This window comes from Lissotriton vulgaris, chromosome 9, assembly GCF_964263255.1.
Source record: "Lissotriton vulgaris chromosome 9, aLisVul1.2, whole genome shotgun sequence".
In the NCBI taxonomy this organism is placed as follows: Eukaryota; Metazoa; Chordata; class Amphibia; order Caudata; family Salamandridae; genus Lissotriton; species Lissotriton vulgaris.
The window spans coordinates 250,608,707-251,539,293 of NC_141697.1; the positions used below are offsets into that span (position 1 = coordinate 250,608,707).

Consider the following 930,587-nt stretch of genomic DNA (forward strand, 5'->3'; position numbering starts at 1 on the left):
ATGAACTTTTTGGGGCATTTTATTCCTTCTACTATACCGACCCGTTGCCTAGTGTGTTGTCCTTTTAGTCCCATTTATTCATAGTTGAACTAGTTATCAAGTGGGAACCTAGAATGTTCTTTCGTTATTTTCAATAGTTTTATTGTATTTCCATACACAGCAAATATGCAAAGATTCAACGTAAAGGATTATAGGTTCAAGCCGTATTAACAGCCCAGGCTTTTATGTGTGTATGTATATGTATGTATGTATGTATGTCTTTTTTTTTTTTAATAAGAGCACGTTGCATGCTGGGATATTTAACTCCAATAAATAAAACTATAATCTCAACTGGAAGCTACAGAATGTAAGCACACGTTGTTGGTAGAAAAAAACTGGTTAATGGTGTAGCTCGGTTTACTGTGTTACTGCTTCTGTCTATGTGGTTCTATCTGGAAAAAAGATATGTTCAGGCTGAAAGGCAGAGTTACTGTACAAAGGACAAGAGGTAGCACACATGTCTACAGTTTTTCCGAAGGATACATTGGACAGACAGCTGAGCCGTCTCCTTGCACTAGAATAGGTACAAGTTTGCATTTTCACTGCGTGTGATACAACGATTTATGCAAGCTTTTGTGTCTTTGGTAAGCTGAGCACTTTCTCGCTGTTTCAGAGGGAAGAAGGCTGTCTTATATGTGGTGATGAAAAAGGCAGGGCACTGTGATGTCTAATCACTTGTAATAAATTATTACTAGACGGTAGTAACTTTTTTACATTAAGGTGCGTTCTGAGATCTTAACACTTGGGTATTAAATACAAAATAATTGGATTATTGCAAAGAAGTCATGCTTTTTTGTATATTATAAAGAAACCTAGCCAAGAAGAACATAAGTAAGGGAAAGTCTAGCAGGTTTAGAAAATATAGCAGTAAAGGAGGAAGTCATAGCACTAAGGTGAAAGAGAGCAGAAAGGACCTACAGCGTAAAGTCTGCAGAATCATGGTATATTTTAACTTACTGACAGAGTGACTTACTCTATTGTGCCACTCTGCCATGATGCCTCTTCCAGATGACTTTCACCCCACCCCTGATTGTTACCCCTGGCCTGTAGCTGGCCTTCCTTGCTTCCTCTTTGGCTGGATCTGACACTTTCTTGTTAGCCAAGAAGAACTTTCCCCCTATCTCTCATATCCTATGTGCACAGGCCGTTCTGTCACCTTGTATCTCTTATGCTGGGCCTATAGGTGTATTTTATTTAAGTGCGCCTGGCCATGTTCTTTAGCTGAGAAACAAAGGGGGTGTGCAGTTCCTAAAGGCGGGGGGGGGGGGGGTCTTTTCTACAATGCGCCCTCACACCCCCAAAGGATGACATGCTTCATCATTGGGCCTGCTCCTCGTCGGGCCAGCGCTGCAATGCCCGACGGGCACTCACAAAGGGGGGTCTTTTGTGGAGATCCTTTTGTAGATGAAGCCATAGGGTGAGTGCAGGTGTGTGGGCAGTGTTGTGAATGCGTTGGTTAAAATAAATCTAGAGCAGTAATAAATATGTTTATTCCCAGGGGGCACTAGCCCAATAAAAAAGTAAGAGGCCCTAGCTGGATACACTGGCATATCTAAAAGGCCGAGCAATAGGCTTTGGCAATGTTTTTCCAAGTGCCCACATCAAGACTTGCACGTGTGACTGCCAACCTTTTCTTTTCTGCTGAAAATGCAGACCTAGCACCTTGACGCAAAGGCGGTTATTTTGAACTCCTTATTCTAACACGGTGGTTGGCTATTTTAGAATGGTAAATTAGAATGCTAAAAAGGGAATAGGAGTACGCACAAAGGGGCTTATTCCCTTGTGCCGCCTGGTACTGAATTTCGATGTTTTTGTATTGCAGGCAGAAACAGTAAAAACCTAGAGGGAAAAAATGACTAAGTTAAGAAGGCCACCGCAGGATGAGAGACTTCGAGGCACCTAATGACCGAGGAGGAAGGGGAGGCAAACTAACTTACCAGCTAAGAGAATAACCCCTTGAAGGATCAACCCATAAAAGTCTAACGATTCCACTCAACTGGCAGAGCTGTGAAGCTGAGGAGATATAGGCTTGGTACTGGTGTTTAGTGGGTAACATGCAGTGTATGGGGTGGTACCCGTTATCACAGGACATCCAATAAAATACGCATGCCCTGTCCCCTTTCCACTTGGGTGCCAGCAAACCCCTTCCCCTGCAAAAATGCAGGAGAACATGGTCCTCATGATGGTGGTCCTGGCGTTTCTGCCATTGGAAACTCACTTTTAGTGAGCTTAGCATTGGAGTAGCCACCCTACCTAGGCTGGCACATCCTATGCCTTCGTGCCATCATCTTCACAGGGCAGTCCCAGACAGAAAATGTCACTGCGTAGTCGACATAATTGACAACTGGTCCACCCTGCCAAGATGGCACTGGTGGGACCTGCCGTGATATTCAGAAACATTGGGCAACCTGAAGCCGCTCCTACCATATATGGGGGACCCACTTCAGGGGGCAAATGTCTGGTAAAAGGAGGCCATGTGTGATTCAAAGAGCCCCGAACAAGTAGCCAGTTCTTTTGCAACTCTTGCAGAATCACACTGTATAGTGTACTGTTATGCCAACTTACTGCATACTGTTTGAGAAAATCCAATTTAAAAAAAAGGTAGCCGGTTCTTCCTCAAAGGCCACTGGTACAGCAAAGGAAGCATTAGGGCAAAATTCCAGCTCCACCAATGCAAGTAGTATAAAAGGCGAATGGCTTCCTAGAAACATGCCACAGGAAGGGTAGCACCAAGTACGATCAGTCTGGCGGGGTCAGTCATTTGTCTAGAAAACGCGACGAGGATTGCAAACATGTAAGTTTCTGGTAAAGCTTTTCCCCGGCCCTACCCAGTCTATGCTGCAGCGGACTTCTGGGGACAAGACTAACCGGTAAGAAAACAGCATTCGCTGTTCACGTGCCACGGTGCCAGAAGGGAATGCACTTTGTTCACAAGTGATTGCCTGGGCAATACCGTCCTGTGATAACAGTGACTTCATCAGCAGAGAACAGTTTCAAAATAGGTTCGCGGAGTTCAACTTTTTTTTAAAAATGTTAAAATGTGGCTCTTTTTTAAGTTCTGATCTGGAGCCGGGAGAAAGACAAACGTGCATTTCAGCATTTTGATCAGAACCATGTTTCCGCCATCTCAATCATTTGTAGTAAACAATTATACAATACATATAGTAACCTTATAAATGAGGTGTTCATGTTTGTACAGTTGGCTGTTTTTTTAGATGTTCAAAGATACCAAAAGATACAGAGAGTAGCACACACACATATGACTTCTTTGTGAAGGCACAGTCCTAAGAAGTTTCATTTTTCAACGGTATAACTTAACACATTTTCCCCTCCTAATGGAACCCCCTTTTATTCTTTTTTAATGTGGTGAATCCCTTTCCACTACACCTGAAATTAAGTGTGGGGCTAGAATATTTTTTGTGCCCACACTACACGGAGTTTTCAGTTACTAAAGGTAGGTACAAAACCAGAGTATCGACTACTGCTCAAAATCTACAATACCAAAAGCGTTGGGTGCTGTCCAACCATAATCCTGTAAGTACGACTACAGAAAATCCACCCTACACGTGGAAGCCTCAAGTTCCACCGGTTACATCCTTTTTCTTACACAGCTTCTGCCTGCTGTTCTTGTGTCGACTGGCCTAGATTTTTTACCTTTTCTGTTGTTGCTATTTCCTTGTTTTTTCATCCCATACTTCCAAGAAGGCTTTTCAGAGCTGTTCTCAAACAATTTCTACAGTAATGTTGGGCTACAAATACAATTTTAATTTCCAGAGTAAAAGGCATCAATACTAGAGTGTTTTTTCTAAGGTTCTATTTAGGCTTAATCTTTCAAGTTTCATCTAATTTTACCCTGCATTTAGTTTTCCTTCCTACCTCTTTCCCGTTGCCAGACTTGTTGCGCCTAGCGTTGGGACCAAAATGCCCCTTAAAACCTGTTAAATCGGAGAGTGCAGCTACGACACATGCGTCCTGTTCACCTTGCATACCCAGCTTATGCAAATGTGGACCCTCAGTTTCCTTTTTTTTCTACTGAACGGTGTGGATTGTGACCTGCCTTTATGATGATTATCAATTTCCTTTGCTGGATACAAATACTGTGAGTCTTTATAAAAATATTCTTTCGAGTTAATTTTTTTTTATAAAACCACACCTTTTCATAGATTAATATTTTATGGCTGTTGCTCCTGTATTACGTGCGTACTCGGATGTAAGTGCTATAAAAATAATGTTGATGATGCCATTTGCCCCTTTGCTTTTTTTCTTTTAGCTCTGGTAGTTTATGGTACACGCCACAGTTTTGAATTAAGTAGGTCTTGTCACTGATTGTTTGCGGCAGCTGACCCTAACCCTCCTATATCCCTTATTTGAGAAACAGTCATCCAGTGCAAGCCTGCACTTTGCATTTCCACAGATTAAAAATCCTTTAATACCATCTAAGTTGTGCAGCAAGAATGGGCGCACCGACCATGGAGGCTTTGTAGGACTTATTCATTAGGCAGAAGAGACCAGGGCTGACATCCGGGTTTTGAAGTCTATCCACAGTACTGATAACTTCCTGCCTCTTAAGTAGAAAGCCAACCTCCCATGTGACATCTTCCCTTACCAGTCATACACTTGTGGCGTGAGTGAAACCACTTTGAAAAATAATCCAAGGGGCACCTGGAAACAAAATTATGGGACGCGGAACAAGAATAACAATCACTATCAAAGAAAAAACACCCATTCCATATTTCCTTAGTAAGCTAACCAGTCTAAAATAAGTTTTCCAGTAGCTGTAGCACACTTTTTTTCTTGCACACTTTTATTAATTCAGAATCAACAGGTATAGATAGTAAAATACAAATAGCAGCCCACCTCTACTGCCTATAGACAACCCACCATAAAACTCATACCCGCAATCACACCCGTCATGCAAAATTAACCAATTATAAACAACTCAACATCATCAGAATCGGGATGTAGGGAAAGACATTGACAATATACTTCCTGCTTCTTTGGAAATATGATCTTCCAGCTTTATATTATTTAACCTATTTTGGTGAGTAACTTCATGTATACTTTACACATCAATAAGGTATCAGTGCTTTGAGTCCATCAACCGATCAACACTCCAATGCTCTATGTCCATCAACGCCGTCTTATTTGCCCACGCGCTTTTTAATGCTTCATGCGATCATGCACGTCCTCTGGGCAATAATGTGTGTATGGGTTTAAATCATGTTATATTATTTTAGAATGGATCCTTCCAGATTAAAAGAAAAAAGAATACGAGAGCAAGCATCGCTAGATCCTTAATCAGAAACCCCAAGTGTATTTACTATTTCAGGAGAAAAGGGAGCAATATTTTGATTTCAGTCAGAACCACAAAGACCAAATATGATCTGGGAAGTTATTATTATAATTGTGACTGCTGCTTTTAGTCTGTAGGCTTTTCCCATTGTCCACTACAGAGGTTCCTACCACATGGTGGCAACACTGGAAACAGCTGCACAGTCAAAGATCTGCAGATTTAACTAGTCACCCCTGCTATTCAGGTTGGTGGCGAAGAGGTTTATGGCTGGTCCGCTATATGCTTCAAGATTTAGTAAAGTACTTGCTGAGAACAAGGGGGTCTCAAAATGCAATTTTCCCATTAAATTTCCATAGCGATTTTTGAACAACAGTACAGCCCAAAAGGCTGACGGGAATTACACCAAATTTTCCAGAAAGCGTGCTTTTAGTGATGTGGTGTAAAACCCTTCAGTCGGTTCTGAGAAATTAGGTTCGAAATGTATGTATATCTGGATTTGCGGGACTTGAGAAAGAGTCAAAGGGGCATGCACCTTTTAAATAATAGAGCAATTTGATTTGTCGAGGGGGCCTCTTTTCCAATATCTTCCTCACTTCGATGGGAACTCGTGCTCCGACAGACAAGATGCAACATGTGGGGAAATGGTAGGGGTACTCGAACTACCTGAACCTTGGGGAGGGGTCTCAGTCCCAGAAGGAGGAGTCGAAATTAAAAAGAAAAATATGTGGGGGCTGCTGCGATTCTGCTGGATTTTTGTTAGAGCCAGTAGCACTCTGCTGCTCCTGTTAAAGTCCTTCAGGTGTGCATGGATTACAAAGGCCCCAGTGAGAGTCCTGCTGGATTAGAAACCCATTGAGGGGAAAAAAGAGGAGCATGAGGGTTAGGCTGGCTCGATACAGGTGGAGGAAATAGTTGTGTATGGTATTGAAATATTACCTTCTATTAACCTAGAAATTTACTGAAAAACCAAAGGCTACGGTGACATTAGTGATAGGTATGGTAATATCTTATTTTGCATAAAAAACGAACAAGACATAGGGCAAATTGATGTATTAGATAGCTGCAAATGTCAGTTTAAACATAACGACGTTAAAAAAACCACTGACATTCACCAGTTATATGCATTTGAAGTAACTATAACCCGTTCCCTCGCCATATACTGCTGATGACCTCACATGTTACATAACTCATGACATTTCCAATTAAATCATTAAGAACATCACTAATGACATCGGAAATTACATGTACACATGTCGCGGTGGTGGCCACCACAGTGTTATACTTCGGTCTGAGCTTCTGAAGTAAAAGCGCATTCTATTTTGCGAATAACTTTGGCGCCATTTGAAAAAACTAAGAAACCGCAGTACCTTTATTGAAAGTATTGTGTGGATACATGATGCGGTGGGACATTAGAAAAAAAACTGCTGATAAGAATTACACCCACATTTCCCAAAAAGCAAAATATTTATCCAAAGTGCACGTTTGCAATTTGATCTATATTTGTTCAGCCATTTTGGAGAAATTAAGGTTAAAAAAATAAGATTTGTTGCTGTGAGAGTCCCACAGGAAAACAACATTCCAATTGTCTGGTACCACAAGACCAAGTGAAGCAATGACAATGAAATAGCCCATGGAATCTTCTGTGTCCAGGCCAGAGCAAAGGATCTTTTTTTTTTTTTTTTTTAATTTTCTTTGTAATTTTCTTTTTTATAGCGCAACGGTGACTCAAAAAGAGTGTCCCGGCGCTTTAGGTAAGGAGAACAGATTTCAGAATAACACAACACAGCTAAAAGAGGTTAAAAAATAAACCGAAAAAAAGCAGAACTACAGGCAGGCCTATTGGGAAAACAGCCAGGTTTTGAGACCTGCTTGGCCACGTCTCGCACATCGCGTAAAACTTGTGAAAAATGGTAGCAAAGATGGTCCAGAGGGTTTGGGGTAACCATCTACACCACTTCCCATAAAATATGAGTAATGGTAAAGGAGGCAAGTTGCGTCTGTGAAACAAAGGGCAATGCTCTATGAAGAGAAAACCTTCTTATACACTGCATGTATCCTATTTGACACTCTTTCCATAGGAGTAGGAGGAAAAGAGTCCAAGTTTTGTTTGGAGGAAAAAGACACCTAGACCGCAAAACTTAAACATTTTCTGGGAGCAGGGTAAAGACTGGCAAGACATCCCTGAAAGTCCTGCAATTTGTAATTCTTAGGCGAAAATGTTCCCAGGACACCAACTCCAGATTGGCACTGAAGTGAGCAGAAAAGTGTTTTTGTGGTCACATATACGACTCCATGAAGTTATATTTTGGAACCAAGATTGTGTAGTGGCACCACCTATAAGCACAGGACCGCTATTTCAGTGTCCAGTCTGGTACCAAGAGATTAAAGAGGTGGAGTCAGCAGGTCTAAAGTATCCATCAGAAAGTATGGATATCATATTTTTCTGACTATTATATATTTTCATAACTCCAAGTACATCTGGATGGCGTAGCCTACCATGATGCACTAGTCAAATGTTTAGCTTGAGAATAGTATTCAAGTCCATAATCTTTATTGCCAATCTAGTTTGGAGTTCTCCAAAGTAAGAGGAGATTCATGGGCTCATAAGTACCCTCACCAGAGATAATCTTGCCATGGTGCCACTGGCCTACATCTAATAAAATACTTGTCGTCATTCCACAAGGACAATAGAGGCGAGGTAGTTCTACTTTTATAAAATGTTCTGTCATATAAATGTAACACACTAGATATATCTAACATGATATGTCTGGAGTACATTGTTTTATATTTAGCCTTTGTAGTGACAAGAGGGTCGCAGGTTCATCAAAGGTTCCCTTCCAATTGCCAGCCAACATGCAGGTTTCTTGTTAATGAGAAATAACCATAGTACACCTTGTCTTATTACTTATGTGGTATCAAAATATCTGATTAAAGCTAACACAAGTTAAATAGCCAGTAAGAAGAGTAGCAGGATGCTGCAGTAAACCAGTCCGGAGCCTGTGTAGGGAACACCAGGTAGTTTATTAGACAACTAGCTAAAGTGTGTTTCCGTCTGGTCAACCAGTCAGTCCTCAACGGCCCAGCATAGAATCTACCCTCATACTCCAGCTAGGATAGAATCCTGAAAAGTCACCCTTCACACATTATTAAAGGAACCTCACTTTAAGAATCAACATATCCCATTACCTTACTACACAATTACAACCTGGTATATATATTTAGAAATAAACCTTACAACAAAATGGATGAAATTAAACATAAGCTTGATAAGTTTGTGGTGGAAAAAATAGAATGTGACCAACACTGGTGGAGACCAGTGCAGTGCTGGGCGACTTGCAGAAAGGTAAATTGTCCTCATTCATGAACATATTCTGCTATCCACACATGTGCCCTTCTAAATCGATCATGACTACCCATCCTCATCTCCAAAAAGTTGTAGTATACAAGCCAGAAGCCTGTTTAAAGACAACCTGGAAGTTTATTAGACAAACAACCCTAGATTGCATTCTGGCTAACTAGAGGAAACCATGTTGAGTCCAACTGTCCACCATAGAATCCACCTTTCAACCCCAAGCAGGATAGTGACCAGCCACAATTACACACATCCTTACAGCAACCACACTTCATAATGCAACATAGTAGGAGTGGACAGCCCGGTCTTGCTCTTGACCCATATTGGAGAATATTAAATATAGACCATTTCCTCTCATTACAGCATTTTGGTTGCTATATAAAGCTGTTACTATCCCCGTAAATGTATCAATACATTATCATTTTGCTGACCTCTGGAAGAAGAAATCCCTGGGTGAGACATTACAACCCCATCCTCTGAAGTAAGTGATGGCAGACACACATGTCGTCCCAGTATCTATCACTGTGTCCATCTAAGTCAGTATCTCAAGTACATAAAGAGGCCTAGTATTCATGAGTTACCACTGCAATTTTCTTTTCATTTAGGTACATAGAAAGGTTTTCAACTTGCCTGCTGATGTGCGGCGAGTCAACCTTTCTGCATTTTAGGTAGTTTGTTAGATTTTGCCTCTGATACTCAGCATACAATTGTACGCTAATTTACTTTTAAACCAATTAAATGTCAAGATTGATGTAGGCTGAACCCGTGGGTTCTCAGGATACTTAGGAGCCGATTCGGTAAAATCCTGTCGAATCGTACGGAGCCTTTTTCCCGTACGAATCGTACGGAGAACTGTACCCATACGAACGATGTGTACCCAATGCAGTTCTCCGTACGATTCGTTCGAAAATAGACCGTACGACTCAATGATCCGTACAAATCTTATTCGGAACACGCAGTATGTGACGTCCATACCGTTAGAAGCAGCTTTTTCCGACCCAGCAAGTACGATTCGTGTCGACAGCACTCCGTACGCCGCTTTTGCTACGGGAGTTTAAAACTTCCGGGAAACCAGATTTTGGCTCTAAATGCATACGGAACGGACCCCCCCATGTACTGTGCGCACACCCCATCATTGCAGGGGTACGGTGCATCGGGGTAAGGTGCATACACCCCCGTGCGTACCCCCCATGAATGTAGGTGTACAGTGCGCAGGGGTATGGTCCGGAACCCCCAAGGTCTTACATGTACGGTGCGTACACCCCCTGCGTACTCCCCTTGAATTTAGGGGTACGGTGCTTATGCGTCCCCATTCCCCGGATCGTACTTGGCGGGTTGTACGGCATTTTTACGATTCATACGGTTTACTTTGCGGGTCTATGTCGTACAGTCTCACCCTTGACTTTCATTCGGTTCGCAACGATTCGTACGTATTTCGAGCCAACGGATCGTACTACGCGATTCGGATGGATTACCACGATTCGTACGGAAACGGCTACGAATATGAATCGTCGTAGGGATTAGTTTCCCGAATCGGAATCGACCCCTTAATGTCCGATTTAATTTCATGAGCATCTTCAATTTGTCCTTCTGCAGAGGTCCAGTATGGGTCAGAGGCCTCTGTCCTGCCCAGTAAGAGGTAATATCATTAGTAACACCATCTTTCACTCTCGAAAGCTGTACCAGGTGTATAAAACTCATGCTGCTCCCTACTGCAGCGGCCCAAATAGGCCAGAACTAGTCTGGGGTTGCTTGTGTTCCCATTCAGAGGATATGAAGTAGTTTCTTTTAGTCAAGCACTGTTTCAGTTTAGTAGATTAACACATTTTCCAGAGTATTACACAAGATAACTGGCAACTTATAATTTGCATAATCAAACACACCACAAAATAACAGCTCAATTAAAATATATTTATTAACTATTAAACTATTTTACAATGCTTAATTTCCTTAGCACCACAATGTAAAATATTAAATATTTCGCCTATGAAATAGACAAACACACATTTGTTTCATCTATAATTAAAGCAGACTTTATTCAAATGCTGAAAGCATCTTGGTGTTTGGTATCCCAGGTTCTGGAAAAATATTTCCTTTTTGGTATAACCGAGAGTCTGAAGTACAAAGCCATTTTGTGGTTGCAAAGCCTGTAATTTGCAGAATCACAGAGTTTGTAATTGTGAAATGGCTTTTCAAAAACTCCTAAACCCTTGCTGCAATTTGGTTACATGTTACAGAATCGCAAAATGGATTTAAACAGGCATAACAAAGCACTATTTGGAAGGGGCCTGCTCAAGACATTCCTTCCAACTAGTGATTCGTTATGGTATTTATCAATGTTTTGTGCCCTAATCCGGTCGCAAAACATTGAAAAGTTACGGACTCCTGAGTTGGGGTGGTAGTACGTTTGCAATCCGCTTGGCACCCCCTGTCCTTTGTGAATATTAAAAAAAATGTTAGGGAGTAGACAATGGTCCAGGGGACCAATGCACACTTTCAATCTTTAAAAAAAACTTTTCTTTCTAAATGCAGACCCATTTCCTTTAAGTAAAGTAGGCTGCATTAAGAAAATAAGTTTATTGAAATGTGATCACAGATATGATAGTCTGCTGACCCCAGAAGTCTACCATCCCTGTGATGGCATCAAACCGTACCACGGTGGAAACTGTGACCTATCTCATTAATATGGACGAGATAGGTCAGATTGAGATCACTATGATTCAGCTTTTTGTGAACCGATTAGTACATAGGTCGGTTAGCAAAATTTCTTTCCATTCTTAAATTGAGAACATTTTTCAAACTGTAAATTTCATACATAGTCTCATTGGTGCTCTCTTGAGACCATTCTAAATCACTTAGAGTTGAGAACACAATACTGCATTTTAACACTTCTAATTGTTCTTGTTTCCATAGGTTGGACGGATTGACATCCCAGTACATCTAAAGTTAATCCACTACCCTTCTTCAATAGCAGCTAATAGGAAAACAAAAGTGCAATTTATAAACCTTCCCTAGCAGATGAGCACCTTAGGATTACATCACTCTGTAGACAAGTTCTTCATTAAAGGTTCTTCAAAGATAAAACCATGGAAAAACTGGGAGGAAAAATATAAATTTTAGCAACTCACTTTTTTCTTTATAGGGAATTAAAAAAGAATAAACATTAAATACTCTTTTTTTCATTACCAGTAAAAACAATGAGGCACTTAAATAAAGGGATACATGTTTTAAAAGGCATTAAGGTAGGCTTAATGACAGGATTAGACCTGGGATTAGGTTTAGGGTTTGAGTTACATGTAGAGGAAGGGCAAGTGTTATGTAAGGTTTAGTTTGGGTGTGAAATGCAGTTTTTACTTAACAGGATAGGTTATATAAAGGTTTTGCTGGAAAAGGCCATTAATTGAAAGTGTTTTTGTTTCATAAAGGTACTTCTTTGTAAACATTCTCTTTATCCCAACAAAGCTATGAGCTCCTTAATCTTTGGACTCTGCTGTTGCTGGGTGTACACAGATTATAAGTGTTGTTCTCATAATGAAAGACAAGATTAGGAGAGTTGTAGGTCTTCAAAGCAGGATGACAATTTAAGTGTTGGGTACCCTCAGGAACAGACAGACACACCTCTTTCCTCCAGTTAATGCAATTTCTGGAAATCAAAAGTAGAATTGGTCAAGACCCCAACGAACCAAGGGACTCTTGGGGTGAGCAAGGAGTCTTACAAGTACCAATACTTTGGTACAATAATGGCACTTGTAGAAGTCATTTCTCTGCAAGGCAAAAATGGAACCTACAGTCCTCAGTATAATTAAATTCTTGATAGCTCACAAGAGGCAGAATACAAGGACATCCATAGAATCCAATGATCCCAGAGGCATGTAAAGAACCCAAAAGATATGGACATGAAGGCAGTCACAGAAAGTGGAGACCAAAGACAACAACAACAGCTACAAATGCCAAAGAATCTAGCAATGAAGTTAACTACAGAGCCTAATAGACTAGAGACAAACATCAAGAAAACCCAAAGAGACTACAAATAATGACTGACCACTGCAGAACAATAGTATAATCTGGAGATACAGATGTACAATTTTTAGATGATTTTTACACAGAAAGCAAGCCCATGGGAGCTTGTTTTTCTATTGATTCAAAGGCAAGTCACAGTCAAAGAAAAATCCTATGTTGAAACTGCTCCGGTAGCAAAAGGGTCAGAGAACATCTCTGCTGGCCACCAAGTATTCAACCATAATAGTGTAGAGTCCGCCAGAACAAGCACATCCGTTTTGTAGTGCTGACTTTCAAGCAGTTGCAGCTCCTTCACACAGCAACATATGCATTCCTGGAATTGTATCCGCATGGGTACGACATCATTATCCAGCCAAATGTGAGCTTGATGTCACTGTTTAGCAGTATAAAAGGAAACCAAAAGATATAAAGAGATTCACTAGGGGGTGAGGAATAAATACTGCACTTAAAAATTAGCCCTAGAGAACTCCACAGGGTAGTGGAATTAAAGTGCACTACTTTAATAATTTAGCAAATACTTGCAAGAAATCGTAGAAGCAGCAACTATCCAAAACATATGCAGATAAACGGGATGCAACCGTTTCAACGCAACTTTTACAACGCATACGTTTTCAACGCACACCATTACAACTCAGGATCCTTTACAACAAATGCCTTTACAACGCAAGACATTACATAGCAGATGCTATTAGAATGCATGCCATTACAATGTAAGTATAGGTAAGTATATCATTTTATTTTAACAAAATAAATTAATTTAAGTAACTTTATATATATAGTTTTGGGTTATGGGGTACAGGTGTATTTTTAGGGTTCAGGGCTGGGTTTGGGTTATGGGGTACAGGGGTATTTTTAGGGTTCAGGGCTGGGTTTGGGTTATGGGGTACAGGGGTATTTTTAGCGTTCAGGGCTGGGTTTGGGTTATGGGTTTCAGGGGTATTTTTAGGGTTCAGGGCTAGGTTTGGGTTATGGGGTACAGGGGTATTTTTAGGGTTCAGGGCTGGGTTTGGGTTATGGGGTACAGGGGTATTTTTAGGGTTCAGATCTGGGTTATGGGGTACAGGGGTATTTTTTGGGTTCAGGGCTGGGTTATGGGGTACAGGGGTATTTTTAGGGTTCAGGGCTGGGTTTGCGTTATGGGGTACAGGGGTATTTTTAAGGTTCAGGGCTAGGTTTGGGTTATGGGGTACACGGGTATTTTTAGGGTTCAGGGCGGGGTTTGGGTTATGGGGTACACAGGTATTTTTAGGATTCAGGTTTGGGTTATGGGGTATTTTTAGGGTTCAGGGCTGGGTTGGGGGTACAGGGGTATTTTTAGGGTTCAGGGCTAGGTTTGGGTTATGGGGTACAGGGGTATTTTTAGGGTTCAGGGCTGGGTTTGGGTTTTACACTAACTGGATTTTGTATATTATTTTTAAACAACTACACTATTTAAAAAATATATATAAATATATTAACAAATATATTAATTAAACATGAATTTAATAAATAAAATTAAGTAAATATTTATTAATTACATTTGTTAAAAAAATAATATACTTACCTAGACTTACGTTGTAATGGCATGCGTTGTAATAGCATCTGCTATGTAATGCCATGCGTTGTAAAGGCTTTCGTTGTAAAGCATCCTGCGTTGTAAAAAATGCGTTATAATGGTGTGCGTTGAAAAAGTATGCGTTGTCACGTCATACATCATGCACATAATCTGTTCTAAGCAGAAGGCAGAAGCCATTTTGTGCAGGATCAAAAATAGTATTTACTTTTAAGAAGTCTGAAAGTTATTAACTGACCACATGTTTGATGATCTTGGAGGATTAGAGAGGTCCTTTACTAACCTGAAAACCAATAATTCTTCCAAGATACCAGTCAGCGTTGACAATCTTGAAGACCTTTCAGTAGCTTCTGAGAGATTTTTTTTTTCTAGGATTCACAATAAAGAATCCGCCATTTACCTTTGCTTGCTTTTTGAACTGAAGTCCTCACTGTAACACGCCACACTAGATTAGAAACTAATTCTCGCTTGACACAGGGGGTACTTGACTAACACCTGGATCCTTGCTTCTTTTTAAAGATGAGTGTCTTGGTCGTGACATCGAAAGTTGAAGCAATATTTGTCTTGTTAAGTGCCAAAGCTACATTTTATATCCAAGTTTCAAATCAGGCATGAGTGATGTAAACTTGCAAAGGATTAGAAACAGAAGGTCTAGAATTAGAATGAGTCTGCAAAGGACTGGCATAATCATCTGTCCAAGACAGAGGATAGTTATGTTGACTTGTATTGTCAATATGGGATGAAATGAGGTCCTGATTGGGCAGCCGAGGCCGTTGCAGGTAAGGGTGGTGGGGCCGGCTGGGGGTATTCCGAGAGACGACCATGAGGGAAAATTAAATTATTAATTTTGCCTCGCGGTCGTCTCTCAACATCCCCCCCAACCTGCAGAGGCCGCAGCTGAGATTGTGGTCTGCTTAGTAAGTGGGGCTGGTCACTAACTAGTAAAGGGCAAGAGTGGAGTAAATGTCAATGAAATTAGAAAGTACAGTGCGGGTGAAATCCTTGGCCTATAGGTTGTGGGGACCTAGGAAAAATAATTTTGATTCTTGTAGTGTAAAAGGTGAAAGATGGTCTGCACAAGCACAGAAGTAAGATAAACGGCGAGAACAACAATACACCATGGAGGTTTGATGGAATAGGAGCAGGTGGTCAAAATATTGGTCTGAAGTGTTTTGGCTTAGTGAGATTAATGATGGCTAGTCCTCCTTCTTTCAATGAGGGCAATCTAGTGATTTTGTATTTCGCTGGAACTGCTGTGTTTAAATAAAGACCACACAATTTACAAAGCAAGTTTCAGTTTCAAAAGAGGCTGTCCAGTTTAAGATCCTGATTCAAATCTCAGATATTGATTTGTTTGAGTGATCTAGTACTCAATAGAATGCATTTAAACGAAAGCACAGGTGGTATTCAGTGTCCCAAATAAAAATGTTTCAGAAAAAGCTATGGGTGATGGTGTGTTCTTGAGGGAATGCATATTTGAGACAGCAGCAATACTTACTGCAGGGAACAGCAGGCAAATAAAACCTCCCTTTGGTAGCAAAGACAGGGTGGCTAAGATTAACACTCCTATGGCAGGTCCGGGTGTTTTTTGCCTTTTTTCCAGCCATCATGTTCAGATGGGCTTGACTTTTGCAGGTTGGCAATTAAAAAGTCATGGAGCCTGCATTTTCAGTGTATAGAACAAACCCCTTTCATTGGCAACAAATATGCTCCAGAGCCGGAGTAGCTGTGGAGGGATCAATAAAAGAAAAGAGGAGCGTTGCAAATCTAGCTGCTGAGGCAGTTACAAAGAAAATAAAAGCACATTTCAATAAAAGAGGAGAAATTAAATATACAAAAGCAATGCAAAGCGAGGTAAAAAAAAATAGGTTAAAATAAACAGGTTAGATTACTGTGACTCCCTTAACAACAAAGTAATTCAAAAAGAGGGCAGGAGTGGAGGAGAGACACTGAAGACATCTACAGAACCCGAGGTGTCTACAACCAAGGACATCTCCAAGATCCAATTAGTACAGAGAACACATTCCTGAGATAAGAATATATAAAGAACCCAATGCTAGATGTAAAGAAACTCACCAAAGATACCCAAATTACAGAGTAAACAAAACATTGCCAGACCTCCAAGTATGGACATCGACAGAGCGAAAGAAAAACAAAACACCCATGGAGCCTATATATGCAATAAGGGAAAACAGAAAGAGTTCAGTGATCACTATATGACCAGAACCCAAAAAATCTAGAGATAAAGATACATACAGAACCCAACAACTCTACACAACAATGGTGTCTACATGCTAACAATCTTTGTGTACCCAAAGAGCCCAGAGATGTCAGAAGAAGGTATCTGCTTAAAGGCAAATTGCTTTACTCACTGGATTGCTGTTTGGGTGTTTCATTTTGCACACACATGCCACCTCCTAGATGCTCTAAATCAATAAATAATTATATCTGGCTTGCAAACAACATGTTGCATTCGTTGTGCGTATAGTTGAATATTGCTTGTAGATTAAGGACATTTGAATTGACATACATAAAAATGGCTAAGGCAGTTAAGGTAAGGGTTGGTTTTAGCTCTAAAGTAGGTTTATAGCAATCACCTAGCAAGGTAAGGTAGGCCGTTTCGATAGTGTTTTACCCTGCAAATATCAACTGCTTTATGGTAAGATGGTGCCAGAGTTGGCAAGGGATATTACAAGTAAGTAGCTAAACCCTGAGTTTGTTGTTTAGAACCTAGTGGTGACACATCAGAATGTTAACCCAAAGACCATTACTACTCAAATGAGTAACACAAAAGCAAGGTGTTCACCCTGAGATTGTTTGTACCCACTGAGGGATTGCATTGTAAAACCTGGAGTTTGGCCTGAGGTCCTTCATACCAACTAGGTAATCACACAACAGCATGAGCCCAGAGGTTCTTTGTTCTCCAGGCACCTAAAAGCAATTCTAACAACATTGTGGTCTGTGTTAATTTGTCACTCATTCATCAACCTTGAGTTCTCCACGCCTCCTCATACAGCTGTTCGTTAACTCAAATTCTCTTAGCACCCTTCCAAAAGATCAGTATGAAATCCAGCATTTACATATGTATAACCACAGTAGGGTGTAGTAATGTTAAAATGTTTTAGGCACTTTCATTCTGTGGTAACATCACAGATGCGATTTTTTTGTACAGTGATCCAACTGTACTTTCTACCCAGTAGTTTCAGTTTTCTTGTTGAGCAGCAAGCAAGCCCTGGAAAGGCTCTCTTTCTCTGCAGGGGTCCATGCTGGTACACAGAGCCTTCCACCAGGGATTTCTGGGAAGAGTGGCTTATGAGCCCTTGAGTTGTTTCAGTGGGAGACGCCCAGAGACTGCATTAAGTGGAATGTGGCTCCCAGTGTCCAGCTTGTCTCCACATTGTTCACTTTCTTGGTCAACTACAAACAGAAAATAATGAAGAGCATTTCACAAAATGGACCATCGCAAGCCTTATTTATTACTCTTTAGTGGTAAAGGAAACTTCCATACAATATCTAATCAAATTACCACCCCATGAACTTTTTTCGCAACATAATTTGCGAGACCAAAAATGTCAGGGTGGTACTCACCTGTAGGACAGTGCTATCCTTGAATCCAAAACCTTCCTTCAGCAAGGCGGTAATGTAACAGAGGTCCATACACAGGAAAGGACTATGCGAGGTATACCTGTCCATGTGATTACAAACTAGAAGCAAGAAAGACATAACTTAGATATCACTTGCAGTTACTTCCTTTAGATAATAACTTAAGGTAATCATGAAGCAACCAATATCCCTAAAATACATCAGGGGAAACGTAGTGACTAGCACAATCAGTAACTGCTGATCAAGCAAATTAGAAAGCTGAAAAATTACAAAGATTAGGAAACCAGTGTTCACAATCCTAGTCTCCCTCTTTCACAAATGAGTGGAAATTCATGAGGCAATGCTGTAAAAATATCTTAAAACAAACTTGCTTTTGCTACATAAACCATCGAAGCTTTAACGTTATTAAGGCTCTTCAGCAGAACGTGCATTAATCCTGCAATAATTATAACTTCATAAAGACAAAATTGTGTTGGCACTTAAAGGACTAAAGGAAGACCAGTCTGTTGATCTACCTTGAGACATAGAATAAAATATATGATTCAATGCAAGATGAGACTGTAGTTTGCTAATAATCAAAGTGTATACAACAACGATTAAAATTTTTCCTTCCTATTAAAAATGTCGCAGTGACAGGATCTACTGGGTCAAAGGCTTAGGTATGCACCTGCAAGACTAAATATAATCATACAGTGGAGTAGGCTCACTCTAATAGGCTACTGCACATGGATCAATCTATCAAAGTGATTCTTTATAACCTCACTGTAAAACCAAAGGGGATGATGGGCAGAGTTTTGAATATTGCAAGCACTCACTCCCAGTCAACTGATCTGTGTCATCATACTTTAGCTCACTCCGCCACCCAAGTTCAGACATGGCCCTAGGCAAATCAGTCTGACCCGGAACAGCGGTACAAAAGTACCCTTTGGCGCTGAACTGGCACAGGTGCAATTTGCGGGTGAGGCTAGGGTCGACACCGGTTGGGGTCGGGGGCAACCCCACTGGAATCAGCACCGGGGAAGGTACCGTGAGGTTGACCGGTGCCTATCCGGATCCAGGCATGAATCCATGGAGGCTGTCCGGCGACAATGCCGCCGGCATCGACCGAGTCCGTGGGGCCTCAAGGAGCGCCTGCGGAGTCGGGCTGCCCAAAAATGCTATGGAGCGCTTTGGAAAACGTACGAAGTTGGGAAGGGGATGCGCCTGCTCCGGGAAAGGGAGGGAAGTGTGAAGCCTTCCCAGTAGGCTCCGAAAACGGAGCCGGAAAGCGACAACACTCCAGGTCCCGCAACGCATAGGCAGACAGCCGAGGAGAAGGAGCAGAGTGACGATGCTCCTTTGCCTTCTTCGTGAGTTTTGACTTAACGGAGGAGTGCGAAGACTTAAAGGATGAATGGTGATGACTCCGCGACCGGTCCTTCAACCTTCCTCTCGACCGGGACTTTGAACGACGCGGATCGGAATGCGGGCCTCCAAAAGCTTTCGGGACCGCTCCCGTAAAGACTTCGGGTTCATGGCCCAGCAGTCAGAGAACGACTTTGGATCGTGGTCGTACTCCAGGCACCAAAAAACACACAACGTGCGGATCGGTGACCAACATCAACTTCTGACAGGAGTCACAGGGCTTGAAACCGGTCCGACGATGGGACATCCCTCGTGCACCAGAAGTCAAAAACTCAAAAAATAGTTTGACCAAAGTCGAAATAGTTTAGTCAAAAAATGACTAAGGAGCACGCTCTCTCTGGATCTGGCTGGTGCAGAAAGAGAAAAAAATGAAGTCCGCTCACATGGGCGGTGTCATCCCGGCGACCACAATGCCGACGATGGATGTGGAGTCGACCAACGCCACCTACTGACTCGCCGGGGTACTGCTACGAACAAATTTCTCCAGATCCAGTCTGACACCTGGGGTAATTCTAAGGTAAGGAATCTAGAACTACAGTCTCTTTCAGATAGGGAACCACTAAGATCCACATACTCTTTAATTAACATTATATACTTTAGCCAAAACAGAACAGACCCCATTCTCACCACAAAACTTCATCTAGTGGTTCTCGAATTGTTTTCTGACTAAACCAAGAGCTTGTGTTCAGAAATCAGAAGGAGGCTAAATAATCAAACTCTCTTGCTTGACTGGGGCGTGGCTTGCTAGGCTGCAGAATGGCCGCTCTGAGCGAGCTCCGCCGGCAGGGACATCATCCTACAGTAATCCGGTCATCCTGTGGGGCGAAAGGCTGCAATTTTCATCGACGACATGTGCATTAAAATAGAGGCAATCTCTGGGGAGGATTTGGGCCATCTCCACGGCATGTCTGCAGAGCTGTCTGACCTGGAAGTCTGTGACCTGCGGTCGGCGCTCGGCTGTGGATCATTTGGGCGGCGAGTCCCTTCAATTGAGCCCGGGGATCTGCAGGCGAGACGTACTTGGGCGGAGAGAGCAGGCGGTGACAACCGGAGAACCGGCGATCTGCCTTCACAGCGGACTATTCGTGAGGGCTCGGCGCCGCTTCACTATGCTGGCTGATTTGCGAGGCTGACGTGTTGCGGCTCCCCGGACACGGCCGATTGGGCAGCTGTGGCATTTTGGCCCAGAATTGGAGGTGAGGAGTCTATTCAGCGTCTCCGAGGGAGGAGCGGTGACGGGACCTGCGGAGTAGTCGGGACAGCAGTGGATTTCGGACGGCTTTGTCATCGACGCCCGGAGTTAGCCCTGTGCGATCCCTTGGCGCCCTAGGAAGTGCGGGGTGCCATTTGGCTCAGCTGGGCGCCATTTTGCTGAGGCCTGGTCTGCGCCGGTCGGTGCCGAAGAGGGAGCTGTGGCTAGCTCTGCTCCTGATCGAAGGGGCATCAACCTGCTCGCAGTGAGTATTGCTGGCCGCTCTGCTGGATTGGTTTGCGCTGCTGGCGACCTGCGTTCTGACTACACTGGCCACCAAGTACTTTACTCTGGGCTGCGCACCGTACCTCGAGGGCCTGGTTGGGCCTTGGTGTTCTTCTTCAGGCGGGTGTGTGGTGGTTTGCCCTTTCATACATGGTGTTGCTACTGCAGCAGAGATAGTCTGCATTTTAGAGGCTTGGGGATTGGCCCGCATTTACCCTGTGTTGTTATCCCGCCCGGACTCGATCCGCCTCGGCTTGTGCCGCTAGAGCGGCGAGTCCCTGGAAGCGGCACTTCCGCCCTCAGCGCTACGGGGAAGGTGATTGGACTAGCCGCCCTCGCCCCGTGGCTCCCCATAGGTTACTTAAGTCACGTGATCGTGACCGGGCACAGTTAGAGACTGAGAAGCAGCGCAGGCTGCCACGCTACTCCGCTCCTAAGAAATGCGGATATTTTAAAGCTGACACTTTTAAAATTGTATTTTATGTGTGACTAAAATCTGACTAAGAGATTGTCTGTGTTGTTATCCCGCCCGGACTCGATCCGCCTCGGCTTGTGCCGCTAGAGCGGCGAGTCCCTGGAAGCGGCACTTCCGCCCTCAGCGCTACGGGGAAGGTGATTGGACTAGCCGCCCTCGCCCCGTGGCTCCCCATAGGTTACTTAAGTCACGTGATCGTGACCGGGCACAGTTAGAGACTGAGAAGCAGCGCAGGCTGCCACGCTACTCCGCTCCTAAGAAATGCGGATATTTTAAAGCTGACACTTTTAAAATTGTATTTTATGTGTGACTAAAATCTAACTAAGAGATTGTCTGTGTTGTTATCCCGCCCGGACTCGATCCGCCTCGGCTTGTGCCGCTAGAGCGGCGAGTCCCTGGAAGCGGCACTTCCGCCCTCAGCGCTACGGGGAAGGTGATTGGACTAGCCACCCTCTATAGTGAACTATTTAGCATGGGGGAGTGGCGGAGGCGCAGCGGACGGGCGCAGCGGGAGCGCCGAATTCGCGCCTAAGTTAAGCCAGTCTGCGCCCGTCCGCGACCAGACGGGCCCAGGGACCACCCCCCTGCTCCGCGCCTCATTAATCCCAGGCTTCACTATTCTAGCCATGCCTTGCGATGCCTACGTCCCCCTATAAACAACTTCTGCCACTGTCTACGGGCTATGGACGCCCCTACATCTTGCCAGGTTTGTTCCCTGACATTAATCTCTGCACCATCCATGATTCACATCCCCAATTCTTTGTTTTGGAAGCCCCCCCCCCCGTGTCAAGTACTCCCCTCCCCTGCACATTGTCCCACCGTATTTTCTTTTCTGAGTCTGAATTGCAGGTCCCTGCCTAAGCATAAGAGGGACGTTTTTGATCTTTTGGTTTCCGACAGTCCGGCGGCCCTGTTCTTGACAGAAACCTGGCTGACCGACTGCACGGGACCTGATATTGCCACTGCCCTCCCTAACAACTACACCTATGTGAGCCGTAACAGATTAGGTAAGGAGGGTGGTGGCATTGCCATCATATACAAACGGACTTACTCATGTAAGTGGGAGGATTTAGCCATACCTAACTGCGAAGCTGGTTACTTTAAACTATTATTGAATCCTAACTACACCCTGTCGGGCGTTTTACTCTATCATCCTCCGGGCGCTGCTGGCACATGGGCCGCTTCTTTATCGGAAAACATAGCGCCTCTATTGATGCAAACCTCTAACTTTCTTCTCCTTGGCGATCTCAATATTCATTTTAACAACACACTCTGCCCTATCTGTACACACCTTCTTCAAGACTTAGCCGCTCTTAATCTATACCTTCACAACTCTGGTCCGACACACAAGGCAGGTAATTTACTTGACCCCCATCTTTTCGAACCTCGATGTCATTACCTGCCCCCCTCCCAAACCTATTATTTGGTCTGACCACTTCATTGTCGAATTTAACATCCCGATCAGTGCTACTGTTGGTCCACCAGTTCACATCCAGACCCTCAGACCTAATAGGAATTGGAAAAAACTCAATCTGCCACAACTGAATTGCCACCTTGTCTCAACCCTACCTTCTTTACCCAACAATATCACCACCAAAGATGAAAGTTTAATTAACACATGGCTTTCCTCAGCCATTGATATCTGTCTCCCGGTCCGAAATGGAAAACAAAATTTTACCCACCCCCCCTGCCCCCTGGTTTAATGACCAACTCAAATGCGCTAAATCCAAGTGCAAGAAACTTGAACGCATATGGAGATCTGAGTACTCCTCTAATGATAAAGAAATCTATAAAATGGAACTTCGACACTACCACTCCCTGTGCAAATCTGCCAGGGCAAACTATGTAAATACCTCTATTCTATCAGCTCAAAACCGCCCAAAAGCTCTTTTTAAAGCAGTCCAAGAACTTTCCGGACAATCAAACTCGCCAAAAGCCCCTTGTTTGGACACTGCCCAATGTAATACACTTGCTGAATTTTTCTCGGAGAAAATAGACCGCATTTATGCCGGTTTTGATGCCTCCCCTCGAGCACTGGACAACCCTCACAGTACAGATCCTGACACTACTTTTCCTCTGGATACTACTACCACCCTTGTCCCTTACCCTTCCATTGACAAATGGGATCCGATCTCTTTAGAACTCTTTTTTAAACTCATGGCTAAAATCAAATCTGGCTCCCCACTTGATGCCATGCCCCCTCAAATTCTAAGCACCCTGGACACTTCTGTTCTTTCACCTATCCTAGCCCTCCTGAATGCATCTCTGTCGGAAGCCATCGTTCCTGCAGCTTGGAAACACGCCATGGTGGTTCCTCTTCTAAAAAAAACTAACGCCGATCCCAACAACCCCTCTAATTTCCGACCCATATCTCTTCTCCCTTGCCTGTCCAAGGTATTAGAAAAACACATCAACCTCTGCCTCTCCTCACACATTGAGGACACGAAATTCCTACACCCATCCCAATCTGGTTTCCGGGCTGGATTCTCTACAGAATCTACCCTTTTAGGTGTCACAGAGGCTATCAGACAGCAGGTGGACAGAGGGGAGACGGTGGCGCTTATCCTGCTGGACTTAAGCGCTGCGTTCGATACCGTCTCCCATGACATCCTCCTCTCCACCCTAAAGGCCGCTGGTATCCATGGCACTGCTCTAGCCTGGATCGCTAGCTTTCTGTCCGCACGTACTTTTCAGGTTTTTTCTTCCACTTCTGCCTCCACTGCCCTCCCGTCCCCACACGGTGTACCCCAAGGTTCTATCTTAAGTCCCCTTTTCTTTAATATCTGTTAGTCCTCTCGCCTCTCTGGCAGAACAATCTGGTCTTTCTATATTTTCATATGCGGACGACACCCAAATCATTTTTTCTCTCTCCTCTAATAAACATGACCCCAACTCATCTCTCCAATCTGGACTCACTAATATCGCCAATTGGATGCAGACCAATAAATTAAAACTAAACGGCGATAAAACCGAACTTCTTCTATTCGGTCCTGACACTTTTCTCTGGGGCCCTAAGCACTGGCCTCAGCAAATGGGTCCCCTGCCAGTTCCATCCATCAAGGCTCGCAACCTGGGAGTTACATTTGATAACCAACTGTCCATGAAACAGCATGTTGTGAAAGTCTCAGCCACCTGCACTAATATCTTGCGGTGGCTGAGAAAAATTGCATGGATGCTTCCGCCAGACACCCAAAAAACTGTGGTCCAGGCTTTAATAACCTCCAGGTTGGACTACGGCAACGTGCTCCTCCTTGGGGCTAGCAAGGAGGTAACACGTAAATTACAGGTGGTGCAAAATATGGCAGCTAGTCTGCTCTGTAATCTGCCTAGAACTGCCTCTGTTAGCGTTTCCCTGCGCAGCCTTCATTGGCTGCGCATTGAATCAAGAGCAAAATTCAAAGCCCTTTGTTATATGCATCGGATTAAAACAGGCAACTCCCCCTCCTATCTCTCCAATCTGGTTCAACCGTATTGTCCAGCGCGCACCCTTAGATCCTCCTCTCTTGGCACCTTCTCCGTGCCCCGTTTCAAACGCACCAGAGTTGGTGGTCGCTCCTTCTCTTATTTGGCGCCATCACTCTGGAACACACTCCTCATCTCTTTGCGTTTTGAAACTTGCTACCTGAAATTCAGGAAAGGCCTGAAAACCTGGCTTTTCTCTGTTTGATCTTCTTCCATCTTGTGTCTCCCTGCTTCTTGTTCCTCTATCAGCGCCGGGAAACCCCTGGGTATCTGTGCGCTTTACAAACCCAAATATAATAATAATAATAATAACTGCTGCTGCTTTTTCTCCTGTGGAGCCTATCGAGTCAATAGTCGCCGCATTGGCCTGTGACTTATCAACGCATAGGTGCGGCCCTGACACCTGCGCAGGGATAGAGGCCCGAGCTTGTTGGTCAGCTTAGGTACGATCCTGCTGTGTCCTTCAGGTGTCTGCAGGTGACGCTGCAATATTTTGGTCATGGGTAATACAGACGCCAAACAACCTAAATTAAACTTTGAGCAACGCCGTTCCACCAGACATGTGGATTCTGACTCTGAACAATCGGCAGGTGGTGCAACTGGAGGCCCACAGGGCGACCAAGGCGAGGACATTCGTTCCCTCGTGGTAGAAATGCGCTCGAGTCTGCGAACTATTGATGCCAAGCTGGATAACCTAACATCTCAGGTGGAGTCAGTGAAAACCCAGGTTGGAGTCCACGAACACAGGCTAGATATCATAGAAAATAAGCAGTAAGATTTTCATGACTTCCAAGTTGAGACCAAAGACCAATTATCGCAAATGGATCATCTCCGGTCAGTGATCTGGGCCAAGAACGAGGACTTGGAGGCCAAATCGCGCTGGAACAACCTGCGCATTACGGGGGTTCCAGAGATGACAGCGATTACGAAAATGGAGTCCTTTGTTACTGACTTACTGCACGATCTCTTTGCTGTGCATCTATCGCCGGTGTTCGCGGTGGAAAGGGCCCACCGCACCCTAGGGGCGAAGCCGCCGATCAGAGCCTCTCCACGGCCTATTTTGGCCAAGCTACTGAACTATCAGGACCGGGATGCGATTCTGCGTCAGGAACGTGTTATGGGGACAATAGCGCACCAGGGTAACCAGATCGCATTCTACCCAGACTTCACCCCTGCGGTCCAAGCGGCTCAACGCAAATTTCTACTGGCAAAGAGGATCCTACTCCAGCCGCAGATCCCCTATTCTTTACTTTACCCCATCAAACTTAAGGTGTCGCATGATGGTTCGGCTCATTTTTTCACGGACGCCAAATCTGCCCTGAAATTTCCCAAGGATGTGGGAGGAGTGCGTGGAAAATCCAGCCCATCCAAACCTGGCGTGGCCGCCTCTCTGAAGCTAAGTGACAATGACTGATAGTTCCAAATCACGCTGGGTTTATCTTTAATGCATGGCAACTTGTTTGAATTCTTCACAAAATGTATGGTAGCACCTACTTTCTGGTAACCCCATCACAGTATGGCCCTATGGGCGTTGGTAATGGTTATGTTATCTGGGGGATATTTTGTCTCTGAATTTCATGATGCTATCTTTTTCACATTGGTCCCCGTTTGGTGCTCGAATGTGCTAACTCGCTACCGTTACTGCACTTTAACATCTCTTGATTCCTCCCTAGAACTCATTATCTTTTCAAATGTTGTGGAATATCCAAGGCCAGTGGCTTGCTCTGTTGCTTCTAAACGGCTGACGAAATTCGTTATTGCTTAAATGCCTCTTCATGCTAAATCCTACTGTATTTCTGTAGTTAAGACTAGCCCAACGGTTAGTCCAATCATGCACTGTTCACTCGGTGTTTTCCCACACCTAATCTACTTATCACTCTAAATTAATGCATAATACCGTAATTCTTCATGCTTTTAATTGTCCTTGTTTTCAACAAAATTCATATTCAATGACTCAAATCATAAATTCATCACAAGCACTTTGAAATTCGAAATCATATATACATTTATGAGTTATAACAATTTTTTCTCATTCCATGTTTGTATTTTAGTCAGCATTAACATTTGACATGCCCGATGCATTTCGGTACCTCAACGGTACCTTCCTCAGGGGCAACTCTCAGTTGTAAGAAATTCTGTGGGGACTTGCCCGAGAGAGCTGTAGGCCAGTTTAACTTAATGCTGTATTCGAAGATTGTCGATGAAGTACTTGAACGTTTTGAATGCCTTCGCGTATCTTATTTCGATTTGGTCCTTAGCCGTATAGAAGCGCAGGGAGTTCCCGGCACTTCTATACGGCTAAGGACCAAATCGAAATAAGACAATTAAAAGCATGAAGAATTACGGTATTATGCATTAATTTAGAGTGATACGTAGATTAGGTGTGGGAAAACACCGAATGGAAAGGGGCGACCATTCGGTCCCCCCGAACGTATGGTTGGGTGCCTCGATCCTCCCGGGAAACCATTTTGGGCGGGGGGCGTGTCTCGGCTGGTATGCCCGAAGCGGCGTAGCCGGGGCGCGCCTTTTCCCGCCCAAGAGGGGTTGTCCTAGACACCCACATCGAAGACCACGCCCAGTAGGCGTACCGGAGGAGGGTACACGCCCTCCCGCAGAAGAATAAATAGAGCGGGAATCCGAAGAAGCGTCCTCTTGTTCCTGTGCTCTGAAGGCTGCACCCACTCGTTGCTCGTGAGCCCTCGACGGAACAAGCAGCAATTTTGAGAACTTGTAATCTTGTTGTTTCTCTTTCAGTTACTTGGAGTTCGAAGAGTCCGGAACCTCGTCGATCAGCTAGGAGCGGAATACTCGACATCATGGCTGGCAAGAAAGCGGGAAAGAGTTCCGAGACGGACAAGGTGTTACGCCTATTGTCGAACCGGATGGCTTGCATGGACCGAAAACTTGGACAAGTCCAATCGATCGGTAGAGGTTTGACGGAGGTCAAAAAACAGCTGGCTGCACTGAGCAACCCGGGTCACCCTAAGAAGGTAATAGGCCCGGCCTTGCCGGGAGTCGTCCCTGAGGGTAGAGGGAAACGGGTCAAGAAGAGGGCAGTTTCGGGGGAGGTCCCGGTCCCAGAGGTACCCCCAGTCGGCCCCCTCATGCCGGTAGACAACCCGGTACCAAATCCTGTTATGGGGCAGCCGATCCCGGTTGTAATTACTCCTGATAACGATGAGGATATGCCTCCCGAATTGGCCATCCAGTTGGAAGCATGGCTCAAGAAAAAAGCAGGGGGGTCAGTGGCCCCTGGAGATCCGGCCGAGGAGGCCAAACTACTAATCAAGCAATTGCGGCAGTCGAGAGATGTCGCAAGGGCGAATGTTCCTCTTGTTTCCCCCCAGGTAGCACCGGTAGGACCTGCAGTTGGTCACGAGAAAACGGCGAGAACAACGGCCGAACCGGGTAAGCTCGCATTGCCAATGGCGGGGGAGGGTTCATTACCCTCGAGGCGGGAGAAGGTGGCACAGCACATCCCTTTGGCCACGAAAGAGTTAATATGGGGGGACAAATATGTGAACATGTTTTCCTTATTAACTGACCATCGCGAGATGGAATATGCTAAAACCCAGAAGGATTTGTGGCACCCGAGCGTCTGGCGTGCCAAGATTGCGGAATTCAGGGTGGATGAGACGGTAACGAATTGGGTTAAGGCCTTTTCTATATTTACTGCAGTTATGGGGGAACGTAAACCCGAGGTGATGACTGAGTTGACTTGCTATCAAAATCGTATTATGGATTTTTATTCTATGTATGAGGGGGAGGAATGGAAAGGTTATGACATGAAATTCCGGAAAGCCAAAGAATATGATGCTACTTTGACTTGGGATTGCCTGGACTCGGTGTCATGGCACAAACAGCTCCTGCCAGGGGCGGCAGGTACGTCCTCGCCAGGCGGGAGCGGGTCGGGGGTCGTCCGCCAAAAGCCCGCGGCGCCCTTTCGAGCGGGCGCCTGTGGGGATTACCAGCCTAAGAACGGCGGGAATGGCGGCAAACGGGGGGTCTGTTGGGGCTTCAATCGGGGCAACTGTAACAGACCGCAGGGAACATGTAGGTTCAAGCATGTATGTGCGGGCTGTGGGAACTCCTCACACCCGGAGAGTTCATGTAAATCGAAAAATAGCGGGACGGGAGGAAAAGGAGGCTCTAAGCAGGAATGAGGTAGAACGTTGTGACCGATTGCCTACACCCGTTGATCTCATGGCTATGACTCCTTGGTTAAACAGATACCCTGATCATGTATCCGCTGGGGTGTTGAGGAACGGATTCTTACATGGCTTCCACATCTCGGCGGGGGATTTTCGGGGGGACTCCTTCTGTAAAAACCAGTTATCGGTGCAGCACAACCCAAGCGTGGCAGAGCAGAAAATAGCAAAAGAAGTCAGCTTAGGGCGAGTGGCAGGGCCTTTCCATCGCCCGCCGGTGGCAGAATTCATCTGTTCCCCGTTAGGGGTTGTCCCGAAGAAAGACCCGGGGGAGTTTAGACTTATTCATAACCTGTCTGCTCCAAGGGGTTCCTCGGTGAACGAGGCCATTGACCCAGAAGTCTGTGCAGTACGGTACGCATCGTTCGATGAGGCCGTGGCCATGCTAAATCGCCTGGGCCCTGGGGCGCTGATGGCGAAATCAGATATCGAATTGGCGTTCCGGTTGCTCCCGGTACACCCACAGGATCAGCGCTTGCTAGGTTTTGCATTTCAAGGAAGTTATTACACGGATAAATGCATGCCTATGGGTTGCTCTATTTCTTGTGCCTATTTCGAAATGTTCCGCTGTTTTTTAGAGTGGGCATTCACCGAGGCCACAGGGCATAGGCATGTTATGCACTATCTTGATGACTTCCTGTTCTTGGGAGCAGCCGGCGATACGAAATGTGCGCAGGCGCTGCACGACTTCTGCATCCTCATGAGGGAGTTTGGAGTCCCACTGGCACCAGGTAAGACGGTTGGACCATCTACTTCACTAGAGTTTCTGGGAATTGAGCTCGATTCTGTGGAGGGATGTTTCCGTTTACCGATGGAAAAGGTGGCCAAGTTTAGGGCTTCCTTGATGCAATGCCTGGGTAAAGAGAAAGTGACCCTGCACCAGTTACAGCAAACAGTGGGTCAGCTTAACTTTGCTTTGAGGGTAATACCTATGGCCCGCCCCTTCTCACGCTCTATTGCACAAGCTATGGTCGGTCTCAAAGAGGGGCACCACCGTACAAGACTGTCGGCAGAGGTTCGCCAGGATATGCGCATTTGGTTGGCATTTCTGGCGGACTTCAACGGTCGAGTCGTGTGGAACAAGCCGCCAGTGTCTTCAGATGAACTAGGTCTGTGGACTGACTCGGCGGGGAGCGTGGGATTTGGCGCCATCTTAGGTAAACGATGGTCGGCGCAAACATGGCCAGCCTGGTGGCACTCCAGCGGTCTCACAGGTAACATTGGGTTCTTGGAGTTATTCCCCATTTGGGTTGCTCTGATGGCATGGCCTGACGACTTCAGGGACCGCTCAGTGGTGTTTTGGTCTGATAATATGACTGTGGTCGAATGCATTAACCAACAGGCAGCACGCTGCAAATGGATCTTGAGATTGTTGAAGGAAGTTGTGCTGCTTTGCATGAGACTGAATGTACAGTTCAGGGCGAAACATGTGCCAGGCGTACTGAATCATGCAGCTGATGCACTCTCTCGTTCACATATGCAGGCGTTCAGGGGTTATCTGCCTACAGCGGACCTAGTGGCGGCACCATTCCCCGAAGCACTATGGCTAATCGGTGCCCCGGACTACAAGACCTCGTGGCAGCAAGCTTAGCCCCCAGGACAAGGAAGGCATACGAAGGAGCGTTTCGTTCCTATTGCACATTTTTGGGTCCAACAGGGAGTCAGAGCTGGGGTCAGGAGGAATCCTTCCTGGGGTTTCTGGTAGCGCTGCACAGAGAAGGCCGATCAGCGGCAACGGCCAGTAGGCATAGGGCGGCCATTTCATTCATGGCGCAGGTGCATGGCATAAGAGACCCAACGGATTCCTTTTTGGTTAAGAAGGCCCTTCGCGGCTGGCAGCGCCTCGAGGGTCGCAAGCAAGATGTGAGACGCCCGATTGGCTTACACAGGTTGGCTTTACTTGTAACAAAACTAGACGAGACGTGCTCCTCCCATTTCGAAGCAGTTCTGTTCCGGGCAGCTTTCGCATTAGCATTCCATGGGGCTATGCGGGTGAGCGAACTGGTCGCAAGGAATAAGAAAGACGTTGAGGGAGGCTTATGCAGGGATCACGTCCAAATTAGGGGTGATTCGATGGTGGTCTCGATAGCCAGGTCCAAGACCGACCAGGGGGCTTTTAGGAATAGTGTTGTCGTGCAGCGCGCGTGAGGGTCCCCCACGTGCCCAATGAAGTGTATAGAGGAATACTTGGCACTAAGGGCGGCTACATGGGGGGGGGGGGAGTTTGCTGAGGCACAAGGATGGCACCCCACTGACGAGGTTTCAGTTCCAGAGGGTGCTAGCACTGACAATCGCTGCTGCGGGCATGGACCCGTGTGATTTTGGGACCCACTCCTATAGGATAGGGGCTGCTACTGAGGCTACAGCCAGGGGTCAGAGTGCGGAGGAAGTGAAACAGTTGGGACGATGGTCCTCGAATTGTTTCAAAAGGTATGTGCGATTGCACATGTTGTAATGATCAATTGACATGCACTCACGCTTCTTGTCTTTTGTTTGAATTACAGTTTCGTGAGCCTGTCACGCGGGGCGGGATTTGCAGTCGACCCAGCACCAGGAGACCAGCGGTCAAGGATCACCGTCTGGAGAGAGAGTGGTATGGGTCGTGGGCCACTCATATGTGAGGCGCGCCGGGGACGTATTCGAAGCAGGTGACGCGACTCATGCAGCTGGGGAATACGGGTACAGAGTGGCCTTCCATGGGAAAGGCGGGCTCTGTTTTGACCAATTCGAATCATTTTTGAGGGTCTCCTAGGGCGGAAAAGGTCACCGCCATCTGTAGTCATAGTACACCTGGGGGGCAATGACTTGGTGACACTGGGTAGACGAGTGTTGTTTGAACAAATTTTGTCTGCTGTTAGCTGGTTGGCTAAAAGAATCCCGGGGTGCACGATTGCCTGGCCCCACATGATTCCCAGGAAGGTATGGCGGGGGGGGGCCTTTCGGTGTGTCAGCACTGAACCATTCGGTGAAAAGGGTTAACAATAAAATTGGTAAATTGTTTCGCTCTTCGCAGTTGCATAGCATTCCTCACGGGTGTATTCGGGGTGATCTCATGTATCTGAAGGATGGGGTTCACCTGTCCAGGGAGGGGAATGATTTACTCATAGGAGACTTCGTAGCATGGCTAAGGGGTTTGAGGAAGCATGACCTTTAGGAGGAGTTGGGGGGGCCGGATAGTCGGTCAACTATCCGGCCTGTGGCGGTAAGGTCATGATCGGTGAGCAGTAATTTCAAGGTCCCTAGAGGGGGCCACGGATGGGAGCGCCCGAGGGGAGGCGGCCATTGGCCCCTCCCACGGGGAGGCGGCACCCACTAAGGATGGGTCGCCTAGGGGGAGACTGCCATAGGCCCCTCCCAGGGGGGGAGGCGGCTAGATGCCCCTCCTACTAATTTCCCGGTGGCCGGATATCCGCAACGGCGGATAGAGAGTGTGGGGATGGGGGGGGGGGGGGGAGGGGAGGAGTCCACGCTGTCCTTCCTACAGATACCTTACACGGGAACTCGGACGACCTTTAAGATGGCGTCGAGTGGAAAGGGGGCCCCCACCGTTGGCCCTTAATGCTAGGATGTACAATTTTAATTTAGAATGTTTGCATTTGCAGGATGTTCGACTCGGCTAGGAAACCTTTGTATTAGAGATCTGTTAAGGTTAGCCAAAGATCATGTCTGCATCGAAATGTAATAAATGTAAAATTGTACATAATTATGATACTTTTATTTAATGTTTTAAATTTTGTTTCATATTTTAATAAATACGGCCGAAAGGGTGACTCCCTCTCGCCTTCCAAAAGTTCAATCTCGTGTCCGACTTCTCCCATCCTTGGGGATTGTGTTGAGAGGGGGTGGCAGGCATCCCGGCCATATGAACAGTGCATGATTGGACTAACCGTTGGGCTAGTCTTAACTACAGTTGGACCTAGGAGTGACAACCCTCTACAATCATAGCACCATTTAAAGGAGTTCAAAAAACTACAAAACAAGGAGTGCACTTCACACACCCTCCATTCATTGCTCTGTATTTCTGCCTTATGGACTTGCAGGTTTTTTGTCCCTTGCAGTTTCTCGGCCACCCTGCCACGGTAGGGAAGTTGGCCGGCTCTCTTTCATCCCCATGGGAAATTTCCCTCTAACATGTTGGGTGCTATTCTTTGGGTGGGGGGGGGGGGGGGGGGGGGGGGGTAATGCTTCAACCTGTTTGGGGGGTTGAGGTGGGAGGGGGAGGATCTGGGGGGGTAGTTTCCTGTTCCCTATGTGCATTGCCATGTGAAGAAATGCCCATTGCTGAAGAGATAGAGACAGGCATACCATGGTCAGGATGTAACATTGGTACATTTATATTTCCACAGTCACACGTGACACGTGTGAATTGCCTAACGTGGAACATCCGGGGCCTGAACAACGTCAGAAAAGCTAGGCTGGTACATGCATACCTCACCAGACACAATATTGATCTCTGCTTATTGCAAGAGACACTCCTTACATCTCTATCCTCTAGAAAAATCCAACACAGACGCTGGGGCACAGTCTGAGTCAGTCTATTCTAACTACTCCAGAGGAGTGGCGGTTTTGATAAAGAGAGGCTTCGATTGGAGAGAAAAGGAGCTTCATACTGATGCAGACAGTCGTTATGTCATATTGTTGAGACACCTAGGGGCAATCTGGTATCCATTGTGGCGGTCTATGGTCATAACATTGATTCCCCCGAATGTTTTCATGATCTTTGTGCTAAAGTCAGGGCTACTGGCTGTAGCACTGTGCTATGGGGGGTGACTTTAATGCCATCCTTAACAACGACCTTGACAGACAGGGTACAGCACAGTCGCATCACCCTGGGTCCACTAGGGCTTTAAATGCTTTCCTTGACGATGGAGACATGGTAGACATCTGGCGTCCTCGTAACCCGCTGACCAAAGAGGGCACATGTTTCTCTGAACATCACTGAGTCTGGTGACGTTTGGACTTTTGGCTACTGTCTAGAGACATGGCTAGCTGGGTGGTTGACGTTCAACATCTGTCAAGGACCGTCTCTGACCGTTCACCCGGTTTGCTAACACTATCACTCCCTGGCACCATCAGAGGTCCATTCTCCTGGAGACTCCCACTGCATGCGCTTTTAGACGAGGCATTTAAGGAGGAGATTTGTTCAGATATAGAACACTATTTCCTGAACAATACGGGTTCTGTGACTTCTGAGGGTTCGCTGTGGGAAGCATTTAAGGTGGTTATAAGGGGACAATGTATATCCAGACAAGCCAGAGTTCTTAAGGCGATAAGGAATTCTCTATCCAACTTAGAGGTACAAATCAAACACTTAGAACGGAGAATTACCATAGATGGCGATTTTGATCTCCTTGCTGAACTTAAGGTCAAATTGCTGGAATATGAGGAAGAGGCTCAGATGGAAGTGAAATTCTTGGGGAAATATGCAGAGGCACGTTAGATACGGGGAGGGGGATAGGCCCGGGCGCACCCTGGCTAACATGCTTCGACCCCCTCGTTCTATGGCTTATGTCCCTGAACTGGATGATAATGAGGGACGCACGGTCAATGGGCCCCTCTCTATACTGGGGGGAGTTTTCTTCCTTTTATGCCCACCTTTACACCTCTACACAAAATACCTGTCCAGAGGGACTGCAGGAGTTCTTGGACTCCCTGGCCTTGGTCTGGTTCAATGACCGTCACAGAGAATACATGCACCTACCCTTCACTGTCGAAGGTGTCAGATGTCATTAATAGCCTACCCCTTGATAAAGCCCCAGGATCTGACGGCCTGATGACCGCTTTCTACAAAGCGTACGTGGAGCTACTGGCTCCTAGACTCCTAGCGGTCTACGGGGAAGCGCATGACACTGGTATACTCCCGCTCTCCATGCGCTAAGCAATTATTGTCACCTTGCTAAAGCCAGGCAAGTCGGATAATAATCTAGACTCTTATAGGCCTCGGTCACTCATCAACGTCGATGTTAAGATTCTGGCGAAGCTGATAGCGAACAGGCTGCAGCCTCTGCTACCTAATATTGCCCTACCCGATCAATCAGGGTTTATCCCAGGGAGATCAACCTCGCATAACCTTAGAACGGTCTTCTCTGCCCTGCATTACTTACATCCTGATGTGCAAGCTGCTGCGGTATTCTTAGATGCAACAAAGGCCTTTGATTCGCTGGAATGGTCGTACTTATTAAAAATCCTGGAGCGTATGGGGTTCGGCCCTTTGCTACTTCAATGGATTAAATTGTTATATACAGCACCACTTGCCAGGGTGAGGGTAAACAGCATGGTGTCAGATCGCTTTCCGATAACACGGGGCACGAGGCAGGGGTGTCCACTTTCGCCCTTGCTGTTCGCTATTGCTATGGAGCCCCTTGCTGCGTGCATCAGACAACACCACACTGATAAGGGTATAGGCTTTAGCGCACGCAGCCTGCTGATTTCACTATATGCAGACGACATCACGTTGTATATTATCAACCCTGAACGGAACCTTGATATAGTGTTGCGTGAGTTTATTAGGTTTGGCGGGCTCTCTGGAGTGTCCATAAATTGGGATAAGTCCGTGACTTTCCCCTTAACCGATAACTCCAAAGCAGTGGACTCGGACTTTCCATTAAAATGGGAACAGGAACAGGTGAAATATTTGGGAGTCTGGATTAGCAGGAATACTCAAGATGTGTAGAATTTGAACTATGGCAGGACCATAAACTGGCTGGAGGGTAAAGTCGCCTTGTGGACCAAACTCCATTTATCACTTGCTGGTAAAATCTCATTGGTAAAAATGATTGTTTTGCCAACATTTTTATATCTGTTTGTAAACTTACCACTCATACTCACTGGTCAGTTCTTCAAGACACTACAATCTTTATTTATCTCTTTGGTTTGGGCGAACGGTCAAGCGAGGGTGTCTTGGGACATTTTATCGCTTCCAACTGCTCAGGGTGGGTTTGGCGCGCCAGATATGAGATTGTATGCACTTTGTGCGCAGGCACTATTTCTGCATTACTGGGTGCATCCGACGCCTTTCCAGCCTCAAGTGGCAGTGGAGGCGGATGCAGTGGCGCCTGTTCCTCTCAATGTGGCCATTTATCAGCCCTTTAGGAGGCCTAAGGTTGACATTGACACAACAGAGACCCTGAGGTTGGCCTGGGACGGACTGCGAAGAAGGGCGGGTGCGAAGGTTCTGTATGCCCCCTCTAGTCCCTTTGCACAAAATCCCATGCTGCCCAATCTTTAAGACGCGTTAGGTGGCAAGGTAGCAAAACGGTTGTCTCTGTACACATTTGCAGACTTGTACCCAGAGGGGTCGTTTAGAGGCCCTCCGGTTGCAACAGAAGGTCAACAGTGCCCTTTAGTGAGACTTTCTTGTATCATAAACTTTAGGCTGCTTGTAAGACATTGCACAGTGATTTCCCCTCTCAGCCTACTCCATTAAACGCTCTGGAAAATCTTCTACGTTCTCCATCCTCAAGCAAGCTCATCACCAGACTGTACACGACCATGTAACATGACGCCCCAGTGGTTTCCTCTCATGCTAGCCAGAAATGGGTCATCGATGTAGCGCTCCCCCTTTCAGATGACCAATGGGCGTACTGTTGTGCTTAGATGACCGAGTTATCGCCCAATTATAAGCTTAGACTTATTCATTTCAAGTTCTTACATCACTATTATAGAACACCTGGTGGTTTACACAAGATGGGGTTAAGGGAGGATGACTGTTGCTGGCGATGCGGGCCAGTTGCAGCCTCCTTTTTGCACATGGCATGGGACTGCCCGGACATCGCTGACTATTGGACTGGGATATTCGAGGCTATAAATCAGATCTTGGAAGCTGCACTGATCCCTTCCCCTATGATATGTTAAAGATACGCATGTTAAAAACGTAAACTACACGCACTGCTGCTTCTTTTTGCCAAAAGGCAAATAGCTCTGCTATGGGGTAGCAAGAGGAAACCGACTATCAAGAAGTGGATCAGGGAGGTTACATATGGGCAAACAAGGTTGATACATTTTGGGAACTGATGCCGCCAGCCTCTAGGCCTAAAGACATCTGGGGGCCATTTATAGACTGGGTCCGAGGCCAGATGAGTGATGAAGATGCAGCAGATAATTCTGACAATAAAGTTGGCTTAAAGTAAAGGTAATACGATTGCACAGGCACATACAACAACTACTGCAATATTTTCTGGTATTTGGTATGCATTGTGGGGGATGCCGTGTCTATTGTCGTGGCATTCGGGCTGAGGGAGATACATCTACTTGTAAATGACCATGGTTCCTTTTGTTTTGTTCTCATGAGGTCTGGGAAATGTCACTGTCTTCTGTAATTTTTCTTACTTTGGATGATTCGGCTTATTTGGCAAATTCACTGTTTTCCAGTTTTTTCAAATTCATGATTGTTTAATTTTTCTCCTTTATAAGTACTGTAATTGTACTATTTTGAAACGCAATAAAATTAACAAAAAAACAACAACAAAAAAACTCCCTTGCTTGACTAGATGAACTTGTGGAAAGTTCAGAATACACAAAAAGTTTCAACAACCTCAATTGATGAGGCAAACAAAAAGTTATCAGGATCAACATGAAGTTGTGTATGCTTCTTTCTGATTGTAGCCATTCTCTTGCTTTGTACAGTATTCCCTTGCTTAATATCTAGATTGACACCAAGCACATGTACATTCACTTATGGTTAAATTCCATAGAGTTGGGCAGCTGGGGTTGACGGGCTCTGGAGTAGTTACAATCCCTCAGAGCTCTTTTGCAGCCCTGTATCGAAGGACCCCTAAATCATGAGGAATGATGTGTGGTTTGGTTTTGTGGACTGCCTGGTACCTCAGTCTCTTGCCTGATGTTCTGGGGCACATGGCTGAGTCTTTGATTGTAAAGGCTGATTGGATGAGGAGAAATGTACTCTGCTGAGAGGATCAGGATCCAAGATGATGCTGGCTGATACAAAATGGTTGTCCAACTGGTACTCCTTTGTCAGACAGATGTAAACATTAAGAGCTTAACCTCTCCTCTCCTCCTCCTTAAAGTGATATGGGGAGAGAAATAAAAGAGGGAAGCGCAGTGGACTGACCAACTGGACAAAATAAGTACTAGTCATTTGGGACAGAACATGGGAGAAAATGTCTTGGCAAAAACCCAAAGGCAAAAAGGAGTTGGTTTTAACATGTTCATTGCCATTTAAATGTTATAGTTTTATAAAATTGTATAATGTAATGGTTTTAATTAACCATCAAAGATTGACTTGACAATGGAGGGTGACAGTACGTATAGTAGAAAGAAGCACCAGTCTGCAGCACCAATTTTGTCCTGGGAAAAGGTGGAAGATATCGGTTGCACCAACAGCGTGAGCAGAAAGAACGACAATAGAAAGGACCATTGTTAATGATCAATAGTCTCAGAGGACAATTGTGAATAGGAAACAACGGCGGTTACCTCTTGTATATGACAGGAACTGAGTGATACCTATTAAGGTATCTGTCAGGGAGTAGGTTTTCCAGGTCTTTTCTTTTTGGACATCACTAATAGTTTATATGGAGACACCAGGTTCTATGAAATATAGGAGACTAACTCGAGCATTCTAAATGCCTATTGAACAGAATATTAAGGATCCTATGATGACAAGGAGAGAGCTCTATTAATAAAACAGATTAGAGCCCTGAGGAAGTTCATTAAGTAATTTAAACAAAACACGTTGGCTGGATGTACCATATTTGGATATAAAGCAAAGGAGGAATAAAATCATATTTTAAAAAACTACACATTGGATTTCCATCGATCACAATATTTTTCCTCATGCACCTATACATTTTGTGACAATTGTGAATAGGTCCAAAAAGTATACTCATCAAACAAGTGATCATTAAGGTCTCAGTGTGGCGTAATAAAGGATGCAGTACAAAGTTATTAGGTGAGCCCTTTAAAGAAATTCAACATCACAGATAACTTACACAGCGTAGATTGACCATGCATATGTAAAAAGGTAGAAAGGGCCCATATCTAAACCTTGCAGAACTAGCGATCAACCAAATACCAGTACATCAGATACCTTGGCCTGAAGTGGGATCGACCTGAAGCTCCTCACACAAGGTCACAAACATGGCCCAGCAACCTGAGTAAATCAATTTGTTAGACATGTGTCTAGCCACTAAGATAGCTATTACTTCTGTGGGGAAGTCAGATCCAATCAGTGGTTTCTACTCAATCTTCAGGCATAGAGGTGGAGGCTGTAGAGGTTTGGGTGCAGAACCCGGCTCTACTTCTGGGACAGAAGGCCCTCCAGAAGAGGCAGACTGAGCAGCAGGCAAAAGCTCAGACTCAGTAGACTGGAATATTACACTATCCTGATCCAAAGCAGTGCTATTAGGATAACTAACCTGAGCTTGGTCCTTACCGATTTTCCTCAAAACTCGGAGCACGAATATCAAAGGTGGAAAGTCCTAATTTAACACCCACTGGGAGAGACTACAGTGGGGGGAGTTTTTTATTTTAATAAAGCAATATTTTTTAAAGAGCAACTTTCACCTTTATTTTAGAGTATATATCTCAGTATATCATTTATCTGAAAATAACTACTGATATGTCCCATGTCACACATTAAATTACAACAAAATATTTTTAGCTTAAAACTGTTTTCCTTTCCACCATAACTGGAATTCTTTTTATAAAATATACATAACATGAAGCCACAGATCTCAGATTTAGTGGAGCGTGTTCAACTTGGTGATGGTATCCTTAGTTTCAATGCCTTCCACAAGCAGGCAGGATCAGTCCAATTTGTAATAAAGTTGTTTTTCAATCTCAATTCCTCACAATGGGAGGAAGAAAATACAATCCACAATGTCTATCAGATATTCCTTTAAGAAAGAGGAGAATACCCAAACTGAGAAAAAAAGCCAAAAACAACTGTGAATAGAAATATAGTCAACAAGTGTTTTGCGATGTAGATTGCTAGCCGCTTCTTGGGTGGGAGACAGCCCAGAAGACTGATATGGTGCCTCTGCTTCACCAGAGACCAAAGATTCCTGATTTCCACCCCCTTCAGGTGTAGTGTAGTTCCTATATTCCCAATAGGCTCTGCGCATTGGAATAATATATCCTATAGATATGACGTAGGACTTAGGTCAGTAGGTCTCTATCGAATATACTAAACTTAATTGTGAGTTCCAGCTAGTTCAGAGGTCACTAGAAACGTTCTCGAATTCACCAGAAGGGATTAGTTTCTGACAACCGCATGAACATGACAACATTGTGTCACTAGGACTGGAAAATATCTTCAGAATCGTAGAAACAATAGATAAGTATTTCAGTCAATCGTGCATGCTTCGTTTCTACAGTTGCAGAGAAATAGTGAGACGGGCGTTTTCAATAAAAGGTTTATTGAACAGTCTTCTTTCTCATACAAGAGAGGTGAACTGCTACAATCTTAAGACAGAATGCAAAGCATAATGCATACAGCGAGAATAGTATTATAAAATAATACTGTAATAGCATTGCATGGTTTCTAAGCCATATCAGGTGCTTCTAAAATACGCCTACCCCAATGTACCTAACCTAGGTCTAGTACGAGGGAAGTAGTAAGTATGGTCTTTAGCATAGGTTTATTTTTTGCCAAGAATCTACCAAAGGTTTCTCTAGGTTCTAATCAGCTCCATACCTTAAAATGAAGGAGTTGATATCTCTGTCTCAGGACTCAATTTCCCAACACCCCGCAAGGGGGGTCAGAAACACTGGAGCTCAGCAGCGGAGGGCAGCTTCCTGATCAGTGCATCAGCTGGAGAGTCGGCTTCCTTCCGCACTTGCTGTAGCGAGCTGCGTCGGGCAAGTAGGTCGTTGATCTGCTCCGAACCACCGTGCTTTACCATAGCAAGTGAAGGTATATTTATACCTTGAAGGTGTTTAGGAATGCCATGTTTGACGTAAAGTCGGGTATATGAATAGATGTTAATTGTAAAACTAACAGAGTTCTTGGAGAAATCAATATTCAAGCAAGTGGAAGTCCCTAACTGCTTAAGCTAGTTTTCCAAGAAATCGTTGTGAAGTTTCGAAATGGATGAAAGTAGCCATCCCTGTATTTGGGTTGTACGGACTATGCCTAAATAAGGGCTTGATTTCTATCCCTATATAAGGGCAACGTGAATTGCACCTATATAAGGGCATGAATCGGGAAAATCCATTCGGAATCTAAAACACCATACAACACCCACTCCACTTTCTTATGTACGACATTACTAAGTTCTAAACACGTTAAACATATCTAAACATGATGTGTTAAAAACCCACCCAAAACACATAAAAATGCAATGGTACTGGTTGTACACAAAAGGAGCATTTGTGCTGTACGCATTTAGGCAATGTTTCATTCTAAGCAAATAGTTGACATTTGTAAATGCCGTCTGAATGAATCATGAAAATATACATTTATGAAATGGCTCGTAAATACAGAAAAAAAAGGTGCCAAAACCATTTCATGTCATAATACATATAACTGTTGGTATGAGGACATGGTCAAATATTGTCTCTGGAAGTTTTATTTTCAAAGAATTCTAGTTCTCTATGAATAGTTCTACTTTAAGTAAATTACTTTGTGCCAAAAAGGGGTAAAAATACAAATTTGGAGAAAAAAAATTAATCATTGAAAAAAAGAGTCCCAAAGTTAGAACTTTGTTATTGAAAAAAAGAAAAGCGAAGGTCGAATTCAGAGTCTCTCGGAACACTGTGTGCCAAATCAAAAGTCAGTGTTTGTGGTAGGAGAAAACATCAAATCTTCCAAGTCTGTAAAAAATGTGACTATCATTGTAGGTAAAAGTTGGATTACCTCATTAAGAAGATTAACCGCACATAGATGTGAAGCATCGCCGTCAGCATTGGTCGCATTAGCAATGTTCGTAGTGGATGATACCTGTGTGCCTGTTTCCTCTCGTACCTCACCATCAGCATTTTGCGTCTGTGAGATCTCAATGAATGCCGTCATCAGAATTGGTAGCCGCTGGGGACAACACAGTGCATGGGTCGTTACTGGTTCAAGCAAAGTATAAACATCTGTTGGCATGACTGATGGGAGTGTCAGACATGTGTCTAGCACGCATTCCACTCCGCATAGCAGGCAGCGCAGAACAGGTAAGATGCAATCTTGCCAAATTGGTCTGAATAATAGAAACCATGTGGTATTCAATTCTCTTAGACGAGGTAGTCCCAAAATTTGGACGATGCGCTTACAACACTTCATCGCCAGTAGAGTTTTCTCCATGGTGGACTGGGTGTCGCTGGTGAATTGACTTGCCATATCGCAGCAGTAGGCGAAAAAATAGTATCCCTGAGCGAGTCCCAAAATGAGAGGCAATCCGCCAAACACGGAGTGCACGAAGAATACCACTCGTATCAGACATGTTTAAGATAAGACTTAACATTTCCGAGAAATGTATAGGGCAATTTGTAGTTAAGAGGGCATGTATCCCTGCAGAAGTCCTTACGACTTGCAGATCATAGGTTTCTTTGGCAGAGGTCAGTGACACAGTTTACTGAGAAAGAATGACTTTCATTCTGCTTAAAGTATCAATTTGTATAAATGAGATGTTTAGTGAAGGCCATAACGGCGACTCCCGATCTGTCTTGGTTTTTGGAAACAATACTTGCATACAGCAAGTGACCCTGGCAGACACAGTTACTAGATAGGGTAAACCTGGAAACATGCCACAGCAGCTGTGATCGTTCAACATGTGGTAACTTTCATTAGAAAGTTGTCCAAAAATTGGATCAATCACCGCAGCTGGTGAACCTTGCAGCTGGCAGGATACGTCGGTTGAGGAACCAGCGCAGCCCCCATGTAGGCTTATACCCTGACAAAGGAGGGAACTGCTAAGTGCATTTTCACAGTTTTTCCCACTAAGAAACACTTCACGACGCCCACTCGAACATCTGTAAGTGTATGGTAATTCCCAGGATGTCTGGATGTATTCTTTACCCAACCTTTCCTATGTGCCTGCAGTTATGTTTTTTAGGCAATACTGAAAATGGAAAATTGTAACAGGCAGAGTGATTGTTCCATGTATAATCCATTCAGTGGCTGGCTTCTCAGCGAGTGTAAATGGAAATCTTTCCAGTTTTTCAATGCTCAGCACTTTGTGCCAATTTGATCTGTTGATCAGTGAGATTGAATTCTGAAAACAGTGACGTAGTATTGATTAATCGCCAAGGCACATAGCCTGAACGAAGGTTTTGCAACGTCCAGCCTAATAGCATGATTGAACGTAATTGCGACGGACCATGTTGCAACATGACCAATTCGTGTTCCATGATGTCTATGGCAGAGGATACTATGCTGTCCAAAGAATATATACTGGACGATAGAGTTGTTAATCTATTGTTAACTACAGAGAGAGTCTTCTCTAAATTAATACGATCAATTTCTCGTATTCTTTAAGCAGTCTCTGCTTGCGTAATCTTCCATGCTTCATTGTAAGCAGCATAGATACCGGCATATATAAAACGTTTATGACGCGGTTTCCTTGGTCCTAGTAAGAATTCCCTAAGACCAGCACCATCTTTAAGTAAAGATAAGTGTTTTTTACATCCTTGAGTGTAGATTTATGTAACCATTAAAGGCACAGTTTCCCTACACTGTATGTTGTTACTATACCTGGATGCTGTCTCTGGACATATCTTGGATCTGGCCTACTGAATGTGAGCCCCTGTGTTTTATTCAGGAATCTATCTTGAACATTGTTTGTGTCTGTGGGCCAGATTAACCATTTTTTCCAATCTGGATCTGTTCTGTTGTGATGCAAAATAGTATGTGCGTCGACCTCCCCCTCTGAAGTGTTATCACTAACAGGTGTAGGTATGGACGGATTGTTTAGGTCTTTTATCTTGGCTAACTCAAGACAAGATGTCTGTTGGACAGTGTCATTCAAAAACATAATTTGCTCTGGGATTATGCAGGCTCTACATAAAGCTTCTATCCCTTGCACTTGCCAATTATTTGTGCCCCAGACAGCTTTTGTCTCTATGGTGTCCCTCCAAAAGTCGAAAACCGAGTGAAGACAGCTGAGCATAAAAGGCAGCAGAATGAATTTGCTTGGTATTTGTCAACATACTTTTTATTCCTGTCTTATTAACATTTTTTAAGTAAAATGATTCTGGATTGGAAATATTAAAACCTGAAAAGTATGGAAATATTCCCAAAAATGTTTTTGAGCTACCCTTCGGTGGCATAGGACAATGTTTCCATTGGTTAAACATCAATACATTTCTAGGGTTTGCAGATTTGTGCAAGAAATGATTACCATAGTGATTATAACAATACATTTGTTCATAATCTGATGAACTTTCTAAGTATTCATGATTTGTAAATACAGCAGACATTTCTAAGTCTGGCATCGTATTATTAACAGTGTCAAAGTCCCAATCATCAGAAAAGGTACTGGATGAAACAAAGTCATTCAAGGAAATCTTGAACTGGTGTAGAATCTTCAATAGCTCAGCAGAGCCAAAAATGTCAATTAGTTCTGTCCCAAGCTATATCCCCTGTAATAGGAATGGCTGTGATGTTCACTAATGACAAGTCTCTTTGTTCACGATGAGATGATCTGTGTGGCTTGAGTAGTAAGTTGATGTTCTTACTTGCTGTGTACTTTTTAACATATCTTCCATTTATCAGCATTCCCAAAGTTATTCCCAGAGTCAACCAAAGTAGAAGAAAAAACACACACAACACAATCCAATGTTCAATCCATGGTGAAACCAGATAAGTCTTTTCCAGGTGATGAAGGTCTGTTGCTTTTTCTTTGAAAGTTCTTTTAGCTGGCGTTGTTTCAGGTTCGCTTGGATCCTCACAAAACGTATCAAAGATAATTAAATAGCCAGAGGCAGTTCAGTCAATTGTAGGGATTGCATCAGGATTCGTTCAAATCGCTGGAACCACTTGATCACATGTACATTTGTGTAGTCTAATGCTACTTCGTTGTAGACAGGTGTTTCTTGACAAACTGTTATTTGGGTCTCAAGAGGTACAAGTTCCATAGCTCTGTTGCATAGACCTTCATTTCGCATAGCAGATTCTTCAAAGGTAATGAGTCTCTCAGTTTGAACCTCTTGGATAGTAGCCAGAGCTGGGCGTCTGCTACATTGGCTGAGTCCACTTGGCCTACTGCTTATGATCGGCTACATGATGTGGTTTGACCAGGTCGATTGACACAAACCTGTTCTCCTTTTTACCAGCAAGGGGTGGCAGTAATACTGTTCTTGATCCGTGGTTTGTTAGGACAGGCACTGGTTGTCTGTAAGAAGGTCCAAATTCCTCCTTGTACGCGATCTTCTCTCTGACTAGATCCCCAAGCTTAGGAATCCAAACAGGCCTTGCTGGGACGGTCTGTTTCTTTTCAGTGGTGGTTGGCTTTAGGAACACGTTACTTTGTTTCGTTCTTATTTCATTTAAGTCCTGTAAAACAGCCAAACGGTCTTTGATATCAAAGGGTTTTTGGTCTACCACTGAAGTCTGACAATCGAGATCTGATACTAACATTCTGGTCCCAAAAAGGACTTCATATGGAGTGATACCCCCTAGAGAACTTCTTGGCAGATTGTTAAGACTACGTTGGACACTTATTAGATGTTTGACCCACCGTCACCCGAGCCTAATACCCTAGCTGTTATAGATTGCTTTATGTCCCCGTTTTTTCTCTCCACAACCGAATTTCCCTGAGGATGGAATGGACTAGAGTACCGCAATACAATGCCCAATTTGACCGTGGCCTCCTTGTAAGCTCGAGAGCTAAACGCAGGACCCTGGTCAGAATGTAGTGTGCCGATTGCGTATGTGCCAATAAAGACTCGCAAATCTTTTATAACATGAATCTTGAACACGAATCCACTACGACCATGATATATTTATAGTTACCTTCCCTCTGTAAGGGACCACAGTGGTCCAAGTAAACGCAGGTAATGGTTTATCTGAAATTACCAGGGGAGTCTGCGCAGGACGTTTCACTGTAGAAACTTTCATCTTTTGGCAGATTTCACATTCGAAAACATAGTTTCTGGTCTGTTTCCTCATGCGCGGCCACCAGTATCTCTGTTTTAATAATGATACTGTGGCAGAAACACCTGCATGTGCAGAGGCAAGCCCTTCATGTGCTGCTAGGATTAGTCCTAATTTATGTTCCATGTTTGGAATTACTCGATCCCCCACTCCCAGGGATTCGAGCAAACGGAACATTATTTGCATCAGTTATGTATGAGTATTTGAATGGAAACCATTTTGGTAATATTTTACCACTGTCTTAGCTTGAAGCATTGACAGCTTGCATTATTTCACTGCCTATTTTCGTTTTTGAACGAGTGATTGCAGCTACGGAAGCCGTTTGCACAGCTGCCTTCGCAGCTTCATCAGCCAATGAATTCCCTGCAACGTGAACGCCATTACGTTGATGACTCAGCGCATGTATCACGTGAGTGTTTTGTAGTCCTTGTCGTAACCGAACTACTTGTTCCCAAAGCATTTTATGCTAGATTGTGCCACCTTTCGCATCTTTGTAACCGTTTTGAATCCAGTTTTGCAAGTATTCATTGTAAGATTGAACTCAATAATACGAATCGCACACTATGAGTGTAGGGAATTGGGTCCGTATTCTCAAGTGCCATCTTGAATGCTTGTAGTTCAACTCGCTGAGCTGTACAATCTCCTAGAGATTATATTTTAGTGACCACTGGTTGGAATTTGCCATCGTGCCAACGACCTTTAACGATCGCGCATGCCGCAGTATAGGCTTGTTTACCACCGTAGCGGGTTGAGCTGATCTGTCAGTATAAATTATACATTCATACTGCTCTAGAGGCAGAATTTCAGTAGGCAGAGTACATTCTTGTTCGTATTGTAGAAATGCTTGTGTTTTCAAATATGGGTCAAAATGTATTCAATGTCTGCTGCAGCAAGAGAATTAAGACTCTGCAACAAGAGAATTGGCACGGCGCACAGCTGGTTGTGTGGTTTGTTTTGTTTAAAGCTTGAAGGTGTTAAACAAGTTTCAGGTGCTCCGGCAGGTGACGCAACTGTCCAACTGCGTCAGAAAATGTGAATTGGTTGAGTGCGCTACTGAGGTGTAGGCGCATCCCTGCACATGGGCACACTTATGAGGTCCATTGTTGCAGAGCAAATGACTCCAATAGATTCTTGTTCAATTTCCAACTTTTATTTCATAAGTTCATTCATGATCCTCAACAATAACTTATACAACCAAAGGATTACGGAACACGTCTTGGATCCGAATACATATTTACCACTAGATGGGAACCCAACCAGTGAATACAAGATTGAGCTAAACAGACTCATCAACAAAGCACTCGATGAAGAAATCATCGATGAAAGAACAAGAAAATATCTGACAGTGGAGCCCAACCCTTACCATGTTACCTAAAATACACAAAGACTTGATGAATCCCCCCTTTCGTCCAATTGTCTCCACAAGAGGGTCTTTACATGAACCGATCGGTATATTCATCGACCGATACCTGCAACCTATGGTTACCCACTTAGAGAGCTATATAAAAGACACTACAGAATTTCTGAATAAACTATCTTCCATAATGATTGACGAGAACGAACAACTGATACTGTGTACTGCCGACGTCAAGAGTCTATACACCTGCATTCCCCATGAGGGCGGAATTGAAGCCATTGAAAAGGCCTTACTCTTGAGTGATATCTCGGAACCTCTAAAAACATTCATCCTGGAACTCATGATATTTACCTTATATCATAGTTATTTTTCGTTCAATCAGAAATGGTACCTACAAATGTCCGGCATGGCTATGGGCAATTGCGCTGCACCTGCGTACGCAAATATCTACATGGGCAATTTCGAACTCAATAACATCTTCATGAATAAAACTTGGATGAACTATCTGAAACTTTATGTTCGTTATATTGACGATCTATTCTTTATTTGGAAAGGTTCTCGACAAAATTTGGAATCGGCCCTTATGGATTTAAATTCAAAAGATGACCGGATTGAATTTACATGGAACATCAGCGACAAAGAGATAACGTTTTTGGACGTACTTATCAAAATAACTGAAAATGGTCTGCAGACAAACCTCTTTCGAAAGTTAACTGACCGTAATAACACACTACTATACAGCAGTTTTCATCATAACTCTCTGAAAAGACATTTACCGTTCAGCCAAATGCTCAGAATTAAGCGCATTGTATCTGATCCAGAATCCACAACCGAACAGATAAAAATCATGGCCACCAGATTTTTAAACAGAGGATACCCTGAGGAAATAATAGAGAATGCCATTGAGAGAGCATCAGTCATTCCCCGCACAGAAGCCCTCAAGGGACCTATCAGGAAAGATCACAAAAGAATGGTGTTAGTCTTCAGACACTCGACATCAAGCAGATCCTTCAAAAACATTGTTATGAGACACTGGCGTCTTTTATCCTCTGAACCAGACTTTGGTGATCTATTCAAAGAACCTCCCATTTTGGCCCACACTCGTTCTAAAAACATCAAAGAAATTTTATCAAGCACAACAAATGAACCAGTTAAACATACGGGCACACGCCCCTGTCACCACTGCAGCAATTGCAATAATATCATCAGAGGGAACAGCCTCAATCATCCCATGAGAGGTTTCCAAATCAAATTGAACGTAGACGCTACTTGTGACTCTTCGAACTTGATCTACTTACTCAAAGGCCCTTGTGGCAAGATATATGTCGGAAAAACCACCAGGAAAATAAAGATCAGAATGAACGAACATAAATCAAATATTCGCATTAAGAATACGAAATCCAGTGTGGCCACCCACTTTAATGAGGCCAACCATAATGTGTCCCAAATCAGATTTCTTGTTTTGGAAACTGTGCCAAATATCGAAGGAAGAGACTTGAACAAAATCCTCTTACAAAGAGAAACAGCATGGATTTATAGACTACAATCCTTGAAACCCCATGGTCTTAACGACCGGATTGAACTGAGCTGCTATTTGTAGTACCCTTTTGGGTATATTGGTGATACACTGTTACCTAATCTTGCTTGTTTTCTTATTTACTTGTTTTCTTATTTACGTTTTGTGAATGGTTCTTTCACTTGTGTCACATATACCCCTTTCCAAGATGGCCGCACCTTTTCAACTCCTCTTTTAGTCCGTTATCGCTGTTGATCACATCTCAAAACTCCGCGTTCACTACGCGAAGTTTCTGACACTCCGCTGCAGACTCCATTGAGACGCCACTGAACTTCATCCACCCCAGTAAGTCTGACCTCGCGGTCTGCCGATACCGAGGAGACCCGCTTTACCTTGGCTAACTATTGATTTGTCTATTCCGTTTTGTGTTTCCTCAGATGCTATGAGGAAGTCAACCTAAAACTATTACGTAAGTCTCGTCATGAACGAGCAGCTTGTTTATGTTTTCACCTTTACTGCACACTCGGGAACTAGTCTCCTACCGGCACTGTAATGAACAGTAATCTTCTCGCATGTACCGTGACTTTGACTCAATGTTTTTTGGTAAAATGCTTGCACGAGTAGCCGCCTTATTCACATTCCACCCCGTATTTCACCCCTTCATTATGATCCCGTTCACAAACTTGTCACTCCACCTATGCACTGTTGTATAACCCGCTGGCGTAACACGGAAGTCCCCAAATGGTTACATGATGTTTCCTTAATTGTGATACAATGCATATGTTTTCGTATGTTATTATTTATACTGGAAATTGATCAGCGCTATATCCTGTTTCTTCGCAGCGCTCCTTGAGGAAGGGCCTTGTGGCTCGAAATGCATCGGAGCATTTTTTGAAAAACTGCCTTTGAGTTGTATACATGAAATACGATACATGAATTTATAAGGAAATGAACTTATGAAATAAAAGTTGGAAATTGAACTTTCAAGAATCTATTGGAGTCATTTGCTCTGCAACAATGAACCTCATAAGTGTGCCCATGTGCAGGGATGCGCCTACACCTCAGTAGCGCACTCAACCAATTCAGCAAGAGAATTAACCCATTGTATCCATCTTGGATGTAAAGATTTAGCACTTGGAAAGCTTGCTTTGGTCACTGCCTCTAAGGCAGGTACAGGTGTAACTACCATAATGCGCTTACCCTGTGCGAGGGCTCCCTCTTTTGCTACTGCAGTTTGAACCGATGTCAGAATTTTTTCTGTTGAAGTGAATTTCATTTGTTTGTGTGTCCAAGTGTAATTTGTAAGCAATTGGTACTTTTTCACCTTCGTTGAAAGTTAAGTACGTGAATCCGCATTGTCCTGGAATGATTTGAATCACTAAATTGCATATGTTTACGCGCGTTTGCAAATGTTTTGTTGCCAACATGTCTGTTTGTAATGAACGCAAAATTTCTGTGTGTTTTTGTGTCCAATTAACTGTTTTAAAATCAGGTTTGAATAATTCGTAGAGAGGTTTAATCCTTTCTGCGTAGTTTAGAATGCAAGTTCTTCTGAAATGTAGGAAACCTAGAAACAACTAAGTTTTTCAGCGTTTTTGGAGGTTGGAGCAGCGCACATTTCTCTAGAAAGTTTGCTGCCTGGCTTTTGCCTTCACTCGATTACTCATATCCTAGAAATAGGACGTTGAGGTGGGCAATTCTCGATTTCTTAAAATTGTTTTTTTACCCTTCAGAAGCGAATCCCAATATAATTGTATTCACCCTATTCAAGTGCCTATCCAAGTCATCATCTGTCAGATAGATGTCATCGACATATGATAATGCTTCATCATCATAAGTTTGTAGTAACTCTGTTACCCGTGCTGAAAATAACCCAGGACTATTCTTGAATCCCTGAGGGAGACGACAGAAGTGACCATGTGTCCTCATAATTGAAAAAGCGGTCAAATACCTACGTTCTGGTGCAATATTGACAAAAGAAACCGTTAGAAATATCTAATGTGGTTTTATATTTTTTAGGCACAATGTTATTCAATAATGCTGCACTGTGTGCATTTTGTACTGCAAAAGTTTTGCAACAAGAGTTTAGATGTCTGTAATCCAAAATTAGATGATATGTATTGTCTGGTTTGGAGACAGGAAACAAAGGATTGTTCATTGACGAGGTGCAGGTTTCAATCACCCCTTGGTATTCAAGTTGATCTAATATCTCCTTGGCCTGTTTTTTAGCTTCTTGCTTAACTGGGTACTGCCTTTGTGCAGTTGGTTGATTTTTCAACTGTATTTTATGGCGAGGAGAATCCTCATCCCATCCTACATGATTTTTATATAATGCAGGAGCTTGGGCCACTGCCCATTTCCTGGCGTAAGTATATTTTAAATGAATTGGAACGTGGTTGGAGAAGGCTGGCATAATGATGTCTTCGACATGTGGGCACTCCCTGACAAATTCTGGTGGCCAGTCTTGTTCAGCTAGAAGAAGGTCATAACCCTTAGAAAGTCGCTCCCCAAAGAATGCTCTCACTTTTCTTGGTATGTCTCCCTCCATTCGGAGTGTTATTTCATATAACTTATGTGGAGAACTAACCCTAGTATCTGCAGTTTCAACTTGAATGAATTCATTCAAGTCCACTGTCTCCAGATGATCCTTCAAGTTCTTGCGAGCTATGGTGACTTCTACTGCCCTGTCCAACATTGTCTGAGCCCATTTCCTGTTCTTCAGTTGTGTCCTCAAGATCCTCGGCATGTCTGATTTTTAGACCTGCTACTTTCTTTTTGGTGAATTGAGGTTTCTTGTTTTTCTGAACGTGTTAATCGTCTTTGGACTTCATGCGTTCTTCCTTGTGTTCTGATCGTCCTCTTCTTTCGGATTTCTGTGACGAAGTCTGAAAGGTACGAGAGGAACGTGTATCAGTGTCTTGATATCTATCAGGTTTTCTCAAATTATCCCTATTCCTGAGGTTATACCTCCTTTCAGAGGGCTCCTTTTGAGGAGACCTACCTCGGGATTGAGAATGCTTCTCTTAAGAAGTTTGTTTGCTATTTTCCCACTTCTTTTTAATAGCAGTAGGAGTGTTTTTAGTAAAGACCATTTCAGGACTTTCTGACAGTTGGGGTTTAACTGGTTTCCCACCAAAGCGGTCTCTGCCTAATTCTTCATAGGATTTTTCAATTATTCTGGCCAGTTCTCGTGGTTGCTCGGTTACATCAAATTGCCTTAACTTTTGGTGGATCGCCACAGATGCTGCTTCACTTTTAATATTAGCTAATATTATTGTTGAGACCTGTTTGAAACCTTTCAGTAGTTTCATACCCAAATTAATAGCAGACTCTGCCCCGTATTAGTTTTGAATTTGTTTCAGGACGTCTGGTATTATCGTCATAGATGGAACACAATGTGTTTTAGTGTAGATTGCAGCAAAGACTGTACCCCAACTGTCGCAGTCCTCCAGATGTGGTGCGATCCCATTGGTAAACAGATTGTTAAAATTCTGTGTTTCTCATGAGGGGCAGTATTCGGAAATACTGCTTAGATTAGAGTAATTTTTTGAGCTATCCAGAATGGAATTTGTTACCGTTTTGTGGGTAATTTACCAATGACCAAATGTAGAGTCTGTGGTGTAATTTTATTTGTGTTCCCATGGTGGGGGGATGCTGTGGAATCATTATTGCTGGTTGGACTGTAAGAGTCCACATGACCTATTTAACCAGTTGTCTATAGATTTTGATTAGCTCTTTGAGTTGAGCTCGTAGTTCCACGTCTGTCATTTCATTAATTTCAGGATGTGGAGTATAGCTGGCTAAAACCGGACATGTTGCTCCTGTTCTACCTAGTGGACCGAGCCTGGTAATGTGATTTATATGTTTTAGGGCGCCTTTAAACCAGAGCGCATGCTCTTGGTAAGTTAGTGGAATTTCAATATCCTCGAAAGGAATGTATTCCGTTGGTGGTTCATCTTCTTTGTAGAAGTGAAACACATGTGTTACTGGATTTGCTTCAGGGAAGACTATCCAAGAATCGAATACCTCTGTCTGGTGATATTCATGTGCCTCTATCACAAACACTATCCTATAACCTACACTATCCTATCACCTCTCGATGTTAGGCCATTTTTTATAATTTTTATAGTGATGGCTTTCCTTAAATTCATAGGAATGCCTATAGCATCCTTGTCTGTTTCTTGGAAACCTGAATAGTTTAGAGCTGCGTCTGTCGGATCAGCCGCAGCTCCACCGTTCTCGGTTTTGTTGCCGTTATTCGACATTTTGTTGACTGAAAGTTTGCAGAGCAAGTTTCAAGGAAACAAAGATAAGGGGTACAATATTTAGGAAAACTGTATCCTTCAATGTTGAACAAACCAACAAGCTAATACATAGGATTTTCGTCCTACTCAGTTATGGCGGATATTATCCCTTTACCCACTCCAGACGTCTATTGGAGTATTTACGAAAAAAGGGTTCCCTGAAAAAAGGACGACTGAGTTACTTTAGTATCTAGCGTTAAATTAGTGCCGTTGGGCGCTGTTAGAATTGGGGGTCTCTAGTTGGCACGGGTAGGTACTTGTGACAAATAGGGACCCTCTCCTCTAGTCAGAGTAAGGGGGATTACACTCCTAAAATAACCCCTGCTCACCCTCTAGGTAGTGTGGGGCGAGCAGTCAAGACTTATTTCAGAGGCAGTGTAAGTTAAGCATTTGTGACCACATACAGTAACCCAGTGCCAACACTACAAATGGACACCACACAAGGTTTTATATCAAAAATAAGTATATTTTATATAGAGTTACCACAAGACAAATAAACAACAAAAAGAATCCACAGTACTCTTAGATTTCAAGAGTTCCTGTAAAAAAAGGCTTAAATCAAGGTTCTTTGCGAGTCGGCAGCCAGGACGGGCTACAGCGTTGTTGAAAATAACAGAGTCTAGCAAATCCAGCGGACCGCGTTGGTATGGGCCCACTCAAATGTCGATAGACTCAGTCACAGTACCTTTTACTTGGGGCGGCCGGCACGGATGTGCAAGCTGGTTCCGGTGATCGTCGCGGTGCAGAAAGGAAGTATTGCATGATGCGTTGTCCCTCGATGCAGTACAGGCAGCGGCCAGTTGACAGAGTCAGTGGATACAAGGCTTGCGTTGCAGGGCGAGACTGTGCATTGATGCGGTGCTTGCAGCTTGCGGTGCGGCAAACGAGCCGGAGTTCGGGAGCTGGCGTCGATCAGTCCAGACAGCGGTGCGAGTCGGTTGGTGCGTTGCAAAGCGTGCGAGGCGGTGCCCAACTCCGGTGCGGTCACAGGACTCTAAGTCAGCAGCAGTGACCGCGTCGGTCAGACCAGTTCGATTTGGTGTAGCGAGGCGTTGCATGTCGCGGTGTCCTTCCAGTCGTGGTGCAGGCTACGACTCGGTGACAGCATCAGGACGGAGTCGGTGAGCGCAGTGCTTGCGTTGTTCGAGGCGGACGTTGCTTGATGCGGTGCCAACAGGACACCGGGCCGGTCGGGAGAGTCGGTCACAACTCCCTGCCTCTGTAGCCACTTGTTTCCAGCAGTAATTCAAAAAGGCTGGTGAAGTCCACTGGTCCTGGGACTTCGGTCAGGGGGCAAGCTCTCTTCCAAGCCCTTGGAGACCTTTGCACAAGTTGAAAGTAAAGTCCACAAAGTTATTTGTCCTCTTTTTGGCAGTCAGGCAACCACTGCAGGCCAATCCCCCAAGCAGCACTTCAGCTTGGGAATAGTCTCTCCTCAGTTTCTTCAGGTTCCTTCTCCTCAGTAGAGGTTTTGTATTGTAAGTCGAGACGTGATCTAATTTCTTGGGATCAGGGTCCCAATACTAATACCCCAAAATCCTTTGTTCTCTGAGGGGAGAGGGGCCTGTGCCTAGTCCAAACCAGTTCTGAAGCTCTCTGTTTACCAGACTTCTCCTTTCCTTTCACAGTGCAGGGTAGGCACATCAGACGCCCGACAGGCGATGGAGCCAGCATTGTGGAAGGCAAGTATAGTCCTGGAGCACATTGTTGACAGGCTTCCTTCCTTTCTTTCAGTTTGCAGGGCAGAGACATCAGACGCACCCCAGGGGGTGGAGCCGGCATTGTAGAGGGAAGGCCCAGCCCTATTCAGGTCCCAGGTGCAACTCCTCCCTCCCATCTAGAGGCAGATCTCTCTATTCACCACCGGGCTGCCCCAGCCTGTCTCTGGAATCCCCCAGCCCTGTCACTCACAAACCCAGACAAAGGAATACACAACCTATCCGAGGCAGGCTTAAATGGTTAGGCATGCAAATAAATACTTTCTAAAAGTGGTATTTGCGAACACAGAATATTAAAATAAACTTCACGAAAAGATGTATTTTATTATTCTGAGTCAAGGCATACTAAACTAATTTCTACCATGTTCTCTGAGTCTGCTAGGATTATAAACATGTAATAATCTAGCAGTCCATTCTGGCCTATGGAGAACAGGTAGCCTTGCAATAGTGAAAAACGAAAATGGCTGTAATTCACTATTAGGACATGCCACACACATCAGGGCTTGTCCTACCTTATACTGACAATGCACCCCGCCCTTGGGCCTACTATAGGGGTGACTAATAGGGAAGGTTTAGGGACTGGCAAGTGGCCCAGTCAGCATGACAGTACCAGACTGCATGCAGGCTCTTCAGTGGCAGACCTTAGACACGGTTTATAGGGCCGCTTCTGTGGGCGGCACAACCAGTGCTGCCAACTAGCGGCATTTGGATTTACACACCCTGGGCACACTCAGTGCACTGTACTAGGGTCTGACAAGTAAACCAAATATCTAATCATGGAACCACTAATCAATACATCAATTTACAGTAGGGAGCACTCACACTGTGGCACTGGACAGCAGTGGCACAGTGCCCAAAGCATCTAACACCAGCAAAAACACATGAGGCAACAGCAAAAATGGAAGGGAGACACACGCTAATGGTGCCAGGTCTAACAGGCACCTTGTAGTGTAGTTCCTATATACCCAATAGGCTCTGCGCATTGGAATAATATCCTATAGATATGACGTAGGACTTAGGTGAGTAGGTCTCTATCGAATATACTAAACTTAATTGTGAGTGCCAGCTAGCTCAGAGGTCACTAGAAACTTTCTCAAATTCACAAGAAGGGATTAGTTTCTGACAACCACATAAACATGACAACTTTGTTTCCCTAGGACTGGAAAATATCATCAGAGTCGTAGAAACAATAGATAAGTATTTCACTCAGTCAATCGTGCATGCTTTGTTTCTACAGAGTTGCAGAGAAATAGTGAGACAGGCGTTTTCAAAAAAAGGGTTATTGAACAGTCTTCTTTCTCATGCAAGAGAGGTGAACTTCTACAATCGTAAGACAGATTGCAAAGTATAATGCGTACAACGAGAATATTATTATATAATAATACTGTAATAGCATTGTATGGTTTCTAAGCCATATAAAAATACATACATAAATTACACAGGCTAAAATACTCAACTGGTGCTTCTAAAATATACCTACCCTAATGTACCTAACCTAGGTCTAGTATGAGGGAAGAAGTAAGTATGGTCTTTAGCATAGGTTTAGTTTTTGCCAAGAATCTACCAAAGGTTTCTCTAGGTTCTAATCAGCCCCATACCTTAGAATGAAGGAGGTCTGGTATCTCTGTCTCTGGACTCGATTTCCCAACACCCTGAAAGGGGAGACAGAAACACTGGAGCTGGATTTCTCAGCAGAGGAGGGTAGCTTCCTGATCAGTGCGTCAGCTGGAGAGTCAGCTTCCTCAGGCACTTGCTGTAGCGAGCTGCGTCGGGCAAGTAGGTCGTCGAACTGCTCCGAACTACCCTGCTTTACCATAGCAAGTAAAGGTATATTTATACCTTGAAGGTGTTTAGGAATGTCATGTTTGACGTAAAGTCGGGCATATGATCATCACAAATGAATCCCTAAGGAAAAAATGTTCATTGTAAAACGAACTGAGTTCTTGGAGAAATCCATATTCAAGCAATGGGGAAGTTCCCAACTTCTTAAGCTGGTTTTCCAAGAAATAGTTGTGACGTTTAGTGAACAGATGGAAGTAGCCATGCCTGTTTTTGGGTTGCATGGGCTATGCCTAAATAAGGGCTTGATTTCTATGCCTATATAAGGGCAACGTGAATTGTACCTATATAAGGGCATGAATCTGGAAAATCCATTTGGAATCTAAAACGCCATACAACACAGGTGACCACCCCAACCCAGAGATGATGCATTCATCACTACTGTAAGCTCTGGCTGAGGCAGGGAGAAAGTTGCCACAAGCTAGGTTGGCTTCTACCAGCCACCATTGATCATCCTGGGCTACCTCGTATGACATACATATCTTGCCCGAGACACAACCCCAGAGCTGAGGCATCTGCATTCCGGGTCCCCACTAGAATGAATACTGCGGAGAGATCAAGAAGCCCCCGAACTGTCTGGGCCAGAACCGAGCCCGAAACATCAGGATCATAACCATAATGTCCTGGACTCGCTGAGAGATGGAAAGATTTAGCAAGCCACCTTGTACCGGATGGTCTCTATTAATGGAATACTCTGTGTTGGTCACAAGTGGAGCTTTGGCTTGTTGCTGGTTACTCCAGGAAAGGCATCCGGTCTGCCACGGACTGCTATGATCTCGCTTTCAGCAGCCAATTGTGGAGGTGTATAAATACATGCTACTCCAAACTGCGAAGATGGGCTGCAGGCGCACAGTCACCTTCGTGAATACCTGGATGCCATGGTGAGGCCAAACAAAAGGAATGCAAACTGAAAGTACTTTGACTCTACCATAAACCAAAAGAAGCATCTGTGGGAATCCAGGACAGGTATGTAATAGTACATATCTTACAAGTCCAACACCACAATTCAGTCTCTGTGACTTACAGCAGAAAGGACCTGGGTCAGAAGAAATGCGTTACTTACCTGTAACAGCAGTTATCCAGTATTGGTGTCTTTCATAGATTCACATGCCTGAATCATTCCCCGTCGTCGAGACGGGAGCCTCCGGTAAATAAAAAAGTAATGTCCATAGACGTACATAGAGAGAAAGGGTCCAAGGGTCTCCCCTTAGTAGCCTTTCCTTGTCCTTATGTAAAAAGGACCAAACTGACATAGTCAGCCAATCAGCTCCGACCTCCCTCTAGAACCTTCCTGGGAGGAGCCTCAGTCCCTCAGATTTTCGTACGCACCCAGCTAGGTTTGGCGTAATATAGTTCCGAGAGGGAAGTGAGTCCTTCCCGGGGAGGCGGGAGGGTTGCATGTGAATCTATGAAAGACACTAATACTGGATAACTGCTGTTACAGGTAAGTAACGCATTTCTTATCCAGTATTAGGGGTGTCTTTCATAGATTCACATGCCTGAATCAGAGTAGCTAGCAATCATAGTAGCACATTTGTAAACAGAGTTGCTCTGCCGTCATAGTAGATAATGCATATAATATCATACAATAAAGAGACAGCTTAGACATAATATCATCAGAGCAATAATGTGCATACCTGGAAGGCGGGATGTAGGAAGGCTCACCTTACTGAAAGAGATGGCGAAGCACCGCCTGGCCCACTGCCGCATCCTTCTGGAGTTCGATATCCAGGCAGTAGTGTCTGGAGAAAGTATGCGGTGACTTCCAGGTCGCCGCCCTGCAGATGTCCAGGATTGGCACTCCTGCAAACAGCGCCACTGACGTGGACATCGCCCTGGTGGAGTGAGCAGTAACATGATCATTCAGAGGCCGGCCGGCCTTGTCGTGGCAGAATGAAATCGCAGAGGAGATCCATCTGGAGATGCTTTGCTTCGTGAGGGGTAGGCCCATTCGTGGCCTGCTGTATGCCACGAACAGCTGTGAGGATTTTCTGAGATCCTTAGTCTTGTCCAGGTAGAACTTCAGGCACCTCATGAGGTCCAAAGAATGCAGCGATCTTTCCGCTGCTGTGGAAGGGTTGGCGAAGAATGACCTAAGGACCAATGGTTCGTTGAGATGGAAGTCCGAAGGTACTTTTGGAATGAACTTAGGGTTTGGTCGCAGTATCACCCTATCATGTCTGAATTGTAGATATGGTTCTTGAATGGACAAGGCTTGCAGCTCGCTAACCCTTCTGGCCGAAGTTAGAGCGAGCAAGAGCGCTGTTTTCCATGAGAGGTGTTGAAGAGATGCCCTGTGAATGGGCTCAAACGGGTGACGCATGAGCTGGTTGAGTACCAGGTTAAGCTGCCATGTGGGAGGTACTTTGAGGCCTCGGGAAGGATCTGTATAGCCCTTTGAGGAATTGCTTGACTAGCCGACTAGACCACAGAGAAGGTCCTGTGACCGTTCTGGTGAACCTCGAGATTGCTGCCAGGTGAACTTTGATGGATGCATGCGCCAGTCCCGACTGGGCCAAATGCAGGAGGTATGGTAATATCTGTTCAGGTGTGATGGCGAGGGGCCGTAAGCCCTGGTCTGAGCACCATATGCAGAACCTCTTCCATTTGAGACAGTAGGTCTTGTTCGTACTGTCTGCCCTTGCTTTGGCTAGTACATCCCTGCAGTCTTGTGGGATATTTAGGTCACCGAACTCTCTGTGCTCAGGAGCCAGGCTGATAATTTGAGCGATTGGAGGTTCGGGTGTTGCACTTGCCCGTTGGACATCGTCAGAAGGGCTGGGTGTTGGTTCAGGCGAATCGGTGATGTGATGGAGAGTCGAAGCAGATCCGAGAACCAGTGTTGCCTCGGCCAGGACGGGGCAATCAGGATCAGGGTGCATGGTTCCGCTTTCATTTTTCTGAGGAGCCGTGGAATCATCGGGAATGGAGGAAAGGCGTATGCAAAGACGCTGTACCATCCGATGGAAAATGCATTTCCTAGTGATCCTGGTTGGGGATGCCAACTTGCGTAGCTCGGGCATTTGGCGTTCCTCTTGGTGGCAAAGAGGTCGATGTTTGGTACTCCCCAAAGAGAAAAGATGTGAGTGAGGGCGCTGTCCGATAGTTCCCACTCGTGGGAGAGGGACTTTTGCCTGCTCAGGGCGTCCGCGATGGTATTGTCCTTTCCCGGGACATATTCCGCTTTGAGTTGGATTTCGTGTATCACCAGCCAGTTCCAGATCGTCTGCGATTCGCGTGAGAGCGAGAGCGAACGCGTTCCCCCTTGTTTGTTTAGATAGTGCATCGTCGTGGTGTTGTCTGTCCTGACGAGCACTGGGGATTTCTGGATGCGGGGTAAGAAGGCTTGAAGAGCCAGATACACTGCTCTTAGCTCCAAGAGGTTTATATGGAGTGATTGCTCTTGAGAGTCCCATTTGCCGCTGATCTGTAGGTCCTGGAGCACCGTGCCCCATCCCTCTAGGGAGGCGTCCGTTGTTATCACCAGCGGTGATGCTGGGAGGAGAAACGGTAAGCCCACTGTTAGATTTTGGCGACGTGTCCACCATTGTAGAGCTTTGGAAATTTTCGGTGTGATCCGAAGGATGTCCTCGAAGGAGCCAGTGCTTTGGGTCCATTGGCTCGCGAGTGCCTCCTGCAAGGGCCGCATTCTGAGCCTGCAGTGCGGGATGAGGAGTATGCAGGAAGACATCATCCCCAGGAGGGAGGTGTAAGTCCGAACTTTCAGGTGCGTTGTCTTTGCCACAGCCGTGGCCAGAGATAAGATCTTGTCTGTCCTCTCTTTTGAGGGGAAGGCTTTCGTGCACACTGTGTCTAACATGGCCCCTAGGAAGGTAATCTTTGTTGCGGGGACCATGCATGATTTTTTGAGATTGAGCGTCAATCCCAGATTTTGAAAGAGATTGGTGCAGGCGTTGGAGGACGTGATTGCGTCCCCAGGTGAGGGTGCTTTCACCAGCCAGTCGTCTAGGTAGGGGAAGACCTGGTGGCCCAGTTGACGCAGGAAGGCTGCCACAGGCGCAAGGCATTTCGTGAAAATGCGCGACGCGGACTTGAGGCCGAACGGCAGGACTTTGAACTGATAGTGACGGCCCGCCACCTCGAATCTTAGGAATTTCCGGTGATTTTTGAGGATGGGGATGTGGTAGTATGCATCCTGGAGATCCATTGACACCATGAAATCTCCTTTCTCTAGAATGCCCAGGATTTCTTGAATCGTCACCATCCTGAACGATTGGCTCCGCAGGAAGGTGTTGAGTCCCCGGAGATCCAGGATGGGTCTCCACTTGTTTTCTTTTTGTTGTACAAGAAAGAAGTGGGAGTAAAATCCTTTCCCCTTTGAGGATGCCGGAACCCTTTCGATTGCTCCTTTTTGTAGCATTGTCGAAAGTTCCTTCAGAAGCAGGCGTGGATGTTTGTGTGTCCGTCTGCGTGGAGGGGTATTGGGAGGGATGGAGGTGAATTCGAGAGAGTGGCCGAATCGAATAATTTGAAGAACCCACCGGTCCGTGGTGATGTACTGCCAATTGTGAAGGAAATGGGTCAGCTTTCCTCCAATTTGAAAGGATGGAGATGGTGTTTGGACTGGCTGGAGTAGACGGTCACTGGCGGCCGCCAGCGCCCCTCTTGGTATTTTTACCTCTGTAGGTTGACCTTCCGAATGAAGATTGTCGGCCTTGCTGTTGTTTGTTTTGGTACTGGCCTTTGTGATTGTATGAGAACGAGGATGAGGACCTGTTTTGATATGAGCCTCGATAGGAGGACTGACCTCTGGGCCTGTTGCCCCGAAAGGACTGGTTTCTAGACTGCAGAGAGCCCAGTGCCCTTGCCGTGTCTGTGTCCTTCTTAATGGCCTGTAGAGCTTCGTCGACCTTTTCTCCAAACAGGTGCTGGCCGTCGAAGGGCATGTCCAGAACCTTTGCTTGGACTTCTTGGCGGAATGAAGTCGCTCTTAGCCATCCCTGGCGTCTCAGTACAGCAGCTCCCGCAAGTTGACGGAAGCCTGTCATGGCTGCGTCGATAGCACAGTCTATGAGTTCCGCTGCAGAAGATTGACCTTCCACGAGGAGCGCTTTCACCTCACCCTGGACGTCATCAGGCAGTTCCTTTACGTAAGGGGCAATGTCCTCCCACAGCTGGCGATTGTAACGCCCCAGCAAGGCAATGGAGTTGGCCACCTTGATGGACATGGCCGATGTGGATGTGAAACGTTTACCAATCGTGTCAAGTTTCCTGCCCTCTTTGTCCGGGGGAGCGGACAGTGGTGAGGAAGGGTTGCAGGAGTGTTTCTGGGCCGCCTGCGTCACTACCGAGTCCGGTTTGGGGTGACCATTAAGGCAAGCCGCCGCAGTGAGTGGTGCTCTGTATTTCTTATCTAGGCATGGGACCACCGCCGGCACTGAAGCAGGAGTTAGCATTAACTTCTTTCCTTGTTCCCACAAGAATTCTATGATCGGAACAGCTTTTGCAGATTTCTGAGTCTGTTCCTTAAAGTCGTGCAGGAAACAGTCAGTTTCCGTGGATTCCACCACCATGTGGAATCTCTTCGCCGCTCTCTCCACCAGCTTGTGGAAGCCAGCAATGTCGACCGGGGGGGGAGTCCGCTTGGCGTGGTTGTGGTGAAGCTGGGGATGATGCTATATATTCATCCTCTTCATCCTGGTCCGAGTGGTCCGAGTGAACCTCCTGGACCTCTCCTTCCTCCAGTTCTTCCTCTTCCTCCTCATCGTCCGAAGAAACCACCACTTGAGGCTGGACGTCGTGTTGGGTTTGATGGGGAAGGTGAGTGCGTTCCGGTGCGGACACCTGTACTTGAGCTGGAGGTGTCTGATCCCCCTTGTCCCCTGGTGCGGGACTCTTAGGCGCTTGACCGCCTCTGTTAGCCTCCGGAAAGCGTTGCTTGTAGTCTTGCACAAGAAGTCGTAAGTCATCAACCAGGGTTGCTGGTAAGCATATCATGGGGGTGACTTCAGTGCGGACACTGGCGTGGACGGAGTGTTCCTGATAGGTGAATTCCTCCTGTTCCTCATCAGTGCTTTGGCATTTTATGTGAAGTTCTGAGACTGAAGTAGCGGGATCCAGATGGTCATCCTCTTCGGATTCTTCGCTTTGGAAAATTTCTTGAGGTGGTTGCTTTTCCACCTTGCTTGGAGACGTCGTTTCCGGGGTAATTAGTGGTTTGCCTGGTTTGCCAGACTGTATGGTAGAGCTTGTCGTCGTCGAGGGGACCGTCGACGGTGGTAGCATCATGGACGGTGCCTCCACCAGTTTCGATTTTTTCCATGGTTCATTCGACGACGAGTCGTCCGTCGACGGTGTCGTCGTCGAGTCCGTCGGCGGAGCCTTTGGTGTCGTCGTCGACGGGGTCTTCGTCGACGGGGTCTTCGTCGACGGTGTCTTCGTCGACGGGGTCTTCGTCGACGGGGTCTTCGTCGACGGGGTCGTCGACGACGAGCCTCTCGTCGACGGGGTTGTCGACGAGGTCTTCGTCGACGGTGGGGTGGACGAAGGGATCTTGGTTGTCGACGACTGCGAAGTCGTCGTCTTCATCGACGGTGCCTTCGTAGACGATGGTCTCGTCGACGAGTCTCTCGTCGACACTCTTGTCGTCGCCGGTTTTGACGACGATGGGCTCGTCGCTGGTGACGGCGTCGTCGGCGGTGTGGTCTTCGTCGCCGACATGGTCTTTGTCGTCGACGACGATGTCAGGGGAATAATTGAAGAAACAGGTCTACCTGAAGATGAGGAGGACGTAGTCATCGTCGTCGATGCTGAGGGCGACGATGCTGATGTGGTAGACACTGTGGTTTTGACTGAAGTAGTCCTCTGGCTTTGTCTGGAGGACGGAGCAGGCATTTTAAAGGTTTTATCCTCCTTAGCAGACACTGAGGATGACGCAGATCTCGCCTCTGAAGACTTTTTGTGGGTCTTCGTAGGAGGAGTGTCTGAGGGGCCCGGGGAAGCTTCCCTTGGCCTCTTGTTTGAGACAGCAGAGGTCCTGGAAACGCTGCTCACCGAGGAGTCCAGATTGTCTCTGTTCTTAAGCCTGTCCAACCAAATCAGAAGGCGACCTTCCCTGTCTCTCACAGTCTTTTTTGGAAAAGACCGACAGATAGTGCATTTCTCCGAATTATGGTCCGGGTAAAGGCAATACACGCACAGGTCGTGCCGATCATCCACATGTATTCTTTTCTTGCTGCAGGAAGAGCAGGCCCTGAACAGGGCTTTCTTCCCCGAGTCAGACATGTAAAAAGCAGTAGAAACACACACTTACTTCAGGGATAGTGTGTTGAAGAAGTCCTTGAAGAGTTTTGAGGTTTCAGAGAACACTTTCAAAGAAAGTTTGGTGAATTTAGAGTAATCCTGAGGAGAGCTCAGGCAGGAGACTCCCTAGCACAACGTGCGGTAGAAAATCTGAGGGACTGAGGCTCCTCCCAGGAAGGTTCTAGAGGGAGGTCGGAGCTGATTGGCTGACTATGTCAGTTTGGTCCTTTTTACATAAGGACAAGGAAAGGCTACTAAGGGGAGACCCTTGGACCCTTTCTCTCTATGTATGTCTATGGACATTACTTTTTTATTTACCGGAGGCTCCCGTCTCGACGACGGGAATGATTCAGGCATGTGAATCTATGAAAGACACCCCTAATACTGGATAATAAGCTATTTGTACTTGTCCTTTTAAAGGAAAGCTTCCAAGAAAAAGATATCTAGAATCGATTGAACCAGCCGTCCTTCTTGGGCACCAAAAGTAGCGGGAGTAGTTTCCCGAACTAAGAGACCACGCTGTTCTACCAAGAAGTAAGGCTGCTTGAAACTCCCACTAAAGACGGTTGATTGTCACTACTAATTTTAAAAACGCTCTACTGCTTTTAATGAAACGTGATTATTTTACTTGTCTTCTTTGCACATTGCACACTTGATCCTCCACAGCCACGAAGCTCTGCCTCAAACACCCCGCTCTGTCACGGCAAGTGCTGGATGAACGGAGGGTGTAGACAGGGACAGACTCACTCACTTCCGGGCTAGGGGCACTTCTGGCGCTTCGGGAAAACAGCGGTCTAGTCGACTGCAGGTAATCTGCATACAAAAGGCAATGTCAGGACGGACGCGCAGCGGTCGTGTGCAGCGGGCGCACCGCTGGTGCGCAAAAGTCTTGCCAAAGGCAAATCCGTCTGCGCCCGGTTGGGCCCAGGGCCACAACCCCTACACATTCCAGACAGGTCCAAAGAGGATCTGCTTTTCCAGACTTGAGCTTCTTGCCCTCAGACAAGAACCGTCCTGTCCTCGAGTGCCAGCGCTAAGAGTAGCCAAATCATGCCCGACATGTCACCGATCATTGAATTTCACACAGATTGAAAGGCCGAATATCCTGTGCACCCAGCACACCAGGCCTGCCACCAAGACCATCAGGGTGGGGCTAATCAACGCACGGTCACTTGTCAAACAGAATTCAGAAACAGCAGAACTCATAGAAAACCAAAACCTTGACATTATACTCATCACTGAGTCATGGGCGAACAAAGCCTCTGACATTGATCTAGCACTGGCAATTCCAGAAGGTTACTCAATTGTCAGGGCTGAAAGGAAGGGGAAACGAGGCGGGGGGGGGCTGGTCATCATCCATAGAAATGAGTTAAGAACTAAGGGCCTAAATCAGGGTAGTAACCCAGATTGCGACATTCTGCACTTTCAAATAAACGTTACCAACAACGATACATTCAAAGGCCTTCTGATCTACAGACCGCCTAGGGCTAAAACCTCTTTGATACAACTGCTGAGCCCTTTTTTTGAATCCAGTGTGAAAAATGCAGACTTTACGGTTCTTGGTGACTTTAATCTACACCTAGAAAAAATCTCAGACACTAGCGTAACAACACTGTCAGATGCACTCTCTAACCTCGACATGGAGCAGATTGTAAAGCAGAACACCCATGAGGCAGGGCACACACTTGATGGAATTTTCACCTCCAACAAGAACATTAAAGCACTTAAAATTTTACTGGTACCCTGGTCAGACCACAAGGCAATAATATTTGCGATAAACGTAGAAAAGGATATAGCGATACCTGCGCCATCACATAAACACGCTACATTCTTTAACTGGTCAAAAATTAACTCGCCGTTACTAAAAGAACATCTAACAAGGTTTACGCCGGAAGTAGACTGTTGTATATTCTTACTTGGTTCAATATGACTACTTGGTGTCTGTAGTCCTTTCTTAGTGTTCCTACCTTCTCTATCTCACATAGTACCTAAGTGTGTTCTATCTGGTGTGTGAAGATTCCAGCCTTGGCAGTTGGTCTGGTCAGCTGTGTGGTTTTACTGCTCTGCTGTCTAACTTAATAAATATATCTTAATAACCTGATGACGTGTCTTCCTGCCTACATAATTTATTTACAACATAGACAAAGACTGCAAAATAGCCACAAACCAAATCTCAAGCTGGATACACTCGGCCATTAAAGTAGCAGTCCCCCAAAAAAAACAATTTGTCATGGAGGAAAACTCCATCCCAACCTTGGTTCACAAATGCATTAAAGTTACAAAAACAACACTGGAGAAAGTTAGAAAAAAGATTGAGGTCAAACTATGATCAAGGGCTAAAAGAGGACTACAAAACCTCACTGGCCATTTATAAAAAACTAATACTAACAGAAAAAAGCACATATTTTACGCAAAAATAGAGGAGGCAAAGAACTCTTCTCCAAAGTCAAAACATTAACAAAAATGGATCGCTCCATTCAAACAGAAATGACTTCCGATTTCTGTAATAATCAGGGCCGGTTCTTTGTAGATAATGTCTGTGTAGTATAGGAGTCCTTCAAGAGGTCCGTAGATCCTACACACAAGCTGCCCAACACAGATTTGCAGGATGAGATTTCACCTCACATACAGGATCATTCATTTCACTTTAAGCCACCTTCCATTGAACAGATTCTCCAGGTGGTTAGGTCAACGAAATCCTGGGGCACAACTGACCCTTGCCCGCCTAAGGTGATGCACCTCTTCCCTGACCTACTGAGTGAGGAATTAGGTCTGCCTTTCTCAGAAATAATTAGATCCGGCCACTTTCCAGAGGCGTGGAAAATAGCATCAGTGGTGCTGCTACTAAAGATACCCAGTTTAGACCCACAAGAACCAGGAAATTATAGATCCATTGCGAGAATTCCGTTCGCTGCTAAAGTTCTTGAGAAGCTACTAAACAGACAGCTGTCTCAATTCCTCGTGGATGCAAATGCATTAGACTACTCGCAATTTGGCTTCCGAGAAGGGCATGAAACGGAAACAGCACTATTGATGGCTACAGAGAAACTCAGGAGTGTACTGGATGCCGGAGGAAAGGCTGCCTTGATTTTGTTAGATCTCTCGGCGGCCTTTGATACGGTAAACCATGACACTCTCCTCATCGGTCTCGCAGAAGCAGGAGTGCACAAGACGGCTCGGACTCTGTTGGCTTCTTACTTATCCAATAGGACGTTCACAGTTGAGCTGGGAGAGGCTAACTCTAAATCCTTTCACTCCCCATGTGGGGTACCTCCGGGGTCCTCGTTAAGTTCCACTCTATTTAATTTATACGCAGCAATAATAAGGAACTGTGGCTTCCTTCTGGTCTCCAACGCTGACGACACCCAAATCGTGGTGTAAATTGTAAACAATGCGAAAGAGACAGCAGACAGGTTCAAAAACTGCATGGAACAGATCAATCAATGGATGCAGGGCAATTGCCTAAAATTAAATGGAGATAAAACCGAAGTCATGCTGTTGTGTTCAGACATGCAAATCTGGCACCAGGACTGGTGGCCAGACAGCCTAGGAAATCGCCCGCCCCAGTTAATAAGGTAAAAAATATTGGAGTGCTCTTGGACAATAAATTGTCAAACGAGGCACAGTCTAATAAATTAACATCATCCACTTGGTACATCCTAAAAATGATCAGGAAACTCCTACCTTTTATTCCCCTTGAGTCCTGCAAAACAGTGGTAACAATGCTGGCCTTATCAAGACTGGACTATGGAAACGCTCTATATGCTGGGAACCAGGTCCAGCATCTGGCAAAACTACAGCGCCTGCAAAACGCAGCAGCAGCCAGGCTGGTGCTGGACATCCCCAGATACGAGCCAATAGCACACAGATTGAGCTCCCTACACTCGCTCCCAATTGGAAAAATAATAAAATTCAAATCCTTGTGCCTGGCTTACAAAGCCCTCCATGGGATGGGTTAGCAGTTCCTAAAAACCCACCTGCAATGGCTTGAGATCTAGCCATCTAAAATTGATCCAGGTGCCAAGATATGAACAGGTCAGGCTGGGGGGGAGAAGCTTTTTGCTGCACGCAGCGAAGGCATGGAATCTGCCCCAATTGCAATCAAAAACAGCCCCTCGCTGCTGTTATTTCGGAAAGAGATAAAAACGTGGTTGTTCACTTCTGGTTAGAAACGTTAAAACTTAGCAGGTATTAGGTCTCCTATTTCACCTAGCAGCAAGACGCCCATTGGCAATTGCGCACTTTATAAATCTACAAATCAAATCAAATCTTCAAATCAAATCCCATGTCCTATTCCTCCATTGATACTTACTCATTATGCCTCCTCTTACACAACAATGACTGAACATTCTGTGTGAGGATGGAGAAAGGTTGAGGTGAAGTTGGAGTAAGAATGGGAGAAGCAGTAGAGGCAAAACACATGAATGGTAGGGAGTTGGAAACCTTAGAACATATAGACACCAATGCAGAATGGAATCCATTACAGAAGGAACAGCAATGGGGGCTATTGCCTGAGAACTCATCACAAAGGGTTAAATGACCAAATTCCATGGAGCCAAGTTACCAGAAGATTAATCCTTTGCATCTATCCTACCATTCAACAATATCCAGAAAACCAAAAAAAATAATGAATAACTCTGATAAAGAAACTTATAAATTCTCTATAGCGTAACACGATGATCTATAACCATGTTATTTATTATGAACCTGAATAATGAAAATGATGTAGAAAAGGATATCCACAAGTTCAAATAAGGAAGGTCGATAAAACAACGACATACAAATAAATCCTTCCAGGTTATTTATACGGGAACTCTAATTACGACAATAGTGTTAAGCACCAATATCTCTATTAATTACCACACCAACAAAACGAGAAAGGAAGAATGACAATTTCCCTCAGGAACATAATAATGATCTATTAAGTGCACCAAAAACTGCTCTATTAGCCTACCACCATGATAATAAAGTGGACTTGGAAGTCGACTAAAACAGATGCAAATATCAGAACATTATAATGATTTATTATGATACCAAAAAAACAGGTCTCTTAACACACACCCATGATATCAAAATAGTAGGTTTGAAGGTCATCCACAAAAAAAATTCAAATAGTGAAACAAAAACAAACAAGCATTTGCAATGCAATAGGTCTCGCAATTACGAGAGTTTTAGCTATTGTCATTGTAAATGACAATGTCTTTTATTTATGTGCTGTTTTTAAAACCGATAAATAAAAGGCATTGTCAATTACAATGCCAATAGCTTAAACTCTCGCAAAATGCAAGACCTATTGCATTGAAAATGCTTATTATGTTCTGATGAGCAGTCAGTTCCAGGCTGGTAACTAGTCCTGCACAGGGGGCATGTGAGCTTGCAGTGGTATTTCCGGTTGCCTCTATTGATAGATGTTTTTAATAGGAAAAATGCCACAGAGAGAGAAGCGGCCACTCATTAAAGAGGCATGGGCGTGTTATTGGACAATGTGGTTTATGCATACATTTCCTATTAATCATCCCAGTCACGTAATAGTGCAGCGTCACTGGCCACATGCAATGCGTGATGACTCACGCCTCGTTAATCTCACAAAGCGCTCCTGTCACCCATTGGTAAATCGTGGATCACGTGTCCTCGCAGCCAAACATAACATTGCGATAATGCTGAGCACCTGCCACCAATCAACGCTACGCGAGGAATCAGGCACACTATATCATTAAATATGTGCGACGCCACTGCTCATCAAGTCCATGCGTTGTGCACTCCTCTCTGTGAGTTCGCTTATATTTTAACTAAGATTGTTCAATACATTTCTAAACTATGCTGTGCTTATTCGAATCCATCAACCTGCTAGGTTCATTAAAGATAACCATTATAAAATAATGGGGTAACCCAAAAGGCATCAAAGGACCAGGGTATGGTAAAATATGAAAAGGTTGGTCCTTGACTGACTTGAAGGAAGTATTTGAATAGAAAAAGTTAATGATATAGGGGTTGCCAGGAGGATCAACCAAAGGTAAAGAATACAATGCACATATGGACGTACACCCTACAAAAATAAAACCTTCCTCATATAATGCAAAAATGTATATACAAATTACACCCACACTGATTTCAATTGTATAAGTTCATTGTTTTTTATAATTTTTCAAAGTTAAATACAAACATTGATCAGTAGGTAATGTTATTACTACTTCGTTCATTAAAGATGCAACAAAGACCACTGTGGACAAAGCACCATTTACAACTCCGATGAAGAATTAATGATATCTTTATAAACTATATTAAACTCCTGAAAAATGTACAAAAGCACTTCTTAAACTACTGAATAAATGTATGAAAAATCGAATTCTCCAGATCCATGTTCACAGCTTTTCCAAAGCAGTATATAAAACAGGCATTCGAATGTGAAAAGTATCGGATCTAATTGCAGAGGCCTGTATGAAATCAAGGCGTGTTGCATGTAACCTGACCCACCAGGAAGGCAGCTGCGACCCTGCACGCCGGTGCTCGCACCCGAGAGCAAAACACTGTGGGAGTGACACATTCAAACGGAGCTGGGACATGCACCCGCCTTTGGCCATTTGCGTGCTTTCATTATTGAAAGCCACACGGAAAGGCCAATCCAATTTGTCGTTGGTGTGTGGGTGGAGTCAGACCCACACAGAAAAGTTTGGACTGCTCACAAGAAGCCTCCCATTGAGCAGCGCATGCGCGCTGCGCTAGGCTCGACCTAAAAATAGGCACTTTAAATCATTCGACATTTACCCCAAAGTTCCATTATTAAAAAGAAGGAAGACAAACAACTGAAGAACACCATGGAAATAGAAATTCTTGAGTATCCATAGTCTGTCTTCTCTGTCATTACTCAGTTTCAGCCAATCAAAACCAGCGGTTCATAAATACAGAAGTAAGAACCAGGCCAGGCAACATTCAGGACGGGTGAGATGAGATGAAGGAGGACATGCTGCACTAAAATTAAGTCTCTGGTCAGAGGTTACCATCAGTTGAGTGGCACAATACTTACGACTTGCTTTATGAAGCGTGGGTACCCGATACTGGCCTAACATAACTAACATGGACTAAAACATTTTACTTCTTTGTTTCCTCTCTTCCCTGCTTTCTCTTTTACATCTAAGGGAGGTCAATAACCCCATGTCCCCCCTGAACATATGGGGCCCTAAACTATACTAGTAGGGTATTTGTAAGATAAACTGGTTATTTAGATTTGTTAAAAACAAAGTCTAATTTTATTGAAATAGATGCATAGTTTATAATACTAACTATTTAACGCTTCAAAACTAACAAATGCTACCAGTCGTTTTGGAACCCTCAACGTGATTATTTGTCCTAAATGTGTGTCCTATATGCATTGTTTATTTGAAAAAAAGAATAGCTACACATTGTCACAAAGGGTGCAGGTAACAAAATGTTTGTCACCTTTCATCGACTGCGAACACAGACATAATGAACGCATTACAGTTGATATGTACTAACCACAGATTCATAATCTTTAGAAGGGTCGTTCATGCGACAAGTTGCAACAACCCTCTAGAACATTAAGGGCTAAACACAACCGTAATTTCTCTTTTTTTTACGTATGTCATTAACAATGCGTACGATAATAGGTTTCATCGGTTAACACGTAGACTGCTAACCTCAGAACAGAGAATTATTATGTACCTGAAATACCAAATAATGCAGATGCTGACATTTTGGACAGAAAACGAATTCTATACATATAAGGCTCAAATGATTGCTAGTATTATAGTAACTAATGATGAAGGGTAACACCCTATAAAGGTATAATAGATAGTCATCAAGGGCAAAAAAACAAGTCATATTATACCACTTATATGCACCAGATAAACAAAATTCGATCTCTATTATTACATATAATTTTCTTTTCTTATTTCAGCAGAGAATAGCGTTCTCAGCTAATCAGGAAAGGGTCAAACCAGAATTTATATAAAAAAAAACTGGAGCCAGTGTTCCACCGGACTTGGGACACCCAAAAAACAGGGATCCCACAGACTATTAGTCCTGACGAAAGCCAACGATCCGAGAAGGCGCAGGTGGGCTGAAACATGTAGACCATTTTTATGACGCTCAGTTTTCACTATGTGATGCGAGGGACACATTGTATATTCCAATTTCACACCTTTTTTAACCTTACCCATATCTAAACTTTTTATGAAAGTACTTTTTCTAGATAAGAGGTGACTTTAAGTCACTACTCCACATCTGGATCTCAAATGTCTCGACCAGAGGGATTACCTCCTGGTGGAGGAATGAAGACCTAATGATGACGCTCTCAACTATGAGTACGGCGATGGCAAAGCATAAACTATTGATGGAAAATAGCTGTTGAGGGTCTCACAGAATATTTCCTATTGAGATCCCTCCAGCTCAAATAGTCCCACCCCCCACTTTGATTTTTAGCGCCTGGTTAAAAGGCAACAATGGTTTTGTTTCCTGGAGCTTCTTAGCAAGGTTTTAAGTGCCACTTCAAATTTGGGATAGGAAGCACGTAGGGGTATTAACATTTGCAGCCTTTGAAATCCTCTGTCACTGTGCTTGCCAGAGTGGAAAAGCCCCCTTCAAGTGGAGAAGTAAAGTTTGCTGGAAACCTCATCTTGTGTCAAGCCTGCTTGTACTTTGGAAATCAATCAAGAGTCCCATCAAAATTGGTAAAAAAGGAAAATGCTACTTACTCTGTCAGCAAATCTTTGTAGTGTGTAATGTTGTAGATTCACATGCTTAGTATAATCCTGCCATCTAGTATTGGCCTCAGACATTTATTTGCACTTTGGTTTTGCTCAAAGAAGTCTCTTGAATTACAAGATGTGGTATAAATTGCACATGAGGACTGACTCTGTGAGATTATTTTGCGCACTGCAGGGGAGAGTATGTATGGAATGTACACATAGGTAAGGTGTGTCAATCACAATGTACAGTGAAATACAGAAAACAAGAGATCTGCAAAAGACGCAGGCTTCTGGGGAGGAGGGCAGGTGCATGTAAATCTGCAGCACTAAAAGCTACAAACATGCTTACAGGGTAAGTAGCCTCTTCTACTCATAGCATGTGTGGCTGTAGATAAATATGCTTAGCATAGACTTTAAAGACAAGCTCTCCACGAGTGGTGGCAAGCCGGTTGATAATGCAGATTTATGAAACACGGTACTTGACACAGTCTAGCACACCATTGCCTGTTGACGGGCTAAGATTTCCACAAAGCAGTGCTTGGTTAAGGTGTTTGGACCAGGTGGCTACTTTGCAAATATACACTAGAAGAATGTTTCCTAGGAAAGCCATGGTCGCTCCTTGCTTGTGGAGGGAGTGTGCCCTTGGTAGAGCAGGTAAAACCCCTTTCTTGCTTTATGTTATAAGATCTGAGTACATTTGACTATCCACTTAGCTAGGACGGCCTTGGAGATGAGATGTCCTCTCTGTGGTATTGCAAAAAGACAAAGCTATTCTGATTTACGGAAGGGCTTGGTCCTGTAAATAAGGTACATAAGAGCTCTTTTCACATCTAATGTGTGGCGTGCTCTTACCACAATGGAATCTGGTTGCAGGGCTAACACTGGGTGCTCTATGGTTTGGCTAAGGTGGAAAGGGGGTAGTGCTTTAGGGAGGAACTCAGAATTGGTTCTAAGAACTACCTTGCCCTTGTGGACCTGGATGAAGGGATCCTATAGAATAGAGTGAGCACTTTCAGGTCACTAATGTGTCTAAGCAGTTTAGCATCCATCAGTAACACCACCTTCCATGTGATGGTCTGCCCAGGGAAATTTTGTGCGGCACAGGGGCAGTTAATAAAGTGTGTCTGTTCCTTAATCCAGCCAGCATTCTCTGGCACAGGGAGGACTGGAGGTGGTTCTCAGACCCAAGGGGCATAAGCCCGTGTTGATGATGGTCTTTGGTGCTGCTGAATGTATTTGTCAGGAACACAATTGGGTCAAAAGGTAACAAACCGGGCAGATGAAAAATAGGTTCATGACACAACAAACTCAGAGCCCCCTTGGTGCACATTGGAACTTAAGGACTCAAATAGAAAACATTTTAACATGGGAGTTGGCGTTCATATGCAATATACACCAAAAACCAACTGCAAATGTATGAGCCCAACACCAGATGAGAGGAGAATATTAAGCAGGTGTATCTATAGCCACAAATGCTACAATCAAGTCTTTCTCACTGTCAGCATCCTAAACTCTCCAATGATACTTCACTGAAAAACCAAGAGCGTATCTGCTCTTGTCACAAGTTGTGTAGTTGCTTAAAGTTGGATGCTGGGTGGATCGACCTTTATGAAGTTGGTTTTAAGGTATTGGTAAAAGGGCTTGTTATCAATATTCTTGCTTTGCTACAGAGAATTATTCAGACATTTTTTAAGATTTAGATACAAGTGATGAGGAAATAAATTGACAATGGCAGCCTGAGAATCTAAAGGAAGAACGTGAAGCAGAAAGGGCCAGATTCTACACGCAGGAATGCGATGCAGAGGAGTGTGTGAGAGGGAAGTAGCAGACCGGAGAAGAAGAGATTGTGAGTGTTTATATTAGGGATTGGGGTGAAGATTAAAATGGTAGGGTGTGATTAACAATCAGGAACAAGGAATGCAAAGACTTCACAAGGGATGGTTTACCTTCTTTGGCTTTTCTTTTAAAGTCTCTTACTTCAAGTGCACCACCAGTTTCATAATCTGAGGGAAAGAAAATATTAAGAGAATTCATAAATGTGGATCTTGATCACCTTCACTCGAGACATCATTCACAGAGCTGGGCTAACCCCTCACCCAAAATATCAAACAGAAACACAAGCATGGTTCTCTAGCATGACTTACAACAGAGATAGGTCAGGTGTTGCACCAGAAATATTCAGCAGAGACATGCAAGATCTTTGCCTAGGATATCCAGGAGAGACACATGAAGGAACAGCACTCATGGCATTTAGCAGGGACACCTTTCACACCAAACATCTGGCAAATATATTTACTAGGTCTTCTCCCAAACTATCCAAGCAGGGGGAGCACTCCAAAAAGAAACCATGGGAACCTCAATCAAGATACCAAGAAGACACATGTGCAGGTAACTTGCCCAATCTTTCTGAGGGCACATGTGAAGTGTGCTCAATTACAGGGAAACAGGATCGGGCCCTTACCTATAATATTTAGGACATATGTAGGGCCTTCTTTGGAAAGTTCTAGTACCAACATGTGACTGGCAGAGAAAGAGATTTGGAGAAGCCCAATTATACATAATCCTGTCCAGCTGAGAGGAATGAAGCAAAACATTTGTACTTGGTGTTGGTGATGTCTATCTATGCAGACAGAGGTTTAAACAGTACTTGGTGAACAACAGCATTATACGCTGATGATAGGGTCAAGTGAACAAGGAGTTAAGGGTTGCCTTTTGATGCAAATCTTCTCAACAACTTGAATAGTTTTGATCTCGGAGCTGAAAAATGGTGGAAGGACAACTACTACGCTTCAAGGAGGCTCTATTGGTATATTTGTTTCTTGATTTGCAGCACTGCTGATTTTTCAAGTGAGGTAGCTGTTGGAATGGTTGTCTGCAGAGTCATTTATATTATTGTTTGTTCTCTACAGAAGGGGAGGATTTGGTCAAGGTTAAGGGTGAACAGAAAGGTATCAGTGTGAATGGACATAAAGAAGTCCAAATATGGGGATGCAGCCATGTGTAATTTGATGGGCAAGGGGAGTACACTGTTTGCAAAGGAAACTGTTTTCATTAATTGGAGGATATTAATCAAGTTACTGGAAGAGGATGGTAGAAAGTCTTGAAGGGCTAAGTAGAGGACGGTGTTGGCAAGGTCAATGATGTTGCAGATTATTTAAATTTTGTTGGTAAAGAATAAGTTACTTACTTTCGGTTAACGCCTCATCTGGTAGAGACTCTAGCTGCAGATTTCTTATCTTGGAATTATCCCCAGACATTAGACTGGATCCAGAAATTGTTTCATGACCAGTACCCTTGAGCGCCAGTAGGTGGTGGTGTTCAGCTCCGCATAGCGTAGTTGGTGTTGTTCGCGCTCAAAGTGATGTTCGCGCTCAAAGTGATGTTCGCGGTGACTTTATAGAAGCCAACGCGGCGAGCTGACATCAGTTACTTTTTGAGACTTTCCATGCCACAAGCACAGAGCCACGAAGTACACTGACCATGGGTGTCGAAAACTCAGGCTCTGAAAGGGGAAAACCCTAACCCTGGAGATCCTTTTGCAGAGTGGGGAGGATGGGCGGCTCAGTAAGGAACCAGCAGCTAGATATAGTCTCTACCAGATAAGGTGTTACTGAAGGTAAGTAATTTGTTCATGTAACAGAGACTTCTAGCTGCAGATTCCTTACCTTAGAATAGATACCCAAGCAATACTTCCCCCGAGGTGGGGCTGCAACACAGATTACACTAGAAAAACCTGTAGAACCGAAGGGGCATAGTGCCCATCTTGCCGGACCAGGCAGTAGTGTTTGGTAAATGTGTGCAAGGAAGCCCATGTGGCTGCCTGGCGGATGTCCAGGACTGGAACTCAGCGAGCTAACATATTAGTTGCAGCTTAGCTTAGGTGGAATAAGCACGCAAACAATCGGGGTTGCTTTTAAGCCAATGCTTAGGAGATTTTGATAGAGTATAATCCATCAGGAGATGGTCCTTTTCTATATGGCATGTCCCTTCTTTGCTCCAAAATACACCGCAAAGTTGGTCGTCCACTCTAACCTTTTGAGTGCAATTAAGGTAGAACAACAATGCTCTTTTGGGTTCAGAAGGGGAAGTCGCTCTTCTTCTATGGAGGGATGAGGCACAGCGTAAAAAGTAGGCAGAGTGATGAAATGGCCTATGTGAAATGTAGTGACCACTATCTGAAGAAAGGAAGCTCTTCTGTGAAGCACCAGTTTTTTGGAGTAGATGGTCCGATTAGGAGGCTTAGAAGACAAGGCCTGAAGCTCACTGACCCTTTGGGTAGATGTTATTGTCACCAGGAAGGTAGTCTTGATGGCAAGGAGCTTGTGTGAACAATTGTGAACAGGCTCAAAGGGAGCGGGCATAAGGAAAGTGAGGAAGAGACTGAGGTCCCACTGGGGCAAAATAAAGTTAGAAGCTGGAAACATATCTTATTAACCTTTCAGAAACCTACTTCGAATAGGGGGTTTGAAGAGGGAAGGCTGATCAGGCAACCACAGAAAGGCAGAAATGGCGGAAAGATAGTCCTTCAGAGAGCCCAGAGCAGGATGAACAGAAAAACTTGAGCAAGGGGGGCAGAAAAGGTATCAATTCGGATATCTGCAGACCATGGCATATATTTTGCCCAACGGCACGTGGAAACAGTCTTGGTGGAGGGAAGCCTGGCTGCTAAGATAACATCACAAACTTCGAGAGGAAGGTCAAAAGCTGTCAATTTTTGCTGTCCGTCTCTGTGCAAGCAGGCCAACCATTGACAGGTTTGGGTGGAGAACCCTTTCCTGAAGGGGCAACCTGATTGGAGGACCAATAGCCATGCTCAACAGACCGAGATACCAGATGCTTCATGCCCAATCCGGAGCCACAAGGATAACTTGGTTCCAGTCATTCCTGATTGTCTTGAGAACTCTGGATGGGAGTGGTCTGGGTGGAAAGGCGTACAGAAGGCCTGAGCTCTACTCTAGATGAAAAGCGTCTCCAAGCAAGAGCCGTCTTGGAAATCCCGGTATGCAGAACTACTGCCATGAGCGTTCTCGGGGGTGGCAAACAGATCTTACCAAGGCTTTCCCCAATGCTGAAAGGAGACTTTGCATCACCTCTGGATGGAGACACCATTTGTGATCCGTGAGGCATACGCAGCTGAGTCTGTCTGCTCTGGCGTTCAGAGAACGCACCAGATGTTGAACCACCAGGGATATGCCCCGCTGTTCCAGTCATGTCCAGAGATGCGGAGCCTCTTGACAAAGGGTCCACGACTCCACACCACCCTTTTTATTGAAGTACCTCATGGTGGTGGTAGTGTTCGTGAACATTTGCACCAGCCTTTCCTGGATGAAGGGTAGAAATGCTTTCAATGCTAACCGGATCACCTGGAGCTCTAACAGGTTGATGTGGATTCCAGATTCCACCGGAGACCAGAAGTCTATGATCTCCACCTCTCCCACGTGGCTGTCCCATCCCAGGAGTGACGCCTCTGTCACTACTGTCAGATCTGTTTGGGGAAGGGAGATAGGTCTGCAGCTGACCCAATTGTGCTTCATTAACCACCACTGCAGATCTTTTGCGGTTCCCTCTGAGATCTGGACCAGGTCGGAGAGATTACCCGGATGCTGGGCCCACTGGAACTTCAGGTCTCGTTTCAGAGCCCACACATGCCAATGGCATATGTCAACAGCTGAATGAAAGAGGAAATGAGTCCCAGCAGCCTCAGAGTCAATCTCACAGAAATTCAGGATTTAGGCTGAAACATTGGAATCACAGACTGAATATCTTGGACTCGCAGTTTGGAAGAATAGGCACAAAACTGCACAGTGTCCGGAGCAGCTCTGATAAACGGAAGCGTCTGAGAGGGAGTCAAATGGGACTTCGGCACGTTGATAGTCAGAGGTCCGACGTAGTCTGGAGGTGGGAGATGACAGCCATGGGCAAGCCCGCCTTAAACAGCCAGTCGACGAGATAGTGAGTCAGTGCGGTCTAGTCATCATCTAATGGTGAACTTCGCTGCATCCCTCCAGTGGGTAACGGCCTGGAAGAATATGCCCCAGGCCTCCTCCAGGACCGTTTGAGGCACCACCACAATTGTATACCACAGAACGTGGGAATGGTGGCCCAAAAGGCATGCAGTGTTCACCGCCGGCAATGGCAGGCTGGTGGAAGAAAACATTTTCTTGCCTAAATTATCCAGCCTCTTGGAATCCTGATCCGGCGGGCGGTTGGGAATGCGCCAGGATTTACATGTGCAGTGGAGGCTTGAACCCCCAAGCACTCCGGGGTAGGCTGTTCTGTGAGGAATGTTGGGTCCTTTGGAGGGGGACAGTGGTAGAGGGCAATAGTCCAGTTCACAAGAGCCCCGGTGTTGGGCTTGGACCAGGCCCCACGCTGGACATCAGTAAGTGCTTTGTTGAATGAGGGAAGTGGTTCAGAAGGGGGCACTCCAGGTTGAAGCACTTCCATCAAGGGCACACTAAGGTACAGAACCTCAGCTGCACGCCGCACCACCATAGCGAATGAGGCTCCCTCCAGCGTAACCACAGTAGGGAGAGAAAGCATGTCAGTATCTGAATATGTGTCCAGTCCACTGGCTTCACCCAGATCCTCAGACCAGATTAAGGATTCCTAAGGTTGGTATTCCTCAGGGTTCAGCGACCCCTCCCATTCTTACCATAGTCCTGGAACATATTAATAGAGCTTAGACTCTGGCTTGGAAGGCATGGTTCCAGTCAGTGCCGGAGTCGCATGACGCCCCACTGGCGGTATAGTCAGGGGATTACAAATGGGATGTTGCCAATGGTGGGCGCCAGCAGGGCAGTGAGCATCGGCCTTGGGACCGGTGCTGTAAAGGTCAACATGGTATGTCAATCCAGTAGGAGGCCCCTCCTGAACCCACGGGGCCTTAAAGTAAAAAAGAGGGAACAGACTGCTCAAACATGAGGTGCATGGCCTCATAAAACTCTTGCATTTGAGTGGGGGTCGCTCCGTCTCCCGGAAGTGTGAGGAGGAGCAGAGTCATCCTTGGCTCTGGCTTAACATCAGAGCCAGGCCTCGAGGGACATTCCCTCATCATGTCAGTCGGCAGATGAGGTGAAATCGAAGCACGCTTCGACAACTTCTTTTTGTGGGACCGAGACTGACCTGAGTGGCTCAACGTCTTTGAATGCAACAACTACCTCAGACTCAGACTCCCAGAACCATTCTCTTAATCGAAATCTCAGGCGTTGCACATCGAGTTGCCAGGACCTTGAGGGTTTGCTCTCACAAATCCTTCAGGCAAACAAGGTGCGGGTCTGCCACAGATATTTGTCTGTGACACGTGCCGCAGGGCTTGAAGCCAGCCTTCTTTGATGACATTTGTGCCACACCAGGAGATAACACCTTAAAAAGGACTTACAAAACGTTGAAAAAAGCTTAGTCAAAATGGGACTAATGGGTGGCTCTTCCCGGATCTGCGTTGACTGGTGCGGAAAGAAGAGCAGGACATCGTCACAAATGTCACTTCCGGTGCGGGTGACGCCAATGGAGCCAAGTAGAGCTGAACAATGACATCTACAGCCACGCTGGGGTACTGCTTACGTAAAACATCCAGATCCAGTCGGAGGCCTAGGGATAATTCGAAGGCAAGGACTCTGTGGCTAAAAGACTATCAGATATAATCAGAGCCACTAGAATTAAGTGGTGTGAGAGGCCCAAATTATGCAGCAACATTGAGTAAATTATGCGGCAAGAAAAAGCAAATTATGGGGCATATTGTGCCTCATTTTGTAATATTATTACGCCATTATTTTGTCATTTTTTTTATTTGGTATCACTGTCTGGGCATTGGCTGCGCCTCGATAATACCATAACACCCAAACAGAACAATAAACAACAGAAAGGTGACCAGCCCAGGTATGCAAATGGCCTTCCACTGCGTGGCAACATGTGTTGCTGCATGTTTAGTAACTTTTGAACCGTTTTGAACTTGAAACAATTTTTTGGGGTTAAAATCTGCAGATTTGGTCAGTACTTGAATAAAACTTTGTTCTGAAAAAAAATCTGCAGATTTGTGGCAGATGGATTATGTGGCAAATGTAACAAATCTTTAATTGTGCGAAAATTGCAGTACCGCACAATCGCATAATTCTAGTGGAGCTGGAAATAATTTGTAATATTCTCAGTTGAGTGAAGAACTGGTGGTGGTGGCTGGGGAGAGCTTGTTCAGTGCTCAATTACTTCAGTAACAAATGTGTAGTAGTGAGCAAATTAGGAGTGGTGGATTGCTTATTTACAAGCAGAGTGTGTGGATTTGAGGGCTACATGGTCTTCCTAAGATTTGGATGAGTGTCACCCCATTTCTAATTTCACGATTGCATGTTAAGGAATATCAGGCTAAATTCAGCCTAGGGTTTCCCTGCCTGGGGCAGGAGCTGTGTGGATGTTGGTTAAGGGTTTGAGTGTGGAATATAATGTACTGAGGAAGGTGCTTACTGATAAAGCAGCAGAAAGTACAACCTAGCAAGCTCCTACAGGCATTTAAATGACTAAATAAATTAGGTCTATGGTGTATTGGAAATTAAGGGCTCAGTGTCTTGATAGCTACATGCTCAAGTTCATGGAGAGCAACAGACTAATTTACTCCAGGATCACACTGGTGTGATGAAGGGATGGGATTATTTCAAATGGGCAATCAGTGCTTCCCAGTAACTATCAGTTCAGAATACACATTATGTTTCTATTACAACTTGAATGAAAAGCTGAAGTTTAAAAGGGCTCTAGGTGGAACAAAAAGATGGAGTAGTTTCTGTCCTGTAACTCCAGTTCTGTAGTAGGGGTATCTCTGTTATAGTCATAATCTAGTGAATAGTCCCGCCCATGTGCGCGGACCCCGGAGCAATCAAAAATAATCTCTTAAGCTGTCAAAGCATGCAGACCTGCATAGACACTTAAGAGAGAATTTAAAGACAGATAATGCAGCCTATATCCACAGGCTACACTGTCCAATACTTCAACTGGAAATTCCACCAAAAACCACAACAGCACAGCCTGTCCAGGGTTTTCCACAGAGAAAAACCTTGCCTTTAACAGCAAAACCCTCTGGAATGATAGAGAGGAAGGAGTGGACAGACAAGCCCCATAGGCTGCCATTATGTGGCTCAAAACAGGATACTGTGCCTTAAAGAGAACTTTCCAGAAGCCTCACAGTATCCCAGAATGCAGTGCAGGTCCCTTTCACCTTCAGTTCTTTTTGAAGGCGTAACACGCCAGACCTGTAGCATTCCTTTCATGAATATCTCTCTCCACCGGGGAGGAGGGCGGGCGCTTATGACTATAACAGAGATACCCCTACTACAGAACTGGAGTTACAGGACAGAAACTACTCCTTCTGTAGTAGGGGATCTCTGTGTATAGTCATAATCTAGTGAATAGAATGGCAAGCCCATCCCCACACCAAAGCGGCGGTGGAGAAACGAGAAATAACACCACTATTGTGCGAACAATTTTCGCAGCAAAGCCTGCCCAACCTGAGCATCTGCCCTGGTATCAGTGTCCAGACAGTAATGCTTAGCCAAGGTATGGACCAACTTCCAAGTGGCGGCCTTGCAGATTTCTGCAATCGGAACATTAAGTAGCAAAGCAGTCGTGGCAGCTTTGCCCCTGGTGGAATGAGCCTTAGGTTTACCTCCTAAGGTCGTATTAGTCTTTTGGTAACACAATTGTGTACAGGACACAATCCACCTAGAGATGGACTGTTTTGGGGTAGCAAGACCTGTCCAGACTGATCCATAAGTGACAAACAATTGATCTGAACCACGAATATCTCTGGTTTTAGCCAGATAAAATTCCAACACCCTCCTAACATCCAGGGAATGTAGGGACCTTTCCGCTGGAGATGCAGGATTCTGAACAAACATAGGCAAAGTTATTGTCTGGTTGACATGAAAACCAGAAATAACCTTTGGAAGAAATCTAGGGTGAGTATGCGTAACAACCTTAGCAGCATGAAATACCGTATAAGGTTCTTGACAACACAACGACTGAATATCACTCCCCTATGCGGGCCGATGTGATGGCCAGGAGGAACGCCGCCTTCCAGGACAGATGCTGCAACGAAGCCCTATGAAGAGGTTCAAAAGGCTCCGACATCAATCTGGACAGCACCACATTCGATTCCCATGAAGGCGAAGGAAGCCAGACAGGAGGGAATGCTTTCTTCCAGCCTTCCCAAAAAATCTTTGATCACAGGGATCTGGAAGAAGGAAGTCTGAAGGGCATTTCCTGTAGGCAGTCAGCGCAGCAAGATGAACCGTAGAGGATTAGACATTAAGGCCCGACTGCGCCAGGCGTAGAAGATACGGAAGGATGACATCTTCCTTACACGTCGTCAGGTCATGGTCCTTGGACTTACACCAGATGCAAAAACCTCTTCCGCTTGTAAGCAGAAGAAGTCCTAGTGGAAGGATGCTTAGCCTCCTTCAGTATGTCCATACAAACTTCTGGTAGATTCAAATGGCCATATTACACTATCTCAGGAGCCATGCAGCCAAACTCAAAGACGAGAGGTTGGGGTGCAACATCCGCCCCCCTGAACTTTGTGAGAAGGTCCGGCCTGCAAGGCCTCCGTATGAGAGGACGGAGAGACCGGTGAAGCAGGTCCGTGAACCACCACTGTCTGGGCCATTCCGGGGCAATCAGGATCATCCGTGCCCTGGACTGGGACAGCTTGATGAACACCGCCGGAATCAAGGGAAAGGGTGGAAAAGCGTACAGAAAGCTGTTCGACCAGTTAATCCAGAACGCATTCCCCAGCTTCCCCACAGGCAGTACCTGGAGGCGAAGTCTCGGCATTTGCCGAAGACTTCTCCTAGTACTTCATCGTTTATGACCCATTCGTGGTTTTCCTGAATCAGTCTGCTCAGCACGTCTGCCTGAACATTCTGCACACCTGGCAGATGGGTAGCCGTCAGAGTCAGTCCTCTGGATAAAAACCAGCGCCAGATCGCCCGCGCCTCCTGCGACAGAGTGCGCGATCTCGAACCCCCCTGCTTGTTGAGGTAATACATTGTGGTCATATTGTCCGTCTGTACAAGCAGAGAGTTGGTCTGGAAGGACGGAAGAAACGCCTTCAGCGCCAAGTGAACAGCTCTGAGTTCCCGGAAAAGGATGTGATACGTGGACTCCATCGGGGACCACGTTCCTTGTATCTGCAAGTCTCCGGAAAGCGCCCCCCAGCCGTGGGGAGACGCATCCGTCACGACAGTCTGTGTGGAAATGTCCTTGTGAAAGGGAACCCCTCTTAGGAGATTCTCCGCTGAACACTACCACTTCAGAGACTGAAGAGCACGCAGAGACAGTTGTATCTTGTCGCCCAAAGATCCTTTCCTCTAATCCCACTGATCCTCCAAGCACTCCTGCAAAGGTCTCATGAGCAGCCGTGCGTATGGCGTGAGGAATATACAAGAGGCCATCGACCCCAGTAGAGAAGACACCGTCTCCACTGTCGTAGATGGTAGATGGGGTGGTCACAAGAGCCTGAGCCTTCCTAAGGGGAGATAACCGACTCTCCTCCGAAGGAGACACGCTTGCTGACAGCGTATTGACGGAGGCTCCCAAGTACTGTATGCACTGGACCGGAATGGGGACAGACTTGGACATGTTGATGTGCAACCCCAGCTCGTTCAAGAGAACGCACGTCCTCTGGAAGTGCGCCTGAGCTTCCGAGAAGGAGGAGGCCTTGATCAACGAATCGTCCAGGCACGGTTAGAGAAGCCACCTCGTTTTTCCTCAGGCGTGCAGCTACCACTGCCATGCACTTCGAGAAAGGTCTGGGCGCAGACTTCAGCCCGATTGGCAGTACTGTGTACTGATAATGATGGGCGCCGACTTGGAATCGCAGGAACTTCCTGTGTGCAATGAGCACATGGGAGTATGCATCCTGTAGATCTATGGCACCAAGCCAATCTCCCTGTTGCAGCTGAGTATAAACCTGATGCAACGACAGCATGCGAAATTCCTCTACTGCGAATCCACTTGTTTGCTTGTCGCAAATCCAGAATGGGCCTGAACTCGTTCCTGTCCTTCTTGCGAACCAGAAAGAACCGGGAGTACAGACCTCTCCCCCTTTGAGACAGAGGTATGTCCTCTATCGCCCTTGTCCTAAACAGGATAACGGCCTCTGCTTAGAGCTCGCGAAGCTGAAACCGCGAGCCGACCGGAGGAAGTGTTCGAGGAGGGCCGATGAACCGAAGACTGACTTAGACCCAGCCGGCCTTTGTTCGCCGAGGAGCAACAAGCTCTCCCGCGTATGCGCACAATATACTTGTAAAGCATTAAATGGCGGCCCGGGACCACCGGCAAATCCTGGGAGGAAAAACGCCGCCAGAAAGGGCAGAAGGCCTCAGGCCGTTCTCCATGCCCCAAACCTACAGCCGTCCAAAAGTCTCCGATTCAGACTTCATGCGAGCCACTCACTACTCTCATGGCAGCCCAAGGGTTGCCCAACGAATGGGAGAGTAGAAGCACACTGCTGAGCCGCAGGCTGCAGAGACGTCAGGCGAATAAAAGTATGGCAACGTAGGACAAACCCACAATACCTGGGGGTCGGCAGGAGAGAAAAACTCCGCTCCAACACCGATGCCTAGATCCGAAACTATCAAGCCCATTAGACCACCTCTTGTAAGGCTTCCCTCCTGTCTCTCGGCAGAGGAACCACAAATCGGTGAAGAAAACCCCCCCACAGAGGGATCTCACAACAACGGTCCAACAACAGCGGGCCACAGCGCGAGGTCTACATGCCGCCACCCCTGCGACCAAGTCAGGAGCACGGTCGGAGCCAGAACCTCCTGTCAGGCGGTAGTGGACGAAAGGTAAGTCCCGCCAACCAGTAAAGAGTCGGAGAGGGACTCCCCGTACTCATGGCAGACGCATCCCTGGCATCAAGGCACGGAGGTTCGCAGACTGAGGGGCAAAAGGCCCCTGGGGTGGTGGGCGGAAGAGGGAACCGAGAGGATTCTGAAACATCCCCGGTGGTCTCACCAGTAGTGGTTGAGCAGGAGGCGACCTAGCAGACGTGCAGGCATGCAAGCACTCAAAACTAAGCAAAAGGACAAACGTCCCTCGCTTACACGTGGTGAGTAACCACAAACTCCCCATCAGAAGGGGTCCTCGACGCTGATCAAGTGCTCTGCGTCGTGAGTGGAAGGTGCCGGGAACACAAAGTCCCCTCCTACGACAGGAGGCTCACCAAGGAGCGAGGCCTGGAACAAGACCCAGGCGTCAAGAGCCGGCAGTACTCTGCGGCTCTAACCCATGACGCCGACCTCACTACGACGTCACCATCACTAAAACAGTGACTGTCTCTACGACAACCAACACTCAGACGTCAAAATCTAGGTGTCAAACACGGAGACGCCGAGCCACCCCTAACGGTGACGTCCGGACCCAACGGAAGAGAGCAGAGCCCAAGTGACCAATGCCCCAAAAGGAGCATCACTGCTCCATGACGTCGAGCCTCACCGCTCCATGACGTCTAGCCTCACTGTCCCATGACGTCGAGCATCCCTGCCCCATGACGTCGAGCATCCCTGCTCCATGACGTCGAGCATCACTGCTCCATGACGTCGAGGCACCCCATGACGTCGAGGTACTCCATGACAGAGACACTCCATGACGTCAAAACACTCCATGACGTCGACGTCGAGGCACTCCACGACGTCGACGTCGAGGCACTCCACGACGTCGACGCACTCCACGACGTCGACGCACTCCATGACGACGACGTCGAGGCACTCCATGACGTTGAGGCCCTTCACGACGTCGGCGTCGAGGCCATTCACGACGTCGAGGCACTCCATGACGTTGAGGCCCTTCATGACGTCGACGTCGAGGCCCTTCATGACGTCTACGTCGAGGCCCTTCATGACGTCGACGTCGAGGCCCTTCATGACGTCGACGTCGAGGCCCTTCATGACGTCGACGTCGAGGCACTCCATGACGTCGACGTCGAGGTCCTTCATGACGTCGACGTCGAGGCACTCCATCTCGTCGACGTCGAGGCACTCCATGACGTCGACGTCGAGGCACCCCATGACGTCGACGTCGAGGCACTCCATGACGTCGACGTCGAGGCACTCCATGACGTCGACGTCGAGGCACTCCATGACGTCCAGGCACTCCACGACGGCCCCGACGCCGACTGGAACCGCGTCATAGCTCAGACGTGCCCTTACTGGGGATAACCCCAGAGATTACAGCATGGGACTCGGTAGAGGACCTACCCTCACCTCACCCAGAGGCTGAAGATTCCTTCAAACTCCTCTGTTTGAAACGTGGAAGCCGAAGCCCCCTAGAAAAGAAGGTACAGAGAAGACAGGTGTCCAAAGACACAGGCAAGCACAGAGTACAAACCTTGTGAGCTTCAGCTTTGGCCTTCAGTTCAGCTGCAGACAAAGCACATGTCAGACTAGAAATAGTCTAAAGGCAAGAAGACTGCAGAAATTCTGCCAACAAAACACAGCAGAATGCAGATAAAGGCCAAAGACGTCGAGTGAAGCTACAAAAATCCAAAAATAACACAAAAATAGTATAGAAAAAGCTCAGAAAAGAAGAGCTAATGCTCCAGGGTCCTGCTAGCAGGAGCCGGAAAAAAGAACTGAAGGTGAAAGGGACCTGCACTGCATTCTGGGATACTGTGAGGCCTCTGGAAAGTTCTCTTAAAGGCACAGTATCCTGTTTTGAGCCACATAATGGCAGCCTATGGGGCTTGTCTGTCCACTCCTTCCTCTCTATCATTCCAGAGGGTTTTGCTGTTAAAAGCAAGGTTTTTCTCTGTGGAAAACCCTGGACAGGCTGTGCTGTTGTGGTTTTTGGTGGAATTTCCAGTTGAAGTATTGGACAGTGTAGCCTGTGGATATAGGCTGCATTATCTGTCTTTAAATTCTCTCTTAAGTGTCTATGCAGGTCTGCATGTTTTGACAGCTTAAGAGATTATTTTTGATTGCTCCGGGGTCCGCGCACATGGGCGGGACTATTCACTAGATTATGACTATACACAGAGATCCCCTACTACAGAAATGAACTTCACCTAACTTTTTTTATAGCCTCGTGAAGACAAACATTTTGACTGGGTTTATGATTCCATAGCCCTTGATGAGAAAAAATGCATTTTGGATTTAAGTAACTTAAGGCAAATCAAAAGTTTGACAAGAAAAGTTCAGTCTCAGTGAATAAATGTATCACAAAGGAATCCGACTGGTCACAACAGAAGACGTATCTGGATTTACCAAATTGTCTAAAGGTTCCTGGCTGCATTCATAGATGGAACAGTTGGTATGCTGGGATTGGTGCCCCAGTGTTAATGCCTAACAAATTACTTAATTTGTTAGCGGTCAATGGTACATGCTCTATATAGCTGCATATTCCTCACCTTTTGAATATTCCACAGGTGTCAGACAGAATCTTTTTTGCAGTACGTCTGTGTGGTATTCCATGTTGGAATTGTTATTGTACATTCTCACTGTAACATTCTCTGTGTGCTCATCTGAACAGTCTCTACTGGTATCTTGCTGAAGGTGGTTGTTCAAGCTGTCTCTCTCAATAAACTTCTCAACTTCTACTTGGCTTGTCTAAGCTAATTACTACACAAATTTGGCGACGATCGGGATCTATTCAAGAGAACCACGCATTCTTAAGGATTTACAGAATTTCTCCAAGAATTTTGATGAAGTCAAGAGATTGAGACAGCGTTCGCTTTCACAACTAAATTAATTCAAGGTATCGTTTTGTTTTTTCTCCTTTTGATATGTATATGGAGATTGCACCAGCGGCAGGCTGCGTTATTTGTGTGCTTTGATTGCACCAGCGGGAGTTTTGTCTATTTCCCCTTTGTGACTGTTGGGAGTTTTACTGGTGCGCTGTTCCTGTTTACTTTTGGGGACGTTTTTGTTTGATTTTTGTCATTTTTCCAGCTCTCATCGTGCTCAAAGCGTTCATTGCATCATTTGTCATTTTTAAACTTTCATCGTGCTCAAAGCGTTCATTGCATCATTTGAAAACTCACCGAGGCTTAGGAACGCGCGCTGTTTTCCGTTCTTCTTCAACGCGTTGATTCCAAGTGAAGTGTCTCCACAGCGTCATCACACGCATCACGCGATTGCGTGTGCGTTCCAGTGAAGTGTCCTCACAGCGTCATCACACGCATCACGTTATTGCGTGTGCGTTCCAGCGGCCATTTTGTTGCATGTGGTTTCCATAGCAACAACCACGAACAATTTCAAGCTAAACTAATCGTTTTAACGTGTATTTTTCCTTCGTTTTCTTTGAGGATAACGACGTTTACAACGCTATCTACTTGACAAGTTACATCCTTATTTTTAATTCTTCGTTTTTGTTTTAAAAAAAAAAAGAAAACTTCACAGTGACCACTTGTTTATTCTGCATTTCCTGTTCTTCTACTGAGGCCTACTTCTACCAAGACCACGGTGACTACTTTTATTATTTTGTGAAACCATTTTTCATTGTATACACATATCTCTTTACCTAAAAATGTCAAATAACATTACTTCTCCTTCACATTTTCTTCCTACAGCAAGAGATCATAAAGTAGAATGGGATCTTTGGTATCCTACATTTCTAGCCTATGTAGATGTAATTGAGGAAGATGGGTGTTCGCCTAAAAGAAAGTTAGCTTTGTTAAAGAACTGTTTAGGTGGTGCAGGACTCAAAGAATTAGAAAACTTACCTCCTATTGAAAATGTTGGTGCTGTTGATTTAAATATTTTTGATAGTCGTAAAGCAATTAAGCATTAGATTTGGAAGGAAGATCAATACTGTAATGGAAAGATTTAAATTTTATTCTAAAGCACAAAAAGAGGATGAATCCATAGAAAACTATGTAGCCGCATTGCGCACTTTGGCTGGGTACTGTGCTTTTGAAACCATTAATTTTGAACAGGTTTTAAGGGACCAAATTATGATGCGTACAAAAAGTAAAAAAATTCAAGAACGTCTTTGGATGGGTACTGAATCTACCCTTAGTGCTGTGTTAAATATTGCCAAAGGCATTGAGCAATCCGAATTATTTGTGAATGAAATCAGAAGTCAGGATGCCAAAAGTAAGGTAGTTATTCCTGAAGTGTCATTAGTAAAAAATTTTACTAATTATAAAAAGCCCTCTTTTCCTCCCAGAAAGGATTTTTCTGGAAGAGAAAATAAATTTCCTGTAAAAAAATCCCAGATTATTTGTTATAGATGTGGTGCAAATGACCACGTAGGTAACTACAGAGGTTGTCCTGCTTGGAACAAAATTTGCATAAAGTGTAAAAGATCTGGCCACTTTAGCAAAATGTGTAAATCCTCTCAAAAAGTAAATTTCGTGTCTTACGAAGAATGTGAGGACACAGAACAACCTTCTGAAATCAATACCTTATTGTGTGTTGGTGATTCGGAATGTAAAGGATTTCCCACTGATATTATTGTTATCAATGGTAAGGAAATTCCCATGCTCATTGATTCATGTGCATGGTACACTATAATTGGCAAAAATGTTTTTAACCAGTACTGGAGCTCGACCAAATTATTACCATCAGATGTGAATCCTGGTGGGTATACTGGTAAGAAAATTGATATTGTAGGGTACATGTTGGCTGATATTAAGTTTAAAGACAGGACAACCAAAGGTAAAGTTTATGTTGCTACCAAAGGAGCATCCATATTGTGTTGGCCTCATCAACACGACCTAGGCATTAAACTTGATCCTAATGCTTCTCCCCCTGTATATGTTGTCCCTCCTGAGAATGATTTTATTGTTCAATTGAAGCACAAGTTTTCATCCATTTTTTTTGATAATTTAGGAGTTTTTATAAACTTTAAACACCGTATTATTCTCAAAGAATCGGCCATCCCTGTTCGGCATAAAGTAAGAAATGTCCCCTTGGCTTATCGTGAAAAATTGAAAGGGATTTTGTCTGATTTGGTTGATAAGAAAATCATAGAACCGGTGGAATCCTCCCCATGGGTTTCACCTGTAGTTTTATCCCTTAAGAGCAATGGCGAACTTCGTCTGTGTGTTGACCTTCGAAGTTTAAACAAGGAGATTTGGATAGACAGACATCCTTTGCCTCATATACATGAGCTCATCTCTACCCTGTCAGGTGCATCTGTTTTTTCTACACTAGATTTAACTAGTGCATATCATCAGGTATTGTTGCATGAAGAGTCTAAGTTTCTAACAACCTTCATTACACCAGAAGGTATGTTTCAATATTGCTGAATGCCTTTTGGTTTAGCGGCTTCTGTTTTCCAAAGGCTTATGAAAATTGTTTTAGAGGGTTGTTTAGGTGCCATCGCCTTTCAAGATGATATTCTCATTTATGGTAAAAATTTTGAGGAGCATGACGAAAATCTTGAGAAAGTTTTAAAGTGTGTTCAAGAAAAGGGTTTAACATTAAAATTGTCAAAATGTGAATTCAGACAAAGCAAGGTTGAATATCTTGGTCACGAGATCTCCTCTGAAGGTATCAAACCTAAGTTCAATCACATTCAGAGCATTGCAAAAGCAGCAGCACCGTCGACCAAGGAACAGTTGGTGTCATTTTTAGGGCTAACTGAATTTTATAGTAAGTTTGTTCAGAACTATGCTTCAAAAGTTCATCCTTTGAGATCTCTGTTAAAAAAAGATGTAAAATTTGTTTGGTGCAACGACCAACAATCTGCTTTTGATTCTATGAAGCAAGAAGTGGCGAATGCCCCTTTTCTTAGACCGTTTGAGTTGGGTAATGAATGCATAGTATGTGTGGATGCAAGCAATGTCGGTTTGGGTGCTGTGCTAATCCAGAAAAGTGATGGACATGAACATGTAGTCTCGTATGCTTCCAGGACATTGAGCGGGGCTGAGTATAACTACTCCACCATAGAAAAAGAGCTTTTAGCATGTACTTGGGCATGTGAGCATTTTAGACAGTTTATTTGGGGAACTAGGTTTCGACTAAGGACCGACCACAAGCCCTTGATAAATATGTTGGCAGCTGGTGGTGGCAGAACTTTAACTGCGCGTTTGGCCCGCCTAGTTGCAAAACTGCATGAATTCCAGTGTATTGTGGAGTATATTCCTGGTCGCTTGAATGTACATGCCGATTGCATGTCCAGGTTACCGTTAGTTAATTCCATTTGTCCTGACCAATCTGATTCTGATGTAGTTTTTAACATTGATGATATCAATGAATGCAACTGTGCAGGTCTGTCCGATGGCATATCTGAGATTGCTTGGAGGGAAGCAATGTGTAATGATACTTGCTTATCTGCCGTGGTAGATTATTTGCAGCATGGTTGGCCCCAGGAAAGGTATCTCTCTGGTGATGTCCTTTCTTTCTTTAAGGTTAAGGATGAACTTATGTTTGACCGAGGATTTGTTATTAGAAGTGATAAAATTATTCCTCCCTCTACTTTAAGAGAAAAGATTGTTTCTATGGCACACGAAGGCCATATGGGAATGTCCAGTACCAAGAGACGTATCCGTGAATTCTACTGGTGGCCCGGGATTGATAAAATGGTTGATAAGTGGGTTAGTTCTTGTTCTCCGTGTGCCAAAAGTGACAAGACTGTCAAACCTTTGTCCACGGATATCTCTCCCATTGAGTTTGTCACCTGTCCCTGGAAAAAATTAGGCATTGATATTATTGGACCTCTTTCTTTGTTTCCTAGCAAAGAGGTGTTTGCTTTAGTCTTAATTGACTACTTTTCTAAATGGCCGGAACTCAAGATCGTGGACAAGGTTGATTCTACACAGGTTATTCAGTTCCTAGATGAAGTTTTTTGTAGGGAAGGGATTCCAGCTGATGTTGTGTCTGATAATGGTCCACAGTTTATCAGTAGAGAATTTGTGTCTTTTCTTGAAAGATGTGGCATTGTGCATAAAAGGGTGTCCAATTACAACCCCCAGGCCAATGGTCAAACGGAACGCTTTAACAGGGTCATTAAGGAATCCATCCAATTGGCCATTAAGAGTGATTTGGATTGGAGAAAAGCCTTGCGTGCTACGTTATTGTCTTATCGAACCTCGCCCAACTCAGTCACAGGGCTGCCTCCTTTTGAGATGCTTAGAGGTAGGAAGCCCGGTTCAAAACTTCTTCCTTGGTGGATGAAAATTAAATTCCCGGGTGAAACTTCTTTTGACAGTGATAAAGTTAAAGATAGAGTTTTGAAATACCAAGAAAAAATGAAAAGTAATTTCTTATCTTCAAACAACCGTGGTAGGAAGATCAGAGTTGGTGACTTTGTACGTGTCAAGTTTGGCAGGTCCGTTGGGAATAAATGGAACAAATGGTCTGATCCTTGCAAGGTTATTGAAATTTTTTCTAAAGCAGTTCGTGTTGAGGGGGGTAAAGTATGGAATTTCAGAAGAGTGTCTCTGTGTAAAAATTTGAATCTTGGGAAAAGTCAATGTTCACCATTTTCCTCTGGCACCCATGTTTCCACTTCAGATAACATGCCAAAGAATTCTGTTGTTGAAGACCATGTGCCTTACTCTGCTATGTTAGACACTTTTATGCAGGAGAGTCAAGATTTAAATGTTTCCCCTGTTCATACTTTGCCTCAAGATGTTTTTCCCACATTTTCTAATGAAGGTAATGTTGGTGACCCCATTGCCCAAAAAACTAATTCCTGTTCTCAAAATCCTGTTTCCCGAGACAATGATGTCCCTGACTTAGTTGTGAGGAAGAGTTCTCGTGTCAAGCAGATTCCTGTAAAATTACATGATTATTTGTGTTGAAGTTTTCCTTTTATTTTGTTTACTATTTTCTTTTTCTATTTAATTTCTCTTTTGTTTATTTTAGGGGGGAAGGTGTGCGGTATTCCATGTTGGAATTGTTATTGTACATTCTCACTGTAACATTCTCTGTGTGCTCATCTGAACAGTCTCTACTGGTATCTTGCTGAAGGTGGTTGTTCAAGCTGTCTCTCTCAATAAACTTCTCAACTTCTACTTGGCTTGTCTAAGCTAATTACTACAGTCTGCTCACCAGAAGGTGGCACATTGCAGCTCTGCACTGATGCCGTTACACTCCAGAAATGATGTGTGTGACCCATGTAGGTGCCACTCCCGCAAGCTGACATCAGAGTCCTACAAAAGAACATTGATAGACTGTGTGCAGATTTCTAGATTTGAGATCCTATTACTGGATAGAGTCCAATCACAGACCGGGGAGCATGAGAGGTTTGGTCAAAAATCTGCAGCTACAGTCTCTGCCACAAAGAGCATTACCAAAGGTAAGTAGCTCACTCTTCTTATTGAGACTTCTAGCAGCAGATTTCTCAACTTATGAATAGATACCAAAGCAATACCTATTTGGAGGTGGGTCTGTCAATGGATTCAAAAAACAAAGTCCTGCAGGACCGGGCAGGCAAATTGCCCCTCTCTGTGAACAGGGATGTCCAGGCAATAATGCTTAGGGAATATATGGAGGGATGCCCTTGTAGCCGCCTAGCAAAAGTCTAGGACAGCGACTCCACATGAAAAAACAGTGGTAGCAGCTTTGGCCCTAATATAATGAGCATGCAGTCCTTCCAGAGGCTGTTTTTTGGCCAATGCATAGCAGATCTTAATGCAGAGCACAATCCCGCTGGAGATGGTTCTTTTCTGCACTGCTCTGCCTTTTGTCACACAAGAAAACCCCACAAAGAGCAGAGTGTCCATTCAGTGCTCTTTGGTATGATTTCTGTAGAAGCTCAGCTTTCTTTTGGGATCCAAGCAATGAAGTCTCTCCTCAAAGAGGTAAGGCGCAGTATAGAACAGCAGGGTGATGGTTTGAAAGATGCAGAAAGGTATTACAACTTTTGACAGAAAAGATGTCAGAGTCCACAGAAACAGTAAGGAGCCATAAAGGACCGCTCTGAAATGGCTCGAACGGAGCACACACAGATTTGTCAGGCCAGATTAAGGGCCCTTTGGGGCATGACATAGGGGAAAAAAGACACGTGTCGCAGCCCTTTAAAAAGAATCACGTGACAACCAGTGACTTGAACAATGAGGGCTGATCTCAAAATGGTAAGAACAATCCCTTGCCAGGCTACAGACCGAACAAACAGAAAAACGTCTGGAAACTTGGCCTGGAGAGGGTCAATCTGGGATGTGCGCACCAAACCACAAATATGTCCCAACAACAGGCGCATTCAGCTTTTATCGAGGTATGCCTGGCTGTCAAGATGACATCAACCACCTCCGGAGGAAGGTCTAAGGTGTTCAGCTGTAACAGCTCAATCTCCAAGCATGAAAGTGGAGTGTGACGGCCCGGGTGCAGACCCTGCCCTGTTGCGGTGACAAGTCCTCCCAAAGTGGCAGCCTGATCGGAGGACATGTGCTGGAGCACAGGAGTTCTGGATACAGTATTCTCTGTGCCCAATCTGGAGCAATTAGGATAACTTGGGCCTAGTCAGTCCTGATCTTCTTGAGAACTCATGACAGAAGTGGTATCGGCACAAAGTCATACAGGACCCGTCCTAGTTATTTGTATGCAATAGGTTCTATCGGGCTTGAAACCTGTTTTATTGAGTTACATCTCTTGCACATCAGAGAAAATTTGAAAAAATATGGAGCTAACGGTCTGAGAGACGAGAGGGAGCTCTGGATCGGAGTCTAGTGGCACAGATAGAAATGAACTGGAGTCAACTTGTGGAGGTGACGCCTACAATAGGCCCCGCACGTCATTTCCTGAGCAGAAAAGCATCAGTGTGGAGCCGCATGGCGCCACTTCCAGTGTGAAGAGGCACTGAAAAAAAGTTTCTGGATGCTTTCGGACACCTGGGAAATATTCAAAAGGTGAGGAATTTATGGCTAGAAGTATCGATCAGAGTTCACCCTGTATGGGGTCCAGACCTGCAAAGATGGATACTGGTGACCAGAAAGCAAGTCAGCACTATTTCCATTCTCATGACATTACAACTAGAGGGTTACAGAGCGCAGAGTTGATAGTCATAATCTGTGACAATGACAAAGGGAGTCATTTGTGGTTACTGAATAGTCAAATAATACAACCATTCCTTTGAAGGACGGCTAAATAGAATTGTTATAGTAGTCAAAAGTATAAGGGATTCTTAAGCACCAAGGCTAATGTACCTATTAGATTTGTGTCCACAGCTCGATCATAGTAATAGGAAAATGCATAGAATGAGCGGCCCTGGATCTCTTCTGGCTGGTGGAGCTTTCCTTGGACGATCTTCAAAACCTCAGCATAACAAGCCTTGAATCCGGTCTCTCCTACCAGACAAAGAAAGCACAACAGGTTATAAAGGAAGAAGAACCATGCTGCCACACATTCTGGCGACCATAAGGGACATTTCAGGGGCAATGCCAGCAGACTCTTAGTAATAGCGCCAAGAAGTGTGCACAGCCTCATCTCCTCAAAGTCATGACCCCTGTGCTTGACCTGCCAGCAGACAAACACATGCCTGTTCATACCCCCTGTACGTAAAGGATGTAATTGTAGTGATATAATGTTGATGAAGCAGAGAAAGCAATGAGGATGTTACTTTCAAACTGGTTGCTCAGATTTTCTGTGGATTTCTTAATTTATGGCAGATTTTGGAAATGTTAAATGTTCCCCCAGGATTAGGACATTTTTAGAAATGTTCATGTACATTTGAAGCCCCCCAATGAAGAAAGAATACATCAGGGCCAAAGAGGTAGACCATAGCAGCAAATGTCAATACAGTCTAGCATCTAATGAGATATTTATGTATTGCACAGGCACTTTAGGTGAGCTTCGGCCTGGGCGGAGTAGTGGGAGCCTACATAGTAGGTCTGTCAGAGAATATGTAGAGCTTGTGTCTCCCAGTATCTCGTAGGAAGCGGTCTGTAGCTCACTAGATTAAATGTGTCAAGCTCCTGAGGGCAAAAACACAAAAGGGATGTGAGGTGTGATGTGGGGGCGCATAGAGATCATGACTCTGAAAACACAAGATGAGTGATAAGAGATATGCCTGGGTGTGATGGGGCCAGGGGTCTTGATACAAAAAGGTGCACAAATGGGGTTAAGGAGAAAAGTGCAAGAGTGTGGCACAGTCCCTACTACACATTTCAATCAACTTGACGTCTTACCACTCAGGAAAGATTTTTTTTTTTAAACGGACTGGTGTTGATTGTTCAGTAATCTCTGGGTGTAAATTGAGACTGCTGTTGCTTCACAGAAATCAGTGAAAATCCAGATAGTCACATATTTTTCTATGAAGTACTTTCTGCTAGAGGATTAAAATGAAGAATGTAATAGACATTTATGTTCACCTTGTCTATTCTCTTAATTTAATTTTTGTGTTTGCCTAAGTTTACTTTCAATCTGGTGCCATTGAGCCAGACCCACACTCATTCTTCAATGGCTTACTTTAGATACTGACAACTGCCTGGCATGACATTTTCCTATTCAGTGGCTCAAAGTCACTGTACACGTATCTTAGCCCTTCACTTTCTTAACATTCAGCCTCTACTACAAAAGGAGCAGAGTTGTTTGGTAACTTGGATAATTTTTCCTCGAATTGAGCGTAATCCATCTATTTTTAGTCTACGGACCATGCAATAGATAGTCCTATTTCTATATTTTTAGTATCAGAGAGAACTCTACAGAAGAACATTAATTCTTCACAGTATATTACACATCACAGATATCAAGCACACAGTGTAGACTGATATTGTGGTTAACCTGATGGAGGAACCATACACTTTCTGTATCTTGTTTTAATATGTTTACTGCTTGCCAAAGACCAAATATTAGAGAGGTGCAACACCGAGCTAAAACCATGAAGCTCAACAAAAAAAGAAGATTCGCAGAAAAGCAAGCTGCTCAGTCTTTTTTGAAAAAAGAGACATTGAGATTGTTACCTTTGGATATGTAAGGGGAAGCACATGACTTTAATACACTGGTGAGAACACCTCAGTACAAAAGAAAACAGTTTTAATGCCTTGTTCGGTCCACTTACAGAAAGGCAGGCTATCTTCTCTATTTCAGAACTTTAAAAGGCTGTTGACAGCTTCTCTTGCCAATGCATAAACAATTAAGTCAATCCCCTGTGGTTAGGAAATTAATGGGTAAAGTCCTTTTCACACAGCCCAGTTAGATGAGACATGGCTAGACAGTCCATTTTTGGACATCATAAAATCATTTTCATATGAATTTTTCAATTTTATGTACTGAGGTCTACAACCTATGCCTTTGGTTAAACCAAAGCAATTCAGCAGCAACTGGGCATCACCAGATGTGACATGATTCTGCCTCATTGCATCTGGGGCAGCTGGCCGCAGTAAAGGACAAGTTATTTATCTTCAGTAATGCCTTATCTGGTAGCGACTCCATCGAGCAGCAGTTTCCTTACCTTAGAATCATCCCCAGGCGTCATACTGGATCCATAAACGTTTTCGCCAGCAGTAAGCCTGCATTCCCGTAGGTGGCATCGATGGCCTCTGTATGGCAGCAGAGTAGTTCGCATTGGATGGGACGTGCACAGTGCCTATATAGACACCACCTCAGCGTGCTGACATCAGTTTCTTTTTGCAGCATTTCTACCAGGAGCGCAGAGCCACAAAGAACATGAATCACTGGTGTGGAAATATAGGGCCCTGAAAGGGGAAAGCCCGGTCCCTAGAAATCCATTCGCAGAGCGGGAAGGACTGGACAGTCGGTAAGGAACCTGCGGCTAGATAGAGTCTCTACCAGATAAGCGCTACAGAAGGTAAGTAACTTGTCCATCTGATAGAGACTTCTAGCCGCAGATTCTTTACTTTAGAATAGAATAAATACCCAAGCGATATCTCCCTGGAGGTGGTTCTGTGAAACAATTTCATACCAAAAACTCCTGCAACACCGAACAGGCAATGTGCCCATCCCGATGCACCGGACTGTCCAGGAAGTATTGTTTTGTGTACATTTACTGTCTGGCAGATGTCCAGGACCGGCACTCCGCATGCTAACGCAGTGGTCTCAGCCTTGGCTCTGGTGGAATGAGCACGCAAACCCGCAGGGAGTTCCTACTTGGCCAATGCGTAGCAGATTTTAATGCAGAGCACGATACATCGGAAGATGGTCTGTTTCTGCACAGCATTTCCCTTCTTTGCTCTGACATGCCCTACAAAGAGTTAGTTGCCCACCCACAACTCTTTTGCGTGGTCAATGTAGAATGTCAATGCTCTTTTTGGGTACAGTTGAAGTCGCTCCTCTTCCTTAGAGGGATATGGCGGACCTTAAAAAGTAGGCAGAGTGATGAACTGGCCTACATGAAAGGGAGTGACGACTTTCAGTAGAAAGGAAGCTTTAGTTTGTAGAACCAGCTTATCTGGACAAATGTTCAGGTAAGGAGGCTTGGATGATAAAGCCTGAAGCTCACTGACCCGCTGGGCAGATGTTATGATGGTAAGGAGCCTGAGAGGACAGTTGTGCAAGGCCACAAAGGGAGCACACATCAGGAAGGTCAGGACAAGAAGAAGGTCCCAATGAGGCATGATAAAGGGAGAAGGAAACAATATATGTTGCAAACCTTTCTAGAACCTATATATAGCAGGGGATTTAAGGAGAGATGGCTGGTCATGCAGAAAGGCTGAGATAGCAGAAAGATAACCTTTTAAGGTGCCCAGAGCAGAGCTCTGCTGGGCAATGGAAAGAATGAAGAGAAGAACCTGAGAAGGGAGCAGAAAGAGGAGGGGGGGCAGGGGGGAGGAGGGGGTGGGGGAGGAGAGACGGAGGGGGTGGGGGAGGAGAGAAAGAGGGGGGGGGGGGGGGAGTGTCAACCTGCTTTTCTGCACACAATGCCACAAACTCCCTCCTATGGCAGGAGCATACCGATTTGGTGGAGAGACTCCGGATGGGCAGAATGACATCGCAGACTTCAGGCGGAAAGTTGAAAGCGGTCAACTGTCGCAGTTGAATCTCCATGCAAGAAGAGTGTTGACAGGTTCAGGTGGAGAACCCTACTGTGCTGCTGCAGCAGAAGATCCTCCCAAAGGGACAGCCTGATCAGAGGACCGATGGCTATGCTCAACAGTTTGGAATACCAAAATCACTGAGCTCACTCCGGAGCAAAGAGTATGACTTGGGCCCAGTAATTCCTGATTTTCTTGAGGACTCCAGGCAGGAGTGGCATGAGTGGGAAGCTGTATAGGAGGCCTGAGTGCCACTCAAGACGAAAAGTGTCTCCGAGTGTGAGCCACTTTGAAAACTCCAGTGCGCAACACTGCTTACATTGCGTGGTCTCAGCAGTGGTGAACAGATCTAATCAAGGCTCCTCCACTGCTGAAAGAGACTTTACACCTCCAGATGGAGGTGCCATTCGTAATCCGCATGGCAGTTGCAGCTCAGTATGTCCACCCTGGTGTTCCGAGACCCCTGCCAGGTGTTGAACCACAAGGGAAATACCCTGACATTCCAGCCATGCCTAGAGATGCAGGGCCTCTTGACAAAGGGTCCACAACCCCACCCCATCCTGGTTGTTGCAGTACCACATGGCGGTGGTGTTGTTCGAGAACATCTGCATTAGCTTTCCCTTGATGAAAGGTAGCAAAGGTTTTAATGTCAGCAGGATGGCACGGAGCTCCGGAAGGTTGACGCGGAGTCCGAATTCTGCCGTAGAACAGAGGCCTATCACAGATGGCCGCCACATCCCAGGAGTGATGCATTGGTCACCACTGTGAGATCTGGTTGAGGAAGAGAGAGGGATCTACCACTGACCCAACTGGGGTTTGTTAACCACCACTGCAGACATTTTGCAGTTCCCTCAGAGATCTGGACCATGTTGGAGAGATTTCCCGGATGGTGCACCCACTGGAACTTCAGGTCTCACTGCAGAGCCATAATAGGCCAGCGGGCAGGTCTCACAAGCAGGATGCAGGAGGCCATGAGGCCCTCAGCCTCAAAGTCAGTCTCACGGAAATCCAGGATAGAGACTAAAACATTGGAATCATAACATGAATATCCTGGACTCGCCGTTCTGGAGGATGAGCCCAAAACTGCACTGTGTCCAGAACAGCTCCGACGAAGGGGAGCATTTGAGAGGGAGTCAGGTGTGACTTTGGCATGTTCATAGTGAACCACTGGCATGAAGCCAGAAAGGCCCCCTCCCGGACACGTGGGACCCAAAGTTGCGACAGCGGGAGCAGGCCGCTCAAATATGTGGTGCATGGGCTTATAAGAGTGGGAGTATTTCCCGGAAACTCTGGGGAGTGCGGAGCTGACAAAGTTCTGGCTCAACCACTGAGCCAGGCCTCGAATGTGAACGCTCCATTGTCTTCTGACGCAAAGTTGAAGCCTTCCTTGACTTCTTGCTTTTTTGATCTGTGGTATTAACCAGAGTGGCCTGACAACTTGGAATACGACGAGGATTGTGGACTACACGAGCGATCCGGGGACAATACTCTTGAGCAAGATTGAGAGAGTCGCATCGTCGCTTGTGGGTCGTCAAGGAGCTTGAGAGATCGGTGCCTCAAGGTCTTAGGGTGCATGACATGGCAATCGGCACAAGTCTTCACGTCATGGTTACGTTCCAAGCACCAGAGACATACAAGGTGCAGGTCCGTCACCGACATCTAAGACAGGCACCACAGGGCTTGAAGTCTGTCTTCCAAGTGGATATTCCTGCCCTACCAGGAGAAGAACTCTAAAAAAAAGCCTTGACAAAACATCGAAAAAGTACAGTCAAAAAGTGACTAAGGGGTAACTCTCTCTGGATCTGTGCTGACTGGCATGGAAAGAAAAGAACATTAGCACGCTGGGATGGTGCCTATATAGGCCCTGCACTTGTCACAACTAGCACGGATGCTGGCGATGCTGGCAAGCAGAACCAGGAAATGCCACCTACTGCGCGTAGGTGCACTGCTCAAGAAAACGAATTCCAGATCCAGTCTGATGCCGAGGGATAATTCTAGGGTAAGGAATCTGCGGCTTGCAGTCTCTATCAGATAGGGTATATTTTAGATAGTCATTTGGGGTGAAATGCATTCTATTCAGGAAATAATTTGAATACATTTTAAATATCACATTCCTAGAAACCATAGGGGTTTGTAATAAGATTCTTGCCAAATTACGTTCATTCGGAGACAGATTCTTGGCACCAGTTAATTTTGGTATTATTTCTCACATTTCAATACATCATTTTGCCACAGTCAACAAATTATTTTACGTTTAGCAAAGTGCTCTTTTTTCACCCCTTGGAGAGCTTCCTGTACTCGCCATAAAAGAAAAAAGTTGATAGTGCACTGCTGAAAAACCACCACCGATCACTAAATGCCTTAAGAATTAAGATGGGTGATCCATTTATGTTGCTTGCTGTTTCTTTTTGATTTAAGCACAAAGGTTATGTTTTATCTCATAATATGCACATCTCAATAGCCTGTTGCCTCACAGTTTCCAAAATACTCACTCTTGGTCCTCAGTGAACCATTTGTTTGGGCAAAGTGTTGCCAGTCCTACGGCTGGTGCGCTGTATTCATCGGGGAGCCTATGGACATCTCAGCATTGAAAAGAACTCCCAGTTGTGTTGATTTTTGTCTCCGATCAATTCCCAGGGCAATATGAATGATAGTGTGGTGATTATGGCTGTGCCCCCCATTTGTAGTACCTCTGTACCTGGCTACTACGTAAGAGTACTCAGAACAGGGAAGTGGTTTTTTTTGTTAAATCCACACCAACGCTCCCAGTTCTTTAACAGAGGAGGGAATGCTCTCTGGAGTGCTCTTTTACAGATAAATGGCAACATGTTGAGCTATTCTACCACATAAGGTACATGTCTTTTATCCTGGATGAGACCAATTCCTAGCTTGTTTGTAGACACAGGATACAAATATTCCACACTAGACATATTCCACACTAGACAGCTACTTTTCTGAAACACACAAGCTCTGCCTGCAACCTCCCATCGGTCACCCCATGTCTATAAATCTCCAGTCGTCTGTCTAAGATTGTTATCACTCTGTACCTAGGTGAGTTTCGCTTTGTCTAAGAGTCTAAATAATCAGCACACAAGCGCATAACCTACACATGTTAAAGAAAAGGTTATCGACTGGCAGAAGAGAGAGTGGGAAGTCATTGTAAAAAAAAGAGTGGTGGGAAGAAAATGGAACGCAGGCTGTTGGACAATGCCCAGAGCAGCCACCTAAGAAACCTAGAGTCAAGCCTAAAAGAGTGGAAGCCTTTGCCAGGCTTTACATCAGTCAAGCGTAAGGCATACCTTATGTTTGAACAAGAAGTAAAGCAAATTAAGTAAAGCTTTCTGCATAAAAATGTCTGTAGTTGGTCTTTTGGAGAAATCAACAACAAGAACCTAGGCAAAGTAAAAAGGGGAAAAGGATTGGCATATGAAACCGTTCATACAACTCTTTCTTCAGCTCTGCGCTATACAGGCATATTGATCAATTAGGGAGGGAGATGGATTGGATGCAGGAATAGTAAGTATACAGACTGATGTAAAAGCCCCCTCTACTACTTCCATCGGACCTGTAAGTCAAATATGGTACTGTTCACTGTCTTCCCCAATTTCTAAATCATGCCAACCCCACATTATTTTTCACTCCCCAGAAAACTCTTCAAACATTATCTTTTACCTTCATTTTCTACTTTCACCTCTCCAAATCTCCACCTCAGGATCTTGTCTAGTCATTTTGAAGTCTGCACACGTCAAACACCATCAAAAAAAGAGATCATGCCTTTCACTGCACACCATACTGTCCCATCTTTAATCCCAACTCCTTCCCTTTTACTTTCTCCCAATCTGTGCTTTGAAACACTGGTGTATCTGTTCTTATCACTCTTTCTACCTTTCTTTTTCGGCACTCCTGCATTGTCTTCTCCTGCTCTGTCTAATTGTTCTGAAATGACTGGACATGACAGTGCTCTTAAAAAACACAAAATAATAAAATAGTCCAACTTGTTAACGAAACCTTTAATACCAGGTCCGAAGAGAAGAAACTTGTTGAGGACTACAAACAATAGCTAATCTATATGAGAGAAATGAATAATCCACAAGGTGTGGGTTTCTGCAACCACAAAATTGATAGCCCATAGTGATGTAAAAGGGGGCCTAAGTAAAGTCTGGGGGTTAAATAACAGGACAGCCTCAATGGTCCTTGGCTTTTTCCTTACATCACATTCCTTCATGCAAGGATGCTTTCTCAGGTTTAACACACTGCATCAGCATAGATCCTAACCTTACAGCAATCCTTCAAAATTCTGCCTCTTTGCTTACCATCGGGCTTTCCTCCATAATGGTAATTCACACCGGCAAAGACCCATTCTGCTTCCAAGCCCTGTGGCAAACAAGAGCTGTGCAGCCTCTGCTCAATGACTCCTGCAAAGGAATAAGAAGAGCAGTGTCAAAACCTGAGGGAGGGAGATAAATAAAGGAAAATGGGAGCCAAGAAGAGAAATTACAACGTAATAAAGCTACTGGTTAGGAAAGGGAAGGAGCCAAAAGTGGATACGCAAAAGGAGACAGACATAATAGTCTGTAAAAGAAGAGGAGGCATCCAAGAGCGCGCATAAAAGTGAAATGAATAACTCAAAGGAGAAAAAGCAACACAGTCAGAAAGGGCAGGACAGAGAATGAAGGGGAGCAATGAGAAGGGAACATTATTGAGAGAGAGACACACACAAGAGGACAGGAAAGAGAATGTTAGAAAGCCATGAGAATGCAGGGGTGAAAAGAAGGAAGCCATAAGAGGACATGTGCAGGGAAAGGGAGTGAGAGAGAACTAGAGAAAAGAAAGGAAGGCCGCCGCAAAAGGACATGGTAGGGAAGGACAAGGATGGAAAAAGGCAATTGTGAGAGTAAATTGAGGCAACATCAAGAGGGCAGGGGAAACAAAAGGCCAGTAGCCATTAAATGGTGCAAGCCTTATGAGGACTGGGAAGAGAAAGAAACAGCCACAAATGGGCAGTGGAAGGAAAACGTGGAATCCTGACAGTATCCAGGGAAAGAAAGAGAAAAGCCACAAGATGGCTAGGGTTTAGAAGGAGAGGCAAACTGAAGAGAAAAAAGGAGGGAAGAAGATTGAGGAAACCTTAAGAGGAGGCAAGAAGATGTAGTATGAGACAAAGCTGCTCATCTTAGAACCTGCAGACCGACCTCTAATGTTATCACAAATATCTCCTTCTACCTAGAACTATGTGAAAGAAGTACTGAGAAACCTTATGGACAATACAATGACCCAGTACCAATGAAGAGTTTATTGTGCACTATGCCCATCTCAAAGGCTCAGAGAAATCGGACCATATGCCCCAATTCTGTAGAAAGTCGGCTTACGCTTATACATACAGAAGAGAGTGATGACAGGCACTCCACACTAATTTGGAGAAATGTATCACCTCTTGACCAAAGTAACACACAAAACCATGATTACTGCCAAAGTGGAAATCAGGACTGCAGAAAAACACCAGGAAACAAGCCTCCTGAACCATGTTCATACATCAACTCACTCTTCGTTTGGAAGCAGATGATACAAAGTCGTCATTAATGATGAGGAACACTAGGTCTTCCTCGACCCAGAGTATAATCTGGGGTAAACGTTTTCTTCCCCAGTTTTTTCTTGAACATCACTCTAATCTTACACAGAACGCCGTTCCTTGGAAACCAGGTTTGTGGTATCCAAATCCCAACAGAACAAGTACTACATAAATAGAGTAATCTTCGTAATGTTGAGTACTACTGTTCCTTATCACCGTCCTTACCTAAGGGGGTGATTCATGCCTTGAGACAGGCACGTTGTTTCTTTAAAATATACATTAACAATCATGGAAAAGAATATAAGGGCCACCCTTACTATAGGAAATCCCGAAGAGATTAACAAGGGGTTTTAGATACAATTAAGGCATCTCATAAGGCGGAAGGAGGGTGTTAGGGAAGGAAGTCTGTGATCAGAACAAACATGACTCATTGCAATGAAATGTACTGGTAAGGGCATTACCCCCTTTTCACTCTTTCTTATCAACATGGTGATTAAGGGCCAACAGTCAAAGAAAAAACATCAGAAGAGCAAAAAGGGATATATTAGCTATACGCACCTTCTTTGCACTCCTCATACCCAGAAAAAGAAAGAAGACTAGACTCTTCTTTAGAAGAGGGTTTGGACATTGGTGTGGAAGATGGATGTCCCGATTAAGTTAGATATCTGACGGGACGTTCACTATAGACCTGGGGGGTCTATAGTGGGCTAGCCCTTCAAGAAGGAAACAATAGAAAGGATCCGTACAAAGACTGGTGCCTTGCTCCCAAGACGGTGCCAGCAATCACTGTAACCAGAAGGTTTATTTGCAGAGAGTAACAGGAGAAGAATATTCTCCAAAATGGGAACGGACAAGAGGGCAACCAGAAAAGGCCCCTCTTGGAAATTGGGGATTTAACCGCTGGTGAGAAATGAATTTCAGGAAAGCCTAACATTTAGTCTAAAGCCTACTGTGAGATCGGCAGGCAAGATGTCATATGGCTGAAATGGAGAACCTCAGAAGGACTCCTTTCCTAAGGAAAACAAAACATTCTACGTTACGTTACGTTAAAACTATTTGTACTGCGCACGTTCACCAACGGTTTCATGGCGCTCTTGACATAACGGCAACTAGGGTGGAGGAGTTACTCGGGTATTGACTGAAACAAGAAGGTCTTCAGGAGTTTACGGAAGTGATCGTAGGTGGGGCAGAGGCGGAGTGCAGTGGGAAGGGAATTCCAGGTGGCGGGTGCCATGGCAGAGAAGCTGAGGCCCCCGTGCTTTTTCCGCCTGGTTTTAGGGATAACCAGGAGGTTATGAGTAGCAGAGCGGAGGTCTCTATGAGGGACGTACCGTGTCAGGCAGGAAGAAATGAATGCAGGGGCTGAATCAGATAGGGCTTTGAAAATGACACAGCCAAGTTTAAAGATGCAGCGTTTGGAAATGGGGAGCCAATGGAGGCTACGCAGAAGAGGAGTGACATGCTGGTATTTTGGCTGGCGAAAGATCAGGCGGGCTGCCTGGTTCTGGACAAGTTGCAGCCGGGGGAGGTGGATTGATGGAATTCCGGCATACAACGTGTTAGCATAGTCGAGTCTGGAAGTGATCAATGCTAGGACGACTAAAATCAGAGCATCTCTAGTGAGGAACCTACTGATCTTACTGATCCGCCTAAGGTGGAAAAACCAGGATGAGGTAACTGCGTTGATTTGAGGCCTCATGGAGAGGTCCTCAGAGATGATCACCCCCAGACTCTTCACCGTGCTAACTGGGCTAGGTGGAGTCCCCAGAGAGGAGGGCCAAAAGGTGGAGTTCCACGGGTTAGTGGAGCCCCCAACTAGTACCAGCTCAGTTTTTGTAGGGTTCAATTTTAGCTGACTATGGAGCATCCACTCAGCAATGTTGAGCATGGTGGATTGAAAGTTGGAACGAGAGGAAGGAAGGGGATCAATGGGAAAAATTAACTGAAGATCATCTGCGTAGTTGAAAATGGTAACCGGGGTATTGCGGAGGGAAACAAGAAGGGGCTGAAGGTACAAATTAAACAATCAGGGTGAGAGCGCGGAGCCCTGAGGGACCCCGCAAGTAAGGAGTGAATAGGGCGCAGAAAAGGTAGATAGATGGACTGCTTGAGTACGATGGCTCAGAAAGGATCTGAGCCATTCGAGGGCCACCCCCTGGATGCCGGCATTGTTGACACGGTCGATCAGGATAGTATGATCGACTGTGTCGAATGCAGCCGACAGGTCCAAGAGGACAAGGGCCTGGGAGATGTTGTTGTCGGAACCTTTCCTCAAGGCATCCATGACGGCTACTATGACCGCCTCGGTGGAGTGGAGGGGTCTAAAGCCAGCTTGTTGGTTATCCAGGAAGGAGGAATTCTCTATAAAGGTACTCAGGCAGCGAGTGACATAGGTCTCAAGGATTTTGCCCAAATAGGGAAGGAGGGAAATAGGGCAGTAATTACTTAGAATGGTGGGGTCAGCATTGTTTTTTTTTAGAATGGGAATAACAGCTGCCTGTTTAAAGGAACGGGGGACCTTCCCAGTAGCAAGAGAGTTGTTGAGCAAAGCTAATGGGGGGCCCGGGCATGCAAGAAAGGCTTCTCTAAGGATCTGAGGGGGGCAACAGTCATTGGGTGAGCCTGAGCTGACTTTGCGAAGAAGAGCGGAGAATTAATCTTGAGAGATTGGTGCGAGCGGAGTCAGGCGGCTAGAACTTAAAAGGGGGGGGGGGTAAAGGAAGAGGTGATGAGGGAGGGGGGATGTTATCTTTGATGCTGGAAATTTTATCTATAAAATAGGAATTCAGAGAATCGCATAAAGTTTGGGTAGGTTGAGGTTGGGGGGTAATCCTATCAGGCAAGGAAAGCTCATTAACAATAGAAAAGATGTCTTTGGCTTTGGTGTTAGAATCCAGGATTTTTTGAGAGAAGTAGGCTGTTTTAGCAGATAGTATAGCTTTTTTGTAAGTGTTTAAAGCATCTACGTAGACCAGTTTTAGTTGAGGATCATAATTGCGTCTCCAGCGGCGCTCTGCCTGCCGCAGCGCAAGTTTATCAGTCTTAAGCTGATCAGAAAACCAGCGTTGAGCGTCATGGGGGCGCTTAGCTTTGATGGTTTTGTAGGGAGCAACTTTATCACAGGCAGTTAGCAGCCATTCTTCTAGGTGGGCGGCTTGATGGTTGACCGAGATCGCAGGGGCTGGAACAGAAGAAGCCAGTAAAGCATGAAAGTCAGTTATGTTGGCTTTCTTCCAGTTGCGCGCAGATAGGTTTTTGGTAAGGGGAGGTGGGCGGGGAATGTGAAGATGGAGAGAGAAGGAAATTGAAAAATGATCAGACCAGGGACAGGGAAGTACAGAAGGAGGGGAGATATCAAGATTAGATGTCCACACTTGGTCCAGGACGTGACCTTTGCAGTGAGTAGGGGTATGAATATGTTGGTGGAAGTTCATGCCTACTAGCAGGTCCGTAAATTCCACGGAAAGGTGGCTTTCGTGGGTATCAGATGGCCAATAATTAAAATCTCCTATAATCATGATGTTGGCATGATTGATGGAAAGCTGGGAGATGGATTCACCGAAGAGCTGGGAGAAAAAAGGCATATGATCCGGGGGCCTGTAGACCAGAACACAGACAAATGAAGATTTGGGTGAGGAGAATTTTATAGTAAGGCAATCCGTTTTGGGGATGGGGGTCATCGTCAGCTCCGAGAATTTTAGTTCAGAGCGGATAATGGCCGCCACCCCTCCACCCGTCTTGGCAACAGGTCGGTTGGCTTGCATAATGTAGTAGCCTGCTGGAATAGCGGCTAGAATGTCAGGGCCTGAGTCCTCGGTTAACCACGTTTCGGTTAAAAGGAGGATGTCGATGGAGCCATCATGCAAGAGTTGGAAAACTTCGAGCTGATGGCGAACTAAGGAGCGGGTGTTTAAATACAGCACCTCCAGAGGGACCGGTGAAGGGGACGTGGAGGAAGAGGGGAAGGAAGGGTGTTCAAGGGAAGAGGTAGTATTAAGGGCAGGGATGTCCGGGGGGACAAAAATGCCGCATTGTTGGGCGGCCCTGGTGGCACGATCAGAGGTGGGATTGGGAGGTTCAGATTAAGGAGCTCGGAAGAGGAATATGTTAAAAAATGGGCATTACGACGGGGCCCTGGGCCTGGTCGGCCGCGGACGGGCGCAGACGGGCTTGACTTGTGCGCGACTTTGGCGCGAAGTCGGCGCTCCCGCTGCGCTCGTCCGCTGCGCTTCCTCCATACTGCCATTTTATACCTATGAGAGGGAACACTAGACCGCTAACCTGCGATGCCTGGAAGCAGGGCGGAAGTGGTGTTGCAGGCAGGCAGGAAGTGTCGCTCCTCTGACTGACCCTCCGCGCAAACGGCACAGAGCCGGGGCGGAACGGGGTCACGAGCGTGGCAAAGTAAAGTAAAGGTAAGATTGCGCGCTTACACAGGACAAAGTAATTTACTAATGTGCTATTAAAATCAGCATTTAAATCGGCATTTAAAAAGTATTGCAGCAGCCACAGCGAGTGTGCATCCAATTCTAAGGATTCATAGTTCATTGAAAGAAAGAATGAGCATGTAAAGAGGATGATCATTATCAATTGCAAAGATGAGAATAAGACCTCAACATTGCTGGACAACAGCGTTATTTGACATGGATTGCTACTTATTAGAAAAACTCCTCCTTTGCAGGCCAAGCTGTACAACCTCCAAACAAGCAGTCTTGGCAAATGATGATTACGGGGTTAGGACATCAAAGAGGAGATGGAGTGAGGGAGAAGACCTGTATCTGAGATAAGAAGGGACCTCGCTTTTGGTGGTCAAATCACTAGGGTCACTTGTCTCCTGACATCTCCCAGATAACAGACTATCAGAATCAACAGAAAAGAAAGAGGACAGAGCTAAAGGCCCAGGAGTTGCCAATGCATGCACCCACATATTGGTGGGTCCAGCATCCTGCATAAGTAGGACTGTAGCAAAATCTCATTTTCTGCATGGTCACACTCGGTTGTTCGCCTTTTTCCGGACCATATTTTTTGCTGGCTTTAGGACTCTGTGAGCTTTATCACTGCTAAACAGTAGAAAAGTGCCTGTGCTTTCCCTCTAAAACATGTGATGTACTCCCAATTTGGCCTATTTAACTTCCCTGTGAGTCCACTGTAAATGGTTCCCAAAGTACACATATTGGTAATATGTGGTGGTCTGTATATATTTATACCACCCACATATGGGACAAAACCTATTTCTGCCAGAAGCATCACTATGCCCTGACCAGGATCCATTTTAAATGCTTTGCAGTGACACATGGCAGGGAAAACTGCATTTGAGATGAAGAGAACCCTCTGATTTTTATAGATTAATAAGGTACCCCTTAAAGTGTGCCTTATAAGCCCAAGGTGGGGTGGTGATATACAATAACTGGGCACACTACTTATTGGGGTTTGTGTGCCCTCAGTGAAATAAAAGTCAAAGGCTCTTTCACTATGTTGGCATGGCCCGACTTTCTCTAATGTGCCATGATGGGATTAACATCCTTATTTCTCACCTCACTTTAGGAAAGGCCCTGAAAAATGCTTCAACGTTATTTCCTGGCAAGGTCTTAAAACTTGACTTAATAGTGAAATCGGATTTTTGTTAGCTGAAGCCGAGCAGTTACTTTGTAAAATTGCGCTTTAGGCAGCCTGAGCCATAACTGGCCTAAAACCAGTTCAGCTGCCTATCACAACTCTCAAGAATTGGAATACACATGCTTGGCTGGCTGAGTAACAGCTACGACTCAGTGGACAAGGACTTGTCACTGGGACCAGGAAAGGCCAATAGGTGTTACCTGCAGACCCCTTAGAAAGGATGAGTTGTCTGGGAGTTGGTAGGAACAGTTGATAGAACAAAGGGCTGCTTTACTACCTTTATTGGCTTGGTGATGGGAGAGAGGCATTTTTCTAGTTATGCCCAGGCCCCCCATTAGATAGTAAGGATACAGACACAACAGGAAGGAAACAAGTCTTGACCCAGACCCAGGCCCCCATTAGATAGTCAGGATACAGACACAACAGGAAGGAAACAAGTCTTGACCCAGGCCCAGGCCCCCATTAGATAGTCAGGATACAGACACAACAGGAAGGAAACAAGTCTTGACCCAGGCCCAGGCCCCCATTAGATAGTCAGGATACAGACACAACAGGAAGGAAACAAGTCTTGACCCTATCAGGTAGGGGATTTTCGGGAGGCGTTTTTACTATTCTAACTCCAGTTCTGGAATATTATGGGGAAAATTATAAATCCCCCAAGTAGAAAGGGCCGAAAAGCAGTAATTTTTTAATTGGAGAAAGTGCTGCCCGAGAGCGCAGCTAAGGAGAAAAACTAGAAACTCCGAAGACAGACCTGCCTGGTGGCAGTCGGGTCCTTCCATCTCCAAAAAGGGGCTCCAGGGAAATTTGACAGTAAGCAAAGAAGAAATGCTGCAAAATTAGGTGGCGGAACTTCAAGGAATTTTTTTATGACTAGGTGGTATAATTTCTCTAATCACTGGCTAATGCACAGGATAAATCTGTCAACTAACCCACCACCTCCTCGGAACACTTTTGGGCCTGGGAAGATTCCATTGGAAGAATGCTGCCCTGCAGGAAGAACAATCATGACTTCTGTTGGAATAAAAGGGTTTAATAATAATATACAATTTTGAGTTGGCTAATATCCATAGTGTGAGTGGAGTTATGAGGTAGGATGGTGCCAATAATTCTGGCTAACCATAGCATTAGCCCATACAGGGTGTGATTGTCTTAGGGAAATTTGCCTTGTATTAATTTTTTAGGGCAACATGATATATGTTGCCATCTGATTACCGTGCCAGTCATTTGAGGTAGCCGATATCCAGTTGTATATGTTTGGAAATATTTCAAAGTGTACCGTGATTATGTTATCTTTCACAAAATATTTGGATGAAGTACTAATTTGCATGAAAATTTAATTTAAAAATGAAATCACCTCTAGGTATCAGCAATTATGAATAATCAAGGTGCAAATATTGTAACAATTGTACAAAATATACCTATGAATGTTTTTAATAATCATGAAAAACGTATTTATTCTGTTACTGTTCAAACTATGCTGAGATGCGCGAAGATGGCCGCCACATCTGTTATAGCAAATGAAGTGAACACAATGAAATGTATTTAGTTGGTTTGGATTTCCTTTCACTATCTCAATGAATTTTATATGATCGGTGTACTGACATTGACAAAGGGCAAGTTCCGAAACGATTCTGTTTTGCTAGTGGCAATAAAGTGGATGTCTAACGCCCCCCCCCCTTCCCCCCCCCCCCCGAGTGCCTGTTGTCTGTTCTTGAACAGGAGTTGCTGAGATAGATGATATATATATATATATATATCAGGTTAAAATCCAAAACAGCTTCCCAGGCATAAATGGAGAACGGGCACTTCGATGAGCTGAAGTTGCAGGTACTTATTTATTAAATTTTTCCAAGTGAATTGCAAGTGCAGTGAGAAAAGACGCATATATATTTTGCACAGAGGTTCGCACCCCCACCTTGTATAGTGTTGTCCTTAATCATGTAATTGCAGATGTTGCAGTGATGTTATCAATGGTGTCATTGAACATGTCATGAGTGTTTTAATATGGGAGGTAAATAGCTGGGCATGGCAAGGGAGTGACTTTTAGTTATTTTAGGGCAGGAGTTCGATTTACTGAGATAACTATATCTGGTAAATGTCAGTGGTTTTGTTGATTTAAAACAGTATGTTTTAACTGACATTTTCACCTATCTAGAACGTTTCTCTAACCTTTGTTTTTCCAGTGAATTTAAAGGTTTTATTTAAATATAAGGTAAGGAAAAGTTATTAATCTGTAATCCTAGTGTTCTTCCAATAGAATCCTCATCAAATTCTTAAGCATTGAATAGTCCCGCCCATGTGTGGGGACTTTTAAACTTATACATATATGCATATCTAACTTTGTACACAAGCATATTACATAAATGTTTTCAGTCTAAAGAAAAGGCAAAAAAATGGCCAGATTTCATTTTATTTAATTTTTTTAAAAAGAAGACCATTATGTGAAAATTAGTCACTGAAATAAGATTGCTCATAGACAATTTTTCACAAACCGTTTTTAAAAATAAAAGGAAAGGGAATGTGTGACATTGTTAGTCAATAGGCTGCAATGCAGAGCATAGTAGAAAAAAACTGACACTGCACTTTAAGTACTTCACAAAACCCTCTGCATCCCACCTTGCCTTACCGGTGAGAGTTAGGGCAGGTCATTTTTACAATCAGAAAATAATGATTTGAGGGTACACTGGGTAAAGAATTGCTAACACTGCTTATTGCCTGTCCTGGGAGGTGCGAGGATTGCTTATGACTTAGATTAGAATTCCCCTGGACGAGAACTAGAATTAAAGGTAAGTATCTTTTCCTTCACTTCCAGGGGATCCACAACAATAGTCATAAGAACGGACTAGAACACCAAGCCTATCCCACAAATAAGCGGACATGAAACAGCCCCAACAATCACCTGAAAAGGTTCCTCAAAGGAGCATGCCCCACTTGAGTATCCACTCTGGAGTATGGTTCTAGACACTAATGTCTAGTAAAAGTAAGAACAGATCACCAAGTAGCAGCTTTACATATTTCTGCAATGGGAACATTTCTAAGGCCTATGGTTGCAGCTTTAGGTCTACCAGGTAACGGCTTCGTAGCTAGCTGGTATGAAAGCAGTATAAATAACACTATCCCTCTAGAAATAGGTTGTTTTGATGATGGTAAGTTCGTTCTTACTGGACCATAATTTATGAAAAGACAGTCTGATTTTTGTATATCTTTAATTTTGTTGAGACGAGATTTTAGGACTCTTTTTAAGTCAAGAGAATGTAGAGATTTCTCTGCTGGAGTTGAGGAATTTGGAAAAAATATAAGTAACAAAATGGTTTGGTTAATTTGGAATTCTGAGACTGTAGGAAGCTGGCTCTGTATATAATATACCAAAGTAAGGTATTGTGTGCACGGAGTCCAGTGGAAACCCAAAGTTAGGCAGAAGAAAAAAGTTGATAATACCTTACTCTCCATTTGTGGTAGTGTGGGCGAGCAGTAAGGCTTTATCAGAGGGTAGTGTTAAGCATTTATTGTACACACTCAGGCAAGTAATGATGTCACACACTCAAAGACTGAACTCAGACCAATTTGTTTGTATAAAAATAATATTTAGTTTTTGTTAGACATGGGATCTCTGGTTGGCTAAGGCTTGCGCCAAAGCCAGACAGAGACCACCATTCTAGTCAGGGCAAGGGAGTTACACGCCAAAGATAACCCCTGCTCAGCACCTTGGTAGCTTGGCACGAGCAGTTAGGCTTATCCCGGAGGCCATGTGTAAAGCATTTGCGCACGCACACAGCAACATCATCCCAGGCACACTACAAAAGCACCTCCACATAAGGTTATATCAAAAATAGCCTTTGTATTCTCATAATACATTAGAATAGTAAACGCATAATATACATGGTGCCACCTGGTAATAGGTCATATCTACAAGGGATTATATACACCTGACAGGGCCCACTGGACCACTGTCAGAACCATCACAAAGCGAACTTAGTAAAAGTAAAACATATCATAAACGTACAACCAGTAACCACTGGTAATCACTGTACTTCGCATCAGCCTGTCACATAAACTACATTATGCACAGTCTCACATTTAGGCGCTAATTACATTCTGCGCCAACCTCACCAGCATAAACACATGCAATTCTCTCATAAATCTAAAACGCATTAGACCCTAACCTCCTAAGTATAACTCACATTAGGAAATAATCTCAGTGAAACATAATCTCACTATCATAAACCATAATATGCAAAACAACCTCATAATCATAATAAACACATTTAGAGGTATCAAACAGGGTGCGTAAATCATAATGCACAAATCACATTTCCTAGCACCACATAAGTCACATTAGGGCCTGGCGCCCTATAAACCCAACAGTCCCCCCCGATCAACTGGCCATCTGAAAAGGGGCTCTAATGCCCTATGTCCAACAAGTCAGGGCGTGCTGCAAATGCAGCGGAATTCCAGGGTGCGCACTCTGGGCAAGCCTAAACGTTGCGGCTGCCTACTACTTGCTGGGCAGCTGGGAATATCAAATGAGGGCCTAAACGGAGCAGCTGCTCACTACTTGCTGGGCAGCTGTGAAGCAATTGGAGGCCTGGGCACCACTGGGCCCATCTGTCCCCTTCAGGGACTCTATAAGCAAAAACTGCGCCAACATGTTGCAGCTACCTGCGCTCTCGCAGTGCAACTGGGAATACTCAATTAGACCCTGGCACAACGATGCTCTCTGGCCCCAACGGGACCTTTAAAATAACTTGCCCACGTTGGAGGCCAACAGGCTCTGTGAACAAAATATGCCCCTCTCGGTGGTGCGGCCCGCTGCCAGACGGGGCCGCTCTGACTCTGTGCCTCTCCCAGTCACTACGTACCTTGAGCCCCACTCACTGGCTGTGGCCCTGCTCAGGGTCTCCTCTCTGCTCTTCTCTCGGCAGGCGGGACCAGCAGCATGTCTCCTGGTCTCCGCTCTCGACCATAGATCACTACTCGGGGATTTCTCTCGCGGTGAGGGGCTTCCCTTCCCTCCTGGGAGCCCTGTGCTGCCATCGGCTGCTTCAGCCGCGCTTTCTCTTCACCCGGGCTCCCTCCTGGGACCCGGGACTCCGGTCACCACCGCCAGGCTCTCCCTCAAGCATGGGAGCCTCGGGTCATCGCGTCACGGCGGCCTCTTCCGTCTCAGTGGTAATGCGGAGTGGGCACCCGCTCCATGAAAGATCAATAGGCGGGTTAGGCTCCTGCCATTCAAACAAAGGAAATAAGCAGGGTGGGCACCTGCTAGCGAGCACATCAGCGGGGTGGGCACCCGCTCTCAGGACATCACCGGAGAATCCCTAATCTGGGGATTCCCTCCCTCTCTCCCCAAGCAGCGTGATGCTGCGGAGATCTCTTGCTCCTGCTTGGCAGAATAATTCAAATAAAGCGCCTTTAAGAAATAAAAGTAAAGCGCTCACAGGGCGCAAAAAGATGCAGCAAAGGTCCTGGTGGTTCTTTTTAGGAAAAGTCCATGAGAGGTTTCAGAGGCATAGCTGGGCCCAGGGGCCAGCACACAGGGCCCTCCAGCAGGGAGGCAGCCCCCATGGCGGTTACAATGGACACAAATATCCCCCATGCATTTCTATGGGAGGGCAGGCCAATCTCACCACACGCACTCAAAACGCGCACAGACTTAACACTGGGCCACAGTGCTAAAGTGCCCAGAGGCCTAAAATCACTACCACCATGTCAGAGCTTAAGGCAAAAAGTTCAGGGGTGGACTTTCCAAAAAGGGCAAAGTCCAACAGTTGTATTTTATTTTCTAGACCCAAGGCAGGCCTGATACAGCTAAGTATAATAACACTTTGCAAGAATAATGCAGTTAAATACAGTTTTAATGCAATTGGATTGGTTACTGCTAAGTCATTGGTTTATATAACACTTTGAATTACTTTACAGTTACTTTTCAAGTTACTTTTCAGATTAATTTTTAAGATCTTTTCAGATTACTTTTTAAGTTACTTTCTCTACTCAGTGGGATATGACTAGATATCACACTGGGACATTTCCTAGATAAAAGGTAAGGAGTAGTTTCTGTCCTGTAACTCCAGTTCTGTAGTAGGGGTATCTCTATTATAGTCATAATCTAGTGAATAGTCCCGCCCATGTGCGTGGACCCCGGCAATCAAAAATAATCTCTTAAATTGTCAAACCATGCAGAAACTGCAAAGACACTTAAAAGAGAATTTAAAGACAAATAATGCAGCCTATATTCACAGGCTACACTGTCCAGTACTTCAACTAGAAATTCCACCAAACAAAACCACACACAACACAGCCTGCCCAGTTTCTTCCATAGAGAAACGTGCCTCTACCAGCAAAAGACTCTGTAATGATAGAGAGGAAGGCATGGACAGACAAGTCTCATAGGCTGCCATTATGTGGCTTAAATAGGATACTGTGCCTTTAAGATAACTTTCCAGAACGTTCTCCCAGTATCCCAGAATGCACAGCAGGTCCCTTTTACTTTCAGTTCTTTTTGAAGGCGTAGCACGCCAGACCTGTAGCATTCCTTACATGAATATTTATCTCCACCAGGGAGGAGGGCGGGCGCTTATGACTAACAGAGAACCCCCTACTACAGAACTGGAGTTACAGGACAGAAACTACTCCTTCTGTAGTAGGGGATCTCTGTGTATAGTCATAATCTAGTGAATAGAATGGAAAGCCCATCCCCACACCAAAGCGGCGGTGGAGAGAAGAAAATTAACACCACTATTGTGCGAACAAATTCCGCAGCGAAGCCTGCCCAACCTGAGCATCTGCCCTGGCATCAGTGTCCAGACAGTAATGCTTAGCAAAGGTATGAACCGACTTCCAAGTGGCCGCCTTGCAGATCTCTGTAATCGGAACATTACGGAGTAAAGCTGTCGTGGCAGCTTTTCCCCTGGTGGAATGAGCCTTAGGCTTACCCCCTAAGGTCTTATTAGCTTTTTTTTTGGTAACACAACTGTATGCAGGACACAATCCACCTAGAGATGGACTGCTTAGAGGTAGCAAGACCCGTCCTGACCGATCCATAATTGCCAAATATTTGGTCTGACCAACGAATATCTTTGGTTTTATCCAGATAAAATTTCAACACCCTCCTAACATCCAGGGAATGTAGAGACCTTTCCGCTGGAGATGAAGGATTCTGAAAAAACGTAGGCAACGTTATGGTCTGGTTGACATGAAAATCAGAAATAACCTTGGGAAGAAATTTAGGGTGAGTACACATAACAACCTTAGCAGCATGAAATACAGTATAAGGTTCTTGGCAACACAACGCCTGAATTTCACTCACCCTGCGGGCCGATGTAATGGCCACGAGGAACGCCGCCTTCCAGGACAGGAGCTGCAACGAAGCATTATGAATAGGTTCAAAAGGCTCCTTCATCAATCTGGACAGCACCACATTCAATTCCCATGAAGGCGAAGGAAGCCTGACAGGAGGGAACACTTTCTTCAAGCCTTCCAAAAAATCTTTGATCACAGGGATCTGGAAGAAGGAAGTCTGTGAAGGGCATTTCCTGTAGGCAGTCAATGCAGCAACATGAACCTTAATGGAATGAACATTAAGGCCAGACTGCGCCAAATGTAGAAGGTAAGGAAGGATGACGTCTTCCTTGCACGTCGTCGGGTCATAGTTCTTGGACTGGCACCAGATACAGAACCTCTTCCACTTGTAAGCATAGGAAGTCCGAGTGGAAGGTCTCTTAGACTTCTTCAGTATGTCCATGCAATCTTCGGGCAGATTTAGATGGCCATATTGCACTATCTCAGGAGCCATGCCGCCAAACTCAAAGACGAGAGGTTGGGGTGAAACATCTGCCCCCCGAACTTCGTTAGAAGGTTCGGCCTGCACGGCAGCCGAATGTGAGGAAGGAGAGACCGGTGAAGCAGGTCCGTGAACCACCACTGCCTGGGCCATTCCGGGGCAATGAGTATCATCCGAACCCTGGACCGGGCCAGCTTGATGAGTACCGCTGGAATCAGGGGAATGGGTGGAAAAGCGTACAGAAAGCTGTTCGACCAGTTGATCCATAACGCATTCCCCAGAGTCCCCTGCTGGTAGTACCTGGAGGCGAAGTCTCTGCATTTGCTGTTTTCGGCGGTGGCGAACAGATCTACGTCTGGAGTCCCCCACCTTGCGAAGACTTCTCCTAGTACTTCGTCGTTTATGACCCATTCGTGGTTTTCCTGAATCAGTCTGCTCAGTGCGTCCGCCTGAACATTCTGCACACCTGGCAGATGGGTAGCCGTTATCGTCAGTCCTCTGGCCAGAAGCCAGTGCCAGATCGCCTGCGCATCTTGTGACAGAGTGCGTGATCTCGAACACCCCTGCTTGTTGAGGTAATACATCGTGGTCGTATTGTCCGTCTGTACAAGCAGAGAGTTGTTCTGAAAGGACGGAAGAAAGGCCTTAAGTGCCAAGTGAACCGCTCTGAGTTCCAGGAAATTGATGTGATACGTGGCCTCCATCGGGGACCACGTTCCTTGAATCTGTAGGTTTCCGGAGTGCGCCCCCCACCCGTGGAGAGAAGCATCCGTCACAACAGTCTGCGAGGGAATGTCCTTGTGGAAGGGAACCCCTCTGAGGAGATTCTCCGCTGAACACCAGCACTTCAGTGACTGAAGAGCATGCAGAGACAGTCGTATCTTGTCGTCCCAAGATCTTTTCCTCTGATCCCACTGGTCCTTCAAGCACTCCTGCAGCGGTCTCATGTGCAGCCGTGCGTGTGGCGTCAGGAAGATACAAGAGGCCATCGATCCCAGTAGAGAAGACACCGTCTTCACTGTTGTAGAAGGAGTGGTCATAAGAGCCTGAGCCTTCCGAATGAGTGATAATCGTCGCTCCTCCGAAGGAGACACGCTTGCTGACAGCGTATTGATGGAGGCTCCCAAGTACTGTATGCATTGGACCGGAGTCGGGACAGACTTGGACATGTTGATGTGCAACCCCAGCTTGTTCAAGAGAGCGCACGTCTTCTAGAAGTGTGCTTGAGCTTCCAGGAAGGAGGAGGCCTTGATCAACCAATCGTCCAGGTACGGGTAGACAAAGACCTTGTTCTTCCTCAGGTGTGCTGCTACCACCGCCATGCACTTCGAGAATGTTCTCGGCGCAGACTTTAGTCCGAATGGGAGTACTGTGTATTGATAATGATTGGCACCGACTTGGAACCGCAGGAACTTCCTGTGCTTGTGTGCAATGGGCACATGGAAGTACGCATCCTCTAGGTCTATAGCACATAGCCAGTCTCCCTGTTGCAACTGAGGATAAATCTGATGCAACGACAGCATGCAAAACATCTCCCTGCGAATCCATGTGTTTGCCTGTCGCAAGTCCAGAATGGGCCTGAACTCGTTCTTATCCTTCTTGCGAACCAGGAAGAACCGGGAGTACAGACCTCTTCCTCTCTGAGACAGAGGTACGTCTTCTATCGCCCTTTTCCTTAACAGGATATCTGCCTCCGCCTGGAGCTCTCGCAGCTGAAACTGCGAGCTGACCGGTGGAATTGCTGGAGGCGGGCTGGTGAACCGAAGACTGTATCCATTGCAAACAATAATCAGCACCCACTTGTCCTGAGTAATTTTTCTCCACTCTGCCAGAAAAAATTGGATGCTTCCCCCTACCGGAGTGGGTAACGGATCCGGGGGAAGTAAGTGCTCAGGGCCTAAACCAGGCCGGGCCCTTGGTCGCTGGTGCAGACTGTTGGCCTCCTCTGCCCTTAGGGCGTTTCTAGAACGGCTTACGGAACTGCTGTTGTTGCTGCGACTGTCCCGAAGCTTGGCCACGTCCTCTGCCCTGTCCACCGAACCGCCGTTGGAACATGCGGTACGATTTCTTCGTGTCTTTGGGCTTCTCTAGACCCACAGCCGTGAGTGCTTCGGCCTCCACCTTCATGCGGGCCATTTCGTCATCCACATGTTTCCCAAATAGGGTTTCGCCAGAGAATGGAAGATTGGCAACCCTTTGCTGCGCGTCTGGTTTCAGTGACGTAAGGCGGAGCCAGGATGTCGCCGTTGGTTAATCCCATGGCAAAAGCCATGCGCCGCCAAGAGGGATGAATCTGCTGCAGCACTGATAATTTGATTCGCTACCAGCATCCCTTCGTTTAACACTTCCTGGAAATCTTCCCGCTTCTCGCGAGGTAAGTGTTCCGCAAACTGCTGGAGGGAGTCCCAGAGGGCGCGGTCGTAGCGTCCCAACAAAGCCGTGGCACTCGCAGCCTTCATAGAGGTCGCCGATGTTCCACACACTTTCCTTCCAGCTGAATCCATCCATCTAGACTCTTTGTCTGGGGGGACCGTGAATGACGGGGTGGTGGCATGCCGTTTGCGGGCCGCCGTCACAATCACAGAATCCGGAGGAGGGTCCACCCTCAGAAAAGCCGGATCCGAATCGGGAGCCTGGTATTTTTTCTGTAATCTGGAGGGGGCCGCCTTAGTCACCGCCGGGGTGAGAAAAAGGTCCATGGCCGGCTCCTCAAGGCCTGGCACCAGAGGTAGTAGTGGACGAGACAGGTGTTTCTGGTGCAGTGTCTCGAAAATAACCGATGTCTTAGGCGTGGGCACCGTCAAGGATATGCCCAACTTGACAGCGCCTCTCAATAGGACATCATGAAACGCCACCAGTTCATCAACCGGCGACACCCTTGTGTCCGGCGATCCCGACAAAGTCGGAGAGTGGTCCCTGGTCCCTGAGGACCTTGTGTGAGAGCGAGATCTGTGCCTCCTATGGCGGCGTCTCGACCGCGTGGACGATCTGTTTGGCGATCGCTCCCTCCTCCTGGAGCGAAAGCGCGACCTCCCGGTTCGTGGGCGCTCCGCAGGTTTCCGTGGAGGCGTCTTCCGTGGCCTATCCTGGGGTCTTGGTTTAGGAGTGGTGTAGGAAGAGGAGGGAGTGACACCGATCTTGGCGGAGGGACAGGAGGCATCTCTGGCCGAGGGGCGGGCCCATGCGGCGGGAGCGGTGGTGGCGGCTGTCCTGAGGGAGGAAGTGGTGGTAGAGGAGGGTTGACCGGAGGATCATCCTTAGGTATAGGGGGAGGAGGTGTCTTCAGCCGAGGTGGTGTTTATACCACAGAGTACACCGAGCCCGGTGACTTTTTCGGAGGAGGGGACTGCGAACCAGCCCCTCCAGTACGTGATCGCCGCCTCTGGCGCCCTCCACCAGACTCAGCGTGACTTCTGGCGCCAGAACTCCTTCTGCGCCGCTTCGGGGAGTGAGAACGACTCCTCGACGCCGACCTCTTTCTCCTTGACTCCGAACGTCATTTTTCCGGTGTCGAATGCCGCCTCCGTGACTCAGGCGTCGAACGTCGCCTCCGGGACGTCGAACTCTCCTTCCTCGACGACCAACGCCGCCTCCGCGACGTCGACCGTTCCATTCTCGACGACGAGCGTCGACTTCTCCTCGACGCCGTCCTCTTCCTCGAGGTCCTCGACGCAGAGAATTCCCTCGACGCCGACTGTCTTCTCGACGGCGACCGGCGGTATCGCCTCGACGACGAGCACCGACGCCTGTGGCTTCTCCTTCGACGTCGATAGCTCGACGTTGATGTCGACGACGACGATGAAGACGCCGTAGACAGTGGTTTCGACGGAGGCCTAACCAGGCTCTTCGACGTCGAATCTTCACGCCGTCTCGACCCGGAGCGCCAGGGAGATGGGGGAACACACCGCCGTCATCCCTCTCGAAGTCGATGCAATCGACGCCGACGGAGACCGGGACCGTTTGCTGGTCTTCCTGCCTCTGGGGAGCCCCCCAGAGGCCTCAGCAGAGGCAACCTTCCCAGCCTGCCCGGACCCACCTGCAGCCTGCAGTCGTCTCTCTTCCAGGCCTTGAAGCCTAATCTTCAGCCTTTCCCTCAGGGTCCTTGCTGAGAGGTTCTGGCAGATGTCACAGTCTTCAGGGGCATGTTGTTTCGAATGGGGATTCTCCGGTTGCAACAAACACTGCAGGCTCAGGGACGAAGATCTTCTGGAGGTGACCACTGGTTAGAGAAGTAAGTTGGGATGTCTTGGGATACCAGGACACATTCGGATGGGCCATCCAAGGCCATGGGACATCGGGTGCAGGGGTGTCTTTTAGCATTGGGTTTTTCTTACTGGCTACGTTCGCAGTCGAGGTCGGGAGGGATCCTTCAGAAAGGGGCTGCAGGTGATGGTTGGTGACTTGAGGCAGGTCAGGGATCACCATATCCAAGGTCAGGATTACCGGGGAGACCTCCTTGTGGTGTTGGGCCACTCGAACTTGGGCCGTGGGTGTCGGGTGCAAACTCACGGATTTGGCCGGAGCCAGAGAGTCTGTGGGTGAGAAAATCTGGAGCTCATTGGAGACAAAGTCTGGTTTGGGAAGGCAGGGCAGGTCCTCTGGGTTCTTGGGGGCTGCAGGACACAGGGATTTTGCTGGAGCAGGTCTAGGTGGGAACGGCCCGATAGGGCTGGGGCCAAGTCAGTGGTGTCCTCCCCTTCTTTCAGCACAGCTTCTTCGGTCATTCTCTCTTTGTTTGAGGAGGCAAAGTTCAGGTTTGCCCCTAAATGCTACACTTAAGGGTGTTACAGGTAGGTACAGGTCAAGGCCAATGGGTCCCTTCCTTGGTGTAGGTACACCCCCTATTATGCCACCCTCCTGTGGGAGGGGGGGCATAAGCCTCACTCTGGGTGGCCGGGTCCTCCCATCTGCAAGATGGATAGGACAGAGAGTTGTGTTTCACCTCACCTCCTCACCTGAGGGGTGGAGTTGGCAAAGGTGGGCACACCTTTTCACCTAACTTGGTTTTCCCGCTGATTCTCCTGCATAAAGTGGGGATCAGAACCTTGTGGGGGCCAGTTGCTGGGAGCAGCAAATGGCTTGGGTAGCTCACAGAGGCGCAAGGCTTTGAAGGTTTCCCTTTGTGGACCCTGCCGATCCTGGTAGAGGAGGCTTGGCACCTCATGCCAGGATGTGTTTTGTTTCAGGGCAAGCGGCAGGCTCTCGACCCAGGGGTCCAGAAGCATGTCTGTGGGGGCAGCTGGCAAGCAGCCACTCAGCCTGGACACCAGAGTTAGGTCATTTTTAAGGGGGCATCTCTAAGATGCCCTCCGAGTGCATGTTTAATTAAATCCCACACTGGCATCAGTGTGTGTTTAATGTGCTGAGAAGTTTGATACCAAACTTCCCAGTTTTCAGTAAATCCATTATGGTGCTGTGGAGTTCATAATGACAAACTCCCAGACCATATACTCTTTATGGCATTACAGCACCTACAATATCTAAGAACGGACTTGGGCACTGTATAGTGCACCCAGCTAGAGGGGCGGCTTACCTATGCCAGGGCAGTTATTTGTAGGCATGGTACATGTGTGCCATGTCGACTCTTCACTTTGTTCTGCACCAAAACACGCAGCCTCCAATGGCAGTGGGCGTGTGTAAAGGTACAGAGCCTCCAAGGAAGGCACAATAACTGCTACAGCCCTTAGAGGTCTTCCCTGGCCACAGTGCCCTTGGTACCTTTCACAAGGGACTTACATGTGGCCAGAGAATTGCCAATTTGGTTTCGCAACAGTAGAGTTTAGTGAAAGAATATAGGCCCTGGGTACTTGCTTGGCAGGAACCCAGGACACACTTAGTCAAAGTTCATCAACATTAGGCAACAAGTGGGGGGGGGGCAACCATGCAGAAAGGAGCACTTTCCTACAGAGATTACCTTTGGAAGAAATCTGGTATGAGTTCTCATTACCACTCGATTACTATGGGATACTGTGTTTGGTTCAGTAGCGTATAACACCTGATTTTTACTTACTCTGCACGCTGAGGTATTAGCGACTAAGATAGCCACATTCCATGTAAGATGTTGTAGAGAAGCTTTAAGATGGGCTCAATAAGAGGCAGGGGGTCCCATTAATTTAGATAAGACTATCTTAAGTTTCCAAAGAGGATACTGAGACTTAACTTTCCTTTATAAAAAGGTTTGTGAAAGATTTTCTGTAGTCAATCCTATTTCAGTGACTAGTTTTCATGTCATTAGCTTCTTTTTTAAACTGAAAATAAATATAAGCTAACCATTTTTGTTAGCCTTTTCTTTAGGCAGCGTAGATATATGCAATATACTACTTTACTAAATTAGATTAACATACGTACAATTTTAAAATTGCTGCAGGAAAACTGTGTTTGGACAGGACCATGCAATGCTGAGGACAAATGATGAGGATCCCCTGGAAGAGAACCTATTATAACTTCTGATTATAACATCATTTTAACCTTTGTTTTTTTCAATTATCTTCTATGTTTTGTTTAATGTAAAGTAAGATGTTGATCGCCCTGCGTGACGTGGGGTTGGCTAGCACCCCACTGAGCACGTCCTTTGGCCATGCCTGTTGTTAGATTGGGTGCAGGAGCTGGCTTGCGGTTCGGCCCTGCACCCAATTCCAGTAGGCTGACAATGTGATGTTACAATATAAAGGGTGTTATTTTAAGTAAGGCAATCTTAATGACTTTGTCAAAGGCCAGAACACTTATTGGCTTATCAAGAAGTTAGCTTGTCGACATATTTAAAGCAGACTTATTGTCTTTGTAAAAAAAATCACCAATAATTATGATCATATATGTATTTAATTAATTCACACATTGCAATGGTTAATAAAAGTTTGAAATTAAAAAATGAACAAAGTTTAATATAAAAAAAAATTGTGTCCCTATTAACATTTTTAACCCACAAAATGCGGCCATAAAATCAACCAAAGATGACCCTGCACTCTAGTTGAAGAACAGAGCTCTAGCTAGAAATGCTTTAATAAATGGTGAGTTCTCCTGGGATCATGGATTTTATGATGCAGGAGACTTACTGTTTTTCCTTAAGACAAGGAGAGCTGGACGCGGTCAGTGCTGTTCATAGCGTAGTGCAGTGCGTAACTTAGGGGTGAAATTTGACAACTCTACTTCTTTTGCCCCCTAGGGTGCAGGGGTAATAGGTACCTGTTTTGGCCTGCTACAGATGTTTAAAATGTTCTGTTACCTTCTCCCTCTTACACAGCAAAAAACAGTGATCCAGGCCCTGATCACTTTTAGGTTGGACTATGCCAACTTACTATACTGGGGTCTATCTGCCTAACTCCAGAAGAGATTACAGCTGGTGCAGAACACCACCACCAGGCTGTTGTTGCGACTCCCTAGGAGAATGTACATCTAACCTGTCTTAAAAGAACTGCACTGGCTGCCCATCAAAGAACGTGTGAGGTTCAAAGGTCTGGCTCTGACACACACAGCTTTCTTCCCCAAAGGCCCTCAATATCTGTCCAACAGATTCACCCCTTTCCAACCACCCAGGTCATTCAGGTCCTCCAGCTCCTTGATTTGATGGTGTTCATTTCTCAATTCAGAAGGAAAAACTGAAGAGGCAGCTCATGTTCCTATTTGACAGCTAGAAACTGGAATACACTCCCACAGCAATCCTGTGCCACTGCGGACATACAGATCTTTAAACGTCTTAAGACCTGGCTCTTTGGGTCTGCTTTCTAGCACCCATTGTTAGTTTGGGATCAGACTTTATGCTATGTGAAGGTGAGCTAAGAATATTTAAGGAGTCTTTTGTCTGTGCCTCCGAGTAGCTGGATTAAGGGTTGGCCGGATCTTTGGTAAAGTTTATTGAATCTTTCATCAACCCAGACACTGAATTCCATTGAAGAAAAAGGGGAGAGAAAAAAGTGAGTAGAAGAATGTAAAATCGAATAAAAATGCAATGGAGAAAAGAGAGGTAGCTACTAGTGGGTATGAAAGGAAATGGTAGTGGCAAGCAAAAGTATACTATTAGTACAATAAAGAAACCGAACAAAAGAGGTGAAACATTCAGCTGGTAATAGGTCTTCCTGCAGTTTGTATTTCTTACCGCCTTCTGCTGAGACTCCCAATGTTGCGAGACGAGCGGCTTTCAGACCTAAACCCAAATAGCTGCAAATAAAGCAAGTGGTAAATCAGAATTATGATCACAACACCATCAATAAAGACACTTAAATCACCCCGGTGAATATTTCCCCCTTTCAAGCACCAGACAAGCCTCTGACAGAGCATGCGCATTTCCACTATTCCATCTTTTGCACACAGAACCCAAGATCAGAAAGCAGCTCATCATACACAAAGGGACAGGTATAAAACAATTCACCAGAGTAAACCCACTGCTTCACCAAGCATCTTTGATATTTGGAGACATCGGACACATATTTGCTTGCACAAAAAGCGTACAGATCTACCAGTGGAAATTTACATGCCAAAACGATGTTAGTTGCCTAAAGACACTTTGTGACCAAGTGCTCTATTTTTCTAGTTCTGTTATCCGCTTCCATTTTATCCACCTGATGCAATAGTAGTCGGTGCAATTAGCAAATAGATTTATGACATGCACTTTCAGTGTTGGTCCTGTGTTTGTGTAATTAATGTTGTTGTTTGGTAATTAACACTATGTTTTTGATCCAATGCTTCTTCAGGATTATTCATCCAAGGATGCTGCTACCACAAATAGCAGGCCTCTTTCAAGCAGAATGCAATATCTCATCTGTGCTCGGATGACAAACCGGTATACAGGGAGGTAACTGGGCAGGTAGTGGGAGACATCCCTTACATCGCATACAATACATTGCATGCTATTACAATGCGGTTGATACATCGCATGCTATTACAAGGCGGTTGGTACATCGCATACTTTTACAACGCAAGTCGTTACAACGACTTGCTGTTGGAGGCACAAGGTGTTGGATTTAAAATATAACACCTTCCCTTCTGTTGCACAGACTGGAGTTGGAATAGTAAATTATACTATTCAAACATCCACCGCCCCCTACAGCAAGTTGTTGTAACGACTTGCCTTGTAAAGGTATGCGATGTAACGACGCAATGTGACATTCCATATTCGCAGGTAGTACAAGAGAATAAGAGAGGAATATAAAAAGAGAGATCAAGGGATCATGGAGAAATTGTTGCATTCAAAAGGGGGGACCTCTACCCAAGAGAACTCTTGCAGCTTAAAAAGCAACAAGCACCGGGAAAATCAATAGGTTTGGTAACAATTGGACAACACTATATATTGTCCCTGGTTACCCTTGAAAAAAAATCCCACAATGAAGCAACACCTTGGGCACAACAATATAAACCAAAAGAATGTGCCCTTATGTTAAATAGATTGCATTAGCAGAATTAGACTGTACCCCAGAAGAAGTGTGTTTCGGAAAGGTGTCCGTTGAGGTTAGTATTGTAAGTGGTGAATTTAAAAGGTATGCACGAATAAATATTGCATACAATTTTTGACAAAGAGATATTATTTTTGCTGAATCTTTAGGAAAGCCTATGCCCCTCACTGCAAGTGTGAGGGGAATCAGGTAAGCTATTGAGGACATATGGTAAATACCATTACCGCGGGGTCTGGTGTTTACCATGCGTGGTAAATAGCTCAGATTCTGAATCCGCAACATGAAAATAACAAGCATAATACGTTTTCAACACACCAAAATTCATATGTTTTGCCTCATTGCCAGAAAACTGCCAACCCACCTCCCCCGATGCCAGCAGGTTTGACCTGCCAGAATATATCAAGGGAACACAGAAGGAATGTTCATTATCACACACCTCCTAATTCAGATCCACTGTGTAGAGTCTTGTTTGAACAGAGATTGGAAATTAGCTCCAAACTTGTAATGAAGACCTTAGTGTGTCCATGGATTCATTTTGAAAACAAAAACCACAGACAGACCATTCAACATGCAAACAAATTAATGTGCAAGAGTAATTAGTGGATAGAGCGGTCTTTACAAGTAATGCATTCCACGAGCTTCCTAACAAAAAAAGCTATAAATTAGCAAAAAATATGTACGTCAAAGAACAAATACTGGCTCGTGTTGCATCTGCAGTGTAAACAACATGACTACTTATTTTCTCATCACCAACCCCTAACGTGGGATCACTAATGGGACAATGTAATCACCCATGAAATACCATGGTGTTGAGGGACAGTCCATTCGAAGGACAGTCCATTCGAGGTACAGAAAATTATGAAAAACACATGGAAGGCAGTGGATGAGGGGGTTTGACCCAAAGTCCGCTCTCTGAAAAAGTACAATAGGCAGTACACCGTTGATGCCATGCAGTCCTCCAGACAGATAAAGCTGTGCATAGCTAACCCTAAAAAATGTTAGTTTGATGGAAGAAAAAAGAAAACTATTACACAACTAAATATCAGCAAAGTACATCTTTCAATTTTGTGGTGTGTTCATGCTACCTAACTTGCACCACCTGCATACTACGTTAACCTAATCCCACCTGTGTGAGTATTCTCCAAGAAATATGACATTAAGAATTACAAGGGTAACCACTAATAATTATGGACATCTGTTTTCAGGTGCATCATAAAATGAAGACTATAGGAACGCATTGAGTGAAAATATCCAAATGATCCATCAGAAAACCACTTCCGAAGAGCACATTAACATCTAAGTTCACCTGCCTGTTTATACATGTTCTGAAAGTTGTACTATTTCTTTGATCATAAATTATTTTTAACCGCTAATACCTTACCAGATATATATAGCACACCATCAACTAAATGATCTAAAGGCATTCAGAAGGGCTATTATCCGATCCAAACAGCATCTATTACACTGACTACCATGACACCAAAGGGTTTGCCAGCCCTACCAGTAGTAACATTTGTGACATTCAAAAAATGCAAATATCTCTGGAGCAGCCACTTACTACTGACCTACTGCACCTGCTTATGAACTGTTTCAAAGTTGATTGGTCCTAAGCTACCATGGGCTATGTTACAGGAAGAAAGCAATACATGTGGAAAAATAGGAACTTGTATTGAGATGGCCATTGCAAGGATGAAGACCTGTGCCCATTAGGGTACACACACAAACTTTATATTTCAACAGCTTTGCCGGATTTTGAAACATATACAACGAAGGGTGTGCCTATGCACCAAACTTACTTCAAACACACTTGTTTCAATCACTCTCCATTGTCATCTGGAACATGTAGGTTGACATCTGTTAGTTAACCCTAGAGCTCTTAATCTTCATGGGAAGGTTAGGCCTCTATGGGTTCTGCTGAGGAGTGCTAAAGAGGGGTTCATAGCCTATTTAATTTATAACGTTTGCCTGCCATATCAAATTAATTTCTCATGACCCAGAACACCCACATCCTCTGTAGCTGCTGATGATAGTGCCAAGTGCTATAGTGCCAAGATGGTCTGTTTAGCATCAAGGGGCAGGCCAGATACCATCCTACCTCCACTAGAATGGAATGGGTACACTTCCTCTAAAGTTATCCCCAATATATTAGCTAGCTAGATCTGTGCCCCAAAGCTGAAGTAATGGTCTACAGTATCTTCTCCCGGAAGTGTACAAGCTACAGACAGGTTCAAAGTATGTGTAGGATTGGGTCAATGCCTATGTCAAATGTATGTAGCCCGATTGGCGTGTAGTGCTACCTGTATAGAACTTCTAATACCCTCCCCATGCATGTTGGGGATGGTTAATGGCTTTTATAAAAAATATCTCCCCACTACTTCTGGCCTAGGGAAATACCTAGGTCGCTCTCCCATTTTGCTAGGCAAGGTGTTTCACTACACTTCTGGTGTGAATATACGTCGATATACCGCCTTCTTTTTCCCCGCGGGGAATCACAACACGGTTGTTACAACAACTGCGTTGTGATTCCCCATACCATTACTCCGCAAGTCGGAACAATGACTAGCGGAGGCGAGCGCTGGATGTTGGAATAGTATAATTTACTATTCCTACTCCAGTCTGTGAGGACAGTAGGGTAGGTGTTGAATTTTAAAGCCAACACCTCCCCCCTCCGCAAGTCATTGTTCCTACATGTGGAGTAATGGTATGGGGAATCACAATGCGGTCGTTGTAACAACCGCGTTGTGATTTCCCGCGGGGAAAAAGTTTTGTGGTAAATGTTATTAACCTTCTGGAGTGCGTTGAGTCACATCAATGCAAATTTATGAAAGTGTTCTCAGGTGTTAACATCTTACCGTCTCTTGTATTAATGTACCTCTGATCACTGCTTTTACAGCATCCCACACTATTTCTTTTCCTACATCACCCATGACATTCAGGGTAAGGTAATACATTATTTTATTCTTGATCTCATGTACTGCTAGCTGGTCATTCAGCAGATGATCGTTTAGTTGCCAGCCCTTGCCTCACTGTTTGTCGATTCTGTGCCACCTAATGGTTATGAACAGAGGGCTATTATCCAAGAATGTCAAACTGGTCAACCTCTTCTTCCTTCTGTATCAAACATTTACCATAAAGTCAATACAGGTATATATTTAGTGGGCAGCTAAGTAGTGGGAGTACTCATGCATAGAGGATATCAGGCGTCTACAACCATCCACGAGTCCCAGGTCCACCACCATCCATGCATCTACCTTGACCCCCTGAAAGCTCAGATGTTCCCACTAACCTTTGTTGTGACTTGGCTTATAACCAAATTAAGCTCTCTTATTATCAGTGGGTAAGTCATGAAATCAACCAGCTACTGAATGTTTTTTCTCTGGAAGACTTCATGCCCTGCATACAGAGGACAGAGAACAACCAGTAAAACGGGGTGACCATCCATTGTCACCCATCTCAGCTTTAGTGTGGTGCTCTACGAATGCATGCTTTGAGTTTAACAAAATTGCCATCCTTGCTTTCCTATTTGGTGCCGCTGCATGGAATAGCTTCAGGAAGTGTTTGGAGCAAAACCTATGCTGATCGGAGTTAGGTAGTAGGTGAGTCTCCTGAAGCATGCAGATCTCTGCACTGTTATATGCTTTAGTTCTCCTTAAAATCTCCTAAAATATGTATCCTCTTCGAGGGATTAGGCCATTGTCATACAATATACAAAGTGATTCCAAGTCATATTAGTTTGGGTATTATATGAGAGGGTTTACGTTATGCTGCCTCCTGAGATTTCTGAACTGGTTTGTGGCAACTGTGGCTGTGGTAGGTAGCTGAGGTGAGCTGGGTGGCTAACCAGCCCCCTTTCCCTCCCCCTATTATCTAACTCACCCTGTTTTCCCCTCACTCACTCTCCCTTATCTCAATTCGAAAAGTTAAATCAAACAGAGTTTGGAGCACAGTCACATCTCACTCTTACCATTTCAAAAGCCATCCAATCAGGATGGAGTACTGTTACCTCCCAGGTCATCTATAGATCGTCCAATGAGCATCAGCCATATATATAGCCTAGATTTTTCCTGCTGCCCAGCATGAACTCACTGCCCCCATTGCCCTCAGCTTAAAACAGAACTATACTAGGCACCTTTCTCCATACCTGGTGGTCCTGTCTGCTGATTCAAATGTTCTGGGTTGAGATTCAGAGTACATCAACATTTATTTTCCACTGGCACCACTCACAGTTCTTCTGGGCAACCCAGGGGCTGATAGAATCTTTCCCGCAACACCTTTGCAGGGCCGTCTCATTTCACAACTGCTCTTCGCGGCTCGTTTGTGCGTGTGCAGATGTGGAAGCAACCACTACCTCCTACTTTGAACCTGTAGTGGGGGAAGGTTCTGTCCTTACATGTTATGGTGAAATTGACAGCTATTCTGCGAGCTGGGTAGCCAAATCTGATCTTATATGGCGTCCCTTCACTACTCACATCAAGCAACTACATAGGGCATGAGGACTACATATGACTAGGTCCAAAACATTGCGTGCATCTGATATTCACATTAGGTCCTCATCCGCTTCTGAGGAAAGCTCAGTTGAAATGTAATTATCATGTGAACACTGGGAGGGGAAGATATGTTGTTTTGGTATGTGTGTATGTAATTGCCAACCATGTCATTTCTGAGTGAGACTTTTTCCTCATCATGGAATTGTACGGTGTCATGTTTCTTTGAAAATGCTAAATAAAATTATTTTTAAAAAACAAACCAGTTTCTGTTTGATTACAAACATTGCTAAATCGACCATCTCAGCGCAGTGACCTCCTCTGCATTTTTCACACCAGGCCACTAAAGAAGATTTTTCCTTAATATGCCAGCAAATCTTCAGCAAACACCTGTCACTTCATTAGTGATGGCAAAGTTTAGACTACTGCAATGACCTGCTCCTTAATGCTCTCCATTATGTACTGAACAAACAGCAAACTTTGCAGAATGCAGCACCTCAACTGCTATTAAATATATATTCCAAAATATCATTCAGTTTCTAAATACATTAAGAAACTACACTGGCTTCCCATAAGACAGACGATTGTTTTCAAAGCACTCTGCATTGCTTATAAAGCACTAAATAACCTAGGACAAACTTTTCTCCAAGACAGCTTCAAATGGTGCATACCAGGCAGGATCTTATGGTCTGCATCATCCAAATTTGCTGATGTCCCTAGGTTTGAAAGTTCTGCTTAGGGAGGCAGAATCTTTGCGTGGGGAGCAACAAATGCTTGGAATGCTCTGCCAATATACATCAAAACATCTCCTAATCTTCTAGCGTTCCGGAAATCCTTGAAATAGTGGCTGTTTAAAATGAGTAGGTTCTTTCTCCATTAGAGTTCTGGCTACTAAAGAAAGGAAAAATAATAATAATAATAATTAATAGGTTCATCAAAGGAAAATAACCCAACGGCGGACCTTCCAATCTGCGCCTCAAGGTAGTTTCGATTGTTCAAGAGCCCAACACAAAATCACTCCAACACCCACTGTTGTGCGGTGCCCCTGTGCTCCAGATCTTTAATCCATAAAGCAAAGGGAGGTGCGCCAGGTGATGAAATCAAGTCAGTCTCGTTATTTCAAAAACCTTTACTCCTACTTTTTCTTCCATCGAATACAATTCCTCATAAGAACAAACAGCTCAGCCAACGTGTTTCGTTCCAAACCGTGGGAACTTCATCAGGTCTTAAAAGATAATATCGGCAAGTTCAATTTTCACAGAAAAATGGATATCCTTATTCCAACTCTGTGCGCCGGAAAAGCTTGAAATTCCTCAAGGCACCACCTTTTTTAAGTTTGACTTCCTTTCTATCACTTTTATTTTCTAGGTTTCTCACCTCAAGTATGCCCAGTTGCTGCTTTAATCTGGATTCTGCTGATGGTAAGTTGGCTTCTTTAACCTTGTAATTTCTTTTTTTTCCTTTATTCTATTTATTTGCTGCTCACAACTCTTCGGGTCAGAATGGCGAGTATTCAGATATGCAATATTTTTTTACCCTGCTAAACAATTTCTCTCATAGTTCTTAATCCGGGTACTTATGAGGTAATAACCTATTAATGGTGCAACTCCCTGTTTAACAACTAAATAAACGAGCTAAATTCTACTGGGGATAAACTCAATTCCGTAAACCCTAACAACTGAGAATTGGGTTGCTTCGTTTTATCCTGCCTTTTCAGAGAGCAAACATTTCCTAACAACTCAGCAACTAATAACTGCTCTCTCTCTTCTAAAAAGCAGAACAGTCTTACGGTTTTTCTTGTCTTCGCTCGCTGATTTCAAGTCCTCCAAAGCGCTTCTAAATTTGTCGAGTTCTGCCAGGTTCGGATCATAACCTGAGCAGCACTCGAATCTCGCATCTCATCCTCAAAGTTCCTCAGGTGAAGTGCGTAGTTCAACGGGCACCGGCACCTGAACCTTCTTGATTCAGCCAACAACTAGAACGCCAGCCTTACGCGCTAAGAATCATTTTCTGGCCGCCATTTTTAGAACTACTCTCGCTCGTTTTTTAACGTTCAAATGGAATCTTCTTCTTTTCTGCCCTAAGCCATGTGTCACCACACACTGTGAATGTCCTGTGTTTTGGGGTCGAGTAGAGATCCTGACAGAAAGCCCCTGAAACCGAAATAATTGCCCTGCAGAAAGCTATTAATACATCCATGTGGTGGATCAAAAAGGCACAGGAATAAAAGAAAATCATGAAAAGAAACACGCACTCATGTGGATTGGGTCTACCCAACATCAGAGTATTACAGGAAGCATACCTCTGAATCCTATTTGAGTGGTCTTTAAGCAAGCCTGAGCACCGCTGGATCCACGTAGACACAGCATTGGTAGGCCTCACTCCATGGGCTGTACCCTGGCTAGCAAAGAAAATGAGACCCTAGTATGCGGTCTCTCAGAAATTTAAAGGCCTACAATGAAAGCGTGGGACATGGTCTTGAGAAGATCAAAATGTATCACTTTCCCCTCTCCCTTCTTGCCATTGGTGGGAAATCTAGATTTTGCTCCGGGAATGCTGAAGTATGAATTATTTATTAAGGCACTAAAGTATCCTGATATTCCTCAGAATCTGGTGAGAAGAATAATTATAATCACAAGTTGACTCTGTCAGGGGTTATTTTCAGTAATTGTTTCTGATTTGTGAAGAGGCCAAAAAAAGGTACTCTTCATGTACGTTAATGACAAGACTAGACACATGTTCATAGAGGTCCACGATGAGTGGACTATATAATACATCAATGATAACTTATGCATAATAAGAACTGTGTTCCAGAATGCAGTAATATATGTGGTGGTGTAGTGCTCATGAGGAGTACACAATAAGTGAACACTATATAATTAATAAACCTGATTGGTAAGCATGTAGCCTAGCGAGAGTTCAGTTGCTGTCTGGGCAATTTATATTACCACACAAGTTTTAACAGATTACTGCATCAATGTATCAATTCTGTATAATGTAGATATTTCGACCTGTGGTATATAAATTACTTTAGAATTGGGTCTTCATAAGAACCTGTACGGTGATTATACCCTATTTGACAAAGAAATTTGGATGAGGGGAATGTGAAAAAAATGAGTAGAAAAATGATCTTGTTCAAACATCGGACTCACTTCCAATTATTGGAGCAATTTCTTCGTCACACAGGGTGTATCCACCATACATGCTCATGTTTGAGACCTGGTCCTCAAGCAGTCTGTTTACCACGCGTCGACCAAATTGATGCCTGGATGTAGTATCTACGACCTGGCAAAACCTTTGTTATAATACAGTGTGCCTATAATACAATTGAACTCTCACTATGCTATGCTATGAGCTTACCAATCCTGTAAAATATTTAATTCAGTGTTCACTAGTTTTTCACTTCTCATGAGCTCTGCCTTGCCACATATATTACTGTTTTATGGAACTTCGTTCTTATGCATTAATTATCATTGATGTATTCTATAGCCCACTCATTGTGGACCTCTACGAATGTGTGTCTAGTAATGTCATGAAATGTAAATGAAGAGTACCTTCTCTTGAAATAATTTCTAAAAATAACTTCAACTTGTGAAGGGTGAATTTGAGCAATGGTCAGAGGATGGGTTCTGGATGCTCTGGGATTTACTCCTATGATGTGACGTCTAATCCTTTAATCATTGTAAGCTTTGAGTAAATGTCCCTTCAGTCTGTAACAGCTTGCAGAATAGAGAACTACTATATAACATTTTCAGTGGATGGCATACCACACCTTCACGACAAATACATATGGGATATGTTACATGTGTGATGGGCATTTCATAGACTGACAATTATCTGGAAGGAGATCCTCAGTCATTTTATACGAGTGGTGGGAAGCCCAATGAGGCTGCATTCATCAACCATCATACTTAATATCAGTCTAATTGAGATCAAACATCTGCATTAGTCTGACTGGAGGTTAATCACCAACTTGATACTGGCAACGAAACAATTAATATCACTCAAATGGAAATCTCCAAACAACTCCATCATGCAAGAATGAGCTAGTAGGCTAGTCATGACAAAACTAACCTTGGGACTTGGTGAAATGGACCTCAGATATGAAGAAATGTAGCAGTCATTGGTAGACTATTTGATTGATAAAGACTCGGGTCTCTGTGATTAACTACTCAAACTCTAGGAGGGGGCCCTGGGGCCTAACGAACATGATATCATTTTCAGACACCATTGAAGTTATTTATGGCGATGGGTTTAATTAGGGGAATCAACCTGGAGGGGAGGCAAAGGGAGGGATGTGTGGGGGTAAGGGATGAAACCGGTCTGTAATGTTTGATGCATGCAGTCCTGTTTTTTCATATCAACAGGCCCTGTGTCGGAGGTCTTTTATCTGAAAAACAATCAAATATCATTGGAATTTTTATTTATTTTATTTACTCCAAGACCTCAGGGAACTGAAAAAGAGGTCTAAAATTTCGGATACAGAGGTATTTCCTGGAAGTAAGCATGGACAGGTAGGTAAAAGACTTCAACACTCTACAGCAACAAATCCTCTTGCTTGTGGAACAACATGTAATCCTAAATGTGAGGATTTGGAAAACCATACCAGACATAACAATCTTCGTATTCAGGGAATGCCCAGAGAATTGAATCAAGGGATATGACAAAATATGTCTCCAACTTCTTTAACTCTTTTAGAGTGTCCAGGCACAGAACCGACCCTTAAAGGCAGAAACCACAGAACCTCCAGAGAGCCTCAAACAAACAATTCACCCCTGACATGTTGATGCATGTCATAGATACAACCTAAAAGGGGGGACCTATCCTATGCAATGGCTCAAGTTTTTAGCTTTCCAACCCATCTGTGGTGAGGTGACATTAGCTTTAAAAAAACAAAACTTTTGACCAGTTATTGATTTTCTATGCTCTCAGAACATTAAGGACAGAGGAGGCCCCCATTTCAACTTGAATGGACAAAAATGGGCAATACCCGTTTTAAAAGACGCATACATACTCCTCAAAATAGAGCCAGAAGACAAAGTTGACAACACCGGCCCACGTAATTTCCAAATGACGTCTGTGAGAGGAAATTGAACTTTGGTCAGATGCGGCAAGACCTGGAACAAGCCACCGCCTGAGGAAGTCAATGCCAGCCAACAGAGAGTGTTGCAGCACCTATGGCTCTCTACAGAAAGGTCCTCAGACCAGGTAGAGACAACAGTTTTGCCTTAGGAAATAAGGACAATCCCAAGGTATGGTTCTGGTTTTTTTTTTACAATTTTATTTTGCATTTTCAAAGAAACAGGACACCGTACAATTCCACGATGAGGAAAAAGTTCTCTCAAAAATGATATGACAAGATTACATGTTTTGCTTACTGGAGCAGGGAGCTAACCCATTCCCTGCAGCCACCATGCGGGGAGTCCAGAAAGAGTCTGGGCTCCGAACAATACACCTTCGGTCAGAACAGTTGATTTGATCCCATCATTTTATATTTCTTTTGTGTTTCATGGTCCTTCTGTACAGACTAGGAGTACCTCTACCCCAGGAGATGACAAGAAAGTGTCAGAATCTGTCAAGAGGAAGCTCTGGACCAGTCCCTTAGTTCCGCTCCTCCGACTTTACAAGGAGCAGCTGAAATAGACTTCTTGCAATTTGATAGTTGGACCTCTAACTCGTTAGACCTCTCCCTTAAAAAAGTAGGAAGCAAAAAGAATGAGGCAGTCTGCACCCTGGCTTTCCCCTCTCCTTAGAATGGATTAAAATCTATGCAAAAAATTAGACTTCAATAGGAGGAAATAGTATGACTCCAATGCAAAGACTCTCTACAAAACAATGCTTAGAAGCTTCCATAAAAAACTCACCACATCAAAGCAGAGGCGGATTCTCCCAAAAAAGTATTTAAGATACTAAATTCCTTTGTGTCACTCCAATGGACAAAAATGGCAATCACACCCTCTGCTGAACTCTGATAAAAAGGTTATCAGTCTTTTTTTATGGGAAGGTTCCAAATTTAGCAAACGCAAGGAGATGGACAGAGCACTGAAACTTTTCAGACAATCACCCCCGATCACAGTGCTGGGTTGAATCCATCATTGTTCTTTAGCTCACTTTGCCACCCCAGTTCAGACCCAGATATATGCGAATCATCCTTGACCCTGTGACTCATGGGAACAGTCAAGCCCGAACTGCCAAGCCAGGTCTTCCATGGACTGGAAACAAGCATCCTGGGACCAGTTTCAGGGTAACACCCCTCATCAGCCAGGCTAGCTTGAATCCTGTGGCAAAGTGAGCAAAGTTATACTTTTCCTTGACTAAGTCTCTGTCGAAGACCTTCGTTATTAGTTTAGTTGATATGGAGTATATGGAAACTATTCCTTGCGCTTCTTCCGTTATAAGTCAATCTTTTATGAACTTTCACCTATTTCTGGAGAACGCTACTTGAATGAGGTATTAAAATGCAAATCCGATTCTCCAAATGAAATATCCCCCCTCCGACTCATGGCTCATTACTTTAACCCCGCTCACTGAAATATGGAATGCCTCTGTAAATATTTTTCCCTTGTGTTGGAAACTGGCATTTCTTCTGCTGTTGCTGAGAAAGCCTAATGCAAACACAAGTATGATGTGCAATGGTAGGTCAAATCTCTCCCCCAGCTCCTGAAAAGATTCTGGAGAAATTAGCAAATCAACAACTGTCCCCTTTTGTGGAGAATATTGAAGTTGCCCGCCTAGAGGAGATTATCGGTATCCCCATTTCTAATTTGAGTCAAAAGCTTAAGTAGGTATTGCACTTGCCATGATTGGGGACATAGGCAATGAGAATATTTAAGGCAGAGCCCCTCTAGATAGATGTATCGACCTTCAACATTGCTGCAGTGTGACTTGACCACCTTGTATTGGAAATATTTATGTAACCCAATCATAACACCCCCTTATTTATTGTTGCTACTGCATAGGACAGGACAGGGTGAATCATGTTTCCCAGCCAGTTTTTCGGACAGGTTCTAGCATGGAGACAGCCCTTCTGGAGGTGGCAGAGTTAGTCAGGGAGAATCTGTAAAAGAGCACACCTTTTACGGTGTTGCTCCTTGATTTGTCAGCAGTGTTTGACACTGTATCTGATGCTATTTTGTTGAAAAGACTTAGCAGTCTTGACATTCAAGGCAAGGCTATTTTATGGGTCAAATCTTTCCTGGAGGGTAAATCCCAACGGGTGCACTTACACCTGCATTTTTCATCTCCTATACCACTGATATGTGGTGTTCCACAGGGATATGCTCTGACCCCGCTCGTATTCAATCTTTACTTTCCCCCTTGGCGAATCTCATTGAATCTTGGGGTGTCAAGGTAGTGTTGTACGCTGATGACAAACAATTGTTTTTTTCCTTCTAAGATAACACGGATGCAACTTTATACAATTTTAAAGAATATCTTAGAGGTGTTGCGGCTTGGATAGATGCACATTGTTTGAAACAAAAACTGAAGTTTTGGTTTTTAACCAAAAAGGCTGCCCACTGCCTTCCCTTTGGTGACCTATGGAACACAAAGCTCCTCCTAAGCCTACCTCCACAGTTAGAAATCTGGGCATTATTTTTGATTCCACTCTCCGTTGCAGCTCAAGGTAAACAAATTTCGTCTGTTTTCTGAAGATGAAAATCATAAAGAAGTTTCTTTATCTGGTTCCTGAAGAGACTAGGAACACAGTAGTTCATTCTTAAGTCACTTCTCTCCTAGGCTATTTTAACAGTCTCTACCTTGGTCTCCCTGCATATTTGATACACAGACTTCAGTTAATCCAGGATGCAGCACAAGACTAATCAGGAGAGTCCCGAAGTGCCATCATATTTCTCCACATTTGACACACATACACTAGTTCCCGTTGGAACATCGTATTAACTTTAAAGCTTTGATGCTGGCTTTCAGGGCTTTCCATGGGGAGGACCCATGTTATCTGTTGAATAATCTCTGAAACTATTGCTTTATTTATATGCTTACTGATCATTTGGCCTTCACTTTCCACAAGATTTGGGATTTTCTTGAAACATTATCTGCTACCTTTGCTAGAAGTGCACAACCATATTGGCATAAGTACAAAAAATCTCTGCCGCTGGTACAGTAAGACTTTTTCAATTTCTCTGTGGCCAAGAGATCAATCTGGCTCTTCAAGGCACTCACTCTTGATAGGGTTTTCAAGGAACCTGTGAGGTAATGTTGTTTGGCAGTAGTGTTCAATTCAGCTTCCAGGGAATGTATACGGCATTTCCCAATTTGTCGTAGTTTTACCTCCCCCCACTATGCACTTGAATCTAAAACCCACCTCAAAGAATGCCAGATTGTATAAGGGTTAACCTCACCTGTATCATTATCATCAAGATACTGATAATCACACCCTTTAATGTCTATGTGAACAACCAATATTTTAGTAGAGCTTTACCAAATTTCCAAGTGGTATCCCTAATGCCCACACACTAGATCTCCCTCTGAGATCAGCATTGCATGGTCTGACCCTACTTCTGGGTAATTGTGATGGAGGTTGTCATATTCACCAAGCCAAGACCTGGGTACCACTTTAAATACAATCTATAGATGTGCAAGAAGAACATAAATTCCCTCTCGTTTGGATTTCTGACCCTCCAAAGATCGACTAGACCTAAATCCTAAATCTTTCATTTCTTGTTTCAGTGTGAGAGAATGCCCCCTCTGAAATATCTATCCTATGGATGTCTATCAATATTGAAGTTGCCCGCCTAGAGGAGATTATCGGTATCCCCATTTCTAATTTGAGTCAAAAGCTTAAGTAGGTATTGCACTTGCCATGATTGGGGACATAGGCAATGAGAATATTTAAGGCAGAGCCCCTCTAGATAGATGTATCAACCTTCAACTTTGCTGCAGTGTGACTTAACCACCTTGTATTGGAAATATTTATGTAACCCAATCATAACACCCCCTTATTTATTGTTGCTGCTGCATAGGACAGGACAGGGTGAATCACATGTCTCATAGTGTGGGTATCAGCGGATGTCAAATGGGTCTCCTGGAGACAAAAGTCATTGGGAAGAAACTCCCACATTTCTCTTCATATCTTATAGGAGTTCAGTCCTTTCACGTTCCATGTTATGACTAACCGTGGGGTCGACACTGAGTAGGCTAAATCTAATGAGGAGTCTGAAACCTCTCCGGAGAACAAACCTTTCCGGAACATAAAATCAGAAATAGAATAGGAATACCGTTGCATCGTCAATATCATTTTTCTCTGATCAAACAGCTCTCAGCAATGCCCTCTTTTAGCATCCTTCACTCTAGCATATGTAAATCTCTTGCTTTAGATCAGAGGATGCAGTCTCCAACAAGAGCATAGATAGGCACTTTGCATTGTACCCACCACTGCAGTGGGCTGTAAAAAGTTAAAATTTTGATTCAAAAGTCTATGCTAAAGGCCTAAGTATTTCTTTTCTCCTTAGCGCTTTGTCCACCGTGATAGTCCCACTTTTCTCTAGGCTTCTGATATCAACTTGCCTCATCCTTTTTTAGTGATCATGATGTTACTCTAGTTTTTCACATTGCCTGTTCTCACTCCTCGTCGGTGACCGTATATTTTCATTTGAGAGTCCCAACACTTTTTGTGCATCCTCCTGTGTAGTACTGCGTAGTACCTGGAATCCATCTGCAACCAAACGGCAACAGGATAGACCTGGGCAGAACTGGGAATCCAAAGTGGCCCTGCCAATTTTATCGGCCCAGCCTCAGCACGGTGCGTAGTGAACAAGTCTGACCATTACAAGGAGAGTTTGGTGAAGGAGGAGCAGGAGGAAACTGTGAATCACTGGCAGGCCCCGGGAGGCAGGAAAGTGAGTGAATTATGCTTGCTTGCTGTTTTTTCTTACTGGGGCCAATACTGCAAAACTGTCCCCAATACCATAACCAGCCCACCCTTCCAGCCTTCGGGGAAACACCCAATTCCCAGTATGACCAGTCCAGCCCTGGGAAAGACCCATCTGTACCTGATGCATCTCAGAGCTAGCAGTGCCAACACTCAGCGCATGTTTAAGGTGGCTTGAGAAAGCTCCTGAAATAAATCAACAGATTTTTCTTGGAAGAGTAGATGGTTTAGTTTTCTGGCTTCTCGCATGATACTATCTTGCAACTGGGAGGAGCCCAAGTTAAATGTCTTGTGGTCTCTAGCCCTGGTGAGTTCCTGGGTGCTCCTACTCAGTGTGAATGAATAATTGGGACGTCGTAAGTCTGGCTGTACTGGAGCCCAAAGCTGATTAGGTACCTATTGTACTAAACTAGGTCATCACCTTCTTAATTTTCATGGACATTCCGAAAAATCACGTGGTCTTTTTGGGTGCACAGTCTACATATCGAGTTTGAAACATCGACCTACAAAAATATTGTGTTGGAAATATCGAAGGTACAAATATCGAGGTCAAGAATATCAGACAGAATATCGAGGTAAGTAATATCGATTTTTTTTATATCGATGTAAGTAATATCGAAGTTACTATACCGATATTTGTATTATCGTTATCTATATTATTATGTATGTGTAATATTTTTATTGTTAAGTATTTTACTGGTTTTAAATTATATGTGTATTATTTTTATATATTAATAATGTTAATTTTGAGTAAATTTTATGTTTTAGTACCGAGCGGGTTGTGGGTTTATAGGAGAATAGGGTGAGAAGTAATTTAAATATACTAAATTAATTATTAATTTTTAGGAATTATAAATTAATTTTAATTAATGTTTGTGTTTATTTCTGTAGCGGGTTGTGGGTTTATAGGGGAATTGGGAGGGAAGTTAATTATAATTAATTATTTATTTTTATTTATTGGAATGGGTAAATATTTTATTTTTAATAATTATTTTGTAATTAATTATTTTAATTGATAATTACTTTTTTTAATTGGTAATGTTTTAATTGGTAAATGATTGATTTAATTGGTAATGAATTTGTTTAATTGGTAATTAATTTTTATAAATGGTAATTAATGTTTTTAATTGGCAAATAATTATTTTAATTGGTAATTAATTTTTTATTTTGTAATTAAATTTGTTAATTGGTAATTAATGTTTTTAATTGGTAATTCTTTTTTATTAATTGGTAATTATTTTTAATTAATTGGTAATCAATGTTTCATAAAAAGTATTATTTAGTAGGAAAAATAAGTTTATTGTTTAATATTTTTTAATTGTGAATTAATTTAAAATAATTTTTAAAAAATTGTAATGAAAAATATTTTATTCAATATTTATTATTTGGTGACTAATATTTATTAATTAATATTTATTGGTATTTATTGGTAATTTGTTGTTTATTTATCGTTAATTAATTATTCAATTGTAATTATGTTTTTAATAATTATTAATGAGTATTCGGAAATGATGTATTTATTATTTTAAATACACTTTTTTTTTATAAGTATGTTATATTTAAATTCTACGCTATCCAATGTTTTCCCTACTGTTTCACTCTCTGGAGTTGGAATAGTAATTTTTACCCCTACGCTATCCAACGCTTTCCCAGACTGTTGCCTCTTCTGGAGTTGGAATAGTAATTCTAACCCCTAGCTATCCAATGCTTTCCCTACTGTAGCACCCTTTGGAGTTGGAATAGTAATTCTTACCCCTACGCTATCCAACGCTTTCCCTACTGTTGCCCCCTCTGGAGTTGGAATAGTCATTTTTATCCCTACGCTATCCAACGCTTTCCCCACTGTTGCATTTTCTGAAGTTGGAATAGTAATTTTAAGTGTTACGGTATCTAATGTTATCATTACTGTTGTTTTTTGGGACTTTAAATAGTAGTTTTATTTATTTAGCGATTTAATATTTTTATTATTTTTGATAATGTAGTATATTATTATTTAAAAAATATTGAAAGTATATCTAATTTTTTTTAATGTATTAAATATAATTATTTACTTTTTGTTTATGTTATTGTTTGATGTGTGTAGATGTATTTGTAATTTATAATACTTTTTAATAATTTATAAGTTATTAAAATAATTCTTAAAACCTATTAGGTAAGTATATATTATAATTTTATGTATATGTTTAATTAATGTTATATTATTGTATATGTATTATTTATTAATTTTAAACATTATTAAATATTTTTAACTATGTTTATTTGGTTTACAAGTATGATTTACTTTATTTTACACTTTTTTATTTGAAAAAAAAACTATATTTTTAATTACAATATTTTTAACTTCGATATTTTTGTTTCGATATTTTTGTTTCGATATTTTTGTACTTACCATGTTGTAGATAGGCTGTTGATATTCTTGCTTCCGATATTCCAACGTCGATTTTTGTGTAGGTCGATATTTTTCCGTCGATATTGTGTCAGTGATCCGTCTTTTAGCAAGCGGTTTTCCAGATCAGTAGATTTCTCCCACAATGCTTTGAATTCTTCAAATTTGACCCGAATATTCTGCATTTTATTGAACTCCTGGCTCATAGCAACAAATTCATTGTTAGTATGGATATTGATACATTTGTCAAAAATGAACTATCATGCTTATTAATAGAATCCCCAACCCCGAACTCCAAATCTACCTTGAGATGCAATCATGTACTCAGACTGGCCCTGCAACCTAGACCCGGGATCACGGATTGATAGGTCACAGGTGGAAGGGTGCGTAGCTGGCAGTCAAACAAGCAGGCAGGAAACTCTTGAACAATCCCACAGATAGACGCAGCGATATCACAATGGTCTGGGGAGATTGCCCCAATAAAGTACATAGGTCCAGAGGAGGTACGTGTGCTTTGAAAACCACCATAAAGTCATGCCACATGAGTTAGGAATACATAGCTAATCAGGACCTAGCCCATGTAGTAATCACGCGCTCCCCAAGCCAGACATCTGGACACATTCACCACTGGCCACACTGTGTCCATGCAAGGTCGCAACCCACCAATAGGAACATGTGACCATTAATTTTTGACTCTTAGGCAGCAACCAACATTCCTCACCTTATATGGGATTCTGGATGCGTTTATGGCTTTATAAGAACATGTATAGAAGACTAACGTGAACCCAATATAAATTGAGACAGCCCTCATACCTTGAGCCTGTAACGGTTCTCCTGGCTGTACTGCTTAAATAAATGAAACGGTTCCTGTTTTGGCAAAAGCCTCTCGTCTTCTTTTTTCATTATGGAATTCAAACCCGAGTAACATCATCTTCATTGGTAGCCACCCATTCACCCAAGGCTTCCAAATCTTTAGTGACATCTGGGAGACCAGTTGCCAGGTCTGCCTTCAGGGCCTGCATTTGATTGTAAATATTTTGGCTATTTTAAGATGTATGTCTTCCAAGCAACTATCCAATCTTCCTTTATAACAGCGATTTCCCCTTTCTTGGTGGCCATATTTATGGTTTAAATCTGTTTACTGATTTACAATATGTACCGCCTACATCCAACAGATGGTGGACACAATCAGAAAAGGTGAAAACTAAAATAATGCAACAAATGTCATGTCCCAACAGGGGACATCTTCCCTCCCCTCCTTCAACACCGCCCGCTCTTAAGTCACTGAGCGTCTTCCACAAAGTGTGTCTTTTTCAACCATCAGGGAAATGTACTGTTAGAACCCTAGAGTGACAGCTGTATGTAGTGAAATAGCTGTGCAATATCTGAGGGATAAGAGAGGTTGTAAGGTACAGTACTCTCAGATATTTAGGACAGGAGAGTTCTCCATACTCCTGCACAATACATGGGCCCCAAGTTTTCTTGAACATTGGCTATCTTGCCTCTAGTGTAGCAGAGATCTTTTCCATCCTCAAAAGGTGCCAAAGGTAGTGTAGCCATGCCTTATAGTCCAGGGCGAACTCTTACCCCTAAAGGGCAAGGATGGTCTGTTTGGCTGCGCAAAATGTCAGTGTCAAAGTGTCCCCATGTGAGTGCTGTGGGAACATGAGTGCATATGGTAAGCCCAGAATAGTGTAGTGAAGGAAAGGAATATTGCTGTGGAACATTTTGTTAATGATATGCCAATCAGAAGGGTCAGAGTTTTGGGCAATGCCACAGGAGGTCAACGAGCGTACCCAACGCTCCCTTGTTCACCATATTAAGTCACTTTGGAGGTGAGGGTCAGTCTTTTCATAGGGGATGTCTCTCTATGTCCCAAAGGTCACCAACTCTCTTTTGTACTGAGTGGAAAAAATGTATTCACTCATTCAGGCCAGGCATATCCAGCGTGTACTCATGATTGTCTCCTTAGGTGTTTATGGTAATTATCGCCCAGAAAAGTACATTTGGTGGTCCGCTCTTGGGTCGGTGGGAGCGTCTCCTTCCAAATGAGGTGGGGTTGATCCCTCCTCCCCCAGCCTTGCAAGGTCATTATTTGTTTGTTTTCGCCTGTTCCATGAGTTCAGACTGAAGGGGGCTGTACTCTTATTTGTCTACATTAAGGTCCCCAACGATGGCTTTTGAACAGATGGACCTCACCCCACGAGGCACTGCAAAAACATTTATGAGCTTTTGCTAGGGCCTCAATACTTGTTTATCAATTGTCTCCCCATAGAAGGGGAGGTAGTATGGTGCCACCACCACAATCTGCCTAAGCTAGGCATTCAAGCTACCTCCCATTGGTCTTTAAACAGTGTGGGCTATATTCCGCTCAATTTTGCTGTGCTCGCATCACTCGCAGGGTCTCCACACCAGCCCCACTCTTGCCAACCTGTCAAGGGATTATGTGAAGCTGGCATTGTTTTCAATATTACGAGCTGCTCACAGGTCTCAGGAAGGGCGCCATCTGTTGCGCACAGGTTTCAAGAAGGAGTGCTTTTTGCAGCAGAGCTCGGAGCTGGATCCTACAGTGGGGACACCACTTGAAGCACTCAGTCATCAATGTCGATTATTATAACCTGTCCTGGAAATCTCACGCTGCTGTGGCCAAGACTTTAAGGGGACTCAGGCCGGAGCTCATTAGTGGGACATCGCTTGATCCAACTGCAGGGCATTCCACCCTAGATGAATCCATTTTAACTGCTTTAATTCCATTTATGATCTCCTGTAAAGCTTATATGAGGAAATATCTGCTGACTCTTTGCTCATCTCCTCCACAGGCCAAGTCTTTTCAACTAGATTCTGCTTGGTCCGTTGCACTTTTCTTGGCCCCCTCTCTCCAAGGAGGTCTTTGCTGCAACATTTTGTTTTACGTCTGCCTCTGTTCTCTCTCGCCAGTCTGTCACTATGGCTCTTGAAGTCATGTATGGCTGGGGCCAGTGCCAAGGCACCAGCACCTCAGTTTCCAAACATGGGCAAAGGCCAGTGTATTAAATGCCGTAGAAATGCAAAGTCTGTAATCTAGCAAGCCTTTCCATAGCCCAGGAGCTACTTATCCAGGGTCTATGACTTACTATGGAGTCTCCTGTTGGCTAGGAGAATGGTACACCTTTATGCAGTTCGTCCATTTTGGGCTCGATTGAGTGAATATCTCTCATGAAGAACATAGATTATTGGGTTAGAAACATCCCTCCCCACTGAAGTCTTTGTCTGCATAGTGCTTTGAGGCCAGGATGGCAATGGTGGCTATGCACGGACGTCCCTCTGTCTGAGGTCTCTTCCTGGGGTTCCATAGTTCCTCACATATGCACATCCCAATCGGCCATCTCCCGGTCGCACAGCAGTTTGTGCAGCTTCAACTAAGCTATTGGTCAATGCGTGAAGGCCTGTTACGAGATCCTTGCAGGGCCATTGGTCACGGCTCCAAGCCCTTACTGTTCATCCAAGCAACATACGGGCAGCCTGTCTACATTCAGCTCATAAGGTCCTTCTGCTACTACTGGATGGGACATTTCTTCAGCCTCCAGCCTAGCAGAGGGTCTCCTGTTTTTAACATTAGGTGGTGGGGCCGTTCGACACTCGTTTCTCTCTCTCCTTGATGGCTCTAGGCCTGGAACACAAGGAACCGCTATAACTCGGCATGCTGATGGACCACCTCCCAGAGACCTCCACCTTCGCTTTATATCAAAAGGCCCACAAGCCCGCTCACAACTTACTGCCTCCCCCCTGCGTATGGTCGCTCTGTCCCCTCATTGCCTTCATCGGCACTGCTCAGAAGCCCAGCTCCTCTCAGGTGCTGCAGAGCAGTGTCCCAGCCCTGCTATCTTTGTCACATCACCCCCAGCACACTGCACTGGTCCAGCACCTCGGGCCCAGTGCAGTCGCAGTCAAGTTAGTGATTCAGTGGTCCAGGCAGCCCTCTTTTGCCAGAGCTGTCAGGTGTAATCAGGCGCCATTTTAGCTTGTGGCTGCTGCAGCACCTCAAGTCTCAAGCCTGCCAAGATCTAGGGATACAGCCCCATGGGGCCTCTGATTTAAACTAAAGGTGCATTCATCCCTGGATGGCTATTGTTAGGAGTGTATATGAGAGCTTGATCCTGGCAGTGACAGAAAATCAGGTGGCTATCACATCAGCCAGCTTGGCCACACCTCCCACAAAGACACTTAAAATAGGTGGGTTAACCGACTGAGATGTCAAATACGTTTGTATATTGTTAAGTTCAACACCCATTCAGATTCAAAAATATGACATTCATATCATAGAACTGAGGTTTACAGATGGGCCCTCAACCAATGATTTATCTAGACAGGCCATATGGATTATCTACAGCAGGGCTCAGACCCAGATTCCAGAATGTTTACCAAACTCATACTAAATTTCTACTTTGAACTTTAGCTATATGACCATCACTCCTCTTGATTGGGAGAAAATGTATGTTTTACAGACATCCTCGTGTAAAGTTTAGGACAACCTGGAACCTAACGTGTTGGCAGAGATCAGTATGTATTTGTGCTGCTGTTTTAACCTTTGGATGAGCTCTTCAAAGCACTAATCCTCTATAGCTACAATGTACAGTTTACCTTGAGAATACGCAACATCGCGATTTAAGCAGTTTTTTTTCTTTAGTGATGTTAGACCTGACATCATTGGCTTGAGTCTCTCCTCCATTTTTTTCTGTTGCCTCCACTGTTTACGATGTTTTTGCTGGTATATGCTTTGGGCACTGTGCCACTGCTGTTCAGTGCCACAGTGCAAGTGCTCCCTATGTTAAATTACTGTATCGATTGAATTCCATGTTTGGCTTATTTGGTTTACTGTCAGTCCCTAGTCTAGTGCACCAGGAGTGCCAGGGCTTGTAAATACAACTGCCGCTCGTGGGCTTGCAGCACCTGTTGGGCCCCTCACAAGAGCGGCCTCGTAAAAGTATGCCTGAGGGTCCGCCATTGCCAGACCCACGTGCAGTCTAGTACTGTCACGCCGACTGCGCAAGTACACCTACTTAAACCTTCCCTTAACTTCATGTTAGTCACCCCTATGGTAGGCCTACGGGCAGGGTGCATTGTAAGTATGAGGTAGGACAGGCCTGACCAAGTTGGCATGTCCTAATAGTGAATTACAGCCATATTCGTTTTTCGCTATTGCGAGGTAACCTGCTCTCCATTAGTTAGAATGGGCTGCCAGGATTATTAATGCTATAATCCTAGCTGGCTCGGGGAGCATGGTGCAATGTTGAGTTTGGTATCCCTGAACTCTGGGTTTAATTACGCATCCGTTGGTGTGGATGGTTTTTGGACTCTGGGTTTGAAAATAGCACTTTTAGAAAGTGGCTATTTTCTTGTCTAACTATTTCTGGTTTCTGCTGGTTTGGTGTGTGTGTGACAGGAGCTGGGTGGCTCCAGAGGTCTGAGGAGTCAGTGTGGGATGAGTGGGACATTTGCGTTGAGAGTAGGGGGAGAGTAGTTGCTGATAGCCTGCCCTGCCTGATACAATGCTGGCTCCACCTCCTGCCAGGCGACTGATGGCTCTGTGCCTGCCATGGGCGATCCTAGCCCCACCTCCTACCAGGAGGCCGATATCTCTGCTCCTGCCAGTGACAATGCTGGCTCCACCTCCTGCTGGGCGTCTGAGGACCCAGCCCTGCTCAGTGAATAGGCCAGGTGCCTCTGCCTGGCTCCACCCACAACAGACCCAGGATGTTGGGAAATCCCGCTGCATAGACAAAGGGATCAAAGCCAAAAAGGGGTATAAGAGAAGGACCCCTGAACCAAGAATTTAGATCACTTCTGACAAGGAACCCTGAAACCAAGGACAAGAAGCCTGCTGATCCAAGGGCTTGCCTACCCCTTCTGCCAGTGTGCTGTTTGCTGGGGGAAATCCTGCATTGCTTCTTTATTTTTGCCAAGGAACCAGGTGAGAGGAACTGTGTGTGTACTCTCACGCTTTGCTAAGAAAATCTCCAAGGGCTGGAAGAGTGCCAGCCTCCTGTTGAAGTCACAGGGCTAAAGGACTTCATCTGCTTAAAGTGCTATTTGCTGGAACCTGTGAATCCAGCACCTTTGAAAGAATCCAGCAACCTCGACGCCGACGGACGTCGCTGAATCCAGCTCGACATCGTGAGTAACGGCTCCAGTGTCCCGCTTCCTCGACGCCGGCCGCCGGGCCCGATCGGCGCCAGCAGCAACGCCAGTGAGTAGTGAGTTCGGCTCCAGCTCCAAGGGACCTCGTGTCTGCACCGCTGCTGATCGCATCGACTTCGTGCCCTCTCGACGCCGTGAGCGTTGCTCACTCTTGCAACATCATCATCGACATCGACGACTACTGAGGCCGGATCGACACCGAAGGCGCGACGCCGGATTGCTCGACGCCGCTGATCATCGTGTGCTTCATTTTCCAAGGTACTGTGTTGTGGGGGGTCCGTGTGACTCCGGGCTCGACGTAGCGCTCCTCGCGGTCGACGCCGAACCTTTGGATTAACTTTGCCTCGACGTCGTGGACTCCCCTGTGGGTTACATTGTTGCCAAGAACTGTGTTTTAAAGAAGAAGAGTTGCTTTTGATACAAAGGACTTTGTGCTAAAGAAGAAACTGCATTTGAACTATTATTTTCCCTTCCAAGAGTATTTATTAAGATTGTGCATATTTTTGTCGTTATTTGGTCTTGTGCTAAGCCTTATATAAAAATCCTTATTTTTATAATACTACTGTGTCGTGTCCATTTGTAGTGTATTCACTTTATTACTGTATGTGGTCATAAATGCTTAACACACAGCCTCTGAGATAAGCCTGTCTGCTCTGCCAAGCTACCAAGGGGGTGAGCAGGGGTTATCAAAGGGTGTGATCCCCTTGCCCTGACTAGAAAAGGTGTGTCCCTATTTGTCAGAAGTGCATACCTCTGCCAACTAGAGACAGCCGGTTCTAACAATTGAGATCAGCAATATACAAACACATTGATAGTGCATAACATCTCCAATCGATTGAAACAATTGAATAATAACAAAGAGCGAAACCCCGGCAATAAACAAGGTACAAGAGCATTAAAAAAAAAAAAAGAAGATGACAATGACTCGTGAAGTGGACTACATCAAACACAATTGGTTGCTCAGAGTGTACAGTGTATCAAGAACTTTCCATGTAATACATTCCTCAGTATCAAGCAATAAGCCGCCGCCTATTGTTATCTCCAGGTCTCGCATTTCGGCTACCAATACCCACTAGAGCATTTTAGTTTCCATCCAGAGGGTGTTCTAATAAGTAATTTTTCAAAGGTTGCCAAATGTCTCGCGGGCGTGAAGTCGGTGGAAGCAGAGTAGCACATATATCACTCATAGTGTCGCAATGTATCATGTCGCGAAGCCAGGCCCTAACAGGCAGTGTGTGCGTTCTGCTCTAATCAATCAATCATAGACATTTATAGAGCGCTCTACTTACCCGGAGGGTCTCAAGGCGCTAGGGGGGGGGGGGGTGCTGCTACTGCTCGAACAGCCAGGTCTTGAGCTTCTTCCTGAAGGCGAGGTGGTCTTGGGTCAGGCGCAGGAAGGTCGGGAGGGAGTTCCAGGTCTTGGCGGCCAGGTAGGAGAAGGACCTTCCTCCTGTCGTCGCTCTTCGGATGCGGGGGGGGACAGCGGCGAGGTCGTGACTGGCTGATCGGAGGTGGCATTTGGGAGCGTAGAAGTTGATGCGGTTGTTGAGGTAGCTCGGGCCTTGATCGTGAAGGGCTTTGTGTGCGTGGGTGAGGAGACGGAAGGTGATTCTTTTGTTGACGGGGAGCCAGTGTAGGTCTGTCAGATGTCCGGAGATGTGGCTGTGTCGTGGGACGTCGAGGATGAGTCTGGCTGAGGCGTTCCGGATCCGTTGGAGTCTCTTTTGGAGCTTGGCGGTGGTTCCGGCATAGAGGGCGTTGCCGTAGTCCAGTCGGCTGGTGACGAGGGCCTGGGTGACCGTCTTCCTGGTCTCGGTGGGGATCCACCGGAAGATCTTCCGTAGCATGCGCAGGATGTTGAAGCACAACGAGGAGACGGCGTTGACTTGCCTGGTCATGGAGAGGGAGGAGTCCAGGATGAAGTCTAGGTTGCGTGCATGGTCTGTCGGTTTGGGTGCGGTGCCCAGGGCGGGGGGCCACCAGGAGTCGTCCCAGGCGGAGGGCGAGGATCCCAGGATGAGGACTTCCGTCTTGTCCGAGTTCAGCTTCAGGCGGCTGGTCGACATCCACTCGGCTACCTCTTTCATCCCTTCGTGAAGGTTGGCTCTGGCGGCGGCGGGGTCGTTGGTCAGGGAGAGGATCAGCTGGGTGTCGTCGGCGTAGGAGATGATGTTCAGGTTGTGTTGGCGTGCGATGGCCGCGAGGGGGCTCATGTAGACGAAGAGGGTTGGGCTCAGCGAGGATCCTTGGGGTACGCCGCAGATGACTTCGGTGGCCTCTGACTTGTACGGTGGTAGGCGGACTCTCTGTGTCCTTCCGTCGAGGAAGGAGATGATCCATTCTAGTGCCTTCTCCTGGATCCCGACGTTGTTGAGGCGCTGCACTAGGGTGCGGTGGCAGACAGTGTCGAAAGCCGCGGATAGGTCTAGGAGGATGAGGGCCGCTGTTTCTCCGTTGTCCATCAGGGCTCGAATGTCATCGGTGGCAGCGATGAGGGCGGTCTCGGTGCTGTGGTTGGCCCGGAAGCCAGACTGCGAGGGGTCGAGGGATCCATTAGTCTCGAGGAAGGCAGCCAGCTGCTTGTTGACGGTCTTCTCGATGACCTTGGCTGGAAACGGGAGCAGCGAGATGGGGCGGTAGTTCTTGAGTTCGGTGGGGTCCGCTGTTGGTTTCTTAAGAAGAGCGCTGAGTTCGGCGTGCTTCCAGCTCTCCAGGAAGCTGGCGTTGTCGAAGGAGGTGTTGATGATGTCCCGCAGGTGGGGTGCGATGACAGTGTCGGCTTTGTTGAAGATGTGGTGAGGGCAGGGGTCGGTCGGAGATCCGGAGTGGATGGAGTTCATCATGCGGACGGTGTCTTCGGTGCTGATCGGGGTCCAGGCGCGGAGGGTGGTGGTGGGGGGCGTTGGTTCGGTCATGGCGTTCGTCGGTTGGGTGCTGAAGCTGTTGTGTATGTCCGCGATCTTGTTGTGGAAGTAGGAGGCGAGGGAGTTGCAGAGTTCTTGCGATGGGGTGATGTCGTTGTTTCCGGCGTTGGGGTTGGAGAGCTCTTTCACGATGTTGAAGAGTTCCTTGCTGTTGTGTGCGTTGTTGTCCAGCCGGTCCCTGAATGCAGTTTTCTTGGTGGCGCGGATCAGTTGGTGGTGCTTCCGGGTGGCGAGCTTGAAGGCGGTCATGTTGTCTGGTGTTGGCTCCCTTCTCCAGGCTTTCGAGGGCTCGGCAGTTCTTCTTGGAGCTCTTGAGTTCGTCGGTGAACCATGGGGCCTTCTTGCTGCCGGGTCTGTTGGGCGGGGTCTTCAGTGGGGCGAGTTCGTCCGCGCAGTTGCTGATCCACTTCGTGAGGTTGTCGGCGGCCTGGCTGGGGTTCGCTGAGCTGGCGGGAGGGTGCTGGCTCAGGGAGACGGCAAGCTGGTCGGCTGTGATCTTGTTCCAGCTTCTACGGGCAACCTGTTGCTGGTGGTGGTGGATCGTCGTTCTTCTGAAAGTGAAGTGGACGCAGCTGTGGTCCGTCCAGTGGACTCCTGTGGCATGGCTGAAGGCGATGTATTTGCTGGACGAGAAGACGGCGTCGAGTGTGTGTCCGGCGAGGTGGGTGGGAGTGGTCACCAGCTGCTTGAGTCCGAGGTTGGCGAGGTTGTCGAGCAGGGTGGTGGTGTTGCGGTCGTTGTTGTTCTCCAGGTGGAAGTTGATGTCCCCCAGGAGGATGTAGTCAGCGGACTGTCGCTTTGCAATGAGTAAAGCTATTGCTGTCCTAATGTCCTTTTTTAAAGGATGAACATATCCAAGCAGTGCTGTCAGTGGGGGAGGTTGTATAGTTTGTTGCACCGTAAGAGATAAATGGTGAAAGATCTCTCCCCAATATGCCTAAACAGGACTGCAGTGCCCTGCCAGATGTGAAAAATCAGGGTCCGGAGTCGAGCACCGAGCACAAAGCTGTTTTTTATTTTTACTGTGATTCGCGCCTAAAGGAAATTAGAATTAATATATTTAGGATGGATGACAAAGAGGCAGATGACCATGAGATCCAGTCAGAAATGCTACAGGCAGTAATGTTGAGAGAGGACACCGAGGAGCAATAGAAAAGTGGGGACTCCGAGGCATTTTACTAATGGCTACCTGATAGACAAGGGTAACATACCTATGACAGATGAAAGGTATATGGTGGGACAAATCATGTGATAATTTATATGGATTATTTGATGTATATTGCAGCTGTTGTGACTGTTTAGATTGTAATATGTAAGTTGGAAACCTATCAATAAAGTTATGATTTAAATCGTTTTTATTTATGTTTAGGTGTCAAAGTTAAACAAAATCCCCACCACCTACAACCATTGCTATCAATAAAGTTGAAAAAAGTGCTGTAAATTAAATTCTGAAAAGCTTCATAAACCTCAGCGATCCACAATGGCAAATGGAGAAATTAATTACATTTTAAAAGATGAATGAATAAAAAAAAGAATTTAGATTTTTCTTTTTTTTTAATAACAATGTAATAGTTAAAATAGGGAAAGGACTGAAATAGGATTGGATATAGGGTTACACATTGGGCTAGAGGTTTAGACTTGGATGTTATGGGCAACAGGTTGCATAAGGGTTAAAAAACAAGTAAAAGTATTGATTTTTATAAGGGCCTGGATAAAGGCTAGGGTTGATTCCATAGCACCTCTTTATATCGTCCTTTATTATTGCTCATTATTGTCAACCTAATGTAAAATTTAAAACAAAATAGCATTAGGTGTTCTTTATTTTGGATCTGTCATTGTCTTATCTCTTAATTACAGCATTCTTCATTTTAATGCAGATCCAGCACTTGCATGCAAGAAAACTGAATCCTAGTGTATTGTAATGTAGTTTTCCTGTAGTTCTTTTCTACCATTTAATGAGGCCTCAAATGCCTTTCCAGTTGGTTGAGTAAGTAGCTACTCAGTTTGTAATGCTTGTTGGAGTAGGGGGTTGGTACAAGTGTCATGTATAATTGGTGTGACTGAGGCTCAGAAAATGTACTCTACTCTGGGTGCAGCTGCATACAGCACTGTTTTGGGGGTAGAGTAGCACACAGATGGGGTATGTAGGATATCTCTGCACATACAAACATATAGGATCTCTAGTTTGAGAGTCACTGTTTTGGAACTAGTCAGATATTAGAGTTTTTCCGAGTTGCAGGTGGCTACTGAGGACTCACTCTTTGGCTACAAGTGATCCTGTTTGCTCAAGTTTAGGATGTGCCTGGCTGTAGCATTCAGGATTTGTTATAACTTGCCAAGTTAGAGCCTAGACAGTCTGATGTAGGACGAACAGACGTAATCAAGATGTGACAGCACTAAGACAAGTGATGTCTGACTCACTCCACGAGAAAGGTCTGTGTAAAGGAAGATACATCACAGAACTCTGATTCTAAAGAAAGTGTCTTTGCGCACAGTGCTGGACTGGGTTTGGCATTAGAAATTGGAATCCATAATCAAGCTGAGGTTTTTCGGTTGTTCCCAGGTGATGTTGCCCCTGTTTCTATTTTCAGGGGTGCCGCAGGGCAAAAAACACTGGCAGCGTGGGATTGGAGTCACAACTCTTGATAGGAAGGCCACCTGGGCCCTCAGCACCAATTTCCATGGATGGAAAAAACTGCAGGGCAGGTGCACCATAATGGCCTCCAGTTCACACATGCGGCATGCTGATGCAATTGCAATGAGGAAGATGATTTTAGGTATCAAAAACCTTAAGGTCAAAATCACGTTCAGATCCTATTGGGGCATAAAAAATAGTTTAGTGAGATGGAAAGCATGTCAAACCTCAAACTCATCACAACTGGTTACTTAAAGATGGTGAATAAGGTAAACACCGAAGGGCTGACACAGCCGATAAATAACCGTTCACTGTGCCCAAAACAAGGCCTTGCTGTGCTCATAAAAGAACAAAAAGAACATCAGAAAGTTTGGATTACAAGGGTTGATATTTCAGGCACCACATCAAGGCAACAAATTTGTTGCAGTGCCCAGAGTAGATGTAATTTGTGAACGGAAGTCTGCCCACAAGGAAGTCTGCCCACAAGTTGGCAAGTCAGACTCATTTGCCTGCCACAGCTCAATCTCCACGCATGGCGGTGGAGGTTGTGAACACTCTGATGCAGGATCCTGCCCTGTTAGTGAGTCAGAGGTCTTCTTGGAATGGAAGCCTAACCAGAGAATAAAAGCTCAGGCTTAAGAGCACTCAGTACCCCCACTCCCCTGTCCCCCTACAGGGTGAAAAGAATGATTTGGGCTGGTCTGTCTTCAGCTTCCTCAGAACGAGAGGCAGGAGAGATAGGAGGAAGTACAGCAGTCCTTCCTTTGATTCCAGCTGGAATGCACCTCTAGCAAATGCATTGCAAGACATTCTAGCTATCAGAATTCTTAATAAAGCACTTTTGATGGTGGTGAATAGATCTAGCCAGGGTGAACCCCCTGCGTCTCCTCAGAACGAAGCCTGAGAGGGCAAACTACAGCGGCTAGGTAGCTACTGCAGCAGGGGAAGGAAAAGTGCAGGACTGCTCTCTCTCCCTGCTGGCTTATACTGTTCCAGCCAGTGCCACACCTGCAGCCCTAAAGGGACTAAGTTGGCTTCTGTAGTACGGGTTTGGAAGGGGGGCATTGCAAGGTAGCCCCCTGGAACAGCCTCTGAATTTTCTTTGCTGATGGGGAAGTTGTGTAGGTGGTGTTAATAGCCCCAAAGATCACTCCCTGATTGCGGCATGATGGATGGCAGCCATCTCAGAGCCACAGGAAGAAGCGGTGCTCAGGGCATGCTCAACTTGCCATCTTTCTTCCACGCCTGATGCCGAACTACCGGAAGAAAGAAGTACCATTGCAAAGGAAGCATTTTCTTCTGTTGGCGGCCCAGGTGGTGGGTGTAGTCTGTTTCAGAAGATGTGTTGAACCCATAGGCATTTTGCAAGTCTACCTAGAATGGATCCTCTATATACAGTTATTAGCGCCGAGATGCCCTAGGGCCTTCGTTCGCGCTTTACAAATGTTGTTATAAATAAATAAATAAATAAATAAATAATGAGGGGTTCAACTTGGCCCTTTCCTCGTCATCATCGTTTTGAGGGACATAAGGTTCTTCTTGCATTAGATCCGATACAGAAACAAAAATAGTGTGAGTCCTCTGCTGGTACCTGTGTCAGGGCGTAGGTGATTGGAATCTTGCTGTTTAACCAAGGATTGTGCTTTTGTAATTTCACAGTTTGACAAAAGTCTGGATTGGTTTGGGGTCAGAGATCGGCATCAGGATTGGTTTATCGACCAGCGTCAGCAGCAGTAAGGAAGAAACTGGGGACGACCTTGGCTCTGGTGTAGAAGTCAGTTCTTGAGTCATCACAGGTGGCTGGCCCCATAGAGAAGGGGGTTTTGGGGTTTCAGACATCAGCAGGGTGTACTTGCTGGTGAAAGTCTGAATGGAGAGGGACCCAAGAGCGTGCCAAGGGGAGTGTGAAGTGCACCAAATATCTGCAGCATGGCCTCTTTGAGGGCTGCTACTTGCTGCGGGGTGAAAAATGCTACAGTGAATCTGAGGTGCACCAGAACAATTATTGGATCGGTTCAGATTCAAGAGGCAATGGAGGGGTGCGATCTGGTTCTTGAAACCCTTGCACTTTCTTTCTAATCATAGTGTTGCGGGATGCGGCTGAGTACTGCTTGACTTGCATGCGTTTTGCTCTAGATTAAGACTTGGGTTTACAGGACCTTGAAATGGATTTTTTCCATGGGAGTGGCCTTGAGACCGGGTCTGCGACCTGGAGCAGAACCTATGCTTCAACCACGGTCTATTCTTATGCTGAGCAATGGAGATCTTCCAAAGGAGAGAAATCTGCAGTTAGAAGTATCCATTAGAAACTTCATAGTTTGCATTCTGTTGCGATTTCCATGTGTTAACATATTCTGCACCACTCCTCTTCCTTTATTCAGTGCACTGCATAAAAGCACTATAATAAAAACAATGAATACAAATAAGCTGTGATTTAGTGACTGATGAGGAGCAGAGCAGGCTTAGCTACCAGATACTTGAGCACAACAGTTTCTTATTATGGGCCAGATTAATTTATTTTGTGGGTCTCGTGGCTGCGAGGACTAACACATCCACTGCATGGATCAACTCTAGGTGGGTACACTATGCCCTCTATCCTTCACACATCTATAAAAATGAGTTCCAGTGAGTCACGTAACAATAAAACTCCTTGTCTGTCAATAGTGCCTAGAGATCACTTTAGGTTTGAACGTGCACTATACAAATAGGCTTGTTGTTATTATGATTTCCTTTATCTCTGTAGCAGCAGGCCTGACTATTAGATTTGCTTTGGAATTTAATGGCTAACAGCCCTTTGTAGTTTCTAGGCCTTTGATATGCAATAATATGATTATTTGATCTGGAGCACCAAAACTCAACTACCAAACTCTGCAGTTCTTAAGTTATTTGTCATGGGTCCATTCCTGCTGGTCCCAATAGCGGGTGCCATCTAGGTGTGTATGTCAGTAACTCAGTTAGGAGCTAAAATCTGTTAGAGTCGATTGGGTAATTTAATTCTGTAGCCTAAGACTGTTGAAGTCCACTGTAGTGTGTCAATGCAGCCCACCCAAAAGCACAGATGCACAGCCCATAGGTAGCTACAGGGACAAAGGTAGTTGATATGTGGGCTAATTGGTCCTCCCAGTAGTCTAGTAGCATCATCTGAGATGGAGCTGGCACAAGCCAAGTTCATCCACAGATCACACAGTAATGGGTAAAAAAGGATACTCCCAGAAGAGGATATATCGCAATCGAAGAAGATCCACAGACACCGCAGCAGTGGGTATATGAGGTGCACATCAAAGTGGAGATGGCTTAACCCAAGATGATGCACAGCCACCACAACAGTCTAGTGAGACCACCCAGGAAAAAGATGGCCTGGAGGATCAGAACACACCACAGTAGTAAGCCTATGGATTGGCTGCCAACCAAGAGGTCGATGGTGGAGTCTATGAAGTCATATCCTGTTTACTTACCACTTGAACCTATAATGTATATGTACTACATTGCTTCCCAAAATGGAGACTTTAATTGCTGGCCAACATTATTATACAAGTATGTTTCAAACATGTATTTACTAATCAGCATGGGGAATATAATAGAGAACAGAATCCTATTCATACCATTTCATTTAAGATCAGCCCTATGTTCCAAGGAATCTGTCCCTCTCTTCACAGCATTAGTGCTCCTGTGCCCCAAGGACCATTTCCTTTTGTCCATGACAATTGAGACAGTACTCCATAAGCACTGCATATCTCCATCCTTACACGCATATCTGGGCCCCAACACAAGGCATCCCAACTTTATTTCTAGAGCAATTCTGCCCTTTCACATAATAGCATTACTGTGCATCTTTAAAGCTCCCTTGACCCATAACCACCCACAGTCTCTCTAGTCCTTTCCATGTGCAACTTTGGTAATCATGTCTCCCAAGGGAACCCTGCTGCCTTGGTTTGTACCACATTTCTAAGGTATTCTTCAGCTTCTATTACTATGATGTGCTGGCCCTCCTCATCCATAACAATGTCGTAGAGAAAAGTCTGCTCCCCTTTTCAGTAGTATTTTTACGCCCCTATTGCCTCAGTATCCGTGTTCCTCCAGGGTCACGACATTACCACCCTCTCCCCATTTGGATGCCTGATCTGAATCCTACTAGTATTCACTCCATCAAACTTCCCTTCCCACAGTATCCATCTTTTCTTTACTCTGGTAACTCAATCCCCACTCCCCATGGTATAATTTAATTTAATTTAATTGCGGGTTTATATAGCGCTAGAATCGACTCCCGGGGGAGTATCTCCGCGCTTCGACCGCTGGGGAACCCGTCCTGGCTCACCCTGAGAAATGGTCCCTAATGGGTATCTCTAAGGTGCGACCAAGCATCCCCGGCGGTCTGGGGGGGCCGTTGTGAAGATGAGGCAAGCTAATGCCCAGAGTTGCAGAGTGTGGTCCCTGACTGGAGTAGGCACCGAGGCGAGAATTATCGAGCCCGCTGACCCTGGTCCACGACCCTGCCGCGTCGGGAATCGAACCCTGGTCCCGGGCCGTCCTCTGCTTACGGGTCTGCCGCCTCTAACCAGTGAGCCACACCTCCACAATATTCTTATCACCACTCCCTCAAGTATCCTCCTCACTCCAACTACAATATTTGTGCCCTCAATACACATCATATCCAGACTTCCAAGTCTACCATATTCCCACTGCCTCTCCCTATGGTATCCCTAGTCACCCCAACCATGCTATTATATTACCCCCTCACCAAAGTCACACCTCCAAACAGTATTCCTATATTGCTTCTACAATATGATGAGGCATAGAATATCCCTGCTTTCCCATCCATTCTCAAAACAATAACCACATTCCACTCCATCTACTATCCTGGACACTCTACTCATTGGATCTATGCTCTCTTCACCATAGTCCACACATCCCTTTCAACACAGCATTTTTTATGCCTTTTACTCTCCCACAGCCTATTAAGAGTCGCCATTCATGCGTTAACTTAGCTCTCACCTGTGCGTGTACAAACTGTAAGTGCTGTCAAACATTTCAAATGATGTGAGGAAATCCTGAGGTGCTTGTTCCACAGTCTCCTGAAGTAAAGAGCAGAAAAGAGGACATATATGAGACGGTAACAGAGAAGCCTCAAGGAGATAAAAGTGCATAGGGCAGGTAGCAAAATTAACAGAAATTTGCAAGCTTTTTAAACATATACTCCAAGGCACAAAGGACTGAAACATGCACATTTACACACTTGTTTTCAGCTAACACAACACCGCAGGCAGCATGAAGAAACAGTGGTTGTGTTCTGGGCTTCCACATAACAGGCAACACTGAAATGTGAAAGTGCCTGCAAATCCCTTTCTGCCATGTAACCCAGGTACTCATCTGTAAATGGGGAGCATTGAAAAGGTTAATTTGTAAGTTGGGGTCTTTTAAATACAAAAACCTCACAGGCATGCAAAACAATTGCAATAAAGTGTCTCACATTAAGCAAACACAACTATGAACAAGACATGTCCTAGAAACACTCAACCATACATGGTCAGACCAAGGCTTGTCTCTGCTTCTGACAATACATCCTTTTATATTTTTGCTTTAGTTAGTAGCTTAGATGATAATTTGTTTCTGTAAAGAACTACTATCTGTACATCCCCGACTAGATCACTCAGAGAGGGGATAAACTGGCTGAGACTACTGGACAGCTGACAATGTTTCAGTTTAAGAGGCTTAAATAGAAGTTTTTTAACTGACTGACCAATTGGGTACACACATGTATCAGTATATGGAGAAGTACTTCCAAATGACACCTTACCTGCTTTCCAAAGATGCATGTATTCACGATCAATTGCAAAGGCAATAGTGAGCACTCCCCTCAGTCATTTAAACAGGGGCAGCTCCTCCATGTGGGCAGAGGAGCGCGCCCCACTACTTTTTCGCTGTTGCGAGAAGCAGTAACATAAAATGGTATGAATACTGCGAGAAAGCAGAAGGGTTTAGTTGGAGGGCGGGCGGTCCTGCAACAGGGCAGGGGAGGAGTGGCTATCCCAATGTTGCAGGCCCAAACTGTTTTGGTCAGCCCTCTGGGGCCGACCAAACCAGTCATGCACACTCAACCATTTTCTCCATGTAGGCTGCATGCAGCCTACATGGAGAAAATGGCCTCCCCATAGCCGCCCACTGGGCACCGTCCCCACCAATCACAACGCTGGCATTGCAGCGATGTGGTAGGCTTAGGAGAGGGGAGGGAGGCTTCCTGCTTCCAGCGAGGAGCAGAGAAGCAGAGACGATGCGGGACCGGATCAGGCCGGTTAAGACAATTTATTTTATTTTTTATAATTAACATTTTTAAAAAACATCCCACCCGGGACTTATTTATGCAGTCACTTATTTACTAGTTAAAAACAGAGAATAATGGAACTATCAGTAACATGTACATTTGTTAACCAGATCGAATGAACATTTTTTTTAAACAATTATTCTACACATTTATACAAAGCAATACACATATTTAGGTCTATATCTATAGTACAAATAAATGCTTATATACAGAAGATATGCTGTATATTTTGGTTTGCCTATGGTGGTTATGTGGGCAAGAGCCAATTCTTGAGCAGTTTACTGAAGAAAAGGTGGTTATCTGTGCATCTTATATTGGGGGGAAAGAATTCCATAGTTTGGCTGCTTGAACAGGGAAGGATGTGCCACCATGGTGATGTTCAGGACATTGTCATAATGTTGTGCGAAGCTAGATGTAAAACAAGTTTTGTGCGTGCAAATGTATGCAAAAGGTCACATCTTGGACATATTATTCAGGAGGACAATGTAATAAATAAGCTGCTTCGCTACATGGGCCTAAACCGGGGATATAACACCCACTCCTCATACTAAGGGTCGATATCTCAAAAGCTATCTAAAAAGCCAGCAGACAGTTAAAAAATGACTCTTTAAAAGCATCTAAAAGTGGGCTTCCCAATAAAATATTTCAAAAGTTTTACAAGTAATTTTATTATTTGAGATCCCGAGCACTCAGAAAGCCATGGTGCCTAGAAAAAGAAAAAGCCGGTTTGGGACAAATTGTTCCCACGAGGAAGGATGACAATTGTTTATGTGTTCCGAGTGGCAGACGAAACATTGTTGTTGGCCACATATGCAGATGTTTCCAGAGACGCACCTCTTAGCATGTTTATGGAGATACCAGCCAGTTCCAAATATGCAGCCTGAACGATTTCAACAGATTCTGGGTGTACATGAAGAATTGGGAGTTACATTACTCCTGATGAATGGGAGAAACGCCTTCATCAGCTTGGATTCAAAACACCGGCTTATCACCTATTCCTCTATTATACAATTTATTACACACAGGTAATAAACCTAGTTAAGGAATGTGAAATGAATGGTGCCCCTAGACTGAACGGGATTCCAAGGGCGGACTTTAGAGAAGACACTAAATGCTGTCCTAGATCTCTCATCCAACTGTTCAATCACTGTTTCAACAAGATCATAAATCAATCTTTCTGGAGGGGCTCTATATTTGATCAGATTTATAAAAAATGTTTTCTATTCATTCCATCCAGTTACTGACTTATAGCACTGTTGCGGCAAAATATTACACAAAAGAGTTACTGGTGGAGTTAACAGAATGGGACACGGAAAAACAACTCCTGCCATGGAACCAGACAGTATTTCAATCCGGGTTTTATACAGAGTTCACAGTCACATCCCTGGTTAACTTATGTATTAAGTGCAATCAGATCTTTAACAGCTTGGACTGACTGGGAGTCCATCACCCTCTTGTTTACATTGAAAGCCATAGGTGAACAGCGTAAGGACGATTTATTGACAAGAAGCCCTAAATATAGGGGGTGGGGGAAATTTAGCACTAGGGCAGTTCAGCTTCATGCTGATGAAGGGCCCCAATTAAGGGGAGGCAACTGTCCTAATTCAGGTTAAACCATCATTTGAGCAGGTCAGCACATTTAAGTAGGTTTCACAGCATTGGAGAGGTTTCATGAATTAAAGTAGGACCTTTCTGAGACGATTGAAAGCCATCTGTATGAACTATTCTTAAAGTGATGTCACACTCAATAATTAATGACAGTAGATTCTATTTATCCTTATTACCTCCATATAAATGTACTGATTGCTAGGGGTGTAGGTTTTCGTAACTTGTGCATTATGAATGGCAAGCTAGAACACCGCTATTGAGAGGTACACATTGATAGGACTGAGATAAATAATGAACTATCTCATGTTTTAATGAAGATGCACCCAGCAAGAAACTTTGTTTGAACAAGCTTTACTTTCCAGATGAAATTTACTAGCTATAGAAAAAATGATTTAAGAGAGCAAGGCTTCCCCAGACACAATCAAAGAACGGCCTGAGCTCACATCACTAGTTTCGGCTCTGGAGCAGAGGGCGAGAATGTTGCAGGATTGGGACAGTCATAGTCCAAAGCATGGTACACAGGGAGCAGAAAGGTCAAGTCCTACAATATACAGGAGCACAGGCTACTGTATTGGGTCAAGCGACATTGGCTACTCTATTGGCTCAAGCAGCACACAGCTAGGTCTTGGGGAAGATTCTGGCAGCACGGCCCGATCCAAAAGAAAAGAGAAAAGTTTTTCATATGTGGAAAACATAGAGCAAAAGGAATTCAGATTAGAGATCAAATGCATTGATCTGGGGTCTAGCACAGGGGCCAAATAGAGGGAGAGGGGCGAGGGAGCTCTTGTTCACAAAAGCGGAGGGTACATGGACTATAAAAAGATTTCACATTAAACATGTGGTGGATACTGCTTTCTTAACCTCTTGAGACACGGAAAAAGACCCATGTCAAGAAGTAGATTAGAAAGTCTCCTTGAAATCTGTTGTGAAGGGCCCTTTTTGGATGGTTATCCCACAACTTTCTGCTGTGGTAATTGATCTGAAAGTAATCTGGGTCCTCCTAACCAGGCCTCAGCACCAGTGCTCTTTCCCTTAAAGTGTAAATGTGAATTGGTACACCTAATTGGCAAGTGTTTTTACACTCCTGTAAGGCCCTAGTACATGGTACGATTGGTACCCAGGGCAGGGAGGAAAAGGGGCGCCAGGGCTGCAGCACTTATAGTGCCACCCTGACTGACCGAAGTGGAACCAAAGGCTGTAGGTCTGCTGTGTCAGCACTGCACGAGCAGCTTGCCTGATCGAGTTCAACCTGCACACACCATGTGTGACAGGGTCACCTCAATGCACTTAATATTTCAGTCACCTCTAAGGTAAGCATCCTATAGACCAGGAGGCAAGGTGCATTATATTATAGGTGTGAAAATATATGTGCAAGCATATAATGTCCTGTGGTAGAATTTCAAAGGAAATTTGCCAGCAAATGACTGACCCTCCATCGGATAACAAGGGCTGGAAACTAGACATACCTCAGATGTCCAGCTCCATTATGGAACAGTCAATATTCTTTGTGTTTGGTATCAAACACTGTGCTTTTTAACCCCTGACACAACAGTGGTGTCGAGGTTTAACCAGCATGTACCTAGGTGACACTTTAGACCACCAAGCTAACCCAGTGTTCCTGTGCCTTGGCGGGCTTTGCGGAGGGTTTGCAGCCAAGACTGAAGTCTGACTCCATGCTGGGAAGTGTGTGCCAGTCCCGGAGGCCAGAGATAAACATCTGTGTGTGCAGGATGTGACACTTCCACCCACACAGGAACGCTAGTGAATGGTCCATCATGGCTGTGAGCCTCAAAGTCTTAACAGGTGCGACAGGATGCACAACGAAGACTGAGCAACCAATGCGGGAAATCAGTGCGGGCCACGAAGCAGTAACTCAAAAGGAAACATAGTAACCGGAATGCATTTACTTTGGACATGTAAGCTTACTCCGCAAAGCAGGAGCTCGCTTGCTTATAAAAAAGTTTCTAAAGGTCGTGTACACTCCACACATTACTGCAATATCCTATGGTACAAAAAAGCGAAAAAATTTGTGTTAGAACTGGGGGTCTCTAGTTGGCAATGGTGTACACCTTTGACCAAATAGAAACCCTTGCTTCTAAGTCAGGACAAGGGGATTACACTCCTAGATAACCCCTGCTCACCCCCTTGGTAGCTTGGCACAAGCAGACCGACTTATCTCAGAGGGAGTGTGTTAAGCATTTGTGAATATACACAGTAATACAGTGAAAACGCTACAGATGGACACAACACAGGTTTTATAAAAAATAAGTATTCTTTCTATAGACTTAAAACAAGACCACAAACGACAAAAATCCACAATACTGTAGTTAGAGTTAACTTAAAGATGATAAAAGTTGCTTAGATTAAGTGGATGATAAATGTGACAGTACTCAACAAAGTACCTGGATGCGTCACGCAAAACAAACAAAAGGCTCACAGAGTGTGAGATGCGTCGGTTCCATGATCCGGGGGAGATGGTGTGTCGCGCCTCAATGCTTGCGCAGAGTAGGGGATGCGTCGTGATCCTTACCGGTGCAGAGGTGATGCGTAGATTCTCAGCCTGCGGGCCGGTTGTGATGCGCAAGATGGCGCCTCGATGTGATGCAACACTCCAGGTGCGATGCGAGAAGATGGCGCCCTTGATGCAACAACGATGCGTTCACGCCCTGGCAGCCTTGCGACGACTCTGTACTTTGGAGCCGCAACAGTCCCTGCGACACGCTTCTCCGGTGATGCAATGGCAACTCTCTCAATGACGTCACGCTTCTCCGGTGATGCGACAGCAGGCAGCTCTGACAAAGACACGCTTCCTGGGAGATGTCGCGGCGGCAGGCTTCTCCGGCGATGCAATGATTTCAGTTGCGGCGGCGTCCCGCTTCTTCTCGATGCGTCGCAGTTACAGCTCCCAGCGACACGCAGGCTTTGCCAAACAGAATTCCCAGCAAGGAAACTATGAGGGGAGCTGGAGATAAAGTCTTTTGTCCCTGAGACTTCAGCAGGAGGCAAGCACAAGTTCAAGCCCTTGGAGTATATTCTGTAAGATGATGAAAGTCCTTAAAAAGTTCCTTCTCCTTTCCTTGGCAATGAATCGACCATTGCAGGCCAACCCAGCAAACAGCATACTGGCAGAGGGGCAGTCAAAACTCCTACAGCTTCCTTGGTTCTTCTCCTAGGCAAAAGGTTCGCCTTGTTCCCAGAAGTGATCTAAAGTTCTTGGGTATTGGTCCCAATATTTATACCCCAAAATCCTTTGTTCTCTGAAGGCAGAGAGGCCTCTTCCTAGTCCAAACCAGCTCTTGAGCACTTTGTTTACAGGACTACTTCCTTCCTTTCACAGTGCAGGGCAGAAACATCAGACCCCCCACAGGAGATGGAGCCAGCACAGGGGAGGGAAGGCACAGCCCTGGAGCACTTTGTTGACATGATTCTTTCTCTCCTAGCACAGTGCAGGGCAGAGACATCAGACACACAACAGTAGGTGGAGCCAGCATTGTGGAGGGAAGGCCCAGCCCTATTCAGGTCCCAGGTGCAACTCCTCTCGCCCATCTGGATGCAGATCTCTCTATTCACCACTGGGCTGCCCCAGCCTGTCTCCTGTAATACCCCAGCCCTGTCACTCAAACTCCAGACAAGGAATACACAACCTAGCAGAGGCAGGCCTGGCCAGTTAGGCAAGAAAATGCCTACTTTCGTAAAGTGGTATTTTCATACACAGAATGTTAAAACCAACGTCACTAAAAGATGTACTTTATCATTCTGAGTTCAGCCATACTAAACTCGAATTTCTACCATGTTCCCGGAGTCAGTTAGGATTATAAAATGTAATTATCTAACTGCCCATTCTGGCCTATGGAGAACAGGTAGCCTTGCAATAGTGAAAAACGACAATGGCTGTAATTCACTATTAGGACATGCTACACACACCAGAGCATGGCCTACCATATACTTACAATACACCCTGCCCGTGGGCCTACCACAGGGGTGTCTGATATGAAGAAAAGGGAAGGTTTAGGAACTGGCAAGTGGGTGCAGTGGCCAAGTCTAGATGGCAGTCACAGACTGCACACAGGCCTTGCAATGGCAGGCCTGAGACACACTTTACAAGCTGCTTCTGTGGGTTACACAACCAGTGCTGAAAGTCCACAAGCAGCATTTGATTTACAAGCCATAGGCACAGATGGTGCACTGTACTAGGGTCTGACAAGTAAATCAAATAACCCAATCGTGAAGTCACTAATCAGTACATCAATTTAAAATAGGGAGCAATTGCACTGTGGCACTGAATAGCAGTGGCACAGTGCCCAAAGCATACAACCAGCAAAACATATAAAATGCAGAGGAGCCAATCAGTAAAAATGGAAGGGAGACTCACGCCAATGATGCCAAGTCTAACAATTAGTATGAAAAAGAAATCAAATAAAAATACTTAAAACAAGCATTACAATACAATATTTACAGCTTTACATCCATTATATAGTTTTTTGTAAGACACAGTAATCCTTAAATTTTGAAGGCAAAGTAGAATTGTGTACAGCTTTGGTGTTCTGGGGTAATGCAATCATTAGATTGTTCAGGGACAATGTACCAGGTTGCTTTTGTGAAAGTAACAAATCATTTGCATTATCAATCTTAGATGACCCTTGGCTGTCAGATGAATGATCTTGCATTGTTTGCCACCAAGTGCTTTCAAGAGAGGAATTGTTGCCATCATAGCCTTGTACAGCTTGAATTTTGCAGCCTGCGCAATCTTGACAAGATCTCTTACTCCACCAGCCTTTGTCATTTATAAGTACTGAGCCTTTAGACACTCTTTTCGATAAACCCTTTTTGACCTTAGTGCTATTTCTGATCAAAACCCAATCCACTGCTTCCAATGTTAATTCTTTGACATGGTGTGTTTTGTCAAAACGTTCTTTAACCTGACTTTGCATTACTTCAACTCTGGATGCAATAGTCTGCATTGCAGGTGTGCTCTTTTCGCTTACCTCTCTTATCCAGCCAGGATAAAATGAAGCCCTTACAAATCTTTTGCGTAGCATCATAAATGGGGACATACCTGTTGTACTGTGTGAAGATACTAGATATGACCAAACTTACTCCCTGAGAAAAGTGTTGACCTCAATACCCATGGTCAAGGTGGTTTGCACACCCTCTTTTAAGAGCTTATTCATGCGTTCAACCAAAGCATTGGCTGAAGGTGTGTAAGGTGCAACTCTGAGATGAGTAATGTGAAAACCCTCAATGAAGTCCTTCATGCACGCTGTGAAGTGGGGTCTGTAACAATTTCATTGGGTGCTCCTTCTACAACCAAAATTATTTTTAATAATGTGATTATAGCGTCAGTGTTGGGAACAAAGTGTAAAACCAAAATACACCCATTTTGAAATATAATCAATCAAAACCAACATATATCTTTTGTTAGTAGACAATAACTAAATTGAACCTGCAAAATCAAGTGTCACTTTTTGCCAAGCGTCCTCCGGCAGAAGGACCGTTTGAATTGGTAACTCACGTACCTTCCAGTGCTTATCAGATACCAAACAGGTGGTGCAATTAGCAATACACTTAGAAACTTGAGCTTCCGATGCAGGCTACCAATACATTAAAAAAAATATTTGCATGTGCTACTGCCCTTAAATGGCCCTTGTGTGCCTACTTAATAGTATCATCTCTGATCGTCACAGGAGCCACACACATCTCAAGTACTTGCACCCCTTCAAAAACTGATAGGTCCTCTCAAATCTGTACAAAACGTCTCAAAGAGGCCACAACATTTCTTTCCTTGGGCCAACCTTCATTCATGAATTTGAAAACAGAGTGTAACACAGCTTCCTGTTTGGAAGGTTTTAACCACTGGTTGTGTGATCATCCTTTGTTCTGTAGTATATCTTCCACAAAAGCAATCACATTTTCATTATCTTGAAATGTGCTGGATTCTTCACCTCTGATCGGTAACGCGGAGAGACATGCAAGGTGCTATGTTTTTCCCACCAGGTATGTTTTCATGGTAAAATTAAATTCTTGCAGCTTAGATACCAACCTGACCAATCGTGATGATGCTTTACTTGAACCATTGCCACTCAACAGGCGGAGCAATGGTTTGTGGTCTGTAAATTGATCAAAGTGGGAACCCCAAATTAATGTATTGAACCTTTCCACTGTCCAACAGAAGAAGTGCGTTACTTACCTGTAACTGCAGTTATCCAGTATTGGTATTTTTCATAGATTCACATGCCTGAATCATTCCCTGTCATCGGAATGGGAGTCCCCGGTATATAAACAAAGTAATGTCCTATAAACATATAGAGAAATAGGCCTATCGGCCTCACATTAGTAACATATCCCTGTCCTTTTGTTAAAAGGACCAAACTCTAGAAAAGAGCCAATCAGCTGCCACCTCCCTCACATTAGTAACATATCCCAGTCCTTTTGTAAAAAGGACCAAACTCTAGAAAAGAGCCAATCAGCTGCCACCTCCCTCTAGAACCCTCCTGGAAGGAGCCTCAGTCCCTCAGATTTTCCTACACACAAAGCTAAGTAGGCGTATCACTGAGAGAGTTAGGTGAGCCCTTCCAGGGGAGGCGGGAGGGTTGCATGTGAATCTATGAAAGACACCAATACTGGATAACTGCAGTTACAGGTAAGTAACGCATTTCTTATCCAGTATTATGGGTGTCTTTCATAGATTCACATGCCTGAATCAGAGTAGCCAGCAATGCATTAAGCACATTTCGGATGGTACAGTATATGCAAGTCATTAGATAAAAACATCAAGCGACTAACAGGAGCATATAATTGCAAACAATAAATACCATCACATTACACAACCGAGAAATGTGCGTACATGGAAAGGATGGAGGGATGAAAGAAGGCTCACCTCTAGTGAAATAGATGACAAAGCACTGCTTGTCCCACCGCAGCATCCTTCATAAGCTCCGTGTCCAGGTAGTAATGCCTAGTGAAGGTATGTGGCGACTTCCATGTTGCCGTTCTGCAAATGTCAATGACAGGTACACCTGCGAAAAGTGCAATGGATGTGGACATCGCCCTAGTAGAATGAGCTTGTACTTTAGAGTGCAGGGGATGTCCTGCTTGTTCATGACAAAAAAAATAGCTGCCGAGATCCAGCGGGAAATGCTGTAAGCCACAAATAGCTGATTTGACTTTCTGAAAGCCTTTGTCCTGTCGATATAGAATTTTAAGCACCGCTTGAGATCCAAAGAATGCAACGACCTTTCTGCGGTAGTACTGGGATTTGGAAAGAAGGGATGCAAAACCACAGGCTCATTTAGATGGAAATCCTATGGGACTTTTGGAATAAACTTCGGATTTGTCCGTAAAATCACTCTGTCTTGTTTAAATTGCAGAAAAGCTTGCACTTCTCTCACCCGCCTCGCGGATGTGAGCGCAAGTAGTAGAGCTGGCTTCCAAAATAGATATTTCAGGTCAGCCCTGTGCACTGGTTCAAAGGGATGCTTCATGAGATGATTAAGGACTGTATTAAGGTGCCAGGCAGGAGGCAACATTTTCACCGGAGGGAAAGTCCTGTATAATCCTTTTAAAAATTGCTTGATCAGTCTGTGAGATCAGAGAGAAGGACCCACTGAAGATCCCTTGTAACGGGATATTGCAGCCAAGTGGACTCTGATGGAGGAGTGAGCAAGGTCTGACGTTGCCAAGTGGAAAAGATAAGGTAAAACTTGCTCCGGAGATGAAGAGAAAGGGTGCATTGCTCGATTTTTACACCAGACGCAAAACCTCTTCCATTTCAAAGAGTATGTTTTATTGGTGCTATCTGCTCGAGCTAGGATGGCTCTACAATCAGGTGGAATATTCAAATTCTGAAGCTCTCTGAACTCAGGAGCCAGGCGGCTAACCTGAGAGATGCCAGATTCGGATGTCGGACTTGTTTTTTGTTCATTGTGAGCAGAGATGGACACTGTTTCAGGCGGATCGGTGGCTCCAGAGATAGGCAGTGGAGTTCCGTGAACCAATGTTGCAGTGGCTAAGTCGGGGCTATTAAAATGAGAGTACAGGGCTCCACTTTCAGTTTCCTGAGGACTCTGGGAAGCATCGGGAATGGCGGAAAGGCGTACGCAAAGACATTGCACCATGCGATCGAAAATGCATTCCCTAGAGACCCTGACTGGGGATGCCAACTTGCAATGTGTGGGCATTTGGCGTTGGATCTTGTGGCGAATAGGTCGATCTGTGGAGTTCCCCATCGCAAGAAGATTTGGTTGAGGATCTCCTGATCCAGTTCCCACTCGTGCGATGTTGTCTCCTGTCTGCTCAATGAGTCGGCGAGTACATTGTCCATGCCTGGGACGTACTCCGCTCGAAGAGATATCTTGTTTGTGATTAGCCAGTTCCATATTTTCTGCGACTCGCGAGAGAGCGTTAGTGAACGCATCCCTCCCTGTTTGTTGAGGTAGTGCATCATCGTGGTGTTGTCTGTCCGGACGAGCACACGGGAATTCTTGATTCTTGGCAGAAAAGCCTAAAGGGCCAGGAAGACTGCCCGCAGTTCGAGGAAAGGGAGACCACTTCCCGCTTATCCGCAGTTCTTGCAGAAAAGCTCCCCAACCGTCCAAGGAGGCATCTGTTGTGATAATATGAGGAGCAGCTGGAAGTAGGAATGTCAAGCCTCGAGAAAGGTTTCGAGATGACATCCACCATTGCAGGGCTTTGACCATCTGGGGAGTTACTTTTATGAGGTCATCGAAAGACCCTGTGCATTGGATCCACTGTTTTTACAGTGCTTCCTGTAGAGGTCGCATCCGAAGACGACAGTGAGGATTCAGGAGGATACACAATGACATCATCCCCAGAAGGGACTTGAAAAGGCGGACCGTCAAGGCCTTCTTTGATGCCACTAGAACAGCTAGTGCCATAAGCTTTTTCTTCCTCTCTTGGGATGGGAAAGCTTTCTTCGAACGCGTGTCCATGCGTTGCACCTAAGAAATTGATGCAATGAGAAGGTTGCAGGACTGATTTTTCTTGATTGAGTGTGAGACCCAAACAATTGAAGAGCCTTAAACAGGCGTTGGAAGACCTGGACGAGTCTTCTAAGGATGGAGCCTTGATCAGCCAGTCGTCCAGATATGGAAAGACTTGGTGATGGCGCTGCCTGAGGTATGCCGCCACTGGGAAAAGACATTTCGTGAAGATGCGAGGTGCAGACTTGAGCCCGAAGGGCAGGACGCGAAATTGAAAGTGTATGCCTGCTACTGCAAATCTTAAGAATTTTTTGTGATTCTTGTGAATCGGGATATGGAAGTAGGCGTCCTGAAGGTCTAGGGACGTGTTGAAATCTTCCTCTTCCAGTAGCTGTAGGACCTCCTGGATCGTCACCAGTGAAACAACTGCGTCTTCAGGAATTTGTTGAGGGCCTGGAGGTCTAAAATTGGTCTCCACTTCTTCTCTGAATTAAAAAGAAGTGGGAATAAAATCCCTTTCCCCTTTGAGATGGGGTACCTTCTCTATTGCCCCTTTCTGGAGCATAATAGAGATTTCTTGCAAAAGCAGCCGTAGATTTTTGTGACGCAAGGAGTTTGCATGAATTCCATAGAATGGCCGAATTGCACTAATTGAAGGACCCAACGGTCCGTGGTAATCTTTTTCCAATTTTTTAGGAAGTGGGTAATCTTTCCTCCAATTTTAATGAGTGAAATGAAGTCTGGACTGGCTGAATAAACATGTCATTGTCTACGTCCGTTGTTTTTTCGTTGTCCTTTACCCTGAAAGAACGACTTGCCATAAGAAGGTTTCTGATTCTGTTGTTGGCGCGGTTGATATTGGGGTCGACTCTGGCCTGACGAGAATGAGGACCTGTATTGGAAATTTCCTCTATAGGAAGACTGTCCTCTTCCTCTATTTCCACGAAAGGACCGGTTCTTGTACTGGAGAGTGCCCAAAGCTCTCGCAGTGTCTGTGTCCTTTTTAATATTCTGTAATGCTTCATCAATTTTGGAGCCGAATAGTAACTGGACATCATACGGCATGTCCAATATCTTCGTTTGTACCTCAGGGCGGAATGAAGTTGCTTTCAGCCACCCCTGGCGTCTCAAGACTGCCACTCCCGCCAACTGGCGGAACCCTGTCATAGCCATTGCACAGTCTATAATTTCTGATGCTGATGTTTCACCCTCTTGCAGAATCTTCTTCACCTCCTCCTTGGATGTATCTGGTAACTCTGACAGATAGGGGCTATATCTGCCCATAATTGCCTATTATAGCGTCCCAAGAGCGCTAAAGCATTTGCAGCCTTTACTGTCATCGCACACATTGAAGAAAACCTTTTCCCAATGTTGTCTAATCTTCTTCCATCCTTATCAGGAGGAGCCGATAAAGGGGCTGAAGTATTCCTGGAGTTTTTCTGGGCCGCCTGTGTTACCACCGAATCCGGTTTGGGATGTCCCGTCAAACAGGCCGGTGCAGTATCAGGCGCGCTATACTTCTTGTCCAACCGAGGAATCACTGAATCCACAGAGGCGGGGTTTTGCATGATCTTAACCCCCTGGGTCCATAGATAATCGGTCATAGGTATTGACCTAACTGCTTTTTTGATAGGTTCTTCGAAGTCATACAAGAAGCAGTCTTGTTCTTGAGAGACCATCGCGATCTTAAACCGTTGAGCAGCCCTCTCAACCACATTATGGAACCCTCCAATGTCGCCTGGTGGTGAATCTGCGGGCGCGGGCACTGGAGGTGCGGGAGAGGGAATGACTTAGTCATCCCAGTCATCATGCACAGATTGAATATTCTGCAGCTCACCCTCTTCTTGCTGGTCTTCCTCTTCTCCTTCTTCATCAGAAGTTGGAGGATGTGGTACATCAACTCTCTCTGGTTGAATATTTAAGGGCGGAGGTAGTGGTCTTGGAGACGGAGTTACTGTGGCAGGCGGAGGAGCCGGAGACTCTGAAAACCTCTGTTTATAATCCTGAATGAGGTATCGCAAATCCGTAACTAAGGATGCTGGAAGACAAACCATAGGAGTAGGTGGCTGATGATATACCTCCTCCTGATCTTCCTCCTCATCTGAACTCTGACACTTCACGTTGAGCTCCGAAGGACTTGTCGCCATTTGGAACATGTCACCCTCGTCTGAGTCTTCCTCCTGGAGGAGACATGCTGGAGGAATTGGTTGGACCGGCTCGGTGATGTTAACGTCGGTGTCAGCGCCCTTTTTGTGATTTAAAGGCGTACACATGTTGCCTGTAGGCCAGAATCCATCACCGGCGACGAGCCCGTCGGTGGTATGATCGTTGACGGTGGAGCGTCGACAGTTGACATAGCCGGTGGAGTCATCGTCAACGGGGCCGCCGTCGACGGCAAAGACATTCCTGTTGTCGACGATGTCTCCGTCAACAGTTCCTTCGCCGACGGTGTCTTCGTCGGCGAGCCCTTCGTCGACGATGCTTTCGTTGACGGAGTCGACGTCGACGATATTGGCTTCGACGTCGAGGTTGTCGCCGATGCTGTCGTCGGCGAGGTCAGCGTCGACTGGGTCTTCGCCGTCGACGGTGTCTTCTTGATGGCTATCGTCGACGACAAAGCTTTACCTGCCGTCGATGGGGTCACTGTTTTCTTCGACGATGAAGATGTCGTCAACGATATCGTCGTCGACTATGTCGAAACAGGCTTCTTGAAGGTGTGAACTTCCTTCACAGAAGTTGTCTTAGCCAGGACCCCTGAAGACTTTTTTGATGTCTTCTTTTGAGGAGGAGCGTAGGGCTAGGGGAAGCCACCTTTGGTCTCTTCAGAGATAATTTTGAGGAGACTGAAGAACCTTCACTCTCCTCAGAGGAATCAAGGTGGTCTCTGTCCTTCAGCCTCTCGAGCCAAATTAAGAGGCCCCCCTTCATGGTCCTTGAGGGTTTTAGTGGAAAAGGTACGACATACCTTCCAGTCCTTAGCAGAATGATCCGGATACAGGCAGTCTTTATGCTGGTCATCAATATGTAGCCTTTTCTTTCCACAAGAACCACAGGATCTAAAAAGACCCTTTTTTGGTGTGTCAGCCATACTCTCAAGGAATCACTGAAGAAACAGGAAAAAAAATATAACCTAAAACACTGGAAACCAGTTGTCAAGAAACAAACCTGAGCAGAGCTCAGAGGAGACTCCCTTAGCACAACGTGCTGTAGAAAATCTGAGGGACTGAGGCTCCTTCCAGGAGGGTTCTAGAGGGAGGTGGCAGCTGATTGGCTCTTTTCTAGAGTTTGGTCCTTTTTAGAAAAGGGCAGGGATATGTTACTAATGTGAGGCCTATAGGCCTATTTCTCTATATGTCTATAGGACATTACTTTGTTTATATACCGGGGACTCCCATTCCGACGAAGGGGAATGATTCAGGCATGTGAATCTATGAAAGACACCCATAATACTGGATAATGCCGATCAATGCCTCTCGCTCAATTGTGCTGTAATTGGCTTCCGCACTACTGAGAGAGCGAGAGGCAAAGGTTTGTGAGGTTCACATCATGAATGAAGTTATTTTACATTGTTGAGACACACCTATTGGATTTTATGTTTATTTGAAAAAGAGCATATGTACTGCTAAGAATTGATTTTTTACCATGAATGTAGGTCTTGATTTGGAAGCAGTGTGGGGATTGTGCTCTTTCAAGGAATGTGTGAGTTTGTGAGTTGCACAAGACACTTTACCTTTGTGTCCTATGCAGCATTCACTGTTGTTCTGGTGCATTTTCCATCTTGGGGGATGCGGGGGTGGGAGGGGGGGGGGGAACGAGCATTGCTCAAAATGATTACATTAAATATGTTGCTCTGGTTTTTACAGGTGATTTTATCTAGTGTCATGCCTTGCTTCAGCACCATAGGTTTCAAGCTCAATTTTTACATGCAGGGAGTAGGAATGAAGATTGAACTTGGTGATCTGATGCTGCATGTAAGCTTAAGTAAGCAGGTACACAGGGTGTAGCCGGACAATATGGCCGTCGGGACGTACATTTTCTGGCTCCAAGCATGATGTCTGAATCCTGGGTCATCCAGCCACCTAGGAGTGGAATAAGGGCAACAGACTCTTGACTGCTGTGACAGAGCCGCTACCCCCAGACTGAGGCTGGTCAGGACCACGCCAGTCTGTGGCGCTCGGAGTGAGCAGCTGCTTTATAGGGCGGCCATGGACTGTTGCTGGCCCTATTGGGAGCCTTGCCAGTCCCTGGGAGGCTGGTTTGCCGCATGCAGCCTCGGGACAGCGTCAGTTGGCTGCGGCCTCAGGGCTGCCAGGGAGTGGAGGGTCTCTCAGTGGACAGTGGCTAGATCCGCATTTAATGGTGGCCGAGTGGGTGTCGGTTTATTCGGCAGCAGAGTTGACCGACGCAGAGAAGTGGTGAGATACCATCTGGGAGGCTTTCGTGCTGTGTCCCCTCTGGCCACGGAGAGGAGGTTGCTGGGTCCCACCTACCACATGGTGCCTGCGGACCCAGGCCACACCTGGATAGGGGCAGGGTCTAGAGATGGGTGGGGGCACAGTGCATGAGGTCTGGAGGTGCCCAGGACAGACTCCGGCCCAGAAGACGGCGCTGTAATGGAGTTGGGCCTCAGGCTGCGTTGGGGCTAAAAATACCTGGTCTGTGCTAGACTCAGCACTGATGTGACAAACCCTGTCCCAAGGGCAAACAAAACCAGCGGATTACATTAGAGAAGAGAGAGAGAGAGAGAGAGAGAGAGAGAGAGAGAGAGAGAGAGAGAGAGAGAGAGAGAGAGAGAGAGAGAGAGAGAGAGAGAGAGAGAGAGAGAGAGAGAGAGAGAGAGAGAGAGAGAGAGAGAGAGCGAGAGAGAGCGAGAGAGAGAACGCAATAAAGAAAGAGAAAAGGAAAGAGAAAGAAAGAAAGAGCGGGAAAGAGAAAGAGCAGGTAAGAGAAAGGGCAGAAAAGAGAGCAGGAGAAAGAGACTAAGAAAAAAGAGGGAGAGAAAGAGGGAGCAAGAGGGAGGGGAGAGGGCAAGAGAGAGAAAGAGCACCTGAAGGTGGAGAGGCACCCAGCGGGTCTTGGCCGAGTTTTTGGACAGCCTGCTGTTGGCCTCCTGTGGGGCGCCGCCTCTGGGTGGGGTAGGGCAGGGAGCCAGGACGGCCTGGTTGGAATGGCTGACAATCCCTTGGGTGCATGTCGGTCATTGGTGCCCAGAGGTGAGGAATGGATGACCCTGGCAGGAGATGGTGTTTACAGGTACTGTCCTTGGGTGGCATGTGCATGAGCACCCAGGGGGCCGTGGGGGTAGGGGGGTGTGAGGGGGTGTGGTGCGGGCAGTGCAGGTGGGAGTTGTTGCTGCGGTGTGGGTGTGAGGGCTCCTCCCCTCACCACTGAAGAATGGTAGCCCAGTCTGTTGAGGTCTGTGGGGTGGGGGTGGCGCACCTGCCCCTCTGACCCACCCATGGATTATGGGCCCTTGCCTGGACTAGGAGCTCAGAGGCTGCTCGCTGCCTGCAGGGAGAGAAGTGCTGGAAGGAGTTGTGTTATGCTCTCTGGTGCGTCAATCAGGGGGAAGGACAAGTTGTTGTGCTTGCACTCCAGCAATACCTTCACGCGATACATACCGCCCCAGCAACCTTCTCAGCTGATTACTTGTCAGGGAGGTGCAGACTCTGCATGTGCGTCCCCGGAGTTGGAGCCCTCAAGTGTGAAGCTACAGATGGCTATTCAGGGCTCTCGAACAGCCCTTGAGCAAAAAATATAAACTGTTTCTATTTAGGTCAATCTGTTCAACCCGGACTTGCGAAAGGTGGCTGATAAGGTAACTGCAGCGAAGGGTCATAATGTGACTCTGCAAGGAGATGTATTCTCCCTTAAGCACATGGCTAGGCAGACTACAGTTACTCATGAGTTGGTACACAGGGTGGAAGACATGGAGGACTGTGCCTACTGCAAAAATATTTGGGTGCTGGGGTACCTAGAGAGGGCTGAAGGTGTATCAGCGCATGCCTTCTTAGAAGACTGGATGAAGCAGCAGCTTAGACCACAGGGTATTTCGCATTTCTCTGTGGCTGAGCAAATGCACAAGGCCTTGCTGCTACTCCCACCGGCTGGTGCACCTACAAGGACCATCATTGCTAAGATATTGAACTATCGGGAAAGGGATTGTATATTATGCCCTGCCCCTTGTTTTAAAAACAGTAAGATTGAAATTATCCGGACAACACTAGAAAGATGCAGGAGCAGTGGAAATCATTCCTGACTGTTAAGCAGAAACTGCGTGCACTGCAGCTGAAGTAAATCCCTTTGTACCCCTCAAACTGGAAGGTCATTTTGAAGGAGAAGGCACATTTTTTCGGGAAACTGGAAGAGGTCTAGGAATGACTGGAGATGTGGGACCAAATAGCCCACATCTCCAACTGGTAGGGAGGGGAGAGGGCTTGAATGCTCAGGCCCGGAGGATGAGCCTGTCTGTGGTTCTTGATATAACCGGCCCCGGCAAGGGCCACCAGATTCTTGGCCATCGTATTTGCTTCAAGACACAATCCAGGAAGACCGCACAATGCAGGTGTCGAGGGTACTGCCTCGCTAGCGCACAGGGAAGCAATCGTTTTTTCCCACGACTGGCTTGGCACCTGGCATCCCCAGTGTCACAACTGACTGTGTGCCAAGCACCTTGACTCAACGCGGAACTAACTCTACTGTTCATGTTATGTTTTTTCACATTTTCAGTGAGGCTTCACTGGCGGACGGGGAGAGATTTTTATGGGGCTTCTGCTGCTTATGCAGTTTTGCTTCACTCCTGGGGTGAAGGTGACGCATGTTGGCGGTCTTTTTGGGCTCTTGTGGCCTGCAATCCTATTTCTATGGAGGGTGGCTGGGGCTCCGAATCTGAAATCAGTGGTTACTGTGATGGTTGTTTTTGGATCCCCCCCACCCGGAGGGGAGTGGGAACGGCAAGTGCTTTTGTTAGTTTATGTGGCCGGGTAGGAGGGCTGTGTGGGTCATGAGTTTGGCAACCTGTCAATGTTGAACGGGGTAGGGGGTGATCTATTGGTCCTGGCACATGTAATGGATGGACATATGTAGGTCTAATGTTACCCTCGGTTTGTCCGGGGGGGGGGCATTCTTTGTTAGAGTTTTACTGTTGTTTTCTGATTTGATGCAGGTCGGGAGGGTCGTTGCAGTGGTGATGGCCATGTAGGAATTCCTATCCTGCAATGTCACAGACATGGGGGATGAATATAAATTATTGACGTGGAATGTCCGCAGGCTGGGGTCCTACACTAAGCAGGACAGGATGCACTCCTTTCTGAAGCGTCATAAAATAAGCATAGCCTGTCCAGTATCCAAAGGAGATGCACTTAGATGATGGGGAGGTAGAGCAGCTGGCTAAGAAGTGGAGGGGTCAGGTGATCAATGCCTTCTACGCTACATATGCCGAGGGGGGGGGGGGGGGGGGGGGGGTTGGGTGGAATCAGGTATTCTGTTTTCCCTTACTTATGCGGAGGCTGATATGTGCTACTGCAGGGTACGCTGGATATGAAGACTATGACCCTGCTCAATACCTATGCTCCCAATGTGGACAATCCATACTTCTTTTACAGGGTACAGGACTTGGTCAGTCAGGATGCAGATGCATCCCTCTTGTGGTTGTGCGACTTTGTGTGATCAATGTGAAACTTGATAGAATGCTGCCAAAGGCAGGCACTAAGCCTCATATGACTACAGCCATGGGGGCAGTGATGAGAAATTTGGGACTGGCTGACGCTTGGTGTGCTCTCCACCCATTGCTTAAGGCATTTACATGCCACTCCCTTACTCACAACACATTCATTATACTATACAGGGTGTTAGTGGCAGGAATCCTCCTCGCTGAGTTGGTGGTTGTCTCACACTTAGCCAGATTCTTGTCTGATCACTCCTCGGTTTTCTGCACGCTAAATAGGTGGGGGTTACGGTGCACAGAACGATGTGGGGATTCCCAGTGGAAGTCTAGTTGTCGGCAGTTGGTAGGGAGTCACTGTCTCAGGCGTTGACCGACTAGATGGAGCACAACTGGGAAACACCCTTTAGCAGAGTCACCAAATGGGAGGATATAAACGTAGTGTTGCACAGGCAGTACTTAGGGTTAACATGTGGGGTGAGGCGCCAGCTACAGAAGGAGCTTCATATGGCAGATGCTTGGCTGGCCAGCATACAAGAGCGGGACTCACCTGATCCGGTATTTTGCAGGGATGAGGATGAGATAAAATGTAAATGTAAATTGATACTTGTATAGCGCACTACTCACCTGCAAGGGTCTCAAGGCGCTTGTACGAATACCGCTGTGGAACCCATCCTGGCTTTCCCTGTGAGGCGTCCACTCCTGGGCACCCCCAAGGTGGAGGCCAGGCATTCTTAGCGTTGTGGGGGCCGTTGTGGAGATTAAGCAAGCTATTGCCCGGAGTTGCAGAGTGGGACTCTATGATTGGAATAGGCACCGAGGCGAGAATTATCAGGTCCGTGGAATTTTTGAGCCCAAGACCCGCCGAGGCGGGGAATTGAACCCTGGTCCCGGGCTAGATCTCTGCATCAGGGTCTGCCGCTCTAACCATTGAGCCACACTTCTCCACAGAGGGGATGCTTGAGATTGACTGGACAAGTACTCACTGAAACAGTACAGTAAGAGATTTCATTGAGAAGGGGACAAGTTGGGAACGCTCCTGGCAAAGATTCTGCGCAGGGAGACAGCTGTTGCCCTCATCTCCCACTTGATCACAGAGGACGAAGCGGCAGTGACCTTGAGGGCTGACATTGTGACCGCTTTTTGATGTCACCTGGAGGGGGTGTACTGGTAGCACCCGCAAATTACCTTGGACATCGTACAGGCATTCCTGGGCCATTTAAAGCTTCTGTAAGTTGGCTCATTAATGGCTGCCATGCTGGACTCAGACCTTGCATTGGATGAGTTGCATGCGGCACTGCAGATGCTCCCCAAGTCTAAGGCACCTGGGAGACAGGTTCCCAGCAGACGTCTACCAGGAGTCCTCACCTACCCTCACGCAGGGTCCCCTTGAGGTCTTCCTGGAAGCCAGGGAGAGGGGGTGCTACCGCCCACTATGATGGAGGGAGAGATTTGCATGTTACCCATACCGGGTGGAGACAGGGTGGATCCTGCGGCATACATGCGCTCACTATGATAAACACGGACATCAATGTATTATGTAAATTACTGCCCAACAGCTTGAACACGGTGATGAGAGGACTGATGTACAAGGACAAATGGAAATGCATCCCAGGCCGTAATACGGGGATGCATCTCAGGCAGCTGACCCATGTGCTTTATGAAGCAAAGAGCGGGTATGAGGAAATGGCGTTGGTATCGACAGACCTAGAAATTTCCTTCAAGACTGTGGATTGAGATACCTGCTTGAAGTCCTGTGGGTAATAGTTTTGGGCTTGAATCCGTTTACTGTATACTGGCCCTAGTGCAAGGGTCCGGGTTGGGAGGTCTCGGGCTGACAGTTGGTAATCGTGTAGGGGGGACTCTGTAAGGCTTTACACTGTCTTCTCCATTATTTGCTTTAGCGATTAAGCCGCTGGCGGTGCTGGGCAACGAGAAATTGTATGGTGGTCGCATAGAGATGGGGGCAACAAGTCATTTATTGCAGACACTGCTCCGGCTACTGGATGAGTTTGATGACATGTCCAGTCTGCATATCAACCATAGGAAGTCATTACTGTTCCCTCTGGTAGAGTTGGTGGGGACTGCGATGGAACAGCTGCCTGATATCGGGCTGAGATGGGAACTAGGCCACTTCCTTTATCTGGGTGTAGTGGGGGCGGACACTAATGTATGTATGTATGTATTTGGTAGGCGCGTATATCACCAGTAGGTCTCATAGCGCCAGCAGATACTCAGAGAAGTCAGAGGAGGGCAGCAGTTGTGGCACAATATGGGGCGGGAGCTGGACTTGCTGAGTTTGTCGGTGTCCTTTTCGAACACATCGCCTATGTGACTTAGAGCCAGGATTGCTATCTCCAAGATGGTGCTGCTGCTGCGCTGTCTGTACATCCTATAACACTCCTTGTACTCTTGGCCCTTCAGAGCGTTCAGGCAGCTTGATTCCTTACTCACCTTCCTTCTTTGGGTGGGAACGCGCAGTAGGGTAGCTCAGGTTAACTTGATGAGAAGCTATGAGGAGGGCAGCCAGGAGGTGAGATGGCTGGAGATTTATTATTTTGCTACCTCTATGCAGCATGCTGCTCGGTAGCAACTGGGAGAAATGGCTATTGGCTGGAATGGTTGATGATGTTGAGCTTTCAGCGTTGCTGATTGAATATCAGATGATTTACCATATGTGGTTAGACAGATTGCATGTGGGGGAACTTTGTGCCTGTAGTGCTTAAAAGGGTGCCCTTCCATCCGGAACACCTGGTTGGGGGCTCTTGTTCTGGTGCAGTGCAAGGAGGCTGGCATGACTTTTCAGGTGTTGTGAACTGCTGGGGGATTTATACCCCAATGAGAGTTTCATTTCCTTTAAGGATACACAGGCAGAGTAATTTTCTACACTACGCTGGCTTGGCTGAAATTGCCAAGCAGACTTGGATGACTTTTTCTGCAGCGTCGCCTGCTTCTGGCGCACTGGGGGGCATGTTGGCCTGTGGGTCGGGACAGCACCTGGTGCCCTAGCTGTATAAAGCTATGGTTGCTGTTGTTGCTGGTCAGCTTTTTGCGTGCCCGGCTGGCATGGGAGGTGGATTTGGGTGCTCTCCTGCCGGACGTTGACTGGACCCAGGTTTGTGCCCTGACGAGGACTGTTCTTGCTTTAAACTGGTCCATTTTCATTTCCTTCATCGCACCTATGTGACGCCCCTAGCTTTGCAGCAGATGTCCTGGACTCAATCCTCGGTGTGCCCATGCTGCAATTCCTTGGGGTCGATATCCTACATATGACCTTAGTTTGGAGGGGGGTGGCTATCACATGGATGGGGCAGTGTGCCCACTGATAGAACACCGGAATAGAGATGTAGCTGAGTTATCATTGGCAGAGGAACAATACATATAGCCTAGTAGGAGGGACGAGAAGCTAGGGAACGATCTGTATGCCTGGGTGGCCCTGGGAGATAGATTGCAGCCCCTGGAGATACACCATTGAGTGGGTATATCACAGACTCAGACAAATAGAGGCCCACTGATTTAGTGCATCAAGATGCCAAAGATTGTGTGCTCTACATATCTCATGGTATCGTTGATGGTGGATTGCCTCCTGCAAATTTATATTGTCAAAGTAATAGTACCTTCCTACAGTTGCTCACTCTGTACTGTGTACTCTGTACTGTAGAATTGTGTGGCAAGAGCTGCACTGCTAGTTGCAGCTGCTAATCAGAAACTGCAAAAATAAAGGTTTAAAAAAGTAGGCAGGTTCACAACTGGTCCATGAACCTATTATTCCTCAAACTGATCTGATCTAGATGCAGCACATTCTTCGAAACACCTAGCAATGAGTGTCTCTTAAGGATTCAGAGATGCACTATCTTTAGCTCATACATTAATTCATGGATTTTCTATGTTAATGCATGTGCTGTAAGCAGCTCAGTTTTAAGAACCCAGAGAATGGACCTCTCCCAGGCATGGCATGTTTGCTAAAGTTGTTCATGAAGTGGGCTTTGTCCTTCTGTAAAAGGAGATACAGATCCTAAAGGCAGGGTTTTCAGACCATCACCATGTAATACCACAAACTGTAGTAATGGGTCCAGAAATTGAATGGAGATGTTAGTATTCAGATGTGATCTTTGTAGCCAGAATCTAGCTTGAAACCTGCGCTTTCAAAAAGCAATGCTTGGTACCATGCTCAGTGAGATCCTGCTCGGACTTCAGCTGTGAACCTGCTGCCAATACATAGCAAAGTGTAGTAAACAATATGCACATATTAAGCCATATGAGTTGAGCCATGGCCTAATAAAGGGATTCAAAGTAGGTCAAGGGGCATCCAGGAGGAGCAAAGATGGTCAAGAAGGCATAATAAGTGGCTTACCATGGCCCTATTGGGTCATAGCGAGAGCGTCCATCAGAAAAAATTGATTAGAGGTAGAGGATGCACTTTTATGACTTAAAGTGCAGTTCAGTAAAAGACAGTTCGGTTAAGTTTTATCAGTTAAAATCAGTTTTAACTGAAAACCCCAAAAATGCTTAATATACTGTATTATATCAAATTGATAAAACATGTGCTGGCTGTGTATTCTATTGGAATCTGATATACCAAGCCACAAAGTACTACTGAATTTGAAAAAAAAGTAGAACTAAAAAATGGTCCCTCTTCAAACATATTTGTCCAGTATTTTTCATAGTATAATGATGGTACTTCCTCTTTTTAAGTGCCATCTCACAATATTCAAACAGGCCTGAAATGGGGTTGAAAACTCTTTCATGTTTAAACCAGCGGTCCTATAAGAAGAGGCATAGGAAAGCAAATATGCATATACTGGAGGAACGGATGAGAACGCGAGAGGGAGATGATCAACATTCAGACATGAAAAAGATGCATTTTCATTGAAGTTTCTTGCGCATGGGGGCACACACAGGCACCCACCCCTTTACCACCCCACAGCAACTCCCTCTGCACCACTTACCTCAAACTCTGGCAGAAAGGTGATCTGTGTTGATGCTCCACCTAAGTCCAACGTCCCAAAGGTTTGGCTTCTTTCGCCATACAGCTGACCTGCAACCAACAGCTCCAAGATAAGAAAACGACCAATGCTATGTCACACCACATCACCACTGTCCTGTCCCCTAGCAATTTACTGCCTACTAAATGATCAGGCATATGTGCCATGTCCCACAACACTTGTCACAGCTATCATAAGCACTAGTGCACTGATTAGTTGTCTGGGAAAGCAGAGCAGGAAGGCCAAATGCAAAAAGCAATTTTAAGTAAGAAACCTTACATTCACCATGTTGATAATCGTATTCAGAAAAAAGAAAATAGGGATGTGCAGCTTTTTTATATTGTGCCTATGATACATGTTTTTGGCGTAGCACTGCCACGTGTACAGAAGAAAACAGAGATAAACTATTATGTACTGTGTTTATGAGAATGCATACTTTCACTGTATATTGCTGCTATGTGAATCCTGAAATAAAAACGATTAAAAAGAAAAAACCTTACTTCCAGACACCCCTCTACTCAAGACGTAATCCCCAACTATGCTTAAATATGAGGAAACTCCCTTTTAACATTAGTAAATTCAAAAGGTTTGATCCTTGCACTCCAATGTAGACAAAAGCAATAAAAATACACCGGCAGCAGTGCAAAACAATTAATAAGCATTGGCCAAGCCAATAGATTTCACTTTGCTAATGCGTGTTCTCTTGCGCTATTGGCTTTGCCAATGTTTGTACATTTGCGTTGCAAGTACTGGCAAAGTGAGGAAGGTGATCACTGAGGAGTACTCTTACCATGTAACATTCTACAAAATACCGGGACCTTCAAGGACATGCCACCAAGCCGATGGCAACCATTTAAAACTACATGACAGCAAATGGCTGAAGGGGTTTAACCAAAAGCCCATACTCAGTATAAATATTCTGCAAACTATATGCTCTAAGAAGTAGTAACATTAGGTCGCCAATAGGCTGCTAAACTGTCTGTAAATGAAACCTAAAAATACAGGATTGCTTTGTGCGAAGAAATACATGCCTGAGATAAAGATTTAAATTTGTCAGGACAGAGTGTACTTTTCAGACGTAAAATATTCCCTCATTCCTCATACATTCTAATGGGGGCAGAACAAACAGCCAAGGAGTTTCAAGATGGCGGGTTGAAGTCGCCACGGAGTTGCAGCCCTGACGGAGGTTCCCTGCTTCCTGCTGTCCGGAGGAAACTATATGAGAAAAACTACGAGGAGATGAGAGGTCATATACAACTGATGCTATAGCACAAAGGAGGCAAAAGAAAAAAGGGGGAAACGAGGGCGAAAACTAATATTAATAGAAGCATCTACCTCGTGGTGTTGGACACTGCTGGATGCTGCGGTTTTTTCAAGGACGGCCTGGGTGGCTTCTGTTGGCTTCCTGACTCCCGATTCCACAGCTGCTCAGAGGATCGTGGCTTGTCTGGTCGGGTCTCGCGTTCCTGGCGGCTCCGACTGCGGCTCCGACTGCTCTAACTGTTCCCGTGAAGCTGCGGGTGCGGGCTGGCTCGACAATCGACATGGCACCAAAGAATCTACCCAGGTCTACCCGCGCTCGTAGGGGCGCTGCCACAGAGACTTTGGCCTTTGCCAATGGAGGGGACATCACTGCAGGAGCAGCAGGAACAGCGGCGACGGCAACAGCGACCGCCTCCTTGCCGGCTTCAATTTCCAAGAAAACCGAGTCACAGCCGGGTAAGCAAATAATCCGCGCCCCGCTGTTTGTCACTTCCGAAAAGGCCAGGAGTGCTAAAGTCAGCGGGAATAAAACGATTACTGGATACAATGTTGCTCTCAGCAATAATTACTGCAACAGTGTGGTAACTCCCTCTGAGCTGGCCGTGAGCTGCAGCACTGCCAATACTGCTAAACCAGTTCAGTCTAGCGGAGCTCACTTTGACTCGGGCTCGGATTTAACACATAAAATGCTTTCCACAACAGATAGAGTAATTTTGGAGTATGAAGCCAACTCGAGTGTACTTGAGAGTACTGAGAATACCAGTGGCTCCGAGGGAGTTGATAGCATAATACCGGCTGAGACTGCTGAGATTGCCAAAACTGCACTTGAATGTCCACAGGCGACAGATCAAGCAGAGATCATTAAAAGCTTAGATCCAGCGACCAATAGTGTGATTTCTCTTGCTGGCCCTGAGACAGATAAACCCGCAGTAGGGGCAGTGGCGGAAAAGGCTTCGGATGCCATGGCAGACATAGTCGCTGTTACCACTGAAGGGGTAGAGGAATGCTCCAATGACGAGTATGAGGAGCTGATCAAAGAAGAGGACTTAAGCAATTCCCCTCAAGATGCAGATAAACTCTCAGGGCGCAAAAAGGGGAAGACTAAGGCGAAAAATAAACTAAAGAAAGGGAAGAATCCCAACGACTCTAACCTCTCTACTTAACCTCAACTTCGAATCTACGAGGGAAGCTTATTAGTGAGGAGAGCCCACTTAGAAAATGGATCCAGGCAAAAGGCGGTGTTAAGAGCATGGCGATGCGTTTAGCAGGCACTAGCCCAACAGAGGGCAACCACCCGAGAGACTGTTCCTCATCTGCCGGCTGTATTATATCTCCACCCACCCTACCTGCAGCACCTATAATACAAGCAGTTTCAAAATCAGCTTTATTGGATGAGGTTAACTCTCTCTCAGAACCTAGCAGTACTACAGCAGTATCTGGACCAGATTCTGCTCCATTGGCTACCCTGCCTTTAACTTTATCTATAGCTAATGCCGATGACGTGCCGGCTTTAACAACCCCAGAAGATCCAGAGGGTACCTTCTCCCCTCTCAATTTGATCCTAAAGACTTTAACGGATCATAGACAGGAAGTACAACAACACTTCCTGCAACTTAGGGAGGTTAAAAGTAAAATGCAAAATTCTCTACAGGAGATGACTAGTAAGCTTCAGGGAATTACACAAGACATCGAGGAATTACAGCAAAGGATGGTTGGTGTCGAAGAAGCATCTACCTGTACAGAGACCCTCACCAAGCAACATGATGCACAGATCTTGAATCTTCAGAACAAATTGGAAGATATGGAAAATCGCCAAAGGAGGCAGAATCTTAGACTCTTCGGTATATCAGAAGGTTCAGATCCAAGGGCATATGTTGTTAAACTGTTTCAAAGAGCTTTCCCTGATCTGTCAGATTGGGATTGGGACTAGCAACTCCAAAGAGTCCATAGACTACCCCTAATTCAAAGAAATAGAGAGAGTAAATTTCCTCGTCCCCTTTTGATTTATTTTGGGAATTTCCTTTTGAGACAGGCAGCATCACTTAAAGCTAGGCCTAATTCTCCTGTCACTATAGAGAATGTTACCTTTTTTGTTCGCTCTGATTTAAGCAAGGCTACTATGGAAAAACAATGGAAGCTACGCCAGCGTATAGATCCTTTCAAATCTCTGGGGGACAGGTGTTCCTTCAGGAACCAGCTCGACTTAAAGTAATTAAGGGGGGGGGCATACTTTTTTCTTCACAGATGACAGGGAAGCTGAACTAGCGCTTTCTAAATTTAGTTGAAAAACACTAATACTGATCAAGCTTGGTTACTTACTTAAAAAGGGAATTAAAGGGGATGTCAGAATGTCATATGAAGGGAACGGATACTTGGATTATAGCCTGTGACTTTCTAGTCAATGGGGATCTGCCATGTGTCACTTGTGAATTCTGGTTGTCTGCTTATTATCCCCTTTTTTTATTTTTTTCCTTTTTTCTTAGTAGTTTTTGATTAGAATAAACTGTAATCTATCGAAATTATCAGAGAAACTCTTTTCTTCTCGCTCCTCTTTTTCTTTTTTCTTTTTTTGTCTTTTCCTCGTAACAGTATGGGACCGCAGGGGGCAGACTCCGATGCTGCCACTCTGCAAGGCTGCCCAATCAACGGCAGCAAGACATGGAGGGGTGTCTCCCCCTAAGGGACAAGAGGGAGAGGGGTGGGATGGGTGGGTGTAGGGGGGGGTTGGGTTTGGGAGGGGGTGAAAATTTTAAAAATAACACGAGAATGAGATTTGCTGAATGTGACAATAGGGGAACAACAACATTTGTGATCAGAGCGGAAGGGGGCTATATATTAGCGGAATGTATCGGTTGAGATGTCTAGCCTGGAACGTTGCAGGCCTTAACAGCAGGAATAAGAGGCGATTAGTTCAAGAGGAGCATAAAATGTATAACCCCTATTTAGTATTACTATCAGAGACTCATATCTGTTACAAAGACAGGAAGTTACTCGGGCAACTGGGTTATGATGTAATAACCTGCTCAGCATTAAATGATTCAATTAGAGGGGTTGCCATTTTGAAAAAGAAGCAACTATGATTGGAAGTTGTTAAAACTGCTCTTGATAAGGTGGTAGATGGGCTATTGCTCAATTAGTTTTTGAAAACTGCAAATATGTATTTTGTGTTATATATGGACCAAACATTGATGATCCTACTATCTTTGATCGGTTAAATATGGAATTGTTGGAATGGGAAGGAGAGCTACTAATTATGGGAGACTTCAATTGCATAATGAATTATGAGATGGATACGACCAGGCGAGTAGCGTTCCAAAGGATGCGTAAGATAAGGGCTGCCATCCTAGAACTAGGGCGCATACATAATATAAAGGATGCCTGGCGAACTATATATCTTAAAGTAGCGGGATATACCTACTACTCTGCTCCTCACAAACTCTGTTCTCGTATAGACATGGCTTGGGTCTCTGATAGGATTTTAGATACCAGTACTATAGAAATATGCCCAAAGGTCACTTCAGACCACAATCTCATTCTCCTTGTCTTTAGTACTTCACAAAAAAAACAGGGTCCTAGGCTATTTTCATTTTACTACTCGATTCTTCATTTATTCTACTACTTAAAGAACATATCGTAGAGTTTATTCAAATTAATCTCAACTCCACCTTAATCACCTTTGTTTGGGATGCCTGCAAGGCCAGCATAACGGGATTTGTCCAACAGTTTGTCTGGAGGCAGGACTCAGAACTCAGAAAAGAAGCTAAAATTCTGGTAGCTAATATTCTGTCACTGGAAAATTAATTAGCGGATGCTTTGTGTCAGGGCTCCCAAACTACCGTTGAGTTGGGATGTAAGTTAGTTAATCTAAGATCCACCATGAAAAACACCCTTAGAGAAAAAAGTAGCATTAAACTACATAAATACCATCGGTCTCAATTTGAGAGTGGTGATAAAATCGGAAAGATTCTGGCCTATAAAGTTGCTGACGAAAAGGCCAATACATTAATCAAGACAATAAAGGGACCTTCCAACCTTATTTATAACCGGCCTGAACAGATAATGGAGCAATTAGTCAACTATTATAGAGCCCTGTATACTCCAGAAACTCTTCCTACTATGAACAGCATCCAAACTTATTTAGATACTCACATGATAAAGAATAGAGAAATAGAAGGACTTGACCAATTGGTTAAGGACATTACTATCACAGAGCTCAGGCTTGCAATTATTTTGCTCCCATCAGGTAAGGCTGCGGGGGAAGACATGCTCCCAGCAGAACTTTATAAAATCTGTATTGACGAATTGCTCCCTCTTTTCTGTCAGGTAATTAACACAATCGGCAAAGGCGGAAAGGCTCCTAATTCATGGAATACAGCAAAGATAGTTTAGAAAAAAACAAACCTGCTAATGAGTGTGGGTCATACAGACCCATTTCACTCATTAATACGGATGCAAAAGCATTTGCGAAAGTTCTTGCTACAAGACTGGCTCCTCTTATGCCGAAATTAGTTAACTCACAACAGCATGGATTCGTTATGGGTAGGGACACAACCGCCCATGTAAACATGGCGATAACTGCATTCGATGTAGCAGAGACTAATTCCACCCCACTCGGTATGATATTGTTGGATGCTGAAAAGACTTTTGACCGAGTGGGGTGGGATTATCTCTGGGCATTAATGACAACTTTTGGTTTCAAAGGCCAATATTTAAGGTGGGTACAGGCTCTATACGATCACCCTAATGCTAAAATCAGCTACTCTGGCATGGCATCTTCTAATTTTGCAATATCCAGGGGCACTCGGCAAGGGTGCCGTTTGTCGCCCTTGCTGTTTGGACTCTCTATGGAACCATTAATAAATGCACTACAAACTCAATCCTGAATTGCTCCCTTTGATTTTGGCCTACATTCCCTAAAAATTACAGCTTACGCTGACAATATCACTATATTCTCTACAGATATCAGAAGCTTTACACTGGATAACTAAGGAGGCCAATGGATTCGGGACAATTTCCGGATACAAGTTAAATATACATAAAACTCAGATAATAATGAACTATAAACCCCAGGCTCCAGTTCAAGGGATATGCAGGGCAGCTGTATATCTGGGTGTCAAAATTTCATCTAACATAGGCAACATGATTACACTCAATTATGAGGCTCTATTAAAAGAGGTGTCTGTCACACTGAAAAAATGGCACAAGGTCCCATTAAGTGTTTTAGGCCGGATTAATTTAATAAAAATGAAAATATTGCCAACATTTCTTTATTTATTTAGATCAATTCCTTTACGTGTCCATAATTCTTTTTTTTTAATTAGACTGGATCTTTAGTAGTTTTATTTGGGGGGTACAAAAAAGCACGTCGATCGATCTCCTCACTTAAGCTCCCATTCAATAAAGGGGGTCTTAACTTCCCCGATTTCAGACTATTTTTTTTGCAACTTTCTTAGGTCGTCTCTGCAGTCTATTCAATTCAAACACTAATTCTAACAATCAATATTATTATTATTATTTTTTTTTAATGAATTGTTTATTAAGAAAACACAAAATACATTTGCTGATTAAAAACACTCACAGAAACACATGCCCGCCCGCAATCCCCATTCAATATTCCACATAGGCACTAGAATATTAACACAGCCATGATGCCAACATCCCGAAGGTGGGCAGGCGGCATTCAAAGTCACAATAGTGGTTAATATAAGTGAATGGAGCATAGGAAGGGGCACCAGACAGAACTAGAGAATTGGAGAGCTACCACTCGCCATTCAGCAATTGCGCCCCAAAACTGGCACACAGGAGTGATCCGCGCACTTCAAGTCAACAACCCAACACCTCGTTCCAAGCAAGCAGGACACCCTATGCCAGCCGGTTCAGCAACCCTGTGGGGTTTAGCGTTACACCATTTGCCATGTCCTCAGCGTTCTCACTCCGCTTTCCAGCCATGTAGGCAGTATACAGTCCCCAGAAGCTTTTGGGTCGGTTCCTGGGCGGGAGCAGCTCACTGTAAAGTTCAGTCTGCGTGGAGCAGTAGAGCATGTCCCTGGACCACTGCTGTAAGGTGGGAGAAGGGCCCAGCAACCAGCACATCGCTACCCTCCTCGTGGCCAGTAGCAATCCCATGTCTACCAATCTGCGTATTGCCTTCGGAACAGCTTTTGTGTAGCCCAAGAGAGCGACCAGCGGTTCCATTGGGAGTTCCTGTTCTACGATCCTGCCCAGTTCAGCAAACACAGCCAGCCAGAAAGCGCTCACACCCGGGCATAGCCACGCCAGATGCAGAAAATCAGCCACCTCCACACGGCATCTCTCACATTCCGCAGTTTCACGCAGCCCATACCTGCACAGTCTCTCTGGCGTGTAATATACCCTGTTCAGGAATTTGAAGTGTACCAGGCGGTGTCTACCATGCAAGGACACCCTGCGAGTGATCATGCAACAATAGTACCAAGTTTGGATGTTCAGCTGCACATCCAAGTCGCTCTGCCATGCCAGTCTGGCTGCTGTGTATTTGTGTGCCCTCTGGGCCATCGCAGTCTTTTAGAGAACAGAAGTCCATTTACGTGGGGAAGGTGCCTTAATAAATTGCGCTAACTCACCAACCTCAGGGGGTTCCGTCATATCATCCCCTAAAAGCGCCCGTAAGGCCCCTCGCACTCTATGGAACTGGAATTTGTTTACCAATGTAAGATTCTCCGGAGGTCCATCAAGCTGTTCTACAGTACGGACCATGCCATCGCAAAAGAGGTCTCCCGCCTTCCTGCCATCCAGGGCCTGCAAGGCCCTGACTACGCCCTTCTCAGTGCAAGGACCCAACCATCGCAACCACTCTATGGGCAAGGCAGATGAGTACTGCAGCACTCATCTGGCACTCATCTTGGCACTGTCTACTGCTGTTGCAGTAGCCAGTGCCAAGCATGTCTAGTGGAATTCAGGGAATCCATGATGCACGTCCTGCGGTCAGGTTGTTCCAGGATTACCGCCGGCAGGAGAAGCGGCTCCGCAAACAACCGCTCCAAGCGTAGATATGGCACGTTCGCGTCTCCATGTATCCAAGCATGGAGGTGCGCGGCCTGCGCCATGCGGTAGTATAATTCCAAGTCGGGCGCGCCCAGGCCACCGATGTGACAAGGGAGCGGGAGGACCCCCCATTGCACCCTCGCCTGCCTGCCGGCCCAAGCTAGTTTTAACAGAAGCTGCCTCAGTCTGGTAAAAAAACAATTCGGCAGCACCAGGGGAATATTCGTAAAAAGGAAAAGAAATCTAGGCAATACCACCATTTTCATGATCGATACGCGCCCCATCAGGGACAAAGGGAGGGGACACCACAGCTCTACATCTTCCTCCAGCTTTGCAATAGCAACTCCGTAGTTTTCTAGGAAAACTATATTAGCGTTCGTGTGTAATCGTATGCCTAAATATCGTACCGACTCCTCAGTCCAAACCAAGGGGTATTCCATCACAAATTCAGTGGTAGCCGGGGTCGGAAGGAACACCAAGGATTTATCCCAGTTGACCTTAAGGCGGGACAATGCCCCGAATCTTACTACCTCCCTAATAACTGCTGGCAGATTCACCTCCGGGTCGCGGACATAATGCAGCGTATCATCTGCGTATGTGGACACTATTATTTTGTATGTGGGAAACCCTATGCCCTCTTTCCCGTGGTATTCTCTCATGGCACAGACCAGTGGTTCCGCAACAAGGGCATACAACAGTGGTGACAGCCCTGCCTGGTACCCCGGGGGATGTCAAGGGGGGCAGTGACCAAATCCCCGTTACGTACTCGGGCCGTCGGTTTATGATATAACGCGCCAAGCAACTGCAGAAATACCCCCCAAGCTCCATTCTCGTCAAGACCTGTCTCAGGAACGGCCATTCAACCGAGTCGAACGCCTTTTCCATATCTAAAAATACAGCGACTGCCTTGACATCTTGGCGGACGTGCTGCATCACCCCAAACACAGTGCGGATATTATATGTCAAATTTCTGGAGGGGATGAATCCCGCCTGTTCAGGGGCAACTAGTATATGCGATGCTAACGCCAGCCTAGTCGCCAAGACCTTGGCGAACAGTTTCGTGTCCACATTGAGGAGCGAGAGCGGGCGGTATGAACTACACTCTTCTAGGGTCTTACCCGGCTAAGGGATGGCCACTAATAAGGCTTCACGCATTGTGTGGGGCATCTCTCCTGACTCGTATATATATCAGCAAATAAAGCCGCGAGGTGAGGGAGTAACTGCTCTAGGAATGTCTTATAAAAGGCGACGGTTAGTCCGTCCGTGCCCGGTGCACTGTTAGCCCTCATACCGCCCAAGACTTCTATTATCTCGTCTCTTTCCAACGGCTGGCCCAGAAGTTCCCTATGCGTGGTCGGGAGGAAGGGAAGTTGTATAAACTCAAGATATTCAGCGATTTGGTCCTCCGAACCTCCCGAGTTGGATCGGTATAACGCAGCATAATATTGTCGGAAGCGGTCTGCCACTTCCTCTTCAGAAGTCAGTAGCTCACAACTGTCTGATTTAACCTCAGAGATCAGCGTCTTTCCTTGTCTTTCCTTCATTAATCTGGCCAGGACTGATCCCGGTCTCTCGCCCTCACCATAAGTTTGCGCCAATGCGTACTTCCCCATATGCTGCACCTCGCGATCTGCCGCTTCCTGATATTGCTCCAGGAGCGTTCTAATTTAGTCGTCGACAGCCTCAGCGTTTCCACGTAGGCGCCGCTGCTCCAGATCTTTCAGCTTCCCTCCAAGTTGGTCAAAGTTTGCCTAAGCGCCTTAAGCACACCCGAGTGTTTTGACATGGCTACCCCCTGATGTACATAAAGGCCTCCCAGACCGTTTGGAAGCTATCGACAGAGCCGATGTTAGATTCAAAGAAGGTATCAATCGCCACAGACAGTTCTTCACGGAACAACGGGTCTAAAAGAGAACAAGCATTTACAATGCAATGGTTTTGCCTTTGTTAAAGTTAGAGCGATTGGCATTGCTCGACATTATTTTTATTTATGTTTTTTTTAACATAAATAAATGGCATTGTCATTTACAATGCCACTAGCTTTATCTCTCGCAAATGACACACCAACACCCACAGAGAGCCCCCCCAACACACACAAACCCCCCCCACACACACACCCACACAGAGCCCCCCCACACACAGCCACACAAAGCCCCCCACACACACCCACACAGAGCCCCCCCACACACACACCTTCTGGCCCATTATCTTTTCTCCTCATCAAAATAACTGCCACACCCCTTTCTTTGTTCTGAAAGTGGTAGGTAGCAAGCCATTTCAAATCTAGGGGGCTGTGGCCTAAAGAGAACTTTCTGAGGGCATGGAAAGAACAGCAGTCTCCTTTTTCATGGATGAGCATCCCCTAGCTCGGTTCTTATGCTCCACCTGTCTTTCTTTGATACTTCCTCCATTCTTTCCATAGTGTCAACAGTGGGTCAATATGCTTTGTCCTTTCTTTCCATAGCATCATGGCCGCTGTTGGATTCGATACCAAGTACAATGCAACGGTTTTGCCTTTGACAAAGTTAGAGCTATTGGCACTGTAAATGACAAATTGTTTATTTATGTGTTAGTTTTGAAAACAGATAAATAAATGGCATGGTCATTTACAATGCCAATAGCTTAATCTTTTGCAAATGCGAGACCTATTGCATTTGCACCCACACCCCCACACACACACACAGCCACACGCACACAGAGCCACACACAGAGCCCACCCCCACACACACACAGCCCTACACACAAACAGCATCACACACACACACACAAACAGCATCACACACACACACACAAACAGCATCACACACACACAGCATCACACACACACACACACACACACAGCATCACACACACACACACACACAGCATCACACACACACACACACACACAGCATCACACACACAGCATCACACACACAGCAACACACACACACCGCAACACACACACACAGCATCACACACACACACACACACACACACACACACAGCATCACACACACACACACACACACACAGCATCACACACACACACACACACACAGCAACACACACACACACACAAAACACACACACACAGCATCACTCACACACACACACACAGCATCACACACACAGCAACACACACAGCATCACACACACAGCATCACACACACACAGCATCACACACACACACAGCATCACACACACACACAGCATCACACACACACACAGCATCACACACACACAGCATCACACACACACACACACAGCATCACACACACACACACACATCACACACACACACACACAGCATCACACACACACACACACAGCATCACACACACACACACACAGCATCACACACACACACACAGCATCACACACACAGCATCACACACACACACAGCATCACAGGGGAGCAAAGAATTATGTGACAGTGGAGCAACGAATTATGTGACAGGGGATCACATACAACAACGTGAACCAGGTTAAGGAAGATGTCAGGAGCTAAGGCACATAACCCCAACTAGCCCTTCGGTTCTCAAAAACAGTATTCAGAGGCTCGGCACCTCTTCTCACAGAGTAAGCACTATCTGCACTCACTGTATCAGCTTCCTGGGTTTAGGGCATGACTCAAAGGCAACGGTGAGTTGTCAAACTCATGAAGGAGAGTCACATGGGGACAAATTCTGTAAGAGGGACAGATAAAAACAAACATGTGCCTCGAATCAGAACTGCACATTCGTCAAAGCCAGGATGGCAAACCCAGGTTCCCTAAAGGGGTAATCATTATTTCATTTTCCCCGGGTATCCCTCAAGTCCTGAGCGCTACTTACCAAACAGTTCACCCAAACTCGCTGGTAATAGCTGGTTTCACCGTTCCACAATCACTAGTTATCAACTGGGAAATCTCAGAACTCAGCCCGCTGAGATCCGTGTACTTGTGTCGCATTCAGGAATCAAAATCTAAAACAACAAGCTTCAACTAATACAGAGACAGACTCGCATGCATACCACAGTCCACAACAGAGTCAGTTACGCTCAGACAGAAAGACAACCTCACAAACACCTGGAAGCATGGTTTGTGCACACAGCATAAGGAACAATGCAGCCCAACATGCTCGCAAGAATATATGAAGAAATTAAATGACACATGTAGCCAGACAAGAAGCGACAAACAAGATCAGTAGACCCGAGTACACCACAACTCGTTCACACGATAGACCCAAAATTGCCGCACACAATATATACATAAATTCTTGCGCACATTATAAAATAGGTAAAATAAGTATCCTGGTAAACGGACAACAGGCCAACCCGCACATCGCCAAGCACAACCTTGGGCTCAGGGAAATACTTCATGTCAGGTACCGACAGAAAACGGCACAGAGACACGCGATCGGACAGGCACACAAAAACACGAAGAGGCAGACACACACTGGGGAAAGGCACAAAGTCAAGGAAAAACAGAGGCGTGGTGCCATCCTAAAACTCCGTTTAGAGAGTAAACAATATGTGCTGGTGTTTTTATTTTAGTAGTAAAGCTTGGTGTTAAGGCATGTTTGTTTTCTGCTGGTGTGCTGGGCCAGCTTTAAAGTATAAACGCGCGGCACCTTTGCAGTTCATTAGGCAATAGGGGGACGGGGGGAATAATTGTGTGAAGTTTTCTGTAACCGCAGACCAGTGATTCAAAGATAACCCCGTGCTGGGCGCCTTTGAGACATAACGAGGGTGATGCCGGTGGGAAGGAGGGTTTTTTCAAACACCCTAGGGATGGCCTACACTCGCAGTGTTTGTACATACGAAGGCACTGGGGGCGCAAGGTGATACACTACATAGGGTATGGAGTCTACTCTCCAGAAATAGTGGGGGGACTCCCTGCACTAACCGCCACCGTGCCTGTGCTTTTGGACACGCTTTACCTGTTCACCCTGTCATGACCGGCGCAGAAAACCTCTTAACGATACAAAATGAGCTTTTTATAAAGCGCCAGAGAGCATCTGTCGGATTCTTGGCGCTAGGAGACCAACTAACGACTATAATTTACTCTCAAGGATTTCAGATCCTTTCTTCTTAGACGAAGGGGCGTGTTCCTCAGCTCAGCACAGAATGGCTGGGAGCTCCTTTCTCATAGTGGGGGGGTCGGCAGCACAGCGGGTGTCACACATCACTCAGGATAACGAGTCCTTGCTCTCTCATGCTAATGAAGCATTAGTGCAGGTTGTTGGTTCTGCTCTGGTGGGGGGCAGGGAGGGTCTGGGATCACCCGCAGTGACACAGCCCTGAGCCCCAGCCCAGGAGACCCCGGAGCAGCGATGAAGGTGACGAACAGGCAGGGGTTCAATAAGCCCGCCCCCTGGGGAGCCGCACCTACCATCAAAATCATCCCTGAAAAATGGAGGGGTGGTCAGGGACGTTTGCTGAGGGGGGTGGAGGCGGGGGTGGGATAGGGGCTGTAGGGCTTTTGGCTCAAGCATTTTTTATTTACATTTGAATTCGTGGTTTTCCTCAGTACTAAGGCGCTTTATTCCTTCGCATTAGCAAACCCGGCTAATATTGTAACAGGAGTGGGGTCAGGCCAGCCTCGATCCTGCTTCTAAACACGTATAGAGACCCGGACAGGAAGCAAGCACAACACAGAAGAAATGCGACAAAAATACACAACTGACAAAGTAAAATAACACTTATAAAATGTCGTTTACACACACACAGGAGAAACGGCACTGCGGGAACGGGAGCCGAGGCAGCGGTAGGGGGCGGGGCCGGGGAGACACGGAGAGCGGGAGAGGGGGTGGGAACCGGCAAACATTTCGCTCACCTTCCGCACCCGACGCTTGAGCAGTGCCTCCGCTGCAAACACTCGCTCCCCAACAGCCGAGAGCTCCATGTCCGTCCCGTTCCCTACAGTGCCGGCAATGCCGGACCAGACTCGGGGGCGTTCCCGGCGTCGCGTGACGTCGGCAAAAGCCAAAGAATGTCGGGAACGCCCCCGTGTCTGGTCCGGCATTGACGGACAGGCCCCTCGTCCAATGGCAAGGCTCCATTTACGGAGCCAGCCAATGAATGAGGAGGGCCGACCCAAAGCACACTACAATTCTCATCAGGTTTTCGCCTGCGCGAAAAAGCTGCGCAGAAAGCGCAGCTTTCGGCAGGCAAAACCTAAAAAGGGGGAAACCTCCAGGTGAACGGCGGAATTCTTCTTCCAGGTGTGTCCAGTACCAGAAGAAGCAGGGAATGATCTGACAACGTGCGCGGTAGAACTGCGCACTGTTTGACCAGACCACAGAGTGATCTCGATGCAAGCCAGTAATCGATCCGTGTGTGAAGATTTTGGAATGCAGAGTAATGCGTGTACCCCCCCCTCTCTCCACTACGCATCCGCCACACGTCACACAGATCAAGGCACAACAGAACTTCGTCAAGCTTTCTCGCTGCAGCCGCCGAACCCCTAGGAGGGCCAGCAGATCTACCCAACTCTGGATCCCTGACTAGGGTAAAATCGCCACCCCAGAGGATCTTGGTGTAGTCCCCTTGCTGTATGAGTCTAGAGAGGTTTCCAAAAAACTCAGGGCAGTCAAAATTGGGCCCAAGGAATTGATAATTAGGATATCGAAACCCCGGCCGCTCCAGGTGGACACAACATACCGGCCACCGGCATCCACGTGAAGGAGCCGAAGCGTGGAAGGCTTTTGGGGTTAATCCAGGTCACCACGCCCCTAGCATACGTGGTGAACCCTGCAGCGTTGACATTACCCTCCAGGGCTCTGATCTTAAGCATGGGGCTGGACAATGGAAGATGCGTCTCCTGGAGGAGAGCCAGATCTATATCATGTCTATTGAGATAGCTGAGGACTTTGCGGGTCTTGCGTTGGTCATTGAGACCTCTGACATTCCAGGAAAGTAGACGCAGCCCGCCCCGCCCTCCCTCAGGGCCTAGTGTTTCACGTGCCATATAGCGTCAGTGTCAACAGGAGTGTGGGACTATATAGCGTTGGAGCAAGCACCGTGAGTGTCATCTGCGCAAAACAAAACTTACAAACAAAACCAGTCTTGCATCACCCATAAACCAGCGCAATGGCACAACTAAGAATAGTAACAGTGCGAGGCACATCGGGGCAGGGGTCGCTTCCAACCAGGGCAATGTTAGAAAACGATTAAGCAGAACAAAGGGCCACACGAGCCTCGCCCTACACATCTGGACAATAGCAGTAGGGTTCATATGTCCGTCAAACTAACAGAATCTACGGCTAAAACCATTGTGCAGTGCTAGCCAACAATTCCTAACAAGCGTCATAAGGACAGCTGCCCGTTTAACCAAAGTCCAGCCGGACCTCACGGTACAAATGCGCGCCGCTGAACCGCTTTCGGCTCCACAACATCACTCGCAATCACAAGGCCCGCAGCTGACATGCCCCATTCAGCCCCTCTCATCATACCCCAATGCGCCCCCATAGAGGCAAACACTGGAGCACATCTAGGACCTCCGGGTGACCCACTGCACTGCGGTCCAGCTGCCCAGTGGTCAGAGAGCAATCACCAGGCGGATTAATCTTGCATGTCCAGCACTGAGTCCACCAGTTCGTCCTGTGTCACACTCTCCGGGCTGGTTCTGTGGACCCTAGACGATTTCTTGATGGCCTGCTGAAGGACTTTGGGGTCCGTGAAGATATACGACTTCCCCTGACGATTAACACTTTGCTGGGTACAGCATGGCATAATCTACGCCCAAGTCCCGTAACTGCTTCTTAAGGGGGACAAAATGCCTGGGGGCCTCCTGGACCCTAGTTGTAAAGTCAGGGAATATAGACAGTTCGGAACCTTCATATATGAGGATCTTCTTTTCTCACGCCAGTCTCAGAGCAGTGTCCCGGTCCCGGTAATTAAGCAACTTTGCGATGATAGGTCGCGGGGGGCCCAGGCCTCGGGCGTGGTCCCAGTGCCCTGTGCGCCCTCTCCACCTCGAACATAGTCGAGAAGACGCCTTCCCCCCAGCAGCGGGACTAGCAGTTTTTCCATAAAGAGCTCCATGTTACCTGTAGCCATTGTCTCCGGAAGGCCCACAAGTCTAATGTTGCAGCGCCGGGAACGCGCGTCCAAATCCTCCGTTTTATCTTGGAGGATACGCATGACTTTCCCTAGTTGTTGATGGTCCGCGTCCAGCGAAGTGTGGGATTCCTCCACCTTCGTAAGTCGCCTCTCGCTCATGTCCAGTCGCTCCGCATGTTTATCCAGGCGTTCAACCATCCTGTCCATCCTGGACGACATGGCGTCCATCTTGCAGCCCAATGCTGCGATGACTGTCTGTAGGGGTGTTCCATAGATTTCAGTATGGAACGGATATCCTCCTCCGCGCCAGCCTGCTCAGGGACCTTCATCTCCGAACGCCCTTCAGGGGCCGGGTCCGGCGTTTTTGTGCGTCGCTGCTCGAAGGACAGCTTGGACTGGTTCCTGTCTCCCTTCCTCATGATCAATGTGTAGCGGGAGGCCTTATGAGGACCGGCGGCCGCCCAAACAGCGCTGTGACCAGGTCCAAACTGGCGGGATCCCCACACTCAAAGGGGGCAGTCTCCGCTTCCCAGTGCAGGCTGCCTGGGGCATCCGAAGGCACCCCGATTAGCACCGCCCCGCTGTGAGGCCTCGGTCCGACCACTCCCACCGGGCCCAGACCCCGTTCGTTTATACAGAAGCCCGACTATATGCGAAGGGCGCAGGTCTTGTGGTCAAGTTGGGTCAGTCCCCGCAGCCCCCAGCAGCAACAGAGGTCCCCAGTGTGAAGGCCAGACCAGGGCACCCCCCCCAGAACCTTCTCCGCGGTCTTCTCTGCTCCCTGGACACACACGGTACACCCGTGCCCAGGGGGGTCCGCTGCACTTCCGCTGTGAGAGCCGAGAACCTCCGCTGTCCCCAGGCAATTGCCGATGGCGAACTTCTGCGCCGCTGTTCCAGCCCTCCGGGGTCGCCGGCTCCAAGCCCTCGCCAGCGCCGCTCGTCAGGTTACGCAGACCGGCCCCCTAGATCACTGGAGGTCAGGGACCAGCGGCCTAGTCGCGGCAGGGCAGCCGGGTCTTTCTCGGCTCAGCCAGGAGCGTAGCCGCGAGACCATTACCGCAGAGCTGCTCCGGAGTGCCTCTGATGGCACCGCCGTCAATTTCCAGCAGTACCGACCCCAAACTGCAGGATTTATTGTCGGATATTCGTGAGATTGCGGCGGAGCCCTGGGATCAAGCGGTCATTACGCTTCAGAGCAAGCTCCGCCCCAACAATCAATATTATTTCTATCAATTTATGCTAGGCACGGACTCAAATCAGTTTCTAGCAAGAGTAAATGACCCTAATTACTTTAAAAGGGTAAAGTTCAAGACCGCTAGAGAGACCACCAAAATATGGTTCGTGATTTTGACTACATGTAAAACCTCCTTTTTTCATCCCAGACTACCCTTGTGGGGTAATTCCTGGAATTTTTAATGATGGGGCAGGGAACTCATTGGCTAATTCTGGTATTAAAACTCTAGGGGACCTTAATGGCACTGAGGGCTTTCTAGACTTTGTAACACTTAAACTTCCCTATAAACTGACAGAAAACATGTGGTATAAATACATGCAGATTCACGATTTTCTTATACGTACGCTGAACATGAGGGAAATTTCCGATTCTGACATCTGGAATTGCATCTATTCATTAAAGACTAAATCATTAATTAGCGAGGGTTATAAATGCCTCAACTCTTACAAAGCGGATGACTGCGTGAAACTCGCTATGAAATGGAGCACAAGATTGGGTACTAATTTAACTCCTAATAAGATTTCTGCTTCACTTTGCAGTATTAATAATCTAGTGCAGTCTTCTAGTTTAAGACTTCAGCTATACAAAACAATATGTTTTATATCATACCCCAGAAAGAATATCAAAATGGTCCCAAAACAGTATAACCAACGATCGGTCTAAATGCCCCAAGTGCGATTTATTCGCGGCTGATCTAGAACATATGCTTTTTCTATGCCCAGTATTGTCCGAGTTTTGGTCTGAATTGGAAAACATTCTGAATCAAAAACTTGTTGAATTTTCTCCTTTTGCTGCAACAATGGTATTATTAGGTATTCAACCGCTGAACAACTTGCATAAAGATTTAATAACTATCTTACTTTCGTGTGCCAGACTGACGATTGCTAGGGCATGGATTTTCCCGAAACCACCTCATATCGCAGAATGGTGGTCTCTGTTGAAAGAAACGTACACTTTTGAGTCTGCACTAGCTAAAATAAGAGGAGTGCGATCATTGATGAAATTGGATAGAATTTGGGGAACTTTTCTCTCTCTTTAATCTCTTTTTAATATTCTGATGTCTAAGGAGTGCAAACTCTAAAATTTTCTGTTGTCTCTTCTCATCTATGCTGTTCTACAATCAATTTTCCTCTCCCAACCTGGTCAGAACTGTATATTTGTATGGAACTGTATATCTGTTTGGACTTGTAATTGTCTTATTTTCTGTTGGTATTTTTGAGATTTCTTGTTTTATTAGTTTCTCTTTGTCAAAATCTATGATGTAAACATTATGAAATAATTTCTCATGTTGTTAATAAAAATATTTAAAATTAAAAAAAGGAGGCAGAACAAACAGCCAAAAGAAAGAAACAAACACACTCCAGTAGGCTAAGCCAAGATGCGACTGACAATGTCTTGAGCCATGGGCCGTACGTTCCTGATCCAAAGAAGCTAACTGCTGAAAGAGGCTGAACCAAAGCCTTTTACATTATGGATAGAATACAATATATTTGCCATATGTAGAGCAAGCGACATTACATGTCTGACTTACAAATGTAATTGCTCAACAAGCGTGTATCTTAAGGCATCAGTTACTGACTAACTACATCTGTAATACAGTTTTAATAGACAAGTTTACACTACAATTATTCTGCCAAATGTTTAAGCACTGTGCTGCCTTTTGGCTAGGTTTGTGCTACATAAAATATCATATACATATATATACCTAAGTATTTTATAACCTTGTGTGATTGACAACAGATAAGCATTTTAATAAAATTGACTGCCAATTTTTGGTGAGGGAGGACTCTGCTGTTACTCGGACCCTAATAAGGCTTGTGTACTCTTTCCATAGTACTGAGAAGCTAACGGAACCCGAAAGATTAGTTCTGGAACTAGGCACTATCCATCCTGGGCTGTGGCCTACATGTTAGGGGTCCCATTCTTGTGTTTCTTTCTCTGTGTTTTCATTGCGCAAAGAACGAAAGAGGTGCACACAAATAAAGCTTAGAAGCTGAATAAAGGTATGATGGCAACCAAACAGGAAAGCTCCGGACAAATGCATCTCAAAGAAAGTTTGAAATTGCCCATGCTTGCGAATCTCAACCTGTTTTGTCCTTTCTATACAGATAAAAAGACATTCTCTCCTGTTTTCTAGTTAAGAATCATAGTCATAATAAAGTTCATGCAATGTGAAATGTTCTTCTATGAGAAATTAACAGAGGAGCATGTGTGTAATGTATACAGACTCCTTGTCAGTCCTGGTGAAAGAGGCCTTTCTGAGTTACCTAGCCCATCAGAACCTGAAACACTGTAGCTATGAGGCAAGTTTAATCCTGAGAATCCATCTGACTACACCTTAAGCGTAGTCTCTGGAAACAACCATGATTTGTTCCGGCGAGCAACTGCCCACATAAAAGTGAAAACTGCTAAACAGCAGGATGATGATTATTTGTGGGTTGATTGTTTTTACATTAGGTTTGTAGTTGCCCTGGTGGATGTAGAATGCTATTAATGTTTGCAGCATTGCACAGATTGTATGATTTTCTTATCATTTAGCCCCTGAATATTGATATCCATCTCTCCTGCAGCAGCTCAAGCCCATCCAGCCATGGTTGATTATATCATGAGCAAGCTTGTGCCTTTGCAAATGTACTGGCTCACCGTATATCATTCCCTCCCGCACGGAGTGAAATCCATCGCGCATCACACTTGAGTTTTCATGGCAAATTCCAAATGCGTGTAATAGTTCCAGAGAAGTGACCGCTCTTCCCGTTCAGTGTGATCAACCAATCTCATTCAGCAGCCAAAAATTTCTCCTCCTGGCTGAAGCCACGCTCTGCCACACAACGCGGCCGGAGCCGCCAAAATTTTTTTCTCGCGGCCGGAGTCGCCAAACATTTTTCCTCGCGGCAGGAGTCGCCAAACATTTTTCCTCGCGGCAGGAGCCGCCAAACATTTCTCCTCGCGGCTGAAGCCGCATGCTGCCACACAATGCGGCTCATCGTGGCGAATGGCAAATCGACCCATACCAACACGGCAGGAGTTCCACCCTCGCGGTTTAAGCCGTTAGTGATTCCCTCATCAGAGGCCGCGAACCACAATCCAGAGCGGCAGGAGCCATTTAACATTGTTGCAAAGCAGCAGAAGCCGCCATCACAGGAATCAAGTAGCTTTTGAGAAGCAACAGAAGCAGCTAGTCGTTGTCCACACAATAACTGCAAGAGCAGTGATTCCCTCATCAGAGGCCGCGAACCACAATCCAGAGCGGCAGGAGCCAAGGACACAGCGGCAGGAGCCATTTAACATTGTTGCAAAGCAGCAGAAGCCGCCATCACAGGAATCAAGTAGCTTTTGAGAAGCAACAGAAGCAGCTAGTCGTTGTCCACACAATAACTGCAAGAGCAGTCGTGAGTTCCTTTTTTGGTTACTCTCCTCACCCTTCTATTGACAGCCCTACATCCTGGTGGGAACTTCATTTCCCAGGGTGCAACACGAACACTCCCAGGTGTTATGAGGGGGAGGCATTAATCCAACTTTGCGCACAAAGCGCATCCTCTCCCCCCACAGTGTGGGCCGGGGCCACGCCAAGTCCGTCTGAGCCTGTCAAAGTGGCTGGGCCATTCCCCTGAGAATCAATCCCCCACGAGGCGCAAATGGAACACTCCCATCGAGTGGAAAGGGGTGAAACTGAAGACAGGGTATCAAGTTGGAAACTGGGAATCTTTTTAAGGTTCTGTTGTGTGTGTTTTTTTTTTTTAATTGCAGTATGAGATCTGGGCGTGTGAGAGGTCAAGGGCCACTGTCCTTTCAAGAACAGCTACAAAAAAGGCGAAGAGCGGCTAGGAAAAAACGAACCCATTCCAAAATAAGAAATCCCCAAGAGATGATTGATATAGGTGATAAGAGTGTACCAGAAATACCTGTGCTGAGCTCAAACTCAAGCCCGGGGGCCCATGTGAAGGGTTTGGGGTTAAACAGTACCCCATCCTCTATAGGAGGAGGGCCCAACTATTCCCAGCTTAGCATTAAGGATTTCTTTATGCAGAAAGGTGTGGCCAAGCATGAGAATAATGGTGATCTCAACTTATCCCTCAATCTACCCCGCGTACTGGACACTGTGAATAAAGCCCAAGCAAAATGCAAGGGCTTTACACCATCGGTGGAGCTGAGTGTTAGTGGGCTTCAAGAACTTAGCCCTATACAATCAACACAACAAGTTCAAGTATGCCAAGACACACCTGATCTTTTGACTGGGTGTGAGTGTTTGATTGGTTCATATGCTCCGTCCATTACCACCCCCTTTTGTACCGCTTTTTGGCCGCCATAAGTGTGGCAGGGTATGCTCAGACGTGAGTCCCTTGCTCACTTTGTCACTGGATTCAAGCAAGCCGGGCTGAAGACGGCTGTAATGCCAGAAACCGGTCCTCGGAAGCTTGTTTCCGGTCCAGGGAAGGCATGGCTTGGCAGTTCGGTCTGGACTGTTCCCATGAGGCACAGGGTCAGACTGATTAGCATATAGGGTGGCAGAGTGGGCTGAAGAACGGTGATGGATTAAACCCAGATCTTTTGATTGGGTGTGAGTGTTTGATTGGTTCAGATGCTCCGTCCATTACCACCCCCTTTTGTACCGCTTTTTGGCCGCCATAAGTGTGGCAGGGTATGCTCAGACGTGAGTCCCTTGCTCACTTTGCCACTGGATTCAAGCAAGCCCGGCTGGAATGCCAGAAACCGGTCCTCGGAAGCTTGTTTCCGGTCCAGGGAAGGCATGGCTTGGCAGTTCGTGCTGGACTGTTCCCATGAGGCACAGGGTCAGACTGATTTGCATGTAGCCATGTCTGAACTGGGGTGGCAGAGTGGGCTAAAGAACGGTGATGAATTAAACCCAGATCTTTTGACTGGGTGTGAGTGTTTGATTGGTTCAGATGAACCGTCCATTACCACCCCCTTTTGTACCGCTTTAAGACGCACCTGTGGCAAAAAAATGAACGCATAAAATGGTAGTTAATGCCCAAGTTCATGCTGTTCCAACTAACGTGTTCATAAAGGAGGGGTTTCATTTGAAGTCGCAGCCTGGTGAAAAGGCTGATCAATCAGCAGTTACTTCTTTGGACGTATTAAGCTGTACTATGCCCCTGAATGTTAGTGATGCATCTGTTATCTGTATGGGGGATGTGCAGGTTAACAAAGAGTCCCAAGACCTTTTGATAATTGGGATGCCCGAGTTTGGGGCTGTTAATAATGGTGAGTCCTTAGGAATGCCGATTTTAGAGATAACAAATGATAAGAATATATTGAGTTTATTTGGTGTAGAGAAATGGGGCGATGATCCAGTGCTGGTTCAGCTATTGGATGACCGGGCAATTTTAACTCCGGTAAAAATGGATAATAAGATCAACCCTCAGGGCGTTCAGATCCAAGGTCAAGCTGATTTTTTACTGAATATTGCAGATCCTATTCCCAGTCAGCCTGATAACTCATTGAGCCCTGCGGACCTTTCGTTTTTGGATAAATATGACGTTTTAACTAATGCTGATGGTCATGTTACAAATAACGAAAATACTGCTGACATGGGTGTATGAAAAAGTTTGCTCAATACCATGAATGTTATAATGGGTGCACTTGACTTTCATTCAAATAAAACTTGAAATTCAGGTCGATCTATTAAACACTTTAGCGGTCTATGTGGCCGGTATTGACTCAAAATTACAAAACCTGACAGGTTTGGTGGTAAAAGCCCAGGCTGAGGTTAATGATCAACTGATAAGATGTACATGTTCTCACATGTTGGACAAAGTGGCCTAGCTCCCAGAAATTTTAGGTACTCTTATGAAAGAAGTTAAAAAAACAGCAGGGAAATCACTTCGGGATAAAAATCTGGTCTGTACAAAGAAAGGGGATGACAGCTTATATTTTGAAAACAAGAAGTTTCAAGATGTTGAGGTGAATGTGGGTTTGACAATTTGGGTACGCAGAAGGAGGTTGACGGGGAGGCCGTGGTCAGTAAGTGTCTAGATGTATTTGTAGAGGATGGTGAGGTCTTTAATGGACCTAAGAAAGGCAAGTCAATATCCATGGCTAAACCCCCGAGTATAAGCCCAGGGGATGGTTTAAACTATTGTCCTCCGCTATCAAAATGGTCAAGGAAAAGGTTGCGGAAAGAGCGGAATAAGGCCAGAAGTGCAGTTGCGTTAGCAGCTATTGCAGTAAAGTCCAGGGATTAGTACCCCATATTTAAACCGGCTGTTAAGAAATGCCCACCACAGGTCACAGTTGTAGTAGATGGAGACCCCTCTGTTGCTCAGCCATTTCCTATAAGGGTCTGCGATCAGGGACCAATAAATGGTAAAAATATTGATGTTCTTAAACCAAATGATATAATAAAATCAGATTTTGAAAATACAGAATGTGTGTCAAAACTTGTTAATGAACCCCTGGGGTTAGGTCCTTTGCTTAAGGATCATGCTGTGGATATTCGGAATCGGTTAAGTATAGTAGAAACGCTAGAACCCATTATTGGCCAGTGTCAACCCCCAGTACAATTGTTCCCTGAATCTACTGTATCTAAAGAAATTAACTCAGGTTTACTAAGCCACCACTGTGGCAGACAGGAGCATAGTAGTACCAATGGGGACACCAAACTAGTAATGCACCCGTTGTATGAATCACAGGGAACCCATGATCGCCTTAACCGAGGTTTACTATTGAAAATTATTTCAACTATGCCTGATTTAGTATTTATTAAACCCTCTGATTTGGTGTCAGTCCAATTTAGGCCGGTTCAGCCCAATACTCCTCGTGAGTCCACTATTACCACTTGGTCATCAAGTGATATTGTTACTAAGATTTTGGGATCCAGGTTGAATTTTATGGACTGGGGATTCAAGGTCGAGATTTGGAATTGTGTACAATATTCCCCGTTCTTGAAGGTATTGGCCCTTAAGATGGATATGGGTTGTAAAATTAATGAAGGTACTAAGTTAAATCCGGTGCTTAGAGGTGCAGTAGGCTCAACAAATAACCAATCTTGCAGTTCTGGTTTGTTGATTAAAAAATCCTCAGTCATGGGGTTGTATTTGCGAATGGTTACCCAAAAACAATATGAGAATGGAGGATTGGTCTTGGTTGCCAGCATCACTGGCAAAGGTGCCCCAAATCGACAGGAATTGAGCAACCGGTGTTACTGAAGATAAAATAAATGATATGATCTATGCTCCTGGAAGGTCCACGGTTTGCATCATTTATTGTCTGATCCGGATTCAATATCTTTTTTAAACTCATTTCAATTTTTATTATTCCAAGAAACGTGGTGTGAACAAATGACCCCTTTGTCCGGATTTAATAAATATAGTATTCCGACAGTAAAATCCAATAAATGTGGCCGTGCAAAATGTGGATTGTCGTGTTATATCGGGGCTAATTTAAATCTAACTGTGGAAGTGGTAGACTTTAATATGGATTGGTTGCAATGCCTTGTGGTAAATACATCTGATCTAAGGTTAGTTTTTCTTAACATATATCTGAGTGCAAGTAAAGATAAGTCTGCTCAGCTGTATATCCTTTGGAATATACGGAGTGTTTTAATACTTCAATACCCGGATGCTGGTCTAATAGTATTGGGTGATTTTAATTTGCAATTATTTCGCTACTCAGAATCTAACTTTAATTCAGGAGGTTTAGCTAAGGATTGCTGTGATATCATGTCAGAGTCTGGAACCAGCCAGTTAAAAGAAAAATCTGGACCAATTTCCACATTCAAGAACTCTAAGCAATGTTCAATCATCGATTATACATTTATTTCGGACAATATGAGATCTCATGTGTCTGAATATAAGGTAATCGGCCGGCCGGAAAGTGATCATAACCCCCAGGTTGTAAAATGTAATTCTTTGGTAGAAAGTCTTCTAAAATCTAAGGATCTTCCCAACTCGGCATGTTGCTCAATACAACCTGAGGAGGCTGGGTTGGAATCTAGCCAAAAAGGAGGATATTATGCAAATGGCTGAGGCATTGATTAAGGAAAGGGATCAGGGCACCCAGGGTGATATGAATATGATTATTAAATGAAATTTTATCACAGAGTCCATCGTGGGGAAATTTTCTACTCGTAAGATCAGGAAAATTAATACCAATTTGAAAATACATAAAATATGGTTTCCCCACAAATTATTAAGGTTAAAGAAAGCACTCAATAGAGCTGTTCGTGAGGCATACGCCCAAAGATTTTGTCAGACCTACACAGTGTATACAGAAAACCTGAAGGAACTTAAGAAGACCTATAAACAAGAAATATGGAAAGTAAAACTTAAATATCAAATGGGGATCTGCAATAGCTTATTATCCGCCACTAAGCAAAATAACGCAAACTTTTTTGGGGGGTTAATAATAACCTCGAAAGGGGTGGCTGTAGGGCTTTTTCTGTAAATATACCCGAACCCAGTTGGGTAAGGTTTATAACCAATTTGTATGGTGTATCGGCTGGGGTGGGAAAACACTCAGATAGGTTGGCTTCAGGTGAGACAAATAATATATCAGTAATTTTTGCGGGCAATGGAGAGTGCCTCGATCTGAACCCTAACGATCATGCTATTGACTCTAGTCCTGATCCAAATCTTGATTTAGAAATTCCAAGCTGTACACAAGTACTGACCCTGTTACAAGGGCTGCGAGCAAATGGTGCCCCAGGACCTAATGGGTTACCAAATGCCCTGTTTTGTGTTAATAGTAATCTGTGGGCAGGCTTTTTGCATAATCTATTTAGGGATGTTCTGAAATTGGGGGTTATTCCAGAGTCGTGGCAAGGTAACATAGTGCAACCAATTTATAAAAGCAGTACGGTTTCAAACCTCGCAAATTATCATTTAATTTCATTGACTGTTGTCGATGCAAAGGTGTTTGCTTCCTGTCTTCTAATAGATCTGGAAGACTGGGCTACGAAGGAGAGTATTATTCCATCCAATCAGACTGGTTTTCAGAAAGGTCAATCCACTATCACCAATTTGTTGGCTCTAACATTGCTTGCGGAGAAGGCTGTTTTAAATAAGCAAAATCTATATATTGCTTTTATTGATCTTAAGGCAGCCTTCGATTCTGTGCCTTGAAACTTGTTATGGAAAAAAACTGTCAGATCTGGGAATTCCAAAGAAATTGTTGAAAGCTATTATGCTTCTGTATGCGAACACTTGGGTTCAAGTTAAGTTTGGGGAGGGTAATTGCTTATCAAGGAGAATCCGAACATATAATGGCCTAAAGCAGGGCTGTGTTCTTGCCCCCTGCTTATTTAATTTATTTCTATCAGAGCTTTCACAGCACTTGGATGTTGTCAATGGGCATATTCCTAGGATTGGGGGAGTGCAAATTAGCTACCTCCAGTATGCTGATGATACGATTCTTGTGAGCCGTACCCCTATTGGCCTACAAAGACTTATTACAACCTTTAATGATTATAAACAGCAGAATGGCCTTGAACTGAACATAAAAAAACGAAAGTGATGAAAATTGGTGTAGCTAAACAGAAGTTTAATTCCTGGAAAGCCAGAGCAGGCACAATTGATATGGTTAAGACGTATAGATACCTAGGGGTAATATTTGATAATCATATGTCTTTTAAATTTCATCCTATAGATTTTAGGGCCAAGACTGTGACGTTGATCCATGCTTTTAAATGTTTGAAGAAATCACTGAACTGTCAATCGTATCAGTTTATTCTAAAAGTAATCAAAGTAAAGTTAAAACCTAGCCTCATTTATGGTTCTCCGATTAATAGAGGAAAAGATGTGAAGTTGCTTGACTTACTGATTGTTAAGGTTTTTAAAACAACCTTTGATATTGACAGGTCAATGTGTCAAGCAGCAATTAGAATGTAATTCGGTCTCCAAAGACAGTGCCTAGTATCAAAAGGATCTTTCCTAAAATGTATGGCTGTATTATCAACATCAGCCCCGGCATCTTTAGGGAATATTTTTTGGCAAGAAATTGATAAATCTACTTACAGTGCAAAATGGAGAGCTTATATTTTAGCATTCTTACAAGATATCGGCCTGGAAATTGAACTGTCAGCTTTGAAAATGCCTAACTATAAATTAATTTTAAAAAGGCATATCAAAGCGGAGTCGTTTAAATTGGACAACATTTCTTTAGCTGAAAGAAACTATGCATGGTATGTGATCAATTCATATCAATCCCCACGTGTTCAGCCATATTTAAATGTCTTCTTTTCTGTAAAGTTTTTTTAAAAAAATTTTAATGCTACAAATGGGTATAAAACCAACAAAGGAGGGCATTCGTTCTTGGATTAAACAGTGGCTGGACTCTAATTGTAGATTCTGCGGATGGCCACAGAAAACTCTTGTACATATATTATGTGTATGCCCGAAGTTGACTAATCTTAGATGTTTTTTTCTGAGACCTTATTGTCTGATGAGTGGTGTGAGATCTGCACGACAGGCAATAATCATGTCATTGTCTGGTGAATCAGTTCCACTACTATGTCAATTTGTAAAATTTTTAATGGCAGTAGATAAATGTTTAATATAGGGTTGATTCCCTCTAATGGTAAAATGTTAAATGGCAGCAGATAAATGTTTAATGTAGGGTAGAGCCCCTAATTTTATGACCTTGGTGCTATTGATTTCAACGGTTTATAATCTTGACTAATTGAATTTTTTTGTTACGATGGTATTATTTTTAAATGTAATAACAGCAGAGTTACCATCACAGAAAACTGATGCACTTTTTGCACATTAGCACATTCGAAAGGATGGGAAATGAATGTTTATTGGCCGATATTTTTTTGTGATATCCATGGAAAAGTATGTAAAGCACACCGTCACTTTAAACTGTATTATGTAATTAAAGATGTAAAGTGGCTAGATTTGGGCTTATTAACAAACAAAGTTTTAAATTGTATTTATGGGATTGTTTTTTGTATTATGTGAAGAGAAGATCTCTTGTTTTAAAATACAAATGTGTTTTTTCCTTGGTGAATTATGATGCTGAGGAAATAGAAATTTTTAGGTAATCAATGTGTCCCCCACTCGCACCCTATCCATGCACCCATGTTCCATGTATGTCGTGTAATTTCCTTCCCGTGCCTGCCATGAAGACGCATATGCATTTGCGTCCAACGTTAACATGTCAGTTATTCAGTCCTCCAAGAAAACCACGTTAATTTGGCTTTTAGGCCTATGGTGCCAACGTCTTTACATGGTGCACTTTTAAATATCGCAAAGCACACGTTCTTCACGTTTTTCTGGCTCAGCCGAGCCAGGCCTTTAATTGAGGCTCCGAGTCTCTTCTGTCTCTGAAAGCTGCAGTTTAGGTATGCATCCCTGACCTCTGCCTTACTTCCTGCCCAGCTAAGCGGTGCCCGGCTCGGCCTGGCCTGCCTGCCAAGACAGTATTTTGCCTACAGTTATCTGCTCAGCCTCCGCAAAAACACATTCCAGTCCAGTGAAATAGGTAAACATATTCCCGGCTGCAGAGCAAAGGGCCCGGCCTTCCTGTCTCCATGCAAGTAATTTACTGAACCCGTTACCATGGTAGGCCCATGGCCCCCGCGCATTGCACCAAGACACGTATGCACCCACTAGCATTCAGTATTGAACGGCCTCTGCCCGAGAGACCTTTTACTTCAGACAACACATCCTCTAAACACGAGATACCAGATATGCTATAGGTGCAGGTCGTTCTGACATCCCAGACACCAGACTCCTCTACTAGTGCTAAAAGTCAAACCCCCAGCTCTCCCCAGTTACACGTCTATGCCACGTCATGCTCAGTTGCGCACGCACACAGGGTAAAGGTTTCTGCTGACCCTGCAGAATCTCTCTATGCATCCACCCACTTATGACACTTCTGTGACGTTTCCAGTACACACCTCTGTGTACGCCCCTGTACACGCCTTCTTTTACGCCCATGTGTTCTTATCTCTCTCTTTTCACTTGTTACGCCTACTGTATTCATTTCAATTATACTGTTTTACTATATATAATGTGTGATGTTAATAAAATGTTGAATATCCCTTCCTGAACCTTAGTGGTGATGGAACCCGATGTCCAGTTTCTCGAGATACTTAATTAAAGCCCGTATGACTCAGATACCACGGACTCTGCCTCTCATTTTATTGAGCTATCCTTATTGTCATTTAATGTATAGAAAAATAGTCCCGGTAATTCTATTTACCACAATGCTGTGATTGCAATGATTTTAATTAATCAAGAAACAAAGATTATATACTTTAAAAAGCCACCTACTCCAATGATACTCCTTCACATCTATCAAGTGACTAATACGTTATCTTAATGATGGATAATCTCTTGTCCTGCAATTTTATAGCATTAACACCTACTATCAATCTGCAGCAAACCTGCTTCAATGGACAAAAAATGTATACGTCCAAACATCTTGATGTCCTACAAACCTATAGGAGGAAAAACAAGGTTCTGAACTGGAGGGAGTGAGAAGTCTGTCCTTAAAACAAGGCCTTCAAATGACCTCTGTTTCTTTTTGGGGCTTTGCAGGCTGTAACATATAGCCTTCCGTAACTGTCCGATCTCTAGGCAGCCCCTCAACTTCCACAACTCAAACCATCTACGAGTAAAATAGGCTTTTGTCGCTCAGACAAGCAACATACCTCTTGTCTCTGTCTTCCTCTCCAAGTCAGTTACTTTACTCATATCTATACGCAATACTCCACTTTTTCTCCTGAGAAGTTCTTGCATCTGGAACAGGGCTCCACGGTCCTCCACCGGATAATCAGTGGTGGGTTCTTGGTTTCTCTTATTTATAGAATGCAAACTCATTCTTTTAAGCCAGATTGCAATTTGCATTTTCCAAATGTACCTTGTATGTCATGCTTCTATACAGTAGCATGCTTTGCTTAGGGAAATCAGGTAAAATACTAATTGAGATGAGTCTTATTAATGTAGAATCTTACCTGTTAGAAAGTTGACTGTGATCCAGCCTAGTATACCTAAAAGAGAACAGGCAAAAAACACAGCTTTATGAGAGCATCTGTGTAATCCTAAAAAGTAAGCAAAATCATAGTAGTCACCTGTCACCTCAACAGATGTACAGGAAAAAGCATTACAGTAGGCACCAAGGGTCAAAGCTTTGTCACTCAAAGAGGTGGCAAGCCAGTCACGATAAGTACACTTTAGCCTACGCTATCATTCATAGATCACACAGATACATACAGGTGTATCTGCCAAATTTGCCACAGCAGGCACGCAAAGCTACATAGGTCAGCAATTATGACATATACATAATATCAGCAAGCACTCCTGGAGATACATAAAGACATTCACTAGCCCACCTCACGTCCCAACAGGCGCCAATGCCTCCCTAGCCTTTGATCGATGCAGCTTAGTAACTCTTAGGGCTACAGTCTCGAAAACAAGCATGTTGGTCGCATCAGGCCGCCCCATCTCAGAAACATACAGAGGGATAAGAGTCCATTGTACATAATAGGGACATAGAGGCAACTCTGTCATAACTCCTTAAGAGCTATAGGCCACATCTGTTGACATATGGAAATAGTGATCTTTGTGGACCTACATTTGTGCATTAACTGAGACAGATCTAAACTGTATCTCAAAAAGCACAGCCTCAGAAGGGACATTTCAGGTGCCCTGGCGAGATTTCATGCCCTTAAAGTATGCAAAGGTTCTAGTATGTTACCTTATCTCTTCAGAACGTTTATATCTACCTTCATAGGTTCCATTCATGATGCCAACACAATTATCAGTAACCAGGAATGGAGAGTCCTCAAATAGTTCCTTCACCTGACAGAAAGAGAGAGAGAGAAAAAAAGTGTTACATGCACAGACAGACCACACAGCCATCTACATTGAAGACAGGATACAGATGGCGGACACGGTCTGCGATTTCTCCTGGGACATTTATTCAGGTCGTGCGGCCTAAGCTTGGTCCTCATGTGACAACTCTCCCATTCATTCCTGATGACTGTCAGGGAGGCCGGGGGCAGGGGCTACACTGCTGGCCATTGTACGGTTATGTATTTAGCACTTCTTTATACTAGCGCCATAAATTTTCTCTAAGAGGGCCTAGTAGAATTATCTTTGCTGTTTTTGCTACAAGCCATTTCTTTCCCTGAAGCTTCCTTCTCAGTTTGCTCTGTCCAACCAGGGCACTGCAAGGGTCTGTTGTGTTTATTTGGAGTCTTTTGCTATACAATTTGCCAGTAATTTGGTTAAATAACTCCGGAGTAGAGATTATGGATTTTGTGATGCTGCAGTTTAGGGCTTGAGGCTACAGAGGTAGTTTCTGGCTTCAATCAGTCCTTTCTTTGATGTTTCTAGCTGGTTCACAATCCCAATTCAAAACTACTTGCACAAAGAGAAACTCCGTAGGTGGCATAAAGCACCTGTGTTTGCTTTTAACAAGTAACTATCATAAAAAAACATAACTCTACAGAAGAAACAAGTAAATTCCAGCTGTCCCAACTGTAGTTGCCACCAACATTAGAATAAATCAGGAATTTGTCTCTGCCAGAATGCTCTGTGATTTGAGTGCAACACATTTCTGCAGGCAAGTCTTCAGCTTTGCGACCACTTTTAGAATAGTTCGGAAAGAAAGTAAAATATTTATGAACCATGCTCATATATAAAAAGTTATACACAAACACAAGTATGTTTTGTGGTACTGCTAGGAAATGAGACTACGACTTTTCTCTTGTCTTGCCAAGTGAAGCAGATGGAAGGGTGCCCAAGGGTGAAGTCCAATGCACAACCTCAACCTGCTGCAGCCTAGTAAGAGGTAAAAGGCCAGTATGTATATGGCAGTTCTGTGCACTTATTAACTATTATACAGCAAATCTATTCACATTTCCAACTTTAAAAGGACTGAAAACAAACCCAATGAAAGGCGCAGGGCTAACATAATAGAAACAGTTAAGTGATACATTTCATGCCCTTGTGCTCCTTTTGCCAAAGCTCTAAGCAAAAGCACACATTTATATAAAATCCCATTTACCAATCACATGTTCATTGACATAAATTCACAAAATAGCTAGAGTAGATGCAGGAATATCAAGCAGCCTTTATTCCTCAACAGCATACTATTTGTTGCTGAGTGGTCTGGAGTAAGTGTTAATCGGGAAACTACAGAAAGTCAACACGGTAGAAAGGGTAGTGCCAGAGCTACCACAGAACAACCTACTGTTAGGAGCTTCTACCACTGGCTACCCGTATTTGACATTCATACACGTGTCCACAGTATGAAAGGCTAAGGCAGTCTGTATAAAGAAGAGGTGTACTCCATAATATTGAGAGAACAAATATTATACCGGTACAATATCAAGTGTAGGATGCTTATCACCATAATGTTTCAAAACAAGTATATAAATCTAAATCTTGATTTATAGTTCGGAATGCAGCATATACGTATATACACACTATATATTTTCACTAAACAAACTAAAGGTTACAGGGACGTTATAGTTGGACTCAGATTTCACTCATACAAAACTATTGAAATTCAGCAGTTCTAGTTACCTGAGCTAACTATAACTTACACCCCCGCGATGTACTGCCCATCACCTCACATATTACATCACTCATGACATGGTTAGTGACATCACTCATGACATCTGAAATTGCATCATTCATTTTTTTTGTGAACAGATTTTATTAAGCGTTTCTTATGCAACTCCATATAGTCCAGATTATTCATTGGAGCTCTACAATCAAAACAGATTTACGATAAAAGCTCTAGGTGTTCTCTATAGACATTCATAATTCCTTATAATGAAAAACGTTTACTACTCAGTGTATCACTATCATGTTATGTGTTCTGAAACATCTGTTAGAGAGGTTCCGTTCTTTTGACATATCCTTTATTCAGCTAGCTCCTTTTTCTGCTGACATGGCTTCTTGGTCTAATAAACACAGTTACCCAACTTCCTGTCCTCCCCCCACCCTCCCCTAGGTGTGCCTGTGTGTGATAGGTTTCTATTAATGATACCCTAACTAGTTTCACACCTTGGTTTTGGGCTCTTTGTCTCCTGCTAGGTAATGTGAGATGGTATACTCTTGACCTTCCTCCTCAATGGACCCGACCCGGGCTCCTCGGTCAACTTCATTTAGTGGATGTTTTGGTAGAGTCACTTACGCTTCGCATGCTCTGGCTGTTTCCAGGGAACCCCTGCCTTGTCTGGCTTCGCCCAATCTTACTTCTCCCTAGTATGTCGTCCATCTTCTAAATTTCTTTTTCCATCACTCCACCGAGGGTCCCCCCCCACCCCCCCCCCACCCTCCCAGCCCCCCACTCCCCCTCAGATTTTCAGTTTTTAGTGATCTCACATTTGGTAATCAGGAGTGCCAAGCCTTGGAACCGGCTTGTGACTTTAACTTTGGATGTGTTTGGGAACCGGTGTAAAAGACATTATCCTGGCTCAGCTTGGAACTCTTTCTCAGTTATTTCCGCTATCGTTGCTGTCCCCTCCCTACAGAAGGTCAGTCCCAGAACATGTGCAGGTATGCTGCATCTGGATATAAGGGGCTCCATGGCCAGAGCAAATAATAGTGGGGAGAGCGGGCAGTCCTGCTGCCTTCCCCTCCCCACCTGATAAGTCTCGGAGATCAAGCCCCCAGTCTTGATTCTGGCACTAGAATCTGATTATAAGGTGAGGTGTTATCCCCACTGCCCCTCCCTCCCCCCCAACTGCAAGATTAGTTCGCTCACAGCTCTTTACTGCGCCTTGTGGTGGCTCACCACTGGCACTCATCTCTCCACTAACCCTGGACGTGCAGTGATCAAAGGTATGAAACATCCATGCAATGGAAAGGGTGACAGCCCTGGTGTGGGTCACCATGCCACCATATGAAGAGACATGGAGTCCTTTCTATTTTACATCAAACTTAGCTGAGGGACTCGCCATGCTTCTGAGCTAGTACATTTGACGGGGACGTGTGCCACGGGCATTATCCCGGACAACCTCAAGGTGAAGGTTTATGTTTAGAATCTGCTCACAATCTAGATATTTAGTGTAAATGTTTTAGGACTTCCTTGCGTCCTTCCGGGCGACAGTAGCACCAGTTTGAATGATGGTATTGATGCGCTCCTTTTTTTCTTTCTTTTTTTTTATAAAGAAATCTGTACCTGGCGATTGAAAATGTTAAATGAAGCAGTTAAGCAAAAAAACAAGAAAGTTAACTTTTGAGCAGGCTATCTCTGAGGAGTTGATCATGGTTCCCATACAAAACAAAGATCAACACAAGGACCTTATCCCTGTGCCTCACCCTCCAGCTAGCCCTGTTTCTCCACCACTATAGTCCCCACAACCTTCACCACACCTGTTATATTCCACTTGCAGTGATTCAGATAAGGACATTGAATATGACCTACAAGATCCTTATTACAAGCTTGTCTCCATTGAGGAGGGATACACTTCCAGGTGGGATTGCAATGTAGTCCCTCAGGGGAATACAACCTTTGAGCCCTACCCAGTGAAGGATTCACCACTGGATGAAACAAATATACTGATTCTGTAATTTTCTAGCCCCCTACATTACAATACCCAAATACCGGTCGGTAATGGCCGAAATCGGCCGTTACCGACCTGTATTTGGGCTCCTACATCTGGCCCTTTATCATTTAAGTTCAGCATGGAAAACGGTCTATATGCTGTCTTATACGTTACTGGTTGGTCCGGTTTTAGCACCGGAATGATCAGAGCTTCACTCGTAGAGCTCTGTAGCATACCCCTTGGTTTCGCTTGATTATACACTTTGGTTTTGGCCGCAAAATGTCAACATACTTTGAATAAAACTCAATTGGAAGGCCGTCTGTCCCTGGTGTCTTATTTCTGGCCATGGCTGTCCTGACCTCATGTAGCTTTATATCCCTTCCCAGTGTTGCTGCTGCTTCTTCGTCTATAGTTGTTAAAGCCTGGGGCCCTATGAAGTTGTCTAGATTGGTTACTGAGCTAACCGTTCTGCTGTGCTTATATAATTCGGCATAGTATTTCAAGAACACTTTATTTATATCCTGTTGAGTATATGATTCCCCTTCCAGTTCGTCCCTGATTGCAAGGATAAGCGACCCTCTTTTCGCTGGGTTAGCTAGCCAGGCTAGCATGGCCCCAGATCTGTCTCTTTTCCTGTGAGCTTTGACTATGTAGTTCCTATAATCAAAACAGCAAAGTCTTTCAACATGTTCAGCCACTGACTGTTTGGCGCCTAGAAGTTGTTCTTTTAATTCCCTATTGCCTGGTCTCTCTTGCTCGAGTGCCCTAAGATGTTTTTTGGGTTTCAGAGCATCACTCAGGAGCATTCCCCTGTTCCCCGTCTTTGAGATGCACTTCCCTCTGATCACAACTTTGAATGCATCCAATTTGCTCTGTGGGTTAGTGGCAGTCCCTGCATTATTTTCAAAGTATTGCCCCATCACCAATCTTATGGTTTGGAAGACCAGGTCTTCCAAGGCTTGCGGTCTTAGCTGCCAAGTAGGGATGCACGACCATTCTCTAGTCCATTGAAAGGGCTAGGTATTCGCTTGACTTCACGTGCTCATGTACATCTGGGGAGCAGAGTATGGCATCCAGCCTAACATGCAGGTTGTGCAGATAACCTAGGTGTTACCACCCTAACTTACACAAACTCTTTAAAAAATGTTGTTGTGCAGTTGGTCACACTCTTTAGCCAGTTTAGAAACTGGCATGACAGCTCGGTTGGTCTCAACCAGGAAATCATCATCTTCCTCAACATACAATTTCACCTAATGGGGATATGCTGCCCTTTGTAGGACTGTGTGGTAAGCCGTTGTTTCATCCAGTGGTGAATCCTTCACTGGGTAGGGCTCAAAGGTTGTATTCCCCTGAGGGACTACATTGCAATCCCACCTGGAAGTGTATCCCTCCTCAATGGAGACAAGCTTGTAATAAGGATCTTGTAGGTCATATTCAATGTCCTTATCTGAATCACTGCAAGTGGACTATAACAGGTGTGGTGAAGGTTGTGGGGACTATAGTGGTGGAGAAACAGGGCTAGCTGGAGGGTGAGGCACAGGGATAAGGTCCTTGTGTTGATCTTTGTTTTGTATGGGAACCATGATCAACTCCTCAGAGATAGCCTGCTCAAAAGTTAACTTTCTTGTTTTTTTGCTTAACTGCTTCATTTAACATTTTCAATCGCCAGGTACAGATTTCTTTATAAAAAAAAAAGAAAGAAAAAAAGGAGCGCATCAAGACCATCATTCAAACTGGCGCTACTGTCGCCCGGAAGGACGCAAGGAAGTCCTAAAACATTTACACTAAATATCTAGATTGTGAGCAGATTCTAAACATAAACCTTCATCTTGAGGTTGTCCGGGATAATGCCAGTGGCACACGTCCCGCCAAGCGTACTAGCTCAGAAGCATGGCGAGTCCCTCAGCTAAGTTTGATGTAAAATAGAAAGGACTCCATGTCTCCTCATATGGTGGCATGGTGACCCACACCAGGGCTGTCACCCTTTCCATTGCATGGATGTTTCATACCTTTTATCACTGCACGTCCAGGGTTAGTGGATAGATGAGTGCCAGTGGTGAGCCACCACAAGGCGCAGTAAAGAGCTGTGAGCGAACTAATCTTGCAGTTGGGGGGGAGGGAGGGGCAGTGGGGATAACACCTCATCATCAACTATTCCCAACAATGCCAGACCAAGTTGCATGGTGATGGTCTCACTGATGTCTCATGCAACCCCCATCACCTGAGACCAGAACTGCTGTGTCGAAGGACATTACCACCAGGTAAGTCCCTCTAGCCCCACATCCACTCTAGCACGAATCATGGAAATTTATCACGTATGGGTGAGGGGAGAGTCTGGGTCCCCCGTGATTGGGGTTAATGACGAGGGATAGGTTGTGACTGGCCTTCAGCCAATAATGTATAAGTTAAACTTTTCCTTTTTCTGAAGTGCTGGATCTACCTCTTGCTGTGGTAGTCATGCAAGTATTTTTCCTGATTAGGGGTGAATGTAATTTTTTCTTTGCCTCACATCAGCGAGCTTGGGCACCTGAAAGGTTTGGGTTGGTTTTCTCAGCTTTAAGGCAGCCATCATGACAGGTTTCTGAGTCTACTTTGGTGCCACAGGTTAGAGATGGTGTGGTTCTGCCCTGTGCTTGAGCCTTCTCTGGAGCCAAGATAGATTATCAGTGCGGAGCAGGCTCAGGGACAGTGGTTGGAACCGCCAATCTCTTCAGCAGAATCTCAAAATGCTCCTGACTTCATGACTCTTATTGAGGCTGATCCCCGGAGGGAAGATCCTCAAATGGTGTTAAGAGGTATGAAAGCCGCTGTCCAGTCTGTGTCCTGGGTGTACATTTCTCTGGGTTCTCTGAAGATTGTCCCTATTCGTAATCATAGCTCTCAGAGGACACAGGCCCAGAGCTCCCATTCCTTTGAGCCACCGGAATACCAGATTGGCCTTCCCCATCAAAGAGGGTTCTTCAATGTCTTCAGAACTCAGGGTAGGCAAAGGATTACATTTTGAAGATTTTTCTTTCCATCTCCCCCAAAGTTGGGTACTATGGCGTAAAGAAGGCAAATGTTAAGGGTAAAAACATGGGATTTCCTGTGGTGTCAGGTGTCACCCGGAGGAAAAACAGCAGGTGTTGACAGAAGAGTGGGGACTTGGCATGGACATAGTACATGAAAGGAAGTAGTGGACTAGATATGAGGCAGGGGAGAGTGTGGTTCTAATGATGACGGATTGTGGCAACACAGGGAAGGGGGAAAAAGGGGTAGATTAACTAGTAGGGAGGGCCAAAAGGAGAAGGAGGAGATTATCTTCAGGGAGTGATCAATAAATTGCACCCACACTACAAGGTTTTACATTAAGAGATGGGCCTTCAGCTCCTTTTGGTAATGAAGAAGGGATGGGGCCTGTTAAATATGAACCATGATGAAGTTGCAGAACGCCAGTGAGTAGCAGCAGAAACCCATATAGCGGAACAATTTGGGTGGATTTATATTAATGTTCATCGATTTCTGCCTGCAGCTGTCACGGTCAGTCACGCTGGATTAAATGTTGCCGAATAAAAAACAAGCATTTACAATGCAATGGTTTTGCCTTTGTTAAAGTTAGAGCTATTGGCATTGCTCTTGACATTATTTTTATTTATGTTTTTTTTCTATAAATAAATGGCATTGTCATTTACAATAGCAGGGAACAGGGAAGGGGGGCGGGGAGAGACTAAGGAGAGCTGCGGGCTCAGGGAAGGGGGGGCGAGGAGAGACGAAGGAGAGCTGAGGGCTCAGGGAAGGGGGGGCGAGGAGAGACGAAGGAGAGCTGCGGGCTGTTGTTGTAATGCTTGCATGGATGAGTTGGTGGATGCATGGATGGGTGCATGCATGGATGGGTGTATGTATGGGTGTATGGATAGATGCATGGATGGGTGGATGGATAGATGCATATATACAGCCAATCCCTCAACAATTTATGCAATCCACCAACCCATGCAACCAACAACCCATCCATTCATCCACCCATACATCCATGCATCATGCATACATCCACCCATCATGCATCCATCCACCCACTGCGTCCCACTCCGACCCCTCTAAATATAACTCATTTTTTCTGTATATAGAGATGACTGTATTCACTAGTATATGCAGTACACCTTTCTACTCTAACATTCCTATGTGACTCTTGCAGTACATCTATTCATATCCCTTCCATATGTATATAGAAATATAACGAGAATCAACAGTCTCTTCTTTGTGTGACTACATCTAGTACATTTCAATTGTTTTCCTGTTTGTATCTTTTACTTAACGCACGTAAATCAAAGTCCTTAGGTTTGGCAACTGGTTCTTATGTAAAGCGCTCTGACACCTTTGGGTAAAGTTTGCGCTACATAAAATCACATTAAATAAAACTTTACCCCACAAATCCAACCATCCATTTGTGCCTAGGCTTACATTTGTGCCTAGGCTTACATTTTACGGCCTCGAAGCACACAGAGAAGGGACAGTTTACTAAGTCGAGGCTTTGTAGGGTGCATGGCAGGGGACAGTTTTAGGTGCCAAGGGAGGGTAGGGAGCAGAGTCAGAGTACTTCACGGAGGTAGGGGGCAGTTTTTTATGGTTCAGGGCAGGGGGCTGCGGTACTTTTTGGAGCATGGCCTTATTTTAAAGGGCTCAGTTCAAGTGGAGGAACGGCACAAAACACCAGGCAGACAGAGGGAAGAAGGACACAAAAACGAGGGGAAACAATTATAACTGAGGGCAGATTGGCACAAAAAACTAGGCAGACAGAGGGAAGAAGGACACAAAAACGAGGGGGGGATGATTCTAACGGAGGGCAGAACGGCACAAATCACGAGGCAGACAGAGGGCAGAAGGACACAAAAACGAGGGGGTGATGATTGTAACAGAGGGCAGAACGGCACAAAACACGAAAAAGTGCAAGCGATACCTTTACAATAGCACTTCACCAACTACCACCTAGTCGTCACACAAATCCACATAAGGGGGAAAAACTCATTGCGATACCTGAAGTAAAGCACCGGTTGAAGGTCATAGATTGATTATAAAAATACGGAGAGCGGGAGCGGAGGCTGGAACGGGCACCGGGAGAGGCTGCAGAGCAGCACCGCCAACACCCAGAGATGCAGGCCGGGCCACGGGATTGCCAGCAGCCGCTGCTGCCCCAGGACAGAACCACATCGCTGCCGGCGGCTGAGATCCCTTGGGCTCCTGTACTCCCGAGCCTCCTGCACGCACGGGTCCTCCCACAGGACACGGCAGAGTGAGCTCCGCTCCGATGGGAGCCGACCCTCGCTGCCCCTCCGAGAGGTCCAAAGGGGAGAACTCTCCGACCGCCTCCAAGACGAGCGGACAAGTACAACCACGCCCAGGGAAGAAAACGCGGGAACGCCCCCGAATCTGGTCCGGCCTTGACGGACAGATCCGGCTTCCAATGGCTAGCCTCCATTTATGGAGCTAGCCAATGGGAGCCGGGGGACGTTCCTATATCCCATATTGTAATCATTAGATTTCGCCTGCTCAATTAAAAAAGAAAACCCTCTTTATAATGCCATTCAATTTTAGCCATTGGACATCAAGCTGCCAATTCACGCGAGACTGCCTTCTTGGGAAATATTTTTTGTGATAAATAATCATTTGCTGGATTGCTACTATGGGCAAGGACCTACTTCCTTAGGGAGGAACAGTGCTTTCCTTAAAAAAAGAAATATAGTGCCCTTGTGTGAAAACAACATTTTGTTTTCTTTCTAAAACAGCTAAAAAAGCAATGGCAATGTAATCGACCCCACCTTTCTGTGGAGTTACCCAACCTTAGGCTTTGTATTGGCAAAATGAATATTAAAAAAATATATATAAGGTGATGATGAATAGGCATGTGCACAAGAATCAAGATGTTGTGGCAGCCAAACAGTAATGGTTATACACGTGCATGCAGCACCATGCATGCTTGTGTTTGAATCAATGTGCAGTGAACATTTTATTTTCGTTTGAATTTACCATTCTAGGATGTCGGACCCCATCAAGGAGTGGCAAATTAAATATAAAGAAGGTGCATCAAAGGGCCTTTTTAAAAATAAAGAAATAAAATAATAAAGGAGAAGCATAGAACTCTAATAAAAAAACAAATAAATATTTTTTTTAAACGCAATGAGGGAGTATAGTGGGGAAGCAAGGAGAGAGGGTTACTGGAAGAGCGGGGTGGTAGAGGGAATTTCAAATAAACATACAGACTCCGCTTGGCAGTAGGGGGCAACAGATTAACTTTGGTAGGGGAGCAGAGCGTGGCGGCATGGATGTGAGGGGGAAGCAATAAGAGAGCAAAAAAACCGATGCACCGCTCAGGGCGTGCTGGAAGAGAGAGAGAAAACTAGCTCCCTAAAATAACAAAGTTATGCTCCAAGGAAGGGACAAACACAAGAAGAGCAAGAAAATTAAACGGACATGAAAGTCAAGTAAAGGAAAGCAACTGGCTGACCCTAATCCAAGTACTGGATTTGTCCACGACAGGTCTTCAACAAAAGATAGCTAAAACCTGCCTGTTGAGGGCATCTAAAACCCCAATCAATAACCTTCCATAGAGAGGCACTTCCTGAGAGTGAGATCACACTACTCATTTTCACCCAAGACAATTAAAAAGAATTACCAAGTAAAACAAAACTATATTGCAAAAGCAATCTCTTTATATGACATTCAATTTTTAACAATTGTGCATCAAGCTTCCATTTCACGTGAGACTGCCTTCCTTGGAAAATATTTTTGTGATAAATAACTTTTTGCTGGATAGCTTCTATGGGTAAAAATCTACTTCCTCAGGGAGGTAGACAGCTTTTCTAATATTAAAAATAAATTAAAAATAAATGAACTACAGTGCCCTTGTGTGAAAACAAACATTTGTTTTCTTTAGCGTAATAGATCTCACCTTTCTGTGGACTTACCCATCCTTATGGCTTTGTATCGGCAAAATAGAAATAAAACAAGCATTTGCAATGCAATAGGTCTCGCATTAGGAAGGTTTTAGCTATTGGTCTTGTAAATGACAATTTTTTTATTTATGTGTTGGTTTTGAAAGTAGCTACATTAATAGCTTTGTCATTTAAAATGCCAATAGTTATAACTTTCACAAATGTGACACCTATAGCATTTGTAATGCAACATGTTTTGTATTTACATGACTTAGATGTATTGATATTACAAATTACAATGGCTTTTAATTTTTTAAAATAATTAATACTTAAATAAAAGGGATTGTAAGTTAGAATGGCAATAGCTTAAACTTTTGTAAATAACGTTTGTGAAGATTACGTTCAGTGTATTTTATTGTGACCCAAATCCAAGAACTGAAGTGAAATATAAACATTTTTGTGACATTTGTAATAAAGCTTGAAACATTGAGAGAACATATTTGAACCAGTTGATGTTGAATGGTTGCGCAGATTGATGCTGGGGTGGCGCTGAGTAATGCTGTGGTGGTGCTGAGTGGTGATGCTGAGTGGTGCTGAGTGGTGATGCTGAGTGATACTGGGGTGGTGCTGAGTGATGCTGGGGTGGTGCTGAGTGATGCTGGGGTGGTGCTGAGTGATGCTGGGGCGGTGCTGAGTGATGCTGGGGCGGCGCTGAGTGGTGCTGTGGTGACGATGCTGTGGTGACGCTGAGTGGCGCTGAGTGATGCCGGGGTGGCGCTGAGTGATGCTGGGGTGGCGCTGAGTGATGCTGGGGTGGCGCTGAGTGATGCTGGGGTGGCGCTGAGTGATGCTGGGGTGGCGCTGAGTGATGCTGGGGTGGCGCTGAGTGATGCTGGGGTGGCGCTGAGTGATGCTGGGGTGGCGCTGAGGGAAGCTGTGGTGGTGCTGAGTGATGCTGTGGTGGTGCTGAGTGATGCTGTGGTGGTGCTGAGTGATGCTGTGGTGGTGCTGAATGGTGCTGTGGCGGTGCTGAGTGATACTGGGGTGGTGCTGAGTGATACTGGGGTGGTGCTGAGTGATACTGGGGTGGTGCTGAGTGATACTGGGGTGGTGCTGAGTGATACTGGGGTGGTGCTGAGTGATACTGGGGTGACGCTGAGTGGTGCTGGGGTGGTGCTGGGGTGGTGCGGAGTGGTGCTGGGGTGGCGCGGAGTGGTGCTGGGGTGGCGCTGAGTGGTGCTGGGGTGGCGCTGAGTGGTGCTGGGGTGACACTGAGTGGTGCTGGGGTGGCGCTGAGTGATGCTGGGGTGGCGCTGAGTGATGCTGGGGTGGCGCTGAGTGATGCTGGGGTGGCGCTGAGTGATGCTGGGGTGGTGATGCTGTGCTGGTGCTGTGGTGGTGCTGAGTGATGCTGTGGTGGTGCTGAGTGGTGCTGAGTGATGCTGTGGTGGTGCTGAGTGATGCTGTGGTGGTGCTGAGTGTTAATGTGGTGGTGCTGAGTGTTAATGTGGTGGTGCTGAGTGATAATGTGGTGGTGCTGAGTGGTGCTGTGGTGATGCTGAGTGGTGCTGTGGTGGTGCTGAGTGGTGCTGCTGAGTGATGCTGGGGTGATGCTGTGGTGGTGCTGTGGTGGTGCTTTGGTGGTGCTGGGTGGTGCTGAGGGATGCTGTGGTTGTGCTGAGTGGTGCTGTGGTGGTGCTGAGTGATGCTGTGGTGGTGCTGAGTGATGCTGTGGTGGTGCTGAATGGTGCTGTGGCGGTGCTGAGTGGTGCTGTGGTGTTGCTGAGTGATACTGGGGTGGTGCTTAGTGATACTGGGGTGGTGCTTAGTGATACTGGGGTGGTGCTGAGTGATACTGGGGTGGTGCTGAGTGATACTGGGGTGGTGCTGAGTGATACTGGGGTGGTGCTGAATGATACTGGGGTGACGCTGAGTGGTGCTGGGGTGGTGCTGGGGTGGCGCTGAGTGGTGCTGGGGTGGCGCTGAGTGGTGCTGGGGTGGCGCTGAGTGGTGCTGGGGGTGGCACTGAGTGGTGCTGGGGGTGGCACTGAGTGGTGCTGGGGTGGCGCTGAGTGATGCAGGGGTGGCGCTGAGTGATGCTGTGGTGGTGCCGAGTGATGCTAATATGGTGGTACTGAGTGATGCTGTAGTGGTACTCAATGATGCTGTGGTGGTGCTGAGTGATTCTGTGGTGGTGCTGAGTGATTCTGTGGTGGTGCTGAGTGATTCTGTGGTGGTGCTGAGTGATTCTGTGGTGGTGCTGAGTGATTCTGTGGTGGTGCTGAGTGATGCTGTGGTGGTGCTGTGGTGGTGCCGAGTGGTGCTGTGCTGGTGGTGCAGAGTGGTGCTGTGGTGGTGCGTGGTGGTGCTGAGTGGTGCTGTGGTGGTGCTGAGTGGTGCTGAGTGGTGCTGAGTGATGCTGAGTGATGCTGGGGTGGTGCTGAGTGATGCTGGGGTAGCGCTGAGTGATGATGTGGTGATGCTGAGTGGTGCTGTGGTGGCGCTGAGTGATGCTGGGGTGGTGCTGAATGATGGTGTGGTGTTGCTGAGTGGTGCTGTGGTGGTGCGGAGTGATGCTGTGGTGGTGCTGAGTGATGCTGTGGTGGTGCTGAGTGATGCTGTGGTGGTGCTGAGTGATGCTGTGGTGGAGCTGAGTGATGCTGGGGTGGCGCTGAGTGATGCTGGGGTGGCGCTGAGTGATGCTGGGGTGGCGCTGAGTGATGCTGTGGTGGTGCTGAGTGATGTTGTGGTGATGCTGGGGTGGCGCTGAGTGATGCTGGGGTGGCGCTGAGAGATGCTGGGGTGGCGCCGATAGATGCTGGGGTGGCGCCGAGAGATGCTGGGATGGCGCCGAGTGATGCTGGGGTGGCGCTGAGTGATGCTGGGGTGGCGCTGAGTGATGCTGCGGTGGTGCTGAGTGATGCTGGGGTGGTGCTGAGGGATGCTGTGGTGGTGCTGAGTGGTGCTGCTGAGTGATACTGTGGTGGTGCTGAGTGATGCTGGGGTGGTGCTGAGTGATGCTGGGGTGGTGCTGACTGGTGCTGGGGTGGCGCTGAGTGGTGCTGGGGTGGCGCTGAGTGGTGCTGGGGTGGCGCTGAGTGGTGCTGGGGTGGCGCTGAGTGGTGCTGGGGTGGCGCTGAGTGGTGCTGGGGTGGCGCTGAGTGATGCTGGGGTGGCGCTGAGTGATGCTGGGGTGGTGCTGAGTGATGCTGTGGTGGTGCGGAGTGATGCTGTGGTGGTGCTGAGTGATAATGTGGTGGTGCTGAGTGTTAATGTGGTGGTGCTGAGTGATAATGTGGTGGTGCTGAGTGGTGCTGTGGTTGTGCTGAGTGGTGCTGTTGTGGTGCTGAGTGGTGCTGTTGTGGTGCTGAGTGATAATGTGGTGGTGCTGAGTGATAATGTGGTGGTGCTGAGTGATAATGTGGTGGTGCTAAGTGATAATGTGGTGGTGCGGAGTGATAATGTGGTGATGCTGAGTGGGGCTGTGGTGGCGCTGAGTGATGCTGGGGTGGCGCTGAGTGATGCTGGGGTGGCGCTGAGTGGTGCTGGGGTGGCGCTGAGTGATGCTGTGGTGGCGCTGAGTAATGCTGTGGTGGCGCTGAGTAATGCTGGGGTGGCGCTGAGTGATGCTGGGGTGGCGCTGAGTGGAGCGCTCTGACACCTTTCGGTAAAGTCCGCGCTATATAAAAATGCACTAAATAAATAAAATAAATAAATACATACAGCAGCACCGACCCGCTAACCCTTCTCCTTGGCACCGAGGAGTCACTAAAGTGAGGCGACCAGCTGAGCCGGCAGCTGTTTCCAGCAGAGGAGTCTTTCTACTCTGCACATATTTGCATTCGCTGACATTCTGGCTCTTGGGGCAAGCAGGAAATCTCACATTGTACCATGAAAGCGATGATGAAAGAATGAAGGAAAGGAGACCCCGCAGTAAACGCCTCCTACGAGCAAACGATGAGCTGTAAGAGGATGCAGGGCAGAGTTAGCTGGGCATGGCATGATTCAATATACAAAAAGACGGTGGCTCGAACAAGGGGTGTACAAGAACGGGGGGAAGCTGAGAGCAGCATGAGGCATGAAAAGGGAAGGAGCATGAGGCATGCAAAGGGAAGGAGGGTGAGAAGAGATAATAGGTCAGAGAGAAAGGCTTAAGTCGGGAGAAAGAAAGTTTAAAATGTGTCTGGAAAAGTACAAGACTTGGGGGAAGGTCCAGAGAAAAGAAAGAAGTCATAAGATATGACAGGTGAGACCAGGAAATAGACTACGTAAACGGATGAGACAAAGTTAGAAATGAAGGGGCTACGAAAAGAGATGCGGTAAGTCGAATCAAAAGCACAGGACGCTAGAGGAAGTGAAAATGATGAGGGCAGGTGAAGAGACGCAGTGGATCGTATGCCAAGGCAAGTAAAGGCCAAACTCGAGAAAAGAATTGTTGGACTTGGCCCGTCTGGCAGGTCCACCCCTGAAGTTTTGTGCTTATTATATGTGTCCGGGGGATGGTGATTCCCCTTCTGAGTGTTTGTGTGGTGAGAGAGACCTGCCTCCCATAGGAATTCATGGGGAATGTATGTGGCTCTGATAGTTCCTGATGCGTGGGGCGTGCCGGGTCGTGTTTGGTATGTATGCACTCGTGAGGTTGAATGCTACAAGATGATGTATGCGGCATGTGGGTGACTAGAAGGGAAGTGCCACTTCTAGACTTTGGTGTGTGTGTGCAGTAGGTGTGCTGGCGCCTGATTGGCTGAAGCCGGCCGGGCCTTCCCCCACCAGGCTGGCTCCACCCCCCTGGGGTGCGTCCAGTGTCCCTGGCCTGGCCAGTAACCTGAAATTCCTTATAACCAGTTCTGGCTGGTTCTCTCCCTGCCTGCCCCTTTTGGAGACAAAGGAAGCTCCTGTATAAAAGGAGGGTGGGCCCTCTTCTCTCTCTCTTTTTCTTCCTGCTTGAGTCCCTGCCTGGGTCGTGCTGCTGCGTGGGCTCAGGGTTGGCTGGCCTCCCTGGGCCCTGCCCTGCTCCTGAACTGCTGATGTCCCTTTTTCCCTTCTCAGAGCTGATGTGCTCCCCCTGAACTCCTGGACTTCCTATGGACCCTGCTTTCTATGGCCCTAGCGCCTTGGGGCGCTCATTCCCGCTTCTAGCGCTTGGGAGCGCTTTCCTGTTGTCCTAGCGCCTAGAGGCGCTGCCGTTCGGCCCCCCAGCGCTGGGAGCGCTCCATTCCTCCAGCCGGTGCCCACCCGGCATCTGCCTGTCGTGGGAGGGGGCCCGAGCCCCCAGCGAGTGCCTACCTCGCTTTATTTCCTTATTGGCGGCCTCATCGAGGGAGCCGGGCCCTCGTCAATTTCCCCTGTGTTCACCGCCGCAGCCCGGGACCCCGCGTGAAGCCCGCCCCCGGGCCGCGCTCTGATTGGCGGCGGCCCCAGGGAACGGCCGTGCAGACACCGAGAGACAAGCAATGCAGGGGGCAGCGGGAGCCAACTCCGCGCCCCTGCGTCCACCCAGAGAAGTGCCGCTTCCCCCCCCCGGTGCCCCCAGGAGCAAGAGGGAGCCCCGGAGAGCGAGGAGAGACCGGCGCGTCTGCCACCGACCGGTGAGTGCTGCAGGAGGGGAGGCGGGGCGTCGGAGCACATTGTCGGTGCTCGCCCCTCCCCTCCAGCGCGAGCACCCTTGTGCCGGGAGGCCCGCGAGGCTCCCAGTGATTCCGGGTCCCCCGAGGGGGATCCCACTGCCCGCAACCTGGTCCCTGAGCCCCGCGAGGCTCCGTCATGGCCCCTGGGGCCCCCAGTGATGCCGGGCCCCCCGAGGGGGGCCCCGCCTGCCCTCACCAATTCTCCCTGAGCCCGTGGAGGCTCCACCTTTTGGACCTTTGCTCCACCGAGCCTGCGAGGCTCCCAGTCCACCTCATGTTTCCCTAGCCCCGAGGGGCGCCGTCCTGGCCCGTGGGGCCCGCGGAAGATAGAGTCCCCCGAGAGGGACTCCCCTACCTATCCTGAGCCTGCGAGAGGCTCCACCATTGCCCCCCTGTTTCCCTGCCTGGGTCCCGAGAGGCCCCACCACGTGTCCCTGACCCTGCCGGGCCTGCAAGAGGCTCCACCATTGCCCCCCTGCCCCCCCGAGCCTGCAGGGCTATGTCCAAGTCCCTCAGCGGCCCAGCACTTCGTGGGCCGCTGCCACGTTTAGGTTTGCCCCGGGCCCCTTGCAGCCCACTCTGGACATCGAGACTCTCAGGCGCCCCCGCCCCAGGAAGGCCATCTGGCCTAGGGGGCGCTACTGACTATTATCAATGGGATGCTGAGAATTCTTATGTGTTGCCCTGCTGATGGGGGCCTCTGTTGTGTTATGTACCTTAACTCATGTATGTCTATGCTGGTTAGAGTGAGTTCTATTGCTAGTCCTATGAGACCCCGGGGCATGACGTATTCTAATGCTAAGCTCCTGGTGATTATGTGTTCTAGTCCTAGTCCGAGAAAGCTCCCAGTTGTTATATGTTCTAAAATACCAATACCATCATGTGCACCTTCCTGGCAGTGGCCCCTTGGCCCTGCTCTGTACCTTTCCCCTGGTAACCCCTGCTGTGCCTTGAGCACATTGTAAAGTGTATGTTCCTGTGTGTCCTTCCTAATACAAAGACTATTTTCATATATACTTTGTGTGGAGTTCCTTTTGTGGGAGGCCTGGGATGTTGCTGTTGGTGGGTGCGTGCGCAAATGCTTCACACATGTCCTCCGAGATAGGCCTGACTGCCCGCGCCGCGTTACCTAGAGGGCGAGCAGGGGTCGACTTTACATAGGAGTGGCGGTCTCTGACTGGCTGTGGCGCAAGCCCTGGCCGGCCGGGGGTCCCATTTCCTACAAGAATCAGAGAGAAACTTTAAAAAAGAAGCATTGGCGCCGCGGCAATAAAAAAAGTAACTTTAGACCCAATATTAACCAAAATCACCAAAACTAAGCTAATGTAATTAAAGCAGGAGGCGGATCCCTTTGAAGCACGGCCTCGCGGCCATGAAAGAAGTAAACAGCAGGGATGTAATTAGGGGGGAGGAGAAGTCGCGTTGGGGTGAATGCCTGAGGCCAAGCTGCCCATGGGAGGGAGGCTGATGGCTATGATGTGGACGCGCGTCGTTATCTAGCCTCTTGTTGCCTGTGGGAGGGAGGCTAATAGCTTTGATGTGGACACGCGTCGTGAACTGTCGGAAATCCGCTTCAGAAATCCGCTGGTTTAGCCTCTGGTTTAGCCACAATAGGTCTCTCTGCGAGACCTAAAAACATGGTGACAAATGGGCAGCTGCTCAAGACTGCCAAACTGACGGGGTAGAAAAGAATGTGTTTAAAAACAAGCACTGGCGGCCCCTTTGAAGAGAAGCTCACGGCCTAGCGGCCGTGAAAGTGAAAGCGGGATGTAATTAGGGGGGAGGAGAAGTGAGTGAAGTGAGGCCGAGCGCGCACTGCGCACGCTGGGGAAGTGACAGATGCCTGTGGGAGGGAGGCTGATGGCTTTGATGTGGACGCGCTTTCCGCACGCTGCCTAGTGAGACACTATGATTTTACATACTGTAATGTACTGTTCTAAAAGTCTGTTTCTTAATGGAAAGAGCTTATTGTAGACACTCCGTGTTCCCATAAAGTAAACACCAAAAGTTAAGACCTGTTTTAAATCATAGCAGATTCACACAGAATAAAAGAGGCTCACATTTCAATTCTTTCAAAGTGCCACTCAGGCTGGTTTTCTGCTCCTTTCACCATTATATGTTTTACGCAAACTATTTTACTCAAGGACCTTAGAAGGAACATTATTAGTAAAATTGTGTAACTGTGCTTTCTCGCATGCAAACTAATAGTAAATAACATTTCCCGTAGGATCTGGGGAAAGTGTATTCTTTCTTTTTAAAAAAAAAACCTCTGTATTTAGCATCGCCATTTAATACCTTTGTATCAATAGGCGTTAAAGTAGTAACATAGTGACATACCACTGCCGCAACATATGCTGTGTAATGCTGCAATATTTGCCACATTATTACATCTTGCCACATAATTTGGTCCTCCACTACCTCATTGGGGCTAGTGGCCCTAGATACACCTCAACAGTGTGTTGAACGACAGCTCCTCAACCCCACTTCTGTTGATACAGTGAATGCTGGTGGACACTGGGGGTTGGATATGTGTGGTGTACCATAGCCGAACACACTCAGGTGTAACCTTGGGCAACAGATCGCACCCAATTAGATTGTTCTATTGCAAGCATTGGCAAAGGAGTTTTATAAAGTGCGAAGTGTTACCTTGGTCACCTCAGCACACTAGTGTAGATTCTCAAAGTTGCTGAATGTGTCTACTGATGTCACAGTCCAGTTAAGAGGAACAAGGTAGGCGCTGTATACCACCGACAGATGATCGTGGCTGCGATTTACGAGGTGTAAATGAGGATGTGAGTAAGGAAGAGCAATGGTTTCACACCTGTAACTGTCCTGGTAAGTGTATGACATGACGTGTCCACACCTGCACACGCAGCGATATAATCTCCTCTTTCAAGCACTTACGAAGAGCAAACAATGTAATGGCACAAACAGCAGTCACTGAGCTCCGCCAGACAGAAGTACTGCGGAAAGCCTCTGACATCACACAGGTATGACTGGTGACCAGTGAGCAAGAGAGGGCAGCTGAGCTCTGGGGTCAGACGGCGCAGAGATTCACAAGCGCCCGGGGCATCCTGAGGTGTCCACACGGGATCAACAGACAAGTGTGTGTCATCGAAGCTGTTGGCTAAAGAAATCAACACCCATACAATTTGTTACATACGACATGGGGCCACTTGGCAACTAAGAAATGCACAGCAGTCACCGGAGTGGATTATGTACCCCTATTTTACAGAATGGGATATATGGAAGAGGGGGCTGTTAAATACTTAGTTCTAGCGGTGCAAATCTCTGGGGCTGCAATAGGGATTTAGATAATGTTCAGTTAAAAAACACGAACGAAATGCAGGTGAACGTAGATGTTAATGGCGCAGCAGTTGCTATTCCAGCCTCAGAGTGCAAATGTTGTCAATTAGCAGACAAGTATATACACTGGTATTAAATAAGTTAATTCAATGCTTGTAAAGGTGGTTGGCAATTAGATGTATATTTTATATTTATATATTTATATTTTATATTTGTGGGGTATTTGTAGAGCGCGACGTTCGCTCCGGAGGGAGCATCTTGGCGCTGGAGAACTTAGGAAAGCCGGTCCAGGAGGAATTAGATGGAAGCCTTAGAGTAGTCATCCGGGAGTTTAAAAATCCATGTTTTCAAGAGCTTTCTGACGGGTTTTTCCTGGGTTTGTTGTCTGAGGGTTTTGGGCAGTTTGTTCCAAGCTTTTGTCGCGATGTATGGCTAGTATTGCTGTTAGCTACGCCAAACATCAATGCTCAGAACGTCCGACATTGAATACTGCTGCAGCACTCTTTGGTGGTAACTGTATGCCACAGGAAAGATCGCATTGACTTGTCTGAACTGATTTGGTGCTGTGCAAAAGAATGCTTAAGGCTAGTGTGTAACTGCACAGAATTAGAAGTGTACAAAAAGAAAAAAACAACAGATTGCGAGGGAGGAAGAGGAGTGAAGTGTGAAGAAGGGGGGCAGAATAGCAGATCCCTTTGAAGTGAAGCTCTCGGCGCGCTGGAGAAGTGTGAGCCTGGTGGGTGGGGCGGGATGCCAGTGAGTGGGAGGGAACTGGCCAAGCGCGCGCTCGAGAAGTCAAGGATGAACAATTAACACGCATTGTAGGAAATCCGGCTGGTTTGAGAGACTTTGGTTCAGTAGTAATAGGTTTGAGTATAACTCGACATAAAAAGATAAACAGCGATGATGAATACACATGTGCATAGGAATCAAGATGGCGTGGCAAACATAAATGCCTCTATGTGTGCATGCATCACCATGCATGCTTGTGTTTGCATCAATGTGTACTGGACATTTTATTTTCGTTTGGATTTATCATTCTAAGACGTCGGACCCCATCAGGGATAAATGAAACATAAAAAGGGCATCAAAGGGCTTCGTCTTTTTTTTTTTTTGTCGTAAGACCTTTATTATAATTTACCAGCAGTACACAGCGAAGAGCCTACAACCCTTGGGCCGGCAGCGTCATTTCAGGTTCAAGTCCATACAGTTGTCTTACACAGCCTTGTAGCCGACAACGTCAGATCCGGCGGCGTTAAAATACAAATGTGCAGCATGTACATAGCCATCGCGTAATCACAATAGATCACCGTCTTACTTTTTATTTTTATAGAAAGCATAACCAAACCTACAAAATAAATATTATGAACGTAAGTCAACCAAAAACCTTGGTAGTGCTCACGGATTGCTTTACAGTTACATTGATAAACTAGTTGTATAATCGAGTCGACTCTCATGTGTACTAGCTACATCCGGGGCATCCTAACAGGCCGCATGCTTATCTTATAGTGATCAATGTTACTACTACCACTCTTGCCTATCTGTGGGACCGTCTCAGTCTTCCTCCCCCTCGTCGTCTGAACTGACAATATCTACTTCCGTCAGTAGCTCACATAAATCCCCCCGATATCCGTTCCAAGGCAGCCATATTTTATTCCAATTACGTGGGTTTGCCCTCATCATATACACCGCTCTTTCAGTCAGCATTAGCGTGTCCATGTTTCTACACCATTGTGTTAAGGTAGGTGAATCCGCTGCCCCCCATTTCTGCGCTATATCTCGTTTCGCAGCCATAATGCCTATGGTGGCCCAAAGCTGCCCTTGACGCGTTAGATCATTTGGGTCCCATACATTTAGCAGACATTTGCGGGGGTCCGGAGGAAGGGAGACCTCCAGTGTTTGCGAAATGGTGCGCATTACCTGCCTCTGGTAGTCTATGGTAGTCGGGCATTCCCAGATAGTATGGAAGAAGTTCCCCTCCTCCCCACATCCACGGAGACAGTAGGGATGCTGTGCCCTGTGGAGCTTGTGTAGGGGGGTCCTGGTGTAGTATATCCGGTGCAGTATCTTAAGCTGTACCAGTCTGAACCTAGCCGAAATGCCTGCTTCTTTTGGGGATGCCGCGCCGCATTCCAGTCTGTCTCGTCCATGTCTCCCAGTTCACCCGCCCACTTCTCTCTTAGTTTGCTCGTGGGGTCTGGAAGGTTGTTGAGTAGCTTGCGATATGTGAGTGAGGTGACGCTTTGCTGCATAAAGTCAGTAACTAAACTATCTTCCATAGGAGGGGTCTCAGGGACCTCTGTGCCCTCCGGTAAAGCGGTCAGTAGTGCATGCCTAATTTGCACGTACCTATATGATTCATTGGGGCCTAGGTCGTATTGCTGCTGAAGATGGGAGAAAGGGACCACAGTCCCATCTGTCCACAGGTCTCCCACCGTTGAAATCTCAATATTGTCCCACTGTGTAAAGCCCTTGCTGCGCCGTAATTGACCCAGTGCCTTGGTGTCCCATAGTGGGGTGAGTTTAGTAATTACACCCCCCCATTTAAGCTTCGTCTGTGCTGCATACCATAACGCTACGGTGTGTTTCGTGGGTCCTGTAAGCTTCCCCGCTAATCCTTTGTGCTAAAGCGTCGTCAGTAGACTATGTGTGCCTAATTGTGCTCTGTCAGCCCGGTATGCAGGGTTGTCCTGTGGAATATGCAACCAATGATTAATGACTTTAAGCTGTGCCGCCCAGTAATACATTTGTAAGTTTGGCAACGCAATCCCTCCCTAATCCCAACTCCTGTTCAGTTTCACATGTGCAATTCGTGCAGGGCGGTTCCCCCATAGTAGACCGGACACCATGACCGTCAATTGCTGAAAATAGTGCTGTGACACCGAGTAAGGAGTGTTTTCAAGCGCATAGAGGAAGCGTGGCAATGCCATCATTTTAAATAGCGCTGCCCTCCCTAGCAGCGTCAAGGGCAGAGCTTCCCATTGTTGCACATCGCGCCGCAGGCGTTCCAATGGTGGCTTCAAGTTTTTGTCGTAGAATTCGGCTGAGTTCTGGTTCACATGAATTCCCAGATATTTGAAAGAGGTCTCCGCTATCTCTAGCGGACAGTCAGGGGGCAGGATCGGCGCTGGACCGCGCAGGACATAAATCTCCGATTTTGTCCAATTGATCATATATCCGGACACCTTCCCATGGGTACCACATAACACAAGTAGTTCCGGTATACCACGTTCTGGTTCCGTCAAATAGACTAGCATATCGTCCGCGTAGAGGGAGACTCTGTCTTCCCAACCCTCCCCCCAGCTAATCCCCTTTAACAGCGGGGTTGTCCTAATTAAGGTTGCTAGCGGTTCCAGCACCAGGGCAAACAGTAGGGGCGACAGCAGACAGCCCTGGCGCGTCCCCCTCGTAAGTTGTATCGTGCGTGAAATATGACCGTTCGCCGTTACATGTGCCATCGAGTTAGCATAGAGGAGTTGTATCCAGGATATAAATTTGGGACCGAAGCCCATGTGGGTAAGTACCGCAAACAAATATTGCTATTCGACCATGTCGAACGCCATTCCAGCATCCAAGGACAGTATTACCGCCGACTCCGGCAGTTGCGGTGCACGCGCCAGCGCCCTGTGGACTCGACGAAGGTTTAAAGCGGTACTTCTGTGCGGCATAAAGCCCGATTGATCCGGGTGGATCAAGTACGAGAGGTGTGGCATTAATCTAGTAGCCAGAAGTTTCGCCAGAATCTTTGCCTCGGCATTTGGGAGCGATATTGGGCGGTCGGAGGTGCATTCTGCTGCTGGTTTCCCAGGTTTCGGGATTGTCATTATTGTCGCTGTTCGCTGGTCTAATGGAAGTTCGGCGCGCTCTAGACTGTCTACGTACATTGCCAGAAGCGGAGCACTCAATGTCTCTGACATCGCCTTGTACCATTCGATGGGGATCCCGTTTGGGCCCAATACTTTGCCAGATTGTACGGCGCCGATGGCTAATTGTATTTCATCAGTCATGAGTGCGGCTTCTAGCTCCTCCATCGCTTCTGCTGTAAGCGTTTGTGTTGGTATGCCACTGAGGGACTCCAGCACCGCCTCCTTTGTCACCTCCACAGTCGGGATGTAAATATTTTGAAAATAATCGGCCAGTTCATTAACTATATCTGCTGAAAGTGTGAGGAGCGTCCCATCCGCCGCGCCTAGCTGCAGTATATTCTCTTTGCCACCCCCCTTCTTGTCCAACTAGGCCAGCATTTTCCCCGCCTTGTCCCCCACGTCGTAAATTCTATGTGTGGTTGCTGCTATGTTATCTATGGTCCACCGCTTTATGTGGTCGTCGTGTTGCCGTTGACATAGCTGCAGTGTGTGAAGAGTGTCTGGTGTAGGGTCTGCCATGTGAGCTGTATTCGCCGTGTGGAGCGCCAACTCTAGCTCCGTCAATTCCTGTCTTTGTGATCGCTTGTGCCCCGCTATGGACGCTATGGCTTGCCCCCTCAAAACCGTTTTATATGCTTCCCACAGGACCGTGGGAGATGTTACTGATGCCATATTCTCAGTGAAATCATATTGGGTCGTCTTCTGTAGTTCCTTCCTTATTGCTGGGGCCTTAAGGTATCCCGGATGAATCGGGTATATCCTCTTGCAGGTTTTCTCTTGACAGGACAGAGTCAATGTCATTGGGGAGTGGTCTGATATACCCCTGGGTCGGATGCTAATGTCATCAATAGTTAAGAAAATAGTCTATGCGTGACAAACTACTGTGCGTTGCAGAGTAATAGGTGTATTGCTGTGTGGTGGGGTGCAGGTGTCTCCACACGTCTGTCAGCCCAGCGCCTCCATGAAGCCGCTGAACCTGGAGGGTGCAGCCATTTGCGACCAAACGGGGAACCTTTCCAATGTTTCGTGTGCTACAGCGTTAAATTCCCCACCAAGGATAAGGTCTCCTTATCCTTATGGCAGATCTAGGAGGAATTTCCCCAGTGCTGGAAGAGCGATCAAGTGAAGTGCTGGAGGGATGTATACCGACACTATGGTTAGCGGTCTGCCCTCCCATTGACCCTGCACTGCCGCGAAGCGTCCTTGGTCGTCCGTTTTGGTGTGTTGGAGTATGAAGGGAGATGACTTCCTTATTAAAACGCCTGTCCCTCGTCGTGAACTCTGAGTGTACGGCCATGTGGTAGCCCCTCCTGTCTAATGCCTGACATGCTCTGCCCGTAAGATGCGTCTCCTGTAGGAGGACCAGTGCTGGGCCTATTCGTTTATTATTCTGCATAACCAGCCCCCTCTTGATTTAGTCGCCTAATCCCCTCACATTCCACGTCATAAGCTGCAGTGGTGCTACTTGCGTCTCCTGAGCTCTCCCCACAAGAGTGTCACCCTGTAAATCGTGTGCCATTCAAAAGTTGGTTGCGTGCGTGAGATCGTGTCCCGAGTAGTAGTGCATATGGCCCACCCTTGCGGGACGTAGCCACTGTGTCGTCGTCGTCGTGTCCTGCCTGAAACCGTGAAATCAACAATGCAGACAACAGTTTCCCGTCCTGTAACAACTGAAAAATAAGAACCCTCCCCCTCTGCACCCCCCCCTCCCTGCCTACCTGCTATAGGGACATTGAACCGCCCACCTCCCCAACTTAGCAGAGTGCCTTACCCATCCCCCAAACAGAATACTTGCTTGTTGGGGTGAAAGACCCCCCGGAGCAGGCGGCCCCTCATACCCTCTTCGGAGTCCCTCAGTCCAGCGTCCTGTGGCAGTCCGTTTCTCAATGACCGCAGTGATCAAGACTCATGTGGGTTCCGGGTGATGATTGTCTCGCCCCAGTGTTGTCGCCGAGATCCTCCCGTGCCGGCGACCGAACTGTATCGTCTGGTTCCGATGTCTGTGATCCCGTATGATCTTCATCTCGCTGGTTTTGGTGGTTTCTATTCGAGTGGTGAGGCTGTCCGACCCGTCTCCAACCCTCCAACCAATCGTGGGCCATGTCTGGTGTGTCAAAGAACCACGTTTTGTTGTCCGCCACCTCCCGCAACCTGGCTGGGAACAAAATTAAGTACGGTATCCCCTTTGCCCTTAATTCCTTTTTCACGTCTAGGAAGGTTCGACGGCGATGGGCAACTTCAGTTGTGTAGTCTGGAAAAAAAGCGACAGAAGAGTTCTGAATTTGGAGCGGTGGTGGCACCCTCGCCGCCTGAAGGATGGTGTCCGATCGCGGAAGTTGAAGACTCGTGCCAGTATCGGTCTTGGCGCTGCACCAGGTTTTGGCCTCCCTCCGGGGACTCTGTGCGCCCTTTCGATTGAGAAGAAATGAGAAAGGCCCTTGGGTTAGAGCCTCGTTTTAATCAACTCTTCAACATAAAGGTCAGTCGCCCGGGTGCCTTCAGATTCCGGAACCCTTAGAATTCTGATGTTGTTCGTCCTCGAGCGTCCTTCCTGGTCGTCCAGCTTGTCCTTCAGTAATTTATTCTCAGCCACCATCCGTTCCATTGCTATTTGCAGCCCGACACATCTCCCACTAATGATTTTGTGACTACTTCCACCTGCTTCACACATTCGGTCATTTTGTGGAAATCAGCGCGTATTAGGGTGACCTCTGTGGAGATCGACCCCACTGTAGCTTGTACCTGCATCAGCGCTTTCATGACATCCTCCAACGTTACTTTTTTGGCTCCCTCTCCATCTCCCGGCTTCCCGGTAGATGTTCTTGACTCTGCGTGGGGAGGATTATGCTCATCATATGCAAATTTTTCAAAGCGTGTCTGGGCCGAGCGGCCCTTTGCGCCTTTGCCCGCCATGTGGCCGCCTTCAGTGCCCCGCCGCCACTGGAATGACCCACAGGCTCTCTAATTCAAACAGTGCTGGGAAGGATACTAATCTCTCCTAGATCTGCCGGGCGCTTCCAGTCAGTCCATGTTTCGCTAGCCCACACCTCCTTATTGCCACCAGTTGCAGTGAGCCGCACTGTGCACACTAATATTCGTGGGTAGCCTGTTTTCCAAGTCTTACCAGGCCCCGGCTGTAAAGCGCGCCAACATAAGCCCACAGACTAACACAACGGCCACTGCCCACGAACTAGGTGCTGGTCCGCTGATCTGGACTGTGCTCCTCAGTGCGATCTTAGGCCGTTATATCCTCGGCTGGGCCTCCTAGAACAGATGATACGCAGTGCCCCTTCACCATCTGCCATTCTGACTGTTGCATTCTATGGCCGTTGGTATGCCCCGTGTCTCCGCCACAAGCGCCCAGTTCTACACCGCCAGCACACTCGTAGCCCAGCGCCGATGGGGGAAATCAGGCCGCACCAACGAAGCGGGCGCTGTGCTCCTGGCGCGGGCAGCGCCGTTACCAGGCGCGCCGTTCTACACGCTCCAAATGCCCGCAGTCCGGCAGTGTCTCACAGAGCGTACTCTTCCTCCGCATCGACGACGGCTCCTTCACTGCTTGAGGCGTCGCGTCGGCCACACCACCGTAGGGAGTGCCTCCTTTGTCCCGCACTTCCAGCAAGAATGCCGGTCTCTGCTGCAGGGGAAACGTCCGGCGGAATCCTTCCGGGCCACTATCACTTCCGCTCGGCCCCTGGAGTTAACCCAGCTCGGTGCTTCAGATCTTCACTTGGGCCGCACCGGATGCAGCCTGGCGTGGACGTTCCCTGGACCCGGTCTCTTACCGGATCTCCCGCAATCGGTTCTGCCCGGTCCTGGGCCTCTGGACCTTCCTTCTGAGGACTGGAGATGACGGATATTCGTGCGGATTGATGGAGAAGGTCGCCTTACTCACGGAGCTCTCCTTCTAAGCTGCCGCCATGCTCGGCTGCAAGCCACGCCCCCCCTTTTTTTATTTTAATAATAATCCATATCCATACTAATATACATACTAATATAATAAAGAGAGAACCCAAACCTTTGAGGCGGGTAATCTCAGGAACCACAGCACCAATCACAACACCCAATACAGCGTTGGAAAGGGTAGTTGCAGCAGAAGGACATAGGCTATGCAGACGCCCCCATATACTTTTAAACGGTAAAAGAACCGTGCCAGCAAAGTAGTCCCTTGTGGGCGTATCCGCGTTGTGCTGTGGGCATGTGCTGGGGGCGTGTGGTACGTTCCGCCCTTCATGCCATGTCTCATATCGTGAGCTAATCCCATCCTGCTCCTTTTAAATAACCCTGCACCCCATAATCATAGTCCACCCTTACTCCTTAAAATACCCCAACACCCTTAAACACTAACCCATCTTAACCCTATAATATACCCTGTACCCCAAAACCCAAACCTATCCCTAAACCCTAAAAATACCCCTGTACCCCAAACCCAGACCTGAACCCTACAAAACCCAAACCTACCCATGAACCCTAAAAATACCCCTGTACCCCAAAACCCAAACCTACCCCTGAACCCTAAAAATAACCCTGTACCCTAAAACCCAAACCTACCCCTGAACCCTAAAATACCCATGTACCCCAAAACCCAAACCTAGCCCTGAACCTTAAAAATACCCCTGTGAATGGGCAATTGCCGGCGCTGGCGTCCCTGCAGGGGTTCCGTGGCTGGGACGCAATTGGCATATCAGCCTTAGGCCATGTTATGAAGGGCACGACCCTCAAATCGTTCCAGGAGTTACGGGAGGAATACGACATGCCCCGAACCCAGTTCTTTAGGTACTTGCAGTTCCGCCACGCTATTACACCCACCCTGAACGGCCTGGACTCATTGACCGAATTCAGCCCATTGGAAGCCAGGGTGTTCATGGGGGAATTGGAAAGTAAAAAAATATCTAATATCTACCAAACGCTGGTTACGCATTGCTCCTCTACCCTAGACAAACTGCGGACTAAATGGGAGGGAGACGTAGGTGCACTAGAGGAGGAAGACTGGAGAGAAGCACTTGAGGCTCCAAGAGGAGCGGCCATTGCGGTAAGCCTACGATTTATTCAGTTAAAATATCTGCATAGAGCCTATTTTACAAGGGAACGGCTGTGGAAGGCTGGCTTGATTGGGTCTCCTGATCGCTTGAGGTGTGGTTGAGAGGTGGGTACTTTTGTGCATACGGTGTGGTAGTGTGATGGGCTGAGGAGGTTTTGGTCGGGAGTGTGGGACTGCCTGTCTGAGGTGTTGGGCTGGGAGCTCCCCCGCACGCCACAGCTGGGTCTTCTCCATGTCCTGGAACAAGTGGGGGGAAACATCTACAAACGGCATTTGCTGCTTCTGGGCCTTACAGTGGCCAAGAGGGATGTGGCTCGAGCCTGGAAAGACCCCAGGGCCCCCTTGGTGGGAGTGTGGAAAAGGGGATTCGATTTTTATATGGGACTGGAGCGCCCGATCTTTGAGGCCAGGGCTGCCCTCGGAAGCATTATAAGATATGGAAGAGATGGGCAGACTATGGCTGGAACCGCCAGTGCAAGATGAAGCTGAAGCAAGACAATTGGACACTGATCCCGGGTGATGAGGAGTACACACTGAATGTTTCTTGACATCCATTTTGTTTGTAGACTAACTAGACTCTGTGCAGGGGGCTGGGGGGAGATCCGGGTAGGGGGAGTAGGAGGGAGATGGGAGGGGGGACATAGGAATGTTACCTTATTTCAAACTGTTGCTTGAATTGCCTATATATGATTATTACTCTAATGCTCGCAGCTTCTCCGGTGCCCGGAGCGCTGTGCTTTTCTTGCAATCTTTCAACAACACAATAAAATATTGTTCTGAAAAAAAAAAATACCCCTGTACCCGAAAACCCAAGCCTAGCCCTGAACCCTTAAAATACCCCTGTACCCCAAAACCCAAACCTACCCCATAACCCTAAAAATACCCCTATACCCCAAATCCCATACCTATCCCTAAACCCTAAAACTACCCCTGTACCCTATAACCCAAAACTATATCTGAACCCTTAAAATACCCAAAGACCCCAAAACATATACCTCAGTACCCCAAAACATTTACCCCTATACCCATACTTACCTTATCCAAAGATTAAAAAAATAACATGCTTTTACCATTCATGCATTTACAATGAATTTCGTTGTAAATGTATGTGTGGTAAAAGCATATAAAATGTAATGCCATGCGTTATAATGACATTGCGGAGTCATGGTACTTTCGTAATGAAAGTATGCGGAGTGATGGTATGCTGAAAGAAAGTTGCGGAATAATGGGTGTTTACCCTCTCCCGGTAAGTACATTTGTGGCACGGCGGCCCACATCTCCAGCAACATACTCATACTTTTTCACCACCCATTTGAAAAATGCACAGGTCTCTCTCACTGATGGCCAGCACCGACATACACTTTTAGACACACCTCCCCCGCCACAAGTTCTAGAATTGCGAACTTTAAAGCTGGGGAGCTACGTTCAAATCTCGGCATCAGCTCAACATCCTGTGATTCCAGGCAAATCGCTTTGTCTCCCCGTGCCTACCACAAATGATTGTGTTCTTCTGTAATGTAAATTGTGCTCACGCCATGTTGTCGAGTTCGCGCTATATAATATTGCAAGGAAAAATAAAGTAGGGAAACTCGAGTTCACACACTACTGAACGCGCACTTTTAAGTACATCAGGAGTGCACTGTGAATCTGAGCGTTTCACAGGCCTGTCACAGATAAGAAATGCTATCAAAACGAAATCCTACAAAACAATAATCTACTGGCCGGCAGCAATTCATACCCGGACAACGTCAGGACGGGCTGCTAGTAATAATAATAAAGGAGCGACAGAGAACACCAATAAAAGAAAAAAATATATATTTTTTTTTTAAACACAAGGAGGGAATAGAAGAGTGGGGGAGCAAGGAGAGAGGGTTACTGGAAGAGCTAGGTGGTGGAGGGAGTATCAAAAACAGAAGCACAGAGCTTGGCAGTAGGGGGGCAACAGATGAGCTTTGGTGGGGGAGCAAGACAGAGCATGGCGGCAGGTATGTGTGGGGAAGCAGTATTAGAGCAAAAAAAACAGATGCACTCATGAAATGCTGAATGAAAAAGAAAAAAAGTAGTTTCCTAACATAGCAAGTTAAGCTCCAGGGGATTGACTAACACAAGGAGAGGAAGGAACCCCATTGAATAAAGAGCAAGGAAATTAAACTTACAAGAAAGCCAAGCAAAGGAAAGCAACTGACTGACCATAAGCCCAATCTAAGTATTGGTATTGTCTACCACAGGTCTTCGACAAAAGATAAAACCTCAATCAATACGTTTCCATAGAGAGGCGCTTCCTGTGAGTGAGATCACACTGCTTAATATATTCGAAGGGATGTGCATAGCAACATGAAGTAAGGTTTATCCTCCTATGGAAAAAGAATGACTTATACTATTTATTTTACTACCGCCCTTAAACTGCTGCACCATTATCAACTAGATAAAAATGCTACAGCACACACATTTTGCTTATCAAATTTTGCAAAGACTATTCATGTTCTTTTTTAATATATTTCAAAGTTACTGAACTTACTTTCAAAACTGTAATACCCAAGGCTTTAACAACATGTGTATGTCTTATGTCACATTATCTAATTAAATGTAGCGAGCAGGAAATATTATAAAGAAAGGGAGAGGCGCAGAAGGAAGTAATGGGGAGAAGAAAGGAAATAGAGGATAGAGAAGTGGAAGTTAGTTGATGAACAAATGTAGCAAGATGGAGACAGGAAGCAGTTACCTCCGTTAGCAGTGCCTGGGCTTTTTTCTCTGGCAGGAGTCTTAGTCCAGCAGTGGCCATCAGCACCACTGGTGTGCTCTTCCAGTGACTGGGAGGCACAGCATCCTTGGCGATTTCCAAAAGCCCTCGAACACTCTCTGCACACTGCAATGAAAAAATAAAACCCAGAAAAAGCTAAGTATCACTGGGAGCGCTGTTTAGATCTGGAGTCACCTCTGCTACAGACACAATCTTACGCGCATGCCCATCTTCCTCAGGTATGCATGGTTTTTCTTCCTTCGAGATGGAGTCATTGCCCAACACTTGTTCCAGATGAACAAGTTACTTACCTTTGGTAATGCTTTTTTCTGGTGGATACAGTATCTGCCTGTGAATTCCTCACCTTTTGAACTACCCCTGCGCCAGCATTCTGCAGAAACTTTTTTCTTAGCTCTCCCACATCGACGAGGATGTCACAATGGCACGGCTCCCCAGACATCCCCTTATATAATCATACATTTCCTAATTGTGCCCACACAGGCAGCCTCACTGCTCCACACATACAGATTCCTAAGGCTCCAGATATGCTCCAGCCATGTAACTTGCTTCCATGCTATCAGCCTTGCTGCTAGAACTAAAGATTCCCTTACTCAGCACTTCTGCTCCCTGATCCTCGCATGCAGCCCTCCCTCTGGCCAACACATGCAGCCCCATTGCTTCATACATGCAAAGTTCCATCTGCTCCACAAAAGTATTCCTGTCTGTTCACACATGCAGCTTCCCTTTTGTTACACAACAAACACGCAGTCAAACCTTGGTGCATGCATTCAGCCTCCCTGTGCTCTACGCATGCAACTTCCCTCTGATCCACAGAAGCAGCTTCCTAAGCTTCACACCCTCAACCTCACAGTACTCCATACACGCAGCCTCTCAGTGTTCAATGTTCCACACATACAGTTTCCTTGTGCTCCACATATGCAACAACTTTTCTTTTGCATCAGATAAACCGATTTCTTTTTCTCTAGACAGAGGCTTCTTCCTGCCCTAATAAACCAACTCTGCTCCAGACAGGTACCTTCCATCTGTACTACACATATGTAGCCCCCTCTGCTGTAGACAAAGTCCCCCTTGTTCCCTTTATCCACCCCCAGGTCTACAGATGCAGTCATTCATCTGCTTCACACATAGTATACACATCTACAAGATGTTCAATGGCATACTGTCCTTGAAACCGTCTACAAATAATCATCAATTAGACATTCTCATCTCCCAAAACATAAGAGTGTAGTGTGCTCCACAAAGAATCACTGCTTACATGAGCACTTGACTGTACAGTCTCATGTGTAGTTGTATGTTCAAGGCTTACCTGCTCAGGTTGATCTACGTAGGCAGACAGACCAGGTTTGACAGACTCAAAAACCTCTCCTTCCAACTCAGGAGGATGCCCTGAAAACATCAAGAGAGGGGTCATTGGCTTCCACCAGCACTAGAAGTGCAAAAGCATACTATGCTATTGACAACAGTTAAGAAGATTTCATAATAAGGATGCACTGTAAAATAAGACCATGCAAAATAGACCAATAATGGATAAGGGAGTAAATATATAATTTTAAAATAACAAAATAACACCAGAAGTGTGTGCATTGTTGGGAGACTTAAGAATAACTATTTTCTAAAAACACAAAACAGATAAATAGATAGTGGCTGCCCCAACCCCATCTTATGTAGAATCTCTCCGGCAGGTAGTGAGGACTGAGTTATGCTGTTGATTTAAAGTTGTTAATGGTTAGCTAGTGCAATTTTCTAAGGCATCTTGGTAATTGTGTTAAATTGCTTGCTTTTTTGTAAGTATGAAATTAAAAAAGTATGATTTTTTTTGTGCCACTGAAGAATATTTAACTTACGTTCGGTAATACTCGGTCTGGTAAATAAGCTATCTAACCGCTTATTATTTATCTTGTGAATACCTTAAGGTGCCAGACTGGATCCACAGAATTTTCGCAGCAATTCCAGCTCATGTCTGTTTGTGGCGTTGTGTGGCTCCGCATCGTGTCTGTTCTGCCACCGAAGTGACAGCAAGCCCCTTGCATACCCACCACCCCAGTGCTCTGAGGTCAGTTCTTTTTTGTCTTTAGCCGCGCTGTTGGACATAGAGCACTTAGTAATCACATGTGCCAGTGTGCAAAACTCTAAATTGTAATCTTAGCCTGGACTAGATGTGTTAATTCTACAGAATAGAGTGGAGATTGGGTCAGTGAGAAATCTATGGTTTTATAGAGAATCTGCCAGAAAGAGTGTTACCAAAGGTAAGTAACTTGTTCTTCTGATAGATACTACTTCTAACTGCAGATTTCCCACCTTGTGGAAAAGGAAATCTGACAGGGCAGACAAGGCATAATGCATTTCCTGCCAGTTCTGGCTATCAAGGCAGTAGTGCTTGGTGAACTGACACCTACACAGCAACCTGGCAGATGTCAAAGGTATTCACACCACACACCAGTGCAGTGGTAGCAGCCTTCACTCTATTGGAATGAGCACATAAGACTTCGGGGGGCTGCTTCTTGGCCAACCTATAACAGTACTTGATGCAAAGGTCAATCTATCTAGAGATGGTATTCTTCTGTATCACTTCCTCCTTATTCGCCCAGAGAAGTTCACGAAGAGCTGTTCGTCCACCTTATATTCTCTGGTGCAGTGAATTTAGAAACTCAGGGCCCTCTTCGGGCTGAGATGATGAAGTTATTCTTCATCGTTAGGGGGATGAGGAAGGGTGAAGAACACTAGTAGGGTAATGGATTGCCCTGTGTGAAAGGGTGTGACAACCTTCGGAAGAAAAGCACCTTTCAGACGAAGAACAAGTTTGTACGGAAAAAAGTTGATGCATGGCTGCTCAACTGAGAGAGATTGTAATTCACTAACACACGACAACCTGAAGTAATCGCGTTGACCAATGTATGCATTGGTTCAAATGGTGCATACACGAGTAAAGTGAGAATCAAATTAAGGTCCCACTGCAGCATCATATAGGGTGTTGGCAGGAACATATTAATCAAATCTTTTAAGAAACTCATCACTACAGGTTATATAAAAAAAATGGCTGATCAAGTGGGTGTAAAAAAAGCTGAAAGGGCCACCAAGTAACCTATAACTGTTGCCACATCAAGGCCTTGCTGGTATGAAGAAAGACAAAACAACAGTATGTCTGCTTAGTGTGCCTGCAGAGGCCAAATGTGTCAGGAGGAACTTTGCATAGGGTTATGCATAAAACGTTTTGGTGGATGGACGCCTGGCTGCCAGTATGACACCTACTACTTTGGGAGGAAGAGCGAAAGCAGTTAACTGTTGCCACTCAATCTTTATGCATCTTCATGCATGAAGTTGTAGGTTGTGCAGGCCCTTGTCCTGCAACAAGAGGTCCTCCTGGAGGGGCAGCCGTATTGAAGGACATCTACTTATGACCAGATCATGCACTCTCACTCAGTCCAAAACCACTAGGATGACTTGGGCCCAGTCTTTCCTAATATTCTGAAGAACTCTGAGCAGAAGAGGTAGAGCCAGGAAGCCATACAAGAGTACAAGAGTACCAAGCTCCATCTAATGCAAGGGATCACCAAGCCTTGGGACTCCAACCTGTAGTAACTTGGACACTGTGATTTCTCTGTGGTGGCAAAAAGATCGAGCCAGGGTTCTCTGCACTAATGGAAAATGACTTGTGCCACTCCTGAGTGAAGCCACTATTCATGAACCGCTAGTTTGTTCTGACGATCAAAGATCCTGCCAGGTGTTGCACAATTAGGGAGTTAGCCACTCCCAAAAGTACAAAGCCACCTGATTCCACTCCACCTAGTTTGTTGAAGTAGTGATGTCTACGAGCACCTGCACTCGTTCCCACTTGATGGGCGAGAGGGACGCATTTAGTGCCAAGCATAGCACTTGCAGCTCTAACAAGTTGATGTGGCAGTGGGCTTCTGTCAAAGTCTTCTGGTCTTCACATCTCCTAAATGACCTTAAACCCAGCAACAATGCATCCATTATGACCCTTCGGTCTGGGTGGAGTAGGGAAAGGAGTGCCACCGGACCAACTGCAGTCTAGCAACCACCAATGCAGTTCCTTTGCAGTCTCCTCAGACACCTGGATATGATCTTACAGGTTCCTTTGGTGTGGTGACCTCGGAGACTTCAAATCCAACTGCAGAGCCCACAAGTACCACCTGGAGTGGTTCACAAGCAAGATGGAAGAGGCCAAGATGCCTCTGTGCCACTCTCACTGATACCAGGGTCGAAGGTTGAAACATCAGGATCATAGCTCAAGTGTCCTGGACTCACTGAGGTGGAGGAAAGGCTCGAAAAGCACTGCGTCTAAATACCTCCATTGAAAGGCAGCCTCTGTGAAGGAGTCTGTGTGACTTTGGAACTTTGATGGAAAGACCCTGACTATGTCTACAGGTTAGCCATCATCTGGAGTTGGTTTATGACAGTTTGAGGCAAGCCCACCTTTAGCAGTGAGTCATGAAGGTACGGGAAGACTAATATTAATGACCTCTGCAGACTGGCAGCGACTACCACCATCACTTTCGGGAACACCCGAAGTGTACTGGTAAGGTCAAAAGGACAGCACCAAAATCTGAAAGTGCTTGTGACCTACCCAAAACTGCAGGTACTGTCTGCAGCTTTGCAGGGCTGAAATGTGGAGGTGTCCTGCAGGTTTAAGGCCACCATCCAGGCTCCTGGATCCAGGGCAGATAGAACTTGGGCCGCCGGGAGCATCTTGAACTTGTAATTTTGAAGGAAGACGTTCAGAGGGAAAAGGTCGACAATAGGGCAGAGTCCTCCATCCTGCAGCACCCAAAAGGAAAAACGGGAATAGCAACTAGTCCCGATCTCTGTTGAGGGAGCTATCTCTATGGCCCCCTTGGCTGAGTGAGCTTGAACCTCTCCTTGTAGTATGAACTGGGAGGCGTGTCAATGTTGGAGATGTGGGGTGTATGGTCAGAAAGAGGGAGTGAATAGCTGTTCTGGACAATTTGGTCCACCCACTGGTGGGATGTTTTCCACATGGGGAAGAAAAAATTATGTAAGCTCCTACCAGGTGATCGGGCACTGCTGAGGATAAAAATCAAAGTGGTTACGCAGCGGCTGCAGTGGGGATGGGTGGGGGTTTGGGTAGGTTGTTGCCCTGAGGCTCAGATTCCCAGCCTCTGCTTTAAAAGGCTTGGGAGGACTGTTTCGACATGGTCTGATGCTACCTCTATTGCAATCCTCATCCTAAGCCTCGAAAGGGGCAAAACTGCTACAAAACCTGCAGTTCAAGCGAGGTATCCCAATCTGCCTCATCCCTCCACATGGCAAGTCCATAAGAGATGTTGCTCGAAAACCTGGTAGAGCAAATCCACCACACAGATTACAACTGCCCTACTCAAGCAGTTGCTGGTGTCCAGACCCAAGGAGATGGGGTACTTCGCTGGGTCTTGGCCATTTTAGATAAGGCATTAAAGGTTAGGCTGAATGTCATCTGGGATGGCTGGCAAAATGTCCACTGCCATGTCCCATAACACATGCAGGTATCTCCCCAGGATGCAGCTGGTGTTCACTGACCTGAGTGCAAGGCTGGCCAAGGGGAAAATTCTTTTAGGGAATGACTACGTGTTCTGACTCCGTCTGGCGCGGTGGCCGGAAATGCATTTGGGTTTAATTGTTGTGGAGGCCTTCACCACTAGACTCAGGAGTGGGGTGCTGAAGGAGAATGCTTGGCCGCCTTACAATCTGCCTGTTGTCTGAAGGGCAAGATCCTGACTTTCCAAAGGTGTCCAGCAGTGTGGTAGGAGAGGATCATGGGTTGTCTGTCCAGGTTGTAGGACAAAACAAGGAGATTGGATTTGACTGCAGTAAACGGTAATGTAATGTCTAAGTCCTCTGTTGCTCTCACTATAACAGGTGGCGGAGTGAGCTAAAGAATGGTGATGGATTAAACCCAGATCAGTTGACTGGGGGTGAGTGTTTGATTTGCTCAAACGCTCCGTCCATCATCCCCTTTTGTATCGCTTTGTTCGCCCTAAGTTGTCAGGGTTTGCTCAGATGTGAGTCCCTTGCTCACTTTGCCACTGGATTCAAGATAGCCTGGCTGATGAGGATTATGAATCCAAAACCGGTCCCAGGATGCTTGTTTCCGGTCCAGGGAAAACATGGCTTGGCAGTTCGGGCTGGACTGTTCCCATGAGGCACAGGGTCAGACTGATTTGCATATGGCCATGTCTGAACTGGGGTGGCGGAGTGAGCTAAAGAATGGTGATGGATTAAACCCAGATCAGTTGACTGTGGGTGAGTGTTTGATTTGCTCAAACGCTCCGTCCATCATCCCCTTTTGACTCACTATAACAGTAACAAAGGAGGCAGATTGCTCTGTAGCTGTTGCGGGGGTAGGCGAATAGAGGATAGTGTGACAGGGGATTTTCTTTGTCATAGATTTCACTTTCATCATCATTGACATCGGGGTTATTATATTGATATGGCAATGTCTTGGGATCAGAGTGGAGACATTGCCGAAGTGTTGAGACCTCAGTGAGGCTGCAGTTGATGATCCTATGATTCCGCTTTCTGATACATACCTGTGTACTCCCCTTAAAAGTGATAAAATTAGAGCCTTGCTAACTCATGCCATTTTCCACCAACTATTAGCTCTCTGGGAACTTTCGGAAGGATGGAGTTGAGGTCCTCAAGGTCATATACTGCAGCAAAGGAGATTGATTTCATGGTTTCAACTTTTTTCATAGGTAAGCACTCATCTCCTATGCAAGAGGTTTGTGCCAACTGGTACTGGAATAGAATGCGACCCATCGCCAATATTTTCTGCACATTTCTGTTTGACTCCTAATGTACTACAGAATTTACTGCCTCTCCCCCGGTTTTCAAGTTTCTTATGTTTTTCACGTGGAAGGTGTGTCTCCTTGAGAAGAGCAAAAGAAACAACTGATGGACGGAATGCAGAACAATGCAAAAATTCATCCCCAGTCACAATAATCTGGGTTTAATCCATCATTCTTTAGCTCACCCTGCCAGCCAGTTTGGACCCAGCCATCTGCAAATCAGTCTTGACCGTGTTCCTTATGGGAACAGTCCAGACCGAACTGCCTAGCCAGGTCCTCCCAGGACCGGAAACAAGCATCCTGGGACCGGTTTCGGAACATCACCCCTCATCAGCCAGGCTAGCTTGAATCCAATGGGAACAGAATGCCCAGTCGTGAGTCCCAAGCTCACTTTGCCACTGGAATCAAGCTAGCCTGGCTGAAGAGGGCTGTTACCATGAAACCGGTCCCGGGATGCCTGGAGCTAAATAACGATGATGGATTCAACCTAGATCTGTGACTGGGGGTGAGTGTCTGAAATGTCTCAGCGCTCTGTCCATTATCTCCTTGTGTTTGCTTTCTCCTGGAGAAGAGCCAGGTCTACTTTATTCTTCTTGAGAAGACCATTTGCTTGTTCCATTTCTATTGCATGCACCATTTTATTAGCAGATAAAATAATATATCTGTTTTAATTACCAAGCCTCTATCGAGGACCATAATGTAGATAAATAATACTTTACGAGGACCCAATCACAAGTTGGTCATCTGGAAATGTTTTTTTGCTAGGAGGTTGGAATGTTCAACCCGGTCTCTCAGCTGGAGTGTCTGATTGCTCTGTTAACAGGAACCGGTCTTGGTAAGTACTGTGATAAAAGAAACATGGTACATCATGTCCCTGTCACCCATAATTGGTCATACTCTTATTTTCCATTCCTTGTCTCCCCTGGTGTCCTCTACTCTAGCATCATCCTTGTTTATCAGTTCAACCATTGGTTTGAGGTGGTCTTGTTAGGCACACATGGTGATGTGGACTTGGGGTCCCCACTATTACAGGGCATCATAACCACTGCAAAATGACCACATGTGATACAACTGGTCTGCAGGCTTTGGGAGCGAGCGATGAGGGGGGTACTCCATAGCAGCACCAAATGCACCCACACTTGAGTTCTGGAAGATTTAGCCAGTTTCACAGATCACACAATCGACGGCTGTTGACTACTGTCGGGCAGGGGGCTGCGGCTGCACTACAGTAGATGACCTCTACCCGGCGGACCACTTCATCAAGTTGCAAGATGCAATGGAGACATTCCAACTGGGATGAGGGCAATTTCTCCAACATGCCAAAATAGCCGCGACTGCACAAGATAAATGGCCAAGATTCCCTGAACTCCAGAGCTACAGAGGCACTCATCACACTGCTGATTGCTGTAGGACAGAGACTCATTACGCACCTATACTGTGCTCTCCGCATAGATATACCGCAACCTCTCCAAAATATTGAGGACACACCAGTTGAGTTCCCCATCAAACCTACCAAATGGGTTCGGATCCACAGGGGAGTATGGGAGGTATCTGAACTCGAGATTTAAATTGCTCCAACATAACTTCGTACACCGTACATCTCTTTTGCCCAAACTCTTGGATACTATTTACCCAACTAAAAATTCCATGTGTACGCGTTGCGGTCCATTTTGTCCATGTCATATGGTCCTGTCCTCAAATAATTCCCTACTGGTATGAGACAAAGCTTCATTTGCATATCATGGGCTTGAACATCCCCAGAGAACTCAAGCAGTGCCTGCTGGGTCTGGTTCCCATCAAGAACAAAAGAAACTGAGTAGACTGTTCGTCATACTCGGTCAGACGTTAGCTAAACAATGAAAAGGGTCAGTTGAGATGACCCACTGCCGGACATCTTACACGCCTGGGAGACCATGATTAGGGACGTGACTACTGACGCTCTTGTGCCCTCTCTGGATCTGACGATACATCGGACACATGAAATTGAAGACATATAGTTATGATCATTGGGGACACTAAAACCTGGGAGGAAAGAGGAAGATCTATAAAAAAGGGGATGAAAAAACGACACTAGACTTGCTGTGACCCTGAATGTGGGACAATGTGGCAGTAATGAGGAACATCATAACGAGTACAGGGAGGGAAGGGTTTGTTTTTTTGGTACGTTACACACACACACACAAAACCCACAAATGTTGTTCCTTTGTTTATTAGAGGATTAAGTTGCTATATTTCGATTGACTTTAATGGCATTTGATATAATGCAACACCACAGCAATGTTGATTACTCATTTCAAGGTATGTTTATTGATGAATCGTGATGGTCCTTGGAAACACCTTGCTACACATCTTACAGTAATATTAATCTGTATCAATACATTATGTTTCAAAAGACTGCGCCTCTGCAAAAGATGTGGCAAAGGGCAGAAAACAGAGGAATGTATCCTAAGTAAACATAAGAAGATCTTGTTGGGAATCACTTTCAGTTTTTAACAACCTGAAGAATTTTGATTTGGTGGTGGCTCTCCAAACAAGGACAATAGAGCTTATGTACATAAACCATATTTAAATGATGTTGAGATGGAATATGTCAACTGTAACCCTCAACTGTGTTCCAAAGAAAATCAATAAAAAGAGTTCCATACAGAAAAAGATTTGAAAAGCTCATGAGCCTTGTGTTTGATGGAAGGGAGCCCGAAGAACATTCACCAACTTTCCAAAGTCTGAGCAAGCTTGTAAAAGAGTTGCTGATTTATGTTGAATTTAGGCTGGGTTGTGCAATATACAAAAGGAGGAACCCTCTTTGTACATTTTCTTAATAAATTCGTTTTGTTATAATACCAGCTTGTCTTGCCTGCGCTCAGGAAAGTTTACAAAAATATCCCAGCATAAACATGCCTCCATGAACTGACTGAAAGTTGTCTTTGCGTAAAAACCAGCTCATGGCCTTTGATAAACAGGCAGCTGAACGGCAAGCAGGAACCTCGGGGAAACCGGTCTAAAGCAATTCTCTGGCATGTGGTACTATGCTCGAGATGCATGTTATTAATTTATTTATATCATTTGTAGAGCGCGCTGCAACCCTACGGGCATCCCGGCGCTTAGATGTTAGACTGCGCATTACACATTTACTTTGGGCAAACAGTAATTTTTTTTTTTATTCCCTTACAGTGAACTTGTGCAGGATCTGGGTCCAACTACTTGGGCGAACACCTCACAGCTGGAAGCCTGGATTTACTGAGAGGTTTAAACCAGTGTAGTAAGGGTTTGAACACATATTAGATGGTGGATCACCTAAAGGCATAAAGAAAATCTCAGAACCAAACAGGACCCTAGATTTTTCGCTTAGCAGTGCTGGTGTCAAGGGCAGTGTCTTGTTTTATGGACGATGAGTAGGGCACTTTTTGGTGTTGTTCTTCATTGTAAAGTTTTGTTCTCAACTCTGCTGCATTCCTGGTAAATCTCATCCCGACACCACTGGATATAAATCTAGACCTTTCAAAATGATGGTTGGAATGCACATCATTCATGATCCCACGCAAAGGCCCTGTGTAAGCTTTACAAACTACCTAAAAAGTATAGTGTGACATTTCACACTCACACATGAGCTAGTTTTAGTCATCCAGAAGGACGAGTCCTCAGAGTAAAATGAGGTCAAAGCCCATGAAACACAGTCTTTTGTTTGATCAGCAGTTGTAGCATGTGTAGAGACAAGGTTCAAAAAGCACAGTCAGTACAATTTAGAGCAACAGAGAGGTGGGTGTAATAAGCTAAGGTGGGAGCAGAAGCAGGTGTTTCAGGTCAAAGAAACTGTGAGAACTATGACAGAGGTAGTGACAGGCGGTATTACTGACAGGAGAATCAGGCAGATTTCAAGGACAGGAGGAAGACGTTAACCACAGAGGCCAGCTGGCTGATCTTATGTGCAGGTGCAGCAGACCAAATGCTGTGGGCTGAAGCAGCAGGCAGGCAAGCGGCCGGGCAAACATCATGGCCAGAGCCGCCGGACAAACGCCAGCGGCCAGAGCGGCAGGACAAACGTCAGGGGCCAGAGCAGCAGGACAAACGTCAGGGGCCAGAGCAGCAGGACAGACGTCAGGGGCCAGAGCAGAAGGACAGACGCCATGGGCCAGAGCAGCAGGACAGACGCCAGGGGCCAGAGCCGCCGGGCAAACGCCAGGGGCCAGAGCCACCGGGCAAACGCCAGGGGCCAGAGCCACCGGGCAAACGCCAGGTGCCAGAGCCACCGGGCAAACGCCAGGGGCCAGAGCGCCAGGCAAACGCCAGGGGCCAGAGCCGCCGGGCAAACGCCAGGGGCCAGAGCCGCCGGGCAAACGCCAGGGGCCAGAGCCGCCGGGCAAACGCCAGGGGCCAGAGCCGCCGGGCAAACGCCAGGGGCCAGAGCCGCCGGGCAAACGCCAGGGGCCAGAGCCGCCGGGCAAACGTCAGGGGCCAGAGCCGCCGGGCAAACGTCAGGGGCCAGAGCCGCCGGGCAAACGTCAGGGGCCAGAGCCGCCGGGCAAACATCAGGGGCCAGAGCCGCCGGGCAAACATCAGGGGCCAGAGCCGCCGGGCAAACATCAGGGGCCAGAGCGGTAGGTAATGAGAATTTAAGAGTAAATAGTGCACAGGAGGAATAATATAAGTGGATCCGCATTTCATTGCTGGAAATGAAATTGAGTGCTTTAAAGATTACCTGGAGCTTTCTGTACAAAGGTGTAAATATGTATTCGGGTCCCAGTGCTTCCTGCGTCAAACATGATTCCATAGATCGTGTGTTCACTGGCATTCTTCGAGCTCATCTGGGAGGGCAGAATATGCTGGTAAGACTCCCTTTCAGGTTGAAACACTTCTACGTCTGGTACGACCCAGACAACATGAGACATTGCCAGGAACAAATGGAACAGCAACACATGGGAGGTCATCCTTAAACTCTTCTGAGAATAGCATAGAGGGACGGTTGGAGAGGGGATCAGGAACCCCAGGCACCATCAGTCTGCAGAAAGAGAATGGGGGGGAAAAGGAGTGCAATGAACAATATTAACAAACATACCAGTCTACTGCGGAACAAGATTAAAAATAAAAATGTGACAAATCGTTCCAGCTCATTTCACTACGGAAACCTCGTGTAATCTGGGTTCAAGAACCCTTTCTCCCTGTGTAGAAATGATAAATGCAATCTGACACCCACAAAGCCTTTAACAGACTCAGGTCTATTCTCACATTCTCTATGCAAAAATCAAGGTCTCACTTCAGTTCATTTCGATTTGACACAACTCTTGTTTCAGTGGATAACCGGTCCATCAAAGGCACACCGTGTGCCATAGTCCAGGGGTCCATCATAGCATTGTTTTTCATGATTATGTCAAGTCGGCCAATCTTATATTATAATTAAGAACGTCGTACAATACACAGTAAAAACAAAAGTCAGTACAACAATTTTAAGCCACTCTTTTCAATGGTTACTTTCTTTTACTAAAAATAATAGATCATTGTGAAGGTCCTTGGTGTAGAGGTTTCATTGTAACAAACGTTATTATTAAAAAGAGTACATGATTGTGGCAGATTCGAGGTTATGGATTTGTTTCATCACAAACTTGGCCATACCATAACAGCAACGACAATGGGCTAATGGAAGGTTTCTTTGGTACCAATGATAACGTTTTGCCTCCAGTACAGGGTTTGCCAGGGTAAAAAGATCCTTTATAGGCACTTCATGTCCCAGAGAAAAGGGTCTCTTTATTTAGGAAGGACAAGAAATTCGGATACAAAATGTACTCTACTTGAAATACTAAATTCTCATTGTCACGCATGAGCAGTGGGCAGCACAGCTCAGAAACAGGGTGCAGTGAGTACCTCTCCCAGTGTCCAATAGCTGTGCTGTCTTCAACTCATGCACCAAATCACAGCATTTCTGAGTTAAGTGTATGCGCCTTGGACAGCGCAAGGTCTTAAAAATAGGCACACAGCTCTGCAGCAGTGCACATTTATGATAAGGCCCATGTGATACAAAGAAACTGTACAGTGTCTGAGGCAGTGAACTACACAAAAATAGAAATATGTGCAAATTACATTGCATATTTACAACAGGAGAACTTGAGTGGGATTATTCATTTCAGAAGGCACTTTTACTGTCGCTGAGTGACAGAAGGCAGTGAGGCCCATTGAAGGGGGCCACAGATGAGGAGGTGGGATCAGGGATTGTGCACACGGAGGGAGGTTTGGGTGTAGGCAGGAGGGTCGCATGTGCAGAGCTGATAAGGATGATAGTTGGGCAAATCAATGACAGGGTACATAAGCCTAAAGTTCTCCTAGTTTGTGGCTTCATTATGAGCATGGTTTATAGATCCATCTTTTACATTCATAACAGAAAAAAGAGCACTTTCATTTCTTCCCACTATAATACAACAATGTTTTTTAAACCATCATAAATCATCAACAAATACTAAGAAATAGTCATACTCCGAGATCTGGACCCGCAATGATTCATTAAATAACACTAATACAGAAAAATGAGAGGGAAATGTTTAACAATGGAAGACCCTGCAACTGTGACTGCCAGCAGCCGAGGGCGCAGGGGCTCAAAGGCGCGGCTGACGCGACGTTCCAAATTCCAAAATGGCGCCCAGGGCTGGGCAGCCTCGATGGGCAGCTGAGCACCAAGCCTCTGGAGCGATCTGCAGCTCTTGAGAGGCAGCGTTCAGATGAGGAGAGAGTGTCTGCTCTCCAAAGAGGTGAAACAGGACTTGCAGGTGCAGTGTCATCCGGGGCTATGAGAGCGGACCTAGGGCTCTCCGGCCTAGATGGACTAACCGAACATGGGCTCTTTGGAGAGATAGTCATCCTCCCTGGGCACGAAGTAGGTGAGGATAGTGGCCCTGTCAACTGCCACAAACAGGAAGGCCCCAAGGTTGGCCGAAACACCACAGGGGATACATTAGGATAAATTCAACAATAGCGAATTGTTGGATTTATCAATACAATTCTAGACAGTTCTTGAACGGTATTTTAATGACCTCATGAACGTTAGTTATTATGTAATAACTTCTTGACGTATTAACCTATGTGGCTGGGGATTTGCAGTGGGAAAAATGACGTAGACAATTTTTCCAACACCAGGGCTTATAAAACATATTTTATAAGGACCCTGCCTATATCTACAGGACCCCAGACCCCTGGGATACCTGGGAGAGACTTTAGGGGTTCTGAATATGTAGATATATTGCAGATCCTCACTCCACAGTGCTCCTAGCACAAAAGTAGATTTTGGGAAGCACTTTACTACAATGTGGGACGTGAATTGTGCAATTTCACTAAATGGCAAGGCATATAAAACTCATTTTATAAGGGTACTCCTTAAAATTACCTGACCCCCAACCCTGGACACCTAAGAGACCCTGTGGGTACCTAATATGCCAAAACAAAGTGCCCCAAACAGCAAAGAGTTAGGGCACAATTTGCATTTTAAAAGCAGTCCTGCACCCCAGGGCTGCTTTTAAATTGACCTCAGCTTCAGCAATACACACAGGCAAGTGCAGGAAGGGCTGCTGGCCTCCATACTGCCATACCCTATCATATACTAGGGACTTAAAGGTAGTATCAATCCCCTGTCCTACTAGGTACTAGGGCTTTATAGGGGAGGTCATGACAATCCTATGGGTACCCTAACCCATAGTGTACCCTAGCGTACGTAGGTGTTTCCACTGTATTCTAAGTGTGTCTTCAGCATAGCACTGGCCCTGGTTAATCTGACCCAGTGTCAGTCAGTTTCCACCAGTATCAGTCAGCAAAAAAGGTGGTTGGGGGAGCCCAGGGAACATTATGACTTTGCAACAACTGGTTTGAGTAAAATTATAGTTAAGAAAAGTAAATCAACCTAACTGTAAATTACATCAGTGGAGGTAAGCGTAACAACGTACCCACTCCCACCCTCCACTCATGGTCCACTCTCTCAGTTCAGGTCTCCACTCTCCAAACCTGCACTGAGATCAGCTTCAATGCTTCACGGTTCAAACACCCAACGACTCTATAACAGCATGAGCATGTCATTTTACCTAGTCCAAGCTCCTACTCTCCCATGTGGCTACCCTTCACTACTCATCCCCCCAAATCAAGGCTTAATTTTCACTAATTTTGGATCCTTATCTCCCCCACTCGGAACTTCAAAAACTCTAAACCTCTGAGTCACAGGGGCAGAGATCTACAAGAACAATCCTGCACCCTGCGCATGAGGGCAGAAATCTACATGAACAGTCCTGTACCCTGGGCATGGGGGAAAGAGATCTACAAGCCCAGTCCTGCACCCTGAGCATGGAGGCAGTGATCTACATGCACAGTCCTGCACCCTGCGCATGGGGGACAGAGATCTACAAGCCCAGTCCTGTAACCTGGGCATGGGGGACAGATCTACATTCAAAAACCGGCCCCCTCTGCATGGGGGCCGAGATCTACAAGCCCAGTCCTGCACCCTGAGCATGGGGGCAGTGATCTACAAGCCCAGTCCTGTAACCTGGGCATGGGGGACAGATCTACATTCAAAAACCGGCCCCCTCTGCATGGGGGCCGAGATCTACAAGCCCAGTCCTGCACCCCGAGCATGGGGGCAGTGATCTACATGCACAATCCTGCACCCTGCGCATGAGGGCAGAAATCTACATGAACAGTCCTGTACCCTGGGCATGGGGGAAAGAGATCTACAAGCCCAGTCCTGTAACCTGGGCATGGGGGACAGATCTACATTCAAAATCCGGCCCCCTCTGCATGGGGGCCGAGATCTACAAGCCCAGTCCTGCACCCCGAGCATGGGGGCAGTGATCTACATGCACAGTCCTGCACCCTGCGCATGGGGGACAGATCTACAAGCCCAGTCCTGCACCCTGAGAATGGGGGCAGTGATCTACACGCAGAGTCCTGCACCCTGCGCATGGGGGACAGAGATCTACAAGCCCAGTCCTGCACCCTGAGCATGGGGACAGAGATCTACAAGCCCATTCCTGCACCCTGATAAATAAGGGCAGAAATCTACATGCGGAGTCCTGCACCCTGAGCATGGGCGCAGAAATCTACATACACAGTCCTGCACCCTGAGAATGGGGGCAGAGATCTACATGCGGAGTCCTGCACCCTAAGCATAAGCGCAGAGATCTACACGCACAGTCCTGACCCCTGGGCATGGGGGCAGATATCTACATGCAGAGTCCTGCCCCCTGATAAATAAGGGCAGAAATCTACATGCGAGGTTCTGCACCCAGAGCATGGGGGCAGAGATCTACATGCGGAGTCCTGCACCCTGAGCATGGGGGCAGCGATCTACATGCGGAGTCCTGCACCCTGAGCATAGGGGTAGAAATCTACATGTGGAGTCCTACATCCTGAGCATGTGGGCAGAAATCTGCATGCAGAGTTGTGCACCCTGAACATGGGGGCATAGATCTACAAGCACAGTCCGGCATCGTGAGCATGGGGGCAGAGATCTACATGCATACACAGTCTTGCACCTTGAGCATGGGGACAGAGATCTACATACACAGACCTGCAACCTCAGCAGAGGGGCAGAAATCTACATGTGGAGTCCTGCACCCCGAGGAAAGGGGCAGAGGTCTACACGCACAGTCCGGCACCCTGAGCATAGGGGCAGAAATCTACATGTGGAGTCCTGCACCCTTAGCATAGGGGCAGAAATCTACATGCACAGTCCTGCACCCTTAGCATAGGGGCAGAAATCTACATGCACAGTCCTGCACGCTGATAAATGAGGGCAGAAATCTACATGTGGAGTCCTGCACCCCGAGGAAAGTGGCAGAGATCTACAAGCACAGTCCGGCACCCTGAGCATAGGGGCAGAAATCTACATGTGGAGTCCTGCACCCTTAGCATAGGGGCAGAAATCTACATGCACAGTCCTGCACCCTGATAAATGAGGGCAGAAATCTACATGCCGAGTCCTGCACACTGAGCATGGGGGCAGAAATGTAGATGGGGAGTCCTGCACACTGAGCATGGGGGCAGAAATGTAGATGGGGAGTCCTGCACCCTAAGCATGGGGGCAGATATCTACATGCAGAGTCCTGCACCCTGAGCATAGGGGCTGAAATCTACATGCACAGTCCTGAACCCGGAGCATGGGGCAGAAATCTACATGCGGAATCCTGCACCCTGAGCATGAGTGCAGAGATCTACATGCACAGTCCTGCACCCTGAGCATGGGGGTAGCGATCTACATGCGGAGTCCTGCACCCTGAGCATAGGGGCTGAAATCTACATGCACAGTCCTGAACCTGGAGCATAGGGGCAGAAATCTACATGCGGAATCCTGCACCCTGAGCATGAGTGCAGAGATCTACATGCACAGTCCTGCACCCTGAGCTTGGGGGCAGAAACTTACATGTGGTACCCTGCACCCGAAGCATGGGGGCGGAGATCTACAAGCACATTCCTGCACCCTGAGCATTGGGGCGGAAATCTACATGCGGAGTCCTACACCCTGAGCATGGGGGAAGAGATCTACAAGCACATTCCTGCACCCTGAGCATTGGGGCGGAAATCTACATGTGGAGTCCTACACCCTGAGCATGGGGGAAGAGATCTACAAGCACATTCCTGCACCCTGAGCATTGGGGCAGAAATCTACATGCGAGGTTCTGCACCCAGAGCATGGGGGCAGAGATCTACATGCGGAGTCCTGCACCCTGAGCATTGGGGCAGAAATCTACATGCGAGGTTCTGCACCCAGAGCATGGGCGCAGAAATCTACATACACAGTCCTGCACCCTGAGCATGGGGGCAGAGATCTACATGCGGAGTCCTGCACCCTGAGCATAAGCGCAGAGATCTACACGCACAGTCCTGACCCCTGGGCATGGGGGCAGATATCTACATGCAGAGTCCTGCCCCCTGATAAATAAGGGCAGAAATCTACATGCGGAGTCCTGCACCCTGAGCATGGGGGAAGAGATCTACAAGCACATTCCTGCACCCTGAGCATTGGGGCAGAAATCTACATGCGAGGTTCTGCACCCAGAGCATGGGGGTAGCGATCTACATGCGAGGTTCTGCACCCAGAGCATGGGGGCAGAGATCTACATGCACAGTCCTGCATCCTGAGGATGTGAGTAGAGGTCTATGTGCACAGTGTTCCGTCTCAGCCCAGAGTCAGGATACAAGCACTCAAGAGCAATTTTCAGAGCATCAGACAAGGAAGAATGGCCTGCACATTCGCCAAGAGACTTAAAAGAAGGTGGATCCTATTATTTCACTAGAAACATCACTCTGCATACCTCACACTGTGGAAACTTGTCAGACATTTTAGTTCCTGTTGGTGTTTCCCCTTTGAGCCAAACTTAGGTGGTTTTGAAACCATGGAAGAGCTGGAGATGAGGGAAAGAACGGAGTAGAGGGTGGGGAGTCACGATGTGGAAAAGGAAGGTATGAATGATATCAAATAAAGATAGACATGGTAAAATGGGGGACATGGAGAAGGAGTTAATATAGTAATGTATTTATTTAGAGTGCTTGGTGTAAACAAAACATGTCCTCTTGACATTTCAAAGATTTTAAGAAGCCCTACGGATACCAGAAGCCGGAAAGTCTAGAGGAATGGAGATTAAGATGGGCTTGGGAATGTCTCCCACCTCTCCCATCAATGACAAATCTGCGTTTAGGAGTGACAGTAAGTAGGGCAAAAGATCTTACTTTAAAGGCCTAAATGTGTGATCATACAGCTACTTTCTGTTAATCGAAGTGGTCTGCAAGTAGGAACACCGCCTACATTCTCACAACCCAACAATGTCTGAAAACAGGTACCTCCACCTGAACGGTTATTAAGAGGTAATCACCTACCATGTTCATCACTCTCCTGCTTTGTGGCTAGTTCTATCCCGCTATATTACGTACCAAGAAGTCCTTACCAAATGAATAGACAGATACAACTGTACCTACAATCCCTAATCCATCATTCCCACCCCCCTCATCCGGCACATTCCCCCCTCAAAGCATGACACCAAAACACTTAGCACCCAAGCCACATTCAAGCTGCACCCTCCACACCTGGCACATCAATAAATTATCATGAAGCATGTTTCCTACTCCTCAAGAGTAAGCACAGCTACCAGTGCACAGATAAGATCTAGCCTAATGTCTATTCGTAAATGTCAACGTTCACCTTCAACGAGTTCGCTTTGTGCTACTGTAGCTCAACTCAATGGTACCTTTATGATCAACCTCGAAGGATGAAAGGTTGAGTGAAGCCACAGGGGTATAACCGGGCGACTCTCTCAGTAGGAGTCCAAGACGTATCCGCATACCACGATCCAGCGATTAATTCCCAAACGGCCTGCGTAAATCTCCAGCCGGTGGTCTTGTGCCTCAACCTCTCGCACTGCTGTTGCACCTCGCTCACACCAACAAATTGTTCCCGATGGACCTTTCCCACATAACTTTGTTGTAGTCACTCTTTAACTTTCTTCTTGTGGGGTACCCACTGCTTGGGCTACTCTTGCTCAGCAGGCAGCTGCTGTTTCAACTGATTGGACCTTTCCGCTCTAGGATTTGCCGCACAATACATATAGGAAACCATGGACCTTTATGCATGGTCAATTCCATGCTTCCAAATGTTTGGATGGCAAAACACTCTATGAACTTTGGATCCCTCGGACTCCTATTTGGTCCGGATGAGGATCCTCTACTCCTTTTGGGATCGAAAAGCCATTGACAATAGGGACTTACGTCAAATTAAATGAACTAAGGCTACCTGCATGAGATCACTATCGGAAAGGATTTCTCTTTATGTATTTCCCTTGCTTCCTCCACATAATATTTCCCTTTCTCACTTCATTTTTTGGTGACCGATAACTGAGCCCTTGTACTTTCTAATTTAATTTTTTGCACTTTCAAATGTCTCACATTTAAAGTTTATCTTTGTTAATGAAACATTGTACGTAAAATACACACTGCTGGTAAGAGATGGTCTAAAGTCTAAAGCTGCTGCCTTTGGAGTTGGGTAACCAGAGTAAAATCCTGGCTTGGGCTCAACACCCTGTGATTCTGGACAAATCACTTGATCTCCCCGTGCTCATAAAAATCAATGTGTAACTAATCTGGTTCTGTTGTAAGGTGCTCTAAAGCTCTCGGGACAAGTTCCCCATGTCCCGGAAGCAACAAAACAACTCTATTCCAGCCAAGCACTCGCCCATATTGCGCAACAAATGAACTAATGAACCTCGGCACCTCATGAGATGTGTTTAGTGTTAAAACTGTAACTCCAATACACGAGTAACTGCCAATCCAGCTCCCTGCAGCTACGTCCCCGCTGCACTCCTGGCAGCTATGCCACTGCACAGGTCTCAAAAGAGAACCCCTGTGCCTGGACTCTTCCCTGTGAGCGCTCCAAAGTCCCAAATAGGTTATCCATCTGCATCTTTAGAATCGAGTTATATACAGCGCCCACCCTTTCTACGCACTGTAAATGCCATATCAAAACAAGGCCTGGCAAAGCCAATAGGTCTCGGGAGTGTGGAAGCGTTTACTACAAGCGGCACGGGCAATGGGTTTACTATAGGCACTCAGTCCACCATCGCACCTGGTAGATCTCTCAGGTCAGCACACCAACATCTTATGGTCACTCCAAAATGTCACAGAGTCCGCCGTGGCGGTCGCTCGCTTCAAGTGCAAGTGGCCTCTGACTTCTTCTAATCTGCTCAGTATTGTTTCCATAGCATCTGCCATACCCTTATTTCCTTTGACCGGCGTCGGCGGGTCAGATTTCAGGCGCTTTGAATTTTTACCATTTTCTTTGTCTCCCATTGTTAATTTGTTCACTGCAATTCGGGTTAGTCTAGCTGTCTGCCGCCACTGTACGTCTCCGAGCTCACCTATGACGCAGTTATCAAACTATTTCAATCTTGGCAATGATCTGGCGCTCACCAACCTCACTAGACTCACAGTACCAGAACTGGGTTGAGTAATGACAATGCAGGGCAGCACCTTATATCAGCACCTTATATCTAATATCTACTCCTGCTTTTATCCTTCCATCCCTGTGGTTTATGAATAGCGATTTGCCAATGAGGAACATGTACACATCACTAGCAGTATCACTGTAGCCGATCACTCCATATGCATTCAATTACAATAGCTGCCATTTTACATCATGCATTATGTGTGTTTACTCCTTGTAAATATCGAGTTCAAATGGCTTCCACGTTGAATCAGTTAACATTATTCACAGCATCACAGCGCTCATTACATATGGGTGTTGCAGAGTCATAGTGCCTTAGTTTTGATGACACAATGGAGTCTCTTAACTGTCCCAGTAATGCCTCGAATTTGCCCCTGCCGGTTCAATACTAGCCAGTGCCATGCAGTTCTGCTGTTCTACCAACGTGTTATAGCTCATACCAGAACTCTGGCTCACGTCATTGAAAAGGCAAGGCTTTTATCAACGCCCACCGTAGCGATTACACTGGACGCTGAGAAAGCATTCGACAAAGTGGACTGGACATACCTGAGTGCGGTATTACATAAATTCGACCTAGGCCCCCTATTTACTAAACTAGTCATGTCCCTCTATGCCTGTCCCTCCGCTAGAGTGAGAGCTGGTGGCGCTTTTTCCCCCCCCTTTCAACCTGGAGCAAGGTACTAGGCAAGGTTGCCCCCTGTCCCCGTCCTTGTTCCTTCTGGCAATCGAACCCTTCCTGTTTTATATACGGGAAAACTCAGAGATTAAAGGGATTCCATTCACAGACTGCACAATCAAACTCACGGCCTACGCCGATGATGTACTGGTCCTGAGTGAGGAGGCTGATAAAGCTATACCCGCCTTGCTCACTACAATTGAAGAATTCTCGAGTGTGTCCGGTTACTCCCTAAACAAAGATAAAACAGAGGTGAAATTACTAAATAACCTGGGTAGCAAAAGTATACTGGGTGACTCTGGACTTACATGGCAGCAGAAGAGTTTTAAATATCTAGGTTTGGAATTTGAGAGGGATTTGATCACCACCTTGAAAATCAATGAAGATATATTATATAAGAAGATACAAAAACTGTTAGATGGTTGGTCGCCGAAATTTCTCTCGTGGTGGGGTAGAGCTGAGACACTAAAGATGATGATTAGCCCCCTGGTTAACTATATGGCATGTATGCTTCCCATGTCCTTCACTGAGGATTTCCTGCACAAAATAGAGAAGACGTTCACGGAATTCCTGTGGAAAGGGAAGAAACCGAGAATTGCCATGAAAAAATTGCAACTCTCAAAACTGAAAGGTGGTATAGGTTTACCCAACTTCAGGAATTACCAAACCGCCTTCCTCTGCAGACAAGGTGCTTCCTGGTTTGCTGCAGATCCTACATACACACCTTTATGGATCAATATCGAGAAATCCATTATAGGTAAGGCCCCGCTTTCCGCAGTGCTCACAATGGACCTCTCACACCTCACGCACTCTAAATACATCATGCTCAATACCAAGAGAGCACTTTTGAGATTGGACCAGCTCCATAAGAATGATCTACAAATCAATAAATCAACCTCTGCATCCTTATGGCGCAACCCATCGATTAAAATAAATGGCTCGCCCCCCATATGGGACCACTGGTCTGATAACGGTATTAACATAATTGCAGATCTCTATGACAACAATATGCCATTGCCCTTCTCTGCCCTACAAGCTAAACACTCCCTATCTCCGATTGACTTCTACGCCTTCCTAAAGATAAAATCAGCTCTGTCCACACGTACCTTCAAGCCAGCAACACCGTGGCTAACATCCATGCTTCCGCACTTCCAATCCTCCGGACACTTTGTCTCCAAAATATACAAACTACTTGCACCTTCACCTAACAAATCAATGAGGCGTAATGAACTCAAATGGGAAGCTGAAACGAATAACACTGGTATAAACATAGATTGGAACAAGATACATGCATCGGCGCTCACACACAAGGTTTCCCCAATACTGTCGCAAACAAAGTATATGATACTCAACAGGACGTTCTGGACCCCACAGAGACTGCATAAGGTTGGCCTACGAGATACACCAACGTGCTGGAACTGCTCTTTGGATGTTGGTGATCTCCCACATATGTTATTTAACTGCCCCTTACTCCACACATATTGGTCCAAGATCTTTGATTATGTTGGTCACGTACTTGGGACACAACCCGCAAGGGAATTCTCTTATATTATTTTGGGAGCAATAGATCCGAGAATAAAGGGTGACCATGACCGCCAGCTTCTAGACCTCTTACTAACACTAGCATGCAAGGTGGTTCTATGCAATTGGAAATCAGCGACAGAAGTCTCTTTCAATGCTTGGAGAGAGTGGCTGTCCTGCATTAGGGGCATTGACAACCCTGCACTACACACATCGCCATGGCAGGTCAGCAACAACAAGTTGTGGTACTCCCTGGACCAGGCCTCCTCCTCTTTCACCTTCGACCCACCGTAGAGTACTGCCCGAGGGCTTATGTTCAGTTATTCCATGGGGTAAACCTTACACAGATTGGGCTTGATAACCAGAGTCGTAATGTACAGGGAGGACGACGAGGAACTACAGGAAGTTTCATGACTGGCTATAGATGGAAACTTCTACGGAATTGTATGCATTGATGATAATGTGATGCTGACTGATTGATTACTGTTTCTAAAATTCCTATATCTTGTTCACCTCATCTATGAAAAAGGCGCAGTGATTACTAACTCACCTGATATGATGTTGTACTTTAGTTTTCAGTCTGATTTATTTATTTATTCGTTTATCCATTTATTTATTCATTTATCCACTTATTCATTATTCATCTATTTGCTTATTCATATTTTACTTTATTTTATATGTTCTATTACCCATGACTGATTTCGGCACTATTCCACTATGTCTGTATAATGATGATGCCTTATTGCTGATTTAATCTTTGTTTTTGCTTAATAAAAATGATTTGAACACAAGTGCAAGTGGCCAGTTTTTGGAACAAGCTACCTCTCTCGCTCAGGCAGGCCACAAACATACTGGCTTTCAGGAAACAATTGAAAACCTGGCTGTTCCAACAGGGAGTTTAGGAGACACCGGAGGGCTGTTCCCCCTCTGGTCGTTGTATCTTTCGGTTTCCAGCGCCAGGATACTCTACTGAGTAGCTGTGTGACCTATAAGTCCATTATAACATGAGCATCGTAAATGAAAGAGGTTACAAATAGACCCTGCTTCGCGCCTTTTTCCTCAGGGCCATGCATTGTTCAGAGGCCGCGATTGGTTCGTACAGTACTGTAGCTGTAGTTTACCAATGGTCACACCTTACAGGCATAGCTGGTAATTCTACTTCGATCAAAGCTGGTTCAAAAAGTGCTCAGTGAAAATCCCACCGTTTATAAAGTTTACAACCCGGAACTGTAATACAGCTAACGTACGTTTTTTTTTGTCTGACACGGGGTCCACTTGAACAGCCGCATACAGCTTGCCCCCCCCCCCCCCTGACTCTACGCCCCCCCCCCCCCCCCCCCGCACCACAGGAGCTGCGGGGGCCTGCGTTACGCCCCTGTCAGTAGTCAGATCAGAGCGCCACTCTCACCTCTCGCGCCCAGGTCCCAGCCGCTCTCCTGCACCCGTACAGTGGCCTGGCAATGCCCCGCCGGGCCCGCTTTATCTGCAGCGTTCACCTTTGCACCCGTCTGCCATGCCAGCCCCTCCGTCGGCAGCACTGCACAACTCCTGTCCTACTTTTCAAAAGCAGGGCGTCACTGTAATTTACAACATCGCACCGATGCGGTTTCTCACAGGGATTTTCTCAGGTGAACACAAAAACCAAAGCAGGGCTGTGCTGACGCCAACCGGTGTCCATGTCCTTCAACGAATAGCCCACTCACTGCGGGCCTCTCAGCGCCAGGCAGCGGCCTGAGGCGAAACCTGAGGAGGGCAGAAACGCTGCGCCCTTCCCGCCAAGCACGAGGCCAGGAACGGAGCCATCATGGGGTTTAAAATACAACACACTTCAATTTCAAAACCGTGGGGCAGAGCAAGGGCAGTGTTTGTTTTTGGAGCATTTGGTAATGCCAGTAAATATTCATATTGTGTTAATGAGAATTGCCACTGGGAACTTAAAAGATGCCGCCAAAAAACATAACATATGTTTCTAAGCACTCACTACATTGAAGTGTGCAATTGGTTTTAGTTAATGTCTCGGTTCTAGATTCAGTCTCGGTGCAACTTGTAAGTCACAGATTTGAGTCCCGTCAGACCCACTCAGCTTGTCATCCTTCCAAGGTAAGGAATCCTGGGTCAGGAGATCCCCTAAAGCCTGTGTTCTGTGCAGCTCATGTTTAAGGTGCTCCAGTCTACAGTTCTACAAGTGAAGTGTTCTATGTGAAGCGCTGCGATGTAACCTAGCTCCAAATCAGCACCCAATAAAAAAGCAATACCAAGACCGCCTGATAAGACCACCTGGCTTCTGCCTATGGCCCAGCACCCTTCTACCGCACCACAATATCTCAGTGCCTACCATGTTATGTTATTGTTGGACAGGCTTCGTAGAAGGCCCGCTCCCTCCCCGCACGACAGGGCCCGGACCCGGCTCTCCCTGTATTTCCAGCAAGCACCATTCCGGCAACCTACAGAGGCAACCCACACCCAGTCCCCAACGGGACTCCAGTCCTCGAACACCCCGGTATCGCCTGAACCGGGCCCCCGTCAGCAACATTGCTCCGACCCAGCCGCCATCTTTGGACACTGCATCACGCGGCCGCGTGGCCTCAGCTCGACCCCAACCCTGGGCCTGGCCAGGCCCCGACATCGAGGCACCACCATCCTCCCAGGAGGTGAAGAGACCACTTGGCAGGTCAATGGGATAAGGAGCATCAACGGCTCTCCCCCGCCAGGTGTCGATCGCCCCCGGCCTCCCCGGGCGCGGGCTCCACCCCCCTGCTGGGTGTCTGGACTCCCTCATCCCGGACCTCCCGACCTCCAAGAGCGAGGGTCCAGACATCAAAGGGCACCAGACCTATAACTGGGGGAGCTCCAGAGCAGGAAGGCAGTTGTATCCTGGAGTCGAGAGACACCGAGAAGAACTCATCCTTGACGGTCTGCTGGCGCTGCCGCAGCCCTGCCTTGTGAACCATCTCTGAAGCCTGCTGGCGCTGCCGCGGCCCTCTGCATCGTGAACCCTCGCCCTAGCCTGCTTGCGCTTCCGCGGCCCTCCTTCGAGAAACTATCATCCAAGCCTGCTGGCGCTGCCGCGGCCCTCCTTCGAGAAACTATCATCCAAGCCTAATGGCGCTGCCGCGGCCCTCCTTCGAGAACTATCATCCAAGCCTGCTGGCGCTGCCGCGGCCCTCCTTCGAGAACTATCATCCAAGCCTGCCGGCGCTGCCGCGGCCCAACCTTGCAGACCCCTAAGCTCGAGGATTGTGAGTTTCCCTCTTGCCGCACCTGTACCGGACCGGTACCAAGACTGTCCCGCTACCCCGTTCCCTACAGAGACTAGAATTGAGAGGACCCTCGTGTCCTGACCCCACTGTATCGCTGATAACCTTGCCTCAAGAACCGTATATAAAGTGTGTTGACCTCATCCTTGTGTCGTGTCCATCTGTGGGGGGGAAGTTACTTGTCTGTACGATCGCTGGAGACGGCCCTCACCGGAGGCCTCTCCCCCTGTCCTCGGCCGACCCTCCGGGTCCCCGTCTAACATTGGTGGCCAGCGGCGCGATCCGAACCAACGCATAGCGTACAGAGAGTAACTAACCCCACGACACACAACCACCATGACAACAAAAGAGAGCGGAACAACGGAAAAATTCCAGATGGAAAAACTAGAAGAATACAACCACAGAGAACTGAAACAATTCTGCATAGAACTAGGCATTGCTACCACAGGACTGAGCACGAAAGAGGATTTCAAGCACGCCCTGGAATCTTAGGCGGAGACGGGTACGGCTGTACCCCAGAACCAAAGCCTCGAGGCACCCGAAACAAGCACCACACCGACGGAAGAAAGAAGATCGGGTCTCTCCCCAGAGGAGATCCGAGAACGAGAGAAAAGCAGGCTCCATGAATTGGAACTGGCTCGACTTCGGTTAGATGGAGAACTCAAATTGGCGGAACAAAAGATAACATTGGAACACTTGCGGCTCCGAGAAGAGCGAGAAGAGAAACAAAGACAGAGAGAGTTAGAAGAGAAAAAGCTAGCCTACGAACATGAGCGCAACCTAAAAGAACTAGAGATTCGGAAACAGAACAAAGATCTCGGGGTCCCCGAGCGCCCGAACACTCCGGCCACTACAGACCCCAAGGTCCACATCCCCAAGGATGTTGTCAGAGAGTATTACCGGAACGATGATGTCCAGCAATGGTTCAAAGCCTACGAGGTAGCCATGACCTCCCACCGGATTCCCCGGAGCGACTGGGGAGCCGGGTTATGGGGGAGGTTTGTCAACGAAGGGCGAGACGCCCTGCTGCAACTCCCGGATCACCAGATGACATCCTACGACCATATGAAAGCCGCCCTCCTCACTCGATACGGGCTCACACCCGAGATGTACCGCCAGAGGTTCCGCGACTGCAAACGGATCCCGGGTACAACTTGGGTGGAGTACGTGAACTTCTTTAGCCGAGCCTTCGAGGGGTGGATCAAGGGCAGCAAAGTGACCACTTACGAGCAACTCTTCGACCTCATTGTGTGGGAACACCTTTCTAACAACTGCTTCGTCGAGCTCAGGCAGCACCTCCTCGACAGTAAACTGACTGAACCTCGGCAGCTCGCCGCCGAAGCTGACCGATGGGAAAGCACCCGAGTTGCCCGAAACGGGCCCAGCGAACAGAATAGAACCACCCAAGGGCCCCATCGCCCACAAGGAGGAGGTGGAGGCCAGGGTCGGGGCAGAGACGCCGTCCCGGTGGCTCCCGTCAGCAACGCCCCCCCAAGGAGGAGGTGGAGGCCAGGGTCGGGGCAGAGACGCCGTCCCGGTGGCTCCCGTCAGCAACGCCCCGCCCCCGGCCGGCAGGGGAAACCCCCCGATGCGTCCAGGTTTCCGGGCCAACGTTACCTGCCACCGATGCCAGCGACCCGGCCACTACGCTAATGATCCCAATTGCCCGAAGAACCAGAGCCCTATGCCCCGCCAGGTCGCTGCCGCCGCCCTGGGAGAAAAACAGACCCAAGAAGACACTGAAGAGTACGAACCAGACCAGCCAGAGTGGGAACCAGCCGCCATGTCCCTGGTCTGCCTAGGGGAAAGAGACATGATCCCGCGGGCCCCCCTTCCCGCCAACACGCAGAAATACAGCCAGTGGGTCAGCATTAATGGACACCGGGCTGAAGCCCTCCGCGACACCGGGGCCAGTGTGACCGCAGTCCGCTGTCATCTGGTGACCCCGGACCAGATCTTACCAAACATCCTTTGCCCCGTACGGTCGGCCGACAACTCAGAAAGCCTGTGTCGGATGGCCTGCGTCCCCTTCGAGTGGGGAGGAGTGTCCGGAATGCTGAAAGTAACTGTCCGCGATGATGCACCTGTGGACTGCCTCCTGGGGAACGACCTCGAAAGTTCTCCCTGGGCAGCCGTTGAGAGAAGAGAGCACCTGGGGATGCTGGGCCTCCCCGAATGGGTCTGCGTAACGACCCGGTCCATGGCCGCCCGCGCCATCACCAGTTCCGAAGAACCCGAATGGCCCGAACCTCCTCCACCGATCGTCCCCGAGGGAGCAGCCCCGGGGCCCAGTTCCCCAGAGTCCAGCGAAGAAGGACTCGATCGGCTCCGGGACCTTCCCGAACTGGCCCAGTGGCGTCAAGAGGGTGGTCCTACCCAGGAACAATTCCGACAAGAGCAGAGAACCTGTCCCTCCCTTGAGGGACTCCGGCAACAAGCCCTCGCCCAGAGCACAGGAGACACCTCAGGGGCCCACTGGATTTATTGGGACAATGACCTGCTCTACAGTGGGCAAAAGATTGCTGAGCTGGGGGCCAGCCGGGTGCTGGTGGTACCCCTACGCTTCAGAGACTTCCTTCTGAACTTGGCACACGATGTGCCTCTTGCCGGACACTTGGGGCAAGACAAAACGTACAGCCGCCTGGTGACCCACTTCTACTGGCCCAAAATGCGAAATGATGTCTCCAACCACTGCCGGACCTGCCCTACCCGCCAGGCCAGCGGGAAGAGCGGCCGAAAGACCAAAGCACCCTTGTAACCCTTTCCCATCGTCACCACCCCGTTCGAACGGGTGGGAATAGACATTGTGGGGCCCCTGGACCCTCGAACGGCACAAGGGCACCGTTTCATCCTGGTCCTGGTGGACCACGCCACCCGCTATCCTGAGGCCATCCCCCTTCGAACTGTGACAGCGCCCGTGGTGGGCCGAGCCCTGATGGGGATCTTCTCGCGGGTAGGCTTCCCCCGAGAAGTCGTCAGCGACAGGGGCACAAACTTTATCTCGAAGTACATGAAGTCCCTCTGGCAACAATGCGGGGTCACCTACAAATTCACGACCCCCTATCACCCCCAAGGAAATGGGTTGGTCGGGCGGTTCAACCGCACGCTCAAAGGAATGATCATGGGCCTAGAAGAGCCCCTACGTCGCCAATGGGACGTGCTGCTCCCGTGCCTCCTGTTCGCCTACCGAGAAGTCCCCCAGAAATCCCTGGGCTTCAGCCCATTTGAGCTCCTGTACGGACACCCCGTCCGGGGTCCCCTCAGCCTGGTCAAGGAAGGGTGGGAGGTAGCCCCCCAGAAGACTCCTCCAGATGTGTATAAGTATCTCCTGACCCTCCGCAACCAAACCCGGCGATTCAGGGAACTCGCCAAAGCCAACCTTGAAGCCAGTCAGGAGGACATGAAGAAATGGTATGATCAGCACGCCTCCTCCATCGAGTTCGAGCCGGGACAACAAGTCTGGGTGATGGCCCGGTCGAACCCTGTGCCCTGCAGGACAAATGGACACGACCCTTCAAGGCGGTCGAGCGTAAGGGCCCCGTCACATACCTAATCGACATGGAGTCCTCCCGGAACCCCCTACGGGTCCTCCACGCCAACAGGCTCAAACCCCACTTCGTACGCTCAGAACTCAGCCTCCTGATGGCTACCGATAGTGGGACGGAAGAAGACTCCGAGCCCCTCCATGACCTACTGAGAACCCTTGAGCAGGATGGCTCAGTGGAAGGGGTCAGACTCTCAGAGGCGTTGTCCCCGGAGCAACGCCAAGACTGTCGCGCTCTCCTGTTGCAATTCGCAAATCTGTTCTCCCTCACACCCGGGGTCACCCCCTGGTGCCTTCACGACGTGGACACCAGGGATAGTCCTCCTATCCGACACAGGGCGTACCGGGTGCCAGATAGGGTGCGCCTGCATCCAGAATGAAGTCACCAAAATGCTGGCTCTGGGAGTGATCGAGCCATCTGACAGCCCCTGGGCCAGCCCAGTCGTACTGGTCCCCAAGGCTGCCGCCCCGGGCGTTGCCCCCGAGCTCCGATTCTGTGTGGACTATCGGGGCCTGAACGCCGTTACCAGAACCGACTCTCACCCTATTCCCAGGGCGGATGAGCTGGTTGACCGCATGGGGGCCGCCCGCTACCTGAGCATCTTCGATCTAACAGCGGGCTACTGGCACATCGGCCTCAACCCCGGGGCCCAAGAACGATCCGCCTTCTCAACCCCGGATGGCCACTACCACTTCAAGGTGATGCCATTCGGCATGAAAAACGCCCCAGCTACCTTCCAACGGCTCGTGAACCAGGTACTGGCGGGCCTAGAAGAATTCAGCGCCGCCTATCTGGACGATATTGCTGTGTACAGTCGCCACTGGGCAGACCACCTCCACCACCTCCGGAAAGTCCCGCACGCCCTCCGACAGGCTGGCATCATCATCAAAGCCAGCAAATGCCAGATTGGCCAAGGGTCCGTGACCTACCTGGGACACCAAGTGGGGAGCGGTCTGGTGGCCCCCCTCCAGCTCAAGATCGCTGCCATCCAGGCCTGGCAACCCCCTACGACCCAAACCGAAGTCCGGGCCTTCCTGAGGCTCACTGGGTACTACCGGTGGTTTGTGAAGGACTATGGCAGCATTGTGGGGCCCCTCACAGAACTCACATCCAAGAAGAACCCCAAAACAATCAATTGGACTCCAGAGTGTCAAGCGGCCTTCGAGAGGTTGAAGGCCGCCATGTGCACCGCCCCCGTGCTCCAGGCCCCGACTACAGCCGGGAGTTCATAGTGCAAACGGACGCCTCAGATCATGGCATTGGGGCGGTCCTCTCTCAACTCAACGACGAGGGAGTCGATCAGCCAGTGGCCTTCATCAGCCGACGCCTGCTGGCCCGGGAACAGCACTGGAGCACTATCGAGCGCGAAGCGTTCGCCGTGGTATGGGCCCTCAAGAAACTCCGGCCCTATCTCTTCGGTACCCATTTCCGGGTACCAACAGACCACCGACCCCTACAATGGCTGATGCAAATGCGGGGGAGAATCCAAAACTGCTGCGATGGTCCATCTCTCTGCAAGGGATGGACTTCACTGTGGAGCATCGTCCTGGCAGGACCACGCCAACGCAGATGGCCTGTCACGCTTCTTCCGCCTCGGCGAGGAGAGTACCCAAGGGGATGGGTGACTCTCCCTGCCTTCAGCTGGGGGGGACGCATGTTGGACAGGCCTCGTAGAAGGCCCGCTCCCTCCCCGCACGACAGGGCCCGGACCCGGCTCTCCCTGTATTTCCAGCAAGCACCATTCCGGCAACCCACCGAGGCAACCCACACCCCGTCCCCAACGGGACTCCAGTCCCCGAACACCCCGGTATCGGCTGAACCGGGCCCCCGTCAGCAACATTGCTCCGACCTAGCCGCCATCTTTGGACACTGCATCACGCGGCCGCGTGGCCTCAGCTCGACCCCAACCCTGGGCCTGGCCAGGCCCCGACATCGAGGCACCACCATCCTCCCAGGAGGTGAAGAGACCACTTGGCAGGTCAATGGGAGAAGGAGCGTCAACGGCTCTCCCCCGCCAGGTGTCGATCGCCCCCGGCCTCCCCGGGTGTGGGCTCCACCCCCCTGCTGGGTGTCTGGACTCCCTCATCCCGGACCTCCCGACCTCCAAGAGCGAGGGTCCGGACATCAAAGGGCACCAGACCTATAACTGGGGGAGCTCCAGAGCAGGAAGGCCGTTGTATCCTGGAGTCGAGAGACACCGAGAAGAACTCATCCTTGACGGACTGCTGGCGCTGCCGCAGCCCTGCCTTGTGAACCATCTCTGAAGCCTGCTGGCGCTGCCGCGGCCCTCTGCATCGTGAACCCTCGCCCTAGCCTGCTGGCGCTGCCGCGGCCCTCCTTCGAGAAACTATCATCCAAGCCTGCTGGCGCTGCCGCGGCCCTCCTTCGAGAACTATCATTCCAAGCCTGCTGGCGCTGCCGCGGCCCTCCTTCGAGAACTATCATCCAAGCCTGCTGGTGCTGCCGCGGCCCTCCTTCGAGAACTATCATCCAAGCCTGCCGGCGCTGCCGCGGCCCAACCTTGCAGACCCCTAAGCTCGAGGATTGTGAGTTTCCCTCTTGCCGCACCTGTACCGGACCGGTACCAAGACTGTCCCGCTACCCCGTTCCCTACAGAGACTAGAATTGAGAGGACCCTCGTGTCCTGACCCCACTGTATCGCTGATAACCTTGCCTCAAGAACCGTATATAAAGTGTGTTGACCTCATCCTTGTGTCGTGTCCATCTGTGGGGGGGAAGTTACTTGTCTGTACGATCGCTGGAGACGGCCCTCACCGGAGGCCTCTCCCCCTGGCCTCGGCCGACCCTCCGGGTCCCCGTCTAACAGTTATGTTAAAGTATTTATTTAGCGCAACGTTCACCGGATAGATTCTTGGCGCTACCATGTCTGTGTAAACCCACACCTGTCCCTCTGATTGCAGCACGCACACAGCAAGACACCTTGCTGCGTTGCGTCAACTGAATGGGGGAGGAATGGGCCACACCTATCAAGACATGGCAAATTCCTATTCTCTATCTGTGCTGACGCCCTATGTGCTGCCTAGCGCCAACGCAAGCACCCTGGAGCCAAGGCTAGACCAGCAGTGACTTGACAGCTCTGCGTCTCAGTTCCTCTTTTGGCCTCTCAGGTCTCCATGTATTGGGGGAGGGAGAAGAAGACTGGCAAAATCACTTCTCGTTTCTAACCTGGGGAGGAATAGTTCAGGCACAATAGACGAAAGCGCTTCTTTCCTCCGTGGCAGGCTGTGCTTGTTGTACCTCAGTGGCAGGCCTCTGCCTGTTGCACCTTACCCAGTGGCAGGCCTGTGCTTGTTGTACCTCAGTGGCAGGCCTCTGCCTGTTGCACCTTACCCAGTGGCAGGCCTGTGCTTGTTGTACCTCAGTGGCAGGCCTCTGCCTGTTGCACCTTACCCAGTGGCAGGCCTGTGCTTGTTGTACCTCAGTGGCAGGCCTCTGCCTGTTGCACCTTACCCAGTGGCAGGCCTGTGTTTGTTGAACCGTAACTAGTGACAGGCCTGTGAAGGGTTGCACCTTACCCAGTGGCAGGCCTGTGATTGTAGTACCTCAGTAGCAAGCCTCTGCCTGTTGCACCTTACCCAGTGGCAGGCCTGTGCGTGTTGTACCTCAGTGGCAGGCCTCTGCCCGTTGCACCTTACCCAGTGGCAGGCCTGTGCTTGTTGTACCTCAGTGGCAGGCCTCTGCCTGTTGCACCTTACCCAGTGGCAGGCCTGTGCTTGTTGTACCTCAGTGGCAGGCCTCTGCCTGTTGCACCTTACCCAGTGGCAGGCCTGTGCTTGTTGAACTTTACCCAGTGGCAACCCTGTGCTTTTTGTACCTCAGTGGCAGGCCTGAGCCTGTTGCACCTTACCCAGTGGCAGGCCTGAGTCTGTTGCACCTTACCCAGTGGCAGGCCTGAGCCTGTTGCACCTTACCCAGTGGCAGGCCTGAGCCTGTTGCACCTTACCCAGTGGCAGGCCTGAGCCTGTTGCACCTTACCCAGCGTCAGGCTTGAGCCTGTTGCACCTTATCCAGTGGCAGGCCTGAGCCTGTTGCACCTTACCCAGCGTCAGGCCTGAGCCTGTTGCACCTTACCCAGCGTCAGGCCTGTGCTTGTTGCACCTTACCCAGTGTCAGGCCTCTGCCTGTTGCACCTTACCCAGTACCAGGCGTGTGTCTGTTGTACCTTACCCAGTGGCAACCCTGTGCTTTTTGTACCTCAGTGGCAGGCCTCTGCCTGTTGCACCTTACCCAGTGGCAGGACTCTGCCTGTTGCACCTTACCCAGTGGCAGGCCTGTGCTTGTTGTATCTCAGTGGCAGGCCCCTGCCGGTTGCACCTTACCCAGTGGCAGCCCTGTGCCTGTTGCACCTTACCCAGTGGCAACCCTGTGCTTGTTGTACCTCAGTGGAATGCCTGTGCTTGTTGTACCTCAGTGGCAGGCCTGTGCTTGTTGCACCTTAGTAGACCTGAAAAACCCGAAGTGTCAGGTTTTTCAGGTCGAATACAGTTTTTGGAGGGTTATACCTCTACCTGCCCCACTTTTTTCTTGGTGCACCTTACCCAGTGTTAGTCCTGTGTCTGTTACACCTTCTCCGGGCAGCTCTGTGCTTGCTACACCCCAATGACTGGCTTGTGCTTGTTACACCTTACCGAGTGGCAGCCCTGTGGCTGTTGCACCATACCAAGTGGTAGGCATGTGCCTGTTGCACCTTACCCAGGCATGTGCCTGTTGCACCTTACCCGGTGGCAGGCCTGAGCTTGTTGCACCTTACCCAGCGGCAGGCCTTTGCTTGTTTTACCTTACCCAGCGGCATGCCCTTGCTTGTTGCACCTTACCCAGCGGCAGGCCTGTGCTTGTTACGCCTTACCAAGTAGCAGGCCTGTGCTTGTTGAACCTTACCCAGTGGCAGACCTGTGCTTGTTGAACCTTAACCAGTGACCAGCTTGTGATTGTTGTACCTCAGTGGCCGGCCTCTGCCTGTTGCACCTTACCCGGTGGCAGGCCTGTGCTTGTTGCACCATACCCAGCGGCAGGCCTGTGCTTGTTGAACCTTACCCAGCGGCAGGCCTTTGCTTGTTGCACCTTACCCAGCTGCAGGCCTTGGCTTGTTGCACCTTACCCAGCGGCAGGCCTGTGCTTGTTACACCTTACCAAGTAGCAGGCCTTTGCTTATTGCACCTTACCCAGCTGCAGGCCTTGGCTTGTTGCACCTTACCCAGCGGCAGGCCTGTGCTTGTTACACCTTACCAAGTAGCAGGCCTTTGCTTATTGCACCTTACCCAGCGGCAGGCTTGGGCTTGTTGCACCTTACCCATTGGCAGGCCTGGGCTTGTTGCACCTTACCCAGCGGCAGGGCTTTGCTTGTTGCACCTTACCCAGCGGCAGGGCTTTGCTTGTTGCACCTTACCCAGTGGCAGGCCTGGGCTTGTTGCACCTTAACCCAGCGGCAGGCCTGTGCTTGTAAAACCTTAACAAGTAACAGGCCTGTTCTTGTTGAACCTTACTCATTGGCAGGCCTTTGCGTGTGGCACCTTACCCAGTGGCAACCCAGTGCTTCACGCATTCTCCCCTATGGCAAGCCAGCAACTGCTGCATCATCCCCATTGACAGGATTGTGCGAGTTGTACCCCCCCTATTGAAAGGATTGTGCTAGCTGTATCCTCCTCATTGACAGGATTGTGCTAGCTGTATCCTCCCCATTGACAGGATTGTGCTAGCTGTACCCTCCCCAGTGGCAGGATTGTGCTAACTGTAAACTCCCCAGTGGCAGGCAAGTACCTCATTCACTCGCAACACTAACAGGCTAGTGCTTCATGCACCCTGCCCAGTGGAAGACTACTACTTCAGGGCAGCCTCTCCAGTGGTAGACCACTGGTTCCTGCACCCTCCACGTAGGCAGACCAGTGCGTGTTGCAACTTACCCAGTGGTAGGGCGGTGCTTGCTGCACCTTACCCAGTGGTTGGACAGTGCTTCATACATTCTCGCCTGTGGTAAGCCAGGGACTACTGCATACTCCCCACTGACAGGCTTGCCTAGCTGTACCCGCCCCAGAGGCAGGCAAGTACCTTATTCACTTTCAACACCTACAGGCTAGTGCTTCATGCGCCCTGCCCAGGGGAAGACTACTGCTCCAGTGCAGCCTCCACAGTGGTAGACCACTGGTTTCTGCACCCTCCACGTAGGCAGACTAGTGCTTCATGCACTGGAATTATGCGGGAGCGGAGAATGGAATTATCCAGCGGGGTTATCTAAATCATGCGACTAGAAAAGACAAATTGTGTGGCGTATCAGAGTGTATTGTGGGAGTATTACTTTACTATTTTTACAATATTAACACTGTCTGGGCAGAAGCTGCACCACATTAGTATCAGTTTAGCACCTAAATGCATCAATCAGCAAAAGAAAGGTGACCTGTCACTGCGCGATAAAGGCCCGCCACTGCGCAGCCACATAGGTGGCAGCATTTGTAGTAACATTTTGTGAGGAGGAGCCGGGCAGTGAGCGCAAACATACCCATCGCGTCATAGGGAAGTGGATTCCTTATCGTCCTGATGAGGGCGAAGACGCCGATTCCCCAGCTTACATCCTTTCAAAGACTCTCTTCCCCGCCTCGGCTTGCACAGTAACCAAGCCTCTTTTCCCCGCCCCACAGTACACCAGACTCGAACAGGAAGAGATTTTCCCAGGAGGCCGACCTCAACCAACGGGCCAATCGGGAACGCTACAGCAAGGTCAAGGGACGCAGAAAAAGCCGGAAGAAAGCGCAGTCGGCGCGCTCGCTGAAACTGGACCTACAAAGCCGGGAGGAGACGCCAACCTCGCTAAGGACGACATCGACATCGCCGAGGACCCCGCAGAAGGAGCTAAGGACGCGGCCGCCACGCGAGAGGACAAGGAGGAGACTATAGCGGAGGAGCCCGAGGATCCTGACATTTGGACTGAAGAGTGGTGGAGCCCGGGTGACACGCACGAGCCGCCACAGCTCAGGAGAGTTGTGGCAGACAGCGGTACGTAGCGGTTACCACGGGCTCAAAAGGGGGGGGGGGGGGGGGGAGTGAGGTGGGAGAGCGGGAGGGACACCGGGCACGGTTTTGTTTATTCCCTGGCACCCTTCATACCACCTCCTCATCCTAAACATGACCTTGGGTTAAGCTCCTCAGACTTGTCAGCATTTATAAGAGATAAACCACCCCACCATAAGAACCCCTCCTTCACATTTTCTAGTACCCTTTTGCGCACAGTGTGGTGACGGACTAGACAAGCCTCATTAAAATAGGGCTAAACAGTGACTGCTGTTCTCTCTTCTTTCGAGTGGCTCAGTACCCCGCGGAAGCCCTACCACAGAGAGAAAAGCAGGATTCCTGGGACCACCTGACATCATAACAGAAGAAGACACCTAGAAGAGAGCGCTGGAACTATCTTTTACCTGTTTCTGCCCAAGGACAATTACCCTCCTAACTACCCTATTCACTAAGGGTTGTTAAGCAACCTAAATAAAACCTACAATATTCAACCCATACGGCCTCCTCGCTTCTGTTTCTGACCTCCCTCCGACACATTTGAACTAGGAAATTTTGTTTTTGATAAAATCTGCATATTGTGCAGAAGAGAATAGATTATGTGGCAAATACGTCATATCCATAATTATGTGGAAAGAACAAGTTACTTGTAACGCTTTTTCTGATGGCTACAGTGTCTGCCTGTGGATTCCTCACCTTTTGAATTACCCCTTGTGCAAAATTCCACGGAAACTTTTCTCCATAGTTCTCCAATGTCAACGAGGACGTCACAATGGATCGGCTCTGCTCGTAGCCCTGCGCAACATCATCTGAGCCATAAGAAAGCCTCGTTAGCGTGCTGACGTCAGTTCCCTTTTTTCCACGCCATATATGCGTAACGGTTTTTCCAGGACTCTCCATTTCTTAGTAGTTTAACATAGTTACAGGCTCCTCTGTAATGGTAGCAGTGCGATGGCTGCTCAGAAAAAGTCTGGGTTTAAACCTTGAAGCTCCCTTTTTTCCGAAAAATGCTGCACAAGGGGTCATTCAAAAGGTGAGGAATCCACAGGCAGATGTTTCCATCAGAAACACCGAAGCCGCACAACACCAATGAACTACCTAATAGAAAGGAAGTGCCTAATGCACCCTGCCCAGGGAATGCCAGTGCTTCACGCATCATCTCCTTCGCTTCTTGCACCATTTGTTTTGGCATGCCTGAGCTTCATGCAACCTATTGGCAGGACTATGCTTCATTCACCCTCTCCATCAGCACGCATTTGCTTTGTTCATGCTCCACAGTACCAGTTCTGTGGATCATGCTCCCTCTCCAGCGTCAGAACTGTGCTTCATGCGCCCTCCCCAGGGACTGGCATGTCCTTCTGCACTCTCCCCAGTGGCAGGACAGTGCTTCCTGCGCCCTCCCCATGCAGCCAAGTGCTTCATGAGCCCTCCCAGTGGCAGTTTTGTGGTTCATTCACCCCCTCCAGCATTAAGCCATTGCTTCATACACCAGCCCCATTCCTCTGCTGCCGCCTCTCCCCCACACCCATGCCCACGCCAGACTAGTGATTCCTGTACCTTCCACAATGGCAGGCAAGTGCTTCATGAACCCTCCCAGTGGCAAGACAGTGGTCCAGCATGCACCTTCCCCAATGGCAGGCAAGGGCTTCATGCACCTTCCCCAATGGCAGGCAAGGGCTTCATGCACCTTCCTCAATGGCAGGCAAGTGCATCATGCACCATCCTCAATGGCAGGCAAGTGCATCATGCACCATCCTCAATGGCAGGCAAGTGATTCCTGCACCTTCCCCAATGGCAGGCAAGGGCTTCATGCACCATCCTCAATGGCAGGCAAGTGCTTCATGCACCTTCCTCAATGGCAGGCAAGTGCATCATGCACCATCCTCAATGGCAGGCAAGTGCATCATGCACCTTCCCCAATGGCAGGCAAGTGCTTCATGCACCATCCTCAATGGCAGGCAAGTGCATCAGGCACCATCCTCAATGGCAGGCAGTGCATCATGCACCATCCTCAATGGCAGGCAAGTGCATCATGCACCATCCTCAATGGCAGGCAAGTGCTTCATGCACCTTCAGGTAGCCGGCCTGTGCTTCCTGTACTATCTCCAGTGGTAGGCGAGTGCTTCTTGTGCTCTCTCTGGTGGTAGGACAGTGCTTCCTGTGCTCTCTCCAGTGGTAGGCGAGTGCTTCTTGTGCTCTTCGGTGGTAGGACAGTGCTTCCTGTGCTCTCTCCAGTAGTAGGCGAGTGCTTCTTGTGCTCTCCGGTGGTAGGAGAGTGCTTCCTGCGCTCTCTGCAGTTGTCGGACAGTGTTTCATACACCTTCACCGGTGGAAGATTAGTACTTCATGGGTCCTCTCCAGTGGTAGACGAGTGCCTCATGCATCCTCTCCAGTGGGAGGCCTATATTTCATGCACATTCTCTAGTGGGAGTTGCATGCTTCATGCACCCTCTCCAGTGGCAGGCCAGGGCTTCATATAACTTCTCCAGAGGAAGGCCAGTGCTGAATGAGCCCTCCCCATTGGCAGATGAATGATTCATGCATCCTCCTCAGTGGGAGGCCTATGTTTCATGCGCCCTAACCAGTGGGAATCTTATTCTTCATGCGCCCTCTTCAGTGGCAGGCCAGGCTTCTGGTACCCTCACTAGCTGCAGATGAATACTTCATGTGCACTTTCCAGTAGCAGGTTAGAGGTTCGTAGGCCTTCCCCAGTGGCAGGTCAGAGCTTCATGCTCCCTTGACAGCGGGAGGCCTCTGCTCTCATGTACTTCCTCCAGTGGCAGGCCAGAGCTTCATGGCCCCTAACCATTGGCACTGCAGTCTGCTTGCACCCCTTACAGTGGCAGGCCAGTGCTTCATACAACTTCTCCAGTGACAGCCGAGTGCTTCCTGCACTCTCTCCAGTGGCAACCCAGAGTTTTGTGCACCATCCACAGTGTCAGACCTGTGCTTACTGTACACTCTTCAGTAGAGGGCCAGGGCTTCTTCGGTCCTCTCTAGTAGCAGGAAGGGTGCTTCATGCGCCCTCTGCAGTGGCAGGTTAGTCCTTCATGCGCCCTCTCCAGTGGCAGGTTAGTGCTTCATCACGAGCCCTCTCCAGTGGGAGGCCTATGTTTCAGGCACCAGCTCCAGTGGGAATCCCATGCTTCATGCGCATTCTCTAGTGGGAGTCCCAGGCCTCATGCACCCTCTCCAATACCAAGCCTGAGCTTCAAGACCCCTCCCTTGTGAGAGGCCTGTGCTTTCTGTACCATATCCAGTGGCAGACTAGAGCTTCATGCACCCTTTTCAGTGGCATCTCAGTGCCTCATGAACCCTCTCCAGTGGCAGCTCCGTGCCTCATGTACCCTCTCCAGGGGCAGCTCCGTGCCTCATGTACCCTCTCCAGGGGCAGCTCAGTACCTCATGCGCCCTCTCCAGGGCAGCTCAGTGCCTCATGCACCCTCTCCAGGACATCTCAGTGCCTCATGCACCCTCATGTGGAGTTCTAGTCACACCTGAGGCGGAAGCCAGGAGTTAGAGTTGCTGCACGATCGTTCTTTAATTTTAATCATCGCTCTCTGGCATTTTGCATTTTAAAAAAGGACTTACCCCACATCCACCCCCACTCAGCCGAGTAGGTGCTGAGTGTTCACACGCCTCGGCGGCTGCCGGACTGTCAAGCGGCCATGTTGGAGGGAATCAGGGTAGCAGGCTAGTGGTTGGGACGCGACCTGCATTGGTATAAAGAAGACGGTCATGCCTCCGCGCAGCGGACCCGAGCAGTGGATGCACCGTTACCGCGCCAAAGGAGAGCCTGTCTGCGCCCGTCCGCGCCAGGACGGGCCCAGGTGCCAACACCCATGAGCAAACCCCTACAGGGACAGGGATTTTGAGGTACAATAGGGAACAGCTATTGGCTCTCAGGGGAAAGAGAAATTCTAAATGTACAAACTTTATATTACATAAAAAGAGACACAGTGCGTGTCCTAGCTGTAAATATGACCTTTCGTCCTCTGAATCCCCCATGTCATCTAGTGGTACCACTATGGTATATTCCCTAGCATTACTCAACTGCCGCTCCCTCCCCAAACATGCAATTGAACTTAGCATGTTATTAGAAGAAAGATGCCCCAATGTTCTTTTCTTAACAGAAACTTGGACGAATGCCTCCTCCGATCCTGATGTGGACAAGGCTGTACCCCCAAATTATGCCATTATGAGACAGGACCGAGACAAGGGCCAGGGCGGGGGGAATTGCTATTATTTACAAAAATACCTACTGTTGTAGATTAACCAGCTGCGCTATCTCTGATTGCGAGAGTTTCCTGTTTTCTATCAAGTTTTCACACACATGTACTTTATCAGGGATTCTTTTATATTGTCCCCCTGGAGTACACGCCAACTTTTGTAATGATCTTCCCAATATTGCTATTAATCATGCAAGCTCCACCCCCAATTTTTCTATTTTGGGGGATTTTAATATCCATCTTGATGAACCCGACGCCCCTGCCTCCCAAAGTCTTATGGCAGGATTAGACGTGCTCCAACTGAGACAAATCATCACTGGACCTACCCACAGAGCAGGTCATATGTTAGACCATTTTTTCACCAACCATGACAATACCAGCCTGGGGGAGTCCATTGTGGTTCCTTGGTCAGATCATGTTCTCCTGTCTTTCTCTTGGTCCCCCAGATCTGGTACTTCCGGCTATAAGAACAAAAAAACGGAGTTGTGTCTGGTCCAAGTTGCAGGAATGGGTTACGAACCTTAGCCGGGCCGTTCCTGCTATTAGCACCAATCCTACAAAGGCAAATGCATCTTTTGATAACTGGCTGGAATCCTCTTTGGACCTTACTCTCCCGAAAACAGAATTCTGTCACTGCATTGGCGTCAATAAAAAAGCATGGTACACACCGGAATTAAAAACACTCAAGCAATCCTGCAAACAGTTAGAAAGGAAGTGAAGGAAGGACTTCTCTGAAGTTGCCAAAAGTAATTATAGAGCAGCCCTTCAATCCTACAAAAATAAAATACAAACTACACAATCCAGTTATTATCTAGACAAGATTACCTCTGCCTCTAATTCCCCTAGGGAAATTTAATTTTTTTTTTAAATCTCTGGTTTCTCCTGCAGGCCCTCTTATAGGACCATCTAATGCACAGAAACGGTGTGATGAGCTAGCAACCTTTTTTGCTGCGAAGGTTTCCAACATATACTCGAAGTTTCATCAGGTGGAACCCACAGCACCCCTTGCCTCCCCGGGGTAGGATTGGTGAGACTGGAGGAATTCACTCCCCTTGACCTACCCACTCTCCAGCGATTGCTGGGGAACCTGAAATCTGGATCACCGGCCGATGCTGCACCTCCGACTATTATTAAGAAAGCCTCGGAAACTGTCTCTCCAGTTTTACGAGACATAATTTTCTGCTCCCTTGCAGCGGGGCTAGTACCACCCTCCTGGAAACAGGCAAGAGTGAAGGCACTCCTAAAGAAACCCAATCTAGATACAGAAGACTGGGCTAACTATCGTCCCATCTCCTTGTTACCTGGTATAGGTAAATTGGCAGAAAAGCATGTTAACACCCTATTATCCTCCTTCCTGTAAATCAATAATGCCCTTCATCCCACCCAGACGGGTTTTAGATGTAAACAAGGCACAGAGACAGCTCTCATTGTGGTAGTCGAAGAGGTGAGGAAAATAGTGCATACCGGAAGCTGCGCCGCTATTATTTTATTGGACGTAAGCGCGGCTTTCGATACCGTCAATCACTCGATAATGATGCAGAGGCTGAGTGACGTTGGGGTATCAGGGTTGGCCTTAAACTGGCTCCAGTCCTTTCTCATGGACAGAACTTTTGCTGTGTTCGAGGAGGAGGCAATCTTGAAGCAGATTCCCCTGCAGTACGGCGTCCCCCAGGGATCCTCATTAAGTCCTACCACGTTCAACATCTACATGAGGCCATTGGCTCAGATGGTTCTTCCCTGGGGGCTTCAATTGGTCACCTACGCAGACGACACCCAGTTGGAAGTCGCCCTTTCCAGACATGACACCTCTGGCTCCAACCTCTCCGCATGCCTTGGTAAAGTCCTTGAATGGATGGATGCATCATTTTTGAAGCTTAATGGTTCAAAGACCGAAATAATGATGCTGGGGCATATGGCACCCAACAATTTAGATCCTTGGTGACCGAGCTGTCTTGGATTGCCCCCCCTCCCAAGAAGCAAATCAAGAGCTTGGGCGTCTGGTTGGACCCCCAACCTTAATTTCTTGATACATGCACGCAAGGTTGCGGCAACCTGCTATGGTCTTATTAGACTTCTTAGAAAGATTTTAAATCTCCTCCCTTTTGTAGCTAGGCGTTTGTTGGTCCAATCACTCATCTTGTCACGTCTTGACTACGCGAATGCAGTGTACCTGGGTGCCCCTTTGGGCACTATCAAAGTCCTGCAAACAGTTCAAAACTGTGCTGCTTGCCTGCTTATGGATGTGCCTAAACGTAATTCGTCCAAATCTGCATTACATCAGTTGCACTGGCTTCCAGTGCATCAAAGGATTTGGTTCAAAGCTATGTGCACTGTCCATAAATCCATTTCTGACTCTGGGCCTGCCCTGTTCCAACCCATGTTCCAGCCCCACCATATTCCACGGACACTCAGATCTAACCATAAGAAGCTGCTAACAATCCCCAGGATTAAAAAGACTAGGATGGGTGGTCGCCGTTTCTCCCTTCATGCTGCAAAATTTTGGAACTAGCTTCCTGATGCCATCCGACGGGAATCTAATTATCTCACATTCAGTAAACAGCTTAAAACCTTTTTGTTTCCTTGAGCTGGAGGAATGACTATGGACGTAATGCGCTGGGATGCCTAAGGGTAGCCATGCGCTATACAAATGCGTAATCATTCGTTCATTTACTCTCCAGGGGCAGCTCAATGCCTCATGCACCCTCTTCAGTGGCAGCTCAGTGCCTCATGCACCCTCTCGAGTGTCTGCTCAGTGCCCCATGCACCCTCTCGAGTGGCTGCTCAGTGCCTCATGCACCCTCTCCGGTGGCAGCTCAGTGCCTCATGCACCCTCTCCAGCTGGAAGCCTATTCTTTCTGTGCCTTTTCCAATCCAGCCTATGTTTCATGAGCCTTCTCTAGTGGGAGTCCCATGCTTTATGCGTACTCTCCAATGGCAGGCCAGTGTTTCATATAACTTCTACAGTGGCAGATTAATGCATCATGTGTCCTTTCCAGTGCCAGCTCAGTGCCTCATGCATCCTCTCCAGTTGGAGGTCTATGTTTGATGCTCCCTCTCCAGTGGTATTCCCATGCTTCATGCGCCTTCTCTAGTGGGAGAATCATGCTGAATGGGCCCTCTCGGGTGGCTGATGAATGCTTCATGTGCACTCTCCAGTGGCAGGCCAGAACTTTGTGTACCCTCCACAGTGGCAGGCCAGTGCTTCATGTACCCTTCTTTACTAAGACACGAGTATCCTATCCTGAAGGAACTGTACAACGCAGCCCAAAAAGGGAAGTATCGGTACAGAATATATATATATATATATATATATATATATATATATATAAATAAACGCGCATACACTGTAAATGCAGGACGACCCTGCGGGAACTGAAAAATGAAGTGTTTGACACCGAGAGGTCTTCTTCATACTGTCTAATATACAAGGGAAAGGCGGGGTTTCAACTGCGCTGGGAAATTAGTTTCTTTATCATCTTTGCGGCTTACAGTGGTTTGAATTCATGAATCAGAACAAGATCTTTGCGATAAGGTAGATTTATTTATTTGAAACCAATTCTAATTCTTGCATGGAACATCGACTCTAGCGCCAATAAATAACATTTTTCAAAAATTCTAAAAAGCTACTATAGATATATATATATAATACAGGGGCGTGACACTAAATGATGGGGGTCCCAGCAGAATGTGGTGTAGTAGGGACTGGATGCTCTTAATTATCGAAACAGCACAGGGCCTACTCATCCTTGAAAAAGAAGAGATTGATAAACTTGAAGATGAACTTAAGAACTGCCCCGCTCTTGAAGAGGCCAAGAAAAAGCTGGCTGATATTAACAGAGATGTTGAGGGCTATAGCACCTATTTGATTAACAAAAAAACTAATAAACTAAAAAAAGATATTGAGATGTATTCTGAAGACAGAACCTACCCCTTTCTAAAAGAGAATTACTTCCAAACTAAGAACAATGGAAGCTGGGAACGACCCCCCAACAGACAAATTTACTCAAGAGGCGGTAATAAGCAAGTGACATTTTCCCATTCTTCATGCTCTGGGTCTGAAGAAGAAGAACCTAACGAGGCAGGCAGGAATGGTTATGACCAGGGTGTTTTTTTAGAACACCGCCCGAGGAGGGGACAGGCTTACAATGGGAATCGAGGCCAAAGGCAGTTCAACCGAGGGAGGCAACAATATCAGAACCAAGGGCAACACAATTACAACCAGGGCCCCCCTCAACAGAATTACAACCAGGGTCTCCCCCAACAGAATTACAGCCCAGCACCTCCGCAGCAGGAATACCTAAGCACCCGGAACAAGAAATACTGGAAACAACCAAATTACCAGTAATCAACCTATCAAAAAACACTTTGAGCAATGTAGAAATAGGAATTTTAAGTAAAGGTTTCAGTTTTGTCCCATCCACGAATTTGGACAAATTCCAATTCGAAAAGGATTTGCGTTCATTCTTCAGAAAAATTAGATTAAAAAGATTCTTTGAGGATAGAGAGTGTAGAGAGAGGACTAATATCTCTGGTCTAAAACCTAAATCCAAATTTACCCCTACCCTTAGCATGGTGAACAAAAACATCGAAACTTTCGAAAGGGCAGTTGAAAGTGGCATCCATAAACTTTTCAGTGATGAAAAGCGGTGCTACAACCATAACATCTCTGTCAGTGAAAGGGAAGCTATCAAGCAGCTGAGAAATAATAGCTGTCTGACCATCAAGCCAGCTGATAAAGGTGGTGGTGTTGTGGTCTTTGACACCGAAGACTATGAACAACGCATGCTGGGCCTCCTCAGGGTTGAGGAACACTATGTCCGCACCACCGAAACTAGCTTAAAAAGAGTAGCGAGTGATTGCCTTGCTCTCCTCACAGATGCCAAGGAATCCGGGTACATTTGTGAAGAGGAGTTCTGCTTTCTCAATAATCTTGAACCGAGAACGCCTGCTATTTATGGACTGCCTAAACTACATAAGGACAAAGTTAACCCACCAATGCGTCCAATAGTGAGCAGTATAGATTCACTACTGGAACCAATCAGTAAATATGTCGACCACTTCCTAAAACCTATTGTCTGCAGATTGAAATCATATGTGCGAGACTCAGCACACATCATATCCCTGATTGAGGGGAAGCCTTTCTGTGAGGAGACTCAGTGTCTGGTCACTCTAGACATTGAGTCTCTTTACACGAATATCCCCCAGGAGGCAACCACAGAAGTGATCGATGATATTCTGTCCGAACAAGACCTTGGTGGGGCTAACAAAGATTTTATAGTGGACTGTGTGAGGCTCATTCTCACTAACAATATCTTTCTTTTCAAAAATGACTACTATAAACAACTTAAAGGTACCAGCATGGGGGCCACCTGTGCCCCTAGTCTGGCCTGCCTTTATGTAGGCAGGTTTGAAGAAATCCACATCCATAACGAATTGGCCCCTTTTTTCGAAAATGTAGCGGGCTGGTACCGCTACATTGACGATATCTTTTTTATTTGGGATGGGCCAACCGAACTCTTGGAAGAATTTCTCCTGTGGATTAATCTAGGAGATCCCAACCTGAAATTTACATCATCTGTCAGTACCACCAGGGTTGAATTCCTGGATATATGTATAAAAAACAATGAGGGTGCCCTGGCAGTTGAACTATACACCAAGCCAATGGCAAAAAATACACTATTAGAGTTTTCTAGTTTCCATCCCAAGTCCCAGAGGGAAAGTATTCCCTTCAGTCAATTTCTCCGTCTTCGGAGAAACTGTTCAGACTTAAATGATTATTACAAACACGCTGAAACTCTAAGGCTTAAATTGAAAGATAGGGGTTACCCCAAAAAACTGTTGTCAAACTCTATGAAAAGGGCACGGTTTCTCGATCGAGAAGCTCTGATCCACAATACTCCAAAAGAAAAAGAGCCACTCAACAAAGTTGTATTTGTGAGTAAATTTTCAAACATGAGTAATCAAATCAAAAACATCGTAAATAGGCATTGGCATATTCTGAATCACGAAGAAGATGTAAAACTTGAAAAGCCGCTATTTGCATTTAAAAAGAATAGCAACCTTCGTGACCTATTGGTCCACACTTACAAAGATGAATCTGTTGAAAAACAAAGAACCATTGATGGAACACAGGTTATTGGTACTACAAAATGTGGAAGCGGTAACATGTGCAACCAGTGTATTGTGGGTCCAGATGTTGTCTGTAATTCGAAAAAAATTACATGTAAGACTCACAATAACTGTAGAAGCAGGAATGTTATATATTTACTGAAGTGCCCCTGCGGCCTATCCTATGTTGGAGAAACCGGGAGAGAGGTACGAACCAGACTTCAGGAACACAGGTCGGCAGTTAGAACGAAAAAAATCACTGCCCCAATTGTAGCTCATTTTATTGAAAAAGGTCATAAAGATTCAGATTTTGGCTGGTTCATACTGGAGAAGATAAAAATTGGCAAACGAGGTGGAAATTTGGTAGCTAGGAGGAAAGAGAGGGAGCAGTGGTACATCTCCTTTTTAGACACTGTGAGGAGAGGGCTTAATTCTAGAGAGGAATGGGAAAAGATCATTGGAGCTATGTAAGGCTCCGTGGTGTTCCTGTTAGTCTACTCAGAGCAATAATATATGAAAATGTCAACTATATGCTCCTTAATATGAAAAAGCGATTCGCTTTCTTATATTACCTCACTGCTCATAATACTTTAACTATCTTCATTCTCCCAATTAACTTTAGTGCCCATTATAACTGAACTACCATATCTTCAGTATATCTATTTGTATAACCTTTGAGCTGATACACCCAAAGATAAAATTACTTACCCCTTAAATTGGTTAGTAGATACACATGAGTATGGTAAATGACTTCCTAATGTAAAAACTAAGTGGCGATAACAACTAAAGGCATGTTCATTTGCTAACGATAATTCATGGTCTTTTATCGCGTTCTATTTTTGTATCGTTTACGCGCAATCAAAGGGTTATGTAAATATAAACCTAAATACTATTTCCTTATGAACATTTAGAGCAGTTTTAATATTTTAATATTTTTGAAATCGTAATCTGAACTAGTTAGTACTGAAAGCAATCTTTGCGATCATTAATAACGGGTAGTCTTTTTTCCCGTTCTATCCCTTTCCCGCCCCGTCATCACCAAACACCCGCGCAATGCCGGGTATTTAAATCCGTGTGTTTCTTTCACACGTTGCTAGCCGGTGATACGTAGAGGAGCACGCAGGAGGTCCGATGATCCTAGAATCAAGGTAAGCATACCGCTAGAAGGGGCTACGCTATATGCCGACATCGTTTTCTTTAAAAAGGAGCACGTTTTTTTAAAACGGCATTTGTCTTTCCTTCTTGTCTAACCACATAGGGATCAGAGAGAAGACTCTCCCCACACAGCGGGGATCTATGTATAAACCCCGTGACCCACGCTGTAAATTGCGCTGGATTAGGACCGAATTGTAAAGTGTAATTCCTCACTACTGCGTGCTCAGGCACTAGCACTTTTAACTGATTGTAAGTATCCCGCTTACACTACTCCGTGTTTTAAATACTAGTAAAGACTGGCTAGATGTGGGTAATTCACTCATTTGTATAAATTCTTTACAGTGTACAGTCATCTAACTGAAGAATCATACCACCTTAAAGACGTATTTACGCCTTACAACATTATATAGTAAGTACCTGAAATAACTGTCCTGTTTGAATGACTGAACCTGCCATGTACATGAATACTGGCTAAACCATAATACCTGAAGACGAGCTCGTTGATAATTAAAACTTTTCTACTTGATGTTGAATTGAATGTAAACTATCCTGTGAGCAGTTACGTATGTAACAAACTAACATGGAATAGCGCATTAATATATCAGCGCTCAACACAAAGCTTAAAGTGCAGAAAGTGTAGCCTAAATCACGTGATAGGATGAGGCAGATAATAGTCATAGACTTATGTGACTTCTGTAACGCAGCCTCAAAAATGGCTATTCAACCTCACCCTGTAAATTATCTCTTGATTAATAGGTACCTTAATGCGCATTTGAACGCATATCTAAAAGAATTCGCTGGACGAATTCCTTGGTTTGACGCATAGGAGGCGGGATACCCCATGCGATATAGGTCATACCGTTCATACGTCTGAGGTAGGTGATGTACCAATGTTCTTTATCTTGTGCCACCTCTGCCACTATATAATCTGGGAATATTTTACTCCTAAAGAAGGCCAAAAGTTCCTGAATTCTACATCAAGCCTGAATATGCATATATTAAGAAATCTGAGGGTTGTTGTAGAGAAAATTGGAATTCTTGAGTTGTTGTTATCTAACTATGTAGGCTATGTAGTCTGATAAGTTGTTTTATACAGTATGTCTTGGAAGCAATGTAAATATGTTGATGCAATGATCTAATTACATTAGAGTTTTTTAAGTTTTTTAAGATTGTGACTTTTTTGATTACCAAATGTCATGAACTTGGTAAACCTAAAATTGGTTTTATTGTAATTGCAGAATCTATTTGGGAAACTGTATTGTTCTACTGTCCTGATGAAGGCGGATTAATATGCTTACACCGCCGAAACGCGTCGACGCATAAGGAGTGAATCTAGGAATATACACGAAGGGGGAAACCAAATCTGTTTTTCTATGAATGGTTTCTATCCTTATTTCCTGCACACTCCTTTTTTACTGAATGTTGTTGTTTCTATTGATTATTACACCGTCTCTATATGTTTCCCAAACTTCTGTTTTTATCTTCTGTTTTTATCTAATGTGATGTTTCTTTAATAAACTGTTTTTATAATTTGAAATGTTTTGAGAGTGTTTTCACACAGAGAGGTTGCATCCTATTTATCTACATTGCTTCAGTAAAAATTTTTTTGTCTGTATGCTTGTGAGCACCTATGTACTGTTGCTATTTTACCCAAAGGGAATTTCTGTCTGACTAGCGTCGAATGTGGTAAGGGGCCTTGAGACCCCCATCTCTGAGTTTTTCATAGGCCATGGACTGAGAAGGACCTCGCCGTGAAGGGTATGGTCCCGCCTGCGTTAAGCCCCTGCTCCAGTATGAGGGAGATGTGGCATAGTGGCAAGACTTGTGACTTTGGAACCCGAGGACTCCTGTTTAAATCTGAGGCTGGGTATTTGACTTAACATTTTATGAATCCAGGCAAATTATTTAATCTCCTTGTGCCCAACTTTTTAAAAATTTCATGTGGAAAATATAAGGGTGTAATCCCCATCAGGGGCCGTATTACGAAAGTGGACCAGGGGCACAATGGGTGTTCACACCAACTTTGCGCGTCCTCTGGGCACTTTGGTATTACAAAAGGGGTCACAGATGCTGCTGCAGCCCTTTCTGTAATATAGGTAGCACTGGCTCACATACAGAGCCAACTCTATCTCCAGGTAGTCCCTCATTTGCATAAGGCGTGGCCCTTGCAAACGTGGAAATCCCCACTGAGAGTGTGCCACCTGATAGCAGCCCTCCAGAAGGGGAGGTGGGAAGGGGGCTTTCTGGACCCCCCCAGTCAACCCCTCACAGACAGGTGCAGTCCCTTGTTGCACCCGCCTGCAAGGGGATCTCTCTCTCCCCTCAGAGAAACAAGGAGCGGCTGCTTCAAAGCCACTCCGTTTTTCAATTTAACGTGCTGCCACAAGGACAGATCGAGTTAGCGGCTGCCCTAGGGGTAATGTATTCAATTTAATAGGGCACACTTTCCGTGTTGGCACAGAGAACACCTGTTTTAAGGTGCGCCATATAGCAAACAGGAAAAGTGTGCCCTATCCATAATACGGCCCCAGGGCCATATTACAAAATACGACACACTCTTTGTTTGCGTCGGGCACATCTTTGAAAAGGTGCGCCCTGCGCAAAGAGAATGCGTCGTATTATATTGAATGCGCTGCCCCAGAGCAAAGTTGCTGCCTGGGGGGGGAGCACATTCAAGTGAAATAAGAAGTGGCTTTCAATCAGCCACTTCGTGTTTCACTGTGCAGGTGGCAACCCGTCTGCAGTTTTAAGGGGGATTGGAGAGCCCCTTGCAGGTGGGTGCAGTGAGTCACTGCACCAACCAGGAGATGTCTGGGGTCCATAGTACCCTCTCCCCCCAGAGGCCTGTGCAACCCCTCAAAGCTTCATTTCCTCTGCACCCGCATCTATAATACAAAGCAGGGATAGAGGCAAAAGGATTCCCTTATTTTCATTGGGCAATGCCTCATGCAAATGAGGGAACATCCTCTGGTGATAGCGTTGGTGCTATATGTGCACACAAGTGTCTGCAGCCCTTTCTATAATACCGAAGTTCCCCATGGGCGTGCAAAGAACAAGCGCTTCCTATAATATGGCCCAACTTCTTGCAATACCACACAGAGTATATCGCCCTTTTGCTTTATAACTAGGTTCGAGCTATATAAATTCATATGTAACAAGTCAAACCAAGCAAATTTGATACTCCAGAACATCAGTGAGAAGAAATGAGTAACAACAGAGAACAAGAATATTTGGTCAGCCCAAAATCTTAAGAGATCGGACAAAAAAAATAATTGCATCCTGTATGCCCTAATAATTCCTTCTTATAAACTCTGGACATGATGTGCTTTGGGGCTTTAGTGTTCCGGATTCATGCCACATAGTGGTGAGCACTGATCTCACACTAAAATGCTCATAGTGTCCTTCGTAGAGTTTGGTAGGTTCTCAATTAGTAGGCCCTTTCTCTCAGTTATGTTAGATATTTTACAGGGTACAGCTGATTAGTTACGCTGCAAGGTAGCAGCAGGCAAGGTTAGTGAACGTCGACAATGCCCCTTCCCCCATGTCTAAAATCACAAATCTGTCTTCTTTCTTAGAAGAACAGTACAGGATCAAAAGGATTCCAAAATTCAATTTTTCAGCGTTAACGCCAACCTCTTTTTTTGGGTAGTAATCAAAAAAATTTTTATGATCCCAAGATTTGTTATGTTATGTTATGCGGTTTTGTAGAGCGCACGGCTGCACCAGCAAAGGGGCATCCTGGCGCTGATAACAGAAAACTGCAACACCCTCGAACAAGGTGGAGGCCTACAACGGAGGAAAGAGGTAAGTTTTGATTGCTTTACGGAATGCCAAATAATTCTTCAGGCTGCGAATGGAAGTAGGAAGCGCGTTCCAAAGTTTGACTGCCAAGGTGCGGAAGGAACGCCCCCCGGCGCGCACCCTCCTCGCCCAGGGGATGACCGCCAAATGCTGCCCCAGTGACCGAAGTTGACGGGAAGGGGTGTAAGGTGCAATCAAATATGATTCAATCTTATCAGACCAGTGGCATACATTTACACTTTGAGGTAAATGAAGCATTTAACTCCATTTTTTGCAGCAAGCTAAAATATTAACGCACAGCATCAAGGGGCTGCAGTACTTATAACTATTTTTACAGAGTGCATCCCCCAGTTTTCGGTCCTGATGAAGATTCAGCATTTCAAATAATATTCTCTCACAGGCTGAAACGTCAACAACTTACATTTTTCATGCTTTGATTGCATTTGTATAATTTATGGACAAAATATCTTGTGCCGATTGCTATACAAAAAAAATACAGTTAAGCCTTGTGATATACATACTCACTGCAAGTTGTATTCTGCACTTTACTATCACAACTCGTGAGCAAGGTGCTTCTTCACTATCTTTGTTCTCTATGGAGCACCTATTTTATACATTAGGCATCAGTGATTATGACGAAAATTCCCTTAAACATCTAGGGCCCGATGTAGGTAATTTTAATTTACCACTTCTAAAATACCGAATCATACCGATTCGGTATTTAAGAAGTGGTAAATTAGAGGGGGGGAAATGTAGGTAATTCAGAATCGGTATTTACCGATTCGGTAAATTCCGATTGTTGCAAGGGTGCAGGGGGTGTCACTTTGACACCCTCTAGCACCCCAATTCCGGACTTGTGTGCCATGTGGCACACAGACATGCCCTAAGGGCATGTCTGTGTGTCACATGACACAGGTGTGCATGCACAGATGTACATGCACACCTGTATTTGGTATTTTACCACCCAATAGGATTGGGTGGTAAAATACCAATTCTGTAAATGCATGCCCTACATCTGAAAACCGTAATAACGGTCGGAAAAGGCCGAATTCGGCCATTTCCGACCGGTATTAGGGCACCTACATCGGGCCCAAAATAAGCTATTTTACGATTTCAGTGATTGCCCATAACGTGAGGACTTGTAACTAACCTCCGGTCAGATGGTAAATAAGGTTTATGAGTAGGTGCATTTAAACCACTGTTCTTTAGCTCTGATTTTTTTCAAAACCGTTTGTTGAAGCAAAACTACAAGATCCAGAATGCAAAGTGCAGTTGCTATAAAGCCAGAGATGGATAGATAAGAGTGTTTGAGCTAGACGATGGATGCACTGATTCAGAGATTGATGTATATGGGTGGATGGATGGCTAGACAGACCACAATAGCATACAACAGTGGATTCAATACTGCAATCAGTATTGAATCCACTGTTGTATGCTATTGTGGTTTTGCGTCAACGAACTTGGAACTTTTGACATTGTTGCAAATCAAATGTTATAATATTTTTTAAATTGTTGTGTTTTAACGTGCATTAGGATGTATTATTACTAATGTGAATATGTGTTTTGATGAGCATATAACCTCTTGAACCAACTGAATAAAATTAGAAATGCCTATATATTTTTTCTAAAACTGGATTGAGATTTGACTTACTGCCAACTGATAAACGGACCCGAGGTTGTTTGAGTGGTATGTGTGTTGTGGTTGCATGACTGGTATGCTAATATAATACCCCAAAGGGAGTTATTTCCAGACCTAATCTTCTTTGTGGTGTCCTGTCCCTTTGGCGTGTTAGACCCCTCTCTTTTTTTAGAGGCTAATCTATGTACAGTCATAAAAGTAGCCTGTCACCCATACATGCACTTCATCATTAACTCAACACCCATTCATTCATCCATCCATGCACTTATTCTCCTGTTCATCCATGCACACTTTCACTCATCCATTTATGCACTCACTCATTTAACCATTGCCTTGTTCACTCACTTACCCACACACGAATGTGACAATCAGGAAAGCATTTTTAATAATATAGACTATCAGCTGAGTGCCAGTCCCAAATGCCAGTAAAGCTTCTGACGTCATCACAACCCTCTCTTCCACATACCAGGCGCCACCTGTTGTGATTGTAGCATGCATAATGCTGGGTGTAATCAGAACAACTAAGAATGTGATTGGTCGGCTGTGTGGGGGGGAGAACGTTGTGAGGGTGACGGTTACTGGAGTTGGTGAACGAAGGAGCAACTGTACTCGGTCACAGGATCGTAATAAACTACTGCTACGACTACGCCGAGTCAGATTGATCATTTGCGCTTTTTGGCGAAGATTTGACGTAGACAACCCTGGTAGATGGGAAGAACCTACATGTTTGGAGTACGCAGTAACAATTCCTACCACATTCAAGTTCTGTCGTGAAACTGTACTACTGGAAGCTTTCAAGTGATCAAAGAATACATCAGGAACACCTTCTGGAAATTGAGGTACTGTACCTGGTTGTCATTTTGCAATTTTGGGTGGCCTCCACGAATTCAGTGTGAGGATCGGCGTGCGATGTGGCTTTAACAAAGTCAGCGCAAGGACCTGGCGAACAACTTCCTTTTCCTTTCAACTTGTGACACACCGCGTGCATGACGCGACAGCCTTCATCGTTTTGTCTCGTAACACAGCACGAACAGCGGTAAAACCACAATTTCTCTAGCTGAGGCTGTGCAGTATGCACGTTGAGTCATGTACGGCGGACATCTTTTGAGGAAAAACTCAAGCAGGTAGTCTAGTGTTCTACAGTCCATGCATGTTCAGGCCTGTTCCTTCAGCGACAGGTATGCATGAATCTATTTATTCCTGCTGCTTGAGTGTTTGGCAGTCCACACTTGCTTCAAGCCTGTTCCTTCAGCGACAGCCATGATTAAATGCATTATTCCTGCTATCTGCACATCAGAACCGGGATTGACAGCACATGAATGCCTAAATTGCATATCACAGGATTGAAGGATAATCCTATATATTAAGCAGCAGTTGTTCCGAATCATTCAGGTACTGGGTTACAGTGGTCAATAATACTTGTGAGGATCTTTATGATATTTTTTTTCTCTTTCTTCTCTTCGATCTTTAAGTGTTTATTTTGACCTAATTACTATTGTCATGGCATCTGGAAATGTGTGGAACTCATCTCCTCCACAGTCGTTTTTGCCAATAAGGATGAACTCTTTCTTAACTGGAATGAGTGAAAGAACACTTTGAGAAGTGTATCTCCACATTTGATGATAATAAGGAACGGACGTCAAAAAGAAGGATTTTGTTTTTTGCTACATTTCTTAGGTGCTGGTGGTCTTAAAATCTATAATTGTATACAAACAAAAGCTAGACCACAGAGTCAAGTAGATGCATACAAGAACGCATTAGAAGATTTAGACTTGTACTTTAATCCTACGGTGTGTGAAACTGTTGACAGATACAAGTTTTTTCACCGGAAGCAAATTAAAGATGAACCTGTAGAGGACTATGTGGCAGCACTTAAAAATTTCGCATTGACATGTTGGTTTGCAAACTTACATGATGACTTAATACGTGACCAAATTGTAATGTGTGCTGCGAACACTAATATTCAAGATAAAATATGGAGTATGGCTGAATCTACTTTATAAGAAGTGATAGAGTAGTTAAAAAAGCAGAGCTAACGGGCAGATGCGCTGAGGTAGTTATGTCTGACAGGGCTGATAGGATTGCTATAGAGAAGGATAACAGTGTAGTTGCAAAAGTGTACACTAAACACAGGACCAAATCTGTTAATAGGAAACAAGTTACGGGTAAAAAATGTGGAGACCAAAGTGAGGAACCCAATTTGAAAGCCAAAATGTTATAGGTGTGGTAGTAAATGGCATTTGGCAAATGACTAGAAGTGTCCTGCTAGGAACCAAAGAGGTTTGGGGTGTGGTGTAGTAGGGCATTTTGTAAAGGTATGCAGGAAGCAAAGTCAAAGGCGTGAACCTTCTTACTTATGATTCATCCACTTGTACCTACGACTCTGATGTGATCATATTAATATGTGCGCTTTGAGCTTTGGTGAAGATGGCATAGCAAGTGGAACTAATCATCTAAGGAAGAAACCTAAATGTGAAATCTATATAAGTGGGGTGGTTGTCACAGTAACAGCCGTTTCAGGATCACCTCATACAATAGTTAATAGGAAGATATAGTAAGAGAAATTTGAACCTGTCCATGGGCCAAGTTAGAATCTACGAACACATGTCCTAAAACCTTCACTGGTGAAGATATCAAGATGTTGGGTATGAAGGCAGTGACATTCAATTTCAAAGATAGGGTAAACGGTTTGTCGCTGCAGCTGGCCAACCTGTTCTGGGTTGGTGGGATCAAGGGGAATTGGGCATTGTACTTGATTCCAACATGCCCAGAGCCAGTTCTGGTGGTGCAACCTGTATAAGAACTTGAGCAGAATGTGTTGAGAGTATCCAGAAGTCTTCTCGGGTGCTAGAGGTGAACTTAAAGGTTTTCAACACAAGATCCAGCTAAAATGCAATGCCAGTACATATGTGCACAAAGTTAGGAACACACCTTTAGGCATTAGAGAAGAAGTCAAAAGTGAGTTAGAAAAGCTGCGTACTGAAGGAATTATTGAGAGAGTAGAAGCCTCAGAGTGAGCTTCTACCTTAAGTATTCCTTGCAAGGTAAATGGGAAGCTTAGGTTATGTGTGGACATGAGAGATTTGAATAAGTTCATCATTGTGGGCAAATTCAACTTACCTAAGATGAGAGTAATGCTTTCAGTCACCAAAGGTGTGAGATGGTTCACCACAATAGACCTCACTGCTGCCTACCACCAAGTACCTTTACATAAGAACAGCATGAGCTTTACTACTTTCATAATTCCTTTTGGTTGTTTCAGGTATGTCAGAGTTCCTTTTGGACTTGCTTTTGCTATGTTTCAGAGTATAATGTCTGAATTATTTAAGGTTGTAAACTATGCCATCTTTTAGCAAGGTAATATTTTGATCATGGGGAAGACCAAAACTGAACACGACTAAACTTTCAAGAAGGTAATGGACATTTTGAGTGCTAAAGGTTTAACTGCTAAATTAAAAAATGTAGATTTGCTAAACAAAGTGTGACATACTTAGTACATGAAGTGTCTATTGAAGGTATTAGACCAAAGAGGGAGTTACTAGAGGAAATAGTCAAATCTCCAGCTCCTTGCAGCAAAGATGTTAGAACCTTCTTAAGGATAGTGGATTTAAATTGTAAGTTTGTAAAAAACATTTCTAGTAAAACATACAACCTCAGAAAACCCCTAAAGAATAAAAACACATTTGAATGGTCAAAAGACTGCCAGCAGGAGTTTGAGTCGGTGCAACAAGAAATGTGCACCATCATCCACTTGCAGGGATTTAATCCTACATGAGATCAATTGTCACCACCGATGCTAGCTCTAAAGGCATTGGGACAGTCCTATCACAAATTAATGAGGGAGGTAAAGAGTATATTGTGGCATTTGGTTCCTGCTCGCTGACCCCCACAGTAGAAAAGTACTCTGTAATAAAGCGAGAGGCGTTAGCTTGTGAGAGGGGGTGAGAGCATTATAGAGCCTCCATCTGGGATAGCCATGTAATTCTGAGGAGTGACCATAAGCCACTTACTAAAGTTCTTTCTACCAATGGGTTATACTCTGCATCTCTCCGGTTGGCAAGACTGCCAGTTAAGCTGTTCAATTTGGATTACAGCGTACAGTATATGCCAGGAGTGAGAAAGAAGAGTGGCAGATTTTTAAAGCAGATTACCTTTGCCTAGATTGGAAGATATGGGCGATGCCATTGAACAATACAGTGCAGTTAACATTGATGATGCAAAGAGTGTGATCACAGCAGAAGAATGGAGCAAACCTTACGAGGAGGATAAATTACTTACTGAAGAGCAGAGTAAAATTTTGGAAGCGTGGCCTAGAAAGAGAAATATCACAAATTAATTGAGGATGTACTAGGAAGTAAGACAAGAACGGTCAGTGGAGGATAACATTTTTTTGAGAAGTGGCAAAATTATTCTTCCTTGCAGTCTATGTAAGAAGATTATGGAATTGTGCCATTAGGGACACCTAGGTATAGTGAAAACAAAGAAAAGGATTAAGGACCATTACCGGTGGCCTGGTTTGAGTGTTTGCATTGAAAGAACGGTGAGAGATTGCATGGCGAGTCTGTATACAGACAAAAGTCAAGTTACTCTAAGGCCATCTCTGTGCCCTGTCAGTGCCCCGGGAATGTCTTGGGAAAAAATTAGTGTGGCTATCACAGTTCCGTTCTTGGATGGTATTGGCCAGAAGAATTAGATAGTTGCCATCAACCATTTCTCGAAATGGCCAGAGGTGGAGGTAGTTCAATGCACAAGACACTAATTCTGTGGTTCGTTTTCTTGATAAATTGTTACAGAGAGAGGGGTTACCAAAATCAATCATTACTGATAATGGGGTTCAATTCACAGCAGGAGCCTTTAAGACTGTTTTTAATGTGCAGTGGCGTGAAATAGAACACTACTTTGCTCTATCATCCGGACGGGAACGGCACAGTTGTGAGATTAATTAGAGCAATCAAGGGAGCAATGGAATTAGTTCAAGGTGGTAAATCGAATTGTTCTGTACTATCTGGGCATTCAAACTTGCACCTTGCTCAAAGACTGGTCATAGTCCATTTGAATTAATGAGAGGCAGAACTGCGTTCTCCAAGGTCAATACTGGTTGGATGCCTAATACTAAGAGTGGTTTGTGATCCTGTGGTGGTAAAAGCTAGGATTGGCAAAGCCAAACAAGTGTATAAAGAATTTTACGATGCTAAACATGGATGTAAGATACCAGAGCTATATGTGGGTGATTGTGTTAAAGTTAAAAATCTACAAGCAACACCTGCTCTTCTTAGCCCTTACTCTCGCTAAGCATGATATTGCTCAGCAGTGGTAGGGAACATCCCCTCCAACAATTGGTGGATGAAACAAGGCACTTGATGGATGCATGAGAGCTGAGATTGTGATCTTCCAGGCCCAGGGTTGTCCCCAGAAACACGAAAATATTGCCCCGATGGGAGATTCATTGGGGTATAGATCTACCACTCTTACCGTCCATAGACCCCTCATAGGATTGTCCTCCCATACACGTTTGGTCCCTGAACAGCCCAGACAACGTAACGTTACTGTCTGTACTCCCATACATCCCGACTTAATACATTTTGTGGGGTTTCAAGATGACCTGTGCCAGGTTTGTATTGTTTTGCCTGCAGGTTCAGCAGGGGTTACAGTTTCATGTATACATTGCTATTTTTTACATATCTAGTGTTCAGTATGCATACAGAGGGCCACTGCCCTTTATGTACCTTGAAAACGTAATGCAAGCTACCACTACTGGACACTGAGGGGCAAGATGGCGTCTGAGACGGACGCGTGAGCGAACCTCTCATGCCGGACCCTGTTTGAAAATCAGAAGCAGGGAAAGGAGAGGCGATTTTGCGGTGAAATTATTCCTTGTAAAACTATCGTAAAGCTACTGACAAGCTGTGGATTTCTGCTAGCTGTTTAGTGCTGTGTTGTGGTGCTGTGCAGAATTATTCTAGGATACCTGCTTACTTCTGTGAAGGCTGCTCTCACCTGACACCGATGATTGAGCTTTTCCTGTGGCTGCCTTCGGCTTTGGGGCATGTTTGGAATCGGCGTGGTCGCTGGGCGTTCCTCCGTGAGGGAGTGGCCATACCTGGGAGCCGCTGCCTGGCTTCGCGGAGAGGCTGGGGATTTTGTTAGTAATGCTGCCGAAAAATCTTCGGGGGAAGCCGCGGGGCCAAGAAGAGGGAAGCATCGAGATGGCAGAGAACAGTGCTGTGGAGCCACAGGTGAGAGGAAAAATTGCTCAAAGTGGGGAGCAGACCACTAAAACTGGGAACTCAGTCGCCATATCTACAAGGTCAAAGGGAAATATTTACGGGGGGGGGGGGGGGGGGGGGTAATACCGGCTTTGTTTTCTGCCGCGAAAGATAGATAGGCAAGATTCCTGAATCAGTGGTAATGGAGGCGGTTGAGATTCTAAACGAAGATGGCGGGGGATCACCCGAATTTGTGGCAGTGACTGTGACTGTGGATGACTCTGTTAACATAACAAATCTTAACGTTGGCAATGGGGAAAATGTGCCAGAGGCAATGGGAAATCTGGCTGAAGCGGTCCTCTTGAATACACAAGTAGCCATTAATGCTAATGGGGCGGAATTGGGGGATAGGGCAGAATGCTCTGTGGGGCCTGCTTCACATGGTGCTAGTGACTCGCTGGGGGCTGGAGATATAGCTGCCCATACTAACTTTAACGGCCAGATTCAAGCGCAAGGTGCTGCAGTGGTGCAAGGTCAGGAGGCAGTTTTGGGTGACGTTTTTTCTCTTTCTGAACAAACTATGTCCTCTTGTGAGGACTTGGTGTCGCAATACTCTGCACAGCTGTCTATGGCAGATGGGAGCGATCACAGTAGCTTTGCCCCGGAAGAACCTGAAGAACAGGAGTGTGGACTCTCTATGACTTTAAGGAAACTTGACTTGCATGTAACTAAAGATTTACCGGCTAAAGCGAGTCCTCAGGGAGGTCAAGGAGTATAGGTGGAGGAGGAAATATCAGTTGATTATGTCGCATCAGGATGAGACTGGTGAAGAGAGTCAAAGAGTCAAAGAGTCCAGAACTCGTGTCGTAAACTTCAGAACTCAGTTAGACGGTTGGGCAAATCACAGGCGGACTTTGTGTCTAGATTTAATGAAGCCGAATCTCGCATCTCGACGTTGGAGGACGAACTTGCTCAATACAAAATAGTTACTGATTCAATTCAGGCTACTAAGGAAGACACTATATGGAAACTGACTGACTTTGAAAACCGGGCACAGCGAAATAACTTAAGGGTTCTTCAGATTCCGGAAGGGAAGGAGGGGCAAGATCCTAGGGGTTACATAGTTGACCTGTTCAAAAAAGCTTTTCCCGATTTGACCCGATGGGATTGGGATGGAGAAATAGAAAGGGCCTATAAGTTCCCCTTCAATATTCGCCTAAGACCTGGCCAGGTTTCCAAACCTGGGGCCTTTCTGGTATCTTTTAATAGCTTCTTGGCACGAAAGGAGGTGTTCACTTTAGCAAGACCTGACAAGAAAAGAAAGTGGGGGGATGTGGAGTTTTTTGTGCGCCATAATTTATGCCTATGCTCGGTGGAGCTTCGCTGGCGACTGCGCTGGCAACTGCGCCAACAGATTCCAGAATTTCAATCCAAAGGGGCTCAAGTGTACTTATTGTTTCCTGCTAAGTTAAAAGTAATTCTTCATGAGCGTACACGTTTCTTTACGAGTTTAGCCCCTGCTAAGGAAGTTCTATCTAGCTTAGCTAGGCATACTGATATATTTCTGCTTTGGATCCAGGCTGTTTTTTCTTTCCTTTCCTAGGCTTTCGTTAAATTTTGAGTAAAAAATAGGTCTATCCCTGCATTCTTGGGGAGGAGGAGATGTTCTTCTCTCCAAGATGCAGGACTTACAGGGGAAGGCATGGGGATGTGGCGAGCTCGCATCTACAGGACTATTCGTCCTAAAGCCCTGTTAAAAAGGGGGGTAGGGTAGGGGGCTGGGTGGGAAACAATAGGGCGGGAGCGGTTCGGGGAAGGGGGGGTGGGTCACATAGTGGAGGGGTAAAAAGGGTAAAAATTTCACAGCAGCAAGTAAATGGTTAATCTTTAATGGGAAAATGATTGTAGCAAAACAAAAGTGCAAAAGTGCTGGTGCAAAAGTGTTTATAGGAGATCAGCGCTTTTATCGGGATTGGCTATTCTAGAAGAATGTGTATTCCTACATGATGCCACATAAAAGGTTGAAAATCTGCTCATTAAACGTTTCTGGTCTTAATAACGGGGTGAAGAGGAAGAAAGTAGCTGCAGAATTACGGCATATTCAGCCAGATCTAGTATGCTTTCAAGAGACCCATGTACCGTGGTCCAAACGTAATCTTTTGAAGGATTTGGGCTTCTCTTTAATAATAGCTTCACAGCAAACATGTATGATTCGTGGGGTTGCGATTTTAGTTAAACCTAATTTATTTACTATCGGTCGCACTTTAGCTGATAAACATGGTCGATGGGCTATTGCTTAATGTAGTGTGAAGATTACGGTATGTAATATCTATGGGTCCAATGTGGATGATCCGGAGATACTAGTAGAATTAAATACGGAACCGGCATCCTGGGTGCAACCTTTAGTAATTTGTGGAGATATTAATATTAATTTGACGAATCAGGTGTTGCTAGAGGGAACCCAAAAATATAGGGGCCGGAAACGTAAAGTTTTTAAAGCTCTATATAACTTAGTTTCTGACCATGGCTTAGTGGATGTTTGGGGAATGCTAAATAAATCAGATATGGGCTTTACGTTTACTCCTATCCCCATAAAAAGCTAGTCAGATTGGATTACTTTTTTGCCCCTTCATTTATACTATATGACGCCTTTATTCGTTAGTTTCCCCGGATCTCTTCGGATCATGCTCCAATTGTGCTAGAATTTGGCATATCTAGGAGAAATAGCTCGCCCAGGCCTTTTACGTTTGATCGGAAACTATGCTTAAATGCTGAGTTTAAAGAATATATGCATCATTGGATTCAGGAATTTTTTATAAATACTCTTTCTGGTGATACTAATATTGTGTGGGATGCGTTTAAAGCTTGTTTTCGGGGGCAAGTTCTTATTTATAATTTGTATAAACAAAAGAAACTTAAACAGGAATTATGCCAACATTATAAGGCGTTGAGACAGGCTGAAGAGGCCCTAATAGCCGGGATTATGTCGCAGAAAGTGGATATTTTAAGATTAGAACATATTGTTGCGAAAAACCGGGCGAATATTATAGGGTTCTGGAACCTAGAGAATGCTAGGAAATATTTAGTATTTAGACAGCAGAATCATGAGTATGGGGAAACCATAGGTAGATGTTTGGCGGTACAGCTGAGAATGAAAGAGTCGGCACGAAACATCCAGGCACTGAAGGATCAGAATGGGTGTCTTCATTTTGACTCTTCAAAGATACTTTCTATATTCCATCAGTTTTATACTGATTTATATACATGGGAAGGACGATTGGGTGGGGAAGAAAGCCTATTTTTACAGGCGTTAATTACTCGGTTAGACCCGATGATTTTTGAGCAATTGGACTCCCCAATTACTATGGCTGAAGTAGAGGAAGCTGTGTAGAGTTTAGCCTTAGGGAAAGCTGCGGGCCGTGATAGGATATCTGGGGAAGATTATAAACTTTTTCCATCAAATAAAGGATGAGTTGCTGAAGGTGTTTTTGGCAGTACAATCAGGACAGCCCCCTAAATCATGGGCAGAAGCCACTATTGTGGTTTCTGTAAAAAGGGTAAGGATCCAGAGTTAGTTGGATCTTATCGCCCTATTTCGCTCTTAAATTGTGACAGTAAGATCTACTCTAAAGTCTTAGCAAACAGGCTATCTAGAGAAATCACGCCGTTAGTCTCTTTAAATCAACATGTGTTTATACCTCAGCGGGGAACGGCTACGCATGTTAACAAAGTAATACCATTATTTGATATAGCATCTGCTGAACAGAGGGACTTAGGCTTGATTTTATTGGATGCTGAAAAAGTGTGTGATTATGTGGAACTTGATTATATCTGGAAATGAATGTATCAGTGTGGATTTGGTAATCGATTTATTACAGCTTTGCTGGTACTCTATATTACACCAACTGCAAACATTTCCACCATGGGTATGTCTTTTGAGGTAGCATCTATCTCTAGGGGTACTAGACAAGGCTGCCCCTGCTCTCCCCTTGTATTTGCCCTTTATATCAATCCATTTATAGAACAGCTGGCTCATAATCCGTGTATCCCTCCTTTTTTAGTATATGATTTTCAATTTTCTGTATTCGCTATGCAGATGATATTGCTGTGGCTACAACCGATCCATCTTTGGCAATAGTAGAGATAGAACGTTTAGCAGCAGCGTTTGGTCAAATATCTGGATATAAATTGAATGTAGCTAAAACTTAAATTTTGTGCTCGGACAATATTTCATGGACAGATGTTAGAGTGGTGAAGGAGGTTACCTACTTGGGTATTTTAATTTGTGCCTCCATGAATGAGGTGATGGATGCTTATTGGAAATTACTATTACAGAGTGTTAGAGAGTCAAAAGAAAAATGGGGGCGTCTACATTTTACATTAGTTGGGCGCAGCAACATTATAAAAATTAATATTTTGCCCAAAGTGTTATATCTGTTTCGGTCTGTTCCATTGGAAGTAACAAATGTAAGGCTACAACACCTTCAATGGGGCAAGTTTATATGGTCCGGGGCATGTCTAGGCGTGCAATGCGTTTCATGCCGCTTCCAGTTTGTAGAGGTGGATTAACCATCTCGGACTTCGCATTATATTTCTATACATGTTTTTTGTTAAAAAAGCGAGTCATGTTAACAGGGGGGGGCGCTGTGAATAATGCTTCTGCTCCTACTATCTTTGAAATACTTTTGGGCCCAATAGCGAGACAATGTTTATTTAAAGAAATTGATGGGAGCTATTTCAAGCGTAGGCGATTCAAGGTTCTATATAGAGTATGGAAAAGAATAAAAAAAACTGGAACCTTTGGGTACAATATCATATTATACCCCCCTGAATGCTGTTAAGATCTTGCCTTCTATATTTAGTGATAATATAGTTTATGCTTGGAGAAGGAAAGGTATCATTATGTTAGGTGATTTTTACTCAGTTAGGGCGGTTTGTACATTTTTTGAAGAATTAGCTAAACAATATGATCTACTTAAGGTGCAGTTCTTTAAATACTTGCAGATTCTGGATGTTCCATCTCGTACAGAAGTTAATACTATATCCCATTCCATCACAGAGTTGGTAAGAAGACCGGAGAGAATTGGTGCGCTATATCAGCTACTATTGTCATTTAAACCAGATGATCTCGATAAATACAATGTTAAATGGTCTACGATTTTGGAGGAACAAAATATCTCTATGGAGAAGATTTTAGGGAGTTCCAGGGAGATATTAATTTCAGCCAATTTGCAAGTACAATGTTTTAAAACAATATTTGATTTATATTACACTCCTGCACAAATGTCTAAATGAGGGGTTGGATTTGATGAAAAATGTTTTAGTTGTGGGGAGGATAATGCAGATAGTGTTCATATTTTTTTTCGCTGTTCTAAATTATCTAGATTTATTTCGAATATAGAGAAATTTTTGTCCTATGTAATGAATTTACGGCTGATAATTACTCCCCTCATTATGTTATTGGGGACGCCTACATCTAATAATCAAGTGACTGCATTATATAAGCATCGACAATTGATATTCTTTTCTTTGACTGTCGCCCGTCTCTGCATCGCCACGGAATGGTTGCAGAAAGATCCTCCAGCTTTTGAGTACTGGCAGGCTAAAATGTATAATTTATATAAGTTAGAATGGAGTTTAATTGCGGTTAAAGGGTTAAAAAAAACGACAGATCGGTATCAATATTTGGGGTTTGTTCCGGGACTATTTTGAATCGTAATACAGTTTATATAATGTGAATTGGATTTTAATAGTGTGTTCTCCCAATTTCCCTTCTTCTTTTGTATTATGTGTTCCCAAAAAAAAAGTTTAAAAAAAATCAGGTGCCTTAAGGAACAGACAGAGCAGATTTTCTAAACCACGTTGTAGAGAAGATACTATGCAATGCTGTTTTGCTAAGGAGTATAAGGTTCGCCACATGAGCTCTTTAACAATGTGCAATAGAAAAACTAAGCATGAGTGCGATTATGCGGTTAAACTTTTGACTTGTTGTTTGAGGAAGAAGGAAGTTCCAATTCTGGGCCCGGAATTGGAATTCCTTCCCTAAGTACTACGCCGGATTCTCCACTTGTGGTAGGGGTAGTCTCCAGTGGACAGAAAACGGGAAAGTTGGGAAGAATTGTAAAAGAACGCCTCAAGCTGCGAGATTATATATGTGAATAAGGTTTGTTGAACACATGATTAATTGCGCCTTGTACTATGCATTTCCAAAATGCAAACAGCTTATAGAATGTTATACATTATATGTACTTACATAAGGAAACGTGCAATGTTAGATTATTCTTAGGCAATGTTGGTAATATATATTTTTTTTGTTTTGTTTTTATGTTTTGTCTTTTTTTTAGTTTGCTTTGTTTTCAAAAGGGGAAGAGGATCATAAATAGGGCTTCCGGTTTTATGGTTTTTATTTTTTTCATATTTATTTTTTGGCCATTTTATCTGTATTTATCCATGTTTATTTTGTGTATAAATTAAGTTGTAAAACTGCACATTTCCATATTTATTTAACTGATAGGTGTGCAATCGTACTTTGATGTCTGTCGTGTTTTAGCTATTTAAGCTGCCAAATATTACATAACAATACACCCACTGGTAAATAATAACATTATACCATAAATGTAGGTTGACATATGCTGTGATTTAAAGAAATATAATCCTCTTTTTTTAATTTTCCATGCTGTCTATCTGTTTAGCTGCTGGCCTTTAATTCATGAAAGCCAGCACGGAGGGTCACTTCAAAGAAGCACAATTGTTCTGTATTTATCCACTTTTAAAGATACATGCAGACAGAAAACACATTGTTTTCTGTCTGTATTTATCTGTAAAAATCTGTTTCAACGGAAAGCAGGGAGCCTTAACCATAATAAACTACTGCTACAACTACGCCTTAGTTTGCTTGATCATTACACCACCTGTCCGGGTTCCACGATGTGCTATTTCCTTTGGAATATTGTTCCCAAACTGATTTCACGTTCCTCAACAATAGGTTCTCATTTTCGTCCTGCAACACAAACTCACAACTCACTTCGCTCTAGTCACCAAGACATAGGGAATCATAGAGCAGAGACATAATACAGGGTACAGAAAGCATTCACTTAGGCCTCTGTGGCTCCCAGACACTCACTGAGCTGTCTTGGAAGAACTAGCAGAGCCGGAGACATGAAAAAAAGAACTCAAAACTGACTGACCGACTGGTCTGAATTAGCATAAGGCAGACTAGTTATATCTAAACTAACTGCTGTGAATGTAGTTTCATGCTTAAACAGAGAACAACCCAAAGACAAATCAGTATTTCAGAGACTCCACCACCTATCAAGCCTCACGTGTTGCACCTGGAGACTGGCACAAGCCTAGCGTATAATGCTAATCTCCTCACAAAGGTGGATTCTCAGGAATATACCTTACACCATGACCTGCCAAGCATTCCAGAACAGGGCTCAGCACTCTCCCGCCTTACAGGACAAACAGCCAATGAGCAATGGCTGTCCCAAGAGCTGCTCTTTTCTTTCAAAGGGTACATTTGATCATCAGAGCAAGAGAAACACATTGCCACTTCAACTCCTGAGCACTTCACAGTAAACAGACTGCATACATCCTTAAAATTCGATGCCCATCCCACCTCAGCAGCAAATATTGATAACAAATCTTTCCTGGGTGGTGGTGGTGACCTATCTGCTATTCTCCACAGAGTAGAGGAAACAGAAGGCAAGGCCAAGCTCAATGGCACATCACTGTGCTGTGAAGATAAAAAAGTCTAAACATTCCAGTGTGTAGCCTTTTTTACACAGAAAAGACCCAGTAAGGACAAACATTAGCAAAGCCAACTAGTCTCAGCAGTGGAATGTATTAGCTTTGTCAATGCCTTTTGGTGGCAATGCTGTATATTGAAAAGGGAAGTGGTGGGGGTGAATTTGTGATGTAGGACAGCACTGGGCCCAAAAAATAAATAAATAAAACAAATCGACCATAACGAGACAACCACATTCCGCTGGCATACGTTTAGTGATACATGCATGGTTCACACGCATCTATCACATCATATGTGCACTAGCAGAATGACAAGTGTCATTTGGTTGTTTATTTTTTTTTTGACTTGCCAATCCAAAATGGCGGACTCCAGTTGGATGATTAAAAAAAAAGACCTGCGGGTGGGGGAGGAAGAGTGAAGCTTCGCTTGAGGGAGATGGCAACAAGAGCATGGGGAGAAGGCACAGTAGTGATACAAACGCAAAACGTTGGGGGAAGCCCTACAAGGCAGTGATCAGGAGAAGTTCATTATACCACATTACTGGGAAGAGGAAGGAGAAACTGAGGGAGGTGGCAGAATTAGAATTCAGGCTGACAGATTGGGTGAGGGAATACACTCACCATCACCATCCCCATCCTGATCTCTTACATCGTATTGCCATGGCTAGGGATGGCACAACTGGTGCAGAATGAGGCAAGGGCTCAATTCCGGTCCATGCAACAGCACATCGGATGAGCACCTCCAAAATGCTTAATTGGGACAACAAATGGCACTAGCTAGGGTGATCAGCATTGAGATAATTCAAGAGGAAAACACCAGCTTTAGATGTTTAGGGTGGCTGGTAGGAGAACGGATACATATTTAGTTATATGCAGCTAGGGAAGAGAGGTGTCTACCCCGGGATCTTCGGACAGCTACCATAGTCCTTATTAATAGGGATGGGAAGCCCCCTGACCAATGTGCCTCCTATGGGCCCATGGAGGTAGAAATTCTGGTTAAAATACTAGCAAACTGCCGGATACAGGTGATGGACAAATTAGTCTCCCCGAACAGTCAGGTTTTATGCCTACATGTTCCATCCTTCATTACTTGAGGCAGCTCTTTGGGTAACTAGCAAGGAGGAATGCCCAGGTGAACTCAGTTATCCCAGCCCTAGAAGCCAAAAAGGCTTTTGATTAGATTGAATTCTGGGCAAGATGGGATATGGGAAGGAGTTTATCTCCTGGATACGCCTTTTTGTACTCTAAGCAGACAGCCAGAATATGCGTCAATGGGCCACTGTCTGGCAGCCGTGGTCCGTGCAGGTAACAGAGGCGGGGCTGTGTGTTTGTGGGGTGGGGGGCTAGGGTGGATGATTCGAGTAACGATGCGGAGGGGAAATTAACTATTTTTTAAATGTTCCCTTGGCATCGTCCCCCGAGCCCCCTCCCCACCCGGCCCCACCGCCCTATTACTGTTACTTGCATGGACCACGGAAAATGTATGGGGAGTTTTCACTGCAAAAGTGGACACGTCAGGAATACCGGCTTTGCCCCTTGTTGTTTGCCCCGGTTTCTCTTGACTGTTGGTTGCACATGGACGCCCAGATCGAGGTCTGTGGTGGAGCCCAGAATGGGTAGAATTAACTGTCATAATTCAGTGGCATTTCTGCAATCTCGATGGAGTCCACCTGAGGATTAGCAGGGTCTCCTACGGTGCCCCCCGAGGAACTGCTTTACCTGGGGGTTCATATTAAAAGGGATACTTGAGAGTTTGAGACGTAACATGGGGTGGCTATTGGAGGACTATAAGCATGATTTGGGGCACTGAAGGTAACACCCGATATCTGATGGGTAGGGTCGCATTGTACAAGACAATCATGCTGCTGACGTTTTTATATCTGTTCCAGAATGAACAATACTTAGCCCCTGAAGACATTTTCAAGGCAGTGGACATGGTAACCTGGTCTCTGCTACTGAATGGGGGCACCCCATGTATCTCACTGCAGACACTGACTAGGAGCCTTGTGAGCATGGTTGCTGATCTACCAGATCTCCGTCACTCTTCTGGGTGGCACAGCTATTAGTAAATCAATGAGTGGGGTGGGCATTTGCTTCCCCACAGGAACCCTCACTGAAGGAGACACAGGCAGGCAAAGGATCCAAATGGGCATACACGAACGTTCTACAGTAGAGACATACCGACCTAACCTTAATCTCCAACTGAGTTGGTAGTCAAAATAAGGTGGCAGACTACAGATAAAATGGGCTGGAAGGGACAAACATTTAGGACCTCTTTGTGTTGTGAGAGCCCAACGTTCTGGCAGATCTCCGGGGCCTGCAGAGTAAGAAGCAGTTGGATATGATCGAGATAAATTTGTTTATCCCGCGGGTGAAGAAAACTAGGGCAGGAGGAAGATCATTCAGAAATAAAGCAGCAAGACTGTGGAACACTCTGCCAGTTCATATCCGTGGTATGACTGGCTACTTGGGGTTTAGGAAGGAGATTAAGACCTTTATTCTCTTTACTATGGTATAGTCCTGTAGTGTGTCATCAGTAGCCAACTCTCCAGTCTACACTCAGTAGCGCCGGGATGCTCCTTTGTTGGGGCAGCTGTCGCGCTGTAGAAATGTCTTTAACATAACATAACATTTGGGGGGCATATTTTGAGACCACATACCTGCTCTCCATCGCAGAAATGTAAGAATATCAGCCACTCAGCTCTTTTGTTACACAAACGTCCAACATGCTCTTAGGCAGGTACAGGGAAGTAATGCAAGAAGGTGAGGATGAAACCCCGCTTGAGTTCAGACTACTGGCCATATCTCTACATAAACACTCCATCTCAATAATATAGAAGACATTGCTTAACAAATGCTAGCCGCCCCTGGATGCACTGTGGGGTAAATGGGAAGGTGAGCTAGGGGTCCTGGCAGATGAGGACTAGGGAGAGGTCAAAGGACACCTCTACACTAACTGAGTCACTTGAAGCCTGTGACCTCGTTCAGATGGTGAACAGCCCAACACACAAGGCTGGCCATATTCTGGACGGGGTATTTTCCAGTGACTCAAGATTATCTACTGGCCCCCCTTTGCCACAGGTCTGGTCAGACCATCTTGCAGTGCCGCTAGAACTTGCTCTCCCTGCCTCGGTCACGGCTAACCAGGTTGCCACCACATATGCTCTCAGGAGAAATTATAGAAACATCACCGACGAAGCTCTTGCCCCTTACGTTCGGGCTACAGAGCCCTCCTCCTCAAGGGAGGCGGGTGAGGCAGCTCAAGAACTCGCGGACTCCATCACTACCGCAGTTGAGAAGCTTGCCCCCGCCTCTCTCCGCTATGTGGCGAGGCAGAAGCCCACTGCTCCCTGGTTCTCTGAACATCTGAGACTTCTGAGGCAGAGCTGTAGGAGTAATGAGAGAAGCTGGAGGAAATCTTGGGATATGAAGGACCGGGAGGAACACAAGTCCGCTTTGCGGTAATACAAACAGAGAGTGATCATGGAAAAGCAGGAGTATTTCTCCAATCTTACAAGTTCTCTAACTTCATCTAGAGAACTCTTCAAAATTGCTGATTCACTGTGCTCTCTCCAACTTCCAGATCCAGTGGTGAGCTCACAAGATCTCTGCAATAACATCTCGGATTTCTTTTATAGTAAAATCGCGGACATCCACACTTCCTTAGAAGCTCAACGCCACTCCCTGGACGATGATGTTCCTCTCACTACAGCCAACCTTGATACTTTGGTTGAAGGCCCCTCCGAATCCTTCACCCAATTTCCAGCACTCTCACTGGAAGGACTTAATCTCCTGCTAGACAGAACCAAATCCTCCTCCCCAATGGATCCTGTACCGCTAAAAAAGTTAAAGGAGTGCAGAAACAGCATTCTTCCGCCTCTACTTGAAATCATGAACGGGGCTATTGTCCAGGGTTCTTTTCCGCCGATGTGGAAGAAGGCTATAGTGAAGCCTCTCCTTAAAAAACCGTCCGTGGACCGGGGCCTCCTTAAGAATTTTAGGCCGATATCTTTACTTTCAGCCCCGGCAAAGATGTTAGAAGCGCACCTTAATACACATCTTTCCACCTTTCTTGAGTCTAGTGAGTATCTTGATAGCTCGCAGCACGGATTCAGAAAACATCATAGCACCGAATCCGCTCTCACTGTTGTGGTGGATAACATTCGCCGCAAAGTTGACCTTGGCCAAACCACAGTGCTGGTCCTATTAGACCTCACGGCTGCGTTCGATACTCTGTCTCCCGCCATTTTAACATCTCGGCTCAGGGAGGCAGGGTTTACTGGACCGGCCCGAGTCTTCTTAACTCCTTTCTCCAGGACAGAGAACAGAGTCATGCTCGGAGATTTCCTCTCCCCTGCCAAGTCATTGCAATGTGGGGTGCCACAGGGGTCGGCCCTGAGCCCGACCCTGTTCAACATCTATGTGGCCCCCCTTGCTAGACTAGTAAGATCGCAGGGGATGGAGGTGGTGTCTTACGCCGACGACACCCAGATCATGGTGTCGCTGGCCCACTCGGTCAGTACATCCGCATTCAGCTTTAGGTCATGCATGCAGCGTGTGGCGGAGTGGATGATCCTTAACTCCCTAAAGCTGAATGGCGACAAGACAGAGGTCTTGGTCTTCGGTAAAGACCAACACGTGTGGTCGAGCGAGTGGTGGCCTCCATCTCTCGGCACCTGCCCCACTCCCTCCCAATCGGCCAGAAACCTCGGCGTCATCTTTGACACTTCACTCTCTATGACGCTCCAAGTAAATAGGACCGTGGCCACTTGCTGGGGTGTCATCAAGATCTTAAAAAGAATTCTCCACTATCTCTCCTTCCAGGCGCGCAAACAGATTGCGATTGCTCTTGTTGGCTCCAGGCTTGATTATTGTAACTCTCTTTATGTGGAGTCCAACAAGGGCCTTATCCATCGACTGCAAACTGTACAGAACGCCGCAGCGCGCTTCGTCCTGGCCCTTCCCATAGCATCATCTGCCACCATTGCTAGGAGAAATCTTCACTGGCTCCCCATCCAGTTTAGAATCTCCTTTAAGCTCCTATGTCTTACATATAGAGCACTTGCGGCTGGCCCTGCGGACGCACTTGGTACCCTGCTCACCCGCTATGTACCCACGAGATGCCTACGATCGGCCGGGCTACACCAATTGGTAGTGCCCCGCGCTAGGTTGACCAGATGGGGAGCGAGAGCTTTTTCTGTTGCCGCTCCTCAGCTTTGGAACTCCCTTCTGGTGGAGATCAAAACCTTACCCTCCATCGACCTGTTTAAAAAGGCCCTTAAAACCTGGTACTTCATCAGAGCCTACCAATGAGATACTGCTGTCTGACCTAGCTAGTTCCTTTATTTGATGTAGGCGCCTTGACGCCCATTGGGCTAAGTTAGCGCGGTATAAGACACAATTCATTCATTCATTCATTCATTCAGGTGTGCCACCACCCTAGAGATGTTGTCATTCGAGTTCAGGTTAGTGGAACCCAAAATACTACATTGCATATGCTACACTAGAACCAGGCTGTTTTGCAAGGGGAGTGTAGAGTCTGATAGGTGCCTATAGGGCTGTGACTGTAAGTGAACGTAGCTGCACACATTTTGGAACTGTTCCATGATACGATCATTTTGGTCACAGGTGAGCCAATGCTTCTCAAGGGTCCTACAGGAGCCAGTGGTGCTGGATCAGAAGCTGGCCACATTGAGGATAAGAGGAGAGGAATTGTTCTATGCAGAAATACACGCTATTCTTTTGCAACATGGCTCTAATGTTGGCCAGAACAGATATAGCCCAATACAAGGGGAATGCAGGGAACATCCATCCATGACACAATGCAGGATGGGAATAGACTGGTACATGCAGGCCGAAAGCACGGTGTACAAGTCCAGAGGCTGTCCCTAGAAATACGAAAAAGTGTGGGGCCAATGGAGGGAGTTCAGATGCTTGGCTTGAATCCGAGGGTTGTCGCAATGTCTATTCACTTTGGACTTTCAGAATTCTATGATATCATGTAGATGCGTTATGTAAATGTCCTAATGTTTTTCTGTTTCACTGTTCAAAGAATAAAAATCACGAAAAATGTAATAAAAAAAAAAAGAATACACAACTTTCTAAAAGTGTAATTTCCAAAATAGTAATATAAAATACTACTTGACAGCTACATTGGATTACTATTAAAATGAGTCCTTGAAACAGCTACTCCTAACATTAATTTAGCACTTATTAAATGTAAAAGTGTAAACTAGCGCAGAAAGGGAGAGCCAGACTTGCCACATTGAAACATGACCTTGGAGGATTTTCACTGCCAGGGCATGCAAACCATTAAATATATATGTCCTACGTTTCAAATACCATGCACCCTGCCCTATGGTGTTTTCAGGTCTTCCCTATGAGGGACTTGTGTGTAATAAAAAGGGAATGCTTAGGCCTGGCAAAATGTTTATTTTGCCAGGTCAAAATGGCAGTATTAAACTGCACACCCAGAATGCACTAGCAGGCCTGAATACAAGATTTACAGTGCTACTGTGGCGGGTGACACAATGAGTGCTACAGCATACTAGCAGCATTTAATTTGCAGGCCTTAGAGAAAAGTGCTACCATAGACTAGGGACTTACAAGCAAATTAAATCTACCACTCAGGAGTAGATCAATGTTAACAGGTTTGAAAGGGAGCGCACAATCACTTTTACCAAAAGGATACCACAGCCACCCACCCCCACAGGTTCTATTTACTAGTCTTGCACCGCCCAAGACTCTGCTGCCCCCACTAGAACTGGAATGCACCTGTAAAAAATAACGTTTTATACAGTGCTTTGTAAGACCAATGCCATTTCAAAGCGCTCCAAAAGAAACATGATACTATTAGGCAGTACAATGGTGCTCACTTTACTGCGATCAAAAGAACGTGAGGCTGACTTGGCTTTGCGACTATTCGAGCTTGTGGATCGTGGATGTCAGCGGTGATAGTTTAACTCACAGCCGTCTTCCAGGAGGTAGACCCTGGTGGCATGCTTCAAGTCCAACATAAATAAGGTGCTTCACAAACATGTCCTTATTGAGAAGTAACTGCTGGCACAGAGCAAAATGAATGCGTTACAAATGATCAACATAACTACGATTGAACGACCACTGGCGAAGGAATTTACAAACTAGCCTCTGGGGATTCTACAGGGAGTAGGTCTGCTGGGCAGGATACCGGTCCCAAACAAATAATGAGAAGTTAAGTGAGTGGCTGTTCATGAAAACCAACAGAGGAAGCAGTGACCTTTGGATGATGTTGAAATGAAAAACATGGTACAAGCCAAGATCACTGGCTGAAGAGCACAGGGCAGCTTATGTCAACACATGCCTCGGGTCATTGGCTTGAGGGAAAATGGTCGCTTCAGGTTAAGGGCCAATCATGATTTCTACCTTGGAACACATTGAAAATGAGGATCAATATGCACAGCCTTACGTCGAAGAAATAGAGTCCAAATGAGGCCTGCCAGGTTTCCTTAGTGCACCTGCCACAGAAAGAGAAATCTGCAGCATGAATGAACTGAGCCAGTGACATAAAAGCATTCATTTGGCTGAAGGAGAAAGGTGGCAACATAAAAAATTTTTGCATTTCAATTCTTGTTCATTCACGAGTTATATGCACTGAATTTGATCATGGAGACACCAGGCATGTTCCTACCACAAAATTAACGAATACGACTGTACATTTCACACGTTGATGAGTACCTCAACAATGTACTACCAGACGTGGTAAGATCGGGATTCCAGATTTGGGAAGTGGTAGGTGTTTAAAGATTCTTTGTAACCAATCAGAACAGGCTTCATGTAGCGCTGAACTATTGCTCAACATCATCAGGTTTCCTATACTGAGAAGGTTCTGGAAGTCCAACAGTCCTACAAATCCAACCCAAAGGAAAGGGGTTTCTTTTTTTGAGAAGCGTGAAATGGTAAACCATAGGTAACCTCAAGAACATTGTATTTTCTACACTAAGATGATGAAGGCGGCCCAATAATTCTGTATAATTACCACCAATGACATAGGCTAACTGGTCCGTACAGGTGGTCATGGTTTAACAGTCCTGCCACACTCAGTCAATAGTATGAACCCTCTAGTGAATAAAAGAAATACTTTATTATAGTATGCAAACCGAAAAACAGCCTTTACAACGCTGCTGTTACCACGCAGAGCCTTTACCACTCATGCTTTACAATACAGGCACTGTTACCATACATAGGCCTTCACCACGCATGCCTTTACAATCAATTAACGTTTTAAAAGGTATGAATTGCAAGGGCATATGCGTGGTACTGGTGGTAAGGGCATATGTGTGGTGGTAAAGGCAACAGCGCAGTAAAGGCTATCAGCGTCGTTAGAGGAAACGGAGAGACTCTTCCTCTTTACGACCTGCGCACTGCTTGAGAAGAGCTGTCCCATTATGAGGTATGGGGATTGGGCTGGGCGGTGGTGGGAGGCGGGGGGGGGGGGAGGGGGGGTGGACAGAAAAGGGCTGGGGTGATTCGTGCAGGGGTCTGATTTTAGGGCTCATGGCAGGGGTCAGGTATTGTTAACAAGGGCAGAGCCAGCGAAGGGTGTCGAGCTGGGATCTAATTGTAGGGCTCAGGGCAGTGGCCGGGTATTCTTAGCAAGGGATGGGGCACAAAGGGTGGGGCCACTGGGGTTTAGTTTTAGAACTCCGGTATTTTTTGAAAATGCCTGGGGGCCTGGAAGGGTGGTGACGGGGATCGGTAGGAGGGCAGGAGTCAGGGAAAGCCTATACTACCCTTTTTTGTTTTCATACAAATTTGTATTGGTTTTTATAAGAAGCCATATGAACAGCCCCATGGGCAGTACAGAGAAGCAGTTGAGAGGGCAATATGTATTACAATTACAGACATTAGTATACCTAAGGCCCTCCCAGAACCGGATGCAATCAAAGAGTCCCATCCAGGAACCCCCAGGAGCATTCTACTGGCCCTCCACCCCCCCCCCCCCTCCCCATGGATCAATTCAGCATACAGCTCGGCTCTCCTAAGAAGGAAACTCTCAATATCTTTCCCCCTCCCCGCTCGTCAAACACCCCAACAAATTCCCCCCCGCCCCATCCACCTCCCCAGGCATGACGTTGACCATTTAAAAGCCTTTACTACCCATATGCCTTTAACATACATGCCTTTTCAGCAAAATTCGCTGTAAAGGCATGCATGGTAAAGGCACACTCATTGTAGAAAAATGTGTTGTAAAGGTTATGCGTTGCAAAGGCATTCATGTTGTCACGCATGCGTGGTAAAGGCATTCGTTGCAACAGAATGCGTTGTTCCATCACACATCCATTCAAACCAGACTTTCAAATTCCCAGTCTTCATGAGCTGGGATATGAGAAAGTCTCCTGCATGGGATACAGTCGAGCCCCGTGTCCTGTGTGCCCAAACTGCAAGTGTCTGGCATCCCAGTGTTTGGATGTGGCCTCATGCTGATCTAGTAGGTGGGCAATGCCTAGGCTAGCCATTGATAAACAGTCTGGGCCTAGATATGTCCTGTAACAAGAAGAGAATAACGCCATCCATCGTGCCAAGTATTAGTCTCCGTCACAGGTTTAAAAGTGTTGCACAGTGGTAGCCGCACCTCTCAATCCTAGCATGGCCAAACCTTTTCATGTGTGTCACGAGAGTGGAGCCCTGGCCCACTTGTGTAAAGCTCCACAGCTACTGACAAAACCAGAACCTGGCTCCCAGATCCTGCTTATAAGAGCCAAAGCACATGACTTAGACAATCATTCGGTCTGCACCAACACACAACATTCTCCGAGTGAACCAGAATGGGACTGGCATTGTGGGATCCACTTTGGAAGCCCCTGGGCTGTTCATATGCAGACGACAGAGGTGAGGTCCTTTTTCCAAGCAGAAGAAGAGTATTGCTGACATTCCTGGGACTTGAGGGAGGGAACCTAGACACTGAAGTTAGGAAAGATTAGACGGGTTTTCGCTTAGAAATTCTATTAGGTCCCTTAATTAGCAGAAAGGACTGCTGATTAGCCTTCCTGAAGAGTCCAACAGAATGGTACAGGCAAGAGTGGGAATGCAGTCTTAGTTGTAAAAGTGTGAACTGTCCTTTAGAAGGTAGTCAGCCTTTTGTCTCTCTTCCTGATCACGAATAGCTGTGGCTGTTGATAGTCACTTCTCTTTGTGCCTCTGTTGTGGATGCTCCCCCTTGGAGACAATCCTGCTGTGAACACAGTAGCCAAAGACTGAGTCTAGAAGGTAGCCTGAGATGGACATATGAAAGGAGAGCCCAATCTAACTGGTTCGGTTAGGGAAGACCGAGAATACACATGCGGTCAGCCATCCATGCACAAAAGTGGGAGCTGTGGAACCACTTGTTTATGTTCAAGTTCTCTTCAACCGAAGAGGTGGTGCATCACGGAGTAGCCAGAGCACTGCACAACCAGAGCTGATGTCTGCCTGACAGCCAAGTAACCAAGAAGTTGTACAAAGTTCCCCTGGGAATAATTTTGTAACAGAGTCTCTCTCTCTGAATTAACTTGTGAAGTCGACAGTCAGGGAACCAGACAGGTCCCTTGTCGGAACGAAGAAACCTCACACAACTAATAAGCTGGATGACTTGTTTCATTCAGCCCTATGGTTGTCTTGTCTCATCATCGGCTTCTTGCTCCAACGTCAAGCTGGCGCTGCAATGCCTGACGGGTAACAGTGGGTGTTACACTTTTGTGGAGATCTTTTGTTCCTTGCCGTGGTTTGAGAGCGTGTGAGGGACCTAGAAAAGTGAAGTAGTGAGCAGGGTGTGATTAAAAAAGGTTGGTTAGTGCACTAGGTATCCTTTATTCGTGTGGTTAACCGCCTTATTAAAAAGTGAGATGAGGGGTACCGAGAACCAAAGTTACATTAGTATGGCCTCATTCAACCCTCATATGTGGTCAACATGTTTCATGCCCTAAAGGCAATTCTTCAGGACCGGATAGTGCTCATAAATTAATCAGGGGCCCAAAGATGGGCTAAAGTGTATACAGTATACAACCTGGTGGGTCCCGCTGTCTGTGTCTTCCCCGCCCCCCTCCCGCTGTGGTTTCCAGGCTCGGCGGCAATTTTGGAGACTGTGGAGAAGTAAACAGGCCAGTCTCTGTAGGTTTACTGATGGCGTCTTCAAACCCAAGGGACCCTACGCAGCCGTCGGCCGCTGCATTATATCAGCTCAGGAGTCCTGAGTCAGGTGAGCAACTGCCGCGATAACCGACCTTCGTCCAGTCAGTGTAATGTAACGTACAGGATTAAATTGGCGAATCCTCATCAACGCAGAGGATGAGCTGTGTCCAAGGTCCGATGCTGCTTTCTTTGGATGTGGAGACCAAGGTTCTATTCCTGGCATTGTTCAACATCCTGTGATTCTGGGCAAATCACTTAATCTTTCAGTGCGGAAAGCAACATGAGTCTGCCGCTGTAGAAAGTGGTCACGTAAATCGCCACAATGCTTTTGGGTTGAGTTTGTGCCATCTAGAACTTCAAAAAGTAAAAAAAGGACAGGAGGAGCTACAACACCAACCAAGATGGCCGCATAGTCTCCCGGCTCCGCTGACCTCCGTCCTACGCTCGCTTATCCTGTCGAATATCCTGTTCTCCTGCCCTGGATTCGTGTGGGTGAACTAGTCGGCACCCCGATGGTGTGACCACGGAATTTTTCTGATGTTCTGGGGTGAAGTAACATCGAAAATGGTTTGGGGCCTAACTCAGACTGGAAGCCGGGGTCTCGATTGCTGATCTACCCGGGTCCAAAGTGAACAACAACGGACTGAGGAGAGTGGTTGGGTCCGGTCCTTGGAACTTTTGAAAATTTCTCTGGACTACTTCGCAACCATCTGCTGCCTGATGCTGTACCTGAGGTGAGGGGTGGTGCGCGGTGCTGCGTCGCGGAGGCCCGGCACTAGCACCATTGGTGCCCCGGGGTGGGGGTCCCGCCGCGCGTTGCTGCGTACTGCTGGCCCGTCCCTCACGGCTTGATTCTGCTCCAGCTTATCCTGCCCCCGGAGGAGGTGCTTCTACGTGGGGATCGTTATGCCTGCGGATGTGTGGAACTTGGCGGAGCGGGCTCAATGTGGCCCTTCCTTGCGGATGGGAATGGTGGAACTTGCGGCGCTTCGCGGGACGATGAGGGCCCAGGTCAACCGTTTGCTGTCGGCAGCAGATGGGATCATAGGACCGGGAGCAAGCCCTGATTTGATTTTTGAGACCCGGCAGCCGACTTGCCTCCTGTTGGGCGCCCTAGTGGCGCATCTGGACCCGGTGCTGGAAGATGTGCCTGCCCCCGAAGAAATGGAACTCATCGTGTGTGCTGAGATTGATGACTCTCTTAAGTTCTCGGAAACATCAGTCCTACAGTTGTCGTAACATCTCACTGCTTCTCCCATCTTGGACACTGTTGGCCTACACTACAATCTGTATCGGAACGGGTCGCACCCCCTCCCCAATCGGTCTCCCAACATGGCGGATGTAACGATGCTTGGCGTCGGAGACGGGGAGGGACATCGTTTGTGCAAGCCGTGTGCGTTGGGATCTGCTATTCCTCTCCCATTTGCTGGCCCAAGCTTTGGCTGCTACTGTGCGACTCTTGACTTTCCGGAGATGGGGCTTTACTTATCCGAGGGACTCGGCAATTTTGATAGACGGGGCCAAGGCTGACAATGTGGGTTGCATTGTTTACGATGGATCTATTGGTAACGGGACTGCTTCACTAACGGACGGATTCCGGGGCGGGGGGTTTGTGGTTCCCCCCGGGGTATTTTCGTAGGGTGGTCAACTATATTCGTGCTGGCTTAGGGGGGCCCCCTTTGTTAGGGTGGGGGGAGAGACCCGGAGCGCAGAGACTATCGCCCTCCTCCACTTCCCCGTCGGTTGGGGTCTCCTTTCTTTCTTCTTTTTCTCTGTTTCTTCTATATTTCGGGTTTGGTTCTCGGGCGACAGGCACACTGCTTGGGGGGGCCGTAGTCATATGCAGGGGTGCAGGTTTGGGGGGGGGGGGGGGGGATTTTTCATTTTTATTTTGTTTCTAAGGCCTTTGTTCTCTTCTCTTATCTTTCTTTGTCTTTTTCTTTTTCTGGGTCAGTGCAGTGGGTTTCCTTTGGTATTGATCACTGCTTATTCATCTGTGCCTCAATTTTCGTGGTGTTCTCTGGGTCTTAGGGCAGGTGGCTAGCAGGCGCGAATTGACCGCAATATTCTTTCATATCCTGAACCGTTTGTTTTAGCGCCATTGAGTTGACTGATTGCATTTTACTATTGACATGTTTACTATTCTGCCTGCCATTTTTCGCTGCTGGGAAATTGTTCGGCACCTGATCCTTCCATCTTATATTATAAAATGAAAACCTTTCATATCCTGTTTTTCTAATTGTGCTGTTCAGTGACCAAGAGTACGTTAGTATGAGGATTCTGCTCCCCGAGGTGCTGCATGTGATTTAAAACTTGTTCTTTGCCAATCTAACTCCTTAGCGGCCAGTCCCGGGGGTTGTAGGCCCATGCTTGTATTTGGTTGAACTGTCAATAAAGGTTTTCAACAAAAAAAAGTTAAAAAAAGACAAAATATCGTTTATGACGGCTCCCTTACAGTTCCATTCTGTGCACTACTGTTTACAAACCAATTGTTAACATTTATTTTCCTGATGTAGATCACTAACTGGCAGCCTGCATTGCCCCCTCATCTAACACGCCGCATCCTGTCAGACACATTTTTAATTTTTTGTGTTTTTATGTACTCATTCTATGGATAGCACAAACATCGGAAGTTGTATGTCTTCAAAGTCAACATGCATGTATTGTTAATGGTAGCGTAGAAAAAGGAAACCTTTCTTCTCGAGCTATGGCTTTCACCTGCATAGAAAGGATGTGGAATTTTACTAAAGATCTACATGTACCAGTGATGACATGCTCAAGGAAATATTGTCAAAGCCAATAGGCCTCGTCTATGGGTACTATTGGTTCTTTAAAGGGTTCAAGACACGCTGAACAGAATAACCGACGATGTGCCGCATGGCTTGTAAAAAAGAAGACAGATGGTATATTTTATTGTGAAGCAGGCAGTAATGTCATTATTCTGGAAAGTAGTTCATATTACAGGCAATATTAAATAATGCGTCTGTAAGTAACAGAATTATGGGCAGGAACTGACGGAAGGGGGTTAACCTGATGTCATGTAAATAACAGTGAGAGAATGTTTTACTCACTTCTATAGTGATTGTTTATACAGGGCACATCACAAAAGGATTTGTACATTGGTGCTTAAAAAGTGTAATTATTAGCAATTGAGGCAGTATTCATTGTGGTCTACTGTGTCACAACAATTATTTTTTTTTGTTGTATTTTAGAGGTTTTATATAGCGCTGGCTGGACCCAGAGTATCAGAGCGCTTTACAATTGTAACAGAAAGGTGTTTAAATACAAGTACAGTGTGTATAAGTACAGAAAGTTGATTCATAAATGAGCAGACCATATTGGATAAAGGTTAAACTAGATGAAAAAGTAAAAAACAATTGCTAAACACAATGAGATATACAATATAGAGGTCGCAGTTTGGTGGGAAGGTTCGATATAGTATACCTAGGAGCAGGAAGGACAAAAACGTGAAAGAAAACTGAAAGTCATAAAGTGTAGTAAGGAACAGGAGGTAAAGGAGAGGCAAGGAGAGGAGGTAAGGTGATCAGATTGAAGGGGAAGGGAAGGAGAGGGGGGAGGGGGTCACTATCTGTAGACGGAGCAGCTGGGTGGGGGGATGCTGAGAGGGCGAGGCCACTCGGGAGGATTAGAAGCCCCCAAGGAGAAGAAGTTGGAGTTCTTTTTTGACGCTGGGGTAGGACGGGTTACAACGGAGGTCTGTTGGGAGGGCATTCCAAATAAGTAGGGCATTGCCTGAAAAGGAACGTGACTGAGTGGAAGTCTCTTTCTGAAGGGGGGGGATAAGTAGGAGGGTGTTAGAGCTTCTCAGGAATTGCGTGCAGCCTGCTTTGGCCAATTTGATATCAAGGTATGTCGGTGTGTTTTGGTGGAGGATTTTGTGCGTAATGCAGGCGGTTTTATAAGTGGATCTGCCTTCAATGGGGAGCCATTTGAGGGTTTTGAGGGCGGTGAGAGCTGTGTGGGCTGTGTGGGCTGTGAGAGCTGTGTGGGCTGTGAGAGCTGTGTGGGCTGAGTAAAAAAAAAGAAATGTCATGAGCAATGCCAATAGCTCTAACTTTTCCAAAGGCGAAACCATTGCATTGTAAATGCTTGTTCTTAACAAGGTATCGACCTCCGCTTGAAGTTCGCGCAGCTGGTATTGCGAACGAACCGGTGGAATTAATGGAGGAGGGCTGACAAAATGAAGACTGTATCCATTGCAAACAATATTCAGCACCCACTTGTCCTGAGTAATTTTTCTCCACTCTGCCAAGTAATTTTGTATGCTTCCCCCCACCGGAGCGGGTAACGGACGAGGGGAAAGTAACTCCTCAGGGCTTAGACCCGGCCGGGACCTTATTCGCCGAGGAGGACTGCTGGCCGCCTCTGCCCCTCTGACGCTTCTGGAAGGGCTGTCGCTGGTATTGCTGCTGATGTTGTTGCTGCTGACCAGCTTGACGACCTTGCCCACGCCTCTGGGAAGAGTACCGCCTCTGGAAAGGACGGTACAAAAGGGGTTGGTGATGGACGGAGCATCTGAAGCAATCAAACACTCACACCCAGTCAAAAGATCTGGGTTTAATCCATCACCGTTCTTTAGCCCACTCTGCCACCCCAGTTCAGACATGGCTATATGCAAATCAGTCTGACCCTGTGCCTCATGGGAACAGTCCAGCCCGAACTGCCAAGCCATGTCTTCCCTGGACCGGAAACAAGCTACAGAGGACCTGTTCTGGCATTCCAGCCGTCTTCAGCCCAGCTTGCTTGAATCCAGTGGCAAAGTGAGCAAGGGACTCAAGTCTGGGCATACCCTGCCACACTTATGGCGGCCAAAAACGGTACAAAAGGGGGTGGTGATGGACGGAGCATCTGAAGCAATCAAACACTCACACCCAGTCAAAAGATCTGGGTTTAATCCATCACCGTTCTTTAGCCCACTCTGCCACCCCAGTTCAGACATGGCTATATGCAAATCAGTCTGACCATGTGCCTCATGGGAACAGTCCAGCCCGAACTGCCAAGTCATGTCTTCACTGGACCGGAAACAAGCTACCGAGGACCGGTTTCTGGCATTCCTCGGCAGGTACGTGAACGTAGAGGACCGTTGGACTATTAAGAGCATTTAAAATAAGGGGGAATCGTAGTCCAGGTAGAAACCACAAGTGTTTAATAAGGAAAGTAGCAAAAGGAGGTACTTTCGTAAGAAACGAGTATGATAGAGAGTTATGGTGTGCCAGAAGGTTCGTGTTTATATACGAAAAGATTTCTTCTGCACAATGAGTCAGAGGGTTGAACCGTTTGACATAGAAGCGGTAATTCAAATGTTGACATACGACGAGGGTCAAAGAAGGGAGGGGGCGATAGAGGATTAAGGGAAGGAAAATACACGCTTGCATACTTTTGATTGTGTACAGGTTTTGATAGCATTGAAGGGGGTTACGATGTATAAACTTGATAATGTTCTAAGAGAAAGACCAATGATCACTTTAGGCTAACAGTACAGACACGGTCTCGGTTGTAAGGCTACATTTTCACAGCATTAAGTGTGTTGATTTGTTTTTACCTAATACATAATTATGAGAATGGATGATTAATTGGTACATATTTGATCATTTTCTAGTGACCCCCGAAGAAGGGCGCTGCGTCGCCCGAAAAGCATTGGGTTTTTAACGGAATAAACATTGCCTGAGATGAGCCTGGCATTTATCGTATTTATTGAAGAGGTCCGGATGGGCACAGAATAAATATAAGAAACTTGAAAAAAGGCCAAGAGAATTCCACACGTGGACTTTTAGAATGGAATAAGAACGCAAAAGTGGAGAAAAGGTAATGTTTAAAAATGAAGATTTGGATAACAAATGGTTTACGTTTTGAGTGCCGCAAGGGCGGCGTAAAGCTGTGCATTTGGCTGGGGCATGAACGAGTCCCACTTGTATTTACCTAGGTCGTACCAGGTGGCAATTGGGCATGCCACATACCAATCTGCACGCTATCACAAATTCAATGGCTATGAACATGGTAAAAAAACTGTTGATAACAGGTGTGCATCCCTCAACTTTCAGTACCCATGAGCAGCCAGGAGAGAGGCGTCTGCCGCCGAACTGATGACTTGGTTTGAGACCATCATGCCCTCGTTCAAAATCTCCTGGAAGTCCTCTCGCCTATCCCTCAGGAGAAGCTCAATGAACTGTTGCAGGGACTCCCACAAGGAGCGGTTATATCGACCCAAGAGCTCGAAGAAAGCAGTTGAGGCACTCGCCGCTTTCATCGAGGTGGCAGCCGTACTGCAGACTTTCCGTCCAGCTGAGCCCCTTTGAAGTCTCTCCTTGACCGGAGGGAGCGTAGACGAAGGGGCAGTCGAATGCTGCTTCTTAGCCGCAGTTACAATTACAGAATCCGGGACAGGATCTGACCTCAAGAACGCCGGATCAGATTCCAGGGGCCTGTACTTCTTTTGAAGTCGAGCTGGCGCCGACTTCACCGAGGTCGATGTCAGAAACAGCTCCATGGCCAGTTCCTCCAGTCCTGGCACCAAAGGCAGCAAAGGATGAGAGAGATGTCCGCGTTGTAATGTTTCGAAGATCACAGAGGTGGAAGGAGTGGGCACCGTCAATGTGATCCCTAACTTCGCTGCACCCCTCAGCAGCACATCCTGGAATGTCACAATGTCATCCACAGGCACACTCTCGTAGGAGGAGAGTAGGATAAAGTGGGAGAATACCTCTTGTCACTGGATGAGTGTGTATCGGGACCGTGACCTTTCCCTCCGATGACTATGTTGTGACCTCGTCGAGGATCTACGCTCACTGCGAGAGCGATGCCTCCCTCTGGATCTTGATCTTGGCTTTCTGGGCCTCGCAGGAACTGTGGCCCCGGAGGCTGCAGAAGCGGAGGAGGCTGAGCCGGTACCCCAGGTTATGGCTGTGGAGGCTGGGGAGGGGGTGGAGGAGGAGTTGGTTTCCGAGGCGGAAGCGGAGGAGGCATAGGTGTCCTGGGCCTTGAGGGCGAATAGGTCAGTGAATAATCAGATTCCGGCGACTCACGCACTCTCCTCTTCTTCCGAGCAGGCCTCGGGGAGGATTCTCTGGCGGCAGACCTCTCTGCAGATGAGTGCCGGCGTAGCCGCGACCGGGGACTCGCAGAAGAAGATAAAAACACTAACCACAGAGGCACTAGACACCGTCCTGGGCCTCGATTTCCTCTTTGACGTTGATTTTTTCTTCCTCGACGTCGACCTCTTAGACTTCTCCTCCCTCGACGTCTATCTTCTAGACGTCGACAAACTCCTTGACGTCGAATATCTACGCCTCGACGTCGCTTTACCTTTCCTAGACGACGATCTTTGCTTCGACGGCGAACGGCGCCTTCGTCTTCGGGACACATCACGTCGATGGTGTGTCGATGTCGGTGAAGTCCTCGAAGCCGACCTCGTCCGGGGTCTTGACGTCCTACCCATCGATGTTGAAAGTCGACGTCGCTTCGACCCAGAGCCCTTGGTCAACGGGGAACATATTGTGGTCATACCTCTCGACGCCGAAGCCATCGACGTCGACCGGGACCAGTGCCTTTTCTGGGCCTTTTCTTGACTGGGAGCCCCCCAGAGGCCGATGCATGGGCAGAGGATGATGACAGAGTCCCTCCATGCCCAGAAGTCCCACCTTGATGTCTCCTCTGCTCCAAGCCTTGGAGACGAATATTCTCCGTGTCACGCAGGGTCCTCCTGGAGAAAGAGTGACAGATATCACAGGAGTCGGGGACATGGGTAGAAGGGAGGCAGAGTATACATACTCTGTGGGGGTCAGACTTAGCCTTCTTCCTACCACACTCAGGGTACTTGTCAAATAAAGCTGGCATTTTGACCAAAAAGAGGTGGCAAAACTGGTCAAAAAACACAGGAACTGGAAGAGGAGGACCATAGACGTCGAGTGAAACACTCAAAACTCTGGAAAAATGTCAAAAATTGAAGTAATACCCAAAAGGGTAGAGCTCAATGCTCCAGGGTCCTCCTAGCAGGAGCAGGAAAAAAGAACTGAAAGTAAAAGGCCTTTGGCTGTGCATCCTGGGATACCGAGGGTCTCTGGAGAGTTCCTTAAAGGCACAGTATCCCTTTTCCAGACACATAATGGCAGCCTATGGGGCTTGTCTGTCCAACCCTTCCTCTCTATCATTACAAAGGATTTTTGTGAAGAGGAGTTTCTCTGAGTGTGGAACTTAAAGTATGTTAAATTTAATATTATTTGGCTATCTTTTTCACTTTGAGATGAAATGCTGGCCAATGTAGCCTTGTAGTTTTAGGCTGCATTATTTGTCTTTGATTTTCTCTCAAGTGTCTATGCAGGACTGCAGAAGAAGACAACTTAAGAGACTATTTCGATTGCTCCGGGGTCCACGCACATGGGCGGGACTATTCACAAGATTATGACTATACACAAAGATCCCCTACTACAGAACACATCTTGCTGTAGAGTGGCGCTTGCAAAGTTATACTTACTAACGGTACAAGGGGGACTGGCAGTTCCCAACTTGGAACACTATTTTCTAGTATCCCAGCTGCAATGGGTGGCACTCTGCGTGGAAGGTCGATACTTATCAGACACGGCAGGAACTGAAACACTGTTTACAGTGCACACCATCCATATGTTTTACCCACGTGGCGGGAAAAATGGTTTACTCCCCCTGCTGCTGCAAGTGGCGCTCAGATGTTTTAAGAGAGCTCTGTTCCTTATTAAACATATAAAGAAGGTACCTCACTTGCTGGTTGCAGATGCACTCCATCAGCACACAGCACCAGACCTGACTCCACTGCGCACAAAATGGGAATCCGACGTAAGCCATGCACATATGGACACAGAATGGAACACAGTATTGGAGAGTCCTACATACGTACCCCAAAAGTTCAAATTAATACAATTCTACATAATACATCGAGCATATCTCACCCCGGAGAAAATCAATTATTACTTTACAAGAGACTATGCACAGTGTCCTATGTGTCTTGATCCTGATGCCGACATCATACACATGTTATGGGCATGTCCTAGATTACAACAATATTGGGAAGAAGTAATAGCACACTTATTTGAATGCACAAGTAGGCAGCTACACCAGAGAAATATTGGTCATGTAATAATGCAGTATCATATAATATTTATCACAGGAGGGGGAATCTGAGCACTGTTGGGCCAGAAGTTCATATATATGTTGATTAATAAATTCACTGATCTCTTACTTGTTACCAGATGACGGCAAAGTACAAGTTTCCAATCGGGATTTTATAGTATGTAATAGGGAAATTATATGCATTCGGAGATGTTCAAATTTGAAGTATAAGCATATCTGTAACAAATGGGTCTTTATCTCCCCTATATAATGGTTTTATGAACAATTGTGCTACGCACATGAATGTAGATTGTTGTGTTACTACTACTAAAATAATAAACAGATCAAACAAGAAATGTATCATTTTCTGCAAAAATGTCTGCATTTCTGGGCACAGAAACTCGTTTTTCTACTTTCTCTCTGATTCACAGCCTCATTCCTGAACATGTGAAAGATAACAAATCTGGCTATTTCCAATTTTTTATTGGATTCTGTATAATCATACAATAGTAAATGAACAAAGGATAGATTGTGTCATTACCTGTGGTAAATCCAAAACCACCACGCCTGCATCTTGTAGAAGCATAACAGTTTTCACTCTTCCTGCAGACATGGCTCGTCAAATGACAAACACAGCAGAAATCCAATATGGATCTTCTTTCTATCAGTCTGGTGGGGTAACAATCACAGAGCAACAAGTTATTTGATTGAATATCAATCTTTTCATTTATTTTCAATGAATCTTTCGGCAACATGGATTTATTTGATGGCAGCAGAGTGAATTTTACCTTATACAGAGGTTTGTAATGAAATTATAATAATGGATATTAGATAGTTCAATTGTGAAATCCTACAATTGTAATTGTCTTCACCAAAATACATTTTCTTTAAAAAGTCTGAGTAAAGGTAGATACAGCCTTTTATTTGTACATGGCATTTCTATAGCAGATTGTACCTATTCCAGCAGTGTGGTTTTGCTTTGTCAGACTGGTCGTGATGCAAGCAAGCCTTGTTCCATTGGTCAAATGCACAACATGTCAGCCTTGTCCAGAGTTGATTACAAGTTGGTGATAGAGTATGACCTCTCAAGTGTATGAACATGCATGTGGTTCAGAGGGGTGCTCCAAGTATGCAAACTAATGCAGCGCTTTTGTTTGAAAGTGTCTAAAAGTGTGAAGGATACAGTTTTTCAGGTTTATAATGAACACACTGGTAGGGCATGCTATAGTTAGCTGTTGGCCAAATTATCTTTGAAACTGGATTATTGAGTAAGGCTGGTCAGGGTCCAGACTGAGGTGGCAAGGTGCGAGAGAATGATGGGTTGGAATTCTACCCCAAGAGATTGCCAGTGGTTAGATTTGTTGCAGGCATTCCTCCTATCCCCTTTTGTGTGTTTGATGAAGTAAGACCCTGCCAGATATGACAAGAGCACAAATGTAGAAAAACAATTTACAGGAGAAAGGTTCAGATGAACACAATCCAGAAGCAGCAATATGGAGGGGCACAATGAAGAGGACTGAAGATAAATACACATGGGATGAAAGACCGGCCTAGATGTTACATGAGAACAGTAATGGGAACAGTTCAGAGGAGCACAGGTGCAAGGAATTAAGAGGAAAACAACCAGGATGTAAAGTCACAGTGGTGCAGTAACAAGTCTAGTTCAATTCAATTGTATTGGATCCAGATGTGCTGAGGGAGCAGAAGAGTGGGCATTGTTCTTGGAGGCATACATTTCTGTTCAAGATCATCCTGGTATGAGCAAAGGACAACAATATTTTAAGGCATTACTGCCCTTACCATGTGGGTTTGTTTGAGTGGAAAGGTAGAGGCCAAAGCACTACAGTCTCAAAAAAGGCCCCAACAAGAAAGTTTCAATGGGATTTGCCCCAAACCCCTATACCCCCACCGGGGCACAGGGTTGACAACCTGAAACAGGTGCTTAAATACCTGTATGAACACCTGACCTCTAAGTGCAAATCAGAGGATGTTTGCAACGTCACGCTAAGATAGTCCGCAAGGAAGAGAAGCAGTAGTTTAAGTTCAAGAGGCTGGTGGCCATGTCATCCTAGAAGTGCTGGTGGACACTTATGGTCTGGTCAACACAACTGCAAGTGCTTTTACACATAATAACACATAAACGTGTGCAGTGGGTCCACTCTGCAGATCAAGGTCAACAGAAGGCAAAATAACCAACAAGTCACGTCAAATCACGACACGCTTGGCATGTGGTATGGAGATCCTCTAATCATCATTAGTGGAAAAGCTAATTCTATAACACTCTGTTAGACCGGTCAGCCCTTTGGGTGGTCCCTTCTAATTATTATTATTATTTTTATCCCCTTTTTGCCTTCTGCATTTTTCTTGTGTGTCCACTACATTGTTTTTCTTTTTGGTGTTGACCCTAGGCCTCTGGGCGCCTCATTATTACCTATTAGTAATGCAGCGCAGGTGCTCTTGTAAATTAGAGAAAGGGCAGGTACCCTCACAAAATGGTGGCCTGCCAACTGTCAATGTTTTACCTCAGAGCTTGGCCCATAGGTTAGTATTAGAGGGATCTAGAACCTTCCGGCCCATTCTAGTGACCTGGGCCTAGGGTTTATAAGGTCAGAACTTAGGCGGCCATTTTGAGCATCGTAGGGCTGGCTGGAGTGCAGGCTGTGGTGTCAGGGAGGATGGGGCACTGAGCGGGTTGACTTCTCTTGAGGGTTGCTTCCTTGCCGCGGTCATCGCCCCTCTACCCATAGACCTGGCCCTGCCTAGATATTTTCCTGTTGAACCCTGCCCCGGTGTCTCCACGAAAAAGGAGGAACTGTCCCTTCACTGAGTGGTTTTGAGTAAAGGTTGGGGCTCTTGCTGAGTAGAAAGTATTGCCCCTTTGATCTGTGGGATTGAGAGCTGCCCTGAGGACGCTAGATAGCTCCGGGGGTAAAGAAGAGACTGAAAACTTGACCCCCCCTTCTTCTCTAGCGATCCCCCCTCCTGTGCTGGCCTGCCCCCTCTCACCTGTGTCGAGGAGCGCTGGGCAGAGGTCACTCTCCCTTTTAAGACGATTTTGCTGGGGAACCGCTGAGGTGTGGAGGTCCCCTGACCTGCGACATTGGGGCTAGAGGTGCCCATGTGGGTGTTGCGACTCCCTCCCAGGGTAAGGAGACGGTGGTAGATTTGCCCCCTGTACCGCTGCCTCTCGCTGAGGTGAATGTTGCTGAAGTGGTGGTGCAGCATTGAGGTGGCGTGTCCCTAGCGCCGGCCCAGTGGAGGGCTCGTCAGCTTCACTAAGGGACGGAGCGGCATTGAGGCGTCCCTTCCTACACGCAGGCTTGACGGCTTCCCTGAGGGGGCGGCGCCGCATCGCAGACGCCTCTCTCCCGCGCAGGCCCAGTGGAGCGCGGCTGTTCGGAGGAAAGGAGTAGCTACCTTCGTAGGTGGCCAGACCAAGTCAATTTCAGTTGCGCATAGTAGCGGAAGCGTCCTCTCCTCAGCGCAGGCCCAGCGTGTAAGTCGGCCTTGCCTGCGAGGGAGGAGACGCTTAATCAAGAGACTGCCGGAGATGGTATAATCTTCCCCAGCTGCCTGTGACGGCTGAATCTGAAACTAATACCGTCAAGACCACAAGTAAGCAGGGATCTGGGGGCTGGTGCGGGACACGAAATTGGAGAAATCTCCACGGGGCTAGTGGATGGCCTACTCTCTTGAACCCTGGTGACAGAGGTCATGTAGGCCAAGGGAGCCTAAACTGACAAAACTACCCTACTGGAACTAGGGATCTGCCATCCATAGAAACTGCTCTGGCTCAACACTGAAGCTAAACAGAAGCCAGGGCATTACAGGTTACTAGATCAAATGCATGATACTGACTGAATTTAATGCCCGTTCTTTTTTTACCAGGAGTATATAATTCTGGCACCTGCTACATCAACTCGTAGATCAACTTTACTAAGAGAGATATGCAATATGGTTTCTTTGCTGTAGTAATGCACAATCTTGATTCCCTGAATAGATGTATTGTGTTTATTTCCTGCTTAATTTTATTTAAACTGCAAAAGAACTGCCTGAAATTTAGAGTATTAAGTGGTTTTGCTGAATTCATTTCCACTGGAGAACAAGATTCTTGAACTAAATGCAATGTTGGGTTCTAAATGATGCAGGTAATCAAATGTGGAAGTGCTTGATGTGTTTAAGTGACACATGCTTAACGGAATAAGTTAACTTAAGGAATTTTTATAAAGCATTTCTCATTTTTTCTAACAAGGTGTGGTGTCATTTTTGGTGGATTGGCGCTGGGTTACTGTGGTGAGTGTGACACAAGCACTCTGTGCCAGGCTACCCTAGGTGGACCGGTGACCCCGGGTCCAACACACTCCATCACAGAAGTATGACTCAGTTAAAAAAAATATATTTATTAATGACCGTTGTCCTTCTTCAAACCCTTAACCTGCTCAGAACAAAAAGAAAATGCAATGTGAAGGAGCCAATGATATGTCTTCAGGACACGGAGGAAAGTGAGACAATCAAGAAGGAGACCTGGGCCAGTGGTCCACTGCATTTAAATATAATTTAGAAAACCTAGATTCTCCTACTTTATGATGTGAGTCAACACACGAAAGAAACATTACAAGAAAATTGAATAGTTGCTGCTTGAATTTCTTAAGAAGGATCAATGGCAATCCTGATGGTTCTAGCGAAGGGTTGCAAAAGGAGAGAAAATACACATTTCTAGAGATCCTGAGGATGCCAAAGGTCTTGTGGATTCCTAAGGGGGGCATTCAAGGGGGAGGAGTCTGATGCTAATTGAAGAAGGCAGAGTTGTTGGAGAGCAAGGTACCACACTGGTAAGGGGCTAAAAAACTATGAATGGCACGCGGCTGCGGGAGTATAAAGAGGACTGTTAGTGATCAATAGTTCGCGTTGGAGGATGTTGGACCTGTCAGACAGAATGGTCTTCCCTCATATGTTTTGCCTTCTCCCTTCCTGTATTACTGAGTTTGTTTGTGTTGGCCTCAAGACTCTGTGCACTTTACCAATGGCAGCTCCTCTGCTAAGAGAGAGGAGCGTCGCCCCACTGCTCCGCACCAGAAAAAAACATAAAATGATAATAACTTGCGTTATTATCATTTTAAGATTCCTTCTGCTGCAGCAGCTTTCTGGGTGGGGCGGGCTGCTCAGAAGACAGAGGAGGAATGGTTTGCACACAACTAAGTGCACATGCCTGTTTGGTCAGCCCTCTCAGGCCGCCAAAAACAGTCATACGCAACTCCCATATTCTATGTCAAGGCTACATTATAGCCTGCCTTGAGAACTTGCCCAGGCCCCCATTCCCTGGCTGAGCGCTGATCCACGGCACTCAGACCAATCACAACTCTGCATTTCAGCATTGTGATTGGCTATCAGGACCCTCGGAGCAGGGTACTTCCTGCTGGCTCCTGTATCCTGTTGGAACTGAAGTCAGGAAGAGGACGGAGGAGAGGCGGCGGCAGGCAGTCACAGGTAAGGGTTTAAAAAAAAAAAAGAAAAATTCACCCGGCCCCCCTGCCACACCACCTGAGTCCAGTAGCAGCCAGTACTGCACTTTACCACTGCTAAAGTACTTGTAGTCACTCAGTAAAACATGGTAAAATTGGCTTAAACGTGATTAGCATATTCCATTTACTTATAAGTTCCCAGAGAAGTGGTATACCATATACCCAGGGCAGTAAATTAAATGCTACTAGTGGGCCTGCAGTATGTACTGTGCTACCCACTTAAGTAGCCCCTTACTTAAACTTCTCAGGTCTGCTGATGCAGGCAGTATGCAGGTTTAATCTGCCAATTTGACCTGCCAAAATAAAACCATTGCCAGGCCACAACTTTTTTTATTTTTATTTTCTTAAATTTATTGACTTCATTCACAATCTTTCAGGAAAGTGTTCAGACAGCCATTATTGCAGTGCTTTATGCAGTGTGCATCCATTATACATGTAAAGTAACACCATATATCCACGAATTATGAAGTCATCATGCTGGTCTGCACCAGTCTCAGAAGAAATGCATTAGATGAAGATCAATTTTAGAAAACAAAAATTCAACACAACCAGTTAGCATCGCGAGCTTATGAGTAAGTGAATCTGGCAGCCACGATTGGGGGCAAACCTCTTTCCATGTGGGGGACAGATCATTCCCATGGTATGGCCCTTTCGGTAGCCCTTGGGGCGAATACTCAATAGCCCTGTATAAGTACATTATTCCAACAACCCGCCATCCACGGTCTCAGCAAGCACTGGACTACACAAATATTTGAGAGGGGACCATATAATCTTTCAGTCGTGAGTGTACGGGCATGACTTCCCAACAGGCTGTATGCTGTGCCATCTGTTGCGTTTCTGTGATTTTGCTCCTCCGTTGCACTCTCCGCGATTGTTTTTTCCTGCTCTGTGCCCTCCCCACCGCAGCTCCCCTGCGGCCCGCCCCTCTTCTCTTCCGTACCCACTACCCGTCTCCCATTCCCCGCCCCGCTCCTGCCTGCCAGCTGCTCCTCCCTCCCACTTAGCATTTATGGAGGAGACCAGGCGGACATGCAACGGGCGCGCCAAAGGCAAGCCCTTCTGCGCCCGTCCGTGCCTGGACCGCGCCCAGCGCCAGAACCCCTGGACCTCGTCGGACCCTAACCAACCGTCTGAAATACAACACCGCCACCCTCAACGCACTTAACACCGGACGAGCGCCCGCCTGCTATTAAGCCACCCCCAGACGCACCCACGGACCCTTCACCTGTCAAGCCTGCAAATTCACCTGCCTCAAACCCCGTCCCCCGCCCAACAAAGCAAACAACAACCACAACCACCTCAAGTGCATCCTCCTCAACACCCGCTCCGTTCACAAGCACGCCATCGAACTCTGGGACCTCCTCGACTCAACAACACCTGACGTCGCCTCCCTCACGGAAACCTGGATGAACGCCTCCTCAGCCCCCGACATCGCCATAGCCATCCCGGACGGCTACAAAATCACCCGGAAGGACCGCATCAACAAAACAGGAGGAGGGATCGCCATCATCTACAGGAACACCATCAGCATCACGACCAACGCCGAAGACACCATCGCCTCTGCCGTACACCTACATTTCCAGATCCACACCGACCCCCAGACCACCCTCAGAGGAACACTCATCTATAGACCCCCGGGCCCACGCACACAATTCAGCGAAACCATCGCCGACGCCATCAGCCCGCACGCCCTAGGCTCACCACAATACATCCGGGTAGGAGACCTGAACTTTCACCTGGAAAACAACAACACCACCACCACCACCCTGCTCGAAAATCTCGCCAACCTCGGACTCAAGCAACTGGTGGACACCCCCACCCACATCGCTGGCCACACACTCGACGCCATCTTCACCGCCAGTAACCACGTCGCCTTCAACCACTCCACAGGACTACACTGGACCGACGACAGCTGCATACATTTTACACAACATCTCACCACCATTGCATCGGATCCCCCGCAGATGCTGGAGCAAAGTCACCAATGACCAGCTTACCACGTCACTGAGCCAGAACCCACCTGCTGACACCAACATACCCGAAACCAACAACGCAGCTCTCAACTTCGCACAATGGATTACCAACTGCGCCGACGACCTCGCTCCACTGAAAAACCCCAACAGCAAAACCACCTTCACAAAACCCTCATGGTTCACAGACGCCCTCAAAACAGCAAAGAGAACCTGCCGATCACTTGAAAACACCTGGCGCCAAGAACGAACAACAGAAAACATGACAGCCCTCAAGGCCGCCAGCCGCGAATACCATCAGCAGATCTGGAACACCAAGAGAACATCGTTCAATGAGCGACTGGACAACAACACCCACAACAGCAAGGAACTCTTCAGCATCTTCAAAGAGCTCTCCAACCCCAACGCCAGCAACAACGACATCACCCCTTCGCAAGCCCTCTGCAACTCCCTCGCCACGTTCTTCCACCGCAAAATTGCAGACATACACGACGGCTTCGGACACCAAACTCCACTCCAGGACAGCAAACCAACGACCCCCGGCATCACCATCGACTTCTGGACCCCCATCAGCATTGAAGACACCACCCTTGTCATGAGCACCATCCACTCCGGCTCCCCGTCCGACTTATGCCCCCACCACATCTTCAACAAAGCCGGCACCACCATCGCACCCCACCTGCGGAACGTCATAAACAGCTCCTTCACGTCAGAGACCTTCCCTGAAAGCTGGAAACACGCGGAGATCAACGCCCTCCTGAAGAAACCCTCAGCAGACCCCAAGGACCTCAAGAATTTCAGACCCATCTCGTTCCTCCCCTTCCTGGCTAAAGTCATCGAGAAGACCGTCAACAAACAGCTGACTGCATTTCTCGAGGCCAACAACTCGCTCGACCCCTCCCAGTCCGGATTCTGAGCCAACCACAGCACTGAGACCGCCCTCATCGCAGCCACAGACAACATCAGAACCCTGATAGACAATGGGGAAACAGCTGCCCTCACCCTCCTGGACCTCTTAGCAGCCTTCGACACCGTATGCCGCCGAACTCTAATACACCACCTCATCAACACCGGAATCCAAGGAAAGGCCCTGGAATGGATCATCTCGTTCCTCTCCGGAAGAACCCAGAGAGCCCGCCTCCCCCCTTCCGCTCCACGGCCACCGAGATCCGAGATAATCTGCGGCGTCCCTCAAGGATCCTCACTCAACCCAACACTCTTCAATATATACATGAGCCCCCTCGACACCATCGCATGAAAACACAACATCAACATCATCTCCTACGCCGACGACACCCAGCTGATACTATCCCTCACCAAGGACCCAGCCACCGCCAGAACCAACTTCCAGGAAGGGATGAAAGAAGTAGCAGACTGGATGAAGAACAGCCGTCTCAAGCTCAACTCGGACAAGATGGAAGTCCTCATCCTCGGACAGTCCCCATCTGCCTGGGACAACTCCTGGTGGCCATTGGCGCTGGGAACCGCACCGACACCCACGGACCACGCACGCAACCTGGGCTTTATCTTGGACTCCTCCCTCACGATGACCAAACAAGTCAACGCCGTCTCATCCTCATGCTTCAACACAATTAGAATGCTTCGAAAGATCTTCCGGTGGATCCCCACAGAAACCAGAAGAACAGTCACCCAGGCCCTAGTCATCAGCCGACTGGACTACGGGAACGCCCTAAAAGCAGGAACCACCGACAAACTTCAGACGAGGCTCCAGCGCATACAAAACGCCGCCGCATGACTCATCCTCGACATCCCTCGCCACAACCACATAACCACCCACCTGAGAAACCTCCACTGGCTCCCCGTAAACAAAAGGATCACGTTCAGTATGCTAACCCGCGCACGCAAAGCACTCCACAACATGGTCCCCGACTACCTCAACAGCCGACTCTCGTTCTACACCCCCACCCGCCAGCTTTGCTCCACCAGCCTCGCCCTTGCCATCGTCCCACGAATAGGCAGAACCACCTCCGGAAGAAGATCATTCTCCTACCTGGCAGCGAAGACCTGGAACTCCCTGCCCACTCACCTACGACTGACCCGTGACCATCTCAGTTTCAGGAATCACCTCAAGACCTGGCTCTTCGAGCAGCCGCCCCCCCCAGCGTCTTGAGCCCCTCACGGGTGAGTAGTGTGCTTTATAAATGCTTTGATTGATTGATTGATTCCTGGCAATAGATGGCATCTTTATGCCAGTCTGCCACCCGGGGCACAGTTCAATGTCCTCATCTCATGGCCACTCTACGTTTAGCTAGCAGCAGCAGAAGAGCAGCCAGTTTGCACCTATCCAGAGGCACTGCTTGCAAAAATCCTAATAGTGCCACTAGGGGAGAGCACTCATGCGTGAGCCCTAGTATGTCACCCAGTCTGGCAAAATTCTTCTTCTAGTATGTAGCGACCCCCGGGCATGCCCAGGAGAGGTGATGCACATCAACGCTCTGCATCACTCTTGGAGCCACTTGCCCAATTTTGAGCCATCCCACTTAATAACCCACGGTGGGTTCCAGGTGAACTACGCCGTCATATTTTATTGTACCCTTATCATCCACTGTATTGCTTTGATTACTGGAGGTAATCCCCATTACTCTTAGTCCTACTCGTCCTCGACCCAGTCATAACACATGAGGTATTCCACCCGACAGGAAACAAAACCGGAAACGCTTTTTAGACTCCACCCACCCTCCTGTCAGGTGCTATAACACACCACACCATCAGAAGCAAATCCTGATGTACCAAGCACCAAAGGCCTGGAGAGGGAGGGCGGGAGGGTTGTATGACTGGGTCGAGGACGAGTAGGACTAAGAGTAATGGGGATTACCTCCAGTAATCAAAGCATTACCTCTACGTCCCTCGTCCTCGACCCAGTCATAACACATGAGGCATACCAAAGCAACCCCAAAAAGGCCTTTGGCACACCAGATACAGAAAACAGAACAGACACAAAGGAGTGCAGCAAGACAGAGTTTAATAATAAACAGAAACAAACAGAATCAAACAGGGGGGGGGACCCCCACAGCTTGCAACACACCAGAACCAAAATTAGGGCGGCCAGACAGAGCACAATTCAAGCGATAATGTCGCACAAAAGTGGACTCGGACGCCCATGTCCCCGCCCTACAAATCTCATCAAGGAGAACTCCATGGAAAGCAGCCCACGAAGCAGACACACCCCTGGTAGATCTCGCCTGAACACCAGACGGGCAAGGCAAACCAGAGCCCTGGTAAGCCAAAGAGATCACAGCCTTGATCCAATGACCCAAAGTAAGGCGACAGGCAGCTTTACCCCTACCACCTAAACCAAAGGTAACGAAGAGGGAGTCAGAAGACCGAAACCCAGCAGAACGTGCAACATAAACAGACAAAGCACGCCTCACATCCAAAGAATGGAGCAAGATGTCAGAAGGCGAGGAAGGAGAAGGACAGAGAGAAGGAAGAATCAATTCCTGGGAGGAATGGAAACGTGAACGAATCTTAGGCAAAAACCTGGGGTCCAAAGAAAGGACCACCGCATCGTCCATAAACCTCAAGAAGGGGGGTGAACAGCGCAACGCCGTAAGCTCGCCCAACCTCCGAGCAGATGTAACAGCGACCAAAAAGGCCACCTTGAAAGATAGGAACTTCAAGGCCACGGACTCCAAAGGCTCAAAGAGAGGGGACTGCAAGGCGCCCAAAACCAAAGAAAGATCCCAGGGAGGAACCGGGGAGCAGACCGAAGGAGCAGAAAGAGAAATTCCGAAACAGACGGGAAACCAACAACCCGTCCGAAGGCAGAAGAGAAGCCGGATCCCGAAAGACCCGGATAGCAGCCCACTGACCCTTCAAAGTGGACAAAGCATAGTGTTTTTGAAAGCCATCCAAAAAAAACTGAAGAATAGAAGAAACATCACAGGAGGTTGGGGACAGACCCAGGGAGGCACACCAAGAAGAAAAGGAAACCCAGTGCTTGGAATAAGAGGAAAGAGTGGACTTCCGACGAGAAGCCTGCATCACAGTGATGAGGTGGTCGGGCAAACCCCGGACACCAAGAGACAGCCGTTCATCCTCCAGACCGCCAAGGTGAGAGGAACCAACAGGGAGGTTGACGGGGAACTCAGAGGAGACGGGTAACGGGGCAGGATCCACGGAGGGTCCACCGCCAGACTCAGCAGCAGAGGAAACCAGGAGCGGCGAGGCCAATAAGGCAGAACAGCCACCACCTGAGCCCCCACCCGCTGAACCTTCAGCAAGAAGAAAGGGGGGAATGCATAGAGGAACCAAGGAGGCCAAAGGACAGCCAAGGCATCCACTCCCCAAACCCCCGACTCCGGAGTCCTGGAGCAGAACAGGGGAAGCAGGGCATCGGTCCGGGAGTCAAACAGATCCAGCACCGGAGTCCCGAATCTCAGGCACAGCAACCTGAAAATCCGAGGGGACAGACATAGGGTGAGAGATGACGGGAACCGCCAACTCAAGGAATCTGCAACCACGTTGTCCACACCCCGAATGTGCTGAGCAGAAAGGGCCACCAGATGACACTCGGCCCAATTCGCAATTGCACACGCCACCAAGTTCAGGGAAAGGCAGCGGGTACTGCCCTGGTGGTTGATGTAGGCCACGGTCACAGTGTTGTCCGACCTCACCAACACGTTGCACCCCAGAAGATGATCCTTGAAAAGGCGAATAGCCCTCTCCACCGCAGACCGCTCCCTCCAATTCGAACAACGGTGTGACTCCGAAGGAAGCCAACGCGCCTGCACCGCCCAAGGGCCTAGAGTCGCACCCCAACCGGAAGCGCTGGCCTCCGTCGTCAACACCAAGGGGGGCGGAGGATGGAACCACATGCCCCTTGTCAGATTTGAAGAATCCAGCCACCACTGGAGAGCAGACACCAACTCTGGAGACACAGGAACAGGAATCGAGAAGTCCAAGACAGGAAAGAGCACCCAACGCTGAATATGCCAGAACAGAGGCCGAAGATGAACCCTGGCCCAGGGTACAGTGAACACAGTGGCAGACATGTGGCCCTGAACCACCAGCCACTGCAGGGGAGGAGCCGAAACCTTGGAAAGCAACCTCCTCAGCAAAGACTGAAGACGTAGAATCCGGGACTCCGGGAGAAAGACCTTGCCCAGCACAGAGTCGAATACCGCCCCAATGAAGGTCCTCAGAGTAGCAGGGTCCAGGTGACTCTTTGGCAGATTGACAAGGAAGCCATGATCCTCGAGCGTACGCATGGTCAAGGAAAGGTGGCGGGACATGACCTCCGGAGATGGAGCCTGCAGCAGCCAATCGCCCAGGTACGGAACCACGGACACCCCCAGGAGATGGAGATGAGCAGCCCGCCTTGTGCTGAATGCTCCTCCGAGAACTGCTTCCAAGCCCCTCCTTGAACAGCTGCATAGGCTCCCAATTCGACAAAGAGCCAAATTTAAAATATGCTGTTTGATCCATAAGTGTTTGAATGGACAGGGGCCGGTGTATCTTGAACGGAAATTTGTTCCTTATGTTCCAGCACGATCTCTCAGATCAAGTAACAATCTCCTCCTCAGCAGATACTACATTGGGCTGATGACCATAATCCACTCTGTAAAACTCATGACGATCTTGTGTTGGTACTCGATGCTGCGCCGCCCGGCCTCCGGGATGTGGGCTGAGGGGCCGTGTACAACCCTGAGAATGTATAGTGCCTTATACTGATGTGGAGAGGATGGTTGTATTGTATTGATAATTTTGTTGATAATTCTGCAATAAAAACAAATAAAAAAAAAAAGTAACAATCTCCTCCTTGTGGTCCCTCGCGTCAAAAAGTCTAGACACGGAGGTAGAGCCCTGTCCACCACCGGTCCCACCCTGTGGAACAAACTCCCTCTGTCCCTAAGACAATGCAAAGAACATCTTACATTCCGAAAACTTCTAAAGACCATTCTGTTTAAAAATGAAATCTAACTCCTTCCCTATACCATGCCCGCTGTCTTACCGGTTCCAAAAGCGCAGAGATACTCCAGCTGGAGTGGATTCAAGCGCTATATAAACCAACAAATAAATAAATAAATAAATAAATGAGCCACCAAAGGAGCAGCCACTTTGGTGAACACCCTGGGGGCGGACAGGAGACCGAAAGGAAGGACGCAGAACTCCCAATGACGACCTTCCAGGCAGAAGTGCAGGAACCGCTGATCCTCCAACGCCATCGGGACATGCAGGTAGGCATCCTGGAGATCCAGCGACGTGAACACCCAACCTTCCTGGATCAGGGGAATCACCTTCTGCAATGTCTCCATCTTGAATGGGATTTTCGGAACAAATAAATTCAAGGCCCGAAGATTGATGACAACACGGAACCCCCCCCGTGATCTTCGGAACCACAAAAACAACAGAATATGTCCCCAGTCCACGTTCCAGGGGGGGAACCGGGACAATCGCCCGTTTGTCGAACAGTAACTGAACACCCTCCAGCAACGCTAGACGGCGAGCAGGATCCGCAGGCAAAGAGGTCACCACCACACCCGAGGGAGAAGGAGGAGACAGGAACTCTATCCGGTAACCCCAGGAAAGAACATCCAGCACCCACTGGTCCGAGGTCGTCAGCAGCCAAGCATGTAGGAACAGCCGCAGTCTCCCACCAACCACGGGCTGACCACCAGCGAGAACGGGCACTAGAACGGCGTAGTCAGGAGCGAGGAGCGCCAGACCCACCATCCGGCTGGGGCTTCTTCTGGAACCTCCGAGGAAAGGACCTACGAGCACCACGCTGGCCCTTAAACCAGGACTGCTGAAAACTGGAAGGCTGGCGAAAGGACCTGGCATTCGAGAAGGAGGACCCCCTTTGAGAAGGAGTATGACGGAAAGATAACGAATGCTTCCTCTCCTTGAAGACCTTATGGAGCTTGGCCTCCAGGGCGTCCCCAAAAAGATGAGTACCAGAAAACGGCAACCTCAAGGCCATAGAACACTGCGCAGCATCCGTCTTCCAACCACGCAGAAGTAAGTTCCGACGGGCAGCAACAGACGAACCACAAGACAGAGCTGAAGCCCTTACTGAGTCAAAGGCGATGTCCGAAAGGAACTCAGATTGACTCTCCATAGACTCCAGCAACTCCGGACAATTGATCCCCTCCTGCATAGCAGAAAACAAAGTCTTGAAGTCAGCCAGCAAAGACTGCGCAACATATGCACCATACACCCCTGACCTAAGCGCCAGGTGAGAGCCAGCATAGGACTTCTTCAGAGCAGAGTCAATCTTTATCAACGCCATCCTTCAGTATATTCTCATCAGCCATGGAAGGCCGACCAACCAGAGAAGCAACCACAGAATCAACATGCACCGAATCAGGCAGGGCAACCTCCATATCCTGTAAAGGATACAGCTTAGACATGAATTTGGGCATAGAAATATGGTCCGGGTCCTTCCATTCCTTAAGGAGGACATCCATGACAAAGGGGTGGATGGGCATAGAAGAGGGCGCAGGCTTCCGAAACTGCGGCAGAACAGCGTCCTGGGAGGTACTGGGCACAGACTCCACAGGGAAACCCATATTCTCCCGAACATGGCAGAGCAGATCAGGCATCAGCTCCCTCGAAATGTACTTGCCCTGCAGATCCACCGCACCCAAAGTAGAGGAAGAAATATCCAAATATAGGGGGGCAGCCGCCTCAGAGCGACCCACCGCACCCTTCTTGGAAGCCTTGAGACTGGACAGCGTCTCCAAAAGCAGGCGCTTCAGTCGCTTGGAGCCACCCAGACCAGCAATCCGACCAGCAGGCGCAGAATCTTCTCTTCCTGTGGTGTTTACCCATTGCAAATATCACCACGAAACAGCAAAAAAACCACACGGAATGCACAGCAACACCACGAGCGTCACAGGAGAGAAAACCGAACTCCCGCCATAAATAGGAGGAAAACACTCACCTCACAGCTGTAGCCCCGTTGATTGAAGAAGGAGGGGCAGAAAACCAGCCTCCCAGGAGCGGCCAACGAAAGAAACCCAGCAAAGTCACTCAGGCCGAAAGGAGACGATGACGTCATCGCCATGAGCCGTCCAGCCAATCAGGAGATGAAGGCAGGGAACCCGGAGCCCACCCGGGCGACCGCCCAGGCAAAAATGAGGAGCCGATGCCGGGAACGGCTTCCTGCCGACTTCCGACATCTCCAGCCCCGGCAATCTCCGAAGAACCGGCGCCCGCTATCCAGGGGCAGCCCCAACTGAAGGGAGGACGTCCCCGAATCCACCGAGGTGAGCGCAGCCAGCCAACCAACACCGGCAAGGGCAGGACTCGTGGGGCAGCAGCATGCCCGTCCCAGCAGCAGCCAGTCCACCGGAGCAAGCCCCCAAGTTGCAGAGAAAAGGGCAGAAAGCTCCGGGGCGCCCCGCAGAAAGCAACCACTTCCAGCGCTCCTCCAGGAATCCAGGCGAAGAAAGAAATCCACGGGAACCCGAGAAGCCCCGCAACCCAGGGCCCCCGCCAGGAGGAAAGTACAGGAAGCCCAGCAGCCCGACTTACAAAAGGTCCCACGGAGGTCCACGAGCACCCCCAAGGCCCAGCCAAGGAGGGAACCACAGGACAGTCGTAGCAGGTAAGTGCCCGGCACTCACCCAAGCGTCACCCATCAGTAGTCCAACCGACAGGAAACAAAACAGGATTTGCTTCTGGTGGTGAGATGTGTTATAGCACCTGACAGGAGGGTGGGTGGAGTCTAAAAAGCGTTTCCTGTTTTGTTTCCTGTCGGGTGGAATACCTCATGTGTTATGACTGGGTCGAGGACGAGGGACGTAGAGGTAATGAGAAATTTATCAATGGGTCTATCTAGTTATTGATTGGTTTCTTTCAGCTCACCATCTAGTTTGTTCCTTTCTTGTCCTGATGGAGATCCCCTCCCAATGTTTAATTGGACTTTATGCCTTTTATGGGATCGAAACGTCGATATTGCCAATTATACAGACCTGGATTGGGATTATCATCCACATCTAGATAACACAGAATTGATATTATCTAATCAGTCTTTTTATTTCAAGAACATTTATTGATACATTTTCTTTCATCGAATACAGTTCCTTATAAAAACAAACAGCTGAGCCAACGTGTTTTGTTCCAAACTGTGAGAACTTAGTCAGGGCTTGGAAAATGAGATCGGAAAATTCAATCTTCACAAACAAATTGTTATTCTTATTCCAGCTCCATGTGCCGGACAAGGTCGTGGTTCCTCAGGGCATCATCATGCCTATATTGAATACCCTGATAAGTATTTTCACTTCAACGATGGCACCAGGTATAAAATGAGGTTCTACATACCCACTCTTCAGTTTACTTCTGGACCTGTGGAATGACTCTCAGAGGACTGCCCTGCTGTCTGAGGCCTGCAGTGTACTTCAGGACTGCCCTGCTGTCTGAGGCCTGCAGTGTTCTTCAGGACTGCCCTGCTGTCTGAGGCCTGCCTCGTGCCCTCAGAGGACCACACATTTGTTTGAGACCTGCTTTCTGCTTGAATCAAGGATTTTCATAGCGACTGCAAGGGCTAGTTGGCTGGTCTTCTGATCAGAGCCTCAGGGACAGAAAAGGCTCCAACCATCTTGAACCCATTCCCGGATAGCCCAAATTGAAAACCTAGGACCTAAAGAATTTTCAGTCAAAACTTGCTCTGAGAACTAGGAGGAGACAAAGACCCACTTGCTTGCCACCCAAGGTGCATCGCCAGTCAGCCAGACGTCATGGTCATCAGTAGAGGCAAATCCAGTTGAACAGCATGTTCCAGCAGGGGTATCCAGGATCGTGAAGCCCTCTGCCATAGCCTGCATATTTGTTTTGCTTTTTTAGACTTTCATAAAAGAGACTAAGTCAGAACGTAGAAAACCTCACAGCGACTTTACTCAAAACTCCCCCAAGATGGTGCTGCCTCCTCCTCGGACATGCCAGTTGCATTGTTCTGCCCTGCCTGCTGTATGTACCTTCTCAGACATTTTTCTTCAAAATATTTTCTATGTCCGAAGGTAAGCGGAGACCGGGTTCAATCCAATTTCTGAACTGAGCTATCACAGTCAGCCATAGCTTTCGATTTTGCCCTCGTCCCGCGCAAGGAGATTTCCACGGTTGGCATTTTGCTCTTCTAGGCACCATTTTTCATTTGAAATGTTAAAAATTTAAAACTCCGGTTGATGGTGGATTTCTCTTGTATTGTGCTTTCACTTAATTCCTATTTATGTGCTGCATAAATACTTTACTCATTGCCTCCAAATTAAGCCTGACTGTTTTTGTGCCAAGCTGTCACAGGGTTAAGCGCAGGTTAAATTAGTGACTTTTGTGGTTCACCTTGACAAGGATTGTGGTTGTTGCTTGAGTAGAATTTTTACTCTCGTCAAACAACAACCCAATTTCTCACAGCGATCTCTCTTTGTGCTCACGGTATAAGTGATATTCCAACTGAGGCTACTGGTAAGGCTCTTGAGAATAAGTTATGGACACTAACTATTGGTATCCTTATATGATGAAGTTTTGTTTGTATTGTTGTGCAAAACTGTCAAGCTCCACAAATGAAATAATCCACTGCCATGCCAGTTAGGGATTAACGTGCAGGCTATGATAGCTGATCAAGGTGTTATGTTAGACATCGGATTTTCGGCTGTAAGTACACGTGGAAAATATTACATTATATTAAGATATAACACTACATGTAGCGTGTATAAAGTAATTTTACAAATAATGTATTTCTTTGCAGATTAGCTGCATTTTGATGTCCATTCTGAAAGCAGAAGGTTTTACCATTCAAGAGCTTACATTTGCCAGCAGTAATGAAAAGCTGCACATTATTAAACTGAAAGATCTTTTTTAACTGATCCTTACAATTTATGATGTTAACTAAAAGGCTTAATATTGACAAAATGAACTCTCTTCCTACGCCACCCTCCTCCAACATATTCTGACTAATCTTTGAATAAGAGCCAACTAATTTTCATTTGGACTTTAAATCTTATGATTACACTGTTCATAGCACAGCCTCCTTTACGAGCAAGCAGGGAGGGAATTCTAAGCTTCACTGTTCAGGATCCCATCCAAACATGACCTTCCAATCCTCCAGTCCACACAATCAGACCTATGGTCAAGTATAAACTAATAATTATCAATGGGAAAGATTGAGACATCCAATGTCTCACACCCATCTAGACCTTGATGTTCAGCACTGCCTGAAGCTCAACCCCGAAACCGGTCAAGACAGAATTCCTCCTATTTGCGAAAAAACACAGGCAACGACTAGTCCAAACCGAGCTCCATGACATCAACATGAGCGGATCCACATGTTATCCAATGCGAAGTGACTCGGATTCACCTTTGACACCAATTTAACCCCCAATGAATACATAGCCTAGAAATACAGCTATCACTACTAAAGAAAGTGAAAGCATTCCTCCAAGAGAGGGACTTTAGAGCTGCTCAAACTCATGCATCTGTATGGTGCTAATGCTCAAAGGCCCCAGACTCCACACGACCCCTGATGGACATCCTACAATCCACAACATACCCCATCATGGGCCCGTCACCCCAACCCTGAAGGAACTCCATTGGCTTCCCTTGTAAGTCTGTACCATCTTCAAAACTAGCTGGATAATTTACAAAGGCACACCCCTGCCTAGCTGGCCAACAAGCTCATGACTTTCCTGTGGCTCAAGGAACACCTACAGCATGGAGACAAAATACAAAAAACATATATGAAATAAAACAGGTTTCCATTTAAGCATACTGAATCGGACGACATACCTTTATCCATTAGGGCTGCCCCTACCCTACTCCAAATTAGAAAAGAGCATAAAACACACTCCTTTAAGGAACAACATCACAACAATATAACAGTCAACCAGTATTCTGAGAAACCCAGCCTCTACTGTAATCACTCACTCAGTCTTTACGTTTGACCCAGCACAGCCCTACAATGCCTTTCAGTTAAGTTTGCCCAATACAAATTCCAAATATATACATACATACATATGGGTTTAATTTTTATTTTCATGTTGTCTTCATAAAATTTACAATCTTCTCATTATATTTAATTGCTTTGCTTACTGTATTGAGCCTGACGATTTGCCCTAGAGAAGAACAGATATCCCATCTTATCTGGTTGTAGTGACTGAGATACCGGTTCTGATTGGCGTGGTTATGACCATTGCCCACCACCATCTCAGTATGTGATGTAGTTTCGACTCTCACTCCACCTATTTGCAGAGCTTACCGATAGACTTTGACAACCTCATGCTGTCTTATACACTGTTTTTGCTCCTTTTCGTGCCTAAGGGCCAGTGCTCGAGCAAAGCCATGTTCTTCCTTGTCACCATCTTGCAGAGCCTCTTTTGGTGAAGGGTAATGTTTTATGTTTGATGTGTTATTCGGTAGCAGTGAACCAGCACGGACCGGTTCTTATTGGTGGAATGTGCTCTCTTCGCGCCGGAGACCCAACAAACGCTTGGCCAGCTGCTGTTGTGTGCCTGGTACGAGGCGGTACAGGAATCCTGTGAAAATGGTAGGCAGGTTCTTCTAGAAGCTTCGAGAAAGAGACACATTCTATATTAGTGAAAGTGGGTCCAAGAGGGAGAGAGATGAATTGATGGCCTGTGAGACGACAGTCTGGCGGCTTTGATGGTCTGATGAAACTTCACGGTGCTGACGTGCAGTCGTGTTTGTGGAGCAGAGAGTCTTGGCCTAACCAGAGAAGGACAGGGGGAGAGAGTTGGACCCTTCTTCAAGATACAGATGTCTAATATGGTGAGATGTATATCTAACTATCGAATTTTACCTTTCATTTTCAGGTTTTATGTGTATATTTGTACTGATGTTTAACCATTATTATTTCTTTCTTGCCACCACTATTATCATGTAATAAAGACCCTTGGAATGTGAATTTGGTTCTTATTCTTTGTAAAGGAAGGTCGGCCCCTTTTTTACCAAGTGCTTTCAGAGGGATGGGCTATTTCCCCTCTAACAGGTAGTTGTTGATACGGTGGGGCAATCGGCTCCTAAGCAAGAATACCAAAAGTATAAGTAGATCAACCCAACATAGTGTATGAGGGATGTACTGATTTTTCACCGGAAGGTGTTGCACGTGCAGATGCGCATTGTTCGTCGGGAGACGTTGCTGATTTCGCACCAGGGTGTGTTGCTCGCGTTGTTCGTCATAAGGCATTGTTGATTCACACCAGGGTGTGTTGCTCGTGCAGATGTGCATTGTTCGTCGGGAGACGTTGCTATACATACCCTCAGAGCTATGACTTCTTTCATCTTTAGTAGTTAGTTCTATTTCTTTTTCAGGTGAGTATTCTGAAGTGAGGTGTCCTCAGGAAATCTGGGAAGGGACTCGGATAAGTAATGATTGCCTGTATAACTAACTGAAATACCCGAAGAAGCGGAAAAATCTGTCATTACACTGGTCTACAAGTCCTGCTTTGTAATGGAAAAATACAACCTAGTTTGGCAGAACACGTGGCTCAGGGTCTTCATGCTCCTGGATTGGGAAAACAATAGATAACTAATCACATGTGAAAATGAAAATCAAATAAGACCAAATGGCGAGGTCTTATGGCAAGGCAGGACCTACACTATCCGACGAGCATGCAAGCACGCGGCCTGTCCTCCCACAAAGTTTTCCGGTAATCATACCCATATGAAAAAAGTAGAGTTGTGGAATCAGCGTGAGCGACCACAAAATTTGGCAGATCCCCAATAATAAAACGGACTGTCAGAGGATTAGGAAGGTGGAGAGAATTACATGAATCACATACAGGATTACCACCCGGGAATAGAAAATATATAGCTGCCGCTTGGAGCCTAAGTGAGCCCCGCCTTCAAAGATCAGAGGACACTGACCCATCAAGTCCACCCAGGGAAACATTCAGGGATTTGTACAAGGGAGACTGTATATCACATTTTTATCTTGAAGAAGGTGGTCGGAATAAGAATAATACCACCGAAACCCGTTGACGCAATTGTTTACAATATTGGGTTGTATCCTAGGAATGTGTGGGGGCCTAACAGAATATTAAGGACTGTAGACCCTTACATACTTGAGTAGACAAACTCCAGTGGAAACAACTTTGTCATTGATGTGATTATTTGTTCACACTGAATCTTTGCTGTCTCTCCTAGTTTTTTATATTGTTTGTCTATATTGTTTTTTATGAGATACTGTTTTTAATATTATCATTCATGTACTTGAAGTGTTTTTATCTGTAAAATTAGAAATCGAATTCTAAATAAAATAACCTTTTTATGTATTTCTTTGCCTTTTTTATCATATATGTGTTGATTGACTAATGGGGTCTGGGTGCCTTTAGAACCATGTGGATGAAAGTGAGAGCATGAGGTAATGAAATAGGGATTTGTGTACAATCTACTATTCATCCAAGAGAGTCGTCTCTTTTACTTAAAACATTTTTAAGAGCAGGCAGTGGTCCCACAGACCACTGCCTGCTCTTAAAAAATAAAAAGAACACTTCATTTATTTTTCTGAAATGCATCTAGTTTTCCTTTAAGGAAAACTGGCTGCATAAAAAATGCTTTATTTAAAAGCAATCACCAACATGGTGGTCTTCTGATCCCAGCAGGCCACCATCCCTGTGATGGCTGTGATTCCCAATGGGTAGCAAATGACCAACCTCATTAATATTCATGAGGTAGGTCGATTTGTGACCCATTAGGAATCGTTATTAAAAGACTTTTAAGTTTTCTTACATTATGAATTGCGATTTCCTCGTGTAAATTCGCTAAGAATCGTACGTAGGAAATCCCAATTCTGAAGTTTTGTACATGTAGCCTCAAGTCATCAAATTCTTCTTAAAACAATTTTCAGTTTTTAGAGATCACGGATAACTAGAGATGGGATACCAAAGGACGTACAGGGAGGAGGAAGAGGGGACAAAAGCAAAAAAGACATAATAGAACCCAAGAAAAAACATCAACTGACCAGCATACTCTTCACAACCACTCTTTCATCCATCTCTATGAGGCCCACCTCCTTTTCCCTCCAATATGCCATCGCAAGATGATATTGCCTAGTTGTCAGTTGCTCAATTATGTACTCCAAGATTTTCTATTATCTTCAGGGGATTGCCAAGGGATGGTGTTGAGAGCCCATTCCCTCACCAGACTTTATGGGCTGAGATTTGCAAACAATAACAATCTAGTCTCACTGAGGCACAGGTGTTAATGCTTGAGCCACACTGTGCAGTACTTTGTCCACAGGTTTAAATGCAGTAGGTCAAAGTACTGCAAAGCACTGCAAGGCAGGAGAGTGTTGTAAATAATTAAAGGCACACGCTGTAAATATACTAACTGATTCGCAGAAAAGAACAAGTTACTTACCGTTACTTACCTTTAGGAATACTCTTTCTGTTGGATACTTTAATCTAGATACCTCACCTTAAAATACAACCCCAGGTGTCTGACTGGATCCAGAACACCTTTTCCATAGCAATGCTCCAATAAGCCAGTAGGTAGTGTCATGTGGCTCCATGCAGACTGCACACCACCCCCGAGATGACAGGGTGGAGAGCATCGAGGCAACACCACTAGACGCCAAAATAAGTTTCTTTCACACTTTGTGCCCTCAGACATGGAGTATGAACAATTGTTGGTAACAGTGTGGGGAGTTCAAACTTGAGACATATTTAGATGTTAATAAGAGGCCACTCAACAGTAAGGGGTGGAGGGAAGCAGCTGAGGAATCTACAGTTTGACATATTGCCCGCCAGAAAGAGCGTTACTGAAGGTAAGTAACTTTTTCTTCTGATGGATACTTCCAACTGAATATTCTTCAACTTAGAACTGACACCAAAGCTGTACCTGCCCAGAGGGAGGCTCTGTGGTGTGGATTCAGACCAAAAAGTCCTGCACGGCCCAAAAGACGAACTGTCCTCCCCACTGGACCTAGCTGTCAAGGCAGTAAGTGCTTTGTAAACATATGAACTAACACCCACATCGCAGCTTGGCAAATGTCAAGTACACACACTCCCTGTGCCAATGCAGTGGTAGCAGCAATAACCTGGTGGAATGGGCACTTTCAGACCTTCCAGTGGCTGCTTCTTGGCCAATGCATACCAGATCTTAATGCAGAGGATTTTCCACCTCAACATGGTACTCTTCTTCACAGCCTTCCATTTCTACACTGCAGAGAACCCCCCAAAAAGCAGATTGTATACTCTATTTTCCTTGGTACAACCAATTTAGAAGCTTAAAGGCCCTTTTAGGGTCCAAGCGATGGACCATCTCCTCCTCTTTTAAGGGGTGAGGGGGGAGCAAAGAACACTAGTTAAGTGACGGATTGCCCAATTGCACTGAAAATGGCATGCAATAAGTGGATGTAATCGCAATAAGGAAAACAGTCTTTAGGGTCAGGCGGCACAGCAAAAAGCATTGGTTCGATGGCCGTATACATGAGAAACATCAATCCAAAGTTAAGAATCCATTGTTGGATCACAAATGGTTTGGGTTTGGTTTGAGAGGGAGGAACAAGTTACTTACCTTCAGTAATGATATATCTGTAAGAGACATAGATTAGTTATAGATTCTTCACCTTAGAATTACCCCCAGGCGTCGGACTGGATCCGGAGAATTATTTCTTCAGCCGTACCCCTGCGCGTCGATAGGTGGCTTCGGTCGACTCTGCGTTCGACGTTTGCGTCGTGGTCGCCGGAACAACGTTGCAGTATCTACTTGGATGCCACCCTAGCATGCCGAGCCATGTAAGTCACTGACCACTGGTGTATAAAACTAGTGCCCTAAAAGGGAGTCCCTTTACCTAGAAGTCAGTTCGCAGAACAGGGAGGATGAGTGGGGCGGTGAGAAATCCATAACTAATCTAGGTCTCTTACAGATATATTGTTACAGAAGGTAAGTAACTTGTTCATCTGAAAGAGACAATTAGTTATGGACTCCTCACATTAGAATAGGTACACCAGCAATACCAAGCCCGGAGGTGGGTCTGCGAACCAAGTTCACACCAGAAAGTCCTGGAGAACTGAACGGCCAAAGAAGCCGTACCTCCTGGTTTGGCTAGCCAGGCAGTAGTGTTTGGTAAACATGTGCAGTGAAGCCCAAGTAGCTGCCTGGCAGATGTCAAGAATGGGGACCACACGTCCCAAAGCTGTAGTGGCTGCCGTCGCCCTGGTGGAATGGAGCACGTAACCCCACTGGAGGTTCCTTTTTCGCTAAGGAATAGCATATTTTGATGCAAAGAACGACCCATCAGGAGATGGTTCGTTTTTGCAAGGCCCGACCTTTCTTGGCATCCACATAGCCAACAAAGAGCTGGTCATCCACCCCAAATGGTTTTGTGCGATCCAGGTAGAATGAAAGCACACGTTTTGGTGTCAGACAGTGGAGCCTCTCTTCCTCTTTAGAAGGATGCGGGTGGGAAAAAGGTAGGCAAAGTGATGGTCTCTCCTAACTGGAACGAGGTAACAGCTTTGGGAAGGAAAGAAGGCCTAGTTCAAAGGACAACTTTGTCCGGATGAACAGCCAGGAAAGCAGGTTTAGAAGAAAGGGCTCAAAGTTCACTCACCCTGCGAGCAGAGTTGATGGCAACCAGAAAGGCAGTCTTCAGTGTCAGAAGTCTGAGAGGACAGTTATGTAGCGGCTCGAAAGGAGCGCACATAAGATAGGTGAGAACCAGGTTCAAGTCCCACTGGGGCATTACGAAAGGGGTTGGAGGAAACAAGTGAGTAATGTCATTAAGGAAGCGATTTACAATAGGGGACCTGAAATGAGAAGGTTTGTCAAGCAGCCAAAGGAAAGCTGAAATGGCCGAAAGATATCCTTTGAGAGTGCCCAGAGCAGAGCCCTGCTGGGCCAAAGAATGAAAGAAGAGGAGAACCTCTGAAAGGGGGGCAGAAAGGGGATCCACAGCCTTTGCTGCGCACCATGCCACAAACTTATTCCATCTACAGGCGTATACCGTCTTGGTGGAGGGACGCCTGGATGCCAAGATAACATTGCAGACTTTGAAGGAGGGTCGAGAGCTGTCAACTGTCACCGCTCAATCTGCACGCAAGGAGGTGGAGGCTGGACAGGTGTGGGTTGAGGCTCGTCCCCTGCTGCTGCGACAGAAAATTCTCCCAAAGAGGCAGCCTGATCAGAGTAATGGCCAGGTGCAATAGCATGGGATACCATACTCTTCGTGCCCAATTTGGGGCCACAAGAATGATTTTGGCCCGGTCACGCTTGATCTTCAGCACTCTGGGCAGAAGTGGTATAGGCGGAAAGGCGTATAGAAGACCGCAACTCCACTTGCGGCAAAAAGCGGTGCCCAGCGAGTGCCGCCTTGGCAATTCCAATGCCGAGAACTGGGGACATTGCGTGTTCGCTTCGGTGGCGAATAGATCTAACCAAGGCTCTCCCCACTGCTGAAAGAGACCTTGCACCACCTCCGACTGAAGACGCCATTAGTGATCCATCATGCATGTGAGTTTGTCCGCCCTGGGGTTCAGAGAACCTGCCAGGTGTTGAACCACCAGAGATATGCCTTGATGTTCCAGTCATGTCCAAAGGCAGAGAGCCTTCTGACATAGGGTACACAACACCACCCCACCCCACCCCGTTTGTTGCAATACCACATTGCGGTGGTGTTGTCGGTGAACACCTGCACTACTCTTCCCCGGACAGAGGGAAGGAATGCCTGTAATGCAAGACGAATCGCCCGAAGCTCCAGAAGGTTGATGTAGAGCCCGGACTCCGCCGGAGGTCAGAGGCCTCTGATATCCGCCTCTCCCACGTGGCCACCCCACCCCAGCAGTGATGCATCTGTCACCACTGTGAACTCTGATTGGGGAAGGGAGAGGGCTATGCCGTTGACCCAATCCTGGTTCATTAGCCACCAGTGCAATTGTTGTGCAGTGCCCGCCGAGATCTGAACACAATCAGAAAGATTCCCCTAACGCTGTGCCCACTGGAACCTCAGGTTCCACTGCAGAGCCTGCATATGCCACTTAGCTTAGTCCACCAGCAGGATGCAGGAGGCCATGAGGTCCAGTAGTCTAAGGCTCATTCTGACCGAAACCAGGGATTGAGGCTGAAAGATTGTAATCATAGCCAGAATATCCCAGACTCGATAATCGGGAGGATAGGCCTGAAACTGCGCTGTGTCCAGAATTTCTCCGATGGAAAGGAGCTTCTGAGAGGGAATTAGGTGTGACATCGGCACAGTGATGGTGAACCCCAGCGAATGCAGGAGGCCGGCCGTAGTCTGGAGGTGAGAGACAGCCAGGACCTGAGCTAGTGTAAACATTTTGAACTTCTCCTTCTGGAGGAAGCGGTTGATGTTCATGAGATCCAAGATAGGATGCAGATCCTTGTCCTTCTTGGGCACCGGAAAGTAGTGGGAACAACAAAGACCTACTTCTGGGGCAGGAACTCGCTCGATGGCTCCCTTGGCCAAGAGAGCCGTAACTTCCTGTTGGAGAACGGCCAATAGTATCCTCCGACATACGATGGGTCTATGGTGGCATGGATGGTGGGATAGTCTCGAAGGGGAAGGAGTAGTCCCTTTGGACTATCTGCAAAACCCACCTGTCCGACGTGATGTAGAGCCAGTGGGGGAGATAGTGGCAAATCCTACCACCCACTAGAAAATGGTGGCCCTGAAAGGTCGGACTAGGAGGGCTTGGAGGCTGCTGCAGAGGGGGCGCTAGTGGACTGGCCGGCCCGCTGGCCCACACAACAGTGGGTCCCACATCCCCAGCCACGCAGAAGCTGGACAGCTTGTGCGTGGCCTGTGACTCAATGTGGTGGGGCACCTCTACTGTAGCCACGAAAGGGGCGAAAGGCAGACTGCGCTGGGCGGGAGGTGGTTGCAAGACTCAAAGACCTGGACGTAGCCCTGGAGTCCTTAAAGCGCTCACACACGTTCTCCGCCTTGTCGCCAAACGAGCGATCGCCATCAAAGGGTCAGTCTAAAATTGAAGCTTGGACATCACCCGGAAAGCCAGTAGACCTCAGCAAGGCATAGCGTCTAAGGGCTATCATCGTGGAAATCGTCCTGCCTAGAGAGTCAGCAGTGTCCAGCCCATAACGGATAGCGAACTCCGCTGCATCTCTCCCTTCCACAACTGCACGGGAGAGCACGGCCTAGGCCTCCTCCGGGCACTGTGGCAGCACCTGCGCAACCGTTTCCCACACAGAGTGGGAGTACACACCCAAGAGACATGCGGTGTTCACCGACAGCAGTCCTAAGCTGAAGGAAGAAAACATCTTCCCATGGTGATCCAGCTTCTTGGATTCCCTATCAGGTGGTGAGGTAGGGAATGCAGCCTTGGTAGTATAGGCTTGGACCACCAAGCTCTCAGGGGTGGGGTGTTGGGAGAGGGAAATGGAGTTCCCCAGGGCCGGGTAGTGGCGAAGGGCAATCAAATAAATAAATCATATCCACAGGAGCCCCTTTGTTGAGCTTGGACCAAGTGCCCAAAAAAATGTCCGTGAGGGCCTCATTGAACGGCAGCAGGGGCTCCGAAGAGGCCGCTGCCGGCTAAAGCACCTTGGTCAGGAGGTTTGTCATGACTGCCACCCTAGGAAGCTCGAATTTTAAGGCTTTGGCCGCCCTACATAACCCCACTGCGTAAGATGTACCCTCCTCCGTAGCCATGGTAGGGGGCGAAACCATGCCATGGTCTGGGGATGTATCCAAACCACTGGCCTCACCCAACTCCTCTCTCCAGTCAGATTCTTCCAACTGGGGGCCCTGCGGCACCGAAGCTGCCGGCATCGAAAGCCTAGAAGCCCCAGCCGAGTCCGCGGGACCGGAGGGCACGCCCGCTGAGTCGGGCTCCCAAAGATGGAATGCAAGGCTTCGTAAAAGCTTTGAAGCTGGGCAGGGGTCACTCCGGCTCCCGGAAAGGGAGGAATGGCCAGAGTCAACCCAATAGGCGCGCGGGGGCGCCGGACAACTACCTTTCGCTTCCCGTCGACCAATGGATGGGGAAAATGCAAAGAGAGACGATGATACTTCGCCTTCTTCTTGTGCACCAACTTACCCAAAGACTTCAATGAGTGGTGGTGGCTCTGTGACCAGTCCCGCGCCCTTCCTCTAAACCAGGACCTCGAACCGCAAGGAGCGGACTGCCGGGCCTCAAGAAGCTTTTGGGACTGTTCCTGCAAAGACTTTGGGTTCATGGCCCAGCAGTCAGAGAAGGACCGAAAACAATTTGTGACAGGAGTCGTAAGCCTTGAAGCCAGTCCAACGTGAGACCAGGAGTCAAACAACTCAAAAAAGAGGTTGACAAGTGGCAAAAAAAGGAGTCAAAAAGTGACTCGAGGTACCGCTCTCTCCAGATCTGCAATAGCTGGCGCGGAACAAGAAAGAAATGACGTCAGTGTGAGAGAGCGGCGTCTAAGTAGATACCACAACGTCATTCCAGCAACCACTACGCTAACGACAAATGCAGAGTCGTCCGACGCCACCAATTGATGCGCAGGGGTACTGCTGAAGAAAAAATTCTTCTGATCCAGTCGGACGCCTGGAGGTAATTCTAAGGTGAGGAATCCATAACTAATTGTCTCTTTCAGATTGTGAGAGTCAAACCTTTAATAAATCTCACCACAAGAGTGGGTCTTGGAAACGCAGACAAGTAACCTTTAGTAGCACACACTGCAAGACCTCGCTAGGTCCAAAGACAAATCAAACAAAAGGACGTCTGACAGCTTTGCTTGTATGGGAGTCAGTCATGTGAAACTCAGATTAGACCACAGTTTGTCCCTGCGGCCAGCATAAATGGAAGGGCACCTGGCGGCAAGGAAGGCATCCACCACTTCAGGAGGCAAATCAAACAAACACAGGCAATTGCCACTGCTCAATTTCTTTGGTGGTGTAGATTAGGGTGGAGGACATTGCCCTGTTGCCGAGACAGAAGGTGCTCAAAGTGGCAGCCTTATCAAAAGACAGATGCTCATGCCTCGAAGGTAAGATTACCATTCTCTCCCAGTTCAATCTGGAGCCACAGGGAGGTCTTGGGCCTGGCTGTTCCTGATCTTTTTCAGAACTTGGGACAGGGAAGGCAGGGGCAGAAAGGTGGACAGTATTCCTGTGTTCCATTCCAGCAAGAAGCATCCCCTAAAGAATGTCCTTGTGAAAACTCCAATGCATAAAACTTTGAAACTTCGCCTTCTCCAATGATGGCAAAAAGATCTAGCAAGGGTCTTCTCACTGTTGAAAGACATCCTGCACCACCTTAGGATGTGGCCTTCATCAGTGACCTGCCAGATGCCACCTACTCAGTTCATCTGCTCTAGCATTCTGGGATCCTGCTAAGTGGTTTAAGGAGAATGCCTCAGTGCTTCAAGTACCTTCCAACACAGGACCCATGCCCCATCTCACCTCACCTAGCTTATTGCTGTACCACACAGCAGTTGTGTTGTCTGTGAGGACAGCATCAGCCTCCCCTTAATGGACAGCAGTAAGGCCTTCAAAGCGAGGAGAATGGCCCACAACTCCAGCAGACTGATGTAGAGGCAGCCCTTTGCCGAAAACTAGAGTCCTCAGATCACTACCTTCCGCAGATGATCTTCACGCTCAGCAACAACTTGTCCATCACCACCGTCAAGTGTGGGTGGGGAATGGATGGAGGGGGGCCTATCGCTGGGCCAACTGCATTCAGGGAGCCACCATTGCAAATCTCAAGCCATCTCCTCTGAGATTTGGATGTATTTGGTTGGATTACATTGATGCTGGGCTCATTGGAGTTTCAACTTCTGTTACAGAGCATGCATGTGCTACATGGCATAGCAGACAAAGAGCATGCACAAAGTTAAAAGGCTAAGAAGCCGGAGAGGCACTCTCGCCATAATAGAGGACTGAGCCTGAAGCACAGATCGTAGTCCGAAGGTCCTGGGCTCTTTGCAGGGACATAGCTCTGAACTCCACTGGGTCCAGGATTATCCCAGTGGATGGAAGTCTCTGCAAAAGACTCAGGTGCTACTTCAGCTCTAACAGTGAACCCCAACAATGTCAAGAGGTTCGCCATCATATAGAGGTGTTCCACAACAAACTGTGGCACCTGCCTTCAACAGTCAGTCGGTGAGGTATAGGAATACTGGTTTTCTTGAATAACCAAGTTAGAAAGGAACTTCCACCATTAAAATGTTTGTGAATACTTAAAGGGTGCCAATGAAATGGAAGGAGAGCATAACCAAACTGAAAATGGCTTACCTTGAACTGCAGTTTTTTTTGTTTTTGTATTATTGGACACTCATACAGTGAACACAGCTCATCGCCTACAACCACATGGGCCAGCAGCACGTGAAGAGCATCCGAAAAAGCAGATTACACAGCCTTGTTGCCGACATCCCGGAGGCTCAGCTGAGATATAACCTGTATAGGCATTGGATTCCTATAGTATAGTTCAGATTACTATAGCCGCTCAGCTTCACTGCCAAATAACCATATCTCTATATTCAATAAACAACATTACAAACCCCCCCCAACCCTTACCTCCTGCCATTTTCAAAATAATCATCACAAAAAGACTTTATCACGCCTACCTGTGCTATCACTTTACATACACCATAGATTTCCACCCTCACAGTCTATATGGAGTCTTCTGTCTACACTAGGCAGCTGGACCTCGTCAAACTCTCTTCACATAAATATACTCTATGGTAGTGTCTTCTCCTCTCCACCAGCTCTGTGACATAAGTTAGGTATCATTTTGAAGGTCCGCACCCCCCAACCCCAGCCACCTCACAAACGGACGCCAAATATCTACTGGCCTAGCTGCAGCAGGCATTAGGTCCCAATAGTTCGTCAGTTGATCCCAACAGTATGTCGCTGCACGTAGCCATCCCGCTAAGAAGGTGGCCGGTGCTTCTTCCAGTGCATATCCACCTGCCGTTTAGCCAACAGCAGCAGCATAGCCGTTAATTTGCGCGAGCCCTTTGATATTTCCAGTACAAATCCCATTAGTGATATCAGTGGGGTGAGGTGTATCTCTACCCCAGTGATATCCTCAATGTGCCTACCCACTTCAGTCCAATATTGCGCTATCGATCCGCAATTCCAAGCCAGGTTTGTGAATGTTGCAGCTTGCGAGCTACATCTCCAACACCTCGTGTCAGGTTGTAGTCCCATACGGTGTAATTGTAGCGGCGTTCTGTATACCCTGTGTAAAAACTTAGCCTCAGCCTATAGTTCGTTGATAGCTGTTCTAGCTGCGAGCAACAAAATTGCCACTGTTTATCTGTTATATTAACCCCTGTGTCCTCCTCCCACTGCGCCTTGGACGTGCTTGTAATGATGAGGGATGCGTTCTGTGTTTCACTATATATACACGGGTGATCAATTTACGGGGAGATGGATTAGCGCTGCTAGAGTGGGGGGTGCCTACGGGAAGTCAACATATCTAGATCTGCTTGTAGCTCTGAGTTGGTAATACAATAACGTGTCTGAGGCAGATGGCGGCTGTTTGCACATCTGTTGGAGAGTGATAAACGTGTCATCAGGATATAAGTCGCTTCCTTTAGTCAGGTCATGCGCCTGCGGTGCCCCTGTCCACTAGTGGTGCCAGGAGTGGATTACCCCCCCCAATGGCATGGAGGGAGCGTAAAGTTCACTGTGACCCGCCCTCTTGCCTATGTTCCTCCAGGCCCATGTTGTTGTTTCCACTGTGTTTATTTCATTTTGAGGCCTTTTATAATGTTGGTACACTGCTGTGTTTAGCGGGGTAGGCGCAACTCTGTCGATTTCTATGGCAACGTGTGGTTGGAATGGGGTGGGGTGGGGTGGTGCCAGAAGTACAAGTATTGCGCCTGTGCACTATATGCATACAGCTCGAAGTCCGAGGCCGCCAGCACCCCCTGAGCGAATGGTAGCGTCAAAAGGTTCCATGATACCGGGGTTGCCTACCTGCCCATGTTAACTCAATTATACTTGTCCTCAATCGTTTACAAAAGTGTGTGTTCAGTGGCATTGGTATATTTACAAATAGGTATAGGAGTTTGGGGAGTATTACCATTTTCGTTACCGCTATACGGCCTATCAGTGATAATGGCAGTCTCCTCCAACATTGGACCTTACTTTCAATCCAGTCCATGACTCTCCCGTAATTAGCCAACCATATTTCTTGTAAGGAGCGACTGATCCATATACCAAGATAGCGAGTGGCTCCGTCGGCCCATGCAATAGGGGATTCCGTTTCACATGGGGCAGTGCCATCTGTAAGGGCCATCATTACCGATTTCTCCCAATTAATCCGTACCCCCGTCAGGCCGCCAAATCGCACCAGTTCTCTCATGATTACATCAAAGTTTTCACATGGGTTCACAAGGTAGATTGTTGTGTCGTCAGCATATAAGGATATCAATAGCCCCAGAGATGTAAATCCTATGCTCCGATGTGCGTGATGTTTGACGAAGCCTGGCCGCCAGCAGCTCAGTGGCAATTGCAAATAATAGCGGCGAGAATGGGCACACCTGTAGTGTCCCTCTCGTAATGTGAAATGAATCCGACATACGCCCATTTACCTTTACTCGCGCCCTCGGGTTATTATAGATTATCTTCATTTGCTTCACAAATTTGCTTCACAAATAGAGGGCTGAAACCCATTCGGGGCAAAAGGGGGAGTCGAACGCTTTTGTAACGTCTAGCAGTGTTGCCACTGCCTGCACATGTGGGGCCAGATAATGTAATAATACAAATATTGTCCATAGGTTATGTGCCGTTGACCGGCCCCATCTGTGGCAGCATCGGCTGCAGTCTGTTCGCAAGTAGTTTGGCATAGATTTTAGCATCTAGATAATTAAGGACAATGGCCTATAGGAATCCGGTCTAGTAGGGTCCTTATCAGGCTTTAGTATCCTGATTATCGTGGCTTCCCTAAGAGTGGGCAACACCTCGCCTGTCTCCATTGCCTCCAAGTATACCTGTAATAGATATGGAGCAAGAATATCTGCATACTCTTTATAAAAGGCCGCCATTAGTCCGTCTGCCCCTGGGGCTTTGTCTGCTGGCATTCCACTGATTACTTGTCTCACATCTTCGACCGTAATTGGTAAGTCCATGTATTCCCGAGCACCTCTGTTAAACCATGCCAGCACTATTGTATCCAGGTATTCTTCAATATCGGACTGTGCTGGGATTGTCTGGGAAGTGTAAAGCTGTGCATAGAATTTGGTCATTGTATTCAGTATGTCGTTTGGCATTCTGGCTATTTCACCGCTCTCAGTCTGCAATTCTGTAATGTAATTAACACCCCTAGGGGCTCGAAGTAAGCCTGCAAATGTTTTCCCTGCCCTCTCCCCCTCCCCATATCTTCTGGCCTGGGTATGTGTACTGAGATATGCTGTTTCCCGCTCTGCTTCTGCCTGGTACTCCGTCATTTTCGATCGCAACTGCACTAGGCCTACAGGTGTTGGGCCCTGTTGAATATCTCGTTCAGCCTCTCCTATTTCGCGTTCCAGCCCCTGTAAGGTATTCCGTATATCTCCGAGTACCCCGGTTTTAAGTGCCATGCAACACCCTCATATGACCACTTTAAAAGCCTCCCACAGTATGGCCGGTGAGTCTACTGTCCCCTCATTTAGTGCAAAATAGTCAGATATCTTCTCTCTTAATTCTTCACTAAAGACCAGGTCTAGGAGAGCTCCCGAGGGGAAGCGCCAGCTAAAGGGTTGGCGATATGTTTGTGGGACCTGCAGTGTTATTAGGGCAGGCGCATGATCAGATAATGTGCAGGGACAGTGCATGGCATCTGTGATCCATGAATGTCTCTTGACGCAAGCCAGTAATCTAATCTGGACCAGGCGTTTCTATGATATGTAATGCATGTGCCCTCTCTATCCGTCGGGTGCAATCGCCTCCATGAGTCAACCAGTCCGTTATCCTCAATAAGGCCCAATAACACTTCAGTCACTTTCGGGTGGTCTGCCCTCATCGGTCCCTGCCCATCTACCTCTGGCGAAAGTACAAGATTAAAGTCTCCTCCCAGAAAATTGCTGCGTCTCCCGATGTCCGGATCCTCTGTCCTATATTTTGGAAAAAAGTGGGATTGTCTGTGTTAGGGTCATAAACGTTTATAATCATCACTGGGGTGTTATAGAGTGTGCCTTGCATAAATATGTACCTCCCTTCTTTGTCTATATATTTGTAATGTGCCTGCCATTGGAGCCCTCTTCGTATCAATATCACCACTCCCCTTGAGTAGTTAGAGAACCCAGCCTCCACCACCTCTCCCCATCTCGTGTGCTTGAGCGCACCTGCTGCTGCGGTCGTCAAGTGGGTCTCCTGTAGGAGGCATATATCAATTGCATGTCTCGAGAGGTAGGAGTGGACCAATCTAACTTTCCGTCAGTTGTTCATTCCCCTCACATTCCAAGAAAAACATTTCAAAACTGACATGTAAGTTGCATACAGTCTATTAATGAGCAACAGGCGGCGTGTATCTCACAAATGTGTTTCAGTAGCAATGGCATCTGGTTAGGCAGGTAAAACAATGCAAAAAACATTACCCCTGTACCCCCCCCCCCCACCCACACCAACCCCCCAATCAGGTGTACTTCCCTCCCTCGTCCCCAATAACTGCAAACAATCGGTCCACTGTAGTGGACACTGGGTAATCATCCCAGTGGGGTGCATGAGTTGACGGCAATCCTCCCCTACACTTGTGGCAGGGTGAACGGGTATAAGGCACCAACATCTCAGATCCAATAATGGACATCGCTACATACTGTGATATATAGCCATCAAAGCAAGTAGTAGAAGGCCAGACCCCGGCTGCCCATCAGCCCCTTGAACCTCATCACATCTCCTTCCAGCCGGGCTGAGAACAGCTTAGCAACTCCACATTCAGTATATACTACTTATCTGCCTTATTCTCCTCCAGCGTCCGTTTCTCACTCAATATCACTTAGATGATTTGCAGTCTGCAGGTCTCCGATCTCAGCACACTGTTTGTTGTACTTGGCCATTTGTTTGGCGTAAGTTAATGCTGCTTTCGCGTCAGTGAAGAAGGCGGGTTTTCCAGGCCCCTGTACTCTAAGTTTTGCGGGGTAGATCAATGAATATTTGGTTCCGATTTGTTGGAATATCTTCTTGGCCGGCAGGAACTCCCTCCGTGCTGCCTGAACCTGGAGCGTGAGGTCAGGGTACATCGCTAAGTTGTTTCCGTGTTACTGTATGTCACCTCGGTCCTTTGCCTTGCGCAGGATTGTATCACGATCTCTGTAATTTAGAACTCGGGCCAGTATTGGTCGCGCTGGCGCCCCTGGTCTCGGCTGCAGTCCCAGCGTACGATGCGCTCTCTCGCTAAGAAACATGGCTGACAAATCTTGTCCGAATAAGTTTTTCATCATCGTTTCGATATATATCTCCATGTTTTGAATATCAGTCGATTCTGCAATGCCCGTAATGCGAACATTATTGCGCCTGGATCTGGCTTCCAAATCCTCATTCTTCTGCTGGATAGCGTACAGGATTCCGTCCATGTTGCAAATCTTCTTATCCATTTCTGTTTGGCCCTCTTCCGTTTCAGTTACCCTAGTTTCCAATATGCTTACACGGCCCTCATGTTTGTCCATCCTTGGCGTAATTCTGTCCATTCTGTCCGCCAATGAATCCATCTTAGCATCCAGTCCCTCAAGGCTTGATTTTAGATCTCAAAACATTTCCCAGATATCATCAGCAGGCGGTTGTTGAGCTGCAGGGTTGTCCGCATGGTCCTACTGACTGGCGTCTCCGTCTGCTCCTTTGGCATTTTTCTTGTCAAAAGTTATCTTAGGTTGCCTTGTGTCTGGCTTACCCATTTTGAGCCTGTAGCACCTTCGTGACCAAGTGTCGCAACCAGAAGGCTTTCAGGCAGCACCTCAGTGCAGTTGGTATCCTGTGGGCACGTTCTCCACAGATGTATTCGGGAACTTCCTTTCTGCGCTTGATGAATTAGCAGTTTTGTAACCAGCTGTCCGCCGGTACTGTGTCGACTCTCCGTTGCCGCTTCCCTTCCCACATGCGGCGCCCACTATGCGGAGATCTTCCATTGGTCCGCACGCCAGGAGCTGCTTTAGAGAGCACGAATGCGGTGGTGTTTTCCCAAGTAGGTATCTATTAGGGTTCCGCTACGTCTAGGCTGCACACATTCCAATACCACTCCTCAGGGTTCGTCCCCCCTGCGCACGGTGCCCAGCAGGAAGAGCGTGTACCCCCAGGATCCGTCCTACATTCAATGCTAGCAATGACACCTGAGCTGCGCCACACACTCACTCCTCAAAGTCCGGTGGCGCCTACAGCCTCGCTGTCTCATTCAGGATAGCATTGTGCCCCACTGCACAGCCGCCATTTTGCGCTCAATGACTCTCGGCCCGGTTACCTCCTTAAGTCTGGCGCTGCCACCATTCGCCCAGAGGTCCTCTTCCTGTGTCTCAACGTTTCCACACACTCTTAGTGGGACATCATATTTATTATCCACCAGGGGGATGATCACAGTTCGCGCCTCACCACTGCAGACATCTCAACACAGCGTACCTTCTTCCAATATGATTCCTACATCATGCAGCAGCCAGCCTGACCTTGTGTCTCTGCCCGATGTTTACAGCGCATTTCGGCACTCTCCGGTGCCAGTTTACTCTAAAATGCACGTTTCCGGCACACCCCCAGTCATGCAGCCGCTGTCGCTTCTAATCTGGCTGTGCATTCGGCCCCTTCGCCTCGCAGCTCAGTCAGTTTCCTCCCGGGCCATCGCTCCCGAGCCCCCACTAGCTCTCTTCCCAGCACCGCAGTTGCTCCTACGTACCTCCGAGCTCTGTGCGCTCAGTGTGGCTCCCTCACAGCCCGCGGCTCGCCTCCCAGTGCGCGGCCCCGCAGAACGCCCCCTTACTGCTCAGGTCGTCTGCAAAATCGAGTCCCCGGCTGCTCGCGTCCGTGAACATCCAGGCCTCACTTGGGTGCAGGAGCCTCTCCGATCTTCCCCAGCATTTCCTCTTTGTTGCCTAGTCTCCTGCGGCTGATGGATCGTGCCTTTGACGGCTAGCAGCGTTTGGATCAGCACTGTGCGCTTTAATAGTCGGATAAATGACGGATTTATTAACCCGGCCGGCGGAGCCGCTCTACTGAGTTCCATCAAATCAGGCTCTGCCTTGGACCCTTGCCCCACGTCGGTGTTAGCCAGGGTTTCAGACACAATTATTCCTTTCATCACCCACGTCTGCAACACAATATTGAGTTCTGGGACTTATCCGGACTCCTTAAAAAACACGCTGATTAAACCGCTGCTCAAAAAACCTAATCTCGACAGACAAGATCTGAAAAACTACCGGCCTATAGCAAGTCTCCCTTTTTTAGCCAAAGTAACGGAGAAGGCCATGAACCAGCAGCTGTCGGAACACATAGAGAGAAACAACCTGCTTGATGATACTCAGTTTGGGTTCCGTAAATACCATGGGCCGGAAACCGCTCTCATCAAAACAGCGGATGATATCAGACTCATCCGGGACCAAGGAGGGACAGCACTGCTGGTACTCTTAGATCTCTCGGCAGCTTTCGACACGGTTGACCACAAGACCTTGGTCGACCGTGTCGGAAGAATGGGTATCCAGTCCGCTGCGAGAAACCTGCTTGCCTCCTTCTTGGCTAATAGAACTCAGGCGGTCACATTAGGATCATTCCAATCTGCCAATCTGTTGCTACCGTGCGGGGTTCCTCAAGGCTCATCCCTAAGTCCGACACTATTTAACATTTATGTGTCGGACCTTGCTAGTGTCATCAAAGCACATGGGATGAGCCTAACCTCATACGCAGATGACACGCAGTTGGTGCTGGCCATTAAGGGTGACGGACAAGAGGTGGCAGAACGGTTCCAAAGAGGCATGACAGCTATCGGTGAGTGGATGGCAGGAAACTGCCTGAAGCTCAATTCCGAGAAAACGGAGGTGGTCATCTTCGGCAATCTCTCGCCAACCTGGCCGGCAACTTGGTGGCCATCAGCATTCGGCACTCCACCTTGTCCTACCTCCAAGGTTAGAAATTTGGGAGTTACCTTTGACGACCAGCTCAACTTTATGGCACATGCCAATAAGGTAGCGTCCACGGCCCATTTTAAACTCAGGCAGAAAAGGCAGGATTTTCCTTATCATTCTGACTCGGCCGCCAAGACCCTGGTCACGTCATTGGTTTTAACTTCATTAGATCACTGCAATGGACTCTTTTTGAATGCACAAACTAGAGTCACAAAAAAGATGCAGACGGTACAGAATGCGGGCGCACGTTTGCTGTCCAAAAAACCTAAATTCGCACCCATCTCGGATACTCCGAGGACCTACCACTGGTTATCTATCCAAAACAGAATAAAGTTTAAATCTATGTGTACAGTCTACAAAGTAATGCAGGATCAAGGGCCTCGTTTTCTAAAAGATCAATTAATACCTTACAACCCAGTCAGAAAGCTCCGATCCTCATCACTTAATCAACTAGTGGTCCCACGTAGCAGAACAGTCACATGGGGCGACCGCCGCTTCCTAGTTGCGGATCCCAAAATCTGGAATACCCTGCCATACCACGTCAAAACCAGCCCCTCACTCTTACAGTTTAGGAAAAGATTGAAGACGTGGTTATTCAACCAATAATACAGTATACCAGTCCGCATGAATTCACCTCTGAGACGAGACATTACTGCAGTCTAGCGCCGAGACACCCAAGGGTATTCGTTCGCGCTCTATAAATGTCAGTAAATAAATAAATACATACAGTGCGCCCATTCCATATCAATATCACCACTCCCCTCGAGTAGTTCGAGAACCCAGCCATGCCCCCTACCTTGAACTGCAGTTAACTTCAGTGGAACAGTAGGACGGGTATATCAAAATATATATCCTGCAGGTCTAACGCCACCATCCAGTTGCTCTGGTCAAGAGGAGAGAGGATCTCTCCAGCAGGAGCATTTTGTATGTGTCCTTCCGCAGAAAGGCATTCCGAGGCTAAAGGTCCAGAATAGGCCTGAGGCCCCGTTGCTTCTTAAGAAAAAGGAAATAGCATGAGTGACAACCCCCTCCACTAGCCATGACAACCCCCTCCACTAGCCAAGGTCGGCACCTTCTCAGTGGCACCCTTGGTGAGCAATAGCCACACCTCCTGCAGGAGAATGGACTTGTGCTAAGCTGAAATTCACACTGATGTGGGAGGACTAGTAGGAGGGCGGTGAGGAGAGGCAGGTTCAGTTATTTTGAAAAGTTTGTAAAACACATCTTCTGGATGTGATGGAACACCAACCTGGGAGAAAATGTTGAATCCTACCACCACTGGTTAGGCATGCACCACAAAGGGCAAACTAAAGTTTGTTCAGTGTTCACTGTAGTAGGGGAAAAGTAACTAGAGAACTGATGCCCCTGCTGGCACCACACAGCCTGCCACAGTCTTGAAAGAAATGGGGTGTTGGCTGCATCACTGGTTGGGAAGACTGTCTCTACCTATATGCCAGCACTCTAGAATAGGCTCTAAACTTTTGGAATTGAGGCAGAAACTGTTTGGCAGACCCAAGAACCATGCTGTTGCTTTGCGGTCTTTAAAGTATTCCAACACAGAGTTGGCCTTCTCACTGAAAAGGCAGGGCCCATCAAAAGACATATCCAAGAGGGAGGCCTAAACATTGCCAAAGAATCTTGTAGCTCACATTCACGTATGTTGATGAAGTACAATACTGATACCCACTGCTCTCCCTAGGCAATGTATAGTATCTAGACCTGCACAGATAACACACTTACTTGTGCCCGCTTCATCACAATTAATTTGGGTCAATCAAGCTATTGAGAACTGGTTGCGCTTTTGTAACTTCACAGAACAACAGAGGTTGAGCTGGAGTCAAAGTCAGTTTGGGGTCGGACAATGGTGTTAGCACCAGATCAACATTGAGCCCAGTAACCGGTCCCAAGAAAACAGAAGGCACCGGATGTAGAGACCCTGCAGGCATTAAAACAGCTGAAGGCCCGCAGTTCCATGGCGCTTGAAGGCGATCCAGAAATGCATCAGACATTTGCAGAATGGCCTCTTTGAAGGTAAAGATCAACAGATAGGGGCTTAGGGGGGAGACTTTCATCGAAGATTGCCTGGGATATTCAGTACGAGTATGGATCTGCTGGAAATCGGCTCAGTGGCCAGCGACTTTGATGGAGAGTGTCATGCATCTTGATACTTTCTCTCTGCAGTCAGGGTGGTGGAATCGGTGGAGTCCTGCTTCACTTTCATATGCTTGTGCTTGGACTGGGACTTCAACTTACTTTAAGACTTCATTTGCCAAGTCAAGTTGTTTGCGATGCAGCCTTCGGAATCAAGTTCAAGTTCCAGACTTGGCACATTATTGGGACTTATGTGACGGCTGGGACTACTTCTTGTGTTCTAGGACATATAGCGTTGCCTCCCGGTCTCAGATCACCTTCGAATGCTTGAGGGCATGCTTACTCCCTGGCTTTGAGTTACTTCCCCGAGCCCATACACCAAAGATACACCTTGTGCGGGTGCGTGACCAACATCGGTTTCTTGCAGCCATGGCTTGGCTTGAAACTGGTTTAGGGTGGGGACATCATTCCATAGCACACTATTGCAGCAGTTACAAATCATCAGAAAAACAACAAAAAACAATCGTTGTGGAGCACTGGATACGCTTCAGAAGACCTGGAAAGAAAGGAAATAACATCTACACAAATGGATGTCATTTATATGCAGCCCTGCTAAATCACTCAATATGAGGTGTGGAGTCACACGAAGCGACATAGTGCATGGGAGCATTACTATGGAAAAGGTTTTCCAGATACAGCCTGCCATCTGGGGAGCATTGTAAGGTGAACATAAGGAAATGCCTCTTTTTTGTATAATCACCACCATGTTTTTTGACTGATGCTGCTAGTTTTTCTGACTCAGAGTGTACTGAGGGCTGCTAACAAGACCTCCGTGCCAGTGCTCTGGCCCCATAACATGTATGTTACATTAGCTACAGCCAATTGGCATAAGTTAACTTACCTGCAAGTCTCTAGTATATGGTACCCAGGGTCTGTAAATTAGAGAGTTCCCCCAGAGATGTCAGCATTGGTTGTGCCACCATGGGAGTGACAAGAGTAAAACGAGTCTCCCAGTCCGTCATTGCAGACTGAAGGGCAGTTTCTAACTGCTAGCTTGACTTTTCCATTCAAAAGCCATGGCAATGTCCACTGAATCCGTCAAGCATTTATAAGACATTGCTATGGCAGGCCTACTGAGCTTTAAAACAGCGTGCAGTATATTTTGTGGGCAGAATATGTATTTTACATGTTACGACAGAAAAAAAAACGGTCATTTTTACTGTGCAAAGACCTGGTCACTCCAGTGGGGAGTGCGCGGTTACACGCTGACCCCTCAGCTGTTCTAACTCCTGAATGGTGCGACCAAAGTTGATACTCCCAAGTTATCAAATAACTTGTTACATTAAGCCTAACTGGGTTCTCAAGTTGGAATTATTGCAACAAGAATGTGCAACTTTTATCAAGTTGCATTCTTTGCCTTCAATCTCCAGTGCCCTAAACGGTTGGACATGGCGCTTGAACAGGAGACCGCTTTCTGCCCTACTGGGGAGATGTGTTAGCAATTGCCAGGAAAGGAGACAATAGGGTCCAGAAGTGAAGAAGCCACACAGGTGTTGGCCCAAAAGACAAGCTTCAAAGCTAACTCTGCCTTTGAAGGGCAAATGGGGAACTCTTGGGAAAGGGGCAGCCCCCTTGTTTAGGCAGACTAGCAGACACCCAGGAAAAAGGGGAAACCTGTTGTCAAACCGGTTTCCCAGGGGCATGTAGCTCCCTTAGTAGCCACACTTCTGGGTTGGGCTAGGAAGCTCTGGACACCAAGAGATGGGTTATGCCAACTTGGGAGTGGACAGAAAGGTGCGTCCCGAGATATCCAAATGCCACAACTCCCAGCAAGTGGTTATTGGGAGGGAGGGAACCTGGTAGCCCATTGGCTACTGACTGCATCCTACCCTGAGGACATTTTCTGTGCATAAGTAGGGCACTCCTGGCACCTAGAACTTAAATCTCGACTGGACTGGAAGAAGGGCCAAAGGACTGCCCTGCTGCAAAAAGATGTCGGCAAAGAAAGACTGCACTGACTTTGACTGAACCTGCTGGCTAGCAAAGAAGAGGGACTGTGCCTGTTGATTCCTGCACAAGGCGATGTCGTCACCAGAGCCCAGTCAAAGTAAAGAGACTCCAAAGGTCAGGTCATAGCTCAGGAACACTACAGCTGAAGAAGCCTTCTAAGGGTGAGTGGTAGCCCAGTTCCCCGGATCGCCTCTCCCCACCGTAGTGCAGCACCAAGGACTAGGACCCGATGCTCAAATGTTGCCCCCTAATCTGCTGGACCCTGGAGAGTCACTAGCATACAGCGTGGTCGCCCACAGGGCAAGCTGCAGTTCAAAGAAGGATTTGTCTGGGATTGCGACACCGGATGACTGGTGGTCCACTGGCGACTGAACTTCAGCCAGACCAGAGAGGACCATGTTGGACGTTGAACCCTATTGTCTAGGGTCACCACATCAACATCATGGACTGTGGAGTCTCATCAGAAGCCATCTGTCAACCATGTGGTATCCACATCATCCTTGTGCACCTTCAAGCATCCTATATCCTCAACATCAGGACCACTTTCATAGCAATCCACTGAACGAGAATAAAGTGACTGGAACTGCTGGAAGTCTTCTTCTTCAGAGGCAATAACTGTTTGAGGGCCTTACTGGTCCCCCTGACTGGCTCCCTGCCAGGATTTATCACCCTAAGTAACTAACTGACTGCTTTACAACTTGCCCAACTTTATGCCCAAAATGTTTAGTGACAAATTTGTTGACTTTGCCAATTCTTGTTCGCAGTTGAGTGAAATGCTGTGATTTACAATACCTTGTAAATTCTATATCTCTGGAAACCTTCGATGGATCTTTTTTGTTTTAACGTCTAAAAATACAGTTTATTTTTAAAAATTAGTGTTGGATTTCTTTGGCGTCATCAATTTTTCTTCAATTGTTTTGGTGCAGATTGAATGCTTTACACTTGTTCAAGCCAAGCTGCTCAGAGCCACAGCTACCCAGGGTTGAGGTCAGGGTTTGACAAATGAAACATAAGGGTCCTAAAAGGGTTGGCAAGTGTATTACATGGTGAGGTCACCCAACCATATAGTACACCTCAATTACTCACAGTGAAGAATCTGGGGTTAGACGTATGCATCAGAAAGTATGACTAGAAGCACGAAACCAGAAAGGGTAGGACAGCACAGATTACACTCAAACCTTTCCTGCTGCTACAGCAACACCAGATGTTCTGGCCCAGGCACTCACTGACCCATGCTTCAGGCTGTTCATGCTGGTCAAAGTCACACAATACTTTAGGACTAGTACGGCAGAATAATGAAAGAGTGATGCAGTGGATTTTTTGTGCAGTGAGCAAGCAGCCATGGTTTTCTTAGTAAAATCAAATGAAAATGCCCTGGAGCAGGGGAAAGGAAACAAGTGTGGTCACAGAGTGTGGCTCTTGTGTTGAGCTTGCAAGCTTTTTCCATCAACAGGAGAGGGCTTGGCACATACAAGCATCAGCCGTAGCCATTGAAGACTGAAATTATTATCCCCAGGACGTGCTCCACAGTTCGCTTCTCTCACTGCTGCAAGCTGAACTATATGGCTAAGGAACAACAAGGGCACCCAACGAGTCAGCACAGGACCTCGGGGAACATAGTCTATATTTAACAACAGTGGTCCTATGCATAAATTGATAAAACGTAATGAATATAGACACAATGGAACTATATTAGATGACGTGATTTGTCCAGCCTGACAGTGATCACAAAAGGTTTTTACTAATTAGAAATTTTGCAGAAAGGTTATCTTACATTCACAAAGAGTGAGACACAAGCCTGTTCCTTCACGCTTACAAAATTGGCAAAGTAGAGGGATAGAAAAAGGCAAAGAAAAAGATAAATTAGGCAGAAAGTGAGCGATTTCTGAGAAATTGGAAAATAGCAGAAATTCAGTTGCACCATTAGTCACAATTCTCATTTAGTATACATTTGCATATATGGCGTAACAAGAGGTCGACGACGTTTCGATTCCATAGCCATAATACAAGGAATCATCATCAGGACAAAAGTTTTGTGCCTAAATATTGATTAACACAATAGCCAGCTGGAATTGCTGGGGGACAGGACTAACTAGTTGAGTAGTCCATCCGTTTCATAGATTAGTGGAGGTAACCGCGGCGCTTGAAGGCTTGCTTAATAATGAAGCCGGAAGCCAGAATTGGTAGTCACCGGTAATTGTGATGCCCGCATAGAAGGGAGGGGACATCCAGCGTCAACAATGGAGGCGCAAAATGATGAGCCCACGGGGAACGAGTTCTGGTAGCCCTTTAAAATTGGTAATCAAGGCTATTACCCGCAATGGGGGATTACAACGCCAAAAATAAGGCGTGGAAGGACGAGCCTAGGGCTTCGTCTCACTGGTGCTTCACGATGTGGCATCGCTGACTGCCACATCGTGAAGCACCATGTGTGTCATGTGAACAAAGAGTGAAGCATGCTTCTATGTTCTAATGCACTATTGGTGTAAGCTTTTTCAGGAATCAATTTAATTAACACATATCGTTCTCTGTATAAAAATTACATTTAATTTATACTGCTTGTAACTCTTTGTATGTGTTTTTCACGACCATGATCTGTGTCTGAAGTCATTCTGTGGCCCTCGGTCAGTTGAAAAGTTGTAGTCCTATATCTCCATTATTTTAACATCCCAGCTTTTGTTTGTTTAGGTCTCGTCTGCTTAGGCTGCGCATGCGCAGTCTCGCTGGCGAGATTTTACGTTTTAGAGGAGCTTTCACTAACGGGCTTCAAGCCCCACTCCTCTTTCCCATTGGCCAGCGTCACCATTTATGCCATACGGTGGCCAGCCATTAGGAAAGAGGTTAGTGTGACATACACTTTTCTCTTTGACAGACGGGCTCGTCCGATTTCCTTCTGCCGTAAAAGGTTTCTTATCTTTATGGGGCAAAACACATGGCCCAATAAAGATAACAAACCTTTTACTTCTAAAGGAAAGCAGGCAAACTCGTCCAAGAGGGATGGCAGAAAAAGAGAACAATATGTCAGCGCTTGCAGCAGATGGTCTGGATTGTAGTCTTTCTCCGTCATGGCAAGCGTGTGCTCCCCTAGCGCCACAAGACACCTTTTGCATAGAAGACGTTTCCTTCTCACCGAGGTCCTTCGGTAAAAATGAGCCCGTCTTTTTCATCAGTAGCTAAAGTCGTTAGGGGTTGCTGGAGCTTTGTTTACAAGCAGCTGCCACAGAAGAACTCTTCCCTTAAAATCGTAAGTAATTTAGGGACAAACGGCACTGCTGTGTCCAGCATTCTAGTCACATTTCACCCAACTATTATTGATTCGTCAGGGTGAATGGATCACAAGTTGCATTTTTTATGTTGTGAATAAAACAGAACATAAAACATAGGTGGCGGGAGTTAGTTATATTAAGCATGCAATAAATATTGTGCAGTTATTGGCCAGGCATCGGGCTTTATCTCGGAGAAGACAAATGCACCTATCCGCCTGCTGCATGAGGACTGTCTCTGTTTCCTACTGGTAAAAAGAGTATAGAGGGATCGATCTGGGGCCTTGGGGCGGGATGTGGGGGTAGGGTCATCGATCGCACTTAACCTGCTTAATAACCAGCAGGGATCGCCTTGTGGGCAGCAGCACCACCGGATCTCCTATGTGTTAAGAGGGTGCTGCGGTCTTGTGAAATGGTGAAGAAAGACTCGGGTGCAGACAAGTCTTAATGGTCGCCAGGTGACCCTTGTATCAGATGACGTTTGCCCCGCCTTCATGGCTAGACATCGCACCTTAAGATTAGCAGAAGTCGGGGACATTAACGAAAACAGTTGTGAAAGGATGACGTGTGTGTGAAGTTACAAGAGCGCCGTAATAAGCTCCATGTGATGCTTTGCGAGCATTCAGGGCCGGCTTGCGGCGTGGGTGAACTGGGCCCAGGCCCAGGGGGCCAATATTCTTAGGGGGGCGCACAGAGCTGTGCGCATTGAGCTTGTGCAAATGACAGCGCCCCTCTCATCTTGCTCCAGCCTTGTCCATATCCCTGCGTGCCAGTTTCTGTGAGATTTCCCAGTTTAAAGTGTTTTTCATCCATCATTATCATACCGTGGGTGCTGTTTTTAGCCCCTGTTCCCCCTTTCTAGCCTTCTATTATCCTTTATAGCCCTGCTAACACAACAACAACACCCTCATCAGTGAGAGGCAGCCAGGCTGCGGGTGCTTTAAGTGAGCTGGGGGAGGACCGGAGATGTTCGTGTTTAAGGGCCTGTCACTGTTCAGCCTGGGACTGGCCAGTGATCACAAAAGACCCAGTGTTGCCTCCTGTTATTCACTAGTATCTGCAAGGAAGTAACATTTCTGTCCCCCCCAGGACACCATCTTCGAAAAGACTGACTGTGTGCTTGTCGCTCCCTCAACGCATTCCCCGCAGTCCTGGCCGCTCGCACAGACCCCAGCCCCCACCCATGAATCATGGGCTTGTCACCCTGCACCAGGCCGCAGACACAGACACTGCGGTATCACGTTTATTGCTCTTTAAGGGGCGGGTGGACTGGCCACTCCGGGGTGGTGGAGGTGCCTGGAATGGAGGTAGAGCTGCGAGTCTTGAGACCTCTTCCAGGGGCTCGACTGACACTTCTGTGGAGGGACAGGCAGACACTAAGGTTCTCTCTACACCTTTCTCCCTCACACGTGCATCTCCAAGGAGCAGGGTGCTATATAGTGAGAGAAACAAAGCCCTCTGACACCTCTGGGTAAAGTACGCGCTTTATAGAAACCCACAAATAAATAAACAAACAAAATAAAGAACACCCTCCCTCATGACCCCCACAGACTGATGCACGAGCAGTGCTGCAAAGTACCAATTCTGTAGGGGCAACTGTTAAACAAAGATGGAGCTCCGGGCATGACCATTTGTGCTCCCAGGAAATGCCCCTTTCCCAATGTATCCTCTTGCCAGTGTACGACGATGAATGAATGGGCCTCCTTAACCCCTTCGCTGCTCATGACGAGCTCAGGAGCTTCCAAAGAAAGTACTCCAGCCTACTGGGCTTTATTCAGAGAGTGTCACTGCCATGGGAGTGGACATTTTAGTGTAGTGAAAAGGTGAATACATTAACTTCGCCCCCGTTTCAACTTTAGAAAAATTTAAGTATACTATTAAAAATGACGCAGTCAGTGACTCTTTATTGCCAGTGCCCTCTTACTTCATCAGTTACCTGCCCCATTGAAATAATAATAGCTTGTGGAATTAGGTACAGAATTACTGATTCGACCAGTAATTCCTAGTTTTTTTAAGGCTACACCTAAGACATGACAATTCTGCCTCCAGGTGTAACTCATACACCGGCTATAGGTATATTGGTATATTTGCTGATGTGTTGTAAAAGAATATGAGTTTCTAGAGAAAATGTACTGTAGTACAAATGCAATGCAATAGATTTCGCAATTACAACAAAGTGAGCTATTGCCATTTTCAATTACAACATTTGATAATGCTTCACAAAAGGTAAAAAAAGATATATAACATTTTCAATGCCAATAGCTCAAAACAACGTAATTGCGATACCTATTGCAGTGTAAATGCTTGTTATATCTGGTCACCCAACCCTGGCACTTAAATAAGCTACCTTGTGTTCAGACGTGCTTCTTGTGATAAAGCAGGACGCTGCCACTCACACTGTAGAGAGCCAATGGCTGAAATGGGAGGGCCCATTGACCTATGCTGTAGTGGGTGTGAGAAAAATGTGAATGACAACAACAGATCAGTGGATGAAGAGGGCTGCCTGAAAGACCGTGTACGTATACTAGATATATATAATGTAACTAAAGCAAAAAAGGTCATGGCTAATACCTGATCTAATACGAATTTAACTACAGATGCGTAAAGATGGTTTCCCCACTCAGCCCCCACAAAAAAAAAAAACATAATGGAACTCATCTAATCATCAAACGTGCAAATGAAGCAATAAGTAGTTAAAGTATCAGTTAGCTTCTACCTGTTTGCAGCCCCTTATCATTAAAAGTTAATATTGTCATTCTCAATAAGGAAGGCATTTGGGCAGAGAATCCTGATGAGTGCCTTTAAAAGTGAAGAAAATTGCATATAAAAATTATAAAAAAACAAAAATGTAGTTGTTCAGTTTCATCCAAGACTACTGGTAGACGCTGCCACTGCAGTTTTGTGCAAGTGCTCAAAACCATGTGCCAGATGTAAGCATTTTACATGGAAAGCAAAATATAGCTGACTACACTGACCCATCTTCCAAATTGCATACCGTTCTACACATTTTCCAGCTGTTCCTCCTCAAAGGGGGGGGGGGGGGGTTGAAGAGGACATACCAGTAGCAATTGCTCAGATTTTTCTTGAATGTTTGCTTCACTGATAAATTCTCTCACTTTCAGACTAAAATTGCAACAAATCGCCTTAGTTCAATTGTTGAGTCCCAGGTGACATAGTTGTATGCTGTGCTTTCAGTGCTTAATTTGAGCCGGTGGTTGCCGAGACCACTGGCACTCATTTTTGGGGACTGGCACTTATTTTTCCATATCAGACATTGACCGAGTGCCAGGGGCGTAGTACGGGTGTAGAAAGGGTTGGGGCTGGGGCTCCCCTAACCTGCGGCCGTCGTGGGGTGGCAAAGTCAGGAATTGCCACGGTCGGCCACTGCCGAGCGCAAGAGAGGAAAAAACACACAAACGAGAAAGAAAGATGAAAAGACAGACAGAAAAATCGTCACAAAGGGAGATTGCAGGGGAGAGAGAGAGAGAGAGAGAGAGAGAGAGAGAGAGAGAGAGAGAGAGAGAGAGTGGAATTCAAGACTACGCAGCCTTGGTATTTTGGCGTGCTGACATTTAATACCGCCGGCCACAGGCTTCTGAGCAGCGTAGGCACAGGCACTCATTCTTTCACAAATTAAGCACCGACTTTTATTCTATTAATCTCACCCCTTCCTCTCACAGGTTCCTTCAGAAGACGAGGTGGGCATTCTGTGTCCCACAGATGTATTTATTTCTCCATCTGTATCACTTTTCAACGGCTGGGCCCTGGGTCACTTCCATCCGGGGTACACCACATCCTTTTCAGAGCAAGTGTGGCGCAGAGTTGTCCTGGATCAGGAAGCACCACAGGAAATTACACTGCAGATAGAACCGAACATTCAGGCACTACAAACGGCGACGAAAACAGAAAAACACAAGAAACGTATACAGAGAGAGTGAAAACGCTTTGGAATCCAAGTACAATAAATTGTAAACCATTTCAAAATAGCCCTCTTTAATCCAATTAAACAGTAGGTGCGAATCTGTGTTTATTATTTGCCCTCGGAAATTCAGGTGCCTGGATACCATTCTGGCGGTATCGAAGATTTATGGGGTGGTCTTTTAGGAACGATGTGGTCCTTGTCTAGTGTAATGGTGTTAGCTCCACAAAGGCATTTGCACACCTAAGTTTAACACAGGTACACAAAGTACATCATTTAGAAGGGCTAAATTCTAATCCCGATTCACAGAATCAGAAATAGTACTTGTTTGCCATAGTAAATGAGTCTGGCTCACACAGGCCTGTAAGTGGACATTCCAAGGTAGGAACATCTGCAAAGGGTGGCTAACAGTCACATGTCTGGGAGTATTCCGAAAACTTTTCCGATCTGTTTCATACCAAAATTTACTCCTGGCAAGGGTTACAGCATCTTAAAAATGGGACTCGGGAGAGAAAGGGTGAATTAACAGGGTAAACTATTTCCCTCCGAAGAAACAAAAATAAACTGTTGCATTTCTGAATGCGAAGATGTACCTCCGTCACTTTTGTGTGTCAAACAGTTCTGCGTGAGAGTATTTCTATGTCTGCAATAGTCACAGGAGAACTGGAATTCTTGGTAAATTCAGGTAAAGCCGAAAAACTACGAAAAATGCAGGTACAAGAAAGGCAGCCAGGGTAGTTCCCACTTTACAGCTAGATGTTTTGAGAATCTTGTCCCAGTTATTTGGGCCTAGAGTTAAATTAGAAAAATCTAGTATTAAGCATATCCTTGATTGCATTGGACCTTGTATTTGTTCAGACTTGATTTTTTGCCTTTATCAGTTATTTGAAGGAAGGTTGTATGACATTACAACGCATGCTTTTACTACGCATGCCTTTACATCGCAAGTTTTACAACGCATTCTGTTACAACGCGTAGTGTTGAGGGGTGCTGGATAGTGAATAGTTTAATTTACTATTCCAACTCCAGTCCCCGTGGATGGTAGGGAAGGTGTTGGATAGTAAATTAAATCTATTCCCTATCCTAGAGCGCCCCCCAGCGCAAAGCGTTGTAATGACACGTGTTGTAAAACTTGCGATGTAAAGGCATGTGTCGTAAAAGTTGCGTTGAAAAGGATGTTCCCCTTAAAGGAAAGGCATTCATTGAGGATAATAAAAAGAAAATAAAGTTGTCACTCAATAGGTGACCTGCAGAAGCACGTTTTGTAACATTTCCCACATTTTATTGTGCAAAGAAATGCCGTTTTCTGTACACTCTGTATGTAACTCATAACTTCAGGCACATGTTTGATCAGAGGGATTACAGTTAAAAGGCCAAGTCTTTTTTTCCCCGAATCAAATGCGAAGGTGCCGGACATATGTCGGTCTATCCATCCAGTGGCGTAGTACGGGGTGGGGGGGACGGGGCGGGGGGGAGATCCGCCACAGGCGGCCAGAATTTTTGGGGTGCCAAGCGGCATGAGCAGGAAACGCCAGCAACACTCCTCCCTCCCTCCCTCCCCCCCTCCCCCCCCCCACACCCTCCCGTTCAATTCTGCCACCAAGGGCACCAATAGCAGGGACAATACCTAGTTACGCCTATCTATCCATCTGCTACTGAACCCTGATCCCAAATTCTCACAACAGTTAAGACTACCCTACTGGGATCCAATCACAAAAGAACAGGCTTACCGGTTTTAACAATGTGACTTGTCTGGAGAAGGCAGTGCTTGGGCTCCAGGTTATTTATCTCAGATCCATCTCTGAAACCCTGTGGGTGAAAGATTAAATGAAACACAAAAAAATAATCAACGTCAAAAGAAAGGAAGTTGCTGCAAAGTAATCTGGTCCTTTTAAACTCAAGCTCGACCGCAATAGCGGGAAAAGTAAGGCACATAATGCATTATAATTTAACATTACCACATGACTCAAAAAGGATAGCATCAAAGCAAAAAGACAAACAAGCATTGGAAATGCAATAGGGCTCGCATTAGGAAAGTTTGAGCTATTGGTGTTATAAATGAATTTTTTTTATTTATGTTTTTTTTTTTTAAATAGCTAATAGCTAAATTAATGGCTTTGTCATTTACAATGCCAATAGTTATAACTTTCTTAAATGTGACACCTATAGCATTTGTAATGCAACATGTTTCGTATTTACGTGACTTAGATGTATTGATATTACAAATAACAATGGCTTTTAATTTTTTTAAATAATTAATACTTAAATAATTTATTTAATTTGTAATGGCAATAGCTTCAACTTTTGTAAATAACATTTGTGAAGATTATGTTCAGTGTTTTTTATTGTGACGAAAATCCAAGAACAGAATGAAATATTAACATCTTTTTGTGATTTGTAATAAAGCGTGAAAGCTTGAAAACAGCTTGAAACATTGAAAGAACATATTTGAACCAGTGATGCTGTGGTTGCGCTGAGTGATGGTGTGGTTGCGCTGAGTGATGCTGTGGTTGCGCTGAGTGATGCTGTGGTTGCGCTGAGTGATGCTGTGGTTGCGCTGAGTGGTGTGTGCATCGGTGGAGCTGTTTGGTGGGTGCATTGGTGGAGCTTAGTTGGAGCATCGGCGGAGCTGTGTGGTGGCTGCATCGGTGGAGCTGTGTGGTGGCTGCATCAGTGGAGCTGTGTGGTGGGTGCATCAGTGGAGCTGTGTGGTGGGTGCATCGGTGGAGCTGTGTGGTGGGTGCATCGGTGGAGCAGTGTGGTGGGTGCATCGGTGGAGCAGTGTGGTGGGTGCATCGGTGGAGCAGTGTGGTGGGTGCATTGGTGGAGCTGTGTCGGTGGAGCTGTGTGGTGGCTGCATCGCTGGAGCTGTGTGGTGGGTGCATCGGTGAAGATGTGTGGTGGGTGCATCGGTGGAGCAGTTTGGTGGGTGCATTGGTGGAGCTTAGTTGGAGCATCGGTGGAGCTGTGTGGTGGGTGCATCAGTGGAGTTGTGTGGTGGGTGCATCGGTGGAGCTGTGTGGTGGGTGCATTGGTGGAACTGTGTCGGTGGAGCTGTGTGGTGGCTGCATCGCTGGAGCTGTGTGGTGGGTGCATCGGTGGAGCTGCGTGGTGGGTGCCTCGGTGGAGCTGTGTGGTGGGTGCCTCGGTGGAGCTGTGTGGTGGGTGCCTCGGTGAAGCTGTGTGGTGGGTGCCTCGGTGGAGCTGTGTGGTGGGTGCCTCGGTGGAGCTGTGTGGTGGGTGCCTCGGTGGAGCTGTGTGGTGGGTGCCTCGGTGGAGCTGTGTGGTCGGTGCATCTGTGGAGCTGTGTGGTGGGTGCATCTGTGGAGCTGTGTGGTGGGTGCCTCGGTGGAGCTGTGTGGTGGGTGCCTCGGTGGAGCTGTGTGGTGGGTGCCTCGGTGGAGCTGTGTGGTGGGTGCCTCGGTGGAGCTGTGTGGTGGGTGCATTGGTGGAGCTGTGTGGTAAGTGCCTCGGTGGAGCTGTGTGGTAAGTGCCTCGGTGGAGCTGTGTGGTAAGTGCCTCGGTGGAGCTGTGTGGTGGGTGCATCAGTGGAGCTTTGTGGTGGGGTCATCTGTGGAGCTCTGTGGTGGGTGCATCGGTGGAGCTGTGTTGGTAGAGCTGTGTTGTGGTTGCATCAGTGGAGCAGTGTGGTGGGTGCATCGGTGGAGCTGTGTCGATGGAGCTGTGTGGTGGTTGCATCAGTGGAGCTGTGTGGTGGGTGCATCGGTGGAGCTGTGTTGGTGGAGCTGTGTGGTGGGTGCATCGGTGGAGCTGGATGGTGGGTGCATCAGTGGAGCTGTGTGTTGGGTGCATCGGTGCTGCAGTCTGTGTAACATTGGAGATAATTATGAAACTACCACATGTGCTGGTTGTAGCAGTCTGTCCTCATAGGGAGCCTGCATGCATTCCTTAATCGTAGACACTGGTTTTCTGTACCCCTCTCTGTAGCTGTGTAACTTAAGATATAACTATTAAGCAAAGCACACGCCCCTATGGTCCGCACAGAGTCTTTTGGGCCTCTCTGGTATCAGATGGCTTGCACAAAGCTAAATAAATGTCAGGATTCCTGGTAGCTGCCACAGTGATATTTCTAATATATTGTTTACTGCTAACTCAACCAGTCCTGGTTTCCTCAAGCACCACCCCCCTGCATGTGGTTTCAGATCTCCATTTTGAGCTTCCCCCAAACGTATTTTGATTTAATTGTGTTCCCAGGAGTTGCTTTTATTGCTAAACTTGACCACTTACTGGCCTTCCAGCTTCTGTCAATGAAGCCATATCGGTTGGAGGGATTTTTAAAGGGCTGTAGTAAATTGCCACCTCCCTGGGCATGTTTGGGTCCTGAGTGCCTTGCGTTTTCTGCACCATCACTGGATAGAGTTCCGTTTCACCTACTGCATGGTTTGCTCCCTTTTCGCCTGTAAATTAAGTGGTTCCAGAGGAGTTATATAGAATTTGTCATCTTGCTACATACATACGGTCCGTTTTACAGTTACTAAATGAACTCCATGTGCTGTGTAGTTAACGGTGTTTTATTATATTTAGAAAATATTACCGATCCACAGTGTGGACTTGGCATGTATTTGGAGGGTCGAATGTAGAAATGCTGCTAGTCCTTATTTGTCTGTTAAATTAGTACCTGTAATGAATGTATTTTTGATTACTTTGGTAATGACATATTGCGTTACCTTATTCTACATTAGGGTTTTGACTGTAAAGCCTCCATTCAAGATTGAATGTCTTAATGCCCTTCATTGAGTGCGCGGTTTTTGTGCCTCCATCCTTAATGTGTCTGTCAGTGATCACTGTGATAAGCTGCCTACTTTAGTGTGCCTCTCCATGATCACTGCGAGGAGTTGCCTTCTTCTTTAATGTGCCAGTCATCAGGTGTGGGAAGCTGCCTCCTTCCTTAACGTGTATTTCTTTCACCGCACAAACTCCTAACAGACTTCACAAACACACCACACACACAGAAGCACCACATTACACACATGAGGAATCCCACACAGAGGGGGGGGGGGGGGTGCAATATTACCTACAGACATACAGCAATGAGGCGCGCGTGGTACTTTGGGGCAATCAAGCACGACACCCTGGTTTCAGAAAAGGATTAAAAGCAACGTAAAGATTTCCTCATAGCATTGCAACATTTTCTTTAGCCAACTGCACTGATCGTTTCGTGTTGAGGAAAAGGGGAAATCTGCAACAGCGGGGGATCCATTTTCACTTCCTCGTGAGTCTTAAGAACTGCAGCTGCAGAGAGGAGCCGGGCAGTGCGGGCAGACCAGACAGACGGTGACAGCAGACATGAGCAACTGGATTGTGAACGAGGGGATCTCCATCTTTGTGATTGTGAGTACACCAGTGGTTCCCTTTTAATTACTGCCTTTCAGGCCTGGTGCAAAATTCATAATAGCAGGTTTGTTGATGACGTTTAGCTGTAACTGTTGCCAGTGTTCAAACTTTTACGTGAAATGGTGGGAATGACGTGGCAGGGTCACAGTGGTGCACGTTTTTAATTATTTGATTCACGTATGTGTAAAAATGTCTCAGCAGTGACCGCGAGGCAATGAATATGTATGTTTCTGTGCCTGCAATATCAGTTAGAGAGAAGGGGTAAAAAAATACTCTGAGTGCAGGTGAAATGTTGCACTACCGAGTGAATGCCCTGTGCCGAAATACGTAATGTATTTTGATGCACATGAGAAAGTATAGAAAAGGAAAAGTGTGCGCATTCGACGTACACTTGCCATGATCTGAACTGAAGCATGTAGCCAGAAAGCATGGCGTGTCAGACGACTGTATTAGTGTCAGCAGTGTCGAGTCAGGTGTGAGAAGATGTAAGCTTCTCGTAGGGCGAGCCGAGCATCTACGAGTTATTCTGAGGTTGTCATTCAATTCTGCCCTCTAAATGAAGCCCCTAGTTTCTATAAGAGTGCTTTGACAATACTGTGTTATGTTGTGTCAGATTAGCATACCTCTACCGCACCCCGGGGAAAACCTTCTCTGCTTGCTATTTCTACTTCTGGCAAATCAAATGCACAAATTAAGCAACTGGATTGTTGAACTGCAATGAAATAGAATTTTTGGCCTCCCAATCTCCATAAACCTGTAATCTTGTACTGGACACATTGGGAGTGCTTAGAAACAGACGGGGCTAACGTAGCAAAGCTATAAACAAGTTAAACAAGTTTTAAAAGGAGACACGGCCTCCGGCCGTGAAACTGAAAGTACGGCCGTCCGGCCGTGAATAATTAGCGGGTGAGAAATGCGCTGGGAGGGCTGCCTTTGATGTGGTAATGCGAGGCAGGCAGGCAGGCGGCTGGTGGCATTGTGCACGCGCTTTTTAGGGCTTGCGCTTGCGCAATCACCTAAAAAGCACATGCACTGCATACATTCGCCAGTGGAATCGCCAGTGGTGGTTAACCTCTGGATAAGCCACATTAGAGCTTCGCCAGCTATGCGCATGCGCACAGCAGGCGAGCCCTAAAAATGAAACCCAGAGCTGCTAGTCGGTCATGAGCTGCTCATTCGGGCGAGTCAGAAATATAGAACACCAAGGGTACGAATACCACTACAACAAGAACATCTCATTGAGAAGCAGCCTCAAGGTGCTCTGAAGATCTATAAAGGAGATTTAAACCAAGGTGTTGGTGCTGCACAAGTCTAGGAGGGTCGGAAACATGCCAGATTTTCAGGATAACTGCTGCTAATGTACATGAGTTCCGCTAAGGTTCATTGCATCTATATTTTTTCGTTGTGGATATATAAAAAAATCTGGCTGGATCACTTTCTGACCTACTCTGGATACCTGTTGTACACTAAACAAAATATTGAAAGAGCAATCATTTGAAACAGAACTTCACAATACTCTCCAAATCCCAACAAGCATACGGCCAGCTATATCTTCACTCAGACCACATAGTCTATAGGAATCTTGAAGCCAGCAATCACGATAAAGCTTCAGTCCTAAAGGAAAAAGCCTGCCCTGCAGCATGCCTCAGAGAAAACATCACATTGCTTGATGTGACACAAGGATGCAACGGGGCCTTCTCACAGCGGATATGTTGTCTTTTACCAAGGGTTATAGTGCTATTAAAGTCATTTTAATTGCATTTCTATAGAGCTTACTATGCCTGACGAGGCGTTGAAGCACTTTATGCCAAGCAGCACGCGGCTCCGGAACTCAATGATAGTGGTTAGTCTAATGTTATTGGTTACTGCTAGTCAGTGGGATAAGTCATTCCATGCAGGTATTTCAGTTTCTTTATGCTTTATGGAGGACTTATAGTGACTGGTTGTGGTCATTAGCTTGAGGTTGTGTGTGTGTGTGGGGGGGGGGGCTCGCACACATTTTTGGAAGGATTAAAAGAGGGGATTAGGTATTTTTAGGGACTATAGGTATGACTTTCAGCTGGAGGAGGGATTGTGATCTTATGAGTGAGTTTTGGAAAATTTGCTGAAATAGAGAATAGGCAAACATGCACGTGTCAGAGTAGATTGTGCTCAGAGAGAGAAGTCATGCAGAGAATGGAAGGGAAGCAGAAGGACATTTGAAAGAAAGAAGAACAAGCTGATAACTGAAGAATGAGAAGAAAGAAGACACTGTTTGGCATAACGACAAGTTTTGAAGGCTAAAGGAAAACGGATCTTGCAGTTTATGCAAAGAAAGAGGAAAAGTTCCAGACATAAGCAGCTATATCCGAGAATGATCTGTCTCCCAGTCGTCCCCTCTTAAACCTTGGGACAATAACCAGGTGACTGTTGGAGGAGGACAACCTACGGGCAGGAGTATATCGTAAACATTTCTGCTGGAGATAGCAAGTTTCTCTCCCATCGAATGCCTATGTATACAACACAGAAACTTAAAACAAATCTATGTTAGCGATGGCAACCAATGCAAGGAGCCTAGAGCCGCTGAATAATAAGTATGATAACCAACATCATAGTGTAGGTCTGTCAGTAGCATTTTAAATCTGCTGCAGCCGTTAAAGAAGTTCTGCGCATTAACCTAGAAAGAGGGAGTTACAAAAATCCAGACAACTAAGAATTGTCAACTGGATGTAAACGTGCAGTAGCAGCAGCAAGACTATACATTGCAACTGCAAAAGCGAAACAAGTATTTTGAATGAGAAACAAATGGCCCCCGCTGTTTAAAACAAGCCTAGCAGTGGTGCGTGCGAGCGCAGTCTGCTTTTTTTGGAAGCACGTACTCGTGCTTGTGGTGCGCCCCTGCTCGCTCCCGCAAGGTCGATGCTGGCACAAGCACGAGTATGTGCTTCCAAAAAGAGCAGAGCGATGGCTGAAGGTCCTCATGTGCAACGCATGCGCGCTGCGTAGGCGAGATCGAATGAGCTGCCACTGTATGGCAACACATGTGGCAGCCTTTTTAGTAGCATTTGATCCGGTAGAGCTAGAAATAGTTTTTTGCTAAAGTCTACAAAGGACTCAGAAGATGATGGATTACATGACAGGTGCAGAAAATCCATAATTAGGAAGAAAACACAGGTGCAGAAGAATCACATAATTCCAGCGACCTTGTAAGTACTGTTGTATTGACTAGTTCACCATTTCAGTCTGCCCATCAATCTGAGTATGAGAACTGGTGGGTTTGGAATGGCCGATTTCTGGTCATTAGTTCGGACCACAAGTATGCAGTGCATTGGGAATCTCTATCACTATGTGAAGTCTAACTTTATGGTTCAGGACACTCTAAGTTAACTCTTCTTCTGTCCTGATTTTGTGCAAAGAAACATCACGCCCTAGCTTAGAAATCTAGTCAATGTTGACTAACAAAGTGGTTAATCCTTGGGAGTTAGGTGGTTCCAAAATATAGTCCACAGAGATGTTTAACCTAGGCCACTCTGGTGTTAATATCTATCTGATGCTAACCTGAAGTCCTAGTAGACAGAAGATACTGCCCTGGTGTAATGAGATCCCTTTTGAATATCTCCAAGAAACACTCTGCATGCCAGAGCTTTAAGTTGAATTGTCTGCGGCATTAGACTGCTGAAAGCCATGCTAGTCTTGTTTGTCATGAATGAAGCTGCCACGGGTTCCAGTCTCACCCACCTTCGGAGCTGATGTCCGGGTTCTGCACAGCTAGCACTGGCGACCAGGTGCCTTTTGGGTCACTTATGAGAAGGGTGTTGATCTTAAAAGTGCCTTCTTCCTGGCAATGGGTTTTTAGCACACAAATGTCTGCCTTTAAAATGCTTCTGGGACGTCGAAGCCAATGCATTATTGTTTTTATTGCCATTTCTCTTTTGTTGCAAATGCTCAGTGCACCATGGCCTTTGTGGATAGTCCCAGGCTAAAAAGATAGCGCCTAAAGTATTTTAGTAAAAGGTACTAAGAATAAGGAACTGTCTTTCGGCAGAATTAACCAATAAAGTCAGTTGGAGATTGAATGCTAGAGTATGAGAAATATAGTAAAATAATCAGATTGGAAATAGTGCTCTGAACCTGCCAGTAATACAGGGTGGTTGTTTGTGTTATTGGATATAGCAGCATTTTAAAGGACTGGGTTATTTTTGGTTTGTTTTTGCAACACCATTAACAACAGTCGCAGAAAAAATTGTTTTGTCGTTCTATCCGTCACCACAAGGAAACTCCTGGAAGTGTAATTTTGTACGGTATGATATATATATATATATATATAGGGTCAACGTACCAGGATATTAAGCTCACTCACGTGTGTTGCCCTAAAACGTAAACATTGACAGAATAAAATTACAATTGGCTCAAATTCTCTGCCACAAGGTAAACAAAACTTAGAATTAGCAATTTCTTCAGCGATCCTGCCAAAGGGATCTATTATAAAGCACTTTTAACTGTTTGTAAAATTAAGTTTGCTAAGAAAAGACTTGTGCATAATATGTCGGTTCTCGCAGGGGCTGCACAAAAACAATAAGGCAGGGCAGGCACACAACTATACGCACACAGAAAAACCCAAAAGCTTAGCAAATAAGGACATTCCAGATCGAAGATTACTGGTAGTTCCCATCATTTTGAAAAGAGGACTTCATGCATTAGTTCTTCCAGTGATTGTCTTGTCATTCGCTAATTAGTTCTCTAGGCTTATTTTAGATCGTTTTCGTGATAGAGAAAGTTCACATGCTTTTCGTCATAGCTCTTAAAAATACTGCAATAAAAATAACGTGTGTAGTGAATAATTATTTTTAGATAGCCTTCTGCCCCTCCAGTGTCCTGCATTTTGCCTATGGCTCCTTGTGAAGATGTTGCACTTGCTGCCCTAGGTGTCCCGGATTCACATAGTTTTAGTCACTTTACATGCATACTTTGGTGATTCCAGTCAGTGGCGTAACAAGTTTACCATTGGCCCTGGTGCAAGCAGGATAATGACGCATTTGAAGGCTGTACAGCAGCTATCAGGGTTCAGTGCCCTCAGGGCGCCGATGCACTGACCAGCTGCACCATTGGTAACTACGACCCCCTCCACCCAGTCGCTGGTTCAAGGCATGCTTAATAAGGAGCCTCACTCTGCTGCACTTTAATTACCCAGTGTAGGAATGCTTAGCCCGAAGTTTCCAACTGTATATCAAGGACTGGACATTGTGAGGGTCTTTGTAGTTCCCTTTTTAATTGCCCGAGGAATGGCGACTCTTCCCAATAGCTATGGTGTTACCCTTCACGTAATAAACATGTGAAGGATGTTATGTTATTGCATACATGTTCTAAAGCACAACAAATACTTCAAGGGGTGTTCTGGCGCTAATGTCATGTATTTATTTAAACAGTTTACAGTTAGGAAATTAATTCTGGGCACTATTGGTAGTTCTTGATTGTAGATGATTAAAGATTTGGAAGCTATACAACCATGGATCAACTCTACCCTGCTACAGGCTAAAGAAAGAGCTCAGCATAAAGGTCTTCTAGGTGGGAAAACTCAGTTTAGAAAACTGCAGCAAGTAAAGGGAGAAAAAACAAAGACAAAAAGGTGAGCAATGAGGACAACGAAAACAAGACGTGGCCATGGAATGTCCGAGTTCAGGTTTTGAAGAGGAGGGAGGGAAAGTGAAAGCCTGCCATGCGTGCGCTGTGTTGACGGGGGACAGGAGATGTGCACGCATACGGAGTGCACATCTCCTGTCCGCGGGTGCCATCTCTTGTCTCCCGTCGGCAGGGAAACTGGCGACTATAGGTCTCGCCAAACGGAGCGCGCACGCGCTGCATTCGCTAGGCGAGACCTAAAAAAGGAGGAGGTAAACATAAGTTTTAATTAAAAGGTCAGTTTTTTTAATGCCGGATTTAACAATTGTAGAGAATATGTGAGACAGCATGCAGTATAAAGATGCAAGAATTTAGAAACAACATTATTTAATTGTGAAGACTGTGCTATATTTGGAATTATTAATAGGTACTAGAATCAGGAAAACTATCTGTCCGCTGCTAGGGTACTGCTAGACCATCAATCTAGCCAGGTCAGTTGATCAGTTCAAGGGGGTGAAAGTGAAAACTAAAGGCTGGATGCATACAAATCGAGACAATACACGGAAAATAATGTACACATTACAAAATAAATTCTGAAAGATGATTGTATACATCAGTTTATTGTTCATTGATCACTGCATATTGTATACAACAGACTATTATATATGAAAAAAATAAAGAGGTTGAAACTAAAAAACAAAGAACAAAATAAAAATGTTGGTGATGCTGGATGGTGCAGAAGCTCGTGCGCCGACCCCTTTCTGGACGCACAGTGCTCAAACTAATGGGATTTACACTTTTTCTTGATAGATGGTGCACAGAGCAGAGAACCGAGGCAACACCAAGAACCATCATAACCAGACTCAACGCCTAGGTGTTCTATCAGATTTATTCCGTGATCACAGGGTTTCTCGCCCAAGAACTTGGCACTAAATAACTATTGCCCAGAAGACTGGTTGGAACCCCATGGACAGCTAGACATTTAATTATCAGACAATAGCCCCTGGTTTTCCAATCTAGTAAGAGAGCCCAGGAACCCAGCAAAGTGACTTCTGTTTAGAGAAACCAGACTGGTGTTGATTCAGCAGAACTAGAACATATACAAGCTGCAAAAAAATAAAAAATGTAAGTGGATTTATTGGGACAAAAGCCCTTTGCATGGTTGGACAAGCCACGCCATGTTCTTGCACACTGTCTGAACAACCCCTTTTCAGGTCGGGCCAAGGCAGAGCTTGCGCTGTTTCGGAGACATGTTGTATACACATTGTCGGCCAACAGCCTGCCCATTACCTTTTTACTCGTCCCATTGAAAAGGTTTACTTGCGAGAAATGAATCATTCACGTTTGTCCTTCCTTTTTCGGTTTGTTTCCTCCCACAGAGCACCGCCCAAGTACTGGTGACTTTACGCTAATGTGTTTGTTTAGTGGGACAAATTTATTTTCTTTCTTTCATGCTTGTGTTATACTGTTTGCGGTAGGTGTGTGTTCAGTTTCGGCACCCGTAACTGCTTGCATTTTATTGCATCTTCGCTTGCCCCCCATCCTTCCCTTGTTGTTGCGGTCATCCTTCCCGCACTCCCGCTCCATTGCTTTTTGCCCCTGGTACTAACAGCCCCCTTCCTTCACTCCTCCCGCCTCATTACTTGTTATAGCAGAGCATAGATACATTATACTTTACTTTAATACACTATACAAAAGGTGCATGTTTTGCAGCACAGTTCGCATTAATGCATGTTTTACTGTGCAGTAAACAGCAGCTGCATATTTCTCGGGGTAAAGTGAGTTCACAACATCATATGTAGCATGTTTAGCAGAGGTACACAGGGTAGCATTTTTGCAGCAGTGCATTTTCCATGTTTTGAAGCTGCAAAGTATTGGATAAATATACAATACGCATTTTTGCAGCAGTCCACAGTTTCGTATGATTTGCGAGAGAATACAATATACATATTTTGTAGTACTGAACATTTGAGTAGACATTTTTGCAGCGGTGGGCATGATCTGCAGCAGTGCACAATTGGTGCCGTCTACAGCAGTGTCAGTGAGCAGCTCATCATGGTTATAGTACATTGTTTCCCTTTCACGCAGCAGTCAGTGCTTGTTCACTCGACTGCCATTCTTTGCCCTTGCTGTGCATCCACTGCCATGTAAGGGCAATGTGTGTTCATTGTCTGGGAAATGGCGAGGGCATGGTAGCGCTGTACCATGCCCGGTGCGTGGTGATAGAGGACAGGGGTGTGGACACAGCTGCTGCTTAGCAGAAGCTGCACACAGCCCTGTTGCGCTCCAGCAGCTGCGCCAGGTCCAGTTCCCACAGGCTCTCTACCCACAATGTCTTGTGCTGCTTTCAGCCCTGGTAACAAGCTCATGTGACCCACCCCACTTTAGCATCTGTGGCTCGCAGCTGGCAACGGCTTCCTGACCTGAGGGTCTCAGCAGACGCAGACCACGAGAGGAAGACTGCCAGTGGTAGTACACCTTACTAACCTTTACAGAGCACATCCCCTAGAGGTGGGCGAGCCACTAAAGGTGGTGTACTTCACCAACTTTAACAGAGCACATCTAGAAGTGGGAGAGCTACCTACAGATCCTTGCTCAGCCTCAGCTTGAAGTCCCCTTGGACCCTCCACCTGAGAATTTATGTGGCTTCTGCCTGCCCTCTAGCCTGCCATCCACGCTCTACCATCATGTGCCAAAAATTGAAAAACGAATCCTAAGCTGTTGATTTTAAAAAGAGAGAAAGAAGCAGCCATATAGTGGGTGAACTGCATAATGCGAAGATCGATAACGTGTAGTCGCCATTGGGCTCCTCAGAATCCCATGAATAAAGTGTAATCTCCTGAAACCGGGTGTGCTGTGCCTTACATTACACGCGTTCAATATGTTTTTCCATGATACCCTCATCGCGAACCAGTTGTGCTGCATAGCTCCTGCTTCACGTAATCTATTTGTTTGGCCCTCGTCACGTAGTGTAGAAACAGAATATATTAGGATGATTTTAGTTTGCTTCATTTACACGTGGGTGACTGAAGGCTGCTTTGAGTCATGTTTCCATAGGAGAATATTTTTTAGAGTGTCAGTTTATGAACCACCTTCATATGTAGGGATGCATAACTGGTGCTACACATTTCCCTCAGTTTATTATGCTTTACAGCTGGAGCCATCAAAACAAAACCCAAACAAATTCTCATAGCCCTTGTCAGGTGTGAGACATCGGAATTCGGGACACTGGAGTGCTTTAGATTGAGCACTAGTTACATCCTACAAGGTTACATTCACTTTTTTAGGCATAGGTAGATTAAGTGTTGGGTCGAGAATCACCGAGTGTTGCACTGACACAGGGAATCAAACATGGATCCCCAGTTCAAAAGTCTGAAGCCCTGCCGGCAAGGACACATCCTAAGCCTGCCATTCAACCCTCTCTTTGCATTCCTCATCTTGTCCATGTGTAGAAAGTGAGGAGCATTTGTGAGAGGGGCAGGAACCATGGAAGTCACATTTCATTCAGACATCACGGGACCTCATTCAAAGTAGACACTCAAATTATTTTTGTGACTGCAATACAACGCAGTTAGGACTGGCAGTCCATGAACAGATCACTACTGGTCTGGTGCTTTGGAGACAGCCTGAACTCACATATAGCAAGGTTAATGCACTGCTCAAACAATTGGGCTTTTGTAAAGTCAGTGCAAACTTTACAGAGGGAGGCTTGTTAATTCGGTCATCTTATTGTTTTAAGCATAACTTGTCCGGACGCAGATTCTTCGTGCTGTTCAATACTCTAGTGATGCTGTCGCACACAGAATGCTATAGTGTTGTTGACTTTCAATGCGGCACTTGTCTTTCTACTCTGTGTGTTAAAAAGCCTTGGAACGTGTCCATACTGCATGACTCAGCGTGTAGTAATTGTATAACTCTTCAAACCCTGGTGGCTCAGCTCCCAGGATAATGTACTGCATGGCTAAACATTTATAAGGTCCAAAAGGCGAGACTGTTTGGCCATGCCAATGCTTGTCTCTCAAAGAAGCTTGAGAAACATGCAACCCACTGGTTGTGTGCCATGAAGGTGTGCTTTGGGTGTTTTCTGACATAATGGTGGTACCGAAAGTGTACCTACCCCCTTGCTATATCTGTAAAAATGGCTGGTGCCTCCCCCCAACCATTGGAGGGGGGGGAGCACTAGCTGCACTGACTGCAAGTAGCAGCAGCAAACTAATTTTCTGGGACACAGATTTTTTAAAATACAGGTTTTAAATATTTTCATTTTGCATTACACATGTAACCAAAAAGTACATTACATACAACAATATCACAGAGCTCACTCACATTTTCCAACTCTGTCTGTACACATATCCTATTGTTAATGCCAGTCGTGGCATTATTCCCCTAGTGGAGGGTCGCCAGAGCAGCCCTATGGTGTCTTATGTTCTTGGGCACACAGATCTTTTTAAGTCTGGCCTGAGCCAGCGCATGCGCAGCTCTGCGAAACATTTAGGAGTGGAGTTTTAAAAGTCCGACCACAGCTTTGTGTGACATACAGTGTGCCGTTACGCGCACAGGCAGAGGCACCATATGGCTTTCTCCTCGCTCTGCCAAGCGTGCGCACCTTGCTTCAATGCCCTTCCCCCACCACAGACTTTATACTTTACTTTTGCTACAATCGCGGCACCCGCATTTACTTAAGTGCGGGTGCCGCGATTATACCAAAAGTAAAGAAATAGATGTTTTTTTCTATGTTATTACTTTTGCAGCAATCGCGGCACCGGCGCTTTACCTTTAACCATGAGTAAAGCGCTGGTGCCGCAATTGCTGCAAAAGTAAAGCAATAGAAAAAAACCCGATCTATTTCTTTACTTTTGCTATGATTTCGGCACCCACACTTTACTTTTAACATGGTTATAGCAAACGTAAAGAAATAGAAAAAACATCTATTTCTTTACTTTTGCTGCAATCACAGCACTGGCACTTTACCTTTAACCATGAGTAAAGTGCGGGTGCTGCGATTGCTGCAAATGAAAGGAACTTTCTTAATGACGTATAATTAGCTTGACTGTGCCATGGACATTTTTTATTTTAAGAGCTTTTGTCCAAGGGCAGTCTGTTTGTAATTAAGTTAGGTTAGTAAAAAAATGTACGATAATTTCCCCTGTTTGTTACCATTGCACTTTCAAAACAAAGATGCTACTTCTCACTAGAGAAATCCATTCAGCCTCAAATCAACATCAGGCCCGAGACAATTTTGTGCAAGCGCCTTCGTTAAATCCAGCTGGAGGAACAGGTTGATAGTACCGGCGAGTGCACTAATCTAACGTTCACTTTCTGTCTACGGCACTGATCTACCATCCACTTTCTGTCTATGGATTGATACAGGCAGTCATTACCCCTTTTCGCCAAAACAATCCCACTGTTTGCCTAACTAAATATGCACTGGTCATAATGGCAGTATGCTCTAAAATAGAGTACTCGGCTAGACGAAGAACATCTCCACAAATTAGAGTTTGTTTTATTTGCGAAACAACAGGTGCAATGTATTTGGATTCGAAGATGTTCTTATAATAAAAATCTCTGTGATCATCCAGCAAATATTTGGCTTCTCCCACCTTTAATGAAATGGTTTAGAAAATGCTTATTGAATGAAAAACTCTTATTCACTGCTCGATTAAACGTATTCTATATAACTCTCTGTATTATAAATAACTCCCAAGCCTTACAGAGATTGTTTTTCATATTGTTTGGGGGCATATATAGATATCCCTTTTCTGACCATGAGTACCAGAACACTTCACCCCTAGGACTGAGCTCTAGAAGGAGTTCTGTGTTTATCTGTTCACTAAAATGCATGCCAGTATTCACAGTATGTAATATCTGTGTCTGTAGTTCTGATTTTAGTTCCACCGTAAGGAGATGGTGAGATTTGTGTTGCCCAGGACTTTCACAACTACATTGTTATTATGCAATTACAGCAGTTCAACTAATTGATTATAAACTGCACAAATTCTGGTACTTCAGAACAGCTCCAGTCTTCCAAAGACACTATCATTCAAAAAGTGTTAAGTGAAAGATGAGAACAGTCTTGCTACTTTGGCACCAACTCCTCTAGTCCCATTCATTTTTTTCTCAAAACGCTTCTGATTTCGTTCATATATATTACACAATTCATTAATCCTCCTTGCCTTTTCTTGTGATTGGTGTTCTCATCTGTGCTCGGAGTACAGTGCACATGGGAACGTAGCTCTCTGGCCTACACTCTTAAGTACAAAATGGAAATTCAATACTGAAATATCACTCCATTCATGCTTAGACAGTTTCCCTACAAGTCCTCCCACCACCCAACTTTGAAAAACCTTGGTTATGCTTAAAAGCCAGAGAGCTGGGAATTTCATACATATCTGAAACAGAGGGCTCTGTGCCTCTTGAAATGAATGGTGAAAAGGAAATGCTCCATGGAACCATCCTTCACTCTAATTATTCTTGATGAGAAAAGCATTGTGGGCAACACCCGATGACGAATCCTATCCCTCCTATGTAATTGGTTTACATTGTTAGGAATGGGGGCGTGGCTACGCGGGTCTCCGTAATGGCCGCCTTTTAGGAGAGCTCCGAGCCGCTTAGCCCCTTCACCCCTCAGCCTCCTAATATATCCGTGTCCTGATGCTGGGACTGACTGCCCCAGGTGCCGCGACGTCTCCTGTCTGTGTTGCGGCCGCCAGAGGTTGCGGGAAGATCGTTGGCGGACTGTGGCAGGGGTCGGCCTGCGGGCAGAGACAAGCCGCAGCCTGAAGTGCTTTCTGGGGCCGCCCTGAGGACGCAGTGAGGCGGGACAGTGCGGACTGGAGGTCGAGGTCTGCGGCCTGGTCTGCGAGTGCTACCGGTGAGGAGCACTCCTAGGAGCGCCTGACTGGACGGAGATTCGCTGCAGGGAAGAGCTCACAATAAGGGCACTAGAGTTGGAGGTTGCCCTGAGAGGCCCATTCCACCCGACTGGAGCCAGCAGGAAAGTGACGGAGGTGAGCCCTGGATATCATTGGGGTGAGCCGGAGAGCCGGTGCTGCATGGTCATCCGCTCATTGAGGCCGGCCCTCAGTGGGCCCAGGAGCAGGTAATTGCCGGGGACGCTCCTTCTCTCACACATACACCCTCAGAGGCAAGCAGGGTTTAGAAGACTTGGTCGCCCCCTCAACCGACAGGAGTCTGCTGAATATTGTTTTTTTGTTTGTTCTTTTTCTTTTGTCAAATCTGTTTATTGGTATTTATATATTTCAGCATTACAGCAATTGCATCATTGCAAGCAATACAGGTTTTCAGGTGTGTCAGACTAGCGGTACACAAGCAGTGTCTGGCCATGTGGCATTGCAACGTTGCACTGAGGTAGCAAGGAGCTCAAACATCCGCGCCTGGGCATGTCCCTAACATAAAACAGCCTAAGCGCTCCAGCCCTGTGCACAGAGATGAGTCTTAGTCTGCTGAACATTGTTGTGGCTGGGGACACTATCAATTACTCCTCGGGGCACAGAAGGCGGTGAGGTATTGCTGCAATGCGGTTGTGTTTTTCCACCGGGAGCCCACCCCTCCAGACCTGAGACGGCCGAGGTATGACTGAGGTGGGCCCAGTGTGTTGTCGGCGGGGGGGCCTTGGAAGTCTTGAAACACAATTTTCTGCCCTGTGTGGTCGGACTTGGGGGACTGATGGCCTGGGGCCCAGCATGGACTGCCTCTCCCTCGGACACGCCTGCCCTGAGAATCACCTGAGGGGCATAGTAGTTGTGCGCACGGTGCTCCCTTAAGCTCTCCTAAAGCCATCAACACCCCTCGTTAAACTGTCTGTGGCTGGCGCACGGTGGACAGAGGTTTCCCATCCTCCTGGCCCCGACTGAATCCGCAATGGCAAGTGGCAGGGGGATGAAGGTGACGCAGCAGAGCAAGTTGGACAAGTACGCATACCCTAAAAATTCGGCCCCCGAGCAGGCGGCCCGGCCGGTATCCACTGGTGGGGCGGAGGGTGCGCTCCCGGAACTTTTCCTTAAAGATATAATGGAGGCCATTGCAGGTGTGCGTGCCTCAATGGAACAACGCACTGAGCCATCACAGTTGAGATGACCCTAATCAGAGCAGATCTGGCCAAAACGCATGAAAAAGTCACACAGTTAGAAGTCACCACCCAGAGCCTGGTCGAAGACGCCTCAGAGCTCCAGAATGAGATCAGAGTGCTACACACCTTCAAGAAGCTGGTGGAAAGTAAGATGGATGATTTTGAAGGGCGCTCACGAAGGAACAACGTCCGCATCTTAGGGTTTCTGGAGAAATCAGAGGGACCAACGCCGGACCTGTTCGCAGAGGACCTGGTGCTCAATCACCTTCAACCTAAGGGTCTCTCCAAGTTTTTTTGTTGTGGAGCATGCTCATCGGGTCCCGGGAGGTAGGCCAATGCCAGAGGCTCCACCTCGGCCTATCCTGGCGAGACTTCTGAATTTCAGACACAGAGATGTAATATTGCAGCATGCTCGGAAATCCCCGCCACTTCAGTTCGAGAACTCCACTGTCACGTTCTTTCCGGATTTCACCCAGGCTGTCCAGAGACAGCGGAGATCCTTTTTGGCGGTAAAGAAACTCCTGAGAGACAAAGGGCTGAAGTGCTCTATGCTTTTTCTTGCTAAGCTCAGGATAGATGCAAACGGAAAGACCTGGTTTTTTGATTGTCCAGAGGTGGCGGCAGACTGGCTGGAGAGCTTGAGAGGAGACAGGGAGCTCTCCTAACGCTGAAACTGAGCACCGATATCATGGTGGAGCTACGGGTTTGCTACTACCTTATTACTATGTTGGGGCCTGTCGGAGCTTTCGGCAGGGGGGGGGGGTGGGGGGGTCTCTGTGGACTTGTGAGAGATGACTTACTACGGATTTGAAAAGGCTGATGAAGCCACAGAATATTCCTTCCTGTTGTCTGGGGCGGTCCCCTTTATCAGGATTGATGTGCAGAACTAAATATGTAGTATTCTAGGAGGGGGCGAGCGGGGGGTCCCTAATCCCCGCATTTACTTTGTGTTACTAGTTTTGGGGCGACAGGCACTCTACGAAGTTTGTTGGTGGGCTGGTGTTTTGCCCGAAATGCAGGGAGGGGGGTGTTAGGACAGGGTTAGGGGGGTTGGGATTGTTCTTGGTTGCTCTATCGGCTTTAACATTGTATATGACTTTGAATATGGGCACATTTTCCTTTAGAATTATCGGGTTTGAAGCTACCTTATCACAACACCATGGAGTCACACTGGGACAAACGTTTCACGCTACTTAGTTGGAACGCCAATGGGCTGGGGGATAAAGTTAAGCGCACTGTGGTTCTGCAATATATGAACCGACATTTCCCCGATGTAGTTCTGGAGGACACACACCTAGTGGGTAATATGTGCAAAGCCTTAAACAGATGGCGATATAAGCTTTTAGCACATGCTGGATTCACTAGCGGGTCCCGGTGAGGGGGCATCATGGTGAGGGCCTCCTTCCTCTTCTCGCCCCAGTCAACGCGGGCACACCCTCGTGGAAGATATGTTGCACTCACGGGACAGTGGAAAGGGAGAACAGTTACCCTGACATCAGTTTATGCATCCCCTAGATTGCAAGCACAGACTTTCTCAGATCTAGGCACCTTGCGTGAGAATTTGGCCTAATATGTGATGTCCACTATTCTAGTGGGCACCCTGTATCAGGCCAAACAACCCTTATGGTGATGGTTGTAAAGTCAACCTTATAGACCAGCTATCCTAGAGGTAGAATGGACAAAGCAGTCTTAGGCTAAAACTTCAGAGGGCATGTAAAGCCAGCTGTTTTACCATATGTAACCCCTTGAATACCAAATGAAAGGACACCACAAAGGTTATATATAAAATATATATGTATTTAATACTAAATCAACCCCTCTGAGCTCTTTATGAGATCAGAGGCACAAGCACATAACAAGATACTTAATTATCATACAATAAGTTGCACAAAATACAGTCGGGCCCTAGGGGCATGCTAAACCATATACTAAAATAGTGGTATAAGAATCACGTCACGGACAATGGGTAGGCCTAGGGCATCGCTGGGGCTACGCTGTACTACCAAAGGATAGGAAGCAGCAGGCCCATGAGAAGCGTGTGCAGTGTCTTTACACACACGCGAGTTACCATAGAGTTATAATGGGAACGAAAGAAATGGAAACTAGTTCTTTTAGGACACTTCCGGATGGACTAGGAGAAAGCTACTGAAAACTGGGACACTAGGATAGTCAATACCCACAGGAGCACCGGAGTACTTGCGTTACCTCACCCACAGGAAGCGGGTGCACAGGTGTCAAAGTGTGTCGTGTTTTGTAGCTGAATCCCAAGGAGCCTTGGAGAAAGATGCTGCAGGCGACCAGGAGAAAGGTGTCCGGGTGGATCCAAGGGTGGATCAAGGATGAAGAGTACCTGAAAGCAGAAGGGACAGAGTCTGGGTCACTAGCCAGTGACCAGGAAGGAACCGGGCGATGTCGTGAAGCAATCAGGTGATGTTGTGAACCTTGTCTCGGCAGCCACGTGGACCAGGAGGTGTCGACGACGACCAGGAGCTGGGCATGGACTGTCCCGCGAAGGATCTCGCTGTTGGCGGTGTCGGCTTCCGGATTGGAGTCAACAAGCCTTGGCAAAGGCAACCCACGCAGGAATCGAAGATGGCTTCTGGATCAGACCAGCAAGGTCTGATGGGCTTCTCCTTTTCAGGGAAGCAAGGGCCAGCATGGATCAACCAGGCCAGCAGTGGAAATTTGTGGGTTCGTCGTCACAGAGGCCACTTGCCAACATGCAAGTGACCGGACAGACGCGTCGAGCAGGAAAATGCAGAAGGGTCCCACGCGGCACTCGTGGAGTGTGGAAGGCTGATCTTTGGTGCAGATGATGCTCGGGGCTGGGGCTTCTCAATCCCAAATGCACAACTTCGAGGGTGCCTCAGAAGTTGCACGGGAAGCAATTCACAGGCTTTCCAAGATGGCCGGTCCCACGTCTCTCATCGCCTCCACGGGTCTCAGCTTTGCTGTGGCTCGGGCTGAAGGAAGTCTGGAAGTCCGGGTCTTGTCAGGCTCTGTGCTCGGGCTCCAGCGGGAGCGTCGACAAAGCAAACCGTTGATCGCTTGATGGTGCCTCCTTGCACAGGGTGATCACTCCTTGACCACAAGGGAGATTCTTCAGTCTTCTATGTCGAGTAGAATGTCGAAGGTCCAGAGTTTCGTTTCAAGTTTCAGTTCAGGATAAATCCCAACTTCTGGATCCTAATTCTTGCCAACAATTCAAATCCATTGCCTCAGAATTTTTTGCTATTAACTCAACGCCAGAATCTCCTATTGTTATGATATGGGATTCCTTTTAAACAACCCTCAGTGGTTTTATTATAAATTTTGTATCACAAAAGAAAAAATCCTTAGATGCCCAATCCACTCAATTACTTACAATTAAACAGTTAGAATACACTTATTATCAATCTAATAATGAGTCTTCCTTAGAAAATTGTATGGACGCTAAACTTACTTTTAATAGATTATCTACAGACGCTGCCTTCATTTACTTATTAAAAAGTAGTTCTCGCTATTATGGGGGTCAATGCAAAATGGGGAAATTACTGGATAACTATTTAAAAGTAAGAATGGAAAGAACTAAAATAGAATCTTTACAGAGCCCTACTCGTACTCCTATTTTTAAAAATAATGATATTTTAAATGAATGTGTTGCATTTTATAAGAATTTATATACGCCTGAAACCTTACCAGAACAGTCTGATCTTTCTACTTATTTTCAATCCATTGTTTCTTCTCCTTCTCAACACATTGATTTTGAGCTCTTGGGAATAGATATTTCTTTCGTGGAAATTTCTCATGCAGTCTCTGTGATACGACGCGGAAAAATGCCTGGACCAGATGGCTTTACTATTAAGTTTAGATAATTTTGCAAAATTCCTTTTACCTAATCTTTTATTTAAATCTTTCTCCGATACTGGTTCATCTCCGGGCACGTTTCAGGAAGCCTTGCTCTGCTTAATCCCAAAGGAAGATTAAGATAACTCTCTTTGTAATAACTACCAACCCATTTCCCTAATTAATACGGACTATAAGATCTTTGTAACGATTTTGGCCCTTCGTATTGATCCCGTTAACCTTATCTGAAATGCCCTGAACAATCCAGCTTCGTTATGGGAAGATTAGTCTCTAACAATTCTCAGTTCTTCTTCAATGTCCTAAGTAAAGCCGCATCCTTTGATTACCCTATTGCCGCTATCGCTTTAGATGCAGAAAAGGCCTTTGAGAGGATTGTCTGGGATCTTATGTTTCATTTATTAAAATGGGCTGGCTTTCTCACTAGGTTGATTGCTTTAATTTCTTTGTTATACTCAGGCCCAAAAGCTTCTATATTTGTCAATGGTAAAACTTCAGATTACTTCCAATTGCTCAGAGGAGTGCGACAAGGGTGCCCCTTATGACCTTTGTTATTTGTCACAGTGTTAGAACCCTTTTTAACAAAGATTAGGCAAGATGATCATATTTCAGGATTTCAAATTGGTCCACATCAGGTCAAAATGTTAGGATAAGCCGACTAGATTCTTTTATCCTGTTCTAACCCTGCAACTTCTCGTCCCCCATTTTCTTCAGCAAGTAGCCTCCTTTTCTCAGCTTTAAGTCTACCGTCTTAATATCGACAAATGTGAAGTCCTACCTTTAAATGTTTTATGTCAAAAACATCTTTGTCCATTCTGGTTTTTCATGGCAACCATCTAAAATAAAATATTTGGGCATGTGGTTCTCCCAGTTAATTCCTGAAAACAGTAAAGTTAAACTTTGATTATATCATTAAAACATTGAATAACGCTATTACACATTAACGATTCAGAAAAGGGGGTGGTGATGGACAGAGTATCTGAATTAAACAGAACACTCATACCCAGTCAACAGATCAGGGCTTGATCCATCACCGTTTTTTAGCTCACTGCACCATCCCAGCTCAGAACCTGGCTACATGCAAATTAGTCTGTCCCTGGCCCAGTGCATCATGGGACCAGGGCAGACCAAACTACCAAGCCAATTCTTATACTGGGAAGGAAACAAGCTTCCGGGGACCGGTTTCTGGCATTACAGCCGTCTTCGGCCCGGCTTGCTTGAATCCTGATGGTGCAATGAGCAAGGGACTCACATCTGAGTATACCCTTCCACGCTTAGCAAGCCAGTTTGTGCCCGTCCGCGGCCAACCGGGCCCAGGGGCCAAGACCCCTGGCCAAAATCCCACTAAACAGACTGCCTACTCCTCGTTCCAACTTTACGCTCTGAGAACCCATGGGAACCAAGATTGTAGCGTACTACATTTGGACAGCAGTGGTCCCAGTTTCTTCCCCAACTGTAAGTTCTTCCTGGATGTACCCCAGTTGTGCCGCCGTAATTTGCCTGTAACGAAGCCTTCACCAAATTTCTCGTTTCTCAGCCTAAATTGCCATTCCTTACCCAAGCATAAAAGGGACATCTTTGATCTCTTAACTAACAAACTACCTGACGCCTTGTTTCTCACTGAGACGTGGCTTCAGGATAGTTCGGCCCGGACATCGCCGAAGCACTTCCAACTAATTATGCCATAGTCAGGGTAGATAGATCCAACAAAATAGGGGGGGGGGGGGACATTGCTATAATTTTTTTCAAATAGTTTGAACCGCTAAATCTGCCCAATTGTGAGGCTCCCCTCTTCAAACTATCTCTACACCCGAGCTTCACCCTCACAGGCATATTAGTCTATCGGCCACCTGGTCCTGTACACTCGTGGGCTACTCAATTTTCTAACATCACAGCCTCGCTACTCGTGAACTCTAGCAATTTCTCTATTTTGGGAGACCTTAATCTACATCTAGAGGATTCCAATAATGCTACAGGCAGCAACCTGATTGCCGATCTTGCTGCTATGAATATCACGCTGTGCAACTCAGGACCCACTCAATGAGCCGGCCACCTGCTCGACCTGATATTCTCAAACCTTCCCCAGATACACTGCTTTCCCGCACTTGCTCTTCACTGGTCTGACCATTTTTTATCCAAATTAAGTCTCACCTCCCCTGCTGCCCTGGTCCCTCCCAGGGTGACGTCTAATGTCTGCAAAAGAGACTGGAAAAAGTTAGACATAAACATCCTTAAGCATGTCCTAGACGCCCATCTCCCCTCTGATTTCAGCGATACAGACAATGTAGAAAGTGCATCAAGTAAGATTAACATCTGGCTTACTGATGCCATTGACACCTGTCTCCCCCGGTCTAACAAAAAAGTGAAAGCCCACAAAATACCAGCATTCTGGTTCAATGAAATCGCTAAAAATTGCAAAGTTCAAATGCAAGCACTTGGAAAGTATCTGGAGGAAAGACTACTCCTTAGAATCAGGGGACCCTTACAAAAAAGAATTGAAGCTCTACCACAAGGCATGCACCACGGCTAGGGTCAGCTATGTCGCTAGAACTATTGCGGAGGCCAAGAACAAATCCAAAACGCTTTTTGGTCTAGTGAAAGAACTAGCGGGCTCCCAAACCATAGCCAAACCGCCCCCCACCACCCCCCGCCGGGGCAGCAACCAATGTGAAGAACTTGCCCAATTCTTCACAAAGAAAATAGATAATATCTATCAGGACATAGCTAAACAGCACTGTAATAGACCCCACCAGTTTCAGTCTCCCATTTTGAATAGCACAAACTGCTTTACCACACCTCATCTATCCTATACACATGAAGCCTTGAATTCATGGCCATATATCAACTAGGAGGTCTTGACGGAGATTTTAGGTAAACTGAAATCGGGCTCACCAAATGACCCACTTCCCATGCCTATACTTTAACAACTTGACACCCCCCAACTATCCATGATCTGTAAAACCCTCAATCTCTCCTTGAGAGACTCTATTGCCCTGGCAAGTTGGAAACATGCCATGGTGACACCTCTTCTGAAAAAGCCCACTGCCGACCCTTAAGTCCTCTCTAATTTCCATCCCATCTCTCTTCTGCCTGCCTTCTCCAAGATCTTGAGGAGGCACATTCACTCCCATCTTACCCAGTTCATCAAGGCCAACCACATACTTCACCCTTCCCAATCTGGCTTCCGTCCTGGTTTCTCCACAGAAACAACTCTGTTGGGAGCTACAGAAAACCTACGCCATCTTTTAGACAGAGGAGACACAGTTGCGCTGATTCTACTTGATCTCAGCGCAGCATTTGATACTATTTCTCACACCATACTCATAAAGTCACTTACCTCGATGGACATCGACGGCCCTGCTTTGTGCTGGCTGTCTTAATTTCTCACTCACCGCACATTTCAAAATCTTTTCCAACACAGCTACCTCCAAAATTCATGCGTCTCCCTATGGAGTACCCCAGGGCTCGGTACTCAGCCCCCTTCTGTTCAACCTATAGGTAATACCATTGGCCCACATTGCTGAAAATGAAGGTCTTACTCTTTTCACCTATGCCGACAACTCCCAGATTGCATTCTCCCTCTCTAACCCTGACCAGGGTTCCACTTACCTCCTGCAGTCAGGCCTAAGGAAAATTGCCAACTGGATGAATCACAATTTGCTTAAATTGAATGGAGGCAAATCCAAAGTCTTAATTCTAGGTCAAAAACATGACCTATGGAGCTCCAAACACTGGCCTTCGGAGATGGGTACCCTCCCTCTCCCATCTGACCATGTTTGCAATTTGGGGGTTACCATTGACAACGCTTTAACTATGCAGCATCAGGTGAACAAGTTGTCGGCCATCTGCTTTACTATTCTGTGATAGCTAAAGAAAATTATATGGATGCTGCCCTGCGACACCCAGAAGTCTGTGGTCAATGCCCTTATAGCTTCTCGGCTGGACTACCGAAATGTCCTTTACCTTGGGGATAACAAGGCAGTGACAAGACGCCTCCAGCTAGTTCAAAACGCCGCCGCAAGACTGCTATGTAAAAGTCACAGAACTGACCACATTTCAGGGCACCTCTGTGACATACATTGGCTCAGGGTGGAGAGTTGTGTCAAGTTTAAAACCCTGAGCTACATGTATGAAATCAAGTGGGGTACTGCCTCCCGGTACCTGCAATCCCTTGTCCATACCTACACTCCCTCACGCTGCATCCGATCCTCATCCCTGAGCCCGACGCTTTTTAATGCATACATGGCCCCCCTTGAGGACGTGGTGACACCATTTAATATCAAAATGATAAGCTACGCTGATGACACTCAACTGGTCGTCTCCTTATCACAACTAATCGACCACCCAGAGAATTTGACCAACTGCCTGACAGAAATCCACAGTTTGATGAGTGACTCATCATTAAAATTAAATGGGTCAAAGACGGAAGTGATGCTACTGGGGAAACAATGGACGACCATTCCCCCAGCAATCTGGCCCGACGTGTTCGGAGAAATCCCCCTCCCGAAGCGCGAAGTCAAGACGCTCGGCGTATGGCTCGAACCAGAGCTCTCCATGAAGACGCAAGCCACCAAAACCTCGGGCATCTGTTTCGGGCTCATGAGAACGACCCGCAAGATTCTTCCCCTTTTACCTCCTGTCTCCAGGAAACTACTCATTCAGGGACTAGTACTGTCCCGCCTGGACTATAGCAACACAGTCTACCTGGGAGCCCCTGAAGCCACCCTGACGAAATTACAGCGGACTCAGAATGCCGCAGCGCGTCTGATCACCAACCTTCCCTCTAGAGTGTCTGCCAGACCTGCCCTCAAGGCTCTGCACTGGCTCCCCGTGCGCCAGAGGGTGCAGTTCAAAGCTATGTGCTTGTCACATAAAGTGATCAACGGATCGGGTCCCGCGATCCTTAGTAGTATGATCACTCCCTACAAAGCATCCAGATCCTTACGATCTGAGAACGAGCACCTGGCCAACATTCCCAGATTCAAAAAGGCACGTACAGGAGGACGACGCTTTTCTGTCCAAGCTGCAACAGGATGGAACGCTCTACCACGTTCCCTCAGACTTGAACCCAACTATTTGGCATTCCGGAAAAAGTTGAAAACACACCTATTTCCTAATTAATCTCCCCTCCTCCCTTCTTCTCCCTCAACTGGATTACACTTCTACAGCGCGGGGATGCCCTTGGGTCACCAGGCGCTTTATAAATCGCTATTAAATTAAATTAAATCCCAAGGCTACTTCAACGAGCCCAAATTCAGACTCCCGAGAATGGGAGGTAGGTCTTTTGCATTTCTAGGCCCAACACTTTGGAACTCTCTCCCCTTGATTATCGGTATGGAAACCAGCTATGTCCGATTTCGCAGAGCCATTAATACCTGGCTTTACAATCAAGAAAACTCCAGTGATGTTGGAAACTTTGGCTCCCTAGCACACTGCCTATCCAGCGCCGGGAGACCCTTTTAGAGTAGCGGTCGCGCTCTATAAGCTAAATAAATAAATAGACAGCTCCATGAATCCCTCAGAAAATTGGTGCCCTGTGCCAGGGCCCAGCTTCCACATGCTAAAGGCCAGACCTGGACCTGACCTCTACTGCTACATACCATGACCTTCTCTTTGCTGCTGGATGCGGTGTTTTTTTGTTTGTTTGTTTTTATATTTTTATTTGAACAGGAAAATATACAAAGACGAGAGCAAACAGCCAAGGTATATAACATCAGATATAGTACAGAAATAATAGAGTGCTACCAATTATGCCAGGACAGAATGATTGTAAAATCAAACTTAATGGCAACTATAAAACTCACTCCGTAATAAATTAATAAAAAAATCTTATCCGAAGAATTTAAAACATTTCAAAGTGTCCACATTATGATATAGCTGAAAGATATACATAGTCCCTACAGTTTCTCCATTGCATACACTCTAGTCTAAAAAAATACCAAAACCAGAGTAGAAAACATTCTTAATTGATTAAAGTGCCTACAAATCTAGCAACAGATATCCCTCTAATCACTCAAAAAGTGCAATGTTTAGAGAGTTTAAAGTGCATACAAATCTAGCAGCAAATATCCCTCTAAACACTTAGAAAGTGCCATGTGCGGAAAGTTGTTTAAAGGATACTGGGGGGGGGGGGGGGTCCTATAATACTTAAAGTGCATTGTGCTAATAACAAGAATTGAAGAAGAAGAAAAAAACCACGATCAAGCACCTAGATCCTATGATTACCTTTCGTCTGCAAAGCCATTAAAAGAAAAATTTTGCCAAATACCTCTAAATCTTGTAATTGCTCCTATACGTTTAGCATAGGCCTCTTCTAATCTACAGGTCCTGGACATTTTATTAAACCAATGTTCGATACAAGGTTGTTTATTGGTTCTCCAGTTTTGAAGGACAAGCCACCTAGCAACAGCGATAGAGATTAATATAAAGTACTGCTGGTGTTTTGTGAAACATTTCACTTCTCCTGATGAACCAAATAGCACCAACATAGCTGATGGCTCAATTGACAAGGACAAAATCAGAAACCTCTCGGCAAAAATCCCCTTCCAAAAGTGCTGTAAATCATTAAATTCATTAAATATATGCACCCAGCCACCATTTTGATTGCATCGGAAGCATTGATTCGGGCATGTTTGATACATTTTGGACAGTCTCTGGGGTGTGTAATATAATAACCATCTAGCTAAAAAATGAATTCTCTTATATTTAGCGCCTCTAAATTCTTTATCCGCTAACTCACTGAGCTGTTTCCATTCTTTGACATTAAACTTGCAGTCAGTCTCCGAATAAATTTTTGGGAGTTCTTTCGTCAAAATCTCCTCAGAAAGGGCCTTTTGATGAAGCAGCCGATACCAACAACCGACCCCCACCATTTTATTTTTCATCTGCTTAGTGACTTGACATGACATTTCGCCCATCATAGAATAAATTAATTTTAAGAAAATTAACTAACTGTTAAAAACTGAGAAAGGGCAGTGGTCAATGTAGTAACTCGCAATCGAACCGTTTCCCACCAAGTAATTAATGTTTCGTGATTAAAAAAAATACATGCACTGGGGAAAACCTAGTTCTTGCCATACCTGATAAAGCACTCTTAACAGTATAAGACCTCTTGTTTCACAATCCTGTATAGGGGTGTATGCATGAAATGGAGGGATATCACGAGATAAGAAAAATAGCTGAGTTCTTTCGGCTAATGTCAGTATCACATTGTATCGTGTTTTTTTAGGAAGTTTCGCCAAACGTAAAAAACGGGGAGTGTTATAGCACTTTCCTTCAGCATATGAAGGAGCAAAAAATTATTAAAAAACAGCTTTTCCTCACCAAGTTGGGAGAGTAAATTAGCTAAGAAGCTTGGTAATACTTTGGAAAATGTGGGAGTGCCAAGCCTTCTGACATTACATCCAATTATAATGTAGCTATCTTAACCTGGGGATATTTATTGTTCCATACAAACTTCCTGATTATTTGACCTAACTCCTTAAGCACCTACCTGAGACTCCCCAAACAGCCGATATTAACGCTGTAAGGGGTCAGGAATCACTCGCACGTGCCATCACCGGCCGCGAGGAGCCACGGACACGCCCACCCCGGTTGGCCACGCCCACCCCTCGCCAAGCATATAAAGCACGCCCTGACTGATAGAGCTGCACTTTACTTGAATCTCCTGAGGCGGAAGCCGGGAGTTACGCTAAGGAAAATTGTATTTACTGCTTTTAAAAAAACTGTGATTATTTGTTTTTAAAACCACTTTGCGCCCACTCCCCAGCACCTACCTGAGACTCCCCAAACAGCAGATATTAACGCTGTAAGGGGTCAGGAATCACTCGCACACCGCCATCACCGGCCGCGAGGAGCCACGAACACGCCCACCCCTCGCAAAGCATATAAAGCGCGCCCTGACTGATAGAGCTGCACTTTACTTGAATCTCCTGAGGCGGAAGCCGGGAGTTACGCTAAGGAAAATTGTATTTACTGCTTTTAAAAAACTGTGATTATTTGTTTTTAAAACCACTTTGCGCCCACTCCCCAGCACCTACCTGAGACTCCCCAAACAGCCGATATTAACGCTGTAAGGGGTCAGGAATCACTCGCACGCCGCCATCACCGGCCGCGAGGAGCCACGGACACGCCCACCCCGGTTAGCCACGCCCACCCCTCGCCAAGCATATAAAGCGCGCCCTGACTGATAGAGCTGCACTTTACTTGAATCTCCTGAGGCGGAAGCCGGGAGTTACGCTAAGGAAAATTGTATTTACTGCTTTTAAAAAACTGGGATTATTTGTTTTTAAAAGCACTTTGCGCCCACTCCCCAGCACCTACCTGAGACTCCCCAAACAGCCGATATTAAGGCTGTAAGGGGTCAGGAATCACTCGCACGCCGCCATCACCGGCCGCGAGGAGCCACGGACACGCCCACCCCGGTTGGCCACGCCCACCCCTCCAACGCCCGAGTACCGCCCATAAATCATGTGTCAGTTCAGGCAGCGCAGCGGGCGGGCGCAGCGGGCGCGCCGTCAGCGCGCCAAAGGCAACAGCCGGACCCAGGCCCAGTCACTCTGCCCATTTCTGCCAAGAAATGCCTGACCTACTCCCGGGACAAGCTTCTAGCCTTCAACACCCAGAAACACCCTTCCTGCACGTACACCCCTACGGGCGACAACCCGTTCATCAGGTGCAGCCTCTGCAACCCTGCTGGCCCTGATCAGGCACCCGGTGGACTCCAACTAGGCCTACTCAATTGCAGGTCGCTCGTTAAGCACGCGCATGAAATTAACCTCCTGATCTCAAACCACGCTACTGATATCCTGTTTCTCACTGAAACTTGGCTCACTCCCTGCAATGGCCCTGACATAGTCCTTGCACTCCCTCCCGGATACCTAATATGCTCGCTGAATAGACCAGAGGGTAGAGGAGGTGGTCTAGCCATAATTTACAAGGACGTCTTCACCTGCAGAACCTCGGACGGCAACGTCAAGGGAAAAACGCCGCCTGTTCGGCCCACGAAACCTTTGCCGTTCTCAAGTAACTCCTTCACGCCCCGGACCCCCCTGTCAAACCACTGGACCCCAAAGCAGCGGAAAGCAAATGCACTAAACTCGCTACCTTCTTTGATGAGAAAATACAAAAAATTCTCTCGGCCCTTCCCCCCATCGAACCTAGTCACATGGACAGGGATCCTGCCATTCATCCCATCCATCTCTCCCATCCTCCTGATAGCCCCTCACCCTCCCTGGACGCCTTCGGTCCAGTCTCCACGGAAGAGGTTGCGGCAACATTGGCCACAATCACAAGTGGGTCCCCCCTCGATCCCGCCCCCCTCCGCTTCCTGAAAAAAGTGACCAGTACCATCATCCCCCCCCTCACGGCACTTATCAACTCCTCCCTCTCGCAGGGCCTAGTTCCCCCCAGCTGGAAAGCGGCAGCGGTCAAAGGCCTACTGAAGAAACCTTCTCTAGACCCCAGGATCTCTCCAATTACAGACCTATCTCCCTTCTCCCAGGAAATAGTAAGATCACAGAGAAGTTAGTGAACAAACAACTTTCACTATTCCTGGAGAATAACAACTTACTCGGGGTCTCCCAGACAGGGTTCCGTCCAGGCCAGGGCACTGACATCGCCCTCCTGGCAGCAGTGGAGAAGGCCAGAAGCATTCTGGACACGGGAGGATCAGTGGCAGTGATCCTCCTGGACCTCAGTGCGGCCTTCGACACTGTGGACCATCTCACCCTAATCCAACGACTGGGAGAAATCGGAGTAAGGGGTACGGCCCTGAAGTGGCTAAAATCCTTTCTAGAAGGCCGTTCCTTCCAAGTCTGGGAGAACGACAGCCACTCACCCGCTATCCCCCTCCGCTGTGGAGTACCGCAGGGCTCATCCCTTAGCCCAACGTTATTTAACGTGTACATGGCCCCGCTGGAGAAACTGGTCAGTCCGTTCGGCGTATCAATCATCAACTACGCCGACGATACCCAGCTGGTGCTAACCCTCTCACACCCTCACCATTCCCCCTCTGACCTCCACAGTTGTCTCACTGAAGTCCACAGCTGGATGAACTCCTCCTCACTAAAACTAAACGGCTCCAAGACCGAGATATTGCTGCTCGGACACAAAGGGCCCTCCCTGCCGCCACACCTCTGGCCCAACTGCTTGGGTGACCCCCCCGCACCCAAGGAAGAGGTCAAGAGCCTAGGCGTATGGATTGAAAACGACCTGAGCTTCAGAACACAGGCAAAAAAGACGGCAGGAATCTGCTTCGGACTCCTCAGGGCCTGCAGAAAGATCTTCCCCTTGCTCCCCGCGAACGCCAAGAAACTCCTGATTCAGGGCCTCATCCTGGCAAGACTTGACTACTGCAACGCAATCTATCTGGGAGCTCCCGAAGCCACCCTCAACACCTTGCAGAAAGTTCAAAACGCCGCAGCCCGCCTACTCACTGACACACCCGCCAGATCTTCGGCAAAGCCAGCTCTCAAGCTTCTCCACTGGCTCCCAGTCAGAGAAAGGGTTGCCTTCAAGGCTCTCTGTCTGGCCCACAAAACCCTCTACAACAACGGCCCTCCCCTCCTCAAGGAATTCATCATCCCCTACAAAGCGGAAAGGGCCCTCCGGTCCAGCGGAGAGAACCTCATCTCAGTCCCCAGAGTTAAAAAAGCCAGGTCCGGAGGCCGCCGCTTCTCGGTCCACACGGCCAAACACTGGAACAACCTCCCACGGAGACTGAGAACTGAACCCAATCTCCTCCAGTTCAGGAAATCACTAAATACCCTTCTCTTTCCTCACCCATAATTCCCTCCATTGCTGAACCCCCCTTGAGTTTCAGGTCTAGCGCTGGGATGCTCTAGGGTTACTACGCGCTCTACAAAACCTTTAAATAAATGAATAAATAAATAAAGTATAAATTCTGGATTTTCAAAGGAAGATTGATAAAAAGAAACAAAAACAAAGGAAGCACCAACATTTGGACCATAGAGATCCTCCCTATTATTTGTCTAATAGCTTTTTCACTTTCGTAAGCATGCTAGTATAGTTTAAGGAAAATAATTTGCCCATAATCATTTGTAACGTGTAGCCCCAAATATCTGACTGGATGTGATGGTTTTAATTGAATGGAAGCTGGGATATCCGAAGGAATCACATTGAATGTTAAAATTTCAGTTTTCGCTTGGTTTACTTTATATCCGCCAACCTGTGTGAATTTCTGGATTTCAAGGACTAATACAAAGCTGCCCCTATCAGAGGGGAAGACTCCTCCGTGCACCGCTTTAAAGACTGAAAAGTCTGATTCTCTTATTCGGAATTTGATAAAGTTTTCTCAACAAATGTAGGTTTAAAGAATTTATTATGTTTTTTTCTTTTTGTTATTCTTGTTTCAACTCATTACTTTCATGGTTGTAACCAAAGCGTATATATCCTCGTGATATCAATGATGCCAAAACATATTCATCATTCATCTTTCCCAATGCATTTCGGGCTTTCTGGCAGCCCTTCATCAGGGGATATCTCTACAAGTAAAGAAAGTGGGTACCGATCAGCGAAGGTATACTTAATTGTTATTGGAGCGCAATGCGAGGTTAAGAGATGGATCTGTGCTACAGTATATGGTAAACATGCAAGTGTGTAGCTTGCTTAAATGAAACTTGTGAATTCAGGTAAATGGATCGTGAAGTTAATGCGCTTAACATCATGCTGCCGTTTTCTGTTAGTGAAGTAAAAACCACGTGGTATCTAGTGCTCGGTTCTAATGAAATTGTGATGTGAATCGTAACCACACCTAGACCATGTTACTGGACACAGTGTACTCACGGATGAAGTTCAATGTGCTGTCACGCCTGCAACAAAAACGAGGTCTCAGTGCTATGATAACTAACAATGCTACGGGGTAAAAGTATAGGCGGGTCCTCGTACGAGGTACTTACTGGGTCTGAGGTGATTCGGCAGCGTATCTGGGCTACAGTGTGACTCGCGAGGTGTTGAGGTGCCCAAGTGAAACGGGATAGATTAACTGGCGCATAGGTGACTAAACATTGGAGAGGGACTACGAAGCAGCTAGTGCCGGCGGTCGCCAGCCATTCCACAGGCCTTGGTATTGGGCATACTATTTAAAATGGTTCGTACCTCCGTAATTCCTATTTGAGCATTTAATATTTCCAAAAGCAGTTGTGCTATCAAAGGTAATTCTAATTCTTCCAAGTAACTCCTCAGTGCTAGCTCATCTACTGCCTGTGTTTCTGCGTAGATTTGATTAAAATGTGTAAGAAACACCTCAGCAATTGCCCCTTTATCATCCTCTAATATACCCATTGATTTTAATTTGGGTAATTAATTGAGCAGCTTTTTTTTTTACATTTCGTGGACCAAGCCAGAAATCTACTGATCAGTTGGCTTTCCTCAAAGTTTTTGCTGATAGGCCTTTCTGCCTGTAATTTCCTCTAATAGAAAAAAATACTACAACTTCTCGTTGGCACTATCTAGCTCTTGCTGTTGCGCTTATATAATAGTCAATGGTGTATCTGTTAGGATTACATTTAGTCTAGCTTTTTCTACTGCAGTCTGTAATGCCAGAATCTTTTGTTTCCGTATATTACCTATTCTTGCCTTAAAATTGGTGCCCTGGGCCTTGGCCCAGCTTCCACATGCTAAAGGACGGACCCGGACCTGACCTCTACTGCTACATACCGTGACCTTTTCTTCTTCTTATTATTATTATTATTAATTGAGTTTTGCATTATTATTATTAATTGAGTTTATTATTATTAATTGAGTTTTGTAAAGCGCAAACAACCCGGAGGCCTCGTAGCGCTGCTGGATGCGGTGTTGTTGGCAATTCATTTGGCCCAGGTCCCAACTAAAAGTGTCACCCATTAGAGAATAAGGCAGCTAAAAAGGTTGCCAAAATTTGCAAAATTTGGCAGTTTTGAACGTGTAAAGACATGCTGTATAAGTGTTTTGCAAAGTATGGAAGACTGCATGGATTTTAGATACCTACAGCCAATGCTCGTTAATATCAGGTAAATTAACAGTAAAAACCCGCCCAGCAGACGGTCAAAAAAGTGTCCTGTGCACTTGCATGTAAGACCAGCCCTTCAGGCCCTGTATGTAATACAATTCGAAGTAATGCAAACCATTTGTATATGCTTCCTAAAGAGTGTTGTTTTTGTTGCTTATGGTAAATAGGTGTAACTTATGTTGTTTTATTATCCTTTGTTTAATACTATTTTATAAATTTCTTAAGCACATGATTATTGTTTTCATGAATTCAGGCTACGCCCCCAATTGCGTTTGCCACACTTCTTTACCATATTTGCCATGCCCCTTTTGGAGACTCCCCCATTCAGTTTTTTCATTATACGCAAAAGCGCCGAGTAAAGTTCACATTTCAACAACAGGTGATTAATTTATGCGTTTTTATTTAGCGCAAAACTTTACCGGACGATGTCTGAGAGCTTTACAATAGAACCAGTTACATTACATAAGGACGTTATCAGAGTACATGAACATAAAAGATACAAACAGATAAAGTCTAAAACCACATAAAAATGGTAGTAAGGGGGCTGACTCCCACCTACCGACAATGGGGATGTAATATGGACGTGGAAAGAGCAGTTTACATGCATAGAGGGTGCCCCAAGAAAAGGTCCAGGGTGTGGGGTAAATGGAAAATATTTCGGTGCAATATATGCGAACCCCCGCAGGAAGAATCGATCTCTGATGTCAGTGATTAATGGGTATGTAACAATAATACGCTATGCCTCACTGTAATGCTCTGTGACGTGCTGCCAACTACTAAAGTTCTTTACTAGTGTACTAATGACAAATGTTAACATCTCACCATGTAATACATGAAACTCATCCCTCCACCGTTTACTACAGTTATATTTCATGTTGATTGGGAATATTGAAACTGTAAAAGACCAATAAAATGTTTTATAAAACAAATTGTTAAAATGGTAGTAAGTACATAAGTCTACTACAGATACTCTCTGCTCCTCCAATAAAAATCTGTTAGCGCTCCTTAAGTTTAGAAAATCCAGGTGGGGAGGTAGAGCCTTCTCGCTGACTGCGGCAAGGCTGTGGAACTCCCTCCCGGAAAAGCTTTCTGGTCAACCCTCTCACTCAATCTTCCGCAGGAGTTTAAAAACCTGGCTTTTCCTCACATACTTCAGTATGAGCGTGTGGTCTACTCCGCTGTCTCCTTTTAGTTGCATTAGCGCCTTGACGCCCTTGGGCTTAGTTCGCGCTGTAGAAGTCAAATACTTACTTACTATCAGCCGCGGTCGGTAGGGGAGTACCTGCCGGGGCGGTGACGTGGGGAGGAGGAGGGGCAGGGTGGGGGTTAGTAATGTATGGATACTGGAGGTTTGCAGGTAAGTAAACATTTAAATAAATCAAACGAAATTTGTTGCGCGCACTGCATTGCATTTGGGGATGCAGTGCGCACAACGAAATTCGTTTGATTTATTTAAATGTTTACTTACCTGCAAACCTCCATTATCCATACATTACTAACCCCCACTTTGCCCCTCCCCCTACCCACGTCACCGCACCGGCAGGTACTCCCCTACCGACCGCGGCTGCTTACTATTGGTTAGAGTTACATATAAAGACACACAAGTTGAAATTCACTAAAGATTACATTTTAAGAAGACTTGAAGCGAATGAATGAGAACATACCAAATAGTATTCACTGGTTGAAGTTATGTTATTTTTGGGGGAAACAAATTTGCACTGGGCACACAGCACAATAATAAACTGTTAAGCAAGTACCTTAGACCAATAATCAAATTATACAAACAGTACTACTGTTATATAAACATATTTTTCCTTTTTATTTCACTTCTTTTTATCTTCTTATAAATTTTTAATTTAGAAAGATACATACATACATATAATCAATGGTTCTTTTCATAAAATACACATTCTAGATCCTTCTATATATACACACATTTGAACCACGAGATATTACAATGTATGATATAACCTGAAGGGTATAAATGCCCTCAGCTGGTAAACAAAAACAGTCACAAATGATCTAGCATAATTTATCTGAAGTCTATCGAATTAGACACAACATGTATGTCAAAATCAGATACACTGATCACAGTTGTTAATTGCCAGATACCACATATGTGCTGATTTTCAGAAAACACTGGTTACAGTTCTTAACTACCCATACAAATAAACATGTGAAACAAAAGGTAGCAAAACGCAGCAGAAACTCAAACCTTTAGACCAAAGGATAAATATGCTGAAGTGTTCCAAGAATGGAACCAAGGATAAATGCGAACACCCCTCACAGTCAGGTTGCGTGATACTTACTCTGGAAAACACACGGGGCCCCTGTAAAAAGGGTAATACCCTAACAAGGAAAACAACATTTTTGGGAAACAAATATGCACCGGGCACAGTGTACAATAATAAACTGTGAAGCAATTAAACCATAGACCAATAATCAAAATTATACAAACAGTACTACTGTTAAATAAAAATTAATGTTTCCTTTTTATTTCACTTCTTTTTTTTTCACTTCCAAATAGTATTCACTGGTTGAAGTTATATCTTATACATCAACAACAACAAAAAGTAGAACTAATCAATGTCTAAGCCGATTTTCTCATAAAAAAGACAAACGTCTCAAAACCGACATTGTTCTTTGGGCGAAACCATCGCCCATGAATCTGCATACCGAGTTTGACAAGAATCATGAACAGGACCAGACCCCCCGAGCTCAAATTAAAGGGGCTAGGGCGGGTGGGGAGGTGTCGTCGTAAGATCTGATACTAGTAGCTGTTATAACTAGAATCTAAGTAAAGGAAGGTGTCTGGTAGTGGTACGGCACACATCCTTCTTTATATTTCCTTCTAACTGTTCTTCTATTAATAACTGAGGCTCTCGTGACTTACCTTTCAAAGCCATAACCGGTTCCGAACCATGCGAACTCCTCCTGCATTCACTGCCAACACAGAACTACTTCTCTTATTTATAAGCCGGCTTGCCCCGTCTCAATTAGCTGAGGGGCGGGACCACTATTCCTAAAGACCAAAGTAGCGTATCACGTTCCGCTACGCATAATGTTTTCAATTCAGTTACCGTTCCAGACCTAAAGCCGTCGCCATCTTGGGAAGGGATTTCCAGGCTGTATGTCAAGCTAAAGCTAGAGCTCTATACTTGGTCGCGGTATTTCTGTGGCACCACCTCCTCTTCCTGAGAAAACAAAATAGTTATCGGGCAAGAAACAAATAGTCCAAAGATGAGAAGTACATGTGGTTTGGAAGCAGTAGTCTTACATTTACACAGCGAGTTCGCTCCAACATGGCGCCGCGGGTACGTCTTCGAAGACAGATGTCACAGTCCGGCATCGGTCTTTTCGGCGAGTCAAATTTCAGAGCGTCCGGTTACTATAGAAACGACCAAAGTAAACAGTACGATCAGAACTAGTGAGGGGTGGACAGGTACCAGTGCAGAACAGAGAGAGTACTTCGGAAAGTGGAACGGAGAGAGAGGCATTGAATGGTAGAGAAACAGAGAAGGGAATTAAAAATGTGATAGGGCGACAGAGAGAGAGCGCGAAAGGAAAGTAGCAAAGAGTAGCTGAGAAAAGTAGCGACATAGTGCCGGAGATGGGAAAAGGCTATGCACAAGTGAGGCAGATGTAGTGCCAAGGGGTGCAGGACAGATACTAGATGCTACTGGATAGAGCTAAATACTAGTGGACAGAGGCAGCGTATAGGCAAAAGTGAGGACTTGGTAAGGGACAGAGAAAGGGACAAGGGAGTGTTGATCTGTAAGACACTGGGAGGCAGGCTCCTGTCACAGCCGCAGAGCAGGCCACAAGCATGCCGAAGAAAAAAGGGAAAGCTGGAAATGGCAAGAAGGGGAAAAGGTGAGATTTACATTTTTTTCACTCCTGCTATAATCGGTGCTGGACATCGGAAAACTCTCCTGAAACCCGCTGTATTTAAAGTGAAAGTGTACCATTAATTTCATTTTACAGATCCTAGGAATTTTACTATCACTCATAACTGATTATTTGCAGGCCGTAACGTATGGATGCTACGAACGTGATCCAGATTCTGTCACTAGTTGTAAAGTTAGAGGACTCCCGGACACTCTGGGGATAGACACGCTTTCAGTTTCTTGAGAAATTACAATGACGTCTCTCAGATCTTGGAGATGTTGGAACGGTATTCCAGGGCATGAAACCCAGACGCGCTGCAGTGACCTGCAGCCTAATCTCTCCAGCAAAAAATGTGATTTGAAATATACGTTTGGATGCAGAATACTCTAGGGAGCGACCTTCTGAGTATCTCACTTAAACCTCAGAAAGTTATGCTTCAAAGTTATAGAACACATTGTGAACGAAGCACACAGTACTTTGACATAAATATACTGCTCAGGGAAGGAAGCATGGAGACATTTCTTACAAGACGACAGTTACTGCAGAGTTTTGGTTGTGGTGCAGTGTCTGAATGGAGTTTGTAGAGCAGCACAAATACATGCCTTTCCCACCGGCTAGGCAAGATGTAATCACTCAGCACAACTTCTCAATCGCGCAAATAAGGACACTCCACACAACTCTGCTATATAGCATAAAAGGTCACTTTTATTATTAGGACAGCCAAAGACAGACTCCGAAACATTACCTTTATTAAACAAACACCTTGTATAATTTTCCCAAACCTTTTTCCCCCAATTGGTTTTACATCACCATTCCCCAAATGATTTTATTCTTTGCCAACAATCCAAAACTGTTTTATTACCAATCCAATGTTTTTCCTTCCAACTTTTCCTTTCCCTTCCCACCTACCCTCCCAACCCCCCAGAGAGAAAGGATAAATCCGCTCTAGACTATCCTATCCCCTAAGAACACGCCACTCAGGAAAACCCCAGTGTTTTCCTGCCCCACCCAACTTCTGTCATAGCAACATTTTGAACTTTTTTTTTCTTAAACGCCCTTATGTGAACACCATAGATCCACACACCACAATTTGGTCAATGCATCCAGCAGTTCCATAAGATAGTACGCTTGCCCCATCTACGACAAATGCACACCATCTCCTCTGAATAAGTGAAGCATTTCGCTTGAACAATGCTCATGCGCCAGAACAGTTATGCCCATTGCTGTGCAGAAAATTTTTAACGCTCTGTTCAACTTGCGGCGGGCTTTTTCCACCGCCGAATGTACTCGGGCCCCTCTCCATTGGTGTCTATAAACAAATTCAGTCCAAACAACCCTTGTTCCCACCCAATTATTTTGAATCACCGCCAGATCCAGCGTCATTTGCTTTATCAGGGTTAGGCCTGATAATACCACCAAATCGTTTTCTCCAAGGTGTATTATTAGTAGATCTGGAATTCCCCAGGCATGCGGCCAATTTAGACAGCAAGGGAAATAGGTCATTCCATTTCATACCCCTCACCCCTTTCAACAATACCTCATGTTCCTTTCCATACAAACCCAAGCCCCGTCCACAGATTTGCTGTTCAGCAAAAACTGATGACCATTTAACTATCGAATGTCCCACAATCCAAGTCCTCTTTTGCCGAGGGAAATCCAACACTTGACCTGTGATACAAAAAACCAACATTAACTAAAATACCACATGGAAGGGCGAATGTATTTCACAACCGCACATATCTGTAACAACAGTTAGATTTCCATCGTCCAATGCGTTATATCTCCTCCTTCCCCCAACCCAATCTGGCAGCCTCCGTACCAGCACCTATTCTAAAGGAATGGGTTCCGAAGCATTTTGGATTTTCCCGCACCATTGAAAGAGATTTCCTCAGTACTGACAAAAACTGAAAACAAGTCAACTGTTTCCCCTGATTGTGGCAAAAAATTGTTCCAGAACGAAAAACCTTTGACTTTAAAAATGACCCCCACTCCTCAAATGGACAACAATCCACCACCCCACTCCCTCCCAATTTTATCCAAGTCCCAACCCCTGTTTGGTCTGTCTTTGACTGTCTCAGCCTGATCTGTAACATATTCCCATCCAGGATGTTGATATCTGATGTCTGGATCCAAGATTGGTGCCTTAACCCAATTAGTTCCGAAATGCGGAAAGCACCAAAGAAAAGCCAGACCATGCATAACCTGAACCTTACTAATTCCCATTCGTTATAACAACAACTAGGCAGGACTCCTAAAATCCGCCTTAACAGGTCAAATGTAATAGGTTCCCTCAAAGATTTAACCTGAACTTTGCGTCTCCCAAACCCTTTCAGCATTCTCCGCAAAACAAACTCAATCTGTATTGCCTTGCCCAACAATAACTGGCTATAAAATGAAATGCCTGCAAGTTTGCCCAAAATCGTTGTATGCGACAAACCCTTGTCCATCAAATGTAATACAAAATCTAACATAAACTGTTCACTTCCAACTGCTGTGCCATCCTGATCAAGATCCGAAGCATAAAGTAAAAATTCAGACCACGCTTGCTGGTAGCTCCTTCTCGTGGACTTAGCTATGGAATGTTCCACCAGCTCCGCAATCCTCACTCCCCCAGGTCCCAAATGCTCAAAGGGATCACCGTCTTGTATCTGTCCGCTCTTGGCACCTACTCCCGGAACTTCTGCCAATTGCAACGAGACAGAGCATCGGCAATTGAGTTGTTCACCCCAGGAATATGTTTGGCCTTAAAGACAATGTTCAGCTTAAGGATTTGCAACATAAATGCCCGTAACAAATGCAGAACCCTCACATCTCTCGCTCGCTGCCCATTAACCAGACTTACCGCTGCCATATTGTCGATATAGAACAGTACACAGCGATCCCTGAACTCCTCACCCCACACCTGCAGCTACCAAAAGCAGGAAAAATTCCAGGAAGGCGATACTACGGCCCTGTTCTAACCAACGGGCCGGCCAAAGCTCAGCGCACCAGCGCCCTTCCCAGAATAACCCAAAGCCTTGGGCTCCCGAAGCATCCGAGAAAATCTGGACCTGCCACGCCGTGTCTTCATCCACAAAGTTGATAGACACACCATTGAACTCATCCAAAAACCTCAACCAAATGACCACTCCTCTTTAACTTTGTTCGTCAGTCTTGTGTGATGATGCGGCAAGGAAGCCCCCGACATAGCAAAACCGAGACGTCTGCAGAAAGTTCTGCCCGCTCTCACCACTCTGCAGGCAAAATTAAGGTACCTCAGCAGCCGCTGGACCTGACGGAGTTGCAACCTCTTCTCACCAATAATTTCCTGCAAAAAAGCCCTAATCTCTTGCACCTTAGCCAAGGCCTAGCTACCATTGCTGTAGTATCGATCTCTATACCTAGGAAGACTAACTTCATCGTCGGACCTTCCGTTTTTTCTGCAGCCAATGGTACTCCAAATTCAGCTGCCATCTCCTGAAAACAAGGCAAAACTTTGTTGCATTGTTCGCTTCCTGCCTGTCCAATAAACAAAAAGTCATCCAAGTAGTGACAAACTGCTGCATGCCCAGATTTCTGTATTACACACCATTCCAAAACTTGCTAAAAGTCTCAAAAAGGGAACACGAAATAGAACATCCCATTGGCAACACACGATCTACATAAAATGCTTCTACAAAATACATGCCCAATAATTCAAAATCCATGGGGTGGATGGGTAACAACCGAAAAGCTGCCTGAATATCACATTTTCCAAGTTGCGCTCCCATACCAGCCAGGCGAACCATCCGCAAAGCATCATCGACTGAGGCATATGACACCGCTGTGTCATCCGCCGAGATGAAGTCGTTTACTGACTGACCTTCCGGCCAAGACAGATGATGAATAAGCCGGAACTCACCTTGGGCTTTCTTTGGAATAACTCCCAAAGGCGAGACCATCAAATTAGGCAGGGGACAATGCGAAAAAGGACCCACTATTCTACCCAGATCCAATTCTTTATCCAGTTTAGCTCCGACCACATGAGGTAACTCCTTTGCTGATTTTAAGTTTTCAGCCCAACGTTGTACACGAGGACCTTGGTACCCAATGCGAAAACCTAACCGAAAACCCCAGAGCAATTTAACTGCTGCTGCATTATCCGGGTAGGCCTCCAGACAGTGCAGCATAGCTCGAAGCCTAATTGGGGTAGGAGCCTTTTGGTATAAGAGGTGGAAGGGTGCCTCGTCCTCTCTGCCCCCTCCCATGGTCCCCTTGGTGTTGATTGGGAAAGCACTGGAAAATAGCATGTCTACCCCCGCACTGAGCACATTCACGTTTGAATTTGCAATATTGTCGCACACAGGAGCCCCGATTGAATCCCCAACACGCTCCCGTGGTAGGCAACTGTCCTCTTCCCAAACCACCCGCCCCCAGTGGAGTGGGACGCTGAAGAAAGGGCTGATATGTTATGGGGAGGCCACTGGCCGTATGGATCGTGTTTGATGTCGGGTGCCCTGACATCCATTGGAGCCACAACTCCTGGTCCACCTCCCCCCCCCATGGTTTGTCGTTAAACAGACTCACTCTGGCCCTAAACTCTTCGCCGTAATTCAACCAGGCACAGCCTCCCGCCCTCAAATGTGCCTTCCTGATGATGTCTATGTACTTGAACAATGCCACTGCCCTCTCTGGATAGCGCTCACAATAAACACTTGCATATATTATGAAAGCCGCCGTCCAGTTTTCTATCGTTTTAGGCACCTTTGGGCGGCGGGACAACTCCAACTCTTCCTCCTTCGATCCCTCTCAAGCCTGCAGATCTCTATGTAAAAGTCGGAAAATATCCACATAGTCATGACTCCAAATTCTTTGTCTCGTCCTTTGTGATAAGTGCGTGCCTAAGGGCATGGCCACACCCATATAAGGTAATTTTGTATGACCACACCCCTGACTCCCACTCTGCAAAGAACTACTTAAAGACGAAACAGGGCTTACCCCCCCATCCCTTTCTTTCTGACCCCCAGACCCCAACATTGACTGCGGTGTACCTTGTGGCACCGTGCACAACTCTCCTTGAGCCTTTGCAATCTCTTCAGTACCACCCTCCCCAGGCCCCACACGTGGGCCGCTCACCAAAGGCCGTGTCCATGCAGCCCACCAGTCTTCCTTACCTGATGGCAGCTGTGTAGCCCTTTGTTGGAATTCCTTCAGACCATCACGCTGATGATGTCCGCCACGCCGTCCCCGATCTGAAGAGAAAACCGCTCCAGTTCTCTGAAACACACTCGAAGAAGTGAGATGACCTCCCCCCTCACCCCAACATCTTGCCCGCCCAAGCCAGGAGCCGCCTCCTTCAAACCCCATCCCCTTGAAGTGTCCACATTTTCTTTATCAATACCTTCATCATCTCCAATGACATCATCATGTACCATATTATCACCCAAACCTATGCTTGGCATTGGGCCAACCCCAATGCCCCCATCATATCTTACCCAATTGGACACGGGCCTCTGCTGCGAGCGCCCGGCCGATAAACCAAAATCCGCACCAGATTCGCTTCGGGTATGGTGTGAAGTACCCAAAGCCGCACTTTGCTTCGCCATAAAAGGAACAGAACTCTGAGTAACAGACCTGTAGCCAGAGTCCGCTACCAAGTTCCCGCCACTCGAGCTAGGAACCGCCTTCAACTTACCCTTAAACTGATCCTTATGTACTCCAGAGAAAGGCTTCTGAGGCAATTCAGCATGTTTCACCCATACCCACTGCCCCTGCCATGGACCCATATCTGATTCAAACTCCACCTGTGGAAGACGGGGCGGTGGCCTGGGTTCCGGAAAGACCGCCACCACATCGCTGTCCATGGAATGAGTCCCACTCTTGCCACTACCCCCCACCCACACAGAACTTGTTTCACCAACACTGTCCCAACAAGCTCCTTCAGCTGCCTGAAAGTCATATACCGACATGTCCACGTTGTCCTGCTCTTGCCTGTAGTCTGCGCCAAAATTCACCCTCGGGGGCCCTCTAGATTGAGGCAGCAGAACCTCCTGAAAATCTGTGCGCTCCTGAACCTGCATGCGATGTGCCTTCAAGGCTGCCTCACCCTGACCAGAGATTCCAGCCCCAGAAATAGTCTCATGACCTTCCTCTTCTTCATCACTGTCTGTTGGGTAATCTACTAGCCCAGTCACAGGGACCCCAGACCAAGTCTCAGGCGCTATGTCAATTCTGGCGGTATCCTGACCTGTGGCATATCTCACTGGGGGCAAACCTCCTGAAAATGCTGCCTCCTGCTGTATAAGTAATTTTCCTGGTGACTGTACAGGTGCTCTGATTCCTGTGGCATAACTGTCAAACATCGCCCCTTCACACAGTGCAAAATGCTCCTGACTGAATTCGCCACTATTACAGGTTCTTTTGCTTCTTTTTCCCACTCTCTTCTTTGCCTGTGGTACAAGGAGCACCTGACTTCCCCTCAGCACACCTGGCGCAGATGCAGAGCGCTGCGTAGCCTTCCTGCCACGAGCTCCCCTCCCTGAGGAGCGCGCTCGGCGAGGCTTAAAGGTAGTCATTGTGGACTCACAAACAGCCCCCACAGGACGACTGGACAGGGGCATACATGCTGCCACAGCACGACTCTCCCCTTCTGCCGCCAAGCGCCTCGGTCGCTTCGCCTCCTCAGCACCTTCAATAGTGGCCCCAGGACGCAGTAAGTCTGTGCGCCCTACCACCACCAGCGCCCTCACCGCTTCTCTGGCAATGTCCTCAGCTGACATGGCCGACCTGCTCCTCCGCAGATAAAGCAAAAATACCGGTACAGCGCTATAAATTGCAAAAACTCTGACAGGAATTTCTCTCAGCTGTCAAAACACGATGCCACCGCTCCCTCACTCCAGCCGAGTGACGTCGCCCTCCCGCTCCTGCCCTGCACCTGAACAACCCCTCCCCTAAACCCCCCAACAGCCAATCGCAGCGCGTGGGATATCCCATTGCACGAATAATCCCAGGGGGACACCGGCTCATGCCAAGTCCCCCTGGGACCCAATGAAAAACATGAAATAAAAGGCAAACAGTGAAATAGTAGTTTGACATGGCAGAATCGGTTTCTGGCGGGTGGGGTGTTAAGCGGTAGGCCTGCATTGCTTGATTTCTCATTAATCTTCCAGTAGTGGGCAGAGTAACATGCTGGAGACCACAATTCAAATTTGATTTCCTCAGTTTTAATAAGAGAACTGCCATCACTACAATACAGAAGTAATGTTTAGCGGTGAATATCCAGCTTTACTTTTCACAATGCCCGGTTACTCACCGGTAATATCCATTACTCCAAGTCCTGTTCTCCCCGTCCCATTCTTTACAAGTGAGCAGCTAGTCTGCTCCACAGAAACCTTTAGTCTAGCTGAGCTATTTGCACTTCCTCCAAGATGGCGTCACTATCACGTGACAATAAAGGGGGAAGTGCAGCATCGGAACATCCTGAGAATACCAAAGAAAACCAGAACGAAACAGACAATCACCCAAAGAAAACCCAAACCAGGGAGGGATGGAAGGGCTCAGGAATGGGACGGGGAGACCAGGAATCGGAGTAATAGATATTACCGGTGAGTAACCGGACATTACCTCCTCGTCCTGTCTCCCTGTCCCATTCCTTACAAGTGAGCCCATACCCAAGCACACAATGATTGTAAGAAAAAAACAGACCAAAAAGTGCGACAAAAACAGGTCCATTTTAATCAAACAGAAAACAGTACACATCACAAATCATGTACCGCAGACAGGACATGAGCCCCAAAGGCAGCAGAGGCCGCCATCCCCAACTGAAGTCGATAATGGGAAACGAAAGTATGGGGAGAAGCCCATGTGGCAGCATTGCAAATGTCCCTCAAGGAGGCCCCTTTGAACATGGCCCAGGAGGACGAAACGCTCCTAGTCGACTGACCCTGAACAGAAGAAGGCAGAGGGAGTGGGCATAATCATAAGCAGAAACCACAGTGCCCCTGACCCAACGAGACAAGGTGGACAGAGAAGGTCGGAGCCCCAGCCCCGAGAGGCCATAGGTGACAAATAAGGAATCAACCTTACGGAAACCAGCCGTATGCTCCAAGTAGATGCAGAGAGCCCTCAGCACATCCAACGAATGGAGGAGCACCTCCTCAGGAGAGGCAGGAGCCGGAAAAAACACCGGGAGAACAATATCCTCCTGATAGTGAAAAGAAGACACCACCTTAGGAAGAAAGAACTGACTCGGATGGAGAATGACCTTGTCAGCACAAAAGGGGGGGAGAAGCCATCAGAGCCCCAATTTCACCAACCCTCCGCCTAGAAGTAATGGCCACCAGGAAAATAACCTTAGCAGAAAGGAATTACAGGGCCACGTAGTCCAAAGGTACAAAAGGAGGACCCGTCAAAGCCCGCAGAACCAAGGGAAGATCCCAAGAAGGCACAGGAGAATGAGAGACAAGACGCTGAATCAAGAAACTCCTCAGAAGGTGAGCCACCAACGGGGAGACAGAGGAAACAGAGGAACCCTGAAAAGCAAGAATGGCAGCCCATTGCGCCCGCAGGGAAGAAACCGCAAGCCCCAGGACGAAACCATCCCGCAAAAAGTCCAACATCCTCGCGGCCTCACAGGAGGCAGAAGAGAGACCCCTCCCAAGACACCAGGAGGAGAAATTCTTCCAGTGACGGGCATACGACTTCAAGGTGGAAGGACACAGAGAAAGCTGGAGACATTGGGCAACCTCCACCGAGCAACTCAGACCCAGCAAACTCAACCTCTCAAGTGCCAAACCCCCAGCCGGAGGCGTCGCAGGGAGGCAATCCCGAGAAGAGGAGCCCGCAGGGGGGAGGGAGACAGGGGAAACCTCCAATGAGGGCAAACTGAAAAGGCCAAAAGAAGGGGGAACCAAGACTGCCGAGACCATTCCGGAACCACCAGGAGAACCTCCGCCCGATCCAACCGAATCTTCCGGAGGACCCTCGGAATTAAGGCAAACGGAGGGAAGGCAAATAGCAGACCCCTCGACCATGGAATCGAGAAAGCATCGGTGGCCCACACCATCGGAGAGGGAATGATGCTGCAAAACAGAGGAAGAAGGGCGGAATCCTCCAAGGCAAAAAGATCCAGCCAAGGAAGGCGGAACCTGAGGACAATCAGACCGAACAGATCTGGGGACAGACAGAGGGACACCGAGGAGTGGAACACCCTGCTCAAAGAATCCGCAGGCCCATTCTCCTTCCCCGGAAGATAGACCGCAGTCAGAGACAAGAGATTCGACTCGGCCCAAAGGCCAATCTTCTGGGACAGGAGAAACAGAGCACAACACATGCCCCCTTGGTTATTCACATATGCACGAACCACCTGATTGTTGGTCTACACAGATACCGCCCGACCCCGAAGGAGAGGAGCGAACCAAAGAAGAGCCAACCAAACCGCCCTCAACTCCTTCCAGTTCGAGGACTGGAGGGACTCGAAACTGGACCACCGACCTTGACCTTGGAGGCACCCAGAACAGCACCCCACCCCAAAGCACTGGCATCCGTGGACAAGACGACCACAGACTGAGGAGGAAGGAGATCGAACCCCCGGGAAAGAGACAGAGGGGACAACCACCACTGGAGATCCGCCCGAATCCCTGGAGTGACAGGGATCAGAGTCTCGTAGTCCAAGGAGACAGGATCCCAGTGCGACAGGACATGATGTAGCAGGGGGTACAGATGCAGCCTGGCCCAAGGAAGGAGATGCAAAGTGGACGCCATCTCCCCCTGACTCCGCAACCAGAGACGGGCAGACACCCGGGACTGGGATAGAAGCCAGAAAAGGTGACGAAACAAAGTCAACTGGCGCTCCTGGGAGAGGAACACCATGCCCAGATCCATGCGGAAGAGAGCCCCCAGGAACTTCAGGGACTGGGAGGGCACCAGGGAGGACTTCCTGTGGTTGACGAGGAACCCAAAGGAACCCAGGAGAAGACACACCTGGTCCACATCCGACAGAGCCTGAGAAAAAGAAGGAGAGACAATCAACCAGTCATCCAGATATGGAAAAACCTGCAGCCCCTTGGAATGAAGAATACCCACCAGAGGGGCCAAGAGCTTGGTCAACACTCTGGGCGCTGATGAAAGGCCGAACAGGAGCACGCAGAACTGATTGTGAAGGGCCCTCACAGCAAACCGGAGAAAATGCTGGTCTGCTGGATGGACAGGAACATGCAGATACGCATCCATCAGATCCAGGGACGCCAGGAAGCCTCCCGGAAGGACCAGAGGCAGGATGGACTGGAGAGTCACCATCTTGAATGGACGATGGAGGACGAAGCGATTGACCCGCTTCAGATCCAAAACAGGATGAAGATCCGAAGTGTCTTACTTGGAGACCAGAAAGAGGATCGAAGCATCAGAAGCCATGTCCGCAACAAGAACAGAGAGCTCAGCACTCTAGTCCAAAATCACCCAAAACAGGCATAAGCAAGGACAAAAAAACAGCCATGAAGGACCCCATATATAGCCCACGAAGTCCCGAGGACCCAAGCTCCCGTGGGAGCAGGGAAAAGAGGGCCGGCATAAAAAGCCCAGCCAGCTGCCAAATCCGCCCCCAAACGCACAAGAAAACACAAGTGCGCCGCATCACCAATACCAGAAACCCCTGCCCGCTAATGCAGGGCGCAGCGGGACCAGAGAACACCCAGGAACGGCCGCTGAAGCAGGCCAACAATTCAGGTGAGTGAGCAAAAGCGGAGACGGCCGCTAACGCGAACCGCGTATGAAATGGAAAAGACCGCCATCAGCACAAAGAGGCAGTCCGGGGGAAATGACAGCGATAAAACAAAAGGCGGCCGCTAAAGCAGGCCGACGTAAACAGCAAACATTAACAAATAACAGGGAACTCACCTCAAGGCAACCCCGTCCAGCACAGCCAGGCAAACAGTCACGTAGTGCAGAGAAAAAAGAACAGGATGTTCCGATGCTGCACTTCCCCCTTTATTGTCATGTGATAGTGACACCATCTTGGGGGAAGTACAAACAGCTCAGCTAGGCTAAAGGTTTCTGTGGAGCAGACTAGTTGCTCACTTGTAAGGAATGGGACGGGGAGACAGGACGAGGAGGTAATGAAGACAGACTGGTTGTACTCTGTGTATATAAGAAATGTTTGCCACAGGGCTGGGATAGGAAGGGAGAGGTATTAAATATAAATTAAAAACTTGGGTCAGTAGTGTAGATCGCTTTGTGATTCTCAAGTTTACTAGCTTGGTCACAGACTAAAGGAGAGACAAGGCCATCAACTGACTGCTGGCGCTCAGTGTCCAAGATAGTTAACATGTCTAAAAGGACCACCGTCACAACATGTACTACTATGAAGCACCAGTAACAATTTTTGCTCAATAATTGAATTTATCATCAGTGTAAGCTTCCAAACAACCAACATTCTAACTGAATCTTTATGTACCAATTTCAAACAGATACTACATGGAGATATGCTTGCTAGCCATTGAACGATCTATTTATAACGGTGTTTTTCAGGGGATCATGCTTGGATCCTGTCCTCCTGGATCTATATTGAATACACTTGGAATACGTGCTTGGTAGGTCGAGGGTAGGATTTGTTTAGGTCTCCCGGTCTGTAGGCCTGTGTCTGCCTGGGGGCATAGAAGAAACTTAATCAAAAAGTATATGTGGGATCTACTATAAGAGGGGCACCCCATTACATTTTTACAGAGCTAAGTGTATCTTTAATACACACACAGTCACAAACCCAAATGCATCAGGGAGGAAAAGGGCTCAAGAGTACAATTGTCACTACACCATGTGTTTTAGTTCAATAGTTTTGTGTGTGTGTTTAGTCTGTGTTGTGTGTGCGTGTTTAAAATGGTTACAAATTCTGAAAACCTTGTTTAACCACCTTCGTGGGAGAGAGCTGAATCTAGGAAAGGTCTAAAGCAAAACCTCATTAGGGAACAGGGAGGATATACTAAAGCCGCCCACCACATACCCTGTACATACGTCAATTGAATTATTTATTAGTTTAGCAAAGTGGCTCAGTGAGTTAAATGTGGCTTCTGACACTTCCTGGGACTTGCATGTTCACAAGTTTGAATGTGGCAAATCTAACTCTGTATTCCGTTCTTACCAAGCTGGTACATCTTGTGCCATAAAATTGGGTTATGACAACACCTGTTATTTGCACTGCCTAGAGACAGCAGAAACCCTGGCATAGAATTCTATGTAAATAAGGTTATTCGAACAGCAAGTTACAGACACACTCCACTTTGCGGAGGCTTCAGTCTCTATTGTTTTCAATCTGGCACCTTTAGGGCGCAGCATATCACAAGTATTGTGAGGTGGTTAACATTTGCAGTTTCCAGTGGTTAATTTCAGCCGGTTGTTGCAAATTGTTCCCACCGGCACTCAGGTTTGGGGACCAGCATTTATATGTCCTCATCAGACTTTGATCCAGAGCAAGAGAGAGAAAAACAGAAGTGGAGGGAAGGAGGAGGAAAAGACAGATGGAAAAACAGTGACAAAGGGAGAAACCAAGGATGAGAAAGAACCTGCATGAGTAAAATAAACGGTGTATGATGTGGGAAGAAGTAGGCATGAGGTGGAATCCAGACAACACAACCATGGTATTTGTTAATCCCGACATCTGTAAATGCCAGCTGTGGGCTTCTAAAAAAAGATTTGAGCACTGATATTTAATATTTTTCAAATTAAGCACTGGCAATTTCCCTATATTTAAAACCTTGTTCTCAGTGGTGAACAACTGAGAACTCTTCGAATGGCATACTTACTTAGTAGTACGGTAGGGCTTAGTTTAAACATCATCAAACCATATCAGAAATATAGTTTTGTCAGGGGGGGGGGTGAGGAAATGAGATTCTGGAATTGGTGTTGTGGGCACACATACACTAAGGACATATGTTACCATTGTTTTGACTGGATCTCCTTTTCCAAAGACTATCAGCCTTCGTCTGCTATTAGAATATTTGGCTACACATTGATAATATGTTTATATTTCAGTGTACCACACTTGCATCCTTCTGGAGTGAATATATGTGTCTCGAAAATAATTGTATGGTGCATTTTGAGATGCTGTGGGTATGCTTTATGTAATAATGAGCACTTTTACATCTACCCTTGGTTTGTAAGCTGTGGCACACTGAAGATAATTTAATTAGGTTATCAGTGTAGATCTAATATGTGTCATTTTAATATTTGACTCAATATTCAAATGTCAAGTTAACTATGATGGAACTCTTTCTACCTGGTCTTCTTAAACTTCCATGCCAGGTGAATATAGTCTGAAGGTGCAAATCAAAGACTAGCCGGGCTTGCCATTAAATCAAAAATGTATACATGCACCGGGCTATACTATATTGGATTTATAATGAAAGATCCTGTATTTATATAATCCATGGAAACAATTTGTGTACAACAATTCCTCCAGCATTCTTTGTCTACAGTAATAACTAGGTCATTCCCCGATGGTTTGTGATGTGAGCAGAGCGTGTTATATTTACACTGGCAGTAGTGAACATGTTATATAGGTTGGAAACCCATCAATTGGTGTCGTGATTGTTATTTGTGCCAATGGCTTGAATTTAGGTGGTTCAGCCAGGAAGGAAGTGGAGGCAGCCTTCATGGTCTCTCATCGTCTACTCTACTCTATGTAAATACTTCTAGAGATGAAGAATCCGGATTCCAGTGAAATAAATCTAACATAAGGAAAAACCATATTCTCTGTAGATGTCCTATTTTAGTCAGAACTCCTGTAGTGAATATTTCTACTTCTAATTTGTCCATTGTCAGGGCGAACATGGGGTTATAAAGCAAGGAAAAGCAAGTGAGTACTATCAAATCTGTCCCACTATCTTGCCTGCCTGTCACAATGCCCAAGTGTGCTTTCATTGATCTGTGTGAGACTGGCATGGTTGAGTTTTTGCATTTGTCACCCCGAGTGGGATGGTTATGCTCAGACGTGAGTCCCATGCTCTCCACACCACTGGAGTCAAGCTATCCTGGCTGAAGACGGCTGATAGCCAGAAACCGGTCCTAGGATGCTTGATTTCGGTCCAGGAAAGACATCGCTTGGCAGTTCGGGCTGGACTCTTCCCATGAGGCACAGGGTCACGGCTGATTTGCATATGGCCATGTCTGAACTGGGGTGGTATGGAGTGCAAAAAAACGATGGATTTAGGCCCAGATCTCTGTACTGGGGTGAATGTATGACATTGTTCTGCATTCTGTCCATCAACGGTTGTTTTTGCATGGTTTTCGCTGGCACAAAAAATAGTCCGGCACCAAAATGAAAGTGCCACCCATTAGCGAACCAGATAATTAAAAAAGTTGCCCACATTTGCAAATCAAGCTATTTTTGAACTTGTAAAGACATGCTGTATAGATATTTTGCCAGGTACGGGAGTCTGCATGCACTTGTGTTTGCTGTAGACAATCTATGAGGGAGGCAATGTCAGGGAAATCAACAGTTAAAACTGGCCCACTTGGCCATAAAAGACGCCAACAAACTGCTAAAAAAAAAGAACAGCCCAAACACTGGCCATTCAGTCCAGCCCATTGTGCACTGCCTGATTGCCCTATAGTCCAGTCCAACCCCGGAGATTGGTTGATCTGGGTAAATTCAATACAAGAGCAGTTTGGAGCAGTCCCGTTTCTGCTTTTCCCGCCACCACCAGTAAGGCAAATGGAAAAGCGTTCAACCAGAAACTGGCAGGGTTAACCTGAGCTGCATAGTAATATATTTACAGGTCTGAAATTGAAAATCTCCATAGGGTAGTGTCCGGATGTCCCGTTAAAAACAAGGCAGCCACCCCAGCCCAAATCATCCTTAACAGGATGGATCACAACCTATGTTCTATTTAGTGGTATAGATATTTTAGTAATCGCACATAAAACACCAAGTAGCACCACCATTTTATTGCATGCCAGCCAGTGACTGGAGCAGAGTCCTTGCAGCCTTTGAAGTATATGTAACTTGAGTCTTTAATAAGTCTCTTGGGGAGTTTCCAGTATTAGATTAGAATCCCTCTCTCGTAATATATTTGAAGCATCATCTTTTCCACACAGAACTAATATGGTAATGAAAAATACTAGTAAATCAACGTTGGGAGTGTATATGTTGAGTTGGGTAAATGGAGTGTTATAGATAGTGCACTAGGTCTAAAAAGACCCACGTCAGGATTGATATCCCCCTAGTTAAATTTAAAGTCTTCTGTTTTATGTACCAGTATCTTTTTTTTGGAATAGGAGCTCTAGGATGCAGTATACATGTTATCCCCTTTTCGAAGCAAAGAATGGGCTATATCTTGAAAAAACAAGTTACTTACCTTCAGTAATGCCTTTTCTGGCAGAAAATCTAACTGCAGATTCCTCACATTATTAATTTCCCCAAGTGCCAGACTGGATCCAGAAACTTTAATAGCAATTCCCACACATATCAACAGGTTGCATCGTGCATCTCCACATGGTTGCTTCTGGATGTGACATCGGGTCCACTATAAGGCTGCCACATCTGCTCGCTGACATCAGCTTCTTCTGAACTCCATCCACGTCGTCAGATGAGGACCCATTTAAATCAGAAGTGCAGTGTTCAGATGTTTCAGATTTGAAATCTTTTTAATGAATCTTGTGAGTGCATTCCACAGAGTGGGTAGGGGGTGGGTCTGTGAGGAATCTGCACTTAGATAAAGCGTCTACCAGAAATGGCATTACTGAAGGTAAGTAACTTGTTCATCTGAAAGAGGTATCTAGCTGCACATTCCTCACTGTGTGAATAGATAGCACAGCAGGGGGTGGGTTTGTGGAATGGCTCAGACCAGCAACTCCTGCAAGACTGATTGGGTGAAAAGCCCATCCCGCCGCACCTGGTTATCCAGGCTGTAATGCGTTGTCAATGCGTGAAGTGCTGCCCATGTAGCAGCCAGGCAAATGTACATGACTTTACTTAATAGTGTCCTCCCTTATAAATCAACATGATTAAGGAGAAAAAGAGGCACCTGTACTCCACCACACTTAGAGGGAGAAAAAGGAAAAAACCTTCTTTTAATATGTAACCCTCATCCACTTTAGTAGTGGCATGCGTCGTCATCATCGGGTTCACCCTGACTTCTAAAGGTCAGGGTGAGCTCAACCATGTTCCAGGGAGCTGCTCTGAGCAATCTTGATTTTTTGGGGGGGTTGAAATATAATATAAATCCCTAATACACCCCAAGGTATCCCTTTATTTGTGGGGTGGCTTGTATGGTTCCTGGACATTCTTCAGGGCGATACTAGAGAAAAAGGATCCCCAGTGATGCACCCCTGCAAATTTTACTGGTGAAATCGTATAGTGCTAAAGATAAGCTTCAGCATGCAAAAAAGAAAAACATTACTTGCTGTGTATAGGAAGTACTTTTGAACAGAACAAGATCAAATTACGCACAGTTGCGATTGCAGGTTTATTATGACTCTTTAATCATAACACAGTTCCAGACTCATTTCGTCTACATCTTTGTCACATCTTTGGAGCCTTGTTAGTGTGATTATCTACAAAGCCCAAAGTTCCATATTTTGCTATTTTGCTGCGTCTTCTCAATTCCTGCTCTCCTGCCTCAGGCAGTAAGCAGGCAGCCAGGCTTCCTCCCCAAAGCCAATCAAAACACTGCAAGCAGCATTGTGATTGGTCGGGGCACCACCCAGCCAGGGGCTAATGGGGTGGCCATGTTCTCCATGTAGGCTGCTATGCATGGAGAAAGGGCAGAGTGCGCATGACTGGTTTGGGCGGTCCAAGAGGGCAGACCAAACAGTCTTTGCGCACTCAGGAGTGTACAAACCACTCCTTCCCTGTCCTGCTCAAAGTGCAGAGCAGACCCGCCCACACGCGATGCGCAAAGGAAACATAAAAAGGTAATAACTTTTAGCTATTAACATTGTATGTTCTGGCTTTCTCGCACTGCAAGAAAGCAGTGGGGCAACGCTCCTTCGCCCTAGTGGAGGAGACACCCCTGATGCCACTACTAGAGTGGGTGAGGGTTATATATAAAAAGGTTTTTTCCTTTTCCCACCTCAAAGTAAGTGCTGTGGAGTTTAAGGGCATCTTTTACTCTTTAATCATGTTGGTTTATAAGGGGGGATACTATTTAGGTAAGATAATTTCATTGGGAGTATGTATCCCCTTTGCTTTCAGCTTTGAAAGGATTTCTCTACACTCTTTGGGTTCTGGAGTTGGTCTCCAACCCCACTTGGTAAAGGTAAAAATGTCCATGACTGCCACATTGTGCATCAGCACAATGGTATCTACCTTTGCTCTGCTGGAATGCGCATGCAAGCTTTCTGAGGCTGTTTCTTAGCTGGTCAATAGCAGATCTTTATGCATAGAACAATCCATCATGAAATAATTCTCTTCTGCATCACTTTTCCTGTTTTTTCTCCAGAGAAACCAACAAAAAAAGGTAATCTTGGCTGTATTCTGTGGTCTGACTAATGTGAAAACTAAGCGCCCTCTTGGGAACAATGCAATGAAGGCCTTCCTCCTCCTTAGAAAGACATGGTTGAGCATAAAAAGCGTGCAAGGGGACGGATTGCCCTATATGAAAGGGCATAACCACATTTGACAGGAAAGCCGCCTTTGTCCGAAGGATCAGTTTGCCCGGAAAGAACAGAGTGTATGGTTGCTGTACACACAAGGCCTGGAGTTCCCTCACTCGTCCAGCATACATGATTCCAATAAGGAACACCATTTTGATAGTTAATAGGCGTAAGAGACAAGTATGTATAGGTTTGAATAGAGTGCACATTAAATACGTTAGACCCAAATTTAGGTCGCACTGTGGCATCACAAAAGGTATCAGTGGGCACATGTTTCAAACAACAAGTGACTTGAAAAGGGATGGCTGATCCACTAAGCATAAGAAGGCTGAAAGGGTAGACAGTTAACCTTTAGCTGTAGCCACAACAAGGCCATCCTGGGGCAAATTAAAGACAAAATAGAAGGATGTTTGACAAACATTAAGGGTTAAGTATGATGAAGGGAACACAAGGGAACAAACTTCTCCTATCGTACTGCAAATACAGACTTAGTGGAGGGGCACCTGGCTGCCAGACGGACACCAACCTCATCTGGAGGAAGATCGAAGACCATCAACTGTTGCTTCATGGAGGTGTAGGTTGTTCAGATTCGGGTGCAGGACCTTGCTGTGCTGCTGCAACAGAAGGTTCTCCCAAAGGGGCAGTCATAGTGGAGGACAAATGCTCAAAGCCAGAAGGTTTGGGTACCACACTTTCCTTGCCCAGTCCGGATCCTAGAGTGACTTGGGCCTGGTGTTTCCTGATCTTTTTCAGCACTCTGGGCAGGAGCGGGTGGGAATGGTATATAGGAGTCCCAATCCCTAATGTAGATGAATACTGTGTGTTCTCTGTAGTGGCGAATAGACAAAGCCAGGGTTCTCCCCATTGCTGTAAGACACTGCTACAGAGTGCAACTGCCATTCGTGATCCGCTAGGCAACTATCTTGCTTCACACACCCCAATAAAAGAAATTCATTACTCCCAAGATGAGGCACTTGGTAAAGCAAGATAAAACACTTGTAAAGGAGACTCAGCACTCACAAAATGAGGCACATCAAAAGGCAGTTTTAAAATAAAGCATGGGGTTTTATTAATGCAACACTCTCTAACGGAAATACATTCCCAGATGTCAAATGAAACAGGTAAAACTACATGCAAATGTATATAGATATATATGTGCACAAGCAGCTAATAATGCAACACTCACAAGTAATCATGCATGAGATAAAACATAAGCAGATAATAATGAAACATTCACAAGTTAAATGCAAGAAAGTAAAACATAAGCAGATAATAATGATGGACTTCCAATGCAAGAAACAAGCACTGTCAAAAGCCAAGAATAAGCATTGTCAAATGAAAGACTCAAATATAAAGAGCATGTATACACAACATAAAAAAATCAAAGAGCAATTAAACTTATAGCTTATACATCTATTGAGTTGCACACAACATTCTGGTCATCTTGACTGGGAAGCCCATTTCAGTCATCCAGAAGTTTGAATGGGACAGCAAACATTTCCCTGTGACGGTGCGTCCATCCCACAAGTGAGCTTCTGTATGAGCAACAAAACTTCCTGTCTTTAATACCTTTTACTAACACGGAGAGAGACTTCAAGAAATTCCCCCTCCCTTCATCTATTGCAAAACCAAGCCAGACTGTAACGGTCCGTTTCAAGGTCAAGCGGGAAGCTGACTAACCCTCCATGTTTTGACTCCGAGACAGAGAAGTACGTTCCTCTCTCACGCTTTCAAACATACATCACACGTGTTCTATTCCAGAAAGGCTGTTTTTATCTGTGCTGAGGAGAAAGAAAACATCCCACTAGTGGTGGCTGGTCCATAGGGGGTGCAAGGGCAGCGCCCTTCGATCACCAGCACGCAAGAGGAGAGAAAGTCTAGTCTTAGCATTTCCAGCCTCCAGAAATTCAAACGATGAAATTACAGATTTGTCAGTTCGCTTTGCTTTCATTTCTGTGCAGGTGTCAACAGAAGAGCGCAGAGGAGCCACACAGGGCAGGGGGTGCTTCAGGTCCATGTTTGCGCATGTGTGAAGAGCGCTTTCATTTCAGCCCTCTTCACACATTCGCAACCCATAGACTTGCTGCGCATGCTCTTTGCAGGGCAGCTTGTCTAAGAATGGATGCTTGCATGGGCTGTGAGTCAAAATCACCCCAGGCCCTATCAGGAGTCAGGATGGAGCAGGGGTGAAATGAGGGTTACAGCTCAGCTCTAACCTGATTCCTGATACAGCTGTGATCAGCACGTTCCTGGCGCTGAAATAAAAAGACCGACTGGAGCCATTCAAGACGTGCAGAAACACACAGGTAAGTAAACTATGGAAAGGAATCCTTCATTTAAAAACATTTCCAATAAGTTTCCATCTTACATGACAATCGTGCTTCTGTACACGTTTTATTGAGATATTCTGTACTCATTGTTCTGTCTTTGTTTGCTTTAATTATCAGGGAGTGGAAGTGCTGAATTTGGATAAAAAATACTCTGTGTGGCAAAGGAAAGGGGGTTTAAGCTGCTTCTGTACACATTTTATATAGATATTCTGTACACGTTGTTCTGTCTTTGTTTAATTATCAGGGAGTGGAAGTGCGTAACTTGGAAAACAAAATACTCTAATGTCTGGCAAAGGAAAGGGGGCGTAAGTCGTGAGGGCCAGAGCTTGTAAACCGAGTCTGACAGTCAATTTACAAATGTATTTCAAAATAAATCTGCTGCAATGAAATTGGCATCAAGCACATATTTTACGGTAAATCTGTTTTAGATTACCTAACTGGTCACAAAGAGGCTGCATTGCAAACAATTTTACAGGGTTAAGACACCTGATGCAAAGGTCTGTGTCCACCAATCCATTTTGAGGAGATTTTGCTGGAAATGAGGACTCTAGTGATTAACACAGCTCTGGGAGAGTTCTTTGTTTTTTCCATTCACAGTTTTGTCTCATACTCATACAGTAGTATAGAGGATTAATATTTCTGCTGCAAGACACACTGTGTAACATGCAGATCACAGAAAATTTAGCTGGGTAAGTGGACTACTGCTTCTGACACTGAGGCATTTTTTTCCTTCCAGTTAAGTTGAAATATTCTAATATTGTACAGTGATCTATTTACTGGCATGAAGGTACTGCATGCAAACTGTAAGTCATGGGTTTACATTCTTATTTTTTCTCAATCTGTTGTTATTCTAAGATTGCTCAGTAGAGTTCTTTTGGGAAGTGGTAAAGTCTTGTTAGTACTGACAATTACAATCAACTGCATTATGTTTTATATTGTTCAAGTTCGGACATTTATATAGCGCACTACTCACCCAGAGGTTCTCAAGGCGCTTGGGAAGGGGTTCATTATTTGTTGAATAGCCAGGTTTTAAGTTCTTTTCTGAAGGAGATGTGGTTTTGAGTAAGGCGGAGGCGAGTGGGGAGTGAGTTGCAGGTCTTGGGCGCCAGGAAGGAGAAGGATCTTCCTCCCATGGTGGATTTTCGGATGCGCGGGACTGCGGCGAGGGATTGATTGGACGATCTTAGTTGGCGGGTGGGTTTGTAGAAGGACAGTCGAGTGTTGAGGCATTCGGGTCCAAGATTGTAGAGGGCCTTGTGTGCGTGGGTGAGAAGACGGAATGTAATTCTTTTGTTGACGGGAAGCCAGTGGAGGTCTTTTAGGTGTCCGGTGATGTGATGTTGGCGAGGGATGTCCAATATGAGTCTCGCTGATGTGTTTTAGATGCGTTGGAGTTTATTCTGTAATTTTGCTGTGATTCCGGCGTATAGTGTGTTACCATAATCCAGTCGACTTGTGACTAGTGCGTGGGTGACAGTCTTTCTTGTCTCGAGGGGGATCCAGCGGAAGATCTTTTTGAGAATGCGAAGTACGTTGAAGCAGGAGGATGAGACTGCGTTGACTTGTCTGGACATCGAGAGAGAGGAGTCTAGGATGAAGCCAAGGTTACGTGCATGGTCTGTGGGTGTGGGTGCTGTGCCCAGAGCGGAATGCCACCAAGAGTCGTCCCAGGCAGAGGGAGAGGATCCTAGGATGAGCACCTCCGTTTTGTCTGAGTTGAGTTTTAGGCGGCTGTGTTTCATCCATTCGGCTACTTCTTTCATGCCTTCGTGAAGATTGGTTTTGGCGGTGTTGGGGTCTTTGGTGAGGGAAAGGATTAATTGGGTGTCGTCGGCGTAAGAGATGATGTTGAGGTTGTGTTGGCGCGCGATGGATGCGAGTGGGCTCATGTAAACGTTGAAGAGGGTGGGACTGAGTGATGATCCTTGTGGAACTCCACAGATGACGTCAGTGGCCTCTGAGTTGAATGGGGGAAGTCGGACTCTCTGAGTTCTCCCAGCTAGGAACGAGGTGATCCAGTCCAAGGCTTTTCCTTGTATGCCGATGTTGCTGAGGCGTTGTATGAGGGTGCTGTGGCAGACTGTGTCGAAAGCGGCGGAGAGGTCGAGTAGAATGAGGGCCGCTGTTTCTCCGTTATCCAGTAGTGTTCGGATGTCGTCTGTTGCTGCAATGAGGGCGGTTTCGGTGCTGTGTTTGGCTCGAAATCCGGACTGAGAGGGGTCGAGGGAGTTGTTGGATTCAAGGAAGGCGGCGAGCTGGCTGTTGACGGCTTTCTCAATGACTTTGGCCGGGAATGGGAGGAGGGATATGGGTCGGTAGTTTTTAAGTTCAGAGGGGTCTGCTGTGGGTTTCTTCAAAAGGGCGCTGAGTTTGGCGTGTTTCCAGCTTTCTGGGAAGGTGGCAGAGTTGAACGAGCAGTTGATGACATCACGGAGATGGGGTGCGATGATGGAGTCAGCTTTGTTGAAGATGTGGTGGGGGCAGGGGTCGGTTGGCGAGCCAGAGTGGATTGAGTTCATTAGGCGGATGGTGTCTTCAGTGGTGATTGGGTTCCAGGCGCTAAGGTTGTTAGTTGGCGGAGTAGGATCTGAGGGGGGTGGGCAGGGTTGATCGCTGGGAGTATTCTCGAAGCTGTTGTGGATGTCGGCAATTTTGTTGTAGAAGAAGGAGGATAACGCATCGCAGAGGTCTTGGGAGGGAGTGATGTCGTTAGATGCTGCGGTGGGGTTGGTGAATTCTTTGACGATGTTGAAGTTCCTTGCTGTTGTGAGTGTTGTTGTCGAGATGATCCTTGAATGCTGATTTCTTGGCGGATCGAATCAGTTGGTGGTGTTTGCGGGTGGCTGCCTTAAGGGTGGCCATGTTGTCGTGGTTGGGTTTTTTCTCCATGTTTTCTCCAGGGTGCGGCATAGCTTCTTGGATTTTTTAAGGTCATCATTGAACCAGGGAGCCTGTTTGCTGGCTGATTTGATCTGGTGCTTTTTCAGGGGTGCTAATTCGTCAGCACTGTGGCTGATCCATTGCTTGAGATTGGTGGCCGCTTGGTTTGGGTCCAGTGGGAGGGTGGGAGGGTTTTGGTTGAGTGATGTGAGGAGTAGGTCGGAGGTGATTTTGTTCCAGTTTCTCCGAGGAATAGGTTGTGGGCGGTTGTGGGTCAGGGTGGTTTTGTAGCTGAAGTGAACACAGCTGTGGTCCGTCCAGTGGAGAGCTGTGGTGCGGTCGAAGGAGATGTGCTTGCTGGAGGTGAAGATAGGGTCGAGCGTGTGTCCGGCTATATGGGTGGGGGTGTCAACAAGTTGTTTGAGTCCGAGGTTGGCCAGGTTGTCCAGAAGGGTGGAGGTGTTGCTGTCGTGTTTGTTTTCAAGGTGGTAGTTGAGGTCTCCTAATAGAATGTAGTTCTCGGAGGCGAGGGCATGTGGGCTGATGAAGTCCGTGAAGTCATCGCTGAATTGATTGCGGGTACCTGGAGGCCTGTAAATGAGGGTGCCTCTAAGTGTGGTCCTAGGGTCGGTGTGGATCTGAAAGTGGAGATGTTCGGCGGTTGCAAGATTATCGTCGGAGCTGGTCCTGATTTTGATGTTGTTCCTATGGATGATGGCGATGCCTCCTCCTGATTGATAGGTGCAGTCTTTTTGGATAATCTTGTAAGCGTCCGGTATGGCTATGGCGATGTCGGGTGCTGATGATATGTTCATCCATGTTTCTGTAAGGAAGGCGATGTCCGGTGACGCAGTGTCGAGTAGGTCCCAGAGTTCAGTTGCGTGTCTGTGGACCGAGCGGGTGTTAAGCAGGATGCACTTCAGGCGGTTAGAGTCAGTGCTGTGTATGGAGGAAGTGAATTTGGTGAGGGTCCTGAAGCAGTTGAACTTGCAGGAGAGGCAGGCGAATGGGCCGTGGGTACGTCCTGGGAGGGCTTCGCAGCATTGTGGTGTGCGTCCGGGGTTGAGGGCGAGGAGAGTTGTGGCATCATATGTGACTCTAGTGGGTTGGGTGCGGCGGGGACCAGGGGGACAGGCGCTGGGCGCGGTCCAGGCGTGAACGGGCGTAGACGGGCTTACCTTTGGCGCACCTTCGGCGCACAAAGGGCGCGACCGCTGCGCGTGAACGCTGTGCGAAAACACATCTGTCATAAATGGGTGGTGAGGGGGGGAGGGGCGAGGGAGGAGCAGCTGGGAGGCGGGTGCGTGGTGGAGGGGGCGGGCTCCGGGCACAACAACAACAATAATGGCGGCTGAAACTGAAGCGCCGACCGGGTTGGGGGAAATTGATTAAATATTTACGCGGTGGTCAGCTAGGCGCCTGAGGAGCGGAGCACACAAGCAATGGGTCACAGCAGCAAATAAACAAGCGATCGGCAATGCGAGCAAGCACAGGCACTCAAAATCAATGAAACAGTGCAGGCAAACAATACAGGCACTTTGAAATAATAAAATAATGCAGGCACGGTCAAGCTCTATTAATATCAACAGAGCAGCGCTAACGATACCCAGGTAGAGTAGGCAGGAGAGAGCAAGGGCAGTAGGGAGCGACCGCTTCTGACGAAGTAACTATATGGTCCTCCCAGCCATTCACTCTTAACATAGAACGTCTAGAAGTTTGGATGATATGAGTTCCTACACGCTGTAAGACTCAATGTCTTGTGTAACATTTCCTGTACATTGACTTACACACGTGTATGATTTATTATGCCTCTCTGTGTGATGAAAGCACTCAGACACCCTACAGTTAGGCGAGTGGTGCCATAAAATATTTACTTAGAAGAATATAATAGATGACAGTTAAATCAATATCACACTATTTAAAAAAAATGTCAGTGTTAGAACTCCCTGCCAATTCGCACTGGGAGTCAGGCTTGCTCCCTTTGCACACTTCTTTGATAATATACAGTGATATATTTTTGCCTCACCACTTTCAAAGTTCACCGGCCACCACTGCATCCCACTCTGAAGCTGCAAGAATGCACAAAATGAAATCATGCAAGAGCACAAAAATGATGGTGTACATTCAAAATGAAGTCAATTAAAAGTTAAAGGTCACCACAATCTCACAATGCAAATAAATACGTATAGCATTACAGCAACAGCAGCTACGTTTGTTCATCCTGGCATTTAAAGATCCTGCCAGGTGTTGAGCAACCAGGGAGATGTACATGGATTTCATCGACGGAATCCCGGTAGCAGGCCGTAGTAGGTATGGAGTGTGGGCCAGAGATCTTGATGAATGTGTGACTACAGGTCCGGCCCCCTTACGGGATTCATGGTGCTCGCGCTTATAATCTCAGTGACTTGAGCAACCTGAGGAAAACCTCCCCTCTTAATAAATGCACCTTAGCGGGTGCAACTCATATTGGTCCAACAAGCTACACTTGACCACCACTATTTCACCACACACATAGGTCCTGAAGAAAGCTAGCACACCTTTTAATCTGGCTGAAACATGTAGACCTCATAGGATATAGGAGACATAACCTAACCTATACATATATCCTCCGTTTTGTTTTAATACTGCCAAGGGCCCTCAATTACATTTCCCCAACTGCTCGGGACCCATTGGACAGTTTTTAATCTACACCCATTCACTTCACTGCACAAAAAAACGCCACGCTGTAGACAGGTGTTGAAGCACACCCGAGGTGCAGTCAGCACATTGGGTGGGACCCGATGATGAAGCATGCCACCAACTAGGTTGGTGGGTGAGGGTCTTCATAAAAAAACAATTTGTTTTCCTCCCAGACATGAACATCTAGCTCCTACCCTTTAGCTAGTTCTCATTGATATTAATTAAGAACCAGGGGAAGTGAACTAGTCCTAATTTTTCCTCCCTTTCTCGCTTGATTATAGTTTTTTAGATGTCCATGGATGACTTTTCACCAAAATACCAGGGGTAGCCGAGGTGGCAACACGTGTTTGACACCAGTGACATTGCAGGAAGTAATAGCAAATTACCTTTGACTGGTATTCATAATCCAGATAGCTGTCCATTTCTCAAATATCAGTCTTTAGTATATCTCTTTCCCACTGTTGTCTCTTTCTCACCTCTCCAGTCTTCTCCTCTGTCTAAACTGTCCTTCTCAATGCTCTCCTTATATCTCACATCTTCTCCTCCCTGACCTGACTTTTGTCACCTGTTCTATTTTGCACCTTTTACTCCCATGTCTATTTCTTTCTCACCTGTCTCAATATCTTCTCTGTATCTTCCTGCATGTCTGTTTTTCTAACCTCTCTGTCTTATCACCCTTTTCTCTCTCTGCTTCCCTTTTCCTCTCAGTTGTCTATCACCAGCTGTCTCTTTCACTTTTTCTCACACCTGTCTTTGCTGTCTTTTCTCTGTCTATCACACCTCTCATACAGCCATCCCCTCTCACCTGTCCACTCCGCTCTCTGCCTCCTGGCTGTCTCTGTTATCTATCAATTGAACTTATCACTCTCACCTGTCTCACTCTCTGCCACACCTGTCACATCTCCGTGTCTCTATAACCCCTCTCTCTGTTTCTCTCTCACACTTACCGGTCTCTGTCTTCCTGCTCTTCCTTTCGTTATTTCTCCCTCTACACTACTCCCGTCCCCTCTCATTCGCCTGTATTTAGTGCTCCCTTCACATGTTCAGGGGGTGCAGGAGACACACACGTGCATGATGTAGCTGAGGGCACATGAAGTAAACAAGGCTTGTTAGAGCCTTGTTTAACTTCTATTTCTGACACTGCCCTTACTGCCTCTGAGGCCAAGGGGCACAAGTGCAGTGCTAGGGGTCACACCTAAATTATGTCCATTGAGATGCCCTCAGTGTTCAGCCGCTTCCAGCGGCCCAGAGCCTTCTGGCACAAGACTCATGACCCACTCCATCCTGCATGTTGCAATACCACATGGCGGCCGTGTTGGATGGGAGGAACTCCGTTAGCTGCCAAGCGAGTTGCTTGCAACTCCAAAACGTTGATGTGGAGATGAACTGCCGCCAGAGACCACAGTACTCTTATCTCCACGTCTCCCACATGACCCTCCAAACCCAGCAATGATGCATCCATCACAACTGTTAGCTCTGAGTTGGTTATAGAGAGGGGTATGCCGCCAGTTCAATTGCGATTAAGCAGCCACCACTGCAGATTTTTTGCAGTCTCCTTTGACACTTGGATGGAGTCTGGCACGTTGCATTGGTGCTGAACCCACTGAGACTTCAGATCCCATTACAGAGCTTGCAATTGCTACCTGGCATAGTCCACAAGCAGCATGCAGAGGACAAAGGAGCCCAGAATCCTCAGAGCGGCTCTCACTGAGACCCAGATCAAGGCTGAAATATCAGGATCATACCTCGAACATCCTGGACTTCTTGAGGCAGAAGAATAGCTCAAAAAATCACCACATCCAAGAAGGCTCTGATGAAGGGGAGTCAGGTGTGACTTTGGCACAATGATGTAGAACCTGAACAATGTTATCAGGTTGGCCATCATCTGGAAGTGGTTTACAACCATTTGATGAGAGCATGCCTTCAACAGCCAGTTGTTAAGGAATTAGAAGAATGTTATACCTATCCTCCGCAGAAAAGCTGTGACCACCACTGTCACCTCTGTAACACCTGAGGTGTACTGGTCAGGCCAAAAGAGAGCATGGAAACTGTAAGGGATCTTGGCCTAGCTGAAATTGATGTAGCGTCTGTAGAACTGCAGGACGGAGATGTTGAAGTATACGTCCTGCATCATGAGAGTCACCATCCAGTCTCATGGATCCAGAGCAGACAGAACATGGGCCATAGTAAGCATTTTAAACTTGCCCTTCCACAAGAAGAAGTTCTGAAAGAAGGTCAGAGAGCAGAGATCTAACGTGGGGCGAAGGCCTCTATCTTTTTTCAGCACTAAAAAGTTATGCGAGTATCAACTAGTCCTGATTTCTGGTGCCCCTTTTGAACCCTCAAATTGGACTTTTTCCTCCACAAGGAGCGATTGTCTTTTCAATCTGAGACCATGTGAGATCCACCATGTGAGGAAAAAAGTTTAAAAACACCTTATACTTTTAGAAAGGTCCTTTTTTATTAAGAAGATCAAAGGTAGGGGTATGATTAAAAAATGTGGGACGTGAAAAGAGAGGTATTAGGTGTGTCTCAGATCTAGCTCTGGAACAACCAGGTCAATGTGTTTCAGCCAGCTTTGCCCCCTATGGGTTGATGGCTTTCGTCAGGACCGAAAGGTTGTTTTATATGATCCCTTCATGAAGTCAAATTAAATCAAATCAGATGGGACACTTTCCTTCCAACTTTTGAAGTATTTTTCTTCTTTTTTGGCCATATGGGACTCTTTGTTTCTGTTTTAGAAGGACTTCATATGTCTGGGCAGAGGCGCGCTATTACTATTCCTTTCATTAGAGAGGAGAAGCTTAGTCCTTCAGTGTGCACTCCACAACACTTCCCCTAAAGCCTGCATCTTGCTTTTCCCATCATACTACAACCCTAAATGGTGGGAGCACATACATTAAATGGACCAAAACAGATCTCACAGATGCCAACGGTATCCTCAAACCATAACCATTTATAAACACCTATTATGGGGCTGCAGGAAGTAAGTGAATACTGGAGGTGGTGACAGCACATGCAATAGCATTCTTAACTGCAGCTAGAGTGCATTTGAAATGTGTATAATTGATATAATTCTGGGACCGACGCAAAATGTACAATTGTTGCTGCTGTGGGGTGTGGCTATTTAACCATCGGGAAAGTATAATAATTCAGACTGGAAGAATTAAGGACATGTGTAAGCAGGAGGAATAGCTGTCTCGTGTAAAGTCGAGTCACATGAACTGGTGTGACCAGAACACCTAATGTGACCAAAGATGCTGCATCCGCTTATTCACCTGGCACCACCAACTGTGCTAGGCATGGGCAGAGCCTGGTCTTACCGTTAAGGTAATTTGGGGTGTGAATACAAATTATTTAGGGTAATCTGGGGTGTGAATACATTTGGTGGTTTTGCAGTTGAGGTGCACTGGGCCACCTGTTACTGTTTGTCCTGCGGCGGCCTAGCCTCGCTTTGATCAGGTGGATATTTCATGATATTCTAATAGGTGACCCTTTACTCTTCATTAGTGGGGGTGCTTATCAGTGACCTTCTATCTCTTTAAAGCAAGGTTGAATTGTAACGCATCTATGTCTTTGTCACTCAGTAATTACTTTCAGATTGTTTAGGAAGCATAAGTCAAATTGTGGCTGGTTTTAAACTCTACCTTTGCATTGGTGGTCTTTTATTCTCTGCATCAAGCTACTTTCAGGGTGTGGATATATTTAAGGCTGATGTGTGTATGGGGGGTTCGTCTGTGTATGGATTGGTATGTGTTTTATAGTGTGTGTGTCTGTGTGTGTGAGACAATGACATGGTAGTATCCAAGGTCCCCATCAAAGGACCCAATGGGCAATGTATGTCAAGGTTACATCACCAGTGTGACTGGGACACCAGTGTGTCCCAAGGTAACTCGGCGCATTACTTGGTGTTGGGTATTTATGAGGGTCTGATGTGGACTAATGTGACAATCTTTTCGATTGTCCAGAGCTTTTTGAAGCCGGTTGCAGAACTCAAGGCTGCCCCTGCCTCCAATTCCTGGTGCGAGCAACTCTCTGACTTTTTTATCGATAAAATACAAGCAATTCAGGATAGCTTGGGGCCTGCTCGCTTGGGCCGGGCAGAACATTCGTCCCAGATGCCTGCGAGCCTGATGATACTTACACCACTCTGACAGCATTTTTGCCCATTCCGTTGGCTGATACCCTGGCTACTCTTAAAGCACTTAAATCAGGATCCCCGGCAGACCCCTGTCTTGCCAGGCAGCTGGCAGCAGTGGCGGCGGTAGTCAACCCCGAAGTTAATAATATTATCAACCTATTCCTGCAGTCCCCCACGGTGCCTGAGGAATGGAAACAGGCTAAGCTACTACTCCTGTTAAAAAAAACCTCACTGAACCCAGACATCCCGGCTAGCTATCGACCTATCTCACTCCTACCGGCTGTGGCGAAGGTTTGTGAGTAGGCAGTCTTTAAACAGCTGTCTGCGTTCATCGAAACGTCTGGCGCTCTTCACCCAGCTCAGTCCGGTTTTAGAGCCTCACACAGCACAGAGACTGGTTTGGCCAAGATAACAGAGGCTAATAAGGATTGCTGTGATTCTGATGGCAGAGTGGCCCTGGTTTTACTGGACCTCTCTGCCGCATTTGATACGGTTCCACACCATCAGCTATTAGCTCGTCTGTCTAATGTAGGAGCTTCAGGCCAGGTGTAGGACTGGATCGAATCCTTTTTGGCCAACAGATCACAACAAGTGTGGGTACCACCTTTTTCGTCCACACCAAGAAGTATCTCTACAGGCACCCCTCAGGGCTCAACACTGAGCCCTCTACTATTTAATGTTTATGTGACTCCACTGATATATTTGGCGGAGGGGCTGGGTGCCAAAATTGTAGCTTACGCTGATGACACCCAGCTGCCTTTTACCTGGAAAAAAGATAGGCATCTGTGGAATCAGCCAGAAACTGCCTGAAGTTTTTAATTGGTTGGCGTGGGCCCAACTTAAATGTAACGAGGAGAAGTCTGAGGTCCTCCTCTACGGGACTTTTTCCCCGAATTTTCGGGATGACCTGTGGCCCGAGGCCTTCCCCATGCCAAAAACCATGGGTAATCCAGCTAAAACCTGGGGGTATGGTTCAGCGAGGACCTCAGATTCCGAACTCAGATTAATAAGTTGGGAGGAGTGTGCTTTGGCACACTGAAATGCCTCAAGAAATTTCTGCCGCTCCTGCCAAAAGCGGCTAAAGAAATGGTGACCCGCACTCTCATCCTGTCGCAGCTTGATTATGCCAATTCTCTCTATATTGGCCTTCCATGTTCCCAGATGAAAAAGCTGCAGACTATTCAGAACGCGGCAGCTAGAATCTTACTAGGTATTCCGCGAAGCTTCAGAATCAAGCAGTCTCTGCGCGACTTGCATTGGTTACCTGTTGACCAGCGCATTTTGTTTAAGGCACTAATCATCACCCATGGTGCCCTCTACAAGTCCAGACCCCCATACCTCAGGAGACGTTTTAATTTATATGCGCCTTCTAGGCATCTCCGCTCTGCGGGACAATGCTTTGCCGCCATCCCACAATACCGCCTTAACAGAATGGGAGGGAGCTCCCTCTCTGTAAGGACGGCCGGGGCCTGGGACAGCATGCCCTTTGAGCTCAGGAACAACCACGATATTAGGACGTTCAGGAAGCAACTGAAAACCCTACTTTTTGATTAAGTCTATGAGCTGCTTTCTCCACTTCTGCTTACCCCTGCACAGTCTTATCACGCCGGGACACTTCAGAGTATCTGTGCATGTTAAAAATGACTGATAACATAACATAACAGGAAAAGATGTGATCCGACTGTGTGGTGTGGAGAGAAGGAGCCAGATTGACTGTAGCACAAAACGTAAACACTGAGAAAAGCTTGCAAACTTATGAGGGTTTAAAAAAATTTCTTTATTGACTCTTCTGTAGGCGCTTGCTAGAAGGGCCCACTTCTCAGGCCAGGGTTATGGTACATCTGTAGGGAGCATGACACGATCTGAAAACGAGAGTGATTGAGAGGTCTGCACACAGACATATTTACTCACACATACACCCTCGAACTGCAGATTGAAACAGCCCCACTTACATCTTTACATGGACTGTGGCACATGAACGGACACATATCCAGATGGATGTAGTTCCACACGGAAGCCACCAACTCAAATTACTTTGATCCACATGCGCACATTGACGCACACACCAGCACACACACGCTTTCACATGCCTACACATGTACAGATATTTTCACGTGCTCGCTCACGGTCATGCAGTCACACATATGCACACTTGAGTAAACACATCCACTCACTTACGCATTAACACATACTTGCATGCAGTGCTGCTTTTTATGGGATCTTGTGAGAATCAGAGGCTCCCTATAGCCTGTGGTACAGCGCCTGGGGTCATGATTCAGTGTTTGAGAGGAGACATTGCTGTCATTGACACAGCAGAGCCAAGAGCCCTTGAGACCACTGCGTGGAACATGAGCCAAGGCATCATACCCAGTGCTCACTCGAGACTCTGGTAACTCTGTTCCCACTCTCAGCTCACATTACATGGCTGGGTCATCAGTCTGCAGGGCCTGCAGCCTGTTAAAGCCCTGCTCTAGACAGGGTCACACTGGGACAGAAAACAGGCCTGGGCACCCAAAGAAAAGTTGCTTCCATTTACGAATAGGGTTTTAAAAAAGTTTTACCTGGTTCCTTACATGTCTAAAATATAAACACATTCAAATATACCCCTGCTGTTATAACCACATGGCATTAAAGGTCCATTGATGCTGCTTTTTTTTAACATATCTTTTTATTGAATGTTGACATTCATCAGCAACCTTTAACCGTAGCACTGTCTTACATCTCAGAATACCTTCAAGAATCGGTCCAAGCCCCACCGATTCCACCTTCGTTTCCCTGACTCCCTCAAAGTTGGACAAGTCACACCTTTGCTAAAGAAACCTACTGCCGACCCATCCGACCTAAACAACTACCGTCCCATTACCAATATTCCCACTCTCGCCAAATTATTGGAAAAATGCGTTCAACTACAACTGACTAAACATATCGACCTGTTTGATCTCCTCAACCCGCATCAATCAGGCTTCCGAGCAGGACACAGCACTGAAACTGCTATGACTCACATAATTGACGACGCCCTTCAAATCCTAGATCAAGGTGATACCTGCCTCCTCATCCTGCTTGATCTCTCTTCGGCATTCGACACCGTCAAACATGAGAAGTTACTCGATCTTCTGAGCACAAGAATGGGTCTTTCTGGGACTGTTCTCAAGTGGTTCACCTCCTTTTTACACAACAGGTCGCAGAAATTCAAGAGTAACAACCTGATGTCCTCTCCAATACCTGTGTCATTAGGCGTCCCCCAAGGATCTTCCCTATCACCAACCCTGTTCAACCTAGTTATGGAACCTCTCACCACCTTGCTTCAAGCATCCAATGTACTTTTTCACATGTACGCAGATGACACCCAACTATATCTCAAATTACAATCCCCCAACGACATTTTACTACTGAACTCTACGATTAGAAGCACACAATCCTGGCTTGCTGATAATCACCTCAAACTCAATGCTCTGAAAACAGAATTCCTGCTGATCACACCTCCCGCGAAGATCCCCATCACGCAAACCTGGCTTAAACAGTTAACGGCACTCAATGTCCAACCCATCATAGTGGACTCAGCGAAATCTTTAGGCATAACCCTCGACTCCAACCTTAACATGCAGCATCATATCAGCAAGGCTACTAAGGGAGCGAACTTCCAAATCAATACACTGAGGAAACTTAAACCCTTCCTACCAGCCAAAGACTTCCAAACTGCAGTACAAGCTCTAGTAATCCCACAAATTGAATACGGCAGCACCGCCCTCTGCGGTCTCCCGTTAACCAGCACTGCACCACTAAGAGCCTCTCTAAACGCTGCAGCCAGACTCATCACTGGATCAAAAAAACACTCGCACATCACCCCTGATTTGAAAACACTGGACTGGCTGCCTTTTGAAGCCAGAATACATTTGAAAATCGCCTGCATGACACACAAGGCTCTACATCTGAGCTCTCCCGGATATCTCACCCAGAAGCTGTCAATCTCTGGCGGCTCTAGAAACACTAGAGGCACAGACAATCTTCTGCTAAAACCTCGAAGATTCCGGAAGGGAAAAACATATAAACGCTCTTTCTCAGGAATGGCACCCAGGATCTGGAACTCACTCCCTCCTGAAACCAGACTCATCTCCTCCTTCACACTTTTTAAGAAAGAAGTAAAAGCTATTTTTATGGCCAAATACACTTGACCTATTAGCGTGGATTTGGAAAGACCCTACTCCGACCTGTATTATTCTGTTCGAACTCTATGACTATGTATTTCACCTGAATTATTGTCGCTACTAACTATCTACGCACACATTTAACTCGCTGTTCGAACTCTATGACTATGTATCCCACCTGTATTATTGATGCTACTGACTATCTATGCACACATTTAACTGTTATATTTGTATTATTGATGTGCTGTACTACTTATGTGTAACCCCACTCTCTTGCTGGCATTCCCAGCCGTGTAAAGCGCTCTGATATCTGCAAAGATCCTGTTCGCGCTATATAAAACTTTCAAAATAAAAATAAATAAATACTCGTATGTTTCTCTCAGAGTTTCCCTCAGATTTTCCACATCTTCCCCAGCTAGGTCCAAGTCTCCTTGGATCAGACTCCTATAAGAGTTCCAGCCATTCCACATTTCCCCCCACTTCCGGTGACATCCTCTACACCACCTTTTCAGCTAACATGCACCAGTTCATGTCCCACTTCCATGCCCCAAGGTCTGGGGCCAGCCCACCACCCCCATGGCTTCGGTACATTTCTCTTTGCCATTTCCAGGCCCAATGTCGTCCATGTCCACTTAGCCCTGACGACCCCTGACTCTCCCCATATATTAAGAACACAGCGTTAAATGGAGACAGTTATGCTCCCTCCCCCTGCCTCCCCCAAGCACTCCACCACTTCAGACAGGGATTCCTGTATTACTAGGCATTCCCACAGGATGTGAAAGAAGGAACCTGTCTGCCCACAGGCACATAAACAGTGTGCGCCAGCAGTCCTCCCCATCTTTACCATAGTCGTTCGAGCTTAGTAGGAGCGATGGAAAATCCTTAACTGGAACAGTCAGAAGCATGATCGCAGCCTGGCCACCCACCTCTCGACCTCATTGACCCTTTAAATGTTGCAGGGCAGCAGGTGTGTGGCTCAGTAGCTTAGTAGGAGCAATGGAGAATTCTTAACTGGAACACTCGGAAGCTTGATCACAGCCTGGGGGCTGCATGGGCCTCCTCCCACTCTCCGTCTTCAAGGCCAACCACCTCTCGACCTCATTGACCCTTTAAATGTTGCAGGGCATTGGGTGTGTGGTTCAGTAGTTTTTTAGGTCTCGCCTGAGCCAGCGCATGTGCTGTACTGGCGAGACATTTAGTGTGTGGGCTTTCAAAAGTCCTAACAAGGCATTTTGGCTGGCATAGAGCATGCGGTTACACGCACAATGACGAGCAGAGGCGCCATCTGGCTTTCCTCTCTCGTCATGGTGCACGTACATCAAACACCACTCGCCAGCCTGCTTTGACTTTTGCCGTCGCGCGTACACGCACCACCTGCATCCTTTTTTTTTCTTTTAGCGCACGCACGTGGAATGACCACTGCTGATGTGGAATAGCCATTTAAACACTCGACCTTTGGAGTGTTTGCTTTCCTACATGGTTGTTTCCGTGTGTGCGATACAGTATTGTGTGTAAGCGAATGATTTGTAGTACTCCGGTGTGAACACCTTGGCCTGCAGCCGTGCGTGAGGGCGTCACTGCGTGGCATCTGGCCGAGGGAGTTGTCTGCTTAGGAAGTCAGTACCTCCTCGCATGTCCATCCATGCACAGGAAATGAGTTGCTGCCCAAGAGTACGGTGTAATAGTTCGTCTTTAAACACCTTCTCTTGCAATGGATGTGTTCAGTTGTGGCTCTAGTTTCGGATTTGTATTTGTTTCCTCCATTGGTCAAACAAGCCTCTGTTAATGAGAGCGCAGCAACATTTTTGCAGTGCGTGTTATCATACATCATCTACTTAAATGGGTGTAAACCAACCAGGAAAGCAGGTTTTGGAGCACAGCACGTGACACCAAGGATCACGTGAAGTGATCGGTGGAAGCTGCACAAGGTCAAAAAAAGTGATCTATCAAAAACGCAGCAAATTAGAGATGGGGTGTTATTTCACTTGCTAACAATTCACCTTGGCGTATATTAATATGTATCCCTAAAGTGGTTCAGAGATTGTCCCAAACCCCCCCCCCCCCACTGCTCACACCTTTTGTGATGCTATGGCCTTAAGACATGAATGAACCGAGTGCTTTGATAGATCTAGTTTTGGGAGTTTTGTTTTGACATGTTCTGACGCAGCCTTTAATGCATGTTCAGGTGAGTTAGATTTAAAAACTTCGCTTTGAGCTGGTTCCTGGGAGCCCTATATTAAACTGTGCCGCCCAGGCTCACCCCTCTATGCTCCCCACAAAGCAGTCTCAAGAAACATCATTCTAAAGCCAGTGCTGAACTGGTTAATCGCTGGGCGTTTGTTCGAAACTGCACGATTTAAAAGCTTTACTTTGTGGTATTTCCTAATGTGACCGTGATGGGCGCAGATGAAACATAGACAGACATAACTTCAAATAGAAAGGAGAGTTATCCTAGAAGTGGAACCTAAAAACTGTCTCTATACAGGGTTGTTTGTTCGTTTCCCAAGTGATTACCCAGATGACTCTTCAGTTTGTTTTACTGAACTTTTCGGATCTTTTATCTATTAAGGTGTAGTCCTTAGCTTCTATTCTGATTCCTGAATGTCCTACTTCATCAGTGTCCCAACATTGTCGACTGACATATTTTTATGGTCATTTTCCCCTTGTTAGACGAAAAATAATATTTTATTGAAGCTGGTAGTGTTTGGTTTCAATAAGCGGCGACTCTGATTTACTGTAAGAAAGGCACCATTTTGTTTCCATTGAGTAAGACTCAGCCAGTGCTCCACTCTTCAGGGAGTTCTTTTCTGTGAGGTAGGGTTTGGAGTGAACGAGTTGCTGGTTACACATAGTGAAAGTGTATTGTAGCACTTGTCATGTGTTTCTTTTCATGTGCATGTATTGCGGTGAGCCTCTGATGACAAAAGCACTTTGTAAAAGCAGGACAATCCATCTTTCCCATGGGGAGTCTGAAAAGACTGCAGACATTTTGTATGTTCTGGCCAACAGCTGTTTATGTACCCTTTTACAGCACAGGAAAACAAGGTGCCTTTTTCCTATGATGATCTGGTTAAGCTGTTGGCATGCTGAATTCAGTGGCAATAGGGTAAAAGCTCACAGGTGTGTCAAATGATGTAATGACGCATACAAGTTTAGAGGCTTTGATGGTGGCCCAATACAAAGGCTTTTTTTGGCGATAGGTCCTGAAACATGATTTTTAACCTGAAACGGCTGTTTGTGCCTGCGTTTATGTACGTTGCACTTCATGCTCTTTTGGGTTTATAGCCAGGCACAGTTTCAATCCTTTTTCTGAAGTCAAGGCACTATCATCTTCAATTACTAAATTTTGTCAGTTTTTCAGGTCTTAGTTTTATGTTTTAATTTGATTATTCTGTAGACTGCATGGCTAGTCCTGAAGGGATTTTTAAGGAAGTCAGTGATTGGAGAAACACAACACACAGAAGCACGTTTTGGAAGATCTTTGCAGGTGGTGTCCATCTGAGCTTGGGGCCAGAAGATTGTTCTGGATGATGGGGGTCAAACGAGAAGACTTATCGCTGTACTTGCTTTTGGGCCCTTCAGTGCATTCTTGTTCATGCTGTGTGAATACAGGGAGGTTTTTGATTTATACTGATTTATTTGAACATATGCCAGGATGGGGCATTGGTGGACGTTTACCATACCCCCTCGCCTCATACCCCTCCCCGCCTCAGTAAGACTGCCAATAAAAACTGGACTTTGACCACATTTCCAGAGTTAAGTTTTACAATGTCCTGCAGCTCCACATATACAATTATGTCATCTCTGCAATCAGTTAACATGGCCAGCCTATTGTCCATAGGCAACTAAATACATTCCTTGATAACCCAAATCCTACTGTCCACAAACCCGCTGGTTTGAAGATAGAATGAATATGTATATTATGAATGATAGCCCCAGAAAAGCTGCATACCATTATCTGAACTCGTTTAGTTTTTCTCTCTTTTAAACCTCTCACCCGAAATTATGATAACCACTTTCACAATTTCTAGTATTAAAAAAAAACAGTAGCTGGAATTGAAGACCAACTCCTTTGCTCTACTTAGTTTTAAAATACAACCATAATGTCCATGTTTTTCTAAACTTTTATTTGGGCCGGCTATAAGTTATAAACACAGTACCATAGATTTCAAAGACTTGTCACTTATGCCCCACGAAAGAAGACTTTGACCACCTTCTTTATTTCACCATTGCTGAGTGCTACCTATACCTGTCTGGTCCTTAAATTACGTCCAGCTCCATCTCCGGTATCTTTCATGGACCAATACTTCAGTTTTACCACTGAGTGACTTCACTGTAACCAGTCTTGAATCTTTACACACACCATTCTCCACCTAACAGTTTATCCACACACTTCAGAAAACTATTTTTGACATCTCATCTCTGACATGTGATCAGCATCTACTCCTATGCATTAATTGTTCAGAATTTTTTTTTTTAGTTTTTGTTTCCCTGAACCGTTTCTCTTTACCCATTGTGAACACATCTCCACCATGCGGAGCAATAACAGTGATGCTTGTCCACCAGTTACCCAACCTACATCTTACTCATCCGCAGGCAATCCTGAACAAGCATTGGCATAGCCAATAGGTCTCGCCTTTGGGACCTTATAAGTATTTAGTTATGCAGCACAATATCCTTGGTGCAACAACATCAACTGTTGCATGGCTAAACACTTATAAGGTCCCACAGCCGAGACCTATTGGCTATGCCAATGCTTGTTATATATCACAGTGCAGTGGCCTTCTGGGATATCAGATCTCCCAATAGTCTATCCTCCAGCGGAGAGGATTCTGCAAGGTTAGTCCTTTTTAGCACAGCTGTAAGTGAATGCTGGAGTTGCATATACCTGCATGTCTCAGAAGGTGCTAGTTGGTATTTCCGTTGAAAGTTGGGCATAGGGTGACAGTTCCCTGTGTCTGTACGTCTCCCACTGTTGAGATTCCAATGAGGTCCCATTTGTCAAACCCTGGTCACTTCCTCAGTGTACTCAGAATCTCAGCATCTCAGAACGGGGTCGCCTGTATAACTGTATTTCTCCACCTAAGGTATGTTGTGGCTATTTTCTAAAGTTGCACTATTGTCCTGGTGGGGTCGGGTCAATTCACTACCCTCCCATCACCATATAGGATGCTCTGGTATCCCTGCGGTCTTGGTACATTCCAATCTATACGGAATGCTAGCTTGTCTATGGCAAGAAAGCCTAATTATTAATCGTGCTCAATGGTGCCTCTCAAAAGTATTTTTGAATATCCGTCAAAGCGATGCCTCCATCATATCAACCTCTTGTTAGCTTGGGTAGCTCTATTCGTGCCGGGCCTCCATCCCATAACAGTAATCGGGCCTCTCCCTCAATCGCTTTGAAATTAGATTTGGGGACCTCGTTTGGGGTATTATGCAATGCATATAAAAAGTGTGGTGCAGACATCATTTTAAATAGTGCCACTCTGCCACTCTCCCTAATAGCAAGAGCAGCAAAGACCAATAATGTCGTACATCCTGCCGTAGTCTATCCAGTAACGTGACCAGGTTACTCTTGAAAAGGAGTTCAGTGTGTGGTGTGATGTATATTCCCAAGTAACGGAAGCCCATCTATGCCACTGTCACTGCACAGTCCAGTAGCCGCCGCGGGATTTGACCTTTAAGCAGCGACACCAAAGATTTGTGCCAGATGTTAGCATAACCCAAACACTTGCTGAAATTTGTAATAATCTGCATTAATCTAGCCAGTGTTAACTCTGAGTCAGCCACATGAAGCAGCACTTCGTCTGCATCTAGTGATATTTTGCCTTCCTATTGTCCCCCCATTGCAGTCTTCTGACTAACCGATCCTAATGGAGTCTTACCACCAAGAGTTCCAGGGACAGAGCAAAAATCAGCATGGACAGGGCTGCCTGGTACTTCTCTGGAGTCTGAACCCTCAGGAGTGCGCACTGTTGACCTTAACCTTTGACACCGGGCCAGAGTATAGGAGGCAGACCCTCTGCATGAAATGAGGGCAGAATCCCAATTTGGCCAGCACTGAATGCATATAGCCCCATTCCACTGTGTCAAATGCCATTTTGGCATCCAATGACGGCACCAGGGCTCCTCCCATAAGTTGGTACTCTGCCCTATACTCCGTGGAGGCACCTCAGATTAAGTGTGGTACTCCTGTGGAGTATACAACCAGACAATATTCGAACTTGCAGCAGAGAGTCCAGCTGTTTACTCTCCTTATACATCTTTAGTAAGAGGGTCTAGCTTAGTTGCCAGCATTTTCTACAGTTCAATTGGGATCCAGTTTGTGACCATGGCTTTTCCGGAGCGAAGCTCTCTCACCGCTGCACCCAGTTCCTCTTCTGTAATATCAAGTCAAGTCAAGTCAGAATTTATATAGCGCACTACATACCCAGAGGGTCTCAAGGCGCTGCCTCCAAGAATACCCGATCTTTCCCTGCCAGACTCGGCAGGCATATGTCTTGGAGAAAAGTACAGGCGTCATCGACTATCGTGTCTACAGCCATGTCTACAGTTGGGCGTAGTAATCTGTGAATGCTTCTTCTATATGACTTCTTTCCCTGACTAGTTCTCCAGCCCCTGTCTTGACCTCTAGGATCCAGTTTTGGAACTGATCTCTTTTGTCTAGCCATGCCAGGAGCTTGCCTGTAAAATTCCTTACCTTATAGAAGCGCTGGCTCATGGCGCGGTGTATTGTTCGATCGGCTTTCACTACTAGGTCATTATATTCCCTTTGTTTTAGAGCTAAAGTGAGTTGCACTTCCAATCCTGTCACTGTGGTGAGGAGTTGCTCATGTGATAGTATGTCCCCTTTGAGTTCATCAAGTTTGGCTCCCTATCCTTGAAATCAGAAATAAGGGATACTGTCTGGCCTCTAACCACAATTTTAAATGCCTCCCAGAGAGTTTGTGCTGAGACGACCGAGGCCAAGTTCTCCTTAAAGTAGTGTTCTGTGCTTCCAATGAGATCCTCTCGTATAGTTCGTTGCTTTGGGTACCAGGGATTTATTGGTCAGGTCGCCTCAGTGTCCCCATAGCTCGAAGCGAACACCGCCCATACTGTGGAGTGATCAGAGATCCCTTTTGCCAAATGTCAAACATCTGAGTAATGATGTACCTGTTGATGTTGTTTGAGAAGGTAATCGATGCGGGAGAGGCTTCCATGTGCGACTAAGTGAAAAGTGTATTGCAGTCCCTCTGGGTTGTGTTTTCGCTATACATCGAGCATCCCAAGGGCGGTTAAAAATTCTGAAAGTGGATTTTGGGCCGTCCCTATGTGCCTTGGAGGCCATCAGTCCCGCTCTTTGTTGACTGCTAAATTAAAGTTACCCCCCCATGAGCAGCATTCGTGTGGCACTAGCAGTAGCAGTGCGCCCTGGTAAGGGAATGTGAAGGCATGCTGACGTGGTAGCACATATATTGAACATATATTAATTGTCTGCCCCTTCCATCGCCCGATAGTGCCATATATCTCCAGTGTGAGCCTGTCCATGTGCGTTGGAACATAAAAGGGATTGTCTGCTTCATTAAAACCCCTACTCTTCTCAAGCCCAGTGTATAGCATTCATGCGCCCCCATCTTGAAACCCTATATGTCAAGAGCTCGGTATGTGTTGCCCATTATGTGTGTCTCTTGTAACAGAACTATGTCAGGAGCGTGGCGCTTAAGATTTTGCAGTACCACTCCCCTCTTAATTAGGTCCACAAGCCCATTGACATTCCAGTACATTATCTTCAATGAGGTCCCCACCCATTCCCTTCCTAAGTCTCAGGGCTTGCTGGAGTTGGCTTAGAAGGCAACTAACCCCAGTGTGAATCGACAGTGTGTCAAAACAAAAAACAACCAACAAGAAAAATTCCCCCTTCAATCCACCTCTCCCTGCATGGTGCATTTAGAACTGCTCACCATGCCACAATTGCACAGCGCCTGCCACCCCAACAGAAGTATACAACAGCAGGATTCAGTGGTCCCAAGAAACAGCCAGTCTCCCACAGCCAAATCCTCCCAATGTCTTACTGTACACTGCTGTTTATCATTCGGCCCAGTGGTCAGCAAGTCTTTGTCTTCAATGGAGTGCTCAACATTTCAATGTTCCAATATAGCCTTAGATCCCGACGTAGCGGGCTCTACCAGCTATTTAAGGCCCGCTCCAGAGTGCCTTCCTGGGCCTTTAACAAGGGAGCAACCTTTAAATGGTAGGTAAAGCCCGATATGGAGGGCTCTAAGGTTATGAGAACATTCCACCCCAGGAAGGCAGAATGTTCTAATTTGTAAAAACAAAGGCCTCTCAGAGCCTGAGGGGATTTCAATTCCCTCGGGCTCCGAGAGGCCTATGTTTACAGCAACAGCTTTGAAATTAAATAACATTTCATTCATACAGGAGAGACAGCAGAAGCTGTACAACATGGCTTACATTTTTGTTTAAAAAGAGCTATGACATGGCAAGCATTGGCTGCATCATTGTTTTTTTTTTTACTTTAAGCCTGTTTTTAAAGATGAAAGTGTTCCTGTGTAATGTAAGTAGGGCTCATGTAAAGCACTCCAGTATACTTTTCCTTAGTCAGTGAGAAAACATAAATTAAAAATTAAAATATATTACATAAAAAACACGTTACAGATCTGCTATGTAACATGTTTTTTATTTAATACATTTTTGGGGAACTGATTGGCATATAGCTGTGTCTGAACTGAGGTGGCGAAGTGAGCCAAAGAACGATGATGGATTGCTGTTAGCCCAAAACCAGTCCCAGGATGCTTGATTTCGGTCCAGGGAAGACATGGTTTTGCAGTTTGGGCTGGACTGTTCCCATGAGGCACAGGGTCAAGACTGATTTGCATATAGCTGTGTCTGAACTGGGGTAGCGAATTGAGCTAAAGAACGATAATGGATTCAACCTAGATCTGTGTCTGAAAAGTTTCAGCGCTCAGTCCATCATCTCCTTGTATTTGCTTTGCACTTTTCTATAGCTCTTTATATTGCCACCAGGTACTTCACAATATTTTCCTTATTCAATAAACAAGGCATAACACTTTTACGGAGTTTATTTATCTTCTATTGCACAACTGCTCACCAAATAGAAACTTTAAAAAAAAGTATTAATCACATAGGTGGAACTTATTGCATTTGCCAATGCTTGTTTTAGTAGGGGCTTACGTGCGGATTTTGGGAATAATAAAAAAGTAGTAAATACACTCAAAAGTATAAGTTACCTTTGTGAATCAGGCCCTATTTTTTTCTTTCCCACTGAGTTGTTATGGTAGCTCTTAGACCACAAAGTGTGTATCTGTTAATCTTTTCCATAGGGTGTATTGTCTGAATGAAGCGTGTACCTTTTTTTCTCTTGCAGAAAGAAGAAGGGGGGAAAAGGAGCTTCCCGTCTGGATAAAGAGTCAGAGGTCGAGCGAGCAAAGGCTAATGCTGCTCTCTGGGAAGCCCGACTGGAGGTAACCGAGTTTTCCAGGGTGGAGTATCGGGAGGCTGCCCGCAGGCTGGCTAGGAACAATGAGGAGTTAGCCAAGCATCAGTACCAGATTGAGAAGGACACAGTGGATATCATTGGCTTCCTAAAGCAACAAGATCAGCAGAAGGATGAGGTGGTAAGTACAGAGTATCCTAAAGCAAGGCAGTCATATATGTGTGGAAACAAGTTGTTATTCAATGCTTTTGGTGCTACTGGTGCAAATTGTCCATTCACAGAGCATCACACAACGTCCTGCTGAATTAATACATATTAATAAGGCAAGTCACAATTTGCAACCATTTGTGATTGCCTGCGAATCCAGGGATAGAGGCCCTGTGAGGGTTTGCAGACGGTTTTTACATTTGCTTTACTAAACAGGAAATATTTTAAAATAAAAATAGGCTGTGCCCATTAAAAGGACAATTGCTGCCTTTAATTTTTTTTTACGGCTAGGTAAGATATCAGAGTTAATATGCAGACGTGCTGTGGAACACTCCTGTTCCTACCCTGGCAGGGCCGGTTTTTGCCCCCCCCCCTCCCCTCCCCCATTAACTTCTTCTCTACGGATTCCCTCACCACCATCCTTTAACAGTGCACCCAAGTCTCCATAACCACTCTCTCTATAATGCATTTCTTTTGTTTTCTAACGCCACTCATACCAGTGTAAAGTGTCAAAGCACTTTACAGCACAAACACATTACACAGAGACAATGAATCATAAGTGTGTCAATCAGTGTATAGGAAGTGTTACGTCAGAGGACTACAGGGTGTAGGAGTCTCAGGTCGTCCATACTGGTAGACAGTATAGTTTAATAGTGCTTGGTCTGGAGAAGCACAAACTCAGAATTTAAAACGTAACACCATGGTTCGGGTTGGCTTCACTAATAAGAATTGATTTCTACCCAAGTGAACCCTTTTTTGCAACATTAGGATAATGAAAGACTGGAGGAAAAATCACAAAGCTCTAATCTATTCCTTGCAGTTTGCATGCAACTCTAAATTGATAGTTATTAGCTCACTGTGCTATATTAGGATTGACATTTATAAACTGCAAGTAACAAAAGGGTATCTCTCCAAGAAACAGTAACACACTGACCTATTTACATTGTATGCTCGTTGTGATCTGCATGGTACACGTGGTTTGCAGCAGGCATTTTAACGCCCTGCCCTACTTTATGATGAGTCCAAACTTCCATTAGACAAAACACGAGCTCTCTGCAGCAGGTCGATTAATCACCAGACTTATCTTAACATTATTATGGTTGCCTGAAAATCCCTGGAGGCAAAGACCATGACAGCAAGTGCTCCTAAAATCCTATTGTACTTGAAAATAGGGTGCCCCCACAAAGTCAGCAACTAGTGACGAGGCACCGATCGCACCACCCCATAGCCCGCCCTGCACTCAGGCTTCCAACACAATATCCAAATGAGATGTTGTCCTGTTGGGCAGTTTCCTCATTGCAAATCAATTACAACTTCAACTGGGGGCTGAAAACTGATCAATGGTCTGCGACCTCCACAGCAGCCACAAAGCATTTATACATCTTTCCCTTCTTTTTCATATTTCCTAAGAATATCTCTTGAATGTCTTTGCAGTCTCCATCTTCACCTCTTCCATCTATCAGAGACAGACATTCTGTCCATGATTTAATATGGTAATGCAAGTTGGCTGCAAATCTGCTTTTTTAGATGAGCCGGAAACAAGGTGTTCAGAAAACCTTTTGAGTCTTCCCTTACAGGTCCTGCTCGGGATATAATGACTCCGGCAAGTTCTACTTGCATCCATCCTCCTCTTCCGAGACTTCCTAATCCGTCTCATTATGTTACCTACTCTTTCATTCATTCAAGTTTTTGACTCATTTAGTCTGTCCAACATAGCATTTGTTTTGAGGATGTCATCTCTGAATATCGGCATCATCTCTATTTGTGGGTTGTTCTGAGAGAGATGAGGTTCTGGATAACCTGTAGAGCCACCCTGATCTGTTCCTCTTCTGGGCGAGACAAAGGCTGATCTTCCTTTTATTTTTAAAGCATCATTTAAGATCACAAGCAGTTTCTGCACATGATTTGGAGCAGTCACTGGACTGATTGACTTAGTAGACCCCATATTCTGTTTATTAACTTAAGCTAATGGTGATCAGGGAGTGCTGGCTGTGCTAGGCTCTCTGCTGGGCTGAGCTCTATTCTGCACTATGCATACGATTGAGCTCTGGGCCGGGCAGGCACAGGTGGGCATGGGATAGACATCAGTCTGGCTCTCGACTGGCCTCCAGACTAGGCCGGCGCCTCAATTTTACTGGCTAGGTTGGGTAAAAAGATTTTTCTAAATCAAGGTAAAATCCAGCACCTCCACACCTCCCTCACTCCAGGGCCAGACCTCTGGGGTATTCTCCGGAGCTCCTTAAAGGCCTTTATGCCTGCAACGGTTTGGACTTAGAAGTAATGTGTATTTTAGTTTCTTTCTATGGTTCTACACAATGCCTCTACCTTGCCACAAACCTGGGGTTGAAGGGATGTACCTATTAAGTCTGTAGATTTGTGCCAGTTTGGTAAACTCCTGCAATCCTCAGTTATGCAGACTGGTATTTTCTTCCTTTATACGATTTGTTACTTCTGTGTTATTTTATATTAATTATAGGATGTTGTTCCTTTAAATTAATGGATGCCAACCAGTCTTTTTGATTTGCTGGTACTCCACGAGCCACAGTTCTGCATTGCTGTCCGCATTTATATGAGTCCTTCCTGATGAGCATGCCCAGACCCTAATGTTCACCTTCCAGGACTCACAACCACACCACAGTAACCACCCACCCAAGTACCCTTATTCAACAGATAAAGGTTTTCAATTTACGGCTAGTGATTTCTATAATTATAATGAGCTGTCAGTCTCATTCGCAGAGCGGGCCTTCCATGAACCTTAACTGTATTCCCTCCTCTGTATTCTAACCGTTGATGCTCCCTCATATGCCTCTCAGAAGTTGTACTTCTTTGCTTTCCCTGAAAAATCATAGTAGAGGCATAGATATATCCCAACATTCTCTAGGACTGAAGAATGTATGACCCTAATTTCAGTCCTGGAATATTTGGGATGAGTGTACACTTTTGTGCATCTGCAACATGGAGATTGAAAATATAGTCATGACTCATGCTTGCAATTCATGTGTATGGTCAATAAAGGATTTAGGGAAATGAAAGATGGGTAACGTCAGTCTAGAACATCTGCAACATTCACACACAACTTTGAGCGCCAGGTTGCCCAATTTCTCTGCCAGTTGTGGTGAACATCAGATGCAGAATTCTCGGGCATGTAAACTTCAGTAGGGATCTTCCCCATACAGAGACTCAAGGCCTGCCGCCTATCACTCCATAGTCTATTACAGGTGGGAGCCTGATTTAAAAGATAGTTTATATCCCGAGTATTCTTCTAATTTTTGCTTGGAATTGGCTGTCTTTTTGATGGTTTTGAAACTCGTTGATTCTCAAAAGCATCCATCTTGTTACGTTTTCAAACCACTTCCCCCAAATTTGACAAACGGTAGCCGAGCCTCCTTTCTCATCAATAGACTGGAATTTGAGCTGTGAAGGCTCACAAGGGTATATTATTCACCTTTCTTGTTTACCCTCCACAAGTACCCCTTGGGAATACTACTTCATCAGCCCGGGCAATATTCTAAATGTAGCTGATGACACTCTATTCGTCTTTGGTTTTCTGAAACATTGAAAAGGTAATTCAATCAGCCACGCCTTTGAGAAAATTGGCACGCTGTCTTTCCATCGTGTGTATCTGAATGGCAATAAATTTCCTTAAATGAAACCCGTCAAAAATAAAATTATATTCATATCACCACCACTGACAGCTTGGCCCAAACCCCGTTCCATCAAAAGTAGTCCGTAGGTTAGGTGTCCAGATACACTACTAGCTGTTGCTTGGTCCACAGATCTCCATGGTTACCCCTAAATGCTTTTTTCAACCAAGGATGTGAAAGAAATCTCCCATATGTTCAAAGCAAACATCATATTCCCATTGTTAATGCATTGATATGATCTGGAATTAACTAAGGAAACTCAATTTACCTGAAACTTCCACCCAAACTCCCAAACCAACTTCAACTAGTACAAAGGTCGGTGAGTAGGCTGACTATAATAGTTCTCACCCCGCTCCCGTTACCCCTACTCGCACAGACCCAAGTTTAAGGCCCTGGACATTGTCCACGAGACAATACATGGTAGCAGTCCCGATGTCTTATCTAATAAGATTGTCCTTTATTCAATGTCTGGACTGTTTCAAGCCTCTAACCACAAGCACTTTACAGTACCAAAAACCAGTTTAGCAAATTACAGGAATCGCCCTGCTCACTTACCGCTGCCAAACTGTTAGAATAGTGCTCATTTGCTGAAGCTCCTTGATGCTGTGGAATACACCTTCAAGGCCAAAACAGATTTGTGCAAAGTTCGGGGTAACATACATGTTGAAATGGCTACCACATGCTAACAGAGGGGTTTTCATGAGCTTTCTGAAACATAGAAGATATTATCTTTGTTTCAGAAAGCTCATGAAAACCCATCTGTTTAGCATGTGATGGCCCTTTTAGCATGTATTTAGGAAATCGCAATTCCTACTTTTGTACATATGGCCCTTGGTGTCTTTGCAAAGAACAAATAAAATGCAACCCATGACAGTATTCATTGCTAGTCTTTCAAATATACATCTGAAAACTCGAAATTGATCATGAGCTCAAATAATGAAGTTCACTTGCTAAATAGCAAATGCATATTTGCGAATCACAAATTATGTGTAAAAATGCTAAATTAAAACCTTTGTGTGAAAGGATTGAAGATTCCTACCCAATTAGCACAAAGCCAAATCAAGGCACCTTGTAGAAAATGCATCTCAAAATAAAGCAAAGTCAGCCCTGCCAAGTACCATGCATAAAGGGTTAGACTAACGCATTTTAGTGTGGCCATTCCGCATCACTACACTAAAATGCATTAGTCACTCATTTACAGCTCATCCTATGAATGCGCCATGAGGCACTACAGAATGTATTAACAACAAAAGTGCTTTGGGCGCTTGCAGTGCTGCTTACCTGCAGCGCCCCAGGCCGTTTCCTTAGCCACGTTCAGTACACAGCACTGTTGCTATGGTGACCAAGTCATCACTGTAATACATTGTTTCTGCAGCGATGGGCGGGCTTAAAAAAAAGTAACATGGGTTTCTTTTACTAGATGTAATCTCAAAAGAAGGCACCGCCGGACCCACAGGGACTCGGCTCAGCACGGACTTGCCTTCTTTTACTTTTACTTTACAGGCAATAGGATGCTTATGCCGGACCCACAGGGACTCGGCTCAGCACGGACTTGCCTTCTTTTACTTTTACTTTACAGGCAATAGGATGCTTATGCCACACTTAATATTCCAGGCGGCCGCTCAAGGCTTTCATCCCACCACTCCGCGTGAGCCACGGTGGTTAAAGTGGAGCTCTGTGCACAGCCAAGTCACCCACAAGGGTTAGAGTCTGGATGGCGCTGAGACTTTGTGCCTTCTGCCTGCTGGAACTTTGAGTCGATGGCAAAAGTAGCAGGAAGAGTCCAAACAGTCAAAAGATTATCCCAGATGTGTCCTATGTAGGCCACCAAAGGATGAACCCATGGCAGGTTTTCAGGATAACCATTGACTATTAACATAGTTCACTTATATTCATTGGATGTGCATGTATCTTAGTTAGCTATCGTGAAAATATGTCATGGATCTGGCTTCTGCGTTGAACGCCGCTAGAAAATGGTCTAAAATATTGGAGTGCTGGCGTGCCCACAGTGGACTGTTAGCTGAGCAAGAGATTGAATGCAGTCAGCATAACACCATTCATTGTGTTCGGTTGTTCGTGCGCTGACCTAGAAAGGTAAAAGGTATGATTCTTATATATCAGGTTAAACAAAGAAAACCTTGGAGCGCATGTATACACTGTACTTTTCCACCATTAACACATCTTGATGTAGGAAGAAAGGCGTGTTGCTTGTTTGTACTGTTCATTTGCATGTAGGAGAGTACAACTGGGTTAGGAGATAACACAGTCCAAGGCGTGATACATGAGATACAGACTTAAACAAAATATAATGATGTATAAAATTTAATATATAATCAATCTAAAAGGCTATACAGCTCTTTAACTACCAGTGGACAACATAAGAAGCAGTCCTACTCCATCGACAAAACAGACCAAATCCTCATGGACTTCCAAGTGAATATGAATGTATGAATGAATAGGATTTCTAAAGCAGGCTGTTACCCCAAGGAAGGGGTGGCCTGGATCTGGACTCGTTATCAGATTATCAGAAGACTTGTTACATCTGTAAGCGCAGTTCTTCACCCTTACAGCACCACCTAAAATTGAGGCATTATTTTCCACTTTTTTCAAGTTGAATGTCACACAAGTTCAAAAAGCAGCTGTTACATGACAGATAATCATGGGTAAGGTAATCCAGGTGCAACAATTCAACCTTAACCAATGTAATTGTAATTGAATTTATAAAGCGCATACTACCACTGATGAGGCGTTGAAGTGCTTTTCGGCGAGTAGCACGCTTCCGGAGCCCAAAGGATTAAAGTTTAATTAGTATAGGGAAATAAAAGTTGTTCATTTGAGCCATTGACATGTGAGTCTGTTAGTTTGATTGAACAGGAAAGAGGAGGGAAGAGTCAGGATAGTGTTATTTGGGAGAGCTTATTAGTAAGATGAGGTTTGGGATGAGTCATAGGAGGGATAGAGGAGGGAAGAGTCTAGCAAGGGTTATTAGGGAGATCATAATAGTACAATGAGGTTTGGCTGACTCAATGAGGAATACAGGAGGAAAGAGTCAAGAAAAAGTCCTAGGGAGATTATAGTAATATGAGATTTAGGATGAGTAAAAGATTAAAGGTGGATGATATATTCAGAGAGACAGAGTAGTACATTGGAGAAAGTTGAAGGCTTTTTTTATTATTTTTTATTTCTTTCTACAGTATGAGTAAAATATATAGATACATAACTACATAGAAAGGGTATACATGTGTAAGAAAAATAACAAAAAGTTATAAAATTATATTGTATAAAGTTCCATGTATGCATTTATGGATAGATAGTTAGAAATTAAGACTTTCAGGTGTTACTGTATTTAAAACTAATTTATTTGTGTATTTTTATCACATTTATTTTTAGATTTCTTTTATTTTTATATCTTTCTCAATATTTCAATAGTGAAGCACTTATAGATGCAATTGTTATGTTTATATTTATATATCGTAATAGATAAATAAAATAAGCAAAGACCCATTTGCAACTATCAATCAAATAACATATTAAAACTCTACAGTGACCAATGTACATCTTACACAAAAGCACAATTTATGGACGGAATGAGGAGCAATGTCAGACACTCACCCCCAGTACAGTCATCTGGGCCTAAATGCATTGTTTTTTTATCACCACGCTACCACAGTTTGGACCCAGCCATATGCAGCTCAATCTTGACCCTGCTCCCCAGGGGAACAGTCCAGCCCTAACTTCCAGGCCGGTCCTCCATGGAAAGGAAACAAGCATCCTAAGTCTAGTTTCAGGGTATCACCCTTCATCAGCCAGGATAGCCTGAATCCAGTGGCACGGTGAGCATGTGACCCACATCCGGGCATACCTCTCCCACTTAGGATGACAAATGCAAAAAGAACAGTTGATAGACTGAATGCTGAACTTTGTCAAATGTTCACCCCAGTACAGAAATGTGGGCCTAAATCCATCGTTTCTTAGCTCGCCATTCCAGTTGGGCCCAGCTATATGCAAATCAAACAGCACAAGCACTGACCCATATATTACTGAGGTGTCCGTGTCACTGCACTGGCACTGGCCCATAAATCACTGAGGTGAGCCAGTGATGGCAGCAGTACTGGGCCATATATCACTGAGGTGTCCGTGTGACGGCACCGGCTCTGGCTCATATATCACTGAGGACACCCTGTGACAGCACCAACACTGGTCCATATATCACTACGGTGACCCTGGTAGGTCGCCAGCACTGGTCCATATATCCCTTAGGACACCGTGGGATGGCGCCAGCACTGGCTCATATATCACTGAGGACACCCTGTGACGGCACCAACACTGGTCCATATATCACTGAACACCCTGTGACGGCACCAACACTGGTCCATATATCACTACGGTGACCCTGGTATGTCGCCAGCACTGGTCCATATATCCCTGAGGACACCCTGGGATGGAGCTAGCACTGGCCCATATATAACTAAGGTGACCCTGGTATGTCGCCAGCACTGGTCCATATATCCCCGAGGACACCCTGGGATGGCGCCAGCACTGGCCCATATATAACTAAGGTGACCCTGGTATGTCGCCAGCACTGGTCCTTGCTTGTGGGCTGAAAATTAAAACTGTGGGGGCACTAAAATCCTGTACAATGGGCCTCCCGCTGTGTCTCTGAATAGTTTCCTTGCAAGGGGTTACTCAAGTGATAAGAGGGGCCTCTGCACATTCCCTTAAGTAAATTTTGAGGGGCCTCGCGCATTCACTTTTGACCCAGGGCCTCGCAAATCATAGAACCGGCCCTGGGCCTATATATCACTGAGGACACCCTGGGATGACCATATTGGTCCATGTATCACTGTGGTGACCCTGGGACGGCACCAGCAATGACCTGTGTGGTAGAAATGCTAACATTGCTTGATTCAGGACGGCCAGAAATCTGGATCATCCTGTTCTTACCCATCAGCAGCGTGACCAGCTCACAGGAACAGTGTTGCAATTCTGCCATTCCTTTTCCTCTCAGCAAAATGAATAAATCAGCTGGTGTATCCTGTCCTCCTATGTCTTATTCCCCAAGGCCCCTTGCTGTTTCTGCAGTTTATCCGTATTTGAATGCTTCCTGCCAAAGTTACTCACACAACTTCAACCAGAATTTGTAAATATATGCAGCTGATATCCAGTCTACACATTTGGCTGGGTGGACAAACTATGCATTCAACAAAAGAGGCCCAGCTGCCTATGTCATGTATACCATCATATAAAAAAGAGCAAGCTGGAACTGAAAAGCTCTGAATTTCCTAATAGCAGATAACCACATCGAAGAAACCCCCTTTTATCAAGGCCTAGGAAGCGAGCACACCTTTATCACAGCACAGAAAACCAAAAACAGGGCAATCTACTTTGACCCAAAGCACTTTTTCATACATTAGATGGAGTGGTGTGGCTCACTGGTTAGAGGCGGCATACCCGGAAGCAGAGACCGGCCCGGGACCAGGGTTCAATTCCAAACGCGGCAGGGTCGTGGACCAGGGTCAACGGACTCGATAATTCTCACCTCGGTGCCTACTCTAACCAGGGATCACACTCGGCAACTCTGGGCATTAAGCTTGCCTCATCTCTACAACGGCCCCACACAGACGCCGGGGATGCATGGTTTCACCTTGGAGATACCCAGTAGGGACCATCTCACAGGGAAAGCCAGGACGGGTTCCCCAGCGGTCTTCAGCGCCAGGACACCCCGAGATGGGGTAACAGTGCTCTTTACAAGTATCATCATTACATTATCATCATTACATACAGATTCAGTCTCAAGATGTATCAGGGCAAATGCACGAATCACTGTGCTTCCAACTCTATAGCGAGCTCAGACCACAACTGAAGACTCACCTCAGCCCGCCAGCTTTCAAGAGAGCTCGGACAACATGACTGTTCAACGAGGCCTTCACTTCACAATGGTTAACTTCAGGACTATCCCTTCTACAAGCAGAGGCTGGGCTCCCCTAACCATCAAGAGCCACTGAGACGATGGCCTCTAGCCATCCTCCAGGGCACCTCCCTTAAAAGAATGGCTCTCCTTGGTCCACCACCATTTTAAATGCTCCAAAGGGGCCCTAAAAGATCATTCCCTACTACCAAAAAACCTAACTAAAAAATATTATGCACATGTTTAGGTACTCTGACTTCCTGCACAACATGACACAAATCTAGGTCCAACCAGACCAGGGTGACCAAAGTAGGTCAGAGAGGGCTTGAGGGTATTTTCAATGCCAAAGGTCATCCTGAGAAAACGGGATGGATCTAAATTGGAAATACAATGGTATCCCTGAACTCGACCCCAGTTTGTAATAGTGTTTCTGAGGTTATGTTTTCACTAGGTTAAAACACACATTTTAAAAATGCCCGGTGCCCTCTACGGCCAGTCCGGCCCTGATTGGCATCCCTGAACTCGCCCCCAGTTTGTGATAGTGCCTCTGAGGTTATGTGTTCCCTAAATTAAAACATAAAATCACAAAGAATTGTAACTCGAGGGGGAAACCCCTCAGCACTTGAGTGGCATTGGCAAATGGTTAAAAAAAGAAGGTGGAACACACTAAAACTTTATGAAAGTTAATGTGCAAGTCAAATTCATAGACAGAGCCGCCGGTCAGGAATTTACATTTCTTCTGTAAACGGATACAGGATCTTAGAATCAACACTTGCTGTGCTGTGGATAACAGTATACAGAGTTACCACCTGGATGTGAGAAATACACCTGACGGCCAGAGGGGTCGCTGGAGGAAACAGGCTGCCGCGTGACTCATGCTGAACTCCTTCAAACAACGCAAGCGCCTTGAATTTATGTGAATTAAGGCATTCACCTCAAATTCGGATACACGGTATCTATTGTAAATGAAACCTAATTTATCAGATGTTGTGCCCGCCGGTGGTGTAGAAAGTAGATATGTTTGTAATTGCAATCAAACAACTGGTTTCGTGTGTAATTTACAGAATATACAAGGTACCCATGAGCTCTGTCAGCATCTTAAAACGTCACGCAGAAAATGTGTACCCTGTTAATGTCATCTAAACATCCATCCAGAGGACACATTCATCCGTCCACAGTTCAAATGTGAAACCTGCAGCTGTTGTTTATTACTTTAACATTCTACCCTGAGAAAAACATACAAAGGCATCCCTTCATGGTTAACACTCGTCGTGCTGTACATCTGCGCAGGACATCCTCGGGACGCTTATTGACAGTACCAGAAGGTCATTATGGGCCCTAGTTATATGTTGGCAGTATGCATACTCTTTGGTTTCATCACAGCAGAGACTGCTTCGGTTAACCCCCCCCCCCCCTCACCCCTCCCCCAAAGTAATGTCAGAGGCAGACCTTTAATTCTGTCCACCTAATTTAGATGGGTGAAATTAGAGGTCAGGTTTCACTGCACGTCAACGTAAAGAAAACCCTGATGGTAAAGTGTAGTAATCACTTTCATTCAATAATAATGCCAGGAAGAAAGTTTAAGTGGTAGGTTTAATCCAAGAAGAAAAACACATCCATGTACTTCAGTGTCAAAGGGTAGAATGCATCCAGGTACAACATAGCATTCTAATAGTGCTCTGTGGAACACAGAACACTAGCATTAAAAGGATACACAGGAAATGCATGCATGCAAGAACGAGATATTTAAAGGGGAAAAGCAGGATACTACACATCCTCCCTTTTTCTAAAATAACAAAATACTGGCTATCCCCCTTTTTCTAAAATAATAAAACAATTTAAAAAAAACTAGAATATATACATATAAATAACTAATTCCTAAATTATGTACCATAAAACACAAAATAACCGCAAGAATACAGATGAATGCATCATTAAATAATCTGAACTAAGAAGCAAAGTAATTAACAGTAGCTTTTAACACACTTGTCAGTACATATTACCATGTTGCATTGAGATTTTTTAGACGTTGAAGGTGAAGGAGAATCGCTATCAGAATCATAATCAGAAGAATCAGTATTATCAACATGGACAATTTTAGATGACTGTGAAGAACTTCTATTGCATACCTTAGCATAATGCCCCACAACCCCACAATTAGAACATTTAGCATACCTAGCGGGACATTTCTCAAAACCTGCATTGTGATTTCTATCCCCACAACGATAGAACGCAAAGGAAAAAGAAACACAGTTATTATTATTATACATTTTCCTAGTGAAAGATTTTGAATTATGAAACTTTCTCTGAGAACTCCCATCGGATTGAAATTTCTTATCCCCTTTCTTGTCCAAAGACTCCTTGTTAGATTTTACAGAAATTTTGTTAACAGTAGAAGTAGTAGTTCCAGACTGATCAGCTAAAGCTTTGGAGCTTCTATCCGATAACTCAGCTTTTTTCAATAAAGTTATTACATCCTTCAGACTAGACTCTCCCTCAATCCATAGTCTATCTTGAATACTCTTATTCCTGGAACATACAACAACTTGATCACAAATCAGTTTCTCGTGTAATACTCCAAATTTGCAGTGCATGGCAAGCAATTTCAATTGAGAAACATATTCTTCTACTGACTCATTCTCCAACTGTTTCCTTTTGAAAAATGCACGTCTGGTAACACCAATACATACTATAGGTGAATAATGCTCAGTTAAATCAGAAATTGCAGCTTTAAAAATATCAATATCACTTGCTCTTTCTGGTTTTTGCATCTGATTGTAGACTCTTAAACCTTCTGGACCAAGACTATGTAGGAGCATTCTCAATTTACATTCAGGTAACAAAGTTCCAACATTGTCTTCTAAAGTGGCTATATAATTGAGAAAATATTCCTTCCATTCAGACCACTTTATATTTGGTTCACCAGGTGAAGTTAAAAACTCTTTAGGCGTGCTAATATTTATATTGATGCATGAAGAAGTTGCAGAACTATTTGAAGAATTACTTGTGGAAGCAGAATTGGTGATACTCATGTTGTTCGAAGAAAATTAAGATAATGTAAGAACAATAAAAAAAAAAAATGAATAAACTTACAATGCTGGTGTCGAAATTGTAGAAAATGCTGGATAAATACGTTTAATTTGAAGAAAAACGAAGTACTGATGTGCTTCAATGGTTAAATAACTTCGTAATTTGGTTAGTATAAATCCAAGATGGAGGCACGTACAGAATGCGGGGTTACGCGACGTGACCTCTGATGTGCCAATCAATGCGCTTCTTGTGCTGCGCCAATCAAAGTGCTTCAATGCGTGACACGTTACCAAGCAACGACAAGCCTTGGTAATGCGAGCGCTTGTTTCATGCGCGCAAGCGTTGCCAGGCAGTAAATTGAAGAAATGCGCAGCAACGGAAAGGCACGTTGAAAGGTAAACATGTAAACAAAGTTAATATTAAGGATTGAAGATATAAAATATGGATGAAGAACAGATCGAACATGAAGCAATAAATGTACTCACGAATTCCTTAGAAATACGATGTTACCAGCAATTGTAGTTAAATAACAATCAACCTTTAACACGAAGAGCAGAAAATAGTTTTAAAAAAATTGTAGTAATTAGTAGAAGTAAACTTGAAGAGGAGAATGATGAATCCTTGAAGAAATTGAAGAATGCTACTCAAAATCAGAGTACAAATAACGAAGAAAGAAGAGAAAAAATAATCTCAAAAATAGTAATTGGTTCTTGAAAGTATCCCGATCGTCGCCAGTTTGTAGTAATCACTTTCATTCAATAATAATGCCAGGAAAAAAGTTTAAGTGGTAGGTTTAATCCAAGAAGAAAAGCACATCCATGTACTTCAGTGTCAAAGGGTAGAATGCATCCAGGTACAACACAGCATTCTAACAGTGCTCTGTGGAACACAGAACACTAGCATTAAAAGGATACACAGGAAATGCATGCATGCAAGAACGAGATATTTAAAGGGGAAAAGCAGGATACTACATAAAGGGAAGTGAAAACTGCTAATTGCTCTCCTCGTCATGGGAGACAGAGGACTCCCATGGCAAGGGAAGCATTATGGGCCCAATGTAGGTAAATTCATTTCACCACTTCTTAAATACCGAATCATACCGATTCGGTATTTAAGAAGTGGTAAAATTTGTGGGGGGGGGGGTGGATGTAGGTATTTCAGATTCGGTAAATACCGAATCGTTGAGATTCGGTATTTACCGATTCTGTAAATACCGAATCGGTAATGCCCATTGATTCCTATGGGCTTTGAAGCCCATAGGAATCAATGGGCATTACCGAATCGGTATTTACCGATTCGGTAAATACCGTTTGCAGCAAGAGTGCAGGGGGTGTCACTTTGACACCCTCCAGCACCCCAAATACAGGTATGTGTGCCATGTGGCACACAGACATGCCCTAAGGGCATGTCTGTCTGTCACATGGCATAGGTGTGCATGCACACATGTGCATGCACACCTGGATTCGGTATTTTACCACCCAATTGGATTGGGTGGTAGAATACCGAATCTGACAGGCCTTTGGGACTCAGAAGAGTCCCACCTACATATAGAAGTTACCAAATCGGTAAAAATACCGATTCAGTATTTTACCGATTCGGTAAAATAGGCCCCATACATCAAGAAAACCCATTTACCGCTCGGTAACGGCTGAATCGGCCGTTACCGACCGGTAAATGGCGACCTACATCGGGCCCTTTATGTTTTATTTTCAAAAAGAAAATCCTTCTTCAGGATTTTCTTTTTGAAAATAAAATAAAAAACAGTTTGGTACAGGGCCCCGTCATGTTGAGGGAGCCCTGTACCAAACTGCAAAAAGAATTGACATAAAACCCTGTTATGGTGGTTCCTGGCAATGCTTTAAGAAATGACCGCATGCTTAGCTGGCATTTCTAAATTTGACACTGGTACCTACCTTCAGGGCGATAGTGTAATTTACTGCGTCCTACTGGTGGAGACCCGGGCCGCTCACCAGATTATAAAGATGGCCTCATGTTCCTAAGGATGGCGGTGATGCAGTTGGTGTCAGTGTTGTGAGCCTCTCTGTGGAGTTTAACACCACTGTTCGTCCTATCCCGTTGAACTGCCTCAGATCAAGAAGAGCTTCTGGCTCGGTATCTGAATGGTTCAGATCTTTCCTCGCAAATCAGAAAGAGGAAATCAAGTCTGTTTTCCTACTTCTAAACTGGTCCTGGTGGATCTGTGGACTCCAGCAACTTATAGTTCTGGTCCACTGAGCCTTTCATCCTTCTGGGGTCCTTAAAATCAGTACTATTGAGTTGTGTAATAATAAACAACACGTTATTATTCTGAGCCTCTTTAATGTCTATGTCAGATTGCTGTATTCAGGGAACGTTCCTATTAATCGTTTATGGGCCTCATAACGAGGTCGCGGACGCATAAGGGTTTAATTCCGTACCCCCACAGTTATCGACATTGGGAGTCTTGTTAAATGCATGGATGGAGATTTAAAGGCGATTCTGGGTTCAACTCTGCGATTACCTTTAGTAATGAGAATTGATAATTCTGGGTCTGAGTCCGATTAGGTCCTCATTCTCGCCTGCAAGAGATGGATTCTCTGAGGAAATGTATAAGGTTTGAGGTAACTCGACCTCAAAACTCCCAAAGGCGTCAGCAGGAGCATTAGTAGGCTTGTCAGGAGTTACACATCTCTTGTAATAAGATCCGTAGTAGTGTAGTGTAATGTAAGAAAGCTAAGCTACTCTGGATGATGTGTCGCCTGTGGGTTTATTTTGCAAAGTAGGTATTGTAAGCAAGTTACACCTAATGACTCATATCACCTGTGGATTTATTTCACAAAATAGTTATTGTAGGCAGGCTACACAGGTTGCCTTGTGTCATTTGTGGATTTAATTCACAAAGTAGTTATTGTAATCAAGTTACACCTAATAACTCATATCAAATGTGGATTTATTTCATAAAGTAGTTATTGTAATCAGGCTACACAGGATGATTCAAGCCACCAATAGATTCATTTCACGAAGTGGTTATTGTAAGCAGGTTACACAGGATGACGAGTGTCAGCTGTGAATTTATTTCACCAAATAATTATTGTAAGCAAGTTACACCTAATGATTCACATAACTTATGTATTTATTTCACAAAGTTGTTATTGTAAGCAACCTACACTTAATGAAGCGTGACACCCGTAGATTTATTGGATTTATTTTACAAATTATTTATTGTAAGCTACACCTAATGACTTTTGACACCTGTGGATTTATTTAACAAATTAGTTATTAGTTATTGTAAGCGAGGTACACTTATGAGTATGTGGATTTATTTCACAATCTTTGTCAAAGTTATTGATGCAGTAACTCTGAATCTCTTATCATAAAAGTGCAGACATTCATTAATCATAAAACCAAATATACAAAAAGTGTCACATACATAATACAATTTCATCTTAAAGGAAGATTTAAAAACACTTTTTACAATAAAAGATAATTACAAGAGCCTAAAATGCATTTTCAGTAAGAAACATCAATCAAGATGAGATTAGCATTTCTATTTTGTGGCGTCTAGCAGCCTAGTCTGTATGAACCAAGCGCTAGAGAGATACTTTGCAATACCACAGACAATGAACATAGAGGATGTATCAGTTAGAAGAATACGTAATGCAATCCTAAAATCTCTAACACCCATCTCTCTGCACACAGGTTTTAACCACCTAGCTGAATCTCTTATTATCAGCACTGTTCAAATGGAAATGGCACATTTGCTGTATGGATGAAAAAATGATATTGTAAAATCTCGTCGGTGTCACTCTTTAAATGCTCTTGTGCTGTTCGCTCCAGTAAAACAACTGTACGCACACGCTATCTTTAGTGGGAAACAAAATGTGATTCAGAAACGTGCTCAGTACAATCAATTACACTACGAACACGTTAATTATAGGGAACTTTTCAATGGACTGTAGTTGAGGCTTCTGTACGGTGGATGCATAGAAAACTCTATTGGAAGTGTCCTCCCCACCCCCCTGTGAGTTTATGCCCCCCGAAGTGGAGCTCGGAAGCAGAATGAGTTGTGGTTTTTCTGCAAACCAAGTTAGGGTTCTTCCTTCTCTCTTCCGTTGTTTGAAGACATCAGTGGTCCTCCATGGGTTGGTCTGCTCACTGGACTGCAAACCTCTTTGCGACTGAAGGCTCACATGCTTTTTCTCGTGGACTATGAGGTCCTAATAGGCCTTATTCTTAGATATCCTCCAGGTCAATTGCACGCACAAAACAATACAATCAGTGCTTAATTTGAGGCTGTTTTTTTAGATGCTCTGCACCAGCACTTCAGTGGCAAAACCAGGACCCATAACAGCTAGCCACATGGTGGTGCTGATTTCCAATGTTGTGATGTACACAACAACAGTTTTTTTAAATAAATTCTTTATACATTAAATTGACTAATATCTGCCACTAAAAGCTATAAAAATAGCTTGGCTGGCAGGTATTACTAATTTTTCATGTATAAAAAGTCTGAATTGTAAGTAGTAGTGCAATAGGTGGTGCAAGCTGCTGTGGTTTCCTCGTAAGGGCCCTGGCACTTATTTAATCAAAAATTAAGTACTGAGAGAGTCAGAAAAACACTGGTTACACATGGATCAGAGCGTTGCAGGGAGGACGGTTTGGGATTTGGTTTGGAAGCCCAAGAGTGACAGGACCAAAAATGCTTATATCAGTACCCCCACTAGCACCACTAGTCTCCAAGGATGCCAGATGGACTACATTCCCCTCTCCCTTTACTCCCATACACTTCAATCCAGCCTTCCCCCAGCGTTGACCGAGGGCCCCTTTGAAGATTGGAAGGAAGGAGGCTGTTTGGCATTAACACACCTATTCCATAACTTTGACCCGCTCACTTTTGACAATTGTAGGAGGGGCTACGGGGTTCAGGAGAATGAACGTTACCACCACGCTCAATTACTACACTGGGCGCTGTCCCCTCAGGTGAGAGATGCAGCTACACGGCCCCTCACGAAGTTCGAAGCCTTTCTGACCAAGACTTCCTCCATGAAGGTTGCCATCACTTTTATATATGGGTTCCTACTTTCCACTGCAATTTCCCCTAGACCTCGCTACATGTCCATGTGGGAGGGGGTCCTTCAACAGGACATCTCTGACGCGGAGTGGACACACTTGTGGTCAGATGTAGACAAGTTTAACCACTCCGTGGAACTTAGGGAGGCACACATGAAAACCATGATGGATTGGTACCTGTACCCCGCCAAGCTCAGACAGATATTTCCTGGCACTTCTGATAGATGTTGGAGGGGATGTGGGCTCTTAGGGGACTTTCAGCATATTTGGTGGGACTGCCCCACTATCCTTCCATTCTGGGAGGAAATTCTTGCCCAAATTAAAGAAATTCTGGGATATCCCATTCCTACTTCGATGGCCACTACCTTTCTAGGTCTCCGTGACCCCAGTCTCGAGCACCAGACCAAGGCAGACAAGAGGATTATGTGGCTAAGCATCGGGGCGGCCAAGCTCACCCTGGCCGCGGCATGGAAAAGGAAGCAGGCGCCAGCCACCTCCCTTTGGCATTCGCGACTATGGAAGCTATTGAGTTTGGAGAGGATGGCTGATATCTTCCTAGATGACTTTAGGAACTTTGAGTTCCGCTGGGGCCCACTGGTCGCTTTCCTCTCCAAGGGTCTTCCGTCTGCAGTGTGTCCTGCTAGCGTTAGAGCCCTCCACCTATTTCAACTGTGATTTCCTGACACTACACGTCTTGACCCTTGTCTTTTATACGTTGCTACCACCACTGGGGAGGGGGAGGGGTGCGAGGGGAGGTTTTTTTTTACTGTATTTTGTTGTTGTTAGTGCGGTTTCCCTCATATTATTTCCTCTACGACATTGCCTGCCAGGGAATTTGCACGCAGAAGTTCTCCGTTTGACTCAGGGTAAGGTGGCGGCTGTCAATTCTTGTCTGGGGACCATAGGTTATCAGCCGAGCCGCTGGGAAGACATTCGCCCTGAACTTTCACTGATCTCCTCCTTAACTTGCTAGTCGTTCGGTATTCCCCAGGTATGTCGGAAATTGCACCTTCCAGAGAACTACTCTGTACGTTAGGGGTCTGACTGAAGGGAGATTTTGTCCGGCTTAACAGGATGTACTCGGGCTGTGATTTCAATGCTACCCCCTGCGTGGGACGATGTGCGGGATTGTCGCATGTTTTTTGGGTTTTTAAATGTCAATGAACATACCTTTGACAAAAAAAATTAAGTACTGAGTACAATAACGTTTTTTGGGGTACATACATTTATGGATATTTATTTAATTTATTTATTTTAGGAGTTTTGTATAGCGCTGGCCAGACCCGATGGTATCGGAGCGCTTCACAACAGATTTTAGAGCAGAAGTCACATACAGAGAAACAAAAAAGGCAAAGGTATACGTAAAAGTTCGACGGACTCCTTGAGTTTTGCGTCCTTGAGGTAGGGAGGTCCTGAGATAGCGTTGATGAGTGCACAATGTCCTGGGTTCAACCTCTTTCCATGGGGAGGGAACGAGGAGGTGGTAGGGGAATGGGTATGAGGTAGATCGAGGGAGAACATTGTCAAGGGGTTTTAAAGTGCAGTAGGATTGTGGTGGAACATTGTCAGGTGCCAGCGGACTTCAGGTTTGTGCGTTTCATTGGCAATTCTTGTTTCGGGAAGGCACGGTTGAGGTAGAGGTCTTTTAGGAGACTTTTGAATTTTATAAAGGAAGTGAAGATTTTTATTTTTATCTTTTGGGCGCGGTTGTGTAAGAAGGAGGAGAACCATTCTAGGACCACCTCTTCCGCACCTACTCTGTCTTGAAGAGCCTTGATAAGTAGATTGTGATCCACCGTGTCAAAGGCTGCCAATAGGTCTAGGAGAATGAGTAGGCAGCATTTGTTAGCATCAAAGGATTTGTGGATGTCGTCCACAATGTTATGGATCGCGGTTTCAGTGCTACAGCCTTTTCTGAAGCCCGATTGGTGTCAATCTAGAAGGGTGATGTTGTCTATGTGCTGCGTCAGTTGTTTGAGAACACACTTTTCAAGGATTTTGGATCGGAAAGGGAGGTTGGAAACAGGTCTGAAGTTTTTCAGGTCGTGTTGTCTAGGCCTGGCTTTTTCAATAGAGGCATGACTTGGCCGAAGGATTTCCAGGCTTTCAAGGGGGGCTTTAGCTTGTTGGTTTCGGTTGTTGGGGTTCGGGTTTTTGCAGGAGGGGTAGAGGTTGGTGTCAAGAGATAGTTCAATTTTGGTGATTTTGTTGTTGAAAAAGTTGGCGAAGTTGTCGCACAGGTCTTTGGAGCCTGGACTGGGTTGCAGAGGTCTTTGAGGTCTGTTGCCTGATGATGTTAAAGAGTTCTTTAGGCCTGTTTTTCACATTGTTAAGGGCGGTGCAGAAAAAGTTGCTTTTTTCCTTGTTGATATGTTTTTTGTAGTTCTTTTGAGTTGCTTTGAGTTGCTCGTAGAGGCTTGTAGAGGGATTGTTTCTCCATAGACGTTCAGTAGCTCTAAGTTGTCTCCTTTCAGCGTTAATGTTCTTCTTAAACCAGGATCTGGAAGGAATATTCCTAGTTTTTTTCCATTTTCAGGGGGGCAAGTTGGTATAGAATGGACGCCATGGTTGTGTTGTAGTGTGATGTGAGTTCTGTTGTGGAGCGGCCGTCAGTGGAGATGGGCAGGAGCATGCTTATTTTTTTCTTCTAGGTCGCTCATGTTGATCTTTGATAGGTTTCTCGTCCACGTGGTGTGAGGATTTTGGATGTGAGATTGATACATGATCGGTTGCGTGATGCGAAATAGGATTAAGTGGTGATCTGACCAGTCAACTGGATATCAATGTATATACCAATAAAAACGATAGTTGAGTAAATAAATGTATCTTTTTGTTACTGAACAGTATTTGGGTGTTTACATATGTATGATGCAAAGCTGTAAGTCCACTATTTATTTATTTATTTGAGTTTTATATAGCGCTGGCTAGACCCGGAGGTATCAGAGCGCTTTACATGAGGACAGTTACATCAGTTACAAGTTACACATTGTTACAAAAGATACATCAGTTACAAGTTACAACTGAAATGTGTTTTCTAAAGGTTTTTTTCATATATGTTATTTAGACCCTGATTCAGGAGACATTGTCAGGAGTACCCTTATCTATGCAAATTACAATAAAGGGGATGCCAACTTCCTTCACACACACATCTTTGTCCATTGCAAAAGTTGGAACTGGGCACATAAAACAGCTCGAGCCTGGGTGAAACCAGTATCTGCCATGGTAGTTTATGCACTGAACTCTAACAGGCCTCTTCAGAATGAGAGGAAATGAGGTGATGATATGATGAGAACACACTCTTTGCTGATTCCTTTTTAATATCTTTTTAAAGATTGAGCAGCTACAACAGCAGCTGGTGGCCCAGAAGAAGGAGGCGCAGAAAGAGAACGAGACGATGGTGAGTATCAGATACGACCCTACTGCATAAGGCCAAGCACAAGGCATACAAAATGTTTATCCATGGAAGGCTTCACATCCAGAAAACAAAGCACACTCATCTCTGGATACACAACCCTACAAGACCAGTCATACACAAAAACACCTACAGTCAGCTGCATGCACCACTGATACATATCCAACCTACCATCCACATCTGTGGGACATGGACAGCATTTCATGCTGCAGCTTACACATCCATCCGTGCTGTACACATAGTATGCTATCATAAACATATTAAATATATACACAAAACTTAAAAAGATTTGTCTCATACCACCTGATATGAAAGTCACTACTTTTTGAGATAGAATCAAAACTAATCAAAGCTACGCTGGATTATAACAAGTCCCTGTATTTGTACGGCTTGGATGGAGCACAAAGCTTTAAACTGTATCTTGCATCTCAAGGCTTGAGTACTCAAGCCTTGAGAAAGCCCCGGGACTACGTCTCGCAGGGGGGGAAACGTGTATTGGCCATTCTTCTTTTTGCCACACTCCAAGATGAACAACAATTAAATATTATTTAAGCATCAAAATTGTGATTAACTCTGACCTATTTGTTCCAATCCATTTGGAACAAGAACTAGATTGCAAGATACGGTTACGAGCTCTGTCTTCAATGGGTTAGGGGTAAGGGTGGGCGTAAACTCCGTTTCGCGGGCGAATTTGCGGATTTTCCACGATTTCGCGATCCGCGAATCTCGCGAAATCGCGGTAAAATCCGCGAATCAGCGGGGACGAATTTTCAGCCAAGCAAGGGTTACAGCAGCAGGTGCAAAAGTTTAACCTAATTTCTTTGTAACCTTTTACAAAAGGGTTACAAACAAATTAACTTCAACTTGGACACCTGCTGCTAATTGCTTCCTGGCGCCTCGTTGCCTACTTTCAACTATTCTCTGACCCTGCTCTGACCCTTGAAGCAGGGTCAGAGAATAGTTACAAGTAGGCAACGAGGCACCTGTCCAAGGAATTAAACCTCATCAGGAAGCACTTACAGATATAAAAAACAGGAAGAAGGGAGAGGATGGCAAATACACCCATTTTGAGTTGTCAGGAGGGGTTAAACTAAAAGAGACCTTTACAGCACAATTTTCATATGCATTTTGCTAAAAATGAAAAGCTGTATGTTCTGTAGGGCAACTCAGGAATCTGGCCCTTCAGAGATCCGGCCTCTCTTTCTTTCTCTCGTTCTCTCTCTCCCTCTCTCTTTCCCTCTCTTTCTCTTTCTATCTATCTATCTATCTATCTATCTATCTATCTATCTCTCTCTCCCTCCCTCTCCCATAAACGACTGCATGGGTAACTTCGCTATGCAAGCGGCTCGCGAAGACGCAAAAAGCCCCGCGAACACGCAAAAAACCCCGCGAACACGCAAAAAACAAAAATTCGCACAAATTCACGAATTTTGCGAATCGCGAATTCGCAAATCCGCAAATTTGCGGATCGCGAATTCGCAAAATTCGCCCATGCTTAGTTAGGGGTCTTTCCATTTATGGACATCTGGGTCCCACAAAAGTGTACCCATTATATCGGGGCAGATACCACCGGGAACAGTTACCCCTTTCTTTTCTCTCCTATCCCTATATTGGTTCATTGCCCAAAAACACCTACATAAACTACAAGAATGGGACTTTAGGTAAGGCTAGGTTTGATAAGAAGTGGCCACGTCTCTGAAGCCATGAGAGTTCTTCATTGCCTACAAGTTGTCTGTGTATGCTTGTGTTATGTATCTAGCGCAGGAGCAAGGTGTATCACAAAGGATCAGCTCTATTCATAGTCTCCCAGCGAAGAGCTGATATCACTCAGTGACCCCAGGTTTAGCTGAAAATCCCTACACAGAGTGGGTCTTAAGCTTGTGCATGGAGGTTCTGCGGTGCGGATGTCCATCAGGGGTTCTGGCTCATGGAGAGTGTTTCCCCAAACTGCGGTGGGCTCCAAGCCTGACTACGTTTTCTTGGTCCCACTGCACCTGAGATGCTCACCTGGGCTGGCGAGGCAGTGATGGGCTGAAAGCCCCACCCCTCTCCAGACCCACCCTTTACAAGGCCTCCTTCTCTCAATATTTTCAAGATTGGCAGGTCTGTGTAGCACTGAGCTGTCAGGTGTAAACATCACTTTTCAAATTCAAAAGTGAATACAATCTTAATTGTTTCAGTAGCCTTCTTAATGAGATTGGATGTAGGCAACAAGCTCTCAAGTGCCTTGAGAAGTTGTTGTAACCTATGTACTTTTCAACAGAAGTGTTATGAGAAAGTGCTTAAAAATGTATTTTTCATCCATCCATATAAGCCTAGATGTCCATGTCTACACTAAATGACTAACACCGCACGCTCAGCCATATCCAACTAAACATATAATACACACCCAAGTCACCAGTATGCTGTATAGACAATTGTCCATTCATCACTGTAGCCACCCTGCCCTACAGTATATACTCTGTTCTACATATCTACCCCTATAATGCATGGTGATCACTGCATGAACCAACCCTACTCTATACAACCAATTTTAAACATCCACCATACACATCCTCCCCTATCACACAGGGCCAAAAACAATTTAATATACCAGATGCACCAAGGTAAGGGGCTAGATGAAGTAAAGGGCTTAAAAATACCATGTTATAGAACACCCCCCCCCCAATTCAAAACACACCCTCCTATTGATGATATGGTGCTGTACTTAAATGTCTGCAAACACAACAGCTCTGCAGTTGAACTGGGCTTTCAGATGATGGAATATTACATCCAGGTCACTGGATATGAATGGTTCAAATATATAGTGTGTGATCCCGTTGCTTGAGACAATTTGACACATAGAAACAATGAAGAAACATTCATGAGCCATATAAAGTATGTCGGATAGCCAGTCAGCCCACCAAGTCATTTGACGCTTCGTGGGAGGAATAGTTTCAGTTGCTCCAGTAAAAAGGCTGGTACAATGCCGTGTTGGGTATCTTGCTGGTGTTTTGCTTAATTATTTGATCCAGACATGTCTACCAATACAAACAATTGCACCGGAGGGGAATTTACTACTTTTGGTCTTTTTTTTCTTTTTTCTTTTTTCTTTTTTTTAAAAACAATTGTATTGATTCAAAGCATTAAACAGGGGGCACAGAAAAATCAATACATGCTTACAGGAATAGTGGGTCATCATGGAAGCAAATTCACTGGCACTTCGGGTACACAATATATTTATAACAGTTCGATAGCCCTCCCCCCTTCCCCGGAGCTCCCTCCCCCCCCCCCACTCAGAATCGCTGTCACTGCCTAATTGCGGTGGCTCACATATGAAACCCCTGTATTCATTCCACGCCCCCAGATTTTAGCCCACTTTTTCGGACATTTGCGATTGAGATACACTGCTCTTTCAGCCACCATCGCAGAGTATAGATCTGAGCACCACTCCCTAAGCGCCGGCACCTGTGATGCCCCCCAGAACCTGGCTATATTCCTTTTAGCGTACATGATGCTCATTGTGGCCCAGTCTTGCATGGAGTGATTAAGATCGTTTGGATCCCAGCGACTCTAATCACCTGAGATACAGTCCGCATAACCCTCACACAGTAATCGGCAATCCATAGGCAGTCCCATATGGTATGAAAGAACGTACCCTCCTCCCCGCACCCCCGAAGACAATACCGATGTGTGGCTCTCTTCATCTTTAAAGGGAAACCCTAGTGTAATAAACACAATGCAAAATTTTTAACTGTACTAATTAATCTGAGCCTAGCTGGTATAGCTACTTCCTGCGGCGAGGAGAGCGCCGTTTGCCAGTCCGACTCATCGAACTCGCCCACCTCAGCAGTCCATGCGGTCTTCAACTTCAGGGTAGGGTCAGGCAGGTTATTAACGAGCTTACGATAAACGAAGGAAGTAGCCTTTTTGGGCATATGCTCCGTTAGGAGCCTATCTTCCAATGGGGTAGACTCCGGCAGCTCCTGACCGAGCTGGATTAGCGACTTCAGGGCATGACTAATCTGCAAGTATCGGAAGTGCTCCATGTGTGCCAGGTTATACTGGTCCCTAAGTTGTTCAAAAGAAAGGACAGCCCCACGCCTCCAAAGGTCTCCAACCGTAGAAATACCGATCAAGTCCCAGCCCAGGCTTCAAAGCCTTTACTATTACATAGGTGGCCCAGTCGGCGTGGCGACCAGAGTGGCGTCATTTGTGTGAGCACGTCCTTGCATTTAAGGCGGGTAGAAGCCAAATACCACACCCGCACCATATGAGCCGTCGGGGCGACCAGGGCTGCAACACTTTACACTTTTTTTGTCATAAAGCGCGGCCATCACTCCGCCTTTCCCAAGATCATATCTGTCCGCTTTGTACGCTGGCTCTGTCTGCGGAGTATGCAGCCATTGATTTATAATTTTTAACTGGGCCGCCCAATAATACAATTGAATGTCAGGGAGGGCTATGCCTCCATCAAACCAACCCCTAACTAATTTGTAACAAAAAATGTTATGTTATGTTATGTTATTATTCATTTATAAAGCGCTATATCACCCCGAGGTATCTAAGCGCTCACAATGGACACATAACACTGGCAAGAACACGCAACCTCCCACTACGATGAACCCCAAGCTTCCAAGAAGAGCAGCGTCTTCAGATGCTTTCTAAAAATGAGGAGATTAGTTTCTTTCCTCAATCTGACTGGGAGCGAATTCCATACTCGGGGGGCCATGCTGGAATAGGCTCTGCCACCCTTGGATACTAAACTGAACTTCGGGCATGTCAAATTACATGCGTCAGCAGACCGAAGGGTCCTATTTGGCACATATTTAGTCAGTCGATCCTTGATATAGATGGGGGCTGAGCCATGGACCGCTTTGTGAGCGATGCATAGACTCTTGAATTTCACTCTCTGAGCTATTGGCAGCCAGTGTAGATCCTGAAGTAAAGGCGTTGCCCTTGTGTGCCGAGGCTTATTAAAAATCAGCCTGGCCGCATCGTTCATCACTACTTGGAGTCTGGCTAAAAGATTGTTAGGCAGGCCCAGATACAAGGAGTTACCGTAATCCAGCCGTGCCAAAATTAAGGCAGAAACAGCCAGCCTAAGGGTGGGGACGGACAGCAATAAGGAGAATTTCCGAAGCTGGCGCAGTAGACCGACACAAGTGCCCACCACTGCCGACACCTGCTGTGTCAAGGTCAGCAGAGCATCAATTTTGATTCCCAGACTTTTTACTGCTACCGCAGGTTCTGGACATGGCCCCAATTCAACTGGCCAGAACCGATCATTCCATAGATCGGTAGCTGTATTGACTGCCAAGACTTCGGTTTTGTCTGGGTTAATTTTCAACCAATTATCCGACATCCAGTTAATCGTAAATTTGAGAATGTCTTGCATTCTCAAATAGGCGTTCGAAGAGTGTTCAGTCTGGATCAGAATTTGTGTGTCATCCGCGTAATTATAAACCCTACAGTTCAACTTATTTAGGGCTGCAATCAGTGGCTGTAGGTATATATTAAAAAGCAGGGGTGATAGAGCTGAACCCTGAGGCACCCCACATGTCAATTTGGCTGGACTTGACACGAGGTCAGATAGTTGGACTCGCTGTGAGCGATTTTCTAGAAAAGAAGTCAGCCAGGGCCGTACCCTGGATCCCACAGTCCTCAACCCGCGACAATAGTTGACAATGGTTTACGGTATCAAATGCCGCGGATAAGTCCAGAAGGACCAGGGCACATGGATTTCTTTTGTCAGCCTTCAATCTCAAATCATCCAACACCGAAAGCATCACCAATTCGGTGCTGTGATGAGCTCTGAACCCTGCCTGATTGGGCTCCAGAAGAAGGTTGCTTTCTACGAAATGAGTGAGGGAGTGCAGGACATGTTGCTCTAAAATTTTAGAGAGAAAGGGTAGCTGCGAGATTGGCCTAAAGTTCTTAAAAACTTTTGGGTCGGCACCAGGTTTCTTTAGAAGGGGGATCACCCGTGCTTCCTTAAAGTTGTGGGGAACCCGTCCCTCTGCCAAGGAGCGATTCAGCAGGTTGAGAATTTTATCCTCCATGCCAGGCCAGCCCAGTTTAAAAATTTTGGGCGGGCAAGGGTCGGCTGGGGATCCTGATTTCACCCGATTCATTATGGTGAATAGCGACTCCGTTGTGAGAGCTGGAAGGTCTGTTAACGTACCCAGTGTTGATCTTGGGGATATGAGGGGAGGCTCAATAGAACAGGGAAAATGGGAGGTTTGGCTAATCTCTACCATCAGATCCTTTATTTTATTCAGAAAAAAGGCCTGAAAATCTTGACAATCCTTCAAATTGAAGGTCGGGGTTGGGCCTTTCACTGTCCGCAGATCATTCAGGACTTTAAATATTTCTTTCTGCGGATTAGCCGCCTCTGAAATAGCCGTTTCGTAGAAATCGGCTTTCCTCAGGCGGATAGCCTTTTTATAATCTGCGAACTGTGTAGTATAGGCATCGCGGGCAGCAGGCAAACGGGATTTGCGCCAAGCTCTCTCGAGCTTACGAAGAACTTGCTTTTTTTCTCTAAGAGCATTGTTAAACCATAGTGCTCTTTTGCCCTTATCCCTCAATTTGATTTTATGGGCAGGGGCGACTACCTCCATAGCCTCCTTGATTACCGACACCAAGGCGATGCTTTCACTTTCCAGATTTTCCCCGCATGACGGGGGGAGGTCCGACTGTGATAGAATAGCTGACAATTCTGTTGCATTAACCTGGCTCCAGCTGCGTAGCCATTTCCAGTCAGATTTGACTTCTGGCCGTTTGAAGGAAAGCGGAAAATGGCCTTTAATCAAATAGTGGTCTGACCAAGGACAGGGGGAGATCGCGAGCGGGGCCAGAGATGGACTAGAGGACCAGATCAGGTCCAGCGTATGACCCTTCTCATGTGTCGGTCCTCCCACCAACTGAGTGAGACCTAGGGACACTAAGACCTCTTCCAGGTGTTGGGCCTGACTCTCTTTAGGGGTCCTTTCCCAATGAAAGTTGAAGTCACCGAGCACCACCAGACCTTCATAGCGGGAACGGAGGTCATGCACCACTTTCAGGAAGGGGTCCATGAACTTAGCAGATGTGCCAGGCGGGCGGTAAACTAACAAGAATACCACACAATCTGTGGGAGAACAGAGTTTCACGGCCAAGACATCAGCACCCTCAATACACTCCGAACACAGGGTTTCAGTCTTTAGAGTGTCTCTAAACAAAATGCGTGCCGGTTTGTCCCCCAAAAGGAGACCGGATACGAGTGCGTTTATGGACGCAAAATACTTAGGCGGCACTAAGAAAGGAGTGTTCTCAAGGAGATAAAGCAGCCGGGGCAAGGTCATCATTTTAAAGAGCGCCACTTTCCCCAGAAGGGTCAGCGGCAACGTGTGCCAATGTTTGACATCGCTGCGAAAGCGTTCAAGGGGGGGCATTAAATTACGTTGATAGAAGACCTCTGGGTTAGGCGTTATCCAGACCCCCAAATATTTAAAGGGACCGTCAGTAACCACCAGTGGACAATCAGCCGGGAGCTGCGGTGGGGGTCCTTTAAGGACAAACAGAACAGACTTGGACCAATTAATAGTATACCCTGAGGCCCTCTCGAAGATTTCACAGATGTTAAGGAGTACTATAATTGATCATCTGGGCAAGGTCAAATAAAGGAGGATGTCTTCAGCATATAGCAATATACAATCCCCCCACGTTTCGGTCCAGCTGAGTCCCTTAATCATGGGGTCCCACCGTATCCAAGCTGCCAATGGCTCAAGGATCAGGGCAAAGAGCAGGGGCGACAGAGGGCATCCCTGGCACATGCCACGCCCATGTCGAAAGTCCCTTGAAATAAGGCCATTCGCCACCACGTGAGCTAGTGGTTCAGTGTAGAGTAACTTTACCCACGCACAAAAATTGGGGCCAAAGCCTAGGTGCTGAAGAACCGCGAAAAGATAAGGCCATTCGACCATGTCGAAGGCCATGCGAGCGTCCAGGGAAAGGATCACCGCAGGTTCTGAAAGACTAGGTATCTGTGCCATCACCGCATGGGCTCGTCAGAGATTAAGAGCGGTATTTCTGTTCGGCATGAACCCAGATTGGTCCGGATGAATCAGCTTCTCCAAGTGTGGGGTCAGCCGAGTATCAATCATCTTGGCCAATATCTTTGCTTCCGCGTTAAATAGGGAAATTGGCCGGTAGGACGTCCACACGTCCGGGGGCTTGCCTGGTTTTGGGATGGCAATGATCGTAGCCAACCCTTTGGTCTCGTGGTAGTATTCCCCTATGTAGGCTGTCCTTAAACACCTGCAGAAGGTGCGGAGCTGTCAAATCAGATACTCGTTTGTAGAGTTCTATAGGAATCCCGTTGGGACCCATGGCTTTTCCCGACTGCAAAGATTAAACTGCAGCCAGAACCTCGTCCTTCGTGAACTCAGACTCCAGGAGCGTGGCCTCTTCCTCCGACAAAGAGGGCATTTTTATATCCTTGATATAGGTTTGTGCTTCTTCCGTGGACATGTGGGAGGTAGGGGTATACACCTTCTCATAATAGTCCGCCATGGCATCTACTATATCTGCCGGAGCGGTGACCAGCACACCCTCTAGGGTGTGAAGTTACGCTATCGTCCTCTGGGCCCTTTCCTTCCTATCTAACCAGGCCAGTAGCCGTCCCGCCTTTTCCCCTACTTCATAAATAATGTGCTGCGTATGTTGGAGTCGTTGTCGCACCCGTTCTTTCTGATGCTCCCTGAGCTCAACCTGTTTAAGGCGAAGTTACTGTGCTGTTTCCCCAGTGGGATCTCCTCATGTCGCAACTGCAACACGGCCAGATCGGTTTCAATCGTCTGTATGTCAGCATTCGCTGCGCGTCTGTGACCCGTTATCAGGGCTATTGCCTGTCCCCTCAACACTGTTTTGTACGCCTCCCACAAGACCTCCGGCGAGCGAACCGAGCCCACATTTTCTTGAAAATACTGCTTTGTAACTGCAACCAACTCTTTCCTGATCTGCGGATTCTGTAAATAACCGGGGGAAATCGGAAAGATACGTCTTCTAGTTTTCAAATAGGAGGTGTAGGTCATGGAGACCGGAAAGTGATCGGAAAGGTCTCGTGGACCTATCAGGGCCTCTGTCAGATGTGGCAAACTATCAGCGGTGAGGAAGAAATAATCAATGCGGGAAAGACTATTGTGGACCCCAGAGTGAAAAGTGTATGCACGGCTCCCGGGATGTTTGAACCTCCATCCATCCGTGAGACCTAACACATCAATAAAACCAGCCAGTCGGGACTTACCCTCCCTCGGCGCTCTGCCGGGGTGGGTGTCTAGCCCATCATCTGCGTTGAAATCGCCCCCTATGATAAGCTCCCCCTCGGGCAATGTCAACAGAAAAGCACTAAGGGCGGAAGCGCTGCAGTATGAAGGGCAGGCGGAATATATACCGTTACTACATTGAATCTCCTCCCCTCCCACAGGCAGGAGATGACAGCAAATTGACCCTGCGTATCCCTCCAGACCCGCTAAACAAGTTAAGGGAAGCGCTTGCGCACCAGTATACCCACCCCTCTGGAGCCAGATGAGAACTCAGAGTGCACTGCCATTGTGTACCCCCAGCGGTCCATAGCCTTAAAGGTCGCGCCCACGAGATGCGTTTCCTGGAGCAACACCAGCGCCGGCGCTGCCCAGCGTACATATTGTAGTAGTAATCTCTGTTTAATCTTATCCCCCAGCCCATGCACATTCCAACTGAGTAAGGTCAGAGGAGACACCGGGGCCATCAGTGAGGCACTAACCTCCGCCGCAGTCCCTGTTCGTTCGAGTCTTCCATTACAATCAAGACATCCCTGCGGACCCACCTCTGAGGCATGCATCGTAGCAGATAAAGAGTCAAAGCTTAGCCCAAAACTAAAATAAACAACAAAACTCAACAAATCCCCCCCCTTCGCCGCTGCAACCACAGTTTTGACATCATCATAGCAAACAGTACCCTCCCTCCCCCCTCCCTCTCTCCCCACCCCCCCACCCTGCTCCCCTGCCTGGGGATCTCAAACTGTTCACCCCCCAACATGGCAGAGTGCCTGTGTCCCCACAACCTTTGCTAATCGCGCAGGGGCAAGCGAGTCCCCCATCCCGGGGCAATTTCTAATGTCAACAATAAATCACAGCCTTCATTCTGAAACATAGCCCTTAACCAATGATCATAACATATCTAGGCGGAACAAATGGTACATATTACAAACTCACAATCCTCTAACCCAGATACCTTCATGCAGTCACTCCCTCGCTGGGTCTTCCCCCCCCAATCACACCCCTCACCCCATACTTGCAGGGGATATCATGAACTGGCCCAACAATGCACCACAAAGTGCACTCAATCCTGTTCAGCAAGGCCACTTGCTTCCGTCTCGGCCTCCTGTGCCATGGCAGCAGGCCCTTCACCATTCCTCCGGTCTCTTCTGTCGCGGCGGGAGCCATGCGGGTCGCCGACCCTCGTCCACCCCTCCAGCCATTCCCAGGCCATCTCGGTTGCATCAAAAACCATGGTTTACCGTCCTATTCAACTCTCAATTTGGCCGGGTAGAGCATTGCATATTTGATATCTCTGCTGCGGAGTTCTTGTTTAACTGCCTGGAAGCTGCGCCTTTGTGCCTGGACCCGTGCCGTAAAATCCGGGAAAAAGGAAACCTCGTAGTTGTCTATCTTCAACGAGGGACCCGTTCTGGAGGCCTGCAAAATACTGTCTCTGTCCCGGAAGTTAAAGACTCTAGCAATCAGGGGTCGCGGTGGAGCCCCAGGCTTGGGAGGCCCCCCTGGTACCCTATGGGCTCGTTCAATGGAGAAATAGGCAGAGAGTGCCTTAGGCTTTAGATGTTTTGTAATCAGCTCCTCCACATAGAGATTCGCGGCAGGTCCCTCCGTTTTTTCCGGAACGCCTAAGATTCGCACGTTATTCTGGCGGGCCCTCCCTTCATAGTCGTCCAGTTGTTGCGCCATTCGAGTGTGTATCCTCTCCAGTTCAGACACTTGGCGTTGTAATTCAGAGGTATCTTCCTGTAATGCCGCAGTCACCACCTTAAGCTCCCCCACCTTTTCATTCATCTGCTTAATGTCCGCACGGAGCAGAGAAACTTCCGTCGTGACTGAGTCCAGTGAAGTACGCATTCTCCCTATGGCCGCCATGACATCATGTAGTGTAGGTTAATTATCTGGGGTGGGCGATGAGTCTGTGCCATCCTTGTCCGTTCTGGGTGAGGCGCCCTTATCTCCACTCTTGGTCCAGGTGAATTTGGAGAGTTGCGCCTGAGGGTTGGCCCTCGAACCCCTACCTCCCGTCGCCATTTTCTTCGTTGGCATAGGAGTCGCGTCCAGGATGCCCACAGTAACAGCAGCCCCGACCCCCCTGTAGCCGCCACTGGATCCAGCAGCCCATCAATGGGGTCACTAGCCACCCCCACAGTTCTCCAGTAATCGTGCCCCGAGTCAAGCGCAACGCAGATTCAGGCCACACCCACCAGGTTCAATCGCACACAACACCAGCGATAGGCTCACATCAGATGGGCCCCACAGTGTAGGCCGCAGGTCCGTTCCCCGGCCCACTGGCCTGCACCCTGTACCGGGTGCAGCAGAGCAAGGAGGCACCCGCTGGCAATTATATCCCGAAAGAGCAGTCCAGGAGGGTCACCACTGAGCCATGTTCTTCGCTGTTCATACAACACAAAGAGAGGGGGGTGGGTATGAGGAGACAGCAGCCAGCGACACAATCCTTGTAAGGGTGAAGTGCCCCCAGTTTCCAACTCAAGCAGCGCGACAGCCACCAGATCCGTGTGGGGTCCAGGGAGGCAGACGTCCCACCGTCGCCTCAGTGCCACCTCCAGGCTCCCCTGCGAGCTCCAGAGTTCGTGGGGGGGGGCCGCCTCCGCGCCCTAACACAAGTCTTAGCCTGGCAGGCCTCTTCAATCAGGTGATCCCAGCAGCATAAGCGGGGTCCGCAGTCCGCCCCACAGCTCCGGATGCACACTGCACTAGGCCCCAAAGCCGGGGCCTAAATTTGCTGCCCCGTCCCGAGCCGGCACCCCGGACCCACCTCAGCGTCAGGATCCGGGGGAGGGCCGACTCTGTTGTTCCGTGCCACGCTGCTCCAGCCTCTGTCAGGCCAGGCACCGGGGGTCTTCAACTGGCGGGAGGGAGGAATCCCCCCAGAGACAGTCCGAGCTCGCGCTCGGTGTTCACTATGGGGCTGCCATCTTTGTCTTCAAGGCTCCCTGACCGACCGGGAGCTCGATCACAGCAGCAGAGGGAGCGGAGGCTCCGTCTACAGCGCACCGGCGGCAGCTCCGTCTACAGCGCACCGGAGCTTCTACAAAGGCTTCCTGCAGCTCATACGGGCACTACAGCATGTAAGCGCCCCGATTTTCAGGCTGTGGGAAGATAATGAGCCACGGGCGGGACGGAGCTCTCTCAAGCTGCGGCCATTACCCTCGGCCGCTAGCCACACCCCCCGAATTTACTACTTTTATAGACGTAGCTGCATTAGATCTGTAGGTAAATGTACCCCGATTGTGGCCTTGATATTCCACAGACGCATCTGAAACAGTATACACGGTATTAGTCTCTAGCCATGGATGAGGTCTAGATGCATAGACTTTAGAAAGGTCTGCACATGAGGATTAAGGTACATGTGCAGAGTCCTTCTTAAAGTTTCTAAATGACATCATCTTTTGGAGAGGCTTTTACAAACCTTTATGTAGCAGAAATAAGGGTCCCAAAATCACAAGGAAGTTAATTTTCCCTGTTCTAGTTACTTCCTATTTGTTAATTTTCTGGCTTATGGTCAATCATCACTGAAGTTTCCAACATTTGATCTTTTTTAATTTGCTGAGGAAATGTTCTGGACCAGGCATGTGCTCAGGAGTTCTGTGACACTAACTCCATCGGTGAACCAGGGTGAGCTTTTAAGTTTCCTTCTCACCTACTGTTTGGACAGGTATTAATGGCTTAGTGAGTTGAGGTATACTCTTGTAAATCACCTAAAGGAGCAAGAATTTTGGGTCTGGTCAGTTATGATTAGCACATAGGCCGGGTGGATAGGACATTCAAAGTGTATGAGTAATCACATTGGCCAAAGTTCAATGCTAAACCCCACAGTTCAACCACTACAACTCTTCCCCAAACTTACGGGCGACCATGATAGACAATCAGCCTCTACAAAACCCACGTTACATGTGCACTGCCATGCCTTACATATTCCACCAGCCTTACATATTCTACCCTACATGTCCAACCTTACATATTCAAACATGGATATACGAACCTACATTTTCAATTCTATATATATATATATCTAGCCCTAATATTCAACTGTACATAGAGCCAACCTTGACCCCTAAATCTGTAATCCTACATAATGATCCCTGGATAGTCAACTTAACACTTTCAGCCTTGGATTTAGTTCAAAGCTTTATTTCGATATGCAAGATATCATAAAAGCACTTACAAAATATAACAAGCATTGGAAATGCAATAGGTCTCGCATTAGAAAAGTTGGAGTTATTGGTATTGTAAATGACATATGTTATTTATTTGTTGGTTTTTAAAATTGCTAAATTGATGGCTTTGTCATTTACAATGCCAATAGTTATAACTTTTGCGAATGTGACACCTATAGCATTTGGAATGCAACATATTTTGTATTTACGTGACTTAGATGGCAGCTCTTGTCGTTAGGCCACACCTCTAGAGAGCAGGAGAGTGCAGCAGGGGAGAGAAGCACAGCAATGCAATAGGTCTTGCATTAGGAAAGTTTGAGCTATTGGTATTGTAAAGGACACATTTTTTATTTATGTGCTTGTTTTGAAAATAGCGAATTAATAGCTTTGTTATTTACAATGCCAATAGTTTTATCTTTTGCAAATGTGACACCTATTGTAACACAATATGTGTTGTGAGGGTGAGTGAGGGTGAGGGTGAGGGGTTGAGGGTGAGGTGTTGAGGGTGAGTGAGGGTGAGGTGTTGAGGGTGAGTGAGGGTGAGGTGTTGAGGGTGAGTGAGGCTGAGTGAGGGTGAGGGGTTGAGGGGGAGGGGTCGAGGGGGAGGGGTTGAGGGTGAGGGGTTGAGGGTGAGGGAGGGTGAGGGGTTGAGGGTGAGTGAGGGTGAGGTGTTGAGGGTGAGTGAGGGTGGGTGAGGGGTTGAGAGTGAGTGAGGGTGAGTGAGGGTGAGGTGTTGAGGGTGAGTGAGGGTGAGGGTGAGGCTGAGGGGTTGAGGGTGAGTGAGGGTGAGTGAGAGTGAGGGTGAGTGAGGGGTTGAGGGTGAGGGAGGGTGAGGGGTTGAGGGTGAGGGAGGGTGAGGGGTTGAGGGTGAGTGAGGGTGAGGTGTTGAGGGTGAGTGAGGGTGAGGGTGGGTGAGGGGTTGAGAGTGAGTGAGGGTGAGTGAGGGTGAGGTGTTGAGGGTGAGAGAGGGTGAGGGTGAGTGAGGGTGAGGGGTTGAGGGTGAGTGAGGGTGAGGTGTTGAGGGTGAGAGAGGGTGAGGGTGAGGGGTTGAGGGTGAGTGAGGGTGAGGTGTTGAGGGTGAGAGAGGGTGAGTGAGGGTGAGTGAGGGTGAGTGAGGGTGAGGTGTTGAGGGTGAGTGAGGGTGAGTGAGGGTGAGTGAGGGTGAGTGAGGGTGAGTGAGGGTGAGGGTGAGGGGTTGAGGGTGAGTGAGGGTGAGGGGTTGTGAGTGAGGATGAGTGAGGGTGAGGGATTGAGGGTGAGGGGTTGAGGGTGAGTGAGGGTGAGGGTGAGTGAGGGTGAGGTGTTGAGGGTGAGTGAGGGTGAGGGGGTGAGGGTGAGTGAGGATGAGGGTGAGTGAGGATGAGGGGTTGAGGGTGGGTGAGGGTGAGTGAGGGTGGGTGAGGGTGAGGGAGGGTGAGGGTGGGTGAGGGTGGGTGAGGGTGAGGGAGGGTGAGGGTGAGTGAGGGTGAGTGAGGGTGAGTGAGGGTGAGGGTGAATGTGAGTGAGGGTGAGGGTGAATGTGAGTGAGGGTGAGTGAGGGTGAGTGAGGGTGAGGATGAGGGGTTGAGGGTGAGTGAGGGTGAGGGGTTGAGGGTGAGTGAGGGTGAGGGGTGAGGGTGAGTGAGGGTGAGTGAGAGTGAGTGAGGATGAGGGGTTGAGGGTGGGTGAGGGTGAGTGAGGTTGAGGGTGAGTGAGGTTGAGGGTGAGTGAGGGTGAGGGTGAGTGAGGGTGAGTGAGGGTGAGTGAGGGTGAGGGTGAGGGTGAGTGAGGGTGAGTGAGGGTGAGTGAGAGTGAGGGTGAGTGAGGGTGAGGATGAGAGGTTGAGGGTGAGTGAGGGTGAGGATGAGGGGTTGAGGGTGAGTGAGGGTGAGGGGTTGAGGGTGAGTGAGGGTGAGGGGTTGAGGGTGAGTGAGGGTGAGGGTGAGTTAGGGTGAGGGGTTGAGGGTGGGTGAGGGTGAGGGAGGTGTTGAGGGTGAGTGAGGGTGAGTTAGAGTGAGGGTGAGTTAGGGGTTGAGGGTGAGGTGTTGAGGGTGAGTGAGGGTGAGGCATTGAGGGAGGGTGAGGGTGAGTGAGGGTGAGGGTGAGGGTGAGTGAGGGTGAGTGAGGGTGAGTGAGGGCGAGTGAGGGCGAGTGAGGGCGAGTGAGGGCGAGTGAGGGCGAGTGAGGGTGGGTGAGGGGTTGAGGGTGAGTGAGGGTGAGGGGGTTGAGGGTGGGTGAGGGTGAGGGGTTGAGGGTGAGTGAGGGTGAGGGGTTGAGGGTGAGTGAGGGTGAGGGATTGAGGGTGAGGGGTTGAGGGTGAGTGAGGGTGAGGGTGAGTGAGGGTGAGGGTGAGGGTGAGTGAGGGTGAGGGTGAGGGGTTGAGGGTGAGGGTGAGGGGTTGAGGGTGAGTGAGGGTGAGGGGTTGAGGGTGAGTGAGGGTGAGGGTGAGTGAGGATGAGGGGTTGAGGCTGGGTGAGGGTGAGTGAGGTTGAGGGTGAGTGAGGGTGAGTGAGGGTGAGTGAGGGTGAGTGAGGGCGTGTGAGGGCGAGTGAGGGTGAGTGATGGTGTGGGTGAGGGGTTGAGGGTGAGTGAGGGTGAGGGGTTGAGGGTGAGTGAGGGTGAGGTATTGAGGGTGAGGGGTTGGGTGAGGGTGAGGGTGAGTGAGGGTGAGGTATTGAGGGTGAGGGGTTGAGTGAGGGTGAGTGAGGGTGAGGGGTTGAGGGTGAGTGAGGGTGAGGGTGAGTGAGGATGAGGGGTTGAGGGTGGGTGAGGGTGAGTGAGGTTGAGGGTGAGTGAGGGTGAGGGTGAATGAGGGTGAGTGAGGGTGAGGGTGAGTGAGGGTGGGTGAGGGTGAGTGAGGGTGAGGGGTTGAGGGTGAGTGAGGGTGAGGGGTTGAGGGTGAGTGAGGGTGAGGGGTTGAGGGTGAGTGAGGGTGAGTGAGGGGTTGAGGGTGAGTGAGGGTGAGGGTGAGTTAGGGTGAGGGGTTGAGGGTGGGTGAGGGTGAGTGAGGGTGAGGGGTTGAGAGTGAGTAAGGATGAGTGAGAGTGAGGGTGAGTGAGGGGTTGAGGGTGAGTGAGGGTGAGGGTGAGGGGTTGAGGGTGAGTGAGGGTGAGGGGTTGAGGGTGAGTGAGGGTGAGGGTGAGTGAGGGTGAGGGTGAGTGAGGGTGAGGGTGAGTGAGGGTGAGGGTGAGTGAGGGTGAGGGTGAGTGAGGGTGAGTGGTTGAGGGTGAGTGAGGGTGAGTGAGGGTGAGTGAGGGTGAGGGTGAGTGCGGGTGAGTGAGGGTGAGGTGTTGAGGGTGAGTGAGGGTGAGTGAGGGTGAGTGAGGGTGAGGGGTTGAGGGTGAGTGAGGGTGAGTGGTTGAGGGTGAGTGAGGGTGAGTGAGGGTATGTATGTATGTATGTATGTTGAGTTTGAGGGTGAGTGAGGGTGAGGTGTTGAGGGTGAGGGGTTGAGTGAGTGAGGGTGAGGGGTTGAGGGTGAGTGAGGGTGAGGTGTTGAGGGTGAGGGTGGGTGAGCGTGAGGGTGAGCGTGAGGGTGAGTGAGGTGTTGAGGGTGAGGGGTTGAGGGTGTGTGCATCAGTGGAGCTGTGTCGGTGGAGCTGTGCGGTGGCTGCATCGGTGGAGCTGTGTGGTGGGTGCATCTGTTGAGCTGTGTGGTGGGTGCATTGGTGGAGCTGTGTCGGTGGAGCTGTGTAGTGGGTGCATCGGTGGAGCTGGGTGGTGGGTGCATCGGTGGAGCTGTGTCGGTGGAGCTGTGTCGGTGGAGCTGTGTCGGTGGAGCTGTGTGGTGGCTGCATCGGTGGAGCTGTGTGGTGGGTGCATCGGTGGAGCTGTGTGGTGGGTGCATCGGTGGAGCTGTGTGGTGGGTGCCTCGGTAGGGCTGTGTGGTGGGTGCCTCGGTGGAGCTGTGTGGTGGGTGCCTCGGTGGAGCTGTGTGGTGGGTGCCTCAGTGGAGCTGTGTGGTGGGTGCGTCGGTGGAGCTGTGTGGTGGGTGCATCGGTGGAGCTGTGTGGTGGGTGCATCGGTGGAGCTGTGTGGTGGGTGCATCGGTGGAGCTGTGTCGGTGGAGCTGTGTGGTGGGTGCATCGGTGGTGGTGGGTGCATCGGTGGAGCCGTGTCGGTGGAGCTGTGTGGTGGGTGCATCGGTGGCGCTGGGTGGTGGGTGCATCGGTGGAGCTGTGTCGGTGGAGCTGTGTGGTGGCTGCATAGGTGGAGCTGTGTGGTGGCTGCATCGGTGGAGCTGTGTGGTGGCTGCATCGGTGGAGCTGTGTGGTGGCTGCATCGGTAGAGCTGTGTGGTGAGTGCATCGGTGGAGCTGGGTGCATCGGTGGAGCTGTGTCGGTGGAGCTGTGTGGTGGGTGCATTGGTGGAGCTGTGTGGTGGGGGCATGGTAGAGCTGTGTGGTGGGGGCATGGTAGAGCTGTTTGGTGGGTGCCTCGGTGGAGCTGTGTGGTGGGTGCCTCGGTGGAGCTGTGTGGTGGGTGCCTCGGTGGAGCTGTGTGGTGGGTGCCTCGGTGGAGCTGTGTGGTGGGTGCCTCGGTGGAGCTGTGTGGTGGGTGCCTCGGTGGAGCTGTGTGGTGGGTGCATCGGTGGAGCTGTGTCGGTGGAGCTGTGTGGTGGGTGCATCAGTGGAGCTGTGTGGTGGGTGCCTCGGAGGAGCTGTGTGGTGGGTGCATCTGTGGAGCTGTGTGGTGGGTGCCTTGGTGGAGCTGTATGGTGGGTGCCTCGGTGGAGCTGTATGGTGGGTGCCTCGGTGGAGCTGTATGGTGGGTGCCTCGGTGAAGCTGTGTGGTGGGTGCATCGGTGGAGCTGTGTCGGTGAAGCTGTGTGGTGTGTGCATCAGTGGAGCTGTGTCGGTGGAGCTGTGTGGTGGCTGCATCGGTGGAGCTGTGTGGTGGGTGCATCTGTTGAGCTGTGTGGTGGGTGCATTGGTGGTGCTGTGTCGGTGGAGCTGTGTAGTGGGTGCATCGGTGGAGCTGGGTGGTGGGTGCATCGGTGGAGCTGTGTCGGTGGAGCTGTGTCGGTGGAGCTGTGTCGGTGGAGCTGTGTGGTGGCTGCATCGGTGGAGCTGTGTGGTGGCTGCATCGGTGGAGCTGTGTGGTGGGTGCATCGGTGGAGCTGTGTGGTGGGTGCCTCGGTAGGGCTGTGTGGTGGGTGCCTCGGTGGAGCTGTGTGGTGGGTGCCTCGGTGGAGCTGTGTGGTGGGTGCCTCAGTGGAGCTGTGTGGTGGGTGCATCGGTGGAGCTGTGTCGGTGGAGCTGTGTGGTGGGTGCATCGGTGGAGCTGTGTGGTGGGTGCATCGGTGGAGCTGTGTGGTGGGTGCATCGGTGGAGCTGTGTCGGTGGAGCTGTGTGGTGGGTGCATCGGTGGTGGTGGGTGCCTCGGTGGAGCTGTGTGGTGGGTGCCTCAGTGGAGCTGTGTGGTGGGTGCCTCAGTGGAGCTGTGTGGTGGGTGCATCGGTGGAGCTGTGTCGGTGGAGCTGTGTGGTGGGTGCATCAGTGGAGCTGTGTGGTGGGTGCCTTGGAGGAGCTGTGTGGTGGGTGCATCTGTGGAGCTGTGTGGTGGGTGCCTTGGTGGAGCTGTATGGTGGGTGCCTCGGTGGAGCTGTATGGTGGGTGCCTCGGTGAAGCTGTGTGGTGGGTGCATCGGTGGAGCTGTGTGGTCGGTGCATCGGTGGAGCTGTGTGGTCGGTGCATCGGTGGAGCTGTGTGGTGGGAGCATCGGTGGAGCTGTGTGGTGGGTGCCTTGGAAGAGCTGTGTGGTGGGTGCCTTGGTGGAGCTGTATGGTGGGTGCCTTGGTGGAGCTGTATGGTGGGTACCTCGGTGAAGCTGTGTGGTGGGCGCATCGGTGGAGCTGTGTGGTGGGTGCATCAGTGGAGCTGTGTCAGTGGAGCTGGGTGGTGTGTGTATCGGTGGAGCTGGGTGGTGGGTGCATTGGTGGAGCTGTGTCGGTGGAGCTGTGTGGTAGCTGCATCGGTGGAGCTGTGTGGTGGGTGCATCGGTGGAGCTGTGTGGTGGGTGCATCGGTGAAGCTGTGTCGGTGGAGCTGTGTGGTGGGTGCATCGGTGGAGCTGTGTGGTGGGTGCATCGGTGGAGCTGTGTCGGTGGAGCTGTGTGGTGGCTGCATCGGTGGAGCTGTGTGGTGGCTGCATCGGTGGAGCTGGGTGGTGGGTGCATCGGTGGAGCTGGGTGGTGGGTGCATCGGTGGAGCTGTGTCGGTGGAGCTGTGTGGTGGGTGCATCGGTGGAGCTGGGTGGTGGGTGCATCGGTGGAGCTGTGTCGGTGGAGCTGTGTGGTGGGTGCATCGGTGGAGCTGTGTCGGTGGAGCTGTGTGGTGGGTGCATCGGTGGAGCTGTGTGGTGGCTGCATCGGTGGAGCTGTGTGGTGGCTGCATCGGTGGAGCTGTGTGGTGGCTGCATCGGTGGAGCTGGGTGGTGGGTGCATCGGTGGAGCTGTGTGGTGGGGGCATGGTAGAGCTGTGTGGTGGGTGCCTCGGTGGAGCTGTGTGGTGGGTGCCTCGGTGGAGCTGTGTGGTGGGTGCCTCGGTGGAGCTGTGTGGTGGAGCTGTGTGGTGGCTGCATCGGTGGAGCTGTGTGGTGGCTGCATCGGTGGAGCTGGGTGGTGGGTGCATCGGTGGAGCTGTGTGGTGGGGGCATGGTAGAGCTGTGTGGTGGGTGCCTCGGTGGAGCTGTGTGGTGGGTGCCTCGGTGGAGCTGTGTGGTGGGTGCATCGGTGGAGCTGTGTGGTGGGGGCATGGTGGAGCTGTGTGGTGGGTGCCTCGGTGGAGCTGTGTGGTGGGTGCCTCGGTGGAGCTGTGTGGTGGGTGCCTCGGTGGAGCGGTGTGGTGGGTGCCGCAGTAACTAAGCAGGCAGAGCGTCTCCAGGTGTGGGGGAGTCGAGGCGCTAGAGCGGCGGTGTGACCCTGATAACGCTTTTTCTGCTCATGTCAAATTTAAAGCGCTTTTGATGGACCGGATGTGGTGTTAATGCACTAAGGCTTGTGTTGCACCTCAGCTGGAACTTGTCAAACACATTTCAATGCAAACCACAATGTAAATGGTAAAAGCACATTATGCTTTACAATGAAAACGAGACAAGAATTTAAAACGGAAAAGTGAAGGTTTAATAAAGGTTGCAGATCGTTATCGAAGTGAAACAAATGGTTAGAAGTCAGTAAGCAGGCAGAGCGTCTCCAGGTGTGGGGGAGTCGAGGCGCTAGAGCGGCGGTGAGACCCTGATAACGCTTTTTCTGCTCATGTCAAATTTAAAGCGCTTTTGATGGACCGGATGTGGTGTTAATGCACTAAGGCTTGTGTTGCACCTCAGCTGGAACTTGTCAAACACATTTCAATGCAAACCACAATGTAAATGGTAAAAGCACATTATGCTTTACAATGAAAACGAGACAAGAATTTAAAACGGAACCGTGAAGGTTTAATAAAGGTTGCAGATCGTTATCGAAGTGAAACAAATGGTTAGAAGTCAGTCAGTGAGTCATTTCAATTAAATAATAGCAGAGTAAAGAGGAGGATTCAAGGAGAGGTACAGAGGGAGTTAGCATAAAAGGAGACACGGCCGGTGGCCGTGAAACTGAAAGTACGGCCGGCCGGCCGTGAATAATTAGGGGATGAGCGCACGCTGAGAAGCTGCCTTTGATGTGGTAATGCGAGGCAGGCAGGCAGGCGGCTGGTGGCATTGTGCACGCGCTTTTTAGGGCTTGCGCTTGCGCAATGACCTAAAAAGCACATGCACTTGAAGAAATCGCCACTGGAATCGCCAGTGGTGGATCAACATTGGATAAGCCGTAATAGAGCTTCGCCAGCGATGCGCAGAAGCGCATCAGCAGGCGAGCCCTAAAAACCACAATTCATAAGAGTTACATTTTACAAGATGGGTTGCAGTAAAAACATTCATATTACAATAAATAATTTAAAAGGCATATTAAACATTAGCAGCTTTGTGAGTATTAAAAGGTCATCTAAAAATAGGGTCATCTCATAGCCTTTGATCTAATCAGCCAAGCCCAGCTCAGGAATTTGGCAACCCCACACACTAAGCGTGTACTAGTGTCAGCCTTAAGTATCCTAAGTGCGGAGGAATGGTCCCTGATCCTGAGCAATAAACACACAGGTTTAAGCCATTTCTGTCTGGGTTTTACATAGGCCGGGAATGCAAAAAAGACATGGGTAATACTTTCAGTGACACCTTTACAGATTGGGCAGTCAGATGAGGTTTGGTACGGGGGCTTCCACTTATAGGTGTACTCATGGAGGGGGAGGTTTCCCAACCTGAACTGAATAAACAGGGATCTGTCTCTTGGTTTCTTAATGAAATCCAAGTAAGACTCCAAGCGGGGTTTTGATTTGTGCTGTTTAAACTCTTCAGTCAACCTTCCTTGGGCTGGGTTTCTTAGGTCTTGCTCATCAACCCAATTCCAGTAAACTCGCTTAATTTCGGCCTTGGATAAAGGAACTCCAAGCTCCCAACCAATTGGCAAGCCAGTTTCGTGCAGGAGCTTCTTTAGGTTGCGGATCCAATTAATTTTATGGGCACCGTTAAGGCTCATGACCTCTTTCAAACCATCTAAGTATTTTGAGAGCTCCGGGGTCCGCCATAACCTAGCCCAATATAAAAGAGGCCGTAGCCTGGCTAGGTCCTGAATGGAGTGACGACCCAGATAACTCAAAAGTGCTTTTATGGGGGTGCCCCTTGGAAGGGATACCAGCTCCCTAAGGAATTTGTTCTCAGATGTGATCAGGCTGTTAATGCAATCGAAACCCCACAACTCTGCACCAAAGAGGGCGCTACCCACAGCTTTAGCAGCGTAGATATCCAAGGCGGGAGCAATGGGCTTGGAGATGGACATACGATGTTCTCGCACTAGAGCACCAACCACCCTTCTATGATTTAAAACCATTTTATCCATGTGTGGCTGCCATTTCAAGTTTTGTGTAATTCTGATTCCCAGGTAGTCAAATTCTTTTACGCGCTCCAGTGGTTCTCCATCGAGAGTGATGGTGGATCTGGAAGACTTACTTGGGTTAAAGTAAAGGAGCTTGGTTTTCAGTGTGTTTATAACAAGGGCCCATAGCTTACAAAACAAGCAGAAGCGGTCCAACAACTTTTGCAGGCCCACGGGGGTTTTTGAGACCAGCAACGTGTCGTCTGCAAAAAGCAGGGTGGGCACTTTATCACCCGCCAAAACCGGAGCATCTGCATTTACTTCAAGCAAAAAAGAGACCACACCATTCACAAATAACGAAAAAAGAGTTGGGGCTAACACGCAGCCCTGGCGTACCCCTCGATTCACGGGTATTCTATCAGTTTTTTGGCCTTGAGATCCCCATCTAATACGGGCATAGGTCCCATCATGCATGCGGGCCAAAAGATTCAGGATTGGTGGAGGAATCCCAATCTCCTCCAGGATTAACCACAGGCGGTCTCTGGGAACCAGGTCAAAGGCGGTCTTCAAGTCAATAAATGCCAGATAAAGACTGCCTTTGCCAATGGTAACCACCTTCCAGTGAAGGAGTAACAACCTAAATACTTGGTCAATAGTGCCTGTACATGTCCTAAAACCTGCCTGAAAAGGAGAGATGATGTTATTCTCCTCTACCCACAAGAGGATCCTCTCCAGGAGAACCCTGCCAACCAATTTCTGCCTAGCGTCTATAAGACTAATTGGGCGATAGTTGGCAGGATCCTCCTTAGGGCCCCTCTTGTAGATAGGAATCACCTCAGCCGCCTTCCATTAGTTAGGAACAGTTGAACCTGCTAACAGTGCATTTATCAGAGTAGTAAAATAAATTGCCCAACCGTCAGGATTGGCTTTAAAAAGGTCACCTAGCACACCGTCCTGTCCTGGGGCTTTAGCAGATACTATTTTGGCTATTGCCATAAGGACCTCTTTTTTATCGACTCTAATTGGTACGAGCCGCCGGGAACCAGCATCCAGAACACCGCTCGAATGCACTGGGGCTCCGGGCAGTTGATTCCCACCATAGGGTTTAGCAAAATGTTCAAACCATTCTCTGTCTGTAATATGATTTGGAATTTGGTTCGAGTCGCAGCCAGTCGATTTTCTAACTAATGACCAGAATAAGTAACCATTCTTAGTTTGGCTTGCATCCCTGAGGTTTTCCCAATGGGATTCTTCCCAAGCCTTTTTGGCGGCTATTATAGCCTGTCTATAATACATCCTAGCCAACCTGACAGATGCTGGATTAGAAGATTTAACTGCAATAATTAGATTGTTTTTCCTCCTTCTACAGTTACTATCAAACCAATTCTGAACTGGTTTGGTAGTTGCCAGACTCTTTTTAGCTGGGACCGTAAACAACTTGCCAATCTGATCCATAGTGGCAGTATAGATGGCTTCTACCTCTGCTGGCCCAGCCACCTCATTGCATGCTGCGGATAGACTTAGTGTCTGCTCATCAAGAATACCATCCAGTGCAATCAGTCTAGGTTCATCCAGGCAGAATCTAGGCCACTTAAGAAACCTATTACAGTTTGATGGTAAAATTTGCTTGGTCATTAGCCCTCCCCTATTTGATGATATGCACTCCCTTCTATGCCATGGATCTAACAGTGTAAGAGACAGGGGGTTGTGATCACTCTCCACCGATGGTATGATGACCATATCCACCACTGACTTCCAGGCCCTCCTGTCTACCATTATGTAGTCAATCCTACTCTTGCACGATACTCTATTGTAGGTGTTTGCTCCCTGAGCATCAGAGATAGTACGGCAGTTGGCAGCTCTTAAACCTGTTTCAATCATTAGAGCATTCAACTGAATGACTACAGGAGACCATCTCCTCACAGGCTTACGGGTAAGAGATGGGACGCCCCATTGCGCGTCATCCTCATACATTCCAAGAATATCATCCACTGCCAAAGGTTCAAACGTGCAGTTGAGGTCCCCAGACACCAGGACTAAGGAGTCAGGAGCACACAGCCTCAGCAAGTCTGTTAAAATATCAATGGTAGTCGACTTGGCCCCGCCTTTAGTGCCCCTAGCATATACATAAAAAAAATCCCAAGCGGGGGGCACCTTTTATACCCTCGATATGGAGTCTCATTATATCCAGACCGGTGGAGGTGTGATGAGTGATCTTGAGGTTAAGGTCAACCCTTACCCATGCCATAAGCCCACCAGAGGGACGGCCACGTCCAACCGAAGTAGCAGGTACATGGAAACAAGAAAATCCCTGCTTATACAGAGGTTCCAGACTCCATGTCTCCTGGAACATACAAATGTCATACCCATCGATAAAGCTGTTCCAATCTGATAGCAGAAGCTTGTTTCGCAGACCCGCCACATTCCACGAAACAATTTTAAGACTGCCAACATGAACCTTACCGGGGACTAGGACGCTTGCGGTTTCTATTAAGGCCTGGTTGGTGTCGATATTGGTAATACTCCCGAAGTCCAAAATTATATCAGTAGGCTTTGGACCCCCGGATTGTTGCAATACAGGTGGGTCCAAGGAGCCACCACCCCGAGGGGAAGAAGGAATACTTGATTCTCTTGCTACTTCGCTAAGTTAGTCAACTGCCTCCAGACAGTCATAACGATTATGGCGAAAAAGACTATCAAAATTAAAAGGGGGCATAGGCCATTCTCCCTGAGCTGGACCCCTTCCGCGACGGGGAACCATTGACCATCCATCGAGTTGAGGGGCAAAATGGCCGGGGGGATAAAAGTAAGTCAGTGAGAGGGGATGTACAGTCGTGCCTGTGCTAGGATAGCTCCAGTTGCAGATATGGTCAACAATTCTAGGGTTGTTAAAGTTAATCAAAATACAATCACCCCTTATGTTTTTAGGCAAGTGTCCCACCCATGGTGTCCTTCGGATCATAAGTATTTTACCAACTAGATGCGGGGGCAAAGGTCTATTCGTGTTTAGCCAGTGTACAACTCTATTCCATAATTTTGTAGGGCTTTCCCTCTAATTTCTGCCCAGTTCTGGAGCCCCTGCCAGGACTACCACAAATGGACGAACCTCCGGGGGTAGATTTAAGGCTCTTTTAACAGTGTTAAGATGTGTATTCGATGCCCCCCCACCAGACATGTCTTGCTCTGAGATCTTCTTGTGTTGACATGAATTATTTACATTGGGACATGCTATTTCTTTATCAGTAGGAATTACTACAGAAACAGGTAAAACCGGCTGGGCTGTATTTACGATTACTAGCTCTTTGTTGGTGGCTGGAACGGGAACCTTTCCCTTGCGGGCTTTAGACAATTTGGTGGCCGAGGGCGAAATTACTCTTAGAGTTGGTTCAACGAGGCCCTTAACATCACGTTTAATCCTCTTTAAATGGACCTCAATCTTGCTCAACCTTTCTTCCAAAGGGGCTAAGAGGAGTTTAATAGTGTGGTAGATAACATTAGACTCAGCCTCCGGCACCCCCTGCCATGCTCCTTGACTTGGTAACCCATCTATAACCTGGGTCACCCTGCTAGGCAGGGAAGAGTCTGTCAATCCATGAGGAGAGTTTACAACTGGTTGTTCCACATTAGGTGGATTTACTTTCCTGGCTTTACGACCTTTATTTTTTCTCCCGCCAATGTTATTTACTATATGTTGTGTGTTTTTTGGAAATGCCCCCGGGTCTTTCCCACACTGCTGCCTGGTATTATACACCTTTGCTACACTAGTCTTGGTTGGAAACATTTGGGGGGATAACAACAGTGATTCTGAGGCTGTGGACTGACTACTAAGAGTAGTCTGTGACAGATTACAAACGGGAAGCTGTGAGTTCGGGAGTTCTAAGATGGGGGAAGCGCTTAAGCCACTATTAGTAATCTAATTATCAGGAGTCCGAGTGTTCGCAATTAGTCCCATAGAAGATCTTCTTGCGATAGCCAGTTCATGTGAGCCGCGTCGCTCCATTATGGTAATCCCCTCATCTACAACATTGTTCATCTTTGTTATGAATTGGTCCATTGCTCCGGTAAAAGTTGCAGCACCAGCTCTCCCCTTTGCCTTTTTAGGCGGCATAGCAAATCTCCCAGTTAAATGCACATATATACTTTGACAATGTACTCACGCAAATAAGATTGGTAGTGGATGGAAGGGGGTGGCCCGACCCGGCCTCTCAGGTCTTGAACGGGCTTAAACGGGCCGGCCCTTGGCCAGGGCTTCGCCCGGCTCGTCCCGCGCGCGTTCCCGCGACGCGTGGGCTCTCGTGGTTTTAAAGCGCCTCCGGGCGCAGGATTGGCGGCAGCGGGCGCAGAGGATCCCGGGAGTTGTAGTGTTCTCCCTCCACCCGGCGGCTGCAAGGTGATGTGCTGCGGCGGCGGGAGGGAGAACAGGGCAGCCAACGAAGGTATGGAGAGCAGGAAGGAAAAGGCAAGCGTGTCCTCAAAGCGAGTGAGTTCCGTTTGTGGAGAGCACCCGCTCCACCGGGGCTCTCGTGGTTTTAAAGCGCCTCCGGGCGCAGGATTGGCGGCAGCGGCCGCAGAGGATCCCGGGAGTTGTAGTGTTGTCCCTCCACCCGGCGGCCGCAAGGTGATGTGCTGCGGCGGCAGGAGGGAGAACAGGGCAGCCAACGAAGGTATGGAGAGCAGGAAGGAAAAGGCAAGCGTGTCCCCAAAGTGAGTGAGTTCCTTTTGTGAATAGCACCCGCTCCACCGGGGCTCTCGTGGTTTTAAAGCGCCTCCGGGCGCAGGGTTGGCGGCAGCGGCCGCAGAGGATCCCGGGAGTTGTAGTGTTCTCCCTCCACCCGGCGGCCGCAAGGTGATGTGCTGCGGCAGCGGGAGGGAGAACAGGGCAGCCAACGAAGGTATGGAGAGCAGGAAGGAAAAGGCAAGCGTGTCCCCAAAGCGAGTGAGTTCCGTTTGTTGAGAGCACCCGCTCCACCGGGGCTCTCGTGGTTTTAAAGCGCCTCCGGGCGCAGGATTGGCGGCAGCGGCGCAGAGGATCCCGGGAGTTGTAGTGTTCTCCCTCCACCCGGCGGCCGCAAGGTGATGTGCTGCGGCGGCGGGAGGGAGAACAGGGCAGCCAACGAAGGTATGGAGAGCAGGAAGGAAAAGGCAAGCGTGTCCCCAAAGCAAGTGAGTTCCGTTTGTGGAGAGCACCACCACCTTGGATATATAACTCTTACAAGTTCAACTTTAGGTATTCAGCCCTATAACATAATCCTAAATCTTCAATGTTATAAAGTCACCTCTTGTATATCCAACCATATGTTTAATCCTAGATATCCAAGCATGCACTACACATAATCTATCCAAGATATATAAATATACATATTTTATGCTAAATGTTTAACCCTACTTATACAGCCTTATATAATCACTCTACGTACTGCCCCATGGATATCCAACTCTACATTTCACCCCTACAGTTGCTTGGCAAAAGGAAATGCTCTACAACATACTGCATTTGAGAAAGTTCATGGGTAAGGAAGGTGCACTCAGAGAGAAGTCAGTCAAAAAAGACAGGTATAACCCATCAATCTTCTTCTTTCTTGAAACATTGGCATCCATCAACGGCGGATGCTCGGAGTAGCTGCACCTAACCATAATATATGAAACAAGTGGAATTGAAGTGCTCAACCTCGGTCGTCCGTTGTTTGCTTTTTCTGTTTTTTGTAAACATATTGCATTTGCTATTTTGTTTTTAGGCCGACTCACCAATGAGGTTTCTTGGGGGATTTGCTCCTTTTTATGATGCAAAGAAAAGATTACAATATTTTTGCTTGCCTCGTGTATGTAGTTGTCTGATGTATACAGTGAGAGACTGTCGCAGGTGTGTGCATACTCAGAGCTCGTCTTTCAGTTAATATATGTCAGAACTTAATATCTGCAGGTGGAAAAATACTCTGACCAGCTCAACAACCTGGAGGAGAAGTTTAATAAAAAAGTTGATGAAATGCGCTTAATTCAGGGTGAAATGAAAGTGATTAAAGAATTCCGGAAGAGGAAAACTGAGATGGAAAAAGAACTGGATGATGTGAGTCTTTTCTCTATTGTCTTATTTCCTTGACCCCCATCTGTCACATATCTAAGGCATTTAGGACTGCACTACCCGTCCGTTTCCAAGGCCTATTCTATCCATCCAACCCAGACCTCTTCTTTCTAGACCTGCACTGTTTGTTCAATGTCATTTCCATACTTTTTGAGGCTGAAATAAACCTCTATCTTTAGCTAGCTCCTCAAACGGGCCAGAAATACCCATGTGCTCTCAGACTTTTAGAGGCCAGCCTTATCCTTCCCACGTTTGATCTCTCTTCTCCAAACCTCTATTTTCCAAGACCTGATTCGTCCCTACACTCCCAAACCCTTACTTTCCAAGGCCTGAACCATCCCTCTACTCTCAGAGGCCTGCACTTTAACTCTACTCTCTGCTTTCAGCTCTTCAATGCAAGTTCTGACACCCCTCACTCAACAGTTTCTTTCGAGGATCTGCACAATCCTTCCAGTTTCTCCAGGGCCTGCAACGGTCTCTCCACCAAGAGCCCTACTCTCAGGTGCCTGCATTAAACCTCTGCCTTCAGATCCCTCCTCTCGAGGCTTACAGTAGTACCCTTACATTCAGCATTTGATTTCTGGGGACTGCACCTTCCCACCACTCTCAGACCTCTTCAAGAGCTGCAATGAACCATCACCTTGAGGGAACTCTCCGAAGAGGACTCGGGTCTCTACACTCTGAGGTCAGCTCTACGCTCAACTTACCCCGCTATCTCACCCCATCCGTACATGTCACTGCCCTCTTTCCAAGCTATGCATTGCCCCTCCCACTCTTTCTGTTCACTCCTTCCTCACAGCTCTCAACTGAACCTCATTATAAATTTCGCTCCTAACTTTGTCAGTTACAAGCTTGAAACAATTCAAATTGTTATCCTGTCAAATATATGCAAGTGGACTGTTCATGTTGGAATAGTATGTTCTGATCTGTGGATTTCAATTGCAATTTACAATTCTGATAGTTCGAAAACTAAGCTCTCTAATATGTTCACTCTCTGCACTCCTCCCTTAGACTTCTTTTGCTCCTCTGCTCTTGATCTTTCTTGTGAACTAAGCAGCTGTCTTTAAATCTCAGATAAAAGAGAGCATGAGAGAAGCCAACAAGGAGCACAAGGAGGCTTTGGCATGGATGGAGCACAAGTTCTTTGAGGAGAAGGTAAATTTGGGTCATGTTCTGCGATTGGTTCTCTCTCCTGCAAGCTGGATATAGGTGATGCTCAATTAATCTAGTAATTCTGTATGGTAATCAAGCAATTCTACATTGTCTACGACATTGTCTACCTTCGATGCACAACTCACCTAGGGGTGCAAGCATTACATTATGCCCCAAATTACAATTTCATTATTCACAATCCAACATGACTTTGGTGTCCAAGTTCAGCTTAAAAGCTCTTTTGAAAAAGCATTGCCCCAGAATAATTATTTTTATTGTTCTAGGGCAGAAAATGTGTTATCTAAAAGACATGAAAAGGTAGAGGGTGGTGAATTACCTGACCTGATGGATGTGCCCGTAGTTTCATTTTATTAAAGGCGGTACCCTTCATTCAACCTTATCTTACCTCTGTGTCAAACAGCGAACTCCTGCACCAATGTCTGGTCGGTTATGGTAAGCACATAGTCCTGGAGGATAGGAAATTCTAAATGTATGAGTAATCACTTCACTTCAAGAGGTCTTTATTCGATTTGCATCATAAAAGACAAATACATATTAAAAAGCAGTTCATACTCTTACATATAAGATAATAAATACATACATTTTTAAAAACAAGTTAAGAAGAGTATTACATTTTTAGACGATGATGTACAGAAACATAAAGACCCCTTACTACATAAACAATACTACATTCGATCTAAAAGATATAAAAACATGTACTGTGGGAACTTCATTTGCCAAGGTTGCGAGAACGAATTGACCATGCCCAGCTCACAAATTTTGCTACACCAATGGCAATAGGGGTTGAAGTATCTGTTTTAAGAATCCTAATTGCTGCCACTTGTCGCTACCACCAGTTGACCAGGAGTGCGTAAGCTCCCTCACAGGTAACGAGCCTACTCGTAATTGGTGATACAATTTGCGATCGTTTGGCTTTGTAATTAAGTCCCAGTAGGCTTCATATTTAGGGACATCCTTTACAACCAAAAATTTGAGTGTCATGGTGGGACCAACAACCATTGCGGATCTCCTCTCAGCGATCCAGTGCCAATAAATATCTTTAAGTGCCTTTTTTGATGGAAAGGTCGCACGTGCAGGATCAACCCACAGTGCCTCCAGGCTCAAGTTTTTTAACAGCATCCTGAGATGCGAGAACCAGGGAACCCGATGGGACCCTTCAAGCCACCTCACCTCAGTGATGGCCTCAGCAAACAGGGTTAGTTCAGGTGTAGTCCACAGACGACGCCAGAACGCCAATGGTCTATACCTTACTGCGTCCTCGATGGATTTAACACCTAAATCAAGCTGCAAGGGTAAGGAAGGTGTAGATTGTGGGAGACCAATTGCCATTCTGAGGAACCTATTCTGAGCCACCCTCAGAGTGGTTAGATCACTATACCCCCACAATTCTGCACCATAAATAGTTGCAGGGATTATCTTGGAGCCATATATTTTTACCAACGGTGCCAAGGGTTTAGTGAGAGATTTTGCGAGCTCCTTCAGTAGGGCACCCCCAAGTTGAGCATGTTTCAGAGTCATAAGGTCCAACTGGGGTTTCCAGCTCAAGTTCTCACTTAGTGTAACACCTAGGTATGTAAAAACCTCCGTTTGTTCCAAAGTTGCTCCACTCATTGACACCTTGGCCTTCACAGTCTTAGGACCTCGCAGGACCATAAATTTGGTTTTATTGACATTCACTTCTAACTCATGGTCACTGCAAAAACACTCAAAACGGGCCAGTGCGGACTGAAGACCCTTCCTCGTTTTTGATATAATTAGAGTGTCGTCCGCAAACATAAGAAGGGGAATTTTCCTTCCAGCAAGGGAGGGCGCGTCCGTTGGATAATTAGAAAAGTATTTAGTCACCCCATTGATAAACAAGGAAAAAAGGGTGGGGGCCAACACACACCCTTGTCTAACCCCCTTGGCAACTTTAAAACTGCCAGTAACCTCTCCTGGACCGCCCCATCTTACTTTGGCATAAGTATTTAAGTGCAGATTAATTAATAGCGCCACCAGCTCTTTGGGCATGGCCAAATCCAGCAGGACTTCCCGAAGCTTGGTCCTGGGCACTAGGTCAAACGCAGACCTAAGATCCACAAATGCCGCAAACAACAAACCTCCACCAAGATAGACCACTTTCCAATAAAGTAGCATGAATCTAAAAACTTTCTCTAAAGTCCCCATATGTTGCCGAAAACCCGCCTGAAGAGGACTCAAAACATCGTGATCAGAGATCCAAGTCTGAATCCTACCCAAAAGAAGGCGAGCCACAATCTTTTGTATAGCATCAATCAGGCTAATAGGACGATAATTAGCCGTTACTGAGCGATCACCCTTCTTGTGGATAGGGAGGATCTCCGCCCCTAGCCATGAATCAGGAACTTTCGCCCCCCTTGCCAAAGGATTGGCTAAAAGAACAATGTATGGGACCCAGAGGTCCTGTTCCTGCTTAAACATATCAGCTGGAATGCAGCCAGGTCCTGGTGCTTTACCCCCCGGGATAACCCTTAACACTGCCCTCACTTCTGCTGGCGAAAAAACCAAAACTTCGTTAAAAGTAATGGGCAGCAAAATTGCTGAACTAGTGACATTCGCTTTGAATTAGTCTGGCAGGCCTCCAACAATTCCTTCCAACGAGTCTCGTCCCAGTTCTTCTTAGCAGTGGCCTGCACAGTTTTGTAGGTGGCCCTGCAACTACGGATTAGGCTCTGATCTCTTAACTTTAAAGCCTCATGCAGCGCCTTTTGTGACTCCCTGCGTGCAATATTAAACCAGGTTAGGGGCTTCAGCTTATTTCTTCTAGGGCCAGTGGATTTAATAAAAAGAGTTTTCAGTTTTAAAAAAAGATCCCTGTGTAGTGTAGTAATGTTATCTAGAAGGGCCGACTCTTGGCTGAACCCACTGATTTGAGTCATTGTATCCCTCAACATGGATCTAATCCTTGACAGAACCTCCTCGTCCAGGGCAATTTTAGGCCAGTATGAGTAATCAAATTGGCCAAAGTTCAACGCTAAACCCTACAGTTCAACCACTACAACTCTTCCCCAAACTTACGGGCGACCATGATAGACAATCAGCCTCTACAAAACCCACATTACATGTGCACTGCCATGCCTTACATAGTCCACCAGCCTTACATATTCTACCCTACATGTCCAACCTTGCATATTCAAATATGGATATACAAACCTACATTTTCAATTCTATGTATCTATCCCTAAGTATTCAACTTTACATAGAGCCAACATTGACTGTTCACCCCTAAATCTGAAATCCTACATAATGATCCCTGGATAGTCAAATTAACACTTTCAGCCTTGGATATATAACTCTTACAAATTCAACTTTAGTTAACAGCACTAAAAACATAATCCTAAATCTTCAATCTTATAAAGTCACCTCTTGTATATCCAACCACCAAGGTTCCAGTTAAACCTGTCACACTGTCTACTGGCTGTGCCAAAATGGCAGAGCCTAGTTAACAATTTAGCTCTTTGTGGCTGTGACACCTGGTCTCCACAGGACACTCTACATTTTACTGTTTTGTGGGTTTTATAGGCAGGCCCGTAGCATTTTTAGGTCGAGCCTAGCGCAACGTGTATGCGCTGCTCTAGGAGAGGGCCTCTTGGAATCACTCTTGACTTCCCAGAGACTTCTCTGTGTGGGTCGGACTCCTCCCACACATTCCATTGGCCTTTCCCTGTGGCTTTCAATAATGAAAGCACGTAAATAGCCAAAGACGGGTGCATGTCCTGCCTTTCCCCAAAACGTTCACTCCCATGGCCTTACGGTCTCGGGAGCGACGCACAGTGTGCCAGCTGCATTCCTTAAATTCCTTGCAGTGTGCGTGTGCACCACTCACAGCCTTGTTTGTTCATGGGCCAGCCTCCAGCCGTCTACTTGAGTTTTAAAGTTGGGCTGTAGAGGTTTTAACATTGCATTTGTAGGTTAAACTATTGTCTTTTCTTGCAATAGTGCCTCTTCGCCTTTTAGCGCAGTAGAGTTGGGTGCCATCGTCCGTGATTCAGGCGCGAGGTGGTGGCTCGAGGGTTCACAAAAATTTGTTGATTGCGGTCACAGTAAGTGAATATCATATTTGTGAAGCAGGCCGCAGCAGCCCTTGGGGATTTCCTGTTCAAATCCCTCGATCATTCACAGCCCCTGCAAAAAGAGGAACCGGTGCTTTACGGGCAGGACTTCGACTGCCAGGCATAAATAAGCAAGGCGCAGGGCCCTCGCTCTGGGTCATCAGAGCATTACCTCAGATGCCTGCAGAGCCTGGGCGGTGCTCGGTGGGCTCACACATCTTGGAACACACTCTCTGTATGACTGAATGCAGCACCATGCAGCACGCATTCACTTTTTGCTGTAGGAAATGCTTTTCTATCGACTTTAAAACTTATTTTCACATTGGGAACCTAGAATGTGCAAGTGAAAGTGTTGGCTCTGTTCCAACCTTCGCCCTTGGTCTGATCGTTTTTTGTCGTACTGCAAATACCTCTGGCGTAGATCACACTACCTTATGGACGGCAATATGCACCTGAGTCATGCACCAGAGGGATTGCCTTTGGTTGTCCGAACGGGATATCCCAAAATCCTGATACTAGTAGAAATAATGGAGCTGTCTCTTGTCGTGTGGACCAGAATGAACAGTGCGCATTCAGAATCCAAGTTGTTGCCATGGGAGTGTGCCGCACGTCCTTGTCAAATTCCTACCTTGACCCTGAGGCTTGGCTGTCCTCCTGTACGCCCTTCTGTGGAGTGCGCGGACACAGTGCCATTGTTAGCGGCCTGGAGAGGGCCCTATGGGCGGCGCAGGGCTCTTGCTTCTGCTGCATTCCACTCAGGAGATCCTTATCACCTACTGAACGCAGCTCTTCAAAGACTCTCGCAGAATAGTTGGCGTTGCAGCTCCAACCTCCGCCACTCCTATCATGTTTAATATGTTAAGGTGCCCATGAATTCAAGATAGTGTTGAATGAGTAACATCTCGTATTTTCTGAGAGGAAGATACATCGTTGCAAGTTCCATAAAGCACTGCCTGGATTAACTCGGATACGAGTGATACGCTAATTCTCCTCGTGTGATGAAGGTCAATGTCCTCTCTCTTTTGGTCTTCCTGTCTTTGAGATCACTAAGTTGCAGAAGGAATGATATTGAGAGTTTCAAACACCTATTGTTCATGATATATCCTTGTCACCATTTCGCTGCTATATTTCCATCATGTCCATAAAATCTGGGGGGAGGGTGGGGGTTGTTTTGTCTGTCTGATTTTTGTGTCTCGATGCCTCTGAGTTTTATTTGGTCTCCTTCCTTTGTGCCGCTCAGCAGTTCTCGTGCACTGTAGGTTTTGGCACCATTGTAATCATATGCAGCCGCCAAATAATATCACGGAAAATATTTGTGAGGTTCCTGTATACCAAACTGAGAAACTTTAAAGTGCTCTCTAGTTGACAGTCACGAGAAAAGAAGCATAGAAAAGTAATGTGAATTCCCTAAGATCACACAATTTGTTCACAGGGGGAATTGAGAACACGATTCCTAGTCACACACAGAAAACGCTCAAATGAACAAATAGCTCCTTATCTCTTATTTGAATACCAAAGGACAATGTGTTCTATGACATTATCTTTTAAGAGCTAAATGTGTACACTATGTTCAATAAAGTTAACTTCCAAAATACATTTATCAAATCATTAATTGATATTTAAGTACATAAGAAGTCATTCCAGAAAACAAAAGTTGATATGAATTAGTCTAAAAAAGGACAAAAGTACAAACAGAAATAAAACGTTGCGCCATGTAAGGCAACTGAGCAAAATACATGAACTAAAAATTCACTTGAGCTGTTCTCTCAAATCTAAGGGAAGGCAGGGCACTCCGTTCTTATATTAGTATCATGGGCTTCCCAGGAGTTAACAAACTATATGAGCAGTTACACAGGGTTGGATTGGGATTAAAAATCAGCCGGGGCACCCTAAAAAAAGTGGCCCACATTTGCATATTGCCTTTCCGCAAAACACTACTTCGTGAAGTTTAAAAAAAAGAAAAGAGAGCCTAGACACTATCTCAGGAGACTGAAGGAACACGTTAATTAAACTAATATGACTCGTTACAACGCGAGTCATCACAACGCGTGCCATAACAACGTGGTCATTAAACGACCACGTTGTTACCACGCAAAGCCATTACTACGCAAGTCATTACATCGACTTGCAGTAGTTGGCGTGCTGACATTAGAAATATATAATTTACTATTCCAACTCCAGCCTACGTAACAATAGGGAAGGTGTTGGAATAGTAAACTATACTATATCCAATGTTAGCATGCCATCTACTGCAAGTCGATGTAATGACTTGCGTAGTAATGACAAGGTGTGGTAACAACGCAGTTGTTGTAACGACCGCGCTGTAATGGCATTGCGATGTGATGCCCGCGTTGTAGTGGCTGTTTCCCGAATTGAACAATCATGGCAATGCCCAGAGGTCTATAACAGAATGTTGTATGGGAACCTGGAGCATCACAAGTAGATAGCACAGGAAGGGATATGTGTTTGTGTGCAAGCAAAGAACTGTAGAATAATATTGGTGTAGGTTAAAAGGTCAGGGACACTTGCACTGTCAAGCCCGACCTAAAAATCCATGTAAGTTAATGACTGCTCTCCTTCCATCTGTGCTGCTCCCAGAGAAAAACACAATACATTTTCTAGTTATTTAAGACACTTTTATGGCATTACAATATCAAGTGTGTGCCCCTGAAAGTTCAAGCTCAGGCAGCTGGATAAACAAAACATATAGTACTGGCTCTCAACATGTGAGTGGGGCCAAAGCCCAACCCCGCGTGATTCTCACATGATTATTTGCGACAGCTGAGCTGTCAAGCCCGACAATAAAACAAACACACACAAGCATGCACCCCCCACACGTCACATTCGCCACTGACAAAGTGTTCTCTGGACAGAGCTGCTCCCGAGTTCGTAGGAGAAATGCTAGATGTTGATGTTGAGCTGGAATTATGCAATGACAAAACAAATATGATTAAAAAAAGAGAAACACTCAGCATCAAACGACATACCATTCAAATGGAGAGTGCACACAAGAGCAGGTACATGGGAGGCGACGTCCTTCTGACACTCAGAGAGAGAGGGAGACCAGAGGAAAAAAGTCATGCAAAATCAAAGACATAGAGTACTTTACATAGTTGCAAGGGAGCTGTACCAGCACAATCAATTTAATTGAGCCTGACTGAAGCATTTATTTAGTAACTGCTTTCTTTGTTTGCATTAGAACTGAAATGCTTTACCGGACTTCTACCACACACGGTATACGTTGATAGAATACCAGCAATGGTGTAACACAAAATCCTGAGGGAGCAGTAATCTTATCACTTGTACTGGTTGGCTCACAGATAGGCCATGGGTGAGTGGGGTCCCATGAGAGTCATAATTTGGGAGATAGATTTACAAACATGCTTCAGGCAGTGGGCGTGACATCAAGCACACTTTGACCTGTGATGACATCACCCTGTTGACTCCTTGTCCTACCATTGACCTTCCCTCAGCCTCCTGTTCCTTTTCTGAGGGTGAGAGGGTAGGAAAAGAAGTGTAAACTACAGACAGTAAACATAGTTCTTCTTTGCGCCCTGTTTCCTTTTTGTTTCTGCCACTTCCTCATGACTCCTTCGGTCAGCAGGACGCGCAGTGTAAGGGGTAGCAAAGGACAACCCAGGGCAGCACCCCTACCTGGCTGACGTGAAGAGGTTGGTGAATGAAACATTAATGGAAAAGCCATCAACATGACTCTCTAATTAAGGGTGTGCTCAGGATGCACAATGAAGGGATGAACGCCCAGTCAGAAGGGCATGTCACTGCCTGTAAACATGCTGTGACGTCATTTGATGGAAGATATGTTTCTCTGTACTCTTGAAATCCACCTTGTAAACCTGGAGAGGGGCACCTCCTTAGATGGGACTCCGTATGTATGTATTCATATGGTCTTCCGTCACTGTTCTTGGCTTATGCATGTTTTAAGAGCATCATTGTGTAATTAATGTGCCCTACATCCACAGGCTCTCTCGAGCCATCGTTGTTATTATAAACCTCAGCCCTCTCTTGTCTGTCACTGATCACAACAATCCCCTCTTCTTTCAGCGACGGCTGGAGAAGGAGGCCGAGAAGAGGACCGCGATGCTGGCGGAGCGCGCCCACAATGAGGCGATTCTGTAAGACGCGCCATCCCTCCCCTGCGCCTCGCGCGGGCGGCGTCGTCCACCCCCCTCCCCTCCACTGTGTCTCAGATCCACTCTCTCTCCGCGCCTCTGTCTCTTTGTCCATTGTTCCGTGGGGCCCTCTAAAGAACATTCGACCCCTTGTTCTGCTCATTTTCTGTCAAAAAATGTACTCTTTCTGCTAAGACTCTAGCAGCCCTCTCGTTTGGTGCGTTTTAATGTAAACTTCCTGTCAGAGTCAGACCGGAAGAGTCACGGTAAGTTGAGTATCCCGTCTTTCACTCTCTGGCCCCCTCTGTTTTTAAACCCCAGGCTCTCCCTCTCGAATGTTCTGCATACTGTCATGGCGCTGCTCCTCCATTTTCTCTTTCATTGCTGTCTCCAGCCCACATCTCTCTGTCGGCCACCACTCTAAACCTTTGCACAGCTCAGGTCTGCTCTTAAAGCCTATGGGGTGGGTATTACTCTGTTCACAGGCACCCATTCCCCACTCTCACGTATGATAGCCGGTTCCTAAAGTCCTAGTGGTTCAGGAACCGGCCGCTTTGCAGAGCAAGCCTTCTTTTTCACTCTTTTCACAAGGTTTCTTTTAGAGTTCCCCTAGTCAGCCACTCCCAGCTCAAGCTGTAGGCCAGGGATCTTGAAGCTTTGGAGTCAAGACAGCACATTAGACTCATTCTGACTGCCACAGCACACCCTTGAATGCTGGATGGACCCCTCCCATGTGCATTAAGGCAGATTGTCAACCCCGGCAATAGGAAGGTGCCATGAATTTTCCGTGCCTCGACCCTCTAATCGTGGCTGCTTGAGGGCGCCACTCCACACATGCTTTGAAAACATCATGTGTTGGAGCTGACTTCACTTTGGTCAACTCATACTAAAGAGCATCCTTCGTCTAGGCCCTTGTGCCAGGTCACAAGCTGCTTCCCCGGCATAATCTAGAATTGGTTGTAAACCGTTTAGCGAAAGGGGGTGGCTATAGCAGTGAGTGCACACTACTCACTGTACTGACTTTTGTACTAGTGGTCCTTCCTCTCCCTCTGTACTCCTTGCAATGTACCAGTAAATCCGACTTTATATCTATATAGGGACCAAGCCAACAGAGTGTCTGCCACCTGCTTTACCATCTTACGGTGGCTTGGAAATTTTTTGGGGATGCTCCCCTCGGACACCCAGAGATCCGTGGTTGACGCCTTGGTGACCTTCAGATTGGACAATGGCAACGTACTGTATCTGGGGTCCACCAAGGCGGTCACCCGCCGTCTCCAACTGGTACAAAATGCGGCCGCGCGACTCTTTTTTGGATGTCGTAAATCAGACCACATTACAGAACGCCTGAGGGAACTTCATTGGCTCCGTGTGGAAAGCTGTATAAAGTTCAAGGCGCTATGCTACATGCACAAGATTGAGATGGGTGTGGCTCCCCTCTATCTTCAGTCACTTGTTAAGCCCTATTCTCCTTCCCGCTTGCTCCGTTCTTCCTCTCAACACTTATTCTGTGCTCCTAAGTATAGGCTGTCCAGAATGGGGGGCGGTGCATTCGCCAACTTGGGACCCAGACTGTGGAATTCTCTCCCGCTGACTGTCCGTGCGGAGGTCAACTATGTTTGCTTTCGAAGAGCTGTTAAGACCTGGCTCTTTAACTAGTAGATTCTTTCTTTTCATGGGTGTCAGGTTACTTGTGACAATCAGCGCCGGGAAACCCGTTTGGGTAGCTGTAGCGCTTTACAAATTCAATAAATAAATAAAATAAATAAATATAAATAAATGTTGCTGAGCTCCCGTATTGATGGAGAATGGGACTGCGACCTTGAAAACCAGCGGACATAAATGGGGGCAGGACCACGGCACAGACAGCGCTGTGAATGGGCCTGGGTTTCAGGATTTTAATGTAACAGGCCTATGCTGTGCGGAGAGGCTACTGTTCCTGGGCTAGCGCAGCCAGAATCCCATTGGTATGGAGAAGGGATTAGGTGGTTAAAGGCTACAAGTATAAGAGTCATTACAGATGAGTGATTTGTACTGTATCTCTGCAGCCCCTTCGACTTCCTAAAACTTGTGTCTCCCCCTTTAATGCCACAGCCCTTCCGTGATCAGCTTGCTTCCCTAGGGGATGTGTCTCCTCTCAAGTTCCAAAGTCATGAAGTATTCTTCTGTGTTCCTTAAAGGGATGAATCTCTGCCTTTCCATCCCACAGCTTGGATGAGGCTTACTCTGGGTGTGCATTCAATTTCTTGGGTCCCAGGACTTTTAAAGTTCCTCTGGAGGTTCCCTAAGAGGAGGCATTTTCTCAGTTAGATGATGCCCTTTAAAGGCCTTAAGGGCCCTTTGGTGTCCTCAAGCGAGATGGGTCTTGCTTTGTATGGCATAGTACTTTTTATGACATCACACGTTCCCCTGGCAGACGTGTCTCTGATATCATGCAATAGATTTGGCATTGCCCTTGGTGCTCTTCTCCTTTATTTACTACACCCCAAAGGGGGCTGTGTTTCTCTTCTGAGTAATCCATTCAGTCTCATGCTCCCTCACAACCTGTGCTACCTGTACTACCTGGGAGAGGCACCTCCTTGCTCCAATCACCAACGGCCATGAGTAATTCGAATCATTCTGCTACGGCAGTTCCTTACGTGCTTAATTTCACACCACCTTCGTTGGCCATGTCCAGAGAGCCCATGGTCCTTGAGGTGATCGATACGCCTTCTGTGGTTATCCAGTCGTCCAGTGGGCTATTTCCCTACAGTTCCTAAAATGTCTCCTATGATTTATCTGGCTATCAACTTCCCACATTTGGTTCTCTTAAAGAGACACTTAGGTGACACTGGGGGTCACTTTGCCTCTGTTCCCCATCCCTTACACAATTCTCAGGGAGTTGTTGTGCCCCTGGGGGTCACATCTCCTTCTATACATGTCCCCACATAGTCACTGGGTATGCTTATTATGTTCTGCCATCTCTCTTGCTCATCCCTTAACAGCACCTGGTAATCTTCCTGGACAAATAATCCCTTTCCTTGTGCCCCTCCACACAATGGTTCTTCCTGGTTTGTCCACTGGTAGACCACCCATTCTTTAATGGTTTATGCACTCCCACCTCAGTCTACTACAGCTCATGAAAACCCACCTCTGACGTTATGTATTATGTTTTGCTCTCTGTAGGCAGCTGGATGAACGAGGACGGGCAGTGTTCAAAGAAAACATTCGACTCTGCGAAGCTCTTTCCTACCACGTGGCACAAGCAGATGAACTAAAGAAAGCCAACTCGAAGCTAAAAGAAGAGAGAGCAGCACTGTTGCTGGAAAAGGTGCAGCATGAGAGTTCATAGTGTGTTGTTGTCTTTTAACTTTGGCATTGTATCTCCAGTCAGTAAAACAGTCCCCTGATTTACACACTGCCCTTGTCCAGTCTCGAGCAAAGTCCATACATCTTTTAGAGTGATTCCTCAAGGAAGAGTCCAGTCGTTTTTGCAAGGGACCGTCAATGAGACAGCACCGTCTTTTACACGCTGTCCTCATTCAATATCAAGCAAAGTACATGCATCCCCTAGTGTGATTCCTCAAGAAAGAACCAGGTCATTCATTCAAAGGTCAGTCAGCGAGACACTACCATGCTTTACACAATGTCCTCAGTTAGGCTCCAAGTACTTGCATTTCCTAGCGTGATTTTTCAAGAAAGGCCCCAGTCGTTTATGCAAAGGACAGTCAGAGAGACAGTACTGTGCTTTACACGCGGTTGCCTGCCACTTTAATTTCTCAGTCTGCAAACCAACCTCATTTTATTTCATCTACAGACCACCTGGAGTCCACAACCACTTTGTAGAAGAAATATCATACCTCATCTCCCCTGCCTCCAGAAATCATTTCCACCCCACCTTCCTTAGAGACATCAGTCTCCCCTGCAACTTCAACACCAGAAAGATTAAGGAAGGTCTTGACTCTACTCAACACCTCAGAACTAATAGACCACATCATCAAGTCTATTCACTCCAAAGGCAAAAGATTGGACCTTGTTGTCTCTACATCCACTTCAAACCCCCGTTTTCCTAGACTGGACTAATCATCTTGCCGCCCCCATCACCATTGTACATGTCACTCCCCCATATAAAGGACAGCAGAAAAAGGGGAAAGTTACCTTTCCTTTTTCAATCTATAAGAACTTAAAGAAGAACTAATCAACCTACCACCCTCAGCAGATGTCAACACCCTTCACAACATCTACAACGTCATTCAAGAATCACGTAGAATGCTATGCTGCTCTGACACCTAATGCCTCCAAACCTAAGCTGTCAGCTTCATGGCACACCCAAAAACATACAAAAAGAAGCATGCCATATGAAGACAGGAGAGGAAATGGAAAGTATCAAAAAGCCAGGAGGACCTTACCCTTAGAAAGCACTCCGCTCCAACTGTCATTCTATCATCATCACCGCCAAAGCCACCTACTACAAGACCACAATCAACAGAAGCAAATGCCCTCTTTTAGGCTATTGAACAGTGTGCCGCTCCATCTCAGAACCCTCTACCCAACAACCACCTTACAGATGTAGCTCTATCCCCTCTTATTCATGGAGAAATTCATAACCTATACCCAGCTGCCACAGAGCGAAGTGGTCATCCTTCAATATTATCTCCTGCACACCCCTCCAACATTCTGAACTCACTCAAAGCCACCTCTTAGCAAGATACAATGCTTCCCTCCTCCATCATCAAATCTCAGCAAGGAGAAGCTCTCACGTGCATTCTCCACACTATCAATCCCTTGCTAACCTAGGGCATCTTTCCATGCAGCCTCAAGACTGGACAGATTCTCACCCTGCAGAAGAAACCCACACTAGACCCAGGTGGCCTTGCCAACTTGCGTCCTGTAACCCACCTCCCATTTACTGGAAAAAGCATTCAGAAGACAGTCACCACTCAGCTACAGAAGCACATTAGCAAGAATAAACAAACTCCAATGCTATCATTCAGGGTTTAGCCCATGCTGCAATATTGAAACTGCTACTCGCCAAATAATTGATGATGCGCTCTTCCTCAATGCGAAACAGGACCATTGCCTCCTGGTCCTGCCCAACATATCTGCAGCTTTTGTCACCTTCGTACATCCAGCATTGATCCACACCCTTCACTGGCACAGTACTACAGTGGTTCACATCCTACCTTATCAAATACCAGCAACTCGCTCAGGTAAGAAGCACTAGATCCAGGACTTTCTCCATCAGCTGCAGAGTCCCACAGGGCACCACCCTGTCGCCTCTCTTTTTGAACCTTAATATGTCTTTGTAGAGGGCAAAGTCAATTCCATCACTATGCAAATGAAACCCAACCTTACTGCAAAATTTCCTCAACCAATAACATAAAGAGGTTCAAAGTCTGCCTCAAACACATCCAATCCTGGATGTCAGCATACTACCGGATGATAAACCCCACAGATGTCAAACTCCTCCTGTTTGCCAACAAGGCCAGACATTCTCCGATTCAGTCATGACTCGCCAACTTAAAGCTAATGTGCTGCAGCCCTGACAGAAAAAGCCATGTCCCTTGGATTCACCCTCAACTCAAATCTCTCATTTAGAGAACACATTGTCAAGGAGAACAAAACAGGCTGGTTTCAAATCTCTCCTGAAATAAAATAAAACCTTTTCTCCCAGGAAAGGCTTCAGAACAACAGTTCAAGCACTAGTTTTCTCTCACCCAGATGGAGGCAATATCCTGCTTAATGGCATCTCAGAAAGCACCCTCACACCACTGAAGTCCATTCTTCATGCAGCAGCACGGCTGATCAAGGGGCTGAGGAAATCTGATCAATTTACCCTTGTCTTAAATGATCTACACTGGCACCCGCTGTGACCCTAGACCATCTTCAGGGTCATCTGCATCACTTAACAAGGGGATCTACTCCAAGACACCTTTAACAAGGCGATCTACTCCAAGACGCCTGTCTACTTAGCTTACAAACTAAAAAATATGTGGATGTTGCTGCCAGATGAGGAGCTCACACATCACCAGGTTCAAGACAAAACACTGCAGAAAGGAGAAAACAAGCCTCCTCAGCAGATGTCCCCAGAATGTAGAACAACTTCCCTTTCAATATCAGAATAGCACCAACCATTCTACAATTCAAGAAGAAAGTAAAAACCCACCTATTTACCAAACACTGCATTAGATAGGCAGACTTCGCACCCCTTTCACCACTATCTCTACCTTCTCTCTCTCTACCCTCCTTTCTCATATCCCCACTGAGGCTTGCCCCGGTACAGCGCTCCACTGTTAACCAGCCAGATAACGTACCCACATAACAAAAAAGTGAATATTTGTATCTGATTCAGTGAGAGTTGTAGGTAATTCTATTAGCTTTACATTTCCCCTAGTATGTCTGTTTCAGTGTTTGCACTTCTTGTGATGTCAACAGCTGTACATGAACCAAGTGGTGTCATTACCTGTGAAGTTATATAATATTCCAATTGATACTAATACGAGAATCTATGGTGGTGTTTTCTCTAGAGTCCATTTCCTAGTGTTTAGGTTAGCGCATAACCTTCTGCTATACAGTGGCTTCTTGATGCAGTTGGTGGTTTTAGTAGCAGATTCAGTATAAGCACTACTGTCATCAGAAACATTCCTCGTGTGGAGATCTGCTAAGCACCCACTTGGTTTGCTGCTTTTCATCAGGCATTACCCTGTGGATTCACAGACTGAGGCTGATACAGGCTTTGTAAAGCAGATTCCAAACATTTTTTATGCTAAATGTAGTCAGTTTCTTAGCTTTATCACCTTCCATTTGTCATTGGCACTTTTTGGGATGAATTCAAATTAAAGATGGCCTAATGAGGGAACATAATTAAAGAGCTCCCAAATGAACATGTGTCTATTATAAACATTCTATTATAAAACCTTGTTGCTAATGTATATCTACTCGCTTCTGTTAGTTACTTTATGCCAGCTCTTGGCAGGGGTTTGAATAGCTATTAGTGACAGTTGAAACCAATAAAGGACTGGAATGGGTACGCCAAGAGTATTTGTTATATGTGGGAATTTTCACCTGAGTTCCTCTGCTGCCATCAAGGGAAAATAAAGATGGCGAAAAGTTAGTGTCGATCCAGGTATGAGGTAGCACAAACATGCTTTTCAGCATATCTGTTGAATTTTCAAAGGTGAATGTGCAGAACTTGTGTCTGTTTTTGTGCCTAGGAAACAAGTGACCTGTTGGTTCAAGAGAAGATTGCTCAGACAGCTCAGCAGAAGGCAAAGTTGACGGAGCTTCAGAGGAAGGTGGAGAGTCTGGAAACCGCCCTGGCACACATGAGCAGGGAGTTCAAGGGTGAGATCCAGAAGACCCAGGACAAGGCTCTAGTGCAGAACCAAGCAGGCCAGGTGGAGCTGGAGAAACTCCAAAAGATGCTGGAGATGAAAGATCGGGAGATGAACCGAGTGAAGAAACTAGCACGGAACGTTCTGGAGGAGCGGAAGGAAGTGGAGCGCTTCTTCATGGAGGCCCTGGGGCAGGTGAAGATGGAAATTGCATCCAATAGGCAGTACTACAAGCAGGCAGCTCAAAATGCCTACCAGAGGAAGATGCTGGAAGCTGCTGCTGGGAAAGAAGAGTATCCCAGGGTCCGCACCTTCAATGTCAACGAGCACAGCACTAACAACGTACACCAGGATTTACAGGAAGCCGAGAAATGGTATGAATTCAATCACTCACTTTGTGCATCTCTCCGTCTGTCTACCTATGACTATGTGCATCTTCCTTTATACTAACTGTCTCTACTGAACACATCTTGGTGTGTGCGAGTGCATGTGTGTGTGTATAACCCACTACTTCGCCACCACTGCACTTTCGACACTACAGCGTTAAAGGTAAGTATATAAATAAGTTAGGGATAATGTTTTTTTTTATGCATAAGGGGACGTTAAATTACAAAAAAGGAGGCCAGTGGTCCCCTCCTTCAGAGACGATGTAATGACCCCTGATCTAGATCTGGTCATGTAGTACCATACAATGTACCGGCCCTCGATACTGAGATATACATCTGGGCTGGACATCACTCTGGATGTATTCTCTCCTCATGGGCTGCAAATCTCATTGAATGCTCTCCTCGTGTGCTATATCAACATTAATGGGCACCCAGTATTCCAAGGAACAGGGGTTATAAACCACACATAGAACTATGTTCCCCTGGGAATCATTCAATTTTGAATTGTTACAAGGCCGGAAAATAGATACACCACACAGGAATCAACACAAATGATGATTAATGCTCTGTATTCAGGTATACACATAAGGTAGAAGCGGTAATCAATGTAGTCAAAAACAAACGCAGGTGCTCCAGGTGACGGCGCAGTGCAAGGGCAGTTATGTGAGCCATACAATATCAAACATATACTTACAGGGACAATATTTGCACAATGTGCAAAGGGTCCCGGCCCAAAGAGCACAGAAATCTGAAATCAGCCACTTTCCAAGTGCCTTGAGGCTTGTGCGATATGATGCGCCTTAGCAATTTCCAAAGGCACTACTCACAATCCATGACAAGCTACTGCTCAGAAGCACCTCAGACAATAAGCGTAAGTCCAAAGCAGTATTATGCGGAAAGTGACAATGCAGCAGCAAGAAACACAGCCTTCTTTGCCTTACCTTCCCTGTCAACTGACCTGTGAGCAGTGCTTTAAATCGAAAAAAAGATGCAGATGTGGGCTAGAGGGCGGGGCTTGGGGTGGGGCTAGGGGGCGGAGCTATGGGTAGCACAAAGGGATCCGGCCAAGGGCACCATTTAAGCATTCATGCACGCAGACAGGGCATTCAGTACATGTATTTTAGAAAAGCTTAAATTCGTTGCTGCCCTCATTACTACACCTTCATCCCACCTGCTGTGCTACAGCATCAATATCGCCACCTTCCTTCTCAGTCTGGTTGCAAACAAGTGCTGCTGTTCTCTGCTATACCAGAAGGAAGCCTTTTCTTCGATTTCCCGAGAGTCACGAGATATGCCTGTTAGCAGGCCCTGCTCTCACACCTACAGAGCTACGGACTACAAAGAGCCCGAGGGGACACTGCGTCAGGCATCACAGTGTGAGGCTGGCCCCTCCCAATCTTCCTGCCAACTCTGAATAAATTCATACGGCGAGCCGCGGCTCAATGAGCGCATTGAAAGGGGGGATTAGCACTCGATCTCGATCAGAGTGCTTCAGGAAAACGGACCCACTCGTTGTCAGCTGGGTTGCGATTTTTTGTAAATGCCAATTTCACTGAGCTTGGCTTACATCCCCATGAGTGATGAGTACCGGTACTCTCTTTGGACAAAGAGAAGCAGCTCCGGTACTCAAGCGCCGAAAATTTAGAAGTGCCGGCCCATTTAAAGCACTGCCTGTGAGTCACTGTATTTAAGCCACGTGTCTTTTCCGCAATTATTTTTACTATGTGAATCTGTAAAATGTGGATTGTAATTGTTCCTATATTCTATATATCCTAAAGATATGCACAACAATTAAGCAAATATGCCCAAATGAATAAAATTTATAATAAAATAACATTTAAAAAAAAAATTTGTATTTATTCGAGTTTTCAAAAAAGGATACAACTCACAAGAATCTTGGATACTAGATCATTTGATTTGATTTGATTTTGGCTTTTATAAAGCGCGCGAATGCCCATGGGCGTCTTGGCGCTGAGTGACACTAGAGCCTGAAAGAGGACATGGAGGAGCAGTTTCCTCATAAAGTGCACCACCCATAAGATCACAATGTGCTCTCAGTTCGTCTCTGTGTAAAGTTACTTTACGTTGTGTCTTACCGCATCAAGGGTGAATTAAGACACCCAAGGGAGGACAGACCACTGTTCTTAATCAACCATGGAATTCACTCACACATTTCCCAGTTCCATCCTGTTTATCTGCGCTGCATCAGCACGATAGTCACACACCGGCCGGTGCCCGCTGTCTTGATTAGTCGGATACACCATCACTTGTCCTCTTGAATGTATGCAATGGATCCCATATATCCTTCGCTGTCGATATTATTGCATACAAACCTGCCATCTAGTTAAAGAAAACCAGTCTCTAGTCTTTGACCCTGTGTCCCACCCCCAGTGAACCCCGCGGTCCCTTTGGCAAGTAATGCTGCCATGGCTGTCCTGCGTCTAAACAGCAAGCTATGATGTGCAGGCCACTCGTGCCAGGGAGCACCTGTTCATACAGAATTCTCTAAGCCTATCGCATCAACCAATCCCAACTGCCAATGTATCACACTGGTACCATCTCCTACCCAGTACAGTCTAAGGAACACATCTTGCCGGTCTGTACATAGGTAGATTCACCTAACTCTTCCGAGTCTCCAGCTTCTGCTCCACTTTCAGCGCTTCCTCGGGCTGGTGATGCTGTACAGCCCTTCCTCTCACAGTTGGAGCTCCTATTCTGTGGCTGGTCCACCCTAGATGTCAGAGATGCTTGGCATTACTTTGATGGTCTGTGACACAGCGCTAAAACTCCTGCCATCTTTTTTTAGGCTTAAATGTTACGAAAAGTAGACACAGTATTTACTTTTTTGGTGATCTCCCGCCACAGTTTCCCTCTACCCTCTCTCACTTGTTTTATGAAGGAGGAGGCCCCCCATGAACCTGGGCTACTCGTTGACGATCTCCTCCGTGAGAACCTGCTGTTCTCATTCACTTACCTTTACCTTCCTCATACTGAGTAAGGGCATGGTAAACAAATGGGCGGTTTTGATCCCTAGGTGGCGGTTCAGTGAGCAGATAGTGAAATCCAAGATGCCTGCTGTGCATGTGGAAGAGAGATAATCTCCTCAAACAAGCATTGTGTGGCTGCAAACATAGGCGACAGACAGGGAATCAGACCGTCCGCTTCATCAGCACACAGGCAGTGATGCTGTCTGGCAAATATGACATACTTCCTGGTTTCATGGGGTCTTCATGATCACGCGTTGTTCTATGCATGCATACTAACCCCACCCCGCAATACCAATTTGTAATATCAATTCCTGAGTTTTGAATAACCAGGTATGGTAGTACCGTCTGGTAGTTCCAGTACCATGGAGCACGCAAAAAACATAACTCCTGGGCCGAGACCCAGATTTACTGGGAGTTATGTGAAATAAATAAAGTGTGGTATTACTATACGTCTGATACGCTTATCTGTGCTGTACATTGGATGTGTGGTGTGCTAAGGGAGTGCATGATGTGAATGTGCCCAACTCCTAAAACGTACTGTGCAAGTGTTCGGATGATCTTTGCTTGCACTTTACCTGCAAGCATTTGGATGGAAGTAGAATTAAGGACTTTCTTTACTACAGTTAGTAACTTTTAGTACCCCGTCTCAGACCCTGAATCTGCAGGTTGTAAATTAGAGTAAGAGGTGAGTGGTACACTCAATGAGTGAGACATAATTGGTGGGAACTCTAAGATTTGCGTGTTGCACTCTTTGAACAAAACAAACACTCTATAATCTGTGAATGAGACACAGCAGAGTCTGTGAATAACATGTCTACATCACAGTGCGCTGTGAATGAGGAATCCATGGTGCACTTCATGAAAGACAGGTATAGGGCAGTCTGCGAATGAGATCTGCAGAGCGCACTCATTGGCTGAGGCTTGCAAAGGCAATGACTCAAAGCAACATCTATAAGGCAGTGTGTGAAAAGGTGAATGAGACATGCACAGAATGCTCTATGAATGGGACACCTGTAGTGCAGTCTGTGAATGAGGAATGTGCTCTTGGTGAATATTGGTCTTGAATTGAATTTCAGGAGCAGTCTCCAGTCTGGGATGGTGGACATCAGTGACCTGACGTGGGAGCAGAAGGAGAAGGTCTTGAGGCTGCTGTTCGCTAAGATGAATGGAGTGAAGCTCAGGTAACTGCCTTTAAAAGGTATCGCTAGACCAACTACGTGTGCTTCACTTCCTGGTGAGGTGTCACCACAACTACGTCACTGTAATTGACCCACCACACTTACATGCCACAATTAAAAACCGTGAAGGGTTTTTAGAAATGCTCAAATGTCAAAAGATCCACTTTAGCAGATATTCATGAGAGAACCAGTCTAGATGCACTAAAGCAAAGTTGCGCAGGAATGTTAACAAGAAAAGTAAATATGGTTTCGACAGACAAAAACTCCCCAACCCGCTTGATGACATTCTCAATAATGGAAGATGTATGTTTTCCAGGTGTACATTAGGTCACTGAGGTGTAATCCCATTTGTACCTCCAACGTGGAATTGTGGCACATAAGGGTTGTAAGTTGTTCTTTTCCTCCTTGAATTGTGCTCTGTTTTGTTGTCACAAACAGATCTCTGTCTGGCCTTCCTCATTCCTGGAAGTAAGTTTGCAGAATGGTGGAGTTTATCTCCCACACCTGTATTTCATGGAACTCCTGCATACTCTGCCAGATCATTTGCACGCCGTGCACAGTCCTTGGCAGAAAACCTGTTTCCACAGAATAATTGTATTAGCTGCCCATTAATCAGACAATTGGTCTTAGTACACAAGGATTTGTACAGTACCTTACAGACATCATGCTACACCCGCCTTCAATCACATTTTCTCCCTCGACCCCTAAGATCAGTACCTTCCAAAAGTACACAAAGCTAAAAGATTCAAGATCGGAGGTATAGCTTCCTCAGTGACAGCCACCATTCATCGGGAGCTGCTCCCTATGGCTATTCGTCAAGAACACAACTTAGAAATGTAGGTATCTCTTAAAAACATGACTTTACCCTACTCATTAGTATACAAGTCCAGCTCTGCCTTTGCTTAGTAGTGCATAGCACCGTGGTGTGTGTGCACTTCATTAAACCCAATAGAATACAGAACAGAAGTTTCAAGTATAGGATATTTACAAGTTTATGTATGAATGGTGCATTGTGGGATTGCGCTCTAAATTATATTGCCATTTATTATATACTGTAAGACTGTGTGCCTATCCAACTATGGATTGCCTCAATTTAGAATGTCCACAACCAGCCCTGTGAGAAAATTTACTCACAGTTAAGACTCTGCCATGTTGGTGAACTTTTAAGTGTGAAGCCGTCATTAGAAGCTGGGTGGAGCAGGGTGGGGGTGTGTACACCCACTTTGGTAAATACCATTGCTGATCTATTTTCAGACTTGTTTGTATCTATGCAAACTCTTGTTTGACAGGAATCAGAATTTAGGCCTTAATTTGTAAAGCGGGACTAGGAGGAATATACAATGTCAAAATCCTTCTGTGCAGCCTTTGTAAGTTCTGCTGTTAGTACACCTGATTCATGGAACCACTTACAAGCTTCATAAAAGGGCAGATTTTGTTTGCAAAAGAATCATGATGAATCCTCAGAACATCTGCTTCCTCGTTGACAGCTCACGGCCTCTCATGAGTTAGTCATGTCAGCATTCTGTGGTCAGTGTTGTTCCATATTTCAAAGATATAATCATTTGTCCAGACCCCATGCCAATGATTTCTAGCAAACCTTGAATGGTCCTTGGTGCATTGCTTACTCAATGCAGTCCCAACATAACTTTAAAACTCGATTTCAACCTTTTGTAAAGAGTTGGAGCAGCAAAACCTGTAACAAATAGCCCATAGCATACTACCCAACTACACTTTAGATACCTGCCCAGCTGTTGCCTTTCTAAGTTTCTTCTGCTTCATTTTCCCTATAGGAAACAGAACCATGGTTTGGTCCATGTGTCTTCCACTGAGATTGCCATTAGAGACCAAGGCGTTGAAGAACCCAGGTGAGCAAGAGGAAGAAAGGAAACTAGTGAAATATCATGCAGAATAGGAATTCAATGGCGACGAGTGACCTGCTCCGATAGTTTCTCAAAGGCATAGATAGGCATAAAAGGTGAAGGGAATTGCTGAAGATACATTGTACGCGAAGGATGGGCAAGGGATGTCTCACAGTGGGTAGACGTGTGATAAAGGTAAGGGAAAGGCCAGGGATTGTCTAGCCAGGATGGGAGTACATAGTCGGGAGCTGGGGAAGGGTCCATAAACCTACAATAGGGAAGACTACAGTGGCGGTGAAGGACAGGCCTAAAAGTCGCTCTTATGCAAACGGGGTACACAGGAGGTGACTGAAGAGCCAAACATCTTCTAATAGGACTGGAATGGAGTTAAATGAAGGCCCTAGGAGTACCTCATGTGGATGGGGTATGTGGGTGGATGGCACACCAGAGGTGACATGAACCAGTTCTATTTTTATACAAGAAAGTTGCAAGAAGGACATGGTGGTCTTGCAGAGCTTTTGGGGATTCTCTGAATGGAAGAATAATTCTCAGCACTTTCTCATATTAAGGGACTTACACAGGAGGTGAAGGTCCTAGTGCTCTCTTATGTGGACATATTATGCTAGCGTTGAGACAAGCGCCTAGTGCTGTCATGTAGGGATTGATTGATTGATTGATTAAAATTTATATTGCGCAAAACAATGACCCGCAGGTATCAAGGCGCCTAACAATAAAATCAAAAGTCTGAACCATTCATCCTTACACATAGGCCTGTAAGAAGAGGCGGGTTTTTAGGGCACTGCGAAATGTCTGTAAGGAAGGTAGGGACCTAAGGTCCAAAGGGAGATCATTCCACCATTTGGGAGCTAGAGTGGAAAAAGCCCTGCCACCCCATTTGGCTCTTCGTATACGAGGGACTGACAGAAGCAATTTCCCGGAGGAACGCAGATTCCTTCCGGGAGTGTAGTGGGAGATGATAGAACCCACTCCAGAGTCACTGTTTTTTGCAATGGCTCTGTATGTCATGCACAGGACCTAAGGATACTGGAGGGGAAGAAGGGCCTAGTGTTCTCTTATGTGGACATATTATGCTAGAGTTGAGACAAGCGCCTAGTGCTGTCTTGTAGGGATTAAGGATACTATAGGGGAAGAAAGGCCGAGTGTTCTCTTATGTGGACATATTATGCTAGAGTTGAGACAAGCGCCTAGTGCTGTCTTGTAGGGATTAAGGATACTGGTGAGGGAAGAAGGGCCTAGTGTTCTCTTATGTGGACATATTATGCTAGAGTTGAGACAAGCGCCTAGTGCTGTCTTGTAGGGATTAAGGATACTGGTGAGGGAAGAAGGGCCTAGTGTTCTCTTATGTGGACATATTATGCTAGAGTTGAGAGAAGGGCCTAGTGCTGTCTTGTAGGGATTAAGGATACTGGAGGGGAAGAAAGGCCTAGTGTTCTCTTATGTGGACATATTATGCTAGAGTTGAGACAAGCGCCTAGTGCTGTCTTGTAGGGATTAAGGATACTGGTGAGGGAAGAAGGGCCTAGTGTTCTCTTATGTGGACATATTATGCTAGAGTTGAGAGAAGGGCCTAGTGCTGTCTTGTAGGGATTAAGGATACTGGAGGGGAAAGAAGGGCCTAGTGTTCTCTTATGGGGATAGATTACACTGGAGTTGAGAAAAGGGCCTACTGCTTTCTTAGGGGGTAGATTACACTGGAGGAGAGATAAAGGCCTAGTGTTCCTTTTGAGGATGGAGTACACTGGTCGGCGACAAGGGCCTGGTGCTCTCTTATGTGGCCATATTATGCTAGTGTCGGGAGAAGGGCCTTGTGCTCTCGTATGGGGATAGATTACACTGGAGCTGGGAGAAGGGCCTCCTGTTCTTTTTTGTAGATATATTAAACTAGTGGTGAGGGCAGTTCCTAGCGCTCTCTCACGGGGATAGATTACACTGGAAATGAGAGTAGGGCCTAGTGCTCTATTATGGGGATGAACTACACTAAATAGGCGTAGGGCCCTAGTGTTCCTTGTTGGACGGACTACACTGGAATGAGAGAAGGGCCTTACGCTCTCTTAAATTGATAAAGTACACTGGGTGAGAGAAGGGCCCTTGTGCTTTGTTGTGGGATAAAGTATGCTTGACAAGCGAAGGGCTCTAGCTCCCACTTGTGTGGATAGATTACACGAGCTAAGAGAGGGGCCTTGTGCTCCGTTATGGGAATAACGTGCAGTGGGTGAGAGAAAGATCCTATAGCTATCGTATGGGGATAAATTACACTGGATGAGATAAAGAGCCTAGAGCCCTCTTATGGGGACAAAGTGCACTGGGTGAGAGAAGGGCCTAGTGCTCTTTTGTGTGGATTGATTACACTGGAGGTAAGAGACAGTCCTGGTGCTCTCTTAGAGGCTAGGTTCACCAATCACACGAGGAAGGGGTATACTGATGGTAATGAAAGGGATCAGAAGTCTGTCCTAGAGGATGTGAAGGGTGACAGAGTCTCCTCTAATGGGAGTTAAGGTACGCTAGAGGTGGGGGCTGCCCAAGGGCATTTTCAATGTACCCTCTTCCCAAAGAGAGACTCAGGTCAGGAGCCAGTCTTTCTTAGGGATGGGGAGACAATGGATAGTGACCTTAGAGACATTCTACAGTGAATCCTAAAACAAGCAGAGGAATTAATCCTACTCCTTAGCAGTGGTACACAAGGAGCTATCAAGAGTATGGCAGGTGCAATGGCACCGGGTTCTGCAGCTGTGAATGGTCCACTGCACCACAGTTGTGGCTTTGTTTTACTACCAAAATGTGATCAGATTGGGGGTATTTTCCTTACCAGTCCTGGGGCCCATTGCACCCTAGCTATGCCACTAATGAAAGATGTAGATACTGACAACAAATATGGATTGCCTCCACCCATGTAGTTAGCTCATTCTTTCATCCTCTGCCGTTTACTTAGTGTTTAATCTATCGTTGTCTATACTATTCTCTGTGTATCTCATGCATGTTTTTAACTTTGTTACTGGTTTTGTCTTCTTCATTCCCGCAACAGCTATTTCTATGAAGTTCGAATGTACAGTAATCCTGAGCATCCCCAAAAACAATTCTTAGCTCATGACCTCTTGCTGTAGAGCCGCATCTCTTGTGGAATATGCTCGCTTCGGCTACCCTATACATACTCCTAAGCTCGATAGATTCTTCTCATCACATCTGCTCCATGCCTCCTCTCTTCCAGACTGTACAGATTTACCTTTCATCTGAATTTCTGGTGCAGCCCTTGCACCTTCTTCTTCACGTGTCTTCTCTGGGCTGTCTAAGCTATCTTTATCCATTTGGAGAATGACGTCAAGAATTGGACGCAACACCCTAGATGAATCTTCATCCACATTGTATGCAGCGGCCACACATCTTCCTTCACTGTGGTTGGTATACCTCTCCCTGAGTACCCCAACAGTCTCCTGGCTGCCAGATTTGCCACTGCTTGAAAATGTTGTAGTCATTGGATTCAATAATCCCAAGATCCCTCTCTTGTGTTATGACGTCTTATGCCCTCGTCCATATCTGGAACTGGTCTTTTGGGGCTATCTGACCTGAATGCAGGGCTTCGTACTTTTTATTTTCAACCCCATCTTTCTGTTCCATTTTCCCACCTCTTCCATTCACGCAACCTAGTTATCAACTCTGTTTAACCTGCAGAGTGGTATCATGGCTCTGCAAATCCTGCTGCTATGCTGCTGCCCCCCTTAGTACAGACTCCTTCTGTCCCACAAGTCAGGCTGATTTTAAATGTTTTTCGCAGATCAAATTAAAACATAGGTTTGCAAAAAACATTTGCCATGGAACATCATACTCCACTTTCACAGAATCATGTATGTCGGGCAGTCGCGACCGGCATCACTCAATGCGGGGGGGGGGGAACAGGGGGGGGAATCACGCATGGAGAGAGGGTGGGGGGTAATTTAATTTTTTCTTTTAATAAATTAAATGTACCATCTTCTCAGGTCCTGCATGCGTCTCCTCTCACCTCCCAGGCAGCCTCCCTCCCCGCCCCTAAACCAATCACAGCGCAATGGCAGCGTTGTGATTGGCTTGGACGCCGACCCGACTTGCGTCTAGGGGGAGGCCATTTTCACTAAGTAGGCTGCATGCCCCTGATGGCGGGTTTGTGTCCTCACAAATTGGATTGACAAGTATGGACCTTTCACAAGTATAATGGAATTTCCACATGAATACATGATGGGCTAAGGGAGTGCTCCTGGATATCCCTGGGTAGGTTAACCTGTAAATGTTTTCTAAGATTCGCAACCTTGTACAAATATGGGTACTAGTCAGCAGTTTGGAGATATATTCCCAACCTGGACACCTAAGCACTTTTACTCCATTCACGAGTAAGGCAACGTTTGTTTCCTGTGTGATAAGTGGTTATCCAAAGAGAAACTAGTTTCCTCAATACACATTTCCGTTCAACTAACTCATAAGAATGGCACACCTACAGCAGTTCTGCAGGCAGAAATATGTTTCCATTTGAGTGCTCAAAAAAATCAATGACTGTCATATATTTTCCCAAATCCTCAAAAGATTCTTTGAGGATTCTAAAAAGTTGTAGATTTACTTTGAACGTTTGAGTAACCCAGGAACTCGCTTCCACCTTTAAAAAAAATATATTGACTTCTTGTGACTATCTGCTCTCCTCCTGTACCAGACGTTTCTACGGTGATAAATAGACAAGGATGTGAATAATGCTAAAGCTTCCAAAAGCTTCCCTCAATGTCCTACGATGCACCACAAATGGCTGGCTTCCTCCAACCACTTTATTTTAGCTTGATCCACCTTACCCTATTCTTCCAGAAATGGGCAAGTATACCTTTTCCTTTTGCACCTCTGCCATCCGTTTTTGGGTATGCAGGAATTTAATGTATAATGACTCTGTACAGTCTTACAGACCCATCTTTGCATTTTCCTGTAAAACACGTGTATCTAGCTAATATTTTTGTCCTTGTTTGTCGTTTTTTGTTCCTACTTTCCTTGCTTTGTTCTTGGAAATACATTTCCTGTCTTCCTCTTACTTATTACATGCTCCTTAGGGAAAATACTCTAAGGGGTCATCATAAGACCACAGTGTGAAGTTTTGTTTAGCACTTCTATTTTAATTAATTTAATGGTCCCCCTAATACATTAGAAAATATATACCCAGCAGTAGTCCCATTAAAACCATTCTTCCACGTGGACTATCCACGTCGAGCCTATACCGGTCCTCATCACTTCCTTTTCTTTTCAGTGTCCAGCAGGAGCTCCGATCCATGACCTTCCTCACCCAGAGAGTCCCATCACCGGAGCCCTCAACTCAGAGGGTGCTGCTTCCCGATATCCAAACAAGATGTCCGACTGTGGGATAAAAGGTGTATCACATAAACCTTATTTTAGGAAGCAGTGTGGACCCAACAACGCGGGATAGGGCTACATTTATGGTCTCATAGAATATTTGTCAGACTCGCAGCCTCTCGTCCACAGACAAGAATGGCTGGGGACGTCACTCTAAAAGAAAATTTGAAAAGTTTACTGTGAATATTATTAGAAGACAGAATTAAACTATTTAATTTGCTTTACTTTTGCGAGTATTTGTATTGAATCAAATGTGAAATTGTAGGTTTTGGTGGTTTTCTTAATCTAACTACACAATGCTGACAGAGTACGAGAGGAAGCATGTGGGCACTTGCAGATACTAAATACTGCTTCTTCTCCCTCCACAGTACCACCACGCATCATTCCAAGGTTAAACCCGACACAATTTCCAGTGTGTCATCCAGATGCTTATGTTTACCCTTACTCTTCAACTTGTAAACAACTGGTATTTTATGATACGCAACACGCTTTTTGCGTGAGGAGGCACCAAAGCCAGCAAAGAGATTGGTAGAGCAATGCGGGGTCAGGTAGAGCCAGAAGGGGGCAACGAGATGACAAGTGTAAAGGATAGTGCGCTTGGATAGTTGTGGGGAGAAAGCGATATCGCAGAAGGCAGCAGGGCTGGTGATTGAACAAACAGCAGCTCATGGAATAGCATTGGCCATGAAAGGTTGCAAGAGAGAGGACGCATGGATAATGAAGGGGACTGGACAGGGAAGAGTACATAGAAGTAGCCTGGACAGATAATCAGGAGGGGAGGGTGACTGAATGAGGGAGTTGGTAGGGAAAGGGAATGGATCAGGGAGCAGATGGTGAAAATAATTAGACAGCGAAGTGGGTGGAAAAGCAAAGAAACAGACTTATGGGTGTCAACCCCGAAGGGAGGTTCACAGGAGCCTCCACTGTAAAAACAGTCAATGAATGTAAAGAACCCTTATATGAGATGTCAAAGCTGATTCATAAGACAGAAATGATCCGAGCATCCTTGCCTGACACTTGAGCCCAAAAGTTGTGCAGGAACATCTGGTCCCTATTCAAATTAATACATTAATAGTAAAAATGTAGAAAAAAAGTAAGAATCCATACAATCAGAGTCGCTCTCTATCTTCCCCCGCAGTAGTATTTTGTACTCCTGTAGATCAGTCCCTCACTGTTCACCAAATATCTTTGATTCTTCTCTACCCTTGAATTTATTTTAGACTAGGCTATCTAGTCACTCTTACTAATGTGCAAGCACAAGTGATACTCATTGCTCTTGCTAATGCTATTATTACAGGTGATTGTGACTCCAATGTCTTCAGTTCCTAGTCCTTCTATCAGGTCCACAGGTATGTCTTCAGTGTTGTGAGAGGAAGAGGAATCTGCCGTCAGTGTTTTGGCCATATTATAAGGCAGGTCAAAACATTTCCAACATGACGATGAAGTCTTTTCTTTCTGAAGAATTCTGAGATTTGTTTGAAGAAAACATCAAAATAAGATCTAACTACCACAGCCAGAAGATCCTCAAGCACCTACTTTGCACCCAGTTATCACACCAGCGCCTTCTGCAGAGTCATGCTTAGCAACAACATTGTTCCACCATCCATTCCTTCTAAACGACCTAGGATGGACACTGACACTCCTGGTATTGACAAAGAAGATCTTGCATCCCGGATAAAAGTTTCATACTATTACATTAAAAGCAAAGCATATCGTATATCATCTTTCACCCGCAAATTCCTGAAGGTTAACTCCATCTATTACAAAGTCGTTTCAAAGCTTTTATTCTGTGTTTAAATAACAACCATATAAGCATACATAAAATACATAAATAAATTGCCATCACCATTACATTTCACATTTTTAGCAGGTATTTGACAGGGGAGCTGGTATGTACAAAAAGATAACAATATTCGATTTATGGATACATCTTGCAATAAAGTGTCTTGTACTTGCTATATACATGCTTAAATCCTACAACATCCTACAATGTTTACCCTGTAAATTTTCCAGAATGATAAAGCCTTTTATGGTTTTAGCCATATCAAACAGTTATTATGGCATTCAACAGGTATTGACATTGTATGTCATGTGCAAAAAAACGCAAAAAGTGACATGAATAAAGTGACTAATGTATCTTGCAAACACATATATCATGTACAAATTACGCGAAAAATGACAAGAATAAAGTGACTAATGCATCTTGCAAACACAGTTACACTGATTAGCGTTACAAGGTTATGTGCAAATTACGCAAAAACAATATCGCCTACAGACTCAATGTCTATTTGTGCAAATTCAAGCATAAAGTGCAAACTGCCATAAAAGGGGATTCACGGTCTAGTAGGCTTTATAGGACAATTAATTTTCTAGCAGCAATACATTTTAAAATATAAGTAGCCACGTAAAAACAGACATTCCAACTTTACAATGATGATACTAGCCTCATAGCATTATTAGTGGATCGGATATGATATTTTAAAAACAACGGCTTCAAATAAAATTTCCTTAAGGAATAATAACATTTACAAAACATCAAAAAATGACAGGAGCTTTGCTTAGAAATATTGTCGCATGGGCATAGTAAACCTTTACTTCTTTTCATGATTGGAAATGCCATAAGATGGTGAACGATCCCCATCCTTAAACAAGTCAAGACAAAACGATGTCAGGTTATTGTTACGCCATCTAAATAGGATTATAAACCAGTTTTAAGATTCAATTGTTGATAAAATACAACAGTCAGTTGTAACTTAAATGAACTTCCTCTTGTCTCCCGTTAATGGCCAGGAATATTTCCCTGATTTCCCTTTTGGCGATTGTGGCCACATATTCTGGTACAGTAAGGATATTGCGATTAAATAAAAGACTATGCCAGTGATGAATATAATTCAACCAGGGAATATGTAGACAGTGATCGAGCTTCAGGCAGCTCTAATGATACTTTGCGTAAATGCAGTTTCGTCTTTTGCCCAGATAGAACGCCATAATAGGAGAGGACGAAGTACTGCCAAATCTGAGATATAATTAGACCCACTTCCTGGTGTATTAGTTCTGTGGAAGCCGATGGTGGTACACTCAACAGGTGTTTAAGGAAATTATTTTCGTCTTGTTGTAATGTTTGATCCTGGTGGTGACCCCATATTCCTGCTCCATAAAGTGCAGAAGACACACATCTAGCATTATATATAGACACCATGTCTTTAATTCTGCGTGCCCCCACTTTTGTGGAGAATCTAAAAATACTATTAGTATTCCTACTCATTTTATGGCGGATGTTAACATGTTACAAAGTCATTTTGGGGTATGAAGTCTTCAGTAATTGAGAAATTCATGTTGAAATGTCCTAGAACTCGTTCAGAAGCTTCTTTATCAAAGTCTTTAGATACTAAATAATAAACCTCAAGCAACAGGCAACTCTGTGGGAATTCGTCCAGCCCCGAAAGTATTCTAACGGCAACATTAGGTAAAAAGAAGAATAAAAAGGTTAATCCTTGGAATTCTTGACCACAGAGTCCTTCAAGGACTGGCATAATATGAATGAGATTGTCGAACTTTTCCCTTCAGAAGAGTTTTATTCACTTTATGAGGGAAAGGTGCTGTCCCACAGCAGCTGTCAGTAATGAAATGGTTGATAATACTTCCAGAACTCTGAAAGGCAAAGAGCCAAATTTAAATCTTGGCGGGAGGCCCTTCCTCCTCCAGGGCAATGAAGTCAATTGCTCCGTCACTCTGACAGAGGTGCTGCCCGGCAGAATTGGAAATCTGCCATGGCCCAGCGGAACTTCCTGGCATAGACAGGAACCAGCATCACGGTAGTTCCTGCCAATGTTTTGTAAGTTTGACAGACGCCTATATCAACATGACTGAGCCATAAGTCAAAAGAACAACTTTTTTTGATTTTCAAAAAGAAAATCCCAAAGTGGAATTTACTTTTTGAAAATAAACATACAATGCCCACTTGCTAGGGGAGTCTCCTCCTATGGCGAAGGGGGCATGTGCACTTTTCAGTGCCTCTTACAACCAGTTTTTGGGTCTCGCCTAGGCAGCGGGCAAGCGCTGCTTAGGAGGGGACCTTTAGCCATTGCTCAGGACTTTTGCCTAAACGTGTGCATGTTTTCCATTGGTTTCTATTGTGACTCTTGCACGTTTGGCGTTTCCCTTGTGAGAGCGAGCAGCGGCGCCATCTATTAGTAATTATCGCGCTCGCTCTCGCAAGGTAAACTCTGCGCGTCGCTGCACTTGCCACCGCTCGCCCACAGATTGTCCAGATGAAATTCACACAGGAGCAATTGTGCATCATTCATACTTTAAGCAGCTACGTCGGAGGATTTATATTCCCGTTGGGTGTCGCTCTGTCTGGAATGATGCTATTTTATGATGGTAACTGCATTAAATAAAAGCATTTACCCTAACGAGAAGTGCGCCGCGGGCAACAACATTTAAATTGCAGTGATGTACCTGGCCTTCTGGGTGGCTGGGTCGCATCGGTATACTAACTTCATTCGAGCAAGGCGGTTACTAATACTAAGATCACTTTAAGTTGCTCTTTGAACTTCTGTCGTGCCAGTTGAAGCTTGCCGAAACTTTAAAATGGTCGCTGTTCTAATAACATACATTTTACTATGCTATTTGGGCGAAGAAGTGAAGTTTTATTGTTGGTAGAATATCGATGCAATGACACTGACCATACCCCCGTGCAGTGCTTCTGCTCACCATGACCCCATGTATTTTTATTGTAGGTCTAAGTATTTCTGTTAATGGTGGCTGGCGAAGCAGGACTCAGAACAGCGCTGATTTTAGCCCACTCAGTTTGTGTATCCGCATTTCTGAAACCCGAAATGGATGCAATGGCGCCCTCTTGTGGACAGTAGAAGAACTGCACATGACGAGCGTTGGTGCTTCCTGCAGTTACTTGAGGTCTGTCAGTGGCTTAATTTGTTTCGTAATGAAACCATATGTGTTGTGGTCCCGCACTCCTTAGGTGTATTAATGTTCAAAATGGTACTCAAATTGTAACAAGTTCAGTGGTGCTGAATGTGTACACTCTCTCTGAGCCTAGAGTTGCTTGACAATTATGGATGCGTGTTTCTTGGACACAAGATTCACAACACATTCGCACTCCGTTGGCACTGTTTACTCAATGTTATCAATAAAGTTCATTCAAATATTGTTCATGAATAAAGTTGCATTTATATCTTTTTCTTGCTTGTTATTTCAATCATAACATTCCTTTATTGGTTTAAATCTCATATTTTTATGCCCAATGCATTTCGAGCTGAGCTCTTCCTCTTAGTACTCCTCCAGAGTAAGCGTACTTCCTATGTGCATGTCCAATTGTCACATCTGTATCCGCTCTGTGCGGACCCCTCTCTTCCTCTAACTCCTTTTCGTATTCTGGCGTGTGGCGTTCTTTCTCAAGAGAACTTTATTGATAACATTGAGTAAACAGTGCCAACGGAGTGCGAATGTGTTGTGAATCTTGTGCCCAAGAAACACGCATCCATAATTAATTTGTTTCTTAGCATCCGTTTATGCCACTGCAGCTCGAAGAATCGATTTTCCTTTGCACTCATCCAAATTTGCGTACTTTGTAGCCTTTTTCGCTTCCCTTTTCCCTAACCAGATTCCTTGCTAGAGTTGCCTAAAATAAGGCATTATTACAATGAAAAAATAATAAAACGTGCCTCGCTTATTATGGCTATGTTGTTGTATGCCCCCCACACACACGTGCACTTATTCATACATAATTCCCTGCTCGTTTACAAATGACTTCAGTGTGTATTTAGCCACAGATTCGTATTGGGATGTTTAGGTGAGTAAGCCGGTACTTTAATTTGCAAGACGCTAGTAATACCTCATGTCTTTTGAATGCGCGGGTCCATTAGACTGCGACCTCCAGGGGGCACCATCTAACTACCATGCATCTTGCCTTTGTTAAAGTTAGAGCTCTTGGTGTTCAAAATGACAATGTTTTTTACTTTAGCAATGGCAATTGCACTATGCAAATATAATGACTCCACTGCAAATAAAACAAGCATTTGCAATGCAATAGGTCTCGCATTTACGCAAGTTTGAGCAATTGGCATTATTAATGCCAATGCATTTTATTTATGTTTTGGTTTTTAAAACATAAATAAAAGGCATTGTCATTTACAATGCCAATAGCTTAAACTTGTGTAAATGCGAGACCTATTGCATTGCAAATGCTTGTTACAGGTGGGAATGTATGTGTATGCTACGGAGCAAGAAACACATGGAATTAAACGTTGTTGGGTTGTAGGGACCAAGGGTCAGAGGGAGCGTGGGAGAACTTTTGGGTAGGAAAGAGAACCCTGTAGTCGGCAAAGTGCTTAGACGTCCCAGATTTTCCATACTAATTAATTCTCATTCCTACGAGTGTTGAGGAACTGGAGACTACCTCTTTAGAAAATCCGCTACTTCTCAGAACTTGGTTTTTGTAAAGCAATTAAGCTGTGCACGTGCCAGGCGCGTCACAGGGCTATAGCCTATTGTTAAGTTCTCAGCGGAGCACAGTGTGGAATCCCCGCGAGGAGGCCGACAATCGTTACCTTGGATCTACGCTGGATACCTGCATGAATTAAAGAACTAGCCACGCCCCCTGCCTGAGAGCACGGCAGAGGAGGAAGTAGGTCAGGAAAATCCCAAATTGCAGAAGGTGCTGCTCTAAGTAACACAAACAGGAGGCGGGGCTCAGCCTGCGGAGGGCGGGACAGGAACTGACAACCCACCACATGGGGCGGGTCTATGTGGAGAGAAGAAAGTCACCGCCCAACCCGATGAGCTGTAGACACATCTGGGGATAATGTAATGTACACATTTTCTTTCTCTCTGAGAGAGACAAAAAAGTTCTCCTGAGGCTGGTTTAACATCGATCTGTTGGTCCTTTGCCCAGCAACGTTAAGGACATCTTTCCAGTACCTGGGACAGATGGCGTGAGATGTCTGCAGTTCTTTTCCGCTGACTCCTGCTTGGGGACTTTATCTCTTGTAGGCTAGAGGGGGGCCCTGCAGCCGCCCCTGCGCCCGGTCATCACTCCGCCATGCCCAGCTTCCCTGGCCCATCGCTGGTGCCTGTGGCATCGCAGCGGCTGCAGCGCCCCCTGTTGACCTCCCTGACTGCTGCAGTACACGCCGGCCCCACGCTTCTCTCCGGACTCCAGCACACTCTGAGGGTGGGAGGGTCCCAAAGTGCATGCCGGAGCAGAGAAGGGGCAGTGAGGGGGCGCTAGGACCCTCCGCATCACTCCCTCCTGTCTCCTCTGCATCCAACAGCAGAGTCGTGCGGCTTGCTCCTCCCCTACACAGAGCCCATGTAAAAGCTAAGCTCAGCATGTGGTACCCAGCGCAACGCCCCCCTGTGGCCCCAGCGTCCATCCATCTCTGGGGATTGGTGTCACTACAACGCATGCTTTTACATCGCATGCCTTTACAACGCTGTTTTTACCACGCAGTCCATTACAACGCATAATGCTTTTAGGCGCTGGATAGTGAATTATTTAATTTACTATTCCAACTCCAGTCCCCGTGGATAGCAGGGAAGGTGTTGGATAGTAAATTAAATATATTCCCTATCCTAGAGCGCCCCCCAGCGCAATGCGTTGTAATGGTATGCATTGTAATGGTTGCGATGTAATGGTAGTGCGTTGTAAAAAATGCGTTGTAAGTGATGTTCCCCATCTCTGGATTTAGGAGTACCCAGTGCTGTGAATGGGCTTACGAGCTCCTAAAAGAGATTTACGGGTGAGTCGGACTCGAGAACCACACGAGGGGAGGAGCAAGCGGGCGTGGGAGCGTGTGAGCATGCAGTGGGAGCATGTGAGTGCACGGTGGGAGCGTGTGAGGCAGAGGAGACGCCATGCACGTGCACATCGCCTGTCAATGCGCGCACATGGTTTGTCTCCCTTTGCTCACCAAATCCACAACAATAGTCTCGCCAAGGCGAAGCAGCGCATGCACTGCGTTCGCTAGGCGAGACCTAAAAAGTATGTAAAAAACATTGCCTTTTTCAATGCCAACAGCTGTAACTTTAACAAATGTGAGACCTATTGCATTGCAAATGCTTGTTTTTTCTGGCAGTGACAAGCAATGAAAAATGGCTGTATGTCTGCCTATTTCAGTTATGCAGGCGAACATACAGCCAAATCTCTGACGGCACTTATTCCGTTGGGACGTCACAGCAGTTTGACCTTGGCGGAGACGGATTCAAACTATGGTCTGTCCAAATTAAAATCTGGCAGCTGGACCATGATCTTGGCAGGGAGAGAACTCTGCCAAGATTTAAATGAAGCCCTTAGTTTGTAGGTACAGATATTCGTGGCTATGCATCTCATACCTTTGCAATGAAATTAACGACAATGTCATGATCTAGCATTTCATGATGGTATTTTTACTGACAAACTTTTAGAAGAATTCAAAATTGAAGTGCTTACTCTTTCATTAGCATCTCTTCAGCTCCCTAAAAAGGTTTCTTACTTACCAGCCTTTTAGGTTCTTTCATCCATTAAAGCCTTTGCAAGAGAAACAGAAAGCAGTCAATAAAAAAATAAAAAGATTGTTTTCCAAATTTCAACCCACTGCTACCAATTCAGAGCTACTAGCAAGAAATACAACATGGACACACGTGCATGTACAGCACTATTCAGGGCAGCTCTTGATATGTTCTCTTTCTCAAAACCTTTATGACCTGTTCATTCCTAAGATGTATGTAACCATCTCTCACCACTACTATTTAGAAACTGGAGAACAGTTATCAGTTACTTTTCTGCTGTGACACTGACATCTTGATACACCTCATTGACCTCTCTTTCAAACTACTGATCACTCATTGGAGGCTTCTAAATTTTTTTCTACAAGCTACTCTCCAGGCCGAAATCCAAATTCTTCAAACTGTTTAATATCTTCTCTCTATTCTATTGAATAAACCAGTGGGGAAACAATCTTTGGCAACTTTTACCCACGGATGGGTGTTTGTAATGCTTTTACTGGATGTGGCAAGTTCTCAAAACCTGATGCACAGAGAACATGTCTCGTGTAAAAATAAACATTAGTAAACTAAATATGTCTCGTCTTTGCTATCAGTTGCCGACCTATTGACTTTGCCAGTGCCCCCCCTCTCCCCGATGTCATAAGTGGGTTTTGCCTTTGTCAATGCTTGTTGAATTGCATCACAAGCATTGGTGCACCCAAAGCTTTCCAAAATGGCCTCTGTGCATGGAAATGCATGTACAGTGATTAGCTTGTAATAGAGTTATTTTTATTTCAAAATTGATTACAAGATTGCTGCTGTACGTACCCACTCACACCTTATTATACAAATGACCACTATTTATGTCAATTGAACATATATTTGCAGTATGATAACACACAGTGGTGCTTTTTCATTTAATTTTTTTGTAATTCAGGTTTGGCGTAATTAATTTTTGTTCTTGGCAAATTGTTGATTTGTGCTGCCTTTTTCAGCCCAAATTAATCCTTTCCCCTTATCGTCCATCCCATCATCTCTCTTTACATGTAGGCTAATATACTGTGGAAGGTACTCCGTTTCACAGTGTCTCTTGCTACAGTTATATGCATTGCCAAAGCAGCCAGTTACTTTTCTTCAGGACATCTATATTCGGTCACTATGCACAGTGACCGTATCATTTTGGAAGCAAGCTGGCATTGACAAGTTTACTTATTAACATCTCTCAATCACCTACAATTTGCAAGGTCTCCTAGGGAAGTAATGCTAGACTTTCATGTATAGTGGAGACAAAAAGAACATTTCTCTTTGCTGGCTGATTGACTCTGCCATCTGCCGACTTGTCTCAACGAGCCAAGACTGAACATGAGGCAAGCAGGAACTCACGGTGATCTGCATGCAGGAGCAACATCAGTGGGTTTGAGTAGACTCTTCCTCATGGCCGGTCCAGTTTGGTTGCACTCTGCCCTGCGAGCCACATGAAATGCCCCTGCCTCTTGTGGCCCTCCTTCCTACTGCTCTTCAGGCCCACAGCTGCCAATCCAGGCCTAGTTCCTAGTCTGCCCTGCCTCCCCAGGGAGGCCCTTGTGTTTATTTTATTTTATTTTATTTATTTATTTATTTATTTATGCGTTTTTATTTAGCGCGGACTTTACCCGAAGGCGTCGGAGCGCTTCACAATAGGAACAGAATTGATACATGAAGTGATACATGAAGAGAACATTACACGTGAACAGATTACAAAAGCAGACGCTAAGTTATATGAGGTAAAAGTGACAATTGTGAGCAAAGGAAATACATGAGGTAGCAAACAGTGCACAGGAGGAAATTGTGACGTGTGCAGGTTACAAGAGAAATCAAAGTACAATTAGAGGTATAATACTGCAATATATGCTTAAACACTCAGGCACAAGAACAAACGTTACATAGGCAATGGTGGCACTTGTGCAAGTATCAAAGGCAAACAAAATGCGAGAGGTAGCAAACAGTGTGTTACAAGAGAAGAGTGGTGTGTGCATGTTACAAAAGAGTACCAAACATAGGTACAAGGATAATACTGCAATAAATGGCAAACACTCCACCACAAGAACACACTGGGAAGGCACTTCCATAGTCATGGAGAATAGAGTTTTCAGTGATGGGAGGTCTTCCTTCAGATAATAGAGAGGACGTGAATTACTTTTGGAGGTGTCTTTGGAGGAGGAGAACTTTGAGGTCCATTTTGAAGGCCTGGGAGGAGGCGGTGGTCCGGAGCTGAGGCGGAAGGGAGTTCCAGATTCTCACTGCGTTGCCTGAAAAGGATTGGGCCATCGATCTTTCCTTCTTGAAAGTGGGAGGTTCAAGCAGTAGATTTTCTGCATTACGTGGTGGTCTAGAGCCTCCAGAGAGTTTCAGTTTATTCGCCAGGTAGCGAGGTGAGGAGTAGTGCAAGGCTTTGTGGGTGATGCAGGCAGTCTTGTAGATAGCTCTAGCCTCGATAGGAAGCCAGCGGAGGGTGGATAACATTGGTGTGATGTGGTTGCTTCTTTTGGCCCCATAAATGAAACGAGCTGCTGAATGGAAAACATATTTAAGGGGGGACAAGTGGGATTTGGGGAGGCCAGTAAGAAGAGAATTGCAGTAGTCTAGTCTGGAGAGAACCAGCGATTGCACCAGGGTTATAAGGTCCTGCTCCGGGAAGAAGTGACGGATTCCCCAAAGAAGGTGCAGTTGGTATCGAGCAGACTTTGCAATGGAATTGATGTGGGAGATTAGATTGAGTTTTTTGTCGAGTATGACACACAGGGAATTTGTGCTGTCGACAATGATTGGTTTATTGTTAAGTAGATTCATCTGATCCATCCATGATTGAACCGGGGGAGGAGAAAGTGAGGAGGAGAAGAGGATGAATTCAGTTTTGGAGGGATTCAGAATCAGTTGATGAGTTGACATCCAGTTTTGGATGGAGTCCAGAGTAGAGCTTAGGAAGGAGAGATCATGAGTGGAGGCAACCTTTAGGTAGATTTGAGTGTCGTCTGCATAGAGATGATAGTGGATCCCGGATTTACTTAGGAGATTTCCCAGAGGTTCTAAATAGAGATTGAACAATGTGGGTGCAAGTATAGAGCCTTGAGGAACACCTTGACCAACCGCCACAGGAGATGAAAGACTGTTCGCTATTTTGATCATTTGGGATCTGTCAGAGAGGAAGGAAGCAAACCATTTGAGCACAGTGCCCTCGATGCCCATTCTCTGTTGAAGAATATTGAGGAGGGTGTTGTGATTGACAGTATCAAAGGCTGCAGAAAGGTCAAGGAGAATTAGAAGACAGGACCCCCCCGAATCGAGTATCCTCAGCGCATCATCAACCACTTGCAGTAGGGCTGTTTCAGTGCTGCAGTTTTGGATGAAGCCGGACTGACAATTGTCAAGAAGATCATTGTCCTTGGTATGACGAGAGAGTTGTGTCGCTACACATCTTTCTGTGATCTTCGCAAGAAAAGGTAAGATTAGTGATGGGGCGGAAGTTGTTGAGGTCAGTCGCATCAGCAGTGGGTTTTTTAAGCAGAGGGGTGACCTGCCCAGTTTTGAAGGAGACAGGAGGGAGCCTTGATAGAGGGAGAGGTTGACCAGAGTGGTCCAATAGGAAAGGGAAAGGGTATAGAAGTCAATGGCAATGGCATTGTGTGTGCAGTACTGAGACAAACATCTGCAGGTCCTGCCTGGCTGGCCTCTTACTTCTGGTACAATCCTCCACCTCAGGTCAATGCTTCCACCGGGGGTCACAATGAGGACGGTAAGCTCCCCTGCAATTAGTAATGTATTGCCAAAAGATTTTATAATCATGTATATCAGATAAAAAAACATGCAGAGATAGTCTTTCTTTCTTGCACTAACCTACAGTAAGCAAAATAAATAAATTGCAATGCATTTCTCCTTTCTGCTGATCTGTTTATTTTAGAAAAACAGATTGGAAGAATGTAAAGTTATTTCTGTTTTTTGTTGTTTAAGCTGTAGCGCCAGGAGGCCCGGATGGGTAGCCATGTGCTCTTCCAAATTCCCATTAATAGAATTTTTGTGCTGTGCTGTGACATGCCTTTCACCTTTGCTGCTGGATCTGGCAGTAGGCATTTTGATATCACAACTTACTCAACTATAATAAAGTTTCAAGTCGACTGTAATTAGGATGTAATAAGGCAGGCCAGACTGGGCACCGAAACCGGCCCTGCCAAACAGCTCGGCCGGTCCCCCCTGGGATGAGATGAGGTGCAGCCCAGCTGTTTGCGAGGGCCGGTTTCGGCCGATTTTGCCGACCCACAGTAACAACAAAAACGGCCCCCAACCTGGCGGCCCACCGGGGAAACGCCCGGTGCCTGCTATGGCCAGTCCGGCCCTTTTATGCAGGGATTGAGGCTCCCATGGTTAACAAAATAACCCAAAGGAGTTTAACTTTAATATAATAAACCCAGAGGCAGATTAAGGGGAGGCGAAGTTGTGGAACAGTACTCCCATTGCCGAAGGCAGCTCCTTCAATGATCCAATCAAAAGGCGTTTGTAGAAGGCCTCCCATAGGTGGTGTTGCTTCCTAAAACTTCTAGATCTCCCAGGAGCCGTGCTGCACAAATCAGTTCTGAAAACAGAGGTGTATTTAGTGATCCGATTCTAACCCTTCCCGGCCGGTGTGACATTTTGCATGTTGTGAGTGAGAGCCAAACTCAACCTCTATTTGTGTGAGTCTCACTCACAATGAGTGAGAATTGAGGCCTCTGCAGTACGCCTGTCTATTGCTTTCCTCACCCTCTCTTGCAGTGACAGTGATAGGGGTAGAGGGAGGGATAATTTGTGGTAGGGGCACAACAGAGGAGAAGCTCTTAAGGTACCTATTTAAATCCCCATATAGCCTTCCACGAAGTTCAATGGCTTTAAGAACAGGCCATCCAGGCACAGGCAACACATAAAACAAACCTTAGCAAAGTGAACAGGTCTCAACTTTAAAAATCTTAATGCTGATTTTATTTGAGTTTGTCAATGTTTGTTTGTGATGGCACCCTGTTGTACATTACACATATGTGTGCATGCATTGTGACCCATACAGCTCTGCCAAGTGCCACGCATCTCATGTTAGAATAACACAATCCCAGTTATGTTCCAGCATTATCGCAATGCCTGAGATTGTCACGCAAAAGAAGTGTCCTGAAGTACGATAAAACCGAGTAGTTAGTTCCAGTTTCTCACATTTCTGGGACGAACTCTAAAAGCCGAGCTCGTTTTTCAAAGGTCACAAGATGGCGCTAGTGTACAATGGGAGGAATCTCAATACATTATGACATGGAAATATCCTGCTATCACAGAAACTCATATGCAAGTGAATCGAACTTCAGAGATTTGATGACCGGATCACAAAAACATACACCCCCAAATTAATGTAAAAAAGCAACTCCTGTTCAAACCATAGTATCAAACAGATGTCCAGCCGCAAATCGAAGCTTCTAAATACATGCCAAAACCTGGGTCATTTTAAACTGCGGTAAAATAGGGGCCTAATTGGAGAACTGTACAGAAAGAAGATCCCCACTGGGGCCCCGCTCACATCCTGTAGTCAGCCTTGGGCCCCACGTGGCAGAGAGCCACGTGGCAGAGTCTGTCAATTGATCATGATCTGATCATGCCAATTATTTGATTGATTCCCAGCCAGTGACGCGCAGGCTGGTTAAGGCAGGGGGTCTTTGTTTAATTTATTGTTTCTCTGCGACCCCGCCCGGCAACATGTGTCCGACCTATGCTGTGGGCTGTACCAGGGCTTTAAGCGGGATGAAAAACTGGGGGCGGGGTCTCTTAAAGGGGAGTGGCCGATGTAAATAAGGGTGCGGCTTAAAAACACAAACTAAAAATCAGTGCTTAGCATAGTGTGCCGCCCGACTGGTATTTTGCTGCTCCGGTCATTTCCATACAGAAGTATAATACAACAAGTAACATAACACCTGCAACAAGACGGGACTATTGGCTTTGTCAATGGTTGTTAGTTGCATAAGATAAATAAGCAACAACTATGGCTTGTCGTATATTATATTGAAAATGCTTCCGTTCTCAAACGATGGGACTGTGTAAGAACTAAAACAATTCTCTTTGAAGTTACATCAAAGGTTTTGAGCAGTGGTACTGCTGCATAGTGAAGATTTATTTTTTACCCTGAGGATGAGGGTAAAAATTGAGAGCCCAATAGGAACCAGTCTCAGCACTTGCTTTTTAGGTCTCGCCTAGCGTATTGCGTAAGCAATCGCTATGCGAGAGATATAGAGAGCTGCTCCAGGAAAGCTTACCAAGAGGGCTTTTGAATGCGGATTATGGACAGTGCATGTGCTCCGTGCGTGAGCTCGCCATTTGCTCCCCGCCCCCCCCCATCCGACTTGAAAGGAAGCCGCTTGCACACCAACATTCCACCATTTGTCTGTGCCTCGCATCACTTCACAGGCTCCCACCCCATCAGACTTCAAAGGAATGCACTTCTCCGCCCCCCGCCACAGCAATGCCGAGAGCTTGTTTACTTTTGCATTTTGCTTGAGGCAATGTTTTTCTTTCAGTTACAGCTCCCACGCCGTATGCATCGCTCGCGGGCACCCTTACAGCACACGCACTTATCAAATCATATATAGTTATTCACTCCTGCACGGCTTCTCTCGCTTCTAGTCTGCAAGCTCTGCCATTGTGGGGCATCTGCTGCAAGATTTCACCAGCAGCCTCCTCGACTTCCGGAGTCTGGGCACTGCTGAAGTCTTAGACGGAAGGAACTTGGTGTATTTGAAAAACCCAGAGGTACAGTTTGAGCACTAATACAATAGCCTCTTAGACCACAAAGTCACCTCACAGACTGCACGAAATCCAGACCGCAATTCGTTGCTGTCTTCATTACCAAGGGGGGGGGACACGCCACCTAGTGGTTACTCTAAAATGGAGCGAACACACTGTTTATCTTTTCCATGGTTTTGGGAAACGCTCAGTTTAAATGATCACTTTGACCCCTTTGATCTGGTTCCACGAGGGCTCCGGCGATATTGTTATGGCAGGTGGCATAATGAAGGAAATCCTATTTACCTCCACATCGGGCCAGTACGTCCATAATACACACCGTGCCCATCGCTTCATGCTGGTATCTGTTTTTGTCAGCCTATGCGCATTTCCGGATCTCGTGTGGCTAACTAACAGAGTTCCGCAACCACAAAAGGAAATATTTTTGCTCATGGCAACATACAAGTTGAGCGTGAATAAATCTGGTATCCAAAATACTGTTTTGTATTTTTCTCTCAAAAAAAGTTATCTTTACAGGTGCGATGGATGCCTTTGCTGCTTTCGCGCGGTAATGCTGATAGAATTTCTCCTCCAATAGCGCTAATGCTGGAGACCTTTTTTTTTTTCTCGCTGGTGGGCTTCACGCAAAAACGCTCTCTGCAGGTGCTTATCGCCGGGTTGGATTGCACTGTGGCAAGTTCCAGCCAATCACCAGAGCAGACCGCCGCGAGGATTCCTTCCCCTCCCGTTTCTTAGTAATCCCTTCAAAAGTCTTATGCTGATACCGCAATAGTTTCACAAGCTATTCTGCTAATTGTCATGCTGCCTTTTGGCGAGGTTCGCGCTATGCAAATACCATAAACACATGCATATAAAAATTTGTTTTTTACTGAATAACTGCTGGCATATTCAGAGGGAGTCATTCCATGAAAATACTTGGCTCACACAGAGGCAGAATGGGGGTTACTTCTTTACACATGTGCATGACGACGACTGTCCGGTCACCAGTCTTGTCGCTCTAGGAAATCTGTTTGAACAGGTTCCGACTGTTTGCATCTTGTGCCCTGTGCTAGCCAAGCTCACTCCCCCCACACACACAACCCCACACACACACTCCCCCCACACACACAACCCCACACACACCCCACACACACCCACCCACACACACACACCCACACACAACCCCAAACACACATCCCCACACACACAACTATACACACAGACACAACCCCACACAGACACAACGCCACACACAGACACCCCCACACACAGACACACCCCCACACACAAACCCACACACAGACACTCCCCCCACACACACTCCCCCCCCACACACAACCCCACAGACACAAACCTCCACACACACAACCCCCCCCCACACAACCCCACACACACAATCCCACCCCCCACACACCCCCACACAGACACACCCCACACACACACATACCACACATACACATACCACACACACAACCCAGCACATACACAGCCCCCCACACACAACCCCTCCACACACACAACCCCCCCACACACACAACCCCCCACACACACAACCCCCCACACACACAACCCCCCACACACACAACCCCACACGCACAACCCCCCACACACAACCCCACACACACAACTACACACACACAACCACACACACAGCCCCCACACACACAACCACACACACACACAACCCCACACACACACAACCACACACAACCATCTATCTATCTATCTATCTATCTATCTATCTATCGCACTCACTCTATCTCTCTACCTATCGCCCGCACTCTATCTATCGCCCTCGGTCTGTCTATCTATCTATCTATCTATCTATCACCCTCACTCTATCTATCTATTGCCCTCATTCTATCTGTTAATCTATCACCCTCACTCTATCTATCGCCCTCACTCTATCTATCTGTCGCCCGCACTCTATCTATCTATCGCCCTCAGTCTATCTATCTAGCTCCCTCAGTCTGTCTATCTATCTATCTATCTATCTATTTATCTATCAATCACCCTCACTCTATCTATCGCCCTCACTCTATCTATCGCCCTCACTCTATCTATTGCCCTCACTCTATCTATCGCCCGCACTCTATCGCCCACACTCTATCTATCGCCCTCAATCTGTCTATCTATCACCCTCACTTTATCTATCTATCGCCCTCACTCTATCTATCGCCCTCACTCTATCTATCGCCCTCACTCTATCACCCTCACTCTAGCTATCACCCTCACTCTATCTATTGCCCACACACTATCTATCTATTGCCCTCAGTCTATCTATCTATCTATCTATCTATCTATCACCCTCACTCTATCTATCGCCCTCACTCTATCTATTGCCCGCACTCTATCTATCTATCGCCCTCAGTCTACCTATCTATCTATCACCCTCACTCTATCTATCGCCCTCACTCTATCTATCGCCCTCACTCTATCTATCGCCCTCACTCTTTCTATCGCCCTCAATCTTTCTATCGTCCGCACTCTATCTATCTATCTGTCTGTCTATCGCCCACACTCTATCTATCTGTCTATCGCCCACACTCTATCTATCTATCTATCGCCCTCACTCTTTCTATCGCCCTCACTCTATCTATCTATCTATCGCCCTGACTCTATCTCTCTATCTATCGCCCTGACTATCTCTCTCTCTATCTATCGCCCTGACTCTATCTCTCTCTCTATCTATCGCCCTGACTCTATCTCTCTATCTATCTAACGCCCTGACTCTATCTATCTATCTATCGCCCTGACTCTATCTATCTGTCTATCTATCTATCTATCTATCTATTGCTCTCACTCTATCTATTACATCACTCTATCTATCGCACTCACTCTATTTATCACATCACCACAGCATCACTCAGCACCACCACAGCATCACTCAGGGGCACCACAACATCACTATGTGCTACCACAGCATCACTGAACGCCACAGCATCCCTCGTTGCCATCACAACATCACTCAGCGCCACCACAGCTTCAATCTGTGCAACCATTCAACAACAAGTGGTTCAAATATGTTCTCTCAATGTTTCAAGCTTTATTACAAATGTCACAAAAAGATGTTAATATTTCACTTCTGTTCTTGAATTTTCGTCACAATAAAATACACTGAACATAATCTTCACAAAAATTATTTACAAAAGTTTAAGCTATTGCCATTATAAATTGCAATAACTTTTATTTAAGTTTTAATTATTTAAAAAAATTAAAAGCCATTGTTATTTGTAATATCAATACATCTAAGTCACCTAAATACAACAAATATTGCATTACAAATTTTATAGGTGTCACATTTGCGAAAGTTATAACTATTGGCATTGTAAATGACAAAGCTATTAATTTTGCTATTTTCAAAACCAACACATAAATAAAAAATATGTTATTTACAATACCAATAGCTCAAACTTTCCTAATGCGAGACCTATTGCATTGCAAATGCTTGTTCGAACTGCTGCAGCGGAGCACTGTAGGACCTGGCCCACTTAAAGCCCTGGGCAGTGCCATGCTACTACTAAGTGTGGGTGACATTATACTGTTCGTAAGACTGATAGTCGTTGAATGTCACTCATAATTACACTGAAATTAGGAAAATGTCACACGTAAGCAATCTGAAACCTTGGTACTTATGCCCATGCACATACATGTGGACATACTGCAGCCATCTCAGAATTTAAGAAAATGCATTTCAAAATGGCTTTTGTCGACTCGCATGAGTGTGCCGTGCACATACATGTGTTGTGTCGCACCGGCAGCAGTTTTTTTTTTTTTACTTCGACTTTCGAACCTTGCCGATATCTACTGAAGAATAATAATGTAAAAATAAAGAGTGTGGAAGAGTTAAATAGACCATAGTACTACCCTGTAGCATTTTGTAGCTGCAGGGTTCCCAAAAAAAGAAAAAATGCAGAGCAAACTAAAGATGCGTGGGGAGCACCAGGTGGGATGTGTAGGAGAAAAGAGCAACATGCAAAAGGGAGCAAGCGAGAAGCAAAATAGAAGTGTCTGCGCCAGAATGAGGAAATGCACTATTTATCTGACGTTCACATCCTCGCAATGCCACATACTGATACCAACGCCCTCTTAGCCAGTGCCTAAGGCCTGCTGAACTGCCTGCTGTAGGATATAGCTGAAAGGGCTGATGGAGTAAGGTAAAGAACAAAATTTTGTTCAAACTTGTGAAGTTAATCTCTCATAACAAAAGTAACCAGATTAATAAGCTTGTGGTGAAATTATTAATCAATTTAGTTTAAAGATACATTCACTAATACACGCGGGACTAATGTGCTTTATGTTGCAAACGCAAAGAAAAAATAATAAACTAACCTTGTCTATTGTCTTTGTCAGTATTAAATGCGGCAGTTTAAATTAATGGCATGTGCTTATTTTATGTGCTTATGTTATGTTTTTTTTGTGATAAAAGCTCTTGGAGTTCCTGCCATTCGAATAGGAAAACGTAATTATAATGCTGCCTATGTGTGCTTTTGCTAGGTAACATAATTAACAGGATTAATTAGTCAAGGGGGAGGGTAAAAGAATGGGTCTCAATTCTTTAATTAATTGATGTCTTGTGTTTGTTTAATAATAGTTTCCAAAGTGAGGCCTAAAGATGGTTTGGAAAATATGGCTGACAGAGCTGCAGACGCGAAAGCTTGACCAGAGTGAATTATTACACATGCGCAGTTGTGAAGATTTTTGCTGCACTGTCATCATGAATGGAAAAGCAGTTCTTTGGTCGCGTTGAACGTGCTCACGGAAAGACAGCCCAAGGGCAGGAAGTTGATATGCCTGCCAAGGTTAGGAAGTTAATGTTCGAAGCTCGAAAAAAAAAAGTAACATTCTTGAGGAAGCAGAGGGAAACGTGGAAATGAAAGACAATAGGGCTTATTTGAAGCCTGGAATTTGGAATTTGGAATTTGACTTAACCTTTTTTATCGTGGACTGACACAGGACAGCCAATGAAAAGCTTGGATTCGTACAAAAGAATGTAAAATGTAGAAAGTTTAGCTAGAGAGAAAGGTATAAATTATGACACCATGTGCAGGGAAAAAACTCTTACTTTCCGATTCCTGAGTGACGTGACATGCTGTTGGACCTTTGGCGCATGTAAGGACAGCAGACTTTTAATGATTTATTCTTTTCTAGGTAAAGTGAGAAATAGATGGGGAAATAGATTTAGGGAATGGAAACCGGTATTTTGCTAATGATTCATGTTTCTGAGCTTACTTTTAAATGTCAGTTCTAATTTCATTTCTCTATTAAAATGCTGCTTTCTGATTTGCTTATAAAATAAAGTTTCTAAAACGTTAAATGCTCTTTCTTTATGAAAATATAGTTAATAAAAATTAGATTCGAAAAGACAAGCTGGTCTTGTTTATTCATGGTCTAGTTTCCATCAGTTGATCCATTTGATCCATTTGCCATAAGTGGTTTGGTTTTTAGGTAATAAATGATTTAAACTCGTGATAATGAAAAATAAACTGCAGTTGTATATATTAGTGTAAATATTATGTGAATAGATTATAAATCAAATCACCTGATTCAGTTGCTCAAAAATTGTCTCATTGGTGTTATGGGCCTGTATATGTGTTTAAAAATGAATGGTGAGTATTGAGGTGATAGGCAGTGTTTGTGAGACAGTTTTTCAATCAGAGCGCTGGATCAGGCTCTTACCGGATACAAAAGCTGTCTGTAGGCGAGGCCAGAAAACACCGACAGCCAATGGCTGAAGTGGCAAACCAAAAGTCTGCAATCTGTGTGTATGCACGCATTTGGACTGTATTGGTAACATGTAGTCTATGACAAACAGCTATAACTGTCTGTAGCTCAGACCTAAAATGTGCTTTACTGAAAAGAAACTCAATTCCCTTGCTATTAACTTTCCAAAGGAACTAATCCCTCCTACCCGTGTTAAAAACACAAGTTGGTGCCTTGGCCTGAAGCCCAATCTGGAAGGATGCGTGAATCAGGGACCCTCCAAGCTGCTGCTTTGCTGGTCACCATAAGCAATTATTATATGCATTAAAGTCTTCTCAAAATGCAGGCAATTTCACAGAAGTTGAGGCTGCAAGGATCAATGGCCTGCTTCACAGCTGGGATTCTGCGGAAGGGGAAAGAGCCAGTGCTGCGGCGGCCGCATGTTCTCTTCGACCTTGTGAGCTGCTTGAAAGGGATGACAGTGTCACTTCTTCCATTGTTGGGGAGGATGGACAAGCAGAGAGTGGGGCAACTTTGGGGGTGGGAAGTGATGTGGGAAAAGTCAGGGTCAGAGTGTGCTGTGGGGCAGATAACTCGACCCTGGTTGCATTACTGGTCCCTTCTGCCTGTGTTGCCTGGCTGCAGTGGGAGCTCTAATGCACTGTCCACGGTGACTGCAGGAGGATCTGGCTGGAGATGGGTTCCATGTGGTGCTAAGTAAGCTTTGCCCATGATTGGGGGGCAATCTTATGAGCTGGCTCCTTGGCCACTTAGCATGGTGGTAGTAGGGCCCAACATATTTATTTATTTTGCATCTTGTACCGCGCAAACTAAAACCCGAAGGTGTCAAGGCGCCTAACAAAAAAGATCAGAAAGCGGGCAGTCATGCACTTACATGTACGCTTGGATAAAGAGGCGTGTTTTAAGGGCTGCTCTGAAGGTTTGGAGGGAAGGGAGGGACCTAAGTTCTAGTGGAAGATCATTCCACCATTTAGGGGCCAGGAGGGAGAAAGCCTTACCACCCCATCTGGCTTTCCGAATACGTGGGATGTGGAGAAAAGAGTGATTGGAGGAGCGGAGGCTCCTGCCAGGGTTGTAGTATGTCAGGATGGCTCTGATCCCTGTGGGGCTGCTTTTGGCCAAGGCTTTATAGACCATACACATGGACTTGAAAACAATCCGCTCCTTGATCGGAAGCCAATGCAGCTGCTTCCTGGCCAGCGTGGCCGAAGTGCGACGGGGAAGATCGAGGACAAATCTAGCTGCCGCATTCTAGACTACCTGCAAGCGCTGCATCTGACTCTTATTCAGTCCAGCATACAGCGCATTGCAGTAGTCCAGACGCGATCCCAGAAGGGCGACAGCAAGTTGTCTTCTTGCCGGCTGGGAAAGGTAGTTCCTTATTTTCCTGAGAACATGAATTATGCCCCAGCAGGTCGATACCGTCCTGTTGACTTGCTGGCGCATGTCCAGAGTAGGGTCAATCATTACCCCAAGATTTTTGGCTAAAGAAGTAGGTTTGGGGCACAGACCAAGCGAGTCAGGCCACCACTCCGTGGACCAGATATCTTCCCTTCCGCCGAACACCATCACCTCGGTCTTCTCCCCATTCAATTTGAGTGAGTTGTATATCATCCACTGGCCGACGGCCTCCATATAGGATCTAAATCTGGAGGCGGTCAGCTCAATTGACTGGGAGAGAGACACGAGGATCTGCGTGTCGTCCGCGTAGGAGACTACCTCCATCCCAAAAGATCTGATAAGTCTGGCAAGGGGGGTCACATAGATGTTAAAAAGGGTCGGACTAAGCGCCGACCCTTGAGGGACCCCACATTGCACAGACAGGGATGGAGACCGAAATTTTCCCAACATTACCCTCTGCTCCCTATGGTCGAGAAAGGAAGAGAGCAGACCCAGGGTTGCCCCCCGGACCCCAATCTCACCCAGTCGAGATGTTAAGACCTGGGGAGATAGGGTATCGAAGGCAGCTGTGAGATCCAGGAGGATCAGGAGGGATGTCCGGCCCTCATCCACATTCATACGGATGGAATCGAGAACCAGGGTGAGGGCGGACTCGGTGCTATGTTCCCTCCTGAAACCATGCTGGGAAGGGTCAAGACAGCCTGAATTCTCCACAAAGGCAGCTAGATGCTCGTTAAGATGGGATTCGAGCATCTTTGCAGGGGCCGGAAGCAGTGAGATGGGGCGGAAGTTTTTTAGGACCCCAGGATCAAGGGAGGGTTTCTTAAGAAGGGGCTTGACCACAGCATTTTTCCATATTGAACATTACTTAAGGGAAAGTGCCTTTGATTCCTATGGTGACTCTTCGGACTAGGCTGTAGTAGAAGGACTGAGATTATATGTGGTGCAGCATGATTCCTATGTCACTGTCACCGCCCTGGTGGGCACATGAGGAGTGATTGCTGCATCTATGAATCGCTGGCACAAGTCCAATGACTGAAGTAAACTTGGCACATTTATTTATTTTATTTATTTATTTATTTATTTATGGTATTTGTAAAGCGCTCTGCAACCCTACGGGCATCCTGGCGCTGTGTACATATGGCTGAAAAACACTGTGCGTCAGAGGTGGGATAATAGCATAAATTCTGGTAGGTTAGATAACAAAGATCCCCTGGTTCTATAGAGACTTCTAGGGCAGGGTCAAACAGTGTGTAGGTATCTCCCTAGACGGTCTAAACAATACATAGATATGTCATGCAGAGGCCTAGCAAGTAAATTGTCAAACGAACAAAGCTAAATGTAAAAGTTCTTGATTTATTATATTTTTAATAAAAAAGCAGAGGAAATTTATGTTAAAAAAGGCAAGATAACAAATATTTTTTATCACAGGCCTTGCTATATGCCTGATGTTTTTTAGATTAAATAAGCCGATGTAACAACTGATACTGTTACAAACCCGTTTACTAATCATGGACATTACACTCACAATTGTCCACACTATCTTACCTTTCCAGGACGCTGTTTACACAGAGCGCCTTAATTGGATGAAAACCTACTTTTCGGCCGAACTTTGGCACCTATCGAATTATTATTATTAATCGAGCTTTTTTAAGGACTAAGGATTCTTTATATAAATAGTGAGTGTACGGTCTTTCTCAGCCATCTGGCTAAATAGTGAACACACAATTTTACTCATGTTCTGTCAAACCTGCTAATATATTTTTCTTTATACATCATGTACAATGACTATCAACATATCTTATTTTAGATTGTCGTGGTGGCGTTTGAGATTTAAAAAAAAAAAGGCCTACCTCTATGCCCTTTTTTTCCATCATATACCGAGCCTAGCTATAGGTGAGCCAATTATATTTTTTTATTTTTCCTTTTCTTTATTAACCCCTTGGTTCTCAGATTCCTTTCTTTCTCTCTTCTTTTTCTTCTCACGTTTTCGATATATCCATGGGATTATGATCACATGTTTTTGACATCACAGTGTTTGCATCGATTTTTATGCAGCCATGCTGTATGTTGTCTCGCTCACTTTATAGACACGTGTGTGGCTTATTTCTCTTCTCTGTTTCCTGGTGGTTTATCTATAAGTAACAACTGGCCAGACAATCCTCTTAGAGTAATAACTCTCAAATGTTAGAAGGGGGATGATGAATATTCGTTAAAATTAAGGTTCATATCTAAGATTATTTCATCTGTCTTGGACATACCATACAAATGAGTGGGTGATGTTTTAATAAGAACAGCTGACAGTTGGCGCTACTCCAGGCCACTTTGTGTACTGCTTTTGAAATTGGGCGACGCTGGGATGGGGGAGCGGGTGGGGGGGAAGGGGGGTTTTTCCACCCCGGCATGTAGGACTCCACCTTTTTTCCTTGGCAGGAGCTGTTCGCGAGGTGCTCGGGTGAGCAGCATGGGGCATGTGGGGGGGAAGGGGGGTTTTTCCACCCCGGCATGTAGGACTCCACCTTTTTTCCTTGGCAGGAGCTGTTCGCGAGGTGCTCGGTGAGCAGCATGCGGCTCCAAACCACCGAGAGTATGGGCCGGCTCTGTCTGGTGTGGGCGGCCGAGCTCCAGCAAGGGACCTGGCTAATGACCGCAACGAATGGAGGCGGGATTCGTCTCCGCCGGCCCCTCCCCCGAAGGGTTGTTACGGCCGCGGGGGTAGGGGAGCGAGGATGGATGCACATACTTCTGGTTGTGATGCGAGTGTGGCGGACGGGAGTGGGAGTGTGGATTTGGTGGACTTGATGCAGGTGTGTCGGGAGAGGGCGGGGTTGAGCCGGCTGGAACCCCAAAGGGGGGGCAGGGGTTGTGTGGAGCCGGCTGATGGAGAGTCGGAGGAGGAAGGAGAGATTCGGGAGGAAGGGGGGGCGAGTAATGTTGTTGGCAGTGTATTACAGGTGCCGGCAAGGCAAGATGCGCCCAGAGTGACGGCCCCCTCAGCTCCACTGGTTAGGTGGCGGGATCCGGCAAGGACGCCGACCTTGACGCCAGGTAAGGCGGGAGACGGAGCGGGGAGTGGCAAGCGGCGCTGTGTGCAAGTGTCGGTGGGGACTGGGGGCGAGGGGGAAGACGGATGGTGGCTGGTGCGGGGACGGTACATGCAGGACGTGGGAGTGGGCACGGATGATCCGGCGATGGGTGGCGACGGGTCAGGCGCGCGTGGCGGGTCGGCGGCGGTCGGAGGGAAAGATTCTGCGGGTGGGGGGAAGGAGAGTTGTGTGGTGCCGGTGCGTAAGTTACCGTACATGGGGTTGACTAAGCCGCTGGGGTCGCACCTTTCGTTGGCAACGAAGGAGAAGATCTGGAAGGGGGAGTACATTGACATCTTGAAGCTTCTCCACAGGGAGTTGACGTCTAAGGAAGGGTCGAAGGAGGAAGAGCAGGAGTTGGCTAGGCACCCAAAGGTGCCGCTGACGCTGGACAACTGGTCAGCGGCTTTCCTCATATACACGAGCGTGTATTGTGAGAAGTTTCCAGACCGGTCCGTCGCGCTTTTCAAATACATGGATGTGGTGCGGAGAGCGCAGGTGACATACGGCGGGTTCGCGTGGTCACACTATGACGAGGAATTCCAGGCACGCATGGTGGCGGACACGGAGGCGCAATCGGGGGAGCTGGATTCGGATTTGTACCAGCAGACGATGGGCGGGGCCAAGTTTGGCCGCACCATCTACACGGCCAGCGGTTTGCAGCCCGCCCCACCCGTGGGGTAGTGGGGCAGGGGGAGTCTGGCGGCCAGGCCATGGTCAGGGCCTGCTGGGACTTCAATAGAGGAGCATGCGGGCGGGCGGCATGCCGTTTCCGGCACGAGTGCTCAAAATGCGGGCAGCTGCATCCAGTGCTGTGTTGCTGGGGGCTTGGGGGCCCACCGGGACAGCAGCCCGTGCAAGGAAGTGGGGGGGCAGGGTGGAGGGAGGGGGGGAGGCAGAGGGGGGAGCCGGAGCTTTGGGCAAAGGCTTGTACGCCAGTTAAAATCGAGCGGATGGAACCCTGGCTAGCGGCATATCCGCGGGCGGAGGATGCTGCGGTGCTGTGTCGTGGTTTTCAGGAGGGGTTTCGGCTGGGCTATGAGGGCCCCCGGATTGCTCGCTGGGCGGACAATCTGAAGTCAGTGAACGCGCACAAGGGCATTGTGAGAGAGAAGCTGTTCAAAGAGGTCAGAGAAGGTAGGATGGCGTGCCCCTTCACGGAGCCGCTGATGCCGGGTTTGATCATCTCCCCCATCGGGGTGGTGCCCAAGAAAGAGGAGGGGCAATTCCGGCTGATACAACACTTGTCTTGGCCGGAGGGGGAGTCGGTCAATGCCTACATTTCGGCGGACTTGGTGTCGGTGACTTACTCGTTGGTGGACGTGGCGCGGCGGCTCGTCTCGGCGGCAGGGAGGGGCACGCTGATGACAAAATGCGATGTCAAGTCGGCTTTCCGACTCCTTCCAGTCCACCCGGCGGATCACCAGTTGTTGGGGATTCAGTTGGAGGGACTCATATTTGTGGACAAGGCACTGCCGGTGGGGTGCTCCATTTCATGCGCGCTATTTGAGCGTTTCAGTTCATTCCTGCAGTGGGTTTTTTCCATGCGCACAGGCTCGGAGTCAGTGGCGCACTACCTGGATGACTTTTTCCTGGTGGGGCGGCCCGGAGCGGCGGACTGCCAGCGGCAGCTGGACGGTTTGGCCGGGTTGATGGGGGGACTTCGGTGGTCCCCTGGCGCCAGAGAAGACAAACGGTCCCAGTACGGTGTTGTCCTTTCTCGGTATCGAGCTCGACTCGGTTGCCATGGAAGCGCTCCTACCGGAAGACAAGAGGTCAGCGATGCTGGTTTTGGTGGATGGAATGTTGGCAAAAAGGAAGGTGACGGTGAGGGAGGTGCAGGTGCTGTTGGGACATTTGAATTTTGCTTGTCGCATGGTGCGGCGGGCCGAACGTTTTGCCGGCATTTGGGTTTGGCGTTGTCCGGTTTGACCTTGCCTCATCACCATGTGCGCCTCTCGGCGGGGTGAAGGAGGATCTGCGCATGTGGCGGGCGTTCCTGGAACGGTTCAATGGAGTACCCATGGCGCCAGCGGAGGACTGGGAGTGGGACGTCACCATGTACTCTGATGCGGCGGGCGGCGGCGGTTTCGGTCTGTACTGGGATGGCAAATGGTGCGTGGAGCAGTGGCCGGCGCACTGGCAGGCAGGAGGGCGGAGCATTGTGTTTTTGGAGTTGTTCCCGTTGATGGTGACGGTCACGGTGTGGTCGGGGGCGCTGGCGCACAAGCGTGTGTTGTTTTGGGTGGACAACATGGCTGTCGTGCAGGTGGTAAACAGGCAGTCGGCCCGGGACCCGCAGGTGCTGAAGTTGATGAGGGTGTTTGTTTTGCGTTGCTTAGAGAATGACATCCTGTTTCAGGCGCGCCACGTCCCAGGAGTGGACAATGACATTGCGGATGCTTTGTCTCATTCACAGTGGAAGAGGTTCCATGGGCTAGCCACGGCGGCGGAGGAGGTCAGGACGCCGGTGCCGGAAGAACTGTGGTTCAGCTGGTGAAGGCGTCCGTAGCGGTGTCGACGTGTAAGGCGTACGAGCAGGCCTGGGAGGAATTCCTGCAGTCTGGCGCGGTAAGGCGAGGGGACCGGTGGCTGCGCGAGGAACAGGTGGTAAGGTTCATGTTGGCCCTCATGGATAAAGGGCTGTCGCGGGTGACTATTGCAGGCAAGTTGTCAGCGGTGCGGTCATGGGAAAGTTGTGGTGGGGTTACTCCCCATCGGCGGGGGAATTGGGGACCCGGCTGCTGGAGGGGTGGGCGAGGGAGAGGGGTGCAAAGGTGCGGTTGCGACGTCCCATCACGGTGGAGTTGCTGGAAGGAGTCATTGGCGCGCTCCCGGCGGTGTGCATAGGGGTGAGGGGGTGCTGTTTTCTACCCTGATGTCCTGGCTGTTCTTTGGAGCGGTTCGAGTGTCGGAGTTGTTGGGCGCGAGAGGGGGGCGGGGGGAGTTGTGGGGGGATGTGGAGTTGCAAGCGCAGGAGGTGACGGTGCATTTGCGTCGCTCAAAGACGGACCAACGGGGGGCCGGGACATGGGTGGTGTTGGGCCCAGGCGGTCGGGAGGGGGTGTGTCCCGCGGCATGGGGGAGGAGGTTGATGGCGAGCCGGAGGGGGAGGTTTTTGGTCGAGGTGGGGGTGACGGAGTGACGGCGGCTCAGGCGTTGTGGGTTCTGCGGCACGCCCTGCGGTACATGGGTGAGGACCCACTGGCTTGTGGGACGCATTCCTTCCAGATCGGGGCAGCGACGGAGGCGGCACAGAGAGGTTGGGGAAAGGAGGAGATACAGAGGCTGGGACGGTGGAAGTCAGATTGTTACCGGACGAATGTGAGGTTGCGGGAGGGGGATGGGGTGTTGTTACAGTGATTCCTGATTTTGATATGTGTGTCTTTACAGGTGCTTTGGCGGGGCCGGAGGTGGCGGTTTTGAATGTGTATATTGTGGGACACTCATTCGTCAATTGGGCAGAACAGGCAGAGTGGGACAGTCATCGGACACTCAATTTGGGATTGGATGAAGGGTTGTACCGTTGTCACTGGAGGGGAAAAGGGGGTAGGCGTTGGCATGAGTTGTTGCCCTTGTTGAATACGGTGGTCAAGGGGGTGGGGGGGCCCGGATGTGGTGGTGATTCATCTGGGAGAAAATGACTTGGTGCAGTGTAAAGGGCTGGCATTGCTCAAACAAATGAAGAGGGACCTAAGGGAAATCAAGAAGCAATGGGCGGGCTGTCATGTGATCTGGTCCGAGTTTATCCCCAGGCGGGTGTGGAGGGGTGCGGAGCGCCCAGGAGCTATAGACAGGGCCCAGAGGAAGATTAACCGAGAGATGAGGGACTTTTGTGCCAAGGAAGGTCAGGACGCCGGTGCCGGAAGAACTGTGGTCGGTGGGCGAGGCCGGGTCTTTCAGCTGGTGAAGGCGTCCGTAGCGGTGTCGACGTGGAAGTCGAACGAGCAGGCCTGGGAGGAATTCCTGCAGTCTGGCGCGGTAAGGCGAGGGGACCGGTGGCTGCGCGAGGAACAGGTGGTAAGGTTCATGTTGGCGCTCATGGATAAAGGGCTGTCGCGGGTGACTATAGCGGGCAAGTTGTCAGCGGTGGCGGTCATGGGAAAGTTGTGGTGGGGTTACTCCCCGTCGGCGGGGGAATTGGGGACCCGGCTGCTGGAGGGGTGGGCGAGGGAGAGGGGTGCAAAGGTGCGGTTGCGACGTCCCATCACGGTGGAGTTGCTGGAAGGAGTCATTGGCGCGCTCCCGGCGGTGTGCATGGGGGTGAGGCGGTGCTGTTTTCTACCCTGATGTCCTGGCTGTTCTTTGGAGCGGTTCGAGTGTCGGAGTTGTTGGGCGCGAGAGGGGGGCGGGGGGAGTTGTGGGGGGATGTGGAGTTGCAAGCGCAGGAGGTGACGGTGCATTTGCGTCGCTCAAAGACGGACCAACGGGGGGCCGGGACATGGGTGGTGTTGGGCCCAGGCGGTCGGGAGGGGGTGTGTCCCGCGGCATGGGGGAGGAGGTTGATGGCGAGCCGGAGGGGGAGGTTTTTGGTCGAGGTGGGGGTGACGGAGTGACGGCGGCTCAGGCGTTGTGGGTTCTGCGGCACGCCCTGCGGTACATGGGTGAGGACCCACTGGCTTGTGGGACGCATTCCTTCCAGATCGGGGCAGCGACGGAGGCGGCACAGAGAGGTTGGGGAAAGGAGGAGATACAGAGGCTGGGACGGTGGAAGTCAGATTGTTACCGGACGAATGTGAGGTTGCGGGAGGGGGATGGGGTGTTGTTACAGTGATTCCTGATTTTGATATGTGTGTCTTTACAGGTGCTTTGGCGGGGCCGGAGGTGGCGGTTTTGAATGTGTATATTGTGGGACACTCATTCGTCAATTGGGCAGAACAGGCAGAGTGGGACAGTCATCGGACACTCAATTTGGGATTGGATGAAGGGTTGTACCGTTGTCACTGGAGGGGAAAAGGGGGTAGGCGTTGGCATGAGTTGTTGCCCTTGTTGAATACGGTGGTCAAGGGGGTGGGGGGGCCCGGATGTGGTGGTGATTCATCTGGGAGAAAATGACTTGGTGCAGTGTAAAGGGCTGGCATTGCTCAAACAAATGAAGAGGGACCTAAGGGAAATCAAGAAGCAATGGGCGGGCTGTCATGTGATCTGGTCCGAGTTTATCCCCAGGCGGGTGTGGAGGGGTGCGGAGCGCCCAGGAGCTATAGACAGGGCCCAGAGGAAGATTAACCGAGAGATGAGGGACTTTTGTGCCAAGGAAGGTCAGGACGCCGGTGCCGGAAGAACTGTGGTCGGTGGGCGAGGCCGGGTCTTTCAGCTGGTGAAGGCGTCCGTAGCGGTGTCGACGTGGAAGTCGAACGAGCAGGCCTGGGAGGAATTCCTGCAGTCTGGCGCGGTAAGGCGAGGGGACCGGTGGCTGCGCGAGGAACAGGTGGTAAGGTTCATGTTGGCGCTCATGGATAAAGGGCTGTCGCGGGTGACTATAGCGGGCAAGTTGTCAGCGGTGGCGGTCATGGGAAAGTTGTGGTGGGGTTACTCCCCGTCGGCGGGGGAATTGGGGACCCGGCTGCTGGAGGGGTGGGCGAGGGAGAGGGGTGCAAAGGTGCGGTTGCGACGTCCCATCACGGTGGAGTTGCTGGAAGGAGTCATTGGCGCGCTCCCGGCGGTGTGCATGGGGGTGAGGCGGTGCTGTTTTCTACCCTGATGTCCTGGCTGTTCTTTGGAGCGGTCGGAGTTGTTGGGCGCGAGAGGGGGGCGGGGGGAGTTGTGGGGGGATGTGGAATTGCAAGCGCAGGAGGTGACGGTGCGTTTGCGTCGCTCAAAGACGGACCAACGGGGGGCCGGGACATGGGTGGTGTTGGGCCCAGGTGGTCGGGAGGGGGTGTGTCCCGCGGCATGGGGGAGGAGGTTGATGGCGAGCCGGAGGGGGAGGTTTTTGGTCGAGGTGGGGGTGACGGAGTGACGGCGGCTCAGGCGTTGTGGGTTCTGCGGCACGCCCTGCGGTACATGGGTGAGGACCCACTGGCTTGTGGGACGCATTCCTTCCAGATCGGGGCAGCGACGGAGGCGGCAGAGAGAGGTTAGGGAAAGGAGGAGATACAGAGGCTGGGACACTATTTTGGTGTCTGTGTCAGTGCTTCCCCCCCTCACCTACTGGTGTACCCCAATGGGGATTTGGGGGGCAGCAGTCCAGCGGGAGGCTTGCCCCCCGGGGAAGTTTGGGGCAACAGGAGAGGGGAGGGGGAGGAAGTTCGAGCTCTGTGGGTTGCCGTAGTTGGGCTGGTTGGGCTTCCTTGGGCTCCTTTTGGGCTGGCCCGGATAAAACCGGGCATTTTGTGTCACTGCACACCGTTTGTGGTGCAGTGACACAGCAGCCGGGTGGTCCTTGTAAAATTGTTGCCTGCCCTCCCTCCCTGTGTTTTTCCCCGTGGGGTGGGTTGTTCCCCCCCGGGGGCCTTTTTTGTTGAGGGGTACTTACGGGGTTGAGAGGGGTTTTGTTGGATGATGGTGCCCTGGGATGTTAGGGTGTTAAGAGTTGTGGTGTAGCTGGAACAGGTGCTGGTACTTGGTGGTGCTTTCCTAAGGAGATAGGGGGGGTATTTGCTGGAGGCCTGGGGCTGGATTGGTAGGCGGGGGGTTGAGGTAATTGAGGTCACTGTGGTCATTCAGTCGGTGGGTAGGGGGGTAGGTTGCTGAGCGGATGTTTGTATTTCAGTTGCAATGTTGGGGATAACTTTAGGGGTGGGGGGCTGTCAGGCAGTTGTTATTTAGTGAGCAGTAGTTTTGTTCGGCACAGGCCAGGTGGGTTGTTGTTTAGGTGCACCTGATTCCGATAAAGCGTCCTTTATCACACTATTTTGGTGTCTGTGTCCGTGCTTCCCCCCCCCCCCCCCTCACCTACTGGTGTGCCCCAATTACCCCCCCCCCCCTCAAGACCACTGACACAGGAGCAACTAAAATCAGAACATCCTTTATTAAAAAAATCTATAACTACTAATAGTTACGGCTTTATTCATATTCGTAGCGCTTTAGATGCCAGGTCAAGCTTCCAGGGGCTGTTAAAGTTGAGCATTTCTTTGAATGTGCACTGATTGGAGATGCAGAACAGCATGAGAGTGATATATTTGATAATACTGTGCAAACACAATTTTCAACACTCCCCTACGGTATTTCGAAGCACAACAGTGTCACAGCTATCTCAATAAATATGATTTGAGGAAGGAGTCAGCTGCTAGGATAATGCGTGCCTGCTTTACTCTTGCACGTCCTATATTCTGCCTTGAGGGCTTTTTCCTTGAATCAAGTCGTTTTGTGCTAGCCAATGGCTTGCTTTCATGAGGTCGAGGGCGTGTAGCTAATGACTTGTGGACAACTACCCCACAGCTAATCGAGTTTGAGGTTTTACATACATAGCAGTCTTACCTGGGGTCCACCTAAGAAGGACGCTGACCAATTACAGGGCACGACTGTCAAGCGTGTGTGTTGTGTGTGTATACGCAAGTGTGTTGTTTGTGTCTGTGTGCATGTATCTGAGTCTGCGTGTGTGCCTTTATCTGAATATGTGTATGTGTGCATGTATTTGAATGTGTGTGCGTGTATGCACGTGTGTGTTGTGTGTGTGTTCATGTATCTGAGCCTGTGTGTGTGCTGGTGCTGTGTGTGTATCAGTGTGCATGTATCTGAGTCTGTGTGTCTGTGTCCATTTATCTAAATCTGTGTGTGTGTGTGTGTGTGCATGTATTTGAGTGCGTGTGTGGTTGTGTGCATATATGTGAGTCTTTATAGGTCTTGGTGCATATATACGCTTTATATTTGTGTGCGCGCTTGGGTGCCAACGTTTGTGTGTGTGCACGTGTGTCTGTTTTAGGTGCATATGTTAAGGCGGACTTAGGTGTGTGCTTATATGCACATTTAACTGTGGGTGTATCAGAGTATGTGCACATAACTATGTGGGAACATATCTGTGCGTCCGCATCTTTGTTCGTGTCTGCGCTGTGCATCCGGCGTGTGAGTGAATTTCGCTCCAGTGGACAGTTATGTCACAAAGTACATGGTAACTGAGCAGACCACGGTCCAGGGCAGCACGCAACGTTTAACTATTCAAAAAGTTTGATTACGATATCAGGAAACTGGAGAGCACTTTGTCGCCCCCATTCTCAATGTCCCGGGCCCACCACCACATTTTATTTTCCTTGTTGGGGGGAGTTCTAGGGCTCCCAAGGCCCCATTGGCTACCCTGCCATATTTATACTTGAGTGAAGGAGGGTACGTGGTTCTCCTACCCGAGCCAACCCTGACACTGGGACATCCATCCCCTGGGCCATATTCACTTTTAAGGGGGATGGGAGCGTGCAGTCCCCATTGAGGAAAAGGTTATGCTTTCTCCACACCTTCCATGAGCCAATATTCGCAGTTGGGACCGCACGCCCCCTGAGCCTAAGATGGGAGCCTCTGTGTTCACCCACAACTAAGCATGGGCGGAAAATCCGTTTCGCTCGCGGATTTTGCGGATTTTCGGTAAATTCACAATCCGCGAGATCCGCGAATCTCCCGCAAAATCCGCAAATCCGCGAGCAGCGGATTTTATGGCTTGCTCGCACTGTTCGCGTGAGTTCGCGGCTTGCCAGTACAACTTCGCACCCCGCGAGTAAGTGCTAAATTGCAGAAATACGATCTTAGCAAAACTGAAACTACTTACCAGGTTCAAAAGTTCAGGCTCATCATTAGTAGCCATTTCCTGTAGTGCTTCCTGAGGGGCCCCTCCAGAGTTCAGTTGCCAGTTGCAACTATTATGTGACCCTGCTCTGAACCTCAGAATAGTTACACATATGCCACAAAGGTCCTGAATTACAGCTAAGGGAGACAAGCAGGAGCCAGGCTGGAAGTTAAAATCCATTAATCAGCCCCTAATTCATTATTGTCAGTTGGGGCAGGGCAGGTGTTGTAACTAATTTTGCAACAATGAAAGCACTTAGCAAGTGCAAAAGATCACTAATCAGGAAGCACTAAAGAAGCAGGTGCCAGCTAAAAAAATATTCTGTGACACATTAATCAGCCCCAAATTAATTCAGGTCACTTGAGGCAGGGAAGGTGTGCTTTGCTTTGCCGAAAATAATGTACACTGGACAACCAGAGGGTGTGGTGATGAAACAGAGGGTGGCATGGGTGGGCCAGAGGGTGGCATGAGTAGTCAGAGAGTGGCAGTGGTGACAGAGAGTGGCAGTGATGAAGAAGAGTGTCCCAAACAGGCTGGACACGTAGAAACAACAAGTTCGCAAAACTTGCGACCCGACAGGTAAGTTCGCAAATTGCGAAATTGTAAAAACCCTCGCGAACTGGCAGAAACACGCGCGAACACAAAAAAAAAAAATCCGCAAATTCGCGGGAATTCGCGGATTGCGAGTTCGCAAATCCGCAAAATTCGCGAACGCGAGATTCGCAAAATTCGCCCATGCTTACCCACAACACACAAAGTTGGGAACTGTGGGGGGCGCCCCTGTGGCCACCCCTTCTTCAAAAAGATTCTGCAAATGGCACCAAAGTTATTAGCAAACCAAAAATAGAAAAGTGATCCAAACTATAAAAACAGAATGGTGTAGAATGTTTTTGTGGCTGAAAAGGTAGCATCCTTTTTTCCGAACCTCACTATTTTCTTTTAGTTTGCCGTAACCTATTCGCCTGACTTCTAGAAGTGGAAACCATTTAATGTTGCACGCTTGGGTCTCCTCTCCCGCTGATTTGGTCCTATTCTTTACACTTTTCTCCTATTTTCATTTATATTCTTCCTTATTCCAGCTCTCCTTGGCGCCCCAGGACATTGTCCTGAAAGACTGAGAAATTATGGGTGCTTTATTTGTGTGTGGTCTACGCATGGATCCGAGCACAAAATGTCCTATACATAGCAGGGCGGTAGCAATTTCTGGGTTTGGGCTTACCTTACACCACCAACTGCTGTAAGGATGCCAACTTCCAGGGCTACAAGCAGTGACCAGAATAATGTTTACAGGTCCGTGCTCGGTCTCAAGTTGTTAAGGGCCATGCACAGCAGCTCTTTTTAGTTATTAATCAGCAGCTGCCTGCTTGGAACTTGCCGTGCTGGGTGATGTTTTTCCCCCTCGGCAAGCAGAGCATGTTACTGTGGGTGAGATTGGGCGTGGGTGGGGGAGGAGACAAGAGCGCTGGGCACAGAGCTAGCAGGGCGATGCACGCGGTGACTCTAACCTTGTTTACTGAACGTTCTCTGCTAGGGCTCAGGGGCTTGGATTAAATTGCACAGCGGACAGCTAGTCCAGACCAGATGGGTGGAGATATTGTTGGAAGGACTTTATTGTTCAAAGCGTGTATCGCTGGGCGTGAGAATGGAGAGCGCCGTTCTTATTGGGCCTGAGACAGGTAATTTCCTCTTACCTTGGGTGGAATTGCAGGGGGGTCCGTTTGAGTTCTTTGGCTTATTTTCTACCAGAATTGAAGCTTCTCACAAAGTCTGATTGAGTACATTGTGTCCGTTTAGTCCACATTTTATGTGTTCGTGTTTTTGTCCAAAACGTTGACATTTCCGTTTTACGGCTGTAAGTATATGCACGTACTCCTCACTGTGGATGTCCGTCTCAGAGTTGGAACAAACAGCTGCGACTTAAATCAAACTTCGCAATTGTTTACCGACTTGGGTTACTCTTATTGCCCTCACCAAATATGGCTGTGTAACTATTTCGTCTAAAAATGCTACTTAAACGTGACCCATGTTCTCAAATTCGTTATTTTACTGAGATAAAAATGATTAGCGTGTAGAAAGATTAATTAGTGACTTATTGTCTTGTTTGCTGTCTCTTATTTAAACAAGCAAGCTAATATTTACAAGTCATGTCGCCCGAGAATGGAGAGTAGCAGCAACTGCTTCCGACAGGGAATGGAAACTTTGCCAACTGTTTGTTATTGAGCTCCTGTTACAGACGTTTGCGGGAATGTGCAACCGAGAACTTCGACAGTCTCTTGCAGTAAAATGCGCCCCTACGCTTCTCGAATCCTGGCTTACAACAAAACAATGTTGAGAGGTATACCTTCTAAACATACCAATATTTTACGGTTTCTCTCGTTTGCGTGTACATCATGACTTGTGGCATTTTGTCGCAAAATATAACATTGCAAAGGAAAAAAAAATCTGCATGAATTTGACACTGTTAAGACAAACTGTAAAAGTAACAAGCATCACCCAAAGGCAGGCACTGAAAGCAATCCCTTTCGCGATCGCTATTGTAAACAAGTGGTGCACGCGCACATATGCTTTCAGTTATCGCGGCCCATGTCTGGCCACGATAATTGAAAGCATATGTCAGGAAATGCGCGTAATCGACACCAATAGGCCAGGGGCGGGGCTATGCTCTCGACTCTGGCCTATTGGTGTCTATTTTACAGAACAGCAAGCACTGAAAGGCCATTAGCAGGCCGCAAATGGACACTGACACACATGATCATGAGGAATTTGCAGGTCCATTTTTAAACTCCCTGCAAAAGGGCTTTTCGCTTCGCTCGCCCTAAAAAAGGGGGACCAAGGACAAATAAAGGTCTGGCACACATGCCCCAACACTTGAAATTATCGATAACAAGGTGTGCTGTTCCTAGCGGGGGGAGCGGGTCAGTACAGGGGGGGGGAATAGCTCCATTAAGTAGCAAGGCCCTCACACATCCCGGAAGGTGTCATGCTTCATCATAGGGCAGCTCCTCGTTGGGCTGGTGCTGCAATGCCCAACGGGCTTCACACGGAGGCTCTTTGCCAGAGATCTTTTACCTGCTGGTTCTGCCGTAGATGAAGTGGGTGTGTGTGGGATCTGTGGTGTATGTACACAAGTGAGTAGAGTGTGGGGTGAATAGAGTTACAAATAACTAAAGGAACTCACTGAGTTCACTTTATTTTGCGGGTTCCATGTTAGGATTAAAAAGCTGTGATGCTTGTTAAGGAAGTTTGTCAATGGTTTCGTGAAGCGTTATGGATCAGGATAGTGGTCAACATGTTTCATGCCTTATTTTTCATATCGATCGTGGCATTTCGTCAGGACCTATAAATCCTTTTTTTTCGACTCAAAGAGGGATGGGGAGTATAAATGTGTATATACTAATAACCATACCCTCACCAGAATACACCATCTGCAACCAGGTTCCTCATGAGTAGGGAATTCATTAAATAAGGAGCATAAGAGGGTTACAAAACCAGGCCGATCTCCACTCTTACAGCTACTCAACATACAGGCCTGATTTTGATGCATACATGGAAACTTATTCTATGGGTATTAACTGTATCTCCTGGGAAGGACATGCTTATACTGTTTCAGTCGTACCCCATATGTGTATGATTAATCATAACAATATATAAAATAAACAACCACAGCCATGCCAAAGTATTCCCAAAAACATTACAGATATTACTGGCACATTAGTCATGCACAGTGTAAAACAATATAGAACAAATTGTTAGGTGGGTCAGAAAGTGCCCCAGGATGTACAGTTGATACCCATGGATTTAAGAATAGAATAAGGTTCCATGTATGCATCCTCATGAGTAGGGACCTAGATTGAGAAAAGGGACAACAAAGGGGGGGAAGGGATGGAGAGCGGGGGAAGGTGAGATAGGTGAGGGGATGGGAGCGAGGAAGGGAAGCCGTACAGCTGGTTAATGTGACCTCAACAGACACTGGAGGTGGTCGGAGGTAGAAGAAGGTACATAGTAATAGTACTGTGGGGAAAGAGGATGGGTGCAAGCAAAAGAGTATAGACTAGTCACGTTAGAAGAGACTTGTCCCAAGGAGGTAACGAGGAAGCGGTAGGGGTGTGGTTCTCATAAAGTAATGAAGGGGGAATTAATAAAAGGCACTTCCTAGGGGGCGAGGGGAGTAGGTCACAAGCCAAAGGGTTAGGAAGGAGATTCAGTTAGTCCAGGGGGAGGAGCTGGGTGCCCTGAAGGGCGAGAAATGACTCACATGACTAAAAAGGTGTGGGGGGGGAGGTGGAGACTGGTAGAATCACCTCCTGGGGGCACCGGTGGAAGGGGCAGCAAGCTGGGTCCCCTACAAGGTCAGGGGAGAAAGGATTCCTTGATTAGGCTGAGCCATGGTGATGGCAAGAAAGGGTGCCTTCTCAGGGGAGGAAAGAGTACTTACCGTGGTGGTGGTAAGGAGGGCCACCGCTCCGGAGTGACGGGACGCTCATTAGCGTCACTGAGGACTCCTGAAAAAGAGAGCGGGCCGGTGAACCGGTGCTTAGAGTGAACCAGCACTCAGAGGCTGGGGTAATGTGGCAGGTGACAGAGGAATAATACTTACAGTGATGGAGGTCGCGTAGCCCGGTTAACCTACCCTCCGTCATTGTGCCCACTCTCTAAGGGCCCGATTTTTCCACTGGCGGTATGTATACTCAGTCGCAACGGCAACAGAGTATACGTACTGCCAATATGAAGATCTGGCCACCCGATTTCAATGCTGGAGGATCTTCAGTGTGAGCACGGCAGAGACTATTCTGTCTCCATTGTGGCCAAACCTCTCCGACGGCCCTGGGGAGTAAGAGCCATTGGAGAAATGGCTACATGTCCACCCACACAACTTGGATGGACGGATATGTAGTCATTTTGTACAATTTCTTACCACCAGGTAAAAACTGGAGTCTAATATGCATTGCCAGGAACTATCATCACAGCGGTTTCTAGCAATGCTTTTTTTTATAAGTGACCGCCTGCTTGTCGGTCATTTATAAATGTGGTGAGCGGCCTCTCCACCATGGGGACAGAGTAATTTACTTAGTCCCCATGGCAGAACGACAGGCTGCCGCCGTGAATTAAATTGGGCCCTATGTCAGAAGGCAAAATCATTGACCAAGGCGAACCTGGTTGGTACATCTGGTCCATGCTCCATTGTGATGTTTCCAAATTGCACTTAGGTCCGGCTCTAGTATGACATTGGCTATCACTAGCACTTAGTGCTTCTTGGTGATATTCCTACTAACACATTTCAAAATTAATTTCTCTAGTCCCATTATTGGATTTTTGGCATTTTAGTGTCATTGTGTTTATTATATTTTACTCTACTTAGATTGGAATTTTTGTATTGATTTGTATTTTGACTTCATTACTGATCAGATACTCAATAAATACTTTACATATTGCACTAAGTTAAACCTGTCTGCTCTGTGCCTTCGCTACCAGGGGGATGAGCGCCTAGTGACTTTGAGGGTTCACCCTGACAATGTCTTACAAAAACCATTTGGCAGATACTTACCTAAATAAGGTTGTTTTTAGGTTCAGTATGCATGCATATACATGACTGCAAGGAAGATAACCCCTTGTTCAAAATTAATCTTATAAGCAAACATGAGGTAGTGTCAAAGATGACACACAGATGGATGCTATGATGGAGTCTGTAATGCAGAATAGGTTGTTTGGGCTCTTCTGGTGCTGTGAAATAGCACTACATTGACACAGGTTACAAAGGTTCATGCCAGTTGATTCATGGCATAAAGCCATCAGGCATAACAGGCGGAGGACTAGCAGAAACAGAACCGTGTGCTTGAGCCAACATTAAAATCATATCCTGAATATCTACAATCCTCTCAGGAGGAGCACAGGTCTTCAAAAGGGTTGTGCCTAGTGCTACTTCTATGAACACCATGCTAAGTTGTGGGTGTAGGGTGGAACTTCTTGGTTTTGACTGTGAATCCTAGGTCTGGAAGAAATGTTATGGTGTGTTAAAGATATTCTACAGTCAGCACAAAGGACCCTTTAGCAGCCAGTCTCCAAAGTATGGAAATACATGGACTTCTGACTTCTGCAGGGAAGCAGCTACTACAGCGAGCACATTGGTGAACCCTCGCAGAACAATCATCAATCCAAACAGTATTGCGTCGAACTGTAGTACTGAGAAGCCGCATTGAACCCATGGTGGCAGAACTGGTAGATAAAAGTAAGTGACCTGGAGCTTCAAGGACACTGGCCCATTTTCTACAATGAGGGACAGTAAGACCTGGCTGAGCAAAGGGCAAGGCTGATGGAAGAAAATATTTCTTGCCCCATAGGGTCTAGTCTCCTAGACTCTCACTCTCTAGGACCTTTGATAATGCATTAGGGGTTCGTTTTGCAGAGAAAGCGTGCACCACTAGGCTCTTTAGAGAGCAGTGTGAAGACAAATATGTTTGGCCACAGAAAGCAGGCCTGTATCATTTAGCAATTTGTCTGTCGCCTGCTAGCCAGAGAAGGGTTTCTACTCCGCAACCAGTACTAATGGTGCCTCGTTTGTATTATTTTGGGACAATCTTTTGGAAGACTTATCTGAATGGGAATACGGACACTGTCATTTTAGTCCTTGGCCAACAATTTCCCCCAATACTAACTGTGACTTTGTAAGCTGAATATTGATGGTAGAAAACAAACTTCTGCTAGCGGCACCCATAAACAGTTTGGTGGAGGGAAGCCTGGCTGACAGTATGACACCAAACCACTTAGGGAGGAAGTTTAAAAGCCATCAACTGTTGCCATTCAATCTCCACCCACACATAGAGTTGTAGGTTGTGCAGGCTAGGATGCAAGACCATGCCCTGCTCCCGCAACAGAAGTTCTTTCAGAAGAGGCAGTCGCACTGGAGTACAGATGCTCATGGCCAGGAGTTCTGGGTATCAACTCTCCTAACTGAGTCATGGACCACTAGGATGACTTGGGCCTGGTCTTTCCTTATCTTCTCCAGAAATCTGGGCAGGAGAGATATGGGTTGAAAGGCTTACAGGAGTCCGAGCCTCGATCCAGGCGAAAGGTATCTCCCAACAAGAACTGCCTTGAGAACTCCACCACACAAAAACTTGGGACACTGCACGTTCTCTGAAATGCCGAAAAGATCAGGTCTGGGTTCTCCCCATTGTTGAAGATGCCCTGTGCCACCCTAGAGTTCAGCTGCCATTTGTGTTCCGCAAGGCAACAGCAGATGAGATCATCTGCCCTGGTTTTTAAAGATCCTGCCAGGAGTGGTGCGACAAGGGAGATGCCCTGACAATTAAGCCATTTCTAGAGGTGCAAGGCCTCCTGACACTGTGGCCACAACCCAAATTCACCCTGTTTAGTACAGCATCACATGGCTGTGGTGTTGTCTGTGACAATCTGTATCAGTTCCCCCTTGATGGTCTGAAGGAATGCTTACATTCACAAGCGAATTGCTCGCAACTCCAGCAAGTTGCTGTGGAGGTGGGCTTCTTTCAGATACCAGAGACCTCTGATCTCTACTTCTCCCAGATGACCTCTCCAACCCGGCAACAATGTATCCATTACAATCGTCAGGTCGGAGTGAGCCAGAGAGAGAGGTCTACAACTGGTCCAACTGCGGTCTGTCAGCCACCACTGCAGGCCTTTCACAGTCTCCTCTGACACCTGGATGGAATTTGAAACATTTCCTTGGTGCTGAGCCCACTAAGAACTCATATTCCTCTGCGGAGCCTGCATGTGCCATCTGGTGTGGTCCACCAGCAGACTGTAGGAGCCCAGAAAGCCAAGAAGCCACAAAACCACTCTCACTGAGACCCAGGTTAAAGGTTGAAACATTGAGATCATAGCCCAAAAGTCCTGAACTCGTTGAGGTGGAAGGAAGGCTTGGAAGAGCACAGTGTTGAGGATGGCTCCAATGAAAGTGAGCCCTTGAGAAGGAGCCAGGCACACTGATGGAAAGAACAAATGATGTCAACAGGCTGGCCAGTGTCTTGAGATGATTTATGAGTCTTTGATGTGAGCACCCATTTAGCAAGGAGTCTTTGAGATATGGGAAGAGTGGCATTGCCCATCAAGAGGTTGGGAATGACTACCACCATCATTTATCAACACCCAAGGTGCACAGGTAAGGCAAAAAGGGGGCACCAAGAACTGAAAGTACTCTACCTGAAATTGCAGACATTGTCTGTGGGACTGCAGGATGGGGATGTGGAAATAGGCATCCCGCAGGTCCAACACCACTATTCAGTCTTCTGGGTCAAGGAAAGACAAACCTTGCCTTAGGGTGAGCATTTTAAACTTGGCCATACGGAGGAACAAATGCAGAGGGCAGGTATCAAGGAGAGGGTAGAGAGCTCTGTCTTTTTTCTGCACCAGACAGCAACGGAAATAATAACCCAATTTCTGATGCCAGCACCTTCTCTATGGCTCCCTTGGCCTAGAGAGATTGACCTTCTCCTCAGAGTATGGATAAATGGTCCACCTGAGGTGTTGTGGTGTAGGAGGCATGTCAGGGGGGTTGGTCAGATTCGGAAAGGAATAACCATTGTGTACAATATGGAGCACCCACTGGTCGGATGTGATCCACCACCAGGGGAGGTAAATGGAGATGCAATCTTCTATTGGGCAATCATACCCGCCAAGGAGAAATTAAAGCAAATTTGCAGCGATTGCGGTGGGATGGACAGCTTTTGGATAGTTTGCTGCACCGAGGGCCTGGAAGCTGATGGCCGGATCCCTGCCTCCAGCAGCTAGGGAGGCCTGTTGCTGCTGAGGTAAAGTCTGATGCTGCCTCTGTTGGAACTCTGTTCCTCAAAATGAGCAAAACTGTTGGGGAAGCTGCCATACGGGCGGTGTCAACCTGAGAGAGTGGTCTGTCACTCTGCTCTCTTTAACCCACTCTAGAGATCAGTCTGCCATGTCTCGGAAGAGATGTTTGCCACTGAAGGCATTTCCATGATGGACATCACCTGAAAACCCTGTGGAGCGATTCAAAGCATGGCTTCAAAGCACCATGCTGGTCCAGACTGCCCTATACAAGCAGTCTGTAGTGTACAAGCCTGATTGAATCAAGTTCCTCATTGTGTCCAAGCCATCCTGAATAAGGCACTGGAGATTGAGTCTAATTTCATCTGGGACGGTCAGCAAGATGTCTGCCACAATGTTCCATAACATATGCAAGTATCTTCCCAGGACGCAGCTGTTGTTGTCAGAGGGCAAGTCTGGCTGAGAAGAGCATGTGTTTTGCAGATGCCTTCATGTTTTTCGAACCTCTATCTGGTGGGGTGGTGGAAACACTTTTGAGTTTAGAATACTTGAGGGGGACTTTACCACAAAGCTCTCTGGAGTAGGATGTTGGAGGAGGAAGGCAGGGTCCCCTGGCCCAGGCCTATGCTGCCTTGCAATCCACAGATTAACAGGGGGAAGGAGCCTGGCTTTGTTTGGGTGCCCAGTAGTATATCTGTTATAGCTTTATCAAACGACAGGTGAGGCTCCTGAGATGTCGCTCCTGGGTGATGGACCTCTGTAAGTCTGTTGGTCTTTACCTCAGTAATTGGTAGAGTAAGGAGTACCTCTGCTGCTATCCTTATAACTAGGGCAAAAGGGGAAGATTTCTCTGTAGCAATAGACAGTGTGGGCAAATGGGCTCCAGTGTCAAGAGATGTATCAAACCCACTGGTATCCTGAAGGTTAAAAAATACATTCTTGTCGTTGAAGATATGGCCTTCATCATCAGGATCAAGCATTTTGTATTGGTGCAGTAATGTCTTGGAATCAGAATGGGGATGCTGTTGAGGTGGTTGTAACCTTGGTTGAAGCTGTGGTTGATGAACCTCTGATGCCAAAAGGACTATCAGCTCCCTCCAACATTGTCGACACTCAAGGTTGTAGTAGTGCTGTAAATGGTAACAGTCTTAGCGCCATGCCTAGAGTTGTAAAAAGACATACCCCGAAACCTGTCCAAGGATGCTAGTTTCCGGTCCAGGGAGGACCTGGCTTGGCAATTCGGTCTGGACTGTTCCCATGAAGGACAGGTTCAAGACTGATTTGCAAATGGCTGGGGCCCGTGAGGGGAAACCGGCGAGGCCTGACAGAGTTCCCTAGTGAAATCTCCACCTGGTACCTGCCAACGGTCCATAGCATACCCCGGATGCCCGGGTAGCCCATATATAGCATGGTTCACCCCTGCTAGTTGGGAAGCCCAGTAGTATTTTCTCAAATCCTCAGTCCTATCCCCCTGTCATACCAGGGGAGGGCGAGTTTAGAGAATGCCATGCGAGGTTTACCGTCCTAGAGAAGCTGCCTCTGAAGTGCCTCCACTTCCCCGAAGTAACATGCAGGCACGGAGTCCATAGTGTTCTGAAGCACGTACAAGAACCGGGGAAGGGCCATCATCTTAAATAGCACCGCCCTGCCCAGGAGGGAGAGAGGAAGTGCCCTCCAGCGCACCACGTCTCCTCTAAATCGAGTCAGGGGTGGGGCCGAGGTTATTAGCGAACCGAAGTTTCGGGTCAAGCATGACATAAATGCCGAGGTACCTAAACCCTATCGGCTCAATTTGTATCGGACAGTTCCGCGGGGCGTCCGGTGGGTCGCTCGTAAGGACGAAAAGCACTGACTTCGACCAGTTTATTGCGAAACCAGAATATCTACCAAAGATAGCAAGCGCATCAAGAAAACAAATAAGGGATCCCTGCGGATTAGTGAGGTAGAGCAAAATATCGTCAGCATATAACAAGATCTTGTCTTCCCATTCCAACGTCCATCATAACCCACGGATCTCGCGATCCCACAGAACCCACTCCGCCAAGGGCTCCAAGGCCAAGGCAAATAGGAACGGTGATAGGGGACATCCCTGTCTCGTGCCCCTACCAAGGAGAAAGTCAGGCGACTTTCGATTGTTCACCCTACCCAGCACCCCATGCATCCGACGCAGATTAAGAACCGAATTTTGGCGCGGCATGAAGCCCGATTGATCCGGATGAATCAAGGTGGTGATGACCTTAGCCAATCTTGTCGCCAGCAGCTTCGCAAGAACTTTAGGCTCCGCGTTCAGCAACGATATGGGTCTGTACGATGAACAGAGTATCTTGGACTTACCCGCCTTATGGATCAATCAATCAAAGCATTTGTATAGCGCACTACTCACCCGGAGGGTCTCAAGGCGCTAGGGGGGGGGGGGGGGGGGGGGGGGTCCGCTACTGCTCGAACAGCCAGGTCTTGAGCTGCTTCCTGAAGGAGAAGGTGGTCCTGGGTCAGGCGGAGGTGGGTCGGGAGGGAGTTCCAAGTCTTGGCGGCGAGGTAGGAGAAGGATCTTCCCCCTGTGGTGGCTCTTCGGATGCGGGGGACGGCGGCGAGGACGGTCGATCGAAGCTGGCATTTGGGAGCGTAGAAGTTGAGGTGGCTGTTGAGGTATCCTGGGCCTTGGTTGTGCAGGGCTTTGTGTGGGTGGGTGAGGAGACGGAAGGTGATTCTCTTGTTGACTGGGAGCCAGTGCAGGTCTCTCAGGTGTCCGGAGATGTGGTTGCGACGGGGGATGTCCAGGATGAGTCGTGCTGAGGCGTTCTAGATCCGCTGGAGTCTCTTCTGGACTTTGGTGGTGGTTCCGGCGTAGAGGGAGTTGCCGTAGTCCAGTCGGCTGGTGACGAGGGCCTGGGTGACCGTCTTCCTGGTCTCGGTGGGGATCCACCGGAAGATCTTGCGTAGCATGCGTAGGATGTTGAAGCACGACGAGGAGACGGCGTTGACTTGTCTGGTCATGGAGAGGGAGGAGTCCAGGATGAAGCCCAGGTTGCGTGCGTGGTCTGTTGGTTTGGGTGCGCTGCCTAGGGCGGGGGCCACCAGGAGTCGTCCCAGGCGGAGGGTGAGGATCCCAGGATGAGGACTTCCGCCTTGTCCGCGTTCAGTTTCAGGCGGCTGTTCTTCATCCATTCAGCTACCTCTTTCATCCCTTCGTGTAGGTTGGCTCTGGCGGTGGCGGGGTCGTTGGTGAGGGAGAGGATCAGCTGGGTGTCGCCGGCGAAGGAGATGATGTTGAGGTTGTGCTGGCGTGCGATGGCTGCGAGGGTACTCATGTAGACGTTGAAGAGGGTTGGGCTGAGCGAGGAGCCTTGAGGAATGCCGCAGATGACTTCGGTGGCTTCTGATCTGAACGGGAGGAGGCGGACTCTGTGTCCTTCCGGCGAGGAAGGAGATGATCCACTCCAGTGCCTTCTCCTGGACTCCGACGTTGCTGAGGTGCTGTACTAGGGTACAGTGGCAACAGTGTCGAAGGCCGCGGAGAGGTCTAGGAGGATGAGGGCCGCTGTTTCTCCGTTGTCGAGCAGGGCTCGGATGTCATCGGTTGCTGCGATCAGGGCGGTCTCGGTGCTGTGGTCGGCCCGGAAGCCAGACTGCGAGAGGTCGAGGGATCCGTTCGTCTCGAGGAAGGCGGCCAGCTGCTTGTTGACGGTCTTCTCGATGACTTTTGGGGGAAACGGGAGCAGCGAGATGGGTCGGTAGTTCTTGAGGTCGGTGGGGTCGGCTGATGGCTTCTTTAGTAGGGCGCCGAGTTCGGCGTGCTTCCAGCTCTCCGGGAAGGTAGCTGTGTCGAAGGAGGTATTGATGATGTCCCGCAGGTGGGGTGCGATGACAGCGTCGGCCTTGTTGAAGACGTGGTGAGGGCAAGGGTCGGTTGGGGATCCGGAGTGGATGGAGTTCATCGTGCGGACGGTGTCTTCGGTGCTGATCGGGGTCCAGGCGCGGAGGGTGGTGGTGGGGGGCGGTGGTTCGGTCGTGGCGTGCGTCGGTTGAGTGCTGAAGCTGTTGTGTATCTCCGCGATCTTGTTGTGGAAGTAGGAGGCGAGGGAGTTGCAGAGGTCTTGCGATGGGGTGATGTCGTTGTTTCCGGCATTGGGGTTGGAGAGCTCTTTAACAATGTTGAAGAGTTCTTTGCTGTTGTGTGCATTGTTGTCCAGTCGTTCCTTGAATGCAGTTTTCTTGGTGGTGTGGATCAGTTGGTGGTGTTTTCGGGTGGCGAGCTTGAGGGCAGTCATGTTGTCCGGTATTGGGTCTCTGCGCCAGGCTTTCTCAAGGGCTCTGCAGTTCTTCTTGGAGCTCTTGAGTTAGTCGGTGAACCATGGGGCTTTCTTGCTGCCTGGTCTGCTAGGCGGGGTCCTCAGAGGGGCGAGGTCGTCTGCGCAGTCGCTGATCCACTTCGTGAGGTTGGTGGCCACTTGGCTGGGGTTTGTTGCGCTGGTGGGTGGGTTCTTGCTCAGGGAAGTCGCGAGCTGGCCGGCTGTGATCTTGTTCCAGCTTCTGGGTGCAACCTGTTGCTGTTTGCCACCCGCTGGTCGTATGGAAGCTGTGCCTCTTCTCTGCACTCCAACATGGATCGGAGGAATGGGGCAAGCCTGTTGGCGCACAATTTATACAGTTCTATGGGAATCCCGTTCGGGCCCATGGACTTCCCAGAATGTACTACTCTGATGGTCTGCGCCACCTCATCGCCCGTAAGGGGGGATTCCAAATACTCCCTGTGAGAAGTTGGCCTGATACATAGTGCTCACTATTCTAGTGATCACTGTGTATCATACCAAACGACCGTTATTGATGATTGGTTGTAAGTCAACGTTACAGACCAGCTATCCTAGTAGCATGGACAAGAGCAGTCTTTAGGCTAAACTCTAGAGGGCGTGTTAAGCCAGCTGTTATACCATCACATATACCCCTTTGTGAAAGGACACCACACAAGTTGTTATGAAAATAAAGGATATTTATTTATAACAAGTTTACCCTGAACTCTTTATGAGTCAGGGAGCTAAGCACAGTACAAAACTCTTTAGAAAATACTGTAAGTCGCACAATTTACACAAAGGCCGGAGGGGCACGAAAAACCATATACACTAAAAGTGGAATGCGAAATACTAGCAGGTAAGTAACAAGATCCAGAGGCTTCAGGATCGCTAGGACTACACTACTGAACCCTAAGGTTAGGAGCAGGAGGCCTAGGGAGATCGGGTGCAGAGTGTGCATTCTCACGCGGGATGCGGGACAAAGTCTATGGAGGCTAGTATTTCTAAAGTCACTGTTTCCGGACGAATCCGACTAGGTAGACTAAAAACGAAAAAGGATCTGGACACTTAGATAGTGAACCTACGTTGGAGCACCGAAAATGCTCAGGTTACCTAGCCCAGGGGCTGCAGCTGCATAGGGTTCAAAAGGCGTCGGGAATCCTCGTTGTAGTCTATGGAGCCTGAAAGAAGAAGTTGCTGGCAGGCGACCAGTGATGATGTTCGGAGTGATCCAAGCCTGGATCGATGATGGAGATGACCTGAAAGCAGAGGGGACTCAGTTCTTAATCACTAGCCAGTGATTGTGTGGGCACCAGGATGGCACCGGATGAAGTCACCTCGACCAGGTGAGTGGGAGACGCTGGACTCTGCTGTCCCTCGGACCAGGAGGCGTTGTCGGCGACCAGGCTGGAGGTGCGAGCTGTCCCACGAAGGTGTCTGCTGTCGGCGATGCTGGAACCAGGATTGGAGCAACAAGCCTTGGCAAAGTCAAGCCCACGCTGTGGAGTCAAGATGGCGTCTGGAGTGGACCAGGAGGGTCCAGGGTGCTCCTCTCTTGGAAGGGAGCAAGGGCCAGTCTGGAGCAACCAGACCAGCGGTGAAATCGTCGTGGTGCGTCGTCAGGAGGGCCACTAGCCAGCAGGCAAGTGACCGGGCGACGAGGTGAGCAGCAAAGAGCAGAAGGGCCCCACGCAGATCTCATGGATGCTGGGGGGCTGGACTTCGGTGCTGGAGCTGCTCAGGGTTAGGGCTTCTCAAACCCCAAAGCACTCACTCGAGGATCCCTCGGCGGTCGTGCTGGTTAAGCGTCGTGCAGTTTTGAAGATGGCCGGTCCCTCAGGTCTCATCACACCCACGAATCTCAGCTGGGCTGATGATGCAGGTAGAGGTCAGAGATGCCAGGGAATCCGGGTCTAGTCGAGCTGGGCAGTCTTGATCCGGAGGATGGACTTACAGCAAACCGCGATGCTTAGATGGTGCCTGCGGGTGCAGGGTGGCTACTCCTTAGCCACAAGGGAGAGTCTTCAGAAAAAGTCAAGAGTTCCTTTCGTGGAAAGTCGTTCAAGATTCAGAATTATCTAATTTGGGAAGGGGGCCTGCTCCTACCTTTTTTCTAAGAAAAGGGGCTGGCACGCGACTAGGTCCTGCCCATGGGTGGGACCAGGAGGGGGGTGGTTACACCCCTCTCCCTTGTCCGGACTTTCCCCAGCTCAGGGGCTGGTGTGCCCCTGGAACTGGTTTGAGCCGGCATATGCACAGTGAGCACCGAGGTGCCACTTGCAGTCACCTTCCTTTCAGCCCTGCCTACCTGGGATACACAAAACCCTGTCTGGGATGGTGCTAGCACCGCCCCTGACAGGAAACCCTTTGTCCAAGCTCTCCTCGCTGGAAGGACTCCCAGCAGCAGGAGGTCAGACTTGTGTCTGTGGTGGCAGCATCCATTTTGTGATGCAGAGGCTCGAGTTAACTTTAACCGGGGTTCACAGTTACATACATGTCGTGTCCCTCTAGAAGGGTGGAATGCTAACCCCGTCGCCAGAATTGGCGAGGGGTTAGTATTCCAATTCGTATGACACCTTACTCGACATGTTTTGATAAAGCGATACCAAAGTTGGCAAATAACCGCGAGGATTATAATGCACTTAAGAGTATATGGTATGCGTTATCATGGAACAGTTATTAGGACTTGATTCCGCAAGCTGCAAACGAACTCAGCTCATGCCAGAGCACCATCTCACATAATTCCACGCACTCTGCCTTCAGGATTGATAAGGCCTGCCGTAGGAGTGACTGATAGGAATACATGTGTCCATTTTAGGGTTAGATATAGGAATACTATATCTAAAGCAAAGGGTGATTACACCACCTTGCCCCAGCTGTCGTGCAGCCAGTTGTGTCAGATTTGGGATGGCCAGCCAGGGGTGGCATAATACATGCTGCAGCCCCTGGTAGGCCCTGGGTACACCTATGCCCTGGATACCTAAGGTATACTGTACAGGGACTGATAAGGTGGCCCAGTACCAATTGGTAAATGCACCTAAGGTACATGTGTGTCAATTTATAGAGAGAGAGAACAGCTAGGCTGTGGGTCTGATTAGCAGGCCCACAGCCAGGGAAAGTCGTAAACCAGTGAAGCAAAAATCTGGGGTGATCATAGGATTGCAGACCCTACTCTCCTACACTCACGATTTGAGGAGAAAATAGTTTGTCGGGGACTAAGTTATAGTTAATTCAGTTAACTATATCTCCTGAATTTCACTCATTTTGAACAAGTGAAATCTGAGCCGAACTATAACGTCCCTGTAACCTTTCTCTTTTTCAGTGAATTTATAAGTTTTTAAAATCCTATTTCTAAACTATAACATCCCTGTAACCCATGTATACTCGCACACATTTGCTCAGGGGCCACAAAGTATGGTCTGTGGTGTGACCGAGGCACGCGCGGATGGCAGCACAGTGGCGGTAGAGGGTCTGGATGGGGCAGGGATTGTGTAAGAAGGTACAAACAAGATGTTAAATAAAGGGCAAGCATTTATTTGCAGGTAAATAAATGCCTGCCAGTTTATTTAACTTTTTTTAAAATATTAGTGATCAGCAACTAAATAGCAGCTTGTGCTGCTGTTCACCAGGGGAAGCACATGTAAAGGTCAAGAGGGTCGCAAGCACCCCCCGGGCCATACTTTGAGTATCACTGCTGTAACATTTATTTTTTCCAGTTAATTGCTACGTTTTTTAAATCCTATTCCCGTACTATAATGTCCCTGTAACGTTTGGTTTTTCAAGAATTCTTTTAATCCTAACTGTAACCTGTCACCTTTGAGTGGCTGTGAAGGTCTGAGTGGGTTTGAACCTCATTTTTTCCAAGAAGAGTCCCTAGTTTTGCCAAAAACATCTGACCCAACTGGAGTACTTTCATTTGGTTAATCAGAATGTGCTACCTCGTTGGGTAAATGTCTACACTACAGCAGTGTATTGGACCACGAGGTGTGCATGTAATTTCAGCAATGCGATTGTTCGAGCGTTCTCATCCACAAATCTGTGATAACTTGAGTCCTCAGTAAGAAAAGATGACAAGACAACAAAGAAGAGAAGTACCCCTGTTTCGTGGGGATTCACCTAACTAAATGAAGTGTTTCTTTGTTTGGTGGTGATGTCCTTGTATTCCTCTGCATCAATAACGTCATCGGAATGGCTGGAAACGCGCTTGAGGGCCTTTTGTTAAGCTGTCCATCAAAGGGGGAAAGGGGATATTTGCATACTATTAAGGAAAACTGTGAAGTAGGCCATGTAACTCCCCCCCCCCCTCCCTGGGACGATTACAGCCCCGGGGCCCAGCTTTAATTCAATGGGAGAGTGAGGAGGCGGCATGTGGCCTCCCCTCCCCAGGCCCATTTTGGCTCCGGGGATACCACCCCCTGGGGCCAGGCCACACCTCCCTGGATGCCATGGTCAAACCCATGGCACCCAGTGTGCATGTTGGGGACTGCAGGGGGGGGGGTGGAAGAGTCTCAAGGCCCCTTTGGTCACAGTCAGCGACCCTTCTCCCTTTCTACAAATGCAGCTGTATGCATAGAAGCAAAACATTCCTCTCTTTCACTACCTGCATGTCTGTGCGCAGGAAGAGATGAAAACTTCACTCCCACTTTTTGAAAAAGTAATTGGCCCTGGGGAGGTGGAGGGCCCCAGGGGCGGGGATCCATGCAGCTCCCCGGCTCAATGTTAACATCAGCAGCGGGGAGGTGGTGGTCCCCTGGGCATAAATAAGCCCAAGGAGGGGGAGGCGGTCCGAGCGCCCCTTCATACTTTTTTTTAACTATACTCAGTATGCCTCGGGGACCTGTCCCACCGAGGGGCTACATCAAAAACAAGCACCAGAGACCGCGCTTAAAAAAAAAAAAAAAAAATAATAATAATAATATTATATATATATATATTCACTGCAATATTTGTAAATTTTGCAGCAACTTAAAAAAAAAAGCTTGTTTGCCTGGCAGGTTCCCTGTGGGACACCAGAACCAAAGCTGGGGGGTTAGGGTATTCCTACCGCGCCCCTTGGTCTTTGCATTTTTGTCAGAGGTTGGAGGGAAGAGACTTGGCTGAAGCGGAGTACCAAAACGGCAGCAAACACTTTCTGGTTGAAGTGTTGGCAGCCAATCAGAGCTCTCCAGATCTCTGCACAAGCTCATCATTTGCGAAGGATCGGCACCTCTATATATCCAAATTTGGTTTTCGGTTAATAATGTTAAAAATGCTGAATGTATTTACACCAAATACTTAACAACATGCTTCCTGGCCCAAAAGCTATATTTTTGCCAAATTTGGTGTAATTCCATCCAACGGATTGGACTGTAGTCGTGTTCAAAATACCTATGGCAATGAACATAGAAAACATGTTTTTTGACCCCCTCTTTTTTCTCAACGTCCACTTCACAGAGCACCACAAAACTTTTCATGCACTACTCGAATTACCGGCACACTCTTGTTGGAAATGTTTGTGAAGATTCATCAAAAGGCACAAAAGATACAGCAAAGTCAAAAAACACTTTTCCAATGGAAACATGATACTACCTACTGGCAACCGCAGGACCCTGCAAGGTCGATCTGTTCACGTCACGGCTGAATCATCAACTTCCCAGATACTTCAGTTATAGACTGGTTCCTTCCGGCAAAATTGGAGCACAGGAGATCAGCTATGATTTTCCTCCATTCCCAATGATGAACAAATGTTACTTACCTGTAAACAGGTGGTTCTCCAGTATTGGTGTCTTTCATAGATTCAAATGCTTGAATATTCCCCGTCGTCGGAGTGGGAGTCCCACGGTAAATAAAATAGCAATAACATACAAGTAATATGTAAATGTAAAACATAACAGATGAAATACATATTAGAAAGAACAGGCAGTAAATGCCTAGACCTAATTCCTCATAGGAATCCATGAATAGAGAAAAAACACTTGTAGGCTATTCCTGTCATTATATTGGTCCAAACTGTAGCCAATCAGGCGCTAGCAGTCCTCCAGAACCTTCTCCTCAGAGCTCAACACCTCAGATTTTCGTAGCACAAGAGTGACCACAGAGTCTATGAGGAGAAGAGAGCCTCTGAGGGGAGGAGGGTGGGTTGCATGTGAATCTATGAAAGACACCAATACTGGAGAACCACCTGTTTACAGGTAAGTAACATTTGTTCTTCACCAGTATTAGGGTGTCTTTCATAGATTCACATGCTTTAATATAGAATAGAAAGCAGTAATAACGGAAGTAAACTTCCCAGTCATGATACACATGCATAGACTCATAAAACCAATATGCATATAGTCATGCAAAACATACAGTAATAAGGTAAACCGGAATGGAATGGAAAGAGGATTTATATAGCGCGATGGCTACCCAGAGGCGTCCCAGCGCTGCAAAAGATTGGGTTGAGCAGGAGGGGCTGGATTAAGTGGAGCTGAGGGAAGATTTAGACCGGAGTTTTGCTGAAGAGCCAGGTTTTAAGAAGTTTTCGGAAGGTGGATAGGTTGGATTCTGATCTGATTGGGAGGGGGAGAGAATTCCAAATCTTGGCTAGATTATAAGAGAGCGAGCGACCTCCGCATCTAGCTCTTCTGATGCGTGGTGGTGAGGTGGGAGGTCGCGGATCTGAGGGGGCGAGAAGGATGATAGGCTTTCACCAGGGGGCAGTTGATGGGGGGCCTGTTCCCCAGTAAGAGCGATGTGCAATGCACATGCTCTTGAATTAGATTCTGGCTCTCACCAGGAGCCAGTGGAGGTCCCTCAATCTGGCTTTGACTGAGGTTCGACAAGGGATGTCCAGAAGAATTCTTGCCACGCAGTTTTGAATGATTTGGAGTTTGTTAAGTGTCGACTGTGGGGCCCCAAGATATAGGGCGTTGCCGCAGTCCTTGGACCAGGATCCGTCTTGAGTGGAACGGGAGGAGGAGAAGGAGAATCTTACGAAGTAGTCTCATCAACCCGAAGCAGGTGGCGGCAAGTTTGGTTGCTTGGTGGTTGAAGGTGAGAGTTTGGTCAAGCCAGATGCCAAGACTCTTGATTTGCTCCTTAGGTTGCGGGGGGCTTCCTAAACAGAGGGGCCAGATGGGGTCAATGGATTTCATGATGTTATTTCCAAGGAGCATTACCTCTGTTTTGTCCCCGTTAAGTTTTAAACAGGAGCCTGACATCCAGGCGGCGACAGCTTCCAAGCATTTGTGTAAGCTATGGTGGGAGTTGAGGGGGTGTTCAATGCTACCACTAGCTGTGTGTCGTCCGCATAGGTGACAATTTTCACACCGAAGGGGCGGACGGCATCAGCTAGAGGACGGAGGTAAATATTAAAAAGGGTAGGGCTCAGGGAGGAGCCCTGAGGTACTCTGCAATTGAGGGATTTACTGGAGGAAGTAAAATCCCTCTCAAATACTTGGAAGGATCTGTCCGTGAGAAAGGACCTCATCTAAGTGAGTGCTGTTCCTGACACTCCTATGTTATCAAGGCAGTGGAGTAAGGTCTTATGATTAACAGTGTCGAAGGCGGCACTTAGGTCGAGTAGGACGATGGCCGTAGACCCGCCACCGTCCAGGATCCTTCTTGCCCCCTTTGTCACTGCAATCAGTGCAGTCTCTGTTCCATGACGGGGCCTAAAGCAGTCTGGGAGGGGTCCAGTATGTTGTTGCCCTCCAGGAAGTCGGTTTAACATGCTTCTCAAGGAGTTTGCTGAGCCATGGTAGGAGGGAGATGGGTCGATAGTTAAAAGGGTTGGAATGATCGAGGCTGGTTTTTTTAAAATAAAGCTTTGACCATTGCTCTTTTCCATGGGGGTGGGACGATACCAGTATAGAGGGAGGAGTTGAGCAGGTCTAGGATGGTAGGTGAGATCTGACGGGTTATCTGGGTGAGAACCCTGGGGGCTGGGTCGATGGGTGATCCAGATTTGACCTGTCCCATAAATTTTTCTAGGTTGGTTAGGACTAGTGGGGGGGAGGCTATTGAGAACATTAGGAGGGATTGTCGTGGGGTCTGTGTTGGTCTGTGTAATGGAGGAGGGAAGACAGAGGCTCACCTTACTGAAAAAGATTGCGAAGCACAGCCTGTCCCACCGCAGTGTCTGCGTCGTTGATGGCACTTAGGCAGTAATGTTTCGTAAACGTGTGCCTGCTTGACCACGTGGCTGCTCTGCAGATCTGATGCAGCGGCACACCGGCGAACAGGGCAGTTGAAGATGACATCGCTCTGGTCGAATGAGCCCTCGCTGAAGACTGAAGAGGCTTGCCTGCCTGTTGATGGCAGAAAGCGATGGCCGAGGAAACCCAACGAGCAACTGTAGGTTTGGTAACCGGACGCCCTTTGTGGAAACCTCCATAAGCTATGAACAGTTGTTCAGCTTTACGAAAAGGGTTGTTCTGCTGATGTAAAACTTTAAGCACCTTTTAATGTCCAAGGAGTGCAAACGCTGTTCTGCTGGAGACTGTGGACTTGGAAAGAAAGTCTTCAGGAAAACAGGTTTGTTAATGTGGAAATCTGAAGGTACTTTAGGCAGGAATGTGGGATTAGTACAAAGCACTACACAGTCAGGTTGAAACTGCAGAAATGGAGGACTTCTAGTGAAGGCATGGATATCACTTACGAGACGAGAAGATGTCAGCGCAAGGAGAAGTGCAACCTTCCAAGTGAGAAACTTCAAGTCTGCTTTGTGTATAGGTTCGAAAGCTGCTTTCATAAGTTGTAACAACACAATGTTGAGGTGCCACGTAGGAGGAGGGTGCCGGATCTGTGGGAACTTGCAAAATAATCCTTTGAAAAATTGGCGTATAATTCTGGAAGAACAAAGGGAAGTGACGCCATCCTGACGGAAGCGGGAAATTGCCGTCAGAAAAACTCTCAAAGTTGAATGGGAGAGCCCAGACTGAGCAAGTTGCAAAAAGAATGGGAGGAGCTGCGCAGGCGTGGAATGAATGGGATGGATCCCAGCAGCTGTGCATCAATGGCAGAATCTCTTCCATTTAAGTTTATAAGTTAACAGTTGACGGAGCTCTAGCCTGAGCACGGATGTCTCTACAATCTGGTGGGATGGCTAGGTGAGCAAATTCAAGGTGCTCAGGTTCCAAGCTGACAAATTCAGAGAGGAAGGGTCTGGATGGCAGATCTGAACCATGTCCATCGTTAGAAGGTCCACTTGAGGACGAAGACGGATAGGCTCGCACTGGGATAGAAGGAGTAGCTCTGAAAACCACGCCTGACGAGGCCACCTGGGGGCGATCCGAAGAATGTGGCAAGGCTGTCTCTGCGTTTTCCACAATACCCGAGGCACCAGAAGGATTGGAGGAAAAGCGTAAGAAAATATATTGCACCAGTTCATCAAAAGGGCATTGCCCTGTGATCCTCGGTGGGGATGCCAGCTTGCATAAAGTGGACATTTCCGGTTCTGTGGTGTGGCTAAGAGATCCAGCGGTGGATGTCCCAAACTCCGAAAAATCAGTTCGCGTGATTGATGGTGCAACTCCCACTCGTGGGTCGATGACGTGGACCTGCTGAGGGAATCCGCTAGGATGTTGGAAACACCTGGTAGATGGACTGCAGTGAGAGTGACTTGATGACTTAGAGCCCAGTCCCAGATCGACTGTGCCAGCTGCGACAAGATTGGAGACTTTGTTCCGCCCTGCTTGTTTATATAATGCATGCTGGTTGTGTTGTCCGTCTGAATAAGGACTGATTCTCCTTGGATCAAGAGATGAAAAGACTTGAGTGCCAGAAAGATGGCCATCAGCTCCAGCCTGTTGATGTGCCAGGCTCTCTGAGGCAAAGTCCAATTGCCCTTTATGGACAGGCCTTGAAGATGAGCACCCCATCCCTCCAACGAGGCGTCCGTTGTCAGAGTCAGTTCTGGAAAGGAACGACAACCCTGTCGACAGATTGGATGGTTACGCCCACCATTTGAGGGCCGCTCCCATACGAGCGATGACACAGACTATGTCGTTGAATGAACCGGTGTCCTGGCGCCACTGTCCATCTAGCTGCTCTTGAATGGGACGTGTCCGTAATCTGCAATTGGCGATCAATGCAATGCACGATAACGCCATTCCCAGAAATGATTTTAATAGTCGAACAGAAACGGACTGTCTTGCGCGCAAGAGAGACACCAATTGAAGAATCTTTTGTTGTCGCTCCTGAGACACAAATGCTTTTGCAAGAGCCGTATTTAACGTGGCCCCTAAAAAGTTCTTGCGGGTTGCTGGATGCAATTGGGACTTGGCCATGTTGATGGATAGGCCGAGGGAGCGAAACACCTCCTGACAAAGGCGAGTGTCCTGAAGCAGCTGTGTGCGAGACTGAGATTTTAGGAGACAGTCGTCCAGGTAAGGAAAAATCTGCACACCCTGAAGATGTAGATAAGCTACCACAGGAGCCAACACCTTCGTAAAAGACGCGGGGAGCTGAACGGAGGCCGAAAGGCAATACTTTGAACTGGAAATCCCTCCGTCCCACTCGGAAAAGTAAATACTTCCGATGTCGCGGTAGAATAGGGACATGGAAGTAGGAGTCTTGGAGTTCGATAGTTGCCATGAAATCCCCCACTAAGAGTAGCCGTAAGATCTCCACCAGCGTTAACATGCGGAAGGATTGGCACTTGAGATATTTGTTGAGTGCTCGCAAATCCAGTATTTGCCTCCAATCCAGCGTCGTCTTCATGACAAGGAAAAAACAGGAATAAAATCCCATTCCCCGCTGAGACTTTGGTACCACTTCGACTGCACCCTTCTGTATCATGAGACGAACTTGATGTAATGGTTCTCTTATGTGTGCTGGTGGCGGGCCGGAAGGTGGGGTGGGCGGAGGAAATTTGACAAACTCCAGAGCATGGCCTTTCTCTACGATGTCCAGAACCCAACTGTCCGAAGTGATGGAGGACCACTGAGAACAAAACAGGGAGATTCAACCTCCAACTTTTTGGGGTAAAGGCAAGTCATTGTCGATTGGGAGCAGATCCCCTGTAAGAAGATTTCCCCCTACAGGTTTTAGAAGACTGTTGTCGGGAAGACTGCTGCTGGTTGTTTGAATATCGTTGGTTGCCTTGGTTGTAGGAACGGTATTGAGTGTTTCCACCTCAAAAAATGGATGAGGTGCCGCGTCCACGTGCACCCCAAGAGGGCTGCTTCCGAAATTGCAAAGTTCCTAGAGAGCGAGCAGTGTCCGTGTCTTTTTTAATGGACTGTAAAGCTTCATCAACATGAGCCCCAAACAAAGACTCGCAGTCATACGGCATATCCAAGATCTTTGCTTGTACCTCCTGTCGGAAAGATGTTGGAACGCAACCAACCTTGCCTATGTAAAACTGCCGCTCCGGCGAGCTGCTGAAACCTAGTGCAGGCGAGGTCAACGGCACAATCAATTAGCTCCTCAGATGTTCTCTCCCCTTCTTGGAGATGTTGCAAAGCTTCCGCCTTTGAAGCATCTGGAATTAAGGCCACATAAGCTGTCATGTCCACCCACATTTGGCAGTCGTAACGCCCCAAAATGGCCAAAACATTGGCCGCTCTCACTGTGGTGGAAGCCATCGTAGAAAACTTACAGCCTATAGCATCCATGCGACGACCTTCGCGATCCGGTGGTGCAGTAACAGCCGAAGCAGGATTCCGTGAACGATGCTGAGCTGCTTGTGTAACCACTGAATCGGGCTTTGGCTGTCCAAGGAGGCACACTGGAGTGCCAACACGTGCCTTGTATTTCTTTTCCAACCTGGGCATCAGCGCCGGAAGTGTATTAGGAGTCTGCATCAATTTTACTCCTTCGGCCCAAATAAAGTCAATTATAGGCACAGTATGGACTTGTTTGAATGGCTGGTTTTTAAAGTCATAAAGAAAACAATCCTCTTCTCTTTGGACTCTAGGCAATTTGAAGCGTTGAGCTGCCCTATCCGTTAACTGATGGAAACTCGCAATATCTACAGGAGGAGAATCCCCTGGTGTGGCTGGAGATGGGGACGGTGTTGGAACTTGGTAATTATCCCACTCCGCCATATCGTCATTGTCATCATCATCACGAACCTCACCATCTTTGCGGTCAGGAGAAATGTCATCCTCATTGTCAGCATACACAGTCGTGTGTATCCGAACAGATGTTTGAACTTGAGGAGCAGAAGTAGTCGGAGGTGCCGAAGGAGCCGGAGCCAGTATAGCTACCGGTTGTAGAATAGCAGGTGCTGCAGGCACTTGTGGAGAGGATGGAAAACGTCTGTTGTAGTCGTCCAACATATGTTGGAGATTAGAAATATGCGACAAGGGTAGCGTCGCCGTAGGAGCTTGAACCGGCGTAGTGTCCTGCTGGTAATATTGGTCCCCTTCATCGTTACTGTAACCTTGGCATTTGATGACCAAATCAGATGGACTACGTGCCGCTCTAAATGATTCGTGAACATCTTCTTCAGAGTCTTGCTCAGAGTCTGTGGCAAACAAAGGCGAGGGAGGTTGCGCCTCACTGGAGATGGAAATCTGGTCCACAGGCACCTTCTGGCATTGGTGAAGAGATTGAACATCGGCAGCTGCAGTGGACGACAATGGCAACAAAGGCAGTGAGGCAAACGTAGAAGAAGTCGATGTAGCCACACTGGCAGGATCCGGTATGGTCGATGGTACTGCCGTCGACGGTAATGGCGTCGACGGTAATGGCGTCGACGCTGCCTTAGTCGACCTAAGGGTATTTTAGCACGATCTAGCCAGCAGCAGGGTAAATAGCTGTTTGTTTTTGCAGAACAGCTGGCCACATCATGAATAATCTCTATTATTTAGACAACAGCCGGGTAAATTGTTTAGTCTTGGGTTTTGAGGGCGCCTGGCCAAACAGTTCAAATAAACCTTGCTATTTACTGGGTTGCCAGATAAACAGCATAGAACATTTAGTATTTACCTGGCAACTGGCTAAGTAGCTGCCACCTTCTGAAAAAGGTCCTTCTTAGCTCTGCAGTGACTTAAAGCAACATGGACGCCCCTGCAGAAAGATTACGTACTCCCCCCGCTTCCCCCCAGTCTCCCATATCTAACAGATATTTATTGACCTTCAGCTGAATGCACCCCCACCCTTCCTTTGAAGGTTTGGGGGCCTCTATGCGCCACAGGGAGTAGCAGGAGCCTGACTTAGACCCATGCTAGCTGGCTGTTTTAGAGGAAGTTTGTCACTTCTGGATTGCTTTGCTCGAGTTTTCACCTTGCTCCACGATAAATATGCACAAGAGGGTATTTCTAACCTTGCTTATCTGCATTTCTAACCTTGCTTATCTGCATTTCTAACCTTGCTTATCTGCTATGACATTATCGACTGCATATGTTGCAAATTGCTTTATCTGCCTTTTATCTTTCTGCACATTACTGCTAACTGTTCTGAATGTACGTTCTTTCATGGAGAGATACCAGTGATCCTTCTGTACTGGGCTCCGTCAGCCTTTCGTGCTTAACAACTTCATTCGAATAAATGAACCTTGTACCCTCCTGTGCAATAGGTGCCTTATGCCCATTGCACGAGGAATAAGGACCATTTCCCCAAACAGCAGGAAAACCTTCCCTCTCCCAGCTTTCTGCGCAAGAACTTCACTCATCCAGTTTCTGCAACATTGGCACCAATACAAATATTTACAGTTGCCCCAAGATGCTCAAAAAGACAAATCAGCCTGTCCCTCACAAATGGATGTACCTGTGATTTATTTTCAGTTATTGTTCAAATTAGAAAAAACACGACTTGCAGACCCTTGGTGCAGCGAAACCTGGTCACCAGGGGAGAAAGTATATCAGTGGCCTGTGCCAGATATTCACAGCATCGTTGTAGGTCAGCGGATTTCTGAGGAGCTGCGGCCTCCAGTTAGTTGTCAGCATAAAGGAGTCCAAGTACATTCTGCTGAAAGTGGGTTACGAAGCTGGAACTATTCATTTAGAGTAAAAACATTTCACATTCCCAGCATGTAACCGAGCCAGAAATGAGACCCAAACCTTTACAAAGGGATATAAAAATATGCAGCAAGCAGCAAGGTAGCTGTACTAAGAACATGATTAACAAGGGAAACTCTCTACTAGGCAGAGCTTCAGAGAGGTACAGCTCTCATCAAGGGTGAAGAGCTTTAGCAGGGCACTGCACCAATTATCAGGGTGAAGCTTCTTCAAGGCTGGACCCCATCAGGGAAAAGATCCTTCAGCAGAGCAGGGCCTCACTAAGACAGTCTCACAAGAGCGGAGCACCACAACAATGCAGCGCACGACTCACCAGCACAGAGCTTCACCATGGCTTCGATAACAAGTGGTGAGAGCTCTTATTCTTTTGAGATCTGGAGAAGTTCAACCACTACTCTGATAGAAGAAATGAATTAAGCAGACACCCAGACCAATCTGAGGTTTTTCCAAGTAAGCATTACTTTCCCACAATTTCGCACCCATTATCAGGAGGGGCTTTCACTCTTATGAAGTACACTGTATTTGTACTTTGGAGTTGCAACTCTCCCAAGCGTTCGTGTATAATCTGTCCCTAGGGATCACTCTGCAGAGATCAGATCTACTCCTTTGCCAGTCCTTCATGATACATTTAGGATTTAGACAGCAAGTAAATTTGTTGGATAATCACTTCAATTGAGCCCTTGGTTAAAATCCAGAATAAAAGGACAATTAGTGTGGGCCTTCTAGGCATCTTTACAAAAATAAAGACAAAAATTGCAGCGGTACTGGAGAAGTACAACAATGCATCACACAGGCCCCTCTGGTCCCATCAGTGGGATGTAGTGAGCTATATAGGATGTATAGAACAAAACACCACATCAGCCTTTAAATGAGGTCAAGGTTAGGCAGCGCCTCTAGCAGAAGATGTCCCAAGGAATTGTTCATCTACAGCAGAATAATATATACCTGCACCTAATCAAAACTACCCCTAAGTTCAACTTAGGTTGTAAGGTGAACCTGAACCCTAAAAGAGAGCAGCCAGATCCCTTGCCACCAACCCTCACATACATCCACTTGCTTTCTAAGCACAGTGCATGATGTGGGGAAGCAGGGGAGAACAAATGAAAGGAGAACAAACAAAATGCTGGATACTAGGACAGTCAATGACTAGCAGCAGGTAGGCATAATGTTGTTAGTGGTCGCTTTGCTCCAAGGATGTCAGCATCGGTCTATGTAGAAAGGGTTGGTTCATCTAGAGGAATTAGCGACCCATGGTTGGCATCACAACAGCAGGGCTGGTAACGGTAGCATCTTCCTCTTTCCATTGGGAGATAACGGTCTTTAGCTGGGTGTAGAACTGCACGCCCTGCAGAAGGGTGAAAAAAAGGATGCAGGTAAATGATTGGTGGTGACGTGCAGCACTCTACAGAAAGCTTGAGGCATTTTCAAGCAAGGCTCCACCGCCCTACAACAGAAATCTACTAGGTACACATCATTACACAATGCCAATGTGTAAACCCATCCACCCCCTACCTCCAGGTGCCAGGGAATGCAATGGTTTACCAACTACATACTGCAATTATTAATAAGCAGACTAACTATAGTGTTACGTATTAATTATGAACTGGTGGCGAATTACAATTTTTTTGTGTTATTTTTAAAATTTGTAGTCAAAATTTGGAAGTCAACCCGAGCGTAGTGTTCGATCCCATTAATTATTCACAGCCTTTTCAATGTTGCAATGAACTGGTCCCCATGTCACCCGTTTACTCTAGGAAAGACACACTATGTCCCAGCAGTATGTGTGTCACACGGCGGCCGATCCTTATGGGGCCTTGAGAGAAGACCGCAGTGCGAAGAGAATAAGTGTGTATTTCAGAACTTCTTCCCCCCCATTTACCTACCCTCTTCTTAGGAGTCAGCATGGATAATCACACACAGACATGCTGATGGACGTAGAGGGATTTTGTTTAATCAGTAGTTTCTAAAACACATTTATTACTAATTTACCTTATTTTCCAGCAACTTCTGTTATGGCTATGACAAAGCATTACAGCTCACACGCCACTGCTCTGTGATAACTTAGCAGTTCATGTTTCAATCAGCAGGTTTCAAGCTACATTATGTCCTGCATCTCCCTTGTACCAGGCCTGTCATTTGCATCGTCTCTCTCCATGCGGTGGTAGCAGGATAGACCATGCGTTGTGGATGAGGCCTAGAAGCTGTTCCTTGAGAGGGTTGTCTGGGACCCTCTTAGATTCAATTCAGTGCCCAACCACGAGAATCCCAAGGGGGCAGAGAAATGACTCCGAGGCAAAATATACTAGTTTAATACAGGCTATGCCATTGGCATAGGAACACATCCCAACAAGAGTCCCACCCGCACTCCAGTCAAACAGACCCTAGCATCCACTGACCTCTATGCCCAATTCTACAATCAGATAACATGTAACTGTAGGTTTTGGGCAATGGGCGCACTGGCCGGACCTTTAAAGAAACCTACTGGCACCTAGAATGCCAAGTTCCGCAGGGTGCATGCAATGAACCCTCCAGAGCAGGAGTGTCTTCCATTAATTATTAGGTTGAAACGCAGCTTGGCCAAGAGCTAAGGAGCAAGGGGTCCATCACAAAAGTATACAGAGAGGCGGAAAAACTGCAGTTCTGCAACAAGCATCAGTGTGGCACCCTGGCTCTGCAGCGCCTGGAATCAAATCAAAACATGAAGTGGAACCCCATCAGTGGTTACGTGACCCCCTCCAGTCCAGCTGCGAAGATGCAGACACTGGCTACACCATAGCTGCTACTTCACCTTTAACTTCATTTACAAGAGGGTCTCGCAAGTGGACAGTGCCATAAGACACTAAACCTTCCCACAACAAAATCCTATGCATGAGCTCAAATAGACACAAGAGCTATACTCTAGATCTAGGAGAAGGTAGAATGGCTATAGTTTCAAAGGGAAGGTAAATCCAGACACAGCGAGTGGCCCTTACTTGAGAATGAAGAATTAAACACCCACCAACCAAGGCCTTCATTACAAGTGGCCCATAAAAATACCGGTTACTCCCTCCCTCCCTCCCGCCCCATCCCATCCTCCTGATTTACCGTTACCAGGGATCTTGGCAGTTGCAGGAAGGGGAAATAACAGTGATTACGAGTGTGGGGAAATAAGTGAAAATCGGTTTTCTCGTGCAGATTTCCAAAGGTTTTTTCCTTGGTATTCTATCGGCACTTCACCGCCTTCAAGCATGTGAAATCTATGGGTACAATACCACTGAGCAGAGGTGCTCCCACTGAACTAATGCGGATGGGCCCAGTAACTGTTAGGAGGCCCACCAGATTTAAAGGGCCACCGGTAATGAGGGGCCAAGTGTTTACCTCTGCCACCATGGCTTACCACATGCACATAGAGGATACAATCCCATTGTTTTTTATTTTTTCATAACTAAGAATTCAACCAACCAGGCACAACTTCAACCCACGAATTCTTGTGGAGATTACCTGTTTGCCATAGAAGTTTGTGTCTCCCCTGAAGGAGGATCGTGAGCCAGTGAAGGAAAACATTGGCAGTGGGACAGGGATAGGAACATTTACACCCACCTGTAAGAGAAAAAAGATCACAGTATTAGCAGAAACCCTGTAAATCTACCAGAGCAGTATCAGAAAAGCTGATGGGCCTGCACAACAGCAACATGCACATGCACAGGTGTTTCAGACATAAGTGCACGCAGACTCCGCAGACAGATGAGAGCGCAAGAAAAACATCTCTGGCATGCAGGGGAATCACCCAACAGGAGGAGACATCCATGTGTATGTACTGTGTACAAATAAAGGAGTGGCGTAGGCATTAATATATATATATATTTAAATAAGTGGGCTGGGCAGTACACTGCACAGGCTTTATGCAAAGACAAGCGCAAACACTAAACAGGCATTTTTAGGCCTGAGTAGATACACATCTGGCTAATCTCAGAGCTTATGTAGTCATAAAACCGTAGCAATTGAGATTTGCTTAAACTTTGCCCCTTTGTTGATCTTCTTTGCAGGCACTGGAACAGTTGTTAGTGGTCTACGAAGTAGTTCCATTGCTCATAATGGATCGAGGCAATGTTAATGCAGACCACTAGCCAAAAACAGAAGCGGCTATTACAAAAAGAAGGAGTTTTAAACAATGAGATCTAACAAGAAGGATTCACTGTTCTCACACACACACACACACAGTAGAAAGGGGCTTTACATTGTTAGCACAGTCAGGCCTTACACAGATCTCTAGTTCAGGAGGAGTTAGAGATGCATGGCTTTTATTGTGTACATTTAAAGTGTTGTATTTAGCATTTAGTGGTGAATAAGCTGAAGTGCGTTTTTTCCTTTTAGGAGTAAAAGCACTAGCTGGAAATCCAAAGTGTTACTGTGTACTTTGAGAGTCCTGAGTCTCTACCCCCAGCCACGTCCACGAGTAAGCATTCGACTACTCTGCCTTTTCCACAATGAGGAGCAAGTGCTAAAGGGGTGTACTTGGTGCTCACTAAGGGACCTCGAGCAAAGCTGCCATACGACATGAAGATGCAATACTCTAATTGCCACAGCTGGAGCCCATTAACATCAGACTGTCGGATCCATCCCACCAACCATTACTCACATCCGGCATGAACTGAAATGGAGGTTCTTTGTTACCCACTGCCCCAGAGCCAGCAGAGCTGGTAGACGAAACAGGACACGCTGTTCATTCCCTACTCCTCATGATAATCACTACATCCAAACGGAATTGTCATTTTGTTTTTAAGTAAAGAAAGACCCAAAGCACAGTGGCGTGCGGTCTGTCTGTCTCTCTCTCTCTCTCTCTCTCTCAGCAGTGAGCGTTTTATGTATTTTGGCCACTGCACCCAGAAACACTGGCCCTACACCTCATTTGTCAATACCAATAAGTGGGATGTATGCAGCGCTATTCTGATTTATCTCACGTCAGAGTATGGTACTCAATGCATGCTCAATCGGAAGCACTTAGGCACATCAACAGTACAGTGATCCTGCCAAGTGGCGAACCAGCAATACATGCACCCAGCATGGCAACGACAGTTTGGCACACGTACAATCTAAGATAATGTGCACTCAGGGGAGCTGTAGTGGCTTCGGGATTGGTGCACTGGCAGCAGTGTCAGATTGTGTGAAACTGCTGCACAGTTGTGCAAGCGTGGAGGGTGTCCGAGTCCAGAGTAGAACATAGGTGCCTCCAAGCAGCAACCGCAGTCCAGGGGAGGGAGCCAACACTGTTGGGACTGATGCTTGTTGACAACAATAAACACAATCAGTTGTGCACATGATGTGCAGGTTTACCAATCCCAGCGGTAGGTATGGTGGTAGGTAGGAGTGGCCTGCCACCAGTCGCTTCACTGGGCAGCACTTCTCAAAAGTAAATAAATGGACATCTTGGGTCATTAAACCTCTACTTAATCTTTTGGCTGCCTCACCAGGGAAAGCAGAGAGTCAGCTGTGCATGCAGAGAAGAGGACCCTGCTTAGAAACCACTGCAGGAGCGTGCTTTTAAGAGAAGGACCATCACATTGAGTGGCTTCAACCATGGCCTCAAATAAAACATGAAGAAACTGTTAAAGCCATTATGGTGAAAAAGCACAAAACCCTAAATGTAGCCAGCACTCGCACACCTCCCATAGACTAGCAGTCGCACACTACCAGAAACATTCTGGCACTCATCACATACAGGGTATACTAGAGAGAGCACTCCTTCCTACACCAGGGCCACTGGAATTAAGAAAAGGACCAAATTCTGCAGGCAGGTGGACTAAACTATGCAGCAAAAAAAGAAATTATGCGACGTAATGTGTAACAATTTCACATATGTTAACATTATCTGGACAAAGGTTTCAGCCCATTGAGACCAACTTAACCCCCAAAGATAGCAGTAAGTACGAGAGTTCACCAGTCAAACGTTACGAAGGCCCTCGCACTAAGAGGCAATACATGTTGCTGCATTTTTAGTAGCTTTTGATGGGTTTGACCTAGAAATATATCTTTTTTTGTTGCCACGACGTACAGATTATGCCGCAGATAATAGATTATGTGGAATATGTGGCAATCCACAAATATGCGGAAAATGTTGTAGCGCACTATTGGATAAGTGGTCCTGTCCTACCCCCATTACAGTACCAGTGCCGGAAGCATTCTCACACTCCTGCTACCACTTGCATCCCCGCCAAACAGGATAGTAACACACACCTGACTACACTCTCTCACCCCTCAGACTAGCAGTCACACTACAGGAAGTGAACTCACACACCTCAAAAACTAACATTAGAGCCAACGAGCCTGCCTGGTAACTGAAAGTTCCACTTCAATGAGTGGTGAGTTTGTATGTGGTATTGCGGATGGAAAAGAAGTTGAATGTAGGGATCAGTCAATTGGTGGGTGAAAAGATGCATGAGCGCACAGGTGCAAGGTGGTAAATACAAAAACAATAAGGATGCAGGCTCTGTGCGCATGAGGATCTACTATGTGCTGGTATCCAGAACACACCTAGGAATGCGCAATAGCACCCTAAAAACACAGCCCATGACAAATTAGTTGTACGCAAGTACATGTATGTGAAAGTAATATCTGCAATATCTCTACACAAGCATAGGAAATAGAAGTGTGCAGCTCTCATGTACATTTAAAAGGAGGTGCACAATGGTCCAATACACATACACAAACTAGAGTATAGTATGCATCTGTCAAATACACAGAAGGGAGGAGCACAAGAAAAAGTGCATGCACAGTGAACAAGGAGGAGAGATAAGTGCACATGTCTTACGAACATGCACAAGAGAAGTATGTGCAAACATGATACACTATGTAAGCAAATCCCACACAGAAACAAGACAGCAGTGTGCGGAAGCTACAGCAGTCTGTACAAACACTGTGTACACTCAAAGGCGCAGTATGTCAGCAAGTCTGTGGCACAAACATAGGATAGAGTATGTCTTTGGGCACATGGCAGAAAACAGATCATTGACTTGCACTGAGTGCAGGTCATTGTGGCCATGCCCCAGCGAACAGCGAAGAAAATGCCACCATCATACCTGCCCAACGTCAACCATGTGGCTGTATTTGCGAGCTGTAGCCCCATTTGTGGTGAAAATTGCTGTTCCATTTCCATAAGGATTCTTATTCACGAGATCTATGGCCGCATCCAATGTATCAGCTTCCAGAACCACCAAGACGGGGCCGAAGATCTCCTCCGTGTAGCACTTCATGCTGGGCTAAAGAGAGAAATATAGACACACTGACGCAACTATCACTATAGGAAACATTTCACTACACAAGGCATCTAATAACACCTGCAACATTGAAAAGCTGGCATTATGGCCGGTCTTAAAATCTAATTACATGAAGCGTGAACAAAACTCAAATTATCGTAACTACAGGTGGTAGGGGAAACACCCTTTACCATGCAGGCTTTTCAATGCATGATAAGTAGAGGTAAGCTAAGGCAAGTGTGCGTATGTATAATTATAGTGATTTATAGATTTTATTTTTTTCGTTAAAAAAAACCCAAAAAGGTTAAAGTAACAAAGTTAGGGAAATATGTTAGAGATATTAACGTTTTGAACTAAAAAACAACACACACAGAAATTTACCAGTTATAGATAGCAGAGCTAACTATAACTTGCGCCCTCGCCATGCACTATTTTTGACCTCGCCTATTACATCACTCATACCTTCATTTATGATATCACGGACATCTCAAAAAAGATAAGTGATGACATTGCTGATCTAACTAGAGCATCTCTTTAACCACTGTTTTTAACCCCTTCGATGCTCATGACGGAACCCAGCCGTCATGAGCCACGGGTGGCCTGTGCGCATGACGGCTGGGTTCCGTCACAACCACGCCTGCGATTGGAATGTCCAGCACCGGGCTGGAATTCCTGCCGCAGGCAAGGTGTTAAAGGTTTATAGGAGATTTATAATTTCCAACAGAACTGAATCTGTTGTGCACAATGCAAAGGACATACGGCATCTTGGGGAAGAGAGAAATAATGAAGGCAAGCATGAAGGCGGCTGTGAAAGATGCCTAAATGGAAGGCCAGCAATTGGTCTGCAATTGCTGGAGACAGGAATCTCAGTTCGTTTTTTTTTTTAGTTTAGCAAATAACTGGTGCCTGGTTGAAGCAGAGGGAACCATACCTTCAAGTAGAGATAAAAGCAGCAATGTGGTGGGCAAACAGATGAGAAATATGGTAGAGAATCCATTCATTGGTATGATGGTATTCCAGCTCACTGCACTTTTTTGGATGCAAGAGTGGGAAATGGCAGTTTTAAAAACAAGATGAAGTTAGGTACCAGAGGGAGCCCTAGTGTATTAGGATCAGTCAACTGTCGGATATAGGGATGGACTGTGGAGGCAGTATATGTTTTAGGAGCCTACGAGGAGTATATGGCATATATATTAATTAATTCATTAATTGTGGGTTTGTAATGTGCTAGAATCGACTCCCGAAGGAGTATCTCTGCGCAGTAGACTGCTGGGGAACCCGTCCTGGCTTCCCTGTGAGATGGTCCCTACTGGGTATCTCCAAGGTGAAACCAGGCATCCCCGGCGTATGTGGGGGGGCCGTTGTGGAGATGAGGCAAACTAATGCCCAGAGTTGCCGAGTGTGATCCCTGGTTAGAGTAGGCACCGAGATGAGAATTATCGAGTCTGCTGACCCTGGTCCACGACCCTGCCGCGTCGGGAATTGAACCCTGGTCCCGGGCCATCCTCTGCTCTCGGGTCTGCCGCCTCCAACCAGTGAGCCACACCACTCCACGAGGTGAATATGATGAAGCATGCCACTAACTTGGTGGATGAAGGCACTTGCTCCTAAATATTAATGCTGTATCCGACCCTAGTGAGGTCCTCCTAACATAAAAGATCATTTGGACCACTTTTCGGAACCGCACACCAGAGGTTTTGACTAACAATTGGGAGGTAGTGTGCTATGTTGACCGTAATCCTCATTTCCCTTCTTGAATAGGTTTAGGCAACACCACAACATTTGCCTGAAATAAGGAAGCAATCACAAAACGTTTGGGTTGGGGAGGGAAACAAGATCACGTTGGGCGGATCAAGGGAAATGTAGCTATATTTTAAACAAGTTATACAATGCCTCAGGAAACAAACATCGAGACTCCACACACTATCTTACTCCAATTTGCTAATAACACCACTTCTGTAATTTTTATAGCTTGATAATAAAGCTTTGAGCAGGGTTTTATAATGGCAGAAACAAATAGGATAGTATGGAGAAGTATGGCTCAACAGTTAGAGGCGGCAGACCCGGAGGCAGAGGTCGGCCCAGGACCAGGGTTCAATTCCTGATGCGGCCGGGTGCAGGACCAATGTCAGCGGGCCCGATAAATCTCACCTCGGTGCCACTCTAACCATGGGGTCCCACGCTGCAACTCTGGGCAATAGCTTGCTTAATCTCCACTCCGGCCCCATCACCGCCGGGGATGCCTGGCTGCACCTTGGGGATGCCCAGTAAAGGGACAGGGAAAGCCGGGACGGGTTCCCCAGTGGTACAGCGCTGGGACGCCTCAGGGTAACCACGTGCTCTATAAATCCAACATTCATTCATTTCTAGTGCCATTTCCTTTCCACCCTGCAGCTCTCTTGTTCAAAAGATTTCAGCTCCGGCAAAAAAAAGCTGCCTAAAAGAACCTGATTTAGTAGTTCTAGCATCAGAGGGACGGCTGCTAGAGTAATGGAGAAACTGCTGGAAAGTCATCAGGCACATAGGCAGGATCTAAGGAAGAACCAAAGAGTTGAGCCATTTAATAAGGTTTTCACAGGTAACAGGTTGCACTTATGTTTGTTCCAAGGGACGGGAATCATGCTAGCTTAACACATAGGAAGCTGAACCCCGAAACAGATTAGCTGGCCAATCAAGAGGGAAGAGTTTAATATCCTTATCCTGTGTTTAAAAAAAAAAAACTAGACCCAACCCAACGCCCTGCAAGTAAGTATCTGATATATTGTGCAAACACTGGAGGGTGAAGTACATTTAAAAACTGAGGCCTTCCCAGAGCTACATTCAGAGCATGCTGAATTAAGGAGGCAGTCGTGATTTTAATCACGAGGTTTGCCAACAAAATGTCTTCTGTATTCCATTCCATGCGACAGTAAGCTGAAACTATTAATGACAGAATAAGGTGAAGGGAGCCAATTAGCAATAAGGGATTGGTCCTTAAAATGAATGGTAAATATCCCAGATACACCCCACACACACTGAACTTTGTACACCCACGTAATAAAGCAATCTGAAGGGACTATGGTCAGGTAGTACTTGCTTGAAATGACTAGGTAATAAAAACAGTAATACTGGGGTATGCAATAAATTTGTGGCTGTGTTGACCATGGCACATCAAGGATCTGGCACGGACCAGCCGCCAGGTGAACCAGGAGGTACACTGTACCGTGAAACCTCAGAAATTCTGACAGGAGGATCAGGAGGATCTAGGACATCGGGAATGGCACCCTCCAAACCTTCACAAACAAAACAAAAGCAATAAATCACTGATATGCCCCAGAGGGAATTACCCATTGTACGAATGCAGTCTGTGTGTCCTGTGCGCATCTTCCACATAAAGCAAACCTATTTAAAAGAAACGCCAGGTAAGCCGGAACATGCCTAGCCAGGTGTAATGCTTCATCCTTGGGGTTTTAATTTGCCAAAAAAAGATCATAATGGCGAATGGACTTGCTCAACGTCTGGAAGCCCTGAAGTAGTTTAACTGGAAAAAGCCATTTCCGTCTGTATTTATCTGTATTTATTTTTTGGGCATTTGTTCTGCATATATCCACATTTCTTTTTTCCGTAATCAAAAGACAACGCTGCAGCTAGTATTTTACATTTATTTAAGGCTATCAACAGCTCAGTACTACCACAATTTATATTTGCATTTTAATACAAACTAATAGGATCTTACAATAGTGTCAGAGTGTGGAAATCAGCCACAGTCATGTACTTGCCCTAGCCTATCAGTCCAGTTACAACTTGGCAGCTGCCATGAGACATGGAAGGGGCCGTCATGGAGAAAATGAACTCCTAAAATGTACCCTTTTAAAGAGACCAATGACAATTTGCATGGAGCTAACAGAGATGAGGGATTGGCCCTCCCTTGTGCAAAAGCTGGCTTCTAAAAAAAAAAAAAAAAAAAAAAAATTGAAATATTAATACAATAGGGCTTTCAAAAGACAAAAAAATCCACAAATGAATAAATCTTCGCGAGGCAAATATGAAACATGTTTTTTTTCACAGGGTGGGAAGTTTTGTTACATTAAAACTCAAATAGGTCTGTGTGTTTTCACATAATTCACTACAGCTGTAGTATTAGTATTTCAACATATTTCTTACAGCTCACTCAGACGCCTGGCTACAATCCCTCTTTTTAGGGCTTGCCCCTCGCGATGCTGTCACGCAGGCGAGCCCTTTTGTCGGGGGTTTGAAAACAGGCCCTGGAATTGCACACAATCGTGCGTGTGCTTTTCCTTTTGGGTTCCGCTATTGGGCTTTGCGTGCGTGTTTTCTTTAAACAGAGCACGCAATAGGCCAAAGGCGGGTGCATTGCTCTGCCCATGGCCTATTGGTGTCTGTTACGCGCACCAAAGCCCATATGTCTTCAATTACCGTGTGCAGACACAGGTGCGATAATTGAAGACATATGGCTCGCAGTGGGGAGCACCACGCGGACGTGGTTTTTTTGTCTACAATCGCGATCGCTTTCGCAATCACTTCCAGTGCTGCTTGTTTATATGGTTGCTAAGAGACTTGTTTTTAACCCCTTAAGTGCTGCCTCGGTGCATTGGCCGACGGCAGCACTACCTCCCCAGTGCTGCGCACGACCATTGGACGTCCATTCAGCACTAGTTCCAATGGACAGCGCAGCACTGGGGAGGAATGTTTAATAGCATCTATGAGGTTAAATACGATATGAAAGCATTTTGGAGGGCCAGGCCATACAGAATATGTATAAATAGTTGTGAATTAGAATGAATGATGTGGCTTTATTTCCGCTCACTGATCGGGAGGGAAGGTGTCGGGGGGAGCGACTCCCACTTCCAACCATAAAAAGGTATTGGGTGGATTAGACACACGGGCAGAGTATGATTCGTCTAGTGCTCTTTCACCCGGCTTGCATGTAACCGCGTTAGTAACTCCAGTGTCTGTTATGCTACAACAACGGATGCAGGGCTGGGGCTGACGGGGCTGGGGTGGGCAGGGTGGCGGTCTCAGCGACATGTACACCCCTACGCCCGACAGACAAGACAACACTGCAGGGCGGCCCAGACTTTTCTGAGCTATCCCCCATTTTTCAGAAGTTTAGGCACCCATAAATGTCTGTTTTGTTTAATATACACCTAATGCCTCAACGCCACTTCTTTGCGTTTGGAAAAATCCTAACAGACAGCGGTGACACGAACATGTAATGTGTCACGTTAACTCCGGCTCGCATTATGTGTGCATCCGGACAAGGTGCCCAGGGAGGGGGGACTGGGACAGCAAAGGGGGATAGGTTGGGGGCATTAGTTGGTGCGGGTCCTGGGAGCTGGGGAGAGGAACTGCAGCCTGCAGACTCTGGCAGGGGTCACCGCAAATGCACGCATCTCTCTCACGCACACACACGCTTTTCTCATGCAAACGCACTTGTGCAACACCCCAGGGTGGCACCATGCAATATATTACACGTCTACTGATCGACATCGTGTTCATGAACTAATGTATCACAACCACAGAGTCACCACAATTCGCAGACACAACACCGCCACATGCGTCTATGGAGGGTTGGGTTCGTCAGTGCACGCGTGTCCTTGTCAGAAGATGCAGCGGGGGTCACCAGACACAGCGTTTGCACCGTTAGATGTGTCAGAGTAGATTGTGGCTAGTAGGCGCCGACTGTCAGTATGAGGTGGTGTAGTCTGTGTGTCAGTGCTTGCTATCTGTGTCTCACTAGGTACTGTGTGTTTGTATCACTCACTTGACGTGTCTGTGAGTAGATGTCTGTGTGTCACAAGTTACTCTGTGTTTGTATCACTGGATGTGTCTGTGAGTAGATGTCTGTGTGTCACAAGTTACTCTGTGTTTGTATCACTGGATGTGTCTGTGAGTAGATGTCTGTGTGTGTGTCACTAGGTAATGTGTGTTTGTATCACATGGTATGTCTATGAGTTGCTATCTGTTTCAGTAGGTGTGTAGTGTGAGTGGGTGGACTGTGCGTCAGAGTATGCAATTTGCATGTCACCTGGTATTGTGTTTGTCTCACTTAACACGTCTGTTTTGATGGATGCAAGTTGACGACGTGTGTCAGTTGACCATGCTGGTTCACAGTTGGTGTGTGTATCAGTGACACTAAGTGAGTCGGTTCTATGAGTAGACGCCTGTGTCAGTAGATGCTGCGCGTGTTAGTTTGCACTGTGTGAGTCTACAAGGAGAGGAGTCTGCTCAGATGGTAAATATTAGGTCGATGTTGTGCATGTGACAATTGGTAGTCTGCACGAGTAGATGGTGTGTATGTAGCAGCAGATTTAGTGACAGTCAATAGAAAGTGTGTGGTGATTGATGGTGCCCATCAGTATGTGTGTGTGTGTGTGTGTGTGTGTGTGAGAGTGTGTGTGAGAGAGAGAGTTGGTAGTGGATATCAGTATGTGTGAGTCAAAAGAGTGTGTGAGAGAGAGAGTTGGTGGTGGATATCAGTGTATGTGCGAGTCAGTAGAATAGGTGTGTGATTTGGTGGTGTGTATCAGTATAATGTGTGGGCTTAGTAGAGGGTGTGTGTTGTTGGTGTGTATCAGTATATGTGTCAGTCAAAACTGTGTATGAGAGCTGATGTTTATCAGTATGTGTGTGGGTCAGTAATGTGTGTGTATGTGTGAGCTAATGGGGTGCATAAGTGGGAGTCATTTGAGGGTTTGAGTTACTTTTTGGTGTGTATCGGTAGATGTGTGAGCCTGTAGAGGCTGTGTGCCAGTTAATGGTATGTAGCAGTTTGTTAGTCAGTACATGTTGTGTGTCAGTTGATTTTGTGTATCAGAATATATGTGAGTCAGTAGAGTGTGTGTCAGTTGATGGCGTGTATCAGTATATTTGTGAGTCACGAATGTGTGTATGTGTGTGAAAGTTTGTGGTGTGTATCAGCTGCTGATAGGTGAATCAGTAAATGGCGTGTCAGTAGATGACGTGTATATAGATGAACACGTATTTGATGTATGTCGGCAGATGCAGTTTGTGTCAGTAGATGGTTGTGCCCGTTCATGGTGTGTAACTAAACTATACGTTTCAGTAGATGTTGTGCGTGCCACTGTGGCGTTTATCTGCAGATGTGTGTCTCAATATATGATGTGTGGGCCAGTAAAGTATGCTGTTCGGGAAGTGGTGTGTGTGAGTTGATGAGGTCTGTGAATTCGGTGTGTGCCAGCAGTGAGCTGTCCTCCATGAACATCACACTGCGGGAGTTATGGTTATGTAGCTAATAATATTTCAGATATGGAACTATAACGTTACTTTAATTGCATTTCTGTCACTGAATCTGAACTTTTTTTTATTGAAATAGGTGACTGTGGGATTAGTTCAGCCCATAATAATAATTTACAATGCAATAGGTCTCGCATTATTAAAGTTTGAGTTGCATTCCTTAGCAATGCCAATAGCTCAAACTTTAATAAGGCGAGACCTATTGCAGTATAAATGCTGGTTTCCATTTCTTGCAGTAACCTTCATTGCACAGCTCTGGAACAGCTCCAGAGGCAGAGCTAGACAGCGACAGTATATCTGCTGGGTGCAGAGGGGCAGTTACAGTGTACTGCTCTTCACATGTGTTTTTGGGACGTGTTTGCGGCGCACTGCGGACGTTGGGAGAGTGTCCTTACCCAGCTTGGCTGTGAAGACGCAGTGGCTGGAGTGTTTGCCGATTTTGTGGCCAGATTATTCTTGCAGCCACACGTTCTTGTTGCAGATTTATATAGCGCAAACTCGACCCCAAGGTATTTAGAGCTCTTCACAGAGAACCAATTATGTAACAAATGGACACAGTGTACTGCACTGCAAGAACAACCAGACAACAAACCCAGCAAACACTCCAGTCCCTAGGAGTACACTGTGAAGCCGCCATTCATCTGTCCCCTACCAGGAGGAGATACGTTGGTAAAATACACTTACCTTTGACTTGAAATGGAAGCGGGCTGGCGCACAGCTCACTCGAGTGGTGGAGACCCGGAGATGCCTAGAGAAGGGCTGAGGCACAACAAAAATGGCGATTCGGAGGTGCCTTTCTGCAATATGGGTGGTCACAGTGCAGGTAAAAAGAGGAAGTAGGGGGGGTGACCCTCAAAAATAAAGGGTAAAGGGTATGGGGGCGGGAGCAGAGCACTGGTGACACGCCCACATAGTGACGTCTGGATCCAATCACAATTGGCTCAGAAGGCCCAGCAGCAGGTAATAAACAACCCTAATTGGAAGGAATTTCCAGCAAACCACAAGCTCTAGGGCCCTGCAAACGTTTCGCGTTACGGTGGGCAGACACCCCTAGAATCAGGGAGAGGGGCATGGCGAAGCAACTCGGCATGAGGATGGCAGTGCAGCAAAATTTGGTAGTATTTTCCCGCATATAAATACAGACAAAGGAAAAATAGTTTTCAATCTGTATTGATATGTAAATATCTGTTTAAACGGAAAACCGGGAGCCCTAACCATAATGAATCGACATTGGCAAAGCCAAACTGGTGTATTGACTGTGAGATTAGAGCTATTTGCTTGGTCAATGTTTAGCAATGTTGTCCAGCAGCTCGGTAGAAATTTTATGGCAAGATGATTTAATAAATGGACCTCAATAAAATGATGCTTTTTATGCGCTTAATTACATTACAATACAACAGAGGAAACATATTAACATAAAATAAAACAGTTGATTAAGTCGACAAATTGAACGTGCTTCGAGAGTCACATTGCGGAACACAGCAGAAGTATAACATTATTTGAAAACGCGCTGCATATGAATGTCGTTTCAACAGTATTGGTTAGATGAGAAGTCTGCATGATAAGGAAGGACTTTACTGGTTACTGAATGTGATATACAGAGCCCTGACAAAGCTCTTTATCTGTGAGCAGAGCACGTTGACTGTTCCAATGCATTTTACATAAAGCAGCTTAAGCGCAATAAAGAGATGTGTTTAACTACGACCTCAAAATCCATGGAGTACTTTTTAATGAACTGATTTATTTAATTATGATTAATCTGTCGCACTATCCCCGTTTTCGTAATTACTTTTGAGTTTCTAGGACAGCTAACCCATGGCGGTGGGCAATATCTACATGTACTAACTAAAACTCATTGGTTGGTGCGGATTAACTTACCTTAGGTGCCCAAGTCTTGCTTTATTTAAGGTTTTTAAATAAAAAGGATTAATAGAATTAGAGTTTTATTATCTCAATTTGAAGTTTCAGAGCCTACTGAAACATTGTAGATTTCAAAATATATCAAGATTCCAAAGGCATACAGGGTTGACGGCATTGTGGTTTGTAAGTGAATTCACACATTTATAGTGCAACCAAAGAAGATGCATTTGGATATAAAGTACAAGCATGGACAGAGAAAAGGAGAAGCCTGTGCTGGTTTTATTGTAACATTAGTTTCCAGTATACAATTCTGTACCGGATGTCAACCTTTCGATTCTAGGCAGGCAGAGTGTCCAAAGGATCGCATCAGGACGAAGGAAAGGTCAGTCAATCAAAACGTGTGTGAAAATTCTGAAAAGTCGTCCAGAAAAAAGGTGAAAAAGATAACCAACAAGTCATGGAATGGAGAGACACCGATTATTCGCTGGGTTGGTAGCCCAAGGCAATAAATAAATTCCTCTAGAAGCTGGTCCTAACTCGTGGTGTAAAGCAAATATCTGTCAGTGGTGACCAAAAGATCTTAGCCACTACCATTTAGCAGAAAGGTGTAATCTCTTCACAGTGGTTGGATGAAGGTGGTTACAGGGCTTCTTTGAGGGCCTTTTAGAACTAAGCCCATGTGTGAAAAAAAAACAAATAAATAAAATGCATCTAACTCCAGAACTGAATTTCCAGTAAGATATCTTGTTGCACCATCTGTAAAATGAATCCTAAAAAGACTCACAAAATGTGTACCATTCTGCTGTAAAATAACAGGTAATAAAATCCCGAGCACCAATCAGGGTCTGAATTGAGCACTGTACGTTTATTATTAGGCATCAGTATTTTAAAAAAAATACATTGGCTTGTGGTTAAAAATGTATTGCATTTCAGCATTTAGCAATGGGAAGTCTATAAAAAAAGTTATAATAAATACACCAAATAATACTGTTTGGTGACAACACAGACGTGCCAAAAATTCCACAGCCCTGTAGCCATTAAAGTGTCCTATTAGGTACGACTAAGTCTATTTTTGTTGGCCTATCAGTTTAACAGCCATCCTTTATAGGGCTTTTTGCGAAAAAACAGTAAGAAAAAATGCTACGTCGGGAATTGAAACTAAGACATGATTTGAGCTTTTAAAAGCCCCCCACACACAAAAGTCATCATCCAAGGTGTTGCTAAGGTGGAATGTGCGCAGGGGTCCCTCTCAATGACCTAATACGCCCATCACAATTACTTGCTGGCCCCCTTGCACGGACAGCCATTACTGTCGGAAAACACACCAGTCTTAAAAACTCATCTTACAGCGCTTTTTCCACGCTGGTATTAAAAACACAAAGGGTACCTCAATCATAGCGCAAGCCGCGGAGAGACACTAATGAAAAAGAACCAATCTACACTTAGTCTGTGCGCCAGAGAAGAAAGAAAGTGACGCTTGGCCTGCACCATCCAGTTAAGAGGCGGCAAAGAAGAGTGACACTGAAGCCCAACGAATGGTAAGCAAGGGGCAGACTCCAAGCCATTTTTGTAAACAATTTAGTGTATTACTAACGCATGCTGCTCATGCAGTCTCTACCATAAAAAAATAGACCAGGTTGAAAAATCTGGAAATGGAGTTACAATTGGAAGAGATGGAATTCAAGGTAAACAAGTGAGAGTTTCACATTTATAGAATTAAACAGGCGAGCAGGAGTAACAGCAGTGGACAGAGTGGCTTTAGGGAGACTGTGGAGAATACCATGATTATATGGGAGAACAGGTTGGAAGCTCTGGAAATCAAAGAGATGGCAGAGTGGACAAGGTGAGGAAGGAGATCCAGTTGCCATCAACTGATACTGGGCTGCATGTACAGGCTCATGGGGGAGCGGTTATTATTATTCCCCTTGACCCAGATCTCAGCGAGTCTATCCTGCAGAAAGCAGCTTCCCTAAAGGAAATGTCTTCAAGAAGACAGAATAGAGAGCTCCTTTTCACAAATTTTGAGCAGACATAATGCAGATGCCAGCCGTTTCAGGTCCTACGTAAAGAACTTTGCAATATGGGAGTCCAAGCCTATGTGTGTAGTTCTATAAAGTTGATGATTTGGCAAGACAAGTAATGTATGTTATCTGGACAGGAGGGTGTGCATTCGTTTTGGGCAATCTAAACTTATCAATTGGACTTAATTTAGTGACACTATAGCTGTTGTGGCCTAAATGGATTGAGTGTAGTAAAGCACTCTTCCATTTCTCCTGTGGTCACTGTAAGATGTAACAGTTCTTGGGAGCTGGTTCTTGAAGTGGTAGTGTTTGATACTATTGACACCTCGATCTTGTGTATCTCGCTCTCTTCCCTCCATACCCTCTGTCTTTTCTCTTTCCTTGACCACCTCCTGTGCCTCTTCCCGTGTCTCCTCTCCTCTGACGTTTTTCTTATCCAAACCACAAATTATTTTTAGTTGATGAACCGAAGTATGATGAGTATACACCCACTATGAGGTTAAGTGAGGGGTAACGACTGAGTTTAGGAGGTGGGATACGCTGTTCCCATCATGGTGTATTTTGCTTTCAATAAAAAATAATTTAATTTTAAAAAACCTTGACCGGAGACTTGAGAAAAGAGGACATCAAGTTACAGACCGGGTGGAGAGTAACCTAACCAAGGAAGAGCAGAGGCACAGTATGCATACAGTTCAGTTACACCACAGAACCGACTGAATGACCAGATGAGTGTAGCAGCCGCTTGACTAGTAACGTCTGGGTCAGTTGTGTCAGGATATAAAAAGTTAGCTTCAAAGCTTCATTCAGGAAGAGGCTGCAAAGGGCATAACATAGTGATATCCAGACTCCCACAGGACCAAACAGGCTGCAAGCCAACGTACCTGCGTATGGGGCCATCAGTGGCGGAGGACCTTGGAGAACGCTGGTTGACTGCAACTACTGTAGTCTGATGGGAGAAGCGATTTAGAAAAGGGGGGGATGGGAGAAGCAGCACATCGACTTCTATTTCATGGCAAGGGCTTGTAAAATGCGGAGAGCAAAGAGTCATGGCTTAGCAAAGGAGGATCTCCAAGAATATAGGTTGGTAGTAGTGGGAAGATCTGTAGTGAAGTGTGTTCAAGTAGGAAAAGAAGCAAAAATGGAGTAGACAAACTGAGGAGCTCAAGCTTTCGTGATAACCATGGTTAAAGAGGACAGAAGAGCTCCCCCACCTTTGACCAGGTGAGCAGCCAATGCCTCTGCCCAAGGTTTGTGAAGTGAAAACACCTCCTTGCAGCTCACGATTAGTACAGAGATACACAGATAGCAGAACAGATTTAAACAGGTCATAAAGAATGTGACAGAGAAAATGGTGTATAAGGAAGTAGAGCATAAAAAGACCCTCCTTCAGAAAGTATAGGATAGTACCATAACATCTTAAGAAATCTAAAGTACATAAAGCATGAAACGGCAATGCAGAGGTGAGAGAGAACCTATATCCTAATGGAAAGCAGAGTTTACATTTCTCCCGTGCCTGCCACAGTCCATAAATGACTCAGCTGGATGAACGGAGACGTATCAGTCTACAATTCCCCCAGGACACACCGAAATCGAAACCATGAGAGAGGAATTCTGGGCAGTGCTTACTGTGCAAAATTGTTGTATAAAGTTGTTCTAGTCAGATAATGTTTACAAAAATCATGTATTTTATTCATTTAAAAAATATTTTTCATGGTCAGATTTCAATAACTTTTTACCAGTGGCAGCTGATGATCTTTGAAAGTGGTGAGTCATTGTATCTTAGGTCTTTCCTATTTAATGCCAAGCCGACCATGCCAGCTATGTATCTGCTCCCGAAAATACATAAGGGCAGATACCCCCCACCAGGAAGACCCATTATAGCAGGTATAAATTCACCATGCGCTAATATGGAGGAATACATGGACTAAAAATTACAGGGCCTGATGATGGAAATTCTGTCATACATCCAGGACACCAAAGATATTCTACAAAAATTACATAACATCACGTGGTAACCAGACTTCATACTTGTAACTATTGACATAGTCAGTCTTTACACATCTATTGAACATCTGGATGGATTGACAGCAGCACAACTTGCACTTTGGACCCAACCAGCAAACTCATTGGAAGTAAACAAAATGTCCCTGGAAATGCTGGAGTTCTGCTTGAATAACAATGTTTTTTGCTTTAACTGCAAAATCTATAGACAGAAGCGTGGAACCGCAATGGGAGCCAAATTTGCGCCACCATACGCATGCATTTTTATGAGTCAGGTGGAAAAATTCTGGCTATGGGATCAAGACTATGCCGATTTTACTGCACATATAGTGCTTTGGCGAAGGTACATAGACGACATCCAATGTATCTGGCAAGGAGACAACGTACTGCTACAAAGATTCCTGGAGAAACTGGACACCAATCCCTGGGGGATCAAAACAACATACACATCCTCCAAAGAAGAGATAAATTTCCTGGATGTCACTCTATATGTTAAAGACAATACATTGCAAAGCAAAATCTATCGCAAGGAAACAGCTGCCAATTCTATTCTACGCGCTGATAGCTATCATCCGAAACACAACATCAGGAACATCCCGAAAAGGGAATTTATGCGGATACGAAGGAACTGCAGCGAGGATGAGGTCTTCAAAGAAAAAGGGGAAGAAACGATAAATCGACTGAACCAAAGAGGCTATAAAGAGTCCTTTCTTCAGCAATCAATGACCACAGTTGCAAAAATGGAACGAAAACAAATGTTCATACAAAAAGAAAAATCGAGGAGTCAAACATCTATAAGATTTATCACAGATTACAATACAGGACATTAGCAAATTAGACAAACTCAAGAAACATTGGCATCTTCTACAGCAAACACAGACTATAACTGATTACATTAAAACATATCCGGAAATGACCTTTAGGTGAGCGCCTAACTTCAAAAGCATTCTTTGCAAATCTGAGTTTGTGCACAAAAGACCTCAACCCTCTACTTTTTTTTTCGACAGGCCGCCTGGATTTCATACATGTTACATCTGCAAATTAAGCATAAGCAAAACAACCAAAGTGTCTATGTCACAAGGAAAGGATTTTGAGATCAAAGAATGGATCGATTGTAACAGTAAATTTTGTATTTATATTATAATCTGCCCATGCAACCTTCCATATATTGGCAGCACTATCAGGCCTCTCAGGATCCGGATACAAGAACATTACCGCAACATACACAAACACAAATCTGGACACCCGCTCACGGAACATTTCCATGACAAACATCCACATAAAAAAGACTTCACTGTCTTTGGATTGGAACTGATACCCCAAACAAAAAGAGGGGCCAATAGGGAACAAAGACTACGCAGACGAGAGAGCCTCCTAATCATGAAATATAAAACTATTGAATACGGCTTGAACAAAGATGCGGAAATGTATGTGTGGCTAGGAAACTATGAATGCCTATGAACCTTTGCACCATATCTCTAGCCATCCATGTACTTCAATAGCAATCAAATGTACCTCTACTCTGTATTCTCAAGGAATGCTAGAATGTTTGAATATAAACTAGTGTCCTGCGCATTCCCTGATAGAGATACCAACTGACAATTTTCACTCCCATCATGACTTGACCCATCTTTGCCACTATATACCTTGATGCATATACAATGTTTATATGACCACATAGAAAGTGGAATCGAATGATGCTTATCTAATCTGTAATGTATTGTCTTTGACACCTAACTCTGTTTCTTTCCAGGCTGTGTGCATATATTTTCCAACCCCACATTCTTCTTTTTTCAAAAAATAATCATATATTTGATCTGCTTTATATTTCCCTTTCTGATTACCGCCTAAGTTAGGCGAGCATCTTCCCTTTTGTCTTAAATTGACCCACCCGCGAAGACTTCTTAGGTTTCCCCCAAACAATCACCAATTTAGTTAAACCTCCCTGTCCCACCTTGGTTTTCCTCTAATGTCATTTTCAATATTAATTCCATTATTCCCATTACAGCACTGGACCGTTTTTTAAATATCATATTCCTTATATACTGTCCCTTCAGTATAGTGCCCATCATCTTCTCTCACCACTCTAAGATGGCGACGGCCTTAGCACTTCACCATTTCCGGTTTTTCAAACCGGAAGTCCTATTTCTAACATGATTATTTATATAGTCGGAGAGTAACCGCTCTAGACCAACTTGCTATCCGACCCGATATTGGAGAAACCAGGCATTGCGCAGTGACTAATAGGTAAGCTACCAACTACCTAGACGCCCACCCGCTGCCCTAAGACACCCGACAGTTTCTCCCGTGCTCATTTCCCCATCCCCCCCCTCTTTTTTTGCACAGATTAAACCGTTTAATTTTCTGACCACGCTAAAAGCCGGAACTATAAGAGTATATCAATACTTGTAAGCCCACTTAGAAGTTCCCTTTTTATCGCTTCATAATCCACTTCAGGTGTCAGAGGGATCGCATGTTATTTTCTTTCATGATATCTCTTTTTAAAATATGTTTCAAATATATTTCACTGTGTAAGTTCGCTTCTTTCACTGGTCATTGGCGGCACGTTTATTTTTAAGTTTGTCTTTCCAGCACGCTGTATCCTCAATTCGTTTCTTTTCCTCACAAGCACTAAAAATTAGGTAGTCACAACTCTTATATAAGAATCACCAATCTTTTTGTTTGCAGTGCACGTTTGCAAGCTAAGCATGATGAAATGATATACTTTAAGGGAAGCGTAACAAGGACTAAACTGCTCTTTCCCTTTACACTGGATTATTTTCTGCACAGCTCTTATGCTCACAATTTTAAATATATCATCTCATCACACTAACGACCCTTCACAAGGCTTTCCACTCTGGCTATTAGAGTCTATTTTCATTGTTCATTCATTTTAAACCACTGAACCGGTTGCCTAGTTTCTCACTACGATTCCTCTTTTCTGTTATTCATATCAACCATCCCATTACCCACCATTACTCGGCGTGTCCCGCTACAATCATTATCTCACTTGTACTGCGCGACGATCGGACACCTGCAATATGTAACTATCATCTAACAATTTTTCTTGCTTTAAATATATGTTTATATTATATATTTAATCATGATAGTCCATTGGGCACTATCACCCTTACCCCCCTTCTTTTAAATTTGTACACAAATGGATTAATACTTATTTACAAACTGTTTTTTTATGAATGTCTAAACTCGTACTTTATCCAATTGACTATTTGAATATGCACTCCTGACATGCAATTATTTTCACTTATTATATATATTTATATCAATGTATACCTTGATGACTGGACAATTTAATTCCTGTCGCTCACCTGTCTGCCATAACCCTTGGGTTCTTGCGTTCTTCGGCTGAAACCAACGCTGTACGGTGTATATTATTAGGACTCAATTTTTTCCTCATATATCTAATTGCTTGCCATTCTTTATGTGCCAAAATGTAAATCTTAAACAAAATACAAAAATCAGAAAGACAGGTGCTCATGATCATGAGCTTCCCGTGGTTGTACAGCAAAACAGCTCAGCTGCTAACAGGCACTACCCGTAGGAGCTCGGCAAAACCAGCCCTAAGGCTTCTCCACTGGCTCCCGGTGCAGGAGCGGGTTAATTTCAAAGCGCTCTGTCTGACCCATAAAATCCTCCACAACAAAGGCCCACCCATTCTCAAACATCAGACACCATGTTACAAAAAGAAACCTGTGCTCCGCTCATCTCCATCTGGCATATGTACCTAAGATCAAAAAGGCCCGCTCGGGAGGCCGTCTTTTCTCTTTTATCGCTCCCAAACTGTGGAACTCCCTTCCCCTTACCCCCCGAGCGGAACCCAACCATCTCATGTTCCGCAAGGGGCTGAAAACTTGTCTCTTTCCCTGATTTCTTTTCTCCTCTGCCACTACCTCTGTCATTAGCGCTGGGACGCTCACGGGCAGCCATGCGCTCTATAAATCCCTATTTCATTTCATTATTTCATTTCATTTCACTCATTGTTGAAATGTATATAGATTCATGATTCCCATGTAATTCATTGTTTCTTATTTTCAATATGCCAATTGTGTCAATTGTGCCTCCCGAACTATGTTAATTATACTATTGTACATATGTATATTTCGATAATTTATTTCTGTCTTTACCACACTCTATATCATTCTCACTCCGACTATTTCCTCTCCACCCTAACCACTCTGAACCTCATCTTCTCAACTAATCTCCTCAACCCACCACTCACCTCTTCTTGCCCCTTCTCCTCCCCCATTTTCCCCCTCCCCCCTACCACCCACTTTCTCCCTCCCCTCCTTTCTCTTCCCCTCTTTTCTCTTTTTTCCTTGTCTCTTCTTTCCTTCCTTTTTCTCTCTCGTGTTCTCTCCGTTTTTCGTTTCTCTCACCACTTTTCTCACAACTTGTCTCAATTTTTCTTGTCCTACTACAGCATCACTATACACGTTTTTTAACTCTCACTCAATAATACAGCCCTGAAGAAGCCCCAGGCCTGCTGGCCGCTTAGGGGGTGAAACACGTGTTGGCTGTTCACTTGATGAGCCAATAAATACGCTCTACACTAACTAATGTGATTTTATTGGAATAATTCCAAAGAAGGAACATTTAAATCTTCAAGCCCCAGCACAACCTTTTTATTCTCTACTTAAACAAGGGGGTGAGGGGTGTCCCCCTGCTGAGGGCTGAAACGCAAACAGATTGGAAGCTCATTAAACTGGCTAGTAAGGGCTTGTGATCTCGTTACCCCTTCAACCTGTGCAACTGGTCATTGTATCTTAGTAGGTCAGGGAAACAATCAAGACCTACTTTTTCAAGGGTGGACCGAAGAGTTGTCTCACATAAAAAAAACATCAAATAAGAGTTAAAAAGTGCATTTTGGGGCATAACTTACCACCATCACATTTTGAAAAGCTTAGCCTATGAAATGCCAGAATATTCTACTACCAGATGGATGAAGCTAGAGGGGAGAACAAAGTGGGCATTTGAAACTGGGGAGAGAGGATAGGATGCCTGTGAGTCAGGGCAGAAGAATAAAGACTATATCCGCTACTTACCTGGGTCCCTACTTGTCCATGGTGTGTGCACCAGGAGAACCACTACAATATTGATTGGAATCTATAAAAATACATCGGTCCCTCGCTGCCTGGCTGTAACGGAGTGCATGCAAGGCTTGTGAAAAATAAGTGCAATGCCTCCCCACCCAGCCAATCCAGGCTCTGTTCTCATGCAGTCTATATTTGTGAACAAAATAAGAGCAGTACTAGGATTGGCTGGGTCCGGCGAAAACAGCACTCCATCCTAGCCAGATGGGACTGTGTTGATGCTTCCTGGGCTCCCTGACAGTGCAGACCGTGGAAGCCTGAACTGCTCATGTCCGGCTGCCACAGCAAAATACTGGTCAATCTGAAATGCACAGTTCAGTTCAGTTACACAGCCCCAATCAGCCATGCCTACTGCTGGGAGAGACAGGGCCATGGGAGCTCAGACCTCATTAAGGAACCAATGAACGTTGTACGGTACGGATAAAGTATTTTAATTTGGATTTTTGTTTTTAAATAAAGAGTCAGCAATGTAGTGATACGCTATGGGTCGACGCCCCTTTGGATGTACCACCCCTGCTGTTTACATCTGGATTTGCATTTCTCTTTGCAAAATCGGTTATGCCTTATTGGGAACATAAGTAGCCAAGTAAAGATCCAGAAGAAGGGACGATTGTGATCTTTTTAAATACATCTGTGAAAACATTACAGAGTGTGCCTTAAGCAGGTATTGCTCTCTCTGTGATGGACTATTAAATCAGTTACCTTAAAGTGCTGTGGCTAAAACACTGACACAAACAGCAAAGTAGAAAGAGAGACATGTCCCTAGTAAAGGACACACCCTCTCTCTGTGGCTGAATCACAGTGTTGATTTCTAAAACACAAATTAGGATTGGACATGTTTATGAACCTGTCAACTTTAGCCAACGAAATGTCACATATCTAGTAACGATATCTCAGGACTGAAGTTCCGAAACAAACTTCATGCATTCTCAGTAAAAGTTTGCACAGAAGCGTCTGTAAGGATTGGTTGACATGTACGGACGGAGGTCCTAACGTAGCTTAGAATAACTGTCCCACCTGCCACTTTGCTGTTCTAGCCGGTCTTATATTTTTACCCATCCTCCTGGACCGGGCCAACAGAGATGCTCCATGAGATTCTGCGATATGCAGCCGGATAGCTTTGGCTCTACCGTGTACAGGGGTACAGCCAATATGCACTCCCATCCATGGTCTATAGAGACTACTACCATTCTTGAGCAGACTGGCAATTTGGAGTTGGTGGGACCAGGTATTGAAATGGGGATACATACATTTACACCTGTACTCTTGAGGGAGAAGGACATATTCGTCTCCAACTAATAACCATCAGAACATGGGCACTTGCCTGCCTTAGAATTTGTATGTAGTGAGTGGAAGTGCATGTGTAGGACCAGCAGACCATATGCATCGACTGGTGTCCTTCCAGGTCCCACAGTCGGGCTCACTGAAGGGTTGTTTTTTCTGCAGATGGTCTTTGGTCACTGTGGACCCGACAACCTGCATACTCCTTTGCTCCAGGGGAGCGGAGGAGAAATGGTTGCTGCCTGGTGGGCTGGGTCAGAATCACTATCTGGCACTGCTAAGCCAGGTATTCCTTTACTACTTCAGAATCCACCATTGCCTTCCCTTTTTGGGTTGTACCAGTTGTTGGTTGCATAGCAACTAGGGAAACATGGCTCAGGCCATCGAATTTGGATGTAAGCACCACCATCTCCAGTTCTAGGCAGATCTAGCTTGAACTGTGGTTGTCATTCGACTTCACTAAGTGCCCACAAATTAGGATACATTCTGGCCCTCTGTATTTATCTGGTCTTCAAGAAGGACCTTCTGTCTACACCAGCACACAGGGAAACCTGCCCTGGTACAGACCATGCTTACTGTAGTTCTCGCCTTGAGGGCTGCGAACAAGCCCTAGATCCTGAAGGGCTGGGAACAAGCCCTAGATCCTAAAGGCAATCATCCCAGTGCACTGTGGGGGAAAAAAGAAAGCTAGCCTGCTCTGAAAGAGGAGATGAACAATCTCCAGAGGAACAAGAGAAAAGCCCAAGAGACTGAAGGACTATCTGGAGGTTCTCCTCTGCACTCTGCACCAAGAAGGCACAAAAACCTTGCAATCTTGTCTGCCAGATCACACCTAAACTAAAGCGTGTGATGACAGATGTGGAGACCCTTTTCCAGGACTACAACACTGGTAAACCTTTGGCATTCAGTGCCAACTTTATAGTCACTGGAATCTTCGCTGCTAGTCCTAAGAAGTTGAAGTAGTCGCTCCCCCCCCTCACTGTGGCCAATCAATGAGGGTGCAAAGCTACTGGACTCAATTCTCTAACCCCTACATTGTGCTTTCACTGTCATGGTTGCCTTCATAATCACGTCAAATACTTGTGGAACTGAACAGTCCATTGTGTCCCCATAGTCCTGTGATTGTAGCAGCCAAGCACAAAAATTGACAACCACCAGCTTTTTTCTAGATACAGGCTTCTGAAATTTGGTACCCGGGTGACTCCTGGGATTGCTAGCGCGAGTCTGGCACTATTTCCCTCTTGCAGAACTGAGACTACTTCTGGGGTCCTACCTTTTCATAAGTCCTTTCAGATTTGCACAACTTCTCTTTGGATTGCTACACTCCATTTCATAGGGACAAAAGAGGATAATGAAGGAACCCTACGTTTTAACATTTAAATATGAAAAATACGCCCCCTGAACAAAGTAATTTCCCGTCATGGCCATGACTTCTTGCTCACCTGCACTTTAGCCAAAATCGTGGGGCCCACAAAGTTGCCATTTTCATAACCTTTTACTTTGACATTGCGACCATCCAAGAGAAGACTTGCGCCCTCCTTCACACCACTTTCAATCAGGCTGCAGACGCGCTCTTTGGCACTTTTGCTGATCAAGGGCCCCAAGTCAGCGCCAGGCTGGTCTCCTGCAAACAGAAGGGATTAGACTTCAAAGACGAAAATGAGTAGCTATTACAGAAACAAGGCACTTCAGGTATTATTGTGAGGAATAGCATGTCTATTAGCTAACTAGGTCTACCTTTGCTATCATGCCCCTGCAATCTCGAACAAAACCTGGAGGGCCTCTTAATTCAACCCCCACCCTTGAACACCACCTTCATCTTTGAACTACCCTTTCTAACTGCACCCCTATAGCTCCTCACTGCCTTTAAAGTTCATTACCCTCTTTGCTATCAACCAATAACTGGAAAACATTTTTACTATCAACTGATGCTCACTTTCACCTCTCTAATGAGTCATACCCGTGCAACCTCTTCCAGATTTAAAAACCCAGCCTTTCGGTTTTCAACTTTACTTCATCATTACAGAATTTTCTTGCGTTGTGGGTCCGTCCCGGCAGCTACAAAAAGCCAGGTAGTCTTACTGACAAGGAAAACTCACTCCAAAATCCCCACATTCCAAACCACAAAGAAAGAAACAGGTGTGCTTGAACACAAAGTCAAGTTACAGGCTCAAAAATACATAATGATGGGGCATTCAATGTTGGTGTGAAACACTCACACCATCACATACAAAGGTGTAAACACAGAGGATGGCATGACAAGATGATTCTCACCAGCATTCACACGAAGCTTCTTGGATCTTTCGACCAGCTCTGGGAGCCAGGACCGGGCTTCCCCAACCAAGACCGCAGTGGACAGAGCCATGCAACGCTGCCCAGCTGCCCCAAAAGCTGCTCCCACAAGCTGGTTCAGAGTGTTCTCTTTATTGGCATCGGGCATCACTACACCATGGTTCTTTGCCCCCTGCAAAAAAAAAATTGTCAATTCAATTCCAGAGATTTATTAAATACCAACACAGCTGCAGCTGATCCCAAAGCTAGACCACGTCACATTGCAACTGCACCCAGAGATCAGCCAGCTACAGCTATGCACACAAACTATACCCATGGCTACACTGTTTGCCCCCACACTGCTGAATTACCCACAGCCCTGCCAGCAGCACACACTGACTACAGTTAGAGCCACACTGCAGTAAATACTAGAGTGGGGCTGATTTTGCACAAACATCTAACAAACAGCATTAGCTGCTTCCCACACTGCAGAATCCATAATCAACTCAGCACTATATTTACACATTAACCACATTGCACTAACAGCCCAGCCGTTCGCCACACTAAGGCTAAAGGAACAGCAGTAGATTGGGGAGGGTAAGGCTGATTTAGTGAGAACCTTGAACGTCATACCATGTTGGACTGGACCCTCTTGCCGTGCTTGGATCCTCGTTCATAGATGTACTCTCCAGCCTGGTTAGAGCCCACAAAGCTGATGGCCTTGATAGCAGGATGATCGCAAATGAAGTCCACAGCTTGGAAAAAAGACAGATCCCTTACTACATTTCTGCCTTATTGCTCCTACCTCACCAGCAATAATAAATACATATCAGCCCCATTCCCCCATCTCAAAAACATCAGATTTCTCCATGTAGTGCTAACCCTTCCAACTCTGCTACTCACAATGCACCCTTAACATGCTTTACTTTTGGTAACTTTAGCTTCTACAAAACCCCTCCCAAAAACTCATTTATCACAATTCACTAGAAGTAATCCACCCATAAACTGCCTTCTTCCTTGGTATTAATGATGCCCTTCTCCCCCCGGCTCACCCACTAATGCCCAAACCTCACTTTCATACCACAAGGACAGACTTAGTGTCCCCCTAGCTACCCACCTCCTCTCAGAACTCCAACCCCTCATCTCCTTTGTCGCAAGTCCACCATTCCATCTTCTGTCCTTCTCCACAACATTTCTCACAACACCACAACTTGTTTCCAAGTCTGCCATCCTGCTTCACTAATGTAGTTGCTAAAGTGCCCTGCCAATATAACTCCAGTCTCAATTCTTCATTCCCAGAATTTCTTCCTCCCTGAAGCCTCCTCTTCCAAATAACACCACACTAAAGTGCCTCCCAGAAGCACACAATAGGTGTGCTATCTCACCTACATTCAAACTCTACCTCCGGCACACATGCACACTGAGCACCTCACCTGCATGCTGCCCGTGGATGATATTCAAGGTGCCATCAGGAATCCCAGAGTCTTGAAGGAGTTTGGCCAGCAGCATGGTGGCCCCCGGCACACGTTCCGACGGCTTCATCAGGTAGGTGTTTCCGCACACCATGGCCATAGGGAACATCCAGAGAGGGATCATTGCAGGAAAGTTGAAGGGAGCGATGCCGGCGCATACACCAAGGGGCAGGCGGTAAGTGCAGGTGTCCATGTCCTTTGTGATAGAGGGCAATGTTTCTCCCAGCATCAAAGATGTAATACTGCATGCATGCTCCACCACCTCTGTAAGGGAAAGAGGTTCCTTGAACATACACAAATGCCTCTGTTCATGTACAAACCTTCAGCCACACTTGTGTTCCCAGTTTGTGACCATAGTATGTGGATAGTAAGTATATAACACTGCAGGCCTAGTTGTGTGGTTGAAGCCTAAGCTAAGCCAGCCCTGAGATAAGCCCACCATACGTGCCAGCAGACCCACGAGGAACAAAGCCAATCCGAGAGGAGGAGAGAGTCCACCAAGGGCTGTCTGTGCAGCCACTCCACAGAGCATATACAAAAAGTGAACTAACACACTGTTCTAAATCTTTTCATTTTAGAGGTTTCCATCCATGTATACTACCAGTTGAAAGCGCTGTATCACAACCAGCATCAGAAGATCTATCTAAACATTATAATCTGCAATGAGAAGTAAACTTAAATTAGGATGATCCGAAGAATGGATAACAACTAGAGGGTAAAAAAAGTTTTTGGGAACTGGCTATCAATAAGAGAATGTCATTAACATTTACACTTCCTGTACAAAGTATCTATGTTTTAAGAGCTTTATTGTTCATTGAATATAACTATTTCTTTAATGCAGTGGAACTCCTACTTGTGATTTCTTGCAGCCTGATCCTATCAGAATAAGCACACAATATAGATGGGACTCAGTTAAAACTGAGGTAAAAGAAATTACCAGCCCAATCAAAATTATATTTTGTTTTTACTTTGAAAACAGCAAGAATCTGTGTGAAAGAGTTATTGATTCCAAGTTAACTTTTCATTACTTAGTGAACCCTTAAGGTCCAACTCATAATGGACTGGACCTTCTACAGCCAGAGATGCCAGTACTCATGGTATTGTTAACTCCCAGGTTGGGGAAAATACGGCCCATTTCCAGGGCCACTCATAATGCAGGCCTGAGAAGTAACAATATGATGATACTGGACTGACGATTTAGCACTAGGCGAGGATACTATGAAGTTACAAATTTAGCACAACTGACCTCACGGATGGAGAGGCTCATTTCACTCATGTACTGATACACTATTTGTGATTGGGGGTCGGGGGGGGGGGGGGGGGGGACAGAGAGTCACGCATTGGAACATGTGGAGTGCCCAAGTGAATGATTTTTTTTATTTTTTTTTAAAATATATTTTTATTGCAGGAATTAGCCAAAGTTACATGTCAGATCAGCAACACATTTGCAGGAATAAAAGGGTTGATTCATCGGATCCCCCGTGAGGAAACAACGTGGGTACACAGCCATTCAGCCCACAACCCAAGGGTCGGGCGGCGCCTTCTTATATAGAACACAGGTGGGGATCTGGTAGAACGTCGAAGCTGATCCGGAGAATCCCACGGGCTTCATCTGCTTTTCTAGATCAACCTAATAGAAAAACTCCCCCCCAACAGTCTCAAGATTCAACTCCCTCCCCCCACCCAACCCCGCCATCAGTGTGTGGTGGTATGTGTAGAAAGAGCTTATCGGAAAAACCCCCAGATGACTGTAATAAAATCGGTATCGTGGACTCCTAGCGGGACTCAGGTTGTGCTGCATCATCACCCTCGGAATCGCTGGAAGCGCAGTAATCCCTAAGGGCCTGCACTATCGTTTCCCATTCCAGTGACGATTCTAGCGCCCTCTCGTTGTGCTGCCGCCTCGCCAGTTGGTATCGCAGAGTGCTCTCCCCCGCAGCCCACTTCAGAAGTTCGTTGTGCCATTTAGGTCCCGTCGGACCAACTCTTGCCTTCCAATTCCTGGTCATCTCCCGTTTAGCGAGGACGAGCCCCAAGTCGATAAATTTGCTCGAAATTTTATTTTTAGGGGTATGCGGGAACCAAGAGCCCCACCGCCGCATCGACCGACAACGTTCTCCCCGTAACCCTATTTAGCGTATCTTCGACCAAAAGCCAGTACGAAGACAGCGTCGGGCAGGACCACAACATATGAATGAGGTCTGCCTCAGGCGCTCGGCATCTAGGGCAATCCGCTGAATCCGTGGCGAAGTACTACTGAATCTTCGCCGGGGTCAAGTAAGCCCTGTGGAGTATGTAAAAATGAACCAGTTGAAACCGGGCATGGCGTGCTCCCTTCCAGGCTCGGCGCATGAGTTGTGACCAGGTCGTCTCCGGAATCTCTTTCCCTATGTCGGCCTCCCAACGATTCCGCAGTGTGGTGAGGGGGGGTAAACCCTCGTTAATCAATCTGTTATACAGGCACGTGACTGCCTTGACCGACCCCGCGGACATCATAACGTACTGGCACACCGGAGACGTAGGCGGTTCCTCTAGCCCACTTTTCCAGTACGTCTGAATCGCTCTAACCAGAGCCGTGTGCAGGAGGAAGTCGCCCCGGGGAACATCGAAACGGTCTAGAATCTCTTGGAAGGGCAGTAACACTCAGTCCTCATAAAGGTCCCCCACCAATTGCAATCCCGCGTCTTCCCACTGTCCCAGGCGCGACCAATCTCCCCCGTGAGGCAGGGCCGTCAGCATCCCCAGCGGTATTTCTGGCGCATATGGAAACCTCAGCTGTCCCCGGGCGTGGGCGCGATTCCAGCATAACCTAATAGTCTTTTCTTCGAGCGTCAGGTCCTGCAGGGCCAGACGCTGGCACAGTGCGATGAAGGAAATAACATGTTTAAGCATTCCCGTACCCCTCCCAATCTCCGGGCCACGAAACTCCCTCGCGACTTCCTGGGTGAAGGTCTGCAGTTGAGCCACCAGATAATATTTCTCAAAATCTGGCACCGCAAGGCCTCCTTCTGACTTTGGTCTCATCAGCGTCTTGAGGGCCACTCTCCGGCGGCCCGATCCCCAGAGGAACTCCACCACCATGGAGCGCAATAGCCGAAAGGTGGCCGGCGGGATCCAGATCGGAAGCGCTTGAAAGTAGTATAGCAGCTGGGGAAGTGCCACCATTTTCAATAGTGCAATCCTCCCCGCCACCGAAAGCGGCAGAGTAGCCCAAAACTCCATACTACCACGCAACGCGCGAGTACAGCGGGCTATATTGCCTTCCAGGAGGTCTGTGGGGTCATGGTATATATATATACCCCCAGGTACTTGAGGCAGCTAGGTTCCCACCTAATCTCTCTGCTGGTTTCGGGTCTGGGCGCTCCCCTGCGAACCGGGAACAAGCAAGTCTTAGTCCAATTCACCCGAAGGCCAGAGATCTCCCCGAAAGACGTCAGTGCCTCAGCAGCCCCATTCAAAGCGGTATCCGAATCCTCAAGGAAGAGCAGCAGGTCATCAGCATATAGCGAGATATAATGCTGGCCAGATAGAGTCTGCAAACCTCCGAAAGATATGCCGGACCGGATTGAGAGCGCCAGTGGTTCCACCGCTAACGCGAAGAGCAATGGGGACAGCGAGCATCCCTGCCTCGTGCCTCGTTCTACTGGATATTGTTGGGAGATCAGCGGGCCTGCTCTCACCCTGGCCGACGCCGAGGCATAAAGCACTGTGGTCCACCTGACAAAGCCCTCCCCTAGGCCAAAGCGCAGCAACACTCTGCGCAGGTAATCCCATTCCAGACTATCGAAGGCCTTTTCCAGATCGACCGAAAGGACCATCTGGCATGGGGCCTCCGTGTGTGGTTCTCCTAACAAGCGAAACAACCTGTGAATATTCATGGTCGTGTTACGTTTGGGTATGAATCCTGCCTGGTCCTCATGCACTAAAGAGCGCATGTGTCCTAGCAGCCTCGATGCCAATATGCTGCTTAGGATTTTATAATCGACCATTAACATTGATAATGGTCGGTAAGACGCCGGGTCAGTGGACTCCCTACCAGGCTTGAGGAGGGGAACTACTAAGGCCTCACACATCGAGCCGGGGAGACGTCCCAAACGCTTCGCCTCTCTGTAGACTATCAATAGTCGGGGCGCTAATAAGTCTACGTAGGTGGAGTAGAATTCGACCGGAAGTACGTCAAGGCCCGGGGTCTTATTCCTCGCCATCCCCTTAATGGCGCTACGGATTTCCCCCAGTTCGATGTCGGAGCCCAGGGCCTTCGCCACATCGGGCTCCAGCACTGGCATCTCCAAGGGTAGCAAATAATCATCAATCAGGACGGGGTCTCTGGTCGGGTTACTGCGATATAGCCGTTCGTAGTAGCGCTGGTAGCAACCCAATATCTCCGGTTGGGTGTGCACCTCAAGCCCCTCCGCTGTTCGCATGGACGTCGTCAGAGAAGTCCGGCGCGTGGGATTGGCCAACCATGCTAGCAGCGCGCCCGATTTGTCCCCCTCCGTGAGCGACCTAGTAGTGTAGGCCTTATAATCGAAGCAGCGCAGTCTTTCGACTTCCGCCGCCACCACCTCTCGCCGCAGCCGTGCGCTCCTGGAGTTCAGGATGGCCAGGGCGGCGAAGTTCCATCTCACGGAGCTTCTGGTCAGCCGCGGTCAGGCCATCAAGGATGACACGCCTCATACCCACCTTCTTAGAAATACAATAGCCCCTGACTACTACTACCTTAAACGCGTCCCATTCTGATACTCTCGATCCAGCGGTGCCCCCATTGGTCGCAAAATAATCAGAAATTCTTTCCTCCAGGTCCGCCCTAAAGACTATGTCCTCTAAGATCTCCGGGCGCAATTTCCAGGTGGGCACGCTAGGGGTCCCGGGAAACCAACGGAAGTCCGCTAGGAGGGGGTTGTGGTCCGAGATGGTCCTAGTCAAATATTCAGTGCGCACCGCTGCGGACACCAACTCCGCCGATCCCAGAAACCCATCTAACCGCACGTGCAATTCGTGTAGGCCAGAAAAGTAGGAATAGTCTCTAGAGGCGGGGTGTTGCGCTCGCCAGATGTCCGTGAGTCCCCAGTGCGTCTGCCATTCCTTCCTTCCTCTAGCCACTCGCTGGACTGGAGAGTTCGGGAGGGGGGGTGTGAGCGGTCGGCCTCCACGTCCACTACTGAGTTAAGATCACCACCCAGTAAGAGGGTTCCCGAGAGAAAATGGGCCAATGAGCCCGATAACCCGGAGAGGAAGGCAAGCTGGTCCACATTAGGTGCATAAACACAACAAATATTCAGGTCCCTACCCCCCAGTGTGCCTGAGATAGCTACATAGCGACCCTCCAGATCAACCACCGATTTTGTAACCTGCATGGGAACCCCAGCCCTTCTCCATATTAGCGCCCCCCTCGCGTAAGCTGAGTATGTAGTGCAGTAGACCTGCCCTCTCTACCTACGCTGCAGCGCCGCCCCTTCCGCCTTGGTGAGATGTGTCTCCTGTAGCATCGCTATCTGCACTCCTCTACGCACTAGATAAGCGTGAACCTTGTGTCGCCTGGACATAGTGTGGAGCCCCCGTACATTCCAAGTGATGCATTTTACATTAGCGATCTCAGCCATTGTCCCACATTGACCGTCCCGGGCATTCCCAACAACGCTCAAACAAAAAACAAGCAGCAGTCAAGTCAACATTGATGGCGGCCATCTTTCCCAACAAAAGCCCAAAACCCTTCAGAAACGACCCCCATCCCACCCACCCCAGAACAGGACCCAAATAGCACTATCTAGTTCCCATCCAAACCGTATCTCCAGCAACCCCCTGATCCCCAACTAATCCTGCGGCCGCCACCGCAGGGGAGCCTTAAGGGCTAGGTGCGGGCCGGGCGCCAGTAATGGGCCTTCGAGTCTCGGACCACCGAGACTAATTCGAGCCCTGAGTCAAAAGGCATCAGCCCGAACAGGGCCCCCCCAACCCCATCAGCGTATCATGGCATTAATCGCATCCTCCACGACCCCCCGCTGCAAACCCCGGCCCAAATGGAATTAGCTCACCCAGTCATCCCTGCCCGTCCAGCATGTCCTCAACCGAGTTTGGAGTAACCACTGGCAAGTGAACACTATCTGTCTCTGACTCCTCTGTGTCTGTATGAACCCCCTCGCCGCCGGGTTCAGATTCTTCAACAATTGGGCCGCCTTGTTAACCAGACAGTTTGGAGACCATTTCCAGTACTCCCGCCGCTCCACGATAGTCTCCTCGGTCGAAGGTTTGCCTGGCTTGCCGCGGCGGCTTCGGAGTCTCTTGGAACGACGTTGTTGTCCGGGTTCCGTAGTAAACTGGGATGACGAGCCGAAACCATCTTTGCCAGCCCTATATAGTTCGAGCCAATTACAGACTTCCTCCGGGGTATCAAAGAACTGAGTCTTGTCGTCAAGGATAATACGGAGCCTTGCAGGGAAGAGGAGCGAGTACTGGATACCCTCGCTCCGGAGCTCTCGCTTGACCGCCAGGAAAGAAGCCCGTTTTCATTGGGTCTCATACGTATAGTCTGGGAAAATGTTCACCTGGCTATTCTCCACCTGATAAGGGCTATTGTGTCTGGCAGCGTTGAGGAGCAGGTCCCTGTCCCGAAAATGTAATAAACGCGCCACCACCGGGCGTGGGGATCGACCTTGTTGCGGCGGCCTTGCCGGCACCCTATGCGCTCGTTCCAGGGTAAAGAAGGAGGACAGACCCTCCGGAGCCACCGTGTCTCGGAGCCAAGCTTCTAGGTAGGCACCATGTCGCCATCTTCAATCTTTTCCGGCAGGCCAACCACCCGAATATTGTTCCGTCTGTTACGCCCTTCAGCGTCTTCCGCCCGTTTCTCCAAAGCATCGATCCGGGACAGGGCATCCTTCATCGTCGCGGCCAGAGTCTTCTGCGCCGGCTCCAGAACCTTCACTGAGCTCTATCTCCTTAACTCTGTCCGAAAGCTTGCCGTGGTCCGCTCTGAGGAGGCCCAAGCTCGTTGCAACCTGGGCGATGTCTTGCTGCAGGGCTGATCGCGTGTTTGCGATCGCCTCCAGGACTCGGTCGAACTGTTGTTGTAGGTGGGGACCACCAGAGCTCTCCAGGTCAACCCGATCGTCCTTCTCCGGCGCCTCCGTGTCCGAGGCGGCCGGGGTGGTCCCTTTGGGCCCCCTTGGTTTCCCCATGGCGGACGAGTCTCGTGGTGGAAAATTTGGCAGAGTCACTACCAAGTGTGGGCGTAGACTATGGCTCTCCCGGTACGTGCTTTGTGAAGAGGGCCTTCGATCGTCTCCGCCAAGGGCTACCACTCCTCCGAATCTTCGGGATGTGCCACTGCCGTGTCCCCGGAGGCCAACGAGGGGGAGGCGGGGGCGATCGGCGCCAATCTGGCAAGGCCCGTCGGGTCGAGGAAGACCTCGAATGAGAATCACTAGTGCTGCCGGAGACTTTATGGCGCCAGGTCGCCGTGCTGCCCATAAAGTGCTAGGGCTCCGACGAGTTCAGGTACGCAGTGAGAGGCAGCCGGGCGTGTCTCGTGGTATTGTCGTGTCGCCCAGGGCCTCCGGCCATTCATAACCAGCCTGCGCCGAAAATTCGATTAACAATCCCTTCAGGGATGGCCACGGTGCCCAGACCCTTCCAAACCATCCATCGGACGGTCGCTTCTCTGAAAGATAGGATGTGGAGAAGATGCATGTAGATCTGCTAGGCGTCCACGGGTCTGGGGTCGCGGCAAAGCCATCGAGAAGGTCCGGGCGCCATTTTGGGCTCCGCTCCGTGTTCCTCGCAACTTCGCTTTTTCGTCGGAACAACTGGTTTTCGAGTGTCTCCGGGTGTCACAGCAGGTCCACTCCAACCCGATCTACAGTTCGTGGGGGTCGGGGTGCCCTACGGTCCCCGATCTGCAGGATAAAAACTGGCTCAGTCCCGAAGCCGAGCTCTCAGGCGACCATCGCCATCGGCGTCCAAGCCACGCCCTCGTGCCCAAGTGAATGATGTGTGGTTACAAATTGTGTATTTGACCAGGATTAGGTTTTCTAGTTTTCCCTAACCTTAATCAAAGTATGTACTACCCCAAAGAATCATGGATGTTGATCTTGCATATGTGTGTGTGTTTTTGTTCGTTTTTCTTTTTTTTGCAACGGACAGTGTAATTTTTGTAGCCAGTTTAGAAATCTGCATTTGCACACACGGTCTACCACCTAATCGGTTGAACAACTAACTAGGAGTCATGGGGAGTTCTATATAGATTCTCTTTTTCAGCCTTGATAAAGTCCAGAAGTCGAAACATGTGGGCTATGAAATGGGACTATAACAAGCTGTGTAATGGAAATGTGCATGTCAACATAATAGAAGTACATAAGAATGAGATGAACACAATTCGATGTTTAAATGGTCTTCTTTGTGTTATTTAAATGATAACAAGGGGCATGCAGCTACTAGTGATTGTTTGCTGCCAGGCTCACTGTATCACTCTTTTTGGCGTTGAGGCAACAGGTGTTTATGTTTGCAACTCTTATTTGAATATGTAAATGTTTCAGAACTGGGATATATTGAGGTGCTAGGTAAAGATCCTCGCATATCCACATAAAATAGTGCATAATTTAAATTAATTCAGCTTAATATAATAAACAACGTTTATTTTACAACCTAAAGAATTAATAAGATTCATCCAGGAGTTTCTGCCCTTGATGTAGTTCAACCAAGGCGGATATTCCCCATTTGATGCGGCCCCTAAATCAATGGAGTCAAATTGGGGTTGGATCACCTCAGCACTGACATAGGCCATGGCGTGAAGCACATAATACACTTGAAGTATGTAAAATCAGCCTCTCCTCACATCCTAGGCAAGACAAAGCCACTGGAAAAACTCATGGACGTAAGCGTTATTAGTATGTCGAAATATTTATTACCATGACCTGGAAGAAACACAATACCCCTTCTATCAGTAGATGTCAATTCATAGTGGTTGAATGGCTAGAAACCGAAAACAGTCATTTGCATAGAGAAGAACGTACCTGGACCAAGGAAAAATATTGCCCATAGTTGGGATACTATGTTGGAAGCACTGGAATCCCAGAGTAAAGACGAACACCCCCATTAAACTCTCGCTGACAGACACGACTCCTCTTATAGGAAACAACTTTAAGCAATACTCACTAATGTGCAGGGCGTGGCCTGACTGGTCAAATTGGCGGACGCACCCTAGAGAGCTCCGTGAACATCCTCACTGCTGTGGTCCGCTTGACTGCTGGCAGGACCCTCACACCTGAACCTGGTAGTGGTAACGATTCCTAGTCCACTGGAAAAGGCTCCGCTGGTGTCACCGTGGCCACCAGGGATCCCTGCAGAAAGTACACGGTGTGCCGCAAGATCGGAAGGATTTTAAAATGGAGGTTGCACAGCTTCTGGAGAGGCACCTGAAGCTGCTCCTCAGACCTGGGGATTGCAGGAACATTTGGTAGTCGTGAAGGTGAATGATTGGACCTGCAGGAGTCCAGTGGTGCACAAACTCCCTGCAAGGGCCCCACACTAGGCTGGTAGCAAACAGAGGTGGCAGCTCACCTACCATCTGTACCTCTGGAAGCCGCAGAGGCCTTCGGAGCTGCCGCCCCCAGCAGGATAGGGAATGACTGTTGAACACCACCTCACAAACACCTACCTGTCTAGCGTGTCCTGAACCGGGGATCTACAACACAGTCCAGTAGCAAGGGTCACGTGGGCCAACCCGGATTAAAGTGAATCCTGTAAGCCCTAGAACAACCTGGACCAGGGCCGACGGTAGGCTATGGCAACAAACGAAGGGGGCTCCTCGTGAGACTGGGGTGGCCCCCTCCCCCTCGGATTTGGTAGTTAACTCCTCAATGAGGGGGGGGCACGCCACATCTGAATAGAGGTGCACAGCTCCCCTTGTACACCTGTAGGGCCCCTCGTCCTTGGGCACTGGAGACCTCATGGAGGGGCAATTGTGGGCTTGAACCACGTCTACATAAGGAACCCGGAGCACTTGTTCTATGCCCATCTGGCTCAACCGCCTCTCGGCTACATCGAACGCACAGACTCCCGAATGGCAGCCTGATCCTCCTGGCCTCTCCATTGAAGGGATCTTCTTCCTAAACCCAAATCGCAGAGCCAACCCGTCCTAGCAGATGCAGCCACAACAGGAATATTCATTGACCTGGATCTGTGACAAGCCCAGTTGGCTGCTCTAACACTGACCCCCGCGCCGGACTTAGAGGTTCCCTAGGGAGATGATTGGCATGGGAAAGGATCACCCATCTTCCTCACAGATGGGAACAAAGATGAAATGATTCATACACTTAGTCTATGAAGCAAGCCAACCCACAAGCCATCATCTACCTGCTTCTCCTCTCCCTAACTACCTTGCCACATGCCATTCTGAAATCAATCCACACATCCTGAATCGCACTCGAAAAGAAAACATTGGAGAAGTCTGCATCAATGTTGCCCCTCTATGCCAAGACATATGAAAAGTTGGTGTCATCTAGGCTGACTGGCTAATCTCTGCCCCAGAAGATGCCTCTGAAGACATCAGGACAACAGCCCATTCCAGCTCTCATCGTAGTCACAATTTTGGAGGAGAGGGTGGAGGGTGCTGTGAACAGAGCATGGAGAAACAACCTTCGATTTGTGGAGTTTACGACAGGAGTGGAGTGGAGTGCTCGTCCCTCAAAAACTTCCTCGGATCCTAGGTTTCATCATGGCTTCTATCAGAGCAGTTATCCTCATGCCTTCTGGAGAGACCACAGGGCCTTGACGCAAAACCAACCCTTTCTCCCCCCCGCTCAACCCCCCCACTGAGGGCCCTTACCACCAAGGTCCTTAACTAGAAAGACAGGGACACTCTCCTCGGAGGAGAAAAGGCCCATCCCCTTCCAGGGACCGCACATGCAGATCCTGGTATTCCCGGACTACACCCAATTGTCCAGAAGTAGAGGAAATTATTTGATGTGGTTAAAACAGAAACTGCTAGCAATAGGCCTTCCTTATATGCTCCTCTTCCAGGTGCATCTTAAAATAATCTACAAATCATGATCAGTTTTCTTCAACACTGAAGCAGCGTGGTAATGGCTAGCAGAGGAAAAGCCATCTGATGACATCCTCAGACCAACACTCCATGGAAAGACAGCCCTCGGGCCGCAGTCATTACTGCAACGAGAACCAAACAGAGGGTGCACCTATGGACATGAAGCGGCCCCCATGCCCAGTCTCCTTGGTACTCCAGGGTAGGCGGGGGGCAGGGGTAGTCTAGGAAAGGGAGAAGCAAGACTTATACCTCCACAAAAGCGCAGACCAAATCTTGCGCAACTGTCAGAGACCTGGCCGGCGATCAGGATCCCACTTGAGGTCGCCACGACCCCCTTCATGAAGAGGTTCTCAACTACGGATTGAACTGGTCATGCACTTACCACTTTATATTTCTCTCCATCAGAAGCGTTGCATCCTACCATAGATAGGGAGGCCCAGTCTAAATCGCCTACGTTGTAGATTTCACACTATGTTGTTTAAGTTTAATTGGTCGACAGATGCTTCTAGGGTTGAAGTGTGGGGTGAGGGGGGTATTGGGGCTTGGGTTTTAACCTTTCATATTCATCTCTGTTAAGGCTCACATGTCACATATACAATACACACCTGCTATACTATGTTTACAGATGTTGCGCAATCCAAGTGGACTTCACAGGGCTTGGGGCCGGTGGCTAAAAGGCAGTGCTCCCATCAACTGCTGGCCCTACTTCTTCCCCCATATCCCATATTTACACTAATGACCTGCAACCTCAATGGGCTGAATGACCACATAAAGCATAGGGCAGTCTTTCGATTTGCGAAACGCCAATTACTGAGAGTATTATTACTTCTTCAAGAGACGCACCTCCTGGGCACACACTGCCCAGTCCTATCCCAAACTGGTTACAACAGAGTATCCTTTGTCTAGCAATTGACAGCTATTCTTCACCGTAATTTCCCCTTTTCGCTTACTTAATCCTCCATGGACGCCCATGGAGGTCTCCTAGAGGGTGTCCATTATAACTTATTCTTGATTTATGTCCCTACACAACTGAGGGGTAAAACTCTTACAGATATCCAAGCAGTGGTCCTTGCCCTTACCCCGGGACATACCATACTAAAAGGAGATTTTAATGAAATGCTGGATCCACAGTTCGACTTCACAGAAGTTGTGGCTAAGGGCTTGCACGGACTCTCCCCGACGGCAGAGTGTAACAGCAGCTTCGGTCTCTGATCTGGAGAACGTGGCACAAATGAGAGCGCATATATACATGTCGCAGCGGCACATGGATGCCTCTCTTGGCTTGACCACTTTATACCAGCAACAGACATGGCTATAATAACCGAGGCACCTATCCTCTCGAGAGGAAATTCAAACCATGTTCCAGTGACCATGCTGCTGGCACTGATGGTGGGTGGGCCACAACCTACGTTGCGGTTGAATGCCTGCTATGTAACAGACCCTCAGTGTTCCCAATACCTCTTACAGGAAATGAAAACTTATCAGGGTTCTGTGGGCAGTCCAGGAACTCTATGGGCTGCCCGGAAGATTGTTTTACAGGGTAAAGTGTAGACCTACACACATGGGGAATCCAAAGCCAGTCTCCAGAACACAGTGGACCTTGCGACCACTTGGCTGTGCCTTGTGCATGAGCATCAGAGGAAACTGGATGAAAATTCCAAACAATGGCTTGCAATGTATTAAGCCTCCTTGCACCAACTCTGTCGTGAGGAGACCAAAACAATGTTAGATAGGCACTCAAGTACGAGTCTATGAATGGGGTGATAAAACCAGGAAATGAGCCCACTGGCTCGCGAGGCCACTACCCAGCTGACTGATGATTAGAGCCGAGGGAACCACATTTACTACATTGGTGGAGATTGCAGCTGCATTTGCCTCATACTTCACTAGTCTGTATGCATAGTGCCCTCGTACCCAGCGGGAGAGCACACACCTCTCATCAATGACCTCCTCCTGGCAACTCAGTCAGCTGGATTCAGGGCTTTGCTGGATCATCCCTCCTAAAACTTAAGAAGGCACTATAGCAATAGCAGATATGCAACCGGGCAAGACACCAGGCCTGGATGGCTTTCCTGCAGAGTACTACTCCAGGTTTAAAAATACGCTTGCCTCGCATCTTCTCAATCTATATCAAGACGCAGTGAATGGAGTCTAGTTCTCTACCGAGCTGGATATAGGCACCATTGTGGTCATCCATAAGGCTTGGAAACTGAAGGACTGCTCCTCCTACTGCCCGATCTCACTGATAAATACCAGATATATCAGGCCCCTCATCTGCTCAAGATACTGCTATTTTATGTTCGGATCTCTAGGCTACAGGTCAACTGGACGAAATTGCTCCTCTTAAAGGTGAAAGCTTCACAACTAAACTGGCAGTCCTGGATCCCAGTGCGCGGTCTCAGCTTTCAGTACTGTGGTGTCCACATTGCCCTGGAGTTGGGTCTAATCTGGAGTATGAATTTTTGGCCCCTAGTGACTCGTTCTACTCACAACATGACCAGATGAGTGATCCTACCTCTCAATGTCCTTGGACGGGTGGCCCTTATTAGGTCTCGTCTACGCAGCGCGCATGCGCTGCATAGGAGACCTTTAGCTGTCGTGGAGCTCTTTTTCGAAGCACATACTCGTGCTTGTGGCGGCATACACCTTGTCGGAGCGCGCAAGGGCGCGCCACAAGCACGAGTATGTGCTTCAAAAAAGAGCAGCCGGCTCTCCCCGTGCACTACTCGCGGCAGCACCCCTCTGCCTCGCTCTCCCGCTGCAGCCTGAGCCTGCACACTTTTTTTTTTTTTTTTAAACCTTCAGCTCAAGGTGCGCGCTTGGCATTTCAGGCAACATATACACAGCGCTCCCTTCAGACAACTCCATTACTTGCTTCGCTCTTTCTTGTCTACACACCACTGAGTTATCCATCTGTGATTCTCGGCACCATAGATACGACGGCACTTAGATCATATGCACATACTTTTTAAACCTTCAGAGCGAGGCCCGCACTTCTTATTGTTGCTTTGACCCTCCCTCACTCTCCGCTCATCATTGCTTTAACACCATCCCTTCATGCTCGTCTTTGTTTTGACCACTCTGCTAGTCGTTCTTTTGACCACCCAGCTCTCCGTTCTTCTGACCGACCATCTCCTCTCTCCCTTTTCCTGCTCGCCCTTGTTTTGAATCGCCCCACCCTCCTCCCGCTCCTCCTTATTCAGACTCTTCCCTCTTTAAAGGTGCTCTGAGATCAAACCTCAGCTTGCGTTGTCCAAGATCTGCCGCAGGGTAAAGGCAATCACCAGCAAACAAGCTGGATTGGATTGTAAAATACCTCAGAATATCACATAATAATTGCGGGACAATGTTGGTTTTCCTGTTTCTAGGAGCGCATTTGTGTACAAATTCTGCTGCAGTTTACCATTTCTGCTTTCATGTTAGCTACAAGCCAAAGGCTCAACTTGAGGGAACCTGTTTTTGGATTAAGTTTGAAATTTACTAAAATAAGGACAAATGTTCTGTCCTGCTTTCCTTTGTTTCCTTTGTTTCCAAACTCCCACACACTCCCGCGTTCCTGTGTATAACGCACCTGCCGTTTCTACTACCCACCTCACTCGCGCTCCAATGTGTTTTCCACCTCCCTCATGTCCCAACCCCTCACTCTGTTTTTTTTTTACATTTTGCTCTTCAGCGCAGGCTGCTGTGCACCATGGCTTAAAGTAAGACAAGCATTGGCATAGCCAATAGGTCTCGCCTTTGGGACCTTATAAGTATTTAGTTATGCAGCACAATATCCTTGGGGCAACAACATCAACTGTTGCATGGCTAAACACTTATAAGGTCCCAAAAGCGAGACCTATTGGCTATGTTAATGCTTATTGAAATGATGCTCCTACTTAGGTTCCTATCTATAATGCAAAATGTCCTCTTCATCCCCAAAACCTGGTTGACAAAGCTTACCAGGAAGATACTGTCATTTCTGGGCAACAAAAAACCACTGAAAATTGCCCATCGTAAATGCATACAGTCTACGTATGACATCAGGATGGCCATGGGCATCCCAGGTATAAGAAATTAATGACTGGATCTTTGGAGGCCACGAGGATCCGGCCTTCGGGTTTGAGGTGTTGAAGATCAGTCATCAAAATATAGAGGATTTATTGTACGGAAACCCATTCGGTACTTACCGAATCGGTATTTACCGATTCGGTAAATATCGAATTGGTAATTCCCAATCATTCCTATGGGCCTTCAGGCCTATAGAAATGAATGGGAATTACTGATACGGTAAATACAGAATTGGTATTTAGTGATTCGGTAAGTAGCGAATCTCCAATACCGAATCCAACCGATTCGGTAAAATTTACCGAATAATTAGCTACATCCCATTTACCGATTCTGAAATACCGAATCGGTAAAATTCGGTATTTTAGAATCGGTAAAATAGTATTACCTACATCTGGCCCTAGGTGATTTTCAGGCAGTGCTCGCCTGCAGTGTTCTTGACTGCATAATTCAACAGTTTATTCATGTATGGGTTTTGCCAGAGTTCTTTCACTCGATTTTTACAGGACTTTTCCCCTTGGTTTGTTCAGATTTAGTGCTTGGATGGATTTCTATGCGCACTATGGACAGCAACTAACAAATAGGTTCCATGCTCGAATTCCATCACCAATGCCACTCAAGAGGTACATAAATTTAACACTATCTTGCAATGGATTTGTTCCTTTATACCACCTATTCGTTTTCCGTTTAGAAATTAGCCGATTATGAAGTCCACTTTAATTTCAATATGAGCAGCAAATTCTCTGATGTGTAAATAATAGCACGCAACATCATAGAACGATGGATCAATGTGTAACCTGCATGAGGAAGGAGTTAGGCCAAAACCTCTATGTGATATTGCATCTAAAAGCAATTGTAAAGTGATTTAGTTGTGGATATGTAGAAAGATTGGGAGTTGTAAACAAACGAAGCTGTAAATAGCAGCAAATCATCAGAAGATAAAAGCAGAACGAAAAATCAAGAATTTTGAGTTTTAACTCTTTTACCCAGCATGAGTGCCAGATATTGCAGATGGGTATAGAGCATCACACATTATTCATTTTGGGGGGTGATAGGGGAAGTACAAACTGTTGACTAGCTAACAAAACCTATACTCATTGCATTATGTATTAACTAAATGCAGTGCCGGACAATCCGGGGCATAATACTCCTTAAACGTATTGAGCATGTAAATAAAATGTTAAAGCTGGGGATTTGACAGGGGTAGCTGCCAAGAGACTGCCAAGACTGGTGTCCATGGCAGCCATTCAAAGTAGGGTTGTGTCAAAGAGGGGTGCTTGGCAGTTTACCCGAGCTTGATCACTCTTGGTTTGGAAGTAGAGAGGCTGCAGATGAAACACCATTATGTGGGTGCAAGTGCAATGGTAAAATGACTGAGATTTGAGATCTTGCGGGAGACTTGTGTGCTGAAGTGGAAGCTCGGTTAGTTTTCTCCTGTGTGTGAATCAGGAACTTTTATGAAGCATTGAAGTTAACTGAGATTGTGTCCTTTACAGTCTTTTACTAGATGCTTTGTGAGGATCCATTCACTGTGTAAGCTAGCACCTGTGGTGCTGTCCGGTCAACTGCATGTCCTGGGTGCTGAGTTATTTCAATGTGTTGAACTAGTTTTAAACCAACTTCATAATAATTAGAAGGTACCCTTAGTCTGTTCTAGAGACAACTTCAGATGTCTGCTGGCCTCCTAAAACCAGTTAAATTATTTGAACCGTTAGAATAAATTGAAGAGTATTGAATTTCAGGAATTATTTGATCTTTTTTCGATGTAAGAACAATCTCAAAAAAGAAAAACTGAACTATGAAAACAGGTATATTTCGAGTTTATAAATTTAATGTGATGTAGAGTGAAACCTGTGGTGAGAGCTTTCTGGAAATCGAAAAGAAAGTAGTGTGCAGAGGAGGAAGTTTAAATTTGTTTAATAAGTATCTCTGCCGCTGTGAGGATGCCGAAAAAAGTTTCTTTGCACTTCCCCTTCAATGCCATATTCCTGCTTCACTGGTTCATTCTGGTCATGCAAATTTCTTTCTTTCTTTCCGAGGACACTTTACCTCTTCCACAATGACCGTCCTATGATTGGCACCAATTTATGACCAGCAGGGCACGCCTACACGATTATGACAATATCTCACATTGCCACCTGTGAGAAGGAGGTCGGAGTGGAGGAAAAGCGTACCTTTTTCGAACCGCAACACCCAAGCTCCTTTGCTGTGTCTGCCCAGGAGCTCGGAAACAACGTAAACAGTACCCCGGAAGAGGAAAGGACTCAACCCGGATGTGATACGGCGGAGCGAATGAGGATCCGCTATATAGGACCAGGGGCGGAGACCGACGGCGTCCTCGCTGAAGACGGAGAAAGGAAGTTCGAGACGGAGAAAGAAGACGCGGGACCCGTAAAAGGGGCAGGAGCCCTTGCAGACGGTACGGACCTGGTGCAAGACGACGCAGGACCCCAGGAAATCCAGACCAACACCGAACAGGACGTCGACAAAGACAGCTGGTGTGAGGACTGGTGGTGTCCGGTGGATGCTGGAGAGCGGCCGTGACTCTAGGAAGAGTTACGGCAGGGTCGGTGAGTGACATCGGCTCAAGGGTACTAAAAAGGGTAGCGGGTGGTGAAAGATGCGGGATGGACTACTGTTAGTTTAAGGGGTATTGATTTGCATGTATTTTTCGGTGCATGTCACGAAACCTTGACCGGAAACCTTGTTATGATCACTGGACTCTGTGGTTGTATGACTGTAGCACTTTCCGAACTCTAGAGTTGCATATCCTTAATTCGTACAGCTGTGGTCAAAGAAACATCAACCTAAACGCTCCGGTTCATATCCTAGAACGTAGTACCACTCGACTTGGTGAACACTGTCGAATCTCCTTTCTTAAACACCGTGAAAGCCTTTATAGAAAACCTACCTCTCTTTATCACTTTGAAACTCACAACTGCCTAAATGCACTAAAAGGTGTGGTGAAGGGTAAACGATGCTCTAGTTTAAAAGTTATCCTTCTCACAATACCCTCATTTATTTCCCCCTTCTCTTTTGAGCCACCGGGGAGGACCACCACGTCCTGAAGACAAGGCGAAGACCGCAGGGGTCCTTTCTTCACCTGACACCTCCTCGGATACATCGGAAGACGAAGAAAAGTTTGAGGACTCTTTTCAATCTCCCAAACAAACACCTTTTTTTGTTAATAAACCTACTTCCTTTAAACCACCACTACCGCCTCCACGCCTGTTTATCAAGCCCGCCCTCTTACACCACCATAAGTTGATGCAGCGACTGTGGCAACCTAGATAAAATGAGAAGTCCCTCTCCTCAGGACCAGAGTTCCCACCGTTTCATAATACTAATATAGACTCATTGTTACCACACAGACCTACAACCAACTAAAAATCACAGTGACTAGGCAAGTACCATTCAATAACAGAACTCAGAAGATGCCTCAGTGTGTAGCAGGCATCACCCCCGAGTGCATGATGTAACTTGTCACATTCCAATCCATGACCAAATCAGAGGCAATGCAACAACAACAAAATTAACAATTTAGGTTTACTTTACCATTTTTTAATCATTGTATTTTCCAAGGAAAAGGCGACACCCACAGGGGTCCCGGACCGGCTTATCTCACTTGGTTTACTCTCTCCCTACACCCCCCTTTCCCTTCCCCGCCATCTCCTACTCTCATCCCATTCCCTCCCTTAATGTCACAACATCTATGTTATGTAAAATGTGATCACCTATATTCATGTATATCGCTCTCTTTATTGCCCATTTGCTATTCAATATGCGTTTTAATCTGTGATAATTAATTTGTGATAATAAACATGTGTCTGAATGCTATGCTATTGAACAACTGTTTTTATTCCTACACTGTCTTTATACTCTTGTACAGCGCTCGGATACCCCCGGGTCTAGCCAGAATTATAAAAAACCTTTACTATAAATAATTACATGAAAGAGTGAAATTAAAGAGGAGGGACACACAACCCAAAATAAACAGCCTATGAATACAGCAGCATTAGAGCAAGGAGAGTGATCCAAAATGAAAGTAAGCAGCAGACTTGATCTGAAATGAATCCAGGAATAGGTCCAACCTATTGGTTTTCTGCTTTTATACAAATACTTCTAGGTTGGTCTCTTACCAAAAATATCCTCTAAAAAAAAAAAAAAAAGGAGGGAGACAGAGGGAGAGAGATAAATAGAAGAAAGGAAGAAGAGACCGAACTAAAGAGAAAGAAAGTGAGAAAGAGAAAGTGAAAGATACATGATAAGGTAACCTTGATCACCTCATTTTGCCTCACCGGGAGCAGGGCGTTATTGGTGGTGAGTTTTCCGGTTACAGAAGAAATGCCTCTTTGATAGTACATGATTGGAAGGCCTCATACGGACTCCCAAGTAAAGATCCACCAGGCACTGGAACGGAATGCGTCAGGGTAGAGGCAGACAGTGATGATTGGAATATATGCAAGATTCAGTCAAACTCAAAGATCCAACATTATGCGGCAGCAGTTATGAATTCTATGAAGTGGGCAGAGGTATTGCAGATGAACATTCCATGCACAATATCACATAACTCACCTAGTAACATAGGAAAAAACATAAGAATGCACAGACTTCACCTCATGTTAGTCACTTACGCAGGCCACGGAACACATCTCCTTCTGCATCAGCCAGTGTCTTCCCCTGCTCCAAGGTTATGATCTTAGAAATCTCTTTCTACAAATAAATTAAAAGCCTATAAAATAGTGAACAATGTTTCCACCAAAGGTAAGTGTAGAGAAAGTGGGTGAGGCAGGAGCAAGTGGTAAGAAGAGAGCAGCTGCTAGTCTTACCAGGTTATCTTTAATGAGCTGCTGGTAGCGCAAGAAGATTTGCTGCCGGCTCAGAATAGAAGTCTCAGACCAGGATGCAAACACTCGCTTGCAGGAGTCCGCTGCAGCTTCCATTTCACTCCGAGTGGCTTTTGGAACTCGACTTATTACTTCGTTTGTAGCCTAAGTAAGAAATGAAAAGCCATGCTTAAAACGTCACACACTATGAATCCACATGGATGCGCCATAGAGGCATTCAAACTTGGCCCACCCCATGGACAGTACCCTCCTACTCCCCCACCCCCCACCGCCAGATGCATACCTCAATCTCAATAGGGCTGGAACCAGCCTCCATACACACATACCGAGACTCCACGCTCATCAAGGCCCACTCAGACTAAGCCTCTGGTAAGCAACAGGGCACCCGCCTCCCATCATAAAAACAAGTTCTCTTGCAAGATCAGACAACTATAACCTGGAGGCTTAGACAGTTTTGTAGGGCAGAGTGAATAAACTTGTTCAAAAGACTATTCATGAATGTAAAGGTAAAGAATGAGGAAAGAGGTGTCTCAATGATGAGTGGCCAAGTTAGAAGTGTAAGAGAAGAGGGCAACAAAGAGGTATGCAGACGATCGGCCAGGTGCAAGCGGGGATGCACTGCAGTAAATTGATCACTTCTAATAGAAAGGGGACATTTACTGCAACTCAAGCAGTGAGGTCATTCTGGGCCCCACCAGCACCATTGCGGGGATGTGTAATGTATGCCATTGCATACATCCAGAGTGACCTCAGGATAATGCCGTAAACCTTTCAACTAAGGTTATTTAACCTTCTGAGAAAGGACTAAGAAAAGGCACTTTTTTGGGGTCTAGTTATATGCAGAGGGTAACGTCTACCATTTACACTGGAAGCGCAGCAACCAGGCCTCAAACTGGTATGCGTCTCTCTCCAAAGGGGTTGGGAGATGCACTAGATCTAGATATCTCCAATAAGTCTTAGTTGTTAAAGGCCAAGCTAATGGATTTGCCACTGCCTTTTGAGAAATCCGGAGGGTGTGGGTGGTATTTCGGGAAGCACTGAAAAACAAGCATTTACAATGCAATGGTTTGCCTTTGTTAAAGTTAGAGCTATTGGCATTGCTCTTGACATTTTTATTTATGTTTTTTTTAACATAAATAAATGGCATTGTCATTTACAATGCCACTAGCTTTATCTCGCAAATGACACACACAAACACTCACAGAGAGCCCCCCCAAACACACACAGAGCCCCCCCACACACACACACACACAGAGCCCCCCACACACACAGCCACACAGAGCCCCCCACACACACAGCAACACAAAGCCCCCCACACACACAGCAACACAAAGCCCCCCACACACACAGCCACACAAAGCCCCCCCCCCCCCCCCCCAAGTATAAGGTACTTAAAATGAGTAACTTTGTCAAAATGACAAGTCATGTGTAAGATTATAATGTGTTATTACGCATGCTCCGTGTGTGCGCCTGGTATTGTTTGGCATTAAGATGTGATACAAAGTGACCAAAATGGTGCTGGGGCTACTGGACCAAAATGCATTACATTCACCTTGCTACCAGAACCCACGATCTGGACGGAGTTCGAGCATTTAAAAGTGATTTAAGACATAACACATCGAAAACATGCCACTTCATACACAGTAAACTTGACGAGCTATAGCAACACGTTTTTCAATACAACGGGGATGGACACCAGTACATGGCTGGGGCTTTAAGAAGACGTCACCGTCCAACGCGTTACTAAGGAGGAAGTAAATGCAGCGCTCCTTTTCAATGGTCTCACACGCCCATCACGATTGCTAGTCGGCTTGCTACAACGAGTCATTACTATCGGAAACCGCATCCGACTTTAATCTTGCGTTTTACAGTATTTTTACACGTACCCTCCAAACAATGCTTCCGGATAAATTGGTGCAATATTTTTTTATTTACCACCCAAGATCCCACTCCTCCTCCCGGCAGTGAGAGCGCAATGAACAACAAATTAAAGTCCGAAGAATGGTTTTCAGGAAGGGTGTATTGGCGGCGGTTATGACAGTGGCAAGAGTAATGCGGAGGAGTACGTTTGCATTTCGGGGTGGGCATGCTGGGAACGGAGGGAGACAGGATGGCAGGAGATGGGTGGAGGAGTGCACAAATTACGTTCTCAGTTAAGGAAAAGATTGGGTACCAGAATACTTTATATATAGTACAACGAAAGTGCACATGACAGATCAGATTGTGTGAAGTCCAAAGGATCACTTCAGAGTTAGCAGTGTAAGAAAGGCATGTACGGAGGGCGTGTGCACCCTATGTGTAACCTGGATGTGCTGGTGAAATACAACGAGACTTTCTGCAAGTTGAATGAAACTGCTTCCGAATTAGTAAACTACCTAGGACCGTTCACTCTATACCCTTCACATGTCGGATGGTGTTCAACGCGGGCTGCCGTTAGTAACTGACTTTATTTACTACGTGATTGCAAGATGAAAGTCGGCGCTTTACAAAACCGAGGGCAATTTTCCTTAGTTCCTTTAGATTTCAAAGAAAGCATACCTTTGAGTTGGCTACTCGCAACACTTGTTTTTTGACAAAACTACAGAATAGTGCATTTCGGTTAGCACGCTGTGTTATGTTTTCTTTATTATTGGATTTTCACTAGCATGCCACACATTCTCAGTTAGTATATTGTATTCGGCCAGTTTGTAGCATCCACTTCTAATCTAGACTGCAGTCCAATTTACAGGTTTTCTGTTGCTGACATTAACAACGGGTGGTCGGAAAAGGGGGGGCGCTGGCGAATGGTTAGAGGCTCGTTGAGGGTTGCGGAGACGGGGCTGGGGCTCAGGAGCAGAGGATATGGCGTGACAAGACGGGGGGCTATGCTTGGAGCTGGGGCTCAGATGTCTGAAGGACGTGGGGGGATGGGGGCAGGGTGGGCGCCGGTGGGGTGAGGGTGTCCCGGACTGCGGGGGTGCAAGGAAAGTGAAGGAATACAGGGGTGGAGTGGGGGTGGGGGGGGGGGGGGCTCGGGAGCACGCAGAGGTGGTAGCAAGTCACGGTGGGGTGGGGTCTACTCCCAGACAAAAATACGAAAATGCAAAAAAGGCTGTTTAAGGGGATTGGGATGCATATGCGTGAGATGTGGACATATGCCTCGGTTGCTGCTTTACACTGGTTGGTAACGGAATTTGAATAAGAGGGCGATTTCACCTCTTGACTATTATCACTCATTAAGTGCCGATTAAGGTAGGCAAAGGTGCAGGAACACCGGGTAGATAAGACACCTCACTGGGTCCTGTAGTATGTTTCATGCATAGCGTTATAATGTCGATGGATAGATAGAGATAACTTGCTTGGGTAAAAGTGCTGAGTGAGTATTGGATGCGCGAGAACGCCCCTTCAAGGCCACTGTAAAAGATAGTAAAAAGCCCGCCAAAGGCACCAAGTAGGGACCAAGGAAGAGGCAGCCTCGGGTCGGATTGCAGGGTAAAGGAGGGAGGAACCAGGCTGGGGGTAGGGGGGCTGTCCAGGAGAATGAATGGATAGAGATAAGGATATCAGAGCGGGCGAGGGATGACCAGTTGGCGCCATTCGGAAATTGCCCGATGCAGTGAATGCGTTGGGGGAGGGGCAGGACAACAGAAGGAGGGGAGGAGGAGGGTGCGGCTGGGACGAGAGCATGGTGGGTCGACACCAGGGAGCTGCCCCACCCCTCCTGTGCTTGCGGAGGTTAATGAACGAGACAACAGACAGAACTGCCTGGCCGTAATTTACTTATTTGATGCGATTTTCTATAGCGCGAACTTTACCCGAAGGTGTCAGAGCGCTTTACATAAGAACTAGTTGCAAACATAAGGACTAGGGATTACATGAGTTACATAAAGGTTGAGGGTTACTAGGCAGCGAGAAAAACATTGTCACATCAAAAAATAAAGAAATAAATAAATTAAAAATAAAGGCCAATGGCACAGAGGGATTGGGGGGCGGTGGTGACGGCGGGGGCTCATCACATGCCCTCCCCGACATACTATTCTAAAGGCCTTGATACATCTTTGAGGGTGCCATGCTAATAGGCTGCTTGGATGCATATTCCAGCTTAATTAGCCGAAAGGGAGATCCTCTGCTTCCTACCTCGTCCGCGCACAGGCCACCCCGGCTGGCGGGCTCGTGGGGTTTTGGTTACGAAAGGCCTTCTGAGCGGGAAGCACGCGCGATGTCAATGAGAAGGAAAGGCAGGGAAAAGCCAGCAACAGAACACAATGTAAGAAGGCCTCTACTGCCTATACAAAGAACAGGTATAGCGTCCTGGATTCCACCGCATGGATACAAATGAGGGTTGCTCAGAGGGTGCGGGTTGGTTAATTAAGTGTTGCGTCACCCTGATAATGGGGGTGCCCAGGTTTCATGGATGGATTGGAATTGACAAGATTGGTGTCATTACTTTTGGGAAAAGGTCGGCATTTGGAGTGGCGCACGTCGGAATGGGGCAGGATTGCTATTGGTGCTCGGGTAACAATAATAACAGCAGAGGGGCGAGACCAAGTGCATGAGAGTAGGGGTGAAGGATGGGAGAAGTGGGCCTCGGGACAGGTGCGCAGGGAGTGGCGCCCGGGAAAGGGTGCCTGCTTGTTAAGTGTTGGGGGGGCGCAGGGGAGGATAGTGGATGCGTGGTCAGGAGCGCGAGGGTAGCTTGGCACGACAGGGGGCAAGGGTGTTCGGTAGGGGGGCGGACGAGGGCTTGTGGGCGGAACTGCCGACACGAGGGTGAGGACGTGGGGTGCCGCCCAGACAGTGGCCCTCAACAATAAGGGGAAGGAAAGAATAACTGCGGTACCATGCGGAGATTAGGCCTCCGATGCAAAGAGAACAAAAATAAGGAGTAGCAACAGCACTCGTGGTGAATAGTCACTAAAGGGAGGTAGGCATAGATTGTGTCAACGTGGAACTTGGTGGCCATTAGGGGGCTCCTAGCAGAGCGAATCGGTATCAGGGCTCAGGAAAGGACGTCGCGCAAGATGGAGAAGAGCTGCTAGGGTGCAAAATCGCTTACCTGAAACTCCTTAGCCACGAAGAAGGAGACCCACGGAGAAGGAGACCCGACACGTCACCACGTAGGAGACCCGACACGTCACCACGTAGGAGACCCGACACGTCACGCCAGGAACAAAATTCCACCAATAAGCAAGAAGGCAGGTGCCGGCAATGCCGGACCAGATTCGGGGGCGTTCCCGGCTTTTGGCTGACGTAGCGTGACGTCACAGACCGCTCAAGTGGTCTGTACCCACAACTTAAAAATGGCGCAGGTAACAAAAGGATTTATACTTTCACAGAAAAGTGGATAACTCAACCAGCTATAAAGATAATTTTAATATGTGCATCCATCTAGCACTTTACATGGATTATGTGTGTCCTCCTCTGACTCAATGTCACAATGCAGATCTTTGCAGATTACATACCAGTCAACGTACAAATTAATGCCACCGTGTGAAGAGGGGCGGGCCTCGGAAACAAAGGGTCATTGACGCAGTAGCCAATGTCCTGGGGTGTTTTCACGCCTATTAATGGGCATTGGCTGCTGACTGCCTCCGAAAAAGAGCTGAAAATCCACTGTTTACAGTGGTTTTCAGATAGTTTTTCCTGCCACCGTGTGATTTCGGCTCTTCATTGGGTGACCGTGTGAAGGGAAACAAAATTGTTTGATACACTGTGGCACTGTGTGAGTTGGCAGGTTTGAGAATACATATTTGAAGAGGAGGGGGGGGGGGGGGAGCACTTCATAAGGAGTTGGCACAGAGCCATGAATGGTCACACAAATATTCAGACTTCTATTTTGACTCTCAATAATATACACCTACCATTAATACCAACTATCTATTCCTATCTATGTTGCTCGTACATGAAAATCATGATTCTGTGATGCTGGGATGTAAAGGTCCATGCTTGTACTCCTATTATGATCTAGGTTTTGTAATACAGTGAATTCTATTGCACTGTACATCTTGTATGTCACAAGGTTAATGCATCCTTGAACTAGCGTATCTTAATTTAAATGGCAATAACATTTTAGAACAGAAAAAAAAAAAAAATAAAAAGGTGCTCATTTTTTTTGACCTTGCAAGAATTGAAAGCTCGGTTAACTACATCACGCTCTGAACCAATTACTAAGTGGTCACACAATTCTCAGAAGTGACTTCTTAGCCACAAAGCTTTATCAAAAACACGGATACAGAATATAAGAGGAAAAAACTGAGTGTACAAGACAACAGTCTTATCCAGATGTGAAAAGATCAACTCCCACTTAAGGCAGTGATGCCATTAGTGTTGTGACATTACTTGCTAAGACATTACTTCTTGTGACGGCACTACATGTGTTATTTAGTCGCCTCACATATTTTTTTGTTCCATGGGATGGAACTAAAATGAAAGATACTGCACCCAAGCGTCTTCTGCTCCTGGGCATCTTGCCCACAGTGGAAGTCTAAATATCCAACAGACATTGCATCCTTAGGCCACAGTGTACGATTAAAATCTTAAAACGTGTATCCACTTTCCATCTGCAACATGATGCAACAAAGCCCTTTTATCCCTTAACTCCACACCTCTCCATTATCTGCCGTGCATCATCTCTTCCAGGTAATACACCAAAGGCTCTTGCATGAGGCGTCAAAGTTTTCTTTGATCTCACAGACACCAGATCTGAACAGGCCCCATCAACCTTTTACAGAGGTGCCTTGGGTAATTACAGTTGCTTTCTGCATCTAGCTGGTCTCCACAGCCCCACCATGATGAGGTTCATAGTATTTATTTGGTCTCGTTTCCCGAGGAGGTTTACAGTGACTGTGGACAACTGTGGCAAGTCGTACAACTGTGGCCCTATAGCCCTGGCCACCTGTAACTAGTGACTGCCTGTAGATTTATTTGATGTATTTTTATAGCACCCTTATCCATGACAGTATCAAGGCGCTTCCAGGTGTGCAAGGCTAGCCTCGACGAGGCTTACTCGAAGAGCCAGGACTTCAGCTCCTTATGGAAATTGCCACTATACCAGTCCTATTTTAGCTTCTAAATTATACACAACACCAAAAAAGTCTCCACACACTACAATTCAACACTCTTCCAGAGTGTAGCATGCTACTGGCCTGTTACTGTGCACTTGTGTCTTGTCAGGGATGGGAGAGTCTACAAAAATGAGATTACAATACAATTTAGAATTCCTCCCAACCCGGCTCCCCCTTCCTGCCCAGTATGGGCTAAAAACCTTTCAGTCATGAGACACTTTGTGACACCGACTCCACATACAACATTAGCATGTTTCAGCTTCAGTACACAAGTAAAAATCTTGTTTTCCTTCATTGTGATTCGCATTTCGTGAGAAATTACGTCTGAACAGCAGAAGCTTTGGAATAAGTCTGGCTAAATGTAATCTGATGCCGCTTCATAGTACACAAGGCACCGGCAGTCTGCAGCTTCTCTGTAATGCCCACCTGATAACGGGCCAAAATCACGCTTAAGAGTTCAGAGTTATGCATTCTTCTAATTAGCCAATAAATAGGTGTCAATTCAGCGGAGGAAAAAGAAGATTCCCCAGGAATGGCAGATGTTGCTTGTATCAATGAACCTGGGCTCCAACCGATGTTGCACCTGACAATGATCAAGTGTGTTGCTCTTCGCTCATCCCATGGTGAACGACAGTCAGCAACTACAGATGGCGATGGAAGAGTCGTCAGGCCAACTGGCAATCCAGGGACATCCCAATCCGAATCCACGAGCCACTCGAATAACTACATTGGTTACCAAACCCTTATGAGATTTTAGAGGGCCATCCACACAGAGCAGACTGGTCCAGCATTCGTTCTTATGCGCGGATGCCATGTTAAGTGATGGCAAAAGCAGGCACAGCTTGAAGGCATAATTGCAGTACCAGTTTTGAGGCTCCTGGTCCATTCTGTGAAGTGCAGTGGCTACACGCCTTAATCAATGGACAACAAATAGGGGTTGCAATTGCTACACTTAACTTGCACCTTAGTTCCCTTGGGTCAAGAAGGGGGTCAGTACCATGAACAAAAGGTAAACAGAACTCCAGGAGTCCATGTTACTTTCTAGAGTTTCCAATTCTCGCCCATTCCCAGCTCTACAAGGGTAAATAGGAGGCTATAAAGGAAGTGTTGGGAAAGGGATCAAACGTGTGGCATCATCTTGGATCAAAAAGTGCACAAAGTGAATTCGGGCAGCTCTGGCCTATAAGTGTATTGATAATCTTGGCTGAACTATGCTACAGTTTTAGGTCGCTCTTTTTCCATAAAATGCCTTGGCTGGTTTAAGCTTGGCACTTCTTCATAATGTCTCATTCTGCAAATGGAACTAAAACAATGCAAATCTGTATAAACCAAGCGTCTGCAACTTTTACAGAGGTTTAAATTCAACCTAAAAGGTCCGAATTCTGTGGTATATCCCTCTTGTGTCCTCGTGCTGCACCCAGCACGAGGGCACACTTCTTATGTTATAACCTGTGATTCTCATTCCAATGGCTCCGTTCGGTTCTAGTACTCTGGCCAACGAAAGTCAGTTGCCTGGAGTCCTGGAGTTGAGCGGCAGCATATTCCTGTGGGTGTTTGATAACTTTCAATAAAGAAGACTACAAACTATTCTTTCGTCTAACGGAGTCTCTTTACAACATTTGGCGAAGAACGGGTCCCGAACCTCTTCAACACACCCACCAGGAAGATATTCGGCCAACTCGCACGCCTGCTGACTCATTGCCATACGGACTGCTCACCTTCCTGAGGTATTCTTGATCTGCTTGGCTATCCCGTCCTCAGCTGACACTTTGCCTGTTTCCGGCAGATTTCTTCATCTTTTCAACATCTGCCAAGCGGTTCGTCTCGAGCTCGTGAGTGTCCCTGCGCAGCCCTGCTCTGCATTCCACGTACGTCATCACCCATACTGACGTGTGTTCGACGGAGCTCAGATTTACGTTTCCTACGTTGCCTTGTCATCACGCACACGTCGGGCGGCCATTTTATTGGTTGCCTAGCTACGCCCTTACACGGAATCGGCTTCGTGAAATCGGCTTCCTTCAAATGCGCATATTTAATTTCGTTTTGCCTGTTTTACTTCAGCGTTCAAAACTTCACCACTGGTATTTTCTACTTTTGTTACTAACATTCATTTCATTGACAAAAATTTATTGTTTTTCATTTTCAAAAGTATGATTACTTCGGTGACAGGCACACCACTGTCTGCACTTCAAGTTTCTTTGTAATCTTTCATGCAATTGTTTCATTTGTTTAATCCTCATTCATTTTGGGCATATATTATTATTTTAATTGTTTTCTTTAACATTATTCAAAAGCTTAGAAAACAGGTTATTTTCAAATGGCTTCGTCTCAACAGTTTGCTCAACCTCCACCTTTCCTTCAACTTCCTGGCAAACCAACTATACCTTGGCGTCAATGGGTCAGAGCTTTTGCTAATCATATTGTTGCAATGGACGCAGTAAAATTCACCCCTGAAAGGAAAGTTGCCATATTATATGGTTGTTTAGGAGTTGCTGCACAGAATGTGTTTGAAAATCTTCCAAGGTCTCCTGTTCCCTCTGATGATGCGGGTGATCATTGGGATGAATATAAAGAAGCTTTGTCTCGCTTAGCTAGGCATTATGGTGAAGAACCAAATTAAATGCTTGAGAGACACAATTTCTTCAAAAGAAGACAGCGTGAAGACGAATCCATTGAGGAGTATATTGCTCAATTAAGAATTTTAGCATCCACCTGTGAAATTGAATGAAATCCTGACGTCTATATCCGGGATCAATTTGTGTTTGCTTGTTATTCCAAAAAGATTCAACAACGTCTGTTGAGTTGTAAGAAACCTACACTTCAAGAGACCATTGACATTGCTAAGAGCATTGAAAGGTCTATAACAACGTCTAATGCTCTTCAAAAGGACCAACCTCACATTTCTTTTCATTCTTCCTCAAAAGATAATTCTAATTCTGTTAATGTTGTTAATGTGAATAGATCTTTTAAACAGTTGCCTAAGAAACCTAACCCCTTTTGTTACAGGTGCGGTTCTAAGTCTCATATCGGTAACAACCCTTCTTGTCCTGCACTTGGCAAAAGATGTGTTTTATGCAAAAAAAATAGAACATTTTCAAGGTCTATGCAGATCTGTCAAAAAATCAGTCAGACCTTCTGTTAATAACATTGAATGTCCTGATATTGATGATTGCATTGATGAATTTCAAGATATGGTTGTTTCTATTCAGTGCAACTATATTCACGCTCCTAAATTAGTCAAAGGTCCATTCTGCTCTGCACTTTTTGGTGATAGAGATTTTAGTTATGGCAGATTCTGGATCTCCAATAGCCATTTTGAATGACACAATGTTTCATGAAAAATGGAACAACTCCATTTCTTTAAATGAATCCGACCTCAGTCCTAAGGCATTCGGAGAATTTGATATTATCATGCTTGGTTATTTTAATTATAGGTTAGAGTGCTTTGGGAGATCAGTTATTACAAAAGTCTATGTTGTAATTAATGGTCGCAATATTGTTGGATGGCAAGATCTCGCCAAAATGGGTCTTTACTTAATGCCTGGTTCTGACAATCCAATAGGAGTGGGTGACCCTCCTCAGGATTACTCTTCTGCTCCACCTTTAGTATCTGAATGTCTTCTCATCAGTGATCAAGAGTCTGACATTAAACAAATTTTGGACAAGTTTCCAAAAGTCTTTTCCAATCAACCTGGTACTGTCAAAGGTTTTCGACATGAGATCAAATTAAAAGCATCTGCTCAACCTGTAGTCCATAAAGTTCGCCCAGTTCCTATTAGCGCAAGGGATGAACTTAAGTCTGTTCTCACTTCCCTTAAAAATGATGGCATCATTGCACCTTCAGACTCGTCTGAATGGGTTTCGCCCATGGTTATCGTACGCAAAAAGAATGGCGAGGTCAGGCTATGTGCCGACTTACGCACATTAAACAAAAATATTTTGGTTGACTGCCATCCCCTCCCCAAAATTCACGATCTCTTGGCTAATCTGGGTGGTGCAAAATATTTTTCTTTAATTGATTTGCGTTCAGCATACCATCAGGTTCCCCTCACTGAGGCCTCTCAAGATCTCACCACATTTGTGACCCCATTTGGAGTTTACAATTACTTGAAACTTCCTTTTGGACTAGCTAGTGCAGCTAGTGTTTTTCAAAAAATAATGGATCATCTTTTTCAGTCTATTCCTGGTGTACAGGCCTATCAGTATGATATTTTGGTTTTTTCTCCTGATTGGGATTCTCATTTGTCACATCTGACTTCTGTTCTAAGTAAACTCAATGAATCTGGCACGACAGTCAGAGCTGACAAATGTAAATTTGGTTCTCAATCTTTGGAATACTTAGGTCATACCTTAACTCCTGAAGGCATAAAACCCAAGTCCTCTCTGATTGAGGCTATTTCTCATGCCTCCCCTCCCAAAGACAAAGATGCTCTTCGTTCCTTTCTTGGTTTAGCCGAATATTATGCCTGTTTTGTTAAAGGCTATGCGCAGATTGTTGAACCTCTTCGTTCTTTGTTACGCAAAAGTTCAAAATTTGACTGGTCAGAAGAAATTGATGCATCGTTTATTCACATCAAGAACATGATTGTTTGAGCACCTGCATTACATCCTTTTCAAGATTCTGCCAGATGTTTCATAATGGTTGATGCTAGTTTAACTGGCTTAGGTGCAGTCTTGGGACAGTGGGTTTCAGGCAGAGAACACACAATTGCTTTTTCTTCCAGGAGACTTAAGGACTCTGAAACGCACTATGGCACTATTGAGCGAGAGTCTTTGGCTTGTGTATGGGCCATTGAAAAGTTTAAAAATTATATATGGGGACGTGAATTTGATTTATTCACTGATCACAAGCCTCTCACTCAGCTTCTTAATGGTGATGGTTTAGGGAGAGCCTCTTCAAGACTGGTTAGGCTTTTATCCAAATTACATGAGTTTCACTTCAACATCAAGCATATATCTGGTGGCAAGAATTTTCGTGCTGACTGTTTGTCCCGCATGTCGCCTAATGATTCTTCTGATTTCGAAGAAATTGGTGACATTGAGTGTGTAGTCGCCACTCTTGATGCAACTAAGTTGTGTCCTTGTATCACAGAAGAGTCTTGGTCCAAAGCATATGAGAATGATCATAATTTAAAGTTAGTTGCACAGTACATTTCTAAAGGATGGCCGGAGAATAGGAAACGGTCTAATGAATTAAAAGCGTTTTCCATGATCTCTTCTGAACTGTCCCTGGTTAACAATTTGATAATGAGACATTATGTTTTTGTTCCTCCTTCAGATATCAGGCTTGATATCATTAAATTCGCACATCAAGGCCATCTTGGCATTACAAAAACATCTCAACTCATCAAATCCCACTGTTGGTGGCCCTCCATGGAGTCTCAGGTAACGTTTTTTATAGATTCCTGCAATGAATGCTTACTTTCGAATAAGAAATGGAAGCTCATGAATACCCCTCTTCATTCTGTTCCTTTTCCAGATAAACCGTGGGAAAAGGTTGGTTTGGATTTTTCTGGACCATTTGATGTCCTTTCTCACGAGATGAAATATGTCATTGTTCTAATTGACTATCACTCGAAGTGGGTGTATCACATGTTTTGTGACTCTCCAACTTCTGCCAATGCCATTAAATTCTTAAAGAAACTGTTTATCATTGAAGGCTGTCCATCTGTTGTAGTTACCGACAATGGTTCCCATTTCATATCCGAAAAATGTACTTCATTTTTACTTGAACATGATGTTGTTCATTTTAAAGTGGCTCTTTACTCGCCAACTTCAAACGGCTTGGTTGAGAGAGCTAATAGACTCCTAAAAGATGCTGTTCAAACAGCTATTTCTTCTCATAATGATGTTAAGGATTTTCTTGAGGATAAGTTTTGGTCGTAGAATATCTCTCCTCATAGTACAACTGGTGTGTCTCCTTTTTCATTGTTAAGGAATAGGAATGTCCATACTAAGTTGTGCCCCAAGTGGTTATCTCAGAAGAATGTCAAGACTAATGTAAATGAATGTCGTGATGATGATTTGTTTAATAGAGTTCTACAAAAACAGAATGTCATGAAGGACAAACATGATTTGGGTAAACGTGTCAGTCCAATTGATTTAAAGATTGGTGATTGGGTTCTTATTAAAAATCCGAAGAGAGTTTCTAAAGGTCTCTCAAAATTCTCCTCTCCTGTTCAAGTAACTTCTGTTAGTAAAGCTTCAGCTTAACTTGGTAGTAGAGGATGGTGGAATAAGAGAGCTTTAGTTCATTTGACCAATTCTCAAGCATGCTCTTTGTTAAACTTGACTAGAGAACAGTTTGATCAGTGTGACTGGTCATTTTGGTTAGATGCTCCTATCTCTAGCAATTCTTCCTCTTTGTGTTCTTTTTCTGATCAAACAGATCCACCGACAGGTTCTTCTCCTCCCTCCATTGTTTCTGAAGTTGGCGGGGAGGTTCTTAATCAATCTTCTGGTTCATCTGTTCGATGTAGGAAGTTACCTGTCAGATTTAATGATTATGTTTTAGGTTGAAATGCACCTGCTTTTCTTTTGTTGCTTTGTTTTATTCTTTTGTTTTCATTTTTGAAATATTGTGAAGAGGGAGAAGTTGTGGTATATCCCTCTTGTGCCCTCGTGCTGCACCCAGCACGAGGGCACACTTCTTATGTGATTCTCATTCCAATGGCTCAGTTCGGTTCTAGTACTCTGGCCAACGAAAGTCAGTTGCCTGGAGTCGAGCGGCAGCATATTCCTGTGGGTGTTTGATAACTTTCAATAAAGTAGACTACAAACTATTCTTTCGTCTAACGGAGTCTCTTTACAACAAATTCCCCCCTGCTGACAGTCACATGACGTGTTGTGTGGGAAGTTTGACAGTCATCTTGTCTCGGAGGGATCTGGCATCAAGACACGCAGGAGAGACCAATACGCACACCACGGCCAGTAAAGCAATATACTAATCCTACAATGCCTGGACTCCACGTCCCCTGGGAGGGCTGCCAAGATGCACAGCGCATACGTCCACAGGGTAAGAGACCGCTACAAATGGACAGGTCAATACAGAACTACGTCCTCACACCGCACAATGCAGGCGGATGCTTGGACACACGCCATTAAACTGCTCAGCTTGTCCAGACACACCAGTACATGCTACAGAGGACCATATCCCCTCACAGCGTATTAGCAAGAAAAGGAACAGTGTTCAGAGGAAAAAGCACAGAGTCCCAGACACCATGATAATGCACCAAAGCTTTGATACAAAAATATTCACAATTTAGCGTAGAGATAAATACCTTCACCTGCCTACTGAGCCATAAATCGGTATTTACATATTTTTAACAAGTTTCTTTACACAAAATGCAAGATAATTGTTGTAAGTAGATTAGGTAGGCAGCAGGACACATCTTCAAGTTATTAAGATAGTACAGGATAGCACAGCAGAGCAGTAAACCTCACAGCTGACCAGACCAACAACTGCCAAGGCTGGAATCTTCACATACCAGATGGAGCACTCTTCTTAGGTACTATGGGAGGTTGAGAAGATAGAACCACTAAGAAAGGACTACAGACACCAAGTAGCCATATTGAAGAAAGTATAAATATACAACAATAATAATAATAATAATATCAGGAAGTCGGACAACACAAAATATTTTTTTTTCTGGTTAATATTCACACTTTTATCACAGACAATTATTACCACGCTTGCTATCCCTAAAACACCAGTATTGGTGAAAAACTGGAGCACAAATCGAAAATCAAAGTCAAAACAACGATAAGAAAAACTATTTAGCCCTCAAAGCATACAAAGACATTTAACTACCATGTAGATAAGGTCCGAGTTTAGATTGCTAGATTAGGTGTTACATTATACCTAATTACTGCTTTACCCTTCCTAGGCACTCCATCTCGAACTATGCTTACACCTTCATCAACAAGAACCAGTTTCCCGCATCACTCCTCAAAACAGCTAAACATGCGGTCAGTGTCCCTATTTTCTTTACCTTCTCTTAGTTGCCAGTAATGTGGTTAGGCATGCCCAGACCCCCTTGGCCCTCTAAACAACATTTCACTTCACAACCATTGCACCAATGCTATCCTTCACGAACCCTTTTGTACTATGCTATACATAGGTCTCTATTTGTGAGGTGCCACTTGTTGTAATGCTGTGGATTGTTATGTTCTACCGCCACTGTTGTATGTGTTATAAAACCAGATCAAAAGATCTTTAATAATATTTTTTTTTAAACTAAATATTATTCTAAGGGTGACAGTCAATGGCGGCATGCAACAGTGAGGGTATGCCCCATGAGCAGGTCATCGTCAAAGACCTCTAAATGACAAGTAATACATCAATAAAAAAAGAGCCGAATGTTGATAACACAAATATCAGATCCTGGATCCTAGCCCTAATCTGTTACACATGACTAACACAACCCAATTCCACACCACACTGAATGATATCCCAACCAGAAACACACTCCCGGCTCGAATTATACCTAACAGACCCCCTTTTTGTCACTAACAAACCTATACTCAGCCTTCCATCATTTCTCCAACCAACACCCTCCACTTCTTTCAATCACTATAAGACAACCACACAACACTTGCACTCCACCACTAATTACTTATTTCAGCAAACAAGTCTAAGACAAACACTCACAACTCTACTTCATCTCCTCTTGCACACAACATACAATCTACTCACAAATACATCACCACCTCCTTTACCTTACAACTTTCACACAAACAATACTATACTAATAAATCAAGCTCATAAAACAAATACATCAGCATCTTCTTTCACTACTCATCAAAAACAAAACATATCACGCACACCAGCACAACAAAATCTCTCAAGCGCAACACCTGATAATACACAGTCACAAACAACAAACACACACCCACCTTTCAAATTACACAAATAAACAAACAATCTCCAATACCAAGCTTTCTCTCTTCCACCACACCCAACAAATATACAGCATCACAGCAACTTTAACCGCCTCTAATCCATTGGACAATTTAGAACCTTACTACATAAACCAAATGCTGCACCACCACCGCTAACTCATACACCTTCTGCCCTAAAGAGACGCAAACAAAATAAGCAACGCACCACACCTGACAACTGCGCTTCTCCATGCCTACTGCACAACAAGGTTACACTACAAAAACACAGTACATCAACTCACTCTCAAACACCGTCTCCACCACCCACCATGAAAATGCTTTTAGTCTGCTGGACAAAGAACACAATACAGAAAAGCTACACAATTGCTATCCTCCTGTACCTAATACCAACACCGAGGTCACACCAGCTGCAAGCCAACAAAATACTGCTCACTCCTCTACAAAACAAAGTCACACTATCTTCAAAGCACATTCTCTAAACTGTTTACTAATAAATTCTCGATCGCTCTCTAAGACCAAACATCACATCCACGACCTTCTCACTGACGCAGTTCCAGACATACTATAATTTTTTTTAAAAATATATTTTATTAAGTTTTACAAAGAAGAAAACACGAATACAACATTGATCAATGACTCAAGCCATGACTGTACATGTTATTTCCACAAATCTGTACATAATTCACTTAGTATCACTGTACGTGAGATGTTGCTGGCAACATAGCGTGTGAGAAGGGGTAAGTTGACGTGGGGTTGGCCACATGGGTCCAGTGGTATGCCAAATGCCGTGGGCTCTACTCCCTTGGTGGATGTAGACTATATAACTTTGGGAGGAGCCATCCCATTAAGCGTGACGCTACCCCAGTGTCTCAGTCGTGCCTGCCAGCGTGTTTGGTAGTGTGTGCTTGGGCGGCGAGTCCTGCACTGCGTCTCCGAGCCTCGGGGGACTACATAAAAGAAAAAGGGGGGGTAACTTGGGAGTGAGTATTGTGTGGTGTGGGGAGAGCGCGGTTGTGAGAGGTGCGGGATGAACAACTGTGTTCGTGATCGATTCTAGTATGCTTCATCGTGGACCTACATCTAGGTGGTCGCAGGCATGTCGGTGGCAGGGAGGGGGGTATTTACAGGTGGATCCGCTAAGCATGCGGCCACTCAGATTTAAACGGTGCGAGTTAGGGTCATGGGCTCTCCGGGCCCACACTTCGTGGTCGGGCGTGAGAGGGTCTCAGAGCTTGTGTGATGGGTGCTCAATACAGCATCCTATGTCGTGACTGTGCCTGGGGGTGGAGAAGATGAAGGGATTCCCTGGGTCTGGCATTCTTGGTGGAAGGAGCGTAGTATGTCATCCTGGAGTTGTGCTATGGGGAATTTTCTAAGTCCCGCTGTCTCTTCCCTGTGGAGGGTGACTCTCTGCTCTTGCCCAGTTAACAAATGAGGCATGCCAATGTTCAGTGAGTGGCGATGTACTCCGCTTCCAATGCTTAGTGAGGAGTCTTTTTGCCGTGATAAGGCCTAGGTCCCAGAATCGGGAGGTGACTTTGTTGTGTTTTGTCCGTTTGTATAGGCCTAACAGGCATGTCTCCCAAGTGTGCGGCATTTTCATGGCAGTGCCCTTCTCCAGTAGGGACATCACCGCTTGTCTGTATCCCCGGACAGGCCCAGAGCATGTGGAGGATATCCGCCCCAGCCAGTGCACATCTCGGGCACTCCGCGGAGGCATTCGGGAAGTACCGGTTGATCTTATCTGGTGAGAGGTATGCCCTATGTAGTATATAAAATTGTATGCCCTATGTAGTATAAAAAATTGTGTCAGCTTGAAGCGAGCGCTGCGAGGGATATGCGTGGGGCTCTCCATTACCCTTGACCATTCCTTGTCAGTCCACTCGCTGCCCACTTATCGCGTAGTGGCTGTAGAGTGACTTGTGTGTGTGTGACAGTAAAGCCTGCGCCAGCCAATGGACCACATGTGAACCATTCCCCATGATATGCAGGTATTGCATAAGCTGGTGTGTTGGTGGCTCCTCTGCAATGCTTCCCCATGCTTGTGTGTATGTTCGTATTATGGAGGCATGTTGTAGGAACTGCCCGGCAGGTAGTCCCGTGTCCTCGGTGAGTGTTGCGAAAGGGATCAGGGCTCCATCTGCGTAAAGATCTGCCATAGTGTCCACTCCCGACCGTGTCCACTGCTCCAGTGCCGCCTCAGTCACCACACCTGCAGCCCTGGGAGTGCCCAGAAGTGGGAGTATCGAGGCATACGGCCTCAACACTCTTGTGAGTCGGAGACTTCGGGTGTAGCATCTGCGGGCTACTGCGGTGTGGAGCGGTGTTCAGCCCGCCGTCTTTGTCAGGGGGTGGAACAGCATGTGTATTTGAGTAAGGGTCAGCAGGTTTGTGCCTGTAGCCGCCACCCACTGCAGCTGTGCTGCAAGATAATATAGCTCCTGGTTGGGTACCGCAAGACCTCCGGCATCCGCAGGGGCGTACATCTTCGCCAGTGCCACTCGTGGTCTTCCTGTGTTCCAGATGAGGTCTCTGGTCATGGTTTCTAACTCTCGGAATACAGAGGCCGGAACATAGGCCGGGATATTGGTGTAGTAATATAGCAGTCTTGGCAACACAATCATTTTCACTAGCGTTACCCTGCTTGGGACGTTTAGTGGGAGGGTCTTCCAAAAGGAGACCTGCGCCCGTATGGAAGTAATTGCTCGTGTTAGATTGCCGTCTAGCACATTAGGCAAGGTTCTATAAACATGAACCCCCAGATATCGAAACGTGGTGGGATACCAGGTGAGTCTCACACCGCTGATCCTAACCTCGGGTTCTGGTGTGTCAGGGCTGAACGAGTATACCCCTGACTTGTTTCAATTCACCCCGAGTCCTGACATTGCTTCAAAAGTGCGGAAAATATTAGACAGCTCTGGCGGCAGGAGGGTCAGGTCCCTGATGTACAGAAGCAGGTCATCTGCATAAAGCGATACTGTATGTACTCCATCTGCCAACAGGATTCCCCATTCTGCGCCTGTTTCTCTCAATAACTCAGCTAGGGGTTCCATCGCCAGTGAGAAAAGCAATGGGGGCAATGGGCATCACTGCCTAGTGCCGCGCTTGACTTTGATGGCAGCGGACAGCAGTCTGCCCGTTCGGACCCGCACCTCAGACCAGACATACTATTCATAACTGAATCATGGTTGGAAGAGGGAATTGCTCCAGTCCTGCATGAAGCCGTTCCTCAGCTATGAAATGATCACCCCAAATCGTGTAGGCAAAAAAGGAGGTGGCCTCGCTGTTCTGTTCAGGCAAACATTACAGATCACTAAAGTTGAAGTCATCTCCATAAAAAATGAGGCCCTTTTTACCAGATTCAATCCTACACCTTCTTCCTCATGTAACTTCCTGCTCCTTTACAGACCTCCCACCTAGCAAGGAAATATTCCCAGACACACTTCTAGACATAGTTTCAAACCTGATAACACTAAACTCCAACCTATGCGTTCTGAGTGACCGAAACATTTCGTTTGAAAAACTGAATATACCTCATCCGAAAACAATCCTCACTGGCCTAGAAGCACTGAACCTGCATCAGATCGTCCACTAACCTACAGACATCGGTGTACACATCCTAAAAGTCATTTTTGCTAATACAGAACTAGTTACCTTTCAAATGATGACTCCAGTCACATGGTCAGATCACCATTTGCTTGCCTTCCAACATAAAACAACACTAAGACGCACCTGAACCATTTTACATGTATCCACCTATCGGCCGTGGAACAAACCAATTTGGAACACATAGAAACACAACGAATATCCAGTAGGTGTGTAGAAACAATAAGTTCTGTTTCAAATCTATATGAGTGGCTTCAGGAAGCTTTTGATATCCGGATTCTAAAAACCACACAACAGAACAAAAAAAACAAAAACAAGCACCTTGGAGAAATACAGAGATAAAAGATACAACAGCAAAATAGAAAGCTGCAACGTGCCTGGTTCAAAACAAATGCCAACCAAGACAAACTTCGCCTACAGAAAATTAACAGATTATACAAGTCAGCTATCAAAAAAAAAAAAAAAAAAAAAACACTATTCAGGCAGAATTGAAAATGCTAAATGTGCAAATAAAGAACTTTATAAAATTCTCAATGGATTTCGTAAACCAAATTGCCTAGAAGCAGCTCATACTTTTACCCAAGAGTTCACAGACAAACTGGCAAATCATTACATGGATAAAGCAGACACGTTGGAGTCATACTTAAAACAGAGACAAAGCATCAGCATTGACCCTTTTACAAAGCTACAAACCAAGAATACTCTAAGCCAGCCTCTCTGTTCCTTCCGACACATTTCACACAATTAATTTATGGACCTGGTCAAAGCAACCAGGCCTGTCGGCAGCCCTTACCCATGTCCACTGTAAACCTTCAAGACAATTCATTTAACAACCTCTGCTGCCACTCCAGTAAGGAGAATCATCAACAACTCCTTAACTACCGGAATATTTCCAGAAGAACTCAAAAAGTAATTCATACACCCATTACTGAAGAAAACAAACTTGGACCTGCTGAACCCTGACAACTACAGACCAGTTTCGAATGGACCTTTCCAGGGCAAACTGATAGAAAGAGCAGCGTTCGCCCAGATGTCACAATTCATTAAAGAGAATGCCATACTTTCAGACTTCCAAACAGGATTCCATCTAGGAAGAGGCACAGAATCTGCTCTCCTTGCCATTTGGGGTGACCTAAAGAACACAGTTGACTGCAAAAAGGTTGCTGCACTACTTCTCATGGGCCTCGCTGCTGCCTTTGACACAGTTGACCATGACACTGAAACAAAGACTCTACGAAGCCGGCACAGAGGGGACTGCTCTAGTTTGGATCACGTCCTACCTTCGCAACAGAACTAATGTCATCCATACCACCTTGCTCATCCAAACCCTACTTCACAAAAGCAGGGGTTCCTCAGGGCTCTACTATCTCTCCCATGCTTTTCAACATCTAAAGAAGTCATTACGGGCACTGATCAATCAATTTCACCTCTGGTGCTATAACCATGCAGATGACATGCAAATACTGCTTCAACTGCAATTCCCCAGAGACATTGGAAACTCACCAATTTTCAGTTGTCTCAAAGCGGAGGATGACGTGGAGCCATCTCAAATTGAAGGCTTCCAAAACAGAAATACTCTTGTGTGGCTATTGCAAACAATAGGACCCACTCGCCAAGTGGCCTGATGATCTGGGACACCGCCTAAAATATCAAAGGACGTAAGAAACCTTGGAATGACCATGGACTCCAAGCTATCGATGAATGCCCAAGTGGACAAACTAGAAAGTTCAAGCTTTGTTACTATAAAAACTCTGCGACGAATCTTCCCCCATTTCGAATTTCCAAACAAGGTCCAGGCTACCATCTCCTTTGTTTTGTCCAAACTCAATTACGCCGATAGCCTTTACCACCGATCGCCTTTAATGACCATGAAAAGACTACAACGGATTCAGAACTCGGCTGCCAGACTACTCTTACGTATAAAACCGCAAGACCACATCTCCGTACCCATAAAGCGATACATGGAATGGGACCACTCTTCATCAGGAATAAAGTCCCCAAACACATTCAACAAAGGAATCTCCACTCCCGTACACACAAGAAAAAAACCAATGGGTCGCACATCATTCTCTGTTCAGGCAGCCAAACTATGGAACTCTTTATCCCCCAACATAAGATCGACAATTAACCACCTTATCTTCAGAAAACTACTCAATAATTGGCTCTTCCTCACATATCCTCCATAGGCAAATAGAGATATACAGCATCTCTCTCTAAATATAAGCATTCATTTGTACTATAGATATGTACCTATGTGTATTGCTCTGTAGAGGCGTGTAGAATAATTATGCTGAAAAACAAAGTGTGTATGGAGAGAGCGAGAGATATTCATTAGTTCTGCTTAACAAATGTACATATTACTGATATATACATGTTAAAAATATAGAATAATGTAACTAAGTGACTGCATAAATAAGTACATCTTTTGATCATACATACCTATTTATCTACAGTTGCTTCACTATTGATCTACCAAAAAAATATATACATATATAAATCTAATTTAAAGTACAACACTTGAAAGCCAGAGTTTATTTAATGCTCCTTTAATCTACATATACTACCTTCCTTTCTGCTTCTATATACCTTCAATGTACTTTTGGATCTATATATTTATTATTTATACTTTATTACTATTTTCTAATGCAGCATATCCAATGCCCTTACCGATTTTTCACCCTATGCTGTTCAATATATCCTCTACCTCAACTCCGACTCCTCTCCAACCTCTACTATTCTTTCAAATGCACTACCCTCTTTCTCACCCAATAACTATCAATATACCCATTCCGTTCACTCCTTCATTCATCCCAAACTCCAGATCAATACTATGATCCCCCAAAATAACCCTTTAAAGACTATTCCCTACTCCACCCATTCCTGCAGCACCTTATACCTCTTTTAACATTTCTGATCCGCCAAAACCAGCCTTTCCAAACCCTCTCTCGGACACTTCCCCCTCCAACTCCTTTTTACTTACATCAAGCCTCCTCCAACTGCAGTGAGCTCCAAAACAAAAACGTTTTCTAAATCCTTCCCTTCTATCCATTCACTATCCTTTACAATCCAAACAACAGACTAACATGTCCACCACTCAAATAGATTTCATATTTTCAATATACTAATTCACCACTAATCCTTTATGGGTTCCAGAGTAGTGTGCTCCTCGCCTAAAAGCGATTGGACGCCTGGGATGGGGTAGTAAGCGCTATATAAATCCAATTACATTCCAATGCTCAGTACTTCACAGAAGGTGAGGTACTCTCATGAACACTGGGTAGAGAATGTATAAGAGGTCTCCTTTGAGATCAGTTTAGTAGTGACCCGTTTCTAGTTCATGGGGTGGGGGTGCCGGTCATCTATCTCTCCATTTCAGAGCTTCAGCCATCGTGTCTTTAAGTTATTGGTATATCCCTTTACATTACAGGTCTCTAACATTCCATACGCAATATTGCACTCTCCATCTATGCCCAGTACACAACTTCCTTTACCCAGTTTCTACTTCTGTGAGCACTAGTACATTTCAATGATTACGCAATATACCTTTTGGCCAATACAAATCCCAAATCAATACACTTGGTACGAACGTTTTCCGTTTTAGGTCTAGACCAGAGGCCAGGGGCGGCTCTAGGCTCATGGCGGCCCTGGGCAGGGAGCGTAGGTAGGGGACCCTGGAAGAGGGGGTCTGGGCGGGGCGGAGCGCAGAGGCCAGTGAAGAGGGGGGTCAGGGTGTTTGGAAATGGAACAGAGCCGGAGGCTGCCAAATCCCTGCCAGGGGACACCATGCAAATATGTATCCATCCTCAGAGGATTATTACATTAAGGATATATTTTAGCGTGGCGGCCCCTGGGGTTTGGTGGCCCTGTACAGGTGCACAGCTTGCACATGCCTAAGGCCGCCCCTGCGAGGCCCAACAGATGTGTTTTGGTCTCAACAGCCCATGCCAAATCAGTCACTTCTTCAACAATCATCAATAGTTTCTTCCAATGCTCTACCATATTAGGGCACAACCGAAGCATGTGGCAAAATCCCACTTCCCTATCCCTGCAGCACAGATATGAGTCAGTGCTCCTGAAGAGCATCCTACTCAATCTAGGAGTAGTAAGATACGTCCGGTGCAATACATCAAAGCAATCCTTTAAATTAGGCTTTATCCAATAACCGAAGATAGTACCTGGCACCAATTTTCAATGCTCTTCATTAAGTCATGCATATATATTTGCAGTGCTTGCTACCTGGGGGAACTCGGAACAAGCGTTCACATGGAACTCATTTTTTGGCAAAATAGGAGGACACTGACTTTCCTGTTTAGGTTTAATCCGAACCAACATTTTTAATCTAAACCAAAATTAAAATTTCAATTTTTTGACAGGCAAAATTCTGTCTAGACTTAATCTTTGCAAACATTTAATTCATAAGCAAGAAACAACCAGTACCCTGTAGTTAAACCGGATTCAGCAGAATCAAATGTCATTTAATTCGCAAAACAAATACAATCTCAGCATTAGAATACATGGGTGATAAAAGATTTCAAAAATGTTTATAACCCACATATTTGCTAATGCTAAGAATGCTGAATTTTGCCTGTTGAAAAATAGAAATTTAAATGTTGGTTTAGATTAAATCTACACAGAAAATTGCATGCTATACTATTTTGCCTAAAAATGAGTGTCATATGAACGTTTTTTTTAAGTTCTACTTGATACCCATGTTCACGTGTATATTATGGTCGCTCTTGTTTTTGTTAAATTATATATTGCTACCTGGGGTCTTCCTAGATGATTCGTAGTCACCCCAATGACTGCCCATTATAATACTGTGCCATTATAATACTGTGATAGCTTTCCTGTTGCTATCCAACCTCAACAGTGTTTGTAAGTCAGTGTGCATGTAGCTGTACAACTACTTTTCATAGCCAAGTGAGCAGATTGTATGTTGTTTCATAGAGAATGCTGAAATTTTCTGAGCAAACCATTCTCATACAGGTAACCCAGTGTACCAACTACTGCCTATGAGAATATGCCGCCTGCGGGTCTCTGCCTAGCTTAGAAAGCAAGGCTATTGTTGCCTCCTTCATTTGCATGATGGGGGTAAAGAGGGAATGCGCCCTCCATGACTGCTTCCATGTACATTTCAGCAAGGCATGATAACAGTAGATCACCATACCCAATGTAAACTTCAATAAGCAAGCCATCGGTCTTTGAAATGTTCTGTGTGGCTAGATCAGCTATTGCTTTTATTACCGCTTGCACCACCAAGATTATATCCAACTAAAGTCAGGCATAGATAAACATTGATACTGTCAAGCAAAATTAGGGAACGATCAATTCTGTGTGATAAGACAGGGATAATTAAAGGTACCCAAGCTTCTTTCAACTTGGAAAGGCACACTCAAGAACACTAGGATAACAAAGGCTATATTAGAACGATTACATGTTAAAATTAAATAAAAAATCCTAACCTAGTGAACACAATATGAATCGTAATTATTATAAAAATAAACAAAGTAGCGGTAGATATGTTTATGTGAATAATAAGCATATTGTAACATTGTGTGGGTATCAAAAAGCCTTCTTTATATTAATATCTCCAACCCACCCACATTTCTCTTGGTTAACTTAGCTAAGATTGAGCACCACAAACAGGCCTAATACCAGTTTCAAAGATGGTTCACACTCTCCTAGCTCTTTTGGACAGCAGTCAATGTTCAGCAGAGTAAAAGCATCTGCTATTCTCATCTATGTCGGCAAAAGGTAGATAAGCCTACCGAGCGAAGGCCAGATGTGCCCATGTTTAGCCTTCAGTAAAGGAAGATATCGATAGATCTGCGTGGCCTTTGTCTCAAGTTGCTGCCATGAGGTTCCTCTCTACCTCATTCCACTCTGTTCTTTGTTTAGATAATGTATCTGGTCAATTTTAGAATATATAGTAAGCAGAAAGGCCTGGTACCCTTACTTACATTCTGTAAAACCTTACCTATTGTTCAAAAACAAACGAGAAGTGAAGTTATCAGACTCTATAAAATCTTGTTTATTATTTAAAAACAATCACTGATAAAAGGGAATTCAATCCATACAAGAAAACATAAATATATGCAAGCAGACTTGATTATCACATTACGTTACAATGAACATGGACAATGAATGAATGAATCAATGTGCATTTAACTTTAGATTTATGCCTAAATAAACAAGCATTGGCATTGCCAATAGGTATCGCTTTTGGACCTTATAAGTGTTTAGCCATGCAACCCTTAATGTTGTTGCACCAAGGATATTGTGCCGGATAACTAAACACTTATAAGGTCCCAAAGGAGAGACCTATTGGCTATGCCAATGCTTGTTTTTTATTAAACATTCGAAAGGAAACAAGACAGCAGTAATGTATTGATCAGCCCGCGTGAGCACAGTCATCAACGATGTCTCCTAAGATATTTTGTGAAAATAAACTGTAGGACCACTTGACATATCGTCATCTGGGACCTCCACCGCGCTGCTTGCTCTACCAGTAGGAGTTGCCGGGTATGGGGAGGATTGCATTTATCACCACTGTAAGTGTTCCACTTTCCCCACACCCGGTCCCACTTCTGGGCGAACCCTGCAATTTTAAGCCTTGCATTCCAGAGTTTCTCAAATCTTCTACCTGCTATCCAGAAATTCAGGGATGGTATGCAAGATTAAAGCTACCTGCCAGGTTGGTGTTCTTCCGATTCACTATCGGTGTGATTTCTTCTGTGAAATGCAGTTTTCTGATCCCTCTTGTCATGCAAGTGGTTGCAGAACCCCTGCACATGCCTTGTGTGCGAGCGTGCCACGCACAACAGAAAGCGGAACCAGCGAGTACTTGTTCTCGTTTCCCAACAGATATGAAGCAGACGTGAACGTGCTGTTGAATTATCACAGTGCTCCCATTCATGCCTGCGGTCCCTGCTTTATTAGAGCTATCGACTAAACATTACTGCATCTGAACACACGCCATATTCAATAGGCTGGGGCTGCTGCAAAGTAGTTGATATTATTAGTTAGCCACTTAAGCTGCTGGAAACTGGGGTGTTAAAGTCAATTCTGAGCATTGATTTGGGTTTTGAGAGTTTAATGCATGCCAGTGATGGAAAGGCGGCCCTTTTTGCAGTAGAACATAGGGAAATGGCGTCGTGAATACAGAGCTTGGTCTCTTGGCAAGCTGGACTCCGCAGTTCCATTGTGTTTCCTGTATGCATATTGATTTGCCTTGTTGCAAAAAAGAACAAGCTGCAAGCCACGTGTAAGCAACAAATAATCCCAGGTGCACTCAACGTGTGTAATCCTTGTGTCCTGTGACAAGCTGCATGCCGCATTAAATTCTCGTGTCCCTAGTACTAGGGTAAATACATTTAAAAAGCGGAACAGCAAGGCGTGAAATAGACTAGAAACACTGGCAATAGACAGACAGTAAAGAAGCAAAAACACAGAAGTGGATGCCTGCTTGTGCCCCGGGGATCTGACATAAAAAAAAAAAGCAAAGCACACGCGAAGCAGCATTTTCGTTGCTATGGCAACAAAATGGCGTGGGACTGTCCACAGTCCCTACGGACATGTGCATGCTGTCTGCTATTGACAAATTGCAAGAGCAGCCAGGTTTGTTCATGCAGGCGCGTGCATGCAAAGCCTTCGGCAGAATCGATTACAAAAAGGTACTCTCAATAGCGCGAGTAGCGCATGCGCTGCTTTCACCAGGTGAGACCAAAAAACGTATACAATTGCAAAAGGGCTTACCTAAGAGGGAAAATACATTGTAATTATAGCAGGACTACACACTAAGATAATAAAAGCCTCACACTACAGTGAGTGTACAAGGAGGCAACCTTAAACTGCAGAGTCAGGCACAGACAGTTTCAAACTACACAACAAGGTGTAGATAAGCGCAATATGCATGCATATACCCCCACCACTACTTCATTAATCAGAAGCACTTTGCTAAATGAGGCAAAGCGATTCCCAGGCTACACAATAATCCTAGAGAAACTAATCTTCACACCACAAGAACACCCTCAAAGACAATAATGATCCCACCGCACTACAAGCCCAAGAGTGACAAGGTATGCTCTAGCACTCAAAATCAATGCCTCAGCTATACCACCTGATGTCTAAAATTTGCTTGCTTCACTCACCGGATTGTGGATATTGATCCATTCTGAGGTGTTGGAGTCAACAAACTTTCCATCGATCAGCAGCTTTGTTGTTGGCTACAGAGAGGGTGAAACAAGGTTACATTTCTTCTGTGCAGAGCGAACAGCAGAAGAAACAGGTTATGAAGTACTGGCATTTATAGCAAATCATAGGTCAGCAGCAGTACAAAGGACAGAGGTGCACATTAAGCATGATGCTGCGTACTGGCGTTTTCAGCAATCAGCAAACCATGGGTCTGTGTGTCCTTTAAGCGCAACGTCAGGTGTGTGCATTATTTGTTGTATCATTATAGCAAAATTATGATGGGAATAACAGCATTTAAACAAGGCTGGAGTAGAAAAGAAGGTCTGTGTCTACAATAAGCAAGATTCATCAGGATAAATTACTTCAATCTGGAAGACCGGTGTATGGCGCACCTGCACTGGTCACCCAGCTAACTAAACAAGCAGGCTTGGCAAAAAGCAAAATAATGTTTTGGTCTCAAAAAGCACACATTCGACTGGGTGAGCCAGGTATGGACTTTGAGGATCCTGGGTTTGCGGTGTCGTGGAGGCTGAAGTCAGTGAGTGACGGGGGAGTGCAAGCACCCTGTGACCTTGGCCTGGAGAGTGGTCCTCTGTCCAGTACCCGGCATTGACAACAAAGGAGTCTAGATGGCGACTAAGACGGACACTGAAAAATCCCAATCCAGGTCGTCCGAGGGATCCAGGAATGTCCAAAGTAATAAATTAGTTTGATAGACTATGCCCAAAGGATCCCCGGCAGAATTGAAGAGGGCTTAGTCGAAGGGGGAGGGGGGGGGCAACAGTCGCTACATTGAACCAACGTTGACGGATCTTATGGCCGCCATAAATGGGGTCCAGGCGTCCCTGGACCAGAAGATGGAAGCCTTAGTTAACAAATTAGATACGGTCACCATTGAGGTGGGGCTGATACGGGCGGATCTCACGAAGTTAAGTGAGAAAGTGAAATCACTTGAAATTAAGACGGCCAGCCTGACTGACGATATGACATTGCTGCAGCAAGAGGTACGTGACCTTAGGGCCTCAAGAGCAAACTGGATGAATATGAGGGAAGGGCCAGGCGGAACAACATTCGCATTCTTGGGGTGCCTGAGAAGTCAGAGGGCCAAACACCGGATCTGTTTGTGGAAGATGTCGTCCTCAACCACCTCAAGCCTAAGGGACTGAGTAACCTTTTCACAGTAGAGCGTGAACACACCGTGCCAGGGGGGGGGGGGGGGGGAGGACTAAGCCCAGGGCCCCTCCTAGCCCTACGATTGCGAGGGTCTTGAACTTCCGAGACAGGGATGTGATCTTGCAGGTGGCAGGAACAGGGACCCCATTGCGGTACGAAAATGCAACCCTCTTTTTTCCCGGACTTCACTCAAACGGTACAGAAACAACAGCAGAGCTTCTTGACGGTGAAAAAGAGACAAGGGACTAAAATACGCTATGATGTTTCCGGCCCACCTCCAGGTGGAACTCAAAGGGAAGGCAGGGTTCATTGACAACCCTGAGGTGGCATTGGACTGGTTGGAGGGTGTGCACTTGAATGAGGCGAAAAACCGAGCTCGAAGTGAAGCTGATGAACAATAGGTCTACGCATAATGAACGTTGCAGGTTGCTGTAGTATTGTGTGGTCGGGGGCTGGGGTGGGTCCATAGCATATATCTTAATTTGACCTGGTAAATTGGAAGTTACTGTGGACTGGCTCGAATATGAAGAAGTGTGTAGAGCGGCTGGGGGGAGCGGGGGGTAGTTTTTGGGCCCTGCTTCCCTTTTCTACCTTTGTTTGTAGATTAGTATTTGGGCGACAGGCACACTGCTAGTTGGGGATGGGTGTACGTGAAATGCAGGGGTGCAGGGAAGGGGGGGTGGGGACTTGTTTGATTTTTGTTTTTATTTCACACATCAGGGGACAATGTGGCTAACGGGATTATTCTATACCAATTTGATGACAGATAGTGGAAAGAGATTGGGGATTAACATACTTAGCTGGAATGTGAATGGATTGGGTAACAAAATTAAGAGAGGAATGGTCAATCAGTTCATTCGGCGGCACTCCCCTGATGTGGTGGTGCTGCAAGAGACACATCTTATCGGGAATAAGTGCATGGCCCTCCATGGGGGGGGGGGGGGGGGGGGGTTCTGGCTACAGATTGGTGACGCATGCAGGGTTACATCTGGGTTGCGGGGGGTAGCTATCCTTCTCAAGAACTCCTTTCCTTTTTTCACCATTCAAGCAACGTGGTCCGATCAGAGGGGGAGATACATAGGCATCTCGGGCCAATGGGAGGGGAGAACATCCACCTTTATGTCAATTTACGTCCCACCGGGCCTGCAAACAGACATGTATCGAGACTTGTGAGCAATCTTCCTTACCTTGCCCCTGGGGACCCCTGGTGACGGGTGGAGATTTTAATGCGGTAGTGGATGGGGAACTGGACTGGCACCCAGCTAGACTGCTGAGCCCATTACAGAAGTGGCTCCCTGGTTTCCTAGACACGATGGGTTTAGTTGATTCATGTGTCATCGGCTCACCGGAGCATGTCCAGAATAGACTATGTATTAGTCCCGGCGGCCCAGGCTTGGACCGTTAAAGAAGTACGACACATGGGAAGGGGCATCTCCAACCACTCCCCGGTTTGGACACAGAGTTCGATCGAGTCATTGCAGGCAGAATTGCTCCCCTTTATCCTTGGCATTTCCGGGACCCTACCATTAAGAGAGATATAGTCAAGGCAATGGATAGATATTTTTCCGAAAATCAGGGCACAGTGGATTCTGCACAGACCTTATGGGAAGCGTTTAAAACGGCAATAGGGGGCGAGACTTTATCATTGATTGCAATGAAAAAGAAAGAGGCAGGTCGCATTGGAGAAAGCAGACGAGGCAGTGAAAGCCCTAGAAAGGGATATTTCTGGTGCAGTGACACCTGAGGGTTTTCACCGTCTCAAACTGAGGCAGGATGAATTTGGTGGATTGGGCAGGGCAGGGAGGGGGCCAGGTCGCAGCTTGGGGAGACCCAGAGTAGGGTGTACGGACACAGGGACAAGGCTGGAAAACTGATTGTGTGGCTGGAGAGACGGGAGTGGACGTCGAGGTTGGTGCCGGAGTTACGGGGGGAGGCCTCAGAGGTGATTGTGGACCCACAGGCTATCGCAAACAGATTTGCCAGATACTATAGTAAGTGTACCCTGGGGAGGGAGGGTTCTTGGAAGACGATAATAAAGAAAGGATCAAAGATATACAAAAGCCCTGACTCTCCGAAGATGACCGAGCTTATTTGGATTTCCCGCTAACCAACGACGAGGTAGCACAGGCGATCAGGGGGGTTAACTCAGGAAAGGCATCGGGCCGAATGGCATCCCCATTGAACTCTACAAGCTGAATTCTAACAGGCTCGCCCTATTCCTCCGATCGATGTTTATCGAGAGTAGAGATACAGGGGAGCTGTTTGCGGGTCTGGAGAAGTTCGGTTTCGGACTGGAATTTATTGGCTGGGTGCATCTTCTCTATTCTGCTTTGGCCCGAGTAGTGGTCAATAACCATAAGTCTTTGGACTTTTCCCTGAGCAGGGGGACTAGGCAGGGATGCCAGCTGCCCCTGCTCCTGTTTGCCCTGGCTCTGGAATCATTGGCAGCATGGGTCCGGCAGGATCGTTCCATACGCGGGTTGCGATTGACCCCCGACTGGGAGGATATAATCTCGCTTTATGCAGACTATATCCTGCTCTACCAAAATATAAAAAGAAAAAAAAAAAAAAAAAAAAAGCACGCAATGCCATAGTAGTACCTGGCACTGAACAAAACTATTTTGTGTGCTGATATGCTCTATGTTAAAGAGCAGATTGTGATCATTCACAATGAAGCCAGCCTTCATCGATAGTGAGAGAGATAGAATTTTAATAAAAAACAAAGATTTTGGTTAACACCAGACCTCATTAGAGGCCCAATTCTTAAAGAAAGTCACAACAGTGCACCCATGGTATGTCCTTGCATTGTTGCAGATTTATGTGTTTCATGAAGTCGCAAGAATTTACAGAAGTAGACCAGGAAATCGTACTCCTAGAAAATACTTGTGAACTATATTTTAGCACGAGCAAATATCCATATGCAGATTTTTTTCATGCAAAAATCTGTAGAGCGTTTACAAGTTTACTTTCCATCCAACCACTGTTTTTCTAACCCTGAAAGAAGTTTTACTTTGGCCCTTTGTCAGGAGTAAATTTCCAACCTTTCTCAGTATGGGAACACACTAAAGAAGAACTGGTGAAAACCCATAAAACATGCAAGTTTGTAGGTTTTCACTGACTGAAAAGGGCATTCCAACACCTGGAACTATTGCTTAGCGCTACCCCAAGCCCTGTATGTAGATCTGCAAAAAGGTGGCAAAATAACGAAATTGCTAATATTTAAGCCCTACTATAGTATTAGCCCTGGAATAATCAGAGAGGCTATTATCAGAGCTCTTATATCATGAGAATGCTGCCATATATGTGGGCACACTACACTGCACCAAAGGGACAAGTGGATTTTTTAAGCAACACCTGTCCCATCCACAAGTAGATATTTTATTATATTCCATACACCTGGTATTAGTCCGTGCAAGGGAACAGAAGAGCGTGCGCGCAACAGTAGAGGAGAGTAGTATAAGCTGGTGCACATGGGCAACAGAGAGAGCAAGTCAGCACTGTAGCGCATCAAGGAGTTATATACTCACCACAGAGGATGTGGAGTATGCCACAGAAGGAGAATACCAGGCATGCTTCACCTGAGCCGAAATCTGCAAGAGATTAATCAAATGTGAGACAGCAGACAATCAAACATGTCTCTTTCACGAGGATATAACAACCTTACCAGAAAAGCCTCTGTTCTGCACACATTACCATCAACCTTCAAACAATGTCTTGGGACCAACCAAAGAAATGGAAGATTGCAAATCAGTTCCAATGGCTAATTAGTTGTGCTGAAATCCCCACAAGAAGCAGTAAATGGATATCAGTGGCCTTCTGTATGCCTTCCGGATGAGTTATCACCTAGTGTTCCACTTTGACCCAAACATTTGTCACAGAGTGCAATATAACGTTAGACAGCATTTTAGGTCGAGAGTTTGCAAAAAACACAAACTCAGGACCATCAAAACATGAGAACGATGAAACTAGGGCAGGGATTTCAAGCAGGAACAATCACAGCGAAACAAAGGAAAGAACTTGGCGATGAAAAAGGACTGTCTTTTTAAAGTGAAAGTCATTATGTGGGGAATATGGGATGGTGTCGAGTTTAGCAGTGTTTGACTGGAATTTAAGTCTGTTGCTGTGAGATGGGCCAGCTTGAAAGGGCCAGTGTGTATGATGTTTTCTTTAGTCCTGTGGGTCGTGACAGTCCACAACGAGTATTCTAATAATTTGTGTTGGACTGGATTTTCTAACATTCACAGGGCACATAACTACTTTGAAAACATTAACTAAGACCTTGAAGCACTGAGAACAGGATTAGAAGTACTTACCTCACACTAAAGAGCTTTACAACAGAAATCCTGGCCTTAGCTCCGCACACTTGAAAAACATTGGATCCTCTGATGCCCAACTACCTTTTGTTGAACTGATGGCCATAAAAAGAAGCTCACCCAACCTGGGAGTAGTGTAGGACACAGAGCACCGTCAAGATTCACAAGTGGAAGCAGTAGTAAACTCCATCTAATTCATCCTATTCCTAACAGGCACGCAACACCTATTGGGCTGCATGGGTTTCAGCCCCCCTTCCTGCCTGCGTCCCCCACCAATGGTGTGTCTCAGCCTAGGCTGCTGCTGTGGGCTCTGCAGCGCTGAGTCTGATCTCCGGCACACAGTCGTTTTTCACAGGTCCTTGAAGACCATTTGCATATTTACATACCTTTGTAAACTGATTACAGAGGACTAGTTTTTTTTTCTGGTCCCGGTACCCCCTGGCCCCCCACAATGCCTATTCTTTACATTGGATTTTACATTTACTGCCCTAGTGTAAGAATGCATTTCATTTAAAGGAATATAAAGAAGGGTTGCCAAAAGAAAAATGCCAGCCATGTGTTGCTTAAAGAGCCTGCAAAAACTTCGTCTTGACACTAAATATGGTTATAAATAAAGGATCTGTGCATTTGTAATGTGACTGCTCGGTCTTTGTTCCCTTTAATTATTCATGGATCATTCAGGCAGCCCTAGAACAATATTAAAAGTGTTTTATATTTATATTAGCTGTTTGAAATATGCACAGTAAGTGCTGAAAATACAGCTTTAGGTGACTGCTTATTTTGTACCGTATGGGACAACCAATGAATAAGCTGGCAACCCTAACCATAAGACTGGAAGTTTGTTGTAGGATCAGCACATTACTTATTTCCTCACCCTCAATCCCCGATTTATGGCATCGCTGCAGGGCTTTAAGTGGGCAGGGTCCTGCTGGTGCTCAGGACCAGCAGTTCATAAAAGCAAGCGCCTAGACGGGTCCCTACCGTGCTCTCGATTTTCACCCTCACACTGGAGAAAAAAAATCTTAACTCTGCAACAGTTCACTGTTTTGATGTCACTTATTTTTTGCAGTTCTGTATTGCTAAACTCGAAGTGCTTTACATGAGCACCAACAAGGACATCTTCATTTCTTTTTCTGGTAGGCATGGACGTTTAAAGTGATTTGCCCAGAAACCTAAGATGTTGAGCCGACGTGGAGACTCAAATCTGCTTCCTCAGCTCCAAAGTTGGCAACTCTAGCCATTACGCCACAACCTCTTGCACAAGAACTAAAGCTTTTTCAAAATTATATACAACAAAGCCATAGATGTATGTAAGCATATAGTATATTTATCTTATGCAACTAACAATCTTTTACAAAAAAAAGGTAGTCCTGGCTTGTTGTAGATGTAATGTCACTTATGAGGAGGTAATAACAGAAGCAGAGAAATACCAGTCGGACAGCACATTATGCTGAGCACAGATTTTAGCACAAATGTTTTAAGCCATGCCCTTATTTATATCGGCCCTTTGAGAGAAGCTGGCTCTCTATATACCATATCAAAATGAGGTATAGTGTGCACAGAGTCCAGTGGAACCCACAAGGTAGTCAGAGGTAAAGGTAAATAGCAACTTACTCTCCATTTATGGTAGTGTGGGCGAGCAGTAAGGCTTTATCAGAGGGTAGTGTTAAGCATTTATTGTACACACTCAGGCAAGAAATGTCACACACTCAAAGACTGAACTCAGACCAATTTGTTTGTATAAAAATATTATTTAGTTATTTTATTCCTAAAACCAAGCCAGACCTGGTGCAGGCAAGTGAAATAATACTTTGCAAAATCGTATGCAGTGATTTACAGTTTAATTCAAGTTCAAATGCAGTTTTTAAGTTACTTTTGCTAATCAGTGTGAGAAGCCCTGATATGACACTTAGACATTTTCTACACAAGAGGTAAGTAATTAAGTATTTACACATATGCAGTTTTTCAGTGTTTTATACAAACCGACTCCACATTTGGAAACATTTTCAAGGAAACAAAACAGTCAATCCAATCCTATGGGAGAAAATTAACTTACCTGTTTTCAGGCAAGTACTGGTTTGTGGGTGTTGGTATTCTGGAGTTAGAACCAGGGTTCCCCCAGGGTCGAGGATGCACTCTCAGAACACTCTCAACTGCACTAGGGCGGCCGGGAGCAGAGTGCTCAGGCCCAATGTTATTCAGTGGGGGATAGAGGGCCTCTGGTAGGTGGCTGCTCACAAGAAGGCCACAAGGTTGTAGGAGCAAAGCTCCGGGTTTTAGGCTCAGGGCAAAAGGGGTTCAAGTTAGCACACAAGGTACACCCATAGTGGCACAGGGGCTGCTGAGCACGGTTTTGGCATCAGGTGCCCTGTTGTCAATGGGGATTGCCTGTTTTGGTTGTTGGCTGCAGGCTCAGTCCAGGAAGACTTCCGGGAGGAACCGGGGTGCTCGGGGCATAGGTGCACCTCGGATTCTCTTCTCCAGGGTACAGGGCAGCAGGATGCAAGGGTGTCTTGAGGTGGGATTTCATCTTACCGGGCCACTTGCGGTTGAGGAATTTCTGTGCAGAGGTTGCAGGCGACGTTGAGGAGTCCAGGAGGGGTCAACCCACAGTGGACTCTGGAGCGCTGGGGGACCTCGCTGGGACCAGTGGACCACCCAGATTCGGGCCGTAGGAGTCGATTGCAGTGGTGGTTCCAGACGTCAGATTTCTTTGTCCTCAGCAGGCTCAGAGTCTGTCTTGGGAGTTTCTTTTGAACAGAGCTGCCGTTCACAGGAGAGCCGGTCTTTGTTGAAGGCAGTCAGTCCTCCCAAGGGTTCTGGAGGTCACTGGCGGCAGGACAAGGCAACTTTTGGTGCAGAATCTCTGGAAACTGCAGATGGGTCTGTAGGGTTGAGGCAAAGTCAGTTCTCAGCAATCTCCTCTGCTGGGCATCTTCTTTTGTCCTTCTTAGGTTGCAGGAATCAGTCTTCTTGGTTCAGCTGAATTTGGGAGATGTTTTAGGGGTCACGAGGTCAGTAGCCAACAGGCTACTGACCTTAGGGTGACTACACCCTTGGTGTGTTCACCCAATCTGGGGGAGTGGGCACAATCCCCAATTCGGATTGGAGAGTGCCTGCCATCTGCAAGATCGTGAGCAATGAAGAGTGGGCTTCACCTCGCCTTGCCCACCTGAGGGGTGGGATTTGCAGAGGTGGGTACACCAATTGGGCTGTGCTCATTTTTCTGCCTGTCTTCCCGTCGAAAAGGAGGGGAAACAGGAAGGGGGCCTGCTCCTGAAAGCAGGTGAGGCTGGGGGTCGTGTTACAAAAGCAGCAAGGCCTTTGAGGCTCCCCTGCCACACATGGCTTTTTCTGGCCTGGGGAGAGGTGTGAGCACCTCCGCCCAGTAAAGGCTATGTTTCTGGGCTCAGGGAGAGAAGGCTCCCAACCCATGGGTCCAGATACAGGTCTTGTATGGCAGGCTGTTGTGCACCAGTCAGGGAACCACCAGAGGATGGTCGTTTTTCAGGGGGCATCTCTAAGATGCACTCTGAGTGCATTGAATAAAAAATACTGGTATCAGTGTGGGTTCATTTTGCTGAGACGCTTGCTACCAAACTTCCCAGAATTCAGTAATGCCATTATGGTGCTGTGGAGTTCGTAATGACAAACTCCCAGACCATATACTCTTTATGGACTTATTGCGCTTACGTCTTAAAATAGACTTAGACACTGTAGGGGTACAGTCATCATGTACTGTACCCTCATCAATAGTGTTGTGCACCCAGCTAGAGGGGTGTCTTACCTAAACCATAGGCTGTGGGTTTCAGGCATGGCACACCGGAATGTGTGCCATGTCAACTCTTCACTTTTCTCTGCTCCAAAACACACGGCTTGCAATGGCAGTGTGTGTTTAAGGTACAGGACCACTAAGGGGGACATATGTGCTGCAGCCCTTGCAAGTCTTCCCTGGTCACAGTGCCCTTGGTACCTTTTTATAAGGAACTTACGTGTGGCCAGAGAGGTGCCAATTAGGGGTACAAAGGTACAGTTTTGGGAAAGAACACAGGCCCTGGGAACTTGATAGGTAGGGACCTCGTGCACATCAAGAAACCCAGCTTCATACACTCCCCAATTTTTTCATCCTACTTAAAGCTGTGCATAATAGCAATAGTTTAACTTACATCTGAAACTCTAAACCGCTGTCAATAGCATGCTGAGTTACTTCAAGTGTCTGAGAATGCAGCCTGCATTCAGACAACTCACTCATTCTTGCCCTTCACTTTCACGCTCACCCTGCACTCACAGCGATCACAATGCACTCACATTGATCACCATGCACTCACAGCAATCACCCTTCACTCACAATACACTTACACTCTTCGCCCTGTAGTCACACAAACACACTACTCACCGCACTCTTGTGACACTTCACCTACATGTCCCCCTCACTACTCAATCTGCAATCTTACTCAAACAAGTCCATCACTAACTCATTCATCCCACTCTGCATTTACATCTGCACCATATGGTCACCTCACTCACCCTGCAATCACTCCTCTTACCCTACTCTCACACTGTCGCATGGCTCACCGTTCACTCACATGGGCACTCCTGCTACCCACACAGTGCAGAGGATTAATGTGCGTGCTACAAAGAACGTGTACCATGCAGATCACAGAAATGTGTGTGTGTACTAGGAGTAGCGCTATAAAAAAATGAAAGGTTTGTCAGAAAGGTGCTATATAGAGATTAGGTGCATTGTTGGCAAGTGGTATTGAGGGAATTCATGGAAAAGCAGGAAAAATGGGGGACTGGGCGCACAAAAACAAATGTTGCACCGTGTGCGACCAGTGCTAGGGCCAGCCCAGGCGGGAATGTTAGCCCCCAGCGAAGCTCTGCTCTAGTTGCATCCCTGATCCCCAATATCCCTATGGGACTAGGTTCTAGATTATGGGACTGTATGGCACCATGAAATACCTGCCAAATCAAAAGTCTTCAGTTGGCGCAAAAGGTGTCTGGACAATTATTATTTGGCCTAAAACATGAACCATTAGCAGTTAACGGTAGGAACCTATACTCTCATCCAGTGAAATTCAGATCCACCTTGAAAAGTATTTGTTTCACAAAAGCATCAAAGGAACTGCGCTCAAATACCCAACAAGTAAAAGGGTAAACTGGATCCCAACTAGGCAACTTAGTTTCAGCTGGCAAAAATTTCCTGATTATCCCAACAATCAGATGTACGCTTAGAGGTGGCCGACAATCAGGAGTCACCTCCAAAAACTCCCGCTCCCCCGAATCTAGAACATGGGTACGTACTCACAAACATTTACCCAGGGGCCACAAAGTACTGTCTGCAGCATACCGGAGGGCTGCACTTATGCCAGCGGGGTGAGAGTCATGGTAATGAAAGGTGGGCGTAGGGGGATGTGAAGCAGATACAAAGCGTGGACAACAAACAGTCACCTGACTTTTGTCTACCGCCAATCCTCTATTATCATGCACCAAGCATGAAAGTCAAAGCATTAACTTCTATTGTATAAAGTGAGAGGGAAAGATATACTCATCTAAAGGTGGCTGAATGCCAAAATGTGAAACCAGAAAACTTTTATTTATGCAATTTTAACAGCTTTCGGAATGTTCCTGAACTGTCAAGTGAACAGCATGCTGGTCACCAGGGGCCGCAATTAAAGGTCATGAGGTCCACATGCAACCCTCAGGCCGTATTTGAGTATCCCTGTTCTAGAACAACCTGCCCAGGTACGTCAAACACTCCAACTCCAACTCTCCAATGCCGCTCAGAACGAGATTCAAGACCCACTTGTTCTAAACATTTGATCCAAGCCTTCTTCGTCTAACATCCACCTTCGGAAGTTTTTCCTTGCTCAAATTTCTTTCACCGGTATGTTGTTTAATGTACAATTCCATGTAAAACTTTATATTGCTTGCAAGATGCATTTCTAAACACGCTATTTTCTACTGGACTCAGTCCCTGTACCCTTGACCACTCTGAACTTCACTCCCACACTGAAACCTAGTTAACGCACAACCTGAACTACATAACTTATTTACTTTATTTCCTTAATGATGTGACATTGCCCTAATCTGCAAGAGTATAGTCGGTTCTGCCCTCCTGCCTGAAAAAGTTGCAGTCGAAGCAACGCTGTTGAATTCACGCAGTCATCGCTTTGACCACAGGTGTATTTTGAAGAAACAATGGTGCACTAGGATATAATGTTTTAACAAAATGAAAAAAAGTCTTATGTAATAAGAAGACAGCAAACAGAAATAACAAGGCACATTAAAAAACAAGCCGAATAGAGTGAAAATCTTTTGCAATTAAATTATGTAGTGCATCAGGTTAACAGTATTTGTTTAGTCAAAGAAAGATTTGGTGCTTATGCTGTGAGAAAAGAGGTGCATGGTGCTAAACTAAACAAAACCACGTGCGCCACTAATCAAAAGACATAGGACTCCTGTCTATACAAATATTCTACTGTTATTGGAGTCTATATTAGTCGGGTGATGACAGCGTTTCGACCTCTAGGCCTAGGAGGTCATCATCAGGGCGGGAGCTAGAGCACCCGGTATCTGGTAAAGCAATGAATAATTTAAGTATTTGGGGGGGAGGGGGTCCGGTCCATCAGTGAATGCGAACCACAATTAGGGCTGATAGTATGGCTCTGTGGAGGAACAATGGTTTCCACAAAATTTTCACATGATTAATCATGGAGCGAATCAAGGTAAATACTGCGTGGCCAGCAGAGACGGGCTGTATCAGCCGCTAGCAAGTCCTCACAAGGGTTGATGAGCAATTGGTAGTTCCATTGAATCTTGAAAGGTAAAAATTATGGTAGAGGCGAAATTGCAGGAATCTCGGCAAGTCACTCGATGTAGGATCCTCTTCATTGGACTGCATCAGGGAGACAAGTAAGGGAGCCGGCAGGCGTCCTGGCATCTACTGGTATGGAAAATTGAATTTTGGCAACTTGGAAATTACAGTGTGTAAAACAGAAGGTAGCCTCTGAAGTCTTGCCCGGTCTCTCAGCATACGGGGGGGGGGGGGGGGGGGGGGGGGGACAAGGCATCAATTAATGGGGCCAAGCAGGGCGGCAAGAATCCCTTTGAAAATGAACAGGAAAGCCTGCATGAACCCCGGCAATCACCAATAGGTGTGCCATCTCTATGCTGCTGTGCCTAGAAGCAATTAGGTATTGCAGTGTGCATGTTGTAGGAGAGTAGGGTCTGCAATCCTATGATCACCCAGATTTTTTTGCTTTTGTTTCACTGGTTTACGACTTTCTCTGGCTGTGGGCCTGCCAATCAGACCCACAGCCTGGCTGTTCTCTTTCTAAATTACGATATGTACCCTAGGTGCATTTACCAATTGGTACTGGGCCACCTTATCAGACCCCGTAACGCAGGGCATAGGTGTACCCAGGGCCGCCAGGGGCTGCAGCATGTATTATGCCACCCCTGGCTGGCCTCCTAAATTTGACACAACTGGCTGCATGACAGCTGGGGCGAAGTCGTGTAATCACCCTTTGCTTTAGGTATAGTAGCTCTATATCTAACCATACAATGGACACCCGAGTTCCTATCAGTCACTCCTATGGCAGGCCTTAACAATCCGGAAGGCAGAGTGCGTGGGCTCGTGTGAGCTAGGTTCAGGCCCGAGCCGAGCCCGGTTGCAGCTTGCGGAATCAAGACCCAATGGCTGTTCCATGATAACGCGTACCATATCGGTAACTCCGGTGTCGCGTTATCAAGGCATGTCGAGTAAGGTGTCATACGGATCGGGGTGCTGCCCTCTCACCAATTCTGGCGATGAGGTTAGCATTCCACCCTTCTAGAGGGACACGACATGTACGTAACTGTGAACCCCGGTTAAAGTTAACTGAAGCCTCAGCTCCACAAAATGGATGCTGCCACCACAGACACGAGTCTGACCTCCTGCTGCTGGGAGTCCTTCCAGCGAGGAGCGCTTGGACAAAGGGTTTCCTGTCGAGGGCGGTGTTCGCACCGTCCCAGACAGGGTTTGTGTATTCTGGGTAGGTAGGGCTTTTACGAGAAGGTGACTGCGGAGTGGCACCCCGGTGCTCACTACGCATCTGCCGGTCAGAACCAGTTCCAGGGGCGCCAGCCCTGGCCTGGGGAAAGTCCAGCAGGGGAGAGGGGTGTAACTACCCCCCTTTCTGGTCCCACCCTTAGGGCAGGACCTAGTCATGTACCCACCCGTTTCTTTAGGATAAAGACCGGAGCGGGGACCCTTCCAAATTAGATCATCTTTGAATCAAGAATACTTTCTACGAAAGGACTTAGAGACTCTTCTCAAGATTTCTCCCTTGTGACTAAGGAGTAGTCACCCTGCATCAGCGGGCACCATCTAAGAACTCTGCGGTTTGCTGTAAGTCCTTCTTCAAGGAATCCGACGGCCCAGCTCGACGAGAACCGGCTTCCCTGGCACCTCTGACCTCTACCCACGTCATCAGCTCAGCTGTGATCTGTGGGTGCGACGAGACCTCGAGGGACCGGCCATCATCAGAGCCTGCACGCTCTTAACCAGCACGACCATCGAAGCAATTCTCTGGTGAGTGCTCTGGGGTCCGTGAAGCCCCGACCCTGAGCCGCTCCAGCACCGAAGTGCAGTCTCCCAGCATCTCCACGATCTGCGTGGGGCCCTTCTGCTCGCTGCTCAGCACGTTGTCTGGTCACTAGCCGCTGGCTTGTGCCCTTCTGTGACGACATCCGACAATCAACTCTGCTGGTCTGGTTGCTCCAGACTGGCCCTTGCTTCCATCTTTGCGAGAAGCACCCCGGGCCCTCCTGGTCCACTCAAGACGCCATCTTAGGCCCACCACGTGGCCCTGGGATCTGCCAAGGCTTGTTGCCCCATCCTGGGCCCAGCGACGCCGACAGCATCATCCTTCGTGGGACAGCTCGCACCTCCGCCGTGGTCGCCGACAACGCCTCCTGGTCCGTGAGACTGCAGAGCCTAGCGTCGCCCACTCACCTGGTCGAGGTGACGGCCAACCGGTGCCTTCCTGGTACCCTCTGACTACTGGCTAGTAGTACGAACTTGGTCCCCTCTGCTTTCAGGTATCATCAATCTCTGATCCAGGCTTGGATCTCTACGAACTATTCATCACTGGTCGCCGGCCAGCAACTCCTTTTCTTCCGGCTCCTGGCTCGTCAGCGAAGACCCCGACGCCTGTAAGACTTGTGCAGCCGCAGCCCTCGTGGCTAGGTAACTCGGCATTTCGGTGCCTGCATAGCCTCTTTACTCTAGGGTCCCGAGTCCCTCGCTTCCGACTTGCCTTATCGGGTCCGCCCGAGACCTTAAACTTTCCGTTTCCTCGGACACTTGTTTTAATTGTGCACTTGAAGTATTTTCCTAAGAGATTTGGTTTGTGCTTAGTACCCTGTCCTCATAAAGAGTACAGGGCTGTTGTGATTCTTAATAAATATACTGTTTATTTTCATAACACTTGTGTGGTGTCCTTTCACTGGGTGTTCAAGGGGTACATGTGTGGTAAACGGCTGGCTTAACGCGCCCTCTCGAGTCTTTAGCCTTAGACTGCTCGTATCCACGCTACTAGGATAGCTGGTCTATAGGTTGACTTACAACCAAACACCATAAGGGTCGTTGGAACGATACATAGCGGTCGCTAGAATAGCGAACGTTGCATATCATGCCAACTTCTCACATTGGTGAGCAGCGGTTGTTGGGATTTGAGCTTGCTGTTGTTTTACCACACGTATCCTAAGAATATCTTGTTGAAAGATCACATAAGTACTGTTAGTACATATAACTAAAGCTTAGAATACTCTGAGTTCTACTGAACCAGCTGTTGCAGCTCCTCAAGGCTTAGCACACCTTGGCCGCAACTCTTAGCAAGGGAACAGTAGGTAAACACATAGTGTAGGTAGGTGTATCACTTACACCACACTAGAAACAGTATGTCGGACAAAGGAGGGAACTCTGAGTCTCCCCTTGTGTCAGTTGACCCTCCACAGGTCATCCCTTCGAGATATACTGTGCTGAGCTTCAAGGAGTTAAGACAAGTGTGTCACTCCAGGAAGATCAAGCAGGGGTCTAACCCCACAACGTCCTTTCTGATTGGTCTCTTGGAGACTTATGATGCCAGAAAAGCTGAGACCCTTCCCAGCTCTTCTAATCCAGAAGGAGACATGCCTCCCCTCGAGGGAACCAGAGACGATCCTGACCTCATCCACCTCGCAACTGAGAACGAAGATGTGGAGGATGATGAGGATGAGGATCCCTCTGGGGATGAGGCAGATAAGGGACAGGTAGAAGTCGTTAGACTAAGCAGGTCCAACTTAAGCAGACATGACAGTGGTACTGGGGGACCCCTGGGGCCGCTATCAGGTCAGCTTAACATTGGGAATGGACGAGCCCGATCTCTGTCAAGAGACTCTGGCAGATCCCTTCAAACCAATGGCTCTCACAACTCTTCTCAAAGAGGGATGACGTCCCCTCAGAGGAGAGTGTACGAAGCTAAGGAAAGGGCAGCTAATCTGAGGATTGAAAGGGAAGAACTTGCCCTGGCCAAAGAAAGGCTTGCCTTTGCTAGAGAGCAACAGTTAAGTGGGGTAGTCCCCACTGGTGGCAGCAATGTACCTAGCAATAGGGAAAGGAGTTTTGATACGAAACACCTTGGTAAGATAGTGCCCCCCTTTAAACAAGGGGACGACATCCACAAATGGATAACTGCTTTGGAGAGGGCCTGCACTGTGCAGGGTGTTCCCCAGAGTCAGTGGGCAGCTATCTTGTGGCTCTCCTTTGAAGGAAAAGGAAGAGACAAGCTCCTCACCACAAGGGTAGAGGACGCTAACGATTACCAAGTCTTGAAAAATACACTCGTTGAAGGGTTCGGCCTAACCACTGAGCAGTACAGGGTGCTGTTCAGGGATACCCAGAAAACGCAGTCTCAAGATTGGTCTGACTTTGTCGATTGTGCCACTAAGGCTTTTGAGGGCTGGTTGCTGGGCAGTAAGGTTACTGATTACAAAGGATTGTATAATTTGATGATGAGAGAACAAATTTTAAACAATTGTCAGAACCAGTTGTTGCATCAGCATCTTGTCGACTCGGATCTGACCTCTCCCCAAGAATTGGGAAAGAAGGCAGACAGATGGGTTCGTACAAGAGTTAAACAGAACCAGGGCCAGAATCAAGGTGGTCAGAAGAAAGCAGACCAAAAGGGTAAAGATTCTAAGGGGGAACAAAATGACCAGAAGTCTTCGACAGGTCCCCAACAACCCAAAGAGGGTGGGGGTCAGGCTCCCCAAAAGAAGAAAGAAGGCCAATCCAAAAGATGGTGCCAGTACTGTAAAAGTAAATCTCACTGGTTTAGTGAGTGCACCAAGAAAGGAGGAGGGCAGGCTCCTGCCACTGCAGCCCCTAAGGCACCTGTGCCCCCTAGTACAGTCAGCAGTGGTAGTGCACCTCCCAAGGGTTTAGTAGGGTTAACCCTGGGTTCTGAGGGGCGTGACAACTTAGTTGGCACACTCACTCAGGCTGTCCTTGTCAGTACAGGGGACGTGGACGTGTCCCCCGACGTAAGTCCCAATACTTTGGGCAAATACCGACAGACGCCTTTCATAAATGGAAAGATGGCTCAGGCCTATAGGGACACTTGTGCCAGCGTCACCATGGTGACGCCTAACTTTGTGGACCCTGGACAGATCATGCCAGGTACAGAATTCCTGGTGACCAATGCAAGCAATGTCACTACCAATCACAGTATGGCAATTGTAGCTTTCTCCTGGGGAGGGGTAACTGGCCAAAAGAAGGTTGTAGTTAGTTCAGACCTCCCAGTGGATTGTTTGTTGGGCAATGATTTGGAGTCATCACAATGGTCAGAAGTGGAGCACCGGACTCACATGGAAATGTTAGGCTTGCCAGCACATGTGTTCGCTGTGACCAGGTCACAGGTCAGGAAATGCTCCACTGAACAGGTGCTGGGTCCTGGAACAACGGACCAGACACCTCCCAAGAAAAAGAGCAGTAGGGTTAAGGCTGCGCCTTCCCCCTTGCCCCAGGTCGTGGATCAAGTCTCAGAGGAGGCTGACCTACAAGAATTGAGGGAAACTGAGCCTAGGGAGTTCGAACTTGATCAAGTTGAATTCTTGGGTTCAGGGGGACCCTCAAGGGAAGACCTGGGGAAGGACCAGTTAGACTGCCCTTCTCTTGAACCCCTCAGACAGCAGGCTGCTGCTGAGGCTGCTGGGAACGCCACAGGTACCCACAAGGTATACTGGGAAGATGGACTCCTGTACACTGAGTCAAGAGACCCCAAGCCTGGCATGACCAGGAGGCTGGTTGTACCCTTGTCTCAGCGTGGTTTCCTACTTACCTTGGCCCACGAGATTCCCTTAGCAGGTCACTTAGGCCAGACGAAAACGTGGGACAGGCTTGTCTCACACTTTCACTGGCCTCATATGAACGAAGATACCAAGGAGTTTTGCCGCTCCTGTGTCACTTGCCAAGCCAGTGGTAAGTCAGGTGGCACGACAAAGGCCCCCCTTATACCAATGCCTGTGGTGGGGGTGCCCTTTGAACGGGTGGGGATCGACATCGTCGGTCCCATGGAACCACCAACAGCATCAGGGCACAAGTTTATACTGGTGGTAGTGGATCATGCCACCAGGTATCCTGAAGCTATTCCCCTTAGGACCACTACAGCGCCTGTTGTGGCAAGAGCCCTAGTTGGAGTATTCTCCAGAGTGGGCTTCCCTAAGGAGGTCGTCTCCGACAGAGGTGCAAACTTTATGTCGAGCTACTTAACTGCTATGTGGAAGGAATGTGGTGTCGACTACAAGTTCACTACACCCTATCATCCACAATGCAATGGGCTTGTTGAGAGATTCAACAGGACCCTGAAAGGGATGATTCATGGACTACCAGAAAAGCTTCGGCGTAGATGGGACGTCCTGATCCCCTGCCTCTTGTTCGCCTACAGAGAAGTCCCACAGAAGGGGGTTGGCTACAGCCCTTTTGAACTTTTGTACGGACATCCTGTAAGGGGACCCCTGTGTTTGGTGAAGGAAGGATGGGAGAGACCTCTCAAAAAGCCTGCAGCCAACATAGTGGACTATGTGCTTGGCCTCCGCTCGCGGATGGCTGAATACATGGAGAAGGCATCTGAAAACCTTAAGGCCAGCCAAGAACTCCAAAAAGCTTGGCATGACCAAAAGGCTGTCTTGACTGTTTACCAGCCCGGACAGAAGGTGTGGGTGTTGGAGCCAGTGGCCCCAGCAGCACTCAAGGACAGATGGTCCGGGCCCTACACCATCCTGGAGAAAAAGGGAGAGGTCACCTACCTGGTCGACCTGGGAACTCCCCGGAGCCCCCACAGGGTGCTTCATGTCAACAGGCTCAAGGCATATGTCGACAGGAAGGACATGAGTTTGCTCATGGCCCTAGATGAGGGACAGGAAGAGGAGAGTGACCCTCTCCCCGACCTGCTCACTCAGAATCCTGACGATGGATCGGTAGATGGTGTTGTCTTTTGTGGCAGCCTCTCCGAACATCAACAGAGCGACTGTAAACAGGTTCTTCAGTCGTTCAGACATATGTTTTCTCTAACACCCAGTCAGACCAATTGGTGCACCCATGAGGTCGACACTGGTGACAGCTTGCCCGTTAAGAGTAAAATCTACCGGCAGCCTGATCACGTTAGAGACTGCATCAAGAGTGAAGTGCAGAAAATGTTGGAGCTGGGAGTCATTGAACCCTCGGACAGCCCTTGGGCTAGTCCCGTAGTTTTAGTGCCGAAACCTCACACCCCGGGCGGTAAGAAAGAGATGAGGTTCTGCGTAGACTACAGGGGTCTCAATGCAGTCACTAAGACTGACGCCCACCCAATACCAAGGGCAGACGAGCTTATCGATAGATTGGCCTCAGCCAACTACTTAAGTACGTTTGACCTGACAGCTGGGTATTGGCAAATCAGGTTAGCTGAGGACGCCAAGCCTAAGACCGCATTTTCAACCCCTGGTGGGCATTATCAGTTCGTGGTGATGCCCTTTGGTCTGAAAAATGCACCTGCCACCTTCCAACGGTTGGTGAATCAAGTCCTTACTGGGCTGGATGACTTCTGTGCGGCGTATCTTGACGATATTGCTGTCTTTAGCTCCACCTGGGAGGATCACCTGGTCCACCTGCGGAAAGTGTTAGAGGCTCTGCAAGCGGCAGGCCTCACTATCAAGGCCACCAAGTGCCAGATAGGGCAGACACAGGTTGTATACCTGGGCCACCTTGTAGGTGGAGGCCAGGTTCAGCCACTGGAGAGCAAGATACAGTCAATCAGGGACTGGGCTCCTCCAACCACCCAAACTCAGGTTCGAGCTTTCTTGGGCCTGACTGGTTACTATAGGAAGTTTGTCAGGAACTATGGTTCAATTGTGACACCATTAAATGAACTGACAAGTAAGAAAATGCCAAAAAAGGTTCAGTGGACAGCGAGCTGTCAAAAAGCATTCGATGACCTAAAGCAGGCCATGTGCACGGCACCTATCCTCAAGAGTCCGGACTACTCCAAACCATTCATTGTCCAAACAGATGCTTCTGAGTTGGGTGTGGGAGCTGTTCTTTCTCAACTGAATTTTGATGGTCAAGACCAGCCCATTGCTTTTATAAGCAGAAGGCTGACCCCTAGAGAGAAGAATTGGTCAGCTATTGAGAGGGAGGCCTTTGCTGTGGTTTGGGCCCTGAAGAAGCTGAGGCCATACTTGTTTGGCACTCACTTCAAGATTCAGACCGACCATAAGCCCCTCTTATGGCTAAATCAGATGAAGGGTGAAAACCCCAAACTGCTTAGGTGGTCCATTTCCCTACAGGGGATGGACTTTACAGTGGAACATAGACCTGGTACTGATCATGGCAATGCCGATGGGCTCTCCAGATATTTCCACTTAGAACAAGAAGACTCACCTGGTCAAGGTTAGCTTATTGTTCCGACGTTTGGGGGGGGGGGGGGTCATGTAGGAGAGTAGGGTCTGCAATCCTATGATCACCCAGATTTTTTTGCTTTTGTTTCACTGGTTTACGACTTTCTCTGGCTGTGGGCCTGCCAATCAGACCCACAGCCTGGCTGTTCTCTTTCTAAATTACGATATGTACCCTAGGTGCATTTACCAATTGGTACTGGGCCACCTTATCAGACCCCGTAACGCAGGGCATAGGTGTACCCAGGGCCGCCAGGGGCTGCAGCATGTATTATGCCACCCCTGGCTGGCCTCCTAAATTTGACACAACTGGCTGCATGACAGCTGGGGCAAAGTCGTGTAATCACCCTTTGCTTTAGGTATAGTAGCTCTATATCTAACCATACAATGGACAACCGAGTTCCTATCAGTCACTCCTATGGCAGGCCTTGACAATCCTGAAGGCAGAGTGCGTGGGCTCGTGTGAACTAGGTTCTGGCCCGAGCCGAGCCCGGTTGCAGCTTGCGGAATCAAGACCCAATGGCTGTTCCATGATAACACGTACCACATCGGTAACTTCGGTGTCGCGTTATCAAGGCATGTCGAGTAAGGTGTCATACGAATCAGGATGCTGCCCCCTCACCAATTCTGGCGACGAGGTTAGCATTCCGCCCTTCTAGAGGGACACGACATGTACGTAACTGTGAACCCCGGTTAAAGTTAACTAAAGCCTCAGCACCACAAAATGGATGCTGCCACCACAGACGAGTCTGACCTCCTGCTGCTGGGAGTCCTTCCAGCGAGGAGAGCTTGGACAAAGGGTTTCCTGTCGAGGGCGGTGTTCGCACCGTCCCAGACAGGGTTTGTGTATTCTGGGTAGGTAGGGCTTTTGCGAGAAGGTGACTGCGGAGTGGCACCCCGGTGCTCACTACGCATCTGCCGGTCAGAACCAGTTCCAGGGGCGCCAGCCCTGGCCTGGGGAAAGTCCAGCAGGGGAGAGGGGTGTAACTACCCCCCTTTCTGGTCCCACCCTTAGGGCAGGACCTAGTCATGTACCCACCCGTTTCTTTAGGATAAAGACCGGAGCGGGGACCCTTCCAAATTAGATCATCTTTGAATCAAGAATACTTTCTACGAAAGGACTTAGAGACTCTTCTCAAGATTTCTCCCTTGTGACTAAGGAGTAGTCACCCTGCATCAGCGGGCACCATCTAAGAACTCTGCGGTTTGCTGTAAGTCCTTCCTCAAGGAATCCGACGGCCCAGCTAGACGAGAACCGGCTTCCCTGGCACCTCTGACCTCTACCCACGTCATCAGCTCAGCTGTGATCTGTGGGTGCGACGAGACCTCGAGGGACCGGCCATCATCAGAGCCTGCACGCTCTTAACCAGCACGACCATCGAAGCAATTCTCTGGTGAGTGCTCTGGGGTCCGAGAAGCCCCGACCCTGAGCCGCTCCAGCACCGAAGTGCAGTCTCCCAGCATCTCCACGATCTGCGTGGGGCCCTTCTGCTCGCTGCTCAGCACGTTGTCTGGTCACTAGCCGCTGGCTTGTGCCCTTCTGTGACGACATCCGACAATCAACTCTGCTGGTCTGGTTGCTCCAGACTGGCCCTTGCTTCCATCTTTGCGAGAAGCACCCCGGGCCCTCCTGGTCCACTCAAGACGCCATCTTAGGCCCACCACGTGGCCCTGAGATCTGCCAAGGATTGTTGCCCCATCCTGGGCCCAGCGACACCGACAGCATCATCCTTCGTGGGACAGCTCGCACCTCCGCCGTGGTCGCCGACAACGCCTCCTGGTCCGTGAGACTGCAGAGCCTAGCGTCGCCCACTCACCTGGTCGAGGTGACGGCCAACCGGTGCCTTCCTGGTACCCTCTGACTACTGGCTAGTAGTACGAACTTGGTCCCCTCTGCTTTCAGGTATCATCAATCTCTGATCCAGGCTTGGATCTCTACGAACTATTCATCACTGGTCGCCGGCCAGCAACTCCTTTTCTTCCGGCTCCTGGCTCGTCAGCGAAGACCCCGACGCCTGTAAGACTTGTGCAGCCGCAGCCCTCGTGGCTAGGTAACTCGGCATTTCGGTGCCTGCATAGCCTCTTTACTCTAGGGTCCTGAGTCCCTCGCTTCCGACTTGCCTTATCGGGTCCGCCCGAGACCTTAAACTTTCCGTGTCCTCGGACACTTGTTTGATTTGTGCACTTGAAGTATTTTCCTAAGAGATTTGGTTTGTGCTTAGTACCCTGTCCTCATAAAGAGTACAGGGCTGTTGTGATTCTTAATAAATATACTGTTTATTTTCATAACACTTGTGTGGTGTCCTTTCACTGGGTGTTCAAGGGGTACATGTGTGGTAAACGGCTGGCTTAACGCGCCCTCTCGAGTCTTTAGCCTTAGACTGCTCGTATCCACGCTACTAGGATAGCTGGTCTATAGGTTGACTTACAACCAAACACCATAAGGGTCGTTGGAACGATACATAGCGGTCGCTAGAATAGCGAACGTTGCATATCGGGCCAACTTCTCACACATGTCACCAATAAAATATAGTTTTGTAAGAATGTATGAGTGAATACATTTCTATCTTGTCAGAGGTGGAGCTGGGATGGGGCCTTGACCTGAGCAGGTGTAATGTACATAGGTGGGTAGTTTGAGACGCACTTATCACCGCCTGAACGTAAAGCACTATTCACAAGTACAGAGTTACCAAGTGCCGAGTCTGAGCACAGACACCAAACAATGAATGGCCAAGGAGTCGAACTTTTTCTTAACCTCCTAAGCAGGTGTGATGAGCACATGTGTCTGCAAATGGAGCAGCCTTTTCTGACCACCAACTCTCTCACATCAAATATTTGACCGACACAATCACAGCCTGTCAAAGATCCTCCTTGCTTTAGCACGTGGCTGTTGCAGAGTTTGGATAAAGTATGGATATATGATAAACCTACAGCGAGCGAGTTGGGGCTTTCTGGCTCATTCAATCCATTCCCATAACACACGACTAAGCAGCATTGTTTCATTGAAGGACAAAACTCCAGTGGCTTTTCAGGGACCTGCTGTTGGTCTTCGTTACTAATAAGACTTTGCAAATAGGTATCTATTCAGCTCACCACTTCAGATCTACATCAGAAAGTAGAAGTGTTTTTCAGCCAGACATCGAACTGAAAATAGAAAATAAATGTCAAAATGTATTGCACTATAAAACAGAACTCAATAATAGGTGAGCTGCAGCAGAGTAAGGTGCATCATGTCCTTCTGGACCCATGCTGCTACATACATATCAGTGATGACACGGTCCGGCCACAGCACACATTTCAGCGAACTGCCTAGAAATAGTTGTAAGATCTAGTAGAAATGGTTACTGTGGATGGAGCAGATAAGGCACGGCTCACAAGGCCAACCAACATCCTTCAACAGCTGTCTTTACCTTCCAGAGTAAACCCATTCCCACCACCCCCAAAGCACATTATTCACTATCACCCATGGACACAAAAACGATATCGACAGGCAAGATCAGAGCCAGTACAATGTTAGTGTTACTGGGTGAGTCCAGGCCACTGTGATATTAAAATGTCCACTCCTGGCTCTTCATCAAACAACTCGGAGCCTTCTGAGATTTGTAGTCTTGACTCCGTTCACTTCTAGCTTTTGGACTAACAGCTGGTAAATGTAAGTCGTAAAGCAAAGCCTAGAACAGCACTATCTGGGTCAGATCTGTCAATTCTGTACCATGAGGGTATGTGTCAGAGTGGTGTGCAAACTAAGGGTCAAGTTATATAATGGGTTGCAATGGAAGCATAAACTCTTCTATATGTCGGCTATACAGAATATTACTGCAGTTGGCAGCATGCATGTACGGATTGGCTGCCTCTAGAGACTTGGGTGGCATACTTGGACAACATGTGTGCCCAGGTGTGTGGCATGGGCATCTTGAAGACGGCTGATGAAGAGCTAAAAAGGGACAGATACTGAGAAAATACCATAGCCCAAGAGACTAATTACTCTGAATTCTTGCTACATTTGAGATGCCTTGTAGGCTTCTCCCAGAGCAACTGGAAAGGACACCAAGCTACTCATTCAGAAGAGAAGTGAAGACCTCTTAAAATTCGAGAGACTGAGAGACAGGCCCTGGATCAACTGAAGTCGAGGTGGACTCTAGGATTCCCTAAAGCACCTGGAGACAAGGTTGGATCGTGCCATGACCATAAGTGGTGAAAATACAGAAGCTATCATGTGGGTTCCTCACAGAACCCAGGGCTCTTGAAGCCCTGGGTACACAGTTCTAGTAATAAAATGAGCTGCAATGAGCGAAGGTGCAGAGTCACGAGGGTCGTATGGTAGTCCTGCTCAGTTTGTAACCCCCAGGGCAGAAGAAAAGATGTGCTGTGTCACAATAAGCAACAAACTCAATGGTCTCTTGGGAAGGTAACTCATGACACCAAGAATGTGCTCTTGTGTGTAAGATATAGGTAAAAATAAAGAATAGGATGGATCCATTGCTCTTCATCGATTTCTTGGCTTAATCCCCTAATAAGGGAAGTACTAATTAGGTTTATGCTGGAAATATGGGATACTTCTGAAGCAGAAAAGCGAAGACCACATGGTTTTATCCAAAGAGGGGAAATGTGTTTCCCAAACTATTTACAAATAGATGGAAATGTAGTCCCACGGCTAGGAATAACCAATTAAACAAGATGCATTGCCCCAGTGGTTTGAATGCAGTGGAGATTAATGTAGTTGCAAACAGTGAAGGAAAATGGACTGATCCAACTATTTGCAAATATAGCGAAATGTAATGCCCCGCTATTTCCTGGCAAAGGAGGAAAATGTATTGATCCCGCTATCTGAAGGCACTGGAAGGAAATGTATTGCACCATCTTTTTGCAGGCAATGGAGGAAAGAGTATTAATCCAGCAATTTGCAAGCAATGAAGGGAAATGTATTGCCCTAGCTAACTGCAGTCAGTGCAGGAAAATGTATTGTCTAAATATGTGAAAATAGAAATGTATTGCCCCAGCTCTTTGCCCTAACTATGGCAAATCACCACGTCACAATGTTCATACAATATGGAATGCCCTATCCGTCCATCTCAGACTTGGTCCCTCTTCCCAAGATTTTCAGATCCAGCTTAAAAAAAAAACCTCACATTAACAGTTATGAAAGCAGCAGCATTTACATCTTTCTTCAGGATATTCTTTCCAGTATACTAAACATTTCATTTGACCGCAATGACTACAAGTTTTGTGAATTCTCTGCACTGTATTTTTACTTCCTTTTTGCAAATAGCAGGACCTTCTGATGGCTGTTCTTTGAATATAGTTGTGCTTTCTTGTTATAAACAGCGTGTTGCAAATGGGTGCTTGTCCATGCTCGTTTTCCACTTTCACAACTTCTGTGCTTGTTTTTTAACGTCCCTTTGCTTGTTTCAACCATGAATATCCTAAATCTTTTCTTTGCATACTGATGCGTTTTCCATAACTGTTTACACGTCATGTACAGTGTCAGTCACCATAAAAAAAAACTAAAGGCTCCCAATATTTTATTTCACTTTGTCATCTTACTATTTTCAGTATTGTGTCACCTTGCACCCCTACTTTTATCCTCACCTTTGCCCATCTGTTTATCCACACCCTTTTTCCCATTCACTTCCAATATTTACAAATATTTGCTTAGAGAACTTTTTAAGAAGCCTAGGTGCATAAAGCTCTGGATTTTATTATGTCACTTTGCTTTCAGTGCCACTTAGTCGCCATGCCACTTTATCTGCTGGCTCTCTTTTGTAACGCTTGCACAAAAGATCCTGGCGAACTGAAATTGTTCATAAAATTCATTCAAACATGGGGCACAGAACTCACTTTTATACATTAATCTCTCATCCAAAGATTCGGGAAACTCCTGTGACTGTGGCTCTTTGGGCCCTTAATGGTTACTGGGCTGCAAGAGGGCTGCAACCATTGTAGGGACTGTTTGTCACCAGTCTAGCAAGTTAGCAAATAATTGCTCCCTGAAACCAGAATAAACAAGCCGCTCTTTTTAGTCAAGTGACTTTCCAAGAGAGAGTGGTCAAGGCTTACTCAAGGAGGCAGAAGCAAGCTACAAACGCCGAAACAGCAAGACAATAAAAAGTAACTATAAGGCTTTGTTCAGGCACAGCCATATTATCTATGATGTTTAGGTTTGTTTACAGGTGAACGGGGGTAGTTAAAATTAAGTTCCTATGCACTTACTAAAGGTATGCCACCACTTACCCAAAACACGTTCATACCACTTATGCAATAAAATTACTAGTCCAAGTATATAATGTACTACACTATACGTTATAAAGCTAGGATTGGATGTATGCAGGACATGGGCCGCTTGGCCGATATAACCACCTTGCATGTCCTTAACCTATCGCCCTCGGTAGTAGTTTTATACTAGACTCCTTTACTCAACCCCACTCCAACCCGTATGATCCAGGAGCTCTTCACATAGAAAACTACCGCTTTACAAATGGCTAAGTCTTTTGACCTGTTTCACATTTTCGCACGTTGGGTCCCCATGCAGCCCAGTCTTTAATCTCTCCACTCACTTTATGAACAGTTTATAGTTCTACTACAAACACTGGTCTATCCCACCACTATGCGGTGTGAGCCGGTTAACAGAAGCTACCTCCTAAATATTAAGTTGAGCACACTTACCCTCAGTGCCCGTGCTGCCCTCATCTTGCTTCCAGACTCTAATCTTCAGTTCAACCTTTCACCACTTTGACCCGGCTAAAGTCCTTCCTATTGGTGACCAGAAGCCTTCAATAGAACTGCACCCTTGCGATTGGCCTAAGGTAAATCTGTTTTGACCCAGTCCTGACAAGGCAAAAGAGCCGTGTTGCACTTCCACTGTCTTTATTGGGTAGTTCAGCCACCGCCTCCCTTCCCTAAACTTCGATTGGTTTACGCGGCGCAACGGAGGAAGGACGAGCGTCTGTCATGCGCCTGAGAAAGGCAACGGAGAGACCTACAGAAACGACCACGTGACAGTAATATTTGCTATGCAGCTGAGCTCATGAAAGAAGAAAGAGGACAGGAATTATGTCCCTGCCGAGGTCTATACCAGAGCCTTTCAGGTGAAAACCGGTCGAGCCGGTTTCTTCTACGGGAAGGACCAGGGTCGGAACGGATCAGGAAATAAGACCCGGACACCAAAGTAAAAGTGGCTCAGTTAGCAATAGGGTGACCAACTGGCATGGGTGCAAATGCAGGACGGTGAGTGGAAAAATTCAGGACAAAGGGGCAAAATTCGGGACAAAAAATCATGACAGGAGGTCAAAATTCAGAACAAAAAGTTAGTTTTACGAACACATCAGAGGAGGTCGCGCAATAGTATATAAGTAAGTAAATAGACAACCACTTAAGTACAAGTCAAAATAAATTTATATTCGGTTGAGTCTGTCGTGCACTTCACGGTTTTTCAGTATGCCCTCAGCTTGCTACCTTAGACAATTCAAAACTCGTATCTCGCTCCAGCAGGTACATTAGTCACCAGACAATGGTGAACCACACCTGATTATAAGTGATGCCGCTTTTGTTGATGATTGAAAACTACTGGATATACAAGGAACTTTGCAGTGCCAGCCCCCAGTAACTAAACCCACCCACCCCCCTCTCGAGCCTCCAAGAGAAACACCTGATCCGGCCAGACCGGCCATTCCTCCACCCTCCAATGGTGCTACTCGTCTTCACATAGACTGTCTCTCATGTGTATTTAATTTCTTTTATAGTGTTACTCATCCCAAGTATGTAGAGCAGGGTGTCGGAGTGCAATACATCACACACACACACACACATTATATAGAGACAAAGAATCACATAAATGAAAGTCAATGTATAGGAAATGTTACTTCATATAATGGGTGCTACAAGGTGTAATTCTTTCATCTATCATTCAGACTTTCACCATTCATTCTGTCCTTCCATCTATGTGCCCATCTATATCCAAACATATTCAACCATTTGCAAACCTATCCACCATGTATCCTTCCATCCATCATTTCACTCATCCATCCCGCCATCCACCCTTTCACTCATCCGTCCAGTATTCATCCATCTACCCTTTCACCCATCCATCCTTACACTCATCTATCCACTCTTTCATCCATCCATCTATTCACTCATCCATCCAGCCATTTACCCTTTCACCCATCCAGCCATTCTTTCACTTACTCAATCATCCACCCAGTCACTTGTCCTTCCACCCATTCACCCTTTCAGTCATTCATCCTCTCTTTCTCTCTCCATCACCCTTTCCCTTATCCATCCATCCATCCTTCCACCCACCCACCCACCCATCTACTTATCCATTCATGAATCCATCCATTGACCCTATCACTCATCCATCTTTTCATTCATCCATCCATCCATCCGTTCTCTCATCCATCCACCCTTTCATTTCTTCACTCATCTGTCCATCCTTTTGTCTGACTACCCCCTTTCACTCACTCATCAATTCTTACATCCACTCTTTCACTCATCCATCCATTCACTTATCAATCCATCCATCCATCCTTTCACTCACTCATCAATTCTTACATCCACTCTTTCACTCATCCATCCATTCACTTGTCAATTCATCCATCCATCCATCCATCCATCCTTTCACTCGCCTATCAATCCATCCATCCATTCGCTCATGCATCCACCCATTCTCTCACCTATCGACCCTTCCACCCATACAGCTATCTATTTACCTTTTCTCTCATCGATCCATCCTTTTTCATTATCTATCCATTCACCCTTTCATTCATCCTTTCACTTATCCATCCAGCCATTCACCCATTCCTTCACTTATTTACTTACCCACCTTTTCACATTATGAGCTAAAGAGGCCATTCAAGAACTTCACCCTTGCTATAGTTCCGAAAGCAAGGGGTGCGGTGGTTGAGGGTTTACTATGCCCCTGCACATAGGCAACCTGAAAACTTAGAAGTCATGAGTCATGCTTGATGTAAACTGCCAGGACGTGAGGTGACTGACATGATGGTCTTTCCAGGACTTTAAGTGGGGTAAAAAAAACTGGGGGGTCTCTTCAAAGGGGGTGTTTGATGTAATTAAGGGCATGGCTTAAAACACCTAGGCTAAAAATCTGTGCTTAGCATAGTGTTCCGCCCGATTGGTATTATGCTGTTTTGGTCATTGCATCCAGATATATAAAACAGCAAGTACCGTTACAACAACAACAAGCCAGGACTATTGGCTTTGTCAATGGTTGTTAGTTGCTTAAAATAAAGCAGCAACCATGGCTTTGTTGAATATAATATAGATTTTTACTTGTTTCACAGGCTTCTTTATGTCAACTGTATTCTCCCGTTGCAGCGTTGGCGTTTAACCTTTTATCTTTCTTACAAAATGCCCTGCTGTACGCTGAGACAGGAGGAGGCCACCACAACAGCCCAGACTGCCCCATTGTCATTCTGTATGTGGCAATCATCAGCCCCATACAGAATGACAATGGGAGGGTGGGGCTGCTCTTGCTCTCCAGGAGGAGTGCAAGGGGGCCCCATCAGGGGGCTGAGGCTTCTCGCAGGGGAGCAGTGCTGTTCCCTCAAAGGCCATAATTACGGACAAAAGGCGCCCGTAAACGGGATCCTCACGGACAACGGACGTGAGGTCCATTTTACGGACGGTCCGTGAAATTTACGGACGGTTGGTCACCCTAGTTAGCAAATCGGATAGCTACAAAAAAGCCAGGGGTGGTTCTAGTATTTTTGGAGACCTGCGCCGAAAAGAAATGTGCACGGTCCCTTCTAATTTACATAAGTTTATTTTATTTTAATTTTATTTAATGCGATTTTATATAGCACAAACTTTACCCAAAGGTGTCAGAGCACTTTACAAAAGGACAAGTTACAATACATAAGGACTTCGGAATACATGAGTTACATAACAGATATAGACAGAACAACTCTAAATTCGCAAAAAAAAAATAGTAAGTACATACGTCTACTACAGATACTAGAGGTTGGAGTTGCATATATACAAGATGAAGATTCACTCAAGGAGAAGAAACAAACAGAAAAACTCTAAATTTATATAAGAAGGGTAGTAAGTAAATACATCTACTACAGATACTAGTGGTTAGGATTACATATATACAAGTTGCAAATCACTCAAGATTACATTTTAAAAAGCGATTAGGGTTGGACAATTATATTATATTACAAATTTACAGAGCATGGCATCTTGCCGTCGTTCAGCCAGGGGTTCAGGTGGTTTTGCAATTAGGGGTGGTGGTCCTGGGTCCATATGGAATCCCGAGGTGGAAGTTGAGATGGCCGTAGGGGTAGAAGGGCTGGTGGTGGTAGGCGGAAGCAGCAAGTTTCAATACTCGCGGTTCCACAGCTCTTCACCGGAGTCCCCCTCGCCGGACTGCAGGGATAGTCCTTTTGACAAGGATCTTTAATTTCCTCTTGCTGCAATGCGGAGCTAGATGCAGTGATAAGTGCCGCTAGATAATTGACATATTCAGGGCTCCAAAAGCTGTTTTGTGCACACTCCAGGGCCGCAGCTCCTCCCCTCAGCTACCTATAAGCACATCTTTTACAGCTGAAGGTGTGAGAATTGCTTGGGGGCTGAGAGTTTAAACATTGGGGCACTAAAGTGCTGACAATGGGCATCCCTCAGTGTCTCTGAATGGAGAAACCTGCAAAATGTGTCTCCTAGCAACCTGGACACCATCCCTAAGAGGCCCTCACTCCCGTCCCCCTCGTAGGCCTAATTGCAAAGAGACACCTTTCTTTCAGTAGGATCGGCATGGGTACATGAGGACCAGTGGTGTGTTAGACTGGTGTGGGCCCCATGCTGGTGGGCTAAGTGTGAGGCCCTTGGCAGCTGCCCATGCCTCATGCCTAGCGCTGACCCTGAAAAAAGCCCCACAATTTTAAAACTTGTAAAGACAAGCAAATAGGTGTTTTGCAAGGTTCAGGAGACTGCTGTTAAGTAGTGGTCTCCAGGCCCACATACCTGCAAATAATGCACGCCAGGGGCGCAACTAGAGACACATTTCAGGGGGCTTGGGGGAGCTCATGCTACTAGCAATGGGGCAGGACAAGAATTTCCAGTAGTGGGGTTCCGAGCTATCCTCATAGCCAATATGATATAACAAGCGTGTTTTTGTAGATTCTACACTGTTCTTATGTTACTCACAGTGATCTTTGAAAAACAGATTGAGTGCACTGACAATTAAAAACAGCTTCTATAATGTTGAATCCAAAGCACGCAAGACATGTTTTCACAAAGGTATTTCAAGAGAAGCCCCTTTTTACCAATCCCCAGATTCCTTCTGTGCAGGACAATGTGCTTGTGAAAGAAATATTTATGATTGAAAGTAAAAAAATATGCTCCTCCCCCTAAACGACTGAAGGCACAATTTAGTTTACCCAATTGGATGTTGCTAAATATTCATGGGTGAGACTGCCCTGACGTACAGGTCTCAACATTTTAGGCTTAGTTGCAGTGCCTAATTTGAGCTGGTGGTTGCGGCTGGAGCCCACTTGCACACAATTTTGGGATCCTCATCAGACTTTGCCCCAGAACAATAGAGAGAAAAACGCAAAAGGGGGAAAGGCGAAAGAGAAAGATGGAAAAATTATGACAAAACGAGTAAGCAAAAATTAAAAGGAACCTGCAAGAGTGAGATAAGGGGGCAGGGAGTGCCTTGTGGTAGATGAAAGTGGCACACAGTAGAATCAAGCCTTGGCAGTGTTGGTATTCAGCTCTTCTGACATTTGAAATTGCCGGGCACAGAATACTGAACAAAACTGTGGGCCCTGGCCTTTATGATTTTATGAATTAAGCACTGTTTTGTGGGTTACCACACAGAAGCTGGGGTAGGTGGCTGGTAAATCATAGGTTTAATTCTCCAAATACCATTCCTTCTTCCGCAGTTGTATGCCAATGAGTTGGTAATATTACTGCATGTAAATGCGCTGCCACACACCTGTGCTACATTAAAAAAAATCCAATGGTTATTCTTAGCCCACCACATTGAACAGTTCCCATATATGTCAACATATGAGCCACAATTCAGTAGGATGCACCAGGCGGTTGTTGATGAGCTGGCAGAAAAGTTGATTTGTAGGGAGTATTATGGGCAGAGGTGCCATTCCCAATAGCAGAGGTCTAGCTAACTGCAGATATAAAGTTATTTATTTAGAACATATGTCCAATTCCAAGTCCCTGTAGAGATGAACAGAATCAAAGGCAAGGGAGGGGTAAAGAAATAGGCGTGCCAGTACTCCATTTGAATCCATTCCGGAGTTTAAATCGAACCGTGTTGAAGTCAGTGCTGCTTTCTTGTCACAGCCATACCAGAATCTATTTTGGTAATGTAACTGAAGGCTACTTTTTTCAATGAATGTAGTTATTTGTCTTGACGCTGAGCTTTCAATCTATTTGCCTATAAACAGTTTGTTATTGTCAGGAAGTTAAAAGGAGTCCTCGTTTGAAAGCCTCTTTGTTTTAGGGAGTTCTTTTGAGAACATACCTTTATCCAATGAGTTGTTGATAGACCTGGAACTGTGTGAGTGAGTCAAGTCAAGTCAAATGATTTATATAGCGCGCTACATACCCAGAGGGTCTCAAGGCGCTTGAAGAAGGGTGGAGAGAAAGGGAGGTGAATTTCTTGTCGAAAATCCAGGTTTTGAGTTGCTTTCTGAATGCTAGGTGGTTTTGAGTGAGGCGAAGGTGAGTGGGAAGTGAGTTCCAGGTTTTAGCCGCTAGGTAGGAGAAGGATCTTCCTCCCATGGTGGTTTTGTTGATGCGAGGAACAGCGGCCAGGGCTTGGTTGGACGAGCGTAGCTGGTCGGAGGGGGTGTAGAAGGAAAGTTGCGCGTTGAGGCAATCTGGTCCAAGTTCGTAAAGTGCTTTGTGTGCGTGGGTGAGGAGGCGGAATGTTATCCTCTTATTGATAGGGAGCCAGTGGAGGTTTTTCAGGTGACCGGAAATGTGGTCTTTACGCGGGATGTCTAGTATGAGTCTGGCTGATGCGTTCTGGATGCGTTGGAGTTTTTTCTGGAGCTTTGCGGTGGTACCGGCGTAAAGGGTGTTTCCGTAGTCCAGTCGGCTTGTAACTAGTGCGGGGGTGACCGTTTTTCTAGTTTCGGTGGGGATCCAGCGAAATGTTTTTTTGAGCATGCAGAGTATGTTGAAGCAGGATGATGAAACTGCGTTGACTTGTCTGGTCATCGAGAGTGAGGAGTCCAGGATGACGCCCAGGTTCCGTGTGTGATCCGTCGGGATGGGTGCTGTTCCTAGGGCAGCTGGCCACCAAGAGTCGTCCCAGGCGGAGGGGGAAGTGCTTAAGATGAGGACTTCTGTTTTGTCAGAATTCAGTTTCAGGCGACTGTGCTTCATCCATTCTGCTACTTCTTTCATTCCTTCATGTAGGTTGGTTTTGGCGGTGTTAGGGTCTTTGGTGAGTGAGAGGATCAGTTGAGTGTCATCAGCGTAGGAGATGATGTTGAGGTTGTGTTGGCGTGCGATGGTCGCGAGGGGGCTCATGTATACGTTGAAGAGGGTGGGGCTGAGTGAAGATCCTTGAGGCACGCCGCAAATGACTTCAGTTGCCTCTGACTTGAACGGTGGGAGGCGGACTCTCTGGGTTCTTCCGGTAAGAAATGAGGTGATCCATTCAAGTGCGTATCCTTGGATTCCGATGTTTCTGAGGCGTTGTAACAGGGTGCTATGACAAACTGTGTCGAAGGCTGCAGAGAGGTCAAGGAGGATGAGGGCGACTGTGTCTCCGTTGTCCAGTAGTGTTCGAATGTCGTCTGTTGCTGCGATGCGGGCGGTCTCCGTGCTGTGTTTGGCTCGGAAGCCGGACTGCGAGGAGTCGAGGGATTTGTTGGTTTCGAGGAAGGCGGCGAGCTGGTTGTTGACTGCTTTCTCGATTACTTTGGCCGGGAATGGAAGTAGCGAGATGGGGCGGTAGTTTTTGAGTTCGGTGGGGTCAGCTGTGGGTTTTTTCAGAAGGGCACTGAGTTTGGCGTGTTTCCAGCTGTCCGGGAAGGTGGCGTTGTTGAGGGAGCAGTTGATGACGTCTCCGAGGTGTGGTGCTATGATGGAGTCTGCTTTGTTGAAGATGTGGTGAGGGCATGGGTCTGTGGGGGATCCTGAATGGATAGAGTTCATCAGGCGAATGGTGTCTTCAGTGGAGATTGGTTTCCAGTTACTAAGGATGTTCAAGGGGGGTGAAGGTTCGGCCGAAGGTGGGGTGGGTTGGTCTTTGAGTAGGTTGTCGAAGCTGTTGTGGATGTCTGCTATTTTGTCGTGGAAGAACGAAGCTAAGGAGTCGCAAAGGGTTTGAGAGGGTGTAATGTCGTTGGAGTTGGCATTGGGGTTGGTAAATTCTTTGACGATGTTGAATAATTCCTTGCTGTTGTAGGCGTTGTCGTCTAGTCTGTCGTTGAATGCGGTTTTCTTGGCTGTCCGGATCAGTTGGTGGTGTATGCGGGTGGCGTTTTTGAAGGCGTCTATGGTGCTGGTGTTTGGGTCTTTTTTCCAGGCTTTCTCAAGGGAGCGACAGAGTTTCTTGGATTTCTTAAGATCCTCATTGAACCAGGGGGCGTTTTTGCTGCCTAGTTTGATTTGACGTTTTTTTTGAGGTGCAAGGTTGTCGGCGCTGTTGGTTAGCCATTGTGTGAGGTTGATGGCTGCTTGGTTAGGGTTCGACGAATAGGCAGGGGGGTTTAGAAGAAGCGATGAGGAGATCTGGTCGATAGTGATTTTGTTCCAGTTTCTTCGCAGAGTAGGTTGAGGGTGGTTGTGGGTTGTGTTCTTTTTGTAGATGAAGTGAACGCAGCTGTGGTCCGTCCAATGGAGAACTGTGGTGTGACTGAAGGAGATATGTTTGCTGGAGGTGAAGGTAGGGTCGAGTGTGTGTCCTGCGTTGTGGGTGGGGGTGTTAACTAGTTGTTTGAGTCCGAGGTTGGCTAGATTGTCCAGAAGGGTGGTGGTGTTGCTGTCGTTGCTCTTTTCCAGGTGAAAATTGAGGTCTCCCAGTAGAATGTAGTCCTCGGAGGGGAGGGCGTGAGGGGTGATGAAGTCAGAGATGTCTTCACTGAATTGTGAGCGGGGTCCTGGTGGCCTGTAGAGGAGGGTGCCTCTGAGTGTGGTCTTGGGATCGGTGTGGATCTGGAAGTGAAGGTGTTCGGCGTAAGCAAGGTTAACGTCTGAGCTGGTAGAGATTCGGATGGAATTCTTATGGATGATGGCGATGCCTCCTCCTGTTTGGTTGGTGCGGTCTTTTCGGATGATCTTGTAGCCTTCCGGGATGGCTATAGTGATGTCTGGAGCTGAAGAGGCGTTCATCCAGGTTTCTGTCAGGAAGGGGACGTCTGGAGAGATGGTGTCTAGTAGATTCCAAAGGTCGATGGCGTGTCTGTGGACCGAGCGGGTGTTGAGCAGGATGCATTTTAGGTGTTTGGTGTCAGTTCTCTGTTTGGTGTGGGTGGATGAGGAGTTGGTCTTGGTGCCGTCATACTTGCAAGAGTTGCAAGTGAAGGGTCCATGGGTGTGTCCAGGTGCGGCTTGGGCGCAGTTGGGGAGTCGGCCGGGATTTAGTGCTAAGAGGGTGGAGGCGTCGTAGGTGATGCGGGTGGGGTGGGTGGTGCGGGGACCAGGGGGTCTGGCACTGGGCGCGGTCCAGGCGCGGACGGGCGTAGACGGGCTTACCTTTGGCGCACCTTCGGCGCGGCCGTAGCGCGTGGACGCTGCACGTTGGGACATCTGTCTTAAATGGATAGTGGGGGGGGGCGGAGCGTGGGAGGGGCAGCTGGTAGGCGGGGAGGAGACACGGTCCACGAGTGACCAAATAACAAAATGGACGGGCGGGAAATGAAAACTAAACACGACCCCAAATGAGATAGAGAAGCACAAGGCAATGCAGCGCACAATGTAAAAAAGGCAAAACAAAACAAGCAGACAATACCAGGCGCAATGGGAGCTTCGGGCGCTTCACAAGTGCAGGCGGTATTGGAGCGCGATCAATCACTGTGCAGGCAATGGGCAATGCGACCCCGTTCTGCTGGAAGAGGAGCAGTCAGGCAGGGGATCGAGGTGAGGAGCGTAGGGGAGCGACCGCTATGGAACTAGTCCAGCTGGTCGTGACCAGTGACGCCTGTGCTGGGTGGGTGTATAGTGTAATATATCACACTCTTGAACACTAGAACTTGTCCTGCAGGACACACCAACTGCATACGTTCATGCTTGCTACTGGCAATGGGGCCTGAAAGGGTAGCCGACCATAGGAAGATCTGCCTCTCTGGGTTTTTTGGGGAATTGGAGCAGGCGACTGCTCCTCTCCTTTGGGCTAGTTGGGATATTTTATAGCCTAAAGGATATATATTCCCCCCATTTGTTCTGACCAGACCCCATTTTGTGGCATACAGGTTAGGTTGTCATAGGTTATAGGAGAGAGTTTTTTTTTTGTTCCTCGTTTCAACCTTTTGTACCAGTAATTTTGTCTTGTATCCTTTAATTGACTCATTTCTATACATAATATTCAAATTAAAAGTGGCGCAAGCGCTCTGGCTACTGGAGAAAGCTGGGCGCCAGGACCTGATTGAACAGCTTGGGGCTTTATGGTCGCCCAGTGAGGAGGGCATCAGCAGGGCTTGCTTCGGCGATTTTGGCTGGCTCCCCTCCAAGCCGGACCCCCATTGTGAAGCCAGTTCAGGAGATGGATATGAGCCGCTCAAGGGTTAGGAGAGCGGCCCCAGGAAGATGTACGGAAGGCCACAGGGCAGAGCTTGAGCGCACGCGGCTTGCTGCAGAAAGTTGTCAGTGATATCCCCCAAGTGGTTCGCATGTTCGGGGGAGCAGCACCTGGGCCGGTGGATCCTTTGAAATACGATTATGGCAAGAAGGGGTGAGCGAGGGGAGGAGACATATGTTGGGTAGCTCCTCATTCCTCTCATGACACCGGTAAATGGCAGCAGGTCAGGGCTGTGAGGGTAGAGTTGGGAGGGGGGTGAATTCCAGAGCCTCATCAGCGAGGGACAAAGGGAAGGAGAGAGGGGCTGGGGCGGACAGTAAGTCCATGTCCCTCTCCTCTTTGACCGTTCAGCGGGTAGAGGTGCGTATGGATGAGGGTGTAGAGGTAGTTTCTTGCTGGGAGGGGAAGAGCACAGCAGATATGGACCATTTTAGGAGGGAGGTAGACAAAGCAGTGGGTGGGCCAAATAAGGAATTAGGTAGGGCGACTTGAGGGTAGCTTGAACAGGAAGAAGAAAGGTTTATGGAACAAAGGGGGTATATGGACTCCCGTTTCCCTGAGAAGGGAGTTCTTATTGGCCCAAGACCTGGCGGAGGCCAAAGGCTGGTTGACACAGTGTGCTTTAGGGACGTAGGAGGGTGCACAGGTGCATTTGAAGGAGCTGTAGGATCGGTTCAGGAGCTGTGGGAGGTCAAATGCGGGGATCACTACAGTCGGGTTTCAGATAGTAACTAGCACCCTGGGCCTGTAATTCTTTTTTATAGGACGATCGGGTCAGGGTATAGCAGACTCAGGGGAAGCCCCATAAAGTTCCAATACACTGAGAGGAAGAGAAGTCTGGGCCCAGTATAGCCGGCTGGATGGCGATGAGGGACATCAAGATCACTGCTACAAGAAGGCCCAGAATGGCCTGGGCGATGCACCTGGCCAGCTTCCTGTTGAGGACAGCCAAGTTATGGAACCTTCTACCTATTAATATAAAACATAGCCAGTCGCTTCTGACCTTCAGAAAAGCAATCAAAACATGGTTATACTCCTGTTAGCCAGAAAGAGCCACTCTGCAGTAACCTGAAGTGCACCCAACAGTAGCGCCAAGACACCCTTGGGCATTCGTGTGCTTTATAAGTTTACAAGTCAAATCAAATCAGAACTGCCCCAGGCGATCTTCAGCACAAGACATGGCGTTCCGCAACAGCAGAGGAGTTGGGAGGGTGTGGTACGGCTCCCTAACGTAGTCAGGAGAGACACACAGTTACCGAATATATGGTTAATGTAGTAAGAGGCGGACCAGGAGAAGAAGTTCAAGGTAAGTTTATTCCAAAGTTGTAAACCCACAGTTTCATGCGACCGGCCAGCTGGAATCCCAACAGTGAATGCTTGAACTGTCTGGAATATCCATGCTCAACGCTCACAGGGCATAAGGAGGACTTGAAACCATACAACATTTAAAATACAACAAAGCGCCCGGATGTGCTTAATACTGATCACGTGCCTGTCGCCTTTACATAGAGGTAAACCACGGGACAGGCACGTTATACACATTCACTACATCAACTTACCCCTTAAAACAACAATAAATACACATGACCCTACCAAAATATGAAGCAGAATCTGCTATCAATTCATTATAAAATCTCTGAACCTGGAAGGTACTCTGACCTCGCCTGTTGAACCAGACCAAATGCAAGTCTCTTTAACCATGACTGAACTAGATGGACCCTCAGACTCGTCAATGCCGGGTGTGGGATGTTCACATACATCCATGTTAACCAAGGTGGGTTGTACCCAAGCTGCCCAATCAGACTGTGACACAGGTCTGTGTTTACTCAATATAATGCTGGCCTGTTCAGCAGTCAGTTTCACTCGCTGGCGTTTACTCCACCATCCTTTGCCTTCCGGAAATGCAGCACCTTTGCCAACTTGTACCACTTTGAAAGGGGCAGAGTTAAAAAGATTCACCCTTCCTTACTTTGACTGGCCTCTAAATCAATACCCATTCCCCTTTATTTATATCTGAACATGACACATGGTATTTGTTGTCCAAATTCTTTTTCATCTTTTTCTGGTTAGCTAAATCTTTTGATAGAACTCTTTCTTTACTCATGACTCCACTGGATTCTTCTTTCTCCACCTGTTTCTCCAGCCATGTGGGAAAAAGTGTAGTCTGAGCTCTTCTGACCCTCCGCAACAAAAGTGGCATCACCCCTGTAAAACAATGTGGTGTGATATTATTAACTTTTGGAAAAAATAGGGGACCCCTACTAATGATTCGTTCACTACAAGTAGGGTATAACAATCATTTGAGAAAGAAAGCTGTAGTAAACAAGTTAAATAGTATATGCCATCTCCTATGGAGTAGAAATTTAGAACAATATAGTGTACATCACAATGTAAAATGACATTAATAAATATTAGAGAATATCATTTATATAAAAATATAGTCAGTTTCATTTCTATTTTTTATCCTTTTTGGTTTATATCATATATATTTTACAGTTATAATTGATTCAGGATATTGCTAATATTTCATATACATGTAGTGAGCAATATACACAGAAAAGACAAAAAAGACACAAATTATTATCAAATGACAAGATGAATATTGGGGACTTTTGAAGTAGGCAAAGCGGTGGGTTGGAACACTACGCGCTTTTCGGCTACTGCCTTCACCAGGACACCGTCATTTGCAATAATACATTTATAGACAACACTTGGATAGGATGGTGATACCTCATAAGTGATGTCGTTACAGATACTGTAGCGTTTAGAGGAGAGAAGTCCCAACGGCTATGTTGCTAGTTAGACAGGTTGGCGTGATATCCTTAGAAGACGTAATGATAAACGTTGATTATAGATAAAAACGTATACAAAGATTCGAAGTAGCCATCTTTATAGGGTTAGAATCTGCATGATGTTGCAAAGAATCTTTGTAACTGGGTTTCCGTAAAGCCAAAGCCGTCAACCGTCTTCGGATAGAATGACGACTATATATATGATGATATTATTAAACCACACTTTCTGTTTCAGAAATGATTTAGCATCCAAGTTATCACCATAGTCGTTTGTACTCCTGCCTCAATAACTCTGTTACCTCTTTCAACTCGACCGTTAGAGGAAGGCGAGTATAAGGCTACTTGCAAGTGAGTGATGCCATTCTGCAAAAAAACTTAGACATGCCCTCAGAGGTAAAATGAGTACCATTGTCGGGAAGCACTTCTAGGGGCACCTTCTAAGCTAAACACCAGTTCTAAAAATGTTTTTACTGCATCCGTGTCAGGTGAATTAGTGAAAGAATACTACATCAACTTAGATTAATATCCACCACCAGAATTAAGTACTTCGTGTTATCTGGTAACATGATATAGGGCCCAGAAGAGTCAAGACCTAATTTCTTCCATGCAGCATCTGGGTATGACACAGGACGAGGGTTATTGTGCACCCTCCAGTGTTGGTTGGATAAAAAACATTTTGGATATTTGGCCTGTGCTTGAAAATCTGGACACCCGTAATATTTCTTGATACACATTATGGTTTTAGTACCGCCTAAGTGGCCTTGATGTCCATTTGAGATAATAGTCTCATGCAAACTCTGTGGGAGGCATATACAAATCTCCTCTTAACAGTATACCATTAGCCATTGAGAGATCATCTGCCACTTGCACACAAAAAAATAATTTTGCCAACTGAAAAAATCTCTTCTCAGGCCCCCCTTGGACAACATACTCCTTGATCTTATTCATACCAAATCATTCTGAGAAGCAGATAACCAGTCGGACTCATTGAGACCTGTGCTACACTCCCCGCTAATAGCGTCAGTGAAAGCCACACATACAACGTCATCTAGAACACCATCCTCATGTGTGTCTTAAATAGGCCTGTGTGACAGACAGTCAGCACGAACGTTTCAACCACCTGGGACATGTTTTATCTCAAATACCAATTCCTGAAGCTTGGACACAAGCCAGGTAAGTTGGGCTGACAGTGTATTGCCTGAGCACGCAGTGAAATTGTTGACCAAAGGCTTGTTGTTTATATACAATTCAAATTTACAGCCCCATACGTACATTTTTAATTTATGAACAGCCCAAACATAGACAAGAGCCTTGCGCTCAATGGTGCTGTATTGTTTTTCATACTGTTTGGACAATCTAGATGCAAAGGCCACTGTTTGTTCTTTTCCTGAAATCTTCTGACTTAAGACAGCTCCTAAACCCTTTTGGCTGACACCTGCAGTGATGACAGAAGACTTATTTTCCTGAAAAGCACTCAGCCCAGGAGATTTTTCTATGAGAAGTTTGACTTCATTGAACGCGCTCGGTATTTCATCTGACCAAAGGACGCGTCATGAGGTATTGATTTTGGACTTTATGGGCAATGACAATTCTGTGCAGAGAAATCAATCAATCAATCAATCAATTGATGAGTTCTCATAAAACATAACTTGTCCCCCCGGCAGGTCTCCTGGCGCTGGGTCCTGACGTCCTTGGTCTTGAGCTTCTTTTTTAATTCAAATGAAGGACAGGTGCGTAGGTGAAGGGGGAGGTTGTTCCAGGACTTGGCAGCAGGTTAGGAGAAGGAACAATCTTCTCAGTGGTTCCAGCAGATGCCGAGGGTGTGGGGCAGGGCCAGGGCGAGGAAGGTGTAGTGGAGTCCCTGGTGGGTCGATGGAACGTCAGGCCGTGGTTGAAGTAGGCGGGCCTGGAGTTGTGGAGGGCCTTATAGGCAAGAGTCGGATTGCTTGAAGAGGCATTTTTTTATACGGGGAGCCAATGGAGGGCTCTGAGTTGGAGGGTTGTGCTGGTTCTCCTGTGGAGGGTGAGGATTAATTTTGCTGCGCTGTTCTGGATGGTCTGGAGATTGTTGAGTAGTTGTTTGGTGATTCCCGACGAGAGCGCAATGCCGTAGTCGAGGTGGCTGGAGTTGAGGGCTTGGGTGACTGTTTTCCTGGTGGAGATGGGGATCCTGCAGAAGATCTTGGGGGGCATGTGGAGGGTGTGGAAGCAGGAAGAGGAAATAGCATTGACTTTGTTCTTCATGGTTAGCTGGCTTTCCAGGATAATCCCGTGGTTGCATGCTTGGTTAGAGGGAACAGGGCTGAGTGCGGAGAGCCACCAGGAGTCGTATCTGGAGGAGGGGTTGTTTATGAAGATGAGTACCTTCTTTTTCTCAGAGTTGAGCTTCGGGCAGTTGGCCTTCATCCAGTTGGTGACGTCGGACAAGGTGTTCTGGAAGTTTGCTCTGGTGGAGTCAGTGTCTTCTGTGAGGGACAGGATGAGCTGCGTGTTGTCGGCGTATAAGATGATGTTGAGTCCGTGGTAGTGAGCAATGTCTGCTAGAGGCATCATGTAAGTGTTGAAGAGGGTGGGGCTGAAGAAGGAGCCCTGGGGGATGATGTTCTTGGTTTTGGAGGAAAAAGAAGGCAGGTGGATCCACTGTGTTCGGCCGGAGAGGAAGGAGGCAATCCAGTTGGGAACATTGCCTTGGGTGCCCAGGTGGTGGAGTCTGGTGATGAGGGTGTGATGGGAGACGGTCACCCAGAGGTCAAGGAGGATGAGGGCTGCTGTTTCCCCTTGGTCGAGGAGGGATCTGATGTCGTCCGTAGCTGTATCAGGGCAGTCTCAGTGCTGTGGTTGGCCCTGAAACCTGATTGGGAGGCATGAAAAAAGTTGTTCTCTTCGAGGTACTTCGAGCTGGCAGTTGATGGATTTCTACAGGATTTTGTCTGGGAAGGAGAGTAGCGAGATGGGTCGATAGTTCTTCAGTACGCTGGAGTCGGCAGAGGCTTTTTTCAGGGAAGGCTTGACCCCTGGATGTTTCCATGCAGTGGGGACGGTAGCTGTCATGATGGACGTGTTGAGGATCTCTATGAAGTGGTTGCTGATTTCGTCTCTCACTAGGTAGTAGCTGTTGTGTGGGCAGAGGTCCATGGGTGCACCAGAGTGGATTGAGTTCATGATGGTGGTGAAACGGCCCAGCGATTGGAACTGCTGAGGTTGGAGCATAGAATTTTTGGATTCTACCCACTTGTAGTGCAGTTGTACTTTGGGGATATAAGTTGGCACAAGAAAGTTTTTTTTCGCATAGATAACATGGCGGTGGTGCAGGTAATTAATTAATAGTCTGCTTGGGATGCTCAGGGGCTGAGATTATTGCAGGTTTTTGGGTTGAACTGTTTGAAATTTGACATCATGTTCCGAGCACGTCATGTGCCACGGGTGGACAAAAGTTTCGCAGAAGCTTTGTCTCGTTCATGGTGGGAGAGGTTCCATGAGCTAACCACAGATAAGGACTGAATCAGAACTACGATGACACAGGAATTATGGTCAGTAGGAAAAAAAAGAATGCTTGAGCAGGTGGTAGGGTCACTGGCTTTGTCGACATAAGGTCAGGTGTAGGGGGTTGTTTCTGACTAGTGGTGAGCGAAGGTTAGAGGAGGTATGGTCAAGGACTGAGGATGTGGTACAGTTTATTTTGCAGCTGATCGAAAAGGGACAGTCTAGAGTAACTGTTGCTGGAAGCATGGTAATCATTGCATTTATGGGTAAGCTTTTGTGGGTATATTCCCAGACGGTAGTTTAGGAGGGGACTAGGATTTTAGAGGGCTGGGCTAGAGAAGCTTGGGAGTGGAACCCCCTCTAGAAAGCTGCTGACATCGGATCTATTTGTAGAGGTTATCAGAGCTTTATCTGTGATATGCTCGGGTGAGTACAAAAAGGTGTTGTTATCGACCCTCATGACTTGGATGTTTTTGGGGGGTTTCAGGTATCTGAATTATTGGATTAGGGGATTTATTTGGGTAGAAGTCCATCTGTGTGCAGCAGGCTTACAGATTTGGTTGCATGAGTCTAAGATGGATCAGAGGGGTATTGGCAGTACTGTTATGTTGTGTAGGTACCCAGTTTCAATTTTTGCCCTGTGCATTGGGCCGCTTCCCTGCGAGAAGAGTCGCACAGGGCGGTGGGTTTGTTTTTGTGTCACAGTGATGGTACATGAGTGACAGCTTTTTAACAGTTGTCTGTACTCCGAAAGGGTCTACTGGCGCAAAAAGGTTTTGGGACACATTCTTTGTGTATAGGTACGGCCATGGAGGCAGGCAAGCAGCGATGGAGCAGGGCAGCCATTATGGGCCTGGGGAAATGGCATGAAACTGCTTCCAGCGATATGTTCGGGTCAGGGAGGGGGTTGCTAAGACATTTTGTTTTTTTTCAATGTTATTGTTGTTTTTCAGGTTTGGTATCAAGTTCGAAAGTTGCCGGTTTGTCTCTTTGGAAAGTTGAGTATTCATTTGGAAAATGGACTGAAACGCAAGCAAAGCGGAACAGACTCCGGGTCAATTTGGGATATGCCCCTCATCAATTTCAAATACAATGGTGTGGTAAAGGGGATTGCGGTGGAAAGAACGTCTACACTCTTTGAATAGGTTGTTGATAGGGGGATGATGTCTGGATATTTTGCTATTACTCCTGGATAAGCATGATCTAGTGGTGGAAAAGGTTTTTTTGTGCTCATTTATGAAAGAGGGTTTGCAGGCCATTTTACAACAATGGTCAGGTTGCCACGTTAGATGGACTGAGTTTGCCCCCCACAGGGAGTGGCGTGGGGCTATGAAGCCAGCGGCAATAGAGACGGCAAGAAAAAAGGTTAACAGAGAGATTTAGGGCCAGATGTATGACCCGTTTTTGCATGTGCAAATGGGTTTGCGACCCGTTTGTGCATGCAAAAACGTACAGGGCCATGTACAAAACCTATTTAGCGAGTTGCAATTTATTTGCGACTCGCTAAATAGGTTTTGCGACTCGCTATTAGGAAGGGGCGTTACCTTCCTAATAGCAACCGCAAAGCCATGTACTAATGTTTTGCCACCACAATTGCGGTTACAAAACACACACAAATTACCACCCTCTTCAAGAGGGTGGTAGTGGAGTCGCAAATGGAAAGGGGTCCCTAGGGGACCCCTTCCCCTTTGAGACTGGGTCTGAAAATGTTTTTAAGGGCAGGCAGTGGTCCCAGGGACCACTACTTGCCCGTACATTTTATTTGTTTTTTAGATGCATCCCGTTTTTCTTTAAGGAAAATGGGCTGCATTAAAAAATACTGCTTTATTGACAAACAGTCCCAGACATGGAGGTCTGCTGAGCACAGCAGGCCACCTTCTCTGGGAGGGCCAGCTATTCCCATTGGGGACGCAAATTGCAAGTGGCTCATTAATATTCATGAGCCTCGCATTTAGCGACCCAATTGGGAATCTAAATCAGTGTCATTGACACTATCGTACATAGCATTTTGCGAGTCACAAATTGTGAGTCGCAATTGTGATGCAATTTGTGGCTTGCAAAATGCTTGGTCATACATTTGGCTCTAAATCTTTTTACAGAGACAAAGGGATTGGCAGAATTGAGAATCCTGACTTAAAATATGACGCAGTTTAATTTTTAGGGATGTTGGTGTTCCTCTTTCTTGCAAAGACTCTGATGGTGAATTACGTTTGGTGCGGCAGAAAAGGGGGTTAGGCCCCCATTTTTCTGGATGGCGGTTGGCAGTCAAGTTGGCATGTTTTAGCCTAGTTTATTCGTTATTGACAGAGGCAATCCAATCTGAAAGGGAACGGGTAGACAAGTTCATGCCTTGAGGAGGTAGGATCTTTAAGGTTCATTAGAAAGTTAGGTTAGTTACAGGGTAATAGCTATAAAGGTTTACGGTCAAAGGTTGGAGGTTAAAAGGTCGCAATGGCTAGGAGCAGCCTAGGAGGAGATAGTACTGCATGTTTAAACTTTTGAGGGGAGGAACGTTTAGGGGTGGTGGGTAGTTTAACATAGGTAACATTTTGTATAGTGAGGTTGCAGTTTTGTAAGGCATCAGGCCAAGGTCTTTTAATTGTGATGTGCATCTGTTTCAATAAAAGTGGCCTTTTTTCACACTATTTCGATGTCAGAGGTCTGTGCTTCTCCCTATATTCCCCAATGTGTATGACAAAAACACAGAAATTAACATTAAAACTGGCAGACCAAACCATCAAACAGGCCCACAAATCAACCCACACACCAACTTGTTAGACCAGACTTTCTGGCACCCCCAGATTGCCATGTAGGCCAGTACGACTGTATGAAGGGAGAACAACATGCAGAATAAAAGATTTTCCAGCTGTCGCAAGAAGAATTTTCAATTCTATTAAGGATACGAAGGCGAAGATTATGTTTATCTTTTTTTACTAGCTTAAAACAGCAGCCAATCACAGAACAGTAAAAAAACTTGTCAAAAACTACAAAACTCACAAACCCCTTAAACCCATGCCCCACCAGCCCTTCAGTTATGGTATTGCTAAGGCACCAAAACTGACAGACACCATCTTGACTGCTTCTTTATGTGCAAACAGTCCAAGGTGCAAACCACAGTAGGTCCGATGAAAATTTCAAGGAGCTAAGTCCAAACGGAACCAGATGACCCAAAGATCTAGTACAAAAAACAAGCTCGAGTAATCGGAGCACTCCTGCCACAGCACAGAGTCTATTATCAGCCACAAATACTGATATGTTGAAAACCATCTCACGCCTCCTTCTATTCAGAGCCTGAAAGTGGAATACACACAATGTACCAGTTACAACTAAAGAAAAAGGTGGGCAAAATCATAAAAAGCACAGGAAACATATGCTCCAATTCAAATCTAGGATCAGCAGGTGTAGTAGAACACAGCAAAAAACATGTACAAAATTCATATGTACCATTATTCCAGTGGTCTTCAAACTTTTTAATGCATCATCATTTGACCCCCCTCTCAGAAGTTTTCACAATTATTTTATTAAATTGTCAATATTTAAATATGTATAAACTTATTTAAACATGGCAGTTAAGTCCTGTTACCCCTTTTAAAAATGTAATCAAATACATAATTGCCAAACATACTTTTCTGGTCAGCCAGGCCTACAGAAATATGTAAAAGTATTCACAGTGTGATTATCAGAAATGGGGTAGGGGATGAAGAATATTTTGGAGTCTCTTCCCCTTTAACACATATTCCCAGCTAGGATACCAGGATATACATGAGAAAGATGTGGCTTACTGATGCTCCTGTTTTTTTGTTGTTGCTTAAAACAAAGCATTGTTATCATGTTCTTTTGGCCAGAGCCCGCCCCCCTCCCCCGGATCAATGAAGGCCCCTCCAGAGGGCCTGTCTCCCAGTTTAGAGACCTCTGCATTATACATACCTGGGTGGGATAATCCTCACCTTCATGTCTTTAATAGCATCGAAAAATGTTGTTGCAGCAGCTAGAAGATTTTTAATTCTATTTCAGGTACCAGAGGCTCAGATTATGTTAGTACACAACTGTAGAAGCCCCATTCACAATAGTATTAAAGTAAAATCAGAAGACCAGTCTGCCGCACACAGAGGATATCCTTTAATCTAGAGCCAAGTGCCAAGGACTTGGAAGCCATAAAGCCTATAATAAAGTGGGCCTTAAATATAGTGAATAGAATTGAATACGGAACCGTCGCACTCGTAATTAGTACAATGTCAGAATAAGGTTAACTAAATATAGTAACATCAATACCACCCTCCACCATGACACAACGAGCAAGGGTAGCAGTAGAAACAGGTTTGAAAGGTTTATGAATAGCCAACAATAACTGGCCGAACGGATCAGTGCGACAAGCACAAATACATTCCTCGTAGACCTTTAAACATTTGACAGCCGTACTTTAAACCTTACGTTAAAGTCAAATGGTGCAGGATGTAATGAAGGATGAGGTGAAAACTAGGTATCGTTCCTACCCATGAGACTGTATAAGGGTGTAGTGGTCGAAGTATCAATGTATTTTAGGTGAAACCTTAATAAACTCCTACCTGTTAAGCAGTGTCTCAGCGCAACTACATGGCATCCCAGAAATTAGGTGATCTGCAACCTCACTTACCTGTAGTTAGCCCTTTGTGACGAAACACGTGTCGGCTGTTATCCAATATTGAACATTCTGAAGATTGGCTGTTTAATATAAATGTACTGAAGACTACAGAAACCTTTTTTCTTCAATAAACCATACAATTGCATTATCAAAATGAATCCTTATATAATGGACTTTGTAATGTTTACGGACTTCCAATCGAGTGCTATGGTATATTTGTTGTCTAATGTACACAGTGGCGCATGTGGCCCAGTGTTATCTTGCACCCCTGGGAGTAGGTTGTTTGATACCTATAGAGCATCAACCCAAAATACTTCTAAGGTTTAATATTATACTATACACACGTAGACATGTGTATTTAGAGGTGTGATTGTAAACCACTACTACCAAGTTTGTATTATATAAAAAGGAAAATCAGTTCAGTACAGTTGCTTTAACGTCTATGTTGTTAAACTCTGTAACAATATCGGGTGATGACATATGTCAAATTCAACTGAGAGATAAGTAGTAAGAGTTGAAGTGAAGGTAGGTTTAATATCATCCCATGTGGCTATCTGTGCTGCTTTAGTGTTGCACCAAGGGCTGAATTCAGGAAGTTTGAGATATAGTTTTTTGTCTTCTAGGAGTAGTGATATTTGGTCAACACCAAATTTCATGATACTTTAGACTACAAGTGGGCCATTGAATATCGGCTGATAATTGTAAGGTCAGTAAGATGAAGGCCAGGTTATTTTATAATCCGTTTTATAACAGCGACCTTGAGTTCACATGGGAAGATCCCAGTTATCAAGCAGTATTTGAGAATGCTTCTGGCCTGAATGGCTTGAGACCTACTAAGTAGGCTATATATATATTTCAGTAGTGCTTTTTTCAGTGGTGTCCAAAGTTTTCAGTGGTTATCAGTATGTACTCTTTTTTTGCTTCGTAAAACACAAGGGGATGGTGTTTGTCCAGTGCTTTTCAATAATTTGGCTTTTATTTTTTTCCTTCCCTCATTCATTCCTTTTGCCCATTCTTCCTTCCTTCTTTTCTGCTTCCAATTCCTGACTCTGCACCTTGTTCTTAACCTTGCTCTTACAAGTATCTTTGTATTATTTGTCTCACCTCCCTGTATGTCTCATTTCACAGTACTCAAGGTCCTGCTTCCAACTTTCAAGGTCCAACCAATGTCCAGATTGAGCATAGATGTGGCTATGGTTGCTCCTCATTAACGTTTGATTGCAACACATAAAAGGTTAATGGTGAGCATGTAACATAACTACCTGCTGCCCTATTCTTCATCCAAATGACAATTATTAACAGAATGAAGATTTTATACTTAGGACATGAGATCTGTATTGTGGGTGCTATACGCTCTGTGCCTGTGTCACGCTTTCGTACTCTCTCTTGAGATACCAAGAAATGGCTGAGCTAAAGGTGGTATTATATCTATTCTGGGCCTATTCCTGATCTACCTAGTCATAGGGGAGAAGTCTGCTTAGGAATTAATATGCACATTGTTATGTATAGGGTCTTTGGTGACAGAAACCTCTGCTGCCGTATAAAGAAACAGCTAAGGTAGTAAAGAAACTTCTTGACCTGCAGGATGCCTTGGGCTGTTTACAAGTGCAATTCATAACGTGAACAAAGTTTATTTTACATTGATGGAAGAAATTAATATTAGGGCGTGTCCATATGCACAGTGATCGTTGTTGCCACAATCCTGATGCTTGAATATTCAAATAACGTTCAGTAAACCAAAGCCCCATCAGTCTCTGTGAAGAAGGATGTCATCCAAGTGATACCTCTTGCCCTGGACTGAGACTCTACTTTTAGTTCAGCTCCAAGTCTGTACAACACTACGCAACAATGTGCAGTGAACAGTGAGCGAAAGCTATGAGGTGAGCCATACTCCCAATTCCGAAGTGGAGTTAGGCCCAGGGAATACTGGGAGTCAACTGGCCTTGTGGATCGTCACAAGGGCACATGAAGTAACTTACAATGGACAGAGTTGGCCAAAGCTGTAGCATTCACCACAAAAAATTGCTGAAAGGTAGATGTTGCACTGCTTTGTCACCAGAATAGAATAAAGCAGTAAGACTGCAGTAAAATCTAGTGTTTTACGTATGGAAACTCTGACCTAATTAGAACTAGACAGTGGCAACCTCCACTGTGTAATATATATTGGATTTGGCTTTCTTTTTTTGTTCTGAGTTATTGTTCATGATCTTTGTCCTCTGGAATAAAGTAGTCTGACAGAGAGTCAAATAATTCTCGAGAGGAAGTTACTTCAGAGGTAAGGCTTCCTGAGTCTAGAAACCAACAGTATTTTTGTTCAGTTCCTGTGATAGGTAGGTGGCATCTCAGATGTAGGGCAGACCCAATGACTAGTTAATATTTACGGAGGACACATTTAAAATATTGTAGTTTGGCTTGTTAAACCAGGCATTGAAGTAAAGTCTTTAGATATTCATAGATTTTGATGCTTTTCAGCAATTTCTGCAATGAAGTACAGAAAGGGATTAGCAAATGCTGGGGTATATGGTAGTGGTCTAGAAATGAGGAAAAATACAAACATGAAAGTTTGTGATGGATGGCAATGGATGAGTAGAGATTCACGTTCAGAGGCATATAGTCATCGAGAGGTTTTGTCCGAATGGAGGTCTAGACAACTTGAAACCCTACAACAACATCAAGAGAAGTTAGAAACCTAGATGTAACCATGGATTCAGACCTTGTCACGATCCGTAGGTCCCAACTCCTCAGGACTGGAACAATGCTCAAAGATTCCACCTCCTGACCTCCCCAACTCCTTTGCAAATATTACACAGAATAGTGAAGTGATCACGTGAGGGTTAGGGATAGGAAAGGGCACTGCAGGGAATAGAACCTGTAAAGAAACAAAGACACAATGTACTTCCAGAATAATAACAAATCTACTCTCAGTATTTGTTACACTAAGTTTCCATAAATACCTCTTGGTTTCTGATAGGTATCCTCATTAAATGTCAAACCCTGAGTAGACCATACAGTTCCCTGCATATACCTAACAAGACAAAAACTCAAAAGATGTAAGTTTAGCGCACATACATAAAACTTGTCATATCACTCTACTGCATATAACTGCCTCTCACCTCACTCATACCCCCTTGAATGGTAAATGAACAGACTGCCATATACATTGCAGCTGAGTTTCCTCTGGTGTATATCATGTAAAGACAGTCAGGACACTAATTCAAAAACAAAGTAAGTTTGTGCTCCTTGCACGTCTTCGCGTTCCCTCTTGAACGCTAATCCACAGACTTAATGAACCTAACAACCAATAAAGAAGTTGAGCCACTTCAGTGAAAAATACTAAAGAATAAAATTCATGAGCATAAAATCCGAAAGGTCGTGCTCCTTGCACTTCTGCGCATTTCTCAATTGAACGCTTACATAGAATTAATGTGCATAACAACCTGCATAGAAGTTGAGCCCCTTCAATGACATAAAGTTTGAATTAGAGTCGATATGCAGCCTTGTGTAACCCCCACTCTAACAACAATTCCTAGAAATACCTGAGTCTTCTATCTCCGAAGACAAATTGCAGTAGCCTGCTACACTCGCTCCAGGCCTGAGTGCACACAGAGCCTTGCTGTGCCTAAAAATAGCTCCAAATACGATGCGTCCACACTCCTCCGGGACTAATTCTCCATTAGTCACCATGAACACATGAGGAAACCAGGAATAGAGAATTACGCACACCGGCCGAAGTGCTCAACGTCCTCAAATACCCATGAGCCTGGACCGCAGACCTCAAAGGATTTGTAGTTCCTGTTACATTGAACGTGGTAGGCGCTGCAGCTGACCGTGCCTGACAGACCTATCCTTGATAACGCATGCTAACAATGTCACAAAAAATGCCTTCTAAGCAATGAAAACTCTATGTTGCATCTTTCCATACATTGCATACCAACATAAACTGCAGACCATCCTCACGCTCGTAATGTCTAAGCTTGACTATGCCAGCAGACTATACCTTGGCTCACCTCCATTTATTATATGCAAAATACAACTCTTCCAGAATGTTGTTTCAAGGCTTTGTCTCTGCCTTCACCCAATAGAACACATGACTCCAATCTTACAATCGCTCCTCTGACTACCTATAGCTAGAAGGACAAGAGTCAAGGCAATCTGCATTTAGTACAGAGCCTCCTAAGGAGAAGGACTGCTATACCTACAAGTTAAATTCAGGCAACGCAAACCAAACAAAACACTGAGCTTCATGCCTGTACCACTTATCATCATTCCACCTTACCATAAGAAATCCGTAGGAGGCACTGCTTTCTCAGTGCAAGCCACCAAGCTCTGGAACTCCTGACCAGCCAGCATTAGGAGCACATACACTTCTACCAGACCGTTGAAAACATTACTGTTTTCTAGATAACTGCACCACCAACATCCCAGCAACAGAGCCCAGAAAACAGTTGCATCCTTAAGCGTAATCCTCCGCTTACAACCCATGAAATGCAAACAACTTAAACAGCAAACTGCTGTTGCAGTTAAGCTAAAAATGGCTGACATATGGTTGCCATGGCATTATATAATTATGTACTTCCGTATATACCAGTTATGGTCCACAATAATACTAAAACCATGATATGCAACAATCCAGAGTTATGGGGTGTGACAGGTCCTGACAAACCCCAGAGAGGTATCTCATTCTGCAACCCTGGTTCAGGGAGCTTGATGTTTAGTGCTGTAGTATTTTACTGCTCATTTTTCCTCCAAATTTGGGATCCTCCCATCCTCTTGTGAATCTCCTATTATCCTAACTCGTGCTCCCATTAGGAGTCTGGGGAAGGGTTGGGGGGGGGGGGGGTTGAGTCCTGCAGCACTACATATATTGTGGTCTGATTAAACTCTCTTGACCCCATTGGAAGATGGAACAAGGAAGTGCATTAGACATTTACAAGAGGGCATTATAAGGAAGAAATAAAATGGATGAGAGCATATAATAAGCCCTTGCTGACCAAACCATAAACTAAAAGAAAGGAATACATAATAAGCAAAGAACGTGAAGACTGCCGTGCATAAAGAAGAAAGAGAAGAGAGCGGGCTCTGTGTTACCGAAACTGATCTGCAGGTGCAGGTAGGGGCGGAAGGTGGAGCCTGGTACGGTTTGTGGCACCCTTCTTTTTTTTTTGTTTAATTTTTCTGTTGGCAATATATGAATATAATTGCTCCGCAAAGTTTCATCTCCCTTTTACCCTCCCTTTTCCATATTCCTCAGCCTAAAAGAGCCTTACCTAGTCTTACTCCGTTAGCAATACCCTAGTTGCTAGACAGAAATGCATAGGTATGCACTATATTAATTAGGAATGTTTTTTTTTGGGGGGGAAGCAATTTCAGGATATAAAATACTGGTATTGAAATGTTTAGCTTTATAGTTTGAGTTCTAATTCTGATCATCTGCACTCTATAACTGACCATGTAAATGCGATAGGTTTAAAGATAAGGAGTCAAAATCGTGAGTAATTTATCTACCTAAAAATCATATCACCTCTATAATTTCACCCTACCTTCTGAGGTCCAGCAAAACCTGTGACCTATGATCTTACAGGGGATATGTGTCAGCTTTTAAAGACCTTGTAGAACAGGCAGCGACAAGATCTGCTCAGTATTCTAATTCCTAAAGGAAGTGACCTCCCTTTTTTTACAAACTCCATATGTCATTTTGTTATGAAAAATTGTAAAACCCTAAAGGGCTCACATTAATCAGGGCACTTCTTTGCTGCCAACAGATACAAGAGTTCATCATTATGCAAACCTACGAACCAATTTAACTATCGAAGATGTTGAAATTCAAGGGAAATGTTCCAACCCACTTTCTTCTGAGAAAAGGTTCTTGTCTTTCTTCTTTCACTTGTATCAATATTATATCAAGTAGCATTGATTCATTGGAAGCAGTAGAACATTTACAGCATGCTCATTTGCCAAGCCCAAGATCACCTTCACTAAATAGTCACTCATGGCTGACTATTTGAGAATAGAGTCTAACTTGCTATTAGCAAAAATCTTTTTTATAATGCCATCCATGTCCTTGTCAATGTCTGATGTTCTATTACTAATGCAAGATACCATAAAAGGGATGCTAGAAACATTAATAATAGTTAATAAAAACAGCAATCTCACCAGAGCTGCTGAAAGATATCTCCTCACAATTACAGAAGATGAATACTTGTCTACCTACTTTAATAAGGCCTTTCCTAAATTTGAAGAGCATGGATGAGGAAAAACTACTGCACCCTGAGGAAGAAAGGGGTGGTTCTGAAAAAACTTCACATGTTTTGAAACTACTGTATATATTTCTCATCAGCAAAAGTTAGTTAAAAGGAGATATAGGAGACATGGCTATACTTCAACCCATAATTATTTACAGAAACCAATATAACATAGTTGCAAAGGAACAAGCGAAAATAAAGGCCCAAAGTGAAAAGAAGAGCACAAGGAGCCAATACCCTGTGAAAGAAAATCTGCAAATTAGTTAGTTTGATTTAGACTTCCTTGGTAAACCTTTAATAAGATATGACTTCCGAGAACTCCCCATTGCAGAGACAACCTGGATCTAGAGCTGAGGGAAAGATATAGATTGTTAAAGCTTTCACTTACATTATATACACTAGATTCAATTGCTATTGTCACGTAGCGGGGCTTTCAACTTGAAGTTATTACCTTCTAGCACAGTCAGTCATAAAGTAATGTTCTAGAATTTTTCATGTTCCGGTTACAACTTTTCATGATTATACCATTTTAAACAAGTCTAATAAGATGAGAAGGATAACCACCCTCGGAATGGTCTATCTTAAGTATGTATGACGTTACAACGCATACATTTACAATGCATGCCTTTACAACAGTTTTTACATCACAACATCCTTTACAACGCATTCTTTTACATAGCGCTGCCATTATATCGCATTTCAGACACTACCTTTACAACGCATTCCATAACATCGCATTATACCTTTACAACGCATACCATTACAATGCCTACCATTACATTGCTTATAAGGTAAGTGCTGGATAGTATAGGGGTAAAATGTACTATTCTAACTCCAGTGAGTACAACAGTAAGGTAAGTGTTGGATAGGGTAGGGGTAAAAATTACTATTCTAACTCCAGTGACTACAACAGTAAGGTAAGTGTTGGATAGGGTAGGGGTAAAAATTACTTTTCTAACTTCAGTGAGTGCAACAGTAGGGTAAGTATTCGAAAGTGTAGGTGTAAAAATTAGTCTTCTAACTCCAGTGAGTGCAACAGAGGGTAAGTGTTGAATAGCGTACGTGTACTATGTATTGTAATGGTATGTGTTGGAATGGCTTGCGATTTAATACCTGCATTGTATGACATGCATTGTAATGACATGCGTTGTAGTGACATGTAATGTAATGGCTGTGTTGTAATGACATGCGATGTGAAGAATGTTGCGATGTAATGACTGCTATGTAAAGTTAGTGCGATGTAATGACTATGTTGTAAAGGTTGTTTTCCACTGCATATCTGTCCTGATGCCTAGTTTTACTTTTTTTCAAAGAATTTACTATATTAAAAAACGAAGGGAGCAACCAATGGCACTGCAAACACTCCTAGACATTCAACTTTATATAGTAGCATAACAAAGTAATTTCTGTTGTGGTGAAGTACCCCTGATGTTTGCCCACCAGAATTAACACTAGCCACAGAGCAAGATGATTTCAACTATTTAGATGGTAAGCTTGTTTGGTATATTTGCCCTTGATATTAAAAATGTGGCTGCATGCTTATTAGTTCAATTTAGGACAGTTGTTTAATTAAACCTGCACAGTCTAAAAGTTTGACTAAATGTGTCAGTCTCTTAAAAGGACACTACGTTTAATGTACTATTTGTCAATATGTAACCCAGAAAAGAAACCTCATCAGAAACGGAAGGAGCTCAGGTATCACTATAAATCAATGATATGGGAACATATATATGTTGTTTATAAAAAGTGGTGTAATATATCAGACATAATTCTATCTGGTGATCTAATGAAATTATTAAATTTGATCAGTCAATGTGGTTAAGGATATCCATCAGCTTTGATATGCATATTTCCTGAGGAGTCCTGGTCTGACTATCTCATGATTTTTCTCAGGTGGGTAAACTGCATTAAATAGCACTACAGGGAACTCATTCAATGTTCAAAATGTAAGAGATATTCTGTTTAGAGTAGCAAGGCCGGACAATTTACCAGGTTGTAACGATTAAGTCAATTGTTGACTGGTGGGCCTGCTAGTTTATCTGGTTTTTTATTGGGTGATGGAAACAGGTTATTTCCTCATTTCATGGAAGGGTGCTATTGTAAACCATATTTGTAGGAAAGGAGGTGCAAGCCTTCCAGCAAATAACTGGCTAGTTTGTCTAACTGAAATTACTGCCAAAGAGTGTTCTAAAGTTAGATGCCAACACCTGGAAGACTACATTTTTCATAATGACTAAATACCTATTGAGGTATGCTGCTGCCGCGGGTCAGATGCAGACGGGCTGTTTCTTAACGGAACTCAGTTGAAGTTTGTGTGGTATGTTTTGATGACTTCCGAGCAGATTTTCGAAAGCAGATTTCTTAAACTGAATTCCAGCAAGACGGAGGTCCTCCTTTTCGGCAAAGATATCGCCTTTTGGACACCCTCCTGCTGGCCACAAAATCTTGGGTTGCTACGGTCTCCTGTTAAGAAGGTTAGAAATCTTGGCGTCCATATGGATAACAAACTTGCCTTGGGTGACCAGGCCAATGCTACTATCTCGACACTTTCTACACACTTAAGCTAATTAAAAAGATTCTTCAATATATTCTACCTTCTCTGCAGGGAACAGTAGTAACATCATTAATACTTCCAAAACTAGATAACTGCAACAGGCTTTATCTAAAAGTACAGGTGCAGTATCTAAGCAAGCCGCAGTCCCTTTAGAATGTGGCTGCTAGACTTTTGTCAGAAACCCACAAGTTCCAATCCGCAAAACCATCTCTACGGATGCTTCACTGCTCCTGGTTAAACTAAGAGTCAGTTACAAAGCCCTCTGCACAACCATGGCTCAAACTACCTCAAGGACAGGCTCAAATTGTATTTTCCAGAGAGGCCCCTCCGTTTAAGTTCGGTCAAAAACTTTATGATCCCTCGGTTGAAGTGCGCCTCTTTGGACGGCAGACGTTTTGTGATAGAGGCTTCAAAACTTTGGAGCACCCTGCCACTGTACATTAAATCCCAGACAAATGTACTCTTCTTTCGCAAGTCATTGAAGACCTACCTCTTTACCTATTAACCTAGCTTGACGCGCTCCGAAATACAGCAGCCTTTGATGCCTCCGGGCAGTTTTTCGTGCTTTAAAAAAAATCAGTTAACATAACATAACATAGCATAACTTTTTGGCCTGGTGGTTCCAGATTTTTCTGCTGGTTTGCTTTTAGTTGTCCGAGCTCTGGGATAAAAAATAGGCCTGGGCACACGAAAATAAAGTGGCCTACACTTGCTTATTGCCTTTCCGCAAAACACTGCTTCAACAAAGTTTTATGAAGAGAAAGGGAGTGGGGCATGTTTTTATAAACTTCACTTAAATTTTTTTTTAAATGCACAGATTAGTTCACACTGTTGAGCCACCCATGAATGCAAGTGAGACCTCTTCTGATCAGGTCCCCTGCCCCCGCTTAATCAGCATGCATCAATGGGCTGGCCCAGCGAGAGAAAGGCAGTAATACCTCTGCCCATCTGCCTCTAGAAAGGCCACTCAGGCACCCACTGGGCCGCTGGCTGCCTCCTTCCCAAAAGCACAGACAGCCCCCAGGCTGCCCAAAAAAGCAGCCCACATCTGAAACTCGGCTACCGGTCCTTTGGCACCCGTGTCACCAATCCTACCCTGGTTGTCTATCAAGAAGGGTTGTTAATAATAATGGCTTTCTGTAAAGATGAGTCATTAGCCGCAGCCCTATTTATATTATATCTTGCTGTCCTACTTCTAAATTCATTGAATAATTCTAATTTTTCTCAAAGATTGGAATGACCCACATATCCTTTTCTTATATGCAGACGGTCTAGTGTTGATTGATTAGATGGCAGTCAGCCTGTATTGGACTTTACTGACCTTCCATACATAATTCACAATCAATAATGTAACAATAAAATATTGGGAGAAAAGAATGAAGTATGCATGGCAATTATCTGGAAATAATATAGAGAAAGTTAGCTCATACAAATAGCTTTAACCATTACAAGCAAGTTGAACTTTGCATCTAGATTTATGTCTAGTTCTGTTCCTACATCAGTGGTGTGAAACAACTTCAACTATGAAAATGACAGCTCCTCTCTGACTCTGCTACTAACTGCAAATAGAGGTAAAATAGCTCCCCTTGCTTTATAAGGAGCAAAGGTATTTGCTTGTGGCCTATGCCTCTCCTGGTATTTCCTCGAGAGTTGCTGTTTAACATGATTATTGAATCTCCCATCCACTGTATTGGCCTAGATAATTAGACACGAACTGAAATTGGCATCTTCGTGATATATGGCAGGTGTACGCATATCTTCCAGCTCCTGTCTAGCAGTGACTTTCAGAAAATGTCTCATGAATTGGTTGTTTCCTGTGCACCAGTCTAGTTCTTTCTTCCACTCTTCTATTGAGGGGGGAGCATTGGCTTTCCACTGTCGAGCAATGTCCTTTTTTAATGTTTTGTAAACGAATTGTATTGTGTTTTCACAGAACGCGCACATCAGGAGACGGGGCACAGTGCTGTACCAGCATACTTAGTAAATATGCAATGCCTCAATACTCGCGCATTCATAATGAAAGCTTATACAAATAATCAGATATGGCACTAGGATGTTGTGTTACCTTAGTCCGTCTCCTCATCAACAATGCCGCTCCCCATCTCCTCCCACTCCCCTCTCTCTCTCGTCTGCGTTCCATGCCAACATAGTAACAAAGAAACATTTCTCCCTCAACTCTCCTGCACCCCCCTTGACATGCCCCCTTCTGCTCCAATTTCCACGTTTAGTGAAAATGCCAACATCGTCATGGAAGGAGTATATGATGTTACAATGCCAGCTTTGTGATAGAAGGAGTATATGACGTTACAATGCAAACAATTACAACGCATGCTTTTACAACACAGTTTTTACATCGCATCTATCTTTACATTGCATGTTTTTACAACACATGCATTACAAGGCATTTTTAAGAACTACTATTACAACGCATTCCATTACAATGCATACCTTTACAACTCATAATACTTTTAGTGCAACAGTAGGGTAAATGTTGGACAGTGTAGGGGTAAAAATTACTATTCCTACTCCAGTGACCGCAACAGTAGGGAAAGTGTGGGATAGTGTAGGAGTAAAAATTACTATTCCCACTCCAGTTAGTGCAACAGTAGGGAAAGTGTTGGATGGTGTAGGGGTAAAAATTACTATTCCCATTACAGTGAGTGCAACAGCAGGGAAAGTGTTGGCTAGTCTAGGGGTAAAAACTACTATTCCCACTCCATTGAGTGCAACAGTAGGGAAAGTGTTGGATAGCGGAGGGGAAACAATTACTATTCCCATTCCAGTGAGTGCAACAGTAGGGAAAGTGTTGGATAGCGTAGGGGTAAAAATTACCATTGCTAACTACCCAAAAACCCATACCCACCCTAAAACTTAAAAATCTCTATTATTTCCCTTATAATGTGTTGTAATGGCATTTGTTGTAATGGTATGGGTTGTAGTGGCATGCGTTGTAGTGACATGCGATGTAATGACTGCGCTGTAATAAATGTTTCCCCATGGAAGTGGTTTCCTGAGGCTCTGTCTGATGCTGCCATGGAGCCTTGTCTCTCCATACCTCCTGTATCCATTCCCCATTAGAGAATCCATCCCTTAATGTAGATACTATTACTAGGAGGTACGCGGTACCTCTGCAGGGAAAGGGGGCTCAGAGTTCTACAAAGCATCTCCTAACGTCTCCTAAGCCTTGGCCACTGTGAGCGAGCCATAGCCTCACTTGGCCTTGCGGGACTCACCACACTCTCACAGCCAGTCCATTTACCAATTCCCTTTTCCAGGCCGTCATCCAGGTCCCCCTCGGGTCCTTCCGGTTTCTGGCTATTTCTCTTTTTGCAATGATAAAATCCATATCTTGAAACCTGCTCATAGCCTTAGTTTTGGCAGTGTGCGGGAACCTCCCTCCCGATGTCCTCAGCTAGTATACCAGTAATATTTTTCCAGTAATCTGCTAACCTCGGGCATCCCCAAAACATGTGTAAAAACTTGGTTCCCACTTCTCCGCATATCGGGCACTTGGCTTTCTCCACTGCAAAGTGGCTGTTGATTTCTTCTAGGGGTGAGGTATGCTCTGTGCAGGACACATAGGTTGATATGTATAAAGTGGGTGTTCTTAGACACCTTAGGTATGCATTCCAATATTGTTCCCCGGTCCCCCTCGGGAATGAGAAGTCCCAAATCCTCTACCAGTGGGCTCTATGTGTGGTGTGCACTGGAGGCAGAAGGGGGAGGCGATCGCCCCCATCTCCTGAAAGTTTACGTCTCGTAAGGTATACTCTAAGGAAGTATTTCATTTGCATAAGGTGGAGTCGTGTTGCAATTGCTGAGCATCTTAAGGATGTCCTGGCCTCTGCTCATTCTTCATTGGCGAGAGTGGCTAGGTCTCGCTTCTAGGCAGCGTGTAACACATCGAAAGTGTCTGACATAAGGTGAATCAGTAAACCATATATCTGTGTTATCATGTGGCCCCCCAGTTTGCCAAGCAGCAACTTTGGGCAAAATCACTTGTAAATCAAATTCATTTATCTAATGAGAACTTGGAAGATAGAGTTATGGGATCCGTTTCCATGAGGGATCCGTTTCCATCAAACAGATACTGAGAGGGTCTGCCTGGCAAGTTTTGAGTCGTAAAGCATCGGAGCCAACTACACCTGTTTCTTGTTGGACTTGGGGATGCTCCCCTTTCCACCCATACCTTTACCCGACCCAGTTTTGAAGTCTGGCCTTTGTCGTTACTGAATCATGGACCGTATCTGGTCTTGCCCGACTTACTTGCTTACTCTTATTTTTTGGCAAACACTTAATGAACCCTTCTCCATGCCTGGTCTTCCTGGCTTGATACGTATCCTTAGCATTTTTCTTCCCCCTTTACCTTCTTTGCTCCTTGATCTTGTTTTCCATGTTTTATCTTGCTCTAGAAACGGAAGCACTTGTTCTTGTGCTCTATTCAACCAATGTATTTTTCAACATGTGATTGTTTTTCTGCTCCAGAATCTAATTGTAATGTTGTAACCACTGTTTTGATGTTTTAACTTCCTTATGTAAAGCGCTCATTTACCCCCAGGTCTAGCCAGCACTAGCATTCTGCAGAGTCCAAGAACCATCGGCCGTTGCCCAGTGGAGCTGTCTTATGCAGCTATAGAGGAGTCTGGCTTTGGTTCACCCGTCACCTACCCAGCCGGATATCAGACATTGTTTTTAACGGTTCTTCACGGTCTTGTCTGTCTGTTTCTTTTTTGCTCTGACTGCTTTGTCTCCCCTGAAATACTTTACCCATTCTGGTCTACCCGACTCTATCAGTCTATTCCTTCCCCTGTTTACCTTTCCCCCTTTTCCTTCCATCCCTCATAAAACGTGTTTACTTGGCTATACTACATGCTAATAACCTTTTGTTATTGTCACGATTCGCCCTCCCCGACCTCTGGTAAATCACTGCCTGCCTTGTGCTGAGAAACGGGATGAGAAAACTACATATCCCATGATCCTTTGCACCGCGCGCTCCTATGACGCGACGCAGTGAGGGATTATCAGGAAGTCAGGCGGAAGACGCGCTGCCGATTATTCCTGCTGGTGCCTTTGGTCGAGTACTTTGGATTTGTGTTTCAGGATCTTGGAAATCGGCAGAGGCAAGTTTCGGATTGCGCTGAAGAGACACGCTGCCTTTTGCGTGTGGGTTCAGCGTTTCACGTCTTCAGAAAAAACGTTTGTGGATTATACTGGTGGGGCTTTGGAAGCGCCTACAACGTGGTGTTCCTTGGTGTGTTGCCGCTCGTTTGTGGATTTAACTGGAGGGGCTTAGGAAGCGCCCGTGTGTCCTTCCATCATTCAAACACCAGGTTTTTGCTCGGAACCGAGTGGGGCATTTCTAGTCCTATTATAATTACAGAATCCGTTTTTGTGTACTTACAGGGAGCGTCTTGCTCCGGTTAGCGCAGGACACCTTGTTTTCGGTGCCGCCTTACCTTAACGTACTCATTAATCACTTTGAAGCGCTTACAGAGCCGGATCTGTAGAGACGCTATCCACATACTTTAAGCTGGGCTTATGATTCGTTTTCCTAACTCTTGTATTATAGGGAATGTTGGAGAGATCCTGGGGTAGTCGCGTCTTGCACACCCTGAGGTCAATTTAATCAGCATTTCCTCGGAGGAGAAAGACATTGTTGTTATTTACCACCGTTACCAGGAATGTGATCGTTATTTTGTTTTCATTGAATGGTGCTCTGGGGCAACTTTAAGTTAGCTGTATCCTTCACAAGGGTAGGTGTTCATTGCTGGCCTAATCTTTCAGAAACAAGGAAGGGAGGGAACCAGGGGGTTTGCTAATGATCTTTGCATTGTATTTTCCAGTAGTATACCAGGGGATATAGAAGCAGCCCTTAGATCCTTCCTGCATAAAGGCACACCTGTGGGATTCACAGGTGAGGTAACAGGGGGTTTTGTTACATGATATTTGTCACGATTGAGGGTTCTGCAGTACTTATCCCTTGTTTCTGTGGTTACAGGTTGCGGTTACAAGAGCCCAGCTGTTCTCCTCCGGACCCCAACTTTTCCCCCGCTTGATCGCCTTAACAGTCTGGGCACAATTACAGTCAGACTTGGGTTGATCTAGAGGTGGGCCCCCTTATAGCATCGACCCCATCCTGAGGAGCATCCTGAACGGACCTGACAGAATAATCGGCCTAAAAGTTCCGCTCCTCCTGGTTGGGTTGATACAAGGGATGGCGACCTTAGACGAGGTAGTGACAGCCCTAGGCCTAGTTCAGGCCGAGTTGGCCGCCTCTCGCCAGGAAACGGCTGCGTTGCAAGCACGCATGGATGCTATGCAGCGGAACCCGTTTGATGCAGGTAACCCTGCCCCTCCACCAACTTCGTTGGTAGTCGAAATGCCTTCTCCAGTTCCTTTGGCCCCCCCAGAAAGGTTTATGGGAGATAGAAAGAAAGTGCAGGTGTTTATGACCCAGGTGATGATGCACTTCACATGTAAACCCAAATGTTTTTTGACCAATCAAACCCGTGTTTCCTTTCTGATCTCCTATTTAGGAGGGGAGGCAGCCCAGTGGGCTGTACCTATAGTCAGGAATAATGACGGAATCCTATACAATTGGGATCTGTTTCGAGCCGAATTTGAGAAAACGTTTGATAGAAGAGCTGAGACCTTCTCAGCTGATAAGGAGTTGTTGGTTCTTAAACAGGGCAATTCGGATATCGTGACTTATTTAAATCATTTCCGTAGATTAATCGCTGAAACTGATTGGCCTGAAGCCAAACAGATGGTTCTGTTTTACCAAGGGCTCACAGACAATCTCAAGGATGTAATAGCACAAGTTGAACCCCAGCCTACCACATGTGCGGCATTTATCGATTTGGCTTTGCGCTTGGATCACCGATTGAGAGAGAGAAAGGGAGAGACTGGAAGAAGAGACAGACCCCTGGTGTTCGGGGAGAAACCAACTAGTGGAGATAAAACTGAAGGTAAACCCGAACCTATGGACGTTGGGGTGGTGAGAGCATCCCTCACTACCAGTGAGCGAGAGCATTGTCGCAAATTTGGGCTGTGTTTGTACTGTGGGAAGAAAGGCCACTTTTTACGAGAATGTCCGGTGAAACCGAAAGGAGGACGCTATCGTACGGGTCCCGGGGCTGTATCCACTGTCGATAAGAGTTCGGAAAACTCCGAGGCTTGAGTCCTAAAGAAGGGAGGGACTCAAGTGTACATTTCATCCCTTCGATTACAGAAGAAAACCGAGTGGGAAACCAGTTGTTCTTTATAGACATTGAACTATGGATTGATCAATACCCAAAGTATGTACGTGCCATGGTGGATTCCGGAGCAACAGGTTGCTTCATGGATTTAGCAGAAGCACGAAAGTTGGGAGTGACTCCAGTAGACAAACCCGTCATGGAAGAAGTGTTTGCAGTAGACGGTCATGTGTTGGAATCTGGTCCTATCACACAGCATACCCCGGAGTATGAGATGTGGTATGGGGGTGATCATAAGGAACTGATTTCGTTTAACCTCATCCAGGCTCCTAATTATGGTATCATCTTGGGACTCCCTTGGCTGAAAAAACATGAACCCCATATAAAATGGAACGAACAATCTTTGGAGTTCTCCTCTTCCTATTGCCACGACCATTGCATCCAGGAGAAACCCCGACCATCTATGATATTGGCAGTCACTCACACCATTTCCACAGCTGCGGAAAAAGAGGTGGAATTACCTCAGTATTACCATGAGTATGAAGAAGTCTTCAGTAAAACCAAAGCAGAAGTGCTTCCCCCACATAGGGAATACGACTGCCGCATCGATTTAACACCCGGGTCAGTGGTTCCCTGCGGTCGTATTTATGCACTATCCCAACCCGAAACAAAACACCTAAGGGAATATTTGGACAATTTACTCGCTTTGGGATTCATCCGACCATCACGGTCCCCAGCAGCTTCCCCCCTTTTCTTTATTCCGAAGGCAAATGGGGAATTACGTTGCTGTATAGACTATAGGGCCTTAAATGCAATCACCATCAAAAACCAATACCCTCTTCCGTTAATTCCGGTGTTACTGGAACAAGTGAGATCAGCCAGGATATATACAAAACTAGATCTCAGGGGAGCCTACCATTTAGTACGCATACGATCAGGCGACGAATGGAAAACCGCTTTCAAAACCAGGTATGGGCTTTTTGAGTATCTTGTGATGCCCTTTGGGCTATGCAACGCCCCAGCCTCTTTCCAATTCTTTCTAAACGAGGTGTTGCGAGACTACCTGGACATCTTTGTAGTCGTCTACATTGATGACATTTTAATCTACTCTAATGACGAACCAGAACACATCCAACACGTGAAACAAGTACTGGAGGCTTTACAGCAAAACCAATTATACTGCAAACTGACGAAATGTGAGTTTCATGTCACAACCGTGGAATTCCTAGGAGTCATGCTCACTCCGTCAGGGCAGATAATGGCTGAAAGGAAGGTACAAGCCATTGTGGAGTGGCCCCAACCCGTCTCTGTCAAGGATATCCAGAAGCTCCTGGGTTTTGCCAACTTCTACCGGAGGTTCATCTCTCACTTTTCAGATCTGGTGGCTCCTCTCACAAAACTAACCCGGAAGAACACCCCTTTTATATGGGGAACCGAAGAGCAAACAGCGTTTGATCGGTTGAAAACCGCGTTCACCTCTGCTCCGGTACTGATTCATGCGGACCCACACCTCCCTTTCGTGGTAGAGGCGGATGCGTCTGACCTAGCAGTGGGGGCTGTTCTCTCCCAGAGGAGTGAAGATACAGGTCATCTACATCCCATTGCCTTCATGTCACGCAAGCTAAATACGGCTGAACGCAATTATACAATTGCAGAGAAGGAATTGCTGGCTATTAAAGACGCCTTCACCGAGTGGAGGCATTGGTTGATGGGTGCCACACACCAAATCACAGTTTTTACAGACCACCGAAATCTTCAGTTTCTAAGAGCCGCACGTCATCTCACTCCTAGACAACTGAGATGGATGCTTTTCTTTTCAGAGTTTCATTTTGTGGTCACCTTCCGCCCGGGATGTGACAACCGGAAAGCTGATGCTCTTACCCGTCAAGAAAGCCACTCCGCAGTGAAGGAGTCTCCTGAAACCAGCATCATCAAACCTCAACAGGTGATAGGGGTGATCCATACGGCGGAATTCTTACACAAGGTTAAGAAAGGCATCCAGACCTTTGTTTGGAAGACGTGGATTCGGTTGCACCCGGAATGGAAGATACGTCAAGGTTTGCCAAGGAAGGGGTCTCAATTGCTTCTCCCCACTCTTGCATTGAGACAGCAAGTATTCAAGTGGTGCCACGATCTACCTTGTGCAGGACACACTGGAGGGAAGAAAACCTTGGAAAAACTGCTACGTGCTTATTGGTGGCCCACCATCCGGCCGGATGTGTTTGCTTGGGTTCAACGTTGTGAGGTCTGTTCGCAGGCCAAAAGCGATCATAGACCAGCACAAGGGCTGTTGCAAACAATGCCCACGCCTGTGAGTCCTTGGGAAAGCTTTTCAGTCGATTTTGTGGTGGGACTCCCTCAGGATCATGGGATGTCGGCTATAATAGTAGTCGTGGACTACTTGACCAAGATGGGCCACTTCATTGCCTGTAGAGGGGTACCAACGGCTAGTCAATTGGCCCAGTTACTGCTTATCCATATCGTTCGGTTGCATGGCTTGCCTAAGGTCATTGTTTCGGATAGAGGGGCACAATTCACCGCCAGGTTTTAGAGGGTCTGGTGTGATCGGTTGGGCATTGCCTCATCCTTGTCCACCAGCTTTCATCCGCAAACGGATGGGCAGACCGAAAGGTTAAACCAGACCCTCAAGCAGTACTTGAGGTGTTTTGTGGATACCTCTACGGAAGCATGGGTGGAGTGGTTATGGTCGGCTGAGGTGGCGTATAATGATGCCATACATTCATCTACATTGTGTACCCCGTTTTTCTGTACTTATGGGTTCCATCCCAGATTTGTCCCATTGAGTGTGCCCAGTGTTGAAGCCCCGATTCCACAGTTGCAGACACGATTGGTGCAGTTACGGAAGACTGTTTTGCAGGCCAGAAACAATCTTGTAAAAGCTAAGCTTAGGTACAAAGCGCAGGCTGATAGACATCGTAGGCCTTGTCCTGGGTATAAGAAAGGGGATTGGGTGTGGCTGTCCACTAGGAACATTCGTTTTAAAAGGTTCAGTGTTTTCAATCCCCGATTCATCGGTCCTTATCAGGTGGTTCGTCAGGTCAACCCAGTAGCAGTGAAACTTAAACTCCCCTCACATTTCAGGATACACCCTGTGTTCCATGTTTCATTACTCATGCCTGCCCGGGGACCGAGTCGTACCGCCCCTGCGCCTGTGAGGGTGGAACAGGAAGTGGAGTACGAGGTGCGGCGCATCTTGGACTCCCGTAGAGTAAGGGGGAGGCTCCAGTATCTGGTGTCTTGGAAGGGTTATGGTCCGGAGGAGGATTCGTGGGAACCGGTGGGTGCGGTTCATGCGCCTAGACTGGTGCGGAGGTTCCACTTGTTGCACCCTGGTAAACCTGGTGGCAGTCAGTGAGTGTTGTGAGAGGGGGTGTACTGTCACGATTCGCCCTCCCCGACCTCTGGTAAATCACTGCCTGCCTTGTGCTGAGAAACGGGATGAGAAAACTACATATCCCATGATCATTTGCACCGCGCGCTCCTATGACGCGACGCAGTGAGGGATTATCAGGAAGTCAGGCGGAAGACGCGCTGCCGATTATTCCTGCTGGTGCCTTTGGTCGAGTACTTTGGATTTGTGTTTCAGGATCTTGGAAATCGGCAGAGGCAAGTTTCGGATTGCGCTGAAGAGACACGCTGCCTTTTGCGTGTGGGTTCAGCGTTTCACGTCTTCAGAAAAAACGTTTGTGGATTATACTGGTGGGGCTTTGGAAGCGCCTACAACGTGGTGTTCCTTGGTGTGTTGCCGCTCGTTTGTGGATTTAACTGGAGGGGCTTAGGAAGCGCCCGTGTGTCCTTCCATCATTCAAACACCAGGTTTTTGCTCGGAACCGAGTGGGGCATTTCTAGTCCTATTATAATTACAGAATCCGTTTGTTGTGTACTTACAGGGAGCGTCTTGCTCCGGTTAGCGCAGGACACCTTGTTTTCGGTGCCGCCTTACCTTAACGTACTCATTAATCACTTTGAAGCGCTTACAGAGCCGGATCTGTAGAGACGCTATCCACATACTTTAAGCTGGGCTTATGATTTGTTTTCCTAACTCTTGTATTATAGGGCATGTTGGAGAGATCCTGGGGTAGTCGCGTCTTGCACACCCTGAGGTCAATTTAATCAGCATTTCCTCGGAGGAGAAAGACATTGTTGTTATTTACCACCGTTACCAGGAATGTGATCGTTATTTTGTTTTCATTGAATGGTGCTCTGGGGCAACTTTAAGTTAGCTGTATCCTTCACAAGGGTAGGTGTTCATTGCTGGCCTAATCTTTCAGAAACAAGGAAGGGAGGGAACCAGGGGGTTTGCTAATGATCTTTGCATTGTATTTTCCAGTAGTATACCAGGGGATATAGAAGCAGCCCTTAGATCCTTCCTGCATAAAGGCACACCTGTGGGATTCACAGGTGAGGTAACAGGGGGTTTTGTTACATGATATTTGTCACGATTGAGGGTTCTGCAGTACTTATCCCTTGTTTCTGTGGTTACAGGTTGCGGTTACAAGAGCCCAGCTGTTCTCCTCCGGACCCCAACTTTTCCCCCGCTTGATCGCCTTAACAGTCTGGGCACAATTACAGTCAGACTTGGGTTGATCTAGAGGTGGGCCCCCTTATAGCATCGACCCCATCCTGAGGAGCATCCTGAACGGACCTGACAGTTATTGTGCAATCTCATGTTCTTATCCTATACCTATTCCTATACTTGTAACTGTAACTGATGTAATTTCTTATAAATGTAACTGATGTAATTTGTGTAACTGTAACTGATGTTATTTTTGTAACCTGTAACTCACTGATCCTCATGTAAAGCGCTATGATACCTCCAGGTCTAGCCAGCACTATATAAAACTTTTTTCAAATCAAATCAAATCAAAGACTTTGAACATCTTAAAAAGAATATTTAAATCTGTCCCCTCTTGTCATTTTTAGGGAATGAAGATCAATTTCCGTACATTGAAAGATTATCTGATCAGCATTAGAGAGCAGAGATAGTGAAATTTGGTTTAGCTTGTAATTCAGTGGCTGCTTACCAGGTTGAAAAAATTATTTTTAACTGCAAATGTTCAGGTACCTGTGTATATATGGACTGTCCAATGTTTGTGACTGTGTATTGTAGGATTTTAAAAACCTTATTTTTAAAGTATTTGTCTACATTAACTAATTAATAAACTTGCAAAAAAAATTACTGGGGTGGGCTCAACAAGCAGAGCTTGTCAGACTCCATTCAGGGAATCCACGGGGCAAGCAGGGGGTACTGGGCCTCAGCTGTAGGGGTTGAAGTTGTTTGCTCTTATTTCCCGGAATCTCTCCTACTATGGCTATGCGAACTGAGCCAAGTATAACCCCTTAAGCATTTGACTCTCAGTGGTAACAATGCTGAGCAGTAATAGACTTCTCAAGGAGGCAGTGTGGAGGTACTCAAGCTCTGCAAAAACACATTAGGAGAATAAATGGTTGTCAAACATAGTGTTGATATTCAAGAAGAAAAGTATTTTAATACACACTACGACTCAATACTACACATAGGAAAACATACATGATACTATTGAGTGTCCTGGTGCTAGGGTAGGTTGCCACCTCTTCCTGCTATTGACCACTCTTCCCACCATAGTATCCAGGGGGATCCCTACCCAGGCCTGGTTCTAGTATGATTAAGCTCAGGTGCAGATCACTCCCATACTCTTGTGTTACCACACAGTCTTTTTAATTCAGTTAACTGGTTCTGACCTGAGCCTCTTTCAGTCTCTCAAAGGGCCAGCGCTTCTCAAACAGCCTCCTATATTTTATAATGCTCACTTGCTCACCCCGATCTGGGCTGAGCATGAGCCTGCAGTTCATCTTGGATCATCAACAGTTACATCGAAGTGATGCGGCTGCAGTCAAGTAACACTGCTCAGAGGAACAGAGGAATGTGGCATCTTCTTGTGGATGGTCCTGCAGGTCTTGGTGCAGTCCTACTCAGGATGTTTGGATGTGGCCATGTATGGCCGGACTTAAGCAGATGTTGAGGTCTCACCCAGGATAGTGGACCACGGCTTGAGGTATGCTAAGGTACAGTAACTAAGAGTCAATGTCTGTGACTGGGTGCAGGTGCAGTGACTTTAGGTCATGCCGAAGTTTAAAAATCCAGGCTCAACAGTTCAGAACATGCTGCAGCTTCGCAGATCAGGCTCAGCAGCTCAGGTCACTCTGAAACTTCACAATTTGGGCTAGAAGTTCAGGTCATGCTGCAGCTTCATGATTCCTGGCAGGGATCGCACTGGAGAGGTCTCTGCCCATTTACACCATCGCTCTCAAAATCCTATACTTCCTCAGACCTGCCATAATTGAGTCATGCTGGACCTCACTCCTCCTGGACAGTCACTCCTCCAGCAGGTTTGGCAGGCTCCTCCATCTCTCACCAGGCAGGCTGGCTGCTAGGTACTTCAGGACAGGTAATCAATCCCTGCATTAAGGGATGAACTCCTCACCTCTGGGAAACTGGCTGTCAGGCAGATACTAGCGCTGGCTGTACAGCAGTATTTTGAGTACACTATAGACTACTACTTTCATTGGACCCAGATAAATTAAAACTGGAACAACAAGTTGGTAATTGGGTCACACTTTTATACAGTCATAGCAGATAGATGTGGAACCCATGTCTGTATTTTCAGAACCAATTTGGTTGTCCTCCTTTCAAGTGTCCTCTCCAGCTGCTCTCCGTATGCAGATTTTATGTTGAGTGATGCATCTTACAGGAGGATGACCACCTGCAGGGGGCACCCACAACACAGGCACTAGAACAGTCACCTGGGGCGACAGGCGTTTCCTGGTTGCCGCCCCTAGACTCTGGAACACCCTTCCTGCACATATCCGAGCAAGTCCCTCCCTGTTCACATTCCGCAAACAGCTAAAGACGTGGTTATTTGACCAATAGCCTTGTATATCTTCTTTACCCCAGTTGCTGATCCATCCCTTAACTAGCGCCGAGACGCCCACGGGTATTCGCCACGCTCTACAAATGTCAATAAATAAATAAATAAATAAATAAAAGAGATTAGGCTTTCTGCACCTGACTGTCATCAGCAACACTGAAGAATGATCCAGAGAAAGATACAAGCCTGGCCTCATCCAACAGGTCCCTTTCACCTTTAACAACAGAGCTCCAATCCCTCCCTTTATTCCCACCATCTGACAAATGCAGTGCTTAAGGAAGACTAATCAGTTGCTCCTCTCAGTAAAAGGCCTAATTGAATTTTTAAAGGAAACCTGCCTCCTTTTTCCCCACTTCAGTATCTAGGTCCCCTCTGTGGTAAATATTTGATTTACCGTCCTAATTTCTATGCAGGTAAGTACTTAAACAAAAATAACTCAATCGGAAAGAAAGACGCAGAGTCCGTGGTGTTAGAGTTCTTAGGGGTTTTATTCCTTAAAAAGGAATGGTGCTGGTACCGGATATCGTGTTCCTGCCACCACTGGGGTGCAGGAAGGGATAGAGCATACTTTATTGACAAGACATAACTTTTATACTTAAACCATATAATGAATACCAATACAGAAGGCGTAACAGCTGAGAGAAACAAGATAAAATCACACACGTGTTAGCAATACGTAATCAAAAAGGCGTGAACTAGGCATGAACTAGGCGTGAACATAGAAACGTCACATGTAAGTGTCACAGGTAGGTGGGTACTTAGCAGAATCTTGCAATGTCAGCAGAAATCTGAGGCCTGGATGCGCGCGCAGCTGCATGACGTGTGATTGACGTGGAGCTGGAGGGTGCAGGGGACTTGACATTTACACTAGCGGAAAGAGACAGAAGTCTGGCATGTCAGATCAACTCGTACCTATATCATATCTAATATCTGATGTTTGGGAACCATATTATCTAGAGGGAAAGGTCTCTTGGGCAGAGGCTATTCTATACTGACTGTGAGTGCGTGTATAAGCGTCTACGTGTCTGCATGAGATGCGAGGGGGCATGGGCCTACCATGGTAACAGAGGCTATTAATTACTTGCACGGAGACAGTGAGGCCGGGCCCTTTGCTCTGCAGCTGGAAAGATGTTTACTTGAACTAGTAGGCAGGAATGTATGTTTGAGGAGCGGAACAGATAATTCGAAGGTTGAATACAGTCTTGGCAGGCAGCAGGCTGAGCTAAGCGCCGTTAGCCGCGCAGGGAGTAAGGCAGAGGTCACGGGTACAGAGGCAGCCCAGGCTGAGGCGTTCAGAGTCAGAAGGCAGAAAGAGGCTCGATGGCAGAATTCAGGGCCTACTTCGCCAGAGCTGAAAAACGTGTAAAGTACACCACAAAGAGACGTTGGCATGGCATACTTAGGAACGGAATATTCAACCCGTTCAGGGTGGATCTGAAAGAGGACATGTTAACGTTGGACGCAAATGTATTTGCGTCTTCATAGCTGGCACAGGAGGGAAGTTACATGCACTTTAAGCTTGTACATGGAGACGGTGGGGTACACGTTAGGGAACATTTTTTGACCATAAAATTTATATTTCCTCATTCCCTCCTTGTTCCCTACGGACCCTTCATGATATATCGATCCTCATGAACCGATCAGTCTGTTCTTGTAACATCATTTGCTCTTCTTTCTTCTTTTCGCGTTTTGAGTGAAAACTGGAATGTGGAATACATGAAGTGGCGCACAGACCACAAATCGCTGGCCCACACTGTAGGCACAGGCAGCAACTGAATACTATGACAAGGGCAATGCCTAGGAAGGATAGGATCTTCCATCCCCAAGCGGTCAACGTTGTCCAGAACCAACCGGACCAAGTCCAGGTGCCTGGATTCTGATGTATCAAACTTGCAATTTTATGAAGACGTGTAATGGCTTTATATACCGTTGGCGCGTTTTCTGGAATGAAAACACAGCAACTTGACCCGATGACCTTACAAGCTCCGCCCCTATCTGCTAGGATGACGTCAATAACAAGACGGTTTTGGAGAACAACAACCCGCATGGCAGATTGCTCCTCTGTTAGGTTGCCTAGAGCGGAGGTAGTTTCATTCACTACTGCTTCGAGGGTTCTAGTTAATCTTCGTATCAGTTTACTATTAAAGACAGTACCTAAGTAGGGGAAGAAACCTTTATTGAAGTCTGTGTATTGCTCCCATGCCGTTTCAGTATAGTCGACAATCGGGAGATCTCTTCGGAGTCTATTCTTTACTAGATTTGTATTTCTGTGATAATCAGGAGGGGCTAGAAAAACAGGTGGCAGAAGGAATGCAATGTAACAGGTACCATCCCAATCTGGAGGTAAGCGTATGTATGCGGTATGGCCACAAAAAAAGTAGGAATGACGAGTAGCTCTAAAGGAAGACTTGCCTTGATCACTGAATTCGACCACAGTAGTACATTTGCTATGACCTAAGTGTACTGAACCCTTCTTTCTGACACATAAGTCACCTGTGACTGGTAATACGGACATAGCAGGGAGAACTGGTGCAGCTTCGGATTCGACAGTAAGAATCACAAGGTTAATTGTATAATTACCTAATCCATATACTTCATTTTCTAGATCAGTTCCTATTCTAGTGGGAAGTCCCTTCTTGTCAAGTGTTGAGTCTGGGTTCGGTTTAGAAGAACCTCTACAGAATGTGGAACTTGTACTGTTAATTGATGTCCTAAGACAATTGAATCGCTCTGTCTGATAGCTAGAGCTGTCGCTGCAACTGACTTTAAGCACGCAGGGAGTGCCTGGGCTACTGAATCCAATGTACTTGAAAAATAAGCACAAGGCTTATGTGAACCTGCTTGATCTTGAGTGAGGACAGACAACGCTGTACCATCACGTTCTGTAACAAAAAGTGTAAAAGGTTTGCTGTAACATGGTGTCGCTAAAACTGGTGCTTGACATAAAGCTTTCTTTAATTCCTCAAAGGCCTGTGTATGTTCCTGAGTCCAAGGAAGGGCAGTCGAAGTCGCTGCCTCCTGTGTTGTCAACTGAATGAGAGGTTTAACTAGAAATGCATACTGGGGAATCCATTGTCTGCAGTACGAGGTGAGGCCTATAAAGGCCCGCACTTCCTTTTGTGTCTGGGGTTGTGGCATATTTACAATTAACTGGATGCGATCAGGAGTGAGCTGTCTCCCCACTTTGGACAGCAAGTGACCCAAGTACACAACTTGCTGAACACAGAATTGTAGCTTCGAAGGAGACACCTTGTGTCCCTTGTCGGCCAGAAAATGTAAAACTGTCAGTGATGCTTGTTCACATTCGGGTTCACTTCGTGCGGTGATCAGCAGATCATCGACGTATTGCAGTAAGGCGGTATTAACTGGCATTTGGATACAATCAAGTTGTCTTTTCAGTGCTTGACTATAGATGCTGGGGCTTTCTGTGAATCCTTGAGGTGCGCGTGAAAATTTGAAACTTCGTCCATTTAAACTGAATCCGAAGAGGTATTGGCTCTCTGGATCAATGGGCACACTGAAGAAGGCGTTCTTGAGGTCAATTACAGTAAAGAACGTTGCTTCTGAGTCAATAGCAGTCAATAGGGAAGAGATGTCGGGAACCACAGGGTACTGTGGAACAATGCATTTATTCAGTTCTCGTAAATCAATCACCAGCCGATATACTGGCGGTGCATTGGGATCAGTACGTTTAAGAATCGGAATGATAGGGGAATTACAGATATTGGAGTCGGTCTCTACGACCACTCCTTGGGCAATGAGCTCTTCAATGATTTCCAGTAAAGCCACTACAGCATCGGGTGGTAATTTGTATTGTCTGATTCTCGGTAAAACAACTCCTGGTTTGAGTGTTACACGGTATGGTGTGATGTGCATGCAACCTACATCGGTTGGGCCTTGGGCCCACAGGTGTTTCGGTACATTTTTCAATCTGACATCAAACTCTCGTAATACATAGTGACCCTTAAAGTCACGCAGGAAAAGTCTAACTCCTTCCGGAGAACAACATATCACAGCTCCTAGAGCCTTCAATGTTTTGATACCTAACAAGTTTTCTGGACATGATTTCGTGAGTAACAAGTCTGTAACACGTGATAATGGACCCACAGCCAGGGGGACTGGTTTCGATACCTCATTTACAATAGGCTGTCCTGAAAAACCAAGGGAAACATTCTGTGAGCCTGAGAGGGGTGCCCCTGGGACTTCATTATGGCTGATTGTTGTGCGGCTTGCCCCTGTGTCAATTAAAAACTTTCTGTCTTTTCCCAATACTTGACTGTGTACATAAGGACCCTCTTGATCTACAGGAATCTCAATAAGAGGCAAGCCAACCTCCCTCTCTAGGCTGTTTCATGTGTATCGCAGATAATCGGGATAATCAGATTGGGCATACTGGTTCATCTGTCGTGAAACTTGCTGTGTCGCGGCAATGGGCTGTGGCTGTGGCTGTGATACCGCTGCGGTCTGTGCTGTATGTGGTGGAGCATGCATAGGTTGTGAATTCTGTGAAGTCTGTTGCTGGACCTGGTCTTGTCTAGGCGGATGCGGTCTTTCTTTAGTTTTACCTGTTGCTATATTGTGTTTCAGGACTGGACATTCATGTACGTAGTGGCCTGGCTGCTTGCAATAGTTGCATGTCCCTTTAACGGGAGCTGCGGCATTACCTGTCTGGGTCGTACCCTTTCTCTGGCCGTCGGCTGGAACCGACTGGGCCACTAACATTTTCATTTTCGTGTCTTTCATACGTCTCTGTTCGTGATCCTGTTCTTCTCTAATTCTGTTCTGGTGGTATTGTAACATTTGTAACATCTGGGATGGCGTATTTGCTTGCCATGTACTTTCAACTTTATATACACGGTTCTTAACTGCTGTCAGGGAATTCTCGACTAACTTTGTTACAAAAAGATGCGGGTACGACTCGCTACCTGGTTTTAGGCCACTATTAATAATGAAACATTTCTCGAATCTTGAATAGAAGTCACTGGTATCTTCATCGTGTTTCTGTTTACAGGCTGAGATTGCGTCCCAGTCTTCCTTTTTAGTTGTCAATAATCTTGGCAAGACCTGTACTATTAGACCTGGTAATGCTTTAGCTTTCTCCCCAAGGCCTAGCCCTGGAGTACGAATTTTTTCCTCGTCTTCTATTTCAGTCCATATAATCTTTTTATCTCCCACCTCCCATTCTCTTTCCTTGAGTTTCTCGTAGATGCCGGTGGGCAGCAGTACTTTTAACAATTTCATAATGTCTGTATATGTGTAATCTCCCATTAGTAACATGTCTTTAAGTTCTCGGTGAAAACCTGCAGGGTCTTTATCATGACAGGGTACTAGTTTCTTCATTTCTAATAGTTCTAACTTGGTCAGAGGTGTGTATACATACACACGTTTCAGGGTATTATCGGCACCCATAACTGGGTGTACTTCTCGTAACGGATTCTGCCTGTCAAAATGCTCAAAAGGACACATTCTTCTTTCTGGTGGCTGAGCTGAAACATATTGTGGGCCTAAGAAAACGTTATATTTACGTCGTTGTTCTAGAATTATTTGAATTAATCTGGTACTTAGGCCTCTCCATCTATTCATAAGTAGTGCTTCTAATGTATCAGGTAAGGGACCTGGATCAGAATGTTGTTGTCTGTATAACGTGATGAGATGGAATGGTGCTGGTACCGGATATCGTGTTCCTGCCACCACTGGGGTGCAGGAAGGGATAGAGCATACTTTATTGACAAGACATAACTTTTATACTTAAACCATATAATGAATACCAATACAGAAGGCGTAACAGCTGAGAGAAACAAGATAAAATCACACACGTGTTAGCAATACGTAATCAAAAAGGCGTGAACTAGGCATGAACTAGGCGTGAACATAGAAACGTCACATGTAAGTGTCACAGGTAGGTGGGTACTTAGCAGAATCTTGCAATGTCAGCAGAAATCTGAGGCCTGGATGCGCGCGCAGCTGCATGACGTGTGATTGACGTGGAGCTGACGTGGAGCTGGAGGGTGCAGGGGACTTGACATTTACACTAGCGGAAAGAGACAGAAGTCTGGCATGTCAGATCAACTCGTACCTATATCATATCTAATATCTGATGTTTGGGAACCATATTATCTAGAGGGAAAGGTCTCTTGGTCAGAGGCTATTCTATACTGACTGTGAGTGCGTGTATAAGCGTCTACGTGTCTGCATGAGATGCGAGGGGGCATGGGCCTACCATGGTAACAGAGGCTATTAATTACTTGCACGGAGACAGTGAGGCCGGGCCCTTTGCTCTGCAGCTGGAAAGATGTTTACTTGAACTAGTAGGCAGGAATGTATGTTTGAGGAGCGGAACAGATAATTCGAAGGTTGAATACAGTCTTGGCAGGCAGCAGGCTGAGCTAAGCGCCGTTAGCCGCGCAGGGAGTAAGGCAGAGGTCACGGGTACAGAGGCAGCCCAGGCTGAGGCGTTCAGAGTCAGAAGGCAGAAAGAGGCTCGATGGCAGAATTCAGGGCCTACTTCGCCAGAGCTGAAAAACGTGTAAAGTACACCACAAAGAGACGTTGGCATGGCATACTTAGGAACGGAATATTCAACCCGTTCAGGGTGGATCTGAAAGAGGACATGTTAACGTTGGACGCAAATGTATTTGCGTCTTCATAGCTGGCACAGGAGGGAAGTTACATGCACTTTAAGCTTGTACATCGAGACGGTGGGGTACACCTTAGGGAACATTTTTTGACCATAAAATTTATATTTCCTCACCTCCCTCCAGCTGCAGGAATGTCAACAATAGACTTCCAATGTCACAGAAAACAACCTCACTTTCACTTAGTGCATAAGGCCAGACTTGGGATATCCAGAATGGATCCCACAAGCCTCCATTACTCTGGTTCATTCATGCCCACCAGGTAAATACCATGTAGGCCACTGACACAAACACACACTTGACATGTTAGTGTTAGGCTCTGGTTTATCATGTAGAAACATTTGGGCCAGTAGACCTTCACTCCAAATAAAGAGATCTAGTTAAAACAATGGATTCACAAAATATGGTATGCTCCGCTGTATGTACTAAAGTCATGAATGGGACAGTAGTCCACTGTCTATACAATAAGGGCATGATTGGTGCTCTCCTGCAGGTAACAGCATAGGATCAGGACTTCAAGCATGTTTAAGGACAAACCTAAGCCTCTGCACACACTAGGTTATTATGAGGCTAGGGTCAAAATTTAAAAAAATAAGATACTAGATACACGCAGTTTATCAGCCATGACAGGTAAACACAGCTGTAAACCATGCAGAGGAAATTCCTGTCCCAACAGAGCTCATCATGAAGGGCTCATCCTGATGTGGCCTTGGGTTATAGCGGTTAGATTTCTTAAGTGCAGGAAGAGGAACCACTATTGAAATGTGGTAATAGTTTTGCAGTCCTTAGGAATTTTAAAAGGTTTTGTCCAAAGGAAAAGTTCAAAGTATGGTGCCCGTGCACCGTCCTTGAACGCATTGGATAGATTGTGCAAGGACAACATATTAGGGGAACTAGAAACGTCTGAGGGATTTACGCTGTGGTGATGCTCCATGCACTGAATGGGAAAATTACACTTTGTGTTGAACTACGGGATCTCAATGAACGTCTCTGGGTAGATCGTCACCCGCTTCCAAACATTATGAAGATGATTAATCAAGGGCACCACTGTGTTTATCACATTAGATCTTACCTCGGCTTCCCACCAGGTTGCACTCCTGAAGATTCTAAATCTCTAACTTTTAATACGAAATTTGTGATAAGAAATATTTTCTTATATCAGAAGGTGCCTATATGTGTAAATGGGTGCCATTCTGTTTACCATCTTCGTCAATTGTGTTCCAATGAGTGTGCTGGAAGACAGTGATCTATTACAAAAGAAAACTGTAAATCTAGTGTGTCATCTATGGACTTCATAGATCACTATATAAGTAAAGAGGGATTGACTCCGAAGCAAATGTGGTAAAGGCATTAGAAGAGGCACCTAAACTAAAGCATTAGCTAAGGTTATTCTAGGAATAGCCAAATATGTTGGCTTGTATATTCCAAACCTTTTAGACAAAATAGTACATATGAGGAACTGGATGAAGAAAAACATGAAATACATGTGGAGCGAGGGATGTAAAAGAGAATTTTGAAGTGATGGACAAAGCTATTGCAAAGGCTCTTGTTTTGAGTCAATTTAACACCACTTGTAGAGTCATTAAAATGGCTGATGCCACTAATGTTAGTAATGGGATGAGTTTGCCCCAAGATTATGTTGTGTCAGGATTCAGACTAAAAGGTGGACCCACAGGGCTAGAGGCACTGGGAAATGAGGAAGTGGTAGAACCCTATTTAAGACTTATATCTAACATCCCTTATTTTAACTGGTTCAGAGCTACCAACCCTGTGGAATCCAGGCAGAGTGGCGCCTTTCCCCTGAAACAGACACACCTTAAATGAGAGTGGACTCTAGTCCAGGAGTTCACTCTTTCTCCCATTCCCTGTTTCTTCCCTGATTCCTACGCCAAGTCGCACTTTCCATTTTGCCCACCAGTGCAGGTCTTCAGGGATGGGAGGAGCTTTCAACAGGTCTATAAATCCAGAACCTGATATGATGAGAAGAATGTGACTGTGGCTAATGCATTTAGAGCACTGATGGAGTCTGAAAGGAAATTCTCAACAATTGAAAAAGAAACATTGATGTATTGGTAGAGAATTAAGTCTATGATGTATGCAGAACTTAACTTATTGTGCAGACAGACTATCGACCATTAGTAGATTTATTCCATGAAGAACAACATGTGATAGCATTCATTCATGTTATTTTCACACTGTGAACCTAAATAAAGTCTAACAATTAGTAAAGCAACCCAGCCTTCGTGCCCATATATCTGCCCATCCCTCCTACAAGGCACCTTCTGCAGAGATCATTCTATACCCAGAAATTTCCAGGGTATAATAATGGTAAGATAACACTGGTGGTTATTGCACTTGCTGGAGAGGTCTGTGTGGAGTGACCTCAGGGTTTGACTCATCATAAATTAGCATCAAGGGTAAATGTGCCTGCTACAAAGTAAATATTTAACATGAAAATCACTGATTTGTATTGAATGTAGATTACTCTGTGGATTACTGATTTTGTTGCAAAGATCTGCATATTAACTGCAGGTCATAGGTGACAATCTTTTTAATATAGCACACTGGTTGTGAATCGGTATCAAGGAGCAGCATGCAAAGTGCAATAACCTTGTTGTTTGTTTCTCAAGTTTTTGTTATTCTTAAATTACTAAAAATGATTTTAGAAATGTTTTGGGCAATGACAAAGATTAATTGACAATCATAGCCACTGCAATCTGTAGACCGCACACGTTTTAAATTTAGACTTTGTGTTTCTTCAGAGCAAGTACACTTAACATGTAATGTGCATACCTTATAACCCTCATTGTCTTGTTACATTTCCTGTATATTGCCGTACACACCTGTATGCCTCATTGCCTCAGTATAATTTCTGTGTGATATAAAGTATTCTTAGACCCTGCATTGGGATGAGCAGTGCTACAAAGGAAATTAAAGACAAATAAATTAATACGTGTCATGCTTTGTTATGTTATGTTAAGTTACGCAGACTTGTCAACTGCACTATCACCCGGGAGGATATCCTGACGCTGAGCATGTGTGAGTCTAGACACACTTAGGGCCTAGTGGGACTACTCAAAAAGCAAGGTCTTCAGCTTCTTGTGGAAATCATGAAGTAATGATGACCCTATTATGTGTAGAGGCAAGTCGTTTCATACTGTAGGAGTGATGTAGGAGATGGCTTGACCGCCAGATCTGGTTTTCCGTATGGATGGGACAAGTGCAAGTGGGAGTCTGGATGCGCGGAGGTGTCTGGATGGTTTGTGAATGCAGATGCGATTGTTGAGGTCTGCTGGGCCAGTGTTTCGTTGCGCCTTGAAAATGTGAGTGAGGAGTTTGAATAGTGCTTGTTTGTGGATGGGGAGTCAGTGGAGCTCCTTCAGGTGTGGGTTGATGTTAGTGCAGCAAGGGAGGTTGAGAGTAATTCTGGCAGCGGAGTTCTGAATGATATGCAGCCTACTGGTAAGTTTTGTGTTGATCCCTGCATAGAGGGTGTGTACATAGTCCAGCTTGCATGTGACCAGGACATCCATGATTGTTTTACAGGTGATGATTGGTAGCCATTTAAAAAATCTTCCTTAGCATCTTCCGGGTAGGGAAGCATGAGGCGGCATTGACATTTGACTTGGGTCTTGTGGATTTTGATGTCAATAATGAACGATCCGGAGGCTCTTCGTGTGGGTGTCAATTCTAGTTATGTTAATCCCCAGGTGGAGTCCAACGGTGATGTGCTCTTCCCGATGATCACCATTACGGTCTTGTTGGTGTTCAGCTTTAGACAGTTGTTCTTCCTCCAGTGGGCAATTTCAGACATGCTGGTGTGGAACTTAATCTGGGTACTGGTTATTTTGTCTGTGTGAGAGAGATGAGTTGCTTGTCACCGGTTCAGGATAGGACGTTGATATTGGGAGAGCCAATGATCCTAGCCAGAGGGATCATGTACGTGTTGAAGAGGGTTGGGCTCAGGGAGGATCCTTGCTGAATGTGTGGCCATCTGAGGTGTACAGTGCCAGGCTGATTGACTGGGTCCTTCCAGTCAGGAAGGAGCAGATCCATTGCAAAGCGTGTCCTTGGATTCCAATGTCATGTAGGCATTAAATGAGGATGGGGTCAGAGACTCTGTCAAATGCTGCGGAGAGGTCCAGAAGGATAAAGGTCGCCGTCTCTCTGTCCAGAATCATGCAGGGCATCTGTGGCAGAGATAAGGGAAGTATCCATGCTGTGGATGAGACTGAGTGGTGCCAAGTAGTTGGTGGTTGTTGAGGTATTCATGAGTTGTCTGTTGATGATTTTCCTCTGTGGCCATGGCTGGGAATGGTAGAAGGGAGATCATTCTGTAGTTGGGAAGTGGGAAAGAGTTCATAGAAGGTTTCTTCAGCAATGGGAGGGCAGTTGTGTGTTTCCAAGTACTTGGGAAGGTCACAGAAGAGGTGGAGGCATCCAGGATGGGTGTGATAATGGTGTTGATGGGTTGCAGTCCTCTGGAGTGGGTCTGGTGGGGGCAGGAGTCTGCAGGGCCTCTGAGTGGATAGACTTCATGGTGGTGGCAATTCCATCTCGGGTGATGATGGACCAAGTGGTTAGCATTGGCTCTACTGATAAGTTTGAGTGGTGTTGGGCAAGGTCTGTTGGGTTCAGTTGTTGGCTGAAGTTGCTGTAAATGGGGGTGATTTTGTTGCTGAAGAAATTATCAAGATTGTTGCTGAGGTCCTGCGAGGGGGTGATTGAGTTAGGTGGCCGATGGTGAGGTGAAATATTTCACAATGGCAAATATTTCTTTGTGTCTGTTGGTGCAGGCATTGATGTGGTCTGAAGGAGCTGCATGTTTGATGGTCTAACTCATTTGGTGGTAGTATCTTAGCTCGGATTTCAGTGTGCTTCTGTCTACATTGTCCTGGCTCATTCTCCATTTGGACTCCAGTTGTGTGAAGTGGCTTTTCATCAGTCTGAGTTTCTCCGTGTAACCGTTGGCCTGGGTCTGGCTCTTGTTGTATTACTGTGTTTGAGGGGGGCCAGGGAGTCAGTGCTGGAGGTGATCTAATTGTTGAAATTCTTTACGGCTATGGAGCAGCTGTTCCTTCAAGTCTGTGGGTGTTGAGAGGGGTGTTCCAGCTCCTGTCAGTGATACTATATAAATGGTATGAATGTAATCAATCATAACAATACATGTAGGGTTGTCAGAGAAAAATATTGGCCATTTGTTCATGTTTTAAGATTCTGCAAACACTTGTCCATGGTACTTGAATAGAACTTTACTTCAAACTGGCCGTATTGATTTTTAACATGCCCTTTTTTGTCTTTGTTTATTCTAACTATGATTCATGCATGTTCAGGGCAGCTCTACAACACATTTGAAGTGTTTTGTTATATTTTTATTGTTTTAAGTATGCATACCTAAAGAAACCATATTCAGGCGGGAGAATCCTGATTTTTGAAGGTAAAAATGGTTTTGTTCTAGCCGTCTCACCGAAAATTGTCTCTACTTCAGTAAAAGAAAGAATGAAAAATAGCTCTAGCAGGATGGATATACTAAACTTTCATAGAGAGGTAAACTTATTATTTGTCACCTCATTGGGATTGAAATCTCCCTTTAAGATTACTCCTACATGGGAAACAACCTTTACAATGCAGTCATTACAACGCACTACCTTTACAACGCAGCTGTTACAACGCAACTGCCTTTACATTGCATGCAATTACAATGCATGCCTTTACAACACATGCCACTACAATACATGCCATTACAACACATGCCATTACAACGCATTATAAGGTAAGTAATGGGCTTTTTTTAGTTTTAGGGTGGGTATGGGATTTAGGGTAAATGGAAATAGTAATTTTTACCCCTACACTATCTAACACTTACCCTATTGTTGTGCTCACTGGAGTGGGAATAGTAATTTTTACCCCTACATTATCCAACACTTACCCTACTGTTGCACTCACTGGAGTGGGAATAGTAATTTTTACCCCTACCCTATCCAACACTTACCCCACTGTTGCCCTAAACGTATTATGCGTTGTAATGGTATGTGTTGTAAAGGTATGCGTTGTAATGGTAGTTTCTAAACATGCGTTGTAATGGCATGTGTTGTAAAATCATGCGATGTAATGGTAGTTGCGATGTAAAAACTGCGTTGTAAAGGCATTCGCTGTAATTGTTTGCATTGTAACGTCACGTATTCCTCCTATATATTTAAATTGAACAGAGTATAATCATTGTTAGAGGCATTGCTGTTTCACGGTCAAGAAACACAATGATATCAAGAGATGGTTCACATTGTATCACAACAACTTGTTAAGTCTCAATGGTATAATACCAAGATTAAGGAGCAAATTAGAGGAAGAGAAAACCGCAGATGCTACAGTTGTGATAGTAAATGATATTTAGCTTATAGTAGGACACGTCTTGCCTTAAAACAAAAGTGTACTTCTTGTGGATTGATAGGTCTTTTTCTAACGTTTTTTTAGGAAAAAGAACAAGAATGTGATCAAATATATTGATGATGGAAGTTCTAATGAGATTGAGGAGTATAACAAGATAAGTAATATTACTGAGGTTTAGGAGTCATTTGTGCTAAACATATGTGGACAAGCTATGAAAAAGAATTCGTATTGGGGAAGTTAACTTTAGGATTATATGCTGATTAAGGATCCCCATATACTATTGTTAATAAAGGCGTTTGGCACAATATGTTTGTAAAAAAAATTATCCTGATCCTGTCATGATTGTGGGTGATGGCGAACATGGCGAACACACAGGTAACATCATGCTTGCAAAATGTCCTAATATATTCAGTGGTAAGATTGGTAACATACTTGATTTCCAACATAAAATAGTTTTGAAGGATGGGGTGACTCCTAAAACTCACAAAGTAAGAAATATTCCAATTCTTTTGAGGGAGGAAGGTGAGAGAGCTAGGGAAATTGGTCAATGTTGACATGCTAGAGGCTGCAAAGTCTTGTGAGTGGATTTCTCTTGTAGTCGTTACGAAGGGGTAGCAAAAATAGAATTGGGCTATGCGTAGATTTACGCTATTTGAACAACATTTTAGTAGCCATATTTCCCCTTCCAAAGATTTCTGAAATGTTCGCTTTGGTGAAAGGTACTAAATGGATTTCAACCTTATATCTGTTGGCAGCTTACCACCAAATATTGGTACATGAAGAGATTAACAGTCATAGCTTTCATTACTTCCCTATGCTGCTATCAGTATAAAAGAATGCTGTTTCGATTAGCATTGGTAGCTGCAGTTTTTCAAAAGATTAACTTATCAATTATTTGGTAAAATGAAATTGCTTTCAAGATGACATTTTCGTTTACAGGAAAGATAACAAGGAACATGACATTTACCAGAAGGTGTTGAGCATTTTAGAGAGTAAGGGACTGACTGTTGAATATTCAATATATAATTTTACTTTGCAATCTGTCACATATATGAGACGTGTAATGCTTAGAGGGTGTTCAACCCAAACCTTCATTAGTAGCATCAATATTCAAGGCACCTGCACCTTTGAATAAGGATGAAATAAGGTAATTTCTAAGTTTATATGAATAGTACGCAAAGTCTGAAAACAATTCATACAAATATTATTTGTTATCAGACAGTTATTATAGAAAAAATCTAGATTTGTGTGGACTAAAGACTACCAGGAAGATTTTCATGAGAAAATAGATGCAATTGCTGAGGCCCCAACCTTTAACAGCTTTGACCCACAGGTTTTTGATTATTGTCACAGCAGATGTCAGTAACAATGGGCTAAGTGGAGTTTTAATGTAGAAGAATGAGCAAGGAAAGGAAGTCATCATAGCGTTTGCTTCATGTGCCTTGAACTCAGCTGAAGAAAAATACTCTCTAATTGTCTTGTGTTCAGTCATTGGAACATTTCAGATCATTCATTTAGGGTAAACAGTGAGTAAAACGCATGGACCCCAATTCTTCAGTTAAGTTACTAACTACTGAGTTTATGGTTAAAGCTTCAACCAGGATTAAAAGAATGTTCATGAGGTTGCAAGATTTCCTTTATAAGGTTAAGTATGTTCCGGGGAAGAAGAATGTGACTGCAGGATTCTAGAATGCCTTTAGAGATTAAAGAAAATGTTGAAAAGGATTGGGAGGGTTATCATATTGCTTTGTTATATGAGCAAGGTATGCCTTCTAGTGATGAAATGGAATAGATAGAGGAATGTAAGAAGGATTCCATGTTACAGAAAATTATGAATTACGTAATGTGTGTTTGGCCCAATAAGTGTGATCTTAGTTCTAGTCTGAAACACATGTGGGACGTAATGAATGAATTCACGATGAACTGTGGTTGGTTAAAAAGAGGAGTTTATGTTTTACCACTGGATACCTTAAAAATTCACATTATCAAATTGTGCCAATAAGGATATTATAGTAGTGTTAGGACTAAACAATACGTAAAGAAATGGTTTTAGTGGCAACAGACAGATATGAGTATAGAGAGATTGGTAAGGAATTGTGTGGCAGTGCCACTGCTGAGAAATTGTTGCCTACATTAATTAAAAACCTAATATGTGTGAAACGTTGGTTCCTAAGTAACCATGGGATACTGTGGCTATCAACATTATGGGTCCAATGGGAGCTCAATCTAAATATGTTATTGCACTTATTGATGTGTCAAGATGGCCTATGGTGAAAATGCTAAACAAGGTTGATAATGATTCAATGTTAAGTTTCATGAACAAATGAAGGGTTACCTGCACAAGTCATAAGTGATAAAGGGGTACTGTTTACTTCTAGTAAAGCTAAGAATTACTTTTCTAGAGTGGGAATTGCTGGACTTGGCCCTTTCTGCGGGGTCAGCCCAGATGGCAGGTTGCAGTGCACTTAACAAGTTTTGTACATGTACTTTTAAGTTCTACATGCCCTGGTAGAGAAACACTGTTACATTTGTTTTTCACTTCTACCTACCATAGGATAACATTGGGTTTCCTCATTACACTAAATAAGTGATAATGTTCATTTGGGATTAGGTAAGAATGTTGAGCTTGGTGTCTAAAGATTTGTAAATTAAAGCCCTCTTTAATGGTAAAGTTGGATTTTTAATCACAGTTCTGAAAATGCCACTTTTAGAAAGTTGGCATGCTCTTGTCTTCACCACTAGGTGCCTTCTGCCTGTTTACTGGGTCACATGTCTAGGTGTAGCTGGTAGCTGGTCTTTGTGTATTGCTTCCAGACAGTGAAACAAAAGACCATAGGTGTTGGCTGGAGGGGCCATTTCTGACATAAGGGGGAGGAGCTGTCACCTACCATACTTGCACATCACGCAGGATCTGCCTGATCACACTCACAAAGGTTTTGACACTAGTCTATTGTGACCCCAGACAATCTGAGTCCATGGCAGGGAGGTAGGAAATGCCAAGCACTTCTGGGGGTTGAACCCAACAGAACCTTCTCCTACGTCAAAGTAGGCACCAGGTATAAATATTGCACCCAAATCTCCAGTACACATGTAGCATCCTCGATGAGGAAGCAGGACCTCGCATCGTTGCACTGTTGCTTCCCGTAACTGCTGATGTGCGACACATCTCCCCACTTGGACCTCATATCGCCTTGCTTACATGATGCCTCCTTGACATGGTATCTTGCAACGCCCTGCAACCAAACTTTATGGTACTCTTGTTCAGCGGGCCTAACTTTGTCGCTGTATCCGGCCTACTCTCCATCGTGGTCAACCTAAACATGTGACTTTGTCCTGTCCAGCTCTACCAAATAACCACAGTTAGCTTTTTGTGCTTCTAAGCACTGTCTTCACTTAAATCTTTGAAATTGCAAATATCCGTTTCTACTAATTGGATTTTTGTCATTTTGGTGTAAAAAATGTATTTATTTTACCTTATTTTTAGGTTGAGCCTAGGCAGCGCTTGAGCTGCTCTCTCTGCAAGGCATGCTGTATTTGAGTATGGATTTGAAGCTCCGCCCACTCTCCGCCCATATTTATCATTGGCTTGCGTCAATGTCCTTTGTAAATGCTGGCTTCTGATTCGTTAATAGACTTGTTAGTCCCTCCTTAGTACCGCCTTGTCTTCATTTGTAACCTCCTATGAGGACTGGCCCTTTTACTTCTGTTGTTACATGATATGTCTTATTTAGTCTGTAAGCACTATTTTCTTTAACCTCATAGATGCTAGTAAACATCCCTCCCCAGTGCTGCGCTGTCCATTGGAACTAGTGCTGAATGGACGTCCAATGGTCGTGCGCAGCACTGGGGAGGTAGTGCTGCCGTCGGCCAACGCACCGACGCATCACTTAAGGGGTTAATGAGTTTCTCCACTGCAGGCCCAACATGCTTTCCTGCAACACTGTGTACCATGGGAACTTTCACTTTCCAAGCAGCCCGGGACAATGGCGGACGATTCTTTGAAATAAAATAAGTCTCACATTTACAAGAGCTTGACAATGCCTTTTATTTATGTGTTAATTATCAAAACATATAAACAAAAGGCATTGTCATTTACAATACCAATAGCTTAAACTCTTGCAAATGCTAGACATATTGCATTGCAAATTCTTGTTCTAAAATGGTGTGAGATTTTTCTTGTGTTGTGTTTTCACTTTATTACTGTTTGAAGTGCTGCATAAATTCTTTACACATTGCCTCTAAATTAAGCCCAACTACTTTTGTTCCATTCGACCAGAGGGTTACACTCAGGTTAATTTGGGGTTTGCTGGTATTTCACCCTGACAGGGCCTGTGGTTGCTACTTCAGTAGGCAGGGCTCGACAAATCCACTCGATCGCTCGCATTTGCGAGGTAAATTTTATGAGGTCGAGCTGTTTTTAGGTCCTACTCGCCCTTTCTGGCAACTAGGAAAACATACTAACTTTTGTCCTCCGTCTTTGAAAACTGAGCAAATGTGACAAGATAACAAGATTTAAAGGCCTTTTTATTGCTCACAAAGCAAATGAGCAATAAAGACGGCGGTCAAGTAGGTTGCTGTTAGGTCGAGGAGATTTTTCAAGGTGCTAGACCTGCAGGACTAGTACCATTTTTCGGATTTTTTGAGCCCCGAGTAGGGTTTTACCCCCCCTCAACCAGTAACCTAATTTCCAACAGGGATTAAACACTGCACCGCATTTCTATATAATCCCAGCGGGAATGGCATGATTGAGTGGTTTAATAGAGTGATCGAGTGCACATTAGAATTAGATTTATAGGATTTATGTCAATAGACCGTTTGGTAATAGTCCCTTTGAGATCACGCATAGTCGAAGTGCCAGAACCAAGGGTAGTCCTGATTGGTTGGTGAACTCACTGAATAACAATATGTCTTTAGATGAAGTAAGAAAAATAATTGCCAGTACACTGGTCAAATACATGGAACAACATGATACTAGGAAAGGTTCTAAAATGGCTACTGGGAAGTCAGGTAAGTGGGTCAAAGTCAAGAAGCCTTGGCAAGTACGTAACGTAAAGGGGGCAAGTCAATATTCAGCACCTATAAATATAGTTTAAGTTCTTTGTAATGCTGTTCAACTTAGTGATGAAAATGTTTGGAATTTGAAAGAAGATTAACCTAATTTGTACAAGAGGGAAGATGATGGTAGGAAGTATGTAGACTGGGAAAGTTTGGAGAGAGTCAATATGCAAGAGGACCAAAAGGACAGAAGAAACGAAGAACCAATGAAGAACTTATGTGAAAGTTCTGGGAATTTGGAAGTGATACCTCAAATACCTAATGATTACTTAATTAGTGCTTTGCATGGTGATTAAGATCAAAGTACGATGGATGATGCAATTGAAATGAGTAAAAACAAAAGAATGAGATGGAAACCAAGATGGCTTGCTGATTATATATGTGAAGAGGGGAGAGGTGTGGGTGGTAGTCCATAACCTTTGTGATCCTTTTTTCACGTTCAATTTAGTTACTTGGTTGTTCTTACTAAAGTTTCAATGTGCTGGTTCCCTTATTTTGTATATTGCATTGTACCATTATTGTTTTTTATTTTATTTTTTTGTTGGTAAAGGGGGAAGATGTGTTATGTTTTTATTTAACTATGAATGCCTAGGTGCTATCAGTGTTCCAGAATAATATTTCTTTGGTTCTGGAATCTTTGAGAGCCTTGAGGATGCTGAGCAGCTAACAGTACTGTCGCTGGCTGGTGTTTCAGGATTGGAATAAAGTACATTTTCACAAACCTGATGTGGATTATACTTTCCAATCTGAGATTCTTGCAACACATGTATAGCTGTCACTTACATGGTTTGGAGAAGCCAAAATACTGCCTCCCATCCATAGATAGCCTCTTAAGCAAACCCGTTTCCAGAGGGGGGCCGGGTGGGCCAGGGCTACCCAAACATGACCTTTGGCCCTTCTTGACTCCCAGTGCTTCCTCCACGTCCCAACATAGTGAGGAATTTCATCTTGTTTACTTTTTCATACAGGGGTCATTAAGGAACCTCTAGAACACAATTAAAAATGCATTGTGTTTATAATTACTACTTTAGGTATGTACCGATAAGGGGAAAAAATACCGGCTTTACGTAGGTTTCCCTATTTTACTGGCTGAGACATTAAAATACTTGTCATGATGGTAAAAAAACAGCCAGTTGGGAACCGTAGCTCGTGTCTGAGGCAAGCTGCAGCTAGGCGGTGATTGCAGGGGAGTGGGGACAAGGGATTACTTGCCAATGATGCAGCAAGTGCAGTGGCACCAGTGTCCAGTGCTGTGAACTACCTCTTTTAAAAAGGAAGTAAAATCCATCCTCATGGCCAAATTCACTTGAATATGGTCTCTGGAAACACTGTGACGAGATGCACACGCGCACTCAACCACAAGACATTTGGATGATACATCTTACTATGCAACTTTTACAATATGCTGTGTACATATGTGTGGTTATGTTTATATTTCATGTATAAGTAATTTTTAATGGTTTATAGCGCTCTGATATCCGTCAGGATCTTGTTCGCGCTCTATAAAACTCTCAAAATAAATAAAATAAATAAATAATGGTTGTGTCTGTGTGGGGGTTCTGAAAGTGATAATGTTTTTAGTATGTGTATGAGGCGTGCAGTAATATAATGTAGGATGGAGCAGCACAGATTCAATTATTCAGTTAGTGGCAGTGCATGCCTCATGGAATGAGCAGCCATCAGGGAATCATAAGTGTCTGTGTTGTAATCAGCTTGTACTAAAATGTTATTTATAGTGGTACATTGGGAGATGTGTTGTAATCTGCCCATACCTTTATGTATAATTATAGTGGTACATTCCTTTCCCTCCCTGTCCCCTTCCTGAAGGTATATTCCACTGGAGTCTACTGTAGAATGTTGACAGCCACCAGGCAGTCTTGGAGAGTGGGTGACAGAATAAAGACAAGTTCATACCTTTCTGCTGTGTCAAGAATCTTCTTTACAACACTGGCGACGAGGTGAAGAACGTGGCACAGGGGGCCATTATGTCACCTCCCCTTTCAGTGCTCTCTCCATTTTATGCGAGTTCCTGGTGAAGGTGTGAAGGCGTTATCGTTCTGCTAAGGTTACAAGGACATGTGATTGGTCACTGGTGATGGGTACTTAAGTGATAAACGTACTAATTCAAGAGTTGGAGAAAACGTAAGAAAGTACTCAACTTTGCCTCAAGGAGGGGGCGGGCATCCTGAAACCGGTGTCGTCTCCTGTCTGAACCGGCCCTGGTGGTGCCATCCTTTTGTAAAACACATGGACTGCTGATTGGTTTCCAGTGCCTGAAAGGGATTGAGGGCGCACTTGCTTGTCTGTCTGTAGCGCATCTGGTCCGGACTGAACCTGTCGGGAGTGGTGAGTGAGCAGCAGACCTTTGGTGTGGAAAGGGAGTCAGTGTCTGCCCCGGAGGAGCTGCATCTGCGCTCACGGTTGCTGCCTCTGCTGCACTGAGGTGAGCTGTCAGCGAGGAACCTGTGAGTTGCGGGACCTAGTGTGGTTCCCGTAGTCCTGTTGTGTAAAGTGTGGGGCAGTGTCCGGCGCTGGAGGAGGCATTTTGAGTTTACTGGGTTACCGTTGTCGTGCTGTGGAGAACTGTCAGTGTGGAACCTATGAGTTGCGGCAGTTTGGTCAGGTTCCCGTAAATAAGTCTTACGCCGCCCTAGTGGCCTGCTCCGGTGGTGCTGCCCACTGCGGGGGTTCGGTGCCTCGTACATTACAACCTCACGGTTGGTCTTCACGTTCCCTCAGACGGGGTCAGCGTGGGATCGCTGTCGCAGTCAGGAATTGTTTCCTCAGAGTGCCTCTCAGCCACTGCCGACATTCAGAGCGCCGGGAGATAAGAGCGCCAGGATCGCCAGGGGGTAGCTTTTCGCTTGTAGTGCTCCTGTCAGAATCAGTGAGTTAATTCTCTCAGGGCACATCTTGTCAGCTTTCCGGCGCACCAGCCGCCGTAGCACCGGTCCTGCCTTCCAGCCATCAACATCCTCTGTTCTACCACACCTTGCTCGTCTATTTTGAGGGACAATCGTAAGAGGCCTCCACTTCTTCAGGAACCATCCCTGTGCTGGTACAAGAGCCCCATCTTCTGAGTCTGCGGTGTACTTCGGGTAATACGGTTCTGGGGTCAAGGAAAAGTTAGCCGGTTTTTCCCATATTTACAATTAACTTTTCTTGTTCTGCGTTGTGCAAGGACGGATTGTTTTTTGTGCCTGTGCAGAGTTTTCTACATATAGAGTTCCCTCCTCAAGTCCCACGATGCCTTCTCTGTGAACAACTCAGCGGTGCACATATTCTCCAGAGAACCACGAGGTAATTTACTCTGGTCCTGACGTGCTCCATCCACCATTAATCAATATGCCTCAGCAGTGTGTCCCGGCGTCATCTCGGTGATACACACACCATACTACTTGCCCCCTTATAGATTTACGTAAAAAAGAAAAACCTCAACACCCCCAGGCTAGATTTGACTACAAAGCGGTATCCTATTCTCTGGGACCCATTGTATGGTTATGTCATAGTTCAAAGGAGAGAAGTTGTATCCTGTTTCCCTGTATTGTGTAAGTCTGGTGTTAGATGATAGTGTGCATTTGTGACTAAGTAAAATACATTTACGGCCCAGCTATTCCTTATACATAATTATTCCGTGCTTTTAGGGGTCCGGATTTATGTTTTATCGTGCATTGGGGACAGTCCCCTCCCCCAGTAAGGTGCATTTTACCTTATCCAGCCTATTGTAGGTTCCTAGGGTGACATATCCTCAATAGGGCCAGGTATACGTGTGAGTTATTTTCTAGAGAGTCCTCCTCTGTTCATTCTCCTTTTCCCTCCACGTGCTCCATCCATAACTTTTTCCCCCTCCCAGGTGTGTCACAGCGTCCTCACGGAGATCCTCACTCCAGTATACCTCACTCCCTTTTCATATCCTTCAACTGTATATATATATCTTGTTCCTTCAGGGACACGCCACTCATAAGTTTAGTGTATTTCAGCTATTCGTTGACCTTCAGTTCACCCTGTTCTGAGCCATCTAGCTGTGTATTAATGTATTACTGGGAATGGATTTCAAGTGTGTGCATTCTTCATGTTATCAGTATCTGCAGTACAATTTGTGACAGCTAGTTCCGAAAGCTTTTGCAGTTTAACCTTTTGCTTCACAAACATTGTGTTGTTCTGTTACTACATACAGTGTACTTTATAGTGTGCAATTGAAGTTGGCACCTCCCGCAGGAAAGGTACATATCTCAAATCCATCCCACCGTCTGCAGCCTGGGTTAGGCGCGTAAGGACCTACCACCTCTGGGTGCCTCTGTACCTCTTTCAATTTAGATAGTGAGCACTTTTATTGTACCCTTGCACCATCCTTAAAAATTAGGGAGCCTTCCTCCTCCTTTCTCCATGGATGCTCCGTCCAATCCCCTCATAAGAGAGAAACTTAGTGAGGTGATTTTTTGGGTTAGCCTTTCCATTCTTAATGTATCCAAACCCAAGGTATCCCTGACCAGCTATGCTGGCGGGCCCATACACCCTATGGGCATAGTGAAGATGAAGGCCTAACTCGTTTAAGGGAGTTTGGTGAGTGTTCTACTCTCTTTTCAGGGAACTCTGGTAATAGTTACTCTCCATCCCCCATTAAGAGTAGCTATCAGTAGGGCCAGTCTATTAATACACTGCTAGAGTTTGTTGAAGATGTATCCACCTGAAGAACCCGTCAGTAGGGTAAGCCATGCTAAAGGTACATTTAGGATAACCATAACAAGATTTTGCCTGCATAACAAGAGCTTATGGAATGTTCGTTTCTTCAAACAGTATGTATTTAGCCATGTGTCCTCTAGGGAGTATATTTATGATGCATTCGTGTTCGCTATTCTGTTGCATGTTCCCTGGTAACTTTATGATGGTATTACTTTTTGCATCTGTCCTCTATCCCGACTTTGCTTTGCTATCCCAACTGGCATCCTGTCTGGGATGCTTCCTTTGTTTTCCTCCCTCCTGCACCCTTTCCTCTCTCCTTCTCCGAAGCTTTTCTCTTTTATAGTCTAAGGGAGGTGTTGTAATCTGTTTTTACTTTTGTTTGACATCAATGTAAGGTCTCTCCCTCTTACCTCGTTCTGTCTTTCCTTCCTTTAATCTTACCTTCCTTCCTTCCTTCCTTCCTTCTTTCCTTCTTGTTCCTTCATAACAGAGGGAGATGTGTTGTAATTAGCTTGTACTAAAATGTTATTTATAGTGGTACATTGGGAGATGTGTTGTAATCTGCCCATACCTTTATGTATAATTATAGTGGTACATTCCTTCCCCCCCTGTCCCCTTCCTGATGGTATGTTCCACTGGAGTCTACTGTAGAATGTTGACAGCCACCAGGCAGTCTTGGAGATTGGGTGACAGAATAAAGACAAGTTCATACCTTTCTGCTGTGTCAAGAATCTTCTTTACAACAGTCTGCCCATTACCTCAGAATTAATGAGGAATTACAATACCTACTATAGTATGCGTGTCTTTTTGTTTGGCCAAATGCTGTACTTCCTTTTTAAAATAAGGATCATTTGTTTTTTGATGCGCTTGTTAATTTTAATATGGGTGCGTTTTGAGGTGTCTGTGTTGGTTTTATTAGAAGTTATAAATGATCTGTGGCTTTTGTTGTCTACGTGAGCTCTAATCGTTCTTTTTAAACAGTATGGCTCACGGAGATGTTGCTAGACATAGTGACAAACGTTGTGATATTGGCATGAGGGGCTTGCCGTAGTGGGTTTGGTTGCCTCATGACGGTTTTGTGTGTGATGCAAGTTTCTCTTTGTGATCGAATTTTGCAAAGGAGTTTTTGTTTTTTGAGTGTATTGTTTTTCCATACGAGCACCCATTGTGGAACGTTGGATCTGAAGGAGTTTAGTTCTGCGCGTTTGCAGCAGATTGTTTCTTATAAGAAAGTGCTTTGTCAGGATTTTGGTTTGTCTGGATGTTGGTCAGTACGGCATTCGTTTATTTGCCTCATTATCTGGATGTAGTTTGGTTTTTTTAAGGGGTTGTGATTTTCCCTTTTCTTGGGTGATTTTTTTTCCTTACTTTATTTTGTTTGTGCTAATTAATAATTTTGATTTGTCTGTTGTTTGGATTAAATAGGCTTTTAGAGTTCCCATTAAGTTTCTCTATTGTTGATGTTTATATTTTTTGATGGTAATGGAGCAAGGTGAGGGCTCGGTGGAGATTTCTCTGGAAGAGAAACTGAATAAGGCTGTAGAAAAAATAACATGTGAGGTTTCTTTGAGGATGGAAAAGAAGTTGGAACTTCTTGCTAAAATTTCTAATGTTCATAAAGAGGAACAATTTTGGTCGGCTACTGAGGCTGAGGTGGCCAAAAGAACATCCAAGAAAGCATCTCGTAAGAGGAAACATGTATCAAGCAATGAAGGCTTGACAAAAAGATTGAAGTCTACAAAGGTAGAACCTGTTTGCTGTAGAGACAGCCATATGGATGATGCTGAGGGCATTCATTGGGGGCGAAATGAAGGCCGCAGAGTGGTATTTAAAAGAGTTTGCAAAGTCGTTAGCACAAAGTGGTTCTTTGTGATGAATCCTCAGGTACTGCTGAGGTGGAACTCAGTTGCTCCTCAGAACTTGATTCTGAGGGGAAGGTTTCAGAAGATGTGTCTTTGGCTAAAGGGAGCAATTTGGATAAGGATGATGGATCAATTTTGGATCCTTTTGGACATTCTATGTTTAAACCACTCATGAGTAAACATCCTTTGTCGCCCGAATGGTCCCCCTCTGAGCATGTAGCTCAGTATATTGAGTATTGGATCCAGAGAGAAATTTCCAAAGAGGTGCGAGTTAGATTAAGGTCTGAATGTACGAGGCCATCTCTTAACAATAAGGTGGTGGCTACACCAGATTTGGATGTGAAAGTTATTGCTTATATTGCCAAGGGGGTGTGACCCTAGAAAGGGGCTTGATAAGGGCCTGAGGTCGTGTCCGGATAACCTTTTGAATGTGGTGGATCCTTTGTCCAAAGTCTTTGAATTGGCTGAGGAAGCCTATGTGAATAAGAAAAGTGTGGATGTTGAGGAGTTACGCCAATCGATTCAGAGGACTATTTGTCTTCTGGGGAATGCTAATACTGCCCTATCCATCGAAAGAAGGAAGAGTATTTTGTTAAAAATCGATCCTAAGTTGGTGGAATTGGCAGGGAAGGAGGAAGATCCTTTGGCTAAGGGCCTTTTATTTGGCTTTTATTAAGGAACTCTCAATATATGTTGGTGCTTTTAGTTCACTACAAAAGTCCCAAAAAGATATTAAGCGAGTTTTTCAGGAGCGTGTTTTTGGTCAGGCTGGGAGAACGAGGAGTCGGTTCCCCGGCCGTGGTCAGGGCATTACAAGAGGCTCCATTACTCGTGGATTCAGAGGTTTTCATGGGCAACAATCTCACCTTGGAGGAGGTTTCTTTCCACAGAGAAGTACGTTTCGAGGAACAAACTTTCATGGGGAAAGGAAAGGCAGAGGCTCAACCGGTAAGTCTAGGCCTTTCTGTTATCCCCTTAAAGTTGGGCAGCAGACTTGCCCAATTCCAAGAAAATTGGTTGGTGATTACAAGGGATCCTTGGGTGCTGGAAACTGTTCAGGGTTTTTGAATAGAGTTTATCAGTTTTCCTGTGCAAATGAGGTGGCCCAAGAATTTGGTCTTTCAAGAGGATCAAGAAAGGTTGATAGATGTAGAAATACAAGAATTGATTGAAAAAGGTGCTGTTGTGAGAGAGTTAGATTTCACAGATGGGTTTGTGAGCAATATATTTCTGGTCGAGAAGAAAAAAAAGGGTATGCGTCCAGTAATACATTTGAGAGAGCTGAACGATTGGCTGGTGTATCATCACTTCAAGATGGAAGGAATGCATTTATTAAAGGATGTTCTGCAGAAGGAAGATTGGATGACTCGTCTGGACTTGAAAGATGCATATTTGACCATTCCAATTTGGGAGGAACATCAGAGGTTTTTAAGATTCCAGTGGAAAGAGAGCTTGTGGAAGTTTGTGTGTCTTCCTTTCTTTTTATCTTCGGCTCCATGGTGCTTTACTAAGGTACTATGCCCAGTGGCGGCTTATATGAGACAGAGGGGTGTACGTCTGATTATTTATCTAGATCAGATCAGTTTTGTCTCGTAACACGGAACGAAGTCTCAGTTTGTTCCAAGTCAGCAGATGCAGTTCTTGGGTTTTGAGATAGACACTGTGGGAGGTTTTTTGAGATCACCAAAGGAAAAGTTAAAAAGGATCAGGAAGGAGTTAAGGAATACCCTGAAGCAATATTGTGTTTCTTCTACAATGCCGGCTATTTCTCCAGGTCCTTTGCATTATTGGGTCTTACAAAGGTTGAAAGCGTGTCACTTAAGGAATTGGTTGAGGTACTCAGAGAAAGTTTGTCTTTCTTCGTAAGCAAGACTGGTGGTTGAGAAATTTGGAGGCATGGAATGGGCGTGCAATGTTTGGAGAGAATGCATATCTTGTTATAGAGTCGGATGCAAGCTTGGAAGGCTGGGGTGCAAGTTGTGGTTGGTTGAGAACTGGTGGTCGCTGGACAGATCAGGAGAAGAGTTAGCATTTAAATTGTTTGGAGTTGTTGGCAGGTTCTGTTGTAATAAGATGTTTTGCAGAGAAGAGTGTGAAATGTTCAGTAATTTTGAGGATGGACAATGTGTCGGCAGTTTGTTATGTAAACAGGTTGGGTGGTCCTGGTTCAGAGGGTCTGGCAGATGTTGCAAAGATCTTTTGGGAGTATTGTCTAGAAAAGAGGACTCTCTGTTCAGGCCGAATATATTCCGGGTTTGTCAAACTCTGTGGATGATTGGTATTCGAGTAATTTCAGGGATTGGAGCAACTGGATGTTGGACAGAGGTGTGTTCAGGAGGTTGAATTTGTTGTGGGATCCTTTTCGGGTGGATCTTTTTGCGAACAGGGTGAACCATCAGGTAGAAAGATTCTTCAGTTGGCATCCGGATCCGATGCAGCAGGGGTGGATGCTTTCCTGCAGGATTGGAGGAATCTTCATTCTTACGCTTTTCCTCCTTTTGCTATGATAAGTAGGGTTACAGGAATGATTCACAAATGGAAGGAAACTGTGGTTGTTGTGACTCTGTTGTGGATCTCACAAGCTTGGTATCCGATCATGTTGGAGATGAGTGTAGATCTTCCAATTTTGTTACCTGTGTTTCAAGGGATTCTTCGCGGTCCTCAAGGGCAGGTTCACAGTCTTGTGGAGGCAGATCAGCTTCAATTAGTGACTTGGAAACTTTCAGGGGCGTTTGGGAGAAGCCAGGTCTTTCTGAAGATGCTTAAGACTCATTGAGGAGTCATGAGCACCAGAAACTAGGAAGGCTTATAGATTGGCCTGGCGAAAGTGGAATCGCTGGTGTGTTGAGGGGGGTTTTGATCCAGTTTCAGCAGATTTAGTTCAGGTTTTAAATTTTCTGTCTGGGTTATTTTCTAAAGGTCTAGCTTATAGGACTGTGAATTTGTACTGGTCTGCAATTTCTGAAGATCATGTTCTGGTTAATGGTTTTTCAGTAGGGCAAGATGTTTTGGTTAGTAGATTGTTGAGAAGCATTAGAATTGCTAAACCTCCAGGTACAAGGTTTGAGTCTAAGGGATTTGTCAATTAAGTTGACTACTTTGTTATGTCTGATTTCTTACCGTAGGGTTTCTGATGTAAAGGCTTTGGAGGTGTCTTTTAGATCTTATACTCCTGAAGATATCTGTTTTAGTATTAGACAGGGGACTAAGACAAATGTGTCTTCTATTTTCTATCCTTATTTCGATGAGAGGATGAAGTTGTGTTTGGTTCATTGTGTTAAGGAGTATGAGAAAAGAACTCTTCTTGTTAAGCCCTCTGGAGTTGATCAATTGTTGATTTCTTTTAGGCATCCCCATAAAGCAGTTTCTTCGCCCACCTTGGCAAGATGTGGGAAGGAGATGTTGGTTAAATGCGGGGTGGATGTAAGTATGTTTAGTGTTCATTCTGTGAGAGGTGCTGCTGCTTCTAAGGCGTGTCTGGGTGGGGGTAGTCATCAGGACATTTTGAGATGTGCAGATTGGTCTTCTGATTCTGTGTTCAGAGGTTTTTATTTTAAACCTATTGATAATGCTGCTTCTTGTATGGTTAATAAGCTTTAAACTTACATAATATTAGCCTCCGGTCTTGCAATACAATGTATATTTTCCACAGCCTTGATGGGCAGAAAATCTGGATTTTATTAAAGACACAGAGGCTAAGATTATCCCACCCACTTTTAATTTCCCATCTCTGATGTTTGTTTTTCTTTTCACAGCTGGACAAGTCTAAAGAGTTTTGGAGTTCATCATCGTCGTTGGATGTTCAATGGTTCTTTAAGAAGGTTTTTAAGAAGTTTTGCATCTCTTAGGAAAACTCATATTGACTTTTACTTTCCTTATATGTTTGCAGTTCAATAAAGAAAGAAGTGGACTGGTTGCTGGGGAGTTTTATGCACTTTGGATTGTTTTGTGTGTTCTAAGTTCTTCAGTTCTAGTAGCTATAAATATGCTGCTGTGGTGGTGGTAATAAAGGAATATTGCATAATATTAGCCTTTGTGTCTTTAATAAAATCCAGATTTTCTGCCCATTAAGGCTGTGGAAAATCAACATAATATTCTGCTATGATAATAACAGATACTGCAGTTGAAAACATTGCAACAATGTCTCCTCTTATACCAGACATATATAATGATGAAAATGCTGTTTGAATTGATGAGAGAAGCCTGTGGCATTTTGTCTCATATTCAAAGAGAAACTGTTCATGTAATTAGGGAATAATAATAAGACCTACTTTTAGCCTTAAAACCTGCTAATGCTATGTTTCAGACACAGCAAGCAAATTTGACTTTATCAGTGGAAGATGTGCAACCCACACTTTGGGCTACATGTACAAAAATCTATAATTGTGATTTCCTAATTGCGATTCTTACCGAGTTGAAACTAGGAAATTCCTGATGTAAGAAAACTTACATGTTTCAAATAGCTATCTCTAGTTGGTCACAAATTGACCTACTTCATGAATATTAATGAGGTAGGTCAAGCTATTGCCCAGAGTTGGACCCATGATTAGAATAGGCACCAAGGCGAGAATTATCAGGTCCGAGGAAATTGAGCCCAAGACCCGCCGAGGTGGGAATTGAACCCTGATCCCTGGCTAGACCTCTGCATCAGGATCTGCCGCTCTAAGCATTGAGCTACACTTCTCCACCTAGACCTGACCTTTCCAACGTCTCTGGTGGCACTGTACTTCCACAATGGTAAGGAGTGTCTCCTGCAATAGAGATATATGCACAGCCCTATGTTTGAGGAATGTGTACATATTGCACATCTGGACGCTGTTCCCATACTCCTAATATTCCAAGTCAGTAATTTTTATTTGGTATACATCACATTTCGAGGCATATGGCATAAACCATTTCAAAGACCTCGCCTGGCAATCAATCAAATTCTTACATTTGCATGTACACTAGTACTATCAGAATTACAGAAGGGCCTGCACAGGCATCTGTGGCCCCTTCTGTACTACCATATGTTATGTTATGTTAAAGTAATTTTTAAAGCGCACAAATACTTTGAGGTGTCAATTATCTCTGTTTAGTGGGCTCAGATCACTCCTTGAGAAGAGCCAGGTTTTTAATTCCTCCCTAAAAGATAACAGATTAGGCATGGCTCTTATGTGGAAAGGTAGCTGATTCCATTCTTTTGCAGTGCTTGTCACAAACCTTCTTCCACCCCAGTTGGTCCATTTGAACCTGGGGACCACAACTTTCTTGGCTCCTAAGGAGCGCATATTTCTGCCTGGGTCATACCACCAGAAACGAAGTTGTCTGGACCCACTCAAGGGCGGCTCCTCCACTAGGGCGGTGGAGCATCGCCCCACTACTTTCTCGCAGTGCGAGATGCAGAAACATAAAATGGTACTAACTACCATTTTATTTCTGCTTCTCGCACTGCAAGAAAGCAGAAGGGTTTGGTTGTGGGTCTGCTCTGCGAGCAGGGATGGGCAGGGGAGGAGTGGTGTGCCCACTACTGAGTGCGCATGACTGATTTGGTCAGCTCTCTGGGGCCGACCAAACCAGTCATGCGCACTTTGCCCTATTCCATGCAGGCTGCAATGCAGCTGACATGGAGAACATGGCCGGGCCATTATCCCCAGGCTGGGCGGCATCCACTTAGGGGTGGGAGCCTGGCTGCCTGCTTTCTGTTCCTGCTGTTGGCAGGAGAGGAGCAGAGACGACGTGGGACACTGCCGGCGGGAAGGTAAGTTTAATTTTTTTTTATTATTAAATTAAACCCTTCCCCCTGTGCGACCGCCCACCCCGCGTGACCCCCCACCCGGCGAGTCATGCCGGCCACGACTGCATATCATGGGAAGCTTTTTAGGCTAGACACAGGGCTTTGAATCAAATTCACTGTTTAATAGGGAGCCAGTGCATCTTGCTAAAGTTACACTGACTGGGGCACACAAAGCAGGCGGACACACTCGTTGCGCCTCCCAATCTGTGCAATACGGCACCAAAAAGTTACCTCTTTGGCTGTAATTACCAATTTTTTTAATTGTCAGGCATGAAAACTGCTCTCAGTTGTTAAGGACACGGCTTCTTTTTTGCCAAATGTTTTTTTTAACTAGTACTAAGTTTATTTACATGACGCACCACCGCAGGCTGAGGCTGCATCAATCAACTGAACCTGGGGCCTCAGGATACTACGTTGTCTGTCACTCTCACAGGTAAACAAAACAGTAACACACATCCTATCCAGACTAGGATACCTGGGCAGGGCCCTCGTGAATCGGGGGGAGGAGAGCGGCAGCTTTGTTGTCTGCACTGTGCCACCCAGCACTAAGTAGCATGTTTGCAACTCCTGCCAGCCCCCGCTACTGAGCAACCCCCAGGAAGACATTCACTGTCTCTCCTGTGGGGCTCGGAACAGCGGCAGCTCCTCCGTTAAGGCAAAGGCGCGTCGCCCCACTGCTCTCCTAGCAGTGCAAAAACGAAAAATAAAATGATAATAACACAATGTTATTGTCATTTATTTTTCAGTACTGAGCCAGGGCAGGGTGGGGGGTTCTGTGCAATCCTGACAAACTGCAGCAGCCAGCAGGGAGGAGGAGTGGTGGGGCCCAAAAGTGCGCATGACAGTTTGGCCAGCCATCTTAGGACTTAGAATTTCTCCACCTTGCTGCTTTGCACAGCCGGGTGGAGTACAGTCCCAAGCATTGTCTGAGCGGTAAACCAGGCCGCTCAGACCAATAACGACGCTGCTGTCATGCTGGTGGTAATACAATTACCAGCATGACAGCAGCATTGTGATTGGCTTAGGGAAATCTGGGAGTCTGTAGTCTGGAACAGAAGGGGACGGAAGAGAGGTGGCGGCCGCACACAGGTAAGTGATCTTTCCTTTTTTTCTTTTCAACACCCCCCATCCACTGCCCCCTCACTTCTGGTCCCTAGCATCCACCACAGACTCAGGATAATTTTCAACTCACCTTCTCTATACCTCAAGGTAAATTGCCTCTTGCTCAGGGGACCTGTGAGAAGTTGTAATTTGTATTAGCACAAGCTGTAGGCATGTATTTTTTTTTTATTTTTATTGAGCATTTTTTTGCTTAAGCAAAGACAAACTTCAAAAGCAAACAAGCAACAAAAAGAGTAAACGACAATATAATAGAATAATACAATAATCAGCACAGGGTTACATCAGGAATAGTAGCAGGTGTAACTAAAATAGAAACAGTCACACATCATCACGTTGCAGAGATACATTAATTAAGGAAGGAGAGCAAGCGGAATCGCTAAAGTCGTGGTATCCAGGCATTTCACACTCACAGGCAAGAATGAAGTACAGTCCATGGTACCAACATGACATACAATACGGAAGGTCAGGGCTGCTCTGCCATTTACAGCGTTGATAGATAGTCTCTAAGTGGCTGCCAAATGTCTTTGGGTCGTGCTAAAGGAGGTAGCAATGTGGCATGAACTTCACTTGTATTGTCACTATAAATCAGACTTTTAAAACCATGCATCTATTTATGGACGAAGGCTACTACCACAATGCAGAGCAATTTCTCTTTTGGCCAACGATAATGCTATTGCAGTAAACCTGCAGATCCTCTTTTGAACATCCTTAACGTACCCCAGTAGTGCTATAAGAGGATCAGGACCAGGTGTAATGTCTATCATCAAGGACAGTTGTGAGAACACCGTGATCCAGTACGCCGCCACATCTATATATATGTCCAAGTGTCAGATTTTGGGCTGGAAGCAGTGCGTAATAAACTCACATTGTCCTTATATAGGAGTCTTGCGGCTATATCTTTCTCACTTGCTCTTTTTATTATTCCAATAAGAAAGTACAGAGGTCATGGGGTAGGTAGTTTTCCTCTTCTTTTCTTTACAGGAGCAGGAACGCCTGGACCACCATGCAGGAAGCGCCCCTCTGATGAAGAGAAAACCACAGATAAGTGATCACGACTGGTATATGTAGAGCTTGAAGGGAATGGGATTTGGGAGGAAGGTCACCACCTTAAATGAAAAACTCATGTACCATCACAAAATGCTCAGAGTTTCTGCAGAAAAGCTGTGTAAGTTCCAGAAACCAGTTACTCCACTAGGTTGAATGGAAGACACCAATGCTCTGAATAGTTTAATATGGCGTTAAGTAATTGTAGATGTATTGTATTGTAATTGCATTTATATTGCGCTTACTACCCATGACGAGGCGTCGAAGCGCCTTTTCGGCGGGTAGCCCGCTACTCCGGGACCCACAGAGGATTAGTGTTGAATTACTATAGTGAAACATGCAAGTACATTTTAGGTTTAAAGTATTTTATTGAAGCAGGGTGGGGTAGGACACAAGGGGGCAAGGAACAAGTAAACCACAGGAACCGCACAGCAATGCGCATTGTACAACAAGTACAGTAATGCAGTTACAAGTTTGCAAGAGGCCCCATCCGACTCGGGAGCATAGCTTTCGCACCTGTGGTCACATACAAACAACGAGGGGGGGGGGGAGAAAGGGAGGGAGGGACGGGATGGGGGGGAGGAAAGAAAATCAGGGGGGGGGGGACCAAGAGAGAACGGAAGAAAAAAAGAAAAGAAAAAAGGGGGGGGAGGGGAAGAGGGGAAGGGAAAAAAGGGAGGGGTGAAGGGAGGAGAAGCAACCCCGCTCCAAGAACCTACCTAACCAAACAGAACCCCCAACTACCTAACCCTAACCCACCCCCTGTACTGTGCCAATATCTACAGTCTCCGCTACATGCAACTCTCCGAGAATCCCCGCTATCCAGTACCGACCCCACCCAATCAAGCAGGCGGGTCCGGTGGCGGTGTCAGCCTTAACAACCTAAGGTATCTAGGGCAGGTGATCTCCCGAAACTCGGAACATAACAGGCTGTGAAAGGGCTCCCACAGTTCCTCAAAGGTATCAGTATCCCCCAAAGCTACTAAGGACATCTTCTCCATTCCAAGGACATGCCATAATCTGTGCAGCCAACCAACTACAGAGGGAAGTGTGGTAGTGCGCCAGTGTATGAGAATATTCTGCACCGCTGACCCCAGCGCAATTGCGATCTGTCTACCTCTCTTAGATCTAAGGGGATACATCAGCCCATTCGGCAACCCTAGCAGAACATAGGCCGGGAATCTAGGCAGTTCTATCCCAAAGCATTTGTCTACCTCGCCCAAAACCTCTTCCCAGTAAGGAGCCAGCAGGGGACATTCCCATAGTATGTGTGTTAGGGTACCAGTATTGCCACAGTTGCGCCAGCACGTCCCTGGTATTGCCCTGTCCATCTCGTGCAGTTTCTCCGGAGTACGGTACCAGTAGGTCGAGATTTTAGTGAAGGTCTCCGTAAGACCCGTGTGGTAGGCCGAGTGACGTGCGCGGAAGGAGATGTGTTCCCATTCTTTATGGCTCAACACGCGCCCGAGCTCACGCTCCCAACGTTCCCGACCGGGGTTGTGAATATGAAAGGAGGGGGGCTGCAGCATTTTATACAGGTCTGAGATCAGTTTAGCGTCCGACGTGCGAGTAATTAACCAACGCTCATACGCCGTGATTTCCCGGTGTGCCGCGTCGCGCACTTGGGGTTGTAATGCCCAGTGGCGCGCCTGCATGTATCGCATGCGCTCCGTTTCCGGGAGGCCATAATCCCTCCTCAGGTCCGGGAAGGGGACAACCCCCTCAGGGCAGTACAAGTGATACAGAGTGCAGCAGCGGGCCACCCGCCAGCGCTCATAAGCGCCCTGTTCCATCCCGGGGCCGAAGTCCGGGTTGCTAATGAGCGGCGTAAAGGGAGAGGGGAAGGTGGTAAGCTCGCACTTGGCAGCCACCGAGTCCCACGTCCGGAGCGGGACCCGCGTTACCAGAGACACATAGAGATTGGGGGGTCGATGGGCCCACTTCAAGAATGGTACTTCCTGCAGCGTCCTACCCGCCACCGCCTGGTCCTGGAACAGCCAGTGCTTATCAGACTCCCACCGGCTCCATTCCACTAGATAGCGGAGCTGAGCGGCCTGGAAATATTTCCGCAAGTCCGGTATCCCCAGCCCCCCGGATTCCGGTGACAGCATAGCGATGCTTCTCTCGATCCTCGGCCTGCGGCCCTGCCACACGAACCGCGCAATGGCAGTCTGTGTCTCCGCAAGCCACCCCGCGGGGGGCTGGAGCGGCAACGCTCTGAAGAGGTAAAGCACCTGAGGCAGGAGGGTCATCTTCACCGCGGCCACCCTACCCAGTAACGACAGCGTGCCCTTATCCCACCGGCCCAATTCCTCCCTGATTTTCGCGCCCAGAGCCGCGTAATAGGCCGTGACCATCTCCGGGAGGGAGGGCGCCAATAGGATCCCCAAGTACGGGATCCGGTCCCTGGACCAGCTCAGAGGGTAAAGCCTCTGTAGTTCCGCTCTAGTGGCGTTAGTAAGCGAAATGTCAAGGGCGGCCGACTTCCCCAGGTTCACCTTGAAGCCCGCCACGTCGGCGAATAAGTTCAGTTCCTCTACACAGGCCGGCAGCGATCTCCGCGGGTCATCCAGCGTCAGAATGACATCATCCGCGTACAGGCTGATCGCATGATGGAATTCACCCATCTTGACACCGACAATGTCGGGGTTCTGCCTAACCCTCTGGGCAAAAGGCTCCATGTACAGGGCAAAGAGCAGAGGGGAGAGAGGGCACCCCTGTCTCGTACCCCGCTCAATGGGGAAGGGTCGAGAGCTGCCGCCGTTCACCCGGACTACCGCAGAGGGGAACCGATAACAATTGAAGATCAGATGACGGAACTTCTCCCCAATCCCGAATTTGCTCAGGACCTTCTCTAGGTAGGGCCAGTGCACCCTGTCGAAAGCCTTCTCCGCGTCTATGGACAGGAGCATCCTCTCCCCAGGGATCCTGGAAGCCTTCTCGAGGATGTGCGTCACCCTCTTTGTGTTATCTACTGTTTGCCTACCGGGCACGAAGCCCGCTTGGTCCGAGTCAACCATGCCCGGGAGGTGCAACGCCAGGCGTGCAGCTAATATACTGGTGAACACTTTCAAATCTGTGTTCAGTAGCGAAATGGGACGGTAGGACCCACAGGCGGTCCTGTCCTTACCCGGCTTCGGAATCACGGAAACCGTGGCCTGGAGAAATTCGGAGGGGATGGCTCCCGGCTCTGCGAAGGAGTTAAAAAGGCGGGTCAGTAGAGGCGCCAGTTCCTGACAGAAGGTTTTATAGAACAGCGGGATAAAGCCATCCGGACCCGGGGCCTTGCCCAATTTAAGCCGGGATATCGCCGTGATCACCTCCTCGATACGGATGTCACGCTCCAGATACTGAGCCTGCTCCTGAGACAACGACGGGAGCGGGACCGAGTCCAGATAGGCCATCTCAGCCCGGGCCGAAGGGGCCTCCCCGGTGTAGAGGTCAGCATAAAAGCTGCGAAAGACGTCTGCTATTTGCTCATCATCCGTGACCCTACCACCGGTCGGGTCCACCAGTTCCTTCACTCGGTGCTGCTGGTGTTGCACCCTAAGTTTATTAGCCAGGAGCCGCCCACACCGATCGCCCCCTGTATAATATTTGTGTTTCAGGCGAAGCATCACATACTCCGCCCGGTCCGTGTCAAGGGCCGCCAGGAGTTTCCGTGCCGCCTTCAGCTGCCTCCACACCCTGGGGGCCCCTGTCCTGTGATGAACCTGCTCCAGCTCCCTCACCTGCTGGGTGAGCTCATCTCTCTTGAGCTGTCGGTCCCTATTCTCGGCCGAGGAAATCGCTATAAATTTGCCTCGGAGCACCGCCTTCAGGGCTGCCCACTGTGTCGCACGAGAAGTATCCCCAGTATCATTTATGGTCTGAAAATCCAAAATGGCCGCCCGGATCTGATCCACCACCGACCGCCTGTGCAAAAGCGTGTCCCGGAGCCGCCAGACCCCTCTCGGCCGAACCACCGGGGGCAGAGTGAAAGCGCCCTCCACCGGGGCGTGGTCAGAAAGAGAGAGGACCCCCATGTCCACACTCGAAGCCAAAGGGAGCATTGGGCCCGACACAAGGAGATGATCTAATCGCGCATAAGATCTATGGGCATGTGAGAAGTAAGAGTATGCGCGGGTGGTGGGGTGGAGGTGGCGCCACATGTCATGCAGATCCAGCTCCTCAAGTCGAGTTCGAATCGAGCCCGAAAGCTCACCCAACTGGTGGCGCCGCTGCACAGACCTGTCCATCGCCGCGTCGAAAACCAGGTTCAAATCACCCCCCAACACTATGTGCCTATCAGAGGTGGATGCTACGTCCTCCAAAGCCCTGTGTAAGAATTGGTCCTGGTGATCATTGGGGCAGTAGATGGTGCCAACAGTCAGTGCTAAACCCCCCATCTTGATCCTGTACACTAGAAGTCTCCCTTTCTGTTCTGCTACCTTGCACACGACCTCTCCCCTGAACCCCCTAGAAAACAAGATCGCCACCCCTGCCGTCTTGGAGGCGCTAGAGGAGAACAGCTGCGTGGGGAACTTAGGGGTACGCATCCTCGAGCAGTCCTTAGCCAGCAAATGGGTCTCCTGCAACAGACAGATATCCGCTTGTGAGTTTTCTAACAAGGATAATACTGCCCGCCTCTTAACCGGATTATTCAGCCCTTTCACATTGAGAGTAAGCACCTTAAGAGCCATCAAGGAGGGGGATCAATGGAGCACATGTCAAGAGGCAAAGCCCCGCAGGCAAACACAGAAGGCACCACTCGAGGCCTCAAAACAGAGCAACTTTGAACCGTCCACTGGCACAGTACAGTCCCCGAACCCCAACACCCCACAACTAGAAAAACCCCCCTTGTCCCCACACAACCAAATCTACACCACCCCCCGCAACTGACCCCCCCTCTAGGCCCCAGAATCAAAACATCTGCCCGCCTGTCCCAGCCCCATTCCCTGCTACTCAAACTTTTCAAAAAAGACATTGTCCCAGTCCGGCCCGTAACGGGCAGGGCCGTGGTAAATCAGTCTAGTGGACGTCCAGCCACCTCCTCCAGCACTCGCCATTCCTCCCAGCCCACCCCCCTGATCCCCGCACCTGCAAGAGGAATAAGCTAGAGTAGACTCCCCCCGGAGTGAGTTCAGGCCGTCAGGGCCACTTCGCCGTTCGCCGCCACTCTGGAGGCCTCCTGGATTGCGGCCGCCATGTCCGCCCTGATCATGGGCGAGCCCGGACGCTCCGATGGAGGAGAGGTCCCCCCTCCAGCTTGCTGCCATCCGTCACGAGTGCTTCGCCTCCGCCGCGGAGCCGGGGTATCTGTATCCGATGCTGTTAGGCCCAACACCGCGCAGACATCCTGGAGGGACCGAAGCTGATGCAAAACACCGTTCCATCGAAATATCAGACGGAAGGGGTGCCCCCAAGAGTACTGTGTCCCTTGCTCCCGGAGGAAGTCAGTGGCGATCTTGAATGATTTCCTCTTCTGCAGCGTGACTGTAGATAAGTCCTGAAACAGGGTCACAGGGTGGTCCCGGAATCGGAAAGATTGCTGCCCTCGTGCTTCTCGGAGGATCCGCTCCTTCAAGGGAAAGTCCGGGAGGAAGGCCAGAATGTCCGGGGCGGGCGCCGTAGCTCTGCGGGGGCGGCCCACCCGATGTGCTCGGTCTATGCGGATCCGAAAGTCCTCCGACTCTCCCAGGATCGCACGAAAGAGGGCCACCAGATATGCAGTCACGTCTTCACCCTCCTCACCGGACAGCACACCGCGGACCCGTATGTTGTTCCGCCTGGACCGATTTTCAAGGTCCTCGGCGTGGGCCTGTAGCTCAATCTGTTGCTCCCGCAGTCGCAGGACCTCCTGCTGCAGATGGGTGATCTCTTCATCCCTGGAGTGACCCGCTTCCTCCACTGTGTTCACACGTTCCCCCAGGGAGTCCATCTCTCTCCTTACTTCGCGGACCTCCCCGGCCACCTCACGCTTGAGCGTTTGAAAGTCCTCCCGAAGGGAGCTAAAGAGCGATTCGAGAAATGATCTCGTCACCGGGGGTTCTCCGCCATCTGCTCCCCTGGTCGGGGCCGGGGAGGTCGTGGCGGGTTGGGTTCCACCGCTGCGTAGGGCGCCGCGTCCCAGCATGTCCGGCAAGGTTCGTTCGCCCCGTCGCTGTCCTCTAGTGTTCAACATCGCAGCTGAGTAGAGGACGTGAAGGGCAAAGAAAGCAGCTATATGCCAGCCGGGGACAGCGCCACACAAAGAGCACCAGGAAGGCCGAGCTGCCCGGCCGGAGACCACAAAATGGCCGCTCTGTGATGTCGAGGGGCCAACGCCCAAGATGGAGAACCCCTCTCCGTCTCTGATCCGGGACCCAAAAATCCGGCCAGTGGGCAAAGTCACGGTGCGATGGTCGCCGGGGCCCGTAGCCTCAGGGGGAGATCTGCCCCGGGAGCCCCGTTCCTCTGCTCCGCTCAGACAACCGGCCGGAGCGGCCTCTCCCAGCGGGCCTCTTCAATCCACGGGCTGGCGTAGTGAGGCAATGTCGACTCCGCCTCCGCTCTTCACCTCCGCTCTGCTCCGCTCCGTACAACCGCCGTCGGACAACTCCGAGCCGTTCGCGAAGCCGCTGCTGACTCCCACTCCGACAGTTCATGCACCGCTGCGGGCTTCACACACAGGCGGCTGGGCGCTCCGTCACGCTCCGAGGGTCGGGAGACTCGCGGCTTCCGGCTCGCACACGGGCCATTCAGCGGGCCCCGACCCGGGCTTCACCGGTCAGGATCTCACCCCCGACGGCGCAAACCGGGCTCAGCAGTCGCTCCACACCTCCACCGTGGGCACCAGGCTCAGTCGCCGCGTGATCCGGGGGGGAATCAGCGGTTACAAGCGGTGCAGGGATTCAGGGGTCCGGGAGCTCTCGGCAAGTGCGACCTCTCAGCCCGCCATCTTGGCCACGCCTACTCGCAAGTACATTTTAAGTGGTGGATAGGTTAGTCAGTTATTTGGATTTGGAATGATAGCAGAAGGATAGAGTAGGACAAAGGTTTGTATTTATTTATCGCTCGCTTGTTGACGCATGCTATTCAGGGAGCCTATAAAGGATTAGTGGTGAATTAATATGGTGAAATATGAGGTAATTTCAGTGGTGGATATTAGTCTGTTACTTGGAGTGAGAAGGATAGTGGATGGATAAAAGGGGAAGAAAGATTTGCATTCATATAGCACTTGTTACCCCTGATGGGTGTTGAAGCGCTTTTTTGGCGAGTAGCACGCCACTCCGGAACCCATAAAGGATTAGTGTTCAAAATTAGTATAGTATAAATATGAAGTAATTTGAGTAGTAGATATGTTATTCAGTTATTTGGGCAGTATATTAGTATAGTTGAATATGGAATATGGAATTTGAGAAGTGAACATGTTAGTCTGTTAATTTTGATAGAAAAAGGATAGTGGAGGGATAAAAGAGTGAAGAATTTTTTTTTTTTAAGTCAACTGATGGAAGGATCATTATATATTTGTTAGTGATAAAAGGTGGACTTTTAGGGGTAATTACAGCAGGGAGAGTGTGTCTGAGTGGGATGTAGTTATTTATGGTATTGATTGGCGCCGTGTTAGTAATGAGTGTATTGGTTAGTGGTATAGGATAGAGTTGTGTACTATTTGTGGGTGATGGTGGATATGTGTGGTAGTTGGGATAGTAGGGTGTGTAGATGTGGTTTGGTTGGGTTGGTGGTGCATGCTGGTACATTAATCTGTGCATAGTGTTGTGCGTGGTGTATATTTGGTGTGAGTGTGTTGCTCTGTTTGTGGTTGTGGATGGTGTGGGCTGGGTATTGTTAAATGAGAAAAAGGGCAGCATTTCTGGCCCTAGTCCCGACCAGTCTCGAACAGGCCCAAACAGGCAACTACCCTTGTCCTCTCCACCCTTAGCCTCGACGCCCGGGCTGAGACGCCCTAAGCCTGTCCTTTTTTGTAGCCCTAGTAATCAGGTGACCCCTTCAGCCAATGGGAACCCTAGCCCTAACACTATCCAATCACAACACTAGCCCTAACATCTAGAACCAATAGGAGACCTGGACCTTGCAGCCAATCCTAACCCTAGTCCAAGCACCCAATCAGTTCAAAAACCCTGATCTCTATGTCCAATAAAGGCCTTAGCCCTACCACTAGTCCCAACCCAAGTCCAAGCAGCCAATGGTACAGGTAGCCCTAGTCCCTACTTCCAATAGAAAGCGTTAGAACCGCTTTCGGGTAAAAGCTTTGTTTGGCTCATGCAAGGGAAGTTTTTACACGCAGTAGCCCTCCGTCGGTAATACCCTTGCCTTTTCCCTTTTTACCACCTCCCACTCCTCCCCAGCTCATGAGCACGGTCAGCCACGCTCCTCTAGGAAAGTAGCAGGGTGGCTCGTTGGATCAGTGGCCTCCTGGCATTCTCCAACGTCAGTGGCGACTCCTCCTTCGATTGTCTCAGCGGAGAATGCAGCCGTCCCAGGGTTTCCTTATCTATGATTAATTGGCATCTCCTTCCTTGCGTCTCGTGTTTCCAACAACAGACCTCCCTCCGTCTTCTCATTCGGGTTCTTGAGCAGCCCCTCTCCTTGGGATTGGTTTAAAGTGCTGTCCGTCACAAAAATCCACAGGCTGCTCTCCACCCTGTTCGGCTGGTCTCCAGTGGTCTTTAAGGTACAGACGCCCCAGCGTGCCTGAGGAAGGACGAAAAACGACTTTTGTGATGAGTATGTAGAGGGCAAGGGCCATGGAATAGAGCCACCTACGGCCTCCTCCCCGTCACACCATGTCAAATGTGCAACATCAGCTTGGTCTATATGGCACTTAGGGCATTGAGAGGACCTAGTGGGATCTTGTTCAGCTAAGGCACTTAGCGTTGTATACGCCCCAATGCAGAAATTTATATTGCAGAAGCTTGTGCCTATGGTTGGGAGACAGGAATTTCGTCTGAGTACAACAATAATACCATATGTTGTCAATAAAGGGGTGGCCTAGGTACTGTTCCCAGACCCTCACCTTCCCATCCCATGCTGGCATCATGGCTACGCAGGCGCGGAAAAGTCTGTGTCCGTTATCATGAGTGTCAAAGGAAGTAAGTCGTCAAGGGCAATGGATAAGGAGGACATTTGTGATCTTGGCACTCTGTGGAGGCCTCTCAAGATAAAGTGGTGCATGTATGTGGCATTCGCGCAACGGGCGTCGTCAGCATAAACGAGAACATGCTCATCAGGGAAAAGGTCCCCAAATGTGCATAAGCTGTGCAAGAGTGCGTTGGACCAAAACATCTTGGGTGATTGGAAGCCATGGGTTATTAGCTAGGGTAAGAGCATGGGAGTATAGAAGTCCTCCCTCAGGATCAGGCGGAGTTTCTGCCATGTCCAACTGGTAGTTGAGACTGTTGGGATGTCCGCAGCATTCATTGCAATGCCCTTCAGGAGGATGGCCAATAAGGACACATTTCCTGCCTGAACCCTCTCAGGTTTGGCATATAGGAGACGCACATCTGGGTGATATCAGTAGTGTGTAAATTGACATTGGGTGGTGAGATAGTAGAGTTGGAAATTGGTACCCTGAATCCGCCACACTTATAGAGAAGTACCAATGTGCTACACTTGATCTGGGGCAGATGGCCGACGCAGATGAGTCTCAGTTAGAGGCATCCCAAAGTGGGGAAGAAAGTGTTGGTAAGTGGGATGGGTATGTTCAAAAATAAATATAAGAACCGGGGTAGCACCACGATTTTTGTGATGGTGATACGGCCTGCTATGGAGAGCGGGAGCCAAAGCCATCGCTCTATTTGAGTGAACAGCTTGTTAATAGCCGGGTCATAATTCAGGCAAATCACCTACTCCTTCTCATGATGCAGTATGATTCCTAAATATTTACTAGACCTGTCACACCAAGTCAAAGGATAGTCACTGGATACAGGTGAGGTGGCGTCAGTGAGAGGGAACAATTTTGGATTTGGCCCATTTAAGGTTGAGACGTGAAAAGATGCCAAACCGAATGATCTCCTGAGCAACGGGTGCCAGGTTGTCCGATGGATGACAGATAAACAACAAAATATCATCCGCATATAGTGAAAGGAGCAGGGGCCCACGTCAGAAGTGTAAACCACGATGCAAATGCTTCTTTTGCAAATGAGGGACCAGGGGACCATTGCTATGATAAAAAGAAGTGGTGACAAAGGAAATACCTTTCTTTTCCCCCTGATCATTGTAAAAGGATCCGAAAAGAAGCTATTGACCCGCAAGCAGGCTACTGGGTTGGAGTATAATAGCATAATAACAAGGGAGACAAATCCACTGGGCATTACCAATTTGTTCAGTATTGTCTAAAGGAAAGGCCATTCTAAGGAGTTGAATGCCTTCTCTCCATCCAACAAGGCCACAGCCGCCTGCAATACTGCAAAAATAGTGCGCAGGTTCAGGCCCGGTGATCTCTGGGGAACAACACCTGTTTGAGATAAACTTGTCCATTAACAACGACAACAGCGTACTTTCAAGGACCTTGGCCAATATTTTACTGTAGAAATTAAAGAGCGATAGTGGGCAGTAGGAGGTGCTGAGGTGTGGGTCCCTACCAGGTTTCAGCAGCAAAGTAACCACTGCCTCACACAACGATGGAGGGAGGACCCCAGCCTCAAAAGCCTCGGCATACATCTCAAGGAAATGAGGTGCGAAAATATACTTATAGGCTTTGTAAAAAACCCCCATGAACCTGTCCTTACCGGGAGCCCTGGAGCCATCCAAGGAATTAATTGCCTGCACTATCTGCTCCCATGAAAGGCGCTTGCTCAAAAATTGTTGTTGGCCATCTGTCAGCCAGACCAGCGCGATTTCGGCCAAGTAGTCCATCTATGCTGCAGTGCTTCCGCTTACTCGCGATGTATATAAGCGCGTGTAGTATTGAAGAACCTCTTGAATGATAACTTGATTGTTTGTTATGCCAGGTAAAATTCAGGTATATACAAGGGTATTCTCCCTCACTGTATTGTCGGGCTTTGGAATACCTCCCCAGATACGCTGTTTCTGATTGGCCAGGACCCGGAATTCAGTGAGAAGTGTGCACGGTGGTGTAATTTTGCGATGGCACTGCTGGGAGTCTGTCCTATCAATTTCCTGCAGATTGGCTTCTATATGTGCTAAATGATTTTGTATATCTCGCAACACTCTAGCATATTCTGTCTGTTGACCCTGCTCTCTTTTAATCTGTTGTGTTGTGTTTGTCTTCTTAGGTTGTCAATAAAGCGCCGGGACACTCTTCTGAGTAGCCGAGCGCTATAAAAGACACAATATAACATAACATAACATAACATATTTAGAAATACACACCCTGCATATGTATTCCTTAAAGGCATCCAACAACGTTTCCTGTTGGGCAACAGAGCCGGCATTGAGCATCTATCAAGGCATATTTGATTTATTTATTTGAAAGGTTTTATATAGCGCTGGTGAGACCCGAAGGTATCAGAGCGCTTTAAGTGTTGCAGATAGCCAGAAGTATGCAAAGCAATTGTGGTTTGCAACTCGGGCGGCTCCTTTGGAGTGGTGTGTTGGGTCAACAATCGAATTAAGGTCCCCTCCAAAAACAAGAATGTCAGTGTCTACCCAACCTAGGATGGCCGAGAGGTCGTGAAAAAAATCAGGGGAGGTTACATTCGGTGCAAATACATTAATCAGAAGGAGGTGGTCGCCCACAACCTGTATATATCTCCCGTTTTCGTCAATGAAACTGGCTGTACGATGAAAGATGAAAGGGAATACTCGTATGTATAAGGATGTATACTCCACGAGTATGAACTGTAAAGAGGAGTATCTATGTTGACCCCAGTAAGACGCAAAATTAGGGGAATCCCGAGGTGGGAGATGCATCTCCTGAAGAAAGGCTATTTTTATGCCTGGTCGGGAGAGATAGGAAAAGCACCTGCTTGACCTTATGTGGGTTATTTAAGCCTCTAATGTTCCAGGACATGAAGGTAAGTTCAGCTATGTGTGCTCTTGAACGTGCATGTATAACGGCGGTAGAGACCCCTGCTAAACAAGATACAGTGACCAACATAAACAAAAAAAACATGTTAACTTTCAACCTCCTCCCCCACTAACACTAGGCAGGAAACTACCCAGCGAATGCCAGAACAACCAAACAGAAAAACAGATACCCCAACCATATCTGAAGTGGTATACACCTTGGGAGGTGGGCAACGTGATAGCAGGTAGGGCCCATTAGGCGTGTGATACCTGATGAAGGAGACATTATAACGGGCTGCATGAGATAAAACATGTCAATACCAATCTGGGAGGCAGAAATATACATGTACTTGCAGGGGAGCTCAGGAGCGACCAAGGGTCAGTATGTAGGTTGTGTGCAGAAAGCGTAATAGTAAGAGCGGCCAGTCAGGTAGTAAGAGGTCCACACTTGCCGGTGCATGGAGATTAGGAGGAGAATGGTTTGTTGTATTGCGCCAAGGTGATGTTTGCTGCTTGCTAAGTTGTCTACAGAGGGCCTTGCCATCAACCGGGTAGTCGAAGAAGCAAGCTATTCCATTTAGCTCAATTCTGAGTCACGCTGGTTAGAGCATACCTTATTTTAATCCATGTTTGCGCAGCAGGTTCTTAGCGTCTGTAAATTTACATTATGCCTCCTGTACTGCTAATGTAAAGTCCGGGAACAAACAGATGGAGGAGCCTTGGTATCGTAGGGGGCAATGCTTGCGTGCCAAGCGGAGTGCTGTGTCCCGGTCTCTATAGTTGAGTAGTCAAGCTATAATAAGTTGAGATGGAGCTCCTTTAGGGGCACATAGGTCAAGAGAGCAATGAGCCTGCTCAACCATGAGGATGGACATGAAATTTTGTTTCAGGTCTGTTTTATTTTAAGGCAATACCACATACCACAGGTCCGTTTAAACACAGCGTTAAGCCTACAACCCTAAGCAGGGCCGGCCGCGAAATAATTTTGCGTTGGGGCCTTGCAGCCTACACGGGAAAGACAAATTGTTACACAGCGTTTTGCCTACAACCCCACTGGGGCCGGCCGCGTTTCATGCTGTAAGCTGTACTTTCTTTCGGACATTCGAAAAACCAAGACCCCTAAGATCGATTTCAAGAAACAAGCAGGCAACTAGACCAATATCTAAAGTCAGCCCAACAGGGCCCAATAACTATAAGAGTAGTGAAGAGATGAAGAAGAAAAGGGAAATGGAGAGGAAAATGGAGGTAAAGGAGAGAAAGAAGCACAGCAAGAATGAAAGCAGTGTGCGTTGGGGGAGGAAGCAATGGAAGAAGGCCTGAGGCAGCACCCACGTCCCAGGGGATTCTACAGGAGCAATCTACCGGGGTTAGGAGGAACAATGGCATCCTCAAAGAGACGCAGCATTCTGAGCCTGGTAGGCATGTGACGCGCATGTTCTATAGTGCAGAGATATTGGACTAGGGGCTGCCAAACTGCCTTAAAACGCGTGTTGCGTGCTTGCAATCGTGCTGTAAAAAGCTCCATCGTGATGACATGCCAGAGCCGTACAAACCAGGCTGCTATTGGGGGGGGCTTCATTTTTCTTCCAGTATAGGGCTATAAGCTGCTTAGCCGCTCCCAGCATCTGGAGGGCTAAGATTCAATCGCTTCCGGTGAGCGCCTTCAGACTGGCAGGTTTGATGCCTAGTAGGATTGTGCTCGTGGCTTCAGGCAGTGGAAACCCCAGTGCCCCCTTGATGTGGCTAAGGAACTCCTTCCAAAAAATGGTCAACATTGGGCTCGCCCACCAGACATGGATACAATCCCCAGATGCAGACTGACACCTCCAGCACAGGGGGGAGGATGAGGGGAACATCTTGTCAAATCGCTGAGGTGTATAATACCATTGAGTCAAGAGTTTATAGGCATTCTCCCTCTGCGGGATGCTCCGATATACCTTGGGGATGTCCCGCCAAAGTCTATTCCACTGTGAAAGCTCAATGTCCGTGCCGGACGCCAGCTGCCATTGGTGCTGGTATGGGTGAGAGGGCGTAGTCGGCGGGTGTTGCAGAATCTGGTAGATCTGAGAAATCAGCCCTTTTGACCCCCCAAGAGAACGCACCAACCTCTCGAAGGGAGTAAAGTCGCGGATGGCCGCCTGGTACATTTCCCCCTCAGACACCCAATGTCGCAGCTGAGCATACTGCATTCTCGCTTCCGATGGTACATGGAACTCCTACCTACATTGGTCAAAGGTCTTAAGTGTCCCCCCCTCATATAAGTCACAGATCACCCTGCAGTTCCCCTACGTCCATTTGTCAAAGGCGCGGGTTTGATCGGCCGGCAGTAAGAGCGGGTTCCCCTCTATTGGGTATGCGGGGAGGGAAACGTAGTAAGGCCTCTGGACACAGCTATGTTATCCCATATCTCGAGGACCGTTATCATGGGCACCGCTATAAAAGCGCTCCTAGATCGTGCCGCCCGGTGTAGCCATGCAAGATCCCAGATGGTTTGCCCCGTCACCGTTCATTCCATATGCAGCCATCCCTTCTCACTCTCCCGCACCCCCACTCCACCAACACAAAGCGGAGGTGCGAGACCCAGTAATAGTCCACTAGGTTAGGGCAGGCTAATCCCCCCTATCCTGCGGTGTCATGAGGAGCTTCTGAGAGAATCGAGGCCGCTTCCCGCCCCAGATAAAGGACGTGAGCTCACGCTGCAGGCCTTGTATACAGTGAAGCGGGATAGGTTTGGGGAGACATTGGAACAGATATAAAATTTTAGGGAGGATCGACATCTTGATGGCATTGAGTTTGCCCAACCACAACAGCATCAGAGGTCTCCACCTCCGCAGGTCTTCAAGGACCGCCCTCTGACATTCCCGCCAGTTCACAAATGTCCACGTTTCCAAAGAGGGGGTCAGCAGGAGGCCTAGATAGCGAATCGGCTGAGTGACCCACTGATAGGGTACCAGGTCCTTCAGGGGGGGGATCTCCTCTTTCGGAATGGTAAGATTAAGAGCCCAAGACTTATCGTGGTTAATCTTGAGACCTGAGGCCCTCTCGAAAAGGCACAGTACCGCGTGCCATGCCGGGAGAGACTCTCAAGGGTGCGTGAGAGTGAGGATAAGATCGTCCGCAAAAAGCGCCACCTTGTTTTCCCGAAAGCCAAGGGGGATACCATGAATATCGGGTGCACGACAAATCATCTCTGCTAGGGGTTCCACTACAAGGGCAAACAGCAGGGGTGATAGAGGGCACCCCTGCCTTGTACCCCTATGGATAGAGAACGGCGCCGTAAGCTGACCATTAACCCGAATCCTGGCTTGCGGCCCTATATATGGGGCCATGATCCTCGTGATCATCTTTGGTCCTAGCCCAAACTTCTGCAGGACTGCCCCCGCATCCCCCGCAGTGTGGGGGGGCCAGGGGCTGCAGGGGTCCCCCTCAGCACTGTACTCAAGCCAGAGAGCTCCGGATTAAATCCGGAGCGGGGCCCCTCTGTGCACCTTGCTGGGGGGCCCCTACGACTTTCGTTACACCACTGCACCCGGTCAAACGCCTTCTCCGCGTCTAGCGATAAAAGGCAGGCCGGGAGCTTCCAATAATGCACTTTCCCCACAAGATGCACAAGCTTACGCACATTGTCCGCTCCCTGCCGATTGCGGATGAAGCCGACCTGATCCGGGTCCACGAGGGATCTAGGCGTTTTGCGAGTAATTTAGTATACATTTTAAGATCAGTATTTAATAGAGCTATGGGGTGGTAGGATACACAGAGCTTGGGGTCCTTCCCAGGGTTTGGTATCAACGCTATCTCTGCCATTCCCATGTCAGAGGACGGTCCCTCTGCATCCGCAAAAGAATTAAACAGCCTCAGAAGGTAGGGTCGAAGCTGTGACTGGAACATGCGATAAAAGGACAGGGGTAGGCCATCCGGCCCCGGTGTTTTCCCCAAAGGAAGGTCCCTCACGGCTGCCGTTATCTCCTCCTCGATGATAGGGCCCTCCAGAGTTTTCGCACAGAGTAGGTGCAATGGCGTCCCCTCGTAACTATTCAGGACGTCCGCCACCACATCTGGGGACGGAGTCTCCCCCTGGTACAGGGCGGCATAGTAGTCCCGAAACGCCTCACATTTCACTCTCCCCGAGATGACCCTGGTCCCATCCGGCAGCTGGATATTGACTATGTGGGCTCTAGCCGCATGCGCTCTCAGCCTCCCCGCCAGCAACCGGCCCACCTTATCCCTTCCCTCGAAATATCGCTGTTTCAACGCCAGCAAAGAGTGCTCTGCCTTGTTAGTACGCAAGAGCCTGAGCTGCCCTCTCAGGTTGGGGAGCCGCCGCCTGGACTCCAAAGAAGAATGCTCCCGGTCCTTTAGCTCAGCTCACTTAATGTCCTTGGCCAAGCTAACCTCCAACTTAAAAGCCTTGCGCCTCCGCGCAATCGATTGAGAGGTGATGTGGCCTCGGATCGTGGCCTTAAAGGCATCCTAAACCACGGGGAAGGGTGTCTCCGGAAGGTCGTTACTAGCAAAGTAAGAGTCAATGGCGGCCCGGATGCTTTCAACGTCGGCTTCATCCCGGAGAATACTCGGCGGCAAGCACCACCGCGCCTCCCGGGCAGGATCAGCGGCCGGGTCCTGCAGGAGCAGCTCGACATGGGCATGATCTGACAGCGAGATATCCGACATGGAAGCTCCAAGCAAGCCCCGCACCAGGGCGTGTGAGGTAAATAAGTAATCTATGCGAGAGTACGAGCGGTGAGCATAGGAGTATATCCAGTAGTCCCTCAGCCCCGGGGAGTGGTAACGCCACGCATCTATCAGCCCCAGCTCTGTTATCCGCGTGTGCAGCGCAGAAGACATGGCCCCGGCCCCGCTGAACGAGGCGTCGCTACGATCCGCGTCCGGGTCTCAGACTAAGTTGAAATCCCCTCCCAGCACCAGTGAAGGGTGGCCATATGGAACATGTTCCCGCAAAAGTGTCTGAAGGTATCTATCCTGCATCTGATTGGGCGCATAGACAATACACAGAGTAAACCGGCGCCTCCCGATCTCCACCGTAACTTTAAGAAAGCGCCCGTCCCCACTCCTAAAAGGCTTAGTGTCCCCCCGCCTGAAGCCAGTCCTGCACAGTATCGCCACACCCGCCGTTTTAGTATCTGCTGCAGCCCAAAATTGGAGAGAATATTTAGGGTGCGCCATGCCATTCACGTCCGCTTGCAACAGATGGGTTTCCTGTAGGAATATGATGTCGGGGTTCTGCTGGAGGAGGTAGCACCACGATTGCCTCCGCTTATTGGGGGAATTCAGGCCCTTGACATTGAGCGTTAAAATCTTTAAGGGACTGGGCAAGGTCGCAGTCATTTTGAGTGCCAAGCGGGGCCCACCCAAGCCCCCAACTCCGCCACAGTAGGGACATAGACACATAAAGGGGCCCCTCGATCCTCGCCCACTCAGAAGGCCGCAGCCACCTGATCCCCCCACCCATCGCACACAAAAAGAAGAAGAGAGAGGAGAGAAAGGAACAGTAAGGAGCTCAAAGAGGAAGAGGAGGTCAAGAGTCCCAAAGGCGGCCAACCGGGCCACCCAGCAATGGATGTCAACAAAGGCCAACAGTGCCACACTGTACTGTCCCAGTCACAGGGCTCGAAACATAGCAGATCGCCGGTCGATTGGTCACGGAGTGGAAGGGCGTGAAGGTGGCCAATCTCAGTCCCCTTCAAGGGATGGAATGTGCGCTATGATGTCTTGATTGGCCTGCGAGGCAGATCGCTCATCCAGGGGAGAGGAGCGGCTGTGACGCTGTACAGTGGTCCAGGACGGCCTGGCCGGGACCTGCTCCTGGCGCCGTTGTTGAGAAGGGCTGGTGGGTGGCGACTCTGGTAAGCGAAGCAGCTGCGCCGCCTCCCGGTAGGACCTTATTACTCTTTGCTTGGTTTCCCACTGGAAGATGAGGGCAAAGGGATGGCCCGACTGATAAGAGATGTTTAGAGCCCGCAGCGTCTCCGTCACTGGCTTGAAGGCTTGGCGTCTGCGCAAGGTGTTGGGTGCCAAGTCTTGAAAAATCTGTTTCTTGTGCCCCTCGTACCTGAGATCTGGCTTGTCCCTTGCCGCCCTTAATATAGCCTCCTTCTCACTAAAGAAATGTACCCATGTAAAAATGTCTGGAAGAAGTCCCGGCCTCCCCGCGGGCCCGGAGACCCAGTGGGCCCAGTCCAAAGCCAGCGAGGAAGCGTCTTCATCCCCCCAGAACTCATGGAGGAGTTGGGCCACATAGGCCATAATGTCCTTCCCCTCTGACCCGATAGGAACCCCCCGGATACGGAGGTTGTTCCGGCGACTCCGGTTCTCCAAGTCTTCCTGCTTGACTTGTAGCCTGGCCATAGCGGGCACCGGGCAATCTCCCTGTGCGCCGCATGGGTGGGGGCCGGGTGGCCGTTTTTGTTACAGGGCCGTTTTGCAGCATAGCTGCAAAATCCGCCCTGTACCAAAATCGTCCGAAACCTGCCCCTGGAAAGAGCTCGCGGCACCTCCAGCCCCCCCCCCCGAGTGGGGTGGGGGGGCCGGCCGAGTACTTTGCCAGGGCCAGTAGTGGTTCCCAGTCCGGCCCCGCTTGTAGCTCTATGTTTTGTTCTTCCAATGCTGCCAGGCGCTGCCACCGTTGCTCCTGGTCCTCGGTGCGGGCATCCACCGTTTTCTCCAGCCCATCTACCCGATCTCCCAGGTCAGTGACTTCCTTCCGCAGTTCCCGTACGCAGGAGTGCACCTCAGATCGTAGTGTGCCTATTTCCATCCTAAGTTCGGACATGAAGGAGGTCATAAATGCCCGGGTCACTGGCATCGAGTCCCCAGCGGCTTGCTGTGGCCCCTCAGCGGGTGTCGACGCCCCTGCCTTACCCCACATCGCCACAACTGAATTGTCTCTGGAGGCCAACGCCTGGTCGGCTTTGCCCCCTTTGGAACGTGTCATCGCCAGTTCCGCAGCGGCGGTCCGACAGCCAAGCAGCGCACTCAGCACCTGCCAGGTGTTGTGTGCCCGGGAGGGGCCCACGTCCAGCCCCCATCACCGCAAGGCCCAACTAGCAAAGAGCAAGGAAGCAACTAGAGGACCAGATTCACTAGGGCCCCCCTCAACCCCACCCAGCCCCCTCAACCCCCCCAGCCCCCCAGAACTGAAGTACCCCCTCCCTGGAGGCCCCTATCCACCCCACCGCCACAGAGACTGGTCCACCAGAAGGGCGCTGTTAACCCTAAGGACCACCCCCCGCCGAGACCAGCAGAGTCAGGGAGCCGCTATGCACCAAACAACATGTACCTCCCGTGCCCCCCGCAGTAAGCAAGCAAGGAGCTCAGTATGTCCAAAGAGTATGTGCAGGTTAGTCCAGGGGTCGCACTATCCACCCGCTCCACAGCCTCACCCCCTCACCTTGGGCGCTTCGCTCTAGACGCCTCCTCCCCCAATTCACGCACTATAAGGCACCCCCCAAACCTCACCAGGACCAGGGCTAGCCCCCCAGCGACTGCACAAGACGCAGAGTACACCAGTCCTCCTCGCACCACAATGAAGGCGCTCCAATGTGTAGGGGTCACTCAACAGGGGGTCCAAATGGAGGGGGTGCGCTGATTCACACCGCTCCCTGCTGTCTGGTCTGGGCCATATCCACGACACCCCAACTCACCAGACTCATGGGCAGCCTCCACTGGACCTCCTCACACCATAAGGCATAGGCCCTCGCAGCGCCACCAGCGCACCACCAGACCGCCCCCAAACTCCTTCCAAGGCCCAGGGCAGGTGAAAGGAGGGGGCCCCAACCGGAACACCAGTCTCTGGGGACAACCGAACGTCCAGTCTGGGACTGAAGATGGCGGCGCTCACCTTCAGGGCTTTCGGCAGCCCGTCTCTCGCTACAAGGCCCCAACAAGTCCAGCTGCTCTTCGCCTACAGTGGGCCTCAGCCAACCCACCAAGGAGAGATCTCGTGCCGCTCAATCATGCGAGAGCCGTATACCTCTGCCTCGGCAAAGCCGTCCGTCCGTCCTGAGTCTCCCGGGCGACCCGCCGCTCAAAGCCAAAATGGCGGCACCCTCCGTCACACGTGCCTGATATCCAAATTACGGCGCGGGGAGAGAGAGAGTGGGACTCCGGGGGGCAGCAGCACGCTATGTCCAGGGTTCCCCAGTGCCACCCGGGTCACGCTCCCAGCTATGGCCCCGGTCCCCCGCCGCGCCGCACCTTCAATAGGCCTCAATGGCCCGCCGCAGCCGTAAGTCCGCTCTCATAGTCTGCCTCCCGCCGCTCATCCAGAAGGGCCCACCAGGGGAGCCCCGCCAGTCCGCAGTGCCTCCAGGCCGCCCCTCCTGCCACCCCAGTGCAGGCCTCTTGAAAGCAGCTGCTGGGCGCCGTCTGTCGGACCTCCGCAGCTTCCCCTTGGGCTCGCACGGGCCTCCTCTCCTCCGCACAAGCCTCCTCCAGGCACCTCCAGCCCCCACGTGACAGGGCTCAGATGAGTCGCTCAAGCAGCGGGAGAGAAGGGTCTCCACCCGGGCCCCTGCCGTGGGACCGCTCTCACCATCCTGTTGTCTGCCCCTAGGGAACTCACCGCCCCTCTGGACATCCGCAGACCAGGGCCGGTCCGCGCACCAGCTCTCGCACCGCCTCAGGGCCGTCCGCTGTCTCGCCACAGCGCTCTCCGCTGGAAAGGCCTCACCAGGCCGCGCTGCCACCCCTCACCGCACTTCTCAGTCGTCTGCCGCAGCTAGCTCTCATCCAAGCTCCGCCGCCACAGTTCCACAGTGCTCCGCTGCCAGCCCGGACCCAGCCCGCACCGGACTCGCGTGAGGGACAGCAATCACGTCGGGCGGGGACCCCCAGCAGCCCGCAAGGCGTGGGCCGGCTCCTCCATCCGACGTCTCAAAATGGCGGGCTCAGCTCCCTGGAATATAGTTTGCGGCCGTTGCAGGCCCGCAATGGTGCCGCCCAGCAATCCACTGCTCCTCACGGGTGTCCTGGTTTGCAGCAATCGACCTTCACTCCCGGGGCCGTTTTACAGCACCCCATCTCCGCTAAAATCGCTCATGAAGGTGTCAGAGCATCGGAGCTCCTCGAGAACACGTCTCACCACATCGCCGCCTAAGCCACGCCCCCGGACATGAAATTTTGACAGTCGAAGAGTTTGGTCAGTAATTGTTTCACAAATTGATCTGGGAGGCCCACAGCTGTGGATTCCTCAATGCCCATAATAATGATGTTATTCCACCGGGATTGAGCTTCATTTTAAACCACCACTGCTTTTAGAAGTCATTTCCGCTTTTCCAATCTTCTAGGTCAGATATGCCTTCCTCCGCCCCATCCATATGTACACCCAGACAATTGAGGCATTCTCCCATATATTCAAGCCTGCCCGCTAGGGTGTCGAAGCGAGCATCAGTGGAACGAAAGCCTGCACGAAGTTCCAAGATTATGGCTGCCACAATGGTCATCTGGTCTGCATTCGGACCGCCCACCTCTGCATGCGATGAGGGATCCAATCTACCTGTCACTTTAGGCCTCACTAAAGGAAGCTTTTGCTGCTTAGGATCTCCCCCCATCATGATGGCCAAAGTGGGTGGAGTGCAGGTGTCTACTTGGAGGTGGAGAAGCAGCTGATACCATGATCTGAGGGGGCCGCAGCTAGGTGCTGTGTAGATTACTCCCAGGTCGTGTAGGCCAGGTGACGCTAGCAGAAGCGGGTGCAACACCACTTGGTAAGGATGTAGCCTCACCGATGCCGCAAGATCAGCAGCGTCCCCGAGAGCAACCCCCAAGAGCCGGGAGAGCTTCTGATATGCAGTGGGCACAGGGGTTCCAGGCACCCACAGGTGGCATTAACTGCTGGAGACAGGGCCAGAAGGTATAGCAGTGCTGGTAGGCTACTCATCCGGTATAGTCTGAATGCAATGAAGGGAGGCTGTTAGTTGCGCTGTGACTCCTCTAGGAGGCCCATAGATCCATGAGTGATGAAGTGTGTGCCGATGTTGCTTCCGCTGGACCCCACCTTGCAGGCGTTTGTGGTGAGTGTCTTACTGCGACCTTGGAGTAGGAGGCAGGACGGAGGCATCTCTCCAGGGGCCGCGCCAGTGATCCGCATGGCTTCAGCCTAGGCCCTCCCACGACAGGCCCTTTGGCAGGGTTGGATTGACACCATTGATCATGGCTCCCAGGTGCAGCCAAGCTCCCTCCAGCAGCAATGAGGCAAGCATTATGTACAGCATCGGATTGGTAACGTGGGCAATGCCTGAGGGGCTGGTATCCGACTTCCAGCTGTGGGCTGCTTTTTTGAGCAGCCTGGGGGCCCGATTTGGCAGTTTCTGCGTTGTTCGATGTCACCAGCAGCCCAGTGGGTGCCTGAGTGTCCTTTCTGGAGGTAGATGGGCGTCGATTGCTTCCCTTTTTATCAACGGCAGAGGTGTCACTCCCTTTCTCTTGCTGGGCCGGCCCATTAATATTAGGCGGGGGCAGGGGGCCTGAGCAAAAGTGGCCTCATTTGTTTTCAGGTGTGTTTTACCAGTGTAAACTAATCCGTGCATTTTTTTCAACCCCACCCTTTTTTTAATAAAATTTTGCTGAAGCAGTGTTTTTCTGAAATATGCAAATGTGGGCCACTTTTTTTTAGCGTACCCGGGCCGATTTTGAATCCCAATCCAACCCTGATTTATGTACATGGGACGGGGGCATATGGCCCAGACCTCATGCTCACCCGTGGCACCTGTTGTCGTGGGGTTTCCAAGACAAATGCTAGGCCTCTGCCCGCCTCCTTAATGCCTGTGTTATCTAGTTGACAGTGATCATGTTCCGAATGCGCACAGATTGCAATTTCGACCTGAAATCAGCATAATAAGTGCTGTCTGAACCAGAGCTTCACTGCCAGGTGGCCGTCTTGGTCGCTGGCTTGGCCACGCCCCCCAGCTGGTGTTACTATTTAGCACCTTAAAAATCTTTTGTAAGTACAAAATATCAACTGCTAATGGTCTGCAAGAAGCAGTCGCAACCACCTTTTACCTCATGCTTGCAGCTGCATGCAATCAACTGTTCTAGGAATAAATCAATGTCTACAACTGTGCAATCAAACCGGGTTCACTTTACACTTTTAAGGAACAAAGAAATCCGATGTCCACGCGCACCTGGAATCACACTGAAGTATCTGCACATCTCAGAGCACACTCTTCCCTAATTTGCAAGTTTCCTCCTTGTGTCCCATTTTTTAGGTCTAGACTATTCTATCCCGCAGGGATAGATAGGTGAGTATATAGTAGGCAGTTTAAAATCTCTCCCAACTTGCGGATCGCGTACACTTCATGTGGACACAATCACCCGCATTGTCAACAGCTGCCACAACCACGCGCTTTTTTTTAAGTGCTTCCATTTGCTACCAGACACTTCGTGCGAGCACGCCTCGCTCTCCCTCTGTTGCCACATGCATTGAACTCACCAAGCAGCCCCCCCTCCCTCTCCAGCGCGCGCTGCGCTCTCCATCAGTTGCCACACGCATAAAACACACCAGGCAGCCCACCCCCTTCCTCTCCATATGGGCACTAGATTTTACTTTGATCTCAGCGGCGCGTTCTCACAGGCTCCTCTCTGCCCACGCATCTCTCCTCTTCCATGAAGTTCCGTCCCGCTTTGTAACGCTCCCAAACTCGTTCATTGTTTGCTATGCAAACTATTTTGCATGTGTCTTATATTTATTTACTTATATTTTTTAATATTATAGTTTACGTGACCAAACTCATTCATTTTTTTATATGCAAGCATTCATTTTTTTTCCTGCATGCATTCTCAGTCAAAAACAAAACTCTCCACAAACAGTACTTTTATTAATTTAATCACTACCAGATCACTCTGGGACAACACTCGGGGGCACCACTCATGGGCACCACCACATCACTCAGGGACACCCCAACACCACTCAGGGACACCCCAACAACACTCAGGGACAACACCACACCATTCAGGGATATCCCCACACATCACTCATGGACACCACCACACCACTCAGGGACACCCCCACACATTACTCAGGGAGACGACCACATCACTGAGGGACATCCACTTACATCACTTAGGGACACCACCACATCACTCAGGGACACCACCACATCACTCAAGGACACCACCACATCACTCAGGGTCACCACCACATCACTCTGGGACACCACCACATCACTCAGGGACACCACCACATCACTCAGGGACACCACCACATAACTCGGGGACACAACCACATCACTCTAATACACCACCACATCACTCAGGGACACCACCACATCACTCAAGAACACCACCACATCACTCAGGGACACCACCGCATCACTCAGGGACACCCACACACACACTGCAACCCTCACACATACCACACACACTGCCCCCCTCACACAGGCCACACACAGTGCCCCCTCTCACACACACCACATACACTGACCCCTCCTCACACACTGCCCCCATTTCACTGCTCTTTCACACATTACCCACTCACAGTATTTTAGGCCGCACACACTGCACACTTACAACCTGTGCACGCACACAGCCCGCGCCATTACACACTCACACTGTGCCCTCATACAATTCACCCTCACACACTGCCTTCTTACGATGTCACTAGGTGCCTTTTCTACATTTTATCAGTACAGGGTCAAAGCGTTTCCAAAAGGAAACATTATTTTCTTTTCTTTTTGATTTAAGGGGGTAGAAATGCCTGTTGATGCTATGTGTTTTGTCCTTACTTTTTGGCATAACTTGAATTAACAAATGAACAAAGTGCACGTGGACGTGTCGGTCTAAAAATGTGTTGACGCCCAAGCACCGCGCTCTCCCTAAGTTGCCACACGCATCAAACTCATCAGCCAGCCCCCCCTCCCTCTCCAGCGTGCGCCGTCCTCTCCATCAGTTGCCACACGCATTAAACACAACCGGCAGCCCACCCCCTTCCTCTCCATATGGGCGCTGGATTTTACTTTGATCACGGCCGCGCCTTCTCACAGGCTCCTCTCTGACCATGCATCTCTCCTCTTCCATGTAGTTCCGTCCCGCTTTGTTTACGCTCCCAAACTCTTTCATTGTTTGCTATGCAAACATTTCGCATGCGTCATATTTATTTACTTAAATTTTTTAATATTAAAGTTTACACTACCAAACTCGTTCATTCTTTTATATGCAAACATTAATTTTTTTCCTGCATACATTGTCAGTCAAAAACAAAACACTCTCTCTCCACAAACAGCACTTTTATTAATTTAATCACTACCACATCACTCTGGGACAACACTCGAGGCACCACCACATCACTCAGGGACACCCCAACACCACTCAGGGACAGCCCAACAACACTCAGGGACACCCCCACACTCAGGGAGATCACCACATCACTCAGGGACATCCCCATACATCACTTAGGGACACCACCACATCACTCAGGGACACCACCACATCACTCAGGGACACCACCACATCACTCAGGGACACCACCACATCACTCAGGGACACCACCACATCACTCAGGGATATCCCCACACATCACTCATGGACACCACCACATCACTCACGGACACCACCACACATCACTCAGGGGCACCACCACACCATCAGGGACACCCCCACACATCACTCAGAGAGACCACCACATCACTCAGGGACACCACCACATCACTCAGGGACACCACCACACATCACTGAGGGGCACCAGCACACCACTCAGGGACACCACACATCACACAGGGACACCACCACATCACTCAGGGACATCCCCACAGATCACTCTATCCACCCTCACTCTATCCGCCCTCACTCTATCAGCCCTCACTCTATCAGCCCTCACTCTATCAGCCCTCACTCTATCAGCCCTCACCCTATCAGCCCTCACTCTATCAGCCCTCACTCTATCAGCCCTCACTCTATCAGCCCTCACTCTATCAGCCCTCACTCTATCAGCCCTCACTCTATCAGCCCTCACTCTATCCGCCCTCACTCTATCCGCCCTCACTCTATCCGCCCTCACTCTATCCGCCCTCACTCTATCCGCCCTCACTCTATCCGCCCTCACTCTGTCTGCCCTCACTCTGTCAGCCCTCACTCTGTCCGCCCTCACTCTGTCCGCCCTCACTCTGTCCGCCCTCACTCTGTCCGCCCTCACTCCATCCGCCCTCACTCTATCTGCCCTCACTCTAGCGCCCTCACTCTACCAATCAAACACCCTCACTCAACAACACTCACTCTACCACTCAACCGCCTTCACTCTACCGGCCTCACTACCATTCGACAACTCAACAGCCCTCACTCTACTAGCATCACTCTACCACTAACGCCCTCACTCTATCCGCACTCACTCTATCCGCCCTCACCCTATCTGCCCTCACCCTATCCGCCCTCACCCTATCCGCCCTCACTTTATCCGCCCTCACTTTATCCGCCCTCACTTTATCCGCCCTCACTCGACCACTGTACCACTCAAAAGCCCACACTCTACCGCCCACACTCTACCGCTCACACTCTACCACCCCCACTCAACCGCACTCATTCTACCACTCAACAGACCTCACTCGACCGACCTCACTGAACGACTCTAGCACTCAACAGATCTCACTCGACCGTCCTCACTCTACCACTCACCAGCCCTCACTCTACCGCCCTCGCTCAAGAACTCTACCACTAATGCCCTCAATCTATCCGCCCTCACTCTATCCGCCCTCACCCTATCCGCCCTCACTATATCCGCCCTCACTCTAGCAGCCCTCACTCTAGCTGCCCTCATTCTAGCTGCCCTCACTCTGTCCGCCATCACTCTATCCGCCCTCACTCTATCCGCCCTCACTCTAGCGCCCTCCCTCTATCAATCAAACACCTTCACTCAACCACACTCACTCTACCACTCAACAACCCTCACTCTACCACTCAACAGCCCTCACTCTACCGCCCTCACTATCACTTGACAACTCAACAGCCCTCACTCTACCAGCATCACTCTACCATTAACACCCTCACTTTATCCGCCCTCACCCTATCTGCCCTCACCCTATCCGCCCACACTCTATCCGCCCTCACTCTATCCGCCCACACTCTATCCGCCCACACTCTATCCACCCACACTCTATCCGCCAACACCACACTCTATCCGCCCACACTCTACCCGCCCTCACTCTACCACTCTACCTATCGCATCACCACAACATATGTTACCAGTAGTCGCATCGCTGTGCTACATTCACTTGCCTCCATGTCCAGGAAACTTCAAGTTAAGAAAAAAAACAATTCCTACAGAAAAACAAGAACATGCCGCAAGGTGTTGTAGCAAAGTAACTGCACACCTATAATGCAGAGCTTCATTCTGCTCGCAAACCACTAAAGTCCAAGGCAAAATGCAGCACTGCGGTGAGCACGAGGAAAATTGAGGGACAATTAACTCTCATCATCCATCAGAAAGGCATAAATGTAACACACATCAGATCTAAAAACCCACTCCAGCAGCTCTTACCAAGGGCACATCAAAAAGAACAAAAGGTTATCAAAAGTACTGGCGAGGGATATGAATATTTGCAGATAAAAATATGATTTAAATGGCACACAAACACATACACCCATATCCATGCAGCCAGGCATGCCGTATTTAGTCTGAAGCACAATACAACAAATGAAATTAAAAGTTCATCCCAAAAGACAAAGAACTCTGATATTATTCACATGCATGCAAGATTGCAGTCTATCATTCCATTACAATAACATAATCAGTAATAAAAGATAATGCTGTGGCAATAAGGCAGGATAGATATACATTAAGTTGGTGATGGAGTACACACACACATGCAAAATTGCAGTCTATCATTCCATTACAATAACCTATTCAGTATTAGTAGATAATGCTGTGCCAATTATGCGGTATAGATATCCATTGTTTTTGAGATGGACTACCCACACATAAGGAATGTGGTTATTTGCAGGTAAAACTATGCTTTAAATGGCACCCAGACACATAAACCCATATCCTTGCAGCCAGGCATGCCTTTTTTAGTCTGACGCACAATACAAAAAATGAAATAAAAAATCGTACTAAAAGGGAAGTACGCAGATAGGGGCAGATGTATCAAGATTCCATTTTGCGATTCATAAATAGCGATTTTTAAGGAATCGCTATTTAAAATTCGCAAAATGGAATGTATGAAAAAAAATCGCTATTTTTTGGCGATCCCTTAATCTTCTTTATTTGCGAATTCGCATTTTGTGAATTCGCAAATAAGGAATAATTTCCCATGCATTCCTATGGGCCAGGAGGCCCATAGGAATGATTGTGAAGTAATTCTCAAATTGCAAATTCGCAATTTGCTAATCGCAATTTGAGAATTATTTCAAGGGTGCAGGGGTGTCTCATGGACACCCTGCTGCACCCCTGAAACTTACATGTGTGTGCATATGGCGCACATACATGCCCTGTGGGCATGTATGTGTGTCACATGCCACCTTCAAAGTTGCCAAATTGTGAATTTTGACAGGATTTCGCAAATTAACACCAACCTCAAGTTGGTGTTAATTTGCGATTTCTTAACCTGAATTCACAATTTGAAAAAGCTTCATACATGGCATTTAAGGAATCGCAAAATTGCGATTCCTTAAATGCTTAAGCAAAATAAGGAATCGCAATTTTTTGCGATTCCTTATTTTGCTAATTTTACATACATGCCAAAAGATGCAAAATGTCAGTTTGCGATTCGTTATCGCAAAAGGCTTGATACATCTAGGCCATAGTCTTTCACATGCATGCAATATTGCAGCCTATCATTCCATTCCAATTACATAATCAGTATTAACTGATAATGTTGTGGAAATTATGCGTAATAGATATCCAGTACATTTGTGATGGCCTTGCCACACACACACACATACACACCCACAACAGCCCCCACACACACACACATACAACCACCACACAAAACACAACAGTACACACACACGCCCACATCACAATTAGAATTATAACACAGCATAAGGTTTTGGGAAAACAATTATAACAATAACACGATTAATGCACACGAACACTTCAAACGTTTCAAAATTGTGAGCATATTTTCAGGAATAAACATAACAAGTTCGCACAAATTCAAAACCAATTAGCCCCAATTGACAATCAGCAACAACATTTTGCTTAAAAAACAAATTAGGGAGAACGGACTGCTGCTTAAGTTACATAACAAGCAAAATCAAATTCCAGCAAGTTAAGTCCTGCATGCAAAAATGTTGATCACACTCCATGTCAGCGAACAAAATAAGAAAACCAATAGAAGACAAAAAAATACGCAAACAAAGTAGGAGAAACCGAGGACGAACCGTGGCTAGCACTAATGTAAAAGATCCTAGGGGCGTGGCTTGAGGCGTCAAGATGGCGGTCGCACTCTAAGAGTGCTCCGGACCTCCCATCCATCATCTGCAGCTGCTATCGGCGCCCTGCACTGCGAGGTCTGACTCCCCTGATTGCCCTGTGCTGACTGGTGCCACGGGGCGCGCTCTTCGAAGCCGGTATAGCCCTGGCTGGCCCTGTCTCCTCCGGCTGCAGTGCACACAAGATGGCGGCCTCCATGTTGCCCTGAGAGGAGACCTTGACCTGTGGCCTGCCGGACCTGGCGCCCGCCGCTGGCTGGGCGTGTCGTCGCTGCCTCCACAACGGCGCTGCTATAATTCTCCTGCGGGCCTGAGATTGCCGGATTATGCCCCGCTTCGACAGGAGGTTGATCGGAGCCGTCCGGGACCCGAGCCCCACTGGGCCCACCCGGCGCGGTACAGGCTGTGGGACGCTGGTGCCTGACTACCGGAGTGCTGCGGACGGCCCCCTGCATAATTGCTCCTGCGCTTGGGCTGAGAGAGTGGGACCTCCGGGGGGGCCGTCTAGACTGCGGCCATGGCGCTGGATGATCTGCGGCGCTCCCATGCGGCCTGGAGCTCCGCGGCAGCTGGAATAACCTGGAGCATACCTGTTGCGGCAGAAGAGGTGAGGGAGTGCATGTGGCCCGGCGGTGTGTTGTTCCCCCCCCCTAACCCTGCTCCAGAGCCGCTGGAGCAGCCTGGGAGACCCCCGGGAGGAGGAGGATCTGAGGCTGCTTCGGGGCTGGCCTGCCACATTACCCTGAATGGCCTGCGACCCTCCCTGCAGAGTAGACTGGCTTTGCCCGGCCTCCGCGAGATCCAGCCTGCCCGGCGCGCTGGGCAGGGCCCTCCGGAGGCATCGGGCCCCCCCCCTTGGTGCTGTATTGTGACCCACACTTGGGGCTCCGACGACGAGGGAGTGTCTCGGCTGCGGCCAAGTGAGCCTGGGAGTTGGCTGCGTGGTTCCCGTTGCGGTGTGCCCCGGCGCCAGTGGTGCAGCCGACTGTACTGTTTGATTTCTGCCCCATCTTGATCGGCTGCTGGGAGTCCTCGCCTTCCTTGCCACAGGAGGGGAGGCTGCACCATGGCTGGGCAGGGGGAGCGGCGGCCGCCGTGTTGGAACCCCCCCTCTCCCTCTTCCCGCCCCTTGAACATCCGAGGGTATGCCGCCTGAGCCAGCAGAGGGGGCAGGTGTAAGGAGGGCCCTCTGTGGGGTACTTTGTGCTGGAGCGGGGGGCTCCCGGGGCTGAGGCCTACCTTCCACGACGCTGAGAGGCCAGGACTCTGAACGAGACACCGAGGGGTGGCCAGCCCATCCCCCGGGCACCGCCGCCTGACTCGCTGGAGCCATGGGCAGGAATCGCAACACCCAGACCCCTGTCCCCCCGACTCAGATGAAGATGGATCAATTTACTAGGCCAGACCACGACTCTGGCACCAGCCCTCCGTCTGCGCAGGGAACCACCGAGAGAGATGTCTCCACCATCCTGCAGGCGATAAGCGCATCCAAGCCTCGGTTGAAAGTAAGATTGGGGAGGTGAGGGTGGACATGGCCCTCATTCAGCAAGATCTCCGAAATGCCATGGCGCGGATAGCTGCAACGGAATCCTGTATTTCCACGGTGGAAGACGACCTGGGCACCCTCAAAACTCAGATGGCCCGCCTCCAAAACACTGACATCGGAGCTCCACTGCAGGGTGGAAGATGCTGAAAATAGGGCGCGGAGGAACAACTTGCGCCTCCTGGGCTTTCCGGAGGGGGTGGAGAAGGGCCAAACTGCCACCTTCCTTTAAACCTGGATCCGCTCATGGATGCCCGCAGAGAAACTTTCCCCTTGGTTCACGGTGGAACGTGGCCACCGGTCTCTCGCTCCTAAGCCACCTCCCAGAGTCCTATCATCCTTCGTGTTTTCAACTCCTGAGACAGAGACTCTATTCTGGGGGCCGCCAGGGTTTTGGGCCCGTTGCTCTTCCAAAATTCCAGGATCATGATCTTCCTGGACTACTCCAGGGAAGTCCAGACTCAACACCAGTCCTACGACGAGGTAAAGCAAAAGCTCATGGCTCTGGGGCCCGCTATGGTCTCCTTTTCCCGGCTCGACTGAAGGTCTTCTTTTCTTCGATAACCCCCAGGCGGCATGGACCTGGCTCACGGAGGAGCGCCCCCTCCTGCCCGGGAGGGCCCACTCCCCTGTCCGGATGCCACTGACACAACAGAGCTGCGAGGCGCCCAAGACCCAGCGGCACCGAACCAGATCTCGCAGGCGAGGCCGCCACCAAGGAGGGGCTTCCCACTCGCTGGGGGTACAGCCTCGGCGGCCCCTACCTCCATCCACGGACCGGGACGCCACCTGTCCCACCTTGACCTCCTCCTTGATCGACCTGGGGAGTGTCCCAGGGCCGGACGCAAGCCTACGTAAGGCAAGATCAGACTCGGACATGTCTGGCAGCCCCGTGATCCACGGATCTGTTGATGGAGAGAGGGCGTGACCGAAGCCATGAACTATATGCCTGGTATTCATCGGATGGGTCCCATCACGCTGGGCCCACTCTAGTTGCGTCGAGCGAGGCCCTGCCCGGCTCCCATGGAGGGCAATTCAACGGTCCACCTCCTAAGGGGGTGCCGGACTGTCATGTCTTGCTACCCTTGTTCGCGCTCCTGCCTTATTCCTAGCTCCTTCCAATGTTCTGTATCTAATGCAGGACTGAGACTGTTACACCTGGTCAACTTCACACTTACAGCTCCTTCTGTTCATAGCTGTTGGTAGTCATCCTATTATATGGAGGGGGTCCTCCTTAGCCAAGCTCTTGACTGTTACTCTTGATCCCTAGTAACCGTTTTAGTTTAGTGCATCACCTCTAGTGGGGTAGTTGGTAGTTTGGGAATTGGGGCGACAGATGCTTCCTGTTTTGAAGTGTAGGGTGGGGGAAGTTGGGGGGCATGAGTGGGTGGGGAGTCCGTTGTCTCCCAACAGTTTGCTACTCTTAGCTGCCTACGGGCCGCTGTCTGGTTCAGTTCTGTTTGGCCGCTCATGGGCCGTTGTTGGTGCTAGTTGCAGCTCTCCTTCCTAGCGTTACTTTGCGGGTGGGTCCACTGGGTCCACACCTGACATGCAGCTCCTTGTGTCCACTACTTTGTTATTTTTGGCCCCCTATGGGCCGCCACTGGGAGCGGCTGCAGGCAGCTGCTCCCCCCCCCCATTCCTTGGGTCTCCGCCACTGTCGATCCCATCACCGACCCCGGGCATTCCCCTCTGCTTCTGCGTTTGGATGACTGCCCTTCCCTAGTTGGGTATGCTCCCCCGCGGTCCCCCGCCGCCCCCCGTCTCATCCCCTCTGATGGCGTACACGCTCACTAGGCCCCTCCACATTCTCTCCTGGAACGTCAATAGCCTCCTAGACCGCATTAAACACACAGCCATCCTCCGTGCTGCCCATCGCCACACAGCAGACGTCCTCCTTTTCCAGGAGACACACCTCTTAGGTACACAATGTAACTTCCTAGCCTGATACGGCTTTGCTAAGGTCTGGCACTCTGGCTTTACACGAGGGTCCCGGGGGGGTAGCAGTCTTACTTAGAAAGAGCCTTCCTTCACCTTGACCGCGGCCGAAACAGACCTGCAGGGCCGGTATGTGGTGGTGTCGGGTATTGTAGAGGGGTGCCCCCTAAACCTCCTGAGTCTCTACATCCACCCCACCCTCCTGTCTCTGACACTTTGACATCTCACGCAGGTCCTTTCCTCCCTCCCGCAGGGTTTCACGGTGGTTGGGGGAGACTTCAACGCCATCATGCAGCCTCAACGTGACACGACCGGGTCTCCATCCGTGGCCCAGATCACTTCCGCTAATACTCTTTCGAGCTGGGCCTCGGCTCTGGGACTCTGTGATGTGTGGCGGGTCTGGAAACCTCGCGTGAGTCAATATACTCATACGTCGGCCTCCCACCATACCCACTACCGCATCGACCTCCTTCTGCTACCGGCTACCGACTGTCAACTGGTTTCTTCCGCCACCATTCTACCCAGGGGACTGTCCGACCACTCTCCTATCTCCCTCCGGCATGGGTCCTTCCCGACGGGTCCACGGGCGGTCTGGCGTCTAAATGCCTGGTTCCTGCAGGACTCCGTCCTGGTGGAATCCCTTGTTCAAGGACTCAGCCACTACTTCTCCACCAACGAGGGTATGGTTCCCTCGCCGGGGATGCTGTGGGAGGCCGGCAAGGCAGTGCTCCTCGGAGTGGCCAGGGGTTTGGTCCCCCCAAAAAGATCGGAAAATATGGCCCAACTTGCGCAGCTGGAATCCCGGGCGGCGCAGTTGGAAGCTGCGCACTCCTCTGACAGGCAATCAGACTCCTCCCGGCAACTGGCAGTGATCTGCGAAGAGATACATCGGATCTTCCTGGACTCGGCCAAAATGCTGTGGCGCTCGTCGGTGGCGCAGGTCTATGGGTGGGGGGGACAAGAACGGCAAGCTCCTCCACAATTTGGTCTCTTATACCAAAATCAACCGCATTATTCCGGAGGTCCGAGCGCACGACGGCACCCTTCATGTGACTTCCACGGCCATAGCAAGAACTTTTGCACACTTCTATATGCGCCTCTATGCTGCTCGACCCTCGGACGCGCCTCTGACCGCCCTGCTGGACATTCTGGGACAACATTTGGGGGCACCACTCTGGGCACCACCACATCACTAAGGGACACCCCAACACCACTCAGGGACACCCCAACAACACTCAGGGACACACCCACACCACTCAGGGACACCGCCACACCACTCAGGGATATCCCCACACATCCCTCAGGGAAACCACCACATTACTCAGGGACATCCCCATACATCACTTAGGGACATCCTCACATCACACAGGGACATCACCACATCACTCAGGGACACCACATCATCACTCAGGGACACCACCACATCACTCAGGGATACCACCACATCACTCTGGGACACCACCGCATCACTCAGGGACACCAACACATCACTCAGGGACATCACCACATCACTCAGGGACGCCACCACATCACTCTAATACACCACCACATCACTCTAATACACCACCACATCACTCTAATGCACCACCACTTCACTCAGGGACACCACCACATAACTCAGGGACACCCACACACCACACACACACTGCACCCCTCACACTGCCACCTCACACAGACAACACACAATGACCCCCTCTCACACAGACCACACACACTGCCCCCCTCGCACACAGACTACACACACTGCCCCCTCTCACACACATCACATACACTGACCCCTCCTCACACACTGCCCCCATTTCACTGCTCTCTCACACATTACCCACTCACAGTATTTTAGGCCACACACACTGCACACTTACAACCCGTGCACGCACACAGCCCGCACCATTACACACTCACACTGTGCCCTCATACAATTCACCCTCACACACTGCCTTCTTACAATGTCACTAGGTGCCTTTTCTACATTTAAATTAAAACACAAACGATACAGGGTCAACGCGTTTCCAAAAGGAAACATTCTTTTCTTTTCTTTTTGATTTAAGGGGGGGAGGGGATGACTGTTGGTGCTATGTGTTTTGTCCTTACTTTTCGGTATAACTTGAATTAACAAAGTGCACGTGGACGTGGCGGTATAAAAATGTGTTGGCGTCCACGCGCCGCGCTCTCCCTCTGTTGCCACACGCATTGAACTCACCAGACAGCCCCCTCCCTCTCCAGCGCGCGCCGCGCGCTCCATTGGTTGCCACGCGCATTAAACACGTCAGGGATCTCTGCCGCGTGTTCTCTCAGGCTCCTCTCTGCCCACGCATCTCACCTCTTCCATGTAGTTCCGTCCTGCTTTGTTTTTGCACCCAGACTCGTTCATTGTTTGCTATGCAAACTATTTTGCATGCGTCTTATAGTTATTCACTTACATTTTTTAATATTATAGTTTACGCGAACAAATTCTTTCATTCTTTTACCTGCAAACATACATTTTTTTCCTGCATACATTCTCAGTCAAAAACAAAACTCTCTCTCTCCACAAACAGCACATTTATTAATTTAATCACTACCACCTCACTCTGGGACAACACCTTTGGTGTCAGGATCATCATTCCGCAGGATTCGCTCGCAGTGATAAGCTCCAACTCCGGACCTCCCAAACACCCTGAATGTATAATCACAGGGTATTCGAGCGATACAGTGAGGGAAAAACCCCAAAAGGGGAAAACCCAGGGAGGGAAAGGAAGGGACAGCAGGGAAAGGAAGCTGTAAAACAAAAGGAACAGATTAGCACACTTCCTAATGCTACTCTCATTAAAGTCTCACTAAAGGTATATATCACCTGTGCTGTCTATGACTCTAGCGTCCAAGCGACGATATTCTCCTTGCCTCCTTTTCCCTACAGTACATAAGAAACACAGTTATCAACAAGGCATTCATCAACACACTACCAAATGAATGTGCTGCTCATCTAAGTGACATACCCCCAGAGTGTAAAACACTCGCAGTAAAGTATCCTATGTATCCAATCAAGTCTTGGCCAAATCCTGCTTAATAGACTACCACAGGATAAACAACGTGATAAACAGTAAAGAAAATTGCTAGTTCCTGTGATACTGCAACTGGTATAGATTGCGTCATCCACACCATATGAATGTCTTAAGTAATCCTTCAAGATACACTTTAGTACCAAATACGGTGGGGCGTAGCGTCAAGGCCACTGCCGCCCGCTTTGGCATTTGTAATCCACAATAGTACTTCAATTAGCGTCATTTCTTCATGACGGCAATGCGGAGGGCTCCCCCTACACTACGCCACTTGAACACCCTGACTCATCAAATCAGAAGCCTCTGAAGTCGACTAGTCCTTCCCTAGCCAGGGTAGACGAGTCATACAATACACGAAACACAAAGGAGCCTGAAGTGTCTCTATGATTCCAGAACACGAGTGCATAGCGCTCCTACATACAAAGCATAAGAACAGATCGTTTTCTTGTAACAATACCCTAGCTGGCCTCCAGATCTCTGCAGACACTCCCGCTGGAAACGCTACTCGGGAACACAGGAAAATGCGAGAGCAGCCGCTCCCGCTGACTAACAACGAATCACTAGCGCCCAGTATCCGATTCACCTGCGCTAAATCCGATCGGCGGCAAAGGCTCATGGGACTTGTAGTTTCAGCCCCTTATCACCTGGGAACTGTAGTTTTTGGTAGGTGCGAGGGCTAAAACCTGACATTTGGGGCACCACTCATGGGCACCACCACATCACTCAGGGACACCCCAACACCACTCAGGGACACCCCAAAAACACTCAGGGACACCCCCACACCACTCAGGGACACCACCACATCACTCAGGGATATCCCCACACATCACTCATGGACACCACCACATAACTCAGGGACACAACCACACATCACTCAGGGGCACCACCACACATCACTCAGAGAAACCCCCACACATCACTCAGGGAGACCACCACATCAATCAGGGACATCCCCATACATCACTCTGGGACACCACCACATCACTCAGGGACACCACCACATCACTCAGAAAAACACCACCACATCACTCAGGGATACCACCACATCAATCAGAGACACCAGCACATCACTCAGGGAGACCACCACATCACTCAGGGACATCCCCATACATCACTCTGGGACACCACCACATCACTCTGGGACACCACCACATCCCTCAGGGACACCACCACATCACTCAGGGACACCACCACATCACTCAGGGACACCACCACATCACTCTAATACACCACCACATCACTCAGGGCACCACCACATCACTCAGGGATATCCGCCCTCATTCTGTCTGCCCTCACTCTGTCCGCCCTCTTTCTGTCCGCCCTCACTCTGTCTGCCCTCACTCTATCCGCCCTAACTCTAGCTCCCTCACTCTAGCGCCCTCACTCTACCAACCAAACACCCTCATTCAACCACACTCACTCTACCACTCATCAGCCCTCACTCTTCCACTCGACAGCCATCACTCTACTGCCCTCACTCTACCACTCTACCAATCCACAGCCCTCACTCTAACACCCTCACTACCACTCGACAACTCAACAGCCCTCACTCTACTAGCATCACTCTACCACTAACGCCCTCACTCTATACGCCCTCACTCTATCCGCCCTCACCCTATCCGCCCTCACCCTATCCGCCCTCACCCTATCCGCCTTCACCCTATCCGCCCTCACTCTATCCGCCCTCACTCGACCACTGTACCACTCAAAAGCCCACACTCTACCGCCCACACTCTACCACCCACACTCTACCGCCCACACTCTACCACCCTCACTCAACCGCACTCACTCTACCATTCAACAGCCCTCACTCTAACACTCTACCACTCAGCAGCCCACACTCTACCGCCCTCCCTGTACCACTCTATCACTCAACAGACCTCACTCGACCGACCTCACTCTACCACTCACCAGCCCTCACTCTACCGTCCTCGCTCAACAACTCTAGCACTAACGCCCTCACTCTATCCGCCCTCACCATATCCGCCCTCACCCTATCCGCCCTCACTATATCCGCCCTCACTCTAGCCACCCTCACTCTAGCCGCCCTCACTCTAGCCGCCCTCACTGTATCCGCCCTCATTGTATCCACCCTCACTCTATCCCCCCTCACTCTATCTGCCATTACTCTATCCGCCCTCGCTCTACCAATCAAACACCCTCACTCAACCACACTCACTCAACCACACTCACTCTAACACTCAACAGCCCTCACTCTACCACTCAACACCCCTCTCTCTACCGCCCTCACTCTACCACTCTACCAATCCACAGCCCTCACTGTAACGCTCTCACTACCACTTGACAACTCAACAGCCCTCACTCTACCACTAACTCCCTCACTTTATACGCCCTCACCCTATCCACCCTCACTCTATCCGTCCACACGCTATCCGCCCACACGCTATCCGCCCACCCTCTATTCGCCCACCCTCTATCCGCCCACACTCTATCCGCCCACACTCTATCCGCCCTCACTCTATCCGCCCTCACTCTATCCACCCTCACTCTACCACTGTACCACTCAAAAGCCCACACTCTACCGCCCACACTCTACCGCCCACACTCTACCACTCTACCTATTGCATTACCACAACATATGTTACCAGTAGTCGCATCGCTGTGCTACATTCACTTGCCTCCATGTCCTGGAAATTTCAAGTTAAGAAAAAAAACAATTCCTTCAGAAAAACAAGAACATGCCGCAAGGTGTTGTAGCAAAGGAACTGCACATCTATAATGCTGAGAACGGAATCTATAAGTCTCTTCCTTTAGTTCAACTGATGAGACACATAGCTTCATTCTACTCGCAAACCACTAAAGTCCAAGGCAAAATGCAGCACTGCGGTGAGCACGAGGAAAATTGAGGGACAATTAACTCTCATCATCCATCAGAAAGGCATAAATGTAACACACATCAGATCTAAAAACCCACTCCAGCAGCTCTTATCAAGGGCACATCAAAAAGAACAAAAGGTTATCAAAAGTACTGGCGAGGGATATGAATATTTGCAGATAAAAATATGATTTAAATGGCACACAAACACATACACCCATATCCATGCAGCCAGGCATGCCGTATTTAGTCTGAAGCACAATACAACAAATGAAATTAAAAGTTCATCCCAAAAGACAAAGAACCCTGATATTTTTCACATGCATGCAAGATTGCAGTCAATCATTCCATTCCAATAACATAATCAGTATTAAAAGATAATGCTGTGGCAATTAGGCAGGATAGATATACATTAAGTTGGTGATGGAGTACACACACACATGCAAAATTGCAGTCTATCATTCCATTACAATAACCTATTCAGTATTAGTAGATAATGCTGTGCCAATTATGCGGTATAGATATCCATTGTTTTTGAGATGGACTACCCACACATAAGGAATGTGGTTATTTGCAGGTAAAACTATGCTTTAAATGGCACCCAGACACATAAACCCATATCCTTGCAGCCAGGCATGCCTTTTTTAGTCTGACGCACAATACAAAAAATGAAATCAAAAACTGTACTAAAAGGGAAGTACGCAGATAGTCTTTCACATGCATGCAATATTGCAGCCTATCATTCCATTCCAATTACATAATCAGTATTAACTGATAATGTTGTGGAAATTATGCGTAATAGATATCCAGTACATTTGTGATGGCCTTGCCACACACACACACATACACACCCACAACAGCCCTCACACACACACATACAACCACCACACAAAACACAACAGTACACACACACGCCCACATCACAATTAGAAACATTGTTATAACACAGCATAAGGTTTTGGAAAAACAATTACAACAATAACACGATTAATGCAAACAAACACTTCAAACGTTTCAAAAGTGTGAGCATATTTTCAGGAATAAACATAACAAGTTCGCACAAATTTAAAACCAATTAGCCCCAATTGACAATCAGCAACAACGTTTTGCTTAAAAAACAAATTGGGGAGAACGGACTGCTGCTTACGTTACATAAGAAGCAAAATCAAATTCCCGCAAGTTAAGTCCTGCATGCAAAAATGTTGATCACACTCCTTGTCAGCGAACAAAATAAGAAAACCAATAGAAGACAAAAAATACGCAAACAATGTGAGAGAAACCGAGGACGAACCGTGGCTAGCACTAATGTAAAACATCCTAGGGGCGTGGCTTGAGGCATCAAGATGGCGGTCGCACTCTAAGAGTGCTCCGGACCCCCCATCCATCATTCGCCCTGCATCCGTCTCCTGCAGCTGCCATCGGCGCCCTGCACTGCGAGGTCTGACTCCCCTGACTGCCCTGTGCTGACTGGAGCCGCGGGGCGTGCTCCTCGAGGCCGGTATAGCCCTGGCTGGCCCCGTCTCCACCGGCTACAATGCACACAAGATGGCGGCCTCCATGTTGCCCTGAGAGGAGACCTTGACCTGTGGCCTGTCGGACCTGGCGCTCCGCCGCTGGCTGGGCAGGGCGTCGCTCCCTCCACAACGGCGCTTTTATAATTCTTCTGCGGGCCTGAGATTGCCGGATTGTGCCCCACTTCGACAGGAGGGTGATCGGAGCCGTTCGGCACCCGAGCCCCGCTGGACCCGCCCGGCGCGGTACAGGCTGTGGGACGCTGGTGCCTAACTACCGGGATGCTGCGGAAGGCCCACTGCATAATTGCTCCCGCCCCTGGGCTGAGAGAGTAGGACCTCTGGGGGGGCCGTCTGGACTGCGGTCGTGGCGCTGGATGATCTGCGGTGCCCCCATGCGGTCTCCCGCGGTAGCCGGAGACGACCTGGGGCATACCTGTTGCGGCAGAAGAGGTGAGGGAGTGCCTGTGGCTCGCCGGTGTGTTGTTCCCCCCGAACCCTGCTCACCAGCTGCTGGAGCAGCCTGGGAGACCCCCGGGGAGGAGGAGGAACTGAGGCTGCTTCGGGGCCAGCCTGCCGCATTACCCTGAATGGCCTGTGACCCTCCCTGCAGAGTAGACTGGCATTGCCCGGCCTCCTCCCCTGAACCCTGCAGCTGGATCATCGGGGTCGCGCGGGAGCTCCCCCCGGGCGGCGGACAGCCTGCGGCCAGCCACATACTCGTTCTTCAGGGCCTGGGACCCCGTGAGATTCAGCTTGCCCCGCGCACTGGGGAGGGCCCTCCGGAGGCATCGGTCCCCCCCCCCTTGGTGCTGGATTGTGACCCACGCTTGGGGCTCCGACAACGTGGGAGTGTCTCGGCTGCGGCCCGGTGAGCCAGGGAGTTGGTTGCATGGTTCCCGGTGCGGTGTGCCCCGGCGCCGGTGGTGCAGCCGAGTGTACTGTTTGATTTCTGCCCCATCTTGATCGGCTGCTGGGAGTCCTCGCCTTCCTTGCCACCGGAGGGCAGGCTGCTTTTTGGCTGGACCAGGGGAGCGGCCGTCGTCATGTTGGAACCCCCCCTCTTCCTCTTCCCGCCCCTTGAACATCCGAGGCCTTGCCGCCTGAGCCAGCGGAGAGGGTAGGTGGAACGAGGGCCAGCTGTGGGGTAGTTTGTGCTGGAGCCGGGGGCTCCCGGGGCTGAGGCCTCCCTTCCACGACGCCGACAGACCGGGACTCTGATCGAGGCCCCCCGGGCACCGCCGCCTGACTCACTGGAGCCATGGGCAGGAACCGCAACACCCAGACCCCTCTCCCCCCGACTTAGATGAAGATGGACCAATTAATTAGGCCGGACCACGTCTCTGGCGCCAGCCGTCCGCCTGCGCAGGGAGCAACCGTGGGAGATCTCTCCCCCATCCTGCAGGCGATAAGCGCATCCCAATCCTCGGTTGAAAGTAAGATTGGGGAGGTGAGGGTGGACGTGGCCCTCATTCGGCAAGATCTCCGAAATGCCACAGCGTGGATAGCTGCAACGGAATCCCATATTTCCACGGTGGAAGGCAACCTGGGCATCCTCAAAACTCAGATGGCCCGCCTCCAAACACTGACATCGGAGCTCCACTGCAGGGCGGAAGATGCTGAAATAGGGCGAGGAGGAACAACTTTCACCTCCTGGGCTTTCCGGAGGGGGTGGAGAAGGGCCACACTGCCACCTTCCTTGAAACCTGGATGCCCGCAGAGAAACTTTCCCCCTGGTTTGCGGTGGAACGTGGCCACCGGTCTCTCGCTCCTAAGCCACCTCCCGGAGCCCCGGCCCGTCCTATCATCCTTCGTATTTTCAACTTCCGGGATAGAGACGTAATTCTGGGGGCCGCCAGGAATTTGGGCCCGTTGCTCTTCCATAATTTCAGGATCATGATCTTCCCGGACTACTCCAGGGAAGTCCAGAATCCACGCCGGTCCTACGACGAGGTCAAGCAAAAGCTCAGGGCTCTGGGGCTATGCTACGGTCTCCCTTTCTTGGCTAGGCTGAAGGTCTTCTTCCAAGAAAATACTTTTTTCTTCGATAACCCCCAGGCGACATGGACCTGGCTCACGGAGGAGCGTCCAATCCTGCCCAGGAGGGCCCACTCCCCTATCCGGAGGCCACCGACACAACAGAGCAGCGGGGCGCCCAAGACCCAGCGACGCCGAACCAGATCTCGCAGGTGAGGCACCGCCAAGGAGGGGCTTCCCACTCGCCGGGGGTACAGCCTCGGCGGCCCCTACCTCCATCCACGGACCAGGATGCCTCCTCTCCCACCTTGGCCTCCTCCTTGATCAACCTGGGGAGTGTCCCAGGGCCGGACGCAACCCTACGTAAAGCAAGATCAGACTCTGACCTGTCTGGCAGCCCCGTGATCCACGGATCTGTTGATGGAGAGAGGGTGTGACCGAAGCCACAAACTATATGCCTGGTCTTCATCGGATGGGTCCCATCACGCTGGGCCCACTCTAGTTACGTTGAGCGAGGCCCTGCCCGGCTCCCATGGAGGGCCGATCAACGGTCACCTCCTAAGGTGGTGCCCGGACTGTCATGTCTTGCTACCCTTGTTCGCGCTCCTGCCTTATTCCTAGCTCCTTCCAATCTTCTGTATCTAATGCAGGACTGAGACTTTTACACCCGGTCAACTTCAAACTTACAGCTCCTTCTGTTCAAAGCTGTGGGTAGTCATCCTATAATATGGAGGGGGGTCCTCTTTAGCCAAGCTCTTGACTGTTACTCTTGATCCCTGCTAACCGTCTTAGTTTAGTGCATCACCTCTAGTGGGGTAGTTGGTAGTTTGGGAATTGGGGCGATAGATGCTTCCGGTTTCGAAGTGTAGGGTGGGGGGAGTTGAGGGGCGTGGGTGGGTGACATGCAGCTCCTTGTGTCCACTACTTTGTTATTTTCGGCTGCCTACGGGCCGCCACTGGGGGCGGCTGCGGGCAGCCACTCCCCCCCTTTCCTTGGGTCTCCGCCACTGTCAATCCCATTACCAACCCCGGGCATTCCCCTCTGCTTCTGCGTTTGGATGACTGCCCTTCCCTAGTTGGGTATGCTTCCCCGCGGTCCCCCGCCCCCCCCCCCCCCCCCCACATCTCATCCCCTCTGATGGCGTACACGCTCACTAGGCCCCTCCACATTCTCTCCTGGAACGTCAATGGCCTCCTAGACCGCATTAAACCCACGGTCATCCTCTGTGCTGCCCATCGCCACACAGCAGACGTCCAGGAAACACACTTCTTAGGCACACAATGTAACTTCCTAGCCCGATATGGCTTTGCTAAGGTCTGGCACTCAGGCTTTACACGAGGGTCCCGGGGGGTAGCAGTCTTACTTAGAAAGGGACTTCCCTTCACCTTGACCGCGGCCGAAACAGACCTGCAGGGCCAGATGTGGTGGTGTCGGGTATTGTAGAGGGGTGCCCCCTAAACCTCTTGAGTCTCTACATCCCCCCCACCCTCCTGTCTCCGACACTTAGACATCTCACGCAGGTCCTTTCCTCCCTCCCGCAGGGTCTCACGGTGGTTGGGGAGACTTCAACGCCATCATGCAGCCTCAACGTGACACAGCCGGGTCTCCATCCATGGCCCGGATTACCTCCGCTAATACTCTGTCGAGCTGGGCCTTGGCTCTGGGACTCTGTGATGTGTGGCGGGTCTTGAACCCCGAGCGAGTCAATATACTCATACTTCGGCCTCCCACCATACCCACTCCGGCATCGACCTCCTTCTGCTACCAGCCACCGACTGTCCACTGGATTCTACCCAGGGGACTGTCCGACCACTCTCCTATCTCCCTCCGGCTTGGGTCCTCCCCGACGGGTCCACGGGCGGTCTGATGTCTAAATGCCTGGTTCCTGCAGGACTCCGTCCTGGTGGAATCCCTTGGTCAAGAACTCAGCCACTACTTCTCCACCAACGAGGGTACGGTTCCCTCGCCGGGGACGCTGTGGGAGGTGGGCAAGGCCGTGCTCCGCGGAGGGGCCAGGGGTTTGGTTCACGCGAAAAGATCGGAACAGATGGCCCAACTTGCGCAGCTGGAATCCCGGGCGGCACGGTTGGAAGACGGGCATTCGGACTCCTCCCGGCAACTGGCAGCGGTTCGCGAAGAGATCCGCCACCAAAATGCTGTGGCGCTCGTCGGTGGCGCGGGTCTATGGTTGGGGGACAAGAATGGCAAGCTACTCTACAAGTTGGTATCTTATCCCAAAATCAACCGCATTATTCCGGAGGTCCGAGCGCACAACGGCACCCTCCATGTGACTTTCACAGCCATAGCAAGAACTTTTTCACATTTCTATACGCGCCTCTATGCTGCTCGACCCTCGGACACGCCTCTGACCGCCCTGCTGGACGGGGCTGACGCCTGACTGCCTTCTCTCCCCAAGACACTGCAGAAGCTCTGGACCGCCCCTTCACTTTGGAGGAGGTTCAGGATGCCATTTCCCTCCTGCACCCCGGTAAGACGCCCGGCCCTGATGGGTACCCACAGGAATACTACGCTGCCTTTCATGACATCTTGGCTCCCCGACTACTTGACCTTTTCCGTCATGTAGCGGAGACTGGCTCCTTCCCCCCCCCAGGTCGGACCTGGCCATGATAGTGGTTATCCCAAAGTCTCAGCTGCCTTCTCTGAGCTGTGCGGACTACCGCTCGATCTCGTTGATCAACACAGAGATTAAGCTCTTCTCCATGGTCTTGGCCCAGAGGCTCTGGCCTCTCCTACAGGAGCTGGTCCACCCGGACCAGTGCAGGTTCATGCCGGCTAGAGGTACCCGCCACTGCATCCGTCGCCTCCACCTGGCCCTGTCTCACCGTGTTCGACTGACCCCGTGCCTGGCCCTCCTTTTCCTTGACTTCGAAAAGGCCTTTGACACGGTGAACTGGGATTACCTGCAGGACGTGCTGGATGTTCAAAATGATGGTCCTCCCCCGTTTCCTTTATATATTGCAGAACATCACCATCCCCCTCCCGCGCCCTTGGTTCCGCGAACTCGACGGGGCCCTAACCCAATTTCTTTGGGGAGGTGGGCAACGCGTATATCCCTAGCACACAGCTGCATTCCCCCCTTTGATGGAGGTATGGGAGGACCCACCTCCACCTTTATTACCTTGCCACTAAACTTATCGTTATCCACTACTCGTATGCGGGCAGCTGGTCTGAACCAGCTATCGGGTGGAACTCGGCACGTTGGACTTCCCACAGGTTCAAGCACTTCTGTAGGGCAGTCCGGTGCCACAGACAATGGCCCCGGTCACCAGAACGGTACTCCTGACCTGGCGAACTACCCTGCGACACGTGGGGTGGGGCGGGGAACTCACTCGGCAGACACCACTCTGGCCTGGAACCTGGTTGCGGGAGGTCTCGTCACTGAAGGGGTTCCGATGCTGGGACCTTATTGGAGTCTCGGTGCTTGGGGATGTCTGGGTGGGGGACCATATCTGCTCATTTACAGACCTACAGCAACGCCACGCCCTTTCTCGCGCCCAGCACTTTCGCTTCCTACAACTACGCCACGCCCTCTACATGCATCTCTCCTCACCTGTTTCCCTTCCAGAATTTAGCCCACTAGAGGCCAAGGTGAAGATGGGGAATCTGGGCAGGGGAGGAGTGTCCCGCATCTACCGCTCCCTAGTGAATAATGGCCCGCTTCCGTAGACCGGCTCCGTGCTCGCTGGGAGGGGTGGGTGGGCCCCGTGGAGGAGGTGGATTGGAGAGATGCCCTTATGGCACCCAGAACCCTGACCGCGTCCTCCAAGCTGCGCCTGGTACAGATATACTACCTCCATGCGGCATACCTCACCCAGAGCGGTTATTCTATGCCCGACTGCGACCCTCTTCGGATTGCCCGAGATGTGGCATGGCCTCTGCGGATTTCTACCATATGGTGTGGCTCTGCCCGGCGATAGTGGCATTCTGGGGGGGGTGGAGCGGGAGCTCACACAGGCCCTGGGATGGGTGGTCCCACACGATCCATTGCGGATGCTTCTGGGGGTCTTTGACGGTCTAGATGGTTCTAGGATGGACAAACGTCTCTTGGGGACGGCAGTGGCGGTGGCCAAGAGAGACATAGCGCTGCACTGGTCACGGTTCAAGGCGCCAACTGTTAGGGGGTGGGGGAGAGGGGTGGATTGGTGCGGAACCCAGGAGGAGGCCCTCTTTGAAGCCAGAGGGTGCCCAGAATTATTTCACAAAATGTGGGGGAAATGGTTCAATATGATACCACCATGATTTTCTGTTGTTCTTATGTTCTACGCTATGCTGCAACTGCTAAGCAAGGTGTGGTGCTGGACTGGAATGGACTGACCCTACCTGTACCTTTTATTGCCATTGGCCTACTACATATGCTAATTGCTGAGCTGCAACCAATGAATTTTGCTTGTTTATGTACAATCAATAAAGTTGATTATCAAAAAAAAAACATCCTAATTTTTTTTTGGGGGGGACAACACTATTCAGACAGATGGTGGAACGGAATACACACAGTGTTCCACACATACAAAAAAAGCTGAACGCTTCGGAAAGTCACACTTATTAACACAAAATGTATCACATTTCAAATGTATTATACGCATCTCGATATTTATGATGACGATAATAAAAAATACTAATAGCAAATTTGGTAAACCATACAATACAACCAGCAAAATATAAAAAATACAAACGCACATTGCTTATTAAAAAATTAAAATACCACTAAGCATTGAGAAAATAAATGTAAGTCACGCACATATACAACTTATAGCACTGTTAGAACAAAATTTTTAAAAAAGTGCTATATATTGACACAAATAGTTAAGAAAACAACAACGAAAAACAAAAAAAACATTCATAAACTATACATTGCATTCATACACATCCAATACAACCTTAGACAATTACACAACTAATTTCAAAAAATAAACTAGATTTGCTTACATAAACAGACTCGAAGATAGAAAAAAATAAACAACAAGTGAAGGAATACATGCCAGAACACAAACAAATAACAAAAAAAAAGAATCCTGTCAAACGACGCAGGAAACAGACAGCAAAGCCGACACTTTGGTACGCTACCTAACACAACGTAGCAATCTCATTGGCTGCGGCAGACATCAATCAAAAATGGAACACAAAAGCAAAAAAAAAACTAGACCGCAACACTAAATAACTTGAGTATCGTTAGGGAACATTGGAACATCCGCCATTTTCATATACATTACCAGGATAGACACACACACAACAACACACACACACTACAAACAACACACACAATGAGATTAAAACACACACACAACACACACAGACACTGAACACTAAAACTCCACACACACAAACATACACACTCACACACACCATCATACACAAACAACACCCCCACACACATCTGCAACACACACTAACACACACAACACACACACCCAGCACAAAGAAAACACTACAACGCAAAAACACACAACACACCACAAACACACACTAAAACAACACACACATACAACAAACACACACCACCAACAACACACACAACACGGATACAAGTACTATGTGGAGGTCTGCAACTCCAAGGCATGTATTTTTATGACCCTAATCTTACAAGGAAAGGTTTTATGTAAAAATGCACACTTTAGATCCTTATTCCACTAGGACATTCAAATGAGTAACAAATACCTTGGCACAAAATGGTTGATCTTACCTCTCAAAGCAGGACTTTATGCTCTGCATAAAAGATTCCCCAGGATAGACCTGATGGTCCTGAAGGAACTCCAGCACTTTGAAGAGTTCGCTATTGAAGCGTCTATTGCCCAGAGTCCGCACAGCATCAAAAAGGTCCTACAGAGTGTCATGATGGGGCTCTAGGTCATCCTTCAGCATATCAGAGTATAATGCCCATGCAAGGTCGCCTTCCTGGTGTTGAAGGGCCCCCTGGATACAGTCTCCATAGTTTCTCCAGGACGGTGTCATGTTTTTTTTTAGATCCTCCAGAAGCAAGAGGCTTTCTCGCCAGCGGTCCGTTTGGATAAACCCTTTGATAAAAAGACTGTATGCGCATGTCTCCAATGGTTTGAAGCGGGCTTTAATGATATCATACACTTCATAGATTTCCTTGGTCTGCTTCTGATGGACGCAAAGGGTCAGATACTTGAGGAGCAATTTGTACCCAACACTGCCACTTTCCTTGGTGGTGAAACACAGAAGGGATTTGGCCAGATTGATGTCGCTATTGGATGCAATCATTTGGTCCATCATCCTATCTTCGAAGATGCTTGGCTTGTTGAACTCGTTACTGCACGCCTCACACTGCTGCATTACTCACACTGCTGCATGCTGCACACTGCTGCACGACACACTGCTGCATGCCTCACACTGCTAGACGCCTCACACTGCTACACGCCACACACTGCTACGCACCACACAATGCTGCACGCCACACACTGCTGCACACCAAACACTGCTGCACGCCACACACTGCTGCACGCCACACACTGCTGCACGCCTCACACTGCTGCACACCTCACACTGCTGCACACCTCATACTGCTGCATGCTGCACACTGCTGCATTACTCACACTGCTGCACCCCTCACACTGCTGCACACCACACACTGCTGCACGCCACACACTGCTGCACGCCACACACTGCTGCACACCACACACTGCTGCACGCCACACACTGCTGCACACTGCCGCATTACTCACACTGCTGCATGCTGCACACTGCTGCACGACACAATGCTGCACGCCTCACACTGCTGCAAGCCACACACTGCTGCACATCACACACTGCTGCACGCCACACACTGCTGCACGCCTCACACTGCTGCACTCTGCACACTGCTGCATGCTGCACACTGCTGCATTACTCACACTGCTGCATGCTGCACACTGCTGCACGACTCACACTGCGGCACGCCTCACACTGATGCACGCCTCACACTGCTGCACGCCTCACACTGCTGCACGCCTCAATTTGCTGCACGCTGCACACTGCTGCATTACTCACACTGCTGCATTACTCACACTGCTGCATGCCACACACTGCTGCACGCCACACACTGCTGCACACCACACACTGCTGCACGCCTCACACTGCTGCATGCCACACACTGCTGCATGCCACACACTGCTGCACGCTCCACATTGCTGCATTACTCACACTGCTGCATGTTGCACACTGCCACTCGCCTCACACTGCTGCAAGCCTCACACTGCTGCACGCCTCACACTGCTGCACGCCTCACACTGCTGCATGCTGCACACTGCTGCATGCCACACACTGCTGCATGCCACACACTGCTGCACCCCACATACTGCTGCACGCCAAACACTGCTGCACGCCTCACACTGCTGCACGCCACACACTGCTGCATGTCTCACCCTGATGCACGCCACACACTTCTGCACGCCACGCCTCACACTGCTGCATGCCACACACTGCTGCATGCCGCACACTGCTGCACACCACACACTGCTGCACGCCTCACACTGCGGCACGCTGCACACTGCTGCATTACTCACAATGCTGCATGCTGCACAGTGCCGCATGCCTCACACTGCCGCATGCCTTACACTGTCGCACGCCTCACACTGCCGCACGCCTCACACTGCCGCACGCCTCACACTGCTGCATGCTGCACACTGCTGCACGACACACTGCTGCACCCCACACAATGCTGCATGCCACACACTGCTGCACGACACACACCGCTGCACGTCTCACACTGCTGCACGTCACACACTGCTGCATGCCTCACACTGCTGCACGCCACACACTGCTGCACGCCTCACACTGCTGCACGCCTCACACTGCTGCATGCTGCACACTGCTGCATGACACACTGCTGCACGCCACACACTACTGCATGCCTCACACTGCTGCACGTCTCACACTGCTGCACGTCTCACACTGCTGCCACCACACACTGCTGCACACCACACACTGCTGCACGCCACAAACTGCTGCATGCCACACACTGCTGCACGCCTCACATTGCTGCACACCTCACACAGCTGCACGCCACACACTGCTGCACGCCTCACACTGCTGCACGCCTCACACTGCTGCATGCCTCACACTACTGCACGCCTCACACTACTGCATGCTGCACACTGCTGCATTACTCACACTGCTGAATGCTGCACGCCTCACACAGCTGCCCGCCTCACACAGCTGCATTACTCACACTGCTGCATGCTGCACACTGCTGCTCGGCACACTGCTGCATTCCTCACACTGCTGCACGACTCACGGCTGCATGCCTCACACTGCTGCACACCACACACTGCTGCACGCCACACACTGCTGCACGACACACACTGCTGCATGCCAAACACTGCTGCATGCCTCACACTGCTGCACGTTGCTCACTGCTGATTACTCACACTGCTGCACGCCTCACACTGCTGCACGCCTCACACTGATGCACGCCACACACTGCTGCACGCCTCACACTGCTGCACGCTGCACACTGCTGCATTACTCAGACTGCTGCACGCCTCACACTGCTGCACACCACACACTGCTGCACGCCACACACTGCTGCACACTGCCGCATTACTCACACTGCTGCATGCTGCACACTGCTGCACGACACAATGCTGCAGGCCTCACACTGCTGCAAGCCACACACTGCTGCACGTCACACACTGCTGCACGCCACACACTGCTGCACGCCTCACACTGCTGCACACTGCTGCATGCTGCACACTGCTGCATTACTCACACTGCTGCACACTGCTGCACGACTCACACTGCGGCACGCCTCACACTGCTGCATGCCTCACACTGCTGCACGCCTCACTTTGCTGCACGCTGCACACTGCTGCATTACTCACACTGCTGCATTACTCACACTGCTGCATGCCACAAACTGCTGCACACCACACACTGCTGCACGCCACACACTGCTGCACGTCACACACTGATGCACGCCACACACTGATGCACACCTAACACTGCTTAGCGCCACACAACACCACCACATCACTCAGGGACACCACCATATCACTCTAGGACACCACCACATCACTCTAGGACACCACCACACATCACTCTAGGACACCACCACATTACTCAGGGACACCACCACATCACTCAGGGGCACCACCACATCAATCAGGGGCACCACCACATCAAACAGGGACACCACCACATCACTCTGGGACACCACCACATCACTCTGGGACACCACCACATCACTCTGGGACACCACCACATCACTTTGGGACACTACCACATCACTCTAATACACCACCACATCACTCAGCCCAACCACATCATCACTCAGCACCACAACAGCATCACTCAGCACCACAATAGCACTGCCCTTGCTTGCTACCAACAAGCATTGCCATAGCTAATAGGACTCGCATTAGGAAAGTGTAAGCTATTGGCTTTGTGAATAACAATGCTATTAATTTATATATTTTCCAAGCCAACACATATTAAAAAAAATGTCATTTACTATACCAATAGCTCACACTTTCCTAATGCAAGACCTATTGCATTGCAAATGCTTCTTTCAGTACTATACTATGCAGTCACATGAATTCAAGCGGTCCCACTCCTCCTGACCTCCCCTCAGAGGCAGTATTGATAACTATGAACAGTAGTCAAATGAAAGGAGACAAATGATTTGTGGGAGAGAGCTGAGAGAGACTGTGAGGAGCAAGAAGACTTGGAGCGGAGGAGATAGATACAGAGAGAGTTAGAAAGAAGAAGGTACTTGAGGAGTAAGGAAAGAGCAAGAGAAAGGAAGGGGGACAATGAAGGAAAGAAGAGATACAATGAGAGTGGGGAGATTAAATGAGGGATATGGGTACACAGAAGCAAGGGGACAGGGGAGGAGAGAGAAAGGAGGGGCATTTGGGCAGAAGAGAGAGGACACCAGTGAGGACCTGAGGGTGAGGACCAGAGAGAAACAAAAAAAGGATGAAGGGGTGAGAGGGAGAAAAGAGTGGAATGGAAAGGAAGGAGGAAAAGCGCTAGCAAAGCATAGAAAGAAGGAGGTAAAACAAAGGAAAAAGTGAAAGACACAAAAAGGGTGAAGAAGCAAGGAGGAAGCTAAAGGATAAAGAAAGGATAGAAAGTTGAAAGATGTAGAAAAATGCAATTGTGGTATGTTGGATTGATGGGAGCAGAGCAGAAAAGGAGGAGGGCAGAAAGCAAAAACAGAAAGCAGGGAAGTGACAATGGGAGAGACGGAAGAGTGAAAACCAAAGCTAAGAATGGCAAGAGGAGGCAAGAGAAAGGGTAACGCAGAGAAAGAGTACTAGGAGGTTCCTGGTCCTTAAAAAAAGAAAGAGCGGATAGTGCCTCACAAGTACATACTTGGCTTCCTTGTGGTATATCGGTGACTGTAAAGGCTTGATTTAGAGGTAGGTTCTGATGGAGAATTCCCTAATTCTTAGAGGAGGTACTAAATTGAAGGAAAAATCACAAGATTGGAATTCCTAAACCATGGTTAAATACCACCTGTGTCCTTTCAGCATCAGGTTGTGAGTTTATTCACTGATAGTCCTTTGAGCCCGGAGCCAAGATGTTGGGCCCTGCTGCTCTCAGCTGCCTCTAGGTTCTTCCCCAATGCTTGACTCTTGACAGACTACAATGCAAGAGAATAGGCTCTCAGTTTCAGCTGTGATTATTCTATGCCTCACAGGATCCTGTCTGATATACAACTGTACATATCACTTGTGACTAATGGTTTCAACTGTTATGGTTTTTAATGCCCCTTTTAAAGCAGTGCAGAAGTGAAAAGGGTGTAATCCTTGACCATTGTCTCTTGACATGAACGCAACTGCATTATTTCACTTTCAATAAAGTGTCACTTCAAGTGTCACAGATAAAGCTTTGAAATGTGACAAATAAACACATTCTACACATGGGAATGTTACACATTAGCAAACTCAAAACTTTGTAGCTATGTGGCGTTAAGGTTCCAGCTAGATTCTGGCTGAATAAACAGCACTGATGAGCCTTAAGCAAGGTCGGCTTTTGGCATGGGCGAGCTGAGCCCAGGGTGCCAATCTTCAGATGGGAGGAGCTATGTGGATTTAGCAGCAGCGCCCCCTCACCTGGCTCCAGTGATTCAGTTAGACATGGTCTTATTCATTTATTGACATGCCTTTGGACATCTTTTCAATGCCTCATTGGTCCCCTTCCTTCCTCTCCTTTCTCTCTCTCACCCTTGCTGACACATACCAACAACTCCCTCACCAGCATGTTGGACCTAAGCTTCGGGGGATTTAGGTGAGTTGTGAGAGGTCATGAGATGTTTGTGCTTAAAGGACAGTCACTGCTCAGCCAGGCACTGGCTGGTGAACACAAAAGAGGCCCCTGCTCCTTCATTAGGTCTCGCATAGAGAAGCGCATGCGCTGTGTCTACGAGGCATTAAGTAATCTGTAATACTAGTGAAACTCCACCCATTGTGTGTCTCTGTTTAGTGGCTTGCCATTGGTGGAATCTGGCAATGCTGTTCTTATCCTGCTCATTGTTGGCTGGTAGTCTCATATGTCACTTTCGTTTCTGGAGGAAGCAGCATGGACCAACTACAGTTAACTTACACTGCTGGTTGTTTTCTTTAAATTAAACTTTTTTATTAGGGTTTTACATTTCAAATCCCCATGTGGGGCAACATATTCATCATAGGTCAGTTAGTGCACACTAAGTAATTACATGATGTCTACAAGCATAATTCATCTTCAACATTTGGGTTCCATTCCACCAGAAGGGATTACATATCACTGCTTATGAAGTACTGGCAGGTTAGCTTAGTGTGGGATGTCATGGCACACTGTGACTTGTCCCTTGGGTTAAGTGATGGTGGAGGCTGGTGTAGGCTGGTGTGGGTATCTCCTACAGGTAGAAACTTCCTCCGGAAACAGGAGGAGGGGAGGAAGTGCGAAGGGCGGGCGGGGGCGAGGTGCTATGGTGGGCCGGGGGGGGGGGGGGTAGGCGACCATTCACTCAAGGGGTGAGGGTTACGGGGGATCCAGGGGGGAGGGGAGAAATCTGCTGTGGGGGTAAAGACTATCCCCAGTGGGGTTGGTCGCTCGTCTCGCTATGTCCTCCCGTTGGGGGTCTCATTCTCCCTGTATCTGGTCCAGCGGGCCGGGGTGTTGGGAAGGATCACGGGGTGGCAGCCGGGATAGCGCAGGCGCCTCCTCAGTCATTGTTTCTTGTTTAAATTGTTTCAGCAGCTGCACCCATTCTAGGGAGATTGGATGTTTGCGTGTGCCCTTCACTTCTTCCTCCCGCAGAATGTCTTCTTCTGCCCCCACCCCATTTGTTAACCGCTCCCACCCAGGCTGCTTCTGGGGGCCCTGAGGGGGCTCTCCAATCATGGTTGTGGCTCTCTTTGCCAGGAGGAGAGCGAGGGATGTGAATCGCCGTTGCAGTTTTTCTGATTTTTTCTTTTTGTAGATTCCCAAGGCACTGCTGGCTGTTATCCTTTTATTTAGGGACTAGTTTTTTTCTTTACTGCTCACATTTCTACATCTGGCAGCTTCCAGCCCTCACCCATGCTGTTTATTTAATATGCACGCTGTTTATTCAATATGCACGAGATCTCAGATTATTTATTCATAATTTGATGATGCAGCCCACACCGAGGCTCGAAACCTGTTCTTGTGCTCCAAAGTCGGCAGCGTTATACCTCCTCGCACTGTCTGCTTTCATTTGTTTAAAACTACCACTCCTCCCAAGCTGGAAAATACCAGCTGTTGTGGTCCATTGGAGCTGCTGCGATAGCTTATGTCGCATGGTCAATGAAGTCTTGAGTTCACCCAAGCAGACGGCAGGCGTGGGAGGCATGCGGGGGAATAGCGGGGCAGTTGGCAGGGAACGTCGCCCGACACGGGCTTGCTGCTCTCCTTCCCTCTCGAATATTATTTCTTTGCTTACTTTTGTGTACATTAAGTACTTTTCTCAAAATGTGTTTAGATGCAGTTGATTTAATTTTTTTACATTCTTGTTTTTTTTATGTCAGTTCCTGTTGGACAGGCCACATGAAGGACCCGCTCCCCCTCTGCCCGACCAGGCCCGAGCCCGGTCCCTCAAGTGTTACACACCACCCCTTCACGTTTTCCGTCCCCTCCGGGACCCCTGCCTCTGAATATCTCGACCTCTTGGGCCCGATCCACTACTGGGCCGCGCGCCCGACCTGGGCGCCATCTTGGACACTGCACCACGAGGCCGCGTGGCCTCCGATCGACCCTAACCCTGGGCCTGGCCAGGCCTCAGACATCCCGGCACCACCATCCACCCAGGAGGTGAGCGGACTACTTGGCAGGTCAATGGGAGAAAGAGGTGTCGATGGCTCTCCCCCGCCAGGTACCGCTCGCCCCCAGCCTCCCCGGGCGCTGGCTCCACCCCCCTGCTGGGTGTCTGGACTCCCTCATCCTGGACCCCCCGACCTCCAAGTGCGAGGGTCCGGACATCAAAGGGCAACAGCCCTATAACTGAGGAGCTCCAGAGCAGGAAGGCAGTTGTATCTTGGAGTCGAGAGACGCAGAGAAGAACTCATCCTTGACGGACTACTGGCGCTGCCGTAGCCCTACCTTGTGAACTATCGTCCTGCCTGCTGGCGCTGCCGCAACCTCCGTAAACCTTCATCGTCGTCGGGACCTGCTGGCGTGGCCGCGGACCGTTTGTACCTCCATCTTCATCGGGACCTGCTGGCTCCGCCGCGGACCGTCGCCACCTTCAACCATCTCGGGACCTGCTGGCTCCGCCGCGGCCCGATCATCTAGAACGCCGAGCTCGAGGATTGAGAGCTATCCATCCACCCATTTGGTAACAAGACTGTCCCGCTACCCCTTTTCCCCACCAGAGAACCGAACCGAGGGGACCCCTGAGTCCAGACCTCCTTGTACCATTTGACCGTACTCGAAGAATTGCTGATAAAGTATCGTTTAACCTTATCCTTGTGTGGTGTCCGTCTGTGGGGGGGAAGTTACTTGTCTGTACGATCGCTGGAGACGGCTCTCCCTGGAGACCTCTCCCCTTATACTCGGCCGACCCCCCCGGTCCGTCTAACATTGGTGGCCAGCGGCGCGATCCGAATCACCGCAATATCGTACAGAGAGTAGCTCACCCCACGACGAAATCACGATGACTACCAAAGAAAGCGGATCCACCGGGAAATTTCAGATGGAGAAATTGGAAGAATACAGCCATCGTGAATTAAAACAATTCTGCATCGAACTAGGTATCGCTACCACCGGTCTAAGTACCAAAGATGATTTCAAACAGGCCCTGGAGTCCTGGGCAGAAACCGGGGCCGTCAGACCCCCGGACCAAAATACCGCAGCAGTAGAAAAAGACACTGCGGCTCCCGAGGAGCGAAGAACGGGTCTCTCGCAAGACGAGATCCAGGAACGTGAAAGAACAAGACTACATGAACTAGAAATGGCCCGGCTCAAAATGGATGGTGAACTCAAGTTGGCCGAACAGAAACTGAACTTGGAACATCTGAGGCTCCGAGAAGAAAGAGAGGAAAAACAGAGACAAAGAGAGCTCGAGGAAAAAAGACTGGCATATGAACATGAGCGCAAATTAGCTGAGATAGACTTACGCAAGCAGAACAAGGAATCAGGGGCGACCGAGCAACCCCGCACCCCGGGAGCAACAGATAAGAAGGTACACATCCCCAAGGATGTCGTCCGAGAATACTTCCGAGAGGACGACATCCAACAATGGTTCAAGGCCTACGAAATAGCTATGACCTCCCACCGGATCGATCGAAGCGACTGGGGAGCCGGTCTATGGGGGAGATTCCTCAATGAGGGCCGCGATGCCCTGCTACAGCTCCCGGACCATCTGATGACCTCCTATGACCACATGAAAGCGGCCCTCCTCACCCGCTATGGGCTCACACCCGAGATGTACCGCCAGAGGTTCAGAGACTGCACCCGCATCCCGGGTACAACTTGGGTGGAGTACGTTAACTATTTCAGCAGAGCCTTCGAGGGTTGGATCAAAGGAAGCAATGTCACAACTTACGAACAGCTCTTCAATCTCATGGTGTGGGAGCATCTGTCAAACAATTGCTTCATCGAGCTCCGGCAGCACCTCCTCGATAGCAAATTGACTGATCCACGGCAGCTCGCAGCCGAAGCTGACCGGTGGGAAATCACCAGAGTGGGCCGAAATGGGTCCTATGAACAGAACCGAAACCACCACGGTCAGCACCGTCCCCGAGGAGGAGGAGGAGGGGGCCAAGGAAAAGGAAGAGACAGCACTCCGGCCGCCCCCGCTGCCAGCACCACTCCCCCGGCCAACCGGGGCAGCACCCCGGCACGACCGGGATATAGGGCCAATGTCACGTGTCACCGTTGCCAGCGAGTCGGCCACTACGCAAACGACCCAAATTGCCCACAGAACCAGAGCCCGAGACCCCGCCAGGTGGCTGCCGCTGCCCTGGGGGAAGAACAGATCTCCGAGGAACAAGAAGAACATGAGCAAGAACATCAAGAATGGGAGCCAGCCGCCATGGCTCTAGCCTGCTTAGGGGGGAAAGACATGGTCCCGCGGGTCCCCCTACCCGCTAACACCCGGAAGTACAGCCAATGGGTGAGCATCAATGGACGCCGGGCCGAAGCCCTCCGTGACACCGGGGCCAGTGTAACAGCCGTCCGCTGTCACCTGGTGACCCCAGAACAGTTCCTACCAAATATTCTCTGCCCTGTCCGTTCAGCCGATAACTCGGAGAGTCTGTGTCGGATGGCCTGCGTCCCTTTCGAATGGGGAGGGGTCTCCGGCATGTTGAAGGTGACGGTCCGAGACGATGCCCCCGTAGACTGCCTCCTGGGGAATGACCTTGAAAGCTCTCCGTGGGCAGCCGTAGAACGAAGAGAACACCTGGGGATGTTAGGCATCCCGGACTGGGCGTGCGTCACCACCCGGTCCATGGCCGCCCGTGCCAATCCCCGACCCGAGGAACCTGAATGGCCGGCGCCTCCTCCCCCGGTCGCTCCAGTCGAAGACGCCAACCGTGCCGTCCCCCCAGAACCAGCTCAACCTCCGGACCTCTCTGGCCTCGACCAGTGGCATCAAGAGGGGGGGCCCACACAGGAGCAGTTTCGCCAAGAGCAGAAGACCTGTCTCTCCCTCGAGGGACTCCGCCAACAAGCCCTCGCCCAGAGCGCAGGGGATACCTCCGGAACACATTGGGTCTATTGGGACAATGATCTGCTATACAGTGAACAAAAGATCGCGGAGTTGGGGGCCAGTCGAGTGCTAGTGGTGCCCCTCCGTTTTAGAGACTTCTTGCTGAATCTGGCCCACGATGTCCCCCTGGCTGGACACCTGGGTCAGGATAAAACTTACAGCCGCCTAGTGACCCACTTCTTCTGGCCTAAAATGAGGAATGATGTACTCCAGCATTGCCGATCTTGCCCCACGTGCCAAGCCAGTGGGAAGAGCGGCCGCAAACTAAAAGCCCCCCTGCAACCATTTCCAGTGGTCACCACCCCGTTCGAGAGGGTCGGGATAGACATTGTGGGGCCCCTGGACCCCCGCACAGCACAAGGACATCGGTTCATCCTGGTACTGGTGGACCACGCCACCCGCTACCCCGAGGCTGTTCCCCTGCGAACTGTGACAGCCCCGGTAGTCGGCCGGGCCCTGATGGGGATCTTCTCCCGTGTGGGCTTCCCCCGAGAAGTCGTCAGCGACAGAGGCACGAACTTTATTTCAAAATATATGAGGTCCCTCTGGCAACAGTGTGGGGTCACCTACCGATTCACGACCCCCTATCACCCTCAAGGGAACGGACTCGTTGAGCGGTTCAACCGCACGCTCAAAGGGATGATTGGGGGTTTGGAAGAGCCCCTCCGTCGCCAGTGGGACGTGCTACTGCCGTGCCTCCTCTTCGCATATCGAGAGGTCCCCCAGAAGTCCCTCGGCTTCAGCCCGTTTGAACTGTTGTATGGACACCCCGTACGGGGGCCGCTCAGCCTAGTCAAGGAAGGCTGGGAAATGCCCCCTCTAAAGAACCCTCCAGATGTCTTCAAATACCTCCTAACCCTCCACAACCAGACCCGGCGGTTCAGAGAGCTGGCAAAAGCAAACTTGGAGGCCAGTCAAGAGGACATGAAAAAGTGGTATGACCAAAATGCCTCCTCCATCGAATTTGAACCCGGCCAACAAGTATGGGTGATGTCCCCCACCGAACCATGCGCCCTGCAAGACAAGTGGACGGGGCCCTTCAAAGTAGTCGAGCGCAAGGGCCCTGTCACCTATCTCATCGACCTGGAATCTTCACGGAACCCCCTCCGGGTCCTCCACGCTAATAGACTGAAACCCCATTTCGTGCGTTCAGAACTCAGCCTCCTGATGGCCACAGACAATGGAGCCGAAGAAGACTCCGAACCCCTCCCTGACCTCCTACGGACTCGGGAGAAAGACGGCTCCGTGGACGGGGTCCGGCTCTCGGAGGCCCTCACCCTGGAACAACGCCAAGAATGTCGAGACCTTCTGTTGCAGTTCGCCAGCCTGTTCTCCCTTACCCCAGGTGTCACCTCCTGGTGTGTGCACGACGTGGACACGGGAGACAGCCCCCCTATCCGCCACCGGGCCTACCGCGTACCAGATCGGGTACGGGCCTGCATCCAAGGAGAAGTAACCAAGATGCTCACGCTCGGGGTCATTGAGCCCTCAGACAGCCCCTGGGCCAGCCCGGTAGTACTGGTCCCCAAAGCAGCCACCCCCGGCACCACGCCAGAACTCCGGTTCTGCGTCGACTACCGGGGCTTGAATGCAGTCACCAGAACAGACGCACATCCCATCCCCCGGGCAGATGAACTAATCGACCGCATGGGAGCTGCCCGCTACCTCAGCATTTTCGACCTGACGGCGGGCTACTGGCAGATCGGCCTCACACCCCGGGCCCAAGAACGATCTGCGTTTTCCACTCCTGACGGCCATTATCATTTCAAGGTCATGCCCTTCGGCATGAAGAATGCCCCAGCAACGTTTCAGCGACTCGTTAATCAGGTCTTGGCCGGACTTGAAGGATTCAGTGCCGCCTACCTAGACGACATCGCTGTATACAGCCACCACTGGTCCGACCACCTCCACCACCTCCAAGAGGTGCTACAGGCCCTTCAGCGAGCTGGCCTCACGATCAAGGCCAGCAAATGCCAGATTGGTCAGGGGTCCGTGACCTACCTCGGACACCAGGTGGGAAGCGGCCTGGTGGCCCCTCTGCAGCTCAAGATCGCCGCCATCCAGTCCTGGCAGCCCCCCATCACCCAGACCTCGGTACGCGCCTTTCTGGGACTCACGGGCTATTACCGATGGTTCGTGAAGGACTATGGTAGCCTAGTGGGGCCCCTCACAGAACTCACGTCCAAAAATCAACCAAAGAAGGTCAACTGGACCCCAGATTGTCAAACAGCCTTCGAACAACTGAAGGCCGCCATGTGCTCCGCCCCTGTGCTCCAGGCCCCCGACTACAGCCGGGAATTCGTCGTCCAGACGGATGCCTCTGACCACGGCATTGGGGCGGTCCTGTCTCAATTGAACCCCGAAGGCCTTGATCAGCCAGTGGCCTTCATCAGCAGGCGACTCCTGCCTCGAGAACAACGCTGGAGCACCATCGAGAGGGAGGCCTTCGCCGTGGTATGGGCCCTCAAAAAGCTCCGGCCCTATCTCTTTGGCACACACTTTCGGGTACAGACCGATCATCGACCCCTGCAGTGGCTGATGCAGATGCGGGGGGAGAACCCAAAACTACTACGTTGGTCCATCTCCCTACAGGGGATGGACTTCACTGTGGAACATCGACCCGGGCAAGACCACGCCAACGCGGATGGCCTGTCACGCTTTTTCCGCCTCGACGAGGAGAGTCCCCAAGAGGATGGGTGACTCTCCCCGCCTTCAGCTGGGGGGGACGCATGTTGGACAGGCCACATGAAGGACCCGCTCCCCCTCTGCCCGACCAGGCCCGAGCCCGGTCCCTCAAGTGTTACACACCACCCCTTCACGTTTTCCGTCCCCTCCGGGACCCCTGCCTCTGAATATCTCGACCTCTTGGGCCCGATCCACTACTGGGCCGCGCGCCCGACCTGGGCGCCATCTTGGACACTGCACCACGAGGCCGCGTGGCCTCCGATCGACCCTAACCCTGGGCCTGGCCAGGCCTCAGACATCCCGGCACCACCATCCACCCAGGAGGTGAGCGGACTACTTGGCAGGTCAATGGGATAAAGAGGTGTCGATGGCTCTCCCCCGCCAGGTACCGCTCGCCCCCAGCCTCCCCGGGCGCTGGCTCCACCCCCCTGCTGGGTGTCTGGACTCCCTCATCCTGGACCCCCCGACCTCCAAGTGCGAGGGTCCGGACATCAAAGGGCAACAGCCCTATAACTGAGGAGCTCCAGAGCAGGAAGGCAGTTGTATCTTGGAGTCGAGAGACGCAGAGAAGAACTCATCCTTGACGGACTACTGGCGCTGCCGTAGCCCTACCTTGTGAACTATCGTCCTGCCTGCTGGCGCTGCCGCAACCTCCGTAAACCTTCATCGTCGTCGGGACCTGCTGCCGTGGCCGCGGACCGTTTGTACCTCCATCTTCATCGGGACCTGCTGGCTCCGCCGCGGACCGTCGCCACCTTCAACCATCTCGGGACCTGCTGGCTCCGCCGCGGCCCGATCATCTAGAACGCCGAGCTCGAGGATTGAGAGCTATCCATCCACCCATTTGGTAACAAGACTGTCCCGCTACCCCTTTTCCCCACCAGAGAACCGAACCGAGGGGACCCCTGAGTCCAGACCTCCTTGTACCATTTGACCGTACTCGAAGAATTGCTGATAAAGTATCGTTTAACCTTATCCTTGTGTGGTATCCGTCTGTGGGGGGGAATTTACTTGTCTGTACGATCGCTGGAGACGGCTCTCCCTGGAGACCTCTCCCCTTATACTCGGCCGACCCCCCCGGTCCGTCTAACAGTTCCTCTGCCGCTTTGTGTGTTCTTTTTTTTATGTCAGTTCCCCCGGGGCACAAGCAGGCATCCACTTCTGTGTTTGTGTTCAGATCAGCTGTCCTGCAGTTCCCCTGGGGCACAAGCAGGCATCCACTTCTGTGTTTTTGCTTCTTTACTGTCTGTCAATTCAAAATTTGCGAACATACGTGACAAGAATTTTCAATTCTATTAAGGACAAGGAGGCGAGGATTATGCTTTCTCATTTCTTTATTAGAAATGCTCAGCAGCCAATTAGAAAACAGTATGTAAAATAAAAAAAACTACAATACCCATGAACACTTGGGCATCACATGACAGATCATAGAGTCACCAGTATAAAAGGTCATATAGAGAATACCAAATCCTCTTTCTTTGGCGACTAAAACAGTTCAAAATGCAAAACGGCAGTCCAATGTGGAGAGCAGAAGGAAGTAACCAGCAACACCAGAAATCCATGAAGAGGAAGAAAAAGGATGCTTGCAGCCGCAGTCAACTGGAAAATGAAGAGAACTGGTAGGCAGGACAAACCCGGCTGGACAGAAACCTCTATTTAAGGTCAGAACCTGAAAAGAGATATAGAGCCGTAATACACCTATTTTGTGCACAGTAGACCAATAAAGAGGGGGGGGGGTAAAACAAGGAACAGTAATAATCTAAATACCATATGCAATTAGTAATAATCAATAACAAGGTAACACATGTAAAACGCAGAAAGATGGGTAGGATAATCCTTGTCCTTAAAAGAATTGAAAATTCTTGTCACGTATGTTCGCAAATTTTGAATTCTATGTCAGGACAGGAGGCTCCAATTATGCTTGTTCAAAGCTGATCCACCACAACAGAAGCAATATGAGCAATCGGTTTATAATAAAAGGTTTTAAACACAGAATCAGACGACCAATCAGCGGCCTTCATGATGTCAATAAAAGTCACCCCCATTGAAAAAGCTTTAGAAGCCATAGCCCCACGTGCAGAATGTGCACCAAAAACAGAAACATCAATACCAGCTTCAGACATGAGCCATTTGACCCAACGGGCCAACGTAGCTGGGGCGACAGGACGAAAAGGCTTCTGTAAAGCAATTAACAATTGACCCTGTAAATGTTGATGAAAAGGAGCATTACTCACCTCATAATCCTTAACACATTGAACAACGCAAAGTTTGGGATTATGGGGAAAAGAAGGATAGGAGAAAGAAGACGTACTACATTTAGTGCGTCTGGAAATGGCAAAAGTAATACCCTCAGGCGTGAAACTGCGACCTACCAGGTCCAGTGCCTGAACATCAGACACGCGTTTGCACGAAACAAGACATAATAGCATAGTCAGTTTCGCTGAAAGTTGTTTGCAGGATAACAAAGAATTGGAAGGCCAAGCCTCCAAGAAGCGCAAAACAACGGAAACATCCCACAGGGCCACATATTTTGGACAAGGAGGTTTCGCTAGGTGAATGCCCTTAAGCAACTTAGAAAGCAATGGATGTTCACCTGCAGGCTTGCCATCAAAATAGATATGACCGGCCGAAATGGCTGAACGGAAATTATTAACCGTTCGATAAGTATGACCGGATGAGGCGATGGAAGCCAGAAAATTAACAATCAGAGAGACATCTGCCGAAACGGGATTCACCTCCCGTTGAGCACACCAATCACACCTTTGTTTCCAAGACCCTGCATAACGTTTGTGTGGGTTGGGGGACCAAGCTTCGCTGATAAATCTGGTAGCGTCTCGCGAAAGGCCTGGGATTTGCCAGCGTTCCCCGAAATTCGCCACGCAACTAGGAGAAGGGGGCCTGACTTGATCAGGGGATGTGGATTGCCGAGAGGGTCCAGCAAGAGATTCCACCGCTGGGGAAGAAGGAGCGGCACTGCACAACTCATTTCCAGGAGAACTGGGAACCAAGCTTGAGCCCTCCACAAAGGAGTGATCAAAATCAGCTCCGACTGATAATGCTTTCTGCGAGCTAGGACTCTGGAGATCATCAGAAACGGAGGAAAGACGTAACACAGGAGCGATGGCCAGGTCTGCAGAAATGCATCCGTGGCCAGGGCTTTCGGATCCGGTCTCCAGCTGAAAAATAGGGGAAGCTGAGTGTTGAGGCGAGATGCAAACAGGTCGATCTGACATGGGCCCCAAGCACGAAATAGAGAGCGGAACGTGCGAGGGTGAAGCTTCCAATCGCTGAAGTCCCGAAGATGTCGTGAGTTTCAGTCCGCAATAAGATTGTTGCGACCGGGAAGATATTCGGCAATAACTGTGATCTTCTGTTGAAGACAAAAGTGCCAGAAATCCTTGGCGATTTCCGCCAAAATCTTAGACTTTGTCCCGCCCAATTTGTTGACATACCGAACCGCTGAAACATTGTCCATGCGGAGAAGTATGCAACAATTGGTCTGGCGTGGAGATAAACAAAGGATCGCAAAAGACCCCGCTAATACCTCCAGGCAATTTATATGGAGAGACAATTCCTCCTGAGACCACCGACCTCCTGTCGATATCGGACCGCAACGAGCACCCCAGCCCCACAGGCTGGCATCGGACTCTATCACCACCTCCGGAGACGCTCCGAACAGGGCTCGCCCATTCCAGGCATGTGGGCCAACCACCATTGCATCTCCCACCTTGCTTCCTCTGAAAGAGGGACCAGATCTGAATAGTGAAGGCCTTTCTGGAGATGACGAATCTTCAAACGTTGAAGGGCCCGGTAATGTAGAGGGCCTGGGAAAATTGCCTGAATCGAGGATGCTAAGACGAGCTGACAGGAGAGGGAATTGACCTGGAACCCAGAAATACTATCACCTGAGAAGGAAGGAAGACAGACTTTTGGGGATCCACCAGAAAACCCAGAGACTGTAAGAGAGTGATGGACCACACCAAATGCGTCATCAGCTTTTGAGGACAATCTACCGTATTCAGAATCTCGTACAGTCGTACGGGGAGCGCCTGGACGACGCTCCACTCCCAGAAGCATGTCTGGATACCAGATTCAACCTTAGATCATCCATTTTATCCTTATTCAAACTACCTGTTGTATTGGATCGCATTTACAAGGAGGCCTGGATGGGCACAAGTTAATATGTGAAGTTTCCCAAATACAATTCGTTTCAATTGTGGAATGGTTAACATAGAGAAGGAAAGTGTGGTAATATTATGGATAAAACACGACGAACATGAATAAGGATAAAATGGATGATCTAAGGTTAAATCTGGTATCCAGACATGAGCTGTGCGTCTGGGAGTGGAGCGTCGTCCAGGCGCTACTCGTATGACTGTACTTGAAAAATGGTGCACTTAGGGCATGGCACTGCCCAGTTTCGCACGCGAACTGACAAGGATATTTAAAGATTTATGGACTAAACAAGGATTACAATGAATAAACGCGGTGTGCATACCACCACTTTCAATGTTTCAATATGTAATTCCCCCCGTTGGTTTTGCACCCGATGACGTAGCAAGATTAAAAGGAAAGATTTTTTGATTAATGATTCCACGCATCATGGATCAGTAAGCTTACAGCAGCATTGGATGATGGAGGCAACATGGCAGGACATACATACAAATGCAAAGAACTGCAATATTTTACGAATATGGTTAACAAGATACATTTACGTTTTGTGTGCATATTGTTTTTACAAGGGGACCAGTTGCAATATGGGAATTGTAGTTACGTGATTGACGCTAGGAGTATCGGGAGTGTTGCAGGGAATGTGAATGGAGCACATGCAATTTGAATCGGGCTGGGTTTTCGAGGAGGTTAAACAGGCAGGACAAGAACCTGACGGGTTTGCTCTTGTAATGAGTAGGAGATTACAATTTAAGCAGGTACGCACTGAGTTCTGTTTCAATTAGTAATATGTGGATGCTTAATAATCCCTCAAAAGGCGAATAGCAGTCGGTAGGCGCCCGGCAAAGGAGTTGTTTATGCTAGCGGGATACGCCCGTTGCGAGAGACAGATAAGAACAGTCGGGGGAAGATAGTAAGCTTGAGAAAAACACTAGCAGCATAAAGAATGAGTCCGGGGCTTGAAATGTAACTAGAATGCTTTTTGAACTGCCGGTTGCTCGTTTCTATTGAAGGGCATAATGCATGATTGCCAGAAACAAAGTCTGATTTTTAAGAATGTAAAGACACACATACGTATATTTTACCCAGTTTCACTAGGTTTATGCAAGCTATTTATTTTGAATAATAAGGGATGATTACTAAATAAGAATTGGGTCAATTGAAGAAATAGTTATTGTCATACTAAATGCAAAACGTCATATGCGCAATGCTAAATCAATATGAATGCAATTTTATTTAAAAAAACGATCTATACAGTAAAATAATTCATGCTATTGTTGACTTACAGTTACCCCTGATGAAGGGCTGGTAAAGGCCCGAAATGCATTGGGTTGAAATAAAGAACTGCTGCTTTAAGCTATCTGTTGTATTGGATCGTATTTACAAGGTGGCCTGGATGGGTACAAGTTAATACGTGAAGTTTCCACAATACAATTCGTTTCAATTGTGGAATGGTTAACATAGAGAAGGAAAGTATGGTAATATTATGGATAAAACACGACGAACATGAATAAGGATAAAATGGATGATCTAAGGTTGAATCTGGTATCCAGACATGTGCTGTGCGTCTGGGAGTGGAGCGTCATCCAGGCGCTCCCCGTATGACTGTACTTGAAAAATGGTGCACTTAGGGCATGGCGCTGCCCAGTTTTGCAAGCGAACTGACAAGGATATTTAAAGATTTATGGACTAAACAAGGATTACAATGAATGAACGCGGTGTGCATACCACCACTTTCAATGTTTCAATAATCAGAATCTCGTCCAGGTAGATAATCAGACGAACTCCCCGAGCACGCAAGGATTCCACAACGGGCCTCAGAAGCTCCGTGAAGCACCAAGGTGCTGACGAGAGGCTGAACGGGAGAACCTTGTATTCGAAACAATTCCCCTGCCATTGGAACTGCAGGAACCGACGATGTGGACCGTAAATCGGAATTGACAAATACGGGTCTTTTAGATCGAGACGGACCATCCAGTCCCCTTCCTGAAGAAGATCCCGCAAAAGATGGATGGCCTCCATCTTGAAGTGGCGATAAACCACCCCTCCGTTGAAATCCTTGAGATTTAGTACCAACCGGGACCCGCCCCCTTTTTTCTGGACCAGAAAAACTGTGCTCACGAAACCCTTGGGATGGCGGGAGGTCCGAATAATTGCCGCTTTTTTCAAGAGGGAAGCGATCTCCACCGAAATGAACTTTTGATCTTGAAGGGAAAAAACATGGGGAATAGGAGGGTGGGACTGATACTGGGGATGGTAGAATTCTATCTTGTAACCCTGAACAGTCTCCAATACCTATGCATCGTTGGACATCAGACGTCAATTTTGTAGAAAAAATTGAATCCTGCCCCCCCTCTGAAGCTGAAATCAAGCTCACCTGAAGTGTTGGAATCCTAATGAGCTCCTTTATTTCCGCCTTATCTTCCTTTCTTATAGGGACCTCTCCCTTTGCGAGAAGGGTGGAAGTTGGTTCTATTATTGTAACCGGAGTCTTGTCCTCCACCTCTTTGGGACTGGAATCCCCGCTGGGAATTCTGGTTAGAGCCGCGGCCGAACGATCGTCCCATGTGTCGTCCGGCCCTAGCAAAAACCGGGCGAAAGGCTCTTCTCAGAGAAGTTTGAGCCTTATCCAGCCCACTAAAGGTGGCCACAAATTTCATCAATTCCTTCAGGAAAGGCTGGTCAAATAGTAAACCTTGAGCCAGCGGAACAGACTCGGACGAGGATAGTTCCGCCAATTTGGGATCCAATTTGAGAAGGATGGAGCGGCGCCGCTCGCAAGAGATTGCGCAATTGGCATTTCCCAATTGACAAATAGCCCTTTGGGACCATTCAATCAACTCATCTGGATCCACAAGAGTGGAGAACTCCTTGGCCTGAAACCCAAGGTCCAAAATGTTAGTAAGAGGCCCCAATAAGTCCAACATCTTATCTTGGCAGGAATGCCATGCTCTGTCAATACCCTTTTTCGGGTCCTTGGCATATTTTTTAAGGTACGTGACCATCGTAGGGTCAAACTCCGGAGTGTCAGCTAAGTTGTCAGCCAAATCAGGACGTAGACACTCGGACCGAAGGCGAGCCCTGACGTCCTTTTCAAAAGGTTGGCTAATATGTGCCTGAACATATTCAGCCACGGCTGGGGACGGAAGCCAGGAAGACAAGTTGGGGTGAACGATGTCAGAAGGTTCAAAGGTGCGGAGGGGAGGATGTGTGGGAGCATCAGCATAATGTTCCTTACGAGCCTTCTTTGCAGGAGGTGCACCATCACGATCAGAAGACGAAGAGGAATGAGTGTCATCAGTGTCCTCCTGTAGAACCTGGGACGTAGAAGCACCTTTAGAGGACTTACTAGAAGACCGTTCAGAGGATAAAGCTTTCACTAACTTCTGAAAATCAGACCTGTGGGGGTGTGAGGAGGAGACGGAATAGAAGAGAACTGTACCTTTCGCTGCCCTAAAGTCGGACTGCAACAACCACGCTCCTTTGCTGTCTCTCCTCAGGCACTCGGACGCGGTGAAGGGGTTGACCCGGAAGATGAGGAGGGACAACCCGGAAACAGTAAGGCAGAACGAATGGGAGACGCCTACAAAGAGGCGAGGGCGGAGAAAACAAACGTCCACACTGAAGACGGAGGAAGGAGTTTACCTATGGAGAGAGAAGACGCGGGACCCATAGAAGAGGCAAGAGCCCTTGAAGACTACGCGGACCCGGTGCAGGAAGACGCGGGACCCTAGGAGACCCAGACAGCCCACGAACAGGACATCAATGAAGACAGCTGGTGTGAGGACTGGTGGTGTCCGGTGGATGCTGGAGAGCGGCCGTGACTCTAGGAAGAGTTACGGCGGGGTCGGTGAGTGACATCGGCTCTAGGGAACTTTAGCGGGTAGCGGGTGAAAAGGATACGGGGAGGGATTGTTTAGAATGGTTATTTTTGTTGGATTCTCAGTGTCGGCGCGCGTTACATAGCTGGTGAAATACTCGGACCACGACCTGCAAACTTAGGCTGGTTCAATGCACTGCTATTATTTTTCTTATAACGTGCAAACTGTGAGCACTCTTGTCGTTTTACTCTAGGCACTGGAAAACTGTGAGCACTCTTGTCATTCTACCCTAGGCACTATAAACTTTTGCCCCTAGCCCCTACTACCTAAACCTAACTCTACCTCGGACTTTTTCTATTGATTACGTGCTCCGTCACCTTCCTACTGATTGACACTGAACACTAAAGGTGTGGTGAAGGGAAATACATTCTCTCTAGTTTATTATTGTTATTCTCACTGTCCCCTCATTTATTCCTCCCTTCTCTTATGAGCCACCAGGGAGACCAACCACGTCCTGAAGGCAAGGCGAAGACCACACGAGACTCTTCATCACCTGACACTTCCCCGGGGACATCAGAAGAAGAAGAAAATTTCGAAGACCCTTTACAAATCCCTGTCACATCGTTATTTACTTTCAATAAACCTTCTTCTTTTAAACCACCACTACCGCCTCCACGCCTTTTTTATCAAACCTGCCCTCTTACAAGTGGTGTCATAAATGGGATCACAAGGCAAGATGGAGGCTGCCATGGCAAAGATGGCCGAGAATCAAGAACACCTGGGGAAAATCATGGAACGATTTCTGAATGTTGTGGAAGAAGACCGGGACAAGATCTAAAAGGTCATTTCTGGACAAGGACAAACACACAAAGCATCTATGGGCAAACTTACTGAAGTACTAGGACAACAAAGAGGCCCTACCACTTTACCTTCCGTAGTATTTCAACGATACATGGCAGGAGAAGATTCTGATTTCTTCTTTAATAATTTTGAGAGAATGGCCACTGCAGCATCCTGGCCGGCCGAGAAATGGGGCCAATATTTGGGACCTTTGTTATCTGGCGACTTACAGGCTGCATACCAAGCTGCAACTCTACAAGGAGCAGTCCCTAATGCTGATATTAAGAGATGTATCCTGGAGAGACTAGGAATAGATGAGGAAACTTATAGGGTGAAGTTAAGGCAAATGAAAGAAGGACCTCAAGAAACCCCGCGTGTCTTATACTTCAGAGTAAAAGATATGACAGATCGGTGGCTCAAACCTGCTACCACGGATAAGGATGGGATCATGGCCGAGATCTATCTAGAACAATATCTGACCTCTCTACAACCACCAATTCAAAGATGGGTGCGACAGCAGGCAAACGTTACTCTGGAAACCGCTGTCGAGATAGCTAGTGCCTATCACAGAGCATTAGATTTTCAAAAAGGAAAAGACCAGTCCACGGGGAAAACAGGAGGACATATGGGAGCTAGACATCCCGACCTCCACTAGTAAAGAAACCTGAATCCCGGACTTTCATGCCAAGCGCTCCATCTCTTAGTACTCCTCTTCCTCCACGTCCACATTCTGCAGGTCCACAATGTTTTCAGTGTGGAGGGATGGGACATATAGCTAGGTTCTGTACCCAGAAAGAGGAACCCATGGAGATCGGGATGGCACGTAACTACTACTGCTCCCCTACCGAAAAGAAGCCACCCCCATACAGGTGTACGGTTTCAGTAAACAGACAACCTCTAACTGCTTTGGCTGACACAGGTTGTTTGCATATCGTAGTCAGGCCTCAAGATCTGGGTAAAAAGTTAGGACCTATAGATGGAATGGTGGCCTTTAAATGTGTTCACGGAGACACGAAACCCTACCCCACTGCTCAGGTTCAGATCCAACATTCCCATAATGCTGGTACGTCTATGACTGTTGGCCTTATACCCGACTACCAGAACAAGTAATCTTAGGAAATGATTATTCCAAGTTGACACAGTTATTGCAAAACGCTCCTGTACCCGAAGAAGAATGGCTGTCCACCGCACCTTTTTCCACTGACACAGGGAAAGAATGGCCTTCAGCCAAACCAAAGAAAAGTAGAAGGCAAAGAAGGGCGGAAAAAGGGAGAGAGCCCATGGTTATGCCTATTATACCCGAAGAGAATCCATGGGAAACAGACAGGAATTTACATGCTGCTCAAAGAGAGGACCCTTTACTCTAAGAAGCATGGAGTAAGGCTCATGAAAACGAAGAACCACAACACGTATGTCCTTACTTCTTTGTAAAAAGGGGTTTGTTATATAGAAAAGGAGGATCGAATCAGAAAGCCCAGTTGCTAATCCCCAAGCAGTTTCGAGACAAAGTGTTATACCTGGCTCATAGTCATCTTTTAGGGGGACATTTTGGGGCAGATAAAACAGAGAAAACCATTCTAGAGAGGTTTTATTGGCCAGGGATATACCAGCAGGTGAAACAATATTGTAGGGAATGCCTGATTTGCCAGAAACACAGTCAATATCAGCCCCCTAGAGTACCTCTGCGTCCCCTCCCTATTATTGATGAACCATTCAGTCGAGTAGGCATGGACATAAAAGGACCCTTGCTACCATCACGTAGTGGTTGTCGCTATGTTCTGGTGCTTGTTGATTATGCTACGCGATTTCCCGAAGCGGTACCCCTTCGCCGTCCAGACACTGCCAACATTGCCAAAGCTATGATTGGCATTTTTTCCAGAGTAGGATTCCCCAAAGAGATCCTGATGGACCAAGGTACCCCTTTTGTTTCCAAGATGATGCGAGACATTTGTACCCAGTTGGGCGTGAAGCAAATAAAAACAGCAGCCTATCATCCCCAGACAGATGGCTTAGTTGAAAGATACAATGCCACCATTAATACCACGTTAAAAAAACTACTGGCTTTAGAAGCACGGAAGTGGGAAGACATTCTCCCTCTAGCTCTCTTCGCCATTAGGTGTAAAGAGCAGAAAAGTACTGGATATTCTCCTTTCGAGTTGTTATATGGACATAAACCCCGCACCTTACTTGACATGGCTCAAGAACAGTGGGAGAATGAACCCGACAATACGAAACCTCTCCCGGAATATGTCTCAAACTTAAAGACGCATTTGAGACAAATTCGAGATATTGTACGAACTAACCTGGAAAACGCCCAGAGTAACCAAAAGGGTCAATATGACAAAGGGACCAAGAATAGATCATTCCAAATAGGAGACCTTGTTTTACTCATGATGGCTACCTCAGACCAAAAGTTGTTGGGACAATGGCAGGGACCTTATAAAGTCATTGCTCAGGTCACTCCAGTTACCTATTGCATTGAAACTGATGCTGACAAACATGTAACCCAAATCTACCACATCATTTGCTTAAAAAATGGGAAGGACCGGCACCGGCAACAGTGAATGTGGTAGAATCCCCAGTCCCTTTGTTCCAGCAGAGCATTTATACCGAACTACCAGTTCCTCAGAAAGAAGAGTTGATTCAGAAGTTACAGTCTTTGTCCCATGTCTTCTCTACTTATCCTGGGAGGGTTACTCTTATTGAACATATCATTAAAACTCCACCGGGTAAAAGAGTCAAATTAAGACCATATCGTATCCCAGAATCACGCCGACAAGTGATACGAGAAGAGATACAAAACATGTTACAGATGGATATTATTGAACCATCTAGGAGCGAATGGAATTCGCCCATTGTGCTTGTGCCCAAACCGGATGGTTCAGTCAGATTTTGCAAAGATTTTCGCGAAGTAAATAAGATTTCTGATTTTGATACCTACCCCCTTCCACGGGTGGACGAAATGATAGAAAGGATAGGAAGAGCCAAGTACATTAGTACCCTGGATTTATGTAAGGGGTACTGGCAAATCCCTCTCAAGAAGGAAGACAGAGAAAAAACTGCTTTTTCTACCCCTGATGGGTTATATCAATTCAAAGTAATGCCATTCGGCTTACATGGGGCCCCGGCCACATTTCAGGGAGCCATGAACATAGTATTGAGACCCCATAGCAATTACGCTGGGGCTTATATCGATGACATCGTGATATATAGCGATAGATGGGACCAGCACCTATCACATCTTTCTCAAGTTGTTCAGACCTTGGAGTCATGTGGACTAAGAATAAATCCCGCCAAAAGTCATTTGGCTGCACAGACAGTGAAGTACCTAGGGTACCTGTTAGCGGAAGGAGTGGTAAGACCTCAGACATCTAAACTGACAGCCATTTCACAAATTCCAATTGCCGGAAACAAAAAAGATTTGAGAGCTTTTTTGGGGTTATTAGGGTACTATAGAAGGTTCATCCCTAATTTTGTTCAGGTGGCGGCCCCCCTAACTGACCTCCTACAAAAAAACAATCAAACAGAAACCATCTTGAGATCCCCTCCTGCTGATGTATTAAGATCTTTCGACACTCTAAAACATTCTCTAACTTCAGATACTGTTTTGATAAGTCCCGATTATACCTGGCCCTTTATCTTGCAGACAGATGCTTCTGACCAAGGCCTGGGAGCCGTTCTATCACAGGAAACTCAACAAGGGGAGAAACCAATCTTATACATTAGTCGAAAACTGTTTCCACAAGAGAAAAACTATGCGACTATTGAAAAAGAGGCCCTGGCCATCAAATGGGCCATTGACTCCTTGAGATACTATCTAGAGGGAAGGAAGTTTACTCTTTTTACTGACCATGCACCCCTGGAATGGCTAGCCAGAAATAAAGGCCATAACGAAAGGGTACTTAGATGGTTTCTGTCCTTACAACCATATAGGTTCCATACAAAACATAGAAAAGGGAGAGAACAAGGCAATGCCGATTACCTGTCCAGATATCCCCAAAGTACAGATTCTAGAAGAAGGACAGCAAGGGAAAGGGGATGTGAGGAGGAGACCGGAATAGAAGAGAACTGTACCTTTCGCTGCCCTAAAGTCGGACTGCAACAACCACGCTCCTTTGCTGTCTCTCCTCAGGCACTCGGAGGGGGTGAAGGGGTTGACCCGGAAGAGGAGGAGGGACAACCCGGAAACAGTAAGGCAGAATGAATGGGAAACGCCTACAAAGAGGCGAGGGCGGAGAAAACAAACTTCCACGCCGAAGACGGAGGAAGGAGTTTACCGACGAAGAGAGAAGAGGCGGGACCCGTGGAAGAGGCAGGAGCCCTTGAAGACTACGCGGACCCGGTGCAGGAAGACGCAGGACCCGAGGAGACCCAGACAGCCCACGAACAGGACGTCGACGAAGACAGCTGGTGTGAGAACTGGTGGTGTCCGGGGGATGCTGGAGAGCGGCCGTGACTCTAGGAAGAGTTACGGCGGGGTCGGTGAGTGACATCGGCTCTAGGGAACTTTAGCGGGTAGCGGGTGGGAAGGATACGGGGAGGGATTGTTTAGAATGGTTATTTTTGTTGGATTCTCAGTGTTGGCGCGCGTTACATAGCTGGTGAAATACTCGGACCACGACCTGCAAACTTAGGCTGGTTCAATGCACGGTGCATTGCTATTATTTTTCTTATAACGTGCAAACTGTGAGCACTCTTGTTGTTTTACCCTAGGCACTGGAAAACTGTGAGCACTCTTGTCATTCTACCCTAGGCACTATAAACTTTTGCCCCTAGCCCCTACTACCTAAACCTAACTTTACCTCGGACGTTTTCTATTGATTACGTGCTCCGTCACCTTCCTACTGATTGACACTGAACACTAAAGGTGTGGTGAAGGGAAATACATTCTCTCTAGTTTATTATTGTTATTCTCACGGTCCCCTCATTTATTCCTCCCTTCTCTTATGAGCCACTGGGGAGACCAACCACGTCCTGAAGACAAGGCGAAGACCACACGAGACCCTTCATCACCTGACACTTCCCCGGAGACATCAGAAGAAGAAGAACATTTCGAAGACCCTTTACAAATCCCTGTCACATCGTCATTTACTTTCAATAAACCTTCTTCCTTTAAACCACCACTACCGCCTCCACGCCTGTTTATCAAACCCGCCCTCTTACAGGGGGTTATTGGGAGACTTCGAAGAAGCACGAGCAGAAGAGGACGGCAACCAACCCTGTTGTTGTGCATAATTGGAAAGATGGCGTTTTAAAGGGGTAATTGCACGAACAAGCGCTTTGTTGACAGAGTGTTTAACCCCCTGATCTAAAGCCTCAACCAAATCCTGCTCCATAGAGCCAGAGGCGTCATCTTCGTAAAAGTAGTCATCCTCATCATAATAATCTTCCATGTTGCACACAAAGTGTAACAATAATGCCCACAGAGGAGACTAGAACCAAAATGGCCAAAGGCACAATGCAGGGGGAGTGACCAAACCCCAAAGCAAGCCAACAGCACAAGGCAGAAACCTGTGCAAACAACAAAAATCAAAAGTGGAGGGAGGGCTTACTTGAGAAAAGCCACTATAGGCAAAGCCTATGAATATTATACAGCCCAAATCAATATTGTGTGAGTATTGGGAGTAATAGGGGCTAAAATGCAGGCTGTGGGCAAAAGTGGCTTAAAAGCCGATAAGCTGTAGCGCTCCGTGTGAGAAAAAAACGGAGATAAACAATATAAATGGCCGCCGCGCATGCGCGGTAACGGCCGCCTGCCCTGAAAGCACTGAGAATCACCCGCGAGCGTCTCTGCCCCCAGACTCCCGCTCCACCAGAATAGAAGTCGCGGGGGCGGAGCGCCCGAACTGGGGAGGCGACCACGCGCTCCCTGCAACGTCGGGAAAAGTATCCAAGCATCAGCGCCGCAGGCGGAAAGAGAAACTGTAACAAAGCAATAGATAAGCCGGCACAAGACACAGACAAAACGCTAGCAAAGCGTGCCCATAAGCAGGTAAACAGTAAGCAGTATAAGCAATTAAAGTAAGGCATGAAAACATTCAAAAAAGCAGTAATGAGAGAAATGCACTTAACTGGCTGCGGAGCAGCAAAGAAAGAGGATTTGGTATTCTCTATGTGACCTTTTATACTAGTGACTCTATGATCTGTCATGTGATACCCAAGTGTTCATGAGTATTGTAGTTTTTTATTTTACATATTGTTTTCTAATTGGCTGCTGAGCATTTCTGATAAAGAAATGAGAAAGCATAATGGGAGCCTCCTGTCCTGACATAGAATTGCCAGTGTTTCTAGTCTATTTCACGCCTTGCTGTTTCCGCTTTTTAAATTTATGTAAATATTGTTTGTTTCCTTGGAAATGCCATAATTCTCTTCCAGCGCCTTGGTCCCTTTGTGCTGACTTCATGCAGCCATGCTTGCATGAGGGCTGTGAAGTTACTGCCGCCATCAGCCCCGAGTCGCTGGCAGACGCCTTTTTGTTCTGAACTACATAACATGCAGAGTGAGATTATGTTAAGAGGCAAAGAACCACATCAGTCAAACAACACTCCAGAGAAGGGACAGGCGAGGCGGGGGTGGGGGCGGTATTCTGATATCACTTCACCTCCTCTGGCTTCCTCAAGACAGCGGGAAGTAATGTCTACATCAAGGCCTTGACAAAAGGAAGCTAGCGTGCCTCTCTTCTGAAGAGGGTTCTAAATACCAGTTGTCTAAATCTATTGATATGCATGCATCCATTATTAACACCTTGGCTGCTGCCCAGATTTATTCCTGGTGCTGAGCCCCAATGTAAACGGGTGTGGTCATGACGGAACGGTTTCGTCATGAGCACAGCTCAACCGATGCTCATGACGGAACCGTTCCGTCATGAGCATCGAAGGGGTTAATGAGGCCTGCAGCCTCAGTGGCGCTCCTTGGATGGTTGAAGTGAGTGTTTAGCGGGGAAGCGTTCTGACGACAACACTGCCTGCCTTAAATCGAGCACGCAGCTGGGGCTCGTCCTGGGAGTCACCGAGTACGGGGATGCTGTGGAGGTGACAGTCAGTGGGATGCCTCCAGGCTAGGCGGCAGGCAACAGTGAAACAACGCATATTGACCTTCAATAATGTAGGACAGCTGACAGCCCTGGCTCACTGCACCTGGCCCTGGCCTTCCTTGTGCGCCTAGAAGGAGGGTATGCTGAGCTGTCACTGTCGTGTCACTCCGCTGCCACCAGCGCCACCAGTATTCAGCGCCAGCAGAGTCGCACGAGTATTAGGGCGCTGAACCACATAATATTAAGCAAAATAAATAAAAATGTGTGCCCGAGCGTTCAAATCAAACGCTTCTATGAAAATAGATTTGCACACCGCTGACAATAAGTACACACTTGTTAGTATTCTTTTTTTTCACCTCATGCCTTTGTTGTACACCTCTCTGCACTCCCTCATACACGAACCACCGCCCAGGGGCGTGACAGTGCGCTCTACCCGTGTCTGTCTGTCTGCACGTCGCTCTCTCCTGGCTGTCTGCTTCACCCCCTGCCTGCCAGCCTGTCCGGGCAGCTAGTTGGACAGAGAGACAGACAGAGCACAGAGCGAGATGTTGAAGGACACATCACCCCATGGGCACTCCATAACTGCAGAGGTGTGTTGCAGGAATACAACATGACAGGTCATACATGAGGAGTTTGACTCTTTCGCCCCCCCTCACTCCCCGCACTCCATTGTCCGTGTTTTTAGGTCGAGCTTTTTATGGCTCTGAACTATTGTAGTTAAAACAAACTCTTTGACCAAGAAGATTCCAAGCCGGATTCCTCCCAATGCATGTTGTCTACTGAAACGTGACGTTTCGCCAGGCGCGTGCTTGGCCTCACTTACACCCCATGCTGGTTCCCTCCCACTCGCTCGCTCCCCTGTTCCCCCGCCTCCAACCCCCATCCGCCTCGCACACCACATTAAAGGCTGCTGCTCCCCCGCCCACCCCCCCACCCCCCACAGCAATGCCGAGAGCTTGTTGCTTTTCTTGCCATAACTCACAACAGTCAGTATTTTGTTCCCTTTGTCATGCACTCTATTCTGCCACCTATTCTTATATTTTAGCCTCCCCCTGCCTCTTCCTATACCCTGTACTCTATCCTGCCACCTATCCTATTGTTGTTCCTTGCCCTGCCTTTTACTCTGCCACGCACTCTCTCCTGCCACTTACACATAAGTGCACGCATTACCTTCGCTTACGCCACACTTTCCGTGCCAATACCTCTGCCTCTCACTCTCCATTAACACTTATTCTCATACTGCACACTGCTCCATTAATCATACTGCTGCAATCTGCACACTTCCGCACGCCTCACACTGCTGCCCGCCTCACACTGCTGCACACTGCTGCATTACTCACACTGCTGCATGCTGCACACTGCTGCACGCCACACACTGCTGCACGCCTCACACTGCTGCACGCCTCACAACACCACCACATCACTCAGGGACACCACCACATCACTCTGGGACACCACCACATCACTCAGGGACATCGCCACATCACTCAGGGGCACCACCACATCACTCGGGGCATCACTCAGGGACACCACCTCATCACTCAGGGATACCACCACATCACTCACAGACACCCCCACATTACTCACAGACACCACCACATCACTCAGGGAAAACACCACATAACTCAGGGACACCACCACATCACTCAGGGGCATCAGCTCATCACTCAGGGGAACCACCTCATCACTCAGGAGCACCACCTCATCACTCAGGGATACCACCACATCACTCACAGACACCCCCACATCACTCACAGACACCACCACATCACTTAGGAACAACACCACATCACTCAGGGACACCACCACATCACTCAGGGGCATCACCTCATCACTCAGGGGAACCCCCTCATCACTCAGGAGCACCACCTCATCACTCAGGAACACCACCACATCACTCACAGACACCACCACATCACTCTGGGACACCACCACATCACTCAGGGACACCACCACATCACTCAGGGACACCACCACATCACTCTGGGACACCACCACATCACTCTGGGACGTGATACCACCACATCACTCTGGGACAGCACCACATCACTCTAATACACCACCACATCACTCCGCCCAACCACATCATCACTCAGCACCACAACAGCACTGTCCTTGCTTGCTACCAACAAGCATTGCCATAGCCAATAGGACTCGCATTAGGAAAGTGTAAGCTATTTGCTTTGTGAATAACAATGCTATTGATTTATATATTTTCAAAGCCAACACATATTTTAAAAAATTGTCCTTTACAATACCACTATTTCACACTTTCCTAATGCGAGACCTATTGCATTGCAAATGCTTGGCACCACCACATCACTCTAGGACACCACCACATCACTCAGGGACACCACCACATCACTCTGGGACGTGATACCACCACATCACTCTGGGACAGCACCACATCACTCTAATACACCACCACATCACTCAGCCCAACTGCATCATCACTCAGCACCACAACAGCACTGTCCTTGCTTGCTACCAACAAGCATTGCCATAGCCAATAGGACTCGCATTAGGAAAGTGTAAGCTATTTGCTTTGTGAATAACAATGCTATTAATTTATATATTTTCAAAGCCAACACATATTTAAAAAAATTGTCCTTTACAATACCACTATTTCACACTTTCCTAATGCGAGACCTATTGCATTGCAAATGCTTGTTTTTTACATCCCCCAGAGCGCAATCTGCTGTCCGTGAATTTTCGCATACCCCCTTCCCCACCCGCACTCAGTGTATTTTTGCAATCGCTCTCCATGCATTCAGAGAGATGCTGTTAGCAGGAGTTAGGGAGTATGTCTACTTTTTTTCTATTTTTTTCTGCTTTGTTTTGGTTTACATGATGCTGCTAGGAGACCCTCGAGTCTCGGAACTTAGCCCGTCAAAGGCTCGAGTTGTGAGGAACCAATGTCAGGACTCGGCAGCAACAGCAGCACATTCCCCTTTTTACAGCAGCGGAAAAGCTAATGCAGCTGTTCAAGGCAACCAAGGGCCTAGGGAGGAACCGAGGCTTGGGGGAGACCGACTCTGGTGCTCTGCAGCGACGCTCCGGCCTACTAATGTGATCTGCTGGGACGAGGCAGCAGCACCAGGGTTTGGACGTGTGTAGCTTCAGTTAACACGTGTTCCACTCCAGCAAGGAGCCCAGGGGGGAACACATGCCGAGCTCGGTGTGGGGAGGAGGGCACATGAGAACGGTGTATTATAAAGGAGATACTATGAAGTCGTGTACGCACAGAGTGCTAATACATCCCCAGGTGAGGCACACCGTACATGATCATATCCATGATTCAAAAGTTTGTAGAAAGTATATCCTTGGCGAACAATTCTGAGATCAGATGTGTATCGACTTACGTGTTCTGACGGAAACACTACCCACGAGAGCACCCTAAACTTTTGAACTTTTGACATCAACTGAATTTACAATTCTTATCTTTAACACAGCTGTGCACCACCCACACCTCCTTTTTGTATTATAAAGGAGTGCATGCCACAGTGTTGATGTTATCAGCATTTATGTTTCGCCTTCAGCCAATAGGAAGGCATAGAAGCGCTTCCTTGAACAAGGTGGGCTTATTGTACAGTTCTGTGGGAGAACCCTGAATGTTAGGCAATTGTCGAACAAAATAGTGTGGAGGGTGTAAGGTGTTCACATTTTGAAAAGGAGGTAGGTAGCATTACCAGGGCTTTAAGTGGGATCAAATAACTGGGGGGGGGGTTCCCGTAGGGGCGTGGCCAATGTAATCAAGGGCATGGCTTAAAACACAAGCTAAAAATCGGTACTTAGCTTATTGTGCTGCCCCACTTGTATTTTGCTGCTTCTGTCCATTCATCCAGATAGATAGCACAACAAGTAACATTACACCTACAACAAGCCAGGTCTACTGGCTTTGTCAGTGGTTGTAAATTGCATTAGATAAATAAGCAGCAACTATGACTTTGTTATATATAGTATTGAGAATGCTTCCGTTCTTGAGTCAAGGTTGTGGCCTAAGGCTACACTGCCGATCCTTCGAGCTAAAAAAGCAGGTTCGACCCTCACTCGGCTCAACATCCTGTGTTTCAAAACATAAATTGGCCTTGTGTAATTAATGTAACTAGTGCTTATGTTTGCCTATATATAAACTGGAGAATGAGTCTCTTTGAAGTACTGCAGCCTTAAATTCCTGGCGGGAATGCTCAACGCTTCATTCTTCCAAGCTGGATACGTTGCATATTACATTACGTAAGTGACAAAAAACGATGTTGTTGATATACGAAAGATCTTTACATATTTAAAAAAAACCTTCCTGTACATTAGGTGAATGCTTTAACATGTTGTGTCCCAGTGCTCCATACACGTCAAGATCAACTGGATTTTTTGACTAACAAGTGTAACAAGCACTGGCAAAGCTAATGGGTTTCACATTTGTAACCTCTGTGTTCTAGTTCAATAAATCTTTATTTCGGTATGTTAACTACCATAAAAGATACATAAAATACATATACAATAACTTTAGTATTTAACATAATTCATTAAAATAAGGTCACGTGATGGGAAGTATTATATATTAATCACATTAAGATATTTATAAATAAGTAAAAAGGATAAAAAGGCATGTATTTAAAAAACATTATTAAAATCTAAGTATCCGGCGCTAACAATAATTGGTAAATATTAATGTGACAGCTAATAATATCATATGAAAAAGCATATATATAAAAATTTGATGATAAACTGCATGTATAACTGTCAGAGTATTCTAATTCATAAATATCTTACACAATTAATCTAACAATATAGCAAAAGTTTTGCACACAAATTAACAAATTCTATAATTTCGTAGTTTCATAGTTTCAGACCCATTTTCATTCTTATAAAGTTTATGCCCAGCAAGAATCTACTGATACCAAAAACTATAACCTGTCTGGTATCTGTTTTTAGGATTCTGCCAGCCTCTTTGTAAGATCTGGCACCTATATTCCAGCAAAGGGGTTGGATCCAACTTTTTCTTAGTACTACTTAGGTCGGACAGAAAAACAAAATGTGTGAGTCATCTTCCTTTGCCTGATTCACACATAAGGTACACAGATTGTTACTACTATGTGACCACCTAAGTTCACAGACATTTGTCCTCAGGGTGCCTGTTAGACCCGTCTGCTTCTGAGAGTCCCCTCACCACTATGATTTCTTTTGTTCCCCTGTACCTCCCAAAATTTGTCGCTTTTCTTTGTCTACCAGGACCTTTTGTGTGCTGTTTCATGGGGCTAGATGTTCCTTGACGCCCAGTTGTTCACAAGGTTTTTGGCACCTATTTACAAGACACCTGGTGAAACCTTTGACATTATAGACTGGGATTGGCAACCTGTATGAATGACCTCAAAATGGTGGCCATCCATTTCCCTCATGTGAGTGACTCCCCTTGGAGCCTCCATGAACCTTGACCTTTCAAGGTTTTGGCGCCCTTTTATTTGGCGCGCATTCCTGACAGGGATTACCTAATTTCCCTCAGGTACACAAAATGGCTGCTCTAGAACCCCAGTATGGTGGCTGTTAGGGTCCCAAATACCCCAGAAGTGCCATGTCATTGGCCTAGCCCAAAGAAGGTTCTAGAACCTACTGGCACGAGCCAGCACCTCAGGGCACTTGCTATATAAGGTCCAGTCCCTGGCGGCCATTTTAGATGACCAGAAGACTAGATAGGATAATGATGTTCCAGATCTAGGTGAAGAAGGAGATTCCAGACTTGACACCAGATTGACACCTGCCCTGTTGACCCCTGAGGCGGCTGGTAGCGCGGGCAGTAGAGAAAGCAAGGGTCACTGGCGTGATTCCTGACTGGCGTTCCAGTCAGCTGTGTGTGCGGTGACCTCGCGCCTACAGCGCCTGCCCAGCGAGTGCCTCGTCACCCCCAAGAGACTGTGGCCGTTTCTGTGTGCCTTCCCCGCCCCCCCCGGTGGTGAATTACGACAGACTCGGGTCGCGAGGCGAGAGCAAGTTCGCCGTGACCGTGAGCGCCTTCTGTGCCCCTTTTGTGACAGGCGCCTCCAGCGAGGAGCTCAGACGTCTCCGAGCTCCACTGGCGTAGAGTGCTTCCTGCGCAGACAGAGGTGAGGTGGTGCGCCGGGGCGGGGAAAGGCCGGCCTTCGTTGGGCGGGACTACTGTCCCTGCCCCTCCCCAGTGGATCAGCGGCTGTAGCTGTGGGCGGGAACCATCCCTGTTTGAGGAAGTCGGAGGGAGGTCCGTGGAGCCCCTGAGAACCCGTTGCTGCTGAGAGAAGTGCTGAACCCGACTGAATCGCTTTCCGATTGCAGCCGATGTGAGGTGGGCCCGTTTCTTCAGGTGGGAAGCGGTGATATAAAGGAACTGTGAACCGGCATTTATTTGACTGAGCGCGAAGTTCGTGTGACCTCTTCGGCAGCCCCGTTCGTCAGTCTACAGACTTTGAACTGGTGCCGCCTGAGTGCTAGCAGTGGTAAAGCCCCTAGGCGCGCTTAGACCCCACCGGCAAACAGAGATCTCAACCCGGTGGCAGCCGAGTGTAAATGAAGTGTTCACTGTCTTTCCTTGCCTTTTAGATACACATGCATAACCCCCGTGTGATTCTTAAAGAGTCCCAACACTCCTTTTGTGCCCAGAGAAGCCTGTGTACATTAATGGTGAAATCGTCATAAACTGTAAGAGTAATCTTTCCAACCTGAAATGTATTTGCAAATGTAGTGTTCCTGAAGTATTTAATTGGTGGCAGAGATACCAGAATGAACCTGTAGATGTTCTTGTAACTGAACCAGTATTTATTCTGCTATACAGGAAGTGTTATTTATTCTATTTATTGAAGATATTTATTCCCGATATTTATTCTATTTATTGACAATATTTATTCCTGATATTCATTCCATTTATTGATGAACTGTACTCCTAAGCTTATTTATTGAATCTATTCCAAAATCGAAACCCAGCAAATTGTGACCAAAAGAAATGTAAATGTGCTTTCCTAATTGATCCCTTATTCACAACAGAGAATTTTTACATAAAGGAATCGTATTTTTCTACAACAGTGTTGTGGTGTCCTTCTTTTTGGTGGTTGTACAAAGAGATATTATTGGGCCAGAGCCGGCTTAACACGATAGCCTTCACTTGCCTTGACACTTGAGCCAAGCTACCCCCTTTGTGCTGGGCTTGCCCATCGCAGGTCCAACAGTGCCATATCTGAATTTCATATAGAGTGTCTTAGCCAAAGGAGGGTGAATCTCATCCAGAAAATATTCATAGAATGCTGTATCTTTAAACAATAAAAAAAATGTGTCAACAATTCATATGTTTTTCTGTTCACTACCTCATAACTCACATGTGCCCAGAATGACAACTTTAAGATTTTCTTTCAGGATGAATTCAATAATGCTGGTTCATTCCAAAAGTGTGCCAGACCTATTTTTGTCAACCAAGATCTTACATGTTTAAGCCATTGGACTTTGTTGCAATAATCTAAATTCATAACTTCTTTTAGACCGTCTTTATAATCTATCAGCTCTGGGGTCGTCCAAAGTCTGACCCAGAGCATCAAGGGTCTCAAAATTGCGTGATGATGTATTAGTTTCATGTTCAGATCTAAAAGAAGTGGTATCAACGGGCTACTAGCCGGTAATCTTAACAGAGCCCTGAAAAACTTGTTTTCACCAATTTCGAACGAATTTCTACACATAGGACCCCATAGATCTGACCCGTATAAAACAGCTGATTGTACTTTAAATTTAAAAATCTCTAAGGCTGGTGAGATTGCTTTGTTTAGGCTATTACCATGTCTTTTCATTATGGGTAACGAATTTTGTTTAAAAACTATTTTGCTTTTTTCTATCTGGCTTTTCCATGTTAAATTCGAGTCCAGGGAAACACCCAGATAGCTAAAATTCTGGACACACTCCAGTTTGTGTCCATTAAGCGTCAGATTTCCCTTAAAAATGTTATGGGCATTTAAGGCCATATATTTTGTTTTATTTGTATTGATCTCTAGGCCCTTTGTGCTGCAGTATACCTGGAATCTGTCCAGTAGATTCTGTAGTCCCCGGGGTGTTTGGGATAGGACTATGGTGTCATCGGCAAAGAGGAGGGACGAGACCCGTTCGCCCCCCAGTTTTGGCGAATCATTTTTACAATCCTCCATACAAGACCGAACGTCGTTGACAAACAGAGAAAACAGTGTCGGGCCAACACACATCCCTGACGGACTCCCCTCTTTATTGGTATTTGTTGTGTTAACTCCCCTTTTGGGCCCCACCTAACTTTTGCATAATTATTCCGGTGTAATTGTATGACCAGCTCCAATAGATCAGCGGGTAACCCCTGGAGCTTAAGTGTCTCTCATAGCAATTTTCGGGGGATTAAGTCAAACGCTGCCCGAAGGTCTACGAATGCTACGTACAGGTGACCTTTCCTCAGAGTGATATACTTCCAGCACAAACAGCAAAATCTTAGTACATGATCAATAGTACTAATTTTGGCCCTAAACCCTGCTTGATATTTGGTGAGCACTAATTCTTCATCTATCCAAATATTAATAAGATTTAAAACATGCCTTGACATTTTTTTTTGTAATATGTCAATTAAACTGATAGGGCGGTAATTCGCAGGATCATTCCTATCGCCCTTTTAGGTCGAGTTTACTCGAACCTATTGCTGTCCATCCAAAAGCTGACTTTTTACGATCCGGATTTGGCCTCAGGCATTCACCCCAGCAGCATTTCTCCTCCCCTAACCATTTGCTCCTGCCTCCGAAAGCTTCAAAGGGATCTGCTTCACACTTCACGGCCGCCGTGAATCACATTTCTTCTTCCTTCGTGCCCAGCCTCCCTCCCAGCGCTGCCTTGTTTTTCATGCTCCAATCCTTCACCCTGCTTTGGCCTGTCTTTTGTTCTTGTTTTTTTTGTGTGCTTATGATACGTCATTGCACTTCACAGCGTAGGATTCTGCTTGTTTTAAACGTATTCGCCCGACTTGCTCCAAGAGTGCTGTTGATAACAACGCTGTTCTTATCTGGACTGTTACTGTAGATTGCTGCTTCGTCACTCCGTCCTTAGTGGTAATTAAAGACTGAGCACTTGTGTTTTCCTTTTTTATTTTAAGCTTGTTCACCCAACTTGTTTATTTACTGACAAATTATATCATCGGTACAGCAATTCAATATAAAAACTTCAAAATGGCCACCGAAGTGCGCAGTCAACTAAGTTCTGGAGTGGTGTATTTAAACATACAGTGGCGAGCCACAAGTGCACGCAGGGGGACGAGTTCAGCAGTGACTTTTCTTTTGGAGAATGTGAGGGGTGGATTTATAAATTCCAACGCCTGGGGTACGCAAAGTCTGTGAGATCTGGGTAGTATTGTCAACGCAGCCGCGCCGTCCTTGTTTGCACATACACCCGCCCACGCTCCATCTGGAATTGTTGCTTACCCTGTAATTAGCCTTCTTCCCATCGTCGTTGCTTGTTGCTTCTTTTAACGCAATACTGGCCTATGACATTGAGGAGGAGGTCCTCTTTTACGAGAAAAATTGTTACGTTTTTAAAGGTGTCCTCATGCATGCATTAGCATCGCACATTTGCTCCCGCTCTGTGTAGGTCTTATCTGTTACTTATCACTTCATAGCATGGCATTTGAGTACTTCTAGTTGGCCCCTCCATTTGTTTTCCAAAAATCTGTTGCAGCCTGTGGCACCATCCGTAACCACTCACAGATCTGTGTTTGCTCGACAAAGGCACAGTCATTTGCATGGTCGAGATAAAATACAATGCATCGGAGCAGTTTATCTTTTGCTCTGCTTTTAGTTTGTTGTTTGCAGCTGGTGGCAAAACACGCAGTATCGCAGAAATATATACCTTTTCATGTATACTTTTTCTGTGTTTTTATATGATGGGCTTAGTAAATTCCTCTTTGCAAGCGACAATGTATTCGAGCAGTTATTATTGGCTCTACTTACAATTAACTCACTGTAGCTTGTGGCAACCATCCGGCATCAATTGGCTACAGAGCACCCGAGCTTTCAGTCAGCTCCTTTTTTCTGATTGAACCCTTTTTGTAGCTCTTATGATCATGTTTATACTATTGGCCATGCAGTGAAGTTTAATGAATAGATCTCACATGGGAGCATGTCTCATTGGTATCAGCACTGCACTATTGCTTATACTCTGCATAATCCTCGTCTGTTATTGACTTATTGACAACATGACATTAGAGCACACAGATTTGGTTCTGTTCGCTGTTTTTAAAATATTTGTTATAGTCCGTCTTAATACACAAGATATTGAACAGACCTCTTGGTTTGGGTGCAGCACGCCTAGAATTACTGTTCTATCAAAGATGGGTCACAATGTATCGGGGCAGACTGCTTTGACTTAGTCTTTGATCTTTTTCTGCAGCCCATGGTGTTAGACACATTATTCATGAAATATCCAGTTGGTTACGTGCTTTCGTTTGTATTAGTGCTCAATGTGCTTTCAGTCTCCTGTATATATGGGGTGTTATACTGGGTCCGTTTATGGTCAACAGAGGAACTAGTAGATTACAGGGAAGGCCTGAAAGAGGTTATGGAAATAAAAATACCACAAAACTAGCTTGGCTAAGACACATTGAGGAGTGGTTATCCAAGCTGGGGTTGAATCATTACTGGGTGGATCCTGCGAGCCTTCTTTACTTGTAAGAAATTGCTGAAGAAAGTTACTGGGCGTTTCTCTTACACTCTAAACTGCATAGCCCTGATCTGGGGGTTTTGACCCTCAAATATTTGGCATTTAAAACAGAGAGCAGGTTTGAACCCTTTATGGATGAGATTCTACCGGGCCTAGCTAAAACATTGTACTTAAAGTTTCGATATGGCATACTGCAAATTAAAGCAAATACTGTGAGCTGGGCATGCCATGAGAACAACGCATAGAAGGACGATCTGGCAATATGTGATTTATGCAATAGCAATGCAAGAGAGGACGAAGCACACTTACTTTTCTTCTGTCCTACATATAGTTATCAGAGGAGAAGGTGGATAAAACCAATCTTCCGCCTCTTAGGGTTTAGGCGCTATCATGAGGCGGAGAAAATTTTAAGAACAGAAACAACCCAGCAAATGGTTTTTAGTGTGAGTAGATATCTTTTGTCAGTGGCGATAGTTAGGAAAAGAAGGGGTCTCAAATTGTAATGCCAGTAATAATTTTTTTATAATAGGTATTAATCGTAAAAAGAAAACAATAATGTGTACTCATGTGAAATTTTAATGATACACTAGTTATACCTAGGGCTGTAGATATTCTGTTACGAAAAATGAATTGCCAATGATTTTAAATTGAACTCTTTAAATGTATTTCTTTTTAAAAACCGCAGCTACTTTCTATAATTGGTCTATAACGAACTGAAGGTATATGACCGGAATGAATAAACAGGAATTGTTTTAGAATTGCATGTATGTCTTTTATGGTTGTTTTTAACCGAAATAAAGATTTAAAGAATATATGGGGCGTTATTGCTTATTAAGACACAGGGTTTTGTTTATTTTTCCCTCCTCCCCTGCATTTTGAAATATGTGGAGTGTAGGTTACAACCATTCAGAGCGGGCAACATTGCCAACAGTTGCCTAAGTGCCGATATATTAGTATAGCACCACACTTTCAAGGCCCAAAGGAGAGACGTATTGACAATGCCAATGGTTGTTCTCTCAAGGGTAAACATCCTTTACCGCGCGGATTTTACCACGCGTGGGCTTTACAACGCATCCATTACAGCGCAAGTCGTTACCACGACTTGCGCTGGAGGGCGCTAAAGGATTAAAAATAGTACATTTTGGAGGAGCTTCGCGCGTTTCCAAGATGGACGCGTGAGCACAGGGCTCCCGAGACCCTTCCGCCTCCCGCAATTATCCTGTAACCATCCTGATTTGGACGACGGGTACCTTTTGCTGATGCCCTGCTGATACAACAACTTTTTTCAAAAATCGATTTGGACGCCGGGAACCGGACTTACTGCGCATTGAACTTAGTGGCCTACATCATGGACCATCCACGGGCTTGAGTCCCCGAGGTACCCAGGTGGCAAGTGAACAACAACGGCTGGCGTGACACGTCCACTGCCCCTGTGGTACTTTCGGTTTCGCTCTTGGTCATTGTTGACGGCGATTGCTGCTGATCTGCACGGCTGCCCTGATTCTGCTGCCGGTCCTACGCTTGCTCTTGAGCCTCATCTTCTCGCCTCTATGGGCTTGCCACAAAGGGAATCATTCTGACCAGATCCCAGCGGTTCCGTCAGGGCTCGTCGCTCATCATGGCGGGCAAGGCGGACGTCGAGAAGCGGGCCGCCAGGGGCTCATACCGAGGAGGGATTACCCAATCCCAGACCATAGATCGCTTTACTCGCCCTAAAGGATCCCCAGGCGGAGCGAGCAAGACCCTTGAGGAGACTGGCGATGGTCATCCTGCACTTGAAGAACCGACCTTGAAGGATGTTATGGGCGCCATCGCAAGTGTTCGAACAACTATGGGTCAACAGTATGAAACACTTGCAACCAAGATAGACACGGTGGCGATCAAAGTTGATCTTATTAGGACGGACTTGGGGAAAACCAATGAGCGGGTCAACTCCCTGGACATCAAAACCGCGAGCCTGACCACGGACGTCTCGGATCTCCAGGCCGAAGTACGCAATCTCCGGACTTCCGATGACTTGTTTGCCCGCCGGCTGGATGATTTCGAGAGCCGGGCCAGGCGCAATAACGTCCGCATCGTAGGTGTTCCGGAGAACTCCGCGGACGTGTCTACGGACCTTCTGGTGGAGGACCTTGTCCTAAAACATCTGGCACCAAAGGGCCTTAGTAACTTCTTCACGGTGGAGCGTGCTCATAGAATCCCCGGTGGGAAGCCTAAGCTGGGGGCCGCTCCGAGGACTATAATAGCCAGGATTTTTAATTTCCGAGACAGGGATGCTATCCTGCAAGCTTCACGCACCAATGGTCCCACTAAATTTGAGAATGCGTCGGTCAGTTTTTATCCGGACTTTACACAGGCGGTGCAGAAACAACGTATGGGTTTCACGGGGTGAAGAGGAGACTCAGGGACATGGGACTGAAGTACGCCATGCTATTCCCGGCCCGCCTAAGGATTGAATATGAAGAACGTGTGCTCTTTTTTGACCGCCCGAGGTGGCCAGTGACTGGTTGGACACTTTGCCGACACACCGTACCGGCCCAGAGAGTTCGAGAGGTGCCGAAGGCGGCTTGAAAGAACAGGAGTAGTGAGTCTGCGCCGGCGAGCCAATTTTATGGACTTAGTGGCTCTGTGACTATAATGTTTATACAGTGTGGATTCCCAGGGGTGGGGGGAATCGGGACTCCTCCTCTGGGGACTTTTCTCTCTCTTTCTGTAACTTAGTTTAATGGGGCAACAGGCACACTGCAAGTTGGGGTGGCTTTTTTGGTCTACCGCAGGGGTGCAGGGTGGGGGGGTGTGTTTTAAGGGTTCTATTGGGGGTGGTGGGGGGGGTCTTTCCTTTTCTGTTTTTATCGAGGCTACGTTGTGTTTCAGATTTTATCCTACGTGCCTGTTTTGTGGCGGGGGATGTGGAGTGTTCATTACTGGGATGGGGGGTAGGGGGCTGAGGGTGCTGAGCTGGAACATTAACTGTCTTGGTGATAGGATAAAACGGGGGATAGTTTTGCAATATTTGAAGCGATGCTCTCCAGATATAGTTTTACTCCAGGAGACACATTTAGTGGGAAATACGTGCCATGCATTGAATAGACGGGGCTACCGTTTGGTGGCCCATTCCAGATTTACCACTGGGTCGAGAGGGGCGGGTGTCCTGGTCAGGAATTCCCTCCCCCTGGAGATAGATAACACGGTGCTGGACGATAGAGGCCGCTATGCGACTATTACGGGTCGGTGGGAGGGGAGGACGATTTCCATTTTGTCTGTGTATGTTCCACCCGGTCTACAGTCCACCACATTTACTGATTTGGGCAGGGCAATCCTGGGGTTTCCTGATGGCATGTTGGTGGTGGGTGGCAATTTTAATTCAGTAGTTAGTGGAGATGAAGACCGTAGCCCCCACAGACTGCTGCCCGCGTCGCAGCTATGGCTGGGGAGTTTCTTGGACACGCTGGGTCTAGTTGATTGTTGGAGGCAAATGCACCCTGGGCAGCTCCAGTATACTTTCTACTCGGGAGCTCATAGGAGTCTCTCGAGACTTGATTATATCCTTGTACCAGCGGTGCAGATGGTCTCTGTAAGGGAAATCAGGCATTTGGCTAGGGGGATTTCAGACCACTCTCCGCTCTGGCTTATAATTGATGTACAACTAGGGGCCGGATCGCTCCGATCAACCCCTGGCACCTTCGTAATCCCAAGATTAGAACGGAGGTGGTTAAGTGTATGGATTACTTCTTTGCTGAGAATGAGGGATCGGTGTCCTCCCCTGTTTCCTTGTCTGTGCGTTTCAGTTACTTAGCTTCCCACTATATGTGATGTAACATTTTACTCTCGGCCCTCCCCCCTCCCAGGATCTCTCCTCTTTCGTAGTATTGCTCATTAATTATTTGTCTCCCCATGCCGTATGAGACAAAGCCTTCCCTAGGGTCCACGGGGACTGGTGTTAGAATAGTAAATTATACTATTCCAAATCCGCGCCCCCAACGCAAGTCGTGGTAACGACTTGCGTTGTAAGGGATGCGTTGTGACGGTATGCGTTGTGACGGTACGCGTTGTACCGTCATACATCCCTCTCAAGCCAGTGCTCTTATAAGAGGGTGGCAGCATGGCTGCAAAGAGTAACTCGTGTCCTGTTAGGGCTGGGTTTTGGCGTAATCTGCCAGACCCCTCATCGCTATATCTTCGCCTCAAGCAGGGGCTTACTGCCCACCCCGGACCACTCTTCAGACTCACTAGCTCTGGCATTCTTTTTGTGCTCCACACTACCTCTTCCTTGCAGGCTAGTTGGGAATTAAAAAGGAAACTTTGGGAAGCGGCTCTGCCCACCCAACCAGCTCCTCTGCTGCCAGCATGGCAAAGTCTACCTTCGAAATGTTGATTCTTTTACAGAAACAATCTCTCTCAGGTCCGTGGAGCCCCTGAGAACCCGTTGCTGGTGAGAGAAGTGCTGAACCCGACTGAATCGCTTTCCGATTGCAGCCGATGTGAGGTGGGCCCGTTTCTTCAGGTGGGAAGCGGTGATATAAAGGAACTGTGAACCGGCATTTATTTGACTGAGCGCGAAGTTCGTGTGACCTCTTCGGCAGCCCCGTTCGTCAGTCTACAGACTTTGAACTGGTGCCGCCTGAGTGCTAGCAGTGGTAAAGCCCCTAGGCGCGCTTAGACCCCACCGGCAAACAGAGATCTCAACCCGGTGGCAGCCGAGTGTAAATGAAGTGTTCACTGTCTTTCCTTGCCTTTTAGATACACATGCATAACCCCCGTGTGATTCTTAAAGAGTCCCAACACTCCTTTTGTGCCCAGAGAAGCCTGTGTACATTAATGGTGAAATCGTCATAAACTGTAAGAGTAATCTTTCCAACCTGAAATGTATTTGCAAATGTAGTGTTCCTGAAGTATTTAATTGGTGGCAGAGATACCAGAATGAACCTGTAGATGTTCTTGTAACTGAACCAGTATTTATTCTGCTATACAGGAAGTGTTATTTATTCTATTTATTGAAGATATTTATTCCCGATATTTATTCTATTTATTGACAATATTTATTCCTGATATTCATTCCATTTATTGATGAACTGTACTCCTAAGCTTATTTATTGAATCTATTCCAAAATCGAAACCCAGCAAATTGTGACCAAAAGAAATGTAAATGTGCTTTCCTAATTGATCCCTTATTCACAACAGAGAATTTTTACATAAAGGAATCGTATTTTTCTACAACAGTGTTGTGGTGTCCTTCTTTTTGGTGGTTGTACAAAGAGATATTATTGGGCCAGAGCCGGCTTAACACGATAGCCTTCACTTGCCTTGACACTTGAGCCAAGCTACCCCCTTTGTGCTGGGCTTGCCCATCGCAGGTCCAACAGTGCCATATCTGAATTTCATATAGAGTGTCTTAGCCAAAGGAGGGTGAATCTCATCCAGAAAATATTCATAGAATGCTGTATCTTTAAACAATAAAAAAAATGTGTCAAAAATTCATATGTTTTTCTGTTCACTACCTCATAACTCACATGTGCCCAGAATGACAACTTTAAGATTTTCTTTCAGGATGAATTCAATAATGCTGGTTCATTCCAAAAGTGTGCCAGACCTATTTTTGTCAACCAAGATATTACATGTTTAAGCCATTGGACTTTGTTGCAATAATCTAAATTCATAACTTCTTTTAGACCGTCTTTATAATCTATCAGCTCTGGGGTCGTCCAAAGTCTGACCCAGGGCATCAAGGGTCTCAAAATTGTGTGATGATGTATTAGTTTCATGTTCAGATCTAAAAGAAGTGGTATCAACGGGCTACTAGCCGGTAATCTTAACAGAGCCCTGAAAAACTTGTTTTCACCAATTTCGAACGAATTTCTACACATAGGACCCCATAGATCTGACCCGTATAAAACAGCTGATTGTACTTTAAATTTAAAAATCTCTAAGGCTGGTGAGATTGCTTTGTTTAGGCTATTACCATGTCTTTTCATTATGGGTAACGAATTTTGTTTAAAAACTATTTTGCTTTTTTCTATCTGGCTTTTCCATGTTAAATTCGAGTCCAGGGAAACACCCAGATAGCTAAAATTCTGGACACACTCCAGTTTGTGTCCATTAAGCGTCAGATTTCCCTTAAAAATGTTATGGGCATTTAAGGCCATATATTTTGTTTTATTTGTATTGATCTCTAGGCCCTTTGTGCTGCAGTATATCTGGAACCTGTCCAGTAGATTCTGTAGTCCCCGGGGTGTTTGGGATAGAACTATGGTGTCATCGGCAAAGAGGAGGGACGAGACCCGTTCGCCCCCCAGTTTTGGCGAATCATTTTTACAATCCTCCATACAAGACCGAACGTCGTTGACAAACAGAGAAAACAGTGTCGGGCCAACACACATCCCTGACGGACTCCCCTCTTTATTGGTATTTGTTGTGTTAACTCCCCTTTTGGGCCCCACCTAACTTTTGCATAATTATTCCGGTGTAATTGTATGACCAGCTCCAATAGATCAGCGGGTAACCCCTGGAGCTTAAGTGTCTCTCATAGCAATTTTCGGGGGATTAAGTCAAACGCTGCCCGAAGGTCTACGAATGCTACGTACAGGTGACCTTTCCTCAGAGTGATATACTTCCAGCACAAACAGCAAAATCTTAGTACATGATCAATAGTACTAATTTTGGCCCTAAACCCTGCTTGATATTTGGTGAGCACTAATTCTTCATCTATCCAAATATTAATAAGATTTAAAACATGCCTTGACATTTTTTTTTGTAATATGTCAATTAAACTGATAGAGCGGTAATTCGCAGGATCATTCCTATCGCCCTTTTAGGTCGAGTTTACTCGAACCTATTGCTGTCCATCCAAAAGCTGACTTTTTACGATCCGGATTTGGCCTCAGGCATTCACCCCAGCAGCATTTCTCCTCCCCTAACCATTTGCTCCTGCCTCCGAGAGCTTCAAAGGGATCTGCTTCACACTTCACGGCCGCCGTGAATCACATTTCTTCTTCCTTCGTGCCCAGCCCCCCTCCCAGCGCTGCCTTGTTTTTCATGCTCCAATCCTTCACCCTGCTTTGGCCTGTCTTTCGTTCTTGTTTTTTTTGTGTGCTTATGATACGTCATTGCACTTCACAGCGTAGGATTCTGCTTGTTTTAAACGTATTCGCCCGACTTGCTCCAAGAGTGCTGTTGATAACAACGCTGTTCTTATCTGGACTGTTACTGTAGATTGCTGCTTCGTCACTCCGTCCTTAGTGGTAATTAAAGACTGAGCACTTGTGTTTTCCTTTTTTATTTTAAGCTTGTTCACCCAACTTGTTTATTTACTGACAAATTATATCATCGGTACAGCAATTCAATATAAAAACTTCAAAATGGCCACCAGTGCGCAGTCAACTAAGTTCTGGAGTGGTGTATTTAAACATACAGTGGCGAGCCACAAGTGCACGCAGGGGGACGAGTTCAGCAGTGACTTTTCTTTTGGAGAATGTGAGGGGTGGATTTATAAATTCCAACGCCTGGGGTGCGCAAAGTCTGTGAGATCTGGGTAGTATTGTCAACGCAGCCGCGCCGTCCTTGTTTGCACATACACCCGCCCACGCTCCATCTGTAATTGTTGCTTACCCTGTAATTAGCCTTCTTCCCATCGTCGTTGCTTGTTGCTTCTTTTAACGCAATACTGGCCTATGACATTGAGGAGGAGGTCCTCTTTTACGAGAAAAATTGTTACGTTTTTAAAGGTGTCCTCATGCATGCATTAGCATCGCACATTTGCTCCCGCTCTGTGTAGGTCTTATCTGTTACTTATCACTTCATAGCATGGCATTTGAGTACTTCTAGTTGGCCCCTCCATTTGTTTTCCAAAAATCTGTTGCAGCCTGTGGCACCATCCGTAACCACTCACAGATCTGTGTTTGCTCGACAAAGGCACAGTCATTTGCATGGTCGAGATAAAATACAATGCATCGGAGCAGTTTATCTTTTGCTCTGCTTTTAGTTTGTTGTTTGCAGCTGGTGGCAAAACACGCAGTATCGCAGAAATATATACCTTTTCATGTATACTTTTTCTGTGTTTTTATATGATGGGCTTAGTAAATTCCTCTTTGCAAGCGACAATGTATTCGAGCAGTTATTATTGGCTCTACTTACAATTAACTCACTGTAGCTTGTGGCAACCATCCGGCATCAATTGGCTACAGAGCACCCGAGCTTTCAGTCAGCTCCTTTTTTCTGATTGAACCCTTTTTGTAGCTCTTATGATCATGTTTATACTATTGGCCATGCAGTGAAGTTTAATGAATAGATCTCACATGGGTGCATGTCTCATTGGTATCAGCACTGCACTATTGCTTATACTCTGCATAATCCTCGTCTGTTATTGACTTATTGACAACATGACATTAGAGCACACAGATTTGGTTCTGTTCGCTGTTTTTAAAATATTTGTTATAGTCCGTCTTAATACACAAGATATTGCACAGACCTCTTGGTTTGGGTGCAGCACGCCTAGAATTACTGTTCTATCAAAGATGGGTCACAATGTATCGGGGCAGACTGCTTTGACTTAGTCTTTGATCTTTTTCTGCAGCCCATGGTGTTAGACACATTATTCATGAAATATCCAGTTGGTTACGTGCTTTCGTTTGTATTAGTGCTCAATGTGCTTTCAGTCTCCTGTATATATGGGGTGTTATACTGGGTCCGTTTATGGTCAACAGAGGAACTAGTAGATTACAGGGAAGGCCTGAAAGAGGTTATGGAAATAAAAATACCACAAAACTAGCTTGGCTAAGACACATTGAGGAGTGGTTATCCAAGCTGGGGTTGAATCATTACTGGGTGGATCCTGCGAGCCTTCTTTACTTGTAAGAAATTGCTGAAGAAAGTTACTGGGCGTTTCTCTTACACTCTAAACTGCATAGCCCTGATCTGGGGGTTTTGACCCTCAAATATTTGGCATTTAAAACAGAGAGCAGGTTTGAACCCTTTATGGATGAGATTCTACCGGGCCTAGCTAAAACATTGTACTTAAGGTTTCGATATGGCATACTGCAAATTAAAGCAAATACTGTGAGCTGGGCATGCCATGAGAACAACGCGTAGAAGGACGATCTGGCAATATGTGATTTATGCAATAGCAATGCAAGAGAGGACGAAGCACACTTACTTTTCTTCTGTCCTACATATAGTTATCAGAGGAGAAGGTGGATAAAACCAATCTTCCGCCTCTTAGGGTTTAGGCGCTATCATGAGGCGGAGAAAATTTTAAGAACAGAAACAACCCAGCAAATGGTTTTTAGTGTGAGTAGATATCTTTTGTCAGTGGCGATAGTTAGGAAAAGAAGGGGTCTCAAATTGTAATGCCAGTAATAATTTTTTTATAATAGGTATTAATCGTAAAAAGAAAACAATAATGTGTACTCATGTGAAATTTTAATGATACACTAGTTATACATAGGGCTGTAGATATTCTGTTACGAACAATGAATTGCCAATGATTTTAAATTTAACTTTTTAAATGTATTTCTTTTTAAAAACCGCAGCTACTTTCTATAATTGGTCTATAACGAACTGAAGGTATATGACCGGAATGAATAAACAGGAATTGTTTTAGAATTGCATGTATGTCTTTTATGGTTGTTTTTTTTTTTTTTGTTTGAAAACCTTTATTTATCAGAGACATGGTACACAGCGTCTGCCTACAACCACTGCGGGCCGGCCGCTATGACAATAAATAGCCTTCCAAGGTACCTTGCGTTGCTAATAGAGGACAAAAATAACAACACTACGGTGGACTGGCAAGGAGCCACAGGAAAAGGATAAAGAGGGTTTCATTTTGTAATTTTGACGAATCGTCCTAAAGTCAGATAGGGTAGCTGAAAGGGCGGACCAAGTAAAAGGATATACACGAGTTAAACATCATTATCGAGATACTGGCGTAAATCAGCACAATAAGGATAAACAAGCACCGAAGTACATATCACCCCAGTTAGGGCCCGCCCAGTCAATTTATCACATCAGGAGTTGCAATCTAGCTTGTATACGGTATAGTAGGATATAAGAGGGATCATTCTATGACAACAATGAAAGGATCCTACGACACGCAAAAGGGCACTTATTACATGGGAAAATTAGCAGCAGAAAATGCGCCCTCAAACAGTAGTATAAGAGGGAAGGAAAAGCAGGATGTGTAATCATTCAGTAACTATGCATTAAAATCGATATCATGGTCGTAAATCAATAACCTTGCGATAGTGACACAGACGCGAAGCGCGAAAATCCGTCCCGGAAAGAACTAAACCCAACCCCCATCTGACCCGAGATACATAGGAAGAAGAAAGGAAACAAGAGAAAAAACAAGAAGAAAAGGCCATAGAAACAAAAAGGGAAACGAAAATCAAGCCCCAACCCCCCCACCCTGCACGTCGAAGAGGCTACGGCCCCCCCCCCCCTACTAACGTGTCTGTCGCCCCAAGAGTACCCACATAAGGGAAAAGACGGGGGAAAGTCAACACAAGCAGACTCCCGCCCCACCCCATTCGCACAAAACAGCTCAGGCTCGATCACCAACAGACCAGCAGGTCGTCAAGCAGTGGCGGCGTCGTAGTATAGTTCAGCAAAGCGTCCACATCATAATGGGTGACCGGGGATCAGTCCTGCGATGCATAAAGGAAGAGTTCACCCCTGTCCCAACTTGACCCTTCCGTCAATACGTAGCCACTGAAAGTTTGCAATGGGGCACCGCCCCGGACGAACAAGGCGGCCAGGCGGGTAGAACAAGAGCAATTCCGTGAGAGATCTCAGAAGCAAGGGACTGAAAAGTGATCTCCTTAAGACATGTAGGCACAGGAACAGGGCTCCGAGCAAATCCCTCAGGTTGCGACCCGGTAGCGGCAACACAGGATGGCCGGGTGGTGAAACAGGCCCATGAAGGGAATCCGCACTTTTTGCAGCACTAGGCCCCGATGTCACATTCACGCGGCCGGTTAAGTGGGATCTGTGACCAACATCATCCAGGGCCCTCCACGGCACCACCAGTAGATACGTAGCAGGCACATCTAATGGCGGCAAAGATCCGCCCACGACACTACTTCTCACGGGATCGCCGGAGCCTTCTTCCAACGGCTGGGTAATAATAGCGTCTAGGCGCCGTTCAAGGTCCCCGGCCCCATCCAACCAGGTAAAGCGCAGGGAGCTCAGAGCAGCAATTAGGTCGCGAGCCGTAGGTTCCATGGTACTTAGCCGATATAAACTCACTCGCTCTCAGGATATCTTCTACCTCGGCCAGTGTCAGTGGCCCCCATCGAACCGCCCAGCCAAAAAGTTAGTATGAAATTCACCAGAGCGGGGGCTGGCGCCACCTCCAGCTGCTACGATCGATCCGCCATTACACTTTGCCAATACACAGTTCACTCAGTCACAGGATGTCACATAAGAAGCGCGGGCAGCATTGGCGTTATGTGGCACAGAGTCTCAATAGCAGGGACAGACCAATCAACTGTGTGCAGGAGCGTCGACCTCCATACCTCCGAGGTCTGAAAACGATGCACCGGTCTGCCCCAGGTCAGCCAGCGCCAGCAACGTTGCTCCCGTCCCAAAATGGCGATCTCAGCCCATCCAGTAGATCCACACGCAGCACAGAGAACAAAGGAACAGTCTTACTAGGCGGTGGATCAGATCTCCAGCGTGTGCGTCCGTGTCTGTGGCGGCGCCAAATCCCCACGTCCGTCTGGGTTGGCGCAGTGTCTCTCCCGCAGCTCAAAGATATGGGCTTCGTGGCCCGCAAAGCCGCGACCTCAAGTGGCATCCGCGGCCGGCACCAACATCCGGTCCCTCGGCCAGCAGTCGGACGCCGCCACGGCATCTAGCGAGAAAGGGTGAATGGAAGGGTCGCCGGTCACGGCCAAGCGCCGGAGTTGCCGCCCGCTGATCCTCGCACCTTCCGACGCCGTGTGAGCACTGCCCGAGCCAGAACGACCCGGGGAAAAGCAGGATAGTCAAAGGATAAATGCCGTGGCGAGCGGAGCTCGCGGACTAAGCGGCCATCTCGCTCCGCGCTCGGCCACGCCCCCTTTTATGGTTGTTTTTAACCGAAATAAAGATTTAAAGAATATATTGGGCGTTATTGCTTATTAAGACACAGGGTTTTGTTTATTTTTCCCTCCTCCCCTGCATTTTGAAATATGTGGAGTGTAGGTTACAACCATTCAGAGCGGGCAACATTGCCAACAGTTGCCTAAGTGCCGATATATTAGTATAGCACCACACTTTCAAGGCCCAAAAGGAGAGACCTATTGACAATGCCAATGGTTGTTCTCTCAAGGGTAAACATCCTTTACCGCGCGGATTTTACCACGCGTGGGCTTTACAACGCATCCATTACAGCGCAAGTCGTTACCACGACTTGCGCTGGAGGGCGCTAAAGGATTAAAAATAGTACATTTTGGAGGAGCTTCGCGCGTTTCCAAGATGGACGCGTGAGCACAGGGCTCCCGAGACCCTTCCGCCTCCCGCAATTATCCTGTAACCATCCTGATTTGGACGACGGGTACCTTTTGCTGATGCCCTGCTGATACAACAACTTTTTTCAAAAATCGATTTGGACGCCGGGAACCGGACTTACTGCGCATTGAACTTAGTGGCCTACATCATGGACCATCCACGGGCTTGAGTCCCCGAGGTACCCAGGTGGCAAGTGAACAACAACGGCTGGCGTGACACGTCCACTGCCCCTGTGGTACTTTCGATTTCGCTCTTGGTCATTGTTGACGGCGATTGCTGCTGATCTGCACGGCTGCCCTGATTCTGCTGCCGGTCCTACGCTTGCTCTTGAGCCTCATCTTCTCGCCTCTATGGGCTTGCCACAAAGGGAATCATTCTGACCAGATCCCAGCGGTTCCGTCAGGGCTCGTCGCTCATCATGGCGGGCAAGGCGGACGTCGAGAAGCGGGCCGCCAGGGGCTCATACCGAGGAGGGATTACCCAATCCCAGACCATAGATCGCTTTACTCGCCCTAAAGGATCCCCAGGCAGAGTGAGCAAGACCCTTGAGGAGACTGGCGATGGTCATCCTGCACTTGAAGAACCGACCTTGAAGGATGTTATGGGCGCCATCGCAAGTGTTCGAACAACTATGGGTCAACAGTATGAAACACTTGCAACCAAGATAGACACGGTGGCGATCAAAGTCGATCTTATTAGGACGGACTTGGGGAAAACCAATGAGCGGGTCAACTCCCTGGACATCAAAACCGCGAGCCTGACCACGGACGTCTCGGATCTCCAGGCCGAAGTACGCAATCTCCGGACTTCCGATGACTTGTTTGCCCGCCGGCTGGATGATTTCGAGAGCCGGGCCAGGCGCAATAACGTCCGCATCGTAGGTGTTTCGGAGAACTCCGCGGACGTGTCTACGGACCTTCTGGTGGAGGACCTTGTCCTAAAACATCTGGCACCAAAGGGCCTTAGTAACTTCTTCACGGTGGAGCGTGCTCATAGAATCCCCGGTGGGAAGCCTAAGCTGGGGGCCGCTCCGAGGACTATAATAGCCAGGATTTTTAATTTCCGAGACAGGGATACTATCCTGCAAGCTTCACGCACCAATGGTCCCACTAAATTTGAGAATGCGTCGGTCAGTTTTTATCCGGACTTTACACAGGCGGTGCAGAAACAACGTATGGGTTTCACAGGGGTGAAGAGGAGACTCAGGGACATGGGACTGAAGTACGCCATGCTATTCCCGGCCCGCCTAAGGATTGAATATGAAGAACGTGTGCTCTTTTTTGACCGCCCGAGGTGGCCAGTGACTGGTTGGACACTTTGCCGACACACCGTACCGGCCCAGAGAGTTCGAGAGGTGCCGAAGGCGGCTTGAAAGAACAGGAGTAGTGAGTCTGCGCCGGCGAGCCAATTTTATGGACTTAGTGGCTCTGTGACTATAATGTTTATACAGTGTGGATTCCCAGGGGTGGGGGGAATCGGGACTCCTCCTCTGGGGACTTTTCTCTCTCTTTCTGTAACTTAGTTTAATGGGGCAACAGGCACACTGCAAGTTGGGGTGGCTTTTTTGGTCTACCGCAGGGGTGCAGGGTGGGGGGGTGTGTTTTAAGGGTTCTATTGGGGGTGGTGGGGGGGGTCTTTCCTTTTCTGTTTTTATCGAGGCTACGTTGTGTTTCAGATTTTATCCTACGTGCCTGTTTTGTGGCGGGGGATGTGGAGTGTTCATTACTGGGATGGGGGGTAGGGGGCTGAGGGTGCTGAGCTGGAACATTAACTGTCTTGGTGATAGGATAAAACGGGGGATAGTTTTGCAATATTTGAAGCGATGCTCTCCAGATATAGTTTTACTCCAGGAGACACATTTAGTGGGAAATACGTGCCATGCATTGAATAGACGGGGCTACCGTTTGGTGGCCCATTCCAGATTTACCACTGGGTCGAGAGGGGCGGGTGTCCTGGTCAGGAATTCCCGCCCCCTGGAGATAGATAACACGGTGCTGGACGATAGAGGCCGCTATGCGGCTATTACGGGTCGGTGGGAGGGGAGGACGATTTCCATTTTGTCTGTGTATGTTCCACCCGGTCTACAGTCCACCACATTTACTGATTTGGGCAGGGCAATCCTGGGGTTTCCTGATGGCATGTTGGTGGTGGGTGGCAATTTTAATTCAGTAGTTAGTGGAGATGAAGACCGTAGCCCCCACAGACTGCTGCCCGCGTCGCAGCTATGGCTGGGGAGTTTCTTGGACACGCTGGGTCTAGTTGATTGTTGGAGGCAAATGCACCCTGGGCAGCTCCAGTATACTTTCTACTCGGGAGCTCATAGGAGTCTCTCGAGACTTGATTATATCCTTGTACCAGCGGTGCAGATGGTCTCTGTAAGGGAAATCAGGCATTTGGCTAGGGGGATTTCAGACCACTCTCCGCTCTGGCTGATAATTGATGTACAACTAGGGGCCGGATCGCTCCGATCAACCCCTGGCACCTTCGTAATCCCAAGATTAGAACGGAGGTGGTTAAGTGTATGGATTACTTCTTTGCTGAGAATGAGGGATCGGTGTCCTCCCCTGTTTCCTTGTGGGAGGCTTATAAAACAGTGATCCGGGGTCAAACCCTATCCTTGATTGCTAGTGAGAGGAAGCGTAAGAATTCCGAAGTGGTGGGCTTGGAGAATGAAATCACTGATCTGGAGGAACAGATGGAGTCTGGGGTTACACCTGAGGGACTACACTCTCTGGCCCTTAAACAGTCTGAATATAGGGCTCTGGTGACTGATGCGGCCAAGGCAATGGATCGTGAGCAGCAAGGGCGTTTGTATGATGTTGGTGATAAGGCGGGAAAGTTGATTGCTTGGCTGGACAAAAGGGATAGACTGAATCGGGTGGTGCCTGTTGCTGAAAGAGTGGATGGTACGTGAGTGGTGGACCCGGATGAGATAGTTAAGGTTTTTGCCCAGCATTTTCAGACAGTTTATGCGCCGGTCTCGGATAGGCCGGAGGAGGACTGACACTTGTTGCTACGGGATATAGCGCTGCCTAGCCTATCGGAATCAGACAAGGAGCTTATGGAGGCAGAATTTTCCACCGATGAAGTAGCGCTCGCTATCCGCTCACTTCGCTCTGGGAAGGCCTCAGGTCCGAATGGTATACCAGTTGAATTGTACAAGCTTTGCCCGGACAAAATGGCGCCACATCTTCGTCGAATGTTCTCGGCATTGGGAGATCTCGGATCTCTTCCCCGGGACCAGAGACTGGCATCCATTGTGGTCATTCATAAAGATGGCAAACCCCGTGAACACTGTTCATCGTATCGGCCGATTTCGCTTTTGAATGTGGAACCCAAGATTCTGGCGAAGCTCTTGGCAAACCGGCTTATTACGGTGATTAGTGACCTGATTCACCCGGATCAATCCGGTTTCATCCCCGATTGCAACACCGCGCTCAATCTTCGCCGCCTTCATGGCGTCTTAGCAAGGGCGGGGTTTCTTGAGGAACCGGCCATCTTGGTTTCACTAGGTGCCTCAATGGCCTTTGATGCGGTGGAGAGGCCATATCTGTGGGCAGCCCTTGCTAAGTTTGGTTTTGGCCCCAAGTTCATCGGATGGATCAGGCTTTTGTATGAGCAACCACTGGCTCAGGTTGTTGTCAAAGGCAGGGCCTCGGAACCCTTTGCTCTCGGACACGGCACGAGACAGGGATGCCCTTTGTCGCCACTCCTTTTCGCGCTTGCAATCGAGCCCATGGCCGCATGGCTCCGCTGGGAACCTTTGCTAAAGGGCATTCGATGGTCCCCTGACTTCGAGGATCGTATCTCGCTATACGCCGACGACATATTGTTGTACCTTACCTCGCCCCGTAAATCACTGGGTGTCCTATTCGACGTCTTGAGTTCCTTTGGGAAGAACTCTGGTTTAGTTATTAATTGGGCCAAGTCTTGTATCTACCCGCTCACAGGAGATTTACCCTCTCTACCCCGCGTTTGCCCGATACCCATTTCTAGAGTCGGCTTTAAGTACTTGGGTATCTACATTTCATTGGACCCCGCAGTCCGCTCTGAACGGAATTTGTTACCTCCGCTTTCTCGGCTCAGGTCGGATGTTGCGGCGTGGTGTGGCTTGCCTCTGTCCCCCTTGGGAAGGGCGGCCCTGTTCAAGATGATGTCTCTCCCCCGATTTTTGTATGCCATCCAAAACACACTTGACTTGGTGCCAGCTAGCTATTTCCGCGAAATTGAGGGCCTACAGAGGAAGCTGGTATGGGGCGGACGACCGCGCATTGCATTGGCAAAATTGACTTTGCCATGGTATGACGGTGGTATTGCGGTGCCAGATATTAAACGCTACTACTGGGCATCCCAACTGAGTGCTGTTAACCACGCCATGTACGGTCCTGTTCCGAATCCTGCATTCGAGATGGATAGGTGGCAGCTGCCCGGGGGCGACTATTATAGAGCGCTCTATTCTAGAGCCGCCAGGAAGAACCTGACGGGCCCCACTGGGGTGGCGGTACGGATATGGGGTAGTGCAACCACAGCTACGGGTTGGACGGACAGGCTGACTAGAGCGACCCCCTTGTATGTGGCGGAGAAACTGGGCGGTCTATGGACATCGAAGGGATATGATAGGTGGGACCTTATTGGTATTAGTAAAGTGGGCGACCTCTGGGCCAAGGACAGTGTTAAGACCTTTGATGAACTCAAGCAGGAGTATAAATTGAGTGATAGAGAATATTTCCGATAGCTCCAGGTCCGACACGCACTCGAATCGGTTTTCCCAGCCGGAACTACGATCCCGGAGTCTTCCCCTCTGGAAGATAGAGTGCTAGACGGGTACGTCCCTGGCAGCACGATCTCTCTTATTTATAAAAAACTTATTAACGACCGCTCAGACCTTCTTGTACAACTTCGGGGTGCCTGGACTAGCGATGGGCTGGAATTGGATGATGAAGACTGGCAGGCTGCGATATCCTCCCCTAAAGAGGTCGTGATTCCGGCACGTCTCAGACTGGTGCAACTGAAGATTCTACACCGTGTCTATGTCACGGGTCCACGTTTGATACATATGGGTAATTCGATGGATGGGCTGTGTAGGCATGGTTGTGGTATGCTAGCTACTTTCCTCCACATTATATGGGAATGTCCAGAAGTAGTGGTTTTCTGGAATCGGGTGCATGCAGTGATGGGTGAAGTGACGGGTGTGGAGTTGTTGCCTGAGGCCAGACGCTGCCTGTTGAATATTTGGGAGCCGAATGACTGCACTGTTGCTCAGACTCAATGGGTCACACTGGGTAACATGATTGCGAAACGAGACATAGCTCAATTGTGGGGATCCCAGAGGGCACCGACTGTCTCAATCTGGAAAGACAACATGGACTGGTCCATGTTTAGAGAAAAAATAGTGTATGTCTCCCGTGGTAGGCCCAAGAAATGGGGAAGGATCTGGGGTCAATGGAATTCGTACCGTGGAGAGATCTGCACTCCCCCCTTCATTGAAGCTCCTGATATTCTACACTTCCCTTGACTGTGCGTTTCAGTTACTTAGCTTCCCACTATATGTGATGTAACATTTTACTCTCGGCCCTCCCCCCTCCCAGGATCTCTCCTCTTTCGTAGTATTGCTCATTAATTATTTGTCTCCCCATGCCGAATGAGACAAAGCCTTCCCTAGGGTCCACGGGGACTGGTGTTAGAATAGTAAATTATACTATTCCAAATCCGCGCCCCCAACGCAAGTCGTGGTAACGACTTGCGTTGTAAGGGATGCGTTGTGACGGTATGCGTTGTGACGGTACGCGTTGTACCGTCATACATCCCTCTCAAGCCAGTGCTCTTATAAGAGGGTGGCAGCATGGCTGCAAAGAGTAACTCTTGTCCTGTTAGGGCTGGGTTTTGGCCTAATCTGCCAGACCCCTCATCGCTATATCTTCGCCTCAAGCAGGGGCTTACTGCCCACCCCGGACCACTCTTCAGACTCACTAGCTCTGGCATTCTTTTTGTGCTCCACACTACCTCTTCCTTGCAGGCTAGTTGGGAATTAAAAAGGAAACTTTGGGAAGCGGCTCTGCCCACCCAACCAGCTCCTCTGCTGCCAGCATGGCAAAGTCTACCTTCGAAATGTTGATTCTTTTACAGAAACAATCTCTCTTAAAAGTTTCGGTAAAGAGCTTATTTGAAAAAGCATGTTGTAGCAAGTTATGGTTCTGTCAACCAGAGTTGTTTTGGACATAGTGTACGTTTGTAATGCGCACCCACAAATGTAATACTCTGATGACAGGTGTTGCTACTTTATGCCAAGTCTGTCATGGACATTTTATCCACCTCAGATGGAGGAAAGATTGAGTCACCACTTGTAGGATTTGACACTCTGACACATTTCCAGTGCATCCATATTTATACATAAACTGTGGGCTATCATAATAGTTATCACGGCATAAAGAAACTTAGAGCTGTGTACTCTTGTCCCTCTTAAATTACATCCCACTCAATGTGTAGAGAGTCTGTTGCCTGTCGTTTGTCACTGCCATTAAGTCAGAGTGAGCCTAAAACTGCAGATATTAAACATAAACATTGTAGCAATCTGCTTGAGGGTCATTTGTTTACAGCAAAGGTTTCCAGGATTAACCCACTAGATTCGGAGTTGTGCACATTTTTAGGATATCCAGAAAGGATAAAATGGCATTCAGTAACCTGAATGTGAATCCCTTATATGGATCCGTGAAATGCTGGCACTAATTGGACCTCGGTAAAACCACGATTGACACTTTTTAGGTCGAGTAATTTATTACTCGAAACTATTGTGATGAAACCAACTCTTAAAACCAAGGGCTTTGGAAGACGGATAACGCACAGTGCATGTGCCCGTGCACGCGCTTTTCTCCAGAGCCTCAGCATCACACTTCAAAGGAATTCCTTCCGCTGCTTATCTCCTCAGGCACTTAGCGTCTACGTGTGTCTCCCAGGCTCCTCACAGTGCCATATGTCCTCAGGGCATCACACTTCTAACGTGAACGACAGTCTGCTCCTTGCAATGTTGGCATGGTTGCCCAGTGCTGCCTGATCTTCTTCAAAGGTAGCTTGTAACCCGAGCTGCCCTCTACCTTTGCATTCTGAACTCTTTCTTGGATTTCACACACAGTCCATAGCGCTTCCTTCTACCTTTCACCTTGCACACACACACACCACCAGCCATCAGTGCACGCTTTCACCAGGCATACACACCACCGGCCGTCAGTGCACGCATTCACCAGGCACACACACACACCACCCGCCATCAGTGCACGCTTTCACCAGGCATACACACCACTGGCCGTCAGTGCACACTCTCACCAGGCACAGACACCATCAGCCAGCAGTGCACACATTCACCAGGCATACACACCACCGGCCAACAGAGGCACACACACACCACCAGCCATCAGTGCATGCTTTCACCAGGCACACACACATCACCAGCCATCAGTGCACGCTTTCACCAGACACACACACACACACACCACCAGACATCAGTGCACGCTTTCACCAGTCATACACACACACCACCAGCCATCAGTGCACCCTTTCACCAGGCACACACACACCACCAGCCATCAGTGCACGCTTTCAGCAGGCACACACACACACACCACCAGCCATCAGTGGACGCTTTCACCAGGCATACACACACACCACCAGCCATCAGTGCACGCTTTCACCAGGCATACACACCACAGGCCGTCAGTACACGCTTTCACCAGGCACACAAGCCACGGGCCGTCAGTGCACACTTTCACCAGGCACACACACACACCACCAGCCATCAGTGCACGCTTTCACCAGGCATACACACCACCGCCCGTCAGTGCACGCTTTCACCTGGCACACACACACACCACCAGCCATCAGTGCACGCTTTCACCAGGCATACACACCACCGCTCGTCAGTGCACGGTTTCACCTGGCACACACACACACCACCAGCCATCAGTGCACGATTTCACCAGGCATACACACCACCGGCCGTCAGTGCACACTCTCACCAGGCACAGACACCATCAGTCATCAATGCACGCATTCACTAGGCATACACAACACCGGCCGTCAGTGTACGCTTTCACCAGGCACACACACACACCACCAGCCATCAGTGCACGCTTCCACCAGGCATACACACCACCGGCCCACAGTGAACACTCTCAACAGGCACAGACACCATCAGCCATCAGTGCACACATTCACCAGGCATACACACCACCGCCGTCGGTGCACGGTTTCACCAGGTACACACACATACCACCAGCCATCAGTGCACGCTTTCACCAGGCACACACACCACCGGCCGTCAGTGCACACTCTCAACAGGCACAGACACCATCAGTCATCAGTGCACACTTTCACTGGGCACAAACACCACCAGCCGTCAGTACACACTTCCACTAGGCACACACACCACCAGACATCAGTGCACACTTTCACCAGGCATACACACACACCACCAGCCATCAGTGCACCCTTTCACCAGGCACACACACACACACACCACCAGCCATCAGTGCATGCTTTCACCAGGCACACACACACACACCACCAGTGCACTCTTTCACCAGGCATACACACCACCGGCCGTCAGTGCACGCTTTCACCAGGCACACACACCACCGGCCATCAGTGCAAGCTTTCACCAGGCACACACACTCACCACCAGCCATCAGTGCATGCTTTCTCCAGGCATACACACCACCGCCCGTCAGTGCACACTTTCACCTGGCACGCACACACACACCACCAGCCATCGGTGCACGATTTCACCAGGCATACACACCACCGGCCATCAGTGCACACTTTTACCAGGCACAGACACCATCAGCCATCAGTGCACACATTCACCAGGCATACACACCACCACCGTCAGTGCACGGTTTCACCAGGCACACACACACACCACCAGCCATCAGTGCACGCTTTCACCAGGCATACACACCACCGGCCATCAGTGCACACTCACCAGGCACAGACACCATCAATCATCAGTGCACGCTTTCACCAGGCACACACCACCAGCCGTCAGTGCATGCTTTCACCAGGCACACACACCGCCAGCCATCAGTGCATGCTTTCACCAGGCATACACACCACCGGCCGTCAGTGCACGCTTTCACCAGGCACACACACACACACACACACCACCAGTCATCAGTGCACGCTTTCACCGGGCACAAACACCACCAGCAGTCAGTGCACGCTTTCACCAGGCACAAACACCAGCAGCCGTCAGTGCACCATTCCTCCAGGCACACACCACCAGATGTCAGTGCACGCTTTAAGCAGGCACACACACCACCAGCCGTCAGTGCGCGCTTTCACCAGGCACACACCACCAGCCATCAGTGCATGCTTCCACCAGGCACACACAGCACCAGCCAGCCAGGCACACACACAGCAACAGCCATCAGTGCATGCTTTCAAAAGGCACACACACACCACCAGCCATCAGTGCACGTTTTCACCAGGCATACACACCACCGGAGGTCAGTGCACACTTTCACCGGGCACAGACACCATCAGTCGTCAAGGCACGCTTACACCAGGCACACACCACCTGCTGTCAGTGCACGCTTTCACCAGGCACACACACACACACCGCCAGCCATCAGTGCACGCTTTCACCAGGCACACACACCACCAGCCGTCAGTGCACGCTTTCACCAGGCACACACACCACCAGCCATCAGTGCACCATTTCTACAGGCACACACGCCACCAGCCATCAGTGCACACATCAATTGTTAACGCATCCACAATTAACCATTGTAGCAATCGCAGTATGGCACACTTTACTTTTAAACATATTCATCTAAAGCACAGCATGCCACCATTCCCTCACACTCAGCACCCTCACACACTCTGCAATGGAACATACACTCCAAATACCACTCAGTGCCACATAATTGCATGCCACATAATTACACTGCACTCAATGCAACATACTCTTCAAATACCACTCAGTGCCACATAATTTCAGTTCACATAATTCCACTGCACTCAATGCAACATACATTCCAAATACCACTCAGTGCCACATAATTACACTGCACTCAATGCAACATACTTGTTGGACCCGGCCTCGTGGCGTGGCCCTCGCTGACCCCCCATTTTTTTGAAAATCTGTTTATTAGCATAGTGGTTCGAGCAACACTACAGAGTTATCAGTAGAGTCCAAAGCAGAGTGAGTCGTGCTCCCGTTGACATAATACCAGCTGAATCATCATACATTTTGTATTTTGTTGTATTACTAAACAAGTAAACGATCCCCTTAAAAAATCTGAAAAATCCCACCCTCCACCCGCAAAAATCCCCCCCGACACTCGTAGCACATGCATTTATAAGTCTGATCGTACTTGGCTGTACCCTTGGGTCCGTTCTTCCCAGTAGTAGCACTCTATATAGTTAGTCATGGACAGCAGTAATTAAAGCACGGGGAATCCCGTGACATTGTCTAGTGTACCACCTGTGGTGCGGCACATGTGCGCCCAGTGTGGCAGGACTCAGTCCAGTGCTATGGCATCGACTCAACAGACTCCCCATCTCCCTCCGTTTTGAACATCCCCAATATAGCTAACCAATCCAGTGAAATCGGTGTTTTTCTGAGGCCCCTGCATTCTTCCCGCTGCAGCGCCACCCCCTCCGCTTTGCCCCACCGTGACACCTCCGCCCTCCACCATTCGGGATCAGGTGGTTTGGGTGACTTCCACCTCATCGTAATTGCCCGTTTAGCCAGCAGTATGGCCATGTCAGTAAAGCGTGTCGCCACACTTCTAGTGCGCGCCGTGGGTCCCAGCCCCAGCAGCGCATACTCCAGAGTGAGCGGGTGTGGTAGGGCACCTGCACTGGTGAGGGATTCGTTGACAGTGGTCCAGTAGTAGCCCAGTTTGGGGCAGTCCCACAACATATGGATTAGTGATGCATCATCTGCGGTGCATCGGGGGCAAGTGTCTACTGCATTAGGGAACATAGCGTGTATGTGGTGAGGTGTTAGATAAGCCCTATGGAGGAGCATGAGCTGGATGAACTTAAATTTGGGGTTTCTAGCTACCTTCTTGGGAAATTGGAGAATACGTTCCCATTCCTTGTCCCTTAGCGGTCTACCCACATCACCCTCCCACCTTACCCTGAGAGGTAGGAGCGGGATTGCTCTCCCCGTTCTGATGCTAGCAGTCAGCCATTTAGTCAGGTGGCTCCCCGTCCCCATAAGATACAGCATCGATGGTAAGGGGTTCGTGGGCGGTTCTACCCCCTCGTGCGCCCACTTCTCAGCCACGTAATGGCGGAGGCCGGCATGTAGGAGGAAGGATCCCCCGGGGACACCATGTGCAGCCCTAAAGTCTCCGAAGGACAGCATTCGCCCTTCAGCAAAGAGGTCCCCTATAGTTGCCACCCCAGTATCGAGCCAAGGTGTGAGTGCATGCGTTGTGAGCGGGCCCATCTCCAACGGGATACCTAGTAGCGGGATTGTAGGGGCATAGGATGTCGCCGGTGTTGTGTACTTCAACGCCTTCCGCCAGTATCGGACAGCAAGCCGGAGAAGCGGTGGAGTATTCCTTGGTAGGTCCGAGTGGGGCAAGAGCAAGGCATGGATCCTCCCTCTGGAGTGGTCTTCCTCCGTCATGTCAATTTCTTGTAGGTTCCGACCAGCTAGCCAGTATGCTAGCCATTGCAACTGACATGCGAAGTTGTAGGCCCTGAAGTCTGGCACTCCCATGCCTCCGGCTCCAGAAGTGAGCTGCAATTTGGCAAGGCCTATGCGCCGCCGTCCCGAGCCCCATATGAGTTCGGTGAGGAGCGTATCCAGCGATTTGAATGTCGATGCAGGGATCAGAAACGGCAAGTTGGTAAAATAGTAAATGAGGCGGGGGAGCATCACCATCTTGGAGATGGCTATTCTGCCGACCACCGATAGGGGCAATGACAACCAAAATTGAACTTGCGATTTAAGCGTTCTAATAGCACGGCCAATGTTGCCATCTAGCATGACATCGGCATCCCTGTAGATCTGTATCCCGAGATAGCGGAAGGTGGTATCTGCCATCTGAAAGGTATGCGGTGCGAAGGGTAGGGGTGCGAGCGGGCCAGGGGCGGCAAACGTGAACCCGTAGGACTTGGATTCGCTTATGGTGAGGCCCGACAAGTGTCTGAAGTCCTCGAATATTTGAGCTATAGGAGCCAGGTCTCCCCTCAGATCACGGAGATGTAGGATAATGTCATCGGCATAGGCGGACACCATGTGGGTAGTCGCGCCCCCTCGAATGCCGCAGCGGGGAGCCGCCGTCCTGAGTTTACAGAGTAGCGGTTCAAGGGCTAGGATGAATAGGAGTGGGGAGAGCGGGCATCCCTGTCTGGTGCCCCTGGCTATGTCCACTGGCCCGGAGATGTATTTGGACGTGCGCACCCGGGCCGTAGGGCGGGTGTAGAGTAGTTTGACCCAGGCGACATATTCTGGTGGAATCCCAAATTTTACGAGCGCAGCAAACATGAAATCCCATCTGAGGGAATCAAAGGCCTGCTTCAGGTCCAACGAGATGCAGCCTTCAGAGCCCAAGTCTGCCGGGTCTCGCAGCATCAGTTGGGCGAGCCTTCTAAGGTTCATGGCCGTGCTCCTTCCCGGCACAAACCCGCATTGGTCGGGGTGTACCAGGTGCGGGATGTACTGCGCCAGGCGCATAGCTAGTACCTTACTTAGAATTTTGGAGTCGGCGTTAAGGAGGGACAAAGGCCTGTAGTTATCTAGGTGCATGCCATCTTTACCCGGTTTTAAAAGAGAGGTTATTAAAGCTTGTAGAGAGGACTGTGGTAGCATGGCCGTCTGTAGTGCTTCCAGGTAGACAGCGTGTAGGCGTGGGGCTAGAAGGTCTATGAACGTAGCGTAGAACTCAGCCGGTAGGCCATCCGTTCCAGGGGCTTTGCTCCTCGGGAGAGCGCGTATGGCCTGCCTAATCTCCGCGATAGTAATAGGTCGCTTCAGGTCCTCGCTTTGCCTAGTGGTGAGTTGGGGTAGGACTAATCCCCTCATAAAGTCTTCTAGCGCAGCCTCGGGGAGACATTGGTGGGGGCCATAGAGTGTAGTGTAATAGTTCCGGAATGCGGTATTTATCCCTTTTTGGGTCGAAGCCAGTACACCGTCCTGATCGAGTATTTCTAAAATCGGATGGTTCATTGGGGAGTCACGTATAATACGGGCTAGCAGGGGGCCTGACCTATCTGCCTGTGTGTGCTGTCTGTTAGTGTACTCCTTGTAATCTAGTAATCTCAAATCTTCCAGCAGCTCAGCGTGTTTAATGTGCGCCTCTTGCAATGGGGTGAAGTGTGTGTTCGTGCCCGCAGCTTCGCTTTCTAGCATTGCCAGTTTACCTTCCACTTCCTTTAAAGCACCCATCACCTCCCTCCTCCTGCCCACCCTGGAGGCCATCACTTCTCCCCTGAAGCAGACCTGGAAGGCGTCCCACTCTATTCGCCTAGAGCTGGTGGTGTTAGTGTTTGTGTTAAAGTAGGTCTCAACAGCGTCCGTCATGGACGACCTGAAGACCGAGTCCTCAAGCAGTTCCGTGGGTAATCTCCAAGTCGGGATAGGGGCCAGCACCCGGCCCCATTGCCAGGAGAGCTCAACAGGATTGTGATCCGAAAGGGTCTTCCCCATATGCTGGGCTTGGACGACTGACCCTAGTAGGGAGCGAGAGCAGAATATGCGGTCTATTCTGGTGTGCAGTTGGTGTGGTGGGGAAAAGAAGGTATATTCCCTATCCAGAGGGTGTATGCTGCGCCATGCATCTGCCAGATCCCAACCCACCGCCCATTGCGCTAGTGCGTCCGCCTGCCTTCTGCTTTCCGTGGCATGTAGTGGGGGGTGGGAACTGTCAAGTGCAATATCTAAAACAGCGTTGAAATCCCCTCCAATCACCCATTGGTGATCTGCCCAATCCGCAAGCACCCTATTGACTTCTACTAGGAAATCTAATTGGCTTGAATTCGGTGAATAAACACAGCCCAAGACAACAGTGTCCCCATCCAACAGGCCCTTCACAAACACATATCTGCCCTCCTTGTCAAGTCTCTGCTCAAGCAGCTTAAAGGGAACAGAGTTGCGGAGCCAGATAGCGGCCCCCCTAGAGAATGCAGAGTAGGACGTGGCAAAGAGTTGACCCTTCCATTTCTTCCTCAGTTTTGTGCTTTCGGCGCAGTTCAGGTGCGTTTCCTGCAGGCAGGCTATCATAATTCCCCGGCGGTTGAGCTGGGCCAGTATCCTGTGTCTCTTGTGGACCGAGCCCATGCCCCGCACATTCCAGGTGCACAAGTTATAAACATTAAGCGGCCCCATGACTGAGCTTGTAGTACGGCCATGGTGGGACCGTGAGTCACCATGCCAAGTATTTCGTGCTGTAGGATAAGATTGTCGTGCAAACAGTTAGCCCCTGAACATCGAGGTCCCCGTGCCAACGGCCTCGGGATCCAAACCAAAGTGCCCAACGTGGGCAGAGTTTAAACAGTTCCAAGTGCATATGATGGGGGAAGTGGGCCACTCGTGCCTGACTTGTACTGGCTTGCGATGGTACGGCAGCCCACTGTAATGCAGCCTGCTAACAACCCCCTATTACATAAGGAGAGACACTGTTCATACATTACCACCCGGGCTTCGTTCATAGTGCGAGCCGCCGACTCTAGAGGTCCTCTGCTGCCTGCGCCGTGATCTTGGGAAACAGTTGTAGGCTGTCCGCCGACCCGGACACTTCAGTGTGTGTATTAGAGTCGCTGGCCTGGCCCCTGGCTGTGTCCGTGTCGTGAGCGGCGAGGGCCTTCTCTGTCAGTTGCACCACCGACGATCGATCTGTCTGTGGGTCCGCTGCAGCCTGTCCCCTCGGAGGTGGGCGTGATGTGGTGGCTCGTCCAGCTTTGGAAGCGGGGCGACTCCGTCCTGAGGGATTCCGCAGTCTGCCGCTCCTGGCGTCCTCGAAGGGGTCCTGGGAGGTCGGCGGCATTAGTGTCACCTCCATCCACTCCTCCGCCTCCTCTGGCGAGTCAAAGAAGTAGGATTTGTTCCCGTGTATAATCTTGAGGCGTGCGGGGAACAGGAGGGCGTATTTCAAGTCTCTCTTCCGTAACTTGCGCTTCACCCCCATGAAGGTGGACCTCGCTCGTTGCACTGTGGGCGTGAAGTCAGGATATATGGAGATGTTCTTGTCTTCATATCGGATCTGCGCTTTTTCTCGTGCCACTCTCAGCACTGTGTCACGGTCTTTATAGTGGAGGAGGCGCGCGATTAAGGGGCGCGGGGGTGCCCCTGGTTGCGGAGGTCTTGATGGCATCCTATGCGCTCGCTCTACGCTATATAGCGCCGTGAGATCTTCCGGACTCACCATTTTCCTGATCCAGTTTTCCACAAATTCGGTAGGGTTCCTCCACTCGCTGTGTTCCGGTACGCCTAGGATGCGGACGTTGTTGCGGCGCGCCCGCCCTTCCGCATCATCCACCCTGTCCCACAGCTGCTTGAGTCGCTTTTCCACACCTTCCAGCTTCGCAGAGTGTTCCGTCTGTTGAGGTATGAGGTCGTTCAGCGCAATTTTCTGTTCCGACACCCTTTCCGCAAGTTTGTTATGGTCGGCTCGGAGTAATGAGAGGCCCGTCGCCATGCTGTCTATACGTGATTCCAGCGCCTCCCGTGTGGCCCGTATTTCATTAAGAATGAGATCTAGTTTGGCGTCCTGTGAACCTTTACCGGTCGGCGGGATAATGTCTGCATTAGATGAGGCGAGAGGGTCCTCAGAGCCGGTGGATTGCATGTCTGTGGGTGCGTTGTGGTCCTGGGTCTTGCCCCTGTGCTTCCCCATCGATCTGGTGTACAGGGTGGCGTGGAAGTAGGCGCGCTCTCCGCTCCCGGTTCGCCCGCTCTGATGACACTCCGGCGATGTGCAAGGACGTCTGTGCAGGCACCCATGGTATTCTAGGAGGTAGGCGAGATGATGATATACCTCAGGGCGATGCAAGGTCAACAGCCTTGAAGCGACAGCAGTGTGTGCTGCGGCGCTCCACGGAAGATCCTCCTCCTAGTTGCAGCTCCGGCCTCTGTGGTGTGGCGGGTGCGGGTGCTGGGTCGCTAGTGGGGGACCCGTCAGCGGGTAGCAGAAGGGAAGGCGCTATGTGCCTGTCTAGCAGAAGGTACCTTGTAGCCTGCGGTCCTCTGTAGAAGCCTTATGTAATGGTGCTCCACGGCGGTGCTTAGGGGCCTCCTCCTCCGTGCTGCGGGTGCAGGGGCCGTGGTGGTAGGATGGGGTGACTCGGAGGCTGCGGCACTTCCGCCGTTATGGTATGCCTCAGTAGTGCAGGGTTCCGCGCCGACTGCCCGAGGAGCCCGGGGCCCAGAGTGATGGCAGGGTGAAGGCAAAATGGCGGCTATGGCACTGCCCTGGTGGGATGCCGCAGTGAGCTGCCGGTGTGTGCAGGTATCGGCCACAGTCCTCTAGGCACCAGCGTCCTCTGTTTTCCTGCCCCCGAGCCCCCCTCCTGTTGCCGGTGTCCGGGCGGGCACGGTCGTCTCCCTCTCGCGCGGGTGGGCGCTAAGTCGGCTCCGGAGTCCCAGAGCCGCGATCAGGGCAGGCAGGCCAGGGCCGGCCACTCGGTCTCGCCGGGTGGGAGGGAGGCAATGCAGCGGCAGCAGGAGCCGCGTCCGCTGTCGGGCAGGAGAGCTCGCCCGAGCTCAGTGGACCTGCTCACCCCCGGGGTCTCCCCTCAGCCCGCCAGGGTCGTGCCGCAGCCCGGCCTCCTGCTCCCATGCACATGACCGGCAGACTCCATGTTTTGGCCACCCCGGCCAGCCGGCCGCCTTCTTCCCTTTCGGCAGCCTCTGGCCGCTCCTGGCTGCAGCTAGGTGTGCACGTCCGGCGCGCCCGACTCGCCCAGGGGGGTGAACGACTCCCCAAGTACCCGAAACCAAGGCGTCCATCACCCCTCCCGCACCCTCCAGAGGAACTGGATGTCCTCACACCTCCGAACCATCCCTGGGGACTGGTTTCAATCGCACCTTGTGGCTTCCTAGTGAGCTGGCTCCAGGCCTTGATGGGCGTCTGGGATTCCCTGGACGCATGGTCCAAAAGCATCAAAGACACCACCGCCGAGACAATCAGGTGCCTGGCCCTCGGACCTCCGGCCTCCTGCCTCTGAGGGTCCGGACATCAAAGAGCTCCTGAACTATAAGACAGCATGCCTTCCATCTAGTCGGCAGTTGTATCTTGGACAAGAAAGACCTGCTGAACTGATCGCGGCTGACCTTGAGGAGAACAGACTCTAACCCAGCGAGCCCTGCTGACGTCGTCGCGGCTCATCCTCGAATCTACGGAACGGAACCATCGGAGCCTTGCTGACGCTGTCGCGGCTCCCTCTCGAAGAGCAAGACCTGAACCATCGCAGCCCTGCTGACCTTGTCGCGGCCCACTCTTTAGAACGAGAGACACTTGCTACCATCCAGAGCCCTGCAGACGCTGTCGCGGCTCCACCTGCCCACGAGTACGATGAAGTACTCCTGACCAAGCCCTGCTGACCTCGTCGCGGCTTGAAGAACTCTCCGGTCCGCGTGGACCATCGACGCTACCCTCACGTCCATCTGAAACTGAAGTGAGTAGGACAGCAAGTCCCATCACCAGCCCCCGTACCCCCCAGTTCGAGGATTGAGAACTGTGCGCAGGGTGCGTGGCGTGCCAGCTGGCCCCCTAAGACTGTCCCGCTTCCCCGTTCCCTTGCTACGAGACTTTTGCGATCCCTCGATCGCCTTGTATTGATCCTCATTTTTATCTTGATAAAAGTTCATACTTGATAAAGATTCACGGTGTGGTGTCCGTTCATAAGTGTGGTGTGTCGACAGTATGTACGATCAGTCCTCCCCGGCGGGGACTCCCCCTCGATACGACTCGGCAGTATTTGTGGGAGAGGAGGTCCCGGGTGGTTAGGAGAGTCATCTTGACCCCTGGGGTCACCGCCTTCCAACAATACATTCCAATTACCACTCAGTACCACCTAATTACACGCCACATATTTACACTGCACACAATGCAACATACACTCCAAATACCACTCAGTGCCCCATAATTCCACACCACATAATTACACTCTACTGAATGCAACAGACACTCCACACAATACCACTTAGTGCTACATAATTATATCCTGCATAATTACACTGCACTCATGCAACATACACTCCAAACAATACCACTCAGTGCCACATAATTACACGCCACACAATTACACTCTACTGAATACAACATGCGCTCCCCACACAATACCACTCTGTGCCACATAATTATATGCTTCATAATTACACTGCACTCACCGCAACATACACTCTAAATACCATTTAGTGCCACATAATTACACGCCACATAATTACACTGCACTCAATGCAACATACTCTTCAAATACCACTCAATGCCACATAATTTCACTCCACACAATTACACTGCACTCAATGCAACATACATTCCAAATACCACTCAGTGCTACATAATTACACGCCAAATTATTACACTGCACTCAATGCAACATACTTTCCAAATACCACTCAGTACCACCTAAATACACGCCACATATTTACACAGCACTCAATGCAAAATACACTCCAAATAACACTCAGTGCCACATAGTTACATGCCACATAATTACACTGCACTCAATGCAACATACACTCCAAATACCTCTCAGTGTCACATAGTTATTTGCAACATAATTACACTCTGCACAATGCAACATACACTCCAAATACCACTCAGTACCACATAATTACACGCCTCATAATTAGACTCTACTGAATGCAACACACACTCCACACAATACCACTCAGTGCCACATAATTATATGCTACATATTTACACTGCACTCAATGAAACATACACTCCAAATACCACTCAGTGCCACATAATTACACGCCACATAATTACACTGCACTCAATGCAACAGACACTCCACACAATACCACTCAATGCCACATAATTATATGCTTCATAATTACACTGCGCTCAGCGCAACATACACTCCAAATACCACTCAGTTCCACATAATTACATGACACATAATTACACTGCACTCAATGCAACATGCACTCCAAATAACACTCAGTGCCACATAATTACACAGCACTCAATGCAACATACACTCCAAATACCACTCAGTGCCACATAATTACACGCCACATAATTACACTGCACTCAATGCCACATACACTCCAAATACCACTCAGTGCCACATAATTAAACCCCACATAATTACTCTGCACTCAATGCAACGTGCATTCCAAATACCACTCAGTGCCACTTAATTACACGCCACATATTTACACTGCACTCAATGCAACATACACTCCAAATACCACTCAGTGCCACATAATTACACACCACATAATTACACTGCACTCAATGCAACAGACACTCCACACAATACCACTAGGTGCCACATAATTATATGCTTCATAATTACACTGCGCTCAACGCAACATACACTCCAAATACCACTCAGTGCCACATAATTACACGCCACATAATTACACTGCACTCAATGCAACATACACTCCAAATAACACTCAGTGACACATAATTACACAGCACTCAATGCAACATACACTCCAAATACCACTCAGTGCCACATAATTACACTGCACTCAATGCCACATACACTCCAAATACCTCTCAGTGCCACATAATTACACTGCAATCAATGCAAAATACATTCCAAATACCGCTCAGTGCCACATAATTACACGCCACATAATTACACTGCACTCAATGCAACATACACTCCAAATACCACTCAGTGCCACATTGTTAGACCTGTCTGGCTTTTTGGCGAAGTCCCTCCTAATTTTTATTTATTTTGTCCCCTTTTTGCCCCTCAAACCCTTGTTAATTTTTGTGTCTACTGACTTTTTGTAGGTGTTGGGCAGGGGGATAGGTGTTTTCTTCCCCCCTCATAATCTTTTACCTCAGGCCCAGAGGCCTGTTCTGACAGGAAAGTTGGCACCACCTAAAATGGTGGCCACCAACTGCCCCAACTGTCACCAACAGAACCTGGCCATAGCCTAACATAGGGCATTCCAGAACCTTCTGGTCCATTCTGGACCACTGAAGGGCAGCCTATATAAGGCGGAATGCTGGACAGCCATTTTGTCTGTCAGTGAGGAGCAGCTAGAGTGAAGGCTGAGGTCTAGTGGGGGTAGGATTCTGAAGGGTGGTTCCCTCTACAAGAGTAGCCCTCTGTCAAGGTTTTCCCCCTCCTTGGTCCTGTTGTCCTAGCCAAGTTAGCTCATCCTGCTGATCCTGGGCAGATAGGTGAAGGGGTTAATTCTGGTAGTTTTGGAAGCTAAGAAGAGCCCTGTCCTGGGAGCTGAACTAAGAATTCCCTTGAGCCCTAGTCTGTCCAGTAAGGAGGAATAGGGGGTTAGTGTTAAGGAAGTACATATTGGCTTTTCCTGAAGAAGCTTTCCCCCCCCCCCCTCTTCGTTTTAGTGAAGAAAGGAAGTAACATCACTGAATAACTGTAGTATTTCCTTACCCTGGACTGGTCCTGTGGCGTAGGGCAAGCTCTTCTGCCTGTTGGGTGAAAGGTGTGAGGTGAACTGGGAGCAGGACCTTGGAAACACCGACTACGCTTTGTGCCATCACCTCCCCGGGATCCACTGAGCCTGAGAAGCCTGTTGAGGCTTCCCTTCGTGAGCGGGACCCCGGGGGCGCCTATCGCGCTTGAGTCACGTTGCTGGAAGTGACCCATACTTGAAGAAAGTAAGAGCGCCATCGCGCATGCCCCCTCTGAGGTAGATATCCCCGGAAGGAGGGGCAAAGAAGTGAGCAGGCCCGAGCGTGTAGCGTCTCTCCCTGGAGCGGGATCTGTGGGACGCGACTTCGGCAAGAACGCTTCTGCGCATGCCCGCTGGAGAAGTGTCTGCGGAGATCAGCGCTGAGGAGAAGCGCCGGAGGGTTTTTCAGCTGGCCGAGTGAACGGCTTGGTCCCTCCTGTTCGAGCGCCGCGCTGAGGAGCCGGCCCGGGCAGGGAGGGAGAGTTGCAAGGCAGGTAGAGGTCTGGGGGCATTGAGGCTTCTGCCTTCGTGGTTTCCTGAGCGGGAGCAGCGCGGAGGAGCAGGCTTGAGCTGAGAAGTCTTGTGAGGCGAGAGAGCCTCGTCAGCCTTCCTTCCCCCAGCCCCTCGCGCTTGATAAGCCTTACCCCTGATGCTGGTATATCCCAACAACGACAGACACAAGTAAGGAGGTGGTTACCTGGGGGATTGTCTGCACAGGAGCAACTGTATAAATTGAGACTCTGACTCTGGGAGTACAGCGTCTATGGGGAATCCCTGACCGGGTACTGTTGTAAGCTGACATACATGGGTCTTAACCCATTTTTCTTTTACCAGATAAGAAAGTGAACTGAAATGCTATTTATGTAAAGGGAAGTGTTACCCTGATCTAATTAAAGGGGCTGATCTTACCAAACTGGAGAGTAATACTGAACTGAGAAATTATACAAAGTAAGCTGAGTATAGTAAATGCCTAACTGAGCTATAAAAAGTGTAAGAGATATCTGCCAGTTGTGTCTAAGTGAATTGTCTTTACTACAAATGCTGGTTGTTAATATGGTCTAGAATTGAAACGTATTCTTGCTTTATTCCACACAAACTGAAATGTAATTTAATTGTTAATCCTAAAAGTAAAAATACAAAGAAATTATTTTTATAAACCAGAACGTATTTTTACAACAAATTGGTGTAGCGTCCTTTTTAAGTGCTATTGCGTGAATTTACTTTTGGGTGGTCTGCAACCTTCACACTGTGCCTCTAGAAATTGCATGTCTTACCCTAGGCCAGGCTACCCTAGGTGACCTGTCATCCCAGGTTCCAACATTTGGTGCCTAGCGGTGGGATTACGGACTTGGTTGCAGCTACTTACTAGTAATTTGGCGTAATACACCCAACCTACACCAGGAGTTTTCTCCTTGCGGCCCTCCCAATTAGTCTTTTTGTTTTTTCTAAATTTATTCCTGGTGGTGGGTGGAGTTGGCTTAAGGTTGCCTTTGCCCCTCTGAAATTTCTGGTGTGTATCCAGGTTTGCCAGACTCACAATGGAGTTTGCAGTGGAAAACCTGGAAGTCTATTCCGTGCCCCAATTGAGAATGTTCTGCCAACAAATGGGGGTCTTTTTCAAACATGGTGCTAGGAAGGGGGAGCTCCAGACTAGCCTTAGGGCCTGGGTGGAGGCACACCAAGAGACAAAGGAGGAGGATGAAGAGGTTGACCAGGGCACGGAAGGGGGGGTGGAAGAGTTATTCCGCCATGAGGGGGAAAACTTGCTCACCGGACCAGTGTCCTACTCCAGAAAGGGCAGTAGCATTTCTGGGAAAAGCCTAACGGAAGCTGAGCTCACCGATAGGAGGGAGAAAAGACAGCTAAAGTGGGAGTTGGCTAAGTTGGAGCAGGAGAAAGAGGAGAGGAGGATGGTCCACGAGTTTAGACTGAAGGAACTGGAGCTCCAAAGTCTGCGACGGGGGTCCTCTCCTGTTAGGAATGGTGGCAGCGAACCAAAAGAGTCAGCCAGGGAGACCAAACCCTATATCCCAAAGGACCTGATAGCGAGCTTCAGTCAGGGGGACGATGTAGCTAAGTGGCTGGCGGCTTATGAGGTTTCTCTGAAGGTTCATGGAGTGCAGGAGAAGCACTGGGGGGGTAGTTTGTACAAGTACATGCCTCCTGCTGGTCGGGACACCTTGCTGGCCCTGGATCCAGAGGAACAGACAAACTACCCCACCATGAAGCTGGCGTTATTGAGGAAGTTCGGGCTCACCCCAGAAAGGTACCGACAGAAGTTTAGGGGGAGCCACAAGATGGGCACTCAGAACTGGGTGGACTTCCTTGATTACGCCAGAAAGGCCTTAGAGGGTTGGGTCAAGGGCAGTGAGGTAAAGGATTATGTGGGGCTGTACGATCTGTTTTTGAGAGAACACCTCCTCGAGAAATGTTTTCCCGAGCTGCGCCAACACCTGGTAGACAGCATGCTGACCAATCCCCGGAAGCTTGCAGAGGAGGCGGACATCTGGACAAGTACCCGGGTGTCCACCAAGGGGACTGGAGGGGAATCTCAAAAAGCCGGACAGGGCGCCCCCCAGAAGAAGGAGGGGGGGGAGAAAAAGAAAGAGTTCTCTAAAGGTCCCCAAAATAACTTCCAAGGGAAGGGAGCAGGTTTCACCCCTAGGGCAAACCCGCCCCGGAACCCTCATCCTGGCCAGAGCCAGCAGCCCAGGGTTCTCCACTGTTTTGAATGCGGTGGCGTTGGACATTATAAGGGAGATGTCAGATGCCCAAAGAGACCACCCCCTCCCACCGGAGGAAAGTCACCGGGAGTAGCTAGTGTAGCGCTCGGGGAGGAGATGCCCTTAGATAAGGGGGGTGAGTGGGCGGGTGTCACCTTAGTGTCCCTGGGAGAGCGGGAGATGGTGCCAAAGATCCAGGTGCCCCCAAATACTACAAAGTATGGGCAATGGGTTACCATCAATGGCCAGAGAGGGGAGGCTCTGAGGGATACAGGAGCCAGCATGACTATGGTGAGAAGTCAGCTGGTGTCCCCAGAGCAGGTTGTTCCTAATGTACTCCACCCCGCCGCGATGGCTGACGGCAGAATGGGCCACTATCCAGTGGCTGAGGTTCCCTTTGAGTGGGAGGGGGTTGCAGGTTCACTTCGAGTTGCCGTAAGCCCTGCCGTGCCAGTCGATTGTCTGTTGGGGAATGACATGGAACACAACACTTGGAGAGAGGTGGAATACCGGACGCATTCTGCGATGCTGGGTACACCTGACTGGGCCTGTGTCAGCACACGGTCTGCGACTGCCCGGAGAGGGAGTTCGCCTGGGTTGGAGCCTGGAACAATGGCCCAACCCGCTGCTAAGAAGGGACAGACCCGGAGACAGAGAAAGCCTGCTCCGGCTTCCACACCCCATGAGACAGATCGGCCACCTGCGGTGGTGGACCAGGAGTCCGTGGAGGGGGAAGTAGACTCTCTGGAGGATTTGCCCATCCCTGCGGAGTGGCATGTGGAGGGAGGTCCTACCAGAGAGGAATTCTGTAAGGGGCAGAGGGAGTGCCCCACCCTTGAGGGACTGAGGCGACAGGCTGAAGCCCAAGCAGCAGGTGATGTTACGGGACATTACCATATTTACTGGGAGGATGGACTCCTCTACAGTGAACCCAAGGTACCCTCGCCTGGTTCATCGAGGGCCTTGGTAGTCCCGCAACAGTACCGAGCCTTTCTTTTGGAATTGGCTCATGCCATACCCCTGGCAGGACACTTAGGCCAGGACAAGACCTTTGCACGGCTTGTTCTCCACTTTTACTGGCCTCAGATGAAAGCGGCGTCCAACACATACTGTAGGACATGTGTAACCTGCCAGGCCAGTGGGAAAACAGGGGTGAAGCTAAAAGCTCCCCTGGAACCACTTCCAGTCGTTAGCACCCCCTTTGAGAGGGTGGGCATCGACATTGTAGGGCCTTTGGATCCACCAACAGCAGCTGGTCACAGGTTTATCCTGGTACTGGTGGATCATGCCACACGGTACCCAGAGGCAATACCTCTGAGGACAGTCACTGCACCTGTAGTGGCAAGAGCCCTAATGGGAATCTTTACCCGAGTGGGATTTCCCAAGGAAGTTGTGTCCGACAGGGGGACCAACTTCCTGTCAGCTTACATGCGGGCCATGTGGAAGGAGTGTGGAGTGACCTACCGGTTCACCACTCCTTATCACCCCCAGTCGAATGGACTGGTTGAGAGGTTCAATAAGACCTTGAAGGGCATGATCAGAAGTCTGCCCGAGAGCCTGCGGAGGAAATGGGATGTCCTCCTACCCTGTTTACTCTTTTCCTACAGGGAAGTGCCCCAGAAGGGAGTGGGCTTCAGCCCCTTTGAGCTTCTGTATGGGCACCCTGTACGCGGTACCCTCAGCCTGGTGAAGGATGGTTGGGAGAAATCTCCCAGGAAACCCCCCCAGGATGTGGTGAGCTACATGCTGGCCTTCAGGAGCCAAATGGCGAAGTTGTGGAAGCAAGCTTCTGACAACTTGGAGGCCAGCCAGGCAGTCATGAAGGAGTGGTACGACCACAACGCTCACCAGGTGGAACTGGAGCCTGGACAGAAAGTGTGGGTGATGGAGCCTGGAGAGCTTAGCGCCCTCCAGGATCGCTGGACAGGCCCCTTTGAGGTGTTGGAAAAGAAGGGTAAGGCCACATACCTGGTGGACCTTAAGACCCCTCGACAGCCCCTACGGGTGCTACATGCCAACCGACTCAAGCCCCACCATGAGAGGCCCGAAGTCATGCTGATGATGGTGACTGACGGGGGAGAGGAAGCGGAAAGCGAACCTCTCCCAGATCTCTTTTCGTCCCAAGAGAAGGATGGGTCAGTGGAGGGAGTGAATCTCTCTTCTACTCTCACTCCTGAGCAACGGGAGGACTGCCGCCAGATACTGGAGCAGTACTCTTCGTTGTTCTCCCTTGTCCCGGGAAGGACCCACCTGTGTACCCATGATGTGGACACAGGAGACAGCCCACCAGTGAAGTCCAAGACCTACCGGCTGTCTGACAAGGTGAAGGCTAGCATACATGGAGAAGTTGCCAAGATGCTAGAGCTGGGAGTAATTGAACCTTCCAACAGCCCTTGGTCCAGTCCGGTGGTGCTCGTGCCAAAAGCCGCACCACCAGGCACCACACCTGAACTGAGGTTCTGTGTGGATTACCGAGGACTGAATTCAGTGACAAGGACTGATGCTCATCCGATCCCTAGGGCGGATGAATTGATTGACCGGCTGGGAGCTGCCCAATATCTAAGTACCTTTGACCTCACTTCAGGGTACTGGCAGATCTCCTTGACAGATGGAGCAAGGGAAAGGTCAGCCTTCTCCACGCCTGAGGGACACTACCAGTTCTGTGTGATGCCCTTTGGGCTCAAGAACGCCCCTGCCACATTTCAGCGGCTGGTGAACCAGGTCCTCTCTGGAATGGAGAGTTTCTCTGCTGCTTACTTGGATGACATTGCTGTCTTCAGTAGCAGTTGGGAGGACCATCTGCAGCATTTGCAGGCCGTTCTCCAGGCCCTGAGACAAGCTGTATTGACCATCAAAGCCAGCAAATGCCAGATTGGGCAGGGGTCGGTTGTGTACCTTGGACACTTGGTGGGTAGGGGGACTGTGCAGCCCCTGCAGGCGAAGATTGAGGCAATCATGGCCTGGGAACCCCCCAAGACACAGACTGAGGTCCGAGCTTTCCTGGGCCTCACAGGATACTACCGTCGCTTTGTGAAGGGGTATGGCACTATTGTAGCGCCCCTCACAGAGCTCACCTCCAAGAAACAACCTCGACGGGTAGTTTGGACAAAGGCTTGTCAGCAAGCCTTTGAAAAGTTGAAACAGGCAATGTGTGTGGCACCGGTCCTGAGGGCCCCAGACTTCTCCAAGGAGTTCATTGTCCAAACGGATGCATCAGAACATGGCATTGGGGCAGTGTTATCGCAACTCAATGAAGAGGGCCTGGATCAACCTGTAGTCTTCTTATCCAGGAGGCTGCTTCCCCGGGAACAGAAATGGAGTGCCATTGAGAGGGAAGCTTTTGCGGTGGTGTGGGCTCTGAAGAAGCTGCGGCCATACCTCTTTGGCTCGCACTTCCTGGTTCAGACTGACCACCGACCCCTTCGTTGGCTGATGCAGATGAAGGGGGAAAATCCCAAGTTGTTGAGGTGGTCCATCTCCCTACAGGGAATGGACTTCCGGGTGGAACATCGGCCTGGAGTGGACCACGCCAATGCAGACGGTCTCTCCAGGTATTTCCGCCTTAGTGATGAGGACTCCCAAGGGGTTGGGTAGTTCTCCCCACTTTCAGCTGGGGGGGAAGCGTGTTAGACCTGTCTGGCTTTTTGGCGAAGTCCCTCCTAATTTTTATTTATTTTGTCCCCTTTTTGCCCCTCAAACCCTTGTTAATTTTTGTGTCTACTGACTTTTTGTAGGTGTTGGGCAGGGGGATAGGTGTTTTCTTCCCCCCTCATAATCTTTTACCTCAGGCCCAGAGGCCTGTTCTGACAGGAAAGTTGGCACCACCTAAAATGGTGGCCACCAACTGCCCCAACTGTCACCAACAGAACCTGGCCATAGCCTAACATAGGGCATTCCAGAACCTTCTGGTCCATTCTGGACCACTGAAGGGCAGCCTATATAAGGCGGAATGCTGGACAGCCATTTTGTCTGTCAGTGAGGAGCAGCTAGAGTGAAGGCTGAGGTCTAGTGGGGGTAGGATTCTGAAGGGTGGTTCCCTCTACAAGAGTAGCCCTCTGTCAAGGTTTTCCCCCTCCTTGGTCCTGTTGTCCTAGCCAAGTTAGCTCATCCTGCTGATCCTGGGCAGATAGGTGAAGGGGTTAATTCTGGTAGTTTTGGAAGCTAAGAAGAGCCCTGTCCTGGGAGCTGAACTAAGAATTCCCTTGAGCCCTAGTCTGTCCAGTAAGGAGGAATAGGGGGTTAGTGTTAAGGAAGTACATATTGGCTTTTCCTGAAGAAGCTTTCCCCCCCCCCCTCTTCGTTTTAGTGAAGAAAGGAAGTAACATCACTGAATAACTGTAGTATTTCCTTACCCTGGACTGGTCCTGTGGCGTAGGGCAAGCTCTTCTGCCTGTTGGGTGAAAGGTGTGAGGTGAACTGGGAGCAGGACCTTGGAAACACCGACTACGCTTTGTGCCATCACCTCCCCGGGATCCACTGAGCCTGAGAAGCCTGTCGAGGCTTCCCTTCGTGAGCGGGACCCCGGGGGCGCCTATCGCGCTTGAGTCGCGTTGCTGGAAGTGACCCATACTTGAAGAAAGTAAGAGCGCCATCGCGCATGCCCCCTCTGAGGTAGATATCCCCGGAAGGAGGGGCAAAGAAGTGAGCAGGCCCGAGCGTGTAGCGTCTCTCCCTGGAGCGGGATCTGTGGGACGCGACTTCGGCAAGAACGCTTCTGCGCATGCCCGCTGGAGAAGTGTCTGCGGAGATCAGCGCTGAGGAGAAGCGCCGGAGGGTTTTTCAGCTGGCCGAGTGATCGGCTTGGTCCCTCCTGTTCGAGCGCCGCGCTGAGGAGCCGGCCCGGGCAGGGAGGGAGAGTTGCAAGGCAGGTAGAGGTCTGGGGGCATTGAGGCTTCTGCCTTCGTGGTTTCCTGAGCGGGAGCAGCGCGGAGGAGCAGGCTTGAGCTGAGAAGTCTTGTGAGGCGAGAGAGCCTCGTCAGCCTTCCTTCCCCCAGCCCCTCGCGCTTGATAAGCCTTACCCCTGATGCTGGTATATCCCAACAACGACAGACACAAGTAAGGAGGTGGTTACCTGGGGGATTGTCTGCACAGGAGCAACTGTATAAATTGAGACTCTGACTCTGGGAGTACAGCGTCTATGGGGAATCCCTGACCGGGTACTGTTGTAAGCTGACATACATGGGTCTTAACCCATTTTTCTTTTACCAGATAAGAAAGTGAACTGAAATGCTATTTATGTAAAGGGAAGTGTTACCCTGATCTAATTAAAGGGGCTGATCTTACCAAACTGGAGAGTAATACTGAACTGAGAAATTATACAAAGTAAGCTGAGTATAGTAAATGCCTAACTGAGCTATAAAAAGTGTAAGAGATATCTGCCAGTTGTGTCTAAGTGAATTGTCTTTACTACAAATGCTGGTTGTTAATATGGTCTAGAATTGAAACGTATTCTTGCTTTATTCCACACAAACTGAAATGTAATTTAATTGTTAATCCTAAAAGTAAAAATACAAAGAAATTATTTTTATAAACCAGAACGTATTTTTACAACAAATTGGTGTAGCGTCCTTTTTAAGTGCTATTGCGTGAATTTACTTTTGGGTGGTCTGCAACCTTCACACTGTGCCTCTAGAAATTGCATGTCTTACCCTAGGCCAGGCTACCCTAGGTGACCTGTCATCCCAGGTTCCAACACACATAATTACACAGCACTCAATGCAACATACACTTCAAATACCACTCAGTGCCACATAGTTATATGCAGAAAGGTATAGGTGTCTTCAAGGGGATTTGTTTAACAAAATATAATTAAACGTGATTCAACTAACTCTTTAGGACAAGTCAATGGTCCTTTCAAGAATAAGGACCATTGACCTGGCGTTGGGCCCCCCCCCCACCTCCATGTAGGCAGCACTGATTCCCCCCGACGCACAAGCCACGACCAACGATCAGCCGCACACACACGAGGACCCTCCATCACACAACAGCCCGAACGCGGATCTTAGCAACTTTGCCCTGACCCAACCCCCACGAGTACACTTCCCCCCCCCTCCTGTCCGACCTCCCCCACGTAACCCCAAGTCAAAGATGTCGCACTCCTGTGCTTGCCAGATGCGTGAACACATACCGTCACACAGCGGCGGTTACGCGCCACTGACTGGACACTCGGCAAGGAACGCAGGAATGGGTGCCACCCACCGAACATGCAACAGGGGCGACACTTGCGTCTGCCACGCACACCGTGCACTGAACCGACGAACGGGGGGATACCACCGCCCACGGACCCTGTCCCACACCAGCTTCACAGCTATTCACACACGCGGGCCACAGACCCCACATTTCACTGCTGCGCCGCCGGCGCATGTCCAACATGTTGATGGGACGTTGGTGCCGTGCGCACGGACGCTGTGTGGCACGGCACTGGCAACACAGACACGCTGGGACATACTGATATGATCACCCCTGTTTATGTTGAAAAGTTACTGGTTGAATTATAGTAAAATGTAAAATGAGACGTCAATTATGGAACAGATTGTGTGCGAAATGTGCAACGTATATATAATCCACCAGTGAAGAAGCACGCCGAAAAAAGAAGGAGAAGATGCATAATGCCTTCCTCTGTAACCCTATGCCTGTACAATTCACGGACTTCTTGCAGCCGGCCCGCAGGGTTGTAGGCTCTGCTATTTGTACTGCACTTTCCCTTTTACAATAATAAACGTCTTCAAAAAAAAAAAAAAAAAAAAAAAAAAAAAAGGACCATTGACCTGTCCTAAAGAGTTAGTTGAATCACGTTTAATTATATTTTGTTAAACAAATCCCCTTGAAGGCACCTATACCTTTCTACTTACTCACCCAAGCCCTCAAGGGTATTTTGGGTTGCTCACTGTTCCTTAATCACATAGTTATATGCAACATACACTTCAAATACCACTCAGTGCCACATAATTACAAACCACATAATTACACTCTACTGAATGCAACACACACTCCCCATATTACCACTCAGTGCCAGATAATTACACGCTACATAATTACACTACACTCAATGCAACATACACTCCAAATACCACTCAGTGCCACATAATTACACGGCACACAATTACACTCTACTGAATACGATATACACTCCCCATATTACCACTCAGTGCCATATAATTACATGCCTCATACTTACACTCTACTCAATGCAACATAAATACACTTTATCTATCTGTCTATCTATCAATCACCCTTCTATCTGTCTATCTCTCTATCACCCTCACTCTATCTATCTATCTATCTATCTATCTATCTATCTATCGCCCTCACTCTATCTGTCGCCCTCACTCTACCTATCGCCCTCACTCTATCTATCTATCACCCTCACTCTATCTATCTATCTATCTATCGCACTCACTCTATCTATCTATCGCATCACCACAGCATCACTCAGCACCACCAGAGCATCACTCAGGGGTACCACAACATCTTTATGCGCTGTCGCCACCACAACATCACTCCGCGCCACCACAGCATCAATCTTTGCAACCATTCAACAACTGGTTCAAATATGTTCTCTCAATGTTTCAAGCTTCATTACAAATGTCACAAAAATATGTTAATAGTTCACTTCTGTTCTTGGATTTTCATCACAATAAAATACAATGAACATAATCTTCACAAAAGTTATTTACAAAAGCTATTGCCATTATAAATTACAATAACTTAAGTATTCATTATTAAAAAAATAAAAGCCATTTTTATTTGTAATATCAATACATCTAAGTCACGTAAATACAACACATATTGCATTACAAATGCTATAGGTGTCACATTTGCGAAAGTTAAAACTATTGGCATTGTAAATGACAAAGCTATTCAATTCACTATTTTCCAAACCAACACATAAATAAAAATGTGTTATTTACAATACCAATAGCTCAAACTTTCCTAATGCGAGACCTATTGCATTGCAAATGCTTGTTAAAAATAGTGATTATTTCCGCACCTCTCCATGTGTCCGGAATTTCTGCACCCGCAGTGACAACATTACATAAATGATTAATATAAGGAACCCAGATATTAATTTCATGTTTAAATAAATCGCCAGGTATTTTATCGAGCCCCGGAGCCTTCCCATTTTTGACTGAGTCGATAGCTAATTCAGTCTCCTGATAGTCAAAGTGTATGGGAGTGCTCTCCGTGTGTAAAGTTAACGATGTGTATGCAACCTGGAGAAACTTGTCCCCGTCCGGAACATCATATAACTTGGTAAAATGGTTTATCCAAGTGGTCTCATCAAGAAAGACCTCTCGCGATCCCTTTCCTTTTTTGTTACCCTTTGCCACTATTTCCCTAAAAAGTTTTTGTTCCTTCATTTTAGCATCAGATAATATACTGGACCAGACTTCTTCGTCCCAGGAAGATTTAGCTCCTCCCTGGGTTCTCCTGTATTTTGCCCTGGCCTCTTTAACTGCCAAAACATTATTGTTTTTTATCGCCTTTAAGAACCCTTAAACGTCCTGAGGCGAAAAGCCGGGAGATAGCCGCTAATTGATTTTAAATAATTTGTGTGTCACTTTTGAATAACTTGCTGATTTTATAGCATTTACTCACCCAGGCTTCACAGGACTCAGTCCTAAATGCACACCGCACAGCTGCCCCTGCGCTGTCAGCGGACTCACAAACAACCACGGCGCCATTGCCGGCGTGCTGATAGGCCACGCCCCCTTGGAGGCCACGCCCCCCTTCCGAGCAGGTATATAAAGCTGAATAATAGCGTTGCCTGCCAGAACCCTTGACCCTCCTGAGGCGAAAAGCCGGGAGATAGCCGCTAATTGATTTTAAATAATTTGTGTGTCACTTTTGAATAACTTGCTGATTTTATAGCACTTACTCACCGAGGCTTCACAGGACTCGGTCCTAAAAGCACACCGCACAGCTGCCCCTGCGCTGTCAGCGGACTCACAAACAACCATGGTGCCATTGCCGGCGTTCTGATAGGCCACGCCCCCCTTCCGAGCAGGTATATAAAGCTGAATAATAGCGTTGCCTGCCAGAACCCTTGAACCTCCTGAGGCGAAAAGCCGGGAGATAGCCGCTAATTGATTTTAAATAATTTGTGTGTCACTTTTGAATAAGTTGCTCTTCCCCCAAATATTCTAGGACTGTCTGTGACACCGTGACAACCCCTCACAGGCCACTACTGCCAGGAGTCAAGCTCTGGTAACCCTTGTGAGCTCAAAACGCCTGATAAGAAAGTGTGAACTAAGAAACAGAGACAGGGGATACAGGAGGGGAGGGGTTATCACAGGAAGAGACAAGGGGAGACGGAGGTCTGGGCAACAAGAAAAAGAGAGAGTGTGGGAGCACGAGAGAAAGAGAGAGAGAGAGGGATTATTACAGGAAGAGAGAGAGAGAGAGACGGGCATGTCTGGGCAACAAACAAAAGAGAGAGTGTGAGCACGAGAGAAAGAGAGAGAGAGGGCTTATTACAGGAAGACAGAGTGAGAGACGGGCAGGTCTAGGCAACAAGCAAAAGAGAGAGTGTGAGCACGAGAGAAAGAGAGAGAGAGGGGTTATTACAGGAAGAGAGCGAGAGACAGGCATGTCTGGGAAACAAACAAAAGAGTGTGAGAGCACGAGAGAGAGGGGTTATTACAGGAAGACAGAGTGAGAGATGGGCAGGTTTAGGCAACAAGCAAAAGAGAGAGTGTGAGAGCACGAAAGAGAGAGAGAGGTTATTACAGGAAGAGAGAGAGACAGGCATGTCTGGGCAACAAATAAAAGGGAGTGTGAGAGGGGTTATTACAGGAAGACAGAGTGAGAGACGGGCAGGTCTAGGCAACAAGCAAAAGAGAGAGTGTGAGAGCATGAGAGAGAGAGAGAGAGAGAGAGGTTATTACAGGAAGAGAGGGCGAGAGACAAGCAGGTCTGGGCAACAAACAAAAGAGAGTGTGAGTCCATGAGAGAGAGGTTAATACAGAAAGAGAGAATGAGACACTACCAGGTTCAGGTAACAAACAAAAACAAGAACAAATCCCACATGTGACGCACTATTGTTCCGGTGTCTAATCATTTCGACAGCACTGTAAATTTCACCAATGTTTGAAAGTTGAGTTAGAGTTGAGTTACAGTTGAGGGGATTACAAACGTCTGCTGGGTACGAGCACAGAGTGCGACGTACTTTGAGCCGGAGGCTGCTCTGTGGTGGGGGAGAGGGAGGGGCAGGTGTGAGAGGCAGGAAAAGCAGATCGCCACAAAGTGCACGCACACATGACCTAAAAAAAACAAGCTTTCGGCATTGCTGGGGCGGGGGAGCGCATTCCTTTGAAGCCTATCAGAGCGACCGCAGTCACTTTGATGTTCTTGTCTTGCTTTGTGGGAGGGGTAGGGGGAGCGAATTCCTGTGCACGCGCCTGGCTCACATGAACTGTATGCGATACGATCCGCAGTGGGTAGACTTTTTGAACTGCTTACTATAATCTCGCCAATGCCAATGCTTGTATTCACTACCCTTGATTCAGAAAAGGGGGTGGTGATGAACAGAGTGTCTGAATTAAGCAGACCACTCTTACCCAGTCCAAAGATCAGGGCTTGATCCATCACTGTTTTTTAGCTCACTGCACCATCCCAGCTCAGAACTTGGCTAAATGCAAATTAGTCTGACCCTGGCCCAGTGCATCATGGGAACAGGGCAGACCAAACTACCAAGCCAATTCTTATACTGGGAAGGAAACAAGCTTCCGGGGACCGGTTTCTGGCATTCCAGCCGTCTTCGGCCCGGCTTGCTTGAATCCTGATGGTGCAATGAGCAAGGGACTCACATCTGAGTATACCCTTCCACGCTTATGGTGACAAAAATGATTCAAAAAAGGGGGTGGTGATGAACAGAGTGTCTGAATTAAGCAGACCACTCTTACCCAGTCCAAAGATCAGGGCTTGATCTATCACTGTTTTTTAGCTCACTGCACCATCCCAGCTCAGAACTTGGCTAAATGCAAATTAGTCTGACCCTGGCCCAGTGCATCATGGGAAAAATGCAGACCAAACTACCAAGCCAATTCTTATACTGGGAAGGAAACAAGCTTCCGGGGACCAATTTCTGGCATTCCAGCAATCTTCGGCCCGGCTTGCTTGAATCCTGATGGTGCAATGAGCAAGGGACTCACATCTGAGTATACCCTTCCACGCTTATGGTGGACAAAAATGACTCAGAAAAGCGGGGTGGTGATGAACAGAGTGTCTGAATTAAGCAGACCACTCTTACCCAGTCCAAAGATCAGGGCATGATCCATCACTGTTTTTTAGCTCACTGCACCATCCCAGCTCAGAACTTAGCTAAATGCAAATTAGTCTGACCCTGGCCCAGTGCATCATGGGAACAGGGCAGACCAAACTACCAAGCCAATTCTTATACTGGGAAGGAAACAAGCTTTCGGGGACCGGTTTCTGGCATTCCAGCGTCTTCGGCCCGGCTTGCTTGAATCCTGATGGTGCAATGAGCAAGGGACTCACATCTGAGTATACCCTTCCACGCTTATGGTGGACAAAAATGATTCAGAAAAGGGGGTGGTGATGAACAGAGTGTCTGAATTGTCTGGTAGTTTGGTCTGCCCTGTTCCCATGATGCACTGGGCCAGGGACAGACTAATTTTGATATAGCCAGGTTCTGAGCTGGGATGGTGCAGTGCGCTAAATAACGGTGATGGATCAAGCCCTGATCTTTGGACTGGGTAAGAGTGGTCTGCTTAATTCAGACACTCTGTTCATCACCACCCCCTTTTCTGAATCGTCTTTGGCCACTATAGGTGTGGCAGGGTATACTCAGACATGAGTCCCTTGCTCACTGCACCATCAGGATTCAAGCAAGCCGGGCCGACGACGGCTGAAATGCCAGAAACCGGTCCCCGGAAGCTTGTCTCCTTTCTGGTGAAGAATTGGCTTGGTAGTTTGGTCTGCCCTGTTCCCATGATGCACTGGGCCAGGGACAGACTAATTTTCATATAGCCAGGTTCTGAGCTGGGATGGTGCAGTGAGGTAAATAACGGTGATGGATCAAGCCCAGATCTTTGGACTGGGTAAGAGTGGTCTGCTTAATTCAGACACTCTGTTCATCACCACCCCCTTTTCTGAATCGTTTTTGGCCACTGTAGGTGTGGCAGGGTATACTCAGACATGAGTCCCTTGCTCACTGCACCATCGGGATTCAAGCAAGCCGGGCCGACGACGGCTAAAATGCCAGAAACCGGTCCCCGGAAGCTTGTCTCCTTTCTGGTGAAGAATTGGCTTGGTAGTTTGGTCTGCCCTGTTCCCATGATGCACTGGGCCAGGGACAGACTAATTTTCATATAGCCAGGTTCTGAGCTGGGATGGTGCAGTGAGCTAAATAACGGTGATGGATCAAGCCCTGATCTTTGGACTGGGTAAGAGTGGTCTGCTTAATTCAGACACTCTGTTCATCACCACCCCTTTTTTGAATCGTTTTTGGCCACTATAGGTGTGGCAGGGTATACTCAGACATGAGTCCCTTGCTCACTGCACCATCAGGATTCAAGCAAGCCGGGCCGACGACGGCTGAAATGCCAGAAACCGGTCTCCGGAAGCTTGTCCCCTTTTCTGGTGAAGAATTGGCTTGGTAGTTTGGTCTGCCCTGTTCCCATGATGCACTGGGCCAGGGACAGACTAATTTTCATATAGCCAGGTTCTGAGCTGGGATGGTGCAGTGAGCTAAATAACGGTGATGGATCAAGCCCTGATCTTTGGACTGGGTAAGAGTGGCCTGCTTAATTCAGACACTCTGTTCATCACCACCCCCTTTTCTGAATCGTTTTTGGCCACTATAGGTGTGGCAGGGTATACTCAGACATGAGTCCCTTGCTCACTGCACTATCAGAATTCAAGCAAGCCGGGCTGACGACGGCCGAAATGCCAGAAACCGGTCCCCGGAAGCTTGTCTCCTTTCTGGTGAAGAATTGGCTTGGTAGTTTGGTCTGCCCTGTTCCCATGATGCACTGGGCCAGGGACAGACTAATTTTCATATAGCCAGGTTCTGAGCTGGGATGGTGCAGTGAGCTAAATAACGGTGATGGATCAAGCCATGATCTTTGGACTGGGTAAGAGTGGTCTGCTTAATTCAGACACTCTGTTCATCACCACCCCCTTTTCTGTATTCACTACCCAAGCAAGGGCGCCAAATGTATTTTAGCCCATGGCGCTATCCTAGCAAAGGCCGACTCTTGTCCTAAGGAAGGCATTTGTTTTGGGACAATGTCGAAGTGAAAAAAATAGAAACTCCGTTCACTGCCAGCAGGACAAAATATGTGTTTGACTGTTCCCTGATCCGGTTCAGGGAATACGTTAGATCCAGACATGCCAACCCTCCCGATTCAGGCATGAGACTACCGATTTGAAGGCTAGTCTCCCGCCTCCCGATTCGCACAAGCAAAAACCCGATTCCTCTGGGGTTTCAGCTGACAGGGCTTGGTATTGTGTAAAGTGCTAATTCTTCCAACAAAGAGTGGCGATGCAGGGGCTCTCGAAGGGGTGAAAAACCAACAAAGCGTCATTAACTTGGAAATCGTCTTTTAAAAACCTGCGAAGTACTTGAGGGGGGAGGGGGGGAGCTGTTTCAGCCCGGGCTGCCACAGGGGGGTGAGTTGCATGCACTACCAACAACCTGCCAGGCCAGTGCCCAACACTTGCATCACCCTCTCTGCCTGCCATTATGCTCCATGCTTCCGAAAGGTAAGAAAAAAACGTGCATTTACGTTTCAAATGTCCGATCCTGCAGCAGCACACTTCCAAAGCCCATACATGCCAGTAACCCGATTCAAAGTCCCATTCTCCCGATTTATTTTTTAGGTCGAAGCCTGCATTGCAGGGCATGACCCTGCTGCAGGCAAAGAGATATTGTGAGCAGGGGATTTCAGTATGGCATGAAGCCACGCCCCTTTTTTCCATTGGCAGGCCTCTGGAAACGGAGGCCTGCCATTGGAAAAAGCTCCTGTTTAGCAGATTTGTCTGCTCTGGATCCCGCCTCTCGAGGACTCCATGACCTGCCTTACGGTAGCACGACAATATTTTTAGAAATATTGCCTTGGCAACCATGAGGCAGGTCAGGGAGTCCTGGAGGGGCGGGATTCAGTATCCTGTTCCCGCCCTGTTTTTATTGTAGTATGGGCCCTAGCCGATTCAGGTCTGTGAACGAGCTTCACAGTGGAACAGCTTGTGCTCCACAAGTAACAATTATCACAGCATGAGACCGCACTTATCACAGCATGTCAACAGGCACCCCAGGCTGCTGGAGCACTCAACTATAATTAATGTGCAGTTGAGTGCTCCAGCAGTGTGGGGCGCCTCTCTGCATGCTGTGATAATTATCACTTTGGGGCCTCATGCTGTGATAATTAGGGCGGCATGCTCTATTTGCAACACTGAACATTTTCAAAGAAGGCGAAGCAGCAACATTCATTGGAGACACTCACCCTCACGCCCTCACCCCTCTCACTCGCCCTCACCCCCTCACACCCCCTGACCCCTCACACACCTCCTCACCTCCTCACCCTCACACCCCCTCACTCTCACACACCCTCACCCTCACTCACCCTCTCACCCTCACACACCCTCACACACCCTCTCACCCTCACACACCCTCTCACCCACACACACCCTCTCACCCTCACACCCCCTCACCTTCACACACCCTCTCACTCACACACCCTCACCCTCACACCCCCTCACCCTCACACCGCCTTACCCTCACACCCCCTCACACCCCCCTCACCCTCACACCCCATCACCCTCACCTCACGCCCCCTCACCCTCACACCCCCTCACCCTCACACACTCTCACCCTCACACCCCTCACATACCCTCACACACCCTCACTCACCCTCACACACCCTCACTCACCCTCACCCTCTCACCCTCACTCACCCTCACACCCCCTCACCCTCACACCCCCTCACTCTCACACACCCTCACCCCTCACCCTCACACCCCCTCTCACCCTCACACACCCTCACTCATTCTCACACCCTCACCCTCACACCCCCTCACACCCCCTCACCCTCACACACCATCACCCTCAAAAACCCTCACCCTCACACACCCTCACCCCCCTCACCCTCACTCACCCTCACTCACCCTCACACACACTCACACACCCTCACATACCCGCATAGCATAACAAAACATAGCATAGCATAACGAAACACAGCATAGCATAGCATAACAAACAAAAGCATAGGATAGCAAAAGCACAGCATAACAAAACAAAGCATAGGATAGCAAAACAAAACATAGCATAACAAAACAAAACATAGCAAAACACAACATAGCATAGCATAACAAAATACAACAAAACATAGCATAGCATAACAAAACATAGCATAACAAAACAAAGCATAACATAACAAAGCATAGCAAAACAAAACATATCATAGTAAAACAAAACATAGCGTAGCATAACATAATACAACAAAACATAGCAGAACAAAACATAGCATAACATAACATAAAACAAAGCATAGCATAACAAAACATAGCATAACAAAACATAGCAAAACACAGCAAAACTTAGCCTAGCATAACAAAACAAACTATAGCATAACATAACAAAGAATAGCAAAACAAAACATAGCATAGTAAAACAAAACATAGCATAGCATAAAATAACACAACAAAACAGCATAACATAACAAAACATAGCATAACATAACATAAAACAAAGCATAGCATAACGAAACATAGCATAACAAAACATAGCAAAACACAACAAAATATAGCATAGCATAATTAAACACAACAAAACATAGCATACATAACAAAACACAGCATTGCAAAGCATAGCAAAACATAGCATAGCATAAGAAAACACAACAAAACATAGCATAGCATAACCAAACACAACATAGCATAGCATAACAAAACAAAGCTTAGCATAACAAAACATAGTATAACAAAGCATAGCATAACAAAACATAGCATAACAAAACATAGCATAGCAAAACAAAGCATAGCATAATAAAACACAACAAAACATAGCATAGCATAACAAATCATAGCAAAACACAACAAAACATAGCATAGCATAACAAAGCATAGGATAGCAAAACTAAACATAGCATAGCATAACATAACAAAACAAAGCATAGGATAGCAAAACATAGCATAGCATAGCATAACAAAACATAGCATAACATAACAAAACATAGCATAACAAAACACAACAACACATAGCAGAACAAAACATAGCATAACATAACAAAGCATAGCATAACATAACTTAAAACAAAGCATAGCATAAGAAAACAACAAAGCACAACATAACATAGCATAGCATAACAACACACACAAAAAACATAGCATAGCATAACAAAATACAACATAGCATAGCATAACAAAACACAACATAGCATAGCCTAACAAAACAACGCTTGTCATAGCATAACAAAGCATAGCATACAAAAGCATAGCATAACAAAGCATAGCATAACAAAGCATAGCATAACAAAGCATAGCATAACAAAACATAGCATAGCAAAACAAAGCATAGCATAATAAAACACAACAAAACATAGCATAGCATAACAAAAAATAGCATAACAAAGAATAGCAAATCAAAACACAACAAAGCATAGCATAGCATAGCAAAACACAACAAAACATAGCATAGCATAACAAAACAAAGCATAGGATAGCAAAACTAAACGGAGCATAGCATAACAAAACAAAGCATAGGATAGCAAAACAAACATAGCATAGCATAACAAAACATTGCATAACATGACAAAACATAGCATAACAAAACACAACACATAGCATAACAAAACAGCAAAACACAACAAATCATAGCATAGCTTAACAAAACACAACAAAACATAGCACAGCAAAACAAAACATATAATAGCATAGCAAAACATAGCATATCAAACACAACAAAACATAACACAGCATAGCATAACAAAACATAGCATAACAAAACAAAGCATAGCATAATAAAACACAACATATAGCATAGCATAACAAAACATAGCATAGCAAAACAAAGCATAGCATAATAAAACACAACATATAGCATAAAAAAACATAGCATAGCATAACAAAGCTGTTAGAAATGGGATCCCTGGCTGGCCAGGGCTTGCGCCAAAGTCAGTCAGAGACCACCACTCCTAAGTCAGGGCAAGGGAGTTTTTTTTTTTTTTTTTGCGCAAGACCTTTATTGAAAATCAAGCAGTCGACACAGGGCAAGGGAGTTACACGCCAAGA

At 46.9% G+C, this 930,587-nt stretch overlaps 3 protein-coding genes across 6 annotated transcripts; 1 reads left to right on the forward strand and 2 right to left on the reverse strand.

Moving 5' to 3' along the window:
• Window positions 1-16,792: 16,792 nt before the first annotated feature.
• ENTPD5 (ectonucleoside triphosphate diphosphohydrolase 5 (inactive)) lies at window positions 16,793-425,031 on the reverse strand. 4 transcript variants are annotated; one of them, XM_086937471.1, is made up of 17 exons: window positions 424,790-425,031; window positions 387,733-387,811; window positions 385,749-385,967; window positions 336,812-336,939; window positions 259,866-260,165; window positions 249,673-249,752; window positions 248,328-248,471; window positions 217,081-217,156; window positions 216,310-216,345; window positions 185,810-185,898; window positions 161,324-161,403; window positions 126,546-126,607; window positions 103,799-103,900; window positions 95,700-95,840; window positions 74,569-74,625; window positions 17,845-17,960; window positions 16,793-17,673 (listed from the first exon to the last, which is right to left on the reverse strand). In XM_086937471.1, the coding sequence occupies exons 5-17, from the start codon at window positions 260,092-260,094 to the stop codon at window positions 17,587-17,589; spliced, it is 1,299 nt and encodes a 432-aa protein (XP_086793597.1). In that variant the 5' UTR covers window positions 260,095-260,165; window positions 336,812-336,939; window positions 385,749-385,967; window positions 387,733-387,811; window positions 424,790-425,031; the 3' UTR covers window positions 16,793-17,586. The 4 variants fall into 4 exon arrangements, with proteins under 4 accessions (XP_086793597.1, XP_086793599.1, XP_086793598.1 ...); XM_086937473.1 differs by having other exon boundaries at window positions 385,749-385,910; window positions 424,790-424,908; XM_086937472.1 differs by having other exon boundaries at window positions 385,749-385,940; window positions 424,790-424,836.
• Window positions 425,032-425,312: 281 nt separating this feature from the next.
• BBOF1 (basal body orientation factor 1) lies at window positions 425,313-547,311 on the forward strand. The gene is made up of 11 exons (XM_086937474.1): window positions 425,313-425,769; window positions 468,886-469,135; window positions 490,124-490,189; window positions 518,463-518,606; window positions 519,696-519,776; window positions 527,927-527,997; window positions 531,157-531,301; window positions 535,185-535,678; window positions 539,754-539,858; window positions 541,646-541,720; window positions 546,984-547,311. The coding sequence occupies exons 1-11, from the start codon at window positions 425,723-425,725 to the stop codon at window positions 547,099-547,101; spliced, it is 1,596 nt and encodes a 531-aa protein (XP_086793600.1). The 5' UTR covers window positions 425,313-425,722; the 3' UTR covers window positions 547,102-547,311.
• Window positions 547,312-607,992: 60,681 nt separating this feature from the next.
• ALDH6A1 (aldehyde dehydrogenase 6 family member A1) lies at window positions 607,993-713,693 on the reverse strand. The gene is made up of 12 exons (XM_086937475.1): window positions 713,544-713,693; window positions 691,137-691,199; window positions 686,394-686,468; window positions 658,676-658,837; window positions 658,481-658,559; window positions 638,720-639,022; window positions 637,920-638,041; window positions 637,290-637,479; window positions 636,458-636,639; window positions 615,308-615,487; window positions 611,733-611,831; window positions 607,993-609,597 (listed from the first exon to the last, which is right to left on the reverse strand). Exons 1-12 carry the CDS (start codon window positions 713,565-713,567, stop codon window positions 609,493-609,495), a joined length of 1,584 nt encoding a protein of 527 aa, XP_086793601.1. The 5' UTR covers window positions 713,568-713,693; the 3' UTR covers window positions 607,993-609,492.
• Between the last annotated feature and the right edge of the window lie 216,894 nt (window positions 713,694-930,587).

Excerpts from the sequence above, each read along its gene's own strand:
- ENTPD5 (XM_086937471.1), bottom strand. The coding sequence starts at position 260,094 with ATGACCTCCCATGTGTTGCTGTTCCATTTGTTCCTGGCAATGTCTCAT. Across the intron at positions 249,753-259,865 it reads CTTTGTACAGAAAGCTCCAG|GGCATCCTCCTGAGTTGGAA; the intron begins GTAATCTTTAAA and ends TGATGTTTTCAG. Across the intron at positions 248,472-249,672 it reads ACGTAGATCAACCTGAGCAG|TGTGCAGAGAGTGTTCGAGG; the intron begins GTAAGCCTTGAA and ends TTTTCATTGCAG.
- ALDH6A1 (XM_086937475.1), bottom strand. The coding sequence starts at position 713,567 with ATGAGGGCAGCACGGGCACTGAGG. Across the intron at positions 686,469-691,136 it reads CATACTCCACATCCTCTGTG|CCAACAACAAAGCTGCTGAT; the intron begins GTGAGTATATAA and ends CCCTCTCTGTAG. Across the intron at positions 638,042-638,719 it reads CATCCACGGGCAGCATGCAG|CTGTGGACTTCATTTGCGAT; the intron begins GTGAGGTGCTCA and ends CTTTTTTCCAAG.
- BBOF1 (XM_086937474.1), top strand. The coding sequence starts at position 425,723 with ATGCCGAAGAAAAAAGGGAAAGCTGGAAATGGCAAGAAGGGGAAAAG. Across the intron at positions 535,679-539,753 it reads TTACAGGAAGCCGAGAAATG|GAGCAGTCTCCAGTCTGGGA; the intron begins GTATGAATTCAA and ends ATTGAATTTCAG. Across the intron at positions 541,721-546,983 it reads CAAGGCGTTGAAGAACCCAG|TGTCCAGCAGGAGCTCCGAT; the intron begins GTGAGCAAGAGG and ends TTTTCTTTTCAG.